This window comes from Bos mutus, chromosome 25 (assembly GCF_027580195.1).
Source record: "Bos mutus isolate GX-2022 chromosome 25, NWIPB_WYAK_1.1, whole genome shotgun sequence".
NCBI classification, from domain to species: Eukaryota; Metazoa; Chordata; class Mammalia; order Artiodactyla; family Bovidae; genus Bos; species Bos mutus.
This window is the reverse complement of record NC_091641.1, coordinates 3,414,624-4,568,056: the sequence shown is the minus strand read 5'-3', so window position 1 is coordinate 4,568,056 and position 1,153,433 is coordinate 3,414,624. Positions and strand designations below refer to the sequence as shown.

Here is a 1,153,433-nt window from a genome sequence, read left to right as displayed (position 1 = left end):
GCCTTGCTTCAGGCTATGCCATTAATAACAATAGAAACAGCATTTTTTGCTTGTCATCTTTCTTCAAAGGAACTCAGACTGTCTCTGAACCTTTAGTGTGCATACAAAGTAGCTGGGAATTTTGTTAAAATGCAGAGTCTAATTCAGTCGGCCTGGGGTGGGGCCTGAGAGTGTGTGTTCCTAACCGGATCTCCGGTGAGGCAGAGGCTGTTGGTCCAGGGACCACACTCTGAGAAGCAAGAGGACATGAGGCAACTTTATGGGGTGATGGAAATCTTTTCTATTTTGATGGTGGTTGTGGCTACACGGACATATACTTTTATCAAAATTCATTGGCCTGTGTATCTAAATAGGTGTGTTTTATTGTACGTAAATAACCCTTTATTAAAGGAAAAATCCATTCTAGATGTATTATAGATCTAAACGTGAAAGATGAAACAGCAAAGGTTTTAGGAGTAAACACACACCGTGGGGTGAGCATCTCTCTCTCTTTTTTTGAACTACACATATAATTTTAATTTTTAAGTTGTTAGGTTGCTAAATCATGTCTGACTCTTTTGCGACCCCATGGACTGCAACACCCTGGGCTTCTGTGTCCTTCACCATCTCCTGGAGCTTGTTCGAATTCATGTCCATTGAGTTGGTGATGCCATCCAATCATCTTATCCTCTGTCATCCCCTTCTCCTCTTGCCCTCAATCTTTCCCAGCGTCAGGGTCTTTTCCAAAGAGTCGGCTCTTTGCATCAGGTGGCCAAAGTATTGGAGTTTCAGCTTCAGTATCAGTCCTTCCAATCAATATTCAGAGTTGTTTTCCTTTCAGATTGACTGGTTTGATCTCCTCGCAGTAGCTACATTAAGAAATGTAATAAAACTGGATAAACTACTAAGGCGTATCTTCAACAGGACTCAAAAAAGAGGGAACCACGAGGGGAAAAGCCCATGTGAATTGGACTGTAGTAAAATTTAAAGCCTCCGCTCGTCAGCAGACTCATGGTAAGAGTGGAAGGGCCAAGCTGTAAACGGAAGGAAGCTCTCTGCAAGACACACATCTGACAGAGGGCTCCTACCTGTCATATATAAAGAACCACTCCGGCTCAACAAGAGAAAGACACGCCGATAGGAAAACAGGCCAAACACTAGGACAGACGGTCCACGGAGGAGGACAGCCAAATGGCTGACCAGCATGTGAAACAGCATTCGACTCAGTCACCAATGAAACGCAAATTAAAACTGCACCAACGTGTTTTGACTGCACTCTGGTCGGAACCGCTAAAATGAAGAGGCAGACCACACTGTGTCTGCGAGACGCTGTGAGAAGGTCTGTGCACCCGCTGGAACCCCCATTTGTTACCGAGGTGGGGTGCAGTCTGCAACAACGTTCGGGGGAAACGATTTGGCGGTATTTACTAGAGCTCAACATGAACAGAGTCGAAGATCCAGGAGGTCCACTCTTGGGTGGAAATAAAGGCACATGTCTCCAGAAGGTAAGTATAAGAATGCTCAGAGCAGCCTTACTCCTGACGGCCCCAAGCTGGAAGCCACCCAGGTATCCATCAGTGGCGGTCTTGATAAAACGTGAAACAGTCTTCAAACAGACTCTTACTGGCAACACAGACACGGCAGCACTAGCTGCCACTTGCAACAGCGTGGATGCAGCCGCGGCTGTCAGATAAAACAGGGCGCCCAGCTCGACTTGTGTCTTGAATAAATAGACAAATTTTGAAGAACATGAATGTCCCATGTAGTATTGGGGATATACTCCTACTTAAAACTTCTGTTCTGTGAAAAGCCATTACTATTCTTCATTAAAATACTGATTTTCAATTGGCCACATTCTGTTTTTGGTCTGGGTGCTGGAGACGGTGCGTTCATGTTGCAAAAATCCGTCGCGCTACACTTAGGATCTGTGCATACCTCTTTGTATGAATGTTGTTACGCTTCCACGCAAAGTTTATTTACAATAAAGACACAGCTAATCCTGGCCCGCGTCCCGGCAGAGGGGCCCTCCCTGCTTCTTGCCCCGAGTCTCCCATCTGTTCTCAGCACCGCTGTTTGTGATCTTTCGAACTTGCGCATCCATCCTGGCTGCCGGCCACGGCTCCATCGCCCCAGCAGCTGGCCCGCGCCCACAGGCCAGCATCTGCCTCCTTGGCACAGCTTCCGGGGAGCTCGGGGGCCCCTCCTCCCCGTCCCCACACCTTCCCGTCTTTTTGCCAACACCGACACTCATCCCACCTCCATTTCTCTGCTCAGAGGGCCCTCCGCGCTTCTCTGCCTGCAAAAAGCCTTGCGGTTTCCCAAGTCTCATTTCGGCTTCGGTCGGCCCTGGAGGTCACTCTGTCTCCCTCGGGCAGAGCCAGGTGTCCTGCTCTCTCCCACCTGTCCTCAAAGAGGGCCTCTTTTATCTCCCAGCTGACTGCCTCCTCACCAGACCACAGGCTTGAGGGGTGGGGAGCCCCGCCTTTACCTCTTTTTATCCCTGGCACCTTGTGGAGTGCCTGAGAGTGGTGGGTGCTGGCTACCTCTTAAGGTGCATACTGGATAACGGCAGTAGTGAGTATTAATGCACAGGAGTCAGGCAAGGAATGAAAGTAAATGGCTCATGCTAGATTTTCGGTTTGGCGGGGGCCCTTCAGAGCCTGCTCCAGGGCGCCCGGCCTACGAGCAGGGCGCACGTGTATCATGAACGCACACCTGTCCCGACCGAGCCTGCCTGGACGCTGTACCCGCCGCACGGCATTTGGTAGATGCCAATCGTCTACCTTTGGAGAAGGCGATGGCACCCCACTCCAGTACTCTTGCCTGGAAAATCCCATGGACGGAGGAGCCTGGTAGGGTGCAGTCCACGGGGTCACTAAGAGTCGGGCACGACTGAGCGACTTCACTTTCACTTTTCACTTTCATGCATTGGAGAAGGAAATGGCAACCCACTCCAGTGTTCTTCCCTGAAGAATCCCAGGGATGGGGGAGCCTGGTGGGCTGCCGTGTATGGGGTTGCACAGAGTCGGACACGACTGGAGCGACTCAGCAGCAGCAGCAGCAGCAGCAGCAGCATCTGCCTTCCTGTGGGAAGGGTGCTGTCTTACTTTCATTTCACCGATGGCTTCAGTGACTTGTCCAAGGTCGCCTGCTGGGAGAGGCAGAGTTCACACTCAACTGCACCGGTGAGTCTGTGAACAACACCAGGCACTGAATCACAAACGCCTCAGGGAGCACAACAGGCAAGGGAGGAACTGTGAGTGCCCACTCGGCCCAGGGCAGCTGTGACTCAGGCAGCCCTCCTGGCCCATCTCAAGTCAGCCTCCGTGGGTGGCCACCCCCTCTCCCGAGAAATGGCCCGTGGGGAAGGGACATCAGCCCAAACCCGAAACACAGCATTCAGCTCCGTCCAGCGACTCTCAACCCCTGCCTGAGGTTCTCAAGTTTTAAACAAAACAAAAATCTGATTCACCGTCTCCAGGCCTACCGGAAACACGGGCCCTTTATTTTTCTGCCACTGAAAAAAAAAAAAGAATCAAACCAGAAAAAAAAGAAAATCAAAACTTTATGGCTCAGAAAGTTCTGAATGCGTCTCATTTCATACCGCGCCAAACATTGTTCACGACAAAAGTTGCAGGAAGAAGCCCAAAGTAAAAGACAGAAGGAAGTGAACCGCATTACAATAAAACACACTCGCCAATAAATAAGAGCCTGAGCAATGAATCCGACTCGGGATACACCACTGGCAAGAAGATATGCCCTAAAGCTTTGCTTAACCAAATAATGTAAGAACAGATGGCTCCCCTGGGTCTCTGGGAAGCTGCAAACAGAGACTCTGTTTGGGATTCTGGCAGAAAACATGGGGCATTAACAACATTCAAGGTGAAAGAGGGGAGGCTTGTGGATTGTGGGGAGGGATGTGGTTTTCATCAGGGAACAGAAAGAGATATATCTGGATATCTCCACTGGATCCCCACGGGTTTCGGGGCACGTGCCTCCTCCAGAAATTAAGCAGAGCCATCCTCGGTGGCACTCTGGGGAGACCCCCTGCTCCTGACTGCCCAACCGGAGAATTAATTTAACTCCAGAGATTTGGATTATAAGGATGAACCCTCGAGGGAGACAAAAATTTACTCAGGGAGGGTTTTTCCACACCCGTCCTGCAGAAGCCTCACAGAGTGGTGGGGTGGTAAGATGCAGGCACCAAGCCGCTGAAAGGTTCCAGAGGCCTCTCGGTTTCACCCTCCGGGAGGCTGTGAAAGATGCCACGGTCTCCTAAGCACAGAAAGAGCACACCCCCACACCCAGCGTTCATATTAATCCCCTTTCTCAGCATCACCAGGAAAATCCAAATGGTGCTCTCTTGCCCAAGGGGGAGCAAAAACGAAAGCAAAGGCTTTTCGCCCAGCCCGGGAAGATGGCTCCAAGGGAGGCATGACGAACACGAAGTCGTGGCTGGGAGAGGTCAATTAATAACAATGAAACCTTGCATTTATATAGCGGTCTGTTATTTTCCAAGCCATTTTTCACGGACTATCTCATCTGCTCCTCAGAGCGATTTTGTGCGGTAGGAAGGCAGGGGTTATTTGTCTCCATCTTGCTGGTGAAGAAACAAAGTCTTGGGACAGGGAAGTGATTTGCTCAAGGTCACGGCGCGATCACAGGTTTTTAAAGCTGGCGGGTTCCTGGTCTAGGGGAGCAGGGGCAGGAATGACTAATGGGGGCACCCCTGGCTCCAGCTGTCAGTTTCACACCCACAGCAGACATGGGCAATCGATCACAGAGCTACTCTCTTCCGCAGAGCTGGGGGGCGGGGGGTGGCACTTTCTCAAGCAAGCCAGTACTAGTTGCCCGGAGCTCGCCCTCAAGGTGAAACCCATTGGTCATCCCAGGCCCTGTCTCCTCTCTCACAGGTGAGGAAACTGAGCCCGGAGGGGAGAAGGGACTTGGCCAAGATGGCCCAGTGGGTTGGTGGCCCAGGACCCAAGTCTCGCCTCCCTGTTCTGACCCCACGGGTCTCCCCAGCACACGGTGGTGTGGCCCCACTGGCTGGGGGAACAAGTAGCCCCTGAGAGGTGCAGCAAGAAGGCCTGGGAATGACCATCTCAGGGACCCAACCAGATCCCCTGGGTCCTCTGTGCTGAGCAAGTGGACACACTCCTAGTCCCAATGGGGAAACCAAGGACCACCCCCAGGTTTTCAGGCCTGAGCACTCAGCTGCATGGAAGAGAGGACTTAGGGATGGAAGGCTCCGAAGTTCAGCTGTGGGTCGACTCCACGTCCGGGCAGTCAGGACCACTGGCTACCGAAGTCCAGCGTTCAGCAGGGGATGCTCGGAGGGCGGGGTAAACCTGGGGTGTGAGCACAGAGACGGCTCTCAAGCCGTGAGTCTGCCTGAGACCACCAGGGAGGGGCCCCGAGGGAGAGGCCGAGCCCTTTGACCTCAGAGGTCAGGGGACACGGAGGCATTCGGAGAGACTGGGAAAGAGCGGCCAGGAAGGCAGGAGAAAACCAAGGCAGGGAACTGATGCCACATTCCAAGGAGTGACGGAGCAGCTGAGCCAGCGGCCAGCCTGAACGAGCGTCTTAGGTCCCATGAGGACTGCGAGCGGACCTGGGCTTGCGTGACCTTGGTAAGGGGTCGTTAAACTCAGGGCTGCGGGCAAAGGCCTGACTGAAGCGGGTCCAGGACAGACAAGGGGTCAGAACTGGGGACAGTGCAGACAACACTCTCACAGAGACCTTCGGCAAAGGTGTGCAAGGCTGAGTCACGTCCCCGCACACTCGTATGGTGAAACCCCAGCCCCACCACCTGCAGCTGGAGATTCAGCCTTTGAAGAGTGAGTTAGAATGAGGCTGTCAGGGTGAGCCCGAAGCCAGCGGGGCTGGCGTCCTGCGAGAAGAGGGGAGGGGACCAGAGACACACGGGGGGGCTCGCACACAGGGAGGACCAGGTAAGGACACAGCCAGGAGGCGGCCACCTGCACGCCCAGGAGAGGCCTCGCGAGGCGCCAGCCCTGCCCAAGCCTTGATCGTGGACTGTCTCTACACAAAATTGAGGGGAAAGAGACTGGCCCCTTCCTCAGGAGCAGCCCAGGAGCTCGGCGCAGTCGGGGGGGGGGTCTCCCCTACTTGGAGCGTCTGGAGGAAACCGCCCTGTCCCCGCCAGGCCCCTTTTCTTCACAACCGCAAACCTCCGCAGGCCCGGAACCCACGTGACTCCAGGACCTGTGAGAAAACCTCCCCGGAGAGAACAGAACACGGGACTGTGGAGGCTGCAGGACACTCCCGGAGGAATCGGGAATCTCCGTGCGTCTCTGCTACCTGCTACCCTCTGCTACCTCGGCACCCCCAGGCGCCATGCAGATTCACAAGCTGGTTTTGAAAAGCATCTGAGAACCGAAGCCGGGAGACTCAGAGAAAAGGGCGAAGTATCGTTATTATTCAACCGCCCGCTCCCCCCGCCCCCCAACCAACTCCTCTGGAATCCCTTTTTTAAAGGCCATTTCTTCTTAGAAAACTTCCGTAAAAGACCGAATCCTTACTCAGAAGCAAGAAACAAAGCACCAATGTCAATGAAACACGGTTTTACTTCCTATCAACATTCATCTACTGACATAACAACCTGCTGCACCTCCAATGATGCTGGCTCAAGCTTTCTGTTTGGCCTCAGATTAAAAAAGAAAAGCGGGTCATCACCACCGAGACTCCTCCAAGAGTGTTCACAGGACCTCTCACCATAGCCCGAAGCTGCACACGACACAAAGCACATCCACGGCAGGATGGACACAATCGTGGTGAACACTCACAGCATAAAACTACGCAGGGAGGAAAACCCAGCTGCTACGCACACGGATGGATCATGCTGACACACCAGAGCACTCTCTGTGCGAGGCCGTGCGTGTGACAGTCAAGGACAGGCGAGGGGCTGGGGGCTTGGCAACTGGGAAGGAGAATGAGGATGCCCCCCCACCCCAGGCCTGGAAAGGACCCGAGTCTTGATCTGGGCAACCAGCTATGTGGGTGTGTGTGCGACGCCATCCACAGGGACCATGTGCGTGCTATGCCTTAATAGAAAACCAATCCTCTTTTTTTTTTTTTTTTTTTTAAACCAATCAATTTTGCCTTTCAACAGGGCCGGGGAGGCCCTCTGATTTCCCTTCCTGTGACACAACTGAATTGAGAACCGCAAGAGGTGGTTTCTTCCTGCAGTCCATCCAGGTGGGAACCAGGAGGGCTAGGATCAGCTGGACAGAGCAGAGGGGGGACACCAACCCTTGCTGGCTCTTCCAAACACGGCTTTTCCTTCTATTTTCCTTAATCAGAAGGATAACAGTTGCTAAGGTAAAACAAACAAAGAAAAGGGCACAAAATGACAACTAGAATTTTCCCCTCCATCCCCCAACCCCCATTCCCCAGACGTCCCACCAGAGCAGTTTCTTTCTTTTTTCTTATGTTTTTTGTTTTGGTTTTTAGTCTAATAGTTTGACTTTCCAAAACCAACTCCCTGAAGTCACTGCTTCTCTGCCTTCAGCAGTGCTGACACAAGACTGATTTTACTCTTGCTTTTATAGGTGACCTACTCCTGACTCTTTATAAGGTCTCTAGGGATTTTCTTCTTATCCTTGGAGGGATTGGGGGCAAGAGGAGAAGGGGACGACAGAGGATGAGATGGCTGGATGGCATCACTGACTCGATGGACGTGAGTCTCAGTGAACTCCGGGAGTTGGTGATGGACAGGGAGGCCTGGCATGCTGTGATTCATGGTGTCTCAAAGAGTCGCACACGACTGAGCGACTGATCTGATCTGACTCCTTACTCTTTATAAGGTCTCTGGGGATTTTCTTCTTATCCTTGGAGTTCTGAAATCTCACCAAGACGTGTCTAGATGCAGTTTCTTCTACGTGCTATGGTTTTGCTTTGTTTTTTTCTTCTAGAAAACCCCTTATGCCCCCATCTCATTCCTGGCCTCACAGAATTCCACCGTATGGATGGACTTTGCTTTTGAAGAGCAACTGTGTGGTTTCAAGCTTTTCCCCATTACAGACAATGGTACAATTAACATCTGCATGCAAAAAAAAGATGGACGCGTCTATTTGTGAGATAATGTTTAGTAGCGGAATTCTTGGGTTTATTCACTTACCATGTTAGTAAACACCTCAAATCCACAGCATATGAGACTTGCCTGCTTCCCCTTTCCAGTGTTTTAATCTCTGCCAGTCCGACAGTGAAGAAAGGCGTATCTCTGTTGTACTAGTTTGCATTTATTCATTGTAAATTGATCGGTCCATTCACGTTCTGTTTGTTCACACCCTTCAAGCATTTTTCTCTTGGGTCCAGTTCCCGAATTCTGAAGTCAGCAAACTACGATGGAGTGCCCCCACCCCCTGCACTGGCCACCCTGCCCCACTGGCCACGCTACAAGGACAGCGCTGGGCCGTTTCCACGGGGACCTTCTGGCTGTCAGAGCCTCAAATATTTACTACCTGGGCCTTTACAGAAGAAGTTTGCTGATTCCTGCATCTCCCTGACTTTTTCTGAGAGGTCTCTGTAGATTAAGGAAACAGATCCGTCCGACGAGAGTTCAGTTTTGGGTTAAATTCTTCACTCTGCTGTACCGCCCACCCGCGACTCTGTCAGAAATAGCCAAGTCACAGGTGAGCCTTTAAAAGCAGAAGCACTCTCATTCGGAAACACTCTGGTCTATGTTAATTTAGGGGTGGTACTTCCACACCCAGTCTACACATGCGGCAACTGAGGCTCAGAGACGTTCAGTGACTTCCCCGAGGTCACGCAGCTAGTACGCGGCAGACCCGGGACGGACGCCCTTTCTGCCGGCTCCACGTCCCTAGATCTTTCCACTGAAGGATCTGGCCTCTCGCTGGAGGCCGGACCAGCACCAGGGAAGGCATTGACTGTACACAGCAGTCGGACGGGTGCTGCAGGGGCACCTGCAGGCTGGGAGATGCGTGGACAGAGCTCGGGGCCCCGTCTCGCCCCTGGCGCTCCAGAGTGCGAGGACGCACGTTTCAGAGGTGGGTGTGGGGTGAGAAGGAAGGTTACGGCCTCGACACAGAAACCCCCCGGGGAGAATGGAGCCCTCGCTCTGGCTCATCCGTCAGCAGGGATTGGGGAGGACCAGAGGACCGTGACAGAAGAGATGAGCTTGCGGAGCTGGACTGCCGGGCTGTACCGGCAAAGAGCGTGCGCCAGAGAAGGCAGGAACAGAGAACCTTCATCACCCCTCGGCGCTTGACCATCACACCAACGTGACAGCAACCATTATAACCTCAGGGCCCTGAACAAATCGCAACTGAAGGGGCTACCCTGCTGAAAATAGTCACCCCAGTAAAACCACCGACCCACAGGCAGAAGTTGCTCAAGGAGACTTCGGGAGATGCTGCTCCGGTGTGTTCTTTGCATGTAATGCCCACAAGCTCTGTTCTTCCCGAGCATGGTGGCTGAGAATCCGCTGATGCAATTTTTCTTGAGCAGAAAAGCATTTTAAGGGGCTTCCTTGACAGCTGTCTTTTCTTTTTCTTTCTGTTTCCATATTTAAATCCATTCAAAATGTTCTAGGGCTTCTCCTGGTGGCTCAGACGGTAAAGAATCTGCCTGCAATGCAGGAGACCCAGGTTTGCTCTCTGGGCCAGGAAGGTGCCCCTGGAGAAGGGAAAGGCTACCCACTCCAGTATTCTTGCCTGGAGAATTCCACGGACAGAATGTTCTAGACTTACTGGATAGCGCAGTTTGTCTACAGGGTAGATTTCCTTCATGCTCATGGCTGTCCTGCAAGATGGGGACTGCGGACAAGGAGACCAAGGAAGGGGGTCCACCCAGCGCGGGCGGGGGAAGCCACACTCCACCCTCAGGCCCCGACCTCGGCACCCATCCTCTCTTCCCCCTTGAATCTCAGGAATAACAACGGCAAAGGTCGCTGTATGTACATCTCGTGCTTTCTCGTTTTATGGTTAATGTAGCTGACAGGCCTGAAAATAATCCCATTAATACCCTGATTTCATCGGGAAGAAATGACTCCCAGATTGCTGAAGTGATGGCGGGCCGGCACAGGTGGGCAGTCATGACTGGAAGCCACGTCTGGGCCACAGCCCGAGGCTCCTTCCCACCTGCCCCTAGGCCCCCGACACAGAGAGTGGACCGTGGACCTCCTGTTGCCTCCCTACTCAATCTGATTCTTCCGGAAATTTTTGAACATTTTAATCTTTGGCCGCAGGGCATGTGGGATCTCAGTCCCTTCACCAGGTATCTAACCCGAACAAACCCCTACGGTGGAAGCGCTGGGTCTTAACCACTGGACTGCCAGCGTAGTCACTAACCTGACTTCTTTTTAACACGTTTCACAGATCTGGTCACACTCGGTATTGGGGTGGTCATCTGGGCACCTGACCCACGTGGGACCTCACCATCGTCCTGACTGCCAGGGGGCACTGTCTTCAAGGCCAAGGGTAGGGCACAGCAAGAGGGGCTGGACAGCAGCTTTAAACTGGCAGGAGGAGCTCCGTTTATCAGCCTTGGGTCCCTTTGCATCACAATCATCTGAACACTGGACTTGATGTGGCTTTTCATGCATGAAGCGCCATAATCACCGAACCAGAAACAGCCTCCAGTCCCGCAAAGCAAGGCTTCCATCAGGAGGATGGAGAAACGCATGTCGGAAGGTGGAGAAGGGAGTCGGGACCCACCAGCGCTGTCTCGGCCCGAACCTTCTACTGATCCCCGGTGGGTCCCATGCTCGCCCTCTGCCATCTACCCTCCTCTCTATCCTCCCCCTCTAGTCTGACTCTCCACCAGCCCCTGGGCACGGCAACACAACCATACGGCCTGGACTACTTAGAGGGGGACATCTGGGTTCCACCTTGCTTCTGCTGTGTCCCGAAAGGTGCCCACTAACTGACTCAATCCAGGGCCATCACCTTGAGAACAAGAGTCAGGTTTACAAGTCGTTTTAAAAGATCACATAAAGGATTTATGGATAAACAACACAGAGTCCATGCCTACCACGGAGTATTATTCAGCCTTAAGAAGGAAAGAAACTCTGACACCTGCTACCACCTGGAGGAACCTTGAGGACATGATGCCCAGTGAACTAAAGGGCAAAGGTGGGATCCCACCCAGATGGAGCCCCCGCCCCCCAGGAGTCAGATTCAGAGAGGCAGGAAGTAGAAGGGTGGTATCTGGGGCTGGAGGAGGGAGATGGGGGATCAGTGTTTACAGGGACCAGAGGCTCAGCTTGGGAAGATGGAAAGTTCTGGACATGATGGTGGTGACGGTTGTACAGCATCATGAAGGCACTTATTACCCTTGAACTGTATACTTAAAAGTGGTTAAGACTGAAAAGTTTTTGTCATGTGTATTTTACCACAATTAAAAAAAAAAATCACACAAAGGAACAGACTCGGGGCTGGTGGGGCCACCAGACTTCCTTTTTGATCTGGGTGCTAATTAAAATGCACAGACATCCAAACCATTTTGCCCGGGATGGGGGAGGCTGAGTCCCAGGCTCCCTTTGCCCGCTGGTCAGCCAGGGCCCACAGCCCAAAATGCGACCGGCGCTTCTTTACCTGGCCTTGGGGGTTGAGGGAAGTGCAGACTCAGGGCAAAGACAGAGGGCAGCATATTAGCTAAACTCCTGACCCGGCATTAACCCAGGGCTTGAGATTTCTGGTGCTCATTAACCACAGGGGAGGCACCCCCTAACCGTCTGGGGCTGGACCAGTGTGTCTTTCCTTCCTGGGCAGCGGCAGCAGCCTTACACCTTCAGGAGAGGCGGCAAACGTCAGGAGGGGTCTTTTCCTACTACAGATCAGAGGCTGGGCAGAGATGGGTTTGGCCCAAGACCAGGTCTGAGCCGACCGCCCTCTGTTCGCACTCTGCCCAGCAGGTGCCAGGAAGCTGGGAGCCCAGACACACGCAAGCAGGCCCCGCTCCCTGCGCCAAAACTGTCTCCCCCAGAGAACCCTTCTCCCCGCCCCGGGAGGGTTCAGGACACCCTGGCGGGCGGGGATCTGAGGGGTGAAGCGGGGCGGCTTTCCAGCCCGTTCAGCGCCCTGGGGAGGTCGGTGTCCAGGAGGCGGGTACTCCAGGCGTGAGGCCTGTAGGGACCCATCCTGGCTCTGCGGGGGCGCCCGGGCCCCACTTCGCTCCCCGCGCTCCCCTCCCCGGGGCCCCACCTTCTCAGGAGCCCGCGAGTCAGGCCTGGCTGTGGTCTGGAGACTTCCTGTCCTTTAAGGTCTTAGAAAAGGTTCTTTTCCTCCCTCTGGGGCCCCCAGGGGCGCCCGGCCAGCCCCCCGCCCCCGACCACCGCCCCCCACCCCCTCGTTTCATCCCTTTGTTCTCGGAGGGGCGGGGGACCCGGGGGTGGGGGACGTCGCCAGGCGGGGCCAGTCAGAGACGTACTGTCCGAGAGAAACCCAGAGGTGAGATAAAGTGGAAGAAAGAAGTTTTCGGCGGGCGGAGGGAGGTGGACATGGAGCCAGAGGGGTGAGAAACAAGCCACTCCGGACCCCCTCGGCGCCCCCAACCCACCCCGACAGCGCCCCCGACCTGGACCGGCCGCCACCCCAGGGTGTCTCCCGCCCCCCCCACCCCCCGGTCCCCAACCCGGGTCCCCACCCCCGCGTCCGCCGCGCCTACCTGGGCCGCTCATGCTCCGCCAGCCGCGGCGCCTCCTCCGCGCAGGCCTCCGGCTTCCTCCCGGGGCCCCGGCCCTCGGGCCCCGCCGCCCAGACCGTCCGAGGGGCGCAGCCGGCCCAGGGCCTGCAGGGCGGAGGGGCTGCTGCGCGCCACCCGGGCAGGAGTTCGGAGGCCAAGGGAGGCAAAAGAGAGAAAAAAGGAGAGAAAGTGTGTCATAGGCTGGAAGGGGGAGGGAAATGCAAAACCCGACAGGAAATGAGACTAAAAAAATGCAAAAGGTTAGAAAAGAGATAAGGAAGAGGGGGAGGGGCGGGGCCTGGGTGCCGCCGGGGTAGGAGGGCGCGAAGGGGTGCGCTGGGTGGGCTCTGGGCCCCCGGGGCTGCCAGGAGACCCCCGCACCCGCCCCACCGCAGGCCTGGGGCGGCCCTGCCCCCTCCACTCCGGTCTGAGAGGCTGGACCCCCGCCTGGGCCTCAGCCCCCACCCAGCTGCGACCCCAAGGCTGCCGACCCCGCCCGGAGCCCAGGAGCGGCCGTGGGAAGGGACGCCCCGTGGAGGATGTCGGGGCTCAAGGCGAGCGGTCCAGGCGACAGGCCCCTTCCGAAGACGTCCCAGAGGCATCGCTGCGATTTGGGGTGGGGGAGGGAGGGCTGGTCCCACGGAAGAGTGGGCAGCAGGGCACCCCCGGGGCCCTTCCCCCCTCAGCCGGAGTTCTGGAAGCTTCCCGGGACCGGCCGGTCAGCACACACCCACCCCGCCTGGACACTGGCTGGTGACAGAGTCCGCCCTCCGCCAACCCATCCCCCACTCGTGCTCTCAGACCCAACACCTGGAGGGGAAATTGTGACTTCTGGATGCCACCGGTTTAATCATTTACCCCCAGAGCTGTGACACAGGCCCCCTGGGTATGTTGCTCTCCCACCCAAGGGTGTTTCTGAATCGTGAACTTAAGAATCTGGGCAAACCCAGCACGGTCCGGTCCGGAGAACTCTGGGTTCTAGTCTGCCCGCTGCGGATGCTGCAGTTTCCCCAGCTCCCCCTCCGCTGCCTCAGTCTACCCCTCCCTTCTCTCCCTCCTCCCAACCACTTGATTCTCAGGGGATACAGCTGGAGAACTTTCTGTTCTGTTCTAAGTGTTGTAAGTTCTCTGAGTAAAGTTCCTTGAGTTCCCGGAGGGAAGGGCACTCAAGAAATGAAGCAACTAAGCAGAAAGACATAATGCTGCGGTGGTCCAGGCGCAGGAGAAAGCGGAGTCCCCGCGGTTTGAGGAACGCGGCTGATGGATGCACATGGACCCAGCAGGAAGGCAGACATAAGTTTGCTTTCTGCAGAGCATGTTAAACCAAGTCATCAGGAGCCGCAGAGAGAAAGTTCCTAAAATACAGAACAGTACTGCCAGCAGCCTGGTCCTCGGTCCCCAGTGACCCGCCCGCCCGGGACCAGGGTAGAATTTCTCTTGCTCTGGGTGAACCTTTGAATCAGGCTGTGTGGTTTTAAAGAGGAACACTGGTTTTCCTCATGCAGGATATCAAGGGCAGGTGGGCCTTAAATCAACAAAAACTGCAAAAATTCTGCAAAAAGCATGATGAATTTTCATGAACACACTCAAGTTAACAAAAGATAGAACTTTGTCTGCACCCCGGAACCCCTCCTTACGCACCTCCCAGTTCTCAGCCCCCTTCTGCCAAGAATAAACTACATTCTGACCTCAAGCAAATCCTTTGCCTCTGAAGTCCAAAAATTTCATATAAATGGAGCCATTCATAGCTTCTCTTCTGAATCGGGCTGCTTTTTGTCAATATCACGTGTTTCGGATTGAGTGATGGGATTACACGCAGGTGTGGCTTGTCGAAGACATGTTGTCTCTTTTCGTCTCCCAACACTTCATTAGACTTTTTAAACATTCCTAAGAGTTAGCAGGATTGTAGACTGAACCCATGCATCCCACCACCGAACTCTGTAATGAACGTTTTGCTATATTTTCTTTATCACATGTATACCCATCTATTCCCCTAGGCATCAATCCTTTTTTTAAATGCATTTCAAAAGTTGATGACATCAACGTATTTCACTTTTAAATATTTCATCAGGCATATCATTAACCAGATAGTTTTTTAGGTAAAATTTACATACAGGTTTTAACAATGTGATGCGATGAGTTTTGATAAATGTATATACCATGTAGGGCTTCCCTGGTGGCTCGGCTGTAAAAAAAAAAATCTGCCTGCGATGCAGGAGACCCGAGTTCAATCCCTGGGTGGGGAAGATCCCCTGGAGGAGGGCATGGCAACCCACTCCAGTATTCTTGCCTAGAGAATCCCATAGAGGAGCCTGGCGGGCTGCAGTCCCTGGGGTCACATGACTGAAGCGACTAAGCAGCAGCTACACCGTGTAACCCTGTGAAGACACAGAACTGTGTGACCCAGCACAGCGGCCACCACCCACACTGGGCCGTTGACATGTGGCTTGACGTGGGATTGACATGTGGCTGCTGTGGATAAGGAACCAAATTTTAAGTTCCATTGACTTTTAATTAAAATCTAAGACAAGACTCTACATGTGGACATCACCAGACGGTCAACACTGAAATCAGATGGATTATATTTTTTGCGGACAAAGATGGAGAAGCTCTATACAGTCAGCAAAAACAAGACCAGGAGCTGACTGTGGCTCAGATCATGAACTCCTTATTGCCAAATTCAGACTGAAATTGAAGAAAGTAGGGAAAACCACTAGACCATTCAGGTGTGACCTAAATCAAATTCCTTATGATTATACAGTGGAAGTGAGAAATAGATTTAAGGGACTAGATCTGATAGACAGGATGTCTGATGAACTATGGATGGAGGTTTGTGACATTGTACAGGAAACAGGGATCAAGACCATCCCCATGGAAAAGAAATGTAAGAAAGCAAAATGGCTGTCTGAGGAGGCCTTAAAAATAGCTGTGAAAAGAAGAGAAGCGAAAAGCAAAGGAGAAAAGGAAAGATATAAACATCTGTGTGCAGAGTTCCAAAGAATAGTAAGGAGAGATAAGAAAGCCTTCCTCAGCGATCAATGCAAAGAAATAGAGGAAAACAACAGATTGGGAAAGACTAGAGATCTCTTCAAGAAAATTAGAGATACTAAGGGAACATTTCATGCCAAAGATGGGCTCAATAAAGGACAGAAATGGTATGGACCTAACAAAAGCAGAAGATATTAAGAAGAAGTGGCAAGAATACACAGAAGAACTGTACAAAAAAGAGCTTCATTACCCAGATAATCACGATGGTGTGATCACTCACCTAGAGCCAGACATCCTGGAATGTGAAGTCAAGTGGGCCTTAGAAAGCATCACTATGAACAAAGCTAGTGGAGGTGATGGAATTCCAGTGGAGCTATTTCAAATCCTGAAGGATGTTGCTGTGAAAGTGCTGCACTCAATATGCCAGCAAATTTGGAAAACTCAGCAGTGGCCACAGGACTGGAAAAGGTCAGTTTTCATTCCAATCCCAAAGAAGGGCAATGCCAAAGAATGCTCAAACCACCACACAATTGCACTCATCTCACATGCTAGTAAAGTAATGCTCAAAATTCTCCAAGCCAGGCTTCAGCAATATGTGAACCGTAAACTTCCAGACGTTCAAGCTGGTTTTCGAAAAGGCAGAGGAACCAGAGATCAAATTGCCAACATCTGCTGGATCATGGAAAAAGCAAGAGAGTTCCAGAAAAACACCTATTTCTGCTTTATTGACTATGCCAAAGCCTTTGACTGTGTGGATCACAATAAGCTGTAGAAAATTCTGAAAGAGATGGGAATACCAGACCACCTGACCTGCCTCTTGAGAAACCTGTATGCAGGTCAGGAAGCAACAGTTAGAACTGGACATGGAACAACAGACTGATTCCAAATAGGAAGAGGAGTACGTCAAGGCTGTATATTGTCACCCTGCTTATTTAACTTCTATGCAGAGTACATCATGAGAAACGCTGGGCTGGAAGAAGCACAAGCTGGAATCAAGATTGCCAGGAGAAATATCAATAACCTCAGATATGCAGATGACACCACCCTTATGGCAGAAAGTGAAGAGGAACTAAAAAGCCTCTTGATGAAAGTGAAAGTGGAGAGTGAAAAAGTTGGTTTAAAAGCTCAACATTCAGGAAACTAAGATCATGGCATCCGGTCCCATCACTTCATGGGACATAGATGGGAAAACAGTGGAAACAGTGTCAGACTCTATTTTTCTGGGCTCCAAAATCACTGCAGATGGTGACTGCAGCCATGAAATTAAAAGACGCTTGCTCCTTGGAAGGAAAGTTATGACCAGCCTAGATAGCATATTAAAAAGCAGAGATATTACTTTGCCAACAAAGGTCTGTCTAGTCAAGGCTATGGTTTTTCCAGTGGTCATGTATGGATGTGAGAGTTGGACTGTGAAGAAAGCTGAGCGCCAAAGAATTGATGCTTTTGAACTGTGGTGTTGGAGAAGACTCTTGAGAGTCCCTTGAACTGCAAGGAGATGCAACCAGTCCATCCTAAAGGAGATCAGCCTGGGTGTTTATTGGAAGGACTGATGTTGAAGCTGAAACTCCAATACTTTGGCCACCTCATGCGAAGAATTGACTCATTGGAAAATACCCTGATGCTGGGAGGGATTAGGGGCAGGAGGAGAAGGGGACGACAGAGGATGAGATGGCTGGATGGCATAATTGACTTGATGGACAGGAGTTTGGGTAAACTCTGGTAGTTGGTGATGGACAGGGAGGCCTGGCGTGCTGTGATTCATGGGGTCGCAGAGTCAGACACAACTGAGCAACTGAACTGAACTGAACTGAAAAAACAGATACTTGATTCTGTCACTGGAAAACTTGTAAGTATGTTGGGAGCAACTTGAGAATATTCATCTACTTTTCCAACTGCAAATTTTACAGAAGCTAAATACATGCGAAGTATTTTCCAGGAAAACTAGGCACTGTACGTGTAAAAACTGCAGCAGGCTTTGAAGACATGGTGTGTGCAAAAGAATGCCGACCATCTCACTCCTAATGTTGATACTGATTGCCTGTTGAAATGATAATATGCTGGACAAGTTGGGTTTAATAAAATACATTATCAAAATGAATTTCACATTTCTTTTTTAATGTTGCTACTAGAAATTTAAAATATTGCCTTCCTTTTTCATGGGACAGCGTAGATATAAGGTAGACCATTAGCATCAGCCAGAAAGTTCCCTTCTGCCCAGGCATGCCATTTAAAAACCTGATTCCTCTGTGACCCCAAGACGAAGGTAATTCAAACGTCTTCGAAGGACTCCGGTTCAAGACTATGAACTAAATGCAAACACTCACCTCCTCTTTTGGAAAGCAGGAATGACAGCAAAGAAGCACAGGTGATGGGCTTACAGAGGTGCCAGGACAGGGGAATAGGAGGCAGGTGAACAGAAGCCCCAGCTCAGAGTGTGCAGGGGAGAAGGAGGCAGCAAAGATGGGGGTGGTCCTCTCACGGGAGCCCTTCAGATCTGGCAGGCTTGAGGGGAGAGGGGTCGATGGAGGTGCAGACGCTACGTGACATTGGATGGAACTGCTGAATGTAGAGTTCCCTGGTCACTCCCGCCTCTGACCTCCTCCTGTGCGCCTTCAGCTTCTCCCCCAGGTGAAGCCAGAGGAATATGTCTAAGGAAACTTGCTCAGAGGGTCAAGGGCTCTTGGAATAGGGGCAGCGGCCCAAAGAGACCCCTCCCCACGGGACACTTAGCAGAGGGGCAGCCTGCTTGGACTTCTCCCTGCTTGGGCCCCCTGCATGGGTGCGTGCTAAGTTGCTTCAGGCATGTTTGACTCTTTGTGATCCTATGGACTGTAGCCCACCAGGCTCCTCTGTCCATGGGATTTCCCAGGCAAGAATACTGGAGTGGGTTGCCATGCCTTCCTCCAGTGGGTCTTCCCAACCTAGGGATAGAACCTGTGTCTCTTATGTCTTCTGCGTTGGCAGGAGGGCTCTTCAGCACCCCCCGGGAAGCCCCCCAGGGTAGTGCCTTCTGAACTATCTGCAGTAAAAGACATCTCACCCCCAACCTTAAACAAAGTTTCTGATCTGTTACAAACTGATACTTCTGCGTAATATAACAACAATAAATTTAGAAAATGGGATTTAAAAAAATAAGACGCTCAAGATACAGGCCCGCTGATCATAGTCGCTCATTGTAGAAATGTTAAAAAGCTGTAAAGGTTTTTAAGTGCTCAGTCTTGATTTCTGTTCTTATATTGCTTGTCAGGGACTGGTGCATGGGAGGACACAGGTCGGTGGGCCAGACTTTCAGAGGTGCTTCCCTGGAGGGAGGGCAGTCTGCTGGGCACTGCATCTGCCCTGAGAGCCCAGCCAGGCTCTCGATGGGGAGGTTGGGAAGCAGCAGTCACCCTGGGCCTTCGAAGACATGGGCAGAAATCAGCAGCTTGAGAGTGAGGGACCTCGCTGAGCAGATAGGACAAGTGTCTACCGTGGGTGGAGAAGTGGGGAGAGCCAGGGAGGAATCAGAGCACAGTGACCCAAGAAACTCTTTAATAAGTGTCCTCAGAGAGAGGCGAGCAGAAATCACACCCAAAAATAGGATCAGATTGCTACGAAATGGGCTGCCTGAAGAAAGGACAGGTCATGGAAATTAAAAATACAACTGCCAAAAGATAGGATCAATAAATGAAATGTAATAGAAGAGCTGGAAGATGTCTGTATAGTGTGTCTCTTGGGCTGGAAGCCGAAACAAAGGAAGCCCACCGTGACAGGAAAAGGGAATCAGAGAGCTGAGACGCAAATGATTAACTCCAGAAGATTCTTGTCCACGTAGAGAGCGTTGCAGGCAGGAAAAGAGAAGCTGGAGGGAGGGGTTAGCCGTGAAATGATGATGATGTTTGCCGGAGCTGAAGAGTGACCTCCTTCTCCACAATGAGAGGGTCTGGCGAGAACCAATGTGATGAGTGAAAACATCCGCCTCTAGATACATCCTCACGAAATTTCAGGAAGGAAAATGGAAAGATGGATAATGAGAAGATTCTGAAGTCCATGAGAGACGGGGGAAAAAGCACGCTGATGCTGAGGATCAGATGGGGCTCAGGGTTCTCATCAGCAACCTTCCAGCGAGGAGATAATGAAGGGCTGCTTCAGTGTTCTCAGCGAAACTTCCTTTAAATGTAGAGTCTTGTATTCAACCAAATCATCGATCAAATATGAGAGTAAAATAAACACATTCTTAGACATGCGGGGGCTTTGGGAAACTACCTCCCAAGCACTTCTCCAGAAACACAATTACTTTCTCATTTTTTTAGTATTAAAAAATTGTTTTCTATAGAAAGTCTCAAAAATAAACAGAGAACATGATATAATGAAGTTTCATGTAACCCTAAGACGGTTTTAATTATCAGCTCATGACCGATCTTATTTCTGCTCCACCATCCTTTTCTCCAGCCCCAGACTGTTTTGTATAACATCCCAAATATCAGTTTCACTTGTAAATATACAGGTATATACATGGGGAGGAAATAAAACGTAAAAATCAACACATTCACCCACAGAGTGTACCCTGCCAGGGGGAGCAGGGATGTGTACCGTGGGCCCTGGGTGATTATGATGTGCTGATGAGGGTTCACGTACCGCTGTGCTGGGGGTGGTTGATGATGGGCGTGGCTATGCGTGTGGCAGGGGCAGGGGGAGAAAAAGCAGTTACTTGAGAAGGTACTATTAATACCACGAAATGAAAAAGAAATCTAAGAAAGAGGAAGACGTGGGATCCAGGAAAGAGCGAAATAAATCCATGAGAACAATGAAAAGGAAGCGTAACAGCTAAGTGTGTGTGTTAGTCGCTCAGTCGTGTACGACTCTTTTTTGACCCCATGGGCTGTGGCCCACCGGGTTCCTCTGTCTGTGGGATTCTCCAAGCAAGAATGCTTGAGTGGGTAGCCACTCCCTTCTCCAGGGGATATTCCTGACCCAGGGATCGAACTCAGGTGTCCTGCATTGCGGACAGGTTCTTTACTGCTGAGCCACCAGGGAAGCCCCAGTAACTATTCAGGAGACCTAAAAAAAAAAGTGTCAGGATGTATCTGAATTTTCAGTTAGATTTTTGCTTTCCAAAGAACTGGAAAGCACTGTGAAATTACTGGATTGGAGACAGTATGACATCAGATGGATCTGCAAGTCTTATTTGGTCAAAAATGGTCATTTCTAAGGGGCTGAATCAGGAAGGAGTGAGGAGGGTCAAAATGGTCTTCTCTGGATATCCTTCTATAGCAGAAACTGTGTATTTCCATGCCATGCAATTCTTTTGTAATAAAAGTAAATCCTTTCTACAAGAAACAGGGGCAGGAGAGGTGGGGAGGAACTAGGCTGTTTAGCTCCCATCTCTCCCTGCGTCCAAGTCATCACGATCTGAGCACCTGCTGGGGTCACAGGGTCACTCAGAGAAATCCTTTGCTGTATACACAAGGCACCCGTCAGGAGGACAAATGAAACCTTAGCTCTGTCTGCCTTCAAATGTCACCCAGTCCAGTAACACAGCAGTCCTATCAGGTTTTCTGGAATAAACATGTTCAGTTTCTCCTATGGCTGCCCCTCTCTCCGTGTTCCCCTCAGGAAGTCCCGGAGGGTGGGGGTGGGAAGGGGCTCCGAGGCCCTGGGGACCACGAGCAAGACGTCTCCTTCTCCGGCCGCGGGAATCGAGAGCTGGCCCCCAGCCTCTGCGGGGCTCCTGGGCTCCTCCTTCTTGACTTGGGCGAGCGTCTGCAATGGTCTTGCCCAGCCCTGAGGACCCTGTGGGCTCTGCTGGGGGTTTCTACAGCCTCGTGTGTGTGTGTGTGTTAGCAGGCTGTGTGTGAGTGTGTGTGTGAGTGTGTGTTAGCAGGCTGTGTGTGAGTGTGTGTGTGAGTGTGTGTTAGCAGGCTGTGTGAGTGTGTGACTGTGTCTGTGTGTGTGAGTGTTTGTGTGAGTGTGTCTCTCTGTGTGTGAGTGTGTGACTGTGTCTGTCTATGTCTGTGTGTGTGAGTGTGTCTGTGTGTGTGTCTCTGTGTGTGAGTGTGTCTGTGTGTGTGTGTGAGTGTGTGTGTGTTAGCAGGCTGTGTGTGTGAGTGTGTGTGTGGTAGCAGGCTGTGTGTGTGTGTCTGTGTGTGTGTGAGTGTGTCCGTGTGTGTGTGTCTGTGAGTGTCTGTGTGTGTCTGTGTGAGTGTGTCTGTGTGTGTGTGTGTGTGTGTCTGTGTGTGAGTGTGTCTGTGTGTGTGTGACTATGTGAGTGTGTCTGTGTGTCTCTGTGTGACTGTGTCTATATGTGTGTGTGTGTGAGTGTGTCTGTGTGTATGTGTGTGTGTGTGTCTGTGTCTGTGTGTGTCTCTGTGTGTATCTCTGTGAGTGTGTCTGTGTGTGTGTTTGTGTGTGTGTGTGTGTGAGTGTGTCTCTGGGTGTCTGTGTGTGTGTGTGAGTGTGTCTGTGTGTGTGTGTGAGTGTGTGTGTGACTGAGTGTGTCTATGTGTGTGTGTCTCTGAGTGTGTGTGTGTCTGAGTGTGTGTGTGAGTGTGTTTTTGTGTGACTGTGTCTGTATGTGTGTGTGTCTCTGTGTGTGTGTGTGTTTGTGTGTGTGTGTATCTGTGTGAGTGTGTCTGTGTGTGTGTCTCTGTGTGAGTGTGTCTGTGTGTGTGTGTCTCTGTGTGAGTGTCTCTGTGTGTATGTGAGTGTGTGTGTGTGTGTGTGTGAGTGTGTGTGTGTTTGTGTGTGTGTGTCTGTATCTGTGTGTGTGTGTCTGTGTGTGTGTCTCTGTGTGAGTCTCTGTGTGTATGTGAGTGTGTGTGTGTGTGAGTGTGTGTGTGTCTGTGTCTGTGTGTGTCTGTGTGTGTATCTGTGTGTGTGTGTGTGTGTGTGTGTGTGTGTGTGTATTGTAGCAGGCTCTCAATCACCATCTATTGCACGGATGAGCTTGGGGAAGCCGGGCTTCAGCCCCTCTCCCGGGGACAGGCTGCGGCACTCAGGTTTGCGGGGCAGCCCCGGCCCTGCATCTGGTCCTGTCAGCGTCCCCCCTGAGCCCCCTTTGTGCTGAACAAGAGGTGGTCCCCGCTGGGGTCCAGCCTGATCCCCCGGGAGCTCTGGAGCGGGGGTTGGTTAACCGCCGCCTGTGGGCTGCTGGGGGAGGTGTGAGGCTTCGAAATGGCAAGGGCAAGGGCGCGACCAGCAGGGGCCCGGGTCAGAGCTGCGTGGTCAGAAGCAGGTCGCGGAATTCCTCCTGCTCCCCGGATGGTCTGTTGGCTGTTTGCTGGGCCCCCTTTCTCACCCTTGGTCTCCTGCAGCAGGTCTCAGCATGTCTGCCAGCGGTCCCCATCTTCAATTCTGAGCTCCTCCCCGAAAAACTGTAGCTGCAGGAGGCAGCTTCAGGGTTTCCCGAGCCCCAGGAGGAGGTCAGAAGTGGGAAAAACGAGAGAAGGGCTTTACCTGGAGCCGGATCTCAGCTCTGGTCACGGCGATGTGTTTTGAGACATTTTTGTGTTGTGCTGAGAACAAAATGGATTAAGAATGGGAAGCCGGGGGAGGATGCGATCCTAGCTCTTAAATGACCTCTCCTTTGCTGTTGTCCCCAACCCCCCACCCCTCCCCTCCAGAGAGCAGTCTCCTCCAGTGAAACCTGCCTTCACCTCCCAGAGAATCATTCCTTATCAGGGAAACCGTCACACTCCTGGGACAGCAAAAAGGTATTTCACAAACTATTGATCTGAGAATTAATATATTGCTTTTTTCCCAGACGCCACACCTCACTGCCACTGTATGTACGTGAACCCCCCAAAGTAGTATCAGGAGCAAACCGCAACCTACCAGGCTTTTAATTATGTTTTACGTACTTTATACTTTTATGCTGGTATTGTTCTCGCTGCCCCTCAAGCTCACTCCTCTTAATTTCAGGTTGATTTTTGCCATCTCTCTTAGATGATTCCAGAAAGGCATCAGTTGTATCCATTATCCCTCATTAAAAAAACAATAACAAACACCCCCTGAAAATTTCATTTACTTTCTTGTATGCTGAGCACCTTAAATGACCCTTTAATTCTTTCAGAAAGCATGGCTTCAATCCAGGAGGAAAACTTCCCCACCTATAGGCCGGTAATGTGTGTTCAATAGTTCCCAATTGCTTGCATTATGAAATATGATGAAAGCCATCTATATATCTCATGGGAGGAAAAGATATACCTTGAATTTCGCTCTGAAAACAGTACCGGCGGAGAGATATTTCTGCATGAAATGTGCAAGGTGACGGTGGGCCCGTCGCTGCAGTGAGCTTAGGGCTTTCTGGTCCGCGCCTGGGAGGGCGGGTTCGTGATGGGCCGTGGAGGCGCCATCTTGCAGGAGGCACGTGTTGAGGAAACGTGGGCTCGCTCCATCACTGCGCGTGCCGCGTCCTGTCCATCTTTCCTCTCCAAGGGGACGGACGACAGTCCCTGAAAGCTGACCACCGTTTCCTTCTCAGTTAATCAGCATTAGGGTAATGGGCGCGTTACATCCATTTTACAGCGCGGTGTATGCGCTGGCGGCTCTACATAAATAATGAATAATCTCAGTAATGACCAGAAGTGCATGTGAGCGATTGCATTGAGCACGTAATGGATGCTTTGTTTGTCTTCAGGGGCTGTATTACCAGCGTGTAACTGATTAGGCTTCGGAGCGCTCTGGGTTACCTGAGGCCTGAAGGGTGCTCCATCAAGTTGGGAGTCTGTTCCTCTCTGCACAGAATTTAACCGTGGCTCAATGCTTGCTTTAGGTCTCTGTTTGAAAACGGAAAATATTTTGCCCTGCTCATCAATCACCATGCCTGCCAATTGCTTCCCCCACTCCCTTCTCTTTGCTTTTAGAGAAAGCAGCTAGAAACACCCAAGCAATGTAAATGGCTCTGAGTTATGTCTGTTTTCAACACACAGCATTTGAGCAGGAAAGTTAGGGCTCATTAAAAATATGAACGTGGTAGCTTATAGAATTGGCCACTTTAAACACGGTCGTCTACACACCAGCGGCTCTGAAACTGTTCTATAGTAGTCGGGGTGTTTATGGAGCATCTCGCGGGTTCTCCTACGTGTCTCTCTTCAGTGTATTTCCCCAGGGTCCAGCTGGGCACAGCACTCGCAAGACCACTCCAGCCAACCAGGAGGACGTCATCCGTTGCCGACTCATGTGAAAAGCGCCTGTCGCTTTGTCGGTGTCAACACCTACGCACGACAGTCCTGTTATGACCACTTAGAAGAATTATACACGTCTGTGCATGTACGTATGCTATCCTTTCAGCATAACCTTCGAATTGTTTACATTCTGTAAAATTAAGTGCGTTGTTATCTGCTTGGAACTTAACTGTGCGTGAAGTGTTCGGAAGATATGTGTCTCTGACCTTTGATTTTCTTTATCAGAGAATCGTATCCGTGGGAAATGTTTCTACTGACACGGCAGAGCTCTTTGTGTAACCCAGAGGAAGGCTACCACTGCTGATACAGGGTCAGGGAGAGAGCAAAGAGGAGGGGAGGAGCCTTTCCAGGGAGGATGAAAGAAATTTTGCTTCTTTGAAGAAAGGAAAGAGTGATTGGAAGTGAGAGCAAGAACGAACCACGTTAGGGTTGATCAGACAGAAGCGAATGTTAGGAAGAACCTACAGGGTTCAAAACTACTCAGCCCAGAGGACTGAGGCCGCGAGATAAACACACGAAAAAAACACCCTAATCCCTGTGCATGTGGAAGGGCCTCCTCTGGCATATTGTCTGAGCCACCCACCCTGAGAGCCGCTATAGGAAGAGCAAAATCAAAACCAAGCCAAACAAGGACTTCCCCAGTGGTCCAGTGGCTAAGACTCCACGTTCCCAATGCACGGGGCCTGGGCTTCGATCCCTGGTCAGGGAACTAGATCCCACGTGCCGCAACGAAGACCCAGTGCAGCCAAAAAATAGATAAAATAAAAAAAAATATAAAAGCCAAACCAAATAAGAACAACCACACACACGTACTTATGTATTCCATATATACACATTTGTCTCTTTTAGCACTGGCTTTTGTATTTGGGGGTGTGGAGATTAAACTATGATGTGGAAATGGTCCATACAAGGTTGAAGTACTTGACTAGGTACCTGAAATAGATCAATATCTTATTGATAACTATGAAGATCCGTTGGACTTAAATACCCATATTACTCTGGGTACAACTGGTTTCTTTAAAGTGTGCTTTTCCAACTATTTATGACACGTGCGACACCCAGGAAACCAGCATATCTGATGCCTGGAGCCGATCATTTTTACCTATCTCCTCTATATTTCAGAGTTACTTTCAGTAATAATTGCATCAAGCCACCAGGGAAGCCCAAGAATACTGGCGTGGATAGCCTGTTCCTTCTCCAGCGGATCTTCCCAACCCAGGAATCAACCCGGGGTCTCCTGCATTGCAGGCGGATTCTTTACCAACTGAGCTATGAGGGAAGCCCGTATCAAGAGTCAGTACCAATCATTATTTGTTTGTATTTTGGTTTTAAAACAGTTATCAGTTATAAGAAGTGAATTTCAGTTTTAAAGATAGTGTTCAAATTCAGGAAAATAGTTCATATATGAACCAAGATTTATACTTACTCTCCTCCCCGCCCCGAAAAACATTACAGCTTGTTATTGTGTGCACTTCTGTATGTGGCTTTTTCACTTTGCAAATTGTTTTCAGGGTTCACCATATTGGTGAAATATCTAAGAAATCATTGGCTAACCCAAGGCCATAAATACTTACTCCCATGTTTTCTCCTAAGAGGGTCATAACTTTAGCTCTTACATTTAGGTCTATATTCCACTTTAATGTAATATTTGTATATGGCATGAGGTAGGGGTTCAAGTTTATTCTCTTGTACCAGAATATCTTTTCACCCCAACACTGTAATTAAAAAGGCGATTCTTTCTGCATTGAATTGTCTTGGCTCCTTTTGTCAAAAATCAATTGACTATAAATTGGGATTTATTTTTGGACTCAATTTTATTTCATTATCTCTGTCTAACTTTATGCTAGTTACCACCACATCTTGGTTATTGTAGCTTTGAGCTAAGTTTTAAAATTGGGAGGTGTGAGTTCTTCTACTTTGTTCTTCATTTTTAAGAATGTCGAAATATTCTTTGATATTCTGGGCCCCTTGAATTCCCATATGAGTTTTAGGGTCAGCTTGTCAATTTCTTCAAAAAAGGAGACTTTGATAGGAATTATGTTGAATCTATGCATCAGTTTGAGGAGTGTGAACATGGGGTGTCTTTCCATTTATTTAGATCTTGTTTAATTTCTTTCAATGATGTTTTTATAGTTTTCAGTGTATGTCTTCACTTTTTTTGTTAAATTTGGTCTCAAGTATTTTATTCCTTTTTGATGTAATTATAAATGGTTTTCATAATTCTGTTATCAAATGGTTTATTGCTAGTGCATAGGGTTACAGTTGGTTTTTATGTTGATCTTGATCTCAATGTTGTTGACCTTAGTACTTCAGGTTTTTTTTTTTTTTTTTTTTTTTAGGGAATTCCTTGGGACTTTTCTATGTACAGGAGAATATCATCTGCAAATAGAGGTAGTTTTACTCCCCCCGCCCCATCTGGATGCCTTGTATTTCTTCTTCTTTTTGCCCAGTTGCCTTGGCCGGTCCCGTTGGTGGAAGAGCCTAGGATAGGTGTCCTTGTCTCGTTTCACAGGAACCCACTTTTAAAACGAGCCTGTTGTGTCGCTGGGTTGGAGTGTGTTGGGGGCAGACTGCAGAACTCAATTAACTCCCTAGGAGAATACAACATTTATTAAAGTTCAAGCAATAAAAATGTGCTAATCTAAGGCTCACATGTGTATTATTAAAACCCAAGATGGGAATGCAAATTGGTACAGCCACTATGGAGAACAGTAAGGAGGTTTCTTAAAAAACAAAAAATAGAACTACCATATGATCCAACAGTCCCATGCCTGGGCATGTGCTCAGAGAAAACTGTAATTCGAAAAGATACCTGCACCCCAGTCTTCACAGCAGCGCTGCTCACAATGGCCGAGACGCGGGAGCAGCCTAAGTGTCCATCGGCAGTTGAATGGATAAAGACGTGTGACACATACCCACAACGCCATAAAAGAGGACAAAATAATGCCATCTGCACCTCCCCGGCTGGACCCAGGGATGATCACTGTAAGTGAAATAAGTCTGATAAAGACAAATATCATATGGTATCACCTATATGTGAAGTCTAAAAAAGAAAAAAGAAAACTAGAGCACACAAATGAACTTATTTCCAAAATAGAAAGAGACTCACAGGCACAGAAAACAAACCTGTGGTTACCCAGGAGGACAGGGGCCGTGGAGGAAGGATGGATTAGGAGTTTGGGACCAGCAGATACGAGCTGCTACTCATAAAATAGGTAACCAAAAAGGACCTATTGTACAGCACAGGGGCGTATCTCAGTGCTAAATAATAACCTATAAGGGGAAAGAATCTGTGCTGTACACCTGAAACTTACCTGATACTGTAAATCAATTATACTTCAGTTTGAAAAATACCCAACCAGTAACCACAGCCACTGTTTAGAACTTAGACCAACAGAAGATACTTTCCAAGGAAGAGGAGTTTATCGTTGGTGTTGTGTCGAACAGTTGTGGCACCTTGATAATAGAAACGCACCCACTTTCAGCTGGTTTTACTGTGACCTTGCCATTCTTCGTGGGGCACATGCCCGCTACCACCTGCGCCCAGGATGGACGCTCCCACGCCTCCAATCCTGGTGAGCCGGTGCCCTCCCCGATGGCCGCCAGTCTCCAATCACGACTTCTGGACAGCTCTGTGTCTGGTGTGGGCGGCAGGCCACGCACAGGCCTGGGCTAAGGCGTCCATTTCCGCACACGGAAGACCCCTCACTCCTGTGGCCGATTGGACGGAGACAGTCCTGGGGGCCGGCTGAGTGCCAGTCTCCCTTCCGTCTGTCCTGCCTCTGCCCCGGCGCAGCTCTGCTCCCGGCGCAGCTCGTGCTGCAGGGGCTGCAGGCAGCCCTCGGGTGCAGCGAGGGCCTGTGATGATGGCTCGGTTCCGCTGTTACTCATCGTGTGGCCCTGGGCCCACAGCTGCAGCTCTTTTGGTTTCTCTTCCGTGAAACGGAGACAAAGGTGCGATCTTGACCCGCCGCCACCACCTCAGCCCCCTCCCTCTTTCACTGTCGAAGGCAAAGGGGGTGTGGCTGTCGAAGGAGTGAGGCCTTGTGAATAATCAGAGGGCGAAGTGACCTGTTGCTATCGCTCCTGCTCTCCAGAGGCTCACAGCCTTGAGCTTGTCAAAATATATTTCAAGATGTGTTACATTTTTTTTGCACATATTAGGGGGAAATGGAGAGGGTGTCATTTCCTTACGTGAGCCCAGTAACTCAGAGCTGCTGCTTACAGGGCGAAAAGGAGAATTGTTTTGCGAAGGAAGTGTGTGCTCCTGAAGATGCTAAAGGGGATGATACCGCCAGGGTCCCACTCCATCCCCTGGTACCTCACACTCCACGTACAAAGTCCCCACCATTATCAGGGGAACCGCCAGGCAGTCTCGCAGACTCATAGGAGCAGCGCCCAGCTAGTTACCGGTGGGGTTGGAGGGTAATTACTCCAAGTCACGCCCGGGCTGGAAGGGCAACTCCCAGGCGTGTTCTGTCTCCAGGGGTCCCAGTGAGACCAGCGCCAGCCGCTCACCATGGTAACGGGGTCAGTGGCAGACCCTTCAGTCCTTGCCTTCTCTTTCCCATCTCATTTCCTCACTGCCCTCCTGGGGAGTCCGGGGACCACTTCTGTATAAATGACGTGCCCTCGAGTCTTTGTTTCAGGATCCCATTCTGAGGTCCCCAACTCAAGACAGAACAAAAGGCGAAATGAAGAGAGCTGACGAGGGGCTCTCAGGAGCCAGGAGAGGCCAGGACCACGTCCATGTTTTTCTTTTCTTGATTGATCATCATCTGCCAGAGGAGGGAGTCAGCAAACACCAGCCCATGGGCCGAATCGGCCCTGCAGCTCTGTTTTTGTAAAGATTGTGAACTGAGGATCGTCATCACTTGTTCTGATTTCATGATCGATGTTTACTCTTAGAGAATCTCACCTAAGTTCTTTTCCCCTCAGTTTTATTGAGATATATTGACATATAGGGCTTCCCTGGTGGCTCAGTGGTAAAGAACCCACCTGCCAACGCAGGAGATGAGGGTTTGATCCCTGGGTCAGGAAGATCCAGTGTTCCTGCCTGGAGAATCCCATGGATTGAGTGGCCTGGCGGGCTGCAGTCCATGGGGTTGCCGTGAGTTGGTCATGACTTACTGACTGAGCATGAATTAACATATATTACGGTATTACTATCAGGTGTACAATTTAATGATTTGATATGTGACTATGTAGCAAAGGGTCACCACAATAAATTTAGTTAACATCCACCACCTCACATAGTTAGAAAATGTTTTTCTTGTGATGAGGACACTAATTGTGCAACTCCCAAGGTGATTTGGGGATTTATTTTAAAAGGGATTCCCTGGTGGTCCAGTGGTTAAGACTTCGCCTTCCGAGTCATGGGGTGCGGGTTCAGTCTCTGGTTAAGATCCCACATGCCTCTCTGGCCAAAAAAGCAAAACCTGAAACAGAAGGAATATTGTAACAAATTCAATAAAGACTTTAAAAATGGTCCATATCCAAAAAAAAAAACTTAAAAAAAGATGTGGATTAATTATGCAGGATATTGATGTGGGTTGCTTTAAGATGAACGAAGAATGCACGTGTTGGTGAACTTCATTTGGAGACCTCATAGGTCCGTGTGGGTGGGAAGTGTTTTGGGAAAGCGTGGCCTGGGTCACACGACCTTGCACAGAGAAGCCACGCAGTTTGCTTCTGGGAAGCTCTTTCTGTGCCTGTGAGGAGGGGATATAATTCCCACGTCACCGGTTTGCTCTGGGAAGTCGGTGGGGATGCTGAGTAAGCCCCGTGGTCCGTTTCTTTCCCCTCTCCACGCTTGCCTTTGACAGGAGGGTGGAGTCAGGCCGAGCTCTATGTGGCTTCTTTAAAGTTCCCAGAGCCTTTGGTAAGTGTCAGACAAGTGTCAGAGGAAAGGAGGTTTATAAATATGAAGTGCTTCTCTGATGTTAATTAAACTTAATGCCAAAAGTGGTATAAATAACAGTAATAACAGTTTTTTTTTTTAAAGGAAAAAAATGTAGTTTAGGTGAAGGAGTCCCCCTTTCCTACCTGAACCGTGGGGGTGGGGACAGTGTTAGACCCACCTTCCCACCAGAGGCAGAGAGCTACACAGATTCCAGGGAGCAGGGGCACAGACTCTGAGAAATTCATTCCTGCTAGGAAGAGCCCCTGGAGAAGGAATAGCAACCCACTCCAGTATTCTTGCCTGGAGAATCCCGTGGACAGAGGAGCCTGGCGGGCTACAGTCCATGGGGTCACAAGGAGTCAGGCACGACTGAGCAACTGACATGGAACAAGAATGAAAACTTGAGGAGCACGAAGACCTCAGTTCTCCTGGGGTGGGTGATGCTGGCCAATCCTCTGCTTTTCTGGGCTTCTCTGATAGCTCAGTTGGTAAAGAATCCGCCTGCAACACAGGAGACCCCAGTTCGATTCTTGGGTTGGGAAAATCTGCTGTTGAAGGGATAGGCTACCCACTCCAGTATTCTTGGGCTTCCCTGGTGGCTCAGCTGGTAAAGAATCTGCCTGCAATGTGGGGGACCTGGATTCTATCCCTGGGTTGGGGAGATTCCCTGGGGAAGGGAAAGGCCAGCCACTCCAGTATTCTGGCCTGGAGAATTCCATGGACTATATAGTCCATGGGGTCACAAAGAGTTGGACATGACCTATATGCAGGTCAGGAAGCAACAGTTAGAACTGGACATGGAACAACAGACTGGTTCCAAATAGGAAAAGAAGTACGTCAAGGCTGTATATTGTCACCCTGCTTATTTAACTTCTATGCAGAGTACATCATGAGAAACACTGGGCTGGAAGAAGCACAAGCTGGAATCAAGACTGCCGGGAGAAATATCAATAACCTCAGATATGCAGATGACACCACCCTTATGGCAGAAAGTGAAGAGGAACTCAAAAGCCTCTTGATGAAAGTGAAAGTGGAGAGTGAAAAAGTTGGCTTAAAGCTCAACATTCAGAAAACAAAGATCATGGCATCCAGTCCCATCACTTCATGGGAATTAGATGGGGAAACAGTGGAAACAGTATCAGACTTTATTTTTTTGGGCTCCAAAATCGCTGCAGATGGTGAGTGCAGCCATGAAATTAAAAGACACTTACTCCTTGGAAAGAAAGTTATGACCAGTCCGGTTTCGGGGAGGCGGGAGGGACGCAGAGCGGGACTTCGGGGTGGCCGCTCCGTCGGCCGCCGCCTACAGAGAGCGTCTGCCTGTAGCCGCCTGGGTGCCGCCGGGACGATGCGGCCGGAAAAATTTTAATAAAAAAAAAAAAAAAAAGAAAGTTATGACCAACCTAGATAGCATATTCAAAAGCAGAGACATTCCTTTGCCAACAAAGGTCCGTCTAGTCAAGGCTATGGTTTTTCCTGTGGTCATGTATGGATGTGAGAGTTGGACTGTGAAGAAGGTTGAGCGCTGAAGAATTGATGCTTTTGAACTGTGGTGTTGGAGAAGACTCTTGAGAGTCCCTTGGACTGCAAGGAGATCCAACCAGTCCATTCTGAAGGAGATCAGCCCTGGGATTTCTTTGGAAGGAATGATGCTAAAGCTGAAACTCCAGTACTTTGGCCACCTCATGCGAAGAGTTGACTCATTGGAAAAGACTCTGCTGCTGGGAGGGATTGGGGGCAGGAGGAGAAGGGGACAACAGAGGATGAGATGGCTGGATGGCATCACTGACTCGATGGACGTTTGAGTGAACTCCGGGAGTTGGTGATGGACAGGGAGGCCTGGCGTGCTGCAAGTCATGGGGTCGCAAAGAGTCGGACACGACTGAGCGACTGAACTGAACTGAACTGAACTGAGCCACTTCACTTTGACCTCGGTTCCGGGCTACTCTTCTGGCACCTCTTCCTCCCACCCCTAGGTGGCGCCCTTTCCTCTTGCCTTGGCCCCACCCTTGGTGACTTCCTTCACCAGCTTTTTTCCACTTGAACCACCTGCAACCCTCCCCAAGGCCAGTCTCCCCTCCAATTCCAGGGGGCACTGAGTCATACAGGAAAAAGCACGACTAACGTCCATGACCAAACCACCAGTCCCTGGGTCCAGGGCCTCGCCTTTCATCCTTGGTCCCCAAGGCCTGGCTCACGCCCTTCCTGCCTGGATTTGAAGGCCGAAGCACAGGCTGCCATTTGTAAGGTGAGGCTTTGTCACGTGAAAGGGGAAAATGTCCCCATCAGAAGATCTATATATGGATAGAATCATGATACATCCCAGGGGGATCTGCCTTGCAGCTCAATCTTTGCAGGGAGAAGATGTTTAAAAGCACGGGCCCACAGTCAAAAGAAATCCAAATGAGTTTCATTCCTGTGTTATATTTCTCCAAACATATTACGGGGAGTCCAACCTAAAGCCATGCTGAGCAGTCCTCAACGCCCCAATCCCCCCACTCCCATTCCTCCACTGTCCACTCATGCCCCAACAACTGTTTCCCAAGCCCTGGCTTCCAGGAGCCTTTCCCACCCTTTCCAGCCTGTCCTGTAGATCAGATTTCAGCAAGCAAGAATCCCCTCTCTTTAGGCACTGGAAAACTGACCCAGTGACAACAGATTTTTATCAGTTCAAGAGGAGAGAGAATATTTTCTAATTTGGACCCCATCAATTGTATTGAATGGCACCCCACTCCAGTACTCTTGCCTGGAAAATTCCACGGATGGAGGAGGCTGGTGGGCTGCAGTCCATGGGGTCACTAAGAGTCCATGACTGAGCGACTTCACTTTTCACTTTTCACTTTAATGCATTGGAGAAGGCAATGGCAACCCACTTCATTGTTCTTGCCTGGAGAATCCCAGGGATGGGGGAGCCTAGTGGGCTGCCATCTATGGGGTCGCACAGGGTCAGACACGACTGAGGCGACTTAGCAGCAGCAGCAGCAGTAGAAGAGTAAGTCTGGGGACTTCCCTGTTGGTCTGGTGGCTAAGACTGCATGCTCCCAAAGCAGGCAGCTCAGGTTCGATCCCTGGTCAGGGAACTAGATCCCATGTGCTTCAACTAAAAAGATGCCTCATGCTGCAGCTAAGACCCGGCATAGCCAAATAAATAAATAAAATACTAAAAAAGAATAAGTTTAATTGATCTTGCTTCCTGGGGGGAGGCTTCATGACAGGCGAGTCTGGTGCTCCTGGTGGGCCCCTCAGACCGCACCTGAGTTCGTGCCAGAAAGATGATGCAGGGTGGGGACAGGCCGCACAGAAAGACCAACCTTGTGATTAGGGAGTTGAGGTGACAGGTGACATCAGCCGCTCCTCTGGGCAGGTCAGGGGCTGAGAGAGAGTTAAGTCACATATGTGATGATTCAAAGAATAATGCCTTTTCAATGAAACTTCAGGAAAAGCTCTGGACACTGAAGCTCATTGCTCTAGTGGTTGCTAATCGGGTGTGCATGTTTGGGGAGTGTGCAGTGTCTGAGGACACGGAAGCTTGCCCTTGGGGCTCTCCCACTCCTCACCCTCGGGTCTCATCTTTCGACTGGTCCTCATTTGTATCCTTTATGAAAAAAAAAAGATAATAGTCGGTACATCACTTTCCTGTGTTCTTGGAGTCATTCTAGTGAATCATCAAACCTGGGGCAGTGGTAGGGGCCCTGAGTCTGTAGCCAGATGGTCAGAAGTGCGGGTAGGGACTTCTCTGGTCATCCAGGAGTTAAGACTCCACGCTCCCACTGCTGGGGGCACAGCTGTGATCCTTGGCCGATTAACTAGATCCTGAATGCCCCATGGCGCAGCCAAAAATCAATCATATATTAAAAAAAAAGATAATTAGCAATACAATTGAAATAAAGAAAAATAAAGGAAGTGCAGGTGCCCCGGGGACTTCTGAGACGTCAGTGTCTGCGCTGAGCACAGTCTTAGCCTGTCGCATTTAACGCCACGCCCGCTGTCGGCGTCAGAATTGCACTGTAAGAGTTTCCTCCTCGTACCACGGCTAAGAGGATACCATTTAGATGCGAACTTGCCGTTTCTGGGTGGGGAAATCACTTTTTAGGGTGTGACTAATTCATTACTCAAGGACCTAGATTCTCCCCTAAGAAAACCTTCAGCCTTTGTGTTTAGTCTGCTGTTTTTGACTGAAGAGGAGGGTAAGGGTGGCAAGCGACTGTCTGGAGATGGAAAACCCAGCTCTGATGAACTGGCCGCCCCACGGCTGAAAGTCTTGTTTGTGTTTCCTCTCTGGAGAGGAGACAGGCAGTCAGGGGCAGGGGCCAGATGCATAAAGAATCCCAACCGTCCTCCGGAGTTTGTGCTACTTAATGGCTGTGCATAAATACTTCCACAGGAGCCAACAAATTAATGGTTCGTAAGACCCTTTAAAGCCCTGCGAGTGGCACAGAAATGAGGAAGAAGACCCAATTTGTTTGGTTCAGAGTTATTGGGATCAAGCTGGGTTTGGTTTCGTTTACTCATTTGTTTCCAAAAATAAATTTCGGGAGGACAGATCATTAAGGATAAAAGATGCGCCAGTGTGCTTGAAACTGTTTGAGAACCAGGTAGAAAGGCAATAAAATACAGAATGGTTTGCCGCCGAGGGTTTTTCTAATGCCAAGGACAACGGCGGTGGACAGAAGTCCAAACTGTGGACCATTGATCTTGGCCAGATCATGCCACCCACCCATCCACCCCCACTCCCCAGCCATTGGTTTTCCAGGGCAAAGTCAGCCTCAGTAGGCAGGAAGGAAATGCACTAGTTGTGTTTAGAACCTTGAATTTGGGGCCCGTTTGGAACATTCATTCCAGCTGTGCAATTAATATTGACCGAGCCTGCATTGCGCCTGGTCCACCTTGAGCCTGTTTTGCTAGGAGCCTTTTCTCGGAGCTTCCAAAAGCTCCACAGCCTCCTTAGTGACAGTCCAGTGAGGCCGTGAGCATGTGCATGTCCTAGAAACCTGGGCTGAAACCATCTGTCTTCCACACACTAACTCTGTGACCTTGGGCACCCTCAGTTCCCTTGTCCGTAAAAATGCCAATACTGGTAACTCATAGTGGGTAAATGATAGCTCAGCTGGTAAAAATCTGCCTGCAGTTCAGGAGACCCTGGTTCGATTCCTGGGTCAGGAAGATCTGCTGGAGATGGGCTAGGCTAGCCACTCCAATGTTCTTGGGCTTCCCTGGTGGCTCAGCTGGTAAAGAATCCACCTGCAGTGCGTGAGGCCTGGGTTCTATCTGTGGGTGGGGAAGAGCTCCTGGAGAAGGGAAAGGCTACCCACTCCAGTATTCTGGCCCGGAGAATTCCACGGACTGTATAGTCCACGGGGCCGAAAAAAGTCAGACATGACTGAGCGACTTTCACTATCACTAAATTCATGTCCACTGGAAGCTCAGAATGCGCGCGTATTCGGAAATCGGGCCTTTGCAGAGGTAGTCAGTTGAGGACATTTCATTTCTCTAATTTCGCTTCCTCGGGTCTGCTGGCTGCAGCACGGGGTGCTTCCCGCGCAGTGTGGGCCCAGCGGTCGTGGCACGTGGCCTTGGCTGCCCTGAGGCAGGTGTGATCTCAGCTCCCCGGCCAGGGGCGGAATCTGAGCCCCTTGCATGGGAAGACAGACTCTTAACCACTGGACCATCAGCGAAGTCCCTAGTTAAGGGTCTTCAGATCATCCTGGGTTTGGGGTGAACTCTAATCCAAGGATGAGTGTCTTTATAAGAAGAGGCGAGGATACAGAGAGAGACATGCCCAGGGAAAGGGTACACGAAGATGGAGGCAGAGGCTGGAGGGAGGCACCTACCAGCTCAGGAACACCGAGGATCGCCAGCGACCCCCCAGGAGCCAGGGGAGGGGGACACGGAGTGGGGCCTCCCCTGGAGCCTCCAGAAGGCGCTGACCCTGCCAGTGCCCGGGTCGGGGACTTCTAGTCTCCGGAACGAGGGACTAAATAGACTTCTGTTTTCAGCCATCCACTTGGTGGCAATTGGTTACAGCAGCCTCAGAAAACTGACCTAGCCCTTTAAAGAGAACCATGGTCCAGTCAGTGAAAAGACGAGGCAAACCCTCAACCCGCGCTAGCTCTCTTTGCCATCCCGGGATGTTGTAACAGGTAACGTTGGAGCTGCGGGTTGGTGTTCAGCTTCAGTCAGCGTCCCGGTGTGTTCGCTGAAGAACGTCCTGGTGCAGGTTCAACACTGTGCCCTAGTTTGGGTTTTCACTGTTTTTTTTGTGTGTGTGTGTGGCTGCGCTGGGTCTTCCTCTCAGCGTGTGGGCTTCTCTGTTAATCCCTGTGGCACATGGGCTTAGTTGGCCCATGGCATGTGGGATCTTATTTCCCCCGCCAGGGATCAAACCCACGTCCCTTGCACTGGAAGTCGAATTCTTCATCACCAGACCACCAGGGAAGTCCCTGGCTTTTCACTCTTGAGTTTTTCTTTTATTTTCTGCGTGTAGTAGACATTGTCGGCGCCCCACCCGTGAGCCCTTGGCATTCCTCATTTCTGTGCAGTCTGACTCACGGCTGGCTTGTAACTGTGGTAGCTGCAGCTCTTTCTGGGCGCTCTCTCTGGCTGCTGGCACGTGGTTTGCATGTGGGACAGAGGGGAGCCTCCCAGGAATGGGCTTCCTCCAATGACTGATGCAACAGTGACTCAGTCGCCCAGCTGCTCATCCCCCAGCTGGGACGGATCTGGGATGGGCCCGTGGACTGAGCCCCAGTTGCCCGTAGCAGGAAGCTTCTTGGTTCCACACAGTATTGGTTCCCATAATGAATGACCACAGGCTTGTTGACTTAAAAGCAACAGACACAGTTCTCCCACAGTGTGTGGTGACTGCCAGGATCCTCGGCTTGTGGCTGCATCACTTCAGTCTCTGCCTCTGCCAACACACGGCTTTCTCTTCTGTAGTCAAATCTCCATATGCCTCCCTCCTACAAGGATATGTGCACGTGTGCTCAGTCGCTTCAGTCGCGCCCCACTCTGTGCGACCCCATGGACTGTAGCCCGCCAGGCTCCTCTGTGGGATTCTCTAGGTAAGAACACTGGAGTGGGCTGCCATGCCCTCCTCCAGGGGATCTTCCCGACCCAGGGATGGAACCTGCGTCTCTTACGTCTCCTGCATTGGCAGGCTGGTTCTTCACCGCTACCCCCTCCTGGGAAGCCCTACAAGGATACACGTGATTGTGTTAAGAGCACACACATAATCTAGGACAACCTTTGTGCCTCAAGACCCTGAACCTCACCACGCTGTACAGGTCACAGGAAATAGGACTCAGATATCTCACCAGGGAGTGTGGTGTGATTCAGCCCACTGAACCCTCTCTTCCTCAGTTCTTCCTGGAATCAACTTCCCAATAAACGAGCCCCAGACCCCTCCTCATCTCAGGGTGAGGACCACACTTCTGATCATGTCAGTTACCAGGGAATGACATTCTGATCTATTCTTTCCAGGAATCGTTTACTAATGTCCTACTCACAGTTCACTAACAGCTACACTTGCCCGAGTCTGAACAAGGATGTTACATTCTTGGAGGGTTGTTCATTAACTCGCAGCCATCAGTCTGAGGAGGAAGGAGAGATTGGCTTGACTAGGTTTTCGGGTAATAATAATCCAGAGAAAGAAATCAGGGAGAAATCTAAAGGGGACTCCCACTGCGGCTTGAAATGTTTCTCAGCTTCACTCTCAACGGTTTACATTTATAAGTTGATATTTCTACAGGGATGGAAGTTTGGGTGGAGGTCCCAGGGCTCTCACAGCTGTGGGTTTTCACCTGCACTGGGTTGAAGGGGAAAAGAAGTGAGAGAGGTGAGCTCCTCCTGGCAGGCCCCATTGGGTGGCCAAGGGCGATAACACCCCTGAGTTCCCGAGGGTGTTTCCTCTGCACCAGCGCTGAGATCACGACCCCATGGCTGACGCTGTCAACTTTCACTGGAGCGAAAGTTATCATACTGTGTTTGGAGGTTTGTTCGTTCGTTCACTTACTCGCTCATTCATTCTCTTTTCTCTAATGAATGAAAAATTTGTTAAATTCTATAGGGCTTTACAACTTCCAGAAGTTTCACACACGATTCCCTGTAATCCTGTAATAACCCCTTTGCTTCCCACCCCTGCTGGGCCCCTTCTTGCTCCCCTCTCCCCGCTGCTAATCACTAGTTAGCTTCCCGTGTCTGTGAGTTCGCTTTTTCTTTGTTACGTTCTCCTGTTGTCGTTGTTTAGTTGCTAAGTCGTGTCCAATTCTTTGAAACCCGAAGGACTGTAGCCTGCCAGGCTCCATCCGTGGGATTTCCCAGGCAAGAATACTGGAGTAGGTTGCCATTTCCTTCTCCAGGGGATCTTCCTGACCCAGGGATTAAACCCATGTCTCCTGCATTAGCGGGTGGGTTCTTTACCACCAAGCTGCAGGGGAGCCAAGCCCCAGGTCACTGTACTTTCTAGATTATACATCAGTCAGTTCAGTTCAGTCGCTCAGTCGTGTCCGACTCTTTGCGACCCCATGAATTGCAGCACGCCAGGCCTCCCTGTCCATCACCAACTCCCGGAGTTCACCCAGATTCATGTCCATTGAGTCAGTGATGCCATCCAGCCATCTCATCCTCTGTCGTCCCCTTCTCCTCCTGCCCCCAATCCCTCCCAGCATCAGAGTCTTTTCCAATGAGTCAACTCTTCGCACGAGGTGGCCAAAGTACTGGAGTTTCAGCTTTAGCATCATTCCTTCCAAAGAAATCCCAGGGCTGATCTCCTTCAGAATGGACTGGTTGGATCTCCTTGCAGTCCAAGGGACTCTCAAGAGTCTTCTCCAACACTACAGTTCAAAAGCATCAATTCTTCGGTGCTCAGCCTTCTTCACAGTCCAACTCTCACATCCATACATGACCACAGGAAAAACCATAGCCTTGACTAGACGAACCTTTGTTGGCAAAGGAATGTCTCTGCTTTTGAATATGCTATCTAGGTTGGTCATAACTTTCCTTCCAAGGAGTAAGTGTCTTTTAATTTCGTGGCTGTGACCAGCGCGCTAAGCGCAGCTGCGAGAAGAGCTACCCCACATTCGAGGTCAGGGGCAGAAGCTGGGAGGACCCCATGCCCAAAGGGCAGCGGCCAAGAAGAGTTACCCAACGTCTGAGGTCAGGGGCAGCGGCCGAGAGTGCCAGATTGCGGCGGCGCAGAAACGGCCGAGAGGAGCTACCCCGCATCCGAGGTCAGGGCGGGCAGCCAGGAGGAGCTACCCCACCTCCAAGGAGCCGTGGCTGCACAGGCACAGGAGGGCCTAGAGGAGCTATCCCATGTTGAAGGTCAGGAAGGGCGGCGGTGAGGAGATACCCCTCTTCCATGGTAAGGAGCAGCGGCTGCGCTTTGCTGGAGCAGCCGTGAAGAGATACCCCATGCCCAAGGTAAGAGAAACCCAAGTAAGATGGTAGGTGTTGCAAGAGGGCATCAGAGGGCAGATACACTGAAACCATACTCACAGAAAACTAGTCAGTCTAATCACACTAGGACCACAGCCTTGTCTAACTCAATGAAACTAAGCCATGCCCATGGGGCAACCCAAGATGGGCGGGTCATGGTGGAGAGATCTGACAGAATGTGGTCCACCGGAGAAGGAAATGGCAAACCACTTCAGTATTCTTGCCTTGAGAACCCCATGAACAGAATGAAAAGGCAAAATGATAGGATACTGAAAGAAGAACTCCCCAGGTCAGTAGGTGCCCAATATGCTACTGGAGATCAGTGGAGAAGTAACTCCAGAAAGAATGAAGGGATGGAGCCAAAGCAAACACAAAACCCAGCTGTGGATGTGACTGGTGATAGAAGCAAGGTCTGATGCTGTAAAGAGCAATATTGCATAGGAACCTGGAATGTCAGTTCCATGAATCAAGGCAAATTGGAAGTGGTCAAACAAGAGATGGCAAGAGTGAATGTCGACATTCTAGGAATCAGTGAACTAAAATGGACTGGAATGGGTGATTTTAACTCAGATGACCATTATATCTACTACTGTGGGCAGGAATCCCTCAGAAGAAATGGAGTAGCCATCATGGTCAACAAAAGAGTCCGAAATGCAGTACTTGGATGCAATCTCAAAAACGACAGAATGATCTCTGTTCGTTTCCAAGGCAAACCATTCAATATCACAGTAATCCAAGTCTATGCCCCAACCAGTAATGCTGAAGAAGCTGAAGTTGAACAGTCCTATGAAGACCTACAAGACCTTTTAGAACTAACACCCAAAAAAGATGTCCTTTTCATTATAGGGGACTGGAATGCAAAAGTAGGAAGTCAAGAAACACCTGGAGCAACAGGCAAATTTGGCCTTGGAATATGGAATGAAGCAGGGCAAAGGCTAATAGAGTTTTGCCAAGACAATGCACTGGTCATAACAAGCACCCTCTTCCAACCACACAAGAGATTACACATAGAGGCGATACCACGCGTATTTGCCTTTGTCCGACTTAATTCACTTAGCACATTGCCCTCCAAGTCCATCCATTCTGCTTCAAGCGGCGAGTTTTCACTCTTTTTTAAATGGCTGAGTAGTATTCCACGCCACTTCTCAATCCATTCATCTGTTGACGAGCACTTAGTCTGCTTCCGTACCTTGGCTGTTGTAAATCGTGCTGCTATGAACATTGGGGAAGGAAATGTACTCCACTCCAGTACTCTCGCCTGGAAAATCCCATGGAGGGAGGAGCCTGGTAGGCTACAGTCCATGGGGTCGCAAAGAGTCGGACACAACTGAGCGACTTCACTCACTATGAACACTGGGCTGCATGAATCTTTTTGAATTCGAGTTTTTATTTTTTTCAGATATGTGCCCAGGAGTGAAGTTGCTGGGGACTATGTTGGGTCTTCATTTTCTCTTCTGTTGGCCAGTCTCCATGGGGTGCCTGCTCCCCCAACTCCAGGCAGTGGAAGAGCTTCTTTCAGTCAGGATGGGGGAGACTGGAGGGCTTTTCTGCAGAAGTGATATTTAAACAGGGACTCCAGGGGTTAGGAGGAGCGAGCTAGTTAGACGATAAGCAGAGACAGGTGTCTCCCTGGGGCAGAGAAGAAAGTGCTCAGGAGCTCAAGGGGGAGACATGCGGTGCAGGCGCCCTTAGCACAGGGACCGGAGCTCAGAGCTGGAGAGTGAGGCAGGGGCCGCTTGGGGACCCTGCTGCTGGAGGGTCTGTATTTACTCACAACACAAAGGGAAGGTACCCGAGGACGGGGGGAGGTCATGACCTAGTAGATGTTTTAAGAGCATCTTTACTCGGGCTACTCCATGCGGAAAGCATCAGGAGCAGGGGAGGGTGGGAGCAGGGAAGCCAGGTTCGGCTCCTGGGTGTCTGATGAGATGAGCTCATGGCTGGACGGACGGCCTTGGCTGCACAGTCCTTTAGGGTCTGAACTGTGTCCCCTGTGAATTCATGTGTTGAAGACCTAACCCCAGGACCTCAGAATATGACTGTGTTTGGAGAATGGGGTCTCTAAAGAGGTAATTCATGTAAAATGAGGTTAGAAGGTGGACCTGCGCTTCCCCGGTGGTGCTAGTGGTGAAGAACGTGCCTGCCAACGCAGGAGACGCAAGAGATTCGGGTCAGTCCTCGGGTCGGGAAGGTCCCCTGGAAGAGGGTGTGGCAACCCCCCTGGAGAATCCCATGGACAGAGGAGCCTGGCAGGCTATGGTCCATTGGGTCTCAAAGAGTCGGACACGACTGAAGTGACTTAGCACGCACGTGTGCAAGAGTGGACCTAATCTGACCGTGTCCTTACAGGAGGAGGAGATGAGGACCTCAACGCACACAGAGGACCGACCACATGAAGACACCGGGAGAAGGCAGCCAAGGAACGAGGCTTCAGGAAAGACCAGTCTTGCCCACAACTAGATCTTGGACTTCCAGCCTCCGGAACTGTGAGAAAAGGAATTTCTGCTGTTTAAGCTGCTCAGTGGGTGGTACTTTGTTAAGGCAGCTCAGCCTCCCCCGCCCCTGCAAACTGACCCCCGCGGTGCCAGCTGAAGCGAGGCCGGCCCACGAGGCCCAGGCCCCCTCCCTCCCCGCCCGGCTCCTGCACAGCCTTGCCTCCTCAGTCACAGCAGTCTCCGCTGGAAGGGCGGCATTGCCCACGCACTTGCTGGCTCCCCAGCTGACAAACGCCATCCCCGGGAAGCCCGGTGGCCTCTGTACTCTGCAGCCTGTATCCCAGAATTCTGCACAGGCTACTTCCAGAGAACTCACTCCACAATTCTGGGCTGCCCCACCCATTGCCCCAAATCCCCTACATTACAGCAATTCCCCAACAAACGAATGTCACTTCGACATTACAGAGACAGCAAATTAGCATTTAGCACAGAAAGGGACTTCTTCTTCCTAATTTTTTTTTTTTTTTTTTTGCAAATCATATAACTCTAAATTACCTTCAATTTCCTAAATGGAATTTGGCTCGAAATTCATTCTGGTATGGAGTAGTCTGTAATGAGATTATATTATGTTTAGGGGAAAACATTCAAATGACCAAGATAATTAATTTTGCATAACAACCAACATATAGCAAGATCTGAAGCTGTAACTCAAAGCCTGCAACCTGCCGGGGCCCCTGGGGGTGATAATGCTTCTTTCAAAATACAGCCACAAAGACAGTGCCAGGGACCCGTGAAATGCAGAGGTTTTAAAGCTGGAAATGCCGGGTTCTTTCTGTTCTGGGGACAATGCTCATCTTTCCTCAGCAGCTGTCATTTACTGTAGGATCTCTCCTGGGTTTGGGAAGATGAAAGAAAATCCCCAGGCTCAAAGGAGCATCCTGAATGGGTTTTACGGGGGAAGAATCTTTTGAGGATCAAGTCCAAGTATTTAAAATGTTTGGGGCTGTTTCAAGGGCTCAGCGTACGGCAGGATGGAGCATGTATGTGTGTGTGTGTGTGTGTGTATGCCTGCGTGCACATGTGCTTGCTCAGCTCTTAAAGGAAAGAATAAGATCAAACCCTCTCTGGTTCTTTGAATCCTCTTTGCCAGGTGGCTTTATTTGTACGATATTAGACTTGTCTGAACATCTGGGAAGGATCCGACTCTACGGCAATTTTCTGGTTCTGATTCACTGCTAAAATCACCTCTGAAACAGCCAGGACCTGGCTGCCTGCCTCCTTCCTTGTATCTCTTGGCTGCATCCAAGTCTAACCCAGTCCAAGGGTACACGTTAGGCCGGGAGCCAGGGAACCTAGATGGTTTAAGATCTGCTTCTCGCTGCCTGTGTGGTCTCAGAAATAAACTCCTGAACGGACACACGTGTTTGTGAGTGTGCATGGCAGCACTGTCCACAAGAGCCAAGAGATAGGAACAACCCAAGTGTCCGTCAGTGGGTGGCTGGATGGGAAAACTGTGGTATATCCATACAATGGAGTGCTACACAGCCATAAAAGGAAGGAGGTATTGAAAACGTGATGATGAGTGAGAGAAGCCAGATACGAGTAGTCACCTATTTGACAGTTCCTTTTATATGAAGTGTTCAGGGTAGGTAAATCGCCAGGAACAGAAAGTAGACTGGTGGGGGATGGGAGCCGGGGAGAGAAAGGAATGGGGAGTGATGGCTTGATGGGTCCACGGTTTCTTTTGAGGTGATAGAAATGTTTTGGAACCAGACAGAGGTGATGGTTGCACAACACCGTGAATGTGTTACACGGCACTGCATCATTCACTTTAAAATGATTAATCTTACGAGAATCTCACCTTAGTACTTTTGGCCACACCTCACAGCTTGCAGGATCTTACTTCCCCCACCAGGAATTGAACCCTAGCCCCTGCAGTGGAAGCGTGGAGTTTTAACCACTAGACCACCAGGGAAGTCCCGATTTTACCTCAATTTTTAAAAAGTTCCTCCCATCTGTATTTCCCCACCAGATCTTGGGGTCTTCCTCTGGGAAAATTTCTTTCTCCCCACCCACTTCACTCACCCCCTCACCACTCAAACCCTCATCTCAGAATCTGCTTCAGGGAAACCCAACCTAAGACAGACCCCACGTGATGGGAGGAGCAAGAGATGGTGCGGTCACGTGCCTTTGTTGAAATCAACATTCCCCGAGCACCTGCTGGGTGCCTGCTGGGTACCAAGCCCTGTTCCCAGGTACTGGGGGTGGGGCAGTGAAGCCAACAGGCAGAACCCTCTGCTGGTGGGGCTGGCATCCTTCCATTTGGCCTGTTGTTCAGTCGCCAAGTCGTGTCTGACTCTGTGACCCCGTGGCCTGAGCACGCCAGGCTTCCCCTGTCCTTCAGTGCCTCCCGGAGTTGGCTCAAACTCACGTCTTTTGAGTCGGTGATGCCATCCAGCCATCTCATCCTGCGTCAGCCCCTTCTCCTCCTTCCCTCAGTCTTTCCCAGCATCGAGGTATTTCCCAATGAGTCAGCTCTTCGCATCAGGTGGAGCTTCAGCTTCAGCATCAGTCCTTCCAAAGAATATTCAGGACTGATCTCCTTTAGGATGGACTGGTTGGATCTCCTTGCAGTCCAAGGGACTCTCAAGAGTCTTCTCCAACACCACAGTTCAAAAGCATCAGTTCTTTGGTGCTCAGCCTTCTTTATGGTTCAACTCTCACATACGTACACGACTACTGGAAAAACCATAGCTTTGACTATACGGGCCTTTGTTAGCAAAGTGATGTCTCTGCTGTTTAATATGCTGTCTAGGTTGGCCACAGAAGGGGAGGTTTTTCCAGGCCGGGGTGGAATTTATGCATCTGCTCCGATGGTGCTGTTCTCTGCTTTGTTGTCAGTACAGCCTTATCCCCACAAGGCCCGGGTGGAGACTGGAGAAGGCACCCCTCAGTGCAGATTTGATTTGTGCCTGGTACCTCTCCCTGTTGCCTCAGGTTTCTTGCTCTTACAAGCGGAAATCAAGTGCATGTTCCATGAAGCTGCCAGCGCAAGGCGGGTCTCATCCTTTATGCATCGTAACCGAGCCCCAGATGCTCTGCTCCCTGGGCCACTGCGGATGGCCCTGACCTCGCCTCCCCCGTCGTCTGTGACCCTCCTCTCCTCCTCACACCCTCTCCTACTGCACCCACCCCAATCGCGCCAATCAAACCGTGAAGACACTAGCCGGTGTTGGCCAGACCCTTCCTCCCCGGGATCGGAGGTCCCCGTGCCCCAGAGCGCCTGGTGCTGTGATCGCTGACTTTACAGATGCGTGTGAAGGTGTGTTGGCGTTTGGTGACGGATATGGAAATTCAATAAAAGGCAAGTTAATTAAAACAGAACACGCTGTTGCCTGGGGCAGCAAAATGTAACTGCTTATTATGTGACTGAATGTGAGGGTACGAGGGGAGTCTAGTGTTTTCTCTCCCAACGCCCGTGTTTCTAGAGTCTGCCAGCCGACAGTGGATGGTCGCGGGCTAGAATGTGTGTACAGGCGTGTCCGTGGCTGGCTCTGCGTACGGGGTGACAGATGAAGAAAAGCAACAGACCGTGGGCTGCTGGGCAGGGCTCAAATCCTTTCTTGTGCTCATTTATAATCCCGGTGCAGATGCAGTGCCTGGTCCTTACTGAGGACATCTGTGTTGTTAATTGCCATAATAATGCTATGAAACAAGACATGCTGTGATGGGCTGGATTATGTTCCCCTAAAGTCATATGCTTCAGGGGATAGTTAAGGCTATGGTCTTCCCAGTGGTCACGTATGGTTGTGAGAGCTGGATGGTAAAGAAGCTGAGCGCTGAAGAATTGATGTCTTCGAACTATGGTGTTGGAGAAGACTCCTGAGAGTCCCTTGGACAGCAAAGAGATCAAACCAGTCAATCTTGAGGGAAATCAACCCCAAATACTCTTTGGAAGGACTGATGCTGAAGCTGAAACTCCAGTATTTTGGTCATCTGATGCGAACAGCTGACTCACTGGAAAAGTCCTTGATGTTGGGAAAGATTGAGGGCAGAAGGAGAAGAGGGCATCAGAGGATGAGATGGCTGGATGGCATCACCGAGGCAATGGACATGAACTTGGGCAGACTTTGGGAGATGGTGAGGGACAGTGAGGTCTGGCGAGCTGCAATCCATGGGGTTGCAAAGAGTCAGACATGAGGGGCGACTGAACACCAACAACAAAGTCATATGCTAGAATCCCGGCCTTTTGGATTTCAGAATATACACGGAGATGGGGTCTTTAAAGAGGTGGTTAAGGTAAAATGAGGTCTTAGGAAAGACTTCTAATTCAATATGACCAGTGTCTTTATGGGAAGAGGAGATTAAGACACTACACTTACATAGGAAGGGCTCCCACATGCTCCGGTGAGAACCCTCCTGCCAGTTCAGGAGAGGCAGGAGATGCGAATTCCATCATCCCTGGGTGGGGACGATCCCTGGAGGAGGAAATTCTCCAAGGGAGAATCCCGTGGACACAGGAGCCTGCTGGGCCACAGTCCATGGGGTTGCAGAGTCTGTGTGCACATCTGAGTACACACAGCACGGCAGCAGCGTATCCAGAGGAAAGAGCAGGCGAGGACATGAGTAGGAGATGACCACCAGCAAGCCAAGGAGAGGGGCCTGGGAAGAAACCAACCCTGCTGGCACCTTGAACGCCCAGCCTCTGGAATTGTGAGCAGATAAACTTCTGTGGTCTAAGCCACCCAGTCTAACCATTTATGATTGTAGGTGGGCTGGGTGGTCCCAGCCGAGCCCCCATGCATCGGCGCGTGGTTGGCAGCGGGTCCTCAGGGGCCCTAGCTGGGAGAGCAGTGACGCGGCCGTGCTGCTTTGGGGCTTCCGACGCTCCGGCAGGGATCCTGGGTGTGTCGTCATGGCAACAGCAGGGGCGAGGGACACAGAAGGGGAGAGAGGACCTGTGCACCAGGCCCTTGAGGCCTGGGCTCCCGACAAGCACTCCATCACTCCTGCTGCATCCCCTTGGCCAGAGCAAACCACATGACCAGCTCCGCTTCAAGGGGCGGGGAACTAGGCTCACGGGAGATGCTGCGGAGCTAGAGGCGAAGGGGTTAGGTCTCAGGAAGGGCGAAGAAATGGGGTCATTTTTGTCATCAACTGAGAGGGTCACTAAACATTTTATTTTGAGTATAAAAACCTGAGATTCAAGTCTGAGTACTTTGGGGGTGGTTAAGAATACTCTGGCCACCTGATGTGAAGAGCTGACTCATTGGAGAATACCCTGATGCTGGGAAGGATGGAAGGCGGGAGGAGACGGGGACGACAGAGGATGAGACGGTTAAATAGCATCATCAGCTCAATGGACGTGAACTTGAGCAAGCTCCAGGATACAGTGGACGACAGGGGAGCCCGGCGTGCCTCAGTCCATGGAGTTAGACACAATTTAGCGACCGAAGAGCAGCAACAAGGAGGGGCAGAAACACTGCGAAATAAGCGTTAAGGGTCCTTGGCATGAAGCCGTCAGTCAGAGATGACGATGAGCTTGCCTGACGTTAAGTCTGATGGAAAAATCTGAACCTTTCCACACATTTCTAGGGACATGGTTTTCCAAGTTGATACTGCACCCCAGGAAATCTACACATATTAAGTGATGAAGCTGGTGGGAGTCCCTGGCTTGAGTCCAACAGAAAATCCCCGAACTTGGCTGCTGGAGTCAGGATTTTTGACCTTGGCTGAAATATCACTTTCTCAGAAAGCCCTTGTCTGGGTCCAAAGCCTGAAGAGGTGTCTCCACTCTGGTTTCCCTGGGGCTCCTGGCTGTTCCCCGCAATCTAGCACTTTCCTCACCTGCTAGATTGCAAACCGCATGGGGGCAGGGACCTTGCCCATCTTGCTTTCCCAGCTCATGGCAAGCCCACCAAAAAGACTGGCTGCTGGACTTCCTGCCGCCCCCTCCCTTCCCCCATACCCCGCTCCCCGCAGCTTCCCGGGAAGAAACGGAGAATAACCTTGTTGAGAAAGTACAAAGTCCTTCCTTGGCAGCCGCATTCCTTACGGGCAGCTTTGGAAATAAGCAGAGATTTATTTACAAGGAAATAAAAAGGTTTGCATTTCTAATGGGCTAGGAACCATTAAGTTGATGCCATCCCCAGCCTGCCTGCCAGGGATGTGAGCGAGACAGATGGTAAAACTGTGACCAGCTTTTGCAAGTAAAACAAACGACACCCCCGCCAGGCCTGCTGTGGCCCCCGCGGCCCCGCTCTCTGGGGTGTCCTAAAGCTAACAATGGTTTGGTTTATGGCTCTGTTTGAACCCAGCTTAGTCCAGCAAGATGTTTCTCAACAGCTTGGAAATATGCGAGCACATTCCTTGAACACGTGTAATTTAGTTCCAATTGCCACTCGCTGGTGGAACACTGCAAATGAAAATAAACAAGATTCATACTTATTTTCAAGCACGTCGCAATATGAGCGGAATTAACTTTGGTAAATAAGACCCTTCTGAAAAAAAGGATGGAGTTGGTAGGAACTGCTCTGAGCCCGGGGAAATGGATGCTGAGGCTGGAAAGGCTGGAAAGACCCAGCCGTCAAGACCGGACTAGCAACGCTCAGGGCGGCGACGAAGCAGGAAAGAGAGGCTGGCGTGGGGCGGCTCAGGAGTGACAGACGACCCGAGGCAATTTATTTCTCTCCAGTATCTCGCACATGGGAGTTTAACAAAACCCTCCACAGCTAATTACCGACTCTGTGCAAATACAGGCAGCACACAATTGTGTCCGCAGCACACAATTCATCAAACGGATGGAATCGGAAAACGTCGTAGGGCAACCACAGACGCGGGCAGCGGGCCCAAGCTTCATTCAGGCTGAGGAGCGGGTTGATGGCGCCACTAACCAGGAGCTGCAAGCCCCCCAGGAACACCCAGACCTGTCGGGGCCAGAGAGGTCTTGGGTGTTCCTGAGGGCTGAGATGCCCTGGGGAGGACTGGGCATGTGGCGATTGACCAGGACAGAAGAAGCAGTACCAGTCCTGTCTGGGGATGGGTGGGGACCCAGAGGCAATTCAGGGGCCAGGGTGATGTTTTGATTGAAATTCTGATGTGGAGGAGAAGCTGTAAAGGTTTATGGTGGCAGCAGATGGAGCACGCGTGTGTCCAGCAGAAGACGGAGAGGTGGATGGCTCCCGGGATGGGGGATCAGCCGTGGAGACATTCCAGGGAGAGAGGACCAGGGCGGGCTGTGTCAGAGAAGCCCCCCAGCGGTGGTGGAGAGTCAGGGTTAGCGGACCCAGCTTGGTGGGTTACACCCAAACCCAGAAGAAGAGGAAGCTGGGGAGGGGGTCTCAGCTGACGACACTTGAAGGACACTCGGGGGTGACACTGGTGGGGTCCTGGAGTCACCAGATGCTGGGTGAGAACAGCAAACTGAGCATCAGTGTTTGTGAAGGACTCTGGGTCCTCAGGATGCAGGCTCAGAATGGGGAGACTTGTTGGAAAGACCATTACAAAGCTGCCCTGGGAATCCAGGTCCCCGATTCTACACCCAGCGTTCCCAAGACGAAAACAGCTTCCAGCGTGAGCCTGGCACATGGATCCAAAATGAGCTCCCTGAAAGCAAAAACAGAAGTTAACATGTAAAACCCCGGGGCACACAGAGCGTCCTGGAGGTAATGGAGGACATCAGGCAGACGTTAGCATCTCGTAGACCAAAACTAAACAGAACAAGAACACACCAAAGTGAAACAGAAGCCCAGGGAAACAGAACGAGAACACACCAAAGTGAAACAGAAGCCCAGGGAAACAGAACGAGAACACACCAAAGTGAAACAGAAGCCCAGGGAGATGACTTTTTTTCCCCCACTTTCTATTTTGGTGTTATTTTATTTTAGATTCTGACTTCAGGCCCACATAGTTTAGACTCCTATTAAGTTTAGCCTGTTTTCATTTTAGAAAGGGTGAAGATGCTCAGAGATTCACAGACATAAGCCCAGGGGTATCCCCAGACCAGCCGGGGGTGAACACAGGCTCTCTGCAATGGCTGGAAGGCCAGCCACGCCAGAAACACTCGAGACTCCGGGTCAGGCTCAGATAATGTCCTCGGGGTTATGCTTCTCACCTTCATAAGGAGAAGAATTACGATGCTCTCTGCCTCGCGTTCTCAGCTGATGGCCAGAGAAGAGAGGTGATATTTACTATTTTGTCCTTACAAAACACAGACAGGGATGCTGGCCATATATTTGAAGAGCAGGAAGGGATTTAATACTTTGAGATGGGGTTTCGGGCCAGGAAAAGTGGACGATTTCATCTTATTTATTAATTTAATGGCGACAGTGGAACCTTCTCCCAAGATTCTCACTGTCATGCCTGCAAAGTGCCCAGGCAGGAAACAAGCCATCATTAACTCGGGGTGGGGGCCAGGGGCGGGCGGGGGGTGCGGTGGAGGGGAATTACTTAGGATGTATTAACAAGGCAAAGTCAGGCGAGCTGGGAGCCAATGATAAACCATTAGCATTCGTTTCTCCTTGGCTGAGTTTAGTCCAAAATGACAGCCTTGCCTGGAGGCTACAAAGCCAGCTTTCAGAGAAATTCGGGAGTGGTCTCTCTTCTTGGTTTTGCTGAGCCGGAGAGTGTCATTTTTCATTTGGTGTTTCAGATGCTCTTTAGCATGCTTTCTCATTAGCTGTGGCTGCCTCTCTCCCCGGGACGAGACAGGGCGTCTCAGATTCCAGGGAGACGACCTGCTTTCCAAACCCCGGCGGGGTAGCGGTGGTGCAGGCAGCCATTTGGCTGTTGGGGTGATACCCACGGGGCTGCAGGAGGTGCAGGTTCTGCTCGGTGACCCAGGCACACTGAGGGAGGGGGTTTCCTGACCTGGAAACAGCTTGACCTTAACCCTGGGGGTGGCACTGAGTCCGTGAAGCCCCCGAAGAACCAGGAGCCTCGCCCAGCTCTCGCGAGCCCTAGGTCACCCTCCAGGGTAATAGCGACCCTTCTTTTCACCTGGTGGAGGAGAGGCTCAGACTCGGAGCTCTCCTCCGTGGAAATCTCTCGGCTAGGCTGTCATCCTCCGGGGCTGGCAGAGCCACCCTGAGACAGGTGTGTGCTTTCAGCTGCCGCGTCTTGCCGGGAGCTCGGAAACCTGCATCCCGCTTCCTGGCATTGACGGATGATCCTGTCGGTGGGGGAGAATGCTCTGGTCATGCACTGCTGACGTGCTGGGAAAGAATTTACTGCATAACATTTACTTTCTGGCGCAGGGCTGGGAACAGAAGGCCACAGGAGGCGCGGGGTGCTGCTTCCGCCTGTCAGGTGGTCCCCATGTTTGACCTGCCATTTAGGACGCGGACGCCAGGAAGACACTCCAGGGTCCAGAGGCGCTTCTCCGTGTCTGTAGCTCTGTTCCGGGGCCAGGATCAGTGCCGAGGCGGCCGTCTGGGGCTGGTTTCAGTTTCCCGGGCCTGGTGTGGGGCCCATTTCCTCCAGTGGGCTGGTGGGCTGTTGGTCTCAGTGTAGCAACAATGAAGAGTGAGGACAGGAGGAGCTGATGGGTGCTCTGGGTGCAGTTGAACTTCGAGAAATTCCTTTGTGGGGTCAGCGAGCCCGATGGCCAAGAACTCAGCGCCTCACGTCTTAGGTCTCTGCAGAAGGACAAACACCCCTTTCAGCCCCACAGGAGGCCTGGGAAAGCACACGGTTGCCAAGGGCAGGTGTTAGCCACGGATGACCCACCTGTCTCTGCTCTCTGTAGACCCTCTCCTGGACCCTCTCGTCCCCACCCTGTGCTCGGCACTGTCTGTGTGGGACCTGTGGGGAGACCCTGGGCTGAGGCGGAACTCAAGCCCTGGCAGATGGCTTAGCCTCAGCTGCCCCATGTGTACAGTGGGTACCTCGCCAGGTTGCTGCCACCATGAAGGTGAGAGAGCGCGTTCAGGAGCTCAGTGCAGGCCACGCGGGGCTGCTGATGTTAGAGGAGGGTGTGGGGACCCCAGGAAGCAGGAACAACGGGGTGTGACAGAATGGAAAAGATGCCGATGAAAGGGGGCCAGAACAGAGGGCGACTTCTCGGCCAGTGGACCAGGTCACGTCCGACTCCAGTGGAGACGCACAAATGGGACTCCTTGTGGGTATTTGGGGCTAATACCCCAAGGCCCGTTATTCAGGCCTGTCTCCCTCTGGCATGGGTGTATTCGCCAGGAAGGACCTACACAGCCAGGATTGTAAACCTGCTGGAAAAGAACTCTGGGATGCAGGCAGGGAGCCGCATCCGCCCTCCCCGCCTCCGTCAGGGGACCCGCGGAGGGGGCGGGTCAAGCCCAACTTGGGAAAGCAAATTCGAGTTCAGTCCACTGGGGGACCATTTACTAAATCCCCACAAGCGATGAATCGTGTCCTTGCGCGGAAAAACAGCTCCCTGGCGTCTTCCAGGGCCCACTGCTGTTTATTAACCTGCTGGAGAGCTGATCTCTCACAGCTTTCAGGGACCCGAACACCGCCAGTGCTTGCTTTTCTTTTTGCTTTTTGACAGAGAACGTGAATGGCTCCCAGGTTTCCTGTGAAATCCTCCGTTATGGGGACTTGGTCACCGATGAGTGGACGCATATAGTCATTCATTCATTCATGAGTGTTATTACAGTGTGAAGACTATTCTATGTTAATAAACTGTGAGTGGAGTGATTCACTCATTCAATAAGTGTTTTATTGAGTACCTACTATGTGCCAGGCTTGTGCTGTGTGTGTGTGCGTGTGTGTGCGTGTGCGTGTGTGCGCGTGTATGCGTGTGCTCTAGCGCTCAGTCATGTCCGACTCTTCATGACCCCATGGACTGTAGCCCTCCAGGCTCGTCTGTCCGTGGAACTCTCCAGGCAAGACCTGGCGTGGGTTGCCACGCCCTCCTCCAGGGCATCTTCCCGACTAAGGGATTGAATTGGCATCTCCTGTGTCTCCAGCATTGGCAGGAGGATTCTTTTTATCACTAGCCACCAGGGAAGCTTGCCAGGCTTGCGCTAGGTTCTGGGAAAACAATGGTGGGGAAAAAACCCAAAAACCCAGACTTGGTGCCCATCATCAAGGCACTTACAATTCAGTTGGAACTAGAAAATAACCAAATAATCGCCTAAATGAATGTAAAGTCACAGATGTGTGTCCTAGGGCAGTTGCATGGTGCGCTGACATCCTATTGTAAGAGAGTCTGACTTGACCATGGAGCTGGTGGGGGTTTTTTTGAGGAAGTGACTCTTGGAGGAGGAGATGGTGTCAGTTAGGGGTGGAAAGAGGTCAGAGAGGGTGCATCATGAAGGGCTGAGCTCCCTAGGTCAGGCCAGGGAGCTGGTGGTCTGCACTGGGGTGGGGAGGGCAGGCTGGGGCAGTGATATTGGGTTGAGTCATGTCCCCCATAAAATATGCTGCAGTCTTAACCCCAGCATCTGTGAACGTGACCTTGTTTGGAAATAGGCTCTTTGCAGAGGATCAAGTTAAGACGAGACCACTAGGGTGGACCCTAATCCAACAGGAGTGCGGGCCTTACACAAAGGGGGAGTTTGGCGCAGAGACTCACACAGAGAGGGCACCACCTGGAGGTGAGGGCAGATTTCAGGGTGATCCTCGGCCGTGCGGAGGAGCACCAAGAATGCGGGCAAACCCCAGAAGCTTGGGAGGGGCCTGGGAAGACCCTCTCTCACGGCCTCAGGAGAACCCAGCCCTGCCCACACCTTGCTCTCGGACTTGCGGCCTCCAGAAGGCGGAGACGCTGCGCGTCTGCTGTCGGAACCACCTAGCCTGTGGCGGCTTCTCCCCGTGGCTGGGTAGACCGTGTGACTCTCACCATCACTCAGCTCGAGTGACGAGCTCACGTGTTCACAGGACGCCCCAACTTTAAATACCGGTGAGTTTGAGATTTTTTTAAAAAGTGATGCTTTAAAAAAAAATCTGTTGCTGTGAAAGGAAGAAGGGGCGGCTCCCCCTCCTCGAGGCCCCGGGATGTGGCTGCAGGGCCCACTTCCTGCTCTGCCTGTGGCTTTGGTGTGCAGTTCCTGCACCCGCAGCTCGGGAGTCGGCTGGCCCGAACTGCTGCTCACCTCTGCTCCCCAACTCTGCCTGAGACCCACGCCCGGAGGGCAGGACCCCCGGGTCGGGGCGGAGCGGGCGGCTGGGCTCAGCATGTTGGTTCTCTCTCCCTGGCAAAGGAAGGACATAATTGCAAATGAAACAGGAAAAAAGAAGAGCTATTTCAAGCTGGGTACTGAGGCCGAGTTTTCAGTCCCACCAACTCCAAGACAGATTCTTGTGTGTGATGTTCATGACTGTTATTATAGGTACAAGATCTTGGAAGAACACAGAATGTCACCAGAACATTCTTGAAGATAAAAGCCAAAAAACAAAAAATTCAACCCCAAAACATACCCATAACTAACTCTTATCTTTGAACCAGAATAAAGTTGAAAAAAAAAAAAGATTAAACAATCACAAAGGTATGATTTAATCCCAGGTTATAAATATTCATAGGAAAACGTCTTTACACTGGGAAATGTTATTATACGATATAATGTTAATTTTATGAAAATCAATTCATTTAGTGCTCATACATTTTTTACTTCTCTCTCTGGCTTTTGCTGACGATTGAAGAATTGCAGTCAGGGTGAATGTGTCTTGCTTTGACGACTGCCGTCTGACAACACAATTATTTCTCTAACGATGCTCCATGAGTCCTCACAGGTTAAGAATCGGATGTAGCTAAGGCAGGTGAGCTCCAAGCTGGATGCTTTTAATTATAACCATGCTTTGATTGACATCACGCCCTTCAGATATGCAAAGGCCCCAGACGTCAGACCAAAGAGGGAAATGCCTAGGGGAGGGGCCGGGGCTTAGCAGGGGTGGAGACTGGCTGGTGCCCACCCCGGGCAGACACAGCGTCGGGTCTGCCGGGTCAGTATTTCCTTTAAGCCCCCCAGCGGCTCTGGAAGGGAGGTTTGTGGTTATCCCCATTTTACAGATGAAGAGCTTGAGGTTTTAGGGAATCAGGGCCTCGCCTGTGGGTGTGTCACTGGGAAATGCCTGGCCTGAGATGGAAGGTCCACTTAGCTCCACGGCCTGGCTCCAAGTGGACCAAGAGCATCCGCTGCTGCCTCCGGCTAAAAGTAGATAAGTCAGGGTGTTCCCCGTCAGGTCCCTTCACCGCCCTGGACTCAGCCCCAGTGCACCCTTCAGAGAAAGCGACAAATCCTGACCAAAAAGAATCAGACGCGTGAGGCCGGTGGTTAGAGATGTGCTCAGACGGAGCCCACAGAATCAGTTGTCTAACAGCGCCATTCATGATGCAAGAAGTCAACACCCTGTTCCAATTTCCATGAGATGGATAACCCGGTGAAGCTCTTTAAAAAAACAAAAAAACAACGGAGCGCCATGATGGTGCTGATGGAAAGAGGCTCCAACCTTTGGAGCCAATTTGAGCTCACGGAGAGGGATCCGGAAGCCTGGCAGTGGGACGGTTACAGCAGTTGGCGTGAGAGTGCTGGCTCGGAACTGCCGGAACCATGACCCTTCTAACCTGGGAAGTAAATGCCGACCATGCAGCCTCATTCGGGAACCCATGTGGGAGCAGAGCGGGGCGTACTGGGGTCAAGAGGACCACGGCTGCTCCTTAGCGAAGATCTAAAGCACAATCAAGCCTAATTAATTTCCAAGAGACCCTGTGACAGATTCTTTCTCGTGATCCCCACTTAGGGAAGCCTGGGTTTCGTTTTTGTTTTCATGTCAGCAAGAAGCTGCCCCAGGCGGATGGCTGAGAAAGACTCAAGTGTCGCCTGGTCTGAAACATACTGGGACTGCGACACAGAGACCCTTCCGCGCTCCCTCCAGAAAGCAGACCGTGAGACCCGAGGGTCTCCATCGATGCCCAGAGAGGGAACCGTGGTCGTGACAAGATAAAGGGCATCTCCTCACCCCTGGAGCCCATGGAGGCTAAAAACATCGGACAAGCTTGTTCTGTGAAAGCGGGAAATGGAAGGTTCAGTCTGGGACTAGAGAGACCTTCCCTGGGTGCAGAGAACCAGGAAATCCAGAGAGAAAGCTCCCGCTGGGCTTTTCCCAAATCAGCAGACGTCTCTGTCTCATGGCACCTCGGATGGCGCTACCAGGAGGGGTGGGAGGTCAGTTCAGCTGTCCTCTAGGCTGAAGGGAGGAGATGAGATGGAAGGGCAGGGCTGGGACCCATGGAGATGCCCCTGTCCCTGTTCATGGGGGAGAAATCCAGCACGGGTGCGGGGGAGACAGAAGCCAGGTTCCAAAAGGCAGAGGCACAAAGGCAGGACGGCCTGGGGAGACTGACATGGGGGGTGGGGGCAGGGAGCAGGTCGGGAACTCGGGCCGCACAGGCCAGCAGCGAACGGCATGGAGTCCATCAGGAGCAGGCGGTGTCCCAGGGAGCGGCCACGGCTGGGGGCCCTGAGGTCTGGGAAGGGGCAAGGGGCTCGTGACCCTGGGAGCTCGGGGGTCTCCGCTTCTTTTTGGTGGCCCTGGGTCTGTGTTGCTGCACGGGGCTTTTTCCGGTTATGGGGGCAGGGCTTCTCTTGTGGCTGAGCGTGGGCTCTGGAGCTCCTGGGCTCGGCAGTCGTGGTACATGAGCTCAGTGGCCCCTGAGCACGTGGAATCTTCCCAAACCAGGGATCAAACCTGTGTCCCCTGCACTGGCAGGTGGGTTTTCAACCACTGGCATACCAGCGAAGTCCCACTTGGGGTTTTTTGACGTGAGTGGGCAGTCAAGAAGACTCTCCTCACTTCTGACACCAAGATCACTCTCAGTTTTGATGCATAACCACAGAATAATTCCTGAGAGCTCATGCTGATGGTTATGGTTGATTACAGCAAAGGATAGAGATTAGAATCAGCCAAGGGCACAAAGTCCAGGAGGGGTCCCCACACGGCACTCTCAGTTGTACCCTTCCTACAGTGGAAATATGGATGGCACTGACCCCTCCCAGCAGTGATGAGTGGCCCCCTTGATGTCCCACTGGGCTGCATCACGCAGTCATGGCTGACTCCCCATGTCACTGACCTCTTGTGACCCAAAGTCCCCACCGTCAATCACGTGGTTAACCTACCTAGCATGGACTAAAGCCCCATGGTCAACAGATGTCCAAGTCAGGGCCCAGAGATTGCCTCCAAGGAGGTTACCAGCACAGGGGTGCCACAAGACTGGTCTCTGATTTCCTGAATTTGAGACACTCTCCACTCCAGAGCAGTCTCTCATTATTATTTTTGGGTCTCTGACTTGAAGCTCTCCCCCAACCCTGCTCCATACCAAATTTTGGGGTCTCCAGGGTAGGGTCTCAGCCTGGGAAGAGCTGGGAAACCACTCAAGTCCCCCATAAGAGTGACTGATTATATAGGGGGTCTTGGATGCTGAGAACATCAATCTGCTTCCTTTTGTTTCAGAAGATCTCAACCAGGAAGGAGGAGGAATGCGATTATATCCATTCAGCAGCGGGACACCGGAGAAACTTTGGGAAACTCATGGATGGTTTAAACCCAGGATTCTCAGACCTTCAGACTTTGTACTCCATAAACATCTTCAAGTAGACTTTGTGACAATCATAATTTGCAAGCGCTTTGTTCGTTTCTGATGTGAAATGACTTGCCTATAAATGAATACTCATCTGAGTGTTGCTTTTTGCATGTCATGACAACCAAAACGTTCTTCTAGAAGAACATGGAAATGGCAGAGAATGGAGTGGGTGGACTGTCATGTCCTTCAACAACCGAAGGGTCCCCTAAAGAAGGCTGAGAAGCACTGCCCTGTTCCTCAAAGCAAGTGCTGAGTCTGAGCTTGTATCCATGGAAAGGCTTGCAGGCTCACCACACTGGAATTTTCCATCACTGCCCAGAAAACAACTGTAATTGAATAGACAGGTCATCTCCCCTGCTGAATGTAAGATCCCTGAGGGTAAGGGCTGTGTCCATTTCTTTCATTATCAGGATCCCAGCCTACATTGTGCTGCATGGCATGAAGCAGGTCCTACAATAAACGTTCCTGGATTGAGAGTTGGAGGCCAGTTTGGGATGAGACAGTGAGCTTTCCCTGTTGAGATTCACAAAGCAGCTCTGGATGAGACACAGATGAAGCAGCAGGGCGTTTTGACTTTTGTTATTTTCGTGGCAGGACTTCTCAGAGCCTTTAATGCCCAGCTGTGCTTTGTGAATCTCCAAGGTGGGGCTCCGTTGTGCTGTGCTTCTCAAGACACCACGTCCTCCAGAGTCACTCGGTGGTGGAACCTCTTTCTGTGATGCTTGTTGACATTCTGATGGACCAACATTCTAAGAGATGCACTTTGCAGTGGGCAGTGGGTCGTAATCAGGAGGACAACTTGATTCTGAGAAGGGAGATGAGCTGGTGGGAATGCCTGGAGAAAGCTGCCCGAGCAGCACTGCCAAGTGCTGGCTAGTCAGCCCTGGAGAGGGCAGGCTTCTGGAGGAGGCACCAGACCCAGGGAGCCCCCATGGGCGGCCCAGGAAAGTGACCATTCCTTCCCTCAATTGACAGATGTTTCTGTACGTTTAATATTTCTTTGTAAACAGACAACGAAGGTGACGGACAGGGAAGCCTGGCGTGCTGCAGTCCATTGGGTCACAAAGAGTCAGACACGACTGAGCGACTGAACTGAACTGCAAACAGACTGAGTTCCTCTTCCAGGCACAAGAGAACAAGTGTGCATGGAAGTTCCACACAGAGAGAGAGCCACGCCTGTCTTGTTAGGCATCGTAACCTCAGTTCCACAAATACGTGTTGAGTGAATGAATATGCAGTAAATTACATGATAAAGTAGTTCTACAAAGACATTGCATTTCACTGTTGAACCACCTCTGAGAGCTCTCTTCTGGGGACTATTTAGTATGAATAAAAATCACTTGGGGGAAAACATGTTAAAAATAAAATATAGGTTCTAGATTCCCAGACCTTGCTGGAAAGCTACGAATCAGTAAGCTGCCTTTTAACAGCCTCCCCGGGAGATGGAACTCTGGGAGTCCCTGGTCTGAGAGCCACAGAGGTCTGAGTTCAAAACCAGCCCTGGTGTTGATGAGGGGTGGGGTGGGGGTGGAGAGGCATTGGATGGGTTGGTAATCAGGAGAGGCTTCCTGGAGTAGAAAGCTGAGCTGACATCCGAAGGGGAGGAAGCAGCCAGCCAGGGGACAGTTGAAAGTGACTATGTCAGTTGCCTCGGTCATGCCCGACTCTTTGTGGCCCCAGGGACTATATCCCAGCAGGCTCCTCTGTCCATGGGATTTTCCAGGCAAGAACACTGGAGTGGGTTGCCATGCCCTCCTCCAGGGGATCTTCCTGACCCAGGGATTGAACCTGGGTCTCCTGCATCACAGGCAGATTCTTTACCATCTGAGCCACCTGAGAAACCCAGCTGAGGATCTTAGTTTGGATTCCCCTCGAAGCAGACCACGAGACAGAGATGAAAGTACAAGAAGTTTATTTTAGGAGGCGATCCTGGGAAAGACCACAGAGGGTTGGGGAAGCGAGACAGGGAAGAGGAGCCGCTGACACGGGCACACGTGTGTAGAAAGCGCATCCGGACCTTTCCCATTCAAGGGCCAGGGAGCCGGGCTGTGGACCCACTGACCCCTGCTCACCTTCATCAGTGCTAGGGTTGGGGCTGGTGCTTCAATTCCTGGCAGCGAGGCTGTCTCTACCACCAGCCAGGGGTGAACAGAGCACATCCTTGGGATAAACGTGTGCTACAAGTTTGAAGTTGGGAGGCTTGTGCACAGATGGGCGAAGGGAATGGGCTATAAGCAGGGAAGCCATAGCCTTTGCCACAAAGAGCGAGAGGTTTGGGTGCCGGGGGCCTGACACTCTGGAGGAAAGTGCTGGAGGAGTTCCAGGAGGTTAGTGTGGTCACAACACTGTGAGGAATGCAGGGATCAGAGGAAGGGGAGCCAGTGATGGAGTGGTCAATATTTTCAGCTGGCTCTTAAAAAAAAACAAAACTAACCCTCCTCCCCTAACCCCCTACAGTCTCAATTTGCAGTGTTTGCCAATTTCCACGATGTAAACACTCACATCCTGGCTGATGTCATCCACCAAGGTGAACCCTAAATGCAGAACTGGAAAGAGATGCAAGTCTGGCTCTAGAGAGGGGGTACCAGCCAGCTCTCTCACTCATAATAAGGAGCAACGGTAAGGAGTTTGGAAAGGAAGATGGAAAACTGTTAGAAGGGTTTTGGGCAGAGGACAGAAAAGATGATCTGATTTATGTCTGTCAATGAGCCCTGAGGGTAGGAAAAAAAATGGGATGAGCTGTATGTAGCATTTAGAAGTAGACCTAAGACCTAACCACCTTAGAACCTTGGCAGGGGCACCCCACACACACCCTGGTTCTGAGAAGCACAGTTTCAGAGAAAAGAGAGAAAATCCGTTCTCAGACGCTCCCATGCTGGTCCGAGACCCCTCTTCTACTTGCTGTTGTTCCATCGCCAAGTCGTGTCAGACTCGCGATCCCGTGGACGGCAGCACGCCAGGCCCTGCCGTCCTCCACTGTCTCCTGGAGTTTGCTCAGATTCATGCACTTTGAGTCTGTGATGCCATCTAACTGTCTCATTCTCTGCTGCCCTCTTCTCCTTTTGCCTTCGATCTTTCCCAGCACCAGGGCTTTTCCCAATGAGTCAGCTCTTCACATTAGGTGGTTAAAGTACTGGCGCTTCAGCATCAGTCCTTCCAATGAATATTCTCTTCCGTTTAGAAAGCCTTAAATATTTTTCATAAGTTAACAAAACATGGGGGGCTGCAAATAAAGACAGACGCACTCCCATCATCAGAGGTGATGAGTTCCTTTCCCCGAAGTTCCCCTTCACCCAAGTAAGTTAAAGCCTCAACACAAGCTTTGGTGACTTCTGTCAGTTTAACTTAGACCTTTAATACTCCTTAAACATATTTTCCTGTAAGTAATAGAATCATGGCAGAGAAATGAAGCTATTTGTCATGTAAACGCCAGCGTGGAAGGACCAGAAGGGTAATAATGGTGGGGGGAGGGCAGTGCCAGGCAACCAGAATACCTGTGCAAATGAAAATTGATTTTCTGGAGAATTCCTTGCCTGGTGAAATAAATTAAATCTACATTTACTTCTATTTGTTTAAAAACCTCTTTGTTAAAATAAGTACAGCAGTATATAGACATAATCTAATAAATTAGTGGAGGATAAATTATAGCTAATAACATTCTGCATGGAGAATATACACAGAGGGAACCCATAGGAGGTAGGCTCCTGGAAGCCACTTAAATGTTTGGACTAATTCTATTTGTAATGGTAAAACTGACAAACAGATATGTTTAGATCTCTTCAAGCTTGTTTAATTTTATCTTTTTCCAAATCAGTTTTATTATTATTTTAATTGGGAAAAAATAATCTACCGGAGTTTCCACTTAGCCTGAAGAAATACAAGTTTAACTAGGTCTTAAAATTTAACGCCGCTTGAATGGTGCGCTGCTAGGAACAAACCATCTTTAATGAGAGGAAACTGCATTACCAGCCTTACAGGAAAACGTGTTAAATGAAACCTCATCTGCTACCCCGAGCACGTCCTGCCTCTCAGACTCTCCCTCCCGTCAAAAAGGACATTTGAAAATGCAGCGAGCGTTTAGCGTCTAGGAGGCACCGGGCGCCTGCTATTGGGTGAGGCTGCGCGGCGCTGGGGTGGGTGGGGCTGGGGCGCTGCTTACTGTCTGCGTTTAGGAAAACCAGCGTGTCCCACCACGGGGTCGTTGGGTGGTCTGCAGAAAAGTGAAGTCGTTATCGTCATAGGTGTTCCAAGTCCACTGAGGAACACGGAAAGAGCAAATGGCACAGGGAATTATATTTAATACTCTGTGATAAACCATGATGGAAAAGAATATAAAACATATATACACACACACACACACAGATGTGTATATGTGTGTATAGATAGATGTGTATGTGTGTATGTGTGTGTGTGTATAGGTGTATACCTGAGTCACTTTCTGTATGTCAGAGATGGGGACAATATTGTAAATCATCTATACTGAAATAAAAAAGAACACGTGAAGGGCAGCTGATTCCACATTCATTTTTTACTCATGTAGGTGTTTGTGGCTATGAGTGTCCCTCTGAGAACGGCTTTTGCTGCATCCCATATCCACATTCATTTTTTACTCATGTAGGTGTTTGTGGCTATGAACATCCCTCTGAGAACTGCTTTTGCTGCATCCCATATGTTTTGGTACGCTGTGTTTCCATTTTCATTTGTCTCAAGATATTTTTTCATTTCTCTTTTTGTTTCTTCTTTGACCCATTGGTTGTTTTTCTTTCTGCTGTTTTGTTCCATGGCTAAGTCATGTTTGAGTCTTTGCGACCCCGTGGCCTGCAGCACGCCAGGCTCCTCCGTCCTCCACTACCTCTCAGAGTTTGCTCCAATTCATGTCCATCGAGTCTGTGATCCTGTTTAATCTCCACAGGTTGGTGAATTTTCCAGCTTTCTCCTTGTAGTTGACTTCTAGTTTAGTATCACCGTGGTCAGAAAAGATGCTTATGTCTGGGTGGTTTTTATACAGCAATAGACAACTGAAGCAATTGGCTACCTAAACCCATTGCCCATCCCTCCCCCTTGGTAAGAGGATTCTGGTTTTGTTTGGACTGGGTATGTGCCTCGCTAAACACTGGCTCTTCTGATCTGCTTTGCAGCTGGGATGGTCATGTGATGCCACTGAGGGTACTGAGAGAGCTTTTGCTTTCCTGCTGAAAGAGAACAGTGCACTCCCATTGCCTCCCTTTTCTGCTGAGGACGAGAACAGATGGCTAGAGCTGTAGCAGCCACCTTGTGGTCCTGAGGCAAAGGCCCAGACACTTGCCAAGATGTGGATTTTGACTTCACTGAGTGGCTGAACCAATACCTACAGCCGCCCACCTGGACCTTTTTGTTATGTGGAAAAAATACCTTCGTTTGGTTTGAGCCTCTCTAGTTAGGAATTTGCTCTTTGCAGGGGATGCGTTCCTGACTGGTCCCTGAATTCCTCATCTGTGTTGGGACACTCTACTTGCAGAGCTCATCTCCCCACCAGACGCAGGCTCTGGGAGGGCAGGGACCCCGCCTGTGTCTTTCACCATCGTATCACTGAGCCTGGCACGTTGGAGGTGCTCAGACATTTGTTAAATGTTGTTGAATAAGTGAAAGATGTCGACAGATTTCCAAGAGGTTAGGAGCAGAGTCTCAGAAACATTTCCAGCCTGAAGATGTCGTGAGCTGGGAGGGCTGGGGGAGGGTCTGTGACTCCCCTTCCATCTCCTCCCGTCCCCAAGGTCACGGGAAGTGCACTTGTCTCAGTAGCTGGACTGGGGGCAAGGAGGAAAGGTCGTTCACACAGACCCGCGTCGGCAGCTTCCTGTGCCATGTCTCTGTCCTCCAGTGTTAATAAATGTTCATTTGCCACAACGATCATTGGCCTTTTAAGTGCCCTTTATACTACTATAATTTGTGACTTCACTAAAAAAAAACAACCTTGTAATTTTACTTGTCTTCACAGAAAAATCCTTGGAGGATTGTGTGCTAAGGCAGGGAAAAGTCTAGATAAAATTTTCGATGTGGGGTTCATTCCGCTTTGCATACAGATTGAGGCCCTGCGTGTGAAAACACATACTTATTTTAATGTGAAACTGACGTGCCACCACTTTTACAGCTGTCTTGCTCCACTGCGTTTCTTTCTGAAGCTCTGTTCACAAAGAGCGAGCTACAGAGTTGACCACACACTCTTAGGTGAGGCGCCCTGGAGTGTAGTTATGATTTCAAAACGCTCAGTAAAGGGGCTTCCCAGGTGGCTCAGTAGAGAACCCACCTGCTGATGCCAGAGACGAGGATTCAATCTCTGGGTCGGGAAGATCCCCTGGAGAAGGAAATGGCAACCCACTCTGGTATTCTCGCCTGGACAGAAGAGCCTGGTGGGTTACAGTCTACGGGGTCACAAAAGAGTCAGATATGACTTAGCAACTAAAAAACAACAGTAACAATACCTGAAACAAACATGAGGATGTAAGTCAACTGTGCCCAACATACAGCAAATTAAAAAACACCCAGTGAAAACCTGCATTTTCAATTTTCCTTTGAGTCACAGAGAAATCCTTGGACAACGCGGCCGAGCAGATGAGGCCCGTGTATCGCTCGCATTCAGGCAGTCTCCAGGTCTGGATGTGGATGCCTGCCCCCAGCTGTGTGTCACCTGAGTCTCCTCCCCAGGAGGGCAAGTCATGACCACATGGCACCGTCTGCCGTGTGAGACAAAGCAGACAACAGCGTGGTCTTCGGTGCTCCCCTACCTGGACTTGGACTTCCCAGGTGGCGCCAGTGGTAAAGAATCTGCCTGACTCTGCAGGAGACTTCAGAGACATGGGTTCATTCCCTGGGTCAGGAAGATCCCCTGGAGGAGGAAATGGCAACCCGCTCCAGTCTTCTTTCTTTATATACATATTTATTTTAATTATTTCCTCACTTGGCTGCACCAGGACTCAGCTGTGGCGCACAGGAGCTCCTACCCGCTGCAGCGTGCGGGTCCTTTAGTCGCAGCACATGGGATCGAGTTCCTGGGCCAGGGCTCGAACCCAGGCCTTCTGTATTGGGAGCGCAGAATCTCAGCCATGGATCCCCAGGGAAGTCCCCCGCTCCGGTATTCTTTGCCAGGGAAATTCCATGGACAGAGAAGCCCAGTGGGCTATAGTCCATGGGGTTGCAAAGAGTGGGACCTGACTGAGCATGCACACACATGCTCACACTCGCACGCACACACACCTGGGTTTGGATTCCAGCTCTGCCTCTCACTGGCCTGGTGACCCTGGGCAGTTTTCCCAGCCTTCCCAGTGCCTCATTTCCCCACGTGACACACGGGCATACGAAGTGTAGCGAAGATTAATCGTGCTGGGCCCTGAAAGGCGCTGAGAGCAGAGCCCAACACACTGAGAACGGTGAGTGGTGGGTAGCGTCGGGATCCTTCAGGGCGGAGGGACGGGTTTGGAGCAGCCCTGCGAGGTGGGAGGTGGTCAGTGACATGAAATGTCTCAGGGGTCGGTGGGGGGCCGGGGCAGTGGGGGGCTTGGCCTCTCCTCTTGGAAGGACCTGATAGGGCAGCTTGTGAAAGCCTTTGCAGTTGTAGATGAAGGATGGCACGTGGGTGGAGAGTGTTATCATAATTAGATGATCGTCATCTGGGCAGAGTGGGGAGGCAGAGGCTGGCAGGGCGCCTGCTGCTTTAGATTCACACCTAAGGAGTGTGTGTGTGTGTGTGTGTGTGTGTGTGTGTGTGTGTGCGCGCGCGCGCGCGCGTGTGCGCTTTCTATTAAAAACAGGCTTTACAAAGGCAAAGAAACCACCAGCCCTGGCCTTGCATGAAAGATAACAAAAGAAGATAGATCGCGGAACACGAGAGGCAAAGCAAATAAAGCCGGTTAATAAATGCGCCGTAGCCCTTCCCTGAACGCTGAAGTTAAATTTCATCTCCAAATGCTTTGCATAACAAGCACTTTAAGGCAAGGCGGCCCCGGAGAGCGGCGGAATTTTCAGCGACAGGCAAACATTTCTGGGCGGTTGTGAGTCGGGGTGACTTTTTGAACTCCATTCTTGGGGCAGACTTGGACGGGCTATAAAGAGATTCGAACTAATTATTAGCCTTTGCAAGGCTTCCACTGCGTCTTCCTGTGGTTATAGAGCAGCAGCAGATCGCTCTGCGAGATAAAAGGCTGAGAAAAGTGGGAGCTGACGGGTGGATGCCCGGGACCTGAGCTGCCGCGGAGCCTCTCGGCTCTGCTGAGAGCCCTCGTAAGGCCGTGATCCCCATCTGGAGAGGAACGTCACACCAGGGAGGAAATGAACGGTGGGCAACCACAAAGAGAGGAGTGCAATTTTAATATAAAAAACCCAGACTTGAAGTGGTTCTTGTAATCTGGAGAAACCCACAGGCGTTGAAAGCTGTGCCAGTTCTAAGTCAGCTTCTTTGAGCATTGAGAGGCCCAGAGGAGACCCTGTCGCCGGGTCCTCAGCCTGGACACCAGACCCTAGGGAGCCAGGGGGTAAGGTGAGGAGGGCAGGGCACATGGCCCCTTGCCAGAGGGGCGGAAGGAGGTGCTTTTTGCCAGGTCCAGGAATTTGGGCTGCATCCTTGAGTCTTCCGATCAGTCACATATTTCAAACAACCGTTTAAAGGTATCTGTATGAATGCAACTTGACCACTGTCTCACTCCAAACACAAAACTTCACTCAGGATGGATCATAGACCCAAACCTGAAACCCAGAGCCATAGGAGCTTCTAGAACAGGTGGGCAGACTTTTCCTATAAGGAGCCAGATATCAACTATTTTAGGTCTCAAGGACACAATTCCTCAGCTCTGCCTCTGTGGTGTAAAAGTGGGCCACACGCAGCCCATAAAAGTGGATGAGGCTGTGTTCTAATAAAACTTTATGTGTATTGAAATTTGAATCGCGTATATAGTTTTTGCATGTAGCAAAACGCTACTTTTGATTTTTTTTCTCAGCTATTTAAAAAATGTAAAATCATGCTTAGTTCATAAGCCATCCGAGCACAGGCATTAGGCTGGATCTACTCCGAGAGTTATCAAAGCCTAGGAGGAAATCTTATGACCCTGACAAAGGTTTTCTTGTTAGAACACAAACAGCACTAGCACAAAATTAAAAATTGGGTAAATTAGATATGATGAAAATGTAAAGTTTCTGCTCATCACAAGACTGTGGTCAGAAAATGCTTATAAAAAGACACCATCAGGACAGTTGCAGAATGCATAAAATATTGGCAGCACGTATATCTGACGGACAGTTTGTATCCAGAACGCGTAGAGAATTCCTACAAATGAACAACAAAGGGACAACAAGCCAGTTTTTAAAAAGAACCAAAGACTTGATCAGACCCCTCACCAAAGGTCTAAGAATACAGCCCATACATACATCAACGTTTCTCAACATCGTAGTCCCAAGGAAATGCAAATTATAAGCACAGTAGATACAAGACTAAAACAAAAAGGATGAACAGCAGCAAATGCTGGCAAACATGCGGAGAAGATGGCACTCTCAGACGTTGCTGTTACAAGTGTGAGACGGTCCCATCCCTTTGGAGAGCCGTTTATTATACAACGAAGCACATTCACTCTTGTGTGGAGGCCATGAGCCACACAAAACGTGGCTTGAACTGTGGCTAGTGCAAGCGAGAAAATGAAGTTAAAATCTGATTTAACTTTAGTGAAATTTAACACTGAAGCAGTGCAATACACTGTTAATGCTGTAGTTTGGTGTGCGTGTGCTAAGTCGCTTCAGTCACGTTCAACTCTTCGTGACCTCATGGACTGTAGCCCGCCAGGCTCCTCTGTCCATGGGATTCTCCAGGCAAGAATACCCGTGCCCTCCTCCAGGGGATCTTCCCAACCCAGGGATCAAAATCTCCTGCATTGGCAGGTGGGTTCTTTACCACCAGCGCCACCTGGGAAGCCCATAGTTTGGTAGGATGGCGTTTCACATTAACAGCTAAAAAGGTAGCATCTGAATTGATACGTGTTCTAAGTACAAAATATACACTTACAAAGACTTGCTACCAAAAAAAGTAAAATTTTTAATTATAATTTTAATCTTCATTATATGTTGATGTGATAATATTTTTAATGTGTTGGGATAAAAATATATGGTATTATAATTGATTTCGCCTGTTTCTCTTTACTTTTCCTAATGTGGCTGCTAGAAATTTTTAAATGACGTGTGTGGCTCTTGTTATTTTGCTACTGAGCGGTGCTGGGCTGACTCTTGTTTTGGGTAGTGGTCCCTGAGTGTATGCAATTGTCAAAATTCATCGACCCAAACACCTAAGATCTGTGCATTTTAATGTGTGTTAATTATAGTTCAATTAAAAATGACACTCACATGACCTCTGCCTGACTAATTTGTGGTATTAGACATCGGACGAGGGGAGAGCCAGTGACTGGGAGGCAAGTGAGGAGAACTCTGGGGAGCTGAGATCTTCCTCTTCGTGATGGGAATGCTGATTATACGAGCTCAGGTGGTGAAAATTCATTGAACGTCATGTTTGAAGTTCAACATAGACTGAAGATCTATTTATTTATACAAGATATATAGATGGTCTGTGTATATACATAGATGGGCTTCCCAGATGGCTCAGTGATAAAGAATCTATGCCAATGCATTAGATGCAGGAGACTCGGGTTTGATCCCTGGGTCGGGAAGATCCCCTGGAGGAGGAAATGGCAACTCGCTCCAGTATTCTTGTCTGGGAAATCCCACGGACAGAGGAGCCTGGCAGGGGACCCCATGGCAGGGTCCATGGATCGCAAAGGCGTCAGACACGACTGAGCATGCAGAGAACACATACATAGATATAGACATATCATGTATATATAAGGCTTTAATATATGTAAAATATATATGTAAAGTATGATGCATAATATATATCTTTAATACATACATATATATGGATATGTATATCTTTCTTTAATAAAAGTCTAAACAAACCCAGCTAGATACTCTCTCTGAGACTTTCTTTAAAACTGAACTTTGGTTGGACTTTTGTCCAAGGAGTTTGATCTTTTGAATTGATAAAAGGCAAATTTACACAGAACCACTGGCTAAGTAGTTAGGCGCTATCGTGGGAGCCCTTGAGTTTTACAAGCAGGAAGTTTCCCCAGCTCAGGCTGGTATCCCTAAACCAGCATCTCTTCTCGGGAGAGGACTTGCCTTATCTGAATGAGCCAAGACCACGGCCCCCATGCCCCTGATCCACTTACCCCTCCAGCAGCTTCTGCCAGGCCCTGCGCCCAGGCTTGTCAGTCCTAATCCTCAGGGAAACTCCGGCACCAACATGATCGGGCTCCGGCACAATTTTCAGAGGAAGCGCATCTTTTGACCAAGAAGAGGCTGTTCCGTCTGCAGCCGCCAAGCCTGTGCCTGGTGCCATGAGAGACATACACCCTCTGAACCAAGGGTGGTGGGGCTGTAGGGGGTGGCGATAGAGCAGAGGTGAGGGGTCCATCACTCAGATCTGTGTCTTGACCAGAGTGACCACAGCTCTGGGCGGGTTCAGGCATAAAGGCTAGATGAAGGCGGGGGCTTTGCATTGTAGCGTGGAGGACAGAAGTCAGCCTTGGGCCAGCAGAGGGAGTGGACCTGAACTATAGGAACGACGGGGGCACCGCCGTGGTGGAGGTGGACACGAGCATCACACTCTGCGCACGTGGGCTGAGCGGTGGCCGTGATGCTCTCCATGCCAACTTGCTCAAGCTACTTCATTTCTGTAAGTCTCTTTTCCTGTCCTGGAAACGGAGGTCATAGTGGCAGACTGGGAGTTGTGACCCATGGACTGTAGCCCACCATTGATTTCTGCAGGGATCATACATACTCATTGGCAGCTTCCCTGGTGGCTCATGCGGTAAAGAATCCGCCTGCAATGCAAGGGATGTGGGTTTGATCCCTGGGTCGGCAAGATCCCCTGGAGAAGGAAACGGCAACCCACTCCAGCATTCTTGCCTGCAGAATCCCATGGACAGAGGAGCCTGGCAGGCTACAGTCCGTGGGGTTGCAAAGAGTTGGACGCGACTGAGCATGCGCACACGCGCCACCTGTCTGCGACTGAGCATGCGCACACGCGCCACCTGTCTGCGACTGAGCATGCGCACACGCGCCACCTGTCTGAATAGGAATGGGTGAGCCCGGCCGAGGCCTGGGTGCCTGAACCAGCAACATGGAGCGGAGCTGGGCACACCTACGCCTTCCTCCAGTTCTTGGGGAGCTCGCTGATGCACGGGAGGACGTGCAGTTATGAGTGCCTCTGTGGTCATCAGCGTAGTGGAAGGACCCCTCCCCTAACTGTGCCGGGAGGAAGCTGGGGCCAAGACAACAGAGAGGAAGGGCAGGTGTGGGGAGGAGCCAGCCCGGCTGGTGGTCAGTGACTCTGTGACTCTGCAAGTACCTGGGACCCCTGCTGTTAGACCCTCAGATGACCAACAGTTCCTGGTTTTCCTTCCATTTGGGGGTCCAAGTAGTCTTTCCCACTGTGCTGGTTCAGAGTGGGTGTGTGGGGTGTATGATGGGCACCGAGCAGCCTGGAGCTGAGGATTCAGGCTGACTTCTGCCCACCTGGGGAGCCCAGAACCAGGGCTGCCTATGAGCTCCCTGCTGGGGGCATCACTGACATTGCATCCCTTCCCGATTGCCCTCTTAGCAGGACTAACTTCCAATGACCACGCACAGGTTTCCAGGCCCCAGAGGCCCAGCGTGGTCTCACCAGGCCCTGGTGCTCGGGAGCTGGACCAGACCTGGCAGCTGAGAGGTAACATGTGGCCGCCTATCACGGACCCGCAGCTTCCTTCACAGAACAGCCTCCATCGATTTGTGTTTAATAATGACTGATGTAGCTCTCGGGCCCTTTCTCTGATGAATCCAAGCTGTCCGTCAAATGGGAGAGACAGGCCAGGAGAGAAGCATTATTATTCCAAAGCACAGTCATTAGATTAATAGAAGCTCCAGCAACACCATTAACGGGCAGACTCAATGAAGGAACAGACGCGAGCCTGCCCCCAGATAAGAGAATGGCTTCTCAAGTATGTGTCCTATTTATAGATCATACGTGTTCATTCTACCCGCGTAGCCTTCTTCCCCTGAGCTCTCCCAGGCGAGCTGATTATCATCTTTAAGACTATGTGTCAGCAACATAAGCCACCAGCACCATCCGTCTTTTATCTTAGCCCCATCTTCCTCACCATGCCCACCAGGAACACGAGACAAAACTCTGTTACTTCATGTCAGAGCAAAGACATTTTTCACGGCTTTTCCAAAACAAATTTTTACCTCCCCACGATTGATCTTTTCCTGCAACTTGAGAAATTGAAAACTTTTAAGGCCATAAGTAGACAGCAAACTTTAGAAATCATTTCCCCCAAGTGGATTTCCCCTGTGCCCTTCTATCCATAAATATTTAGCTTTCCCAAGTCAGAGCTCATCAGCAAGTGACTTTATTCTGATGGCCTCAGTTTTTATCTTCTAGATTTATTATTCGGAACGGGTGGAGGTGGAGAGGAAGGGGGCATTTCTCTAGAGGGTGTTTCTTTTCTAAATGTAAGGAAATGATTCAGTTCTATATTAGAGAGTGGCGAGTGGGGCTGAAGGTGGTGGAGTCGGGAACATGGGCAGGGCAGCAGCTGAGAGCTGCTTGAGAATCAAAGTGTGGGACCAGACTGGGAAAGGACAAAGCAAGGGGGCAGAAGGATGAGCATCCGAGGCGAAGCACCAGGACACATGGCCAGCCTCGCAGGCTCCTTTTAGCTGGCACACCCAGCCCTGCATCTGGCCACACCCCCTCCGTTTAAGGGCATGTCAGCGTTTTCTCCAGGTTCACTGACTTCGGGCTCTGAACTGCGCTTCTCCCAGCCCCGCCTCCCGCCCGCCACCTTGTTTGGAATTCTTCCAGCATCTGAACTCACTGATCACCCACGGCTTGCGTTTCTGTCTCTAGCTTCAGCTTGCCCTTTTGACCTGAGGCTTTGATAGAACTCTATAGCTTCTGTCTTGGCCCACTAGTGACTTAGATCAATTTCCCTCCTGGAAGTCACAGCATATCCCTTCTCTCCTCAGTGCCACCCATCCACCCAGCCAAGTGGGGTTCTCTTGCCTTTCCTTAAAACGTTCAGAGGCCCCCAACCTCTGGGATCTACTGCCTGATGAGCTGAGATGGAGCTGATGTAATAATAATAGAAGTAAAGAGCACAGCAGGGACCCAGGCTTGAGAAGCTGGGGACCATCTGTGGCCTCCTTCAAGTTCTGCTGGGCAGAGCACTTGAGCTTGGATGTGGGAGCACAGCCCTGGGTGGATGGGCTCCAGGCTGGTTGGCAGGAAATCAGCTGAGTGATACGGACCATCTGAAGAAAAGCTGCAGCTTCAAGCTGGGGGCTTAAGGTGGAAAAAAACCATTGTGCAGGGGTGGGGAAGGGGGCTGGGGTCAGAGTGGTGGGAGGGAAGGGGGCCGGGGTCAGAGCGGTGGGAGTGTGCCCACTCCAAAGTGCCCTGACAGAGGTCAGCTTCTTTGGGTGGCGGTGTCCTAGGCTTATCTTTGTTCTTTAGTACCTGTCTTGTCTTCCCTGAAATGTGATTTATACTGTATGAGGCATAGAATACACAGACTCACGCCATGCTTACAAGGCCGATTCATGCCCTGGTCAGTTTCACACTCTGTCATGTTCCAGTTCACGCTTGTGTGCACATGCGTGTGCGTACATGCACACACACACACACACGAGTTAACTCCATAAAGATCTGAGAGCAGACACTGGGACTTGAGGTGGGGTGTTGGTGTGGTCTTGAAAAAACTCTGGGGCAGGCTGTGGTCCCCTGGACTGAGGATCACCAGACTAAATGTGGATTTCAGGCAAACAAACTCTTTCTTAGCATAAATATTTTTATCCCATCTGACATCCCTGCCTGGACCCCTGGTTTATGAGAAGAAAAGCTTAGATGAGAATTTACTACTTCCCTGGGGAGAGAAAGAGAAATATGATTGCCTCCGTCCACATCTCCCTGGAGAACAGAGCCCCTGAGACTGAGTTTCTCCAATCACAGTTTCTCTGCCAATTTGCTTCCCTATTTCTCCCAAAATTTCCCCCTTTTTGAGAGAACTCACCCGCACAACCTCCTGTCTGCCTGGAATTTACATATAATGAACCTCCCCACCGTCTCCATAGCAACGGGGGCCCTACCAGCACCTCTCTCAGCCTCAGCCAGAAGACCTGCGAACACTCCACTCGAAGCGGCTGGCGCCGTTTCCCACGAAGGTCTTCTTAAACAACACTTAGACAAAAGCTGGAAACTAGTTCATCACAAGATAACGTCTTCCTTTTCATTTTTGGGGAAAAGGCCCACAGATGTTTTTCTTGTACAGAACAGAAATGAGCTAGCTCCCCCTCAGCTCTGCATCTCGGGGCGACCGGTGTAGACAGAAGTTTAAGGACAGAGCGATCCTAGGGGTGAAGACACCCCCACTGAGGAACGGAAGACAAAGGCCCCCTGTGCTGTGTTACTCGAGAAATAAGGAACTCGCTTAAAAATTATTAACATTAATCAAAGACGTACAGCAGGCGGCCAGCACTTCACTGCTCCCTGCTGAGCAGTGTTTCCCTGGAGTGACTCCAGTGAGAGGCAAAGGCGCTCTATTTTAACCGGCCTGATTTCTGTCATCAGGTACAGGGTCTTCTCGCTGAGCTTTTGGAAACCCCGGTCTCAGGCAGACGTTTTGGGAAGAATCTGCCCTCTTGATACAGGCTCCACTCATTCCTGTTACCCTGAGGGCGGTCGCTCCCAGTTCTGGCCGACATGGGGGTGACAGCTGAGTGCAGGTGAAGTGGCTCTCGCCCCGGGGGCTGACCCCACTCTGCCTGCGGCAAGGACAAGGGCAGGCTTGGCCTTCGGCTCACCGCGCTCCGCACAGAGGCTGGATTCTAGGGTCTCGAGAAGGAGAGCGACAGGGCCCACGTCGGACCCCAGAAACAAAGGGACACCTCCAAGCCCAGAGGGCCAGGGATAACATTTCTCTGGGAACGAGACATTTCCAGCGCGCATACATTAACATTCAAGGCTCCCTGAACATACTCCGAGCGTCGCTGAGGCCCCGGTTTGGGGAGGCGCTCTCTTCTCCCCAAGTGAAATGTCACTGCTCTGTTTCCTGAACAGAGCTCACAGCCTGCACCTCGCCTGCCCCGGGACCACTGAGGCATCTTAATCAGGTTAAAGGCTCTGCACGGCCTTCCTGCTTGACTTGCATGTGTCATCTGTGCTGATATTTCAGTGTGTGACGGTTCAAGCTATGAGTCACTTATTTCCTTCTTGTGTGTGTGGGGGGGGGGGGCGGGGGAGGGTACTACTAGAAGGATTTTTAAAAAGTCAGTTTCCCCCTCTGGTGTTTAAAGCAAATCTCTCTCGCCTGAGGATGTGTGGGGAAAGAGACCGCAGTTTCTTTAGGAACATGGATCCCATCCCCGCTTGCCCCTGAGCACACCTCAACAAATACAGGGGCCCTGGCCACACCCCAGAGCAACTGAGGAGGCCCTTTCGGGCACAACCAGACACCAGTAGTTTTTTAAGTTCCCAGGTGATTCCCATAGAGAGGAGCCTGGCGGGCTGCGGTCCGTAGGGTAGCAAAGAAACGGACACAACTGAAGTGACTGAGCACGCACGCGTGCACTGCAGTGACTGAGCACGCATGCATGCATGCAGGTGATTCCAACACGAAGCCAAATATGGACACGTGTTTGGGAGCCCTTGTTACTCAACGTGTGGTCCAAGGACCTGGCAGCCAGCTAGAGGAACTATCTCAGGCCCCACACCGGTGCTCCCGAACCTGCAGGGCCACCTGGGTCAGAATCCACACACTGACAAGATTCTCAGCTGATCCTTGTGCTTTTTGGAGGTTGGGAACTTTGGCTGACGTGGTGATTGGGAGGATTATAGCTTATCGCTGATGATTCCAAGCCCCCTTGCCCTCAACCCCAGCTAATTGCTTTCCAACTGCTCCCACCTGTCGGGGTACATGGACCAGTGTGCTGGCCATCCCAGGGAGACCCATGAATCAACTCTGACATCTTCACCCGGACATGGCACAGAAGGGTTGGTCCTGTGCAGAGCTCTGGTACCAAACATCACCTCTTGGGCCACTAATGCTAAGAAATAATAATTATTAATAATTACTTTTCTTAATAATAGTAATAAATAGTAATACACTGGGGACTTGCCTGGCAGTCCAGAGGTTGAAACTTCACCTTCCAATCCTGAGTGTGTGTAAGTTCCATCCAGGGAACTAAGACCCCACACATCTTTGGAGCCATAAAACCAAAACATAAGCCAGAAGTAATATTGTAACACATTCAATAAAGACTTTAAAAATAGTCCACATCAGTTCAGTTCAGTTCAGTCGCTCAGTCGTGTCTGACTCTTTGTGACCCCATGAATCGCAGCACGCCAGGCCTCCCTGTCCATCACCAACTCCCAGAGTTCACTCAAACTCATGTCCATCGAGTTGGTGATGCCATCCAGCCATCTCATCCTCTGTCGTTCCCTTCTCCTTCTGCCCCCAATCCCTCCCAGCATCAGGGTCTTTTCCAATGAGTCAGCTCTTCCCATGAGGTGGCCAAAGTATTGGAGTTTCAGCTTCAGCATCAGTCCTTCCAATGAACACCCAGGAGTGATCTCCCTTAGGATGGACTGGTTGGATCTCCTTGCAGTCCAAGGGACTCTCAAGAGTCTTCTCCAATACCACAGTTCAAAAGCACCAGTTCTTCGGTGCTCAGCTTTCTTTACAGTCCAACTCTTACATCCATACAAGACTACTGGAAAATCCATAGCCTTGACTAGACGGACCTTTGTTGGCAAAGTAATATCTCTGCTTTTTAATATGCTATCTAGGTTGGTCATAACTTTCCTTCCAAGGAGTAAGCGTCTTTTAATTTCATGGCTGCAGTCACCATCTGCAGTGATTTTGGGGCTCTGCACCTGACCTGCCTCTTAAGAAATCTGTATGCAGGTCAGGAAGCAACAGTTAGAACTGGACATGGAACAACAGACTGGTTCCAAATAGGAAAAGGAATATGTCAAGGCTGTATATTGTCACCCTGCTTATTTAACTTATATGCAGAGTACATCATGAGAAATGCTGGACTGGAAGAAACACAAGCTGGAATCAAGATTGCCGGGAGAAATATCAATAACCTCAGATATGCAGATGACACCATCCTTATGGCAGAAAGTGAAGAGGAACTAAAAAGCCTCTTGATGAAAGTGAAAGTGGAGAGTGAAAAAGTTGGCTTAAAGCTCAACATTCAGAAAACGAAGATAATGGCATCCGGTCCCATCACTTCATAGGAAATAGATGTGGAAACAGTGTCAGACTTTATTTTTTTGGGCTCCAAAATCACTGCAGATGGTGAGTGCAGCCATGAAATTAAAAGACGCTTACTCCTTGGAAGGAAAGTTATGACCAACCTAGATAGCATATTCAAAAGCAGAGACATCACTTTGCCAACAAAGGTCCGTCTAGTCAAGGCTATGGTTTTTCCTGTGGTCATGTATGGATGTGAGAGCTGGACTATGAAGAAAGCTGAACACCGAGGAATTGATGCTTTTGAACTGTGGTGTTGGAGAAGACTCTTGAGAGTCCCTTGGACTGCAAGGAGATCCAACCAGTCCATTCTAAAGGAGATCAGCCCTGGGATTTCTTTGGAAGGAATGATGCTAAAGCTGAAACTCCATTACTTTGGCCACCTCATGTGAAGAGTTGACTCATTGGAAAAGACTCTGATGCTGGGATGGATTGGGGGCAAGAGGAGAAAGGGACGACAGAGGATGAGATGGCTGGATGGCATCACTGACTTGATGGACATGAGTCTCAGTGAACTCTGGGAGTTGGTGATGGACAGGGAGGCCTGGCGTGCTGCGATTCATGGGGTCACAAAGAGTCGGACACGACTGATTGACTCAACTGAACCGAATAACCTAGATGGGTGTGAATGGGTGGGAGGTGGGAGGGAGCTTTAGGAGGGAGAGGCGTATGTACACATGGTTAATTCCTGTTGATGTAGGACAGAAATCAAACCAGTATTGTAAAGCAATCATCAATCAATTAAAAAAAATAAACATTTTAAAAATGGTCAACATTTAAAAAAAAAACTAAAAACAGCAGTACTATGTTTATGGAAAACCTACTGTGTGACACCCTGGAGCAGGGGATGGCAACCCACTCCAGTGTTCTCTTCTGGAGAATCCCATGGGCGGAGGAGCCTGGTGGGCTACAGACTATGGAGTTGCGAAGAGTTGGACACGACCGAGCAACTTAGCACGCAGCACTGTGTGGCAGGCGCTTGGCGTACGGGCCTCACTTCACCCTCTGGCAAAACCTGTAGGTCAGTGTCATTAGCCCCGGTTTACAAATGAGGTGACAGAGGCTCAGGGAAGCAAGTCACTGTCCACCGAGTTCACGCAGCAGGTGGTGAGAGGCTGGTTCCCCTCCACCTGCATACTCAGGAGCCTCACGGTAGGGGGTGAGAATGAACGAGAGGGGGAGAATGGAGAGGCGTGAGCGGGCGATGAAGCAGGAGCAGGGAGCAGGGGGTTAGGACTGTTTGTGACAAGCGATGGAAGCCTTGCAGACGCTGACGGAATCCCAGAGAGCAGTTCGATGACTCAGCTGAAACGTCTAGAAGTGGCTGGACCTCAAGACATCGTGAGTGTCTTTCTCTCTTTTCCTCCATCTCTCAGCTCTTCTTTCCTCCGTGCTGACCTATTCCATGGTGGGAAAATTGTCCCGCTACAGGGACAGTCTTCTGTGTTACCTGCTTAGAAGCTGAAGCAACAACTTCCCAAGAGCTCTGCTAAAACCCTTAAGGTCGACGTTGGTTGGCTGGGCCCCGATCACCTGCTTCTCCCTGTAGGCAGACGTGAGAAGTCGTTGCAGCCCTGGGGGAGCTGTTCTCCCCAGGAGGATTGCAGGGCTGTACCAGGAAGCAGGGAAGCTGGGGGCACGCAGAAATGATTCGTGCCTGGGTATTCCACATCTGCCCCTTCAGAACTCCCGCCACCCTCTCCACCGGCCTCTCTGCCCTGCGACTGATGTCTGTAAACATCACCGGCCTCCCTTCCCCTCTGACACTTTCTCTCTCTCTCCTCCCCCTCTACCCCACAGAGTTATTAATGTATAGTTTGCATACTATAGAGTCCACGATAAGTGTAAATTTCAGTGATTCTTAGTAATTTGATCACCACAGTCCTGTTTCAGAACATTTCCATTACCGGTCCCCATAGTTCACCCCAGCCTGTTTGCAGTAGCTCCAGGCAATTTCCAGAATTTACCTTTTCTGGACATATGGTACAAATTGTTGTTGTTTAGTCACTCAGTTGTGTCTGACTCCTTGCAATCTTATTGACTGCAGCATGCCAGGCTTCCCTGTCCTTCACCATCTCCCAGCGTTTGCCCAAACTCACGTCCATCGAGTCGGTGATGCCATCCAACCATCTCATCCTCTGTCGTCCCCTTCTCCTGCCTTCAGTCTTTCCCAGCATCAGGCTCTTTTCCAATGAGTCAGTTCTTCACATCAAGAGGCCAAGGTATTGGAGCTTCAGCTTCATCATCAGTCCTTCCAGCGAATATCCAGGGTTGATTTGTATGAATGGAATCATGCAATACAAAGTCTTCTATGCTTCTTTTACTCAACGTAACGTTTTTGAGGGTCACCACATTAAAATGTGTCTCAGCCTTTTCTTCCTTTTTCTTCCAGCTGGTGTTCCATGATACACCGCCTGTGGTTTGTGGACATGTGTGTTGTTTTCAGGTTAGGGTTATTATTAGTAAAGCTGCTGGGAACACTGATGCACAAGTCTGTGTGTGGACGCGTGCTTTCGGTTCCCTTGGGTAGCTTCTGAGGAGTGCAGTTGCTGGATCACACGGTAAGGTTATGCTTAACTTTTAAAGAAATGGTCAAACTATTTTCCAAAGCTATTGAATCATTTTACATATTCACCAGCCATGAATGAGAGTTCCAACTACTGTACACCCTTGCCTGTACTTGGTACTGTCTGATTTTTAAATATTTTAGCCATTTATTACGCGTCTCATAGTATCCTCCTGTGGTTTTAATTTGCTCCTAGTAACTAATACTGTTGAGTGTCTTTTCAAGTACTTATTAGTTATTTGTATTGCCACCTTTTTTTAATAAGAATATTTTTTATTTTTTAAAATATGGATCATTTTAAAGTCTCTATTAAATTTGTTACAACATTGCTTCTGTTTTATGTCCTGCTTTTTGGCCTCAAGGCATGTATTAGTTCCCTGACCAGGGACCAAGCCCACGCCCCCTGCTTTGGAAGGCAAAGTCTTACCCACCACACCACCAGGGAAGTCTCTGGATTGCCGTCTTTAGTAAAATGTCCATCAAGTCTCTTGGCCTCTTTTAGTTTGCTTAGATTGTCTTCTTATTGAGTTGCAAGAGCTGTTTCTATATTCTGGATGCAAGTTCTTTGTCATATATGTGATTAGCAAATATTTCCTCCCAGATGGTGACTTGTCTTTTCATTTTCTTAATGGTGTCTTTTGAAGTGCAAAAGATGTTAATTTTAACAATAGCCAGATTAACAACTGGCTTGTGGTTTTGCTGCCATGCCTAAGAAATCTTTTTCCTAACTCAAAGTCTGAAAGATTTTCTCCTGTGGTTTCTCCTGGAAGTTTTATGATTGCAGGTCTTACAGTTAGGTCTGTAATTCACCTTGAGTTCATTTTTATACATGGTATGTGGTAAGGGCCTGAACTAAAATTTTAATATATGAATATTCAATTGCTAAAACACCAGTTTTGTAAAGCTGTCCTTTCCTTTCCCCTGTTGAATTGTCTTGGCATCTTTGTCAAAAATCAATTGACCGTAAATGTGAGGGTTTAATTTCTGAAGTCTCGTGTCTGTTCCGTTGGTCAGTATTCTGATCCTTGCTTCAGTGTCACACGGCCCTGCTTACTGTGAGGCCATCTTTAAGGAAGTTTTCATACTGGACAGTATAGGTACTCCAGCTTTTTCTTCCCTATTCATAATTGTTTTGGCAAAGCTAGGTCTTTTGTATTTCCACGTACATTTTAGGACCAGCTTGTTAGTTTCTTCAAAAAATCCTGCTGGAATATGAATTGATGTTGCATTGAGTCTATAGATCAATTTGAGGAGATTAACATTTTAACAATAGTAAATCTTACAATCCATAGACATGGAATATGTCTCCATTTATTTACATCTTCTTTAATTTTTCTCAGTAAGGTTGAATAGCTTTCAGTGTATGGATATTCCACATTTTATTGTTAAATTTATTCTGAAGTGTTTATTCTTTTCTGATGCTACTGCAAATGAAATTTAAAAAAATCTAATGCTCAAATTGTTCATTACTAATATAAAAAATGCAACTTATTTTTGTGTATTGATCTTTTATCCTGAAAACTTGCTAAATTTACTAGTTCTAGGAGGGTGTGTGTGTAAGTACATTCCATAGGATTTTATACATATAGGATGATGCCATCTGTGAATAAAAAGTTTCACTTCTTTCTTTTCAATCTGAACACCTTTAATTTGGGGGCCTTCTTTCAATGGTTAGAATCTTTATTAATCAATAAAGAAACCATCTTCATTTCAATGGTTAGAATCAATGGCATGTTGCTGTTCAGTTGCTAAGTCACGCCCGACCCTTTGCAACCCCATGGACAGCAGCACACCAGGCGTCCCTGTCCTTCACACTCTGCTGAGTTTGCTCAAACTCATGCCCCTGGGTCAGTGATGCCTTCTATAGAAATGGGGAGACTGGGCCTTTCTGCCTCATTTCTAGCCTTTGGGGAAAGCCCTCCGTCTTTCACCATCAAGCATGTGCTTCATCAGGTAGAGGAGATTCCCTTGTATTCCTAGTTTGTTGATTTTTTTTTTTCTCACAAATGGGTGTTGTAGTTTGTCAATTGTTTTTTCTGTGTCTCTGAGATGATTTGCCATCTGAGCATGCCATCTGTTTTCTGGGAGGACCCTGACTGATAAAAAGTGCTCACTGCAAAATGCAATGTGTGTGATGGAGTTGGGTTGGCTAGTCTCTGCTCAATGAATAATTAAAGTGACTTGATGCCTCTTCTCCCAGCTTTTTGACTTAAAGAGACTTGGTTTTAACATATGTCCACAAATTATTTGATACTCCTCCCTTTGAGTGTGGCCTTGACTTAGTGACTCACTTCTGATGAGCAGAATATGGCAGAAGTGGTGTTGCCTGGTTTCGGAGACCAGGTCAGAACAGGCACTGGGCCTTCCACCTGGCACCCTCCTTCGGACTGCCCACTCCGCAGGAAGCTGGCTGCCGCGACGTGAGGCCTCTCAGGCAGCCCTGCAGAGTAAGCCTTCCGTGCCCGAGCCGTCTTGGAAGGGGAGCCTCAAGCCTTCAGATCACACAGCTCCAGCCAACATCTGACTGCAAACCCACAAGACACCCTGTGCCCAAACCATCCAGTAGGCCGCTCCCACACTCCTGACCGCTAGGAACTCTAAGATAATAATTATTGTTTTCAGTTATTTGTTTTTAATTGGAGGATGATTGCTTTACAATCTTGTGTTGGTTTCTGCCACACAGCAACATGCATCAGCCACAGGTATACGTATGTCCCCTCCCTCCCGAGCCTCCTCCCGCCTCCTGCCCCTCCAGGCTGTCACACAGCGCTGGGGTGAGCTCCCCGCGTCACAAGGCAGGTTCCCGCGGGCTGGCCGTTTCACACATGGCAGTGCACATGTTTCCACGCTACTCTCTCTGTTCACACCACCCTCTCCTTCCCCCAGTAGTTACTGTTTCTAAGGTGTGATGTGTTGGAGTAATTGTCTGTGCGCTGAAATACAAGAGACATCGCCACTTTTTCCCCAGAATATGTTAAACTCTAAAGCTGATGAAGGTGGGTCTGAAGGAATAGGAATTTCTGGACCCTGGGGGTTTGTTTAGAAGTTAGGTCCCATAAAGACTGGGAATTGCTCTAAGAAGAAGGCTTAGTGAGCAATCCACAGAAAACCATTTTGTAGGTGATAAATGCCTCATGGATTGTTATTCCTAGGAGTGTCATCATGGGATCCCAGATGACACTCAAGGCCACCTCGTCTAGTGCCCTCCTTTCCATCCCAAAGTGTTGTTGTTCAGTCACCAAGTCGTGTCCGACCCCCAGGAGCTCTAAGATAATAATTATTGTTGTTATTTATTTATTTTTAATTGGATGATGTTTGCTTTACAATATCATGTTGGTTTCTGCCACACATCACATTTTGCGACCCTGTGGACTATAGCCTGCCAGGCTCTTCTGTCCATGGGATTTCCAACATGTCAGGTCTGTGGTAATCCATGTTCTTCTAAGAAAGGAGAATGATCTGCTGACCAGGTACCTGATGTTGACACATGAGGCCACCTCCCATTTGGCTTCCCTCAGTTCCTCTTTCTAGAATCATTGCCAGGAGGGACCCACACACTGAATTTTGATCACCTGCGGGAGGCTGACCCGCTTTCTAATTAGACTTCTCTGCCCAGGCACTTCTGCTGAAAGTTTTACCCAGGAGGAAAGATCTGAAATGATCGTGTCAAAGGTTATGGAAGCATTTACGCAGCAAGTGAGGGCTCGCTTAATAATCAGCAGCAAAAGAAGAAGAAGAAGAAGGGAATGTTTGCCTCAGGCTGCCATTCCATGATGTACCATTTGTCAAAAGTGGAAAGTAAGTTTCTGTTTTCTGCAAAGAGGACACGCTGCTACTGATGAGGAAGAGGTCACCATCCACCCCATTTGCATACAAATTAAGAACTTTCTCATCTTTTTTCTTTGCAAGTAGGAAGAAGAGTTGGTTTATCGTTCTAAGAAGTAGTAAGCTCTTCTCAGGTAGTCTTCTGTGTCACAACATTTTGAATGCAAGTGACAGAAACCCAACCCAATTCTAAGTAGCTTAAGCAAAACAGGTGACTTTGTCTAACCGAACCATGAAAGCAGACAAGAATTAAGCTGAGGGGAAAAAAAAGAGATTCAAATGTCATCTTTCTGTCTTATTTCCTCTTTTCTCTAAATTGATCTCTTTGTCTACAAGGCTGAAATAAGTGTTAGTAGCTCAGTAGTGTCCAACTCTTTGTGACCCAAGGTTCCTCTGTCCATGGGATTTCCCAGGTAAGAATACTGGAGTGGGTTGCCATTTCCTCCTCCAGGGGATCTTCCCAACCCAGGGATCGAACCTGGGTCTCCTGCATTGCAGGCAGATTCTTTCCCACTGAGTCACCAAGAATCTCTTTGTCTACAAGGCTAAACTCATGGCCAAATCAGATCAGATCAGTCGCTCAGTCGTGTCTGACTCTTTGCGACCCCATGAATCGCAGCACGCCAGGCCTCCCTGTCCATCACCAATTCCCAGAGTTCACCCAGACTCACATCCATTGAGTCGGCGATGCCATCCAGCCATCTCATCCTCTGTCGTCCCCTTCTCCTCCTGCCCCTAATCCCTCCCAGCATCAGAGTCTTTTCCAATGAGTCAACTCTTCGCATGAGGTGGCCAAAGTACTGGAGTTTCAGCTTCAGCATCATTCCTTCCAAAGAAATCCCAGGGCTGATCTCCTTCAGAATGGACTGGTTGGATCTCCTTGCAGTTCAGTTCAGTCACTCAGTCGTGTCCAACTCTGTGACCCCATGGGCTGCAGCATGCCAGGCCTCCCTGTCCATCACCAATTCCTGGCGCTTGCTCAAACTCATGTCCATCATGTTGGTGATGCCATCCAACCATCTCATCCTCTGTAGAGCCCTTCTCTTCCTGCCTTCTATCTTTCCCAGCATCGGGGTCTTTTCCATTGAGTCAGCTCTTTGCAATAGGTGGCCAAAGTACTGAAGTTTCAGCTTCAGCATCAATCCTTCCAATGAATATTCAGGACTGATTTCCCTTAGGATGGACTGGTTGGATCTCCTTGCAGTCCAAGGGACTCTCAAGAGTCTTCTCCAACACCACATTTCAAAAGCATCAATTCTTCGGTGCTCAGCTTTCTTGATAGTCCAACTCTCATATCCATAGATGACTATTGGAAAAACCATAGCTTTGACTAGACAGACCTTTGCTGGCAAAGTAATGTCTCTGCTTTTTAATATGCTGTCTTGGTTGGTGATAACTTTTCTTCCAAGGAGCAAGCATCTTTTAATTTCATGGCTGCAATCACCATGTGCAGTGATTTTGGAGCCCCCAAAAATAAAGCCTTTCATTGTTTCCATTGTTTTGCCATCTATCTGCCGTGAAGTGATGGGACTGGATGCCTGATCTTCGTTTTTTGAATGCTGAGTTTTAAGCCAACTTTTTCACTCTCCTCTTTCACTTTCATCAAGAGGCTCTTTAGTTCCTCTTCGCTTTCTGCCATAAGGGTGGTGTCATATTTGTTCTCCTCTTTCTGACTTACTTCTCTCCATATGACAGACTCTAGGTCCATCCATGTCTCTACAAATGACCCAATTTCATATACATATATATGTGTGTGTGTACGTGTGTGTGTGCATACACACACACCCCACATCTTCTTCATCCGCTCCTGTCGACGGCCTCCATGCACACGGCTCCCCTGTGTTCAGCGTGGTCTTCCCTCTATCTTTCCCTACTTAGTTCCCATTCACACTGCAGAGTTGGCATGTGGGTTTTAAAATAAGTCCACAAACCCTTTGATATTCTTCCCTCCAAAATGAAGCTTAACTCCTCCCTTTTCGAGTGGACTGGACCCACTCCCGATGGACGGAAGGGCGACGTGTGCTTCTGAGGCCAGGTCGTAACGGGCACGGAGGCTTCCCCCGCTTTCCTCTCCTGCGGGGCCCGCTTCGGAACACAGCAGAAGGGGCGACGTGTGCTTCTGAGGCCAGGTCGTAACGGGCGCGGAGGCTTCCCCTGCTTTCCCCTCCTGCGGGGCCCGCTTGGGAGAGGCCGGCAGACGCTGTGGGGACACTCAAGCAGCCCTCCAGTTGGGTCTACAGCCAGTGGACCCTCTGCCCATGAGTGAGTCTGGAAGCGGATTCTGATCCCTAGTCGAGCCTACTGACGATGTGGCACCGGCCAACGTCTTGTCTGCAGCTGCACCCGAGACTCAGCCAGGCCCACCCGGTGGGGCCGTGGAAATGGAGATAGTAACTGTTCTTTGTTTTGTGGTGATTCGTTACCTAGCAACGGACAGCTGATGCCGTCCCTTCCGGTGTTGCTCTCTTTCATGGCACCTGTGACATTTATGCTTAACTAGCTACGGAATTCACTCTTTAGAAATGGGACTTCCCTGGTGGTCTAGTGGCTAAGAATCTGCCTTGCAATGCAGGGGACGCAGGTTTGATCCCTGGTCATGCCATGGAGCAACTAAGCCCGTGCTACAACCAGAGAGCTGCAACGAAAGATCCCACATGGTAGAAGGAAGGTCCTGAGTGCTGCAGCGAAGACCCGACATGCCCAAATGCATAAATAATACACGAAAAACACTGACGAACATCTTCTAAAGAATAAAACTTTACATATATAAAAAAGAAATGTCTCTGTGGTCTCTGCAGGAGCACTTGGAGGACATGCTTATAGGAACAAGCTTGACAGCACACACCCAGCTGGGTCAAGGGCGCTGGGCGGCTGTGCCAAGCCAGGCAAAGCAGACACCGAAGCCTGTCATTTTTAACAACCTCTCCTCTGAAAGACAAAATTATTTTCGGTAATAATCAGAGACCAAGAATTATTTTCCTGAAACAGCCTTCCATTTTAAAACAAACAGTGAAATAACTCAGAAGTAAACTTTTAAAGATATGAAGTCAGTGAAATACATCTCTTATACACACTAACATTTGCACATGCCAAACAAAAATATGAGAGCTCTCGGGCCTCCTTCTGTTTTGGTATTTTAAATGTTGAAAACAAAACCCCAAGTGGCCACAGTGAACGGCAGAACCGAAGTCACTCACACTTGTCTCTTTGTCGTCACAACAACCGAGCTGCTGTTTATTTCGACGCCACCGTTGAAACACAGGAATATGTAGCATCACAGCGTCGCGGACCCGAGCAGCACCCCGGCAAGTCCTCACGGTTATGAATCCTGGAGGACCTCCGCTTCAAATGGGCACACACAGCCGTTCCTGAATGTTGGGGGCAAATTGTACAACCCTCCACATTGAATCCAGTGTTTATCAGAGGATGAGGCAGACAGCTGTGCCAGCCGGAAGCTACATCCCTGAAGCCCAATGGTAACAGGGGAGAACCGAAACCAGCGCGCGGACCTCGGGACAGAAGGACATGCTGCCACAGGCGTTGTGCAGAATTGTCAGTGTCTGGTGATAATCACAAGCAGGAAGCTTCCAAGTGGTTTTATTACTGTTTTCAAATTCTCTGCAGGTGACACGCTCCTTCCTGGGGCCCCTGGGGAAGATGCCCCCTACTCTGCATTCAGCTCCCCTCCCCACACACACCACTCCCGGGACGACCGAGGAATGATCTGTCCAGTTACGAACTACGCACAGGACACTGTGGGGTCACAGTTTTTCTTCCTTTGTTAAAAATTGCATTTTATGGGAGTACAGTTGCTTTATAGAGCGTTGAATGCGCTCCCGTGCTGCACTGCAGGTTCTCACGAGTTACCCGTTTGACTCACAGCATCACCAGTGCACGCCCATCAGTCCCCATCACCAGTTTATCCCAACCCCCGCCCCCCGCCCCGTTTCCCCTTGGTGTCCACACTGGCTCTCTCCATCTGCGTGTCTGTCTCTGGTTTTAAGTAAGATCGTTTATACCGGTTCTCTAGCTCCCATGTTGGTGTGTTGATATACGGTGTTTGTCTTTCTCTTTCTGACTTACTTCACTCTGTATGATGGTCTCTAGGTCCATCCAAGTCTCTAGAAATGAGGGGTCACTTTCTGAATAAACAGAGCGGGCACCAGTGGTTTGGAGGCGTTTGCACCCGACACTCTTTGGGGGTCTTTGCTGTCCATGGTCTGAGGACAGTGCTCTGGGAGGTGGTCCCCAGGGTCACTCTGGGTGCCCAGTGTCACCCCAGTCATGGATGGTGACTGGATGGTACCCACCCAGTCATGTGGGTACAGTCACCCACCTTCAGCCGCAGGCTCTCACACAGCTCACGCATCCCGTGGACAGACTCAGGCCCTGTCTGCAGAAGCCCTCCCAGGGTAAGCGCAGGCTTGTGAGAGGCACTCAGGATGTTGTCAGGTTACAGCTCCGTTTCCCAAGCAGAGTCTTTTAAACACATTTAAATATTTCAAATTGTCTCTACATTTTTTAGAATTCATAAATTTGGAACAGTAACAAGATCATAAAAGAAAAAGCCTGTTTCCGACCAATGGGAGACAGAACTAACTTATTTATATGTTTATCATTTATTTCCACTTCCCACCTGGATAGTCCCTGGAGATTTGATTTCTCGTTTCCTGGAGAATCTAAAGACAGAAAGCAGAAGCTGATGTTAAATAATCTTTACTCTATACCCGTTCAAACTACCTGCAAGACACTAGTCATTTGTCCTGATGTACAAACATCAATCCAGGGAACATGAAATTTTAACTGTCAATAAATATTCCAACATCCGCACACACAGAGCATCTAATTCCAGCATCGAAATGCAGATAGGCATGAAGAGAGATTTGGATTTATGACATAAGGAATCTTGTCGGGAAGCCCCTCCCAGAAAGACCTGGGGGCTGGGCGTGAAGAATTCAGGATGATGCCTGCTTCCCTTTGCACATTTCTACCAAGTCCGTCATGTAATCCCGTTTAATTAATAATAAACATTGCAGCGTATTTCCCCTGCATTTAAATTATGCTTGAAATGAGATGACTGGGTGCTTCCTATAAAAATGCCTTGAAAAATAAACCATGTCAGGAATGAGTGATTTATTATCACTCAGAGTGTTGGCAGGGGAAATCTCAGAAGAGAAGAGAATTGATGCTGCTTCCTGCTGGCATTTCTGCTACCCGACAGGTCTGGCGTGCTTTCCTCCTGGGGCTGTGCACGAGGCAGCTTTCCTACGAGCGGCTCCCCTCTGTCCTCTTATGCTCCCTCTCTTCCCTCTGCTCAAAACCTGGGTGTCTGGAGGCCAGAACCCGGCGGGGAGCGGGGAAGGACCACCGAGTGTGTGGGGTGCTTCCCACTGCGCTCATCGGCCCTCTTCTGGTTGCCAAAGTCAATGGAAAGGAAGATGGAGCTTTCATTGCCTGGAAGACATTGAATGAGGGGCATTCCACTATGAAACCTTCATCGTTCGGCAACCTTGCAGCCCAAGGTTCCTGAGCGCATTCCACCCACTTCACAGGGTAGGTCTGCTTTTGATAGTCTGTTCTGTTAGGAACAGATGCAGTAATTTATTGAGCACTTACTGCATACCACGCACTAAGTTGTTTATGTGAATGATCTCTCTTGATTTTCAAAATTGGTATGAATAGCATCCCCATTTTACAGGTGAGAAAACCAAGGTTCACAGCAAGCAAGCGGCCAAGCCAGGAAAGAAACCCAGACAGTGCCTCCAGAGTCCAGACTCAATCCTTTCAATATACTATTGATTATTAACAATAATAGGTGGCCATTTCTGAACACCAGAGACCATGTGATGTGTTAAGTCCTTTGCGAATATTGTCTCCTTTCATCCTTACAAAGCCTGTGGGATAGAAACTACTGCCCAGGTTTGACTGTTGAGGAAACGAGGTTCAGAGAGTGAAGCCTGCTGTCTGAAGAAAGGGTTAGAGCCAGCACGTGGCTCTTGCCAACGACAGCACTCATTCTCGAGATACTTATATTGTATCACTCCTCTTTCCTGAAATGGCCAGTGTCATGTTGGTGAGGTCTCTGAGGAGCTGGAACCGGGCAGACCCTCCAGCATCAGATCTCTTAAATCTGCTTCCTGCTCTGCTTTTTATTCCTTTTGCTGTCTTTTCATACCTCCAACAGAGACAGCCAGAGAATGATGCTATGAAAATTAATCTTTTAAAAAAATTTGTTTATTTTAAAAATTATTTTTATTGGAGTAGAGTTGCTTTACAAGGCTGTGTTGGTATCTGTTGTACAACAAGGATGTATACATATTTCTGCTCTTTTTTGAATTTTCTCTTCATTTAGGTCAGCACAGAGCATTGAGTAGAGTTCCTTGTGCTAGGATCTCATAAGTTATCTATTTTGTATATATAAAGATGTCCTTTTCATCATAGGGGACTGTAATGAAAAAGTAGGAAGTCAAGAAACACCTGGAGTAACAGGCAAATTTGGCCTTGGAGTACAGAATGAAACAGGGCAAAGGCTAATAGAGTTTTGCCAAGAAAACACACTAGTCATAGCAAACACCCTCTTCCAACAACACAAGAGAAGACTCCACACATGGACATCACCAGATGGTCAACACCGAAATCAGATTGTTTATATTCTTTGCAGCCAGAGATGGAGAAGCTCTATACAGTCAGAAAAAACAAGACCAGGAACTGACTATGGCTCAGATCATGAACTCCTTACTGCCAAATTCAGACTTAAATTGAAGAAAGTAGGGAAAACCACTAGACCATTCAGGTATGACCTAAATCAAATCCCTTATGATTATACAGTGCAAGTGAGAAATAGATTCAAGGGATTAGTTCTGATAGAAAGAGTGTCTGAAGAACTATAGACTGAGGTTCGTGACATTGTACAGGAGGCAGGGATCAAGAGCACCCCCAAGAGAAAGAAATGCAAAAAGGCCAAATGGTTGTCTGAGGAGGTCTTACAAATAGCTGTGAAAAGAATAGAAGTCAAAGGCAAAGGAGAAAAGGAAAGGTGTACCCATCTGAATGCAGAGTTCCAAAGAATAGCAAGGAGAGATAAGAAAGCCTTCCTCAGGGATCAATGCAAAGAAACAGAGGAAAACAAGAGAAAGGGAAAGACTAGGGATCTCTTCAAGAAAATTAGAGATACCAAGGGAACATTTCATGCAAAGATGGGCTCAATAAAGGAGAGAAATGGTAGGGACCTAACAGAAGCAGAAGATATTAAGAAGAGGTGGTAAGAATACACAGAAGAACTGTACAAAAAAGAGCTTCACGACCAAGATAATCACAATGGTGTGATCACTCACCTAGAGCCAGACATCCTGGAATGTGAAGTCAAGTGGGCCATAGGAAGCATCACTAAGAACAAAGCTAGTAGAGGTTATGGAATTTCAGCTGAGCTACTTCAAATCATAAAAGATGATTCTGTGAAAGTGCTGCACTCAATATGCCAGCAAATTTGGAAAACTCAGCAGTGGCCACAGGACTGGAAAAGGTCAGTTTTCACTCCAATCCCAAAGAGAGGCAATGCCAAAAAATGCTCAAAATACCACACAATTGCACTCATCTCACACACTAGTAAAGTAATACTCAAAATTCTCCAAGCCAGGCTTCAACAGTATGTGAACCGTGAACTTCCAGATATTCAAGCTGGTTTTAGAAAAGGCAGAAGAACCAGAGATCAAATTGCCAACATTCGTTGGATCATCAAAAAAGCAAGAGAGTTACAGAAAAATATCTACTTCTGCTTAATTGACTATGCCAAAGCCTTTGACTGTGTGGATCACAACAAACTGTGGAAAATTCTGAAAGAGATGGGAATACCAGACCATCTGACCTGCCTCCTGAGAAACCTGTATGCAGGTCAGGAAGCAACAGTTAGAACTGGACATGGAACAACAGACTGGTTCCAAATAGTGAAAGGAGTACGTCAAGGCTGTATATTGTCACCCTACTTATTTAACTTCTATGCAGAGGACATCATGAGAAACGCTGGGCTGGAAGAAGCACAAACCGGAATCAAGGTTGCCAGCAGAAATCTCAATAACCTCAGATATGCAAATGACACCACCCTTATGGCAGAAAGCAAAGAACTAAACAGCCTCTTGATAAAAGTGAAAGAGGAGAGTGAAAAAGTTAGCTTAAAACTCAACATTCAGAAAACGAAGATCATGGCATCTGGTCCCATCACTTCATGGCAAATAGACGGGGAAACAGTGGAAACAGTGAGAGACTATTTTTGGGGGGCTCCAAAATCACTGCAGATGGTGAGTGCAGCCATGAAATTAAAAGACGCTTGCTCCTTGGAAGAAAAGCTATTGATGCTTTTGGACCGTGGTGCTGGAGAAGACTCTTGAGAGTCCCTTGGACTGCAAGAAGATCCAACCAGTCAATCCTAAAGGAAATCAGTCCTGAATATTTATTTATTGGAAGGACTGATGCTGAAGCTGAAAATCCAATACTTTGGCCACTTCATGCGAAGAACTGACTCATTTGTGAGGACCCTGATGCTGGGAAGATTGAAGGTGGGAGAAGAAGGGGACGACAGAGGATGAGATGGTTGGATGGCATCACTGACTCAATGGACATGAGTTTGAGTAAACTCTGGGAGTTGGTGATGGACAGGGAGGCCTGGCGTGCTGCAGTCCATGGGGTCACAGAGTTGGACATGACTGAGCGACTGAACTGAACTGAAGTGAGTATCAATAGTGCACATAGGTCAATCCCAGTCTTTGAATCCATCCCACCACAACCCCTCCTCTCCCCTCCCCCTTGGTATCCATAACGTTTATTCTGTCTGTTTCTGTACTTCTGTTTTGCAAATTAGATCATCTATACCATTTCTCCAGATTGCTGAAAACTGTCTTGAGGGCCCTTGCCCTCCCCCACCTGTGAGTGCATTATTCTTAGTCTCTCAGTCGTGTCCGACTCTTTGCAATCCCATGGACTAAAGCCTGCCAGGCTCCTCTCTCCATGGGATTTTCCAGGCAAGAGTACTGGAGGGGGTTGCCATTTCCTACTCGAGACCTAGCACGTTGTTTAGAACAAGGAAGAAAAGTTGGACACTATTAAATGTCGGAGAGAATGAATGGGAAAAGCAATTCTCATGCCCTGTTGATTGACTGCAAATCGATCCAGCCTTTCCGAAGAGCAGCTCGGCAGCACCCACTGAGGCCGAAACACATGTGACAGAAGCCCGAAATCCCACATGTGCACGCACACTGGCGGCACGAAAAGAGAAACGCCACGGAAAGCAGAAACACGTCAACGTCCATCCGCAGGGGACAGACGAGCAAGCCCAGGCGCATTCATGCCACGGGCGTCTATACGCAAGTGTAGTCGATAAACAAGAGGTAGCTGATCAGCATGGGTGATTATCACCACCATAGTGTCCAGTGAGAGACAGCAAGTTCCAGGAATCTGAAAGCAGCCCAAACAACATCCCAAGTTGTTCACGGACACACGGGGAGGAGCACAGAAGCCTTCACGACGGCCTGATGACCCACACTCCAGTCCAGAGGCGAGAGGGAAGGCCCCACCAGGGGGCTGAAAGGAACGGAGCCTGAGCTGTAATGTTCTGTTCATTTTATATTTTGAGAACGCTCAGACCCAGGAGAACCCGCCTGCCAATGCAGGAGGCGCAAGAGATGTTATAGACCTAGGTTCACTCCCTGGGCCAGGAAGATTCCCTGGAAGAGGAAATGACAACCCACTCCAGCATTCTTACCTGGAAAATCCTATGGACAGAGGAGCCTGGTGGGCTATGGTTCATGATGTCACTTAGAGTCAGACACGAGTGAAGCAGCTGAGCACAGAAAAGACAGAAAATGGCATTTGTTAATTTAGGGTGGTGATGCTGCTGCTGCTGCTAAGTCGCTGCAGTCATGTCTGACTCTGCGACCCCGTAGATGGCAGCCTACCAGGCTCCTCCGTCCATGGAATTTTCTGGGCAAGAACACTGGAGTGGGGTGCCATTGCCTTCTCCAGGGTGGTGATGGGCCCCTGGGAATTTGTTCTATGGTCTCTGCCCTCTTCTGCGTTTTAAACATTTCGAAAAAATTAAAATGAACGAGAAATGATATCCTGAATTTATCTGACCCTTTTCGATTCATAATGAGTTGTTCCGCAGCAGGTCTGATGGCAGAAGGAGAAGGAACACCCCCCCCTAAAATGGGAGAGTTTCTTGCCGACACACCCTCCTCCCCGTGAGGGAGCTGGCTGTCTTCATAGTTGCCTCCAGGAGACCTTTTAAAAAAAAACCTGGACATGGTAGGCAATATTGATTCACATACACCCAGAGACACAGACGGGGAGGAGAGGGTTCAGAGCGAATCGATACATAAATGCATTTCTTCTATTTCTGACCTTAGATCCTATGTGCTGATGGAGGGCCTTGCCACTTATCTTAAAAGCAGTGTTAAATATTAATTATTAGTCATATGGCTTGGCCCCCGGGGGGCCACCCTCCCCCATCCCCGGGTTCTCTTGGGGCTCCCGCAGCCCCTCCCCAACTCGGCCACCTGGAAACACGGGCACCTTTAGATGAGAAATCACCACGATTCTTGTTCTCTCTACCAGCATAACCGCGGACAGGACAATTACGGAAACAGAATTCATTGTTGGAACAGGCTGAGCTCATAATATTAGTGTGGATTTTTTTTTTAAAAAATCACTTCTTGGCCAGGAATTAAAAATAGCTCACTTGCCCCCCTCTCCCTTCTCCCCCTTGCCAGATTTAGAATCTGAGAAACCTTGCTAGGTCACCCCTTGTTGGTATTCCTGTAGCACCTCCTATTTGTAACACGCCTGAGAATCATTCCCTGTAAATACCAGTCCTCTGCAACACTTCTGCGCATGAGTTTCGAGTTATTAGCTTCATTTGAAAAGCAAGGAGATGGAGGCAGAGAGGTGACTGCACTGAAACTTGGGACTTTGCCCGCAAATTTGAGAGGAATTTCAGCTCCTTCTCCTTGTTGGTCCCCTTGCAACTACCCACGGTGGACGCTTTGCCACTGTAGAATTAGAGAAAATAATTCAGTCAAGGCCTTGAGGGTGCTTTTTTTCCCTTACCGACACGAGGGAGTCTGAGGCCTGTTGATGGAGCCCAGCCAGGAGAACTCAGGGGCCCGTTGCCTGTCTGAGGCTCTGGCCACGCTGTCTATCAGCTGTGTGGGTTCAATAGCACCTCTCGCCCCTCCCCTCTAGCGTTCATGTCCACCCAGGACCTTGGACTTGACGTTATTTGGAAATAAGGTCCTTGCAGATGTAATCATTTAAGTTGGGATGCAGTCACCCTCAGTAAGAAAGTTACATTTCTGATAAGAACAAAGGAGGAAGGCCACGTGAAGACAGAGGCAGAGACTGGATGGACGAACATGCCAAGAGCACCCAGAAGCTGGGAGAGGCTGGAAGGATCTTTCCCTGGAGCCTCCAGAGGGAGCCCCAGGCTGCTGGCACCTCGGTTTCAGACTCCTGGCCTCCAGAACGCTGAGAGAGCACAGTTCTGCTGGTTTGTGGTATTTTGTTACGGGAGCTGCAGGACCCTAACACACCTGGGACCTGACTGTCACCGTGCACAAGCGCCTTTGTCTCCAGGCGACACAGGGTTCTGGCCTCTAGCATTGCACCAGTCAGGAGTCCTGATGCAGAGCAAGCTGATATCCTTTGTCCCACTTACAAAAGCAGACTGATGAAGTCCAAGACTTGGGGCTAGCTGGTGTGCATGCGTACTCAGTTGCTCAGTCATGTCTGACTCTGCAACCCCATGGACTGTAGCCCACCAGGATCCTTGGCCTATGGGATTGCCCAGGCAATAATACTGGAGTGGGTAGCCATTCCTTTGTCCAGGGGATCTTCCCGACTCAGGGATCAAACCGGGGTCTCCTGTGTCTCCTGCACTGGCAGGTGGATTCTTTACTTGCCGAGACACCTGGGAAGCCCTGGGGCTACCTGGCACTGGATCACTATTTAGAAAAATAAACATTTCTGTAAATAAATGATGCTTTCCAACCAGGGACCAGGGTTGGAACGTTTCCCCAAAATAAAAAGCAGTTTTGACTTCAATTTTTTCTTTCTGCTTCCTTCCTTCTTTTTCTCCTCCTCCACCCCCTTTCATTGTTTCAGAATACCAAATTGCACGTTACATCATTCAGAAATCTAAGTTGACCAGATTTGAGGCAGAGAAAACTACCTGAACACTTATTTCAAGTTCACACACACTTTCTGAGAAAGCAGTTGCTGAAATCCGACTGATTCGAAAACACTGAGTAACACATCGCTCCAATACTTTGGCCACGTGATGCAAAGCGCTGACTCGCTGGAAAAGACCCTGACGCTGGCAAAGATTGAGGGCAGGAGCAGAAGGGGGCAGCAGAGGACGAGGTGGTTGGATGGCATCACCGACTCCATGGACATGAGTCTGAGCAAGCACCGGGAAGTAAGAACAGGGAAGGCTGGCGAGCTGCAGCCCATGGGATCGCAGAGTCCGACACGACTGAGCGACTGAACAGCAGCACAATTGCAGGTAGACCTCAGAGAGACTTGGTTTGGTTCCAGGACATCACAGTAGATCGAATGTTGAAATTAAGAAAGTCACATGAACGTTCTGGCTTCCCAGAGCCTAGAAAGGTGATGTTCGCACTTTTACTGTAGCCTATTAAGTATGAAGTACCATTGTGTCTTAAAAAAAAATAAAAACACACATGCCTTAATTAAAAAGTTCATTCTTGCTGATGAATGCGCCTCACCCTCTCAGCCTTCAGAAAGTCATAGTAGTAACTCAGATATCACTGTTCACAGGTCACCATAACAATCACAGTAATAATGAAAAAGTCTGAGAGGTGGTGAGAATGATCAGAACGTGGTACACAGACAGGAAATGAGCAAAAGCTGCTGGGAAAACGGAGCTGAAACACTTGCCAGATGCAGGCTTGACACAGACCTTGGCTTGGTGGAAAATGCAGTGTCTGCAGCCAGTAATCAAGGAGGCATGCCCGTACACTTGAGTGAAACGCTCCCAAAGGCTCGGCGAGGCCTCCCAGCTCCGGGGAGCTTGCTGCCTCGAAGCCCTGAAAACTGGCCCCGACCTCATGTCCCCGGCTCTCCATTCACACCAGAGCGCCAGCATCTCTCTGGGTTTTACTTTCGAGAAGCTCTTCCCTAACCAATCCTTCTCAAGTTCCAGTGTCCAGACGGGTCACCTGCGAGTGTCCAGAAACTGCCGCAGGTGGGGTCTGCTTCTAACAGGATCGCGGGTGATGCTAGGCTGGTGGTCTCCAAACCACACTCCTGGTGGCCAGGGTTTCCATCACCTGTCACCTGTGACCTCTGGCCGATGAAGGACTTCCTGGCTGCCCGGCTCATCTCTTTAAAGTCCAAGTCACCGACACCACCTTAAGGCTGGGCAGCAAAGGACACACTGATGGCGCTTGACGGAGTACACAAGGCTTGGGCAGAGAGAGGTCGAGTGTTTGATTGTTTCGCCTTTTGATTCCCTCTGCCTCCAGGGGCTGTGGAGCTGCGTCAGCGATGCAGAGGAAAGAACGGAAAGTTCTTCGCGAAGCACACGGAGAACAGAGCTTTTGATAAACACACATCTTGAATCTAATCACAATGGTACCATGGGCTTCCCAGGTGAGACTGGTGGTGAAGAGCTCGCCGGCCAGTGCAGGAGACACAAGAGATGTAAAAGGTGTGGGTTTGATCCCGGGGTCTGGAAGATGCCCTGGAGGAGGGCCAGGCAACCCACTCCAGCATTCTTGCCTGGAGGATCCCATGGACAAAGGAGCCTGGCGGGCTACAGCCCAGGGGTCACACAGAGTCAGACACGACTGAAGTGACCTGGCACACGTGCTTAAGGGTGCCGCGTAAAGAATCACATTATGATTGGAGGTGATGTGAGCTGCCTCAGACCTTGTTGCTCACCTGCCTTTGGAGCCATTTGCTGTGAACAGGCCGGCGCCTTGCTTCCAGGGCGCCGCTCCCCTGCTTAGAGATCGGTGCTGCTGTTCTATTCGTGCTCGTGTTGGTCTGCTCCATCCCGCAGCACGGCTACTGAGGTGAGGTGGAAACCTCTATGTGCCAGAGCTGGGGGCCACATCATGGGGAGCAATCAGAAATTCAGAAATTAAAAGAGGAAATAATCACTACAATAGGGAAGAAATATCACACCCGTCTAGGTGAATGCACTTAACCGTCAAACAAAGATCTTTAAGATGATGGAGCACGGACTGCAGCGGAGGGGGAAAAAAACCAAGAAGGCAAAATGCTGCTGCGATTTATTCTGAGTAATCTCTCGCCTAGAAGGGACCACTTTCCGCTTCATAATCATCTACCAAGGAAGTTGTTGCTAACTGGGGAGGAAGGACACAGGTTATGGAAATGGGTGTGAGGCTGGGGGTGGGGGCGGGGCGGGGATGGGGGGGCCGGGCCCCCCCTGCTGTCTTCGGGTTGTGGAACCGCAGCCCCAGGTCACGTCTAAAGAATCGGGAAGGAGAGTCGGGGGTGGGGGGGGGGACAAGGGATAGAGAGGTGACAGGGAGGTGCCCACTCTGGCCAGGGCTGAATAGTTCATACCTCCAAGCTCAGAGAGAAGAGCTGCTTCGAGAAGGAAAAGAATGATGGTGATTTCACGGGGCCCTCTCTGCATGCTGAGGGGTGGCTTCTGCTGTTTTAGCGCCCAGGAAGCAGACTTGGGGAGGATAAGCCATCCGCAGGGCCGTTCAGCCTGCGTCGGCAGACCTCCGTGCACACCCCTACCCATCACCTCACCCTAGCTTTGGACGCACTGGATACAGCTTTTGGAATAATTAAGGAAAGACTAGGTATCCCAAATGAATTTTAAGTCACGTAGAATTTTTGCCAGGTTTTCCTTAATGCCGTGTGTAGGCCGCCCAATTCCCTGATGCTGAAAATGAACTTTGGGGAGGAGGGAGTGGGGACGGAAAAGGGAGGAGGGGCAGCCGCTGCCCTCAATATGATCATCGGTGCAGCTGTCAGAGAAAATGCTTTCAGCTGTTCACCACCGAGGATGACGTTAGCTGTGGGCTTGTCTATATGGCCTTTGTTATGTTGAGGTATGTTCCCTCTTATGCCTACCTTCTGGGAGTTGTTTTTTTAATCATAAAATTCATGTTGAATTTTATCAAAAGCTTTTTCTGCATTTAAGATGAGCACAGGGTTTTTATTCTTCACTTTGTTAATTGATTTGCAGATATGGATTGATTTGCAAATCCTTGTGTCCCCGGGATAAAGCCCACCTGACCATGGTGTCTGATCCTTTAATGTATTGGATTTGGTTTGCTTGTTTTTTTTTTTTGAGGATTTTTGCATCTGTGTTCATCAGTGACAGTGGCCTGAAGCTCTCAAATTCAACCAAACATTTAGAGAAGAGTTAACACCTGTCCTTCTGAAACGGTCCCCAGAAATTGCAGAGGAAGGAACACTTCTGAACTCATCCTCTGAGGCCTACATCACTCTGATACCAAAACCAGACAAAGGTATTGCGGAAAAGGAAAATTGCAGCCCAGCACTTTGAAACAATTGTCTAGTGGATTCCGCGCAGGACGCCTTTTGCTCACATGAAGGTAACTACATCCCAGATCCATGCTGCCCTTGAGTTCTGTTTCAGTTAAATGCAGGACACTCATAAAGCAGCAAGTTAAATTTACCAGGGAGCCTCCTGCGGCTCCCTCCGCTCCTTGCCCACCCTGCACGCACGCATTTCCATCGGTCACCAAGGATCTCAGGCTCTGTCCGCGGCCCCTCGAACCGCCTGCAAGGGCTCCAAACTGCTTCCGTCCACTGATTGAGGCACAGAAACTGAGCCAGGCGTGGATGCCCCACGGATCGCCCCGACACCAGAGCAGATTCAGGCAAGGCTTGCCCCGGCCCTGCTGAACCCTCTTCACCAGCTCCCTCTGCCCAGCGGGCATCACTCAAGCCGCCCTGCAGTACCCAAGAGGACCCGCACGCCAAGCCCCTGCTGCTCCTAAGGCCCTCTTCCCTCCAACCTCGCCAGATCCGGCCTCCCAGCCTCCGCGGAGCCCTGCTCCTCCTCTGCAAGTGCTCCCGCGCGAGACACCCTCCTCCGCACGGCCCTCACTTCTCTGACCTGCTGCTGGGTCTCCTCCAGGCTCCCAGGGCGCTGATGCATAGGTCCAGCTGGCACCATGAGGGGCTCCCCACGGGGCTGGACAGGGTGAGGTGGCCTCTGGCGACCTGTCCCTGGCTCTCCCCCGCCTCCTCCTTCGTCCATGGCGCGAGCCCCCTCATTAAATGCCCTGCACGCTGCAGCTGGGTCTGTCTCGGGGTGCCCTACCTGGCCGGAGGCTGAGCTTATGGGCGCAGCTGGGTGCTGGCGGAGGAGCTGCAGGTGTGAAGCGGGGCCAGGTGGGGGGCAGTCACCCTGGGGCACTCGAGCCCAAAGGTTTGTGTCCCGGAGCCTGTGAGCCGTCCTCGGAGGCTGCAGGTGAAACGGGAGGGGCATTGGGACAGGCTCCAGCCTTCCTGCGATTGTGCCCCTCCTGCCAGCAGGCTTCCCTGTCCTCACCTGCTGGTTCAGCGTACAGGTGTGAACGTGGGTGCTCCGTCCTGTCCGACTCTTTGCAGCCCTGTGGACTGCAGTCCTCCAGCCGCCTCGGTCCACAGGTGTGCCCACTCGTATTCTCTGTTCTGACGGTTCCACATCCGGGGCCTTGGTGATCCCGCAGGGCCCGCCCCTCCCCGGGCAGCTGGGTCCTAGAGACAGTAAACAGCTCAGCCGCGAGACACCTCCCTGTGCAAACCGGCCAACCCAGAGCCCGCCGCCCACCCCTCCTCCACCGGCTCCCAGCCTCTGGGCCACTGTCCACCTGCCCTCTCCACCCTGGGCAGGTTCCATGCAACCGGGACGGGCCCTGTGCCCCGGAGCCTGCGGGAACGATCCAAACCAGCCAGTCCTCAGCTGCCCACCCTGCTCAGTCTTGATGGGTGAACAGACATCTGGCCGTGCCCATCAGACTGGGGAACCAGTGACCCACATGGACCAGCTGTCCCAGGCAGGGCCGTGGCCCCGGGGGATGCCGTTCCTGAAGGACTCACAGCTAGAGCCTGTCTGCCCACGGCATTGCCGGCAGCTGGAGAGACAAGCTTCCCACCGGAGAGGGGGCTGGGGGGCGTCCATCACAGCCGCATCAGCCAGGCCTCTCAGATGACTAATCGGTAAACCACCATTATTAGAACGTTCCCTTGTTCACTTTAGTTTGCTAAATCTTATTTGCATTCACTGGGTACCTTTAATATATTATTTGTCTCTGCTGATATCACGGGGTACTTTAATTTGCAATAAAGGAGAACAATGCCATTGAACGTGTTCACAGGCCCCCTGGAGTGGGTGTGTGAAGTGTTAAATAATTAGGTTATTGATATTTTAAATGCCTGATGTTATAAATTCTCGGTGGATTGCTTCATGATTATTGGAGAGAGTTTTAGTAATTTGGGGGACTTTGGGGTTTTTGAACCTGGGAAGGCATTATATTACAGCCCTTAAAATAATGGAATATGGAATGGCAACCCACTCCAGCATTCTTGCCTGGAAAATTCCATGGACAGAGGAGCCTGGCAGGCTACACAGTTCATGGGGTTGCAAGGAGTCGGACAGGACCGAATGACTAACAACAACAAGTTCCTATTAGCAAAAATGTCGCTCTCTGACCCATCGTAAGGAGCATCTTAGGTTGTTTTTTTCACTTAGCAATCTGGCATGTAAAATTGTAATTCCTTCTTTTGAACTGTTACATGGGGACGTCCCTGGTGGGCCAGTGGTCAAGATTTCACCTTCCAGGGCAGGGGTGTGGGTTTGATCCCTGGTCAGAAGCTAAAATCCCACTTGTTCTTGGCATGTGTATATATATTATCATATATATGTATATGGATAGCTGGTAGCTCAGGTGGTAAAGCGTCTGCCTACAATTCGGGAGACCTGGGTTCAATCCCTGGATCTGGAAGATCTCCTGGAGAAGGAAATGGCTACCTACTCCAGTATTCTTGCCTGGGAAATCCTATGGATGGAGGAGCCTGGTAGGCTGCAGTCCACGGGGTCACAAAGAGTTGGACACGACTGAGCAACTTCACTTTTACTTTCATATATATATATATAAACAATATTATAACAAATTCAATAAAGACTTTAAAAATGGCCCACATCAAAAAAATCCTTAAACTGTTGCATGATATTCTGTAATATGGATGTATAAAATTTATTCAGCTCCTCTCTATTGATGAAAATTAAGTTTGTTTCCACTTCCCCACAGTATTAATACAAACAATCCTTTGACATCCTTGGATTGTTTCCATTTTTTCTCCACTACAATGCTGTAGGAATCCTTCTTTTTCCCTGCTTCCAACCATGCTACTGCAGACACCCTGATACACACCTTTCACGCAGCACTGACCTGACTCGTGTAGGATAGATTCCCCAAAGTGCAAATACTTGTTCAAAGGACACGCATTTAAAATTTTCATAGCTGTTTACTGTGCGGTTGATTCCCGTAGAGGCTGCAGCAATCACACCGTCTCACAAGGTCTGTGACCGCCTGACTTCCCACGTTCTTGCCAGCATTGGAGGCTGCTGCCCTCTGCACCAGTTGCTAATGTAACTGATGAAGAAGGATGTCTCATGACCAGTGTAGTTTGCTTTTCCTTGGTGGCTTGTGAATCTGAGCAACTTTTCCTAAGCTCGGCAGGCAATTTGGATTCTTTCCTCTGTGAATTGTCTGTCTCTGTTTTTGAACAGCTTTTCTCTAAAGTCTCAGTTTCCTCATCCATAAAATGGGGGAGCAATAGCACTTACCAAGGTTTATTGTCTTCACGCACGTGAGGCCCCTTACGACACAGGAAGTGCTCTTTCCCTCACTGGTGGGCACCAAGCTGTGGTGGCTGCTTCATCACTGCTCTCTCCGTCTGGCGGGTGGGGCCAGGTTAGGATGAAGGTGCCATCGAGGACTGGTGGAAGGCAGGAGCCTGCAGCACTGGAACCAGGACTAAGAGCTAAGCCTGGAGAATTGAAATGGGGGCAACATTCGTGGGGCGTTTTGGGGTCAAAAATGGGGCTGATCTTGAGCAGTAGCCAAGGGGGACAGTGTTCATGGAGCACGATTCAAAGTCCGAGGACTTTGCCTCAACAGCATCCCAGTGAAATGGGACCGATTGTTTTATCCCCATCCTGAGACTCAGAGACGCTAAGTGACTTGCCCACGGTCACACACCATGTGAACAGCAAAGCAGCAACATGAACCCAAGATTGTCATGAACCCCCAACCCCCAACCTCTCTGCTGTCCCAGCTTAAAAGATTGAACTGAAGCCGCTGTGCTGTTGGTGAGGGACCCTGACCACCTGGGTCCGTCCATAAAGCCCACGTGGTTGCCTATTCTTAATTTCTTGGCTAGGGTTTTAGGAAGAAGATGGAAAGCTCCCGAAGTCATTGTGAGGCTTCTGCGTTTCTATATCAAGCCGGCGATGCATTTGTTACCACACTAATTAGAGCAGAAATTAACCGAAATGCTGAGTTTTTAGTAGAGAGTGATTCTGCTGCAGGTGTCAGTAATTAGCGAAGAATGAGTCATTTGATGTTTGTAGACACAGCCTTCTCAACTTTCTGTTCAAAAATAAACTTTGTGGGCATATTGTTCCGCACAGCTCCTGCTAATGCATGTGTCTATCTGATGCTGTAATTCAGCATAAATGTTTTAAAGAAATCGATAACGCTGTCCTCCAGTGGCAGCACACAAATGGACGTTTCAAAAACGAAGGAGAGTGAAACATTTTTTTGGTGAGAAAGGCAGACACCTGCAATACAGCCACACAGAGATTACTGTTTTCTTGCACTCTCTTCTTTTCTCTCTCTCTCTCTCTGGTTTCTTGGGGGTATAAATAATTCACTTCCAAGATCCTGTCCTGAGCAGGGACTGAACAAACAAAGAGAATTCCAGTGGAGATCTGCAGACTTTGGAAATGACCTAAGAAATCCCACTTAGACTAGACTTTCACTGGTAAGTCCAGGATGGCATTGCTTGGCACAGCCTGAGTTCTGAGATGGGAAGAGAAGGAAGGGAAACTTCAAAGACATAAAGGTGCCTTCAAAAGAGAATCTACTCCTTTATTGAGCCAAGCTGGTTAGCCGACTCTGAGATGTGTGAGCATCTGTGTGTTTCAGCAGGTGGCACTGGAGCTTGGGCATTTTTTTCCTTATGAGCAGTGGTTGTGTGCCTGTGTGGGTGTGGTGTGTATAGGTGTACATGCGCGGGTGTGGCGTGCGTAGGTGTACATGCGCGGGTGGTGTGTGTAGGTGTGCCTGTGCGGGTGTGGCGTGCGCAGGTGTGCCTGCGCGGGTGGGGCATGCATAGGTGTGCCTGCATGGGTGTGGCGTGTGTAGGTGTGCATGCGTGGGTGTGGCATGTGTGTTTGCAGGCTTAGGACCAGTGTGTGCATCGAACATAACCTGATTAGACACACCCCTCATCATGGGTACTTGGGTCCACATTTCTCACTCTTGACCATGAAGGGTACCTGCCCCTTCCTACCACCTGCCTGGGTTCTAGAACATTCTCTACTTATGGCTGCTGTGTGAACCATGCCTCTGCACATGGGCTAACCTCAGATTGGCCAGCTGGAATGCTGCAGCCTGTGGCAAGGTGAGGGGACCCTGTCTTTCCTTGACCGGATCAACCATGATGGATGGCTCTTATGCTAGAGGCTGCCAAAAGTGTAGGGGGAGCTTGGTCCAATGGAGTCCCTTCAACCATCCAGCATCCTTAAGGGTAACTAGCACCATGGATCCAAACACATGAATGTTTTGGATTTTCCTTAGTGAAAAGTCTGTCTCTTTGAAAACAAGTCATAGCTATCATCCAGGAGGCAATAATGCACAGTGGTTGGAATATAAGTTTTGGTTTCAGGAAGACTTGAGTGTTTTCATCTATGAAATGGGCTGGTAACAGCCCCCCTCTCACACGGCTGTCGGGAAGATTCCGTAAGATGCTGTTGGTCTGGGGCTTGGCAAAGGGATAGATCCATGACTGCTCTATGATCCCTGGATTATTTCACTCTGAAGAGTCCTATGGACTTGATCCATCAGGGGCCCATGAGAGGGCTTCCAGCAACTAGAACAGGTGAGGGGTGGGTGGACACAGAGTAGGAAGAAAGCTGCTCAGATGAAACAGAAGGAAGAAAAAAAATCATCCTGTGGTTTGAGATCGTTCTGGGCTCTGGGTGACCCTGAGCAGTCCTGAGTGGAACTAGAGATTCAGTGCTGGAGAAGACTCGAGGGTCCCTGGACAACAAGGAGATCCATCCTGTCAATCCAAAAGGAAATCAACCCTGAATACTCTCTGGAAGGACTGATGCTGAAGCTCCAATAGTTTGGCCACATGATGTGAACAGCTGACTCATTGGAAAAAAACCCTGATGCTGGGAAAGATTGAGGGCAGGAGGAGAAGCAGGTGACAGAGGATGAGATGGTTGGATGGCATCACTGATGCCATGGACACAAGTCTGAGCAAACTCCAGGAGGTGGTGAAGGACAGGGAAGCCTGGGGTGCTGTAGTCCATGGGGTCTCGAAGATTCGGACACTTAGTGACTGAACAACAACAACGAGAGCAAGGAAAGGCAAGCTTCTGGTCAAGGGCCTAATGCCCCCGGCAAGAAGACAGGCAGGGGTTGCTATTTCCTTCTCCAGGGAATCTTCCCGACCTAGGGATTGAACCCGCGTCTCCTGCACTGCAGGCCGATTCTTTACCATCTGGGGTGGAAAGCCACCAGGAAAGCCTGGTAAAGGATAGGGCACTAAATATTTACGGCTTTGCGGGCCAAAGATCTCCGTGGCAACGACTGGCCTCTCCCCTTGGAGCCTGAGAGCAGCCCTAGGCCCAGGACGAAGGAGCGGTGGCCCGGCTCCAGTAACACTGCTCACGCAGAACAGCAGGGACTGGCCTGGGGCTCCGGTTGGACCCGCCCTGCTCTCCGGCCCTTTTGCAGTCCACGGGTGATTCCTGTGACCGCGCACTGTTCTTTCTGGTCTGTCTCAGTGGTACCCATTCCTTGGCGGTGGATACCGGGCTCTGGTCCCAACCACACTTCCCGGGCGGTGGGACTTCGGGAGAGTCGCTGGACCTTCTTGACATCCTGTTTCTCTACTGGTACGAAGTGGGCCTTCGGTCCCCCCACCCCCAGCTCCCAGTACCTCACCTCACCCATTCCCCCCTAGGGGACAAGGTACGTAAAGGCCTTTGAAAACTTCAAAGCGCCCAGGAATCTAAGGATGCTTTGCATCCATTTATCTCATCCAAGGTAGAAAAGTGAACCCCTGGATATGAAAGGCTGGAGAGGAGCTGGGTGATTCATCACCTCATTGAAACCCTCCCAGGTTAAATCTCTTTTTCAGAGAATTTCCTGGGGAGAAGTCAGGGCTGCATTCCAGCTAACAAATCCATTCCTCTGCTTTGACTCTGAACCAAATTCTGGGACCGCATCAAAGCCAGCCTCCCAGGGGCCTGCCTGGGGGCCGTCTGGGCCCCTCGCCCCCCAAGCCCTCCCCAACTTCAGCTCTGCAGATGGTGCCGCCTCCCCTCCCCCAGGCAGACCCCCTGTACCCCGCTGAGCTCCCCATGGCTGAGCCCCGCTGGGGTGGACGTCTTGCTCATTAAATTGGGGAACTGAAGCTTGTCCCCTGCCTCATTCTTTAGCCTGGAGGGGATGAGGGCACCGAGCAGAGAGGTCGTGTCTCCGGTCCTGAATCTGTTCCCTTTGGAAAGCAGAGAGTCAGAGAGAGGCGGCGGCGACCGGTGAGCCATGAAGACATCCCTAAACTAATCAGGAGGGTGAAACTCAGCAAGCCCCTCAGGCTGGCTCGCCCCGCTCAACCGCCCGGCCCGGGAAGGTTTCTTAAGAAGCAGGCTGTGGTTCTTCCTCCGAGATGAGGCTGGTCCTGGGGGAAGGGGGCTTGTTAAATGGAAGTAGCTGACCCTGTTGGGACCAGGCTGTGCCGTTTCTACTTGGTCAGGTTCTGAGCTGGGGAAGTTCTTTCATTTTTTAAATGGATGGAAGGGACTTCCCTGGCGGTCCAATGGTTAGGACTTGGCACTTCCAAGGCAGGGGACCCGGGTTTCATCCCTGCTCAGGGAACTAAGATCCCGCAGTGGTATGGCTTGGCCAGAAATAAACAAATAAATAAAAATTTAAAAATAAATTAAAAAGAATAAAAGGAAGGACAGCCTGCATCTCACGGGGCCCTGCCTCACGATGTCATTAAAGGAAGAGGAATCAAGACTTTTTAATTTTTTTATTATTTTTATTTATTTATTTTTTAAAATTTAAATTTATTTATTTTAATTGGAGGCTAATTGCTTTGCAATATTGTATTGGTTTTGCCATACCTCAACATGAATCCACCATGGGTGTACATGTGCTCCCCATCCTGAACCCCCCTCCCACCATCATTAAAGGAAGAGGAATCGAGACTTTTTATTTTTTTATTATTTATTTGTTTTTTAAAATTTAAATTTATTTATTTTAATTGGAGGCTAATTGCTTTGCAATATTGTATTGGTTTTGCCATACATCAACATGAATCTGCCATGGGTGTACACGTGCTCCCCATCCTGAACCCCCCTCCCACCTCCCTCCCTGTACCATCCCTCTGGGTCATCCCAGTGCACCAGCCCCAAGGATCCTGTATCCTGCATCGAACCTGGACTGGCGACTCGTTTCATATATGATATTATACATGTTTCAATGCCATTCTCCCAAATCATCCCACCCTCTCCCTCTCCCACAGAGTCCAAAAGACTGTTCTATATATCTGTGTCTCTTTTGCTGTCTAGCATACAGGGTTATCATTACCATCTTTCTAAATTCCATATATATGCGTTAATATACTGTATTGGTGTTTTTCTTTCTGGCTTACTTCACTCTGTATAATAGGCTCCAGTTTCATCCACCTCATTAGAACTGATTCAAATGTATTCTTTTTAATGGCTGAGTAATACTCCATTGTGTATATGTACCACAGCTTTCTTATCCATTCATCTGCTGATGGACATCTAGGTTGCTTCCATGTCCTGGCTATTATAAACAGTGCTGCGATGAACATTGGGGTAAATGTGTCTCTTTCAATTCTGGTTTCCTCAGTGTGTATGCCCAGCAGTGGGATTGCTGGGTCATAAGGCAGTTCTATTTCCAGTTTTTTAAGGAATCTCCACACTGTTCTCCATAGTGGCTGTGCTAGTTTGCATTCCCACCAACAGTGTAAGAGGGTTCCCTTTTCTCCACACCCTCTCCAGCATTTATTGCTTGTAGACTTATGGATCGCAGCCATTCTGACTGCCATGAAATGGTACCTCATTGTGGTTTTGATTTGCATTTCTCTGATAATGAGTGATGTTGAGCATCTTTTCATGTGTTTGTTAGCCATCTGTATGTCTTCTTTGGAGAAATGTCTATTTAGTTCTTTGGCCCATTTTTTGATTGGGTTGTTTATTTTTCTGGAATTGAGCTGCAGGAGTTGCATGTATATTTTTGAGATTAGTTCTTTGTCAGTTGCTTCATTTGCTATTATTTTCTCCCATTCCGAAGGCTGTCTTTTCACCTTGCTTAGAGTTTCCTTTGTTGTGCAGAAGCTTTTAAATTTAATTAGGTCCCATTTGTTTATTTTTGCTTTTATTTCCAGTATTCTGGGAGGTGGGTCATAGAGGATCCCGCTGTGATTTATGTCAGAGAGTGTTTTGCCTACGTTCTCCTCTAGGAGTTTTATAGTTTCTGGTCTTATGTTTAGATCTTTAATCCATTTTATTTTTGTGTATGGTGTTAGAAAGTGTTCTAGTTTCATTCTTTTACAAGTGGTTGACCAGTTTTCCCAGCACCACTTGTTAAAGAGATTGTCTTTAATCCATTGTATAGTCTTGCCTCCTTTGTCAAAGATAAGGTGTCCATATGTGCATGGGTTTATCTCTGGGCTTTCTATTTTGTTCCATTGATCTATATTTCTGTCTTTGTGCCAGTACCATACTGTCTTGATGACTGTGGCTTTGTAGTAGAGCCTGAAGTCAGGCAGGTTGATTCCTCCAGTTCCATTCTTCTTTCTCAAGATTGCTTTGGCTATTTGAGGTTTTTTGTATTTCCATACAGATTGTGAAATTATTTGTTCTAGCTCTGTGAAAAATACTGTTGGTAGCTTGATAGGGATTGCATTGAATCTCTGGACTCCTTTGGGGAGTATACGCATTTTCACTATATTGATTCTTCCAATCCATGAACATGGTATATTTCTCCGTCTGTTAGTGTCCTCTTTGATTTCTTTCACCAGTGTTTTATAGTTTTCTATATATAGGTTTTTAGTTTCTTTAGGTAGATATATTCCTAAGTATTTTATTCTTTTCGTTGCAATGGTGAATGGAATTGTTTCCTTAATTTCTCTTTCTATTTTCTCATTATTAGTGTATAGGAATGCAAGGGATTTCTGTGTGTTGATTTTATATCCTTAAACTTTACTATATTCATTGATTAGCTCTAGTAATTTTCTGGTGGAGTCTTTAGGGTTTTCTATGTAGAGGATCATGTCATCTGCAAACAGTGAGAGTTTTACTTCTTCTTTTCCAATTTGGATTCCTTTTACTTCTTTTTCTGCTCTGATTGCTATGGCCAAAACTTCCAAAACTATGTTGAATAGCAGTGGTGAAAGTGGGCACCCTTGTCTTGTTTCTGACTTTAGGGGAAATGCTTTCAAATTTTCACCATTGAGGATAATGTTTGCTGTGGGTTTGTCATATATAGCTTTTATTATGTTGATGTATGTTCCTTCTATTCCTGCTTTCTGGAGAGTTTTTATCATAAAGGGATGTTGAATTTTGTCAAAGGCTTTCTCTGCATCTATTGAGATAACCATATGGCTTTTATTTTTCAATTTGTTAATGTGGTGTATTACACTGATTGATTTGCAGATATTGAAGAATCCTTGCATCCCTGGGATAAAGCCCACTTGGTCATGGTGTATGATCTTTTAAATGTGTCGTTGGATTCTGATTGCTAGAATTTTGTTAAGGATTTTTGCATCTATGTTCACCAGTGATATTGTCCTGTAGTTTTCTTTTTTTGTGGCATCTTTGTCAGGTTTTGGTATTAGGGTGATGGTGGCCTCATAGAATGAGTTTGGAAGTTTACCTTCCTCTGCAATTTTCTGGAAGAGTTTGAGTAGGATTGGTGTTAGCTCTTTTTAAAAAACTTATTTTTAATCTGAGGACAGTTGCTTGACAATCTTGTGTTGCTTTCTGCCACATGAATCAGCCGCAGGTTTTCATGTGGCCCCTCCACCTTGAGCCTCCCTCCCACCTCCTGCCCCATCCCTCTAGCTGTCACAGAGCGCCGGGCTTGAGCTCCCTGCATCACACAGCAGATTCCCCCTGGCAGTCTGTTTATCGTATCATGGTGTGTATGCTTCAGTGCCAGACACAGACCCAAAGCCGGCCCTGTGGACATAGCGAGGGAAGGAGACGGGAGGGCGGTTTGAGGGACTCGGGCTCTTAGAGTGGCCCAGTGAGAGCCGTGGTCACAGATCCTGGTCTGGGAACGCTCGTCTGGCAGCTGGGAACCTCCTTCAAGTCTAGACCAGCTTCTGGAGGTGAGACAATTAGCAGGAGGCAGTTCCGCTCACCCTGGGGGCAAAGGCATTCTCCTGTGAAGGGAGAGGACTTGGAAGTAATGTTGGAGGGATGAGGGGAGCCTCCTCCAAGGGAGCGGGGCCGCTGGACGGGATCTCTGAATTTCTCCCTCCCTTGCCAACAGGACGCTGGGATCACCTGGGGGTCGGGTCCAGCCTTCTTGGGAGCTGCCAGCTCGGGGAGGGGGCGGCGGTGGGCATGCACGAGGCCAGGCGCATCTCCACAGCCAGCTGCCTGGCTTCGCGCCTCAGATGCCGACCGCGCCACCTTTGGCTTCCAGACTTGGCTGTGGCTGGCGGGCTGTGACAGCCTCTCAGACAGGAGAGCAGCTTGGCTTAGAAACGGACTGTGAGTAGGCCTCCAGCCACCTGGAGAGCCAGTGGGTGGACACAGGCTTCCCAGGTCAGGTGCCAGCACAAACGGCTCCACGTCCCACTTTCTAGACCTTTCCTGAAGTGGCTGGGGTGGCTGCTGTTATTTCTGCGCTGGCCTTGATTGTTTGAGGTCCATTTGCAGAAATACAAGATAGTTTGTGGATCTTGTTGCTCATTTCGCTGTTTTTTTGCTGTGAGGCTTGCAGGATTACTTCCCTCGTACCCACGGCAGTGGAGGCGCAGAGTCCTCACCACTGGACCACCAGGTAAGTCCCCACAAAGTTAATTTTTAAAAATTATTTTTATATATTGCAATAAACTGCATGTGTACTTCAGCATGTCTGCTTCAAGTAAAATGCTTAATGATTTTAGTTTGTTGTCTAGTCAGTAAGTTGTGTCCAACTCTTTTCGACCTCATGGACTGTAGCACGCCAGGCTCCCCTGTCCTTCACCATCTCCCAGAGTTTGCTCAGATTCACGTGCACTGACTCAGTGATGCCATCTAACCATCTGATCCTCTGCCACCCGCTTCTTCTTTTGCCTTCAATCTTTCCCAGCATCAAGGTCTTTTCCAATGAGTTGGTTCTTTGAATTAGGTGCCCAAAGTATTAGAGCTTCAGCATCAGTCCTTCCAATGAATATTCAGAGTTGATTTCCTTTAAGAAGGGAAATTTAGTTTAAATTAGCTAATTATGGGGAAAAAAATACTTGTCCCACTGTGTGACGTTCCTAGGGTAGACAAAGTCATGGAGACACAAAGCAGAAAATGCATCCTCAGGAGAGGGTTGGGGAGTTAGTATTTAATCAGCAGAGTTTCCTTTTGGGAAGATGACCAAGTTCTGGAGACGGTGATGGTGAAACAACAATGTGTATTAAGCTGCCGAGCTGTACACTCCAAACCGGTTAAAGTGGTGAAGTCTATGCCATGAATATTGCTCCAATGCTTAGGCCACCTGATGCGAAGAACTGACTCATTGGAAAAGACCCTGATGCTGGGAAAGACTGAAGGTGGGAGGAGAAGGGGGCGACAGAGGATGAGATGGTTGGATGGCATCACTGACTCGATGGACATGAGTTTGAGTGAACTCCGGGAGTTGGTGATGGACAGGGAGGCCTGGCGGGCTGCGACTCATGGGGTCGCAAAGAGTCGGACACGACTGAGCGACTGAACTGAACTGAACTGAACTGAACTGAAGGCGTCCGGTACAGCCCCCAGGCGTACTTCTCATAGAGCCCAGCAGAGGGCGACAGCTCACACACATCGCAGGTTGGGGCAGGCAGCGTGGTATGCATACTCGATCTGGGGAGCGTTTCGTCTTGTCTGTTCTCAGCACTCTCGGTTTCCTTCTGGGGTTGGGTGGGGGTCACCGTCTCCTCCCAGAGCTGTGGGGGTACACCCTGCAAAAAGCCCAGCTCAAAAAGCAGCTCTTTCTTTTCCGTGTGCAAAGGAGGCTCTCTTAGTTCATTCAAGCTCCTGTAATGAAGTGGGTGGTGGGGAGGAGGCTGATATGAGCAGACAGTACCTCATAGTTCTGGGGGCCCGGGAGCCCAAGATCAAGGTACCAGCAGACTCAGTGCCTGGTGAGGGCCCTCCTCCTGGTTCATCTTCTCGCTGGGTCCTCACCTGATGGAAGGGGTGGGAGAGCTCTCTGGGGTCCCTTCTATAAGGGCACTGATCCCATCATGGGATCCACCCTCATGACCTGAACCCCTCCCCAAAGGCCCCACCTCCCAACACTGTCACACGTGACTTGTGGGTACTGGGGAGGGACACAGACACCCGGTCCATACAGAGGTGCAGAGGTCACGTCCCTGATCCAGTCCTTGCTTTCTGGACTGTTCTTCAGACCAATCTGTAGATTTCTTCCCTCCTGCCCTCCTGCAAGGTGGGGGTGGGGGCATGAGTGCCATCCAGGCTGGAGCATCTCACAGACCCGCTTCTCAAGCTGTGATGTGCCTGGATGAGCTGAAGAGCTGGATAAAGTGGACTCAGTGGGCATGGGTTTTGGCTGGTCCCTGGAACACCTCTCTGTTAGCAAGTCCAAGACTCTTAGAATGCCACTGGCAACGGCCCCAGGGGATCATGTGGCCTGGCAGAGAAACGACACAAGCGGCTTTCCCTCGCTGGACACTGTCCACAGGGCTGGCAGAGGGGACACGTCCAGCCTTGCCACAGCTCCCGGTCAGCGGAGAAATCTCACTGGCCACAGGGGCCGCATGGCTCCTTTCATGGGGAGAGTGGAGCTGGTAACTACGGAGGATGGCGTTTAGCTGTCAGTTCAGGAGCAATTAGGAGCTCGCGGCAGATCCCACTCGACTTCATTGCCTGGGGCATCAATAAAGTCCCAGGGAGCGCCCCGGGGAAGTAGAAAGTTCAGATGCACCTCACAAAAACCTTTCTGCATTTGCTTTTGTGGCCTGTTCCCTTCTAACAAGGAAGAGATAACGACCCTTTCTCTGCCCAGCCCGAGAATCTAACCAGAACTTTCTTGGGCACGCACTCTGGGCTGGGGGGTGGACGGCCAGGTCTCAGTTTCCGTGGGGAGGGGGAGTCCTGCGTCCGCAAGTCAGGTCTGCAGGGCCCCCCACCCCTATCCTGGTTCTCAGTCTGCCCCTCCCTGGCCAGGAAGAAATGCTGGACTAAGTGAGGGAGGTGATCTCCGCGATGGAGGGCTTGTTTCCCTACCTTCCTCGCCCGCTCAGCACACTCTCTCCCTCTGTTCTTTTAAGAAATCTCTGGAATTCACTGAGACCAGAGTCTGGTCACCAGCTCTGTCTGTCCCAGAGCACAAATCCTGCTTCCCCAACATGCAGCTGCAAAGAGGCCTTGGTGACACTACATATTCCACCCCCACCCAGAGAGAAGAGGGCTTCCCAGGCGGCTCAGTGGTAAAGAATCCGCCTGCCAATGCAGGAGAAGCAAGAGACCTGGGGCCGATCCCTGGGTCAGGAAGATCCTCAGAAAAAGGAAATGGCAACCCACTCCAGTATTCCTGCCTGGAGAATCCCATGGACAGAGGAGCCTGGCGGGCTACAGTCCATGGGGTCACAGAGTCTGGACGTGATTGAACACATGGGAACCAGAGAGAAGGGCTAAACTCGCCAGGTAGCGGTTGAAATCAAAGCCCGGCACACTCTCATCACCTCCTAACACACAGGCCTGGTTCGCAGCGCGCACGGGGGCCCCGCCTGCGGCCCTGTAACGCGGTGCTTCCGGAACGCTGGCCTCCGTGTGTTCCTCCCCCGCGTCTGGAACTCGACAGGATAATAGCGGTTTGGTACCAGAAGTTCCCTTAAATGTTTCGCATACTCTCTCCTGGGTGCTGCCTCAAAGGATTTTAGTAATTGCCGTGTTTAATGGGAACTCCTTCCCCTCTTTTAATCCCCTCCTGCCGGAAGCCTGGTGCGTCTTGGCGAGGAGCCACCTGAAGAGAGAATCCGCTTGACCTGAGCGGGCAGGTCACACAGGTGGGTGCCTGGCTTTCAGAGACCGCCCCTCCTCGCCCCTCCCCAGCCTCCTCTCTCTGGTTGGTACCTGGAGCTCCGCCTGAGCAGGATGGGGGTGCGGGGGCAGAGAAAGTCCTGCGGCTGTGGAGGGACACGGAAGCCAGTGGCTAGGAGAGGCTGAGGCTCTCTGCAGGCTCTGGCTGGGCTTGGCCGGCTGGCACCACCCCTGCTGGTCCCAGGACGGGGCAGAAGCCCCTGCACGTAAGGCCTGGAAAGCTCCCTGAGCAGCGTAGCAGTTAGCCACCTGGAGCTGTAAACCCAGCTTCCACACTGACCGGCTGTGTGCCCTTGCAGGCGTGTTGAGATCTCTCCCAGGCCCGCTGATGGGTTACCTTGTGTTTCCAACCAGGTACGTTGAGGTCCTGACCCCTGTCCCTGTGGATGTGGCCTGACCTGGAGATGAGCTCTTTGCAGAGGTAATGGAGTTGGTGAGGTCACTGGGACGGGCTGGGGTCCAGAGGACTGGAGTCCTTTTATAAGCGGGGAGATTTGGACCCAGAGACACATGAAGAGGGGAGAGGATGTGGAGATGGATGCGGGGAGACCCACCGTGAAGACTGGACTGAGGCCACCATCAACCAGAGAACAGCTGGGGCTTCCTGAAGCCGGCAGAGGCAGGGAGTGGGTCTCCTGCAGGTCTGGGGGCAAGCACGGTCTTTCAGACACCTGGACTTTGGCCCTCTGGTCTCCAGCTATGTGAGGCCATCAGTTTTCTAAGCCACCGACTTTGTGACTCCGGGATTATCGTGGGATTGTGTGCGACCCTAGAAAAATGCTTAGCAAGCTGCCGGCCAGCAGGGAGGGCTTGAAACTGGCAGCTTCAATCCCCAGGGGACTCAAGGGCCTTTTTCCCAACCTGCTGAATATGAGCTTGACCTTGGAGCTGCACTACTTCAATTTTATTTCATGATGTTTTATTTTGCTGGCTGGGAGTGAGAAGGGCAGGGAACTTGGAGACCCTGAATGTAAATGTATGTAAAATTTGAAATGCAGTTTAGATCACTGAGCCAGGGGCCCTGGGCCTCTTGCTCTGTCTCGGTCTCATTCTGTCTGTCCCCCTCTGTCTGTCTCTATCTGTCCGTTTCTCTACACATGCGTGTGCACACACACAGGCTTGCAACAGGGAGAGAACCTGGCTGCCAGCCAGAGCTCAGGAGAAAAGGCAGAGAGGCAGGACTAGGCAGGAGGATCCGGCTCCTCTCGCAGCTCCCGCCTGGGCAGGAGAGATTCCTTTGCAGGTTCCTTCCTAAGTGAACCGTCCACTCTCTTTCTGTCTCTCTGCCCGTGTCTCTCCCTCCCCAGCCCCCTCCCCTTCCTAACAGTCCCACCTTGCAGAGACTCCTGGCTCCTGCGTGTCTCTTGCAGCATACTAATTAAATGTTTCAAATGGTTCTTATCCATAGTTAAGTGAAGATAAAATTTTAATGATTTAATTAGCAAGCTCAAGGAAAAAAAAAATCATAATGAAGAAAGGCGTTTGCAACTGTCCTGGGCTTTGAATGTTTCGTGTGATGCTGCATTTGAGTTGTAGGGGACTGGGGCCTCCCTGGCCCAATGCAGAGACTCCCCACCGCCCGCCTCCCGCTCGTCCCCCAGAGAAGGAGGGCTGTCGGGAGCAGGACTGGCTCTCATCTGTGTCAAAGGGACCCCAAGGGTGCTGGGCAGAGGGCGCCCTGTGAAGGAGGGACAAACAGCTTTACTGGGCCGTTAATTTGGAAGCCATCGGAAGCGCCCGGCGCTGTTTTTCAAAGGACACTGAAACCTGGGCGATTTTCTTGTACCCTCCTGACATTTTCCCATTTTTCTTTTGGTGTGCAGCTCTTATTTTCAGCGTGGGTGGCTGATTGACTTCCAGCCACGTTAATGTTCCACGTTTGCCGAAAGAAACCTCTCGTAGCATTGGGGATGCGGTCTGAGCGGGAAAATTAATTGCCTTGTTTGAAGATTTTTGGCGTTTGCTCTCTGGAGGCTCCCACATTTCAGTGTGTAATCTATTTTAAATGCAAAGAAGCTGGCAGGGAGCGCTGCCCCTCGTGGTATGTTCTTTCTCTAGGGGGTGCTAGCCTGCCTGGCCCACCCCAACTTCCCCCAGGGCATCCTTTATGCTGCCTTCCCACCTCCCCTGCCTCCTCCACCCATTCCCTAGAGGGCCTCGTAGTGGTCATTCAGCGGAAAACATCGTGTCCTGAAAAGCCAGGGGATGGCTGTGGCAGAGGGAACAGCAGTGTGTGTGCTCAGCCACTTTGCGAACTGGTTCTGGGAGCAGACCCCTGGCTGCCCGCTCCTGGCACTGACCCCAGGGGTCCCCCCTGGAGTGGATGATGCCTGCACACACAGGGCTCCCGGTCCACCTGCCCTGAAGACCGTGCATCTGCATCAGATGCGTGATGATGGCAGGGACCCCTCGCTTCCTGGGATTCTCCTGTGTTTGGCCCAGGTCTTCACACACAGGAGGTTCTGCTGAAAAAGTCGCTGTGAGTACAGCCTCCCCTTTCAGAACTCTTCTTCTCTGGCCTCACCATTTGTGTTAATCGTTTCTTTCATTTTCTAGGTTCCGATGCTTGGACACGTGCAGTCCTGCTGACTCTGAAGGACCGTCCCTCCAGGGCCGGCTAATTCCTAAAGGTAGCAAACAGCTCAGCCGTGAGCACACCTTTCCAAGGCAAACCAACCAACCCAGGGCCCACAGCCCACGCCTCCTCCACCGGCTCCCACCCTCTGGGCCACCGTCCACCTGCCCTCTCCACCCTGGGCAGATTCCATACAACCAGGGACGGGCCCTGTGCCCCGGAGCCTGCGAGAACGATGCAGACCAGCCAGTCCTCAGCTGCCCACCCCACCTCGTCCACACCTTCTGCAGAAACCTCAGCGAGGCCTCCAGTCCGCGCTGCTCCGCCCTCTGTCTCCTGGCTGACCCTGGTGCTGCCAGGTGTGACGCTGCATGGCCTAAGCCTCCTGGGTGTAAATATCTTCCCTTCTTCTGTCTGTGTGTCTTACCACACCTGGAATCCTTCAGACTTTGTGGAACCCAGCCCTGAACATCTGTCCTGGGGTTTGCCTGAGAGCTTCGAGCATCCAGATCCTCTTTCCTCTCTCCTTCCCTGATCTGTATGGATGACATCAATGGACCAACCTGTCTGTGGCTTCCCATCGGGGTCGATGGATGGGCCAGTGGAGACATTTCTTTTCCTTGGGCGCAAGGAAGCCAAACTGTGTGGCTCTGGGGTTCAACTGACAGACGCGTGTGCCTGAGACCCGACACTCGAAACAGCCTTGGCAACGTTGGGGGCACTTCAGAGGGCATCGATCTGTTGGGTCTGCTTCACCTTCCCACATGACCCCATCGCTTTCTTTCAGAGAGGAAGACCCAGGGATGAGCTATTTCTGCCAAAAGCCTCTTCCTGTCATTAATATGTTAACAAATGCTGTCAAATAACAGTTGCAGCAGGCGGAATTTGCTGTTGGCGGAGGCTGCCTGCTGCCAGATGAGGCTGCGTCCGTTGCATGGGAGCCAGGCTGCTTCTGCCAGGAGAGCTTGGCACCGGAGGTCACCGAGCCCGCGGTGGGGCCTGCCTGCCCCGTCAACGGTGACAGTGTCTCATGTATGAGTAATGCCTCCACAGGGCGTTTCTAAATGCCTTCCTGCAAAGAAGGAGCAGAGATTCCCGGGGGAAGGGCGAACACCTGCCCACTTTCTACGACGCCAGGAGAGGCGGTGGGGGCAGGGGGAGGGCGGGAATGGAAGCCAAGTGCAGGGAGAGGAGGGGACCAGGCGGGATGAGCCAGCTCCCTGTGTAAAGGGTGCTGCGGGACCGAGAAAATTTCAAAGGAGATGGAAGCATCGATACAAGGGACACACGGGGACTGGAAAATCGATGGTGGTGCTGAAGGGTCTTAGGGAGTCAATATTAGCATAAAGAATGCAGGGGGCAGCTGGTGTGGTGGTGGTGCAGCTGCAGATTAGCTAAAATGCACGCGGGACTTCCCTGGTGGCCCAGTGGCTAAGACTCTGTGCTCCCGATGTAGAGGGCCTGGGTTTGATCACTGGCCGAAGAACTAGATCTCACGTCCACAACTAAAAACATTCCACATGCCACAACTGAGACCTGTTGCAGCCAAATAAATAAAATAAAAATTGTGTAAAAAAGAAAAATGTATGGAATGGGAAGGACCAAGTGGTTCATGGGAAGGCAATGTATCAAGTAGCTATTTTTTGCCTCATGACAAAAAAGACCCTCAACTTCAGTGGCCTAAAACTGTCATTATTCAAGCTCTCGGGGCTGAAGGTCAGCTGAGGACTAGATGACCCAGGCTGCGCGTGGCAGGGTGGCTCAGATCCCCAGGCCTCTCATTTTCCTGCTGAGACAGTGGGCTAGCCAGGCCTGTCCTGCTCCTGATGCTGGCAGAAGGCCAAAAGGCCAAACGCAGCTGTGCAGGCCGCCTTGAGGCCTGGGCTGGGAGCTGGCTGGGAACGAAGCCTCACACCCTCCTTGCTCTGTTGGGCAGATCAGGTCCCGTGGGTGAGCCCAGGGGCAGAATGTGGGGCAATATTCTCTGCCCACCTGGGAGCAGGAAATGGCAACTCACTCCAGGATTCTTGTCTGGGAAATCCTATGGACAGGGAAGCTTGGCAGGCTGAAGTCCATGGAGTGGCAGAACAGACATGACTGAGCAACAGCACACACACACACTTATTACTGGGTGAGTAACATCTTGAGACTCTCCACGTAAAATGCATTTTCTTAGGAATCATGGTTTCTTTTTAAGGTATTCTCTGTAATGCCTCTTTGACTTTGCAGTTGTATTCTAAGAACTGAAATGACTCAAGTCAGATGGACCTTTAATCCCGGACCTCACACGTCCAGAAGCCAGGAGGGGAAAACTCTCTCTTTGCCCAGGTCCACAGTGAGTATGTGTGATCACTCACCTAGAGCCAGACATCCTGGAATGTGAAATCGAGTGGGCCTTAGAAAGCATCACTATGAACAAAGCTAGTGGAGGTGATGGAATTCCAGTTGAGCTATTTCAAATCCTGGAAGATGATGCTGTGAAAGTGCTGCACTCAATATGCCAGCACATTTGGAAAACTCAGCAGTGGCCACAGGACTGGAAAAGGTCAGTTTTCATTCCCATCCCAAAGAAAGGCAATGCCAAAGAATGCTCAAACTACCGCACAATTGCACTCATCTCACACGCTAGTAAAGTAATGCTCAAAATTCTCAAAGCCAGGCTTCAGCAATACGTGAACCATGAACTTCCAGATGTTCAAGCTAGTTTTAGAAAAGGCAGAGGAACCAGAGATCAAATTGCCAACATCTGCTGGATCATGGAAAAAGGAAGAGAGTTCCAGAAAAACATCTATTTCTGCTTTATTGACTATGCCAAAGCCTTTGACTGTGTGGATCACAAAAAACTGTGGAAAATTCTGAAAGAGATGGGAATACAAGACCACCTGACCTGCCTCTTGAAAAACCTATATGCAGGTCAGGAAGCAACAGTTAGAACTGGACATGGAACAACAGACTGGTTCCAAACAGGAAAAGGAGTTCGTCAAGGCTGTATATTGTCACCCTGCTTATTTAACTTCTATGCGGAGTACATCACGAGAAACACTGGGCTGGAAGAAGCACAAGCTGGAATCAAGATTGCCAGGAGAAATACCAATAACCTCAGATATGCAGATGACACCACCCTTATGGCAGAAAGTGAAGAGGAACTAAAAAGCCTCTTGACGAAAGTGAAAGAGGAGAGTGAAAAAATTGGCTTAAAGCTCAACATTCAGAAAATGAAGATCATGGCATCTGGTCCCATCACTTCATGGGAAATAGATGGGGAAACAGTGGAAACAGTGTCAGACTTTATTTTTCTGGGCTCCAAAATCACTGCAGATGGTGACTGCAGCCATGAAATTAAAAGACGCTTACTCCTTGGAAGAAAAGTTATGACCAACCTAGATAGCATATTGAAAAGCAGAGACATTACTTTGCCAACAAAGGTTCGTCTAGTCAAGGCTATGGTTTTTCCTGTGGTCATGTATGGATGTGAGAGCTGGACTGTGAAGAAAGCTGAGCACCGAAGAATTGATGCTTTTGTTTGTTTGTTTGTTTGTTTTTGAATTGATGCTTTTGAACTGTGGTGTTGGAGAAGACTCTTGAGAGTCCCTTGGACTGCAAGGAGATCCAACCAGTCCATTCTGAAGGAGATCAGTCCTGGGTGTTCTTTGGAAGGACTGATGCTAAAGCTGAAACTCCAGTACTTTGGCCACCTCATGCGAAGAGTTGACTCATTGGAAAAGACTCTGATGCTGGGAGGGATTTGGGGGCAGGAGGAGATGGGGACGACAGAGGATGAGATGGCTGGATGGCATCACCGACTCGATGGACGTGAGTTTGAGTGAACTCTGGGAGTTGGTGATGGACAGGGAGGCCTGGCGTGCTGCAATTCATGGAGTCACAAAGAGTCAGACACGACTGAGCAACTGAACTGAACTGAACTGAACACTGAGTATGACACATTTGAACTAGAATCTGGATGTGACCCCCCCAAAATGTAACTTGAGTAATCCCCCAGACCCTACAAGGCTCTGTTCAGTATAGGGTCACGTTGGCAGAAGAAGCCATCAGATAACACTAATTGCAAGTAATTCCAATATTGGATCATGTTTCTCTTAAAATATTAAAGGAAATAAAATTGTAAGCACTAACAGCCTTCTTTTTAAAAAAAGAAGAAGCTTTAAAAATCAATAAACAACTTCCATAATGAGAAACTCTGGCAAATCAAATTCCACACCTTGGTACATTCATCAGGCCCTGATTGTGAACTTTGATTGCGTTGGGAGGAACCTTGAACCCCCAGCGATGCATTGTGCTCTAGGACTTTTCTCTCTGATCATTGCAGGGAGCAGGCTATGTGTTCAGGGGGTGACCCCCTATTTCCTGAGCAGTGTTCGCAAGTTTTTCCCATGGTGTCCAGCCCCATGCCGTTCCTGGTGGGAAACTTGCTGGGAGAAGTAAGTCAATTCATCAAGAAATGTGCACAGTATTTCCATTAGCTCCACATAAACTGGCATGTGCTGGGAGCCACCCCCCCTTTCAACACAAAGTCTTTAAATATCATTAAATGGGGGTAAAACACTTAGGCTCCTCATCAGGAGACAGGATAATTGGATAGAGCAGATGAAGGAATTTCCCAAAGCAAATTCCCTCAGCCCATTAAGTACTTCATCGACCGGCCCCGGGGTTCTCTTCGTCTCTGTCAGAGCCCAGGGGGCTCTCATTTTTCCTGCTTTCACTCCCCAAGTCACAGCATCTTCCTGGGTTAGCGAGCAGGGTCGGGGGTGGGGAGAGGATTCCCTCCACCCTCCCCCAACTCACTTTCCCTCAAAGTGAAGGCGACCGCAAGGCTGAGGACACAGGCTCATCACCAGGGCGCTGGCCCCACTGAGTGAAGATGGAAAGGGGGCTGGCGGGGCTGCAGAGAGGGTCGGAGACACCCTCTGTGTCCCCGGGGGTCACCAGTCCATCTCCAGGCTGTTCAACTTGCTGACGAACCGCAGGTGGGGGGTCCCTGTAGGCTAAGCCTGTGCTCCGGGCACCAAGTGCTTTCAAATTTGTTTACTTCAAATCTCGGCTGAAGGGAAGAGGGAGGCTGAAGAGGTCAAAGCTTTCCCTGGATGGGAGCATCCTTCCCCAAGGACAGAGAAGAAGAATTCTGTCTCCCCATCATGCAGATGGGAGGCCAGACCCTGGCCTCCGTGGACCATTTTGCATTGCCAAAGGCAAACAAAAGTTGGGCAGTGGCTTTTGAATGTCTAAGGGGCCTTTCCAAGCATAACTTTAACTCTGTGTGGTTTTTACTTTGTGGAACTTGAGAATTTAAGCTCCAGTTAAACGTGTGACCCCACTGGACCAGGCGTCTGTATTGGCAAAGCCTCCCCAGGTGGTCCCAGGTTTGGGGAGATCTTAGAACAGCACTCACAGCCCCCTACTCCTCCCAGCTCCCTAACCCCCACTTCACCCATGAGGGAGCTTCAGGAAGCTTCTGGTAGAGGTGGCCACAGGACTTCAGGTGTCAGCAGCAATGAGGAGGCAGCCAGGAAGGCTTAGGTGGGAGCAGCTGGCTTGGGCTTTCCGCCACTAATTTGACTCAATTCTGAGACAAAGCGTTGGTGGGAATGTAAGCTGGTGGAGCCACTATGGAGAGAAGAGTATGGAGCTTCCTTAAAAAAACTAAAGATAGGAGTACCATACAACCCAGCAACCCCACTACTCGGCACATACCCTGAGAACACCATAATTCCCAAAGACACATGCACCCCAGTATTCACTGGAGTACTGTTTACAAAAGCCAGGATGTGGAAGCAACCAAAACGTCCGTCGGCAGATAAATGGAAAAAGAAGATGCGGCACATATATACAGTGAAATATTCCTCAGCCGTGAAACGAAGGACACTGCATCATCTGTGGAGACGTGGATGGGCCTAGAGCCTGTCACACAGAGTGAAGTAAGTCAGAGAGAGAAAAACCAGTATCGTCATGTTAGTGCATGTCTGTGGAATCTGATGACCGTACGTGCAGGGCAGCAATAGAGACGCAGGACGTGTGAACACGATGGGGGAGGCGTGACCTAGAGACTGCGATCGGCACACATACACGACCACGTTTAAAGCAGATGCTAGCAGTGCAGAGCTCTCTGATGGCCTAGGGGGTGGGATGGGAGGCTGGGGGGAGGCCGTGCGGGAGGGGATGTTTGTGGACGGATAGCGGGTTCACCGCGCTGTACAGCAGAGACTAACCAACTCTGTAAAGCAACTATCGGCGGTGTGTTAGTCGCTCAGTCGCGTCCCACTCCTGGGACCCCATGGACTGTAGCCCACCAGGCTCCTCTGTCCATGGGATTGTCCAGGCAAGAGTACTAGAGTGGGCAGCCATTCCCTTCTCCAGGGGATCTTCTTGACCCAGGAATTGAACCTGAGTCTCCTGCATTGCATGCGGATGATTTACCGACTGAGCTATGAGGGAAGCCCAAAAACTCTCTCCCCAAAAAAGTGCCTGGGGTCCCTCAGAAGGTCAGAGTTCAAACATCCCATCATACCTCCGATGCAGGTTGTCCTCCCAAAAGGTAAGTCCAAGCCTTCACGCCTGGCACCTGTGCATGTGACCATGTCTGGAAATAGGGCCTTTGCAGATGTACTCAGGGTATGATGAGGTCGTACTGGACTAGAGTGGGCTTTAATCCATCAGCTGAGCTGGTGTTCTTAGAAGACGAGGGAAATCTGGACACATGACCTGCAAGAGAGAGAGGTCTTGTGAAGACAGGGGCCCAGGTCGATTCACCTACAAGCCAAGGCGTGTTAGGGGCACCAGCAGCTGCCAGAAACTAGAAAAGAGACGTGGATAGATTCTCCCTGGGCCTCCAGGAGGAACCAGTCCTGCCAGCACCTTGAACCTGGACTTCTGGCCCCCAGAGCTGTGTGACAAGGCGCTGCTGTGGTTTTAAGCCACAGCTCTTGGTCATGTTTACAGTGGGCCCCAGGAAACAGACACAACATCCTCTTGGGGAGCGTTGGTGCTCGTGCCCTGGGGGTCGTGGCGTAGATGCAAGCTCTTGGGAAGGCGACTTGGGGAGATTATCCAGATGCCTAAAGCCCGTGCTTCCTGCTCCAGCTCTTCCTCTCATGGGAATTTATCCCACAGATGTATTCAGACAGGTCGCCAGAAGCATTTGTACGCATATTCTTTCCAGCATGGCGGAAATTAGCCAAAAAGGAAAACAACCCAAGTCAATAGGAGTCTGCTGGACTAAATTATGGTGCTTTCACTCTTTAAAAAAGAAGGCACAAGAAGAAATGGACAAGAGCGAGGAAGTTAAGTGCTGATCTGGAGCAGGATCCAAATCATTATTGCTAAGTGAAAAAAAATGGAGGTGCCAAAGGAAGCATGATTCATATCCATTTTGGAATTAAAGGAATTACATACATGCATGTGTGTGTAAACATACCTCAAGGCAGAGTTACAGGTGTGGGTGGAAGCATGAACATTGGTAACAGTCTGCTTCTGAGGAGGAGAAACGGGTGTCAGGACAGGGTGATGACTGACCTTTCCCTGAAGCCTCTTTGTATGATGAAATCTTTCCTTTCTTCGAGTAGTACCTAATTTATTTATTTGTTTTTAATATTTTTAAAGTTTTTTTTTTAAAGTGGACCGCTTTTACAGTCTTTATTGAATCTGTTACAATATTGCTTCTGTTTTTACGTTTTTGGTTTTTCGGCTGCCAGGCATATGGGATCCTGGCTCCCTGACCAGGAATCAAACCCGCACCCCCTGCGTTGGAAGGCAAGGTCTTAACCACGGGACTGCTAGGGAAGTGCCCCTAATTTTTTTAAACTAACTTTTTTTTTAAAGTTCTTGCATGTTCTGGCTGGTAATATTATTCTTGGTTCATGAGCTGATTTTCAGTTTGCACAATTGGAGGATGAATTTTGTGATTGTTAAGTGGAAAAGAAAAAAGTCTATTTCTCGCAAGTTGCTAGCTTCAGGGGGTGGGGGCAGAGTTTAGGGGGCTTTACGGGATGATCCCTGGTGAGAACACCACACAAGTCACCCTGCTCGTGAGCATGCGTGCTCAGGCATGCCCGGCTCTTTGCCACCCCCTGGACTCTAGCCCATCAGGTTCCTCTGTTCGTGGGTTGTTCCAGGCAGGAACACTGGAGGCAGAAAGGAAAGATTCCACCAGTACAAAGAGGGTTCCGGGAGAGGTCAGTCATCACCCTGTCCTGACGGCCGTTCCTCCCCACTCCAGAAGAAGAGACTACTCCTGCTTGCGAGACCTCTCCTGTTTAGGTTGACAGCTCTCGAAGCTCAGCTCACGTTGCAGACACAGCCTTGTGTGGGGTCACTTCAAAAGCCATGACAACACACCCTGCCCTGGCTTGAACAAGGAAGCGTAAGGGCAAGAAGTGCTGGTTTCGCTCCTGGGACCGCCCCCACGCCATCTCCACCCCCTCTCCAGAGCTGAAGAGCATCTTTACTGTCTAAGCTTTGCATGGCTGCATTTGTAGTCTCAGCTCATGCTGGTTACTAGTGAGTAGGGGGAGGCCCGCCAGACTGTCCCCATTTGACGGATGGGGAAACTGAGGCAGGGCAATTTAAGTGGCGTGTCCACGATGACAGAGTGAGGGCCTCTACCTGGGTCTCCTGACTATGCATCTCCTGACTCTTCTCCTGACTCTCCTAATGCTGAAGCTGAAGCTCCAATACTTTGGCCACCTGATGCAAAGAGCCAACTCACTGGAAAAGACCCTGATGCTGGGAAAGATTGAGGGCAGGAGGAGAAGGCAGCGACAGAGGATGAGATGGTTGGAAGGCATCACCGACTCAATAGACAGGAACCTGGGCAAACTCTGGGAGATAATTAAGGACAGGGAAGCCTGATGTGCAGCAGTCCATGGGGTCTCAAAGAGTCAGACATGACTGAGCAACTAAATGACAACAACCTATGACTTTGTGCTTTCTCTGCAGGGTCCAAAACTGGAATTGGAAACCAGAGACTGATTTTTTTCCTGCAACAATTCATTGAGTTCAAAAAATTTTTTAACGTTGCTTTAACCTGATATAGAATATTCTCCACCCAGCAGCCGCCATGGGGGTCAGGTCACGTGGCTACTTGGCTCTGAAACCATGTCTCCACCATGCTCTGTGGGGCACCATGACCTGTCCCCCTAAGTTGGTCTGACCTCATCTGCCCTCTCTGAACTCGATTTGCCCCCGTGTCCACCTTTCCTGCCAGGTGGCCTCCCTTCTGTTTCTTGACATGCACCTGTGCTCTGCATGTGTCTCTGCACCTGTCTCTGGCCCCTCCAGCCCCTCGGGGTCTCTGTGAGGCCGAGCGGCTTGTTCCACTTGAGTGTCACTTCTTACCTAGGCCCTCCTGGCCACTGCCATTCAATTTGCAAACCCACCCTGCCCTCCTCACTCCCCTCTCCAGCCTCCTTTTTCTTCATGGCAGCTTCCTTCTAACACCCGATGTAATGGACTTAACTCTTCTGTGCATCTCTTCCCCGTTTATGAACAAGACTGTGTCCATTCCTAAAATTTATCTCGATGCCCCAATGCACAGTGTGACTATATCTAGAAATGAGGCCTTGAAGGAGGTGACTAAGGTTAAACGGGGCTTCCCTGGTGGCTCAGATAGTAAAGAATCTGCTTGCAAAGCAGGACACCCCAGTCTGATCTGTGGGATGGGACGATACCCTGGAGAAGGAAATGGCTACCCACTCCAGTATTCTTGCCTGGAGAATCCCATGGACAGAGGAGCCTGGCAGGCTACAGCCCTGGGGGTCACAGAGTTGGGCATGACTGAGTGACGAACACTTTCATTCTCAAGGTTAAATGAGGTCATAAGGCTGGGGCCCTGATCCAATAGGAGTGGTGACCTTATAAGAAAAGGAAGAGACACCAAATCTCTCTCTTTCTGGGGTGTCCAGAGGAAAGGCCACCCAGAGGACACAGTGAGAAGGGAGCCATCTGCGAGCCAGGAAGAGAGGCTTCTCTAGAAACCAACCCTGACAGCACCTTGACCTTGAGCTTTTAGTCTTCAGAACTGTGAGAAAGGAATGTCTGTTGTTGAAGCCTCTCAGTCTGTGGTCTCTTGTCATGGCAGCCGGGGCTGACAATACAACTGCATCATCCCATGAGAACCTCAGCTCCGTGAAGACAGACGTGTGGATCTCCTGTCTGTTTTGTATGAATACCTCCTGCGAGAGTACCAAACACATATTTGCTGAGGGCAGAAGGTGGTTTGTTCCTGTCTCTTCCAGGGAAAGTAGGGATGGGTCTGGGGGCTCCTGAGTGTGTCTGGGCACCACGGGGACAGTGAGGAGTCCAACCTGGTTGGTGATGATCACTGCTTTCCCCAGTTCCTTCTGGAGCAGGGTCTGAGTTCTTGCTTATGACCCCACATCTGTTGCCATGGGTCTGTCTCCCTGCCTCTCCATTGGGGCAGTGACTGAGTCTCTGGCTAATTCAGATTTTCTAGCTCTGCATCACCAGATGTACCAGTTACCTTTTTATTAGTGTTTCGAAGGTGAAAACGGCCAAGAGCTGCCAGTTACGGAAAAGGTGGGTGCCCGTTCCCTTGGTTCCAGTGGCCCCACCTCGGACTGCAGGATGTGCAGATGCCAAGCCTGGGGATGCCCCCTCTGAGCTGGGAACCTGCCGTATCGTGTGGCGTCGAGACAGCAAAAACAGCACAGGTTGCCCCTACCTCACCCTGGATTGCACACACCGTTTATTTCCTGTGTCTACTGCCAAAACCTGAGACACATGCCATATGTCCACTTGTTTCCAAAGACTCTAGGATTGTAGATGCCTGGGTGGTGTTCGCACACACAGGGAGGTGCGATCATCGCCGACACACGGAGCCTGTGTGCTGGGAGGCCCTGCGATCCTGCCCGACCACATCAAACAGACACATACGGTGTTGGAGGTGTCATAATTCTAGACGCATAGCATATGTCCTTGGAGCAGACAAGGCGCTAAATTAATTCTAAAAGCCGGTTGTAAGTTTCTTGCCCAAACGCTCCCTCGCTGTATAAATAGCTTTTGTGTTCCACGTTTCCACTGTGGTCTCTCCGGAAGCCCAGATGTGTGATTCTGGCTTTATTTTTATAGCACTGAGCATCTTCAAAATAGCCCATCTCCATAGAAGGAAACTGGTGGGGGGCAGTGATCAAATGCTAAGCAGGGGGATGTTTGCTCTATCTGGCTAGGAGTCCTTGCCTCCTGCTTCAGCACCTCAGCCCTTGCAGGATGCTCTTCTAAACCTTCTAAGGAGGGACTTCTTGTCCTGGTTCTTTCTGTCTCTCCTCCAGGACAGGCTACGTCCCCAAAGACACCTGGAGTCTGGCCCAAGTCCTGCCTCCTGCACCTCTTCTGAGTTGAAGGTTTTCTCCATGTCATATTGAACCACTGGGGCTTCTTTGTGAACTTGAGGTGTGCTGGATTTGGGAGCAGAGCAAACTAGAATCCTGGCAGAAGATGCGAAAGGGAGACGGAAATGACTTCCTGGGTGTGTGTGTTTGGGGAGGGGTGGGGGGGATGATGAAAGAAGAGCAAGGACCCTGGTCTCAGCCTGAGTCTTGAGCGTTGGCCCCTCCCGTCCCCCACCACTCCCCTTCCTCCCCTCCCCTCCTTCCTCTCCCTCCTTCCCCTTCCTGTTCCAGGCTCTAGTTCTCCTGCTCACCTTGCCCAGGACCCCCACCGCTCCATGTGGTATTAGAAAAGTGTCCCTCTCTGGGGGCACCCAACTCCACGGGTGCTCACCTGAGCAAGGGGACAACACCCTTTGAAAAGGAAAAGTCTGCCCTTCCTCTGCACAGATGCAGCTTCGCATACGCATGAGCGCAGAGCCCAGTGAACGGAGGACAGAATGGATTTCAGCTCCACTTGCCTCTCGGCTAGCTGCCTTTTGCAGCGTGTGACCTGCACAACAGTCCCAGGCAGTCCTGGAAACGGATTCTTTTCCCCTCAGTCTAGCACAGATACTTCCTATTTGCTCTGGCCTTTGTGACAGATTCTGTTCTCCAAGATATTGTTGACAATGACATCTCCCATTTCACGTGACTTTACAGGGACAGTTCTTTCATCTAGAGTTGGAGTCCACATTCCATCCCCTTGAATCTGGAGGGTGTATGACCTTGGCTAGGTGATGCTATGTGACTTCTGAGGTGAGGTTTAAAAAGTCATAAAGCTCCCTCTTGGTTCTCTTGGGAGGCTCTCTCTTGCATATGGCAGTATGCAGCTGCCATACTGCAGGGAAGCCCAACTAGCCCATACAGAGAGACCACAGAGAGGCCTGGGTGAGTGTTCCAGCCAGCAGGACGGGAAGGTCCCTGCCAACAGCCAGCAGCAGGTGAGACATGTGCGTGGAGATGGCCCGTGGATCCATGAGCATGAGGAAAAGGTTCTTTTCTGCTACTAAGTTTCAGGGTTCTTTTTTTCCTTCTCTAAACTAATTTTTTTTAAATTTTCAATTGGAGGATAATTGCTTTACAATGTTGCGCTGATTTCTGCAGCACATCAGCATGAATCAGTCATAGGTACACACATGTCTCATCCCTCTTGAACCTCCCTCCCACTTCCCACCCCATTCTAGCCCCCGGCATTGTCACAGACCACTGGGTTGGGCTTCCTGTGCTATAGAGCAGCTTCCCATTAGCTGTCTATTTTACACATGGTAATATATATTTCAATGTGGGGTGTTTTCTTTTTTAAACTTACACAGCAGTGGTAATTAGACTATCTTCAAAACTCGGCTGTGCTCCTCCATCAAGAAGCCCTCCAGGATGCCTAGGCTGGGTCAAGACATTCCTTCTTCTGGGCCCCTTCCCGTTGCTCCAGGCTCTTTGATCACACCACTGAGGCTGTGCGTTAATCCCTGCAGCAACTCTGTGAGCCAGGTCTCCTAGCCCCTCTTCACAGATGAGGAAGCTGAAGCTTGGAAGGTTAGGAGACATTGCCCAGGTTCACGACTGCCAAATTGGCAGGGCCGGGTCTCCTCCCTGGAGGGGGCTGTAAAAGATACGGAAATACATAAAATAAAATTCATGAGATTGCCTGGTACCAGGTTCCCAAACCTTCTGACTTGCACCTGGGGAACTCGGTTAAGGACCCCAGACAGAGGTGAACAAAGCCCAGTGTACCCTTGAATTCAGCACCGCCCCCAACAAGGTAAGACGCTCCTCAGAGCTGTCAGAGATTCTGAAAGCAAACCACGAGGCAGTCAGCCAGGAACGTGGCTCCAACACGTGGTGGAGGCGGCTGCAGCCCACAGATCTGGGGCAGCCAGCTCCGTACTGAGGCCAGGGCTCCGTGGGCTCCAGCAGGTAGGGAGAAGCGGGGTGGTTGGGCGAGATTCATGCTTGTGCAGGTGGAGGCCTGGGAGCTGCAGGAAGCAGCTCTGTGCTCAGGCTTCTCTGGCTCCCAGGCTGAGAAATCGGAGGCCCTGGCCTCGCCTTGGTTGGCCTCTGAGCTGCTGCTGTTTCCTCACTGGCAGGGAAATTCATGCATCTGTGAAATGGGGTCAGGCGTCAGAGGAGTAGGGGGCAGGCGAACCACCTCTCTTACAATGAAAGCCTTTCTTTCCACAACACAACCCTTTTATATATTGATTTTGAACATGAGTGGCTTGCATTTTAAGGAAATAGCACAGTGCAGCAACACACTGTAAAAAATGTTTTTCAAACAGAATGTAGAATGAGAAGTTCAAGTCTCTTCTCATTTCCAGCTCTCATTTTCTCCCTACAGAGGAACTATTGTTCACCCGGCAGTCTGTTCCTTCATGGTCTTTTCTCTACAAGTTTGCGTATGTGTAAACATGCGTACGTACATACGTGCAGATATAAGGTTTGACGTAAGTGTGATTATGTTATTTGCATTATTCTGTGACTTGATGTTCACTGGGATTTCAAAACCGATTGTCTTGGGGATTTCCCCACGTTTGCGCAGTTGGTGGTGAAATGCATTCTTTTTACAGCCGCATAGTTTTCCACAGTGTGACTGCATCGTGGTTTGTTTAACCAAGTTCTTGGAAGCTGTTTGGAAGGTTTCCCATATTTTTTTCCTATTACCATCAGCTCTCTCTCCTTACTTCTTTGTGTGTTTGTGCTGGCATTCCTACAAAGCAGCTTGACTTGGCATTGTGAGACTAAAGGATAGATGCATTACAATTTTTAGTGATGCTGAGCAAGGGACGTCTACTCAATACCCTGAAATGACCCATATGAGAAAAGAGTCTAAAAAAGAGTGGATATGTGTATATGTATAACTGGTTCACTTTGCTGTACACAATAAACACATTTTAAATCAATTATACTCCAGAGCAAATGAAAAAAAAGAGGTTTTAGTGACACCGAATTGCCTTCCCCAAATGTTTTCTAGTGACCACTTCCTCCACTTGCATGCGAGAGCTCATACCTCACACCTCACTGACTTTATTGGTGTTCCATCACTCAGTTGTGTCTGGCTCTTTGCATCCCCATGGACTGCAGCACACCAGGCTTTCCTGTCCTTCACCATCTCCTGGAGTTTGCTCAAACTCATGTCCATGGAGTCAGTGATGCTATCCAGCCATCTCATCCTCTGTCGCTGTCTTCTCCTCCTTCCCTTAATCTTTCCCAGAATCAGGGTCATTTTCAATGAGTCGGCTCCTCGCATCACGTGGCCAAAGTACTGGCGCTTCAGCTTCAGCATCAGTCTTTCCAGTGAATATTCAGGGTTCATTTCCTTTAAGATTGACTGGTTGGATCTCCTTGCTGTCCAAGGGACTCTCAAGAGTCTTCTCCAGCACCACAATTGGAAAGCATCAATTCTTCTGTGCTCAGTCTTCTTAAGGGTCCAACTCTCACATCCATACATGACCACTGGAGGAACCTTAGCTTTGGTTGTATGGACCTGGTGTTTCCTATTACCAATCTTTTTACTCTTTATCAGTCTAATGGCCACAAACTACATCAGTTATTGCAATTTGCATTTCCCGGTGTAACTACTTAGGCTGAGCATATTTTCATATGTTAATTGGCCAATCATATCTCATCTATAAAAGTGCCTATTCCTAACTGTAGTAATTAAGGTGCTTTGGGGAGCAAGGAACAGAAAACCATGACTCAACTGGCTTGAGCGATAAGGAATTTATCTTCTTATATTAAAAGAGCTGGAGATGGGGGAATGCAAAATGGTGCAGCTGCTTTGAAAAACAGTATGTCTTTCTCTCAAAAAAAAACACAAAAAAACATAGAATCACTATATGACGCAGCAACTCCACTTCTGGGTTTATACCCAGGACTGAAGCAAGGACTTAAAGAGACCTTTGTTTACCCATGCTCACAGCAGCATTATTCACAGCGGCCGGAAGGCAGAAACAACCCACGTGTCCATCAGCGAGTGAATGGGATAAACACAGTGTGGTCCGTCCAAACGGTGGGAGGTTATTCAACCTTAAAAAAGGAAGGGATTCTCACACATGTTACGATGTGGGTGAACCCAGAAGATGTCATGTGAAACGAGATGAGCCTGTTGCAAAGGGACACATACAGTGTGATGCCACTTACACGAGGTCCCTGGAGGAGTTGGATTCATAGAGACAGAAAGCAGAAGAGGTTGTGGGTCGGGGCGATGGGGAGTTAGTGTTTAGTGGGGACAGAGTCTCCATCTGGGAAGATGAGTAAGTGCTGGAGATGAGGATGGGGAGGCTGGCACGACACCCTGAATGTGCTTAACGCCGCCGAGCTGTGCGCTTGAGAACAATGCGCATCATCACTATGGTATTTTATGTTACACGCGCTTTATCACAGAGAGACACAACTTTTAAAGTAAAAACAAACACATCTCCTGGGTTGGTGAACTCCGCAGCCCAGTGATGTCAGGGAGGCCCTGGTTCCTTCCATTTTTCTGCCCTGCCAACCTCGGGGATGTTGTCGTCTTTAGCCATCTCCCCTCCTGGTCTAAGACCTCTGTGGCCTCTTCTGGTCTCACAACTTCACCATGGTGACAGCAAGCAGGAAAGGGCGTGTCTTGGTGGCGTCTCTTTTTTGAGGTTGAGGAAGCTCTTTCCCTGTCCTCCTCTCTGCCCCACCCCCCACGCCCAGCCGATGGGACAGGTGACATCACCTGCCCTCCACCTGTCCTGTCTATGGGCAACTGGCCATGGTGAGTCAGTGATCATGGGAGTCAGCCCCAGATCCCAGGGCACCGGGGCTGGGCCCTGCCCCAAGCACAGGTCCACATGGAGGTGGTGACCTGAGCAGACCCAGGGCCCTGGGATGGGGGCGCAGGAGTGGCCACCCCAGCAGGCGACCAGCACAGCTCCAAACAACGCTCATCACCCTTTTAATGCTGGGTAGTTTTTGTTTGCTTTTGATTTGTAGGAGCTCTTTACATGTGATCAAACATAATCTTCTTTCTGTGATGAGTGTTAACAATGGTTTTCCTAGTCTGTTGCTTTCCTTCGAGTGGATTGTATTTATGTAAGGCCAGGAGTCAGCTATTGGCACCCCACTCCAGTACTCTTGCCTGGAAAATCCCATGGAAGGAGGGGCCTGGTAGGCTGCAGTCCATGGGGTCATGAAGAGTCGGACATGACTGAATGACTTCACTTTCACGCATTGGAGAAGGAAATGGCAACCCACTCCAGTGTTCTTGCCTGGAGAATCCCAGGGACAGGGGAGCCTGGTGGGCTGCTGTCTATGGGGTCCCACAGAGTTGGACACAACTGAAGTGACTTAGCAGCAGCAGCAGGAGTCAGCTATGATTTTTCCAGTTGTCATGTATGGATGTGAGAGTTGGACTATAAAGAAAGCTGAGCACTATAAAGAAAGCTGAGAATTGATGCTTTTGAACTGTGGTATTGGAGAAGACTCTTGAGAGTCCCTTGGACTGCAGGGAGATCCAACCAGTCCATCCTAAAGAAAATCAGTCCTGAATATTCATTGAAAGGACTGATGCTGAAGCTGAAACTCCAATACTTTGGCCACATGATGAGAACTGACTCAATGGAAAAGACCATGATGCTGGGAAAGATTGAAGGCGGGAGAAGAAGGGGATGATAGAGGATAAAATGGTTAGATGGCATCACCGACTCAGTGGACACGAATTTGAGCAGGCTCCGGGAGTTGGTGATGGACAGGGAAGCCTGGCGTGCTGTCGTCCATGGGGTCACAAACAGTCGGACACGATTGAGCAACTGAACTGAACTGAACTGAGGAGTCAGCTGGAAGTATGCTTTTTATCCCCAAACCTTGATTTCATTAATAATACAGATGCTTTTCTCTTGCTGAAAAACTAAATTGGAGGTAGCTGAGGCCATGAAGCCCTCGTTATTGGCTTTCAGGCTTTAGATGTTTCCAATCAGAGGCGGCTGCTGAGCCAAGTCACTGAGGGCTGCAGGTACCTTGGCACTCTTGGGGCACCCGCTGACACAGGAGGACAGTGAGGCGATGGGGCATCGCAGCCACGTGTGAGGGCCGCACTGGAGGAGAAGCTGCCCTGTCAGCTTTAACCCCTAGGAGTGGGGGCCTTTTCCTTCCATCCTCAGGGTACGAGTGGCTGTGCTCTGCCCTGTGGGGACCTGGTGGGGAGCATGCCCTTGGCCTCTCCCTGTGTTCCTGACTTATTGACCACAAGCAAACCAAGTAGATGGAGACTCTTAAAGAACCTGATTTGGAAAAACAACCCAAGTGCAACAGAGACTGCGTTTCTATACAAAGCCCACATAGACGATTCCGCTGATGGGGTTAACCAGATGGCGAAACCGACTCGATGATCACAAATGTACACACATCTCAGGCCATGGGAGCCACGCAGGCCTGGGGCTGGCAGGATGGAGCAGAGAGCAGTGCCCATCCCTCACCCTGGTTCCTGGCCTCTGTACACTCCTGGGCGGTGGTGGGATGGACTTTGGGGGCATGGAGAACAAGGGAGATGCTTTGCTCTCTCGTTGGTCTCACTTGACTTGTTCAGAGCCCAGGGAACAAGGGGTTTATTTACTGGAGATCCCCTTGCAGCCCCGGACCCCATCACCTGATTTTTGTGGACACAGGGGCTGGAGTGACTACAGCTCCTGTGTGTGTCGTGAGTCCTGTGCTCCAGGTACTGTTCTCCTTGCTTTGCAGGGGTAACAACCTTATGAGGTTAGAACTGACATTGACCCATTTTACAGATAGGGAAACTGAGACACAGGAGGCCGCATAAACACAAGCAATGCTGCTGCTTTCACCTTCAAGTCCCCGCTCTCTCTCCGCCTGTTTATGGAAAGCAGAAGCCCCTTTGCCAAAACCCAAGTGGGGTCTTCCATGTCCTGACCCATCTGTGGTTGGCAGCTCACCTTCCTTGCCAGCTTTCTGAGTCGAGGACGTTGACGACCAAGTGGTAGAATGGAGATCATGAGAGAGGGTCTCGGGGAAGAGAAGAGAAGGGGTCCTGAGATACTGAGGAGGAAAGGTCCTCTTCTGAGGCTAGGGGAGGGCGTGGGGGTGAGACGCAAAAGGCAGGTGCCTCCCCCCACCTCGTGGAGCAAAGGTGAGACCGGGTTCTAACCCTGGGAGGGGCTGAACACACGAAACAACACGTGCCTCTGATCTCGTGTCTGGGGCCCCCGTCCTTAGGTCACGCTGCTTCCTCTCACACTGGTCCATCAGTTCTCTAACTGCAGGTGTGACAGTGTACTGCCTGGAAGGACTTTGCAGTACACCAGGCTGGGGAGAAAGTGCTTCACCTGCATCCCACCGGCTGTACTTCCATCTGGGACACCCAGGAACACCCTGAAACGTGGGCGGAACCACGGTGCGTGTGACTGCCTGCGGGTTCATGCATTTTTCTGCAGAAACCACATGCAGCTGTCACCAGCCTCCAGAAGGCATCCTCCACGAGGTTAAAGCCATTGCTCTCTGTGAACGGCCATCCCTCAGGTGGGCAAAGGCTCTGGACTGGGACACCGTCTTCTCAGTGACCCCGGAGCTGCAGGCTGGACCTGTGCAGGAGAAGGAGCACCGGGTCAAAGTCACCCACTCAAATCCTGTGTGATTCCAGGCTGGTTTCCTACCCCCTCTGCATCCTCATTTGTGAACATGAGAACCTCCTTTCATGTGTAAGGAGTAAATACAGTTATCAGCTTTTCTGGTGGCTCAGTAGTGAAGAGTCTGCCAAGCAGGAGACGCAAGTTTGGTCCCTGAGTTAGGAAGATCTCCTTTAGAAGGAAATGGCAACTCACTGCAGCATTCTTGCCTAAAGAATCCCGTGGACGGAGGAGCCTGGTGGGTCACAGTCCACGGGGCTGCAGAGAGTCGGACACGACTGAGTGACCAAGCACACATTCATGGGGCCTGAATCACATGTCCGGTTGCTCTCTTGCCTCCTGCAAAGTCTCTCTCCTCTCGTCAGACTCCTCCTCCATCTGGTGTACCGCCTCCGTGTCCCCGAGGGTGGGACAAGGAAGAGATGAAATCTCACTCGTTTTACCACCTCTGAGCAGCTGCAGTTAATATCTTGGGGGGAAAGAAGCTGAAATCATCATCTCGTTCAGGACTGTGCTTTCAAGGATTCTCAGTGCCTCTCCTCAGATGACCCCTCCCTGGTCATGAATATTCGAGAGCCTGATGATGGTCCAGTTGCTTAATGCAACCACTGAGAGCGAACATCTGGGCCCCAGAGACACCACACCCAGAGGATATGAGCAGGAGAGGGAGGTGCCGGACACATGTTTCCTCCTTGGCCACATCCCAGCCTAAGCCAGCCGTTCCCAGACAGCCCCCATCTGTGCTGGCCCATGGAGGTGAGAGCGGGTGAGCACTTGGGGCCTAGGCCCATTAATCTCACTGGCGGCCCTGATGCCCGAGTACATTTATGGCCCAGTCAGTCCTCGGGCTCATCTCCTTGCAGTCTCTGCTTTTTTTTTTAACTTTCAGCTTCCATATTTTCTGGTGACAAACTAGGTCATATCCACAGCAAAGGGGACTCTACCATCATATCATGCCATCGTTATTAAATAAATAAACACTGACCTTAGGTTGCTGATTCATTCTTAATTTGAAGGGGAGGGTCAAGACCCTGCACAGGCAGCCAAGCCCCCCACCCCCAGATTCCCCAGTCATACCCCTCATGCCTCAGGGGCACCGTGTGACTGCTTCTGGTCGATGGGTGGCGATCTGAGGTGGCATGAGGCACTTCCAGGCAGGAGTAGTTAAGAGCTGACATGAGGTGTTCCCACTCTCTTTTAGAGAATGTAGGGGCCATGTAGTGAAGTGGAGAGCAGCATGGGAAGCTCCCTGGATAGCAGAGTCACTGAACGGAAGACTTTTAAAATGGACTGATAGAAAATTCGAGGTACAGAAAGATTAGCAGGTCAGGAGATGACTGCCCTAGGAAAGATCGTTTGTTACTCACAGTTCCTGAGAGGAGGGGGCATGCGATGCCAGGCAGGGCCGCAAGGGGAGACCCCAGGGCGGCTGGAGGCAGAGGGAGGGAGGGGCCGTGCAGACCGGAGACCTCACTGAGGTTTCTGTGGAAGGAGTGGACAAGGCGGGGTGGGCAGCTGAGGACTGGCTGGTCTGGATCTTTCCCACAGGCTCCAGGGCACAGGGCCCATCCCTGGTTATGTGGAACCTGCCCAGGGTGGAGAGGACAGGTGGACAGTGGCCCAGAGGGTGGGAGCCCCGTGGAGGAGGGGGAGGGTGGTGGATGGGTTCTGGGTTGGTTGGTTTGCCTTGGAAAGGTGTGCTCACGGGTGAGTTGTTTACTGTCTCTCAGATCAGATCAGATCAGATCAGTCGCTCAGTCGTGTCTGACTCTTTGCGACCCCATGAATCACAGGACACCAGGCCTCCCTGTCCATCACCAACTCCTGGAGTTCATCCAGACTCACGTCCATCGAGTCAGTGATGCCATCCAGCCATCTCATCCTTTGTCTTCTCCTTCTCCTCCTGCCCCCAATCCCTCCCAGCATCAGACTCTTTTCCAATGAGTCAACTCTTCGCATGAGGTGGCCAAAGTACTGGAGTTTCAGCTTTAGCATCATTCCTTCCAAAGAAATCCCAGGGCTGATCTCCTTCAGAATGGACTGGTTGGATCTCCTTGCAGTCTAAGGAATTCTCAAGAGTCTTCTCCAACACCACAGTTCAAAAGCATCAATTCTTCAGCGCTCAGCCTTCTTCACAGTCCAACTGTCACATCCATAGATGACCACAGGAAAAACCATAGCCTTGACTAGACGGACCTTTGTTGGCAAAGGAATGTCTCTGCTTTTCAATATGCTATCTAGGTTGGTCAGAACTTTTCTTCCAAGGAGTAAGCGTCTTTTAATTTCATGGCTGCAGTCACCATCTGCAGTGATTTTGGAGCCCCCCAAAATAAAGTCTGACACTGTTTCCACTGTTTCCCCATCTATTTCCCATGAAGTGATGGGACCAGATGCCATGATCTTCGTTTTCTGAATGTTGAGCTTTAAGCCAACTTTTTCACTCTCCACTTTCACCTTCATCAAGAGGCTTTTTAGTTCCTCTTCACTTTCTGCCATAAGGGTGGTGTCATCTGCATATCTGAGGTTATTGGTATTTCTCCCAGCAATCTTGATTCCAGCTTGTGTTTCTTCCAGTCCAGCGCTTCTCATGATGTACTCTGCATATAAGTTAAATAAAGGGGGTGACAATATACAGCCTTGACGAACTCCTTTTCCTATTTGGAACCAGTCTGTTGTTCCATGTCCAGTTCTAACTGTGGCTTCCTGGCCTGCATACAAATTTCTCAAGAGGCAGATCAGGTGGTTTGGTACTCCCATCTCTTTCAGAATTTTCCACAGTTTATTGTGATCCACACAGTCAAAGGCTTTGGCATAGTCAAGAAAGCAGAAATAGATGTTTTTCTGAAACTCTCTTGCTTTTTCCATGATCCAGCGGATGTTGGCAATTTGATCTCTGGTTCCTCTACCTTTTCTAAAACCAGCTTGAACATCAGGAAGTTCACGGTTCACATATTGCTGAAGCCTGGCTTGGAGGATTTTGAGCATTACTTTACTAGCGTGTGAGATGAGTGCAATTGTGCAGTAGTTTGAGCATTCTTTGGCATTGCCTTTCTTTGGGATGGGAATGAAAACTGACCTTTTCCAGTCCTGTGGCCACTGCTGAGTTTTCCAAATTTGCTGGCATGTTGAGTGTAGCACTTTCACAGCATCATCTTTCAGGATTTGGAATAGCTCAACTGGAATTCCATCACCTCCACTAGCTTTGTTCGTAGTGATGCTTTCTAAGGCCAACTTGACTTCACGTTCCAGGATGTCTGGCTCTAGGTGAGTGATCTCACCATCATGATTATCTGGGTCGTGAAGTTCTTTTTTGTACAGTTCTTCTGTGTATTCTTAATATCTTCTGCTTCTGTTAGGTCCATACCATTTCTGTCCTTTATTGAGCCCATCTTTGCATGAAATGTTCCTTTGGTATATCTGATTTTCTTGAAGAGATCTCTAGTCTTTCCCATTCTGTTGTTTTCCTCTATTTCTTTGCATTGATTGCTGAAGAAGGCTTTCTTATCTCTTCTTGCTATTCTTTGGAACTCTGCCTTCAGATGCTTATATCTTTCCTTTTCTCCTTTGCTTTTCGCTTCTCTTCTTTTCACAGCTATTTGTAAGGCCTCCCCAGACAGCCATTTTGCTTTTTTGCATTTCTTTTCCATAGGGATGGTCTTGATCCCTGTCTCCTGTACAATGTCACGAGCCTCAGTCCATAGTTCATCAGGCACTCTATCTATCAGATCTAGGCCCTATTTCTCACTTCTACTGTATAATCATAAGGGATTTGATTTAGGTCATACCTGAATGGTCTAGTGGTTTTCCCTACTTTCTCAATGTAAGTCTGAATTTGGTAATAAGGAGTTCATGGTCTGAGCCACAGTCAGTTCCTGGTCTTGTTTTTGCTGACTGTATAGAGCTTCCCCATCTTTGGCTGCAAAGAATATAATCAGTCTGATTTTGGTGTTGACCATCTGGTGATGTCCATGTGTGGAGTCTTCTCTTGTGTTGTTGGAAGAGGGTGTTTGCTATGACCAGTGCATTGTCTTGGCAAAACTCTATTAGTCTTTGCCCTGCTTCATTCCATATTCCAAGGCGAAATTTGCCTGTTACTCCAGGTGTTTCTTGACTTCCTACTTTTGCATTCCAGTCACCTATAATGAAAAGGACATCTTTTTTGGGTGTTAGTTCTAAAAGGTCTTGTAGGTCTTCATAGAATCATTCTACTTCAGCTTCTTCAGCGTTACTGGTTGGGGCATAGACTTGGATTACTGTGATATTGAATGGTTTGCCTTGGAAATGAACAGAGATCATTCTGTCGTTTTTGAGATTGCATCCAAGTACTGCATTTCGGACTCTTTTGTTGACCATGATGGCCACTCCATTTCTTCTGAGGGATTCCTGCCTGCAGTAGTAGATATAATGGTCATCTGAGTTAAATTCACACATTCCAGTCCATTTCAGTTTGTGGATTCCTAGAATGTCGACATTCACTCTTGCCATCTCCTGTTTGACCACTTCCAGTTTGCCTTGATTCATGGACCTGACATTCCAGGTTCCTATGCAATATTGTTCTTTACAGCATCGGACCTTGCTTCTATCACCAGTCACATCCACAGCTGGGTATTGCTTTTGCTTTGGCTCCATCCCTTCATTCTTTCTGGAGTTATTTCTCCACTGATCTCCAGTAGCATATTAGGCACCTACTGACCTGGGGAGTTTCTCTTTCAGTATCCTATCGTTTTGCCTTTTCATACTGTTCATGGGTTTCTCAAGGCAAGAATACTGAAGTGGTTTGCCATTCCCATCTCCAGTGGACCACATTCTGTCAGATCTCTCCACCATGACCCGCCCATCTTGGGTTGCCCCACGGGCATGGCTTAGTTTCATTGAGTTAGACAAGGCTGTGGTCCTAGTGTGATTAGATTGACTAGTTTTCTGTGAGTATGGTTTCAATGTGTTTGCCCTCTGATGCCCTCTTGCAACACCTACCGTCTTACTTGTGTTTCTCTTACCTTGGGCGTGGGGTATCTCTTCACGGCTGCTCCAGCAAAGCACAGCCATTGCTCCTTACCTTGGACAAGGGGTATCTCCTCACCACTGCCCTTCCTGACCTTCAATGTGGGATAGCTCCTCTAGGCCCTCCTGCGCCTGTGCAGCTATGGCTCCTTGGACGTGGGGTTGGTCCTCCCAGCCTCTAGGAACTAGCTAATCTTGGGAGAGGTGGTTCCCCTCCAGATGTGACAACATCAGACTAGAAAACAAGGGACATGGTTAATACAAAGACAGCTCATGCTGGGCTTTGTAGGCGGGAATTAACCTGGGTTATGTTGAGCCATGAAGATCTGGGGATGATGTGCCGTATTAGGTTAGAGCACTGTTGTAGGAACTCAAGGAGAAGCACGGAAACTTGGCTGTGGACTGAGCCTCACAACGCTGTGACATCTACAGTGCTGACTCATGCACTCAGCCAGTCCTGTATTCAGCCAGTGGTCACTGCACATGAGCTGTGCATCAGGCCCAGTGCTGGGTCTGGGCTCACAGAGGTCCAGCCTTAGCCCTGCCCTCGATGGAACTCTCAGTCTTAAGAGAAAGCAAGATGCATTGAAGGGTAGGATGAGGATGGCCAGGATGGAGGCTGGGCAGACCCAGACAGAGGATGCGTCCACAGTGATGACTCAGGGAGTGATTCCTCCTCAGGTGGAGGAATTAGGGAGGGCTTCTCAGAGGAAGCGATGTCTGAGTCGGGTCTTGATGGAATGACATAAGAGTTTCTCTGCGGAGACAGTGGGCATGGATGCTCTAGGTGGTCTAGGAAAAGCAGATAAACACATATCCAGGCTTTGCAAAGGGCTCAGTGGGGCAAAAATAACTACTTTAAACATGGGCAAAGAAGCTGAATATTTTTCCAAAGACCTACAAATGGCCAAGAGGTACATGAAAAGATGCTCAACATCACTAACCGTTAGGGAAATGCAAATCAAAACCACAGCAATATATCACCTCACACCTGTTAGGATGACTATTCTCACGAAGACAAGAAATGACAGGTGTTGGCAAAGATGTGGAGAAAAGGGAACCCTCGTACACTGTTGATAAGAATGCAAATTGGTGCAGTCATTATGGAAAACAGTACGGAGGTTCCTCAAAAAATTCAAAATAGAATCATCATATGACCCAGTTCTGGGTATATTAATATTAATACACACCAAAAACAAATGAAATTAGTATCTTGAAGAAATATCTGCACTCTCTTGTTTGTTGCAGAATTATTCACACCATAGCCAAGACACAGAAACACCCTAAGTGTCCAGTGACGGATAAATGGATAAAGAAATTGTGGACTATTTAGCCTTTAATAAGAAAGAAACTGTGCCATTTGTGACAACATGGAGGAGCCCAGAGGACAGCATGTTGAGTTAAATAAGCCAGACAGACAAAGACAATTAAAGTAGGGCCTCAATTATATGTATCTGTGTCTCAGTGGCAGAGAATTTGTCAGCAATGCAGGAGACAAAGGAGATGTGGGTGTGACCCCTGGGTCGGGAAGATCGCCTGATGAAGGAAATGGCAGCCCACTCCAGTATTCTTGCTGGGAGAATTCCATGGACAGAGGAGCCTAGTGGACTAGAGTCCATGGGTTGCAGAGTCAGACACAACTAAGCGCACACACACACACTTTGAAAAAGTCATAGAACCAGAGGCTAGAGCAGTGGTTACATAAGAAATGGGAGAAGTTGATCAGAGGGTACAGACTTCCAGTTACAAGATGAATAAGTTCTAAGTCTCTAATATGCAGCATGGTAAGTATAGTTAATAATATTTGAAAGTTGCTAAGAGAAAAGATTTTATGTTTTCAGCCCCTCCCTCAACACACACAAAATGGTAACTATGTAAGGTGATGGATATATTAACTTGATTGTGGTAATCACATTGTATACACATATTAAATCACTGCATTATACACTTTTTAAAAGTCACATTGTACAACCTAAATATATATATTTCTCTGTGTGCCATTAAACCTCACAAAGCTGGGGCGGAAAAGAGTTCAGAGAGGCTGGAACAGGAAAGGACCAGGACTGTGGTCAAAGACGTGGCTGGAAGCCCAGGTGGGCTGACACCCGAGGTGGCTCTGAGAGGAGGGGCCGGGCTCCGGATCCCCGCTGCAGGGCCATGGCTGGAAGCCCAGGTGGGCTGACACCCGAGGTGGCTCTGAGAGGAGGGGCCGGGCTCCGGACCCCCGCTGCAGGGCCTGGAAGCCTGGGCCATGGACAGACTACGGGTAACATGATGAGATTAGCGGGCACAGCTAACGATGAGATTAGGGTCTCAAGGCCCTCCTTCAGGGGCTGCAGCATCAGATTTTTGGGACACTATTGGTAAAGAACTTGCCTGCCAATCCAGGAGACATAAGAGACATGGGTTAGATTACTAAATTGGTAAGATACCCTGGAGGAGGAAATGGCAACCCACTCCAGTATTCTTGCCTGGAGAATCCCATGGACAGAGGAGCCTGGTGGGCTACAGTCCTTGGGGTCCCAAAGAGTTAGACATAACTGAAGGGACTTAGCATGTGTGCACGTGCATTCTCTCCTGTCAAAGTAGGAGACAAAAAAAGTCACTTAACCTCCTCTCCTCTAAGACAGGGAAAGTAAATACTCTCCTCCCTTCTTGTATTTATGGCAGATATAACTAATCAATAGACACTCTTTGGACTGGAGGCCATACAGAGCCTCAGAGGCTTTCTCAACACAATATTTCAGGCAAGTACTACCCACAGGTCCAGATTGGCACACATGTCAAATTATGTGTCATTTAAAAGGTTAAGGGCATTGTGTCCTTTTTATAGAAGTATTAGTATTTTCATTTGGAAAAATAAGAACTGTCCTAGGGATGCAGAGATTAATCAGAGGAATAAATCTCTAATGGTAGAATTTTAGTAAGCAGATGTTTGGAGAAGGGAGGGGAGGTCTATATGATTTCCTCAGATCAGACCTGCCTCACCCACTCGGAACGCTGTCCTGTGTGGAGACCAAGGACACTTTTTTTTGGTTGTTTTCTCACTTTCCTGCCTCCATTGTCGGCAAAACCGTTCCTGTTTGTTTTCCTGGCCATGGTAAACACCGCGGAGCAGACGGGAGATGTTTCCATGGCAAGCACCTCCCACAGCATCTCCTTTTGTGTCCCCACAAAGCCCATGATCTGCAGGCAAAGAACAGACTCTCAATAAACATTTATTGATTGAATCTAAATTGCAATTTTGTCTACGGCCCTCTGGGAAGCCGAGCGGAAAGGAAATTCACTCCCATATGGTGCGGAGATGCACCGACTACCTAGAAACCAACCGAGGACCGCCCAGACTCCAAGATGGTGTCTGTCAGAAGCCACACGTGTCAGGACTCACGAGGCCCCTCGGTCAACGCCGGGATGCACACCCTCTTTCCTTGGCTCCCCCTGTCCGAGCCCCAAGAATAGTAACGGGCTTTTCCCCTGCTCGGCGTCTTATGACCTGGCCCAACACAGAGAACCCTCTCAATGAAAACTTGTGAATGAATGAGACAGTTACGAGCACCGGGAGAGGAATGGAGGGAGGCGTTCCTACCCTCCTCCCCAGTCCGCTAGGAGAGTGTGGGGCACTTGGAAGGCAGCTGGGGTGGGAGGTCGGGGGAGGGTGGACTATATGATGAGTTCAGTTCTGAGCTCCGTGAACTTGGCTGGTGGGCTTTACTTGGGGAGCTTGGGGTTTGTGGGGGCAGACGTTGGTATCCTGGGAGCGACTGGGGATCCCCGGGGGAGGGGACCCCAGGGGAAGAGCGTCAGGAGAGCGGGCAGAAGCCCAGCTCTGGTTCTGGAGCAGGGGAGGAAGTGAAGCGGCCGGGGGTGTCAGGGAAGGGACGTCGGAGGGGAGGAGGCCCCGGAGAGGAAAGCGGGGCCTCCACGAGTGCCTTCCGCACAGGGCAGCGAGGAGAGATGCCCACAGGGTGTGGTGCCACGTGTGGACGGCGCAGCCTCCTCACCTGAGCCCCGTCCAGCCTGGAAGCTGTGCCTGGCAGGGTTAAAACTCCAGACTACCACAGAGACGGAGAACCCAAGACTCTCCCATCAGCCAACCTCTTTCTTGGGTTGGCCCCCTGCCCCGCCCTGCCCCCCTTCCCCTGGCCCTGGGTCTGAGCTTCGTGGTGCGATTTTAATGAGTTTCTGGTGCCATCGCACTGCCAGTGCGGCTGGGCCTGCGTGCGCAGCCTCTGTTCACGTTTCTCTCCTCCCGCGAGATCAGGTCTGAGGCCCCGGGTACTCTCGAGGCCGGGTTCTCGAGGCCCCGGGTGTTCTCTAGGTACCCGGATGTTCTCGAGGGCCCTGGATGTTCTCAGCGCCCAGAGGCAGGAAGTGGATCTGCTGCTAAGTAGCTTCAGTGGTGTCCGACTCTGTGCGACCCCATAGACGGCAGCCCACCAGGCTCCCCCGTCCCTGGGATTCTCCAGGTAAGAACACTGGAGTGGGTTCCCATTTCCTTCTCCAATGCATAAAAGTGAAAAGTGAAAGTGAAGGCGCTCAGTCGTGTCCGACTCTTAGGGACCCCATGGACTGCAGCCCACCAGGCTCCTCCATCCACGGGATTTTCCAGGCAAGAGTACTGGAGTGGGGTGCCATTTCCTTCTCCTGGGCCCCGTTAACTCACGGGTGTGGCTGCGGGCAGAGGAGGAGCCTGGGACTCCTCCACGTGGAGACTCGAGGCTGAGGGTGCGGGAAGCCCGTGCATCATGGACCAGGAGGACCTGATTCTCTCCATCCTTCGTGCTGGGAGCGGCAAGCGGCCTGCTGTATGGGGAGCCTGCTTCTCATGCCATCAGCATGGATGGGGAGCCCACTCAGGGGGTGGTTCTGTCCCCCGAGCCACTGGACGCTGTCACTGGGAAGGTGAGAGAGTGCCTCCTCACAGCCTCAGCTGCCTGGGCCAGACGGGTCACGGGTGAGGGGCTGCAGAGTGGCCGGGGAGAGACTCGCAGAGCACACTTGCCAGTGGAGTCTGGAGAACAAACCAGAGGGAAACAGCAGGGATCCCGAGTGCGGGGCCAGGGCGTTTGTGCCCGGCCTGGTGAGAGGCTGCCTCTTGTGGCGCGGGGAGACTGGTTTCTAGGCAGTTCTGGGAATTCACGGCGGTTTTCCAGCGACTCTCCAACAACTGTGAGGCTCTGGCCTTTGGAAATCAGGCTGCTGTGCGTGGGGCCGAGGCAGGAGTCCAGGGGCCGCGGGAGGTCACAGAGCGACCCCAACACATCGCAAGGGGTCCAGGCCACTTAGGGGTGGAGAGTGGGAGGTTCTGGTAGAAGGCTGGACAGGCCGACCAAGGCCAGACCCTGGTGACGGTTGCAGGGCTTTGTCCTGCCTGCCTGGGGAGCTGTGGAGGGTGCCAAGGTAGCCTGTTCGAAAGCTCATTTCCCGCTCCAGTGGGGAAGGGACTGGAGGGAGAGCAGAGGGTTCGCAGTCAGCGGTAAGGAACCTGCCTGCGATGCAGGAGCCGCAAGAGGCGTAGGTGCGATCCCTGCGTTGGGAAGATCCCCTGGAGGAGGGCATGGCAACCCACTCCAGTATTCTTGCTTGGAGAATCCCATGGACAGAGGAGCCTGGCGGGCTACAGTCCATGCGGTCGCAGAGCTGGACACGACTGAAAAACTAAGCACGCAGCATGGGGAGAGTCTGTAGCTAGTTCCCACACAGAACACCCGCTGGACTGTAGTCTCCAGTTCTGAGCCTGCTGTAATCTCTGACCCCGCTCCTTGTGGGTCTCACAGCAGCTCTGACATCCACCTTCGGACCCCGGGGGCTTTTCGATTGTCTGCAAAATTATATCCAAGCGTCTTTGCACAGTGACTTCCAGGCTCTTCCCATCTGCAGAAGAGTCCGTTGCCCCACCCCCGAATCCTCGGGACTTGCCTTGGCCAGTAGAATTTGTCAAAGTAAAAGGTCTGAATTCTAAATGTGGGCCCCTTGACGTTTTGCACACTCTCCTCTCTCTCCCTGGACCCTGCAGCTGTCCTGTGAACAGTCCAGGGCTATCACCCGCTGGATAATGAAGACATCACTTCCTGTATCTGTTAGCACTCGCTGCATAACAAATCGTGCTCAGTCATGTCCGACTCTTTGCGATCCCATGGACTGTAGCCCATCAAGCTCTTCTGTCCTTGGGATTTCCCAGACAAGAATACCTGGATGGGTTGCCATTTCCATCTCCAGAGAATTCTCCAGAGAATCTTCCCCATTCAGGGATTGAACCCAGGGCTCCTGCATTGCAGGCAGATTCTTAACCATCTGAGCCACCAGGGAAGCCCTCAGTGCTAACCCTGAGCCAAACTGTTTTACATGCTGTTGTTTAGTTGCTCAGTCATGCTCAACTCTTTGTGACCCCATGGACCATAGCCCGCCAGGCTCCTCTGTCCATAGCATTCTCCAGGCAAGAATACTGGAATGGGTTGCCATTTCCTCCTCCAGGGGATCTTCCCGACCCAGGGGTTGAACCTGTGTCTCCTGCGTGGGCAGGTGGATTCTTCACCACTGAATCACTTGGGAAGTGTAGCAAATCACCCCCTAACTAAGCAGCACTAAGTGTGCACTCACAGTTTCTGTGGATCAGGGGTCAGGGCTGGGCTTACCTGGGTCCTCTGGCTTGCAGCCTCTTGTGTGGCTGCACACGGGGCTCAGATGGGACCAGAGGCCTAGCGGGATCGACCAGGGGCAGAATCCGCTGCCAGGCTCAATTCCCTGAACTGTACAATTCAGTTCCTCTCGGGCTGTTGGCCAGAGACAGGCCCCGGGCTCTTGTTGCGTAATTTCACCGTGGGGCAGTTTCATAGCATGGCAGCTGGCTTTGTCAGAAAGAGAAAGAGACAGAGAGAATATTATCAGGATGTCAGTCAGACTTCTGTGTCCTCATCTCAGAAATGACATCCATCACATTTGCTGTCATCTCATCTCTAGAAGTGAGTCAGGGGTCTAAGCCCACACTCACACTTGTTCGGTTCTGCTTCTCCTGTGACGCTTCCTCAGACCCTCCTGCATTGCGGACCTCCCCTTGTCTGACTCCATTGCCTTTGGTGGCTGGGCCACCACTGGGCATTTCTCACTTCCCTCCAGGAACATCTGATTGTGTGTTTGGCACTACCCGGTCTTGGTGGCTCCCTCCGTTGCCTGCAAGATCTTCCTTACCCACCAATCCAGTTCCTCCTTCCCATGAAAGATGCTAGAGCACAAGTTCTGTGTCTAGAGTTCCAGCTCTGTGTCCCCCTGGAGAAGGCAGTGGCACCCCACTCCAGTACTCTGGCCTGGAAAATCCCATGGACAGAGGAGCCTGGGAGGCTACAGTCCATGCGGTTGCTAAGAGTCGGACATGACTGAGCGACTTCACTTTCGCTTTTCACTTTCGTGCATTGGAGAAGGAAATGGCAACCCACTCCAGTGTTCTTGCCTGGAGAATCCCAGGGACAGGGGAGCCTGGTGGGCTGCTGTCTATGGGGTCCCACAGAGTCGGACACAACTGAAGTGACTTAGCAGCAGCAGTAGCTGTGTCCCCCTGGCTCACCCAGAATCGTGTCTTCCATTTAGCACGAACATCAGGATTGATGAATGACAGAACTTTGAGTCCCCTCTGTGTATTACACAGGTGTGACCTTCTATAAAAACTTTGAGACCATAGTAAATATGCATATAGGGTAAGAAACAAGCAGAATACTGTTACACCCTTCAGTTACTTTCCCCCAATGAGACCAACCTGTGTGACTCTGTTACAACATCCCAAGAGGAAATTGTTTCCAGTTTCAATGTGTATGTTAATGTGTGCATTTGGTTCCATGCAGTTTTATAACTGTGAGTATTGTGTGACTACTGTCAACCACAGTCTATACAGTTCCATCAAAAGGACCTCTCATGGGAATTCCCTGGCGATCCAGTGATTAGGACCCCACGATCTCACTTGAGAGGGCCCGGCTTCAATCTCTGGTCAGGGAACTAAGATCCCACAAGTCAAACATAGCAGCGGTCAAAAAAAAAAAAATCCCTAGTGCTGCCTTTTTATAGCCTGAGCCACCTCTCCTCCCTGCTTCCCCTGGAAGCCCCTGGCAACCACTAATCTGTTCTCACCTCTAATTTTATCATTTCAAGAGAGTTATAAAAATGGAATCATACGCTATGTAATCTCTTGAGGGTTCGCTTTTAGCACTTAGCACAATTCTCTTGAGATCTGTCCAAGTTATCATATGTATCAATAGTTTGTTCTTTTTTTTCTTTTATTACGCAGTCATATTCCATGGTATAGACACATTGCCATTTATTTAATCACCCACCCTTTGAAGGGCATTTGGGTTGTCTCCAATTTGGGGCTATTATGAATAAGCCGCTGTGACCATTCCTGTATAGATTTCAGTGTGAACATAAGTTTTAATTTCCCTGGGATAAGTGCCCAGGAGGACAATAGCTGGGTCGGACGATAAGCGCGTGCTCAGTTTTACAAGAGTCTGCCGTGCTCCTTTCCAGAGGGGTGGCTTTGCGTTCCCACCCGCTGTGTGATTCATTTCCTCCACCTCCTCGCCGGTACTTGATCTCATCCTGGGTTTTCCTTTGAGCGTGTGGTGACAGGTCATTGTGACTTGACGATTACGTTTCCTCATTGGCTAAGGACGGTGAGCCTCTTGCCCCATTTCTTACTTGCCTTCTGTGTCCTCTGTGGTGAAACGTTTGTTCATGCTTTTTGCCAGTTTTCTAACTGGAGTGTTTATTTACTGTGAATTTTCTGAGATCTTTTTTACATCCTAGACGGGAGTGGTTTGTAAATATTTCCCCCTTGTCCATAGCTTGTCTTTCCATCCTCTTTAACAGGGTCTTTCATGGAGCAAAGTTTTTAACTTTGATGAGATCCAATTAGCCAAATGTTCCTTCTATTAAATGTGCTTTCAAGAAACTCTTCGTCTAGCCCTATATTGTCAAGGCTTTCTCCTATTTTAATTCTAAGAATTGTATACAGCTCACCTTGGATAGCATGGGTTTGAACTGCGTGGGTCCACTTACAGGCAGATTTTTTTTCAATAGTAAAGACTACAGGATTACACACCCTCAGTTTGTTCAGTCCTTCGATGACAAAACCATGGATATGGAGATGACCCCTGGATGAAGGGCTGCTATAAGTAAATAATCATGGATTTCCAACTGGGTGGAGGGCTGGCGACCCAGCCGTACATTGTTGAATGTGTATGCCAAGTCACTTCAGTGATGTCCAATTCTTTGTGACCCGGTGGACTGTAGCCCACCAGGCTCTTCTGTCAGTGGGATTTCCCAGGCAACAATACTGAGGTGGATTGCTGTTTCCTTCTCCAGGGGATCTTCCCGACCCAGGGATAGAGCCCATGTCTCCCCCATTAGCGTGAGATTTCTTTGCCACTGAGCCACCAGGGAAGCCCCTGCATTGTTTAATCATTAAGTGTAGTTGTATTTTAAGTCCATGGCCCATTTTGAGTTAGTTCTGTGTCAAGTGTGAGGCTTAGATAGAGGTTCATTTTGTGGTTGTTATTTACAGGCGTCCAGTTGCTCTTGGAGACAGAAATGGTAACCCACCCCAGTGTTCTTGCCTGGAGAATCCTATGGACAGAGGAACCTGGCAGGCTGCAGCCTGTGGGGTCACAAAAGAGTCAGACACAACTTAGCAACTGAACAAGAGCAAAGCTGCTCCGGTGCTGTTTATTGAATGGACTGTCCTTCTTCCGTTGAATTGCTTTTCCTCTTTTCTAAAATCAGTTGAGTATTTGTGTGTCTGTTTCTAGTTCTCTATTTGATTTCTCTGACCTATGTGTCTAATTCCTCTGGCAAAACTGCACTGTTTTGATCACTGTAACTATATATGCATGCTTGTGTGCTCAGTCGTGTCCCACTCTTTGTGACCCCATGGACTGTAGCCCGCCAGGCCCCTCTGTCCATGGATTTCCCAGGCAAGAATACTGCAGCGGGTTGCCAGTTCCTATCCCAGGGGTAACTGTTTAGTAACCCTCAATATTAGAAAAATTCCTCCCAGTTCAATCTGTTTCAAGAACATTTTTGCTGTTTGAAGTCCTGTGCTTTGCCCCAGAAACTTTAGAATAATCTTATCTGTAAAAAATCTTGCTGGGATTTTGATGGTACTTGTGTTAAACCTATAGATCAATTTGGTAAGAATTGACATCTTCACTATATTGAATCTTCCAACTATGAATGTGGTAGATTTCTCCATTTATGTAGGTCTTTTTCTGCTTAATTTGTTAGTATTTTGTAACATTCAAGATACAGATGGCTGTGCATGCTTTGTTAGATTTATACCTGAGTATTTATTTTCTTTGAAGCAACTGTCACTGTTTCCAGTTTCACTTTTCACAGGTCATTGTTGTTATGTTGAAATGTGATCGATTTTTATAAGCTGATCTTTCACGCTACAACACTGCTGAACTCTTTACTAGTTCTGCAGGTTTTTTGGTAGACTCCTTAGAATTTTCTGTATAGGCAGTCAGGCCATTTGTAAATGGTGACAGTTTCATTTCTTCTCATCCAAGCTATATAACTTTTATTTCCTTTTCTTGCCTTATTATACTGGCTAGCACTTCTAGTACTGTGTTGAATAAAGTGGGGAGAGACCATAGCCTTCTTTTGTTTCCAGTCTCAGGGGGAAAACATTTGGTATTTTACCATTAAATACAATGTTGGCTGAAAGGTTTTGGTGTTTGCTTCCTCAAGTCGAGGAAGTTCCTCTAGTCCTAGTTTCCAGACAGCTTTTGCAATGAGTGCGTGCTGGATTTTGCCAAGTGTAGTGGGGTTTTTTTGCATAAATTGTTAGGATCATATGATTTTTCTTCCTTAGCTTGTCAGTATGGGATATTGGGAGAAGGAAATGGCAACCCACTCCAGTATTCTTGCCTAGAGAATCCTGTGGACAGAGGAGACTGGTGGGCTGCTATCCATGGGGTCGCACAGAGTTGGACACAACTGAAGCGACTTAGCGTGCATGCATGCACTGGAAGAGGAAATGGAAACCCACTCCAGTATTTTTGCCTGGAGAATCCCAGGGACAGAGGAGCCTGGTGGGCTGCTGTCCACGGGGTCACACAGAGTTGGACATGACTGAAGTGACTTAGCAGCAGCAGCAGCATGGGAGGTTACATTCACTTTTTAATATTGAACCAGACTTGCATCCTAGAATAAAATTCCATTTTATTATAGTATAAAATTCTTTTTTACATATTATTGAAATCAATTTGCTAACGTTTTTGTTGATGATTTTTTAATCTAAATACATGAGAGATAGTGGCTTGTGCTTTTCTTTCTTTTACCTACCTTGATCTAGTTTTGGTGTCAGGGTAATATTAGCCTCATAAAATAAGCTAAAGTGTTACTTTCTCTTGTATTTTCTGGGAGAGATTGTGTAGAATTACTGGTTTTTGTAGGGATTCCACTGTATAAACACAACTGTTTGCAGTCTACTAGAGTTGTTGCTTTACCACCTGGGTAAGATGTAAGCTTACTTTCAGTTAGGTCTCTATTACTGCCTCATTTAAGAAAAAAAAATCACACACATACATATAATGTGAGTATATACATGTATGATTATGTATATAATTGTCTTAAGTATTTCTTACATACATGAAAGTCACATCAGATGTTATAATTTTGCTTCAGTTATGAAATACAATTTAAGATACTCATGAGAAGTAATAGTCTGTTATATTTATCCCTATTTCTACTCATTCGAAACTTCTTTTTTTTTTCCTTTCTGAAGTACCAAGGTTTCTTGAAACAAATGAAAAAAATAGAAATTCTCAGTAAAGAAACAGAAGTAATATTTTAAAAAGCTTGTGTTTATAGCACTTCTTTTACCTAATCTTTAAGCATATGTTTGCCAACAATAAGTTCTCTTGGTTTGCTTTCATTTGAGAATCTCTCCTTTTCCTTGGCTTCTGAAGGATATTTTTACCAAATATAGAACTCACAGTTGACAGCGCTTTCTATAGCACTTGAAAAATGTTGAATAACTTTCTGCTTCCATAGTTTGAGATGAGAAATCTGCTGTCATTCAAATCGATGTCCCGTGTAAGTAATGTGCTGTTTCTCAATGTTTTTAATATTTTTTCTTTGTCTTAATTTGCAGATGTGTAATTTTTATGTGTATTTCTTTACACTTATTCTATTTGAGGTTAGTCAGCCTTTGAATCTATACTTTATTGTCTTTCTCCAAATTTGGGGAGTTTTCAGCCATTATTTCTTTGGATACTTTTTCAGTCCCACTTTTTCTTCTTTCGGGACTCAGAAGCTATGGATATTTATCCTCTTTCACTGTCTCGAAGTCCCTGAGGATCTTTTGTTTTTTCAACTTATTTTATGTTTGTATTAAGACTAGGGATTTTTGTAGCTCTAAACTCAAGTTTGCTGATTCTGTCCTTTGTCATCTCCACTCTTGTATTGGGCCCATCCTGTGAGGTCTTTTCCTGGTTATTGTATTTTTTCAGTTTTTAAATTTCCATTTGGCTTAAAAAAATAACTTCTATTTCTTTACTGAGAGTTTCTATTTTATTTGTTTCAAAAGAGTTTGTAATTGCTTGCTGAGCCTCTTTACGACGGCTGCTCTTAGATTCTCGGCCATTCCGACCTCCCATTCATTTCTGTAGGATGCCTGTCGACTGTTTTTTCACCCAAGTTGTGATTTTCCTGGTTCTTGGTAAGAAGGGCGACTTTTCCGTTCTGTCTTGGTCACTGGGAGTATTATATTGTGAGGCCCTGATCCTATTCCAGTTTTCTCTTGAGCGGGCAGTCTCCTCTTTGGGAGGCAGCACGAGGGTGGACAGGCTGTGTGGCCAGATCTCAGCTGAGCCCCCGCACCATCCTGGCTGAAGCAACTGCTGACTCTCGCCGCCTCGCTGCGGGGTGGGCAGCGGCTTGCTTTCCCCTTGGCTCTGCAGACGCCTTTGTGGTGAAAGAGGGGAATAGCTCGTGCCGCCTTCTGTCTCTAAGCCCTGCTGCTGGGCTCCCCCGACACGGGTGGGAGAAGTGGGGACGTGAATCCCGCTGCTGGGCTCCCCCGACCCAGGGGTGGGAGAAGTGGGGACGTGAATCCCGCTGCTGGGCTCCCCCGACACAGGGATGGGAGAAGTGGGGACGTGAATCCTTGTGCCACTTCCCTGTCTCTAAGCCCCACTGCTGGGCTCCCCCGACACAGGGGTGGGAGAAGTGGGGACGTGAATCCTTGTGCCGTCTTCTGTCTCTAAGCCCCGCCGCTAGGCTCCCCCAACACAGGGGTGGGAGAAGTGGGGATGTGAGTCCTGCTGCTGGGTTGCTGCAGGTGCACAGCCGAGCTGGAGACCTGGCTGTGTGCCTCTTTGCTCTGTCATGCCCAGGGGTCTTCAGTTGTGAGGAGGAGAACCCCGGAGGCGTGGGCCACTCATCTGCATCCTGAGCTGGAAGTTCAGGTGTGAGAGGACCTTTCTATTCTTTCTTTGCAAAATGGCTATTAACATAATAACACTTCTTCTGCCTGCCATCCGGAACTGTTCTGAGAATTAACTAAGATGTACGTGTGTATGAAAGTACACTGGAGACTCTGATGCTAGTAGAGAATTTTATTATAATGATTTGTTATTTCTGAAACTAGAATCTGGTAAGATGTAGCTTGAGAAGAGACAGGAAAAAGAGTGGAGGCCCTCCATCTATCAGTTTAATGTTGGTGACAGCAAGCTTGACAGCCGGAAGCCAGCCTTCTCTTGCCTAGTTCCCTGTTTCTTTCGAGTCTGTGGCAACCTTCTCTTGACGATCAATAACCCAGGAGAAAGCGAGAGGAAAAGTGAAGATTAGGGTCATGGCAAGGAGAGAGCAGTAAAGTAGCTTTAAAGAGCCTAATAAACCAGGATAATTGAATGTAGTAAGGTTCGTGGCTAGGACAAGGGTGGTGTCTGCAAGCACCATTTCCAGGAAAACGATCACAAAAGGGAAAAAAGTGCCGAAACTGGGAGGGAAGGAACAAGTCACAAAGGGGACCCTGAGTGGGTTGGGATAGGCGTTCAGGATGGTCACCCTTACTTAGGGGCGTGGGACAGGGCCACTCCTGGAGTGGCCCCAGTGTTATCAACCAGGATGATCTGGGCCTCGTGGGTTCTTCGTCCCTGACAAAGCGTTGTGGACTTCCAGTGTTTGAGTCTCAGCTCTGCCACCTTGAGTCTGTGTGATTTGGGGTGAGTTCCTCAGCCCCTCTGAGCCTCAGTTTCTCCTTCCATCAGTTGAGTCTGTGTGATTTGGGGTGAGTTCCTCAACCCCTCTGAGCCTCTGTGTGATTTGGGGGTGAGTTCCTCAACCTCTGAGTTTCTCCTTCCATCAGTTGAGTCTGTGTGATTTGGGGTGAGTTCCTCAACCCCTCTGAGCCTCAGTTTCTCCTTCCATCAGTTGAGTCTGTGTGATTTGGGGTGAGTTCCTCAGCCCCTCTGAGCCTCAGTTTCTCCTTCCATCAGTTGAGTCTGTGTGATTTGGGGTGAGTTCCTCAACCCCTCTGAGCCTCAGTTTCTCCTTCCATCAGTTGAGTCTGTGTGATTTGGGGTGAGTGAGTCTGTGTGATTTGGGGTGAGTTCTCTCCCCTCTGAGCCTCAGTTTCTCCTTCCATCAGTTGAGTCTGTGTGATTTGGGGTGAGTTCCTCAATCCCTCTGAGCCTCAGTTTCTCCTTCCATCAGTTGAGTCTGTGTGATTTGGGGTGAGTCCTCAGCCCCTCTGAGCCTCAGTTTCTCCTTCCATCAGTTGAGTCTGTGTGATTGGGGGGTGAGTTCCTCAGTTTCTCCCTCTGAGCCTCAGTTTCTCCTTCCATCAGTTGAGTCTGTGTGATTTGGGGGGTGAGTTCCTCAAGTCCCCTCTGAGCCTCAGTTTCTCCTTCCATCAGTTGAGTCTGTGTGATTTGGGGTGAGTTCCTCACCCTCTGAGCCTCAGTTTCTCCTTCCATCAGTTGAGTCTGTGTGATTTGGGGTGAGAGTTCCTCTGTGTGATTTGGGGTGAGTTCCTCAGCCCCTCTGAGCCTCAGTTTCTCCTTCCATCAGTTGAGTCTGTGTGATTTGGGGTGAGTTCCTCAACCCCTCTGAGCCTCAGTTTCTCCTTCCATCAGTTGAGTCTGTGTGATTTGGGGTGAGTTCCTCAAGTTTCTCCTTCCCCCTCTGAGCCAAGCCCCTCAGTTTCTCCTTCCATCAGTTGAGTCTGTGTGATTTGGGGTGAGTTCCTCAGTTTCTCCCTCTCTGAGCCTCAGTTTCTCCTTCCATCAGTTGAGTCTGTGTGATTTGGGGTGAGTTCCTCAGCCCCTCTGAGCTCAGCCCTCTGAGCCCAGTTTCTCCTTCCATCAGTTGAGTCTGTGTGATTTGGGGTGAGTTCCTCAATCCCTCTGAGCCTCAGTTTTTCCTTCCATCAGTTGAGTCTGTGTGATTTGATTTGGGGTGAGTTCCTCAACCCCTCTGAGCCTCAGTTTCTCCTTCCATCAGTTGAGTCTGTGTGATTTGGGGTGAGTTCCTCAGCCCCTCTGAGCCTCAGTTTCTCCTTCCATCAGTTGAGTCTGTGTGATTTGGGGTGAGTTCCTCAACCCCTCTGAGCCTCAGTTTCTCCTTCCATCAGTTGAAGTTGGCGAAGGTGCCAACCCCAACAGGTTGTTTGAGGGTCAAAGGTGAGGGTGAGCAGGAGTCGCCCAACTTGCCCGTAGTACAGAACCGATCTGTAAGGCAGTCCTCTTCCCGGCTCTGGGCCCAGGAATTGTGGCCTCAGTCTAGGCTAATAGTGGAGAAGGGAATGGCAGGCCACTCCAGTATTCTTGCGTGGACAGAGGAGCCTGGCAGGCCACAGTCCATGGGGTCACAAAGAGTCAGACACAACTTAGCGGCTGAGCACTCAACCTGGGCTGAAAGGCAGGAGACCGTCTATTCAGTCATTCTGGTTCCTCCACAGTCCTGACCCACTGCCACGAGTAACGCCCCACTCCCTTCCTTCTTGGGACCGGCGTTCCTGGTGTGTGGGCATGAAGGTATAACGGATCCACCTGAGGCTCTGAGTAAGGCTGGCAGGATGCCTGCTTTCTTACCGGTTTCTCTAGAGTTTGCACAAACCTGGGACGTGGAGCTACAGACATGTAGCCCCTGGAGGCGCGTTCCGGCCAGCCGGCTGCCTCTGGCACGTTTCTTAATTACTTTCTCTCTGGAGCCAAGTTGTGCTGTAGACGGTGTTTTCCCAACCACTGACTCGGCCAAGAGACGCCTGGAGCCCTTTGGTTTGGGGGGAAGGTGAAGTCTCTGGAGTGTCCTGAAATTCCCACGTCACTTCTCTCAACATTAAATAAACACATGGAGTAACTTTTGTTATTTTTACCCTTTGAGAACCAGTGTTTTGACTGATAACAGTAGATAACATGTATTGAAAAGCCTATCTGCACTGTATGCCCGGCATATTTCATCTCATTTAATCCCCCAACAATCCTATGGAACAGAATCTCATACTGTTCCATTTTAGAGATGGGGCACTTGAAGCTCAGAATTTAAGTCATTTGCCCACGGTTAAACAGCCAGCCGGGTGAGTCACTTCCCCAAGGGCCAGAAGCTCAAGTGCCAAGAGCCGAAGCAGCATACTTTGTCTGCTGAGGTCAAATTGTAGATATTCTAGGTGCTGTGGGCCAGACAGGCCCCATGCAGCTGCTCGTCTCTGCCGCTGAAACATGAACGCCATCACGGGCAGTCTGCAGACGACTGAGTGTGGCGGCGTTCTAAAGAATGTTTAGGAAACAAGTGTTGGGCCAGATCTCACTGTGTGCTGACCCCTCACCTGAAAAGGCCAGTGGATCAAGTCAATGAGTAAAACAGGAGCAGAACAAACAAAGAAGCAACCCACCCTGGTACACACCCTAACATGCTCTAGCCCCACTTCTCCCCAGACGAGAGGGAGACAGAGGACGCAGCACAAGTGCCTGCTTTGTGGCCGCCAGCGTGGGGAGGGGGTGGTGCCCACGAGCCCATCGGTGGGCAGTGGCTGGTACTTAGCCTCAGCCACTCGCTGACCCCCACCTGGACACAGGGCCGGTTCCCAAGCGAAGGCACAGGGCTGGATTTGAGGGGAGCGTGTGTGTGTGTGTGTGTGTGTGTGTGTGAGACCTCTGTTTTCTAATATTGTGAATGAGTAAAACAAATCCCCGAATCCTGTGCAGACCCAGGTAGAAGATGCCCAACCACTGGCCCTGATCCACTGGCTGCCAGCACAGGACCTGTGCGCTCCGAAAGCTTCCCCAACAACACTGCATTTATTAAGTAATAATTCATCTGTTTTCCTATATATTTTATTTATCAAAGACCTCAGTAACTGTCAGGCAGAGTTTCTTATCAGCAGGAACTGACCAACGGACAAGTGTTACCTCCCAGGCCGGATGATCAATCCGGAGGAACCAGGGAGCCCTGACATTTTAATTATCCGGAACATCCTTATCAGCGGTCAGTCCTGGACACGGCGCTTCCCATTGTTCTCGAGCCCCTAATTGGGACTCTCTGATCTGGTCCCTCCAGGGCCACTCCTCCCCACGGCTCATCCTCGCTGCTTCACACTGAAGGCTGCCTTTATATTATTCAACAGACCGCACCGCCAGCACCCTCGGAGTGAGCCGTTCTCCTCCGTATCCAGGCACAGTGTAGCATCCTGAGCCATTGAAACTAAAAAAAGAAAAAAGGGTTTCTGTTGGCTGCAGCACCAGCAAAAATACAGAGATTTTTTTTTTTTTCACATAGAACAAAGAATTACTCCAGACCGAGCGAGGTGGTGGACAGATTTCCTCTTACTCAGGCTGGGGGTCAAACTGCAGAGTTTTGTAGGGGAGTCAGTGCTGTGCAAAGTCACTTTAAGTTATTCTCCATGCAGCATGTAAAATACAAAAAAAAATTAAACAGTGATGTCCTGGGAAAGTGGAGAAATGAGCAAATAAAGCAGCTGAGGTTAGGTTCACACTTGCTTGTAAAGAAGAGTTCATTGTAGTTGCTAAGAGGCCTGTTGGCTTCCTCGAAGCCTCCTTGAGGGACGGGGGTAGAAACACCCATCGCCACTGGGCCCACCTGTGCCCCCTCTGCAGAGGATGCCTCCTGCTGCCCTGCTCACGTGACCTCACCTGGCTGGGCAGGTGGGGCCAGACTTGGGGACTTGACCTCGTGCAGCCAACGCAGAGGGTGACAGAAGTCGATGAAAGACCTGATGGGAATCCCCGTAGCAGGAAACGTGGAGGGAGGCTGGCAGCTGCCCTGGGCTCCAGGCTGCAAGGCCGTGGGGCATGTGGGTGGCCTGCTCACCAAGTTCTGGCTGACGTCCTGGGGTGGCTGAGACAGGAGGAGGCAGAGAGAGGATGGAGGAGCCACGTGGAAAAGGAGGGGGTGCTTCAGGAGAGGAGAGACGAGCAGGTGCCCCCCTCCCGGAGGCACCGTGCAGACACGGCTCCTCCGGGGAGATGGGTCCTCTGCGTCTTAAAGATCAAGAAAGCCGCTAGGAGCAGAGACAGGCCTCAGCCTGTCTTTGGAGATCCCATGCCGAGGTTTCCGTCTCTGTCCAGTAAAAAACAAGTCTAGATTTCTTATGGCAAGACTTTATGTGGCGGGATCGTTGTGAGCAGGGAGGTGGGGCATGGGGACCCTTGCAGTTTGGGGAACACTGACCACAGATCTGTTAGCATCGCAAGGTTTTTCTCTTACGGAAAAGAGTAAGTGGGATTTCCCTGGCTGTCCAGTGGCTGAGATTCTGTGATCCAAATGCAGGGGGCCCAGGTTTGATCCCTTGTCAGGAAACTAGATCCCACATGCCGCAGCTAAGACCCGGCACAGCCAAGTAAATAACTATTGTAAAAGAGTCATCGAGTCTGGGAAGAAGCCTTGTGGGGGAGTCATTCTGACGGGAGTGGGAGGAAGAGGGTGGCAGCAAATCAGAGAGCGTTTTCCCCTGAGGCCAGGCTGTCCTCAGGAAGGGAGGTGCCTGTCTGCAGGTTCTCCTGGATGGCCAGAATCCAGGGACCGCACGAAGGAGAAAAAATGAACGCAAGTTCTGTTAACGGGTTGGTTCTGCGTGATCAGCTGGACGAGCAATCCAGCAAATCATCTGTGAAGCAAAAGATGGGGATTTGTGGGGAGAGGGTCTGAGTCTGGCCTCGTGGTTGTGTCTGCACCCTTGGGTCTTATCCAGGTCATACTGGGGGACGGTGTTTCTTTTCAGTGAGCTGTTTCCAGAACATGAGAGGGTGGGGGATTTCTTAACCCTGCTGTTTTCTCAGAGCACAGGACTCAGGTAAAATTCAGCTTTGCCACCCCTGGGGGTGGGGGCGGGTCACCTAAAACACTTTCACGGTGTATGAATAGTTGAGAATACTGTCGTCTTTGCCTAAAACTATCTGATGGTCCTCTGGGCCTACCCCTTCTAGAACCTTCCCTTCTACCCTGTTCTCTCCAATTGAGGTGGTCCCTCAAATTCTGGAAGGGTTTGCAGTAGGAAGCAAGGGCTGAGCAGAGAGGCTGCCCTGGCGTTTGAGGAAGTATCCTCCTGAAGTCTGCATCCTTGACCCCATCTCAGGCCCCGTTGTCAGGAGGGCACCCTCAGCCTCTGCCCCTCTCCTAACCTCTTTGACCTTAGTCTCCCACCAGCTCTATCCCCAACAGCAGACACTGACCCTCACCCCATCCCCGCCCCCACCAGGCTCTGTTGCAAAACCCCAACAACAGACTTGCAAATCTCAAGCTGTTGACTTAAGTCTTCTTGACTGTGCAAATCTGCCTGTAAAAATATTTCCAGGAGCTGGGTTGCCACAGGATGTGGAGGGTTGAAACCTATTTCCATATGACAGTAAAACTAATATTCATTGTGATCATTATCATGATAAATAGTATAACTACTGAAAGCCCCATGGGTGTGACCACGCGCCCGGTGCTGCTGGAGACACAGTACACACGTCGGCTTAAAAAAGGAGTCACCGCCTGGAAGCTGAGAGTTAGGTTTCATCTGGTGCAGATTTTCAGGGCTCCATGCCTGCGAGACTGCGTCTCAAGTGACCTGGGAGAACTGTTCCAAGGAGGGGGGGCGAGGAGCCAGTTTACACGGAAGTTTGCAGCAAGGGGCAGGTAGTCTGAGCATCAGAAGATTATTGTTCATTAAAGAAAACCAGGTATCCCAAGTTAAAGAATGTAGCACTTTTCTGTGTATGGGAAGACACAAGAGTCTGGGATCACTGAAGTTGTTCCTTTTGTTCGCCTCTGAGCCATCTGGAGCCAGCACCCTGCGATTTGATTTCTCACATCCTGAGCTCCTCGGTCCTCGTCCTGGGGAGTGGCAGCCATCTGATAGCTGCCACGCCACAGGCGTTTCTGTTTTTTGTTTCTTTCCATTGACTCAGATAGTAGAGAATCCACCTGCAACGTGGGAGACCCAGGTTTGATCCCTGGGTTGGGAAGATCCCCTGGAGAAGGAAATGGCAATCCACTCCAGTATTCTTGCCTGGAGAATTCCACGGACCGAGGGACCTGGCAGGCTACAGTCCATAGGATTGTAAAGAGTCGGACACGGCTGAGCCATTGACATTTTCACTTTCTGGATTCAGAAACTCACATTTGGAAGGCCGGGATAGCTGATGACTATGACATCCTTGTTTATTAATGTGGCAGGAGTGATCGTCAGATCCAAGCGTCAGCCCTGTGGGGGTAGGTATCTTATTTTTCCCGTTTTACAGAGCAGGACACTGAGGCACAGGAGCGTTGTTACCGAGCTGGGGTTTCAACCCAGGCAGCCCAAAGCCACAGCAGGCCTTTCACCACAGCCCTCCACGCGCTCAGGGCTCCAGGGCACCCTCTTGTTTCCCGTAAATGATTGTTTCCCCGTCCTGGCAGCTGGAGCGGAAGGATTACCTGCTGTGAAGTCAGGGCCAGGTTTTGCTGAGACACGTGGGCTGGTCACCCAGCGCACTCTTTCTGGCCCGGGGCTGGGAACCTGGATTTTCCTTTCAACAGGCTCTCAGATGGAGTTAAATGAACTCGAGATTTCATTAAGATAGCTATTGTGTAAGGGAACCGGGCAGTCTGGCGGAACAGGTTTTGGCTTTGTTTTGCTGTAAAATAGGTACCTACTTTAAAATCAGATGAGTATCAGTTTTGGTGACCCTCTGTCTGCCGGCAACTTACCTCTCTCCTCACCCTGCCTAGGAGGGGGTGTTCCTGTGGCTGCCGCCTGCGGAGCCTGTGATCTGGGGTTCACCCTGGAGATGGTAATGGTGGTGTCTGTGTGTTGATGACTCTGTCCTACTGTGTGCTGGGCACTGGGTTAAGCCCTTCATACACATCGTATCTAGTTCTTACAAAAGCCCTGGAGGTGTGTGATGACTAAAAGCTTGGGCCTTGGAGTCACCCTGAAGTTACTTTAGATCCCTACTCAACCATATAGTAAGCTGTGGCCTTTGTAGGTTCAGTCCCATTTCTTCGTCTAAGGGTGGGCATCCTGAGAGTGTCTGCCTAACAGGGCTCTTGTGAGAATGAATGAAACCATGCATGTAAATACATCATGCATATACAGTCATCACCAAATGAATATTTGCTTTTAAATGGGCATTGCTAGCCTCATTGTACCCAAGAGAAAATGAAGTTCAGAGAAGGGACATGACTTGTCCCCAAATCACAAAGCTAGTTAGTGGTGGAGGTGAAATCGGGGAGGGGGTGTCTGAACCCAGATCCTGGCTGCAGTAAGCGATGAGCAAGTGGAGAGTATTGATGGTAATGGTAATATTAGTACTATTATGACAGGCTGGCGGCTCGGGCTCCCGGGAGCCTGAGCTGATGCCCCACTGTGACCGACGCCCCAGGAGAGTGAAGTAAGTGTGGCCGATGGTAACAAGCAGCACCTATGAGGAGGGGCTTGCACGGTGGTTATTAGAGACCGTGCCCTCTCATGTCTCACTTTGTTCTCTGTATGTGCCAGTGAGGCAGAGGGTCTGCTAAAGCTCCCCGACCCCCCAGAGGTGATGATGCTGTCCATGCCTAAATTTAAATACCCAGCACATGTATTCAGAAATACACACCAGGAATCCACAAGCTCTTCCAGAGATGTGCGGGGCCCCTTGTCTCGATGGTGGTAATAACAGTGATGACAGAGAGGCAGTGTGTGCGCTGGCGACAAGCATGGATTGGGAGAGTCAGCTCCAGTCCTCGGTTCAGAACCTGGCTCCATCACTGGCTAGCTGTGCAACTTTGAGCAAGTTCCCTAACCTCTTTGAGCCTCAGTTTCCCCATCCATAAATGGTAACAATAAAAGTACCCACCGCTCAGAGCTGGGGTGAGGATGGAATGAGATAACGTGTGTAAAGTGACTAGCACATAAAACCCACAACAAAGTCTAGCCGTTGTTTGGAAAGATGGGTCTGTCCTGGCTCCCAGGGAGGCTGGGGCCGCGTGTGTGTGTGCACGCGCGTGTGCGGCGGTGTGGGCTGATCAGAGGCCCTGCATTTGTACTGTGTTTCCTTCGAGCACAGCACGGTGGCAGCTTTGGCCTCTGGCCCGACCTCTCGGGAGAAAGTGAACACATAAAGACTGGCAGGTCTCACAGACGATCAGCCGAGCCCACCACCCCTGCCCTTACCCTCCCCTGCTCACCTGCCCCCAACACACATTTGACCCCTCTTTTGATGTGTCCCAAGTTCTACTGCACTCTGGAAAGAAAACCAGTTTCTTAGTTGTGACACTGCCCTATTTCCCCTTTTATTTTAAAAAAAAAAATGGTGAGAAACCTTCCCTTCTCGCATTCCTGCACCGTCTCCTCTTTCTCTCCCTCAATTTCTTAGAAATGAAATCACCCAAGATATAAATAAAATGTTCTAAATAAAGCTCTGCTCTACTGCGGCATAAGACGTATCTGTGTATGTATGTGACTGTCAGCCAAAATAAATTAACCTCCAATGGAAGTCATTTTCATGTAATTAATTATTCCTGTATCAGCTGAAAGAGACAGGTGCGCCACTGGTGCGCTTTGCCCGGACTTCTCAATGAACTTTTTAAGACGGCTGCACTTAAACGTGCTGAGTGACTGGTAGTGGCAGCTATGGCTTTTGTTCTGACACTGTTTCTAGACTTGCAGCCTTCATTTCTCAATTACTGTAAACGGAAAACAAAAGAACTGACATCAGAGGCATTTTTGAAGTACAGGATGTGCTAATTAAGCAGCAGGAACACAGTATCCTCTGTCAGCTGATGTTTGCCTTCTCCAGTTTAAGAAAGGGGTTTAAGCTGTTTGGGGCTTTACAGCAAAACAACTTGTGATGTGGTTAAGTCTGTTATTAGCACAAGTTCTCTCTGTGTCTTGGCAGTCAAAGCCCTGGCATAGTGAGATATCTGGATAAGCTGGGGAAATAGCAGGATGAAGATGGCCAGGTGACTTTGCAACTTAGAGAATGAAAGTGTCCAAATAAGGACAAGTAGGGATTTGGTGTCTCTACTGGGTTGCTTTAGGACTCTTTTCTTAGCCTTTTTCTGAAGTCATTCAAGGCTGATCAAAGAGGGACATGTCATAAAGCAGGACAGAATCAGAATCATCAACAGCCCAGAATGACGGCCTAGTTAACAAGTTGCTGTTTTGTAAAATAAAATTCTGTCCTGGGGATAAGAATAATAAAAGCAGCTACAGGGTGTACAAAGATTAACAGCCACCTTATGATCTTAACCTTTCTGAGTTATTGGTTTTAAGTGTGTCTCCTGGTTACAAGCAGCATGTAACTCTATTTTAAATCCAAATTGATATTTAATATGTGAGTTTAACCCAATCACATTTATTGTGATTGCTGATATATCGGGATTTAATTCTGTCATCTGATTTTGTATTTTTTTCCTGTTTGCCGTGTTTCTGCCCCTTCCTTTCTCCTGTGTACTGATGAGCTTTCTTTATTTTCGTTTGTTTCTTTCACTGTGATGGAAATGACAGCTTATGTTTCTGTTCTGCCTTTGTTACTCACAAAACCGTAAACATAGATAGTCTTCTCAAAAGCCTAAAGGTGTACAGTGTCTCCATTCTTCTTCCAAGCAAGAAAAGGGCTTTAGCAAATTCAGCCTCTTCCCTCCCAGTTTCCATGTTGCCGTTCTATAGAAGTTCATATCTATCTTTTGTAAACACAAAAGTAGCTTTTCTTACAGTCAGTAGTAACCACGGCTTATCAGATTGGTTGAGGACGATGCTGTTCACTCTGGTCTCCTGTGTCGCACTCCTGCACCTTTTCCTTCTTGTCTTTCTTCTGGAGGACATCCTTTAGTAGCTTTCTTGTGTGAGGGTGGGGCCATCTGTGGAAATAAACTCTCTTAATCATTTTATATGTGAAAATGTCTTTAGTTTGCCCTCTCCTCTGAATGATAGCTTATCTGGGTATATTATTCTAGACTGACTTTTTTTTTTTTTTTTTTTGCTTAGCAGTTTTATGGTATCTAATGTTGCTGATGAGATTCTTCCTAATTGTCTTTGCTTTGTGGGCAATCAGTACCCTCTCCCTGGCAGCTATGAATCTTCTTCTGCTTATCCTTAATACTCTGCAGTTTCACTAGAATCATCTGAGTGAATTCATTTGTATTTCTCCTACTCAGCACAAGATGTGAAATTTCTAATTAAGGATCCAATATCTTTCTTCAAAAACAAACTTGAGCAAATGGAAAGACATTTCTTATTCTTGTACAGGATGACTCAATGTCATGAAGATGTCAGTCCGTCATAAAAATACCAATTTTTTTCCCCTGCAACTACACAAGTTGATTTGAGTGCTCAAATTGAAAGATAAACATGCAAAAATAGGAAAGTCACAAAAAGGGCAATGAAGGCTAATGACTCTTCCAGATATTAAAACACATTATATAGCCTCTATAACTAAGAGTGTTGCTTTGATGCATAAACAGGCAGAAAGAACAGTAGGAAATTGTTCAGAAATAGATACAAGGACATATGAATATTTAATATGTGGTTAATGTGATATCTCAAATCATGGGGGATAGGATACACTTTTTTTTGTTGTTGTTTTCAAGTAAAATATAGAAGTTACAGAAGTTGCTATAAAATATAGAAGTTACGGGTGTATAATATAGTGATTCATAATTTTTAAAGGTTGTACTCTTGCCTGGAAAATCCCATGGATGGAGGAGCCTGGTAGGCTTCAGTCCATGGGGTCGCTGAGTCGGACACGACTGAGCGACTTCCCTTTCACTTTTCGCTTTCATGCACTGGAGAAGGAAATGGCAACCCACTCCAGTGTTCCTGCCTGGAGAATCCCAGGGACGGGGGAGCCTGGTGGGCTGCCATCTATGGGATTGCACAGAATCGGACATGACTGACGTGACTTAGCAGATACTCCATTTATAGCTATTATAAAATATTGGGTATGTTCCGTGTAGAATATATCTGTGTGGCTTATTTTACAAACTCTTTGCTTGTGCGTCTTACTCCTCTACCCTAATATTGCCCTCCCCCCTTTCCCTCTCCCCGCTGGTAACCACTAGTTTGTTCTCTAGATCTGTGAGTGGTTTCTTCTTTGTTATATTCACTGCTGCTGCTGCTGCTAAGTCGCTTCAGTCGTGTCTGACTCTGTGCGACCCATAGACGGCAGCCCACCAGGCTCCCCTGTCCCTGGGATTCTCCAGGCAAGAACACTGGAGTGGGTTGCCATTTCCTTCTCCAATGCATGAAAGTGAAAAGTGAAAGTGAAGTCGCTCAGTCGTGTCCGCCTCTGTGTGACCCCATGGACTGCAGCGCACCAGGCTCCTCCATCCATTGGATTTTCCAGGCAAGAGTGCTGGAGTGGGTGCCATTGCCTTCTTTGGTTATATTCACTAGTTGGTTGTATTTTTTAGGTTTCACATATAAGTGATATCATACAGTATTAGTCTTTCTCAAGATAGACTTTTAAATGAACAATTTTGTGATATGTATTTGGACATAGAATCAAAAGTTAATCCATTTCTCATATAATAAACTACAATAAATTCAAAATGGATTCAAAGTCTAATGTAAGCAATGAAACTGCACAAGTTTTTTTTTTTTTTATGGATGAATTCCTTTACAACTTGGCTATGGAGAAACTCTTTCTAATTATGATGAAAAATCTAGATGTAATAAATAAAAAGATTGGTATATTTGACTGCATGAAAAATATATGCCTTTTATAATTAAAAAAATCAATGTAAGCTGAGTAAAAAACAGCAAATGAGAAGCCAGGGACATTACAGATAAAGGGTTAATATTCCTAAATATAAAAAGCCTTTTAAAGGGAGGGGTGAAAGCCCGCAAACTTGACTGAAAAATGAGCAAAAGATATAATCACATACTTCATAAAAATCAATACACAAATAGCCCTTTTAGACATATGAAAAGGTATTCAACTTTACCCTCAATAAGATATATAAATTAAAACTGCACTGAAGTATCATTTCTTATCTTTCATTTTAACAAAAATTTAAGAACAACTGAGTAACACTCTAGGGGAAGATGTGTGCATGCCTGCTACGTCACGTCTGACTCTTTGCAACCCCAAGGACTGTAGCCCACCAGACGCCTCTGTCCATGGATTCTCCAGGCAAGAATACTGGAGTGGGTCGCCACGCCCTTCTCCATGGGATCTTCCGAACCCAAGGATCAAACCTAAGTCTTCTGCAGCTCCTCCATTGCAGACAGATTCTTTACCCACTGGGCTACCTGGGAAGCCCCCAGGGGAAGATAATAGTGGGGTGCAGAGGGACTACCCCCCTGTAGGGGATTGGACAGTATTCAACCAAATACCAAGCATCTACTCTTGGTCTCACCAATCCTACTTCTAAGAGTTCACCCTGAAGACACGTCTCCACAAATGTGAAATGGCTTGATGTGAGGCCGTTACTGCAGTCTCATTTCTAATGCCAGAATATCAGGGACAACCTAATTACCCACCCATAGAAGATGGATTGGACAAATCAGAAATGCAATAGATTACTAGGCAGCTAGAAAACACAATGTGGAAAATCCCTACGAGTTAATAGAGTGATTTCCAGAATATATTGTTAAGTAAAAAAAGTTCAAAAGAGTGTTATAATATGCTGAGTTTTGTATGTATGTATGTATTTGATTTTTTTTCCTGTAAATCAATACAGGAAACAAAAGCAAAAGTTAATGAAAACAGTTACCTAAAAGGTTTAGGGGACTGGGATAGGGAGATGAGACTTCTCGAGTATAACTTTTTACAGTTGGGTTGTGTAACTATCATATTTATTTTGTTGTTTCTTTGAGTTGTGTTGAAGTCTTTGCAACTCCATGGACTGTCACTTGCCAGGCTCCTCTGTCCGTGGGATTCTCCAGGCAAGAATACTGGAATGGATTGCTGTCTCCTCCTCCAGGGGATCTTCCTAACCCAGGGATCAAACCCACGTCTCCTGCTTGGGAGCTGGATTTTTTACCACTGAGTCACCTGGGAAGCCCACCATATTTTAATTGTCTTTTATTCACACCCCTTCTCTCTCTGTCTCTTTTTTTGTGTGTGTGGGGATGTCTTTATTACTTCTCCTGCCTTTGCCACCTTGAATTAAGCATTTTATGTGATTCAGTTTACTTTCCTCTATTATTATGTCAATTATATTTTCTGTAAGAAATGTTTCAGTGGTTTCAATGTGTATTTACAGCTAGTCCAAGTCTACCTTCAGATAACACTACACGACACCCTTACAGCAGAGTATTCCCGATTTCTGTTATAACACTGGTGTCGTGCATCTCACTTCTCTGTTAGTTGTAAACACCCAGCTCACTGTTGCTATCGTTATTTTGAAGTTATCTTTCAGCTCAATTAAGAATAGTAAAATATTTTAAACTTTTATCTTCACTTATTTCTTCTCTACGGTTCTTCCCTTCTTTATGCAGATCTGAGTTTCTGCTCTAAAAATCATTTTACTTCTCTCTGAAGGATTTCTTTTTAGCATTTCTTAGCAAGGTAGGCCTACTGCCAATACATTCCTCATTTTTTGTTTGTTCGAGAAAGTGTTTCTTCTTAATTTTTTAAGTATAACTTCACTAGATACAGTTTCAAGGCTGGAAGTCTTTTTTTTTTTTTCTTTCAACACATTAAACATTCCACTCCATTCTTTTTTGCTTGCATGTTTTGTGAAGAGATCTGTTAGGTAAATTCTCGTTCTTATTCCTCTGTAGGTAAAGTGTTTTCTTCCTCTGTCGTCTTTCAAGATTTTTCTGTGTCTTTGATTTTCTGCAGTTTGAATGTGATTTGCTTTGGTGAAGATGCCTGGGTATGTATCCTTCTTGGTGTTCTCCTGTAATTGTAGTTTGTTGCATGTCATTAATTTCGAAAAATCCTCAGCCATTACTTTGAATCTTCCTTCTGTTTTTCCTGTTGTCCCTACTACACAAAATTTTGTACCTTTTGTAATCATCCCACAATTGTCGGGTATTTTGTCCCTCGTTTCTCCTCATTGATCTTTCTCTTTGTATTTCAGTTTGGGAAGTGTCTTCCGACATTTTTCAAGCTCAGTGGTTTTCCTCGACCGTGTTCAGTCTACTGACTTCCCCATCAAAAGCACCCTTCATAGAAGCCCCCTGGTGGTCCAGTGGTTAAGACTTTGCCTTCCAGCGTAGGGGATGTGGGTCTGGCCCATGGTTGCGGGGCTAAGATCCCACATGCCTCATGGTCAAAAAAACAAACCATAAAACAGGAGCACTGTTGTAACAAATTCAATAAAGCCTTATAAAATGGTCCACATCAAAAAATCTTTTTTAAAAAAAATCCTTCATTTCTGTTACTTTTTTTTTTAGCATTTCCCGGTGATGCAAGCAGGTAGATGAAAGTGCTTATAATGAACTTCATCTCTCTGCTTACATCACCCATCTTTTGTTGCATGTTACTGCTTTTTCCAGTAGATCCCTTAGCATCTTCATCATTGTTAGAAACCGCAGCTGCTAATTTCAACACCTGTGTCATACCTGAGTTTGATTCTGGCACTTGTTTTAGTCTCTTCAGACTGGGTTTTTTTTCCTGGCCTTTTATCACGCCTGTAATTTTTTTTGAAAGTCAGACATGGCATATCAGGCAACAGGAGCTGAAGTGAGTCGACTTTCGCTTTCAGCGTGAGGTTTTCTGTTTACCGGCTGGAGGTTAGGCTGTGTTAATGCTTGCAGCAGCTTCAATGTCAGAGGCTTCCATTGTCTCTGGTGTCCTTGCTTTTTTTCTCCCTGTGTCTGAGTTTCCGTGGAAACTTCTTTTTAAATAGAGTCTGTGCTTTGCAGATTTCTCAGTTGTAATTCACTATGATTATGCCAGAGCCCCACTGATGTGGTGGTGAGGCGCTGGTGAGCAGAGACATTCTATCATCTAATGATTAAATCTCAGGCCTTTTTCTGTTTGGGTTTTGGTTGTTTTTTGTTTTTCAGGGGACCTGAGTCCATGGACTGCAACCCTCAGAAGTGTTTATCAGCTGTTTTCCCCTCAACGTATGTGAGATAGGAAGGCTAGAGTTGGTTCTAGTTGTCTAATTGCCCTTACCCTAGATCAGAGAGGGTCTGGGAGTTTCCTTTGAGAACAGGCCTGTGTGGCTGAGAAGTGAATGTTCTGGGTGTAAATAAAAGATAAAACTTGTGTAATTGGGGGACCCCCAGAACTGGGCCCCTAGGAATTTAAATTCTCCAGGAGCTTCTGTTCCCCATAAGCTGTTTCCCTGTGTTCACCCATCTGTCCAGACTTCAGCAGAGGTTGGCCCCGTGGCCTCAGTTCCATGAGGGCCAAAGAAGAGTTGTTACTCGCTTTGTTCAGCACTTTTTCTTCTTGGGATGATGGGAGCGATAACCTGGGAGGACGGGACTGAAGTTGGAAATCAGGTTCTCGTTCTTTTCCTTGCTTTCTCATAGGCGACACAACCACTCTTTTCTATTGCCATTTTGTTGTAGTGCCTTTGATGACGGCATCTCTTTTATAGATTTGTTCACTGTTGCTCTAGGTACTATGTTATATATGCAAAATATTTAACAGTCTACTGGTGTCTGTATTTTAGCAGATTGAGCAAATGTAGAAATTTTACTTATTTTTAATATTCCTTTGTCCTCCCCTGTTATGATAGAGCAATCATGGAGAATCACATCAGTGTTACAATTTTCGCTTCGACCATCAAGCATAATTTGGAGATTTCAAGAGCAAAAGCCCACTGTGTTCTTTGTTATTTCCTTGTGTTCTGAGATTCCTTCTTTTGTCCTTCTCTTTCTCTTTATAAGACTCCCGTTAGCTATTCTTTTAGCGTTGTTCTACTGGTGACAGATTCTCTTAGCTTCTAGTCATTCCAAAAAGTCTTGATTTTCCCTCCATTCCTGCGGGAGTTTTCACTGGATATAAAATTCTGAACTGGCAGTTCTTTTCTTTCAGCACTTGAGAAATGTCGTGTCAGTGCTCCTGGCTTCTGTGGTTTCTGGTGGGAAATCCACTCTTGTATGAATTGCCTTTTCCCCTTTAGATAAGGTCTCATTTCTCTCAGTGCTATCAAGATTTTTTTTTCCTTCTCCCTTTTTCTTTTTTAACCAAAGGGTTTTCATAAATTTCCTTGTGATATGGATTTCTTTTAGTATATCCTGCTTAGGGTTTACTCAGCTTCTTGAATCTGTAAATTTGTGTCTTTTGCCAAATTGAGGAACTTTTTAGCCATTATTTCTTTGAAGACTTTTTCAGTCCCACCCATTTCCTCCTCTTTTCCTGGAACTCAGATAACATGAATATAAATATTTTGTTATCGTGCTGCAGATTCCTGAGTCTCTGTTCTTGTGTCTGTGTATTTTCTCTGTTGTTCTGATTTGTTTGTTTTAATTGTTCTCTCTTCGCATTCACTCTTTCTGTCCTCTGCATTCTTCTCTTAAGCTTATCCACTGAGGTTTTTATTTTGATTATTGTATTTTTCAGTTTTTAAATTTTTATTTAAAAAACTTGTTTTCCATTTCTGTGCTGAGACTTTCTTTTATTTTCACTTGTTTCAAGTATGTTCACAATTGTTCACTGGAGCATTTTATTATGAGTGCTTTAAAATCTTTGTCAGACAGTTCTAACATCTGCATCATCTCCGTGTTGGCATCTGTCTTAGTTTTCCAAGGCTGTCACAACAAATTACCTTAAACTCGGTAACTTAAAGCAGCAATGTTTATTCTTTTGCAGTTCTGATGGCTGGAGGTCTAAGATCAAGGTGTCAGCAGGCCTGGCTCCTCCTCAAGGGTCTGAGGGAGAGACAGAGGGGTGCTGGTGGCTGCCAGCATCCTTGTCACTCCTTGGCTCATAGGTCCAGTTTCTGCCTCTGTCTTCATACGGCTTTCTTCTTGGTCAATCTTGCTGTGTCCTTACTCCTGTAAGAACGGGTGAAGTGCGTGCTCAGTCGTGTCCAACTCTTTGTGACCCCATGATTTGTAGCCCACCAGGGTCTTCTGTCCATGGAATTTTCCAGGAAAGAATACCGGAGTGGGTTGCATGCCCTTCTCCAGGGGATTTTCCCAACCACGGGATTGAACCTACGTCTCCTGCATTGGCAGGCAGATTCTTTACCACTGTGCCACCTGGGGCTCTGATAAGATTAGGAGAGGAGTCACCTAAATGCATGGTGATTTCATCTGGACATCCTTAACCAAGGACATCTGCAAAGACCCTATTTCCAGATATTGAATTGAAAATGTTAGTCGCTCAGCTGTGTCTGACTCTTTGTGACCCCATGGACTGTAGCCCACCAGGCTCCTCTGTCCATGGAATTCTCCAGGCAAGAATACTGGAGTGGATTGCCATTCCCTTCTTCAGGGGGAATCTTCCCGGCCCAGGGATCAAATCCAGATCTCCTAATTGGAGGCAGATTCTGTACCATCTGGGACACCTGGGAAGCCCATTTCCAGAGAAGTCATATTCTGAGGTTCCAGGTGAGCATAGACTTTGGGGGGATGCCCTTCAACACAGTACAGCATCTGCTGATTCACTTTTCCTCATTCAAGTTGAGTCTTGTTTGTTCTTTATATGATGAGTAAAATCCGATTGAAACTTGACATTTTGAGTGTTACGTTATGAGAGTCTGGATTTTATTTAAACCTTCTGTCTTAGTACGCCTTTTCCACACTCCTTCAGCCGTTGGAGGGGTCCTTCCCTTGTTGTTCTCAGTGGAGGTGGGGGGAACGCAGGTTTCCCATTTGGTGTGCAGTAGCATCAGAGGGGGAGGTGTTCCTGGTTGGAGCCGGGTGGAGGGCTGGCTCAGGCTCCCCACCGGCCACACTGCCACCCCGGCCGGTGAGCACGTGGCACTTCCTTACTCCTTTCTGCGTGGTGTCCCCTGTCATCAGGTGAGGGTCGCCTTGTTGCTGCTGGGTGATGCCGAACGGTCTGATTCTCCTCTTGGCTCTTCTGACGCCACTGCAGCAGGGAGGTGGATGGTTGTGCTGTCCTACTGGGCACAGGTGGACGTTCAGGCCCCCCTCCGTGGTCTCCAGTGATACCATGGGGTGGGGCCTCATACCCCGCTCAGTGGGGGTGAAAGCTCGGGCTTGCCCTTGGCCTTTGTTGGTGGGCTGCTGAGCACAGGTGGGGTCACAGTGTCTCCTGTGATGTCTGCCTGCAGTAGAGCAGCTATTGCTTGAAATTTTCTTTCTAGGCTGCCCCTTTCCCAGTTCATTAGTCAGAGAAAGCTGGCTTTCCTTGGGAGTTTTTTTGGTCTGTGCCTTTTGGTGCTCCCAAATCGCTAGCTTCTCCAGTGGGTGTACAAGGGATAGATGAAGCAGAAGGAGACTAAAGCACTCAGAGCAGTGTCTCATTTCTCCTTTCCTCAGAGCTCTGCCTTCTTCTCTCTACCTTTCAGCTTCTTTATGTATTTGTTTTCAATATGATGTACAAGGTTTTAAGGAAAAAGTCCATGAATTCTATCTTCCTGTGAGTGGAAGTTCCTATTTCCAAGATTTTCTAATTTTTAAAAATCTTGCTTTTTCACTCATTCTTGTCTGCTGCATTCCCTTGGTCGTGTTCAGTGGGTATCATTCCTCTCTTTATCTCTGAGGATTGTGATCATACTTATTTTAAATCCATTTCATGTTACCGTCACATTTTCATTTCCTTGGGATTGATGAATTTGTTGCTCATCTCCTATGAGATGTGCTTTGGAATTTTCGTTTGAAAGCTCATCTTGAAGTTCTCTGTGTCTATGGGTACATTTCCCCTCCCTGGGATTCCCCACTGTGACCTCAGTTTTGTAGGGGTCTCCACCAAGCCCATTGGGTTTCTGAGTAACAAGGGGGCTTCTGAGTAACAAGGGGGCTTTTACAGTGACATTGAGCAGGTGTGATTTGACTTAAGCACCGCAGGTGCCTCTGCTGGTTCCTGTCACCCCAGGCAACCACCCTGGGCCACAGATGCAATGTTTGAACTCTATTCGTGGATGGGAGTGGCCTCCCCAGACTGGACCCCGTTCTGGGATACATGGAGACCATTTTCTGTTCTCTTTGTCTTGCAGAATTTAGCTCTCAAAGCATCTATATATTTTTCGAAGGCAGTTACGTCTTAGAATATGTTTATACTTTGTTTGTTGTTTCTGTGATTTTGGAACTGGAATGAAGAAGGGCTGTGTGAATTCACGTTGCCGTTTTAATGGGAAATAACCTCCCCTGCCCGCCTACAGCTTTGAAAAAGCAGCGCAGCCTCACGGAGCGCAGATCACCATGGCATTTCAGTCGCTATCTTAATTAGTTTGTAGTCAGGCGTTGGCTTGATAACTGTATTAAGTCTGGATAATGATAACAATACTTTAAAAAGATTATTGACCTATACTTTAGATTTCTCAATCGAAAACCTTAAATTGCAAAATGACATATTTCAGGCGTGTATTACCTTGGATAACAAAGGCAGAGAGGCCACAGAGAATCTCTGAACATCGCTGAAGTTCCTGCTCTGGTGCACAATTATGGTATTTTTGTAGAGTTACAAAGAAAGGAAGAGGATGTGATAGTTCTCTCTGAAAGGCAGCTTCTTTTTCCAGCACAGACTCGGGCCTCATAACCCCCAAACCCAGGCAGGGTTTCTGCCCTCTGGTCCTTCTGACGGTTGTTCACATTCGGTGCAGGTGATCAGCCAAAATGCATGTGAACGAAAATAGCAATTCCACCCACCCTCAATCCACTTTCTTTTCTGTCCCCCATCGCCACTCCAATTTGGCCATAATTGTACTGTTCCCATAACAACAGCCAAATAACTGGATCTTTGTGGAGGGCTTATAACAGGGTTGTCCACAAAGCTGCTGGCAGTGCCGTGTGGCTCCTGCATGTCAGTATCTCACAAAAGAGACCGCTATCGGGAGAACGCGTCTTGGCAGCTCCGAGTCCGACGTGCAGCTGATGCTGCCACTGTGTTTCTGAACAGCAGCCCATCTTCCTCCTGCGTTCTCCACAGGCACGGAGCCTTCAGATCGCCACTCCCCTGTGGCCTGCCTGGGACAGTTCAAAATGCACGCGCAGAGAGAGACACACAGCAAAACTCCTCTGTGTGTATTTCACCAAATTGCCGCAAAAATCAAAGAATCACATTCTCTGTCAGGTCTCAGGGCTGTGCTTCAGGCAGTGTGGTAGCATGACGCCAGCGCCAAGAATCGAAACACGTTCAAGTGCCTCTCTGTATGGAAAGATGGAGAGAGAGATGGAAGGACAGACAGAGAGATGCACACAGAGAGAGGCAGAAACAGAGAACAGAGGGAGACAAAGAAGCAGAAAGAGAGACAGGAAAAAGAGGGAGGAGACAGACAGACGGAGAGAGAGAGACAGAAAGAGACTGAGAGAGAGAAGGGGGGAGAGAGAGAGCGCGTGCTTTCCTTTCTGCTGAGCATCTGTGTGGTGTCAGGGAGCAGGCTTGTTGATCAAGGCGGAAGAGCTGGCTGAGTAGAGCCCTCCTGTCCCGGCCGGCAGGTGCATGAAGCCAGGCGTCACGCGTCCCTGCCAAGAGCTGTCTTGCCCTCTCAGTAATAAATGAGGCAGCCAGTGCGGGTAAACTGGGGACAGAATCCCGCATTCCATCTGAACTCGGAGCTGGGACTTTGCACATGGACAGCTCCTGTCTCCTTGCCGGGAGCTGCTGACACACGAATTGTCTTCATCCAACTCTGGGGTAGGGGGGGCGGTTGGTGAGAAGTTGAGTCCTGCTCACCTTCAGTTGCTGACTCTGGGGGTCTGGTGGTAATGACCATGTCACCCCTGGAGCTGCAGGGCTAAAAGCCTTTGGAGGGAAACTTAGAGCCCTGGGTCTCCCTCCTGCAGAACAAGATCATGGCTGATGCTTCTGGTGGCCCTGGGAGCTGGGCTGAGCTGGGCCGGGGCAGAACCTGACACCTGGCAGCAAGGTGAGCTCAGAGCTGCTGGCCTCAGGTTGGACCTCTCAGAAGGGCATTTCAAATGCATCGCTTTAGATGAAAATTGGGCTTCCCAGGTGGCGCTAGTGGCAAAGAAACCGCCTGCCAATGCAGGAGACATAAGAGATGCTGGTTCAATTCCTGGATCAGGAAGATCCTCTGGAGCAGGGCATGGCAACCCACTCCAGTGTTCTTGACTGGAAAATCCCATGGACAAAGGAGCCTGGCGGGCTACAGTCCGTGGGTTTGCAGAGAATCAAACACGACTGAGTGACTAAACAACAAACCGAAGACCATTGCCCTAATCCCTTGAAGAATGTCCTCAGCCCACCAGGAAGCTCTCCTATGTGATTGTTACTTAAGAGAAATAAAAGATGCAGTCTTTGCCCTCAGGAAGCTTTAAAATTCCTCTGGGACAAAAAATCTAAAATACCTGAAAATGTTAGTGAACAGTCATTCAGTTCAGTTCAGTTCAGTTCAGTGGCTCAGTCGTGTCCGACTCTTTGCGACCCCATGGATGGCAGCACTCCAGGCCTCCCTGTCCATCACCAACTCCCGGAGTTCACTCAAACTCATGTCCATTGAGTCAGTGATGCCATCCAGCCATCTCATTCTCTGTCGTCCCCTTCTCCTCCTGCCCCCAAGCCCTCCCAGCATCAGAGTCTTTTCCAGTGAGTCAACTCTTCGCGTGAGGTGGCCAAAGTACTGGAGTTTCAGCTTTAGCATCATTCCTTCCAAAGAACACCCAGGGCTGATCTCCTTTAGAATGGGCTGGTTGGATCTCCTTGCAGTCCAAGGGACTCTCAAGAGTTCTCCAACACCACAGTTCAAAAGCATCAGTTCTTCGGTGCTCAGCTTTCTTCACAGTCCAACTCTCACATTCATACATGACCACAGGAAAAACCATAGCCTTGACTAGACGGACCTTTGTTGGCAAAGGAATGTCTCTGCTTTTGAATATGCTATCTAGGTTGGTCATATCTTTCCTTCCAAGGAGCAAGCATCTTTTAATTTCATGGCTGCAATCACCATCTGCAGTGATTTTGGAGCCCCAAAAAATCAAGTCTGACACTGTTTCCACTGTTTCCCCATCTATTTCCCATGAAGTGATGGGACCAGATGCCATGATCTTCATTTTCTGAATGTTGAGCTTTAAGCCAACTTTTTCACTCTCCTCTTTCACTTTCATCTAGAGGCTTTTTAGTTCCTCTTCACTTTCTGCCGTAAGGGTGGTGTCATCTGCATATCTGAGGTTGTTGATATTTCTCCCGTTAATGTATGTTCAATACTGTGTTTTGGGCTGGTGTCTTAGTCCATGCAGGCTGCTAAATGAACTTACCTTAGACTGGGAGGCTTAAACAATAAACATTTCTCATAGTCCTGGAGGCTAGGAGTCCAAGGTCAAGATGCTGGCAGATTTGGAGTCTAGTGAAGACCAGAGTCCTGGTTTGTGGACACCTGCTTTGTTGCTGGGTCCTCACGTAATGGAAGGAGCAAGGGATCTCTGGGGTCTCTTTATAAGGGCGTTGATGCCATCAGGCTTCCTTTGTGGCTCAGCGGTAAAGAACACGCCTGCCCATGCAGGAGACACAGGAGATATGGGCTTGATCCATGCACTGGGAGGATCCCCTGGAGAAGTACCTGGCAACCCACTCCGGTATTCTCGCCTGGAAAATTCCATAGAGAGAGGAGCCTGGCGGGCTACAGTCCACCGGGTTGCAAAGAGTCTGACATGGCTGAGTGACCGAACATGATCTCGTGCGTGAGGGCTCTGCTCTCCTGAGCTCGTCATTCCCCATCACCTTGGGGGCTGGGATTTCAACATACGAATTTTGGGAAGACATAAGCATTCAATGCATCGCAGCTGGCATCTTTTAGTAATGGAGGTGAATGTGATGAGTAGATAGAATTGGGGAAGATTTGAAACAGGTTATGTAGATTGAGAAAGTGAATTCTCCCCCTGTCGAGGTGAGGCGGGAATTCTCCCCCTTCTCAGATGAAGACTCTGAGAGTTAAGCTAGTAAAACAAATGAGATTAGATTTTTTTTCATCTTCCTCGTCCGTCCTTCTTCTCTGAGATTAGTCATTAGGCATGGATGGCTCAGAATTTCATGACTACTAGTCACAAGTCCTTTGTAGGGTCATCATAAATTTGACAGGTAGGTAGTTTTACAGGTGAGTTCAGGGAAGACTTCCTGGAGACGGGGGTGACCCTGGACATGCTTCTTGAAGGATGAGGCTGCAAAGGGAGACGTGGCCGCAGCAAGCACTGCTGGTTCCTGCAGAGCAGATCTGTCGTGCCAGCCCTGGCACAGTCCTTGATGTAGACCCTGTGCATTTATGAGCTCTGGGGTGCGATATGTTTGAATGGCTTGAAACTCTGGGTTTTGCTTTGTGGGAGTCGAGTACCGTGGGTTTGGTAAGTCCTCAGCCCTGTGTGGGAATAGGTCACTGGCCAGCCCTGCCCGCATTTGCCAACTCCTGACAAAGAGAGGATGGCTCAGCTGAGGGAACAGTTAGTCCTGCTCACCTGTGCCCTCTGGCAGTGTCTCTGTTCCTGAGTTGGACCCGCCAGACCTACATCTGTTTGAAGGCAAGAGAGGAAGCGCCTCTTCCCTCGAGCTTCTCCAAGCTGACCAAGACTGCTGGTTTACTGACGGGGCACAGCCTGAGGAAACGGAGGCCCATGTTTAATGAATAAAAGGCCGCCTGTGCAGACCTGCGCAATTCCATGCAACATGCACATGGTGAGGGTCTCCCTCGTGGTGGGTGGTGTGGCAGGTGGGAAGGGCACAGGCGAGATCTCTGCCCTTGAGGACCCTTTTTCAGTGTTCTTGCTGCAAGAGAGTACCTTGCCAGTCATTCAATCACCCTCTGGCTTGTTAACGCAAGTATTTATTGAGCACCAGCTGTGTTCCAGGCATTGCACTGAGTTCTGAAACTACAGTGAGCTGCCAAAGCAAAGAGATGCTGGGTGACTGATTTAAAACAGTGTGAGCTGTGAAGCCCAAATCTTCTAGCACTTTTTTAAAGGGCCAAGATAGTAAATGTTGTTGATTTTATTATGTGACTACTCAGCCAGATCGTTCAGCATGAACACGCCATGCGCAGTATGTAAATGAATGAGCATGGCTGTGTCCCAGTGAAATGGTATTTACAAAAACAGGCCTCAGGCTGAATTTTGCCTTCTGGCTACAGCTTGCCAACCCCTGATTGCAAAAGATTACACTCCCAATACCTAGAACCACAGAGAATTAGAATCAGAAGGAACCAGATAAATCTTCAGTTCCTTGCAGAAATTGTCTCTAATTGCCATGCGATCCAGCAATCCCACTCTTGGGCATATATCCAGAAAAAACTTTAATTCAAAAAGATGCACGCACCCCTGTGTTTATAGCAGCACTACTTACAATAGTCAAGACATGGAAACAATGTGAATGTCCATCAGCAGATGAATGAACGCAGATGTGGTGCATGTGTGCAGTGGAATACTACTCGGCCACAAAAAGGATGGAATAGTGCCATTTGCAGCAACACGGACGGACCTAGAGGTATCACTCTAGGTGAAGTTCATCCGAAAGAGAAAGACAAATATATGATGCCACTTACATGTGGAATCTATCACTCTAGGGAAGCTCATCCGAAAGAGAAAGACAAATGTATGATGCCACTTACATGTGGAATCTATCACTCTAAGGGAAGTTTATCCGAAAGAGAAAGACAAATATACGATGCCACTTACATGTGGAATCTCACATGTGAGGCAGATGAACTTCCCTGTGAAACAGAAACAGACTCCAGACACAGAGAGCAGACTCGTGGTTGCCGGGGGAGGAGAGGGCAGGACTTGGGGTGGGGGATTCACAGACGCAAACCACGGCATACAGGGCGGACAGACAGCGGGGCCTGCTGTGCAGCACACGCAGCCATAGGTAATGTCCTGTGATAAACAATGATGGGCTAACACGAAAAAGAATATATGTATGTAAATGTATCCAGTTAGATCAATATGCATTATATGTGTATTCAACTATATATAGTAATATGTATTATGTATACAATATATATTCATGTATATGTGAATCAAACTGAATCACTTTGCTGTACAGCAGAAATTAACACAACACTGCAAATCAATCATACTTCAATAAAATAATTTTTTAAAAATTGTCTCTAAGACATCTCTAAGAAGTAACCGGCCAGTTCTGTTCAGGCGTAGGGACTGTACCCCATGTGAATCATGTCTGGGCAGTTCACATTAGAAGGTCTCTACTGAGTACCGTTTGTTCCTGGATACAGAGAAACTAGTTTCTGTGTCCCACATCTACCCCAACACAGTCTGTTTAATGAAAACTTGGAAGTAACCTAAATGACCATTAGTATAAAATAGAAATAAATCATAGAATACGCATATAATGAAATATCATAAGCAGTTAATAGATCCATAGTCAGGAAGCAACAGTTAGAACCGGACATGGAACAGACTGGTTCCAAATAGGAAAAGGAGTACGTCAAGGCTGTATATTGTCACCCTGCTTATTTAACTTATATGCAGAGTACATCATGAGAAATGCTGGACTGGAAGAAACACAAGCTGGAATCAAGATTGCTGGGAGAAATATCAATAACCTCAGATATGCAGATGACACCACCCTTATGGCAGAAAGTGAAGAGGAACTAAAAAGCCTCTTGAAAGTGAAAGAGGAGAGTGAAAAAGTTGGTTTAAAGCTCAACATTCAGAAAACTAAGATCATAGCATCCAGTCCCATCACTTCATGGGAAATAGATGGGGAAACAGTGTCAGACTTTATTTTTTTGAGCTCCAAAATCACTGCAGATGGTGACTGCAGCCATGAAATTAAAAGACGCTTGCTCCTTGGAAGAAAAGTTATGACCAACCTAGATAGCATATTCAAAAGCAGAGCCGTTCCTTTGCCAACAAAGGTCCGTCTAGTCAAGGCTATGGTTTTTCCTGTGGTCATGTATGAATGTGAGAGTTGGACTGTGAAGAAGGCTGAGCATCGAAGAATTGATGCTTTTGAACTGTGGTGTTGGAGAAGACTCTTGAGAGTCCCTTGGACTGCAAGGAGATCCAACTAGTCCATTCTGAAGGAGATCAGCCCTGGGATTTCTTTGGAAGGAATGATGCTAAAGCTGAAACTCCAGTACTTTGGCCACCTCATGCGAAGAGTTGACTCATTGGAAAAGACCCTGATGCTGGGAGGGCTTGGGGGCAGGAGGAGAAGGGGACGACAGAGGATGAGATGGCTGGACGGCATCACTGACTCGATGGACGTGAGTCTGGGTGAACTCTGGGAGTTGGTGATGGACAGGGAGGCCTGGCGTGCTGTGATTCATGGGGTCGCAAGGAGTCGGACACAATTGAGCAACTGAACTGAACTGAACTGAACTATCAGAATGAATAGATCTCATAAAACAAAAATTTCAGAATAATGTGAAATATTTGATGTCATTTGTACAAAATTGTAAGATATGCAAAGCAATACCAGAATTATTTATGATAGTATATATATGTAGAAAAATAAAATCAAGAATTAATGTGTTTATACCAAATTTTTGGTGCTAACTGCTTCCAGAGAGTGGAGAGAAATAATGGAACTGGTACAGGAGGTAAAGATAACCTCACTTTCACTTATAATTCTTTATCTCATTATTAACATTTCGAAGAAAGGGATAAAATTATGGCTAATGATGGGTTGCTGCCTAATCTCTGCCACCAGTTTTCATTGTGAGAGAGCCGGGTGCCACTGGAGAGTTTTAAGGGGGCTCTGTGACACTGGCAGGCTTTTAAATGACCCCTCTGCAGTGGAACAGCTGGACTGGAAGGAGTCATGGTTGGTGTGGCTACAATAGTCAGTGGCTGCTGCAGGTGACACAGGGGTAGGCTGGACAGATGTGGTGGTGGCGGTGGAGGTGATGGTGAGGACGATGCAGGTGATGGAGGTGGTGAAGGCCATAACGGTCGTGAGGATGGTGGAGGGGGGAGTGTAGACATGATGGTGGGGGAGGTGATGGAGATGGAGGTGAGGGAGGCGGTGGTGATGGAGGTGATGGAGGCGGTGGTGAAGGTGATAATGGTGGTGAGGATGGTGGAGGGGGGAGTGTAGACGTGATGGAGATGGAGGTGATGGAGATGGAGGTGATGGAGGTGGTGGTGATGGAGGTGAAGGAGGTGGTGGTGGTGATGGTGGTGGTGAAGGCAATAATGGTGGTGAGGATGGTGGAGGGGGAGTGTAGACGTGATGGTGGGGGAGGTGGTGGCGATGGAGGTGGTAGAGGTGTAGTTGGGATGGTGGTGGTTGTGATGGTGGCTATGGTGGTGACCGTGATTGTGCTGGTGGAGATGAAGAGCTGTAGAGGTCTGCGACATGCTTAGAAGGTAAAATGAACAAGATTTAGTGATTCTTAGAGTCACTTAGAAATGAAGAATGAGGAACAAGGACAAATCAGATGTGTTTTGTAGAAAGTCTGGTAATGACCTTAAGCAGCTCTTAGTATGGCTGTAAGCCCATCTCTGCTGACCTGCCTTTCATAGGTCAGCATCCCAGTGTGCCTCAAACAGCACTATTCAGGCTCCAGAAACACCTCTGCCTTGCACGCTTTCTTGGTTGCCGTGGGGGTTCAAGACAGCTGCACACATTCTTTGACAATCTTTTCATCAAGAGATGGGGTTTCTCTCCTTTCCTCCGAGACCTGGGCTGGCGTGTGACTGTTTTGACGAACAACTTACGGAAGGAGTGATGTGGGTAACTTCCTCCCATAGTGTCTTGCCTCTGAAGAGGAGTCAAGACTCGGTAACGGATGCTCCATCCGCCAGCCTGGTCCCCGGCGTGCCGTGATGCATTGTCTAGTCGCTGAGGGTATTTAAATTACTCAGTCTGAGCACTCCTCCCCATGGAAGAGCTTAAATCCCAACTCACAGGAAGACACATGAGAAGCAAGGGGCAAAATCTGTCAGCGGTTCTCCTGCTTACTAACCCTCAGCTCATCGGAACGCTGCCTCCTGAGTGAGTGTTCAGTTTGTAAACGCGTATGCAATTTCAAGACTGCACAAAATGAGGAAAATAAGTTGATGATTTCATGTGGTGACTCTTAAAAAATCTAAAGAGTTCATTTATGTTATTCTTGTTAACATTTTCATTGTAAAATGGCATTTCTTCCCAGGATGAAAGCTCATTGAAACGACGCCTTCCTAGGAGCATATGTGCAAACTTTACACTCGGCTAATTTTATATCCGATTAAAACTTAAATGCATGAAGACATCTTTTGGAATAATTAAAGACACTTCAGTAGAGGCATAGAAATGTGTCCGAGTACATCTGAAATCAGCAGAGACAGAGCCGGGGAAGTCAATATGGCCTTATGTCATCTTGCGGTAATTTAGAAGGAAGCAGAATTTGGCTTTCAAAGGACATGCTTTTCCATTTGGGGTAAAATAAGGTGCATTCTCCATTCAAAATAAGTGCCTCGCTAGTGCATAGTTAATGTATGAAGGACAATTTATCTCCAGGTTGTTGGCGGGAAAGCAATCATTTAAGGGGCGCTGCTGTTCCCTGGGAAGGGAGCCTCGAAGACAGTTTTGATCCACTGATGAGTGCTGTCTAATACGCTCCCCGAGGTACAGTTTCCCTAAATCTATTAGACTTTTACAGTCTTCCAGGAAGTGCAGTCTGGAGATGCTTCATCACACTGTATTAACTTGACAACGTAATGGACTGCTCTCTTTTTATTTTCCTAGGAAGTGCTAGGATTTGACCTTGAAACTCTTAGCCACACTTTATAATCCTCAGCCCATCCTGGCATGGAGGGGCCCCTAAGGAAAAAACGCTGGCAAGGTGTGAGTCCGTGAGACTTTGGATTTGAAGGACGGAAACAGGAGGTGCTGGGAACCGGGGTGGCTCTGGAGGGATGGGGGCAGATGAAGAGGGGAACTGAGTCACAGGTAATCTGTGGGCTCTCACCTTGCGCCAGACGCTCACTTCACAGGACCATTCCGTTTGCTCCTCTTGAAGTTGACTTTAGTTTTGCTCTATGGATGAGAAAACGGGGGCTCAGAGAGGTCAAGGAACTTACCCAAGGACACCCAGCTACTAAGTGGCAGAGCCAGGATTCAAACTCAGGTCTTTTAAAAATTTTTATTTTTCATGGGAAGACACTTTATTTTAAATACAGCAGTGTGTGCATGCCAGTCCCAAACTCCCAGTCGATTCCTCCCCCCACCATTCCCCCTGGTAACCATAAATTCATTCTCTAAATCTGTGCAACTCAGGTTTTTTTGACTCAAAAGTTTGAAATCTTAAGCATGATGCTGTAAGAGGTCATGTTGAAATAAAAGCTCTGCTTTTGAGGAAAGTAAGTTGGTTTGGGCTGTGTTTCTCCGTTGAGTGCCTTTGTGTATCATCATGTAATCTTTCCTTCGCTTACCCTAAGCCATGGCTGAGCTGTCCCTTCCTGGCTTCTTCCCTAGGGAGACAGGACCCTTCCTTGGGGGCTGAGGACAGTGTTGTTATTGTTCAGTTGCTAAGTTGTGTCACTTTGTGACACCACGGGCTGCAGCACGCCAGGCTCCTCTGTCCTTCGCCGTCTCCCGGAGCTTGCTCAAATTCATGTCCATCAGGTTGGTGATGTCTTCCAACCACCTCATCCTCTGTCATCCCCTTGTCTTCCCGTCTACAGTCTTACCCAGCATCAGGGTCTTTTCCAGTGAGTCAGTTCTTCCCATCAGGTGGCCAGAGTATTGGAGTTTCAGCCTCAGCATTCATCCTTTCAGTGAATTTTCAGGGTTGATTTCCTTTAGGATTGACTGGTTTGATTGCCTTGCAGTCCAAGGGACTCTCAAGTGTCTTCTCCAGCTCCACAGTTCGAAAGCCAGCAGTGTGCCAACTTACACTTCCCTCTCTGGGTCTCCAGAGCAAGACATTCAGTGGGGCTGAAATGGTCCCTCCATGCAAACCTCCTGGATGCTGAGCCCATTCAGAGCTTCCTTTTGCCTCCCTGGACCGATTGGGGTTTGCTTCCAAACCCCCAGGGACACCCTCAAGTGCTTGACTCTGCGGAGACCAGTGCCTTTGGATGGCTGATCTGAGACCCCGAGGGTCACGTCAGAGGTGGCCCATCACCGTCCCCTGGTGGGTGTGTCTTTGGCTGGAAGCAGTGTCCAGGTCTGTGGTTGGTGCTCCCAAATTTGCTTCCTTCGGCAAGCCATAAAGGCTTTTAATTACTGAAGAATGATTCCTGTGTCCAGCCAATTTATCAGCCTCTGGCAAGAATGAAGAGTCAACTGGCTATGAATCCTACCTGATTACTAATAAGAACTACATAAAATGACACTGGTGCTGAGGAATGCTCTTGCTTGGGCTCCAGCCAGCGCAGTTCTGGATGGGCCGACCCCAGCTGAAGACAGCGACTGCTTTCCCTGGCGCAAGGGAGAGGCTCCCCGAAGGCAAATATTCACAGGGCCGCGAAAGATTGGGAAGCAGGCGAAGATGGTTTCCAGCAGGTCCCCCAGTGACCCCTCCCCATCCTGGGAGCAAGTTCACTCCCTCCAGGCCACCATTCCCTTCTCGGGACTGGTGAAGAAGCAGCTGCGCTTCTTCAGCCGGAAGCCCAGGTCTTGGTGTTCTACGGGCGCTCACAGTGTGGGTGATGCAGATTGGAGCCAGGATGCCTGGGTTCAAGTCACACGATAAATATCCCAGGTGCCCACCAGTGAGTCAGTGGACAAACTGATTGTTCCATATCCATACAAGAGAAACTGTTCATCCATAAAGAGGAATGACGCTCTGGTACATACTGCAACGTGGCTGAACCTCAAAAACACGATGCTCGGTGAAAAAGTGCCAGACAAAAGGTCATGTATGGTATGTTTCCAGTTATCTGAAATGTGCAGAAAAAGGAGAACCTAGAGACAGAAAGCAGATGGGTGTTACCAGTGTGTGCGTGCTCCTTCGTGTCCGCCTCTCTGCGACCCCAAGGACTGTAGCCCACCAGCCTCTTCTGTCCGTGAAGTTTTCCAGGCAAGAATACTGGAGTGGGTTGCCATTTCCTACTCCAGGGGCAGTGGCAATGAGGAGTAACTGCTTGGTGGGTGAGGGTTTCCTTTTGGGATGACAAAGTCATCCCTAGTCAAGTCTAGTCTTTGGAACTAGATAGAGGTGAGGGTCGCATGACATTGGTATTATACGGAAGGCCACTGAATTTTTCACTTTGAAATGGTTATTTTATGTCATATGACTTTTAGTCCAAAAAAGCAAAGCAAGTCAGATCATAATGCTGCATTAAACAAGGTGGGGAAATGTTTTCCCTCCCAGCAATGGCCAGTAAGACACCTGGGTTTGGGTTCAAGGCCAGTCTGGGTTCTAGGAAAGCCGTGCACTCCTGGTCAGCGTTCAGGCAGCTGGCCTCAGCTCTGCTCCCTATTTCTTCCTCCCTTGAACACGGCTGCCCCGTTTTGGGCAGGGGTTCCCAACCTCCAGGATCTAATGCCTCATGATCTGAGGTGGAGCTGTTGTAATACTAGTAGACATAAAGCGCACAATAAATGCACACCTGACTCATCCCATGACCATGCTCCCTCTCCTCCACCCTGCCTAGGTCTGTGGAGAAACTGTCTTTCATGAGACCAGTCCTTGGTGCCAGAAAGGTGGGGGGCCGCTGGTCTAAAGTCGCAGGAGCCGTTCATTGTGCAGTGATGGGAAGCCCTGGAGGACCACAGGGAGGGTGGGCCTGCCTCTGCGTGGTGGCTGCTGAATCAACGCTGGTAAGGGCCCACTGCTTGTCCTTTTGTTATGGAGAAGAATCAATTCTTATTTATTTAATCCTCTCTAAGAAAACAGCAGAGGCATGGATGGGGAATGCCAGCCAGTGGGATTTGTTCCCCATCCTTGTCTACACTCCTTAGCACCTATGAACGTTCATGATCACAACACCACTCATCCTCGTTCTAATATTTCTTCTCTGCGTGCGTGCTGGCTGCTAAGGCACTTCAGTCGTGTCCGACCCTTTGTGACCCTATGGCCTGTAGCCCTCTGGGCTCCTCTGTCCATGGGATTCTCCAGGCAAGAATACTGGAGTGGATTGCCATGCCTTCTGCAGGGGGATCTTCTTGACCCAGGGATTGAACTCATATCTCCTGCGGCTTCTGCATCGGCAGGCGGGTTCTTCTCTACTGAACACAAGATCTATGTTATTTCTTATTATTTATTGTTTTCCCAAAACAATAAACACATTGAAATAAAAAACAGAAGCAATCATCTGGCAAGAGCTTGCTATGGGGCCCTCCAGAAACTCACAGCATGGTGGGAGATGGATCTATGAATGAATACAGGGGTCCTGGGGGTAGGTTCCAAGACCCCCAGGGGTGCCTGAGACACGTGACTAGTATCAGACCCTAGTTGTATTGTTTTTTCCTACACGTAAATACCTGCAGTGAAGTCTAATTTATAAGGTAGGCAGAGTAAGAGAATATCTGAATTGCCAGCATCACTACTCTGGCACTTTGGGGGCAGTTATTAAATAAAACAAAGGTGAGTTGCACGCAAGCCCTGCGACGTTGTGACAGTAAAGCTGATAACAAACACGGCTCCTGAGTGACTGACAGCAGGGTGCGTGGGACAAAGAGGTGGCTCACGTGCCGGAGGAACCGAGCAGGACAGCAGGGGATTTCATCCCACCGCAGTGAAAACTGAGGAACTGTCTAGTTCTCGAATTTTCCATTTAGCGTCTTCTGATAGATGACCACAGGCAGCTGAAGCCGAGGAAAGGGAGACCCAAGGTGAGAGGGGACGGCTGGGCGGCAGGATCGCACGGTAACCGCAGCGCGTGAGTTACGCTAGGGGATGCCCGGGAGCCCAGAGAAGGGGCCCCTGAGCCTCTCACCCAGGTGGAGGGGGGGTCAGTCGGAACAGGCCTTTTCCCTGGGCCTGAGCCAGCAGCGGGGCTTGATGAGGAGAGTCTGGGGAGAAGCAGGCTGCTTGGGGCAGACAGGGTCTTAAGTGGCGTGGCCTCCGCTGGAAAGTTGTCACTGGTTTGGTTTGTCTGGAAGTGCAACATGAATGTGATCAAGAAAACAATTGTCAGACCCGTGTTTGCCACCCTCAGACCTCCCTTCCTGCTGGATGTGGCCATGCTAACCTGGCCAGGAGGGGAGCCAACAGGGAGGACCCCAGGGCTGGCCACACTGTTGCCCCGAGGAAGGAGAGCAGGGAGAGAAGGGTGGCACTTGAGAATTAATGCAGGAGAGAAGCAAACGAGACGAGCAGCTCCCATAGATGGGGGCTTGAGGCGACAGAGTTCAGTGCCTCGGGGGGTGGATTTTCTGCTGGTTGTGCTATGGCTACTGGAGACTTAGTCTCCTTCAAGGCAGGAAAGAGAAGGCTGCATTTACCTTGGGTTACAGCAAGGTATGGGCCTTCCCTGATGGCTCAGCTGGTAAAGAATCTGCCTGCAATGCAGGAGATGTGGGTTTGATCCATGGGTCAGGAAGGTCCCCTGGGGAAGGAAATAGCAACCCACTTCAGTATTCTTGCCTGGAGAATCCCATGGACAGGGGAGCTTGGCAGGCCACAGCCCATGAGGTCACAAGAGTTGGACACGACTGAGTGACTGAGCCCAGGACGCACAGTGAGGTAAGATAGGGATGGGGGTGAGGTGGACGGCTAGAGGGTCCCACCGCATTGCCCTCGGGTCATCTGTGGCATCTGGGACTTTATCCTGATGGCAAAGGGGGACTTTCGGATCTTGGACAAATTACCTCAATAAAGCTCAGCTGCTGCTGCTTTAGCAGAGAGGTCATAAGGACACCTGTCCTAGAGTTTTGTCGTGACTATTAAAGAAAACCATACAAAGAATAGACCTAGCAAATTTCCTGGCACAGAGTAGCCTCTCAGTGAATGCTTATTGAATCTGGACTTTATCTGCCCCATGTCCTGTTCATCTAAGACCAAGTCTCTCTCCAGAGCTGATCCATATTCTGGATCACAGAATGCCCGGGATGTGAGTAACATGATAATATCGTGCTTCATAGCCGCCTTTGCTGCTTGAGCCAAAAGAGGGAGCAAAGTGGACATTTTCGCGGGCAGAGGAGAAACATACACACAGTCTGTTTCATTCCAAGGTTCTGACTCTTGAGCGGGCTCTTCATGAGATCAAGGGCCTGAAATGAGTAACAAAAGGCCCAGGAAACAGAGATTAAATGAATAACAAACATGCGTTGCATGTCTACTCCCTGTGCCTCTGTGCAGCATCCCCCTTAATCTTTGCCACGGCTCTGTGATGTAATACTTGTATGAGCTCCTCTTTACTGATAAATAAGCAGCCCACAGAGGTTAAATAGTTTGCCCAAGGTCACACAGGCAGGGAAGCAGCAGGTCCAGGACTCGAGTCCAGACTGTTTATCATTGGCCTGAGCTCTTGAGTCATCTTTCTCAGGAAAGCCAGGAAGGCTCTCTGGCAGAGGAGTGAATATCCAAAAGTGTGTAAACCACAGTCCTAAATTGACCTTAATGAGAGCCTATAGAGTTAGCGTTTAAAAAAAAAGGTATTTGTACGTGCATCTTCACCCTCGTAATCCATTCTGTTCAGATAAATTAAGTGTGCTCAGCAATGCAGAGAGGCAAGGAGCAGCCCCCAATCAGATGGCTCCACGCACACGCCGTTTCTCTTGTGGGATCAAGTCCTGGAGGGGTTTCCTGCAGCCCAGTGACTTCGAGTGTGACCACTGCAAAGTACAAACAGGATTAAGAGGAAAACATCTGTTTTTCAAGGCTGCTCTAATTCAAAGACAAACTGTGGAGATACCCAAATGCTCAGTGACTTTTGCTGTGGAGAGGGATGATGACCGTCTGGGCTGGGCTTTGATTGGAAGAGGTGCAGATAATGCCCTGGCATCCTCACGCCTGAGTCTTTTTGGTGGCCCGGAGCATGACGACAGGGGCATGAAGGTATATGCATGATTCCATGATGTCAGATTAAGTTAGAGGCCATCTTTTTTTTTTTTTTTTTTTGGTTAAAGTCAGTGAGTCCTTAATACGTTTCCCTCCCAGGATGAAGTCTTTGGGGTTGTAGAAATACTCCAAATATGTACTACTATTTTATTAACGAGTTTCACATCCCATACAGGGCTCTGAACTTCAAAGAAAACTAGCCAGGATTTGATCTTCAAAAGAAGAGAGGAGTCCCCATTAAGATGCTCACAGGCCTCAAGCTATGTGCTGGGTCCAGAAAAAGCCTCATTTGGGAGGAGAAAAGAAAACTTAATTACCAATGAATGAAGCAACTCTCAGAGCATATGGTTTTCGGGTTTGCCAAGCTCCAAAGCCAATTTGTTACTTTATTATTATTGTTGTTGTTAATCTTCACTTGAAAGATGTCTTAAGCCACTGAGTCAGTCTCTTTCCTGAGGATGCAAAAGCTGAAATGTCTCTGGAAGGCAAAACCTAATGGGATGGCAGATCAAAATAAGACTTTTGCCATCTATCGACATTCAAGGGTGACTGTAAACTGTGTCCCATGATGGTTTTTTCCCCTCCTAACAAAGAAATAGCCACTCTCCCTTGTTTGGGAAACCTACTTTGATGCCTCAAAAACCAATCTTTTCTGATTCTTTTTCTGTTCTTTTCCTTTGGCAAGTGTGTTCTGGCTGCTTCTGCACCGTTCTTTGGAAGGGATATACTTCCCTTGTTTATGCTCCCATGTTTCAGAGAAGACGTCACGGCTGCAGCAGACATGGTTTGCGAAAAGTCCTGCTCTCGGTGAGCCAAGGAAAACATGTTTCTAAAATCTTGCTAACATTTTAGCTTTGGCATCTTCAAACCTCATATTTCTCCTCTTTTTCTGTCTTTCTCCAACATGGCTGTCAGTGGACTGTTTGGTCTTAAGAGTAATCAGGGCAGAGATGTGCCCTGGAGCTCTGCCACCAGCTGGAAGAGAGTGTGCATTATAAGATTACTGCTCCCTCCAATTTGAGGGGCAATTTGAGTGGGACAGGGAGCTGCCTGGGTCTACAGAAACTGCCTACAGTTGGGATTCTGCATGTGTGAGACAAGACATTTGAGAATTGTTAGAATTGCCCAAAGGATGGAGAAACCAGCAGCCCACAGGGCATTGTGAGCAGAGTTTTAAGACTAACAAACAGACTAAGGGCCTTATGAATGACCCTCTTACGCTGGTGACACTCAACTGACCTTTGCATCCTCAAGTGTGCAGGTCAGGCATCTTTTGAGTCCTAATAGTTTCTTCTGTGGGCTTCCCTGGTGGCTCAGATGGTACAGAATCTGCCTGCTAATGCAGGAAACCTGGGTTCGATCCCTGGGTCGGGAAGATCCCCTGGAGGAGAAACGGCTATCCAATCCAGCATCCTTGTCTGGAGAACTTGATGGACAGAGGAGCCTGGTGGGCTATTGTCCGTGGATCGACTGTTTCATAGGTGGCCAGATCGAAGTGCATTAGTGCTCTCAGGGGGCTATGTCTTTAAATGCCTCCTGGACAACGCCCTCAGAGGCCCCCACCCCCTTCCTAAGTGGGCCTTTCTGCAAAATCCCAGGGCACTTCTCAAGCTGGGGCATCAGCTGGCTCAGCTGCGGTCCTCGCTGAGACCACAGTGGCAGCTGCTGAATCTTTTATTAGTCACTGTGTCTGTCTGTGAAGCCCGCATCTGGATGTCGTCTTTCCTGTTGTGACACCCTTTCCCTTTAAAGGAGCCGCCAGCGATGATGCGTTGTAGTCTGTTTAGAAACAAGGACTCAGCCAGCTCCTGGTCAAGCTGGAGAACAGTCTTCTTTCTGAGGACAGATCTTTGAAAGTTTGTGAAGATTTGGTAAAAGGGAATACTCCCTTCCCAAGGAGAGTTTGTCTGTCTGTCCCTAATTCCCCTGCCACTAACCGCAGGGAAGAAACTTCAGAAAGGAAACGTGAACCCAGGAGTCCCCAGGGCTCCCCAGCGGCTGAGGGGCAAAGACGCTGCCTGCCAACGTGGGAGATGCGGGCTCAGTCCCTGAGCAGCAGAGATCCCCTGGAGAAGGAAATGGCAGACCACTCCAGGATTCTTGCCTGGGAGATCCGTGCACAGAGGAGCTTGGCAGGGCTGCGGTCCATGGGGTTGCAAAGAGTCAGAGGTGCCTTAGTGACTGAACAACGACAAAAGAGGACTCCGAAGATTGCTTTTCAGAAGGTACCGATTGCCGAGATCACTGTTCTTATGCTCTTGTTTTAGAACTTGGGTAAGTTAATTTATTCCATCACACAAGTGTTTACTTAGTTGCTATTATGTCAGGGACTAAGCAAGGCACAAGGCCTCAGCCTTGAAGAAGACACCTACCTTGTTATCAGAAAACAGAAGGCCCAGTGAAGGACTCATTCACTCACTCTTTCATTCACTGCACACAATTTTTTGAGTGCCTACTGTGTGCCTGGCATTGCTCTAGAGACTAGGATACACAGCAGTGGACAAAACAAACAAAAATCATTCAGGTGGGGGATGGACATTTTTCAAATAATCACACAGTGTGTATAATTATAAAACGCAATGAGCCCAATGAAGAAAACTTCTTAAAAACACCTTCCCTGGGATTCTATACCCAGCTAAGCCATCATTCATCAGCCAGGGCTAAATAGCAACATCTTCAGATGTACAACAAATAAGAGAGTTTATTATCAGCAGATACTCCGTATCAGAGGAAGTGAAAAAAGAAAAGCATGAGAAGAAGCATGAGAAAAAGAAGAAAAATGAGAAACAGCACAAAAATTCATTAAATACATTGGAAAATGCAATGAATTGTTGCTTATCTTAAAATGCTATTTTTTGTTTTAATAGAGGAAAAAATGCAATTAATGAAAACCAGTGAAATAGAACACTGGGATCAAAAAGAAAGGATATTTTGTAAAGCTGGCTTTTTAATTAAACATAAAATAGACAAGCTTCTAGCAAGATTTAGAAGTGGATCAGAAAGGCATAAATAAGTGTAGGTATAGAAATGGGTAAACAGAGATACAGTTGAATTTTTTTTTTAATCAGGAGAATACAATGAATAACTGACACCAAGAAACTTGAAAGCTGAAATGAAGTGAGTTATCTTCTAGAAAAATACAGACTACCAAAGTTGACTCAAGAAGGTTTAAATACACCAAAACTATTAAAGAAATTGAATTGACAATCAAAAATACTCCCACAAGCCATATCCCAAACCCAGTACATACAGACCAGAGGGCTGGATTCTGTTTTACAGATGTGTCCTAACAAAACTTCAAAAAATAGAGAGCTCTCATCTCATAAAAGCTATTACAGAGACTAGGAAAAGAGGTGAAGCTACTGAAATATTTTATAAGCTTAGTATAATCATGGTGAGCCAACCAGATATTCACGAGATCACAAACGGAGACGGCTGGGGCACCTCTGTTCCACCAGCCAGCGCCCTGTTTGTTATCCTACAAAGAAAGGGGGCATCGGGAACCTGGCCCGTAGAAAGAGTCAGGAAAAGAAAGAGGGGTTGTCACTGCCCATCCCTCACAGTAAGCTTTGTGTTAACCTGAGAACTTTGTTTACTGTGCAAAGACCTAGATGTCTCAGATGAGGTGTAGGCAAGACCCCTGCAGAAGCTGGACTTACAAAGGTAGGTCTGCCAGGTCCATTCTGCTCTGTGTAAGTGCAGTTGCTAAATGCTATCACGGTAAAAATGAGCGACCCAAGGGAATTCCTCAGTGGTCCAGTGGTTAAGACTCCATGCTTTCATTGTCGGGGGTGCAGGTTTGATCCCTGATTGGGGAAATAAGATCCCACAAGCCACTCAGCAAGCCCCAAATAAATAAACACAGGAGATCCAGGACTAATGCTAAACCCCATGGGATCCCAGGACAGCAAGTGAAAAACCTGAAAACCTAGATTCCATGCTAATAGATAAGCAATGTTCAGGATATAAAATAAAAATGTAAAATCAATAGCATTTCTCTGTAACAATAGAGACCAGTTAGAAAACATCATAGAAGGAAAAGGAACACAAAACAAATAGAAGAACAATATCAAATAAATATATTTTCAATAGCTGTGAATAGATAAATCTTACAAAAACTTCAGGAAGAAAGTACAAAATATGACCAGAGGAAAATTTGTTTTGTTAAAAGCAAGGATAAATCATATGCAAGGTTGTTAATCTTTAATGTATTAGTAATAAAGATATTAATTCTACTCCAGTTTAATTAATAAATTGAATTCAATCTCAACAGTAATTCTTACAGAGCTTTCCCACACTTACTCAAAACGTCATGTGAAGGCCAAGGCCAAGAATACCCTACAATTTGTTGAAGAACGAAAACAAAGAGTGGGGAACTTGCCCTGCTCGGTATCCAAATCTTCATAGAGTTTTTGGGTTTAAAATAGTATAATAATAACACAAACAATAAGGTGATAGGGTAGCAGAATAGACTGGGAAGAAGAAAAACCAATGTATATGGAAACTAATATTCACATTAGTGAGGAAAGGTAAAGGCCAGTTAATAATCCATATAAAAATTAGTTCCCTCTGCATAATGTATACAGAAATAAATCCTGATGGATGAAAGCTGATATGTAAAAAATAATATTAGAAAACTCTTAATGGAAAATATAGAAAAATATATTTTTGGCCTCCATGTAGGAAAGGATTTCTTAAGACACACAAAAAAGTACAAACTACAGGAAAATACAAATGGATAAATCTGATGATAATAAAGCAAAGTCTCTGGACATAAAGAGACTAAATTAAAATCTAAGGCACAGATGAGGAAAAGCAATAACTGATTCAGATGTGGTTTCTGGAGTATATGAAGAATTCCTACAAGAAAACAAAAACTCAATAGAAGAATGCACAAAGAAAATGAACAAATAATTCATTGACAAGGAAATCTGCATAGCGAATAAATATATGGGGGAAAAAAGGAGGTCCGGCTTACTAGGAATCAGTCAAGTGCAAACCAAAGCAACAACGAGACACTGTTTTTCACACCCATCAGATAGGCAAAAATTTTAGAGCGTCACAGTACTGAGAGTGTCAAGAATGGAGAGAAACACAAGCTCTCGTTTATTCTGTACAAACACAGGTCGGCACAGATTTGAAAGAACATTTGGTGGTGTCTTGTAAAGCTGGAGACACATGTGCCCCATCTCCCTCCAGTTCTGTTTCCAGGTGTGTTCCGAAATGTTTTCAGCAAAGGTGTGGCATTTTTTTTGCCTCACACCAGTTTTCCAACTCTCTGATACTGCTGCTGCTGCTGCTAAGTCACTTCAGTCGTGTCCGACTCTGTGCAACCCCAGAGATGGCAGCCCACCAGGCTCCCCCGTCCCTGGGATTCTCCAGGCAAGAACACTGGAGTGGGTTGCCATTTCCTTCTCCAATGCATGAAAGTGAAATGTGAAAGTGAAGTCGCTCAGTCGTGTCCGACTCCTAGCGACTCCATGGACTGCAGCCTTCCAGGCTCCTCCGTCCATGGGATTTTCCAGGCAAGAGTACTGGAGTGGGGTGCCATTGCCTTCTCCATACTGAGTGTCCTACAATTTATTTCAATTCTGATACTAACTAACTGGAGTTAGTGCAGACCCTACAGGTGAACGGTTGAGTCCCTCAAGACTGGCCCCACCCACTTCATGCCACCCACTTCATGCCAGGCACAAAGTCCAGGTTGCCACCTGTTGTTGTTTAGTCCCTACGTCATGTCTGACTCTTTGTGACCCCATGGACTGCAGCACACCAGGCTCCTCTGTCTTCCACTATCTTCTGCAGTTTGCTTAAACTCACGTCCATTGGGTCAGTGATGCCATCTAAACCTTCTCATCTTTTGCTGCCCCCTTCTCCTTTTGCCTTCAGTCTTTCCCAGCAAGAGAGTTCTGGAAAAATATCTACTTTTGCTTATTGACTATGCCAAAGCATTTGTGTGGATCACAACAGACTGGAAAATTCTTAAGGACATGGGAATACCAGACCACCTGACCTGCCTTCTGAGAAACCTGTATGCAGGTCAAGAAGCAACAGTTAGAACTGGACATGGAACAACAGACTGGTTCCAAATTTGGAAAGGAGTACATCGAGGTTGTATATTGTCACCCTGCTTCAACTTATATGCAGAGTACATCATGAGAAATGCTGGGCTGGATGAAGCACAAGCTGGAATCAAGATTGCCAGGAGAAATATCAGTAACCTCAGATATGTAGATGACATCACCCTTACGGCACAAAGCGAAGAAGAAGTGAAGAACCTCTTGATGAAAGTGAAAGAGGAGAGTGAAAAAGTTGGCTTAAAGCTCAACATTCAGAAAACGAAGATCATGGCATCTGGTCCTGTCCCTTCATGGCAAATACATGGGGAAACAATGGAAACAGTGAGAGACTTTATTTTTCTGGGCTCCAAAATCACTGCAGATGGTGACTGCAGCCATGAAATTAAAAGACTCTTGCTCCTTGGAAGAAAAGCTATGACCAACCTAGACAGCATATTAAAAAGCAGAGACATTACTTTACCAACAAAGGTCCATCTAGTCAAGGCTATGGTTTTTCCAGTGGTCATGTATGGATGTGAGAGTTGGGACTGTGAAGAAAGCTGAGTGCCGAAGAATTGCTGCTATTGAACTGTGGTGTTGGAGAAGACTCTTGAGAGTCCCTTTGACTGCAAGGAGACCCAACCAGTCAAACCTAAAGGAAATCAGTCCTGAATGTTCATTGGAGGGACTGATGTTGAAGCTGAAACTCCAATACTTTGGCCACCTGATGGGAAGAATTGACTCATTGGCAAAGACCCTGATGCTGGGAAAGATTGAAGGCAGGAGGAGAAGGGGACGATGGAGGATGAGATGGTTGGATAGCATCACTGACTCGATGGACATGAGTTTGAGCATGCTCTGGGAGTTGGTGATGGACAGGGAAGCCTGGTGTGCCACAGTCCATGGGGTCGCCAAGAGTCGGACACGACTGAGTGACTAGGGTGAACTGAATTGAACTTTCCCAACATCAGGGTTTTTTCCAGTGGGTCAATTCTTCCTGTCAGGTGGCCAAAGTATTGGAGCTCCAGCTTCAGCATCGATGTCGTCTGCTGTACACGTCTGTATGTTTGACAGGTTTCATTGTATGTGAGCTAGAAGGAGAGAGAAATTATATGAAGACATAATTAATGAGCTGCATCTTACTTAACAGTGAATGGACCCATCCCAGGTGTACAGCCTGATAGATCTTTACAAGGTGAACACTTCCGGAGTGTAGTACAGAACCCAGCACCGCAGAAGGTCCTCCCAGTGACAGACCCACTCCCTGCAAAGGATCATGACCACTGTGACTTCCATCAGCATCAGTGAACTGTGTTTGTGTTTTTATGGTAGAATGAAGGAGTCGTGTAGAATCCTAGAGTAGATTCTCTTTAGCCGCTGACTGCACTTTCTCAGCACTGTCTTTAAGATTCTTCTTGAGAGGCTGTTTTCTAAACGTCCTCAGCGCTGATCCAATCAGAAGGCAGGGGCTCCATGCTCAATGTGAGGAAGAGCTCCATCTTCACGCCCCTCCAGCCCTGCAAAGCGGCAGAGAGGGAGATCTAACCCTTCTGAAGGATTCATTTTTCTCTCTCTCTCTCTGAATTAATTTATTTTTTATTGAAGGATAATTGCTTTACAGAGTTTTGCTATTTCCTGACAAACCTCCACATGAATCAGCCATAGGTATACACTGAAAACCACGGCTGTTTAGGGAGCTGGTGTCCATCCTGCCGACAGCTGTAGGTGGATTTGACGATGTTCCCAAACCCCGTTCTGGCCCTCAGTCTTCTGACCGCCTTGCCTAAATGTCTTCTTTAAGTAAAGTAATAACCAAGTGTCAGGGACTGCAGGAGAGGCTTGGAAGACCTTCCCAACTCAGCCTTCAGACAGCTCACCAGGGGTGTAAAAATAATTAAAGCTGCAGAGGGAGATGCAGATATTATTTTTAGACACACGTCCAAGGTTTGCCTCTTTTCAGCACCCCGTTCCAAACCCTCACTCACAGGCAGCGTTTTTAAATGTTAACCCTTCATGTTGTTTTTGTCCGCAACGTTTAACTTACAACTCAGAGGACTCGGAGATCTGTTGTTGTAAAAGGAGAGGTACAGGTGTGAGCTGGTGGGGTCTCACAGCTGGGCTGGAAGGATGCAGCGCTTTGATGTTTCCTCACATGTGATCTGTTTCCTGATGCTGCGTGTTGGCGAGCTGTGGGCCATCTACCTGCTTCCAGGTCCATCCAGATGCCCCCATGGATGGTTCAGTTCATTGAAATCTGTCATCGAAATGAATGGACTGATGGAAGTCTCAGCTTAAAGCTAGAAGAATAGTGGAGGTTGGTATGAAGCACACACACACACAAGCTATACAGAGCCCAGCAGAATTCTAAACTCTTGGAATCGTTGTCCACTTCCATGCTATCACCTCGCTTTGTCTGTGACAGTGAGGTTAACCCAAGTTACGCACACTCTGGGTGGTTTTCCTGGGAAGATGGATCGCCACAGATGACAGTCTGAATTTGGCCACCAGATCCACTCCCTGCATGGTTAGACTCTGTTCTCACTGACCTAAAGAATCAATCCCTGGAGAAGGAAATGGCAACCCACTCCAGTATTCTTGCCTGGAAAATCCTATGGACAGAGGAGCCTAGCAGGCTACAGTCCATGGGGCTTGAGTTGGACACGACTTAGTGCCTAAACCACCACAACCAAGGAATCTGTACCATAATTTTTAAAATACTCATTTATTCACTTGGCTGCACTGGGTCTTCGTGGCAGCGCTTGGGACCTTTTATCTTCGCTGTGTCTTTCCGGGCCCTTAGTCTGGCACATGGACTCTTAGTTGCTGCAGGTGGGATCTAGTTACCCGCCCCCACAGGGGTCAAACCTGGGCCCCCTGCATTGAGAGCTGGGAATCTTAGCCCCTGGACCACCAGGGAAGCTCCTCCCATAATGGTTTTATTTTTGCGTCCGTCAAGAAAAGTTTCAGTTGCTCAGTCATGTCCGACTCTTTGTGATCCCATGGACTGTAGCCTGCCAGGCTCCTCTGTCTATGGGATTTTCCAGGCAAGAATACTGGAGTGGGTAGTCGTCCCTTCTCCAGGGGATCTTCCCAATCCAGGGATTGAACCCAGGTCTCCTGCATTGCAGGCGGACTTTTTTTATTTTTATTTTTTATTACTGTCTGAGCCACCAGGGAGGACAGCACTGATGATCCAGGTGAAACAGGGCCCCGTGAGGCTCAGAAAACTCTCTCAGTGAGGACAAGATAAAGAAACACACCTGTGAGTGGGGATCGCAGAATTGCCATGGAGACCAGGAGGACAAGGGCGACGTTCGTGGCCCTCATGAAGCTGATGTGCTCTCTGTGCAAGGGCAGAAACTGAGCTTATTTCAACAAAGAACCAAAACTGCGGAAGTGTTCATTCCCCATTGGGTTTAACCCAAACTGGATGGTGTCTATTAGCTTGTTATTCCTCTTGGACTCGGGAGGCAAGAAAGAATCACGACTCTGGAGAAATGATGCAAGAGCAGCAAGGTGCTGTTGAGATGATGAGATGCCAGCTGAATTATAGACAGTCTGTCCAGAAAGGCAGAGAGCTGGTGCACTTGAGGATTCAGCCAAGGAGAACAGTGGAAACCAATAAATTATTTGGGCTGCTGAGAATAAAAACCTGTTTGGTGGAAAAGGCAGGGAACAGAGTGATGGGGTAGGAAGGAGAGGAGTATCAAGTTAGATCCCACTTTGGTGCCAGCACCTCTAAAGTTGTAGTAGACAGCTGGCATGGTGGCCGTGTCCGAATTCTTGTCTGCAGCTCCCCAGGGCTGCCTGATGGGATCTGGCTTTTGCCTTTACCATCTGCAGTTAGGAGAGAAAAGCTCCTTTTAAGATTTGAGCCACTTGTACATTTATCAAATCTTGGATCTTCTGGTTTGTACCCACACCAGGGATTAACAAACAACAAAATGCCATTAAAAGCTAGAGAAAAAAAATTTTTTTTGAAAACCCTCAGAAGGTTGCAGACACCTCTGCAGAGTTCTCACTCAGTCAAAGTCCACGGACTTCCAATCTTGTCGAAACCACTGCTAATTAGTACCTTCTCACTTCCCCGTGGAAAGCAAAACAATTTACAATTAAGTCAGGCAGCCTACGCATAATCACTCTAACACCTCCTATGTATGTTTTGAAATGTGCTCTCACATTTCATGATCCGTTTGTTTTACAAGATGGGTAAACGGCAGACAATTATGGTGATAATATGGCTGAGGTGTTTGGTTTTTATCTCTTCGCGGTAAATTGTGGTTGTTCAAGCCTTCACAATAATGGTTTCCATGCCTTTCCTGTTTTCTTCCTACCACTTGACAATAAATATGCATTCTTTTTTTTAAACAAAAAAGAATGTTAGTTTATTATAATCACGTCACTTATTCAAATAGCAATATAATTAAAAAATTTCTTGGTAGGCATGACTGAAATTAATTATACTAACAAATACATTCGATGGTATGTGCCTCTGAAAACAGAATATTAGGTGTGTGAAGTCTGTTGCATCTCCTTTTTCTATGCAGCAGCAGAAGGTGCTATGTGGGTAATTGGGCAGGCAATTTTGCTTTTGAAAGACGCTATCAAAGGACATGAGGATTTAATTTAAGATTTTTTTATTAGAAGGGAGTATGTCCCACATGTGATTCTAGGCACAGGATCAGGGCTGACAGGCTTCAGAGATTCACAAGCAGTTGGAATGATCATGAAAAATCAAAGCCAGGGCGATGGGGAGAGTTGGACCACGGAGAGCTTCCTAGCATCTTAGACCTGTTCCCTTTATTGCTTGTTCCCTCGAAATGTCCTTAGTCTACTTTTGCCAGAGGCATTCTCAGACTTAAGAAAAAGGAGCCAGGTAGGCTGTTTGTAGAGGTCCAAAAGGATTAAGATTTGAAGGTGAAAGCCCTGTTAGAAATACTTCCCTCAAACTCTCTAAACAGTTGACAGTAACATTCTCATACCTTTTGTCTGCTGGCTCTCTCCTGGGGGTGGTCTCAAAACGTTCTTGGAAAATAGCATTTCAAGAACACACACAGGCAATCTGTGAGTGTGATTTAGAGATTACTTTCTGAGTTGTCCCTCTGCAGAGCACATCAGAAAACTGTGGTGATGTCACCGTGAGCCTTCCTCCACTGTGACACCAGTGTCATTAATTAGGTTTCGGAAACACAGAACTAAGTTGCCATCTGGGGAGAGTAAAATGAAATACTCTTTTTTTCTTTTTCTGCCTTCTGAATTTTGAATGCATTACAGTTGGCCATAGCCAAAGCCATCCTTTAAGACCCTCTGACATTTGAAAGTAAGAAATCTGGGGTCTGACTTTATTCTAAAGCCTTTCTCCCTAGTCCACCAAGAGCACTGTGGATTTTACAAAGTGTCTTTGTACATATTAGCTCATTTGTTTGTGAACAAGATCCCTAGCACTTGGCACAAGGGTGGGTGGGTGGGAGGCGTGCTGGGCTTGATTTATTATTTTTTTCCATTGGGACAGGAATGGAGGCAAAGGGAGATGTAATCATCCTGCTTCACAGAGCTCTCTCTGCCCATCTCTCGTCCTCTCCATGGACTTCCCATCTGTATCAGGCCCCCTGGACCGTCACCACATTTTATTTGGGTGACATTCTTTAAGGCCATTGTGCTTTCCATAGCAGTTCTGGGGGCCCCCTCGGAATGCCAGGAGGTGACCCCTTCCTGTGGCTCTGGGGTCTGCCCGTTCTGAAATGTGATCTCCAGTCCTGAGCTCTGACGGGGGAGCGACTTCACGCCGCAAAGCCAGCACAGATGTTTTGTAACTCATGGGAATATCATATTTAGCATGTTTTCCCCAGTGAGATGTATTTATTTAGATGACACATAATACTGTCGAAAGCCAAGCCTGCTCCGCTCTTACACTCAGCCTTACAGAGGAGAATGGAGGAGTGGCAAAGGCAGAAGGAGCTTGTTCGGGAGAGCCAGCTGGCTGGGGAGGCCCCTCGGGCCATCCGTGCAATGAGCTCACAGTGGAGCTCTAAACAGCAGGGAAGGGACCCTGGGCACGGGGCTCCAGGGCACAGACAGAGGAAGGACTTCGTAGCCAGGCCATCCCAAGCATTTGCAGCTCACAAATACTGCCACTGGGCCTGGGAGATTGCTGATTGCCCACAAGCATTCTGGAGAGAAAAATACAGTCATCCGCCACTTGAGCTGAGAGGCTGTTTTGGAAGGTGGTAGTTGCATTATGGCTCTTTTCCACTCTGTAGGTCATCCTCTGGAAGGTAACACGGCTGTTAGCACTTGGACAAGCCAGATGGCCCACTCGACAGACAGCCGACTCCCCCCTCCTCCTTGACCCAGTCCCGCAGTTCAGCTGTTCCCAGCCTTGGCATTACTGAGCTCAGAACATCACCCAAACACAGGGCATGAGGGGGAAACACGGGGATGAATTTAATGTGTAAGTGGCAGGCGACCTTCCCATTTTGTCTTTAACCTTCCTTAGTGGTGTCTGGATCATGGGGACTTTGCCAGAGCAGGTGCTGGGGACGGTCACAGAGACCTCCCGTTTTGTGGAGCGCATCACACTGAAGTTGCTCACATTCAGTCTCACCTCCCTCCTTCCTGCTCAACTGCACAGACGCTTGAGTTCTTCCTGTTTTCTGTCATCACTTTCCAGCCCTTGTCCTTTCATCAGCTAACCCCGAGCTTTCTCTGCAGTGCACCATACCCACTGCCTCCAGCTCTTGCGAGAGAATATTAAAGAAAACTGGAGCTGGCCCTGATCCCTCAGGAGTCTTGCTCTCTACACCTCCCTGATCCCTCAGGAGTCTTGCTCTCTACACCTCCCTGTGCAGAAAGGCTCTGTCCCCTCACCACTGGCATTTGTTCCCTGGTCTGTGTCATTCACCGACTGTGTCAAGATAGTCCCCACCTCAACTGGTCAGCAGCTCAATTATTTCAAAGTGGATAAGATTCCTCTTGAAGTCTTGAAAGTGTAAGGAGGTATCTTTTGAAACTTGGTAGTAGTAAAATCCTTCAGAGAAGGCAATGGCACCCCACTCCAGTACTCTTGCCTGGAAAATCCCATGGATGGAGGAGCCTGGTAGGCTGCAGTCCATGGGGTCGCTAAAAGTCTGACACGACTGAGCGACTTCCCTTTCACTTTTCACTTTCCTGCATTGGAGAAGGAAATGGCAACCCACTCCAGTGTTCTTGCCTGGAGAATCCCAGGGACGGGGAGCCTGGTGAGCTGCCGTCTGTAGGGTCACGCAGAGTCAGACATGACTGAAGTGACTTAGCAGCAGCAGCAGCAGCAGTAGTAAAATCCTTAGTTACCCCACTGTTGTGCCACCACTGGGCATCTAGAAGGGTGTGAGTATATCAACCAAGACTGGAAGAGGCACTCAATCAATGGGTAGCTGATCATGAATAGTAACAAGGAGCCCAGGGAACAGTGCAACACAGGAAACAAGCCTTTCCTGCCTGGGTCACCTTTAGGCTGTTGCAGAATTGGCCTCAGATATAGGCTGCAGGGCTTCCCTGGTGGCTCAGATGGTAAAGGATCTGCCTGCAGTGCATAGACCCAGGTTCAATCCCTGGGTCAGGAAGATCCCCTGGAGAAGGTAATGGCATCCCACTCCAGTATTCTTGCCTGGGGAACTCCATGGACAGAGGAGCCTGGTGGCTACACTCCATGGGATCACAGAGTTGGACACGACGGACTAACACACACATCAGTTATAAACGAGCCTATCTTTCAAGAGTCACCCTCCAGCTTCCCTTTTCAATCCACTTTCCCATCCAGAGTCCTAGTCTTCAGCTTCTGGTTCCCTGCACAAAGTCAGGGAACAATCGCTCTCTTTGTTCTATCCTGTAGGGCAAAAAGAAATCACAGTTTTCTGTGGGTGTAGTGAGGTTGGTGGTGATAATGAAGATGATGATAATGAAGATCGAGTTGAAGATGGTAGTGGTGATGATGCTTCTGGTGATGAAGATAATAATGATGGAGGTGGTGCTGGTGATAATGATGATGATGATATGGTAATGGCATCAGTAACTAAAGAGTGCAAGACGCCAGTCTTAGCAGTTTGTATTTATTAACTCGTTCAATCCTCAGAACACCCTTATGAGCCAAGTATTTTTTTATGATCAATCCCATTTTACAGGTGAGGTAATCAAGGCATAGAGTTGTTAAGTAACTTGCTTAAGGTGACAATAGCCAGTAGAAGCAGAGCCAGGATTTAGACCTAGACAGTCTGCTCCAGAGCTCACACTTTTGGCCACTGCACTAAAGGTATAGATGCTCAGAGTCTTTGAGGTGGTAAATCTGGAAACCAATGAACTCGTATTACTATTATGTAGAACTATCATTCGGAGAAGGAAATGGCAACCCACTCCAGTATTCTTGCTTGGAGAATCCCAGGGATGGGGGAGCCTGGTGGGCTGCCGTCTATGGGGTCCCACAGAGTCGGACATGACTGAAGCGACTTAGCAGCAGCAGCAGCAGAACTATCATTAATTAGGTTAAATAACCCCACAGTGAGGATGGGATGGGAGGTGAGGGGACAGAGAATCCTACTCTGTCACACCTTTTCTCAAAAATAATCTCATGTTGAAAATGAAGGCAAGCAGAGCTGTTTGGGAAAAGCAGGTAAGGAGGCCTGGATCCTTGTTCAATGACCTTCCTGAAGGCCCTCCAAAGTGGCTCTGAAGGCTCCGCCCCTCAGCGATCTGAGGGACTGCAGAACTTGGATGGGAAATCTTTGGGTTGCAAGTGTAGTCAAGAATACTGGCCAGTGCTTATAACATACCTGCTACCTGCCAGGTTCAGTTCAGCTGCTCAGTCGTGTCTGACTCTTTGCAACCCCATGGACCACAACATGCCAGGCTTCCCTGCCCATCACCAACTACCGAAGCTCATTCAAACTCATGTCCATCGAGTCAGTCATGTCATCCAACCATCTCATCCTCTGTCATCCCCTTCTCCTCCTGCCTTCAATCTTTCCCAGCATCAGGGTCTTTTCCAGTGAGTCAGTTGTTCGCATCAGGTGGCCAAAGTATTGGAGTCTCAGCTTCAGCATCAGTCCTTCCAATGAATATTCAGGACTGATTTCCTTTAGGATGGACTGGTTGGGTCTTCTTGCAGTCCAAGGGACTCTCAAGAGTCTTCTCCAACACCACAGTTCAAAAGCATCGATTCTTGGGTGCTCAGTTTTCTTTGTAGTCCAACTCTCACATCCATACATGACCACTGGAAAAACCATAGCCTTGACTAGACAGACTTTTGTCAGCAATGTAATGTCTCTACTTTTTAATATGCTGTCTAGGTTCGTCATAACTTTTCTTCCAAGGAGCAAGTGTCTTTTAATTTCATGGCTGCAGTCACCATCTACAGTGATTTTGGAGCCCCCAAAATAAAATCTCTCACTGTTTCCATTGTTTCCCCATCTCTTTGCCATGAAGTACCTGCCAGGTACTTTTTTAAAAAATGCAATGTGTCTTATAGCACAAATTCTGTTTTATGAAAGTTGGGGTAACTTTTCTTTGGATATTAAAAAAAATCAGTTTAAATTCTCAACACTGCTTTTAGAGTGAGGTATGACTATCCTCAGGATATAGGAGAGGTAACGGAGGCTCTGTGCAACCAGCCTAAGTTGACCTCATCTAAACTGGTGGCAGAGCTGGGGTTGGAGCCAGGATGGAGCGACTTCAAAAACCTGCTCTTTCCTGGGCTCATCACCCCGTGGAAACTAGAGCCTCAGCTCCCCTCTGTGCACAGCTGACTCGCCCCCTCGACCTCTGAGGACTCCAGGAGACCCTCAGGTGTGAGTCCTCTGGGCAGCACGTGGGCGGCCGCTCTTGCTCCCACACCCCATTCATTCCTTCCCCTGTAGGTTATTTCTGAGCCCATGGCCTTCTGTTCTTTATTCCAGTCACCATCAGCTTGGTCTGGATGGAGGCTGAGCTGAATCATCTGTGCTGGGATTCCCTTGGCCCTGCCGCGGTGCTCTGAAGGTGGAGGTCACATCTGTGAGCCAACGTCCTCTAGCTCGGCGGCCACTTGCAACGACAGGTCCCCCACTCCTGCCAACCGACGTTCCCAATTTCATCCATGATCTCCTGCAGCTGTCTCAGGTGGACGCCATCTGCTTGCAATGATTCATCTGTGCGTACTTCTTTCAGTCTGGCTTGGGACATCCTCGTATTGACCATGGTTTGATCTAGTACCTGTCTGCTATAGAAGCCATTCGAATAGCCTCTGTAGACCAAGGTTGGAAGTCCGTTCAATCCGTTAGCTGTTTTCTTTTCATCCTCTCCCCCATAGACAGCGTCTATCCATTAGTCGTTTCATCCTTTTAAAAAACAAAGTGGGCAACTGGATTGGTGGTTTTTCCTTCTCCTAGCAGGATATTGACCTTGACTTTGATCAGGAAGTTGTGTTGCTTAGTGACTGAGGGTATTGATTCTAGTCAGACTGACCTGGGCAGAAGCCCTGGTTCCATCACTTCCCATCTTGGGGAGCCTGCCTGATAAGTACCACTTTCTCTCCCTTTAGGGAACTGCTCCTCCCACACTCCATCACAGGGGTTGTGCTGTGTTGCCAATCACAGCACACCATCTCCTTGGCTACAGTGATTGGTCCAGGGATGGGTCAACCAGAATCCTTCCCCAAATCTTTCTAAATAGATCCTGATGGGGTAGCCATTTCTAGCATACAATCCAGACCTGCTAAGGTCCTTGTTTCACTTCTCCGGTGAGGGTCTGTTTGAGATAGGTAAAACAAGCTCAGAGAATGAGAATCAAGAGATGGGAGGACCTTGGAGAGGAGGAGAGTTGCCCACCCCCAGAGCTCAATTTCTGAGGTCTCCAGAGCCAGCAGCATCACCTGCCTTACAGTTATATGAATCAATGGATCCTCCTTTTCCCCTTGAGCTGGTTCATGTGGGCTCCTGCTGATTATAACCAATGTGTCCAGATGAATCCAGCACTCAACTGAGTTTCCTACTGAATCTCTAGAAGTCTTTCCTCTTTAACATCATTCAAAGACTTCTTTTCTTGTGACCGGTGTGAGAATCTATTGCAAACTACACAACGAAATCCTGGAGGCCCAACTGTCTGTCTATGCCTCCATGGATTCTCCACTTCCACCTGGACAAGCTTTTCTTTTTCTTTCTTCTTTTTCTTTCAGTGACCTAAACTGCTTATAAAGCACTTTTGTAAGTCGTGCTTTGGTTTAGTCACTAAGTCGTGTTTGACTCTTGTGACCCCATGGACGGTAGCCCACCAGGCTCCTCTGTCCATGGGATTTCCCAGGCAAGAATACTGGAGTGGGTTGCCATTTCCTTCTTCAGAGGACCTTTCCAACCCAGGGATTGAACCCAAGTCTCCTGCATTGCAGGCAGATTATTTACCTACTGAGCCACCAGGGAAGTCCATATGCCTCCTTAAATGCTGTCAGCCACCTTTCAAGATAGGAATCTACTCATTAGGTTAACAAACCTACTCTGTCGAGTCACTGTTTTTGGCACTGGTGATAAACAGATGAGCATGACAAAGCTCTTAACCTTCATGAGGTTCCATTCCAGAGGGAGAGACAAATGAGTGAGTGAATAAATACATACTATGATTTCAGGTTATAGTAAGTCTGGCAAAGACAAAATAGATCAAGTTAGAGAGTGACTAGGGGCATGGATGCCATTTTAGACAGATGATAGTAGAAAGCCTTTCTGAAGAGTTGACGTTAAACCAGAGACCCAAGTGAACTCAGCGAGTAAGCAAATGGGAAACGGAGTCCAGGTCTATGTACAGCAAGTCTAATGATCCTAGGGCAGGAATGAGATTCCTAATAACCTGCGAAAGTGAGGCCAATGCTGTGAAAGTGAGGGGCAAGTCTGGGCATCTATTTAGCCTGTACTGTACCTACTAGTCAATCTAATCACACTAGGACCACAGCCTTGTCTAACGCAATGAAACTAAGCCATGCCTGTGGGGCCACCCAAGACAGGTGGGTCATGGTGGAGAGGTCTGACAGAATGTGGTCCACTGGAGACGGGAATGGCAAACCACTTCAGTATTCTTGCCTTGAGAACCCCATGAACAGTATGAAAAGGCAAAATGATAGGATACTGAAAGAGAAACTCCCCAGGTCAGTAGGTATCCAATATGCTACTGGAGATCAGTGGAGAAATAACTCCAGAAAGAATGAAAGGATGGAGCCAAAGCAAACACAATACCCAGCTGTGGATGTGACTGGTGATAGAAGCAAGGTCCGATGCTGTAAAGAGCAATATTGCATAGGAGCTTGGAATGTCAGGTCCATGAACCAAGCCAGATTGGAAGTGGTCAAACAGGAGATGGCAAGAGTGAACGTCGACATTCTAGGAATCAGCAAACTAAAATGGACTGGAATGGGTGAATTTAACTCAGATGACCATTATATTTACTACTGCGGGCAGGTATCCCTGAGAAGAAATGGAATAGCCATCATGGTCAACAAAAGAGTCCAAAATGCAGTACTTGGATGCAATCTCAAAAACGACAGAATGATCTCTGTTCGTTTCCAAGGCAAACCATTCAATATCACAGTAATCCAAGTCTATGCCCTAACCAGTAATGCTGAAGAAGCTGAAGTTGAACGGTTCTATGAAGACCTACAAGAACTTTTAGAACTAATACCCCAAAAAGATGTCCTTTTCATTATAGGTGACTGGAATGCAAAAGTAGGAAGTCAAGAAACACCTGGAGTAACAAGGAAATTTGACCTTGCAATATGGAATGAAGCAGGGCAAAGGCTAATAGAGTTTTGCCAAGAGAACTCACTGGTCATAGCAAACACCCTCTTCCAACAACACAAGAGAACACTCTACACATGGACATCACCAGATGGTCAACACCAAAATCAGATTGATTATATTCTTTGCAGCCAAAGATGGAGAAGCTCTATACAGTCAGCAAAAACAAGACTGGGAGCTGACTATGGCTCAGATCATGAGCTCCTTATTGCCAAATTCAGACTGAAATTGAAGAAAGTGGGGAAAACCACTGGACCATTCAGGTATGACCTAAATCAAATCCCTTATGATTATACAGTGGAAGTAAGAAATAGATTTAAGGGACTAGATCTGATAGAGTGCCTGATGAACTATGGACTGAGGTTCGTGACATTGTACAGGAGACAAGGATCAAGACCATCCCCATGGAAAAGAAATGCAAAAAGGCAAAATGACTGTCTGGGGAGGCCTTAGAAATAGCTGTGAAATGAAGGGAAGTGAAAAGCAAAGGAGAAAAGGAAAGATATAAACATCTGAATGCAGAGTTCTAAAGAATAGCAAGAAGAGATAAGAAAGCCTTCTTCAGCAATCAATGCAAAGAAATAAGAGGAAAACAACAGAATGGGAAAGACTAGAGATCTCTTCAAGAAAATTAGAGATACCAAGGGAACATTTCATGCAAAGATGGGCTCAATAAAGGACAGAAATGGTATGGACCTAACAGAAGCAGAAGATATTAAGAAGAGGTGGCAAGAATACACAGAAGAACTGTACAAAAAAGAACTTCATGACCAAGATAATCACGATGGTGTGATCACTCACCTAGAGCCAGACATCCTGGGAGGTGAAGTCAAGTGGGTCTTAGAAAGCATCACTATGAACAAAGCTAGTGGAGGTGATGGAATTCCAGTTGAGCTATTTCAAATCCTGAAAGATGATGCTGTGAAAGTGCTACACTCAATATGCCAGCAAATTTCGAAAACTCAGCCTGGCCACAGGACTGGAAAAGGTCAGTTTCATTCCAATCCCAAAGAAAGGCAATGCCAAAGAATGCTCAAACTACTGCACAATTGCACTCATCTCACACGCTAGTAAAGTAATGCTCAAAATTCTTCAAACCAGGCTTCAGCAATACGTGAACCGTGAACTTCCAGATATTCAAGCTGGTTTTCCAAAAGGCAGAGGAACCAGAGATCAAATTGCCAACATTTGCTAGATCATGGAAAAAGCAAGAGAGTTCCAGAAAAACATCTATTTCTGCTTTATTGACTATGCCAAAGCCTTTGACTGTGTGGATCACAATCAACTGTGGAAAATTCTGAAAGAGATGGGAATACCAGACCACCTGACCTGCCTCTTGAGAAACCTATATGCAGGTCAGGAAGCAACAGTTAGAACTGGACATGGAACAACAGACTGGTTCCAAATAGGAAAAGGAGTATGTCAAGGCTATATATTGTCACCCTGCTTATTGAACTTCTATGCAGAGTCCATCATGAGAAACACTAGGCTGGAAGAAGCACAAGCTGGAATCAAGATTGCCGGGAGAAATATCAATAACCTCAGATATGCAGATGACACCACCCTTATGGCAGAAAGTGAAGAGGAACTAAAAAGCTTCTTGATGAAAGTGAAAGAGGAGAGTGAAAAAGTTGGCTTAAAGCTCAACATTCAGAAAATGAAGATCATGGCATCTGGTCCCATCATTTCATGGGAAATAGTTGGGGAAATAGTGGAAACAGTGTCAGACTTTATGTTTGGGGGCTCCAAAATCACTGCAGATGGTGATTGCAGCCATGAAATTAAAAGATACTTACTCCTTGGAAGAAAAGTTATGACCAACCTAGATAGCATATTCAAAAGCAGAGACATTTCTTTGCCAACAAAGGTCCGTCTAGTCAAGGCTATGGTTTTTCCAGTGGTCATGTATGGATGTGAGAGTTGGACTGTGAAGAAAGCTGAGCACCAAAAAATTGATGCTTTTGAACTGTGGTGTTGGAGAAGACTCTTGAGAGTCCCTTGGACTGCAAGGAGATCTAACCAGTCCATTCTAAAGGAGATCAGTCCTGGGTGTTCTTTGGAAGGAATGATGCTAAAGCTGAAACTCCAGTACTTTGGCCACCTCATGTGAAGAGTTGACTCATTGGAAAAGATTCTGATGCTGGGAGGGATTGGGGGCAGGAGGAGAAGGGGAAGAGAGAGGATGAGATGGCTGGATGGCATCACCGACTTGATGGACATGAGTTTGAGTGAACTCCAGGAGATGGTGATGGACAGGGATGCCTGATGTGCTGCCATTCATGGGGTCGCAAAGAGTCGGACACGACTGAGTGACTGAACTGAAGTGAACTGTACCTTCAGGTTAATTAGAAAAAGGCACCTGCTCTGGGTAGACTAACACCAGGCGTCATTGTGTAGGACACGACCTGGACAACTGTACCTGGCAGTCATGAAGATAGTCTTAGGGGATAAGGTCAGAGAGAGACTGGAGCCAGTTCATTTAGGACAAATGCTGAATTTTACTCCAGAACCACACAAAGAAATAAAACAGGAGCCACAACTGTAATCCAAAACTTTCCCATAACCACATTTTAAAAAAAAAAAGGTGAAATCACTTTAATCATATTTTTTTAAACACTTACACAGAACATTAACATTTCAACATGCAATAAATACAAAAAATTAATGAGATATTTGGCATTCTTTTTTCATAGTGTTTTTTAAAATCTGCTATATATTTTGCACTTATATTGGGTTGGCCAAAAATTTCATTTGGAATTTTCCATACCATCTTATAGAAAAATCCCAATGAACGTTTTGGGCAACCCAATACATAACACATCTTGACCAAGTGTTGAATTTTTATCAGAAATACTTGATCAGTATTTAGAGTCCATATGTTTATAGTGAGAAAGTAGATGCATATATTTAGTGTGTTTAAAACATGCTGAAAAGTTTTCCTAATAACTGAGCTGGCCATCAGTTCTGAAATTAATTCAGTTCAGTTGCTCAGTCATGTCCAACTCTTTGCAACCCCATGGACTGCAGCATGCCAGGCCTCCCTGTCCATCACCAGCTCCTGGAGTTCACCCAAACCCATGTCCATTGAGTCGGTGATGCCATCCAACCATTTCATCCTTTGTCATCCCCTTCTCCTCCCACCTTGAATCTTTCCCAGCATCAGGGTCTTTTCCAGTGAGTCAGTTCTTTGCATCAGGTGGCCAAAGGATTGGAGTTTCAGCTTCAGCATCAGTCCTTCCAATGAACACCCAGGACTGATCTCCTTTAGGATGGACTGGTTGGATCTCCTTGCAGTCCAAGGGACTCTCAAGAGTCTTCTCCAACACCACAGTTCAAAAGCATCAATTTTTTGCTGCTCAGCTTTCTTTATAGTCCAACTCTCACCTCCATACATGACTACTGGAAAAACTGTAGGCTTGATTAGACAGACGGACCTTTGCTGGTAAAGTAATGTCTCTGCTTTTCAATATGCCGTCTAGATTAGTCATAACTTACCTTCCAAGGAGTAAGTGTCTTTTAATTTCATAGTTGCAGTCACCATCTGCAGTGATTTTGGAGCTCAAAGAAATAGTCAGCCACTGTTTCTACTGTTTCCCCGTCTATTTGCCATGAAGTGATGGGACCAGATGCCATGATCTTCATTTTCTGAATGTTGAGCTTTAAGCCAACTTTTTCACTCTCTTTCACTTTCATCAAGAAGCTCTTTAGTTCTTCAATTTCTGCCATAAGGGTGGTGTCATCTGCGTATCTGAGGTTATTGATATTTCTCCTGGCAATCTTGATTCCAGCTTGTGCTTCTTCCAGCTCAGTGTTTCTTATGGTGTTCTCTGCATATAAATTAAATAAGCAGGGTGACAATATACAGCCTTGACGTACTCCTTTGCCAATTTGGAACCAGTCTGTTGTTCCATGTCCAGTTCTAACTTCTGCTTCCTGACCTGCATACGGATTTCTCAAGAAGAGGTGGCAAGAATACACAGTAGAATTTTACAAAAAAAGATCTTCACAACCCAGAGAACCACGATGGTGTGATCACTCACCTAGAGCCAGACATTCTAAAATGTGAGGTCAAGTGGGCCTTAGGAAGCATCACTATGAACAAAGCTAGTGGAGGTGACGGAATTCCAGTTGAGCTATTTCAAATCCTGAAAGATGATGCTGTGAAAGTGCTGCACTCAATATGCCAGCAAATTTGGAAAACTCAGCAGTGGCCACAGGACTGGAAAAGGTCCGTTTTCATTCCAATCCCAAAGAAAGGCAGTACCAAAGAATGCTCAAACTACTGCACAATTGCACTCATCTCACACGCTAGTAAAGTAATGCTCAAAATTCTCCAAGCCAGGCTTCAACAATATATGAACTGTGAACTTCCAGATGTTCAAGCGGGTTTTAGAAAAGGCAGAGGAACAAGAGATCAAATTGCCAACATCCATTGGATCATGGAAAAAGCAAGAGAGTTCCAGAAAAACATCTATTTCTGCTTTATTGAAATAAATTAAAAATTGACTTCCTCAGTTACATGGACCACATTTCAAGTGCTCAGTGGCCACATGTGGCTAGTGGCTGGCATATCAGACAGGGCCGTCCTGCGTGTTCTGGGGTCCATGGTAGTGTGGACCACAGGCAGGGTCGTGAACTGAATGACCTTTAAGAAGGATCTTTTGGGACTTCCCCAGTGGTCCAGTGGCTAAGAATCCGCCTTGCAATGCCGGGGATGCAGGTTCGATCCCTGGTCAAAGATCCCACATGCCACAGAGCAGCTAAGCCTGCACGCAGTGATGACTGCAGCCCACACACTCTGGAGCATGCGTGACAATCAGAGAATCCATGCACCACAATGAAAGATCCCGTGGGCTGCAACTAAGACCCAATGCAGCCCAACAGATAAAATATTTCATTTTTTAAAAAGAAATATTTCTGGAAGCTACATGGAGTCTAGAATGGAAACTGGGAGACCAGCTGTGACAGTCCAGGTGGGGGATGAGGAAGCCTTGCTCCAAGGAGGTAGGGCTGGGGGAGAGGGCGCAGTGAGGCTGAACAGATTTGGAATAGCTTCGAAGGCTGGGCTCATGGGCATCTCAGGGAGCAATGGAGATTGACCGCAGGGTCCAGGAAAACTTTCTGGGATACTGATGAAGCTCAGCCTTCAAGATCCCTCACTCGTGTGGGCTCCTCTCCAAGCTTTGGGTTGTATGCTGCATGTGGTACTTGTCAAATTTTACAAACATGCTAATTTGTGATGACTTCTTTTCTCATTCCAAATAAATACTCACTTTTGTTCCTGATTTGATTAATACTTTTTTTTTTCTTATTCCAGATTGAGTAAGCTTCAAATCCATAAAGACTGGGATCAGCCTCTGCTCTGGGATGTACTGGCCCATTTTGAAAACGAGAAAACTGAGCCTCGAAGAGATAAAAGTGACTTGACCTCAAGAAAACTGATCAGCTCTGATCACGTGTTTTCCTGCATTGAAGCATTTTTTCATCCTGTAAGTTGGCTTGAAACAGTGCTCTGGCTTTTATGGAGTTATTCGTTCCTTTTAAGCTCCCTTCATGTTTTCAGAAAGTCCACTTTTGACTGTATTATCTGCATTATCTTTCTAAATGGAGCAGGTAAGTAGGCAAACTAATTCTTGAGTATGTGTTCTCTGCACTTTCCCCCAGACCATGAATTTGTTCTGTGATTTGGAATTGATCCACGGACAGGAATACCTCCTGTACAGGGTGGTGGAGAGGATTAAATGAGACATTCCATGTAAAAAAATAGGACAATGTGTTTATTTTTAAAAATTTTAAACGTTTAAAAATTTAAATAAACACTTATCTTCTTTTTTTTTCCGACTGTGAGGCATGTGGGATCTTAGTTCCCTGATCAGGGTTTGAACCCATGCCCCCCTGCACTGGAAGCACAGCATCTTAACTACTAGACCACCAGGGGAAAAATGACCCCAAAATGTCTTTATTTGTAAAAGATGTATGATGAAGTGATTGGGGGAAGGATGATAGTAATAGTTCCTCAAGGAGAGAGGCAGAGATGATGCTGGGAGGGAGAAAGGAAAAGAGAGAAGGAGGAAGGGAGAGAGAGAGTTAACACAGATGAACCTAGCAGAAAGCTATATGTGCATTCATTGTAGTAGTCTTTCAACTTGGCTGTGAATTTGAATTTTTTCCAAGAAAAAACAAAAGCCACTGACCTTCAGAGCCACTTGACCTTTACTTTCTGCTCAATAAGATATTTGGCTTACCGATGCAGGGTAGTGAAAGCTTTCCATCAATAGCAGGTCTAGACTGGCCTTTTTGCTAACACTGTTAATGTTCCTCTCGCATCTTGGTCGCCCCCACCCAGGGCATGGCAGTATGGGGGCAGCGAGTGTCCCGCCCGCGTTTCTTATTACCTGAGATGGAATCTCCACCTCCTGGGATTCCCTAGCACATCCTTGCCAGGTGAGGCCAGGGGCCCCGCTGCTACCTACATCATCCTTCTGCAAGCAGCTTTTCTCCTTCCATCTGCTGTCTCTCTCCTTCTTGTATCATTTTTGGCCTCAAAGCCGGTCTCATCAATTGCATCCCTGCCACCAGGTCTCCAAGATGCCAGCCATGTTAAGATCTCCATTTGCAGCCAAGGATCCATATGAGCCAGCCTATTATTTAGGCTCCTGGCATCAGGATATGTAATCTGGCTTTGTTTATTTGTCCGCTCTCTGCCTATGTAATGTCTCATTCAGTGGGTCAGCTTCTGTCTATTCCATTTATTTTTTTTTATGAAGGCTACAAGGCTTTCCTCCTGGCCTCTAGAACAGAAGCCTCATCAATCTTTATCACTCGCTGGCTTCCTCCCATCTTATTTTAAGTTTGGGGAATCTAGTGAAAGAAGTCGTGGACCTTTTAAAACTCTTGTAATAGAGCCTATATGAGTTGAGCTGTGAAAGCTAGAGAATCATTTGTATTATAGTTAATTGTTTCTCTGTGGGTGTCCTACTCTAAGCTATAAATTCCTTGAGGACGGGGGCTGTGTCTTACTCCCTAACCCTAACCCTCAAATTGTTTCAGGTACCTAATAACAACTCAACAAATGTCCTTTGATCAAATAAAGATTCCTGGGCTTCCCTGGTGGCTCAGTGGTAAAGAATCCACTTGCCAGTGCAGGAGACGTGGGTTCGATCCCTGGTCTGGGAAGATGCCACATGCCGCGGAGCTGCTAAGCCCGCGTGCTGCAGCCACTGCAGCCTGCACACCCTCAAGCCCGTATTCCACAAGAGAAGCCCTTGAACTGCGCCTGGAGTTGCCCTTGCTCTCTGCAACCAGAGAAAAAGCCTGCATGGCAATGAAGACCCTGCACAGCCAGAAACAAATGAAGAAAATTATTAAAAAAAAACAAGAAGCATCCTCATTGCTGTAATCATAACCCCTTGTTAACTGGACAGACTTTCAGAAGGAACAAGCCATTTTCCTTTAGACATCAGATGGCTAACAATTCAGAGACTCCTTGGCTTTTTAAGTCATCAAATGCCATCGTTAAGCAAAGTAGAGTGTCTGCAGGGTACTTTTCTGGGCTTAGGGCCTGGGGAGGAATCGGGAAGGATTGAATACAGCCTGTATTTATTGATCCGCTACAGATCAAGGCCTCTTGGCGTTCATTCTACAAACTCTGTTGGGAGCCAGTGTTCCAGATGCCGCATAAGGCCAATGACAAAACCTGAAGAGCCACTGAGGCTCTTAGGAGCTCCCAGTGTCTCGGGGAAGGACGACCCAAGCACACAAGTGGTCATCAGACACGACAGAGAAAAATGTGTGCCACGAGAAGAAGATGAAAACATTGTCAAGAGTCCTGCTCCTGAAACGATCTCAAAAGCTCTCGGGATAAGACATTGGCAAAACAATAACAACAGTATTTGTGGAACTTGTTGTAACTACAGAGAATTTACAAGTTCTGGATTGTCCTCTACCATGAAGCCTGAAAGAGATTCTTCATTTCCTAGAGGAGGAAACCAAGGTTCTTGGAAGGACAGTGGCCTGACCTAGATCTCCCAGCTAAGGGTTGGCCAGGCCAGGACCTCCTCCACTGCTTTTTCCTCTTTGGCTGTTGTTTAGTCACTAAATCATGTCGGACTCTTTTGTGACCCCATGGACTGTAGCCTGCCAGGCTCTCCTTCCATGGGATTTTCCAGGCAAGAATACTGGAGTGGGTAGCTATTTCCTCCTCCAGGGGCTCTTCCCGACCCAGGGATTGAACTCGCATCTCCTGCATTGGCAGGCGGGTTCTTTACAGCTCAGCCACCTGGGAAGCCCTTTCCTTGTTTATCTCTGGGGAACTGGTGTGAGGTGCTGGTTCCCAGCAGACTTACCAGTTACCTCCAAAGTCTGACTTAGTTGGCCTGGGGTGTGCTTCTAAAGCCCCCTGAGTGATACTAATGAGAACCATGTATGTTAATCATATTTTCTTATTCTGTACTTTTGATGCTTTGCTATCTTGGGAACTTGCAGACCCTGGAGGGATGTTCTCCTAAGGCTGGCTAACCAGTTTCTAGAGACGGTAAACAACTCACCCATAGCGTACCTTTCATATGCAAACCGAACAATCCAGAGTTCATACCCCAACCCCTCCTCCTAGGGGCTCCCACACTCTGGGCCACTGTCCACCTGCTCTCACCAGCCAGGGCAGCAGCCTGGATCTTTTTCATCATTTTCATATTGAGAACCCCATGGATCTGCACAACGAGGGTAAAGGTTATTTGTTAAAATATCAAGGAGGGGACTTTGAGGACAGCAAAGGGAATGTCACTTCTGCTCAGGGCAAGATAGTGTCTCACTTATAAATAGTAATAATCATTGAACACCAATCAAAGGAGATGAGAGATTCTGGGAAAAGTGTCATCATTTTGGTGTAGGAAATTGAGCTGATGACATCTCTGTTAGGGAGTAAATGAGCAGAAAAGGAAACACATGGAAAGAGTATTTTAGATTTCCAAAGAGCCCTTGACATTGTTCTGCCCCAACATCTATTTTTAAACCTTTAGTTAGCGTAGGATGGGGTGGGCAGTGTGGGTTTTTTTTTTTTTTTTTTTTAATGAATGAGAAAATGACTTAGAGACAGGGAGAAAAGAACAGTAATGAAGAGGCAACTCTGGCAGGAGCAGTTCAACTGGCGGGACCCCGACGAGGAGCCCTGGAAATGGTCCCTTGTGACGCTTTTGCAAACAGTCTGGAAGAAGACTGCCCAGTGAAGTCAGTGACTCGGCACTTGGCCTTGGACCTTCCTGGGTGGTGGTACGTCAGGCCAATGGAGATGAACGACGGGAGGTCTTCAAGGCTTAGCGCCTGGGCAGGAAAGTGGCAAATGAGCTTCACTGGGGCAAACCTGGGTAATGCATCTAGGGAGGAGCTACACGGTGCTGTCAGCTGGGGACCCAGGGAAGGGCTCGGGTAGGCACCGTGCACTTTTGCTGGCACATGTCAGGCAAGACACAGATAGAATACTGGATCTTCCTGGGAAGGGCACCCGGTCACTAGACGACATCGCTCATTGTCCCACTGCTTCATGAAATGCCTCTCTTTCACTGTTCTCCCCTCACGCCCTAGCCCCTCCTTGCTGGGTGTTCTTTTAACTTTCTTCATTCTCCTTTTGCAACTATGATTTTGAATGTTGGATTGCCTTCCACAGAGAGTACCCCCTCCTTGTGAGTCCCTTGTTGTCCAGTCACTCAGTCATGTCCGACTCTTTGTGACCCCATGGTCTGCAGCATGCCAGGCCGCTCTGTCCTCACGCGCGTTGCTGCGAAACCATGTCCTCCCCGTCCTGTGCTTCCCCCTGTAGCAGATTTATGGAAACGGTGCACTTGAAAATACAAATAGCTTGGGGAATGACGCAGACAGCCTCATGGCCGAGAGACTCACTCACTTGCTCACTCTGGCAAGCTGGGGTGTTCTGCCGCACTCTTCTTGCTTGTCCAGCCGACAACAGGATAAATAACTGTTGCACGAGATGGTTTGGAGGCCCCTTCCAGCTCTCAAATCCTGTGATTCTTGGTCCTCCCACCACGTGTTCTTTGGAGCCACGGTTGGCCCCAGAATGGAGCCAGAAGGGCCAGGAGGCTGACTCAGTTGTAATGGTTTTTGAGAGGAAAAGGAACTGAGAGAGCAGCCTCGACACACACACACTGCCATGTGTGACATAGATAGCGAGCGGGACACTGCTGTCCATCCCGCACAGCAGCCCAGCCCGGCGCTCTGAGACCACCGCGCGGGTGGGGAAGGGGTGGGGGCGGCTGTAGATGTGCTCGCACAGCCGGTTCACGTGGGTGCACAGCAGGAACTGATGCAACGTTGTAAAGCAGTTATCCCCCAATTAAAAACTAAAAACAAAAGAAAAGACAAAAGAAGCAGAAGTAGGAAGAGGCAGCATTACTGGAAATTCCAAACATCTCCCAGTATGAGCTGGATAAATGCTCTTTGCTCCTCAGGTGGGAGGAGAGAGTGGCTGCTACCACCTCCACGTTAAAACATAACTTATTTTTGTTTACTCACTATTTATTATAAAGTGAAATGTATTCAGTCTAGAATTCTTAAAATTTTTAATGCAAATGTCACCTATAATCCTATACAGGAGCGATCACCATTAATATTTTGGTGCATTTTCTTCCAATTGTTTTTTAATATTTATCCATCTTTACAGTCATCCATCCATCCAAAATATACCCATGTATTCCATATTTTTTTTTTAAAAAGAAAAATGGTATAGACAACTTCTCCCACTTATCCTGACCATTTTCCTAGGTCATTAAATAGTCTTTGAAAATACAGATTTAATAAATTTTGCAGTATTCCATGAAGCAGATAAACCATGATGTATAATAATTTCTACTTTTAGACATTTAGGTGGCTTCCAATTTTTTTCCCTATCACAAACAATGCCAAGATAAGCATTCTTGTACATGAATCTTCACATTTTCAATTATTTTAAAGAGATATTTATTGGAATGTAATCTTGGGCCAAAGAATATGAATTCTTTTAAAGCTTTTCACATACATGTGTCACCAGAGCACTGTGCACAGTCTGTGTGACCCTGCGTGGTCATGCACCTCTTTTCATTTAATAACTTCTCAGAATGATGGAGGCAATCAGTTCTCAGCTTCACTTCCTAATTGAATAGAGCACAGGAGAGTGAAAGGTAAAAACACATAATAAATGTTCTACTTTCGGCTGAGGTGCCAAGGAGCACGGGTGGGCAGCGATGACTGTGCCCATAACCTTGACAGCGAGTCACTCACTGTATCCGTTTGCTAGGGCTGCCCTGACAGATTCCAGGTTGGGTGGCTTAGGCAACAGAATCAAGCTTTCGCACAGTTCTGGAAGCCAGAGATCCGCGTCCATGGCATTGGCAGCTTCCTTCCGAAGCCTCTCTCTTTGGCTTGTGGATGGCTGCCTGCTTTGCCACCTCTTCAGGGTCTTCCTCTGTGTGGGCATCCTGGTGTTCCTGTGTGCCCAAATTTCCACTTCTTTCAAACACACCAGTCAGAATGGATTAGAGCCTGCCCTGTTGACCCCATGGTAGCTTACGTCGCCTCTTTGAAAGCCACTCTCCACGTATGGCCCCATTCTAAGGCATTGGGCATTAGGCTTTCCACATGACTTTGGGGGGTGGACACATAATACTTAGCAGTAGAAGGAGTGGCTGACATGGAGGGCTGTGTGTTTCTAATCTGAACCCTGGGTTTCTAAGGCAGGGCTCCTGGACCCTGCAAAATACTCTTCTTCCAAGTACTGGGCTGGCCAGAAAGTTCTTTGGGGTTTTCCTGTAAGATGGTAGGGTAAACCTGAACAAACTTTTTGGCCAACCCAATATTTCCCTGAGTCCACAGGGATTGTCTCTGGGAGACTGTATTTTCCAAGATGGCTACAACAGTATTTCGCAACTTGCCTGCCCTCCTGTAAGGTGACTCGGCCTCCGCGCTACCTCCAGCCCAGTGAAGAGATAGCATCTAATTCTCCCTCTTCTTGAATATGGGCCAGTCTCAACAGATAGATGGAGTGATGGTGCATTCCTTCCAAGGCTAGGTCATGCGAGGTCATACAGTTTCCAGACACTCACTCTCAGACTCAGCTGCCATGTCGTGTGGAAGCCCAAGTCATATGGAGGAACTGCATGAATGCAGTCTGGGGAACAGCTGCAATCCAGCCCAGCCTGCAAGTAATCCCAACGCAGGTACCAGACATCAATGAGGATATTCCAGATGATTCCAGTCCCCAGTCCTTTCCTGGCTGCACCTTGATTAAATTCCTGACTCTCAGAACCTGTGAGCAGAGTAAAGAGATTTTTTTTTTATATCACATTTTGGGATGATGACACTGAAGCCAAAAGAGGGACAGTGGAATTACCCGTTGTTCCACAGGTAAATGATGGGACTAGATTATTCTCCAGCTCTCTACAATCTTCAGTCCACAGCTCCTTCCACTATTTACTTTTAAACAAGTGTTTATTTTTTTCCAGTGAACCACACACCACTGGGGCACTGGAGACAAGAAGCAGTGATGCTTGCCTAAGCTCCTGAGTGCATCCAAGGACCAGCGGATGGACGTTGCAGAGAGGCCGATTACAATTCAGGGCAAGTGAGACCTTGGTCGTAACCAGAGCTTTCTCCAAATGGAACAATCTTGAGGGCGGACAAAGAGGAGTTGAGTGCCTCCGGCAGACGATTGGACTTAATAGGCATTAAGATCCGTTCTGACTCTCCCTTTCAGCTCTGAGATCCCATCGCTTCCATGCCTTGTTCCCAAAGGGAATTAAGAGCTTTCCTGTGTTTGACTTAAAAGTTCCTCTTTTAAACAAGATGCCTTTTAAGGTCCCCTCTGATCAGTTTTCATGATGCTGTCTGTACAGTATTTTGTCTTGGCTGCCTCCGAAGTAGAAGACAGCACAGGACATAGCTTAAAACCCCCGCTCATTGGCTGGGTACCCTGGACAAGTGATGGAAGCTCACTGAATCTCAGTGAAGCGCAGAAACACATTTCCTATCACAGAGATTGTTGTGAGGGTTAAATATCATGCTTCTGTGAAAACCGAGTTTCCCTGGTGGCTCAGCGGTAAAGACTCTGCCTGCAGTGCAGGAGCTGCAAAAGACGCGGGTTTGATCCCTGGGTGGGGAAGATTCCCTGAGGAGGAAATGGCAACCCACTCCAGTATTCTCGCCTGGAGAATCCCATGGACAGAGGAGCCTGGTGGGCTACGGTCCACGGGGTTGCAAACAGTCAGAAGCGACTGAAGCGGCTGAGCACCAACACAAGCGTGTGAAGCCAGGTGGGGAGATGTCTGTCTGAATCTGTTGTTAAAGTCTCACCCTTCCTCTAAAGCAAATATCTCAAAACTTCTCAAAGTCTGCCAACTCCCTTCCTCTTTCTATGCCTAAAATAACTAAGGTCCCCTGTGGAAGAGAGTGATGAAGAGAGAGAGGATAGATAAGTAAACAGAAAATATCAACCGCATCTTCCTTAACTTTCTCCAGCTGCTCACCAACTAAGTTGTGCCCCCTGCCCCTCTCCCTGGCCTCCCTTTACAGCGGCCAGGATGGCCTTCCCCTGTATATGGTCAAACCTTCACTTGATGGGACACTTCCAGGGGTCTGGGCTTCCCTGATAACTCAGTTGGTAAAGACTCCACCTGCAATGCACCAGACACCGGTTTGATTTCTGGGTCGAGAAGATCCTCTGGGGAAGGGCTAGGCTACCCACTCCAGTATTCTTGGGTTTTCCTTGTGGCTCAGCTGGTAAAGAATCTGCCTGTGATGCGGGAGACCCAGGTTCTATCCCTGGGTCAAGAAGATCCCCTGGAGAAGGGAAAGGCTACCCACTCCAGTACTCTGGCCTGGAGAATTCCAAGGACTGTATAGTCCATGGGGTAGCAAAGAGTCGGACACAACTGAGTGACTTTCACTTTTCACTTTCCCAAGGGTCTTCAGGACCCTGAGCTATTAATTACCAACCCCTCTTTTTGGGTCTCTCTTTCTACAGAAAAGAAACTTCCCTGAAACACCAAGTAATCTTGCCACCTTCTACCCTCACCTTCGCACTAAACCTCTTGAAAATGTCACCTCCATCTCCCACTCATTCCTCCCCCACCTGGGGCTGGCTCAGGCTCCCGCTGAAACTGCTGTCCCAGGTCTGGGAGGACACCTTGGTCACTAAATCCAGGGGTCACTTTTCCATCCAGAGCTCCTGGACACTCTGCTGTCTTTGCCACTGAAGATTTGCTGAAGTCACCCGTCTCCCCATCGGCTGGACACCACACCCTCTCCTGCCTTTCCCCAACCTCTGCTCCCTCCTTCTCAGTTTTACCCCCAGATCCACATGTCTAGTGTTCGTATCTGTGCGATGTTGTTCCACAGACGTCTCAACTCTAACATTCAAAGTGGAATCAGTGTTTCTCCCACCTTCATCCCTCCAATCCTGTTCCTCCACCTGTGTTCACCCTCTTAAGAAACAAAAGGCTGTTTTTCTAGCTGCTCAAGCCAGAAAGCAGGAGTCCTCTTTGACACCTCCCTTCCTCAAGTATGGATCCTACCTTCTACATAGCTCCTCAATCTGCCCCTTCTCTGCCATCCCCCGCCACTTCCTATTTAATTGCTGCAATGGTCTCCTGGCTTCCAATCTTGCCCCAACTCCAGTCCAACCCACCATCCAAATGATGCTTCTAAAAATGTATCTCATTGTGTAACTGCCTGTTAAAAACCTTAAGTAGATGTTCATTGGTGTCATGCTAAAATTCACACTCCGGGCTTCCTCACCTGGTGCTCCCTCTGTCTGAAATGTCCTTCTGTCTCCCGGCTATTGACTCAATTCCCATTTATCCCTCTGGTCTACATTTAGACTTGACTTCTGGAAAACTTTCCTTGATTCCCCCAGACTTCGAGATCTTTTCTCAGATGTTCCTTTAAGTGCTTTTGCTTATCACACAATTACTGTAATTGCTTGTTTCTCTCTTGCCTAGCACTGGAGCTGGCCCAAACCAGGAATTTAATAAACACTTGTTGAGAAATAAGAACGGAAGGAGTTACTTTCCAGTGGGTCTTCCAACTTGAGCATGCATCTGAATCCCCTGAGGGCTCACCCCGAGATTCTGACGTTTGGGGTGATGTCCTAGGATTTGCATTTCCGACCAGGTGATGATAATGATGGCGTGGGACCACATGTTAAGAACTTAGAAAGGTGAAGGACAATTACCTGTAAAGAAGGCTGGTAGAAGATTTTGGAGGCTTGGCAAATTTCTGGCGCATGCATGTGTGCATGCTCAGTCACCTCAGTTGTGTCTGACTCTGAGATCCATGGACTGTAGTGTACCAGCCTCCTCTGTCCTTTGGATTCTCCAGGCAAGAATACTAGCATGGGTTGCCATGCCCTCCTCTAGGGGATCTTCCTGACCCAGGGATCGAACCCCCATCTCCTGCGTCTCCTGCACTGCAGGCAGATTCTTTAACCCACCGAGCCACCTGGGAACCAAACATCTGGTACCTGTCTTTTTTTGCAGCCCCCTTAAGAAGAGCATTTCACAAGAGACTTCAGTCTCTGAAAAGATTCTCAGGAAACTGGGTTGGCTCTAAGGTAACCAAAGCACAGGCCCCCATGGGAATCAAAGGCAGCACCTGGTGGCTTGTTAATGGGTTGCTAGGCAACAGAACAAAGGTGAGGGCGAGGGCAGGATAGGCAGGTGGTGGGGATTTTCGAGTGAGACTAAGGCATTCGGAGGGTAGACATCTATCAGAAGGCCAGGGAAGCCAGATGAAGGAATCCCCTCCATCTTGCCTTGGTTTGCGCGTGGACGGGCCCACCATCCCTGTGCGGAGATGTGGATGCAGTAACTTAGCCTCTAATGGGATCGGGGAATATTTTTCTCAGAAGAACCACTGAGAACCCACGAGGGACGTTTCTTAATGAGTGATAGGTGAGATAGATGTGATAGATGGCTCCTCGCCATCTGCTTTTTAAAAATAAGCTCTTTGTTTATTATGAAATACATATTCACATTTGAAATTTTTTTTTAAAGTCGAGAAAAATCATATAATTCTAAATCCCCTAAAGGAAACATTTAAGTTTGGTGTCCACCCTTTTAGAAAAAAAGAATAAAATGAACATAAAATGGATTATTTTATTTACACTTGCCCTATAACTTTATAGTAGAGAACACTTAACCGCATATAGTGGACCTTTCTGTATTAATTTTGTCTGCTTCATTCTTTTAACAGTCACGTGGGATTTTATTGTGTGGATTCACCTTATTGTACTTAAACTTCCTGGATGGGCAATTAGGTTGCTTCCCATTTTTGCTATTATTAGCGGTGCTGCAGCAGACAACCTGGGGCACACACTTGTGTATCTGTGAGGTAGAATGGCTAGATCAAAGACAACTTGCATTTAAAGCTTAGTTACAGATTGCAGGTTTCTCTCCAGAAAGGCTTAATTTATATCTCCACCCACAACCCGAGTACCCTTTTCCACATACCACTACTTGCCATTGTCAGTCCTTTAACATTTTTATAAGCCCTATTAAATTTTTTATTTCTTGGATCAATTTCTTTGGGCATTCTTCAAGCATTGATTTTTCCCTTTGTATTTGTTCTAGACTTGCCTGTTCATGGGCTTTGCTCATCTTCCTGTTAGGAATTGTTCATCTATTTTCTGTACTGACATAAATACCATTTATATGGAGTTTGTTGCTTGTTTCTCTCCCCCCTCCCCATGGTCCCGTAAGTGTATTGAGTCTACACAGTTGAGTCTATTATGTTCTAGGAAGATGCATATGTTCCTTTTAAAAAGGCAAAATTATAACTCTATCATGAATAAAAATCTTTCCTTTTATTTCATGACCCATTATGGGCAAAAGAAGAGGGGGGAAAAAAGCACAGAATGAAGGAAAGGAGGTCTGTAGGGAGGAAGAGTGAGAAGAGAGAGCTGTATTCATCATGTCTATTAAGTTTTTGAGACAGTGTGATCCTCCAGCTTTAATTCATATGTGAATCCCTTGGAGATCTTGTTAAACTATGGATTCTGATTCAGCAGGTCCAGGAAGGGACTGAGATTCTCTATTTCTTACCAGCTCCCAGATGAGGCTGATGGCCCATGGACTACATCTGGAAGAGCTTCAGTTTATGACAAGTTGAAAATACCAGCGGTCTCAGCGAACAGTACTAACTCCACTTCAATTATCATTTGTTCTGAAAATCCTTTCTCTAAGTAAGCAGGGAAAACCCTAACTTCTTGTTCTGGGAAATAGGAACTAGCCGTAGCTCTTTTTTTTTTTTTAAAGAAAAATAACTCTGGTTTCCTGGAGTAACATGCCTCCACACCTTGGTCCTTTAGAATACGTGTATGGCTAAAGCCTTTAAAATGTATAAAATGTCCATTTCTTGAGACCTTCTTATTGGGCTGGATAAAATTACACTGAGAAATTAATTGGCCCTTTGGGGCAGAAACATTCCAGTTCTGTGCTGGCCACCTCCTTGCCCCAGCATTATAGATGGGTTTCTCTGTAATCTGTTTTCAAGAATACCTAGAGTCTAAACATATCCCCTAAGACAGTAACCTAATGGGTCATGTAAGAGGTAACACTGTCTGGTGTGGAAAAGTCTTAGAATTGGGCTCAAGAGAACTGGGCTCCTGCTCTGGCTTTATCACGGCTACTTTGCATCTATTAAACTTCCCTGGCTTGGTTCCTTCAACTGTAAAATGAGACGCCATTAGAGCCTCACTTACTCAGGATGATTCTGGAATAAAGAATTTCCCAGAGGTGTCTCCAGACCTTTCGGAGTAGCAGTGATGTCAATGCTTCTGCTGCAACTTCCAGCATACTGGCTTGGCTTTCCAATTTCCAAGCAAGTTTCCATAAAGGTTCCTCTGAACTGCAAAATCAATCACAGCAAAAGAGGCTCGGGGCACTTTTTTGAGTGTCCTGACGTCAAGAAGTTGCCCGAGCCACTGAAGAACAGGGAAGCCTGGCGTGCTGCCTTCCAAGGGGGTGCAGAGAGTCAGACACGACTGAGCCACCGGACAGCAAGATGGGCACGCGCTGCCATTTGCAAGGAAGGTCATGGATGGGCATGTGTTCCTGGACGAAAGGAAGAGGTTAAGTGTGGACTGGACTCGGCTGGCAGGCAGAGCGAGGGTGGTTTGCTTCAGGACACACTGGTATGAGGAAAGGGAAACAAGCGTTTATTGACTGGGAATTATCTCACTCCTTCCCAACAACCCTGTGAAATGGGACTTGTTCCTTACTCTTTACAGGGACATGGTCAGCAGTTTGCCCAGATCTCACAATTGGCAAGAGTGGAGCTGAGACCTCCAAACCCTCATCTGTTCCACAGGTTCCCTCCCACCCCCTCCACATCTCTGAGCAAAGCAGAGGTGCTTAGAAACAAAGCCACTTCACCTCTTTTATCTTGTTTCCCCCGCTGCACTAGGGGCACACCTCTCACACGGTGTGTGGCAGGGTGAGTGTGATGCTCTGGCACAGGGCTGGCCTGCTGGGGTGGTCAACATCCGGTAGGCACGGCTCATTTTCCTCTCTAGACTCTTACATAACCCTGCAAGTTAGCAGAGGCCCAGGGCTGCTGCATAAGGTAAGAATAATAGGGGTTCCCTGGTGGCTCAGTGGTAAAGAATCTGTCTGCCAGTGGAGGAGATGCAGGAGACTCACGTTCGATCCTGGAAAGGGAAATGGCAGCCCACTCCAATATTCTTGCCTGGAAAATCCCAGACAGGGGAGCCTGGTGGGCTACAGTCCATGGGTGGGGCGTGTGTGTGGCAGGGTGTGTGTGCAGAGTCAGACAGTACCTAGCCACTGAGTATACACAGGGCTGCTGCAAGGGAAACTGATATAGCCCCCCTCCCCAGCCCGCCGCTCAGTGCCCTTCGGACACCCTTGGTCCCCAGGGCTCTGCTGTGGTATTGGAGTCAGCGCACACCCGTGTTTCCAGAGGGCGTTAGAGAACACGCTGGCTTTGGGTTGCATCTCACTTTTCAGCCCTCCTCGCACAAAGTAGAAGTGGGCAGAGGGCAGGCCCTGGGATCCCATCCCGTTCAGAATCCACCTCCTCAACTGGCTGCTGTCCTCGGTCCTCAGTTTCCCCACCTTTCCTTCTCAGGGTCATTGTTCAGACTTAGCAGAGGCTGGGGAGCGCACAGTGGGTGCTCTGAGAGCCGGAGCTAACCCCCGCTCAGAAACCTCGGCTTCGTGACCTGCTGACCACTCTCCCGCCTGAGTTGTCCTCGCCTGGAGCAACAAATGCAGCAACAAGGAACCTGCACCCAGAGCTTCCTGGGGACACAGCCCCGAGCGGGGCGCAGGCCCTGTCCGGCTGCCATCACCACCTACGCGATCGCACTCAGTCATCACAGGCCCGGGCCTCAGACTGCGTGTCACTTTCCAGGCCCTCCTCCCACAAAAATTCTAGCCTCCCAGCCTCCAGGGCGCTTAGTTCACCCCATAAACTCGACTAATGCTTACCACATGCGGCGGAACTCCGCCGACCGCGCCCACCTCGCTTTGGCTCAGAATCAGCAGGAGACCCTCCCTCTAGAGGACCCTCCCCTGGGGGACCCTTGCTTTAGGAGACCATCTTCACGCAGGGACCCTCCCCCTAGTGGACCCTCCCCCTGGGAGATCCTTCTAGTGAACCCTCCCCCTAGTGGACCCTCCCCCTGGGAGATCCTTCTCCTAGTGAACCCTCCGTCTGGGAGACCCTCCCCCTAGGAGACCCACCCCATGGGAGACCATCCCCCTAGCAGATGCTTCCCTTAGGAGGCCCGCCCACCCCACGCTGGGAAGCAGCTCAAGCTGAGCTCCCCGCCGGCCGCTCATGACCTTGGACGCGCTTCCAAAGCCAGTGTCCACTCCTCTCAACAGGCGGCGGGTCTGCACCCACAGGTGCCTCTAGTTGCTGGGATCTGAAAACCCGATCCGGCTTGTTTCTCGTTTGCAATCCCGGCAACTTGGCGCCTAATCACCCTAAAGCCGAGCGGGCGGGAGGGGGCGGCTCCCAGGGGGCAGCGGGGAAGGCGGGCCGGGGCGCCTCGAGAGGGGCGCCCACCAGCCGCCCGCCCGCCAGCCAGCCCGTCCGGCGGCCTCACGGGAGAGCCCACCTGCGCGCGGGCGCGCTGGGGCCGGGCGAGGCCGGACCGCCCCCGAGGGAGCCGCCCGGTCGCGCGTGCAGAGCCGGCGCCGGCCTGCAGTGCCCACCGCGCGTCCCTAGGGGGCGCAGCCGGCGCGGGAAGCCGCCCGAGTGGAGCCCTGGGGCCCGGCGCGAAATTCCAGGCGGGCGGGCGCGGCGAGTTTGAAAGCAGGCGAGGGCGTGGGGGCGGGACGCGGGGGGCCGCGAGCCGCCTCCCCTCGGCCAATCAGCGGCGGCGGCGGGCGCGGGCGGGCGGCGCGTGCGGCCGGGCTGTGAATGGGGCGCGGCGGCGGCGGCGGCGGCGGGCGAGCGAGCGGCGGCGCGCGGGCGGGCGCACTTTCTCCTCAGCGCCGGGCGGGGGCGGCGGCGTCTCCTCAGCGCCCGCCGGACCCTTGTAGAGACGCGGCGCGGCCCGGGCGCTCCGGCCGCGGAGCCGGCGTGACAGGCGTCTCCTCGCGGACAACTTCTCCCCCGCCGCGCCCCTCAGCGCCCGGCGCCCCTCAGCACTTGGACGCCCGGCTCGGAGGCCCCCGCCCGCCGTCCCGCACTCGGGGCCCGAGGCCGGGGCCGGGGGCGGCGGCGGCTCCTCGGCATGGCCCGGGGCGCCGGGCTGGCGGCCGGCGGCGGCGGCGCGGCGGGCCCGGGGCGGCCGCGGGGTCCCGGCCCGGCCCCGAGCGGCGGCCCGAGGAGCCCGCGCGGCGCCCGGGAGCCCCGGCGGGGACGCGGGGGAGAGCGGCGGGCGGCCGGCGACAAAGTTGAGCGCGGGCCGGCGGCGCGGGTGGTGGGCGCTCGCGGCGCTGCAGCTGCACTTGCTCCGGGCGCTGGCTCAAGGTAAGCGCGGCGCGGACGCGGGCCGGGAGCGGGGAGGCGCCCCGAGGGCCGCTCGCCCGAGCCTCCAAGTTGGGAGCCCTTCGCCCCTCAGCGCGCCGGGCGGCGCCGGCCTGTCAGGGTCCGAGGCGCCGGCCACCTGGAGCCTCTGCGCCGCCCCAGGCCCCGCCGCCCCTCAGGTCCGGAGCCCGGCGGCTGGCGGAGCAGAACTTCGGGTGCCCGCGGCCTCGCCCTCGGCCCCGCGCCGCCCCCACCTGCCCCTGTGCCCCCGGAGACCGCGCTGGTCTGAGGAGGTGCTGCCCCTCTGCCGGCGCCAAGTGACCGCTGGAACGGGGAGGTGGCGTCTCTCCCGAGCCTGGCCCCCGAAACCTGGGTTCTTTCCAAGACCCGGAACGTCCCCCCCGGCCCCCCGAGCATCCCTGCTCGCTGAAGTTTGCAGGTCTGGGGAGGATGAAGGTGGACGCGGGAGGCGGAGAGGTGGAAGTACCTGGCTGCACGCGCCCTCTCGGTGCGGGCTTTCACGGGGCCGCGGGCGGCTCCAGGGGCTTGGCTTCGGTGGTCCTCGGCGTCGCGGGAGGCAGGTGGACGGCAGATGCGAGCACTGAACTTAAATTACCCGTGTTCGGTGTCCAGAGAAGGTGATGTGTGTGTAGCGACGGATGATGGTTTAAATGGAATCGCATCTCAAAGGTCTGATCTCAAAACTATCATCCGATCGTGGAACAGCAGATAACTCATCCTTCTCCTGTGAATGTTAACCTGATTGATCCGCACTGAGGTCCTCCCCTCCCTCTCCCCAAGGCTTTCCTAAGTGCCCGCTCTCGTGTTTTGCTACATGGAAACAAATTGCCATATTTCTGGTTAATTTAACTCTCCTCCATTACTTGGAAAATTTTCGTTTCGCTTGTTTGTGCTTTTTTGCTTAATGACTGACTTTGGTAGAAAAGCATTTATTAAGTCGTTTTGTAAAATGGGATCTGGAGATTGCCAGAGAAGCCAGGTTCAAATGAGGAAATCTAAATCAGTTAGGGATGACCTTTAAGATAGAAAGGGTGTTTATTAAGTGTCCTTTTCTGTCCCCCCCCCCCCAAAAACAGTGACTTGCACTTTACAGTAAGCTCTGAATCTTAATCCATGTAAAGATTTGTGTACAAGTTCAGAGTGGAAAAATCTGGCTTTGTTTTGAAATATATATATATTTTTAAGTTTTTATCAGTTTGAAGGCTGTCAGTGTGTTGCTTTTTACAACTGCAATGTTAGTGAAATTAACTTAAAACAAGTACTAAGACAAACTTTGTTAGAGTGGAGTATTTTATTCCTCATTGCCAGTAAAAAAAAAGGGGGGGAAGGGGTTACCTATTTCACATTTTACATTTACATGATTTATAAAGTGTACAGATCTTTCAGTGTAAAATTTCAAATAGGTTGTCACAAATTTTAAATTCATTGACAGGTTTCTGTTCTCTGTGCTCTGTGAAATGTGTAATATATCCATCATTTTTTATATCATATTGAAAATTCATATTACAGGGGAGATGTCACCATTTGACAAAAGCTCATGTATCTTGAAAATGAAAATTCTGGGGCTGCTATAGATTTCTGATGGAATGATGAGTTGGCCATATGCATGGGGAATGTATTCTCTTGAATCTTATCAGATAAGATGTAACATTCTAAATGGAACACTTACCACTAGGTTAGAACCAGCCAGAAGTGCTATATTACTATGTAGCTAGGTGAAGCAATTCCTAATTTCTCTTTAACTGTTTCCTTCTAATGGCCTTTCATGTGGCTAGGCTTGGCCATGATACCTTGGGAGAAAACAAGGGCCATAGGGACTAGTAAAAGTTACATAGTTTCACAACCCAAGTTTTAAGCAGATTGTGTAATCGGGTAATTGACCGTGAAGTGAAACACCAAGTTCAGGTCTTCTAAATGTAACTGTTTAATAGTCCTGGAGTTTCTTTCTACACAGTAATGATAATTGAATTACATAGTCCGCTTACTGGTGGGTGTTTGGGACTTTTCTTCATTGCTAAAGAGCCAAGTCTTTTTAGTTGTTCAAGGCAGGTGGCAGTGCATGCTTTCCGTATGTTGTCCACTAGGGAGCCACACTTGAGTGTTGAAGAAGGATGCTTTCTGGGGCGGAGGATGGCGGGGTCATGTGCGTCATTTGTGTGAAGTCTGTGGTGTCTTAGCTTTCCTGATGGACCATTACAGGCTTACTGATTCTGATAATGCTCAGTACAGCCTTGTGTTAAGGTTGTGTTTATCAAGAGGAGAAGTGTAGGGATGCACTTCTCAGTTACTGCTTGGGGTGGTTCACAGTTCTTAGTTTCTCCTTTGGAGTTATTTCCAGCCCCCTGGACTCATGGCTCTCCAGCTGTGGTGTGTATCAGAATTACTTGGGGAATTGAGTGAACCTAGAGAGGGCCAGCTCTTTTTGTTCTTCAGTGAGTCACACTGAAGTGGTGAACTTGCTTCCACATGTCCCTGATGATACCCACCCAGAGTCTGAGAACCACTATCTTGGCTTGCTTAGTTTTTCCGCATCCCATCACCTATTGATTCCCCGTGTTTCTTGAATGTGTTTGCATGTCCAAATCACCTGCGAGCTCTAAACAATACAGAGGGCTGACTCTTATTCCCAGAACTTGTTATAATTGACTTTTGGTTTGACGTGAGCATCAGGAGATATAAAAACTCAAGTGGTTCCAGTGTGCAGTAAAGTTTGAGAATCACTGTTTTAATTTTTTTTTTTTAATCTACGATCGCTTGATTTTTCCTTTAACCTTGTTTCTGGCTGGTCTTGTGGTTCTGTAGACTGTGCACCCCCTTGCTGGACCACCCACAACTCCAGTGAGCTTTCTACACTTTTAGCTGATTTTCACTTGTTCCATGTTCATGATCTCAAACTTTGAAATGTCTTCCAGACTTAATTAGCTTTTGAGTCACTCATTCTATTTATTCCTACCGACATTGTCAAGTTCCTGCTTTGTGCTAGTCTGGGGTTTGCATCAGAGTCACCAGTGCAATTTAAAAATACTCGTCTCTCTGGGCTCTACCTCCAACCAGCAGGTCTTTGGAGGGAGAATGTGCGGGTTTAAAAACTCCGCAGGTGATTTCTTGTGTCTTTGTGTTATGGTTTTATCCTTGTAGGCTAGTCTCACAATCATACCCAGTTCTCTGTCATCCTTACCCTGACTTGCTGTGACCTGGCCTCCTACGTGGATCCCTTTTCTTGGGCAAATCTCAGCCTTGAGTAAGGTCTACTCTGCCTCTGGCTTGCTGAAGAAATCTCAAAACAGAGCTGAATTGGTTCAATACAAACCTACCTTCGTTTTGGGCCCTCCTTGCTTCCCGTCCTCCCAGAGTGGTTTGTTTCCCCTGTTCCTCTTACTCGCACACCCACTTCTCACATCTTTGTAATTTGAGTCTCAGGTGGAGCTTGAGTTCCAGGCTGCTAGCTTCGCCGGAGAGTCTTCATGGTGCCGCATTTAGTAGCGTTCAGTGCATCTTATCAGCCCGTGGCGTGGTTAACCGATGGCAACCGGCCTGTAAATCTAACAATAAGCGACTGTCACCCTCTGTGCAGTCTTACATGTGGCCACCTGTACCTCACCTTCCTGAGCCCTTGTTATGTGCCAGGCACGATGTGCTTTACAGGTAGGCTCATTTACTCTTCACAACAACCCCAGAGAGTCATGTAGCATTTTGTACTCATTTTGCTTATGAGGAAACTGAGGTGCTGAGCTATTAACTAATTTGCTTAGGGTCTCAGGGCTAGGGGTAGAACCAGATTGGAAGGCAGACTGCCTGATCCACGGTTTCTGTGCATAACCAGTGGACTGGGGTGTCTCCTGCGCAGCCTGTGGCTTCATGGGGGAGGGCAGGAGCGGGGAGCAGTCTGATCAATACCAGAGGGAAGATGGCGGCCGATGCTTTCCAAACACTACTGAGTTACATGACCTCAAGGTTCAGGTTACCTTATTTACTGTTCCCACGGAACAATAAAAACTGCATTAAACAGTCTGGTAAATAGAGAAGAATATGCATAGCCCTCTCAGTCTGTTGGCAGATTTGAACCCCCCAAAATTGACTACTAGGAGCATACTAACCATTTCTTTGAAGGACACTTGGAAAATGCTCACTCAAGTACATGTATTTAAGTTCCTCAAATGGGAATAGAGAGGTGGGGTTTGTAAGGTACTGATCTTTTGTTAGCAGGCATTTTATCTAACCCCGGTTCAGTTCAGCTACATATTGGGATTATATCTAACCAGAAAGTTTCTTGTGTCACCAAATATTGGAGTAAATCAAAGTCACTCTGGAAAGCTAACTGGTGATGAAGTGGAATCAAACAGCATATTGTAGTTTAGTCCTACCTGTGTGTGTGCTCAGTCACAATCGACTGCTTGAGACCCCATGGACTGTAGCCTGCCAGGTTCCTCTGCCCATGGGATTCTCCAGGCAAGAATACTGGAGTGATTGCCGTTGCCTTCTTCAGGGGATCTTCCCAACCCAAGGATCAAGCCTGCATCTCCTGCACTGGCAGGAGGATTCTTTACCACCGGGGCCACCTGGGAAGCCCTCTAAATTCTACCTACTGCTGCTGCTAAGTCACTTCAGTTGTGTCTGACCCTGTGCGACCCCAGAGACGGCAGCCCACCAGGCTCCCCCATCCCTGGGATTCTCCAGGCAAGAACACTGGAGTGGGTTGCCATTTCCTTCTCCGATGCTTAAAGTGAGAAGTGAAAGTGAAGTTGCTCAGTCGTGTCCGACTGTTAGCAACCCCATGGACTTCGGCCTACCAGGCTCCTCCATCCATGGGATTTTCCAGGCAAGAGTACTGGAGTGGGGTGCCATTGCCTTCTCCGAAATTCTGCCTACTAGTTGCCTTCGTATTCTGTCCATCCTGAGTCCTCGTGTTGTTTCGCTGGGGGAACTTGGCGGGGGGAAGGAGTGCCTTCTTCCAGGTGTCCCTGAGGTCAGAGACCAGTAATGTCTGCTGAGTATGTCTAGAGACTGAGACAGAGTGAAACTCAGAAACTGGATCGTGGCTAGGTCATGACTTAAATTCCTGTAAGAAGTAAGGAAAGCAGTAGTTTTGAAAGTAGACTCTTTAAGTCCAAATCCATGAAAGCTGAGTAAGGTGGGGATGGGGAATGAAAATGAGGTTGAAAGGTATAGTACAAAGAGGAGTTAAAGTACAATTATCTAAAAAAAAAAAAAAAAGTAAAAAGTAAAGCTCTTGACGTAAGTTTATGATCTGGCTAAGACTTGGGGTAAGCAGTCACTGTTTTTTACCTACTGTGACTGGGCATTTTAATACATATACAGTTCCTTTCATTCTAATTAGTAATTTGACTTCCTCATTTCCATAAGGTATTTTCTTAAAATTTACCCTCAGTTCATAAATCTTTTAATAAAACAGAACTTTTATTTTTTATTTTAAAATATTAATTTTTAAAATTAATTATTTTAATTAAATTTAAATGTATTTTAAATTAATTAAATAAAATATTTAAAATAAAAAATTTATTTAAAAAATAAAATAATAATCTCTGATATAAACATTTGTGCCTTATTTTGCCACATGGAACTGCAGCGATGGCCTCTCATGTCATTCTTTTGTAGCAGTGCATAGAAATTAGTCTTGTATTTTTTTAATGATTCCCTGAAATAGAAAAGTGTCTCATAGTTTGATAAACACCACCCACCAGTTATTGATCCCATACCTGAGACCTGCTCTGGAGAAACACATTGTTACTAACCCATATCCAAGTACAGACAGGGTTAGAGATGTCAGGAGCAGTGCTTCAGGAAGCGCTCGTTTGCTCCTTTGCTCTTCTGGCCTTGACGTGCTCTGACCCCCTGACAGGCCGCTCTGAAGACACACTCCTTGCCTTGATCTGGCTGCAGGCTCCCTGTCCCCAGGGTCTCCTGTGGGTACTGTGGGAATGAGAACATTTTATAAAGCTTTCCTAGAAAAAAGGATATGGTGAATGCAAAAGGCATTGGGATAAGGGTTAGTAGACCTGGTTTTAATTTCATTCTCTAACTAACTTGTTATATTAGCAGGTTTGTTAGCATCTGAGTTGATTTTTTTCTCTCCTGTAAAAGTTGGAGGTTAAACTACATCTTCAGAATTGTTCTGCCGTGAGTTTTTGATTTGTATTTTGTCACATCTTTTCTGCCCTTTACCAAGCTTCTGTGTCTTCTATTTGGGGATTCTATAACTCCTTATGTCTTAGCTCTTAGAACCTAATTCTCTTCATTTTGCTTTTGCTGTGGTGTTTACAATGTCGAAGATAACTAAGATGCAACATAATATTTCTCCTTAGGTGCTGCCATCTTACACATGATATATTTACTCTAGCCTGAAAGTGGTTCATACTCAAAATTTTAGGTTCTCTAAAATGAATTAGTGCTGCAATTTATCAATGAAGACCTGAAGTTTGGAGGAATAAATTTCTTTAAAATGTGAGATGCTTATTTATTTAAACGGCTGGAAGAAAAAAAGGGCAAGACTAATTGAAACCTAGGAGGTCATTAATGCAGTGAGAAAGTTTAAAAGAGATGAGATAGTGATATGAGAATGTTCACGTTTACTGGACAGTGACCATCAGTTATTGACGAGATGGTAGATGCTGTCTGTTCCTGGGCGCTACCTGGTGCTGCGTTGGCTGTCTTCATTAGGGACTTTCAGTAACTCAGATGGTTCTCAAAATTCACAGTGATTATTTTTCACTTTAACAGGCTTAGCTGGCATGCTGTTGGTATACAGACAATGTCTAGTGAAGATAACAGCTATCAATTAAATCTAGTTTCTTAATAATGAATGTCAGTCAGATAAATCTTCTAATGTATTGATATTTGGAGATTAGCTTGTTGAACATGGGCCAGGTCTGTAGTTTCTGCAGTGTTTTGGGGATGTGTGTGTGTGTGTGTCTGTCTGTCTGTAACTTTGGGGATGTGGGCTTGTGAGAATGGGCTAGAGTCCTGGGCCCATATTATCACCCAGATAAATTTAGCCTTTGATGTAGAGTTTTGTTGCCTTTTCTCTCTTCTAGAACTCTCTTCTGTATTCTAGACATGATTCTTTATTGTGAGAGGCTTGGAAGCTCTCAAATATGTAAGCTTGATTTTTATGAAGATGAATGATCTTTCCAAGAGAAAGAATATAGGAAGGTAACTAAAGAATGACGGTGGCAATTGGAAGAGGAATATGGCTACTCAGAGTGCTGTTAGTTACCTTTATTAAGAATTATACCAACCCAAGCAGGCTAGTTGAGAAAGTTAGATTTTGGGTGAGGGGAGAGAGCATAGCTTATATCACATGGGTATAACCTGTTCATATGTTACATCCGCAGGTATCTATGGGTTTTTCTTTGTAGTGTGAGCCTTAGTTTTGTGTATATTTGTGGTTGAAGGTCAGTTCTATCTCACCTTCCCTCTAGGTGTTAAATGTGATGCAAAAAGAATAGGAGGTTTTGATTTTGTGGACCAAGCCTGCTGTACAATGAGCGTCAGTGTTGATTTAATACATGAACCACCAGATGGCAACAGGAAAAGTATTTATATAGGATGTAATCTCTAGTTTGTGTAGCTATTTTTTTTCCCTCCCTTCCATGGTACACTGCTTTTCAGCACTTCATGCAATATATAAAATTCTCGGCTGTGAGCAAGGTGAATTCATAATACCTTACAATGCAAATCACAACCAGGAAATAAAGTAGTGGTAAAGTATTACTTGGGGAAAAAAAGACATTTTATTTACATGAGTGCATGTATAAACTGTTCCCAGAGGGAGTGGGTTTCCAAGGATGCAACTTTATGATTTATATTATTGTACAGTTATGCTTTTTCTAATTTTTTATTCAGTGTTTAGTTCTACAGCAATCTATGATGATTTGGAGAACATAAAAGAAAACATGGCTCTTAGCCTCCAGCACTTTATGTAACACCTTTAAAAGGAGGAGATATATGAGTTAACAAACATTGTGTGTATTTATGTATTTTCTGGCCAAAGGTATTTTCACTTTATGTGGAATTTGTTTTATTTTTCTGTGTAGGTGTGTCCCCCTTTTCTAAGTGTGTCTTCTTGGCTTTTCTAAGGTTGTTTTTTTTTTTTTCCCCTTAGCTAAGACTTTCTTGGTTGCAAACTAGAAAGTCAGTATGAATGACTTAATAGAAAAATGATTTTACTGAAGGCATCTTGAGGTATCGATGTTACAAGACAAATACTTTGAAACTTGGCAAATTTAGGATTCAGCTCCATCTCTGGGATCAGTTCAGTTCAGTTGCTCAGTCATGTCCAACTCTTTGTGACCCTATGGACTGCAGCACATGAGGCTTCCCTGTCCATCACCACCTCCAGGAGCCTACTCAAACTCATTGGTGATGCCATCCAACCACCTCATCCTCTGTCCCCTTCTCCTCCCACCTTCAATCTTTCCCAGCATCAAGGTCTTTTCAAATGAGTCAATTCTTCGCATCAGGTGGCCAAAGTATTGGAGTCTCAGCTTCAGCATCAGTCCTTCCAATGAATATTCAGGACTGATTTTCTTTAGGATTGACTGGTTGGATCTCTTTGCAGTCCAAGGGGCTCTCAAGAGTTTTCCCCAACACCACAGTTCAAAAGCATCAATTCTTCCTCACTCAGCTTTCTTTACAGTCCAACTCTCACATCCACACATGACTACTGGAAAAACCATAGCTTTGACTGTATGGACCTTTGTTGGTCAAGTAAAGTCTCTGATTTTTAATATTCTGTCTAGGTTGGTCATAGCTTTTCTTCCAAGGAGCAAGCGTCTTTTGATTTCATGGCTGCACTCACCATCTACAGTGATTTTAGAGCCCCCCAAAATAGTCTCTCACTGTTTCCATTGTTTCCCCATCTATTTGCCATTAAGTGATGGGACCAGATGTCATGATCTTAGTTTTCTGAGTGTTGAGCTTTAAGCCAACTTTTTCACTCTCCTGTTTCACTTTCATCAAGAGGCTCTTTAGTTCTTCGCTTTCTGCCATAAGGATGGTATTATCTGCGTATCTGAGGTTATTGATCTTTCTCCTGGCAATCTTGATTCCAGCTTGTGTTTCATCCAGCCTGGCATTTCGCATGATGTACTCTGCATATAAGTTAAATAAGCAGGGTGAAATATACAGCCTTGATGTACTGCTTTCTTGATTTGGACTAGTCTGTTGTTCCATGTCCAGTTCTAACTCTTGCTTCTTGACCTGCATACAGATTCCTCAGGAGGCAGATCAGGTGGTCTGGTATTCTTATCTCTAAGAATTTTCCACAGTTCATTGTGATCCACACAGTCAAAGGCTTTGGCGTAGTCAATAAAGCAAAGATAGATGTTTTTCTCTTGCTTTTTCAATGATCCAACAGATGTTGGCAATTTGATCTCTGGTTCCTCTGCCTTTTCTAAAACCAGCTTGAACATCTGGAAGTTCACTGGAGCCAAAAATTCAAAACCTCTCAGGTGCTGTCCTCTTTGTCATCATCTCTATTTGCTTCTATTCGTGTGCTGGGGTCCTTCTTGATGCTCACTGAAATTGCCTTTCTCTTTGTGACTAAAATGGGCTGTACTCTTATTGCCTCAGACTCTGAAATAAAGATTGACTTAAAGCTTTGGTTGTGAAATAGTCAGATTTGTATTTTAAAAGCATTATCTTGAGAAGAAAAAAACACTTTGATTGCAAAATTGAGAATGGGTTGGGAGAAACCAGAATGCCTGTAGACAAGTTAGACTGTGTCACCTGTTGACGTGAGAGAAAGTCACAGCTTGGGCCAGGGTGGTAGAGTTGGAGATGAGAGAGGAAGATGGATGGGTTCAGAGAGAAATAGGGGACAAAAGATGGACAGGATTTGGCAATAGGTTGGATACAGAGGCTGAGTGAGAATGTCAGGTGGTAGTGTCTGACTTTCCGACTTGTGCGACTGGTTGATTAGGGGAGTCAGTCACTGAGGTTAGACACCTTAGTTTGGGCAGGGTAATCATGATTTTCAGTGTATTAATGTGAGGTACCTTTGAGGCAACCAGACAGACTTGTCAAGAAGATGTTTGGATGTTGATTTTGCAGTTAGAGGATAGCTCTGGGCTTTTGATATAAATACTTATGGAGATAATGTAGCCTGTTTAAGAAGATAGATTTGGCATAAAATAAAATCGACCCATAAAAGCTAGCTGTGCTTCCTTGGGTTGGCTACTTAATCTTCTTTAAGCATTATTTCTCATCCCTGAAGTATAATTGTACAATGTACCTTCTTAGTTGTACCTACTTCATATAGCTATTGTGAGAATCAGTTGAAATCATGACAGATAAGAAAGGTATTTAGCCAAGTACGTAGTATGTCTCCAGTGCATGTTAGGTGGTGGTGTGGTTGTTTACACTTTTGTGAACAGGAATCATGCCTCATTCATTTTGTCTTTTCCCATAGTTCTGAAGTGTTAGTCCCTCAGTCATGTCAGACTCTTTGTGACTCCATGGACTGTAGCCTGCCAGGCTCCTCGGTCTATGGGGATTCTCCAGGCAAGAATACAGGAGTGGGTTGCCATTTCCTTCTTCAGGGGACTCTTCCTGACCCAGTGATCGAACCTGGGTCTCCTGTATTGAGAGAGCCTTCAGGGAAGTAACAAGCCATTAGAACAGAACGGGGCTGGTGAACAGTTGTCATGACTAGAATGTAGTCATGTCAGAGTGGCAACGACTTACTGGTTAAACTGAAGGAGGAAGAGAGGGATTGATGAGAGTGAGCTTAATATGAGGACTGAGAAACTGTCATTGGATTTGTTGATAAAGTGGGAAATGTTGATTCTTTTTAGTATAATTTCGCTAGAGTTGTAGGAACATAAAGCAGATTGAAGTTGATTACAGAGTGCATGGGCAGTGAGAGAATGGAGTCAACAGGTGTTTTTCTCATACTGTTAAAACTCTCAAGTAAAGAACTGCAAAGGCATTTGAAGTGTGTAGTGACAATGCCTTGGGAATATTTATCTTTTCCAATTTAAAAACTGTTCTCAAGGCTGAAAAAAATTGTGGGCTGTTGTCAACTGGCAAAACTGTAAGTAATCATCACAATTCTCTGAAGTGATCAATTTACAGTTTCCTATTTTGTGACCCTTGGAGGCTTCTAGCAATATTGCTACTGGAGCTGATGTAGAAGACTTCCATTCCCACTCTGCTGTAAACACGTTGAAACTGTGGACAAAAGAGAACAAGGACAAGTAGAAGCATTCTTGAGCCTGGTGAACCAGGAATCCCAAAGGTCAGAAGTGGAAAGAGAATTCAAAGCCAGGGTATACTTGGGAGCTCAAGGCCTGTGGTGGTTTTAGTTCTGGGTGTAGGACCCAAGGGTCTCATGAAGGAGCAGGAGACATGGTCTTAGGTCTGCTTAAGGAAGGAAGGCAGAGTTGGGGTCTTCCAGTATAAAATCTTGAGGGGTGTCCCATCTGTGAAAAGAAGACTAGAAAAGTCTTGCCCACTAGACTGAGGGAGTACAAAGAAACGTGCTGTCCTCCTGGGGTTGTGTGTAACTAGGAATAAAAAAAAGCAAGTCCATACCTCACATTGGGGGTAGGTTGAAATTTAACATTTCTTACAGTGTAACTAACCCTCAAGCTAAGAAATTAGCACAAAATCTGGTCCAGAACTGTGGGAGCCCTCAGAAATAAGTGTGAAACTGTCCTGCAGAGCAGAGGAACAACCCGGGACTCAACAGAGGAAACCACTCATGCTAAGGATGAACTTGAAATAAAACATGCCAGTCACACAAGGAAATGAATCATCATGAAGGAGCTTTGGCAGATGCTGTAAACAGGAGAAAGGTGCTCCTGGGACATGGGACAGAAATCACTTGGTTAAAATTATTAGCGATAATAAAGCTGCAATGAAAGAACATCACAGATTGGGAAGAGAACACACAGATTTGGAAAGGAACCAAGTAGAACTTCTGGAAACCTCAAGTAACCTCAGTGCATAGGTTAAACAGCTTGAGTGGATATAAATAAAGAGAAAACTATTCATCTTTGAGGGGTTCTGAAGAAATTGCTTGGGAGAGAGAGACAGTGGAAAATGCATGGTTAAGACTTATGCAATTTAGTACAAGAAAGTTCACCGTTACCTTCTGTGAGCTTCCTGAAAGAGAAAATAGAGTGGGAGAGAGACTCTTCAAAGATATAATGGTAGACATTTTTCCATAATAAATGCAAGGCTTACTTCTTAGGTTCAAGAAGCACAGTGAACCCCAAGCAAGATACAAAGAGTTCCATACCGAGACATATTGTACCTGAAACATGAGAAACAAGGTAGAAGCAGCCGAGGAAAGTCACTGTCTAGACTAGAAAGTGTTTTGCTGGTGCAGACGGTGATAGACTATTATCTGCAAAGTGCGTTTGGAGAGAGAGACATCAACCTGGCATTCTGTATCCATATAAAGTAATACTCAAGGGTGAAAATGAAACATGAGTTTTGTAGATGGAGACCAAGTTGATCACTTTTGCTGAAGGAACTACTAGAAGATGTATTTCAGGAAGAGAGAAATTGAAAACTGAAAGGAGGAGTGAAATACAAATAGTGAAGTGCTGACAGAGGGGTCAGAACCTGGCGGATCAGCTGAAACAAGAGTCCTGGTAGGGCTATGAGTAGGCAGGTCAGTTAGAGTCCGGAATTCAGCTTAGCACTTGGAAACACAAAGATGAAGGATTCAGGTAAGAAAGACACTGTGACAGCAGTGATGAATTCCTTGTCTACATGATTAGGAATGTAGACCAATGTCAAGACCTCCATGTTTAGCCAACACATTCCATAATGACCTCCTTAACATTCTGAATTGGGGTCTTAGCTGTGGAAAAATAGGATTTGAATCTTAGCTATTAGATATTCAATGCACAGGGTAAACTACGTTTAACATTTGGAGGAAAGCATACATATGGAAGGAGGACCATGGTTAAGATACAAAGAAGCTCAATGGATGAGGATAAATCGCAGATGTGAGTGTTGACTTTTGCCATTTTGTGTCAACTTGATATGATTGGCTGGTGGTTTTTGACCAACTCCTGGACTTTGAAAATTGCTTAAATCTAGTATCACAGTATATAAAGACAACAGTCATCTGGATCATAACTTTGCTGTTCCCCGTGGGATCACAAGTGTGAAAGGAAAATTGTGGTATGCTTTTATGTGGATAGATACTTTGTAACAAGTTAAAACCTATAGTTTAACATTTTATCTGAAAATACAGCTTAAGAGGACTTTTAGAAACTACATTTCTTTGCTTTGAAAGTTGCTCTTTCTTGGGTGAATAAACTTAATTTCATCATAGAGACTATTGAGAATAAAAAACTCTAAAAAACAAACAAAACCCAAACCCCATTTGCCCTTCTCCAAAGTCAGCTAGTGAGGAAACACTGGGAGTCTTAACCTGCTCTGACCCCCATCCCCCACTTTTAGGGAATAAGTTGGGTTGGATGGAGTCCCGTGCACTGTATGTAATAGTCAGTGGCAGGCAGCTCTTACCAAAATGGTGAGATGTGAATTTTTATGACATCTTTTCTAGTGGCTGATGTAGCACATGAGAAAACTACTGTACTATGTTGGTATTAAAAAGATGTTGTAGAAGTGGATCTAATTGACATGGAAGCATTTTCAGAATATATTAGGTGAAAAATGAGGTTATAGCATGGTTTGTACAGTGTGATGGCCTATCTTTATTGAGCGCTTCTCATGCAGCAGGCAGTGTGCTAAGGCCTTTCTATACAAGATCTGATCTTCTGACAGTCCCTATTTCGTAGATGCGGAAATTAAGGTACAGAGAATTTGAGGTCACCTGCTTAGTAAGTGATGCAGATGGGCTTTGAGTGTAGTTTCGGCTGACTCCAGCGCCCCTGCCCCTTGCCCTGTGCTGCCCGCGTGTGTGGCCGAGCACACGTGGTGGGGCGCTTCTGACACAGGGTCATTCGTGCGTGTGTCCGTAGACAAGGACCTGGGGCGCGGTGCGCCGGCGCCTTGAGAGCGGTGGTCTCGTGATGGCTTTATTTCCTTTTACTTTCCTCTAGTTTCTAATTATTCTATAATGGGCTTGGATTGCTTTTGAAATCAGAAGTAGTATAAAATCTTATAGAACGGTGTAACAGACTAAAAAAAAGTAATGGGGATATAATTTTAAGTCAGAAATGGATAAGAAATTACTGTTCTATATTCAGCAAGTATGGTTGAAGGAATAGACCAGTCTGCTTAAAGTGCTTATCTCTGTGTTATGGGAAATTTTTCTGTTTTTCTATAAGTTCTAAGTTTCAAACAATAAGCATTTATAACTTAAAAAAATTGTGAAAGCAATTATTATTTGACATAATGTGATATTAGTGGATTTGGGGAGGAATATAGTATTAAAGTAATTTAGTGGTTCAGCCTGAGATTGCGTTAATGGGGGCTTGAGATTTGGGTGCTTTTTTTCTATTCAAGGAAACTTAAATTACTGTTTTGGACCTTGTTTTGTTCACCTACTTGGAAAAGGCATGCAGTATCTTACATTACAGGCTTATTGTAAGAACAAAAACTCCTTTGAAAGATGAGTTGATAAACACATTTGTACCATCGATTTTTTAGTTAGTAATGTTTAATATTTTATGGTTCTGGTGTCACGTCTCCCAGTAACAGCTCTGATATCAAATACTTTTAATAAGTTTAAATTTTAATGATATTATGTACATAAACATTGCAGCATGTAGCTTGTGTTCAATGAAAATTAGTGATTTTAAATTTGTGTTTTACAAAAATTATGAACTAATACATATATATTAAATATAAATGCAAATTACAAGAGTATTATGTATGAATGCAGGAGTGTAGTTGACCACAAAAGATGCTGTCTTCTAAGAATGACCCTGGTGCACAGCAGGGAGCCCACTGGCCGTTTCTCTGCTCTGTCATCTCTCGATTTGTTTTCATGGAGTTCTGCAAAGTCCTGCAGCTTCAGAGCTTCTCTGGTTCTTGCTGACCCTGAAGTTTACATGCTTGACTTTTCCTCAAGTCTGTTTTCCAGTATGACTTCCTTTTGCTTAAGCTAGCCGGTGTAGTTTTTTCTTGGAGCAAACAATATTCAGACCTTTTAAAATGGGAAGGCATAGTAAGCGCTGCCAGTAATTTTGAGCTGTATTATAAATTAAAAAATTGTACAAGTTCTAATAGTAAATATTTCAAGGCAAGCAAAGGAACATGTTCTGAATTCTGAATGGGTGTATTACTCATTGAATTACAACAAATGGATTTGGTCTTTGCCTGTTTTGATCTTGCTTTCATCTTAACCACTTTCCAGATTAATTGGAAAGTGAAAATTCCTTCCTCTAACCCTGCTTAAGGCACTGTCGTGCCTTCAGCTCCTCCTCCATTTCTGTGGCTTGGCTTCCTCCTGTGGCTGTGCCCATCTTGGCCTCTGGGAGTGGGCTCTTCTCTGCCCATTCCTGTTCTCTTGGCATTCTGTTTTTGAGGGGCTGTTGTTCTCCCCTTCCTCACCAAGGTTGCTTACCTGCAGTCTCTCCTCGTGTGTGTGGCAGCATGTGTGGTCCACGTTTAGGATGTGAGCAAAGTTATTAGGTACCCTTTAATTCTGAAAACACCTAGAAGTGATGCTTTATTAAAGTAGATGTGCCTTTGTGGTTCTTAAGCCTCTTTCTTTCATTTAGTTTTGGTAAGCAAGGAGGCTTAAGGTGTCTTTTCACGACAGGATTTTAGTTTACAATTATGTTTTATTATGTAGTGCTTCTGTTAGGTCCATACCATTTCTGTCCTTTATCAAGCCCATCTTTGCATGAAATGTTCCCTTGGTATCTCTAATTTTCTTGACGCGATCTCTAGTCTTTCCCATTCTGTTGTTTTCCTCTATTTCTTTGCATTGATCGCTGAGGAAGGCTTTCTTATCTCTCCTTGCTATTCTTTGGAACTCTGCCTTTAGATGCTTATAGCTTTCCTTTTTTCCTTTGCTTTTTGCTTCTCTTCTTTTCACAGCTATTTGTAAGGCTTTTTCAGACAGCCATTTTGCTTTTTGCATTTCTTTTCCATGGAGATGGTCTTGATCCCTGTCTCCCGTACAATGTCACGAACCTCCGTCCGTACTTCATCAGGCACTCTGTCTATCAGATCTAGTCCCTTAAATCTATTTCTCACTTCCACTGTATAATCATAAGGGATTTGATTTAGGTCATACCTGAATGGTCCAGTGGTTTTCCCCACTTTCTTCAATTTCAGTCTGAATTTGGCAATAAGGAGTCCATTATCTGAGCCACAGTCAGCTCCCGGTCTTGTTTTTGCTGACTGTATAGAGCTTCTCCATCTTTGGCTGCAAAGAATATAATCAATCTGATTTTGGTGTTGACCATCTGGTGATGTCCATGTGTGGAGTCTTCTCATGTGTTGTTGGAAGAGGGTGTTTGTTATGACCAGTGTGTTCTCTTGGCAAAACTCTATTAGCCTTTGCCCTGCTTCATTCTGTACTCCAAGGCCAAATTTGCCTGTTATTCCAGGTGTTTCTTGACTTCCTACTTTTGCATTCCAGTCCCCTATAATGAAAAGGACATCTTTTTTGGGTATTAGTTCTAAAAGGTCTTGTAGGTCTTCATCGAACCATTCAACTTCAGCTTCTTCAGCGTTACTGGTTGGGGCATAGACTTGGATTACTGTGATATTGAATGGTTTGCCTTGGAAACGAACAGAGATCATTCTGTCATTTTTGAGATTGCATCCAAGTACTGCATTTCGGACTCTTTTGTTGACCATGATGGCTACTCCATTTCTTCTGAGGGATTCCTGCCCACAGTAGTGGATATAATGGTCATCTAAGTTAAATTCACCCATTCCAGTCCATTTTAGTTTGCTGATTCCTAGAATGTCTACATTCACTCTTGCCATCTCCTGTTTGACCACTTCCAATCTGCCTTGATTCATGGACCTGACATTCAGCATCGGACCTTGCTTCTATCACCAGTCACATCCACAACTGGGTATTGTGTTTGCCTTGGCTCCATCCCTTCATTCTTTATGGAGTTATTTCTACACTGATCTCCAGTTCCATATTGGGCACCTACCGACCTGGGGAGTTCCTCTTTCAGTATCCTATCATTTTGCCTTTTCATACTGTTCATGAGGTTCTCAAGGCAAGAATACTGAAGTGGTTTGCCATTTCCTTCTCCAGTGGACCACATTCTGTCAGACATCCTGGACTGTGAAGTCAAGTGGGCCTTAGAAAGAATCACTACGAACAAAGCTAGTGGAGGTGATGGAATTCCAGAGGAGCTATTTCAAATCCTGGAAGATGGTGCTGTGAAAGTGCTGCACTCAGTATGCCAGCAAATTTGGAAAACTCAGCAGTGGCCACAAGACTGGAAAAGATCAGTTTTCATTCCACTCCCAAAGAAAGGCGATGCCAAAGAATGCTCAAAGTACCACACAATTGCACTCATCTCACATGCTAGTAAAGTAATGCTCAAAATTCTCCAAGCCAGGCTTCAGTAGTATGTGAACCGTGAACTTCCAGATGTTCAAGCTAGTTTTCGAAAAGGCAGAGGAACTAGAGATCAAATTGCCAACATATGCTGGATCATGGAAAAAGCAAGAGAGTTCCAGAAAAACATCTATTTCTGCTTTCTTGACTATGCCAAAACCTTTGACTGTGTGGATCACAATAAACTGTAGGAAATTCTGAAAGAGATGGGAATACCAGACCACCTGACCTGCCTCTTGAGAAACCTGTATGCAGATCAGGAAGCAACAGTTAGAACTGGACATGGAACAACAGACTGGTTGTTGTTCCATAGGCACAACAAATAGGAAAAGGAGTACGCCAAGGCTGTATATTGTCACCCTGCTTATTTAACTTCTGTGCAGAGTACATCATGAGAAAGGCTGGACCGGAAGAAGCACAAGCTGGAATCAAGATTGCCGGGAGAAATATCAATAAGATCAGATATGCAGATGACACCACCCTTATGGCAGAAAGTGAAGAGGAACTCAAAAGCTTCTTGATGAAAGTGAAAGAGGAGAGTGAAAAAGTTGGCTTAAAGCTCAACATTCAGAAAACGAAGATCATGGCATCTGTTCCCATCACTTCATGGGAAATAGATGGGGAAACAGTGGAAACAGTGTCAGACTTTATTTTTGGGGGGCTCCAAAATCACTGCAGATGGTGATTGCAGTCATGAAAATAAAAGACACTCCTTGGAAGGAAAGTTATGACCAACCTAGATAGCATATTCAAAAGCAGAGACATTCCTTTGCCAACAAAGGTCCATCTAGTCAAGGCTATGGTTTTTCCAGTGGTCATGTATGGATGTGAGAGTTGGACTGTGAAGAAAGCTGAGCACCAAAGAATTGATGCTTTTGAAGTGTCGTGTTGAAGCAGACTCTTGAGAGTCCCTTGGACTGCAAGGAGATCCAAGCAGTCCATCCTAAAGGAGATCAGTCCTGGGTGTTCATTGCAAGGACTGATGCTAAAGCTGAAACTCCAATACTTTGGCCACCTGATGTGAAGAGTTGACTCATTGGAAAAGATCCTGATGCTGGGAGGGACTGGGGGCAGGAGAAGAAGGGGATGACAGAGGATGAGATGGCTGGATGGCATCACTGACTCAATGGACATGAGTTTGAGTGAACTCCGGGAGTTGGTGATGGACAGGGAGGCCTGGTGTGCGCGATTCATGGGGTTGCAAAGCGTCGGACACAACCGAGCGACTGAACGGAACTGATGTAATGTTTATTCCATGTGAAAAATTACGAGTGGGAAAAGGATCTACTTTTCTGGTCCTGGTCCTTTCTACTTGAGGTCATCACTGTTCTCTGATTATTCTTTCAGTGATAAGTTTTGTGTAAGGCAACCATATACGTATATCTCCTCCCCCACCCCCCTGCTTTAGCATTTAACAAATGGTAGCATGCTGTTATATACTTTGGAGACTGGCCTCAGCGTAGTTATTCACTTAATAATGTGTTGTTTCAAGTTAGGAAATACAGATGTATCTTATTTTTAAATACGTATATAGAAAATGTGCTTGTAAGTAATTGGCTATGGTGTATTGACATTATAACATGATGATATCTTGAGTCTTAGAGCTGGGTTCAAATCCTGGCTTTGCCATTTATAAACTGTGTCACTTTGGGCAAGGTACATAATTTGTCTGTTTCAGTTGTTCATTTATGAAATCAAAAGTTAGTATCTCTTCACAAGGTTTTTGCAAGGATTAGAAGAGAAAATGTATGCAAAGCATTTAGCACAATGTCTTGCTTAATATTAATAAATCATAGCTGTTATTATGCTCCTGAATTTATCAGATCAAGTGAACCGCTAATGTGCTTCTCCTTCCTCAACTAAAGTAGAATACACAGGAAGCATTACATGTTTCTTGACCTCTTAACTTATGTTGGTTGTCCTTTTTCTTCCAGTCTATTACTGTTTATGTTCTCTCCCGCTCCCTTCCCCACCCTCTCCCCAGTCAATAATGTGTATTTCTTTTACTTGTGAGGTTTCTTACTGATCAGTGGTGTCCTCCTTTCAAATTGTTGCTTTTCAGTTGCTGAGTTGTGCTGACTCTTTGTGACCCCATGGACTGCAGCATGCCAGGCTTCCCCGTCCTTCACTCTCTCCTGGAATTTGCTCAACTCATGTCCATTGAGTTGGGGATTGCCATATGACTGTCTCATCCTCTGTTGCCCCTTCTCCTGCCTTCAGTCTTTCACAGCATCAGGTCTTTTCCTGAGTTGACTCTCGGCCTCGGTGGCCAGAGGCAGGTGCTGTCGTTTGTGCTTTAGTATAAACCTCACAGAGAAGGCGTGTTTCTGTTGATGATACTCTGGAGTGAATTTAATATTGGCAATCGCATTTAGTCATGTCACTAGACAGGATGATTCTTCTTGTGACTGGGATTTCAACCGGGATAGAACTGAGATTTGGATACAGATGGCAGTTGACAGGGTTAAGTGTGGGCCTGAGAATCTACAGAGGCACTTCAACTGTGGGCCTGTCTGGAGGTGGCCCTAGGAGGCCAAACCATGATGGGGGAAGTGTGTGTGTGCATGGCTGGGGGTATGCAGTGATACATTGTTCACTAAAAACTATCAGGAGAAGTCAGAGGCAGTGGGTTCTCATGGGGAATAGTATGCAGGGTATGGTGTGTTTTTATAAAAAAGAAAAAAATTGGTGCATATAAACCAGATGAGCTTCCTTACTGAGCTCTTCTAATGTTCTGCTCCAGAGTACGAGCTGTCTAGCTGTGGGAAGCCCCCAGCCTTTTCCACAGGGGAAGCATGAGTCTCACTTGACAGAGCATGCCAAGCTGTCACACTTGGAGGACTGAGGAGTGGTGCACCCAGGAATGCTTGTGGACCTTTTTAAGGGGGTTGAGTGCCTGGAAGAGTGTCTGGGGGCTTAGCTGCCCAGTTTAAAGTATTAATTCACATCAGTGTGATTTCATCTGTTCCCACTGACTCGGGTGGCCTAAACAAGCTGGCTTATATTTGAGAGGTTTCTTTTATCCTCTCTTCAAGGTTGTGCTTTCTGGCTTCTTGGCTTTGATAGGTTTTCATTACCTGAATGATACATATGTGCACTGTTTGATAATCTTAATGTTTTTGTCCCCATTGAGTTTCTATCATATGTTGTGGTCATGAGTCAGGATCTGTTATCTACTCCCAGGGTATCTGGTGATGGTCTGCATGTCCTTGGTTTGTGTATTGCCAACTCAAATAGCCTTTCTGTCTTGGAACTGTAATCGCTGAAAGAAATGTATAGAGATGTAGCTACTGAAATACATTTGAAACATTCTGTTCAGGGAGTTCACTTTTGTTACTGTTTCTTTATATTAAAAATCTGATTTCCTCCATTTGTCTAGATCTATTCCATTCTTAGAAATTCTTTTTATTTTTTCCATTTACTTTTCTGAAAATTTGAACATTTAAAGAGATGACAGCTCAACTCTGTACCAAGGCTTTCTGAGAAAGTGAGAAAATGAATTTCATTTTAGAATAGCTCAGAATTGGTAGAGGGTGTGGTGTGGCAGAATCATAGTTCTTCTGCCTTTTGAAACCACCCTTCCAGATTCATTTCTCCTTGCCCCATTCTATCTGATGTGTGGGTTTAAGAAGCACAGATGATTCTGCCTCTTACACAGTCTCCCCCTCTCTCCCTCCTCACCCCTTGTACATGGATAAATACACTCAAAGAGTTAGCCATTCTAATTCCAGACATCTTTGTCCTCCTTTGCAGTTGGAGGTTCCCCCCCACCCCCCGCCCCCATCTCATGTTCTTACCTTACATATAATACCTTGGACTCGATGAAGAAAGCTACAAGTAAAATTATATGTATTTTTCTATTATACAGAATGAGAACTCATGTTCCTGTAGATTGCTGCTTAGCATTCAGAATTGTGTATTTCAGCATCAGAATTCCTTCTTTAAAAAACTGGCCATGTTTAATATTGATTTTTTGTTTGTTTTGGTTGGTATATGAACACTCTGAAGATAGAGGAAGCTGTTTGACTAATTTTTGTTCTTTACAAGTAAGTCATTAGAAATCAAACAAAATCTGTAGTGCCAGTTCATGGTCTTTGTAGACTTCTGTCAAATATCTTACATATTTTAAGCAATTTCTGTTTTACTCATAATTGCAAACATCCCAGAATTACTCCTTCCTGAGGTACAAAGTTTGTTCAACTACTTATCTTTGTTAAGAAAGGAAATAAAAGACCTTTCATATATTCTTTGCTGTTTATAGAATAATACCAAACTTTGTTTATAGTGTTAAACTTAACAAAAAATGTTTAAAGTAATTTTGATCTCAGGAATTAGATAAATTAGTACTTTGGTCCTGGCTTAGAAATATCAGCTAAGGCTAGGCAGCCTTACTTTAAACCTTGTACTTGATAAAAATTGAATGTTGCCTTACTTAATAAAAATTGAATGTTGCCTGTAGACTTGGACAGAGAGGATCACAAAGTTCTTGAAGTTTCTGTGTTTTTCTTCTGAAATGTAACTTTTCTAACCTAACATAGGGTATAGGTATGTCTTGCTGTGCTAAAATTTTAAGATACATCAGAGCATGCCTACTGATGGCTCTTGAAATGAAGATTAACCAGACCACCTGACCTGCCTCTTGATAAAGCTATATGTAAGTCAGGAAGCAACAGTTAGAACTGGACATGGAACAACAGACTGGTGCCAAATAGGAAAAGGAGTACGTCAAGGCTGTATATTGTCACCCTGTTTATTTAACTTCTATGCAGAGTACATCATGAGAAACGCTGGACTGGAAGAAGCACAAGCTGGAATCAAGATTGCCGGGAGAAATATCAATAAGCTCAGATATGCAGATGACACCACCCTTATGGCAGAAAGTGAAGAGGAACTCAAAAGCCTCTTGAAAGTGAAAGAGGAGAGTGAAAAAGTTGGCTTAAAGCTCAACATTCAGAAAACTAAGATTATGGCATCTGTTCCCATCACTTCATGGGAAATAGATGGGGAAACAGTGGAAACAGTGTCAGACTTTATTTTTTGGGGGCTCCAAAATCACTGCAGATGGTGATTGCAGTCATGAAAATAAAAGACACTCCTTGGAAGGAAAGTTATGACCAACCTAGATAGCATATTCAAAAGCAGAGACATTCCTTTGCCAACAAAGGTCCATCTAGTCAAGGCTATGGTTTTTCCAGTGGTCATGTATAGATGTGAGAGTTGGACTGTGAAGAAAGCTGAGCGCCAAAGAATTGATACTTTTGAACTGTGGTGTTGGAGCAGACTCTTGAGAGTCCCTTGGACTGCAAGGAGATCCAACCAGCCCATTCTAAAGGAGATCAGTCCTGGGTGTTCATTGGAAGGACTGATGCTAAAGTTGAAACTCCAATACTTTGGCCACCTGATGTGAAGAGTTGACTCATTGGAAAAGACTCTGATGCTGGGAGGGATTGGGGGCAGGAGGAGAAGGGGACGACAGAGGATGAGATGGCTGGATGGCATCACGGACTTGATGGACATGAGTTTGAGTGAACTCCAGTAGTTGGTGATGGACAGGGAAGCCTGGTGTGCTGTGGTTCATGAGGTCGCAAAGAGTTGGACACAACTGAGCGACTGAACTGAACTGGTTGTACATAAAAAATCTTTTTTTTGAAACTCAAAAATCTTAAAAAAATAACCTGGGAGAAGATGATACTACAGAATCTTTTGGCAGATTGCTTAGAAGCTTCAAAATCAAAGTCAAAATGAATTAGGAAGTCATCTTTGATTTTCCTGGGTCATTTGATTTGTGTAGATTTCCATGTCCCGTGTAAGGTGCTCATGACAGAGTAGAGTGTAGTGCTCGTGATGGGGTCCTGGCTGGTCAGGTGGTTGGCAGTAGGCTTTGGCTGGTTCTGCTAGCCCTGGCTCTGAAAGCTCAGCCCAGGAATGTGAATTGGGTGAGACTATCAGGACCTCTCCTACTGTTTTAAGAAGAACTAACCTATGTTGTTGCAAGAACTCAAAAAAGCCATGCTTATTCCTTAAAAAACAATGAAAAAAAAAAAAAAACCACCCAGCTAAAATATTAGAAAGATCTTATATTATCTTAAGAAGTTTATGCAAAGAAACACTCTCTGTGTTGTGGCAAAAGTTATTTTTTAAACCTTTGGTTTAAAAAGATGGAGTTGTTTTTGACTGGTTTGTGAGATTATTTACAGGACTCAAAGGTGGAACTGTGTAGGAGTGTATATAGAGAGGTCTTGCTTTATATCCTTGCCCTCTAGCCTGTTTGCCCCCACTTCCTGTCACAGGTAACCATCCTAGCTTCTTTCTTTTAAAGATAATTTTAAAAATTGACATGAAATTCACATAACATAAAGTCAACCATTTAACAGTGAACAGTTCAGTGGCTCCTAGCACCTTCACGGTGTGGTGCAGCCACTGCCTCTACCTCGCTCCACAGCGCTTTCACTGTGGCCGAAGGCAGCTTGTAGCCGTTAGCAGGGGCTGCCCCAGGGCCCCCAGCTGTCCCCTCCCTTAGCTATGTTCTGTCAGCCTGCATTTCCCTCTTTCATGTAAATGGAGTCATACAGTGTGGGAACTTTACTATGGCTTATTTCTCTTAGCCATGTTTTCAAGGTTCATTCACTTGTTGCGTGTATCAGCACTCCATTTATTTAGTTATTTATTTAAATTTGTAAATTGAAGGGTAATTGCTTTACAGAATTGGGTGGTTTTCTGTCATACATCAACAAGCAGCAGCCATAAGTACACCCATGTCCCCTCCCTCCCATCTCCCTCCCACCCCACCCTTCAGCCTGTCGCAGAGCCCGTGTTTGAATTCCCTGAGTCATACAGCAAATTCCCATTGGCTATCTGTTTTACACGTGGTTTGCAAATTTCTGTTACTCTTTCCACACATCTCCCCTTCTCCCTCCTCTCCTCCCACCTTGCCCACAGGTCTGTTCTCTGTCTGTTTCTCCATTGCTGCCCTGAAAATAAAGTCACCAGTGCTATTTCTTCAGACTCCATATATATGTGTCAGTATATGATATTTTCTCCTGGAGAAGGAAATGGCAACCCACTCCAATATCCTTGCCTGGAAAATCTCATGGACAGAGGAGCCTGGTGGGCTGCAGTCCGTGGGATCGCAAAGAGTTGGGCACGACTGAGCGACTAACACTAACATTTATATGATATTTATATTTCTCTTTCTGACTTACTTCACTCTGTATAAGGGATTCTAGTTTCATCCACCTCAATAGAACAGATTCAAATGCATTCCTCTTTATAACTGAGTAGTATTCCATTGTGTGTAAGTACCACAGCTTCTTTATCCAGTCATCTGTCGATGGACATCTAGGTTGCTTCCATGTTCTAGCTATTGTAAACAGTGCTGCAGTGACCATTGGGGTACATGTGTCTTCTTCAGTTTTGATTTCCTCCAGGTACACACCTAGGAGTGGGATTGCAGGGTCACATGGTGGTCGTATTCCTCACTTTTTAGGAGCGCTGCGTTTAGTTACGGGCTAGGTAGTGGTCCGCTTTACGGACGTGCCGTGACGTGCTACCCACTCTTCCATTGATGGACACTGGCATTCTTTCCACCTTTTGCTGTTGTGAGTCACGTAGCTGTGAAAATGTACGGACACGTGTCTGAGTACTTTCATTTCTTTTGGGTGTGTTCCTAGGAGTGGAAGTGTTGGATTGTGTGATATTCCTATGTTTGATGTTTTACATAATTGCCAAATTGTTTTCCATAATGGCTGAGCCACTTGAGAGTCTCACTAGCAATGTATGAGTTTTGCCACATCCTTGCCAATCCTTGCTATTCTTTCTTTCTCTGTAATCCTGGCAAGTGTGAATTAGTATGTCTTTGTGGTTTTGATTTACATTTCTGTAATAGTTAATGACGTTAAGCATCTTTCCATAAAACCATTGGGCATTTGTGTATCATTTTTGGAGAAATGTCTCAAGTTCTTTGTCCATCTTTAAACTGCATTGTCTTTTGTTGAGCTGTGAGAATTCTTCTAAATTCTATCTGAACCTTTACCAGGTATGATTGGTGTATTTTCTCCCATTTTCTTACTAGTTTCTTTTTAGTGTTTTTTGTAGCTTAATTTTTCAACCTAACAATATAATCTAGAAATCAATTTATATAGGTACATAGGGATTCTCTCTCCTCCCCTCACTACCCCCTCTCTTTGAATAGTACCTCACTATATGGATATACTGCAGTTTATTCAACCTGTTCCCCAGTTACTTGGGTTCCATTTTCAGTCTTTATTCCAGATAGTCCAAGTCCAGCACTTAACAGCGTCCAACACTAAAAGCTCTTCACCTGCCTGTAGACATCACTAAACACTTTCCCAGCTGGTTCTTGTATTCTTCTGTAACCTAGTCTAAGTTTCAGCCAGTATTTTCCATGTCTTGGGGTCACCATTGTCCACTGAGTCACCTCAGCTAGAAACCTAAGATTCACCTTGAATCTCCCTCTTCCTTCTTGATCCTTCCCCATCCCTTGGCATTCCATCCCTTACCTCCAGTCAGTTTTAAAATCCTTGGGTTTTCTTCTCTAAGTATTTCTAAAATCTGTTGTCATTCTTACTGAATTTTCTGCCCAGTTCTTGGTCAAATCCATCCTCCACATGGCTTTCAAAACAAATCTCCCCACGAATCTCTGCTTACAGTGGCTCTTACCAGGGAGATCTTCATAATCTGAGCCTCGTCTCCCTCTGCTGTGTAATCTCTTCCTGGGGTACAGCTGCCTCTCAGAATATTGAGTTGCCAGTAGTTCCAGCCGTCTGCTCCCTTCTCCCCATCTATGTTGTTTTTACCTCCTTTGTTTTTGCAGGTCCAAAGGGAAGGTCCTAAACACTTTCTCCTAACCCGGCTCTCCCTGCCTTTGGCCAGGCAAACTTGGCTTATTCCTTGAGCCTCAGCTCAGTCATCACCGCCTTTCGGGTTTCTATGTCCTCCAGCCAGAGAAGTGCCTTGCTTTCCACAGCATCCTGTGCATCTCCCCACCTTTGCACTGTCCTCGTTATAGTTGACTGTGGCGGTCTCTCTTCACCAGTCCGAAAACCTCAAAAGATAGGATTATTTTATTCATTATTATATTCCTTACTCCTGGTGCAGTGCCCAATATATAATAGGAACCCAAGAAAATACCTGTTGAGTGAATGAATATGTTGTACAATTTTCCTTTACCAACATTTATGCCTGTGCTTATTGAATTTCCAGATCTTGCTGTAAAAGATAGAAAGAAATAATATGGTTAACATAGGCCAGCCTTTGAGTAGCTCATAATATAGTTGGAGATTCTAGAGGAAAACCTCCTGCCAAGTTCTTTCAGCCATTGATCACTTCTGTTCCTCGTATTTGTAGAACTGAGGTCCCTTTTGCACATTGGCTGGGGCCACTCTCTGCTTCTAGAGGTTTTCCTTCTTGTAGAGCCCCTCCATCTTTAAACCGGCAACAGCATACCGCATCCTTCTCATTCTCTGAAAATCTTTGACTACTGCTTTCAGCCAGAGAAACTCTGCTTTCCAGGGCTCATGTGCCCAGAGCAGGCCCACTGGGATAGTCTCCCTGTCTGTGTATGTCACAGTGCTCTAAGCTTCCAGAGGGTGGGGTGGGGCATTTTTGGAATTCTACCTACTGCAGTGCTCAAAGCTTAGTGATGTTTTGACAGATTGGGTAAGGGTTCTGCTTTGACCAGTAAAGTATGTCTTTCCCTGCCTTTTAACGTGAGGGTTTATGTGACCTGTTTCCATTTCTTCAAGCCCCTTGGCATCCTATTGCTGCATATGTGACAAGGATCTTAGTCATGTGATGTAGCTCATAATGTGGAAATAAGCTTGAGAGAAATGAGTTTAAATGGACTGTTGGTCCCCATAATGAAATCTAGTATGTACTGTTCTAGGGAGATGAGATTCATGTTTCTTCAATTTCAGTTTTAGATTCAGATTGTTTTTCTTGCCTTTCTTCTACTTTAGCATTTGAAATAATTGAGTAGGTTGTTCTGATTATAAGCATAATATTGTTTTTCTAAAGTAAGTGTCTTACTGAAATAAACATACAGAAAGGTACACAAATAATATATCACTTGATAAATGTTCACAAATGGAACAAGCACATGTAATTAATATCCAGATCAAAACATTAAACAAGTACCCGTATTCCAGAAGTCTGACTGTCCTATGGTCCCTTTGAAAGCAGTGTTTTGCTTGCTTATTAGTTTGAAGAACTTTTTGGTTATATAATCGGTTAAAAAAACTTTTAAAAGAAGCAGGTACAAAAGATAATCCTGTTTGGAGCATGGAATCATAGTTAGGTTGCTCTTACAAGTCTGTTTGCTGCAGAGGATGGGACTTAGTGACCAGAGGTGATGTGGGGCTAGGTTCCTTACCTTTTTGGCAATAAGAAATAAACTCTCATTGTATCACTGACTTTTAGTTGTAAAAATGGGCTTTGCACTCTAAGCAGTAGTAGGCTCTTACTTTTACTGTTAAGATAGAAACTGAAATTGCTGTTCGGCCTTTTGGCTAAGATCAAGTGTAAAATAGAAACTGGAAAACTGTTCTTTAGGAAAGTCAACCTAATGGGGTCGATGTGAAGTGGCGGTTGGTTTTTGTATTTTATTTCTAAGACCAGAGATTTTAGTTTTTCTCTTCTATAATTTTGTTAAACCTGTGCTCAGAAAATAGAAAAGGGCAAAATTACAGAATTTATATGTTTGAACGTTCTTAGGAGCCAGTGTTGAAAGGTAGTCCTTTTTCCATGCTAAATTTTTCTATTTTAACATATGGCAAGTTTTCCATGTAGAACTTTTCTTTTCTAACAGAACAAATTTTAGGAAGCTATATTCAAGCCCTGTATGATGTGATAAGACTTTGATAATGGCATATCTATTAGTTTGTGTGTCTCAGAACTTTATTTATTCTCTGCATTACCAAAAGAATCCTGGCCCCTTTGGGAAAGACAGCTTCTTAACCTTCTTTACTCATCCACAGTTGGGTGATGAAAGTGTCACAGGTCCACATTAAGCCACAGATTCTGATATGGTGTTCTAAGGGAGAAATCTGACAACTTAAAGTGATAGACCATATCGTAAATACTGATACTGAGTATTCATGATCTAAGTATCAATAGTTTATTTTTCTGGTTACATATAGCATTCCCAGTCTTATGTATAATATCCTGACCTTTGCAGGTATCATCTTAACCTATAACTGTGTATTTCTCTAACTTCATGGATTATTTATTGCATATATCTATATATGATGTAAGTAATTTATGTCATTATCTATTTATTTTCCTAATATTCAAAAAATATGAACTTTAAAAGAAAAATATGAATACATCTTAAATTGAGAATTTTGATGTTACACTTAAAGCTCTTTTTATTATAATCATATGAAGAAGCTCTTTTTGTGTAATCCTGGTTCCCAGGGACCAAAATGATTTTTATTGTAGATGATAGAATATGAAAATAACTATTTCCATTATAGAACTGAGGGATTAAAATGCATATCAACAAAATAAGCCAGCTTCTTGTGTAAAATTATGAATTTTGCTAAATAATATAGTTTTATATAGCTATGAAATAGTACTATAACCATTGCTGAGTAATGTCTTACACATTTTTAAAATATATATGAATAGTTCTCAGACCTCTTGAATTTCTTATGTTTTGTTCAACTAAGTTTTTGTGAGCAGGATGATCTTACAGGTGGTGGCTATGATGAAAGTGGCAGGCTTTTAAAAGTCGTGGCTAGGTTGCGTGAGTCACATACATTCCCTTTGAGAGACCTAAGAGAGGCCACCTTGCTTGGTTGTATTCATATACACTCTCATTGGGAGAAAGAGCCACCAAAGTGAAAACACTTAGGCATTTATGTATCTTGTCAAATACCTCTTCATGTGGTTTAGTTTCCACTCCCGATGACTTAGGATTTGTAAAAATGTGACTTGTTCATTAAAAAAAGTCAAGTGTAGACAACTATAAAGAAAGTAAAAATTAAACTGGAGAAGAAAAGAAAGTAAAGATCAACAAAAATCTTCCTCCACAAAGATAATGGCTGTTAGCATTTTGATGAATTTGTTTCTAGGAATCTCTCTGTGCTTACATACATATGGAAAAGTATACATATCCCCAATGAAGTGGGATCAAAGTGTATGTTTTTTGTTATCTTTCACCCAACAATGTGTTTTCAAACCTGTAAATATAGACATGCACCGTTATTTTCAATGGGTGAGTGCATTCTCCTCCAGTGTGAGTCAGATTTTCCTTCACTCTCTGATTAATAGACATTGAAGTTGTTTTCGTTCTTCTCCATATTAAATCATAATGTGGTGAATATCAGATCAGATCAGATCAGTCGCTCAGTCATGTCCGACTCTTTGCGACCCCATGAATTGCAGCACGCCAGGCCTCCCTATCCATCACCAACTCCCGGAGTTCACTCAGACTCACGTCCATCGAGTCACTGATGCCATCCAGCCATCTCATCCTCTGTCGTCCCCTTCTCCTCCTGCCCCCAATCCCTCCCAGCATCAGAGTCTTTTCCAAGGAGTCAACTCTTCGCATGAGGTGGCCAAAGTACTGGAGTTTCAGCTTTAGCATCATTCCTTCCAAAGAAATCCCAGGGCTGATCTCCTTCAGAATGGACTGGGTGGATCTCCTTGCAGTCCAGGGGACTCTCAAGAGTCTTCTCCAACACCACAATTCAAAAGCATCAATTCTTCGGCGCTAGCCTTCTTCACAGTCCAACTCTCACATCCATACATGACCACTGGAAAAACCATAGCCTTGACTAGACGGACCTTTGTTGGCAAAGGAATGTCTCTGCTTTTGAATATGCTATCTAGGTTGGTCATAACTTTCCTTCCAAGGAATAAGCATCTTTTAATTTCATGGCTGCAGTCACCATCTGTAGTGATTTTGGAGCCCAGAAAAATAAAGTCTGACACTGTTTCCACTGTTTCCCCATCTATTTCCCATGAAGTGGTGGGACCGGATGCCATGATCTTCATTTTCTGAATGTTGAGCTTTAAGCCAACTTTTTCACTCTCCACTTTCATTTTCATCAAGAGGCTTTTTAGTTCCTCTTTACTTTCTGCCATAAGGGTGGTGTCATCTGCATATCTGAGGTTATTGGTATTTCTCCCAGCAATCTTGATTCCAGCTTGTGTTTCTTCCAGTCCAGCGCTTCTCATGATGTACTCTGCATATAAGTTAAATAAAGGGGGTGACAATATACAGCCTTGATGTACTCCTTTTCCTATCTGTAACCAGCCTGTTGTTCCATGTCCAGTTCTAACTGTTGCTTCTTGACCTGCATATAGGTTTCTCAAGAGGCAGGTCAGGTGGTCTGGTATTCCCATCTCGTGAAGAATTTTCCACAGTTTATTGTGATCCACACAGTCAAAGGCTTTGGCATAGTCAAGAAAGCAGAAATAGATGTTTTTCTGAAACTCTGTTGCTTTTTCCATGATCCAGCGGATGTTGGCAATTTGATCTTTGGTTCCTCTGCGTTTTCTAAAAGCAGCTTGAACATCTGGAACTTCACGGTTCACGTACTGTGAAGCCTGGCTTGAAGAATTTTGAGCATTACTTTACTAGCGTGTGAGAATATGCACCTAACACCCAGTTTTTTCACATAGTGATTTCAGCTCATGGCTAATCTTGTTGCATCAACATCCCACTTGCTTCCTTCCGCCTGTCCATTTGAAGCATGTTCCAGACATTACCATTTAATCTGTGTCAAATTATTATTTAATACCTCATTTTTATTTACATCTCTCTGTTACTGAGAATGAGTATCTTTTTATATACATGTTGGGTGCCAAGTGGTTATACATTTTAATTTAGTAGTGAATTAGTTGATCTTCTCTCTCTCAATTTATACCAGTTGCATTAGTGTGATTTAGCACTTAGGTTTAATAATCTTAAGATGTTAGAGGTAAAGATAATACTTGGTTCCAGGAAAGACTAGACTAGACTCTGTGCTGGTCAGATAACGTCAGCATTTGGTCCTGTGTATGACATCTTCAGGATGTTGACAAATGAGAGTGCCTTCAAGAGAGTGATCAGTGTGGAAAAAATTACGGAATAATGTCACACAGAGGATGGTTGAAGGAGCCTGGTGGGCATCTTTAGTTTGGAGAAGACAAAATTGAGGAAAGAAGGTGATGAATGGGGGTAACTCTGATGATGTGTCATGTGGAAGGGTTTTGGGGAGATAAAGAGGAAGAAGCTGCTAATTAAGTAGCAATAAATGATATTTCTTCTCTGGCTCTCCTCCTTGGATTTTACTGATTTTGTTTATACACAGCTGATAAAAGAAAGCAAGTGATTAGTTATGTGATGCTTTTGAGTTTCCAGGAGAACCTGAGATGATCTTTGTCGGATGTACACCCAACACACCCCTCTCTCCAAAAGAGGACTTAATTCTGAGGCTTAAGGTGATTTTGCCACACAAGAAAATACTCTTCAGTAGAAAAAAATTTCCAGCTAGGAAACTGCCCAGTATAGGCCCAGAATTCCATATCCATCACTTCAGCATAAAGTTTTGAAATATTTTTTATAACTCATTGGAGGCGAAACTTGACCTGAACGGATATGTCTTTATTTGTCCCCCTTGGTGTGAGTATTCATACATTTCTTTGCAGAAACAGTAATGTGTTAGATTATATTGTGCTTTGCCATACCCCAGAGGGTGTTGTGTACTGTTGTATTATTACTGATCTAAAACCCAAAGAAATCTGAATTCTAAAACACTGGTCCAAAGACTTTTTGTACCTATAATATAATGGCTGTTTTTTCATATATTAAATGATGTACTGTGTATTTTGGTACCTGATTACTATGTGTATATAAAAAGAGGATGATAATAAGTTCTCCCATTTATCCTTTGGAGGCTATGAAAATAAGGTTAGGATGTAGAATATTCAGAATAGGATTGCCTGAAAATAATATGTTACAAGTATAGTATTATTATTCAGTACGTGTTTAACATTTCTTCTGAAAATGGGAAAAATAATGTTGAAATGTATAGCTGAAATATTATAGATGTTTAACAAAAATATGTCTTCCAGAGGCAAGTGACATATTTCAAGATGTTTTCACTTCATCTAGTCTGATTAGTGCATTATAATGCTATTTTGAATTATTTGAAATGAAGTAATGTATCATAAAACAGAATCAGGCCTATTTTAAGGTCCACATTTATGAACTCTCTGAATTTTCTTTTAGGCATATATATTGAAGTTACTTGTAAATGATGATGATTTCATTTTAGATCATGCTAGCATTCTAGTTCAAGTGATCTAGGTTGCTTATATTGAAAGCCACACACCAAACTCACACGAAAGGTAGTGTGGTTTAAAAATATATTTATAAAAACAACTCACCTGGTTAAAAAAAAAATCAAGCAGCAGAAAAACATGTTAAAAAGAATTTCAGATAACTGTTACTGAAATTTTTTTGTGTGTATTTTTAACCCTCAAAATCTTTATTCATGTTAGCTTATGTGTCTTTTAAAACAATTATACACATAGGATTGTATATTCTGTATAACGACCTTTGGGCTTCTCTGGTGGCTCAGTGGGGAGAATCTGCCTGCTGTGTCTGGGTTGGGAAGATCTCATGGAGAAGGAAATGGCAGCCCACTCCAGTATTCTTGCCTGGGAAATCCCGCGGACAGAGGATCCTGGCAAGCTACAGTCCATGCGGTTGTAAAAGAGTTAGTCGGACATGGTTTAGTGGCCAAACAACACTGACCATTACTTTTTCACATATGTTTTAGAAATCTTTCTATAAACGCACATCTTTGTAGTTGTAGTCACTGTGCAGTATTCAACATGCATCCTAACTTTCATGAATGGTCCTTGATGGACCTTTAGGTTGTTTGTTTTTTTTATTAGACATGATCATGTGCTGAATACCTTTGTGTGTAGTTTGACATATTTTTTGCAAGAAAATCCAAAAGGTGGATTCTTACTCTGAAAACACTGGATTGTACATCTACACATACTGATAGTGTTGAATCCCCAAACAGTCTCACAGTCCATCTACTCACTGTGTTCACGAATGCTGTTCATCCCCTCTCGCTGCTGCTAGATATTATTTATGCAGGTATGTTTTACTTTTTCATTGAAATTAATTTATATTTTGTTAATGTCAAGTTGAAAAAACTCATATGTGAGCCAGGCCATTTTTCATGTTGCGTACAGTGCTTGGTACTCGTGTAGGTTCTCAGCTCCCGTGTCTCTGAATTACCTTCATGAGGCACTCTTATGACATTGGAGAGAAACAGATTCTCTCTCCTCTCTTCATTATGAGCTCCTTGTTCATATACTTGTAAAATTAAATGTCTCTATTGATACATAATTTACATGCCATATAATTCACTCATTCAAAGTGTAAAATTCAACAGCTTTTAGTATAGTCAGAGTTGTACAACCAATCAACAGTCAATTGTAGAACATTTTCATTACCCTTAAAAGAAACCTCACACTCCTTAGCTGTGACCCCTCCATCCTTAGAGTCCTGGGTGGGCAGTAGGGTGGTGGGTGGTCTCACCTAAGTAGCAGTTAGATTATTTACTAATTTACTTTCTGTCTCTCTAGATTTGCCCATTCTGGACATCTGTTATAAACAGTGTCATGTGATCCTTCTGTGTCTGGCTTCTTTCATTTAGCATCATATTTTCAAGGTTCATGTAGCTAGTATCAGTGCTTCATTCTTTTCTATAGCTGAATGGTATTCCATTGTGTGGATATGGCGCATTTTATTTATCCATTCATCAGCTGATGGACAAGTATTTGGATGGTTTTACTTTTGGTGGTTATGAATAATGCTGCCATACAACTTTGTGTGTGGCTGTGTTTGCTTTCCTCTTGGGTGTACACCTAGAAGTGGAGTTTCTGCATCATATGGTGACTGAAGAACTGCCAGGCTGTTTTCAAAGTGGTTGCATCATTTTATATTTCTGCCAACCCTGTGTGAGGTGCTAACTTCCCCAAATCTGTGCTGGTAATTGTCATTTTCCACTTAAAGAAATAAACTATAGCCACGCTAGAAGTGGAAGTGGTATCTCATTGTGGTTTTGACTTGTGTTTCCTTGACTGCTAGTGAGGTTGAGCCTCTTTTCATGTACTTATTGGTCATTTACATATCTTTAGAGAAATGTGTATTTGGATTCTTCACACATTTTAAAATTATTTATTTTTGAGTTGTAACAATTCTTAACTAGTATATGATTTCCAAGTATTTTCTCCCATTCTTTGAATTTCTTTTCACTTTCTTGATGGTGTTCTTTGAAGCACAGAAGTTTTAAGTTTTGATGTCCAATTTATCTTTTTCTTTTGTTTCTTGTACTTTTGGTGTCATATCTCAACATACATTTTTAGATGGTGAATTTGCTTGGTGAAACACCTTCCATTTGGATACTGGTGCAACATGTTTCTTTCAAACTCTCCTTGAACATCTTAGGTACAGGCTATTTTAAGGGAGTGTCAACTAAGTTGACTTAGATGTTTTACTTGACAGTATTTTAAAGGTATTTTCATAAAATTAATCAACATTTTATACCATGTTAATTTGCAGTGTAGTTCTGCGTATTTATGGTAAAACACTTGTTACTTTATAGGTACTAAAAAATCTATTTTTAGTTTGAAAATGTAGCTTTCTCATGCTTTATTTTGATTAGCAGTAAGCCTCTTTTTTTTTGTTTTTAAAGCTAAGATGGTGATTAATTTATTGCAGATTAAAAACCACTTTATCCAAACTTATCTTTAAAGTTAATACCTCTTACATTTTTGAGTAACACTAGTTGATACTGAAGTTGTTTGAGATTTTAAACCGATTTATTTTTGGTCATCTGCAGAAACTTAAACATTTTTTCTTTATTGTAATTTTAAATCTCTTTTTTCTGGATAATTAATGTACAGGGCATGGCTTACTGATAAGTATGACTAAAGTTGTACAAATTACTCCTAGCAGGGTTCCATCCTTTAATGTCAGTGCTGTAAATTGTTCTCACAGTCTTCCTGTTATTCTGGCATTTTATCTTGTGTAGATATAAATTTTTGTTTTGTGGGCAAAAGGGATATGGTTCAGTAGGATTCAGGAACTTAAAAATTGCCTTCCTTCACATTTCTAATATATATTAATAATAACTTTCAAAGTGAAGTCAGAGTGATTATAAAGGAATGATAATGGAATCTGTTATTTGGAAAAACAAATTTACCATTTGTTTTAGAAATAATATATTTCTAGACCCTAGAATGGAGAAGGCAATGGCACCCCACTCCAGTACTCTTGCCTGGAAAATCCCATGGACACCGGAGCCTGGTAGGCTGCAGTCCATGGGGTCACAAAGAGTTGGACACGACTGAGCAACTTCACTTTCACTTTTCACTTTCATGCATTGGAGAAGGCAATGGCAACCCACTCCAGTGTTCTTGCCTGGAGAATCCCAGGGATGGTGGAGCCTGGTGGGCTGCTGTCTATGAGGTCGCACAGAGTCAGACACGACTGAAGCAACTTAGCAGCAGCAGCAGCAGACCCTAGAAAGACTGTGCATTTCATAATTAAAATTAGTAGAGGCTGAAATAGTTTCTAGGAATGTCATATTATGCTATAGGGACAACAAAACTTTTAAAGACTCTGACATTTAGCCAATAAGTTGTTTCTATTTCTAAATAAACCCCCTCCCCTAAATAGATAAATATTTTTGGTAAATCTGTTTTTTTTTTTTTTTTAATGAATCTCACATCATTGAACCCACTCCAGTGTTCTTGCCTGGATAATCTCAGGGACTGGGGAGACTTGTGGGCTGTTGTCTATGGGGTCGCACAGAGTTGGACACGACTGAAGTGACTTAGCAGCCACAGCAGCATATCATTGAAGGTACCTAAATAATATTAACATTTTTATTTATTTATTTTTTTTTAAATATTAACATTTTAAGTTAAAGCTTACCACTTTGACATTACCACTGATGAGGATTGAAGGCTAAATTGAGCCTGGGGACTAGGCTTCATTGTCCAGAAAAGGCTATTCTGTTTCTCCTTGTCAATATGTCATACTCTTTTATAAGGGCATTACCAAGATAGGAAGAGGCTGCTCCTTCAGGCAGGGTATTTGATTATGTCATTCTCACAGGTGGGAGCTCTGTGAATGAGTTCAGACCTCTTAAGAAATTGGGAGCTGTGGTTCTGTTGCTCTGAGGGTGCCAGATTCCTAATGAAGGTAAAAATGCACAGAGCTGATGGGGCCGGTTCCTGGCAAAATCCTGATGCTCAGAAACCACTTGTGGGGTATCTGGGATCTCTTACTTTTAAAATCTCTCGTGTCATGCAAATCCCTACCACCAAGATAAGCTCACTTTATCCTCTCTTGTGGCCACATTGCTGAGCACTTTGGAGTGAGTCAGATCAACTTTAAAGAGTGTTTGTATTGGTCAGGATTCAGTTGTAGAGAATAGAATCTAATTCTTACTACTTTATACAGAAGGAGCTTTGTTACAGGGAATTAAATGTCTTTCTGCATTGTTGTAAGAAGCCTGGAGTAGCTCTGAGTGAGTCAGTCTACAGTGTTTTCCTTAGGCGTGTGTTTTCGAACTAGACCTGGTTCCTCAAAATTGCTCCACTGTCCTTTCACTTGTCCTCAATTGGGTGCTTCTTCTGTTCCTTAAAGTGTCAATTCCTGCTCTACTTCACTCTGGTCCCTTTTAATCTTAGCAGGTACTACAGTTCAAGCGTGAAAGAAAAAATTGTGGTGTGAACTTAATCATTCTTCTGTCTTCTTTCCTGTCCCTTTCGAATTACTGTGAGGAGCTTGCAACCCTTAAAGAATGCAGGAAAAAGGAGGCACGAGTCAGCAAAGTTCCTAGGAGCACAGAGATTCTTAGAATTGGAGTCCAGAAAGTTAGGAGAGTAAGTGTGAGGAGGGAGATAAAAACATTGTTGAGACTCCAGAATCGGCCTCTCACAAGCATTTGAGACCATCAGGGTCCTCTGTACTTCTTGAAAACCTGTCTTCGGAGTCTAGGACATTTCTGTCTCCTGTCTCACTGACTGAAGCCATTTCTTTCCTTTGTTGAATCCTCTCCTGGCTTCAGGGCTCAGTCCTTTTTTTGCTTCTCTCTTTGTGTGTAATCAATGGAAAACAATGGAAACAGTGAGAGACTTTTTTTGGGGGGCTCCAAAATCACTGCAGATGGGGACTGCAGCCATGAAATTAAAAGACGCTTGCTCCTTGGAAGAAAAGCTATGAACAACCTAGACGGCATATTAAAAAGCAGAGACATTACTTTGTCGACAAAGGTCTGTCTAGTCTAAGCTATGGTTTTTCCAGTAGTCATGTATGGATGCGAGAGTTGGACTAAGTTGGACTATAAAGAAAGCTGAGCGCAGAAGAATTGATGCTTTTGAACTGTAGTGTTGGAGAAGACTCTTGAGAGTCCCTTGGACTGCAAGGAGATCCAACCAGTCAATCCTAAAGGAGATCAGTCCTGAATATGCATTGGAAAGACTGATGCTGAAGCTGAAAGTCCAATATTTTAGCCACGTGATGTGAAGAGCTGACTCATTTGAAAAGACCCTGATGCTGGGAAAGACTGAAGGTGGGAGGAGAAGGGGATGACAGAGGATGAGATGATTCGATGGCATCACCGACTCAATGGACATGCGTTTGAGTAAGCTCCGGGAATTGGTGATGGACAGGAAGGCCTGGCATGCTTCAGTCCATGGGGTCCCAAAGAGTCGGACACAAATGAATGACTGAACTAACTATGGGTAATCACCTGCCTAATTTATCTCTAGCCTTAATCTTCCCCAGAGGCCTACATTGATTCCTCTTAGATATCTCAGATCAGTCTAAAACCAACTTTTTTGTTTCCTTCTCCCAATTCTGCCCTTTACCCAGTGTCCTCTATCTTAGTCAGTGACATAATTTATCCAGTAACTCAGGCCCAGAACCTTGGCATTGTCCTTGGTCTTCTCTTTCTCATTCTATATTCAGTCCATTAACCACTTGCACTTGAAACTTTCAAAATACACAGTACTGAATATATAGTCACCATGCCACACATTACAACTCCAGGACTTTTGACTGGAACTTTTGAATCTCTTGATCACCCTTGTGCCTTTCATCTACCTCCTGCTTCTGGCAGCCAGCAGTCTATTGTTTACTAAAGAAAAGAAAGAATTTCTCTTCAGATACTGATGTCTGCAGTGGAATTCTTTGTTTGCTGCTCCCTGCAAGACTGTCTTCTCATTCTGTTCATTTGTTCACACTGTTGATTCTGATCTTTTTGTTATCTCCATCATCTGATGTTAGCCTGCTTTCTTTAAGTTGTAGTTTTCCTTACAGACTCACTCTTTCCAAGAATTCCTCTCCAGTTGCACCAACCAAAACTGATTTTTTATGTTCTTGCTTTTCCTGTATTAACAGCTGTTTTGTACTACTCTGATAATATTTGAAGTAAGTCACGTGATATTCTGTAGTACCTGGAGCAGTTGCTTTATAGGTTAAAGAGCGTATTTAATGCGACATTGGTAGTGCTTGTTTAGTCTTGAGTAAAGAATCTGCCTGCAGTGCAGGAGACCCTGGTTTGATTCCTGGGTTGGAAAGATCCCCTGGAGGAGGGCATGGGAACACACTCCAGTCTTCTTGCCTGGAGAACTCCCATGGACAGAGGAACCTGGCTGGCTACAGTCCATAGGGTCACAAAGAGTCAGACGCGGACACGACTGAGCAACTGAACAGCAACAAACATGTAAGATATACAGTGAACTTTAAGCTGCTGTAGACTTGTGAATACTGATCTGCTGTTACTGTGAAGACAGTGACAAGGAGGACTGTTGCTGGCAGACAGACTGTGACAGGTTAGAGCCCCCAAGTGAGGAGGCTGTGGGAGAGAATGGGGAGATAGTGGTGCTGGTTGGATGGCTGGCGACTCTCCCTAGAGCCGCTGCTCTCCTGCTCTCGCTGCCGAAAGGACCTGCTGAAACAGGAGCAAGTCAACTTTTACTTTCTCCTGTTCTCTAATGACTACAGTCAAGTGTAGCCAAGATACTCTGTCCAAGGTGGTTTTCTGTCCAAAAGACCTAGATATTTACAACTTCCCTTTAATTTCATTTCTGCCAAATTCTTGAGGGCCCAGGGCCCATCACTAGAGCAGTATCTCCCTATAGCTTGTTTTTAATTGTATTCTGAATTTGGTTTATATTCCTAAATAGCTTTATAGGTTTTTTCTCCCTATGCCCTCAGAGGTAGTTAATGTGCTTCTGAACCACTCGGGTACCATTTTAGTAAATGAAGAATTCAGTTCACTGAATGATACCCCTGTGGCCTGAAAGAGTTAATACAAGTTTCTTAAGTGCCTTATTAATTCCCAGGGAATAATTTATGCATTAGAGTGTGGCTTAGTATCTAGCTAGTTACACACATACACTATGGAATTTTTTCCCCCCGTTTTGGAAAGTAGAATTGAGCCCTTGAAAACAAATGGCAATTGAGCTTAAATCTAGGACTCCTGCTTCATAAATACTTAAACATGTGTAATGTTTCAGTGAGAGAGGGGTATATTGTAGTAATAAAGAGGAACCAGGCTCATATCCCAGCTCAGCACTGTTCTTCTGTGAGACTGTGGTACCTTAACCTCCCCACATTTTTCTCATCTTTAAAGTCAAGAATCATGCTTATGTTAGAGACAGCACAGGACAGTTGTTAAGAACTTAGGTTTTTTTAAAATTTATTTTTAATTGGAGGAAAGTTGCTTTACAATGTTGTGCTGGTTTCTGCCACACAACAATGCAAACTAGCCATGATTATGCATATGTCGACTCCCTGTGATCTTCCCCCATGCCATCTGTCTCGGGCATTGCAGAGGGCCAGGCTGACTCCCATGTTATCAGCAGCCTCGCACCGGCGTCTGTGTCACACTGGCTAGTGTACGTGTGTCAGTGTCGCTTTCTCTGCTCGCCCCACTCCCTCCCCCGCTGGCCCACAAGGGTGTTCTCTGCATTGTGTCTCCATTCCTTCCCTGCAAGTAGCTTCACTGGTGCCATTTGCCTAGATTCCATGTATATGCATTAATACAGTGTATTTGTTTTCCCCTTTCTGACTTCATTCGACATAACAGGCTCTAGGTTCATCCACCTCACTAGGACTGACTCCAATTCATTCTTTTGTATGGCTGAGTAGTAGTGCCTATTGTATATATGGACCACATCTTCCTTATCCGTTCATCTGTCAGTGGACATGACAGGCTGCTCCCATGTCCTAGCTATTGTAAATGGTGCTGTTATGAACATTGGGGTACATATGTCTTTTGCAGTTATGGTTTTCTCAGGGTATGTGCCCAGTAGTGGGATTGCTGGGTCATATGGTGGTTTTATTCCTAGTTTTTAAAGGAATCTCTATACTGTTCTCCACAATGGCTGTACCAGTCTACATTCCTACCAACAATGCAAGAGAGTTCACTTTTCTCCACATCCTCTCCAGCATTTAAGAACTTAGGTTTTAGTGTATAATTCGGGTGCACTGAGTTTGGTTCCTGGCTTCTCTATGTTAACTGTTTGACCTTAAGCAAATTAATCTCCAACTCAGGCTTTTTCACTTGTAAACTGGAATACTACCAGTGCCTAACTCGTAAAGTCGCTCTGAGGATGAGCAGCTCGGTAAACGCAAGCCGCTATGTGTACTGTCCACCGTTGTGCCTTTTGGTGAGTGATGAAAGGGGCTCTGCCTGGGACGTGGCAACAAGCACGGAGGACAGGACCGCTTTTACCTTTAGCGTGATTAATCACAGAAGGTTCATCTGTAGGGTTCCAGTTTTAAGGTGCAGATGGAGTCCGCCCCTCATAGAGCAGAACACTTTGATGCTCTGCCCCTTGTTTCCCTGTTGTTAGCCTCTGTCCTGTCTTTGGAATGTACTCCCTACAGTTTTGTACATGTCACTGTAGAATTGTGGCTGCTTGCTTTCCCCCCTCCTTTTTGCCCCCTACGCAGAGAGCTTGAGTTTTGGCATTTTCTTCATTTCCTTTCTGTGTCTTGCGCCTTCACTCCTTTTGCTGCGTCTTTCCTCAGTCTTCAGCTGCCACGTGGTTGCAGTTAGAAGAAAAAGATCCTCCATGTAGCTGTGTGACGTGGACTTCGTGAGCCCTGTGGTTCTGTGGTAAGATGGGTCTCACTTAAGGGGAAAGTCACTCTTGGACTGGCTCATCTGAACAGGAGGCTAGCTTCCGAGGCAGGAAAGTGAGTGGCACCAAGGCTGGAGAGCAGGGTATGGGAGGAACTCTGGGTTCCTGTAGGGTGGAACTTCGCTTGACTCTTGGACCCAAGTGTGACTGACCAGGATGTCCTGGAAGGCGCTGCAGCAGTGGGTGTCTGTGAGGGAGCAGCTGTGTGGAAGCAGCTAGAGGACTAAGAGGTGAGCAGTATGGGCACATGGCCTGTGACATTTTATCTGCTTTTGGGGACCAGAGTACGTCTGTCTTAGAGAGCTCCCTGTTGGTAGAGTTAAGATGTACTCCTTGAGCATTGTCAGGCTTCAGATAAAGTAGCAGGAGGAAGATGAAGTTTGGCTTTTCTCCTTTACATCTCGTGTTTGTGCCATCTTTTTACGGAGCATGATTATGTAAGGTCATGATGTTGGTGGTATATAGATGAGGTGCTCCAGTAACAGTAAACTTAGTTTGAGGGTGTGTGTGTGCTAGGTCTCCTCAGTCGTGTCCGACTCTTTTGGTCCTGTGGACCATAACCCTCCAGGCTCCTCTGTCCATGGGATTCTCCAGGCAAGAATACTGGAGTGTGTTGCCATGCCCTCCTCCGGGGGAATCTTCCTGGCCCAGGGATCGAATCGGTGTCTCCTGCATTGGCAGGCAGTTTCTTTACCACTAGCGCTGCCTGCGAAGCCTTTGGTTTGAAAATAATAAACTATTTTGAGTCAACCAGTATGTAATGGATTAAAGGGGTGAGTGAGAGACCCCCCCACCCCAGCCTGGCAAATAACATGATCTAAAAGTAGTAACAGTGGACATATGCATGTGCCATTCAGCAGTGAGCTCAAACAACAAGAACTTGTTAGTGCCTGTGTGAGCATTATCTGTTGAAGAGTGTCTGTTGGAGAGGACAGGCATACTCTGATACTGAAAGTGGATAAAACTTCTGAAGTCAGTAAATGACTCTTCAGTGTGATTCCATATCTGCCCCACTGAGCATCTGTTGTTACTCCACTCTAGTTCTTCAGTATAGCACACCTGTGGGGACAGGTTACAGTGACAAGAAAAGTTAAGTATTTAGTCATCTTGGGTGTTATTTTCTTGTAAATTACCAATAATATTGACAACATGTCATTTTGCTTAATGTGGCTTATAGACTATAAGTTTGGATTGAGGTGTCTTTCCTGAGACACTCTAGGACTGTGATAAAGTTTCTAGAGTACAAGACTGAGTCTTACTGTATACTACTAGCCGTGGCCATTTGCAGCCTTTTCCTAGTGATGTTCCAGCTTTTACTTCTATAGTCACCCAACGTGTCATGTTAATTTTGCTGTGTTTTACAATGCAGAACCATCTCACAATCGATCATGTATATGGTAGTTTGCTTGAAACTTAAAAAAATCAATGATACAATTATAATTCTCATTTTTCCCCCATTAAAAGTGAAATAACACTGTTTTGTTTCTGAGGAATTTGGCTTCAATGGTTTTTGTTTGGATCTTAAAGAGAATTATGATAGAATAGTAAACACAGTTAGTGACAGCTGGTTGCTGCAAGGATCAGTAATATCTGATAGGTAGACATTTATTTTGTGATAACGTACTCTAGTGAAACTAGAGTTTTATCTAGTTTCACTAGATATAAAACTAGAAGAATAAAAACAAATTTGAAAGCAGCTTGGTTACTGCCTAAACAGCACTTATTCTGAGAGTCTGTTGCCATCTTTTTAAATGGGTAACCTTGTACTTCAATGGATTGGTTAATCTTAAAGACCAGATGGTAGTTGTATCAAAATTTCATAAAGATTTTATGTCCTGTTAAAATCATTAGAATTTATTAACTAGGAAAGTTAAACATCACCCCAATCCCATTGAGAAAACAAGCATATAAATAATAAGAATAAAAATTGATGAATCATTTTATTTACCTAATAATTTATTGTCATTACTCACAAAGAACACAAGGTAGAAACTTAGAAGAGAATGAACCTTAACACCATTGTCTTCTCAGAAGAGGAAAAATAGAGAAGAGGCGGGAATAACATACAGAATAACAGCATTATAAATCCAAGTGTCAGTGATTACAATAAATGTAAATAGACTAGGTTATTCAGGTAATAAAAGTCAGATTAGATTAAAAAAAACCCAAGCTAATGAGATGCCAGGTGTACAAAAAGCATATCTTAAAAATAAGGATACAGAAAGTAAAAGAATGGAAAGTTATATTTCAGGTTCTTTCTAATTGAAAGAAAGCTGGTATATAACTATATTGATGGCAGACAAAACAGAGATTAAGGTAAAAGGCACAGTAGAGGTGAAGAAAAGCACTGCACAGTGGTAGAAGATTCAGGTCATCAAATGCAGAGAACGTAGGTACTCTGTGACATATGTGAGTACATAAGGAAACATACAGAAACAGAAGGAAGATGGCCAAATTCAGTCTTGTGGGAAGTTAGCACAACTTGCTGAATAATTGATAGAACTGACAGGTAGAAAACTCAGAAATATATAGAGGATTTGAAGAACATAAATAACAAATTTAACCTAATAGATGTATATAGAATGTTACATACACTTTTTGTATAACCCGTTCTTTCCAAGCACATATAGAATTTTATTTGACCTTAACTGTGAATAGGATTGTAAAGCCAGTCTCAACAGACTTCAGATGATTGAAAATCATGTAGAGTATGTTCTTGCACCATTATGGAAAGAAGCCATAATGAAAAGATAACAGGAAAATCTCCATATGTCTAAAAATTAAGAAATATACTTCCTAGAGAGGTGGAATGGGAGGGGTAGGAGGAAGGCTCAGGAGGGAGGGGATATATTTATATATATAGTTATGACTGATTCCTGTTGTATGGCAGAAATCAATACAACATTGTAAAGTAATTATACTCTAATTAAAACATAAAAAAAATACTTCCAAATGTTTTCTAGATTAATGAAATTTTATAGAAGCACTGGAAGGACAAAAACCAGTCATTTAAAATGTTTTCTAGATTAATGAAGTTTTATAGAAGCACTGAAAGGACAGGAAACAGTCATTTAAAAAACATTAACAAATCCCTGTAGTTGAACCTAGTAACTAAAAATTGTCGGCATTTGGGTATATTTTTCTTAATGTCCAAATTTTTTGATAATTCTATATTCCAGAGATCTCCAGTATGTTGAAAATTCTCCTTTCCCTGGAGCCCAGTGATCATCTAAACGGAATCATCTACGTCTCTGATCTAAATAGGGGAAAGATCACTCCTGCTGGTGGCAGGAGAATGTGCCATGGCCAGGAAACACATGGGTTTACCAGAGACGGGATATTCACGTGCAGGTCTCAGCTCGCAGAGCTCTGGAGACCAGCTGAGCCTGCAGTGAGACTGTGGGCTGGAGACACGGAAGGGAGCTTGAGACTCAGACAAGCGGAAGTGTGTTAGTTGTACTTCTGTATTTATATGATGGTAGCAGAGACACCTGCAGGCCTTCACCGATGTGTTTGAGATTTAACCACCCCTTCCCATGTCCATTTCTGAGGAAAAGAGGGAAGAGGTGTTTTAGGTTATTACTGATAGTTTGCGATCTGGAGACCCTCCTTGGCCCCGCCTCGCCACCTTTTCCTTTTAAAAGGTTTGAGTAGCATGAAAGGATTCAGGCATTCACAACTTCTGAAAAGGAAATGAGAAAGAGTGAGGATCTGAAGAAGGACAGACACCAGGTTGAAGAAATAATTTGTCACATCATGGGTGCAGGAACACACTGTATATGGAATAGCTTGTTGAAGTAGAGAGGGTTTGTCTTGACCAGTGCATGGAAGGGCAGGTTAAGTGTGCTTTTTTAAGGGCAGGGAGATACATGTGCTTTTCTGGTGATCATAGCCTCATTAGTTTTTTTTTTTAATTTCCACATTATCCCAATTTATAATTACTGTTCCTAAGGCAGTTTCTTTGTTTCCTGTTGTTGTTCTTTTTTGAGCAGAGGCTGGATATCTGAGTGATGTAGATAATGACATGGAAAACTTGAAGACCATGCATAGTAGATTACAGTTGACTCTTGAACAACACTGGTTTGAACACCTCACCTCCACTTGTTTTTTCACTATTCACTAAATACATACTACACTACTACACAGTCTGCCGCTGCTGCTGCTAAGTCGCGTCAGTCGTGTCCGACTCTGTGCGACCCCATAGACGGCAGCCCACCAGGCTTCCCGTCCCTGGGATTCTCCAGGCAAGAACACTGGAGTGGGTTGCCATTTCCTTCTCCAATGCAGGAAAGTGAAAAGTGAAAGTGAAGTCGCTCAGTCGTGTCTGACTCTAGCAACCCCATGGACTGCAGCCTACCAGGCTCCTCTGTCCATGGGATTTTCCAGGCAAAAGTACTGGAGTGGGGTGCCATTGCCTTCTCTGACTACACAGTCTGCAGTTGGTTAAATCACAGATGCATAACCTCATAGAGGGCTGACTGGTCTGTAAATTTAAATGCAAATTTTCTTCTGCTTGGGGTTGGCACCCCTAATTCTTGCATTATTTAAGGATCAGCTGTGTATCCTCTTTTACTCTTCTTAAAGTATTGGATTAATCCTGGATAGATACTTGCACATTTTAATGAATATCTTTCATTTTGGGGTTATTTTGAAAATTGTTGACATTTTCAGTCCTGTCTGACTCTTTGTGACCCCATGGACTGCAGCATGCTAGGCTTCCCTGTCCATCACCAACTCCTGGAGCTTGTTCAAACTCATGTCCATCGAGTCAGTGATGCCATCCAACCATCTCATCCTCTGTCATCCCCTTCTCCTCCCACCTTCAATCTTTCCCAGCGTCAGGGTCTTTTCCAGTGAGTCAGTTCTTTGCATCAGGTGGCCAAAGTATTGGAGTCTCAGCTTCAGCATCAGTCCTTCCAATGAATATTCAGGACTGATTTCCTTTAGGATGGACTGGTTGGATCTCCTTGCAGTCCAAGGGACCCTCAAGAGTCTTCTCCAACACCACAGTTCAAAAGCATCGATTCTTGGACACTCAGCTTTCTTTATAGTCCAACTCTCACATCCATACATGACTACTGGAAAAACCATAGCTTTGACTAGATGGACCTTTGTTAGTAATGTCCCTGGTTTTTAATATGCTGTCTAGGTTGGTCATAGCTTTTCTTCCAAGGAACAAGCATCTTTTAATTTCATGGCTGCAGTCACCATCTTCAGTGATTTTGGAGCCCCCCAAAATAAAGTCTCTCACTGTTTCTATCATTTCCCCATCTATTTCCCATCAAGTGATGGGACCAGATGCCATGATCTTCGTTTTCTGAATGTTGAGTTTTAAGCCACGTTTTTACTCTCCTCTTTCACTTTCATTAAGAGGCTTTTTAGTTCCTCTTCACTTTCTGCCATAGGGTGGTGTCATCTGCATATCTGAGGTTATTGATATTTCTCCTGGCAATCTTGATTCCAGCTTGTGCTTCATCCAGCCCGGCATTTTGCATGATGTACTCTGCGTATAAGTTAAATAAGCAGGGTGACAATATACAGTCTTGATGTACTCCTTTCCTGATTTGGAACCAGTCTGTTATTCCATGTCCAGTTCTAACTGTTGTTTCCTGACCTGCGTACATATTTCTCAGGAGACAGGTCAGGTTGTCTGGTATTCCTGTCTCTTTAAGAATTTTCCACAGTTTGCTGTGCAAAATGCATATTGAGAGACATTAAATTTTACTACTTGGAATTAACAGAATAACTCACTCTCTCTCTTCTCTTTGTAAAATTAAAAAAAAATACATAGCCCTCATTAGTTGTACTCTGTGTGCTAAGTCCCTTTAGTTGTGTCTGATTCTTTACACACCTATGGACTGTAGCCCACCAGGCTCCTCTGTCCATGAATCCCAGGCAAGAATACTGGAGTGGGTTGCCATGCCCTCCTCCAGGGGATCTTCCCAACCCAGGGATCGAAATATTACCACTCTGTCATGAATAGAAACCACGATAACTAGGTTAACATACACAGACTGTGTGATCCGTAGTACACGGGCCATGTTTGTCCTCGTTTGGCGAAGCACCGTTCCCTGTGGACTCCGTACAGACGATGAACAGAAGCAGCAGTCTAATGTGCTTGAGCTCATCCTGTGTCAGCCTCTGTGCAGAGTCTTTCCCTAGGGTACCTGTGTAGTCCTCATAATGATCCCATGAAGTTGAAGACAAGGATCTAGCCCACAGCAAGGTTGACTAGTTGCCCAAGTAACACATTTTATGATAGAATTAGGTTCTGAATCAACATTTTAGACCACTGTCAAATATCACAAAGATTCAGACTTTTTTTTTTAAGACAAAGGAACTTAGAGCTGTGGGCAAATGGGGACAGTATGATTTCATTTTAGGTCTTCTGTTTATGTCTGGAAAAAAATGAATATAAGGAAGAGTTTTTTTTAAGCAGTATTTTTCTTTGGTAAATATCATTTTAGAAATTAATTTTCTGGGAAAAATGTTGGTAAATGCAACATCATAAAAGTTAAATTGAACTGTCCTCACATTTCATTTGTGAGAACATTTTTTTGGTATCATTTAATGCTTTAAAAGCTCCTGAAAAAATTAATGATCCATTTATATTTTTCATACATATCAAAATCACACATTTATTAAATCACATACAGTTAATCACATTTCATTGGACATTCATATTGACTTTGTAAGTCTGGAGTAGACTGTTTAGCTCTGCTAGCAAAGGCATTAACCCTTGCCCTTATTAAAAACATATCCTGAAGTATAAGAGCAAAATATTATTGACTACATTGTGCTTAAGTATCTCAAAGTGAAATAGAGTGAAGCAAAGTTAAATGAAGAAGTTGTTGAACTTAAACTATTTATTTTCTCATTTTCTTATACTTAACTTGGAATGGGATGTATCTGGCCAAATCTAGTCTTTTTTACTCTTGTGATGATTCGCTTGATGTATTTTATTAAGATTTTTAAAAATACTAAAGTAACTAAAGATTTCAGAATATTTCATATGTAAAATTTGGTTTTGAATATCCTCTGAAATTAGGGCTAAAAATCTTTGTTAAAATATAAATGAATTATTCATAATGATAATGGAGTTATTTTTTATATTTATTTTTAATTTTTATTGAGTATAGTTGATCTGCAGTGTTGTGTTAATTTCAGGTGTAGAGCAAAGTGAACCTGTTTTATATTACTATATATAAAATAAATTATTAATAAGAACTTACTGTATAGCACAGGGAAGTCTAGTCAGTACTCTGTAATGACCTGGATGGGAGAAGAATCTAAAAAATAGTGGAAATATGTACATGGAGTTATTTTTAAAACATGGACAGTGGTGAAATGCACTCCTTGCCATTTGCAAATTTAAACCTTAATGTTTTCACTGTGTTTCCAGGCAGCCTTCTCTTCCATTCTCTACATCGACTTTCCCCATCCCTCTCTGTTCCCTACTGTCTCCCTCCTCATGTGTGCCCTTCATAGAAGAAACAGAAGCCATTAGTGGGAACACTCCAGACTTCTTACCTACCCTTCCACATGTTTATTCTTTTAAACACCCATCCTTACCATCTGCATTTTAAGGGCGCCTGGTCCTAACTTCAGAAAGGATCCCCTAAATTCATCTATTCTGCCCAGATTCATTGTCCATGAAATCTGCCGTCATATGCCTTCCAAATTCTGATTTTCTTGCCTTGAGAGGATGGGACATAGTCCTGTGCAGCACATCCTAGAGTTTTCCCTCTTGGGTGAATTTGATCCAGAAACAATTCCCTTTATGGCTGGTTCCTCAAAGTTAGGAAATTACACAACAGTTCCATCAGGGCATGTCTCCATCTTGCCTCTCCCCACCCCCTTACCACGAGGGCTGCCCTGTGTGAATAGGACACCTTGTAGCTCTTCCAAACAGGAACGCTGTTGGAAAAGGAGGGTTTCATGGCCTTGTAGTGTGTGAATTCCCATGACATCTTCATTAACTTTTACAGACTGTTCTCTCGGTTTGTAAGACTCTTGGTAGGGATTCATATTAAATGTATCTAGGTATAGTTTTTGAAAAATGAGACCACATTTGCCCTTCCCCAGTCATCCTGTACCTCTTAAATTTTTTAGCCTTTTGTGTGTGTGTGTGTGTGTGAAATACAGCACATAAAATGTGCATAAAGCAGATGTACAGTTCAATCAGCTATAAAATAAACACCTGTGTAGTCAACACCAAGATCAAGAAGTAGGACATTGCTGGCTCCTAGGAGCACTTGCTTTGTTACTTCTCTTGACAGATTAGGCAGGTATTCCATGAGCTCGTGCACAAGTTCCTACACTGTAATTAATACAAGTTAGGAGACTGCAATTTATTTAGAGTATCTGAGAATCATGAGTTTGAGTGAACTCCGGGAGATGGTGATGGACAGGGAGGCCTGGCGTGCTGCGATTCATGGGGTCGCAAAGAGTCCGACACGACTGAGCGACTGAACTGAAGAATCATGACTTCTCTATCTTCACCAGGCTTTGGATTTTAGTGTTCCTTTTTCCAGCTTTAGTTTTCTGTATATATTCTGAAGATTATATTCTTTGACCAAGAAGGTGTTTGTAGAGTTATGTATGTTTTCTATAATTGTTAATAGTGTAGGATAACTAAATGGAACTTTAGTTTTTACAAACCTCATTTTATTCTGAGATTGTTTTCTGATAATACTTCTAGAGATTCCTGCCATTTTCTTATACATATGACATGTCTCTGTCTTTTGAACATTTCTGAACTTGTTAGAATACCTGCTCAATCATGTTAATCTCCTTAAATATCTCTTCTATTTCTTTCTTCCTGAAATCATGTGTTTGTAGTCAGAATTTAATCTTTGACAGGCTCAGTACACTCTTGTAGTTGATGTATATATTCAGAATCAGGGTCTTAGAAAATGTGATGTTTTTGTGTTTTTTTTTCTTCTTGCTTCACCTCTTTATCAGGCTTTTTTCTTTTTCTGTTTTTTCCCCCTCTTCCATCTCTGTTCACTGTTCTCTCTCTCCTCCCTTTCTTTCTCTTACTTCAACATGATATAGAAAACACAAAACTAAGTTTTAAAACATAATGGCACAGGTATCAGATGACCCAGGTGTCATATAGCTATGACCTGAGGGACTGAAGAGAAAGGCAGACAGTTTTAATGACCTAAAGTGTCAGCACATTGAGGATGGTCTGATAGGTGCCCTACTATTATGTGACCATTGGGCAGGTCTTCCTTGATGATAATACCTTCTTACAGACAAAAAAGTTGAGCTAAACTTTCATTGCTGTGGTATTTATGATTTGTGACTAAGTGTGTGCTTTTTTTCCTCTTTCATGATCGTGTTGCAGTTATGGACAGATGTATTTCTCAATTATATTTGCTTTAAAAAACCATGTATTTAGTAACACTGAATGTAGCTTAACAGTTTTAAACTGCTAATAATGTTCATAGGTTGACGTGTACCTGTTTGTTTCTGGTGCTGGACGTGGTGATCTTTGACAACTTGTTTCTTCAGTTATTTTAATAAGGGAGGACATTTGGAGCAATTGGAAGTGAGAAATAGATTTAAGGGCCTAGATCTGATAGATAGAGTGCCTGATGAACTATGGAATGAGGTTCGTGACATTGTACAGGAGACAGGGATCAAGACCATCCCCATGGAAAAGAAATGCAAAAAAGCAAAATGGCTGTCTGGGGAGGCCTTAGAAATAGCTGTGAAAAGAAGAGAAGCAAAAAGCAAAGGAGAAAAGGAAAGATTTAAACATCTGAATGCAGAGTTCCAAAGAATAGCAAGAAGAGATAAGAAAGCCTTCTTCAGCGATCAATGCAAAGAAATAGAGGAAAACAACAGAATGGGTAAGACTAGAGATCTCTTCAAGAAAATCAGAGATACCAAAGGAACATTTCATGCAAAGATGGGCTTGATAAAGGACAGAAATGGTATGGACCTAACAGAAGCAGAAGATATTAAGAAGAGATGGCAAGAATACACAGAACTGTACAAAAAGATCTTCACGACCCAGATAATCATGATGGTGTGATCACTGACTTAGAGCCAGACATCCTGGAATGTGAAGTCAAGTGGGCCTTAGAAAGCATCACTACGAACAAAGCTAGTGGAAGTGATAGAATTCCAGTTGAGCTATTCCAAATCCTGAAAGATGATGCTATGAAAGTGCTGCACTCAATATGCCAGCAAATTTGGAAAACTCAGCAGTGGCCACAGGACTGGAAAAGGTCAGTTTCATTCCAATCCCAAAGAAAGGCAATGCCAAAGAATGCTCAAACGACCGCACAATTGCACTTATCTCACACGCTAGTAAAGTAATGCTCAAAATTCTCCAAGCCAGGCTTCAGCAATATGTGAACCGTGAACTTCCTGATGTTCAAGCTGGTTTTCGAAAAGGCAGAGGAACCAGAGACCAAATTGCCAACATCCGCTGGATCATGGAAAAAGCAAGAGAGTTCCAGAAAAACATCTATTTCTGCTTTCTTGACTATGCCAAAGTCTTTGACTGTGTGGATCACAATAAACTGTGGAAAATTCTGAAAGAGATAGGAATACCATACCACCTGACCTGCCTCTTGAGAAATCTGTATGCAGGTCAGGAAGCAACAGTTAGAACTGGACATGGAACAACAGACTGGTTCCAAATAGGAAAAGGAGTACGTCAAGGCTGTATATTGTCACCCTGCTTATTTAACTTAATGCAGAATACATCATGAGAAACACTGGACTGGAAGAAACACAAGCTGGAATCAAGATTGCCAGGAGAAATATCAATAACCTCAGATATGCAGATGATACCACCCTTATGGCAGAAAGTGAAGAACTAAAAAGCCTCTTGATGAAAGTGAAAGTGAAGAATGAAAAAGTTGGCTTAAAGCTCAACATTCAGAAAATGAAGATCATGGCATCTGGTCCCATCACTTCATGGGAAATAGATGGGGAAACAGTGGAAACAGTGTCAGACTTTATTTTTCTGGGCTCCAAAATCACTACAGATGGTGACTGCAGCCATGAAATTAAAAGATGCTTACTCCTTGGAAGGAAAGTTGTGACCAACTTAGATAGCATATTGAAAAGCAGAGACATTACTTTGCCAACAAAGGTTCGTCTAGTCAAGGCTATGGCTTTTCCTGTGGTCAAATATGGATGTGAGAGTTGGACTGTGAAGAAGGCTGAGCGCTGAAGAATTGATGCTTTTGAACTGTGGTGTTGGAGAAGACTCTTGAGAGTCCCTTGGACTGCAAAGAGATCCAACCAGTCCATTCTGAAGGAGATCAGCCCTGGGATTTCTTTGGAAGGAATGATGCTAAAGCTGAAACTCCAATACTTTGGCCACCTCATGCAAAGAGTTGACTCCTTGGAAAAGACTCTGATGCTGGGAGGGATTGGGGGCAGGAGGGGAAGGGGACGACAGAGGATGAGATGGCTGGATGGCATCACCGACTTGATGAATGTGAGTCTGAGTGAACTCCAGGAGTTGGTGTTGGACAGGGAGGCCTGGCGTGCTGGGATTCATGGGGCTGCAAAGAGTCGGACACGACTAAGCGACTGAACTGATCTGAAATGATCTGAATCATTAAAATGGTCTTTTAAGATTACAGCATAAGTTAAGGTATGACTCATGAGAAAGTTTTCCTATAAAAGCAATCTCAAAATAGAAAGAATTAAGTGTTGTCTGGAATTACTATGCAGCTAGAATTTTCTGTAGGATTGAAGGTTGTAGTAGCTCTGAGCATTGATATTGATTTTGAAAATTAAACCAATTGGCAGTCATCCCTGGAGGACTTGATTTCTGAGACCTTCATATGTACTTGGACTACAGTAAATAAAACTGCATCCTAGAGGGAGCCAAAATGTGGATTTTAAGCATTTAATAAAAGCATTAAGCATTTTAACTATTTAATTTCTCTTGCAAGAATACTGGAATGGGTAGCCTTTCCCTTCTCCAGAGGATCTTCCCAACCTGGGGATTGAACCCAGGTCTCCTGCGTTGCAGGCGGATTCTTGACTAGCTGAGCCACAAGGGAAGCCCAAGAATACTGGAGTGGGTAGCCTGTCCCTTCTCCAGTGGATCTTTCCAACACAGGAATTGAACTGGGATCTCCTGCATTGCAGGTGGATAACTTACCAACTGCTATCAGGGAAGCCCTGCAATTGCAAAAGAAGGGTTAAATACTGATTGTTAGAGATATGGTACACCATTTCTAAGGCATGATTTGGAACATTAGTGCAGCTTTCCCTCCAAAACATCTAAATCAGAGCCCTGGTTTTCAGACCGTCCCTCAGAACTCCAGGAGTTATGGGGTCCCCTCAGGCATCACTATGGGGACAGGGGTGTGTATAGGCGTGTAGGAGGGAAGACGCTGCTCCTCCCTACTTTCCATCGAGCTCTGCTTTTCTCTCTTTATTTGCCCTCAGTACAAAAATAAAATCTGAGGCTTAGCTTAAAGAAAGGCTTACTTTTATAAAGATGAAAAGTTGAAAACTTTGTTATACTGGGCAGTGGCAACTGTAGTTTTCTATCTAGAGTGGCTTTCCTTCTGTCTGTTTTCTCTCAGACCTCTCTCAGTCCACACTGTGTGGCAGTGCCTAAGTGTAGTAAGTGGCTCTTTTGTGGAAGCTGTCCTCTCTTGTCTCCCCCAACTCCTGACAGAACTGGACGGCAGCACCGTGGAGACACAGCATTAGTTTAAGGGATGCGCGTGTGATCAGCCAGGTCGGTTGGCAGTTGTTCGGCACTTTTCTGCAGGACTAGCAGGGAAGGACTGTCTTTCTGTCTGGATTGCTGCTTGTGTGTGGGTTGCCAAGTAGCCACCTTCTTGGCCCTGTCGGGGCATTCCTCTGAGGAATGCAGCCCTTGGAGGGAGCAGAGACAAGGCACTCAAGCCCTGATGACACTCTAGGAATCTGGGTCCCTTAAAGGTAGGAGTCTTCCCCTGTCGGGCTAATTACTTGCATTGTGGGTGCATTCTTTTTGTTGTTAAAGCTGTGTGATTTTTTTTTTTCCATTGAGAACTATCAGTTCAGTTCAGTTTAGTCGCTCAGTCGTATCCGACTCTTTGTGATCCCATGAATCGCCGCACGCCAGGCCTCCCTGTCCATCACCAACTCCTGGAGTTCACTCAAACTCACGTCCATCGAGTCAGTGATGCCATCCAGCCATCTCATCCTCTGTCGTCCCCTTCTCCTCCTGCCCCCAATCCCTCCCAGCATCAGAGTCTTTTCCAATGAGTCAACTCTTCGCATGAGGTGGCCAAAGTATTGGAGTTTCAGCTTCAGCATCAGTCCTTCCAATGAAAACTCAGGACTGGTTGGATCTCCTTGCAGTCCAAGGGACTCTCAAGAGTCTTCTCCAACACCACAGTTCAAAAGCATCAATGCTTTGGCGCTCAGCTTTCTTCACAGTCCAACTCTCACATCCATACATGACCACTGGAAAAACCATAGCCTTGACTAGACGGACCTTTGTTGGCAAAGTAATGTCTCTGCTTTTCAATATGCTGTCTAGGTTGGTCATAACTTTCCTTCCAAGGAGTAAGCGTCTTGTATAGGATATTGCAAAATAGTATAGTTCCCTGTGCTATATAGTAGGTCCTTGTGGGTTATCTGTTTTATATTTAGTAGTATATATATATTAATCCCAAACCCCTATCCTAGCATTCCCCCTCTTTCCCATTGGGTAACCATAAGTTTGTTTTCTGTATCTGTGAGTCTATTTTTGTTTTGTATATAAGTTCACTTGTATGTTTTTGTTCCCTTAACATGTACAGATATCGTGACATTTGTCTTTGTCTGGCTTACTTCAATTAGTGTGGTAATCTGTAGGTCCACCTATGTTGCTGCATATGGTACTCTTTCATGTTTGTTTTTTCAATAGATCATCATTATTAAAATAATCATAGTCTAGGCTTTTAGCTTTACTTTTTAATTTACTATTATATTTTCCTTATAATGAGAGATTTTTACATCTGTCCAGGAATGCATTTAAGTAAAACATTTTGGATACTGTCAATAAAATGTCTGCTCTCAAAACAGGGTGCCTGTGTGACCCCTTAGTGCCGACATTCAACTCCAGAGGGTGTGGGGCTCCCAGTCTGGAACAGCGGGAGAGCCGCAGAGTGCGCGCCGGCTCCACAGCAGCTCCTGCCGCTGCTGTTCAGTGTCTGCGCCTCACTTTCAAGAGTTTAGCAAGTTCAAGACAGAATCTTTAGGCTTCATGCGGCTCTTCAGAGGATGCTACTATTCAGGGCATTCTGGAAGTTATGGTAAAAAGGCATAATGCTCAGTAATTAAGCCCCACAGATAGGAATTTTTACTCTAGTCATGACTCTTTGGGTCTTAAGGCAAACGCAGGAAGGCTCTTGGTCTGAGTGAATCTTGAGGTCTCCTCCTTGCCTCTGGAGTTCTTGTGCCTGTCTAGAGCAGTAGATCCTTTCACAGAGAAATTTTTATAGGTAAGATATGACTGTGCTTCCTCCATGTTACTTCTGGCTCTGCCATTCTGCTGTCATCTCTGCAGCCCACTTGCCATCAGGGACCGGGCGACAGGCGTTCCTTCCTCTCTCACGGCCTTCTTAGAATGCAGCGCCCTCTCTTGAACATTCCCACCACTGCTGTTGGTTTGCTTCTTCAGTGTTAGAATGTGAACCTCAAGAGGACAGAGGACAAGCTAGTTTTGTTCACATTACATTCTTCACTAGACCCAGTGGGGTACCTGGCACAACAGGTGCTCATTATTCAATCTGTTGAATAAATGAACAAAGCTCCTCGGGTATTTAAATTTCAGTGGCTTGTGGGGCTGATTCTCATCAGATCAGTGCAGAAAACAAGTATTTTAAAGCAGTTAGACTTCATAGAAACACTATCATGCAAATACGTAACTCTGGGTAGCCTACTCAAATGCCAGGCCCATAATGTCAGTAAGTGAAGTGTGTGTGTGTGTGTGTGTGTGTCGTGGGGCAAAACAGATTTTACTTTCAATTCTTCTTCAGCATTACATCTCCTTAGGTTTATTGACATTCTTCAATAGGAATAACTGCTGAAGATTCCTGTTGAAACGTCAACTTTTCTTTGCTGTGTGTTTTAAAACATGTCAGAAGTATGTGAGAAGCTACTGTTGGGTTGATTGTCCCAAGTTGTGTAACCCTGGCCCAGTGCGGCCTCCACAGTCCCAGCCACCTGGCCTGTGGATCCTGGAGCAGCTGGAGGAGAAGTTGTCAGGGTTTCGCTCCATGAGAAGCCCTCAGGAGGGAAGTCTATGCTCTGTTATGAAATTGCAAGCCCACTGGAAGGAGGGGGGAGTTTTAATTTGGGGAATTTCCATATTGGAAATGGTTCTGCCTGTGTGTTACGCCATGTACTTACACGGAATAGCAATTCAGCACATTTGAATAGTAAGGACTAGTTGCCATTTATAGCATGTGTGCTGAAAAAACAAAATGAGTTGCCGATCATGTCTGCCATCTTTTTGCTTTGGTTGAATTTTAAAGTAACAAACTTTAAGGAATTTAATATGATCAAAAGATAAACATATACTAAATTCTTAGAAAAAATACATGGTCATTTATCTCTGATACTGACATTATTTCCATAATTACTTAATTAAAAAACCTTTATTGAAACTAGTGCTAATTTTCTGGACGTTTGCAGTAAGAAAATTTTATTTCTCTTGTTATACGTCTGTTACTTGTTCTTTGATTCTGTCTTATGTCATACCTACTAGTAAGTTTTCGTATATTTTCTGCTTCAATGAGGAGATCTGGTCTTTTCTCCATTTCCATGTATCTTCTCCTTCCTCAAGTTACTTCTATCATGTCTTCATTTCCTCATTTTCTCTCTTTATCTTTTACTTTTGATTCATTCCATTTATATCTACGCTTTAACTCTCTCATTTATTTATTTTTTAAATTATTTGTGTCAGTAGGCGATTTCAAATAGATTAAGAGCTAGCTATGCTTCCTGACCTCCCCTGTGGCTGCCTCCTCCTTACTTAGACCTATCTGTTGGCTAAAATTCTCCTTTGGTCATGCAAAGTGTACAGACCTTTACTGAATACTTATTAGAGGAAAGATATATAGTTGGGCAAGTTTCTGATCTCAATCAATTAAAAATAGCTAGTGAATTTTTCAGGGTGATTATTTAAAGTGCTATACCGATAATAGATACTGAAATGAAGCCATATGCACAACCTGGCATTTTAAAAAATCTGTTTTAAGTATTTTAGGTCTTTACCTTGGAGCAATTTAATTTTTTAGTGGCAAGCCTCATTTTCTCTACCTTGAGTTATGACCTGGTACCAGGCTTTATTGCAAAAATCTCAGACCTAACGGATTTAAGGTTTATTCTTGCAATTTTAGAGCAGAATGGAAAGGAAAGAAAAATAATTTTCCTGAGTGAAAGGACCTAGTTCTTAACAATAGCATTTTGATCTGAGGACTATACTGTGATAAATAACTCTCACTGTAGAATCTGGGATGAAATTAACACTGAGAGAACTTGTATATCCCTGAGGCATTAGGTGGCCGATTATGACTCTGTATAATCTGTTTTCACACAGTGTAGTACACAAATATGTGTGTGAGCCGAGTGTAAAGCAGCCTTCCTTTGCTTTTTTTTTTTTTGGCTCTTGGTGATTCCTTTTAGTGAGGATTTATCTAATACTGCTTGAATCTTCTCTTCTTGTCATCGTGGTAGTCTTATTATTTGAGTAGGATTTTGATGACTGTGTCTGAACATAAATATACAGCAGCAGAAAATGTGTACACCAAATTCATAATTGTTCATGGATTTATTATATCTAGAGAAATGCCATCTTTAATATTTTCTAGTGTTTTACAAATTCCATTAGAATACTAAGGTTTAAAAAACTAAAGATAATTTATTCTTTCTTTTCAGACTTTCAAAGGAAAACACAAGATTTAAAATTCACTAATTTTTAGAAAATAAAAGCATTGCATTTATTTTTTAAACTAAAACACTCTGCAGTGTGAATTATAGTTTTGAAACATGTAATTAGGAAAAACAGTATTTATTAACAATTGTATACAATTGGTTTTTCTCCCTAGAAGGCATTTTATTTTTTTAACTTTTTATTTTTATATTGGAATATAGTTGATTAATGATGTGTTAGTTTCAGGTGTGTAGCAATGCAATTCATATGCATGTATATGTACAAAAAATTCATATACATATACATTTATATGTATACCTGTATCTATTCTTTGTCAAATTCTTTTCCCACTTAGATTGTTACATAATATTGAGCAGAGTTCCCTGTGCTATACAATAGGTCCATTTTGGTTATCCATTTAAAATATAGCAGAGTGTACATGCCAATCCCAAACTCTCTAACTATCCCTCCCTCCACCCTTCCCCACTGTAACTGTAAGTTCCTGAGTCTTTTTCTATTGTGTAAATAAATATATAAGTATCATTTTTTAAGATTCTACATATGTGATATCATACTCTTACCCTCACACATGTACAAATACATATACATACACACATATTTGGTAAAGAATCCACCTGCAATGTCAGGAGACCCCAGTTCAATTCCTGGGTCAGGAAGATCCTCTGGAGAAGGGATAGGCTACCCACTCCAGTATTCTTGGACTTCCTTTGTAGCTCAGTCAGTCAGTTCAGTCATTCAGTCGTGTCCGACTCTTTGCAACCCCATGGATTGCAGCATGCCAGGCCTCACTGTCCATTGCCAACTCCGGGAGTTTACTAAAACTCATGTCCATTGAGTCGGTGATGCCATCCAACCATCTCATCCTCTGTCATCCCCTTCTCCTCCCACCTTCAATCTTTTCCAGCATCAGGGTCTTTTCAAATGAGTTGATTCTTCGCATCAGGTGGCCAGAGTATTGCAGTTTCAGCTTCACCATCAGTCCTTCCAACGAATATTCAGGACTGATTTCCTTTAGTATGGACTGATTGGATCTCCTTGCAGTCCAAGGGACTCTCAAGAGTCTTCTCCAACACCACAGTTCAAAAGCATCAATCCTTCGGTACTCAGCTTTCTTTATAGTCCAACTCTCACATCCATACATGACCACTGGAAAAACCATAGCTTTGACTAGACGGACCTTTGTTGGCAAAGTAATGTCTCTGCTTTTGAATATGCTGTCTAGGTTGGTCATAGCTTTTCTTTCAAGGAGCAAGCGTCTTTTAATTTCATGGCTGCAGTCACCATCTGCAGTGATTTTGGAGCCCAAAAATATAAAGTCTGTCATTGTTTCCATTGTTTCCTCATCTATTTGCCAAGAAGTGATGGGACCGGATGCCATGATCTTCGTTTTCTGAATGTTGAGTTTTAAGCCAATTTTTTCACCCTCCTCTTTCACTTTTATCAAGAGGCTCTTTAGTTCTTCTTTACTTTCTGCCATTAGGGTGGTGTCATCTGCATATCTGAGGTTATTGATATTTCTCCCAGCAATCTTGATTCCAGCTTGTGCTTCTTCCAGCCCAGCATTTCTCATGATGTACTCTGCATATAAGTTAAATAAGCAGGGTGACAGTATACAGCCTTGATGTATTGCTTTCCCTATTTGAAACCAGTCTGTTCCATGTCCAGTTCTAACTGTTGCTTCTTGACCTGCATACAGATTTCTCAAGAGGCAGGTCAGGTGGTCTGGTATTCCCATCTCTTTAAGAATTTTCCAGAGTTTGTAGCTCAGCTAGTAAAGAATCCACCTGCAACGTGGGAGACCTGGGTTCTATCCCTGGGTTGGGAAGGATCCCTTGGAGAAGGGAAAGGCTTGGAGAATTCCATGGACCGTATAGTCCATGGGGTCACAAAGAGTTGGACATGTCTTAGCAACTTTCACTTTCACTTTTCACACACATATTTACATTAAGTTCAGAAGTCAAAATTAAATGGAAAGCTATTTTTGAGATGGCTCACTTCCATCTCTAATCCCTTCACTCATTCCCAATATCTCCTTCATTTTTTATTAATTTTTCATAAAAATAGGGAAATGTGTATTTTCTTATACAAGAGATAGTATTGTATATTCTCTGTTCTCCATCTTTTTTTTCCCCACAATATATCCTGCAGATTACTCCATAATATTATATAGAGGCATTCCTTACTCCTTTTTATGGCAGCATAAATACTGGATAATTTTGCATGTGTATTTCATTAGATACTACAGAATTCCTCTTTATGGGGATTTTGTTTTGTACTTGTATCAACACTGTTTGACATTTTCAGTTACCTCTCAACCTTGCCAGGAGAAAAGGTTTTTGCCAGGTAAGTGGGAACTAGTGTTTCAATGTAGTTCCAGTTTACATTTCTCTTATGGGTATGCTGCTGCTAGTCACTTCAGTCGTGTCCGACTCTGTGTGACCCCATAGACGGCAGCCCACCAGGCTCCCCCATCCCTGGGATTCTCCAGGCAAGAACACTGGAGTGGGTTGCCATTTCCTTCTCCAATGCATGAAAGTGAAAAAATAAAGTGAAGTCGCTCAGTCGTGCCCGACTCCTAGCGACCCCATGGACTGCAGCCCACCAGGCCCCTCCACCCATGGGATTTTCCAGGCAAGAGTACTGGAGTGGGGTGCCATCGCCTTCTCTGCTTATGGGTATAGTTGAGCGTTAAAAGTTATTTAACAGCTTTCTTTTCTGTAAACTGTTGGTTCATTTTTTCATTGCCTATTTATCTGTCAGATTTTTGGTACCTCTTGCTTCTATTTTTGAAGAAAAAGATTATCTTCTTGGGAGATGAATTGTGAGTATTAAATATAATTTGGTTTCCCATTTGTTTTAGGATGATCTTTTTTGGATGTGTGTTTTGAAAAATACCATCTTACAGTTGTAATCTCATTTGCTCTAGATCTTTATGCATGTGTTCTACATGGATGGGGTAGAGAAGTTAGGAATTACTTTTCATGTCTGCATTCTCTAGCTGCTCACCTTTTGGGGTATATTAATATTTCAAACCACCTGTCACTAACAGTGGGTTATTTCAGGTCCTATGTTGATTAATCTTCTCACCAGATAGCAGAAGACCATAGATCCTCTACAAGCTTTTTGTCTATCGTAAACTCATCATTTGTGAAACAGTTGTCTGGTGGTGGTAATTATTTTTGTGGGACAGTATTCCCCTTTTCCCTCTATATTTGTAATATATTTCCATAGTCTGTGTTCCTTGCATCTCTTGCCTAAAATGGGTTTACAATATCTTTCTGCAAAGGGCCAGAACAGAAGTATTTTAGGCTTTGCAGACAATATGGTGTCACAATTGCTCAAATTTGTTTTTGTAATGTAAAGAGGACCTTAGACAATATGTAAATGAAGGTCATGGCTCTGTCGGAGTAAACTGATGGGGAGTCGGGGAGGGAGCAGAGTGGGCAGATTTGGCCCGTGGATGCTAAAGAACCCGCCTGCAATGCAGGAGACACAGGTTCCATCCCTGGGTCAAAAAGATCCCCCGGAAAAGGAAATGGCAACCCACTTCAGTATTCTTGCCTGGGAAATTCCATGAGCAGAGGAGCCTGGTGGGCTACAGTTCATGGTGTCGCAAAGAGTTGGACACAACTGAGCGACTAACACTTTCACTTTTTCACTTTATATTCTGCTGACCCCTGATCTTAGCCATTGAAATTAAACTCCCTTTCAACTTGTTTAACTGCCTACTTCCTTGCCGTCATTTTGAGTAAGTTTAATAAAAATTCCCTTAAATGTAAAATCAGATAGTAGAGTCATGTACCTCCAGGGTATTTAATATACTGTTTGGATGATGATGGCAATAAGATTTTACTTGTTTGGTGCACTATTATTGCAGCACAAATATACAGAAAAATTTTAAAGAAGATCAGAATAACTAGAACGTGCTTTAATTCCTGTTTATTGGATGCTAATGTTGCTGACAATACTCCCTTTGAGGATGAACTTTGCAGAGAGACTGTTGAACCCTGGTACCATCGAACTGTCTGATCTCTCTGTGGAAGTGATAGTTCTGAGAGGAAATGATCTACATCAGAAAGGAGTCCTGCCACACTCTTGTAGTTGTTATTGTCCTCAGCTAAGGGTAAACTTAATAATAATGGCTTCTATGAGTTAAAGAAAATTGAAACGGGTAGAATATGTAAAACGTAGTTAACTGTTGAGTCAGTATGGAAGTCCTGATCATTTCTGGATATTACAAAGAGAAGAAAGTGTTTTCAAACCTCTCCTTCCCTGAAAGACAGAAAGTTTTGTTTACCCACTATTGACAAAGATATTTGTCCTCCTGTTAGACTAGTATTTAAATGAACATTTAAAAATCACCTGTTGCCCAGCTCACTTTTGTGGGAAACATTTATTCAGTTCCAGATTTAATCAGAGGGGTTTAAAATCCTGTACCTCGTACCATCACGTTTCCATCCAGTTTTCATGGGGTTGCAGAAGGGCAGTTAGTAATAGGGTATTAGGGGATTGAGTGAAATTAATAATTTGAGAATTAAAAGCAGCCTGGAAGAATTTGAATCGTGGGATGGTAGAGTTGAAGGGATAAACCAGTAAGGACAGGAGGAAAGGAGGCCCATTGGAAACTCTCTGAGACTTTGGCAGTCTGTCGTTTGAACCTAAGCATGTGCCCTTGACCTTGCCAGCCCAATCTTTGCTTCTATTCATTTCTACTCCTAGAAGCAAAAAGGAGCCTGGTATGACCTGGCAGCTCATCTGTATCTTAACACTTTGTTTCAAACTTGTCCAAGTTTTTATGAGAACCAAATGAGACAATTAATGCAGAGCACTTAGAACAGTACTTGACACAAGTACTGTAAGAGCTGAATAAAAGTTAGCTATTACACATACAATTTGATGGCTGTTAAAAATGTAAATATTACTCCTTGTTTCTTCTATTTTATACATAAAAGTTAAGACTTCTGTACTTCTATGAAATTGTGTTGTCCCAAATTTTTATGTGTCACTGCACTGCTTCCTCATACCTCATTTAATAGTGTAAGTAGTTTGACTGAAGCGCAGTGATGCTCCTTTGTTCATGTACCATGCACATATGTTTCCCCTCTACAATGGCAGAGTTAGGTAGACGAGACAGAGATTATGTAGTCTGCAGAACAAAAATTATTTACTGACTGTATGTTATAGGAACAACTTGCCAACGCCTGATATATAGGGCCTTCTGATCCAAAGTAAAAGTGAATATAAAGCACTCAGGTGACAGTTTTCTGAAACCATCATTTAGTCTTCATTTCTCTTAATCTCATTGAAACAAATGATATTGTATAAAAGGGGATAGCACAAAATAAGATGTTTATTTAGGTTTTTATTTATGTTATCAAAGAGCTGATCTTGAATTACTGTAAATTATTAAAAAGATAACCGATTGCAGTACACTATGTGAATTAATTTAAATGCTTGAGGTTTCTTTTTTTTTCATAATAGATGAAAACTGGAACCTATAAAATTTGTGGTACATTTCTCTCCACTTACTAAGAATAAATACATGTATGCCGTGTAGTGATTTGCTTTCATAAGAATTAGAATTGCAGGGCAGCGCTGAGCCTCATCAGCTCATGGTACCAACTCAGAACATTATTCCAGACATGAGGAGTCAGTGGTATCACCTTCATCCACAGGAGACAGCATGTTGCTTCCCACTGAGGAGGACTTTAGGGACCAATCTTTGTTTTGAAATGTATCATTACTAAATCAGAATCACTTAGATTCAGAGTCATAATAAAGACTACGAACATAGGTCTAAGATAAAATTTGATTTAGATCTGACTTTAAATTGAAATATATATGTGCCTTCAGAGAATATGGTTTTGATAGTGGGATTATTAATTTCCCCAAAGTGAATCTGCTTCTTGAGTACATGGGTTTTCAGAGCAGTCTCCTTACTGGCAGGGGAATTCCAGACAAGCGGTGTTTTTCAGACAGCAAGGCAGATGGCTCTTTTTCTTCAGTACAGGGTGTGCCAACCAAAAGAGACAGCTACACAAATGTTAACCCCTGAGGGAGTGAGAAGACAGTTGCTGTCAGTTGTTCTTTATAAGTCTGTAGCTTGACTTCAGAATGGTGTGGGAAAAGAGATCTTTTAAGAAAAGTATGCATTAAATGCACAAGTGCAGCCTGTAATCTCAGTTCTCACTAAAATAGTGGAAGATGATGTAATATAAAAAGGAAACAAACTCTTAGGTCTGATGTTTCTAAGATATTGTGGGGCATGCTGCTTGGGCCTGATAGATTGCTTCCCAATTTCTGTTAAAACCTTCGTGTAGTTGACAAACACAGGCAAGTGAACTATAGAGCAAATGCCATACGCTAAGGTCTGGGTAGGAGCTTCCCAGATGAAGCTGGTGGAATGGATTGAGACTAGTCAGGGATTATATCGGGGAAGGCAATGGCAGCCCACTCGGGTACTCTTGCTTGGAAAATCCCATGGATGGAGGAGCCTGGTAGGCTGCAGTCCATGGGGTTGCTGAGTGTCGGACACGACTGAGTGACTTCACTTTCACTTTTCACTTTCATGCATTGGAGAAGGAAATGGCAACCCACTCCAGTGTTCTTGCCTGGAGAATCCCAGGGAGGGCGGAGCTTGGTGGGCTGCCGTCTATGGGGTCACACAGAGTCGGACACGACTGAAGCGACTTAGCAGCAGCAGCAGGGATTATATAGCACAAGTTCTGCTTCAGAACTATCAGTAGAACAGGCCCCACCCAATGTAGGATAGAGTTTGAAGATTGGGAGCACATGTTAAAGATTTAAGAGACTTGAAAATTGGAAGCATGCGGGTTATGTTGAGTGGAAAAGTTTGCTGCCTGTAGATTTTGAGTCCGTCAAATCCGTGGCCTTAACCTGTTGCTTTCCCATCTCCACTAGTTCATTTCCATTCATCTTCCTCTAAAACCCAACTCCCAATGTTCAGCCCAGGAGCAGGAGCTAGGTGAAGGTGGCTGAGGGCACCCTACCCTGCATGTCACTTAAAGAAAAGTAGCAAGAGCTGTGGGTGCCCGTGTGTTTCATATATTATGTACAGTGTGCATGACAGCTGACAGGAGTGCCTACTAGATCAGGAAGAGTTTCTCTCTCCACATGATCACATTAGAAGAAATGTCTAGTTGCCCATCAACAGTTGAGCTGAGAGTAGAACACATCTAATTTCAATCTGAGTCTTAGTCTGAGAGGGGGAACCTGCCAACATTTAGTGGACATTGAGGGGACTAAAGACACGTTACCTTGTCTGCAAGAACGTTAGATTTAAATAGCTCTGTCCTCTACAAAACTTGTATATGGAAGATGTCTATCGTGTAGTTTCTGAAAAGATTCTAGAAAATAAGGGAAATTAAATCATGACTTTGAAGATATAGTATATCTCTCTGAAAATGATTGCATGTAAGAAACACATTTAGTATAAATATACAACAATTTAGTGTCAGTTTCCTGGGATCTTAAAAGGTTATGACCTTGAGTAAAAAGGAAACCAGAGAGCCCTAAGGAGGAACAGGATGAGATAAAAGAAGAATTGTCAAAGCTGGTTGAAATAAAAGAATGCAAGAAAAAAAATTGTGATAAAATTTAAAATTTGTATTAAGGCAATCAAAAGAAGCTTTGAGATTCCAAAGCATGGAGAAGTATTATGGACAACAAGCTTGAGAACAGAAGGCAGAGAAGAAAAGGACAAAGATAGGTAATGGGAAGTAGATATGGACGGTAGATCTTCAACCCAAGAGGTGTTGCATAGCAGGAAACTAGAGCAGTTATCAGGGAAGTCATGAGTGAGCTTTCCCATGCCAGAGAAGAAAGTGAGTAAAACTCAAAGGGCATCCTGAGAAGCAGCCAAAAATAATGAAGACAAGTTCCTACTTAGGCTATTCTGGCAAAATATTTGAACTTTAAGGATAAAGCAAACCCAGGAAATAAAGGAGGTTACTAACAAGGGAACACTCTAAGTCTGTGGCTCTGTAATTGTGTTCAGCCTCTCTCTCTCTCTCTCTCTCTACACACACACACATAAAATCTTATTTTTAAATGACTATTTTCAGATGTAAAATAAGAGCATTCATGTTCCATCCCTCAAAAAGCTCCTTAGATACATATTTTATCCATGGAAGAGACCACTCTTGGATTTTTTTTTTTTTTTTTTTTTACTTTGAAAGGGGAACATGGAGTTGTATAGCCTCCTGATGTTTATGGCGTATCCTTTGATTGGAGGTTAGCAGTACGGGCTAACAGACTAGCTCAACTGAAAATTCACCACCCAAACACACAACCCAAAATAATCCAGCTATATGTCCTTTATAAAAAGCTATGTGCCAAATAAAATGACTCAGAAAGGCTTAAAGGAAAGAGACTGGTAAATGTACACAAGGAGAATATAAGTTCCCTTACCCTAAGACAGCATTAAAATGGAACAAAAGTAGTCATGAAGATGAAACAGATAAGCCACAAGAAAGAAGTGACGTTAATTTTTATGGGATAAATTACATCACAATAAACATCAATCACTGGGAACACAAAGGAAAGCAAAGGGTAATGAGACACTGATGCTTCTTCTTGGCAGATTGTTAGACAAGAAGGCAGGATGGTCGAGGGTATGAATATTCTAATGGCGAGCTAAGATGCATGTCGAAAGCTTTACCCTGAAAACAGAGATGATTCCTTCTTAGGGCCCCAGAGAATTCTTTTTTCTAGATCATAAAATCTAAACTTACAACAAACTGAATATAATAGAAAATGCATTTGCTAGCCACAGTGAAATTTCAAAAACATTGTACATGAAAATTTAAAACAAAAAGTGCTGAGTTCTCCCCCTCTACCCTGCTTCAAGCCATTTCCTAAATAACTCTTGACTGGGTTAAAGAGAAAAGCAATACTAAGATTACAAAACATTTAGAAAAACTGTATAATGGAAAGTGTATGTTAATGCTGAGATGTGATCAAAGCCATACCTAGAGGAAAATGAATGTACTTAAATACTGACATTTCTTAGCAAGAGGGGATAAAAAGCATTTCAGCTCAGACCTAAAAGAAAAAGGAAAGTTATTAAAAATGTGCTCTAGAAAACAGTACTTGATAAGCTTGTTGTCACATAGGAAGGACTTCACTGTGTCGTGGGGAGTACCGGTGTCTGCGTCCGGGCAGAGCTGCGTCTCTCCCTCCCCACTGCCTCACCTCCCGTCCCTGTCTTTTGCAGAGTTTTCTTTCCCTGTTCTGTCTCGGGCTGTAACAGCCACACCTGGAGCTCTCCCCAGGTCAGCCATCTACTTTGAGCTGCCCTTTCACTGCCACAAGGAGGGCAGGGGGTTATGGGCGGGGAGCTTATGAGTCCGGCTGTTCTCAGCTCCACGTTTTCATCAGTTTATTGTCGAGCCACTCTTGTTTTCTGTATTTGTTGGCTCTGAGCTGGGAACTTCTTTTGGCTTCTCTGAGAACTGCTCTTGCCTTCTGTTTGGGGCCACAGTTAACATTGCTCGGTCTTCCAGGAATCCCTCATGTTTTCAGTCCTGCAATTTTTCTGGTTTCCAGGCACCCTATAAAATATTTAATCTGCTGATGGCACCATTTTTGGGTCCAGAATTCTTTAATAACAACAGTCTTCTGTCAGTGCATGAGGCCTTTGGTGGGAGAGAGAACAGACACGTGTGCACAGATGCCCTGCTTTTTTGGCTTTTGTTTTTGTGGTGTGTTATCTCCTTGAAGTTCTTTAAGTGCTTACTTTCAAATTTCTTCTGTTTGCTGAACTAACAGTTGGTGAGGGGTTGGGAGTGTGCACCTATCCCTGTTGTACACGAGGAGACACTGAAGTCACAATAAGGATTCAGACCAGGCTGTCTGACTTCAAGTCCATCCCAGAGGCTTCACTGACTTTTCTGGGTGTTAGTTGGGTGCCTCTTTTTCATGCCATTTCTTTACCTCAAACACCCAGTGTTTCTTGTATTCCTGTTCACATCTGTAGGTAATGATCAATGACGGAGTGTATTTCTTTAGCTCAAGTGAGAATTCCCCCTCACCCCATGGCAAATACAGGTTCAGCACAAGGGCTCAACTTCAGATGACTTTTCAGGGGCCAGGAGGGGCTGCTGTGGGGCAGGGGTTTTCCTGAGCTTCCCGCTGGGGGAGGCAGCCCTGCCCATTTCCTCTGTCCCTTTGTGCACCTGGCTGTCTTCCCGGTTAGCAGGCTGTGCGCATGCCCACCCACCCCTCCCCTGGGGCAGACATCAGAGTTAAGCGGTTGAGGTAGGGAGACTCACTCAGCACTCCTACCCTCCAGTTAGTTATTTGGCCAGTTGTGTGTGGCCAGCTCCTTCCCCTCGCCTGCACTGTACTGATAATGGGATTATTCTGAGCGTCTGCTGGGAAACTTGTCAACTGTCACAGGTTCCTTATGTTTCCTTGGATTTGCCATTGTGTTCTCATCAATTTTAGTTTTTCCAGAAATTCACTCATCTATTCCACAAATGTTTATTGTGGAGGGCAAATGTGTTGGGCCTTAGAAAATTAAGGTGAACAAAAAGAGAAACAGCCCATCGTGATGGAGTTTATACATAGTTGTGTGGGGAAGATGGGCATTAAACAGATGACTGACTTACAGGAAGCTCATGTTCTGTGAGGAAAAGGTGCAGTGTGCTTTGGGGACACATGAAAGGGCTACTTACTGGGAGAGGGATTGTTGTAGAACTCTACCTGGAGTCGGTGACAGTTGACCTGAGCTCTGGGAAGAGAAAGAAGACCTAAGAGATGAAAGGTAAGGACAAGAGTGTTGCCAGCAGAGGGAAGAGGAGGTGGAGAGACCTTACAGGTGAGGGTAAACATGGTCTACTGAATATTTCCTCTTGCTATTGCTATGTTTATTTTCATTATATATTTATTCTCCCATTTCATGAAGTGGGGGAGAGAGAAAAAGTTTGATCAGTTAGTTGTCTTAATTGAAACAAGAAGTCTCAAAGAATAATAATCTGGGAAAATTTTTCTGATATAAGCAATAAATGAAACATAAAAAAACTTACATATTGTATGTGCTATGCTATATATAAATGAATATGAAGGCACTATTCCAATACCAGGGCTTCTCTCATAGCTCAGTCGGTGAACAATCTGCCTGCAATTCAGGAGACCCAGGTTCGATTCCTCGGTTGGAAAGATCCCCTGGAGAAGGAAATGGCAATCCACTTCAGTATTCTTGCCTGGAAAATCCCATGGACAGAGGAGCCTGGCAGGCTATAATCCACGGGGTCACAAGACTCAGATACAACTTAGTGACTAGACCACCACCACCACCATACCAATACCAAAAATATTATCCTTATTAGGTGGGATGATGTGATTTTTTATGACCTTTTTTATACTTTTCTATTTGATTTTCAGCTTTCCTATGAGTGTGGATTGCTTTTGTAGTCAGAAAAAAAATTTCTTAATGTCTAATTTATGGTTTGACTTACAAGCCCAAAAAAACAATTGCTAAGTAATTTTGAGAGAGCAAGCTTTAAATTAAATTTTTAAAGTTAGGACATGTATGGCAGTTTTTAAAATATGCCATGAAGGAGCCAGGCTGCCTCTCCCTGACTTACTGTTCTTTCAGTGTGGCTGTTGGCATCACAGCAACGAGGTGGCTGCTGCAGCTTTAGACATTTTGTCTGTATCCAGGCAGGGCAAAGGAGGCGGGGCATTTCAGCTGGGTGTGTCCCTTTTTATCAGAAAATAAGCAGCTGTCACAGAAACCTCACCTGTTGGACTCCCGTTTGCCTGTCACTGGTTAGAACTGTGTCACAGAGCTGTTTGTAGTTAACTGTAAGGAAGCCTGAGATAGCAACTTTTTGTTCTTTGTTTTTAAGCCAGAGCACATTGCTCTTCAAAACGAAATAGGGTTCTATTAATAAAAGGATGAATGGATATTGGTTAGGCAACTTGCTGTGTCAGCTACAGGAATGGTTGCTTATAGATGGTAATAAAAGTCAGGAGCATGATTAAGACTACTCAGAGGGAGTATTCAGAGTAAGAAATGAGAATCGGTGAAAGAGCCTGAGGAACTTTAGGATCAGAGGAATGTGTATTCTCCAGCGAGGGCACTAAGAAAGAGGGACTGTGAGAGTGGCAGAAAGGTGATCACCTGATGGGTGTGGCATTTTCTAAGCCTCTGAGAGAGAAGAAGACAGTTTATCTTGTCCTGTGTGCTGATGAGTCAAGTACACCAAGAACTAAGGTGTGAACTTATTGTTGAGTCTCTAAAGTCATGTCTGACTTTTTGCGACTCCATGGACTGCAGCATGTCAGGCTTCCCTGTCCTTCACTATCTCCTGGAGTTTGCTAAGACTCATGTCCATTGAGTTGGTGATGCCATCCAACCATCTTGTCCTCTGTCACCCCCTTCTCCTCCTGCCTTCAATCTTTACTAGCGTTGGGATCTTTTCTAATGAGTTGGCCCTTCACATCAGGTAGCCAAAGTATTGGAGCTTCAGCATCAGTCCTTCCAATGAATATTCAGGGTTGATTTCCTTTAAGGATCAACTGGTTTGATCTTGATGTCCAAGGGTTTCTCAAGAGTCTTCTCGAGCACCACAGTTCAAAAGCATCAGTTCTTCAGCACTTAGCCTTATTTATGGTCCAGCTCTCACATCCGTACATGACTATGGAAAAAACCATAGCTTGGACTATACCAACTTTTGTCAGTAAAGGTACTATGCTGACTTTGTTGGCAAAGTGATATATCTACTTTTTAATATGCTGTCTAGGTTTGTCATAACTTTCCTTCCAAGAAGCAAGTGTCTTTTAATTTCATGGCTGTGGTCACTGTCTGCAGTGATTTTGGAGCCCAAGAAGAGAAAATTTATCACAGCTTTCACTTTCTCCCCATCTGTTTGCCATGGAGTACATCATGCAAAATGCAGGGCTGGATGAAGCACAAGCTGGAATCAAGATTGCTGGGGGAAATATCAATAACCTCAGATATGCAGATGACACCACCCTTAAGACAGAAAGCGAAGAAGAGCTAAAGAGCCTCTTGATGAAAGTGAAAGAGGAGAGTGAAAATGTTGGCTTAAATGTCAACATTCAAAAAACTAAGAACATGGCATCTGGTGCCATCACTTCATGGCAAATAGATGGGGAAACAATTGAAACAGTGAGAGATTTTATTTTTGGGGGGCTCCAAAATCACTGCAGACAGTGACTGCAACCATGAAATTAAAAGACATTTGCTTCTTGGAAGAAAAGCTATGATGAATCTAGACAGTGTATTAAAAAGCAGGGACATTACTTTGCCAACAAAGGTCCGTCTAGTCAAAGCTATGCTGTGGTTTTTCCAGTAGTCATGTATGGATGTAAGAGTTGGACTATAAAGAAAGCTGAGCGCTGAAGAATTGATGCTTTTGAACTGTGGTGTTGGAGAAGACTCTTGAGAGTCCCTAGGACTGCAATGAGATCCAACCAGTCCATCCTAAAGGAAATCAGTCCCGAATATTCATTGGAAGGACTGATGCTGAAGCTGAAACTCCAATACTTTGGCCACCTGATGTGAAGAACTGACTCATTGGAACAGACCCTGATGCTGGGAAAGATTGAAGGCGGGAAGAAAGGGACGACAGAGGATGAGATGGTTGGGTGGCATCATCGACATGATGGACATGAGTTTGAGTAGACTCCGGGAGTTGATGATGGACAGGGAAGCCTGACATGCCACAGTCCATGGGGTTGCAAAGAGTTGGACATGACTGAGTGACTGAACTGATTTGCCATGAAGTGATGGGACTGGATGCCATGATCTCAATTTTTTGAACATTGAATTTTAAGCCAACTTTTTCACTCTCTTCTTTCACTTTCATCAAGAGGTTCTTTAGTTCCTCTTTGGTCACTGCCATTAGAATGGTATCATCTGCATATCTGAGGTTATTGCTATTTCTTCCAGCAATCTTGATTCCAGCTTGTGATTCATCCATTGGTGACCTTGGAGAAAGTGTTTTCAGTGGTGGCTGTGGGCTATTTAGTAAAGAGGGATAAAGTAGTGGCAGTGAGAGTAAAGGACTCTCAAAGGCTTCTGAGCAAAACAGAGGGTGGGAAAGGGAGAGCAGTGATTGGGGGAGCTGTGTGTTTGGACAGTGATACTGGACCGCAGCTAAATGTCTGAGAAAGGCTTTCTATTGGAGAATTGTATTTCCCAAGGGACATGGAAGTTGTTGCGATCTAGAGCCCGGAGGGGGAAGGTAAGCTTTGCAGTAAGGAGAGACAGGGACACAGAAGGACTTTCCATAGTTTGGTGGCAGGGATGTCTTTTCTGGGAGATGAGTAAAGACGTCTTCCTCAGTGTTATGAGAGAGATGGCAGATGTGGAGACTGAAGAGAATGGACAGGATGATTGATAAGTTTTGTAGGAAATTTGGGGGAGAGTGAGATATGGATAGGCGGGTTGCAGCCCAGTCATGCTTAGGAACCTGAGTTAAATTAAGTTCCGCAGTACCAACATGCCCTGCATCATTATCTTACGGAGGAACATATTTTAAAAAATTTAGCTGACATTTCTGACTGATACCTATAAGCACTTTAGAGGTACATAATCATAGATTTGTAGAAAAAAGCTGTTGAAACATGCTTAATAGGTTTCTTTGTCTCTGAAGCAAGTAATTTTTAATAATAACAACTAACATTTATTGAGGGCTCCACTCTGTCCCAGGTGAAAAGGTAAGCACATTACCTGCATGATTTATACAAACTTCACAAGAGAAATCTAGCAGGAGGTGTATTATTGTTGCCATTTAAAAGATGAATAAACCTAGGCGCAGATCATTAATAACATGTTCTAGATCACAAGGCTAGTTAGTAGTAACAACAGAACTTGACCTGCGTCTCATTGACTCCAGAGTTGTGTTATTAACTACTGTTGTGTGGATCGAACCACATAAAATATCCTGTTTTGTAGGTAAAAAATGACAGAAGATCGGCAGTTTTATGGCTCAACCCCATACACAGTATTCACCCAAATAGTTGCCAAGGTGATCGATTGCTTTGTTCCAGGTGTTGCCCTAAGTATTTTAGTTGCCATATTCTGTGACGTTTTGAACTATTTATTTAGTACAACCTTAGTTATTTTGATTTTTGAAATCACATTTGTTCTCATTTTTAAATAGTATCTTTGGTTTGTTTTATTTTTTTGCTTATTTTTGGCCTGGATTTGCGGCTTGTGGGATGTCACTTCCCAGACCAGGGACTGAACCTTGGCCTTGGCAGTGAAAACACTGAATCCTAACCATTAGACCACCAGGCAACTCCCCAGTTTTGTTTTGCTTTTTTTTCTTTGTTGCCGTGCGTGGGCTCTCTCTAGTTGCGGTTTCTCGTTTCTCTAGTGGCTGCTTGCTGTGGAGCACAGGTGCTAGGTGCGTGTGGGCTCAGTGGCTGTGGTGCGTGGGCTTAGTTGCTCCGCAGCATATGGGATCCTCCCGGATCAGGGGTTGGACCCATGTCCCCGGCATTGGCAGGCGGATTCTAATGCAGTGTACCACCAAGGAAGTCCTGTTTTACTTTAAATGAGTACATTTTTATAGTGATGTTACCTTTTCCTGATTATACTGACAAATTGTATTTTGTGCTGGTGGGAATCTGCTGGGAATATTGGCAAAAATATAGAAGAAAACAAACATTACAACTTTAATTTCTCACAATATAAAAATAGACTAAATTGCAGGAGGTGTAAGCCTGCTTATTTAGTATTCATTTCCATTATTTATCTATTATCTATATCCATAATTTATCTATTGTCTATGAATATATATAAAATCATTATAAGCCAAAGCACAGGGTAAATATCAGTTTCTTTCAAGACATTTCTTCTGGTTATAAATCAATCCATACTTATAGAAATATTGAAAATCAAATATATAAAATCATATATAATCAAATATATATAAATTACATATAATCAAGTATTGTATAAAAAGTCAAATAATTATGAATTTGTATTCTCCATACATCTGATTCAGTGAGTGGTAGTCAGGAAATATGGATTCATTTTTAATTCAGGAGATTTCTGACTTATTACATATTATTGACTGCTGATCATCCTGATTCCCTTTTATTTATGAATAAAAGTTTTGAGTAAAGAGAAGGAATTCTTCCTAACTTCTCACTTCACCTCCAACTTGTGAACACCCCCAGGTACCAATGATATTAAAAGTAAATTGGCCACTCTTTCATACTAATAAAATATTCATAAATAGTATTCTTATACTTCAGTTAAAATTTTCCATTTAAAATCATGAATTTAGAAATTGGGTGATTATTTTTTTTCAAATTAAGGTCTTAATTAAAAGGATAAAAGTTATCCTTGTGACAGTGGTTGCCCAAGTTAGTGGAGGATATTTGACCTCTTATCTGCCTTCATATAATCAGTTAGGTTGCATGCATATCGAAGCCCTTAAAGTGTCTACTAATTGTGCTCTGTGTTGGGGACCTGATCTTAAACTGAATAGTCTTAGTATTTGCATATAAATTTTAGTTCAGGTATAAGAATTTTTTAAGATGGCATGGAAATTAATTATGTGACTGTGAAAAATAATTTCCCCCAAGTTAATTGCACAAATTACTGTAGCCCTAAAAGGTTAATGATTGTCAAACATCTCTGATGCATGGCACCTATTAAATGCCAGTATCACTTGAATTAGCTCGACTAGACCTTCTTGAACCAATAGTCTCAGCCAAAGGACAACAGCACACAGTGCCCTTTTTCCTGTTGTAGAGGGACACTCTTTAAACTCTGCAGCTAGAGGGCTTACGCCAGTCTCAGTCACGGTAGATCCTTATAGTTCAAATTAAAACAGTTGGCAGAAAACTACAAAAGTAAAGCAATCATCCTTCAATTAAAAAATTAATTAATTAAAAAACAGTTTATATTTCAGATAATTGTGATCATGTATTATTCACACTGTACTTCATAGAACTGCTGAGTTATTACTTGAAGTTTGGAAATAAATGTATTTTATGCAGACTTAATATAGATGTTAAAGAACTAAATAGAATTGATGCATAGTTATTACTGTGGATATTTGAAATGAAACTTCTTTTATAGCTGTTTATAGAAGAAAACGTTATTATATGGTTAATATTTTATTTTAAAATGCCAAACTTTCTTATGTGTTTGTTAATCTTTGCCTTTTAATCTTTCTGTTTAATGGATACCTTTTAGTGACTGTCAGTAATTAGCCAGTTCCAAAGGAATCAGCTGGAATGTACTTTTCTTTTCAGTAGTGGTATATCCTGAAGAACAGTCTGAGGAACAGAAGTTCCTTTAAGAGACACTTTTCCAAAAATGATTGCGTGGCTCAGTAAATTTGGGAAAGACCGCATACTGCATCCTCTCTTTACAAGGCTAACAATGTACATTAACAGACTGAAGGATCTGAGAAACCTCGAGGAAATAAATAAGGTTAGCATTGTCTAATTCGGTGTTTCCTAATCTTACTCGATGACAGAAATTTCTACTCTTTTTATTGACCGACTCTTTGTGACCCCATAGACTATAGCCCTCCACACTCCTCTGCCCATGGGATTTCCTAGGCAAGAGTACTGGAGTGGGTTGCCATTTTCTACTTTAGGGTATTCCTGACCCAGGGATTGCACCCACGTCTCTCGTGTTTCCGGTATTAGCAGGCATATTCTGTACTGCTGAGCACCCTGGGAGCCTAATACAGTGTGTAGTTGATTCACAGTGTTAGTTTCACATGTAAAGTGATTCAGTTTTCCACACCTACACCTATTCTTCAGATTCTTTCTCCTTATTAGTTTGTTTTCTATGTGTGTGTGTCTAATTCTGTTTTGTATCATTTTTGATACAAAGTTTCTGTTTTGTATCATTTTAAGTGATACAAAGTTCATTTGTATCATTTTTTTAGTTTCCGCATATAAGTGATACCATGTGATATTTGTCTTTCTCTGTCTTACTACACTTAGTAGATGGGAGTACCAGACCACCTTACCTGCCTCCAGAGAAACCTGTACGCAGGTCAAGAAGCAATAGTTAGAACAGGACTGGTTCCAAAATGGGAAAGGAGTACATCAAGGCTGTATACTGTCACCCTGGTTATTTAACTTGCAGGCAGAGTACATAATGCAAAATTCTGGGCTGGATGAAGCACAAGCTGGAATCAAGGTTGCTGGCAGAAATATCAATAACCTCAGATATGCAGATGACACCATCCTTATGGCAGAAAGCAAAGAAGAACTAAAGAGCCTCTTGATGAAAGTGAAAGAGGAGAATGAAAAAGTTGGCTTAAAACTCAACATTCAGAAAAGTAAGATCTTAGCATCCGGTTCCATCACTTCATGGCACACAGATGGGGAAATAAAGGAAACAGTATCAGGCTTTATTTTCTTGGGCTCCAAAATCACTGCAGACAGTGACTGCAGCCATGAAATTAAAAGACACTTGCTTCTTGGAAGAAAAGTTATGACCAACCTAGACAGCATATTAAAAAGCAGAGACGTTACTTTGCCAGCAAAGGTCCATATAGTCAAAGTTATGGTTTTTCCAGTAGTCATGTATGGATGTGAGAGTTGGACTATAAAGAAAGCTGAATGCCAAAAAATTGACGCTTTTGTACTGTGGTGTTGGAGAAGACTCTTGAGAGTCCCTTGGGCTGTAAGGAGATCAAACCAGTCAATCCTAAAGGAAATCAACCCTAAATAGTCATCGGAAGGACTGATGATGAAGTTGAAACTCTAATACTCTGGCCACCTCATTCAAAGAGCTGACTCATTGGAAAAGACCCTGATGCTGGGAAAGAAAGAAGGCAGGAGGAGAAGGGGGCGACAGAGGATGAGATGGTTGGATGGCATCACCAGTGCAATGGACGTGAGTCTGAGCAAACTCCAGGAGATGCTTAAGGACAGGGAAGCCTGGTGTGCTGCTGTCCATGTGGTCAAAAGAGTTGGACATGACTGAGCCTGAGTGACTGAACAACAAATGATAATCTCTGAGTCCGTCTATGTTGCTGCAAATGGCATCATTTCATTTTTTACTGGCTGAGTAATAGTCCATTGTGTGTGTATACACGCACACACACAGACACGTATATATATGTACATCGCATCTTCTTTACCCATTCATCTCTTGATGGGTACTTAGATTGCTTCCATGTCTTGGCTGTTGTAAATAGATCTGCAGTGAATGTTGGCGTGCATGTATCTTTCCCAATTACAGTTTTTTCCAGCTATATATCAGTGGAAGCCAGAAAAGGCAAGGAAATGGATCCTCCCTAAGAGGTGCCAGAGGGAGTGAAGCTCTGGCTGACTTTTGCCCTTTTATATTCATATTTTGGACTTCTGGCCTCCAGGACTGTTAGAATAAATCACTGTTATTTTTTGTCATCAGTTTGTAATAATTTGCTATAGCAGCAATGGAAAACAAATACAGATGTGGGTTCCTGGAAGAAGGGTGCTGCTGTACCAAATGCTTTAAAAGGTAGAAGTAACTTTGGAAATGGTTAATGGCTGGAGGGTTGATTTTGATGTGCATGACTGAAAAACCTAGGTTGCCTTGAGTAGACTGTTGGTAGAAATACGGATGTTCAAGGCTCTGCTGAGCGCACGGAAGGAAATGGGAAGCTTGTTGTTGGGACTGGGGGAAGCAGATTCTGGTTTTACAATATCATGGCAGAAGGCTTAGCTGAATTATGCCCTGAAGTTTTATAAAAAGCAGAACTTGTAAGTGATCGGCTTGAATATCTAGCTGAGGATTTTTCCATACAGTGTGCTGAAGGTGCGTCTTGGTTCCTTGTTGCTGCTTATGGTAAAATTCGAGAAGTTCTCTCTGTGGACTGCAGCTTCAGTGCATAGCCTAGAGTTCCAGCGTGCCCTTTCTGACAGCCTGCCCCAGTGGGCACACTTTGAATAGCAAGGTTTTAGAGAACCATCATTGTTTGTTTAGAGTGTCAAACATATGTCATACGTATAGGAGTTTCAATTTGCTCATCAGTCTTCAACATGTTACAACTGACAATAACTTAATTGATCTAATTACAGTGATCCAAGCCAGTATATAAGAACCACACCTTCTCTTATTCTGAAAAGTTTTGGTGTTTCTCCCCTACTATGTTGAAGAGCATTTCTCTCCCCTCTGCCCCTCCCCTCCATTCATATTTACTTTGCACCCTGGGATTGTGACCTTATTTGGAAATAGGGTCTTTTCAAATGTGTTGAAGTTGAGATGAGGTCATGCAGGATTAGATGAACCCCAATCTAGTGACATTCCCTTATGCAGTGAGGGGAATTAGGACCCAGGGACACATAGGGAGAATACCACACGAAGACAGAAGCAGAGATGGAAATTGTGCTGCCTTAAGCTGAGAACACCAAGCGTTGCTTCAGCCACCAGGAGCCAGGAGAGAGCCATGCAGGAGATGCTCCTTCTGAGCCCCCGAGAAGGAACTGACCCTGTTGGCAGTCTTAATCTTGGGCTTCCGGTCTCCAGAACTTTGAAAGAATAAATTTCTGTTGTTTTAAGCTATCTAGTTTGTTGTATTTTGTTTTACAACTCTAGGAAACAAATCCATCTTCTAACAAGTACAAATTAGGTAAAGGGCTCTAGCAAATTAATTAAAACCTGATAGCAAATGTCACTCTCCCACAGAGCCAATGACTATGATGGCTGTCTTCCAAATTTGGAATTCTGGAGGTGAAAGTTAGTGACGATAGCTCCTTGGATAATTCTCAAACCTTTTGTACCAGGTGAGATTTAGAATGAAGTGAAAAGACATTTTAACAAAATCAAGCAATATCAAACTAAGAAGGGACAAGAAAGAACTAGAAGGGAGGTTGCATAAAGTGGCCCCATGTCTTTTGCAATTTGTTTCTTTGCTTGTAATTTTTGCCCTGGGCTGGCCAGAGAAGTAATAGATAGACTCTACAGAAGTCAGCTCTTAAATTGAACTTCCCGTCATTCTTTTCCTCTGTCCCATCAACCCCCACATGACCTTTGGTCTTTGTGCAGGACTTAGAAATGCACTTCGAATGTAAGCAGTTGCTTATAGCAGTGCTGGGACCCAACACATGCCTCTTTTTGTGGAATAGAGTTGTCCCTTGAAATTCTGCTTTAAAGTACATTCTGTGAAGTGAAGCTGTGTTTTTTTCTTTTTAGTTTTTCTACCTTAGAATAAAAGATTTCTTCCCACAAGGAAGTAATTTTACCCAATATGTAATTTTAAAAACTATTTCAAAGAAAATATATGTATCCAATAAACAAAAAAATAGGAATATTAAAAAAAATTCTCTATTCAAGATAGCATGATATATATAGCCTAAGATTAAATTAGAAAAAAAAAACATGCAGTCTTTGCAAAAGAGTTATCAGTAAGTGCACTGATGTACCATATTCACCGTGGAAGGTATCAGTTTTGTAAGGATGATGGTTGTTCACACATTAACCCATAAATTCAGCTCTAATCAATAACTGAGCACTTGCAGCATTTTTCATAGCAGGCATTTCAAACTTCACAGAAGAGAATAGTATCATGAACCATGTGCCCATCATCTAGCTTTGACTGCTGCTGCTGCTGCTAAGTCGCTTCAGTTGTGTCCAACTCTGTGCGACCTATAGACGGCAGCCGACCAGGCTTCCGTCCCTGGGATTCTCCAGGCAAGAACATTGGAGTGGGTTGCCATTTCCTTCTCCAATGCATGAAAGTGAAAAGTGAAAGTGAAGTCGCTCAGTTGTGTCCGACTCTAGCGACCCTATGGACTGCAGCCTACCAGGCTCCTCCATCCATGGGATTTTCTAGGCAAAAGTACTGGAGTGGGGTGCCATTGCAGTTATCAACATTTTGATGATCTTGTTATAATTGAAGAGATTTGAGAGGAAGAATGTTGTTTTATTTTCCTGGAGAATTTTAAGAGAGGACTAGAAGTCATGTCATTTTTGCCTGTAATTACTTCCGTTTACATCCTAGGTACTTAACTTTTTAAACATAACTACTGTTCCATTATCATACTGAAAGAAGTGAATAGTGGTTCCTTAATGTCGTCTAGTTTTCCATCCACATTCAGACTTCTCAGGTGGTGTCCAGAGATGGCTTTTTCCAGTTGGCTTATTTGGATTAAGATGTAAACAAAAGTCCTTCCATTGTATTTGATTATGCCCTTCAAACCTCTTTGGTTGTATAATGGCTTTCCCTCTTATTTCCTGCAATTTATTTTCTGTGTGTGTTTTTGTGTGAGATTGTGACACGTGTTTGGGGGGAGGGGTGGGTGTTCCAGTGGAATGCCTGAGCCTTCTCTTGAAAACCTTCCATTTGAGGTTTTAGTTCATTGATGATTATTGCCCAGAACCATAATTTCCTCGGGTTGAAAACCAGTATGTTTCTAATGATAGCATTCTTTATGCTTTTATTAGCTGGAATTCTTTATATAATTTATCCCTCATCAGCTATATAGTTACCCTGAAATAGTTATATTAGAAGGGAAAGATAAATCTTAATTTTTTTTCCTTTATCAGTTTTCAGAGTAGTAAGCTAATGCTTGATTATCTTCTGCTGTGTAACAAATTACCCCAAGATTCAAGGGGTGTAAAACAACTGTTTTATTAAACATCATTGTTTGATAGGTAAGGAGTTTTGGAGGGCTTGGCCGACAGTACTGGTAAATGTGGAAGAAGGTGTGTGGGCTGATCTGAAGGGCCCAAGACCACGTCACTCATTCTCTGCCTGTGGACATGCAGCTGTTTCAGCATCATTGTTGCATAGACAACTCTTTTCCTGTTGAATGGGATGTAGAACACTTGTCAAAACTAAGCTGGTTGTGGAGGATTTATGGATTTATTTCTGGACTCTCAGTTCTATCCTGTTGGTCTATATCTCTATCTTCATGCCAGTACCACACTGTTTTAAATGTTGTTGCTTTGTAGTAGGTTTTAAAATTAGGAGTATGAGTCCTCCAACTTAGTTCTTCTTTTTCAAGATTGTTTTGTTGTTTGGGACCCCTTTAAATTCCTTTTGGATTTGAGGATTGGCTTTTGCATTTCTATAAAAAAGACTCCTGGCATTTGATAAAGATTACACTGACTCTGCAGATCACTACAGGTAGTACTGATATCTTAACAATATTACGTTTTTTGATCCATGAACATGAGGTGTCTTTACTGTTATTTGTCTGCTTTATTTCAGCAATGTTATATAGTTCTTAGTGTACAATTCTTGTACTTTCTTGATGAAACTTATTCCTAGTTATTTATTCTTTTAGATTCTATTATAAATGGAATTGGTTTCTTAATTTCCTTTTAGATAGAGTATTGCTGATGTATAGGAATGTAACTGATTTCTGCATGTTGATTTTGTACTATGCAACGTTGCTGAATTCATTTAGTAAGCCCCAGTAACTTTCTTATAGATGCTTTGGGATTTCCTACACATAGGATCATATCATCTTTGAATAGAGAGAGTTTACTTCTTCCTTTCCAATTCAGATGGATTTTTAACTTTTTATTGTCTAAGTGCCCTGGCTAGAACTTCCAGTACAGTGTTGAATCACTGTGGTGAGAGTGGGCATCCTTTTCTTATTTCTGATCTTACATGGAAATCTTTCAGTGTTTCACTATTGAGAATGATGTTAGTTGTGGGTCATTTTGTAAATAACCTTCATTATTTTGAGAAAGTTTCCTTCTAGTCCTGCCTTTTAATGTGTGTGTTTTTTTTTAATCTTGAAAGAATATTGAATTTTGTCAAATGCTTTTGCTTGTCAATTATGATCATATGGTTCTCTTAATGTTCTTTGTTCTATTAATGGGTGTTACACCGATTGTCTTATGTTGAAGCACTGTTGCATTCCTGGGTAAATCAAATTTGGTCCTGGTGTATAATTCTTTTTAAAAAATTTATTTTTTTTAATCAAAGGATAATTGCTTTACAGTATTGTGTTAGTTTCTGCCATATATCAGCATGAATCAGTCATAGGTGTACATATATCCCCTGCCTCTTGAATCACCCTCCCTTCTCCCCCCACTTTACACCCCTCTAGGTTGTTACAGAGCTCTGATTTGAGCTCCCCAGTGGTACAGCAAACTCCTTTTGGCTATCTGTTTTACCTATGATAGTGTATATGTGTCCATGCCACCTCTCCATTCGTCCCACTCTCTCCTTCCTCCCCCTCTTCCTACCCCATGCCCGTGTCCATAAGTCTGTCATGGTGTGTAGTTCTTGAGATGCTGTTGGGTTTGGTTGCTGGTATTTTTTTTGAGACCCTTGTTAGTTTTTGGTAGTTTTATTGGTTGCTAGAATAGCAAGTGTCTTAGTCTCATCTTGCACATTTCATCACTTCATTGTGGAATCGAGCATTTTGGAAAATAGCCCTTGTTCCATTTAGTGGAGACACTATTTAGAAACCATAGTTTCGGTTATTACTTTTCGGTGTTTACAGTGGTCAGAGCTAGAAAATACACACCAATACATACATTTCTATCTCTGAGGTCATGTACACACATACATATTTTTAGTAATATGATAAATATTAATTTTAAAGTGAAAAACCTATGCTTCTAAATGAAGTCAAAGTGTACTAGGTCATCTTTGATTTTATGTTGGAAAGTATGATACTATTCATTTGAATTATTCTGATATAACTATGATAGTTAGAAACAATGATACCACAGTATTTCTATTTACAGAAAGACTACAGAATGCAATTTAATATTTCTTTGCGGTTCTCTTCCTCCTCACATGCCTTTCTCCTCTCCATCCCCATTCCCAATCCCCTACCGTAAGCTGTATCCCTCTGGAGAGATGTTAGTGAAAATTCAACTTTTTTTTTGGCTTCACTGAGTGGCTTTGGGATCTCAGATCCCAGACCAAGGATTAAACCTGGGTCATGGCAGTGAAAACGCTGAATCCTAGCCGCTAGACCACCAGGGAACTCCGCAAATTCAGCATTTTAAAGTAACTTGAAGTAATTATTTTCTCTGTGTGGTTATGCCACCAACTTGTGCAATTTAGTTCATTTTCTATCTCAGTAACTGCCTTTTGTTTGTTTTTGCTTAATTTTGTTTTTAAATTACATAATAGGATTACATGGTTTCATTGTCAACATTGTAAAAGAAGATATATGCAAAGAAATCAGCCCATGTTCTCTTCCTACTTTGTCATTTAAGTTGTTGCATTTGTTAGTATAAAGTTCATAGTATTTCCCCACAGAGCTTTTAATTTCTCAAGGGCCAGAGGTAGGCTTTCATTCCTGATTTTTGTGATCTGTATTTTCTCTTCTTTTTCTTGCTAAGGGTTTATATACTTAAGGGTTTGTCAATTTTGTTGATTTTTAAAGAACTTATTTTTGGTTCTTCAAATTTATCTTAGAAAACTTATTTTTTCTATTATTTTTATTTTATATCTCTTTAATTTCTAGTCTCATCTTTAGTATTTCCTTCTTTATGATTGCCTTCAATATGTTTTCCTTTTATTTCTACATTTTAAAGGCAAATGCTTAGATTTTTGACTTGAGGTCTATCTTCTTTACTAATATAGGCATCTAACTTTCTATAAACTTTCCCTTAAGTCTTGCGTTAGCTGTATCCCGTACATTTTGACCTGATGTGTATTTATTTTTGCTGATATCAAGATCCATACTAATTACCCATGTATTTTTCTTTGACCCACTGTTATTTAGAAATGTGTTTAATTTCCAAATGCTTGTGGATTTTTCTAAATTTTCTTCCATTTTTTTATATCTAATTTGACCCTATCATATTTGGTGAATATGCTTTGTATAGTTTTGATCTTTTTATCTTTATTAATGATTTTTTTTTTTTTTTTTGGCCCTGTATGTGGCTTATCTTGGAGAATGTTCTGTACTTGAGAAGAATGTCTCTTTTTTTGTTGTTGTTGTTGTTGAGTAGACTCTGCTATAGATGTTGGTTAAGGTAATTTGGAGAAAGAAATGGCAGCCCATTCTAGTATTCTTGCCTCGAGAATCCCATGGACAGAGGAGCCTGGAGGGCTACAGTTTGTGGTCTTGTGAAGAGTCAGATATGACTGAGCGACTAACACTAAGGTAATTTGGTTGCTAGTATTTTTCAAGTCTTCCATTTCCTTATTGATCTTTCTGCTTGCTTTTTATCTGTTATTGAATGTGAAATGTTGACATATTCGATATTACTGTTGAATTGTGTGTTTCTCTCTTTAATTTTGTCATTTTTACTTTTGTGTACTTTAGGGCTCTGTTATTAAGTTCATAAATTGTTACCTTTTCATCTGAACTGACCCTTTTATCACAGAATTTCCCTCTTATTTTCCAAGTAATATTTTTTGTCTTAGTCTATTTTATCTGACATTAGTAAGCTCTGCTTTACTTACTGTTTGCATGATTCATCTTTATCCTTTTGTTTTTGAGTTACTTGTGTCTTTGAATCTGAGTGTCTCTTTTAGATAGCATATAGTTGAGTCATTTAAAAAACATCCATAGTTAATTTTTTTAAATTTCAGTGTTTAATCCACTTTCACTTATTGTTATTACTGATAAATTAAGATAAATATCTACCATTTTATTATTTTCTACATGGCTTATATCTTTTTGATTCATTCATTGCTCTGTCACTGCCTTCTTTTATGTTAGGTAGATTTTTTTCACATATATGTTATTGTCTTAGTTGTTATCTTGGGGATTATAATTAACATCTTAATTTAAAACAATCCAGTTCATATTAATCCTAACATAATTTCGGTAGTACACACAATCTTGCTCTAGAGCTATATTAGCTCTAACCCTTTCCCCCATCTTTATGCTATTTTTGTTTTACAGATTGCATCTTTATACATTATAAGCCCATTCACATTTTTATAATTGTTCCTTTATATAACTGCCTTTCAAATCAAATAGAAGAAACTCATTACACCTTCTATCCTCCCCAAATATAATTATTGTCTTTGATATTTATCTATGTAGTTTCCTTTACTGGTATTCTTTTGGATTTGAATTGTCATTTAGTTTCATTTCATATTGAAGAAATCCCTTTTTTAAATTTCTTGTAGAGCAAGTCTGCTAGTGACAGATACTTTCAGTTTTTCTTTATCTGTGAAATTAACTTTATTTTTTGAAGGATAGTTTTGCTGGATACATAATTCTTGGTTGGTAATCTTTTTCTTTCAGTGCTTGGAATATGTCACTCACTGAATTCTGGCCTGCTTGGTTTTTAATGAGAAGTAAGCCATTAATCCGGAGAAGGCAATGGCACCCCACTCCAGTACTCTTGCCTGGAAAATCCCATGGGTGGAGGAGGCTGGTAGGCTGCAGTCCATGGGGTCGCTAAGAGTCGGACACGACTCAGCGACTTCACTTTCACTTTTCACTTTCAGGCACTGTAGAAGGAAATGGCAACCCACTCCAGTATTCTTGCCTGGAGAATCCCAGGGACAGGGGAGACTGGTGGGCTTCTGTCTATGGGGTCACACAGAGTCAGACACAACTGAAGCGACTTAGTAGCAGTAGCAGCAGCAAGCCATTAATCTAATTGTTTTTGTCAGACCACTCTGGGGATGTGGCCTTCCTGCTTAGTGAGTTCTAACTGACAGCAGTAAAAGTACTTTTTGAGTGGGGCCTTTCCAGGGACTTGAGACGGTGTTCTGGAAATGGTGCTCTCCAAGGAGGTCCAAACCCAGTGGCTGCAGGGCTGCAGGTGTCTACAGTTCCTGTGGTTGTGGGGCTGCTGGTTGGCAAGGTCACTAGTTTCTAGGAGAGTTTAGGAGAGGAGTGGTGTATGGCGTTGTAATGTGCTCTAAGCAAGGTTTATCTGTCTTTCTGAGATGCACTCCTTGGATTTTTGTTACCTTTTGGTTAGTTTCCAAAATTTTGAAAAAGTTTATTTTTCAGTTACACTGGCATTTTCATTGTTCTTTTGGATGAGAGCATTTACACAGGTCCTCACTCCACTATTCTGGAATCTGCCATTCCCTGACCCCTACCCCCATATGGATCAATTTTAATAGCAAGTGAAGCAATAAGACCATGAATGTTACATACATCATTTACCCATTTCATACACTTAGAACTAAGAACACAAATGCGTGTATGTAAATCCATAAAATATATATAATATTTGCATCACCCAAAATACGTGAACAGTTCCAAATAGTGGTCTCCTCAGGTGGAGGCAGACCTGGAGGTGGGATGGGATGAGGTAGATAGGAGTATGTGTGTTATAATTAAGGGCCAGTTTTATTTTGGACTTCTGGGTTCATGGGATTTTATTACATTATTATAAAACATACACAAAAAATTTTACAGTTGTGGTTACTTTCACGTTAACACACGAGATAGGGAATCTATTATGTAATGGAATTTCATAAAAGAGCTTTGACCTTGGCTTTCAAATCCGTTTTTATGGCCAGAAGAATTAGGGAGCATATCTCTGCCCTGTCCCCCATGGGACTGCCTTAGCTTGCCATACCTCCATATCAGGACAAGATAGGAGTATTGAAGAAAGGAGTGCTGCTTTGAGATGAGAGATTGTCACACACTGCCCTTTCCTAGGTCCCTGCCACCACCTTCAGTCTCGTAGCCCTCAGCTCCACAGTGTGCTCTGAGGGGTTTAATAAATACAGAGCAACGGTCAGCAAGGCCCCAATAAGGACACAGACAATTCTGCCCTTATTGAATCTGTGTTTAAAGCATGAAGTTTTCTGGTTGCTCAAGCATTCAAGAGATTCTTTAGAATAACCAAGTGGAGAGCTGGGGGAGATACCCCACACTGTCATCAGGATGACTTGTGCATAGTGTCATGCAGGCAGGGTTAGAATGGAGAGGAAATGAAGAAAAATGAAATTTAAACAGCCACAGTTTTCTATTTTAAAGAATGACTTTTTAAAATAGAAGTGTCAGCACAGAGAATTGATAATGGGAGTACTGCCACTGGGTAATTTATATCACTGAAAATCTTTTTGAGAGACAGTGTTGGTAGAGTCAGATGGTGCTCCTAAACCTTTTCACGTATGGAATCCATAGGAAATGTTTATTTTATGGCTTGTTGAGGAAAATAGCAAGGCTGCTTGTGGCTACAGTAGCTGGAACCAACCATGGTTCACTGGTTGTGAAAATCCAACCTTTCTGAATTTGCTTCTTATTTACCTGTCTGAACTACGGGGATAGTTCTGCCAACTTGTCATGATTTTGTATCTACTTGTTTTAGAATACAAAAATTATCCCTTGGTTTCTCAAATACTGAAAATGTAACATAAGATTTGAATACTGGCCAAATCAGAGGACATGCATTTGTACAAATGCATAGCCATTCTGTTTTATTGTCATTTGACTCTCTGGATTTGAAGGCCAATGCGCAGCATTTGCTAGCAGTTGATACTGATGCTCACGTGTATTTGTGGCTGTCTTTCCTGGTTTTGTCACGTGGAAAGTGTGAACACCTGCTGCTGTGTGTGCCGTGTGCAGGCTGTTGTGGGAAAGACAAAGAAGCAGAAAACTGGTCCTACTCGTGGACCTTGATTTGCTTCATCACGTGTTGCTTTTTTACGAAACATAAATGATAAAGTGGTGTCATTTACAGAAAATAATATGCAGAGAATAAATGTAAAAATGTCTTAAAGAAGAGAAGGCTCCATGTGGCTTAGTGTCTTGCACTCAGTAGGATATACAGGGGATATGTGTGAGGTCTAATTGAGATTCTTAGGAAAGGATTTAATGAGGACTGAACTGAATTATCAGACATAAAAGATGGTGAAGTCTGGCTATTCAGAGAGTTTTTATTGTCTTCCTAAGAAATTTACTTGGAAGCACAATATTCATTTCTAAAGAGGAGGACTAAGTTTTAGAAAAGAAATTTCTCCTAGATACTATTATAAAGTTTGAGTATTTCTATTATGATTTTATTACATCCCATCTGTGGTAGATGTTTTATTGGAATTATTTGGATGTTATCATCAAGCTGTGACAATGATGTTTTAAAGGTCATACGCAAAACACAATTAAATTTCCCAAGTGAAATAATATGCATTGTGAAAGGCAAATAATTTGAAGTAGTTTCTTTTTTTTTATATGGGCCATTTTATGATGACATTTTGAGGTATTTAAATAGATCACTATATTGTTTCCTTTTTGATTGCAATTTTCCGTTCACTATTTGTGTACCTTAAAAATAGAAACCAGTGTGTTTAAGTTACAACATTATTGAGTCTTATAGTTAATATAAACTTTATTTAAATTCAACAGTAGGTTCTATTATAACTATGTGAAAACTTACTAATATTATGTGTTCTTATATAAATGTGATGGCTTCTGATTGGTAGAGATTTAATTATGCACACTTTGGTTTATTATAAATTGGATAAACCAACAGTTCTGTACCTGTGTCATTTGCTTACTCATTAGGAGATTGCTAAGATTCCCTTCGTCTAAAATTTTGTGATTTTAGTTTTACTTTTTTCCCTCTAAAAGTAATAAATGATTATTTCTTTCAAATGTTTGGAAATTAATACTGGAAATTTAAAAATTATTATTGCCTACCACATTATTTTAATATTTGACAGTGTTTTCTGTTTGATTTGTGGTGCTGACTCATAAGTGCCACTGGGAACAAAGGCATTTTGGTTCTAATATAATGATCGGTTATTTAGGTAGCAGATAATGACTTGGGCAAACAAAAATTTCTTTATAATTATGAGCAAAATAACAGATGATACCTATCTGAATAAAGTGAAAAACACAAGTACATTAAAAAAGGTTAACTCAATATCATATCAGTTTCAATAGCCCAAAGGTTACTCTCTCTTAAAAATAGGCTGATATGGTGGTTTGTTCCCGTGTGGATTGCTCACTGGTGTGTACTTTCTGAGAGGGCAGGTGTGCTGCACATCTGATGGGTACTAGAGTATTGTATTTCAAATTGAATTAAATGGAAATATGTGTGTGTCTACCTGTTTATCTCAGGTAATAGAGAATTGATAGCATTATTAACGGAGTCTGTTGACTTTTCTTTGTTTATCTAAACAAATGACTAGTCTGCCCTTAGGATTGGCATTGTTGTAGGGATATAGTAGAAGTTGTTGGGAAAGGAGTTGGAAATGATTAAAATTATTAAGTACTTCTGAACTGGGTTTGAAAGCTTCTCTGGGCTGAAAGCCAGTTGATTCTTGTCAGTGTTTTTACATGACTGAGGTCAGTTACTTCAGAGTTAGAATAACTGCTGCCTTGGTAAATGGTTTAATTCTGCCTGGTGGTACAATATAGGATCCTTTTAAATGAGGCTGTAATTGGTGTTTAAGTAAATATGTTTTGATTGGACCAGAATGGAAAAGCTATTTTGGAGTATTTTCAAAGGCAGAAGTTTAAAATAATGTAACTTGTTAATTTTGTGTTCTGTTATATATAGAGTAATATTTGAGATTTCAATTTTTATATTAAGTAAATGAAAATATTCACGTAAACCTTTTATATAAGAGGGATTACCAACAAGTGAAAGATTCTGAGCAAAAACAATTGGACTTAAAAAATTGAACTAGTTCACTAAAGACTTGGGTTCTTATCATGGCCTATCTTTGCCTTATCAAGGCCTATCATGGCCTTTTAACTTCAGGACGTTTTAGTATCCTCATTGTTAAAGAGGATCTAGTCCAACTCTCTCATTTGTGAAACCTTCCTTAGTCCTGGAATACTTTGTGAAGGAAATGAGTGTGGCTTTAGTGGCTGTATAAGTTTAAGGGGGAGGATAGAGTAGTTGGAGGTGAAGCATGGATGTGCCTCATCCAGATGACCCAGAGCCTTATTGCCAGACAGGACTGCACAGATTTCACACCATTTGCACAAGTTAGGAGCAAGCAGCCACTGGTCTGACCACTGGTTTTAACGCTTGTCCCAAACATTGTGTATTGAACAGCCTTATAGATGTGTACCCTCTCCATTCCCCACAGTCTCTACCTTCGTTTTGTTTCATAGCTGCCTGTCATCTCTGCCTTTTTGCCTTTGGAATTTTTTGGGTTTACCCCATGTTGGGGTAATGTGTAGACATAGAAAGGTTTGGAGAGGAGAGTGACGTCATCAGTTATGCTTATAGGAAAGTTCACTTTAGCCAAACAGTGCGAGGTTGATAGAGAAGGGTAGTGTCTGGGTAGCTAACCCTGTAAGAAAGTTAATAGCAGTATTTTCATTTTGTTTCATTGCTGTCTTCCTCAGAATAGTTCTGTATGTTAAAATATTTAAACAAAATGTAGAACAACTTAATCCAAATGTTTTTTGCTGTCAGTTAAAAGCTGATGCTTTGAAATAAGAACTCGGTCAATTACCATCTCACTATGCTTATCTTGGCATAGAACTTGGATGTGTGTATTGCAGTGGACTCTTAGCTTAGAAAATCTATCTTAGATATGCATGCATGCATACTCCATCTCTAAGTCATGTCCAACTCTTTGTGTTCCCGTAGACAGTAGCTCGCCAGGCTCCTCTGTCCATGGGATTTCCCAGGTGTGAATACTGGAGTAGGTTGCCATTTCCTTCTTCAGGGGATCTTCCCGACCCCAGGATCAAACTTGTATGTCCTGCATTGACAAGTGGGTTCTTTACTCTGAGCCATCAGGGAACCCAGTATTAGATATAGATATATCTATATAAATTGCAGCGAGTCAGACATGACTGAGTGACTGAACAACAACAACATATAAATCTTATCTGCATTGATATGTCTGTGGGGAAGATTTTCAGAGCCCACAGACAGTAGAAATAACCCTAGATTTGCACTGAAGTACCAAACGTGTTTCTCTATGTACCACTTGTATCTGGGGGAAACTTGCTTTATTATCTTATCCTCTCCTACTGCACTGTCTGGGCACATTGTTGTCAAGTCGAGATCAGATACACCAGAGTTAGACCTTGTTCAAATCTTGTCTCTTTCTTCAACTTTGGGCCAGTTCATTAATCCACCTGAGTTTTTGTTTCATTTTAGATCATTGATAGATAGATGATTTTATGGATGTGATGAAACATACTAAAAATATATAGCTTTATCATCCAGACGAGGGTAGTAAACAAGAATAAGCCAATCTCCTAGTGTTTGAATGTTTTTCATCAGAAGGAATATTTAAGGGAAAGCCACCAAAGGCTTCTTGAATGATGGAGAAGCCACACACAAAATCCACATATAAACACCCAGGCACACAAGGACACATATGTGTGCATAAATACAAACACTGATATAAGCACAAAGTGAATTTAGAAGGTTAATTGATGAACGGAGGAGTTTCCATTTTGTAGAATAAGAACAAACAGGACATCTGTAACGTAAGCATTCCACTTTTATACTAAAACAGAAAAGCAGAAAACAACCTCTTCTAATTTTTATGTCTTTGTGGACAAGATTGAGCAAACTGCAGAGTTGGTGAGGCACAGACCATTTGTTGCCAACAGGATTAAGCATCCTAGAGGAAAGAGGCACAGATTATCCTTTCACCTGAAATTGCTCTTTTTCTCCATACGAGTAGGGAAAACAAAAACACACAACAGAAAGCACACACAATGAACAGAGACAGCATACTGCCGGCACTGATGATGCCTGGGGTGAAGGGAGTCCTTGCGAGTTGGCTTTTGTTTCTCCCTTAGTTAACGGCCTACTCAGAATGCACTGCGCTTCCTGGAACTTCATATTAAACATTTCATAGATCACAGAAGGAATTTTCAAACAGCATAATCTTTGCTGAGAGCCATTACCAAACATTTGTTCTTTCAATGACTCTTTGAAAACAAAGCTTCTTTGAGCGCTCTTGCACTGTGCCAGGCTTCACAGATTTTTGCATCATGGGAAGTGATATTTTGTGTTTGTGTGTGTGACCAGTGGCATGGTTGACTGGTCTCAGCAACCTGCTTAATCTGTGATGAAAAGATGTGACTGAAAGAACAAAGAAATGAAGGAAAAAATAAGTTTAGCAACAATATGTTTGCATACAGGAAGAAGTTTTTCCCAACGCGTGTAACATTGGTCAGTCTCCTTTAATAAAGAAGATTTATTTTCAGGAAACCAGCTTTATGTGAATGATATCATAATATTTTATTTACCTGTATTTTGACATTTCAAGCTGGGTACTAGAAACTGAAGATTCTTCATACAGCAAACGTTTCTTGGATGATATGTCAGGCTCTGTTCTAGCATTGGGTATCCAGGGGTGTGTAAGAATAGGTCCTTGCTTTTAAGGGGATCCTACTTTTGTGGCAGAATTGTAGCAAATCCTGTAACTAGTCCTTATTGAATGACTACAATGTGCCAGATTTGGTTCTAGACTCTGGAGATAGTGGCAGGCATAGTCTTGCTCCCAGAACACACTATGACTATTAAGAGAAAGGGACAGTCGAGGGTGGGAAGCTCAAACAGAACTTACAGAGAATCAGCTAAAGTCCAGTGTATGGTGATAACCTGGGAACTCTGTGGTTCACTCTTTTTGCTCAAGTAAATTCCCTTTATGACTAAAATGTTACTTTTCCTCTGTTCTATATTATTAATTATCCATCTTCAGTCTTTAATTATAAGCATTTGCTTTATTGATTTTTTAAAAAAAGTTCATTCTGATTATTTCTAAAAGAAGTTACGAACAAATTCCATACAGCAAGCCATTTGACAAATTACTGAAAAAATATTTGAATAATATGACTATTTCATTTATCTTGTTATTGAAGGAGATTTTAGCCAATTTCTGCTTCCTATATGTTGAATCGATCATTCTTTTCAGCACCTGTTTGTAAAAGCTTGTTGATTTGATCTGTACTTGAATTAACTGTTTACATTTAATCTGCTGGATAGACAGTACTATGGATTACTCTATTTATGAGTAATAATTGAGTATATAATATATAATATTATATAATATATATATAATAATATATAATAAATGAGTATAATAATTATTCTATGAGTAAATTGTTTTATTTTAATATATATTCTAAATTCTGCCTTTAGAAATTCATTTGCTTTTGCATACTCAACTTTATTCACTAACATTTGATAATAATGCATTATAAACTGGCAGGGCCATTTATTTACCAAGGCTTGCAATACTTATTTTGTAGTTTCCAGTTTTGAAATAATTAGGCAGTCCTGATGTACCGTTCCCATCGCGTTTTCAGAACCAAGCTAGTTAATTAGCTTAAGTGGCTCTGTCAGCCCTATTGACAGTCCAGGGCACATAGTGCGTGCTTGTCAGGCTGCTGAGAGGGAACGTCTAAGAATGCCATCCCCGTGGTCAGCTTGGTTCCCTTCCCACCCTGGAGGTGTGAGTGGGCTTTCTTTTTCATGGCATTAAAACAGAACCAGATAATGTGAACTGACACTTTTGCTTGTGATTAGCATGGGCCTTTTTGTTCAGTGTGGGTTGGTGGTTTTCCAGTTCTTTGCCTTGCTGAGGTTTCCCTGATCTTCATATCCTGTGTCCCACCTTTCCCGTGTGATGGTCTCTTAAGATTTTATTACATGTTTGTTTGGGATACCTTCAAGGCCATTGGAGTCATACCAGTGACGACTCTGAAGTATTGTTGTTTAAGTTGCTAAGTCGTGTCCAGCTCTTTTGAGACCCCATGGATTGTAACCAGCCAGGCTCCTCTGTCCATGGGATTTCCCAGGCGGGAATACTGAAGTGGGTTGTTATTTCCTTCTCCAGGGTCTCTTCCCGACCCAGGAATCAAAGCCATGTCTCCTGCATTAGCAGGCAGATTCTTTACTGCTGAGCTACCTGGGAAGCCTGGTGACACTGAGAGCCACTCACAGTCCATTTGTCCTGTGTTTGCCTTCTGGTTGACTGTGCATTTAGGTAGGTGGTCTTGTTCTGCCTCTTGTCCTTCCAGTGCCTTTCAGACATCCTTTGTGGGTGGGGTTTGAGGTGTTGCTGTTTTCTATTTTCATCAAACTTTATGTAAATTATGGAATTACTCCACAGCATACATTTAGTACAGTTTTACTGGCTTTAGAATCAAGCGCTTTGGCGGGGCGGTGGTGAATGAAGTGGAAATGGAGAGAACAGGAGAACAAGTAGGAAGAAACCCAGACTGGAGTTGGGCTGAGATGGAGCAGGAGAGCCGAGTGTTGGGGTGACTGTGAGCCAAACGCTGGGAAGCTGCTGACATGAGAGGCATGCAGAGAAGCAGCCTCTCTGTTGGGAGGATGGGCAAGAGGAGCGGAGTGGAATGTGGAGTCTGAGTTTCGATGTTCCTAGTTTATGTTGTTGAGACACCATTTGGAAATCCCCTGTGTGTGTGCTTAGTCGCTTCAGTCATGTGCAACTCTTTGCAACCCTGTAGCTTTGTAGACTGTAAGCTTGCCAGGTTCCTCTGTCCATGGGATTCTCCAGGCAAGAATATTGGAGTGGGTTGCCATGCCCTCCTCTAGGGGATCTTCCCAGCCCAGGGATTGAACCTGCCTCTCTTATGTCTCCTGCATTGGCAGGTGGGTTCTTCAGCACTAACAGAGTTTAAGTGAATAAAGGTATGTACTTGCTGGGATGTATGTTTGAGAGTCACATATTGAATACTTATTAGCTCCGGTGATGAGGCCTATATGAACATGCTCTCTGAGCCTAAATTTGCTCGTCCATAAAAGGGGCAAAATAGGATCTTTGTGAGAATTAAATGAGTTAATATGTGTAAAGTGCTTAACAGTATTTAGAACATAATAACTAACATTTAAATGCTAGTTATCATCACCATCACAATTCAAGATTTGTTTAGAAAGAGGTATGATTATAGAGTTGGCACTTGAACAGTGTGGGGCTTAGGGAAGCTGAGCCCCTGCACAGTCAAACATCTGTATAACTTCTGACACCCTCACGCATAAATAACTACTGATAACCTACTGTTCTCTGGAAGGCTTACCAATAACGTAATAGTTGATTAACATGTTTTGTGTATGTATTAAACCCTGTATTTTTACAATAAAGTAAGCTAGAGGAAAGAAAATGTTTTAAGAAAATCATGTTCAGATGCTCAGGTGTATCGGACTCTTTGCGACCCAATGGACTGCAGCATGCCAGTCTTCCCTGTCCTTCACTATCTCCCTGAGTTTGTTCCAACTCATGTCCGTTGAGTTGGTGATGCCATCCCACCATCTCATCCTCTGTTACCCCCTTTTCCTGCCTTCAATCCTTCCCAGCATCAGGGTCTTTTCCAAAGAGTCAGCTCTTTGCATCAGGTGGCCAAAGTATTGGAGCTTCAGCATCAGTCCTTCCAGTGAATATCCAGGGTTGATTTTAGGAAGATGAAATACATTTATAGTACATATATGTACCTATGAAAAAAACCTGTAAGTGGACCTGTACAATCAAGCCCATGTTGTCAGTCAGCTGTGCATATTGTAGAGAAGAGGGATACCTGACTTGAGCACCTTAACTGCTTGGCCAGGGGTCACATAATTAGTAAGTGTCAAGAATTTGAACCAGGTCAAACTGTATTGTTAACTACACTTGTGTATCTCCTTCCTTTGTGAAGATAAGCTCTTCTGCAGAGGCTGTGTGGTGTAGAGAAAAGATAGAGGACAAAATACCTAACCTGCAGAAAGGCTACCCACTGCAGTATTCTTGGGCTTCCTTTGTGGATAAGCTGGTAAAGAATTTGCCTGCAGTGCAGGAGACCTAGGTTTGAATCCCTGGGTTGGGAAGATCCCCTGGAGAAGGGAAAGGCTACCCCCTTCAGTATTCTAGCCTGGAGAATTCCATGGACTGTATAGTCCATGGGGTCGCAAAGAGTGGAACACGACTGAGTGACTTTCACTTTCACATCATTCTAAGAGAGAAAACCTTACAGAAAGATGCAGATGAAGCTTGATATTTGAGAATTGCTGGGGAAGAATGAAAGGGGAAAAGGGAGAAGGTCTGAGTGGGACAAAGAGACTCCAGAGAGAATGAGAGAGTAGAGAAAGGTCATATAGTTTCTGCATTTAGGGACAAGAAAGCTTCAAAAAGCACCTGTTGGTTGACATTGTCAAATGCTGCCTGAGAAAAGGCAGTCTCAGTCACTGTTTGGTATTAACAGATTAAATTTATTTCCCTTTGGAGCTAAAATCAACTGACTAAAAATACAATAAGAAACAGAAGTATATGATCTAGTGATGTTGATGAATCAGCAAAAATTTGGAGTTAGATTTATTCTTTTGTTCATAAGTTTTATCAACAGAATATCCTAGAACCATGCAGTATCTGACATTTATCAGTTTAATTAAAGATCTCGTTGAACCACTCAGCTATCTTGTGCATCTGTGATGCTTCTCTGCAAATCCGAAATACAGTAGATACACTCCCATGAAAAGATGAACAATGTGCCAATGGTAACCTGGAAAAGCTTCCTTTTAATGCAATGATTAGTCTTATTCATACTAATTCTTGCCATTTTTTCTTAAATTCTTTGTGTCTGCCTTCTCTACAGTCAACAAATTATGAGCTGACTAGACCATATTTTGAGAGCAGCAGGTTATGAACTCTGCTGTTTAACTTGTCTGATGTCTATGAGGGTTTGGTAGGGCTGGAGCTTTGTTCACCACATATGAGCCCATTGCCTAGATTAATGCCCAGCACATAGTCCTTAATCAGTGTAATTTAAAGAAGGAGTGAGTGAAGCTTCATAGTCAGAACATTTACAAAAAATTTATCTGACACAATATAATGATATATGTAGTTGGTGTGTTTCAAAATTAACCAAAAATAGAAAACAGACTATGTAAGTTACCAAAAAGCACAATCAGACTTTTATACAGTTGACATTGTGTATGCATGGGTGGTGGGCGGGAGAATGATAGAGCCCAACTCAGAACCGTGGGCAGGGTTAGGGCAGGGCTTGTAGACCCCCAGACCTGTGACCCAACCTGAGTGAGCTTCCTGGGCTTCCTTCTTGGCAGATTTTCAGACACCCTCCCTCAAGTATTATAATTTGGCATACTGTGACCATTCATTTCACCTAACAAGGGAATGACTTCTACCCTCTTAAATAAGATCTACACTTTATCTTAGTGAAAGGCCAAAATTAGATAAGAATTGGTGTAGTCTAGGGGTGAAGTTTCCAATGAACTTGATGAGTGCCCATAATATTTCTGGAGCCTATAATATTGATGCAGCAAAATATTTTAGAGAGTAAAAGATGCTTAATGCACATTTCATGTCCTGGGAAAGCTTATAGCTTTGAACTATTTTGAGATATAATTCAAATAACATAAAATCCACCATTTTAAAGTACAAGTTCACTGATTTTTCATGTATTCACAGGTTTATGCCAGCATCACCACTGATTCTGTAAGATTTTCATCAGCTTGGAAAGAAATCCCATACTGATTAGAAGTTACTCTCGTTCTCCCTCCTTCTCCCCCACCCTCCATCCCTGGGAACTACCAGTGACTTTCTATCTTTATGAATTTGCCTGTTCTGGATATTTCATATAAATGGAATCACACAGTGTGTGGTATTTTGCGACTGAAATTTTTCACTTAATGTTTTCAAATTTCATCAATGTTGTAGCATCTTTCAGCACTTTCATTTTCATTGCTGAATAATATTCCATTGTATGGATATACCATTCCGCATTTTATTTATTCATTAGTTAATGGACATTTGGGTTGTTCCTGCTTTTTTTGACATTATAAATAATACTGCTTTGAATATTCATGTACATGTTTTGTGTGAACGTATGTTTTCACTTCTCTTGGTTATGTATCTAGGAGTGGAATTTCTGGGTCATATGGTAACCTTTGTTTAACTTTTTAAGGTTATATAGAATTTTAATATCTACAGAGTGCTTTATATTTTTATCACAGTGACTGAGAAAAGAAACTGAAGCTCTGAAAGATTAGCTGGGCCAGAGAAAAGCTTGCATCTGTCACAAACATACATTTAAAATGAGATTCATTGATGTATTGATTAATTTAGGGAAGAACTGAAACCTAAATATTGGTCAGGAAGGGTAAATAAAATGTGTGATATTCACATAGTGGAAGTCTGTTGCAGATAGATATGTGTGTAGAACAGTTATCTGCATAGCAGAAAATATGGGTATATATACACACACCTCATCAGAAATAGATTTAAAATCATAGAACATAATGCCTAGTGAAAAAATGGGTTGCAGAATGATAGATACAGTATAACATCATTTACGTAAGCTAAGAAAACCATGAAGAAGTGACATACATGGTTCCTCACATGCAGAAGTGTGAAAACGGATACACCAGTCTGTGTAGTGGCTGGTCTGCGTCTCTACTTCTGAGCTTTAGAATTCCTGCCGTTACTCTTTCCTATATATTTAACAAATTATTTCCATTACAAGACTGTCAGTTTCTTTATATAGGGGTCATATTTTCTTCACTGTTTTATTTCCGTTGTCTAGCACGATGTACCTAGCGCATGAACGTGAAAGCGTATTTTTGAATGGCTAAGCAAATGAGTATCAGGCCACTTAAAGTATTTTGGGAAGAAGGTAGGGTGGGACAGATTAGATTAGCCATTCTCCCTTTCTGCTTATTGTCTCTTCATACCTTCATATTCCCCCATAATATGAGGCCTGCAATTACAAGAGTAGTTCTGTGTGACATGACGTGCTAATAAAGCAGATGGTGTGTGCAAATAAGCAGGAGAAAAGACATCTTTGCTGCAGAAGTCATTGCTGTCTCCTTTAAAGTATGGAGTATTTTATGATATCTCAGTAGATTTTATCTTCATTGTCAAGGTAATGATTATGTATCCTATAAATCTTGATGGCTTTGTTGTATCAAGTGTCAAATTGCACAGCTTAGGTAGTTGTAGAAAGAAAGATGTCTATGATCAGATTTGGAAGGAGTATTACTAATAGTTTTGCCTTTCAGGAACATGTTGATTTCACCTCTTTGTGTTTATATGGAGGAAGAGAACTGTTTCCACTTAGGGTCTGTCCCTCCTTTCTCTTTATTATCTTCTCCCCACAGGAAAAAGAAGGGCAAACTAAAGTTTGGAGCTTAACAACAATATGGTGAAGTTTCTGGTTTCCACATCTCTGTTCTGACTCTTTCCCCGAGTGTTTCGTGGCAGTAAAGATGCTCCTCTGCTCTCCCTGCTTCACAATAAGCAGAGCGAACGGGTCAGCCCTGGCAGGACGCGTCTGGTCCTGTCTCAGCCTTCCTGGGTGGGTAAGCCAATTAAGGCTCTCTGTGAATCAGGTCATGAGGAAGGTCATAGGGAGCCTCATTTGTGACCCTCAGCCCAAGCTCTATTCCCCAGCACAGTTCACCAGAACTGCAAGGGACTATAGGTGGCAGTGCTTTGATCCCCATCTGTCTGTCTGTGCTTCTGCTCAGTTGATTAGAGCCAGGCGTGATGGTGACGTGAGCCACGCATTTCCTGTTACACTTCCCACCCCGTAATGGTGGTAGTCTTGATTTTCTCCATCCTTTGCAATGTTGAAACTTTTCTCTTCATACTTATGTCTCACAGAATCTTCAGCCAGCATCTTGGCATTGTAGGAATTTACTCAGCTATTCAGAAGCAATGTGACCTATTTGAACCCATAAAAGCAGTTAAAATCCTGAGGGATCCTGTCAGGGCACATTGATGATAGTTGCTTTTATATGTGGTGAAGCCTTTTACTTTTATTTGTGAAGGTACCAAAACAGTCTGTCTTCCTTCAAATAAATACCTACTCAGCACAGGAATATTTTACTTTATAAATGTAGCTGTTGTATTTAATTAAATCTAAGATGCCACTGATTAAAAAGATGCACTGTTTTATGTCTCACTAAAAATGATGCTGCCAATTAATTGTAAGATGCCATTGGTTAAACGATGCAACTCCACTCCACGGTATTACAATATGAAGAAAAGAGAAATATGGAACAAATAAATTAAGAAGGAGTGACTCTTCATTTGCAGAATATCTCAGTAGGAGCAGGTTGGTGTATTAACCACTGAATGGTGAGCTTAATGTCTACAGACTGAGGTTCTACTTTTGGCTACAGGAGAAAATGTATATAATTTTGCTTTGAAAAGGATAGAGATAATACAGTTTGGAACAAGTCTGGCCTCTGCCCACCTCTCCAGCATCTTCTCATGACACTTAGTTTGACCTTCTTTTAATTTCTCAGGCCCCCCAGCCTTCTTTCCGCCCGTGTCCTTTGCATATGCTATTTTCTCGGCCTAAACCCTTTCTTGCTCCTTCCCTTGGTCACGTCCTACTAACTCTTCAAGTTCCCCCTTAAATATTACCTTCTCTGACTCTCCAGGCTAGGTTTGCCTGCTTTAATACGTTAAGGCAAGTATACTGAGTCTATGTACTAACTGCCCCTCACATTTCTTGGTAGTAACATTTGTCATGCTTGTAATGAAGTGTTTATGCAGTTATTTTCTTGTTGCCTTTCAAGATAGTCTTGCTCATGCTCTGTTTGCGCTGCGTGTTCAGTGCCTGGCACGTATTCTGTGCCCAACTGAGATTTCTTGAGTAAATAAAGTGGCAGTGTCCGACGGTGACACACACTGCTGGGGGTGGCAAGTCAGAGTCTGACGGTGTCCATTGTGTTTGGCAGGTAGAGTCACTGGGTATGTTAGAAGGCATAGTTTTAGTGGAAGAGTGGGGACAGGAGTGAGATTGCAGAATATGTTACAAAGGAAAGCAAGACTACTCTCTATAAACACTGGAACACTTGCACATAATTTCTTGACTTGATAATACCTTTCCTTACGTTTTACTAACTCAGTGAACACTGTCAGAATCCTCCAAATTACAGAAAGATAAAAAATAAATCCCAACACATGGTACTATGATTTCTTTTCTCAGCGGATAATGGATAGAATGGAATATTCACTTCAGTAAAGTAATCACGGGCAGGCAGTTCAGAGCATTCTGCTCCAGAAGAGCAAAGAGTAGCCCAGATGTTCTCTTCCCCTCTGCTTATCACTGAGCCAAAAGTACAGTCATCTCTTTTTTTTTTCAGTACCACTGGCATCAAAAAATATGTACTCTTTCATCTCTGTGCTCAACAGAACTTGAAACAGAACCTTAGAAGACCAGCTCTTCACATAAGCATGAGGTAATTTGAAAAGCCTTATGTGGTGGAAGTGGCCTTGTGAAGACCCTAATTGTGAAGGTCTCCCAGGCTGTGTTGCGGAAGGTGCAGTGGGCAGACCCCAGGCAGTGCTGCGTGCAGTCCTGGTGTGTTCCACTTGCGACAGTAGTCACGGTGACAAATACTTGACCCTTGCGGTGAGTCACCTGTTCAAGCACTTTACATGCATTTACTCGTTTAGTCTTTGCAACAAATTCTATGAGGAAGCTGCCCTATTCCTTTTTTTCTTTTTAATCCATTAGGAAACTGATGCTCAGAGAGTAGCTTGCCCAGGAGGGCAGAACTGGTGTTTGAACTGAGGCCTTCTGGCTTCAGAATCCTTGTTCCCCAAGACTGTAATGTACCTCTGATGGTGCTGATTATACAGTCAGGACCTGGGATTGACTGCCATTCCCTGTTCTGCCTCCTTCCTCCTCCCCTTGTGCTGTTTACCTGACCCCTCTTCCCTTGGGGTGTGAGTGTCTAGAGAAGCCTCAGTGCAGACGCTTCCACCCTCCCACCCAGGCAGTTACTGTGTTGGAGTGTATCAGTTTCTCTGGACACCGTCATTGGCTCTGTATGACTCTTTTGCAGTGGGAGCTTTGTTGTGGGTTCAGTCAGTTTCTGAATGCCGGTCACAAATCCTAGTCAGCCTTCACCATGTTGATCATTTGAGAAAATATGTTCCTAGTTCTGATAACTGTTTTACATGCACACTTTTGGAAAACCTAATCTGTTTTTAAAGTTGATAACTACCTTGTGTATGCATTAAGTACTGAAGTTCCCAGTGTTCAAGAAATGCACTACACTATTAAAAAAGAATTAACAGCTTTCTCTAAAGAACAGAACTAAGCTCAGTGTGGTCTGGAATTAATCCCTGCCTAGAAGTTCCACAATCAAAAGGGAAAAATGTGGAAAAGCAAAGATAAATAAGTAAAATTGGAAAGTATGCAAAGCCGTTAGAGATGTGCCAGTGACTCAGAAGTAGATAAAACCGAGAAACTCGTCCCAGCCCCGGGTTGTGAACGTGCCGCCCCAGCACTGGGTGTCTGAAGTGTTTCCCTGACACTCAGACCTCCTGTCAGTGGTGCACGGGACAGCCTTCCTTAGTCGTTGCAAAGAAAAGAATGCCCTGGAGGGAAAACAAAACAAAATGCTATTTAATATTCAATTTAGTATTCTTTAAATTTACAAGTGTCAGTAATAATATCATAGCTGAATCAACAGTATTGTCATATTAGCACTAAAATTTTCCCATTATTTTTTTGGCGTGGTGAATTCGAAAGTATTGTTTAACCTAAAGGATTTTTAAAGGTTAGATGAAATAGCATTTATTTTGCACAGCTTGATGGATTGCCAGCAGCAGGGAAGACTTTGCAGCTCAGATGTTTTCAACACCCTTCTGCTCCTCTTTTTCCACATTTCCTTCCTCATTAATTTTTCTTTCAGAGCCGTGACCATGTTACTGTATATAGAAGAGATGCCTAAGCAGTCAGGTGTTAATGGACTTCTCTGCATTTTATGTGTCTGTGTGTCTGCCTCATCATGTCTCTTAATAGCCTTGCTGATGTTTGGGGGAGGGGAAGGGGAGGTTTTGCTTAATTTTGTGATATACTTTGTATTGTACAATAAGCAGGATTATAATAAATTGCCATTTTAGAGAATCTGAATGTTATCTCATTGTATTCATTTTAATATAAAAAGAATCTTTATGGAAGAATTTACCACATCTCAGGAACAGTTATTTTTAAACATAGTACTTGGGATTGCCTTATTGCATTGTTGCTTAAGTGGTAATGCAAAGGAGAAAAGAGTAAAACCCTTTACTAATGATCTTTTTTTACAATGGATTTCCTTCTCTGAACTCCCACTTTTAGTTATTTCAATGTTAAATTTACTGTTTGTCACTAAATAATTGTGATGTTCACAATTACAAAGCTCTTAAAATTGCTTTTCATATTTGCTACTTATGATAGAAAACCTTTTGACCTAAATATTTTATGAATACTTAAAATTTCATATTATTGACTTTAGACATGTAGAGTTTAATTTTTAGTACTGAGCTACCATATGTAAACTGATTATATTACAAAATGAAATCAATCGAGAATGGACATGTTCTACTTTGCATGAATGTCCAAAACTCAAGTACCTCTCTAGGCAATGAGGTGGCTTCCCATTAGTTCTTGGTTGGGACTGTATTCTTGTGGACTTGACAGGGGGTATTATACCAAAAGACAACTCCCATCCCCTAAGTTAAGGGTGATGTTTAGAGTAGTGTGAGTTTGTGAGAACTTGCTCTCAACCTCAAATAAATAGAGTGCTCCAGGAGCTCCATTTTTTATTTCCAATTTCTGGGCATTTGAGACTATTTTGGAAAGTGGGCAAAAGTTCTTCTTGTAAGTTGATTGAGTTGATAAGACCCTAGAGAAGTGGAATTATCCTGTAGAGTCTCAATACTACTTCCCTGCCTCCACAGAGCATCCCTAGTCTGTTGTTATGAGCCTGAATAAAAACAAGATAGCTTAAGTTTTAGTTTAGATCTTCATTGGCTACTATAAGAAAAACATTTAAACTGAAACCTGATAAAGTTTTTAATAAAATTTTCAATCTGCTAAATGTACAAAATAAGAGATGTATAAAAAATGTCTGAGCATGGAAGAGACTTCTTGGAGATGTGGAGCATGGTTGCTGATGAGAAGAAATAAATAGCAGATTGCATGGTGCTCAAAGTCAAATAGTAAATCAGAAGACATAATACCTGGTTAACAACAGTAATGGGGATATAATTATACACACACACACACACATATATATATATCAGTATCTGTTTTGGGATTTCTGAATTTCAAAATAAAGAGAAAATGCAAGTATCTAGTCACAATATAACATGTTAACTTCAAGTGGAAGACAGACAGACCCAAGGACTCTGTACCCAGCTAATAGTATTACTTAAGTGGTTAAAGGGTGCATGTTGGCAGACATACTATTGGTCTATGAATCCTTTCAGAAAAAAATTAAGAAAATATTGAAGGCAGTGGCAAAATCTAGGGTGAAAAACCCACACAATATTATAGAAAAGAAACAATGGCTTGTATGCAACCAGTGGAACTTGAATCTGAATAATTGTTAGTTAATAGGTTGTGACGCTAAGTGCATTCATTGCACAGGAAACACTGTGGAACATAACCAGTTTTTATTTTCTTAATAACACTGGAGTGCTTTTCAAAACTCAAATACATTATTCCTTTCTATAGCTCTGAGTTCATATGCATTTCTAATTAATTGATTGAAAAATCTACTCTGGCAAGGCCTGGAACCAAAGGGAGGAAAGATAGTGATAAACTGGGTATATTTAAAAGTGGGCGAGGAAATGATACAACTGTGATAGACTGTCAGTTCTAGGGAAGAATACCAGAAACAATCTGATTTTCAGAAGTAATCATAAAAATAGATAGCACTTAATGAGTGTTGCAGGTCTTATTTTAAGTATTTTGTTATCTCATTTTACACTACATATTTTCAGGGATATTAATGGACAGGCCAATCTTATATATCTGCAGAGGTATAAAGAACATGCATATAAGGTACAAGACATAGATACCTTAATTTTAAAGCTTTTTTTTTTTTTGTAGTATTTCCCCTTTGCTCTTTTTAAAAATTAAAAAAACTTTTTTTAATTGAAGAATAATTGTTTACAGAATTGTATTGGTTTCTGCCAAACATCAACTTGAATCAGCCATAATTGAAAAGTCTAGGGAGTAATCATAATAAAGAATTGAAGGGAGCGGCTGTAGGTACTGATGTAAAGAGAAAGTCCTATGCTGGCTGGTGAGAGCTCTCCTCCTTTCTATAAGAAAGTTTAAGCGCAAACGACGCCAATACTTTACCTTTTTTACTGTGGCAGCGTAGTCGGCTTGGTTTATATCTGACGATAGAGAAGAATAAAATTTTTATGGAGGAGCCAGAACCTGAGTTTCCTGCTTTAGGAAAGGAGAATACGTAGTTAATTTTCATGATCCCTATCAAAAGAACAATGAACTTTTGAACAAGTTAGTGAGCAAATGGAGTACAGAGCAAGGCTAATTGAATCTGCAACAGGGAGAATTTCTGGAGATAGTAGGTTTCTATGATTTCATAAGATGGGTGTTTTGGGACAATGAGAACATAAAAATAGTAAATTCAGGAGTGGAAACTCAATCGAAAAAGACCCTGAATTGTGTTTTAATCATGGAGTCAGTTGCTTTTTATACTTTTTTTGCTTTTGTTTTCCGTCCGTACAAAGAATCCTATACAATAGAAATATATTTCCAGGTGGTATTGTATTATAGAGTTCAGTAACTTAGATTGAATTTACTTTTGCTTTTGCTATCTGAGTGGATTAGGAAAATTCCTTTCAGGCAACCAGGGACCAGATGATCAGACAGACATATTATTTTCTTTGCTATGAAAATTATAATTCAACCTTGGGAAAATTTTCTAATGTTGTATTTTCTGTAAATAATACAAAGAGTAAAAATAAGTAAAATCATTACTCTGTTTTTCTCCCTTCATATTCTGAATAATAAACAACTGATTTTTGGCAAATACATATTAATTTAATTTTAGGGATGTTATTTTTTAGTTTATTTTGATCAAAGATGTAAAAAGATCCATTATTTTATGCTCAAAGGTGTGCTAGCCAAGATAGCTTGCTATAGATATCTGGTATCTTTTTGTAAATAACTATGTTTAGAAAAGTCTTTTCTCTGAAATCATCTTAAATACTTAAACCTAGTTAGATCACCCTCAAGTATAGGGATTTGTGAACCATGTAGGATATTTTAGGAATTCTTTCATACCGAAGCAAACAGGAGGCTTTAGTAGTATTGTGGAAAGGAAAAAAATGGGAGATTTTGGGGTAGCTGTTTCATTTATGCATCAAAATTTATTTTTTCTTTTTGCTGATAGTCTGATTAGCAATTTTGTTTACCTAAGAATTTCTCTTCATAATTAATCAAACCCAAAATATTTAAGATAAATAGCAAAATATTTTTCATTATTTGAAATGGCTATGGCTGATTAAAACTATTTCTAGCAAAATTGACTATATGTTAATTAAGTCCCATCACTTCATGGGAAATAGATAGGGAAACAGTGGAAACAGTGTCAGATTTTATTTTTTGGGCTCCAAAATCACTGCAGATGGTGATTGCAGCCATGAAATTAAAAGACGCTTACTTCTTGGAAGGAAAGTTATGAACAACCTAGATAACATATTCAAAAGCAGAGACATTACTTGCCAACAAAGGTCCATCTAGTCAAGGCTATGGTTTTTCCAGTAGGCATGTATGGATATGAGAGTTGGACTGTGAAGAAAGCTGAGCACTGAAGAATTGATGGTTTGAACTGTGGTGTTGGAGAAGACTCTTGAGAGTCCCAGTCCTAATAGTCCCAGTCTCCATCCTAAAGGAGATCAGTCCTGGGTGTTCATTGGAAGGACTGATGCTGAGGCTGAAACTCCAGTACTTTGGCCACCTCATGTGAACAGTTGACTCATTGGATGAGACTCCGATGCTGGGAGGAATTGGGGGCAGGAGGAGAAGGGGACGACAGAGGATGAGATGGCTGGATGGCATCACCAACTCGATGGATGTGAGTCTGAGTGAACTCCTGGAGTTGGTGATGGACAGAGAGGCCTGGCGTGCTGCAATTCATGGGGTCACAAAGAGTCGGACACGACTGAGCAACTGAACTGAACTGAACTGAATGAATATTACATCCTCAATATGGAAAAAATATCAAAACCTTGAGGTCTTTGATTTTCCACTTGTCAGACGTAAAATTGTCAGCTTTTTTTGCAAGTGGTAGAAGAGCTGTAGGAACTACTGAACTAAAACATACCTTTTCTTTCTATGCATAAGCTGCTGCTGCTGAGTGATCTCGGGGAGGCAGGCCTGTGTTATCGTCCAGTGGCATTGACTTACACTTTTACAGAGAGCAAATTTATGGCCCTTATCTGGTGAAGACTTTATGAATGACTGGTATAAATCAAGCACTGAATGACTATTCTTCCCTTTGAGCATAAATCTATGATTTGGAGACTGATTTCTGAGTAACTTTTTTTGTAACCCATTTAAATGACCATTTTCAACCACTTTTCTATATTTTGGCATACAACGAATAACTAAAATATAACTTAATACCAGTGATAGATTTATTTTTCTTCTGTTAAGGAGCTCCTGGAATTCACCTGGAGCTCTTATACAACTCAGTAAATGACCTCAATTAATAGAGTGGTGGGAATCCAATGCCTGGGATTGACTGAAGCAACTATGTATGTCCACCTTTTAGGTGGGAGAGGGAAAATGAAGTATGTATTTATTTTTAAAGGTACAAATGATGAAATGTGCCATTCATTGAGGAAAACAAGTAGATAGGAAAAGCCCGTCATTTCTAGGACATTTGCAGAGTAAATAACTTCTGTCACAAGTCCTAGAAAAGTGAAAAAGTATTAGCCCACGATCTTCTGAACACTTTCCCAAGAGACTTTCCTTCAGGAGGATGTCTCTAAAAAGAAGATGGAAGATATGCAAGCTCACTTGGAAGGAAAAGCTAGAAATAGGTGACTTTAAAAATGGTTTCATGAACACTGTCCTTCTCCTCAGAAAAATTTTGATCTATAGATGGCATCCTGTAGGTAGAGGGGTTACATGAAATTGTCTTTTATTCTCAAATGGTCCTTTCTTTGTCTTCCTCTTGTTACATGTAGTTGTATGACTTAAACAGTTAATAACATGGAAAAAATAGTTGGTCAGGAGATAAGCAGTTGATCTTGGCTGTTTTAAAGGGACAGCAAGAGAGGGCTGTAAGTGAAGTGATGCAGCCCCTGGTGGAAAGAGGATGACCCCCTGGATGAGCAGGTTGAGGATGTGTTTGTTAGGAGGGTTGATTGAATCATTGTATAGAAGTAAAGCCCTTAGGACAGTCCTTGGCACGTGGCATTCAATCAATAGCAGCAACTGTTACCATGCAAAGCAAGGGCTGCCTGTACATTTTAATAATTTTGCAAGCAAAGAAACCAAATTTTGGAAAGATTAGGTAATTGTCTGAGGCCACATAGGTAAGAAGTGTCAGAAACCCATTAACAAAACGTTTTAATGTCTCCGGACATTAGTGTTGTAAGAACTCACAACCTGTCTGTTGATGCTTCTGTCTGAATACCCATGGAGCTCGAATTACTAGTGGATTGTTTTCAAAAACTCATCCGCCTATCTAATCATGTCTGTAGCCCTCTAGGGGACTCTCTGCTTAGCTGGGCTGACCATGTAATATTGCCAGGGCTTGCCTGAAAAATGAATTATTATACAATGATTGCACAAAGCTTCTGGAAGCTAGTGACACACTTGGCCTTCCAAGATTGTTTCTTGGAATGAATCAAAACTCCTTAGTCTTAGAATGAAGGCGGAACCACCCTGGAACAAATGAAAAATCCCAGAGAAGGAAAAGAACATCCCACTAATTGAGTGGGGAGAAGTGGGCTAACTCACTGCTTAGCAGTGAAGATGCCTGGTTACGCTGGGAGATGAGCAGGGTGGGAAGGGATGTTGAGTGACCCTGCCTTTAGTTTCCAGGATTCAGTGTAGTCTGTGCTCCATTCATTGGGCAGCTGATAGTTGGAGTCCACACTGAGTAGTTAAATCTGGGCGAGTCTGATTCTAATTTACAATCCAGCTTCCAAAATGGAGGAGATCCTATTCAGAATATCTTAAATTATTCACGGTAGAGGAGAATTGTGATATGGAGATGGACTCTAGGATTAATACTAGGCCTGGAAAGATGAAGACCAAAAAAAAATTGATTAAAGAAAAAATCTGACATTATTTAGTGCCTCTAAGATGCCAGGCCTTGTGCATGACTTTTACTTATTAATTATGTAATTCTCATAAAAATCTTGTTAGCAGGCATTGCAGAGACAAGTAAGCTGAGACTCAAAAAAGTCAAGTAACTTAACTACTAGGGCTGCTGCTGCTGCTGCTGCTACGTCACTTCAGTCGTGTCCGACTCTGTGTGACCCCATAGACGGCAGCCCACCAGGCCCTGCCGTCCCTGGGATTCTCCAGGCAAGAACACTGGAGTGGGTTGCCATTTCCTTCTCCAATGCATGAAAGTGAAAAGTGAAAGTGAAGTCGCTCAGTCGTGTCCAACTGTAGCGACCCCATGGACTGCAGCCTTCCAGGCTCCTCCGTCCATGGGATTTTCTAGGCAAGAGTACTGGAGTGGGGTGCCATTGCCTTCTCCGAACTACTAGGGCTAGTAAGTGGTAAAGCTGAGATTTTCTTTTTAAACCCAGACCCATTTTAATATATCACATAGCTCTTAAATGAAAGATACCAGAGTAAAACATTAAAAGTAAGACATTTTGGGAGTGCATGTCTCATCTTCGATCTTGAACATTTTTGATCTTGTTGCAGGAACCCCAGAATTTATGTTTCTCTGGAAATAATGTTTGAACTTGTGATTTATTACCTGGGCCATACTGCAGAAACCTATTTTATGTGCTTATGGCTGTCTTTCTGTGTCTTGATATGTATATTGATTTCTTTATATATAGCTTTCTGTACTGTTGATCAATAAAATCCATATAATTATTATATAAGGGCTTCCCTGGTTGCTCAGTGGTATAGAATCTGCCTGCCAATGCAGGAGACCAGAGTTTGATCCCTGGGTCAAGAAGATCCCCTGGAGAAGGAAATGGCAACCCACTCCAGTGTTCTTGGCTGGCAAACCCCATGGACAGAAGAGCCTGATGGGTACAGTCTCCATGGGGTCACAAAAGAGCCAGACATGACTTAGTGACTAAACACCAACAATTATTATATAAAATAATACATTTTGGGGTATATCTTAGGGGCCCTCGGGGCTCTGCTCCTCACCTGGAGGGCAGCCCTTCCTGGGAGCAGCACTGTGCAGGAACACAAGCACCAGTGGGTAAGTTGTCAGGGAGTTCCTCTGTGCCGGGTGGCAGCTGTCTCCATCTCTGTGTTCTCGAGAGACGCGGCATGGCCAGTGCGTCACTTCTCGGGAATTCTAAATTTGAGAATAAACAGCACTTCCCTGATACATTCTTATGTGCCATTTTTCTTTCCATGTGAGCATTCTTAATGAATCGTTTCTGTGTATTGGAAGTGTGTCTTCATTAGTAATTAAATTCTTTTCATAGCAAGTAACAAAAACAGACTCTAGTCTACTAAAAAAAAAACACTTGTTCTTTTTTTTTTTTTTTTAGAATTTATACTAAAATGAGTATTTATTTTTAAAAACCAAATGATATAAATATAAGACATGCAATACTGGGTCAACCCAATGGTCTAACTAGCCTGTGGTTTCAAAGTCTCGTAGTATTGCATTAATGTTGGCCTCTGAAGTTTTGGGATTCATTTCAAACTCCCTGGTGTCCTTTATTATTCAAATCTGGATTTACCATTCATAGATTCATATAAATATTTCCTGAACTTACTCATATCTTTAGGTTATATCAATTATGGAAATAATGAGTTCCCCAACAGCAAGGATTCTACACCCCATACATCATGAGACTATAAGCAGGGGTTCTACTACAGAGGAAGGAAGAAATGGGGTGAAAAACTCAACCTATTTTGGTTGTCCTCTTGGATACAACTGTTCACATCTCACTCACATGAAAAACGTATTCACTGCCATCCAATGACCACCCTCTCCCCTAAGCCTCACCTAATTATGGTATTTGTCAAAAGTCCAGGATCCTATGATTTGCATCAGTCCAGACTCCGCTACTCTCAACCCAGAGACCTATACACTGAATAGAAAATTATCTGTCTTCCACATACCTAAGGCAGGAAGCCTCTAGGATGACCCCAACGGCCCTTACTTCTTGGCATTCATGGCCTTGAGCTATCCTCTTCCTTTTAGTAACCTGCTTCTAACCAACAGAATATGGCAATGGTAAGGGGATGCCACATTTGTGACGAGGTCACATAAAATAGTGACTTTCATCTTGCCAGCAGTGTCTTTCTTTTTTTTTTTTTTTTTTTTAATTTTATTTTAATTTGATTTTATTTTTAAACTTTAAAATATTGTATTAGTTTTGCCAAATATCGAAATGAATCTGCCACAGGTATACCCGTGTTCCCCATCCTGAACCCTCCTCCCTCCTCCCTCCCCTACCCTCCCTCTGGGTCGTCCCAGTGCACCAGCCCCAAGCATCCAGTACCATGCATCGAACCTGGACTGGCAACTCGTTTCATACATGATATTATACATGTTTCAATGCTATTCTCCCAAATCTCCCCACCCTCTCCCTCTCCTACAGAGTGCGTAAGACTGATTATACATCGGTGTCTCTTTTGCTGTCTCGTACACAGGGTTATTGTTACCATCTTTCTAAATTCCATATATATGTGTTAGTATACTGTATTGGAAAAACACTTGTTCTAAAGCCTCAGTGGTATTTTCAGGTTGGGACTCGCAGAGTCCAGACTGGGCACTGGACTCTGTTAGACAGCGAGGAGCTTCTCTCCTTGTCTGACTCTTCTCTAGCTCATCTCTGTCTCTGCCCCTCTGGCTTTAAGGTCACTTGAAACAGCCTTTTCTTTGCTTGTTGACTGCCTTCTCTCTCTGTTCACTGGTTTGCCTTCAGCCTCTGAGCACAGAGTCCTATGTGGCTGCCTCCCTGCTCATGATTTTTTATCTCCTCAGTTTCTAGTGAGCAGATTCTAACCAGAATCTCTGAGACGTGACTCCAGAATCCCAGAGACAGAATGACCTGATGATTGGCCCACCCTAAGGTAGATACCACCACTGGTTAGGTATCCATATGATGTCCATGGTCTGGGGGGCAAGTCCTGCCCTCCCCAAGTGCTGCTGGAAGTCGGTCTTCTGCTGGAACAGGAGCAGGGGGAGACTGGGAGGTGCCTGATAGTGGTGTGTTACTCACTAATTGGATTTGGCTTCTTTGCTTCTGGCTTTCTTGTATTTTACTCCTTTTAAACTAAGGAAGCAGTTATCACCACTCATTGTGTATTTTCAAATTAAAATTCACTTCCAAAGTATTCCCAGTAATAAAGGGCTCCCAGAGAACTGTGGTACAAGGAGGACCAGGAGCAGACTTACTCTGAAAACTGGAGAAGGTATTTTAAAGCAAACGCATCTCTTTTACTCACCAGGACCCCAATAGACTGCTGATTGTTTAGCTGCGTGATCTGAAGACACACGCGCTGGTTTGGCCTATGGGTTAGACTGTGCCTTTGGTCACATTCCTTGCTGCCTCACTGTGATGAGAAGTACCAAGGGTGAACGCCAATTGTACTTACAAAGGCAGTCCATGAAGTGGTGAATGGAAGAATCAAACTTTTATGGTAATCTGTTATTGTAATCTATTTTCAGTTCTGTCAGAGAAGCAGCATGGCCCAGTGGACTAAGGAGAGGACCGGGAATTTGGAGCTCTGAGAAAGAATCTGTTTTGCAACTGACTAGCTTTGTGACCTTGATAAAAGCACATTAACCTTCGTCTACTTCCTCATGTGTAAAATGGGATCTACCTGATGAATGATCAGAATATAGGTACATTCTGACTTAAGCAAACTAAATAATAAGAGAGATTTTATATGAATTGGGAGTGGGTATCAGAAGACTGTGGTTTGTAAGAAGATTCCTCCTAGAATTCATTTAAAATCCAACCTCTTCTCAGGCTTTTAAACTGTAGTTAATTGACAAAAGTTAAATTTATATATACAAGTTTAAAAAAATACACTTATTGGATACTGTGAGAAAAAAATTCGGTAGAATTATGATTTGATAACTCAGTAAATCCATGTGAAATACTAAAAAACAATGTTTTGCAGGCAGCAGTAAACAAAGACTATTTTGAGACCTTAGATTTCAGGGTGAATTTTTTCAGTATGAGAATGCCAGTAATGCCATTTCTGCCATATTTTTCTAACTTGTTGACATGGGCATCGTCATATTGGTCTTGGCGTCATGACACCGGTGCTGAGTCGACATTCACACTGGCAGCTTGTCATCCTGCTCCAGTCAGGAATGGCCTGTAGGCAGTTTCAGTTTATCTGCTGCTACTGGAATTTTGATGTAGCAGTGTTGAAGGTTCGATTTGTACTATGGCAGTCTTATGCCTACTTGTGAATTTATTCTCCAGAGGGCAAAGGACCCTAAAAGCTCACATATAAACAAACTCAAAGGATTAAAATAGGAGGAAGAAATAAATAGCAGTTTGTTATATATTTATATTGAATTTTGCATAGCAGTCTTAGTTATTTAAAAGTACATTTTGCCGGTTTTCACATAGAGAAACTCCTCAAGTCCAGAGACTGGGTGGCTAGAGACACAGCATCCAGATCTTATTAAGAACCCAGGTTTCCTAACTTCCCAGTCCAGACTGCTGTCTGAACTGTTGCAGAAGGGTGCTGGTGGACTGGGTTCTGAAACCAACCGATATGTGCTTTTGGGTTGTGTTTGAAGGAGATATTCCACTCCCTCCGTAGTGTAACCAAATTTGCTTATAACTCCCCAATAAAATTGTTTTTCTCCATCTGAAAGAGACTCTCCCAAACCAGTCTGAGGATGAATGCTGCTCTGCCATCTTTTCCAGAAAGGGCTTTGTGGCTGAGCCTCATTGTTGCATGGGTTCACAGCGTGTTATTGCTAACTTGTAAATATTCATTTACAGGAAAGAGTGACTAAAATCTTGGCATTCTTTTATACTGCTGAGAAAAAGCTAGGTTTTCTGTTTCTTTTAGAGGAAGGTTTTCCCAAAGTTTCGTCTTGGTTGCAAAACATACCCCCAGAGATTCCAATCAACATAACTCATGCTGACCAGCTGACTCCAAGTATGACAGCGCAGTGTTCAGCAAGTCCAAATGAAACCGGGTGGAGGCCAGAGAATGTGTCTGCTTTTGCCTGAATTATCTGGTTCTCTAACTTTGGTTCTTGATTTCAGCTGGCCTCAAATGAATATTAACCCAGAGACAAATTTTGTAGCCTTTCATGATACTACAAACATTCTGCCATTGCAGTTACTGGTTTATAGTTGGTTGCAATGCTTGATTTAGTGCAGCACTTGAAATGCTTGGTTTAGTCATTTTGATATGTGGGAGGAAGATTTAGTTGGATTAGATTTCTGTTATTTCTTTTCTCTTGAGACAGATAAGGCAGGTTCTCAGATTATTGTATTTGATTAATAAACTCCCCTCTCCCAGGTATCCCAACACCATCTCTGTCTCTGTTACTATCTCTGTCTTCAGTTTTATCTCCATCTCTTCTTTTTCTCTCTTCTTCCCTATTTCTTCTCCCTTTAGGTGTATATTAAACAGGAAAAAAGTTCCAGCACAATGACTGAGCGAATTGCAACATTAAAGACTGCTTGGCCAAGAACCTATTAATCTTTGTATGAAAGCCTTTAGGGACCAACATCAAATACAAACATGTTAGAAATCTTTTTGCTGTTCTAGCTCAACTGACCCAGAAAAAATTTAAGAGCAATAGTCACTGCGTAGCAGAAAAAAGATACAATTGTAAATTTGAAAAGCTCTCATCTTTAACGTGGCTCTTATGTATCACAAGCTTGACAACCTTATAGATTCCATGCATGCTGCAGCTGACTTCCAAAATCTGTTTTAAACACAATTTTGCATCGAAGTTTTCTGTGTATTTAGTGATTTACTTTCCCTTTTTCACTTTCATGCATGGGAGAAGGAAATGGCAACCCACACCAGTATTCTTGCCTGGAGAATCCCAGGGACAGGGGAGCCTGGTGGGCTGCCACCTATGGGGTCTCACAGAGTCGGACACGACGGAAGCGACTTAGCAGCAGCAGCAGTGATTTATTAATAATTTTAATTTTTGTTAAATAGCTTACTTTGCATGTAAATACTACAATGTATTAAGGAAGTGTTGAGAATTGTTACCCCACATAAGTGTCAGTTTAAAGCAATGCTCTTTTTAAGCAGTCAACTGAAGAAAGGAATGATAACAGAAAAGAGGCAAAAAGCATAGATGTGGGTCCATCTGACAGCCTGTTTTTGCTGATAACTTTGGCCTGTTTTGTGGTGGATTTGTTTTCTTTTCTTTGAAGACTTAGACTTAGAGATCATGCCTGGAGTGCTGCTCACCTTACCTGGGGAGAGCCAGCACGACGGAGAGAAGACTAGGAGGTCTTGTTTCCAAAGGCTGTTTTAATGAAGAGTGTGTTAATTTGATTTTTCTTTCATCAGGATCTGTAAGAGAGTTTGTACTTTGTTCCCTTTGATTTTGGTGTGTGAAGTGGAGTTTTTACTCAAGTCCTCTCTTGAGTAAAAGTTTTGTTGAGAATGAGTGTTCTAGCCATGCCCCCTCGCACTTTCCTTGAGGAAGTTTGCTTCGCCACAAGAGACGCCCGGTTCTCTTGGAGAGCATGGTGTGCTGTAGCTGGAGCTGCCGGGTATGGAAGATCACGTTTCCCCATTTTAACTCTCACAACAACTAAAGTACTTCCATTTCATAGATACTGATTAGCTCATCCTAGGTCAGTTTTCCAGCTAAGTGACCAAGCTGGGAGTCTATCCTGAGTCAGCTGACCCAACACAGATGGTCCTAATTGCTTCCCTAGATTGCTTCCCCATGAAGTGCGGCTTGCTACCATCACCAACCCTAACTGCCTGCCTTGGGGGTTCTGCGTTGCGACCCCTGGTGGGCAGTCGTGCTGGCAGCAGAGTGGGTTGGAATCAAGCATATTTTGCTTCCATGTTGACCCCCAGTAAACTCAGACACAGGTCAGAATTGACCCACTTCATAGCACTGTTTATGTTTTCTTGTTTCATAGGTGATTTTCCTGGAGGAAAGATGGGCTAAAATTCTAGAGCAATTTTTGAAGACTTTCTCTAATTGTTAAGTTTCTATCTGGATCCCACTAATAAGAAATGAAGTTGTATCACAAAGAATAAACTTCCAAATTACATAATTCTTATTCTGATCAGTTAATTGCCATCTATTTGGCTTCACAAAAATTAACGATTTCTAACTTATAGTTTAGTTTTGTGATTCTTAATAATACAAAGAGACTTTTGTTAAAATATTACTGATATAAATATTTTCTTTTTCTCACTATTTCATGGAAGACAATGACTGGCAGAAAAGCAAACTGTGTAATTTCCAGACCCACATGTTTTGACATGTGACTTACTTAAGGGGGCTGCTGTTCAAAGAGGGAAGTGAAGGTAATTGATCTCTATGCTATTTTACTACCCCAACTCTTGATTGTCTTCTGTGGGGGTCTTCTGACTTTACTCTGTTTGTTCCCTCCCCTCCCTTAACCTCCCTTCTGTCTGTGGTCACTGTCTGGGGACCTCATCCTTTCTCATGGATTTATGGTGATTACTCCCACACTTAGATTACTAGGCTCTCTCCTCTATATTTACTTGTTAGCCACAAGATTGTATAATGAAACTGATGCAGCTTTCTCTCCACTAGAAATATTAAAAAAGGCAGGACTGGTGCTCTTGACTAAATGTTAGCTTTGGAAATTAGGCCTAAATTATGTTTTAGGTTGTAAATGAGTGTAGCATGATGTGGCTTGCATCCTAAAGTTATTTTAAAGACTTAGTTCCATAATGGTTCCAAACAATTACATCATTTTATTTTCTATATAATATGGATTTTAATTGTGACACTAATGAGTATGAGCATACTTTGCATTCACTCACGTAAAGCAATTTGATGAGTTAAAGTGAGGTGACATTTGATGGATTCAGTGGGACTTTAGATCAATTTGCATTTCAGTGGTATTTATGGCTGACTTCAGAAAACTTATTTTAAATAGGATTTCTTGGTAAGTTAAAGAATTTAGGGGGATGATTATAAAATAATTGATTAAAAAATGTGCAGTGTTAGTTTTCATTGAACTTAAGCTTGTATGAGTTAAATTTAAAACCTAATTCAATATTTTTTAGGTTTTATATTTTCCTGAACCTCTTTTGAAGTATTAATTTTGTCATGCTTGTCACTCTAATCTAATGATGATTTGATGTTTGCAAACTGAATACATTTGTATGCAAGGAGTTCTGCTGTGTTTTTAATCAATGAAGATTAAAATTTGGCAACTATAATAAAAATTGAAAAATTTTAAATAGAAAATGAAAATAATGATTATACTTTAGAAACTACTTTTATTAATGTTCTTGTCTATGGATCATGTAATATCTTTCTCATCTTTCTATTTTGTAACATTTAGAAGGTGATTGAACCTTAAAAGAAGTAATTACTACTAAATTGTGAAGAGTGTCTTAATTAGAACAGAATATTTAAATTAAACAGAATCCTTGTGCTCACATTCTTCCGCATTTCCCTGAAACATTTGATCTAGAGTTGCAAATGAAAACCAGAAGAATGCTGGACTACTTAAAAACTCATCTGCCCTCCCCAGGAACTTGCACAGACAATAGAATGTTCTCTAATGAAAGTATATCTTTACTTCTTTATTACTTATTGATAAAAAATGTAGGACTTAAAATACCTAATAGATCAGTCACATGAAAAGTAAGATTCCTGGGTTAGATATCCAGAGGGCAGCAGTTACTGTTCATAGTCCAGGAGAGCCCGGTATAGTTTAACATTGCTTTTCTTTCCCAAAGATCTCTTGACACTAAAAGACAATTAATGCAGTCCTTAAAAGATGCATGCAGGACGCTTTATTGTAGCTCTTCACCTTTGCTGATCAGTGCCCTTCAAGGGGAAAGGAGAGCTTCCAATCAAAAACAGACCTAAAAACTGAGCTGACTGAGTAGGAATAAATGAGTCTTAAAAAAAAAGAACTAACATTGTTATTTCTCAATATTGAGAGGCCACCTCTCAATAAAAGATGAATGTGACTATTTCCAAGGCTGAAATTTGACTTTTTAAAAATGATGATTTAGCATGATAACACAAATGTTTAATAGTATATGAAAGGCAAAACTTAAAAAAAATCATATGGAAATTTATGACACCTGTAACTCCTATCAGATGTCAGCAGTTAAAATCAGGTATGATTAAGCAGAATAAAAGCTTATTCACATAGCTTTGTAGAAGCTTTGACTGAATAGAAGCTTCATCTTTTGTAGTACTGTAACTTACTAGTGAAGAAACCACATAGTTGATACCCCGGAAAGAGATAATGTGTTGATAATTGAGAATACCCCTTATATGTGTGAGAGAGACTTGACAGCATCTTTATCACTATCTCATTTGATCCTCTCAATTCTGAGACGTTGTTAGAGCAGGTGGGATTATTTTACATTTTACAGATGAAGAAATAGAATAATTGTTATCCAAGGCTACATGGTTAACATTTGTAACTAAGCTCCAGACCTTTCAAAACTCTCCTTCTCCCCACAGTGCTTTTAAGGTGCTGTGTTGTATAGTCCTTTGATTCCTTTGACTTTATGTGTCATATTTAACACTAAGCCAAAACTTTGCTACTAAGATCTACATGACATTGCTATTTCATATTCTCAATATAACTTCTGCTTATAACATGTAACTAAGATTATCCTTTTATAGTTATGTTGTCTTCCAGCTAAATTTGACGCCTCCATTTACAGACCAAAAGATAGGATGAGCCCCATATTCTGAATCACTCCTTTCTTTAGCCATAGCCTATTCCAGACCCTCGGGAAGAGAGCAGCCTCATCAGCGTGTGTGTTTCCTGTTGCTGCTGAGTGTGTCTGCGCTGCCTGTGCCATCTATACAGTGCACTCAGCTACAGAGACAGCACCAGCCTCCTGAACTGTCTGTTGGGAAGGCTGCTAGCCCATGCATTCCTGCCACTGGTGGTGTGCGAGAAAGTTGGTTTAGCACTGGTCAAGACTGGCTCTGGCACAGCCGATGTCTGGGTCCCACTCCTGCTGCCGCTTGGTCGGTATGGGGCCTCTCATCTTCACTGCCAATGCTCATCTTTGATTCTTTGTTTTCCTATTCAAGTTCTTAATCTTTCTTGCTGTAGAATCTTCACTCACTTTGGACAGCCCTCATACTCAGTTCTAAAAAAGTTTATTCTTCACTAATTCCCTCATTGGCAGTGATCCTGTTGTTGTTTTTTTTTGAATGTGTAGTTCACAGAAGTCTTCAGTTGAGCCTCAGCTGGTTAGATACAACATAGTGAACTCACTTTTTTCAAAAGATGAATAATGTTAAATTTCCCCTGAGTAAACATTCCGTGCATTTGTTTACATGCCACTTTCTTGCTAAAAACCGATAAACTGTTTCTCAGGCCATGATTATACATGAGGAGCATGCAAGCTCTGGGTCCAGCTGTTTCACTGGAGACCATTATTGCACTCCTTACAAAACTGTGGCGAAATAGTCATGAAAAATATTAACTTGTTTGGAGGTGTGGTCAACCTTTCCCAGGACTGACTCAATGGACAGCAGTCAGCTCTGTGCCAAGATACGGAAGTGGAATCAAAAATTCCACATGTTAATACTAGTCCTGATTCTGTATAGGAATGATACTGGGAGTCAGTGTTGCTAGGAATGTCCTGTATTGGCTTAGATAATACTTTCCACTGGGTTTTCAAAAAAATGTTTCTCCTACTTTTTACCTTGTTTCTTAATCCAATACACTTTTGGATGAACTATCAGACTTTGCTTTATAGAACAGAAAAAAAATTTTCGTTCATGCATTTCTTGGTTTTATTACCATGTTGTAAATGTATCCGTTTTGTGAGAAGACTGTCAGAATGGCCAGCTCAGCCCTGACTACACACCGAAGAACTCATCCCCACCAAAAGGCCCTTTTGTTGTGCCTGAAGCATCTAGGTGAATCAGAATGGGACATGAATGAAAATAACTCCTAAACCTATCATGGACTTCCTAGGTGGCTCAGACCCTAAAGAACCCGCCTGCAATGCAGGAGACCAGAGTTCGATCCTTGGGTGGGAAAGATCCGCTGAAGAAGGAAATGGCAACCCACTCCAGTATACTTGCCTGGAGAATCCCCATGGACAGAAGAGCCTGGCGGGCTACAGTCCATGGGGTTGCAAAGAGTCGGACACAACTGAAGTGACTTAGCAAACCTATACTGTACATTTTTTAAAGTTACAGCTCTATTGAGGTGTAACTGACATACAACAAGCTGGAAATCTTTAAGGTATACAATTTAGTAAATTTTGATGTGTATATATCATGAAATCATCACCACAGTCAAGGTAGTGAACACATATATTCCTCCCCTCAGGTTCCCTTGAACAGAGTGGTAATTCCTCAAGCAGGGTCTTTGTACATGCCTCCCTCATCAGTCACTGAATCTGCTTTTAGTCAGTGTAGATTAGTTTGCATTTTGTAGAGTTTTATTTAAAATGAAAGCATGCAATATGTCTTCTTTTTGTCTGGCCCGATTGTTTTGAGATTCATCTGTCTTGTGTGTATCAATTGTTCATTGTTCATTTTTGCTGCCGTGTAAATATTATATTGTGTGGATGGGCCACAATTGGTTTATCAGTTCATCTGTTGATGCATATTTGGGTTATTTTGAAGTTTTGTCTATTACAAATAAAGCTGGTATGAACATTTTTGCTAAGTGTTTATCTGGACTTAGGTTTACATTTTTCTTGGGCAGAACATAGGAAGAGGGTAGTGGGGTCATATGGTAAGTATACTTTTTAAGGACACTGTTTCCAAAATGGTTATTCCATGTCTGGTTTCTTCACATTCATGCCAACACTTGGTGTGGTCTTCTTTTTTTTTTTTAATCTTTTATTTTATTTTTTTAGTTTAATTTTAGTTTATTTTTAAACTTTACAATATTGTATTAGTTTTGCCAAACATCGAAATGAATCCGCCACAGGTATACATGTGCTCCCCATCCTGAACCCTCCTCCCTCCCCATACCATCCCTCTGGGTCATCCCAGTGGTGTGGTCTTCTTAGTTTTGGCAACTCTAATAAACATGTAGAAGTATCTCATTATGGTCTTAATTTGAATTTCCCTAATGACTAGTGATTTTGATCATCTTTTCATGTGCTTATTTGTCATCCATATATCTTCTTTGGTGAAGTATCTTCAAATCCTTCATCCAGTTGAAATTAGGTTGGTTGTTGAATTTTGGAAGTTCTTTATTTTGAAAGCAAGAATATCAGGTATGTGCTTTGCAGAAATTTTCTTCTTGTCTGTGACTCACTTTTACTTGTTCTTAATAATTTCTTTTGAGGAATAGTTTTCAAGTTTGATGTGGTCAAGTTTTCCAGTTTGTCTTTTTTGTGCTTTTGGTATCATATCTAAGAAACCTTTGTCTAATCCAAGATCACAAATGTTTACTCCTATGTTTTATTTTAGAATTTTTTTTTAGTTTTTAGTTTATGCTCCGTTAGGAACTATTTTTTATATATGGTGTGAGGGATGGATCTTAGTCATTTCCTTCCTTCTTTTTGGTAAATGGGTCTCTTATTATTCTAGTACCATTTGTTGAAAAGGCTCATTTTTTCCCTCCACTGAATTGCCTTTGTACTTTCTGGAAGTCTTTTGTCCATGTGTGTATGAGTTTGTTTTTGTTTTGTTCCATTGATCTACTTCTCTCTCTTTATACCAGTAGAATAAGGTTTGATTACAGTAGTTTTATAATAATTCTTGAAGTTAGGTAGCATTAGCCTTCTGTCTTTGCTCTTCTTTTGTTCTCCTTTTTCAGAGTTGTTTTGGCTGTCCTGTATAAATTTTGGGACCAGCTTGTCATTTTCTGACAAAAGGTCTGCTAAGATTTTGATTGAGATTACAATCTAATATATAGATCATTTTGGGAAGAATTGAGTCTTAATGAATATTGAGTCTTTCAAACCATGGACAGGGTGTCTGGATCTCTGAAAATTTAAAATGAGTATCTGGGTTCAAAATGTAAACCACTCAGGAATCAAGAACAAAGCAAAATAAATACCTCAGGTGCCTCACAGATTAACAAGTACACTGGAACACTGGTCTTTTTATCCCCTCAGTTTTGTGCTGTAATTGACATATAGTGCTATATATGTCTGGGGCTTCTCAGTGATAAAGAATCTACCTGCCAGTGCAGAAACTCCCATTCAGTCCCTGGGTCGGGAAGATCCCCTGGAGGAGGAAATGGGAACCCATTCTAGTATTACTGCCTAGAGAATCCCATGGACAGATGATCCTGGCAGGTGACAGTCCGTGGGATTGCAAAGAGTCAGACACAACTGAGAGACTGAGCAGGAACATACTTTGTGTAAGTTCAAGGTTACAGTATAATGACTTGACTTACATACATCATAAAATGATTATCACAATAAGCTTAGTGAATATCACCACATACAGATACAAAATTTAAAAAGTAGAAAAATACCTTTTTCTTTGTGATGAGAACTCAGGATTTTCTTTTCTGTGTAACACATAGCGGCGTTGGTTATATTTATCATGCTGTAAGTTGTATATCCCTAGTGCTTATTTATCTCGTGACTGGACGTTCATGCATTTTGACTGCCTTCATCTAATTCCTCCCTCCTGCAACACCACCCCTCCCCAGCCTCTGGTAACCACAGGTCTGATCTCCTTTTCTATGAGTTTGTTTGTTTGCAAAGTATAATTGACCTACCTCACTGTGTCAGTTCCTGGTGCATAACATAGTGGTTTGATATTTCTATACATTTATTAGTCTAGTTACCATCTGTCACCATAGAAGATATTACATCTAATTAAACTGTCTTCCCCACACTGTACATTTCATACCCATGACTCATTTACTTCATAACTGGAAGTTTGTATCTTTTTGAAGTTTGTACTTTTTAAGCTCCCTCTCTTCTGGCAACCACCTGTTTGTTCTCTGTGCCTGTGACTCTTTCTGTCTCATGTTTGTTCATTTGTTTTGTTTTTTAGATTTCTCATATACATGGAGTTATATAGTAGTAGTCTTTCTTTGATGTATTTCACTCACATAATGCCCTCTAGGTCCATCTGTGTTGTCACACATGGCAAGGTTTTGTTCTTTTTCATGGCTGAGTAGTAGTCTATTCATTATCCATTCATCTGTTGACGGGCATCTAGGTTGCTCCCATGTCTCAGCTATTTTAAATAATGCAGTGGACATGAGAGTGCAGATATCTTTTCAAATTAGTGTTTTCATCTTCTTTGGATAATCGCCAGGAATGGAATTGCTGGATCACATGGTTCTGTTTTTAATTGTTTGAGAAATCTGCACCCTCTTTTACACAGTGCCTGCACCAGTTCACTTATGTTTACGTTCCCATCGACAGTGCATGAGAGTTCCCATTTTCTGCATCCTCACCAGTACTTGTTGTTTGTTGTCTGCTCTGACAGGTGTGAGGTAGTACCTCATTGTGGTTTTGATTTGCATATTAATTGGCTGTTTAGTTCTTGATCAGTTCCCCACAAAATTTTCATTTAACATGAAATGTCTAAATGTTAGATGTCTCACTCAATAGAAACCTCAAGCCCTCCACAGGCATCTTTGTCCCAAGATGCCAGTCAGTCATAAACAGGTGTTCTCACCTTGTCTGCTGATACCACACTGGGTGGTGAACATTTTGGATGAAAATAAGAGGTATTCAAGCTAGAGATCCAAGAATATTCAGATCCTCCCTTGATCAGCTAACTCTTGGTTGGAATTTCCTGCCGGAAAGGCAAAGGAATGCATGCAACAAAGATGAGACCATTATCAATAAGAGCAACATAATTCTGGTTATGAAAGGAAGAAGTCAGATATCACAGGTATCCAGATAACCACGCCTTTTATAGAATTATAGCCTTTCATGTTGCAGCTTCGTATTTTTCTGAAGGAGTGTTGACATAGTATGAGACCAGGCTGTGACACAGACAGCAGGATTGCTTATCACCACCAGAGCCTGGACCCACCAGCCCTGTGTAGTCAGTTATGTGAAGACAACAAATAGAATGGTGAGGGTCATTGCAGACAAACCACCAGTCCTTCAAAGACAAGTCAGAACTCTCTGTCACTGACAATGTGCCTGTGCTGTTCTCTTATGTGGAAAATACAACCTTATGAGCTAGGATCGTGTTGTGGTTGAGGATGTGAAATTAGCCTACATGGATTCAGATTACCATTCTGCCTTTGCACATGTGGTGAGTCCATTTCTGTATGCCTCTTTTCTTTAAAGGGTACAGAAAATTGTAATCATAGCACAGAGATATTAAAAATGAACACTTGGGTTTGGTGTGCTTGGTACATTTTGTGTTTTTAGCATAACGCATTTTTAATCTTTCATTTTGTATATTCTTGTTGCCCCTGACTACCTGTGAGAGTGTGAACTGTGTGTTCAGTGAACGACTTTTGCTTTACTTTGTGTAAATTATTTGTTCTACTCACCCCATCTCACCTCTTGCATTCCCTCTTACTTTTTTGATCTTTTCTTTTCACCTCAGTCAGCCTTCTCTTTTACTTCAAAACTAATTTCTTCCAAGAAGCCTGCCCTCACACACCACAAATAACTTATAGATTAGAGGAGGGATGGGAAATATCTTTACTTCCACAACCTCAGAAACAATCTCTCCATATCCAACCTGCAAAAATAAAAAGCCAAATGATTTTTCTATCCCAGAGCAAAGAGAAAAGTTTTAGCATTCTATCCTGAAACTTAGATTTCAAAATATTTTGTGTCCTATTAGTGCTGAGAGTATTTAATAAGCATTGATAAAAAAAAATTAACCATTTTCTGCCAATTAACAATTTATTTTATTTAGCTTATTTCTGACAATTTTAGAATGGGAATAAGACAAAACTACTAAACAGAGGTAATAGTAGCTTGAAAACCCTTTATGTCACATGTATTAAATTTGAAATATTGAAATGCTAGAATCCAAATTCAGAAGTAATTAACCAAAATAGTTGACAGATGTCAGCCATGCTAATAAAATTTGTATACCCTGAATATTTTCCAGCTTGTAATTAACTGCACAGATGATGTGATCTGATTTTGTCACTAACTGCTTATTAATGAAGGAGATAATGATTAGTTACAAAATCCATAGTACCAGCTGAATACCAAGTTTAAACATTCCCCATCAGCTGGCACCAGTAGGAGTCATACAACCTTGATATTAGTTTGATTTGTGCTTACTTTCTTCATCTGTGATTGCCAGGGGGAAACTGAATTTGCTAACTTCAGCTTTAAGTGACCTTGAAGATAGTAAATCTGTTTTTATTTTTTAGTCAGCAAGCATAATGGCTTTTATTTTTAGATTTTTTTTAATTAAAATTTAATGTCGTCAGGCTAGTGATATCACCAGTGAAAGTTTAAAAAGTGCAAACGGATAATGTCAAGTTCAGTTAAAGCCAAGCAGAACATAATCTGCTAGTATGACTTGAAGATCTGAATGTAGGATACTATTAACATAAATAGTTCAGTCACAAAAGAGCATTGTTCATTATTTTCATATAATGTGACATTTACTTTAATATAGAAGAGAAACACTCTTCAGATGGCGAGTGAATGTCTAAGCATAGACAAGAGATTGTATTAGGTGTTTGACTTCCGATCATGCACTACTCGTGATCATGAGCCCACATTCCTGTCTTTCATCTCTTGTCAACCAGCGCTGTTGAGTGCTCACTGTATGCCAGACCCTACGCCAGTGTTGAAGATAGAGTAGTGAGCCAAGGATTCGGTAATCTCTGAGTAGCTTATACCCTAGAGTGGGGTGGACAGATAGTCACTCCAGAGAGTCTAACTGTGGTGTTGTGAAGGCAGGAGCATTTCATTGTCACTGATGCTGGAGGTCAAGAAAGGCTCTCTTAAGAATGGATTGCTTAAATTCCAACCCAAAGTTGACTAGGTGGAAAGGGAAGAAGAGTGTGCAGGAGATGGACGGGCTCAACGCAGGGTCCCTGTGGCGGGAGAGAACAGCCACTGAGTGGACAGGGTCTAGGAAGCCAGTTTCAGGAGATGTGTCCTATGCTGTATTGTAAAGGGAATCCACAGGAGGACTTAAGAAAAAGAGGGACCATGATTAAACTTCAGTTTTGACTTAAAAAAAAACACAAAACTACCAAAAGTCTATGACTGCAGTTGGACAATGGATTGCAGTGAGCTAAAGTAAGTGTGGACCAGAGCAGTGAGGGAGCACCTAGAGTTGTTTTGCCAGAGCGTGGAGCCTGACAGGAAGTGGAAGGGCTCAGGAGATGCCATGGAGCAGCCTTCCATCCCTGTCCTGTCTCTAATAGATCTCTGTAGCCCTTGCACCGCTGCAGAAACCTTCACCCAGCACTGCTGTTCTCTTGTGTGCTTTTCCCCTGGAAAGGACAAGTTAGTCTAGTTCTGTCCTTATTTATAAGACAGATGATTGATACCTCCTGAGCCCAGGCCCCAGCTCTTTGCTCTCTTCCTTGGGTGGTCTCTCTCTCTCTCTCTCTCTCTCTCTCTCTCTCTCTCTCTCTCTCTCTCTCCAGTAGAGTGGTCTTCAGTATTTATGCTCCTCTGCCAGCTAGTTTGGCCTGTTTGACATTTGCACTTGGATGTCTCGCAGACATCTCCAGTTTCACATGTGCTTAGAGCCCCTTTAGATTCCCTTTTTCCAAACTGTTTCCTCTGCTGCCTCCTCACCTTTTCTCTTTCTTACTTTTGTATCCCTGTGTTTGGGATAATACATACTTGTTGAATGAGTGGGGGAATTCAGAATATAATTTCAGTGGTAAGTAGTTCTGTTAATAAGAACAGGGAAGGCTCTTTCCTTATTCCATCCAGGAATAAGAAAACTCCATTCATTTTACAAGAAAACTATAGTTTTTCAAAGTTCTTTTAAAAGAACCATCCCAGAGGAATGGGAGGAATGGTACCTTGATACAGGGCAAGACCAGCCGTCTAGGCAGCCCACTTGGCTTCTGTTTGTAAGAATTTGTGTTAGTTTGTGTTTTTCCCAGAGGTGTTTTGCTGGAGTAGAATGGTTATTGTCTAAAAATTTTCTGTCTTGTTAGGTTGTGTCCTTCCTTATGCTTTGGTTGTTGGAGGAAGTTTTTCTTGGAGGTTTTTTGTCTAGTCCCATTGGGGTTTCTGGGTTGCCATCTTCTTCAGCATCTGATCTGGGAAAAGGCAAAAAGAAAACTAAGAGAATATACTGCTGTGTCATTCTTTGGGTCCTGGGGTCCCCCTAGCCAAGCTTACTTCTTTCCGCCTCTCAGAAGCTTTTATGATTGTTTTATAGATTAGATTCAGAGTTTTTGTCTTCACTTAGCAGGAGAAATAGGGAAAAGTACATGTACTTCATCTTGATTTGGAGCTGCAAGTCAGGAGGCTTTCCTTAATGATTATATATCTTTTAAATATAGTTTTCACATTAAATCAGAATATTCTCTTCCCAGGGTAAAGGAATGTTCAGCCAGTTTCACTTATACGTGTTTATGCATATTCGTCAGTATTTTGGTTTTGGAATTTTTGATAGCTTTGTATAAATCTAAAATTTTGCTAATAATCACAGTACTGGTTACTGTAACTTAGGGAGCTTCTGCTGTGCACTCGACGCTCTGCACACTGTCTCTAATCTTCTCTCGACCCCTGTGCATCAGGTTGTGTTATCTCTGTTTTGTGCATGAAGCATCTGAGGCTCATGGAAGTAAATTAACTTAGCCGAAGTCACAAATGAAGAAATGGCTGCGTAGGGTATGAACCAGAGTTTGTCTAATATTAAAATATTTGCCCTTTGCCTTTATCATACAGTTGCAGAAAATTGGATAAAATCTTAGAGTTAGCAAAATTTCCACCAGCCCTTCTGGAAACAAAATTAAAATTACTCTGTCAATGCTTTGTTTGACTTGCATTTAAAGTAGGATTTTAAAAATAGTTTGGGTAAGAACAAGCAACTTTCAGAAACTTTATCCAGTTAAATACTTTGGATCCATTCAACTCTATCAAGTCTCTGCTTTTAATTTTCTCCAGCACATCCCTGACAATGTATTGTAAAACAGCATTTGTGGAACAAGTTAACTATGACTTTAAGCAATACCTGTTTTCAAACAAGATTAAACTGTATTTGAATTCAATCCCTGAGAAATAATATAAATCAGTGGCCCTGCATAGAAGTAGGTTAATGTCCTAGAGTAGTGTTTTAGCCACAAGTAGTTTTGGATGTTAAACTCTAGCGTCAAGTGTGTTTGCTTATAAGATTATTGCTTTACCATGAATTTATTCTCTTCAAATTCTGTTTCAGACTTTCAAAAAGTCTTTATGTGGGTCATCTTTTTAAAGACTGTGTAATCAATTGAACAGCTTTCAAGAAAAATGTTGAGAAAAAGATGGATGGATTTCATGAAGGGAAAGTTAATGAAGTGATGTGAAATATGAATGAATCTGATGTGCTGGGTTTTAGGCCCCTTTTTTGTGCAAGTGACAGGTTACAGAGCTCTGAACCTGAAATCTTATTAAAATGTTAGAGGATGGAGATATAGTAAATCTCATCTTGAAAGTGTTCTCTACTCAGCAGGTTGTAATTCAGCATTATTTGTATCTGTTTTAATATATTAAATATTACACATTAAACTACTTTAGAGGAAACAATTTTATGTTCAGTACTTTAATTACAAAAGTAAAATAACCTAACTGTAACATTTGAAGCAATTAGCACATTATGAAAGAAACATTAATTTTCTGCCAGCAGCCTCCTCTTTGTCCTCTTTCCCTCTTGCCTACTAGTGTTAATATCAGATTAAAATAAATACATTTATATTAAAACAAGAACATCAGAGAGTTTATCTTTCCACATCTTTTTTCTATGTTCAAGTACACACACACACATACTTACACCCATGTACATATCAAATGCATTAGACTTCACTGACAGTAATTCTGTGCTCCATAAATGGGACCATTCTCCATACATATGAGTCTTCAAATTGCCTTTTTCCTCTCCTTCCTTCAGGATGATAGATATATATCCAAACTATTTAAAATTAACTAAGAGCTTCCCTTGTGGCTCAGCTAAAAGAATCCAGTAGCAATGCGGGAGACCTGGGTTCAATCCCTGGGTTGGGAAGACCCCCTGGAGAAGGGAAAGGCTACCCACTCCAGTATTCTGGCCTGGAGAATTCCATGGACTGAATAGTCCATGGGGTCACAAAGAGTCGGACACGACTGAGCGACTTTCACTTTGACAGTGTTTAGTGTCTGTGGTGGGACAGTCAGTTTATTCACAGTGTTTAGTGTCTGTAGTGGGAGAAGGCAATGGCACCCCACTCTAGTACTCTTGCCTGGGAAATCCCTGGCAAGGAGCCTGGTAGGCTACAGTCCATGGGGCCACTGAGGGTCAGACACGACTGAGCGACTTCACTTTCACTTTTCACTTTCACGCATCGGAGAAGGAAATGGCAACCCACTTCAGTGTTCTTGCCTGGAGAATCCTAGGGACGGGGAAGCCTGGTGGGCTGCCGTCTCTGGGGTTGCACAGAGTCGGACACGACTGAAGCAACTTAGCAGCAGCAGCAGTGTCTGTAGTAGGGACAGTCAGTTTATTCACAGTGTTTAGTGTCTATAGCGGGAGAAGGCAATGGCACCCCACTCCAGTACTCTTGCCTGGGAAATCCCATGGATGGAGGAGCCTGGTGGGCTGCAGTCCATGGGGTCGCTGAGGGTCGGACATGACTGAGCGACTTAGCAGCAGCAGCAGCAGTGCCTGTGGTGGGACAGTCGGTTTATGCAGTCATTCCATATTGTTGGATATTTCAGTAGTTTCTGGTAAGATTCTCATTTTTGCTCTAAGTGACATTTTCTGACTATTGGAGATGTTGTATATCTTTTCATTTTCTATTAGCCACTTCAGTTTGGTATTTCTTCTTTGTGTTACTTGCCTATTTTCCCATTGAATTGTCTTTTTGTTTTCAATTTGTGGGAGTTCTTTCTGTATCAGGCATTAACTGTTTGATCATTTATTTTTGAACTTTTTTTTTTTACCAATCTGTAACATTTTTGAAGTGACAATATTTTTTGCTATAGAATAAATACAAAATTATGTTCTCACAGTTATCTATATTGTCATGAGTTTCCTGTCTTCCCTAGTTCTACACATATCCTCCTAAATGCTTGTAGTCTGAATGTTATCGTTTTACTTTTTTTTGTATGGAAATCTTTAAGTCATCTGTAATTTACTTTTATGTATGGTGAGATGCAGGGGCCAAGCTTTTATGTACGGTGAGATGCAGGGGCCAAGCTTTGCTTTTTTCTTGATAGCTAACCATTTATTATGCTAATGGCTTTTAGTAAATAAACCATCCTTTCCCCCTCAAAATTTAAATGCCATCAGTATTCTTTTAAAATATTTAAATGATTACATTTCTTCTCCAGCTTAACCCATTTTCAGAAAGGTAATGACTTTTTAAAAGCAGGATTTAGTAAATTGGAAAGGTTATTTCTCTGTGCTCAAATGTCAAATGCTACCTGATACTCTTCATTGTTGCTGACTGAAATTGCAAGCACAAGAAGGATTATTGCTATGAACAAATCCTCTAATCAGGATGCAACTTAACAATTTTAAGACCCTGGGTAAAAAGGGGAAAATTTGAGATATTCATTCAGTGCCTCTACAAAAACAGTAACATTTAACTACTATGAAGAAAGTAATTTATTAAATATAAGAAAGAAATCTTTTTTTCTTCGCAAACATATGCAGAGAACTTAGGTTCCCAGAGGCCTTCTCTCTCCTCCATGGCATAGCCTACATAGGGATGACTCTCTCAGCTGAGGGCACCTCAAAGCTGCTCCTCCAGGGGATCTGAAGTCAAACTCTCCACTTGCCAGTACTGTTTGGGTTATCTTTTAAGTATTCCCTGCACAGAGATATCAAATCCAGGCATATCTTACTTTCATTCTTTGTGGAAATTAGTCTTTAGGATTGGTTCTACAACAGTGTGCTTTCCAAAATCTTTTTGCTGAGGAATGCTGATTGAGTTTATCTACCATCATACAAGTAATGAAAGAGAGGAAAAGTAACTTCAGTGTCTCTAATCAAGAGGTAGCAGCAAGAATTATATTAATGACAGATTTGCGAAGATTTGGTTATATAGTCCACCACTGTAATGATGGAGCATCCTTGTAATTAAAAATAGGCTCTTGAAGTCTGTTCAGAGCCCATTGTTCTTGTTGTTTAGTCACTAAGTTACATCCAACTCTGCGACCCCATGGACTGCAGCCTGCCAGGCTTTCTGTCCATGGGATTGTCCCAGGCAGAAATAGTGGAGTGGGTTGCCATTTCCTTCTCCAGTGGATCTTTCTGACCCAAGGATCAGACCCACATCTCCTGCATTGTGGGTGGATTCTTCACCACGGTGCCACCTGGGGAGTCCCTCAGAACCCTTTTAATGGACAGCTTAAATATCTGACAGTGAGACCTAAGTAAGTAGAATGCTGTATTCCTAGGATGGAATAGTATGTCGGTAATGAATCTTCTATTTCAATGAATATTTATGGTAGATAAATATTCTCACAATATCATGTTTCATCATAAAGTATCATCTACAATAGATATCCAGCATTTAAACTCAAAAGATACCAGTAGAAAGACTTGTGGGACTAACTTTTCACTCATTTTCATTTACCAAATAACATGAACTAATATGAAATAGTTAGAAAGGTAAGAAAATAGGGGGAAGCCAAGGGAGAAGGAGGTTTTCTAAGGGATGCCGTAGTTAGTGTGGTCAGTTGTTGCAGAGAGCTCCCATTAGCTCAGTCCTTAGAGGTGCCTGTTGGATTTGGCAACAAAGAGGTTATCAGTGGTATAGCCAGACTCAGATTTCTGAAGTGGAACTGAAAGATGGAAGCCAGTGGGGACTGAATAGAGGACTGGAGATGAAGTAGAGACAAGCATACACGTATTTGATTTCAGTAGGTTGGCTGTCAGGAAAGTAGACAATACAACAGCTACAAGGAGATGGTGTAGGGCTAAGGGAGGTGTGCGTGTGTATAAGATGAACAAAACTTGAGCAGTATCCTAAGTTTCAGGAATAGAGAGTGAAAGGGGATGAGGGAGGTGATTGACACAAGATCCCTAAAGAGATGGGGGAGCATGGAGCTCTACTGAAAAATGGGGAGCCCTTCCCACTGTGTCAGGAGAGAGGGAGGGAAAGACACATAACAAGGTTCAGGCAGGTTTGGGTCAGAGGTGAAGTAAGCAGGGGGAAGAATGAAGACAGATGCATTTTCTTTTGTGAAGTAAGAGATGCCTTCTGAGGACAGAGAGAGGAGAGAGAGGACTTGGGGACCCTGGTCAGGGAAGGGAGCTGCCTGGCAGAGTGCGTCTGCACAGGACCACTGTCCCCAGTCCTGCTGATGTATTGACGTGGAATCAGAATTAAGCAGATTTAACTCGATTTCCAACCCTGAATATTTGTTGGAAGGATTGACTGATGCTAAAGCTCCAGTACTTCAGCCACCAGATGCAAAGAGCCGACTCGTTGGAAAAGACCCTGATACTGGGAAAGATTGAGGACAGGAGGAGAAGGGGATGATAGAAGAGGAGATGGTTGGATGGCATCATCCACTCAGTGGACATGAGTTTGAGAAAACTCTGGGAGATAGTGAAGGACAGGGAAGCCTGGTGTGCTGCAGTCCATGGGGACACAAACAATCAAACACGACTTAGCGGCTGAACAACAGCAACAAAACCTAATTTCCATTATCTTTCACCACATAAGATATTTGATACTGAGAATTTATGTGTAATATAGGACTGATTTACTGAAATCTAAGCTAAAATAAATATTTGATGAGCAACACACAAGTAAAATTAAATAGTTCCATCAGCCTTTATGAACCCCACTCTGCCTGATTACTTTCCATTTTGCTCTCTTTCCAGTATCAACACTTTTCCTTCAACTATGAACCACCTGTATATGGCCAATCACACCAGTGCAGTAAGGAAGAGCCTTGTTAGCACATGAAAGTGTTGCTTTGGGCAGTTGCCAAGAAAATGGACCCCAAGTAGGAGTGTTAACATACTGTATAGGTTTCTCTACTTATGAGCTCTGTCTATAATATTTTTTGTATATAGAAAAAATAATTTGTTCAGAGCTCATTAACATGAATAAACTGGTATCTTAGAACAGGAACAGAGGGCTAAAATTTTTAAGAGTTAGATTTTATAAATTTGTCAAAGGTTATTGAAACTGACTCACGTGATTAAAAATAAGTCACAGACATTTTTGAGTCTTGTCTATTAACATATGTGGGGCCTTTGTCATTTCAGCTTTCTTTGGGACGGGTCAAGTGTTCATCTAAGCTCTTCAGAATAAGTAGTCACTTTCCTAAGGACTCTAGGATGATGGTGCCATCTCAGGTTTCAGATGCCGGCTGTGCGCTGCTCTTGCTGAGCATGTGGTTTCTTTCTGCCACCCTCTAGAAGCAGGAGGTTGATACTAGAAGCTGGCAGGTTGAGATATATACCAACATATTGATAACATGAATTTATTAATTCGTTCTAAATCATAGGGAAATTCTTACAGTAAACATCCCTGGAATAAAGTTAACCATGTGATTGTTGTATCAAAAAGTAAAAAGCAAGAAAGTTATTTGGAAAATGCATTAATGACAAGTCAAAACCTTTACTCCTAAAATGTCACATTAAGAAAACTCTTAATTTTCTGTTTATTTGCTTCAATACTAAGAGCTCAAAGTGCCTTCATACAAATATTAAAATTCAAAGGAATACATGCCATTGTGTGACTTCTTGGAATTTCCCTTCCTTCGTCCACCAACTTGTTAGAAATTCCTGTCATTTACTTTTCCCAAAAGTCTTGTAAGGTTTTTTTGATGAGTCAGATTTTTGTTGCTTGCCCTACTGAGGTACCCCTTTCCTCTCTCCTTCCTTTTGTTTTGTGGCTCTTTCTGTTTTTTTTTTTTTTTTTTGCCAGCACAGAGCACATTCCATTGTGAAGCCCTTACTGATGTCAGCTTCCCTGTCCCACCTTATTCAGCTGCGAGAAAACTGCATGTGGCCGTTGTTATTTTTAATGCCGCACTCCGTTTGTCCCAGCTTTGCTTCCTCAGCTCCATCCGCCACTGCAATGAACTGACCTGACCTTTGCTGGTTTAGAGACTGGGAAACACTGGGCCTGGTGTGTTTTTATCTGTCAGGTGGGTGTTCATAAGATGCCCTGCCGTTTTGTTGTTCCTCCAGTGCTGGCAGCCCTAACCAGTTCATTTCTTCTTTTCATCTTTCCCAGTCCTTGTGGGGTGAAGATTCAGCTCTTCAGCTGACCCTGTGCCTTTCCCCAATCTGTTCCCACATATATTACGTGCATTGTCCCATCCCTTCCTTTCACGCTCCCAATTTCACAGCTTTTGGTTGAATCTTGAACATGGCGTTCCATTTTTATGATTAGTAATTATTGTTCCTGGCTGGCCCACACAATGGACTGTGGAAGATATGTCTTTTCTGCCCAAGTTTTCTGTGTATCTATTACTGGTCTATCCCTGAACTCTATAAAATTCAGTTTAATATGGCCAGACATATGAGGTGGCTTATCATTTCCTTTTTCATCTTAGAGATGTTCCTCCAAGAGGCAGGCTTCAGTCTGAGCTGCTTGTTTCCTGGGCCTTCTGTGCAGCCCCGTCTTAAAGCTTCACATCACGCTGTCCATCTGCTTCCTTCACCCATCTCCTTTGGGGTCTCCTTAGCTCCCTGGATTCCATGTTTTTTTTCCCTTATTTTGTTTCCTATTTCTTGAAGCATACCCTCTAGGAGTTTCCTGAAAATGCACGTGAGAGATGTACAGTTTTAGACACTTTTGATCTTTGAAAATACTTATTTTGCTCTCATACTAGTCTAGGTATGAATTTCTTAATTATTTTCCTTCAGAATTTTCAAAGTGTTGCCCACTGCCTTCCAGCCTCCAGTGATTCTCTTGGGAGATCAGATGTCATCCTAATTCTTGTATCTGACATATAAGAAGATGAATACTTTATGATATCTCTCTATCTTTGATGTTTTGAAATTTTGTGTCAATAGACTTGATGTGGTTGTGGCATTGGGCTGGGTCTTAGTGGGCTACTTTAATCTGGAAACTCATCCTTTTTCAGAAAATGTCTAATATTATCTCTTTGGTAATATCTTTCATCTTATGTTCCTCTTCTTACTTTATGAGATTCTGCTAGAGTATAAGCTCTAAAACTAGAGAGATTTTTTATCTCTTCTTCTCATTGTTTTACCCCAGTGCCTGGTATCCTGCCTTTATAATGAAGTACTCTGTACAATAAATATGGAATGAATTTATAAATGAATTCTATTTGGCAGTTAAATCTGGATTTATCTTCTAGCTGTTTTTGCTCTTCTTTTTACAAGTCTTTTTCTTTTTGTTCTATACACAGGGAGATTCCCTTCATTGATCATCCCACTTTCCTGCTTTTTTTGTCTGCTAATCCATTATTATTTTCAAGAGACATCCTTTTTTCTTCCTTTTTTTTTCTTTTTGTAAATCACATTTATGTTCAGAGTACTGATAGGAAATAGAATAATCTATAAGTATACATCTGTCTGGAATTTGTTGTTATATATAGTATGAGAAGGTACAAAGTCCATCTCTTCCGTATCTGTGTGTTTGACAGAACACCGTTATCACTATGACCATCCAGTCTGCAGTGCACTGCCGTGTCATGTTTGTCATGAATCGATGACCATGTGCTAGGACTCATCCTTTTGCTCAAGCAAACAGAGATTCTGTTTTATCATTCTCTCTCATCTTTTGTGCACTATTACCATACTATCTCAATTATTGAAGTTTAATAAATAGGATTTATATCTGATCATGAAAATCTTTAAATTTGTTCCTCTTTGATATTATTTTGATCAGTATTGACCTTCCTGTATTTTCATGTAAGTTTATATAATCAATGTGTCAAATCACACACACACAAATACTCTGCAAAGATTTGAATGGGATTATGTTGTCCGTAGATGAACTTGGGAACAACTGATGTCCCTACAGTACTATATTAATCCATGACTTTTGTACATTATTCTTTCTATTGTAATTTTTATATTTAATGATGACATAGGAACCTGAACTTGACATTCCAGGGGTGTAGGCCTCATAGTTCTTCTTTTTCCCACTCCAGGCATCTGTGCTCAGGGCCGTTTCCCCATCTCTGGAGCTTCTGAACTCAGAGAGCCATGCAGGTGTAAAACCTTCCTCTCTTTCTGATAGCTTTGATCTAAAAACAAATAAATGCCTTTTAGTATTTTTAAACTACGACTTTTTTATCATTTGTGAAAATTATTTTAAAATCTTTTGTGTACTTATTTCTGAGTACTATTATACTGATACATTTTTCTGTGAAGTGAAAACATAGAAATGCACATTTCAAGTATATAAAGCACTTTTTTGGGACAGAGAAACTTGTTTTTCTCTATTAAAGCAAGGTATAAAAGTTAAAACTTGAAGTGTCTTTTCCATCAATTGCTTTTTTTTTTTTAAGAAAAGTTATGTTTTTTTTTTTAAAAGCAATATTTATAATATGGTAAGTATTTGCTTACTGCTTGTTTCACAGTATGTGTTTAATGTTTATGGTGTGTGTACATATGTGTGTATCTATACACACATATAAAGTATTTTGGCTGAAACATGTTTCAATTTTAATGCATTTCTCAGTTCAAATTTTTAATAGCAGATTTTTATAGTCAAATTAAGTCTTGACTTTAACTATATTGTTACTCCTTGGAAGGAAAGTTATGACCAACCTAGATAGCATATTCAAAAGCAGAGACATTACTTTGCCAACAAAGGTTCGTCTAGTCAAGGCTATGGTTTTTCCTGTGGTCATCTATGGATGTGACAGTTGGACTGTGAAGAAAGCTGAGCACCGAAGAATTGATGCTTTTGAACTGTGGTGTTGGAGAAGACTCTTGAGAGTCCCTTGGACTGCAAGGAGATCCACCCAGTCCATTCTGAAGGAGATCAGCCCTGGGATTTCTTTGGAAGGAATGATGCTAAAGCTGAAACTCCAGTACTTTGGCCACCTCATACAAAGAATTGACTCATTGGAAAAGACTCTGATGCTGGGAGGGATTGGGGGCAAGAGGAGAAGGGGATGACAGAGGATGAGATAGCTGGATGGCATCACTGACTCGATGGACGTGAGTCTGAGTGAACTCCGGGAGTTGGTGATGGACAGGGAGGCCTGGCGTGCTGCGATTCATGGCGTCGCAAAGAGTCGGACATGACTGAGTGACTGATCTGATCTTATCTGAACTATATTGTGCATTAAAATCACCCTTACCTGGAGAAAATATACATTTATATGATGTTTTTCTTTTAGATTTGATGTTGAACTATATTAATAATATCATACTTGAAACTGTATCATATTTGACACTGAACTAATAATAGTATCATATTTGAAAAATATTCATAGTTGATTATTTTGAAGCTAAAATTATTACTAGCTGAAGGTACACTTGTAGGAGGAGTTCTGAAAGGAGGGCCCGAACTGCTACAGAGGTTGTGTTGGAAAATGTGAAAGTGGTGGAGGCAACTCTATAAATGAGGCTGCAGTGTGGGAGATCCCAAAGCAAGCTGGAATTGGGCATCCACTTCGGAGTGAACTGTAGAGTTCTGCGGATGAGCTCTCGTGGCCGTTCCGACTGGTGGTCTGGGATGAAGAGGCGCCCTCCTGTTTAGTTTGCCACTTGTGTCAGTGGATGGCATTCTCTAGAAATTGTCATAATTTTTCCCATCATTTTTATAACATGCAAACTCAACTATGAATGAAGCTATTTAAACCAACAAAGGAACGTTAGGAGAAGTAGGTACTTAAAACATAATGAATAATCTCAGTATAATTTGAGATCTCAGCAATTGAAGACTAAACCTGAGAAGAGATATTTCTAGTAGAGATACTCTGGTGTCCCTGACCATTGGCTTTTCCTGTCACGTGATGCCTATGGACACTTTCTTTTTGACTGGCCCTCCACCCCTCTAATTGCTGAGGTTTGTATGATGTTTTTAGTGGGATCAAGCCCCCCATGTACTGGAAACATACTCTTCCTGATTAACCATTTAGTGGAGGATGGGAAAGGTCCAGGAAGGGAGATAGTCCCATTTTTTATTTTTCTTATCATTCGCTTATCTGACCATTCAGGCACAGGACTTGGAAGGACTGGAAAGAGTGCCTGGTGAGCTGGCTTAGAGCATGGTTTTGGTGTTTACAGAACCATTTTACAGTCTACGATGGCGCATTCTGGGGAATCAACGATGAGCTAGCCATAGGTCTAAATATATATACAACGAAGCACAGGAGCTTGGAGAGGGGAATTTTATATTAACCAAACCCTGGATGTGTTCACATGGCCCTTGGCCTTCCTGAATAAAAGTTGTAGTGGTTTCTGATCGCTCCTGTTTCCTTGGGCTGATTGTAAAGCGTATACACGGATCCCTGTACATGCTACTTCAGGATGTGGTGGTTTTTCTCTCCTCACATGGGCAACTGTCTTAGGTGAGGTTTTGTTACTGGCTACTCCTTGACTTCTGCCTCATAGAACGGGACTGTTGGGCACGGTGGCAGTCATGATTTAACAAGTGAACACTCATGGGAAAGGAACTTTTGTTTAGTCCTTGGGATGTGGAGAGGGCCTGCGGGTCCTCAGGCAGATTCCTAGCTTTGTACAGTAGCTCTGAGAGTTGTGTTCTGCAGGGCGTGAAACAGTGAGGTGTTCATCACGGACGCTGCTGCCCCAAACAGGGAGTAATCGGAAGTGCGGCAACGTCGATTCGCGCTTGCTCTCGGACGCTGGATGCATTCTGAGTACTCGCCTGGAGAACAAAGTGAGCATTGTTCTTTCATAGACAGGATCCTTACCTAGCTGTGTCCTAACCTCGATAATTCAGTTGGGTTGTGTCTTGTCAGTTGGACTCCTTAGCTTGGGCTGTGAACTCAGCCTTGTCCTGTTTCTGGCAGGTTTACCCATCTTCAGGCACTCTTATCTCAGAATGAGGATATCTGTTTTTTTAGCCATGTTCCATATCCACAGTTCATGTGAAATTGCTTGTCATTCTTGCTTATCACATAAAATAATAACTGGCTCCTTTCTACTGTAGCATTTGCTAGTAATGGCAGAACTATCCAAATGATTGTGGTAATCTGTCAAGAGGATTACAGCGAGTACCCCCCTACCCTGCTTCTCCACAGCAGAGTTGAACTGAACAAGATAAAGGGAATTTTCTGCCTTAGGATTTTGACTAATGATTTACTGTGTGTTTAAATTGATGTGAAATGACTGGAGGAATTGACTTTTTAGAGTTGGGAGTATTTACAAATCATCCATGGTAAACATTATGTACCATCCAATTCTTCTTCATTAGTGTCTTTAGTTCCTTTGATAAGTATGCTGGTAAAAATCTGTCTCCCTCTGTCTCTCTCCATATGCATATAATATATGTGAAAACATACATGTAGTTGATAAATGAGATCTTAAGTAAAGGCACCATATGTTGATAAATGTGGTTATACCTGAGTGGTAGAATTTGGGATACTTTTTATTTCTTTATACTTTGCTCTGTGCTTCATGGAGAACATGTATTTTTAGTGAATCAAAAAAAAAAAAATTATATAATTACATATTACTTTTATGGTAGAAAAATTGTTTTAAAAATTGCTGACAATTGAAAACAGTAAAATTTGTAAATGGACAGTGTTTAATTAAAACTTTTTCTCCAAATGAAAACTTAATTTTCCTTAGCATGAGACTTTGTTTATTTATTAGCTAATGCAATGGAACAGTGCTTGGAAAAATCTGAAAATGCATCACAGGTTTATTAGAGATCTTGCTTTTCTATGATTTTCAGGCTTTCTGGCTTTCTAATTGTTACACGTAGGTGACATAATTATCACTGTTACTGTATTTTTTTATTGTGCATTTTAAGCAGTTCTTTGCCTCAGTCATTTATAATGATGAATATTCAAGAAATGAAAAATTATCTTAATCTTTTTTAATGGAAAAATTAAAACACAGAGAATCGTTTGTTCAAGTATGTTAGTTGTTTGGTTGTGTCCAACTCTTTGTGACCCCATGGACTGTAACACACCAGGCTCCTCTGTCCATGAGATTCTCCAGCAAGAATATTGGAGTGGGTATCCATTGCCTTCTACAGGGTATCTTCCTGACCCGGGGATCAAACCTGATTTTCTGCATTGAAGGCATTTTCTTTACTGTCTGAGTCACCAGGCAAGTTCAAGTTGTGATACAATTTCAGATAAATCTTCAACATTTCTTTATTCTTACTTCATGTGATATTCATGTTGTTTCAGAGAAGAATATTTTCTTTTAGTACTAGTGGAATATGATTTTTCTGATGCCTAATAATATGTTTTCCAGAAGGTTAAAAACAAATTAGTTTATGGAATTTTGGGGGCTGTTTACACAATTTGAGCTTTTTTCTTTTTTTTTTTTTTTTTTTAGTTTTTTTCAGAAATATTTTATTTATTTTTTAAAATTTAAATTTATTTATTTTAATTGGAGGCTAATTACTTTACAATATTGTATTGGTTTTGCCATACATCAACATGAATCCACCATGGGTGTACACGTGTTCCCAATCCTGAACCCCCCTTCCATCTCCCTCCCCTTACCATTCCTCTCTAATTAGAGAGCTTTTCTCTAATTACATAAAGTCTGGTGGCTCAGACAGTAAAGAATCTGCCTGTAATACAGGAGATCCATATTCAATCCTTGGGTCAGAAAGATCCTGTGGAGAAAGGAATGGCAACCCATTCCAGCATTCTTGCCTGGAGAATTCCATGGACAGAGGAGCCTGGTGGGATACTGTCCGTGGGGTCACAAAGAGTCGGACATGACTGAGTGACTAACACTTTCACTTTCATGAAACACTCAGTAACAGCATGTTGTTAGGTCTAAAGATAGATTTTTCTGATTATGTGATTATGTACAGGCTGATTTTTAAATTTGGAATTTTCTATCAATTGATTTCATCAGAAATTCTTTAGAAATTAAGATGTAGTAAACAGCATCATACCCTACACCCAAGGTAAGAGAAACCCAAGTAAGATGGTAGGTGTTGCAAGGGGGCATCAGAGGGCAGACACACTGAAACCATACACAGAAAACTAGTCTATCTAATCACACTAGGACCACAGTCTTGTCTAACTCAATGAAACTAAGCCATGCCTGTGGGGCCATCCAAGATGGGTGGGTCATGGTGGAGAGATCTGACAGAATGTGGTCCACTGGACAAGGGAATGGCAAACCACTTCAGTATTCTTGCCTTGAGAACCCCATGAACAGTATGAAAAGGCAAAATGATAGGATACTGAAAGAGGAACTCCCCAGGTCAGGAGGTACCCAATATGCTACTGGAGATCAGTGGAAAAATAACTCCAGAAAGAATGAAGGGATAGAGCCAAAGCAAAAACAATACCCAGTTGTGGATGTGACTGGTGATAAAAGCAAGGTCCGATGCTGTAAAGAGCAATATTGCATAGGAGCTTGGAATGTCAGGTCCATGAATCAAGGCAAATTGGAAGTGGTCAAACAAGAGATGGCAAGAGTGAGTGCTGACATTCTAGGAATCAGCAAACTAAAGTGGACTGGAATGGGTGAATTTAACTCAGATGACCATTATATCTACTACTGTGGGCAGGAGTCCCTCAGAAGAAATGGAGTAGCCATCATGGTCAACAAAAGAGTCCAAAATGCAGTACTTGGATGCAATCTCAAAAACGACAGAATGATCTCTGTTCATTTCCAAGGCAAACCATTCAATATCACAGTAATCCAAGTCTATGCCCCAACCAGTAACGCTGAAGAAGCTGAAGTTGAACAATTTGAAGACCTACAAGACCTTTTAGAACTAACACCCCAAAAAGATGTCCTTTTCATTATAGGGGTCTGGAATGCAAAACTAGGAAGTCAAGAAACACCTGGAGCAACAGGCAAATTTGCCTTGGAATACGGAATGAAACAGGGCAAAGACTAATAGAGTTTTGCCAAGAAAATGCACTGGTCATAGCAAACACCCTCTTCCAACAACACAAGAGAAGACTCTATACATGGACATCACCAAGTGGTCAACACTGAAATCAGATTGATTATATTCTTTGCAGCCAAAGATGGAGAAACTCTATACAGTCAACAAAAACAAGACTGGGAGCTGACTGTGGCTCAGATCATGAACTCCTTATTACCAAATTCAGGCTTAAATTGAAGAAAGTAGGAAAAACCACTAGACAATTCAGGTAGGACCTAAATCAAATCCCTTATGATTATACAGTGGAAGTGAGAAATAGATTTAAGGGACTAGATCTAATAGACTGCCTGATGAACTATGGACTGAGGCTCGTGACATTGTACAGGAGACAGGGATCAAGACCATCCCCATGGAAAAGAAATGCAAAGAAGCAAAATGGCTGGCTGGAGAGGCCTTACAAATAGCTGTGAAAAGAAGAGAAGCGAAAAGCAAAGGAGAAAAGGAAAGATATAAGCATCTGAATGCAGAGTTCCAAAGAATAGGAAGGAGAGATAAGAAAGCCATCCTCAGCGATCAATGCAAAAAAATAGAGGAAAACAACAGAATGGGAAAGACTAGAGATCTCGTCAAGAAAATTAGAGATACCAAGGGAACATTTCATGCAAAGATGGGCTCAATAAAGGACAGAAATGGTATGGACCTAACAGAAGCAGAAGATATTAAGAAGAGATGGCAAGAATACACAGAAGAACTGTACAAAAAAGATCTTCATGACCCAGATAATCACGATGGTGTGATCACTCATCTAGAGCCAGACATCCTGGAATGTGAAGTCAAGTCGGCCTTAGAAAGCATCACTACAAACAAAGCTAGTGGAGGTGATGGAATTCCAGTTGAGCTATTCCAAATCCTGAAAGATGATGCTGTGAAAGTGCTACACTCAATATGCCAGCAAATTTGGAAAACTCAGCAGTGGCCACAGGACTGGAAAAGGTCAGTTTTCATTCTAATCCCAAAGAAAGGCAATGCCAAAGAATGCTCAAACTACCGCACAATTGCACTCATCTCACATGCTAGTAAAGTAATGCTCAAAATTCTCCAAGCCAGGCTTCAGCAATATATGAACCGTGAACTTCCTGATGTTCAAGCTGGTTTTCGAAAAGGCAGAGGAACCAGAGATCAAATTGCCAACATCCACTGGATCATGGGAAAAGCAAGAGAGTTCCAGAAAAACATCTATTTCTGCTTTATTGACTATGCCAAAGCCTTTGACTCTGTGGATCACAATAAACTGTGGGAAATTCTGAAAGAGATGGGTATACCAGACCACCTGACCTACCTCTTGAGAAACCTATATGCAGGTCAGGAAGCAACAGTTAGAACTGGACATGGAACAACAGACTGGTTCCAAATAGGAAAAGGAATACGTCAAGGCTGTATATTGTCACCCTGCTTATTTAACTTATATGCAGAGTACATCATGAGAAACGCTGGACTGGAAGAAACACAAGCTGGAATCAAGATTGCTGGGAGAAATATCAGTAACCTCAGATACGCAGATGACACCACCCTTATGGCAGAAAGTGAAGAAGAACTAAAAAGCCTCTTGATGAAAATGAAAGTGGAGAGTGAAAAAGTTGGCTTAAAGCTCAACATTCAGAAAACGAAGATTATGACATCTGGTCCCATCACTTCATGGGAAATAGATGGGGAAACAGTGGAAACAGTGTCAGACTTTATTTTTTGGGGCTCCAAAACCACTGCAGATGGTGACTGCAGCCATGAAATTAAAAGATGCTTCCTCCTTGGAAGGAAAGTTATGACCAACCTAGATAGCATATTGAAAAGCAGAGACATTACTTTGCCAACAAAGGTCCGTCTAGTCAAGGCTATGGTTTTTCCTGTGGTCATGTATGGATGTGAGAGTTGGACTGTGAAGAAAGCTGAGCGCCGAAGAATTGATGCTTGTGAACTGTGGTGTTGGAGGAGACTCTTGAGAGTCCCTTGGACTGCAAGGAGATCCAACCAGTCCATTCTAAAGGCGATCAGTCCTGGGTGTTCTTTGGAAGGACTGATGCTAAAGCTGAAACTCCAGTACTTTGGCCACCTCATGTGAAGAGTTGACTCATTGGATAAGACTCTGATGCTGGGAGGGATTGGGGGCAGGAGGAGAAGGGGACGACAGAGGATGAGATGGCTGGATGGTATCACTGACTCGATGGACGTGAGTCTGAGTGAACTCCGGGAGTTGGTGATGGACAAGGAGGCCTGGTGTACTGCGATTCACGGGGTCGCAAAGAATCGGGCATGACTGAGCGACTGAACTGAGCTGAAATAGCATCAGTTTATGTATACTTCTTCAGTATTTTAAAATATTTGTGAAGAGCTTGTCTACTTAATTGTGATTTAGTTTTCCAGGTAGGGCGTGTTTCTAGGTTGGTTTTTCAAAGAAAGTTTTTGCTAAGTGTCAATGCCATGCTTTTCCCTTATCCATTGACATTTCTGAAGTCTTTGTATTCTCCATTTAATTCCTAATTATTTGAGGATTCTCTGAGCAGTTTGCTTGAAGTCTGTTTTTCCCTCTTAGCCACTGACAGCAAAACGCATCTGCCTGAGCGAGGCCCCTTTGATCTTCAGAGAGCTTCATCTAAAGGGAGATTAAAAAGAAGTCTGCCAGGCATTATCCCAAGGAGATGGAAAGTGCTTCCCAAGATTTCAGATCAGGTGAAGCTTCTCTGAATTAGGACATAGGAAAGTAATGTGCTGATCAATGGCTTAGTCATTGGTTAGAGATTTCAGAGAATTGCTTGACTTGGTATGAGAGAATATTTTTAATGTTATCTCAGGCTCAGAATTTATGCCATAATATTGATGGCCAGAAGCAACGTCTTTCCATTAATTTTCCTGTATTTAACACTCCTCATGTCCATGAGGACAGAGACCAGCAAGATTCAATGGTTTTCAGCCTTGTTGGGGCCTGGTGTCATTGGAAGAATTTGCAACTGGGCTTTTCTGAGTTGAGTTGAAAAATTTCAGAAACTTATATGCCAACCCCCTTTCCTCATTTTAAACAAATATACAGAGAGTGCTTATTTTTTGTCAGATTCTAGGTTTGTACTGTTTACCAGGAGCAAATCTAACAGGTATAGGATCTGACAGGCAATGGGCTTCAGAGTCAAAGTACTGTCCTCAAAACACTGTATATAACTAAGATGTCTTGTAGGGCCTCAGTTTTAGTAAAGAAATATAAAGCCTGTAATCAAACAAAGTTTCATTTTAAGACTATTAATTTAGCCTTTTAAAAAGTTAGGGCTGGGGGTGGCTAATGAGCTGCTGATTTGTAACATAAAATATGTCTGTGAAAAAAGTCTGCTTTGAGGCTCTCTTTCTGTCAGTAAGAAAACCTTGGGGAGAAAGCTGTAACTGTGTACAGTGGAAACTTTTTATTGAGTTTGGGGTTGTGAAAGGAGAGGAAACTATGAAAGTCTAGTGAAGGATTACAGTCTGATTTCTGAAATGAATGGTTGAAAGGACACGGAAAATAAGGGACCGACAGGAGAATCAAGCTTTCCAAATTTCTTTTCAGAAATTCCAGGCTTTTTATGAAATTGTGAGAAAATAGCTTAGCCTTATGTTCTTCCATTTTGAGCTGCCTGGAAAAAAGTATCATATAAATGCAAATTTCTGCTGTAATAATGTGTTCACCTTGCATTATGTGCCTAAAGAGTTGCGAGAACCCAGAAGCTATTTAATATACAAAGCATTGCCTATAAAATATTCCTTTATTACATAAAGAGTTTGCTGTGTTTGATAAGTGACTACTTCTCCTTCCTCCTCATTTATACCCCCAAATAGTGTGAGTTGACCAAAAATAACCTGCCAGCATCTTCCAGTTATTGTATCTGTTGGAGGACTCTTGGTGTATTAGGACTTCTGTTGCTGTCAGTTGATAACATTTTGATGTCCTTCATTTCATTCATTAGTTTAGGAAAACAATTTGGATTTCCTGTACAAGTGCGTGCTAATTATTTGAGTCACGAGAAGATCAAGAGAGGTCCAAGGGTCCTATTAATTGCTTTGAGCCTGAAAATTTTCTCATAATTGGTTTGGCAAAAAGAGTCAGTGAGATTAGTTGCTAATGAGGAGATAAGTATGTAATTTTAGCATGATATAAAGCTGTGATTGTCAGTAAGTGGTATTAGGAATCTGGATTATTTTTATTAGACCTTGTTTCTCTTGACAAAATCATTATCATCTCCAGATATTGTAAACTGGGTCATTTCACACTATAATTTTTAACATGTGTTAATCCTCAAACTACAGGTAATTAAAACCATGCTGCTAAGGGTTCATTAATAAAGTCATCAATATGAGCAGTCAATTTAGATTCTTCAACTAATTCAGAGAAATTCTATTTCACATATTTATACTTTGTTTTCATTTGTCTGAAATGTTAGAAGTAAGTCAAGAATAAGAAACTCACGTCAACTTATTTACATAGACCAACTTAGTTTGTGTTCAAGAGAAGGACTGGTAACATTGCAAAGAAACAAATAAAATACTGCTTTTTACTAGCCAAGAACAAAATGAGCGTTATGGGTCTTTACTTTGTATAGTCCATTAGGCTTTCTGTTTTTAATATAAAACTTGCCTGATTTTACTTGTATGAAACACTCTGGGACTTTAACCTTCAATTGTAAGGTGAAGTTTCTCTGAAACAAACATTGAAGTATTTCTGATTTGTGAAAAAGGCTCTTTTCCTCTTAAAAAAAAAAAAAATCAAACTCTTCAAATTATTTATAACCACAATCCCCATTACGTGCGGCGTGTGCTGTAGTCTTGAGCGTTTATTCAGTCTTTCCCTTTTGTAATCCTTTTCTCCCCCTCTTGTATCTCGGCTTACGTGAAAGTGGTGCTGCAGTGAACACGAGTGCTTTCTATCCTTTGTCCATGTCCCCTTCTCCGCTGTGTTTTCAGTTAGTGAATTCATACTTCCCTCCACTACTTTTTTGTTGGCAAAAGGTTTGTAGATGTTTGCATCTCTTGTTTTTTAGATATCCACAAAATTCCATTTTTAGCTATTATGTTTTCACAATTTCAAAACACCTTTTGCTGAAAGAGGAAGGATGATAAAGAACAATTGAGTTTCTACATGTTACACATTTTGTGTAAATTCTATTGAGCATCCGGCATATGCCTAGTGTGTTGCTAGGTACTAGGAAGGAGATTAGAAGAATTAATCATTTTTCTGTCTGAAGAGATTTATTACATAATTAGAAAGATGAGGCTAATAAGTTAGAAAAAAATACAAGCTAAATATATAAGTATGTTTTGAGGGAACAAATACATAAAATTATTTTTATATCTTAGCAGAGTAATTATAATTGATAATGACTAGTTCTATATTTAGTTAAAAATGGTTACTTCCCTATCACAGGGGCTTGAAATAAATAGGGTACTACTGTTTGAATTAAGAAAAAAAAAATCAGTTTTACTGAAATGAAGTTTGTGGAGCACTAGAAAGCTATGGCTTCAGCAGTATGTGAACTGTGAACTTCCAGATGTTCAAGTTGGTTTTAGAAAAGGCAGAGGAACCAGAGATCAAATTGCCAACATCTGCTGGATCATGGAAAAAGCAAGAGAGTTCCAGAAAAACATCTATTTCTGCTTTATTGACTATGCCAAAGCCTTTGACTGTGTGGATCACAATAAACTGTGGAAAATTCTTCACGAGATGGGAATACCAGACCACCTGACCTGCCTCTTGAGAAAGCTATATGCAAGTCAGGAAGCAACAGTTAGAACTGGACATGGAACAACAGACTGGTGCCAAATAGGAAAAGGAGTACTTCAAGGCTGTATATTGTCACCCTGCTTATTTAACTTATATGCAGAGTCCATCATGAGAAACGCTGGGCTGGAAGAAGCACAAGCTGGAATCAAGACTGTTGGGAGAAATATCAATAACCTCAGATATGCAGATGTCACCACCCTTATGGCAGAAAGTGAAGAGGAACTAAAAAGCCTCTTGATGAAGGTGAAAGAGGAGAGTGAAAAAGTTGGCTTAAAGCTCAACATTCAGAAAACGAAGATCATGGCATCTGGTCCCATCACTTCATGGGAAATAGATGGGGAAACAGTGGAAACAGTGTCAGACTTTATTTTTTGGAGGCTCCAAAATCACTGCAGTTGGTGATTGCAGCCATGAAATTAAAAGACGCTTCCTCCTTGGAAGGAAAGTTATGACCAACCTAGATAGCATATTGAAAAGCAGAGACATTTCTTTGCCAACAAAGGTCCGTCTAGTCAAGGCTATGGTTTTTCCAGTGGTCATGTATGGATGTGAGAGTTGGACTGTGAAGAAGGCTGAGCACCGAAGAATTGGTGCTTTTGAACTGTGGTGTTGGAGAAGACTCTTGAGAGTCCCTTGGGCTGTGAGGAGATCCAACCAGCCCATTCTGAAGGAGATCAACCCAGGGATTTCTTTGGAAGGAATGATGCTAAAGCTGAAACTCCAGTACTTTGGCCACCTCATGCGAAGAGTTGACTCATTGGATAAGACTCTGATGCTGGGAGGGATTGGGGGCAGGAGGAGAAGGGGACGACAGAGGATGAGTTGGCTGGTTGGCATCACCGACTCAGTGGACATGAGTCTGAGTGAACTCTGGGAGTTGGTGATGGACAGGGAGGCCTGGTGTGCTGGGATTCATGGGGTCGCAAAGAGTCAGACACGACTGAGCGACTGAACTGAACTGAGAAAGCTATGAGAACTTAGAACCTGAGCTTAAATTACTCAATGTATGTTTGAAGAAGTTAAGACCAGTGACTTGCCTAAGATAAACAGCTACTTAATAGTAGTGCCATAAGAACATGGGATAATATACAAGTCTGAATTGTTGGCAAACCTAAGGAAGAGACACTCATAAGTATTATTGATGTAATAACATGAAAGTTCATTTTATTTGACCCTTTCCCTTCCTCCACCTTTGTTCTTCTTTCTCTGCTACTCATCTTTCTCCATCATTATCAACATCATTAGTGTCATTATCCCTTCTATTTGAATGGCTCCTTATGGCTTAAAAATATTTTTATATATACCAATTTACCTGAGCATTACAGAAACCTAGAAACCTGTGGGGTAGGTCAGGCTTGTCTGACCAAAGCTGATAAAACACACCTGAAATCAGTGAAATAATTTGCTGCAGTAAATGAAAAAAGACCTCAAACCCAGATGTCCTTCTCCAAGCCTTTCCCACTGCCTCTCAGAAAGTTGATTCCATCCCAAATCCTTTCCTGAACCAGGGAATCATTTAGAACATGTGGAAAACGACGAGGAGTGAAATTGTGTTTAATGCTTGTTGTAATTATTTGGCTTGCGCCTTTAAAAAATGCTTTATAAATTTACTTCTTAAGTAATCCTTGTAGATTTGTGTTGTATGCACTATTCCTAGTTATTACATAGTATAAATAAAAATCTAGGCTGGTTTGAAGAATAGCTTTGTGGGGTTTTTAACTGAGGGACCACCCACCTCTAGATGGGACTCTTGCATGAAGTCAGATGTTGGCAATCCTAAATAATTTTAGAGAAGCCTTTTGAATTTGTGTGCTCACATGTGCTCCTCCCCTGGAGAAGGAAAAAGCTACCCCCTCCAGTATTCTGGCCCAGAGAGTTCTGTGGACTGTGCATGGGGTCGCAAAGAGTCGGACACAACTGAGCAACTTTCACTCATACTTGCTCATTGATTACTGCTACATTTTCCCTCTAGGCTCAGCTACTAGCATATCTTCAATTCTTGCCTTTTTTTTTTTTTTCATTCTATCTTTGTAATTATCGTCATTCTACTTCTAGCTTCTTTTTCCTAAATGTAGAACCCTAGTTCCTAAAATAAGGTGCTAATATATTGATACAGGATAATGTTTAGTGTGGTAGAAACTAGGTGATCATTTTAGACCACTGTATTGTCTACATTTATTTTTCTCAGGCTATTTTTCCAAATCCATGTGTATTCTTAGCTTTTCTTATTCGTATATATTCACAGCAATGAAAGACAGAGGAAGATTTTGGGATTTTGAGTCAGTGGTTTTGGTTGAAAGATGCCCTCCACCACTTGTCAGCCATGTGGTGTGATGACTGGGTTCCTGCAGTGTGGGATAGGGAGGCAGGAGATGAGGTCAGAGTGGTGCGGTGTAAGAAGTACCTAATCAGCTGTTGCTGGCTTTGCAGATGGAAAGAGAGGTGGGTCAATGGAGGCGGACACCATAGAAGCTTGGGAAGGCAAGCAACGCTGTCCTTCCCTTCAGCCTCCAGAAAGGAGGCAGCTCGGCTTGGGGTAGCCCAGTAAGACCTGCATCAGACTTGTCAGTGTTTCTCTGGTGTATCTTTTTTCTTTACCTTTCCATATTTCACTATGCTTGTGCCTTGTGTCTCTTGTAAGCATTACAAATGGGGATTTCTATTTTTTTACCTAGTTTGACAATATTTGTTTTTAGTTGGAAGATTCAGAACAATTATACCTGCTATGATTATTGATATATTTGGAGCCGTTTTTACCACTGTATTTCCGCAATTTTATTTTGTCCCCGTTCGACGTTGTAAAAACCTTTTCCTATTTTTCTCCACTCCTTTAGATTTAACAAATTATTTTTCTGTCAGTTTTGCAGTTACTCTTAAAGGTTTAATGTTCATATTTAAAGTCTAAAGACTTCACTCTACCACTCCCAAGATCTAAATGATTAATTAAGATCTAAATGATCTTAATTCTGGTCATTTCTCTTCTACATTCTTGTTTTCCAGTATATTTAGTTCTATCTCTTCTTCTTTCTTAATCCCAAATGCAGTATCTTTATTGTTGTTTTAGATGGTTTGGGATTAACTGTGTGTTTACTATTTGCTGTGCCCAGCTCTTCATCTTGCATTCTCAGACCATCCTTCTGGGTTTGCAAGTATATATCATTCAGAAATTCCTTTTGACATCGTTTGGTTTTGTTTGCCTTAAAATATTTTTATTTTTGCATTGTATTTGAAAGAGTTTTATTTGATGTAGAAATCTGTGTTAACAGTTATCTTCTTTCTGTATCATAGACTTTTCTGTTGTCTTCTGACTTCCCAATGTTACTGATGAGAATTCTCTGTAAATTGACTTGCTGTTGCTGAGATGGTCTGTTTGACTTTGGTATTTTAAAATTTCACGGTAATGTGCTGAAGTGTGAATTCTTTGTAATTATCTTCATTGAATTGGGATTTGTTGTGCTTCCTGAATCTGAGGATTTATGTCTGTCATCAGCTCTGGAAGATTTTCTGTCATTATATCTTCGCTGCATGTTCTTTGATGATTCCTGTTACATGTATTAGTACTTCTCTATTCTGCATCTTTGAACTTTAAAAAAAGTTTTTTTCTGTTTGCCTTATTCCACATTCTAGTTACTTTTCTTCTTTTCTATCTCCTGCTTCAAAAGTTCTCTTTTCAGCTATATCTAACTTGCTGTTCAGTTAGTTCTGTTTGTTCTTAGAAGGTGTATTTTTCCTTTGTAAAGTGTGCTTGGTCATACTTTGTCTCTTGGTTCTTTCCTGTGACTTTAAGTAGCCTATTATTTTTCAAAACATGTTGAGTATCTTGGCTTGTTTTCAATATCTTAAAATTCTGTGTATCCTAAATTTTTTAGTGAGTCTCATGATCACATTTGCTTTATACATCGACCCTCACTACAATGCTTGCTTTTCTCATACGTTATTTTTATTATAAGTTTGTGTGTATGGAGATTTTAATTGTAAAAATGTGAAGATTGCATCATGAGCTGACTTTCTGTGGAGGCAACTGTCTTCTCTTTCTTTGGGACAGCTACTCAGGTGGGACTACTTCAAATTAATTTCTCTGTTTGGAGCACTTTAGCTTCCCTGGTGGCTCAGTGGTAAAGAATTTGCCTGCCAATGCAGGTGACACGGGTTCCATCCCTGGGTCAGGAAGATCCCCTGGATGAGGTAATGGCAACCCACTCCAATATTGTTGCCTGGGAAATCCTGTGGACAGAGGAGCCTTGTAGGCTTTAAGTCCACAGGGTTGCAAAGGGTCGGACATGACTTAGGGACTAAACAATAATAGTGTACGCTTTGGACCATACAGATAGAGTGAACTTAGATTTCAGTCATTCATTAGGGTCAATTTGTGATTAAAATTCAGACACCCCCACCACCTTTATCCAGAATTAAGACCATAAAAATAGACTTTTTTATCTTTTCACAGGAAGTAGGGATCTTTAGTTGCTCTAATGTAGTTTCTCACCTTGTATGGGCCCCGGGTCTTGTCTTTCGTATGTTGCATGGTCATTAAAGCAGACGCTCTTGGTTCTGGGCTGCCAGTGTAAGCTGCTTTGGCTTGGTTCTCCATCTTTATGCTTCACGCTTACTTGTGTTACCCTTTGAAAAGGAGTTCCCTCGCTTTGTGAGCTAAGCTATAAACATAAAAGGAATTTCAAATGTTCGTCTTTCTTTGTATATTTTATTGCAAAGAAAAAGCTTTTGAGGAGTCTCGATTAGTTTATTTTCTGTTTCCTACAGTGTACGCTTGCCACAGCTTCTGCGTCTGCACCTGCTGCTTCAACTCACGGTTCAGTGTCGTGGAGACGCTTTCTTTCCTTAAGCCTCGTGAACCAGCTTCTGTTAGCTTCAGATTTTTCTTTCACAAGCTTCCTCATCTCTTTCAGACTTTATGGAATTGAACAGAGCTGGGGCCTCCTACTGAACTAGGTTTTAGTTTACTGGAATATTGTGACTGGTTTGATCTTTTATCCAGACCACTAAAACTTTCTCCATGGCAGCATAAGACTGTTTAACTTTTTTTTTTTGGTCATTTGTGTATTCAGAGGAGTAGCACTTTAAATTTTCTTCAAGAGTTTTTACTTTACACTAACAACTCGCTTAGCTGTTTGACACAAGAGGCCTAGCTTTTGGCTTATCCAGAGTTTGACATGTCTTCCTCCCTAAGCTTAATCACTTCTAGCTTTTGATTTAAAGTGAGAGAGGTGTGACTCTTTCTTTCACATGAACACCCAGAGGCCATTATCAGTGTTGTTAATTGGCCTAATCTCAATATTGTTGTGTCTCAGAATAGGGAGGCTCAAAGACAGGGAGAGGGACAGGGGAACGGCCGCTCACTGAAGCAGTCAGAACACAATGGACATTTGTAGAGTAAGCTTACTGTCTTATATGGGCATGGTTTGTGGAACCCCATAAGAACTACAGTAGTACCATCGAAGATCGTTGATCACAGATCACCCTAACAAATGTAATAGTGATGAAAATGTTTCAAATTTTATGAGAATATAATGAAATATTATGAGAATTACCAAAATGTGACACTGAGCCCCAGAGTGATCAAATGCTGTTGGAAAAATGGCACAGACAGACTCGCCTGACACTGGGTCGCCATGGAGATTCGACGTGTAATAAACACACAGCATCTGTGAAGCGCAATAAAGGGAGAAGCAGTGAAATGAGGAATGCCAGGAGTTTCGACTGAGGTCGTTTTCCTGCAACCTAGAATGCTTGCTGTCTGGACTGAGGTTGTTTCCCACAACCTGAAATGCTTACTGTCTGGCCTTTCACAGGAAATGTTTGAGACCTCTGTGCTGGGTATTTACCCTGATTTATTTTTCTTTATAGCCTTTAACCCTCTGCCCTCACCATATGGTTATTTGTTTATTATTTGACTCTGGCTGCTATAATGTAAACTTCAAAACAGACTCTGTGTTTTCACCAAAATAATACCAGGTACAGGTAGGAGCTCAGTAAATATTTTGCTGAACAATGAATGAGTTAGCAACATGTGAGAGAGCGTTCAATTTTCCCACATCCTTGTGTGCACCTAGTAAGAGATTTATAAACTTTGCCAATATTTGGGTGCAGTGATATCACGTTTTGTTATTTGCATATCTCTGATTACTCCTGGTGAGGCTGCAACTTTTTCTGTGTTTTCTGTTTATTGACAATGTACATTTTATTTTGTGTGGATTGCTTGCTAATCCTTTACCTGTTTCTGTTTGCTGCCTTCAGTAATGCTTTGAATCCAGGTTGAAGCTGCTTTCCTCCACAGGGGATTGTATTTGCTTTGGCCAGTTGCCTGGGGGCATAGCTACCTGAAGGGTACATTTAAAAACTGTTAGGTTGCTATTGTTTTGGACTTCCTGGTAGTGTAGAGGGAATTTGGGCCGCAGACCTGCACGAGGCCCCCTGGTGGTTAGAAATTCTCAGGGATGTGCTTTCCCTTCTAAAACAGTAGCTCAGACCTGTGTCCTTGACTTTTTCTTCTGTTCAGGGGTTTATTTCTCATTCACCTTTACACTGTGGGCGAAGGACTTTGTGATTCCAACTGTATTCAGAAGTCTCTTTTGAGCTTACCCCCTTGTAGCCAGCGTGGACTTTACTGCTTATCTCTGATGCCCCATGCAGTCATCAAATCAGAAGCTCTGGGCCACCAGAGTTCAGAGAGATGGTAAAACCCCACTGCCCTCCTGGAGTATATCTTTCACTTTTTTCCCTGCCAGTTTCTTACACTCTGCCTGATCAGAGATACATATTGGAATACCTTTTAAAAATTTAAAAATATTTCATCTAACATTTTAAATTGTTGTCAGTAGGTACGTGTTTCCGGTGTCTGATCTGTCATGAAGTAAAGCCTGTCTCTCTCTATACACCAGCACTACCCATTTATCGCTGTGGTTTCGCAGTGTGTCTGGTAGAATCACTGTGCATTTATCGCTGTGGTTTCGCAGTGTGTCTGGTAGAATATGTTTTTTCGCTTTAGTGTTGTGTGGTTTATCTTTTTTATGGATGTTTTGACATCCTTTACATGTCTTAATTATTAATCCTTTTTTATGTTACAAGTTCTGTCTGCCAAATCTGTTGCCTTTTTTTTTTGGTCACACAAAAATTTAAATTTCAGTGTCATTAAATTCATTGTTTTTCTCTTATGTGTTTTCAGTTTTGTGTCTTTGTAAAGAAGGAATTCTTACCCAGGGTTATAAAATATTTATTTTCCCTTTACCCTCTATTAATATTTATATAGTTTGTTTTGAATATATTGATCTTCAGTATGTCTGTAATATTTCTTGTGATTGATATGAGGTATGCTTTAACTATTTATTTCCCCCAAAGGATAGCTGATTTGATTACCTGATTCTGTCTCAGTGTATCAGTCAGGGTTCTGGCAGAAAACAGATTGGGCGAGTAAACAGGGATAGTTTTTGAAGAGTTTAATAAAGAGACTTTAACAAATTGTGGCAGTTGAGGGAAAGAAACTGAAAGGAATCCTGCCATACCCTGGAGCCAGTAGCAGCTGTTTTTTTCCTCAGTAGGCCTATAGGGAGAAGGTCAGTGGGAGTGGACAATAGATGTGGAGAGGGCCACCTGAGAGGAGCTGGGACATTTTGCCAAGAGGCATTAAGAACTCTGTGGCAACCCTGTAGAAACAGAGCCGGTGTGTGTGGAGGGAGACAGTTGAGGCTCAAGGGCCAGAATGAATACCTTGACCTAGTTATTTACCCTCACTCCCCATTGGGAACCAACTGGAAGTCATAGAAGCCCGCTAATGCAGTCCAGACAGGTCAGCCGCCTGGTCACAGGGCAGGGTTCAGAAGGGCACAGCTGGAGAGGTGTGTTAAGAGGAAGAGGTTAAGCATGCCCAGTGACAGAAAGTGTTATCTTTTAAAATTCTGAGCCTCCATAAACTATGTGGCACTGTACCAGGGTGATGTGCTGCTTACTGTGATCAGATATGCTGATTTGAATCTCGATCTGCCAGGCACTACTTATGGCATCTTAGACAAGGTACTTAACCTCTCTGAGTCTTAGTCTCCTCAGCTATAAAGTGAGAACGATCAAAATGTACCTACTTACGAGGATTATTGTAAGAAACAAATGAGCTAATCTATGCAATAAGTTTAGAAACATGCCTGGCGCATAATAAGTGCCAAGGAAATGTTAGCTATGATGGTGATGATGGCAACAATGATATTCATGATTTCAAAGCTTTTAAATTGTCTAGTTAATTGCTGTTTCTCTTCCTGTATTATTTTGACTCTTTAATATAATGCTATTTTGGCTTCTTATTATTTCATATAGCTCAAACTCTTTCATTGTTTTTTTAAAGAAAACTTTCTTCCATGTTTTAACTTTCTGTGGAAGTTTTAGGATTAATTGGTCAAGTTTCTGGGTTAGGGATCATGTTTATCAATAAATTTGTTAGAAACTGACATTTTTACAATACTAAGTCTTACCATTCTTGAACAGAGTGTATCTTTTCGTTTATTTGGCTTTGTTTATGTTCTTCAGTAAAGTTTTACAGATGTCATAAAGATCTTAAATGTTTCTGTTAGTTTTACACCACTTTAGTGCTTATGTTACTTTTTTCTATTAGATTCTTAAATTGACTATTTTGGAGATGGAAGAAAGCTATTGATTTTTGTGTTGACTATGTGTCCACTTGCCAAAATTTCTTATTTTTCTGTTGATTGCCTCTGATTTACTATTGTTTATGAATTATGAAACCTTATCTATTCCTCTCCTATATTTATACTTCTATATTTCTGTCTCTAGTTGCAATACCCAAATCAAGTATTTGGGTGTGGGGTATTAGCAGATAAAACCAAGTTCCTTGTTTCAGTCTTCCTTTAATGGATACCCCTCATATTTGACCATTACATATAAAATTTTCTCTAAATTTCTGGTATATGCCCTTGAGATGAATTTGCTAAGCATTTTTGTTAGAAATTAGAGTTGGGTATCATCAAATGATATTGCAGCCTCTATTTGATAACAATGTTTTTTTCTCTAATAGACTACTACAATAAATTCATTGTGGTTCTTTTCTTTTTTCCATTATTATTAAATAATGGGATATTAAATAATTATTAAATATTATTAAACTTATATACCTTGGATAAACCCTACATGGTCACAACACTTGCCTAACTGTTATATCCTAATACTTTATTTTTTAAAAGTTACATGTGTTCATAAGTGTTATTTCTGAGTTTCTCTTATCATGTTTATCATGTTTATGAATTCAATTAGTGTTGGTTTGTTAAAATATGTCAAGTAGCCTTTTGAAAAATACTTTTCTTTGTCCCAAGACATTTTATATAACATGGGGATCATCTATTCCTTGAAGATTTGGAAAACTCTCCTGTAAACCATCTGAGTTTAGTGCTGTTTTAATTTTTAGAGTTATATCATTAACTGTTATTAATATTTTAGTTCTTATATGGTCACTTAGTCTGCTCATGTTTTCCTTTATTGTATTCTTACTGTACTCTTTCTAGTATATTTTTCTAATATTTTATCCATCTTGCCTAGGTTTTAAAATTAAAGTGGAAACATTCTCAAAGATGGATTTTTCCTTTTCCAGTTCTGGAGTGTTTTATCTGGATGTTCTCTCTTTCTTCTTCATCAGACTTTGCCAGTTTCGTTTGTCATTCCAAAGAACCTAGGTTTCAAGTGTCTTGGCATTTTTGTTTTATTTTCTAATTAGTTTCTTCTTTTATCTTTAATAATTTATTCTGCTTTCCTCTTTGGATTTATCTATGAGTGTCCCCATCCCCCTGACTCATTTTCTGAGCTAAAAACTGACTAAAATTTCATGTGTTTTCTAAATAAATGTATTTTATCTTCCGATTTTCTTGTGACCCTGCTTTGACTGTTTCCCAGTCTTTATTTTATAAGCTCTAATTGTTATTTATGTATAAAGGAAATAAAATTTTTTCCTTTTTTTTCTTTACCCAAAACATATTTATAAGTAAGGTTTTAAAGTTCAGTAAATTAGTATAGAGATGAGAATACCAGACCACCTGACCTGCCTCTTGAGAAATTTGTATGCAGGTCAGGAAGCAACAGTTAGAACTGGACATGGAACAACAGACTGGTTCCAAATAGGAAAAGGAGTTCGTCAAGGCTGTATATTGTCACCCTGCTTATTTAACTTCTATGCAGAGTACATCATGAGAAATGCTGGACTGGAAGAAACACAAGCTGGAATCAAGATTGCCAGGAGAAATATCAATAACCTCAGATATGCAGATGACACCACCCTTATGGCAGAAAGTGAAGAGGAACTCAAAAGCCTCTTGATGAAAGTGAAAGTGGAGAGTGAAAAAGTTGGCTTAAAGCTCAACATTCAGAAAACTAAGATCATGGCATCCAGTCCCATTACTTCATGGGAAATAGATGGGGAAACAGTGGAAACAGTGTCAGATTTTATTTTTCTGGGCTCCAAAATCACAGCAGATGGTGACTGCAGCCGTGAAATTAAAAGACGCTTACTCCTTGGAAGGAAAGTTATGACCAATCTAGATAGCATATTAAAAAGCTGAGACATTACTTTGCCAACAAAGGTCCCTCTAGTCAAGGCTATGGTTTTTCCAGTGGTCATGTATGGATGTGAGAGTTGGACTGTGAAGAAGGGTGAGCACCGAAGAATTGATGCTTTTGAACTGTGGTGTTGGAGAAGACGCTTGAGAGTCCCTTGGACTGCAAGGAGATCCAACCAGTCCATTCTGAAGGAGATCAGCCCTGGGATTTCTTTGGAAGGAATGATGCTAAAGCTGAAACTCCAGTACTTCAGCCACCTCATGCGAAGAGTTGACTCTTTGGAAAAGACTCTGATGCTGGGAGGGATTGGGGGCAGGAGGAGAAGGGGACGCCAGAGGATGAGATGGCTGGATGGCATCACTGAGTCGATGGACGTGAGTCTGAGTGAACTCTGGGAGTTGGTGATGGACAGGGAGGCCTGGCGTGCTGCGATTCATGGGGTCACAAAGAGTCGGACATGACTGAGTGACTGATCTGAATCTGAATATTTTTTGTAGCCATGTTTTAATTTTATCTCATTATATTCATTACAAAGGTTTATATAATTTCTGTTTTTTTGAATTTGTGAATGTACTTTTGTACTAATATTTGGTAATTTTTGTGAACATTCCAAATTTGTTGAGTGTACATTTATCTGTCTCATAGCTTTCCATTTCTCCTTGTTTTTATCTTATATATTAAAACTATTGTATTAAGTGCATAAAAGTTGTATTTGCTTTGCACATATTTTGTTGAAAGTGAAAGTCTCTCAGTCATGTCTGACTCTTTGCCACCTCATGTACTATACAGTCCATGGAATTCTCCAGGCCAGAATACTGGAGTGGGTAGCCTTTCCCTTCTCCAGGGGATCTTCCCAACCCAGGGATCGAACCCAGGTCTCCCACATTGCGGGCAGATTATTTACCAGCTGAGCCACCAGGGAAGCCCAAGAATACTTGAGTGGGTAGCCTATCCCTTCTCTAGCGGATCTTCCCGACCCAGGGATCAAATCAGGGTCTCCTGCATTGTAGGTGCATTCTTTACCAACTGAGCTATCAGGGAAGCCCCAAATATTTTATTAGCTATCTTTTTGTGGTCTAGAATAGATTCGGAAATTTTGTCTTGTAAAGGGTCAGGTGATAAGTGTTTTAGGTTTTGTGGCCATCAGATGGTTTCTATCACAGCTGCTCAGCTCTGCCCTTGTAGTGTGAAAATAGCCTTAGATGATATGTAAATGAGAGAGTGGCTTTGTTGTTGTTCTTGTCTGACTCTTTGCGACCCCATGGACTGCAGCACATCAGGCGTCCCTTTCCTTCACGGTCTCCCAGAGTTTGCTCAGACTCATGTCCATTGAGTCAGTGATGCCGTTTAACCATCTGACCCTCTGTCATCCCCTTCTCCTCCTGCTCTGAATCTTGCCCAGCATCAGGGTCTTTTCCAATTGAGTCGGGTCTTCACATCAGGTGGCCAGACTATTGGAGAGAACAGCTGTGTTTCAGTAAAACTTTATTTGTAAAAACAGTTGTCCCACTGGTCTCAGTTTGCCAACCCTTGGCCCAGCGTAAGGATTATGAAACTCTGAAATGTGGGTGTTATCTTTCTGCAGTGTCATCTGTGTTAACCTTTTTGGTAGTGTTAACAATGTGTTAAATTCGTACAGCTGTACCCATGTTTGGCATTTCTGGTATCCTTCCTCTTGAATCAGTATTGAAAATCCTTATTTTGCTAAAACATTTTACTTGTATTGATGCATGCTTTCTCAGAAAGAACAATATTATGAAAATTGGTTTGGGTTGGCAGGGGAGGGCAAAAATAAATCTTAGAAACTGCAGTAGTTCGTGGCCGTTCAAAGCGGAGTCTTACCTGACAGAATCTTACTCCTTAGCATTTAATTTCTAGGGCAGGTCATCGATTAGGAAAGCCTCCTTAGGGGCATGATAATAAGAAAATGGTAAGGCGTTCAGATTTAGTACTGTTTTCTAAATGTAATGGGGCTTCCCTGGGACTGTTCTTTAGGGTTATTACAGTGTCTGTTTCTGAGGCCCCATGTTTTTCTTACTCTAACAGCTGTATGTGATGTGTTCTCTCTCTCTTCTCTGTTACACTAGCTAGAGGCTAGTCTACCAGCCCCTTCAGAGAAACTCTCTTGGATTAGTTTTCTCATTCAGGGCTTTCCCAGATTCATCTATTTTTATCTTTACTCTGATAGTTCTGTAGTGTGTAGGTGCCCAGTTGGGTCCAGTTCTTTGCAACCCCCTGGACTGTAGCCTGCCAGCCTCCTCTGTCCATGAGATTTTCCAGGCAAGAGTATTGGAGTGGGTTGCCATTTCCTTCTCCAGGGGATCTTCCCAACCCAGGGATCAAACCTGCATTTCCTGCACTGGCAGGTGGATTCTTTACTGGCTGAGCCACCAAGGAAGCCTACTATCCCTAATTGAATGATTAAATTGTTTTCTACTTTTCCTCTCCCCAATTTTATGTGGTATCTTTTCTTCTGATATAAACCTGATTATATTTCTTTTTTTCCCTGTATCTTTCTGTTTTTTTTTTTTTGGTAGGCAGGGTTCTTGCTTAAATTATAATTGCTTATTTAAATTCTTATTTGAGAAATGATTTAGTATTTGAGGAGAATTTAAAGTATTCTTATTTATCTATTTTTGTTTTATATTTTTGTCATGAATTTCACTTTTATTACATTATCTTCACAGAATGTGATCTGTGTAATTTATGTTCTTCTGAATTGAGGCTTAGTTTGTGGCATAATATGTAATCAAGTTTTATAAATGTTTTGTGATCATAAAGTGATTTTTGAAGTCTATCACAATGATCAGCAGTTTAGGTTGCTTTCAGCTATAGGTCATGGAAAAACAGTTGTAAATGGCTTAAGCAAGAAGGAAATTGATTATTTGCATAATAAGAAGCCCTTAAGTCGGGTAATTCAGGTAACTTGTTAAGTGGGGGCTTCAGTAGTGTCATCAAAACCGAAGTTCCTTTCATTTTTCCTTTCTCCCCTTTTCAGCTTGGGCTTATGCTCTTAGGCTGGTTCTTCCCCTGGTTTCAAGATGTCTCTCACAGATAATGACCAGATAAAGAATAAATGCCCTCATTTTAGTGTGTGCGCACGCGTGTGTGTGTTTGTGTGTGTAAGACCTTCCCCAGAGGCTACTGTAGATCCAACACGCTCTGAATGACCAGAATTGAGTAAGGGGCTCATTCCTAAAGCAGTCATTGGGAATAAGACCACCATGGGTGGTAAGTGCAGTAGTAATTTGCCGCTTGAGAGTGAGTCAGAGTTGGAGGCACAAAAGCCACGATTGCCTTTCCCAGAGAACATGGACCCTGAGCCAGAGGGGAGTTCTGAGAGAGAGTGTGAAGCCTGGGGGAGTGGGGTGTAGGGACGGTGACTGGGTGGGGGACCAGCATTCCTGTCTACGTGGTTGAGCCCTCTATCAGCTGTGAGGCTGCACAAACAATCCAAGCAGTTCATTTGGAATATTTATTTTTCAGGTGTAACTTAAGCATCATTTTGGCTGTAAATAATTTAGTTTATCATGGGAAGTTTGATGTGATTTTTGTCTTTAATAAGTAATTGCTGCCCCCTGAAAAAATGATTACTATTAAGTTCTCTGTTACTATGAGTATGTCAGATGTATATATTTTGCTATTTTGTTTATAGCTCAGAATCTTAGGATTTTGAGCAGACATTGTGTCTTCTTTATTGTTCATCCAGCAGTGAGCACAGTATTTCCAGAAACTAATTATTAGTAATAATAAAAGGTACATATCTGGAGATAGATTGAAATGTAACTCAAGATGTGATTAGCTACCTAGTTTGTTTTTATTAAAAATGCTATTTTTTTCCTGCATATTTGTAATCCAGGGAAAGTGTCTAATATGAAAAAGATTTATTTTAAGACAGCATATAAAAATAATTGGTTTAACAGCATTTTGTGAATACAAATGAGATAGTCCTATTAAAATTTGGTCACAAAGTATATATAGTAATACAGCAAGATTCATACTAATTACTAGTTCAAGTTTGTGATAAAGCACTGAGTTAATGTGAAGTTGTGGTGTCACTAAACGAGTCCTGTCATAAAGAACGATGCTGCCAATTACACACCAAGTGGTCACAGGTTAGTATGTCTGCATGACTCATTGTCAGGATGCGCTCGTCTGTCTCCCTTGTGCTTCCTGGCCTTTCGCTTACTTTCTCTCTTGTTGAGAGAACACCCAGAACGATGTATTGTCACTTGCCTTCAAGCCTGGTGTTCAACTGAAACCAATTAAGTGAAAAGAAATCCATCTTAAGTAAAATTACTTTAGTATGTGTATCTTGTGACTGTTTAGTCTGGTAACTGCTAGGTCCTTTGCATCCAGGTAATTTTATATGAGTGATGGATTATTGATTTATTTTAATAGAAAAATAGACATATTTTAAATTAATAGTCTTATCCCTGATACTGTTCAGTTGCTAAGTCATGTCCACCTCTTTGCAACCCCATGGACTGCAGCACCCCAGGCTTCCCTGTCCTCATTGTCTCCCAGAGTTTGCTCAGACTCATGTCCATTGACTGAGTGGGTGCTGCCATCCAACCATCTCATCCTTTGCCATCCCCTCCTCATCACTGATACCAATTAGCAAAAGAGAAATGAATTCCCAGGATTTAACAGCTCTTTCAGGATTGTTTGGTTACTCTTGGGGAAGGTGTATAAATTTTGGTCTAGATATCACATCTGGCATAGAATAAATATATTTACTAATTAAACAGTATTTATTGAGTGTCTGTGGTTGCCAATCATTCGTGTGTTCTATATGTCACTTTAAAGATTGCTATTACTTTATATTTCTTTAGAGATGTTATTTTGTGTTAAGAATTTACCATGTAGGAAGCTCTGACTTCCTGTCACCTCCGTTTAACTCAGTCAGGAATATGGTTCAGTGGACATGTGAGTGAAGTCCTGCCTGCTCAGACACTCACTTGCTGGGAGTGGCTGGAGCAGGGAGAGCGCCACCTGGGCCCACAGCCCTGACGCGGGGGGTCTGTGAGCACCGCCTCTTCCTCAGCTTCAGGACATGCCAGAGACCCTTGTTCCCTGTGATTCTGGGGATGGTCTCCCAGATTTTTGCAAGGCAAGGAGCTTCCTTTATGCTTTGATGAAGTGCACTCTCTCTCATTTCTAGGGGCATTTTTGGACCAGACTTCAGGGAAAGACTAGGAAAGTAGTGGAATCCCCCTGTCCCTTGCTCCCCCAGGCAGATATTCTTCTCTTTGGCATTCACTCCTTTGTAGCATTCATCCTGTGAAATGTGGCAGATGTGAAATTTGGAAATTGCAGATGTGAAAATGAACAGCATCACTCGGTTGATCACCTTCTTCATGCCTCATGCTCTGCGTACTCTCTTTGTCAGCCTCACTTTACAGCACTTTACAGGTGGCAGGAGAGAAAGGACCAGGATCTCGTTTGGATTGCCTCGTAGAAGTCCAAGCATGTACTCATGGAACTTCATTTTACAGGCATATGTCGCCTTAAGTGAGCAGGATGTCTCCTGGTTGCTAAGGGGCCCACGCTGGCTTCGGTTCAGGCAGGTCCGTGTCTCTTCCCATCATAATACTGCGGTATGGAGCGCTGTATGAGACCCTCCCGGAGCCTCTAGGCGTGGAGCCTGGGCCGTCAGTATTTTGAAAGTGTCCTCATGATTTCAGTACACAGTCAAATATGAGAACCACTTTGAATAACACATTTGTTGCAATTTTAATGGTAGATGTTACTGAAAAATGTTGAAGTATCTATAAAATAAATTAAAGATTAAAAATTCTCTTTCCCCTCATTCATAAACAATTGTGATAGTAGTCTTCTATAGAATTACCTAATTTTGCCTGATGAGATTTACTTAGAAAAAGAAATAAACTTATAGCTGTGTCTCTCCTGAAGTCCTTTTGCAGCAAGTAATTAAGGCAATAATTAGTAATAATTAGGTATTCTTACCTGAGGTGAAACTTTAGATATTGTCTCATCGTTCCACTGAAAGTTACTTGAGCTTTATGGCTTTTTAAATGAATCAGAGCAATAAATCCAATATTGTTTGCAAGCCAACTGCTTTTTCTCATGTGCCAACAATTATGTAATCAAACTATAAAGTAGCTATTTAAAGATTTCTTACTCTTGAACAGAATTTAAATTTAAGAATTAGAAATCAAAGTTAGCACAGATAAAAGTATCTTATTGACCACCACTTATTTGATACAGTGAGTTCAGGTCCTCTTATGAAATATAGGCATTTACAGTCTTCTATCTCTTACCTTTTATTCCATTTTACATTGATTCCCTGTTGGTTTCTGGATATGACTCAAGGTGTTAGTTTCATTTTCAAAGCCAAACGTGATTTGGACTATTGGGCAGGATAACCCTTAAATTTCCTAAAATTGATGCTTTTTAGGAACTTAAAGCACGAGAAAGCCGTAATAACTGCTTATTTAAATCCAGAGCAGTTCCGAAAGTCTTTTCTTCTCAACTCAGACTTTCTTCTCTGCTAAAATTTATTATGTGTGAGGGCAGATTTGTGAGTGAAAGAGTGATGTCTGTAATTAGAAAGCTGGTGTCTGGCAGATGTCTGTGGAATTAGTGATCTTACCAGAGGAATGGGTGAACAGCTGGCATGCACTGAGCAGTTCTACATCGGAGTTCCTCCTCCTCCACATGGTGGCTTCGTCCCGTCTCTCACAGTTTACGTTTGACAAGTGTCCTGATGCTTTGTTTGTTACATAACATCCTGGCATCCTATTAAGACTGTAATTATAAAACAAAGCCGCAGCTCACTGACAGTAGTGGCAGACAGACAGATGCAGCTGTGTAGCGTGCTCTTCTTGATTGAACATAGACCTTAATTCAGCCTTTCATTGCCTAATGACTAAAATTTTTATATTTTAGATGAGTCAAGAAAACAGTGGGAATTTAATTGAGATTCAAATAATTAGTTTATGCATGTACTGTGTTCCAAGAGATTTAAATATATGTCTGTCTGTCTATCTACCTGCTTGATATGTACTTATCTATCCTTGACATTGCTTGAGAGCTAAAACTCTACCTGAGTTTTTAATCTCTAGTCTAGAGTTCTGGTCATTCAGTTATTGTAATAATCATTTTAATGATGCTTATGGATATTGCTCTCAAAAAAGAAAATTAAAAATATTTCTTCTGGTGTACTGTGCTGTTCTCACTACAGAATATTGTTTCCTTTATTTCTAATTTATACATTTTTACAAGGATATACCCACACAGATAAAATAGTCATAATCAAGAAATTTGATTTTCCTGGGATAATTCTTTTATTTAACTAAAGAAAAGGAGAATGATAGGAAGAACTTTATGGATTCCATCTCTGAGTCAGCGCTTTTGTATTGTCAGGGCTTTTCAGTTTCCACTTCTGTCTTGCAAGGTTAAAAGAATTACTCTCATGTTAGCTCACAACTACTGCCTTTGGTCGTCCTTTCTCACTAACATAGCCTCTGACTTGTGGATCTGCTGGATAGTAGATCGGTCTGACCCTCTCTGTACATGCAGTGACTAGACTGAATTGGCACCGAAGTTCCATTACAAATCCTTCATCCAGCCTTCAGGTTTGAATGGGAAATATCAATTCAGGAAGCTCATGAGTCATCAAATGTTTCAGTGGTTTGATACAGCCAGAGCATACAGAAGAATAAGTTTCTGTATAGATTGTTTATTGAAACAGTCCGTTTCTGCATCACCCTTAGGTGGGTTTTGAAAAGTTAGGTTTTTCACTAAACTTTTATCCCATTTAATAGAATTTGGATATATTTCAAGGACCAGAGAAAGCAAACAAACACCTCTTCCTTTCAATGTTCAAAATAGTTATTACGAAATCTTTTTTTTTTTTTTTTACTGCATAAGACTTTTATGCTTTTTTTTTTTAACCTTGAATCAGTATACTTACCTCATATACAATTTTAACAAGCTCTGTTATGCTATTCTGTTATAGTCCAGATTAAAAATAGGAATTCGGGGGGAGGTGATGAGCAGTGCTAGATGAAGCAATGAAAAATGATGGGGTAATCATTTTTGGAAGAGAAGGAAGAATTATAGTAGTCTGGGGATATTTAGGGGTGTGCTAAATAACTCTGAGCCAATAATAACTTCTAAGGATAGCATAGCATTATGCTGTAGTAAAAAAATTAGTGTTGGAAATTATAAGTTTATGAAAGAGGGTTATGTTTTATATACTTTATTAAAAAAGACAATGTATTGGGAAAACCACTAAAACTATTAAAAGTTTAACCTAATATTTAAAAAGATAAGAGCAAATGTATGTGAAAGTGAAGTCGCTCAGTCGTGTCCGACTCTTCGCGACCCCATGGACTGTAGTGTACCAGGCTCCTCTGTCCATGGGATTCTTCAGGCAGGAGTACTGGAGTGGGGTGCCATTGCCTTCTCCACTAAGAGCACATGTATGCAAAGTTCACCTATTTGGAGTACCTCATTCACTGATTATGCTGCATAATTCAGAGATCAATCCATATACTTTATTTGGGAAGCATTTGTCATGCACTTATTATGGGCTTCCCTCATAGCTCAGTTGGTAAAGAATCCTGCCTGCAATGCAGGAGACCCCGGTTCGATTCCTGGGTCGGAAAGATCCGCTGGAGACTCCAGTATTCTCGGGCTTCCCTTGTGGCTCAGTGGGTAAAGAACCTGCCTGCGATGCGGGAGACCTGGATTCAATCTCTGGATTGGGAAGATCCCCAGGAGAAGGGAAAAGGCGACCCACTCCAGTGTTCTGGCCTGGAGAATTCCAGGGACTATACCATCATGGGGTCGCAAAGAGTCGGACACGGCTGAGCGGCTTTCACTGCACGTCACTGTCGTGCGCGGAGGTGAGGGGGGTTTCTCCTCTCACCAGGTGCCCGCTGCTTTGGCCTCGGTTTCATGTGTGTCTTTCTCTATCCGCCTGCAATCTAACCGTTGTTTCTTACACGGTAATGTTTAGCAATGTCCTTCTGTCTTGTGAAAACTTGAAACCTAATGTCACTTGAACACATTTGTGCAAAAAGAGATAGAGAATAACAGTAGTACATGTGGAGACGATACCTGTGGGCCAGCGGGACAGAAAAGCTCAGTGTCACCGCAGGTGGAGAGCTTGGGGACTGAGCCAGGAGCATCTTTAGGCGATAGTCCTTTTTTCTTATTTAGCTGCATAAATTTTATCCTTCCTTATTAAGTGTAGGAGTTAACCCATCAGTTCTGGATGGGGAGGCAGGCTTCCTAGCCTTGGTACTGTGCCCTGCCTGTTAGAAGTCGGACTGGGGCCTGCGAATGCCATCTTTTATCTATTCAGAAAGGCTGTGTTAAAATAAAGAACTTGCTCTGCTATCTCTATTTATGAACTCTTTGGATGGGAATAAGGACTTCCCCAGATTTAAAATCTGTCATAAAGGCATTAAGAAAAGGCTTCTCTTTGTCTTTCTTACTCAGAGTCACTCCCTGGCTTGGTTAATGGGGACACCAGCGTCTGCCTCTCAAGCCTGGAGCTTTAAGGGAATCTCAGCGCCTGGCGCACGCTTGTTCTCTGCAGCCTGTTGATCACAACATTACGTTTCCCCAGAACCATCTTTCCTGTGAGACTCCTCTGTGCTCTTAGCTCAGGCCAGCAGCTGGAATATGTAACAGTTCCAAATGCTTTCCCTTGGTTTATGAAGGCTTTCTGCAGCATTTACCTAACTGTTCCCTTAAAAATGGCAGCGATGGTGTCATGCTTCCCACAGGGACCTCCACCAACTCCTCGGTCGTCCGGGTTCTGCATCCCTCCGCAGCCTTAGCTCCCTCTGCTTTCTCCCCACCTGCCACACCTTGGTCTCCACAGTGGGCTGTGTGCCCCCACACATCAGTGAATTTGCAGGTGCTGCTCTTAGAGTACTGAATCCCAGGGAAGGAGAGACCACTGTCTCTCGAGTTAACAGCTTATTCTAGTGTAGATGTAGTAAGCTTAAAATTTCAATTCTTCTATTCCAGGACAGTTTTCTACATAAGTTAGGGCATATTTATCATATTTTCACGGTGGACTGTTACTGTGAAGATCAAATAAGATCTTAACTGTAAAGTTATTGATAAACGTTTTCCAAGGCATAGAGACAGTGTAACATAGTGGTTAAGAGCTTGAGCTCTGGAGGCACGTGGCTTGGTCTTGAATCCCTGCTCTAGCCCAGGGTAAGTAGCTTTGTGGCTGTAACCACCCTGTCAGCTGCTGCTTCATCCCTAATGTGGGGGTGATACAGTACTTGTCTCATAGGGTTGCTGCAGGAACAACCAAGTCAGCATATCTGAAACTTCGAGGGTAATGCCTCGTATGGAGTCATATGCTGTATATTTAGCTGTGGTCATTTCTATTATCTCGGTTGCAGCTGTGTTTGTAATTCTTACAGTCTGTTTATGGGATTCTGAAGTAAACCGTTCTTTTTGCAAACATAGACACATATACATATATACTTTTTTAAAGTTCCTGTAACTTGTCAGGGTATCAAGCCCTATTTTTAACATGTCTTCAGCATTCTAAATTTAAGAGGAAAAGTTGTCGTACCTACCTTATCTTGTTTTGCTTCCTAATTATAATACACAGAGAAAATAATACTGTTTTGTATTAACAGGTGAGTTGTTTGGAACAAGTTGCTTGGTGAGAGTGAAAATTTAAAATGGTGAAGATTCAGGTCAGGTATAATATACTGGTTTATGCTCAATAAATTTCAAATCAATGAATTTTTACATGTTGAATTTCTCTGTTTTATGAAAGAATGCCTGTGCTCTCAATGTTTAGTCTTTCAGTTCGATTTCATTGGTTACTTTCTGAAGGCGTAAAGAATGGGCCATTGGTTAATTTATTTAGTGTAGTGAAGGTATACAAATTCAAGCTAAATCTGGCTAATTTCTTCTACAGGCTGGAAGATAAAAATCTTTTTTACCTCCCACACTTAGGTTAGTAGTGCGTGACCAGACTCCTTCTGAGGTCACCTAATTTAATTGTGGTTGTGAAGCAGCCATACAATGTGTCCCCATATTCGTATTTCTGTCCCTTTGTGTTTCTAGCTCAGAGTAATTAAATAATTACTGTTGCTGGTCATGCCATTTTTCCCAGTGAAAAAGTCCGCAACAAATATGCGAGCGTTGAAATCATTCTAGATTAAGAATGTTTATTGGCAGACAAGACAGTGCTTATCCCCAAGGCTTTATTTTAATCTATGACTTAAAAGAGAGATCCTGAAAAATGTTCCTATAAGTGCGTTACCTCCACATGAGCCCAGTGGTCACCCTTTTAGTTTTTGGATTGTTTTGCCCTGAGGATGGGCATCCCTCGGCGGAAACTGTGGAATAGAAATGTACATGGGGGACCGGGCTGCAGATTTGTGTGAATAAATACAGTATTTGTGGGGAATGTTGAGCTACCTACTCTTTTTTACATTTTATTTTTTATTTTTTGATAGATGATGTTTATCACTCTTCTCGTAGCTTTCTGCCACAGACATCACTGCACCTGTATTTGAGAGTGCTGCAGCTTTCCAATCATTGCTATTCCAGAGTGAGTTTCTGAAGCAGCAGGAGTGAGATGATTTTGCAAATTGTAATATAATACTATATATGATCTTGCCTCAACCTGTAACACACGTATCCTCACAGAAATAACATTTAATTATGGTAATATCCTTCCTGATATCAGACACAGTATGGCGCCTGTTAAGATTATATTGTTTGTATAAGATGGAGTAAAAAGTCATTTAAAGATGAAGGAATAAAATCACATACCTTGATAAACCCCTTAGATGCTATTTAGGCTGTGGAGAGCTTTTGATTTTGTTTCCTTTCTGTACTCCCCAAATAAAAATGCCAACAGTAATTTGACAGGCAAATGCTGTCAAATGCTGTAACCCCTTCTAGTCCCCTCCCAGCACATTTTAATCCCTGGTGGACTTTTCTCAGCTATACAGGCTGTGAGGTTAGGGAGTTCTGCATGTGACCCTTTCCCCAAAGTCTCCCAGAGACAGATGCAGTGACCTTATCACACAGACAGCTCTATCCAGTTTGACAGTCCAGCCATCTGGTTTATATTGATCATAATTGATTTAAAGAAACCAGCTCTCTGAAAGTTGGTCATTTAAAACCCCAAGGCTAAACTGGTCTACACGTTAATTTGAAGTTTTAAGCCATTATTCTTGAAACTTGTTTCGGACTGATACGTAAAAAATTAAGGCCTCGTTTCCTGTCAATGTGAGTTTTAGGGGTGAAAAAAAACTCATGGCCTACCTTGGAAAATGTCAGGTTTTATGAAGAATGGTTTATATTCTACAGACTATGAGTATGTGCTCATAATTTGAATTTATGTCTCTTTTTAGATCTTGCAAGAGCTGCAAGTGTAGGTGGATTTATTTACCAGCTTTCTCGATTTGAACTCATACTTAACCCCTCTGAGTCTCTTGAGTCTGTAAAATGGGGTGACGATGGAACCCATTTCATCTCATTGTTGGGAGAATTAAGTGAGATTAACCTACTGTGTAGCACATAGAAGAAAGATTGCCTCCCTTCCTGATTAGATACTAATTACCAGCTGCTCTTAACAGCCATCACTTTCCCCTTCTTGAGCCTGCTTCCTCTGTGGCTTCAAGAACCCTCCTCTCACCTTTCTTCCTCAGGACCGCTGACACAGTGCCCCAGCCTTTCACCTGTTTCTTTATCCGTCTGCCTATGAATACTGGAATTTCTCTTGTATGTTTTGTTTCCTTCACACTATCCGTAGATAATCTGAGCACAGCCAGGACTTCAGCTGTGGCTTGTTTGTATGCTGAGTGGCTTCCACGTGTTGATCTCCAGCCCAAGTCTCTCTTTTGGGATCCTCTGAAAGGCATTTCTTATCCTGCTTACTGGGCAGATCAGGCTTCATGTGGCCATAAGGGCAGGTAAAGATCAATTTGGGAATGAATACCATTGATCTGAGCCAGCTCTTATTGGTTAACTAAGAATAGGTGGAAATTCAAAGTTTAATTAAAATGTAGGGGTTAAAGTCTGATGTTGCATGTCACAGCATAAAACAAGTAAATTTCAGTCAAGTGTTCAATTTCTACAGTTCCTGGTTATGATGATGCCTCTACAATTTGTTTTGGAAAACCTGGTTTTCTGAATTGCTGAAATTGTACCAGTGCAGCACTAAGTTGTTTAAGATGGACATCTTTGCAAATTTATCATGTGCCTTAATTTAATTCAACAGTTAATAGTCATATATACAGTATTAACTTGAATAAATGCCATGTCAAAGCTACCTACTCTTTTTTACAATTTAGTTTATTTTTTGATAGGTTATTTATCACTCTTTGTAATTCTCTGCTACAGGCATCATTGCACCTTTATTATGAAAGTGCTATAATTTTCGGAGAAGGCAATGGCAAACCACTCCAGTACTCTTGCCTGGAAAATCCCATGGACGGAGGAGCCTGGTAGGCTGCAGTCCATGGGGTCCCTAAGAGTCAGACACGACTGAGTGACTTCACTTTCACGCATCGGAGAAGGAAATGGCAACCCACTCCAGTGTTCTTGCCTGGAGAATCCCAGGGACGGGGGAGCCTGGTGGGCCGCCGTCTATGGGGTCGCACAGAGTCGGACACGACTGAAGCGACTTAGCAGCAGCAGCAGCTATAGTGTTCAGTCATTGTAACTTTTTAGTCATTTTAATAAAGCACTAACTTTATTAAAATGGGGTTTATTAACCAGTTATTCTTAATGTCTTAGTTTTTTTTAAAGAAACTTGTGAGACATATACTATATGGGGAAGAGTATATATAATGTGTATTATGGTTTAAAGAGTAATAGTAAAATAACACTTAAGTAATCAACTTCCAGATTAAGTAAATAACATTATCAGTGTCTAGAAGCTCCCTGGGAAGTCGTTCCCTGTGTTTCCCTTTTCCCTAACCCCCAGGAGACGTTTGTTTTGAAAAACGGAGTTTCTTTTGTACATCTGGGTGTGGAAGGGAAGGGCAGTGTTGCCACTGCGGTCTACATGGTTAGAGACACTGAGCTGAGTCTCTGGGTCATAGCTGGGCTTCATTTTTCTTGGAGGTTTACAAAGCTTCTTCTGGGGAAGTTAGTGCTCAAGGTCATGAATGAGTTCTGGGAAACAAAAGGTTTACCATAATCAGAAAACCTGGCAGGGCTGTTGTGTGAGTCATGTGTCAGATGCCTGGCAGAAAAACGCTAACACAGGGTGCATGCATCTCTGTTCTCTGTTTCTGAATTCTGTGGTTCTAACACAGGTGCATGTAGCCATCATCTGTGAGAAGAGTCAGTGGGTTCTGAATTCTGTGGTCTGAGTTCTGTGGCCGCCACAGCTCTCCAACATAGAGGGGAGTAGCCATCATAGGGTGAGAAGAGTCTTCAGTGGGTAAAGGCTTCAAGGTGGGATTTCTGAGTTCACCGTGGCCACCACAGCTCTCCATCATAGAGGAGAGTAGCCATCATAGGGTGAGAAGAGAGTCCTCAGTGGGTAAAGGCTTCAAGGTGGGATTGGGCATTGGTGGGGAATTGAGTAGGAACTTCATTCACACATGGTTAGAACAAGCCAAAGCACAGAGAAGAGTCTGGGTCAGGCTCACCTGGGCATTTTATATTCAGGTTGAAAAGGCGGTTACAAAAAGGCAAAGGAGGGGATGGGGTTGGTGGTGATAGCGCTCAGCCTGTGTATCTCATTAGTCACATTGCTGAAACTGGATTAATCCTCCGTCTCACAGTCCTGATTCTAGGATCATTCTTCACTGTTGTCATGATTCCATTTGCTGCTTCTCTGCGCTGGACCTCCTGCTTCCTGAATCCCGCATTTTCCTCATTTTAGATTACTTTCTTGTTTTGGTGGAACACAGCCTCCGGTATTTTTTGAGATAAAGCCGCGTGGGAGATGCCTTTTTTGAAATCTTTATATATCTAAAAAATCATTATCCTATTCTCATTCTTAGATTGAGGGATTGAGGATTCTTGATTGGAAATAATGTTTGTCGGTAACATGAAAGTGTTGCTCCATTGCCTTCTCACTTCCAGTGTTGCTGTTGAGAAGTTAGAAGCCACTTGGTTTCTTAATTGTTTTGATGTGTTCTTGCGGTTTTTCTTAGGCTATTTGTAAGAACTACTTTTTAAAATAATATTATTTCCCTCTGGCTGTGCCGGATCTTCACTGCTGTGCAGCCCTTTCTCTAGTTTCTGTGTGTGTTTCTCACTGTATGGCTTCTCCTGTGGAGCATGGGCTCTATGGGCATCAGCAGTTGCAGTTCATGGAAAGAGTAGTGGTGTTTCTCGGGCTCTAGAGCACAGGCTTAGACTTGTGGCGCACTGGCATGCGCAGAGTGGTTGCTCTGCGGCATGTGAAATCTTCCGGGCCCAGGCATCGAACCCAGAATCTGGCAGGCAAGTTCTTTACTACTGAGCCCCCAGTGATGCCCCGTAAGAACTACTTATTTCCCTAATGTTTTGAAATTTCACCACGATATACCCAGGTGGAACCAATTTTATTCCATCTATTTGAGTGCTCAGTGGGTCCTTTAAACCCAAATACTGGTTTCCTTCAGTTCTGAGAAGTTTCCTTGAATAATTTTGTTAATGATTTTTTCTCCATTCTTTTTTTCATTCTTTCTTTCTGGGATTCCTTTTATTCAGATGCTGTGCTTTCTGTGCTGGCCCTCTATTTCTTATCTTTTCTTTAATTTTACATTTCTTTGACTTTCTGCTCTACTTTCCAAGAGATTTCTTTAAATTCATTCTCCAACTTTTCCTTTATTCCTCTTATGCTATTAAGTTTTAAGTGTCTGTGTGTGTGTGTGTTGGTTCTTTTTATAGTGTCCTGTTCTTATTGGTTAGATGCAATATTTGTTCCATATCTCTCAGAATTTTAATGATATATTTTTTTGAGTTTTCTTCTTTCTGCATAGTCTTTACATTCTAATGGTTGCTTTTCTTTGTAATTGTTTTGATTTCTGACTTCTTGGAAGTCTTTCCTTCGATGACTATTAATCCTATATATGTGATTATAATGCCGAATAGCAGGCTGGAAAGTGGATGGAAAGTGCTAAGCATGTGGGTGGGGCATTTTAACTTGGAGTTTCATTGTTCATTGCAGGATGATCTGCTCGAGCTCTTCTTTGGTCACTTTGACATTAATATCTTTAGAGAATTCCTGTTGGACTAGATTCCCTAGAGGAGATTACTTCAATCACTTAACTTGGATGTTAGCTTTGGTCACTTTTTCTTCCTTTCTCTATTTTGCTATTTCCAATTTTCTATATCTAGCAGATGGGGGGAAAACCTGATTAGGATTGTTTGAAATTATAACAATTAAATCCTGAGTGACAGCCTAAGGGACTGGCCTGTGCATAAAATGCTTTTAATGTGTGGACTTTTTGGCATCTATTTTGGTGACCTAGAAACATATTTTTGTTTATTTTGTGTTCTTAGATGTACTCTGGAAACATGATGTGTTCATGTAACAGAATTCTAAATAGACGAAGTGTTATTGCAAATTGTTCTGGAATAATTTGTTTTTTCTTGACCATTTCAATTGATCCAGTATGTGTACTTCTCTTATTGATGATAAAATGATTTATTACTTTGTTCTCTAATCTTCCTACTGAATTAAATAATACTGGTCCATAATTATCATAATCTTTCTTTATTTTTGTTGAACTAGAACAGTCCTTTGAACTTTTTGTAATTATAAACTATGTACAGGTTCTCAAAAGTAATAGATTATGTTTGAGAAGTATTTCTTACTTTTGATGTTCTCCAAGGTTCATATTTTGATTTCCTTTTGATTTACAAACGTTTGGAAATTTCAAGTGTTCAGTAGCCATTTTAACTAATTCTTGGTTGTTGTTTTGCCCTCCTAGACCAGAGATGTATTTTTTTTTTATGATTTTATATGTTTTTATACAGTTAGATTTCTAGTGATAGAAAAACCTTGAATAAAAATTCCATTTATATGTAAGCTCATTGTCATTTGCTTACAATGAATTAACCTATTAATGTTAAAATCATGGTTTTATTAAGTCACTGCCATTAAAACAAAGCTATGAAATGAAAACTCATGTATATACAAGGATTGTTAATTGGAGGTTGCTGGTTCAGAATTTTAACATTCATTGTTTTCATAAAAATTGTTAACAAAATGTGTCACAAGATGATTTATTTTAATAGTATCTAATGTATTTAAAGTCTGATTATATATGCAAAATTTGGATTCACATGCATTTTCAGGACTACATATTTTGCATGAGCTTATATATACCTATATTTTTTGACAAATGAAAGGACTTTTTGGTAGAAATCATGTCCAGCTTCTGCTTTTCTGAGAGACTAGACAAATTGTTTATTTGTTCTGTAACACACTTTTCTTGGCTATAAAACTGAGATGAAGATGTTAATCCTGATTCTACCAAATCATTGCAATATTGTGAGGATTAATGAATGAATGTTTGTGAAATATTTTCTTCTTTTTAGAATTGGAGTTACCTAAATAGATGATATTATCATTAATATTATGTATTATGTTCAGTACAGTGGACTAGATAATGATGCCATTGTATCAGCCAATGTTTTGGATTTCTTTTAATTAAAATTACAGGGAGATAGTGGCATGCTTGCTGCAATCTTGTCCTCCTCTGCAAATGGCAAGTGAATATTAACACGAAATATTTAAATTATACATAATTACAAGGTTCTGAAGAATTTATCAGCTCTAGGGAAAAATAGGGAGTAAGAAAATATTAATTAAAATTCAAGAAATTCCAGCAATTGTATTTGGAACAGTTGGATTATTTGGCTTATGGTATTCATAATATTTTAGTATATTCAATTTTTGCCTGCAATGATTGAATCTTGTCAAACACAGTACACAGCAGTGAATAATCCACAAATGGATTAAAGAAAACAGCTACATTTCATGGTAGCATGAAAAGGGTGAGATACTGAAGAACAAAGAGGTGTGCAAGACTAGTATGCCAAAAACTATAAAACATTGCGTTTTTCTTTTTTAATATTGTTAAAAGAAAGTAAAGAACATCTAAGTAAATGGAAAGGCATGACATGTTTATAGATCAGAAAACTTAATATTATTAAAGTGACATTATTCCCCAAATCTACAGATTAAACACAATTCATATAAAAATCCAGCTGAATCTTTCTGTCTGTTGCAGAATTCATAGGCTGATCCTAAAGTCATATAGAAATACAAAGGATCCAAAATAACCAAATAATATTGAAAAAGAAAGTAAAATGGGAGGATTTGCACTTCCCAATTTCAGACACTCCAAAGCTACAGCGATCAAGACAGTGTGGTATTGGCATAAAGAAAGACATGTTGATCAACAGAGTAGAATTGAAACTGCAGAAATAAACCTTTACACTTAAAGTCAATTGATTTTTAACCAAAATTCTAAGGCAACTGAATGGAGAAAAAAATAGTTTCAGAAAATTGTGCTGAGACAGCTGTATATCCACATGTAAAGAACGTTTTGGATCCCTACCTCACACCTGTACCAAAATAACTGTTTTTCTCTTCTATGGCTAACACTATAAAACTCTTAGACGAAAACAGGAGTGAATCTTCAGCCATTTATGCATTAGTTTCTTAGATATTATACTGAAAGCGTAAGAAACAAAAGAAAAACACTCTTGTGGGTCACTCGTGGGAATGTCACTTTGGAAAATAGTTTGGCAGTGCTTCAAAATGTCAAAGATACACTTATCATGCAAGCCAGCAGTTGTACTCCTAGATATGTATGCAAGAAAAATGAAAATATACATCCATTCAACAATGTGTGCACAGGTGTTCCTAGCAGTGTTATTCATAATAGCCCCAAAGTGGAATCAATCCAAATGTCCATCAGCTGGTTAGTAAATAAAATGTGCTATATCCATACCCTTGAATATTACTTAGCAATAAAAAGGAAGGAAATACTGCTGCATTCTGTAACATGAAAGAATCTTGAAAACATTATACTAAGTGAAGAAGACAGACACAAAGAACACATTTTGTTTGATTCTATCTATATAAAAGGTGCAGAACAGGCAAATCTATATACAGAGAAAGATAATAATTGCCTAGGGATAGGAGTGAGATGGGGAATGGGAATTAATTGCTAATAGAATTGAAGTTTCTCTTGGGATGATGAAATATTCTAAAATTGGATTGTCATAGTGATACAACTCATAGAATTTACTAAAATCCATTAAATTATGCCCTTTAAACAGCTAAAATTATGATAAATGACATATCTCAATAGAACTTTCTTAAAACCCAGCTATTTCATAGTTGTAAGATGATATAAAATGAAAGTTTACGGACTGTGCTTCATAGACCATCTTGTTTCAAAGAGATGTATTTGGAACTGCCATGGGTGATAGGGAAGACAGGGACAGGGACCTCGGGTGCCCTCAGGCTGCCTTCTGACTTCTAACAAAGTCCCTTTTCTTTTATTCATTATATAGATTGTAGTTCCACATATGATTTTATTTGGAAAACGTACTTTACTGCTTTAAAAAATAATGTGAAGTATGTGTTTAGGGCATCAACCACCATTTATAATAATTTGATTTATTCATACATCTACTATTTATTGAGCATTGAGCACCTCTCTGTGCTTTGTATAATAATATAAGTAAATAAATAAGCAAGTAAAATACATAACATTTCAGGGAGTGATACAACTCTAGATGTTTATTTTGGTTCTTTTTTCTATATGGTAAGATACTTGAGTTTTAGAGTAATTTTCTTTAAAAAGTATAGATTGTATGTAGTTGAAAAAAGTGAAGTAGAAATTTTCCTTTTTTCTTACCTTCCTTTGGATTCAGAATTTTAAAGTACAACCTGTTATCTTTTGCCTTATTAACTAAAACCCTTTAATTTTTACTGGTTGCTCTAGGGTTTTCATGTGTATTTGATTTATATTCTGTCTTTAAATATTAACCTCCTCATGTAAAAGATAATAAATCAAAGCAATATGCTTTTGTTTTCCCCTTCCTGCCCTTTGTGCTATTACTATCACATATTTTTTACATATGTATAAACTCTACAATTATTTTTTATTTTTACTTTTAACTGCCAGTTATTGTTTAAAGAAATTAAAAGAATAGGAAAATTAAATTTAAATTTACCTATATTTACCACTTACAGTGCTTTCTATTCCTTTTTGTAGTTTCAAGCTTTTATTAATGCTTGTCTTTTACCTGAAGAACTTCCTTTAGCTCTTTTTAAAGTTCAGGTCTTTTGAAATCAGATTATCTCAACATTTTTTGGTTCTAGTTTTGAATGGCATTTTCACTGGATTGAGAATTGCAGGGTGGCAGTTTTTTTTATTTATTTCCTTAAAGAGAAGGATTTTCTTCCATTGTCTTCTGACTTGCATTGTCTGTATGGAAAGTCAGGAATTGCTCTTAATCTATTTTCTCTTTTCCTCTGACTACTTTGTAAGTTTGTCAGCGGTTTTCAGACATGTAATTATTATGTGCCTTGGTATGTTTTCTTGGTTTTATTCTGTTTGAGGTGTATAGGTCTTTTGGATATGTGGATTCATGTTCTTAACTAATTTCTCAAATGTAAACACTTTGCTTTCTTCCAAGACTCCAGGGACATCTGAAACACATTGCTTGATGGTTTTCCTGATTACTGGGCCTGTTTGTGTCATTGGCTCTTTTTCTCCCCATGCTTCAGTCTGCACAGTCTCTAATGCCCTGTATTCAAACCTACTGTTGGTTCTTCTCCCAAGTTTATATGATTTTTAAGCACATTCAGTCACTTTTGCATTTTGGGCATTGTGTTTTTCACCTCTAGATTTTTTCCCTATATTTTCATCTAAATTCATTGTTTATTTTCTTTTAAATTTCCACTTGAAGTTTTTGCCTATTAAATCTATCCTCTCTGTCATTGCTGTATCTGCTTATATTGCTTGATTTTTTCTTCTGGTTAAGTTACATTTTCCTTTAAAAGCATTTATTGTTTTCTTTTTTTCTGGTGGCCAGCTAAATTACATGTGTGTCAACTTGATCTCTTCAAGTCTGTCTTTTGAGTTTTGATTGGTGAGTGAAAAGTGGTCCTTACTGTAGCAGTGTTTTAGCCCTAATTCTAAATCATGGTCTTCAACTCAACTTAATACCTCTGGTGTTTAGGGAAGTGCGAGTGGGACTGTGATGTCATCCAACCCTGTGTTCACTCCAGTAATGATCCAGCTTATTTCTCTCCAGTTGATGTGTTTTTTTTTGCCTTGTCTCTTCTTATCTCACCCTACACGTGTACAGTTTTTTTCAGGCAAAGAATCAAGGGGATTGTATGCTGATTTTTGGACTTCTTTGTCGGTAAAACACCTCCTTTGTTGGTGTTCTCCACAAACTCCTGTCATCTGTCTCTCCAGCTGACAGGTCCAGCTGCTTGGGCTCCCACCTGCCATAACATGGTCCAGTAAATGTCTAAAGGCAGAAATCCAAGGTGACTGTAGGGCTCACCTCATTTGTTTCCTTTTTCTTGGGCATCATAGTCTAGTGACAGAAAACAGTTATTTCTCATATTTTGTTCATATTTCTCATATTTTGTCTTCTAGTTTTTTTACTCTAGGAATCCTGGTCCAATGCTAGGTATTTCACAGTATCTAGCAGTCCCTTTATTATTTGTCTTGCTAATATTTTGTCAACTTTATTAGTGCAAAGACTTTCTCCTGTCTGTCTTGTATCATTGAGTCTGGAACAAAGCCTAAGACATATTAAGTGGTTAGTAAATATTTGCAGAATGTTTTATTGAATAGATGATCTCCCCCTTTCTCCTATATGTCCTATATCCCCTACTGGGCTGACGTCCTCCAGTTAGCATTATACGTGCTTCTATCTCCCCATGTCTTAAAAAACCATTTCTGGACCTGCTGTCATAATTCTCAACCTGTCTCATTCTTGCTTTCACCTAGTATTTCTCCAGCAGTAGCATTTGTCAGGGTTACTGCTGGCTCCCCTGTTACTTAAGTGAGCAGACTCTCTCTCTACTTATCTTATTTAATTTCTGGTGGCACTTGACACTTCCTGAAATTCCCCATGCCTGCCCCACTTTCTTCTTTCTTTCTTTCGTTTTCTTTTTTTAATAATCACAATTTCCTACTTTTCTTCTTCCCTTTTGGGCTATTCTTTTCTTTCCTAATTTCCTTCTTTCTTACCAGGCATAAAATGATGTCAATTATTGAGTATTGTCTGTGGTCTTTGTCTTTTCTGATTATGCACACGCCTCCTTGGCAATCTCGAATACTTCTGTAACTTGAATTAGCATCCACAAACTGGAGTTTTCCATGTATTTTTTTCTGGCCATACTTTTTTCTCAGCTTTAGATTCATGTAGAGAGCTGAGTTTTGTCTTCCCTGTCCATCAGACTGTCAGACTCAGTATACTTCAAATTGATCAAACTGATCATTACTCTTGGCTCTCTGACATTATCATTCTTCAGACTGCAACTTAGATATCTAATTCCAAGAATCCTTTCCTAATTCTCCAATGATTTTTGTACTTTTTTGTCTCGGCACATAGAACCTTTGTTTGGAAATCGCCCTGTATTGCATTGGCCTTGCCCCGGGATTGTTTGTTTCCCAAATTAGGTTGTAGGTAAGTTCTTTGATGGCAGGAACTAAAATCTATAAGTAGGTATTTAGTAAGTATATGTTCAGTGAACAAATGAAGAAATAAGATTTACAGAAAGTGATTATTTCTTTTACTGAATGTGGCATGTAGTTTTTTCTTTTGCTCCTAAAGTTACTTCCCTCATAGCTCAGTCAGTAAAGAATCCGCTTGCAATGCAGGAGACCTGGGTTTGATTCCTGGGTGGGGAAGATCCCCTGGAGAAGGAAATGGCAATCCACCCCAATATTCTTGCCTGGGAAATCCCATGGACAGAGGAGCCTGGTGGGCTGCAATCCATGGGGTTGCAAGAGTAGGACAAGACTTAGCAACCAAACCACCACTGCTTAAAGAATAAACACATTTAAAATGTAGCAAATCGAATGTTCTAGTAATAGCTGTAGCAGTGATGGCAGTCATAGCAGGCAGGCAGTGATGAACTTAACATTTTATGATGGCCTAAGGAATGAGGTCTGTGTGTGTGTGTGTGTGTGTGTGTGTGTGTGTGCGCGCGCGCACGTGTGTTTATGCATGCTTGTGGGATAACGTGGGCATATATGTACACAATCCATCCTAAAGGAACAGTCAGAATCTGAAGTAAGATTAAGCTGCATTAGATAATGGAATTGTGCCTGGTGACTTGAACCCCAAGGTGCCAGCACTGACACACATCCTCGGGGGTGGAGGTGCTCAGGCTTTCCTGTTGCAGTGTGTTCCCAATATTAGTGACGGGGGCTTCTCAGGCTGACCCTGAAGCCAGAGGTACTCGGGCATGAATCCCAGCCCTGCCAAGATGTGACCTAAGACATTTATTCACCTTTTCATGTTCCAGTTTTCTCACGTGTAAAAATGGGAATGAGTTGTAAGCCACTTAAGGGTGCCTGGCACATAATCATTGCTATTTAAGGGTTTGTTAAGTAAATGCTTAAAAACCACAATCTTAGGGGTTATTCTGTCATCCCTGTTTTACAGATGCAAAACTGTGGGCCAGGCAGCTGAGTGTCCCCGGGTTCCTCGGGGAACAGAACTGACCTTTCTCCAGGTCCTTTTCCCTACATCATGCCTGCATCTTCATGTACCATGTGACCCTCCATTTAACAGCGTGGTCAGGCTCCCACAGCAGCTGTCACTCAGGGCAGGCGTTTTCTACCATTGGCCCTGGGTAGGATTTCTGGAAGAAAAGGAGCAGGACGGGCAGAGGGAGGAGCCCCCAGTACACATGGGGAGTGAGCATGTGGGGTCTACACCTTAGAGTAGAGTGAATGAGATCAGTGGTTCTCAGCTAGGCTGCACGTGAGGATCAGGGCCTCCGTGCCTGTCGGAGCTCCCCGAGTGGCCCTGAGGTGCAGCCGTGGTTGGGCAGATCCACCGATGTAGACTGGGTGGAGGCTCAGTTATGGCTTGTGCCTCCAGGCTTTTCAGGAGACGGCCTTCTCAGCAGGAGATCTCGCAGTGCTTTGGCTGTGCTTGGACCTGGGCACTTTTTTTTTTTTTTTTTTTCACTGCAACTTGAATTTCACTTGTGCACCACTGTGTGCTCCTAGTCATGAGGCAGGTGTGTGTGAGGTGGGGAGGAAGCTAGTGTATCAAGGACTGTAAAATTTCACAGGGAAGCAGGCTGGGTGTTCAACGTGTTACGGATTTGCACAGAAGATTCTGTCCCACCCTACGTGTAACCCTAGGCTGCTTGAAATTTTCACTTCACCTGTGTTTGCTGGCCATGCAGCGTTTGGTTGTTTATGTCCTGTGACTGTATTTCAACTGGGTGCTGATATTCTGATGTTTTGCTTAAAAAAGAATTAAGATGGTAGATGGACAATGAAGTAAAGAATTGAAGGATAGTCAGTGGCTAGCTTTGGAGAAGGAATGTCTTTATCTTTCTTACTGCTCTTTTTGGATATTCCAGGGCATGCTTTTTTCCACAATGAGTATAGTTTCTTGATGTCTGATAATAATGACCTTTCGCAGTACGGACATCAAGTATCACTGGTCTTAAAAGAGAAGTGCACATTTAAAATTTATTTTTAGGTGGATTATCATTGGTCCCACTCTTCTCACTTAGCACACACTTATTTAGTGTGTTCTGTGTGCCGAGGTGCATGTGTCACCACCTCACATACGCCTGGGAATGTGGGCTTCCCCGGTGGTGCTAGTTGTACAGGGCCCGCTGGCCATTGCACAAGACATAGGAGATGCGAGTGTCATCCCTGGGTTGGGAAGATCCCCTGGAGAAGGGCGTGGCAACCCACTCCAGTATTCTTGCCTGGAGAATTCCACAGAGGAGCCTGGTGGGCTACAGTCTATGGGGTCACAAAGAATCAGACACAACTGAAGCGACTTAGCACATACACTCATGTGCCAATGAAACTCTAGATGCTTGGGAGACATCAGTGAGCAAAATGGGCAGAAATCCTTCTCTCATTGAGCTTCTATTTAGTGACAGTATTCACTGGGGACAAAGAGTAAGTAATAGACACATGCTGCAAACTAGGTGCTATGAGGAATAAACAGAGCAGATATGAGCGATGGAGTTGAGTGGCCTGCAGTTGTAAATAGAGTGGTTGAGGGAGGACCTCATGGAGGTGGTGACATTCGAGCAGACTGGAGAGAAGTGAGGGAATGAACAGTGCAATTGTTAGGAAGGAATGTGCTAGTGAGTGCAAATAGCATATGGGGTGCAGAGCAGAGGCACCTTCCACAGATTTCTGTGAGCAACTAGAAGGCCGTGCGCTACAGATGACAGAGGCCAGCAGAAGAAAAGTAAGTTAGAGATCACAGGGGCATGGGCGGCCGTGTGTTTGCAAGAATTTTGGTTTTGACTTTGTGTCAGATGGGAAGCCGTCAGCACCAGAGGTGACCAGATCCAGCAGAAAAAAGGAGAGCATGGGGATGAGGTGGAGGGAAGAGGCGGGGGGGATGAGGGTGAAGGAGGGTTGGATGGGGGTGTCAGGGGTGCTGGGAGCCAGGCCGGGGCTGTTGCAGGAAGACAGGCAGAGGGGGTTGGATGGGGGTGTCAGGGGTGCTGGAAGGTGGAGCCAATGGGATTCCACGGTGGATGTGTCGTCTGAGATGAGGGGTCAAGGATGGCCCCCGCCCTTCTTGTTTTCTCTTGGCGTTCACCACAGGCTGCAGCTGGTAATTTAATTAGGTGATACTGAGTTTTATTTCTTCCATGTTTGGGCATTTTTAACATAATTTGCTACATTCTGAAAGCTATATTTGGATTATATGTAATCTTCTATATATTTACATGGAACCTTACTTTATTCTCATTATTATTCTCCAAGTGGTAATATCTTCACCTATTTATCTGGTCTGAGATTTTGTGTTTGATTTCAGGGCTAAAGTTTTTAAATAAAGCTGTAGTTGAAAAAAATATCTTCAATTCTTTGATGTTTAAATTATTTAAAGTTCATTAAGTGGATTATTTGGGTCATTTTACTTACATTAATGCTTTACATTAAAATTTTCCTGTTTAATGAATATGTAATTAATGAGTAAAATTTGCTAATCGAATTGTCAGACTCTGTTAAATACCTTGTTGAAATGTTTATTTAGCACTTATTCCTGTCTCCTTAATATTGTGGAATTCCTTCTAATCCAGATTTTTCCTGGTAATTGTGAAAAGTGGCAGCATTTCACAATTATTTTTTTAAATGTCTAATGATAAAAAGGTAAGAAATTATAAAGCATAAAAAAATTAAAGAAGAAAAAAATAAAATCAACCATAATTTTACCATTCTGAGTCAACCATTCCTAATGTTATTATTTTTCCCATTTTTTTATTTCTATGCTTACTTGTATGAATAGTTGAGATTTGGGGTAAATGTAATTTTGTGACTTTTTTCACACTTAACATCACAATAAAAGCTTCTTTTCCTGTTTTGTTGAAAATACATCATGTCATTGTAAGAACTGTGTGATTGTAATGAGATTTAACATTCACCTATTCTTAGAAATGTTGGTTATCTTCACCTTTTAAAAGTTATAAACAGCATTTATATGTATGCACAATTAAAATAACTGCATAAAAACCTTTCCTGTATTTTAGATTATTTTCTTACAGTACATTCTCAGAAATTAAGTGACTGATTTGGAGAACAGAAACATTTTTGAGGGTCTTATATGCACATTATGAGGTAGCTTTCCAAAAATTATACTAATAAATATGATGCAGTGAATATTGAGCTGTTTTATTCCAATGTTTTATCTCATTGTGTATGTGTTAGTCGCTCAGTCATGTCTGACTCTTTGCGACCTCATGGGGTGTAGCCCACCAGGCTCCTCTGTCCATGGAATTCTCCAGGCAAGAATACTGGAGTGGGTAGCCACTCTCTTCTCCAGGGAATCTTCCTGACCCAGGAATTGAGCCTGGGTTTCCTGCATTGCAGACAGATTCTTTACCATCTGAGCTCTTTCAGTTCAGTTCAGTTCAGTCACTCAGTTGCGTCCGACTCTTTGCGACCCCATGAATCGCCGCACACCAGGCCTCCTTGTCCATCACCAACTCCTGGAGTTTACCCAAACTCATGTCCATTGAGTTGGCGATGCCATCCAGCCATCTCATCCTCTGTCGTCCCCTTCTCCTCCTGCCTCCAATCCCTCCCAGCATCAGGGTCTTTGCCAATGAGTCAACTCTTCACATCAGGTGGCCAGAGTATTGGAGTTTCAGCTTCAGCATCAGTCCTTCCAATGGACACCCAGGACTGATCTCCTTTAGGATGGACTGGTTGGATCTCCTTGCAATCCAAGGGACTCTCAAGAGTCTTCTCCAGCACCACAGTTCAAAAGCATCAATTCTTCGGCGCTCAGCTTTCTTCATAGTCCAACTCTCACATCCATACATGACCACAGGAAAAACCATAGCCTTGACTAGATGGACCTTTGTTGGCAAAGTAATGTCTCTGCTTTTGAATATGCTATCTGGTTGGTCATAACTTTCCTTCCAAGGAGTAAGCATCTTTTCATTTCATGGCTGCAATCACCATCTGCAGTGATTTTGGAGCCCCCAAAAATAAAGTCTGACACTGTTTCCACTGTTTCCCCATCTATTTCCCATGAAGTGATGGGACCAGATGCCATGATCTTAATTTTCTGAATGTTGAGCTTTAAGCTAACTTTTTTACTCTCCTGTTTCACTTTCATCAAGAGGCTTTTTTAGTTCCTCTTCACTTTCTGCCATAAGGGTGGTGTCATCTGCATATCTGAGGTTATTGCTATTTCTCCCGGCAATCCTGATTCCAGCTTGTGCTTCTTCCAGCCCAGTGTTTCTCATGATGTACTCTGCATATAAGTTAAGCAGGGTGACAATGTACAGCCTTGACATACTCCTTTCCCTATTTGGAACCAGTCTGTTCCATGTCCAGTTCTAACTCTTGCTTCCGGACCTGCATATAGGTTTCTCAAGAGGCAGGTCAGGTGGTCTGGTATTCCCATCTCTTTCAGAATTTTCCACAGTTTATTGTGATCCAGTCAAAGGCTTTGGCATAGTCAGTAAAGCAGAAATGGATGTTTTTCTGGAACTCTCTTGCTTTTTCCATGATCCAGCGGATGTTGGCAATTTGATCTCTGGTTCCTCTGCCTTTTCTAAAACCAGCTTGAACATCAGGAAGTTCACGGTTCACATATTGCTGAAGCCTGGCTTGGAGAATTTTGAGCATTACTTTACTAGCATGTGAGATGAGTGCAATTGTGCAGTAGTTTGAGCATTCTTTGGCATTGCCTTTCTTTGGGATTGGAATGAAAACTGACCTTTTCCAGTCCTGTGGCCACTGCTGAGTTTTCCAAATTTGCTGGCATACTGAGTACAGCACTTTCACAGCATCATCTTTCAGGATTTGAAATAGCTCCACTGGAATTCCATCACCTCCACTAGCTGTGTTCGTAGTGATGCTAAGCTCATTAGATCCTCTTAAAATTCCTGTGTGGGGGTACCTGTGATGACCCTGTTTTATCTCTGGAGAAATGGAAGCCCAGGGAGATGGTGGAAGCAGAGTCAGGATTGAACCCGGGTGGCCTGTCTCCTCCACAGCCCTTGCTCTGGCACCTGTTTGCTGTGCTGCTTTGCAGGAAAACACTGCATTGGTTTTCAGTCCCAGATCACTACTATTTTAAAGTTTCGGTTTTAAAAATCTCCATAATTTTATAGTAGAGACATGGTTTCATGTTTTGGTTTACTTGGAAAAATTAATGAAAAATTATTCACATGTGTATTATTCATTTGTATTTCTTGTTTTGTTCTTGTTTTTTCATGACCTTAAATTGTTATTAACTTGCTATGAAACAGCCTATCTATATTGTGTCATATTTGTCACAAATATTTTGTGTGGGTTTCTGATTTGCATTTCAATTTTAAGTTGGCTTTAATTTTTAAGTTGGCTTCCCTGGTGGCTCAGACGGTAAAGCATCTACTTTAGCTTGCAATGTGGGAGACCCGGGTACAATCCCTGGGTTGGGAAGATCCCCTGGAGAAGGAAATGGCAACCCACTGCAGTGCTCTTGCCTGGAAAATGCTATGGACAGAGGAGCCTGATAGGCTACAGTCCATGGGGTCGCAAAGACTTGGACACAACCGAGTGACTTCTCTTTCTTTCTTTGATTGCAGGTTTTCAGTTTTAAAAAAAGTATGGTCTGAGAAGATAAATTTGTTTCTTATATCGTTTCTTCTATTTCTTTGAACCATAGAAACATCATCCAGAAAGTTGATAAATATTTACATGTACATTTTTTTCCTAATTATGGGATTTTGTTTGGAATTGTGTTCACCTTATAAATCAATTTGAAAGTAACTGACATTTAAAAAATAGTCTTCCTTTAGACAGCAACTGTCTTTATTCAAATCTTTGTCATGTTTAGTGTCTCTTAATGAAGACTTAATACTCATGTGGTGGAAACATGAATATATGGTATACAATATAAATAAAATAGTGGCATTTTAGAAACAAGGAAAGAGCGGAAGGACAAGGTAGGTTATAAGCCTTATAAGGTAGGTTTCAGAGCAATTGTCTACAGACTTACTGTCTGGAGTTTGTATGTTTTTCCAAGTGTGATTCTTTTCCCTTCATTTTATAAGTTGAATATGCTACATGAGCATCTTTTGTTTTCTGGGCATGTTTTTGTGTGTCGATGTGTACTTTCTGTTAATGAAACAAGGAAAAAATATGCAGTTACAACTCACAAATGTATGTATAGAAAATTTATTTATCAGATAGATTAGCTTTGGTTGCTTTCAACAGAAAATCCACATGGCTTGAGCAAGAGAGAGATTAATTTTCTCTTGCATTAAGAGAGGTAGGCAGTCCAGGGCTGGTGTGGTAGGTCCACAGTGATTAGGACTCAGGCTCCATGTGATTCATCAGCCTGCCATGGAGAGCATGTCGTCATGCTAGAGGGATGCAAAACGGTCATGCGTTTTGGCTTGTAGGAAGGAGGAGAGCCGAGGAACCCAGAGCAAATGGTATATACCCAGCTTTCTATTAGGGAGGTGTCTACTTGCACTCTTTCTCACTGGCTGAACATTAGGGCTGTGAACAAGATACAGTATTTTGTGCCCAGCTAGAAATCAGGAGTTCTTATTACTGAAGAGGAATTGGAGAATAGATATTGGGATAGATAAGTAGCCATCTCTGCTCCGCTTTACTGAATGTTCTCTTTTTACATACAAACAAAAAAGCATTTATTTTATGTGTAATAAGCAAAGGGAGCATTTGTGATACTAATTAGAAAAAGAATCCCTTTGGCCATTTTCACCACTGACTGTAAAGATTCAGGATGAGACGTTGTCAGGCTTGGAAGGTACCTTGAACACTGTTGTTCCTTTGACATCTCTCTGTATATCTGTGGGCACAGGAGGCAGATGAGAGAATGGAGAGACCGGATTGGCCAGGAGAAGACTGGACCTGAAGGTGCAGCAACTTCTTACTCTGCTGTGTTGTTGAATAATCTTGGGAGGTTCAGCATGTCTTGGACTGAGAGCTGACTCTTAACTCTTGGGACCATTCTAAGAAATAGTCCCCTAAGAGGAAAGCCTTCTGCATTTTAGAAAAAGAAGAAAATTTGTTATTTCTTGTTGTGTCTAAGGAGAGGTAGCCTAGTCAGCAAAATTCTGGAGGGCAAAAATTGCATCCTTATGAGTTGTTCAGCACAGGTTCATCTGCATAAGGCCCACATTACCAATTACTTTAAGTTACAAATGCATTGTTAAGAAATCCCAATAACATAGTCTCAAAGCTATAAATCATTGTATTTTGATCAATTTTTGAAGACTGAAACAAAACTAATGAAAAGTCTTACCAACAAGGACCTACTGGCAAAGATTGAGGGCAGGAGGAGAAGGGGACGACAGAGGATGAGATGGTTGGATGGCATCACCGACTCAATGGACATCGGTTTGGGTGGACTCTGGGAGTTGGTGATGGACAGGGAGGCCTGGCGTGCTGCGGTTCATGGGGTTGCAAGGAGTTGGACACGACTGAGTGACTGAACTGAACTGAAATGGGAAAAGAATTTGGAAAAGAATAGATACATGTATAACTGAACTACTTGCTATACACCTGAAACTATCACATTATTAATCAACTGTACTCCATTATAAAAAGTTAAAAAGTCTTCACTATGTATAAGAGGCTTAGCTTTTTTATTTTTGGAAATATTCTTGTATAATTAGAAGGGCTTTCTGCATATGTAATTATTTCATTACTAGTTGTTATTTTATGCTTATAACTGATCAGATGAGAACTAGTTAAAATATTAAGTCTTCAGTGCATTAAGTTAGAAGAGTGTAAGGAAATTTTAGAACTCTCCTTTGTTCTTACCCTTTAACTCAAAAAATATTTTCTTGTTTTTGGTCCACTTTCAAAATAGGCATGTGTGTGTATAGTTCTTAATATATGTATATATACAAACTCCATCCCCTATATATAAATATATATACAAACACCTATATGATATATATATATCCCTACATACTATATTTATGTAAATTATACATGTATATCTACATCTTATGTATAAGTCACATATTTATATATAATGTTGCACATACACGTGCCTATGTATAATTACTCTCATGCTCAAAGACACGCAGACACACAGACTACCTATGTCAAACCATCCTCCTGGATGATTCTGTATTCTTTTAGTTAAAGCTGACTTTTATACATTGAATTTATTTGCCACAGGCTAATAATTGAAAGTGTAATAAGATATTTTAAAGTATTTTACTTTAAAGGGCTGTTTTATATTTTAAGAAATAGAGACATAGTCGTTAAACCTTTTATGAAAACGTGCTCCTGATTTCTAGATGAAATATTTTTAGAGCTTCCATGACCTCTTAAAGAAGTAGTGTACTACTCACAATACTTTTGCAAAATGTTCTGAAGATACATTAATCAGGGAGTAATAGCCTTTCAAGTGAATTATTGTGGGTTTGTATAAATGATAATTTTGGAAAGTTCATGGAAGACTTTTGTGAAAAACTCTGATTATCTTCTAACAGTTAACAATTTGAAATATATCCAGTATTATACATTTTTACTTTTAAAGAAATTGATACAAAATCATACAAAGGAAAGCATCACTTTCTTAAGAATCCATTAACTGTAATAGACTTCATTACCTATAATTTGGGGACATGGAAAAACTGCTCACTTACAGAGCTATGAAATGCCATGTTGGGTCAGATCAGCCTGCTAGGAACTCTCTGATGTTGGCAACCAGGGACTGATTTGGTGTTTTTGTCTTGATTATGCCCTGTTAGAGGGTTAGGGTTATAAGCAGAGATTATGCCCTGTTAGAGGGTTAGGGTTATAAGCAGAGATTATGCCCTGTTAGAGGGTTAGGGTTATAAGCAGAGATTATGCCCTGTTAGAGGGTTAGGGTTATAAGCAGAGATTATGCCCTGTTAGAGGGTTAGGGTTACAAGCAGACAGCCCTGATTTTCCTCTGTGACCTGTATTGTGTGCACCGTTCATAAAGGTATGGAAACTCTTACTGAACCTCCTTACGTTTTTAGTCTGAACCATTTCTGGAAGGAACTTATTCCTAAGCAATTACTTCTGAAAGAATACCAGCAATTGCTCTGATGGTCAGGAAATTACAACTTTCAGGTTTATGAGTGTGCCCCATAATTCAAGCATGTCCATCTTTACATGAAAACTTCAGTTATCCCCAATTTACTCTTCTGTTTTGTAGTGTGCTAATGTTTTTAGTCTATCTTTATGCGGGTTTCTTATGTCCACGTTATTATTTTAGCTGATTTTTGTTTTATTTGCTGCCTCTCCTCTTGGATTGTACCCATGTGAATTCAGTACAGTGTCAGAGGCAGAAACACATCATGGTTCCACAAAAGAGGAAGTCAAGTCATGTTCAATTTCAGATGCTCTTCCTGATGATACTTGTCACTTTTACATGCTTTCTGCAGGAGGTTATTGAGCCTGTTTCATTAGGAAATGCCCCAGGACAACTTAGAGAGCCACGGATATGTCGCCACACATGATTCATAGCTCAGAGCCTGTCCTCTCTGGTGCAGGCTGAGTTATTGTCTGCAGTGTGTTACCTGCAGCTTGTCCATGTTGATACCCACCGCTTTTCTGATGAAGCACTTAGCTTTTTCACGTTGCATGATCTATTAGCCTGTAACTTTATTACCGCCCAGTGCTTTCTCTTGCTAGCTCATCTAGAGAATTTCTTGTGCATCTCTTCTCCTAGGTCATCATCAAATAAGACCATTTTTCTAGTGGCTGACACTGCAGTTGAAATTGCTTTTTCCAGAAAACAAGTTTCTTGTTACTGTGCTACCTTTACCCGATGACTGTGTTTTCCTAATGGTGAACTCATTTGTATTTCGTTAGTCTGTTTTAGTGCCCTCACTCTTTTTCGTGCAGAAGCCTACCTGGGTACTTACAGAGCCAAATTAAAGTTACAGTTTTAGGCCCTTTCTTGTCAAGACATAATTAATCTTTCAAAGTGTTTTAGTGAGGTATTTATGCTTATAGTATTGTTTTTGCCTAGAAGATGTTTGTAAGTTTGTAAGTTTACCCAATGTTGATATAAGGCAAGAGAATATATAATTTTTAGGTGAATAACTTATTTTGTACTATCCTTTTTGGAAAAGAGAATAGTAATACATATGAAGAATTCTTAAAGTGTGAGCCTTTCTACCCAATAATTATACTTCTCAGAATTTATTGTAGGAAATAGTAACAATAATAGCTAACATCTCTATACCACTTGCTGCATTTTAGATGTTGTTTTAAAGCATTTTACATGTATTAACTAACTCATCACAACCCTATGAGATAGATACTGTTGTATCCATTTTTTTTAGACTAAAAAATTGAGGAACCAAAAGCTAAATAACTTGTCTAGTATCACTTACCTAGTGAATGGTGAAGCCAGGATTTTATTTTGCCTCTATTAGTCTCAGAGATATGCAGTAAAATATGTGTAATAGATGAAAATTTTTGAATATACTTGTATTTCCACAAATAGAGGTTGTTATTGAATAAGCAGAAAATCATACAGTAGAATTCTATGAGATTAAAAAAATTCAAGTTGTAGAAAATGCCTTCCATTATGCTAAACCTTAAAAAAAGTATGAAATTATTTTTATAAAAAGTAGAAAAAGTAATAGACATAAATTTGAATACTGATATTACATAAATAAACTAGGAAATCATCTAACAGAATATTAACAGTATTGACTACCCCTGGATTTTGGGATTATGGTAGATTTTATTTGTGCATGTATTTTTTCTGTTTCCTAAGTTTTTTTCCATTGAGGACGTTATTCTACATTTGGAAAGAAATGTTATTCTTGATGTGAGTGTTAAAAAGTCTGCCTGCAATGCAGGAGATGTAAGAGACATGTCTTACACGTCTTCAGTCGCTGAGTTGGGAAAATCCCCTGGAGAAAGAAATGGCACCCCACTCCAGTATTCTTGCCTGGAGAATCCCATGGACAGAGGAGCCTGGTGGGCTGTGGTCCATGGGGTTGCAAAGAGTTGGACACAACTGAACTATTGAGCCACAAAATTTAAAAAAGATTTTTTTGTGTTCTAATGAGGTGGATGAAACTGGAGCCTATTATACAGAGTGAAGTAAGCCAGAAAGAAAAACACCAATACAGTATACTAACGCATATATATGGAATTTAGAAAGATGGTAACAATAACCCTGTGTACGAGACAGCAAAAGAGACACTGATGTATAGAACAGTCTTTTGGACTCTGTGGGAGAGGGAGAGGGTGGGAAGATTTGGGAGAATGGCATTGAAACATGTAAAATATCATGTATGAAACGAGTTGCCAGTCCAGGTTCGATGCACGATACTGGATGCTTGGGGCTAGTGCACTGGGAGGACCCAGAGGGATGGTATGGGGAGGGAGGAGGGAGGCGGGTTCAGGATGGGGAACACATGTATACCTGTGGTGGATTCATTTTGATATTTGGCAAAACTAATACAATTATGTAAAGTTTAAAAATAAAAAAAAAAAAAATAAATTAAAAAGATTTTTTTCAATAATTAGATTAAAAGTTACTACCTTTAAGTATATTTTAGCCATGTACCAGTTAAGTAAATAAAAATGCTAAGTGTCATGTATCAGAATCTTCTCCAGAGCCCTTCCTATGGTGGTTACACTTACACCCTCCCTGAATTTGGCACAGTGATCTTGTAAATAACATGTTGTCCAGATTTGACCAACAAGTTCATAGTTTCACTGTCTTTCCCCCTAGGGCTTCTGGATGCAGCTGTGTGGTTCCATTGGTTTATCTACATCTGTCTCTAGTTTGTGTGTTAAGAACATCAGGTGCAGTTATCTGCCTGCTCTGTTGAGCCTTTGGATGGTTATCTCGTTAGTACAGCATTTATAATAATGAAGCTGTGTGAATAGTCTCTCTGTAGGCTATTTAACTTTACTGTGTTTTGTGTTCCAGTCTGTTCTCATAATCTTGTCAAAGAAAACTCCTTGGATCATAAGATGTTTTGCCTGAGTGTTTGGGAATTTTTATATAAACATCTCAGTTTATTTCAAAAGCAATTGAAGCAAATAGCCTTGTCATATACTATAATTCTAATATATTTAACCCAATTATTTTAAAATCCAGTTTGTTTGGGAATCTCCAAGTTATCCTTAATCAAAACTGAAACATGGTCTGCTCTTTATTATCTCTGTGCAAGTGGGCACGTTTATTTAACCAACTTACCAGCATTTAGCTTCTGTTTGAATGGCTTGTCTGAATTTTCCTTTCGGCCTGTGTACCACCTTGTTTGACTTTGCACTGTTGTATTTGTGAGCAGATTAACTTCTTATTGCTACCATAGTAGATTACCACACTTTTAGCAACTTGAAACAATGCTCATTTATTACATCACATTTCTGTAGATCAGAAGTCTGAGTACATCATGGTTCGACTTGCTTTTCTGCTCGCGTCTCACAAGGTCAGAATCAAGGTGACAGTGGAGTTCTGTCTCTTCCTGGATGCTCTGAGGGTGAGCTGGCCTCCAGGCTCATTCGAGTGCTGTCTGAAATTAATTCCTTGCAGTTGTGGGACCGAAGCCCCCATTTCCTTGCTGGCTCTCCTCCAGCGGCTGAGCTCTCCCCTCAGGGGCCACCGACATTCCTTCTCCTGTTTTCCATGAGCTTGATTCTTCTTCAAGGTGACGTCCCACTTCCCTCCTGAGGCCCCCTTTGCTGTCAGAGCGCCTGTGATTAGATGGGGCCACCTAGGTAATCCAGGATGATCTTCCTTTTCCGTTTGCAGAGTCCCTGTTACCTCATAAAGTAAATAGTCAGAGGTGCTCGGGGGTCCGGGGTGCTGCTGTGTTTACCACAGAGCCTGTTTGTTCTCACATCCCTTCTATGTGGAGACCATTGTGTTACCCATAGTAGCAGGCACCCAGAAAACAAGGGACGGAGTCTTGACACATGAGTTGGTAAAAACTAGTTGAGGACTTGTGATAAATCTATTGGTTTGGGGGGATTTTAAAGGAAAGTAAATTCAGTGAAGATGGAAAATAAGAAAGGCTTTATAGAAAGGCCTTAAGACTATATTGAATTTTCATATGCTAAGCACTGAGGGTTGTAGAATGTGGGAAGAACTTGATCAACGCAAACAAATACGGTGTAGGATTGGACATGGTTCATTTATGTGACAGCAAAGAGGCTACATGGACTAGGCGAGGAATAGTTAATGACATGTACAAATTGTAGAAAGCTTGGAGAGTCATACAATGGAATTTAGGTATGATTTTTTAAAAATTGGAAGCCACTTTGTTTTGAGTGAGAGTAGTATAAGGAAATGGGTTTCTTAAAGATTAGTCCAGCAGCAGTCTGCAAGATGGATGGAAGATGGAGAAGGTGGAGCTCGGACCAGTGGGGCCCAGGGTTTGGACCATCATCATCAAGCACCCTGTGTGCTGAGTGCATTCTAAATACTGGCATCATAAGACTTTTCTTTATGATTTTAAAGCATACACTTTAAGAGGTGACTTCATTAATTCCTTCATTAATGATGAGATTTTTTGGTTTTATTGTATACAATAAATCTTCCTCTGTCTTTGGCAGCTTTGATGTCAGTAAGAGTGATAAACTTTTCTCCTGTATCAGACTTACAGTGCTTCACACACTTTTCTGATAACTATCTTCAGAATGCATGCAGGATAGAAAGAATTGCTTTTTCTATTTGAATATGAAGAGGTGAAATTCAGAAATCCGAGGTTATTTTATCAAGATCATTCGGGATGTCAGTGTCATAAGTAGAAGCAAAATCCTGGGCTTTAATTCTGATCCATGCCCTATCCTTGCAGCTATTCTTGGAGATAAGTAGAGAGAATCTTCAGATACACAGTTTGAGCTAACCTGAATAATTTTCCTGCTAAATAAATATATGTATTCATTTACTAGTTTTTAAGCAGATGACTTATCTATGAGGCATATGTTAAATACTTTGGAGCTTCCTGCATGCAGAGACTTGATCATCTTGGTGCTTCGGGGCTTGTTACGGGGCCTAGCTCATAGAATGAGCCCTGAGATGCTTATTAAATTGATGATTGATGATTGGGATCACCTTGGCTCACCTTTGAAAAGCTGCTTGCTTCTTTTCTTCCAAAGTTCAAAAGGCTTGAAGGTCAGTGGATAACCTGGCAAGAGTCTCACCCAGAGTGCTTGATTTGTGAGGTTCCAGCTGTGAGGCTCACAGCACCCTCTGAAAAACACAATCTTATTTTAAAATAATTTCCATGTTAATCCTTTTGGTGGAGAGGGAATTCACAAGTATTCACATCAGAGTGTGAGTAGCCTTTTCTAAGGAGATCTGATTAGTTTGTTAAATTCAGACTAGCATTTGGACATGACTTCAGTAAAGGTTACAGGCACTGTTTGGCTCTAAAATTTCATTTCAAAGTAAGAGGTCCCTAAGGGCTAGTTTGACTTATTTAATTATACCGTATAGGACTTGGGTAATAGTTTTATAAAAACCCTCTTCAAGGCAAATTCATAATTTAATACAAAGTGGTAAATTGGTATACCTTTAACATTTGTATCATGAGACAGATGATGTAGATGAGGATTAAATAAAGGGAAAAAGTAGGTATCACATTTGAATTAGAAATGACAATATTGGTGTATTGTCTGAGAAAATATTTCTGAGAAAACTTGGAGTGAAATCACCTGAAAAACACTAAGTGCAGTTGACCTGAATGATGTAATTGCTAAAGAGCCACCAGATTTTGCAAAAGCATTTGTAAGTCATAAATGAAACAGCTTTGTTCCTTCTCCATCTACAAACGGATCCAGCTGGGCGCTGGGTCCGGGACGAGGCCTGTGCTGCCTTGTCTCATGGGGAATGAGCCGCAGACTCAGGCATATGTGTCCAAGGGGGTTTACTGTGGGTGCAGAGCGAGCGTGCAGGGAGCACTCCGCACACAGGGAGGCATCACCAAGCACTGGAGTACTGAATGACCCTTCTTCCAAGCGTGCTGCCTGGTGAATGGCTACCAAGCTCTTGAAGTTTAGCAGAGTCCCCCACGTGTCTCTTATCTTTGACCCTTTACCTCCACTCTGGAGTGTGTGCTTCTGTCACAGCGTTTACGATGCTCCAGTGGGTACAGCCATCACAGTGAATGCAGCGTGGGGAGCCTGGGGGGCCCAGTGTCCCAGAGCAGCAGGAAAATCTGTAACTGTCAGAAGTCAGAATGATCAAGTATTAAGTAAGCTGTGACAGTTGTTAACAACCAGTTACCTTTTGATTGGCAGCAATGCAAAACTCTTTTTCTTTTCATCAAGGTAGAAAACAGAAACAAAGGAAAATTCGAACCCTTCCAACAACACAGGAAGACTCTACACATGGACATCACCAGATGGTCAATACCAAAACCAGATTGATTATAACCTTTGTAGCCAAAGATGGAGAAGCTCTATACAGTCAGCAAAAACAAGACTGGGAGCTGCCTGTGGCTCAGATCATGAACTCCTCATTGCCCAAATCAGACTTAAGTTGAAGAAAGTAGGGAAGACCACTAGACCATTCAGGTATGACCTAAATTAAATCCCTTGCAATTAAACAGTGAAAGTGAGAAATAGATTCAAGGGATTAGATCTGATAGAGTGTCTGATGAACTATGGACGGAGGTTTGTGACATTGTACAGGACACAGGGATCAAGACCATCCCCAAGAAAAAGAAATGCAAAAAAGCAAAATGGCTGTCTGAGGAGGCCTTACAAATAGCTGTGAAAAGAAGAGAAGCAAAAAGCAAAGGAGAAAAGGAAAAATATACTCATTTGAATGCAGAGTTCCAAAGAATAATAGCAAAGATAGATAAGAAAGCCTTCCTCAGTAATCAGTGCAAAGAAATAAAGGAAAACAGTAGAATAGGAAAGACTAGAGATCTCTTCAAGAAAACTGGAGATACCAAGGGAACATTTCATTCAAAGATGGGCTCAATAAAGGACAGAAATGGTATGGACCTAATAGAAGCAGAAGATATTAAGAAGAGGTGGCAAGAATACACAGAAGAACTGTACGAAAAAGATCTTCATGACCCAGACAATCACGAAGGTGTGATCACTCACACTCACCTAGAGCCGGACATCCTGGAATGTGAAGTCAAGTGGGCCTCAGGAAGCATCACTACGAACAAAGCTAGTGGAGGTGATGGAATTCCAGTTGAGCTATTTCAAATCCTGGAAGATGATGCTGTGAAAGTGCTGTATTCAATATGCCAGCAAATTTGGAAAGCTCAGCAGTGGCCACAGGACTGGAAAAGGTCAGTTTTCATTCCAATCCCAAAGAAAGGCAATGCCAAAGAATGCTCAAACTACTGCACAATTGCACTCATCTCACATGCTAGTAAAGTAATGCTCAAAATTCTCCAAGCCAGGCTTCAGCAATACGTGAACCATGAACTTCAGATGTTCAAGCTGGTTTTAGAAAAGGCAGAGGAACCAGAGATCAAATTGCCAACATCCGCTGGATCATGGAAAAAGCAAGAGAGTTCCAGAAAAACATCCATTTCTGCTTTATTGACTATGCCAAAGCCTTTGACTGTGTGGATCACCACAAATTGTGGAAAATTCTTCAAGAGATGGGAATACCAGACCACCTGACCTGCCTCTTGAGAAGTATGCAGGTCAGGAAGCAACAGTTAGAACTGGACATGGAACAACAGACTGGTTCCAAATAGGGAAAGGAGTATGTCAAGGCTGTATATTGTCACCCTGCTTATTTAACTTATATGCAGAGTACATCATGAGAAACGCTGGGCTGGAAGAAGCACAAGCTGGAATCAAGGTTGCCAGGAGAAATATCAATAACCTCAGATATGTGGATGAGACCGCCTTTATGCCAGAAATCAAAGAAGAACTAAAGAGCTTCTTGATGGAAGTGAAAGAGGAGAGTGAAAAAGTTGGCTTAAAACTCAACATTCAGAAAACTAAGATCATGGCATCTGCTCCCATCACTTCATGTCAAAAAGATGGGCAAACAGTGAGAGACTTTATTTTTTTGTGCTCCAAAATCACTGCAGATGGTGACTGCAGCCATGAAATTAAAAGACACATGCTTCTTGGAAGAAAAGTTATGACCAACCTAGACAGCATATTAAAAAGCAGAAACATTACTTTGCCAGCAAAGGTCCATCTAGTCAAGGCTATGGTTTTTCCTGTGGTCATGTATGGATATGAGAGTTGAACTATAAAGAGAGCTGAGCACTGAAGAATTGATGCTTTTGAACTGTGGTGTTGGAGAAGACTCTTGAGAGTCCCTTGGACTGCAAGGAGATCCAACCAGTCCATCCCGAAGGAGATCAGTCCTGGGTGTTCTTTGGAAAGACTGATGCTAAAGCTGAAACTCCAATACTTTGGCCACCTGATGTGAAGAACTGACTCATTGGAAAAGACCCTGATGCTGGGAAAGATTAAAGGCTGGAGGAGAGGGGCCGACAGAGCATAAGATGGTTGGATGGCATCACTGACTCAATGGACATGAGTTTGAGTATACTCTGGGAGTTGGTGATGGACAGGGAAGCCTGGTGTGCTGCAGCCCATGGGGTCACAAAGAGTCGGACACGACTGAGTGACTGAACTGTACTGAATGATTGAATGAAGCAAGGTTGTCAACACAGCTGATGTGCTGACTCAGGCCACTAAGGGAGTAAGTGCAAATAGAAGAGAGAAGACTTTCAACTGAATACTGGATTCACCAACATTTAGAGATCTGGACAATAAAAAGGAGACAAGCAGAGAAGTGGGAGGAGACCAGGGCCCAAGGCATCCTGCAAGGCGAGGGAAGAAAGGCGGTCAGTGTGCCAGCCGCTGCTACTGTATCCAGTGTGGGGACACTGACACTTGAGCACTGGGTTCAGCCACTTGGATGTTATTTGAGACCTCAAACAGACAGTTCTGATGGAGTGACCCTGATGAAAACCTTACTGGATATTGATGAAAACCTAAAACTCTCTCCAGAGAAGCAGTGGACAGAAGAAATTGGAGAAAGTGCAGCTGGAGTTTGTTATAAAGGAGAGTAAAGAGGGGGAGAGGGACAAGTTAGAGACAGGGAGATACGGGGTGGGTTGCTGGAATTAGGTCCATGACTGAGTGTGCAGATGCAGGCTTGGCCTTAGATGGGAGCATGGACAATAATAATAGGGGAGAGGGCAGAATCTACAGATACGGAGGCAGGTGGAGCCGACTGAAAATGAGGAAGCAGGAGTGATGCAGGGGGTTTGGGGAAGGGTGTACAATACTGTCATGTAGGGGACTGCAGGAGGGACTGGCCAGACAGTGGGACCGCCAGACCCCGAGAAGAGACCCACCTGAGGTCTGCAGTCATGAGTTTAAAGGGAGCCCAGCTGATGTGACTGTGTGTCTCCGTTCAAACACAGCTGCCTGGGAATAGAAGTAAGTTCACATGTGTGAGAGTGGATGGTGGGCCGTCTCCATGGATTCAAGCATAAGGAGGGGGTTCTGGGTGCAGTGGGTCACTTTCTGCCTCCTGCCCTTTCCATATCTAGTGAGTTTAGGTCAGGCAGCTTGCTCACTGGTCCTTGAGGGGGTGCTTTTTCGTTCGTCATGTGCTTTAGACCCCACATCCCTCTTTTCTTATCTTCTGGGAGGTTGATGTTGCCATACGTTCACCCCCCTGCCCAGTGCATTCTGCGTCACCGGTTACAAGAGAGCAGAACCAACTCAGGAGTGTCGCCCAGCACTGGGAACCTGGGAGGTGCTTTGCAGCTGTTGCGTGCACATTGTACTCCGGCCAGCAGGAGCCGCTGCCCTGGTGTTGAGTCAGGCTTCCTTCCTGTCCCCTCTCTCCTCTCTTGGAGGGCCGTTTCTGATGAGGGCCGGCCTAGGACAGGTGATGCCGGCACAGAAGCATGTTTACAGTTGGTCTCCAAACGCTGTTCCCCACTTGCCTGGTTATTTTCTGTCTCAGTTATTTTGCAGAAGATTTTTTCTGCCTGAAATTCCCTAACTCCCTGTTCTCTGACCAATAAAAAAAACTATCACATTTGAAGTAATAACTTGTCCTATATAATTTTGTTCACTTAAATAAAATTCAAATTTTACCAGGGATTTAAAATGGGGATGGGATAGAGATTAATAACATAATATATACCCACTATCAAATAATTCACATTTTGGCCTTTATAGGATTTGCTACTTTTACCATCCAATTTTACATCATAAGATTTACCGTGGATTTTTATTATGGTGCCTGCTTCACTGTAAATTGGCAGTATTTTTCATATATTGAAGAAAATTTTTGAAGTCAATGTTTTCTCCTATGATTTGATATAACTTCTATTTAATAATCATTGTTTTTAGATTGAAATTTTATCAGCTTTTGATATTTTCCTTATATGTAGTAATGTGTATATATGTATTCGATATATATATGTTCATATATATGTACATATATATATATGGAATTTTTTTCATTGTCTGCAGATAGTTTTTAGGTTGAGTTTCTCTTTTTAGTTATGCTTTCCTCTATCACTTTGCTTGGAAATGCTGGATGAAATAGTTACTTTCATTTCTGTTTTTCACCATCATGATTGTTTCCTGCAGTTCCATTTATTTTTGTCAAGTTTTCCTTCATGCTATCAATCTGTCTCATTTGTCTACCGGTTCTGTGTCTTTTGCTTTTTTCACTGCCGTGCAGAGCTATGGATGTCTTTTATTTGCTCGATTTTCATTCTTGATGCATATACAAACCACTGGAGTATGCAGTCTTGAATCCTATATATGTCTTCCAAATTTAGCTCTATATTATTGTGAAGATATTTGTCATCTGGGCGGCTCCAAAAGGCAGCCTTCCTGAGGCTCTGTGCTTCGCTTTCCTCCTGTTTTACAGTTTCCTACTGTTCATATTGCAGGTTGTCAGTTAAATTGCCATAAATCTATCTTCAGTTTCAGTATTCTATAATTACATAAATTTGATTATGAATGGCACATCTCCAGTTTGGTGGCCTGCTCCTAATATTTGCTAGTGGTCAGTGTCACTAACCCTGTTATTTTACCATTTATGGTGAATCCACATCTTCAGATGATTATTTTTCTCTTTTGTTAATGTTTGTTATACATTCATTTCTGCCCATGTGTCAGCTTAGCATACATTTGTTAAATGCCCACCACATGTTAGGCATGAGAGTAATGGGGATACCATGGTGCATTGGATGCCCTCATAAGAATCACATTCTCATATGGGAGGCAGACAGTAAGCAAGAGAATACAAACCTTATGGAGCCACAGAGCATGTGAAGTGCTACCAGGAACACGAAGCAGGGTGCAGGGATGGAGCCGAAGACATTGCTGTGGTCAGGGAAGGCCTCCCGGGAAAGGTGGCACTCAAGCAGAGTCCTGTTGGATCTGGTGGACTGAGGGGCTGTTTAGAGAAGGGAGCAGCCCCTGGAAAGGCCCTGAGTGGAACTAGCTTGGTGCGTCCCAGGCACAGCAAGAAGGTCAGGGAGCTGACGGCAGTTAGCTGTGGCAAGTGGTAGGAGCTGAGGTTGGAGAGGCAGCAGGGGTGATCAGAGGGCTTTCAGGGGCATTGAAGACTTTGGATGTTAAGTGGAGGATTTGTCGTCCTTAAAATGGAGGGTTTTTTTGTTTTTGTTTTGTTTTTTTAGGAAAGGACGGTGAATTGGTTAGCATTTGTTAAAAAACAAAAAGCAAGAAAACAAGAATCCTCACCTCCATAAGCACCATATAACCATCTGAACTAGGAAGTCAGTGTTACTGTTACACGGTCTGTCCAAGCAGCCTGTGGTCTCTTTCTGTTTCCCACTATGGTGTCCATATGTTGCCTTTAGTTGCTGTGTCTCCTGTCATTTAGTCTTTATTGGTTTCTCTGTTTTTTCCATCTTCACAGTGTTGACATTTCTAAAGAGTTCAGGTTTATCTCTTCCCCTGTCAACCTGAGTCTGCCCAGTGTTTCCTCATACCCAGTCCAGGGCTGAGGTTTTGGCAGATTTACCACCTAATTTATACTGTTCTCAGTACGTCTTGTCAGGAAGCATGTGACGTCACCATATCCCACCACGGCCAGTGTTCTCCTTGATCACTGAGTCACCAGCTTTCCCTGTGTGCTTCAAGTATTTTGTGGGAGATAAGCCAAGACTACACCACTATTCTGTTTCTCATCAAACCTCCCCCCCAAACATCAGCATCCATCGATGCCTCAATCAGTCACCATCACAGTGGGTGCCAAATGGTGATTTTTTTTCTTTTTACTTCATTATTCATTCCTCATTCATTAGCAGGCATTCTGCTGTAAGGAAGAACTTTCCTTCTCTCCCATTTATTTATTTGTCTTTATTACCATCACTATTTATTTTGATACTCAAATTGCCCACAATTTGGACAGTGAGAGCTCCTCAGTGTGGGTTCTCTAGCTTTTGGACAGGACCCTTCATTCTGAGTACTTCCTTGATTTCTTTTTTTTGTTTTTTAATTGATTACTTTTTAAATTAATTTTTTAATTAGAGGAAAATTGCTCCACAATGTTGTGTTTTTTTCTGCCGTATGACAATGCAAAGCCATCCTTGCTTTCTGACACAAATACATTTTCTAGCATCATCTTATGTTTATGCAGGAATCAGCAACTCCCTCGTGGAGCCTTGGGTATTTTTTAGTGGAAGATGGAACGTAGACTATAAGACCTAAGTATTTAGTGTACTCTTTGCATTTAGGAACCTAGATTTCTAGGAGTTATGGCTCGAAATAATTTTAGGGTTCATCATTGTAAAGATGGCATTGAAAGTGAGATTGGGCCAGCGTGGTTTTGTGTTTTCCATAAACCATGTTCAGCTGTTTGTGTCCAGGTGAGGTGGGAGTGGAGCATTTGGTATAATCAGTATTGGGGTTTCCAGCTGTCTGTGAGCAGGGCAAGAGGAAAAGGAAGTTGGGGTGCTCATAAGGGTTTCCCAGGTGGTGCTAATGGTAAAGAACCCACTTGCCACTGCAGGAAACATAAAAGATGCAGATTCGATCCCTGGGTCAGGAAGATCCCCTGGAGGAAGGCATGGCAACCCACTCCAGTATTCTTGCCTGGAGAATCCCATGGACAGAGGAGCCTGGTGGGCTACAGTCCATGGGGTCGCCACGAATCGGGCGTGACAAAGCGACTTAGCAAGTATGCATGCAAGGGAAGATTACAGTGATGGACAGTGGTGTCTACCCTAGGTGGGTCTGAGAGAGGGCATGAACAGAAGAGTGACTAGTTAAGATGTTCTGGAGGTCAGCGGCATGAAGGTCCTGATGGAGGTTGGCTGTTGTTTGGTGGTGTGTTAGCAGGACTGCCTTATTGCACAGCTCTAGTCCTGCAGCCAGGAAGAAATCTTAGTGGCCTTGATAATGAGGAAGTGAGCCAGGACACAGCAGGGTACTGGAGGCTGAGATTTTGTCAGGCTGTCTAGAGTGTCATCATGGGAGGAAGCGACCAAGTTGGGATAGAGGAAAAGTTCTTCAGCTGTGATGACAGAGAAGAACTGAGAGATGAGTGTGAGGGATGGATTATCTGTGTGCACATCGAATCATGACAGAGACGGATGATGTGAGAAAGACACAGCCTCCATGCTGACATTTTCATCACTGAGGGGAAAGGGTAGCCAGAAGGTCCCTAGCTGATTTTAGCAAGAAGCAAGTAGGGTGAATGGTCTTGTAAGCACAATAATGGCCCCCTTAAAATATCCCCATCCCGATGGCTGTAACCTGTGCGTATGTCACCTTACATGACAGGAGGGATTTTGCAGATGTGATTTCAATCAGATTCTTGAGATAGGGAGATTATTCTGGATTATCTGCCTGGGCCAAATTCCATCACAAAAGTCCCTGTAAGGAGGAGGCAGGGGGGTCAGAGTCAGAGAAGGAGTGATGATGGAAGCAGAGTCGGGGAGACTGAGAAGACGCTGTGCTGCTGGTTTGGAAGATGGAGGAGGCGGCCCCCAGCTCAGAAGTACAGAGGCCTCGAGGACCTGGGAAGGCAAGGAAACAGATGGACTGCAGCCCTGCCGACACTTTGATCTTAGCCCAGTGAAACCCTTTCTGCAGTTCTAACATCCATAATGGTGAGATAGTGCCAGGGTCTAGCCCCGGTGGATCCAGGGAATTCGAAGCGGGGATGGCATCAGCGAGGATCAGGAAACAACTGCTTAATTAAACGTTAATTAAGGATATAAAGAGTAATAGAATAAGGACAGCTCAGTGAGGAAATTCAGTGGAGAAAAGAGGCTGAATAAGGATAGCTCAGTGAGGAAATTCAGTGGAGAAAAGAGGCTGAATAATTCAGCCAGATGGTGAGAGAAAGAACGACATGGGGAGACCAAGTTTCGGTGAACAAGGCCCACACTTTATTTTCCAAAGTAGTTTTTATACCTTAAATTATGCATAGAGGATAATGGGGGAAGGGGTAGAGTCATGCAGTAAGCCAGGCTTTCTTCCTGCAGACTTATCATATGCAAAAGTTTAGGTGATTTGCATCATCTTCTGGCCCGGAGGCCTGTTAACATTTTAAGACCCTTTCTTCAGAAAACTTATTTTTCTCTAAAGGTGATTAGTCAGGCGCCACCCTCCAAAAGCATTAAAGTTGCATTCCTATAGGGCAAAGGTGTGGTGGGCTGTAACAAGAAAAAGAATTAACTCAAGGGTCCAAGGTTACAAACATTAAAGCTACTACTTACACCAATTATATTAATCAATACACTGCCAGGGACACAGCAGGTAAGGGATATGGAGACTTAGCAGCAAACATTGGCCCAACAAGTGAAAAACCCTTCACCAATACAATTTCTAATCAATCTTTTAACTGCTCAAAGGAATCTGTATTTAGACAGTTTAGAACATCTCTTGCCTCTCACAGTTGGGAGGCACTGAGCAATCACATGTGGCCAGAAAAACCTATTCAGAGGCAGGCTAGAGGACTTCCAAAGGAGTTTGTAGGTTGAAACACTGTCACACCCAGGAACTTTATTAACTGGAGCTATAAGTTAACTCTTTTTTTTTTTCAGAGAGAGGTAGTGGGGGACAGCCCCCGTGAAGTCAGAGGTGTAGGTGAGAGCACAAAGCAGAAGTAGGCAGACTCTGGTTTTGGGGTAGATGCTCGAGAATTTCCACGGGGACACCTGAGGCTCGATCCCACCTTTGCCTAGGCCGAGCCTCCTTCCTCATGACCTTTGCCAGGGGCGGAGCTCCTGCTCCTGGCAAGATAGTAAATCTGTGTTGTTTTAAGGCCCTGATTTTGTGGTAATTTGTTATAACAGGAGTAGTTGGTAAAGAGTCCGCCTGCAATGTGAGAGACCTGGGTTCAATTCCTGGGTCAGGAAGATCTCCTGAGAAGGGAAAGGCAACCCACTCCAGTACTCTGGCCTGGAGAATTCCATGGACTGTATAGTCCATAGGGTCACAAAGAGCTGGACATGACTGAGTGACTTTCACTACTGAAGTGAACAGCATCAGAAAAATAATACAAATGATTTAAGGCTAATTTTTTAAATTTGCAGAAACTTTGAGTGAGGAAGAAGATTTGGAACCAGCCATGGCATAATATCTCCATGGCAGTGGCTATGGGGCGTGGAGAAGAAAATGGTTGATGCCTCCTACACCTCCTTCACGGGGCTTCAGGGGACAGCCTGGTGTCAGTAAAGGAAGAGGGGGCGGGGCTGTTCAGAGAGGGGACTGAGGATGTGGAGGCGTGGCTGGCGTGAGTTCCAGAGGGCCTCCAGCCAGAGCATAGGGGTAGGGCAGGTAGAGTTTGAATCCATCGACCGCATGGAGAGGGCCATGTGGGGTTAAGAAGTGGCATAATGCCAGATAACTGGAGTGGCTTGAAGTCCTTTTGTGGGCGGAGGTTTACAACAAAACAAGCAAACCCAACACAGCTAGTCATTTAGGGCGTAATGGGATTGCTCCAAAGAAATGTTAGGTATCAGCGCTCAGTTAGAGCGCTGAAAAATAAACATTATTTATAAGCAGCTGTTTAATATCAAATAGTATTCCATCATATAAATGTCATAGTTCAACACTGTATGGTTTCGCAGCTTTAAGTTTTCACTCTGTGAGGAACACCTTTGTGGGTAGAATTCTATCCCTAGGAGTATTTCATGAGATAGAGTTCTAAGAATGTAATAACTGGATGAGAGAGGAAGAACTTTTAAAGTCTCTTGAAAAGTATTGTTAAATTATTTTCCCCAACCTGGCACCAGTTTCCACGCACACTAGTGATTTGTACTTAAGTACCAGTTACATTAGCTCAAAATGGCACTGAGTTTATTTTCATGCATTGAAAAATAATAATGGGCTTCCTTGTTGGCGCAGATGGTAAAGAATCTGTCAGCAATGGATGAGACCCAGGTTCAATCCCTGGGTGGGGAAGATCCCCTTGAGAAGGAAATGGCAACCTACTCCAGTATTCTTGCCTGGGAAATCCCACGGACAGGGGAGCCTGGCAGACTACAATCCGTGAGGTCACAGAGAATTGGACACGACTGAGTGACTAACACACAGACACAAAATTAATAATGAAATAAACCATAGTCTTTCAATGACCCATTTCAACTTGCCTACAAATGCTAATTATTAATAGATACTTCTGTGTTAGGACATTTTCTGTGGTGTCCCTTACAGATGTTCATCACTTTTCTGCTTAAACATTTCCAGTGAAAGTTCATAGATTTGGTTTCTTTTAAGGCTGAATGCTTATTAAAATTTTAGGCCTTTCCAAGTTACTAAAGGAAATTTGTCTTTTACCATATTATTAACTGACATGGTAGCCTGAAGAAGACATCTATTAATATTAATGACTAGTTCTTAGAATGATTATAAACCATGAGAGACATAAAAAAACAAGTCAGAAAGAATAAAGTAGGGCTAGACAGAACTTAAAGATTCACTCATGTTTTATAGAGGAAAATAAATGGAACATAAATATAGAGGGAAATAAATGGGAAATAGTATTTCTGTTGTTTATTTGTGATATTATTGACAGTGTACCACCAGTTTTCAAATAGGTAGGCATATTAAGTCAATCATCTATTTCAAAATTACCGTGAATATGAAGTTAGCATATGTACATGACTGAGAAATGAAACTGTAAGCTGTGGTAGCTAAATTCATACCTGGAATGTCAGCATTCATTTGCTTCATGAGGAATGCTAGAGTCTGTAAAATTACACCTATGAACAAATTTGTGTGATAACATATTTTCTGAAAGAATTATTTGCTTGCCGTATTATTTCCTCTGTCTATAAAAATATAGACAACTGTGCAGAAGGTCAACTCTAAATATGATTACAATGTGTTTCTCAATGAAAAACCTTATTGTACGGTTGATCATCTCTGTTGAATTTTCATTGGTTTGGAAGTATATGACTGGTATTTAGAATTATGCTGTTAAGAATATTCTACCAAACTAGCTCTGCTTCATGTAGCAGTGAATGAATGATTCGTTTAAGAGTCTAACAAGATTTGACTATTGTGAACTCTTCTCTGAATATTGGATCTGCTCCTGATTGTCAGACCAAAGTTCTTTCAGGCTATATGGCTTTCAGTTGATATTAAAATAGATCTTTTGATAAGGCAACATTTTAACTTGAATAATTCAAGGGCACATTTTTGGAGTGATCTTAATCCATTCCCTATGTTAGTGCTTCATGTAAGGACTTCATTTACCCTAAATTTTGTATTGAAATATTCATGACTTTTTGTTAACTTAAGGGTAGTGAGAAATGTGGCAGATTTAGTCGTTATTGAATAATGGGTATTGGAGGCTAAATTGGGATAAATTTGACTTTTACTTTCTTAAAATTAAGAAAAAAGAATTTACCAGCTATTTGATCATTGGTTTGTCTTTGGCTATTTTCATAGAGACTTAAATTTTCTTAGCCATGTCCTGAATCTAGCCAGAAGGGAATGTAGGTTAGTTAGAACATACTTAGTGTGTAGGTAATTATATTTGTGTCATTATCTAAGTATGTCTTGGATAGTCAAATATGATATTAATATATTTAAAATTATTTGGATCACTTGTATTTTCTCCTTGTTAGTGTAGATAATTTATTAATTTCATTATTTTGAGTTTTCCATTTGTTCTGGGTACTGACATTTGTTAGAACTGATACATGACAGAGTTTATTCTTAAAAAAGAAATGGTTTTTGGTTTACTACTTATGTTTATCTGAACAGTGCAAAGTATTACACATTAATATTTTAAACATACAAGGAATCCATAGGAAATACTTTGCAGTTCAGGTAAAATAAGCTGTCTAGAAATTATGTAGGCTTTTGTTTTAAACTTGATTCATTTATTTGTACTAAAGTAGCACATTCAGTAACACCCCATTTATCTGGTCATTTTCCAGAATAAGATGGAATTTTCCAGGTAAGTGATCATAAATTAGTTTTCCAGGTAACTGAATCTTACACCTTCAAGGACTAAAATCTTTTAAATTTAACCATTTTTGAAGGAAATCTTTATAGTACACATTTTCTACTTTCTTACTTTCCTATGTTTTCTTAATCAGAGGATTCTCAATGTAATTCAATTTTTTTTTCTGATGATTCAGGACCACAGTTTTTAAAAAATGAGGAAGTTGAGTGTTATGCCTACTTTGAAGTTTTTTATTTTTTTCTTTCTGGTCAGATTAATAATAAGCTGCCATTTCCTCTGCTGTTTATCACCTCCAATACCTCTTCTTTTTCTCTTGGTGGTTTTGCTTTTTGTTCTCCATGGCTTGTGAAACCAGAGTTGTTAGGAATTACTGTTTATGGTAAATTAGAATCGAGGAGGAGCAGGGCCTCAGGAAGCAGGGGTGCTGCTCGGGCTCTGTCCTTCTCATCAGCTGGGCATGCGTTACCTCTTTCTCGTCACTCCTGGACTCGGAACGCTGTCCTGAAAGGCTGACTGCTGAGGCGTGGTATGACTCATGGTATGTTAGGTCCTACCTGTTTCCTCCCCCTTCCCTTAGAGGTGTGCCCTAAGGGAGTGCCCTGGCTTACACTAAATAGCAGCAAACCCTGGGTTTAGCCTCAGACTCCCGTCTCCAAGCCTAGCGCTTCTCTACTGTAACTGTGATCTTAACTCCAGGCAGTTATTAAGAACGTTGTCATCAGTCTTGGTAAATAAAAACAGTCTGTTCTTTCTTAAAGGGACTCATGTCATTCACCCTCTTACCTACTCTAGAAAGCAGGGACTCCCCTAGACTCTCCAGTGCTCTCCATTCCAGGAGTTACTGTCACCTTGCCTGGTTAAGTCTCTTCCAGAACCCTCCCTCCTCCCCAACTCTGTTACACAGGCCTGGTCCATGCCTGGTCCTCTACTGTCTTTTTTCTCTCTTTATTCTGCATCCTGCTTCTGGAATCACTGTCTTCAAAAAGCACCATCCGTTTGACCAGTATAAACAGGCAATCACTGGAGAATATACGTGGAGAAAGAGGGAGATGGAGAGACTGTGGACCACCATGAATACTTGAGGGGCAGAGAGGGAGCACCAAAGAGTTGAAAAATAGAAACACCCAAATACAGGCAGAAAACTAATTGAACTGTGCATATGTAGATGTGAGAGAAAGTGATTCGAGTGTTACAGTCAGCCTACACCTTGTGGTGCAATGTGGAGTGAGACACCATGAGAGCCTGGAGGCGCAATAGGATAGATAAGGTCCATCTCTCTCTAAATACAGTGCTTACGGCTGGTCAAACTCTGATTAGAGTTCCATTTCTAATGCAGGGTGAGTGAAGTCGCTCAGTCGTGACTCTTGTGGCCTCATGGACTGTAGCCTACCGGGCTCCTCCATCCATGGAATTCTCCAGGCAAGAGTACTGGAGTGGGTTGCCATTTCCTTCTCCAGGGGATCTTCCCGACCCAGGGATCAAACCCGGGTCTCCCGCATTGCAGGCAGACACTTTACCATCTGAGCCACCAGGGAAGCCAGTGCAGGGTAATACTAAATAATAAGTTTAGACAGAGCTAAAAAATGTGAGCTCTAGTGAATAAACTGAGAAGTTGATTAAGAACACCCATTAGTATATATTGAAGGAAATGAAATTACTATGACTTGAAACAGTTAAGGGGTACTTATAGGGTTTCTCCAGTGACTCAGAGATAAAAAATCTGCCTGCAATGTAGGAGACATAGCTTAGTTCCCTGGGTTGAGAAGATCCCCTGGAGTAGGAACTGTCAACCTGCTCCAGTATTCTCGCCTGGAAAATCCCATGGACAGAAGAGCCTGGCGGCTACAGTCCATCAGGTCGCAAAGGGTTGGACACAACTGAAGCAAGTGAGCACCGGTATATGTGACTTAAATACATAAACTTTGTTATTCTGAGGGTGATGCCAAAATAAATTCTTTGTCTTCTCTAGACAATAAGGGATTATGGTATAAGCAGTGTTCTGAATTTAAATATTTGTATTTTTTATCAGCCCAACACATGTGCTATATAAAACCAATTAGCACCTTAAAAGTCTATAGTGAAAACGAACAGTATCAGGTACTCTGTTTATCCTTATAATGTGGAAATTCATGTTCTGGGATTTTTTTTTCTTTTTCACTTTTGGTGTTATTTCTTTGATAGTTCCTTTTTTCTCTTTGTCTTTTATTTCCTTTTGGAACTCTCGTTGGTCTCCTGTTGGCTTTGCTGGGTTAGCTAGCCCGTTTCACCCGTTTGTCTTTCCTGTTGTCCGTGGTCTCGCCCCCCTGGCTGCGGTGTCTCACCGTTGTTTTGCTTGGCTGACTGAGGACAGTCGCCTTTCCTTCTGCCTCCTGCACTGCCTCTGCTGCTGCTTGTGTCCCTTTGCGGTTTTGTCTGTCTTGGTCCTTTGTGTCGACGGCTTTCCTCAGATGCCTGTAGGTCACGAATTCCTTGCACATGGAGGAGACCCAAACGCTTTTTTATAAGGTGAGCTATCTTATCTCAGTGGGGTCCTCCAGGCGTCAGTGTACATAGTTCTTTCCTTTTAAGTGCTCCACATTTAACTAGCAAATCTAGAAAGCTATTTGAATTAAGCATAAGGAAAACTTAAATTCTAATGATATTAGATATTGCACTGAATTATTATGAAAGGCTTTAAAACTTTTGAAAACTTCTTGTTTATAAATATCAGTGTTATCTGTTTGCAGCATGTTTAACATGAGAGGTTTTGTTGGGGGAATTGGGAGCACAGTCTTTGTCTTTTCATGGGTGGGGAGGGTGTTATTTTCAGGAACATTGCAATTCTGCTTCCTCAAACTTCACTGTAATTCAGGGGTTAAATTGGATTTAGACTAACAAACTACAACACATACTTCTTCTGATAGAGTAACTATCCACTTACGTGGCTCAGAATTCTTCCTAAGTAATACTTCATTGCTGTGATCCTTAATTAGGATAGGGTAATTGCTATTTTTTTCATTCTTAAATACTTAGTTCTTGAGAAATTATTTCATATAAAACTGATTTAAATATTTTAAACCACTATTTTAAAAAGGCAGATATTATGAAAGTTCAGTGTTTTCATAGAAAAGAGCAGTGATACTTTTCTCAAAATCATTTTACAAATAGATGCTAAGGGTCTTATAAAGTGAGAAAAAAGTATTTAGCCTTATGATTTAAATTAATAAAGTGCACCAATTAATTTCAGAACTATCAAAGCTAATAAAATATGAAAACTTGGACATCAATTTTCATTAATATGATTGTATTTAAGTGTGGGTAGTTATTTTATTATATTAAAGAAAGTATGGTAGGCTATAAAGAGTCCCTTATCTGTTGGTTTAATTTAAAAGTAAAACATATATTATTCTAATTATATGCACTAATGTTGAATTTTACATTCATAAATTCATGACTCTCTTTCTTAATAAGAATATCTAACTGCTTTATACCCTGTGGCTACAGTGTGGAAAGAAATTGGGCCTGGGAACCAAGAGAACTCCAGGTTGAGTTAGGCTACTTACTTAGCAGTGTGACCTTCCACAAGTACTTAGTACTTAACTTCTCTGCTTTAAAGTTTTCTCAGCTGTAAAGTGAGAGCCCTTGAGTTTCCTCTATTTGTAATACTCCCTTATTATATGACAAATTATGTCCTTATAGTCTTTCTTATTAAATTAACGTATAATCAACTATGCTATGCTAAGTCACTTCAGTTGTGTCCGACTCTGTGTGACCCCATAGACAGCAGCCACCAAGCTCCCCCATCCCTGGGATTCTCCAGGCAAGAACACTGGAGTGGGTTGCCATTTCCTTCTCCAATAATCAACTAATGCAAACATATATATCCACATACATACATGTATATTAAATTGGCTAAAAAGTTCATTTGGGTTTTTCTGTAAGCTATGTGTATCATGGTGAAAATTTTGGATGTTATCAAAGTATATAAAACAAAAAGTGAAATTCTGCTCCCACCCCCACTCAAAACAAAACAGGTTAAAAGTCTACAGTGACAGCTAATAAATGCTAATGGTCTCTGTACGTTATTGCAGAAATTTTTCGTGTATTTGTCAGTATATAGACACTTAAGTCCTAATACAGGTAACTATTTAGCACCTTACTTTTGTCCTCTTTACACCTTTGAAATGATTTTATGTAAATGTATTCCTGAACATATTTATTTTTAATCAATTTCTGGTAGCTATAATTTATAATTTAATAGGAAATTTAATTTTTAATTCTTTGTCTTTTCCTTAAACCTTAATTTCCCCCTTGCATGTTTGAATTGTAACAGCAGAATAACTTTTAAAAATCTACGTATGAAGAAATGTCTGAAAGTAAATAAAGCAAATGTTAACAATGCTTATATTGGATGTTAAATTTTAAGTAACTTTTCCTTTATGCTTTCCTATTTCATATTTTTAGCAATTGACATTTTATTGGGGGGGGAATCCATTTTAATAAAAAGTACCATGCTATTATGAAGTAATTATCAATCAGTAGTTTAATTGAATTGTAAAACCATATTCTTTATTGACTATTAAAAAGCACCTCATTAAAGTATTTTATTGTTATTTTTACCATTCTTTTTATTTTTTTAATTGAAGCATAATTACATATAATAAAAGGCAGAGATTTTAACTATACATTTTGATGAGTTTTTTACCCACTGCACTTGAAATATAAAACATTCCAATAAGCCCATAAAACCCCCTCAAATCTCTCTTTAATCAATCCATATCCTCCACCCAGGCAACCTCTGATCTGGTATCTATCCCAATAGATTCATTTTTTCTGTTTTGAGCATCATTTGAATGAAATCCCACTCTCTGTACTCTTTTGTGTCTGACTCTTTCATTATACATAATATATTTATGTGTCTTCATCACTATTTTGAAAACCCTATTCCTATTCTTCTTAGTGTTTAAATAACTGGGCCAAGGTTGCAGAGCTTGGAAGCACTGGAATCAGAACTTGGTTTCAGGTCTGTGTGACCCCAGAGTTCTTTTCTACCTTTCATGTAATCTTCCTTGTCTGACTCCTTTGCACTCCTTTCTGGCATAGCTCAGGCCACTCAAAATCCTTTGGGGACTACATTATAAGTCATCATATCTGCTGTTAGTTTCCCTATTGCCAACTTTGGATTCAGGCTTCTTGCATCAGCTATAGCATTTCCCGCTGTTGCAACGTTTTCCAGCTGTTCAAATTTTATATTCTCTCCTGTGTTCCCTTTACTTTTAAGAGAAAATTCCTTTACTGTCATCTCATGAAGTTTCAGAAGAGAATTAAAAAAACACGTACTTTTAGCCTGCTATCTTTATCTTGGAAGTTCCCCCTTTTTAAAAAAGAAAGGCAGTCTAGGAGTAGATTTTTAAAATTACTTCTATTTTTTAAAATCGTTTCCTTCTGTTAATTCTGAGGCAGGTTCAGAAATACTGAATGTTTTTGTTTTCCAAAGATCAATGTAATTTTGACTCCAAACACCTTCCCGTTGTCCTGTCAGCCATCCTTATTCGCTGTTAAGGCACACGACCCCTTACTGGAAAGGGAGGTGGTGCTGGACTGAGATGCTTTGGATGGTGCACTGAATAACTTCCACTGTATTCTTTTTATGCGGGAGTCAGCTGAGTCCTCATGGTCCCCTCACATCTGCCAACCCAGCTATTTCTGTGCTGGACTCAGGACATAGGAATTCAAGACGCTTCTCACCCCAGAACGTGATGAACTTGGAGGAGGGCACAAAGGCTCACGCAGGCGCTGATGGAGAGGAAATGACTTTGGTGGCTAGCTAATGTTTTAAGGAACAAAAGATGGGGGTGGGTGTGGAGGGGGCAAGAGAAGAGAGTGGGAGATCCACAGTGTATTATCCTGCTGTCATGATTTTATGGTAATAGGAACAAGAGCCAGAAGGGATCTCCTCTGTCAGTGTTTTTGCTGGATTGTTTTTTTCCCCATTTCTGTCCTGTCTCCCAAATTGGTATCATCTCTCTCTGCCTTTTCAACCTAGTCACTTACGGGCATGACTCAGTTCCTAAGAAACGACTCTGGTTTTGTTTGAGTTGAATACTCTCCACCACCACTGGGGGAACAAGAAGACTCCAGGGACAGGTTTTCCAGTAGGACCTTCCTGTTGGTTCAAATCACCTAGTTGCCAGGTTGATGAGCATCTTTCCGCCATTAGGGCCTGTGTGGGAGGGGCGGCTAGAGCATCCTGTTACTTGTACTTCCAAGAGGCTGGGGCTTGGCTGTGAAGACCTTATCCAGGTGGTACTTCATCTGTAGAAATTCCTTCTAGGACTTGATGTATACATGATTTACAAACAGTATTTGAATGTTTGTGTGGAATTTTAATGGGAAAGTGAAAGAGGAGCTGTTGAGCGTTTGCCCTTGATACCTGCAGTCCCAGCTGGGGGCTTCTTGCAGGAGCTCTAGGCTGGATGACTGAGTCTGTGCTGGCTTTGGAACCTCTGCGTGCGAGGTCCCTGGGGATTGGAGACTCTGGGCTGGAGCTCAGCAGAGGCTAATTTACTTGCCTGGCTCCCTCCCTGGGATCACAGGCTCATTTAGAGCAGGGCCACATCTCATTTGTTTCTGAACTCCTGGCAACTGGCATGGTTCATGGCATGTGATAGGTGCTCAGAAAATGATTGCAGGCCGATTGATTGAATGAGGCAGTTACCGCCACCACCATTGAGCAAGGCAGTGATCAGCCACACCAAGATGAGGCCTAGGGACGGGTGAGGCTGCAGAGAATTATTCAGGCCAACTGATTGAATGAAGCAGTTACTACCACCACCATTGAGCAAGGCAGTGAGCAGCCACACCAAGATGAGGCCTAAGAACGGGGGCCAATTGATTGAATGAGGCAGTCACCACCACCACCGCCATTGGGTGTGATCATCCACACCAAGATGAGGCCTAGGAACGGGTGAGGCTGCAGGGAATTACTGCATATGTCACCGCCACAGGACTCATCACCTCTGTGTGTACAGGGTCCCAATGAGTGAGTGCAGAGTGCTCACTTTGGGATGATAGCTGCAGCTTGGCCCAGTGCCAGTGGACAGTGGCCGGCTGGGTAACATATACCTTATCTGATGACGGCCGTTGCTGCTCAGCTGTTGCTGGTAGATATGATGACAGAGCTCCTAGACTTTCAGAGGACAACATTAACTATTCTGATGTTTAAATTTGCAGTGTTTTGAGGAACACATAAAACACATGTATAGGTCAAATTGGTTCTGTGGGCTTTCACACTGCTCTCCAGAAAATCAGACAAGAAGAGAAGGGCAGGGTGCCAGGAATCTGGAAGGGGCAGGTGGAAGAAAAGAAATTCCCAGCAAGCTTGAGAAAGGGTAATTAAAGAGCTGGAGGAGAACAGTGAACTTGAATCTTAAGAAGGAAAGACTCTCAAGAAAACTGGGCAAGGTTGATGGATGTCTGCTATGATATATGCTATGGAGAAGTCAAGTAATTAGAGAGCACAGTGAATCATTCATGAATGCAGGGGGAATGCATGTTAGCATTATGCAGCTATTCTTGGCCTGGCATAAATACTGTCCAGACTGTGACTTAAGTATCAGTTGGACCAAATTTGTTTTCAAAGTTATTTCCTTAAAGCTTTGACAAAAAAATGAGTCCAAGTTCATGTAAATTAACTTGACATTTTGAAAACCATTATTCATGTATCCAAAATATAATACTTCAGAGGAGTATTTAAACTTTTTCAAGGAATTTACATGAAACTATCAAGGGAATCATTCTTGTTGTATCTTTACCATGTTAAGATAGGCCTTCGTCTTGTCTGTCTGGGTAAAGTTATGACAATGGATCCTATTCCAGGAGGTTTTATTTTATTGGAAGGAAGCCCAGGTAAAGTCTCATATTAATTTTCTGTCATGTTATCTACCAAAGAACAGATTTCCAAAGTCTCTCAAACATTTGACACAATCATTTCCATTTGCTAAACTTCATCAATGTTTTTCAAGTGATATATGCATTTTAAGTCAAAATTGAACAAGGTTTATCCTTGAACAGAACAAAATGTGTCCTGTCTAAGGCATTGGATTAATAGAAGATGTTTTCATTTTTATTTGTTGAAATAGAAAGTTTATAGTTATAAATTACTCTGAGTGCTTTTTGCAAGTTGAAAATTGTCTCACTGAACAAACAAAACCCATTTACTGAGTTCCCTCCATGTACCTCACATGCTCAAAGCCATACAGTTTGGCTTATTGTCCTAATGCTGAAGAGGGGATAATCTGAGCCGCACGGCTCATCATTCTCTGTACTTCCATGCCTTCATGTCTTTTTTTGATGTATTGTCCTCTGCCTGGAATGTCCATCCATCCCCTAATCTCCTGTTCTTCTAACCTTTTTTTGTGAACTTCTACTTATCCAGCAGGGACAATGTAAAATGTCAGTTACTCTACAGCTCTCCTTAATCCCTCCTTATCATTATCCCCATAACAGACCTTGTATACTATGAATAGAACACTTATCAAACAGTATTTTTTGGTATTTTTCTCTTCCACAAAACTGTAAGATTCCTAAAGTCTGCGTGATTAATTTCTGCATCTATGCATGTATCTGACATGAGGGAACTTTTCAACCAATGATTGTTGACTTAGATTGAATCCACTTATTAGGACAGATTTTACTGTAGTGCATGACTCTGGCAAATAAACCATTAACCCAATGTGTTATTAAATATTTACAGTGTGATGAAGTAAGTCATCTCACATATTATTATTATGTAATTCAAACAAAGGAACAAAAAATAAGAATTTTCAAAGGAAGAGGGGCTACATATATATACATAAGGCTTCACAAGCTAATTAATTCAAAAATCCAACACTATCTTATTTTAAGAGGGATCACATTGATTAAATAATTGTTGATTAAGTAGTTGGTGACAAAGCAAACTCAAGAATTTTCATGCAGAAGGATAGCTATTTCTCTAGTAATTTGCAGTAGATTGCTGTTCTGTCATAGCCTGATATTACATAGTTCAGATATGCCACAAGTCAACTTATTGTCCAGAAATCTAATAATTGTCAAAGTCCCACACAAGACAACTTAAAACATTGTTTTTCTCCCAACACTAGTATTGGAAAAATGATCCAGTATGTTAAAAAGATCTTTTAACCTCTGCTTTGCAGAGATCATGAACATAACTCCTTGTTCACTCACTAAGTTGTGTCCAACTCTTCGTGACCCCATGGACTGCCACACACCAGGCTCCCCGGTCCTTCACTATCTCCTGGACATGCTCAAATTCGTGTCCATTGAGTCTGTGATGCTATCTAATTATCTTATCCTCTGCTGCCCCCTTCTCCTCCTGCCCTCAATCTTTCCCAGCATCAGGGTCTTTTCCATTGAGTCAATTCTTTGCATCAGGTGGCCAAAGAAAGTATTGGAGCTTCAGCATCCATCCTTCCAATGACTATTCAGGGTTGATTTCCTTTAGGATCAACTGGCTTGATCTCCTTGCTCTCCAGGGAACTCTCAGGAGTCTTCTCCAGCACCACAGTTCGAAAGCATCAATTCTTTGGTGCTGAGCATTCTTTATGGTCCAACTCTCACATCCATATATGACTACTGGAAAAACCATAGGTTTGACTATGTGGACCTTTGTTGGCAAAGTGAAGTCTCTGCTTTTTAATATGCTGTCTAGGTTTGTCATAGTTTTCTTCCAAGGAGCAAGCATCTTTTAATGTCATGGCTGCAGTCACCATCCACAGTGATTGTGGAGCCCAAGAAAGATCCTCTGGAGAAGGGAATGGCTACCCACTCCAGTGTTTTTGCCTGGAGAATTCCATGGACAGTGGAGCCTGATGGGCTACAGTCCATGGGGTTGCAAAGAGTCTGATACAACTGAGCAACTTACTCTTCACTACAATTATGTGGTAGGCTTAGTTTTATTTTTGTTTATGAGGAGTACCTTCAGGGAAGGTATAGAGCTCTGAAAGGGGCCTTTTTAAAGTGTAAATGGAGAAATGAGGCAGAAACATCAAGGATACAGGAAGATTTCTAAGAGGGAAAGTAAACGTGGATTTACCCTTGCTTCAGAAGTTTCCCAGAAGGGGGGACTGTGAGGAAGCGGGCAGAGCTTGCTGAGACCTTCCTCCCCTCTCTTGCCTGTCTAGTTCCTGGATCCAGAAGCCTCTGGGGAAATTCACCCTCTCCGCGAGTTTGCAGTTGCTGCTGTTGCTCTCATCACCACACTGGGCAAACTTAGATGTCGTTCCTGTTTGTGTTTCAATGTTTTCTGCCAAAGAGTGTATTTCTCTAAGCTAACTGAGCTTATGCTTCATTTCTATTTTATTTTCTTAAATTGACAAAGCAATGTTTCTGCCATTAGCAAGAAAAAAAATTGAGATATCACCATAGAGGAATTGTCATTGAGAGGGCATTTGTGGTAAGGTTTGACCTTTTGAAGAAATAGATCCCATTTCCCTTGGCCTCCTCTTCTACTCTGAGTATTTAATTTGATCATTATCTGTTGTGACTGTGAGGGTAAAGTCACAAGGCCAGACTCCTGCCCTGTGGGGACAGCCATTTTACTGACGAGATGCGCTTTCCAGTGTGAAAGGAGTCTGCGCAGAATGGACCCCAGGCAGGTCAGGTGGGAGGCAACGGCACTTGACTAATAAGCTTTCCAGGGGCCACTTCTAATAGTGGGTGATAAAGATGACACATAGTCACCTGCAGGCCTGGAAATGTGCAAGATGGTCATTTGCTTCCTTCTAAGAAAAAGACTTGGAATGGCATTCAGGGTGTTTCTGACTGTGTTATGCATGTTTGCAGACATGGACAGGAATTATAAAGACTTTTTGTTAAAATGTGTTTTAAATTCTATCGATCATATAGTTTGAATTTCATTTTTGGCTTATTGTGTACAGGAGGATGATCTATTCAGAGCATTTGATGAATATTAACTTCTACATTACCTCAAAATATCCACTTATTGATTACCGATAATAAAACACCAATAGCCATCTGAGCTTTATAAACTTTTTATCATTAAGATAGGCTTGATTTTATTTTTGAAAAATAATCATTTTTTGCTCATAGATTGTTTCCGCTACGCATCTTTGCTGGGGTTCAGCTTCTTTAATTCTTTTTTCAACTGTAACAATTGTACACTTTTTATATTTGAATTATTTTCCTCATAAATTATGTTATCCTTGGCTAAAGGCTTTTCTCTTTAGTAAATGCTTTTGACTATCTGGCCTTTATAGCATCAATTTCATTTTTAAATGCCTATGGAGACATGCTTGACTGCTTATAAATTTTCTAGTATAGTTCTGTAAGAATTCTTCACTTTCCAAGGACCATACGTACCCATGTTGGTTCCCAACAGTTTATAACTGGCAGAATAATTTAAAAGACATTTTCCCTTTGCAACTTAATTTAGAGTAGAGTGCGTTTTGTCAGCAAAGGCAGTGCAGGAGGGGGCGTGGGTCAAGCAGTCTGGACCTCCACCAGCCTCAGAGGCAGTGTGGGCGTCCAGAGAGTGCTGCACAGGGTGTGGTGGGTGGGTGTGGGGGGGGTTCTGAATTTCAGCTTCTTTCCTGATTAGGCTACACATGCAGTGTGGGTAGGCAGGGGAACTTCAACTGAGCACAGCCCTAGGCCAGTGGAGGAGCCACCGTCTCAAATGCTGATGCCCGCCAGAGGGAAAGGCAGTGTGCCCCACATGTATATGCATATAGTTTACGAAGTCCTAATGCTTCTGCCTGGAAATGAGGCCCCTGGCGTCTGCTTGCATTTCAGGGGCTGAAGGAAGACGCCATACCTAGTTCAGGGGGTGGGGAAGTGCAGACACAACAGGGCCTGGCAGAACTGAGAACGTCTGCTACGCTACAGGATTAAAACCGCACTTTACAAAGGCGGTCTTCCAACGACAGCTAACGTTAGGAGAAAATTTTGACGGATAACAGATCTTTGCTCAAGACATGGCCACACTGTGCAGGAGGAGGCTGATGGCTGGTACAAGAGGTGTTAGCGAGCAGAGACATGTCGTGGGTTGATGGAGGGTTAGAAAAGTAGGCGAGGCGCACCGAATGAGCAGAATGCCAGCAGGGAGTAGTGTCAACAGTCCAGTTTAGGCCAACATGACATTGCAGATTTGGGGGGAAAGATGAGTATGCAGTTGTTCCCAGAAGCTCTTCACTTCGAGAATGCGCAACATCCTTTACTTCTCATCCTTCCAGGCTTAATTCAAATATAGTTATTTGCATGTATTTTCCCTCTCAAATATGAATGTCCTTGAGGACAAGGACAAGGGTCCGTTTTTGTATCCTCTGTGCCCAGCACGTGGTTGACAGTACAGGCACTGCGTAACTATTGAATGAATGAACTGGAACCCTCTGGCAGCCCCCTCCCATGGTGCCAGGTGCCTGCTACCCCTTTGGCTGGGGATTTCACAGACTTATCCCTGGGGTTGCTGGTAGTGGAAGCAGCGAGAGCAGGATGGTGTTTCTGAGCATTCCGGCCTCTGCTCTGTTCATCTTGGAGGGACCAGTGCAAGCAGGAAGGATAATCAAGTGTTCGGAGAGCTGAGCAGTGAGAAGTAAATTTGTACCTGGTGTGTAATTTTCATTTTGTTTTTATTTCCTACTTTTGAGTGTATTAAAATTAGGAAAACCTAAATTAATATAATCTATTCACTTAAAGACTTTATAACTTGTGGTATTCTTGACCTCACTTTTTATTACGAAAATCACGAAACATAATTAGACATATAGCTTACTTTTTAGACCTTGGGGTGTAGAGCAGCAGTTCTCCGACTTGAGTGCATCAGGGTCACCTGAAGGGCTCGCTAACGCCCAGGTTGCAGAGCCCTGGCTCCCAGAGTTTCTGGCCCAGCTAGTCTGGGCTGGAGGTGATGAGACTGCTGCTCTGGGAAGCCACACTTTGATATGCAATGAGGAGGAGGAAAGGACACTGAAAGTGGAGTAGAAAAGTGTATGCGTTTGAATCTCTGTGATGCTACCTAATAAACGTTTGATTGTGTGTAAGTGACTCAACCCCTCTAGTTTTCTGTGTCCTTGTGGAAATGAAGGTCATAATTGACCTCACAGAGGATCAGATAAGATTGTATAACAGAACCACTTTTTTTAAAAGTGAAGCTCTGTGAAAATACTGCTTTAAAAGTATGTCCTATGTGTTATGAACCATGGACATCTAATTGGCAGCCGCATGTATGTGGGGTACTCTGTGCAAGGCAGTGGAGGATAGAACACAGGAAGAAAAAGAACAGCAGCATTGTGGACTTTGCCAGACGCCAAATACTTGAAATGACACTAAGAATTCAAAGAAGGAAAGGTTGTGGTGAGCTGCTAGGGTGGCCTTTACCCAAAATTTACTGTGTAAAGACCATCATTTCACAGGAAGACACTGGTTTTTCCTTGCTGTGGAACTGTCTAATTGCAGAGCTAATGTCCTGAAACCTAGAAATCTGTAATTTTCGCACATTTTGAATGTGAAGTTTATTCTTTTGCGGATCAATCTCAGGTTACCTACTTAGAGTTTGGTGAAATTAAGAGTACAGAATTATTTGTTTTGCCAGCATTTAAAACTCATCTCAATAAGATAGTTGTAAATATAAATATCAGAAAGATACGTAGTGTCATTTTCTTAGCCTATCCAGGCTGCTGTAACAAAATGCTGTGGATGGATGGCTTATATACAACAGATAGTTGTTTCTCTCAGTTCTGGAGGCTGACAAGTCCAAGATCAAGGTGCTAGCAGATTTGGTGTCCTGTGAGGGACCCAGTCCTGATTCATAGGGAGCCTTCTCTGCTGTGACCTCACTTGATGGAAGGCACAAGGGAGTTCTCTGATGTCTTTTTTATAAGGGCACTAAACTGCCACCCTTGTGACCTGGTAACCTCCTAAAGCCCCCACCTTCTAATACTATCACACTGGGGTTATAGTTCAACACGTGAATTTTGGGGGGATACACACATTTAGGTCTATAGCAGTCTACTGAAACTTTTAGCCAAACAGGATGGGTGAGGAAAGTCCCTGAAAAATCTCAGCTTAAAAAACATAGCTCATACACAGTTGACCAGCACCAGCACTTCTCTTTTATGATTTGTGACCTTCTCCATTCTTAAGAGTTTTAGATATTTTATTATGGTTTAACTCTAGTTTTTTAAATTATACTTAATAGTGTGTTTAAAATTTCCTATTGAATGCAGAATATTAACATATTTACTTTAAGTGGTTTAATAGCCCTATATTTAAGATTACAGTGATAATTTATCATTAACAATATTATTGATTTAAGTAGAAAATTGGACGAATTTTAGAAGTCAGAGCAATTTATCTGGTAAATAAAAATTATTTTTTACAATAAAATTGAGATTTTAAAACTTACCTTGGGAAAAACAGTATCTGAGTAGCAGATTGAACTTTGGATGGTGAAGTGTAACTATATATTCTGGCTGCCATTATGATGAATGTTTATGTGAAAGCTTTACTGCAATTGTAATACTGTAGATTTTATTATGTATTTTTCAACTAGTGAATCCCAAAGGATTCACTATCCTATGGGTTCAGTTTAGATTCTTGGCATTAAAAGGGGGATCCTCATACCTGAAAAATATTGGGAATCCCTGAGGCAGTGCGTGGTCCTCTTCTGGCCCTTCATCTTGACTTGCTGTTTGGATCCTTTGTAACACACGTTTCTTACATTTGTCTTACCCATTTGGCTATAACTGAATCTTCTCTAAAGCAGGCAAGGGTGGAAAAGCAAGATATTAAGATGTGGGGACACTCAATACTCTCTTAAGACTCAGATACATGTCAGCCTTAGACAATTGCTTTTTGCTTTCCCCCTTTCCCTCTGCTGGCCCTCTCCTCAGATACCTTCTCTGATCTTGTCACCCTACATATTCTTGTTGAAGAATTTATTAGAAATCATAACAGTTTCTCCCACCATCCTCTTTCCTTTTATTTCTAAAGTACCAATGGATGAGTAGATCCAAGAATATGGCCCCCTAATTTTGAAATATTTCAGTGTGGGACAACTGTAAACCATGTACTATATAATATCAATTTCCCATGATCAAATCAGTATAAATTAACATTGAAATAGATCTACTGAATATTTTAGAGATACAAGTATATGTAAAGATCTGATGTATGATGAAGCTGCAAAAATCAGTTCAGAAAGATGGTTTATTTCCTAAATTTCATTGAAAAAACTGATCATACTCCAGAAGAAGATAATTTTAAACATCCTTCTCCTACTATGTGTGTGTATATATATATATATATATATATATATATATAACTATAAATTTTGGGTACATTATTATTCTAAACATTCCAGACACACAAGCTGCAGAGGCAGGCTTAGCGTCCAGGTCTTTCTCGCGCTGTGCTCGGCATCTAGAAGGCTGACTCATGCGGTCCCGTGCTCGGCATCTAAGACGCTGACTCATGCGGTCCCGTGCTTGGCATCTAACGCTGACTCATGCGGTCCCTGTGCTCGGCATCTAGAACGCTGACTCATGCGGTTCCGGTGCTCGGCATCTAGAACGCTGACTCATGCGGGTCCTGTGCTCGACATCCAGAACGCTGTGCGTCCTGTGCTCGGCATCTAGAACGCTGACTCATGCGTCCTGTGCTCGGCATCTAGAACGCTGACTCGTGCGGTCCTGTGCTCGGCATCTAGACCGCTGACTCGTGCGGTCCTGCGACATTTCCTGGAGTAGAGACGGGAGAGAGATGTTTGCTGTTGCTCATCATTTGATAGTTCTCATTTTGTTTTATTTTTGTCCTTATAAATGATGCTTATAAATTATGTCTTGATTGATAAGTGGATCCGTGATTATTTTCTTAGAACCATTTTCTAGATGTGAAGCAGCCGATTCAAAGGATACTCAGGTTTTTAAGGCTTTTGAAATGAATTTAAAAATCGCTCTTCAGAAAGGCCCTGCCAATTTAGTGGTTTGGCTCTTGTGTTGTACTCAGAATCTTACTATTTTTCTATTTCTAGACCATCATTTGTCATAGAAAAGTAATTTCCCCCATCTTTTTATACTGGCAAGTTTTTAATTAACTTAGGGCTTCCTGTGAAGTCTGAAGTTAATATTCTTTTATCCTTTTTATCATCTATTGCAGAGTAACATATCAATAAGGTCGGGAAGAAAATATCACTTCTTTGACCCTAAGTATCTTCTTCTCTAGCGTTAATCAGAGGCCTCTGTTACCCTCTGGTCACACAGAGCAGCAGCAGTAGGCTTTGCTTTGCGTAGTGTCAGCATATCATCTGTGGGGTGGCCAGAGGCCCCTCTGCCTCAGGCTGTCAGTGAACTCCACCCACAGTGGAACTGGCTGCTACTTGATTTCCGTCCTCTGCACTATCTGTTCATTGGAAGTGCAGTGCGTTTCCAAACTATATGACAGCATGCACTGTATTAAGACTTACTCCTGTGTTTACTTGTCTTTCATCCGTACACTTCTCTTTGCTGGAATCTAGAACTTACTGAGTTATTTCCAAAGACCATGAAATGTGATTGCTATGAGGTCTAGTCTTCTTGGGAGGATGCAGTCTGTTTGTGGAAGCTGCCACAGGGTTGAAACAGTACTATTATTATTATTTCATACACTTTTTGTACCTCCACCTGTCACCAAGAGACGGAGTTGGAGTAATGACATCTCACCAATTATTTGATGACGTAAGTTTTCTTGTGTGCTGCCATATTACTTAAATGTTTTAAAATAATATATTGCGCTAAATATTATCCCTTGTGGTGAAGGAAAGTAAAGTTCTTGTCAGAGCAGGGAATTTTACGTCATACGGTATTCGATATGAAATAGGGTGGATATGTGTCATCAATCACAGTGCATACTAGACTGAATTTAGAGCATTTGTGTCCTGTGATCACGGTTATCTGGTCTCCGTGCAGTGAGGGGTTTTGGTTTTACTTTTTAGCACAGATCTAGACTATTATGGGCTTCCCCAGTGGCTTAGACCGTAAAGAATCTGCCTGCAATGCAGGAGACCCAGGTTCAATCCCTGGGTCGGGAAGATTCCCTGGAGAAGGGAATGGCTGTATATTGTCACCCTGCTTATTTAACTTATATGCAGAGTACATCATGAGAAACACTGGGCTGGAGGAAGCACAAGCTGGAATCAAGATTGCCAGGAGAAATATCAATAACCTCAGATATGCAGGTTAACCTCAGACACCACTCTTATGGCAGAAAGTGAAGAGGCACTAAAAAGCCTCTTGATGAAAGTGAAAGAGGAGAGTGAAAAAGTTGGCTTAAAGCTCAACATTCAGAAAACTAAAATCATGGCATCTGGTCCGATCACTTCATGGGAAATAGATGGGGAAACAGTGGAAACAGTGTCAGACTTTATTTTTGGGGGCTCCAAAATCACTGCAGATGGTGACTGCAGCCATGAAATTAAAAGATGCTTAATCCTTGGAAGGAAAGTTATGACCAACTTAGATAGCATATTGGAAAGCAGAGACATTCCTTTGCCAACAAAGGTCCATCTAGTCAAGGCTATGGTTTTTCCTGTGGTCATGTATGGATGTGAGAGTTGGACTGTGAAGAAAGCTGAGCACCAAAGAATTGATGCTTTTGAACTGTGATGTTGGAGAAGACTCTTGAGAGTCCCTTGGACTGCAAGGAGATCCAACCAGTCCATTCTAAAGGAGATCAGTCCTGGGTGTTCTTTGGAAGGAATGATGCTAAAGCTGAAACTCCAATACTCTGGCCACCCCACGCGAAGAGTTGACTCATTGGCAAAGACCCTGATGCTGGGAGGGATTGAGGGCAGGACGAGAAGGGGACGACAGAGGATGAGATGGCTGGATGGCATCACTGACTTGATGGACATGAGTTTGAGTGAACTCTGGGAGTTGGTGATGGACAGGGAGGCCTGGCATGCTGCAATTCATGGGGTCGCAAAGAGTCAGACACAACTGAGTGACTGAACTGTGATGTTTAAATAAACTCACAATATTTTAGTGCCTAGGATTTTTTAAACTTATACATTTCAGTAACTTACATTTTCTTCCCTTTCCTAATATAGTCTTCAGATGAATTAATATACTGAAAACCAGTGTATTATGGTGAAGTGAAAATTGTGGTATTGCACACATTACTAGGGGTTGTGTCAGAGTAGTGCTCATGTTTGTTTAGTCGCTAAGTCATGTCCGTGCTGATAAACACTTGCTTAAAGCATGCATCTCATGTCCTCTCTACCTTTAAAACCTTCCGTAGTTATTACTGTATACTTACTTTTATTCCTTCTCTGATTTTATTGGAATATTATAAGTTGTAATACTTCCTTGCCTGCCTATCATATATCAGTCTGGTTTTTCTCTGTCCTTAACCCTTGATGAATGACTACTAGAAGTGGACTTTTATAACATGTAGAGAACAAGTCAGGAGTTTTCTTGTGCTGATTATATCCATTTGACAGATATGTTCTGAAACTTTCTTGTAGTCATTAAAATGTGAAGTAAAATTTGAAATGCTTTGTGTGATATATTGTTACTATAACAAATAATAGTTTAGGAAAGAAAATATTTCTTATAAGAACTCTCATATTTTCTTTTATTTTCATGTTTTGGTATTTCTAGGAAATGTTTTCCTCTATTAAAGGTAAGTACTTATAATTTTTTTTTGCAACACTGCTCTAGAGTATAGTTGAAATGCACATATTAGCTTATTTTAAACCTTCTTTTATCATTTGTGATTGTTAAAAGAAGTAAAGGTTAAAGTAAATTGTGTAAGTGTTGGGTAAACTCAACCAGCTCTTGATACCCTTTTTTTTAAAGCAAAGTAGCAAGAAAGAAAAACTATTTAAGGACTTCACATACTCTTAAACCATGCAAACTAAATTTTCTCTTTTTCTTGCTTAAAAATCTTTTTCCTTTTTATTCTTTTGCATTTTATTTATTGTAATGGTAGTTTGCCAGAAGTAGATGTTTTTAGAAGGTGGTGGTGGTGGTAGTGGTTTGGTAGCTAAGTTGTGTCCAACTGTTGTGACCCCATGGGCTGTAGCGCGCCAGGCTCCTCTGTCCATGGGATTCTCCAGGCAAGAATACTGGATTGGGTTGCCATTTCCTTCTCCAGGTTTTAGGAGGTACAACCCAGTCAAAAAAATAAAAAATAAAAAAGCACATCTGTGTTTATAATGCAATATTTATTAATATAGGTCATATTACTTTAATATATCAGTACCTAATGGGTATGTGAATTATTTAAAATGAGCATCTGTGTACTATTTTATGGTATTTGAAATAAAATGAATTTTTAATGTTCATGTGTAATACGACCTGCCAAGATTATTGTGGTAAAAAGTTTTCAGATGCAAATCAGGAATCAGCTGCAGTGTTTCTCCCTCACTTTACAGCAAGCCTAAAGTTGGACTCAACCTCCAGTGTTGTTTTCCTGCTTTAAAATGGGCTAATTATGCACATATTTATACACGATTATGTTAATAATTTTTGAGTCAGTTAAACTTCAAGCTCGGCTTGCGTGCCTCTTCAGTCTTTTTCTTTCTGGAATTAAAGCTATCCAAAAATAGAAATACCAGTTTAGCTGATCTCACTTTCCCCCTGAATTTAGTAGTTTTATATAACAGACAACCTTAAAAGTTTTCTTAAAGTTTTTCTTAAGGGAATTATTTAGATTAGAAATTCTGATTCATGTCTCAATCAAGAAGATTAAGTACAGGTGTCATTGAGGTTTCAGTTCGGTACAAGAACTCCTAAGTGGGAGATCTTATTCTTTCAGACCCTCTGCTTGCTGGAAGTCATGGTCACAGACCCTCAGAAGATGTTTGCTGAAGGAATGCTCACCGAGCAACTCCATCCTTCAGAGGCTGTTTAGGTTTTACCTGCTGCTTCTCCCCTCTCAGTAAGGCTGATGAGGCTGCTGTAGTCTGAAGGGAAGACAGAATTTGCTGCTCTGTTGGTTTGTGACACGTACTTTTTCTTTAGGAGAACTTATTTTCATTTTGCTGGATCTCACATTTTAGAGAGCTCTTTTTGGTTAAGCTGATTCCGAGCAATGTTTCTGAGTTGGACTAACTGCAGAGTAGGATCTTATCTCACTTATGGCTATGAATCTTCAGTTCAGTCAGTTCAGTCGCTCAGTCGTGTCCGACTCCCTGCGACCCCATGAATCGCAGCACGCCAGGCCTCCCTGTCCGTCACCAACTCCCGGAGTTCACTCAGACTCACGTCCATCGAGTCAGTGATGCCATCCAGCCATCTCATCCTCTGTCATCCCCTTCTCCTCTGGCCCCAATCCCTCCCAGCATCAGAGTCTTTTCCAATGAGTCAACTCTTCGCATGAGGTGGCCAAAGTACTGGAGTTTCAGCTTTAGCATCATTCCTTCCAAATAGGATGGACTGGTTGGATCTCCTTGCAGTCCAAGGGACTCTCAAGAGTCTTCTCCAGCACCACAGTTCAAAAGCATAAATTCTTTGGTGCTCAACCTTCTTCACAGTCCAACTCTCACGTCCATACATGACCACTGGAAAAACCATAGCCTTGACTAGACGGACCTTTGTTGGCAAAGAAACGTCTCTGCTTTTGAATACGCTATCTAGGTTGGTCATAACTCCTTCCAAGGAGTAAGCATCTTTTAATTTCATGGCTGCAGCCACCATTTGCAGTGATTTTGGCTGTGAATCATATTAATCCATTTATCTTAGCTGTCATGCAATTTGCTAATTAAGTCATTGTAGGGGTTAGGGGAAGTGAAAGACTTTGAAGTAGCAGCAGTTAATGCTCTTGCCCAGTTGTTTTATTCTGATGTCTCATAAACCCATAAATGCAAGATACGTTTGGATCTTATTGTTGCGTCCATCTTCCTCACTTTATTTGAAGATTGTGCAGAAGATATTTAAATACAAAGTGATAAATTTAGATTATAGTTATTTAAGAATTTTATCATCAAACTAAAACCTGTTAATTGTACAACATTTGGAAAATACATAAAAATATAAAACCAGGAAATTTAAAAGTATCCATGATCCAACCATCTAGAGGTATAATTATTTAATGGATTTCATTTTGGCCTTTTCAATTCATGTTTTTTCACAAAATGTAATTATTACTTTATGTTTTGCAACAATAACTGACATTTTCCTAGTGCTTATTTCATAGAAGGCAGTGAACTGAGAACTTTATATGTGTTATCTATTTAATGTTCACCACACACTATGAGACAGTTTTTAATGATGAATCTGAGACTTAGAGAGATTTTACTCAATGTCAAAAAATTAGAAACTTGAGATCCCCAGTCTGTACAAATGGCATAGATCTGTTTCTCCTTCCTCTTCCCCACTGAGAACAACTGTAAACCTTAGAAATTATGCAAGAGGCTAAAAAGGAGAACTCTGAAAGTTGGTAAGAAACAGGCAAGCTGGTTTGGGACCCCTGGACTGGAGGAACTGAATAATAGTAGAGCATATTACAGTCCCCCAGCCAGCACAAGAACCAGTGGGACCTGGCATTTTCTGGCCCCTGAACTAGCAACATAGGCAGCTCAGATGGGCCCCTTCCTTCCCTGGATAAAGAAGAGCAAGCTTCATGCCACCAGCAAGGAGGACCAGTAGAAGCTCCTCTAACAGTCATTGGCCAGGGTGTACTCTCTGTTTCCCTGATGGACCTGAGAAAGAGCTGGGTGCTTGGCAGCCCCTGCTACGGGGGGCCTGCTGTAACATTTGGCCCTGCCAGATAACTCCTTCGTCTTATGGGTCTGAGATTCCCTTCCCTGCCCAGAGACACAGGGTAGTGAGCACACAGGTCAGGGGTCCTGGTAAGCGCTAGGCCTGAGAAGCATCTTCCAGCCTGGAGGCTTGAGATGGCAGGCACTCGTACCTGGGGAAACCCCTTCTGTCCTCTCAGACAGTACCTGTGGAAGCCTCACCAGCCAAATGAAGCAGACCAAAAGAGCATTGCAGTGGCTCTGAAAATTAGACTGTCATTAAAACCACAGTTCATGAAGGTAGGCCAAGACCTGTATGAGTGACTACCTAGAGAAGAAATCCTCAAGAACGTAGAAGGGCTGGACAGCATAGTCAGTCAATGAGCTGATTGGCATTTCTAGAACATGCCACCCAACAATGAGAGAATGGAGTCTTCTCAGGAATTGATGGATGTTTGCTGGGATGGGGCACATCTAGGGCTGAGAGCAGACCTCAGCACATGTAGAGCAGTTGGACTTATGCAGAGTGCCCTCTGACCACAGTGGAGGAGAACAAGGACTCAAGAGCCTGGAAAAGCTCCAGGCAGGTGAAAATGGGACAGCACGCTCCTAAGTAATACATGGACCAAAAAGATCTTAAAGGAAACAGTAGTACATGGAACTGAGTGGAAATGAAAACAAACACATCAAAATTTGTGGAATGCAGCTATTGCAGTTCTAAGAGGGAGATGTATAGCACTAAATTTTACATCAAAAATGAGGAAGGATCTCAAATCAATAATCTAAGTTCCTACCTCCAGAAATTAGAAAAAGAAGAGGGGGAAAAAACCCCTGAAAGCCAGCTTAAAGAATGAACATTGAAGAGAAGAAATCAATGAAATTGAAAATAATAGAGAAAATCAGTGAAGCAAGAAGCTGCTTCTTTGTAAAAAAGAAAAAAATCAATAAAATTGATAAACCATTAGCAAGACTGAGAACAAAAGACACAAATCACTAATATCGGGAATGAAATGGGATAACACTACAGATCCTGAAAGCCATTAAAAGGTATAAAGGACAACTTTGTGCTCATATGTTTCCCAACTGAGAAGAAATGGACCAATTTGTCAAAAACTACAAGCTACCAAAACTCAATCAAGATGAAATAGATATTTTGAAGTTTTATAGCCACAAGGAAATTGATCCAGGGTAGAGCTGTGGTCACAAAAGGGCAACGCTCAGAACCTTAGTGGGGATGGACATGTTCAGTGTACTGGCTGTGGAGATGGACACACAAACCCACACCGTGCTGGAACTGTAGAATTACACACACACACGCACGCAAATGAGAGCAGGCTAAACTGGGGAAATCTGAAGGCAGTGGGTTTTATTTGTGTCAAATCCTGGTCCCAATATCCTGTAGTTTTGCAAAATATTACTGTTGCAGAAAAAACTGGATGAAAGGTATTGAATATCTCTACAATCTCTTACAAATGTGTGTGAATGTATAATTATCTCAATTACATTTTCAGTTGAAAAAATAAAAAGCAACTTGTTACTTTGAGTTGAAACCTGACAGTGTGATTCCAGAACCTGTGTTCCCAATAACATGTCTACACTGCCATGTAATTTGAGACATTGCATTACTAAGCAGTTTTGTGTAGCCACATTGATTCATACTATGTGTAAATTTAAAAGTGAGTGTGTATGTGTGTGGATACATTGGTGTTTGCATGTGTATCTTTATCAGCAGTGGTTAATATGAGATGATATAGGTTTTTTTCTATCACATAGTTTAGAGATTCCATTCAATATTGGCAGTTGTGGTCACCAGAGACTCTAGATTCTAAGTGACATAAACCTGACATGGCCTGTTTGGTAGAACCAATTGAAATTGCCTGTATGGTTGTCAAGTTAGACCATTTTTGATTTACAGAAATGGCAGTTTCATATGGTTCAAAGAAATTGCTGGAGCACAGAGGATTTCTTGGAAGGATCTTGGAGTAGGTAACGGGATCACATGAATTGTGGAGGGACAAGAGATCTCTGAGGGTCCCCGAAGCTGGAACCTGGGATACAGGCTCTCTACATATATCTTATTTTTTTCTTCTCACATTTTGGGTTCTGCAGCAGATGAACATTCGCCAAAACCTCTTGCAATAGGACCTGTGGGAGCCTCTGGGGTCTTATGCTAACCTTCCTTCAGTCAGAAGGGAAGGGAACTTCCCTCCCTGAAGAGTTTTTTGAAGAAATCCTAGGGAGGACTGAGATGAGCCTGGTTTGGGTCACATTCCCATCCTTTTCCAAAGAGTGGGAAAGGAGCAGTGTTTGGGGAACAGCCCGGCAGCGTGGATAGGAGGTGGAGATTTTTGCTGTATGAAGACGGGTGCAGAGAGGGAGGCCATCAGAGTGACCAGTGGGCCCTAGGAGTGCTGCGGTCCATGGTGGTTATCGGGGCAAGATACGTGACTATGAAAACGGTTTTTAAAATGTGCTTAATTGTTATAGCTTTTGAGTTCAGTAGACCTCTCCCCTCCTGTTACAGACAAACCAATCTATATTAGAGACTATCAAAAATATTTTTAAAATAACATGTAAACAAGGAATACTTGTATATTTTTAATATATATTTTTATTAGGCAAATGTGTATTCCACTCTGAATTCAAATAATCACTTTTTCCTACCACACTGGAGGTCATGTATCTAAAATTGTTTGAAAGCACGCTTTTGACTAATGGATGTTAGAAGCAACAGCTGAATATTTTAAATGTTCCTGTTGCATACAGGATGTATCTTTTTGAAAATTTAAGAATGAAAATAGAAAGCATGCCCTCTCCAACTGAAGGTGTTTTCTTTGAAGTCTTTTTTGTCTGTACTTGAGATGCTGAACCTAACTATGATATATAAACAGTCATTTTTATTAATATTACAAAAGGCAGATGTGTGCTTGGAAACAAAATCCTGAGCAGTACGCACTAATGACTTGCAAGGGTATAATTTACTGTGATGCAGTCTGACTTATACTCATCGACACAAGAAGCATCGGTTTGAACAAAGCTGTTGCCTCCTTGGTACAGTGGCCATGGACAGTCTTCTTGTCCACTCTGTTATCCAGCATGGCTTACATGAAGACCCATGTGAACTCTGCTTTGGTCAATTTCCAGGAAAAATATTTTCTCTGCCAGTGAATTTTTGTGTCTGTTTTGTCAGAAAACGAGAAGATGCATGCTTTAAATTTTTCTTTAGTGGCCTAGGGGGTGGCTTCCCAGGTGGCGCTAGTGGTAAAGAACCTGCCTGCCAGTGCAGGAGACGTAAGAAACTCCAGTTCCATCCCTGGGTTGGGAAGATCCTCTGGAGGAGGGGTGGCATCCCACTCCAGTATTCTTGCCTGGAGAAACCCATAGACAGAGGAGCCTGGCGGTCTACAATCCGCAGGGTCACAGAGTCGGTCGTGACTGGAGCGACTTAGCACGCGTGCACACTTAGGGGTCCAGTTCCCTACCCAGATGCAGGACTCGGCGCCTCAGGCGTAAGTCGCTCATTTGTGCTCTATTACGATTCGTTCTTAGGTGTCCTGCGATCACTTTTACTTTATCTGTGAAGCCCTGTTGTAAAGAAGTATTGATTCAATTTACCTGTGTATCTGTTTACAATTTCTGAACTGTTTTTGCAACCATAAATATCTGAACCTCCAAAATAACCCTGCGAAGTTCAAACAGACATGGCACTGTGTTTTTTCTTTTTAAAACTCATCGGAACAAAAACAAGCACAGGTGAACTTAGTACTGTCGACATAGACTGTCCACTTCACAAGGCCAGGGACTCTTGTTCACCACTATGTCCCCAGTTCCCAGTATAGTGCCTGACACTCAATAAATGTTTCAAGGTGGTTGATGTTGAATCAACTTTAAAAGTACTGAGCTCCTCAGAACTTGGAAGAACACAGAAAAACTTGTATTGGCAGAAGACAGAAATGCACAGCCCCAGGAGACCAGGATGTGGCTCAAAGCAACCTGTCACAAGCACATTTCTTTGAAGTCTGGTGTTTTATCTTAAAAACTCATTCACATTTTAAATTCTACTTCATCATAGGACTATATTTGTTTTATCACAAAAATTACTTTAAATGTGATCTCTCATGCTTCTGGAAAATGCACTGTGTGTATCCTGAATGCCCCTAACGCATCTCTGTTGCTTTTGAGAAATACAAATGTCCACTTAATTTACATTCTATTTAAGTACTGTCTATATACTGATGACTTCCAAATGTATGTCTTCTGTCCATCTCTCAATGCATCATCTTAGTTAATGACAATTATGTCTTTCCAGTTGATTAGGCAAAACAGTTGTCGAGTCATCCACAACTTGTTTCTTTCTCTCCACGTCTACAACCAGTCTACTTGAAATTACTGTTGGCTCTGCCTTGGGAATATATCATGAAGTAGATCTCCTATAACCACCCCTGCTGCTGCCACCACCATCTCTTAAGTTGAACAAGGAGTCTATGAGACTAAAATGATTCTAGTGCTGGTGGCTTTTGTAAGCAAAACAAAACCTGAGCCTGTAAGTGTCCTGAAGATTATGAAATCCAAACCCTGAGAACAAGTGACCACAAACAGCCAGCTGGGCTTTACCATAGCCAAGCAAATGATTTCCTTTGCTTCCGTACTTTACATAAGATTTTCCCCTGGCTCCGTTGGGTAGACTGCTTCTGGTCACTTCCTGTTTGGGTTGCATGATTAAAACTGATTTATGCTCAAATAAATTCTTATTTTAAATATGTCTCAGTTTATCTTCCAACACGTCTTACCTGGGTTTGTTCAGGAGCTGTGTCTGTCCCTCCTGTCTCCTTTCTGTTCAGGATCCGTATAGCATCCATGTGATCCTGTAAACACGCAGGTTGGATCACGGCCTCAGTCGTTGGCACAGCCCTGTCCAGTGGCCAGCCGTCTAACTAGACTGAGGGCTGGGTCCTCGCAAGGCCCTGCAGGGCCCTGGCGTTCCCTTCCTGACTCCTCTTCCCGGTTCTCTGTCCCCCAGTCTGGCCTCTTAGCTGTGCCTCTAGCATGCCTGAGTTGGTGCTTCCTCAGGGCTTTGTGTTCACTGTACCCTTTGCCAGACCAGGTCTTCCCCAGATGGCTGGCTTCTATACTTCAACGGGGTCTTTCCTCAGAAGTCACATTTGCAGTGAGGCCATCCTATCTAAAATTTCACACTTACCACAGAGCATATCCCCGTTTCTCACTTTTTTTTTTGATACTTAATAGTCAACATTAAAAAAACTAAGATCATGGCATCTGATCTCATCACTTCATTGCAGTTAGAGGGGGAAAAAGTGGAAACAATGACAGATTTTATTTTCTTGGGCTTGAAAATTACTGCGGATGGTTACTGCAGTCATGAAATTAAAAGACACTTGCTCCTTGGAAGGAAAACTAGGACAAACCTAGACAGCATATTAAAAAGCAGAGCCATCACTTTATCCACAAAGGTCCAAATAGTCAAAGCTATGGTTTCTCCAGTAATCATGTACAGATGTGAGAGCGGGACCATAAAGAAGGTTGAGCGCAGAAGAATTGCTGCCTTCAAACTGTGGTGCTGGAGAAGACTCTTGAGAGTTCCTTGGACCTCTTTCTTCCTCAGCTTTCCTTCTTTGCAGAATACATCTCTAGACTCTAAGCTTGATAAAGGCAGGATAGAATGGTGCCTGTTGCATACCAGCCATACCAGGAAATCTTCCTTTAATACTGAGCTGTGTCCAGAGTTATCAGAATGCTTCCTCTTAACTCTCTCTCACTCATGTCTTTTTAAAGAAAATAGTTAGTTATTTTTCGGCCATGCAGGCTGTTCATTGCTGTGCGAGCTTTTCTCTAGTGTGGCGAGCAGGGGCTACTCTCTAGGTGCGGCGCATGGGCTTCTCACTGAGGTGGTTTCTCTTGTTGTGGAGCATGGGCTCTAGGGCATGCAGGCTTCAGTAGTTAGGCACCTTCCCAGACCAGGGGTCGGACCTGTGTCTGCTGCAATGGCAGGCAGATTCTTTACCTCCAAGCCACCAAGGAAGCCCTCAGTCATGTCTTGAGTCAGACCCCTAACACTCACCCTCAAAGTCTAAAGCCTGCCTTATGTTTGTAGGATACTGGGCCAACTTTTGGAGAAGGCAGTGGCACCCCACTCTTCTGAGCCACCCGTCTATTAATAACTGTCTGTGGACACTGCTTTCTCCAGGCATCAGAGACAGAACTTCTAGTGGAGACAAGAAAAATGCTGTCTCCTCTCTGGTCACTTCTTTATTCCCACATGGGTGTCCCAGGTCAGTTCTAGAAAGTATAAGCGTGATTGTAGAAGTTGGAAGGGCCCAGGAGGGAGCATAAACCTTCCTTTGATGATTTGTTTCCTCTGGCAGGGACTCCTTAAGAGACTTACTCATCAGGATGTGTATTTTCCTAAATGGTGGTTATTGGCCTAACATAATGTCCGGCACATAGTAAGTGCTCATTAGACCATTCATGAATCAAGACTAGGCCCCTGAATTTGAATTTGATGACTTCAGTTTCTCCCCATACAGCTTACACATGGCCTTCATGTATTTACATTCTGAAGCTGCAGGAGATGTTATCAGAGGCCAGGCTACAAAGAGCATGTTTCCTCCCAGGATGCACTGTTTCTAACAAGCGAGCTAAGTAGGTTTTTCTGAATATGGGCTTAAACAAGATTCATTATAGGGGTGGCCTTGCACTGGGAAGTGATTTTTATAAGGAACCTGTAAGTTATGAATAGTTCACTCTCTTTTCAAAATTTTCTTTTTAAATTCACATTTGCTTTCATTTTCTTCTGAAAATGGATTGAGAAAGATTAATTTTAACAACAGAAATGCCAGTGGGGGCAAGCACAGAGGAGATTTGCAGTCGTCGTAAAGGTTTTAGGTCTCTGTTTTTACCACTCTGCGGCCACGTTTACGTTGTTCAGCTGGGACGGAACGCAGGGCTGTATCTGTGCAGCGTCCTGCCTGAGAGCCGGTGTCGTGTGCAGACTGTGACTTGATGTTTGTGGAGCTGCGCCGCGTCCGAGCAACAGATGGTTCCCAGGGTTTCAGACCACAGTGTAAAGTTTCCAAGAATAACTTGTCGTTATCAACCTTGACCCTTAAACCTTTAAAATAACATTTCCTGTTTATTCAAGTAAAATACGCTCATCATGGAAAATAATTTGGAGTCTTTAGGTTTTACGTATAAGAAGTGGTGTATAGACCTTTAGTCCCAGCCAAAAGGGTAGACTAGCATAGACCACCTATTTCCTGCTCTCGGGAAGAAAGTACAGAAACTCAAGGGAAACATGGGTGCTAAGAGCGGACAGCAGAACCCGAAGGCCCCTTGTGGAGCTGAAGGCTGTGTGAGCTGTTGTGTAATTGGCGGGTGTGTGGCTGCAGCCGGTGGGACAACAGACCCCGAAGGCCCCTTGTGGAGCTGAAGGCTGTGTGAGCTGTTGTGTAATCGGCGGGTGTGTGGCTGCAGCCGGTGGGGAGGCCAAGTGAGCTGCCAGACTGAGCTGTTGTGCGTGGTGTAGGTTAGGTTCCTTGACAGGTGTTCCTGTCAGTGCAAGCGGACTTATGTTGCTATCAAATAAAGACAGAGTCATCCACCTCATTCTTTTACATGAAGCTGTCCAGTTTTCCCACCACCACTCACTGAAAAGACTGTCTTTTCTCTATTGTATATTCTTGACTCCTTTGTCAAAGATAAGGTGCCCATAGGTGTGCTGCTGCTGCTGCTGAGTTGCTTCAGTCGTGTCTGACTCTGTGCGACCCCAGAGACAGCAGCCCACCAGGCTCCCCCGTCCCCGGGATTCTCCAGGCAAGAACGCTGGAGTGGGTTGCCATTTCCTTCTCCAATACATGAAAGTGAAAAGTGAAAGTGAAGTTGCTCAGTCGTGTCCGACTCTCCGCGATCCCATGGACTGCAGTCCCTCCATCCGTGGGATTTTTCAGGCAAGAGTACTGGAGTGGGGTGCCATTGCCTTCTCCATAGGTGTGAGGGTGGGACAAATTGAGAGAGTAGCATGGAAACATGTGCACTACCATGTGTGAGACGGCCAGCCAGCAGGAACCTGCCATGTGACGTGGGGAGCTCACCCCAGCACTCTGCGACAGCCGGGAGGGGCAGCCGGGAGGGGCGGGATGGAGCGGGAGGCGGGAGGGAGGCTCGGGAGGGAGGGGACGCACGTGTACCTGTGGCTGATGCATGTTGCTGTGTGGCAGAAACCAACACAATATTGTAAAGCAATCATCCTCCAATTAAAAATAAGTAAAATTTTTTTAAAAAGAGAAGCTCCATAGGCAAAATGACCCAGGACTAAGATTCTACATCTTATCTGCATCACTGGGTTGAAGGGGAACCAAAGGGACTGGGTAATAGGGATAAACAAACATAAGAATGGGTCTTAAAAGCAGTCACTGTGCATACAGAAAACAGAAGGTGCAGCACTTGATGCAGAAGAAAACTTGATTTTTCTAATCAGGAATAGGAAAGAGAGGTGGGATGGGGAAGAAAACAGAAAGAAAGTACATTAAAACGGGAAATGGGAAAAAAGGTAGTCAGAGTCCAATACGATACCAATTATAGTGTATGTTACTATAATGTACATTATAAAGAGACATTCTCAGACTGAATAGAAAAACAAGATGCAAAATGAATTATCTATAAGAAACATACTTCAAAAGAAAGGCAGGAAAAGGTTGAAAATAAAAGGATAGGTAAGAAATGCACAAATATGATCCAAGAGAAAGTAGCAGTAACTTAAATATAAGGGAGAAGGAGGAATGGTATATACTGATAAAAGGAGCATTAGAACATCAAGACTACAAAGATGGTGCAGGCGTCAGAAACACAGGTGTCTAACAATGCAGCCTGAGAATATACCAAGCAGCAATCGACAGAACTGCTGAGAAAGAGAGAGAAAATCAACAGTTGTATTTGAAGATTTTTTTTAACACACCACTCTTAGAAACTTAAATCCTGCAGTTAAAAAATAAGCGGATATGGAGAAATCCTGAACACCACATTAATAAACTTGAGCTTTCAGAAATACACCTAAAACTGTGTAACTCACAGAAATGTGACTTTGATGGGGGGAGCCTCATGTGGAATGAATATATATTATGCCATAAAGGAAGCCTCAACTAATTCCCAGGAATGAAAGTGATACAAATTAGCTTCCCTAAATATTGTGCAATATTCTAACTGCTAAGTCGCTTCAGTCGTGTCCGACTCTGTGCGACTCCATAGATGGCAGCCCACCAGGCTCCCCCATCCCTGGGATTCTCCAGGCAAGAACACTGGAGTGGGTTGCTATTTCCTTCTCCAATGCATCAAAGTGAAAAGTGAAAGTGAAGTCGCTCAGTCGTGTCCGACTCCTAGCGAGCCCATGGACTACAGCCTACCAGGCTCCTCCGTCCATGGGATTTGCCAGGCAAGAGTACTGAGGTGGGTTGCCATTGCCTTCTCATTGTGCAGTATAATAAGAAATTAATAACAAATTGATAGCACGCCCCTCCCATAAAAAAAACCCCTTATGATTACAAATTGAATAGCATATTTCTAAATAACCCTTGGGTTAAAAAGGAAATAAAAAATGAAATTATGATATATTTAGAATTGAAAGATAGTAAAAACATTAAATGTAAGAATTGTGGGATATAGTTCAAGCAGTGCTTAAAGGGATTTTACAGTCTGAAATACATTTATCAGTAAAAAAGAAAGGTTAAAAAATAAATGAGCTGGTTTGAGCTTCGAGTCACACATAAAACTTAGAGGAATGGGGTGGGTGGGAGGTGGGAAGGTTGGCCAAGAGGGAGGGGACACAGGTATACCTGTGACTGATTCCTGTTGGTGTGCGGCAGAACCAATACAATGTCGTAAAGCGATTATCCCTCAATTAAAAATAAATGAACTTTTAAAAATGCAAAATAAATAAGTGAGCCAACATTGAACTCAAAACTTAGTATTAAAAAAAAAAAGTCTAGAAGGAAGGAAATAATAAAGGTAAGCACAGGGACAATAAAATGCAGAACAGTAGTGATAATAAATGATAGTGAAGGCTAAGAAAAGCCAAAACTGGGTCTCTGAGAGGCCTCTAAGAGACTGAAAGTGAAGAAGAGAAAAGAGCGGGAACAAAAGATGAGGCTATAGATCAGACATTTTCAGATGAAAAAAGTATTGAAACAAATATATGCTAATAAATTTGAGGGGGACTAAATCAAATTAATAAAATTTCAAAAAAAATGTAAAATGTCAAAACTGTCACAAGAAGAAATAGAGAACGTAGTTAGATGAAGCTATGATTTTAAACCAGTCTTGGAAAATAGTCACAGGCTTTTTCTCCCCAAATCTCTAGGGAAAATTTTATAGGTGATGTCTGATAAACTTTTAATTCACAGTCACTTTTTCTCTTTTAGCAGTTGTTCCAGAAAATAGAAGATAGAGGGGAAAAAATGCTCAGCTTATTTTATGAAACTGTTATAGCCATTATCAGAAAGTCTATGACTGCACATTTAAAAGGGTGGGGGGAAAATGATTATCTCAGTGTAGCGAAAGCGTTTGATACATTTTAACATCAGCACAGTGCTGAAGAAAATGCCTGCCAGTGCAGGAGCTGCAAGAGACGGGGGTTCAGTCCCCGGGTTGGGAAGATCCCCTGGAGAAGGAAATGGCAACCCACTCCCGTATTCTTGCCTGGAAAATTCCATGGATAGAAGACCCGGGAGGGCTTCAGTCCGTGGGGTCACGAAGAGTCGGGTGCTACTGAGCGCACACACACAGGGTTATGTTATAAAAGGCAGTGCGATGAACATCTTTACAAATAAACACTTGGTCACTTTTGAGGTTATCTGCTTAGAAAGAACGGTGCTCTGGCATTTACTAGCTATGACCCCAGACAAGGTATTTCTACCTTTTGCCTTACTTTCTTCATGGGTTGTTGTGAGGCTTGAATGACTTAAACCTGTAACAGAAGACTGTCTGACAGATAATAAATGCTTGGTAAGTGGTAGCTTATTGCTATGGAGTTATTTCTAGAAGCAGAAGCCCTGGATTAATTGGTGTTAACTTTTTTTTTTAAAGACTCATCATTCATTTGTTTATTCAGTAAGTGTGTGTTGTGTGTCCATGGTATGTCTTGACGTCTAGACAAGGGTGGAACTAAATGATCACAGTGACAACAAAAAAGGTAAATAAACACAGCATATGTTACATGGTGGTAAGTGTCACAGATGACGGTAAAGCTGTGGCTGCTTTTCACGGTGCTCTGATTCCAGCATGCTCTGCACTCGGGTCATCTGCTCACCTGTTCACTCTTCATTTTGTTGTTCCACCAGCATCAGTAAGAGATGGTGACCCCTGAGGTTTTCCTCTGATTCGTCTTTGGTTCCTAGTCAATGGGGGGGTTAAAATGGCTGCCCACTGCTACTTTTATCACATTCTCGATGATTCTCAAGAAGGTGATTGGTTTTTTCCTCTTTTTCTTTTAAATTATGAACATACGAGAATGCACAGGAGACTTGGAAAGTACAGAACAAGGTTACATATAGTTATATATTACAATTGTTTTTTTAAGTAGATAAATTCAGATTTCTAGTTGGAGCTGCAATATCAAGCTCTCAAAAATAAATAGAATGAATATACAGAGAAGTTGAAGGATATAGTAAAACTGAAAAGCATTATGAACGAATTCAACATAATTAAGATTTATGCAATTTTCACACAACAGTAGGATACAAATTCTATTTAAGTTCCCATAGACTATAAACTAGGAGACACTGAACATATCCAAGGACATACAGCAAGGTGCAAAGCTTCATGGTCTAAAGGTATTGAGATCATACAGTGTGTTCTTCAAGCGGGTGATTGTTAACAGACTTGTTGCTTGAGCCAGTGTCACTAGTGACAGCATATGGAGCCATTGGTTTACCGTATTAATCTTAGTCGGCGGCTTTAGACAACTGTGATTTGCCATTCCTAATTTCTGGCTGCTTTCTGGCAGGAAGCGTGTTCCTTCCTGGTACTTCCGTTGCGCTTCGTACCTCCATGAGAGCAGTGAGCGCCATTCTTCTTTGTACGTAACGTGCATGTTTTTCCCCTTGCTAGATTTTGGATGCTTCTGGTCAGGGACTGTGGCTGCTCATTGTGAAATACCTCAAGTGGTTACCATTCAAGGAGTTTTTGTTGAATTGGATTGGACCTTCCCCCTTGGTATCCTTTGGACTTCTTTCTGGTAAATATTCAGAATGTCCCCCAAGGCTATTCAGTACTGCATTCCGAAGGACCTCAGAAATGATTTACACCAGCAGCTTGTGATAAACAGCAGACCCTTGGCAGACAGAGCCTTTATAATTTACGACTCCACCTCTGGTGCCATATGGATGTGGCCTTTGGCAGACTCCCTGATATGAAATGATTTTTTTCCCCTAAATTGGCCTCATCTTAGAGTATCTTTGAGTAATACTGATCACCAGATCCTTTCAAACACCACTCAGATACCAACAAGTTTTGCTCCTACATAGGAGCATATATCCATTTTATGTTGTTAATAAAACAGAAAATATTTTCCTAAAGGCATTATAGAAAAATTGATTTAGTATCTTTTTTTGCTATACAAATAAGCATTTAGTTTAGCTTCTCTTATTTATTACTGAATATTTTAGCATGGCATATGTTTTTTCTGGTACCACATTACTATCAGCAGGTCTTTGGACCTTAATTTTCCCACTTGAAAATTTAATGAATTTGTATTTTTTATATTTATTTATTCATCTAAAATTTATATCTTATTTACTTGAAACTTTAGTTTAAAGTTGATGAAAAGGATATAGAGAGTACCAAAAAAAAAAAAAAAAGGTATCAGAAGTGAAAAAAAAGAAACAAGGAAAAAGTAAAGTGGGCCCTCAAACTGGAACAAGACGTGAGGCTGATAGAAGGACGCAGAGCCGGGGCCATGGTCCCAGCTGCCCATTTCAGTGACATGCTGTGTTGCAGCCAACAGGAAAAAGGGGTCCTTGCCAGTTGCCTGGTTCCCAGGGGTCACCAGATAGAGTCACTGCTTGTCTCAAAGGAGCACAGCTACTGAGGATGCCAGGACCAGAGGCTGTGTTTCTTGAGAAGTTTGAAGGGAGGACACTAAGCCTGCATGGGCAGTGTCTCAGCAGCATCCTGTGAAGCCTGTGAAGAGTCCCGAGGGCAGCTGGCTCAGCCTCTGCTAGAGAGGCCAGGGCGTCTGTGCGCCCAGGAATCACTGGCTTCTGCTTTTCACTTATTGAAGGAAACGCTCACTCCATCAGCACGCTCCACAAACTTGTTACTTTCGGAGACAAACTTGACCTTAACCTTGTCAGGGTCCGTTCTTTCTTCGTGCCGCACAGTTGCCTCCCGGCTCACTGTGTCAGTGGGAACCGTGTCCCTGGTGCGTGTGACATGCAGGAAAGCACTTTCACTTTTTTCCTCTGAGGTTGCCTCCCAGAGGCTCAGCCTTTCTCTGCCTTTAGACCTTCGACTGTCGTTTTGTATTTATTTATTGGAATATAGTTGCTTTACAATGTTGTTAGTTCCTACTGGGTAGTGTTGACATATATCCACTTGTCATTGTTGTTCAGTTGCTAAGTTGTGTCTGATTCTTTGCAGCCTCGTGAACGGTACCAAGCCAGGCTCCTCTGGCTTCCACTGTCTCCTGGAGTTTGTTCAAATTCATGTCCTTTGAGTTGGTGATGCTATCTGAGCATCTCATCCTCTCTTACACTACCATGTGTAAAGTAGATAGCTAACGGGAAGCTCTATATAGAGGCTCAGCTCAGTGCTCTGTGATGACCTGGGGGTGGGACGGGAAGGTGAGAGGGAGGCTCAAGAGGGAAGGGATTTATGTATACATACTGCTATCAGTTCAGTTCAGTTCAGTCGCTCAGTTGTGTCCGACTGTTTGTGACCCCATGAATCGCAGCAAGCCAGGCCTCCCTGTCCATCACCAACTCCTGGAGTTTACTCAGACTCATGTCCATCGAGTCGGTGATGCCATCCAGCCATCTCATCCTCTGTTGTCCCCTTCTCCTCCTGCCCCCAATCCCTCCCAGCATCAGAGTCTTTTCCAATGAGTCAACTCTTCACATGAGGTGGCCAAAGTACGGGAGTTTCAGTTTTAGCATCATTCCTTCCAAAGAACAGCTATATGTATACATAAATACATGTATGGGCTTCCCTGATGGCTCAGATGGTAAAGAGTCTGCCTGCAATGCAGGAGACCTGGGTTTTATCCCTGGGTCAGGAAGATCCCCTGGAGAAGGGAATGGCTGCCCGATCTAGGATTCTTGCCTGGAGAATCCCATAGACAGCGGAGCCTAGCAGGCTACAGTCCATGGGGTCTCAAAGAGCCAGACACGACTTGGCCACTGACACTTTCACTTTCACAGCTATATCACATTGATGTACAGCATGACCATCATTTTCTTATCACTCTTTTTCTTCACGACTTAAATCACCGACAACAGTTCCATCATTTGAGAGAGATAGGGACAGAAACCACTGGCTGCTGCTATGACCAACCTAGACAGCTTATTAAAAAGCAGAGACATTACTTTGCCAGCAAAGGTCCGTCTAGTCAAGGCTATGGTTTTTCCAGTGGTCGTGTATGGATGTGAGAGTTGGACTGAAGAAAGCTGAGTGCCAAAGAATTGATGCTTTTGAAGTGTGGTGTTGGAGAAGACTCTTGAGAGTCCCTTGGACTGCAAGGAGATCCAACCAGTCCATCCTAAAGGAAATCAGTCCTGAATATTCATTGGAAGGACTGATGCTGATGCTGAAGTTCCAATACTTTTGCCACCTGATGTGAAGAACTGAGTCATTTGAAAAGACCCTGATGCTGGGAAAGATTGAAGGCAGGAGGAGAAGGGGATGACAGAGGATGAGATGGTTGGATGGCATCACCGACGTGATGGACATGAGTTTGAGTAGACTCTGGGAGTTGGTGATGGACAGGGAGGCCTGGTATGCTGCAGTCCATGGGGTTGCAAAGAGTCGGACATGACTGAGCGACTGAACTGAACTGGCATCCAGTTGGTTTGAGAGAATCCTTAGGCTGTTTCTTCCCTTTTTTCCCCTTAGTGTCACTTAATTAATGATTCTGTTTCCCCAAACTGCTCTCTGCCTCTCACTGTTCAGCAAGGATTCGCATTGAATTCATCACTCTTGAGAGATCTCTCAAATTCTGTCTTATCTGGGGATAGTTTTTGTTTTCTAGTGGTAGTTTTATTTGCAACAGCACGGTCATTAGCTCATGTCATAGCCACAGGTGGCAGTGGCCTGGCTGTACCTGCTGTGCGGCATGCCGCGACATGTGAGAACTGCAATCGACTGCACCCGCGGGTCCCTGAAGGCAGTGCATGCTTTGCCCCACAAAGTGCGTTAACATAAATTAATGCTCTTTATTTTGTTCAGTGATTTTCGTCAATACATAAATGCTTAGAGTTCATTGTAATCACAGTTTGCTTGTTTACTTTTAATGCATGCTTCTTTAATCTGTGGTGATTTATGTGTTTACCATCTGTAGTATGAGTTTCTCTGTCAGAATATGTACTGAGATATTTGTACTTACAGTACACTCATTTGTTTTACATTTCCCCAGGGAGCTAATGTTTTATATTTTTCTCAAATATATTTATTTAATGAAATTAGGATCTTCTCATTGAAATGTTTATTTTTAAAATTCCAATTAAGCATTCTATGTCATGCAATTTAATTTACATTTGGGTGGTTGAAGTGGATTATTTACTTAAAAGTAATAGCTGCAGTATCTCTATCTCTATATATATTTATAGATATATAAGCTTATTTTTGGAGAAGGCAATGGCACCCCACTCCAGTACTCTTGCCTGGAAAACCCCATGGACGGAGGAACCTGGTAGGCTGCAGTCCATGGGGTCGCTAAGAGTCGGACATGACTGAGTAACTTCACTTTCACTTTTCACTTTCATGCATTGGAGAAGGAAATGGCAACCCACTCCAGTGTTCTTGCCTGGAGAATCCCAGGGACGGCGCAGCCTGGTGGGCTGCCATCTATGGGGTCGCACAGAGTCGGACACGACTGAAGCGACTTAGCAGCAGCAGCAAGCTTATTTCAGATACTTTATATTACTGATCTGCAAATTTTTGATTTTGATGGTATCGTTCTTTCTTGTAGGCTATCTTTGTTGTTAATGAAGTAGCTTTTTGTTTTAGAGTTTGTTATAAGGGAATTCCTATCTTTTGAAAAATATTGGTTCATTAAAACCCCTATTTTAAATCAACTTTGAGAACTGTAAGGAGCTCACTGAATATAGCATTCTTGGTAATCAGAGAATAGGATCAAGTTTTTTTTAACTTGGACTAACAATTCTAGAATGAGTTATGAGGAAATGTAAACTGACCTGTCTTCTTAATGTTGAATTAAATCTGTTGTCTGTGCTTTTTAAGCTGATTGGTAAACCTCTGCCCAGCCCTTAAAAAGTCAGCAGTCATTCTTTCTTATCCTGTTATTTCCTCCTCTTACCCAAGTTACCCTCTTGCTGTCCTATTAGGAAAATCTTCAAAATCTACTTGTTGAATATCTAAGTACATAGGATTTATTGGCTAACTACCAATGCCTAACCATCAAAGACAGGACACTTAACCCATTAAGGTAAACCTTTTGATCAGCAGGAAATGACTAATTTTTTTTTAATTCAATTTGACAGACATTTACTAGATACTTACTATGTTCAAACTATTATGGATAATAAGAGGACTAATAAGTCAATAGTCTGTTATTTAAAGTAACTTCTGTTCTTGCTTTTTTCTATTACTTTGCTAGAATTCATTGACCTAAAACAATTAAAAAGCCAGTTATTTTTATCAGCAAAATGGATTTATTCAGGAACAGAAAAGAATTGCAGTTGAGGACATGTGATCTTTGGGGAACCACAGGCAAGTGTAGAGACAAAGGAGAGGAACAGTCTTTTATAGTGGAGAAGGGGGACTGGTCATGACAGTCTCTCATTGGCTGGGCTGTTGCTAGGCAGGGAGAAATTCTCCTTTCCACCTGCTGAGTGGTAAATAGCCTTCCTCCTTTTGGAGACGCAAATGTACGTTTCTTCTTGTTGATGTCAAGGAGTAGGGTGTGAGAGCTCTCCCTGTGGTCCCCTGACTCCAATTTAAATGACGTTTCTGTTTATTAAGTTGTTTAATGGTATTTGAGGTATTTTTGTAAAGAGATTTTTAATGACAATCCTAGGCAAAAACGCCTCATTGGAGAGGAAGTGGAGCCTATTTAGGATTAGGATCCTCTAGACCCTCAGAGGGCAAGATTATGGGCATAGTGGGCATCGAGACCTGGGCTTGGTGTAGACATCAGGTCTGACGGAGTGACATCTCCGTATGCTCTGTGAGGTGCACAGGCCACGGAATGAGCATGGGGAGACAGCAGGAATGTGCCAGAAAGACCTCAGGTCAAATGAGACAGACATGTGAAAGGGCCTCGCACATTGCCTCATGGCTCAATAAATGGTGGTTTCTATTCTTCTTCTTCTTTTTTTATGATGAACGTTCCTCTGTGAAGATAGCTTTTCATCAGCACCTGTGATGTAACAGGCAGGGCACCAGGTACAGAGGATTCCATTGTGAGCTAGACAGACCAACTCATTGCCCCTGGAACTTGTGGGGGACGCAAGTGCACGGCGTGTGTGATGGTGGCAGAATACAGCACGCAGTTGGAATGTGTTCTGAAGAGCAGGTGCAGGAAGAATTCCCACTGGAAGGGGTGTTCTGGCGGGAAGGCGGGTGGCAGTTGCTGAGAGTAGGGGGTGAGGGGAACCCTGTTCCGGTAGCGGCAGCACTCACAGTGGCCATCCAGAAGGGAGGGAGGTGTACAGCCCCCAGGAACTCGGGGTGCAGCCCGGGTCTGGGGCCGCATGGGCTCTGCTTGGGCAGGGCCTCTAGGTTGCTCTGAAGGTGCCTGGACTTTATCCCATTGCAGTCTGGGAGCTACAGATTAAATACTGCTGGGATCTGACAAGACACTTTGAAAAATTCCTCTGGTCTCAAAGGGGAGAATGGTTTGGGCTGGTGGAGGAGTTGCTGCAGAACCAGGGACGATGGCAGAATTGGGGCTGGAAGTAGGCCAGGGGCTGAGGCTGATCAGCTGTGACCAGGAGGGCAGAAGAAGGCAAAGAATCCCACAGAGCTGTGGACAGTGGACAGAGGTGAGACTCAGAAGAGTTTTCTGATGGGGTCAGTCTTGGGGTGCTGTATACTCTAAGCAATGGGAAATGGGTGGATCTGTTCACTCGAGGGCCCAGGGAAGGGCTGGCACTAGGAAGCCAGGGTCACTGGACCGCAGTAGCCCAGCTGCCCACCACAGAATGGGAGCATTCGCTGTGTGTGCAGCCTGGGAGAGTGGTGGCTGCAGTGAGCCCCAGTCCTGCCCAGCGCCCGGTAAACGAGCATTTCCTCCAGAGCCAGCCTCTGGATAGAAAGCAGGCTTAGCTATTCTCCAGCAAGAACACTAGAGTGGGTTGCCACTGCCTTCTCCAGAGGATCTTCCTGACTCAGGGATCGAACCTGGGTCTCCTGAGTCTCCTGCATTGGCAGGCAGATTCTTTACCACTGAGCTGCCTGGAAAACCTCTGAATAAGAATAGTAATCAAATGCTCCTCTCCCCAGGGGTTGTGCCTCATCTGGATGAGCTCAGGGCCACAGCTAAACTGAAAAACCGAAGACTTTCTGGGAACCCGGGTGCTTTGTTGTCACTGTGGCCACCAGACACTGTGATTTCTGCTCTTCTTTTTTTTCTAAGGCAGCTGGGGCCCCTCCAGGCCCCCCACAGCTCTTTCCATTTTCCACTCTTGTTCCAGTGCTCATTAAGAAAGAAGAGACAGAGCAGAAGGAAGAAAGGAAAGGAAAGCTGAATGTGTGATAAGCTCAAACCTAGACAGTGTTTTTTATCTTTGTTTTTTCCTGACAGCTTCATCAATTCTACATGCATTTATTGAATATTTACTAAAGACGGGCTGTATTTTAGGTGTCATTCTTTGCAGAGTTGGCATTCTGAAGATAGGGTGTGTTGCAGGATTCCTAATAGTCTACTTTGATGAGTTAACTTGATAGACTTGGCTTCACAGTGAGGGCTCAGCTGTCTTTTCAAAGCAGACTCTCTGTGGTCCCTGATTTGACGTGGTTTATAAATTTCTGCCGTTAACTGGTGGTGGAACCTGTGTTTAAGGAACCAGTAGGGCCAGCATGCTGTTCCTGAGAGTGTGTGAACCTGGGAAGATTCTTGGCTTCCTTTCCACAGCCCAGACCCTCATCAGCACTAGACTCAGGGTCCCACCATTTGCAAACAAGATGCCCATTCCCCTGTGTTCCATCTCCCTCCACACACACATTCCACACAGCAAAGGCATCTTATAAAGGAGTTGGCGCAACACTGCACTGTCTGGCTTCCTAAAAATCAGAAGGAAAACATTTCACTTAAGATGTGAAGCAAACCAATTACTAAACCGAATGAAGGAGCATGTGATAAAAGGCAAAAGAAAGTTGAAAAGTAAGTCTACTGAAATGAATAAGAATTCTAGGATTAAGATCAGGAGTTATCAGGCTCACAAATTAATAACATGAAAAGTACTTTCTCTGAATTATAGAAAACGTCTGAGTGTGAGCTGCTGTGTTGGAGCCACTTGGCACCTCTAAGTGCTGAGGAGTCAGCACTCCTTCCAGCCCCCTCCAGGCTGTGTGAGTTATCACTGTTTTACACTCAGGAGGACTCCCCCCCCCTTTGCTTCTCAGAAGACAAATCCAGGATCAAGGTGCTGGCCACGTTGGTTCCCAGTGAGAATTCTCTTCCTGGCTTGCTGATGGCCACCTTCTTGCTGTGTCCTCGTGGTGGCCAAAGAGAGAGAGTGCAGACCCCCAGGTGTCTTCTTCTAGGGCACCACCTCCATGCTCATGACTTAATCTCATTGTTGTCACCTCCCAGAGGCCTGATCTCCAGATACCATCACACTGGATGTTAGGGCCTTAACATATGAAGTTAGGGGCAACAGAAGCCTCTGGTCCATAGGAGCATCTCATTTAATATGTTTATTTAAGCTGCTGCTGCTGCTAAGTCACTTCAGTCGTGTCTGACTCTGTGTGACCCCATAAACGGCAACCCACCAGGCTCCCCCATCTCTGGGATTCTCCAGGCAAGAATACTGGAGTGGGTTGCCATTTCCCTCTCCAATGCATGAAAGTGAAAAGTGAAAGTGAAGTCACTCAGTCATGTCCGACTCTTAGCGACCCCATGGACTGCAGCCCACCAGGCTCCTCTGCCCGTGGGATTTTCCAGGCAAGAGTACTGGAGTGGGGTGCCATTGCCTTCTCCGTATTTAAGCTAGAAGAATACATTTATCAATTTTCAAAAGGGGGAAAACACCCACATAGGCTATAAACAGTGATTTCAGCTGGCTTTTGATTTTTCATGAGCAAGAAAAGTAAATCTAGAGATAAACTATAAAATTCCATTAAGTAAGAACTTCAAAGGGGCCATCTTCATAAAGGCAGTAACTCTGTTTAGAGACAGTTTGGGGATCAACTTATTAATAGCATTCAAAGATATTAAGCTTCCTTTGTTCTTTAAAGTTACGGGAATGAATTAAAAGCAAGATTCCCAGTCTATCATGTATCATTGAAACCCAAAACACAATAGCATTTGTCTTGTTACAGACCAGAGGAGGCTGTAAATCTATTATTCATTTTTTATTAAAGGTGCAAGCTCCAGAGTGAGGCCCATGAATAGCCAAGAGAAATAGGAGATGAAGCCTTTCATCTATCTGAGTCCCTCCTTCCCCATGTGTCCCGGTCAGCAGTGATTCAGTGTTCCTGCTTCTCTTATGAATGTGTTTGTTTACCTGGACTGTGTTCAAAGGCAAAGAGAAAAGAAAGGGGAAAGATGAGGAAAATCACAAATCTGACTTTACCTTTCAGAGCAGAGTTAGAGTTGTAATTAGAGACAGTTCCATTGCCATTTCCAACTCTTGACAGAATTTTCCATCAAACCAGTTGTGCTCTGGATCTCTCATGGACCATTAGGAGTAATGTAGGATGCTGCTGCTGTGCTATTCAGACTTCTCTTTTATGTCCATCCCTCTCCCCCATGTAGGTCCCTTGGGGTCACCGTTGTTTACAGAGTAGATGGTGGCCTGCCCCAGGTGAAGGCTTCTGAGATTGCACCAGACACCTGGCTCTGACTCTGAACCAGCTGTGGGCAATGGGAGCAAGTAAGCTGCACGCTGCCTGGTTAGAGAAAGACTGCACCTTCTGCAGGGGACCTGTGAGCAAGTGCAGAAAACAGGGATCAGAGACGTCCCAGTGGACGCCAGGAAGGCAGTGAAAGATCCCTGGTGACTTAGTGTGGTGGCTTTGGAGGGAGCTCACTGGGTCGGGGGTACCATGCCTTCAGCTGTCCAGCAAATAACTTCCTCACTTGAGCACTTTGGTTGCACTACGGTAAAGCAGCCAGTATCTTTAACTTGCTAGAAAGAGCATGTCGTAATCAGTTCTGCCAGCTTTCTCCAGGGCAGGAGACGTCACTTGTCCCTGTGTGAACTGTGCACAGGGTGTGTGGCTGTGTTTTGATGTGTTAACCCATGTGAACCAACTAAAAGTAGCGTTTCTTTACCGCCCCGGAGACTAGAGCTTCTGCGTTTTGTTCCCGCTGCTTCCTTGATTCAGGTGGAAGATGTGAACCTAAGCTGTGTAAGTAGTCTCTGCAAAGCCAAAGGCGGCTGCTGTTTGCGGGCACCACCTAAACCTGCCTCTGGGCAACAGCGGGCAACTGGTGGGCACCTGAGCAGAGGGTAGACTTGGCGTGCGTCTGTGTGCCTGTGCTCACTGTGGACAGACTTCCTGGTCTTTCCTCAGTGCCCTGTAGTCACGTCCTGACGCGAGTCCTCGTGTCCAGTCCACCTCGCAGAGACGGGCCGCACGTGACTCCCCTGGGGCCTGGCCACGCTGGAGGGTTCATCTTCCTCTGAACCACCCTGCACCGAGTCTGGCCTCCTGCATCTGGAGTCTTGGAGCCCCTGCAACCCCCCCGGGCCAGCTTGGCATGTCCTTTCCCGGTGCTCCCCTGTGAATCTTCTGCCCCAGCAATGACCACGGTGGTAACAACAGAGCTCTGGTCTGGCGCTGTCATTTGCACAGTCTTTCAGAGGAGGAAGAGACCGGGAAAGAAGGGGCCCAGCCTGCAGGCAGGTCCCCTCGGGGGTTCCCCTCCCTCCTGGAACCCTAGGGAAGTCTTCCGTTTTGCAGTTGTTTAGCCATCTCTGTGTCAGACCCTGTGGTAAGAGCTTTCTGTGTCTGTTAACTTAGAGTGAAGTAAACAGAATTTCGTCCTTGCAGCAGTCCTGGGAGGAAAGCATTCCCCATTTTACAAATGAGGGACCTGGCTCGCATTAAGTTTTCATTTGCTTGTATTGTCCTCCAACCATGTTACAAGCTTCATGAGGGCAAAGACTGTAATTTCCTCATTTTCCATGTTCCCAGGAGACCCCTAATATGTCCATACAACAAAGAGGCTTGCAGTGAATGCCTTAATTAATGCAGTTTAAAGGCAACCCGAGATACAGAGAAAGGATCAGAGGAAGGTGAGCAGGAGAGCTGGTCAGACACATCCTTTAGGTTCACCTTGTGATGAGGAGAAAGGGGGCGGCGAGATTCCTTCCTTTCCTGTCCCCTCCCCCTTTTTTTGATTCATCTTGTATTTTTCCCCCTGAAGTTTGCATCATTTCCCCCTAAAAGGGAGGCTCTGTGAAGGAGTATCAAGGCCAGGCCTTCCGTTCTGGTCCTTGTTCTGACTTCGCAGTCAGGCCCTTCTCTAGTTCAGCCTGCTTCCTGTTTTTTCCACCTTCTCATCTCCATTTGGCTCTGTGGCCTATGTGTGGCGAGGACTTTATTGTTTAGGACCCCAGCGGCGTTGGAGGGAAAGACCTGCGGAGGATCGTGGTGGCTAGTAAAGCATGTGCGTGGGCATGGCGGGCTTCCCAGGCGGCACTGATAGTAAGGAGCCTGCCCACTAATGCAAGAGACAGAAGAGCGCGGGCTCGATCCCTGCGTCGGGAAGATCCCCTGGAGTGCGGCATGGCAACCCACTCCAGTGTTCTTCCCTGGAGAAGCCAACGGACAGAAGAGCTTGGTGGTCTGTGGTCCTAGAGTCAGACACGACTGAAGCGACTTAGCAGCAGCATGGGAAGTGGGTGTACATGTAGGAATTTCCAAGCCTGAGGCAACTGTCGTCCCAAGGTCCTCTCTGTTGGCCATAAGGAGACGGTGGGGTGGGGTGGTGGGAAAGGTATTTTGATAAAGAAACTCCAGTTGGAGACTGTGGACAGACTGGTGAGAACATCCTTCAGGCCTTGACTGTAGCCGTATGGGCCTTGTATCAGCGCGACCTTGTTTATAGCTCTTGGTCTAATGAGGCTTATCATGTATGCCTGCGAGTAGGTAAACTTGACAGTTCTTACTCTAAAATAGCATTCTCCATCTTTCGGGGAGTAAGCCGCTTTCTCAGTAAACAAATGTTCAGTTTATTATGTTACCACTTAGAAGCTTTCTTCTTCTTGTGCCAAATTGCTCTTAAAGGTGACTGATTCTTAAAGAATATTTTATTTACTTTGAAATAAGATTTTGTTAGAACAGTTTTAAAACACAAGGAGAGTTGGCAGTCCCTTGCTGGAAATACGCGAGGCGCTTAAAACACTGACATTCACGTCCGTATTTATGGCTTTGAGAGGCTGTTCCTGTCCAGTTCATGGCACGTATTTCTGCTTCACTCACTGAGTCACTGTTCTGTGCAAGGCCCTCCACCCAGGGGGTCTCCTCAAGATACAGAAATGAATGAGACACAGCCGTTCTCTGGCCCTTGAGCCTGTACACTTCGAGAGGGGAAATGAAACTAGTCCTAAAGTGAGAGACGGAGAGTCCCAGTGCCCTCTGAGAGGCACAGTGTGCAGGTCAGAGGAGCCGGCCTGGAGAAGGTGGTGTCTGTGCCGCAGACTTAGGCAGGAGATAGGGAGCGGGGCAGGCGTCCCAGGGCACACTGTGGACGGGAGAGTGTGGTGTCTGCGAGCCCTGGGACGTCTAGGTGGAAGTGAGGGCGGAATGCCAGCAGTCTATCATGCAATAGGCTAGAACTCTGACTTGGGGTCAGACAGCAGCCATATTTCACCATCTAGGAGGAACCCGATGCCGGGCTGAGGCAGCTGATGATAGAGAAGTTTCTAGAATTTATAGAACAGGAAAAGTAAATTGATTTGAATAATGTTTCCAAAGTATGTTTTTTGAAGCCAGATTAGAGTGTGGTTAGGGAAAACAAGGGGGCTCTTTGCCTTTACTCTAAGACTGTCCAGTGCCTTTGATGTGCTCTGTGACCTTCTAGATGGTGATGCATTTTGTGCCGTTTCGAATGTCCTGGATCATAAGCCCGAGTGGGACGCCAACCGGCTGCCCCCTTGGGACTCCCTTGGCCGCCGCCTCCTCCTGCCTCAGGTGCTGCCTGCCCCGCCTTCCCTGTGTAACTCACAGCTCCACCTGGCCCCCCCTACCCCCGGGCTCCATTCTGATTCACTTGCCCTCCAGTCCTGGACGCAGGTAAAATGCCTCCTGACAGCATTCCTGATGACGCGGCCCAGGAGTGGGTGATGCAGCCCAGACTTTCTGGGAGATTAACTTCCCAAGAGGTGAATGCTGATCTATAGGAATTGGGGGAGCTGGGCTGGTGGATTTCCCGTGCTCCGTCTCTCTGCTGGCTTCTCCTGAGAACTTCTCAGAGAAGCCGCCTGTGCCTGGATGCATTGCCAGGTGAGCTGAGGTGTCTCTGAGTCTGTGCCATCACAGTATCTGGATGCCCTGGCACTTAACCTCTGTTCTTGCCTCACGTCTCTTTCTGCACATCCTCTGCCCTAGCTTGTGCTTCCCAAGTAGAGTGTCAGCACTTAATCCTTGCCTCAGGCTCTGCTGTCCAGAGAACCTGAGCAAAGGCAGAATCCTGTTTTTGTTGAGCCTTCGCGAGCAGAGTTTCACAGGGCTCACTCGGAGAGACAGTGCGATGGCTGCATGGGCTGGGCTGGGGCAGCAAGGATGACCATCTCACAGTGATCCAGATGAGCAGTTGGGAGAACAGGAAGGGCAGGGCATGCCCCGCGGGAGCTGCTGAGGGGACTCAGAACCAAGGCTAGAGGAGCCAGAGATAAGGACTTGGGGGGAGGTCTCTCAGGGATGACTGACAAAAACGAGGTGGAGTAAGCTGCATGTGGGCGGGTGTGAGCAGAGAAAGACAAGGGGTGGGCTGCCTTGGCGTGGAGGGAGAGGACAGGGAGCCCTCGAGAAAGGGGTGGCTCGGGAGCAAGGATGGAGTGTGCAGCCACTGAGAACTCTGAAGAGGAGCGTCCTCATGGCAGGAAGTGGGTCAGGCCCTGGACTCAGGGAGGCACGGCGCAGGGGACTCACACTTACCGGTGGTGCTGTGGGCACTGCCATGGTGGCACTGCGGCTGGAAGTTTGGTTTGATGGAGGGACGGCAGTGCTAGAAGATACATCTGGGTTGAGGGAAGGGTAAGATAGATGAAACGGGAAAAGCAAACAAAATGCAAAACAGGTTATAGCCACGTTTGTCTCTAAAGATGTGGCACAGTTTCGCCACTGGGGAAATAAATGTCTGTTTCTCTTCACCTTTAGAGACTGGCGCCTGAGCTATTAAAGGGAAGACTGACATTGCAGGGCCTCCTCCATTTTCTTGTCCTTAAAGGAAACAGAGTTTGTGGCTCTTGGTCTCAGATGAAACAAGAATGAACTTTCGGATATGCAGATATGGGCTCCACAACTGATTGGGTGGAGGACAGAGAGCTAATTGCTGTGCTGAGTAAAGTGGGGGGAATTGACTCTTGGGTTGGGACTGGCCCGGAAGAGAGGCCTGAGTCTCTGGGGATGGAGAGAGAGGCCAGAGCCACTGCTCTGGTGCTCGTACTCTCAATGAAGTGAGTGGTGCACAGAACACCTTGGGCCAGTATCTCTGGCAAGATGGAGCCGCGAGAGGAAGGATTCAAGTCATACTGAAAAAAAGGGGGCCACGTTCTGCTGGGTCAGCATGGATCCGCAGGAGAACCCAGCTGTGGGCCAGCAACTGTGAGCAGGAGCAAGCCTGCCCAGCTTCTGTGACCTTGGTAGCCCGTCTCTCAGGGATTAGCAGCAAAATTGAGGAGGGATTTGGATTTCCCACACTATAGACACTGTTATTGCAGTGTCCAAGGACAGAGTGACCTTAGCTGTCATCTGTCCATCAGGGGGATTTCCTAATGTTTGTGCAGGCAACGGGGGAGCACTCAGTGGAGGCACAGACGCGGCCCCTTCTGCAGAGAGGTGAAATGTGCTGGGAAGTTGTGCGAGAGGCAGTGTGATAAGAATTTCGTAGGAGAGTTATTTTTAAAGCAGCGAGGGTCCACATAGAGTTGGCCGGCCTTGTGGTGAAGCAGTTGACAAAACTGCCAGCTGTGGTAGGAGAAGGAAGAGGAGGCGGAGGAGAGCGTGGGGCTCAGTGCAGAGGTTTGGGGTTCCCATCGTGGGCATGGCCTGAGGTTCCAGCAGGGAGGGCTTCTTGGACCTATATGAAATCATGTTGGAAGGGCTGGTCATGGGTCTAGACACAAACTCTGCTCAGGGACCTAGGGAGGGGGAGGAGACGACTGAGAATTTAGCAGTCAGACTGACGCCAAGCTCAAAGGAGAGGTGAGGGAGCAGAGGAGGAGGTGATGAGGACTAGGGGTCAGAGGGGGTCTACGGGGTGTGAGACTGCCAGCATCTGCTGCTTGTGTTAGAGCTCTTCGTAGAAACAGAACCAGTGGGAGAGCAACAGGAGAGAGCGAGACCTGAGGATGGCGGCTGAGACGTCCCACACCTGCCATCTGCAGGCTGGAAGCCCGGGAAGGCTGGTGGAGCAGTTGGAAAGCCCGAGGGCTGGTGCTGTGGGTTCCGGTCTGTGTCCGGCTGAGCAGTCTGGCAGAGGGAGAGTGAGTCCAGCACTCCTCTTCCTGTTGGTTCTGTTCAGGCGCCCCCGTGGACTGGGTGGTCCTCACCCACCGCGGGAAGGGCCCTTGGTTCTGTTCAGGCCTCCATGGATTGGACGGTCCTCACCCACAGCGAGAAGGGCCATGCTTACTCAGTCTACTGACCCAAATGCTCACTTCCTCCCCAAAGACCCTCACAGTTTAACTAGCCGTCTGGGCAGCCTTTGACCCAGTCAGGCTGACACATGAAAGTGACCGTCGCATTCCTCCCTGGCCTTCCTTGGATGGAGTCCTAGTTTCGCAGGGGTGCACATCAGACCTCCACATCCTGGTTAGGTATGAGCTCCCCTGGAGCAGAGTCCCGGTCTTCTCCTCAGTGTTCTCTGCAGCCGACACAACGCTTTCCATGTACTGAATGTTCAATAAGAATGTGTTGGATGGTTCATTGATCCAATAAACTTATGTCTATGCCAATATAGAATTGCTCCTGAAAAGCTGTGGGTAAATCAATTCTTTGTAAATTGAATCTTATTTCAAAGGTACAAGGGATCTTCAGCATTTAAAGGAAACTTAGGTCAATCTTTGGGAATCCAAGAGTCCTCATGGATAAGGAAGCTGATCCGTAGAGAGATAAAGTGTCTTGTTGCAATCTGATATGCTGGCCAAATACAGTGTTCCTTAAAGTCAAGTGTACCTATTTTTTAGGTAAAGAGTGGCTCAGAAGTCCAGCCATGGGGTTTATTGCATTAGATTAATAATATCATAATTCCAGCAGTATTTATCTTTAGTCTGCAGATATTTAGTAGATTTCAGTTAAAGCATTATTTCAGTTGTACACTAATGGGTGAATTCTATATTGAACTGTTTTCCATTTTATAGCAGGTTAATAAAAACAAAAGAATATACAAGCAGCCAAAGCTCTGGCCAAGAAAATTCACTTGTAAAAGGCCCCTGACTCAACACACTGAGTTTTTCTTCTGTGACTTGGGTTGACCATGTGCTCCTGGGTTCTCTATTGTGGTGGTGAAAGTCCTTAGGCTGTGGCTTAATGTTAAGTGTGAGAAAGATGTTGAGAGAGATTTAGTGAAACCTTTTGGACACCTCACTGATTGAATTACTCATTTAAAATTGATCAGGTTTTATCAACATCTGTATTGGATTGATTTAGTTTCTTCTTGCTGTGTTCTAGAATGAAGTAATTTATTATATGAGAGGAACTTGAGAAAAAAAGCACAGCTCCTTTGGATCACTATTTTGGATGATCCAAACCAAAGCAATAAAAGAATCACAGCATTCATTTCGCTTGCTCTCCTTTCTCTTCATAGTCATTTTCACATGACTTCTGCTTGTCAAAAATGATTTTGAAGTTGTCATTTACTACAGAAGAGGCTTCCTTTTCATTTGGGATTTTAGTTTCCTGACAGGGAACAGTGAATCGGATGTGAAGGGCAGGAGTTAATTTGTACTGATACTCACTAACAGTTATGGTACAGATATCACCTCATTTAATTCTCACAGCTCTGCAGGCTGGAAATTGTTAGCCCCATTTTGCAGATCTCGAGACTCACAGGGATAAACAAACTTGCTCACACTGTGAGTGCATCCCTGGGGCATCAGTGTCTGGAATCCTCTTGGCCATTTCCACAGCCAGGGCGCCGTCTTCTAGTTTTCATGTGGGTATTAGTGTTGGCTGCTGTGACCACTGTTTTTGGAAGACAGTGTGATATCATTTGCATAATAATCTCTTGAATGAGGCACATGCATGCTAAGTTGCTTTAGTCATGTCTAACTCTTTGTGACCCTGTGGACTGTAGCCCACCGGGGATAAGGCATACTATTTGAGCAATTCAAAAAATTATGGATGAATGGAAACTTTAGATTGTCCACACCCTCAGTCTTTGTGCTCATCACAGTCCCCACTTAACCAGAGGTGTATGCTTCCTGGACTAGTCCTGTGGTGCCACGCCAGGATATATATAAGTGATGGGGGTGGGAGGTGTGTTTTCATGTTGATGTGAATATAAATATGGGATAGAGGGCAAATAAACTATGTGTGGGTTTATAAAATTCAAGACTAAAGCTGACCGCATTCAGCTGAAGCTCCGATACTTTGGCCACTTGAGGCGAACAGCTGTCTCATTGGAAAAGACCCTGATGCTGGGAAAGATTGAGGGTGACAGAGGATGAGATGATTGGATGGCATCACCGACTCAGTGGACATGAACTTGGGCAAAGTCTCGTAGATGGTGAAGGACAGGGAAGCCTGGTGTGCTGCTGTCCATAGGGTTGCAGAGAGTCGGACACAACTGAGCGACTGAATAACAGCAACGACAACAGAAGCCGACCTGTGCTGCTTGTAGTAGGTGGCTTCTGACTCTGCTCCTAGGATGTGGAGGGCTCTGGTTCATTTTCTCCATCTGTTATGGGTCCTTCTGAGTAAAAGTTGAATGTTAGTGGATTTGAAGTAGAAATAGTCTTTCTTGAATTCTGGCTGGTTTGAAGTTTTTTAAAAAATGGGGGGGGGGGGCAGGGATCAATTTAGATGTTCAGGCTCCTTTCCTGTTTCTGTTTCCTTTGCTTTTCTTTGGATTGAAGTGTAAATGAGCAATGCTCACAGATGAAACACAGCAGAGAAGGCAGGTTACGGGTAAATTGGAAAATCAAACTCAGGGAAGATTTATTATTTTTAAATTATGTAACAAATTTAATGAAATCTAATGAAGCAAACAAATTTAATGAAAAAGTGAATTGACAATTTAAAATATTCTGTGTAGCTTCTAAAAAATGAATACCAATAAGTTTGAAATCACTAAATCATAGTAATCTCCTACTTTATGCAAGAGAGTTCTGTTAATTAAAATTTAAAGTCTAAACATATTTTGGGCAAGATTACTATCGTCAGATAACTGTGTGTGATATCCTTCAGTTGCTTTAAATGGTTCTCATTCTCAGCTGCACAGTGAAGTCATAAAGAAAGCTTGAAAAATACTAATGCCTGAGCTCCACTCCCAGACATTCAGATTTCATTGTTCTGGATTATGGCCTGGGTATAAGCATTTTGTAAAACTCCCCAGGAGAGTCTAATGTGCTTCCAATGTTAAGAACCATAGATAGTTTATTATAATCATTCTTTAATCACATTTGCTTGTTTTTTTTTTTTTGTTTTTTTTTTTAATCAGGTCTCCGTATTTTAACATTTTGACTTTAGAGTTTAAAATTTTGAAGGTAGCTCAGATCAACTTACAGGCAATTCAGAATCTTGACCTTTATCCTTAAAGTTTTTATATTTCAGATGGCAGTTACTGTAAAGATTACCCTTTCCCTTTTGCAGCATCATATACTGAGCACCAGGACATAGGTTTTTGAAACCTCCCCGTAGACCCTTTTTAAACTGTTCTGGGCCTGCAGGCTATGGCAGGACCTGGCTGTTAATTCAGTACTTTCATCTGATTGACACAGGGAGGATCACTGGGCACCTAGGGGAGGCCTTCCTGTTATTAATTCCTTTCTGGATGTCCTTTATGTGTTTGCCCAGAGGCCTTGGCATTGGGCACGTTGTGAAAGTCATAAAATTAAAGAAGTATTTTGCACTGGCTGCTCAGCCTGACATTCAGAAAAACAAACTGCAGTAATGGCTGGCGCGTCCTCCCTGAAAGAACGTGCACCAAACGTCTTTTTGGTGTGTATTTCTTGGTAGAATTTGCAGGCTGCCTACTGTGCGCTGATGGATGAAGAAGGGTTAGTGCCGATGCTGAGGCCACAGCTGCTGGAAGCTGTTTGTAACCTGCGTGACCCTCTGGGGTGGGTAGGTGTGTGTGTGTGACTGCGTGTATATGCACCCACACATGGACGTGCTGTGGTGTACGTATATTACTTAAAAAAAAAAAAGAACCTTGAAACATGAAGTTCATTTTTTAAATGTAAACCTCTGAATGGGTGAGTCTCCAACTTTTGTAGGCATATCAGGATCAGATATGGTATCAAATTTGGGGTTCAAAGTTGGAGAGGCAGTGATTTAAATAAACTTTCTCCCCAAAGCTATTTTTCTTAGAAGCCCTGACAGATTCCAGCACGTCTATGACGGTTTCATACAGAAGCAAATGCACGTGTTTTACCATTTGTGGAAATTATAGTTTTGAAACTGGGAAGGTCTGTGTATCACTGTCGGCTCTATTTTTGGAAATAATGGAGGAAGTATTTCAACCTGATTACTGCCTGTGGAGTGAGGAATTTCTTAGTATTTGACTGACCACCTGCTGATACTTTATTTCCTTAGAGCTCCTCAAGTCATTATAAGAATCACCCAACAGTCTGAAATCAAAATGATGTCTTACTGTAAAATGTCAGCTATCTGTCGTAAAAAAATTACATGCCATTTTAAATATAATTGCCATGCCTCTCCTCTCTCCCTTACATGCAAACATTTAAGAATAACAGAATCCTTGCAAAATGAGTAGGAGCAGTCCAAGGTTCAAGCTTTGCAAATCTGAGAAACTGCCTGCCTTCTATTTTGAGTGTGTTAATAGTCCAGATAATTGTAGCTCCACTTACTGCCCTTTCTGTCTCTCTACCTCCGGGTCATCCTTGTGACATTTTAGGGATGCTGTTCATGTGTTGCTGCTGCTGAATTCTGTCCAGTGAAGCTTATTTGTTTCTCTTCAGCTAGGTTCTATCCGCTGTTTACTTGTCTTGGTATTCTCTTTCCTTTCTGTGCTGCTACCAGACTTTCCTTTCCCTGCCTTTGTGTTGTGCCAGCAGACTAGGGAGCTTGTGGGCTCCCCCTGTGGGAGCCCTGTGTGGGTAAATGTCACTGCTTTAGACAAAGAAGAGCTTGGCCACATCCCGACTCGAGACGCAGCTCAGATCGCCACCCCTTACACATGGTACCTGGCCCTTTGAGGGCATCTGTTTACTGCACACTTCTGAGACAGTGGCTGGTTTGGCAGCAGGTCTCTAACTCATTGCTTATCTGTATCCTCGGGATTAAGGTGAAAAGTGGCCAGTGGGTGTGAGTGACCGCGCGTCTGCTCCCCCACAGGCGCCAGGGGAGCGAGAACTCCCCCGTGAGACGCTGTTGGAAAGCAGTGCTGCAGCTGGAGCCTCCTGGGGCCGCCTCGGTCTCACTGTGGGGCGCATAGTTCAGTTGACTCAGCATCTGTGATGGCACGCTAGGGTCTAGGCACTGATCTGAGAAGTCTTACCCACCTTAAGGCTATGTCTTGACATTAAGAACATGCTTGTGTAGTAGTGCTGTGTTCTCAGCACCTCAGGGCTTTTGAAAGAGGCACTTGCCTTCAGTTATTTCTACCTGGCAGCTGCTGCCTTGGGGCTCCCTGTCGGGTGTGAAGGACATGGGGACAGTGTAGAGCGTCCCCACCAGGCCGTCCCTCCCTTCTTTTGCCCCCCAGGTCAGGAATGGCACGTGCTCCCAGTGGGCAACGACCACGGGTCAGCTGCCCCTTCCCTTCAACTTTGCTTTATTTACTCAGGGACCTTGGAGGCTCAGAAGGTACTCAGCTCATTTTTATATAATTCTGCTCATTTAGAACATGATTATTATTAGTATTGAAGAAAACTTTGAAGACTTTCTCATGATGGTTTTCCTTCTTATTCTCAAATTAAATCCATCAGCCTTGCCCAAGATCTGGTCCAAAAGAGGGCCACCAGTCCACAGGGGAGATCCTTTTAGCCTTCAGGCATGTATGTCCGGACTCAAGCCGACTGTCCTCCCAGCCTTCTCCTGTGTCCTCTCCTGTGCCCCTCCAGTCTCCCGCCCCTTCCTCCTGCTCACTGACTGCTGCTGACGCCCACAGACAAACCGGTTCTGTTCAAGAGGACACAAGGCCGAGCAGGTTCTTAGACTTTGCATGAGGTTCCCTAGTCGGCTCTGCCACTTCCCCGCTGTGGACCGAGGGCACATCCTCGACCCTGCCTGCCTCAGGCTCCTCATCTGTAAAGCAGCGAACATAATAGCACTTAACATGCTTAGCACAACTAGCTGTTATTGTTATTTCCCAAACAGGCTACTTTAACAGCATTACTGAGATGATTTGAGGCTGTGAAACCCACCTGTTTGAAGCATAAGTTCAGAGCTCTTCCTTTACAGGGCTCACAGGGCTGTGCAGCCGTCACTAGACACTGACTTTTGAGCCTCCCAAATAAACCTTGTCCCTGTCAGCAGTCTCTTGCCACGCTCTTCCCTCTTCCTGCTCTGCTTGCCTCTCCTCAGGTAACCTCTGACCTACTTTGTCTATATAGACTTGCCTTATTCTGGGCATTCATATTAATGCAGTCATAAGCCATGTGATTCTTTGTGATAACCACTCTCAGCACAGTGATTCAAAGGTTCATCTGTTTTTCGTTTTACTGATGAATAATATTACGTTGTTTATCTACCCACATATTGTTTATCCATCGTCTCCTGAAAGACACTTGTGGTGTTTCCACCTTTTGGCTGTTATGACTAGCACTGCTATGAGTATTCACGCATGAGTTTTTGTGTGGACATGTGTTTTCATTTCTCGAGGACGAGTACCTAGGAGTGGAATTACTGGGTCATGTGCTAATTCTATGTTTGACGCTTTGAGGAGCTGATAGACTGCTTCCACTTTATAGTCCCATCAGCAATGTGTGAGGGTTACAGTTTCTCCATGTCCTTGCCAACACTTGCTCTTATTTGTCTTTGTAAAAGCCGTTATAATGGTGGTTTGGGATAGGTTATCTCATTATGATTTTGATTTCTGTAATGACTGATGTTGAGCATTGTTATGTGGGGTGCTCTCCGTCTGACTCTCTGTGACCTATGGACTGTAGCCCGCCAGGCTCCTCTGCCCATGGGTTTCTCCGGGCAGGAGCACTGGAGTGGCTTGCCGTCTTCTTCTCCAGGGGACCTTCCAGCCCAAGCATTGACCACATCTCTTATGTTTCCTCCATTGTGCCTATTAGCTTAAATGTGTTGACTGTTTAGACATAATGAATATAAAAAGTACCAGTTCCTGCTTTAATAAAGTTTGCAACCATGGCAAGAGAGGATAGTTTTTAAGTCAGTACTGTATGGGCAATTTCATTAGCATAACAGTGGGGGTGAGAGTGTCTTGAAATACCAGTGACGAGGTGAGCAGACACAAGCTATTGATCTGAAGCACTTGGAGCAGTGGCTGAGAAAGGAGTGTGTCTATTTCTGAGGCAACGGCTAGATGTCTGCCTTAAGGACTTTTGATTGAGGTAAGATTTGTAAATACTGAAATTCACAGATATAAGTGTACAATTCAATGAGTTTTGACAAATGTATAAATTCGCGCAGCCACCACCTTAGTCCGGAAACGGAACATTTCTGTCACTCGATCACATTTCTTCTTGTCCATTCCAGTCAATCTCTATCACTGTCTGCAACCATTTTTCTGATTTCTTTTCACATAGATTAGGTTTGCCTGTGTTTAAATTTCATATAAAGGGATGAATCCTAGAGTATGGACAGTTTTCCTTTCACCCAGCATGATGTCCGTGAAATTCCTCCATTGTGTCGAGTTATTGATTTCTTCATTTTTATCAATGTCATCTCTGTTGTTTTCAATTTAGGGTGTTATAATTCATGCCACTGTGACTATTCATATAAAGTTATTTGTGTGGACATTCTTTTCTCTCAGAGAAATATATAGGCCGGAAATTTCTGGTTCATTGAACAGGTGTTTAACTTGATAAGAAATTGCCAGATCTTTTTCTCAGATGGCTGTACTATTTTTACACTCTCACCGGTCATTGAGGAGGATGTTATAGTTGCAACATGTATTTGCCCACATTTAGTGATGTCTGTCTTTTACAATTTAGCCATAATCATCCCTAATGTCAGATGGTATTAAGCAACTTCCTGTGTGCTTGTTAGCTCTTGGTATTTCTTCCTTTGTAAAGTGTGTGTTCAAGACTTTTGCTCATTTTATTTACATTTTCTTTGTGTTATCATTGAGTAGTAGGCATTCATATATAATCTGACTTCAAGTCTTCAAGATACGTGTAACCAAAATATTTTCTCCCACTTTGTGGCTTTCATATTCATTATCTTAACAGTGCGTTTGTTTCAAGTTACGTTTTGAGACAATCTCATTATTTTGCTGATTAGGAAACTCTAGAGTAGGAAGTTGAGTTACTCAAGCTCACAGAGCTGGTTGGGGTAAAGGTGGGGTTTGAGCTGTGGTGGTCTGCCTCCTGAGTCCTTGCTATAAGCAGCTATGATGTATAAATACAAGTACTTCTCTTTGAGAACCCCTTACTGTTTATGACTTTGTTGAAATCAGTAAGCATTATCTACTTGAATTTAGATATTCTTAAGAAGTTCTTCTCCCATGTAATTTTCTTGGTCTAAAATTAAACCTTCACCATTTAGGTCTCTTCTGAGTCCCAGTTTTATGTCAGTTCACATGTGACAGGAACTCACCAGTCTGCATTAATCAGAGAAAGATAAATCGCACCTGAATTTCTTTTCTCGGACCTTTTGGCCTTTAATCTGATTTGGAGTTTTAGGATTATTTGAAAAAATATTGGAGAGAAATATTATACCATGTTCAAGAAAAATGTTGGTTATTTCTGATAACCCTCCTCTTTGGTTGGTCATACTTTTATACTGCAGACCATAGAAATGACAATTTAGTACAATTCTACTTTGAAATAAAATATTGGAGAGCTGGAAGCTTATTGCCGTTTAGAGAAACGGAGAAATTGTTTTTACCCCACTGCCTCTTATTATTAATTGATATGCTGAAATAGATTAGCACAGTGCAGGCTCAAACCAGTGCATAAATACAGCCATTTATGTCTTACCATCAGCTTCACTGTGGATTCATCTCACTGAAAGCTTGAACGGCTTCTTAGGGGAAGACATTGGAAGGGTAGTTTTACCCCATGAGTCCCCTTAAATATGCTGTTAATTCGCATTGATTTTAGAGAAAACAGAGAGAATCAGTTTGGCTCCCCCTGACTAAAGGCGTCGGCAAGCTGCTCCAGTGCCGTTTAATGGGAATTGCGGAGATCCCTCCTGCTTGCCTGCTTGCACACAGCTCCCAACACCAGCGGAACACCGCCGAGCTCTTCCTAGATGAACTTTTGAACAGAAAATGATGACTCTACCGTGAACTCGAGGTGTACGCGGTGTGCCGTTTGATCTGCTTTCTCCTGATTTCAGTGCTCCCAGAGGACAGTCAGCAGCCGGCCCTGTCCTCCTCCCTGTAGTGCGCTCAGGTGTCCTGGCCGCTGGTTCCCAAGCCCTGTCCCCAGCCAAGCTTAGCGACCGCTGCCACCCCACCAGGCCAGTCCTCTTCATCCAGGGGCCTCTCCAGGGGCTCAAGGACAGCGCCCTGCTCACCTTTCAGAGCTGGGCCCAGGCCCAGACCTACAGACGGATGGCGGATGGAGGCGTGCCGTACCTAAAACGATTCTCATTTGTCATAAAGGATGAGACAGTTCTCTAACAAGCCTCCAGAAGCCTTTGCGAGCCACTGTGTAGCTGAAGTGGCACAGTGAGCTGGACCTGAGCCTCATGGTTCCGTCCAGCCGTGGACCAGCCCCTGAGCAGTCTGGGTCTGTCAGGTTGCTCTGGACGCTGGACCCCTCAACCAGGGAGCGTCTGTGGCCCCGAACCGCACTGCGGGCCGTCTAGGGCCCTGGCTGGCAGTTGTGTGCTTACCTCCTCTGTTGCCCTTGGCGTGGCTGACCAGCCTCTTGCTCTCCAGGCCGTGACTCCTCAGGGCAGGAATGAGCTGTCTTGGGCAGCTGGGAGCTGCTCAGCAGGTGAGGGGTGGTGAGGTGATGATGAGGTGTGATGTGGGGCAGGAGCCCCTTCTGTGCAAAGCTCTGCCCAGACCGGGAAGGGGTGAGGGTCTGGCTGCTGTTGATCAGAGATGCTGCTGTGTGGGGGTGGGGGATGGAAGCCTGGCTTACAGTTCAACCTCCAGTTCTGCCCCTGTCAGAAGCACTTAGGAGAGAGTGACAGTGTGAGAACACCTGATTCCTGTGTCTCCTGGTCATTGTAATAGGTTAGGTCTATTATGTTTGAAATCAGATCTGTTGATATTTGTTCAGTTGTAGCTACCTCTCGCCCTGAAATTCGTGACATTCATTCATTTTACAGGGCAGAGGTAGGAACATATGACGTGACATGCAGAGAAGCTGGCTAACCTTTTTAGCCACAGAATGTGATGGTATATCCTACTATATTTGAAAGTCTGTCACTGGAAAATGTTTGTTTCTGATAAAGTAGAAGTAAGAGGCCCGAGAATTAGCTGGGATGGCAGAGCCACTGTCTCCTCCTCTTTCTTCTGTCTGTGTTCCTTCCCTTCTTCATCTAAGCTTAGCATCAGGTGGTCACAGAAAGTGCAGGTTGAAACAGCTAGGCTTAAAACACACAGAGGACTTTTTCCTGAGACAGTTGTCTTACAGGATCGTCTTTCTACATTGTGGTGTGACCTTTCCATATTTGCAGATTTAACTAGAGGAGACCATATCTAATCATATACTTAAAGTTTACCTTAGAAATACATTTAAAATCCACAACAGCTGTTTTAAAAAGATTAATAGTACTATTATGAAGAAGCACAATGTGGTGTGAGATTGAATTACCGGCTCCGACAGGTGTACAGAGTGACCTGCGGGGCTGAGATCTGAATGACTGTATTTATGGGAAAGAGCCTTTCACCCATATTTTTCTGAGTAGCTGTTCGCAAATGATGTGTTACACCCTGTGCTTCTGTTTCTCGCTGGGTTTGAAAAATAAAACTTTCCATTAGTGGTAAATTCATAAGCTTGGGGCATGAAAATGTTTGAATTTGATATAAAAGAAGTTTTGAAAGGAAGATTAGTGGTTTAAACCAAAAGATTAGTCACCCTGGGAAATTCAGCTGTTGAGAAAGCCGAGTTCAGTAACGCCAGGTCCTGCTCCAGCTGATTGCTCCCTCACACTGAGATTCCTAATCTTCCTGCTGCACTCCCACCTGACTGGCAGGGCTGATTACCACGGCTTAATACTTTCTCCATCACCAGAGCACAGGGGGCTCCTCTGCTTCAGAACCCCCTTGTTTGTGGCAGGTTGATTCCTCTACCAAGTGGAAGGTGATTATTATTATTTCTTTACCCATTATCACTTTAAAACGGAGGAGAAGAAGGGAAGGTACTGAACAGGTTACAATTAGCAGTGGTCGTGGCTGAAATTCTCTCACGGGCAGCATTGCAAGAATCACTTGACGTTTGACTTTCTTAGCACCTGATAGTTGAGTCCCGTCCATTCTGCCATGAAAGTGTCTGGTACTAGATCCTCCATATTCCACGGGAGGCAGATAATTAAACCCACGGCGAGGCCCCCTTCCACACGGGAGGCTAGCCTGGAACCACAGGACATGGCTCTCCTTCAGAGCATCTCAGCCTCTGGCTTCCCCATGGAAATGACTCCTGTGGAGGCACATGGTCACGGTTCCCTTCTAGACCAACAGAAGGTGGTCTTTGTATTGGGTAGGTAAAGGTAAATCTGTTTACATTTTATCTGAAAACCTTAAAGGTCCATTTAGGGAAATGACTTCTACATCTTAAAACCAAGATGTTGTCTTGAGAGAGCATTATGTCCATTCCTTCCCTCTGGATGGACCTTAAATGTGTATCATCTCTCTCTCCTCAGTGACTTGTGTTCTATTTCATCATATGTGAAAATGGAAATTTCACAGTTTTTCTTAGTAATTCACTCAGGATTCTATGAATGTTCATTGTACGAATACAGAAGCATACTTAATCTCTGCTCGTTCTTCCTGAAGAAGGAGAGATCTGTTAGTCATTACCTGGGAAAACACACACACACACACCCACACACACGCACCCCCACACACACGCCACACGCCACACACACGCACACACCACACACACACGCCTCAGAGAGCACCAGGCAGAGCACTGACATTGCCCCAGGTCCGTCTGAGAATCTTATCTCAGGTAACTCAATCACTTTTGTCTTTATGGGTCTTTTCAGACTCTTTCTGCTCCATTTAAGGTATATAAAGATCACAAACTTTTGTAGGGATCTGAGCAGACCTGAATACTAACCTTTCTGCTTCTCTTTCTCTTCCCAGAGCTTTTATGTTTTGTTAGCTTTAAACCCTCTTAACTTCACGATCAACTCGCTATACTTTAGTGCTGAATAGCTCTAGGTTCAGAAAGATTAACTGTGTTATTCTGCACATTGGCTAATCTACATTAAAATACTTGTTGTAATTAAAAATTTTAAATTAGACATTTAGTGTTCCGGAACATTGACGTAGTTACTACCCTTCTTCCTACAATAAATGTTAGAGTCTGTGCTAACTGTAATTGTACAGTCATTTAGATCACAAGGTTTCCGCTTGCCAGCTATTTGAAACTATTCTTTTCAAAAAATTTTTTTCTCCTAGATCACAGTATCCAACCCAGTTTTTACATAGTATAGGCATATTTGTGAAAAAGTGTTAGTTGTTTAGTCATATATGACTCTTTGTGATCCCATGGACTGTAGCCTGCCAGGCTTCTCTGTCTATGGAATTCTCCAGGCAAGAATACTAAAGTGGGTAACCATTCTCTTCTCCAGAGAGTCTTCCCAACCCAGGGATCAAACCCGGTCTCCTGTATTGCAGGTGGATTCTTTACCATCTGAGCCAGCAGGGAAGCCCATAGGCATATTTATTAAACTGTGAATACTTGGAAAACTTGAATTATTATGGTATTTACACTTAGAACATTTATACGTTAAATCAGTGATGCCTTGTCAATTATACAACCAAATCAAGTTTTTGAGCATTTATCTTGAAGCCTTTTTCTTTCAGAAAGGTTTTTTTTTTTTTCCCATGATTCGCCCTTGTAGGAGGGGAACCACACGAAGGCATGTCTTCCTCTGTTGGTGAGCGTAGTGCAGATGGCAAGGCGTTGGCCTGTAGCTCAGCCAGTCCCAAGGTGTCAAAGCTATATCCATTGCAACTCAGCTTTATCAGACTGCTTGGGTCATGGCACTAGATGATTTTAGCTGAAATACATAGCAAAAAGGGCTTCCCTGATAGCTCAGTTGGTACAGAATCCGCCTGCAATGCAGGAGACCTGGGTTTGATCCCTGGGAAGATCCCATGGAGAAGGGAAAGGCTACCCACTCCAGTTTCTGGCCTGGAGAATTCCAAGGACTGTATAGTCTGTGGGGTTACAAAGAGTGGGACATGACTGAGCGACTTTCATATAGTGAAAAAGGAAATTGGACACACAGTTGGCATTCAGAGCCTACAATCTGCTTGAATTATAACCTAGAGTAGGTGATGTGTGTGGAGAAGGCGATGGCACCCCACTCCAGTACTCTTGCCTGGAAAATCCCATGGACGGAGGAGCCTGGTGGGCTGCAGTCCATGGGGTCACTAAGAGTCGGACACGACTGAGTGACTTCACTTTCACTTTTCACTTTCATGCGTTGGAGAAGGAAATGGCAACCCACTCCAGTGTTCTTGCCTGGAGAATTCCAGGGACGGGGGAACCTGGTGGGCTGCAGTCCATGGGGTCGCACAGAGTCGTACACGACTGAAGCGACTTAGCAGCAGCAGCAGGTGATGTGTGGCAGAAGCCCTGGAGCTCTGGGGCTGGGACGAGGATTGGCTGCTCCAGCCCTTGAGTTAGGTTAGGGTCACAGTATCGGACACTTGCCCAGCCCTTCTCCTGTGCTCAATGGAGGCTGTCACCTCTGACGGGACAGAAAGTGTGCCCTGTCCTCACACTCCCAGCACTGGTGACAGGATCAGGGTGTGCTTCTTGAGCAGGAAGTGGTGCGAGTCAGAGATCCAAGTCTCCTTCTGGACAGCCCTCTCTCCTTCACCCCCGAGTTCGGTCCGTCGTTGTCTCTTTTGCCACCTAAATCTTGCTTTAGAGCCATCCATGTCCCCCAGTCTCCACCACCGCGGTCAGCCCTGTTCCCTGACCCAGCCTGCCATTGCCTTTCAGAGCATTTCCTGGGTTATTGCAGGGACCTCCTACCTGGTCTGCCCCCACTGCTCTGGCCCTCTTCACTCCTCCTCAACTTTGCAGCCAAAATGAGCTTTTAACCACACAGCCCCCTCACAGCCTTTCTGCTGTCGTTTTGGACAAATAGCAATCATCATCATCATCATTATACTGACAGTACTTTAGACCAAGGCCTGTAAATAGGGTGGTCACAAAATTCATCATTCACACGAGAGCGCTTCTGAACGTGAAGTGGGCGCCATTGGGACCCACACAAGGGTGGTGTGGGGAGCAGGTGTGTGCCTGCCGCGCCCGCTGCCATCGCCCTCCCTGAGCCGCAGCGCTGCTCGCGGTCAACCTCTGTGCTGTCTGGCGGCGCCTGCCCTGCCTGCCGCCCCACTGGGCCTCTGCACGTGCTGTCTGAGTATTTGAAAACTACTGATCTTTCAGCTGTTAGCTCCTGTCTGGCATCTCACTGACTAGGTTAAATCTCCTTATTATAGACTCTAACTACACTCACTGATGCACTTTAGCATTTATTTATTTGAATAAATACTGGTAAGAAACTGGTAGTATTGTATTACCAATATACCAGTTATAGAATACAGTGGTCGGCACAATGGCAAAATAAACTCTATCTATTTAAATTTATGTACTTAGTACAGAAGAAACCGGCTAAACATATACAATTTAATGTAAAAATATACTCTCGATTTTAGCACTGTTAATATGCTATTTTATATGCATGCTGCTGCTGCTGCTGCTGCTAAGTCACTTCAGTCGTGTCGGACTCTGTGCAACCCCTGAGACGGCAGCCCACCAGGCTCCCCCGTCCCTGGGATTCTCCAGGCAAGAACACTGGAGTGGGTTGCCATTTCCTTCTCCAATGCATGAAAGTGAAAAGTGAAAGTGAAGTCGCTCAGTTGTGTCCGACTCTGTGCGACCCCATAGACTGCAGCCTACCAGGCTCTTTTGTCCATGGGATTTTCCAGGCAAGAGTACTGGAGTGGGGTGCCATTGCCTTGCATATTTGATATTTATTATGCTTTATTTGAAAAATACAGTAATTTAAAAGTTCAGTCTTGTAATTCTACAAATTTATCAAATATTTGAAGTTATGACAGGGATTCTTGAGAAGGTGTCTCTATTGAGAGATCTGTGACATTTAGAGTTATGATATACAGAGTAGCTGGATTCTGGAACAGATTGTATGCGTGTCTGATTCTTTGCGACCCCATGGACTGTAGCCTGCCAGGGATTCTCCAGACAAGAACACTGGGGAGGAGGGTTGCCATGCCCTCCTACAGGGGATCTTTCTGACTCAGGGATCAAACCTGTGTCTCTTATGTCCCCTGCATTGGCAGGCAGGTTTCTTTACCACTTTTCTTTAACAGATTAACTGGGGTTTAAATCATGATTTTGCCACATACCGTCTTGGTGGCCTTGAACAAATCAGTTTCCCTCTGCCTCTCTTTACACATTTTTAAAGTGGGTATAATAACGATGTCTATTTTTTTAATTTTTTAACTTTACAATATTGTATTGGTTTTGCCATATATCAAAATGAATCCGCCACAGGTATACATGTGTTCCCTATCCTGAACCCTCCTCCCTCCCCATACCATCCCTCTGGGTCGTCCCAGTGCACCAGCTCCAAGCATCCAGTATCGTGCATCGAACCTGGACTGGCGACTCGTTTCATATGTGATATTATACGTATTTCAATGCCATTCTCCCAAATCATCCCACCCTCTCCCTCTCCCTCTCCCACAGAGTCCAAAAGACTGTTCTATACATCAGTGTCTCTTTTGCTGTCTCGTATACAGGGTTAGTGTTACCATCTTTCTAAATTCCATATATATGCGTTAGTATACTGTATTGGTGTTTTTCTTTCTGGCTTACTTCACTCCGTATAATAGGCTCCAGTTTCATCCACCTCATTAGAACTGATTCAAATATATTCTTTTTAATGGCTGAGTAATACTCCATTGTGTATATGTACCACAGCTTTCTTATCCATTCATCTGCTGATGGACATCTAGGTTGCTTCCATGTCCTGGCTATTATAAACAGTGCTGCGATGAACATTGGGGTACACGTGTCTCTTTCCCTTCTGGTTTCCTCAGTGTGTATGCCCAGCAGTGGGATTACTGGGTCATAAGGCAGTTCTATTTCCAGTTTTTTAAGGAATCTCCACACTGTTCTCCATAATGGCTGTGCTAGTTTGCATTCCCACCAACAGTGTAAGAGGGTTCCCTTTTCTCCACACCCTCTCCAGCATTTATTGCTTGTAGACTTTTGGATCGCAGCCATTCTGACTGGCGTGAAATGGTACCTCATAGTGGTTTTGATTTGCATTTCTCTGATAATGAGTGATGTTGAGCATCTTTTCATGTGTTTGTTAGCCATCTGTATGTCTTCTTTGGAGAAATGTCTATTTAGTTCTTTGGCCCATTTTTTGACTGGGTCATTTATTTTTCTGGAATTGAGCTGCAGGAGTTGCTTGTATATTTTTGAGATTAGTTGTTTGTCAGTTGCTTCATTTGCTATTATTTTCTCCCATTCTGAAGGCTGTCTTTTCACCTTGCTTAGAGTTTCCTTTGTTGTGCAGAAGCTTTTAAGTTTAATTAGGTCCCATTTGTTTATTTTTGCTTTTATTTCCAGTATTCTGGGAGGTGGGTCATAGAGGATCCTGCTGTGGTGTATGTCGAAGCGTGTTTTGCCTATGTTCTCCTCTAGGAGTTTTATAGTTTCTGGTCTTACGTTGAGATCTTTAATCCATTTTGAGTTTATTTTTGTGTATGGTGTTAGAAAGTGCTCTAGTTTCATTCTTTTACAAGTGGTTGACCAGTTTTCCCAGCACCACTTGTTAAAGAGATTGTCTTTAATCCATTGTACATTCTTGCCTCCTTTGTCAAAGATAAGGTGTCCATAGGTGCGTGGATTTATCTCTGGGCTTTCTATTTTGTTCCATTGATCTATATTTCTGTCTTTGTGCCAGTACCATACTGTCTTGATGACTGTGGCTTTGTAGTAGAGCCTGAAGTCAGGCAGGTTGATTCCTCCAGTTCCGTTCTTCTTTCTCAAGATAGCTTTGGCTATTCGAGGTTTTTTGTATTTCCATACAAATTGTGAAATTATTTGTTCTAGCTCTGTGAAGAATACCGTTGGTAGCTTGATAGGGATTGCATTGAATCTATAAATTGCTTTGGGTAGTATACTCATTTTCACTATATTGATTCTTCCAATCCATGAACATGGTATATTTCTCCATCTATTAGTGTCCTCTTTGATTTCTTTCACCAGTGTTTTATAGTTTTCTATATATAGGTCTTTAGTTTCTTTAGGTAGATATATTCCTAAGTATTTTATTCTTTTTCGTTGCAATGGTGAATGGAATTGTTTCCTTAATTTCTCTTTCTGTTTTTTCTCATTATTAGTGTATAGGAATGCAAGGGATTTCTGTGTGTTGATTTTATATCCTACAACTTTACTATAATCATTGATTAGTTCTAGTAATTTTCTGGTGGAGTCTTTAGGGTTTTCTAAGTAGAGGATCATGTCATCTGCAAACAGTGAGAGTTTTACTTCTTCTTTTCCAATTTGGATTCCTTTTATTTCTTTTTCTGCTCTGATTGCTATGGCCAAAACTTCCAAAACTATGTTTAATAGTAATGGTGAAAGTGGGCACCCTTGTCTTGTTCCTGACTTTAGGGGAAATGCTTTCAATTTTTCACCATTGAGGATAATGTTTGCTGTGGGTTTGTCATATATAGCTTTTATTATGTTGAGGTATGTTCCTTCTATTCCTGCTTTCTGGAGAGTTTTTATCATAAATGGATGTTGAATTTTGTCAAAGGCTTTCTCTGCATCTATTGAGATAATCATATGGCTTTTATTTTTCAATTTGTTAATGTAGTGTATTACATTGATTGATTTGTGGATATTGAAGAATCCTTGCATCCCTGGAATAAAGCCCACTTGGTCATGGTGTATGATCTTTTTAATGTGTTGTTGGATTCTGATTGCTAGAATTTTGTTAAGGATTTTTGCATCTATGTTCATCAGTGATATTGTCCTGTAGTTTTCTTTTTTTGTGGGATCTTTGTCAGGTTTAGGTATTAGGGTGATGGTGGCCTCATAGAATGAGTTTGGAAGTTTACCTTCCTCTGCAATTTTCTGGAAGAGTTTGAGTAGGATAGGTGTTAGCTCTTCTCTAAATTTTTGGTAGAATTCAGCTGTGAAGCCGTCTGGACCTGGGCTTTTGTTTGCTGGAAGATTTTTGATTACAGTTTCAATTTCCGTGCTTGTGATGGGTCTGTTAAGATTTTCTATTTCTTCCTGGTCCAGTTTTGGAAAGTTGTACTTTTCTAAGAATTTGTCCATTTCTTCCAAGTTGTCCATTTTATTGGCATATAATTGCTGATAGTAGTCTCATGATCCTTTGTATTTCTGTGTTGTCTGTTGTGATCTCTCCATTTTCATTTCTAATTTTATTGATTTGATTTTTCTCCCTTTGTTTCTTGATGAGTCTGGCTAACGGTTTGTCAATTTTATTTATCCTTTCAAAGAACCAGCTTTTGGCTTTGTTGATTTTTGCTATGGTCTCTTTTGTTTCTTTTGCATTTATTTCTGCCCTAATTTTTAAGATTTCTTTCCTTCTACTAACCCTGGGGTCTTCATTTCTTCCTTTTCTAGTTGCTTTAGGTGTAGAGTTAGGTTATTTATTTGACTTTTTTCTTGTTTGTTGAGGTATGCCTGTATTGCTATGAACTTTCCCCTTAGGACTGCTTTTACAGTGTCCCACAGGTTTTAGGTTGTCTATTTTAGAGGGCTTCTGTGAGAATTAAATCACGTAATGCATATAAAACACTTGGAACAGTTTCCAGCACAGTAGACACTAAGTTAATCCTAGCTGTTGCTATTATTTGTACTGTTATTATATTTATTCATTGAACAAATATTTATACTTTTTTCCTGGCATTGGTCTCAGAACTCTGACATGATTAATACAGGGCAGGGGAATCCGCTGAATGTAAGTCAGGGTTTATTAGGGCGTGTGGGTGGGAGGAGCTCTGTGAACCTGGAGGACGGGAATTCATCAGCTTGCTGGGAGCTGGGGGGAGTACCCAGGGTGGGGAAGGAGCATGAAAGGTCCCTGAGGCAGAAAGGGCTTCTCCCGAGTGCGTCCCTGAGTCCAGGCGGTAGGAGGCCTGAAGGACAGACTATGAGGCTGTGCCCCAGGGCTTTTGTTAGAAAAATGAGAGGTCGGTAATTCTTTCTGTTTTACCCATGAAGAAACAAAAATCCACATGTCCTGATCAGGATCACACAGAGAATCGGGAGCTAGCACTGGAAGCAAGTCTCCTGTGTGGTTTTTTTTTTTTTCAAATTAATGAAGCATCATACAAAAATTCCACAAGTCAGAATGACTTTCTGAGTTCTCACAGTGAGAGCCCCTGTGTACCCACATCTTGGTGTGCTCTCCACAGCTGCCCTGCTGCACCCGCCCCCCCCCCCACCCTGCAACCCCTCCCCAAGAGGTATCTTACCTCTGCTCACCCCCAGCACCGCAGACCAGGTTTGCCTGGGTTTGAACTTTATGAACTTCTGCATGGGAGCCTTATGCTGTAATCCTTTCCCTGACTGGCTTCTCTCACTACACGTACATCTGTGAGATCCATCCGTGGCGTCCTGTGTTGTGTATGGCAGTAGTGGGTTCCTTACAGTTGCTGCGAGCTGTTCCTCTGTGTGAATACACATGGGTTTTCCTGTGTGATAGCCCCTGAATGTCACCATGAGATGCAGCATGTGTGTGAGACGAAAGCTGGATTGAGATTCATGTCATTTACATCTATAGGTTAATATTGCTCATCCTACTTTTTTTTTTTTCAGCTAAGTGAAGGTTATATTTTTCTTTTAGAATCAAAGTATATAACCTTGATTGTCATACTTTGAGAGTGTGTTGTTGTTTAATCATTGAATCATGTCCAAGTGTTTTGCGACCCCATGGAGTGTAGCCCACCAGGCTCCTCTGTCCCTGGGATTTACCAGACACGAATGCTGAAGTGGGTTGCTATTTCCTTCTCCAAGGGATCTTTCCGACCCAGGGATGGAACCCGAGTTTCCTGCATTGGCAGGTGGATTCTTTATCACTGAGCCACCAGGGAAGCCCACTTTGAGAGTATAATACCATATTAAAACAAAGGCTTGCATCAGCAGAGATTGTGTGATGTGTGATAAGTAAGTGTTAATCACGAATGGAAATAACTTAGATTAGCTTGCCAGGTGGTTTAAGATGGTCCTGTCATAGAACACCAGCCTTTTGAAATGTTATCCTGGGGGAATGCAGGTTTCTAGGGGGTGAAGGATAATTTGCTACTTAATTGGGCCAAATGGCCACCGTTGCTGCTTTTTAAAGTCAGGTCTCTCTAAAGACAGTGATCGATTAGCTGGATGAACGCCATTTCATGTGTTTTCCACTCAGTTTTTTTTCCTCTCTCTCTTTTTTCTTTAATGTTTCAGATGACGTTGTGCCATACTTTAAAACAGAGCCAGGCCTTCCGCAGATCCACCTGGAAGGGAACCGCCTCGTGCTCACTTGCCTTGCAGAAGGGAGCTGGCCTTTGGAATTCAAGTGGACGCACAACGACAGTGAGCTCACCACCTACACCAGCGAATATAAGTAATTGATTCCTTGAAAATAAGATTACGCTTCACAGTGGTATATTCAGAGTATTTGCCTTATTGGCCATGATAGCACGGGGTGGGGGGAATATTGGATTGCATTGGTAATGCATTAAGGATTAAGGGAATCCATTTGAACATGTAATCAGAATGTGATTTACTATTCCAATACAGGTTGTATTTACACTTAGGAAGTCTGTCATTATATTTGTAAGAGTAAGCCCCTTAGTGAAATTACCAGACCAAAAGAAGGTGTAGTTACAGTGGAATGCAAATAACAGCTTCAGCTGATGAAACTTGCCGCCCTGAGGCAACAGTCCTGCCCACCAGTATTGTTCCTGCCTGAAGAGCATCACAGCTTTCTACAGGTCAGAGCTTCTGGAGCTCTGGTTGCCAACAAGACTGCCCTGGCTGACCGTCAGAGCTGGGGTGGGCACAGTGGAACTCCAGGAGGATGGGCATGAACAAAGCATGTACAGTCAGCAAAAGTGAGCATTCACTGGACTGGGGGCGGGGTGAGGGTGTCGGGGGTGCTCAGTACAGAGGACTGAGAGGGGCCGGGGTGAGAGTGTCAGGGGGACCCAGTACAGAGGACTGAGAGAGGTCGGGGTGAGGATATTGGGGGGACCCAGTACAGAGGACTGAGAGGGATGGGGCAAGGGTGTCAGGGGGACCCAGTACAGGGGACTGAGAGGGGCTGGGTGAGGGTGTTGGGGGGACCCAGTACAGGGGACTGAGAGGGGACAGGGGCGAGGGTGTTGGGGGGACCCAGTACAGGGGACTGAGAGGGGCTGGGGTGAGGATACTGGGGGGACCCAGTACAGGGGACTGAGAGGGGCTGGGGTGAGGATATTGGGGGGACCCAGTACAGAGGACTGAGAGGGCATGGGGGTGAGGGTGTCGGGGGGACCCAGTACAGAGGACTGAGAGGGGTCGGGGTGAGAGTGTCAGGGGGACCCAGTACAGAGGACTGAGAGGGGTCGGGGTGAGGATATTGGGGGGACCCAGTACAGAGGACTGAGAGGGGATGGGGGCAAGGGTGTCAGGGGGACCCAGTACAGGGGACTGAGAGGGGACGGGAGCGAGGGTGTGGGGGGACCCAGTACAGAGGACTGAGAGGGGCTTGGGTGAGGATATTGGGGGGACCCAGTACAGAGGACTGAGAGGGGATGGGGGCGAGGGTGTTGGGGGACCCAGTACAGGGGACTGAGAGGGGCTGGGGTGAGGATATTGGGGGGACCCAGTACAGGGGACTGAGAGGGGCTGGGGTGAGGATATTGGGGGGACCCAGTACAGAGGACTGAGAGGGCATGGGGGTGAGGGTGTCGGGGGGACCCAGTACAGGGGACTGAGAGGGGCCGGGGTGAGGGTGTTGGGGGTACTCAGTACAGGGACTGAGAGGGGCCGGGGTGAGGGTGTCGGGGGGACCCAGTACAGGGACTGAGAGGGGCCGGGGTGAGGGTGTCGGGGGGACCCAGTACAGGGACTGAGGGGGAGCTGGAGCTCAGGTCTGAGGTGTAGCTTCCCCAGGAAGCGTGTGGACCAGCTTCCCAGCCTCGGGACCTCCTGGCAGCGCTTGAGGTCTTCCCGGGTGTGTGTTCCCACCTCCTTTTCGATGCGGGGATGATGCTGGATGCAGTTCTAAGTGGGATGGAGAATTACTGACTGCCAAACATTCCCAGAGGCCCCAAAGTCAGCAGGATTCAGCAGTGCTGTGCTCTTAATTAAAGGAAATAAGAAAGAGAATTGACGATCTAGAGGTGTTTTCAGTAGAGTAATGAGCTTCTCCACGGGGGCATAGCCCACCGTGTATTCTTCACCCCAGAAGTTATAACATGGTGGTCCATGAGCCGCAGTCAGCCCGCCTAGAATGTGGTGTGCATATTTTAAATATCAGTTAAGATATATATTTGTGTGTGTGTATACACCCAGTATTTGTTCCTCAGTTGATTGCCAGCATTTAACACTTATAAGAGTTCACATAAAATTCTGCTTTTTAGGCCCTCTGGAACAATGAGCAGGCCTGGGCTCCTGGGTGCCCACAGAAGCAGGTGCTAGGCGATGCTGTGCTGTGTGCCGGCAGGGACACCCATTTCTCAGCACGCTCTGGTCCCCACCCTGTAACACCCCACTTGCTCTGTGCGGTCCTGTTATCCACCTGCCCTGTGTGGACAGAAGAGTCTGTGTCCTCCTCTTTCATCATTTGGTCTGTACTGTGAGAGGACCTGCTGTTTTGAGAGCAATGGACCACAATAGTTAAGAGCATGTTGAAGTCAGACAGACCTAGGTTTGAATCTCAGCTCACCACCAGTTACAAGCTGCCTGTTAGCCCCACTTTCAATAACCTGCAAAATAGGGGTGATCAAGCCTCGTCTGTGGTGTTGTGAGCATTGAAAGACTCTCATGTATGTAAAGCAGCATACTTTCTGGCCCACAAGCAACAGTTAATAAATTGTAGGCAACATTATATTTTATTGTAATATGACATAGGGCTTGGTTTATTAGAAGGGGGTATAAGAAAGGAAAAAAAAAGTGAACTTAGGAATGAGAACTGTTATGAGCTTTGATGGCAGATGAGTTGGGTTCAAATACTACTATTCAACTTACTATCTTTGGACAAGTTATCTAACCCAGTTTGATCTTTTCCCATCTGTAAAATGGGTATAATAAAACCCACCCTAAAGCGGTCTCATAAAAATTAAGTGATATGATGTTTCAAATGCCCCAGGAAGAAGGAAGTGAGGTTTCAAAAGAATCCATCTTGTTTTTCCTCATGAAAAGAATTAGTGATGTGGGTGATCCATAACAGTGGTCTTAAAACTGGGGGATATGCTATGGGTAGTGGCAGAGGAATGGTCTCTGGATCTTCCGTTTGCTCAGGCATATTAGTTGAGCTGCCTGAGAACGCATCTCTGTGATGGTACCTGCTGTTCTCATTTTGTACCTGCTTTGCATTATCTCTTCCACTTCACAGAAAAGCACACACCTTTCCCAGTGTGAGTCTTCTGTGCAACCACATCTTCAGCGCACAAGACTAGCGCAGTTTAAAACACTGGGCTTGGAACTTCCCTGGTGGTCCAGAGATGAAGACTCCGAGCTCCCAGTGCAGGGAGCCTCTGGTTAGATCCCTGGTCAGGGACCTAGATTGCATGTGCTGCACCTAAGATTCTGCATGCTGCAACGAAGATCGCAGATCCCACATGCCGCCACCAAGACCTGGCTCAACCAAGTAAATAATTATTAAAAAGTAAAACAAAATACCGGGCTCGAAGAAGCCTCTTTTAAACATCCCCTGGAGCTTCTTGCCTTCTCTCTATATGTACTTCTTTCAAGGGAAGAGTATGACACTAAAAATGGGGTCTTTTGCCCAGTCTTGGGATTTTCCTAATTCGGATGTCTGTAGGTGGTCAGCAAGAGCAGTACCATTTTCTTGTGAACACCCTTCCCTTTTCCATTCTCCAACCATCATCAAAGTATATATTGCGCCTCAAGGAATGTTTATGAGAACAAAGCAGGGAGACATCTGCAAGAAACACCACAGGCCAGGCGTCTTGTTGTATCCGGGCTGTAAACTTAGCATCAAGCTCCGTGGCTTACACACTAACACAAAATAGAATTACAGTTTTCAGGATTTGTCAGAAAGAAAACATCTGCTGAGAAATACTCTTCTCTGAAGTACACTTATCTCCATTTCACCTACCCAGAAAGGAGAAGAGCTTGGCAAGGCCTCAGTGGCAGATCGCAATGAGGGCGAGTGTGTGTGTGTGTGTTTGTGTGTGTGTGTAAAGTTTTGTTTATTTTCTTCAAATCAGTGTTCCCTCTTGATGTAGAAAGACCACGCACTATAGGAAAGTTAATGCTTTATATTTTCTCATTCATTTGGAAGACACTTGCATTAACTTTTGCAAAAAGATATCATTTGATATTCCAAATCCATATTCATTTTTATTACCTCAGTGTGTTTTGCTTGCTGGTATGCATCAGCCTCTTTGCTACTTGTTTGTTTCTCTGTGTTCTCATTAGATTTAAATTAACTGTATGCAGATATGTGATCAATAACTTTTCTTTTTGTAGTTAATTTCTATCCAGTTCTGTTCATTCTATTAAATAACTTCCCACTCACCAAAATGTAAAGTAATTGGGGGAGAAAAAACCACTTTCACTCAAGAGGCATACCTTCTTTCTACAATTTTACTGTTCAATGATGATTTTTCAAAATTTGTAATACATATATGTTGTTTTGATTAGCTGTATAGTAACAATAATTACAATCAACATGTAATTCACATGAAATTTTTTTAAGTGCTCAGAATATTTTGGTCAAAGGATATTCTTTTAAAATTATCGTTTATATATTGTATATTTTTATTTCAGAGAAGTATGTTGGATAATAAATGATGAGTATCTTTCAGGTATGGACACATGTCACATTAGAATAAAATTCTGTGGGGTGAGTAGATTTAATACTCAAGTTCAAAGAGTAAAAAGAAACCATATGAGAGTTCTGTTCATTTTTAAGAAATAAATATTGTGGATATCAAAATAATTATATTATTTAAATTCCATTGGATACTTTTCAAACTGTGTGACAGTTTTATTTTAAAATGCCAAAACATACACCGTGCCATTATTACATGTGCAACTATTTAAACTTCTCTGTGAGAGAACATCTTTTGTGTCAACTTAAAAATATGCGAGGAGACTAAGCTTTTTGCATGGCTCTTTGCACCAGCAAATTTACCTGCTAGCCTGACACACCCTGGATAATCCCCAGGAAGACAAAGCGCTGTTGCTTGTACTGAAGCAGGATTCACTTTATATTTATATATGGTTCATTATATATGCACCATTGAAATAAAGTAGATGCTTCACTACCGTTTCACCAGAAACTCGTTAAGAAGAAATGGGTTATTCTGAAGCAAAAATGGTTTAGGTTAGACGTGATGAATTATTTTCTTTGCACTGAGGGCTTCAGACACTGAGATGGGTTATCAAGGATCCATTGTATTTTGTCATCATTTTTTTCAAGATATAAAACCTGTCTAAAAGTCCTAGACTATTTTTTCAAATGACTCTTTTATCTGCTTCCTTCCAATAAGCACATTCAGCTGTCATATGTTAGCCTTCACGAGGCTGATGTAAGTCTCAAATTGAAAAACATGGATGTGCTATGAAACGGGAGCTGTATTCCTACCTAGCATTGAGGCCCTCTTTCTCCTCCACTCTACCCTTTGGTGTAGACAATGAAAATCCTAACCCTAAGAAAAGCAAATAGTATAAATTCAGCTTGTCCATCTTTGGCTAAAAATAGCACATTCTTTGCTGCTTGTGTTACAAACTGCAGGATGAATTTCAGTGAGTTTCAAATGTTACGTTAATCATACTGATGCTTGTCTCTGTGTTTAAGCACAGGTGTGGCTACACTGGGAAAATGAGAGTAGTTCAGTTATTAAACAAAGTTGCATAAGTGTCATAGGCAGATTTGTATTTTTTTTTCTCCCAGAAAATATTTACCGTAAATTATTTTTTCTGCTTTGGAATAAAAAATATTTTGTAATTATATTCAAAATATATGTGTGTATGTGTGTGTGTGTGTGTGTATATATATATATGCTCAAAATTTCTAGTGCTAGGCACTCCAGCACGAGGAATAATTGGATACTTTGCTGAGAATCTTATAGTCTCCTTTCGTGATCTATCTTCTATTACAGTATAAACAGTAGAAATTTGATGGATATTTATTTTTCATTTCAGTGAAGAATAGGAATGGTTAAGGGGAAAGTTACTTTTTCTTATTTCCTATAAAGGGACAAAAATTCTACAATATCAATAAAATTTAATAAATACCTGGGAATAACCTTTATAGGAAATGAGTAGAGTATGAAGAAAAATAGAAAACCTCACCGAGAGATATAAGGGTGAATTCTAGATAGGAAATCTAAACAACCATAAAGCTGGACAGAGTATACGGAATAATTGTTTTCAAGATACTGGGCCTCAGGCAACCGAAGGTGTGATACCTGAGAGATGGAAAACCAGCACGGTGAGCCCTCTGATTGCCCGACTCGCCGCCCTGAGAGAATTTCCAGGCTGTGGCACAGAGAGGGAGAACACAGGTGAAGCCGGGAGGCACCAACCCCTGAGGTGAGGGGGCCGAGAGTTGAGAGAGATCAAGGCAGAGGACTGGAGGGCGGAGAGCCACACAGAGAGAGAGAGAACTCTGGAGATCTGCAGAGGTTTTTTTTCTGAGTAGTAGATTATTCGCCAGCACATTCGTGTAAGGAGACTGCCCAAGTCCAAGAAACCAAGTACCCAAGAAGTGGAGGCAGTCGTTCCCAGGCTCACACAGGGCTGGGTTGAGTGCCTTTTCTCAGCAGCCAAACTGAAAATCCTCAAAATTCACGGCATTATTGGATAAGGTAACAGAAGGCTCTTGGGTCTATAGTGGGGAGTTACTAACCCTGGACCAACTACAGCTCTGGTCCTGCCTTCTACTATTAAGTCACTTCAGTCGTGTCCGAGTCTGTGCGACCCCATAGACAGCAGCCCACCAGGCTCCCCCGTCCCTGGGGTTCTCCAGGCAAGAATACTGGAGTGGGTTGCCATTTCCTTCTCCAATGCATGAAAGTGAAAAGTGAAAGTGAAGTCGCTCAGTCATGCCCAACCCTCAGCGACCCCATGGACTGCAGCCTTCCAGGCTCCTCCATCCATGGGATTTTCCAGGCAAGAGTACTGGAGTGGGGTGCCATTGCCTTCTCCGCTGGTTCTGCCTGAGGAATCTTAAAAGACCAGAAAGGATCAAACTGTTTCTAAGTATCTTTGCAGTAGTGGTGCACAAAGCTCAGGAATATTAATAGGAATACAAAAATAGCACCAAATACAATACCATCAGAAAACAGGGTAAAATTCACAATGTCTGGAATCCAGTCAGAGATTATTAGGGATGTAAAGAGGCAGGAAAGCATGATCCAAAATGAGAAAAATCAATCAACCAAAACCAAACCAGAGGTGACACAGATGTCAGAATTCGTAGAGAGTGGTATTGAGACACGATAACTGTATTCCATGTGATCAAAGTTAAGTAGAGACGTGAAAGATATTAAAAGGCAGAAGATATTTCTAAGGATGAAGCCCATAACATCTGAGATGGAAAGCACAATGGGTGAGACTCTCAGCAGATTAGACATTGCAGAAGAATATATTAGTAAACTTAAAAACATAGCGATATAATGGGCTTCCTGGGTAGCTCAGCTGATAAAGAATCCACCTGCGATGCAGGAGACCCAGGTGTGACTCCTGGGTCGGGAAGTTCACCTGGAGAAGGGGTAGACTACCCACTCCAAAATATTTGTAAACTTAAAAATAGAGCAATGCAACTACTCAAGACGAAAGGCAGGGACTTCCCTGGCAGTCCAGTGGCTAAGATTCTGGGTTTCTGATGCATGGGATGCAGGTTTGCTTACTGATCAGGGAACTAAGATCTATGTGCTGTGCAGCTCGGTCAAAAACAAATAAATAAAAATGAAAGAAAAAATAAATGAACACAATGAAAAGACCATTAGTGAATTACAGGACAACTTCACATGGCCTAATATATGTATGAGTTGAATCCCAAGACAGGGGTGGTAAAGTATTTGAATAAATAATATTGAGAAATGTTTGCATTTGATGAAAACTACAAACTCATCAATGCAAGAAACTGAGCAGATCCTAATAATGGAGTTACTAGCCAGTATAATAAGAAAAAGAAAAAGCATCTAGATTGTAAGAGGATATGTAAAAATGTCTTATTGAAGGTTATGTGATTGTAGAAAATGTGATATTGTCTTTAAAAAACTGCTAAAATTCACATGTGTTTAGCAGTGTGATAGGATACTAGATGTGGAGAAGGCAATGGCACCCACTCCAGTACTCTTGCCTGGAGAATCCCATGGGCGGAGGAGCCTGGTAGGCTGCAGTCCATGGGGTGGCGAAGAGTCGGACACGACTGAGCGACTTCACTTTCACTTTTCACTTTCATGCATTGGAGAAGGAAATGGCAACCCACTCCAGTGTTCTTGCCTGGAGAATCCCAGGGACGGGGGAGCTTGGTGGGCTACCATCTATGGGGTTGCACAGTCAGACACGACTGAAGCGACCTTAGAAGCAGCAGAAGCAGCAGGATACTAGATGAGCACATGAAAGTGAAAGTCACTCAGTCGTGTCCGACTCTTTGCAACCCCATGGAATACACAGTCTATGGAATTCTCCAGGCCAGAATACTGGAGTGGGTGGCTTTTCCCTTCTCCAGGGGATCTTCCCAACCCAGGGATCGAACCCAGGTCTCCTGCATTGCAGGCAGATTCTTTACCAGCAGAGCAACCAGGGAAGCCCAAGAATACTGGAGTGGGTACACTGTCCCTTCTCCAGTGGATCTTCCTGATCCAGGAATCGAACCGGGGTCTCCTGCATTGCAGGTGGATTCTTTACCAACTGAGCTATCAGAGAAGTTATAGATGACCATACAAGTCACTTATATTTTTGTATACTAGAAAAGAATAATCTGCAATTTATTAAGATTTATGATTTTTATAAAATATATAAAATTTATTTTGTAAAATAAAAACAAAAATATTTTTTAAAATATCTTCAAAAAAATCTTAGAGATGAATATGACAAGGTGTTTGCAAGATTTTTATACTAAAAACTATAAAGCATTGCTTAAGTTTCCTAAAAGAAGACCCAAATAAAAGGACAGATATGCCATGTCCACGTGTCTAAAAACTTAGTATTGCTGCCATGTCAGACTCTCCCAGATTGATTGATTGCTTGGCCGTACCCTTTAGGCTTAACACCCCGAGACAGCACTTCATCACTAAGTCATGAGTTAGACTCCTCTACCTGTTTTTTATTTTCAGTTCAGTTCAGTCTCTCAGTCATGTCTGACTCTGTGACCCCATGGACTGCAGCACGCCAGGCTTCCCTGTCCATCACCAACTCCCAGAGTTTACTCAAACTCATGCCCATTGAGTCAGTGCTGCCATCCAACCATCTCATCCTCTGTCATCCCCTTCTCCTCCTGCCTTCAGGCTTTCCCAGCATCAGGGTCTTTCAAATAAATCAGTTCTTCTCATCAGGTGGCCAAAATATTGGAGTTTCAGCTTCAAAATCAGTCCTTCCAACGAATATTCAGGACTGATTTCCTTTAGGGTTGACTGATTGGATCTCCATGCAGTCCAAGGCACTCTCAAGAATCTTCTCCAACACCACAGTTCAAAAGCATCAGTTCCTCAGTGCTCAGCTTTCTTTATAGTCCAACTCTCACATCCATACATGACTACTGGAAAAACCATAGCTTTGAATAGACGGACCTTTGTTGGCAAAGTAATGTCTCTGTTTTTTTTTAATTAAATTTTTTTTGAAGGATAATTGCTTTACAGAATTTTGTTGTTTTCTGTCATACCTCAACATTAGTCAGCCATAGGTATACACACATCCCCTCCCTTTTGAACCTCCCTCCCGTCTCTCTCCCCATCCCCCCCGTCTAGGTTGACACAGAGCCCCAGTTTGAGTTTTCTGAGCTACACGGAAAATTCCTGTTGGCTATCTATTTTAATGTGGTAATGTAAGTTTCCAAGTTACCCTTTCCATACATCTCCCCTCCCCTCCCCTCTCCCCAGTCCATGAGGCTATTCTGTTTCTCTACCGCTGCCCTGTGAATAAGCTCTCAGTGTCATTCGTCTAGATTCTGTATACATGTATTAGAATATGATATTTATCTTTCTCCTTCTGACTCACTTCACTCTGTATAATAGGTTCTATGTTGTCTCTGCTTTTTAATATGCTGTCTAGGTTGGTCATTGCTTTTCTTCCAAGGAGCAAGCATCTTTTAAATTCATGGTTGCCGTCACCATCTGCAGTGATTTTGGAGCCCAAGAAAATAAAGCCTATCACTGTTTCCATTGTTTCCCCATCTATTTGCCATGAAGTGATGGGACCAGATGCCATGATTTTAGTTTTCTGAATGTTGAGTTTTAAGCCAACTTTTTCACTCTCTTCTTTCACTTGCATCAAGAGGCTCTTTAGTTCTTCTTTGATTTCTGCCATAAGGGTGGTGTCATCTGCATATCTGAGGTTATTGATATTTCTCCCGGCAATCTTGATTCCAGCTTGTGCTTCATCCAGCCTGGCATTTCTCATGATGTACTCTGCATAGAAGTTAAATAAGCAGGGTGACAATATACAGCTTTGACATACTCCTTTTCCTATTTGGAGCCAGTCTGTTGTTCCATGTCCAGTTCTAACTGGTTGCTTCTTGACCCGCATACAGATTTCTCAGGAGGCAGGTCAGGTAGTCTGTTATTACCATCTCTTTCAGAATTTTCCACAGGTTTTTGTGATCCACACAGGCAAAGGCTTCAGCATAGTCAATAAAGCAGAAATAGATGTTTTTCTGGAACTCTCTAGCTTTTTCCATGATCCAGCAGATGTTGGCAATTTGATCTCTGGTTCCTTTGCCTTTTCGAAAACCAGCTTGAACATCTGGAAGTTCACGGTTCACGTATTGTTGAAGCCTGGCTTGGAGAATTTTGAGCATTACTTTACTAGCATGTGAGATGAGTGCAATTGTGCAGTAGTTTGAGCATTCTTTAGCATTGTCTTTCTTTGGGATTGGAATGAAAACTGACTTTTTCCAGTCTTGTGGCCACTGTTGAGTTTTCCAAATTAGCTGGCATATTGAGTGCAGCACTTTCACAGCATCATCTTTTAGGATTTGCAATAGCTCAGCTGGAATTCCATCACTTCCACTAGCTTTGTTCGTAGTGATGCTTCCTAAGGCCCACTTGACTTTGCATTCCAGGATGTCTGGCTCTAGGTGAGTGATCACACCATCGTGGTTATCTGGGTTGTGAAGATCTTTTTTGTATAATTCTACTATGTATTCTTGCCACCTCTTCTTAATATCTTCTGCTTCTGTTAGGTATATACCATTTCTGTCCTTTATTGTGCCTATCTTTGCATGAAATGTTCCCTTGGTATTTATAATTTTCTTGAAGAAATCTCTAGTCTTTCCCATTCTATTATTTTCCTCTATTTGTTTGCATTGATCACTGAGGAAGGCTCTCTTATCTCTCCTTGCTATTCTTTGGAACTCTTCATTCAAATGGGTATATCTTTCCTATTCTCTTTTGCTTTCACTTCTCTTCTTTTCTCAACTATTTATAAGGCTTCCTCAGACAACCATTTTGCCTTTTTGCATTTCTTTTTCTTGGAGATGGTCTTGATCACTGCCTGTTGTACAGTGTCACGAACCTCTGTCTGTAGTTCTTCAGGCACTCTATTTGATCTAATCCCTTGAATCTATTTGTCACTTCCACTGTATAATCATAAGGTATTTGATTTAGGTCATACCTGAATAAGACACTTATTCCTTGGAAAGAGAGTTATGACCAACCTACATAGAATATTCAAAAGCAGAGACATTACTTTGCCAACAAAGGTTCGTCTAGTCAAAGCTATGGTTTTTCCTGTGGTCATGTATGGATGTGAGAGTTGGACTGTGAAGATGGCTGAGCGCCAAAGAATTGATGCTTTTCAACTGTGGTGTTGGAGAAGACTCTTGAGAGTCCCTTGGACTGCAAGGAGATCCAACCAGTCCATTCTAAAGGAGATTAGCCCTGGGATTTCTTTGGAAGGAATGATGCTAAAGCTGAAACTCCAGCACTTTGGCCACCTCATGCGAAGAGTTGACTCATTGGAAAAGACTCTGATGCTGGGAGGGATTGAGGGCAAGAGGAGAAGGGGATGACAGAGGATGAGATGCCTGAATGGCATCACTGACTTGATGGACATGAGTCTGAGTGAACTCCGGGAGTTGGTGATGGACAGGGAGGCCTGGCATGCTGCAATTCATGGGGTTGCAAAGAGTCAGACACGACTGAGCAACTGATCTGATCTGATCTGATCTTATCTGAATGGGCTAGTGGTTTTCCCTACTTTCTTCAATATAAGTCTGAATTTGTCATTAAGGAGTTCATGATCTGAGCCACAGTCAGCTCCTGGTCTTGTTTTTGCTGACTGTGTAGAGGACTACGGAAACAGACTCTTCGAAGGCAGAAACAAAACATTGTATTGCACCAGGACACAGGAGAAAGGAGCAATAACCCCACAACAGACTGACCCTGACTTCCCCATGAGTGTCCAGGAGTCTCTGGTGGAGCTGTGGGTCAGCAGTGGCCTGCTGCAGGGTCAGGGCACTGAGTGCATGGGACCTTTTGAAGGCAGTCTCCATTATCTTTCTTACCTCCACCATAGTTTGGCCTCAGGTCAAACAACAGGGAGGGAACACAGCCCCACCCATCAATAGAAAATTGGATTAAAGATTTACTGAGCATGGCCTCGCCCATCACAACAAGACCCAGTTTCCCTCCCAGTCAGTCTCTCCTATCAGGAAACTTCCATAGGCCTCTTGTCCTTATCCATCAAAGGACCAACAGAATGAAAACCACAATCACAGAAAACTAACCAAACTGATCACATGGACCACAGCCTTGTCTAACTCAATGAAACTATGAGCCATGCTGTGTGGGGCCACCTAAGATAGACGGGTCATGGTGTAGAGTTCTGACAAAATGTGGTCCACTGGAGAAGGGAATGGCAAACCACTTTAGTATTCTTGCCTTGAGAACCCCAAAAACAGTATGAAAAGGCAAAAAGATAGGACACTGAAAGATGAACTCCCCAGGTTGGTAGGTGCCCAATAGGCTACTGGAGATCAGTGGAGAAATAACTCCAGAAGAATGAGAGAGCCAAAGCAAAAAACAACACCCAGTTGTGGATGTGACAGGTGATGGAAGTAAAGTCTGATGCTGTAAAGAGCAATACTGCATAGGAACCTGGATGGTTAGGTCCATGAATCAAGGCAAATTGGAAGTGGTCAAACAGGAGATGGTTAAGAGTGAACATCAGCATTTTAGGAATCAGCGAACTAAGTTTGACTGGAATGGGTGAATTTAACTCAGATGACCGTTGTATCTACTACTGTGGGCAGGAATCCCTTAGAAGAAATGGAGTGGCCATCATAGTCAACAAGAGAGTCCAAAATGCAGTACTTGGATGCAATCTCAAAAACAACAAAATGATCTCTGTTCGTTTCCAAGGCAAACCATTCAATATCACGGGGCAAGTTTATGCCCCGAGCAGTAATGCTGAAGAAGCTGAAGTTGACGGTTCTATGAAGACCTACAAGACCTTCTGGAACTAACAGCCAAACAAGATGTCCTTTTCATTATAGAGGACTGGAATGCAAAAGTAGGAAGTCAAGAGCTACCTGGAGAAACAGGCAAATTTGGCCTTGGAGTGCAAATCGAAGCAGGGCAAAGGCTAACAGAGTCTTTTGTTTTGTTTTTAATCTGCTGGGTCCCCTACTCATTGTCCGTTTTCTTAAGTGAAACGTAACCAGTTGGTTTTGTCACCAACCAGCCAAACTGAGGGTCACCCCCCTCCCCCGCGCATTTTCCCACAGAGGGCCGAGTCCCCAGGTTGTTCAGCTTCCCAACCTTGTTTCTGGTCATTCCTCCTGGTTCACTGTCCTCTGTGAGCTGCCCAGCTCACAACAACCACAGTGGGTTGTGGTTTGGTCGGATGAACGAACTAGTCTTGCCCACTTGGACTAAAGTAAGCAGAATCCCTTATAATCTCACACTCTTAACGCTTGGGGTAGCTTTCTTATTTCCTGGAGCCCAAGATGTGAATGGCTGGGCACTAGGTGTAAAGCTTTCAGCCTAATTTTGGCCTTTCTTCTATATTACAAAGCTATATTTAAAGCCCTGGAATTAGTAAATGAAATTCTCATTCCTAAGGCATCAGGTCCTTTTGTCAATTTGTTTATAAGGAAGGGGAAGATAAACTCTGGCAGGGAAAAGTGGGCAGACTCTTCTCATCTCATTCCTAGTCAGAGCATCCCGTGCTGAGTCCCAGGCTTCCGTGGTGTGAGCCTGTGCTGCCTTGTTTGACCTTGACCTCTAATATTAGTTGTGCGTCACAAGGCTTATGTTCCTCCTACCCAGTTGTGTATTGTTTATATGTATTTCTGATTTTAATTGACTATCTTTTCAACTCCGTGTGGTCATAGCAGATATGATTCTTTCCAGAGAATTTCTGAAGCAAAATTATCATTGAACTTTTAAAAGTTCTTATTGGAGATGATTTGGATTTAGACAATTAATCCCATTTGCCTCGTTTATCTAATCATCATTGTCAAATCTAAGAACTTTAACCAGAATGACCAAACAAGTGTGTACATAATTGTCGACAAATGCTTCCAACAAGACAAGTGAAAGCTTTTTAATTTGTTTCTAATTCACTTATGCTAATATTGTAACACTTAATAGCCTAGGTTCTCTTTCCATTGTGTTTGGTGTGGATCAATTTGACTGTGTAGGAACTGACATTTCTCCTCATATTTTAGCCCTTCATATAACGGTCTTAGATTTTTTAATGTCTCTGGAGAACCTGGCAAAATAAAGAATTAAGTAAACAGATGGAATAAAGGATATTTAGCTCTAAAAAAACCCGAGGTCTTTCACAAAGATTTCTGAGGCTCTGTTCTTCCTCATTTGAGAGGTGTTTTCTCCTAATCACATATCTGACAATATTTTCAGACATGTGTCTGTATTTCCCAAAATGTGAATTTCTGTTTTTCTGTCCCTTGTTTGGTGACTGAAGCTAGGAATGGATGAAGAATGAGTGATCCCAAAACAATGTTCCCATTAGAGAAAATCACAAAAACCACAATCCCAGAAGAAGATATTTTGAAACTTTTCAGTGTTGACTCTTGAAATCTTGAACTGGTTTTTATACGTGAATACACAGTTCACATGTAGTTACTGGTCTGTGGATACTCAGCATCCACTTGTTCTCTGGAGTGCTTGCAGTCCCCAGATATATGTTCTCAAACAGTACAACAGACACACAGGTGCTTCCTAGCCCAATCCCAGAAGGGACTGTCTGTTGCCCCTTTCAACTTAATACAAGTTTTTAAGTAAATAAAATTCAGATTAGAGAACTTTTGAGGATATAATGGTCCCGTTGACTAACTTCCATCTTTATTATACTGTTTACTTTAACTTCATACCGATTAACTCTTGAAAGAAATTCAAAACGTAACCCTTAACGTCTAGGACATATTAGTGAGCTGGACAATGCTTCAAAATTCCATCTCTTTCTTAACAAGTTTCAGTCTGGATTTTTCATTTCACTATTTACTTGAGGAAAAAATCAACTATAGACTCATTCTACTTTTGACTGTTGCTATGTTTTAAAGTTTCAAATAAGAAATTTTTAAAAATGAAATTGAAAATACAATTATTTGTCATCTTGTTTCCAAAAATAGAATTGAGTTAGTCCCAAGAAGGATATAAACAGCCTAGTTTTGTTTTTTGTTTTTTTTCTTAACACTTTAAAGAATGAAGGACTTCCCTGGTGGTCCAGTGGCTAAGACTCTGCACTCCCAGTGCAGGGGGCCCAGGTTCAAAGCCTGCTCAGAGAACTAGACCCCACGTGGTGCAACTGGAAGTTCTCATGCCTCAACTAAGGATCCCACTGACGCAATGAAGACCCAAAGCAACCAAATAAATAAAAATAAATATTAAAAAAAATAACGCTAGACTTTGGGCCCAAATAGGAAAGTTTATTATAGAACTTGGTTCTTTATTTTCATGGAAAATAGATATTTCCATACCAGTGTAAAAAAACTAAAGTTGTGGGGAGTAGTCTTGTCTGCGGTGGCATAAAATGAATGTAGGCCCCCCAAAAAGAAAAATAAAAACATATCTAATTTAAATGGGTATGAAAAATCGTTCTTGTGGATTGAGTTACATCCCTTGCCATTAGAGGGAGAAGTATGGCTTTTCTTTTCTACAAGGAGGATGTAATTTTGTTATTCTGAACTTGATAGGTTTTTGTAGACCTGTGTGCTTAGAGCATCTAACTCTTGTTGGGAATAACTGTTCAGCAGTAACTGTGCTGAAACAGACAGTATTTTGTCAGATACTTTCTAAGATTTGAGTGGCTCTTGTTAGGGATACTCCACATTATATGTTAATTAGTCTCAGTTTCTTGGGCACTATTTACCACTTAATGATTCTTAGTGGTTAACCAGGAAGCCATGATTTTTTAAAAAGAGATTATTCAGTGAGGCATTATTGAGGTTTTTCTGTGACCATTATGAGTACCTAGTAACTTAAGACGTTTTTTCAACCAAAATTATGTCAGCTACATTCCGGGGAGTTCCAGGACAAGCCAATCAAACCCTCTCTGAAATAAAGGAAGTTTTTACCTGGTCATTGGGTTGCTCTCACAGTCTCAGGGCTGGCTTGACATTAGGCAAGAACAGAGGGAAGTGGGCCCACCAGAGCCAAATCACCCCTATTGCCAGCCCCATCGGGTCCTGCTGCTGCTGGTACTGCCGGACCCTGGTTCCACCTGATTGGCACTGGACACCTGCCCCGTTCCCCTGACCCAGGGCTCCTTGGTGCCCTGCCGCTGTGCTATTGGACAGATGCTCTCTTAGCCCTGCTCCTGTGTCACCAGTCCCAGATCTAAATGTCCAGACTGTGTGTGTTCAGGGACCATGCACTATCTCATTCCTGTGCCCTGTTAATGGAAGGGTCTGCCTCTACCAGGACTCAGAGCAGAGAATTCTCCGAACACAGGGACACGGTGCAGACCCTGGGCACGCAGTGTCAGTCACCCTTTCCAGGGAGGGCTGGTCGAGCAACTGTTAGGACGGAACTGGGCCTAGAACTGCTGCTTAGAGGAAGTCTAGGCTGTCGCTGTTGCCCATTTCAAGTGGCAGTTCAGAGCTGAGGTACTCTACGTACCAGAAAGAACATTTAAACCTTGGGTTTGTTGTGATTTTGTGTTCGATTTTCTTTAATTTGCTCCTCCTGATAATGAACTGGGCCTGGAAAAGGTTCTGTTGGTCTGGTAGGTTCTGCCATGAAACAGTGAATACAAATGTTCCCTGCTGTGCTTTTTTGAAATGGGAGCAAGCATTTTCTATATTTTAGTGGCATATGGTGCTAAGATTTTATCACGCTTTCTTACAAAGAGTCAGGGAACTTTCTTTGCTTAAAAGTGTATGTTTGTAAACAATAGGCTTGCGCTGAATATTCCCATCTGTTGGGTGAACATAATTTGTGTAGGAATTCCTGTATTAGGTGGAATACTTTGCAACTTTTTTGTATATTTCTTTTCCCTGGTGAGACATTAGACTAAGAGACAGTACAAAGCAGCATATGCCTAATATTCAGTTTTGTGTCTGCTTCTCCCTGTTTGAAAGCAGTGCTGTTTTTGCATATTAGTACATAGGATTACGATAGAAATTAGTAAGAATATAAAAGCTATTCAGGGTATTCCAAAAATACAAAATATTAATAACAATCGTATAAATGTGGTTAAGTTGCAATCATGAAACTGTTCTTGTATTTTTTCAAATATGTACTCCAGTAACTTCTGTTATTTCTTTTCCAAAAACTTTTCTTGATTTTGTTTTAACCTAATCTCAAAACTCCTCCTTATTATAATCACAGTATATAATAATCAAAGGTGCTCATTCTTCTAGTCTTGATTTGTAATTTAAATAAATGGCATTGACTCTTTGTGTTCAGTTTGGTATTGTTCTGATTGTCTTCACTAATTAATTTTCTGTTTGAGAAGAACCATTCTTCAGTATAGAATAAATTTTTGAAGACTAAGGCTCAGCAGTATTTTTTCATAAAATATTTTATTAATCTTGCCATAATTATGATGATTAATATTTGCTTAATACTGAATTACCTGTATTTTCCAAATGTTTTATTCACTTAAAAATTATGCCTATCAGTTCCTTTTTCTGGGTGACTAATTGGACATACTTGAGTAAAAAGATGAGCAATTAGTTGAATATAAGTGATTTCAAGGTATGTGTAGGAACTGAGCAAATAAAGCACATGTTACTTGGTGCCTTTTACCTGATAATTATTATTTTTTTTACATTTCTCTGATTATACTTTGTAAGAGGAAGTATTTTTAAGTTGACGATACCTGTTACTAGATAACTAGGTATCTATTAGCGGAGCATTTGTTAGAAAAGGATAGCATCATGGTGTCTTCTCTTTTTGGGAAAGTAGGCGCCTATTTGACTGGGTTCAGGCTCTCTTTTTCCTTCTTAGGATAGCACCCTTCCATGTGTAATAAGTATCCAGAACTCAAGTCTTGATTCTTGGTGAACATAGCTTAGAAACCTATTAAATGTGCTCTCCTAGGTAGCATGAGAGGTTCGAGCTCCGGAGCTGCTCACCTCAAGTGGTCCCCCCTTGTCTCCTGCTTGTTTATGGAATTAAAAACATCTTGGGTTACAGGGAGCTCAAAGCCAGTGCTCCGAGGGATGGGGGCAGGGGAGGGGAGGGGAGGAGGGAGGCTCAAAAGGCAGGGGACATGTTTACAGGGAGCTCAAAGCCAGTGCTCAGAGACCACCTAGAAGGGCGGGATGGGAGGGCAGGGGAGGGGAGGACGGAGGGAGGCCCAAAAGGGAGGGGACGTGTGTATACCTATGGCTGACTCATGTTGATGTATGGCAGAAACCAACACAGTATTGTAAAGCAATTATCCTCCTAGCCAAAAAAAAAAAAAAAAAATCCCTGAATTATAAAAAAACAGGGCTTTTATGGAGACCATATCTTCTAACTACCTTTTCCCCCCTGTAATATTTACTGATCTTTTTAGAAAGGCATTGATTTGAGGAATGGTTATTTATAATCATAGGAATGGAAAATACAAATAAAAGAAACTTTTAGTCAATCAGGAAAGATTTTAAAGTTAATATCAGGCCATATGTGTAGAAGAAAGGCAGGTGTGTGGAGTGAATGTTGCCCAAAGGCTCTGCTCTTTGTGGGGAGCAGAGCTGTGTCCTGGTGTCCCTCTCGCTTCGCCTGAATGAGGCCTGTGTCTCATCCCGCGTTGTCTGAACTTTGATGCAGGAGCACATAACTGTTGCAGTTCTAGAAAGAATTTTTAGAAATTCTAAGAAAAGGAATTATAAAAAAAAATCAAAAGGCCTAGTTTAAGTGGAATGCTTTTCAGCTTTTTAACAGTTATCTTTCATTGAGGCCATTTTGAGTGATGTGTCTACATGATGGCATGGGGTACAGCGGTGAACAAGACGGGTCCATGGGGTGTGGGGTAGTCACAGCCTAGTTGGAGAGACAAACAGCCATTACATAGCCTCACAGATAAACTGCGGTTGCAGTGAGCCTGTTGGTCAGCAAAGGGGTGCATAGATATTAGTTTACCAAAATTAAAATATTTTTGCTGCTAGATACCAAAATATACTAGATTGGGTGTCATGGCTGGCTGTGTAGTTATACAACCATTAACACTGCTTTTTGCTGTTTGGCAGGTACGTTATTCCATCTTTGCAAAGGCTGGATGCCGGGTTTTACCGCTGCGTTGTTCGGAACAGAATGGGAGCACTCTTGCAAAGAAGATCGGAAGTTCAAGTCGCATGTATGTGCACAGTGAAAACATCTACAAATGTTAAACAGTGTCTGTGGGCACGCTAATCAAAGTCACCTTTGACCATGGTGGGAGTTGAGTTTCTATCTCGGGTTCTATTTGGAAGAGGATAATTGCTAAAATTGGTTGAGAGATAAGTAAATACCGAATGCAGCTGGTCCGACGATGATGGTGGGGCTGGTGAGGTGAATGCCACTTCTTTCAATTTAGGAGATAAGGCCCCGTGGAGGATAGGAAAAATGAGCAAGATGCTTTCTGCTTTATGAATTAGCTGCTCTCAGCTTTTGTTATATTCAGATTCAAATGTTTTTAAAATAAAAAAGTTAAACTCAGATAAGATTTTGTCTGTTCGTAGCCAGTTCTCTCCAATGATGATTTGTTTAGAAATCCAACTGCCCAAGTCCACGGATAGCATGTCTCAATTCTGGAGTGAGTTAATAATTCTCTGCTGGGCAGACCATTTTAGAGAATGAAACTTTTAAAAGTAACCAGAGGGGATATCAGAAGGCAGGGACTGGAATTTTGGTGTAGTGTTTAGCAGAATGGTGGAGAGGGGAGTCGGCCAATTCAAAGCATTTAATACTTCAGTATTAATATTTAGTTTTAATACTTTAGTCCAAAATCTGTGACGGGTAGGGTCCATGTAAAGTGGCCTGTAGGCTTTATTATATTCTGAATTTATAACCAAAATGTCTCTTTATTTAAAAGAAAGCAAAAAGTGTTGTCATTTTAAATTGCATATTAATGCCTCATAATAGATTTTAGAGAATTCTAAAGAGCTCCTAAATTGGGTCACGTCAACCAATGATGAAGGTATTTTCTCACTTGTCATTTTGACCTCAGTTAAGGCTTGCAGTTTTCAGTGTTACTGTATAAAATAAAATAATTTCTAGTTATTCTACTTTTCCCCTGTAATTACTAGTGACTGTGTACGGTGCTGATGCTATACGTGTTTAGTTTTAATTACTAGGAAGACTTCATTTTTCTGAATTGTGGTGGTGAAGTCACTCAACTAAACCTGTCTGCAGAATAATTCAGAATTTTTATTCAATTGAATAATTGAAAACAATTCATAAATAAAAAATTAAGGTCAGTACTCAAAATATATTTGAATAAGCTTAGAATTTATTATAATATATTAAGTACTAGTTTATAAAATTTAATTTTGGGCTTTTTTCTTGCTATCCTTTATCTCTAGGGCTAGACTTTCTTATCTCTAATTTCTCTCTTTGATAACAAATTTCACTTTACCTGTGAATATCCTAATCCGTTTCATTGTTTCATATGTTTCCTAGACTATTAAATACTGCTTGCAACATAGTAAATACTTTCTTCTGAATCACAAATTCATTGATAATAGAGATGTTTTCTAGACTGTTCCAAATGTATATGAATTCCATACCCATGTGTATATACATATATCTGTAGCTACTCATAATATGAAAATTTTTCAAACCTTTCAGATGGTACTAATTTTAAAATTGGCCACATATACCCACATTGTAATGTCTGGGTTTTTTCCTGTGATCCTATTTTTTAAATGCTCTAAACCAGTAAGTAGCACAAAGACTGGAACAAAACCTACCTGCCCCAAATGAAGTCAGTAGCATGGGGTTTAGAGAACTCTCCAAAAGTGAACTAATGGTTAAAAAAACACTTCTCCCGGAAGATTCTTTCAGGAAGCCTTCACCCCAGAAACAGCGGCGAAGCTGAACAGGGCTGCCTGGGCAGAACCGGCGGCAGAGGTCTGGGCGGTATCCGAAGGCATTTTCTTAGCGCTTCTGAGCAAATGCTTCATGCAGCAGGAGGATGCTTTCCCACAAAGACGTCAGTATTAAAATCGGTGGCACACGTGTCCTTGTCCTGTTGCGGCAGCAACACAAAGACCACGGAGCTCTGCTGACGCACGCGTCCTGTGGGCCCTCTGGAGGCCCGCGGCTCCTGCCCTCGCTTCTCCCCGCCCCCAGCCTGCACTCATCGGCAGGAACGCTCCTCTGTGGTCTCACTGCTCCATGAGGGCGACGTCGGTGACTTTGCCATAAAACAGAGTGTCCATCTTTGACCTCCCTCCCTCTCAAAAAGAGTCTTCTGGAACTTAGAAGTCTGATTTTCCTCTACAGATATGGGAGATTTCACGGATGCAGACGAGAGACGAGTGGTCTCGGAAGGCCGCGCAGCCGTCCTCAGCTTGCCGCCCATCAGCAGCTGCCCCCGGCCCCAGGTGACGTGGTTCCGAGACGGGCACAAGATTATCCCCAGCAGCAGGATGTAAGTTGTTCCAAACCTGCAGTTCGAAACACGTCTCGTGACACCGGTCGGTACCACTGTACATATTAAGTGTGCCAATTAAGCTTCAGAAAGAGTAACCTGGTCTCCTAGACCTACTTCGAGCCTTAATCAAGAGCTATTTTAAGACTGGCTTGGACATTTTTAAGCAGTTTAAGGAAAGCCTCATGTAATGTTATTCTCCAGTATAGCACATGCCCTAACTAAAGCACCCTCACTCACTCTTTATGGTGGTTTTTTTTTTTCCTTTTCTGAATGCACTTTTTTGAGATGCCATTGTCATCCTGAGTTGTACTGAGCTCCAAGTACTAATTTAATGAGTTCTGGTATTTACTTACAGAGCTGTAGGGTTTTTCCCTCTTTTTACTGAGCCACATTTGATACTACTTTCTCTGACGATAAAACAGTAATTACTGCTTATTTCTCTTTATCCTTTTATCCTACCATGACAGTTTTATTTCCCTTTGTCTAATTAGTGGTTCACCCATCTATTGCAGAGCAGTTGCTTTGTGATTAGATAAGCATTATTTCAAGGTGTTCTTGCCTATCTCCCATTTAAGATATTTATCTAATGCAAGATAGTTTCTGCATTTGAAAGCTTTAAGTGATTAAAAAGAACATTTCGGATATATTTCATAAGTGGGCATTTTGCAATGTAATTTAAAGATAATATACTGAATATAAAGGTTTTGAGGATGGACATTTCTGAAAGGATCATGAAATGCTATAATCTTGGGCTAAATGTCAAATATTTATGCCATCAGATGGTTGCACTCAGGAAAAAAAAACAAAAACTGTGAGAAGAAAATGGTTTTATTTTTTTCCCAGAAAGGTTATGTGTAAGAGAATTTGCTGAATGGTTTTTCAAATATGCTTTCTCCCCACTTGACCGTCCACTCGGTCCTGTCTTTAAGCCCAGAATCCCCACTCTTCTGCCTGGGCATCAGAACTCTGTTTGTGCCTACATAATTCTTAAGCTTATTTAGCAAATGTTTCTATCCTGGTTATTGAAAACAGGAAAAATACTGAAATATGTAAAAGCCATATTTTAAAATTCTAGTAAAAATATAAATTACCTTGGGAAATGGGATAACTTATGCCCTTTTTCTGTATTTTATTGAAACTTGCTTAGGTATCCACCTTTATATTGATTCCAATTATAACAAATGCCTCTGGAATTGGCGTGAAACAGAGATAAGGGATCAATTTCTCGTTTTCTTAGAGGGTGGTGGGGCTGAGAATAAGGCAGCTGAGGTAGATTCCTGTGCAGTGTTCTGGAAGGTCCTTGTGTTGAGCACAGTGTGGCTGGGCACGGGTGGAAAGAGTCAGTCCTCGGAAGGGCGGGTAGGTTGACTTAGGCTTCCCCTCAAACACTGGAGCTTCTAATTAGTGTCTGTGGTGGAGGATTATTTTCATTCAGTAGCAAATAACTACAAAGTAATTCATTTGTTAATCCATTGTCTAGCTATGTTCCTGAGACAACATTTATTCAAGTACAAAAGGATGCAGAAAGAAATAACAACTCTTAATTTTGTAAGCTTGTTTTTTTTTTTTTTTTTTTTAACTTGTGATTTCTTGCTGAAGACTGCCTAATTCCTGGTGAGCCAATAACACAAAAGATACTCATAGGGCTTTAACTTAGTGTCATAGCAGACAGTCTGCTTACCACCATGAAGTGACTGATAAATCTCCAGTCTCAGTAGAGTAATATGCCTGATGGCTTCTTTTTTTTAAGAGATGAGATGAGGCTGATTATGGATATTTACACTTTCTCAAGGCCTTTTAGTTTCGTATTTTCCACCTCATCATCACCCCCATATTTATTAAGTGCCTGCTGTGCGAGGTGTCATAAATCAGTACTTGCGTAGTTATCCCCACAAGTTTGTGCGTCGTTCACAGATGTACCACTTGACGCGTCCGATGGAGTCCAGCTCAGGCCTCAGTTGGAAGAGCACTCACGCGTCGCCTCTGCCCAGATGGCGGGCGGGCGAGACTCAGACGGCACCAGGCCTGTTCTTGACCGTGAGAGGCGTCACTTAAAATGAAGCGATTGGCTCAAGGTGTTTCACGCCTATTGAGGCAGCCCAGACCTCTCCATCGGCTTTTACCGATTCCTGGGGTCAGCGCCCTAACACACGGGAGGGATGGACCGCCGTCAAGGGAAGGAGGGGCCTCCTCACCTTGCCACCCCTTCCCCGCCACGCTTTAACATTATCTCATAACCTGAGAAATGTGAGCTTTAGGCTTAAAATTAAATGACTTTTTTTTTTTTTTTTTTTCATTTTCAAGGGAAAAGGTGAGTCTAATGTTTTTCAACTTGAAAAATTAGTTGAATAGTCTATTAATAATACTAACAGCAGCTATTATTGAGTACTTTAAACATATCTTCTCTAATCCTCAGAGTCGCCTACTGAGGCAGGTATAATTAGCTATCAGAACTGAAGACTGGAGTTGTTAAATGACCCACCCAAGGGCGCATAGCTGACAAATGGCAGAGTCGGGGCTCTAACCCAGGTCTGCCGACTCTACATCTCAAGCTCTCTTCTGCATCAGGCCAATTCTTCGTTTCACTTTATTTTGCCGAACCTTCTTCGTGCTTTTGATTTATTTTTTCCTTTTACTGCTTTCATCTTTTTCCTCCTGTTTTAGAACAGCAGCTTTCAAGTTGAAATACTGTAGGTTAGCCTGGGTTTGCCATGAGCCACAGGCTCACACAATCACACGCCCACGTCAGTGAACATGCCTGCATGTGTGCTGTTTGTCCTCTCTGTATTGGGTCTGTTGGTCCCTATCTTCAGAAATTCTTGACAAAGAGAAGGCAAACACGCCCTTCTAATTAAGGTGTAGACATTTGTTTTGGATTGTTTTGTTAAGAGTGACATCCCCTTGGATGGCCAAGGGGATCCAGTCATTGGACAGTTGTGTATACCACTTTCAAGGTTAGCAAAGGCAGCTTGGTGAACCTTGGGGGTGGTTGCCGTTTTGTTACTTATAGGCTTTACAGTGCATATGGACCATACACGCCAGGGAACAAAGCCCAGAGAGTTCCATCGTATCAGTTAAGATGCTCTTGGCTGCAAGTCACAGAGGATGCCTCTGGCTAAGCACCAAGGAAGCACGTTGGAGTGTTTGGAGAACTGCAGAGCCTGGCCAACCGAAGCAGACGGGGTGGCAGCCAGGGCCCCTCCTGAGGCCCGAGGAGCAGGGAGCAGGACCTCCCAAGGGGATGCAGGTCCCAGTTCCTGAAACTGTGGCGTATGGGCGGTAACACGGCAAAGGGACTGAAGGCAGAGGGCTCCACAGGGGACTGATACGGTGGGAAGGTAGGGGTCTCACCTGGAGGCAAGTGTCTTGGGTCTGGAGCAGTTAAGCTGAGGGTCTGTCCCTGTGACCAGCATGTGGCAGACGTGGCCACTTTCTTTCAACATCTCCCCTGGAGACGTTAGCTAGCGAGAGTCACGACCCTGCCCTGTGTCTGTAGATGCTGTCTCCTCAAGGGGTTTTCACCTCCCCTGAGTCCTGACCATCTAAGATGTCTGTGTTTATCGCCCTCCTTGGCCTGGTGCTGTGCAGAGCAGAGATGCAATACTGGAAAAACGGAACAAATGAGGAATGTGAAGGAAATTCCTGTAGTAGTATAAACATCCTCACCAAAACAGGGGGGTAGGGGAGAGACATAACAAACCTCAGGAGGAAGTGGTGCTAACGAAGGTGAAATATATCTTGGAAAAGCAAACAATATTTTGAAAGAGAATAAGATATACTTAGAATTTTGAATTGGTAATTATAGGTTTTATTTATCTGAAAAGATGAAAAAAGTGCTTATGTGTTTTTCTGATTTACTGAATCCAAACAGTTAGTTTGCTATCTTTGCACGTCAGAGATGAGTATAGCCTTATCTTATAAGTATAGTCTACTTTGATAATAAAATTGTTCTGTGTTATTTCAGCTTAGATATATGTTCTTTGTTTCCTTTTATTTCTCAAAATATGAAATGTGAATGCTGATGTCATTCAGTACTCCTCTTACCTCCGGGAGGTAATTCATGTTGGTAGTTATCAGATTAGGACGCAGAAACGTGTTCTGTGCAGTGCCATTCTTCTGCTTAATTGCAGGTTCTTACTCTCAAACTGCACCCTTAGCCTACCTGACGGGAATGTGTAAGCACAAGTGTACAGGCATGTGTTTTCCTAGGAATGCGAGGTTTATAGACTAAATATTTCAAACCTGCAGTCAGTTTTGTGAGATGACTTGCTCAGAATGAGCTGAATTGTGAAGTATGGGCAGGAAACAGCATCCCAGGTGACTTGAAAACAGTCTGACTCATGATTGTCCATGCTTAAATACTCCAGCATCCATTAACCTATCACCATTTCATTTCAGGCACTGCAAGAAAGGTGTATTTAAATTAGCGCTTGTATTGGGAGTCACAACTTAATGCTTGAATGAAGTAGATCTGGTTGTAATAATATTTTTATAGTTAACTGGGCTTTCAAAATAATATGCTTTTAAAATTTTCATATTATGTTTTATAGGCATTTTGTGAATGTTTATAGAGTATGTCTATACGTGTGAATTGAGCCATATTTGTATAAGTAAAGAAGACTAGGAGATGCGAGCTCCAGACCTGCTTCCACCATTAATTCTGACCTTGGGAAGATGACTTACTCTCCTTTGCCTCCATTTTCTCATGTCAAAAATGAGGACAGCATCGTTGGTAGCCTCTGAGGTCCTTTCTGGTGTCTGCACCAGCAATGCTCAGGGCCAGGCCTGCCTCTCCACTGCTCTTTCTTCCTTCCTGCATGTAGTAGTTACTTGCTGAGCACTTGTTCTGTGCCAGGCACTGTTCCAGCTGCTCAGGCCAGGTAGGGGCCTGAGGACATTGGAGCTTCTGCTCTCCCGGAGTCATGGTCCAGCGTGGAAACACAGGCGTATCCAGAGGATGATGAAAGTGACGAGGGGTGTAGAAAGGTGGGTGGGAGAGAGCTGAGCAGGAGCGGGGTGTGGCCAAGGACGCCTCTGTGCAGGTGAGGCTTTAAAATCCACTTTGTTGAGTTGTAATTTACATACAACAGGACATACAGATTTTAAGGACACAGGTTGATGAATTTTAGCAAGTGTATACACGGGTATTATCACCCTCCTAATCAAGTTGCCTAGGACAGTTCTTACCCCCGGTCCCGCCACACTCTGCCCCTAATCTCACTCTGGTACCATAGGTTAGTTTGCTTATTCTAGAATTGCTTATAAATAGAATCACAGAATACGGAATCCTTTGTTTCTGCCTTCTTTTGTTGGACATGATTTCTGTGATATTTTTGAGGTGCTGTTGATAAGTATTGTTTTTAGGTATTTTTTGAGTGCTAGGCGCCGCTTGAAGTGTTTTCTCTGTACTGATTCACCGAAGCCCCACAGCAGCCCGGTGGGTTGTATTGTTATTAACATTACTGTCACTCTGCTGAAAGGAGCAGCGACAGAGAGAGGCCAACAGCTGGTCGGTGCTGAGCCCACACTTTGCCCCTGTGCCCCACTGTACTCTTGGGCTCCTGTCCGAAGGAGGAGGAGCGAGCCATGCACAGATCTAGAGGACGAATATTCTGAGCAGTGGGGTCACATACATGCAAATCCAGGACAAAGCCTGTCGCCTTTGCTAACTGGTGGTCTGGTGCTCAGGGCATTGTGAACAGAGAGTGGACAGAGAAGGGGCCCAAGAGGGGAAATGGGATCCTGGAGGTGCCAGAATTTGGGAAAGAATCTGGGTTGTATTCCACGCACAGTGGTACATCTTTCGAAGTGTTTCTGGGTTTTATTTTTGGAAATTTTTTTGAAATTGTGGCAAACTATGTGTAGCCTGAAATCTACCTTAACTATTTTTCTCTGTAAATTAAGTGTCATTAACTGTATTCATTTTGCTGGGCAGCCATCATCACCACCACCCCACCTTTGGAGCCCCTTCATCCTGTAAACTGAAACACTGTCCGCGTTCACGCTTAGCTGTCCGTCCCGCCCCCAGCCCCTGGCATCCACCCTCCACCTTCTGTCTCCAGAGTTTGATGCCAGCTGCTGTTGTTTACTTGCTCAGTCATGTCCAGCTCTTTGCAACCCCATGGGCTGCAGCACACCAGGATTCCCTGTCCTTCACTATCTCCTGGGATTTGCTCACACTCTTCTCTGTTGAGTCAGTGATGCCATCCAACCATCTCATCCTGTGTCATCCCTTTCTCCTCCTGCCTTCAATTTTTCCCAGCATCAGGGTCTTTTCCAATGAGTCGGCTCTTCGCATCAGGTGGCCAAAGCATTGGAGCTTCAGCCTTAGTATCAGTCCTTCCAATGAATATTCAGAATTGATTTCCTGTAGAATTGATTGGTTTGATCTCCTTGCTGTCCAAGGGACTCTCAAGAGTCTTCTGCAGCACCACAGTTTTTAGGCATCAGTTCTTCAGCGCTCAGCCTTTTTTATTGCCCAGCTCTCACATCCATACATGACTACTGGAAAAACCATAGCTTTGACTATACAAACCTTTGTTGGCAAAGTAATGCCTCTGCTTTTTAATATGTTATCTGGGTTTGTCGTAGCTTTTCTTCCATGGAGCAAGCATCTTTTAATTTCATGGCTACAGTCACCACCTGCAGTGATTTTGGAGCCCAAGAATGAAGTCTGTCACTGTTTCCATTGTTTCTCCATCTACTTGCCATGATGTGATGGGACCAGATGCCATTATCTTAGTTTTTTGAATGTTGAGTTTTAAGCCAGCTTTTTCATTCTCCTCTTTCACCTTCAAGAGGCTCCTTAATTCCTCTTTACTTTCTGCCATAAGGGTGGTGTCATCTGTATATATGAGGTTATTGATATTTGATGCCAGTAGGTCCCTCATATGAGTGAAATCATATAATATTTGGTTTTTCCTCATTTTTAATCAGACTTGGTATTTGGGTTAATTGTGGATTCGTATGCAGTGGTTAGGAGTCACACAGGGAGCTCCCATATGCTTTTTAGCTGCTTCCCCACAAGGTTGTGAGACCTTGTAGGGCTGTTGTGCAGCATCACAGCCAGGATATTAAGGCTGATACACTCAAAACACAGAATATTCCTGCTACGCTGCCTGTTTATATCACAATCCCTTTCCTCCATCCCTCATCCGTGCCCCAAATTCTGACAGTCACAAAGCTGGTTTCCATTTCTGTAATTGTATCATTCAGAGAATGTTCTGTAAATGGAATCATGCGGTCTGTGACTTTTTACCGTTGACTTTTTTCATTCAGCATAGTTCTGATTCGTTCAGGTTATTGCAGGTGCGAGTACCAGATTCCCTTTTATGGTGTGGTTTTCCATCGTGTGGACATACCACAGCTCATATAACCGTTCACCTGGTGAAGGACACTTGGGTTGTATCCAGAGTCCCTGTTATTTTGTGGTTTTCCATTGCATGGACATATCACAGCTCATACAACCATTCACCTGGTGAAGGACATTTGGGTTGTATCTAGGTTTTCACCCTATGAATAAGGCTGCTGTAAATATTCTTGTATATGTTTTGTGTGAATATGTCTTCATTTTTCTGGAATAAATGCCCAGGGACACAGCAGCTGGCTGTCTGGTATTTGCGTGTTGAGTTTTTTTTTTTTTTTTTTTAAGGAAATTCCAAACTATTTCCAGAGTGACTGTACGATTTTGTATCCCCACCAGTGGTGGAAGTGACCCAGTGTCTTCGCTTCCTCACTAGCATTCAATCTTGTCACTATTTTTTATTCTAGCCATCTTGATGGGTATGTAATTATAACTCCTTGTGTTTTTTAATTTGCATTTCCCTAATGGCTAATGATGTTGAACATCTTTTAATGTGCTGACTTTAAAAAGAGCCAAATAGAGAAAAACTAAATTTCTTGAAGTGAAAAATACAATCATTTATTTAAAAAACCAATTGAATGGGTGAAAGAGCAGACAATATTACAGCTAAAGTAAGAAATATTGTTTTGCTAGATTGAAGGAAAATACTCAGAATAAAGCACAGAAATAAAAAGATGGAAAATACAGAAGGCAGGCCAAGAGGATAGAATAATCAGTAGAAATCTAAGAAGAGCCCCGGAAAGGAAGAATGAAGAAAATGGGGCAGGTAACATTCAGAGAGAGAATTATTGCAGTATTTCCTAACATGAGGAACCTTCAGAGTCAAGAAACAGAAAAGGTTGCAAGTAAGATAAATAAAACTAAATCCAAATTTAAACTTATTATAGTGTAACTGTAGAACCTCAAAGACAAAGAAGAAGCCTTAAAAGCAACCATACACATAATTCAGATTTCCTCAAAACATTAGTTAGATGACAGTTGACTGCAATAATAGAGAAGATGATCATACTTGAGGCTACAATGGTCATCACAGAATTTCATATCCAGCCAAGTTAACATCCAAGAGTAAGGGAGGAAGGAAGACCTTTTCAGATTGAAAATATACATTTCTGAGAACTTTGCTGGAAGAGCTGCTAAGGACCAGCTTGAGGACAAGGGATGTTGAACCCAGGAGGAAGTAGGATGTTGGAAATATTGGTCATCATTTTATTATTTTCTCTAATTAGGAAATGCTCAGTGATTACAATTTTAGCATATTTAAAATAACAGAGAAGGCTGTAAAGATAGCAAGCTGAAATAACTCTGGGGGGATTTTTATTGGGAATGGCTGCAGTGAAATGGCAAGTGTCCATGAGATAGTGGGGGAGCAGCACCAGTGTTCAAGGTGCAAAATGACTGAGAATGTTTGTGTGCTACAGAAATGCTCTCCTAGAGAAGAAGAAGGTGGGGACCCAGTGAGATGTGGGCGAGGGGCAGAGTCCTGGAGGAGGCTGGGCAGCACAGACACTCTTACCACCAGCACGGGAAGCAGGGCCCCAGTGTGGTGGGGGCCCCGTCAGGGCTAGAGTAGAGGGCAAGAGAGTAGACTCAAGGGCCACTTCCACACAGAGCATGGATGCATGCTGTTTGCAGATGTGCTTGTGGAAAGCTGAGGACTTTCTTGTGATTTTTATTTCCTCTGTGAATATTGGGAATAAGTTATAAGTTTAGAGTGAAGTGTGACACAAGGAGAGAAGTGAAGGTATTAAATAATTATCTGGAGAGTCAACAGCAAATCGAGCCACACGCTGGACTTAGAGGCCCATTTGAGTGCAACCACACCTTTGTGGTTTGTGGTCATGGACTGTGTCAGGAAAGCTGAGAGGTTCTGGTGCAGTTGCAGAGAAGGTCGTTGGGTTCAAAGAAGGGTGAAGTATGTAGCCTGGCACACAGGACTGAGAAACAAGGATGCGGAGGGTTTGCAGGAGGGAGGTGGCTTTTGGTTGTCTGTGTGTTGTATTGGGAGGAAGTGACGGGTGATCCAGTTTGGCAGAGTCAGACGACTATGGCTGTGGGGTGGTAGAGCGCCTGAGTGGGGGACTGAGGGGAGGTGGGTGCTCCGGCACCTCCTATCCTCTCATCCTCTCCTTGGCTGCTCCATCCAGTCCCTTCCACTTGACGGGATCTGGTGATGCAGTTCAGGAGGGGGGCCCGGTTGAGTCCTTGTGGGTGGACTTGGACTCTTAGGGAGTCAGGGTGGGTATGTGCTGGTAAGGGGTGTGGGAAGAAATAACTGGTGAGAAGCGACTGACCAACTGGTGAAGAGATAACCGGTAAGAAGTGACTGACCGACTGGCGAGGAGATAACCAGTGAGAAGCGACCGACCGACTGGCGAGGAGATAACCGGCAAGAAGCGACTGACCGACTGGTGCTCAAGGACATGAGGCCTGAGGCACTCTGTCACCCACACGACGTTGCACACAGCAGTCACGTCCTGACACCTGCTTTGGAAGTGTCTTGAGTACGTGTGGCTGAGCAGGTGCTGTGTCTGTGGACGTCTTCTGGGACTTAGAGTAAGCTGGGAAGGAGGGACCCAGGGCAGAGAGTGTGCTGGAGCCCCGGGGCACAGCACCGCTGCCTTGGCTTCCTGTGCATGCTCCATGGGCTTTCCAAATGCTGATTGCTGAAGCCTAGAGAGTTCTTTTTGTTCTGGTTGTTCTAACCACAGCAGGATGCAGAGGGTGAAGGTCCCTGGGCATGTGCAGGCAGCTGACCCTGAGCCCCTGCTTTGGGACACAGGGCATGTCACAGCCAGAGGACCATTCCTGTGCAGAGGAAGTAGCCTGGGCGTGGGTGTGGGCATCTTACAGTTACTCGGTTCCATTTGAGTGGGCAATGTAGTGTTTAATGGCAAGAGTTTAATATTCTATGTACCAATTTTTCATTTGAAAATAAAATACCACTTCATTTTCCATGAGCAGATCTAGTGACAATAATGCATTTCTTTACAAATATTAGCCTATTATACATCTTAAGTCAGTTGCACATAATTGCATTTCACCAGCTCTACATAATACTTTAATTAAAACTAGGATAATTAAAATACAGTTTTAATGAACAATAAATTCTGAAGTTGCCAAGCCCGGAATGTGTTAGTTGAATCATACCTTGCTCTTTTTTTTAGCTCTTAAATCTGTGTCCACATTTTGTTTTGAAACAGCAACAACCATGAGCAAGAGGCATTTGTAAATGCATTTATTAGTTCAGTTCAGTTCAGTCGCTCAGTCGTGTCCGTATCCGACTCTTTGCGACCCCATGAATCGCAGCACACCAGGCCTCCCTGTCCATCACCAACTCCCAGAGTTCACTCAAACTCACATCTATCGAGTCAGTGATGCCATCCAGCCTTCTCATCCTCTGTCGTCCCCTTCTCCTCCTGCCCCCAATCCCTCCCAGCATCAGGGTCTTTTCCAATGAGTCAACTCTTCACCTGAGGTGGCCAAAGTACTGGAGTTTCAGCTTCAGCATCAGTCCTTCCAGTGAACACCCAGGACTGATCTCCTTTAGAATGGACTGGTTGGATCTCCTTGCAGTCCAAGGGACTCTCAAGAGTCTTCTCCAACACCACAGTTCAAAAGCATCAATTCTTTGGTGCTCAGCTTTCTTCACAGTCCAACTCTCACATCCATACATGACCACAGGAAAAACCATAGCCTTGACTAGATGAACCTTTGTTGGCAAAGTAATATCTCTGCTTTTGAATATGCTATGTAGGTTGGTCATAACTTTCCTTCCAAGGAGTAAGTGTCTTTTAATTTCATGGCTGCAGTCACCATCTGCAGTGGTTTTGGAGCCCCCAAAAATAAAGTCTGACACTGTTTCCTCATCTATTTCCCATGAAGTGATGGGACCAGATGCCATGATTTTCATTTTCTGAAGGTTGAGCTTTAAGCCAACTTTTGCACTCTCCTCTTTCACCTTCATCAAGAGGCTTTTTAGTTCCTCTTCACTTTCTGCCATAAGGGTGGTGTCATCTGCATATCTGAGATTATTAATATTTCTCCCGGCAATCTTGATTCCAGATTGTGCTTCTTCCAGTCCAGTGTTTCTCATGATGTACTCTGCATATAAGTTAAACAAGCAGGGTGACAATATACAGCCTTGACGTACTCCTTTTCCTATTTGGAACCCGTCTGTTGTTCCATGTCCAGTTCTAACTGTTGCTTCCTGACCTGCATACAGGTTTCCCAAGAGGCAGTATGTACCAGTAAATAATATGCTTCTTTATGGCTGTCATCTGTCTGTCTATCTGCCTTGCATAAAGTTGGTTGTTTGCTGCTTATAATAACCTGTAGAAGCAGGGAACAGTTTTTCTTTGTCTCCCCTCCCCCCACCCCAGTACGGTATTACTGAGATGTATTGACGTGTATTAAGGTGTATTAAGACGTGCAGCATCACGATTTGATATATATGTATCTCAGTAAGTTTAGTTAACATTCCCTACAACCCATAGTTAAAGACTTTTTCTTGTGGTGAAAACTTAATACCTACTCTCTTAAGAACTGTCAAATATGCAGTATAGTATTGTAATGGACCATGTGGTCCATATCTACTCTCTTAACAACTGTCAAATATGCAGTATAGTATTGTAATGGACCATGTGGTCCATCGCATCCTCGGGACCTACTTACCTTATGGCTAGACCACTATCGTCTGTTTTCCCCCAGGACACACTCTGGGAACCGCCAAGCTGTTCTCTCTTTCTGTGAGTTCAGATTTTTAGATTCTGCATATGAGATCATACAGTGTCTCTCTCTGACTTATTTCACTTATTTCACTTAGCATAATTTCCTCAAGTTTATCTTCTTTTTTACGGCTGAATAAAATTCATATACACATTCATCCATCAGTGAATACTTAGGCTGCTTCTGTGTCTTGGCAATTATAAATAATGTTCTTATGAACATGGTGGGACTATAGATATCTTTTCAAGGTATTGATTCCATTTCCTTTGGATATGTACCCAGAGGTGGAATTGCTGGGTCAAAGATGCCTATTTTTAATTTTTTGAGGAACCTCCAAATTGTTCTCCTAGTAGCTATGCCAGTTCACATTCGCAGCAACAGCGTGTGAGGATTCTTTTCTCTCCACATCCCCAGTAGCACTTGCCGTCACTTATCTTCTGATAATTGCCATTTGGCGAGGTGTACGGTGATAGCTCATTGTCATTTTAATTTGCATTTGTCTCGTGATTAGTGATTTTTGAGCACCTTTTCATGTACCTATTGACCGTTTGAATACCTTCTTCAGAAAAATGTCTCTTCAGGTCTTTTGCCCATTTTTAAATTGGATTATTTCTTTGTCTTTGGAGGCCCAGCACTTAGCTCGGTGTTTGGCCATACTGAGAAGTTAATGTTTGTTGGATGAATGGAAAGTATTTCTTGGATAAATAAATAACAGAACTTGGCTCATTCTGGGCACGTGCTGTGGGGACCGCCTGCACTAGGCTGGGACTCAGAAAACAAAGGTCTTTGTCTCAGCTTCATCCCTTAGGAGCTGTGTGACCTTGCGCAAGACTTTTAACTACTCCCAACAGAGATGATGTGATGGGATATCCCAAATGAAATCACGGTACCTACCCTACCACACTCTTGGAGTTATCCTGGGGAACGTTGATTTGGTGGACAGAATTACAGATGTGAAATCCCTTTCTATCCTGTAGAGTAAACGTCACCTCTTATCACCATCCACTCTCTGCTCATTATGCTCTCAATTATATAAGGAAGCATGCATTAGTACTCAGAGTCAGCTTCCTAATCATCAGCTCATTTGGAACTATGGATTTTTTAGGTTGTTTTGCAATGAATTTTCGGTCCTTGGTCAATGGCTCCTGTAGCAGAGATAGAGATATGCCTCCTCCAGTGCCCCCTTCTTAAAACGTCCTTGGGAAATTTAAGCCAGTCTTACCGTTGGCTGGACAGCCAGGGAGGCATTTCTACCTGAGCACTTCATGCAGAGTTTATTACACAATCAAAAAGCAGTGCCGCTTATTAGCTTCCCTTTTAGATTATCCGTGTCCGCGTCACTCTCCCTAAATCCGGGTCATTTACTCATTCACTTATCTGTTCATTTAAAAGCACCTAATTGCACTGGTGTCATCCACAGAAGTCACTCCTGAAGCACGGAATCCCCTGTGAAGGAAATATGCTTTGGACCCAGGCCAGGAGATCCTGCTGGAGTTAATAAGTCAAGAAGACGTTGTGACACTATTTCATCTGTAACCCGGACTCAGGGCCTGGCCTGCCAGGGCAGCTTCTGGTGATGCTCTGGGATGCGTATCACCTGCGTGTGCATGGAGAGCCAGCCACCGAGTGTGGCTCGGTAGCTTACACGCGCACTTGGGGGCTCTGTATTGTGGCAAGCCTGCTCACATCTGGTCTTACCTGGGTCTTCAGGAAGAAACATTGGATACCAGTCTGAGTTCCTCCCACACAAACGAGGAGGAGAAGGAAACTCCAGGAAGGAAAGGATGTTCTTAGAGCCAAGAGAAAGTCACAGGCTGTGTCCTTTCCGGGCCCTTGTGCCCCTTAGGGCCGGGGCCCTGGGGAGCTGTGAACTGGAGAGGTCAGGGCAGCGGGGTATGGAGAGGATCAAAGGTCACACACAGGGACCAGGGCAGCTGAACTGGGCAGGAGGTGCTTGTCTGGTTGGCAGCTTGCGTCCCCAGGTCCCCCTTTGTGGGAAGAGTGGCAGCCTTTCAGGAGGTGGGGAGCAGTACCCCCACAGAGTCCTGGAGATCCTGTATATGGAAGTGGTCAAGGAATGCAGGTGTCAATAGGAGCAGTCCTGTGTGCAGGCAAAGTTTGAGGAGTGGGGTGGGCTTTGGACAGCACTCTGGGTTTTCTGAGAAGAGACGACTTTGAGAGTCAGCTGTACTCTGACCATTTCCTGATTCTGGGCAGGCCTAGTTAGTGTTTGGGGGATGTAGCTTTTTCCACACATGAAATGGGGTCACACCAATCGTGTGAATGTCTGATGTGAAAACATCCTGCCCATTTGTTGGCTGGGGTTCTGTGGAGGAGCGGAGGGAGCCGGCGTTCCCGGGAGGAGGAAGGTCTGCGTGGGAGGGTAAGTGATGTGCGTGGAGGTGCGACAGAGGGTCCAGCTTATCTCTGTTCCCTTCTGCAAGACCGCTCTAAATCTTCATGATGTCCCAGTCAAGAAAGTAGAGGAAGTCTTATGACACCAATTTTGTGGATGACTGTGTGGGGAAAGAGAGTAGCTCCATGATTTAGGGTCAAATCTCGGTTAGTGATGGAGCCAGGGATAGAGCTGAGCACCGGAAAGATGCCGTCCAGGTTATCCCTGTGAATGTGGACGGCAGAAGTGGTCTCAGCTTGCCCAAGAGGGCTGTGATTTGCAAGAGAAGCCTGCAGTGGGCATGTCTCACCCGCTGTCTGTCCCCACAGTGCCACGTGTAGGCAGGTATCTTAGGGCCAGTCTGTAACTTCAGTGAAGCTCCATTTGTCCATCTGGAAAACGAAAGTGATGATAAACCAGCCGGCCCACCTCACAGGAATGTTATTGTTGTGTGTGATATTCAGATAGAGTAACAGATATCATAGCCTTTTGTGAATTACAAAGTGTCCCGTCTGTGTGATGCGGAATCATTTTCTCATGAGGGCTTATTCTTGGCTGTAATCAGATCTGAGCAAAGCCTAGTTAGACCTAATTGCTGGAGAATTTGCATCCAAATGACAGTCACTGATCTCAAGGTCATCCTTCATCCATTCAGCCCAGGCACCAGTCAGCACTGTGCTAGGATCTGGGGTTAAAAAGATCAATACAGTGATTCTGCCTCAGAAAGGCTCACAATCTAGTGAGTGGATTGTAGCCATTTCAGCGTAGTTCATCTTGTACAGTCCTTTTATTAAAAATAAAAAAGGCTTTATTGAGATGTAACTCAACTCATCATTAATCCTTTTAAAAGAATATATCTTGGGGACTTCCCTGGCAGCCCAGTGGTTACGACTCTGCACTTCCATTGCAGGGGGCATAGGCTCAATCCCTGGTTGATCAGGGAACTGAGATCCTACATGCAGTACAGTGTGGCCAAAAAATGAAAATTAAAAAAAAAATCATTTACAAAAAAGAGTGTATCTTTTGAACTGTATAGTTCAGTGGTCTTTAGTATACAGTTGACCTTTGAGCAGTGTCGGGGTTAATCCACATATAACTTACAGCCAGCCCTTTGCATCTCCAGTTCCTCTGACCACAGACCCCAAGTACTGTAGTATTTGTTCAGTCGCTAAGTCATGTCCAACTCTTCAAAACCCCATGGACTGCAGCATGCCAGACTTTACTGCGCTCACGATCTCCCAGAGTTTGCCCAGGTTCATGTCCATTGAATTGGTGATATGATTCAACCATCTCATCCTCTGCTGCCCTCTTCTTCTTTTTGCCTTCAATTTTTCCCAGCATCAGAATCTTTTCAAATGAGTTGGCTCTTCGCATCAGGTGGGCAAAGGATTGGAGCTTCCACATCAGTCCTTGCAATGAATATCCAGAGTTGATTTCCTTTGAGATTGACTGGTTTGATCTCCCTGCTGTCCAAGGGACTCTCAAGAGTCTTCTCCAGCACCACATTTTGAAAGCATCAATTCTTTAGTGCTCAGCCATCTTTATGGTCCAACTTTCACATCCATGCATGACTACTGGAAATATTACTATTGAAAAACACCCACACATGGGTGGCCCTGTGCAGTTCAAACGTGCATTGTTCAAAGGTCAAGTGTATTCAGAGCTGGGCAGTCACCACCACTAACAGAATATTTTCATCACCCAAAGAAAGCCCCACACCCAGCATCTGTAGCTCACCACCAGCACCCCCGCTCCCGCCCCCATCACCGGACCCTGGCAAACGCTGACCTCCTTTCTGTCCCTCTTCATTTGTCTGTTTTGGAGGTTTCATATAAGTGGAATCATACAGTGTGTGATTTTTTTTCTTTTTTTTTTTTAGAGTTAACAGTTTATTTATTTATTTATTTTTATTTATTTTTTCATGGTAGATCTTCTTTTATTTTTTTTCAATTTTAATTAAAAAAATTATACATGTGTTCCCCATCCTGAACCCTCCTCCTCCTCCCTCCCCATACCATCCCTCTGGGTCGTCCCAGTGCACCAGCCCCAAGCATCCAGCATTGTGCATTGAACCTGGACTGGCATCTCGTTTCATACATGACATTTCACATGTTTCAATGCCATTCTCCCAAATCTTCCCACCCTCTCCCTCTCCCACAGAGTCCATAAGCCTGTTCTATACATCAGTGTCTCTTTTGCTGTCTCGTATACAGGGTTATTGTTACCATCTTTCTAAATTCCATATATATGCGTTAGTATACTGTATTGGTGTTTGTCCTTCTGGCTTACTTCACTCTGTATAATAGGCTCCAGTTTCATCCACCTCATTAGAACTGATTCAAATGTATTCTTTTTAATGGCTGAGTAATACTCCATTGTGTATATGTACCACAGCTTTCTTATCCATTCATCTGCTGATAGACATCTAGGTTGTTTCCATGTCCTGGCTATTATAAACAGTGCTGCGATGAACATTGGGGTACACGTGTCTCTTTCCCTTCTGGTTTCCTCAGTGTGTATGCCCAGCAGTGGGATTGCTGGATCATAAGGCAGTTCTATTTCCAGTTTTTTAAGGAATCTCCACACTGTTCTCCATAGTGGTTGTACTAGTTTGCATTCCCACCAACAGTGTAAGAGGGTTCCCTTTTCTCCACACCCTCTCCAGCATTTATTGCTTGTAGACTTTTGGATCGCAGCCATTCTGACTGGTGTGAAATGGTATCTCATAGTGGTTTTGATTTGCATTTCTCTGATAATGAGTGATGTTGAGCATCTTTTCATGTGTTTGTTAGCCATCTGTATGTCTTCTTTGGAGAAATGTCTATTTAGATCTTTGGCCCATTTTTTGATTGGGTCATTTATTTTTCTAGAGTTGAGCTGTAGGAGTTGCTTGTATATTTTTGAGATTAGTTGTTTGTCAGTTGCTTCATTTGCTATTATTTTCTCCCATTCTGAAGGCTGTCTTTTCACCTTGCTAATAGTTTCCTTTGATGTGCAGAAGCTTTTAAATTTAATTAGGTCCCATTTGTTTATTTTTGCTTTTATTTCCAATATTCTGGGAGGTGGGTCATAGAGGATCCTGCTGTGATGTATGTCAGAGAGTGTTTTGCCTATGTTCTCCTCTAGGAGTTTTATAGTTTCTGGTCTTACGTTGAGATCTTTAATCCATTTTGAGTTTATTTTTGTGTATGGTGTTAGAAAGTGTTCTAGTTTCATTCTTTTACAAGTGGTTGACCAGATTTCCCAGCACCACTTGTTAAAGAGATTGTCTTTAATCCATTGTATATTCTTGCCTCCTTTGTCAAAGATAAGGTGTCCGTATGTGCGTGGATTTATCTCTGGGCTTTCTGTTTTGTTCCATTGATCTATATTTCTGTCTTTGTGCCAGTACCATACTGTCTTGATAACTGTGGCTTTGTAGTAGAGCCTGAAGTCAGGTAGGTTGATTCCTCCAGTTCCATTTTTCTTTCTCAAGATCGCTTTGGCTATTCGAGGTTTTTGTATTTCCATACAAATTGTGAAATTATTTGTTCTAGCTCTGTGAAGAATACCGTTGGTAGCTTGATAGGGATTGCATTGAATCTATAAATTGCTTTGGGTAGTATACTCATTTTCACTATATTGATTCTTCCAATCCATGAACATGGTATATTTCTCCATCTATTAGTGTCCTCTTTGATTTCTTTCACCAGTGTTTTATAGTTTTCTATATATAGGTCTTTAGTTTCTTTAGGTAGATATATTCCTAAGTATTTTATTCTTTTCATTGCAATGGTGAATGGAATTGTTTCCTCAATTTCTCTTTCTGTTTTCTCATTATTAGTGTATAGGAATGCAAGGGATTTCTGTGTGTTGATTTTATATCCTGCAACTTTACTATAATCATTGATTAGTTCTAGTAATTTTCTGGTGGAGTCTTTAGGGTTTTCTATGTAGAGGATCATGTCATCTGCAAATAGTGAGAGTTTTACTTCTTCTTTTTCAATTTGGATTCCTTTTATTTCTTTTTCTGCTCTGATTGCTGTGGCCAAAACTTCCAAAACTATGTTGAATAGTAATGGTGAAAGTGGGCACCCTTGTCTTGTTCCTGACTTTAGGGAAATGCTTTCAATTTTTCACCATTGAGGATAATGTTTGCTGTGGGTTTGTCATATATAGCTTTTATTGTGTTGAGGTATGTTCCTTCTATTCCTGCTTTCTGGAGAGTTTTTATCATAAATGGGTGTTGAATTTTGTCAAAGGCTTTCTCTGCATCTATTGAGATAATCATATGGTTTTGTTTTTCAATTTGTTAATGTGGTGTATTACATTGATTGATTTGCGGATATTGAAGAATCCTTGCATCCCTGGGATAAAGCCCACTTGGTCATGGTGTATGATCTTTTTAATGTGTTGTTGGATTCTGATTGCTAGAATTTTGTTTAGGATTTTTGCATCTATGTTCATCAGTGATATTGGCCTGTAGTTTTCTTTTTTTGTGGGATCTTTGTCAGATTTTGGTATTAGGATGATGGTGGCCTCATAGAATGAGTTTGGAAGTTTACCTTCCTCTGCAATTTTCTGGAAGAGTTTGAGCAGGATAGGTGTTAGCTCTTCTCTAAATTTTTGGTAGAATTCAGCTGTGAAGCCGTCTGGACCTGTGCTTTTGTTTGCTGGAAGATTTTTGATTACAGTTTCAATTTCCGTGCTTGTGATGGGTCTGTTAAGGTTTTCTATTTCTTCCTGGTCAAGTTTTGGAAAGTTGTACTTTTCTAAGAATTTATCCATTTCTTCCTCGTTGTCCATTTTATTGGCATATAATTGTTGATAATAGTCTCTTATGATCCTTTGTATTTCTGTGTTGTCTGTTGTGATCTCTCCATTTTCGTTTCTAATTTTATTGATTTGATTTTTCTCCCTTTGTTTCTTGATGAGTCTGGCTAATGGTTTATCAATTTTATTTATCCTTTCAAAGAACCAGCTTTTGGCTTTGTTGATTTTTGCTATGGTCTCTTTTGTTTCTTTTGCATTTATTTCTGCTCTAATTTTTAAGATTTCTTTCCTTCTACTAACCCTGGGTTTCTTCATTTCTTCCTTTTCTAGTTGCTTTAGGTGTAGAGTTAGGTTATTTATTTGACTTTTTTCTTGTTTCTTGAGGTGTGCCTGTATTGCTATGAACTTTCCCCTTAGGACTGCTTTTACTGTGTCCCACAGGTTTTGGGTTGTTGTGTTTTCATTTTCATTCGTTTCTATGCAAATTTTGATTTCTTTTTTGATTTCTTCTGTGATTTGTTGGTTATTCAGCAGGGTGTTGTTCACCCTCCATATGTTGGAATTTTTAATAGTTTTTCTCCTGTAATTGAGATCTAATCTTACTGCATTGTGGTCAGAAAAGATGCTTGGAATGATTTCTATTTTTTTGAATTTACCAAGGCTAGCTTTATGGCCCAGGATGTGATCTATCCTGGAGAAGGTTCCATGTGCGCTTGAGAAAAAGGTGAAGTTCATTGTTTTGGGATGAAATGTCCTATAGATATCAATTAGGTCTAACTGGTCTATTGTATCGTTTAAAGTTTGTGTTTCCTTGTTAATTTTCTGTTTAGTTGATCTATCCATAGGTGTGAGTGGGGTATTAAAGTCTCCCACTATTATTGTGTTATTGTTAATTTCTCCTTTCATACTTGTTAGCATTTGTCTTACATACTGTGGTGCTCCCGTGTTGGGTGCATATATATTTATAATTGTTATATCTTCTTCTTGGATTGATCCTTTGATCATTATGTAGTGACCTTCTTTGTCTCTTTTCACAGCCTTTGTTTTAAAGTCTATTTTATCTGATATGAGTATTGCTACTCCTGCTTTCTTTTGGTCCCTATTTGCATGGAAAATCTTTTTCCAGCCCTTCACTTTCAGTCTGTATGTGTCCCCTGTTTTGAGGTGGGTCTTCTGTAGACAACATATGTAGGGGTCTTGTTTTTGTATCCATTCAGCCAGTCTTTGTCTTTTGGTTGGGGCATTCAACCCATTTACGTTTAAAGTAATTACTGATAAGTATGATCCCGTTGCCATTTACTTTATTGTTTGGGGTTCGAATGTATACACCATTTTTGTGTTTCCTATCTAGAGAATATCCTTTAGTATTTGTTGGAGAGCTGGTTTGGTGGTGCAGAATTCTCTCGGCTTTTGCTTGTCTGAGAAGCTTTTGATTTCTCCTTCATACTTGAATGAAATCCTTGCTGGGTACAATAATCTGGGCTGTAGGTTATTTTCTTTCATCATTTTAAGTATGTCTTGCCATTCCCTCCTGGCTTGAAGAGTTTCTATTGAAAGATCAGCTGTTATCCTTATGGGAATTCCCTTGTGTGTTATTTGTTGTTTTTCCCTTGCTGCTTTTAATATTTGTTCTTTGTGTTTGATCTTTGTTAATTTGATTAATATGTGTCTTGGGGTGTTTCCTTTGGGTTTATCCTGTTTGGGATTCTCTGGGTTTCTTGGACTTGAGTGATTATTTCCTTCCCCAGTTTAGGAAGTTTTCAACTATTATCTCCTCAAGTATTTTTCTCATGGTCTTTCTTTTTGTCTTCTTCTTCTGGAACCCCTATGATTGAATGTTATAGCGTTTAATATTGTCCTGGAGGTCTCTGAGATTGTCCTCATTTCTTTTAATTCATTTTTCTTTTATTCTCTCTGATTCATTTATTTCTACCATTCTATCTTCTAATTCACTAATCCTATCTTCTGCCTCTGTTATTCTACTATTTGTTGCCTCCAGAGTGTTTTTTAATTTCATTTATTGCATTATTCATTATATATTGACTCTTTATTTCTTCTAGGTCCTTGTTAAACCTTTCTTGCATCTTCTCAATCCTTGTCTCCAAGCTATTTATCTGTGATTCCATTTTAATTTCAAGATTTTGGATCAATTTCACTATCATTATTCGGAATTCTTTATCAGGTAGATTCCCTATCTCTTCCTCTTTTGTTTGGTTTGGTGGGCATTTATCCTGTTCCTTTATCTGCTGGCTATTCCTCTGTCTCTTCATCTTGTTTAAATTGCTGAGTTTGGGGTGTCCTTTCTGTATTCTGGCAGTTTGTGGAGTTCTCTTTATTGTGGCTTTTCCTCACTGTGTGTGGGTTTGTACAGGTGGCTTGTCAAGGTTTCCTGGTTAGGGAAGCTTGTGTCGGTGTTCTGATGGGTGGAGCTGTATTTCTTCTCTTTGTTCAGTCGTGCTCCTTTCGAAGAGTTGGATTGCTTTTCTGGGTGCCTGATGTCCTCTGCCGGCATTCAGAAGTTGTTTTGTGGAATTTACTCGACGTTTAAATGCTCTTTTGATGAATTTGTGGGGGAGAAAGTGTTCTCCCCGTCCTACTCCTCCGTCATCTTCTAGAGTTAACAGTTTAATAGTCTAAGGTTTAATCAGCTCCTGAAATGGCTTCAGCAGAAGCCCTCACATAGAAACCTCCTCAGGAAACTGGGCCAGAGCTGGGGAAAACCGAACTGCAACTGAAGGACTGCCAGAGGCTCAGAGTAGGCAAACCTGAGAACTAAACACTCCAGAGGGACCCACACTCCTTGAATTTTGCCTCTAGGAGCCCTACCAGATTCTCACAGTGGAGTTCTGAGAAAAAAACCTTATTGTGCTTCCAGCAGAAGGAGAGGAAGAGGAACCATCCCGAAATCCGCCACCACATTCTGTTCTTTGTAACAAAGCCTGCCCTCAGGAGAACTCCAGTGTGTGATTTTTTGACACCTGACACCTCATGTAGTCTTTTCTGAGTTTTTTTGTTTTCTTTTTTTGCATTTTTTTTTTACTTTTGACTGATGATCACTAAATATTTCATTGAATCTTCTTTTTTACTTTCACTGATTGTCATTAAATATTTCCTTGGACCTTTTTTTTTCTTTTGTAATTTTCTTGAGCTAAGTTCTGTGTGGGTAAAGAGGTGCCTTTGTTTCCTTGAGAAACACTTGCCAGATGCTTCCTTGTGTCAGACACTCTGGCAGCTGATGACATCCCATGGGTCCCTATTCTCACAGAATTTAGAGTCTGGTAAGGGTAAACAGATGAAACATGGGCAAAGGAACAAATGCATCAAGAGAATCAGCCCTATTCAAGGATATAACGTTTAGACCAAAATTTGAAGAGAGAGGAGCCAGTGACATGAAGAAATGGAGCTGCATGTTCTGGTCCACCGCTGGTAGAAGCTGAGGTGGTGAAGAGCCGGGTGGTCTGAGACCTGAGAGGAATCTGCGTGGCGACAGTGCGGGGCTTCCCCGGGTGACAGCGGGGCCCCATCGCGTGCGCTGGAGGAGAGTTTGGGTTTCGTTCTCGGTGCAGTGGAAAGGCATGGCGGGTGTCATGATCTGATTTGCTTTGTGAAGAACAGGTGGTAACAGTGGAAACAGAATCCTTAGGAAGCTTTGCAAACATCTTATTTGCAAATGCAGCCCTGGCAGCTTGGATTAAGACAGGGCAGAGCAACTGGGGAAAGTGGACGAATTAAAGCTATAGGTTCAAAGTATAATCAACAGTTATAGAATGAATAAGGATTAAACAAGTAGACTCAATGGCTTAAAGATCAATTGGGTACATTGTGGAGTCAGGCTTCTTGTTTCTGATTCACTGAAACAATGACTACTATATAAGAATGCTAAGTTTGAGAGAGACGCCTGTGAAGAATCGGTGTGCAGAGATCAACTTTTGGATCAACAATTGGAATGACAAAAGTCTGGAGCTCAAAGGAAATATCTAAGCTTGAGACAGAAAATTGGAAATCTATCAGTGTACAAGTGGCATTTAAAACCATGAGAAGGGGAGAGAGATGTTAGAAAAGAAGAGAAGCCAGCTCTGAGAGTGCCAACACTTAGAGAAAAAAAGCTGCCCACAAAGAGAGACAGCAGGAAGGGAGCAGGCAGCCAGGACTGCTGATGTCCGGGAATCACCAAGAAGAGAGTGTCTTACCTGAATGCGCCCACAGGTAGTGGATAGACCCCGAATTCCAGGACAAACACAGTGAGGAGGGGGCGGTGGGGGGCGGCAGAGGAGGAGAGGAGGGGCGGAAGCGATCACAGAAAGAGCACCAGCACGGCAGAGGAGGAGAAAAGGAAACGTGGGGCCGAAGAGGAAGACCCGGGGAGAGAGAGAAAGTACCGTGCTCCCCACCTCTCGGGCAAAACGTGCACCCGCTGGACTCCACTCTGCGGGCGGGCCGGGCAGAGGCCCAGTCTCCTCGCTGCCGTGGCCATAAGTTGGAAGGCCCTCTGGACACAGTGTGCTGTGGACAGATTGGAAAGCCTGGGCTCAAACAGCCCTACCAGGCACACTCACACTTCACCCAGGATGATGATTCTTGGTGTTTCAGTGCTCCGTCTCTATCACCACTGACGGAATTTTACTGTTTTACCTTGGAAGATTATAAATGGGGAGGAGTCCTTAGAACTTATTTATCTTTGAGAGCATGAATCTTTCCTTCTTCAGTCGAGACGTGCCCATTCATTATAAGACGAGGAAAATTGTTATATCCAAGATTGATAAATTATGTCCTGAGGTTACATGTACAATGTGAATACTTTATTTTTGTAGTCCGAGTCTATAGTTTAATGCATGAGACACCTTTGTGCATTACCTATGCTGAGTAACCTTGGGTATTTAGAAATCGTCTGTGTGAAGTCTACCCATTTTAACACATGTCTTTCATTCCACAAAAATCACTGGGAAGTCATTTCTGCCTACAATGATGATCACTATTTACCTAAGCTCTGTGGAGCTTCGTATTCTGCCTGAAACCTGTATCATGGTGTGAGCTTTACACAACTAATTTACTGTCAATAATCTTACTAACTTTTTCTGATTTTAAAACTAGATATATATGGAGAAATCATAGTCTGTTTTGAAGTTGCTGTGTATGGGTTAATATTATTGAATTAAATTGTAGTTAAGTTTACAAATTTTGTCTGTGAACATGGATGTGAATCCATGCTCGTGTTAATTGAAGGTGGAGAGGAAGGCGGAATTGGCGGCCTGTCGGTGGCTTGTCTGTGGTCTCTGGTTGTGAGTGGAGTGTCTGTCTGTTCAGTGCCTGGTTTTCATCTAACACACTCTGTATGAATTTAAATAAACTGTAAAGGCCTCAGATAAATTTTAGTCAGTTCTTTGATCTCATGATGAAATTAAGGAATTGTCTCAGTGATGGAAATTTTGAAAAGCATCTAATGACTAAAAATTTTAAAAAGAACTTAAAAAAATTTTTGTAACCATCTTAGCACTTTCTGCTGTCTTACTGTTCTGAGTATGGTTAGGAAGAATAATACGTACAGCTCAGAAAGACGCAATGTAAAGTGGTGGCTGAGAATGTGAACTCTGAGTTCAGACCCTGGTCCTGCCATTTAATGGTGTGTGACTTTGGGCACGTTATTCAGCTCCCCCGTGGCTCAGTTTCCCCTTCTGTGTTGCTGGAAGAGCAATAATCCCCACCTCATGGGACTGTACAAGCACCCACTCACGTAGAGGGCTTGGCCTGGCTCCTGGATTATATAAGAGCATTGAGACTGTTAGTGGTTCTTGCCTCTCTTATTGTGATTACTCATGTGAGGGTTTCAAATAGAGGAGGAGGCAGTGGTTGTAGTATTCTCCCGGTGTTATTTCCTTTCAAGTAAATCTTGCAAAGCAAAATTGCATTTTGTATTTCTGATTCCTTTCATCCCATCTGGAGGTGTGAACATGATTTCCTTAATCCTTCATGCGAACCACAGTCCAGGTCCTCAAAAGCATTAGGTGAGATGGGACTCCTGGAGGAGCAGTGAGGCAGAGCCTGTGGGCGAGCTGTAATGAAGCCCTGCCGGTGTAGGGACAGATCAGGTGAGCCCTGGTGCTCTCCAGGAGATGCCCTCTTCAGTTTCAGGGAACAGGAAGCCCCAGCACGTTTCCCAGGCTGAGGCTTGGAGCAAGGGGATTAGTGTTTGCCATCCCCCTTGTCGTGCCTTGCTCCTTACTTCTAAAAGGAACAAAACCAGTTGCTGCTGACAATCTCCTGAGAGTCCATCTGTCCACGTCAAGGCCCTATTTTAGCAAGATGGTGATGGCACCAGGAGGCAGACTGTCTTCACTGGGCCTGAGAAGGAAGGGTGCTCACAGGGACGCTTCGAGGCGAGAAGCCTGCAGGCTCAGTGCTGGGGCTGGTTCATCTGCTGAGAGACAGCCCAGCAGCGGCAGATATTCAGGATCCTGTGTCCTCCAGGTGTGTCTCATGTTCACACGTGTGTGCATGCTCACACATCCACATCCACAGAGACACGCATGTATGGAACAAATGTATAGCATGTATAAACACATGCCTGAATATGTATGTGCATGCAGGTGTGTACAACATACATCTTACATATATCCGACAGCTAGGACATAAATTTGATTTCAGGTTGGACTTTGAAGGAATGTATAATTAGATTATTTTAAATTAGTATTAATAAACTACATAGAGTCAAATATTCCCATATTTTTAAATCTATTTATAATAGTGAAAAGATTTGACTTTTCCATATTTGAAGTAAGATTGTGATACTTTTAGAATAAGATTTGTAATGATAATAAAATGTCCCAGAGCAGAGACATGAACATCCATGTTTCTGTCTTCAAATGAGGTGATTCTAGGGGGATTAATCAAAAAATGAAAGTTTATTTCATGCATAGTAGTTTTTTCTCCTTCGAGTTTTTGAATTAAATATTTAGGGAACTTGAATTTATGTTTGTAGCATATCTCCTTGACTCGGGGCTTGTTCCATGGTTTTTGTTTGTTTATTTTCCCTCTTGAGGTTTATGCTGGAATCGAGGGATTTGTACAATGAAACATTGGGTACACTGAGAAAATAAACAGTTGTTTAGGCCGCATGTCTGTGGAAGGGTGTGTGGCTTGCAGGGTAACCGCTCCTGCTGGTTTGCCCGGGACTGTTCCAGTTTAGCACTGAAAGTCCACGAGTCCCTGGGGCAACACGGATGGTTGGCCACCCAACCTGTTCTTTATGGCTACTATCATTATAAAGTTTGCTGTATTATATGTTTTCCCTGCCAGTGTCAAAGGCTCTGCATCTATTAAAGAAGCTGGGAAAGTAGAAAAAGAAGTCTAACCTTAGCTAAGTATCCTGTAATTGCTAAGCAAGGCTTATTTTCAGTTGAACGGAACTTATTTTCAAAGCATGTTTCAAAGTAAGAGATTGTTGTCACCATGGGAAGAAGGTGATATGCTTCCAGAGTATGCTAGGCATTGTCAATTTGAGAAAAATTAGCTGTTAAGATATCCCCTGACCCCAGCATCTCAGTTTAGTCTCACAGATATAACTGCTCATCCCTTTTTACAAGCATTCTGGTTTGTCTCGCGCTTTGTTCTCTGTCTGAACAACACCAATGCTCACTGAAACATACCTGCTGAAACTAGCTCAGTGAGCTTTCCCTAGCTTGCCACAGGGAGATGTTTTTCTTTCTTCTTGGTGGAATGCTGGTCAAACACACACATGCCTTGAAGGGGAGGTAAGATGCAAGGGGAGCCGGGCGGGCGTGCCTGCGGCTGCGCCACTGAGACGGAGACATGCCAGCGGCTGGCTGCCCCGCACTCAGGGCAGCTCCAGTCACGCCGTGGCGAAGTACAGAGAGAAAGGGTAATACGTGCGCTCTCTTCTCACATGCACACTTTATTTTGGCCATCTTAATGCCTTTGCTGTTGTGCTTATAAATTTGAAAAATAGAAATGGTATAATCTAGCTTCTGGTATGCTTGAATCTCTAGGGAAACTTTTTTTTGCACACTTGAGGATGTAGATGAAGTCTGCATGACTTCTAACAACTTGGCACCTTGGTTTAGGCTCTCAGACAAAGAAACACTGCCTCCAAGAAATAGAAAATGTTACTTACATAACTTCATGTTTGAAAAATAGCAGTGACTTTAAAGGACAGTATGTCATTTTCAGAAAGCATAGATATGAGCCATATCAATAGAACGATTAAGATCTTTATAACTTTGATAGGTTCTTTTGACTAACTTGGAGATCGTTGACTTCACATGAAAGTAGAGAAATAGATGAAAGATATACCTCTCTGAGACAGAGTGGGCTTTCTCACTCAGTCATGAGAACCAGTGCTTGGGCCCCTCCTCTGTGAAGCGGGGTCCAGATGTGAGTTCTCTGTAGTCGTGGGCCTGTGGCCGTGGGCACCCCTTCTGTGCACCCCCGCGAGGCTCCAGCCTCTTCTCCTTATCCCGAAGTCCGACCCCCTTGGCACCACACTTTATGATTAGCAGTCTTACTTAGGGGAACACTTGAGCAAGTTTTGCACGCTCTCTTTGACCCGATGGATAAGTCATCTGAATGGGTACATCACCTAAAATAGTGAATAATTCTGCTGTTACTTTTGTTCCAGTCCCTACTTCCTCAAGTCCAGCTAGGGTGGAATTCTCTGAGGGAGGGAGGGACTGGTTTTTCTTTACCGTCGCACCACTGGCACACAGCACAGTGCCCCACACGTGCTGGTATTTGAGGAATATTTGTGGGTCGAATGAATGAATGGAGCTTGGCTTGTGCTTGACATCCCATAATAAGTTGTCCTGCCCCTCTCCTCCCTGAAATAAGGCAACAGCAAAGGGCAGCAGGAAGTGGTGCTCCGAGGTTGTTCCAGGACCCAGGGCGACCGGTGGAGAAGAGGCCCTTCTCTGACGCCAACACCTCGGCAGTCTACAGTCTGTCTAGTGGCCCCCAGGGTCAGAAAAGTGGTAAACGGTTTATTCACGTTTGAAATAGGGAGTGTCGTGTTGTTTTTCCTCTCTCTACCGGCAGACTTGGATTGATCTGGAGTGATGAAGGCAGTTTCTCAGCTGGCTTCATTAGTGAAGGGCCGAGAACCTAGAACAGCTCCCGCGGTCTCCTGACCCCTCCCTCGCCTCGCTCGGTGAGTCCCCGGTGTCATCACGTCCTCCTTCTCCCCCAGCACCAACCGCCGTCAGGCCGCGGGCACGCGCTACTTGGCTCGCTGCAGGAACCCTGACCCACGTCCCGGGTTCCAGTTTCGTCCTCCCCGGTCAGCCTCTGCCCTGGAGGGCAGACGCTCCCCGCAGGCCACACGAGGTCCCGCGGGCGCCCTCCGTGAGTGATTTCCGTGGTTTTCACGACGAATCCTGTGCTGGAGCCGTCCCTGCGGGCGGCCGCCTGCCCCCGGCTCCGCCCGCCTGCCCCGTCCCTCCGCGCGACAGCCATGTGGACTCTGCCCCGCCTGCGCTGGGCCCTCCCTCGCAGGACCTCACACGCGCAGTCCATTGCCCGGAAGGCCATTCCGCCGACTGGTTACCCCTTCTTGGCTTTGCATGTCGTCTTCCTCTGAGAACACTTCCCAGGCCGCTTGGCTGAGCCCAGGCGCGGCGAGGTCTGTGTGGTCCTGTTTCCCTCGCGGTTGGGCCCGTCAGCAGCGACAGCCTGTGCGCTCCGTGAGGATGGACGCAGTGTCAGTCGCCTGTGTCCCAGGCCCTAACGCAGCGCCTGGCGCACAGGAAGCAGTTGAATTTGAGTGTACTGGTTGATTTATGACTAATATTAATTTTCCTTCCATACTTGCCTGCCTATTAAAGTACATTCATGGAGATAAAAGGCTCTGAGCGACAGCGTGGTTTCACCCTGTCCGTGGGGAGGTAACTGGTTGATTCTCTCCTGTCTCAGGTCCTGCAGGATGAGAGGGTGAGGTATACTCACACTCACTCTTACCCGATGGTCCTGAGCCACGTGATCACATCTCTCTCTCTCTAAACTTGGAGTTGAAGCGGGTTTTCACTTTACTTTTCTCTTTAAGGACTTGTGCTTTGTTAAATGGGTGCTCTGGTAGTTTGGGACATTGTGTGGTAGAGATTTTTTTTTCATAATGTGCTCCTAGAAGAGAAATAAATGATACAAGAAATAAAAATCCCGATGAATTACAACACACGCAATTTCTTGTGCGTATCTCTATACCCTGCCAGGTTATTCTGACCTAACCATGGGTAGATTCTCATTTGAGAAATATATATCCGTGAAATTTATATAGTTGTTCAAATGTAATTTTATTATAACTATATTATTATAAAAAATTAATCTTTGGGACTTTGCAGCTTCTATTTATTCTGTTATTAAAAATGATAACATCACTTATTTCTTTTTTATACAAGTAAAATGTAGAACAACATTTTGGCCTAGAATGATTTTTTTAAAGCTAGCCTTTTGAAAAACTGAGGCTAAATGAAAATCTATAAATAGCTGCCTCGCAGGAGCTGGTAATTCTGGTCACCAGAGACAGAGGCGCATGGAAGTGTCGCTGACAGTGAGACAGGCGTACGCCTTGCACTAACCTGGGGCAGGGGCGTGTGAGTGACAGAAGTGTAAGGCTTAATGTCTCACCAGGCTTCAATCTCATACTCTCATTATTGTGTTTTCAGCTCAGATATAAAGTCATGTTGCATTGAGATTTTAACAATCAACATATGTAAAGTGTCACTTATCTGATTAATTTTAACTAAGCTAATTTATTTTAGAAAACCATCCCTGTGGAATTAATATAAACACAATGCAACAATTAAGAGAAAAAGTTAACAATGCACACTTTCTACTAAAACTCCCATATCTTTGTCTTTGTTTCTCCTTCAGCATGTCTAAATATCGACCAGCATTTTACAGAATGAACCATCGTCACCCTGATCTTGTTCCTTTGAAATCTGCCTTCTTCCCCAGCCCAGCTGTACTATTAATGTCCCTGTTTTAACTGATAACCACCATATTTAATTATGAAATATACATACATGTGGGAAAGTGCACAAAACATAAATGTGCAAAGTAAAACATGATATTCAGCAAACACCCACATGACCACCTGTCATTCCAGTTTTGAGCACAACCTGTAACCCTCCTGTGGGTCCCTTTCCAGTCACTCCTCCATTCCAACCCCGGAAGACTCGCTGCTGCTGCTGCTGAGGCGCTTCAGTCGTGTCCACTCTGTGCGACCCCAGAGACGGCAGCCCAGCAGGCTCCCCGTCCCTGGGATTCTCCAGGCAAGAACACTGGAGTGGGTTGCCATTTCCTTCTCCAATGCATGAAAGTGAAAAGTGAAAGTGAAGTTGCTCAGTCGTGTCTGACTCCCAGCGACTCCATGGACTGCAGCCCACCAGGCTCCTCCATCAAGAACACTGGAGTGGGTTGGATTTTCCAATGCAGGAAAGTGAAAAGTGAAAGTGGTGCCCAGTCGTCCTTCTCCCCCATGGACTGCAGCCCACCAGGCTCCTCCTGTGGAAAGAGTGCTGGTGGGGTGCCCTGTTGAAGACTTGACCTCTGTGGAAATGCGTTCCTGTTGCTCTTTAGTTTCACTGCTTCCGTCTTTTGCTTCTTTGGCGGGGGTGTTGGGGAGAGGCATTTATACAAATGGAGTCAAATAGAATGCTCTCTTGTGAGTTGCTGTCTCAGTTCAGCGTTATGTTTTGAGACTCGTGCTTTTGTAGCTGTGTCTCGCCCATGCTCGTTGCCCTGTGGTTTCCATGCCACGGATTACCGTCCTGTGGTTAACAGTCATTCGTCTTGTTTGCAGTTCTGGCTGCAGTGGGCGGCCCTGCTATGAGTGCACAGTCCCCCCTTGTCTGCGTGTCACTTCCTATAGTTTCAGTTGCCCACCGAGGCCCAAACTATTAAACGGAAAGGCCCACAAGTGAGTAGTGCTTGAGTTTTACATCGAGCGCTGTTGAGAGTTGCTTGATGCAGTCTCTCACCATGCTGCTCTGTCCCACCACGGTGAGGCCCCAGCACCCGCATCGTCTGCTCCTGACATCCGGTCGTGGACATTGTCACCGTTCAGGGTCTCAGATGACTGAGGCAGATGGCCCTCTTCCTGACGTGCCGTCAGAAGGCTGATGGTAGCCTCACGCTGGGTTATGCTGCCGTTCACCTCCCTTCTCACGTGAGGTGAGGGGTGAGAACTGTACAGTGAGGTATTTCAAGGAGACCACACGTATATAAGTTCTCTCACAGTATAGTGTTACATCTGTTTCATTATCAGTCACTTTGTTACTCTCCTGCTGTGGCTAACTGGTAGGCTGAATGTTGACGTGGGTATCTTTATACAGGAGACCACATAGTGCACACAGGACGTGGTCTCCCAGCTTTCAGGGCCGCTGGGGGTCTCGGACGCCATCCCCCGCTGACGCCGTGTCCTTGCACGTGCTTCCTGGTGCGTGGGGTCATAGGCTGTGCCTGTCTTCAGTTGCACTGTATTTTTCAAACTGTTTTTGAACTTCATAAAGGAAGAAAAAGCTCCAACTCTTCATCAATATTTAGATTTTTAAACATTTGCCACACTAGCAGGTGTATAGTCATATCCCAGTGGTTTTAATTTCCCCAACACTACCCACTCCAGTACTCTTGCCTGGAAACTCCCATGGACAGAGGAGCCTGGGAGGCTGCAGTTCCATGGGGTCGCGAAGAGTCAGACACGGGACACGACTGAGCAACTTCACTTTCACTTTCATGCATTGGAGAAGGAAATGGCAACCCACTCCAGTGTTCTTGCCTGGAGAATCCCAGGGACGGGGAGCACAGAGTCAGACACGACTGAAGCGACTTAGCAGTGGCATGTTCATGTATGTTGTATGTTCTTATACGTGTGTCTGTCAGTTGCATCTCCTCCCTCATGCGGTACCGGTTTGAGTCTTCACACCTTCTGCCCATTTTCCTTCTGGAGTTGGCCGTTTTCCTTACTGATTCATAGGAGTTCTTTATGGACACTGGGCGCACATCCTTTGCCTGTGGTATTTTCCTCATCTCTGCAGGTTGCCGTTTCACTCCTTATGGTGTCTATTGAGGAGAAGAACTTTTTTATTTTTTACAATGGTTACATTCACCATATTTTCCTTTATGGTTAATGCCTTTATTGGCCTGAGGAAGGTCTCTTTTCTTGTTGTATAACAAGATGATATTCTCCTAGGTTCTGAGACCCTTACAGTTTCCTCTTTTACACTGGGGTCCCTAACCTACAGACTTGATTTTTGTCTGTGGCGCGAAGACAAATCCTGCATATTCTTCGTTTTCTTTTGTTGACACTCCTTTGTTTCTGCTCTTATTACCTGATGCCTGGCTGTTACCTCCTGCCTCTATCTGGCAGTTCACCTCACCAGGTAAATTTTCCCAATATGTCACTCTGGTGATTCTATATTGAACTAAAGAAAAAAAAAAAAAACAGAATGTCACTTATTTCATATATGATTGACTTTTGTCTTTTTTGGTATTCAAAACTCCTCAAAAAAAAATCTGTTGTTTTAGCAAGAAGAGTTAGCACCTCATCAGGTAAGAGCAGCTGGCTCCTATGGGGACTCATCACCACATCCAGAATGAGGTCCTCAGCTCCGCACACACCAGGCTGGCTTCTGTTTGTTTGGTCTGAATTCTTGGAACTGGTCAGGACCCTGAGGACTGAGTGATGGATGTGCCAAGCACTCATCTCCAGTAAGGGGGCAGCACACTCCCGTGACCATTAGATTCGTATCTGTTTTTCAGGTCGCCCTCTTTGCAGGACCAGAAGATCCAGGAAGCTAAGTTGGTGTCACAGAATGTTTTCTGTGCAGACAGAAGGAGCTAGACCATTTTAACAGATATTTATTCTGAGCCATGGTGAGGCTAGACACTTTGTCTTTACAGCAGTCTGCCTGGGGTTTTGTATGCATCCAGGTCAGTCTCTTCCTTTCTTGAACTGGGCTGAGAAACACAGCCAAGTCTTTGTTCTTTCAGCTGCTTTGTTCCAGGCTACCTGCTGACCCACCCTGTTCTCCCTACCATCAGAGCAGAGTACAGCTGGGTCGACTCGCACCACTGTTACTGTGAAAGAAGCCTTCTTTTCCAGGTTGTGGTATGTCTCGCCATATCTCCAGCCCCTGCCCCTGAGCATAGACGTCTGTTGGAGTTGAGTGCATCTGGCTTCTCTCTCCTTAATCCTACTACAAAAAGTCTTGTGGCTTTAGGCAGAACAGGCCACTTGCTATTTTTGAAACACATCTTGTGGCTTCTCGGTTCTTTACCTTTGGTTAATTATGTCATTTCTCTGTCTGGGTTTCCCTGTCTCGAGGTCCATTAAACCTATAACTTAAAAAAATCCTGTTTGGTGACACATAATGAACCTTTTCTTTGGAAGATGTCTCACGGTCACATTTCCTGCTAAAGGGCAGAACCCAGGGGGCCAAGTGTGAACTGCACAGCTCCTTCCTCAGGGCATGGCTGATTTCAGATCGCAGGTGACGGAGAAATTAATCCACCGCTGACCCTTGGCTAATCAGAATCTTTAAAGAAAGCTGTCCTAGGAAACCCAGACACTGGAAGCCTGTAGAGTCGTTTCTTGGAAAAAGCCGCACATCCTCCTGTGAAATTACTGGATGACCGAGGAGCCTCTGTGCATGGAGGAGGCAGCGAAGGGCGGTGTGGGCCAGGGCCTGAGGAGAAAGGACATGAGGCGGAGGCCTGGGGCAGGCCGGGGTGGGGAGAGACGGGAAAGCTGCCCTCGGCGGCAGTTCCTGGTTCTGAGCGGGTCCCCTTGATGCGGCTCTGCTTCCCTCCCGGGAGATCTGTGCCCTCCTGCTACGAGGGCAAGGTGGCATGGTTACCTAGCAGGAAAAGAAAGTCTTCCTCCCAGCCCCTTCCTACCTGAGTCTTTCCTACCCAGAGCTCGTATCTTTTTTTCCTTCATTTTAAAATTAAGGTATAAAGTCCGCCTGTTTTAGGGTACAGTCCAGTGAATTCGGACAAACATGTGGTTTCTGATCCCCCGCCACAACCGGGACATAAACCACTGTCGTCGCCCCGAATGTCCCTGTTTTGTGTTCAGCCCTTCCACACTCCTCAGTCCTTAGCAATCACTGACCTGTCTTCTGTTCCTATGGTTTGGAATCTTCCAAGAACGGCATGTAAACAGAATCCTACAGTGAACACCCTTTTAACTGACCTTTCCATTTAGCACCGCACATTTGCCCGTCATCTCCGTGGTTGCACGCATCGGCAACTGGGTCCTTTTTATTCCCAAGGGATGTCTCGTTGTGTGGCTGCACCTCAGTTTATTATTCTGCTCACTCCTTGAAAGACACTGGGGATATTTCCAGTTTGGGCCATTTATGAAAAAACCTACTAGAAACATTCACAAATGGGTTTTCATGTGAACATAATCTTTTTTTCACTGAGTTAAATTCCTAGAATGGACCTGCTGGTATTAACATAAATGTATGTTTAACATTATAAGAAAGTTAAAGAATCGCGTGGCTGACACACCAGTCCCGTTTCCGCGATGTGAGGCTGTCACGGACACCTGATTCTGTGAGAACAAAGTGGCTCATTGACTCCACCCAGCCCTTGAAACCTTGAAATAGCCTCCTGGTTCTTGGCCTTATTAGAGATAGGCCAACATGAACAACCCCATCTAGAGTTAACTTTCTAGTGGGGAATTCTTGAGGAGAAAAACTGAGGCATCATCAAAAGAGACAGGACATGCAGGTGAAGAGGAGAGATGAGCTGACACCAGCGCCTGGGTAGGTCCAGACGCAGTCCCGTTTACAGGCTCCAGAACTGCCTCGGTGCAGAAGACGATGTGCAGAAGTGAGAACAGTCAGAAAGTGCTCGCTCAGAGAGCACCCTGGCGCCCCCGCGGGCCCCGCGCCAAGGACCCGGCCCTCCCTGTGGGCAGTGAGTGCAGGTGAGCACTCGCTTCCAGCTCTTGAAACAGTTAAACACGTTTTCTAGGGACGTCTTTAAACATTTCTTTGAAGGATTCCAAATGATGTCCTCTTATTTACTTTATTTTCCCATCATTTTTAAAGGATAATTTTTTTTTTATATGTCCTTTGACTCTGAGGCTGCTTTTACTGATAGTAAATAAGTACTTAAAGGACTGAGATACTTTTTTTCTAGCATTTGACCAAACTAAAAGGCAGTGGCCCCTAAATTTCAGTGACACACCAAGCTTTTCAGAAAACAAGTTCCAAAGGGGATTGTTTTTATCTACAAAACACCATCTTATGGACAGGATATTGACTAGACTTGATAGAATGGAGGCGTGAAATGAGAATGAAGCGTCGCAGTAGCAAAGCCCGTGGGAGCGGTTTGCAATCAACAGGCTCACTCACTGCATGGAAGCAGCTGAGAGCTGGACCGGAAGATGAGAGGAACGCGTTGGTTCTCCGAAGGAAGCCTCGGTCTTCCCCTGGTGTCACGTGCTATCTGTCATGTGGCGGCTCTTTGTGCTCATAAGCTCACAGGAGAGTCTTACACGCCTCATAATTTATATTTAAAATCATAAATATATATAAATATATATATTTATAAGCAAATGTTTAAACATTCCAAAATGAAGATGCTGGCATACCCCGGTCCTGCTGGCATGTTCCCGTCTGAGTTGATTCACATCAGTTGTGAGATGCCGTGTGTGGTTGTATTCTGTGTTTTTTCTTCCTGTCTCATGTGATTCTGAATATTATATTTTCCTAATACATCAAGGTGGTCCTCTCTTGCTGTGCAAAGCCAAGGGTCTGTTGTCAACACAGAGCTTCTCTTCAGGCCCACTTTCCCTGCCGCTGGCTTAGTCACCACTTTACATGTGGACAATAGTTTTCGCTTTAAGGGAGGAAAACGTAAATGTTGGTTTTATTTGAGAAAGAAATAGTGGTGATGGTTGTACAACGTTGTAACAATGCTAACGGTTGTTAATGTACTTAATGCTATTAAATGCACGCGTGCACGTGTGCTCAATCTCGTTTGACTCTTCCGTGACCCCATGGGCTCCTCTGTCCATGAGATTTCTCAGGCAAGGATAGTGCAGCGGGTTGCCATTTCCTCCACCAGGGGATCTTCATGACCCAGGGATTGAACTTGTTTCTCCTGTATTAGCAGGCAGATTCTTTACCATCTGAGCCACCAGGGAAGCCCATTAAATACATACAGAATAGCAATTCTAAAGAAAACAATTCAGTGGAGAAAGAATAATCTTTTCAACAAATAGTGCTTGACCAACTGGATGTCTGTAGGCAAAAAGAATGAACTTCAACTTGAACTTCACACCAGAACAACAACAAAAACTGAAAGCATGCCAGTAGTGAAGAATTCTTAGATAAAGGCATGACTCATAGATAAAAAAAAAAAAAGAAATTGGGTTTCATCGAAATTGAAAAGTTTGCAATGTGAATGATGTTGTGAAGAAGATGAAAAGATAATCTACAGACTGGCAAAAAAGCATTAATATTTGTAAATCACATACCTTTTGAAGGGCTTGTATCTGGAATATATACAGAATTTTCAAAATAACAGTTAAAAAAAATCCAGATATGAAATGAGTCAAGGAAATGAATAGGCATTTCACCATAGAGGATACACAGACGTCAAATAAGCCTATAAAAATATTGTCAACACCATTCAGTTCAGTTCAGTTGCTCAGTCGTGTCCAACTCTTTGCGACCCCATGAATCACAGCATGCCAGGCCTCCCTGTCCATCACCAACTCCTGGAGTTCACTCAAACTCATGTCCATCGAGTCGTTGATGCCATCCAGCCATCTCATCCTCTGTTGTCCCCTTCTCCTCCTGCCCCCAATGCCTCCAAGCATCAGGGTCTTTTCCAATGAGTCAACTCTTCACATGAGGTGGCCAAAGTATTGGAGTTTCAGCTTCAGCATCAGTCCTTCCAAAGAACACCCAGGACTGATCTCCTTCAGAATGGACTGGTTGGATCTCCTTGCAGTCCAAGGGACTCTCAAGAGTCTTCTCCAACACCACAGTTCAAAAGCATCAATTCTTCGGCGCTCAGCTTTCCTCACAGTCCAACTCTCACATCCATACATGACCACTGGAAAAACCATAGCCTTGACTAGATGGACCTTTGTTGGCAAAGTAATGTCTCTGCTTTTGAATATGCTATCTAGGTTAGTCATAACTTTCCTTCCAAGAAGTAAGTGTCTTTTAATTTCATGGCTGCAATCAGCATCTGCAGTGATTTTGGAGCCCCCCAAAAAATAAAGTCTGACACTGTTTCCACTGTTTATCCATCTATTTCCCATGAAGTGATGGGACCAGATGCCATGATCTTAGTTTTCTGAATGTTGAGCTTTCAGCCAACTTTTTCACTCTCCTCTTCCACTTTCATCAAGAGGCTTTTTAGTTCCTCTTCACTTTCTGCCATAAGAGTGGTGTCATCTGCATATCTGAGGTTATTGATATTTCTCCCGGCAATCTTGATTCCAGCTTGTGCTTCTTCCAGCCCAGCGTTTCTCATGATGTACTCTGCATAGAAGTTAAATAAGCAGGGTGACAATATACAGCCTTGATGGACTCCTTTTCCTATTTGGAACCATGCTGTTGTTCTACGTCCAGTTCTAACTGTTGCTTCTTGACCTGCATATAGGTTTCTCAAGAGGCAGGTCAGGTGGTCTGGTATTCCCATCTCTTTCAGAATTTTCCACAGTTTATTGTAATCCACACAGTCAAAGGCTTTGGCATAGTCAATAAAGCAGAAATAGATGTTTTTCTGGAACTCTCTTGCTTTTTCCATGATCCAGTGGATGTTGGTAACATCATTAGCCATTAGGAAAATGCTAATTCAAACCACAATGAGATTTCATTATACACCTTTCAGAACAGCTAAAATTAAAAGTAGTGACAATACCAAGCGCTGTCAAGATGTGAAGCTGAATCACTTGTGTTGCTGGGAGATGTGTAAACTGACACAGCCACTCAGAAAAAAAAAAAAAAAAAAAACAGAAAAAACAAACTTATCACAGGCACTTGGGCACTTACTCTGGAGAACTGAATGCCTGTGTTCAAGCAAAAATGTGTATACAAACAGAAACTGCAGCTTTATTTGTAATAGCCAAGTTGTAGACACTTCTTTGTAATCAGCCAAAAGTCAGAATCAAAATGAGTTGTCCTTCAGGAGGTGAATGATTAAAGCAACTGTGGTCCACCATAACCGTGGAATATAACTCAGCAATGAAAAGGAAAGGAATGAGCTATGTATACAGGCAGCAACCTGAGTGGATCTCAAGGACATTATGCCGAGTGAAACATATCCAGTCTCCAAAGGTTCTGTACTGTATGGTTTCGTTTCTGTGACGTTTCCAACATGGCACAGCTGTGGAGACGGAGAAAGCCAGTAGTCGTCTGGAGTTGCAGCTCCAGGAGAGTTTGGAGGGCCGAGGGGTGGGTGTGCATGTGGAAGGTTAGCACAAGGGCCTCCATGGTGATGGAACCGCTGTGTGTCTTGGTGGTGGTGACACAAGTGATGTATGCACGCTAAGCTTTCGTAAAACCTGGAAAGTCTAGATACAGTCTACAGGCTGTGCCAGTGGCTACTCTGGTTTTGAAATCGCGCGATAATTATATAAGACTGCCTGTGGGGGAGACTGGGTGAAGCGGGCCAGAGGCTTTCCTGTATGTGCATCTTCCCATGAATCTGTTATTATTTACAATCTCACACCGGCTTCAGAACAGAGCTGTGGAGCTGACTGTTACTCCTGCAGGGGGAATCCCTGCAGGAACAATGCCAGCAAATACATGGCGGCCTCTGAGAAGCTTAGCTTTGCCTGTCGCCCATCCTACCCGTTCTCTTCTCTTAAAGGGAGCAGCTATCCTGACTCATAAGTATGTAAGCCAGTTTGTGATTCTTTCTAATTTGTAATAATTAATATCGTTAATAGGTGTACCCCCAAGTACAATAATTTAGGCTTTAGACTAAATGAAATCTTATTCTTTTTGTGTTCTGACCTCTTTCACACAACATATTATGAAATTCATGCTTGTTCTAGAAAGTAAATGTTCATTTTCATTACCTTCTAATTTTCCATTGTCTGCACACAGCACGGTCTGTTTATCCATTTTAGTAGTAATAGATTTTTAAATTGTCTCCTTTTTAGACTATTATAAGCCATCCTTATACATATTCCCTGGTATTCCTGCACACATGACTGTTGGGTTTTGCCAAGGAATGGCTGAGTCAAAAAGGTAGGCATGTTCTCAGATTCATGAGGAAATGCCTATTTTTCAAAGCATTTGTCTAGTTGTCCAGTTTTTCCTTTAATGACTTAACATATTTTACTTATTCATAATGTCTAGGTATGACTTTTATCGTTAGAATAATGATATCTGAAAATACTGTTTTGCTTTTTCTATGCTGCACCCACAGTATCTGTAACAGAGCCTGTCAGTACAGTCGCTCAGTCGTGTCCCTCTCTTGGCGACTCTGTGGTCAGAGCCTAAGACGTGGCAAACATAGCAGATGGTTTGTTGAATGAATAAGTCAAAGTCATGGGCGTTATGTCCCAAAGACATCTTTCCTCCCTTCACTTGAGGTCCACAGGCTTTTTTCTGAACCCCTGGAGACCAGATGTATTTTGGAATTCAGAGTTTTAAATATTTCCTTTTAGGAAGTGTAGCAGTCCACACACTGTATATTACCTAATACCACAAGTGTGGACACTGGGAGCCTTGCGCCATCAAACGTGTTCACATCTCTGCTGGTGAGACTATGACAGACTAAATGGGGTAAGAACAGACTGTAAATAGCCTTAGAGCAGTTAAGGTAATCGTTTGATTAGTAGAATTTTAGAGGACCTGCCTGTCAGATCACTTGAAGATTACGATGCTAAAAATTACTAAACAAAATTCATAGACCTGCTGCAGCTTTCACTACAGCTCCATGCGATGACAGACCAGGTAGATAGGATGGTCCTCGCCTCCCAGGTGCCATAATTGAGTCACCAGAAAGGAAGGATCCTGCCCCAGGGCCCACTGAACAGCAGAGCCGGAACACAAACCTTGTCATGATTCTCATACTTTTTCAACAGTGCCGCAACCGCTTCTCATGAAAGCAGCAGTTTCTGTGATTTGTAAATTAACATGTCCAGAGGGGAGGAGGCTTCTTCATAATGAAGCGGCCATAAATCACGCACGGTTGTACTGAGATTGGAAACAGAAGCGAGGGCAGTGCTCCCGCCAAGGCACGTGTGTGCTCTGGGCCGTGAGGGCCAGCGTTCACGCGCCTGCTGCAGCGAGCGCCCTGACCCTGTGCACACTGCACGCTCTCGCCTCCAGCATCAGCGACCGCCCCGGCCTCTGCGCCTGTCTCCTCCCCCGAGTCCTCAGCTCCTCAGCGCTGCCCGCTGCACTGCAGCCCGCTCTCTTTCCGCAGCGGAAGACGACCCGGAACCAGGCGTCCGGGACCTGTCTAGACCTAGCGGCAAACCTGAGGATGAGAGCAGCCCGCCTCAGGCCGGTGCTAGCTGGCAGGGACTGACACTGAGCGGCTGAGCGAGCGAAGGGCCGCAGGTTTTCAGGCTTCCTCCGCCTGCTGCTGGTGGAGGTTGAGTTGCCTCCCCCAGTAGCACGTGAGCCGTGTGAGGGCGAGGCTGCTCCTTGTTCTGTTCCCTGTGCTTTCCTAAGACCTGCAACAGGCCCAGCCCACGCTCTGCACTGGCCAGATACCTGCTCATAAACAAATGATTGTTTGCGCTCTTATTTTTAAGAGCAGTGTGCCTTTGAGCTCAGTTAAAAAGTGTCAGGCTAGAAGAATCAGATAGGATTTCTGTGGAGAGTTAGGTGGACTTTGACATGCCCTAAAGGAGTGCTCATCATAAACAGTCATCGTGATTTCCGTGTCGTCTGTTCATTGCAATTCAGGGGGCTTGGTGGGGACAGGAAACCCGCCTGTGCCTGCTCACAGTAGCAATCCAGGGAGTATTCACTGACCTCAGGCTCCGCCAAGATGGAGGAGCGCCCCCACTCCCAGGCCCTCCCCTCAGAACTGAAGCTCCCCGCCCGTGGCACTGCAAAGGCACCCAGGGCGTCTGAGGGTGGGAGAGCGGCCAGCCCTGCTGGGGACTGGGCGCTTAAGGATCCAGGGCTGGTGAGCTCCCCAAGCTTCCTCATTGTCACCGTGTGTCCCGGATGAGGAGCTGCAGAAACTCTTGCCTGAGCCAGCAACACACACACGCGCACAGACACACCCCCCCCCACCCCTGAGGAAGACTGTTCCTTGTCCCCAGAGGACTGGGAGGAGTCTCCACAAGTGTTAGCCTTGTGGTAACCCTCCTCTACTCTAGCCAGACAGCAACAGGAAAAATGTTCCCGCCACCAGCTCCTCTTCCTGGGAAAGTTGATGTTTCAGCTCAAGCCCCACCCCACCCAAGCAGGCTTCTGCTCACGTCTGCGTGTTGGGTGGTGTTGGCAGGACTGAGTGGGAGCTGATCCTCCATCCTCCACCCAGAAGACACAAGTGGTGTTCTGAGCCTTCCCCACCGGAGTGCTGTCCATCCCGGAGCCCAGAGTGCCCTTAACTCAGCAGCCACGAGACCCTAAGGAGCCAGTAGGGGTGGGCCCGGGCACCCTCAGCACTTGTTCCATCTGGGCCCTGAAGGAGGGGAGCTTCAGCCCATCCTGCAGAAACAAAGCAGTCGCCCCCACCTCCCGCTCCTGGAGGCTGTGGGAGGGGGCACACAGTGGAGCTGACCTTCACTCTCACTCAGGAAAAGAGCTCGTGGGAGTCAGAGCGCCCCCCTGCCCCACCGCCTTTGCCAGAGTAGAGTTGGGGGCAGCAGTGCAAAGCCAAATGTATGTGTCAGTCATGGAACTGCCTGCTAAAATGAAAATTACGTGGGATGCAAAGTCTTATGTACTATCCAAAGTGTCTAGGACATAATTTAAGATGACTTATCGTACTAAGAACCAGGAAAATCACAACTTGAGTGAGAAAAGTCAGGAGACACGAACCCAGAGATAAATCAGATTTTGGAATTACCTGTAAAGATTGTAAAGGGGCCAGTCACAGAAGTACTTTAACAAGGAGTTATTAACTCTCCTCAAATAAATGGAATAAGATAGAAAACTACGAAAGCTTAGCAAGTAAGTTGAAACAAAAGCCAAGGACCAAAGTGGAAATGAAAGAACAGAGAAATGACGACCAAACAAATAACGCACTGGGTGGACTCGGTGGCAACAGAGAGGGCAGGACTGAGTCAGTGAGCTTGTAGAATGGGGCGGGGCAGTGGGGAGGAGCAGAGAGCCACAGGCACCTGTAAGCAGGGACAGGAGCCAACAGTCATATCGTCAAGGCTCAGGAGGAGAGGAGAATGAAGGTGGGGCTGAAAAGGGTTGGAAAACATCATGTCTGAAAACATCCCAAATTGGGCCGAAAACATCAACCTAAAAAACTGAGTAAACCCCAAATCAGATAAATGCAAAGAAAAGCACACTTGGACATGTCGTAATTAAACTTCTGAACACTAAAGAAAAGGTCTTGAAAGTAGTCAGAAATGACACATTACTTACAGGGGAACATGCATTCGAATGACAGCAGTCATCTGAAACTGTGGGGTGTTGAAGGAATTGGCCTAACATTTTTAAGTACTGAAAGAAAAGAACTGTCAACAGGAGATTTTGTGTCTGGTGGAAACATCCGTCAGAAGAAAGGGAAATCAAGACATACTCAGGTGATGAAAAACTAAGATAATTTGTTGATAGAAGTGCAGCTAAAGGCAATTCTCTAAACAGAATATGACAGAAAGCAAGCTTAGAACTTCAGAAAGGAAGGAACACTGGAGTGCATAGAAAAAGGAGGGAATTTGATAGACTATTCTGCTTCTCTTGGCTGTCTTAAATCGTACTTGATGGTTGAAGCAGACACTATAGCATCGTCTGAAATGGTGCTCAGTATATGCAGGGGAAATAGTTCAAACAACTTGTCTTTAAAAGTGGGGAAGGTAAAGGGATCTAAATGGAAGTAAGTTTTCTAAACTTGAGAGTGGTAAGTCTTATATATGCATATAGTACCTACATCAGCCTGTAAGGAAACCATTCAGGATACTGAAAAACACTAGAAATAAATCACTATATTCCTAAGAAATGTTTCAATAACCCACAGGGAGATAAGAAAAGTGAAATAGAGTAACAGATGAAAGAAACAGAAAAATAAAATGGCAAATTTAAGCCCTAATGTATCAATAATTATATTAAATGTAAGTGATCTAAGACATGGCTTCCCAGGTGGTAAAGAACCTGCCTGCCAATGCAGGAGACTTGAAAGATGCAGGTTCGATCCCTGGGCCAGGAAGATCCCCTGGAGAAGGAGTGGCAGCCCACTCAGTATTCTTGCCTGGAGAATCCCATGGACAGAGGAGCCTGGCCAGCTATAGTCCATAGGGTTGCAAAGAGTCAAACATGACTGAAGCGACTTAGGACGCACACACGATCTAAGATGTAGATCTGTAGAGTGAATAATAGAAACAGGATCCAACTGTGCTGGCTACAAGAAAGTGACTTTAAATGCAATGACAGGGGTGGGCTGAAAGTAAAACAACAGAAAACCATATATGATGGAACATTAAAGAAAAACCCAGTTCTTTTTATGAGGATAGTATTACTTTGATACCAACATCAAATACAGTATTTAAAAGAAAATAACACTGTATACCAATCTTTAATACATTTAGTCATAAAAATTCTTCACTAAAATATTAGCAAATCAATTCAAGTAATGTATAAAAAATTATATATCATGACTAGGATTTATTCCAAGTATTAACATTTGAAAATCAGTCTATGTAGTCCATCTTTCTCAATAAGCTAAAGAAGAAGAAAAAATCAAACTATGCAGAAAGAAGGCTTGGCAGAATCCAACTCCTATCTCTGGTAAAAACTGTCAGCCAACTAGGAATAGAGGGTGTTGGGCCGCACCCCACAGGCCTACGAGGCCTGCACTGGGCCAGCTTAAGACCCAAGAGAGAGCCCAGAGTCAGCAACAGAGCCCCCGTGGCAGAATGAATAGGGGAGCCTACCTGTCTGAAGCAAAGTCCTGGGGTGACACCCCACTGTGTGGCTGATGGCAGGCAGGATGCGGCAGGTGTCATCACTGCAAGGGGAAAGGGGAGGTTACCAGTCCTAGGGGAACTGATGTCAGGTGGGCTCAGTAATTGCCAGGGAACCTGGTAGAGGGCAGGCCCCTCACCCGCCTTGTGCTAAGAACAGTCACTAGCTGGGGCCTGGATCAAGTAAGCAGGAAGGTCAGTCAGGGGAGCAAGGTGTGGGTGAAGCAGGCCCCGGTCGGGCAGAGGAGGTACAGGGAGCCAGGGAACAGTCATCTGAGTGACCTGACCACATACGCCCCCCGCTCCGTACCCTGAACCACCCTTACAATCTTGGTCTGCCCCTCTTCCACCTTATCCCTGGGGAAGGCGCGACCAGGATACCACAAATACAGCCAGGCCACCCCCACGGGGAAGGGCGGACCCTGGCTCTAAAAGAAACATTCCATTGGCCGAGTCAAGAGTCAGCTGATGCTGGAGCTCCAATACTCTGGCCACCTGATGGGAAGAGCCAACTCATTGGAAAAGACCCTGATGCTGGGAAAAGATAAAAGGCAGGAGGAGACGGGGGCAGCAGAGGATGAGATGGTTGAATAGCATCCCCAACTCGATGGACATGAGTTTGAGCACGTCCAGGAGATAGGATGGGAAGATGAGGCAAGCCTTTCCTTCCCTGGGCAGTAGTCCCCCCGTAGTCACAGTAGCCAGAGGAAGCTGCTGGGGAGGAAACCCGGAGGAGGACGGCAGCATCTCACTGTGGACGCAGCAGCTGTGCTCATCTCGCAGTGAAGCCGACGCTGGTGCTCAGATAGGTCTCCTCCCTCGGACTAGGGACGCGAGGGGAGACACCTGACTGGCCGTCACGGGAGATGGTGACAACTGGGCAAAATACAAGCATTCAGAGAGAATGGCACACCCACCACTGGCTTCTGTCCTGGTCTGCAGTACAATTTAGAAGACTCCCGTTTTCAGTAATACAAGGACGTGTCCAAAATCACATACACAGTGGCCACCAGTTTTACCTTGGATGTCTGAATCACAGCTACTCCATCTTGACTTAAATGTATTCCCTTTCTCAGTGGCCAAAGCAGATGTACACTGCACATCTGAAGGACCACAAAGCAGGCCGCTCCACTCACTAAAATTTAAGCCATGGATAAGCCAGAATGACCTCCCCATACCTGAATACATGGGTTTTCCCATCATTTCCCCTTCTGATCGCAAACTTTTCAATAGAAAGCACTGATGATTAAAATACCTGTCCCTCGTTGCTGGGTGCTGGCTCCCACCTACACTGCTCAGCCCAGACTGTGATTGGACGTGAACCCACTCTCTGAATTGAGGTGACACGCCTGGTCTCGGGACTCGGTGAAGCTCAGGCTCTTTCTGTCTCATCACAGAAAGAACTGAGGGAGAAAGTGATAAGTAAGGTATGGATTTCTTTAGAGAGAGACATATTCCACAGACAGAACGTGGGCCATCTCAGAGGGTGAGGGCGGCCCCAGGGCAGGGGTCATCTCAGACCGCAAGAGCACTCAAGGGAGAAGAAGTCTGCAGGCTGAGCATGGGCCACCTCAGAGGGCAAGCTCTGGGGCGATCAGTTTTCACAGACTGGGTAACTTCTTAGGCTGATGAGTGGGAGGGCTGTCCTCACTGTTTTGGGGAAAGGGAGGGGATTTCCAGAAACTGGGCCATCACCGGTTTGGGGGCCTCTTATGTTTGGCCTGGAGGTGCCATGGCACTGGTGGGTGTGGCATTTAGATGCTCGTGCGTTACAAGGAGCCTGTGATGAGGCTGCGGGTCTACTGGAGGTAGGGTCTTCTGCCGCCCGGGACCTCGCTGGTTCTGGCCGGTGCACGCATGTCCTCAAAGGCCATGTCCTCCACCTTTAGCTCCACTGCCCCAGGTTCTGCCACGTCCCCTGATTGCTAGGCCTTCGTTATAGTTTGCTTAGTCCTTCACGTTGAGAGAAAACGAATCAAATCTCAGGGTTTGTTAATGAGGAAGCACTTTATAGGCTGTGCATTTGATCCTTGTGCCCATTGTCACACAAGCGCCATACGTTTGCTTTTAGCAGCAGACTTAAAGCAAGCAGTGTCACACTTCATGAGTAGTTATACCGACAGTTTCACTAGATAATTTTCTTTCCGACCAGCACATCTAGGCCAAAGTATGGCTAACACAGCAACTTTCATAAATACAGACCTCAATGAACAAAGCTAGAGTTTAACATCCACTGAAACATAATACTGTTATAAAACTACATGCACCTCCACCAAACACAGCCAAAGCAAGATTAATTTGTTTGTCGAAAAAGTCTGGTTGATTGGTCATAAGATCAGATCAGATCAGTCGCTCAGTCATGTCTGACTCTTTGCGACCCCATGAATTGCAGCACGCCAGGCCTCCCTGTCCAGCACCAACTTCCAGAGTTCACTCAGACTCACGTCCATCGAGTCAGTGATGCCATCCAGCCATCTCATCCTCTGTCGTCCCCTTCTCCTCCTGCCCCCAATCCCTCCCAGCATCAGAGTCTTTTCCAATGAATCAACTTTTCACATGAGGTGGCCAAAGTATTGGAGTTTCAGCTTTAGCATCATTCCTTCCAAAGAAATCCCAGGGCTGATCTCCTTCAGAATGGACTGGTTGGATCTCCTTGCAGTCCAACGGACTCTCAAGAGTCTTCTCCAACACCACAGTTCAAAAGCATCAATTCTTTGGTGCTCAGCCTTCTTCACAGTCCAACTCTCACATCCATACATGACCACAGGAAAAACCATAGCCTTGACTAGATGAACCTTTGTTGGCAAAGTAATGTCTCTGCTTTTGAATATGCTATCTAGGTTGGTCGTAACTTTCCTTCCAAGGAGTAAGCGTCTTTTAATTTCATGGCTGCAGTCACCATCTGTAGTGATTTTGGAGCCCAGAAAAATAAAGTCTGACACTGTTTCCACTGTTTCCCCATCTATTTCCCATGAAGTGGTGGGACCGGGCTCCTCCAAATTGGCTGTGATGGAGCTCCTCAGAAGGAGTGGCAGACTGGATTCCCAAAACGCCTCTCCAAGTCAGGAAAGCCATGCCAAAGGCCAGTCACCAGGCCCCACCTCTGGATTTCTCTCTTTTAGAGGTCCCAAAATAATCAGATTCCTGCACAAGACGGGAGACAGTCTTTCCCATTCCCTGCTAAGGTGGCTCAGAACCCACGAGTCTCAGTTTCTGGAGACCAGACAGAGAGAAAATAAAAATGCTTCAGTTCAATCCACATGTAGTTTATCAAATTGCTGTAAGTCATAACTAACCTGAGGGGAAGGGCTTCCCCATAAAAACACAGATGAAAACCAGTAACATTCCAGACAAAACCCATGAACATTATAACCACATTCACCAGTTCTCTCAGTAACCAATCCTTTTGTTAACTTTTTATGAAGCCATTGGGTTTTCCATTAGAATTCTACTTACCTAGGTCAGCAGTATGATCTGAAGTTTACCAGAGATCTGTACTTGTTAAAACATCCTTCCTATGAATCTTCTTGAAGATGAAGCACTTTTGCAAAAGAATCAGAAGAAAACAAAAACTGTCTATAAATGACAAAAAAAACTTAAAAAGGCACAGTTAAACACCTGGTCACGATATAACCAATAAAGAAACATGGGTGCAAAAATTATAACTGATTATAATCTTAACCCTTGAAAACCTTAACGTCTGGCAAAATCCAAGAAGCAAGAAATTGTGCATTTCCAAGTGGAAAATGCAATGCTTTACTCTTCCTCTCCTGAGCAGGCAAAAGTAGATAAACTTAGACCTACACCCAGCAACTAATATCCCAGCATTTTGTCCTGTTTGAAATGGCCCATGAATTCTCTTCTTGTGTCACCGAGTCCAAGCTCATACCGCTCACCACATGGCAGGCTGGTAATCTAGAAACAAGTTGTTGGGGCAAGGAATAATGACTTCATTCAGAAAGCCAGCAGACTGAGAAGATGGTCAGCCTGTGCCCCAAAGAACCGTCTTGCCTGAGTTAGATTCAGGCTCCTTCTGTGCTAAAAGGGGAGGGAGTAAAGTCAAACACTTCCTGGTTCCCATCAGCCTCTGGACAGGTCATGAATTTCCTCCTTCTGCAGCCATTCACAAGTGGGCCTAGTTGCGAGGTTTCCTGTGAGATAAACACAGGTATTTTAGCTTAATGCTCATTCCCTGGGAAGCAGGGTTCCCAGAGATGACCATTATGTATAATTTAAGCTTATAGGCAACATACCTTTAGAGATGAATGCAATGCAGGAGACCCCGGTTCAATTTCTAGGTTGGGAAGATCACCTGGAGAAGGGAAAGGCTACCCACTCCAGTGTTTTTGCCTGGAGAATCTGGCCTGCGTCTCAAAGAGTCGGACAGGACTGAGCCACTTTCACTTTCCCTTTGGAAGAGAATACAAAAGGTTCTTCCCTATTACACTTTCAAATTTAGTTTCAAGTTATCAAAATCTAAGAGAGACTATTTTAGATAGGCATTCCCAAAACATAATTACTTCTAGGGATTACCTAAAATTATTAAGAGTTTACCTAAAAGCTCTTTTCTTCTTTACTCTTAGAGATCATGCAAGATTAAATTTGCATAGAGACCAGGTAGTTCATTTAATCTCAAAGGCACAAGAGAAATCCCAATTCCTTCTAGAAAGCTAGCTAGTCAGTTACAGAAGGCTCACTCTGATACAGTAGCAGAGATGTTAGAGGCCGTTGTTTGCAAGACGTCTTGGCAGCCACCGTTATCAAGGACAGTCACCACAAAGCCCAGCATCCTGTGAGCAGCCACCTTGGGCTTTCTACCCGCAACACACACACATTTTCAAGATCACCCCTGGAAACCTGTGGGCCCCACGTGTTAGTGGAGAGCCGCCCAGGCTCACACTCGCAACTTCTGGGCCCTGCCTGCTAGTGGACAGCCCCTGCGGCTTCCTGTTCCCCATCCTGAATTTCCCGACATCTCTGCGTTCACGGGATTTTCCTTGGTCTCCTGGCTGGTCCACTGGTTGTTGGGCTGCACACAAGAGGCTACCTGGCCTTTATCACCCAGCTTTGAGAGCAGGGGAAGAGCCTGCAGTCAGCAACAGAGACAACCAACGGTGTAATGGACGGGGGAGCTTACGTGTCGGAGGCGAGGTCCTGGGCTGACAGCCCGCCGTGTTGGCAGGACAGTACCTGCGGGCAGGCTTTGCTCCCGGGGGGGAGGAGATTACCAGTTATAGGGGAAGTGAGGCCAGGTGGGCTCATTAGTTACCACGAAAACTAGTTAGAGGGGCAGGCCCCTCACCACCGCTTTGATAAGAGCAGTCACTAGCTGGGGCCTGGGTCAAGTAAGCAGGAAGGTCCGTCAGGAGAGTGGGGTGTGGGTGAAGCAGGCCCCGGTCGGGCAGAGGAGGCACAGGGAGCCAGACAACAGCTGTCACAGAGAGGGGAACTTTGAACTTCCTCAGATTGATCAAAGCACTTGGTGGGGCAGAGGGGGGGCACATCCATCACTCATCCATACATAGCGGGTGGGGATGTAAAATGGTACAGCCACTCAGTATAGGAACAGTCTGGCAGTTTTTGTAAATCTAAATATGCAATTACACACAACGCATCAAATGGACACTTGGGCTGTTTTACAAGATTGAGATGTTTGCAGTGAGGTTTTTTGGTTTCAGATGCTCTGCGGCGACCACCTCTTCCTTCTGTGGCCTGGAGTCAGCACATGCGTCGTAAGCGCTTAGAGCGGGGGAGTGAAGGGGAGCTGTGGCAGCTTCACAGATTGTCAGGAAAGGTTTTACTCCCAAAAGTTAGAGGATTTCGGGAGGGAAGCTGCTCCAGAAACTGTTTTAACCACTCAGGGCAGTGGATGCATTAGAGCTTTAGGACCATCAGCGCAGTAATGGTGCAGCCAATTCCTAACCCCTCTGAGCGCTGTGTACACAAAGCTACCGTGTTATTACTACTTCAGGACAGCCGAGGCTTCCTAAGTGCTTCTTAGGCACTTTACACGCCTCTCCAACGTCCTGGAGGGCGACATGGCTCACAGGAGACCGCAGTTGGTTCAGCCCGGTGGTTTGAGAATCAGACCTGGACTCTCAATCTGGCCCCGCCGGTTCCTGGCTGTGTGACCTTTGGCAGGCCGGTTAATCTTTGGGCTTCAGCTCTTGCTGCAGAACAGGGACTGAGCAGTGACAGGGCAGACCCCTCCTGAAGGGTCTCGCGAAGGACAAGCGAGGCACGTACCGTAAAGTGGGTCCTCGGCGCTCTGCGATGCCCGCTTTGCCACTGCCGTTGTCGGTGTTCTTAGAAGCAGGAGCAGTCGTGATGGTGGACAGGGGAGTCCGGGGACAGGTTTCATCTCTGCCCCTAACTTGGGGTGCGACTTCTAGAAGGTCACTTTGATCTCGGGCAGCCTTGGCCTGCGACGGCTTGGAGCCAGCCTTGAGTTCCCGGCCAGAGACTGGGCTGGCTCACAGTGGTAAGAGCACCAGATCCCAGCCATCAGACCAGTGGTCAGTGACAAGGGCCCTAGCCCTTTGGCTTTGCAGAAAAGAATTTCCACAAAGATGGAAAGTAGTGAAGCAAGTTATGTGTTTATTAAGAGGAAAAAGAGTACAGTACATGTGGATAGGCACACGGGTGGACTCGGAGCGAGAGAATCACCGAGTCGCCCCCTTGTGGCAGGTTAAATCACTTACATGGGGCATTTCTTCCCGGTTTCCTCTGGGCTTCCATGGTGGCTCAGAGGGTGACAAATCCGCCTGCAATGTGGGAGACCTGGGTTCGATCCCTGGGTTGGAAAGAGCCCCTGGAGGAAGGCATGGCAACCCACTCCAGTATTCTAGCCTGGACTATACAGTCCACGGGGTCGCAAGTGTCGGACACCACCGAGCGACTTGCACTTGCACTTCCCTTTGGCCCATCGTTCTGGTTTGCCTGGTTCACAGGCCGAACATGGTATATCTCAGGATCCTCCCATGTGTACACACTCATCTCTCAGCCAAGGTGGATCCTACCGAAGAGGTATCTGGGAGGTCAACATCCCTTAACATAACTCCCCTTTGATTACAAGAAACCTTTCTGCACATGTGTGGTTTGGGAGGTCTCACTTCAGGAATGAGAAATAACTCATCTGAGCAGGACACAGCCTCCTCCCTTCATTGCCCTGCTATTTTGTCTTGGAGTTTCAGTCAATAGAGAATGAATCTCCAATTGCTTTACTGGGGCCAGGGGATGGGGGTGGGGGACCCATCTGCCTCCTGCCTCAACCTAGCTTTTCAGACCTCAGTTTCCTCTTCTAGAATCTTTGCAGGCAGGACATTGCAGATAATATGCAAAGTACCTTTCAGTGTTCATTTTCTGGGATTCTAAGGTGATCTTGTTGGAGATAAAATGATAAAAATAACAGTGGTTTTTTAAAAAAGTAAAGAAAACAAGCTAAAAAAACACACACAGCAAACAGTGGTTGAGTGCACCGCCTGTGGCACCTTCTGGGCCTAGACTGAGCCTTCGCTCTGTTCTCGGTATGCGCTGCTCGTGGCCAGCTTTCGCACCGGGACCGTGGCTTTGTTCAAGATGGTGGCGCTCTGTGCTTCCTGTTCCTGACCTGAATCCTGATTCTCTAAGACAGGTCAGCAACCTACAGCTGCCAAAGGCAAATCCGTGCCCCCCGACCACCGCCCGCCCCCCCCTCCAGTTCGGGGTTTCTGTAAATAAGGTTTTATTGGAATATAGCAGGCTATTCATTTGTGTGTTGTCTGTGGTCGTTTTCCGTCTGCGTGGGCAGAGGAGTTGGGTAGCTGTGACAGAGACCACATGGCAGCAGACCCTGAGCTGTTCACTGCCCGGCGCTGTGCAGAGCGTGTTTGCAGCCCCTCCTCTAAGAAAGTGGTGGTCCTGCCGGCCCTCCGTTTCCCAGCTTCCCTTGGAGCCACAGAACGATGGAGGGCAGGCTTCCTTACAGACTTCGCTGAGCTGCTGGGCTGCTCCTGGAGCTCCTTTCCTTTAAAACATTTTTACGGTTGTTGTTCTTGCTTGTGCCTCAGTGAAAACCAATATTACAGTCTTTTACTATTGTGAAACTGGACACATTACTTCTCTAGGCCTCAAGTGTCTTCTCTGTTTCTCATTTAATGATAATGACAAAGATTAAATTAGATGATACATATAAAACTTTTGCTCAGTCTCTTCCATGGAATAAACAAACAATTGGAAGTTATTGTTTTTATTTCTGATGAATCCATATGTAATTTTATTTTACTTTGAGTCTATGTGTCCACAGGCACATATTTGTCAAATTAAATACCTTTTGTAAAAATCATATTTTATTTAGAAATGTTTTGACATCCAGAACATGTGTTTCTATTGCAAACAAAAACATTTTCAGTTTAGAAATACTTGTTTTGATCATCTGCGTGGAAATGAATATTTTGTATTTGAGTTAAGCTACAAAATATTTTTGCCAAATGCTTTTGCAAATATATCCATCCATTTCTTAGAATATTGCCTTGGAGAAGCACCCAGTGGCAATTACGCTTTGAGATGAGATTTACGGTTTATAACCCATAGCAGATCTAACCTTTGGAAGAGACAGGGAATGACAGCTGGGACAGACAGCTTGGGTACGGTCAGAGCAGTGGTCGGTGTTCTCGCCACGACTCCAGCATTACAGCCAACATTGGCTGGATGGACTTCCAGTGTGAGTGTCACGAAGCCAGAATTAAATGGCATGTTATACTTATGTCCCAAGCATCATACAATATTGATCTTTTTATTGTAACTATAATTTTCTGAGGGCTGTGAGTAAATAGATTTTTTTTTGTCACAATTATAGTAATCCACTTGAAGCTTACTGTTGCCGTTCAATGATAGTGGCAAGCGTTTATTTTTTTAATAATAATTCTCACATGGTTTCCCTTCCAGATTTTACACATAGTAAATGAAAAAGTAAGCCCACTGAATCGCCTGTGTCTTTTGCTGGCATTTAGGATAAAGAGAAATCCAATAAATCTTGCATGGAGCAGTTCTACTGATATTGGATTATGTGATCATTGTGTAACTTTACAGATAAATCACCAAGCAAACATCACACGGTCAGTCTTGTTTAGAAAGTAGGAGAGCACGTCTTCATGGTAAGATTCCACCTCAGTTTTAACCCCGTATAACATACCAATATGTTTTCAAGTTGATTACACTCTCCATTGCAAGACCCGTATAAACTTTACATTAATAAAACCCATATGACTTGTCTTTGAGTTCCAAGAAAATTTAATTTGGAAGTAATACTTTGCATTTATGTAACACCTTTTCTAATGTGTAGTCTCAAAACATTTCAGGAAAAAAAGTACACTAATATTTTAGTCTGCATTTACAGGCAATTCACTGGGCTCATATTTCTTTATAAGACTCTGTGTGACCCACCAGAAATACTCAAATATAATGGTTTGTCTTTGTCAGATGATTTTGTTCTTCAAGGAAGATTACTTGGGAGAAAATTTCTTCAATTTATGATAGAAAAACACCTCTCTCATTTTCTTATCATTTAGCAGGAAGTGCACCGATTTCTCTCAGACAATTAAACTAATGTTTCATACCTGAGAATTACCTTTCAACATGAATAAATTCAGATGTATTTGAAAACCAATTACAAATTTCTGAATTTCAGACTTGTGAGGGCCAAAAAAAAAAACAAAAGGGCTCAAATTTTCTTAAGTTTTATGATGATCACATAGCAGAGTAGAAATGCCGTGAAATCAGAATGTCTTTGGATATGAAGAGGTCAGGCTATTCCTTGGAGTGAAAATGAATCACAGGCTCAGTTTTGCCCTAAGATAGACAACCTCCCCTACATGACTGTGGAAATTTCATAGAACTGCCAAACGTTGGAGATAGCTCAAAAAATAAGACACCCTCTTCTCTTTTCAGGGACCTATATAAGGAGGCAGTAGTGTTCACAATAAGAAGTAGAAGATAGATGTGCTCTGGTGGTTTGATGTTTTAAAGAGAAATAAATAGATTATTATCAGACGTGGCCCGCGTGACCTCGGTTGCCCGACACCAATACAGATGCGTGCGTTGCTGTGAGGTCTGCTGTCAGTGGTGTTCAGAGCGTGTCAGAGAAGGAGAAAAACGGGGTCTACACGTAGTGTTTGTTCTTGTCTTAAGCAGTGAGTCGCGGTTCGTCTGCTTACTCCTTCTTTCAGCAGGTGTCTGGCATGTGTCCTAAGGTGGGTCGCGTGTGTGCCGCAAGGACGTCCTTGAGAAGCTAGCGGCTGCAGGGGCTGCCTGCCTGCCAGGCTCACCCGGGCCCGGCTGCTCCTCTCCCTCCTGCACTGCCTCCCTCTCCTTTCTTTCTGCTCATTCATTCATCCATCCATATTTCTTTCCGTCCCTGCAACGTGCCAGGCCCTCAGACCACAGCTGTGAGCACCACTGTTCTCGGTCCTGCTCTAACTTCTACCCGAGTGGGGAGACACGTTAAATAAATGATTGTATAAATAACTTTAGTTGCAATTGTAATTTCTGTTCAGAGACCCCCAAATGATTTCTGATTTCCTTTTTTCCTTAAAAAATTAGTTCTGATTCTAAAACTTTATAGACAACCTAGAAAATACAACACTGTATCAAGAAAAAATAACCTACCAGCTCTACAAGGAGAACAGGGTAATGCCCTTAACATTTGGATACATTTCCTTCCCCTGACTTCTTCTCTTTTTATGTGTGTGTGTATATATGTGCCCACACGTGTGTGCATTTGTAATCATACTGTATTCTCAGTTTTGTTGTTTGCCTTAAATGATCATTAAATAGTGAGAATTTCTTGTTATTAAATATGCTTAAAATATATTTTAGTTTTACTGAATGATATTTTATCTACCCTAAATCATTTAACTGTTTTTCTTTGGATACATTTTGATGATGTCGTCTCGATTTTTGTGTTATTTTAACTGATGTGATGATGAAAGTATAAATCCTGGTCTCATTTCTTGTTATCCTAGAATAGTATCTAGAATTGGAATTACTGGATCAGAGGGTATATTTTTGCCATGCCACATATACATATCATGTCATCTGTAAAGCATTATAAAAACATTATGGCTTTTGACCCAAATTATAGATATATAATGTGAAGCATACTCCTATTTTATAGAATTGTATCAATTTATGCACCCATTCTCAGAGTGTGTACGTATCTTGTTTCCATGTCCCCAGCACTGAGTGTTTGCAGATTTAAATTATATGTCAATTCGATGGGCAAAAGTAGTGTCCTGATCCTTTAGTGTTTTCAGTTGCTCATCATCAGTTGTATGTCATGTGCCTGTGTGTGATTTGCCTATTTTCTATTACTGTAGTCTTTTTTAATTAAATGAACAAATATAAATAAAGTTTTAGATGCCACTATGTATTACGTTAACATGACAATATATTTCCTATATAATACGTTAATATAGATATATTGTTTCTGGAGGATATTGAGAATTTATTATTTTTATGACTAGCAACATACCCCACACTAATTTGTAATGCTACTTGTGGATCCTGCATCTAGCTAAGCATCAAGGTCTGTCTGTTGATCTGTGTTGTTTTATGACCTTGTCTTCCTCTTACTGATTGCCTTTTTTGCATAAGAAAATGTTTGACTATTTGTTATTGCAAGTTACCTCAATTACTTAAATTTTTTGTGTCGTAGTGTTGCCTCTTATTCAGATGAGTTTCAGAATCACAGTGGAATGTTCACAATTTTTTCTTAAAGATTTTGACTAGAATTACATTAAAAATATAAGTTAAATTTGGAAAGAACTGACATCTTTACAGTATTATTGGGTTGGCCTAAAAGTTTTTTTCCTCGTAAGATGTCATTTAATTGTCTTTAACTTCATTTGAAACATTTTGTTAGATTGTATTGTGACAGTTATCATATCAGCATGTGTTTAAAAAAGTCTTATGGTAAATTTTTAATATTTTAATATTGAAGATGGGAGGAAAAAAGCAACATTTTCATCATATTATGCTTTATCATTTCAACAAAGGTAAAACGCAACTGAAACAAACAGAAAAGAAAGATTTGTGCAGTGTATGGAAAAGTGTGTGACCAATCCAAAAGGTCAAAAGTGGTTTGCGAAGTTTCGTGCTAGAGATTTCTCTCTAGACAATGCTCCATGATTGGGCAGAGCAGTTAAAGTTGATAGTGATAAAATTAAGATATTAACTGAGAGCAATCAGTGTTATACCACTCAAGAGATAACTGACATACTCAAAATATCCAAATCAAGTGCTGAGAATCACTCGCACCAGCTCAGCTGTGTTAACCACTTTGATATTGGGGTTCCACCATAGTGCATATGTGTGCACACTCAGTCGTGTCTGGCTCTGCGACCCTCTGCGCTGTAGGCCACCAGGTTCCTCTGTCCATGGGATTATCCTGGCAAAGACACCTGGAGTGGGTTGCCATTTTCTTCTCCAGGGAATCTTCCCAATCCAGGGATCGAACCCAGGTCTGCCTGCACCTCCTGCCTTGCAGGCAGATTCTTCACCTCTGAGCCACTGGGGAAGCCCAGAGTCAAGTTAAAAAAAAACCTCTTGACTCTATTTCCACATGCAACTCTCTACTTAATGAAAACGTTCCATTCTAAGAAACAAATTGTGATGAGCAATGAGAATTGGGTACTGTACAACAGTGTGGTATGAGAGCGGTCATAGGACAAGCAAAATGAACCACCAACTATACCAAAGGCTGATCTTCATCCAGAGAAGACGATCTTGTGTATATGGTGGGATTGGAATGGAGTCCTTTATTATGATCTTCTTCCAGAAAACCAAACAATTAATTCCAACAGATACTGCTCCCAATTATAGCAACTGAAGCAACACACGACAAAAAGTCTCTAGAATTAGTCAACAGAAAATGCAGAATCTTCCATTAGGATAACACAAGACCACGTGTTTCTTCAATGACGAGGTAAAAGCTGTTACAACCTGGCTAGGAAATTCCGATTCATCCGCTGTGTTCACCAGACACTGCACCTTCAGATGTCCGTTGATTTCAGTCTTTACAAAATCCTCTTCATGGAAAAATTTTCAATTCCCTAGAAGACCATAGAAGGCACCAGAAGAGTTCTTTGTTCAAAAAAAAAAAAAAAAGGAAAAGTTTTGGGAAGATGGAATTATGAAGTTGCTTGAATTTTGGAAAATGGGAAAAGTTGATGGAACAAAACAGTGAATATGCTGTTCAATAAAGTTGTTGGTGAAAATGAAAAATATGTCTTGTATTTTTACTTAAAAACCAAAAGAACTTTTTGGGCAACCCAGTACATCTCCAATTTTCTATTGATGTGTGGGGCTGTGTTCCCTCCCTGTTGTTTGACCTCCCTGTTGTTAGTCCTAGTCAAAGCTATGGTTTTTCCAGTGGTCATGTATAGATGTGAGAGCTGGATTATAAAGCTGAGCACCAAAGAATTGCTGCTTTTCAACTGTGGTGTTGGAGAAGACTCTTGAGAGTCCCTTGGACTGCAAGGAGATCCAACCAGTCCATCCTAAAGGAAATCAGTCCTGAATATTCATTGGAAGGACTGATGCTGAAACTGAAACTCCAATATTTTGGCCACCTGATGTGAAGAACTGACTCATTGGAAAAGACTCTGATGCTGGGAAAGATTGAAGGTGGAAGGAGAAGGGAACAACAGAGGATGAGATGGTTGGATGGCATCACCGACTCAATGGAAATGAGTTTGAGTAAACTCTGGGAGTTGGCGATGGACCGGGAGGCCTTGTGTGTTGCATTCCATGGGGTCACAAAGTAACATGACTGAGCGACTGAACTGAATTGATGCAAGCTAAAGAGCAGAAAGAACAAAGAATGAAGAAAATGAGAGCTCAGAGAAATGTGGGAGACTATTAAACACACCAACATATGCATAGTGGGAATATGAGAGAAAGAGAGAGAAAGAAGAGAAAAAAAATATTTGCAGAAACAATGACTGAAAACATCTAAGATTTATTGACGAACAATAGCCTGTCCATCCAGGATGCTCAATGAAGTCAAAGTAGGATAATAGCAAACAAACTCATTGTATCTTTATAAACAGCTTCATCGTAGTAGAAGTGCTGAAATTCTTAAACAGATGGGAATACCAGGCCACCTGACCTGCCTCCTGAGAAATCCATATGCAGGTCAAGAAGCAACAGTTAGAACTGGACATGGAACAACAGACTGGTTCCAAATCGGGAAAGAAGTACGTCAAGGCAGTATATTGTCACCCTGCTTATTTAACTTCCATGCAGAGTACATCAGATGAAATGCCAGGCTGGATTAAGCACAAACTGGAATCAAGATTTCCAGGAGAAATATCAATGACCTCAGATACACAGATGATACCACCCATATGGCAGAAAGCAAAGAAGAACTAAAGAGCCTCTTGATGAAAATGAAAGAAGAGAGTGAAAAAGTTGGCTTAAAACTCAACATTCAGAAAAATAAGATCATGGATGGCATCTGGTCCCATCACTTCATGGCAAATAGATGGGGAAACAATGGAAACAGTGACAGACTTTCTTTTCTTGGGCTCCAAAATCACTGCAGATGATGACTACAGCCATGAAATTAAAAGACACTTGCTCCTTGGAAGAAAAGCTGTGACCAACCTAAATAGCATATTAAAAAGCAGAGACATTAGTATGCCAACAAAAGTCCATCTAGTCAAAGCTATGGTTTTTCCAGTGGTCATGTATGAATGTGAGAGTTGGACTATCAAGAAATCTGAGCACCGAAGAATTGCTGCTTTTGAACTGTGGTGTTGGAGAAGACTCTTGAGAGTCCCTTGGACTACAAGGAGATCCAGCCAGTCAGTCCTAAAGGAAATCAGTCTTGAATATTCATTGGAAGGACTGATGCTGAAGCTGAAACTCCAATATTTTGGCTACCTGACGCGAAGAACTGACTCACTGGAAAAGACTCTGATGCTGGGAAAGATTGAAGGCGGGAGGAGAAGGGGACGACAGAGGATGAGATGGTTGGATGGCATCACCGATGCTATGGACATGAGTTTGAGTAAGCTTTGGGAGTTGGTGATGGACAGGGAAGCTGAGTGTGCTGCAGTCCAGGGGGGTCACAAAGAGTCGGACACAACTGAGTGATTGGACTGGACTGAAGGGAGTGTGGTCCTCTTTTGCGCATCCTCCCCTCCTCTCTTTGCCGAGGGGCTCACTTAACACTTGATGTTCACTGTGGCCCTGGCGCGAGTCCACATTCCACTGTGTGACCTTGACTATCCCCTCTCTTCTCAGACCTATGTGACCATCCAGTGGTGATGAAAAATCTTCTTTTATTTATTTCTACATATTTCTTGTTCTCTTTACCCAGGATATGGTGATGGTGCTCTGAAATTATAGTCCAACTTTCTCTCACAGAGTATACTGTTCTCTCTTCCTTTAATTCATCTTCTGTATTTAAGGTTATTCAAAAAGCAAAGATGATTGCATCCAATGTAATTATTGTCTAAATTTCTAACCCTTTGTAGGTGCTAACTTCTAAAATAAGATTTAGAAAATTAATTAAAGAATGAAAGAAAATATATTTAATTACTTTCCAATTTATTGATTCTCTAATTATTGTAATAGATCATATATTGAATTTAGAGACTATAATTATAGGAAAGTAATCTACTGTAAAGGAAGAGTATTTCATTGCTTATGATTCCCTAGGGTGTCCAACACTAATAACTTGGAGACCTCTAATATTTACCATTGTAATTTCTTAAAGAAAACCGAAATAACATGGTATGAATGATACATTCATGTTTAGAATAACATTGCTGCGTGAACCATGAGTTTGAAAATCCCTTGAAGACCTTGAAATGGATATACATCCTCATGTTCTTAAGTGTAATAATTGTAATGTGAGACAAATCTTTTATTTTCTAGCTTGTCCCCCTGTAGCTGTTTTTATACCGATTTTTATAATAAAACCTCATGGAGTGAGTGAAGGGAATTTAAACCATTTCTTGCAAGGATTTTTTTCTATTACCTTGGAAAATAACAGCACAGGGCTGTGGCTTTTAAATTGCTTGTCTGCTAATTATAAGAAAAGCCAAGATATTGAAATTTGTGTGGTGCTAATTACTCATCCTCTCTCCTCCACTGTAATTTACGGTGTGTCTTTAGAATGTCAGTTGCTGATTGGGAGCTTCTGTCTCTGCCTTTTTTCTCAGCAATTAGGCTTCATCTTCAACTAATGGAACTGAGCGATGTTTGGCTAACATTGTGAAGAATCTCTCTTTAGCTCCGCTTCATTAAAAGTTGACATGAGACCTTAAAAAAGGTTTTGTGTTTTTGTATCTTAAGGCCATGTGTATTAACATAACTTTCATCCTCCTTTTTTCTTAAATTATTATTGCCTTCCTGTTCTTTGTCCTGGACAGTTTTTGGCCATCTCCGTCACCAAGCCATTGTCTTTTGCCCTAAGCAGAGCAGGCAGGGTCCTTGTTTTCACTCGTGTTTTTACATTGGTGTACAGTTTGTAACTCACCCGTCTCTTCTTCCCACTTCCATCCTGTAGCAGGTTTTTCTGTTGTTGTTCCTCCAGCATTTCTATGTGCTAATGATCCTTGAATCTTATTTTGCTGATCATCAGTCTGTGGAAGAGAAAGAAAGACTGTTAAAAGAATCTTCTCAACCCTTGGTTCTGGAAAGATGGAGTAGATGTGCTTATTTTTCCTGCTCAGTACAGCTAAAATCTATAAACTTTTTATATGGAAAACGTAAGGATAGCCTGAAACATGGAGTGCAGAAGGCAGATTGCCTAGGGACGTGGGGACCCGATGAATGACTATGGTTGGCCCCCTGAGCTTTCTGCTCACCTCAGATGTATTGGACAGAGTGCCAGAGAAGCTGGAAACCCAGGTGCCAATGGACACAGAGGAAAGAGCCTTCAAGAAACCCTGTCCTTTCTAGACAAAGGACCACAAGAGGGCTGGTGTTGTAAGACAGAAGAGCCTTAACCACTAACCACTTTATTGCATCAAACACTACACTCACAGACTCCATCAATAAAGCCAGTGGGAGCCTAGACTTTGGCCTTGCCAGTCTGCCTTGGGCAGTTCCACTCCCCTGCCACTGCCCAGAGAGGTGGGAGAGAAGGCCGAGTGTGCTGCTGAGCCTTCTGTCCCCACTGGGTGGTCGTGGGCTCCCCTGTGGTTTCAGGGGGCACCCAGGGGGTGCCTGGGCTTGTATTCACACCTGGTGCTGTTCCTGCCTCCTCACTGGGCTGGTGTCGGAGGAGGCCTGGCAGAGACTCGGGACTTCCACGTCCACCAGTGGTGACGTGCGCCCTCCCCGCAGTGACAGCAAGGCTCTGCAAGGAGTGGCCAGGGACCCCCTCCACATCCCATCCAGGGAGGGGTCAGCTGAGGCCACGGGCCTCCTGAACTTCCGTTCCCACCTGGCACCAGTGAGGGGGAGGTGCTGCCTCCCGTCTGCCAAAGCAGGGTGGCAGAAGCCCACTTAAACAGAAACGACTCCGTGGACTGTAGCCCCCCACCAGGCTCCTCTGTCCATGGGATTCTCCAGGCAAGAATACTGGAGTGGGTGGCCATTTCCTTCTCCAGGGGATCTTCCCAACCCAGGGATTAAACTTGGGTCTCTCAAACTGCAGGCAGATTCTCTACTAACTGAACCACAAGGCTTCAACAGAAGCGCAGTTGCCAGGCCTTTTCCGCAGGGTATGTGGACTTTTCCAGAGTGGCCGGACCCTCCTGCCTTGCGTCCTGCAATGCACGAGCAGTCCAGACCCTTGCCAGCATTCGGTCACTGCCACTCCTTTTTATTTTAGCTGTTCCAATAGCACCTTAGTGATACTTGCTGCTGCTACTGCTAAGTCGCTTCAGTCGTGTCCGACTCTGTGCGACCCCATAGACGGCAGCCCACCAGGCTCCCCTGTCCCTGGGACTCTCCAGGCAAGAACACTGGAGTGGGTTGCCATTTCCTTCTCCAATGCATGAAAGTGAAAAGTGAAAGTGAAGTTGTTCAGTCGTGCCCGACTCTTAGCGACCCCATGGATACTTAAACATGTTCTAATTTGCATTTCTCTCATGACTGGTGTTCCTGAATATCTTATGTGCTTATTTTCCATCTCAGACCCTCTTTCATAAAATGTCTCTTTGTATCTTTTGCCCATTTTAAAGTTGAGTTTTTTTTTTTTTTTTTTGTGGAGTTTCAGGAGAATTCTCTGTGTATTCTAGAGAATGTATGGCTTTCAAGTATTTATTACAGTCCACAGCTTGTCTTTTCATTCCCTGAATAGGCACTTTTAAAGTTTAAAATTTGAAGAATCCCAATTTGTTGATTTTTATGGATCATGTCTTTGGGGTCATGTCTAGAACTCTTCACCAAATCCTAAAACCCAGAGATTTCCTTTTATGTTTTCTTTCAAAAGTTTAATAGTTTTAATTTTCATGTTTAATCTAACATGTTTTGAGTTAATTTTTACATGAGAAGTAGGGTTTAGGTCAGGCCTTATTTTTCTTCTTACGAATGTTTAATCCTTTCAGCTCCACTTATTGAAAAGACTATTCTTCCTCCTCTGAACTGCTGCTGTGACTTTGTCACAAATCAGTTGGCTGTACCTGTGTCCGTCTTCTTCTGGGTTCCCAGTTCTGTTTCGCTGATGTGTGTGTCTAGCCATGTGCCAGTGCCACAGAGTTTTTATTACTTTAACCATGTAATAAGAACTCAAATTGGGTAGAGTGAACCCTTCCACTTTATCCTTCTTTCTCAAAGTTGTTTCAGCTTCTTCACTTTTCCATATAAATTTTAGAATAATCTCTTTTATACTTAATTTTTTTTTCTTAGGATTTTTATAGGACGTATTAAACTTATATACATCAATTTGAAGAAAATTGACTTCTTTCAATCCATGGAACATATATTTAAATCTTTGATTTCTCTATTATATTTTGTAGTTTTCAACATCAGGTTCTGAATGTGTTTTGTTAGATTTATACCTAAATATTTCTTTTTTAAGCAATTGTAAAAAGATATTGTATTTTTATTTTATTTTCCATGTGTTCATCACTACCGTATAGAAATGCGGTTCATCTCTGCATGTTGATGTTGTATCCTGTAACCTTGCTAAGTTCAGTTACTCATGGAGCTTTTTAAAAAGTAGACTCCTTGGGATTTACCAAGTAGACTATCATGCCCCCTGCTAAATAGGAACAGTTATTTTTCTCCCTCTCCTACCTGCATGCCTGTTATTTCCTCTTCTGCATTATTGAGCTGCTTAGAAATTCCACTACCGTGTTAAAGAAGAGTGGCCAGTGCAGAGACACCCTTGTCTTGTTACCAGGTCTACAGGGAGGCATTCGGTAAGTCCCCGTGAAGTAAGACATCAACTGTGGGACTTCTGTATGCCCTGCTTACAGATTGAGGAAATTCTGTTCCCAGTCTCTCGATAGCCTCCATCAGGCATGGCTGTGAGATTCTGTCAAACGATCTTCCTGCACTGCCGCTGGCTTCCCACGTGGTCTCACTGTTGTCCCATCTTACGGTTTTACTGTTTTTATTTATTTATTTGCACCAACAAATGGCTCCTGTCAGTAGAGTAAATTCGTTGTCTTGAAGTTGGTCTTTTGCAAGCCTTTCCTTAGCTGCTTTCCAGGATGGATGAAACTTCCGCCATCAAAGGAGAATCTACAAAGGTCAGAACTCCAGGCTGTCTCCTGTTGGTGTTCGTCATCAGGGACCTTTGTGTTGAGCTCCATCGCAGCTCAAGGGAGCAGAGCTTGTGGCAGATGCCCCAAGTCTCCCACAAACTTCTTAGTTTCGTGTTATTTTTTTTATCTTTTGGTAAATTGTCTTAAAACCATTTGATATATTATTTGAGTACAGAGGAAGAGATTTTATTAAAGCTCCTTACACATTTCTTATACACTTTTAATATTGCCTACAGTGTCTTTTATTTTTTAAATCCTTTCAGGAGCAGGTAGGGGATTGATATCTCTCTAGCTTTTCAGTGGCGGATGTTGTGGCACTTATAGCCAGTGATACGCTGCGATTAGTTGTCCTACTGTCCCACAGGCATGCATTCTGCTTTCCCTCCTGGCTTTCTTAGAGAGTTATGTGTGTGTACGTATGAGCCCAGTTGTGTCCGACTCTTTGTGACCCCGTGGACCGTAGCCCACCAGTCTCCTCTGTCCATGGGATTCTCCAGGCAAGAATCCTGGAATGGGTTGCCATTTCCTCCTCTAGGGGATCTGCCCGACCCAGGGATCAAACCCATGCCTCTTGCATCTCCTGCGTTGTCAGATGGATTCTTTACTGTTAGCACCACCGGGAAGCCTCATCTTAGGGAGGGAGTCCCGTGAAACACGTCTGCTTCCTTCAGAATAACTAGCTTGATGTGAGGTTGTCACACACTGGACACACAACTAGTAACTTGTGTGTTCACTGGTTATTCAATGTTTCCGTGCTATTTTAATGAGACAGGGAAAAGCTCATTGCCCAGATCTGATTGTTTTTATTAAAGTTCTCACGTTGGAATCATTAAGGGCGGAAATCTGATTGTTGTCTTTTCTAATTTCAACATATGAACAAGCTGTTTAGGGAAAATCTTTCTCTTCTTTCTTTCTCAGTGCTTCACAATGTACTTTTCCTTAAGCAGAGTTTTTCACATGCTAACACAGAGCAGTGCCATCAAAGGCAGAACTTGTAAGAGTGCTCGCACACCCCAAGTTACCTGCAGCCATGGTCATTGCTTGAAGAAAAGGGGATCCCTGGCAATCAGGAGGGCACCCAAGAGGCCACCCAAGGGGGTCTGCAGTCTTAGCAGCCACCCCCTTCTACCTTTTAGTAAATCCCCAGGAATGTTCACACTCTTGGTTATTTCTATTTTCAAGTACCCTTATACTCCCACATAACACAGTGAATACTACAGCATTAACAAATATCTGGTTGGGATCTTTATCGCTGTGCTTTGCACAGTAATATAGGGGTTTTTCTCTAAAATATAAAGTGCATTTTAAAATTACTCTTTTAACTTTATGTCAATTTCTAACATTAATTTTATTTCCATTGAACTCTTAGGAAGTACTTTTGTATGCACATACAAAATTTGATCACAATTTGATCAAATTTGATCACAATTAATATTATTGCTCAGAAGGTAGACTAGCTTTATATCTAAAATTCTGAATTATGTAACTTAAGAAAGTTGATATACTTTCTTTTATTATAGTAAACAGTATTATTTGATTTTTTCAAACAACATAAAAATATTTTTATATACTTTTGCAGACTTCCTTTTTTCTTTAAAGTGAAAATAATCCCCATTAACTTAGGAGGCGGTGCTGTGTGCCACCTTTGCTTGTAAGGCCTCACTTATTCTGTCATTAAATGTGTACCGAGTGCTGGGCTTACACTTTATGGATACATCAGAGAGAAGACGAACCAGGTCCCTGACCTTGTAAAGTTTACATGGAGAGACAGGCCGTTAACAAGTAAGCAGATGAATAAACAAGATGACTCTAGATGGCTATAAATTACATGAGGGGCTTCCCAAGGGCACTAGTGGTAAAGACCTGCCTGCCAGTGCAGGAGACGTGAGAGGTGAAGGACTGGTGCCTGGGTCGGGAAGATCCCCTGGAGGAGGTAACGGCAACCCACTCCAGTATTCCTGCCTGGAGAATCCCAAGGACAGAGAGCCTGGCGGGCTACCGTCCATGGGGTCACAAAGAGTTGGACATGACTGAAGCGACTTAGCACAACGCAGCACAACATAAATTGCATGAAGGGCATTGAGAGATTTATGTAGTGGATGGTGGTCAAGGAAGTCTATTTTAAGAAGTTGACATCTGCACTGATTCCTAAAGTGTAAGACTGAGCCAGCAAATACCTGTGGTTAGAGTGCTTCCAGCCATGGAGATGGTGGCTCAGAGAGCCCGAGTGGAAGAGCTGAGTGTGTCGAAGAAACCGGAGGAAAATGAGTGTGACAGGAAGAGTCTCAGGATATGGGAGGATGGACGGACCCAGCCCTGCTGCTGGCAAGTCTGGGGGTGGGCAGCGGGTCATGGACAGCCGGGGGTACGGGGACCCCTCAGCAGCCCCGGGAGATGTGGGCACACCCCCGGGGACAAGCACCTGTGTTCAGAGCTGCGTCTGGCTGGTCAACAAACTGATGGACGGTGAAGGCATTGTCTTCTCCGTTAGGATAAGAAAGATAGGGATTTTCTTACTTCAGAGTCCTCTGGGAACTGAGGTTCTGTGTGAAGTACACTTGGGGTGTTTATCTCTCCACACCTAGAGAAATCCAGACTCTCAAAAAAGGGGGGGATTCCCAAAGAGTTTGAAGTAAGAAAGGATTTCGGTGGGGTGTGGATGCGTGTCACACATTTTCTTCACTCATTTCTCGCTCTGTCTTAGACGCCTATTTCTTTCTCCCCACCACAGTCTTCTACCACTGAATCGGGCCTGGTCTAGACTTTAGTATTTGCAACAAAAAGGGCAAAAAAGAATCTTTTCAAGCATGTGTCAGCTCCATTAGAATAAAATGTCACCGGAATCTCAGCAGCTCTCTGTTCCTCTATTTGATCATTGATCGTGGAATCAGAACTCGAGCTTTCATCTGGAGAATATACTGGCTTTGAAAGCAAAACCACCCAGCAATTTAATTACTGTATAATTTGCTTATGCTCAGGTATTATAGTCACAACCTGTCATTTATTGACAAGTCATATATCTAGTAACCTTTGTGATTAAGAACCAAAATGAGACCCAGGAGTCCGCAAAGCTGACTTTACACAGCCAAAATAAGCACCACATTAATTCAGGGCTGGATTAGAGACAGCGCTCCTCAGACCCTAATTCAAAGGCTGTTTCATCTCAGTCCACACACATGCTTGGGATCTCAGGTTAGAAGCAGTGAGAAGCAGGTGTCCAGGCAGCAGCACGGAGGGAGCCAGCAGCGTGGCAGCCCTGGAGGAGGCAGGGGAGCGCAGAGCGTGGGGCCAGAGTCACCACCAGCACCCAATCCCACCCTGAGGGTGTAGATGACCCTGCAGGACGGGGGTGGGGGGGCAGGAACAGCTCTGGGCTCAGGTTCACACGGCTTCCCACCCTACCCATCCCCCACGACGGGCAGCACAGGGTCTGGAGAGGCCTCAAAGTGCCGTCTGTGAGCAGACTTTGTTGTTCAGTCACTAAGTCACATCCCACTCTGCAACCTCATGGACAGCAACACACCAGGCTCCTCTGTCCTCCACTATTTCCTGGAGTTTGCTCCGAGTCAGTGAAGCTGTCTAGCCATTTCATCCTCTGCCACCCGCTTCTTTTGTCTTCAGTCTTTCCCAGCATCAGGGTCTTTTCCAGTGAGCTGGCTCTTTGTATCAGGTGGCCAAAGTATTAGAGCTTCAGCTTCAGTCCTTCCAATGAATATTCAAGGTCGATTTCCTTTAGGATTGATTGGTTTGATCTCCTTGCAGTCCAGTTGCTTAAAATCTCTGAGTTGCAGTTTCTTAATGGTGAATATGAAGGATAAGAATTATTGTTCTTAGAATTAAAAGAAATAATACGTGTGAAAAGGACTTTGGCTCTATAAAAGTACAATGTGAAGATTAGCTAAAAAGTCCTTTTTCTGCCTTTGATTAGGTGTTTAATTACTGACTAGTCACTCATCCTGAGACTCAGTGTCCTCCTAAATTGAGAAAATAATTGTACTTTACTTGCCCATTTCATTCCAGTAAAACAATGCCCTTAAACTCCTTGCATTCTGTGAGCTTTGCACTCTTATGAATGAGTGATGCTGTCATTCCTGCGATACATTACAGAGCAACAGACAGATTGTGAAAATGGCCCTGAGGCCTCCAGAAAGGGTTAGATGTCATGCCGTATGCTTTATTTAAGAAGGAAAAGAACTGTTGTATAATTAATTTCAGAAAATTTTCTCCAAAATGTGTTTCTAAAACAATTGACCCTGCTTGAAGCATTGCGCATCAGATGTCTGGGATGTTTGCTTTTGCAGGATGTCTCATTTCCCAGTTATGCCAGAGTGAGCTGTTTTGTGTGTGTCTCAGATGCGGAGAGGTTCTAATTGCGTGCAAATTACAATGAAGTTAATACATGGCACCAATTCTGAGATTTTAAAATGGGCTTTGAGAGAATGCAGTGTGGGCTTAGATTGATAATAATTCTAATCTTTTAAAATGGTGAATCATATTATATAGCATTAAAACTCCAATAAAAAGTAAATGAAGACTCAAGTAGAGAGACCACTCATCTCTCAGTGTGGTTCAACTTCTCAAAGGATGACTTTAAAATTTATTAAATGCTAAGATTGTAATTGTCCTTATTGTTCACTGTATACCAAAATAATTGTACATATAATTAATGAGAGATGTTAAACTACCCTAATCACAAATATACTACATTGTCATAAATTGTTCAAATATAATTACAAACTTCTTAAAGCTCAACATTCAGAAAACTAAGATCATGGCATCTGGTCCTATCACTTCATGGGAAATGGATGGGGAAACAGTGGAAACAATGTCAGACTTTATTTGGGGGGGCTCCAAAATCACTGCAGATGGTGACTGCAGCCATGAAATTAAAAGACGCTTACTCCTTGGAAGGAAAGTTATGACCAACCTAGACAGCATATTCCAAAGCAGAGACATTACTTTGCCAACAAAGGTCCATCTAGTCAAGGCTATAATTTTTCCAGTGGTCATGTATGGATGTGAGAGTTGGACTGTGAAGAAGGCTGAGCGCCAAAGAATTCCTGCTTTTGAACTGTGGTGTTGGAGAAGACTCTTGAGAGTCCCTTGGACTGCAAGGAGATCCAACCAGTCCATTCTGAAGGAGATCAGTCCTGGGTGTTCTTTAGAAGGACTGATGCTGAAGCTGAAACTCCAATACTTTGGCCACCTCATGCGAAGAGTTGACTCCTTGGAAAAGACCCTGATGCTAGGAGGGATTGGGGGCAGGAAGAGAAGGGGACAACAGAGGATGAGATGGCTGGATGGCATCACCGACTCGATGGACATGAGTTTGAGTGAACTCCAGGAGTTGGTGATGGACAGGGAGGCCTGGCGTGCTGCAGTTCATGGGGTCACAAAGAGTCGGACACGACTGAGCGACTGAACTGAACTGAACTGAATTACAAACTTCAGGTTTTATTTTACTTTTTGCAGATGAACTGCAGACTGTAAACTACTTAATGATATAGCTATAATACTTAATAGAAATTTTGGTAAAAATTATTTGATCCATCATTTTCTTTATTTTTTTAATTAAAAAATACTTTATTGCTACAAAATGCTACCCATCCTCTGAGTCTTCAGTGGGTCATGGTAGTAACATCAAAGGTCACTGATTGCAGATGACCCATGACCAATAAATAATAATGAGGAAGTTTGAAATATTGCAGAAGTTACCAGGTCGTGGTGTATAGATGCAGAAGTGAGCAAATGCTGTTGGAAAAATGGCACCGATTAACTTGCTCAAAGCAGGGTTGCCACAAACCTGCAATTTGTAAAAAATGTATTATGTGCAAAGTGCAGTATAAAGAGGTCTGCCTCTTGTTCATGTCACCTCTATCGACAACCCGGAATCGGCTGAATAGTCCTTCATCCCGGTTCCCCAGAAAGTCCATGTCACCTCTATCGACAACCCGGAATCGGCTGAATAGTCCTTCATCCCGGTTCCCCAGAAAGTCTGCTAAGGAGTATTGGTACCTTGAGGGCAGAGATAGTTCCTGCAATTTGAAACTCACAGGGAAGTTGCTTTGTAATCATTTATTAATTTATTGAAAGACGCCGTGTCCCCCGTTAGCTCCGCCACTGAGTTCTCACAGGCATCCTGATTAGCGTCCGCCTTGAGGCACTGAACTCTCATGCTTGAGGGCCTCTGATTTCATTTGTTTGTTTATGGTGTCTCGGTCAACTGCTTGGTCTTGACTGTTGCTACACGGAGTCAGGCTGACTCCACTGAACAATAAAGAAAACATTTACTTAAAAGAAAAAAAGAACAGAGCTTCAGGGACCTATGAGACTATAAACTAAGACCTAACATTCATACCATTGGAATGCCCAGGAGGAGAGGACAAAGAGCAGGGCTGAAAAAGTATTCAAAGAAATAATGGCTGAAAACTTCCTGGATTAGAGGGGAAAACAAAACAAAACCAACCTGGAGATTTAGGAAGCTGAGTGAATCCCAGATAAGATAAAGTCAAAGAAACCTATTCAAAGACACCTCATACTTAAACTTATGAAAAGTAAAGAAAAAGGAAAACTCTTCAGACTGAAAAATAAAAAAGAATTGTCAACTGTGAGTTCTATATCTGGCAAAAATATCATTCAGGAATGAAGGGGAAAAACTTAGACTAAGGAGACTGAGAGAATGTGTTTCTACAACACCAGCACTGTAAGAATGACCAAAGGAGGCCCTCCAAACAGAGAGCATGATCAGAGGAGGAGACTGGGAGCTGCAGAAAGGAAAGAAGGACAAACAGCTGGAGAAACAAAACTCAACAGACTACCCCCTCATGAATTTCTTAAATTATATTTGAAACTCAAAGGAAAAAAAAAAAAAACACACCTATAACACAATCTGAAGTGGTGCTAGATATGTGTAGCAAGCATGCTCAGTCACTCCAGTTGTGTCTGACTTCTTTTCGACCCCATGGACTGCAGCCCACCAGGCTCCCCTGTCCAAGGATTTTCCAGGCAGGAATACTGGAGTGGGTGGCCATTTCCTTCTCTAAGGGATCTTCTCGGTCCAGGGATCAAACTCCCATCTCCTGCCTTGGCAGGCGAGTTCTTTAGTGTCTGAGCCACCAGAGAAGCCCTAACTCGACTCTATTGAGTGGTAAGGCTTCCTAAACAGTAGGCACCCAGGAGCTGTTGTTGGCCTGTGTGGCTCTCCAGTCCTTTGCCTCTGTGTGCTTTTTCAGGACTGGGGACTCCTCATGGGCGCACAGCGTGCACCCCGCAGCACTCCACACCCTCCGGACACGCAGGAAGTGCTTACAAAGGGCCGTGGTGAGTTCAGCAGCACCCCGCCCCAGGGTGCCCAGACACGCACACTGTGGCATCAAGCGTCCCGCATCCCGGCCCAGGGCCCTCGGAGGCAGGGACTGAGCTGTGGAGGGTCAGCACACACGCCTGCCTGTCCTTCAGGCCCCGCCAGACACTGGACCAGAGCGGGCTTCTCACCCCCAGGGCCACACACCACCCCTCCTGCCCTTGCTCTTCCGTTCTCAGGAAACACTTCCCAGGGCAGCACGGAAGAGCAGCCGAAGTATCGATACTTAGAATTTAGAAACGCCTTTCACCTTGGAATTGCTTTACAAGCTTTACACTTCACTTGACTCTATGGATAAAGAAAGAAGTGACGTGTAATATTCAGTTTCACACTTGGGAAACAAACGTTGAGGTTACGCAACTTCTGCAAGGCCAGGTAGCACACCTGTGTTTGGAAGGAGTTTGTGACTACGTAGTTTGGCTCTCAGACCTTTCTCAAGTGTGTTCAAAAATAACAGGCTTCCGTATTCAAGATTTAGCTTCATCCCTCATGAGTAACAAGTTAAGAACTCAAGATGAGAGAGTAAATAAGACCAAATAAATAAGTTGCCTCTGTGTACTGAGATGTAGACATAAATTCGGATCATTACCCTGGAACTGAGAGAGCACTTTCCTAAAATATTAGAATAACAGTTTCTACATCTTAAATACAAGCTTTTAAAAAATAGGATATTTGTTGATAAAAGGACACTTCTAAGGGCTGCTGCATATCTTGGGGATTTAACAAATTGGGGAGGTGAAAAAGGTTACTTCTTCAGTTTTCTTTATTCACTTATTAGCAGTAAAATTAGGAAAATCAGTGAGAGAATTTTACCTGTTTTGTTGACCTTATGATAATACAGTGTTTCATTGTAAAGCTTGAATTTCAAACATGGACTGTTTTCATTGCTGTAGTCTGAGGAATTAGAAAAAGACGATTCACGGCATTTGGGAAGTAAAACATGGTAGATTGAGTAGTTGCTGTTCTACGGCGCCATCAGCTCGTTATGTCTGAGTGGTATTTAATTGTTGTGTGCTGAGGGTGAGGTTAAGAGAAAGTGTTTTTATTTAAGTACACTTGATTTACAATATTCTGTTAGTTCTAAGTGTACTGTGAAGTGAATCATATATATATGTATACATATACCATATATATGTTTTAAGATGATTTTCCATCTTATTACAAGATACTGAGTATTGTTCCCTATATTTTGCAGTAAACCCTTGTTGCTTATCTATATTATATATAGTAGTACATTGCTGTTAATCCCATACTCCTCATTTATCCCTCTCCCCAACCCCTTCCACTGTGGTAACCGTCAGTTTGTTTTCTGTGTCTGTGAGTCTGTTCCAGCTCTGTAAATAGATTCATTGGTATTACTGTCTAGTTTCCACATATAAGAGATGTCCTACAGTATTTGTCTTTTCTGTCTGACTTAACTTAGTATAATATTCTCTGCGTCCATCCATGTTGCTGCAAATAGCAACATTTCATTCTTTTTTGGTGGCTGAGTAAGATTTGTGTGTGTGTGTGTGTGAGTACATACACACACGTGTGACGTCTCTTTTATTCATTCATCTTTCAATGGACACTTAGGTTGCCTCCCTGTCTTGGCTACTGCAAACATTGCTGCTGTGAACGGGATGCATGTATCTTTTTGATTTAGAGTTTTCATCTTTCTGGATATACACCCAGCAGTGGGACTGCTGGATCATTTAGTTGCTCTTTTTTGAGCATTTTAAGGAACCTCCATGGTGTTTTCCATGGTGGCTGCACCAGTCATGGCCAGGGGGCTGCTTCCCAGGTATAGCTGTGTGCTTTAGAGACAGAAGGTGGATTTTGGTGGACAGTCCGCCCAGAAGCTCTTTGTTCAGCTGTATTAGCTTAGACTTCTGTCCTTAGCCATGTTTTTGTCTCCAGACCTGTGGGCCTCAACAGGTACTTTTAAGTGAAAGATTGTCCTAGAGAGTTGAATCTGTTTTCACCTGATACAGAAATTAATTGTTCTGATTAGAGTTTAGTTAAAGAAGGAGACTTCCTGAGCATTCTGAAAACTACTTGAAAATCTACCCTTAGTCTAACTGGAGAGGTGAACGAAGGCAGGGTTTAAGGTAGAGAGTCTTCCAGGCATCACTTCTAGGAATTTCACAAACTGAGACCCAAGGTGTATGTGCCGGGGCCTTGAACGTGAAGGAACTCAAGTCCCAATGCCTTACTGTTAATGTATAATGGGGGGCTGGGGAGGATCGATAGATGGACTTTCTGTTAAGTAACCCTCTGGGCTTTTCTCCTTGAAATCCAAAGAGGACTTCAGTTTTGACAAATTCTGTTTAAAAAAAATTTTTTTCTTAATCATAATTATAGAGGGGACTGTAATAAAGGATCCCCTTAAGAGTATTCATGCTATCGTTAAAATTACTGCTACTGCAGAAACTTAAGCCCACCCCTGCTATTCTTTTGCTCTCTACTTTGTTAAATCAGAAAGGGCTTCCCTGGTGGCTCAGTTTGTAAGGAATCTGCCTGCAATGCGGGAGATCCAGGTTCAGTCCCTAGGCCGGGAAGATCCCCTGGATGCAGGAATGGCAACTCACTCCAGTGTTCTTGCCTGGAAGACTCCGTGGACAGAGGAGCCTGGTGGCCTACAGTCCATGGGGTCACAAAGAGTCAGACACGACTGAGCAACTAACACTTCTTCATTTTCATAACATAAACCATATATAGAGAGACAAGAGCCCCAAGAACAGCGAGGGTAGCCACACTGAAGAAATGATCAGCGCAGCCTCTGTCCCTGGGGGCTCAGCCACCCCCAGTCTAACTTCAGAGCTGCCCAAAGCCAAGACTATTAGAGAGAGGAAAATTGCCCAGCCCAGCGTGAGAGTATACTGTCTCCTCCTCTGCAAGCATGGTCATGAATGACATCTGATTTGAAACCACAATTTACTGCTGTAATAAAGTTTCTAAGATTACTGCAGTCGGAATTCAATTGTATTGAACAGTCAATTGATTCGGGGCTAAAACATGCTTACGTTACAAAATAATGACTGATTTGAGAAAAATAAGGTTGTGTTCCTGTACCAGTGTCTCAGAGCAAGAGGGACGCTTTTGAAACTCTTCAGGGGAAAGTAGTGCAGATTTGCCAAGTCTGCTTGGAGTCATTTCACCTTCCGTTTCATTGTGCTTGGCCCTCCCAGCATCCGAGGGAGACAGAACAGGGACTCCCACTTCACAGCAAAGAGTCCTGGGGTCGGAGACAGCATTTCCAGAGACGATTCCAGTCCAGTGCCAGAACCCAGTTTGTGAGAATCTTTGCGCTACCGCAGGCAAAATATGACAGCCACTGAGTTGACAGAGACTTTCTTTTTAAAAAGTGGATTTAGAGGCATGCTTCCCCAACTCCATTACCTCCGATCAGCATGAAGAACAGAGTTAATGCTTTTGGATATTAAGATGGACAGTACATGCAAACAGTGAAATCGGAAGCAGCAGCTCAACTGTAGATACTTCTTACTTCTAGGAAATCAATTTCCTGTAGCCTTACTGGCAAGTTTTGAGGCCCAACTGTTCCCTCTACGTGTTTTCCTTTGAGGCAGTAAGTCTTTGTCTTGGTAAGAGCTTTCTAAAATACTTGATCTGAGGCTTGGTTTTATCCATTGCAGCGCAATTATTTCTTAGTTTATTCTTTGTCATTGAATCTGCTCCACAATTGCAAATCAAATTAAAAAAATATATATATATATATAAGCCTTTAATCCTTCAAAAACTTTAAAAGGTGGGTAGTGGTGAACATTAAACTGGGTTCTCCGGTGTTGTCGGGAGCTGGGAAGGTCACAGCTCATGACGGCAGATTCGGCAGTGACCACAGGGCCACCAGATCTTCTGGGTTCCACTTTTCTAGTAAATGTTCTATGACCAACCCAGCTCTTCCCCTTGCTCAATCTACTATGGAGTCTGGAGGGGTGCTAAGTCACGTCAGTCAACAGCTCTTTGCAACCCCATGGACTGTAGCCCACCAGGCTCCTCTGTCCATGGGATTCTCCAGGCAAGAATATTGGAGTGGGTTGCCATGCCCTCCTCCAGGGGATCTTCCTGACCCAGGGATCGAACCCACCTCTCCTGCATTGGCAGGTGGGTTCTTTACCACTCACGACACCTGGGAAGCCCCTGTAGGGGTGTAAATGATACCAAACGTTTTTGCTTCCCCACTTTGCTGGATATATTGGAAAGAAATGCCATTTATACATGCTAATCAAACTGTAATTGCCTGTCTCCATGATAAATAGATCAAGAATAGGTCTCTGAGTGGCATTCTGGAGAATGCACCTTTCAGTCTTTACAGACATGATGTGTTTGTGACAAGAAAGCAGGCTTGACATTAGAGAGACAGCAATGTTTCCCTCCATTAAAGGGAATTGATTTTTAAAATCTCACCTGCATCCTAAGTAGGCATTGGAAAGAGTGTCCCTGGCTGATTGTTTACATGGCAGATAGAGGAGCAAGTTACTTTTAGTTTTAAAAGCAACCTTGTTGCCATATTGATTTAATCAGAGCTCTATTTGCTTGTGTCTGCTGATCTAATGTGTAATCAGGATCCTTAAATAGGAAGTGGTTTCACTCCCTTGCTCTCTGTTCTGGAAAGAAAGTGTGATGCTGGCTTTGCCACCAGTGTTTGCCATCAGCTTGTCACCGCCAGGCCCCAAAGACGTCCTCGGCAGCATTTCTGTGCTCCCCGCATGAGGCTGTTTCTGCCCTGCCATCCTCTTTTTGCCAAGAGCACCAGTGAAGAATGACTCATCAGAAATAAAACATGTTAACTAAAGCCCTATTCCATTCAGATCCCACGTCTCTTTTCTGTCCCGGGATCTCATCCAGGCCCCCACAGTACACTTGGTCGCCGTGTCTCCTCCAGGCTTGGCGCTCTGTGATGGTTTCTTAGACGTCCTTGTCTGTGATGACCTTGATAGTTCTTTTTTTTTCCTTTCTTGGTGTGTGTGGGGGTGAGTGCTGGTACGATACTTTGTAGATTTTCCTTCTTAGTGTTAGTCATTCAGCCCTGTCTGACTCTTTGCGACCCCATGGACTGTAGCCTGCCAGGCTCCTCTGTCCATGGACTTCTCCAGGCAAGAACACTGGGGTGGGTAGCCAGCCATTCCCTTCTCCAGGGGATCTTCCCGACCCAGGGACTGAACCCGGTCCCTGAAGGCAGATTCTTTACCGTCTGAGCCACCCATGGGCTTCTTGTTTGATACAAGACTGATTTGCTGAGAACTGCACCAGGAAGGGAAGTGCTCACCGACTCTTAGCTGAGCGACCCAACTACAATTCCACAATATTTCAAAATTACAGTCTGTTTTTCATTCTTGGGTAAAACCTCAGAAATCCTCTAAATTTGCTTTGTGGGATCCACAGTGAAGAAGGGTCTGGTGACCCTGAGGAGAATGGCCAGGAGACCACAGAATCCTGAGTTAGAAAACTCCAACGACTGTTTCTAAGAGTGAAAGGGGGCTTTCCCGATGGCTCAGCAGTAAAGAATCTGTCTGCAACGCAGGAGACACAGGAGACTTGGGTTCCATCCCTGGGTCAGGAAGATCCCTTGGAGCAGAAAATGGCAACCCAGTTCCATATTCTTGCCTGGGAAATCCCATAGACAGGGGAGCCTGGCAGGCTACAGTCCATGGGGTCGCCAAGAGTCAGACACAGCTGAGCACACAGGCTTGAGAACACATACTTGAGAGAAAGTCACTGTTTCCAGAAAGGTGCCTGGAGCTGTCACTTTACTGGGCTCTTAGCCTGCTGTGGCCGACTGGCAGGACACGTGGCATGATGCTCTGCCTGCTATGAGGTCACCTCCCTGGACTTCCTCTCCGCACAACTCTGAGCTTTTAATTATCCTCAGCCTCTGGTGTTCACTGTTCTTTTATCTGAAAAATTTCCCCTATATTAACTTGCCATCAGAAACCATGTATTTTATGTCTTCTGTAACTTTCAGGCTTTAGCACAGAGCTGAACTCTCATGGGTGTGTTCCTAAGACTCAATCTTCTTTCTCTGCCATTTGTCTTTTATATTATCCTTAGTTTTGCCTCTGCAGAAGGACTGAGTATTTTTTTTTTTTTTTTTAATTGGAGGCTAAATAATTTGCAATACTGTGGTGGTTTTTGCTATACATCAACATGAATCAGCCATGAGAACTGAGTATTCTTGATCCCTGGCGCCAGCAAAGCAGGCATCCCACACGGAAACAACAGCAAAAGTCCTGTAGCTTATAAAGAAATGCATTGCGAAACAGCCACAAGTTCCCATTGAAATGAATACATGCAAGCATTAGTTAGTGTCAGCAAAATGTGTAGAAAATTTGGCTTAAGAATTGTGAAGGAAGTGACTTAGGGAGAATATAGGGTACCCCGGTCGCCCGACCTCAGCCGTGGGGATCAGCTGCTGGCAAGCTGGGCCGCTTGACAGCTCTGTTTAGCCTCTCCTGGCATCGCTGCCCTTGCCTGAGTAGTGTCTGTATTTATTTTAACAGGTCCTCACACTACTTTGGGTGTTAATGAAAAGTCTGGATATAAGGTCCAATGAAACAGTGCTTTTTTATAATACTAAATCATTCACTCTTTTGTTTTCAATTTAGAATCAGAATTAATGCTTACGTATTCAGGTGTGAAATTGTTAGCCCAGTGAAACCCGACTTTCACAAAGGGACGGTTTAAAGGCTCGACGCTGGAATCGTCCGTGCTGTTCTCCAGATGCCCACGGTGGCCTCGGGTAGTGGCTCCAGGGTCAAGGAAGGAGCATGTCTTTTAGGGGATGCTGGCAATGTCTGGGGGCATATACAGCTGTCACAGCGGGGTGGAAGGCGCTACTACTGACGTGGGTGAAGCCACGTCCCCCACCACCCCCAGCCCCCAGCAAAGAGCTACCTTGTCTGTGACCCTGGGTTGACCAAAGAATGAGCCTTACAGAATGTTCCAGTATAATTCTAGACAGTGATTTCCACTCAGCCTGTTTGAATAGAAGACCTTTTTAAATGACTAGAACTTTCAAGGAGTCTCGCATGATTGTTGACCTCTTACTCTTGAGTAATGGAGAAGATGCATCATAATGGGAGCACACACATTCACACTTGCTCACAGAGTGGCTGTGGGTTAGTAAGATATTTGCAGTCATTTCTGTCTTGTCAACACAACATTTGAAAAACAACAATACCTGTGTTTCTGTGGTGTCAGTTGAGTTCAGTTCAGTTGCTCAGTTGTATCCGACTCTTTGCAGCCCCTTGGACTGCAGCACACCAGGCTTCCCTGTCCATCACCAACTCACAGAGCTTGCTCAAACTCATGTCCATTGAGTTGGTGATGCCATCCAAGCATCTCATCCTCTGTCGTCCCCTTCTCCTCCTGTCTTCAATCTTTCCCAGCATCAGGGTCTTTTCCAAGGAGTCAGTTCTTTGCATCAGGTGGCCAAAGTATTGGAGCTTCAGCTGCAGCATCAGTGGTATGTGGTGGTGTTGGTTTAGTCGCTAAGTCATGTCCAACTCTTGCGACCCCGTGGACTATAGCTTGCCAGGCTCTCTGTCCATGGGATTCTCCAGGCAGGAATACTGGAGTGGGTTGCCATTCCCTTCTCCAGGGGATCTTCCTGACCCAGGAATCAAACCCAGGTCTCCTGCCTCCAAGGCAGATTCTTTACTGACTGAGCTATGAGGGAAGCCCTATCAGTGGTATGAAACCTATTATTTATTCAGTCTCCAGTTAGTGCTTTGCTGCATATGGATTCCATGGCCCCTGGAAAGAAAGCTTTGTCCTCACGGGGGTAAAATGGCCCACCACATGGGAACCATCTTTAATGGGGATTCCTTTGAGACAGAAATGAGCTGGCGAATCCCCCCATTTGGAGCTGAACGAATGGTCAGTCTGGGAGAGAGGGGAGGTGTCTGACCCCCACACAGTGACAGCTCATTGCCTGTCTGCTGATGGTGGTGGGTGCCCTGCGGGCCTCTGTGTGCCTTCTCACTGGCTGAGGCATCTGGCTGCTTTCTCCAGCCCCAGTGAGAGTAGGAGGCCTGGAATGGAGCCAGGGGATAGAAGAGATTATCTCCCAGACTCTGAATCTTCTGGGACTGTCTGTGTCCACTTTTTCAAAGAGATTGTGAAATGACTGTGGGGTAGGACATGGAGGTAATAGAGATGTGAATGAGACGGCTCCAGGAGGGCAGTGGGTGGACTGGTGCCAGCGGGAAGAGCCCGTCAGAAGAGTAAGTGTCCTGGCAGCAGGTCCGAGAGGACGAGGTGACAAATGGCCTTTTTCTCTGGGAAGGAAGCCAAAGACATGCAAGAGTTGTGGCTTGGGGTCCAGATCTTAGATCATCTTTTCTTACTCACAAAATTAAGGTCCATATTCCTTCCAGGAAACTAGCTAAAGCAAACAGATCAAGAGGCGGCCAACTGGAAGAGCCTCAGATGCAGGAAGAGATGCAGGGGAGCGAGAGGACGTATCATCAGCTACTTTGGCAGCTGTGTCCCACCAACTCTGGCCTTGATGCTTTTTGCTTTGGCTCCGAAACTTGAGGCCTTTTCAAGGCTGCCATCCATCTTTGAAATACAGCATCAGGGTGTATTTTAGGTTGAGCCTTGGGACAGCTTTGGTTTTGATTTTGGTTCTCAGCTCATATTCTCTACATTTCCATCAAGTAATGTATCAGCCAGCTATTGCTGGGTAACAAACCACCCCCAGACTTAGTTGTTTAAGGGAATATCTTTTTATTATTTTTCATGAGTCTATCAATAGGCTGGGTGATTTTGCTGATGTGGGCTCACCTATGCATCCATCATCAAGGATGGGGGATGACTGGGAGTGACTGGTTGGGGTGGCCTCACACTTCTCCCCCACCTGCCATCGTTGTCCTTCGGTGAGGCTGAGTTGGCGTGTTCTCCCAGCAATGTGTCCAGAGAGAAAGAAATTCACAAGTGCTTTTCGAGGCGCTGTGTGTATTATGTTTCCTATGGAGCTGCGATCCAGTAGGTCACACAGCCAAGGTCAGAGTCAGTGTGGGTGGGCATCACTCCAGGGAGTGGACGCAGAGAGGTAGGTCTGGGGCCAAGAATGCTGTCACTCCGCCAGAACCGGGGACAGGCAAGGGAGCCAGCTGCCAGCTGCCAATCGTTGGGAGGACTTTTCTCCTCATATTCCTTTATGTTTGCTGCTGCTGCTCTAGAGCTAAACATGGCGTGTATTCTAATCTTCTTTGTGGTTTAGATCCACCTCGGCAGGCATCCTGACTAGGTGTTTTAAGTGGATAATTTTCCATCTCTTAGTCATTCTGTCACCTACGTGATGATGATAGAAACCCCAGGAATATAAACACCGCTCTCCATGGTGTGTTCAGATGCACTAAAGAAAAGAAGCGTGTAGATTTAAGAAGAAGCAGAATGGAATCCCCGTGGAGAAAAACTTCCTGGTGATTTTATTTTTAAGATAAAGTAATGAAGGAAGACATGTTTGCTGGACTACATAAAGCTCCAGTTGGGTTTCTCTTTTTCTTTTTGGGGAGTAGATGGCGCGGAATCATGAAGGAGGGAACTCTAGCCACTTGTGTGTTTTGTTGGTGGGGCATGAAACCACTGGTTTTCCAATTGTTATGATCAAATGAATATAGAAGTATTTATGAACATATGCAAATTATAAGAATACATTTTTACACTTTGTCAGGAGAAAGCTGCCGTATTATTTGGAGTTTATTTAGCTAGAATAAAATAGAACTTTTAAAATTCCAAGAAAAGACAGGTAGGATTTTTCTAACATTCAATACAGTAAGTTTTTACTTTATACAGTTCATATTTACAACGTTACCATCAGTCCTCTCAATCTCAACCATTTCTACTCACATATTTCCTTTGGTTCAGTGCTAATAATGATACTTTTATTTTCTTTTTGGAAAGACATTTCTTTCCTCTCTTCATGTGATGTGTTCAGAGAGACTAAGCGGCAAACCCTGACCAGTCTTTGCAGTGTGTCCTTTTAGCTGATTAGCCGAGGCACAGAATGGCTGGGAATGCAGTCGGTAGGTGGGATTTAGCGGCAGAGAGGGGAGGCACCTTCCCTTCAGGCTCCTGTAGCTGCCACAGGAAGCATAAGGCAGCACTCCTGTGGCAGGCCAGGGCTTAAACTTCATGGGAATGTAGGTGTGATCAGTGTGTCTCTCTGAGATCAAACCAGTCCATCCTAAAGGAAATCAACCCTGAATATTCATTGCAAGGGCTGATGCTGAAGCTGAAGCTCCAATACTTTGGCCACCTGATGCAAAGTGCCGACTCATTGGAAGACCCTGATGCTGGGAAAGATTGAAGGGAGGAGGAAAGGGGGATGGCAGAGGATGAGATGGTTAGATAGTATATCACCGACTCAGTGGACGTGAACCTGAGCAAACTCTGGGAGGTAGTGAAGGACACAGTCCATGGGGTTGAGAGGAGTCGGACATGACTGAGCGACTGAGCAACAAACAGCATGCTAGTCACCATCTCTTAAAGCGGCTGTCCTGACTTGGGTGGAGAGTGAGTTTATCTGGATCGCAAGTTTTCCTCGCATCTGGGGACGCGGTTTGGTTTCTCGCAGGTAATCCCAGGGTTAAATTGAGAGCTGTTGCAAGCTTGCATTTTGGTCATTGGTCTGCACACTGGCAAGTGAGTCCATCCCTGCAGTTCTGTTTCCCTAGTTAATGAAACAGACGTCAGGAAGTTCAATGATAAGTGTAAAAGAGTTTGACAAATTTCTTGAAAAGAGGGTTTGGGTGGCTGGGAACGGCTCCCTGTGTGATGTGCTGGGTCTTTAGAGGATTTGTTCATTTATCGCCCTGTGTTTTTCAGTCGGCCACTTGAATCTTAAGAACTTTAACAGGATGACAGGAAAATAATCACCGTATTGGGAAGGCTTCTACACAAGCGGAGTTAGATGGCCATTGTATTAATAAATTATAGTATTTCATACAGGAGAGGCTGTCTCTAGAGTTATTTTTCGTGATTGGTGTATAGAAACCACAAGTTAAAAGAAGCACCCTCTTTGCCTTCCTCGAATTCACTGGGTCTTCCTTCCAGAGGTACAGGGTCTCAGTTTCCCCACTCTGGTGGTCCGAGCACAGAGCAGGAAATGCCTGCAGGCGGCAGGCTTCCTGGGCACCTGCACCAGCTCCCCCACCTCTAATCTCCCTAAGACCTGTGCCCACCTCCCCTTGGTTCCTAGAGCTGCCTCTGTCTCTGGGCCTCCTTGACGCCTGCTGCAGTGACTAGAGGTGAGATGACCAGTCCAGACAGTGCTTGGGCAGGAGGGGACGAAGGAAGGCACAGCGGGGCTGCAGTGGCTTCTCTCTGAGGCGCTGCAGGAGCCTGCGGGTCACTCGCCTTCTCTGTGCGAGGTTTAGTGTCATTCCTGTCCCAGTGCGCACTTCCCGTGGTGACTGTTCTCAGGACCAACGGCTCTCAACCCTAAAGGTATGTCAGAGTCATCCAGGGCACTTATTCTAGAGTCCCAGCCCCGAGCTCCTGACCCAGCATCTCCAACAAGTGGCCCTGAGGATTCACTTTTCCAAAGGCTCCAGGATGTTTCCCATAAAACTGCCCCAAGAATCAATGCCAGTGACTGTCGGTCCAGACCTGCCACTAGTCCTGGCACTGACCAGAAGCTCCTTCCTCTTGCCCAGGTTCCCAGTAAGATGAAGGCTCCTACAACCCATTACCTCTCCTTTCTGGCAGGCACCTGGAATTAAGGAGCCAGGGCGCCTCTCCTTTCCCTGTAGCATCTGCTGGTGTTTATATTGTCTTTACACTTGTTAACGGCTTGCTCCCTGGACAGTCTCCCGCTCCTGGGGCGGAGGCCTTGGCGCTCTCCTGGTGCCCTGTAGGCGCAGGAGAGGAGCCCCGCATTCCGTGACCTCCCTACAGGACGGACACCAGCCCTGGCAGAACTGGGTCAAAGAGGGTGTGGACATTCTCTCTGCACAGATCAGCTTGAGGAAATATATCTTCCCACGTTAATCACGGTCACGACATCTCTATTCAGACTCTGACCCACCTGCAGACGATGTTAAAAATGGTATCCGAATTTAGAATTTGTCTATAAGCAAGCTTCTCCTCAAGTATTAAGTCAATAATCTGGTAAGAGGGCTAAACATTTCAGCTAAAGATGTTATCTGAGATGAGTTACCGTTTGCAGTTTAAATAATGTTTCCCTTTCAAAACCTGATCAAACGAAATAGCCATTAGTTAAACACCAGTTCTTTTCCACTTGGAGGAAGTGAGTGTTAACAGCAAAGGCTGGAGGCCAAAGTATTTTTGAGAGGCATGGGGTATTTGTTATGAACGCGGCTGATGTGTGTCTAAGCCACTTCATCTTCTACAGTGTCAGTTTTTAACTGAATAGCCTCTCTCTTAAAAATGAATTACTTGAATATAATATGTTTAGGGTCAGCCTTCCTTTGGAGGTGGAGCAATGTTTTCCATCCCCCATATTCTTTATTTTCTGAGTTCCACCGATAACAGGCTCTTGGCAGAGTTGTGAAGAAGCGACATGTCTTTAGTGACTGTGTCCCTCACTCTCCTTGTGTGCGTGTGGGCTGACTCTGGTGGGTGCATGACACACTCTCAACCTGGGTTAAGTCCAGCGGGGACTTTGTAACCAGACTACTGAGGTCTCTTTAGAATCATAGGGCAGGAGTCCAGCTGGGACTCAGAAGGGCTTAGAACCAGAAGCCTCTAGATCTTTCTCTCTTTGCATCTCTCTCTACATTTGCTTCATTCATCTCTTTCACTCGTGTCCAGTGGTTCAACCAGATGTGGACACAGGGAGGGGCCTCTTTGTGTAGAAAAGCCATCGGGGACCGACCCTGAGGTTTGTGTGCCCGTGCCGCTCCCAGCCTCCAGAGTGGAACGTGGCTGGTGGAAGAACATGGGCTGCTTCCAACCACGTGTCCCCGAACACCTGCCCCACCTGTCACCTCCTACACACCAGGTGGATATCTAGGCTCTTGCCGAGTCGCCGAGGAAGGCAGGATGGAGTTTCTGGGACAGGTGTCCCCCCACCAGCAGCCCCAGGACTATCTGCAGCATTTTAAGTTTATCCAGCAGAGTCTTTGAGAGGCGGAACTCTAGGAAACCCCTGTCAGCACCCCTGCACACCGGAGCTCTGAGCAGAAACGTGCAGCTCTGGAGGGGCCCTTCCCCCAGCCTGCCCCCCGCCCCCCTGCAGTGGTCTGTGTGGGCATCATGCCCCCCACTGCCAGTACCATATGTGTGTGGAACTTATTTTAGTAATCCTAATCAGGAAATGATTAAAACAACTGTTTTTTTTCCTTTAAACTACTCTATTTCATCTGTGTTATTCTTGAATATTGGATTTATATTAAATAGTAGTTTGTCCTAATTAACTTTAATGTTACAGATTTGTGCCTTTTGAACTCAACATGCAGATTTATGCAAATTATATGAAGCTTTTAAGCTCAGAGTCCCAACATTTCCACTTACAGTTCCATTTATCTTATGTCACTGTATCACAAACTCACCAAAGAAAGAGATGAGCTATTGGGATTGACATGCTTGATTATTTTAATTTTGCTACTGTGTAAACCAAGAAGCATACATGACTTTCCTAAGATAGATGCGTATTTGGCTGTTGACTTGGACAACCAACCAATACCCAGCCCTCTGCACTGTAAACCCAATACTCCATCCATTTTCTTGAGCTGTAGCTTGGGTACTGTACTCCAGTGCTATATGTGTGTGCAATATTTGTAGCAATTTCAGAATTAGTCCTCGAAATAGAGGGGACAGAACAGGAATTTGGGGGCAGTTTTAAATTATGCTTTCATGTGTCTGCTTTCATTAAATCTGACTCTCCCTTTCCCCCTCATTCTTGTTCTCCCCTCTTCTTTATCTTTCCTTCTCAATCTCTTCTGCATTTGTCAAAGTGCATGACATCAAAGATGAATGCCCTTTTGATCAGAGTTCACAGGAATTTGTTCACGGGAAGACATCCCTGGAGAAATATTCTAGAAAAAAATTTGTTACTAACAAGCAAAAAGAATTACCAGGAAACTGTACTTATTAAATTGAGACTGGTTTCCTGCAGGGTGATTCTTCATCATCAGCATTGGTAGTTTGTACTGAGCTTTGGTGCGACATCACTTCTGCTTCTTGAAAGGCATAGAATTGGTCGTACAGGATTTTCCCACATCAGTGCACATGGCTTGTGTCAGGAAAGGCTGTATTCAAGAATGAGAAGCATCCTGGGTGCTGTGACTAGGAGAGGTGTACTTAGACACACAGATGTGGGGTGAGGGGGACTCGCATAGGGGTGGTGTAAACATGACCTGTTGTGTAGTTTATGCCTGGAGGTAGCAGCAGGCACGTTTGGAGCTGGATGCTGTCTGGCGCCTGGTGAGTCTGACTCAGCCTTTGTAGTCGGGCGCACCTGCCCAGTGCCCTCTTCTCAGGGCTCCCTGAACTATACACATTCAGCCCTTTCTCCCTGCCATATTCCCTCTGCCTCTCTTCTGTGGCTTATCAGAGCAATTAGAGTTGACTTTTTAATTTATTTAATTAATGGGGAGGAGCCAAGCAGCCCCAGAGAAGGCAGACGCATTCTTAAAACACTCACACCTTCCAGTCTTGCTTTATTTCACTAGAACAGATATGCTGAGACACAAAATACCCTAATGCCTAAAAATAACCTCAACTATGAACAGTTATAATAGTCAACATTTAAGAAACAATTACCATGCACCAGGAAGGAACGTGCTTGGTGCTTGCTATGTAATAGTCATTGTAATTAGATAGAGGGAAAAGACTGAATATGCCAGCCTTGAGTGTCATGGAAAGAGGTAAAGACAGAGGCAGGATGAGGAAAGCTTCCTGCCTGGGCGTTATTGTGTGAAACCTTCCTGCCTGGGCGTTATTGTGTGAAACCCTCCTGCCTGGGCGTTATTGTGTGAAACCTTCCTGCCTGGGCGTTACTGTGTGAAACCTTCCTGCCTGGGCGTTATTGTGTGAAACCCTCCTGCCTGGGTGTTATTGTGTGAAGGCGCAACACCTGGGGCCAGAGTAGCGACTGTTCAGGACCGTCCGTAGCCACGAGTGGATTGTAAGATGTGTCTCCCCAGATGGAGTCATGGCTCCGTCACAGCACCGACCCTGGAGTCAGTGTAGCCCTCAAGGGTGATGCATTTGCTCTGTATTTGTTGTTCCCGGTGATCAGTAAAACAAGGACCATTAAAACTGTTCCTGAAGCAACTTTATTCAGGCATTCTGTAACTTGCATCCAGAATCATCCTGTTGGATATCTGGAAGGACAGCCGTCTTTCATCTTGTTGATTGCAATGGCTCCTAGTTTGTTCCTTGGATATTAAGGAGCACACTTCAAAATAATCCATGAGTGAAAGAGGAAATCACATGGAAAATTAGAAAACCTTTTTAGTTCAATGAGAGTGAAAAACATAACGTTACAAAGTCTGGGGATATAGAAGTCACAGAAAAACGTCTGCTTCTGCTTCATCGATTATGCTAAGCCTTTGGCTGTGTGGCTCACAACAAACTGTGGAAAATTCTTAAAGAGATGGGAATATCAGAGCACCTTATCTGTCTCCTGAGAAGCCTGTATGCCAGTCAAGAAGCAACAGTTAGAACCCTACATGGAACAACTGACTGGTTCAAAATTGGGAAAGGAGTACAACAAAGCTGTATATTGTCACACTGTTTATTTAACTTATATGCAGAATACATCATGGGAAATGCCAGGCTGGATGAAGTGCGGGCTGGAATCAAGATTGCTGGGACAAGTATCGACAACCTCAAATATGCAGATGATACCACTCTAGTGGAAGAAAGTGAGGAGGAGCTAAAGAGGCTCTTGATGAAAGTGGAAGAGGAGAGGGGAAAAGATGACTTAAAGCTCAACATTCAAAAAACTAAGATCATGGCCTCCAGTCCCATCACTTCAAGGTAAATAGAAGGGGAAAAGTGGAAGCAGTGACAGATTTTATTTTCTTGGGCTCCAGAATTACTCTGGACAGTGACTGCAGCCAGGAACTTAAAAGAAGTTTGTTCCTTGGAAGAAAAGCTATGACAAACCTAGACAGCATATTAAAAAGCGAAGACATCACTTTGCTGACAAAGGTCCAAATAGTCAAAGCTGTGGTTTTTCCAGTGGTCATATTCGAATGTGAGAGTTGGACCATAGAGAAGGCTGAGCACCAAAGAATTGATGCTTTCCAACTGTGGTGATGGAGAAGACTCTTGAGAGTACCTTGGACACCAGGGTGATCAAGCCAGTCAATCCTAAAGGAAATCAACCTGAATACTCACTAGAAGGACTGATGCTGAAGCTGAAGCTCCAGTACTTTGGCCACCTGATGTGAAGAGTTGATGCATTGGAAAAGAGCCTGATGCTGGGAAAGGTTGAAGGCAAAAGGAGAAGAGGGTGGCAGAGGATACAGTGAACAACAGGGAAAGCTGGAGTGCTGTAGTCCATTGAGTCATAAAGAGTTGGACATGACTTACCAACTAAACAGCAACAAGTTGCAAAAATAGTAGAGTCCAGCTCCTCGCGTGGTGACACGTGGTGTGACTGGTAGAGAGTCCAGCTCCTCGCGTGGCGACACGTGGTGTGACTGGTAGAGAGTCCAGCTCCTCGCGTGGCGACACACGCTGTGTGACTGAGTCCAGCTCCTCGCGTGGCGACACGTGGTGTGACTGGTAGAGAGTCCAGCTCCTCGCGTGGCGACACGTGGTGTGACTGGTAGAGAGTCCAGCTCCTCGCGTGGTGACACGTGGTGTGACTGGTAGAGAGTCCAGAGCGTCCAGGTGTGACTGGTAGAGAGTCCAGCTCCTCGTGTGGTGACACGTTTTGTGACTGTAATGAAATATCAAGGCCAAGAAAATGATGTTCATGCAACACTGTTAACTGGACTACAAACTTTATTCGGTTCTCACCAGCTTTAACATGCCCTCTTTTAAGATTTCTAGCCAATGTAATGGACATGATAATAGTAGTAGCATTGTTGGAATAGAAAAGAGATAATGTATCTTTTATTTGTCTTTTCAGAAATACCCAAAGTAAATGCTTTCAGACTATTAATTTGGAAGTTCTTAGGTTGTGGTGATTAAGAATGTACACCCTGCAGCCTGACTGTGAGAGTTTGGATCTCAGCTCCACTGTGGACTGTCTGTGATTTTTTAGCAAACTACTTCACCTTTCTTCTCATCCTTAGAGTAGAAATAGAACAGAGGCTGTCTTGCTGAACTGTTTGTGAGGCTTAAGGAAAATAACGTATGTAAAGCATTTAGAACTATACCCAACATATAAGAGGTTAAATTATAAGAAATAGCTGTTTTTGTAGATCAAAATGGCTGTATATTGGCCATACCATATAATTTGACCTAAAAGTGATGTATAAATGTTTTCTCTTATTTGTGTTATTACCACCAGTAAGAGAAGTCAGTAAGGGCAACTAGTAAAAAATTAGATGTTTAAAAAAAAATCAGAGAATATCAACTTCTAACATCATAGTATGAGGAACTCCACTGACCCAGTCCCCAGTGAAACTGATAAAATTGTTAAAAAAAAAAAAAATTTAGAGCTTCTATAAATGGTCAAATATAAGTGCAAGGGACAAAAATAGAAATATCTATTGAGGAATATCTACAAAGATTCTAGAGGAAATGTGTATCATACACATTCCTGATACACAAATTCCACAGTCTGTGCAATTTGTATCAAGATTGCTCCTTCCTTCTAGCTTAGCAAGGCAGAGGCTCCATTCCAGACTCCCTCAGCCTAGACTGGGGCTCCTTATGCCTCCACCTCCCCAATGAAGGATTTTCTTCCTGTGAGGAAACGTCAGTGTTTCTCATCCATCTTAACTACCTGCTGCTGAGTCTCAGCTCCAGTAACTGCAGTAGATTGGTGAAGGCTTCTCTCTTGCCACCCAACCTCCACTGTGGATTAAAGAATTCGCTAGAGGAGCTCAACAGTAGATTTGAACTGGTAGGAGAAGGAATAAGCAAACTTGAAAATATTGATAGGGTTATGCAAGCTAAAGAGCAGAGAGAATAAAGAATGAAGAAAATGAGAGCTCAGAGAAATGTGGGAGACTGTTAAACACACCAACATATGCATAGTGGGAATATAAGAGAGAAAGAGAAGAGAGAAAAAAAAATTTGCAGAAACAATGGCTGAAAACATCTCAAATTTATTGACAAACAATAGCCTTGATGAACATCCAGGATGCTCAATGAAGTCAAAGTAGGATAATAGCAAATAAACTCATTGTATCTTTATAAACAGCTGCATCATAGTAGAAGTGCTGAAAGTTAAAGACAAGGAGAAAAATCTTGAAAGTAGCAAGAAAGAAAAATGGTTCATTACTTGCCAGGAAATCCCAATAAGATGAACAGAGAACATCTTACTAGAAACCATAGATGCCAGAAAGCAATGGGGTAAGACACTTACCCTGCTGGTGCTGAGCAGTGAGGGCCCTGTCAGTCAAGTGTCCTATACTCCACAAAGCCATCTTTCAGAAATGAAGGCAAAGTAAAGACATTCCCAGATAACAACTGAGAGAATTTGTTACTAGCAGACCCTCCTTTTAGGAAACACTGAAGAAAACTGTCCCAGCCTAAAGCTAATAACTCTAGGTAATTTGAATCTACGTGAATGCCAATGAGGATAAATTCCAGAAATCTACTACTAGGTAAATCACATTTAAACTATAGAAAATCAAAAACAGGGAGAAAATTTGGGGGGGAAAAGAGTAGGGGAAAAAAAAAACCCTTGCTAAGCAGGAAACTAGAATAAGAAACACATCAGACTTCTTGCTGGAAATTGTACAAGCAGGGAGAGAGTGGAGTAAACTGTTTAAAGCATTCAGTAAAAAAACTCATCAACCTAGAATTTTGTATCCAGTAAAATTTACACTTGAAAATTGAAGGGAGAAAAAGTGAAGGAGAAAGACTTTCTAGCCCCAAACTCAAGAATTTGTTGCCAGCAGACCTGCCTGGCAAGAAATGTTAAAAGAAGCTCTTCAGAGAGAAGGAAGATTATTCAGGTCAGAAGCTCCAATCTGCATAAAGGAAGGAAACACATTATAGAGGGAATAAATTAATGTAAAATAGTTTACATTTTGTATTTGTAATGTAAAACATAAGCATCTCAGAATAGTTACTGTATAGTTTCATTTTTACAAAGTTCAAGTATAGGCAACCTGAGTTACGGTGTGTAGAGATGAACACATAGGGAGGAAAGGTTCACTGGGGTGTGAAGACTGCGAGGGGCACAAAGGCTCCATATTTTGACCTAGGTTGCAGTTTATAAAAGTATTTTTGTTTCATATACTCTTTGATATGTGTGTAATTTCATAATTAAAATTTTTTCAGATAACTTTCCTATATAATTAGCAGTGTGTATGTGTTCACTCAGTTGCTCAATCTTATGTGACTCTTTGTGACTCTATGGACCAGAGCCTGCCAAGCTCCTCTGTCCATGGAATTTCCCAGGCAAGAGTACTAGAGTGGGTTGCCATTTCCTCCTCCAAGGGATCGTCCCAACCCAGCAATACAACCTATCTCCTGTGTCTCCTGCATTGCAGGCAGATTCATTACCTCTGACATAACAGGGAAGCCCCATATAATTAGCAGTAACCATATAGAAAACATCATGGAAAGAAATTCTCTCAACAATATAATATTTGAAACAAATATAACAAGAAGTATAGAAGACCTCTATGAGACCACCAGAAACTTTACAAATGACTCTAAGTGATGTGTTGATCCTGTGTTCAGTTACACCTCCTTCCTGAACGGGGAAGCTCGACATTGTGAGAACACCGTGCTGGGCTGGGCTGTGCTAAGTCGCTTCAGTTGTGTCTGACTCTTTGTGACCCCAGGGACTGAAGCCCACCAGGCTCCCCTGTCCATGGGATTCTCCAGGCAAGAACACTGGGGCGGATTGCCCTCCTCTGTGAGAACACTGTTTCTCTCTAAACTGATACACTGGTTGACTTAATGCAATTTCAGTCACATTCCTGGAAGATACATGGTGGAAGTTGACAAAATAATACTCGAGTGCTAAAGTTGATATGTAAACCAGAAGCAGTGAGGAGAAAGTTGAAAGTAAAGTGAGTGGCTCAGCCGTAAAGAACCCACCGGCCAGTGCAGGAGACGTGCGTTCAATCACTGGGTCAGGAAGACCCCCCTGGAGAAGGAAAGGGCAACCCACTCCAGTATTTTTTGCCTGGAGAATTCCATGGACAGAGGAGCCTGGTGGGAAGTCCATGGGGTCGCAAAGAGCTGGACACGACCGAGGCACCAAACAACAACAGAGTGATCACTACTGATCAGAGAGGACAGTCTAGGGGGTGAGCGTCTGTCACGGAGGGTTCCACCTGGACTGGCTGTGGGCCTGTGTGTGGCGGCGGGAGGGGCGGCGAATGCCAGCTTTCCCTGGGAAAGAGCCCGAGGCTGACCGAGTCCACAGGAAGAGTCAGGGAGGAGGTACAAGGGGGTAAGAGGGTGACGCAAAGCTCAGGAGAGGCACTTGTGAGGTCAGAAGGGAGACAACGCACCAGACGTCGGGCCTGAACCAGAAACGAGCACAAAAACAGCATTTCCAAGGAAGACGTTTCCAATGTGATACAACATTGAGTTACATAATTTATGATGCAGTATTAGTATATCATAATTATATTGTGTATCAGTATTACTTATGCAATATTAATAATAAATGACACAATTTTAGTGACAGTGATACAATATTTAATGATAGGATATGAAATTATACAAACTGGGCACAAAGCAACATGTATAGTTTAGTCATAATTTTGATAAAGAAAAATTGCATGTATATACATGCAGAAACTGAGAAATAATTCCAGATTGTTACTTCAGTGGCTTTTTAATGTGGTAAGAGGAAGGGCATTTTTTAATATTCTCCTTTATTTTCTAAATTTTCTATAATGAATAGGTGTTACCATTTACCTGGGGAAAATATGTATTATTTCAGAAAAATAGGTTCTGTTTTACCTTGGAACATTTAAGTGGATAGTCTATAAATATTAGAATGGGCTGATGACATGACATGGCAGGCACTTGTTAAATGGCATGGAGTCAGGGCTAGTGCTGGCCTTTTACCTTGGAGAGCTTCAGTGTCCACTTTTCCTCCAAGAACCCTTAAGCTTCAGTGTTTTGGGGTTTTTTTCTTGTTGAAATGTATTTCTCAAACTTATGGATCTGGGAAAGAAACTGAAGCCACCTAGCCGTGGGCAGTTGCTTCAGAAATTCTAAAACGTGTTCAGCTTCTTCATGCTCCATGTCCTGAACTGTAAAAATTCTAGTTTTGTTATCAACGGGTATCATAGGGTGAATTAAATCTCATCCCTGTTTTATTTGACTGGGAGCAAAAACAAATCTTAAAAATTCAGAAATGCTTGGTTCAACCATATAATTTGCATAAACTTAGAACCTCAGCTACCATATGTTTTTATTTTCAGTACTACTCACAGTATCACTGTTATTTGGGTATATGTGATTTGTTATATCTAGACTTTTTCTTTTCTGCAGAAATTCATTCATAATGATATTCTGGTTTAGGGTAAGTTTCCATATATCAGGGAGCAAAAAAAATCAAGCCGTGTTATAGATGGAGACATACCAGTACTGAATATTTTGGCAGATCGTATTCTGTTTCACGCTCCCAGAATCTAATCACGTGGTCTAGTGGATGAATGCATTGAAGAGGGATAAGGGGAGCACCACCTCTTAAACTGACGGAAGGAGAGAAACGAAAGCTCTCCCCTGCTGCCTGTGTGCCGAGTCACTTCAGTCGTGTCCAAATCTGGGCGTCCCTATGGACGGGAGCCCACCAGGCTTGTCTGTCCATGGGACTGTCCAGGCGAGCGTACTGGAGTGGGCTGCTATACCCTTCTCCGGGGAATCTTCCCAACCCAGGGGTCGAGCCCACAGCTCTTCTGTCTTCTGCACTGTCAGGCGGGCCCATCACCACTGGTGCCACCTGGGAGGCCCCGCTTGCTCGTGGCTAGACCCTGGTTCCGGAGGAGAAAAGGCCGCTCGCACCCCCCTTTCCTCTCTGCTGGGCCAGGGGCAGGGCGATGAGGTTGCCCGGCTTGTGCACGGGGCAGTTCTCCCATCTCCCTCCCAGTGATAGGAACACGCCCTGCAGCTAGCTCCCAAGGCTTGGAGCTGTCCTGGTGTGCAATGGCAGCAATGCAGGTTTACTTTGGACCAAGTCAGCACTGTAGAGAAGCAGAAATGAAAACAAAACCCCACCTCTCCCAGAACACCAGTGTACACTGGTTTAGCTTACATTCTTGTTAGCATCCAGACATTTTTCACACTTTTTAATACAAAGCTCACGCAGGCTTACAGAACCTGGTGAGACGTAATGTGTGTTTAGGGAATAAGACATGATTTATTTGCCAACCACAGAATTGACTAAGTTATTGAACAAAATTGGCAAAAATGTTTTACTCTCAGAATATATGGTTATTTTGACTGCTTCAATTAAAAATCACTTAATAGCATCAGTGTATCATTGCCAAGGAGGACCAGAGATTTAGTAGGATCTTACAAGCATCTCTAAAGAAGGTGCTTGATTCAAGTGATTAGATGGACAAGGAACGTGAAAGAGGTGCTAATTGCATTGCAGAAGAGTGGAGACTAAGGCAAACCACTTAATTTCGATGTCTTCTCTCTTGTCAAATCAACACATATAAAAGTATTTAAATATATAATTTATATGTAATGCTGCCTATAAATACTGAGATAAGAGGTACTTGATGGAGTCAAATGCGATAAAACATTTCAGTGTTTGCCATCGATTCACACCTTTCTTTCCTGCACATTTTCTGCTTAAACTGTGGGACGATGCCTGAGCATGGTGATGAGTGTATGCCACGGCCCCCCTTCTCGCGAAACAGCCTCATGTACCAGCATGTGCAGAGCCTGTCCCTTCTGAGAATTTGCTTTTTCCTTCCAGAGCCGCCTGCCCCCCACAGTGATTCCTGGGGCTCCCCCTGTAGCTGTGGTCCCAGAGGAAGCCTGGGGCCTCACTGTCCTGGCCCAGAGCCTTCCCCCGGGTCCCTGTATGGCTACCGGCCTGAGGGCTCGCGCTTCCGTTATCATGGGACGTTTAGGCTCTCACTAACATGAAACTTAAATTTCAGTCAGTGGTTTTCACGTGCACGTCAGTCTTCTGAAGGTTGATAGTTCTTAAGCCATCGAATAAAAGGGCTATAAAATAGGATAATGCCCCTTTTTACTTCCTGTCCCATAAACCTTGAAGTCAGCGCGTCCGTTCATAATTCATCACTGCTGCACCGTCGCTCACCCCAAGACGGTGCCTGTAGCAAACAAAGCATGTGGGTAGGACCAGAGACACCACCTGCAAGAAGGAGAGCGTGGGGCAGGGATTGGAGGGGGCAGGGGTGTGGTTGAGCCCCTGATGGTCCGGGGGCTGTTTACTCGTTAACCATCCCTGTGGACTATAGCCAGGGGACTGAATCTCAGCCAGTGATGAGTCTCTTACCGCCTTACAGACCTCTTCTTGAAAGGTGCTTTTCCTCGCAAGAAATTATTCAGCACTTCCCTGCTGGCAGTGCTGAGCTCTGATTAGACCTTGCCCACAAGCCCGGAAGGGTGTCTCTGGGGCAAGACATTGGCCATGGCCCCTAGGCAGCTTTGCCAGTTGCTGGGCTTCGGCTCCAGATCCCTCCCCTCCTCATTGCCTCTGAGGACTGCTCTCTTCTGAAAGCCCTGGGAAAATCATTTTCTGCTTCCATTTCCTTCCCTGGTTCAGTTGCAAAATGTATGTGGTTATATCTAATTTTTAAAAACATCACGGATGATGGTCTAGAGACTGAAGATAGCATTTCATGTGAGGCATATTTCCAATGAGCACAGGGTGAAATGAGCTCTCTGCCAGTGGGGAAAGCATCCCTTTTGCCTTCTATGATTTACATTTCAAAACAGCCTTTGGGGAGAAAGTTAACTAATAAACTTTCTAAGTCTCTGCCTACGTGATTGAACATACATCACAATTCTTGTTTTCATCTTGCCAAACCTGATGGCTGAGGCTGAAATTGACTCTGTTAACTTGTCTTCCTAAAGCTCTTATTCACCGCTATTAAGGACTGCAATCTAAGTAATGAATTTATTAGATCAATTATTTTAATCTTAATGCATGTTTAGGACTTCAAAGATCCCTTTCTTTTGATTTTCATTCATTTAAATAGTTTCCCGCACATCACAGTTTCCATGCCTTCACTTTGATGCGTAATTACTATTTTGCAAGGACTCCCAAGACTTTTAATGTCTTTGGACCTTAGGATTTTAACAGAGTTAAACACAAACAAGACGAGAAAACAAGGGCCATGGAGAAACTTTGTTACTGACCATTAGGAGAAGTTTTAAACTCTTGGTCAAAGTGTGATTCTGTGTTTAAGAAATCAAAAGCATGCTGGGAGATGCCTTCAGAAACATTTACAGAAATCGTTTTGATTTTAGAATTCTAGCATGCATTTATATCATCTGGGATTATACTCATCCCTTGGTATCCTCGGTGGGTTGGTCCCAGAACCCTCACCCTCTACTACCCCTCACTTCAGAGCTACCAAAATCCAAAGATGCTCAAGCCCCTTATATGAAATGGTGCAGTATATGCATGTAACATCGGAATCCTCTCTTGTGCTTTAAATCATCTCTAGATCACTTACAACTCTTTGTGACCTCAAGGACTACATACGCCAGGCTTCCCTGTCCTTCACCGTTTCCCAAAGTTTGCTCAGCCTCATGTCCATCGGGGCAGTGATGCCTTCCAACCATCTCATCCTCTGCCACCCCCTTCTCCTCCTGCTATCAATCTTCCCCAGCATCAGGGTCCTTTCCATCGAGTTGGCTCTTCGCATCAGGGAGCCAAAATATTGGAGCTTCAGCCTCAGCATCAGTCCTTCCAATGAAGGCCATCCTGTGGACCTGTTTATCTCAGGGACAGTTTCAGCAGCCTGACTTTGCACAGTTTTCTCAGCAGTGAAATGCATGAGGGCACACTCATAAGTTGGTGAAGTGGTGTTTGTGGGCCATGATCTCATATAAAAAGAGATTTAAAAGCCATATTTTGAAGTAACTAGAACTGGACCCTTCTGTATTTGCTGTCTTTTTTCTTTTCTCTTTTTACTATATTTAATAACATGTTGATGAGAATTCAGCATCACCTATAATATAAAATTTTGAAGGAAAGTAAATGTAAAAAAATTAATGATTTTATAAGGAACATCTTTCTTAGAGACTTGATATTTCTAGGCATTGCTCTTGGCTTTCCATTCAAGACTTCTGGCCAAACCATAAACATAAATGTCTTGGCCATGTGGAAATGGTTGTAAAAGATGTTTAAAAGAAGGCTGATCCAAGAGCCTTGGATGTTATGCTGGCCAATGAGGTTGGCCCTTGGAGAGTTTATTCAACTAACCTGAAGTTCTTTTTCTGAGAAATTAATATTACTTTTTAATACAATTATTTTCGTTCATACCCCAAGGATTTACTTAAGTTATAATTGAATATTGCATTTTTAAGAAAGTTTCTTAATTTATTAATTCCTTCATCAAATTTTGCTTGGTGTTGTTCTGTCAGAACAATTTAATTTTACACCAGCTAATTTAGCCTATATAATATTTCTCCTGAAATTCAAATAGCTTGGCAAGCTGTTACAGGTGGTAAGAAAGAAAACACTTTTATAGGAAGCATTAAAATGTTAAATTGTGAAGTGCAATCATGTTTTCAGTCCTCGGAAGCATTCCATTACTAACCCTCCTGTATCCTTGAAAGGAAAGTTGTATTTTACTGAAAAGCCAGTGCTTTCCTTAGTCGCCCTTTCATTGCCTAATGCACCTCCTTCCTTCCTGTCTCCTCCTATCCCAGAAGTTCTTCCAGGATTGCTGACTAGAATAACAGCAGGACCTGGTTTATGAGTAACCAAGAAAAAAAAAAAAAAAGTTCCTTGTCAGTGGTTAACAATATGCAGTGAATAATTCACAAGTGATGAAGCAGCGTCTCGTCTGACAAGACCGTACCTGCTCACCGAGCCACCCGTGTGTGATCGCCGTGGCCTTAGTTGGGGGAGTACGTGGGGTTCGAAGGGCTTTGGTGATTCTGAAGGCCTGCAGCCCAGGGAGCTCTCACCAGCCTCCTTTCCAATGTTCACTTGTTGGGCCCAGAGGGGCTTACATTACTGATTACATAGCACTTGGGCAATGTTTTATCTAATTTCTGATAAGGCTTTGTTTTATAAAGTGAGTTTGCGTCTGTGGAAATAAACGAGGAGAACAGAGGCTATCGACTGCCCGCTCACTCCAGCAAGGGAGGGAGCCTTGCTTTTGGCTGAGACTCAAAGGCTGGCCAAGGCCTGGAGGGCTTTACAGGGAGAGGACGGGGGCATTGCGGGCCTTGCTCGGAGGCCGTGCCTAGGAGGCTGGAGGCGGTTGCCTGGAAGAGGGTCTGGTCTGGGGAGTGTCGTGGGCTCCCCTGGGTGGTCCTGAGCTGGGGAGGGGTTGGGGGCCACCAGTGGCCGGGCCTCAGCCTCCCAGCTGAGGGTGCAGCGGGCATGCCCGGTCTCTTCAGGCTTCTCGTGGGTCAGTGCCCGTTGCCTCACATGGTCTCTTCTGTGTGCTCAGTCTCGCATCTCGTGCTGAGAACCTTACCTAGTCACGTGTGAGCTGAACATTCTTCAGTGGGAAGCTTTAGATCAAGAAGGATGTTGGGATATTTTTAAACGTTGCTTTTTAACTTGTATATAGTAACATCTACTCTCTTCAAAGGATGTAGAATCTGACCACCACCACAGTCAAGACATAGAATGTTACCTCCAGAGGTCCTGCACTTTCCCGCTATAGCCAGCCCCTCCCACACCCCTCACCCCTCACCCCAAGCAACCACTCATCCATTTTCTGGCCCTGTGGGTTTGCCTTTTCTAAGACATCATATGAATAGATATGCAGAGTACAGAGCTTTTTGATCTGGCTTTTTTCACATGTCATAAAGTGGAAGACACATCCATATTGTTTTATGTATATCAATTGTTTATTCTCTTTTTTAAAAAATCTAAACTTTAGGTCTTATCTGAATTCCACCAGTTTTTCCCTAATGCCCTTTTCCTGCTCCAGGATCCCATCCCGGATCCCGCGTTGCAGTTAGTCATCCTGTCTCCTTCGTCTCCTCCAGTCTGCGGCAGCTTCTGGGTCTCTCCTTATTTTTATGACCTTGGCACTCTGGAAGAGTACTGGTCAGCTGCTCTGTGGAACATTCCTCCACGTGTTTGACGTTGCCTCACGATCAGCCTGGGCTTGTGGACTTGGGAGAGAACCACCAAGTGCAGGGCCGTTTGCGTGGCATCACCTCTGGGTCTCCAGGAGCCCAGCCTGCCGTGTTCCCTACCTGGGGACCTGGACCGCTTGGTGCATGTGATGGGTGATGGGTTTTTCCAAGGTATAGTTCCTGAGTTTTTTCCCTACACTCCTGGCAGATTTTTCCACACACTGACCAAACATGTAATGCTCTTCCACACCAGTGCTCCAGCTCTCTGACAGCAACTGGTGTCCAGCAATTCAGTCCCGGGAGCTGAGCTCCCTTTTCCTCTCTGGGTGTGCCCTCTCCCAATTCCTGCGTGTATTCGCCTACCCGGAAGCCCTGCAGACCCCTCAGTCTAGGGGTTTTATGGACGTTTTATAACATAAGTGTGGTTGAGTACATCATTGCTCACTGGCGATTACCTCAATCCCCAATCCCTTTCCTCCCCAAGCCTGGGGGAGTGGAACTGACAGTTCCAAGTTTCTGATGGAGGCTTGTCTTTCTGCAGCCAGCCCCTTCCCCCGCCCCCCAGTCTTGGAAGCTCCACAGGAACCGACCAGGAACCCCGCCTAGGGGAGTGGAACTAACAGTTCCAAGTTTCTGATCGAGGCTTGTCTGTCTGCAGCCAGCCCCTTCCCCCGCCCCCCAGTCTTGGAAGCTCCACAGGAACCGACCAGGAACCCCGTCTTTAGAAGGAGAGACGCTTCTGTCGCCCTTTGTTGTTGTTATTCAGTCACTAAGTCGTGTCTCGTTTCCACCCCGTGGACTGCAGCACGCCAGGCTTCCCTGGCCTTCACCATCTCCCAGGGTTGTTCAAACTCATGTCCATTGAGTCAGTGATGCCAGCCGACCACCTCATTCTCTGTCGCCTCTGTCTCCTCTTTCCCCTCAATCTTTCCCAGCATCAGGGTCTTTTCCAGGGAGTTGGCTCTTCACATCAGGTGGCCAAAGTATTGGAGCTTCAACTTCAGCATCACTCCTTCCAATAAGTATTCAGGGTTAATTTCCTTTAGGATTGCCTTGCAGTCCAGGGAGTTCAAGCTTCAGTCCAAGCTCAAGAGTCTTCTCCAGCACCATAGTTCAAAAGCATCAATTTTTAGACACTCAGCCTTTTCTATGGGCTAACTCTCATGTCTGTACATGAGTACTGGAAAAACCATCAGATCAGATCAGATCAGTCGCTCAGTCATGTCCAACTCTTTTCAATCCCATGAATCGCAGCACCCCAGGCCTCCCTGTCCATCACCAACTCCTGGAGATCACTCAGACTCATGTCCATCGAGTCAGTGATGCCATCCAGCCATCTCATCCTCTGTCGTCCCCTTCTCCTCTTGCCCCCAATCCCTCCCAGCATCAGAGTCTTTTCCAATGAGTCAACTCTTAGCATGAGGTGGCCAAAGTACTGGAGCTTCAGCTTTAGCATCATTCCTTCCAAAGAAATCCTAGGGCTGATCTCCTTTAGAATGGACTGGTTGGATCTCCTTGCAGTCCAAGGGACTCTCAAGAGTCTTCTCCAACACCACAGTTCAAAAGCATCAATTCTTTGGCGTTCAGCCTTCTTCACAGTCCAACTCTCACATCCATACATGACCACAGGAAAAACCATAGCCTTGACTAGATGGACCTTTGTTGGCAAAGTAATGTCTCTGCTTTTGAATATGCTATCTAGGTTAGTCATAACTTTCCTTCCAAGGAGTAAGCGTCTTTTAATTTCATGGCTGAAGTCACCATCTGCAGTGATTTTGGAGCCCCCCAAAATAAAGTCTGACACTGTTTCCACTGTTTCCCCATCTATTTCCCATGAAGTGATGGGACCGGATGCCATGATCTTCGTTTTCTGAATGTTGAGCTTTAAGCCAACTTTTTCACTCTCCACTTTCACTTTCCTCAAGAGGCTTTTGAGTTCCTCTTCACTTTCTGCCATAAGGGTGGTGTCATCTGCATATCTGAGGTTATTGATATTTCTCCCGGCAATCTTGATTCCAGCTTGTGTTTCTTCCAGTCCAGCATTTCTCATGATGTACTCTGCATATAAGTTAAATAAGCAGGGTGACAGTATACAGCCTTGACGTACTCCTTTTCCTATTTGGAACCAGTCTGTTGTTCCATGTCCAGTTCTAACTGTTGCTTCCTGACCTGAATACAGATTTCTCAAGGGGCAGGTCAGGTGGTCTGGTATTCCCATCTCTTTCAGAATTTCCCACAGTTTATTGTGATCCACACAGTCAAAGGCTTTGGCATAGTCAATAAAGCAGAAATAGATGTTTTTCTGGAACTCTCTTGCTTTTTCCATGATCCAGCAGATGTTGGCAATTTGATCTCTGGTTCCTCTGCCTTTTCAAAAACCAGCTTGAACATCAGGAAGTTCACGGTTCACATATTGCTGAAGCCTGGCTTGGAGAATTTTAAGCATTACTTTACTAGCGTGTGAGATGAGTGCAATTGTGCAGTAGTTTGAGCATTCTTTGGCATTGCCTTTCTTTGGGATTGGAATGAAAACTGACCTTTTCCAGTCCTGTGGCCACTGCTGAGCTTTCCAAATTTGCTGGCATATTGAGTGCAGCACTTTCACAGCATCATCTTCCAGGATTTGAAATAGCTCAACTAGAATTCCATCACCTCCACTAGCTTTATTTGTAGTGATGCTTTCTAAGGCCCACTTGACTTCACATTCCAGGGTGTCTGGCTCTAGGTCAGTGAGTACACCATCATGATTATCTGGGTCGTGAAGATCTTTTTTGTACAGTTCTTCTGTGTATTCTTGCCATCTCTTCTTAATATCTTCTGCTACCATAGTTTTGACTCTATGGACCTTTGCCAGCAAAGCGATGTCTCTGCTTTTTAATATGCTGCCTAGGTTGGTATAGCTTTTCTTCCAAGAAGCAAATGTCTTTTAATTTTGTGGCTGCTTTCACCATGCACAGTGAATCCGGAGCCCAGGAAAATAAAATCTGTCACTATTTCCACTTTTTTCACATCTGTTTGCCATGAAGTAGTGGGACCAGATGCCATGATCTTAGTTTTTGAATGTTGAGTTTTAAGCCAGCTTTTCACTCTCCTCTTTCACCTTTGTCTCCCTTACTTAGGAAATCCCAGTTGTTTCGGGAACTCAATTGCCAGGAACCCAGGCAGAGATCAAATGTGTGTTTCCCATTGGTCTCCAATTACTTAGAAGCAAGTCAGTCACTTGGTCCAGCCCACCCTTCAGGATGGCGGGGTGTAAACTCCACTTTCTGAAGACAGGTGTCAATAATGTGGGCATGGGCACCTGTTAAAACCGTCGCAGCAATCAGCTGATATTCTGAGGCGATGTTTTAGGGCTATTCGAATACCTGTTTCTCCTTAAATTTTATCACCAGGGGATCTTGCTTGTAGCAGTTATTGTGGTGAAGTTCTGTTTCCCTCGTTCTTTCTATGTGTATTATTTTGAGTTCTTCTGTAACAAAGATTTGTCTCTTCTCCCCATGTATTTTTTTAATCCAGTCATTTATTATATTATTATGGGCATGGGCATTTATGTTATTCCTTGAGTTATAATCTGTTTTTAATTTGTGGCTCAGATTATTCCAGCCTTGGGAGTTTTTTCAGGTTGGCTTCTGTGTGTCCCTTTGATTTTTTGGTTTGTTTGTTTGCTTGTTTCTTTTGCTCAGCACTTCCCTCCTCTCTAGAACCAGGAGACGCTGCAGGCTCATTTCGTGTACTATGTGCACCAGCCTCAGAATTGGCCAGGCCTTAGAAGATTCCGGGTTTCTTTTACTGGAAATGGGATTAGAAAGATCTGGTCCTCAGTATGCTTGCTGCTGCTAGATTGTCACACTTCTAGGCCTCGCGGTGGACAGAGCTAGTACATCAACACAAATGTTCTAACCCCCATACACACACGAGTCTATGTTCCAGTAGCTATCTGTATACATTTTAAAATAGCCATGAGTTCATGCAGGGCTCTCTCTCCGTGATCCAGGACCGTGGGTTCGTTCCGTTTCCTTCCATTTCTTCTCTGTCACTTCTCTCTTTCTCTGACTCCCGTTCTCTGTAGTTTGTTCACCCACTTAACCCCAGTGTAGCTAGTTTCAGAACTGCTAACTCGCACCCCTGTGAGAAATAGGTTCACCAACTAAGCACTGTTTAGGTATAACTCCCTTACCTTTAGCCTTGAAATAGCCAGTCAAAACACAGTTTTCCAAAGCTAGTTAGGGCACTTCCCTTCTCCTCTCTTCCTTCAGTAAGATTACATCTCACATCTGCATTTCACTCATCAGTCATTCGATTGTCACCATCAAAGCTCCATCCTGGGACCTCCAGTTCCTTGGCTGAGTTGTTTCTTTTCAGTCGGCAAGCAGTGACGTTCGGTCTTTGCTGGGCCTCCCGTGGCAGTCACGGAAGCGCCGAGTGGCGTGTGCGCCGTAGCAGCACGCACCACAGGCCCGCCGCCCTGAAGACGCCCCTGCGTCCTCCGTGCTCAGTCCTTCCCACCAGCCCTGGCAGCCACTAAGCTGTTTCTGACCACACCGTTGTGCCATTTTCAGTATGTCATATACATGGGTTTTTAGGTCTTGCCTAGCAAAATGTATTTAAAATTTTTCATGCAGTTGTGTGAATAAGCAGCGTGTTCCTTTTAATGCTGAGCTGTCTTCCATTGTCTGAAGTATCACAATTTGTTTATCCACTCCTCTGCCACAGTATGTTCTGATGGTTGGGGTGATTAGGAAGAAAGCTGCTATAAGCATTGCCTACGTACTCTTTTGTAAACTTACATTTTCGATTCCCTTGGGTGAATACCTAGCAGTGGGTCAGAGTTACATGTTTAATTTTTATGTCTGTGTTTGCAAAACGTTTTTTTTTACCGAGAACATAGAATGAACAGCACTTTTCCTTAGTGAGGGTTTTGATTGCCCAGTTACATGTGGGTTTTTTTGTTGTTGTTTTCAGTTGACCGATTTTCCCCCTTAATTTCCTTGAAAAATTCAGTATCCTGTTGATCAAGAACATTCTTCTTTTGGTCCATACTTAGTGATCTGTTTAATTATTTGGCAGTACCTCTTCTAAACAAACAAACTCAGGGGTCATTTCATCTTTTCTTGCCTTAAAAAAAATATGCCTAATCATTGTACAGAGATGATGGGGGGAGAGAAAGAAAAAGAGAGGAAGGAGGAGACAAGGGCAGAAGACATCCTCTAGGATGCTGGGGAGGGTGGGGCAGACATGGAAAAGCCTCGAGGGCGTTGGTGCCACCAGCCTGATAAGGACAAGAACACACCAGCAGTGCTGCTGCCAAGGGACACCGACAGTGGAAACAGTCAAGGCTTGGAGTCACACAGCACCAGGCACCAAGGCTGGATGATCCGAAACCGGATAACAAAAATCATAAGCACAGTATTGAAGAACAAGCATGAGGTTTTTGTACTTGCTTCCATTTTTAAATGGCAGAATGCAGACCGTTTCCCTTCTGGCTCAGTGGTTTAACTCCAGCCCTAGGCAGGAATAAGCAAATATTGTTTCCATGTGACAAGTCTTTAGCTACTATTTGAAACACTTTCTTCCTAAAGAACTATAGTCAGGAAATGTCAGCCCACTTTGTATCTGAATACATCTTTGTGGGGTTGTGTTATTTTTAACCACAACTCCGCCAAGAATTACTTAAAGAAATTGAAAATATTTTTGCATTGAGTGGTTCAGGGAAGACCACACGATAGACTTAAGTTACGATAGACTTAAATTACGATAGACTGCTAGTCCTGTTTGGGGGACTCCGTTTCCGCTGTTGGAACCTGGAAGTTCCTCAGGCCGGCCTCTGCTCACCTTAGGTTGCTGGTTTCTAGTGGAGGTGCGTCCTCGCGTGGGGTGCTGGTGAGGTGTGTCTGGTCCCCAATGGCAGCCAGTCGCCAGGTAGGAGGCAGGCGAGTCTGCCCGCGGGGCTCACGATGGTCCTGCAGGATGAGGAATGGCTCTGTGCCTGCGTGGCTTCCCCAACCTCCCTGGATGTTTACACAGACTTAGAAAAACAAACATCGACTATGATCCGAGCCAAGCACTCCATTTAAAAATAAGCACACTGTGTTTTTGCAGAGTTTTTAACATACACTGGAATTCCCCACAAATGCAATTACTGAGTAAATTGAGGGAAAATTGTACTTTGTTTTGTTCGGAACTTTACCAAGAGCTGTTCACCATTTCAGCAATGCCCCTGTGGTATGCGAGCTGCTATTACTGCACACCTGTATCTGTCTTCGTTTGTAGCCATGGCATGCAAACATCTAACAGAGGGAACTAGGGATTCAAAACAAGAGACTTAGAACCAAATGTTTTCTAATTAGTAGAGGAGTTTTAAATGTGAAGACACCATGCCTATTAGGTTTTATAAAATGTCATTTATTGTCATTCTCTCTCTCTTTTTTGTTCTTGTAGTATGACCATATGAAATACATTATAAAATCGCATACTTAAGTTACTGATTTGAGGGGATTGCCTGCTGTTTTTTCCATCTCTCTCTGATCCTGGCCCCAGTGGCGTACGTGTTACAGCCGCTCCGTTCTTTCCCTTGAAGTATAGAGACCAGGCCTGTGGCTTGGCACGTGGAGGAATGTGCAACAGAAGCGGTGTTTCTGGAGGATCACTTCTCAGCAGCCTGTCCCGTGTCAAAGTAGCACAGTACGTGGACACAGCGTTCAAAAATAAGTCTCGTTATTCCTGAGAATATCGTGTACTTCTTTTTCTTCACTTTAATCATGTGTAATTTGTCTTGAAATGTTATTTCGGTGAATATAACTTCCTCTTTCTCTTATTATTTGCCATCTGTTATTTAGCCTAAATTGTTTAATAGTTTAAATTTTTATTGAGATATAACTTACACGTGGCAAAGTACACCAATCTTAAGTATAAAACTCAGTGGATTTTTCCCATATTTTCTTATGAACACTTTCAAACATAAAAAAAACAATATGACTTGAACACCTTCTCACCCTCCACCCAGTTTCGGCAGTTGACATGTTGCTGCCTTTGCCTCATCTTGTGTCTCTCTGTCGACCCACGGGTCCTGTTTGATGCTTTACAAAGTGAGTTGTAGACGTCAGTAACTTACCCCCTAAACATTTCACCATGCTTATGGTAACAGACTTCACTATTTGTTTACTCTCTTTGGGTAAACCTTGAGTACAGTACACTGCATAAATAGTAAGTGTACCGTGTGCTTCCTTTTTACAACCGCATACATCTGTGTGCACGCCCAGACATGACTGAAAACCACCATCACCCTCAGCGTTCCCTGGTGCCCTCCCCAGTCCAGCCTGACCCCCACCCCCAGAGGACGGAGGATGTTACGGATTTTTTCCAACAGAGATTAGTTTAGCCCGGGCCTTGGATTCATGGGTGGAAACCTTGAAGGGGCACCGTGGGGCCCAAACTATTTTTTGTCAAACGACTTGGATCTTCTTTGCCCTTGTTCTTGTTCTCCGGGGAGCCTGCCGGGGTTTTCTGGTTCTGCGTGAATGTTCCGTGTGGCAGGGCTGCTGCTCGGGGTCATATCTCAGTGAGGACGGTGAGCTGGGAAAGAGGAAACACCTTAAAGCATGTTTTAAGGCAGTGTTATTCTCAAACCTACTGGACAAAATCGCCCTCCTCTTTTATTACAACAAATATTTAATCATGCCCCCTTACTTGCCTGCAATGAAACTCGTAGATTAAAAAACCAGCCCTCACATATAATTTCAGAAAATCAATATAATGCCCTAGTGTTGCTATAAAGGAGAAATAAAAGTAATTCATAATGAATATGTATTTTAATATGTAAATTGAATGCAGAAGCAGATATGAGGGTCCAGCTGTCTTCTATTAGGTCAGACATTAAAGAGATTTGCAAAGATGTAAAACAGTGCCATTCTTTCAACTTTTTTTTTCTGCTTTGGAAAATATAATTATTTTTCATAAAATATGATGTTATATATGTAAAGTTTGTTATTACCATTCTTAATGGATTAATCTTTAGCTGAATCTCCAATACTTTGGCCACCTGATGCAAAGAGCTGACTCATTTAAAAAGACCCTGATGCTGGGAAAAATTGAAGGCATGAAGAGAAGGGGACAATAGGGCATGAGATAGTTGGATGGCATCACCAACCCGACGGACATGAGTTTGAGTAAGCTCTGGGGGTTGGTGATGGACAGGGAAGCCTGGATACTGCAGTCCATGGGGTCGCAAAGAATCGGACACGACTGAGTGACTGAACTGAACTGAATGGATTAATGAATATTTTAAGTGTCTTTAAAATTGAATATGAGAAGTAGAAGTAGATATAATCAACGTAAGTCAGAACTTCAGGAGGTTCTCAATAATTATGATTGTAAGAGGTTAATAAAACTAAAAACTTTGAGAACCACTAGTTTGGCCTGTACTAGAACTTCATATAAATGGAATCATACAGGAGGTGTAAGTTTTTTGTCCAAAGTTTATTTTACTCAAAATAATGGTTTTGAGATTCATCCATGTTCTTTGGTTTGTGTGTGAAAAAAAGAAAGTGTTAGTTGCCCAGTCGTATACAACTCTTTGCAACCCATGGACTGTAGCCCACCAGGCTCCTCTGTCCATGGAATTCTCCAGGCAAAAATACTGGAGTGGGTAGCCATTCCCTTCTCTGGGGGATCTTCCAGCAGTTTATTCTTTTTTATTGATAAATAATAGTCCATTATATGAATGTACCACAGTCAGTGAGTTTTTAAGTATATGTGTGCCCATGAAAACATCATCCGGATGGTGTAAAATATTTCCATCATTGCTGCCCTCTAGAAGTAGCTGTCATCCTGACATCCACAGATCTCGTGTAAACAGACCAAAAAGGATACTCACTTTTATGTCCATTATGGTTCACACAGCGTTACGCCTGTGGACATTTACTGAGTCATGTGCAATAATAAATTGTTCTTTTTCTTCACTTCTAACATCAGTTCTTGTTCTCTTGTCCACTTGGACCTCTTTCATTTTCCTGTACTGTCAAGTGGAATAGTTTTTAATCCTACATTTGTATTAATACATCCAGATGTATTCATTTTAAGAAGGTTATCAGGTGGCTCAAGGTAAAGAATCCACCTGCCAGTGCAGCAGATACAAGAGACTCAGGTTCTCAGGTTCAGTTCCTGGGTGGGAAGATCCCTGGAGGAGGAAATAGCAACCCACTGCAGTATTCTTGCCTGGAAAACCCCTTGGACAGAGGAGCCTGGCAGGCTGCAGTCCATGGGATCACAAAGAGTCATACAAGACTGAACACACATACACACACACAAAGCACCTGACAACTTCATTTTGCTTCCAGTGTTGTCAGGCTTAAGCATCTACATATAGAAATGCATCAGTTCAGTTCAGTCACTCAGTCGTGTCTGATTCTTTGTGACCCCACGGACTGCAGCACGCCAGGCTTCCCTGTCTATCACCAACTCCAGGAGCTTACTCAAACTCATGTCCATCGAGTTAGTGATGCCACCCAGCCATCTCATCCTCTGTCATCCCCTTCTCCTGCCTTCAATCTTTTCCAGCATCAGGGTCTTTTCAAATGAGTCAATTCTTCGCATCAGGTGGCCAAAGTATTGGAACTTCAGCATCAGCATCAGTCCTTCCAATGAATAGGACTGATTTCCTTTAAGATGGACTGGTTGGATCTCCTTGCAGTCCAAGGGACTCTCAAGAGTCTTCTCCAACACCACAGTTAAAAAACATTAATTCTTTGGTGCTCATGAAATGCATGGTTGTGAAATGCATGAAATGCATGGTCATTATAAATTGTTTTATTTTTTCTTCTCTATATCATTGATTTTTTGAAATTATATGTGAAATGTGGTTATTTTATCTATGAATTTCACTTCAGAAGAGTGAAGTGAGCATTACTAAATATTTGTTGTTTAAAAGGAGTTGAGTGGATTGGATCCCAAAGAGTTGAGAGTACTTCTTGGATCATGTTTTAAAGTCTTTATTTTCTTCTTAGCTCATCATTCTTGCTGGAATATTGAACCTAGTAGCATTAACATTATAATGCAAAGAATTAATCATTTGTTTTATAAGAACATGTTTTTAATAAGTGTATCATTTACTAAAAAAACTGGCATTTTTCCAAGAGATGACATTTCTGGCCATTTGGCCAAGATTTGCAATGATGGATAGAAACATCATGTTTAAGGATTGGCATCTTGAATTATGTGCAAGGTTCTAATATTGATTTATGGAGGGCATTATTTCTGTTGTATATAATTATATGTATCTCCTTGATATCTGATTTGCATTGGTTAATGTAAAATCAGCAGACTAGCTATTCACTTTTTTCTCAGTCTGAACATTTTCTAAATTCATGCCTCAGGAAGATCTTTTACTCCAAGAAAATAACCCAGCCACCATGAATTGCAAAGTGTATTATTACCTTACTTTTCACCTTGAGAAGTAAGTAGAATGGTAGCAGCAGGTGCGATGTCTGAAGTCAGACTGCCTTGATTTTCGTCCTGGCTCCACCAGACAGGTCATTTCTCTGTCTGCCTCCACTTTCTTATCCATTAAATGGGATTAACTGTACCTACCTCATACCAATGGCACCTACTTACTAGGGTTGTTGTAATTATTAAATGGGGTGATAGAATGTGTAAGTCTCCGCGTGGAGAAGGTTCAAGAGTGTTGCTGAGGAGAATGAGGACAAGAGCAGCCCAGAAAGATGTTTGAGAGAGTGCTTTTCTAACATTCTTCAGACGTTCCCACACTCAGCCAGGCGGTGGAGGCCGCTGGGGTGGGAGACTTAGGAAGGCGAGAGTTAAGGCTTTTCTCCTTCTCATTTTTTGCTACTTTATTGCACTTACCTGTTGTAACAGAAAGGACGTCCACAACCGCCAGCAGGTACTTCGAGCTTACTGTGTGCAGGCTCAGCGCTGGCCTCAGCCCTCGATGTGTGCCAGTTCCTCTCACCTCCTGGCCACCCAGCGAGGCGGGCAACATCCTTCTTGTTGCTTTACTGAGATGCAAGGAGAAGGGCCAGGACCTGACCCAGGCCATCTGAGTCCCGACTCTGTCTTCTGTTTTCTATTTTTTACGATTTCTTTGATATGGACCACTTTTTAAAAGTCTTGATTGGATTTGTTACAATGTGGCTTCTGTTCTGTTTTCGTGTTTTGGCCGTGGGGCGCGTGTGCTCTTAGCTCCCTGACCAGGCATCAGTCCCGCACCCCCTGCGTGCAAGGTGGGACCTCAGCACTGGACCACCAGGGAAGTCCCTAGGCTCTCTGTGCTCAATTATGATGTGTTGCCTAATAAAATGAAACAAAACAAAAGAACTCAAACTTCGGAATTATCTAGAAGGCAGCAAAACACAGAGAAAGACCAAGTTACAGTTTTCCTCCTTCCAGGTCGTTGATTGTCATGGAATGGCTTCTTATGAAAAAAAAAGGAAAGATGATTATTGCACGTTTATTTTGAGCCAGTTACTCTTTAGTCCTTTGTGTTCCTTTCCCCCTTTTAATCCCCACAACCCTAACAGGTGGGTACAGTTATTATGGTCCGTGTTCACAAGTACAGGGGCTAGAGGTGCCTCACTTGCCTGAGATCACTCATCAAGGAAGGGGGACAGCCTGGGGCCGTCTCAGGCTCTGGACGGCTGTCTGACCATCACCGGTTCCCCATTTACTCTTTGGGTTAACAACCAGCTCTTTAACTATATTTGCTATTCTCTTTAAAGCAGCTGTGAATATAGCAGATAGCCGCATCCCTCTCCTATACCAGCTAAGTATCAGCTGAAAAACAGGAGCTTTGAAGCTTCTGAAGCATCACAGATCTGCCCTCCAGGAAGCAGAGGGCAGAGGCCCCCGAACTCCAGGAGGAGGGAAGATTGTATTGGGCAAAGTCAGTCCATTTAGCGTGCTGGTGACCTGTTTCACTATCACTCCTGAACCTTAGATTTCAGTGAAACTAAATAAAAATCAGTAACCTCAAAGACAATATTTCATCAAACAGCAAGTATTCCTTGTTAGACTGTCAGTACTCCTTGGCCCAGCAGCAGTTTCTGTGGCTGAGCCCGAATGATTGGATCATGCAGGCGTGTGCCATACATTCGGAATGTCCACAGTTGCCTCTTGAAAAATTCAGCGCTGCTGGGAGTCTGGGGTGAATTACTTGCCTGTTCTCATGTGCTGACAGAAGTTTTCACACTTCGTATTGCCTGGAGTCTAAAGCGGTAGCACTCGGCTGTAGGAGTGTTGAGAAATGGACAAGAAGTGGTCGCCACACCTGCGTGTCCAGAAGCCTCCACGCCCGGCCCTCGGCAGCCTGCTCTTCCTCCACCGCCTACCCACTCCGTGAGCCGCGTCGTCTTTGCCTGTGTCTTCTCTCAGGCTTCCCTCCGCCTCGCTCTGGCCCTGCTGGGCGGCCCTGCTGTGGGGACTCAGGACCGCATGGAGCAGGTAGCTCCTGTGTGCCGAGTGACATCTGCAGGACCGCGGCACAAAAGCTGCTTTCTCTGGGTGCCCGAGTGTGGCTTCCATTGGGCTTTCAGCAATAGAGCTTTTGAAATGGAATTTTTTATTTTGAGATGATCGTAAACTCACAGGCAAAGAATACAGAGAGATTCCATGTACCATTGACTCAGCCCCGACAGTCGGGAGATCTTGACAAAGTGTGCTGCAGTACCACGGCCAGGATGCTGGTGTTGGCACAGGGACAGTGACCTGCCCGTCTTGCTCAGACTTCCCAGTTTGCTTGCACTCGTGTGTCTTCTCAGTCAGGGTGCACAGTGACCCCATCGCCACACGGGCCCTCCCGCTGCCCTCTGGTAGCTGCCCCGCCTGCCCTGACTCCACCCCTCCACACCCAGCGCCCTGCTCCCCGTCTCTATGACTGAGCCATTTCAAAACTGGTACATAAACAGAACCGTACAGTATATAACCACTTGATACTAGTTTCAAGATTGGACCTCAGCATAATTCCCTTGAGGTCCATCCGAGTGGCTGTGAATATTCGTAGTTGGCTCATTTTTTTGCCAAGTAACATTCCGCAGTGTGCTCAGTCGTTCACCCATTGAAGTCCATCTGGGTGATTTATGAATAAAGCCGCTGTGAACATTTGTGTGAACACAAGCTTTCACTTCTCAGAGATAAAATATCCGAGAGTACAGTCACTGCATCATATGGTAGCTTATGCTGGTTTTATAAGCAACTGCCAAGCCGTTTTGCAGGGTGGTGTGCTGTTTCACTCTCCAGCCAGTGGTGTCTGAGTGGCCCATTTATGTGCATCCTCATCCGCGTTTGCTGTTGGCAGTCACTGTTTTTTATCTTAGCCATCCTACATCTAGGTCTGTAGTGATACCTCGCTGTGGTTTTAACTTGCCTTCCCCCGGTGGCTAACTGACGTGGGACTTGTCATCTGCTTATTTGCCATCTTCAAGTCTTCACATCATTCGCTCATTTTCTGACTGAATTTCTGCTGTTGACTTTCAGGAGTTTTTCTATGCTCCAGATGCTAGGTATGTGTTGGATCTGTGGGTTGCAAACACTTTCTCCTACTCTGTATCTTGTCTTTTCAACCTCCCAACAAACTTTGTTGCAGCCAAAGGTTTTAAATTCTGGTGAGGCCTCATTTATAGGCTTTTCCTTTCCGTGGACCATGCCATTGGAATCAAGTCTAAAACCCCTTCAACAAGCCCTGGGTCCCAAAGTATCCAGTATCTCTTTCTAACAGCTTTGTAATTTTACATTTTATATTGAAGTCCATAATCCTTTGGGTTAGTTTTGTATAGATATGAAGATTAAGTCGAGGTTGATTTTCCTCTTCCCTGTGAATGTCCAGGTGTTGAAAGCACTGTCCTTCCTCTGTTCAACTTTTGTGACTTTGTTAAAAAAAAAATGCAGTCCATATTTCTCTATCTCTGGGTTATTCTCTTTTCTGTCTTGTTGATCTCTGTGCCTGTCCATCCATCGGTTGAGGACTTGTGGAGGCTGGTCCGGGCCCAGGTGCTGGTGGGCAGCAGGGTTAGCTCCTGTCCACGCTCTCCCCGAGCCCCGTTCCTGGAGAAAATCACCACTCAGTCCCAGTGGTTCTGGAATCACCTGGGTCACTGCTCTGCATGGGCGGGTTTTCAGGAAATACAGTTCAAGTTAGAGGGTTGGAAATAGTGCGAGGCATTGCTTTTCATGAGCTCCTCGCCGTTTTCAGGCCGGGTGGATTTCTGTTAGTCTGAGGTGTGTGCTCTCGCTATTAGTAGGTCAGCGCAGTTGAGCACAGGCAGCGAGACTCGACTCAGCACGCCGCGCAGCCTGGGTAGCCGTGGTCTGCTCACCGCTGTGCCTTCCAGGCGCCTTCCGTCCTGTCTGCAGAGCAGATGGCCCACGGTCCTTCTGTCCATTACACACACATTGGTCCTGGTCATTCCAGCTGATGTTATAAAGTAGTTTCCTGCCTTCCATAACATTTTTTATTCTTCTGATTTTTTTTCTGTTTAATTCTTACACTCAGCTGTTACTGCCTCTTTAAATGGAATAATCTTTGGGTTAATGTCTCTGACTCTCCCTCTCCTACAACTTAACTGCTTGTGACCAGTATTGGCACCGACTCACTGAGCAAGTTCCTACTCGCTGTCCTGCTCGAGCGCGAGCTGTCTCCCTCCCTGTGTCGTCCAGTGCACTTTCCATGTACTGCCCGCTTGTGCCCCAGGCTGAGTGCCAGGTGCTTGGGCTGTGGGTGTGATGGTGGATCCATGGTGTATGCTCAGCAAGTGTTGAATGGATACACGAGAGAGCAAGCGGGCGAGCGAGTGGTGTTGGCTCTGGCGGAGCTTCTTGTCTTTGGGGAGAGACGAGGTGTGGGCAGACGGCTCCAGCCCAGTGTGCGGAGGACAGTCATGGATGTGGAGGGTGGATCTGTGGGGGCTTTGGGGAAACCAAGGGGATTCTTGTTTTTCATACATGCTGTGCCTACCTTCTGCTTCCCAATTACATCCTGAAACGATATTCTGTCACATCGACGTGCAGGTAATTTAGCGCCTCTGTTACCGTCACCCGAGCAGACTGTGCCGGCTCTCCGTCCCATCCACCATGTCTAGCTCCATGAAATTGATGAGCCTGGCCAGGCCCTTTGCTGTGTAACTTTTCTCTGCTGGGCACTCTCCTCACCCAGCTCACAGAGGTGTCTTGAGGCTTCAATGGGAATGATATATGACTGTATATAAACCTGGGCTTCCCTGGTAGCTCAGCTGGTAAAGAATCTGCCTGCAATGCGGGCGACCCTGGTTCGATCCCTGGGTTGGGAAGATCCCCTGGAGAAGGGAAAGGCTACCCACTCCAGTATTCTGACCTAGAGAATTCCATGGACTGTATAGTCCATGGGGTCGCAAAGAGTCGGATACAACTGAGCGACTTTCACACACATACACATACAAGCAGCATGGATTCTAAGCATATAGTCACTGTGTATGACTGTTTATATATAATCATTGCAAGATGTATGACTGACCCATAGTAAATGAAAAGGAGGTATTTTTCTAATTTTTTTTCCTAGAAGAACTAAAGCAGACACCTAGCTCATGTACCAGCACTCTTGCCTGGAAAATCCCATGGACGGAGGAGCCTGGTGGGCCGCAGTCCGTGGGGTCGCTAAGAGTTGGACATGACTGAGCAACTTCACTTTCACTTTTCACTTTCATGCATTGGAGAAGGAAATGGCAACCCACTCCAGCGTTCTTGCCTGGAGAATCCCAGGATGGGGGAGCCTGGGGGGCTGCCGTCTCTGGGGTCACATAGAGTCAGACACGACTGAAGCGACTTAGCAGCAGCAGCAGCTCATGTACCAGTAGCCTGGTTTCCTGGACAGGGATGAATCTGGAAAGGACAGACGACAGAAATTGACCTTGGTTTTGTTACAGAGACCCAACGTGGTCGTGTAGCAGCCTTGTCGAATCTGCCCTGTAGTGAAGCGTCTCAAAATCTCCATAGCAACACGCAGAGGACTGTGGCGCACAGAGCAGCGAGTACCTATGTGAATGTCCAGCAAGAGATGTGCGTCCTTGCCCACACCCCACGGCTGGCTTCTCTCTGTGCGTCCCCGCGCCTCAGACACCTGCTTCTTCGTCCCCAGTCACGATCGTCTTTTCCTCCAAAATCTGATTCTAACTCACTCCTCTGGCATCTCCTCTTCTCCCCTCGGCTCCTACACAGGAGGAGATGGAGGTGTCTCCATGAGGCTGCAAACTCTGCGCTATGAGGAAGACCCTCGAGACTTAAAGCAAGTGTTTTCTCCCAGACCTGAATGAAGCCTGGGTGTGATCTTCAAGTGACTTTCACCCCTGCTTCATATTCAGGAGGCTGTGCACTCACTCGCCCTCCTTAGCATGCACTTAATAGATTTCCCTGAGCCTTCTTACAAACAGTCTAATGTTTGAGTAAGACTTTACGGCTGTCAAAGTGTTTACTCACATAATCCAACTTGATCCTCACCTTGTGAGGTAGCCGGGGCCGGTAGCGAGGTTGTCATTTCACGGATGAGGATGTGTCTTCTGACGCGAATCCACTGGCCGGCGGTGGAGCTGGGGCCTGAGGCTCGAGTCCACGTGCCTGTCCTGCCCCTGGAGTCTCCTTGGGACCACCCCTGTGATCTGCAGCCTGGGCTCAGAGTGGGCGCTCCAAAAGTTCTGACCGAGTACCAGCCTGCAGCTTGTCACGCCCTTTTACAGTGTGCACTTATGTATTATTTTGCTCTAATTGTCTTAATCTTAGGGACTTTTACAGAAAGTTGTCCTAAAAGTATTGCTAAAAATATGTGGCGATTATGAAAGGAGATGTGGTCTGCCCCCCACCTTTCTAAGCCTTAACAGCACCAGTTCCCTGTAGAGAAAGGGTCAGCAGGAGATGGCAGACGTTGTTATCTGGTAGCTGGCATTTCCTAACATGATTTTACTTTACACAAGTAGCCTGAATTCTTTCTTCATCATCCTCTCATCTACCTTCAGGCAAAAGACGGGTTTTGTTTTTGTTTTGTTTTTAATGTATGCACACGGAAGTCAAATGGGGCCTGCATTTTCCCTGCCATTATGACGACCGTCTTGGTAACAGCCAGTGGTGTATAATAGGAAAGTCTTTCTACCTTTAAGCAAATTTTGTTTTCCTTATTAAGAAAGAAGGTATAAGCTAGAATTTTCTGTACGTTGGTCCATATCTTTGTAAAATTTTCTTAAAGGAAATCATGAAAAAGCAAGGTGATAATATATTTTGGAACAAGCCCTCATGACTCAGATTTTTTAAACAATGCCTTTGTTAAGTGTTTTAGGCCTTGGACAGAATGTCTCCATAAGGAGCTCCATTTCCCACTGCATGGTTCTTCACATGGCTGGGCTGAAGTTCACGTTATCTTTTTGTATCTGAAAAATATAGGCAGAGAATGTTTTTGTTTCATCCAACAGTTATTTCTACACACGAGCAGACGGCTCGCCTGCGTCTGTATTTATGCTCTGACAGCATGCGTGTGTGTTTGTTTCATTATAGTCAAGCACATCACATATGTTTTTAGTCAGTTGAAGTATAGTTAGAGCAACCATGAATCTAAGATGATCCATAAACTAAAAAACATTTCATCTTAACAGAACAGACTTGGCTGACTTTAAGCATAAGCTTAAACAAAATGATGAGTTCATAATTATTTAATGTAAACTGAATAAGGTTGAAGGGCCCTGTGGGGTCGATTATTTCCAAGTGCTCCGATGATTACCCATCATAGACCGCCTTCTCGGTGAAGCGCTATTCAGGTGGGAGGCTAGCTGGCGGCAGCATAAAGCACCTAAATGGCTCCACACTAAAGAATCTGTTAGTTTTGTAGGTTTAACATCCCTGACACTTAATAGGATTTGGGATTCCAGTGTAGCAGCAGCTTTTATTGCAGACACTTTAATTGAATGCCTTGGAGTAAAATGAAATTAGCAAAGACAGTATTAAATTATGGATGCTCCTTTTTTATCATTTGGATAAGAATTCTGCCCAGTTTCTTTTTCTAATTATATTATTTCAAACTGATTGATATAAAAACTTAACACACTATCCTTAAGACTGGGTATGCCATCTGGTCCAAGAAATTCTGAATAGGAGGAGTGTGGAGCTGACGTTGGCCAGATTGCCTCTCCTAAGCTTCAAAAAGGAGTCTCATTTGGGCTGGTGTGGTTTAATAACAGCCCACAATAAATCCCCGTTCTTGAGTGGGCAGGGGTCAGACAGACCCGAAGACACCAGAGCTTCACGTGACCCTGCAGACAAGCGGGAGACACTGAGCAGCAGCTGGCGTCTGCTGGTGACGTCACGCTCTTCTCAGTGTGGCAAGGGATAAGTGTCCAGTACCTTTCACAGTCACGGACAAAGGTAGCTGAGTCAGACCCGTTTTGTTTTTTCTAATGTATTTGGCTGCACCAGGTCTTAGCTGAGGCAGGCAAGCTCTTGCTTTTGTCGCACAGTATGTAGCTCCCTGACCGAGGATGGAACCTGGGCTCTCTACATTGCGAGCACCAGGGAAGTCCCCAGACTCGGTTTTATTTAAACACCCACGAGTGAAAAATAATTTTTGTATTTAGCTACTGTTGATCTTGATATATGGAGAATGCAGTGGCACCCCACTCCAGTGCTCTTGCCTGGAGAATCCCATGGATGCCTTGCCTACAGTCCGTGGGGGAGTCGGACACAACTGAGCGACTTCACTTTCCCTTTCACTTTCATGGATTGGAAATGGCACCCCACTCCAGTGCTCTTGCCTGGAGAATCCCATGGATGGAGGAGCCTGGTGGGCTACAGTCCGTGGGGTCGCTGAGGGTCGGACACGACTGAGCGACTTCACTTTCCCTTTTCACTTTCATGCATTGGAGAAGGAAATGGCAACCCACTCCAGTGTTCTTGCCTGGAGAATCCCAGGGACGGGGGAGCCTGGTGGGCTGCCGTCTATGGGGTCGATCAGAGTTGGACACGACTGAAGCGACTTAGCAGCAGATCTTGATATTGCATCTCTCTCTATTTTTTTGGACTTAACTTTTAAGATGATAGGAATCTTCTAACTGAAACAAAATCTAGGGAAACATTATATAATTAAGAAGCTGAGGGCAGTCCACGTGGAAACTGTGGAAACAGACACAAAATGTAGGAAAACATTGCAAATGAAATGATTATTTTTTAACAGACCATTGATATAAATGCTTCATAAAGGAAAGGGAGAAGAAAACTGAACACATTTGGGGAATTAGCCAGTTGTAGTTCAGTCACTAAGGCGTGTCTAACCCTTCATGACCCCGTGCACCGCAGCACGCCAGGTTTCCCTGACCTTCACTCTTTCCCAGAGTTTGTTCAAATTTCATGCCCATTGAGTCAATAATGCTATCTAACCATCTCATCCTCTACCGTCCCCTTCTCCTCCTGCCCTCCATCTTTCTCAGCATCACAGTCGGCTCTTCACATCAGGTGGCCAAAATACTGGAGTTTCAGCTTCCGAATCAGTCCTTCCAATGAGTATTAAAAGTTGATTTCCTTTAGGATTGACTGGTTTTATCTCCTTGCAGTTCAAGGGACTCTTAAGAGTCTTCTCCATCAATACAGTTTGAAAGCATCAGTTCTTCGGCACTCAGACCTCTTCATGGTCCAACTCTCACATCCGTACGTGACTACTAGAGAAACCATAGCTTTAAGTATACAGACCTTTGTCAGCAAAGTGATGTCTCTGCTTTCAATATGCTGTCTCTACTTATCATAGCTCTTCTTCTAAGGAGCAAGTGCCTTTTAATTTTGTGGCTGCCGTCACCATCCACAGTGATTTTGGAGCCAAGAAAATAAAATTGGTCACCATTTACACTTTTCTCCCTTCTATTTGCCATGAAGTGATGGGACTGGATGCCAGTTTTCTGAATGTTGAATTTTAAGCCAGCTTTTTCACTCTCATTTTTACCCTCATCAAGAGGCTCTTTAGTTCCTCTTCACTTTCTGCCATTAGAGTGGTATCATCTGCATACCCAGTCAGCACAGACATTTATTTAATTTGAAAAATACGGTCGCCCATGAACATAAGTACCCTTCCAAGCTCTAAGTCTGAAGAGTGTAAGGAAAGAGAAGACAGTCCTGAAAATTCCCAGCGCATCGCAGATTCAGGCAGTCTGCCCACAGCTGTTGCGTCTTTACCCGTTCAGTCACATCATCAGGCTGTTCAAACAGCAGTGCCCTTATCTTACTCCCCCATGCAAATTGGTGAATACATACTAAGTAAATAAAGTGTGGGTTTCAGATACACACAGCTGTAGAGACTTGCTCGCTTGTGTTAGGTCGTGGATCTTGTCGTCTTTCTGTGTCACGTGACACAGTCGTGGTCACACACATCATATACAAATACGATGTCTTTCAAAATCGGACACGCTGGCACCACAGTGGAGCGGAAAAGGCATGTTGTTCTCCTGAATCCCCTCGTCTTCCTGTCTTGTTCCTCTTCCTTCGAGTTCTTTCTGTCCATCTTTTGGCTTCTCTCTCCACTTCCTTCCTCCCCACGTCCTGGTGAACAGCACCTGTGTGCTGGACAGAGCATGCACGGCTGACCCAAGCACAGTCCTCTTTATGGCCGAGGCTGTTATCCACCATCAGTAACTGCTGCTGGCGACTTGCTGCCAGTTAGACAGGCTTCCCAGTGAGCACCAGTGCTCTGAAAGCAGAGGCGTCCTCCAAAGTGGGCCTCCTCCTCCCCAGCCACCCTGAGGAGGCTTTCTCCTCTCTCCCACCTGAAAACCTAGCAGACACCTTTGGTTTCAGGATGGTAAATTCTGGCCTAGTGGCAGTCACGTATGTGAAGCACAAAAGGAGGAGAGGGGTTCTGGTTAATGCCCTTGATGCACTAGGTACCATATGAAAGAAGGCACATAAGATCCCTCAGGTGTCTGCCAAGGGGCAGAGCTACTTCTGTGTCCCGTGGTTGGAGGTCAGGACCAGCTATGTGCTTTGGCAACGGTGAGTTTCAAACAGTAAACGCCTTTACTGGTCTTCTGTCTCAGATGCGGAGGATATTTGCTTGCGTTAGGGCTAAAGGGAGAGAAGAAGTAAGCTTAATGGTACCAGCGTGCTTTGCACTTCATGTTTCCTTAAAAATATGTATATATTTTCTTAACACAACTGCCCTACGACTGGCTTCCCAGGTGGCACAGTGGTGAAGAATCCACCTGCCAATGCGAGAGACATGGGAGACGTGGGTTCAATCCCTGGGTTGGGAAGATTCCCTGGAGAAGGAGATGGCAACCCTCTCCAGTAGTCTTGCCTGGAGAATCCCATGGATGGAGTAGTCTGGTGGGCTATAGTCCATAGGGTCCCAAAGAGTCAGGCACGTCTTCGCATGCAGGCAAGTTCTCCTTACAACTAGTACTTTGCAACTCCCTTGGCTCTTTTTGCTCTTCTCTACCCCCACACACATGCTGGTTCATAAAAAAGGAGTATTACTGGAACTTCCCTGGTGGCCGTTCCCTGGTGGCTCAGAGGATAAAGCATCTGCATGCCATGCGGGAGACCTGGGTTCGATCCCTGGGTTGGGAAGATCCCCTGGAAAAGGAAATGGCAACCCACTCCAGTATTCTTGCCTGGATAATCCCATGGACAGAGGAGTCTGGCGGGCTACAGTCCACGGGGTCGCAAAGAGTCAAACTCGACTGAGCAAGTTCACTTCACTTCACTTCACTGGAACTTCATGTCAACTTATTTAAAACATAACAAAGAAAGTAGAAGAAACAGGAGATAAACATGTGCCCTTCCTTTGCTCAAACCAAATTGGTTGATGCTGTTCCTTGACATAAACATTGCTTCTGTTTGCAGGCTGCAAATAAATGTGACCTCTCTTGACAATGTATTCATTATCACTAAAATTCCTTCATCCCAGGAAAGACTTATTACTGAAATCATTAAAAAAAAAAAAAAATCCCACAAGGAAAACTTTTCTGCCGCAGAGTATGGTCCTTAATCTTCTTTCTTCTTTTGCCCACTTAATTTTAATGTCCTGGCATTGTTTGAATGCTAATGATGACTGACAAAATCCTTTTTTTTCTGAATGTATTCATCTAAATTCTGATTAACTAGGAAGAGCACAAAGAAAGCAGTTATTTCAGGTACAGGAATGAAATATTTGTTGCATTTGCAGGAAGGGGAAGGTGACAGAGCTCAGGAACAAAGAATTGCACAGTGAGGACAGGCCTGTGCTTCCCCCGACCCTGCTCTGTCACAGCGTGAAGAGCATCTTCTCTCCTGAGAGGCGAACTACACGAGAAGAAGAAAGAAATATCTGTAGAAACTAGTTTTGAAACATTTGCTTTTCTAAGGCAGTGTTGCAAAATCGCTTCTAATTCCCTCAATTTCTGTATCTCAGAGATTCCCAAAGCACCTCTGTATAAATAGTAATAGATAATTCCTTTTTTTTTTAAGCTGGCCCAATTCACAGGTGTCCTTTTTTTAAAATGTGTGTGCGTGCATGCTAAGTCGCTTCAGTCATGTCCAACTCTTTGCGACCCCATGGACTGTAGCCCGCCAGTCTCCTCTGTCCATGGGATTTCCCAGACGAGAATACTGGAGTGGGTAGCCATTCCCTTCTCCAGGGGATCTTCCCTACCCAGGGCTCGAACCTACACCTCCTTTGTCTCTGCGCTGGCAGATGGGCTCTTTACCACTCGCGCCCCTCTAGCCAGCTCACCATAGTACAGTGAGTGCAAGAGGCACTCTTAAACCCTGTGAAGTTGACCCGCTTGGCAGAAGGCAACATATCTGCTCTCTCTGCTGTCCCTCATACATTTAGTAGTTTAGTGAACCGCTGCATCAAATCGTCCCTAGACACAGGAGGGCGTTTCGCTGGGGCCCCCTGCCTCAGGAGTGCAGGAGTTCTCTGCCGTCAGTGTCAGGGGCAGAGGGCCCAGCACCCTCTCTCAGCAGGTCTGCAGACACAGGCGTGGAATGCAAGCTGGATGCTCACAGAGCACTGGGAGAAGCACAGGGCAGCTCTGCACCGAGCTGGGACAGCTGAGGAATCGGCTGCCCTCGGGATCAGCGTCCCTGGTACACTCAGGAGGGCAGTAAGTGGCCAGCCACAAAGCTGCACCACCAGGGCTGGCCCCACGACCGCGTGCCTTTGTGGGGTCGGAGGCAGGATGCCCTGTGTGACTGTTGGCTCCCAGCTGGAGCCTCACTGGTGCTGTCAGAGGCAGGGAGATCCTCTGCCTCTTGATACCAGGTGAGTGAAGGACGTGGTCGCCAGACCCCCTGTGAGCCGGGCCCTCCCGGCAGCCGCCCAGTGGTGCGTCACCCCCTTGGAGCCCAGCTCTGGGCGCTGCTCCTCCTGGCCCTGTGTCCCCGCTGCCCTCACAGCGGTGGCTACTCCCACAGCGGCTGCTCTGTATCAGCTACTTCCTGCTCTCAGGCTTTGGACACCTTTGGAGTCAGCACCGCGTGTAAATCCCCTCTGCTGACACCCCTGGCGTGGCTGCTGTTTCCCTGACTCACAAACATCAGTACGTGGAAGTCTTTCCCCCAAGTTCATTCAGCTTCTTCAGAGATCTTCCAGTCTGTGATGTAAATGTCCAGCTGCTGGTCTGGGGGGCACCGGGCAGACAGTGGATCACAATAAAGTGGAAAATTCTGAAAGAGATGGGAATACCAGACCACCTGCCCTGCCTCTTGAGAAATCTGTATGCAGGTCAGGAAGCAACAGTTAGAACTGAAACAACAGACTGGTTCCAAATTGGGAAAGGAGGACATCAAGGCTGCATATTGTCACCCTGCTTATTTAACTTATATGCAGAGTACATCATGAGAAACGCTGGGCTGGATGAAGCACAAGCTGGAATCAAGATTGCCGGGAGAAATAGCAATAACCTCAGATATGCAGATGACACCACCCTTATGGCAGAAAGTGAAGAAGAACTAAAGAGCCTCTTGATGAAAGTGAAAGAGGAGGGTGAAAAAGTTGGCTTAAAGTTTAACATTCAGAAAACGAAGATCATGGCATCTGGTCCCATCACTTCATGGGAAATAGATGGAGAAACAGTGGAAACAGTGTCAGACTTTATTTTGGGGGCTCCAAAATCACTGCAGATGGTGACTGCAGCCATGAAATTAAAAGACGCTTACTCCTTGGAAGAAAAGCTATGACCAACCTAGACAGCATATTAAAGCAGAGACATTACTTTGCCAACAAAGGTCCATCTAGTCAAGGCTATGGTTTTTCCAGTGGTCATGTGTGGATGTGAGAGTTGGATTATAAAGAAAGTTGAGCACTGAAGAAATGCTGCTTTTGAACTGTGGTGTTGGAGAAGACTCTTGAGAGTCCCTTGGACTACAAAGAGATTCAACCAGCCCATCCTAAAGGAGATCAGTCCTGGGTGTCCATTGGAAGGACTGATGCTAAAGCTGAAACTCCAATACTTTGGCTACCTGATGCGAAGAGCTGACTCATTGGAAAAGATTCTGATGCTGGGAAAGATTGAAGGCGGGAGGAGAAGGGGACAACAGAGGATGAGATGGTTGGATGGCATCACTGATTCAATGGACATGAGTTTGAGTAAACTCCAGGAGTCAGTGATGGACAGGCAGACCTAGCGTGGTTCATGGGGTCCCAAAGAGTTGGCCACGACTGAGCAACTGAACTGAACTGAGCTGAGGCAGACAGTGGGCAGGAGGTCCAGCACTCAGCAGGCAGCCTGTCACTCCAGCTCCTGGCACGCCACCCTCTGCCACACCTAGCACCCCCACATGGGGACTCTCTCTAGGGTAACTTCCCTGGAAAGTCAGCTGTTCTGGGCTGTGGGCTAGGTACTGCTGGGAAGGTTGTATAAAGTCTACATGTGAACTTCACACCAATTCTGTTTCCGTCCTGCACCCCGCCAGCCCCCTCAGGACCTGCCCCCATGGGACCCATCGTAACTGCCTCGGTTCTGCTGATCCAGCTCCAGCTCCTCTAGAGAGCTTTGCAGGATAGAAATCTTTCCCCCTTATCCCACCTCCCACCTGCCAGGACCAGTTGTCCTTTGGGGAAGATGACCCAGAGAGCGACCCCGAGTGGGGATGTGAGGTGTAGCAGAGGGTGACGGGAGATGCAGCGGCAGGCTGCATGCTGGGCCTGTCTGTCCTGTTCCCCCAAATACCAGGCTCTGTGGGCGGCTCGCCGTGAGGACCCAGCAGTGGCCGCTGCTGAGGAGTCTGGAACCAGCCTACAGAGGCCCAGCCCGCATCCTGGTGCCCAGTGAGTGGCCCACACAGAGGCAGATACCAGAGGAGAAGCCTCAGAGGCTGAGTGAGTCTCTGGAGTAGGTACAGGGAGCCGGGGAGGGGTGGCATGGGGGCTGCTGTGCCTCGGGAGAGAAATACAAGCACGGTGGACCCCGCCCCCCACCATCAGCGACCTCACTTTGCTCAATTAACCTGCGGTCAATCGTGGTCTGAAAATAGTAAATGGAAAATTCTGGAAATAAATAATTCATAGGTTTTAAACTGCACACTCTTCTGAGTAGAGAGGTAAAATCTTGTGCTGTCCTACTCTGTCGCGCCCAGGCCGTGAATCACTCCTGTGTCCAGTGTCCCCTGACCGATAGTCCCTTGTAGCCATCTGGATCATCAGATCAGCTGTCGTGGTGCCCCAGTGCCTGTGCTCGTCACTCTCGTCTTACTTAATAGTCGCCGCAAAGTACACAGGTAGTCATGCTGGCAATTTGTGTATTCTCTCACCGTGCCTAACTTACAAATTAAACTTTATCATAGATATGTCCCTATAGGAAAAACCATAGTGTGTGTGTGGGGGCTGGGTATTAATACTGTCCCCAGTTTCGGGCGTGCAGGTGTCGCCTCCCCCGTGGATAAGGGAAGAAGAGCACCGTGTGGGTGTGCTAGCTCGAGCTTTCGCAGTGGCCCAAAGAGCTTTGATTCTGGAGCCTCCTCCTCAGGTTTGAATCTCAGCTCCACCCTCACTAACTGTGTGACTTTGTACAAGTTACTGTTGTTGTTCTTGCTGAGTCACTGAGTTGTGTCTAATTCTTTGTGACCCCACGGACTGCAGCACACCAGGCTTCGCTTCACTATCTTCTGGACTTTGCTCAAGGTGGGTGATGCCATCCAACCATCTCATCCTCTGTCGTCACCTTCTCCTCCTGCCCTCAATCTTTCCCAGCATCAGAGTCTTTTCCAATGAGTTGGCTCTTCACATCAGGTGGCCAAAGTATTGGAGCTTCAGCATCAGTCCTTCCAACAAACATTCAGTGTTGATTTCCTTTAGGATTGACTGGTTTGATTTCATCTCTGTCCAAGGGACTCTCAAGTTACTTAACCTTTCTGTGCCTCAGTTTCTAATAATAGGGCCCAGCTCCCAAGGTGTTGCAAGGATTATTTAGTAGTTGTAAACTGTAAAGCTGAACAGTGCCGGCCTGCAATAAACATCATGTCAGTACTTTTTAAACAGAAACACCTGGACTGTGGCTTGTACCATTTGTGACTGAGCTGGTGAGCAAAGCCAGAATTTAGTTGACCAGGAACATAAGGCTGTGAGATCCAGTCACAGTGGGACTACAGCTGGTGAAATAGGAGTCTGGAAGCAGATTGAACCCCTGGGAACTGGTTTGAATGATGGAGATGCCAGAGCTCCAGATACCGGAAGGGAGCTATCGCAGAAACCATGTCACATGGAGCAAGCCATAGTACAGACATGAGGGGAGGCTGACTTGGCAGTAGCTGCTTGTTCCAAAGCTCCCCCAAGCCCATTGGTCAGGAGCCCAAAGCGGCAGAATCTTCCAGATCCTACTAACGGGGAAAGGCTGCTGGTGTGACTCCTGCCTGGCCTTCATTCCTTCAGGACCCAGCCCAATGCTGAGTGGAATGATGCCGGAAGCTCCCCCCAGGGAGGGGGAATGGGAACCTGGGTGAGGTGGGGGCTCACGCCCAGGCGCCCTCTCCGCTGAAGGAAGCCTCCAGTTCTCTGTCTTTGAAAAGGGATCGATTTTGAACTAGACCTTGATCAAGGATGTGCTCTGGGGAAGCAGTTCAATCTGGGAGCCTTCGGCCATACATGGAAGAAAGCTTGCAGATCCCTGGCGTTGCTTGGAATCCAGCACAGACCCCAGCCCGGGGCCCACGCTGTCCTGGACGCGCACTCCCACCCCCTAGTGGCCACGCCCTGACCTGCAGCTGCCTGCTGGTGTGGGCGTCCTGCTCGTACCAGCCAGAGACAGAGCCCCCAGTACGGCCGGCCTGCCTAAGTGTTCATGCCTTCCTTTCCTGCATTCTTTTTCCCGTTCTTCATCAGTCATTTCTAGTGAACTCTGGAATTACTGTTCTTGAAGGTATGCAATGTATCTTGTATATCTTTATATTCATGTACCCCTGCCAAGCAGGCTCTGCAGAGAACTGACCTTTATTAGCTGACAAACAGATCACAGTGCTTTTATGCTGTCACTTTGTTTTTCACGAAAGGTGTCTCATCATGGACCGAATATCTCTGCTCTCTTCATCCACCCACCCACCCACCCACCCACCCACCCATTCATCTACCCACTCACCCATTCACCCACCCATATATCCACCCCCCCATCCACTCACCCATCCATCCATTCTTCCACCCGCCCATCTGTCCATCCTCTGTGGTTCTCTATAATCTCACTGTAAGCTCATTTACTTAACATCAGTGCCGTTGCTGACTCTTGCCCAGGCTCATTCTCTGCAACTTCTAACACATATACCAGCCTAGTTTTTAACATAGAAAGCTTAATGAATACATGTTATTTGTAGCTTCAACACAATGAAATGTTAACATTGTACTAATTCAAGGTTTTTTTCACATGGGAAAGATAAAGATTCATTTCACAGTGATACACAAAATTGTGCAGGCAAAAAAAAAAAAAAAAAGATCAAAGGATTCCAGAATCCTCCAAATAGGACAATGATAAAATTCTCACTGAGACGAGTGACGTGCTGTTATGAGAAACAGCTGCCCAAATGTCCCTTTTTAAAGAGTTACTGTAACGTGTAAGGGTTATAAGTTCAGTATTTTAGTCTGTTTCTGTAAAAGACAAGTAACACATTTCTAAATTTGAAGGCAACCCCTCCACTGTTACAAGATCCTGTAAATGATTCATTTACTTAGTTTTAAACCATGTTTTCCTATATCCATCTGAAAAGACATAGTCATTATTAATCATCAGCAGCACATAAAATGTATTTTCTAATGGACAGAAAAGCTGTGAAGATCTCCCTGCTCCATAAGAAAAGCCCGCCCCGCCACTGGCATGACCAGCCCTGAACATCCCACACAGCGGCAGTCACGTTGGGTGGCGAGGGGCTCCTGGGCCGCGGACGGTCATCCGGCCCCCGCTCTTGTGCGGCCTTTGCCCGGAGCCTGCGGCCTCTGTCCCTGCAGCCCACAGCCTCCGAGTCTGCCAGTTCTACGGCTGTTGTCAGCAACTTGCTTTTTCTTTAGATTTGGGAAGCTATAAATTGCATCTTTTCTAACCTTCTGCTCTTCTGCCACTTAGCTATTGGAGTGAGATTTAAAGAATAAGTGGGGTGTCAGCTTTCAGAACACTGAGTCTTTAATGGCTGTGCAGCGCAGCTCTTCTGGAATCGCAGGAAGGAAATGGGCTGAGCCTGGGTTGAGGGTGAGGGGTGGGGAACAGCGTTTTTGCACAGTTGCAGTCACCTTGGAAAACGTACCCGGGTCTGCCTAAGCCTGATTAGGACTGCCCCCCACCCCTTAAAAGGGGCCTTTGGGAACAGGGCCTTCCCTGCCCTCTCTCTGCGGAGCCCTCCCCTCCTCTGCTTCTGCAGCCCTCTTGCTCCGGGGGTGTCCCCCAACCCCTTTGGGAGCACTGTCTGGTTTTGAATAAACACACCATCTTTATAAAAGTACTCAATATGTTCACTGAGTTCATTTGATATCTTACAATTTTTGCCTCCGTTTTTAAAAATGTACAAATTATTTTATATGTACAAAAACAGTTTGCAAGAGAGCGTCCTGAAGGCCTGGCCTGCCCGGCTCGCAGCCGAGGGCGAGGAGCGTTGTCTGAGCACGTGCCGGCCCTTCCTGCTCCTCCAGCCCTCGAGCTGTAGACAGCATCCTGGATCTTGTATTTCACGTTCCTGTTTTAGCTGCTGCTGCATTTTTATTTTCGTATGATTTTTCAAAAAAAGAAAAAAATTCAATATATCAAATGTACAGCTGGGAATTTTAAAAATAAAGGCTAAGTTATCAAAGCAAGAAAATAAGGCCCGTGGGGGACCAGCTCTGGGGACACCCAGCTCGCCCGCACGCCCACCCCCATTTCAGAAGTGGACACCATCCTCTCCCAACTTGGCCAGCCTGGAAGGCCTCTGCCTGGGATCCTCTGTGTGTTGCCTGCATGAATTCTTGGCTGCTAAATTTGTCCGTTAAGCAAAGATTAATGGGCTTCCTATAACAGGTTATGATAGCTGTTGCTGTTGCCGTCACTGTTAACCGTTCGAGATGAGCCCTGCCAGGGACTCTGCTGGGCACCGTGCCTGTGTCCCCTTTCCTCTCTGCCGCAGTCGTCCTGTGGGGCATCCTCGCTCGTCTGCTCGCGTGGGTGACGGAGCTGCCGTTAGGTCAGGCAGCTTGTCCAAGGCTGGCGGCACTGCCGCCTGCCTCCAGCATCGCCAGCCGCGCGGTGCCCTCCCGGCACACGAGGCGGGGCTTAGCAGCCGGGACTCAGCCGGCTCAGTCCTCTGTCGTCCTTCAGTGGACAGCGTGCTCTGACTGTGATCATGTTTTTTCCCATTCAGGAGTGTTGGGTATATGTGTCTTATAAACTGATACCACCTCGTATGCCAGGCCAAGAAGACTTGGCTCTCCGTGTACAGCTGGCACTTCCCTTGGTGCTGCTTGAAGGGGTCATGTCAAGGCTTACAGATGGTTGTGTGAGTTTATGACAGAGGGGGAATCCGAGGGCCTAGGAACAAATGCGCAGTGCCCAGAACTCCTTCAGAAACGGGACCTGAGAGGAGGGCGGGGTCTGCAAAGAGCAAGAGGAGGAGGGCGGCTGACCGGGGACATCTTCCTTGTGACCCTCCCCGAAGCTGGCATTCTGTCCCTCCTCTTATTTATCATGAAAAGTTGTTGCCGTTGAGTCACTAAGTCATGCCCAACTCTTTTCGACCCCATAGACTGCAGCAGGCCAGGCCTCCCTGTCCTTCACCAGCTCCCGGAGTTTACTCAAACCCGTGTCCATCGAGTCGGTGATGCCATCCAGCCATCTCATCCTCTGCCGTCCCCTTCTCCTCCCGCCTTCAATCTTTCCCAGCATCAAGGTCTTTTCCAATGAGTCAGTTCTTTGCATCGGGTGGCCAAAGTTTTGGAGCTTCAACTTTAGCATCAGTCCTTCCAGTGAATATTCAGAGTTGATTTTCTTTAGGATTGACTGTTTTGAATGCCATGAAAAGTTAAATTACATTAAATTGGAAAGTGATGCTAATATGTTATAACCCACCAGATTTCAGCTCTCAATCTAACCACACACGTGTCTTTTCTGAAGCATCACTCTGGCAAGTAGTCCGTGTTCTCCCCGTGTGATACAGTTACAGGGTAAAGTTGCAAGAGTGGTGTGTACCCATCTGCGTTCTTCCTTGACTCAGGTAGTAAAATCTGTGAGGTTGACTGATTATACTCGGAATGATATCAGCAAGGACGATAAATCTAACTTTAGATGTCATAAAATGTGTTTCTGGGAAGGTGATGATTCATGATCAAATGCACACACAGACATCATGAGAGAGCTAAGAAACAGAAGTCATAACCTCTGGCTCTAAAAATCATGGACTTTCTGTGAACTCAACCACCCTTTCTCTGGAAACCAGTAAAATGGAGCTTGACAACTGTGTGTCCTCTTTTTTCCTTCTCCACGTCTCTCGATTTTCTTGGAGGTGTAAGTTCTACTTCTTGTGATGTTTTGGAGATTAAATTTAAAAAAAGATTAAAGGAATAAAAAAATAGTTCTGTAAAATGAAAGGGAGGTTCGAGTGTGTATAGGCTCATAACGGGAAAACTAATGAGGTCTTTAAGTATGAGTGAATGGGATGCCTGGAGAGTTTATGCCAGAGCCCACAGATGGCCAGATAAAACGGAAGAGGCCTGACTAGAGAGAGAGAGGCTTTCTCGGCCAAGAAAGAGAATTTCTTAATCAAGAAGGTAACAAAACGTAGAGGTGGGTCTCCTGTGTGCAGGCTGCTCTCGCTCCCCGCCTCCCCGCAGAAGCAAAGCCCCCTCCAAAGACGCTGTGTGTTTCTGCCTCCCGTCCTGGACGGCGTGGGCCCCTGCATCCCTGTTTCCTTCTTCCGTGGGCCCCGCCTGCCGTGAACGTCCTGGGTGCAACCGCTTCTCACCATCTCCCCATGACTACCACTGTCTCCTGGTGAGGAGACCAAGCTGAGGTCCAAGCGGTTGGGTTCAGCTGTGCCCTCTGACCCTGATAAAGACACTAATCATTGCTTTTGCAATGACAATTTTGCTGTTGACAATGCCGAGTTTTTTTAAAATATGCATTCTTCCGTTTTCGTTCTTAAATGAATTTTGTGTTTGTTCTATACGTTTGGGCAGTTTGCCTTTCAGTCTTCTTGACTTTTTGGTATAACATTCTAAACGTTGTGTAGTCCAGTCAGTGCCCCTTTTCTGCTCCAGGAGCCCATCCAGATCCTGCATTTCAGGATTTACCCGTCACATCCCCTTAATCTCCTGCAACCTATGACAGTTTCTCCATCTTTCCTTCTCTTTGACTTCTACACCCTTGAAGAGCACTGATTACTTGCTTTTCAAAGTGTCCCCAAATTTCAGCTTGTCTGATGTTTTCTCATAATTAGGTTGGGGTTATTTGTTCAGTTGCTCAGTCGTGTATGACTCTTTGCAACCCCATGGACTGCAGCACACCAGACTTTCTTGAGCTTCACAGTCTCCAAGAGCTTGCTCAAACTCATATCCATTGGGTCCGTGATGCCATCCAACCATCTCATCCTCTGTCACCCTCTTCTCCTCCTCAGTTCAGTTCAGTCGCTCAGTCGTGTCTGACTCTTTGCGACCCCATGAATCGCAGCACACCAGGCCTCCCTGTCCATCACCAACTCCCGGAGTTCACTCAGACTCACGTCCATTGAGTCAGTGATGCCATCCAGCCATCTCATCCTCTGTCGTCCCCTTCTCCTCCTGCCCCCAATCCCTCCCAGCATCAGAGTCTTTTCCAATGAGCCAACTCTTCACATGAGGTGGCCAAAGTACTGGAGTTTCAGCTTTAGCATCATTCCTTCCAAAGAAATCCCAGGGCTGATCGTGACTGGTTGGATCTCCTTGCAGTCCAAGGGACTCTCAAGAGTCTTCTCCAACACCACAGTTCAAAAGCATCAATTCTTTGGCACTCAGCCTTCTTCACAGTCCAACTCTCACATCCATATATGACCACAGGAAAAACCATAGCCTTGACTAGACGGACCTTTGTTGGCAAAGTAATGTCTCTGCTTTTGAATATGCTATCTGGGTTGGTCATAACTTTCCTTCCAAGGAGTAAGCGTCTTTTAATTTCATGGCTGAAGTCACCATCTGCAGTGATTTTGGAGCCCAGAAAAATAAAGTCTGACACTGTTTCCACTGTTTCCCCATCTATTTCCCATGAAGTGATGGGACCGGATGCCATGATCTTTGTTTTCTGAATGTTGAGCTTTAAGCCAACTTTTTCACTCTCCACTTTCACTTTCATCAAGAGGCTTTTGAGTTCCTCTTCACTTTCTGCCATAAGGGTGGTGTCATCTGCATATCTGAGGTTATTGCTATTTCTCCTGGCAATCTTGATTCCAGCTTGTGTTTCTTCCAGTCCAGCGTTTCTCATGATGTACTCTGCATATAAGTTAAATAAACAGGGTGACAATATACAGCCTTGACGTACTCCTTTTCCTATTTGGAACCAGTCTGTTGTTCCATGTCCAGTTCTAACTGTTGCTTCCTGACCTGCATACAGATTTCTCAAGAGGCAGGTCAGGTGGTCTGGTATTCCCATCTCTTTCAGAATTTCCCACAGTTTATTGTGATCCACACAGTCAAAGGCTTTGGCATAGTCAATAAAGCAGAAATAGATGTTTTTCTGGAACTCTCTTGCTTTTTCCATGATCCAGCGGATATTGGAAATTTGATCTCTGGTTCCTCTGCCTTTTCTAAAACCAGCTTGAACATCAGGAATTTCACGGTTCACATATTGCTGAAGCCTGGCTTGGAGAATTTTGAGCATTACTTTCCTAGCATATGAGATGAGAGCAGTTTTTCCCAGTATCAGGGTCTTTTCCAATGAGTCGGCTCTTCGCATCAGGTGGCCAAAGTATTGGGACTTCGGCTTCGGGATCAGCCCTTCCAATGACTACTCAGGGTTGATTTCCTTTAGAATTGACCGGTTTGATCTTACAGTCCAAGGGACTCTCAAGAGTCTTCTCAAACACCACAGTTCAAAGTATCAGTTCTTTGATGTTCAGCCTTCTTTATTGTCCAGCTCTCACATTCATGCATGGATACTGGAAAAACCATAGCTTTGACTAGACGAACCTTTGCTGGCAAAGTAATGTCTCTGCTTTTTAATATGCTGTCTAGGTTTGTCATAGCTCTTCTTACAAGGAGCAAACATCTTTTAAGTTCATGGCTGCAGTCACCATCCACAGTGATTTTGGGGCCCTAGAAAATAAAATCTGTCACTGTTCCCATTGTTCCCCATCTGTTTGCCATGAAGTGATGGGACTGAATGCCATTATCTTTGTTTTTTGAATGTTGAATTTTAAGCCACCTTTTTCACTCTCCTCTTTCACTTTCATCAAGAGGCTCTTTAGTTCCTCTTCACTTTCTGCCTTAAGGGTGGTGTCATCTGCATATCTGAGGTTATTGATATTTCTCCAGGCAATCTTGATGCCAGCTTGTGCTTCCTCCAGCCCAGCATTTCGCACAATGTACTCTGCATATAAATTAAATAAGCAGGGTGACAATATACAGCCTTGATGTACTCCTTTCCCAATTTAGAACCAGGCCATTGTTCCATGTCTGGTTCTAACTCTTGCTTCTTGACCTACCTACGGGTTTCTCATGAGCATGGCCTTGCCCAGCAGAGCAAGGCTGGCGTTACAGATTTGGGGATAAAGGACAGGGAGGTGAACTTCTCATCTGGTCATGCGTCGTGACATCAGCATCAGTCATTACTGGTGACATTAGTCTCAGTCAGCAGCTTAAGGTGGTGTCAGAGAGTCCGTCCACTGAGAAGTTGGGCTCGGCAGAGCTATCGTTGTCAGAATTCTTGGCTCTCCTTGAGCTAACTACCTTTAACTTTCTTTTTGTATCAACTGATCCCTTTGTTCTTAACTAACTGAAATGTCCCAAATGCAGATGCTTGCATAATGAAGTCACTTCACTGTTACATCCAAAAGCACCGTAAACTGGTCACGCCAACCTGACAGGTTTTGAGCAAAGGAGGACAGAGACGCAGAAGATAATGTAAGACACATGACTATTTCATTTATGAGACATTACTGTGTGATTCGCTATTTCACATAATACGCTTTTCTTTAATAGCTGAAAGTGACATTTTATTACTATAACCTTTTTTATTTTTACTCTGTGTTAGTTTTACTGAAAACTTTTCTAGAACGTGTCTACTTTTATTTTAGAGCATAGGGCATGTAATTTACTCTTTTTTCAATATCACTTCAAGGTTATACTTAAAAGCATTAACTCCTGTTCCCTGACCCTTACAGTCTACTGAGTTGTTTAATCCTTCTTTGTAAAGTTCAGTGACTGGCCTCAGCTCTGCGTTTGGAGTTCTCAGAGCTGCATTTAAATAGCTTATTTATTCCCATTGCACTGTCAGTATCCCTGTCTCCTTCATCCTCCTCTCTCAGCCCTGAGGCTCTGGTCCCTGAGTTTGACCAAAGAAGCAAGGGTGACCTTGGAGCAAAAGGGCTCCTGAGTGAGGAAGGTCTGGAAAGGTCCAGGGGCCAGGGCCGCCCCCATCGTGTCTCCTGCCCTGTCTCCCTGCTGCGTCTGCTGCAGCCTCCATGCTTTCTCTGACACCCAGGAACATCCCACACCTGTCCCGTCCCGGGGCCTCCGCACATGGTGGCCACATCCAGAGCCTCTGACCTGCTTATCATTCCGTACTCAAAACCCAGCTTGTATCCTCCTTGGAAATTCTGGCTGTAAGTCTCCGCTGACCAACTGGTGAGTTCCAGGAGAATAAAACAGCTTGTTGGTTTTAGTTTCCAAGTTGTTGTCTTCCCAGAGAATGAGTTGGGAGTGTTCCTTCTTTTTCTTTTCTCTGGCATAGGTTTACCCCCGTTTTTAAAAGTTTTTTATTTTGAAATAACTATACACTCACAGGCAGGTGCAGAATCATTCAGAGAGGTCCCGTGCACCTGTCACCCATCGGTTATGTTTCACGTGACTACGGCACACTGTCAAAACGGGGAGGCTGAGCTTGGCGTGATGTGAGTGTCCCTGTGTCCTGTTATCACGCGTGTGCTTTACCAGGAGGCTGAGCTCGGCATGGTATGAGTGTTGCTATGTCCTGTAATCACACGTGTGTAACTTACCAGGAGACTGAGCTTGGCGTGGTGTGAGTGTAGCTCCGTGTCCTGTTATCACGTATGTAATTTACCAGGAGACTGAGCTTAGCATGGTGTGAGTGTAGCTCTGTGTCCTGTTATCACGCAGGTAATTTACCAGGAGACTGAGCTTGGTGTGATGTGAGTGTTGCTGTGTCCTGTAATCACACGTGTGCTTTACCAGGAGACTGAGCTTGGTGTGGTGTGCCTGTTGCTCCATGTCTGCTTATCACGCATGTGGTTTCGAGTAGCCGCCTCTGCTGTCAAGGTGCAGAGCTGCCCCTTCTCCACAAAGGCCTCTGGTGCTGCCCCGTATAGTCGCACCTGCCTCTCACCTACAGCATCCCTGCAGCCCCCCACTCACCAGTCCTCCCTCCCACCTACGGCATCCCTGCAGCCCCCCACTCACCAGTCCTCCCTCCCACCTACGGCATCCCTGCAGCCCCCCACTCACCAGTCCTCCCTCCCACCTACGGCATCCCTGCAGCCCCCCACTCACCAGTCCTCCCTCCCACCTACAGCATCCCTGCAGCCCCCCACTCACCAGTCCTCCCTCCCATCCCTGCAGCCCCCCACTCACCAGTCCTCCCTTGCTAAAGTTTCGGCTTTTCTGGAATGTCATGTAAGTGGAATCATAGTCTGTGACTTTTTGAGATCGGCTTGTTCACTCAGCGTAATGCCCTTGAGATCCACCCGAGTTGTGTATCGGTTGGTAGTCCCTCTCTCTTGCTGTGTAGTTTCCCTTAGTATGGCAGCAGCAAAGTTTGTTTAACTCTTCACCTGTTGAGAGATACTCAGGTTGTTCTCAGAATTTGGCTATTCCAAATAAAGCTACTATGAACATTTGTACACAGGTTTTGGTGTGAACTTCAGTTTTCATTCCCTGGGGAAAATGTCCAGGGCTCTAATTGCTGGGTCAAATGGTAAGTATGTTTGTGTTTAGCTTTTTAAGAAACTGACAACCAGTTTTCCAGACTGGCTGCACCGTTTTACCTTCCCGCCTGCAATAAAAGGAAGGTGCAGGTTCTCTACCCTACCGTTTTCAGATTTTAGCTGTTTTGATAAGTGTGTATGAATATCTCACCATGGTCTTAATTTACATTTCCTTAATGGCGAGTGATGTTCAACATCTCTTCGTGTGCTCATTTGCCATCTGTATGCCCTCTTCAGTGACATGCCACTTCATGCCCTTTGCCAATTTTCTAGTTGGATTGTTTAGTTTTGTTTCTTTTTCTTTGTACTGCTATAGACTTTTGAGAGTTCTTTATGTATTCAGATATGTATCCTTTGTCAGATTTATGATTTATAGATATTTTTTCCAAATCTATAATATGTTGTTTGTTTTTTATAGGGTTTTTCATAGAACAAAAGTTTTAAATTTTGATGGTGTAGTTTATTGATTTTTTTCTCCTTGCTTTCAATGTCATGTCTAAGAAGTCTGCTCCAAGCCCTAGGTCCCAAAGAATTTCTCCTGAAATGTCTTCCAGAAAATTTATAGTGTTACATTTTACATATAATCTCTGACATATTATGAGTTAATTTTCTTATAAGATGTGTGGGGGTTAGATCACAGTTAATTGTACTTTTCCTTTTGTTGTTGCTGTTCAGTCAGTCATGTCCGACTCTTTCTGATACCATGGACTACAGCACACCAGGCTCCCCTGTCCTTCACTGTCTCCTGGAGTTTGCTCAAACTCATGTCCGTTGAGTTGAGGATGCCATCGAACCATCTCATCCTCTGTCACCCCCTTCTCCTCCCACCATCCCAGTTTTTCCCAGCATCAGGGTCTTTTCTAGTGAGTTAGCTTTTTACATCAAGTGGCCAAAGTATTGGAGCCTCAGCTTCAGTCCTTCCAATGAGTATTCAGAGTCGATTTCCTTCAGTATTGACTGGTTTGATCTCCTTGCAGTCCAAGGGACTCTCGAGAGTCTCCCCAGTACTGCAGTGCCTTCCCCTAGGAGTGCCCAATTGCCCGGCCCCATTTGTTAAAAAGACCCCTTCCTCCATTCAGTTGTGCTGTCACCTTTGTCAAGAGTCAGCGGCCGGACTTGTGTCAGTGCTCTCTGGGCTCTCTAGTGTATTCTGTTGGACTTGTGTCAGTGCTCTCTGGGCTCTCTAGTGTATTCTGTTGGACTTGTGTCAGTGCTCTCTGGGCTCTCTAGTGTATTCTGTTGGACTTGTGTCAGTGCTCTCTGGGCTCTCTAGTGTATTCTGTTGGACTTGTGTCAGTGCTCTCTGGGCTCTCTAGTGTATTCTGTTGGACTTGTGTCAGTGCTCTCTGGGCTCTCTAGTGTATTCTGTTGGACTTGTGTCAGTGCTCTCTGGGCTCTCTAGTGTATTCTGTTGGACTTGTGTCAGTGCTCTCTGGGCTCTCTAGTGTATTCTGTTGGACTTGTGTCAGTGCTCTCTGGGCTCTCTAGTGTATTCTGTTGGACTTGTGTCAGTGCTCTCTGGGCTCTCTAGTGTATTCTGTTGGACTTGTGTCAGTGCTCTCTGGGCTCTCTAGTGTATTCTGTTGGACTTGTGTCAGTGCTCTCTGGGCTCTCTAGTGTATTCTGTTGGACTTGTGTCAGTGCTCTCTGGGCTCTCTAGTGTATTCTGTTGACTTGTGTCAGTGCTCTCTGGGCTCTCTAGTGTATTCTGTTGGACTTGTGTCAGTGCTCTCTGGGCTCTCTAGTGTATTCTGTTGGACTTGTGTCAGTGCTCTCTGGGCTCTCTAGTGTATTCTGTTGGACTTGTGTCAGTGCTCTCTGGGCTCTCTAGTGTATTCTGTTGGACTTGTGTCAGTGCTCTCTGGGCTCTCTAGTGTATTCTGTTGGACTTGTGTCAGTGCTCTCTGGGCTCTCTAGTGTATTCTGTTGGACTTGTCAGTGCTCTCTGGGCTCTCTAGTGTATTCTGTTGGACTTGTGTCAGTGCTCTCTGGGCTCTCTAGTGTATTCTGTTGGACTTGTGTCAGTGCTCTCTGGGCTCTCTAGTGTATTCTGTTGGACTTGTGTCAGTGCTCTCTGGGCTCTCTAGTGTATTCTGTTGGACTTGTGTCAGTGCTCTCTGGGCTCTCTAGTGTATTCTGTTGGACTTGTGTCAGTGCTCTCTGGGCTCTCTAGTGTATTCTGTTGACTTGTGTCAGTGCTCTCTGGGCTCTCTAGTGTATTCTGTTGGACTTGTGTCAGTGCTCTCTGGGCTCTCTAGTGTATTCTGTTGACTGAAGTGTCTGTTCATCTGTCAGCACCGCTGTTCTGGTAACTGTTATGCAGTAAATCTTGGCATTGGATACAGTAATTCTTCCTACTTTTTAAAAATTGCTTTAACCATTCTAATTTCTTAATCTTCCATATTAATTTTAGAAATATCTTTCCTACATCTCCAAAACTATTTCTTGGATTTTGATAGAAATTACATTAAGCCTATAGACCTGTTTGGAGAGCACTAACATTTTTACTTTTTCAGTCTATGAACTCAGTATGTCTTTTCATTTATTTAGAACTTTGTTTTCTTTCTTCAGTGTTTGTGGAGTTTTTTGCATAGGAATCCTGTATATATTTTCATTTTCACATGAGTATTTCTGTTGAGCAGCTATAAGTGGTGTTACATTTTTAATTTTGACTTTTGTGTTTGTTGCTGTTATACAGAAATATAATTGGTTTTTGTGCTTATCTCACATCCTGACGCCTTTGCAGAACTCACTTATTAATTCCACGGGTTGTTTTTGTGTTTGTCTCTGTCGATTTCTGGGTATTTTCCATGCAGACTGTGCTATCTGCAGATCGAGACGGCTTACGTCTTCTTTTCTGATTTTCGTGCTGTCTTATTTGTCTTGTTTGTTTTGTTAATGTTTATGTATTTATTTACGACTGTGCTGCGTCTTCATGCATGCTGTCTTACCGATGTCAAATCGTGCCCTTTTAAGGCAGTGAAAGCATCTTGGGTTGATTCCTGAGTCCTTTCCATCGACCTCGTCTTGGTTGTTTCCTCCCCGTGTGACACCAGATGCTCAAGGCTCGTCTTGTACATGTCCTGCCCCAGATCCACCATTAACCATTTCTCCAGCAGGCCCTGGTTCCCTTTCGTGGGAGCAGCGTTTGGGGACCACAGTCTGGCTTAGGGATTGGAGCCAGCACTTTAGGCCGTTGCGGTAGACACGCCCGACCTCAGCCCCTGCTGGAGTGCGGAGCCCGAGAAGCCCTCCCTCGTCCTCTCTGACCTCACCTTCCAGGACAGGCGTGTGGTCGTTTGTCAGACGAGTAAGTAAATGAATGAGTGAGTGAATGAACACGCGAGTGAAACACATCTCGTGCAATCCCTACTTGATGGCAAAGCAAAAAATATAATACAGCCATCCAAAAAAGAAGTGTTGTCAAAGCAACTAAAATCACTGCCAGCCTCTCCAGAAATTACAGACAGGCAGCACGCAGACTTCACTTCCCATCCACCCTTCCCCCCCACCCCCGCGCCCCTGTCTCCAGCCGGCCGCTTCCCCGCCCTCCCCTCTGGGTCAGTTCTGGATTTCCAGTTCTCTTCTCAGTGTGAAGCCCCCAGGCCCTGCTCCTCTAGGGCTCTGCTGTTACCCCAGACAGCTCAAGAAGACCCTGAAGTAAAGACACAGGGAGATCATAAATGCTTTTGATTAAAAGTCTTCTCTTTTATTCTCATCACAAATAAATGATAAATGCTGCCAACATTCTGTCAGAGAAAGCTCTGAATCAGTCTTGCCATAAATTTGAATTTGTCTAATAATGGGAAGTGTGTTGAATATTTTACAGTGCCAGGCCCTATGCTTAGCGTGCACGCATACACACACACACACACACACACACACTTTAAACTCACTTTATTCAATGTACATAGCAACCCTGTGAGCTGGGTAGGGAATCTCTCATTTCAGAAGTGAAAAAACTAGAGCCCAGAAAACTGAAGTTTTTCTATTGTTGCTGTAACATATTACCACAAACCTAGTGTCTTAACAGGGCTCAACTGGTGGCTCAGATGGTAGAGTCCGCCTGTAATGCAGGAGACTGGGGTTCAATTCCTGAGTCAGGAAGATCCCCTGGAGAAGGGAATGAAGTTTTCCTGTCTTACAGCTCTGAGGGTCAGAAGGTTGAAACTGGCCCCACTGGCTAAAATCAAGGTGTCGGTAGGGCTGTGTTCTCTGGAGGGTCCTGGGCTTTTCCAGCTTCTGGGGCACCTGCGTTCCATGCTCTGGCCCCTTCCTCCATATTCAGAGCCCCTCGCATCACACCTCCAGACGTCTCCCTGGCTCGGATGCGCCCAACTCCTATCACTTTTAAGATCCTGTGTGATTACGTGGACCCACCTGGAGAGTCCACCATCATCTCCCTGTGTCAAGATTCTTAATTTAGCTGCATTTGCAAAGTCCCTTTGCCGTGCGAGGTACCATGTTTAAAGGTTTGGGGGTTAGGACGTGGCCATCTTTGAGGCCACTGTCCTGCAACCCAGAGGAGGGTCACACAGCAGGCGCGTGGCGCAGGTGGGCTGCGTGTTCACCTCTCCTTAGCTCTCCTTCCAGCAAAGGTCCCCTCTCCTTAGGAAAGCCCGGAGGTCTTCACCTCTGCCACTCTGTGAGCGTTGCCTGAGGTCTTCCATTGTGTTGGAAGCTTCTGCCTGGCTCATCGAATCACTCTGGGCCAGGGTGCTAGTTACACGGGGCTTGTGGCGAACCTGGGGGACCTTTGAGAAATGCGGCCGGGGGCCAGGAGCAAATGCATCAGCACCCAGCCAACCCCAGCGCGGCTCCGCGGAGACGAACGGAGGTGACTGCTTTCGTGCTGTGGTGCTGTGTTTGTCACGGAAATGAGCCGCGAGATCAGTAACGGCAGCAAGAAGTGGAGGCGGTTGGGAGAAGTGGCTGTTGTCTCTTTCTATTTTTATCCACTTTCCTCCTGTTTATGTGCGTTGGGGTGTCTAGGCGCTGTGAGTGATGTCACCTAAAGACGCACGCCGCCTGCATCTCACAGGTGTGTGTCATGGTTCATAATGTTTCCAGTTCACTCAGACTTTCCCGAAATGGCCCTCTTTACAGTATTTATGGCTAGACCCTGGGCAGATCACCGTTTACCCAGACGCGTCTCAAGTCCCCGGCGTGTTTTCTCATTTTAGATGCATTCTAATGCCCCCCACAAAGGCTATTTAAGCTTTCCTGGGGAGGGTCCAAAGTAGATAGTTCTTGAGAAAAAACATTCCGTCTCCCCAAGGGAAAGAGCGTTTTCACGAACTGTCGTGACCCAGCCGGGCCCCCTGCCCCTGCCTCTTGTTTCCAGGGCTGACGGCTGTGACCCAGAGGACACGGGAACTTCCGCAACTGTGACCGAGAAGGCCTGGCCTTAGGCCTTCCAGGATAGGAAAGGGGGCCCCTCCCCTCCAGCCTACACTCCTCGGGGCACGGGGCTCCCACGGGGGTCCGGAGCATCACAGAACCGCTGTCCTCCCAGTGGGTGTGGGTGCCGGCACGGCCCCCGTCCAGCGGTCACAGCTCCACTCCACTGCATCACCGCTTCCACCAGGACTGCCGTATGCCAGGCGCCAGCTTAGCCACCAGGGGGCCAGACAGGAGTCCTAGAGAGGTGCGGTGGGGGCTAGAGGGACGGAGACAGAGAGAAAGCAAGAGCAGCCCAGGACGCAATAGTGAGACGCCCCAGACAGCGCTTCGCCCCAGGACCAAAGCTGGCCTCCCGGGCTGGGCGGAGGGCAGGTGGCATAGCCTGGGGTGAGGGGCCTTGAGCAAGGACTGCATCAGGGTGGGGGGCTGGAGGGTGCTGGCTTAGCATCTCGGCTCTTCCCTTTTCTTTGGAAAAGCTATTTCACCCCTAAGAGCCTCTGTTTCCGCCTGTAGCATGGGCATCATAACCAGTTTGGAGTGTGGAGTGTGTGCCAGCTGTGGTACTAATTGTTTGTAGACCCAATCTCACTTGTCTCTCACCCCTACACTGGGAAGAGGGGGCATCAGGATTGTGCCGCCCAGCAGGCGGGCAGCTTGCTCAGTGCCACAGGGGTGTCAGAGGAGCCCCGCTCTGCACCCACACCAGGGCTGCTCACCCCCGGCAGCCGGGAGGATGAGGTAAACGGTGCCTGCAGACTCAGCCCCGGGCAGGCCCACAGCAGGCGCCCAGAGGGGAGATGCAAGGGAGCTTCCTGGTCCTTCAGGGACCCACGGGCACCCAGGGAGAGAGAGGAACAGGGCGATGGTTTGGGAGTCAGCCCTCAGGGGCACTGTTAAGACAGCCAGGCTCGCCCCTGCTGAGACCAGGACGCAAAGCACCCTGTCAGAGCTCTGAGGATGCCAGCGTCCTGTCTGCCCACTGTGCTGCTGCTCAGCTGGTTCTCTGATGGCACCTGTGGACTCACTCCGGCCCCACGGCCCCCACCGGCCTGCGAAGGGGCACAGTGACCTTTCCAGAGAATTTGGTGTAAGGGCCCAGGGTGTTAAATATCTCCCGACCTTGTTTATGAATTAGCTGCTCTCTGTTGAAAGTTTGCCACTTCCCTGCGTGTGTCAGAGCCTGCGTGTAACGCAGACGTCTCGTGGGCCCCTGAGGAGGTGGAGAACAGCAGACATTGCGCTTACACACTGCTGCTTACGCACAATGGTAGTTTCCAGAAGGAAAGGAGGTTAGTTACAAGAGAATCGGGTTGTCTTCCCGGTTAACTTCCCCTTCACCGTCGAGGGCGTTGTGTCCTTGAGCGTGAGGGTCTCGCCCTGGAGTCTGGGGAGCAGTGCCTCCGGGCCGCTGTCGCTGAAGATCCGCTGCAGCGCTTGAGGCTCTGCGCACAGCTCTGTCCCTTAATAACTACAGAGGTGGACAAAGAGTAGACCGCCTTTGTGATAAGCTGGTTCTTTGAAGAGGAGCTAACGCTGCGGCCGACTTGAAAGGCAGAGGCATGTACAAAAGCCTGTGCCCGCTGGCGTGGTCCAGGGCCCCTCTGCCAACCTGTGCCCGCTGGCGTGGTCCAGGGCCCCTCTGCCAGCGTCAGGTCGTAAAGGAGAGCGCCTCCCCCACGGCCGCTGCTCCACCCACTTGATCCTGCCGTGAGGACACAGTCCTGCTCGGTGGAAGCACTCGGAGCAGGGTCGAGTGCTCCGCCCACCGTGCCTTCCTCTGAAGAGAGCAGGGCGCAGAGAGGAACTGGCTCATCTGGAAGCCTCACTGGCCAGCCACAGGCTTTCCTGACTCCACCTGCACACAGGAACAGCTGGGTCTACCCCTCCTCTCCACACTGCCCTGGGAATGGCCCGCCTCCCCGAGCCCACACGGGGTCTCTACACACCCTGCCTCGAGAATGGCCCACCTCACTGAGCCCACACGGGTCACCTCACGCCCTGCAGAGCTCTTCACCAGACGCTGTGCCCCTGGGTTGGCCACCACCCTGGTCTTCATGCTCTCTTACTTTGTGGGGAGTCTCTAACTTGGCTACTCATTAATTTTTGGCTGAATCACATACCATTTTCATTAGATCACTGCATAGCATGGACTTGCCTCAGCCCTGTCCATTATTTTTAGAGGGTCTCAGGGTAGAGGAGCCGTCACGGGTGCCCTTTTTTTCATATGCCTTTCTGTTATGTTTTCAAATGGCTTTTAGTTTGAGTGGATCTTACACTCTGTTCAGAGTATAAGATGGGTGTTTAGGACACTCTTTGGACCTAAATACCTAAAAACACACATTCCACACATTTTAAGTCTTGTTTCTTATTCTTTTTGTTTTAGCAGGAAAAAAAAAAAAAAAAGGTTGGTTGGAAATTTTTGTGCCTTGACCTCACCACCGTGGAACCCTTCCTCTGCTGCTTCACTCTTTGTCGAATGACTGAGCACACCAGGAACCGTGCAAGGCTGTTTATTTGTGTCTGTGCTGACAACTGGTTAAAGTAACAAAAGCCCCCTGAGCATAAATTGACTAAGTTATAGATCGACTGAAATGCTTTAGAAAACTAGCTAGAAATGTTAAGAAAGCCTGTTATCAGTAAATATATTTCTGCTGGCAGAGTCCCTGATGAGATGAACCCCTCACCGTTGCATCGTCACCCTGTAATTTTCGTGTTTCTTTTCCGTCTCTCCCGTCGTTCGGTGTCAGCTCCAGAGGAAAAGGGTCTGTTCTATTTGTGACACACCAACACGTGTTGAGAAGCCACCGTGGATTTTCCGGCATTAAAGTCTTGTAAAGTGGGCTTTGCCATCTGTTTCTCAGATGGGCGGACGTGTCTGAAAATGGGCTCTTCCCGGGTCTCTGCTGCATCGTGACACCTCGGCTCCCCAGCGATGGCTTTTAGGTGGTAGCGCATCAGATGGTTCATGACCTTAATCCGATGATTCCATCACCTGGCCGTGTGTGTGTTTATAGGGAGGTCTGTGAACTAAAACTCTAGGCGGTAGTTGCTATTTAGCACCCCCACAAATAGGACAGTTGTCTGTGTTTCTTAGTTGATCACTTATTATCTGTGTGCACCACACCTGGGAGCCGGGCTCAGCGCCAGCCAACACTGACTGACTGGGTGTGTGTCGGCCTCGTGTCCCTCACTGCCTTGATTTCTGTTTCACAGGGTCCTTTCGATGTAGGTACTGTTGCTCTTCTTTCACAGATGGGAAAAAACCACCTAAGGAGCCTCAGGGAACAGTCAGGGCCAGCTCTGGTTCCAGGCCTTGCTCCATCCAGGTCAAACTTGTCTGAACATTTTTAGGGGTTCGATCCCTGGGTCAGGAAGATTCTCTGGAGAAGAAAATGGCAACCCGCTCCAGTGTTCTTGCGGAGAATCCCATGGACAGAGGAGCCTGGTGGGCTGCACCCCACGGGGTCACAAAGAGTCAGACATGACTTAACGACTGAGCTTAGCATACGGCAGCCATAGAGCAGGGCCCCTGAGTGGTCTGAGAGTAGGAAATGTTCCACAAGGCACGGGCTGTGCCGCTCACTGAACTGGTGGAGGTTTGAACGGCCCTCCCCGTCTCTAGCGTCTTCCTCGCAGGTCACCTCTGGTCCTCCCCCAACCGGACAAGGCCTCACTGCACAGCCTGAGCTCTCGCGGGCCTGCAGCACTGGGTACAGCAGAGCTAAAGTCAAATCCCATTTACTCCTTGTCGTCTATCCTGGGTTTCCTGTTCTACCAATGAACACAACTCAACTCACCACCTCTCTGGGTTTGAAATTCTGAGAAATAGGTTTCCCAAATTCTTGTTCACTTGCCTTTAAAATGTTCTTCTCGCACCCAGGGCAACCAGTGAGCAGCAAGTGTTTACATCTTGACTAAGTAAACACGTCATTCCGCTGCCTTAACATTTATTGAGTACCCAGGGACTCCTTACGGCTGACAACTCCTTAAAAGCAATTTTAGTTCTTTTAATTGTACAAGTAAGGGAAGTTCATCAATTTACAAGTTGTCTGCCTTGAACTTGCTGTTACACAGGAAGGCTTGATATCCAGATTATCCTCAGAGCACTAAACCTCAGAACCGACCCATTAAAAAGCTGTTTAATTAAAATAGGGAATATTTTAAATGTTTCATTTTATTTTTAAGGGTTTAAAAACTAATGTTCTGCATTTTTCTGCACTCCCAATTTAAAAAAAAGTGTAATCGAATAACAATCGAAACCAGTCAAATGCTGCTTTAACATCTGCAATAGTAAAGCCACAGACCCAGATTTATACTCTCCTATCTCATGGGCAAAGTTCTTATTTTCCTGAAGCCTTGACCGAGTTTTCATCATAATGGTAGTCGCTTGGTCGTGTCTGGACTGTTTGATAAAGTGTCAATACAGATCAGTGTTTATATTACCATCTGGCTGTGTGTTAAAAAGTGTCAAAGGTCAAAATACTTATTGAGAACTAAGTATATATTTAAATTTTTTTATGAAAACAAAAAGGATGAGTTACAGTGAAAGTGTTTTTAAGGTTTATTTACTTCGCTTTGGCTGTGCTGGGGCTCCGTTGCTGTGGGCTTTTCTCTAGTTGCAGGGAGAGGGGCCACCCTTCGTCGCGGTGTGCGGGCTTCTCGTTTCGGCGGCGTCCCCTGCTGCGGAGCGCAGGCTGTAGGGCCTCCGTGTTGCGGTGCTCAGGCTCAGGCGTGGCTGCTCTGTAGCACGCGGGCTCCTCCCCGACCAGGGATCGACCCGTGTCCCCTGCATTGGCAGGCAGATTCTTAACTACTAGACCGTTGGGGAAGCCCACGTTGAACGCTGTGATGAACGTTATGGAAATTTTGGGAAACTTGGAGCGCCTCTCTTTGTGTCCATAACCACTCTTGCTGCTGCTGCTGTTCAGTCGCTAAGTCGCGTCTGACTCTTTCATGACCCCATGGGCTGTATGTAGCCTGAGAGGCTCCTCTGTCCATGGGAGTTCCTGGGCAAGAATCCTGGGGTGGGTTGCCATCTCCTTCTCCAGGGGATCTTCCTACCCAGGGATCGAACCTGAGTGTCTTTTGTCTCCTATGTTGGCAGGTGGATTCTTTGCCACCGAACCACCTGAGAAGCCCCCAAACCACTCTTAGCAGTCTTGAGGGCAAATTATTAGTGTTTCCTATTACTTCATGTGGTGTATAAATGTACCAGCTCTAAGCGCCATGGGACATGGGCAATGTGTGCCTGGTTCAGGTTGGATTCCCTCCACTCCAGTCAGGCCTGGGAACTCAAATGGCTGCCCACTCCTTAGTGATACAGTTGTTTGGACCTGTCTCCATGGCAACCCAAGGGAACACAGGCCCTCGCTTTCCATTCCTGGTCTTGAGCAGGCACACCCTGGGCTGTTTGCCTCAGTGACAAACCTGGTGCTTCTGGAATTGATACAACGATGTCACTTCTCTGACAGCAGATGCTCCGTGTGGCACAGGCTGGTGTCGGGGGAAGCACACTTGACCATATTGCCACTGCCCAGCCCCCAAAACCCACCCACCACATGCATCAGCCCGGGTCTGGGAGCCGCCTCGCAGGAGCCTGGCCCCCTCAGTGTTTCTGATCGCTGCTGACAACCAAAGACCGCCAGTAGCTCCTCGGGGTTTCATCTTTCCTGAAATGGAGAATTCTTATTCTGCCCACTGCCGGGAGAACCAAGTGGAAACCAAAGCCCTAGAGGGCTGTCCATTCTAACTGGTCTTCTTCTGTGGAACCACAGCGCTTCCTCTGTCAGGAATGTCCACTGTTAAGGGCGACTGGCCAGTGACAACTCCCTGTGCTCAGAGTCAGTGACTGGTGTGTAAGCCTTTAGCTTCTTTTTTATGGGTCCAGCTCTCTGGTTTCCTGACTAAAGCGCATTTATTTCACCCATGCTCGACCAGGTGCCTTCATTTTTTTCTTACTTTCTATATCACTGTTCCAGTACTGTGGCCACCTGATGCCAAGTGCCAGCTCACTGGAAAAGACCCTAGTGCTAGAAAAGATTGAGGGCAGGAGAAGAGGAAGAGATGGTCGGATGGCATCATCAACTCGGTGGACGTGATTTTGAGCAAACTTCAGGAGAAGTGGAGGTCAGGGAAGTTCTGTAGTCCATGGGATCACTAAGAGTCAGACGCGACCGAGTGGCTGAGCAGCCGCAGCAGGCAGCATCGTTCCATGGCATTCAGATTATACGGTGTCGCTTTGAAGTTGGGAAAGACTAAGGAAATAATTTTATATGAAGCCATACGTACAGTTATTTTAATAAAGTTAAGGGAAGGGAAATCTCTGGCCTAATACTGTAGTTTTCCTATTAAAATCAATGTAAGTTTTAAATTAGTACTTTGGAATTACATTGTAGTGGAAGCTACGTAGTTTGTAATATGGGAAATTATTGAACTTTGCTAATTACTTAGCATACCCTGCATTCATTTTGAGATTTTTTTTTCTTTTGATAACAAAAGTGATATTTACTATGGAAAATATTTAAAAAAAAAAAAAAACAAAAATCAAAAGAATATAACTTGGAATCTTTTTACTCAGAGCTAGCCACTGACTGTTAGGGGCTTCCCAGGTGGCACTAGGGGTAAAGAACCTGCCTGCCAGTGCAGGAGATGCAAGAGACACAGGTTCAATCTCTGGGTCGGGAAGATCCCATGGAGGAGGGTATGGCAACCCACTCCAGTATTCATGCCTGGAGAATCCCATGGACAGAGGAGCCTGGCGGGCTGCGATCCATAGGGTTGCAAGGAGTCAGACACAACTTACCCAGCACACAAGACAGCCACTGTTTCCATTTCACATCTGCACGTAGCTGGGCTGATATGTGGGGTTATTTCTATGCACAGAGGGATACACATGCTTTAGGTTTTTTTTTTTTTTTACCCTCAGTTCAGTTCAGTTGCTCAGTCATGTCTGACTCTTTGTGACCCCATGGATGCAGCACGCCAGGTTTCTCTGTCCATCATCAACTCCCAGAGCTTGCTCAAACTCATGTCCATCGAGTCGGTGATGCCATCCAACCATCTCATCCTCTGTCGTCCCCTTCTCCTCCTGCCTTCAGTCTTTCCCAACATCAGGGTCTTTCCCAGTGAATCAGCTCTTCACATCAGGTGGCCAAAGTATTGACATTTCAGCTTCAGCATCAGTTCTTCCAATGAATATTCAGGGTTGATTTCTTTTATGATGGACTGGTTGGATCTCCTTGCAGCCCAAGGGACTCTCAAGAGTCTTCTCCAACACTACAGTTCAAAACCATCAGTTCTTTGGCGCTCAGCTTTCTTTATAGTCCAACTCTCACATCCATACATGACTACCGGAAAAACCATAGCTTTGACTAGACAGACCTTTTTTTGGCAAAGTAATGTCTCTGCTTTAATATGCTGTCTAGGTTGGTCGTAGCTTTTCTTCCAAGGAGCAAGTGTCTTTTAATTACATGGCTACAGTCACCATTTGCAGTGATTTTGGAGCCCAAGAAAAGAAAGTCTGCCACCGTTTGCATCGTTTCCCCATCTGTTTGCCGTGAAGTGATGGGACTGGATGCCATGATCTTTGTTTTTTGAATGTTGAGTTTTAAGCCAGCTTTTTCACTCTTGTCTGCTATTGTCTGTGCTGAATCTATATCAAATGTATTGCACTTCTAGTAACAGAAACCCTTACCTACTGTGTTTAAGCATGAATGACGAACATTACCTCATAAAGCGGGAAGTCCAGGGATAAGAGGCCTGCAGGACAGTTCACTGGCCCCACCAGGGCCTCAAGATCAAGGACACAGGTGCTGTCCATTGTCTCTGTCCTGCCATCAACATGTCAGCCTCGTGCTAAGGTTGTTCCCGTCACGGCCATAAAATTGTCACCATGAGCATCTATCTGGGGCAGCAGGCTTCCTTGTTCACACCTAGTAGCGCGAGAAAAAGCCCGATCCCCAGCCAAAGGATGGGCGTCCTGCCCGTTAAGCTGATGAACTAACTTAGGTGTGGCCTAAGTTAGTCTGTGGCCACCCCAGACCAATGTCAGTTCAGGTCCATGCCACAGCCCGGCTGGCTGGAACCTGGTCTCCTGTGTCCGTCGCTAGAGGGAGGGACTGGAGAGCACCAGCTGGCACAGACCAGTCTGTGTGGCGTGGCCCTCTCAGCACAGAGCTGCTGCCCCAGGGCGGGCTGTGAGGAGACGCTGGACATCAGCCCACCTGGTGACCTCACGTCACCACTGAATATTTTATGAACAAGTGTAAGAGTCGTATTAAAGGATCACGTCGGTACTTTCTCATCATTACATTCAGGCTGTGGGCTAGCTTGCACTGATTCTCACAGTCCCAGCCTTCCTCCTGACTTGTTCACATGCTCCCTCCCCTTGGGGTTGGAAGGGCGGCCACCGGCAGCCCCCAGGGCAACAGAGGTCTGACCGGCACGCCCCCCTGGCACAGTCCTTCGGCTGGGCTCATGGGGAGCTCGGGTCCCCTGGCAGCTCCTCACTGCCTTGAACGAAGCCGGGGTGGCAGGCCTGCTGCTGGGAGCGGGGCTGGCTTGACTCCTCATCATGTGGCTGCCTGGGGAGGCTTGGGCACCACCCCAAATTCAGGATCTCCCAGGAAAGAGGACCCAGAGCATGGACGCCTGGTACCCGCTCCAGTCTTTAAAGATGGTCTTCTTCTTAAGCATTACAACCGTCACCAGAGTTGTGAATGAGTTGAATGTTGTTAGATATTTTAGTTTTCATTTAAAAATCAGTTCCTTTTGTATAAGTGCTCTGTTCAGAAAGAGTTGAATAGGCAGGGATGAAGTCTTCTGGGGAACTGACCCTTATTAATGTAATGTTCTGTAAAGTTTGGGAATTTTTGTGGTGTTCTTTTTGGCAATAGATACATTTCTCTTCACAAGTTTTGACTTTGCTACAGAAATTTAAAGCTAGAAGAAAAAATGAGCTTATAGATATAAATTATAATAGACGTAAACTTTAATATTTCTATTCTTTATGTACTTTTTTATTTTCAGTACCCTTGAAACAATGTCATAAATAATACAGAGAATTAATGGATATATTTTGGAGAATAATTCTGAGGAATAATAGGCATATTTGAAATTCCTATTGCAAAAATCAGATGTTAAAGAAAAAAAGTTATGATGTATTCAGTTTTAAAATTGTACTATTAAATGTGAAACTTCATGTGTAATAAATAATTCTTATTTAATTTTAGGTGCCAGTGTAACATATACTAAAATAAAATGGAACAATTTCCATGGTTCTATAAAGGAATCTATAAAGGAGTTATAAATAATTATAGTAAAGCTTTTGTGAAATATTTTTATGGGACTAAAAATTGAAAACGTCTTAATAGGGAAATTTTCTTAAATGAGAAATGGGGTAAGTTAGTCATAGAGACCTCAAATCTAATATATCCTATGGGAACCATGAATAAGCAGTAACTTCTTAAGATAATCTTAAAAAGTGTCTGAAAATCAAGAGATTTTGAAAAAGGTTTTTGGGGGTAGCAGGAAGAAAAAGATGATTGTTATGTTAAAATTTCTCATGGGAAGTTATTTATTTTGCATGTTTTTTGATGTTACTGGAATAGAGATCTCAGTTTACCTGAATCTGGAAGGGCTGTGACTATGTAGGATTAAAAGCGAACAAATAAAACTGTTCACCATAGAGTCACACAGTTTTGGGAGGTGATATAATCCACTCCAGCGTCCCAGGATTTTTCTAGTGTTTTGAACATGAGGGCGTAGGCTGGAGGACATTCGGTGCTCAGACTGTGAAGAAAGCGCTCTTCAGCAGACAAGGAAACGATCACTTACCTTTGTTTTTTTTTGTTTTTTAACACAGGGTCTTACCGCCTCCCAACCTCCTTAACTAGTAAAAAGAATACAGAACTATAACATGGGCAAAGCATACCCATTTAATGAAAGGTTGCTCGGATTTATGAAATTTTTGTCTTTATTGCTTTTCTTCTTCTTCTTTTAAATAAGGGTAAGAGTCTGTATGGGGTATGGTTGGCAGAGCACCAGTCTATATGTGAGAAGACTTAGTCCTCCCTCTGGCATCGTCACCTTGCTGGGTTACCTTGATTGTTGTTCAGTCTCTCAGTTGTATCCGACTCTTTTTGACCCCATGGACTGCAGTACTCCAAGCTTCCCTGTCCTTCACCATCTCCGAGAGCTTCCAAACTCATCTCCCAAACTCATGTCCATTGAATCAGCGATGCCATCTAACCATCTCGTCCTCTGCTGTCCCCTTCTCCTGCCTTCAGTCTTTCCCAGCATCAGGGTCTTTTCCAGTGAGTTGGCTCTTTGCATCAGGTGGCTAAAGTATTGGAGCTTCAACTTCAGCATCAGGCCTTCCAATGAATATTCAGGATTGATTTCCTTTAGGATTGACTAGTTTGATCTCCTTGCAGTCCAAGGGACTCTCAAGAGTCTTCTTAATCACCCCAGTTTGAAAGTATCAGTTCTTTGGGGATCAGCCTTCTTTATGGTCCAACTCTCACATCCGTACATGACTACTGAAAAAACCATAGCTTAGACTAGACGGACCTTTGTCGGCAAAGCGATGCCTCTGTGTTACCTTGGACAAACAACATAACCTCTCTGATCCTTGGTTTTCTCATTTCTAAAGAGAAGGTGTGCGGGTCAGATGTGTCCCAGGGGTTCCTTTTTACCGTAGGACTGGAGTATATGAGGAGTCAGGGATGATGGCCTAGAGGAACCTCTGAGTGTGACAAGCCCTGGGTGTGTGTGTTCCAAAGGCTGTCTTCCCACAGCTGGGGGAGGTGGCATCTGGGGCTCCCAGACCCCTGCCCGGCAGGAGCGAGTGCATCGTTGGACCGAGGAGGCTCGGCCTCCGCCTCATTCCTTAGGTCGGCCTGGGGATTCGTTTCTGTCCTTCCAGATCTTGTTTTAACCTAAAAAACAAAAAACAAAACCCAACTGTGGATGTTCCTTTGCAGTTGGCCTGGTGACTTAACGTGCTTTGCAGAGAAGTTCTGTGGGTGGGCCTTGACCCTGTCCTTTCCTCTCCCCTGACGCAGAGCCATCACACTGGAGAACCAGCTGGTGATCCTGGCAGCGGCGGCCAGCGACGCGGGGGCCTACTACGTGCAGGCGGTCAACGAGAGAAACGGGGAGAACAAGACCAGCCCGCCCGTGCACCTGAGCATAGCCAGTGAGTGCCCGGCCCGCACGGCCACGGGGGCGGGTGACGCTGGGCGCGGCGATGCCGCGACTCACGGGCGGGGCTGTGCAGCAAGTCTCGCCTCTCTGGCTGGTGGTTATGGTTCAGGGTTGATCCAGTGTCTATAGCTGCTTTCCTTGAAGTGACTGGCAGGAAATGTGAACCCGACCAGTAATTGTAAATGCAAGATCTTATTTATTTGGGGGAACTTAAAGACAAAAATTTTTTTTTTGCTTTGGTACTCTGTTAATGTATATGTTTTTTAAGAACAGAACATCTTGGGGCTTATAAGGAGTCGTATCCATGAAACTTATATGGGACGAGATTAGGCCACAGGTTGTGTTCTTTTACTTTAATTTTTAAAAAACCTTTGAGAAAATGTAGATATTAAGTTTTGTTAAAATTAGGAGTGTATCTTAAGAATAACTAAAAGCGTGGATCATGAAGAAAATGCACACATGTCACAGTTAAATGTTCAGTTTATTTAAGGAAGTTTTAGTTTGAAGCAACTTAGTTTACATATTTGGCCTTCGAAAGAAGGCTCCAAAAATTGTCCGTCCAAGAGCTGATTGCCAGAGAAGTGGGGAATGATTAGAAGCGAGAACTTGGAGCCGAAAGAGATCAAAGGTAAGTCTCAGAAGTGCCACCAATGTCTGCAGCGAGAAGCTTCATGGTCGGAAAGGCAGGGACTGTGCTGTTGAGAAAACACAGCTGGAAGATGGTTGTGGAAAATTTCAGAATACTATGATCACATCATAATAGAGTGAGTTAAGTAACTTTGTCTGTATAGTGGTAGATTTCATCTTTTTACAAAGCTCTTTGGAGGAATGGCTTTCCCCTTCGGTGGTTTTGTGTCATAGATGAGCTCGACCACAGCGTCTGCCTCACCTGGTCCCCAATGATGCCGTTGCTTTAGGCCCAGCACAGCTCCTGGGAGAGTGTAGCCAGCACCGGGGTCAGGAGGCAGCGGGCATTAACCGAGTGTGCCCTCACCTGCCCTGCACGTGCCCAGCAAGTGCTCCCAGGGGGCCACCACCCTGTCGTCAGCACCGTAATTCCTGGGAGTTGAGTCCTCAGCTCCAGACCACAGATGGTGCAGGTCTGGCCTTCAGTGGGGCCTCTTCGGGTTGTGGAGAGCTGTGTCCACTGATTCGACATTGGGCTCACAACATCCAGTGTGCGTTGCTCTGCTGTTTAAAGGACCCCGTGAACCAAGAATCACAGCAGTAAAAAATGCGATTTATGAAGACTTTTCAATACTAATCGGAGAAGGCAATGGTACCCCACTCCAGTACTCTTGCCTGGAAAATCCCATGGATGGAGGAAACTGTGTTATTAAATAGACTGTGATAATTAGTTATTTCCAACTTACATCATTAGAGCCATTTATTCTGTTTAGCAAATCTGATTCAACACTCAATTGTAAAGTATGTACTAGGCTATTAAAAATAGGTCAGATTAGTAGAATTCTGAGTCAGAAACAAAAAAGTTGACCTTAGTCTATTGGGGGTGGGGGGCGCTGCACAGATATTCTGGTTAACTTGATGCCGACCTCGCAAAGTTCTGAAACAGCCACACCCAGGAGTTTCCTATGGGGCCGGAAAATGAGCCAATACAGTGGGTTTGCAGGTTGCCATGCTGACACAGTACCAAGCCTTAGATAATTGGAATATGTAAATTTTTTAATAATTTCAGTGTCTAACCAAGAAGCATTTTAGCAGCAGCTCATAAATATTATAATTAACTGCCTTGCATTTTGTTCCATGTGTATTTTTATCTTTTTGTTGGCACCAGGTGAAATGTGTAGAAGGTGAGATGTAAGGATGTGATGCTATGGACAGACTCATCCTAAGTCTTAGGAGAAGACCTGCATTCTGTCTGCTTTTGTGTTCTTTGCTGTTTATGGGGACCAGATAGAACGTGACAAGTAAGGAAGGAGACAACCATTTTAATTCTTGAGTGAACTGGCCTGTTGACGTATTTCCCTAAAAGTTAAACGGCACCCAATCATGCATTTTCTCACTGGAGTTCTATTTAGAAAACCTCTAAAGATCAGAAGTCTTGATAAATCTGCAGAAAACCCCAGAATTGCTTGTTTATTTATTTTTACTATTATTTATTTCTGTTTTAAAATTTTGGACCGTGCTCTGCAGCTGGTGGGATCTTCGTTTCCTGACCAGAGATGGAACCCCCCCACCCTGCAGTGGAGGCTCAGAGTCCTAACCACGGGCCCCCCAGTGGACGCCAGGGAAGGCCCCAGAGTGACTGCTCAGGTGTTTCTCCTCTCTGGACTGTGGGGACACTGTGGGGATGGGGGGACCCCTGCCAGCACCATGAGAAATACGGAGGGTGCATCACCTCCACCGGATTTATTATGGGATTATAAATAATGAATAAAATTAAAATTATAGAAAAAGTAAACTCCATAAATTTATTATGAAACACTCTTGAGACCTGTTCACGCAGACAGTAAGATGCAGTGTGTTCTTCAGACCTAGACATCTTTTTTCCTCTGATGTAGGCTTCTTAAAAATACCAAACAAGATTGATGAAAAATTTTAGAAATTTGCCAGCCAGCATTTCTGAAGAATCTAAAGATATTACAGCCAATTATCATTTAACGATGATAAATTTTCCCTTGGCATCAGGAGAATAAAGTAGGGAACCTTTCTGTAGTGAATCTGATCAAGGTGGTAGGCTGCTGGCAATTAAATTCCTGGTGGCTTGCACTGTAATTAACTTAAAAGTGGAGAGAGCCACACAGCCCACCGCTTGTTTGCAGTCATCATACTAAACTGTTCCTCTTGCTGGGACAGCCTGGCGTCCAGCTGGAGCAGCTCCCGGGCGGCCGTGCCTGGACCCCCCCAAGTGAGCGATCCCCTATCACCCGGCCGGCAGGAGGAGACGCTGTGTTTCCCCGCACAGTAACCTTACCACCACCTCAGTGGCTGAATATTTTGGCTACACGGGAAGCTTATAGGAAGCAAAAAGGTTGAGATTAAAAATAAAATTTTGAGGCAGCGCAGCAATCCGAGTGGCCGTGCAGCCCGACTGTGGTACCCCCGCTGCTCCCCGCCCTGCCCCTGCGTGGTTAAGAGGGTAAGTCACCGCGTCCTGCCGGGCGTTCCTGCCTGCCGGGAAGGGGAGGCCGTCTCTGGGCTGTCCACCCCTGCTCCCGGGGAAAGCCTGCCGCGATCTCGGGGTGGATTCACTTTGAAGTCTTCACGTGACGTGAAGCCAGCAGATGTTAAGGACGTAGGTGGACCGCTGAAGCACGCTGCATGAATTTTTCATGGCCGACTCCCGCAGCTCAGGTGCACGCCAGGAAAAGAACGGGCTGTGCTCGCCTGAGAGGACGTGTTTCCAGTCTGAGGGCAAACCCAGGCAAGCTCCATACACCTGTCAAGCCGCGCTCGGCTTTCCCTTTGAAGATTTTACATAGACTTAACTCGTGTGGATCAGATCTTCTAAAGTGAATTAATCTGTGAATGAGAGTTTCTTTTTTAAAAAGGGAAAGATAGAGTTTAGGAGATGAGACGAGTTCTGTACAGTGATTAACCGATTATTGTTTCAACGCCCTCATACGAGCCTTAGACACATCATCAGCTCTGACCTAATCTTCAGAATGTCCAGCATAATGAGACTCTCTGCTGGGCACGAAGCTTAGATTAGGAAAGAAACGACTGCTCTCTCCTTCCTGCTTTTCTCACCTCTCTCATTTTAATGTCTCCTCTTCAAACAGCGTTTGCAGATAGGATATCATTTCAGCTGATGCTCCTTGAGGCTGGCAAACCCTTGCTTTTAATTCTGAAGCCCACTTAACACTCTTTCGTCCTCTATAATGCTGATTTAACCGCAGCCCTCGCATACGGTTAGCAGTTGAAAGTGAATTCCTGAGAATAATGTCTGCGAGCATTCGTCCGAGAGGACTGCCCTGTACAGCATGGCTTTCGTGTGCCCGGATAAACTTCCGTCTTACTTTCTTCGTGCCTCTAACACCACAGGCAGAGAGGGGCCTTTCAGCATGCGGCTTTCTCTTGTTCTTTGACGTGGGCTGGATACCCAAAGTGATAGGAACGATTTGAAATGTTTTTAGAAAGCAATCTGGAGGTAGTGTCTTATTACAAATGACCAATTTCAGATCCAGCGATGACTTTATAGGTTACATGGTACCTCACCGTCAGAATGTTCAGAAACATAAAAACAGGAAGTGTCCTTCACAGTAGAATTTAATCATTGAGCTTGTGCGTGCTGAGTCACTTCAGTTGTGTCTGACTCTTAGTGACCCCATGGACTGCAGCCTGATGTGTGCACACTGAGCTGTGCTGAGGAATGAGCATGTATCATACCAACAGGTGAGGTACAGGAAGGTGAAGAACACGGTATCTTGAGTATCCTGTGAATCGTGACAGCGTCATTCCATCTTCAGTTCGTGTCTCAGGACACAAGATACACTTGGTGAATGGAAACCCGTATTTTGCTCGGTCCTCCTGATAGTGTTCAGTTCTCTGGACAGGCTCTTCAACATCTGACTGCGGAGGGCGTTTGTCCTGGAACGTGGCTGATGAAGGGCTCGGGTGTCGATGTCGCCATTTGTACTTCTGTGGCTCCCTTGCTAGGCTTGTAACTCAGATCTGTGACTTCCCCCCAGGGGTACTTTGTATCCAGTTGTCTACCCTGTCAGTTAGTTTAGCTAAAAATACACAAATACATGAATCCACCTACCAGGCAAAGGTGAAACCAGGGCCCACTGGAAGGTTCTGAGAGCAGATGGACGTAGGAAGGCATCCTGCCCGCCTGGAAGATGAGAGTTTTCCACCTGCCTTGGGGCGCTTGCGTGCAGTGTGTGGTGGGCCGTCACACTGGTGGACCCCCATCTGCATAGCGGCATTGACGATTAGTTCTCTTCTTACGGTTCCAGTTCAAGAACACAAGCGAGAATGCCAGTTCTGGTGTAGGTGTCCACGGTGGTGGGTGAGGTTTGGAATAAGTGTACAGCTGGGGATTCTCCGCCAGACTTGAGAAATAAAGGTCAAAGTGATTAAAAACAACGAGGCCCTGATTCTCTCCCCACGTGCGCGAGACAAAGCCGGGTTGTTTTTTTGTCATCTACTCGTTTTCTCTCCATCGAATTCCCATCTTTTCTCATCCCAAGCTGTCTTCCTTTTCCCCCTCTGTGACTTATTTCAGTCTGACTTCATCCTTGGTAAACCCTGGGGTGTTGGGTTCAAGCATGAGTTATAATTTGCCCTCCGCTTTCAAGCACATTTGGGGTGCCCAACATCTCCACTCTCCCAAAGCAGTGCTCCTCACATGGGCTACGATGCCCCCCAGGGTGCACAGAGACTTCCCAGAGGGTGAGCAATCTGGTGTGATTCTCAGGGCAGCTGTTTCCAACTGCTTCCTCATCTTCTTTGTAAAGATCAGATCATCCTAGGGATTGATTCTCTGGTAGTCCGGTGGTTATGACTCGGTGTTCACGCTGCCTGGGTCCAGATTCGAACCTTGCTTGGGGAGCTAAGATCCTGCAAGCCGCAGCATGGCCAATGATAATAATTAAAAATTAAAGATAAAACCCAGACCGTCCTGAGGATGCCCCAAGTGTCGGGAGACTTTTCTCACCATTATCCCTCTCCTATGGGCGTGTGTCCCACTCTTCCTGAATCTTCAGTACAGGCGTCATCTGAGGGTGCAAACTCCAGGAGCCAAACAAAGGGGTAATTCTAAATGTCGGTGTCAGAACTGAGACAGTGAAGTACTCTAATAGCTGGGAAGTAAATCCTTTTATAAATCAGGTGTTTTCAATTCGCTGCTGTCTACAAAATGAGGCAAATCCCAAAGGCACTGTCAGCTGACAGTTTATTATAAGCAATCTTCCGTGATCGATCGCCAAGTGACAGAAAGCCCGCTTGCTTTCAGTATGGGCAGGCATTTCCAGACCTGCAGTTTGGGGACTGCCCCGCTCTACTCAGCAAACAGTGAGTGAAAGGGGTGGTGGCTTCAGGCCATGTGTTCAAGAGCTAGCAGGCCACCTTCACGCTCCCCCTCCCCTGTGGGCCCACCATGGAGGGGCCACATGCAGATGGTGGAGCCGCCAGCAGGGCAGGCTGAACCACTGCATGGAAAGAACAGCCCTGGGGAGTCACCCCAGCTACGTGAGACTCAATGTGGGTGGGAAAGGGCTTCCCATGTGGCTCAGTAGTAAAGAATCCACCTGCCAAAGCAGGAGACATGGGTTCAATCCTGGATTGGGAAGATCCCCTGAAGGAGGAGGGCATGGCAACCCACTCCAGTATTCTTGCCTGGAGAATGCTAGGCTCCCACAGAGGAGCCTGGCGGGCTACAGTCCATGGGGTCACAAAAGAGTCAGACACAACTTAGCAACTAAACAACAGCCAACAACCAGCGGAAAACTCTGTGTGCTAAGCACTGAGATTGCAGAGTTTATTTGTTATTGGAACAAATAGTAGTCTACATATCTAATAAATTACTGTGTGACTTGTGGTATACTAAGAGGAATTTAAACAATTGAGAGAGATTTCTATAACAGAATTCCCTCCATTTTCATCTACTTTTTTATATGAGCAAAATTTCCCAGCAGTTACTTCTACAAAAAAGAAAAGTAGGATTAGAATGAGGGTAAGCCTTGCCATCCATCTCATGCATGTCCTGTGATTTTTTTTTCTTGTATGTAATATTCACTAAAATTTGTTATACATGTTTTTTTTTTTTGGAGGGTGCAAGTAATAATTGTAACAGTAGCTCAATTTAGAGCATGAGGTTTTTTTAAACTCTGGAAGCCTTTGTTTGCTGGGAATTTTTTAATTTATATACATAGTTTTTCAGAGGTTGTGATAGGGTGATCAATAAAATACATTTAATCATTAAATACAATAAATTAGGATAAAATCCTGTTGGAGGAATATAATGAAAACACAAATTCAGAAAAGAAAATAGACATGGAAAATTTTTGACTATTAAAAACTAGAGGTTGTTCATGAATTGTTTAAATGGGTGCTGATGCGTATCAAATCCTTAGACCTGCTCTATCAAATATTTAGGTTCCTTTGGATACATATAAGAGTACTGCAATGGTTTATGTTATTAAAATATACTAGAACATTAAAATATTAAAATATACCAGAAATTATATTCTTTACACTTCTTCAAATCTGTGTTTAAAAACTTCAGATGTCAACTTATGCTATGGAAATGATAACTTGGTTTTTAAAAAGTTCTTTTAGGTGATGTAACAGCAAAAACTTGTCTAAGCTATATCAGATTTGGTGATAATTTATAAATAAGCTGTTGAGTGACTCCTCAAGGGCACAGGTAGAGGGTACTTGCTCCTTGAGATAAAGATAGGTGTTTCACATACGTTTTCCTCCTGAAATGCCACACTTGCCCTGGGAGTTAATGATCCACCCATTTCAAAGCTGAGGTCGCTAAGGCCCTAAGAAGTTAGGCTATTGACGGAAAGCACAAGAAGTTAAATGGAGAGTTGAGAATTCAAGCCAAGGTCTGTCTGACTGCCAAACACCCTAGTTTCTCCTCTAGGAGGGAGGCTGGACCGGGCCCTTGGTGTGAGCTGTGTACTGATGCAGGAGCCCCAGGAAAAGGCTACATGTGTGGGCAAAGTGGCCGCTCCCTGAGGCAGCACCCCCTGGTCTGGAGGTTCTCTGTCAGGAGCTCTTCCACACCTGGCCACGGAGGAGGAGGCTGTGTTTTAAAAAGCGAGAGCTTCTGTTTTGACCCCAGAACCACTTCCGCTAACCATTCAGTCCTGGTAAAGCCCGTGTGCTACACGTGCAGACGCAGTGTGGAGCCTGGCCCCGTTTTGCTACCCGCTGAGGTCAGCTCGGGTGGCCTGGACTTAGACCCCACTCACCTGGACACAGGTGGGCTTTCGGGTGTCGTGAGAGATGATACTGGAGCCAGCGCTGACCAGCGCGCATCAGGGCGATAAATCACAACATCCAACTAGATACCACGTGGGCTGTCAGGTGGGATGTGGTTGGTCTCAGTGTTTCCCACAGGCACGGTTTTGCTCCCCCACTTCCCAAGCGTTCCTGTTGACACGCTGGGGTGCATTTTGCAGACTGAGTGAATGAGACGCCCCCTGGGAGTTAGGGGAGTACACGGAGGAAGTCCATTCACCAAGCAGATCCTGACCAGCTGGATGCGGTAAATGAGCCATAGTATTCATTTACTTCTCCCAATTATAACATGGTTATTTAAGGGCACAAATAAATTAGGCAGTGATTTGCCTAATCAGGTTTTTTACAGACTCTTCCACAAAACTCAGCTTTAAGAATTTCCCCAAAACCCCTCTCCTCCTGCCCCCTTACTAACCGTACCACTTCAGGTGATTATATCCAGATATGTGTTTATTTTTGACCACACTGGGTCTTCACTGTTGCCCACAGGCTTTCTCTAGTTACAGCGACTGGGAGCGACTCTTGGCTGCGGTGCACGGGCTCCTCACTGAGGTGCTTTCTCTTGTTGCTGCTCCCAGGCTCCCGAGCGCGGGCTCAGTAGCTGCGGCTCCCGGGCTCCCGAGCGCGGGCTCAGTAGCTGCGGCTCCCGGGCTCCCGAGCGCGGGCTCAGTAGCTGCGGCTCCCGGGCTCCCGAGCGCGGGCTCAGTAGCTGCGGCTCCCGGGCTCCCGAGCGCAGGCTCAGTAGTTGTGGCACACGGGTCTAGCTCCTTCACAGCATGTGGGATCCTCCCAGACCAGGAATCGAACCTGTGTCCCCTGCATTTGCTGGTGGATTCTTATCCACTCTACCACCAGGGAAGTCCCTATAGCCAGATATTTAAACACAGGACTCTTGAGGCAGCTGGAGAACTGTCAGTAGAAGTACCTCTAACAACTTTTACCCTTGACTTTGGGGTCCAGTGTCTTAACCCTAGCCAACAGCCACATCCTAAATTTAGGTAACTGAGAATTGAAGAACATTTCACTATAGGCTCATAATATGCAAACATAACATTTCAAAACTTAATAACATTTGGAGAGCAACTCAACATTATAACTCAATATTGTAACATTTTAACTTACTGTATACTTATGCAGTATCTTCCTAGTTCTGACCAAAGACAAGGAGTTTTTAGACTGCACAGACAAAGGGGATGGAAAATTGAATTTTCTGTATAATCATTTATGAACTCTAACATCTATTCATTGTCCATCTTGTCTGGGGAAATCCCAGGCAAAGTTGTAGTTATCATCTGAGATGAGACCGCAGAACTAGTTGTTAGTTGTAAACGTGGTTTTCTCAGTTGTTGAATAAAAACGACACACACTTCCCAGTACCATTTCTTTTTATGAATGAGTTCAGTATTTGGAATCTGATAATTCAGAAACATCTGTTTAGCTTCTCTTCCTTAGGCCTTTTTGAGGTTTTTCCAACTCCAGCTTGTAGATTATTTAGATAGCAGAATTGTTTTCAATTTGTAAAATCATATTGAAAGTCCTTAAACTGGTTGTGGCCTTAAGTAGGCAGCCTGATGTTTGGTCATCTTCTGATAACAGCTCAGATCTACCTTTACCGCTTAGTCATAATGTTTTATTACTGACCACAATAAATGATGTTCTTTTGGCTCTTACAGAAGGCAGTTATAGCAGGTAATTAAAATTGTAGCTCTTTACACGGTGGCTGAGAATATTAAATCAAATCTTAAGAAAATCAGGTAAAATGTTGTTAAAGAGAAAGGCCACTCAGCTGCTCTGAAGACCATTACCAGATCCCAAGTGCCGGAGTCCCCTGCTCTTCCAAGAACATTTTGTATCCGAGATGTAAAAAAGATGACATTTATGTCATAAATAATAGGAGCCAGAAACCGATCTTAAGAAGTAGACCCTTTCTGTGTTCTAACTGGTGAGTCCTCCGCAGTGGTCTCTGCGTGTAATTCTTTGTTATTTCAGGCAATTATCCTGCTTGTGCCCTCTCACCTCTCATGATCTTCAGGAATATCCTGCTTGGCACAAAGTCAGTCCCCATTCTCACAGCCTCGTGTAGCTCGATATCTGGCAAAGCAGGGCGTCTGCGAGTGTAAGAAGCGTGACTTCTGATGGTCAGTGTAACTTGCTGTTGGCCCAGGAACGTCAGGCAAGCGTAGCTTCTTAAGATGGATTCCAAGGACTGCTCTTTCCTGTAGTTTTATAGGATCACAGATATGTGAGCTCGGGATTTTCTGGTTCACCTTAGTTGCAGATGAGAATGACTATCTGAGGAGCCTGAAGGATGTACTGTGTGGTTTTCCCAGGGAGCAGGACATAAACAAAAACCCAGAAGAGCAAAAACTCTGGTGGAAGGATGACTGCTTTTTCATTTTGGTCCGGGGCCTGGGAGTAGGAGTTAGAGCTCCAGGAGACGTAAGTCAGTGGCGGCGACCCAGTCGGCTGGCCCCGCGGGTGGGTCTGTCTGTTTGCCTGTTCTACTGATAATGGAGTTCGCTGAGCTGTATCCCAGCGGGTATTAAATGACCCTCTCCCTGCAGCTCCCTTCACTTCCCTTGGAAGATTGTCCACACACTAACGTACTTCCCCATCAGGGTGTCGCTCAGTGGCTGTATGGATTCAGACAGGGCGAAGCACAGCAAGGCTTGCTGTCATCTGGGAGGGTTCCCAGCACTAATGGCTCCCGAATTCAGCCTGCTCCCTTTCCATCCCTTCAGACTCTGGGAAGCATGCTGATTAGTCAGAGTGTCCTACGTATGAAAACCAGACAGACAGGCTGCCCTTTGGTTAATAGCTCGTTTAAGAAAGTTTCAGTGGTTTACTCAGGAAGACCAAACTCAATAGAGGAAAACATCCTCAGAAAAACCTATGCAAACAATGTTACCATTATAAAGAAATATAAAGTGAACAGGTGTAGTTAGAGCCTTTCATTCCTTTCTTCATTTTCACCACAACATTAAAAGCATCATTACGGTGACCATGCTCTTACAAAGATGAGGGCAGGAGTTCTGCTCTCTTGAACTCTGTCCTGGCGTTGACATCAGCTGGGTTGAATCTACCTCTGAAGTCTGCACCTGAGGGACTGGGTGGTCACCAGTGTGCCCCCACGGGCTTCAGTGCCGACTGGTTGGTGCCCCTACTCTGCTGGCCTGATGGTCATTAGACATCTTGAATCCCTGGCCCGGAAGAACACTCAGGATGCACAGAGAAGTAGCTGGAGCATCGTTGTGGGAGCAGTTGGCATCCTCTGCCATTCCGGAGTCACCCCGTGCTCAGCCCCAAACACCTGAAGAGGAGCAGTCAGAAGTGCTGCAGGGCCGTCTCCTTGGCTTCTCATTTTTCTTCCAAAATGTATAACCCCCATTTAAGAACTTCAGACTTCCTCCCTGGTATTTTGTTCAGAAAACACTGAGCACCTAATATCTACCAGGCATTATACTTGACACTGAGAAAACTAAGTGAATGAATGAGACGTGTGGTTCTTAGGACGTCCCCAGCAGTCCAGAGAGGCTAAGACCCCACACTGCCAGTGCAAGGGCCATGAGTTCCATCTGATCAGGAAACTAAGACCCTACATGCTGCCACACGTGGCCAAAAAAAAAATAAGACACACGATTCCTGCCCTTCCTGAGCTCGCTCTTTCTTGAGGAGAGGTGGATCCATGAGCAAATGTTGAGGATACAGCATGTTAAATGCCGAATGGACGTTTCTCTTCTAGGGCCAGAGAAGCGTTGTTAGCAGAGCTCTGTCCTCTCGTCTCCTGTTGATGGAGGGATGCAGCACCAGCGAGGTGGTTACGAGAGGATGTCTGGGGTCGGACTGTGCTCTGTGGGGCTGGAGACCACTAGACCTGCCGTCCTGGTGGCCGCTCCCCCAGCTTCAAACACGCGTCTCCTCTCCACCAGAACGTGCTTTCCACCAGGCCGGGGGCGGGGGCGGGGGGGGGGCGTCTGTTTCTCTGCGCGGCTCGAAGAATGCGTGGCAAGTAATAGGGACTCTGTAAAGACTTGTGAATGAGTGAAGCAAATGCATTGCTTTCTTCCCTGTCTTCATTCTTCACCCTGCGCAATGGACCATTATTTGTACTCTCTTGTTCTTTTTTTCCTTAACATTTATTTATTTGGCTGTGTCGGGTCTTAGTTGCGGCACGCAGATTCTCTGTTGCCGTGTGGGATTGTCTGCTGCAGCTCCCGGGCTCTGCGGGTGTGGTGTGCGGGCCTAGCTGCCCAGAGGCATGTGGGATCCTAGTTCCCTGACCAGGGGTGGTAGCCACTTGCCCTGCCTTGCAAGGCCGATTCTTAGCCAGGGGACCACCGGGGAAGACCCTGTGCCCTCCTGCCCTTGACCTCTGCCACCTGTGGCTGCTCGGTGCCTTCTCACTCGCTGTCCTCCTGTCCTCCTCCAGCTCCTTGTCTTTAGGGGTCTCCAGCTCCTTCGGTTCCCTCCACTCCCACACGAGAGGCCTCTCCATTGTCTCACCCTCGGGTGCAATGTTTTGTTTGCTTTTCCGCTGTTCACTTCTCCTCGGAGGACTCACTGATTCTGTGACTGTAACTGTCACCTTCGGTCAAATGTTCTCTCCCGATACTTCTCGGCATCCAGTCCTTGCTAAGCAGAAAGTTGGATGAATGATTTTAAGTCCATGATGACTCTAAAATCCTGATTATCTTCTAACTATTTAACTTCTTTGCTTGACTTAGTAAGGTGACCTGACATGGAAGTCTTGCTCCCATGCGCCTCCTCAATTATCGATTGTTTTCTGTTTAATGACTCCTTTTGGCCCTCAGGTCTCCGGCTTCCCTCTTTCTCTCTCTCCCTCGTCCAAGAGATTATGCACCTCCTGGTAACAGGAGAAAAAGCGATCAGGAAGTTAGGCCCTGAGAACAGGATCTCAGGTGGTGCTGTTGGACATTGTCGCTTGGAAATCAAATTAGCCTGTCCTTCCACTTCCTGCCTCAAAGTCTGTTCTTCTCTTAAATTCCCTACAAAGTCATCCCCCCTGCTTTCTGTGCTCCCAGCTCTCAGCTCTCCCTGATCATGTAGTTAAATCCCAGATTCTTAGAATGCCCATCCATCCACCCATCCGTCCACTGTTTGGTTCACTCAGCACACCTGAGCTCATTCAGCACTTGGTGAGCGGCCCCTGACAACGTACTGGTGATCCAGGCAGGCCGGATTCTGCTGTCAGAGCTGCACTGCTGGGAGCAAGAGACAAACCAGCACTTTCCCCTGGGCGTCCTAAGTTGGAGGCAGACGTTCCCCACGCGTCCTGAGTGTCTGCCCCTTCCTTTTCTAATCCTTCTCCTGCTTTAAAAGGTAGGGTTGGGAAAGTGAAAGTGAAAGTCACTAGTCATGTCCGACTTTCTGTGACCCAGTGGACTATACAACCCATGGAATTCTCCTGGCCAGAATACTGGTGTGGGTAGCCTTTCCCTTCTCCAGGGGGTCTTCCCAACCCAGGGATCAAACCCAGGTCTCCCGCATCGCAGGCAGATTCTTCACTGTCTGAGCCACCAGGGAAGCCCAAGAATACAGGGGTGAGTAGCCTAGTCCTTCTCCAGGGGGTCTTCCCAACCCAGGGATCAAACCCAGGTCTCCTGCATTGCAGGCAGATTCTTCACTGTCTGAGCCACCAGGGAAGCCCAAGAATACAGGGGTGAGTAGCCTAGTCCTTCTCCAGGGGGTCTTCCCTACCCAGGGATCAAACCCAGGTCTCCTGCATCACAGGCAGATCCTTCACTGTCTGAGCCACCAGGGAAGCCCAAGAATACAGGGGTGAGTAGCCTAGTCCTTCTCCAGGGGGTCTTCCCAACCCAGGGATCAAACCCAGGTCTCCCGCATCACAGGCAGATCCTTCACTGTCTGAGCCACCAGGGAAGCCCAAGAATACAGGGGTGAGTAGCCTAGTCCTTCTCCAGGGGGTCTTCCCAACCCAGGGATCAAACCCAGGTCTCCCGCATCACAGGCAGATCCTTCACTGTCTGAGCCACCAGGGAAGCCCAAGAATACAGGGGTGAGTAGCCTAGTCCTTCTCCAGGGGGTCTTCCCTACCCAGGTCTACCCACACTGTAGACAGATTCATTAGCAGCTAAGCCACAGGGAAAGCCCAAGAATACTGGGGTGGGTATCCTACCCCTTATCCAGCAGATCTTCCTGCCCCAGGAATTGAACCGGGCTCTCCCGCATTGCAGGCAAATTCTTTACCAACTGAGCTATCAGGGAAGCCCTCTGGTTGGTAAGCATGAAGTTAATATGTGCGAGATGTGTGTTGAAGAAACTCTTTTTGTGAGAAGAGTTCACAGTGGTTCTTATTTGTATGACTATTAGTGTAGGCTTATATAGAGAAAACATGAACAAAATTCAAGAGACAAGTTACGTTAGAGATAAATAGAACAGATCAGTGAAATTACAGCCTCCAAGCCGTCAGTATCACTTTTCTCAGGAGCAGGGTCCTTCTGCGGGCAGAGCTGACCGAGCCCTGTGGCATGATATAGCACCAGTGTATCAGACTGTAACGTAAGAGAGGGATTGCTTTACAACTGGACCATTAGCACACGCTCTTCATCTCTAAGCCGTCCAGTATGTGATCCATAGAAACTGATTTCCTCATAATTCATGTGTTACATGCATGACTCATATACGTGTACACAAAGTGACTTAGACACACAAGTTAGAACTCTCGTCCTAGCTCAGGCTGCCACAGCAAGATGCCACGGACAGGGCAGTGTAAACAGCACGTCCCAGAGCCAGGTGCCGGGGTGCTTCCTGGTGAAACCTTTCTCCCTGCTTGAAGACAGCTGTGTCCTCTGTGCACCCGTCGGGGGAGGGAGGGAAGCGAGATGCCTGGCGTCTTTTCCTTTCTAATAAGGACACCAGTCCTATCAAATCGGGGCTGACCTCATTACCTCATTTTACCTTAATTCCCTCTGCAGAGGCTGGATCTCCAAATCTAGTCACAAGGAGGGTTAGGGCTTCCACATACAGATTTTAGGGCTTCCACAATGGTTCAGCAGGTAAAGAATCCACCTGCAACGCAGGAGACATAGGAGATGTGGGTTCAGTCCCTGGGTCAGGAAGATCCCCTGGAGAAGGAAGTGGCAATCCACTCCAGTATTCTTGCCTGGAGAATCCCGAACAAAGGAACCCAGCGGACTACAGTCCATGGGATGGGGAAGACCATTCAGTTCACAACCGCCCCCAATTTCTTTTATCTCTTGTAGCTTCTTTCCTGAGGTCTTAGATCAGGAGTCCAGACTTCCCATCTGTGGGATGTGTTTGCTCCTTTCCCGGGTCTCCTTTAGTCCACACAACACCTTAAAAACCCATGAACCAGTATTTAAGCATTGAGAGAAACTTTTCTGACCTCAGAAACTGTTTGACAAGTTGCCACCTCCCCTGGAGGAGCGATCTCCCTCGCTGAGCACCTCCTCCTGAGGCAGAGGCTCGGGTCTTCCCGGGGAGCACACTGTTCTTTGTTTGGGGAAAACTTTCCTGTGGAATGTTGAATGATTGCAGGTTTAAAGCTGCGAGATGGGCAGCTGTTTCAGAGTGAGAGAGAAGTCTCTTCATTCTTGAGGAACTCGGGTGTTTGTGTTGACAGACCCCCTCTTTGGAGAGAAGTGTTTCTGAATCTCCAGCCACTGCTCTGGGGGCACCTGAGCTTTGACCCGTGGGCAGTTTCTGTGATGATGAGTGTCCTCTCTACTTGAGCCATGCAGTGTGGTGGCCAGTACCCGCAGGGCACTGTTGAGTACTCGAAATGTGACTAGAGTGTTTGAGCAAGTGGCTTTTTAACTTTACTATTTTAATTTTAGTAACCGCATGTGTCCAGGGAGTACAGTAGACAGAACAGCCCTGTGAGAACACAGAACACTCTGTGTACAAAAGGACTCCCGTTGAAGCCACCTGCGCGCTGCCTTTGGTCTCTATGTGCTCCTGGAATTGTGTAGAGGTGGCGAGGGCTTGTTGTGACCAGTGACACTCTGGCTCCAGCCCCCTTGTTGGTGTGAGCGGATGCACACCTGGGTTCACGCGCCAAAGGTCTGCAGCTACTGAGCGGCTTCCCCTGGGCAGGCTTCTGTTGGCAAAGACGGGTGGTCAGTCACTCCTCTGGGGCAGCGGCACTGCGCACCTCCAGGGTCTATAATAATCTGTGTTAACGGCACCCCAAAGAAGTGGTCAGCTCACCGCCAGTGTGGGGTACTTGGTAAGTGACTGATGACCTCATTACAGTTCCTTACAGAATATCTCATACGCCAAGTCTTGTGCTAGATTGGATAGTCAGAGGAACCAAGGGTGAGAAGGTCATCTAATTAAATAGGTGATTAAAGAAGCATGTGAGCCGTAATAGAGAGAAGCCCAGGTCACTATGGAAACCCCAGGGTGGACATCCAGCCTCATCGGGGGACCCTGGGAAGGTGGTCCCTGAGGGACTGATGCTGACTGAGACCAAGGGTTGAGTAGGAGTTCACTGGCTCAAGAGCTGGGGAGGAGGCTGCCCTGATTAGGGCACAGCAGGGCCTGGGGTCAACAGACCCCACTCTGTTCACGGCTGGAACATACAAACTTCCGGGACGAGAAGCAGACTGTCTGAGCAGAGGCCCAGATAGGCCTGTTCAGGAAATGTGAACAGCCTTAAAAAATCCAGAAGATTCCACATGGACACTGAAGAGCTGGTGGCCCTGCACCCACATACCCTCAAGACAGCGGGGAGCCAGAGCGGCTGCCACCCAAGTCTCATGGGCAGTCCCGGCGGTCCCAGACAGCTGCCCTGACAAGGATGCCAGCCAGGCGCCGGTTACTGTCCTTCTCATAGCGGGATGTCTTCTGCAGTGCCCGATCTCTATCAGAAAGAGGTGAGCGGAAGTCAGGCAGAGAAGCTGGGAGCATCTCACAGTGCTCGGCGGAGTCATCCCTGCTGCCTGGCTGCTTGGTGCCCTCTGCTCTCCACTAACTGACGGGGTTCGCCTCCATCCAGGACCTAAAGTCGGGGCTCAGTTACTCCGGGGCCCCAGAGATGGATGGGTTTCCAGGAACCAGTTTCTACCCCGCATTCACGCATGGACTGTCTCCCGGACTGATCTGACCAAGGAATTGTCTGCAGCAAAGGAGCAGGGCATCCCCTCCCTTTCTCAACTGCTTTTCTCCCACCACACAAGGGAAGAGGCTTCGTCCTACCAAAGGCTAGTCTTTCTTCCTTGCATTGCTCTGGACTGTCAAGCCCTCCACTTGTCAGACGAAGGATAATTTCAAACACTGGGGTCAGTGCTGAGAAAGCAGATGCCCTTAATAACTGGGTAAGAGATCCTCTTGCAAGTTGGGTGGCTTACAGTTCTTAGCTTTCAACAAAATGGAAGGAGGACCTAGTCAAGTTGTCAGCCAATAGATCATGAAAAATAATGTTTGGTGATAAATTACTGTGTGACTTTGGGCATAGCCATCAGAATAATGTCAAAGAAGTGACTGACATTGTTACAATGAAACTTCCATTCTCATCTACTTATTTATGAAAATAAGTTTTCTCGGTGCATACATTTATAAAAACAAAAAAATAGGAATAAAATTGATGCTGAATGCTTTCTCATTTTAGCTGGAAGTAATATTCATCCATGAATCCATGAACTAATTAAAAAGAGAACAGTCTCATTCATCTCATTAAGAGATGCATTACCAGTAGAATTTTACTTTTTATATTCAGTATTTTTCAAAATTTGTAATGATATATGTTGGTTTGATTTATTAAATATTAATAATAATTATAATGGATAACCAACCTAGAAATTTTTTTAACATATAGAGTTTTAGAATTAGAGGAATTTGAAAAAAATGAAATATCTCTCCTTTCTTATGTAGAGAAGTGTGATGCAATGATAGAAGACTTTCAAACATAAAACATACTACAATGAATAGAATTCTGTCATGGATTGAAGGAGAAAAAAGAATGACATAAATTTCTAGACATTAAAAGGAGATTTTTAAATGAATGAAGGCTGGCATCATTTCACAAAGGAATCTAGGTCCCTTTTAGGTGCCTGGGAAAGAGTGATCTGAAGGTTTATTTAAAATACACTAGAAATTAAATGTTGTTGTTCAGTCACTTAGTCATGTCCGACTCTTGGCGACCCCATGGACTGCAGCACGCCAGGCTTCCCTGTCATTCACCATCTCCTGGATTCAATGTAACCATTTAAAATGTAAGCTTAAAAGATGTGAAAGGGATACAGGGGATATAGTTTCTCAAAATCCTCTTATGGTTGATATGGGCATAAATATGTGACGCCCACGTTCAGTGAAAGTGGTAGTGAGAGGTCTGTGCTTAGTTTGGAAATGAAAGTTGAAACAGGGAAAGAGGTGGGGCAGGGGGTGTGGAGCTGAGGACCGCTGACTGCCCTCCTGAAGGGCCCGGACAGTGGAAATGGGAGCCCACTGACAAAGGAGAAGTCACAGGAAACTCAGAAGTGCTGGGCCAGGGTACTTAATAACATCATAGGGAAAGCGACAGAATGGAATAAACGTATCGTTAAGTATATGACTCTCTCCTTAACCCTGGACACCCAAGAAAGTTACTGGGCTGGTTCAGGACCCTTTTTAAGTGCCCAGGTGATGTTACTATGTAGCCATCCCTGAAAATTATCAGACCAAACCCAAAGTGTGGTCCTTGGACCATAATTATCATATCGTCTTGGGAGCTTGTTATAAATGCAAAATTCTGAGCTCCATCTTAACGGCTGTTGTATCAAATTCTGCATCTTAACAGGATATTTAGGCGATTCCTATTCTAAACAGTAAAGTTTGAGAAAGCCAAGATTTCTAACACATTCCCAGGTGATGCTGCTGGTTGAACAGCCGAGTTCTCAAGTGGTGCTGTAAAAAGGTTCTAGAGCAAAGCTGCTCAAAGAATGTCCGGGGACCAGAAGTGTCAGGATTACCTGGATACTTGCTAGACACGCAGATTCTCAGAGTCTCACCCCAACCTAGTGACCGGCACCCCTGGGGCCACAGCCAGAAACCTGTGGCTCAGCCGGCTCTCCAGATTCTGATAGTAAAACTTGAGAAGGACTGCTCTAGAGAGAACCCACATGGACCTGGACCGCTCTGAGCCTCCAGTTAGTTCAGGGAGATGGCTCGGAGTTCAAGACCAGAAAGGACAGCTTAGTGAGAGACTTGCTGTCGAAACTGTCATCCCAAGCTTCACTCGTCCCCAAGCCTGTGGCCACCCATTCTGCTGTGGGCCTTGATGCATAACAAGTGGGGAAAGTCACCTAGACACTTTGAGGAAGGTCTCAATCACCTCCCGCGCCCAGACCAGCAGCCCAGTCCAGCTGACATGCCGGCCGAGGGCGAGGAACACCCCCTTCCTTCCTCACTCTACGTCCCGGGAATCGACTCCCTGACAGCCTGACAATAAGGCATCCAAGTCTGCATGGCAAAGAGAGCGTGGTGTCAGCACACGTGCGGCCAGGAAACGGCCGCGGCGTTTGTGGAGGCTCAGGAGAGCAGGCGGCAGCAAGGAGAGGAGGGGCCCGCCCACGCTCCCTGGGACAGGGCGCCCCGAGCGCCGGCAGAAGCCCCTCCGCAGTCACTGGGCAGGCGGAAGCCCCGGCCCAGCCAGCAGCCGCCTGTGGGACTTGATCGTGGAGGGGCTTGTGCAGACCTGCGCCTCCCTGGGCTCTCGACTTCCAGGCGTGGGGCCTGGTGCCAACCCAGACGGGAGGACAGACTCTTTCTCCTTGACTAGGATTCTGCAGAGCGTGGGCTCACCTTCCTTTGTCTTCTGGACCAAGTTGAATACCCTGGCTTCAAATTGTCTTCTCTTTGACTACAGATGGCATATGATTTATTAACTTTGTCTCTAGCAATTTTTAAAAAGGAACTTTTATTGTGGAAAAGAAATTGTTAAAATTTTATCGCCTGCAAAATAGAACTTGGCTCTTCCTTCTCCAAATTAACTAAAATTGATGATATTCCTTCATTAGTTTTCATTCATTTTTTAGCACATCTGATTTTTTTAAATTCATAATGCTTTTGATGAAAATTAATTAGTTTCTTTTAGAACTGAAACAATATTATCATAGGCACTCAAACATTGTTATACAAAAAGGCCTTTATTATAAAGCCTGGCCTCCACTCTGAAGGTTTGAGTCTATTTTGTAGAGAACCCAGCTCACCATGAAACTTCAGAGGCTTTCTGGTTTTTTCACTGCTGAGGATTTGGGCCTCAGTTTTGCCATCTGTAAAATGAGGAGTCTGAACCCTGTGAAGTCTAAACTTCTGTTTTATGAGTCCAACAAAACTAAATAAACTTTTATAGACTAGATGTGGGAAGAATATATACAAAGGCTTCTGTGACTATTATGCTGATTAAACATTTTCTCAGCCCTGTAAAGAATACCAATCAAAAGCTGACTGGTGCAGCTCTAGGATTTTTCCCTAGGGGGGGATCCTCAAACAGGGCCAGGGGATGGGAGGAGGGGAGTGGACTCCATCAGGGGTCAGGTCCTAGACTGCAGGGACTGGGACTTGCCGACCTGGCTCTCAGGGGACACTGAGGCTTGGCGTCTACACCTTCGCTGATCTTCTTCCCCAGATAAACGACTTTCTGCAACTTACTCTCTTTTGCAACACAACACTGTGAAACCAAACTTCAGCAAACCCTGGGAAAATCCACGTTTTCAACTATAATTTCAACAGCGAAGAATTTGGAGAGAACCACCTCGGAAAACCCCTTAATGCCAACAGCAGCTCCCAGCATAAGTCCAAACCACGGAACATCGCTGTCCTGACAGCCTCAGAGACAGAAGTCAAACCTGTTTTCCTACTGTGCTTCTGATTTGGTCTGAGTAAACAAGAGCCTTAATTCTGATAATATGTGCGATTATGTGTTCAAAATCCATTAGGAGCAAAACCTCCTGAATGAATCCAATCATTACTTAACAGATAAGTGTGCATTTCTCCTGCCCCGCCCACCCCCCCGCCAAGAGAAGGGCTTTTCACATAATACTTGGTCACATAATGTGTGTCTCAGCAGAACATCCGTGATCACATAAGACACAGAGAAGGAACTGGGCTCCACGGCCCAGCCCAGGGAGGCCGCCCGCTGCCGGGCAGCATCAGGGGAGGAGGTCTGAGAGCCGGGGCTGGGCGAGAGGGGGAACCCAGCAGGTTCTCATGGACAGAGGGTTCTGAGCAGGGAGGCGAAGCTGCTTAAGCCAGCGGGTGAAAGAGGATAAAAACATCATCTGGGTCTGTCGGTGGTCGGCCAGACCCATGGAAAGAACAGAGGGACGCATGGGCCGTGGAGCTCATCAGATGGCCTGCAGTTGGCTTGTGCTGAAAAGAGGTCCTGCTGCTGCTGCTGCTGCTGCTAAGTCGCTCCAGTCGTGTCCAACTCTGTGCGACCCCAGAGATGGCAGCCCACTAGGCTCCCCGTCCTGGGATTCTCCAGGCAAGAACACTGGAGTGGGTTGCCATTTCCTTCTCCAATGCATGAAAGTGAAAAGTGAAAGTGAAGTCGCTCAGTCGTGTCCAACTCTTAGCGACCCCATGGACTGCAGCCTACCAGGCTCCTCCATCCATGGGATTTTCCAGGCAAGAGTACTGGAGTGAGGTGTCATTGCCTTCTCTGAAAAGAGGTCCTAGACCTGCCCTAAGGGAAAGCAGGTCTTGACTCAGAGTCCCCAGGCAGTAGGTCTTCCTTCAGCATTTACATGGGATTCTCTCTGTGCACAGTTTTTTCTAATTTTTTTTTTCAAGTGCAGACTAGTCAATCAAAAAGAAGCTCCATTTGCAGTGAATATTTATTTAACACTGAACAGGTCACTTGCTATATGAGCCCCCCAAATAATAAAAGTAAAACATCAGAGTGAATAGGGAAAATTACTGGCTATGTTTAGGAAGTGACTGGATCCTCAGTATGAACAGGCTGAAAGTGTGATTTCTGGAATAAGTTTAGTGGAAATGGTATTTTATTGGAGCTGCTCCCCTATACACAACTTTACAGAAATCCAATTTAGTAATTTTAGACCATATTCCCAGTTACTTGAAGAAGGTTGGGTTTGCATGTCTTGATAACGCGTATATATTTCTGTTTGAAGTAAATGAAAGGAGCTTGCACATAGCAGGAGGAAAAAGAGCCCAGAAGTTTTATTAACAGTAAGTTTAGGTTGCTGATAAATGACACACTCCCTTATTTCCATGAGCTGAATGACAAAAAGGCTCACAGGGGACACACAGCCAGTCACACGTGTGTGCATGCCCACAGCACACTTAGGCACGCATGGGAAACGGATTACGCAGAGACACAGCCCTTGGGGGTGTGCCGTTAATACACTGTTTAAAGGGATCTCAGTAAAGATTTCCTATAAATTATGTTTACTGCATAAAGTGACTAGAGTATTAGGTGTGAATTCTAAATGTGCTCAGGGACTCTACCCTCTGGTTTTAAAAAGAGAAGGACGTTTGCCTAAGGAACTTGATTACCTCCTGATAGGTCATTTCGGAAAATATATACCGTGTTCATCTCGGACCACGGTCAGTGTTTCCACACTAACGACTCTCCCTCCCCCAGCCGCCCTTGCTCCCCACTCTCTCAGCACACTGCTGACCCTGAGGAAGAGGAGCCAGCTGACCCCTCTATAAATTCCCTCCAAGTCGGTGTGTACTGCCTGGCTCTTGACTTGCTTCCCTCCTGTTTCCCAGGGGTCTTCCTGCTTCTGCTCACCCCTGAAACACCCCCACTTCCTGGAGCCGCTCTTCGGGGAGGCCGGGCCCTGTTTTCTCCTGCCCCCTGCAAACTTCTCATGTGTCCTGTCTCCCTCTTGCCACCACCAGGCTCCCATCGGCTCGCCTGGACTCTGCACAGGCTTGTGCTCCTCTTCCTACTGAAAGAACTGTACAAAGCTTGGCACCTCCTTGCATACTTCTTAAAGATATTAACATTTTTATTAAGCATAAACATTTTCAAGAAATATCTGTTATTGACTTAATTGACTGTGGTCTCCCCAGGTGGCTCAGTGGTAAAGAATCCACCTGCCAATACAGGAGCCTCAGGAAACCAGGTTTTGATCCCTGGATCAGGAAGATTCCCCTGGAGAAAGGAATGGCAACCCACTCTTGCCTGGAGAATCCCAGGGACGGGGAGCCTGGTGGGCTACAGTCCATGGGGTCACAAAGAATCAGATAGGACTGAACGACAAGCACACATGCATGTCTTAAATGATTATCATATGCCATTTTTAATGTTAATAAAAACAGGACATCTTTTTTAATTTCTAAAAAGTGTCTGAGTTCTTGACCAAATCTGAGGGGCTAACTGAAAAAAAAAAAAATCCCATATGTGCATGATTATAATTCAAAATTATACAATACATGTTGGAATTTTTACTTGTTAGAGTGAAAATTATCATTTTATTAAAATGCATTTAAAGCTTGTTAAAAGCAGACAAAGATACTATCTAGCACGAATAATAAGCTTTTAGGAGACAATGTCTCTCTTGAAGACATGATATCGTCTTTTTAATTGAATTATTTGGTGATATTAACATTTTAATGAAGGAATTATCCTATTTTATATTTCTTAAGAAATTGATATTTAATTTTGGCTTCACGTTAATAATGTTATAAGTATTTAGCATATTTTAAATCTGAGTTAAAACTAATTTATATTTCATATTTCCATAAAGATAGAAGCATAATATGCTTCGTTGTATTATGTGTTTGTATTCTTGCTTTGTCACCAGCATTCGCTTTAGTGGAGCTATAGTTTGAAAATACTAATCCCAAGAGAATAATAATTTAGATAAGTGATATCTTTTGATGTTAGAGTTTGTCAGTCATACAGGTGTTGTGAGGATGCTGTTCACTAAGCACAGCCAGCTGGCAGTAGGTATCTTGGCACGTGTGGTTTACGGGAAAGTCTGAGAAAAGCTTCATACAGGCGGCCACTGTGAGCACAGCAGAGTTGCCCTTTGGAAAAGACTGGACCCGGATGCAAAATGGCTAAATGGCTCCTCTCGCCCCCTGGAGGAAGAGACATGGATTTAAAGAGTGGCTGCTAAAGAGTGAGGCCTACAAATGAAAGGGTGCATTCTGAAACCCCTGACAGATTGTGACAAATGGGAGAACACGTTCCTAACAGGAAGTACGTGTTTGAAGTATATTTTAAACTGTTTAATGGTCCCGGTGCATTGAGAGGTTGCTTGTGGAGTGGAAGGTGAGTTAATCTGAGTGAACGAAAAGAGAAGGACGCGTTGGATGGGAAGCCGGCCTTTTTGTGGACCATCGAGTTAGAGGACAGGCCCCGCTGCTGCCCTCCAGGCCCTCACGTTCATGGTTAACTGTGTTCAGGGGTGTGGGTCGACTCTTGTTTTTCTCTTGGGATCATTATTACATCATTTTGAAATTTTGATGACGAAAGTGGTTCTAGCTAGCGTCCTCTGTCTAGCAGACCAGAGGGCTGGATGTAGAAAGTCTCTGAAGGACAGCTCATGTGTTTGGAAGATGCATTTGGAAGACGTGGTCACCATGCCGTCATCAGCCGTCGCAACTGGAAACGCATCCATTTTAAGCATCTGGCAAAATGGGTGAGAGGTGCTATTTGTTTAAAAATCTGTTTCTTGAAATTTACTTTAAAACGTGCTATTTAAGGAAAGTAAAACCTGTTTCCTTAGTCTTTAAATACCACGTCCCTTTGTCGTCGCAGTCGCCTACCCCCAGGGATCAGTCCTTATGAATGCAGGGTGTTGACTTGTGGTCCCGCTGACTGGTTCTGTCTCCCTCCCAGCAGCATAGACGGGACGTGTCTGCCATTTGGGTGATGCCCAGTGTGTGTGTTGACTTTGCTGTTTGGAAAGATGGGAAGAAATCTCTTGTTCAGACTAAACTTGGAAGCAGTTTGCAGCCCCGAGTGTAGATTCTGGAGTGTGCTCGTTTGTTTGACAATCCTGGGTGGCGTTTACACAGCATCAGCTGTCGGGGATATAGCGATAAACATGACTGTCTTTTAGGCCCTCCCAGTCTAGTCTGTCTTATGTTTTACGGTCCTTAGGGTTTTTTTTTAATCAAATGAATTTAAATATTGAAAGCTATGCAAGGAAATTTTTGTAATCAGATTTTGAATATGTGCATGTGTTTATTTTTTTAAAAAATAAAGCTTAACAAATTTCTTAATTTGAGAATATGGAATAGGGATTATAACTCCAAGGAATAAAGTACTTGAGGATGATACAGTAAATCTCACTTTCTTAGAAAACTTGTCGGGGCCAAATATGATCCATGAAATGCTAGAGGAGCAGGAGCAGGAGCAGGTCTCTGCTCCATCGCTCCCTCGTCTCGTGACTCCCTGTGGGAAGGGTGCCTTCAGACCCTCGCTAAGCTAGAGGAAAGGGAAGAAGGCGCTCCCTGGGGTGACCAAGATGAGCACCAGGGCCCACCGGAGACCCGCACATCCTCTCCCCGCAGTGAATGGATGCAGCCTGTACTCAAGCGTGAGTCCTCAGCCCAAGAGATGCCTCGTCTGTGCGAGGTGCACAAACACGCCTTCCAGAGTGTTTGTGCAAATTAAGTCAGATGATATAAAAAGAGCACCTCGAAAACGGCAGACACGCAGCAAATGTTCATTATCTCCCCTATTTCCTTACCCACACTCTCAGTACGTACTTATCGCCATTATCTGTTATTAGCCACTGAAGGTGATCTGATTTTTATAGAGAACATAGCAACCGTACTCCCTAGTGCTGACAAGGTCTTTCAGTGGGCATGGAATGTAAATTTAAGAAACATCTGCTCATGATATCTTAAAAAGTCGCAATTATACTCGAGAACCTATATTTATTAGAAAACATAAAAGCGACTATGTGGATTTATTCTACAGTATTGCCGACTGGAGACAGAAGAAGAATATTTGAGGGGTTTCAGTTCAAATGGGGGATTAAGATTCTTCATAGCCTCTTCCTCTTCCTCCAAATGGTAGAAATAGGAACAAAGATGGAGAGATGACAATAGATAATAAATGAATGAATGACAGATGGTAGATAATAGGTTGTTGTTCAGTCACTCACCTGAGTTTGACTCTTTGCAGCCCCATGGACTGCAGCACGCCAGGCTCACCTGTCCTTCACCGTCTCCTGGAGCTTGCTCAACTCATGTGCATTGAGTCTGTGATGCCATCCAAGCACGCCATCCTGTTGCCCCCTTCTCCTCCTACCCTCAGTCTTTCCCAGCATCAGGGTCTTTTCCAAAGACTCAGCTAGATAACACAGAAAAAAAGGAAAGGGGATATATTATGAAGAATTCCTGAAGAGAGAGCAAACAAGAGTGCATGGGAAGGAAGCTTGGAGACAGTGGGAGCAGCACCAGAGGCAGGAGCCGCCGAGAGCATGGTGGCACGGAGATGCAGATGGGGGGCTGACTGCTCTGCAGCAGCTCCGCCAACGGTGTTCCCCAGACCCGCGGACGTCTCACTGCCCCCCCGCTGCTGTGGCCACAGATGTGTTTCCCCACAGATGAGAGCTCTGAGTACTGAGATTTGTGTGAGAGAGAGACAGGCCAGTCCTCTAGTTCTAAAGCCAGCAGGAGAGGTTAGAACTCACTCCCAGAAGGCTACCTGGATAAGCACGCTGGTCAGCAGCACTGTGACCCCCTTCTCACTTCAGCGAGATTCTCCCGTGAAGTCTCAAAGGCAAAGATGAACACAACACCAGGGGATACTCAACAGCCAGGAAACACCGCGGAGGAGAGACGACACCAAACTCAACAAAGGGTACTTATGCAAGGAAACATTGAGAAGAGAAAGTCAAATAGAAGATGCATGCTTTACTTTAGGAAACATTGAGAAGAGCAAGTCAAATAGAAGATGCATGCTTTACTTTAGGAAACATTGAGAAGAGCAAGTCAAATAGAAGATGCGTGCTTTACTTTAGGAAACATGTAAGAAAACGTTCATCAGCAAAAAACTAGAGCGCCTGGAATTTCCCCTGGGGTCTCAAAGCATGTCATAAAGATGAAGTAATAGATTGTTGATACTGGAGCAGGAAGGAGCAAATGTACTGTGTTTGGTTATCCAGTGTGAAAGCTACCTCCAACATTTACTTGCTAAATGCAATCATTTCCCCCTCCCTGCCTCTGCTCGTGATTCTGTGGGTCATGAAGCAGGAGGATGAAGCCAGAGGATTATCTCCCGCCCACCCGTGGTCAGCTGGGCGCTGGGTTAGGAGTCTCCTTCCAGGCTGGCTTGTCCTCGTGGTGACTTGTTCTCAGGACCTTTACTTCGGTGTCCTCAGGGTGGTGGTGCTCTTAGGATGTGAGAGCCGCTTATCAGTCAGGTTCCTTTGGATTTCAGGGAGCAGAGGAGCTCAACTCCTACCGGTTTTTAACAACTGGGTGGCACCACGTGTGCAGCCGGAGGGCAGGGCAGCGCCTGCAGCGGCCTGTGGCACTGCCAGAGCCTGGCTCCTCCCGCCATTCTCTTGTGTGTTTCTTTGTTTAAGTAGAATCCACGCATTGCTTCCTTTGATGTCTCAGTAAAACCGGAGCTGCGTCTCCAGTACGTCGTTTCTCCCCTGCTTGCAGGGGTTGGTGATCCCACATGGGCGCTTCTGGGTCTGGGGAGGTTTGTGTGCTTCAAGCTGAAGAGTTTTAGTTGGTCCCCTGCTGCTTGGTTGCCTCCAAAAAGAAATGGAATGAGTAATTTGAACACAAATGGGAGAAAGCAAGACTCATTTCCATCCCAAGGAGAACTTGAATGTCTCCACCAGAAGGGCTGTCTGTTAACTTGGTGCTCGTTCACAACCTTATTTGGGGCTAACACTTCTTTATAAGACGGCTTCGTGTGCCTGGAGTAATTCACAGAGATTGATTTGTAAAACATTCTGAATCAATTAAGGCTTTAATCAGCAAAGAAGCAAACTTCACATGGCTTGTGGACTAATTTTACCATCTCCCATCAAAGTGAACCTAAGCTGAAAAAAGAAAACAATTACAAAGATGCAATTATCTGTCCTGATTGCCGAATTAGGAGAGTTTGTGTTTATCCGTCCCCACGTAAAGGTGGGTACCGTCTGCAGAGAACGGTCACAGCAGCTGTCGGGGTGACAGGCACCCCTCCTCGCAGGCCCTCAGGGACTGAGGTTGACTTGGAGCCAGAAGACTCCAGCCGTCAGCTTTGAGTGACCCGGCACAACACAGAGGCTCCTGGGTACTGTTTTGTATAAACATTTTTGAGAGCAAGTTTCCAAAAGCTCCTTGCCAACAGCAAGGAGTTCTTAGGAACCCCTTGAATCTACATCTCATTTGAATTACTACATCTGCAGATCCATCTACTTATGCAATGATTAGGAAATTGGTTTCCTTTATTTAGACCAGAGCTCAGCTGTGGCTTCACGTTGGAATCACAAGGGGAACTTCGGAAAGTCCCAGAACCCACCCAGGCCTATTCCACCAGAACGTCGGGGCGGGGGAGACAGGCATGGGCACTTTTCAAAGTTCCCCAGGTAATTCCGGGCTGCAGCCAGGATCGAGAACCCCTGACTGAGACAGCGTTTCCAGGATAGCACAATCCCAGTCTGTGTTGCTATCACATGGTGGCTGTGTCGTTCTAAACTAGAGTAATTTTTGACATTTTATTCTTCTCAGTAAAGGGTGTGTGGCTTTCCAGGTGGGTCAGCAGTTAAAGAACCCACCTGCCAGTTCAGGAGGAAGAGCAGGGATTTGACCCCTGGGTTGGGAAGATCCCCTGGAGGAGGGCATGGCAACCCACTCCCGTGTTCTTGCCTGGGAAATCCCCTGGACAGAGGCGCCTGACAGGCTCCCGTTCATGGGGTCGCAGAGTCGGACATGACTGAGTGAACGCAGCAACACACAACCACACAAAGGGTGTGTGTTAAATATAGAATTAAAGGTAACTTTGTGACCTTATCAGACCTTCCCTCCCATATTTACAAGTCAGAAAGACCCCTTCCTCAGACACTTTCTAATTCCAGGTTTGGAAAATGTGGTCACCTGAACTATATGTTAGGTAAACCTTAGATAACCAGTGGCTTTCACTCAGTTTTGTCCTTTTATTTATCAGAAAGGTCATCCTTTTTCTGACAGAACTAGGATTTGGTGGCTCTCTCCTTGAGGGCGTCTGGTCTCAGCCCCGTATCTGCCAGCGCCCCTCAGAGGGAGGGCAGGGAAGTGCTGGTGAGAACACCCAGCCTGTGCGCCGTCATCCTCAGCCATTCCTCCACTCTGTCTCGGACTGGAGAGCTGTCCTCGGCTGTGACCAGAACACCCAGGAGGACACCTGTCACTCCCATTGGCCCGCGGGGTGCTCGCCTCTCACGTCATCTTGCCGCTCATCACACAGCTTCCTCCGAGAGAAGTTCTGGTAGAAACTTTTCTCATGGTTTCCATCAGTGTCTCCACACCCCATTGCCAAATGGGTCCTTTTGTTTAAAAAAAAAAAAAAAGATTGTGATAAAATATGTATAATATAAAAGTTACCATTTTAAGCAGTTCTGAGTGACACTGAGCACTTTCCCACTGGTGCACAGCCATCACCGCAATCCGCTTCTGGAATTTCTTCATCTTCCCAAACTGACAGTTTTTCCCCTCTACACAGTGACTCATTATTCCCTGCACTCATAAACTCTGTGCTCCTTGCTGCCTGTCTGGATTGGGCTACTCCTCCTCTACCTGGGATAATGCCTCTGCCCTTCGTGTTAGACGTCTTCTGCTCAGTACAGTGTTTGCAAGGTTCACCCAGGTTGCAGCAGGCGTCAGAATTTCCTTGTTTTTAAGGCTGGTTAACACTCCCGTGTGTGGATGAGCCACATTTTGTTTACCCATTCATCCATCAGTGGACATTGGGGTTGTTTCGACTTTTCGGCTACTGTGACTACTGCTGCCCTGAACATGGATGTGCAAGTATCTGTTCAAGTCTCTGCTTTCAATCCTTTTGGTCACATGCCCAGAAATGGACTTGCTGGATTGTACGGTAATCCTGTTTGACTTTTCAAGGAACTGCCATATCGTCTTCCACAGCGGCTGCGCCATTTACAAGCTGAGCACACCTTGTCTGTATTTCCCCCCACGTCACTGTTTAGCTAAGTCCCATCTCTCCCCAGTGAGGGAAGGAATGCAGAGCGGAGGGAGAGAGAGAAACAGATCAGGAGTGAACATCTCTCTGCGAAGAAGCCTTTTCCTCAGAATTATCCCCCCGAATGTAGCAGAGTCTCCTTTGCTCCTACTTGAACGTCATCTCCGGCTGCCAGCCTTCTGGGGTTGCTAGCTTTGTCCACACTTTTCATACATTTATGCAGCTTCCTACCACTCAAACCTCTTTCCTTAGATATCATACAGGAGTACAAAGCATACCCTGGCCTTGGAGTTGGGGAGTGAAGCGTGTCTGAGGAGATGAGACTTACAGGAAGCCATGCTGGAGCCACTGTGAAGGGGCAGGAGAGAGGGGAAAGAGAGGGTGGAAACGCGGGTTTGGCTGGACAGAGCCTCCTGACAAAGGGACGTGGAATTAGCCTTGAAGGAGTGAGTCTGACAGAGAGACTGGGGAGAGCAGTCCTTCCTTCTCCCTTTGAAGGGATGTTGGAAGGAAATAGTAATAAGAGCACGGGTTCAGAAATTTTTTTGACATATGACCTGCCATTTACCAAAATATCTGTCTGCATGAAGAAATGATGGACAGCCCTCAGCAGGCAGCCAGTGGCCTCAGTTCCTGACACACTAGTTTTGTGGGCTTCCTTCTGTGTAACCCACATGCAGCCCAAGGCCCTACCACTAGCATCTCTCCAGAAGTTATTTTGAGGGTCATGGGGAAGGGAAGCCTTTGTAGAAGTGAGTAACTTTTAAACATGCACTTGAAAAAGAAAGAGAAGAGCAGTCAACAAGGCAATGCATACATACGCCTGAGAGGGGTTCGGTACCTACTTGCAAGGAAAGGGAGCCACCGTAAAGGATCAGAAGGCGAAAAGAAGAGAACATCAAGGCTGTGTTGTATTGGTTGAGTTAGATACGTTACAAGTATCACACAGCGTCCTTCTAAATACCAGGAGGCTCATTTCCCTCATCGCGTACAACCACATCAGAACCTCTCTCACGTCTCAAACTGCTTTGAAAGGCTGATTCGTTCACATATTCATTAATTCAGCAAATATCGATTGGGTGTCTCTCTGGCTAGACCTGTTCCAGGCTCTGGAAGTCTGATGGTGACCCTGCTCTGATGAGACCTGTTCTGTGGGAAGACAGACAGCAAACAAGTCAACAGGCACCTCACTGCAGCCTTTGCAGAGGGGACGAGTGCTTGGAATGGTGAAGGAGGCAGGCGGCAAGCACAGAGGCCCCAGGAACGAAGGGGACTGTGAGGTTCAGGGGGAGGAGGCCAGAGCAGCGAAGCCACCGTCGCTGCCGCGGGGGAGCGGAGGGGCGGATGCTGAGCGCCGTGGCACCGTCGCTGCCACCGGGGAATGGAGGGGCGGATGCTGAGCGCCGTGGACCAGCAGGGTGCACACACTCACACAGGGAGCTATGGCTGCCCCCACCTCCCACTCAGAGTCCATGGGCCGCAGATCAGTGCAGGAGAGAGACTGAGCTTTGATTTGGGGGCATACAGAAACTGCGATGTTAGAATGGGGAAGCGTACCATTCCCTGTGAGAGAACCACAAGGCGTGTTTGCAGGGTGGTGATGATAGGGAAACAGTGTGAGAGAAAGGGGTCAGGACCCCCATGAAGGACTTGGTTTGCCAGCTGAAGAGTCTGGATTCGACCCCACTGGTCATGAGAGCTGGGTCACCGAGAGGGTAAATGGCCTGGAGCCCACAGCACTCAGCTCGCTGGCCAGCGTGGGAGCAAGCCTGTGGGACCCTGACGCACTCAGGCTGGAGGATGCGGTCATTGCCTTCTTCCTCTGCCCTTCTGGCAGATTAACAAGGCACCGCAGGAGACTGTGGACGTGGCCATTGTGAGCGGGTGTTCATTCCTGGCACTGATGGAAACCTATTTCTCCAAGTGATGACTCAAGAACTAAGAGAAATTAAGTCCAGCCAAACACAGAAAAAGCATGTTTGTTGATTTTATCATGTTGGATTAAGAATTTGTCTTGGTCAATCAATCTGAGGATATGAATTCAAACTGGCTGAAGAAAAATAAAAAGGCTTTTAACACAGGAGAAAAAAGAAAATGAACTCTTCATTGAAAGCATATTTTTCCCAAGCACATTAAGAAATTAGAATTTGATTATTTTGGTGGGAAGATATATAGAAGTGTAGGTCCTTTTGATTAAAACATCTTAGAAAAACTTAACATACACGTTTGGATCTCTGGGTTGTTCTCCGGCATTGAGACAGCAGGCTATTCTAACTGGTTTGGGGGATAACGGCACATTTCATCTCCTAGCCGCCATCCACTGGCCATGCCTGGTTTTCTGCTGCGTGGCATGTTCTGTCTTTTGTTTGCTTTTCTTTCACGAAAGAGATAAATGTTTTCTGGCAGCCCATTACTTATCCTTTATATCTTTCTAGAGATGATCAGAGTTCACAGATTACATAAAACCTCTCATAAAACCCTATTTCGTAACTCGAGAGTCATTTTGGCTTGAACGTTTAGCAGAATGTTAATTCTGGCATATTTAGCTGCCATGGTGAAGGATTGTGACTGTGTAAAGTTTAGATGAGTCATAGGTCAGCCTTATAAATTGGAAGGAAATATAATCAAGTAACCTGACAATTACCCACTAGAAATGTTATCGTTTATTGCTTATTAATGAACAATAAACAAAACTGTCACCAGCCATTGATTCTGGAAAAAACACACTGCTCAGTTTATTTCAGTGGCAGCCTCATCTGAGCAGGGAGATTTGTCTCAGGGAAGCGCTGTGATTATTAAATACCATCAAGCAGACCCTTGATATAATGAGATTAAAACTGTCTGTACAGGGGAGCTAGACTTTATTAAAAAAGAAAGAGGAAAAGAAAGCCACCTCACCAGAGCTGGCTTTACAGACTGGGTGACATCTGGCTAATAAGTTTGCTCTTTTTGTTGAAAGCACAGTTTGCGTTACTATTAGATGAAATAAAATGCGTGGGCGCCTTCGCCGCCAGGTAAGGTAACGTGCTCTGCCACTCTGGTCAACCCAGTTCTCTCCTCAGCGCTCTTTTCACAAGAATTTCCCATATTTTTATGCTGCATTCTACCATGGTAAATGGGAGGGACTGGGGGCAGGAGGAGAAGGGGACGACAGAGGATGAGATGGCTGGATGGCATCACCTACTCGACGTGATGTGAGTCTGAGTGAACTCTGGGAGTTGGTGATGGACAGGGAGGCCTGGCGTGCTGCGATTCGTGGGGTCGCAAAGAGTTGGACACGACTGAGCGACTGAACCGAACTGAACTGAACCATGGTAAACAGTCTAGACGGCCCCTCTGTTTTTAAAATTAGTGTGGCTGTAAAGCCGCCCTCCTGTTGTTTCCTCAGAAACCAGGGGCACCAGGGCCACGTGCAGCCTGGCATGTATCTTTCTCTCTGTAACATGAGTTAAATCGTAAGCATTTCTGCTGACATGCACCCATAGGAGGGTGTTCAAGAGCTGCTGTTTATGAGAAAGGAATTTATAGAAAGGCACCCTTTTAGCCTTCGGAGTGAAGTACCTGCCTTGCCTGTTCTTGTTGCCTAATATCCTGAGATGAATAAATGATGTGTGCAGTGCCAGTGCTCTGTATAAGAAAATGTAAATTATCATATTATACATTACATTGTCGAAAGGCGGTAATACAGAAGGGAGACACGAGGTTGATTGACATTTCTCGTTCAGGAAAAACAGAGCTACCTCTGGTGATTCTCGTAGGGGATTCTGCTTGGCTGTAGAGCATTGTCGGTTGAAGATTTTCTTCAAAAAAGAACAAGTGGGAACTAACATTGTGCGTTTTGGCACAGCTGTGCTTCTCATTTCTCCAAGATTTCCATCAGGGGAGCAAAGCCTGGAGGGAAGTGGGGCGGCTGGAAGTCACGGGCGGCTCTGAGCTCTCGGAAGCCCCATCTCCTCTTCTGGATAACTCCTCCTCCCCCGGCATGCTCAGCGCTCCACAGGCCAGGTGCCTTCTCCCTGTCAGTGAGAAAAGGTGGGCACACTGCTTTTGACTCTTTGACAGGTAAGACTTTGAGACTTCACCTGGAGGAGGACGTGGGCTGTCTCCGGCAGTCTCCTGAACACAGGAAGGCCGTGCTGCCCAGCGAAAGAGTGAAGGGCTCATGTGTGCGGTTGAGGTCAAAAACTAACAGAACGCATCGCGTGCAACCTTTAGCAAATCATACTCGGATTCCTTTTGTTCCCACGGGGTAGAAAAAGAAAATGCTGTTTAAATAATTTTATTTGAAAGAAATGCCATCTGATATTTATCATTCCCTGAGTATTACAACTTAAGTGTCTCGTGGATTTATTTTGGATCATCCGTCTGAGTGTAATATGAAAGGTTCTGGGTAAATGGAGTTCTGTCATTGTGTCATTGAAGTAAAAATGATCAAAATAATAAAGGGCATTTAAAAATGCATTTTTCTTTAATGAAAAGCCTTTGTCAGCACTCAGAAAAGTTTATGTAAACTGTGTAATGCTTTGCTTTTAAGATTCCATGGAGATATTACAGTCCAGAGGCCAGGGTTTCTGTGTTTTTATATATTAAAATTAACTCTCTCATTCTATAAATTTATTATAATATACCAAGTGGTTGCCACTTCCCATTGTTTTTACTGCTCTGTGCCCCTTTTAAACTAAGGAAGCTGATCTTAAGTGCCAGTTTCCGTGGAAAGATGACAGTTATGAGGCATAAAATGCATGCACCATGAGGGTGTAACTGTTATACCAAACAGACTGGATTTAGAAGGATGCAGTCACTTTTAAATAAATGTCTTTAATTCTTGGCTCTCACTGTTGTTTAGTGTCAAGGTCACTGCCATTAAGACATTCTCCTTAGACCAGTCATTCCCTAACCACTTGGGGGAAGTCTCCAGCAGGTACTATTTACCTTTTGTTTTTTTAAAAACAAGAAAGTAAACTTCTAATTTTAAATAATATTAGATTTACAGAAGAATTACAGTTGGTACAGAAAGTTTTGTATACACTTCATCCAGTTTCCCATGACACTAACATTTTATGTAACCATGATACATTTATCAAAGCTGAGAAATTGACATGGTACAGTGCCATTAACTAATGTTTAGATTTTGTTCAGATTTCATGTTTTCCCATTCATGTCTTTTTTTTTTCTGTCGCAGCATCTACTTCGGGCTGTCAGGTTGCATGTAGTTGTTATGTCTCCCTCAATCTGTAATCATTTCTCGCTTTTCCCTTGTTTTTCATGACCTTGAAATTTTGAAAGGATCAGATATTTGTAGAATTTGATTGGTACTGAATTGCATCTGTACATCAAGCATGAGAGAATTTGCCCTCTTTGCAACAACTGATCTCCTATCCATGAATATGGTATCCTTCTCCGTTCATCCACGTCTTCTTTGACTTCTGTCATCGGTGTTTTATGGCTTTTAGCAGACAGATCCTGCACAGATTTTGTTAAATTTATACCTAAGTATTTCTTTTCTTTTTTGTTTGTTTTTGGTGCAAGGGTAAATGGTGGTGGGTTCTTTTCCCCACAGATTCCTGTTGTTCATTGCTGGTATACAGGAATATAGTTGACTTTCATATATTAATCATGTACACTGCCATCTTGGGAAACTTACTTAATCTAGGAGCTTTTTCATGAATTCTTTAAGAGTGTCCACATGGACAAGTCATCTCATTTGTAAATAGAGATAGTTTTCTCTCTTTCTTTTCAATCTGTATTATGACCTTTTCGTACAGGTTGGAAATGAATAGATTGAGTAGGGCTCGTTGAGGAGATATCCCTTCCTTGTTCCTGATCTCAAAAGTCCTTTCACTGCTAAGTATAATGTTAGCTGTAGGTTTTTATGGATGTCCTATGTTTGGTTAAGAATGTTGTTTTTCAGTCACAGCATCAGGATTTTTTCCAAGAAGTTATTATTGGCTCAGGGTTATTTAGCCACCCCTCAGTAACTGTCTACTGGAGAAGACAGTTTTCTTCTTTTGGAAAACTACCCAGGCAGTTGTTGTTTGGTCGCTAAGCTGCATCCAGCTCTTTGCGATCCCATGGATTGCAGCACGCCAGTCTTCCCTGTCCTTCACTGTCTCCTGGAGTTTGCTCACACTTAATGTCCATTGAGTCAGTGATGCCATCCAGCCATCTCATCCTCTGTCACCCACTTCTCCTCTAGCCTTCAATCTTTCCCAGCATCAGGGTCTTTTCCAGTGAGTCAGTTCTTCGCATCAGGTGGCCAAAGTATTGAAGCTTCAGCTTCAGCATCAGTTCTTCCAATGAATATTCAAGGTTGATTTCCTTTAGGATTGACTGGTTTGATCTCCTTGCAGTCCAAGGGACTCTCAAGAGTCTTCTCCAACACAGTTCAAAGGCATCAAAAGGTTAAGAAACTTTCCCTTTTTTACCATTTGTTGAGAGTTTTTATCATGAATGAACGTTGAACTTTATAAATTTCTTTTTTCTCCATCTGTTGAAATGTACATATGGTTTTTCTTATGTAGTTTTAATAAGCTGAGTTATTAATACATTGATTGTTCTTTTGATATTGAACCCACTTTCCAATCCTGGGATAAAGTCCACTTGGTAATGATGTATTTTTCTTTTGTACACTTTGTATATTCCTATATTCAGTTTCTAATATTTTATGGAGAATATATACATCTGTATTCATGATAGGTATTCATCTGCAGCTTTCTTTGCTTGTAATGTGATCACCTATTTGGTACTGGGGTAATGCTGACCTCATAAATGAGTTGACATATTCCCTTTCTCTTCTACTTTCTGCGGAGTTGGTATGTTTGGAAGATTTCACCAGTGGTACTATCTGGGACTGGAATTTTGTTTCGTTTCATTTTATTTTTATTTTAGACATAAGATCTTATACCTTATTTTAGACGTAAGATCATGATTTTCTCCTTGGGTGAGCTTTGGTCATTTGTTTCTTTCAAGGAATTAGTCCATGTCATCTGATATGGGCCAATTTGACAGCATTAGTCCATGTTATCAAACCCATCGGCCTGGAGTCGTTTATGGGCTTGCTTATTGTGTTCTTCTGTGCATAGCGTCGGTAGCAGTGCCCCTCTCCCGCTCCAGTGTTCTCAGCTGAGGCCTCCTCTCCTCAGTCGGCCGGCCGAGGTGTTTGCCCCCTCTCACACTCCAGTGTTCTCAGCTGAGGCCTCCTCTCCTCAGTCGGCCGGCCGAGGTGTTTGGTACTTGTGTTGGTATTTAAAAAAAAAAAACAACTTTTGGTTTCTTTGACTATGTCTCTTTTTTGAAAACTCTTATCATGACTGCTGTAGAGTTTACACTATACACTTTAAGGTAATTTTTTTACTGGAATACACTTGCCTCTTAGGCAGGCCCTGTGACCCTGGGCAGGGTTGTGGCCTTTACGGGTGTTCCTGTCCCTGCTCTACATGCCTTGCTGGGCTGGCATGTGCTCCTGGGTCTCGCAGAAGCAGAGCTCCCCACCCAGGGGGCTCCACAGTGTCCTCCCGCCAGGTCTGTTGCTCTTTCTCTGACTAGTAAGCCTTCTGCGTTTTTTGGGGGGGGGTTGGTTTGGGAAGATGGGCAGGGCACTGTCGATGCTGACTGCCACCACTGCCTTCTCCCAGCTGCTGTAGGGTTCTACCGGCGCCTCAAGGCCTCGGTTTCGCTGTCCCCCCTGCAGAGGTGGGATGTTGTTCTTGACGGGACAGAAGAGACAGGTCTGGGCTGAGTTTCAGCGGTGGCTGCTCTCCTCCTCCCCCCGCGCCAGCACCAGGAGACGGCCTTTCTTCAGACCGCCTTCGACCTTCCCGGTGAGCACCTTGAAGGGCTCCAGCAGGGAAGCCCTGCGGTAGGCCACTAGCCACACGTGGCCGTGGGCCTCAGGGCGGCACACTCACACTAGTCCATGCGTGTCCTTGGGCCTCAGGACGGCACACTCACACTAGTCCACGCATGTCTGTGGCCTCAGGATGGCACGCTCACACTAGTCCATGCACGGCCGGTGGCCCTCAGGACGGCACGCTCACACTAGTCCATGCGCGGCCTTAGGCGTTTCATTACAACTTCTGCTGAGTCTTCCTCTGGGCTTCAGTTCCGTTCCGCAGTGTCTGTCCCAGATAAGCAAATGCAGGGCTCAGATCCTACCTCTCCCTGGAGGTCCCTGGCTTCAGTTTTCCAAATCTTCCCAGATAAGCAAATGCAGGGCTCAGATCCTACTTCTCCCTGGAGGTCCCTGTCTCTTTCCAAATTCGGAGTCAGTTGTTTGCCCGCAGCTTCAGTTCTCTGGTAGTTTTAGGAAAAATCATTAGCTTGCACTTTGTCCAGCATTTTTCTTGCTGTAATCGTGGGAGTGATGCTCTTTACATGTTTTACTGTATCGAATTTCTACCATTTACCTTTCAAGTCACTCTCAGAAAAATCAACACCCTGCACTCTGTTTAATACCTCAGATAATCCCAGTTCAGGAATTAAACCATCTGACAAAACACAGAGGAGATGCTCTTGAAGCTGTTTGTCCTGCTGTCTTCTCAGGCTTCTGCGGAGCCAGCAGCTGGCAGTGGGAGAGGGGTTGGGGTGGCGGGAGGCTTCTCCCACTTCCCCACTTCTGCTTCTCCTTTCCCTCTCCCAGCGAGCCCAGCCCTCCTAGGCTGGAGACCCAGGGACAGAGGAGGGAAAGATTGACTAGAGGTGGGGTTGGGGAGGAATAAAGAGAGGATGCAGGGAAGTTCTTACGTGACCGTGACTTTCTTGCCTGCAGTGTTTTCCCATGAGAGCCCTTGTGAATCTGAGACCCCTTCCTGCTGGGCGTCTCCAGCTGTAGGGCCCTCAGTCGAGAAGGATGCGCCTCCTCCAGCCTGCCAGGCCCTGTGTGCCCTTCCTGAGCCCAGGTACCCGGTGCCATGCTTGTACCGTCCTCCCTCTTTCCCTTTCCTGGCCAGGTCTGAGACAATGCCAAACTGGCTCATACATGATCCGTGGAGCACTTGCTCCTCTGCAGCCGCGTGGCCGTGGGGGGAGGGTGGCTGCGTTCCCAGGGGCAGCTCTTACACTGGAGGCACTTCAGCCAGTTCTTTGGCCTGGTCCGATGTCAGCCAGACTCCAGCGTGCTCTCTCCCCCAGATTGCCAGGGACAGGTATCTCAGCTCTGCCAGGGGCCTCCTGCAGCCCCTAGTACTTGAGGTGACTGGAGTGAAGGTCAGATTCTCAGCATTCTGATAACTGTCTCCAAAATTTTTTTCTAATCTCCAGCTCCTTAGGTGCTACTTTTCCCAGTCTCTTTAGGTTGAAAATGTGCAAAGCAAGTTTTTGACATCCAGTGTTGCAGGTCTTATTTTGAGATTGCACTGTGGAAAAAGGAAGAAGTCATTCCTTAAATTTCTCAGGACCTCAGTAGAACTGAGACAGGGGAAATTCAATACTCGTCCTCTTACCAGCTCTGGTTCTATTTAAGAGAATGGATGCTTGTAGTAACTGGCAGCAGGACATCACTTTTTCTCCAGATGTTATTTTTATAATTTTAAAATGTGAAAACAGATGAACCATAGCATCCTGAGACACTTCAAGTTTAAGATATTGAAGACTACATTTCAGATTTCAGAACTCAAAGTACAGTGCTACCACAGACGTGCAGTGGCCAAAGGAAGGATTCTTTTGCAGGGACATGGACACTTCCTGTCTTTTCTTTGAACGCGGTGGCACTTTTAATTGAGACCAGTGACCGTGCTTCCACGTGGAGTAGCTGAAATATATCAACATACACTTAAAGCATTCTAATACTTTACTTTGTGGCCCCAAAACAGTTTTGGAGGGTTGAAATATATCCTAATAATAACAGGCATTTGTAAAAAAAAAAAAATTCTACATTGTTCTTTTTGTGAAGCTAAGACTTGTTGAATAAGGTAAATAATTCTCTCTCTCTCCCCCTCCCATGGGTCTTATGTATAAATTTTAATTCTTAGCTTGAGAGCAGCATGCTTGTAGATGAAAGGGCACAGTTAAAAAGTCCACCTTCAGACTTAGAACTGCATTCACATTCTGACCAGAACAGACCTCTAACAAGGTGAATTGGAATGGTCCCCTGACTCATCAGAGCCCCTGCACCGTTAGGCGGCCTTGAGCTGCTGGGCCTCATCCCTTCTCCACGGTCCCTGCGCTGGGAGGTCAGCCTCTGAGGCGCAGTTCCCTCCAGAGGTGGGAACAGTAACCTCTGTCTGGCAGAGTGTCACGAGGACTCCCCGGGCACAGGCTCCCGCACACAGCGGGCCCCCAGCGGAGGGCAGCTGTGATGATGCTGTCCGTGTCGGAGGTCTCAGGCAGAGCCAGCGTGCTCCCACTCTCGCCTGCTGCCCTGAGTTCACATCGCTTCCGGGGACGGGGTTAGTCGGTTAGAGATATGAACGATACCTGATGGAGACTTTCCTCTGTTTCCCAGTTTTAAAACTTTAGGTGATTTTTCTATTTTAATTTTGGCTATAAAAAACGAGAGACTATGGAAAAAGTAAGAAAAAGAAATGTAGTATCATGTGTATGCTATCATAGGGCATTAGCCACTGTCAATTTTGGGGGTATATCCTTCCACATTTTTGGGGAAAATCTACCAGTATGTACAGGAATGGTATTATATGAAATAGTGTTTTATAACCTCCTTTTCCCTTAATGCTATAGCATAGACCTGCTTCCATGTCAGTATATAACATCATCATAGCGTGTCATTGTGTTAAATTAAGCTAATTTGGAATAACGTCCATCAGTGGACATTTAGGCTACTCCCAGTGAGCCGCTGTGATCCCCCTTATACGTGTGTCTTTTCATACATAGATGGTTTTTGTCTTAGGATACAGTCTTAGAAGTTGATTGGATGCTCAAAACGAAAGCATTTGTTCGTTTGTTTTGGCTGCACCAGCTCCTCGCTGCTGTGCGTGGGCTTACTCTAGTTATGGCGTGAAGTTGCCCCACAGCATGTGGGATCTTAGTTCCCCGACCAGGGATTGAACCCACATCCCCTGTATTAGAAAGTGGATCCTTAACTATGAAGTCCCAGGAAAGCATATTTTAAATGAGGCATATTGTCAAATTCACTTGGAAAGACTGCTCTAAGTTACAGTCCCATTGAAGCATATGTAAACTTTATATCTCCACGTGGACTTTTAGAATAAAATATTTCTACATTCTTTCTGTGAGAGCATTTTCTTCACATTTTCTCCCGTAAAATCAAAGCAGCTTTAAAAAAAATTTTTTTTATTAAAATTTTAAGAAATTCAGTTATCTAAAAAAATAAACAAAAGCTTTTAACTATAAACTAAAGCCTTTGATCCTAGTAACTTGAAAACTGTGTTAATCAGAATCAGCATGGGGTCTTAGACATTGTCTTGGAGAATCATCATTCTTTAGAGATGAGCAGCCGGAGGTCTGCAGTCAGGGGGCTGAAGAGCGCCCTGGACCCTCTGTCAGTTTTCCCGTCACCTGCCTCCCCATCCTGGGATGGTCACCATTTTTACTTGCAGAGGAAATATCATTTTTCTCCTAACCTCAGGGCTGCCTTGTGACATTTACGTTTTTTTTAATAGATGAGTCTAACATGCATAGAGAAAAGTATAATAATCTCAACTGAATGGATTATTAAACACACCTGTGTACTCACCACGTGGGTCAAGAACAAAAAAAGATTTTTGTATTAACATTTTCTAACTCAGGTGACCATAACAAAAAATGTAAAACTGCCCTGAATACTCCCTGGACTGCAACTGTGACATCAGACCATCGATAATTTCACATCAGAACGTACTCAACAGGTCGTCTGCCCTCTTCTGTTCTCCTCTGGGGGCAATTACTTCTCAGTGTCCTGTATGCAGTAACTCGTCTAGTTTTTAGATTGTCCGCAGCACTGAAAAAGCTTTCAGCAGACTTGCTCTTTGACCATGAAACCAGACCATGACATCGTAGGGGCAAAACGTGGTGGTGTGCAAACGCAGGTCACTGAGGGCACACTGCTGTACACGCTGGTGGTGTGCAAGCGCAGGTCACTGAGGGCACACTGCTGTACACGCTGGTGGTGTGCAAGCGCAGGTCACTGAGGGCACACTGCTGTACACGCTGGTGGTGTGCAAGCGCAGGTCACTGAGGGGCACACTGCTGTACTGTACACGCTGGTGGTGTGCAAGCGCAGGTCACTGAGGGCACACTGCTGTACACGCTGGTGGTGTGCAAGCGCAGGTCACTGAGGGCACACTGCTGTACACGCTGGTGGTGTGCAAGCGCAGGTCACTGAGGGCACACTACTGTACACGCTGGTGGTGTGCAAGCGCAGGTCACTGAGGGCACACTGCTGTACACGCTGGCCAAAAATCACATATGGACGGTTTGGCACAAGATATCGTTTGGTGCTAGCCTTGCAGTTTCTGGATGAACCTGGAGGGACAGCAAGGAGCGGGCACTCTGCATCAGAGAACCTGGCAGGAATCAGAAGCGTCTGTGAGCTTACTTGGTGCGGCGGCCAGCAGTGGAGCCTGGGAGCAGAGCCGTGTGCCTGCAGCCCCTGAGCTCGATGGACGCAGAGGCCGTAGCGTCCCGCCTCCCGGAGCAGGTGCCGGGCTGGGCCTCGGAGTTCAGGCGGAGAAGGCCCAGGGTCGGCGGCACCTCCCAGCTCAGCCACCACTCCCCGGCCTCACTGCACCCTTGCCTGCATGCTCAGAGGGGACAGCGGGTTTAATCTTGTTGCTCAGTCAATAGCTCTGGCATTATCTTTTCTGTTTTGTGGTCAGTGTACCATTTTTCTTTCTTTTCCTGCACGAACACAACCTCGGCTGCACTGCTTCCCCTGCATGTGTAAAAGTTACAGTCTGGACTGTAGCGAAACAGTGCTCTGATTAAAGTGATTAAAACGATATACAGCATGCATAATTAACCTTTGCGCGGCTGTCACCGCAAGCTGATGCACAGAGCTGATACTGTATCTGTCTGTGGCAGCCGGCGTATGCTACATGACCATTTTTTTTTTTCCTGCAGAATTTTAATCACTCGAGATAAAGAGCCAGGAGAGAGAGATCAAGGCTGTATTAATCCTCTCAATGGCTTTATAATTTCCCTTCTATTCTGCTGCTGGTAATCAAGGAAAATAATGCTGATGCCAAGGTCAATCATCCCCATGCCCTTTGATAGCAAGGGTGTCATTATGAAAAGATTTTAATGAGCGTAAAGCTGGCCATGCTTGGGAGAAGGGTGTGTGGCATGACCCCAGGATGGTCAGGCAAGCCTTTGTTTCTGGCAAAAATAATTTTAAAATATTAGCCCTATTAGAAATATGTCCCGGACGGCTGGTCAGGCCGCAGCCCGGCCACACGCGGCAGCCTCGGGTGGTGGAAGAACTGGGGAGTGCGCCAGGCCGGCGGGCGAGGCGGGCTGACCGGGTGATGAGCGGCCGGGCAGCCGGCGGCAGGACCACGCTCTGCGGGCTCTCTGGCACTGCCCCGGGGTGCCGCCGCTGTCAACACACAAGCACAGCGATGCATGGCCGTGTGGTGACATTTGAAAACAAGGCCCTGTTGTGTTTTTAAGAACATGCAGACAGGTGAAAACTAAAAGTCCTTTCCGCTCAGAAGCACCTGAGCTGCATTCCCAGCTGGCTGCCGGCGGCTCCTTCCACCCAGGCCCGCTCTTATGCGGCTTCCCCTCGAACAGGCTCCCCCGGTGGAGGTGATGTGACCGAAGGTGCCAGGCGGGCGGAGAGCACAGCCGCGGGGCGAGGCCCTGCTGCACCGCCTGCCGGGTTCTGTGCCTCCACCGCACACAGACCACAGGGCAGGACTCCTTAGGAGACCTCCGCTTCGTGGTCACTTTTCCTGAGCAGGAAAGGCCGAGGGGGCCACGAGCGCGGATTTCAGATGCACATGAGTTTACTGGGGGTCGGAAGATGAGCCTTTCACCCTCGCAGACGCTGGGTCCTCAGCGTCTCCGGCAGGACCCAGCAAGGCTCCGGGGAAACTGCGGGGAGCCGGCCCCCGTGTGGTTAATGCACACGGCCTCTAGATCCATCTCTACAAACGTTAGCTCTGCCTTCTCCTGAGAGGCCCCTGTGCCGTTCCCTTCCAGGCTGGGGGCGGGCCGGGCAGAAGACCCTTCCTGTGGCGGAGCAGGCAGGCTGACCGGCCAGCGTTAACCAAGAAACCCCTCCTCTCGGGGCTTTAATCTCGTTTCTCTCCTTTATGATCTGACCCCAGGCTCTGATTCTGCCCTCCTGGAATTTGTGCATGGTTTCCCTAGGCCTCGTCTGGACTCTGCACCTTTAGGGTTTGCGGGCCCCTGGCCTGGCGTCTCCGAGATGGGATGCAAATAGCACTGCACAGGCACTGCTGCCTGCTTCCCTGAGCAAAGTCCCTGTGAGGCCTTAGGCACCTCTGATGTCACTATTTACAGACGAACCTTCTTTTTCCATGCAGGGGCCTTGACGGGGCCTCTTTTTGAAACCACTTTCTTGGCAATTCATTTGAGCCATTAAAATGAATGAAACTGAATTTAAAAGAAAATATTCTATAATTTGGGCTTTCTCTGCTTCCTCTGAGTTACTGTACTGATGCAGAAAACAGTTCAGCCACGCATACCTAAGAGAGCACTCCGGCTCTTATTCCTGTCGTGTGGTTTCCGTAAGGGAGCTTTTGCCCTATTTCCATAGATCAGAGCAAGTGCTGGCTGGAGGGGCCACACAGGTGTGTTCCTTGTAAGAAGTGGGAACGTGGGGGCTACCGCTCTGAGTTACTGGTGTGGCTAGTGAGCCCAGGGGCTTCTCTGCTGGTTCTGCTGAGCCCAGGGGTCCTGGGAAGGTGCCAGGAGACCCCCCAACATAAAGCAGATTTCTGGGTGGCTACTGGACAGGGTGCCAGGCCCGACCCCCAGCAAACATGCTTCATCCAGCGTGGCCCCCGCTTTTCTCTGTTTTCTACCTTGAAGTTCCTCCTAAGACTTGTTAAGGAAGAAAAAAACGTTTCTTAATAGTTTAAGAGTGTGCACAGCACTGCTTGTAGAGCCCTTTGCTCTGTCTCAAAGGAATTCATGAAGCACAGGGTTGGTCTCCTTCCTGAGAGCCTTGAGGAACGAGTGTATCTGGAGTGCTGGAAGATGTCTGTCTCCCGTGCGGTGACCTAGGTGCGTGCGTGGCTCTGTCTGTATGTGTCCATGTGTGTCTGCGTGTATGTGTGCCTGTGTGTCTGCCTATGTGTGTGTGTGTCTGTGTCTGTGTGTGTCTGTGGGTGTATATGTGTCTGTGTGTGTATGTGTGTGGCTGTGGGTGTATGTGTCTCTGTGTCTATATGTGTCTGTGTGTGTGTCTGTGTGTGTCTGTGTATCTGTGTCTGTGTGTATGTGCAACTGTGTGTGTATGTGTCTATGTGTATCTGTGTATGTGTATGTCTGTGTGTATCTGTATATCTGTGTGTGTGTGTGAAGCTCTGTAGTTTAAGCTGTCTCATTGCAAAACTGAGTTTCAGAGATGCATCCTGAAGGCTAACCAGGGCTCTCAGAGGCCCCAGGAGACTTTGAGCCCCCAAATCATGAAGGCCTTTGTCTCCCTTCTAAGAAACGCAGACTTTTCCGTGAAGACGGAACAGAAGCCTGAGTCACTCTTCAGAGCCCGTCGCCGCTGTCAGTGACTGCTCTGCCTGGTGATCAGGGCGCAGGGTTTGGAGCCCAGGCCCCCCTGCGCCCGCCACCCTACATCTCATCACCCTCAGGACACAGGGTTCTCACTGCTCTGCAGCCCCGGACTCTTTCCTTCCTGAAGCTCCACATGGCCCCCAGAGTCCTACTTCTAGTACAGACACCAGGAGTCACCACCCCTACAAAGAACCCATAGCAGATCCCACCCAGGCCTCTTAACAATGTGCATTCTCTTCCGAGGGGCCCCTTTGTTGGCAGCTCCTGTTGGCTGCGTGTCTTCTATGCCCCGCCAGCCTCCCACCTGTGGACCCCTGTGCCGCAGCCACAGAAGGTGCCCGGCACGTGGAGGGGCATCTGCTGCACTCGGTGGCTGCTGCTGTGTCCTGGGTTCCCGTGCACCAGCCTCTGACGCCAGGACCCTGAGCAGGAGGCGGGACTGACTCCATCCCTCGGATGAGGAGACTCAGCAGGGTCCGCCTGACTCCGCTGTCCTTTAACACCCTCCCGGCATGCAGTCTATAGGCACCTGCTGTGTGCCCGGCTTGTGTGGGAACACAGCAGCTCCCAGCAGGTGGGGCAAAGAGGGGGAGTTCTGTGGTAGAGCGAGCACAGAGCTTGGTGGGGGGCGGCTGGGACATCCCCACTGTATGTGGAGAAGGTGCTTAGTCTCCAAACCTCAGTGCACCTGTGCTGTGACCCCTTCGCAAGTCCGAGGGAAAAGGCGATGGCTTTACTACAGAGTCAGGGTGGCCGAGCGCCCTGGCGTGCGTCTGGCAGCCACTCACAGCCCTCCGTGGAGCTGGGGGCGATTTTGTGCATCTGATTTCTCCAAGATGTGGAATATCGTATCTTTCAGTAAACAAGATGGTTGCTGCTTAATTATTCAGCTGTTCCTGGCCTGCCTCATCCCCTGACTCCGCAGTGCCAGCCTTCTTCAGCTGTGCCATTTCATGGAGCCTGTCCCCTCTCTTGTTTCCTCCCAGAGCTCCCAATAAACGACAGTGACCAATGCTGGTCAGCATCGATCCAGCGCCTTCCGGAGGCAGGGCACCACGCAGTGCCTTTGTGTGGTGTTTTACTTTGAATTCTCCCACTGACACCCCAAGACCAGGACTTCAGCACAGACGGTTCATCTGGGAGTCAGGGGCGACACGTGGCACAGCCCAGGGAAGGCAGAGCAGCAGAGGGCCGCCACCAGGCACGTCGTGTCGTGGATGGTGGTCCAGAGGAGAGCACAGCTCCATCCCTTCGGGGCCTCCAGAGCCAGCGCACAGCGTGCCGGGGTGGACGAGGGAGCCAAGGTGTCCACAGGGCAGCTCCCTGCCGCGATCAGCGGGCGACAGTGGTAGACATGACACTCACAGAGCGGGACCCAGCCCCCAGAGGGCCCGCCGGCCGAGGCATACAGATGCTGGCTCTGGGAGGTGGGCCAGCGGGCACTGCCGTGGGGGGCAGAGGGGTGGACATGGTCAGGGAGCAGCAGCATCTGCTGCCCGAGGCCGCCGTGGTTCTTTCGCCGGACTGATGATCACACAGTCTTAGTGGACTGGGCGACTGGCCTCCGGTGACATGTGCTGGTCGTTCGTGTTCTCTGCTCCGTGTAAACTCCCCTTCCTTTCTGCCCATCCAGGGGTTTAACTCGCAGTCCAGCTCAACAGTGGCTTCACGGGCTTGGCACCACCTCCTTCTGGGCTGGGGCATTTTCCACCTGCGTGCTCAGTCGCTCCGTCGTGTCTGACTCTTTGGGGTCCCGTGGACTGTAGCCCGCCAGGCTCCTCTGTCCATGGGATTCTCCAGGCAAGAACACTGGAGCGGGTTGCCATTTCCTCCTCCGGGGGATCTTCCAGCCCAGAGACTGAGCCCACGTCGCCTGCATCTCGTGCTTTGCAAGCAGGTTCTTTACCCACTGAGCCACCTGGGAAGCCCCCTTTCCACCTGATTCTGGCCCCAAAGTTGGCTCTCGAGATGCCAGGCGACTTGCTTCAGTGAAGAGAAACGGATGAGGCTGGGTGAACGTTTCTGTTGAGTGGTGTGTCTCTGACTCAGACTTTGGGTAGTGAGGAGCCCGGCTCTGCTGCTATCACAAACAGGCCCGTGGTCTCAGCTTTCACTGGGGGTCCCTGTGGTGGCTCGGGGCCCCAGGCAGCTTTTGTGGCCCTCCCCCGCCCCAAGGGCGCCGTGCCTTCAGGTCACAGGCACGATGGAGACTCCTGCTGGGGCCTCAGCCGGCAGTGAAGATGCCCGCTCTAGACCCGTCTCACTCGTCAGGTCTTGTCCCATGGCCCAGCTCCGTACAAGAAGGCTGGAAGCGCCGAGGAAGGGTGGGCGGGCGCGGGACCACTGGGTCTCAGAAACGCCTTCCCCAGTAAGGGAAGTCAGGATAAATAAGCAGTCATGATCAAGGGCCTCCTGGGGCCTTTTCCTGGGGTTTGCTGAAAGGCTGGGAGAGTTTTGCCTTGGGCTGCAAATGTCAGTTGCTCATTAATTCCTCAGAAATGCCCAGAGCCAAGGTTGCTATTGCTAATAAGATATATGTGTTTGGTTATTTAACAAATCAAAAAAAGCATGTTGTCATTTAGCAAATCAAAAGAGCGTGTTGTCACTGGCGTGGTCTTGATGGTTCTTAAAGCAGGTGCCTGATCGCCACTCTATTCATCATGTTAGTTGTCACGTCTTTCCGGCCCTATCCCTCCAAGTTGTGCTCGGGAATAAATCTTCTTGGCATGAAATGTCACCACAGGGTACTAATCAACAGTTGTCACAGCTGTTTTGAAACCTAAACAACGTAAAAAATGCATTTTAATGTGTATTTTAATAATTCTTTTTTCTTCCTAGCAACCCGTGTGAGACCTGCTGGTCTTGGACCCTGTATTCTTTCTCTGCTCTGTCTGCTTGTCTTACAGAAAAAGTGGCAACGTGTCATCCTTGCCATCTTAACACTAAAGGTGTGCAGATGCTTTCCAAATTTTTTTTTTTAATGTGATTCAGCCAAAAGGAGACCAACAGATTTAGGAAGGAGTTGAACGTGTTTGCTGAAATGAATCATTAAAGTCTGACTTTCTTTTTTGACAGTGATTAGCAGATGCCAGGCCTTCATTTTTTTAATTGGAGCATAGCTGATTTACAATGTTGAGTTAGTTTCAGGTAAAGAACAAACTGGTTTAGTTATACACATGCATGTATTCATCCAGGCTTTTTTAGATTCTTTTCCCATTTAGGTCCTTACGGAGTACTGAGTAGAGCTCCCTGTGCTAGTCCACGCTGCACAGCAGGCCCTTACTTTGTTGTGTCTCACACACAGTAACGCGTGTGTGTCGGCCCCGGCTCTCAGTTCACCCTGTCCTGCCCCTCCCCTCTGGTAACCCTAGGTTTGTGTTCTAAGTCTGTGACTCTGTTTTCTGCAGGTTTGCAGGGATTCTGGTTGACGAGGGAAGAAACCTTACCTTTCCAGCTGTCCCCACGCTGTTCTCGCGCAGCAATGTGTTATGAAAATGTGGAAATAATTGCTTGTTCTGAGTGAGAAGGACTCAGCAGCACACAGCCCGGTGCTGTTTTCATAACCGTGCCCCACGCACAGCCTGGCCTCTGGCCCCGGGATGGAATTGGCAGCGGCGTCCACCGAGAGCAGGGCAGGACAGGAAGCACGCCCGTTGTGGAGGGCGCGTTCTCTTACTGGTCCCAATGGAGAGTAGGTTTACAAAGGCTTTCGAGGACCCAAAGGGAAAATGTACCCAATAAATCAATGGTGATGCATTAACAGACTGCTCCTGAATGCATTGTTCACAGGATGTAATTCCCTGATAATGGCATTCTGTACAGTATATCATCGCAAAACAATGGTAACATCACCACAGCAGAAATGACTGATAAATTATACACAAATAGGATCTTAGAATTCTCCTGTAGATCCAATTTGGGGTTATCAGGGCTCGTGGAGCAGTAGATTTCATTTCTGCATTGTACAGAGGTACAAAACCCCCTGCACACCTTGTGAGAAGCCATGTTTTACATAGAAATTATTGGTGTGGAATTGGCAAGGTTTTCACATCTTCTGACTGAGCCTCTTCTTGTTCTAAATGATAAGCTATGTTCACTTTAGTTCTTTTGTTTTATCTAGAAATGAACCTGTGAGCACTTCTGAAAATTGCCAGAATTTTAAAAGGAACTGTGAAATTTGACTTTTTTTTAAGTGGAGATATGGGAGTAGCATAATTGTGTTGCTCTTAATTTTTTAATAATTTTATTCATTGATTTATCTTTGGCTGTGCTGGGTCTCCGTTGCTGTGTGGGCTTTTCTCCAGTCGCAGCAGCCGGGGGCTCCTCTCTAGCTATGGTGTGCAGGCTCCGCGCTGCGGTGGCTCCTCCTGTTGCGGGCTCTGGGTGCTCAGGCTTCCGTGGTTGCAGCTCCCAGACTCCAGAGCGCAGGCCCAGTAGCTGTGGTGCACAGTCTTAGTTGCTCTGTGGCACGTGGGATCTTCCCAGACCAGGGATCAAACCCATGTCTCCCGCATCGGCGGGCATATTCTTTACCACTGAGCCACCAGGGAAGCCCTTGTTGCTCGTCAGTTTTTTAATGAGATGTGTTGTTACTACTTCAAGGATCCTGACAAAAATCATCCGTACTCCTGTTGCCCTCTAGGACCTGGAAATTCAGAAGCCCACTAGTAGCTCTGAGCTGTCTGAAGTCTGATAAGAATTGAGACTGAAAGTGATGTCTAATCAATACCTCCAAGATCCCTGAGGACAGAACAAGATGTAATTGAGCTTTTGCACACTTTCTAATACCAAGACAAGTCCCTGGTGTCCAAAAGCACTGGCGTTGGTGACGACGGCAGTGAGACCCTGGAGGACGTGGTGTGCCCTGTCCTGCCCCTGCCCCCGGCACCCAGGAGCCAGGCTCTCCTGGGGGTGGGGCGTATGGCCTGGAGAGGGCACCGTAACCGCTTCAGAACCCACTGTGGCCATGTCCAGAGGCGGTGCGTCCCACAGCAGTGCCAGCGACACCCTTGCCAGACCATTCCCACTGGAAGGCAGCGACTGCGCACCACTGTCCCAGACACACCGTAGCTCCTGCTTGTCTGTCTTCTAAGACTGGCCGGCCAGCCTCTTACTGGCTTTGTGAACTCCTGAGAACCTTCCAGGAAACCTCCCGCCTTCTTCCTTGCATTACCTAAGTTAACCTGAGTTGGTTTCTTTCGTTTACAACCAAGAACCCCCGAAAGATTGGGCGGTCAGTGTTGGCTGGCGATTCCTGAGTGCCCGAAACAGAAGGAAACTTGGGAGGTGTTCTGATCTCTCATTTTAAGATGACTCCCAGACATACCCCTTGCTCGGAGTTCTGTGACCGCTGGCAGCAGAGCTGGAGCTGGGACTCTGTTCTTTTCATTTGTGGAAGTTCTGACCGGGGAGAAGAGTCACCCTGGAGACCTGTGCTGCTCGGTATGGTAGCCACTAGTCACACGGGGGCTTTGCGCGCTTACAATGTGGTGTATCCAAGTTGTGACATGTATCAGAAGAGGAGACGACCTCATGTTTTGTGTTGATCGCATTTGAATGATTATTTTTAGACATACTGGATGAGATAAAATGTGTTTTTGAACCCATTACCATGTAATTTTTCAATGGTGGTGGTGGTGGTGGTGGTGGTTTAGTCACCATGTCGTGTCCAACTGTTAGAGACCCCATGGAGTGTAGCCCGCCAGGCTCCTCTGTCCATGGGATTCTCCAGGCAAGAACACTGGAGTGGGTTGCCGTTCCCTCCTCCAGGGGATCTTCCCGACCCGGAGAAAGTTACACGTGCAGGTTAGATTCCATCTCTGTTGAACAAAGCTGCTGAACACAGTCAGGAGAGAAGATGACGTGAGTCTCGGGACAGCAGGGTGTCTTTGCTGGTTATGCTTGAACACCAGTCAGTCTCTGCTGTGGCAGATGCTCCACAGATTCACACGTTTGTTTCTCCCCGTGAGTCTGCCCGGCAGCCGTGGCCGCTCCGGCTGGGCTCCTCTCATCCGGCTCACGTGCTGCTCCCCTAGGGACACAGCTCTGGTGGAGCAGCCGGTCTCTGGGGCCCGTTCTCCTCGTTGTGGCAGCTCCAGCAGGCAAGCAGGGACACCAGTGCCTCCTCCTGAGCCGCTGCTTGTGGGGCGGGGGGCACACCACCCCTTCTCCCCTGCACCCCTGGTCAGAGCAGCTCACGTGCCCAGGTCCGCAGGAGAGGTGGCAGGGGTGTGAACCTGCCTGCTTGGAAAACGCAGCCACGGCAGGGAGGGGGTGAGTGGGTGTGAGCACGCGATGCTCACGCGTGTTCACTCTCCTCCCGCGTGAAGGAGCATCGCACGTTTACGGCGTCCAGCGCAGCCCCTCTTGACCTCGCGTCTCGTGAACCAAAGGGCAGGCTCGTTGCCTCCCCGCTGGTGGAGCAGGGGCAGGGTAATCGGAGCAATGGCTCCCGTTTGGAAGGTGGGGGCCCACGGCGGCCAGGCCAGTCCTGGGGCCTGCTGGGCAGCTGCTCAGAGCCCGGGAGGGGTAGAGGTCTTGCCATCTGCCCTTCACATGACTCTGGACAGCCCTCTGGAAGCTGCACTCCTCTCTTATCCTCACCGGCTCCCTCTGAGGAAGGTGCTGGAAGAGATGTCCTCCCCAGTGGCAAACAGATTTCTTAACTTTTGTCCTGCCCATAGAAAAGGTGGAAGCTGAGGGTCATCTTCGATCTCAAGTGATTAGTCTGTTTTAATTCAGGTTCAGAGCGTGCTTGGCGCTTCACGAAACCATTGTTTGCTTTTGAATCCGTGACTCCTATGGGCTCCCTGTGCACGAAGCATTCCAGTCACTTTCAGCCCAGGTCCTCTCTTTCTCTACATGCTCAGTGATTTGAGCTTTTGGTGCTTCCAAGAAATAAAATTCCGGGTCTCTTTCCCAGGGTCTTTTTGTGCAACTAAGGAAGTCCCCTGGAGGGGTTGGGGGGGGTTGGGGATGTTCAACAAAGGGAGTAATAGTCCTACATTTGATTTAGTCTCTGGAGGAGGCTGGAGGAGGAAATCGCAACCCACTCCAGTACTCTTGCCCAGAAAATCCCATGGATGGAGGAGCCTGGTAGGCTGCAGTTCATGGGGTCACTAAGAGTCGGACACGACGGAGCGACTTCACTTTCACTTTCTTGGAGGAGGCTGAGCCTTAATGGCCAGTCGTGACTTGGTGAGAAATAGTTCCATTTTCAAATCGTTCAGGTCCTGAAATTTGGGGGTTTTCTTGTTCCCTTTCAGTTGCACAGCAGTGGGCTGTGTCTTGTTTTGTGGTGGGGGCTCTCTTCTGTCTGTGGGGGTAAAGTTATCCTTAACAGCAGTTCACATGGGCATCCTGAGAACAAGTTCAGCAGGTACATTTTCTACCATCTAAGTTATCACAGGTGGTGTTTGTTGCCAGATGTTTCAGGATTGCATCCCTGGAGGTGCGACTTTTCCAACTTCCTCCAAGAGTTTCCTGGCTCCCTAGCACCTCGACCGGAAACCACGCCGTAGATTTCAGCTTCCTGCCACGGCAGCCCCACTTGTGTGCCCGGTTTCTGTGCTAGTCAGCTTTTGCCGCAGTAACCAACAGCCCCCCGATCTCTGCAGCATCCAGCAACCAACATTTGCTTTCCACTTAAGAGTCCTTCTCGTCAGCTGCACTCTGCTGGCTTGGCCACGCTCCCCGTCTCCCCGTGCCAAGACGGTGCCTGAACGAGCAGCCGCCGTCTGCGTGAGCTGTTCTCATGGTGGAGGGGCAGGAGCCCAGGGCAGAGTGGAGACCCACACGACCCCGCACAGCCTCTGCTGGGGCCTGGCACGCTGTCCCCTCCCACTGGTGACAGGGAAGTCCAGAGCTAATGGGGCGGGAATGCACGCTTCACCTTCCGGGGAGTCGTGATAAGGACAGAGAGGAGGTACGTGGTATCGAACAACTACCTTCGTGACTCACGGGCTCAGACTCTGTACAGAGGCCTGGGAGTGAGTAACCAAGAACAGCCTCGTGGCATTTTTATGGCAGCAGAAGCACAGGCCCGACATGAACCATGCGGCCTCCGAGGCCGGGCTCCTCCAGCCGCGCACCCGGCTCCAGCTCTGGGCCACAGGGAGAGCTCCGTGGGGAGTTGCAGCACCACCGCGTACACTGCCGTGGGCCAGAGACTTCTCCCCTGCGGTCTCAAGCTCCTCTTAACTAGTAACAAAGGGAATGGCCGCCTTTGCTTTAGGTGGTACCTTCTTGTTTTCACGGAGGATGCTCTGGTTCTCTGCAGGCTCTATCAGGAGGGGTCTGGGCTGTGGGGGAAAGGGCACAGGCTTGGGAACCAACTGATTCCATTTTCTCCCATTCTGCATCTACCAGACGTGGACAGTGAAAGTCCCTCAGTCTTATCCGACTCTCTGTGATCCCCTGGGCTATACAGTCCACGGGATTCTCCCGAACAGAATACCGGAGTGGATAGCAGTTCCCTTCCCCAGGGGATCTTCCCAACCCAGGGATTGAACCCAGGTCTCCTGCATTGCGGGTGGATACTTTACTAGCTGAGCCACAAGGGAAGCCCAAGGAACCTGAAATGGGTAGCCTAGCCCTTATCCAGCGGATCTTCCAGACCCAGGAATCGAACTGGGGTCTCCTGCATTGCAGGCAGATTCTTTACCAACTGACCTCTCAGGGAAGCCAGAGGCGAAACAAGGGCCATTTTAAGTTTCTGGGTTGATTTCCTTGTCCGCGTAATGAACACAGCAACTCATAGCACTATCGTTAGGATGGTTTCGGGCAATTCCTACCGTGAGAAAATTCTATTCCATTGAGTCAAAATCTGACGCCCTCACCCGTGACCTTTGGCCGCAGTCCCGCGTCCGTCAGGGGCAGCAAGAGCCAGGAGCGTGCGCGCCGGCCGCCCACGTCTGAGTCCAGCTCCGCCGCTGCTGGGAGTATGGCCAGGAGGGTGCTTAAGGCTCTGTGCTCAGTCTCAGTGAGCCGCTCAGCGTCCCCGCCCACAGCCGCCCGTGAGAACAGTTGCTGCCGCTACTGTCGCTGCTCCTGCTTCAGAAGGCAGCTCCTGCGCCGCCTGAACCCGGTTTCCCTGCCTTCTGCAGCCTCCCGTATTTCTCCAGGCTAAACCCCTCAGCCCCCTCGAGCCCCCTGCAGGCATCCGGGTCTCTGCACTCCCCACCAGCCCCTCCTGGGAACCGGCTTCAGCAGCCCTGGGTAAGAGCTGAAGGAGCGGCAAGTGCGTTCAGGGCTGGAGTCAGCGCTCAGAGGGGTGAAGGGCGCATCCGGGGACGCGCACGGTCCGCCGCGGCCTCCCTGCCAGCTCTGGCTGCTCAGTCACTTTGGGCCTCGCCCTGCCCTCTCTGGACACTGGTGAACTTAATGCCAATCCGACCCTGCCTCCGGGGCACCCGCCACGTGAAGTTTTTTGTCTGACTTAGATTTTCCTGGTCCAGGACTGAGGAGCTCATGGTTTACATTTGAGAAGCCCTCTGATTTTAGCATCATAACCATTTGTTTTTTTCTTTGCTATGAAGGTTCACTTCTTATTCTCCGGCCTTCTATTTTAATGGTCTGGGTTAGTGATCTTACTGAGTGGATCTCTGAAAGTGTTCATTTAATCAATCGGGGAAAGAGAAAGTAACAATTTCCTGAATTTCTTGGTCTTTTCAAGTAGAGAATGCGAGAGGAAATAGATAATTTTTTGTGAAATATATGAAGTGGTTGCTTATTTCTTCACTTACATTTAAAGTCAGATTTGATCCTTTAGCGTTGATACCAATACATCAAGTCAGCTTCCACTTTTTAAAAAAATTCCTGTCTTTAGATACCAAGTGCACTCTATTAGCATTTGGAATGAAGATAAAATACCCACAGTATTTGAATGAAACTCAGTTGTCTTAAAGGAAGCAGTCTACTCTAGGACACAGGGTTTACCTGAATGGGGGTCACAACGGCAGATATGCTCTGGGGATCCGCTGGGTCTCCCACTGAAGAGGTGAGACCCTCACCCACGCCCTGCGCTTCCCTTCTCCCCCTGTGTCCTCTCTGCTCCTCTCTTAGCTTGACTGCCAGGGACACCCCTGCTGGTGTCTCAACAGCCAGGCATTGCGGCGGCCGGAACGTTTAAGATACAGGAATAAATTCACTAAAAGGCACGGGAACCTTCTTAAGCAATGTCTCCTGAGGTTCCCCTCTCACTATGACAAGGAGTGCCGTAAGTGCTTTAAGCTGGGAGCTTTTCGAGCTTTCCATCATTGAAGCTGGACCAGTTTGAGAAAATATGTACCATAAATAATCTTCAGAGCATTTTAATATACTGCCGATAGTATTAAAAGTCAAAGCTTTCATAAAACTTAATTTACTCCGCCTGTAACTTAAATCTGGAGCAGCTTAAAAAAGTGCATGGTTCCTTCTAAATTGCAGCTCCCCCTTCAGCCTCCTGGGGGGCAGGAGGCTGCAATCCTGGGCCTAGAAGCTTGGGGACCCCATCTCCCTAAAGCTGTGTCCACTCTGTGATGACACCCCCTTGCAGCCTGGGCAAAGCCGGCCTCCTGCCCACCCCTGCCACCACCACGTCCCTCTGCTGACCCCAGTGGTCCTTGTTTCTGAACTTGCATGAACTGGGTTCCTACACCAGTGACCTTCTTTTCTAACGTAAATATTTGATGCTATGAATCTCTCTCTAAGCAGCGATTTAGGTGCATCTCAGATTTTTGATACGTTGGGTTTTCCTTTTCATTCATGACAAAATATTTTCTAATAGCCTTTGTGATTTCTGCCTTGGCCTCTGGGTTATTTATAAGCGTGTTGCTAAGTTCCAGCTGTTTGGAGATTGTCCAGATTATCTTTCCCTTATTGATTTCTGATTTAATTCTGTTCTGGTCAGAGAACATACTTTGCATGATTTCAGTCCCTTTAAATTTATTGAGATTTGGTTTACGGCCCACAGTATTTTGGCAAATGTTCTGTGTGCACTTAAAAAGAATTTATATTTTGCTGTTGTTGGGTGGAATGTCCTGTAAATATCAATTAGGTCCAGTAGGTTATAATGTTGAAGTCTTCTACATCTTTACTGTTTTCCTAACTTTTTAAAGAGCTGACTCATTGGAAAAGACCCTGATGCTGGGAAAGGTTGAAGGCAGGAGAAGGGGACGACAGAAGATGAGATGGTTGGATGACATCACTGACTCGATGGACATGAGTTTGAGCAAGCTCTGGGAGTTGGTGGTGGACAGGGAGGCCTGGTGTGCTGCAGTCCATGGGGTTGCAAAGAGTCGGACACGACCGAGCAACTGAATTGAACTAAAGCTTTAAAAAGTAATTTGTTTTATTCACTGGTCGTGATGGGTCTTCTTTGCTGCATGGGCTCTTGTCTACTTGCGGCAGACAGGGACTGCTCTCCAGTTTTGGTACGCAGGCTTCTCGTTGAAGTGGCTTCTCTCGTTACGGAGCGCAGGCTCTGGGGTGTCCGGGCTTCAGTAGTCTCCGTGCATGGGCTCAGTCGCTGCAGCACCCAGGCTCCAGAGCACAGGCTCAGTAGTTGCTGTACGTGATCTCAGTGGCTCCGTGGCATGTAGGATCTTCCCAGATCAGGGATCAAACCCATGTCTCCTGCATTGGCTGGAGGCTTCTTTACCACTGAGCACCAGGGAAGCCCTAACTTTTCTTTCAAAGGAATTCTTAAAATGAGAAACAGACGTCTTTTACATCTGCCCACATGTTTGCCCTCTTGGGGTGCTTCTTACCCCCTAATGTGCATCCAGCCTTCTGCCTGGCATCCTTTTCTTCCTCCCCAAGGCATTGCTTCCCCCTTCCTGATGGAACGGGCCTGCGGGTCCCAGGGTCTGTTCGGGCATGGCAGAGCACGAGCTCTTTCTGGCCGCACTGGGCTCCTGGGGGTGCACTGCCTGCCCCTCCCTCCACCCAATGCTGGCCTGGGCGGTGTCCTGCACTGGACCGCAGGCACACAGGTCAGCGCCAGCAGGGGACTGGAGGGGCTCCCTTGCAGATCTCCGGACCGTGTGTCTGTGCTCTTGCCTCCTCTCTGGGTTTCCAGCCCACCAGCGTTAGCCTTCTTGGCCTCCCCGAAGTCTGAAGTCTCTTGTCAACTCAGGAAACCCAAAAGTGTGTGTCCGGGCCCCTCCCTGGGATGGACACTCCAGGCCCAGGGTGCCCAGGCCCTTTCTCCTCAGGGATCAGTGCCCTATACAGCCTGTGGCCCAGCATCTGAAAGTCACTGTTTCACCTCTTTCATCTGTTTAAGGTGAGGAAATACACCTGATTCCCGTTTCTCTTTCACAGGTGAAGGCAAAAGTCCTTTCCATCTACTTTTTAAGTAAAAGAGCCTTAACTGGGACACGAAACCATCACAACCATGCCAAGTGTCCAGTCCAGAAGTGTTCAGTGCATTCACATTGCCGTGCAGTCGTCACCGGGAACGTTTTCTCTTCCCTCTGAAACCCTGTCCCTCAAACGCCAAGTCCCCGTTCCCCTCCCCAGCCCTGGCTCCCACCCTTCTACTGTCTGTGTCTGTGAATTTGGTAACTTCTAGATCCCCCAGCTCAGTGGAGACATGTAGCACGTGCCCCGTGTCCGACTCGTTTCCCGGGCAGAGTGTCCTGAAGGCTCCCCCGTGTCGTAGCACGCACTAGCCTTTCCTCCCTTGTGAAGGCTGAGTGTCCATCGTGTGGATGGACCGCGCTGTGCCTGTCTCTCAGCAGACAGCTGGGTGCTTCTGCCTTTTGGCTGCTGTGATGACACTAGTCTTCTCCATGAACTTTTAATACTCGCGCTTGTTGAAATTCCTCACGAGTACTGATGGCCGTCTGCCCAGATTGTGCAGTTTGTCTTTACAGGTGTAGCTGAGTGTGTGTATGTTCATCTGAAATCCTTACGAGATAAGAGATAAATGCGTACACTTCATTAGTCAACTGTGATCAAATTCCCGTTCCTCGCCGTTCTTGCTTTCCTTTTTCTCTCCTTCCCTTCTCCCTCTATCCCTCCTTTTTCTCTCTCCCTCATTCTCGGCTCTCCCTTTCCCCTCCTGCTCTCTCAGCCCCCTCTTTCCCCTCTCCTCCTTCGGTGGACGTGTGGCAGCAGCTTTGTGAAGCCGCCGTGTGCGGAGAGAGCAGTCAGCACGCTGACATGCCGACGGTGCTATCGGGGAGCCCGAGCGACTGCAGCCTGCAGATGAAAAGCAGTACCGAGGCGGCGCTTCACTTACTCAGTGAGGAAGGTTATTTTTGGCTGGCGATGATCCAGGAAGGCTCGGCTGGAGTACTGACGGGTGACTTGAGTCCCGGGTTTGGGCACAGTCAGGCTCCCCAGCGGTGGCAGAGACGTGCTAAGTAGGAGAAGTGATGTGAGCAAAAGCAGAAACCTCCTGTCATCATGTCATTTGGGTCTCTTTCCCAAGAATTCTTTTCAGCTAACTTTTTAAACTTCAAAGCAGTATCTGGAGAACTATACACGTGTGTGACAATTAAAATTGGGCAATGAAAATTGCATTTCTTTTTCATGCCCTTTGGCCATTTTTGAATGGTTTTAGACATTGTGTGTTGCAAATATTTGTTCAGTTTTATCATTTGTCTTTTGCTTTTTACATCCTATTGTTCTTAAGAAAATAATTGCTCCCGAAACAAAAAGGAAGCCTCCCAGTAATTCTGACTAATGATAAGTCGTCTGAATTAGTAAAAAGTCAGAATGACTAATTTGGAGTTTTAATGTTATTATGTTGAAGGCATTTTGAACCTTTGATTGTCAAACTATGTCTTAGCAATTAGAGCTCTTTGGGAACATGTTTTAATAAATGAATGGTGATTTTATCACAGGCAACATTTTTCCTTTGTTAAGTGCAAAGAGGTTATATTCAACAACTTGTTTATATTGTTGATTTGCTGAGAAAAGTTTTCATCTTTAAACAATGTAGAGTTTTTAACCCAGTCCCTAAATAAAGTATCATAAATTCTGAATTAAAGGTTTTCTAGTAATACAGAAAGGTGAAACAACCCATTTGTACCTCATTTTACTACTGTAACAGTATAATTCTAAGTTTCTTTATTTCAACTTTAATCAGGATAAATTCATTCAGGTGTATTTCCCTCCAATCCTCCCACATTTACTGTCAATGTCAAGGGGGACAGTGTGCAAAAACTGTCTTGAAAAACGAAGACATTTACCTCCTTGGTGTGGTGTTGAGAGACCCCCAAACCCAAACCAAAAACTAATTTGTTTTTAAGCTGCCACCCTCAGGGCCCCTACAGCAGTTTTCTGCTTTGGGACTTTCCCAGGGCGTCCCCACAGCACACTGGGCCACACCCTCCTCTGTGTAACACGGGCCTCGCATGGCTCCCCGTCACCTGCAGATTGGCTCTGTGTAGGAAAGACCTGTGTGCATATCCCATATCTGCCTCGTACTGTGTGACTGACAGGCAATGCTCTTCTCTAAGCCTCAGCTTCCTTGTCTATAAAATGGGCGTGACCGAGGTTCTCAAAGAACGCCGGTGGGAGGCTGGATGAGAAAGCAGGTGAAGCCCTTGGCGCGTCTGGTGCAGACGTGGTGCCGCTGCGTCCACACGCCTGGCCGCCTCCCGCTCCACACCCACACCCGCATCACGTTCGGTCGCTCGCCGTGGTCCTGACGCCCGGCTCTGCTGTACCCCTGGTTTCTGCTCCCTGTCCCCCGACCGCCGCACCGTTTCTTTCTGCCGTGAACACCCTTGTCCACTTGACAGCGGCCTTCAAGTGGCAGCCAGGATGACCCTCATCCAGAGGATGCTTCCTGACCCAAGGGCCCCCGCTCCCAGGCCTTGAGCTCGTCTCAACCACAGGAGATGTCATAGCAAAGCCCAGTTCTTCTCTTGAGTGTTGGCTCTGTTGCTCACACTGGGCCTCACCTTATAAATTGTTAGCTATGTGAGTAGACTCTTTTATTAAAGAAATTAAATATCACCCTCCCGGCCTTCTCCTCCTCTCTTTGCTATGCCTGCAGAGTCGCTCAGCCTTGTCCCACTCTTTGAGATCCCACGGACGGTAGCCCACCAGGCTGCTCTGTCCATGGAATGCTCCAGGCAAGAATACTGGAGTGGGTTGCCATTCCCTTCTCCAGCGGAATCTTCCTGACCCAGGGATCGACTCCGTGTCTCCTGTATTGGCAGGCAGGCAGATTCTTTACCGCTGAGCCACCAGGGAAGCCCTTCCCTTTGGTGAGGGAACCATTAACTGGAATTTGGTGTTGTTTCTTCTATGTTTTCCTATTTTCTTACACATTTCCTCCCCTCAAATCCTATAGAATATAGTTTATTTTTAAATTCACATGAAGTTTTCCATTTTACACTGGTTATTCCTCCCATATTTAGCAGGCGTAACCGCCCTGACAGAGATCAGGCACACGTCTGTGTGGCCCTGTCCATGGAGCCCGTCTTCTCGTCAGTCCCCAGGTTCGCTGTGTTAATGGCATAAAGCTCCTTTTTCGGAATCAGTGCTTATTTCGATTTACTCATCGTCGCTTGTCCCACCCCTGCCTCCTTCAGAGTTTAGTATCCTTACGCAGTCTCCTTCTTCGGAAGCCGCCTTCCACTGGAAGCCCGAGAGGGTCTTTAGTTCACCTCGCTCTCTTGCTCTCCAGCTGCTCCTTTGGAGCATGTAGCCGACAGCTCCTGTGTCTTCCGCCCTTCCCTGGGGGCAGAGGTTGTTGGCGTTCCCTCCTCCCTTTCTCGCTGTCTCTGCCCCCTTCCCTCCCGCCCTCCCGTGCTCTGTCCCACCCCCACCCAACACCACACACACTTTTTTGACCAACGCATCTGAGTATATTTTGCAGATATTCTCCGCAAATACTCTTAACATCTGTCAACTATGAGTAGGAGCAATCTCCTCCATAATCATAGTACAATTATCACTCTTTAAAATTTAGCATTGATTTAGCACTATTATCTAATGTAGTCCACGTCCAAATGTCCCTCATTATAATAAAGAACTCTAGCTTCTTTCAGTCCTGGCATCCAATTAAGGACGATTCATTGCGGTAGTTCTCATGGCCTCTTCATCTTCTTATCCTTCATCTAAGAGTTCCTGGCCTTTTGTCTGATTTGACATGGACATTTTTGAAAACTCCAGACTGGTTGTTTTCAGAATGTTCTTCAGTCTTGAGTTTATCTGATTGTTTCATCTCTATTCGATTCGGGTTAAACGTCCTGGTGATACTATGCCCTTCTCCGAGTACCACGTCAGAGGCCACCTGAGGTCTGTTTGTCTCATTATTGATGAGTTTTGAGAAAGGGATTATTTGGTTAAATTGAGGCTAACAGATTTTTCCACATGTGAAGATGCATTTTTCCCTTGTAATTAATTAAAAATCTGTGTGGCAATACTTTGAAACTGTATGACTGTTCTGTCTCCCAATGGTTTTAATGTCTATTGATGACTCTGGCTTCAGTGCTAGTGACTGGTTTTAAACTTCGAGCGTTCTGTGTTTTTAACTTAGCATTCTTCTGTAAAGAACTGTCTTTCCTTCTTCATACCTCTGCCCTGTAAATGAAATTTAGAATGGAATCGTGTGCTCTTTGTATTAACTCAGCACATTATACTGTAATCCTTCGGTTATTCATTCTGATGCTGAAAAGTGGTCCACGTGTGGCTGGTAGGGGTCCACTCAGTGTCTCTTATATTGTTTTAACACATTTTTATCTGATTTTGAGAATTTCTTACTTTCAGTCACAGCAAGGTGCTCACCTTGTTTTTTCCCTGCTCACAGCCCTGGCATCAGCCGTTGTTTCAAGAGCCATGATTCCTTTGAATGGGTATGGTGTTTAGAAACCAAGGTCTGGGAAGTAGGTGTGCTCATTATTACTGAGATATTGCTTCAAAGCTCTTACAATGGACAGATCAAGAAGCCATATAAGATATATATAGTAAGATAATATAAGATATGTAATAATATGGTATAAGACATATAAGATATATGTATATCTCCTTGCTCTGTCCACTGAAAAAATAAATTTATTTATACTTGTATATATTTTGTATATATATAATTATTCCTAACATCATACATTTCTACTGGCACTTCTAAATTTCAATTTAGTGTTGATATCACAGGGTTCTTTCTCCCTTTCCCCCACTACAGATTTGTGTCTCCCTTATCTCACAGTGAGACCACTGATTTCTGACAAAATTAATATATTTATTCATTTTCTCGGTCCTGTAATCCACTATATGGGATTCACGCTATAAAGTGTTGAAATTGCCAAACCAATACCTACTTTAAAGTCATTAGTAGAATTCATGATTCCTTTTGTGCATTAAAGATATCACACTGAGAGTCCGTGTCAGTTACTGAGTTCTGACCTTTTATGCATAATTTCTTTTTTTAATCCATTTGTCTATCAGTGGACACAGCTGCTTCACATCTTGCGTCTCTGCCTGTTTGAGGAACCCGCACGTCGCTTTCCAGGGGCTGTGCCACTCTGCGTTCCCTCCAGTAGTGCTGGCAGCTCCCCGTCTGCCACATCTTCGACAACAATCGTTGTGTGTCGTCTGACAGGCGTGAGGTGACGCCTCACTGTGGTTTTATTTGCATTTCCCTGATGATAAGCGATGCTGAGCCTCTTTTCATGCATCTCTTGCCCGTCTATATGTCTTCTTTTGGGAAACTGTCTATTCAGGTCCTCTGCTCATTTATGAATTGGGCTATTTGTTATTTTGCAGTGGCATTATTTGGGTTCTTTGCATATTTCAAATATTAACCCCTTATCAGATACATAGCTTGCAAATAGTTTCTCCCATTGGGTAGGTGGCCTTTTCATTTGAGTGATAGTTTTCTTCGCTGCAGAAAAGCTTTTTAGTTTGATGTAGTCCCGTGTGTTTATTTCTGCTTTTGATTCACTTGCCTGGGGAGAAACATGCAAAAAAAAATTGCTTAGACCAGTGTCAAAGAGCTTACTGCCTATGTTTTCTTCTAGAAGTTTTGTGGTTTCTGGGATTAGGTAGTGTTGGTGCCTGCAGAGCCTTGTGATAATAAGAACCACTCAGTTGTGTACTTTCAAATGGTGAATTTTATGGTATGTGAGTTATATCAATAAAAATATAAACACACACATATATATATATGAGCACTTTATTTTCAATTAATATTCTGGAAATCAATTCATAAAATCCTTTACCATTCCTTTTTCACAATAGCTGCATACTCATTGTACCAGAGTCTATTCTACAATCTCCTATGTATTGACATCTAAATTTTCAGTATTTATCTGTTATAAGTAATGCCTCCGTGAATATCCATGTCTGTGTTTGTGAGTCATTAGGAGTGGTTTTCCTTTCAGTCTTGAATGAAGTCTAGAGGTGGATGCAGTTCCAGGTTGACGGTCACTTTCTCTCGCCTCTATGCTGCTGTTCCGTTTTCTTGGGGCCGCTGTATCTTTGGACGGGAGTCTGCTGCCAGCTCAGTGATCCTTTGTGGGTGCTCGCTCTCTGGCTGCTTTAAGGCTTCTTCCCGCCGTCTTTCTGTCTGCACTCTCACTAACTGGTTCATTTCCTCCTGCTTGAGATTCACGACGTGTCTTAAGCGTAAGGAATCACGTCTTTTATCAATCACAAAATTCTTAAGAGTTCTTCTCCTGGATATTGATTTTCTTTTTCTTATTGTAGTCTCTCTTTCTAGAACTCCTATTTAGACATATTTTGGGCCTTCTTCTTTTACCTTACTTTCTCTTAGTCTCATTTTCTAGTTCCCGTGTCTTCTGTCTTTGCCGTAGTCTGGGAAATTTTCTTGATCTCTCTTCCATTTAAATATTTTCACTTTAGCTTTGTCTTATTGATATGTATCCTTACCTCTGAATTTTTAATTTCAATGACATTTTTCCTTTGTAGAAGTTTTATTCAGCACTTTTAAAAAACTGCCTTTTCTTTTCATAGTATTTTATTATTTTTGTTAGAATTTCTCTTTTTTCTCTTGCTTAATCATTTCAAACTTTCTTATTTTATAGTCCCTCTCAAATTACTCTCTTGCCTCAAGTTCAGGAGTGTAAGGCTTATTTTTGAATACACTGGCCCTTCTGATGGTGGCCGTATTTTGTGTAAAGAGAGAGCGCATCTTTGTTGGCTTTAATCCTCCTGTTCATGAACCGTGGAAGTGCTAACACGGAGCCGTTTTGCGTTGTTTGTGTCTTTGTCCCACTGGTTTCATTGTTCTGGTAACAGTTTAGATTAATTTTTCAGATTAAGGAGTCCTACAAAACACAAGTAGTATTTCTTTGTCTTTTTGAACTTTCCTGTTTTCTGGGATATACTAGTTGTCTTGTTTTTCTCTTTCAGACTTAGCTCTGACTTTTAAGATTCTTTTTTATGCTTCATCTAAAACTTTACCTGCTTATAAGCAGAGGTGAGGACCATGAGCTCACTCTGCTATGTAGCTAAGTCAGAAATCTTTAATAGATGTTTTTTAGTATTTGTTTTCTTTTAACATTGGAGCGGAGTTGATTAACAATGTTGTGTTACTTCAAGGCGTACAGCAAAGTGATTAAGTTACACATATACATGTACCTATTGCTTTTCAATTCTTTTCACATTCTTTTACATTATTACAGATATTGAGTAGAGTTCTCTGTGCTATACAGTAGGTCGTTGTTGGTTATCTATTTTATTTATTTATTTTGATTTCTATTAGAATAGAGTTGATTTACAATGTTATATTGGAGAAGGCGATGGCACCCCACTCCAGCACTCTTGCCTGGAAAATCCCATGGATGGAGGAGCCTGGTGGGCTGCAGTCCATGGGGTCGCTAGAGTCGGACACGACTGAGCGACTTCACTTTCACTTCTCACTTTCATGCATTGGAGAAGGCAATGGCACCCCACTCCAGTGTTCTTGCCTGGAGAATCCCAGGGACGGGGGAGCCTGGTGGCTACCGTCTATGGGGTCACACAGAGTCAGACATGACCGAAGTGACTTAGCAGCAGCAGCACAATGTTATATTAGTTTCAGGGAGGCAGCAAAGTGAACCCCTTAGGTTTTCTATCATAACTGTAGCAGTAGGTACATGTCAGTCTCGACCCTCAGTCTGTACCTCCCCCACACTGTCCCTTCCCACCACCATAACCCTAAGTTATCCCTCCCCCACACCATCCCTTCCCACGCCCGTAACCCTAAGTTATCCCTCCCCCACACCATCCCTTCCCACGCCCGTAACCCTAAGTTATCCCTCCCCCACCCCGTCCCTTCCCACGCCCGTAACCCTAAGTTATCCCTCCCCCACCCTGTCCCTTCCCACCCCCGTAACCCTAAGTTATCCCTCCCCCATCCTGTCCCTTCCCACCACCGTAACCCTAAGTTATCCCTCCCCCACCCCCGTCCCTTCCCACCACCGTAACCCTAAGTTATCCCTCCCCCACCCCCATCCCTTCCCACCACCGTAACCCTAAGTTATCCCTCCCCCATCCTGTCCCTTCCCACCCCCGTAACCCTAAGTTATCCCTCCCCCACGTCGCCCCTCCCCCACGCCATGACCCTAAGTTATCCCTCCCGAACCCCATCCCTCCCCACGCCCGTAACCCTAAGTTATCCCTCCCCAACCCCATCCCTCCCCACATCCGTAACCCTAAGTTATCCCTCCCCAACCCCGTCCCTCCCCACGCCCGTAACCCTAAGTTATCCCTCCCCCACCTCGCCCCTCCCCCACCCGTGACCCTAAGTTATCCCTCCCCAACCCCGTCCCTTCCCACCCCGGTAACCCTAAGTTATCCCTCCCCCACCCCGACCCTCCCCCACCCCGTGACCCTAAGTTCGTTCTCTGTGTCTGTGACTCTGTTTCTGCTTTGTAAATAAGTTCATTTGTATCTTTTTTTTAGATCTTAGAACTAGATCTTTGTAAAAATCTTTAAGTAGATTTTTTATTGTAGTAAAATATATATAACATTGTGAAAGTTGCTCAGTTATGTCCGACTCTTTTACTACCCAATTCTCCAGACCAGAATACTAGAGTGGGTAGCCTATCCCTTTTCCAGAGGATCTTCCCGACCCAGGGTCTCCTGCATCACAGGCAGATTCTTCATCAGCTGAGCTACTGGGGAAGCCCATATATAACATAACCCTCGCTATTTTAACCATTTTTAAGCATACAATTCAGTAGCATTAATTGTATTCACAATATTGGCCAATCATCACCAATATCTATCCCCAAAATATTTCCATCGCCCCAGACAAACTCTATTCCAATTGCATTAACTCCCCATTCACTCCTCGCCCACCGCTCCTGGTGATCTCTTATCTCCGGTCTATCTCAATGGATGTGCATATTTTAGGTGGTTCCTCAAAGTGGGATCATACACCATTTGTCTTCTTGTCCCTACCTGATTTCACTTAGCATAACGTTCTCAAGGTTCACCCGCGTTGCAGTGCACACCAGAACGTCACTTCCTCTTCGTGACTGCATCCTGTTCCATTGACTAGCTGTCCCACAGTCTGTTCGCTCGTGCACCTGTCAACGTGCGTTTGGGTTGTTTGCACCTTCCAGCTGCTGTGAACAGTGGTACGGTGAACATTCACCTACGAAGGTCCGTTTTAGTCCCTGCTTTCAGTCCTTTAGGGTAATGCGCCTAGGAGTAGGGTTTTGGTAATTTTACGGTTTTAAATAGATTCTTAGCAAAATGAAATAAATCACGAAAGACGTAGCACAAAGACGAAGCGCTCAAGCAGCAGAGGCGGTGAGGGTCTTCCATCAGGTCGCTGCTGCCCGGGTTCTCATTTACGACATTCAAGGGCAAGACCAATAGAGTTTAGCCCTGGAATTGCCCAGTTATTGATACATGTCGCTCAGCTGTGTACACTCTGTGTATCCAGTGTGACTTTCTTTGGATCTAAGATAACTTGACTGAGTGAGTGCTTATATACATACTGCTCATCTTTTACTCTTATTTCAGGAGGGGTGGTTTGTGTGTTTGGGGCTTGGGGTGATGCAGATCAGGGCTAGACTCCTTTCTGCTCCAGTGTTAGCCCCGGCCTCTCTCATCACTGCTCTTACTGGGGCTCAGCTTTCTTTTACTTAAACACATACTGAGTGTCTAATTCCCTGCCAGGGGCAGGGACCTCCTGCCCAGGGGCACTGGCAGATCCCTTCATGCACGGCCGGCCAGACGCCCACCCTCGGTGCAGGCAGGTGTGAGCAGGAAGCGTGGTGCACAGGAACAGCATGGGACTCATGGCAGCGACCCCAGAGCGTGTGCTGGACGCTTCCGGGTGTGCCGACCCTCAGTACACCTGTTACTGCTGCCCGTTAGCAATCCCATCCTCTGTTAAGTACGCAGACAGCTTATCACCCTTAAGCTTATAGCGATAGTTGTCTTTTTTCCCTCAAATCAGTTTAGTATAGTTTCGATGTAATGTCACAGGGGAAGTCATGCTGTTTTGTAAGAGCATTTGTAATGAGTGTATTTGCCCTGTGTCTTCCCTGGCCTCCAGAGCAGGCATAAGGAAAAAGCAGCGTTCGGCGGGGGAGGTGTGGACCCAGGAAGGAAAGAAATTATTTCTGTATGCCTTGGACTAAAGAAGGAATAAGCCACATTCGGAAGACATGGGTAGAAGTCCCCTGTACCTGAAGGTGTCCTTTCCACAGTGCAGGTCCTCTAGGGGTTCTCAGATGGGCCAGCAGGAGACAAGAGTGAGGCCAGATGCAGATAGTCATCCTCTGCTCAGGTGGCCGGGGGGGAAGGAGACTAGGAAGGCGGCCCTGGGACGGCACCTCTTAGCCCGTGTTCCTCTTGGTTCCCCTGACGGTTATGTATTCCTGGAACTGGCTTTAAAAACGACCAGGGAATTTGTTGGCACAGGTAACGGAAGGGTCCTGGGGCAGACTGTCTTCAGACACGACTGGATCCACACGTTTGAGTCCCTTGAACTGGGCTTCTTCCCATATCTGGCCTTGCTGTCCTCCAGTCTGGCTCCATTCTGAAGCTCTCAGATGTTGTCCAGATTGCTGCTGGAAACTGTAGCCTTAAACCTGGCTTGGCCATGGGCTGGTGCTCCATCAACTCTGTGGTGATGCTGCCGACTGGTGTTGGGAGTGGCCGGTGGGCAGGCATGGGCACTGGCCCTGTGGCGGCCTCTCCCTGGGCTAGCCTGGCCACTGGCAGCCCTGACTGACCTTTAACTCTTCAGTGTGTCCCTAGCCCTCCCAAAGCTGCCAAGCTGGGGAAACGTGCTGAGGGCGGGGACCGTCCGGGCAGCCCCACAGTGCCCGGCACAGGGTCTGCCGAGCATCACACGTGTGTAGATGGATTTGTGCTGCACGCGCTCTGAGTATCAGGTTTCAGTTATTTTTCTAGGCATAAATATTTTAAAATTTACCACAGAGAAGCTCAACGATTAAAGAATCCTCTCTTCATTCCCATGACCTATGGCTTTATGTTTTGTACGCCTCACTTGCTTAAAGTCAGGTACTTCTTAATACATAAATCAGCCCCTTTTGGATAGAAGTTAAATGCGACCGGATTGAAACACAGCCTTGAAAACATAAATGAACAGTAGAGGTCATTATGCATCGACACCCCTGGAGAAATGCCTCCCTTATAGGAAAAGTCGGGGGAGGAGGATCAGGTCCATTTAAAATGTATAAGAATAGTAAAAGTGCCCAGGGATTGCAAGGCCATCGGAAGGGGCTGCTGACGTTGGGTGATGCCGGCGTGCCAGCCCCGAGTTTCTGTGCAGGCAGACAGTGACACAGTGCACACCCCCCCCATCCCGCCCCCGCCGCTGCATCAGCAGACAGGAGCATTGTTTTCTGGTGGAATGTGCAGCACCCAGAGCCTCTGTTCTCTCTGCAGCTCGCGAGCCTCAGCAAAGAGAGAATCGGAACGTTTCGAAGAGACGAGACAAAACCCGATTGTTCTGCTGTGCTGTCGCAGCGCCACACCGCAGAGCTCTGTTCAGAGCTGTCTCCTGTGAGGCACGTGTTTTAAGCCGTGTTCTGTCTGCAAAGGCTCTTGGTGTTGGAGAATTTGCAAGTGTAGGGAAAACAGCTGCATGTTACCGAGTGTGGCCTCAAGAGGTGGGACCCTTCTGGCCAGGGCTCCATTTCCTTGGCTTTCTGGACGGTGCCGGAACTTCTCGGAGGCCACTCAGAAGCATCGGCCGACTACCGTCCTGTCCAGAACTTCTCCGAGGCCACTCCGAAGCACCGACTGACCACCGTCCTGTCCACGTGTGCTGCCGTCCCGGCCTGAAGCCTCCCGGCCTCTCGGGCAGGGGTGGGTGGGGTGTCCTGCACAAACACGCAGCCCAGGCACGTTCCTTGCAGGGCGTGGGGGGAGACGTCTCTATTCCTTCATTGTCCTGCAGTCTTAGCTCGGAAGTGGCCTCAGTGTTCATTTCTGGCGTGCAGGTCTCCTGAAAGGCCAGTTCTTTGGCCCTTCCACCCAAACAGCTGATGGCTCTTCCTCTTGCAACCATCAGCATCACTCATCCAGAAAAGTTGGTTATTCAGATCGTTAAATCCCCAATTAGTCAGGATAATCGGCGCTCTATTGTATTCCATAAATATGACACTGCTTCGGGGCACAGAGGGCCCTCCAGCACCAGTGGTCCCTTTCTGCTCAAGTTCACGTGTGCAGCTCCTGTGGCCCCAGCTCTCCACAGGCTGGTTTGCAGGGCCTTATCAGGAGGGCATCCTTGATCTGTGCCAGCTCCCGATTTTGTGGGAACTGGAGTGGCCCAGCCAGGGAACTTGTGGGGAGCCAGTCTTTTCTAACTGGGACGAAAGTTGAAATGACAGGTATATAGAAAATGGATCAAGTTGAATGTACGTACACGTGCTTCATGCAGCCACTGTGCTCTGAGCTTGTCTCCTCTGCCCGGGGAAGAGCTAGACTTCGATCCACTGTTCGTCTGGACGCCAAAGCCTATACGTATGGTCCCCAACCTCCTATGGTTCAACTTAGTTTCTTGACTTGAGGGTGATACTCAAAAGTGATACACAGTTAATAGAAACCGTACTCGAATTCTGAGTTTTGGTCTTCTCCCAGGCTGGCCGGCGACGTGCAGTAGGATGTCCTCTCGTGATGCCAGGCGGTGGCGGCGAGCTGCGGCTCTCGGTTGGCCCTGTGATCGTGAGCAAACAGTCGACACAATTGCTGCAAGTCTGACCCCCGCAGCCCTTGTGTTTTTCGCTGTCAATACAGTAGTCAATAAATTATGTGAGATATTCTACTCTTTATCATAACACAGGCTTCGCGTTAGATGGCTTTGCCCAACTGTAGGCCAGTGTGTGTTCTGAATATGTTTATGGGACACTTGGTTGAGCTCTGATGCTCAGTAATTTAGGGGATTGTATGTGTGTGTGTGTGCACTAAGTAATATCAGACTCTTTGAGACCCCTTGCTCTATCACCCATCAGGATTCTCTATCATGGAATTTTCCAGGCAAGAGTACTGGAGTGGGTTGCCATGTCCTACTCTAGGGGATCTTACTGAGCCCACGTCTCTTGCATCTCCTGCATTGGCAGGCGGATTCTTTATCACTGAGCCACCTGGGAATCCCCTAGGTTAGATGTAGTAAATACGTTTTCAGCTTAAGATGTTTTAGACTTACAGTGGGTTTATCAGGAAGCAACCCTGTTAAACTAAGGAAAATACGTGCTCTTAGTGAAGGAAAGTGACAGCAATGGACACTCGATGACCTACTCAAGTCTCGTAGCTGGGGGGCAGCCCCGGCCAGCAAGCTCTGTACTGGACCTCTGTTTAGCCTGTAGCTCTGTGTCGGGTGCTGGGGGAGGGAGGTCACACGGGACGTGCAAATGATGATGAATTAGGAGCAGGCCCTCCCCCGGAGGAGGTAAGGGGACCGTCTATTCCCCTCAGTGTGTGTGGTGTGAGTCATCCATCAGAGGCTGCAGGTGAGTGACCTGAGAGAGTCAGACGCGGAGTTCCCTGGCTGTGCAAGTGTTGTAGATGTGCCTCGAAGGGTAGGTGGAAACAGAGATCTGGGGACCAGGAAGCCTTCCAGGAAAGGAACCAATGTGAGCAAGGGATTGTGGGAAGGGGTATGAGCAAGGGATTGTGGGTGGGGGTGTGAGCAAGGGATTCTGGGTGTGGGTGTGAGCAAGGGATTGTGGGTGGGGATTGCCCCTCCACTTGGTACAAAAGAAGACAAGCGAGGCCACAGGAACGTGGATGGAGCTGGAGTTTGTTGTGTGACGTCACAGAAGGATTTAAAGACGAGGAGCTCTGTGGTGACAGCTGTGTTTCAGGAAGATGAACCTAGCACGTGGAGGCAGAGCTGAGGCACAGCGTTTCTTAGGCCACAGGAAGAGAGCTGCCTTTATTCCTTCCAGATTTTGCTTTCACATGCTAATGTGCATGTTGTGGATTCTGGGAGAGGAGGAGCTGCTATGTTTATTTGACCACAGAACCTCTTTTTCTCAGTGACTGGTACATGGCAGGCCCTCAGTGTCTTGCATGAACCAATAAGCAAGTACAATGCCATATTCCACAGAATAGGGCTTAAGAAACACTGCATCCTGGAGAAAGGCTTCATCAAATGGAAGGACCAGTGAGAGAGCTTGGCAGTCACACAGGGAATGAAGATGCAGGGACCACTCAAGAGTCACTGAAGAGAGCAGAGCCAGCCGCTGACCACCTACGGCGCCAGCCCCACCCCTCCCAGCAGGCTGGGCAGGGGCCTGCCCTGGGCCCTTGGGCCCCCGGGGCTCTCTCCACGCCACTGTCCACTCCCTAGCCTCCTCCAGCTGAGCTGAGCACAGGCAGCCAGACATCCCGTGGAAGGAAGCGGAGGGGAAGCCACGACCTGGCTTCCCACTTTCTAACCAGACAGCACGGCACCTTTCTGCTACGCCGTGTGTTCTCAGGGACGGGAGCTGTTTCTGTGTCAAGGCCTGGAGAAGCCACGTGGGCCTTTGAGGTGGGGCTGGGCTCGGGAAGCCAGAAAAGGAGGTGCTCTTGTCTTTTCTTCTCCTCACTCTCCCCACTGCTCCCCGTTCAGAGGATGCCCTGAGACTAAGGGGGAGTTCACGACAGGGGACTCTAGATACAGGGGGCGGGGTGCAGCCTGCAGGAGGCCTGGAAGTGGAGACCCTCCAGGCCTCACGGGGAGCTCCTTGGTCCTGTTCAGGCCTCAGGGCTGCCGTCTGTCTCTCTCCCATCCACTGCCTTCCTCTCCCGCCTTAGCTCCACTCCGCCTTCATTTCCTCCAGACCACGGCACTGCTGTGGTAACGTCCTTTCCCCCATAAGCTCTCTTCCTCCAAAGCCTCCCCGAGCAGGTTCACTGATAGCTCACCCTCTTTCTTCCCTGTGGGAGCCTTTGTGTTTGCTACCTAAGGAGCAAGTGTCCCAGCCGGGTGCCCTCTGCAGCCAGTGTCGAGTAACGTGTGGGAAGTCCTGGTGGCTCAGTGGTGAAGAATCCGCCTGCCAAGCGGGAGACAGTGCAGGAGATGCAAGTTCAATCCCAGGGTCGGGAGGATCCCTGGATGAGAAAATGGCCCCACTGTATTCTATCCTGGAAGATCCCATGGACAGAGAAGCCTGGCAGGCTACAGTCCATGGGGCCCCACAAGAGCCAGACACGACTTGGTGACTAAACAACAATAACACATCCTGTAGCCAGGATGTGCGAAAGCTCAGATGTCCCCAGGCGAGGGCTCTGGGCACTGGGCGCCCAGAGGGAAGACCCTCCCTGTGCTGAGCGGCACCACGGAGATTCTCCACTGAGCCGACCCTGAGTGGGGGCGGACACGGTGATACGGAGGTGGGGGGTCAGGAAACCATGGCACTCATTTGAAGAGAACCAAACTCCTTCATCAGGCTTAGAGGACCTGCACATGGCCAGTAGGCAAATTCAGGCCACAAGTCACACCGTTTATTTCCAGGGCTCTGAAGGAGGGAAAACTAAGACATCTTGACATAATTTTGATTCCTAACACTTATCTCAAAGTTACATTCCTGCTTATACACACACCTGCACATCCATGTGTGCGCACACACATGTGTGCATGCACACACCACACCACACACACGCCTTCCTGCCCTCAGGGTGTATGGGCTTCATGGGAAGATGAGAAGATCTGGGGCTGATGGATTCTGTAAACTCTCTGTAAAACAGAAACAACTTCTTTTTAAATTCTAGCCTTCTGTTTTTAGTTTCTTAATTCTAGTTTGTTAGTTTCATGGGCCTCCTACAGAAGTCATACTTTTGTAGGAGTTCCCTTCTAGGCAGAGAGAAGATGGCAGCGTCTCCCTTGACTGGGTCACGAGCTGCCTTCAAGCCCAAAGCCAGGGCGTGGTCAGACACCCCAGAAGTAGGGCCCCCTTTGTCTCCCATCCCCACACCATGCTGTCTTGGAGCCCTTGGAAAGCAGCTGTGGTCACTCACGTCTGTCTGTAGGAGGTGACGTTGGATGGTCACTTCCACTGAGAGCCTTCCTCTTTTAGCTGGCCCGATTTGTCCTCTAATCATTTTCCACATGCATGGCTTCTCACACCCTTTTTCTCGTGAACACATCCGTACCACTAACAGTGTTATATTCTACTTCTTTTCAGATTGATCTGTTGGCATGGAATTATTCTTCTATCCATTATTATTACAATATCCAATGCAATCATCATTAGCCCATTAACTCGTACTATTACTATCATAGCTAATATAACGACTATTAACTAAATATGAATAATTCATGCTACTACTAATATAATTACTATTGTTAACTATATTCCATCTCACATGACCCATCTTTGCTGCTTCATCTCCCCCTCCTCCCTCTCACCCTGTCCCTGCCTCATCTGACAAACTGAACAAGCCAGGCTTCCCAGAAGATCCTGAGCAGACTTCCCTCCCCGGGACACAGTACACGTGTCAGCGACCAGTGAACGGCTCATTCGTCTGCAGAGGTGGCACGTAAGGTGAATGCCTGGCTGTGTGGCCCATGGGCATGCACCAGCGCCTCTCTTAACGTCGGATTTTGTCTTTGCCGAGGCCATGGGCTCACCTGAAGCTGCAGGTGAAGAATCAGAGGTGGGTCAACATGCCCGGCCCTCTGGACCCTTCCAGTGAGAACAGAACAGAGCAGCTGGAGGAGGGGCGGGGTGGCGGAGGGACCAGGGTGCCCCGTCACCCTCCCTGATGAGCTGAGAGACTGAGTGGAAAGCCTTGATCACGTCGAGGCTTTGACCAAACATTGCCACGTGTTTATGCTCCATGGAGTCTGCTGTAAGGGCAGCGTTGGCCTTCGGAGCTCTTAAAGATTCCACTGACTCATCAGCTGAACCCGTACTGTTTGTTAGGCTCCGTGGAGTAGCTGGAGACTGCGGCCTTGAAGAGGCTTGCAGTCTAGCTGAGGACCTCACAGCATAAATCACTGGGACCTGCTGCACGTCAAAGACTGCTTGAGACCTGGACTGAGCACACTGCTCACATCCCGGACACAGACTGGGCCTCAGAGAGGCCGCAACCCGCCCAGGGAGAGACAAGGGAAACGAGAGAGATGCGATCAGCAGTGCCAACCACCAGAGTAAGCCTGGGGGCTCTGCGGCCACCAAAGGGGCTGCCTAATTAGCCTGAGGGGGTGCCTGTTCTGAGAAAGCTTCACCAGGAGACGGTTTGCTGACCGTCTCAGGATGGAGAGGAGGCAGTGGGGAGCATCAGGTGAAAGGGCAGGGCAGGGCTGGGGGACCGCCCGCAGAGGTGGGGAGAACTTCCCTGGAAAGCGGTGGCCTCACCGCGGCTGGTGGCGTTGTGTTCAGGGAGGTGATGGAGAACAGGTCTGGGCTCAATAGGGGAAGATGGTGCCATGCGTACTGAGACCTGTGGGCGTCACGTCGTGGGTCGTGCTAATTCATTACAGACTTTAGACCTGTGAGCGTTTTAAGACCTTGCTGGCTGCAGCACATGAATGAAAGAAGGCTTTTAGCGGCGCGTTGGATGAGGTGTCAGAAGCGCTTGAACTGCAGGCGGCGAGGCGGGGATGGGAGGGGTCGTGCCCACGAGTTTGGGGGAGAACGTAGAGTCAGCAGGAGTTACAACGCACTAATTCATGGAGCTAAAGAGAGGAGAAGGGATGTCCGTAGGCTGCCCCGGCGTTCTCAGTCTTGCAGTGTTTGTACGCGTCATCCCGGCGGGAAGTTGGTTCCACTGGGATTAAAAAAAAAGAGAGAGAGGAGAAGGGCTTGGAATTTCTAGCTTGAAACGTCTTCATTATTATTAACGTGTTACGGTGACGTGTGGTCAGTGATTTTTGACATGACTGCTCTGTTTGGGGCACCACGAATCACACCCGCCTAAGACAACAAGCCTAACTGATAAGCACTGCGTGCTCTGACTGCTCCACTGACCGGCCGTTTCGCCATCTCTCTCCTTCTCTCTTGGCCCCGCTGTTTTCTGAGACACAACAGTATTGAAATTAGACCAGTTAACAGCACTGCAATGACCTCCAAGTGTTCGAGTGAAAGAGTCGCTTGTCTCTCACTTTAAATCAAGAGCTAGAACTGATCAAGCTCAGTGAGGAAGGCCTGTCAAGTGCTGAGATAAGTCAAAAGCAAGGCCTCTTGCACCAAAACTTCACCAAGTTGGGAGTGCAAGGGAAATGTTTTAAAGTAAATACAAAGTGCTACAGGAGTGAAGACACACACGGTGAGAAATCAAAACAGCCTTATTGCCAGTACGGAGAGAAACTTAACTGGGCTGTACCGCAGGGCAGACCAGCCACAACATTCCATGAGCCCCTTCTGGCCTCGTCCGGAACCAGGCCCTGACCCTTCAGTTCTGTGAGGATGAAAGACTTGAAGCCGCAGAAGAGGAATCTGGTCAGCAGAAGTGGGTTCATGAGGTTTAAGGCAAGACGCCGTCTCCATAAAAGTGCAGGCTGAAGCAGCAGGTGCTGGTGTAGATGCTGCAGCGAGCTTTCCAGAAGATCCAGCTGAGATAATTGATCAAGGTGGCCACCCTGAACAACAGATTTTCACTGTAGATGAAACAGACTTCTCACAGAAGATGCTGTCCATGCTAGACTTTCATAGTAAGACAGGAGGAGTCGTTGCCTGGCTTCAAGGCTCCACAGGACAGGCTGAGTCTCGTTAGGGGTAAAGTAGATGGTGACTTTGAGTTGAAGACAGTCACCGTTCTGAAAGTCCTAGGGCCCGTAAGAATTGCCCTTAATCTGCTCTGCGTGTGCTCTCTAAGTGGAGGAGCAAAGCCTGCATGGCAGCACACCTGTCTGCAGTGTGAGAAACTGAATATCTCAAGCCCACGCTCGAGACCTACTGCTCAGAAGAAAAGACTCAAAATATTACCGCTCATGGACAGTGCACCTGTCGCCCAAGAGCCAATGGAGACGAACAACGAGATGAATGTTTTCATGCCTGTTCCCTGCACGGCATCCATTCTGCAGTCCATGGATCAAGGAGTAATTTCAAATTTCAAGTCTTGTTATTTAAGAAATACATTTCATGAGCCTGTAGCCACCTTTGATTGTGATTCCTCTGATGGATCTCAGCAAAGTCGATTGAAAACCCTCTGGAAAGGAATCACCCTTCTAGACGCCATTGAGAACATTGCTGATTCATGGGAATACATCAAGATGTCAACATTAACATTTTAGAAGGAGCTGACGCTGACCCTCATGGATGACGTTGAGAGGCTCAAGACATCAGTGGAGGAAGTAACTGCAGATGTGGTAGAAATGGTAAGAAAGCTAGGATCAGAGGTGGAGCCTGCAGATGGGACTAAATTGCTGTAATCTCAGGACAAAACTCTCATGGGTAAGGAGGTGCTTCTCATGGAGGAGCAAAGAAAGTGATTTATGGAGCTGGAATCTCCTCCTAGTGAAGATGCTGTGAACGTTGTTGCCGCGAAATGAAATGAAGGAGCAACAGGGTTTGAGAGGCTGGACAGCAATTTTGAAAGAAGTTCTACTCTGGATAAAGTGCTCTCAGACAACACTGTACGCTACAGAGAAGTCATTCCTGAAGGAAAATCAGGCAGGGTGGCGAACGTCCTTCTTTTCTTGTTTTAAGACTGCCAACCCCACCTTCAGCAGCCAGCACTCTGATCGGTTAGCAGGCATCCACATCAAGGCAAGACACTCCACCAGCAAAGAGATCCGTCTCACTGATGGCTCAGATGACGGGTAGCATTCTTAAGCAATAAAGTATCTTCTTCTTAAGGTATGTACCTGGTAGCTCAGATGGTAAAGAATCTGCCTGCAATGCGAGAGACCCAGGGTCAGTCCCTGGGTCAGGAAAATCCCCTGGAGAAGGAAATGGAAATTCACTCCAGTATTCCTGCCTGGAAAATTCCATGGACAGAGGAGCCTGGTGGGCTCTAGTCCATGGGATCGCAAAGAGCCGGACATGACTGAGCGACTAACACTTTCACTTTTACCTTATTTTTAAGACACGATGCTATTGCACGCTTAGAGACTACAGCATAGAGCAAGCGTAAAGTCTCGGGGCTCGAGTTATTGTGACATTCCCGTTACAGGTGGTGGTCTGGGGCTGAGCTAGCAGCACAGCCACGTCTGCCTGTGTATGTCTCATACAAATTAAACGTAAACATTTTTAGTGAAATTGGATCATACTGTATGGACTTTTTTGTAAGCTTGTTCACTTAATATCTGATTATTTATACAACATTAATACCTACTTTATCACTTTAAGTAGCTGCCTCATCTCCTTTGTAAGTAGACATCACGATTCATCAACCTAATCCTCAGTTGTTGGACATTCAGATTGTTTCCAGGTTTTCACCATTATAGACAGAATGATGAATACCCTTTTCGCTACATCTAATGTGAATATTGAAATTATTTCTTTACAATAAATTCCTAGGAGTGGAACTGTTTTTTAAGCATGTTCTAGTTGGAGAAGGCAATGGCACCCCACTCCAGTGCTTTTGCCTGGAAAATCCCATGGATGGAGGACCCAGTCCGGGGTCACTGGGAGTCAGATATGACTGAGCGACTTCACTTTCACTTTCCACTTTCATGCATTGGAGAAGGAAATGGCAACCCACTCCAGTGTTCTTGCCTGGAGAATCCCAGGGACGGGGGAGCCTGGTGGGCTGCCGTCTATGGGGTCACACAGAGTCGGACACGACTGAAGCGACTTCGTAGTAATAGTAGTAGTAGTAGAGCTCTTTAATTGCAAAAAAAGCAGAGACCCATACAAACCTGCTGGCTCCAGTGTGGAAAAAGGGTTCAAATGAACAAAAGGAATGAGAGCAGCTCATGGAGCCCCCAAGCCTCTCGAGAGACTGAAAAATAAGGCTTCCCGGATGCAAAGCGCTTCCCGGCTCTTCAGGAGCCAGGTGGCCCCATCTCCGCCCCCTCTGTCTCCTGGCTCCCTCCTCCTCCTCACCGGCCTATTTTGCGGACTTCTTTTGCCACCAGACTCAGTTTTATATCACAGCTTCAGGGACTGACAGTCGTCTCTGTCTGTCTGATAAAATTCTTAAGAAGGTAAGTCTGATTGGCAGATTCCTAGCAGTCCTGAGTCCCGGCCAGTTAACTCTGGACAGCCTTGGGTTAGCGGCTGAGGCTAGATTTCAGCCGTGTGCGGGTGGCGCTGGCTGTGGGCGTCTCCTCCCAGCACCGTGTGCAGCGAACGTCGTGCTGTGTTTGTATCTTCAGACCTGCCAGGGTGGGAATGACCACCAGGGAAATTGGAGGGTACTGCAGATCAGGGCCGGAGGAGGCAATGGCACCCCACTCCAGTACTCTTGCCTGGAAAATCCCACAGACGGAGGAGCCTGGTGGGCTGCAGCCCATGGAGTCTCTACGAGTCGGACACGACTGAGCGACTTCACTTTCACTTTTCACTTTCATGCGTTGGAGAAGGAAATGGCAACCCACTCCAGTGTTCTTACCTGGAGAATCCCAGGGACGGCGGAGCCTGGTGGGCTGCCGTCTATGGGGTTGCACAGAGTCGGACACGACTGAAGTGACTTAGCAGCAGCAGCAGCAGCAGGTCAGGGCCGGTTGTTCACTGCTTATCAAAAAACCCCTGGGTGTCGAATGGAATGAACCTGTCAGATTCCTCAAGAAAGGGTCAGCTGGTGACCTACATCATTGGGATATTTGTGATACGGTTCAATTCTATTAAAATTCTGTAGATGTTACTTCATCCTCTTCTAGCTTTAATGTTGTAGAGAAGAAGTCTGGAGGTCTTTGGTTTTCCTTTTTGTTTTCTTTGGGTGGATACCTTGCTTCAGTCTATCCTAACGCTTGCAAGTTTCATTTCTCCACGAAGCCCCCACATTCCACTGGGACGTGACGGTGTGGCTCTCTCCCTCTTGGTCCTCAGCAGGCCCTTTTAGTTGAAGACGCAAATCGTCTTTGTTCATGTCTGCTGTTAACGTGGTTAGCGCTTTCCTTTCACTGCCTCCAGCTCTCCCGTCCGGGGCTCCTGCTGTGCTTACACTGGGTCTCCTGGAAGAGTCTTCAGTCTACTTATCCTCTCCTTATAGCTCATTTAATCTATCTTCTCTGAATTCTAGGAAGAACCCTCAATTCCGGCCAGATTCACTGATTTGATTGTGTACACTATTTTGATCTGTTCTTCAGGGCTTCTATCGAATTTTTAATTTTGGCAACTGTTATTCTCATCTAAAAACAATCTTTTCTGATCTCAGATTATTCCATTTTCATATTTATAGTATATTATTGACTCTTCTCAACGAGTTTTTTGTTTGATTCAGATTTTCTGACTCATCCGAATCAATTTGATTCAGAAACTTGCTGAAGTGTTCCGTTTCATAAAGGAGATGTTCTTTCAAGTGCTTTAAAATGAAGACTTCTCGTGCTGGCCTTGGCCACGCTTGTGCGGTTCCCTGGGGAGTCCCTTGGACTTTTCTCCTGGAGTTAGGAGTTCAGATCAGCACGCCTTTGCCCCAAGCAGGGCTCATTCGCAGCGCCCCATAAGAAGTCTCCCGTGCGGGGTAGCCATCCTGACTTTCAGCATCAGTATAGCTATTTCCCTATTTGTTCAAATGTCCATAGGGGTTAAGAAGCACAAAATGGGCGCGTTCAAATCACCTTGGGGCAGGCGTTTGACTTTGTTTTAATGGCAGCATTCAGGGTGACTCGGGGGTGACCTCAGAGACCTGGGGCCGAGGGAAAGCTGCTGTGCCCTCCGGTGGCCCGTGGGGCTGGCTGTCGGGCAGCGAGTGATGCTGCTGACAGACGCTGAGCTCTTAGGAGCAGGGCTCACCTTGGTGGCGGTGGCTTGAGGAGTGTGGGGGAGGACGGGGTGAAGGATGACTATGTGCTAGAAGGTGCAGTCTTGCTCCTGGGGTGCCTGCCTCGGACAGAGTGCTGCCCTGGAGGTGGGAGCGGAAGGAGGACGCCTTTCCCAGCCAGGGGTGCCGCGGCCAGCACAGCGGGGTGGGCCCAAGCTGGGCATGGAGACAAGGGTGCAGCCTCCTGGAGCAGAGCGCCCCGGCCTCCCTGGCCACGCGCCCAGCCGCGGGGCAGCAGGCAGGCTGCAGGCAGACGCAGGCCTGTGCCGGGACACCTCCTTGGGCTCTCACGTCCTGCCTGGCTCTCATGAGGAGGACGGTCAGGGTGTTTCCCCCGGGCCCTGAGAGGTGACCGGGGCAGGGCAGGCCTTTCCCTCAGGCCCGCAGTCCCCCCACTTTGCTGATTAGTTTGCAGCGGGCCCAGCAGGTTCCCAGGAGTTGTGGCATGGTAACTCCCAAGCTCACCAAGCGGCACCAAAGGTCACAGGGACATCCTTCCCCCTCACCCTCCTGTTCGTGGTAACTGCCCCGCATCGCACGCCGTCTTCTTCCCGAGCGTGTGCGGTGGGGAAGGGCCAGGCCTCTCCATAACAGGCCCCTGTCAGGACCACAGGTGTGGGGCTCTCACTCCTGTTTATGGCCCAGGCCGTGTCCCACTGGTCCTCTGGGGACAGGAGCTGGCATCTGTAACCTGCTCCATGACCTGCCCCGTCCGTCCTCCCAGATCGGACTCTCCTTAGGTCACTTTAGAGAAATCTGCTCGGCCGGAAGACAATGTCCTCTAATTTCACAAACAGACTGGATTTTTGAGGTGTGTGGGGGTTGTTTTTTTGTGTGTATGTGGCAGGAATCTGTCTTCATTTAATGTATTCAGATGGTAGAAATTGTGGTTGTGACTGAGATTCTTACCTGAGTTAACAGATGATTGTTCCTCACCACAGAACTACAGGAGTGACCCTTGTAAATGAACACATGCTTTGTTTTTCCTTGATTGCTGACAGCCACCGCTGTGAGTCCTGAGTAGAAGAGTATTTAGTGACAACAGCCAGCCTAGTGTTGCAGCAGGAGAAAAAGTAGGAAATTGATGAATTATCTTTCTATTTGGACCTTCAGAAATAGGTTAATTGTTTCAGTGACTGGCTCTGTCTTGATTAGGAAGCATTAATAGCAATTAATGATATAACTTCAAGAAAGGTATAAGAAAATTAATAGAATTCTCAGCCAATGTAAATTATAGTCATTATCTACTGTATCCAGAGCCATTAGGGCTGCTAGGCTAGTTGATTAAAGTGCAAGTGGATTTTTTGGTCTGAATTCTCTAGATAACTGAACAAATCTTTTCTTTATTTTTCTAGTATAAAATTCCCTGTAGTGAGCTAATACTATTATTTAGTTCAAAATGCCTCAATTCTACGACTTAATTAAAAACCATTCACAAGTTAATTTTATTAATATATGCACATTTTATCTACATGTGCAAATATTACTTGATTATGATGATGAGAGTTTTTTAGTTAAAAAAAAAAAGAAACTGCTCAAGAATGGCAAAGAACAGTTCAGGTCCCAAAATACAAAACTGCAAACAATTTTATGTAGCTTGAGCTCTGCTCGGCTGTAGGAACAGAGCACGTTTTCTCTGGGAAAACCAGTAGTACAGAGGATGACGGCAGCGACGGTGATGAAAGCGCAGTAACTAGCGCTGGAACACCCTCCGTCTGCCCCCGGGACTGGGCCCGTGAAGTCAACCTTCTTCTCCACATTTGTAGCAACCTTGGGGCTTCCCTGGTGACTCAGATGGTGGAGAATCCACCTGCAATGCAGAAGACCCCAATTCAGTCCCTGGGTCAGGAAGATCCCCTGGAGAAGGGAATGGCTACACACTCCAGTATTCTTGGACTTGCCTGGCAGCTCAGATGGTAAAGAATTCACTGCAGTGCAGGAGAGCCTGGTTTAATCCCTGTGTCAGAAGATCCCCGGAGGAGGGGGACGGCAGTCCACTCCACTGTCCTTGCCTGGAGAATCCCATGGACAGAGGAGCCTGGCAGGCTACAGTCCCTACGTGTGCAAAGAATCAGACACGATTGAGTGATGAACACTCTCACTTTTAGGCAGGAGGAGTTGTCTCACTTACAAAGGAGGAAGCTAAGACTTGGAGATGGTCAGGAACTTGTCCACGGTCACCCAGCTGAGCGGGATGCTGAGAGCTGGAGGCCGGTTGGGTGAGTCCCCGGCGTGTCCTCTCAACCGCTCGGCCAGACGGCCTTGTAGGGGTTGACTTCTTTGAAGAAGATAAAATGTGCCTCACTGGATCCAACTCTGTCCCGTCTGATTCTCTTTGTCAGTGTCCTCAGGAGACGCATCGCATACAGCTGTCCTTCCCAGTGTCAGCGCCAGACGCACAGGAGTCTCCTCGAGGGAGTCTTAGCTGCCTCAAAGCTTCATTAAGGGCTGGGAACCGCTGTGTTTATCATCACTCTTGGTCAAACTATGATCTGGGCAGAGTCAGCCTTGAAGACAACACTTGCCACCCAATTCCATCGTTCATTACTAAGACTTGACGGCTGCGTCCCTGCTGATCTTGTTCTTTGGCTTCAGTGTTTCGTGACTGGTGACCATTTGCCCAGCCTGCATCTGCCAGACTGAACCAGTGCCCTGCGTAGGCCTGGCACCCTCAGGTGAGGCTGCCGTCGCCTAGGTGTTTTATGTGTCTTCCTCAGACCTTTCTAGCTCTTTCCTTCTTTCCTGGAGATCTGGCAACCAGAAGAGCATTCCAGATTTGTACTCTAACCTGCGAGGAACACACAAGTAGCATCATGTGTCCCCCGCCCCCAGGGGATTTTGAAGGTTAACCTCAGGATTCTGTTGGCATTTTTAGACAGAGCGACAGAACTGATCTTCTAAATATCTTCAAACAACCGTTTATTGCAGTGTTGCCTTTTGTAATGTATTCTGTGAGGGTCGTGTGGATTTGGGAGAAGGGGTGAGGGTGATTAGGGAAATCTTCAGAGGTGGAGGAGTTTAATCTGGCCCCTGAAGGATGTCTGCGAAACTAGATGACCTCTGCGGTCAGTGGTGGATCGGTGGGGAGGGTGGAGGGTTGGATAGGAGCCAGGCACAGAGCTAAAGCAGTGGGGCTCGAGGGCCAGGCACGAGGAAACCAGAATGACCGGAGCTGGGCAGGGGCGCTGGAGAGAAGTGGAGACGGATACTCTGGGTGGGGAACCAAGTGAAGCCATCAGTGTAGACAGAGGAGCACCCCAGTGAAGACCACCTGGAAGCCCCCGGGGCCCCAGCAGCAGTTTGTTCCTCACTCAGATTGCTCGTGCAGCGGAGGTGCAGTGTGGGAGAAGTGTCCTCGCCGCACGGCGCCCCTGCTCCACCACGTGGGCCTTGTCCCCAGGCTCACTGCAGGGCATGGGGGTCACACGCCGGCACTTGGATGAAGCTGCTTGGCAATGACACAGGTCCCTTCCACTCTCATTTCCTGGCCCAAACCAGCCACACAGCTAACTGTTCTTGATACCTAACTCTTTGGGAACAGGGAAGGACCCTGCTTTTGTGTCAAGACAGAGAAGAGAACTCAACATATTGGTGAGCCTCCATAGTGACTCCCACCCCAGGCAGAGGGCGGAGACTGGAAGTGCCAGGTCCTACAGCAGCCGTCAGGGTCTGAGGGTGACGAGCTGGGTTCTGGGAACACTGGCCTGAGTTCAGCATTCGAAGTGATCACTCTGGCTGAAGGATCTCTCAGCCTTCTCTCACTGGGCTTTTATTTCTGTTACTTGTGCACGGCCGCACCTTGGACCTCTTCATTGGAGTCAGGATGGGGTGGGAGTCTAGTTATAAAGCCCTGGGTGTACATCCTCGCTCTGTCCTGTAGGCAGGGGCACTACCTTGTGAGTCTGTTTACTTACCGGTCAAAACTGGAACAACAAAAAAATACACAGGATAATGGACACGTGGAGAAAAGCGCAGTGTCTGGCCCATGCTAAGCAGTCAGCGAGTGTGCTGCAATTACAGTCTGAAAGTCTCTGCCTTTGGGGTCCTTAATTCTGTTCCTGGTCTTCCTTCCCTCCCACTTTTCCTGCCTTTGCCTGTTTACTTCTTCAACACGGAGCTTGTCTCCACTGCCCAATTTGTTAGCCCCCTTCTAGCATCCTCTCCTTCCTCCACACCATGATGTCCAAATTTCAGTCATTTCCTGGGGCGTCAGTCCCCTCTCGACCTTCTAGCATGCTCAGCTTGCCGAGCTCAGCCCGCCTTCTGCCTGCTACTCCTCTGCAGGACGGAGGCGCCACCAGCCGGCGTCCTCCAGAGTCTCTGGAGGTGTCGGTGCTGCACAGCAGCCCCTGGACTCACCCCAGGTTTTCTCCTGCCTCTTCTCCCTGGTGCTGTGCCACACCTTGCCTCCTTCCACCCCCTCCTTCATGTTCATGAAGACAGGGTGTTTCTATGTGTTTTCTTTTATGTAATTGATAACCACGTGAATATAATCCTAACTGAAGAGCAAGATCACCTAGCACAGAGCTCCTCCAATTGCATGAGCACACGTGTCACTCAGAATTGACCATTCGGGTCCTCATTCGGGGGGTCTGGAGTGTGGCCTGAGTCTCTGCCCCTCCAGCCACCCCCCAGGAGAGGTCTGTACTGCCGGTCCCAGCTCCACGCAGGAGCAGTGAGTTGGTTGATACATATTGAAAACTCACCATGTGCTGAGAAGCATGATCTTTCCCCTCTAAGGAGTGGGAGCCCTGCTGCCAGAGCATGGCCCGCAGGACAGGCTCCCCTGAGAGCTGAGCGGTGGGGAACCTCAGCTCCATCCACCCAGACCCGCTGGTTTAGAATCTGCCCTTGAACAGGTTCCCAGGTGACTTGTGTGCACACGAAGGCTTGAGAAGAAGCTTAGAAGATATCAGTAAAAAGGTCTTAAGAATGTTTGTAAAACTGCATGTTGTTTTTCAGTGTTTTGCAAACTGAAAGTATTGATGTCAAATTAAGCTAATTAGTAAGGGGGTTGAAATTAATTAACCAGAAAAGATACTCTGAGAAAAATAAATTTTGTACCAGGCTTAGAAGAAGAAAAATATATTTATGAATGTATTTAACTTGTATTTTTAACATCATTTAGAAGGTCTTATCTATAGCTATTTCGTAGAAAAGCCTAGTTGTAAAAGAAAAAAAAAGATTTCTGCATCTGTCTTACTGAATTATTTTTAATTTTTGTTCCATCATTTTTAATGTGAATAGAAGCAAACATGCACGTATAGTCTCATTTCTCCCCTCTCTTCTACCCCGCAGGGAACCTGCCATACTTGCTTTTCAGTATTTGCTTTTTTCATTTATCAGCTCGTCTTGGAGGCCTTTCTCTGTCAGTCTGTAAAGAGCTTCCTCATCATTTTTTTGCTGCTGGGTAGCAACAAACAGTGTGATGTACTTCCTTAGTATTTTGCTTTTCAAAATGATATTTAAAAGCCCTTTTCATGACAATAACCAGTAAGTAGGAGGTCGTACCCCCAGAGAATTATTGCTAAACCTATGTTAAATTTCTACATCTTTTCTGACTCCTGTCAGGTAACCACCATATGTTTTGATGAGGGTTATTTTAGGCTAAAATGTTTTTCCCAAACAGTCCTTAATTTTCAAAATAAAGAAATAAAGGGAGCATTTGTCATCTGAGAGAGGCATCTCTCACCTTGCGGGGAAATAATCTGGGGGGAATCCTTGCCTCATATTCTTGCACATGGGGCAGATTTTACACTCCTTAAGCTCCCCACTGCCTGCCATCCTGAGTTCCGCCCACATCCACATGCTGATTGATCCTGTGTGGCTTAAAGAGAGCTTCGTCCTAGCTCCAGTCCCTTTCTGTCTCCCAGTCTGGGGGGTTGTGGGGGCGTTTCACTGCTTATAAGCAAGTCATTCCATGGACTGAACAGAGACTAAGTCAAATTTTTAAACACCTGGATGGCATCCTCTCATTGGAAGCTGTGGAGAGGTTTGGTGGAAGTGCCTGTCACTTAATGATTTGCCATAATTACTTTTAGATTTCCTATAAATTCTCTATAAATCTGTTATTCATGCTGTCACACAGAAGGCGGAGCACCCACACTGCTTTAAAACTACAGCGGGAGCACTCTCAGGGCTCGTTTGTTTGAACTGATAGTTTGCACTGTCCAGATTTGCTGAGTAATCATCGACCTTCTGCATGTTAAATAGGCCTGCACTGACCAAATTCTTCCTTAATATATTTGAACAATCACATAAATGGGTTTAGGACTTTATTCTTTATTCATCCGCCTTCTAGTTTATGTGAACAGACTTCTTATGTTTCTACCAGCAGTGCACTCCCCTCATAAGGCTTGTGATAATCTATTTGCAAGTATATATCTTCAGCGGGATCTTGGCTGTGTTCTGTACGCTTAATTCTTTATATGCACAGCTTCTGTTTTATGTACTCTCCCTCTTTCTGTCATCAACCTTAGATTTATTGTCAGTGCTGATTTTAGACCAAAATATAAATGAGATTGTGTTGACATAAAAAAGAAAAAAAAAAGAATCCTTGCTTCCTGGCAGACTGAGTGGAGAACCAGTTGGTTTAAATAGATAACCTTGGGTCATATCGGAAAATGTCTTGTTCTAGCTGAGCACTCTATTCTTGCACCACGGGACTGACTTTATTCATTTAAGGGAAGCTAGGGCAGACAGAGAAAGAAATATTTTCTTCTCCTAAGATTTCCTGATTTGTCTGTACCTCTGTTGTCACACCCAAGGGTAATTCTGATACAGCAAGTCTAACAAAAAAGAAACGAGATGGGGAAACAGAGGGGGCATTCCTCCGCAGTTGAGTTCTCATCCTTCACCATCAAAGCCTCCGTGCCCCGCTCATTCTGCGATCGTGTTTGCTGTGGCCTCGTCAAGGACAATGACCCACCTAGTCCCCAGAGGCAGACAGAGGGGAGAGAGCACAGGCAGGAGCAGGAGAGAGAGAGGAAGACCAAGGCAAAGCCAAGGCCTCATCCCATCTCACCTGTGTGCTCAGGCCAAGCGCGATGTTACTCTCCAGCCTGCTTACTTGTTCCTCGTGGGGTCAGGGCTCCCCACTCAGGGTGCTGTTGTTGCTGTTCAGTCACTAAGTTGTGGCGGACTCTCTGCGACTCCGTGGACCGCTGCATTCCATGGACTGCTGCACTCCCCCAGAGTCTGCTCAGATGCCTGTCCACTGAGTAGGTGTTGCCACCCAACCATCTCGTCCTCACTCAGGATGATGACTCTCCAAAGAGGCTGAGCCCAAAACCTGCCCTGGTACAGGGCAAGCAGTCAGCCACACCATGTAGGTGGAGGGCACAGCCCCGCCTGGCCCACCCGGAGATGAGCTGAGTTAAAGCCCTGCCTCCATCCTCCAGAGAGAACTGCTCCTTGATCCTAATGTCAGAAAGCAGAACACGGTTCTATTCCCAGAATCAGCTTGGGATGAATATGGTTGATGGACACAGTTATTCATTAAATCATTTACTTACTATTTATTGTTTTGGAACTTTCAGTGCTCACAGTTGCTCTACGCTGGTTAGGATAGAGATCCTACAAGACTTTCTGCCTCCGAGTTTTCTCTCTTCTGAGATGAAATAAATAAGAAGTTGATTACCTAAAAACACAGCAGAGGAAGTGTTCTTCAGTACGTTTGTATGAACATTAGCGTTTAAGGTGGGAGTGCATAAGAAAACACCGCGTGATTGATAAAGCGTTCCTTCAATTCTGGGCAGAACCACCTCGCGGCATCTCGGTTTTATGAAACACTAAATATGTAAATGAGAGGTTTTATTGGTTTCTGGATTTCTCATTTGAGAAGCTCTGCTTTTATTTAGGACATCAGTCTCACACGGAAACATGAAAAGAGGGTCATCTGTGGGTCTGTGGGGTGCCCCTTCCGGGAAAGAGCTGAGACCTTGAGAAACCTGTTTCTCACAATATTGGCCCCTCAGTTCTTCATGTTTTCACGTGGCTGGGGGGAGGCGTAAAATATAGTGCTTTCAGTGTTATGTCGTTCCAATCAAGCGAAGTCTTCAAAAAGTAACAGCCCAGGGAGTGTTCGCCAGCAGCACAGCTTCCCGAGCAGGCGTCTGTATAACTAGCCCATGAATTTACCTTCAGCTTCAGTTGCCATAATTTCTAGTCTGTGAGTTGAACAATGGTATCTGTAGCAAGGGAAAATAACTTCAATTTAGTCTGGTTCTCTAAAGATCCTCATTGTATTTTAGTGTGGCAGGGGGCGGGGGGCACGATTGCGATTTTTCCAGATAACATTCTGTGAGCATACCATGACCCCTTTCTCTCTTACTTATCCCCTTTTTTCTTTCACGTGCTTAGAGCGTTTGTTAAGATAATCTTCTGTTTTCTCCAGGGACTCAGGATTGCATTTCTTTGTTCTGGGTTTTATTTGTCACAGACACTTTTCTAGTTACAGATTCTGTTTATGAATCATGCTGTGTAAAGAACAGCTGATATTTTAGCAGATCTGAGCCTGGCCGAGAGTCATAAGCACATCCAAGGAGCAGAGCTGAGCTTCTCTCCAAGAACTTACATGCCAGACGCTGGTCTTGGGATGAGATTTGATTGTCTTAGGAACAGATATTGATATTAATTTGGAAACTGTAAAGTTAGATTCAGTTTGGCAAGCACCTGTTAGGCACTTACTGCTTGCCAGAGGCTCTGAGGAGGACAGAGGTATATGTGGATCACACACCTTCAGGCATTCACGGGACGGGGCAGCTGTGTGCTCGCACAGATGCCCTCCTCTGAAGGACACACACGTTCACCTCACTGCTCCCCAGAAACGGAACGTGTGAGCTCAGGGAAGATGTGGGTGTGAGTGTTTACTGAGAGGTGACCCTCGGAAGTGTGGGCACAGGAGACAGAGAAGGGAGAGACACCCATGTGGGTGCATCAGTGAACCCACCACCCCGGGTAGGGAAGCCCGGAAAGCCTTCCTGGAGGAGGTGACATGCTCCCTGACCTCAGCAGATGGGTGGGGGTTCAGGGGGCAACCGTGCAGGGAGCGGGGCAGGAACGGGGAGGGTTGTTGGGGGGCGTGGCGCTCAAGTCGGGGGTGAGGGTGGCTTTGGGACGATTCAGAGAGCACCTGGCACGTGGCCAGTGAGCCAGGGAAGCTGAGCCCTGCTCTCTGTTCAGTCAGTAGATGCCTACTGGGCACTGCTGGGCACCAGGTGCTGAGAGAGTGGCCGGGGCGGTGCCCGTGCTCCCGGCCACACTCCCGTGGGGACAGACAGACAGACTGGCGCTGCTTGCGGAGGGTGCCCTGGCATGGGGGCCCGGGGACGAGCGTGGCAGGGAGGGCTGTCCCGTCCCCGTCAGAGCCCCCAGCCCCCGGGGCCGGCCCTGTCGGGATATCTCCTGCCCCTGACAGCGGGCTCACGGTCCTCACAGAAATCCCCGTGGGTCTGATTCCTCCTCTGGGGGTTGCTCCATGCCATGGCTCTCTTCCTGCCGGTCTACCAGCCTCTACGTGCTTTGGGTCTTGTGTGAACTCTGGAGCCCCTCCAGCTCTGGAGGTGAGGGTAGTGGGAGAGGCCAAGGCTTCAGAAGGCCCCCCAAGGTTCCCTGTGGCTCCCCATCATCCATGCTAATAGCCTTATGTGGGGATCAACTGCCCCAGTCAGCTCCACACCCAGATTGCATGTTTGGCAAAATCATTCAAGGACATTTCTCATAGAGGCTAAAAGTGATCTATTACTGCTCCTAGGGACACTCTCAATAATTTCAGAACACCATTTGGAAAATGGAACTAATCTCATGAAAAATAACCTCTTACTCCTCTGGCCCACTGAACTGCACACGGATTTTCTCTTGGATATGCTTCTTTTGGGCTTTGCTGGTGGCTCAGTGTTAAAGAATCCACCTGCCAGTGCAGGAGACCTGCGTTGGATCCCTGAGTTGGGAAGATCTGCTGGAAGAGGAAATAGCAAACCTCTCCAGTATTCTTACCTGGGAAATCCCAGGGACAGAGGGGGCCTGATGGGCTGTGGTCCGTGGGGTCGCCCATGGGCGACCAAAACAGGAATGCTTCTTCTACTGTTAAGCAGCGAGTGCATGCTGGGTCACTTCAGTCGTGCCCCACTCTTTTATGTCTCTATGGACTGTAGCCCACCAGGCTCCCCTGTCCATGGAATTCTCCAGCAAGAATACTGGAGTGGGTTGCCATGCCCTCCTCCAGGGGATCTTCCTGACCCAGGGATCAAACCCATGTCTCTTATATCTTCTGCATTGGCAGACAGATTCTTTACCACTGGCATCACCTAGGAAGCCCATTAAGCAGTAGGTTTTGCATTTATACACTTAAATGAAAAGCAGGTTATCAGCTGTTGTCCCTGGTTATGTGGATCGCTCTGGTGTCCAACCACGCAGATCCTAAACCCACACTCCAGCTCTCCGGTTTACCACTTTGCGCGTATCCCAAAATAAATAAATAAATGAATAAGCCTACTGCAAAGTTGCCTTTCACACCTTCATTTTTCTCTGCCCAGTAAAAAGCCGATGAAAATACATTTTGGTAACGTTCCATTCATTTCCAAGTGTGCAAGTTCTCAAGTACATTATAAATGAGAAGAAAAGAAAGGGCTGGGTTGTTTGTCAAGCTGTCATATTATTTTATCTATCGTCTCTTGTCAATAGGAAAGTCCAGAAGTGTATTGAGATAAAAGTGGAAGTACGTGTAAGGATGACAGTGTAAATGGGACGCACTGCTGTGTGTCCTCCCATTTTTCTCTCTTCCCACCGTTGGCCAGTAAACAAGAAGACCTGAGCCGGCTGGTACAGACTCGTCCGGAGGGGGCAGGGGGAGCTTCTGTAGTGGGGTTTGCCCCGTTACACGCCCCCAGCCCCACACGCCCCCTCTCCATCCCCCGCCGCACCGCCCCGTGCCTTCAAGGTCATGACTGGGTTCTGGCTAACGATCGAGAGGGTATGCGGTGTTTGAAAGGACAGGAAAGCTCTCTTAGCTCCACACACGACAGGTTATCAGCCCAGAGACTCACACAGCCACCTCACCCGTTCAGGGGCTAGGCGAGGGGAAACTAAAGAGTGAGCCTGGGGAAAGTAAAAGGTGGGAGGAACTTTCAATTTAGTGAACGTGATTTTTCCAGTCAGGAGAAAATTCATGCTGTTTATTTCAGTTTTCAGAATAAAGTACCTCTTAAAATTGCCTGGGTTCTGCCTCGAGAAACTCACCTCTTAGAATACGAGGACACGACCCGGTTTGCCGGCGGCACGTGTACCATTTATTGTTACATGTTAACAAAAAAAAATAATAATAATAATTTCTGTGAGCTCTTGGAGATTATATCTATTTTATATGTGCACACATATGGGGCTTCCCAGGTGGCGCCAGTAGTAAAGAGTCCGCCCGCCAGTGCAGGAGACAGATGCAAGAGACACGGGTTTGATTCCTGGGTTGGGATGATCCCCTGGAGAAGGAAGTGGCAACCCACTCCAGTCTTCTTTACTGGAGAATCCCGTGGACAGAGGAGCCCGGCAGGCTACAGTCCATGGGGTTGCGAAGAGTCAGACATGACTGAGCATCTGAGCACACATACATGTACACGTATGTATGCACACACATGCGTATATCTCCTAGTCTCCGAAAAGACACGTGCCCTGGAGGGTTCAGCTCTGCAGGATTCAACCTCTCAAGACGCCAGCTCCCTGTGGTGCGCACGCTGAGATGCTTCAGCGTGCGGGAAGGCACTTAACCCCTTTGCCAGGCCATTTGAATAATGCAGACAAAGATGACAGACTCCATGTGGCTGCAAAAGCAATTGGTGAGCAGAAAAGCCACTCGATTTTCTTTAAGTGAAATGTCTCGGAGCTGTTTCACCCATCTCCCAAAAGGGCACCAATGTACCCAGTTGTGCAAGGAAGAAGGTTAAGAATCATAAGAGACTGACCAATTAAGTGGTGTTTTTGTTGCCAGAAAGCAGTTGAGAATGGTGGGAGGCGGCCGGGGTGCAGAAGCTGAGCGATACAACTGAGCAGGAGAGGGGCTCCCGCTGAGCGTGTCTGGTGAGCTCTGTGGACGGTGAGCGGCTTCTTGGTGGAGGTCAGGATTTTAGCTCGTATATATATAGCCCCACGTTCCTTAGCAGTTGTTCCACCAGGCAGACGCAAAGTTGCATCTTTAGAAACCTTGACTGTCTGTGGGAGAACTCTGGTCCGTTTGGAAGACACAGCAGCCTGTGTCTCCTCCTGTCATCACGTCTTCCTCGCCCTTCTTCCACTGCCCTGGCTGCCTGTCGCCCGGGCCCCGTGCGCTGCTCTGCCTGCCCTTCTAGACAGAGGCACTGGGCTCCATCCCAGGCCCAGCCCGTCCTCTGACCTTGACTCCATGCTCTCACCACGGGGGCTGGGGGGCGGCCTCCCCATCTGGTGCCGCTGACCCACCGTGGACCCCCACAGCACCCTCTCGCCTGCCTCGCGCGTGCACACCGTCACCCAGCCCGCCCTGGCTCCTAAGCTTTCGCCCTGCTGGATGCTCCGCCTGCACCCAGACCTCTCCCGCCAGAACCCGCAGGAGCACAAGCCCAGTGTCTCCTCTTCCCCCACCCTCCTCCCTTTTGCCTCCTACTGTCTCCACCACAGCTTTCCTCCCCCGAGTCCTTCAGTTCCTTACTGGACGAAGCCCAGACTCTGTAGACAGCCCCCTGCCGTGGACAGCCTCCCCTGAGGCCACCCACAGACCCCAGCTTCCCCTCAACCTTCAAGAACCACTTACACTTTTCCAAACACGCCAACCCAGTTTCCACCTTCCGTTCCCGAAACGCCTCTGCCCCCTCGTCTGCCTGGTGAACGCCTAGCCGTCTTCCCAGGGCCTGGCCCCAGCCTTGCCTTGTCCCCTGGAGGGACTCACCCCGCCACGTCCTGCCGCGTCCCCTGCCCTGCTGCCCGCTCCCCACCCCGGCTCTCCCGGCCCCACAATAACCTACCAGTTCTGCTGACTCGACTCTCTTCCTCTATAAACCCGAGCCTCCTCGACCTCTGCAGTTAAACCCCGCCCCACGCCGCGCTTACAGTGCCCAGCACTGTGCCGCAGAAATAACAGGTTGCTACTACTGTTACCACCCTTCAGCAATGAAGACCGGATAGTAATGACCAACCGCATTCTGAGACTTAGTTCTTCCTTCAACAAGTACCCACAGGGGGGCTCTTGTAGCCCTGGCGTCTGTTTCCTGCACAGACAACGAGCACGCCTGCCCTCCTCATCCCAGGGGGTAGACAGGCCTCCCCACAGGTCAGGACGCTGCCGGATGATGAGAGCCCACCGCCCCGGCTCGAGGGGGCTGCTTCCTGCTGGGTTTAGGTGCTGCTAAATGAAGACTAAAACCAGCATCCGCTGGATCATGGAAAAAGCAAGAGAGTTCCAGAAAAACATCTATTTCTGCTTTATTGACTATGCCAAAGCTTTTGACTGTGTGGATCACAATAAACTGTGGAAAATTCTGAAAGAGATGGGAATACCAGACCACCTGACCTGCCTCTTGAGAAATCTGTATGCAGGTCAGGAAGCAACAGTTAGAACTGGACATGGAACAACAGACTGGTGCCAAATAGGAAAAGGAGTACGTCAAGGCTGTATACTGTCACCCTGCTTATTTAACTTCTATGCAGAGTACATCATGAGAAACGCTGGACTGGAAGAAACACAAGCTGGAATCAAGATTGCCGGGAGAAATATCAATAACCTTAGATATGCAGATGACACCACCCTTATGGCAGAAAGTGAAGAGGAACTCAAAAGCCTCTTGATGAAAGTGAAAGTGGAGAGTGAAAAAGTTGGCTTAAAGCTCAACATTCAGAAAACGAAGATCATGGCATCCGGTCCCACCACTTCATGGGAAACAGATGGGGAAACAGTGGAAACCGTGTCAGACTTTATTTTTTTGGGCTCCAAAATCACTGCAGATGGTGACTGCAGCCATGAAATTAAAAGACGCTTACTCCTTGGAAGGAAAGTTATGTCCAACCTAGATAGCATATTCAAAAGCAGAGATATTACTTTGCCAACAAAGGTCCATCTAGTCAAGGCTATGGTTTTTCCTGTGGTCATGTATGGATGTGAGAGTTGGACTGTGAAGAAGGCTGAGCGCCGAAAGAATTGATGCTTTTGAACTTGGTGGTGTTGGAGAAGACTCTTGAGGGTCCCTTGGACTGCAAGGAGATCCAACCAGTCCATTCTGAAGGCGATCAACCCAGGGATTTCTTTGGAAGGACTGATGCTAAAGCTGAAACTCCAGTCCTTTGGCCACCTCATGCAAAGAGTTGACTCATTGGGAAAGACTCTGATGCTGGGAGGGATTGGGGGCAGGAGGAGAAGGGGATGACAGAGGATGAGATGGCTGGATGGCATCACTGACTCAATGGACATGAGTCTGGGTGAACTCCGAGAGTTGGTGATGGGCAGGGAGGCCTGGCGTGCTGCGATTCGTGGAGTCGCAAAGAGTCAGACACGACTGAGTGACTGAACTGAACTGAACTTAAATGAGGGCTTGCTGTGTTGCCTGTAGATGCATTCATTAATAGTAGATACTTGTGGTACCCCTTGCTCTGTCTTGGTTGAAGCCTCAGATGTGGAACCACTTGTACAGAGGGACCATGTATCTGGAGGGACTTTGTATCTGGAGGGACCACGTATCTGGTGGGACTGTGTGTACAGAGGGACCTTGTATCTGGTCTGTCTTGGTTGTCTTGGTTGAAGCCTCAGATGTGGAACCACTTGTACAGAGGGACCATGTATCTGGAGGGACCACGTATCTGGTGGGACTCTGTGTACAGAGGGACCTTGTATCTGGAGGGGAGGGACCATGTATGGGAGCGTGTATATGAAGGGACTGTGTGTACAGAGGGCCAACCATAGGCTAGGTGGGCTTTTTCACCTGCCAGAGCCTGGCACCCATAACCACAGCATTGCTCAAGGGTCAACTGTACACCCTGAAGTGTATTGCTGGGTTGTACGGTAGTTCCATTTTCGTTTTATTTGTTTATTTATTTATTTATGAGGAATGGGCAGCTGTTTTGAGAGGGGGTTGTGTGGGTAAGACAAGTAAGAGGCAGGGACCAAGCACGGAGGAACAGCCAGAGGCTGCTGACGAGCCTGGAGACTATCAGGCCTCCCGCCTCCAAGGCGGCTGGCTTACTGCCCACACGGCCTTTACCTGGTCCTGCCCTCTCAGACCCCGCAGGGCCCTCTTCCAGCTCGGTCCTACCATCGTGCCTACGTCCAGTTCACCCACACTGCGTGTGGTCTGTTTGAGAACATCCCAGTTCCCGTCTCACCTCCACCACCCAGTCCAAATGTGGCTGTCTCCCACGGACTCGTGGGGTCACCGGGCTGGCTTCCCGCATCCTCCTGTGCCCCGCTCAGTCGCCAGAGTTCAAGCCTTTGCGTCTGGATGCCTGCGGCTGCTTCCTCCCTTCGGGCTCTCGGTCAGCACCTCCCGCCTCCCCGCGGGCTCCCCTGGCCAGTGTGGTTTGCATCCATCCCCACTAGGCCGTCCCCCGAGGACACAGTCTTGACTGCCGGGCATCAGGACGTCTGCCCTTCATCTGCTGTATCTGCAGTAATTCCACAGCTTAGCAGTTCAGGTACACTTTGAACTTTTTTTTCCCCCCATCTGAGTGATTCAATCTTTAAATGTACTTTTTAATTAAATGCAACCTGGACAGCTCTCTCCACTCCGCCTCTTTGATGACTGAGGGTTTCCTGTGGGGGAAGCCGGCTCAGATGGGGCCCCAGGTCCCCCTGCCTGGAGCCTTTCTTCCCTGGACTACAAAGCATTTGCCTTTCTGCTTTTGAAGCTGCCTGGTGCCCACTGCTGCTGACCTCGGCAGAAACCCTCTTCTTGAGCCTGTGTCTCCACCTCCCAACCACATACACCAGCCTGGGAGACATTCAGTGAAGATGCTACAGTAAAGTCCCAATTAAGGAAATGCTCAGGGGAACGAGTGTTCCAGTTAATTTAATTTTTGGTTAACTGAGCACAACCGAAGTTTTTATTGGGAGGAGGCATCGTCATGTGAAAGAAAGATTATGAATTTAGGATGAGGACATTTGTGTTTAAAACCCATTCTCTGCCATCTGAAGTCACGTGACTTTGGGGCTCAATTTTCTCATCCATAAAAGGGGGTGCTAATAGCCATCTTAATAGCTTGTTGTTGGATTAAATGGGGCAACATTTGTGAATGTGAACATGTAGCCGAGTTGGGCAGCCGTGTGGGAACTTGGTGAAACACGCTTTCCTTCCCGCTTCCCATTTTGTTTTCATTTTTCTTGGAAATAATTCTTACTACACTGGCATATGGTTTTTAAACATGTTTTTTAATGCAGAACACTGGAGGAGAAGGTAATTTTCCTGGCAGTGGTAATAGTGACTCATTATTGTAGAATATTTATGAAAAATTAACCAATCGTTGAGTATCTGTGGAGTACTTACTGTATCTCAGATACTGTGGGAATAGCAGAAATGAAGAGGTCATTTTATTCTTTTTAAAATGCCCAGATAGTCTTTGCACTTTTCTGCTAAGAATTGAATGTGGGAGGAAAAAATGGTAGAAATGTCAGCTTGGCAGGTTAAAAATGCACATCTATGATTTTTCCTCTCACTTAGAAGTAAAAGCCCACTGAAAAGCAGACTTAGGTCCACAGGACAAGAAGAAGGAGCTATTAGTGAATGAAAGATGAGAAGAATGTCTGGATGGAGGAATAATAACCTTGGGGCAGGGGAAAGGGGTCTCGGCTTGGAGACACCCAGGACAGACGTGGCCACCTTGGGGCCGCTGCTAACACAGCTAGAAACGGGGATCAGTTCATGGTTTCTGTCTGAAGCAGTCTGCTCCCTACCTCCCACTCTGTGCAGAGTGCTCAGCAGGTAAAGCAGATGGACAGGTGGACCGACAGACAGACAGGTGAGGAGCCCTCCTTCTGAGAGGGAACGGCTCCCGAGGAAGGAGCTCTGTGCGCTGGGGTTCGAGGGCCCCTGGGAGCAGCCCTGAGCTCCCCGCCCGACTGAAGCCAGGTTGCCCGTTGACAAGCCACAAAGATCACATTTGGGAGGTGCGGCGGGCTGTTCCACTTTAAGTCTCTTTGCTGTTCTGTTTAATCCACGTGCTCACACGGGTTTGAGGATGGGCTGACGCGTCCCAGCCGCAAGTGCAGCTGCTCATGTGGCCTGTCCTGCCAACCCAACAGCTGAGGGGCCTTGAGCTCCTGTCATCGTTGGGGCAGTGAGAGCCACACGAACAGAAGTCCCCGTCCCGTATGAATCCCCGTTACCAGCAGCTTCCTCCTTTCCCCTCCTGGGAGTACCGGCTGCCCTTCCCCAGGGGCTGTGAGCTGGGCGCTGGCCCACCGACCCGGTGGGCAGTCGGGGGCCTGTCTCCGGGGACCGTGCCCCCTGGGCTGGCGGGACAAGTGCTGAGCACAGGCTCCGTCCTGGGCGCCCGGCCAGAGGCGATTAATGCCAAATTAACACCTTGCTCGGCGACCTCCCCACACCCTGCTACTCTCCTTCACGTCACACGACCGTGTGTAAATATTAGCTCCTCGGGTCGTTTCTCCTCATCAGCGACTTTCACAGATGACAGGCGGGCTGCTCATGTGACTGGCATTCCTGAGCCCTTGTCCTTTGTCGCGAACGTTGTCTGCACACGGAGGTCTGACCACCAGCCCCAAGGGCCCCACGGTGCCACCCGCACGGGCGCCGGCTGTGGGGAGGGGCAGGCTGCCCGGGGCTTTCCAGGAGACCTGAGGGTCCACGAAGCGTAGCGTGGAAGCAACTCCCGTTAGCGTAGTCGATATATAGGTTTAAAAATTGATTTGTTGGTTCTGCCTGCAGCAAGATTTTTTTTTTTTTTAATTCACACGAACCTTTCATTCCAACGTCTCGTACCGGTGAGTCAGTGAGAGCAGGACTCAGCGCTGTGGGGCTGTGACTAGAGGGCAGCCCTCTTTCCTTGCCTCTTCTCTCTCCACCGCCCTGACCGCGCTGCCCGCGGTGGAACCGACCAGGGAGCCCCTCAGCCGCTCACGCGGGTGACGCGTCTCTGCAGCCTCAGGTCCTCTGGGAAGCGTTTTGCATTTGCCATGATGTCCATTTATTCTTTATTTCCAGTCTCCTCTGTCTCCACCCTTTATTGAAATTCCTATTCTAGAAATATTTGATCAGTCTTCGTTTTCCCTGGATAAACAGTAGTAATGTGTACTGGGCATAGTTTAATTTTGATATTACACATATTTGAGAGAAGAGTTGCAAAACCATCTCGTGTTTTTTTCTCCCTTGTCACCAGAGGGATGAGCTGAATTATTTATAGCTTGATACTCACACAACAGAGATGGAGTCAGGGTATTTATGCTTCAGAGAGAAAGGATTGCACCGAGTGCTTGGTTCGTGGGATGTGTTTGCTCCAGGGTCACGTTTGGGCCCACATAAGAGAGTGGCCACTTCCCAACAACACACGTACCCATGAGAGGGCCTGACCCGCGAAATAGTTGTGGAATTGGATGGATTTGAAAGTAGTGGCTAGACCAGGTACCTCAATCAGCAAAGTCTTTAATTGATAAATAAGGTCAGCAGTGGAACACGTGCAGCCGTGTGAAGGCCGTCATGAGTACGCTGTGCAGAGGGGCAGCGAGAGCTCTCAGTTTCCAGGGCTTCTGGGCAGGACGTGGGCTCACGGGCTGTGGGCTCCAACCCCGGCCCCTGGTCAAAAACGCCCGACCAGGACCCCAGGGAGGCCTCCTTGGGGCTGGGTCAGGCCAGGAGATGCTGGCTGTCCTGTGGGAGTGGCTCGACGAGACTCATGTCCGTGCCCCACCTCACACCACGTTCCCGTCCACACCCTGTCTGTGCTCCAGAGGCCCCCCTCATGGCTTCCGCTTTCTCTGCCACAGGAGACACTGGCATGCCTGAAGCCGTGGCCCCCATCATCGTGGTTCCCCCAAGCAACAGGAGTGTGGTGGCCGGGTCCAGCGAGACCACCTTGGAGTGCATCGCCAATGCCAGGTAGGCAGCTGGTCCCCCACCTGCTGGGTGTGGCCCGCTCCCCCAGCAGCAGAGGACTTGTCCCACAGACAGGCTGTGGGCACAGCGCATCCGGGGAAGACCGCGTGGACCTTTCCCAGGCCTTGTTCCGCAGCGTTTATATTGGGTGTAACATTTATACTCGAAGTCGGAGCTTTAACTGTGGGTCAAGTGGAGAGCATCCTCTGAGATTCTGGCTGAGGAGCAGAGGGGAGCTGAGGCCTCTGGGTGCAAAGGAAAGCGTTAACCCCCTCTTCTCTGTCGTGCGAGGTATTCTCCACCCCGTTGGTGGCCGCCGCACGCTCGAGTCCCTGGGGTCAGGCCTCCCATGTAGCGTGTCCCCTGGCAGGATTTAGTTTAAACATTCTTTCCCGGAGCCGATGGAACCATTAGCACTATGGCCCATTGCCGCTGCAATTAGCTATCCTTGCTCAGCAGCCCTTGAGCAGAATGTGTCATCCGCGGGTGCCGTAAGGGAGCAGAGCTGCATCTGGATGGGCTTTTAAGTGTCCATTGTTCAGCCCACCATGGTTCCTGGTAGAAAGATTATTGCCCCCTACGCCATCCACAGTTACCGTCACTAACGCCCCTCGTTTCCCCAGGCCCGCCGAGGAGCTGAGTGTGACCTGGAAGAGAAACGGAGTGAGGGTCACCACTGGGCTCCACGGCTTCGGGAGGCGCCTCACCATCAGCAACCCGACCTCCTCGGACACTGGGGTGTACGTCTGCGAGGCGGCCCTGCCCGGCAGCGCTTTCGAGCCCGCCAGAGCCAGAGCCTTCCTTTCGATCATAGGTAAGGCTCAGACGGGGAGTGGCCCCACACCTCAGTCTGGGAAAACAGCGTAGCTAACTCCCGTATTCCACTCACTTTATTTTTAACTCAGCACATGGAGGTGAAGTTTGCCTCCCAGACTCAGCCTGTTCTTCTTTCCCAAGAACATCAGTGCATTCAATCCAAAGAGTTGATGTTCTGAATACTCCCTAGAAATGTTCTTCTGAAAACTTTGAATCGTAAAGCTTGGGAAATAAGAGTGTCGAGATCCTTGGCATATTTATCGCCTTTGGATACTGGTCTTTCTGCCACGATGCTTTTCTATAACTCTTATTTGTCTGTTCTGATCAGTGTTCAGAGGTTAATCTATTACCATTGTATTTTTTACTTTCTGAGCCAGGAGAGAGTGAGAGTCTTGAGTGTTCCCTTTTGTTAAACTGAAAAGTGAGAACAGACAGGTGTCCCAGGACCACGTGTCATCCTGAAACCGAGGAGGAGACACGCTGAGGTGCGGTCCAGCTGCTCTAGCCCCTGGGAGATGCTGGCGTTTAGGAGGTGCGCCTGGCACGCTGACTAAGGGGATCCCGGGAGATGCTGGCGTTTAGGAGGTGCGCCTGGCACGCCGACTGAGGGGATCCTCGTCTGTTTTCAGGTTATGAAAAGGTTGCACTGTATCACGAGGCAGGGCCTGTAGTTCTCGCGTGTTTTAAGCCCCTGTTAGGACCCACACTGGCTGCAATCACTGTTGCAGTGGCCTGTCCAGGAGTGGTGGCTGCCGCCGATGAGCGGTGCCCGCAGGATCGGCCCAGGCGGGACGGCCCCTGCTTCTCTCTGAGGATAAGGCAGGTGAAAATGGGAAGGGAAGTCTCTCAGGAGCAGAAAGCCTCTGAGAGCAGTCACTCCTCCCGCATTAATCACAGACCCTGCAGTCTGCCTCTTTGCAAACCAAGAAAGAACAGAAGCCTGTGTCTTCACAAGAAATTAGCAAGAGTGTGAAGAAATGCTGCAGAATGGGCAGTCCGCGCCATGTTCCTGTCAGTCATGAGGAATCGGCTCTACGGCCCGAGAATGGCTGTCAAATGCACGTGTCGCGAGCCTGCCCGCTGCTCTGAGAGACACGCACGAACTGTAAAGTGTTGGCGAGGCAGGCCTGAGTCAGACTCTACACCAGGGAGCCGGGCCGGCTCCCCACTGCCCTCCTCATCCACGCTTCACAGTGGTCCATCCCGCACCCCGTTTCCTGAGGCGGACCTTTCTTCCGGGGGTGACCTACGGCCGTGTGAGTGCAGCATGTCACAGGTAGAGCCCAAGTTAAAGTCTGTGACGTTTAAGTCTCCAGCAGACGGGGCTGAATTGTGATAAAACGTTTTTTGTTGTTATTGTTCAGTCACTCAGTCACATACGACTCTGCGACCCCATGGACTGCACGCCAGGTTTCCCTGTCCATCACCAACTCCCGGAGCGTGCACAAACTCATGTCCATCGAGTCGGTGATGCCATCCAACCGTCTCATCCTCTGTCATCCCCTTCTGCTCTTGCCTTCAATATTTCCCAGCATCAGGGTCTTTTCTGATGAGTCGGCTCTTTGCATCAGATGGCCAGATTATTTAATCAAGAGAAGAAATTTATCTCCCTGTGAACTAGAACATTTGTTTCCGTCGTAATTCCCTTTGAAAAATATTTAAATCGGTCACGGGAACTTGGTTCTGCATTTCCATCTGGATTCCAGAGCAGATTGTTACTGTATTCTCTGAGTTGCCGCCTCTGCGTATTCAGCTTTTAAAGGTGCACGGACGCACTTGCATCTTTATGATGTTGATTTAAATCCCCTGTACTCATAAGAATTTGCTGTGACAGGTGGGATTTTCTGGCTGAGTCCTGGGAAGGCCCTGAAGAGCCTGTTAGTTCAGACTGATTCGGGAGATTACGGCCCCGAGCCCCGAGATGGTGGAGGGAGGGGTCCTCGAGAAACACGGGGCCCAGCTGTCACGGGGAACCCTGTGGGCAGCTGTCACCATGAACATGCAGATGAAAGGGAGCAGACCCAGGTCGGCTCCCCGTTACTCTGTTTCATACTGGTGAGACCAGTCAGGAGAGCTGTGGCTGCGTACCCCGCCCGCCAGCTCCCCCGCTGGGTGGCTTCATTTCTGAGGTTTAAGCAGGAATATGGGGTCTGACTACAGCAGTGTCGTGGCCGTAACTCTCCTGGGGAAGGTGGCCTCCTAGGCTTGGCGGCCCGTTCTCCTCCACCCGCCCTGTGCAGGGTCCATTTCCTTTTGTGCCCACTGTCTGGGTGTCAGGGTGTCCAGTGTGTGGGTTCAGGGTGCCCACTGTCTGGGGCCAGGGTGCCTGCTGTCTGGGGTCAGGGTGTCCAGTGTGTGGGGTCAGGGTGCCTGCTGTCTGTGCCCAGGGTGTCCAGTGCGTGGGGCCAGGGCGCCTTCCGTGTGACAGATTGGAAGTGCTGGAGTTAACCCCCCAGGAGCATGTTTGTCCAGCACTGCGTGGCCTGGTGGGGAGGAGGAGAACTTCGAGACCAGGAAGATGCATGTCCATCCCTAAAGGAGTGTTAGGCTCCTGAGGCCTGGGGTCATCTCCTCTCTCTCTCCTCAGGTAGGGGGTTTCTAAGTGTCATCTCGGAAATTATATCAGGTCCAAAAACCACAGAGATGACACGTTCTTCCTCGAAGCAGCATCCAGCATGGCAGGAAGACCGCCGTCTGGGTACATCACAGAGATGTGGGTCATCGGCCCCAGGGCACGTGGCCAAGGTGGGGGGGTAGACCCAGCCCGCGGAGGTCAGGGAGGCTCTGCAGAAGGAGCAGGAGGTCTGGCCCTGCAGATCGAGTCTGAATTTTCCAGCGAAGCAACTTGAGTAGGACATTCCCTGCAAAGGAACCAGGACGACTAGGCGGCCTTTGTGTTGCTCAGGTGAGAAAGGACTGCAAACCCAACACCTCAAACTAACACAGACGTGTCACCTCCAGGCAGGTTCCCGGAACCTCCAGGAGGTTCCCGACCTCCAGGCTGCGCTGGGCTGGGCTGTTGTCTGGAAGCTCTGAGAGGGTCCACCTCCTGGCTCACCCAGGGGCTGGCAGATTCAGTTCACGAGGCTGTGGAACTGGACCTTGTTTCCTTCCGAGCTGTTGGAGGGTCGTTCTTGGGTTCTGGAGGCAGCCAGCATCCCTGGCCACAGCCACCTCCGTCTTCAGAGTCAGCAGCAGGCCGGGTCCTCATGCCCAGACCTCTGACCTCCCCTCCTGCCGTCCCTCCTGCTTCCAGCCGGAGAAGGTTCTCTGCTTTTAAGGGTTCCTGTGATGAGGATGGGTCCACCCAACAGATCTAAAGTCTCCCCATTTTTAGATTGATGACCTTGATGACGTCGGCAGAGCCCCCCCTGCCACGCGGTGTAGCGTGTTCATGGGCACCGCTGACTGGGGGTGGACACCTCTGGGGGCGTCCTTCCTGCCCCAGTGGACACAGGCGCCGGCGTGTGGATGATGACGGCGAGTCAAGGGCCCACCCTGGGCTCTGCCGCTTCCCGAGACGGTGGCTCTGGGGGTGGGGTGGGAGGCAGACGGCTGAGGGGGTGTCTCGGGGCCTTCACTGGCAGAGTGCCCTTCTATAACAGGGTTGTTGCCCATGAGCAAGGACACGCACTTGCCCCGAGAAGTCCACGGTGGGGCTGCCTCGTTCACAGCAGACTCTCCCCACCAGGCACCTCAGTGTCTCTCGGTTGATGTGGCCAGTACTCTCCCCGTCTGTTCTCCTTGTAGCCCACTGAAGTAGCTGAGGGTGGAGAGGAGAGTCTTCTGAGTGCTGCGGGGCTGCTGGAGGAGGTGGGGAGAGATAACGGGCGGAGGCAGGGCACGGTGGGATGACCATCGGAAGCCAGGAGGGTCTGAGGCCTGCGGCAGCCCCGAGGCTACTCTGCGTGCTCAGCCACCTGGAAGGCTTTCTGGAAAAGGCAGGAGAATCAATGAATGAGTGAGCAGACCTGGCCTCCCTGGATTTCGGCCACTGAACCCTGCCTGGGGTTTGGCAGCAGAGGAGACAGTGCTTGGCCAGCTCCAGAGGCTGCCCTCCCAGACGTGCCCAGGGAGCCTCGGGGTCACAGAGCACACGGAGCTGGGCACCAGGGCGCTGGCCAGGCGGGGATGACGGCGCTCAGAGGAGAGCGGCCAGGCCAGGCACCTGCAGCCCCAGAGCCAGGCCTGTGGCCAGCCTGGAACTGCCGAGGGCTGCTGTGTGATGACGGCCCCTCGTCTCTGAGCCCAGGCGGGCTGCTCCCCAGCGTCTGGAAGCCCCGGACACTGCAGAGCCAGGAGAACGGCCCCAGGACATCAGTCGGCGTGGCAGTCAGTGTCTGCAGTCTGCACCTCAGGGCTGTCTGGTCCCGTGGGTGCTGAGCATCTTACGTGTGGGGTTTTACCGTCAAAGTGTGACTCCTCTCAGGAGACCCTCAAGGGATGCTGAATGAGAAAAGCCGGGTCCACACGGACAGTACTGTGTGATTGCACGTGTGTAACTTTCTTGAAATGACAGCAATAAAGAGACGGAGAGCAGCTGAGGGTTACCAGAGACCCCGGGTGGGACACTGGGGTGGGTGTGGTTACAGAAGGGCAGCGTGGAGGCTGGACCCATTCCGCATCCTGACTGTGGTGTGGACACAGACCCACATGAGCTGTAACAGTGCACGGGGCCAAGTGCATACACGTGTGCACATACACGTGCGCACGGGGACACACGGGAGGCGGGCAAGGCTGGAGGGGTCGGTGCCAAACACTCAAGGTGCCCCTTTCCCTGTCGGGAAACCGAGCAAAGGACACGGGGGCTCTCTCACTTATCACAGCTGCGTGGGGCTCTCCAGGGATCCCAGAGCAAGATGTGGTCAATCACGGCAGACGCTGATGTTTTACCTTAGTTCTTCTCCTTTCCCCTCACCTCCCTGTAACCAGGCAGCAGGGTAGGTATTGACTTCAGCATCCAGGACGGCTCGGGGCCCGGGCAGGGCACAGCCGCCGGGTCGTTAGCCTGCCGTCTGCTCCTGCTGCCGGTGGCTAGTGCTGCTGGCCTCACCACTGATGAAGGAGACGTGGTGGAGTGTGAGCGTGCGTGCGTGTGTGAGCGTGCGTGTGTGAGTGAGCGTATGTGAGCGTGCGTGTGTGAGTGTGTGTGAGCGAGCGTGTGTGAGCGTGCGTGTGTGAGCCTGCGTGTGTGAACGAGTGTGTGTGAGCATGCGTGTGTGAGTGAGCGTGTGTGAGCGTGCGTGTGTGAGTGTGTGTGTGTGCGTAGCTGAAGACCAGCCTGCTGACGGGGAAGCTGCAGTATTCTTCGAGGCCTGGCCTACACACACACAGCCAGGTGGAGAGTCTGCCCCCATCTGTGGCCGTGGCCTCGGCCAGACGGGCTCCATCCAGCGGTCGTTCCTGCCTGAGCGACGCCGTGATTGCAGGGCTGACACCTGACTGCTCCCAGGGAGGGACTTGCAGCCTTGCCTCCTCCATCGTGTCTCTGAAACACTGAAGTTTTCCCTTCTCTGTTTCCTCCTTTAGGTCCCACCCTGTTTAAAGATTTAGTCAGTACAGAAGGCAGGCCAAGCTCTAGTATCCACAGTCACACAATTAGAGTTGGAAACAAACCTGTCTGGAAGACAGTCCCCGGAAATTATCACAAGGAAAGCTAATGACCAGCCTTGGTTATCCTGATAATGAAGACACTGCTACCTTAATACTCGACAAACGTGGCCATGCCAATGTTGAGTTCCTGCTAAATAAACCAAGAAAAATACTGCAGTTTACTCTCCAAGGAAATTCATTGTTTACTACAACCACTGCTTTTCTGCTGTTCATCCAGCGGCAGGCGGGCGGGCCGGGTGTCTGGAGATACGCAAGGGGTTGTGCTTCCTTTGCTGCTGAAGATGGATGAGAGGTCCATTTCCTTCTTCTCTTAACTATGATTTTGCCTTCCACTGAAGTATTAAATCTATATTTTGGAGAAGAACTGCTAAGACTTTGAAAAATATGCTAATAGGCTGCCCCATTCCCTGATACAGGCTGGGCACCTGCCTGTGGTGCTTTATTTGACAGGTTTTGTGAGTTGTTGTTTAGTTTAGACACGGAAGCAAACTAGCCTATAAAATACTGTGCTGTAAATATAAACCTTTGTGAACCTCATGGGATGGGTCCTTCTAAAATGTGAATTAAGATATTCCATGATTCAGACCCATAAACTGAAAAGTGGCCGTTGCCCTGGGCAGTAATCTGCTTTCTGAAACCTTGGACTATAAATTGCCTTTGGACCCTGCTCACTGAATCCTGAGTTTGTGTGCACGATGGTAGGTAGCTAATGAAGTTTTCAAAAACAGTTCTATCAAAGGAGTTCAAACTCTTTCAGGCTGTAAGGGTCTTCCGAAATACATCTCTTTGGCTTAGGGGCTGTTTCGGTTTTTTTCTTGTTTAAAGAGCCACCCTATTTTACCGCGGAACCCAAGAGTCGGATATTAGCGGAAGTGGAAGAAAACGTGGACATCGTGTGTGAAGCCATGGGTGAGTGAGGGGAGCCGTGGGTGGGTGCAGGTGAGCCACAGAGGGTGGGGGAGCCGTGGGCGGGTGCACAGAGGCTGTGCAGGGAGCCTCCACACGGTGGAGGAACAACAGGGCATCTCCAGGGCACAGCCATCGTCTGGGCAGCACTGGCAGGTGGGCTGTGACGGTGAGAAGGCAGACGCTTCACCTGGAGCAGAACTCAGCTGCTGGGCGTGCAACCTTGGGGAAGGCCTTTGATCTTGCTGGGCTTTTGCGTCCTCACCTGCAAAGCAGGGATAAGAGTATTTACCCAAAGGAACAGCCGTGAAGCCTTAACGGCATCTGTTCTAACAGAGAGAGACCAAGTCTTACCCTCCTGACTCCCTTCAGAGGCTCCGACTCCCCCAGAGTGAGCCTCCCAGGACTTGGGGCAGGAAGTTCGTTCTCATCCCCGGGGTGAGAGGGGATGCTGATCATGTCCGCTCTGAGGGGAGAGAGATCTTTCTAACTTCTTGAATAGGAAATCTTCCTGTTTTTCTGGCTTTTCAGCCTTTGACTGACCTTTGTTCTGTCACGGGGATGATTTGACCTCTTGCCTTGACCCCTCGCTGGCCATTGCTCCTGTTCCACGTCCAGCACACATGTGGTCACACTAGGCCTCCAGCAGGGCCGAGTCATAATCAAAACTGCACAAGTGCCCTGGAGAGGGTCAGGGAATGAGAAGGACCTTTGACATTAAGACCTGTGCGTCTTAAGGGTTTCAGCTTTTCTTCTGAGAGCTTGGAGGCTGAGTGTTTCCCAGCAGTTCTGGGAATCTTCAGGAAAGCACCCCCTTAGATGCAGAGGTGGGAAGATGGAGGATACCCTGTTGTAAAGTCACCGCCTGGGGTCTGGCGAGGGCGCTGCTCACGGATCTCTGGACAGGCCAGATCCGAACCCACATCCACCAGCTCTCCGTAGCCAGTGCTTAGGCCTGGACCCAAACAGATGCGACTGACCTGCAGGGAGGCAGCGGGGGTGCCCCTCAGGGTAGTGTGGAGGGTCAGCGTAGACATGGGCGTCCAGTGCCCGCCCCTGCATCCACTGAGCCTCCTGCAGAGGCGGCTCCGGCCCAGGGGAGTTGGTTCCTCGGGGCTCCGGCCCCTGCCCCAGCAGCTCCCGGAGCGCCGTGTCCAGCCCTGCCCTGCGCCCTTCTCTGTGACCGGCTCGACCCACAAGGATGGCGCCAGGAGGGGAGAGGAGGGGTCCTGTGAACTTCCCGGGGAAATCTTTCCTTACCGTGGCCCCGTTGTTCTCACCTCTGTCTAAACACCAGTTTTTTAAGGCCAACAACTCTCTGAAAGTGAGACTATAAAATATTTAGAGTGCTTATACTTTAGAAACAAGAGTCTGCCATATTGCAGGGATAAGATTTCTGTTTATGACATTAAATTGCCCCCAAATAGAACTATTCCTAGTTCCCTGTATACTAACAATTATTTTTCTATAAATGACAATGTTAGGCTCTCCCTTTGACAAGAAGATGCTTTTCTTGCATGATTTCTACAGAGTAAACTGCTTGTTAAGTACAGGCTTATAAATACGTACTGAACAGGTCTTTCAACATTGCGTTGCCATCATATAATTTACTGCTTTCTTTTAATTTTGACAATGAAACCATAGCAGCATGTGAAGAGGTTATTCTTTATGAAAGCTGCATCATGTAATTGCTATTACGAGACTTTACATGCAGTGGTTATGCTTTTACCTTCAAATGAATTTTTTTTAATTTCCTTATTTAATGAAAAGTGACAGGAAACATAATGAAGGCAAAGAACAGAATCTGAGAATACATTATCCTGAAATATTCCACGATATTAGCTTTATTTATTAAAGAAGACATCTTACACCTACACAGTATCACAATTGAACAGATCTGAGTGTGCCTTTCAGCGTGAATCGTGTCGAGATGTTTTATTCAAATTCATTTTATATTTAGGGAAGCTGAGGCACAGAAGGATCCAAGATCTAGAAATAAGCCAGGTGCTTCCACATTTTTCCGACAACCGGCATCCTGTGCCCATGGAAGCCCAGGACCCCGTCTCGAGTGCCTCGGTCTGTTCCACCGACGGCCTCTCTGGTCCACCCTCTTGGGTGGCCTGACCCTTCTTGGCTTCAGGAGGAGGGAGCAGGGAAGCAATCTTCCCTTTGCTGGTTCCCCAAGGACCTAAGGGAACCGAGAGGAGGGCCCTGTGTGTCCCAGGCAGCAAAGCCACCAGGAACAGTGCGTTTCCATGCGGCTGCCTGGCCACCTGCAGTGACCACACCCGTTTGGGGGACAAGCAACAGAGGTCCTCGTGCTCCTGGGCCAAGGACAGCCCCTCACTTACACCCCAGGTTCTGCCCCGTGGCCCTGTCCACTGAGCACACCCGCCTGGCGAATCCCAACCTCAAGCCTCCTTCCAGGTGGTGAGGCCGCGTGCAGCTCGTCTCACTGCTCGGGAGTCTCGGCCTCCCCGTGACATCACCCGAATGCGGAGGGGCACCCGGGAGGGGCGGCTGGGCCTTGGGCCTCCATCTGATGCTGGCCCACCTGCTCTTGGGCACAGGCATGGGAGCACCACCCCCCCAACCCCGTCATCTCTGCACCAACCTGGTCTCGGGGCCACAGTGACGTCTCCCGAATCCACAACCTGGACCAGATGCGCCCTGCATGCGTGCTGCTTGAGCCCATCCACCAGGCCCCCAGTGCGTGGATCAGTGCCTGATTCATGTGACTGATCGTGCGTGCATCAGGAGCGCGTGGATCAGTGACCCCGACTCCTGAGATGGGGTGCTGTAGTCCCAGGCTGTGCGGTGAGCACGCCACCTGGGCTGGGCGCTGGGAGGAGCTTATGTGCTGATGCGATCGGTCTTCACAGTCACCTTCGAGGGGGGACACCACTTCCTTACCGAGTCCCAGGGAACAGGGAAGAAGAGGGGTTACCTGCCCTGCCCAATGGCACAGCTTGGAGGGGGCACCTGTCTCCCACCCTGGTGACCCTTCCCCAGTCCCCACGAGACAGAGGCAGTCACCGCAGGGCCAGGGGCCTTCCTCCCAGCACTGTCTGAGGTCAGTCACAACCGTACCCATAGGTCAAGGGCAGGGCCAGGCCGTGGGAAGAGCTGGAAGGGTCTGCAGTCCGCTCCCCATCTGCATGGAAGATAAGAACACCACCCGACCGGGCGCTTGGAGGGGTGAGGAGATGCCCAGTGAAGTGCTGCCATCCTACCTTGGAGTCGTTTTGCCTCAGTCCTCATATAGCAGTTCTTGAAATTTAGTGAGTTTTAAATGCCCGACTGTTTCCACTTCTCTGCAGGGGTCCCTCCTCCCGCCCTCCAGTGGTTCAAGGATGCCATCTCCATCAACAAGCTCCAGAACCCTCGGTACCAAGTGCTGGCTGGCGGAGGCCTGCGCGTCCGGCAGCTGCGTCCAGAGGACTCGGGGATCTTCCAGTGCCTGGCCAGCAACGCGGGCGGGGAGGTCCAGACCCACACCTACCTGGACGTCACCAGTGAGTAGGCTTCCCTGCCCTCGCCCCATGGATGCTCAGAGAACACGGGTGTCTGTCCAGCCCAAGTGCCCACACCCCGGCCACTTGAACGCGCTGCTCTGTTGAGACGTAGAAGCAAAGTCCCCATCTTTCTGGGCAGAACTGGAAAGACTAAGTGGACGGCTCATGCCTAATCTTCTTCTTTTGATCTTTTTCTACCTGTTCTTATATATTTATTCTCTATTTTCGTTTTATTGAACAATTACAGTGCTTTCGTGAGTTTCTTTTATGATCCCATTAACAGAAATGCTTTGGCGCTATGAAAAATAAGATAGAGGCACCTGTGCGTTTTCTCTTTAACCTCCCTTAGTTGCTTTTCTTCTAAAGCAAGTAGAGTTTAGTGATTATGGAATTCTCATACTTGCCCCGTCGGGAAGCAAAATGCTGATGTCTCCAGGTGTGGGGGCCATTCAGGAAATCAAATCACGGCCAGCGTGTGCATGGCCAGTGGCTCTTGTCAGCGGTGACTCAGAAGACACTGGTGCAATATTGAGATATTCATGCATGCATTTTGCTAAACTAGGAGTCACTTCCTCTGACCTTGCCCAGGGTCAAATTTCCCCTCCATTGTGGAGTCTAGGAAACCAGTGTCACTTCAAGCAGTAAAAGTAATACTGGGGTCTTAAGCTGGAAACTGAGTTTTGATCTATTAGAATTACTTGGGGATTCCCAGGTGGCATTAGTGGTAAGGAATCCGTCTGCCAGTGCAGGAGACAACATAAGAGACACGGGTTTGATCCCTGGGTTGGGAAGATCTCCTGGAGAAGGGAAGGGCAACCCACCCCAGTATTCTTGCCTGGAGAATCCCATGGACAAAGGAGCCTGGCGGGCTATGGTCCATGGGGTCTCAAAGAGTGAGACTCGACTGAGTGTCTGAGCCCGGAATTACTTAAGCCTGTTCTGCAGCAGGGGGCCAGGGTGTGCGGGGCAGGGACTGTACAAAGCCAGTAACTGCTTTTGGCTTTGAGGGAGGTGGTTTCTGTTGCCCTCACTCACCTCTGCTGTCGTAACCTGGAGGCAGCCCAGACAGGTCTGAGCAGACGGGGCTGTTCACAGGGCTTCATTTACAGAAACAGGGACAGACTGGACCGGGCCCAGAATGGAGGCCGCAGACCCCGCTCTCATGGGAGACCCAGGGAAGACCACCTGATCCCAGCCAGTCTCAGCTCTCTCTTCAAAATGTAGCCAGCTCAGCCCAGGTCACAGGGGTCTCAGGAGGATCAGTTTGGAAATTTAAATGAAAGTGCCACTTAACCTGGTTCCCATGACAACTGGAGCAGGAACAAATAAATACCTGTAATGATCATGCTACATATCTGTTTTGTAAGTACAGGGCTTTGCAAAGTGGATTTTTTTTTTAATTAAAGCACTTTTCATGAAATAAAAATATAGTGTGCAAAACAATCAGTATCTATTTCTTCATTTAACAAGCATTTACTGAGCACCCATGTCAGTTACTCTGGGCCTGTGAGGCTCAGGGACAAAGCTAAGATTCTTTTCTGAGGTCCTTAGACTCTAGTTATTTTAATGTTCAAAATGGATCCTAGGAAGTGTCAAAATGTCATCTCTTGGGTGATATTTAATATTCAGAAATTAGATCTCTATTTTTTTTAACAATGAAAGCAGGTTGTTTGATTTCTATAAATAAATGTCCATCTTCTCTTTAATGTTCATCTGAAAGCTCTGTGGTTCAGTGGTAAAGAATCCACCTGCCAATGCAGGAGACATAAGAGACATGGGCTGGGTTGATCCCTGGGTCAGGAAGATCCCCTGGAGGAGGGCCTGGCTACCCACTCCAGTATTCTTGCCTGGAGAACCCCAGGGACAGAGGAGGCTGGCGGGCTGCAGTCCACAGGGTCACAGAAGCGCCGGCTGTGAAGCGACTGAGCACGCGTGCAGAGGCCCTCCTGCTCTCGCCGCCTCGTGCTGGCAGAGGGTTACAGTCGGTCCTGAAGGGTTCACCCTTTATCGCTGCAGCACCGTCTGCGGTTAGTCCTGTAAACTCCCAGGCAGATGCCTCCTCCAGGCTGGCCTGAGCATTCCCGTCTCACTGTCGCGTCCTCTGCCTAGATGTGGCCCCCGCCTTCACCCAGCTCCCGGTGGACACCACGGTGACCGACGGGACGACGGCCGTGCTCAGGTGTGAGGTGTCCGGGGCCCCCCGGCCGGCCATCGTGTGGAGCAGAGGTAGGTGGCTCGCACCTGCCTCGGGAGGCGAGCCGGCCGGGCAGGGTTACCTCTGTTATTCCCGCTCACCCACCCGTTCTGTGACGAGGAAAATCCTGGGGAGCCAGACCGGCGAGACCCCACGAGCTCCACGGAGCTCACCGTCCGAAGAAGAGGCACATGCCCCTACCACGCGCGGACAGCTCTTTCCTCTGCAGACCCTCCGTCAGTGCCTCGGGCCGGGTGGCCCCTTAAATCAGGGCGCCCGGTTTCAGCCCCTTTGTGAAGGAGGGAGGTCACGGCTAGGAGTACGTCCTTTGTTACTGTAAGCGAGCTGCTTCCAGCGCAGGATCACCTGCGTCCTCAGCGGACGTGTGCGACACTCAGTCTGACTCTGTTTCCGTTCCTGTGTGGAGTCGCGTCCCGGGCTGGTCACAGCACCCCACCCCCCGCCCGGCCCCATCTACACCTCAGGCACCCCGCCACTGAATGGATGGCACACGCGGTCCGTCCTTGACAAGCCCCAGCTGAATTGGGTTCCTCCCCATAGATCATGCTTGATGGACTGTATCCAGGTGAAACCTCAAAACTTGCACTTTTTTCTCCCCCGGACAAGCCTTTGGTGGCTTCCCAACTCTCGAAGGGGCCTCAGCTTATAGACACAAAGATCTGGGAAGCTACCGATTAATCGGAAAGAGGGGATTCTTTCATTTTAGATATTTTCTTCTTGTCTTTCCTGATTTAGAATGTAATAATAGCTTTAGATAGAAAATGTATATACACAAAGAAAAAAGAAAATTTATATACAGAAAACTCAGAATCAGCCACTCAGAGGAAGCCATCACATTTATGGATCGTAATTTTTTTTAACTTTTTACTTTGTGTTAAAATTTAGCCAATTAACAGTGTTGTGACGGTTTCCAGTGAACTCTAAGGGCTTTGGCCAAATGTACACTTGGATCCTTTCTCCCCCAGACTCCCCTCCCATCCAGGCTGCCACATGAGGCTGAGCAGAGTCCCACGTGCTGTACAGGAGAAAGACAGCAGAGTGTACATGTCCATTCACAGATCACAATTTTCTTAACTGAGTCTCTCCGCATTGGACAGTTAGGGTGTTCTTGGCTTCGGTTATCCTAACGACTGCTAAACAAACTGCTTTGGTTACTTCCGTGCATATAGTTTCCACTTTCTTCTGATTATTTCCTCGTTTATCTTCCCGGCTGCAGCCACAGCATTGCATCTCCTTGAACGTTACGGTTCTCACGTCCCTGTTTTCTCTGTCGTCCGCAGGAAGCCACATTCTGGCCAGCGGCTCTGTGCGGATCCCCCGATTCATGCTCCTGGAGTCTGGGGGTCTGCAGATCGCCCCCGTCTCCATCCAGGACGCAGGCAGCTACACCTGCCACGCAGCCAACTCAGAGGGCTCCCTGGACGCGTCCGCCATGCTCACCGTGTGGAGTGAGGACCGCGGCCCACGCGGGCCGATCTGTTACTAATGGTTTAATCAGCACATCGTCTGCGCTTGGGGATGTCAATGTGCCCTTGGACTCCCTAATCTAATCAAAGGAGAATCATTATTTTTACAACTAATTTAGAGAAATCTGTTGAGCAATTAGTCTTTTTCAGCTTCTAAAAGAATAATTAGAAAATGTATTCAAAGACTTAATGGGAACATTTCAGGAGAGATAAAAGGTTAACTTTTTAAAGTCAGTAGAGTAGGGGTATTATGCCAAACTAGTTCAAATAACAAAACTGAGAAGTTGGCTAATTTTATACAAATCACATGAGAAGAATAGATCAAGAATTCAAATCCAAGGGGAAGTATTTTTCCCATACTGTAATTATAACCAACTAAAACATTCCTCATATATTAAGTATGGACGTTTCCTATGTGTAGGAGTGAACTATAACACTATTTCTGAAATGCAGAATAAATTGTTTTCCAGAACCTAGGGTTTGGATTACCAAGTATTCAGCCTCACCGGCTGATAAACTTTTCCCTCTCTGCTTCATCCGTATCCATATCACTACAAAACATTGTCCAAAACAGCCAGTAACAGTGCTCATTAATAGATTTTGCTAAAGCCATCTATATGAGGAGAGAAACTTTGAACTGCCTGAGTGAGTAATTTGTTAAAATACCTTCCTTGAAGAAAAGCTAGAAAAGCACTTGTGCTTTATTTCATATCTGGTTTAAATTTCTATAATATAGTTGGTGTCCACTCTGACAAATGGCCCTTCCTAATTTATTAGGTTTTCTAAAGATATCACTAGTTTTTTAAAAAACCATGAGTACAGCACCCCCCCATATTGTTAAATATTTACTAGAAAAGAGGTTTTGTTCCACGGGATAACCTAATGTGTCAGCCACGTCTAATTCATCCAGCGTCCCTGGAAATTAACTAAGTGTAAAAGCTTCTGGAAAACTGATGTCTGCATCTCTGTAGGTCATTCAGCAGAGCATATTGTGGGTCTGCTAAGATGCAAAATTGTGGTAACACAAGAATGGCTGGCACAGCCCCGCGTGGCCTGGGGTCTCCCCAGGCACCCCCACCCTGTCTGTCCCAGTGGGAGCAAACAGCAGCACCCCTTTCATAGGCAGGAAAACCGAGCTCCGAGCAGAGGTGCTTCTCTGGATGCCCCACGGGTGAGCGGTCAGGCAGGGACCCAGCCTCCTGATCTGGGCTCCGGGCTCTTTCCTGCCTCAGAGCAGCCCCGGCCTCGAGGTGTGCGGCGTGGGGGCACAGGGCAGGGCCGTGGAGTGAGGGCGGGCGTTCAGGCCTGCAGAGAGCACCGGGTCCCCCGTGCACTGGCCCCGGACTATCCGGCAAGAGACCCTGCAGGGCCGAGCACCGGTTTCCCCTCCTGGTCGCTGGGAGGATCACAGCCCTCGCAAGGCTGTTGTAAGGATTAAGTAAACCCATAAATGAAAGTGCTTTGCAAAGCCATGAGGTGCAGTGTGGACCTTACCAGAATGTTGATCCTCTCGGGAAAGAATCCAGATTCTTCCTCAGAGCGTAGAGCCTGGTAGACACCTGCCTGTGATCTTGCTTCCCGTTTCCTTCTGGAGCGTTCCGAGGTCGGGGCATGACCTGGGGGGTGGGGGACGGGAGGCCTGCCTGCCTCCCCGAGATGCAGATGGGCTTGCTTTCCATTCCCTGAACATCTCTGAGCGCTTCCGTTTACACTCGTTTTGCCAAGGTGACAGGAAGCGAGGTTGTGACGTCAGATGACCAGTTTGTTACCCCCCAACCCCCCACCGAGGGAGGAAGCTCTCAGCCACAGGGTCCTGTCTGAGCTGCAGTTTGTGTCTTTGCAGATCGAACGTCCATCGTGACCCCTCCAGAGGACCTCGTGGTGATCAAGGGGACCACGGCCACGCTGCACTGTGGAGCCACCCACGACCCACGCATTTCTCTCCGGTCAGCTCCGTCAGTTACAGCATTAACATTCCGTGAGCTGGGGCCCTGAGGTAGAGATGAGAGGGGAGAATCTCGGGAGCTTTGATTTCAGCCACAGATCCCTGATTACAGCCTCGTACAGTCCCGGGCCCCTTCATTAATCACACAGACCCCATTTTCCACTCCAGCCTTATGTGTTATTTACAGCGAGCTGTGCTCCACTTCATGACTTCAATACAGCGTTTCATGATTTTTCTGCCAAGGTTAATACACTATCTGTAAAACGTGCTTGTCAGAGGCTGATACTTAATGAGAGAAAAATCCAGAGAGATAGAATGGGATTTCAGCAGTGTTTGCACTGGGGCCGGGCTGGACCCGAGGGGTCTGCTCTACCGCAAGGACGGCTCCTGTGTATCAGGCAGAGAGGGAGCACCACGTGGGGGAAGGCCCCGCAGTGATCACCTCGCTTAGAGGAAAACACATGGAACGAGGGGAACTGGAGGATGTGAAGGCCCGCTCAGGGGACGGTGACCCCGCCCCAGCTTTGTCTGACTCAGCCTGGAAGGTCGTGATGAAGAACCTGACCATCCAGGTGGACACGGGGCAGCAGACCCAGGTGGCTGTCGACCACGAGCTTCTTCCCCAAGAGCCGCCACTTTCAGAAGAGTTTTTAATTTTCAGAACCAGCCTTGAGCATGCATCTAGAAAGAGGACACGGTCATCCTCGTGTTTCCACTCTGGCCTCAGCCCCAAAGGCATGCAGTCAGCCCTGACGGAACCGAGGCGTCCTCCTGCTTCCTCACATTCCTCTCTGAGCAGGGGGAGAGGGCCCTGACGGGACCGAGGCGTCCTCCTGCTTCCTCCCATTCCTCTCTGAGCAGGGGGAGAGGGCGGTGGACGCATAGACACGTCACTACCTGGATGTGGAGCCCGGCTGTTTTCTCTCTTCTTGGGCAGCTGTTGGACAAATTGAGAATTGTTGTATTTCTGTCTGCCTCTCTGGAGTTCCCCAGAGCTCAGAAATCAAGTTTGCCTTCCTTCCAAGAATGTTGAATGTAAAGCAAACACACAAAAGCCGACGAATTAGAAGATAACCTAGAGAATTCTTGGATCCTAGAGAATTCATTCGTTTCTAAAGGACTTAGGAGTGTCACCCAACACAGGACAAACAGGTATTTTCTGCTACCCTAAGGCCACGAGAGAAACCCCTCAGATCTGTGCGGTTTCCTTGTAGCTCCTTATGTGGTTAAACAGAGTCGGAGCTCACTCCTGAGAAGTGATTAAGTTGCTCACTCTGGCAGCCCCCGCCTGGACACCGGAGGGGCGCTGGCCCTGATCACTGCTCCCGGAGCGAGCAGCGGATTCCCCTCCTTCCCGCAGGGTCGGTCCCGCTCTGTCTGCGGGTGATGCCGGACGAGCCGAGTGGCGACACCTGTGCTCTGTGTGCGTCAAGCCTGAAAGAAGTGGGCGCGTTTTGGAAATCCAGTCCAGGATTTGGGAGAGGAGAGCCAGCACTGTGATCCCATCCAGCAGTGACCAGTGAGGGGCCCCTGCCCACCCACAGCCCCAGGCTGGCGGGCTCCTAGCGGCGTCTACATGTGAAAAGAAAAGCGTGCCAAAGCGTCATAAGGAATAAAAAGAGAAGAGCGTGCAGTTTTAAGGACTGAGTGACTGGGTTTTAAGAAAGCGTGTTGCCGGGGTGTGATGCGTTTTCTTCAGGAATTGGGGAATTCCGCCCTGGGGACTTTTACGCAGCCCTGCCCCGTCCAGCCTCACTCTGGCCTCCAGGATGTTCCTCCGTGGGAGGGACAGATGTAGTGGTGACAGGTGTGACCACAACCCCTCAGACTGCCTGTCCCGAAGCCCAGGACTGAGCAGTGTCCGCCCTTGTCTTCAGTGTCCAGCTTTTAACTTCAGCATCTGCCTCTGTGTTTCGACCAAGACCTTAGGTTGCTTTCCTTTTTTTAAGGTGTAATTCCCATGTTAGGTAACACCCTTTAAAGAGCACATTTCAGTGGTTCTTACTATTTACTACAATTCATTCACAAAGTCGTGCTGCCCAGGTGGCTCTAGTGGTAAAGAACCCGCCTGCCAATGCAGGAGACATGAGAGACGCGAGTTTGGTCCCTGGGTCAGGAAGATTCCCCCGGAGGAGGGCATGGCACCCACTCCAGCATTCTTGCCTGGAGAATCCACGGACAGAGGGAGCCTGGCGGGCTACAGTCCATGGGGTCACAAGGCCTGGACACAACTGAAGCAGCGTAGCACACACACACGTTCACAAGTCACCAAGGGCTCACTTTTCAACCGAGGGCGAAGGTCAGCGGCCGGGGTCCTCACTCAGGCCTCTCTGCTTGGCCCACAGCTACGTGTGGAAGAAGGACAACGTGGTCATCGCCCCGTCCAGCAGCTCCAGGGTCGTGGTGGAGAAAGACGGGTCCCTCCTCATCAGCCAGACGTGGTCGGGCGACATCGGGGACTACACGTGTGGGGTGATCTCCGAGGGCGGGAACGACTCCAGGACGGCGCGCCTGGAGGTGATGTGAGTGCCTCGCCCGCCTGCGCGCCCGCCGCTCCTCCACGCTGGTCACACGGCGGTGGGTCGACAACAGGGATCAGAGGCTGCCGCCCCGGGCCGCAGACACGCACGCTTGCAGGGCTGGGGGTTTGGTCATCGCCTTGGGCCTCAGACACGCACACTTACAGGGTGGGGGTCGGCAACCTTAAAGTCGGGTCGTGTCCGCCCTCAGCTTGGCTGGTTCACGATTGCTCTTCCTCCTCGATGATCCCCTCCGACCCTGCGTCCTGACGAACTGTTTACCCCGCCCTTCCACGCAATGCCCGTCAGAATCTCCAGCTGGTAAAGGACAGCAGGCCGGCCCGGTGCCACTGAGAGCCCACTGCTCTCTGAGGGGAGGCACGCACCTCCCACCAGCACTCACGGAGGTGGCAGGAAGGCCAGGCAGGCGGGATGGGCAGCTGCCTGGCCTTCTGGGGTGGGGAGCCATGGGGGCCACACTCGCCCCCCACAGCCCCTCTCCTCACAGGCAGGAAGCTGAAGGGCCTGCTGACCAGGTCATCTCTGCAGCGTTTATTTGCTGTCGTTCAGTCGCTCAGTCGTGTCCGACTCTTTGTGACCCCATGGACTGCAGCACGCCAGGCTCCTCTGTCCTCCACTCTCTCCCAGAGTTTGCTCAGATCCACGTCCACTGAGTCAGTGATGCCGTCTAACCACCTCACCCTCTGTCTCCCCCTTCTCTCTCCCGGGGCTGGAGGATGACACAGCTCTGCGTTTTGAGGCCTGGCCGTGTTTGGCATACCTGGGGCGCTCAGTGAATGCACTTTGGTGGTTGAATGAACATGTGTGTCGCGGGCCTCCAGTAGTCCTCGCAGCCAGTCTGCTCAGGCCTCTGGCCTTCCTTGTAGGTGTGTGAGTGCCTGGGCCCCCCACCGCTTGAGGGTGCCCGCCCTGCTCAGCCCTGGTCCCCTGTCTTCCTTCCCCCATCCACAGCTCAGGGGAAGACCTTCCTAAAAATTGTTGATGATTCTGGCGTCCACAACCCATGAATCCACGTGACACACCGCGCTATTCACAGTTAAACTACCTTTGAGAACTCAGATCATCCATCACTGGTACCAAATAAATAAATGTGAGCATTTCATAAAGATTCTGTCAGCAGAAGCCGAACTGCACGCTTGCAGTGTAGTGGGCGCTTTTATTCCGCACAGCTTTTATGTTCTGCTGATTTACATATCTTCCCTACTATTTGCTTATTTGATTTCCTCTAAGTAAAATGCATTTTTTTTCCAGCAAATGTTGCTGTATCTATAAAATAATGGGCTTTCTGTAATGGGAAAACACCTCATCTCCAAATACAGAATACTGCAGCTTCGCGATTCAAACCAATTTAGGTGCGACTGGTTGCAGAGCTGATGTGAGAGACAGCGGTCCTCGTGAATTGTTGGTGTAATGAGCTCTCAGTTCTTCCAAATCGGAATGAATGGGGAAGGTTGTAGGTTAGAGCGCACGTATCTTTAGATCCAATAAGGTCCTAACTCTAGGACGTCGGCAATGACAATAGTGATGATAATAGTCATAACTCAGGATTGCGGGGCATTCGAGCTTCTCAGAGAACTTGCAAATCCAGCGCGTTAACATCTCCCGGATTCGCTCGGATGACAACAACCACAGTCTCCTGTTGCAGGAGTGACTGAGAGCTACTCTCGGCTAAATAGTGTCCTTCAGAAGAGCCTGAGAGCATGCTTCCCAGCCTCCCCGCTCGAGTTAAAAGCCACTTTGTTAAATATAGAAATTAGAAACGTTACAAGTGGGCTTCTCAGGAGCAGGCCGGCCGCTGGCAGCTCTCCTGTGGGCTTGCTCCATAGTTGGCGCCCTGAAGCGTCTGCTCTGTGTCAGCCTGGGGGGCAGGGGGGCTAGGGGACCCTGGTTGGGGGAGAAGCCACCATTGCAGCAGGGCCACCGGCTGCCCCCGAGCGATGCTGGCCTGGGGGCCCCTCCCCAGCTCCCATGCTGCAGCCTTGGTCTTCTCACCTGTGAATGGGGTGCGTTGTCATTTACCTTGAAGGATGGCGGTGAAGTTTGACTGGACTGGCCAGGAGCCCCGCTCAGGGGGGACAGTCAGTCCCAGATCTTACTATGCCTCACCATCTCATAAAAAAATACTCCTCTTTTCATCAACAGCACCCCCACACACACACTGGGGCCAAGAGGTGTCTCTCTTTCACCCTACTTTATTTCTGCCTGAAGTCTGTGACCCTCGGACGCACCAGGCATGTCTATCTGCCACGGAGGCCTTGGTGCCTGGAACAGGTGGCCCATCAGTGTCTGAGGAAGCCCCACTCCACTTAGCAGATTGAGACAGGTTTGGGTATTTGGTACCACCAAGGAGGATTAATTTCAGAGGGGTCTGCCTCACCCCCTCCCAGAGAGGAGAAGTCTCTGCAATTCCAGAGGGTCTCATAACACATCTGACCAATTAACAACACGCAGTCTTGGTTATGCTGGTCACCGGCCGTGTTAGTTGTGTCTGTCCTACCAGTTTGCTGGGGCCTTACAGGAAGAAACCGGGTCTGGGGTGACTGCAGACCCCTGAAGCTTCTTGCTGTATTGAGCACCCCAGAGGGACCAGACGCCAAGGCTCTGTGGGTTGACTGTTAATCATTTAAAAACCCAATTAGCACCGCGTCTTTCCTTCTGAGACCAGAGACTAATTCCTCTGAGCCAGAGTACAGAGGAAAGCCTCATTTACGGAGCGGCTGGAGACGTGGCCCCGAGGCAGTGGGAGAGGTTTCCTTCACTAGAACCGCTTCTGACAAAGCCGTAATACACAGCGAACAATTTAGTGCCATTTCTCAAGAGCTATCGAGCCCCCGCTGCCTTCATCCTCGGAGTGAAGTCAGAGAAGATGGGTTTGACCGAGGCGTCATTTGTCCGCTCAAGGGGCAGGGCTTTTCTATAGGAAAATGCTCATTTTTCTATAAAATGCTCATCGGCCCCTCTCCCTCCCGGGCAGCCCCCCGCGAGCGCCCCTTCACCATCCGCTTCCTCTCGGGTCTCTCCCCAGCTGGTTTTTCCCAAACGCACCTCGCTGCCTCGCCGGCCGCACAGGCCGGGCCTGGTTGTTGGTAATTTCTGCCTTTACCACGGCCTAGTTCCCCAATGGCGAGTTCTCTTCAAACTGCGCGGTGACTCAGCATGGGCTTCACCCCCGCGTCCTCGGATCCTTTCGTTTGTCACACCGTCTGCACGTCAGGGTCGCGAGTCACTCTGCTGATCGTTTATCTCCTTTCCGAGCTGGCAGAGACGTGCTGAGACACCCTCTCCTGCTATCAGATAAGATCCTCCGAAGTGGATTCAGAATATCGGAAAGCCTCATTTGTCAGCTGTGGACGGGTTAGTCGAGTATTTCACCAAGCTTAATTTTCCAGATAACCGAAACTTATCATTTAAAGAAACAGTGTACGTTTCCAATGTATATTAAAGAGTTCTTTGCATTGTGAACCCGGTAATATTGAACGCCAGAGATATGCTAGAGAGGAATTCCAAATGGGGAGAGGCTGGAATCAGAAGAAAAAAAAAATCTAAATTTCCTTCCGACTTGGAGTCCTGTAATGTATGTAAAAACCGCACTTTGCGTCGGCCGTCCTCCGGGGGTGACCGTGGACTTGGGCGGCGGTGGACGAGGGCTCATTATCTCTAGCTGTGTCCCAAACGGCGACGTCCTTGGGCACCGCTGGCTCTAGATCTCGGTACCGGCACTAAATGTCTCAAGGCCACTTTGCCTTTTAAGTTCCTAAGTCTCCCCAGTCTTTCTAGAATTCTCTGCTCACCTGTCCGCCGCAGGCTTGGGGCTGCGTTGCTGCTGTCTGGCGTACCCTCTTTCCGCAGGCCTTGTGCTCTTCCCCTTGGGGGCTGTTCAGGGTCAGGGAGGCAGGACCCCAGACCCGCGCCCCTGGTGAGATGGATGGACTAGGGCCTTGTCCAAGCTGGCTCCAGGGCTTCCTGAGTGGACACCTGGACAGAAGGCTGCCTGGAGTGACCAGCAGACACGGAGTGGTGAGCAGCCCTCCGTCTCAACAGCACTCCAGCCCTAGGAAGAGAGCCGTCCACTCACCTGTCAGATGGGTTGTTGCTAAGTGCACCCCATTTAGGCTGAGAGGCATGATCTGACGCTGAGCGCAGACCCGGGGTCTTCCCGGCTGTGGGAACGTTAGGATTGGACCCCTCGTAACCCCCAGGACAGGGTGTGCAGAGACGCTCCAGGCCACGGCCGACTCTCCTCTTGTGCAGAAGGAGCCTGTCCCTTCCCACCGCCCCCTGTCCTGTCCGTCCCTCTGCGGGGACAGGAGGACCGTTCTGCGAAGCTGGTCCCGGGCCCGCCGGGCACCCCTCCTCCGGCTGCCGTGTCTTCTCCGGACCCCACCCGCGTCAGCCCCGGCCGCCTGCCTCCTCTGACCACTGACCAGCCTTGCCGCTCGCCTCTTCTCCCTCCTAAGGTTACACAGAGCACCCTCCGACAGTGAGTCCCCAGGACCCTTTCTAGCGAGCTGCCCTTGGGGTCCCGGTTCCAGCCCCAGAAAGCCAGCGTCACACCGACAGCCAGAAATTCTGGACCCGGGCCTCCCTCACTTGCCCCCTTCAACGACACAGTGCAAGCCCTGCGTTCCCCCACTGTGACCCCACGGCGCCCCCGGCCCTGCCTGTGACCCCAGCGGCCACTGCCCACCCGGTCCTCCATCTTCACCCCCGATGCTCTCGTCCTCGGCCCCCGCCTCTCCCGCAGGGCACTGCCTCTCAGCTGCTGTCCCCGTCGTGGCTTCCCAGCTGGGCGCTCTGGGCGGCCAGGCCTAGGGCCACCTTCTGGCTGTGTCCACACCTGGGAGGGCGGGCTGGAGAGGGCTCGGTTCCTCCCTCTGCCCCGGCGGGGTCAGCATGCCCACCCTCCCCATGTCCCCTGCATGCCGCTCAGCTCCAGGCGTTGGTGACGCGGGCTGGACAAGGCTGCTTGGCAGAGGACGAGGGCCCGTCATCCAGCACACGCCCTGGCCCTGCTCTGTGGGCTTCACGACATTTGTCCAGCTGAAAAGTCTATCAATTACAGAGAGAGTCGAGGTAGGCGTGATGAGTTCTGCTTGAGTCGGGGGCGAGGAGGCTCAGAGGGTCCCCACAGAGGGGAGACTGGGCTCTGGAGGCTGGGCGAGTGATGGGTTATGGGCTTGGCCCCTGCGGGCAGCGCTGTGCTCGCTGGAGAGTGCCTGGGGGGCAGTGCTGGCTGACGAGCGGGGAGGGGGCGCTGCTGAGGGCAGGGAGCGGCATGACTCCCAGCAGAGCGCAGGGTTCTGGCCAGCCCGAGCCTCACGACCCCGGGAGCGCTGGTGTTGTGGACAGAGCAGAGGGGCCCCTCTCCTGATTTAAAACTCAGTTCACAATTAAAGAGAAAACAGGACGACGTTTCAGGCCCGAGTTCATCCTTCGTGGTACTGATTTAAAGTCGCGGTCTACATGAGAAATATTAGTTTGTTTATAAACCGCATGGGTGGTTAGAGAGAGCTGTGTTTCTTAGGTAGCTACAAGCACGTAACAGCTTAATAAATTTCCGAGGGTAATGAGTACATTTTTTAAATTAAAAATATCAAGTATAATTATGGCTTTCTGTGCTGGCCTGTGTGGGTCAGCAGTAATTGATGTGTAAGAGAGACCAGAGCTAGCTGGTGGGTGAAACAGGTCACACCCAGCGTCCCCTTTCCAGCCCCCTCCCCTCTCCAGCAGGAGGAGAAGCCAGTCCTAAAGTCCAAAACACAGGGCCCTGCCCCGGGGCCCAAGGGGCGAAGGTTAAACACGGGCCTGGCAGCTCGGAAGTGCAAGGTCTCGCCCCCATCAGTGGCAGAAACCACACAACTGGGTTTTGAAGCTTCATCATCAGTAAATCCCAATGAAGACCCTTCTGCTTGTAACTTCTTTCCAGAATTTATCTGCTTTGTGTTTGCATTTTATGGCCTTGCTGATGGGTTGTTCACTGTTTCCATGGGTTTTCAGTTAGCGTTTTCACCGCAGTTGCCTTTCAACGCCTCTCCCAATCTCCATTACCCAACAGAACCAGGGCGACAGTATAACTGCGCACGCCCAGTCGCGAGACGGCCACACTGTCCCAGGACACATATGGGCATTTTGGCTGGTGACTCCAGATAGCTGGTGTCGGGAACTTCCACAGTCGACCCTGTTTCCCGGGCCTTTTCCTCGTAGGTGGCTTGCTGTGTTCCCATTAACAGCGTCTCACTGCAGAAGCAAATTGGTGACCAAGTTTTCTCAATTAAACCATCTACTGTATGAAATGGGCACTCCCCACTCGATTTAAGCGAGAGTTGTTAGTTGCTTAATCCCTACCAGAGGGATTAAATCAAATTACGTTTGGAAAATAAAACACGTTGTGAATGATGATGGTTTTTGTTTTTTTGTGGGGGAGAAGGACAGCGAGTCATTAGTATTTGTGTTCAGGGCCTGCTTGCTGTTTTCCAAACATCGCACCCCAGGAGCCAGCAGTGTGAGAGCCAGGAGGTTATCACACAACTCTGATACGTGCTTTTTTTTTTTCTTTCTTCCTTTGTATCCAAGTGAGCTGCCCCATTCACCCCAGAACCTCGTGGCCAGCCTGAACCCTGCACACAGCCATGCCGTGGTGCTCTCCTGGGTCCGACCCTTCGACGGGAACAGCCCTGTTCTTTACTACATCGTGGAGCTGTCCGAGAACAGTAAGTAGCAAGGCGGTGGTGTCGCCATGGGCAATAATCAGATTTCTCCCCAGCTCTTAATGTCTTTAACCTTTCCTTCTGGCTCAGACCCACACCAGCCAGCGAAACGCTCCGGATGCTTTACAAATGGAAACCGTGGCTCAGGCTTCGGGAAAATGAAAGGGCAGCATGGGCGCCGAGGCGGGCAGCAGCCGGAGTGGCCCCAGGGCCTCCCTCAGTGGGTGCCAGGGTCCATGCTGAGGGCCCGGGGCCGGGCCCGCAGGGGCGCCCTGTCTGCGTGGGGTGGAGAGGACCCCGCAGGAGTGGCCTCTTGCCGTCGGGATCCTGACGTAGCCGACTCCCATGGGCGTCGTCTCCTTGGAATCAGGACTCTGTTTCCATCGTCTTTGTGCCCTTAATAGGCACTCACGGATGAACGGGGTCAGGTTCCCTGGTGGATTCCCAGAGGATGTACTCGGGTCATAGTCACCGACCCTGGCCATGAGGGAGGTGCCCTGGGGTGCCCGGGTTACATAAAATGGGGCACGGCTTCACGTGCACGCCAGCTGTTCCAACAGTGTGCATGGTTGTTGGCTCTTTGTCAGAAATCTTGCCTAAGTAAGAAGCAGGCTTTACATACAGTCATTCATTCCATCCATCCATCTGCCCTGTACTTAGTCCTGCTTGGGCGTCTGCTCTGCACCAGGCGCTCTGCCGGGTGCTGGCTGCATGCTGACATGGTCAGCCTCAACCGCTGACAGAAGGACATGGTCAGACGTGTCCTCGCGTCCTGCCGTGCTGCGCTCTCCCATTGAGGTGGCTTCATTCCAACCGCCATGGGGAGACAGTGGGGGGAGGGCCCAGGCAGGAGACGGTCGGATGGTGCCCCTAGCGGGAGTGGTGGGAGGCCGGGGCGGGCGAGGGCAGGGGGCAGCGTGTCACCCCGAGGCGTGTGGAAACAGCTTCTGAAGTGAGGACAGCGTGCAGGAGGGGCCAGGATGCCGAGAAGGTGACCGAGGGCATCCTCTGCCCCTGGCTCCCCTGCTGGGCCCGCCTGAGCTGGCCACTGCCCAGACGCTTTCCCTGAGAGCCTCTAGAGGAGAGTCCTGAGTAGTTCATACCGTCATCACGACTACATTGAGCATCGTTACCACAAAGACTCTGAAGTGGAGAGGACCATTCTCTCCGGCTGGCCCTGACTTCATCTGCGGCCTCGGCCAAGTCAGCCCACTTATCAGTGGGCAAGTCACATGTCTCCCTGCTGAGCAGATAGCAAGACAAGCACTGTCATCTGGGCCAACAATCTGGGGTTTATTTTTATTAGGTAACAGTGCCCTTAAGAAGCCCGTGAACACGCTGGCTAATCACGGTCAGAAAGAGCCGCTTAGCAGCTAACGTGCTAAAATGGAGATGGTATTTGGCCGGCGCTGAGGGCTGTGCCAGCGGACGGTTCTAAATAACCCCATCAGACAGTCCCCACGTCCCACTTCTCAGGGTACTGGCCAACGCCAGCGCCGCCTGGAAGGCAGAGTCAGCCTCCGTCCCCCTGGAAGTGGGTCCTGCAGAGACCACTCTGCGTGGCTCTGTGGAGGAGGCAGGTGCTGGGTGACACCTGCCCTCTCGACAGCCAGTGTCACAGGACAGCCTTGTCAGCACGCTCACGGAGCAGAGCTCTGAAGCTGCCGCCGCAGTGGGTCCAGGTGCCACTGGCCCAAAGCCCGTTTGTGCGGAGCGTGGCCCCTGCAGGCGTCCCGAGCTCCTCCCAGGGAGCTGGTCGTCCTCTGGTCCCAGGCGTCTCTGCCAGAGGCCAGGGACTGGAGAGAACTGCCACATCCCAAGGCCCAGCCCGAAGGATGAGCCTGCTGGGCGGAGGGGGGAAGGCCCAGCAGACCCTCCATGGCAGTCCAGTGGTTAAGACAGCCGTCTTTGACTGCACGGGGCACGGGTTCAATCCCTGGTCAGAGACCTAAGGTCCCACAGGCTGTGTGACTCAAACAAAGGAAAAGAGAGAGGGCAGGGGACCCTGCAGACAGGCTGAGGACTGTCACACAGCAGGAGGGCGTGGCCTGCTCTAAAGTGCTGGTCGAGTTTGATCAAGACTAGTCTTTAAGGTTGGTACAGTCCCACGGGGGAGAGTGCCAGAAAAACCTGTGAGGGACTCTGAAGTGGACCGAAGGGCAGGTCACCGTGGCCCTTCGAGCCACCTTCAGGGTCACCTGATGCTTTAGGGGCCTGTACTTTTCATTGTTTTTGAGCTATTTTTACAACTCTAGGGTAATCTCGCAACTCTAGAGCTTTCTCTAGAAAGCTCGCAATGATGCAAATAATTCTTGTCCATGGAAATCGTCCTTGTGATAGGTCGTGACCGTAGTGGTTGGTTGTTGCTCTGAAGCTATGGGCCAGTTTTGCAACTGTTTTTAAGTTCATTTTAGCCTTCCCGATGGTCAGCATGTGTATATGTTGTTCAAATGCTCTTCTGATACATTGTAACATCTTACTGGTTCCCTCATTAATCAATGGTGGCTAAAATCTTTGGGCTTCACTGGTTGCTCAGTGGTAAAGAATCAGCTAGCCAGTGCAGGAGATGGGGGTTCAATCCCTGGGTCAGGAAGATCCCTGGGAGAAGGGAATGGCTACCCACTCCAGTATACTTGCCTGGGAAATCCCAAGGGTGGGGAAGCCTGGTGGGCTCCAGTCCGTGGGGTGGCCCCAATTGTGGCCCCCAAATGTGTTTGTGCTTCCAACAGCCTGGACACTAGTTCCAGGCGCACTTCCGACCCGGTCGCCAGCCCCAGACTGTTCCTGCGTAGAGGCGCTCATTGCTTAGAGCGCAGAGGCCGGGCTTTGGCGCAGTTCAGGTCAGTCCAGCCGCACAGTCGTGTCCCCGGGGAGGTGGGGAAAGCCCGCCTTCCCGGTGAGACCGCTCACGGCTCAGCCTGCTCTCCTCCCACATGGGTGTCTGTCTGTCCGTCAGCCGGCAGCTGCCACCCCAGGAGCATGTGTAGCCTCCTCCTCCCCGCTTGGTATCATGAACTTCAAAGCTGACACCTGGCTGCGTGTTGTTTTCTTGCCAAAGTGGCAGAGAGACTTTGTTCTTATGCTTCAGATTATTTGCAACTATCTTTGAAACACATGTCACACGGATGCCTTCTCATAGCCTGTGAGAGTGAGGAGGTGGCTTTATCCGAGCCCACTTTCTGTGGGTTTTGCATATTGAACCTCACACTGACAGCACTTGCTCCCATTTTAAAATCCATCCAGACCCTCCCTGTCGTGTCGCCATGTCATTGGTGTGGAGCCGGACTGAGGCGGGGGGCTTGGGGGCTTGTCTCCTACCCCGGGCTGAGCTCCCCTCCACTTCTGGGCCTGTCCAGGCCCCGAGTCTAGCCGCTCTAGCTAGCATCTCCTCTGATGCAAACAGCCTCTCCCGTTCAGGGACCACACCCTTCCCAGGACCAAGTCCCCTCGTGAGCCCAGCTGGGGCGCGTCTGGCATCTCCCCCAGAGCTAGGAGGCTCAGACCCAGGGATGCGAACGGCTGACGGTCTCACAGCCTGTTCTTGCCGTCACTCTGGCCATATTCCTTAGCCGGGAATTTCATTTAGTTCCCAAGTTCTCAGCTCTTTTTGTTCTTCACTTTTAAGACAAAACTTAAAACTCTAACCGTGCACAGTTTTATTGTTTCTCTAAAACAGATACAGCAGAGAAAGCCTTCCCAAAGTGGAGGCTGTGGAACTATTGTAGCCGCCTGCTCTCTGGGGTTCTGTCTGAGACAGAAAACGCTGTCCCTTCCTGCTCCCCCTCCTGGCCACATGAGCACCTCTGACTAGTCTCAGCCTCTCACCCCAGCCCTCCTCGGGGACTTTGGAGACCTCAGTCTCACCCGCCATGGGCGCCATGAGCAGGTCTGAGTCACAGCACCCTTTCACAGTTGTGCTTCGGTTCACTCACTTAAGGTATGTTTGATGGTGTGATAGAATCACAGAAGACCTCGTGGTCTTCTCTCAAGAGTACGGCCTATTCTAGAACTGTTATTTCTGCCAGCTCAAGCTTGAAATTCTAAAAGTGCCACTACAAATTATATTCCTCTCATTCTTTTAATCATTCCTTATCCAGAATCCTGTAGAATGATCTCATTTAACTTTCATGGAACCAGCTATTATCTGTGCTTCTCCTTTAACGTCCGGATGAGCTGTGAATAAGCCAGGAGAGGCTGTTCCATGGCCCAGACACGCTCACCTCTGAGTTCTCACATCCACCCAGAGCAGACGAGTGGCTCAGAGCGGGGATCAATTCCACAGCCCCCATCCTAGTGGCTTCACTCTGAGGAGCTTGAGATTATGTGTTGTCTGGGCTTTGAAACTGTCTCTGTTGACACGATGACAATAATCTGAGGGCCCTTTAGCATAGAGAAGTAAATGTTATTCATCCCACCAAAGTAGTTTCAATAACTCGTTGAGCTGAGCACTGAAATATAGGTCAGAGTCTCTGAAAAACTTGAAAATAATTACAGCGAGCACTTGAAAAATCATGAGGGTGGTTTAGAAAACGACCATAGTATCAACCTATGCTTGTTTCATTTCATTTTTTTCTGCTGCTCCCCCTTTTTTTTTCCTCCAAATTTTGGAAATGATTTTATATTACTTTTTTGAGAAATACATACATATATATTTATGTATGTGTCTATATGTTTTTAAATAAAACTTACCTTTAGTATTACTCTGTGGATGTACAGTTCTCAGAGTCAATCCAGGTTTTATAGCATATGTAATTTTGGAGATTTTGTTAAGAAAAAAACCTTTCAGGGCTTCCCTGGTGATCCAGTGGTTAAGAATCCACCTTGCAACACAGGGGACGTCGGTTCAATCACTGGTCCAGGAAGATGGCATATGCCGCCGAGCAACTAAGTGGTCCCGTGCAGGCCAACCGCTGAGCCCGTGCACGCCAACCGCTGAGCCCGCGTGCTGCAACCGCTGAGCCCGCGTGCTGCAACCGCTGAGCCCGTGCGCACCAACCGCTGAGCCCGCGTGCTGCAACCGCTGAGCCCGTGTGCACCAACCGCTGAGCCCGCGTGCTGCAACCGCTGAGCTTGCGCGCTGCAACCACTGAGCCCGTGTGCGCCAACTGCTGAGCCCGCGTGCTACAACCGCTGAGCCCGCGTGCTGCAACCGCTGAGCCCGTGCGCTGCAACCGCTGAGCCCGTGCACGCCAACCGCTGAGCCTGCGTGCTGCAACCGCTGAGCCTGTGTGCTGCAACCACTGAGCCTGCATGCTGCAACCGCTGAGCCCGTGCGCTGCAATCGCTGAGCCCGTGCACGCCAACCGCTGAGCCCGCGTGCTGCAACCGCTGAGCCCGCGTGCTGCGACCGCTGAGCCCGTGTGCTGCAACCGCTGAGCCCGTGCACACCAACCGCTGAGCCCGCGTGCTGCAACCGCTGAGCCCGCGTGCTGCAACCTCTGAGCCCATGTGCTGCAATCGCTGAGCCCCCGTGCTGCTTCTCCTGAAGCCCGAGCGCAATAGAGCCCCCTGCCCTGCAACAGGAGAGGCCACTGCAGCAGGAAGCCCACACGGCACCTGGAAAATAGCCCCCACTCACCTCAATTAAAGAAGACCCGCCCAGCAGCAAAGACCCAGCACAGCCAAAAATAACTAAGTAAAATTACCAGAGAAGGCAATGGCGCCCCACTCCAGTACCCTTGCCTGGAAAATCCCATGGATGGAGGAGCCTGGTAGCCTGCAGTCCATGGGTCGCGAAGAGTCGGACACGACTAAGCAACTTCACTTTCACTTTTCACTTTCATGCGTTGGAGAAGGAAATGGCAACCCATTCCAGTGTTCTTGCCTGGAGAATCCCAGGGATGAGGGAGCCTGGTGGGCTGCTGTCTATGGGGTCGCACAGAGTTGGACACGACTGAAGCAACTTAGCAGTAGCAGCAGTGGCAAGTAAAATTACACATAAAAAATAAAAACATTCAAAGGTGAAAGGACCCCCACGGGGATCTTGGGCAGGGCCAGTGCAGATGGGGGCCAAGGGCTCAACGTGCCACTGGAGAGGGCATCGGGTGACCGCTCTCGCAGTCAGTGAGGCCCAGCCCCCTGCTCTCAGTGCACCCCAAAGGCAGCAGGTCCCCAAACAGGAGAGGCTCCTGTGAGCCCTGACAGGAGGGCCCACTTTGCAGAGTGTGAGCTCCAGGAGAGTCCCGCGGCCTTCAGTCCCAGCTCTCCACGTCCAGCTAGCATGCACCAGGCATGCCTGGTGGCCACACACTGCAGCCCCGCCGTCCTCCCTGCAGGACACCTGGTGTCCAGTCCAGGCCTACACGCCCCGGTCCACACTGCCCCGTTAACTGGCTGGCCTTCCCTGCTCCCCACCTCCTAAACATTTTATTTCAGAACGTTTGGGTTTACAGAACAATCGTGGGGAGAGAGTTCCCCAAACCCCATGCTCGATTTCCCCTCTCATTAACTTGCCTTTTGTGTGGGACGTTGTCAAAATCAGTGAGCCGATGTTGCCGTATGATTGTTACCTAAAGGCCAGGTTTTATTCCGTCTCCCCGGCGTTTTGCATGCATCTGTTTCTGTCCCAGAGCCTCACCCGGGCCCACACCCCATTCGGGGGCCTTGGGCGTCTCCGTGGGCTCCTCCTGGCCTGGCAGGTTCTCAGACTTACCCTGACGTGGACGACGGTGGCAATCTGGGGATGAAGGGGAGTGTCGGAGGTCCTCTCACAGTTAGGCTGGGACGAGGGGTCTGGGAAGGGACCACAGGGCGCAGCACCCTCTCACCACCCCGCCCCCACCAGGCACCGCTCTCTGCGGCTGCTGCTGGCGCCACGGACGGGCCTGTGACGGGGGAGCTGCAAGTGAAGTGTGCCCGGGTTGCCTCCGCCATCGCCCCGTCCTGAGTGTGCACTGTCAGCCTAAGAAACCCAGAGCACTTGCATCTCGCGTCCACATGGCCAGCCCCGGCTGGGAGAGGAGAGTCTCCCCTGAGCGTGACCTCCCCGGACCCCGAAGGTGATGGTCCAGCTCCCCTTCTGCGTGCTCTCTGTGACCGAGCCCTTGGCTTTCCTGCTGCAATACCGAGCAACTGCCAGACGTCGAAACAACGAACGTGTACCTCTCCGGAAGTTTCCACGACATGGGAGGATCAGGCTGTCATCCGTGCCTCCGTTTCCCATGTGTGGATGTGGACGATGGCGCCCAGTGCAGGTCACCATGGAGCCATCCCACAGCGCCTGGCACGGCAGCTGCTTCCCGAGAAAAAGGACGAATCCGGGCCCTAGGGTGAGTCAGGCCCTCCTCTAGGTGCTGGGGCTCTGACAGTGACTCAGATGCAGCCGAATGAAGCTTATCTCCTGAGTGGCTATTTAAGTGGATGCGTGTGAGCGCATGCTCCAGTCGCTCAGCTGTGTCCGACCCTCGTGACCCTGTGGGCTTGCCTGCCAGGCTCCTCTGTCCGTGGGATTTCCCGGGCAAGAATACTGGAGTAGGTTGGCCGTTGCCTCGTCCAGGGGATCTTCCTGACACCGGGATCGACCCAGCATCTCCTACATCGGCAGGCAGATTCTTTACCACTGAGTCACCTGGGAAGCCCCGCTTAGGTGGATGTCTCTTCTTACTATAATTCTTACGATAACCCTTCTGTTTCAGGAGAGAAGGAGTGCAGACAGCTGCAGCCAACTCAGCAGTGGGATTACAATTAGAAAAATGATAAATTCGCATCTTGATTTTCCACTTAGTTCTCAGTAACCTGGGGGAAGTTGTTTTAAGGAAAGCACGTTCATTCTTATTTGTACCAAAAAATACAAGGGACAGCATCAGTGAGATCTGATCATTTCGCCTACCAAGTGTGCAGCTGAAGACAGCCGTAATGCTCACTGCTGGCAATGCTGTGACAAAACAGTCACTTTCTAAAAACTTTTCATCAGGAAAAATACTAAATACACTCAAAGGTGCGGAGTATTCTTGTGTTCGGTTTGGAAAACCATCAATAGTTGACGGTATTTGTTTCATCAGCTGCCCCACTCTTTTTGCTAGAGTATTTTAAAAGAAGTCCCAGAGATCTTGTCATTTCATCCGTACGTGATGCAGTAAATACTCAAACAGGGACATCAAACAACATTAATAGAATCCTTAATATCATCTTACACTCAGTCCACATTTAAGTGTCCCTATTTAAAAAAAAAAAAGCCTTTTCACAATTGACTTGCTTGAATCAGGACCCAAACCACGTCCATCTGTCGTGTTGGTGGCTTTGCCTCTTTCATCTCTTAATCAACTTTCCCTGTTTTCACCCCCCGCCCCGTGCCCTGCCCTCCTGCCCACCCCCGTCCCCTGCTCTCCCTGGCGCACAGGCCAGGGCACTTCCTGTGCAGTGTCTCCAGGCTCTGGCTGCTTGCTTCCTCCCGGTGCCATCTAAGTGGTCCCTGCACCTTCGTTACCGCCCAGAGACACTCAGCCTCTGGTTTGTGTGCCTTCCTGGTGTGCACGCACGCACACGCGTGTGTATGTGTATGCGTGTGTGTGTGCTTCCTGGGTGCTGCTGGGCACCCCATACCTCGTCACACGAGGAGACACTGGCAGCCCCGCTGCTCTGCTTTCAGTGATGTTGGACCCCCCCAGGAGGCTAGGCGGCGACAGTCCATATGTCTGGGTAGAAGTTACTTAAACTTCCTGGAGCCTTGATTTCTCGGCCTGTTAAGCAGGGAGAGAGTGCCTCCTCCCCTAGAGGTCTCGTGTGGTCATGGATGTGAAACAGCCTCCAGAAGGCAGCACAAACATTAAGTATTAACAGTAATAACAGTTCTTTTGGCAATTAAGGAAATTTTCTTTGGAAACTAGTTTCCTTCCTCAAGTACCTTTAATTGAGAAAATAGTGATGCTCTTTTTTTTTTTTTTTTTTTAATCGGAAAAAAGCTTTCAGTATGTTTGGGAAGATTGAAAACCACCAGCTTTTTAACCAACAGACAGAGTGGAGGGGTGATTACCGCCTTCTGGTTTCCGGGCACTGGAAGCCAGGAAAAAAGCTCAGTGATGCCCATCTGTGGAGCAGAGGTTTTTTTAATAGCCCAGCTGGGAAAGACTGGAATTCCTTAGTCTTCTAGATCAGAGGAGCAAGGGGCATCCCCAAGGGGGAGGGAAAAAGCTGTTGAGACTTCTATGGGGTGGTTTCCCCTATTGAAAGGTTCTTCTGCATTCCAGCCCTAAGAGAAGCATCTTGTGGTACTTTTCTGTGAGGACCTGGGGAAGAATCTTTTAAAGGGATTTTGTGTTATTGATTGTCAGGAACAGAGTTGCTACTTAAATTTTAACACTTCTCAGCAAGCTAGCAATTCCAAAGCTTGTGAATGAGCAAATCCTCCCCACAACCATTTTTTTTTTTTTGACAAATCAGAGTGCCCATGAGATGGATCGGGTTCATTTGTATTAGTTTTCAGTTTAATCTCTCTTCCTGCCAGATCTTTTATCTTCGAGCAGGAGAGGGAAAAAGAATAAATAAAGAATCCTATAGATGCAGCAGGAGGACTGAGCAAAGCCCCAGGGTCTGGAGCAGATTAATAGGCCCTGTTGTCAAATCAGACTGGGCAGCAGCTCCTGCGGCTCGGGCTGCACTTCAGGAGCTGTTTACACCCCGCGTGAACAGATGGCCCTGAGCCAGGGAGTCGCGTGGGGCCGAGTCTGGGATCGGTGGGGGGAGGGGCCTGCGTGGGGCTGGAAGGTGGCGTCCGGGCGCGTCTCGGCTCCTGCCTGTGCAGTTCATCCTTTAGTCCACGGCCTAGACCACAGTCCTTCTGACGCTGCCCCTTTGTGAAACGGCCACCATACCTGGCTGAGCAGGTGAGCTGTTTGCTCCCAGACCCTGCCGTCTGCAGGAAGAGAGGGATGAAGAGACGCTTTCTTGCGTCGTGTCGCTCAGGACCCCGCGAGAGCAGGCACACTGTCGGCTTGTGGTCAGGGGGCCTTTACACGGGAGAGCTGACCAAGGAGTGGGGCCGGGGGAACTGAGTGACCAGGGGCTGGCGGCAGCGGGGCCAGACTCGCCCGTGGCCACAGGGCCCGGGAGCCGCAGAGCCCGGGGAGGGGCTGTGCAGAGCTGCCCCCAGAGAAGAGAAGGGGACCTTGGCGTGAAGAAAGCAGGCAGTGTCTCCAGTGAGGAGGGAAGAGCACCCCCCTGCCCGACAGGCCCCCGGGGCACAGGCAAGGTGGGGACGGTCGCGAGGGTCTGGGTGAAGATGGGAACGTCCAGCAGAGTCCCCAGCGGGGCCAGGCCTGGGCCAGAGGCCGCAGCGCCCCGCCCTGGCCTCAGGACTCGCGTGGTATCCCCCGTCGTGCTGTGTGTAAATCAGGTGGAACTTTTCACTGTGGTGAGATTCACACACGAAGCGCCCCATCCTAATGACGCACTCGTGGCGGCGTTCAGATGATCCACAGACTCCATCCTGCAGAACTGAAGCCCTGTCCCATTAAGCAGCTCCCCGGCCCCTGGCCTTCTACATTCTCGCTCTATGAATCTGACTGCTCCAGCTGTCTCATTTAAGTGGAATTATACGTTTTTCTGTCCTTTTGTGTCTGGCTTATTTCACTAAGTATAATGTCCTCAAGGTCCATCCGTGTGGGAGCATAGTTCAGAGTTTCCTCCCTCTTCAAGGCTGACTAATATTCCGTCACATGGATGGACCACATTCTGTTTATACATTCATCTGTTGATGGATGCTTATTTGCACCGCCTTTTAGCTATTGTGAACAATGCTATTAAGAGCTGTACAGACACCTGTTTGAGAGCCTGCTTTCAGTTCTTTGGGGGTACATGTGTTGACGTGGATTGCTGGATCGCACGGTAATCCTGTTTTTAACTTTCTGAGGAACTGCCACCCTGTTTCCCATAGCGGCTGCAGCATTTTACATTCCCGCCAGGGGTGTATACACGTTCCGACTTCTCCCCGTCATTGCCAACATGTTATTGTCTGCTCTTTGATAGCAGGTGTCCTAATGGGTGTGATGGAGAAGGCAATGGCAACCCACTCCAGTGTTCTTGCCTGGAGAATCCCAAGGACAGGGGAGCCTGGTGGGCTGCCGTCTATGGGGCTGCACAGAGTCGGACACTACTGAAGCGACTTAGCAGCAGCGGCAGTGATGGGTGTTAAGTGGACTTCAGTGGGCTTTCGATTTGCAACCCGCCCCCCAATATTACTGCTTCCCGGATGGTGCGGTAGTAAAGAATCTGCCTGCCAACGCAGGAAACGTGGGTTCAATCCCTGGGTCGGGAAGACCCCCTGGAGGAGGAAATGGCAACCCACTCCAGTGTTCCTGCTTGGGAAATCCCATGGACACAGCAGCCTGGCAGGCTACAGTCCACGGAGTCACGAAGAGTCAGACACAATTGAATAGCCGAGCACACATAACGCGCATTTCCATATAAGAAGCAGGAACGAAACCGAAGCGCTGCAAGCGGAAGAGCTCAGGGTCAACTTGGCCTCTGTCTTTTCACCTGGGTATCAGCCATCTTCAGGATGGAGCCTGTATCTCCTGTGAAGCCTGACTCAGCGTGCCCAGTTCCCACCAACCACGTCCAGCTACGCTGACACTAGAGGAGCGTCCGTCCCCCTCCATGGTGACAGAGGACTCTTTTCTGTAAGGGAACCTGCCCAGAAAACCAGATCACCACGAGCTGTTTGACGCCCTAGAGGGGTCTCAGGCTTCCAAAGTGAAAGGAAACACGGGTGCGAGTTTTTCTACAGTTAATTGGAGACACACACATTGCACTTGTAAAGGAAACGTCAAAGCAGGGCTCCTTGTCAGCGCTAGATCGCCTCCATCACGGAGCAGCACAAGCCAGGATGCCCAGCTGGTGGCGAGGACTGCCATCCCAGAAAGCCATTTTGGGAGCAGCTTTATTTGAAATAATTAAGAAGACTCAGCCTTCACGGCCCAACTGGCTCCGTGCTGCAGAGCGTGCAGCTTCCATCGAGGAGTCCAGACTTAGGGTGGATGGCACTGCATGTGGGTCAACAGGAGTTGCCTCTAAGGGCCTCATTTCATCTCAGAACAGCTTATGGCCACCTCTTCACCCATAAAGACCCCGAGCGCATTTCTGATGAGCCCCCAAGTGCAGACTTGTAAGTCTCCATAGCCAGGCCTCTAGGTCTTCACGGAAGTGGCTGTGATGTTGTGTGTGGGCTGTGCAAGCCTGTGTGCAGTCTGAGCTGAGCCTGTCTGACATCAGGGTCACAAGTCGCCCCTGTGTGACACTCGCAGACGTGGGCGAGCGATTGCACTACCGTTTCCAAGGAACAAGAAGGACAATCTGAGTCCCGTGAGAGGTCCCCATCCGCCCACAACGCCCCCCCGCCTCCGTCTCACTTCACTGATAACTTGAGCCTCAGAGCAATTCCGAGTGGACCCGACAGAGGGCGCTTGTTCATCCTAAGCCTCCGCGAGGTGATTCGGCCAAAAAGCCTGTCTCAACTCTGCAGAGAATGTCCCGGGGAGGGGTGGGGTCCAAGCAGAGCCCTTCCGAAGCCTTGCATGGGAGAGCTCCCTTGGCTGGCAGGGTCGCCCTTCCACACCTGCCCGGAAAGCCGGGGGGGAAAATCTCCTAAATTTTCTGTGAGTTTCATTCCGTGTCTCTCCAGCCAGAGCCGCTCAGGGGCGTGGATGGAACAGGCCGCCACGCAGATGGGCGGCAGAATGCATGGCCCATCTGTCTTTATCATGCTCATTTCCTCTTTTATTAAAATGTTAATGAATATAGTTTTTATTTATCATTTGGTGGCGTGTGCAGCATCCTTTTCTGGGAGACAAATCTGCAATCTGCCACGTGAGCTGACAGCGTCTTCTCATTACCCAGTGAACATGGGAATGAGGAACAACATTCTGGTTCCATTTAAACTGCCACGTGCAGGCTGAACAAAAACTATCCCTTTACGTGTAGACAACAGCTTGGGGCTGGCGGCAGGCACCCCCGGACTTGGGAGCGGATGGCCTGAGTCAGGGCCAGGCTCACTGGTACTGGCCACGGCCCGACGCCTCAGTGTGTGTTGGCTCAGCGGGGCCAACCCCTCCATCTGCCTTGGTGAGCGAGGGAGACGGTTTATGCGGATGCACTTTGCCTTCCCTTGTTATCATTCACACGGACGCCTGCAGAGGTTCGAACTCGTTCTGCTCCTCCTTTCAGACTCTCCCTGGAAAGTGCATCTGTCAGACGTCGGCCCCGAGATGACGGGCGTCACGGTGCGTGGCCTGACCCCAGCTCGCACCTACCAATTCCGAGTGTGCGCCGTGAACCAGGTGGGCAAGGGCCAGTACAGCGCAGAGACGAGCAGGTGAGCCGCCGCGGCAGCCTTGGCGCAGCGAGGGGGCCGAGCATCTCGTGGGGCGGAGGGAGGCCATCATCGAGGTCACTTCGAGGTCGTCGACCTCCGCCCTTAGTGACCTTAGTGGGGAACAGACACGAGTGGGAAGCCTGTAACTGAGAGGAAGCGTGGGGTTCACGGGGCAGGCCGGGTCTCCTTCACTGCAGAGGGAAGTTTCTTAGGTCCCTGGGGCGCTCAGACTGCGCAGACAGGAGTCATTCCTGATCGCAGAGCCCCCTGTGTCCATGACATTAAAGAGCTGGTGGTGTCTCTGGGCCCTTTGTGCAGCTGACTGCCTGCGGGGCGGGACTCAGAAGCACCCAGCAGATTCACGGGAGGCAGAGCGAGCCCCCGCGTTTCCCTGGTGGTGGTCCTGATGCTGAGTCCTCCCCACCCAGGCCGGCAGCTGCTCTCAAGCCCGTTCAGATGTGACCTGGGGAAAGGGCTTCATCGCATTTCAGCGCATCCTCCCCAGCCAGCCGGAGCACTCGGCAGGCCTGTGTGGTGGAAGTGTTGAGAGCTCTGAATGACTGCTTTCTAATCGTGGGGGCTTGGTGTGTGAAATACTGAAGGAGCCAAAGAAAGCGATTTGGAAACAGCCCCGGACTCGGGCCCACGAGCCGGCTCGCCGGGTCCTTACAGGGCAGGGGTGCCGTGGGCCGCTCAGGCAGAACAAGCTCGCCCCCTGTGTCTTCGGGACCCGTTATATCGATTTGTCCTTCCTGTCGGATCAGCTGTGTGTTTTGCTTTATTCGTCACTCGATTCGAGTACACAGTTCGGCTCAAGATTCAGCAAGATTGAGAATGGGAGCGAGGGCCCCATGCTCCTGGGGCTCATCTCTCCTCCCCTCCCGCCCTCTCTTTTCAGACTGATGCTCCCGGAGGAGCCACCCAGCGCTCCCCCGAAAAACATCGTGGCCAGCGGGCGCACCAACCAGTCCATCATGGTGCAGTGGCAGCCGCCCCCAGAGCCGGAGCACAACGGGGTGCTCCGCGGGTACATCCTCAGGCAAGTAGCCGCACCCGGCCATGCGTGCACCCTCGTGGACAGTCCAGTGTCCGTCCTGCTGAGGCCGCAAGCTCAGATGTCTGCAGGAGCCCAGCGGTAATCCAGACTCAGGCCAGCAGTAGGACTCCCGGGGGTGGTAGAGACTGCGGCCAACAGCGAGAACGAGCACCTGTGGGCAGCCTCTCGGGGACAGGCTCTGCAGATCCAGCTGTGATGCATACACACAGGAACCCACCCTCGGGGAGTGCCGTTTAGCAGAACGGAGGGGAGTGTTCCAGGCTGGAAGCAAGGTGTGTTTATTCCTTGTAAATCCTTTCACTCGAGGTTTTTACCAGAGGTGTGCGTTCTAGAGTATAATGATTTTTAATTAATAAAAATACAATTGATTTCATTACAAGCCAGTTTTTACCATGCTAGTATGTTGAGCCTGCCAGGTTTTCCAGGATTACCGAAAACAGATAAAAGTCTGGCTTTTTTACCTGCATTCTCTCAGTTTTCCATGTTGGGAATGAACCCAGTATGTTCTAAACACAGGGCAGGCCGCACCTCCCAGCTGCAGACCAGACACGGCCCGGGAGCGGCCAGTTTGCTCTCTCTGCCCCTCTGGGAGGGGTTTGGCTCTGAGCACCTCGCGTGAACCGCGCCAGCCCTGGCTGGGTTGGCAAAGGAACCTGCTTTGCCAAAAATTACTGCTGAATTTAAAATGGCCGCGAAAGCGATCGTTTTGGTAGTTTGTCAACACAAGTGAAAGGAAAAAAGCAAACCAGTATCGAAAAGGTAACTGTTACCTCCCTTCTAATGGGCGCACCCGTCGCCAGCCTCTCCGGGCAGGGCTGGGTGCACCCGTCGCCAGCCTCTCCGGGCAGGGCTGGCAGGTGTCCACCATGCAGATGCCCAGCCCACGCCCGTGCTAGACCCATGACCAGGAGACACCAGGCTACCAAAGGCCTAACGTAGAGTGACGTAACGTCTTAGCTAAACGTAAAACATTATGAGAGAGTTGATTCTTTAACTCCATTGTCTGCGTACAGAAGTCAGCTCATCCCCAGCATGTATTTATGTGATCACCCGCTCATCATTTAATACACATTTATCTATGTGAACGTAATGTGTGCCTGTCACAACCAATTCACTGCTGTTCTCCAGTTGTCCTGAAGCATATGAATTATCCTCTGAACACAAGCCAGATCGTTATCTAAGCCTGAAGAGGTTCAAACGCGGCCGTCCCCTGGCTGCACAAGGGCCGCAGGGCTGAACCTATACGCAGGGCCGCCTTGGTCCCTGAGCCCCTGGCCTCCCCCGGTTCACAGAGGAGACTGCCGATCGGCCCCCTGTGGGCAGGGGACGCCTGCAGACCCGTGGGTGGAACTGTGGGCCCGTGGGTGCTTCCAGAGCCTGGTGTCTCCCTCGGGAAAGCAGCCCAGCGCTTCCCGCTGCTCGAGGCCCAGGTTTTCCTCGCTGCTCACCCAGCTGTCCCCTGGTTCCCTGCTCATCAACTAATGAAGATAATTGGTCTCCCCTCTGGACGGCCTCCCCCTCCCATGCTTGTCATCCCATCCGTCTCTGTCTTTTTTTGACCACAGGGAAGAAAAGTTTCCTGGGGCTCCATCTGCCAAAAGGACTTTAAAAGTCAGGCCACAGAGCCAGGCTCGGGGCGTGGAGTTTCCTAACGCAAGCTCTCTGATGTCGCAAGGCCCTGTCGGGCACTGCACATTTCCCTGTTTTGTGGGATTATGACTCTTAAAAGGATTTTCTGTGATGGTGTCAGTAGAGGCAAGCGCTGGAAAAGAGGGCATCCGTATTTGCAGGGGCTTCAATGCAGAGAGCCCCAAGACGCGGGTGTACCACACAGGCTGTGAATATCCCAAGTTTTCAAAAATTAAAGACCCATGCCAAAATGAATTTGCTGGGAAACATTTCCGAATAATCCTCCAGTCTGCAGATCAGCTCTGTTTGCAAGCCTGTACCCTCCGGGGCACAGGGCTCCATGTCAGACCAGCAGCACGGTCCACGGAAGAACAAAATGGAAATAAATCACCGCCGCGGCTCCGGCTGTAAGAAGTAGTTAGAGTGCGTGCACAGTAATAAAATATTCATAGTAATGGGCAGGGTGTTTCTTTGAGAGGAACATAGGGGTTATGTCCTTTAAAAACATTGTCCTGTTTATTTCCACGTAAAGAATCTTCTTGTTCTCTCTGAGACGGTCTCCTGGGCAACGTATCTGGCCCTTCAGCGGATGATGCCCCGCACTTCTGTTATTGATTATGACCTTCCTAGACATTCTGTGAATATTACCAGAGCGCCTTGAAGCCGCTGGTCAGAATGGACCACGCTCCCTGCCGGAAGGGAGAGCCAGGAATCTAGGAGGTCGATTCTCCCCGCCTCATACAGATAGGTCTGGGAGGACGGGTGAGCAGGCCGTTTCAGGGCTCAGAACTCAGGGTTCTCTGTTGGCACACTTCCCACACAAGCAGCGTTCCCCACAGAGAAATGTTTTGGGGGCGGTGCTTCAATCCATCGCATCTCCTTTGCGCCCATTGTTTCCATCCTGTTCTCGAACCGACCCCGCGGGATGCCATTATTACCACGTCACCTTAGCGAGGAGGAACCCAAGGCTCAGAGAGGTAAGAGTTGGCTTCAGACCTTCCAGCGCGTGAGTCTTCTTCCCAGCTTGGTCTTCTGGGCGGCTTGCTTTGCCCTCCCTGGAATGCGTACCGGACAGTGAAGCGGGGGTCTCCGGCAGCCATGCCCGGCTGTACCCTGCTGGGTACCTGTGGTCCTGGGCCCACTCACTTGCCAGGCTACTCTGGGGTCTGGTGTGGGTGGGAGCCAATATTTGCCTTTTTTCAAAATGCCTGTCTGATTGTCCCAGGGCCATTTATTCTCAAAGTCCCTGCTGTGTAGATGGGGAGATGGCTGGTACTCGGATGACGCCACACCAAGCCTTCCCTGCCTAGAAGACAGGCCGTCGTGTGATAGACTTGGTTCAGCCCGCCGTGAGTGGCACCCACCCCTGGCTGGGGGTCCAATGAGGTGCAGCGGGATTGGAGGGGTGGGAGAGAAACACAGATGGGTATGAGGCCTCTTGCACGTTTGCCCGTCACGGAGCGCCATGCGTGTGCCAGCGCTCCCCGCAGGGCCGCTGCGGGCCCGCGTCCTGCGGCTCCTCTCAGGCGTGAGGCAGGAAGGCCGGGGCCTTTGCGCTCTTCGTGGCCCGCCTGCTCTCGATCCTTTCTGCCTCCTCTCCGGCAGGACTCACCACACGCAAGTGACCTGTAGCAGGAAGGGCTCAAAGACGAGTCTCAGAAATCCCTGATGTTCATGAAGAACATTTTATTACCATGTCCGTACATCCTGAGTGCGTTTTCAGTCATCACTCTCCTTGGAGAGCTGTTTACCGCTCCAGGCGTGGATTTCGGAGTTCCTTCTTTTCTCTGAGGGCGGTGGCCTTGCTGACATGCTGGTTCGAGTGAGTCTGTCTCAGGCTCTTCCCTGCGTCCAGGCCCTGTGGCCCTGGGGACGGCACGGTGACTGGACGGGACTCTGCAGGGCCACTCAGCGTTCTGGAGGCGCCTGAAGACCCCGGCCCGCTGTGGGGAGTACGTGCGTTTCCCGCCCACTCCAGGCCTGTGTCCTCCTGCAATTCTGCCATCCCCACCGAGCACCAGAGTCTCATCTTCTTGAGGAAGTAGCCAGCTCTCGGCTAGAAACTCCACGCTCTTGGAAGTTATTCCCACAGCTCTCGCCCCTCAGTTTACCCAGAGGAACAATTCACTTCTGCACACATGATCATGGAAGACGTCCGTCACTCAAAATAAAGTTAAAACTGTCCTTTCTCTGTGCAAATAAGTTTCCCAGCTAATACATTTTCTGTGTTCAGAGTTGTGTACATCATTGTTTTAAATAAATGCAACTTTAAATTTGCCTTTCGTCCACAGAAGAGCCTGCACATTGCCCTCTCATAGGTCCCCTAAAAGCCACTCTTAGCAGTGGGCCCGAATTTTAGGAGTGTGAGCACCAGTCATTCTGACTCTGGACTTCATGCACTAGCCCAGCAGGGAGCTCAGCCCCCGGACACCGAGGGGCACCACGCTGCCCGCTTCTTTCCTCGTCGTTTCAGAGCCACTGGAGGAAGGGGTCTCTAGGACTGATTTATAGCTACAACCCACTAGAAATCCTGTCTGAAAACTGGGGTCCTGAGTTGCTGTACTCCCTGGATGACTGACACTTAAAAAGGGATCATTTTTCCTGAACCCTAACATGGTTGAAGTGTCAGATCTGTTAGCCCAGAGCTTCTAGTCACTGTGAGATTAGATCAGACCTTCTTAGCGATAGAAGTGGAAGTAGTGTCATCTGGGGCAGACCTCTGGGCTTTGTTCTTGTCTGTCTACCCCTGATCTCCTCTAACCGCGTGGAGGAACCTCGGGGAAGCCCAGTCTCTGGCTCAAGTCGTCTCTCTCGTTCTGCCGCAGGTACCGCCTGGCCGGCCTGCCGGGGGAGTACCAGCAGAGGAACATCAGCAGCCCCGAGGTCAGCTACTGCCTGGTCACCGAGCTCATCATCTGGACCCAGTACGAGATACAGGTGGCTGCCTACAACGGAGCCGGCCTGGGCGTCTTCAGCAGGGCCGTGACTGAGTACACCCTGCAAGGAGGTGAGCCTGCCCGAGGCGGCACGGTCTTCTTCACTGGGGAGCAAGATGTGCAGAGTTCTGTTGGAGCAAGCGAGTTGATCAGCTCACTCAATATTTGAAATATTTATTTCTGTAGAAATAAAAATAGACTGTTCAGTCCTCTAGGGAGCAATCAGAAGGGGATGAATCACATATTTAATTTAATCTCTCCTTCTATTCATAAACTATAGCAAAACCACAGAAAGGGATTGTATATATTATTCTGTCTGCTGCTTTTCATCCTGTTCCTAAGGATGAAATGTGTCTCTACACATCCTTTAACTGGTCCACTTATTCTGAAAATTCCTGTGGAATTGACTTTTTCTAAAAGGAATAATGGTATATTTTGCAGTGGAGGTGGCTGTGGAGTCCTGTGTGAAGCTGTGAACGTTTTTCACAGAGTGATCATTCAGTGTTTTGTTTTTAGCGATGTAATACAATTGTTAGTAATGGGGTTTTCGACTCGCTGCTCTCCACCCCCACTTTGGGTTTCCTTTTTCAGTTACACAGGCAAACAATTCACTAGATCCATAAAAACTCCTCCCCACACCCACCCCCCAAAACTGACCAGCCAGAGTGCCATAAAGCCAGCAGGTCTTAAATTTATGTGCTAAGACCCAACCCCGTCATTTCCAGTTAATTCCACTGTTTTCTGCAGGGTCCGGGTCTTGGCCCCAGGAAGGGCTGGACCCTCAGAGACAGTCTCCATGTCTGCATTTCACTTTCAACGCTCTTCACAGTAACAAATAGACCCTCTCTGGACACAGTGGCGCACCAGAGCAGCCCAGAGCCTGGCCCGGGGAAGCAATTTTCCCACCAAATCTAAACCCCTTTTTCGCTGAGCAGTTTTCCCCTGTCCTGACTCACAGGTGTGAGTTTATTTGCTTAGGCGTTTTTATTGCTACCAGGCCTTGGCCTTTTTCAGATGATAAGGTTCCTAACTGCCCACGTCTCTCCCCAAATCATGCCTGAGGCCTAATGTTCCCTGATATTACACGCTGTCATTATCATCCCGTATTGATCGGCCGTCTGTTGTCATCCCTGAGCCCATAAATCCTCCTCCCGAATTAAGTGGCGTCAGCCCTGCTCTCACAGTGAGGAGCAGAGAGACTTAGCATGCAGGACGACAGGAAGGGCTTGGTGTCTGCCTGCACCTCTTGATCACTCATTGGAAAATGAAAATAGCTGAAAACCTGCTCTGTTAACGCTTGCTTTAATTAGTCCGTTTAATAAAATAACAATAAATTTGGAAACACTTAAAGTGACAGACACTGCTGCTGACGGCCCCCCAGCACCGTTCACAGTGACGGCTTCCTCCTGTTGCCGGCACGCTCACGTTCTGTGCGGGGCTCAGTCTCCCCCTGACTGGGAAGGGCTGTGGGGCGCTGCATCTCACGTCTGTCCCGCCGTCCCGGGGGGAGCTTGAGGGCTGTGAGCGACGTGTTCGGAGCTCTGTGTGAGGAAGGGAGACCTGTCGGCAGGTGTGCAGGGGAGACCGGAGGGGCCCGAGGGTGGGGCAGCCGCTGCAGACGGCAGAGTGCTGGTTCGGCTGTGAGCTGATGAACTCCCCCCATCGCCAACGCGGGCTGAGAGGAGCCGTGGGCGTGTGCAGTGCGGCTTCACACGTATCCCCTCTGGGCTGCCCCTCCACCCCGTCCAGCCTGCCACACGAGCTCTCGCTGGGGCGTCCTGTCCCATGGGACCAGCCCAGCGCCCTCCTCAGCTCGCTGGCAGTTTCTAGGGTGAAACGGTGTGTTTTGCTCACGCTGAGCGGGTCTGAGGTCACTGGGCTAATACAGGTGGAGCAGAGATAACGCTGGGTCCTCTGAGTCAGCAGCGCTGTTTTCTGGGCTCCCTTGGCTCCTCTGAGGTCAGTGGGGCCCCGCAGGGGATTCATCCAGCCTGAATGCTGGTGGCGTGCCTGCCCCTCCAGCACGAGGGCCTTGTGGATCTGGACACAGCGGGAGGCAGGCGCTGACTCCGCGTGGAGCCGTCTCTGGATGCCTTGGCTCGGGTGAGGTTGGGAGGAATCTGCTTCCTTGCGTAGGTGAGAACCTGACTTCCGGTAGCTCTGCGTGCTGAGGTGTTCAGAGTCTCTCTCTTCTTAGCTGCTTATGAGCAGATGTCGTGTGCGGTTTTCCCATCTGCGTGTCAGCCTGCGTCGCTGGATCACCGTTCCTTGGCCTGGCTACTGGGTGGCTGGCAGGGGAGCCTGGAGCTAGGAGTCCTGGCAGGTCTCCGGACCCCCAGGGTGATCACAGTCCACATCTTTGCTCACCTGAGGGTGTTTCTGACCCTCTGTGAGTCCCCGATGCAGGCTGTGATCCCGCCAGCCTCGGTGTGGACTCAGGAAACACACATCCTCTGGGGCTCCTGGCGTCTTTTCCAGCCGTGGTTGGCATGCCCAGACCCGTGTGCTCCGTGCAGTGGTAACGCCCGGGCAGCTGACCCTGAGCACTGCTCCATGCTCTGCTTCCAGGCCCTGCCCTGCCCCTGCCCTGGACCCTCGGTCACCAGCAGAGCTTCTCAGGCCATTTCAGCCTCTGACCTTTCCCCTTTTGTCTGAGGGTCATGCCTGAGCCCCGAGACTGGTCCCTTGGGCTCCACAGCTGGCAGATCAGGATGGACACACGGCCAGGGGAGATATCTGGACCCTCAGCACAGGGCTCACTCACATGGGGTTCACGTGGGGCTAACTTACATGGGGAACACTCACCAAGGGCACACACACACACACCTTTCTGCCTACACAGGCCCAGAATTGGCCCTGGCCCAGAGTCCATAAAGCCTGACTCTTATTACTTATCAATACTACTTATCTGCCTTCAAGAAACATCTTAGCTCTTCTCTCTCTTTTTTTTTTTTTTTTTTTGGCATTTGTAAAGTTCTGACATCTCCACCCGCCCTGACTACTTTAAGGGCAGTTGTGAAGAGAAAAGGAAGCAGTGTAGGTGAAAGGGAAGTCGCTCCGTCGTGTCCGACTCTTCTCGACACTCTTCTGCAGCCCACCAGGCTCCTCCGTCCATGGGATTTTCCCGGCAAAGGTCCTGGAGTGGGGTGCCATTTCCTTCTCCAGAGGATCTTCCTGACCCAGGGATCAAACCCAGGTCTACCTGCATTGCAGGCAGATGCTTTATCCTCTGAGCCACTAGGGAAGCCATGCTATTAAATGCTGAGCTGTGACACACACACCCATGTTTCTGTCTGTATTCCTCCATCCACCCTGACAACAACCAGTATCTATTGTGGGATTTGAATGTCTCCATCATGATAGTCGTACAGAAAGAAATTTGAGGTCAATTTCTTTGCTATTAGTAAAATCAAGAACGCACGTTGAGGAATTGGTGTGAGTGCCTGCTGTGTGACATAGTAGGGCCACGCAACAGGCCAGGGCACTGAGACCGGAGGGGACACCTGTCTCATTGTCAAGCCTGGGGGCTTCAGCCTCGACCGGAAGTGAAGACTAGCATTTGTGAAACAAGATTGAGAATGAGAACAGAGTCCGGCCTCGTTCTCAGGAAGGCAGTCCCGTTCGGTGCTCGGGGAACGTGCCGTCACTGTGAAGGCACCCCCGCAAAGGGGCTTTCCTGGGACAGCGTCAGGGAAGTAAGTGTAGCCGCTGAACTGGTTCTGAATGGAATCCGGCTGCTAGAAACAGACCCAAAGGACCAGCACCGTAGATGAAGTGGGCATGTGTTTTCATCTTTCTGACACCAAACGGGGCAGTGGCTTCTGTGGAGTCATAGTGGCAGCTGTATGGTCACCAGAGAACCAAGTCCTCCTTTTTTTGCTTTGCTATCTGTAGTGGTTGCCTCGTGGTTGCAAACTAACTACTGTGATGCCAGCTATCACATCCACATTCTAGGAGGAAGGCACAGGGTCTGCCTTGTGGCCAAATAATCAAGTATGCCCACCTTTGAGGAACTTTCTTAGAAGTCCCATCTGCCCCAGACTCGTGCTTACAATTCATGGACTGTCTCCGTGCCAGAGAACCTGGGAAGGGTCCCTCAGCTGGGCACGTTTCTGTCCATTGTTAAGGAAGGAAGAGGGGAGGGCAAGCAAAGGGCAGCTAGCAGTGTCTGTCCCACTTGTCCGGCGACTCCTGCTGAGGAGTCGCCCGAAGGATGTACAGTTTCCAGGTATAAACTGGTGAGACAGCCTGTCTCACAGCCGCTGCGGGCAGAGCACCTCCTGGTGCTTCGTAACCACCCAGACTGGAGTCCCCAGACCCCTCGGCCTCCTCTGGAGCTCAGCGGCTCTGCTCCGGCAACCCGCTGTGTGTCCCAGGGCTGTTTGCGGCCGGCGCTGAGAAAGGCTGGTGGGCTAACTGGTGCCTGATGCTGAAAAGGGAAGAATTAAAATGCTGATATGTTAAGGGGGTAGGGAGGGGTGAATTACGCCTAAGATTAATTATTCATCAGCCTAATTTGGGAAACTATTGGAATGTGTGTACTCACAATTCTGGAGCTGGTCAGGAGACTGTGGAGGAGCAGGAGCAAAGGGGAGAGCTGAGCCACCGTCCAGCCGGCCTCCTTTTCCTCTCCCATTAGCCGCGTGGTGGACTAGAGCCATCGGGGACACGCAGTGTGACTTATCTGGACTTTAATAAGGCTCCTCTTGAAAAGGTGTCGGAATGCCGGGAGAGCTCGAGGCTCCCACTGCCGCCAGGGGGGCGTGTGCATGTCAGACGGTCACCCGCAAGAGGATGTGTGAACAACGCGGTGTCGGCCCGGCAAGGGCACAGGGGGCGGGAATGCGGGTGGGGGGGCTGCTGCCCGGAGATGCGCAGCCCCAAGCATGCGGCCTTGGTCTCAGAGGGGCTTCCCTCAAGGGGGCTCCTGAAGGAAGATAAGGGGGCCATACTTCAGCCCAGTGAACTGACCCCGGAAGTGGTGAGAACCGCCGTCCACCTGTCATGCCCCAGGTTTCTCCTCAGTCCCATTTATTGTTGAGATGCAGTAAAAGCATCTGTTACGGCCCACGTCCTGACGCTGTGTGCGGCCCCAGCCACTCCGAGGCTCCCCTGAGAACTCCGCGGTCACGTGACTGCTTCACCTGTCTCTCACCATTAGCTGAGCAGTTTTTAACAGAAACTGATTGTGGAGCTAACCACTGCGTCAGCATCGACTTGGAACCACTGATTGCTCCAGATGACTACAGTGCCTTTCCCCCCTTCCTGGATGATTAGAAAGTTGCTGAAGTAGACATTGGCAGTAGGAAAAATGCTCATAATTATACGGGGTGTTTAGTTATGCAGAACTTAGACTCTCTGGCTTTTTCCTCTTGAAACCAAAAGCATATTGATTTCTGGAAGGGTTTGGAAAGAACTTCTGGAGTGAACTGAAGCTGTCTTCCATTTCATTTGGGTGATTGCAGTGGAGATTTGACAGCTTGGGTTCATGTGGTTAGAGCTGTTTTAAGAGTCTTGCTGCTCCGTGTGTGCATTGCCTGTGTGCGTGCTCAGTCGCTTCCGTGTCTGACTCTGCGACCCCATGGGCTGTAGCCCGCCAGGCTCCTCTGTCCATGGGATTCTCCAGGCAGGAATTCTGGGGTGGGTTTCCATTTCCTCTTCTAGGGGATCTTCCTGACCCAGGGATCGAACCCATATCTCCTGTGTTTCCTGCTTTGCAGGCAGGTTCTTTACCACTGAGCCAGAGAGAAAGCCCATGTTTAGGTTAATCTCTCACATTTAAAACTTCCTTCTGCAGGAAAGAGAAGGTCATGAGGCCCTGCTAACAACATCTATTAAATGGGACTGATGGGCAAAATCGGGGCCAGTGGGGCATATGAGAAGCTAGGAGGTGAGAAAGTTTGTGTTAGATAATTCTTGAACAAGTCGTAAAGAGCCAGGGCAGACCAAGCAGATTTGAGGTGTGCTCAGTCACTCACTCATGGCAAACTCTTTGTGACCCCATGGACTGTAAGCCTGCACCAGGCTCCTCTATCCATGGAATTCTCCAGGCAAGAATACTGGAGTGGGTTGCCATTTCCTCCTCCAGGGAATCTTCCTAACCCAGGGATGGAACTCACATCTCCTGTGTCTCCTGCATTGGCAGAAAGATTCTTTACCATTGAGCCATCTGGGAAGCCCCAAGCCAGTGAGGTTAGCAAACTTGATCCCTTCCTTAAATGTGTTAGTCGCTCAGTCATGTCCAACTCTTTTGCAACCCCATGGACTGTAGCCTGCCAGGCTCCTCTGTCCATGGAATTCTCCAGGCAAGAATTCCTTCCTTAAATGGGTCCATTAAGATGCAAATGCTGATTTTTCTATAAAGGGCTCAAAGACAAATTATACTATAAATCATCATTCTTGAGCATGCCAAGATTTTAATTTTTTCTGGTTTTATTTCTTTATCATTTTTCTTCTTGTAACAGGTATTTTTGTGCTGTAATGATTTATTCTGGTTTCAGAACATTACCTTCTAATGAAGGAGAACTATTCCATATTTAGAGAGAAATGGGAAAAAACATTTGGTTATCCAGGTTTCTAAAACATTAGTAAAAGCCCCTAAATGTTCACTTGGGCTTCGCAGGGTTTTCTAAAGTAAGGATTATAAATGAGCACTCTGCAAGCTCCATTCCTATCTCCTCTTGGGAAATTCTCAATGTAGCATAAACGACATTGCACGAAAAGATTTGCTTCTCAGTCCTGATGACTTTGTAGACCTCAGGCTGCACCCATGGACAGGCTAATGTTCAGATTCTCCCAGCATCCCCTGAAGCACCCAGTAGGAACTGAGCAAAGCCGTGCGGGTGTTCCTTTAGGTGTGGGCCTGACTTGGTCTTTGAGGCCTTTCAGGAAAGGGTAGGAATCGCCTTCTTCAGGGGGAGCCACTGTGTGCCAGTTTCCACTGTCCTGTGTGCCATCCACGTATGTTCATCGCCTTCTGCAGCCATCCCCCAGCCGTTGCAGAGGCACCACGGTTCCTGTTTTACAGAGAAAAAGGCAGAAATTCAGAGAGGTAATCAGCTTTCCAAAGGTCACACAGGTTGAAAACGCTGGGAAGTGCTCAAATTTATGCTTTTCCTTCTCAGTTCAGTTCAGTTCAGTCTCTCAGTCATGTCCGACTCTTTGCGACCCCATGAATTGCAGCACACCAGGCCTCTGTCCATCACCAACTCCCGGAGTGCACTCAAACTCACGTCCATCAAGTTGGTGATGCCATCCAGCCATCTCATCCTCTGTTGTCCCCTTCTCCTCCTGCCCCCAATCCCTCCCAGCATCAGAGTCTTTTCCAATGAGTCAACTCTTCGCATGAGGTGGCCAAAGTACTGGAGTTTCATCTTTAGCATCATTCCTTCCAAAGAAATCCCAGGGCTGATCTCCTGTAGAATGGACTGGTTGGATCTCCTTGCAGTCTAAGGGACTCTCAAGAGTCTTCTCCAACACCACAGTTTAAAAGCATCAATTCTTCGGGGCTCAGCATATAAACATGGGCAAAAATCGCTTCCAGATTTTCAGTGCTCAAGTGGGTTTGCAATAGCTTGTGGATATTTTTTACTGGAATGAAAAGCAGGCACAATAAGTCTGTTTTACATGGAAACCCAGGACAGACACACACTCCTGAAACAAAAGGGTCAGAGAATAGTAATCACCCTGACAGTGTGTGATGGTTTTTAATATTTTCTGCTCTATTCCATTCTGTCTCATTCTTTCCTTCTTTAACAAATGCAGGCTGTGATCGCTAAGCTGAGTTTCTGGTCTGCTGCTAAGGCAGTAGTGGCCTGCAGTTTGAAAAAACCCTGAATTCAAGCAGTACAGGGTGTTTGGTTCAGTTGGCTATGAATCCGTTTCAGAACAGGCGTCAACTGGCCTGTAGTTCACGTCAGGGTCAAGGTTGAAGCCGGGCGCCCAAAGGAGATACTACAATGAGAGACCCAACAGGGGTGGGGCTGAGTGGGCACCAGCGGGCCAGCCTGGGCACCAAGCCGAGATTCGGGGGCTGGAGGCAGGTCGAGTCCAACACCCGTGTCTGTGCAGACCTTGTGGGAGAAGACTTGCCCTTCAGCTGCCACTGAAAGACACAGGGAACAGTCAGACCCGCCTTAAATGGCTGTGCCTGCGTGCTAAGTCCCTTCAGTCGTGCCGGACTCTTTGCAACCCCGTGTAGCCCACCAGTGTCCTCTGTCCATGGGATTCTCTAGGCAGGAATGCTGGAGGTCTCCTCCTCCAGGGGTCTTCCTGACCCAGGGGTGGAGCCCACGCCTCTCACACCCCTGCGTTGGCAGCGGGCCCCTCACCGCCAGTGCCGCCTGGGAGCCCAGTACTGCAACCAGACACTGTCTGTGGAGGTTCAGACTGGTCTTCCCTACAAGCCTGTGAGAGTTTTGAAGGCAGGGGCTGCATCTGATTGATCTTATTTACATCTGTACCCCCAAACCCAAGCAAGGTGCCTGGCACGTCAATAAATGAAGCATAAATAGACGTCTGATTATGGCGAACGCCTGCTGTTTCTATTTCGGTTCCCGCCAGTGGGCCAGTGAGTGTCCGTGTTCAGCATGATGCCCAGCCTTCTCTCCCGTGGTCGTCTTCTTGTCTTAGAAGAAGAACCCAGTGCCTGCTGGCCTTGCGCCTCCGCAGCCTGCAAACTGGTCCCGAAGGCTTTCCCCTCAGTGCCTGGTGCATAAAGAATTGGGGAAAACAAGTTTGGAAAGGGATACACAAAACTTTTTCAGTGTTAAGGTATTTTCTTATGCAGGACCCTTAAAAAGGGATTCTTGAGCTTCTTTGTGCAAGATCTGTTATCCTCACAAAGTGTCAGGACTGTTTAACACAGGGAGGACACGCAGGCACATCAAAACCAGGAGCACTGTCACGGCACAAGAACTCAGCCGTAGCCTTCAACGCCCCGGAATTGATGACACCGCCCAGCACGCAGATGGAATATAGCTGTCCACCCAGCAGAGTTGTAGCCCATGGCCCCTCCACGTCGTGAGCTGCTTCTCCCCTTCTCTGAAAGGCAGGTAGTGGTGTAGGCTCACCTGGAGAGGGAGATGCCCATGAATTCTGGGTGGACTCTTCAGTCCCCGATACTTGAGATCATACACGTTCAGGATAAGGAGAATCGGGGTGTGTGGTTGTGGTGGAGACGTAAGGAATTGGGCATCCTTCCGTGGCATAGCCACTGCTGGGTCCAGCCATCCCGCCAGCAGCTCCATCCCCAGTGAATAGAAGATAAGCAGAGGTGAAGAGGCATTTCTCTAGGTGAGGGAGGCCCTGAGTGTTCACATGCCGGGCTGCTTCCAACCAGGAGAATTGACCTTGCCTTGAGGGTGGTGAGAGATGAGCCGCCATCATGCGGGACACTGAGGTTTCATAGTTTGAAACAGATATGGTCGGTCTGGTATCTCAAGTAGACACACACGAGCATGTTAGCATACAGAAATGTTGTTGAGCGGTACACTGTCATCTCATTCTGTGCTAAATTCTGCTGATTTGACAGCATTGTCCCTGGGACGTCAGCATCTTTAGGTTGGATTCCACCAGCTGATATGGGGTGAGAAGGAGGCAGAGGTCAGTCACTTTCTCCTACGGAGGCCTGGACGCTCACACCCACCTGCCCCATGAGACCTTGGGAATCTCCCTGCTGGCATTTCATGGTATCACTCCATTAATTTTATTTGACATGTTGTGAATCTCCCAAACATCAGGTAGCTCCATGGCCAGCGCACGTGTCTTCTGATTAACTGTTATTTTAAACCGATTTCCGCTGTTTACACAGATTGCAGAGAAGATGGATTGTAATGATAGTCTAGAATTTACTTGGGGTCCTGAGATCAGCTTTGCATAATATGCATCGTGTTGTTTGAGTACTTGAATGAAACAGCAAACATGAGCCCAACCGGTGTCTCTCTTCCCAGCTGCAGAGACTGGCTCAGGAGAAGTGCTGACCAGACAGAGTCTCAAATTCTGTGGGCTGTGAACAGCAGTAGACATTCCTGGAGGAAAAGGTGGAAAACTGTCGCTGGGAGTCACCTTGGGTCACTCAGAACAGGCCGCCTCCTAACAATCTCGTTTCCTCCTGGGGGAGGGTTGCCTAGTTGATAGCTCCAAATGCTATGTTCATTCTGTGGCTTGATTTCCACTCATTGCTTCATTTACTTATCAGTTCTCTCAATCAGCATCCTTGTGGCTGAGATGGAGACCATGCATTGGGTGATAAAGTCATCAGGTGAACCCCAAGGACTCAGCTTTGCTCAGAGAGTGTTCACTTGAAGCACCACCAGTGTGAAGGTGACCCCAGCTGCAGAACCCATCGCCCTTCGGGGCTTTTCTTGCTCAGCACTTCCGTCAGGGACTCGGAGCGGGTGGAGACGATGTGCCCGGCAAGCCTGCAGGTGTCACAGCTGAGAGAGCCATTCAGATGTTCTGTCCCCGAATCAGAATTAAAAATAAACTGCAGTGTTAGATTGATGGCTGAAATCAGGCTGAAGCATGAAAGCCAGACGCTGCTTTTCCAGACACACGACCAGCCATGTGACAGAGGAGGAGGGGCGGGATGTGCCGGTTGTTGCTATAAACAAAGTTGGGAGGTGAGTTGAGCACAGATCCAGGGAGAGCTGGGACCAGTCTTGTCAATGACACGTTTCCGAATCAGGGCAGATCCAGTGCCATGGAATCCTGTTTGGGCTGAATGCCGCTGGAGCCCGGAGGCCAGCTCCAGGTGCCTCGCCGTGAGGGCTGGTGAGGACTCGGGGGGTCCACGGAGAAGGGGCCCAGCACGGGTGGGGCTCTGTCCGGCCGTCATGCAGGAAACGGGAGAAGCAGAGTGTTTACTTGGCCCCTGGGAGCCAAGCCCAGCTGGATAGATTTGTGATTTTCAGATGGTCCGCTGGCTCTGTGGGCAGGGAGACGGACAGGCGTGGACAGGCAGCGGTTGTGAAAGGAAAGGCAGATCCCTTTACAGCGTTCGGCCAGGGCACACGGGACTGCAGAGAAGGAAGCGGTCCAGGAAGCCCTACTGGCCGCCAAGTGGCCGCCTGTCGGGAACAGTGAGTGGGCTCCTTCGAGGACAAGCTGGTGAACCCCAGGACCGTGGGGGGCTGGAACTATACCTACAGGAGAAGGAGGTAGAGACGGAAATTAGGCTTCTCCTTGACTCTGAAGCCATGTAAATGTATTTCATCTATTCATGTGTGCACGCACGCTCAGTCATCTCCAACTCTTTTGCAACCCCACGGACTGTAGCCCACCAGGCTTCTCTGTCCGTGGGATTTCCCAGACAAGAATCCTGGAGTGGGGTGCCATGTCCTGCTCCAGCGGATCCTCCCGACCCAAGGATCAAGCCCACACCACCTGCATCGGCAGGGGGATCCTTTACCATGTGTCACCTGGAGAGCCCTCATCTATTCATAAAACTAAGTGATTTTAAAACATTTATAATGGAAAGTCTGAAAAGCTGAAGGCAATATGAGACAGATGAACACAGCGGTGTGTTGAGTTGGTGAACTCAGCCAGATGGAAAGTGATTATTTCAAGTAACTTTGAAATGTGATGGTCTGACTGCCCATCCCTAGCACAGAACCAAAATCGAAAGCTGGAGGAAGAAGGACCCACAGCTTTCAGCGGCCATGGGAACGGATGTGCTGCATTCGGTGCTGTTAAGGCACAGTTGTGTGAGCGCTGTGAGATAAAGCGAGTGACCACTGTGTGGCTGTCACTGGGAACCGAGATTTTTGGCAAAGTTGAAACCCTAAATTGGAATTGGAAGTATGATGATTTTATCCTCAAAGGAAGGAAGAATTTCTTGTAAAAAGGCCTGGAAATGAGAACCATCCTAGTAGCACAGAGTTTCTCAGTAACCCCCAAATAAACAGGCTTTCCTGGCTGAATGGGGGATTCCAGGTCAGGAGCAGGCGGTAAATAATATAATGTAATGTAATATATAATTCCAAAAAGTGAGGAAGCTTATCAAACCCCAGTGAGAGCTTGTCAAGAAGACCCCTGAGCCACCTTGAAGAGGCTCCCACTCGTTAAAGATGGGATAATGTGAAAATCAGTCATAATAACTGCAACGAATTGAAGTGTTCCAAATACATTTCAGTCCATGGATTCGTAACAGTGTGTATTTTCAGAGCCACACTGATCAACTTTGGAGAATGCTAGGGGAACTTTTACATGCTGTATTTGTATAAAACTTTCCAATCAAAATCTCAAAATTTTGAGTGAGAAACTTGACCTCAGTGGGTGAACACAACTTATTCAATATGTGGTTTTATTCTCAAGATGGTGCCATTCAGATACCATCAAGACTTCTAATTATAACCTCTTCAAGGATTTGAAGGTACCCATTAACAAGAGAGCATTTGCACAGGTAGGTGGTCATGAGTGCCTGAAGACTATTTATCGCTTTTTCCCCAGTGAAGAGAAACTTCTGTCTTACTGTTAACCAGAATGGAGACAATTCGCCCTCTTTGAGTTGTACTTTAAGGGGGCAGTATTGCCCTAAGTTAACAGTCCTTCCTTTCATTTTGACATTACAAACGTGTAATGTCAAAGTTTTTGTGATAATGTGACTGGATTTGGAATCTGATCACATATTTCTCACAGAAAGTATTTTAAAATAATGGGCATTTGTATATATCTACACAGATACTGCTGCCCATCTTAATAATAGTTTCTTTAGCATTCAAATGCTGATTCCTTTAGAATTATAAAACTGATTGCATATCACTCGTACACGTTCGTATAGATGGTCTGGGGAGTTCTCTGTGCCTCCAGTCAGGTGCTAAAGAGTGTCATTAATGGCCATTTTTGGTGCCAATAGCTTTTCCTTCAACAGACCTTCAAAGTGAGACCCATTCACTAAAAACATTAACAACAATGATAATAATAACACTTTGTTCACAAACTCTTACAGAAACTCTTGGACAGCTGGTAGACTTCAGTTTAAAATTAAAATAGGAAAGTTCTGTTACGAATAATACTGTTAGAAAATAAATGGATGGCATGTCAGATGACACAGCGATGAGCCCAGTCCAGATCATTAAATCCAGATCACTTCCATCGCAGGTTGATGAGCACTGATGCACAGCACCGGCTTTAACCCCTCAGAAGAATTCTTTTGTCAAAGTGGTATTCTGATCCCATTGCTTCACAAAGTGAAAAACAGCTGGGACTATAGAGTCTTGGGTTTTGTTCGATTCACCATCTGATAAGGAAAGCTATGGCAAACCTAGACAGTGTGTTGAAAAGCAGAGACATCCCTGCCGACAGGGGTCCGTCTAGTCAAGGCTCTGGTCTTTCCAGTGGTCATGTACAGATGTGAGAGCTGGATGATAAAGAAGGTGGAGCACTGAAGAATTGATGCTTTCAAACTGTGGTGTTGGAGAAGACTCTTGAGAGTCCCTCGAAAAGCCAGATCAAACCAGTCAATCTTAAAGGAAATCAACCCTGAATACTCTTTGGAAGGACCCATGCTGAAGCTAAAGTTCCAGTACATTGGCCACCTGATGCCAAGAGCCGACTCACTGAAAAGACCGTGATGCTGAGAAAGATTGAGTCAGAAGAAGAGGGCAACAGAGGATAAGGTGGTTGAATGGCATCACCGATTCAACAGACATGCACTTGGGCAAACTCGGGAAGATGGTGAGGGACAGGGAAGCCTGGCTTGCTGCAGTGTGTGGGGTTGCAAAGAGCTGGATATAATTTGGCAGCTGAGCAGCAGCAACACATGTTTAAATATAAAGAATAATAAAGCAGACTGTATGTATGTAGTAACTTCAGAAATCAACTTTTCAAAAAGTTGTGGTTGAACAAATTCTTAAAATTTTCAAATAAATCGGATTAAAAAAATCAGAAAAAAAAGAAGCATGCAGTAACCAATATTGATATTTCCCTTTTTATTTAATTAAGGATTAAATTCTGAAAAATTCATAACAATTAGTTATATACTATCTTATCCAGAATATCTCAAAAGTAAAGTATTTGAAACTGTCAAAACCCTGTAGACCTTTCTAATGCGTTGACTTACTCATGTGGGTTGTTATTTTTCAATACTCATGTGACTTAGTGGTAAAAAAAAAAAAATCCACTTGCCAATGCGGAGCTGTAAGAGACGCCGGGTCGATCCCTGGGTCGGGAAGATCCCCTGGAGGAGCAAGTGGCAACCCACTCCAGTATTCTTGCCTGGAAAATTCCATAGACAGAGGAGCCTGGTGGGCTGCAGTCCATGGGTTCACAAAGAGCTAGGTATGGCTAGGCACACACACTTCAGCAATGTATATAATGTGCATGCGTAGTTTTCAAATGTAATTTCAACAGTTGTATGTTTTTGAGTGGCCATAAAGAGTGGTTTACTACAGTGAAACGCAGACAGGTCTCCTGGCCCAGGCGGACCTCAGCGGCGGCACCTGACTGGACCACTGTACCCCCACTCCGCCCTCTACTGGCCACCCCAAGAAATCCATCCTCAGCAACCAGGAAGGGCCTTTGTGTTATCAACTTGCAAATGTTTCCCGAAGGAAGAGGACCTCTGTGTCTGAAGCCACTCGTGCGGCTCTCCATTCACACAACCTGGCTGTTCGGTGCCCCAGAGCGTTGGGGGCTTCCTCACAGGGCTCCTTGTCCTTAACTATGAAAGCTGAGGCAGTGTCCAGGGAACCCAGGTCATGTGTCCTCACTGGGGTCTAGGGGGAATTATCTGGTGAAAATGGATCTTTTTTTTTTTTTGAGCAGTAAAAATCACAGAAAGGCATAACCCCTGTCACTTCACCAGGTCTCTTCACGGCCTGCAGTTTGAGGCTTAGAAAGAATGGCACTTCAGGTGCTAATTATCTGGGGAGAGAATGCCCCTGGAGGCCTCACTAGGGCAGCAGGAGGCCACAGCTTCCCAGGAGGATCCTCCGTGTGCAGACGGAGCCCAGCTGTGGACGCGTGGGCCTCCACCGTCCTGCTGAGCAGCGGCTCTTCAGGGGCTGAGCCCTGCCTTTCCTGGAAGGCTGGGGTTAGGTAACCCTCCCCCGTAATTAAGACCTTTCTGCCATAGCAGCTTCTTTATTTGAAGCTCTGTCAAGAAGGATTTATGGGCTGTAGGTCTTTTTCTCACTTGAGGGAATTTTTAATCCCATTGTCCACAAATTTGTGAGTCACTTCTGATGACAGTAATTAGGAGAAAGAGATGCTCAAGGATGTGAGAGCAGAAGAGAGCTGAGGAGCATTGTGAGCTGTGACGTGAGGAGAAGGGAGCTTGCCTTCTTAACTGGGTCAGCCAGGCCTGGACGCCTGGTATCTGGGCCCCGGGGCGGGGAAGGCAGGGAGGCACTGACCCGATGGAGAGAGGGCCTCTCAGCGTGGCTGTTACGTGACACAAAGCAAAGAAAGGAACAGCAGGAACTATTGCTCATTTAGTTCATGCAAAATGCCATTTTCTTGACGTGTTCGATCGGTGTGGTCTTACTTTAGAGAATATAACCACATTTGACTAGAAAATTTTATGGAACTTCAGAGTCAGTAATTGGAAAGGAAATCCCAGAACTAAGCCTGCAAAGAATGAGGACGTGGGCTCTCCGAGAAGTCACGGCCCCTTTCAGTTCTTTCCCTCCTTATTTCCCCTCCCACCCCCTTCCCTGCTCTCTTATGCGGGGAGATTGTCCGGGTGACCCGTTGCCACAGAATAAACCTGGAGCTTGCAGGCAGCGCCGTCGTACCGTATCTCGTGATTTTACAGGCTGGGAACGGGATCCGGAGGGGAGGTACCTTGGGCTGGCGGCTGAGGGTCAGGAGAGCGGAGAGGGGTTCCCTCTAGTGTGGGTGCCTTGACCGGAAGGCCATCAGGCTGGGCACCCTGGGGCTGCCCCCCCGGGCACCACACCCAGCCAGTCCAGCATGGTGGCCACAGGGACAGCAGACTCCTTTCTCCTCTCAGGACTTCCAGAAAGGACGGTTCTAGAGATAAGGCGTGGAAGCTTCTAGTTTATTAAGGCCTGGGTCATATTCTCTTGGTCAGAACAGTCACAGAGTCTGCACTGAAGTGCCTCAAACACCGCTTGCCTCAGACACCACCTCTACATGAGAAAAGGCATCAAGGTTTCTGCAGCCTTTTTAAAGTCAGATTTACTGAGGTATATAACTTACTTACCTTGAGCGCAGAGCTCTGCCCCACCCCCGCCCTTGGCACGGTTCTTGTTTCCCCTCCTCTAGCTTTCCCTTTCACAGGAATCATAGAAATGGGAAAAGCCAGCATGCCATGGCTGCGTCTGGCCCTTCCCCGTGTCTGGCACTAAGGCCGTCCGCGTCATTGGCAAGAGTGAGCGGCTCCTCCCCTTTCACCGCGGGCCACAGTCCATCCCGTGGATGGGCCGGTTTGGTTTTCCTCTCCAGCCACTGAAGGGCTTTGGAGGTGTGTCCAGTTTGCTGCTGTTGTTGTTCAGTCGCTCAGTTGTGTCCAGCTCTTTGCGACCCCGTGGACTACAACATGCCAGTCTCCTCTGCCCTCACTGTCTCCCAGAGTTCACTCAAACTCACGTCCATGGAGTCGGTGATATCTAACCATCCTCTGTCGTCCCCTTCTCCTCCTGCCCTCAGTCTTTCCCAGCATCAGGGTCTTTTCCAGTGAGTCAGCTCTTTGCATCATGTGGCCAAAGTATTGGAGCTTCAGCTTCAGCACCAGTCCTTCTAATGAATATTCAGAGTTGATTTCCTTTATTGACTGGTTTGATCTCCTTCCTTGCTGCTCAAGGGACTCTCAAGAGTTTTCTATTTCTTTCATCAATTTTCAGCATACAGATCTTGCCTATATTTGTTAAATTTATATCTATTTCATGTTTTAACTGCCATGTAACTGATACTGAATTCTTAATTTCAGTTTCCAGTTCTCCATAGCTTGTGTTTCAAAATATTTTGATCTTGTATCCTGTGATCTTGCTAATCTCGGTTCTGAGTAAACGCGGGGATTTCCTACACGGAGAGTAATACTGTCAATGAATAGAGAGGCTTTTTGGCTTTGTTTTCCTTTTCGATCTGTATGCCCTCCGTTCCTTTTCCTGCATTACTGCTCCAGCTTGGCCTTCCAGGATAGGAGTGGTAAGAAAGACAGCTTTGCTTTGCTGCTCATCTTAGGGGAAGGCATTCCGTCTTTCATCTTAAATAAAATGTTCATTGTAGGTGTTTTACAGACGCCTGTTGGCAAGCCTGGGCTTCCCAGGTGGCGTTAGTGGTAAGGAACCCGCCTGCCAGTGCAGGCAACATTAAGAGACGCAGGTTCGATCCCTGGGTTGGGAAGATCCCCTGGAGGAAGGCATGGTGACCCACCCAGTATTCGTGCCTGGAGAATCCCATGAACAAAGGAGTCTGGCGGGCTACAGTCCATGGGGTCGCAGAGTCGGACACGACTGAAGAGCCTTAGCATGCGGCATGCGTGCTTAGCAAGTTTAGTAAGCTCCTTTTAATTCCTACTTTGAGAGTTGTTTTTCCTTTAATCTGGTAGCTCAGTCGGTAAATCATCTGCCTGCAATGCAGGACACCCTGGTTCGATTCCTGGGTCAGGAAGATCCACTGGAGAAGGGGTGGGCTACCCACTCCAGTATTCTTGGGCTTCTCTTATGGCTCAGCTGGTAAAGAATCCGCCTACAATGCGGGCGACCTGGCTTCGATCCCTAGGTTGAGAAGATCCCCCAGAGAAGGGAAAGACTACCCACTCCAGTATTCTGACCTGGAGAATTCCATGGAGTCCATGGGATCGCAAAGAGGTGGACATGACTGAGCGACTTTCCCTTTCACTTTTCCTTTAATCACTATTGGAGGTTCAATTTTGTTAAACGATTTTCTAAAACGATTAAGATGATCATGTTTTCTAAATTCTATTGATAATGGCAAATTACCCTGATGAATATTCAAATGTTGAACCAGCCTTGTGTTTGTAAGATAAACCCTACTTGAATTAGGATAAATTGTGATTTTTACATATTTTTAAATTTGATTTTTCTAATATTTTATTAAGGATTTTGCATCTATGTTCTCAGGCCTATAGTCTACTTTTCTTTCTTTTTATGTTCAGCACCTTTTTCTGATTTTGGTGTCAGCTTAATGCTTTAGAATGTCTTTTATTTCCTTCTTCTTCAAATGCTTAGTAAAATTAACCATTGAAAGAGTTTTGTTTTTTGGAAGTGTTTAATTTTATATTCAAATATTTGATAGCTATTTGACTACTCAGGTCATCTAGTTCTTCTGGAGTAGATTGGAAGTGTGTTTCTTTAAAGACATTTGTTCATTTCATCTAAGTTGTTGAATTAATGAGCATACTGCTAAGTCACTTCAGTCATGTCCGACTCTGTGCGACCCCATAGACGGCAGCCCACCAGGCTCCCCCGTCCCTGGGATTCTCCAGGTAAGAACACTGGAGTGGGTTGCCATTTCCTTCTCCAATGCATGAAAGTGAAAAGTGAAAGTGAAGTCGTTCAGTCTTGTCGGACCCTCAGCAACCCCATGGACTGCAGCCTTCCAGGCTCCTCCATCCATGGGATTTTCCAGGCAGGAGTACTGGAGTGGGGTGCCATTGCCTTCTCCGTTAATGAGCATAAAGATACTCAAAATGTCCTTTTATTCTTTTAGCATCAGTAGAGTTTATAGAGGTGTCTCCTGTTATTGGTGATGTTGGTAATTTGCAATTTCTATTTATTTTTTATCAGTCTGGCTAGAAGTTTACTGATTTTTAAAAGAACAGCTTTTGGAATCATTGTTTTTTTTTCTATTATTGTTTATTTTTATTTCACTGATTTCTGGTATTTTTTTTCACTATTTTCCTTCTTTTTTAATTTACTTTTATAGGTTCTTACAGTTGAAGTTTAGATTCTAATATAAACATCTAAAGGCTATTTATTCAGTTCAGTTCAGTTGCTCAGTCATGTCCAACTCTTTGCAACCCCATGGACTGCAGCATGCCAGGCTTCCCTACCCATCACCAACTCCCGGAGCTTTCTCAAACTCATTTCCATTGAGTCGGTGATGCCATCCAACCATCTCATCCTCTGTTGTCCCCTCTCCTCCTGCCTTCACTCTTTCCCAGCATCAGGGTCTTTTCCAATGAGTCAGTTCTTCACATCAGGCGGTCAAAGTATTGGAACTTCAGTTTCAGCATCAGTCCTTCCAATGAATATTCAGGACTGATGTCCTTTAGGATGGACTGGTTGGATCTCCTTGCAGTCTAAGGGACTCTCAAGAGTCTTCTCCAACACCACAGTTCAAAAGCATCAGTCTTTTGGCACTCAGCTTTCTTTATAGTCCAACTCTCATGTCCATACATGACTACTGGAAAAACCATAGCTTTGACTAGACAGACCTTTGTACGCAAAGTAATGTCTCTGCTTTTTAATATGCTGTCTAGGTTGGTCATAGCTTTTCTTCCAAGGAGCAAGCGTCTTTTAATTTCATTGCTACAGTCACCATCTTCAGTGATTTTGGAGCCCCCAAAAAAAAAAAAAAAAATCTCTTACTGTTTCCATTGTTTCCCCATTTATTTGCCATGAAGTGATGGGACCAGATGCCATGATCTTAGTTTTTTGAATGTTGAGTTTTAAGCTAACTTTTTCACTCTCCTCTTTCACTTTCATCAAGAGTCTCTTTAGTTCTTCTTCACTTTCTGCCATAAGGGTGGTGTCATCTGCATATCTGACGTTATTGATATTTCTCCCTGCAATCTTGATTCCAGCATATGCTTCCTCCAGCCCAGCGTTTCTCATGATGTACTCTGCATATAAGTTAAATAAGCAGGGTGACAATATACAGCCTTGATGTACTCCTTTTCCTATTTGGAACCAGTCCGTTGTTTCATGTCCAGTTCTAACTGTTGCTTCTTAATCTGCATACAGGTTTCTCAGAGGCAGGTCAGGTGTTCTGGTATTCCCGTCTCTTGAAGAATTTTCCACATTTTGTTGTGATCCACAGTCAAAGGCTTTGGCATAGTCAATAAAGCAGAAGTAGATATTTTTCTGGAACTCTTGCTTTTTTGATGATCCAGCACTTTTGAATCCCCAAATTTTGGTATGTTGTGTTTTTCCCTTTTATTAAACTAAAAATGCTTTCTAATTTTCCAGGTGATTTCATCTTTAACTCATGGGTTACTTTGAAGTGTGTTCCTTAATTTACAAGTTTTTAGGGACTCTCCACATATCTTTCTGTTGTTAATTTCAAGTTTAATCCTGTTGAGTCATAAAAGACACTTTTTGTGATTTCAGTTATTTTTAACTTGTTTAGACTTGTGTTGCATGACATATATATTTCAAATGTGTCCATCTCGGTTAAGTTCCACATGTGCTTGAGAAGAATGTGTAGTCTGTTGCCCTTGGGTAGATTTCTACGTAAATATCGTGTGGGTCAGATTCTGTGTGGTGTTGCTCTGGCCTCGGAGATCCTTACTGAGACACCTGGCCTGCCTGTTTTTTTGGGTGGAGTGTTGAGGTCTCCACCTGTCCCGGGAGTTTTGTGTAGTTTTACTGTCAGTTTTGTTGTTTTGCCTTCTGTACGCTGAAGCTCTGTGCATCCACATTCAGGATTGTTGGGTCTTCTTGAGGGACAGAGCACGCCATCATCATGTCACGAGCTGGTTTATCATCGGTTTATTGTTTGGTAGGATATTTACTCTGATATTAATGTAATGACACCAGGTTTATCTTAATTAGTGTTTTCGAGTATTTTTTCCCATTCTTTTACTTTTAAGCTATTTTTTAAGAAGAGGGGGAGGGTCCCTCTTTTCTTGTATTTCGGACACAGTGGCCCGGTGGCCTCAGCTTCCTTATGGGCTCACAAAAGGGTAAGACTTTTTCATTTGTTCAGCTTTTCCTCGTGTTTGATGGCTGTGCCGTGCTTCCCAGCTGCCCAGACCCTCGGCTCAGTGATGCCTGTGGCCGTTTGCAGTCCACCACTTCAGGATGGTGCTGAGCGGGAAGTGAGCAGGACAGTCTTCCTGGTATGGTGTGGAAGGAGGGGCCAGAGACAGCGCAGGGGGAGAAGACGGGAGCAGGTGGGCGGCTTGGAGTCTGGAGGGGAGGGCTAGGAGACCGTGTGTCTTTCTCATCTCTGCCGGATGACGTGAGATTCTGAAGAAGAGCGTAATGAAAGCTGCGGTGATTTTTAACAGGACCATACTGAATTCTCACGTGTTCTGTGCCAAGAGACACGTGTCTCTGTTTCTGTTCCTGGAGCCAAAGGATCCTCTGGGATCCGCTGTCTTTCCCTTAAAACAAGCTCCTAAAGAACCAAGACCTGCCCATGTGTCCCGCAGAAAGCTGTACAGCACAGCCTGCGGCCTGCCCCTTCTGCAGAGGCCGTCCTTCAGAGGCCGGCCGGGTCCTGTCTCTGCCATTTCCAGAAGCCCGCTGATTTCCCACTGCCCTCCGTGTACGCTCTCAACCTCTGCGGCCGGCGTCCAGGGCCATCCCCACAGTGACCGCCCACCTTCTCAGCCCCTTCCTCCCCCAGAACCCCATGTCCAGCCACACCCATCATTCTCTCACCACTCACCAGGCTTCTCATAATCGCTTGCCTTTGCTGACTCCATTTTCCCCGAAGCGAACACTTTTCTCAAGGCCTTTCCACCCTCGGAGGTCTGCCCTTTCTCCCAGCCCTCGTGCGGTGTCCCCTGGCCTGAAGCCTTCCGCACGCACCTGGCACAGAGGCTCCACCTGTGTGTGCACTGGAGGGAGCTGCCTGGGGCAATTCAAGTTGAAAGTGAGCCGCTCCCCAGGAACGTGACTTCCTTGGAGGGCTCTGGGCAGGCACATAATTGGGCTCAATAGCTCTTCAATAAAAGAAATGGAAAGTGGAAATTTTTTTAATGGTGGTTTCTATGGCAGACAAAGAGAAATTTAGCCTCTGAATGGATAAGTAAGTACATATGAAAAGGGATTTTTTTTAATATATAAAGGATAACTGGGCTTGAAAACAGAATGATATGTAACAGGGGATGCAGAGGCCTAGATCAAACCTTGCCTTGATCTCAAATACTGGCTAACTGAAAAAAAATCAGAGAAAGCTTTTGTTTGCTGTCTATCTTGGGACCCCCTAGGAAAGGCTCACCGTGGGTTGAGATGACCTGGTCCACTCTTCTGCCTGTGCCTTTAAGAATTCTCCAACAGAAAGTGAGGAGTAGCCCAGCTCTTTCCTGTTGTAACATCACGATTCGCTTCCAAAACCGTGCAGCACCCTCCGGGCTCGCAGCGCTGAGCGTGCTGGTGAGCCGAGAGCGGCGGCTCAGGGTCTCTTCTCTCCCCGCCCCCGTGCCTCCTGCCGGCCTCCTGCTGCCCCCGTCCTGGAGCAGTGCCGACCGCGCCCCCGCAGAATGTGCAGGTGGAAGCCGTGAACTCCACCACCATCCAATTCCTGTGGAACCCTCCACCTCAGCAGTTCATCAACGGCATCAACCAGGGATACAAGGTACGCCTGGGGCCACAGCCAGGGAGGGGGCCGTCTCGGCGCCGGCGCGGTCGTATGATCAGGGAGGGGCCCCGCACCTCTTTTCGTGAGGAACCCACGGCATCCATTACAGACGTGTTGACCTTGGCGGGGTCTCCTTTCATCCGCAGTCTTATCACCAGCCATACTGACTCATAAACTCTAATTACTGGTCGTCGAGAGGATGGTTGTTGGGAATTCCCTGCTGGTCCAGGGGTTAGCGCTCTGTACTTTCACTGCCAAGGGTGCAGGTTCAATCCCTGGGTGGGGAACTAAGATCCCGCACAGCCAAAAAAAAAAAAACCAGAAAAGGCTGGTTCCGCTAGGACTGAGCAACGCTATGAGAAGGCCGTCCATTTAAAATGACCGGTGGGAGACCCGGCCTGGCAGGTTGAAATCAAATGCTTACCAAACGCGTACCAAATGCTTCCTAAATGCTTCCTTCCAGAAGGGGGTCTCTCTGAGGAGCGCAGACTCGGAACAGAGGGCACGGGGCACAGCTGAGTGAGGTTTCTACCAAGTAATGATGAATAGGTGCCCCCTCACTGCTTCAGGACAAGTTCTGTGTGTGGAACCGAGACCTGCTGGCTCGGGCCCCTACCTGAACTGAGCAGACACAAAACGCGCTCCTGCCTGCCCTGTGCCGGGTCTGAGCACCAGCCTCTGACCTTCAGAGCTGTGCCTGCATGCAGCTTCCAGAAGCACAGCTCTGCTTTCCTTTTGGATAAGCATCTCCTGGCTGGGGCAGGGAGCCCGCCTTCATTTCATCTACAGTGTGATGTGTTCACATATCTTGTGCAGGAGCAGGTCAACTCAGGGGTTCCACCTAGTTTGCTTAAAAACTTGATAATTTCAGATTCAGAGAGTGTTATTTCCTCAGAACGCAGTTCACTCCCCGCCCCCGCCATTTGGAGTCAACTTATTAAAACACTTGTTTTTCACTAGAAAGACAGGCATAGTTGGAAATTTGTCCTGTCTTTTCTTTTCCTCCAGAGGTAGCTACAGACAGAAGTTTCTTTGAAATAATATTGATCAGTGAAGATCTTTCTGGCAAGACCAGGGCGTTCATTCAGTGGCTTGGTTGTCACCTTACTCTACATAAATACGCTCCTTGTCCTGTGATGTGTCAATTTTCAGACCTAGTTAGTGCTAGAAATGTTTGATGTCAGAGGAATTAAAAGTCACATTCATACAGTAATGTGCCAAAACATTAAAATAACTTCCTTTGGAATGTGTATATATACTGTATTTCTGGTGACTCAGGTGGTAAAGAATCTGCCTGCAATGCAGGAGACTCGGGTTTGATCCCTGGGTCAGGAAGATCCCCAGAGAAGGAAATGGCAACCCACTCCAATGTTCTTGCCTGGGAAATCCCATGGATAGAGGAACCTGAAGGGCCATAGTCCATGGGGTCGCAAAGAGTCGGACATGACTGAGCAACTAACACTTCGATTTTCATAATCAGTCTCCCCAAATCCATTTTTAGAAAACCGGCATGAGATAAATTATAAATAATTAACACTGTTCCCATTGAACTTAGGACTTCTTTTTGAGTCAGAGTAGGTGCCCATCCAGAAAAATATTTGTATTGATGTTTTATTGTACTGATCCATTCAAATAACAGGTAATGTCATCTTTACTTCTTAATGTTAAATATATGTATGTTCTGCAACAAGTTTAAGTGAAGAGAAAGTGAAAGTTTGAGAAGTGTCTTTTCCCAATGTGAGTTACAGTAGATATTCTATATACACGTGTATAAAATGCATATAGGAATATACACGTGCTCAGTTGCTCAGTCACGTCCAGCTCTTTGTGACCCCGGGGACTGTAGCTCGCCAGGCTCTTCTGTCCGTGGGATTCTCCGGGCAGGAATGCTGGAGTGCATTGTCCTGTCCTTCTCCAGGGGATCTTCCCGACCGGGGATCACGTCTCCTGCCTGTCTCACATTGGCAGGCGGAGTCTTCACCGCTGCCCCACCTGGGAAGCCCATAAATATACATATTTGTACTCAAGTAGTCTGTGAGATATCTTTTAAAATCCATATTTTTCAGCGAGATTATAAAATGTAGACTATAGTAAATTTCTTGATCATGATTTTGCATTCTTCGAAGACATATTATCACAAAATAAAATTTTGGTGCAGATTTGAGGCTGAAAGCATGAAATTAAACCTCGTTTTCACCCTGTTCCATCCCAGCTTCTGGCTTGGCCAGATGACGTCCCCGAAGCTGTCACTGTCGTCACCATTGCCCCAGACTTCCACGGAGTCCACCACGGGTACATCACCAACCTGAAGAAGTTTACTGCTTACTTCACGTCCGTTCTGTGCTTCACCACCCCCGGGGACGGGCCCCCGAGCACGCCGCAGCTCATATGGACGCATGAAGACAGTGAGTCCCCTCTCCAAGGGTCTCCTCAAGACCCCTTAGTCATCAAAGAGGCTTGGGCCACTGTCCTGTCCAGCTTAGCTTCGTGTATCTATGGGGTGCGGGTGACCCTAGAGAAATAAGCTGGGAGCTGACCAGAGGGATCTCAACGGCTCAGTTAAGACTCGTAGTCGGAGCCGTCTAGGCATTCGGGACCGCGGAACGACTTCCCGTGGGGCTGTGGCTCGAGTGGTTTCAAAGCTCTGTCTGGAGGTTTTGTGGTGATGGACTAGAGACCAAGGTGATGCAGTCTGGGGAGAAGGCGGACAATCATGAGAGCCTGTGCCCCGGACGCGGGGCTAGCACAGGGGAGACGCAGAGGCGTGTTACAGAGGGCCGGGGCTGGCGGGGCCCAGGGCCGGGGTGGGCAGAAGGGACTCTCCAGGATGACTCTGCAAAGTGCGGCTCGGGTGACGGGGCGGCGGTGACGGCCGTGACCAGAATGGGAAGGCAGGTCCAGGGCTGGGACGCGGGGTGCAGTCGGGGCCCGCGCACGTCGAGGCAGCAGCGGGCCTGAAGAAGCAGATTTGGGAGTCCAGCACTTAGCAACTGTGACCGTGTTCTCCCAGGAAAGGCTGGGGCTGTAACGGAAGCGTGCAGTCTCACCACAGACGGAAATGCTTGAAATCAGTGCTACCTCGGGGCGTCTGAGTATGAGGCCCTTGGCAGTTAAACCACCTAAGTGGGTGCAGTCGCTTTGGGATCAGGGGGCTTCAGAGAAGCAGGAGGCTGGCTGGGCCCTGGCCCCGCCGTGTGCGAGGAGGCTGGTTGGAGCCTGTATGCAGAGGGGCGAGCAGGGGGCCTCGGGGTAGGGGGGGCTCTGGAAGAGGAGGAGCTCTGCTTGCTGGAAGGCCCCTTCTCCACTGCCCTGAAGGAAACACAGCTGACTCCTTTATGACTGCAGGCGAGTGGGAAGGCAAGCCCCCCACCCCCAGTTGAGGGAGGCGGCGGTGAATTCTCAGAGCGCCCCAGGCACCCCTCGCAGCTCTTCATCATGTGGGCATTTTCTTCCATTTCATTATTGAGAGAAGAGCCCAGGGCAGCATCTCAGCTCCAGCCACAGCAGGTCCAACTGGACACTGGGTGTTACTTTCCAGAGGACACTTACTAAAAATAACAAGTGCCAAAAGCAGGGAACTTCAGATAAATGAGAGAAGACTCCCGGCTGAACTCTTGACTTAAAAAGCTCTATTGTTGCCAGTTAGACAGACACAGTGGACATGCGATTGAGCAAACCCCAGGAGACAGTGCAGGTCAGGGGAGCCTGGCAAGTTGCAGTCCATGGGGTCACAAAAGGCGGCACGACTGAGCGAGTGAACACCAACAAAGACAGACTCGGGCCACGCGGAACATCTCACCGTGCTGGGCAGCCGGGGAGCAGGGCCTTCAGGGCCCCAGGCCCACCGTCAGGAAGAAGGAGAAACGTCACCGTGCTGGGCGGCCAGGGCGCAGGGCCTTCAGGGCCCCAGGCCCACCGTCAGGAAGAAGGAGAAACGTCACCGTGCTGGGCAGCCGGGAGCAGGGCCTTCAGGGCCCCAGGCCCACCGTCAGGAAGAAGGAGGCGTCACCGTGCTGGGCGGCCAGGGCGCAGGGCCTTCAGGGCCCCAGGCCCACCGTCAGGAAGAAGGAGAAACGTCACCGTGCTGGGCGGCCAGGGAGCAGGGCCTTCAGGGCCCCAGGCCCACCGTCAGGAAGAAGGAGAAACGTCACCGTGCTGGGCGGCCAGGGAGCAGGGCCTTCAGGGCCCCAGGCCCACCGTCAGGAAGAAGGAGAAACGAGAAGTTTCTTGAGAGTTGAGAAGAGTAGCAGTGACATCATCTTTTTAGAATTTTCTAACTGAACCACCATTTTTTGATAGACAGGGAGCCTGTCGGTCCTACCTAGAAAGACAGAGCATCCTCGTGGGCGTGGACGGTCTCCCTGAGAGGTGGGAGGTGGGCTGCCGTTGGCCTTCCCAGGTGGCGCTAGTGGTAAAGAGCCGGCCTGCCAAAGCAGGAGACCTAAGAGATGCGGGTTCAATCCCTGGGTTAGGAAGATCCCCTGGGGGAGGGCATGGGCACCCACTCCAATATTCTTGCCTGAAGAATCCCATGGACAGAGGAGCCTGAAGGGCTATGGTCCACGGGGTCACACAGAGTCAGACATGACTGAGCGACTGAGCACCCACAGGGCTGCTGTCAGCTCTGGGGGTGCAGCCTTTAAAAGAGGACCTGGGGCTCTGCGTGCCAGCGAAATGGCCCCCATCACCCCATACTGACGACGCAGATGGTGCCCTGGTCAGTTCTGCACACACAGCGGGCCTCCTTCTCCAAAGCTCTGATGAAATAAGAACTGTGGGGAGGGGGCGAGGGGGGGCAGCGCAGCAGAGAGGAAACAGAATATAAATTTCAGCCGAGACGCTGCCAGCTGGTTCCAGCAGAGCTAGAGGACAAGCATATTTGGGCAGGAATCCAGGAAGCAGAAACACTGAGAACATAAAAGGAGCAAAAAGCTTTCTTCGCTATTCTATCGATCGAAAAAAAGAACAAGTCAGTTCAAAAATCCGTCAGAGTGTCTTTCTGGAATCTTAGAATTGGAGGAGGACGAGACGGTCTTGACAGCCATCCTGCTTTACGGTGTTCCACACTCAGAGAGTGAAATTTGTCAGAGCGTGTGAGCTTATCCATAAAGAGTCTTTTGAAAGTTTCGCCCAGATGAGTGAATTTGCTGAGGCTGTTATCATTTTTTTTTTTTTTTTAAATCACGAGGTGTGTTCAGAAGCTTTGTCCAAGTACCAACTGGGTACCAGGTGTGGGATTCGCCTTAAAATCCTGCTGTCTCTACAGGGTTGACAGTGGGCAGAACAGGGCTGAGGCCGGTTAGCTGGAATCCTTGAGCTCGGCTCCAGGATGGACACCAGGGACCCTTGACTTCATGCTCTCCTGTTCTAGGCTGAAGAAACTATGCTTTGTTATTGTGAGAAAGCTCTCTGTGTGCCCTTGCCCAGAGGTGTCCACGGGAGGCCAGTGGGAACCTGGTTCCCCACCCAGCAAGGAGCACACTTGTCTCCCCTCTGAGTCTGCCTTTGCGCCTCCCTTTCCTCCCCCTAACGTTCCCCTGCACTTCTCCTGCAAAAGGGCAGAGGGGTGCATGTGGGGGGTGCCACCGCAGAGAGGCACGCGGAGCAGGGCTGGTGAACTGCGGGTGCAAGGGGTGCCGCCAGGCGCCCCACGATGCCCGGCTCGGGACTTGGGACGCAAGGGACCTCCACTCTCTTCCTCTCCCCCCGCCTCACCAGCCCCCGCCCCGTCTGACCACTGCGCCTCCTCTCCAGGGTCTCCTTTCCCACCTGCCCCCCCGCCACGCGGCACAGAGGGGACCTAACCAGCACGTGTGACCCGTCACTGTGGGCACAGTCACCTGTCACCTCTTCCCACCTCCTGGGGAGGCGGCCCTGAGGGCACCGGGTGTGGGGGCGCTGGAGTGCTCAGCCTGGAGGAGCTGGAGCAGGCGGTGGGCTCAGAGCCCCCTGGTGGCCCCCGCAGTCCCTCCAGGGCAGGCAGGAGACCCGGGTGCTGGACCCAGCTCCAGGCTGGCCCCTGCGCATCCCTGCTCTGAGCCGGCGTGGAATTCTACAGCCGGAGAACCGGGGCAGGGTCAGAGCGGACTCCTGACGACCCTCTGGGTCTGAGAGTCCGGACCTGTTTAGCTCACGTGCTGGCCTTTCAGGCCTCTTCTCTCTGGCGCTTTGCAAACCGACAGTAAGCTCAGCTTAGAAACGACTCCATGTTCTGATGGCGTGATAACTGACAGCTACTGACAACAGCAGCCCGTCAGTCAGTGTTCTTGTGAGGCCGGGGACGTGCTAACCGCTTCCGTGTTTTATTACATGTTTTTCTCACAATTACCTTGCAGCGTGAGTTACTTTTATTTTCCCTGTTTCGCAGATGAGCAAACTAAGGCTTAGCCACTCTAAGGACCACAGAGCCGGCCAGCAGGGACCAGGCTTCGGCCCAGCCAAGCCCAGCATTGAAGCAACTGCAGCTCTGCTGCGCTGCCCTCCTGCCTTAGGAGGAGGCTACTGTCAGGGAAATTCAAGGGAAACATGCAATTTTTGCTGGAAATTTCTCACGCCTGCCCTGCCCCTGGGCTCCCTGGGGAGAGTAAGTGCAGGTCACAGCCTGGATCAGGCTGGCAGGCATCGGCCAGCGACCAGGCATGGCCGGCCCGGCCTCCTGGCCAGGGCTCCTGGCTGCGGCCCCACACGAGACAGACACACAACACGGATACAGGGGCGTCAGGGACGCTGGAGTAAGCAGTAGCCTGCGGGGTCCAACCGCCCGATTGTTCAACTAGATCCGATGAGGAGAAAGAGCAGGGACTGCGTCCGCATCTCCCACTGCCGGTCTCTGCAGTTCTCAACGAGGCCGGGGTGAGGCCGACAGAAATCACTCATGTGACCGTAGCCCAGTCCCTCTAACATCTCAGACCCTGTGCTTCTGGGTTTTCTCTGGCTTTTCCTGAGGGCTCTGACCGGCAGGCTTGGTCCCAGCTCCCGCCTCCTTCCACAGACAGACGTTCCCCACCAATCCGTCTGGAGAGAATCGGGCTGCATGCTAACGGATGTCTCTGGTTCTCATTTCCAGAACCGGGAGCCGTGGGCCACCTGAGTTTCACTGAGATTCTGGACACGTCTCTCAAGGTCAGCTGGCAGGAGCCCCTGGAGAAAAACGGCATCATTACAGGTAAGGGTCTCTGTGGTCAGAAAAGGCAAAACAAGTCTGCCACACACAGAGGGACAGACACAGCTCCAGGCGCCACAGCTGGCAGCGCCCGGGTGCCCAGGGCCTGCAGGGTGACTGTCACAGGGCCAAGGTGGGGAAGACCTGTCCCGGGGCCTCGCCTCGTGTGGGCGCCTCCTGGCTGGGCTGCAGCCTCCCAGCGTGCCAGCTCGGTCTCCTGGGCGTGTTGAACACGCCCCTGACATGCCCAGGAGACTCGTGCTCCGGGTGTGTCCTCTCACCACTATTTCTCTTCCGTAATCTTGTGGCCGTGGAGGGAGTTGACAGCTGAGATCACGGCAGTGTTACAGCTGAGGAGGCTGGGGCTCGGGTGGGCAGGGAGAGCCGAACGCAGGTGCCGTGATGGGGTGGCCCTGCCCCCACCTTCCCCCACCCCCTGGCCCCACCCCAGAGAGCGGCCAGGCCACGCCTGTCCCCTGCCCCGATGCCAGGCCACCCGGGGGGCACTGCAAGTGAGGGGCGTCCAGGGAGCAGGGCCCCAGGCTGCGCGTCGGCCGCCTCCTTCTCCCGCAGTGCCGTCTCAGGGGAATGGCTCACTCTGGTAGGACTTTTAATGATTTCATTTTGTAGAAGAGGTTTTTGAAGAACCTTCCAGATTATAGGGCTGAATTTCCATTTAAATCGCATCATCCACACGCAGCACAGGGGTTGGCCCAGGCTCCCCGCCCAGGGCCGGGGCTTCGCTCCACGTGTTCCCGGGGCCTGTGCCGCTGGCCAGGGGAAGGCCGGGCGATTCCGCTTCCTCAGTGGTTAGGTGCAGACAGCTTATAAGTATTATATCCCGGCAACTGAACAGCCGTTTCAAAGACGAAGATGCGTTCATTGAAAGAAGAATGTCTGCATTTCCTTCCTAAGTAACCAGTTAGCTCCCAGTGAGATGTGTGCGCCACGGGCACTGCCCAGCTTCTCCAGCTTGGAATCCGATGGGCCCCGCCCACCTCCCGAATTTCCTGCCCCACGTGGTGTTCACACGGTTCCATGTCCTTATCTCTGTAACCGCCGGGAACGCAGCGGAGACAGGGTGCATTCAAAGGCTCACGGCATGCTCTGATCCCGGGATTGTGACTGGCTCCAGCCGCAGGTTCACGCGGGGCCTCAGACACAGCCCCCCACACACAGCCCGGGGTCTGTCCCTATGCTGAGCTAGCTCCCCGCTTCTCTCCTGTTGCTCAGGAAGGTGCCCTCTGCTCACCTCGCCCAGCCAGACCCCCTACAGGGGGAGTGCTCCGATCCGGGAGGCGCCACTAGGGGCACCGTTGAGCCAATGCCGCCTCTGACCCTCTTAAATAAATGCATGAATCTAGATCTGCCCTCAAGAAGCTGTGAATGATGTTAAGTCCAGGAAAGGGGGACAGTCCCTACGGAAATCAGACCTCCAAAGCCCAGTCTGCTCACACTCTGAGGCCTCTGGGCAGAGGACGCAGTGCCGCATATGTAGGGAAGACGCCTGGAAGGAATGAGACCAAGTGGCGGGGGTGGTGTGGCAGAGAAGGGCGGTCGCCCAGAGGAATCCAGCTTCCTGGGGCTTTAAGCTGCACAAAGGGAGGAAATCAGACGACCAGCAAGAGGGAAGCAAACTCAGAAGCACTGAAAGCCGAGCAGCGGCCCCCACGTGGAGGGAGTCCTTCCAGCTCAGCCCTATGGGGACACCTGTGGCCCGAATCAGAGTGATTGAGAGCTGCAGTTGCCACGGACTTCAGGGGGCCGGGGCGCCGCGGGGCAGGCAGACGTTTCGCCTTCATCGGCTCAGCCCTGAGGATCCACAGAAAGGGGGTACGTTTCAAAAACCTGGCCAGGACGCCTCGGTGGACAGACTCCACTGGAAGGTCTCCCACTGACAGTCGCACCCTCGGCCCTTCCCAGGCCTCCCAGCAACCGCCCGCCTCTCCCTTCCAGTGTCCAGCCTTGTGGGAAACCCACGGGCATCACCCCCCCGAGTGGTGCCCACCTCCCCAGGCTGGGCACCCGCAGCCAACACTCCTGATTGATGACCATCAATTCCTGCAGCTAATAGGGCTTAATGAACCCAATTTCGTGTTTTATTAAACAAACACTTGCAGTCACCAGCAACAGCTACTGTTTGTCATGGAACTCGGCCTTCGCAGCTCGCGCTGTTCAGAGCCGGCCGCCCTGCCCTGGGCTGGAAGCAGGTGTGCAGTGGCAGCTCCGAGGGTCAGAGCTTCAGGCAGACGCTCCGCTCCAACCATGCCTCCCTCGGGGGCACGTTGTTCCTCCTGGTCTGTTCTCTGCCTCACCTCTCCCCTCAACTCCGTAAGATGGGCTGCAGGGAGAGGGGGCCTTCCCAGAGGCCAGACCCCGGCTTCAGTGTCCCCACAGTCACCCCCCAGGACCCCTGCCCTCTGTGGGACCCTCCCTGCCCTGGATGCTCCACTTGGACATGCAGGGCAGCACCCCTGGACGGACTTGGTTTCCCGTGGGGCACGCCAGCCACACCCCAAAGGCCTTTTACAGGCTGAAGGGAGAGAATCCCACCAAGTACAGCAAAAGAAAACCGTGTTTGTGTTTGTGGGCAAACCTGGGCTCCGAAAGCCCCTTTCAGGAAGCGTCTACAGGGCACCAGCCACCGTCCCTCCCAAGCCATCCCGTCAATGCCGGTCAGAGAAGCTGCTGAGCAGATGGCACCACAACATCCAGTCTTGCGCACGGGCCGCTCTGTGGCCCAGACACCCGTAGGAGACTGGGTGCTGGGAGCTCCCCTGAAGCGCCCAGAAGGAGCCAGCGGGAGATGGCAGGGGCGCGGGGCGCCCAGCGAACTCCGCCCGCGCTGCGCCTGTACAGGCAGCATTCCCCACGGTCCCCCCCAAACGCTGATTTATGAGCAGGAAGACACGGACAGACAGCTCACGATTGGATGCACTGCTCTCTCGTGGAGAATGAACTTCAGCTCAACAGGGAATCGTTTCTGAAGCCCCACTGGTCATTAGTCTCAGTTAGGCAGCATTTGGAGCAGGTAGGGCACACCCTGGGAAGGGGGCTCTCTCTTCCCTCCTCCCGCACAGGGCCCCGAGGAGCACTCCGGCCAGGCCTGCCTGCAGGGGCCTTGCCCACCACGTGCCCACGCTCCATGCCTCTGTGCGGAGCATCCAGGCCCGCTGCTCTCGCTGGCCTTTGCCGCGTCCTTTCCCAAGCGTGTGAGGGCCTTCCGTTGTGCGCTTGGCTTCATTTGCATCCACAACGGCCGCCCACCAGACTGTTGCCGTGCCATGGAGCCCTGCTCATCCTCTTCTGCTGAGGGTGCTGGAAGCGCTGTGTTTGGGCTCCAGGTTGCCATGCAGAACAAGATGCTATATTTTAGTAAAGCTTGATGAAGAACAGCTTTTAAACAAAGAGAACTGTCTGGCGGACAAGGTGGTGATGTTAACGGCACGCATGAGAACACGAGTGTGTAGCAGCACCCTTCTCGTCCGGTGCGTGCGGGGCCAACTCGAGCCTCTCAGAGTGGAGGTCCCTCGGACAACCCCCAGTCCTCCTGGGCACAGCAGGGTTCCCCAGAGCCGGCGGGCTGGGAGGGCGAGGAGCCGCGGCCTTGGTGCCCTCCTCCGTGAGGCGGGGGCAGTGATGCTGCAGCCTCAGAGCTCCGTCCGAGGCTGAGTGAATTCACACGCGTGGGGCACTCAGGACATCACAGGTCATGGACACGGCATGTGTGAAGTCACCGGTCCTCACTGCCCTGCCGGGTGGTCTGCTTTTCACTGTACAGTTAGTCCCAAAAGTCTGACTCGGCAAAAAAAAAAAAAAAAAAGAACGGATGGATTTTAGAGCCTTGGGGTGTTCCTGCCTCTGAGGGTGAGGGAGGGCAGGTCAGGGCGGGAAGCCAGGAGGAGCCTCTCAGGTCTGGGGTGAGCACCGTCCTCTGTGCGTAGAACGACGGGGACTGGAGGGGCCCGGGAGGCAGCCGAGTCCGCGGTTCGGTTCACGTGGGCCCGCGGTGGGGACCCCGCGGCCGGAAGTGCAGCTCAGGGAAGCGGGGGCTGCCGTGTGCGGCAGGGCCCCCCTGTCCTCCACGGCCTGCTGCCCCGCCCCCGCCCCACGCCCACCCCCACACCCCCGCCCGCGGAGGCCGCCAGGCTGCGGGGCAGCTGACGGGCAGAGGCTTCTCGCGTTATTTTTTTCTCCAAAGTCCTGAAGTCCCGAGACTCTCCTCTAAATTCTTGTTTACCTGCAAGTGCAAGTCTCTCGCTCGATTTATTGCTTCATCAGAGTGAGAAGGAGCACAAAGAGCGTCCCAGCACTTCTGTCTCCGCTCTCGGCCGGGAGGACAGAAGAACAGCGCTCTCAGCACTTCGCGCCATCAGCGCCTCCCTCGTCGGGGGTGGGGGGGGCGCTCCGAAGTGTTCTCTGATCACAGAACACACCCCACCAGGCAGCTGACTCAGGGCTGCCTGGGTCTTTTTTCTCTGAGCCCCGGATCGCGATGGGACCCAAGGCTGAATGAATTGTGATCCTGAGGCCCCGACGGATGAACTTGAGCACGGGTCGGGGGGACCTGGTGTCACGCTAGGAAAACAGGCTCAAGGGGGAAGGAGGGCTGGGAGCAACGCTAGTGGGCGGGGGAGAAACTTTACCGCAAAAAGCGCTTGATCAATCATTTTATAAGGGAAGAGCGGCAGCGTTTCCACAAATTAGTTGCAAGCCAGGAGCAAGCCTCTGATTTAGGGCGCCGGGTGATGAAAATATGGGTTTATAAAAATGGAAATGCGGATGAAGCGCGTGCATCATCTGACGAGGGAAGGCTGCACAGAGGACGGCAGACCAGCCCTCCTCCGTCAGCCCCTCCGTCCTCCCCCGGCCCCTCATCCTCCCCCAGGCACCCCATCCCTCCTCCCCCAGCCCCACTCCGTCCTCCCCGGGCCCCTCCCCCCTCCTCCCCCGGCCCCTCCCCCTGCTCCCCCAGCCCCTCTCTGTCCTCCCCAGCCCCTCCCCTTCCTCCCCCAGCCCCTCCTCCATCCTCCCCAAGGCCCCCCTCCATCCTGCCCCGGGGACGGAGCTTGCCAAGACCCCAGCCCCATCCTCCTGCTGCCCCCTGTGGCTGGGGTCTCGTCCCCATGGGCCCTGGACTGGCAGCCCCGCTGGGCTCCCCACTGTTCTCGGAGCCCCGCAAAGACCAGGGGGCGCCCACCTCCGCCCCAGCTCCCCGAACCCCAGAACTGACCCTGTGCCCCGCCTGCCTTCCAGGCTACCAGGTCTCCTGGGAGGTGTACGGGCAGAGCACCTCGAGGCTCACGCTCACCCTCAACAGCTCGACGCACGAGTACAAGATCCAGGGGCTGTCCTCTCTCACCACCTACACCATCGACGTGGCAGCTGTCACCGCCGCGGGCGCCGGTGTGCCCACCTCGTCCACCATCTCCTCCGGGGTGCCCCCAGGTCAGTACGCTCGCGCCCCAGTTTCCCGCAGCCATGTCCCCTGGGCCTCGCTCTCGCTCTGAGTTGGTGGGCATCTTTGTGCAGAAGTCACTGGGGGCCTTTGAAAGAGGGGTGTCAGCCCTGGCATCGGATGGTCAGGGTCAGTGAATTATTGCAGTTAAGACTAAGAAGCACAAAAGTATCCTCTCAGCTATCAGGGAAAGTGTGGGTCTGCGAGGAGGAGAAGGTGGGGAGGAAGCAGGCAGACGGGGTTCAGTGAAGGTCAGGGAGTGCGTCCGCCCCCGGCGGGGCCCAGTGACCCCACTCTCGGTGGGGCCTTTCTGGAAGTCAGATCATCTCCCTAAACGTTCACACTCATTCCAGCCTCAGAAATTGCACTCAACTGTTTCTCTCCAAGGTTTACATTTAAAATGAAAGCGTTTTTCCCAGGAATTCACCAACACACAGATGTGAGAAAACATTGTGGGGCCATCGATTCAGTTCTGTAGCTAAATCGGAGACCTTGTGCTCTCCAAAGCCGTCCGGTCGCCTCCTTTGGGTCTCTGAGAAAAGCAGGACAGCCCCCGAGAGTGAAGCCAGTGGTCATCCCTGCAGCCCTCTCCTCGGGGAGCCAGGAGCCTGGGGTCCCGTGGCAGGCTGTCTGTTCCCTGACGCACAGCCACCACCATCCACTCTCTCAGGCAGGGCTTCTCACACTGTCCTGTGCATCCATCTCGACCCCCGCCCCGAGTCTGTGCTGGGCCCACTGCCACGTGGCCACCCCCTGGATGTGAGCAAGGCTGCAGAGCCTGCCCCAGGACGCACTCCAGGTGGCGCCCACGCTGCTGGCCAGGGCCCACACTTGAGCCGATCAGATGTCTTCTCTAAGGCATTTACGTAGAGTCGGACACGACTGAGCGACTTCGCTTTCACTTTTCACTTTCATGCATTGGAGAAGGAAATGGCAACCCACTCCAGTGTTCTTGCTGGAGAATCCCAGGGACCGGGGAGCCTGGTGGCTGCCGTCTATGGGGTCGCGCAGAGTCGGACACCACTGAAGTGACTTAGCGTAGCAAGGCATTTACGTAAGACACGTGTCCTTTCTTAAGAAGGAAGTCTTTGGCTTCCAGAGAGGTTCATGTATTCCACACACACAGCAGCTCCCAGAGCACACATTCAAAACGTGGTTAGGACCTTAGTAACTGGTGACAATGAGGTGGCGATGATGCCATGTGATTTAATTCGTTAGAACCGGCTAATGGACAGTGGCCAGGGTAACACGGAGCATCCCTGAGCGACCAGCTTGTTCCCTGGATGGTTTGGACATCGTCCACCCGGGGCCAAGTGGCCAGCTGGCCTCACCTCTGAGCGGCCTCAGCCCCAGCATGACTGTGAGCAGCAGTACCCCTGATGCAGAGAAGGGCTGCGGGAGTTGGGCCCGGCCACGCTGAGTGGGCCTGATACCCTGGCTGGGGGCAGGCCAGGGGCTGCTGTTGCTTCCCTGATGGTCAGGTCCCCAGGACCCAGGGGTCTATCCTGGGACACACCAAGAAAACGCACATGATGACCATCACTCTGGGCTGCAATCTGTTTGCGGTGCTCGAAGTTTACATCCATTCGTGACTGGAGAACCAGCTAAAGAACCCAGAGAGCTGACAGATATATAGAATCACCTGTCCTTCGATTTAAATAGTCTTCTCTTCAAGTTCATTAAACGTGAGGTGGAAAGGACCCTTGAGGGCCCAGCAATGTGCTGTGTGCCAGCCCTGAACCATGACCAGAGTGGTCCTTTTGCCCCCGTGCGAGACCTGGTCTTAAACACCCCAGAGACAGTGAGTCCAGAAGTCGTCCCTTGGACACGGCGCATCTGGGAGCCTTTCCTGACACTGGTGTCACGTCTTTCTTGCCTTCGTCGCATCCCGCGGTCTTCCTCGAGCGTTTTTCAGTTGCCCAGTAATGTCAGAGCTCTCACTATGAACCCACAGCATCTCACTTTCTAGTGGGACAGGCTCCCGGGGGCAGGCCAGGGGGATCAACCTGCAGAAGGGCCTCTGTTCAAGGAGGAGGCTTAGCCACAGGTGGCCGCAGACGAGGGGCCACACGCAGAGCCCACCTGCCCTTGTTCAGTTGCCAGAGCAACAGAGCCCGGGCAGAGTGGGGCGAGTTCTGCACTTTCACCTGAGTCCGGTTGTCTTGGAAACCAGAGCCAAGAAGCCCACGGCTTGGGACCCGCACACCTCCCGCTTCAAGCTGCCCGGAGCTACTCGGGGTGCATGCCCCCTCCCCGTCCTCTTTCAAAGGCACCAGGGCATTGTCAGAAGGGAGACTCAGCCCTTTGGTTCTTCTAGGAGCCTCGGAGGAAACACTGTGTTTCTCGCTCTGGCAGTTGTGAAAATCAACCCTGTCTCGGTGTGAAGGCGTGTTGGAAGTGGTTGCTGCTGACGTGACCTTTCCTGAGCTGTGGCAGGATTTAAATCTCCACCTTCCCTCTCTCCTCTATGTCCAGAACTTCCTGGTGCTCCATCCAATCTGGTCATTTCCAACATCAGCCCTCGCTCGGCCACGCTCCAGTTCCGACCAGGGTACGATGGGAAGACAGCCATCTCCAGGTGGATCGTGCAGGGACAGGTATGGTCACCCTGAAGCGGAGAGCTGCAGTCCCCGTAGAGTGACGCAGGGCCGGGAGGTGACAGGCAGCTCAGTGATGCCTTCGCAGGATAGATGACCCCTGGCTGGGGCGGCCTTGGATGCTTTGGGGGGCAGTGGCGTTTGGAGGAGGAGAAACGGAGACTGGAGTGGCTGGGGCACTCGGGGCAGACGTGGGAGCAAGCGGGGACACAGGGTGTCAGACTGGACTCTTACAGGATAACGGAGGAAAGGCTGGCGGGGGCGCACGTGCGAGTCACGGTTCGGTTCAGTTCAGGCGCTCAGTCATGTGAGTCGTGTAACTGTGGGACCCCATGGACTGCAGCACGCCAGGCTTGCTGGTTCATCACCAACTCCTGGAGCTTGCTCAAACTCATGTCCATCGAGTCGGTGATGCCATCCAACCATTTCATCCTCTGTCGTCCCCTTCTCCTCCTGCTTTCAATCTCTCCCAGCATCAGGGTCTTTTCCAGTGAGTCAGTTCTTTGCATCAGGTGGCCAAAGTATTGGAGCTTCAGCTTCAGCATCAGTCCTTCCAATGAATATTCAGGACTGATTTCCTTTAGGATGGACTGGTTTGATCTCCTTGCAGTCCAAGGGACTTTTAAGAGTCTTCTCTAACACCACAGTTCAAAAGCATCAGTTCAGCTTTCTTTGTAGTCCAGCTCTCACATCCATGCACGGCCACTGGGAAACCATGACTGATGGACAGGGAGGCCTGGGGTGCTGCAGTCCATGGGGCCGCAAAGAGTCCGACACGACTAAGCAACTGAACTGAACTGAATGGAAAAAGCTTTGATTATACTGACCTTTGTAGGCAAAGTAATGTCTCTGCTTTTTAATATGCTGTCTAGGTTGGTCATAGCTTTTCTTCCAAGGAGAAGCGTCTTTTAATTTCATGGCTACAGTCACCATCTGCAGTGATTTTGGAGCCCAAGAAAATAAACTCTCTCTCTGTTTCCATTGTTTCCCCATCTATGTCCCATGAAGTGATGGGACCAGATGCCATGATCTTCATTTTTTGAACGTTGCGTTTTAAGCGCGCTTTTTCACTTCCCTCTTTCACTGTCATGAAGAAGCTCTTTAGTTCCTCTTCACTGTCTGCCATAAGGGTGGTGCCGTCTGCATATCTGAGGGTATTGATATTTCTCCCGGCAGTCTTGATTCCAGCTTGTGCTTCATGCAGCCAAGCATCTCACATGATGTCCTTTGCATATAAGTTAAATAGGCATGGTGACAATATACAGCCTTGATGTACTCCTTTCCCAATTTGAAACCAGTCCATTGTCCCATGTCCAGTTCTAACTGTTGTTTCTTGACCTGTACACAGGTTTCTCAGGAAGCAGGTCGGGGGGTCAGGTACTCCCATCTCTTGAAGAATTTTCCACATTTTGTTGTGACTGTGTGCCTTCCACACAGTCAAAGGCTTTGGCATAGTCAATAAAGCAGAAGTAGATGTTTTTCTGGAACTCTCTTGCTTTTTCTGTGATCCAGCGGATGTCGACAATTCTTCTGCCTTTTCTAAATCCAGCTTGAACATCTGGAAATTCTCGGTTCATGTACTGTTGAAGCCTCGCTTTGAGAATTTTGAGCATTACTTTGCTAGCGTGTGAGATGAGTGCAATTGTGCGATAGTTTGAACTTTCTTTGGCATTGCCTTTCTTTGGGATTGGAATGAAAACTGACCTTTTCCAGTCCAAGAGGCAGTGATCAAGACTGTCCCCAAGAAAAAGAAAGGCAAAACGGTTATCCGAGGAGGTCTTCCAAATAGCTGGGAAAAGAAGAGAAGCAAAGGCAAAGGAGAAGTGGAAAGATACCCCCATCTGAATGCAGAGTTCCCAGGAATAGCAAGGAGAGGTAAGAAAGCCTTCTTTAGTGATTAACGCAAAGAAACAGAGGAAAACAACAGAATGAGAAAGACTAGAGATTTCCTCAAGAAAATTAGAGATACCAAGGGAACATTTCATGCAAAGATGGGCTCGATAAAGGACAGAAATGGTATGGAGCTAACAGAAGCAGAAGATATTAAGAAGAGGTGACAAGAATATACAGTTGAACTATAGTAGAACTATACAAAAAAGATCTTCATGACCCGGATAACCACAATGGTGATCACTCACCTAGAGCCTGACATCCTGGAATGCGAAGTCAAGTGGGCCTTAAGAAGCATCACTACGAACAAAGCTAGTGGAGGTGCTGGAATCCCAGTCGAGCTATTTCAGCTCCTAAAAGATGATGCTGTGAAAGTGCTGCACTCGGTATGCCAGCAAGTTTGTAAAGCTCAGCAGTGGTTTGGTATAGGTTCCACCGATTTGATGGTGTCGTTGGTTGCGATTTTTCCTTTAATTCTGTATCACAATGAGCAACAGAACGGACTAAGACGGTTGTTTGGTACAGTCTGAATGGATGAACCTGCGTTTACTCAACAGTGTTTATAGCATGTGTTTATCTCCAGGCCCTAGTCTGGCATGAGGAACGCAGCGGTGAGCAGAAACAGACGCCGTTTGTGCACTCAGGGATGAAGGTTCTGTCTCAGGGGAAGGACTTTCAGGTTGCTGGGAAAGGAACAGGAACTTTCTCTGTGGGACAGATGGCTGGAGTCCGAACTGTAGGGAGGAGCTGGGGGAAGGTCATGGGGAGCCCAGGGTTCCTTCTTAGGAGGACTTTGCACGTGACTCAGAGCACGATAGCAAGAGAGCAGGACCCACAGGGCTCATGCGCCAGGGGGAGGGTCCCACCGGCCTCCATGGATCCCACCTGCCCCGAGGCACCTTGTTCCACCCAGAGCAGAGCAAGCTGACGCCAAGCCGCATTCCGAGAGCGTAAGTTTCCAGACCCTTAACGTCAGCAGTAAGACCCTGGTGGTTTTCATGACTATGCTTGTGCTCTGTTGCAAGACAATTCGATCCTGGAAACTTGGCCATAAATCAGGGCATGGATTCATCTATGTCTTCAAAACTTTCATTAACCAACAGTTTCTGGAAGCCTCTGCAGGATCCTGACAGTGGGCCAGCTAGTTGGAACCGATCGATCAGTGTGGCTGGAACAATTAATTACTTAGGAAAGGATCACTGAAAAAATACATCCCCGGGAAATGAAAACCAAAACAATAAAAGCAAGCTTGAAAACGCATCAACGAAAATAAAGGAGGAAAACCATGGTCCCTCCTGGAAAGCAGAGGAACAGAGTCGGCCAGACAGAGCCAGGCACGCGCTCCAAGGAGCACAGAAGCCAGGAGCCCGTCCTTACTGTTCCTGGACAGCAGTACCACCAGGCACAAAGGGCAGACGCTGTTCAGGGTGGGCGTCAGGCCAGGCTGGGCGGCGGGAGTGCAGATGCACCTCTGCTGGCTCTGCTCGAGACCTGCGTCCTGCGCCCCCGGAGCCAGCCCTGGGAGCGGCCTGCTCCTGCTGCCGGGGCCCGCTCGCCAGGACAGTCACGGGCTCCGGGTCAGGGAGGGGTCCTTCTTCTGTCCATGGAGAGAAGGTGATGGGTGAGCACGTGGCACCTCTCTGCACATAAAGTGCATGCACGTTATGCTTCTTTCTACAACGGACCTATTAATACTTGTGTTTTTAGTATAAAACATTCTCAGCGTGCCCAGACGGAACGCGCTCCCACACACCCTTCACCCACACTCACCTCTTCTGTTCTCTACATTCATCTGGTCCCTCTTTCTGTTATCGCTGGAGCAGTATTTTGTTTGTTTTTTTTTTCAATTAAAAAAATTTAGTAAAGTATCATTGATTTACAATATATATTCCTTTCAGCTGTACACTATTTTTGCAGATTATACTCCATTTAAAGTTATTATGAGATATTGTCTGCATTCACTGTGCTGTGTCTCGTGCTTCAGTCGCTCAGTCGTGTCCGACTCTCTGCGACCCCGTGGACCTCAGCACGCCAGGCCTCCCTGCCCTTCACCATCTCCCCGAGTTTCCTCACACTCATGTGCATTGAATCGGTGATGCCATCCAAGCATCTCATCCTCTGTCGCCCCCTTCTCCTCCTGCCCTCAATCTCTCCCAGCATCAGGGTCTCTTCCAGTGAGTTGGCTCTTCACATTAGGTGGCCAAAGTGATTTTTACAGATTATACTCCATTTAAAGTTATTACAAGATATTGGCTGTATTCACTGTGCTGTACACTAAATCCTTTATCTTACTTATTTCATGCCTGCTACTCTGCTCCTCTTCTTTTAAATTGATGTGTAGTAGCTGTACAGTATTACATAAGTTACAGGCGTACAATATAGTGATTTGTGATTTTTAAAGGCGATACTCCACTTACAGTTATTATAAAACATTGGCTCCATTCCCCGTGGTGTGGGCAGCTTGTGCTCCTGTCCAGAAGCTCTGGGAGACGACCATCTCCCCACTCCCCTCGCTTGTCCAGGCTATTGGCAGCGCCCACTTGCTGAGGTCCTGGGACGAGCCAGGCATCATTATCCCCAGCTCCAAGAGTCCCCACGTTCCTTTCTCCACCTGCAGAGCCAGCGGTCGAGGGGCAGGTCCTTCTCAGGCTGCCACTGTCTCTTTCGTCTCTCTCCCTGACCCACTCTCCCGCCTCTCTCTTGCATTTTCAGGGTCGATTAGACCCACCCAGATAATCCAGGATAATCTCCCTATTTCAAGGCTCTTAACCTTAGTCACGTCTGCAGAGTCCCTCTATGTGGGGTGACCTGCCTGCAGGCCCCAGGGTTCAGGGCGTGGACCTCCGGGTTAGGGGAGACGCTTGCAGGGGGCCTTCTTCCGCCTAAAGGCTGCTCTCAGACTTTCGCACACTCCTTCTGTGTTTATGCGGCTGAGTCTCGGCTCCATCCCTAGGAATGGGATTTCGGAACCAACAGGGAGTGTAAACTTTCTAGACGTTACCAAAGCTTTCTGGGGCAGGTCATACATGTTGCATTTCTGTCAACTATGTATAGAATTTTTTGCCATGCGAAAAAAAATTGAAGTTTAATTTATCAGTCTTTTCTTGCAAGCATTTGAATGTAGAGGCCTTAGATAGAACAGCTTTCCTCATTCTCAGATCATAAAGGAATTCATCCAGTTTTTACCACCACTTCTGTGATTTCATGTTTGCATTTAGGTCTCCATCCATTTGGAATTTGTTCTTTTATATGAATGATATGAATCCATATTTTATGATTTTGCAAGCAGCTGTGTAATTGTCTCAAAGCTGTCTATTAAGAAGTCCATTTTTCCCCCCTCCTCATTTGTAGCATTAAATTCCCATGAGCACGTGGGTCTGTTTCTGAAATCTTTATTCTGTTCTATTAGTCTGGCTGTTCATGAAGTAGCTGCACATTGTTTAATTAGCAAGACTTCAAAATGTGTTTCAGTGTGTGGTGAGGTCTTCACCACCCCCACCATCACACACACGCAGGCGCGCGCACACGCCCGCACACTGCCTGACTTAGGTAGCGTTTTTCTCACCTTCCTCACGTCTCGTGATGTCGAGTCTTTCCATCCACGAACACAGCATGTCTTTCCACCATACGTCTATTTTCATCGGGTGTTTCCTTCTTAGGAAAAGCACTGGGCTCTCTCTTCTTACCTTCACTCTGCTCCTCAAAAGGCAGGGCAGCTGGGGGGAAATCAGTGTGCCCCGAAAGCCATGATAGGAAGAATGTGGACTTTGTACCAGCCGCCCTGGCCCCCTTTTCCTGCCCCCTTTACCAGCTCCGGGGTCCTGGGCATGTTTAACTCCTGTGCCAGCCTCAGGGTCCTCACCTATAAACAGGGTCAGCAGTGCCGTCGCAAGGCCAGCATGAGGATTAATGGGCGTCTGTGCACTTTGACTTTTCACTTTCATGCATTGGAGGAGGAAATGGCAACCCACTCCAGTGTTCTTGCCTGGAGAATCCCAGGGACGGGGGAGCCTGGTGGGCTGCCGTTTCTGGGGTCGCACAGAGTCGGACACGACTGAAGCGACTTAGCAGCAGCAGCAGTGCCTCTGAAATGGCTTTTTCTGACTGTTGCTGGCCTGTAGGATCACAGTTGATTTTGGAATTTTATTTTTTTAATTTAATGAACTCTCATGTGTTCTTGGGCTTCCCTGGTAGCTCAGCTGGTGAAGAATTGGCCTGCAATGCAGGAAATCCCGGTTCGATTCCTGGGTGGGTTAGAAAGATCCCCTGGAAAAGGAATAGGCTACCCACCCCAGTATTCGTGGGCTTTCCTGATGGCTCAGATGGTAAAGAATCTGCCTGCAACGCAGGAGCTGTGGGTTTGATCCCTGGGTCGGGAAGATCCCCTGGAGGACGATATGACAACCCACTCCAGTATTCTTGCCTGGAGAACTCCGTGGACAGAGGAGGCTGACGGGCTACAGTCCATGGGGTCGCAGAGAGTCAGACGTGACTGAGCGACAAAACAAATGTGTTCTGAGCGCTTTTCCACATTCACTCATTTAATCCTCGTACTGACTGTGAGGAGTCACTGTGACCCCTTCCTGCAGACAAGACCAGAGGGACTGAATCGCACAGCTCAGCCCAGGAACGGAGGCGGCCCGAGCTGCCTGGCCCCCGGTGCTGACCTGAGGCTACGGCTGTGTCCTAGCCCAGCCCAGCATTAGGGCCTCACGACCCAAAGCTCCCAGAATCTCTCGTTAGTTTGTTAATTCTTCGGTCGTTTCTGTAAAGAAGTCACGTCACCTGCTCCCACTGACAGTTTTATTTCTTCCTTTGAAACCTTCATATCCTTTCTTTCTGTTTTTTGTTTCTTTTTATTGATTGTTCTCAATGGACGGCCTGGATCCCCCGTATCATATTGAATCGCAGCGGTGATAGAACAACCTTTGTTTTATTACTTTAAAGAAATTCGGTTAAGGTTTTATTATCAAGCCTGACATTTACAACATTTATGGTTGGTTTTGTGGGGAATTTTTGGTATTTTGCTTTTACAGCTAGCTTATATTGGGTTAAGACAATTCTTTTCTAATCCTGCTTTGCTAGGAGTTGCTTTGGGGAATTTTGGGATTAAAAAAAAAATCATAAAGAAGTGTAATTTTGTCAAACTGTGTCTTGCATCTATCAAGTTGTTCATCTTTTTTCATCTTTTGTCTGTTGGTAAGATGATTTAGGTTGATGTTCGAATGTTCGCCAGTCCCAGTGTTTCTGAGATAAACACAATTTGATGTTTATAGTGTTTGATTCAATTTGGGTTTAAGATTTTTGTGTCCATGTTCATAAGTGAACTTGGCCTTTTCTGGCTGTTGGTCTGGCTCTGAAAATCGAGCTTACTTTCTCACCAGTTTTCGTAAATAATGTTGTGATTGCTCTGAAGGGGGAGGTGAGAGGCAGGGGTGCTGACACCCCGACCTCGCCAGCACAGACAGGAACCTGGAGATCATCTTCCTAAGATTCCTGGGGTTCTCCATCCCAGCTGTGCATTAGCGGGTGGGCAGATTTTAGCACCCAGACCCCCCCACACACACACACACACAAATCAGTTCATGAGCATCTCCAGGCCTGAGGTCCAGGCACCTTCCCATTTGTACATGAACAAGATGACGTAGGTCCCCCGGGAGACACAGCAGGTTAAGAGCTACCATGTCTCCTGCTCGGGTCCTGTCTTGGGGGCCCCTGCGCGGGGCCTGGAGGGGCTGTGTCAGTGATCCAGCCTCTTCTCAGGTCTCTGCCTGGAGGTTCTGAGGCTCTGGTTCCCTGAGGAGGACGATCCGGGCGGGCTCCCTGCCGCTTCCCCAGGCTGCACCCAGCATCTCAGAGCAGCCCCAGCAGGGCAGGTCCACAGCTCAGAGTGCTCACCGCCAGCTCACCATCAGCCTGTAGCCACTTCTTAAAAGTTTGGCACTGCCCTGAATTCATGTTTACCTTTCACCTTGAAAATATTTCAAAACTGCATAAAAGTTGCTAGAATACCACAAAGAAACAGCCCTCCACCCACCCAAACTCTCCATCTGAGTCTTGTCAGTTGTGCCTAAATGTCCTCGGTGGCAACAAGCCCCAGCCCAGGGCCTCTCGCCACGCCTGGCTGTCCTGTCCGTCCTTCCCCATCACCTGTACCAGTTCCTCGGTCGTTCCTCGACTTTCTTGACTTTGACAATGTCAAAGATCACAGGCCATTCATTTCCTAGAATATCGCTCAATTTGGATCCATGTATTTCTTCACGATTAGACCCAGATTATGCATCTTTGGTCAGAATGTCACCAAAGTGGTGCTGACGCTTTGCACTGCATCCTGCTGTGCTTAGTGGGACGTGGAAAGGCCCGTCTGTGGTGGAGCTGGTTTTGCTCACCCGATTCTCTCCCCTGCACAATGAGTGAGTATTCTGTGGGAGATGCTTCCAGATTGTGTGAAAATCTCATTCTCCGTTCCACTCACCTCCTAGAGAATCATTCCCTGATTAGGTCTTGTAGAATTAATTAGTATAATGAGGCACCCAATTGTGACCTTTCTAATTCAATCGTTTCTTCTACATTTATTGACTGGACTTTTATTGTTTTGCTTTTTTTTTGAGCTTTCTCATCTCACTTGTTTGTTTACCTCAGTGTGGACTCATGGCTTCCTATTTTACATGACAGATTATAATCCGTTTCGATCATTACTTTGTCAGTGCGGGAGGCCCTCCCTCCAGCTGGCTTCTGTGTCCTTTTCACAAGTTGCGGTTATTCCAGGGCCCTCCTTACTTTTTGGCACGAGATGTTCTAGCTCATCTCACTCCTTCCTCTTCTTTCTCAGCCATTTCTCTGAGGAACTTTGGATCTTTTCTGCAGAAAGTGGTATTTAGAAACCAAGACCTGGGCGCTGGATGTGCTCACGGCTCCTGGGGTGTCACTTCTCCGAGACCCTGCTCACAGGTCTGCCCCCAGGTCTGTGTGTCTGTCTACATAAGCTGAGACGCACTGGCTCACAGCAGCACCTCCAAATACAGTTCAGTGTGTGTGTGTGTGTGTGTGTGTGTGCACGCGCACGCGCACGTGTGAGTGTTAGTAGCTCAGTTGTGTTCAACTCTTTGCCACCCCATGGACTGTAGCCCGCCAGGCTCCTCTGTCCGTGGGATTCTCCAAGCAAGAATACTGGAGCAGGCAGCCGTTCCCTTCTCCAGGGGCTCTTCCCGACCCAGGGATGAAGCCTCCCACATTGCAGGCGGATTCCTTGTGGTCTGAGCCACCAGGGATGCACACAGTTCAGCACCACCCTTCACTCATCCACTCCCACACTGCCGCCAGCCTGACTTTTCCCCGGTGCTCTCATTCTATTTACTTCCTTGCTGAATCCCCCGTGTGTGGCCAATCCTCTGAGATGACCACCCTGCTTGGACACTTTCTCTGCCCACCTTCCTGACTGGGCTCCTTTGCGCTATGCTTCTGGAAGGAAGAGTGAAGGCGGCCCTGAAACCTTTGCAAACTTAAGCTATCAAAATCTAAAGTTAGCCATTATCTCTCTCTTCCTCCCAGTGATACAAGATTCTAAAATTCTTAATTCCAGTGGAGTCATACTTGTGCCCAGCATTTCAGTCCCACCTTCTTTCCTGTATCTCCAAAGGCTGTGATGCCTATTGGCATCTTTTCCCACAGTCAGCGCTTGCTTAGATTTCATGGCCAGTATGCCCGCTGCCTCACTTCCCACTCTGTTGGCCTCCAGGCACGTACCTTTCTCCCCCGTACGCTCAGCTGTGCATTGCTCATGTGTCTCTTACACTCTGTCCAGCTCTGCTCTGGCTCTCAGATGGGAGGTTATCTGTCTGCCGAATCTTCAGAACTGGAAGTCCCTCCAAAATAGTTTGTCTAAAATATTTTAATATTAACTCAGCAAGTCTGAAAATTCTGGTAGTACAGACGGTTGGAACTTCAAAAGCAGAAAGGAAATGTTTTCCCTTGAAACTCGTTATCCGAACCATTTGTGTTTCAATGTTCCTAGCGAGTAAATGTTCATCTATAAAAAGAAACTTGGATCCAACCCACAGGGGTAAGGATTACAGACTTTTCCTGGCCAAGAGGAGACTGGAGGATAAGTGTTGACATTTCATCACTTGGTGCCTGGGGCGCCCTGAGCCACCCCCGTCCTAGAGCTGACACACACTCGGCCTCTGTGATGCCCCTCCTGCCTGGCGGACGAGACACCACGCTCCTCAATCCTCTGCACCGACTCCGTCAGCAGACGGCCACGGGTGTGTGCTGTGCTCATCCATCCTGTTGATTGAATTAGTCAGAACTGGTTTTCATTCATATACTAAGTTATCCCAAGAAAATCTCACAATGGTGTGGCAAAGGTTAGCGTGGATGTCCACTTTGGGGCAAACGAATCCTACATTTATTTATGAACTGCTCCTAAGTAGCCTCGAAGGCATGTTACAGCAGGGGGTCCATTCAAAACTCAATGAAGGGGGCTTCCCTGGTGGCTCAGGGGTAAAGAATCCGCCTGCCAATGCAGGAGACGTGGGTTTGATCCCTGATCCGGGAAGATCCCACATGCTGCGGAGCAGCCAAGCCTGTGGGCCAAGCCCATGCTCTAGAGTCCATGCCCTACAACGAGAGAAGCCGCCACAGCGCAAAGTTCACGCACCACATCTAGAGAGTAGCCCCACTCGCCAGAACTAGAGAAAGCCGTGCAGCAGCGAAGACCCAGCACAGTGGGAAAAAAAATAATAGTAGTAATGAAGGAATAGGCATCTCTTTAAGGTCTTGGAAGGCCCTTCGTTGCTAGGCTGGTGTTCAGTTATCTCAGACTGAAGGCAGAATGCACTCTGACCCACCCCGCTCATCTGCTAATACACGTGGCCCCGTCCGGAGAGTGAACAGACCCGCAGCCTCTGAGACCTTTCGAGAGGCCCCATCACCCCTCTCCTGTATCAGAACCGCCTTCCTGGCCGTCATCACCTTCCACATATCACCCTCCGACTCACCCCGGGGGAGGGGCCGCGGACAAGGCCCCCGAGGACACATGGTGTGCAGAACGACACTGTTGGTGATGCAGAGGCTGTCAGCACAGGCTGCGGGACCAGAGAGGCTGGGCCTGGAGCCCCGCTCCGCCCTCCCGGCTGGGCGGCTCTTGGTGAGTCGTCTGCTCAGGTGCTTTCGCGGCAGAGCAGGACTGACAGCAGCCGTCTCGCGGGCTGCTGGAGCGTCGGGTGTGTGGGCATGTTTGCATATCCTGGAAGTGCATGGCTCCGTGTTCTGTGGACACGAGACTTTACGAGCAGAGTCTCCTCTGAGAAGCCCGTCAGTGCCTCAGGACAGGGGGAGCCCGTGTCCACGTCACACTGCCCCCCAGGAAGCCTCGGTGCACCCCCGCCATTCCTCTGAGAATGTCTGGGCACATTCCTTGGCCCAGGCAGGCTCCACACTTCCTAAACTCAGCATACTGGGGCCCTGGAGACCATGAGTGGGGTATATGAAGCCTTCTGAAACATTCCACACCTCATTCCCTTCGCATGGATGTGGGTCAAGCCCAGGCAGCTGCTCTCTGCACTCACTCGGCTGCTCATCTGAGAAGCGGTCAGCGCCTCCTGCCCTGTGCCTGGCCGCGGGCTGGGATCCCCGGAGTAATGACACTCAGGGGCAGGTGGGCCACTTAGCGATTCATTGCGTGGAAGGCAGGGGGGTGATTTATAGAGGCTTGCTCAGGGTGCTGGCTGAGGAAGGAGGCCTGAGTCCACTCAGGTGGCTGTGGAGGTCCACAGAGGGGGTGGCATCCTGGCCCACCCCACAGGGACCATGGCCGCTGGCCAGGGAGGGCAGAGGGCAGCCGGGCAGCCTCTGGGAGCAAGGACCAGGCTACGCCAATCGCTTCATGATGGGACAGCCTCTGCTCTTCTTCCTCTGATCCATATCTTTGCAGAAGTTTCTTTTGAATTCTGACCGTTTTTTAAGTGTGCCGAGAAGGTTGCGTCCTTGGGGTTGTTGCCGGTGAACTGTGGAATCAAAGACCCTCATCATTGGGGTCATCATCAAGGGGGAGGAGCCCCCTTGAAAGGCCCTGAAATAAGCTGATGCCCAGATGTGGGTTAATAAAATTGTAAACAGCCGTTTTCCCAGGTAACTCTGGCCCTGTAATGCTTCACTTAATCAGTAACCTTTGACTGGAAAGTGAGCACAGCCTCTCTTCCCACATTTTCACGGCACACCAGGAGAGGAGAGACTGCAGACGGCACGTGTTTTCCCTGCTCCCGTGCCCGCCTGCCCACCCGCTCGGAGCCCCTGCACCCACCCCCCATCACAGCCGTGGGCTGAGCTCTAATAGCCAGAGTCACCCCAGCTGCTCCCAAGCCTGCTCTGAGCATGGTTTTCTGCCATGAAGATGCTGGTGGTAGTGCCTGGGTGCAGATAAAAACTGTTTCCATCGGAAAGAGGAAAGAAAAAAAAAAGCTCACTTAGTGTGTATTTGTGCATAATAGTAGCCATTTTCTCAACGGGAACGGTTTCAGGGAGCGTTATATGCTCATAAAACACAGCATGGCCTCTGAGTGCTGGTCTCGGTAACTAAAGAGGAGCTGGGGTGGAGGGCCGGTGCCCGGGGCCCCCGGGCAGGGTGCCCGCAGAGGCCCGAGGCAGTCGGTGGGGCACAGGGCTGGCCGGTGGAGACTCACCTTCCTCCCGCAGAGAAGGTGGGGGGGTGGACGGAGGCTCTGTCTCCCCCTACCACCCCCCCGAGGTGGATCCAGGCTTTGTTTCCTCTCCTGATGGCCGACACGCTTCCCCAGAGAAAGCTAGAGGAGTCCTGTGGCCTCGGGGGCTTGGCTACCTCAGGATAACGCTGGGAGAAGGACACCGCGTTGAGAGCCTCCATGCCGGCTTGTATGTACTGAGCACTTAATAAACACAAGCAGATGAGAAAACTGTGCAAGTCAAGGCAAGTGTTTGGACTCAAAGAGAGCAGCCTGCGGCAGCGTGGCTCCAAAGAAGGACTGTCCTTGCCCTGGGAGTGCTCCCGGGATGGGCTGTGCAGAGTGCACAGCTCGGCCCGGAAAGTACTGCCGTCAAGCCAGCTGCCAGGCCAGCCCAGGCCCACCTGCCCACCCGAGGGCAGCGTCCTGCTGACGCTCGGCTCGGGAGGTGCTGGACTTCCGTGGTCTCCGGTCAGAGACCCGAGGTGGCCCGCGTCCCCGGCGGGGGAGGAGGGGTGCTGGTCGGGAGGAGCAGCTCCCGTGGCCGGAAGCCGGCCCGGCTTGAGTCAGCTGAGCGTCCAGAGCGTCCAGGAGCTCGTGGAGGAGTCTATTCACATGGAACCAGGACCAGGCCACATCCGGCCCAGGAGACTGTCCATCCTTTGCCTGTGTATCCGTCCACCTGGCTGCCTGCCACCTCCCACGGCGTGCTCTGTCTCTGGCAGGGTCACAGGTCAGATGTTCTTCGTCTCATCACCTCGAGCTCTGGAGTTGGGGATTTCTAATCGCTGATTTTATCTCCTCCTTCCCTCATCATGGGTGGTGTCAGTGCTGTCTGCGGCCCTCCCGACGAGGGGCTATCAACATTTCAGTTGTCTAAGCCTTCACTGTGGTGGAGTCTCTTTCTCATAATAGGAAGGAAAAGAGCAGCATTTTTCCTGAGCGGTCTGTCACGTGTGCATACGAGGGCTGTCATCACTGACGGCTCCTTCAGGAGTGGCTCGGCCATCAGGTAGAGTTGCCGAGATGGGGACAGCTCGGTGCGGTGTGACGCCTCTGCCCGAGCGCGTGCGTGCCGCGGGGATGGGTGGCAATGGCGTGCACACGCGGGTATTTCACAGTGTTTATTGTTTGCTTGATTGTCCATAATAACACCCTTGTGAGGACTTTCCTCTTATTCCTCGACTTGTGTGGGAAGACTGCACAAGATGAGTGGTTTGAAGTGGCTTTTTGTTCGTTACGTCTATCAGGTGCTTTTAGTTCCTATTACGGGACTTTTTAACATACCACAGGAGGAGGAGACACTGCAGCCTAAGGGGCAACTCAAGCACGACCGAGGGAAGCGCTTTACGACAAATGTCACTTTCAAGAAACAGAGGTCAACGTCCGTATAAATCACCCCTGTCAGACTGAATTAAGTTTTACGGGAGTTATGTTTTCCTGTTCTTTTTGAGAACCGCTCAGATTCTTTCATCCTGATTCTCTTGTTGAGATTTTAGATTTGCTTATATGTTTCATGTTTCCCGTCATTAGGTTTTCTATTTGCTTCTCCCAGTCATCCATTCATCCAGCAAACACGTATTGAGCCCCTCCTGTCACGTCGGTCTCCAGACTCATGCCACATGCTAGATTACAGAGACGGAAAGCTTTCAGTCCCCACCTCTAGAAACCCACAACTGGGGGAGGGGGTAGGAGGAATGATTGAGATGTAATAATAAAATGAGGCTTGTGAGAACTGTTATGGAAAAAAAAAAAAAGCGTTGCCAAGACAGCCTTGGAAAGAAAATGGGTAACAGTGGGATAATCAAGGAGGGCTCCACGTAGGAGGTGAACTTATTGTAGTTTGATGGGGAGCAGGACACTCCAAGCAGAGAAAATAGCAGAGTGACAGGCGCATGGCCCCCGGTTGTTTTAAAATGTAAATTTTATTATTATTTGGGTAGAGTGAAGCCAGGGGTCAGGAGATGTCTGCCTGGAAAGATCGTTTGTTACTCACAGTTCCCGAGAGGAGGGGGCACGCGATGCCAGGCAGGGCCGCACGGGGAGACCCCAGGGCGGCTGGAGGCAGAGGAAGGGCGGGTCAGTGTGGACCAGAGACCTCAATGAGGTTTCTGCAGGAGGAGTGGACAAGGCGGGGTGGGCAGCTGAGGACTGGCTGGTTTGGATCGTTCCCGTAGGCTCCAGGGCACAGGGCCTGTCCCCATTGCATGCAACCTGCCCAGGGTGGAGAGGACAGGTGGATGGTGGCCCAGAGGCTGGGAGCCGGTGGAGGAGGTGTGGGCAGTGGGCTCTGGGTTGGCCGGTTTGCACAGGGAGGCGTGCTCGCGGCTGAGCTGTTTACTGTCTCTAGGACCCAGCTGCCCAGGGAGGGGCGGTCCCTGCAGGGTCGGCAAGGCCCCAGTGTCCGGGTCTTTGATACAGAGCGAGAGCTGTGGCTGGTACACGTGGGGAAGGCTGAGCCGCAGCGTGGTTGGGCGGCTGGACTTGAGCAGGCAGTGATGGGAGCAGGCACCGGAGGGGAGGAGGGAGCCGATGTGAGGCCTGCAAGGCCTTGCTGAGGGGACTGTGTTCCTGAGAACCTGAGTTTCCCGGTCTCTGAGCTCGAGCCAGGGTGTCCCAGCGCTTTGCACGCTTGCCCCATCAGCGTCTCCCGGTGCGCCTTCTAGGCTGTCCTGTGGTCGCCACTCCAAGGCCAGGTGCCCGCATCACGTGAGCAGGAGGCGCGGCTTCTCGGGTTCCTACCCCTTTCCCAGCCCCCCAGACTCCCACCCCACCGCACTTCATCAGTGATGGCATCTCGGGGTCTTAGCAAGTGGTACGACACCGCGCAGGGTGCATGGAGATGCGGGCAGTCCTGTTTGCCCTAGAGAGGGGGTGTGTAAGTGAGAGAAGCGACAGACACAGAACCGTCCCCCCAACGCTCGTGGAGGACGGTGGGAAGCCAGCTTCACGTGAGGGCTGAGTGGGAGCTGGGTGCCCGGCTCCCTTGGTAGCTCCAGGGAGACGCAGAGGGAAGGGCTGAGGCTGGTCCCACACCTCCCTCCCCACCCCGAGTCGTAGAGCAGCTCTTGGGTGGGGGGCTCAGGCCACACACAGTGGGTCTACAGACTCAAGGAAGGCAGGCCCCCAGGGGCCCCCAGTGCAGGGACAGTCCTGGGTCCAGAGTGGCTTCCAGGAGAAGCCTCTTCTTGGGACGGGGGTACTTTATGGAAAACTGGTTCCTAGGAGGATATTTCAGGGGGAGTGTGAATAAAGTGGTAGAAACTCCAGCACCCGGGGGAAGTAAGAGAAGGGAGGCTGGGCAGCGGAGAAGGCCCTGGGCCATCCATGGGGCCAGGGCAGTGAGCCGGGCTCGAATCTGCGGTCGCCAGGGCTGTTCACTGGTGCGGGGGCCGGGGACAAAGCCCTGAGCCTCTGGAACAGTCGCGTCACAATCCTCCTGCCTCTGAAGACAGAAAGACTATGAAATAGCTAAAAAGTAAATGAATCACCAACTATCAGGAGGAAGCCAGCCTAGGGCTGCTTCCCATTAGGAACCTCGGCACAAGCTGGTATCAGGCAGTGCGGGGTGGGCGGGGGAGCTCATTAGGGTCGCAGGCTGCCCAGACTCTTCAGGAACTGGCCTTGAGTCCCTTCCAGGTCTGAGTCCCGCCCTGGTCGTGCTGCAGTCTGCCAGCGGGGCGGCCCATCTGACCCCCCCTCCTCCATGCCCCCAGCTGCCCCTCTGGGCAGTTGGGTGTGGGGACGCCGCTCAGACCACAGGCTGCTGGACAGGCAGGTTTTCCTGCTGACTCCGGGGTTCAGCTCAGCAGGCTTCCATGGCATGGATTCTGGAGCTTTCTCTCTCCTCCACTCTGCATAAGAACAGGGCCCCCTCCTCCTCTCCCCTCCCTGCCCACAGCTCAGCTCCACGTGCCCCCTCTCCACTCGCCGTCCCCTTGTGGATGAGGTTAATGCCTCTCCTCTGAGTGGCCATCGATCCCCGGCCCCTGGGATGCTGAGCTCATCAGGGCCGCGGGTGGCGGGGACACCAGAGGTTCTGCCCGGCGGGCTGGTTTCCACCTGACTTCTCAGAGGCAGGGGCTTCCCAGGGCAGGCAACTTGGCAACCCTGATGAAAAACCCACTCAGCAGGGGTGGAGGTTCTGGGACCCCAGGCATTCAAAGGGCAGGCGGGTCTGAAGGAGCCCCGCCTCCGGGGTCGTGGGTGCCAAGTGCCTGCCGGGGTTGGGGACAGCAGCCCAGAGCCCTACCCAGAGGATGCAGGAGGCCGCGACTCCTGGGGCTGCAGCACAGGACGCAGGGCTCCCTGTGGATGCTCACGGCTGCCCCCCGCTGAGCAGCATTTGAGATGTATGGCATCTCTGCTCTCGTCCTAAGTATTGCAAAGTGCTGTTTGTTAGCTTTAAAAGAAAAAGAAGCAAAAAAAAAAATTGTCAAAACCCCAGTTCCCCGTTGAGCTCTGATTGTTTTATCTATCATTAGTGAGCGCTGGTTGCTTCTAGAACGCTCCTTCCTGACGGTCTTGGAATCTAAGCGGAGAGCCTGAGGAGCCCAGCAGGAAACACAGGCCTTGGCTCCTGGCGGAGAAGTGCCCCCTCTCTTTACTCCACGTGTAGACCGCTTGTTTCGGAAGCTCTACCCCCCACCCCCGAGGTCTGGAGCCAGTTACGTTCTCCGATCGTTAGTTTTGGAGCTCAGCGCTAGGCAGCCCGTCTCAACGCTGATTTTGAAATCGTGCACATTTGTTTGTATTAACACATTCATCCGTATGTTAATAAGCCGACCAGTCGGGCCCTGAGTTTGGGCTGGACGCCGGTGGGGGTGTTGGGGCTTTGGTGGTGAGCCAGACCCCGAACCCCCCTCAGGGGCTCGTGGGACGAGGGACAACAAGCGGGGAAGACGCCTCGGGAAGGAGGCGGTGGCGGGTGGGGGTGGGGCACGCTCCGCCGCGGGGGCCCGGACAGGGTGGGCGGACAGTGAGGACACGGACTGTGCGGCAGGTGGCTTCTGCTGCCGCTTCGAGGCTCCGCTGCGGGGCCGGCCGTGCCCACACCCGTGGCCCGGGAACGCCGCGTTCCCCGAGCAGGAGGCAGGCCAGGGCCTGTGAGTGAGCACCGCCCGAGGCCCCTCTGTCTGAAGGCCGCTGATGGCGTCTGACTCGCTCAGCAGGGTCCGCCCAGACGCTGTCAACTGAGGTGCAAAGCTGCAGAAACCGCAGGCCTGGAGGTCCCGTGCGTCACCCTTCTGACCAGCGTCACGCCCGATGCAGCCATCTGCTCGCGGCCCCCCTGCCTCTCTGGGCTCCAGACTGCCCCTCGGGTGCTCTCCCCGAGCCCCGTACCACCCGCCGCTCCCTCACCCGCAAGCACTGGGAACCTTTGCCGGGCACGTGTCTGAGCGAGCCTGGGCATGACCAGCCCTGCATCGGGCTCGCGGAAGGTGCCGGAGGGCATGGAATTAGGGCGTCGCCTTCTGTGGCCAGTTTTGGGGGCGGCGTGGTCCTGTTCACAGAGGTGTCCCTATGGCCCGGTTTCGGTCCAGATTCCAAGGACTTCATCCCTATGGCCCAGTTTCGGTCCAGATTCTAAGGACGTCGCTGGCTTTGTGGAGAAGAGCAGAGAGCGGACGTGTTTTCGGGAGGTTCGGGTGTTGAGACTGTGTGATGCTCTCGAGTCACAACAGATGGGCTCATGGGGAGAATAGCCGACGGGTCCACGTGGCCGTGAAGCACCCACCTGAGCCCCGATGATGTGGCCTCCATTCAAATCCAGGTCTTTTAAAAAAGAGCGGTAGACAGGAGGGGAAGTGTGACTTGGATACCCCAGCCCTACAGTTGTAGGTTACACTCTTCAGAACAAAAGCCCCACAGCCAAACCACAGCACCTCCTATGGGGTCACAGGCTAAGGCTGGGGAGACCTGGGCCCCTGAGTGCCAGGCCCTGGACCCCGGCCGCCCTCCTCCCGACGTCCCTGCCCCCAGCCGCTCGCTGCTTCGCTGCCCCCTGAGCTCAGTACCCGCTCTGACATCCGGATCTTTTCCCCACCATGTTCTTGGCTGGTCACCGCCTTTTGCACTTTTGATGTTTTCTCATTGAGGTGAAATTTGTGGCGAACATAAAGTTGACCACGTCGAAGTGTACGGTTCACGGATTGGTGCCTGCACTCCAGCCTCCACTCCCACCTGGGCCGAGATGTTTCAAGGCTCCCGAGGCAATGCTGCACCCACCTCCCCCGCCCTGGCGCCCAGCCGTCTGCTTTCTGCTCCTGCGGGTCCACCTGTCCTGGGTATTTTATGAGATGGGATCACGCGGCGTGGGGCCTCCGGGTCTGGTTGCTCTCGGCATCACGCCTTCAAGGCCCGCCTGCGGTGCAGCAGGGGTCAGTGCTCCGCCCGTTCCGTGGCCGGGCAGCGTCCGTCCTGGGGCTGCACTGCTGTTTCCCCGTCGACCATGGACGGGCACTTGCGTGCTCCCCGCCGGGCTGTTGTGAGCAGAGCGTCCGTGAACGTGTGTGCGCAAAGGTTGGAGAGCCAGCTTGCACTTCTTCGGGGTGTAGACCCAGAAGTGAGGTTGCTGGGTCGCATGGTGGTTCTGGGTTTGCTGGAGGACCTGCCGAGCCGCTTTCACGCTGTGAACGGAGAGGGTTAGAGTTTTGTGTTTCGTTTCTCTGGGACTCGAGCCGCCCGGACCCATGTTTGCTGTCCCCTTCTGGTCTTGCATGCTCCAGTCCACCAAGGTCCTTCTAAATCTTCATGCCACACACACACACCCCCCCCTCGCCCCCGTGACCGCCTGCCAGCTTGGTTTCTCTGCAGACATCGCGAGCGTGCTTCCTGTGCTGTCCCTGAAGCCGTCTGTGGGGTGTCGCCTGCACGGGGCCCTGGCCAGCCCAACTCAGCACCGCCTACTTGGCCTGAGGCTCTCCGTGCCCACAGCCTTCCATCTGCAGGTGTCCCCGGGCCCCTGACCCCCCAGGCCTGCACAGGCCCAGCACCTGCCTGGACGGGGTGTAGGGACCTGCAGAGAACGCGGGGGGCTTCCCTGGCAGCTGGTGACCAGTGCCCCCCACCCGCACTGTTGCTGTCTTGCGGGGTCAGGTCCACTGGTCCACAGGGCAGGCAGCACAAGCAGGGCGGTCAGACTGGCTCGGGCAGGACTAGAAGCCGCTCGAACGAGGACGGGCATCAGGAAAGGTGTGGCTCGGGGTCAGGCCGGGTGGTCCTGGAAGGGCTGAGAGCACCGCCTGGGCAGCTGACCGGATGGGAGCTCACGGACAGGGACTAAAAGCAGCAGCAGAGCATCGCGCAGGACAAGGGACAGGCGGGCTTCAGGACAGAAGGTGTTGGGTCAGCTGTGCTCCAAGGCGGGTTTTACCACCTCAGCTAGTTCCCAGGGCAGCAGCCGAGTCCCCTGCACAGGGACCTCCAGAGGCCCAGCCAGTGGTGGCGTCTTCGGCGTGCGTTCGGGCAGAAGGGGTCAGGGTGGAAGCAGGAGGCGCGGCAGGGGAAACAGCTCTGGACCCTCTCTGGGGACACCCAGCCACTCGGGCCCCGTGGGGCTGGGCAGGTCTTCTCTGCCAGCTGGTCCCCTGTCCACAGGGGACCTGAAGGCAGGTCCTGTCCCAAGCTCTTGGTCTGAGTCCCCGGGGCCAGGTGTGCCCAGGCCCTGACCGCGAGCTGGTGACTGAAACCCCCAGACCCAGTGGTGGGGACAGAGGGGTCCCTGCTCAGAGGCACAGGTCGGGGGGTGGGGGGTGTGCGCTCACGGGACTGAACACCCCCTGCATGAGGGGTTGGCCAGCGGCCTCAGCCCCAAATGGTCCAGCGGGTCCCAGGCCCTCCATCCTGCAGGTTGGAGCCATCGGGGACGAGGAGGAGTGGGTCACCCTCTGCGAGGAGGAGAACGAGCCGGATGCCCAGATGCTGGAGATCCCGGACCTCACGCCCTACACTCACTACCGGTGAGAACCGCCCACCAGGGCCCTCTGTCCTCAGTGGTGAAACCCAGCTGCACGCGTGCGAGCGAGACGCTTCCAGCCGCCGTAGCAGTAAACTGAGCTTTTCCGGGCACAAGATGCTGTTGAGTGTCGTTCCCAGAGAGACTGTCCCTGCTGCCAGGCCAGCAGCGTCCCTTCCACCAGCTTCGCTGGCCAGCAGGCATGGCTGGTGTATCAGGCTCCGTAGCCAAGACCCACGTGGTTGGAGATGTAGGTCTTTTTTTTTCTTTTTTCCACAGAACCCCATCTCTGGGGCTGTCAGGGTGCTGTGTGTGTGAAGAGCAGACGTCCTTGAGACACCTGCCTCACCCTCCCCGGGTCCCGGAGGCATGGGTTTCACTAATCAAGCACTTAACGTGCCATTTAACCTTTGCCTCTTGACCCTGAAACTTATCCAGGCAGTAAATCCTTGGCCCAAACAAAGGACAGAGTGTCAGCGGCTGCTTGAGATGCCGCGACTTCCCGTAAGATTGAGGAGAGAGAGAGGATTTCCAGTTATCTCAGATGCTGGGTGTGATAGCCTCACTGTTCTGCCAGGATGGATGCACTTCATATGACCGGGGAACAAAAGACTGAGAATGACTAATTCAGGGAGTAAAAGGGGAAATTATATCTTTGTGAAGAACACCGTTTCAATATAATACCAAAGTGAGGGTTTTTGTTTTTTTTAAAAAAACCTAATGAGAGGTGCTATTGAACCTATGCTCATTTTAACATCCTTCCTAGTTTAGAGCAGATGAATCAAGATTCACTCGTTTTTAGGGGGAAACATTCAGCGTAAAGTGAGCTGCCGAGGCCCGTGATGTGCCATGTGAAACTGGCGCGGGGCCTTGTTTCCTCCCGTTTTCCCGCGTCCCCTCCCGCAGGTTCCGCATGAGGCAGGCGAACGTCGTCGGCGCCGGCCCCTTCAGCCAGTCCTCCCGGGTCATCCAGACGCTGCAGGCCCCCCCGGACGTGGCCCCCACCAGCATCACTGTCCGTACTGCCAGCGAGACTAGCCTGCGGCTCCGCTGGGTGGTGAGTCGGGGGCGGTGCTGGGGGGAGCCCGGAGCCTAGTCATCGCTTCCTCCTGCCTTTGTCCAGGTCAAAGCTAATCTCGTCATTAAACCAAGAAGTAGCGCACCCTATAATTAGTGTTGGATCTCAAACCATCCCCAGCTGTCTTATTAGTAGCGTTACCCACTGGCTTCTCGGAACCAAGACATATTCTTCAGGGAAGAAAGTCAACCATCCCACAGGCTCGACCTATAAGTCCTTAAGCTCGGTCGACACGGAAGGGGTCTGAAGTATTTGTAAGAGAGCCAGCTTGATATTGAATCAGAACATTTGCTCACAAAATTAAGCTACAATATATTAAAAGAAATTAAGTTCAGCTAAAGTTACTGACAAGGCTTCCTGTAATTAACAGAAGAAAAGTTCCAGGGAAAAGTTAAAAAGAAAAAGTCCAAGAATATTCACCCCAGAGTAGCTGTTCCATGGACTCAGCCCCATAAGACAGGCTGGTGCTTGGGGACCCTCATGGGGGGTGGTTCCGAGACGGGGGCCCACCACAGACTGTTGTCTGCTTCCAGCCACTGCCAGACTCTCAGTACAACGGGAACCCCGAGTCCGTGGGCTACAGGATTAAGTACTGGCGCCTGGACCTGCCCTCTGCTGTGCTGACCCAAGTCATCAGTGATCGGCTGGAGCGGGAGTTCACGGTCGAGGGGCTGGAGGAGTGGACCGAGTATGAGCTGCAGATGCAGGCCTTCAATGCCATCGGTGCCGGGCCCTGGAGTGCGGCCGTGCGGGGCCGGACCCGGGAGTCGGGTGAGTCGGGGCTCCGGGCCCTCCCGTGTCTCCTGGAGGAGGAGTGGGCCCAGGCTCGGTGGTATCTCACTGGCTCATCCTTACCCACCCCACGCCCCCTACTGTGTCTTTCCTGAGTAATTAGGTCAACCTGCCTCAGAGCCCGTGACACTGCTTTGCATTTGATGATGGATTCTCCCAGGGGCTGGACTTGAGTTGTTGTTTTTAACTAGGGATGATTTCACCACCAGTGCTTGGAAGTAGGGGCATACGGAGACTGACGGGATCTTTTTGACGCACGGTGTTCAGGAATTCCTCCCGACAGTTGTGCATGTGGTGTGTTGAGACACTTTCCTCTGCCCCAGAAAATAGACCCTCAAAGTCTGTTGCTTTCGCACAATGGGAGTTTCTCTTTACAGCGTAAGATGGGTGTTCCTGTTAGTGAGTCCATGGAGTGATTTGAGGACCCAGGCTCTGCCGTCCTGTAGACTAGCTGCCGTCTCACCCAGTGGCCAGAGGGGAGAGATGAGCAAAGGGTGGGCGCCTCTGCCTCTTGACACCTGCCCAGAGACAGCTCACAACCCTTTGCTTACTGCCAGGAAGGGAGGAGAGCTTCCAGAGGTCGCTTGGCAGAATGCTTATCTTCTAGGTTCCATGGCCAGACTGGTCAACAGCAGTTTGCAGGACCCTTGCTGGCCTGGTTTGAGCTTGTAGAAACACAGAAAAGAGTGTTGCTGACACTCTTTAAAGACACACAAACCAGCTCTTTCCGAGGGTCTGAAATAGTGAGGATTTCTCCTGAAAAGAAAGACCATCTCTGCTCTTCAGCTCACCCCCACCCACGCTGTTCAGCACTTGATGTATCAGGGAACTGCTTACCCTAGACCACGTGGGCTGTTAGAAGTCGGGCTCTGAATACCTTCCTGACCTCCACCCAAGAAGGCTGAGACGAAGGTGGGAAGTCTGAGACAGGAAACTAGCTGCATCAGGACTGAGCTATTTCCCCAGAGGCTTCCTGAGCCCGGGGCAAGTCCTGTCTTATGTCGTATACCTTAATCTTACACGGTGTTAAACACAAATCATATCTAACGTTGACTTGTTTACGTAACGTTGATTCTAAAGCTAGAAATAAATATTAAAGTCTTTCATTATTAAAAGAAAGCATTAAAACTCTAAGTAGAGATTAAAATACCATTTAAAACAGTTTTTCTTAGGGAAAAATAAAATAAAACACAATCATTGAGTAAAACACTATGATTGAAGTAATAAGTAGGTTAGACACTGCAAAAGAGAAAATTGCCAAACTGGAAGCTGAAAATGAGTGAAAATCTCAAATACAGCACAGAGACATTGACACTGAAAGTATGATAGAGAAGTTAAAAGACAAAGACTAGACTGAGAAGGTCCAATATACATTCAATAAGATTCAGAAAGGATGAGGGGCAGGGGCAGGGAAATGAGAGGAGGAAATACACAGAGATTATGGCTCAGAAATTACAGAACTGAGGTAAGACACTGTGTATCAGACTGAAGACATGACTCCTGAATAGAAAAAATAGAAATAAATCTGCACCAAATTGCACTGCCCTACAACTGCAAAATACCAGAGCCAAAGAGAAAATCTTAAAAACATTTGGACCCAGGACATCTCACCTCCAAAGATCGTTTGAAACCAACTTCTCAAGAACAACAGCAGGCAGAAGACAATGGAATAATAATCTTGAAGGAACTGAAAGAAAGTAACTCAACCTCAAGCTCTGCACTTAGCCACAGCCTTTTGTTCAGAAAACAATGAAATATCATGTGAAGGTGAAGAAAGTGAAGTTTTAAATGGAAAATAATATTTTGGGATAAGTTTTCAAAGAACACTCAACAAAGACGACCAATGGCAAAATGACTGCCTTGAGAGTATCTTTTTGTAAAAATCTTTCTAGCTGCTAAAAAGCCATCCTTACAGTGGTCAGACAGAGGATGAGATGGTTGGATGGTATCACCAGCTCAATGGACATGAGTTTGAGCAAACTCCAGGAGATAGTGGAGGACAGGGAGCCTGGCGTGCTGCAGTCCATGGGGTCACAGAGAGTCAGACATGACTTAGCAACTGAACAACAACAACAAAAAAAAACAGTGGTCAGAGGTCAGAGGTCATCACGGCATCTGATGAAGAGGGTGAAGGGGTCTCCAGGGCACGCTGGTGGAGAGTCACAGCTGCTGATGGAGTCAGATGGGGTCGGAGGGAGCTGGGAGGAGAGGAAGCCTGCAGGTCCCTTCTGGAACACGCAGCACCTCCGTGACAATAGCTGTATGTCCATGCTTTAAGAAGCTCTGTGCACAGACATGCTGAAAGCCAGCCGTGGAAGCACCACGCAGAACTACTCAAGCCACATTTACATGAAGTGTCCGGTTTTGATGGGCACTTGAGCTGGTTTCATGACATCTTATGATATATTACAAGGGTAAATGAGGCCCTTAAAATCAAAGACACTACATGAGGCACAGCTGGTGCTAAGAGGGAAGCCCTGCAGAGGAGAGAGAAGAAAAGAAGGAAATGCATTTTAAATGGTACTCTTTTTAATGAAAGGAGAGTTTCTAGGATTGTCTCAAAATTCAAGATACCAGGTTGGAAAGGAGTTGAATCTCCCTCAACTTATGTAATGTGCAAGGTTTTTTCCCAAAATCTTAAGAACATAAATATTTTGTAACTAAATGGCAGTTTTCCCTGGTAAGACTCAAATGGGCTGAAATTTTCATCGTGAACACTACCATTTGCTCAGCCTGTCTCCTCGTTGGGAACCCAGCTGCATTCTGGGCACCAAGGCTGAGCTGCCACAATTGCCCAGTTGCCCTCACTCTCTGGGGACATGGATGGCCTGCCAGTGTGTGGAGGCACATGTTACCACGTCTTAGGAAGTCATCTGTTACATGTAGGTCTACATAAGAACTGGGCACTTATGGTCTCCAAAATGAACCGCAGGAGACAATTAAGGATTGAGAGGTGGCCAGTTTGCGTTGCTATGATGATGGCCTCTCTCTTTGCAAAGAGATGGAAATTTAGAACTTAACACTAGTGTCTGGGTACAGTATACTTGCTCCTCTCACCTGGCTCTAAATAAAGTGGAAAATGAAATCGGAAAATTGTAGGTTTACCTTCTCTTTGAATGATAAGTGACACCTTTAATTCACAACTGACGCAAGGTGCCAGTTTCTCGCTCAGTTGTTTTTTTTTAATTAAATAAGCATATGTGTCAGCAATGTCCTGGTAACTGCCTTGGCAGTTACAACACCGAGGGGGAGCCCCTGATGGGCGGAGGACACGAGTGGCACCGTGGGAGCCCCTGCAGAAGGTGGGGGACTCGGAGTGGTGTGTGCGGCCGGCCTGCTCCCTTCAGGGGGCTGAGTTCACTGGAAGCCAGGAAGATTCTCTCCCTGTGACACAAATCTGCTCAAGTGAATTATAGTGTTTTGTTGAATGACTGAATGATGGAATGAATGACCCTCTACTGACGTAGTTGGGAAGAAAAAGTTAATCGACCAGGTAAGCTGGCCAGCATCTTCTCTCCAGAACTGTCAGGAAGGAGGACCCGGTGCTCGGAACAGACAGGCTCCAACAGCGGTGTGTGTGTGTTGTGGGGGCGTTGGCCAACCCACGTGGCAGCTGGTTCACGCCTGCGCTCTGAGGCCCGTCAGTCAGCCTCTTCAGTCAGGCTCTGAGGCCCGTCAGTCAGCCTCGTCAGTCAGGCTCCGAGGCCCGTCAGTCAGCCTCATCGGTCAGGCTCCGAGGCCTGTCAGTCAGCCTCGCAAGTGGGCAAGGGCTGGGGGGTTCCCGCCTCCCAGGCAGTCAGGCCAGGAAAGCCGTGCTTCCAGGCCCAGTGCGAGGCCCGGCCTGCCACTGGGCCCTCTTTGGCCCCTCCGCCTCCATCCCAAACCTGCCGCTTGCGGAGCACCTGGGACCAGCTGGCCAACAACGGAGAGCATCTCCTCCAGGGCCTGCAGGAGTCCTGTCATTTTTTTCTTAAAGACTTCATTACAGCAGCCCCTTGTTTCCTGGGGCTGCTGTAATCACGTGCCCCAGAGTGGTGGCTTCAAACAGCAGAAATGTATTCTCTCGAGGCTCTGAAGGCCAGAAGGTGGAGAAAGGGATGTGAGCAGAGCTGAGCTCCCTCTGGAGGTGCCAGGAGGGGCGGTCCTTCCCCCTCCCAGCTTCTGGAAGCTCCTCGGCTGTGGCAGTACAAACCCAGTCCTGCCAGGGGTTGGGGGTCTCCCCCACGCACGTCCATCTCTTCTCACAGGGATGCCAGTCCTGCTGGAATAGAGACCACCTCACCCCCATGTGACCTCATCTGACCCATTACATCCCAGGGACCATATTTCCCAATAAGGTCACATTCTGGGCCCAGAGGGTCAGGACTCAGCATGGGAGCTTGAAGGGGCACAATTCAACCCACAGCAAAGACCACATCGCTTTGGTACAGAAGCTCTAGGAAGCAGAGTTGGGGAGCAGTGTCGTCATGCAAAAATACGTTACTTTCTGTCTTCAGACTGACTACCAGAGGAGCCTTCACAATGGCTGAGCAGAAAGAAGGAAGTGCTCATGTATGAGGGAGTGAATGAGTGAGTGTGGAAGAGAACAAATGAGTGAGTGAGTGAGTGAGTGAGTGAGGAAGGGAACAAATGAGTGAGTGAGTGAGTGAGAAAGGGAACAAATGAGTGAGTGAGTGAGTGAATGAACGAATGAATGAGTGAATGAGCGAGTGAACGAGTGAGTGAGTGAACGAATGAGTGAGTGAGTGAGTGAACGAGTGAATGAACGAATGAGTGAATGAGCGAATGAGCGAGTGAGTGAGTGAACGAGTGAATGAGGGAGTGAGCGAGTGAATGAATGAGTGAGTGAGTGAGCGAGTGAGTGAGTGAATGAGCGAGGGGGTGGACGCGTGAAGGAGTACATGGATGCATGAGTGAATGGATGGACGGGTGGACAAGTGAGCCAGTCGGCAGGCTGGTCCTGGGGGTGGTCACTGAGAAGGTGTCACAGCCCCATCACGTGTTCTGTGCCCATGAGTTTCGTGAACTTGACGTGTTCTCCTTTTCGACCGAGGAGGTGCTGGGGGTGCTGACACTCGCTTTGGTCGTTCCTGTCACCCCCTCCCCACAGAGAGGTGCACCATGTAAGGCTCCCCTGCCCCCACCCCGGGCGCAGATCATAACCTCCCCTCCTCCCCTCTCCGCCTGCCTGTCCCCCACAAAGTCCGCGTTTAGAGAGGTCCATGAACTGTGTCTGAAAGTGAGGATTCCGTCTGAGATAAAAGCCACAGTTCTCACCAGTTAATATAAGAATCAGACAAGCTTATTTTCTCTCTGGGTGGACTCGGGTAACATGGAGCTCCTAAATACCCGGGATTTATGGAATTTGTTGCTAATATTAAGGAGATTTACATTTCCATGATACCCCTGCAGGTTTAATCTGATCACTGCAAAAACGCTCAGAGTGCATTGCTATTTCAAGGACAACTTGATTAGAAGGGTAAAAATTAGACCTTTATTTGTAGAAGCCTTTAGACTTCCGGAGCCAATCTCTTTAACTCATTCCTTGCAGTTCCTTCAGCCGCCCCTGAAAACGTGTCAGCCGAGGCCGTCAGCTCCACCCAGATCTTACTGACGTGGGCCTCAGTCCCCGAACCAGACCAAAACGGGCTCATCCTGGGCTACAAGGTACGTGCTCGGGTGACCTTCCCCGCCTGCCTCCCCGGCCGGCAAGCTCGCATGGCCTGTGCATCGCTGGCTCTGGCCTGTTTCCTGGACTTCACCCTCCTCCTCTCATCTCCCTCGTCACCGTCTGGGGTGAGGGTCGCTCCACCCTCGTCACGCGGGCCCACGCAAGGCGCTCTGAGCCTAAGATGGGCGGAACGGCGGTTGCTCCCTCTAGTCGATGGTGGCTGATTTTGTACAATGCCAAGGACGTGTCCAGAGGCCCCTACACATGTGTCTGCAGGTGTCATCACCACCCGTGTCCGTCCTGGGGGCTGGCCTTGGCGTCGAGGCTTGGCACCTCCCGGCTTCTCTGGGAGACCTTTCTGGGCCAGCCCTGTGTGCTTTTACCCAGGCCCTCAAAACCCCCCTGTTCTGTGCCGTCCGCTCCGCCAGCAGCAGGGCGGACCTTCCTGGTTTTGACCGTGAGGCCGCGCATGTCATGTGCTGTGGCCTCTCCTTGGGCCGTCCATCTTCTCCATCCCGTTCTGTTTCCTCCTATCCTCACGCCCCACCGCCACCCCGGGGCATCCTGATAGCTCCTTCTGGCCCGTTTGGATGCAGCGCCCACAGCCCCACCTGGCCGTGGACAGCCCTCCCTCCCGACCCCCGCCCTTCACTGCCTTCCGGCCACTGCTCCTGCGGGCCAGCTCCCGGCGGGGGGAGCTTTGGGAGTGAGGAGCCGGCGGGCCGTGGAGGGACCGTCTCAGTGCGGCTGCGGCTCCAGTGAGGGCAGTGAACAGCCCCGGGGCGGGGTCTTGGTTCAGGGGTCCCCAGGTCCTCCGAGGCAGGAGGCCCGCCTCCTAACAGCCATGCAGCCGAGTGGCCGCCGGCTCCTTTAAAAGAAGCGGGATGTCTCTGTGTTTGTGTCGAGCCCTGGTTTTAGGGGCTGCCGCCGGGGACCTCAAATCCTGTCAGTTACAGCGGAGCGTCTGGCTCACCCAGCCAGCTGAGGGCTGGGTCATCGCTGCAGCCACCTTCCAGTCTCCAGGAAATTGCTGCACTTCCCTCTTTCCCCAAAAGTGCCAGCGGTTAGGAATTAGATCCCCACGTCCTCAACTAGCTGCCCTGGGGGAGGACGGGTCCTGAGCCCCCCAGGCCCCTCCTCACACACTGCCTCCCCTCCCCGCCCTCGTGTGTCGCCGCTCAGATCCTGTTCCGGGCCAAAGACCTGGACCCCGAGCCCCGGAGCCACGTGGTGCGCGGGAACCACACGCAGTCGGCGCTCCTGGCGGGCCTGGGCAAGTTCGTGCTCTACGAGCTCCAGGTGCTGGCCTTCACCCGCATCGGGAACGGCGTCCCCAGCGTGCCCCCCATCCTGGAACGCACCAAAGACGACGGTACGTCGGGGCCATGCCTCCGCCCGCCCCCCAGGTTTGCTGTCCCCATCCATACCCTTCGGACAGTGGTCATCTTCAACTTAATTTTCAGAACACTCCTTCTCCCCTCGGTTCAGCAGAGGAAAATGAAGCAAAGCTGTTTTCTGACCACAGAGTGCCCCTACGGCCAGTTTCAGCCAGAGTGAGTGTTTACAGGTTAGGGGTGAGCCTGAAAGGCCAGATGGGCCAGGCCAGGACGCCTCAGGCCGCTCCTGGTGGCGTTGGCACAAAGCTGCTGAGAAGCCCTAGGTTCCCTGGGGTGGCCCCCTCAGAGGGCATGTTTGAGGGGCTGAGGTGCCCAGGTTCCCAACCCCAGAAACAAATACCTCTTGATGATTGTCTAAACTTTCAGCCATGTTTCTCCACTTAGCAGATGTCAGCCACCCAAGGTTAGCTCCTGTATATGATCTTTGTTAACCAGACTGTGGCAAATATTCTCCCCCCCAAAAAACCCAGGCTCAGATTCAGCTGAAAGTAAGGCACCAGAGATTTTCTTCACCCTTTTACTGAAGGAATTAAATCAGCCTGGAAAGTGCTCTAACCGCTGAGATGACACCCTCCTCCCCGTCTGCTGGGAGACAGCCCGGGAGCTGGGCCTCACCTGGGTCAGAGGAGGGGGCGCCTCAAGCATCGTTCTTCCTCGGGGGCTGGTCTCAGGGCAGCCAGCGTCTGAAAGGGACCCTGTGGCCTGAAGGCCATGTCTTTGCAAAACTGTATGTTGTGTCCAGGACCACCCGAATGAACAGTAACAGGGGTGTTTAGTAATGGTTCCTCAAACTGGGGAGGGTATTCTTCCCAACGCACAGGCAGGGGAGTCATGGACCGCCGTCTGTTTTCGGCCACAATCATGATATAAACTTGTTTCTCCTTCCCCTCATTTTATCGCGATGCAAGCAATCACCCTTGGGGACAGTGAGGGGCAGAAGCCATGGAAGACAGACCAGACGTCAGAGTTTCCCGTTTTGAGTCGGTCCTGGCGTGTGAGCCCGTGGTCTCCTTCAGTTTATTTCACCCAAACGCAGGGGTCAGAGCACAAGTTTATAATTTAAAATACCGTTCTCAGCTAAGTAGCTCGAGGCAAAGTTCACAGCCCTGGAGTGGCTGTCACGCACGTCATTTTATTTCTATATCGATTGTTCCATGCCTGTTGCCTCTTACCTGGGAAGAGTCAGCTCTTAAGTTCCAATGAGAAGTTCCCACGCTGGCCACACGTTTACTAGGTTGTCCGTTTAAGTAAATATATTTTACAGCGTCTACGAGCCTATTATTCAGTGGTGCCTGCATACATAGCTAGTTTTTGAATTACTGGTGCACCAGACCATGAAGAAGAACTATGACACTCATTTGTGGACATCGCCTCTTGATTTTCTGGGACGATGCAGGAGAGGGCTCGTGTGTCTGAAAGGCCACTGCTGTAGCCGTGTTATTTGGTCAATCACTGTAACCTCCACTGGAAGTTGGGAGCAACACTCAGCCACCTTCTTCACCTTTCATCTGCCGTATGGACGTCCAGACTGGGAGAGGAGTCAGCTCAGATTGGCAAAGTCTGACTTGATGTACCCTCTACCATGCTACTTAGTGACTGTAGTTGCCAGCTTTTGGCACCACTCAGGACTCCCAGCGTGGTTCATGAGCACTGCAAAAGTCACCTTCCCAAAACTCAGAGTGATTCACCCGTGAGCAGTGTCGTCAGCAGTCATGACTGTCCTTGGCCAGCCCACAGGACCCTGCAAAACCCCGCCGTGTACCCGAGTGACATCCCCAGTGGGGCCTGATTCTCGGGTCTTTTTTTTTCCCCCTTCAGCCCCAGGCCCGCCCGTGAGGCTCGTATTCCCGGAGGTGAGGCTCACATCTGTGCGGATCGTGTGGCAGCCTCCAGAGGAGCCCAACGGCATTATTCTAGGTAAGGGAGCGGCGGGGACCACAGCTCAGAGAGAAATGACAATTAGATTGATTTCATCCATTTTTATTAGATGTCTAAAAGGTTAGAGAAAAAAAATCCCATCTGCAGCAGCCTGGCGTTTTCTGAGCCGAGAGACCGCAGCCCTGTGTCTCCTGCTCTAAGGGGTTCTTCGCAGAATGAAATTTACATTCTGTTCGCCCAGAATCTCTCTGTTCACGGTTCACGGCAGTACCATCTATAATTGACCTTCCCTCTGCTCAGAAATAACCCAGTTATTTTGATGTGTGTTTGGAAAACAGCGGGCTGGCTTTTCACAGAAGATTCCCATGCGGGCCTTGCTCCAAGGTCCCAGAAGTGTCTCTCTGCTGCTGCAGGCCCGGCACCCAATCCTTTGAGGAAGTTTCCCAATTGAACTGCGTGCTTGGGTCCCAGGGAAGCGGTTTGCTTTGAACTTGGCATTCAGGGGGCCAGCTCTGATAACTTTGATGAAGAGTCTTAATTTACCCCAGTTTTCCCAAAGGCAGCAGGTTTTATTTTTAAAGGTCATCAGTCCGTTGATTTGTTCACTCTTTCACTGTGACGAATCAGGAGCCTCTGATGTGCCAGGCCTCATGCAGAGGGGGAGGGGAGAGGGAGGAGGGGAGAGGGAGGAGGGAAGAGAGGGGGAGAGGGGAGGGGAGAGAGGGGAAGATGAGGGAGGGGAGGGGGAGGGGAGAGCGGGGAGGAGAGAGGTGGGGGGAAGGGGAGAGGGAGGGGGGAGGGGAGGGGGAGGGGAGAGAGGGGAGGGGAGGGGAGAGAGGGGAAGATGAGAGAGAGGGAGGGGAGGGGGAGGGGTGTAAGGAGTGAGTAAGACGCTGGCGGGGCAGGTCCTCGAAGAGGAGGAACCAGTGACACGACCGCGTGGTCTCGATGTGGGGTGTGCGTGCGTGCTCGTCACTCGTTCGTGTCTGTAGCCTACCAGGCTCCTCTGTCCGTGGGATTATCCAGGCAAGACTACTGGCGTGGGTTGCCATTTCCTCCTCCAGGGGATCTTCCCAGCCCAGGGACTGAACCTGCTTGCCCTGCATCTCGTGCTTGGGCAGCAGGTTCTTTACCACTGAGCCACCAGGGAAGCCCTCGATGCGGGGAGGTTCCGCAGAATGCCCTGCAGGGCAGCGTCTCCTGGATCAGGGGCTCAGGGCTGGACAGTGTTTTCAGCCTGGAGCTTGAGGATGAGTGTTGGTAAACAAAACATTGGGTCTGCTCACCCGCAGGCAGTAAAGCCAGTCTCCTGACACCGGGCCGTGGAGAAGGATAAAGAGGATAAAGCATCTGCCTGCAGTGCAGGAGACCCGGGTTCAATCCCTGGGTTGGGAAGATCCCCTGGAGAAGGAAATGGCAACCCACTCCAGTATTCTTTCCTGGAGAAGCCCATGGACAGCGGAGCCTGGCGGGCTACAGTCCACAGGGTCGCAAAGAGTCAGACACGAACTCTGCAGCGTTTACTGCCAGGCGACACGCACAAGGCGTCAGGGCAGCTGGTGCTCAAAACGCCCCAACTCCCCAGTGGGTTTCAGTCTGGTGGGGGGTGTGATCAGCATGCGCTGTACTGTGGCTGGTGGACGGCAAGGTGACAGGCGGGGTCACAGGGGTTAGCCCAGCACTCCTCAGGCCCGCAGACCTGGGCGCTGCGTGCTCCAGGTCATTCGGTTATCCAGCGCTTACCGCCTCCCCTGCGGTGGGGGTCTCAGCATCTGTGGAAGAAGTGAGGGACGGCACACACTGTTCCCGGGTGCTTCAGAGAGGCGCCCCAGCACAGGACACGGGGAGGGGGCTGTCCCGGGAAGACCCAGAGGGTCTGCTCCGTCACACGGGTGGTTTCCAGAGTCTTGAACCGATGCTGCCTTCCGCCTGCGGGAGCATAATCATCCCTGGGGGGTGTGGGCCGGCCGGGCTGCGAACCCCTGGGAAGGCATCGTGTGCAGGAGGGGCCAGCGGCCCAGACCTTCCCACCTGGGCCTTCGAGGGCCCGGTGTGTCTCCTGGGGCCAGGCTGGCCCTGAAAAATACGGTCCTTCCTCCTCCTCACCCACCGCAGACCCCAAATACGTCTGCTCGGGTTGCAGGTAATTTGACAATCACACCCTAATGCAGTAAAACGTACCACTTACACCTGCTCTCCAGGTGAGGACTGTAAGATTTTGTTTGAAAAAGGGTTTCACTTCATTAAAAAAAAAAAAAGTTTGAAAATCTGTGCCAAGGGAGTCCCCCAAGGACCTTGAGCAGCTAAGGGATGTGATCAGATTTGTCTTCTGGATAATAACTGGCAGCCGTGAAAGGATGAACAGCGAGGCAGATACTTGCCGAGCCCCGGCTTCATTAAGACACGCCCGGGGCACACTCGCCACCTGCACAGCTCGGCCCTGTCCTCTGCGGCCCCGGGAGCCGCTGCTATGTGTGAGGACGGCGCTTCTGAGCCAGGTGACCAAGGACCTGCACATTCTGGCCACTAAAACCACAACCATCATCGAGGAGTCTCTGTTGCCGTGTGCATTTCAGACCCTGTGCCGCTGAGAGGCCCCGGGCAGCTGCTCTCAGGCCCCGGGGCGGGAGTGGTCTGTGGAGCTGACGAGGCTCTCGAGGTGCCTGGAGCCCGCACGCAGGCAGGGCTGCCCTCCTCTCGGCAGCCTGTCATGGAAGCAGCAGGACAAACCGTCTGATCACCGCCCCGTCCCGGGGGAGCCCCAGCGTGCTGCGAAACAAGATGCACGTTCGGAGCAGAGAGGTGAAGTCCCCCCGCCCGGCCCCCCGGGGGTCCCTACACACACACACACCACCTCTGCTGAGACCCGGTGGTCCCGGGTCTGTGATCATCTCCGCGCTCTCCACAGCCCTCCCGGGCCAATGCAAACCGGTTCTGACAGCAGCGCTCCGCGGAGTGGGCAGAGGAAGGCCTGCCCTTCCCTGTGCCCACACAGACACGTGCTCTGCTTTGTGACCGTGACTTTGAGCTGCCTCTCCTAGGACTTCCCTGAAACCCCGGCGGGGCTCCAGCCTCAGCCAGCGCTGGCGGTGACCCTTCCCGAGTCCCCTGCCAGGAAAGACCCCCGTCACCCCCAGGTGCCACTCCTCCTCTGAGAACCACATGAGAGGGCGCCTCTGCCTGCTGCCTCCCTTCCCCACCCATCCCCACCTGGGCCGGTCTCCTCTCCTCTTGGCTCCCAAAGCTCCTGCGCCCACAGTCACCACACGAGTCCCCCGTCCACAGAAGCTCAGCACTCACTTTAGAATCATGTGCCCTACTTTTACTGGTCTTTAACTTTTTCTGATCGTGAAAGCAACATGTAGAATGATGATTCAGACCACAATGCAGATAATCTAGATACCATTTCACAGTCCTCAGACTTAGAAGCACAGAAGGTCTGATGGCCCCCGGGAGAGGTGAGGAGGCGGGGAGAAGCCTCACGCCCTCTCCCTGGGAGCACAGAAGGTCTGATGGTCCCCGGGAGAGGTGAGGACGCGGGGAGAAGCCTCACACGCTCTCCCTGGAGCGCAAGCGCAGCTGCAGAGGGAATGACCAGGGCGGGTGCACCCCCACCCCGCTGCCTCTCTCCAAGGCCTTAACTCTGAGAAACCCTCCCTGCTGTTCACAGGGCCAAACGCACAGAGAGTCACGGCAGACTGCTTTAAATAACAGGAAATTTAGAAAAGAAACAAGTAGAAACAACCCAGATGTCCATCAGTGAGGCGGTGAGAAGGCAAACTGGGGGCTATTTGCACAGAGAAATTACAGAGGCCGTTAGAGTAACGAACGCGTGCTCCAGGAGGTGCCACGGAAAAGCCTCACAAACATCTGTTGCGGAAAAACAAGTTGCAAAAGCATCCACACAGCCCGGAGATGTCTCTGCACACGTGAAAACCTTGCAGACACGACCAGTTGTCATGAATGGGTACACACCTGTGGTGAAGCTGAAGCTCCAGTACCTGATGACTCACCGGGAAGACCTTGAGGCTGGGAAAGATTGAAGGCAAAAGGAGAAGAGGGCGGCAGAGGATGAGATGGTTGGATGGCATCACCAATTCAACAGACAAGCTCCGGGAGACAGTGAGGGACAGGGAGGCCTGGCATGCGGCAGTCCATGGAGTCGCAAAGAGTGGGACACGACTGAGCGGCTGAACAACAGCAGCAGCAAAGTCAAGAAAGTCGCATGCGGACAGGCCCTGGTGGCCGGGGTTCAGAGCCCACCAGGGCCCCTCTGTTCTGCTCTAAAGTGACTGGCCTCCCCTCCCCTTTGTATCCCTCTCCCCAGATTCTCAGTAAGGCGGCCTGAAGTCCAGCCTCAGGCATTGCGTACAGCCTGGGCGGGGAGGGTAACTCAGCAGCCCCTTCGCTCCGTTCCCAGGAGTCACGTAGTCCCTCTGGGCCAGGGCTGCCCACCTCAGGGGGACCGGTGATCAGACCTCCCGGGTATCGTGCAGGGCACCGGAAACCCAGAACAGCCAGTGCCGGTCAGCGCCAGCTGGGCACTGTGGGCCTTCAGCGCCTCCTCCCTGCTTTCGGACCAGAGAGGTCTCCTCCGCATCGCTGCGTGTCTGCACTCGGCATTTCTGTGTGTCCATCAGGGACGAGTGGCGGGGCTTCGTTCTCCATCGCCCTGGCGGCTCCACAACGGAAGGTTCCTGCTGAGAGGCACCTTTGGGCCAGGTTACGGGATGCCCCCGAGGTGCTGAGAAGTCTGGCCGTAGATCTCTAGTCCCCAGGGGTCCTTGAAAATCACAAAACCCCAGGTCAGGAGGGGGTGGGACTCCGAGGCTGCGTAACACAGCTTGCCACCTCCCCCGACGCCCTCCGGGGCTGTGAGGCGTGTAGCGGTAATTGTAACAAACATTGTCTGGGTAACCTGTCACCCGGATATTATTACCACCAGCGCAGCAAATTGTAGATGCTGCGGAAAGACGGGAAAACAGTTTCTAAAGATTCAGATTGGCGTTCACGGGGGAGGAAGGAAAACATCTTTTTGCGAGACTCGCTTTACGTGCAGGGACCTAGAGTCGGCGTCCCGACTCCGGCGGCGTGGCCTTCTGAGCATATAAACACCTCTGCGGCGAGAGCTTTTGTAATCTGTATCAAAACATGTTCTTTCATTTCCGAAAGAGATTAGCAGTGTGAAATACTGGAGGCGCCTACAGGGAGAAACACTTGCTTATTTGCGTAAATATTTTACCGGGAGAGCTCGAGGCGTTTAGAGCCTTCCTTGGAGGGTGCGGTGGGAGCCACCCGAGAGCGGCCGTCCCCCCTCGTTTGCAGCTAATCCACAGTCGCTCAGATGCTGCGAAGCCCGAGTGACGCGTGTGCTCCTCAGACCGGGAGGGTCTGTCCCTCCAGACAGACCGGATCCCACCTCCATGCAATTAGAAGTCAGCCTGCCCATGGGGGCTGAACCTTGACCTTTAGCTTGTTACACGAGGGTGTGCGGGACTCTGCTGAGAATTAGGGGCTCAGCTGAATAGGATCTGTGTTAGCAAACGCGTGGTTTGCTGCTCTGTTGGGTTTGTCTGACCCCCAGCCTCACACGGAGAAGCTGTAAAACCAGCGACCCAGGCAGCGTCTGGGCCAGGCTGATGCTTGCCCGCTCCCCCTTGGGAGATTCAGCCGCTGTGGATTCCCGAGCCAGGAGTGGGCGCTGAGGGACCATCGCCACCCACAGTGCCTGCAAGGGGGTCAGCAGCCCTGTGCCCTCCTCACAGCCTTGGCCTCGGGGCCCAGGATGGTCCCCAAACAGACAATGGACGGAACTCTCAAGCAGACACCATTTGCTACCCAGGAACCACCCAGTCCTGGGAAGGCCTCGCCACCACCCAGGAGGTCCGCCCTCGACTCTCCAGAGTCGCTCTGGGGTCTCTCCACAGTCAGCTCCTTTGACCGAGATGCCCCCCACCCACCCCCTGCAAAGGCACCCCGTCCTTGGCTGCACCTTCTCCAACTCTCTCCCGGCCCTGGCCTCCCCCGCGGGTGGCCCGGAACCCACCCTCCAGCCTGTGGCGCGCGCCTCTTTCCCTCCTGGTTTTCTAGACGAGCGACGTGTCCTCATCTTCCGGTGACTTCGAGCTGCTTGGGCTTCTGCAGCCCACTGCTTTCCCCCTGCATCCCCATGGGCCGCACGTGGTCATGCCCCTCTTAATTCCCCCCGGGGACCTTCCACCGCGGCTGCCCCCGGCCCTCTCCTCTCCGCCCAGGGACCCAGATCCCCGTTCCTTCCTCGTGTGGCTGCACCCTCTGACCTCCTGTCGCTGAGGCTCAGCTCCTGTTTCTGAGCTTGCTGGACCTGGGACCAGATAACGAGCCTTTTCTGTGCAAACACCCCCGTCCTGCCTCGCTCCCAATCCGTGTTCCCGAGTGTGTGGGCCAGTGCTCCGCAGTAGCTCTTGGCTGCTCCTGTACAGAAGGCTCTCTCCTGCTCATCGAGCCCGTGTTGAGGTGAGGTGTGGGCGTTCATCCTCATGGTCACGGCACCGCAGAACAGGACGGCAGGGACACGGTCCCTCTTCTAGGGCAAAGGACAGGAAGGTGCTCCTAGAGAGGAAGGTGCTCCTAGAGAGGAAGGTGCTCCTAGACTCCAGGGCGGAGGCATTTTCTCCCAGGTGCTCCTTGTGACCTGGATCAGAGACTAGCCCAGGTTTCGCGTGGTTCTCCGGGGTCGCCTGGAGCCCTCGGGGCTAGGCAGAAACGCCCCATCAGTCCAAAAGAGACAGAGGACAAGGAGTGAGTGAGGGGCCGTGTGACGGAGCCCACACGGGCAGGTGGGGGTGAGGTCGAGGGTCACCCCTGGGTCGTGCCCTGAGGGGCGGGGCGGGGAGTAGGGGTGGAGCCTTTGGTGCAGGGCAGACCTGAGCCCACCCAGGAGGCAATTAGTGGGTCCCGTTTAGATCGCAGCTCACAAAGACGTGCCTTTGAACAAAATCTCGGTTTCACCCCAGGATTTTTAACTCCAGCAGCAGATAATCTGAGCAGAAGTGAAATGTGATCAAGAACAAACGATAACAAAAGCACATCAGTAACCACATCTGAATCCTCATTGATTCAGGCTCACCGGCAGAAGGTGATTTGAATGATCAAGGCGTCTTCATCACACGTGACTCTCTGAAATACAGAGGGACACGTGAAGGGCCCTACTGCCGGCTGGTGGGCGCCGTGAGGGGTGGGGGGCCCTGGGATGCCTCGTGTTAACGGCAGTGTCTCCTGCGGGCCCCGTGCCTGGGAGGCGCTGGGCAGGGGGTGTCTGCTCCCCCGGCCGTCTCAGGTGTAGCCATGCCTTCTCACAAGCTGCAAAAGAAACCTGGTCAGCCCAGAGCTACCCAGAAGTTCAGTGTGCACACACACAGGGCCCAGGCCCCAGGAGTGCATATGTTCACCTGTTTTTAACGCAGAGTTCCTTTCTGCCTCTCTGAGGGCAGAGGGTAGGGTTGGAGTCCCTTCTTCACGAGGCGTGGTGTTTCTTCAATGGCCGAGCTCACTCACCCTGGGGACACGCCTCCCTCTTGAGGTCTTTAAAACATTATGTTTGATCATGTTCTTGGTGGTCTGTGTCTGCCTCTGTAGTCTTTGCGTTTGGTCATAAAGTTCAGTTTGTCTTGGCAGAATCAGTTCAATTCAGTCGCTCAGTCATGTCTGACTCTTTGCGACCCCATGAACTGCAGCATGCCAGGCCTCCCTGTCCATCACCAACTCCTGGAGTCCACCCAAACCCATGTCCATCAAGTGGGTGATGCCATCCAGCCATCTCATCCTCTGTCGTCCCCTTCTCCTCCTGCCCTCAATCTTTCCCAGTATCAGGGTCTTTTCAGATGAGTTAGTTCTTCGCATCAGGTGGCCAAAGTATTGGAGTTTCAGCTTCAACATCAGTCCTTCCAATGAGCACCCACGACTGATCTCCTTTAGGATGGACTGGTTGGACTCCTTGCAGTCCAAGGGACTCTCAAGAGTCTTCTCCAGCACCACAGTTCCAAAGCATCAATTCTTTGCAGAATACCTTTCCTTAATTCCTTGCCGTAGTTCAGCTACTTTCGTACGGGGCACAGGCTGACTTTCCTCCGGTGGCCAGGTGGACACGGGTCATTGGCTGTGTCCCATCACAGACCACCCCCCCCCCCGTCCCCTATGAGACCTGCTGTAGCTGCTGTGGAACCATGTGCCTGCGTGGATGGCGCTGCCCGCCCCCTGCATCTGATCTCCCCGGGTGCCCCTCTAAATCTGCTGAACACAGGCCTCACCCTGTGCCTCAGTCTCCTCGCAAATCCCGACAATGTACAAATAATAATACGGCACATGAAGGCTGGAGCAGAAGCCCTGAGGTCGCAGCTGGTGTGGGAAGGCGGCTTACGTCACTGGCAGCAGTGACTGAGCTTCAGGAGAGAGCTGGGGGTTAACAGAGAAGAGATGTACATGTTCTACAGAGTAACGGGGAGAAGGAGAGCAATGACGTAACTGATCAGGACAGTGTGACAGGCAAGGGGGGCTGAGGGAGCAAGGGGGAGGGTGGTGCTCCCACCAAGAGGGCGCTCACTGCTGGGCGTGCAGGAGGAGGGCTTCGCCCAGGTGGGCACGCTGACCACGTTGCCCTCCTTTTCCAGACACCAGGTGTCCGGGTGTCTCAGAGCTGGGTCTGCAAGTCCTCTGCCGCTTTAGACGCAGAGGCCTGGTCCTTAATGGTCGTTAATGATGTGGTCCTTAATGACGTGACTTTGAGCAGCCATGGGCCCGTGATGATCAGGGCACTCGGAGAGACGATCTGAGCTGAGGGCCCGCCTGGAGCTGATGTGCCAGCCCCCTCCCGCTTCCTTGACTGTGGGGAGAGCTGTCCCTGGGGGAGCCCCCGACCCCACCTGCTCAGATCCATGGGGGTGAGGCTTCTGGGGAGCAGGAGCGCTGGGGTGGCAGGAGGAAGAGGGGTGTGCAGACAGACAGACAGCAGACACACGGGGCCTGAGCACAGGCATGAGTGCCCCCAGGGCGGCCTGCTCCGGGGAGAAGGGCATTCCAGGCAGGGAGACCCTTGGGGGTCGAGGGCAGAGCTGCTAGAAGGTGGGGCCGGGGCAGAGAAGGCACCGCCCTCTGTGCTGCTCCTGAGCGTCCTCCGGGCCGGGCCACGGGGAGGAGGTAGCTGTGCTCGCGTCAAGTTCTGCAAAGGATGCAGAGGGGGCCTAGCGCCCCGAGGCCCCCTTCATCCCTGGGCCTGGCTTCCCTCTCAAGGGCCCAGCCTGCAGCTCAGATGCCGGCCTGGGAGAGGGAGACAGCGCAGAAACCCGGGGCTCGGTGGGGTGTCCCGGGTGGGGGCTGGGGGCTTCCCTGTGAGGGGGGTACGGCTGACCAGCAGTCTTCGTGCCCTGCTCCCCCAGGCTACCAGATCGCCTACCGCCTGGCCAGCAGCAGCCCCAACACCTTCACCACCGTGGAGGTCGGCGCCACCGTGAGGCAGTTCACGGCCACCGAGCTGGCCCCCGAGTCCGCGTACGTCTTCCGGCTGTCGGCCAAGACCAGGCAGGGCTGGGGAGAGCCGCTGGAGGCCACGGTCATCACCACCGAGAAGAGAGGTGAGACCCAGAGGCCCGACTCAGTGTCGGCCAGCAGTGGGGAGAGGCCCGGTGTGCCTGGGCAGGGGTAGGGGGTGGGGGGTGGCTGTGCGAACTGCGAGTTTATTAAGCACCTCCTGAGTCCTTCCTGGAGCTGGACACACAGCTTGTCCACACAGCCTGACACTCGCCACAGGCCTACATCCTCAGCCCTGATGTCTGGGGTTCAAGGAGAGAGACTGCCCCTCCTCCCCCTCCCCCTTCTCCCCTCCTTCCCACCAGAGGTGCCAGAGCCCCCTGCCGGCCCCTCACCCCCCACCCCTGCCCCGGGAAGCAGTTAGGCCAGCTCCCGCCACAAGGCGACCAAGAGCCCCGGGCCCCTCACCGCCCCACCCCTGCCCCCAGGAAGCAGTTAGGCCAGCTCCCACCACAAGGCGACCGAGAGCCCCGGGCCCCACACCGCACCCCCCACCCCTGCCCCCGGGAAGCAGTTAGGCCAGCTCCCGCCACAAGGCGACCGAGAGCCCCCTGCCGGCTCCTCACCGCCCCCCCCCGGCCCCCGGGAAGCAGTTAGGCCAGCTCCCACCACAAGGCGACCGAGAGCCCCGGGCCCCTCACCGCACCCCCCACCCCTGCCCCCGGGAAGCAGTTAGGCCAGCTCCCACCACAAGGCGACCGAGAGCCCCAGGCCCCTCACCGCACCCCCACCCCTGCCCCCGGGAAGCAGTTAGGCCAGCTCCCACCACAAGGCGACCGAGAGCCCCGGGCCCCTCACCGCCCCCCCCACCCCCGGGAAGCAGTTAGGCCAGCTCCCACCACAAGGCGACCGAGAGCCCCAGGCCCCTCACCGCACCCCCCACCCCTGCCCCGGGAAGCAGTTAGGCCAGCTCCCACCACAAGGCGACCGAGAGCCCCAGGCCCCTCACCGCACCCCCACCCCTGCCCCGGGAAGCAGTTAGGCCAGCTCCACCACAAGGCGACCGAGAGCCCCAGGCCCTCACCGCACCCCCACCCCTGCCCCGGGAAGCAGTTAGGCCAGCTCCCACCACAAGGCGACCGAGAGCCCCAGGCCCTCACCGCACCCCCACCCCTGCCCGGGAAGCAGTTAGGCCAGCTCCCACCACAAGGCGACCGAGAGCCCCCTGCCGGCTCCTCACCGCCCCCGCCCCCGGGAAGCAGTTAGGCCAGCTCCCACCACAAGGCGACCGAGAGCCCCGGGCCCCGATTCTTGCTTTCCTCCTCAGGGTCCACGCAGCCCCTGCTGAAGGAGCAGGAAACGGACAGGTTTGCTCAAGGTTTGGTGTGACTTAACTGAGGCGCAGACGTGAACTCCCTCAGGAGCAGCCCTGTTCTCCACCCTCCAGCCCCCAAGTGCCCCTGCCTCCCTGCAGCCCCCGTGGCTCAGCGAGGGGCCCAAGAGAGCCAGGCCCCTTCCCGTGGGCCCAGGAGGGGACTCGGGCTCTCAGGCCGCAGCGTGGGCCTCAGGGAAGGGAGTTAGATCCGGGTCCCTAGCGGCCATCCCCTTGGGGCCGGCAATCAGCTGCAGCGTCATTTCACCCCGCATGTCCTGATCAGAACCCGCACTCGTCACGATGCACAGTTCAACAGTTACTCCTGCCCCGTGGGGCTTCTCTGTTGATGTCAATGGGGTGAGGAGACCGGGCAACAGGCGAGTGACCCCCACTCAGAAACGGGTCCCGGCCCTGCTCCCCGCACCCCAGTCCCTACCCCAGAGGCTCAGAGCAGCCCCCAGGCCACCTGCTCCACAACCTTTATGGTCTCAGGCCCGGGTCAATGTCCAGGGAGCACAAACCAGGGTTAAAGAGGCACTGACCCAAAATCGGAAAGAGGGAGAGCGTCGGCAGAAACCTGGAGGTGCCGGGAGCTCTCAGCGCCGTCCAGGGTGCCTGCGCCTGGCGGTGCTCCCGGGGAGTGTGGCGGGCCCCCAGCCTGCCTGTTTCTGCTCTGAGAGTGGAGCATTCTGGGACTAAACGGGGGTCTCCAGTCAGGTCCGGCCAGAGTCCGGGACCCTCACATGGCTGTGGATGACGGCCTGCTGGCTGTCTGAGCTGGACAGCCAGCGCCCCGGGCAGCCGCCAAGCCCCCCCGGAACCACTCGAGGTGCCCCCGGCCCTGACCTGGCGTCCTCTCTCTGTCGCAGAGCGGCCCGCGCCCCCCAGGGAGCTCCAGGTGCCCCAGGCCGACGTGACGGCGCGCAGCCTGTGTCTGCGGTGGGTGCCGGGCAGCGACGGCGCCTCCCCGATCCGGTACTTCACGCTGCAGCTGCGTGAGCTCCCCAGGGGCCAGTGGCAGACCTACTCCTCGTCCATCAGCCACGAGGCCACGGCCTGTGTCGTCGAAAGGTACCAAGAGGGTGGGGAGGGCCCTGCCCCGCCCCTGGGGGCCCTGCCCTGCGCTCCCCCCGCCAGCTCCCACCCTCCCAGTAGGGAGACCCACGCTGTGAGCCCGCATCTGCCCTCTGGCTGGCCCTCCCATGCTGGGACCCAGGAGTCCCAAGGCCCACCCCGGCCTTTTCCTGCCTGTCCTTCTGAGCTCTGTCTGCCCTGCCCCCGCCCCCGAGCTCCAGGATCTAACGAGGTGACGGGGGCGGAGGCCCCCCCAGTCCCCGAGGCAGACGGAGGCCCAGCCTGCCCCTGGCACCATGTCACAGGCCAGTGTCACGGTCAGGGAGACCACCCTCCTCTATGCCCCGGCCTGGGTCAGCAAGGCACACCTCTTCCGCCCGCTGCCGTCCGTGGCTCCGCAGTGACGGCTGACGGCAGGAGCAGGCTGCCCCTGAGCCAGCCTTTTGGTGACCGCTGGGTGGGAGGAGGCCCTGGGCTCGCTTTGTCCTGATCCCACCCGGCCTCTTCTCTTGGCCGCCATTTGGTGACCGCTGGGTGGGAGGAGGCCCTGGGCTCGCTTTGTCCTGATCCCACCCGGCCTCTTCTCTTGACCGCCATTTGGTGACCGCTGGGTGGGAGGAGGCCCTGGGCTCGCTTTGTCCTGATCCCACCCGGCCTCTTCTCTTGACCGCCATTTGGTGACCGCTGGGTGGGAGGAGGCCCTGGGCTCGCTTTGTCCTGATCCCACCCGGCCTCTTCTCTTGGCCGCACCGCTTTGTGGTGGAGGAGGTGAGGGCTGTGGGGCGTTAAGTTGCCTGCCAGGTTCCTCCAGATGGAACCGTCTAGATGGGCAGGCCTGGGGAGTGACGGTCCCCCGGGACATAAGCCCTGGGCTGTGGGGTTGGCGGTGGTCCAGGCTGGCCCCAGGGAGACGCCCAACATCACCTCTGTCCTTCCCCCCCTGACTCCACGGACTCACACTCCAGGGTGCCCAGCAGTGGGTACCCCTGTCTTTGTGGGTCTGGAGCCCTCGCCAGGACCTCCTAGGAGGGCAGAGGAGGCCCCTTGCTTGTCTAGCTGACCACGGCTCCTCTCCTGGCTCCCGAGAGCCCCGTGCTGGGTGCTGGGTTACGTTCCCATCCAGCTGGGTGTCCCTCAGGAACAGGGCGGTGACCGCCTGGGCTCCAGTGACGGCTGCTATGATCAGCGACCACGGGCCCTGCTGCTCCTCTGAACGTGCCCTCTCCAGCAGCCTATGGGGAGACGGGAAAGAGAAAGGAACATTTATTAAGCGCCTGCTGTGTGACCAGACTTCTCGAGGCAGGCTGTGCAACAGAACTTCCCCTGGAAGTGCAGATACCATCACTTCCATTTTCAGAAATGAGTCGAGTGAGACTCCAGAGAAATTAAATGAGGTGCCCCAGTTAGGAGAGGGGGGGCCAGAATCGGAATTCCCGCTTGGCCCTCTTCAAAGCCAAGGCTGGAGGAGGGCTGGGGGAGTGAACAGAGCAGAGCTGGGGGAAACCAGAGGGTTTGTTCCTCCTCCGTTTTCCAAGTGGTCCTGGAAGTTTTGTTGTACTCAGCAGGGAGGCGGCGGGAGCAAGTGGGCAGGAGGGAGGTGGTGATGACAAGTGCTCGGGGCAGAGGTTAGACCAGTTGTCCGGGCTCTGTAGCCACGGTTGTCTCTCCAGGGTAATGAGCTGGCTGTTCTCTTCATGGCTTCTGAGCCATTCTGTGCCTATTTCCAGGTGCCAGGCAGGGCTTTCCTGCTGAGACAGAAAGTCCTGCAGCTCCGTGGCCCCCAGGGACAGTTGTGGGTCCTCTAGAGGAAGGGAGTCTGCTCAGCGCGGGGCGAGGCTGGGAGCTCTGATTCCCGGTCCCCTGGCCCCAGCCCGTCCGTCTCAGACCCGGGCGCACTCATCCAGCCGTCAAGTCATCCTTCACTGCCCGTGATGTGCCCCCGACTCCCTGAGACCCCAGAGTTCAGGAAAGAAAGCGTGGTCTTCAAAGAGCCTGCTCTTTGGCCTCAGTTCCCAAAATCCTCAGAGAAGAGCGAAGTGCTGAATGTAACGTGGTAGGCCACGTGCACTACCATGTCCCAAATAGAGCGCACTAGACGCGGTCCCCGAGGTCACGAGGAGTCCGACGCGACTGAGCGACAGAGCACGCGCGCACAGGTGGCCAAAGTGCTGCGTCTGAACACAAGGGTCGCTTCCAGGGCCCCCACCACGTCCCCAGCCTGCGCTGGCTTTCATGCGTCCTCTTTTCAACCCTCCCGAGAAACCTCCGGGGCAGATAACGTCCCCCTGCATTCGTCCCTCTAGCGAGCGTTCACTCAGCACCGCCTGGCACCAGGCCCGGCCGGTGATGCAAGAGCATCCCTGCAAGTGTGAACTCACAGAGAGCCACCACAGGAGGTCTCACGCAGGAGAAGATACGAAAACAAAGGGAGAGGAAAGCTTTCTGATCACGGCTTCCAAAAACAGTCCTCAATGTTTCAAGGTAGCAGAATCCTTTCTCTAAACAAAGTGTTTCCCAGAAGCCATTACCAACCAGATGCATGAGGAGCAGCTGTTGGTTGACACGGGGAGTGGAGACCCTGGACCCCCAGAGGGTTCCTTAGAGTTTCAGGGTTCCTTGGTCCTCAGTTCGAAAACCAATGGTTTACAGGTCAGATGGGAAGCAAGAAGGCAGGGTTGGTTTGAGGCAGGAGGGCTGTGCTTAGACCGAGGTGAGGAAACCTGGAGGCGGTCTGGACTAAGGGACAGGGAGGGAGCACCTAGAATCACCTGGGATGTTTGGGTCCAGGAAACAGAGAGGATGACGGGGCCACCGCCTGAGGCAGAGGGAAGGGGGAGGCGGGGTCCACATCGGCTCCTCGTGAGCAGGAGTAGCAGCAGCTGCTGAATGGGGTGAGCGGGAGGTGTCCCCAGGGACGTGGTGAAGGTGTGTGTGTCCTCGGCGCAGACGAGTCCATCTGAAGCCTTGGTTGTTGGTGTGGCTCTGTGCTGGGCACACAAGACCCCCGTGGATCCGGACAACTTGGGTGGGTGGATGGATGGAAGGGAAAGAGGAAGCCCGAGGTGGTGGCACCAAGAAGTGCATTCGTGTCCCTAAAGTCTCATCCATGGGCCGAGGGGAGACATCATTTCACTGTGGGCAGTCGACATCATCTTGGTTTTACTTCCTGCTGCTGCTGCTAAGTCACTTCAGTCATGTCCGACTCTGTGCGATCCCATAGACAGCAACCCACCAGGCTCCCCTGTCCCTGGGACTCTCCAGGCAAGAACACTGGAGTGGGTTGCCATTTCCTTCTCCAGTGCATGAAAGTGAAAAAATAAAGTGAAGTTGCTCAGTCGTGTCTGACTCCTAGCGACCCGTTTTACTTAGGGTTGTTTAAAAGGAGAGTCATCTTCCCACCCCAACCATTGACCAGTCTCTGCAGAGGGCAGAGGCCTCTGTCCCCTCCTCGTGACCTGAGAATCCTGACGGCTCCACCCTGCAGAGCCACCCTAGGGGTTAGAGAGGGTCGTGCTGGTCAAGCGCTGGGTACCCTGGCTGGCTCAGTCAAGGAGGGAGGAGGCCAGGGCAGACCCTAGAGCCCCAGGTCACGGGAGCTGCAGGCGGGAGCCCTGGGGGAGCGGGGAGGGGAGTGGGCCAGAGCTCGAGGTAATTAGCGCCTCTGGAGGAATCCTCCAGCTCCTTGGAGAGCAGCAATTTGTGCACGCAGGAAAGTGTCTCTAATTACAGGAGGCGGCTTCCTCCCCCAGGAGCCCTGAGCCTAAGCTCCATCCCCACCGGGAGTTCTGCGCCCCCTCCTCCCCCTCCCTGAATCTCCTGTCCCCCTAGACTGATCATCAAGCCAGCGCTGGGGGCTGGGGGCTGCTCCCCAGCAGTCCCGGGCCAGCTCACTGTGCCTGGGGGATGCAGCCCCAGAACGCCCCCTCCTGGGGGCCCCCCCAAGTAGGGGCTCCATGGTCACAGGTCTCTTCTGTTTCAGGCTGAGGCCCTTCACCTCCTATAAGCTGCGTCTGAAGGCCACCAACGACATTGGGGACAGTGACTTCAGCGCCGAGACAGAGGCGGTCACCACGCTGCAGGATGGTGAGCAATGGGCCCACTTCCCGCTGCTGCCTGTGCACCCCGAAACCTGGGCTCCTAGAGAGGCCCACTCCCCCCTTGAACCAGGAAGGGGTCACCCAAGGGAGCCGGGGAGCGACCATGGGCAGTGGGGTTCAATTAGCAGCAGAAGCCGGTGCCCCTGCACAGCTCAGGGCCGTAAATCAGACTTCAAGGGCTTCCAAACGGAGGGACGTTTCTTTGATTAGCTTCCAAACCCGATGATCCATTAGCATCCCTGACATTGAATAATTTATAGGGTCATTAAAGATAGATGCCATGGGGTAGCTGGATTGTAAGAGCTTTTCCCCATTTTTCTCATTCATGAGCCATCCTGGTTTTGCCGCTTGACAAATGCACAGTGACGTGGTGGCAGAGAGACCCCCTGAAAGCTCCAGGTCCCTACCCGCCCCCCACCCCTGCTTGGTTCTGCTCAGAGGAATTGGGCCTGAAGATCCCTTGTGAGTTTGCTTGGCCATCGGCAGTGAGGCCAGGCCCGGAAGGACAGGGAGGCGGGGTCCTCAGGCCCACCCAGCAGACAGGCAGGCGCTCAGGACAGAGCACGGCCACTGCACGACGACGCTGATGCTCGGAGCCCAGCCACGGACCTGTACCCTCAGTTCACTGGGCGGTGCTCTGTGACGATCCCCAGGCCCGCCCTGAGCTCCCCCTTCCCTGCTTAACTCAGCAGTGGAGCGACCTTCAAACCAGCCCATCCCCACGATCACACCAGGCCTCCGGGCTTCAGCTCTGCTCTTCTGTAGCCCGGGGTGTCGGGGCCTCCTGCCCTGAGGGACCAGCCGTGGGGTCCAGGGCCTTGCTGGCTCTTGAACTCGCCGAGGTCAGGCCGCCAGGGCCCCATGATCCTGACCGGAGAGGTGCCCCCCGACCCCGTAGGCGGGAGGCCGGGGAGGAAGGGCGGCCCCGGGTCTGGAGAAGCACTGCTTGTCCCCCGTGGCGTCCGCGGTATTCCTGCGTTAGCGCCTTGCCTGAGAGTTAGTTCTTAGAAGGAAAAAACCCGGCAGCTGGTCTGCGGGAGAGGGGTGCCCACCCGCTGCCCCTCACAGGTCGGTCAGAAGGGGGCCTCTCTCAGCCCTTTGATGTTCAAATCACCTCTTCATCTTCCTTTTCGAGACTCCAGTTTCTCTTTGCAATGGGTTGGCCTTGTGTTTTTGTCCCGTGTCTCTGAGTCCAGCTCTCAGGGGAGAGGACAGGCCAGGCTGACCCCAGGGCTGGGGCCAGTGCTGGGCGAGGGGCTTGGGAGCATGCAGATGGTTTGCTGGGAAAGGGTCTCTTATCCCGAGAGTACTGAGCCCGCCCCACGTGGGCAGGAACGCTGGGTCAGGGCCTTGAGCTGGAACAGCCAGAGGTCAGAGGGGCAGGGTAGAGAGCGGCCCCTGGGGCAGGGGGCCTGGAGTGTGGCCAGCATGGGCCCATCCCTGGTCTGGGCCCGGAGGACGGGGAAGCCTGCAGGGTGCAGGGGTCGCTCGGAGCAGCTGAGTCAGAGTGGGGAGCAGGCTGGGGGTGCAGGGCACACAGATGAGGCAGGTGGGGAGAGGCCCTAAATCCTTCTGCTCAAAGCCCGTTTCTGAACACTGACTCTGTCAGGGTGTCACAGCGGGGCCGCTGTGAGAAGGCCAGTCGGTCTGCTGGGAGCGGGCCGCCCAGGCCCGGCAGGGGCAGACGTGGTGGAGAGTGGGGCACGGCCTGCTGGACGTGACACACGCTCTAGAGAGCAGGGTGGGGTCAAACTGGAGCTGCACCAGGCCACCACCGGGACCCAGGCCAGGCCAGAGGTCTCCCCAGCCCCCGGAGTCACGCCCCTTTCCTGACAGTCACATCCGTGTTTAGAGTCAAGGGCCCTGGGCCTGGCTTGCTCATGTGTCCTGTTCAGAAGTCGCTCTGACCCACGTACCCCAAAAGAATGACACCCCTCCTCCTCTGGGGAGATCAGGGAACTGCAGGGGCGCTCGGGCGCCTCGGCCATGAAGAGACCCAGACTCTGCGTGCGTCCAGTGGGGCGGGTCCGTGGGAGGTGAGGTCAGGGAGGTGGTCCAGTATGAGGTCCCTCTCTCCTGGACACAGGCTGGCAGGCGGAGGAAGGGCGTCCCCAGGGAGGAGGGGGCCGCGTGCTGGCTGGTTGAGAGCAGGCGGGGACCGGGCCCAGGAGTGCCGGGCCAAGCTCGACGTCTAACCCGTGCTGCTTCCCTCTTCCTTCCAGTCCCCGGGGAGCCCCCACGCTCTGTGTCTGTGACACCACGCACCACCTCGTCTGTTCTGATCCAGTGGCAGGTAAGGCCCGGGGACCCCACGGTACTCTGTGAACCCCGCTCCTGCAGCAGCGAGCTTGCTCAGCGGGCACCCGGCCGACCCTGGGTTGGGCTGGAGAGTCCGGCTGGTGCACCATGCAGGGCCGTGGTGTGAGTGTGACCTCCAAGGGGGGAAGTCCAGTGCCGTGGTGACCTGCAGAGTGGACCGGAGCTCGGTGTGTTGGGGTGGGGGGCGGTCAGCAGGACGGCCAGTGGGCCCAGCGCACAGCCCGTCCGGTGGCCGAGTCATCCCAGGCCACTTCCCCTCTTCTGTGTCGCTAAGTGGCAGCTCCTTGGGGTAACAGGAACCTTTCAGTGTGAACAGAAGACATTTCCAAGTGTCCTCCCGGTGAACTGGGAGCTCACTGCTGTGGCATTCTGCACTTTCCAGCCTCCCTGGAGTGCTGAAACTGGATGAGGACCCAGGAGGCTTCAGCTGGGCTCTGACGGCTGTCCCGGGGGAGCCACGGCTGAGTGGCCCTCTGGGCCCCGGGAGAGGGACAAGGCCTGGCCTCGGCCTGCGGGCCAGTTTGCCACAGCAAGACTCTGACCCCAGAAGCCTCTCTGACCCCAGGTTCCTCCTCTGTAAAACAAGGGTTCCAAGGTCCCCTCTGAGGCCACCGTGAGGTCTCTGATCCAAGGCCCGTTAGACCCCTGACTTCCATCAGGATCTCTGGTGGGAGATGGGGAACATTCAACATGGAAACTGAAGGTTCCAAGCACTTCCAGTTCCCGCTCTCCACTAACACAATCGACCAAGAGCAGACGGTCTTCTGGGTGGTGCTGAATTCTGCCGGGTACGTGCTTGGTCTCAGACGTGGGTCTGGCTGCCCCGTAGCCAGCTGAGCTCGGGACTGTGGCACCTCAGCCGTTCTCGACAGGCAGCTGTGGTTGCAGTGCTGGCTGTCAACCCAGCCCTCCCGCCTCCAGCCCCTGGGCTGCGAGCGCTCAGTCCCAGACGCCCTGTGAGGCGAGGAGAGCTGCACGGAAGGTGCTGGGCGTGCCTGTCCATCAGCTGTCCCCCTTCAGAGCCCAGCAGGAGAAACTAATCGCAAGAAGCCTGAGCAGGAGGTGGTCAGTATGATGCATTGTGGAAATAAATGCCTGTCAACTGCCAGGCAGTTGAAGTATAATTAAAATTATGAGTAATTTACTGAATCAGAGCCAAGGGAACAAAGGGACGACGTTTAAATATAGATTTGCATTCCAAACAAAATGCTTCACCTGTAAATCTTTTTTAGTAATTTGTTTAAAAACGCAAGCACTGCCTGTAATTCCAAGGCCACTGACCCACTTGAATGGGCTGTCCATCAGAGTTGATTCCTCTTAGTAGGATGATCAACATTCAAAACTGAACATTCAAAAAACTAAGATCATGGCATCCGGTCCCATCACTTCATGGCAAATAGATGGGGAAACAATGGAAACATTGACAGACTATTTTCCTGGGCTCCAAAAATCACTGCAGATGGTGACTACAGCTCCAAAAATCACTGCAGATGGTGACTGCAGCCTTGAAATTAAAAGATGCTTACTCCTTGGAAGAAAAGCTATGACAAACCTAGGCAGCATATTAAAAAGCAGAGACATTACTTTGCTGACAGAAGTCCATCTAGTCAAAACTGATTTTTCCAGTAGTCATGTATGGATGTGAGAGTTGGACTATAAAGAAAGCTGAGCGCTGAAGAATTGATGCTTTAGAACTGTGGTGTTGGAGAAGACTCTTGAGAGCCCTTTGGACTGCAAGGAGATCAAACCAGTCCATCCTAAAGGAAATCAGTCCTCAATATTCATTGGAAGGACTAATGCTGAAGCTGAAACTTCAATGCTTTGGCCACCTGATGCGAAGAACTGACTCATTTGAAAAGACCCTGATGCTGGGAAAGATTGAAGGCAGGAGGACAAGGGGAAGACAGAAGATGAGATGGTTGGATGGCATCACCGACTTGATGGACGTGGGTTTGAGCATACTCTGGGAGTTGGTGATGGACAGGGAGGCCTGGCGTGCTGCAGTCCATGGGGTCACAAAGAGTCGGACACGACTGAGCGACTGAGCTGAACTGACCTGAGTGGGATGGTCAATCTGTGCCTTTCGAGGGCCGGTGCTGTTGGAATCTGAGGATTTGTGTGTATATTCTGGACAGCAGTGGCTCTGTGTTCACACTGAGTGCAGCTCATACTGGGCATTCATGTCTCTGAATTGATCACATTTCAGCTGGCTGTTCTGAAACCTCCAGCGGGTCACACAGTCTGTGACTCACATGCATTTCCTCTCTGGTCCCCTCTTCTCTGAGTGGATTTTGAGGCTGTTTTCTAGCAAAATTAGCGTCCTAAGGGACAGATTGCATCACGTGCAGTGGACTTGGGGAGGGGGACTCGGCTGTGCAGGGCGCCTTCCTAAGAGTGCGGTGCAGCCCCCGGTCAGAGGGGACCCAGGGGCCTGGCCTCTCTGGGACATCCTGGCCTTTGCTCCTTTCTCACCGCCCGCTCTGTCGTCTGTGAGAACTGGCTCCGGCGCCGGGCTCTGAGCACCCAGAGCCTCCTTTCCCTGCTGTGAGGTCCACAGGCCTCAGTGAGAAGACAGGAGGGCAGCGGCCGGAGGGAGGTGGGAGGTGACAGGATGGCCGGTCCCCACCCCCACCCGTCAGGGCAGGCAGGTCATTATCCAGTGGCACGTCCGCAGGAATGCAGGCTCAGGTGTGACAGCTGCTGGGCTTCAAGGGCAGGCGCCTGGAGCTGGTTCTCTAGGGCCTCCCGTGCCGCTGAGCCATGGACTCAGTCCAGCAGGCATCAGAGGGACCCCTGCTCTGGGCTCCAGGGAACAGAGGTGGTGGGAAGTCCCGGGCTCGGGCCCCAGGACGATGGCAGTGGAAGTCCCGCTCTGCCTCCAGCTCACCCTGAGACCCGGGAGTCCGTGTGGACCCTCCCCAGCCCCGGGTCACCCCCCCCGCGGCCCGCCCTGTCTGGGAAGGGACTCCGTGTGGACCCTCCCCAGCCCCGGGTCCCCCCCCCCGCGCCCTGTCTGGGAAGGGACTCCGTGTGGACCCTCCCCAGCCCCGGGTCCCCCCACCCGCGGCCCGCCCTGTCTGGGAAGGCCCACTGAGCTGGTCCCAGCCTGACCCCTGGCGCTCGGCCAGGACTGAGGTTCATGGTGAGAAGCCCCAGCCCTCTGTCCTCTTCCCGCCCGCTGGAGTGGGGGGTCAAGGCCAATGCACTCCGACCAGGTCACGGGCACTTTAACAAGGGCCCCTTTTCCAAAACTGCAAAAACACCCCGGGCCCCTGCGGACCGGCTGGTGGAATTTCCGATTTGCGGAAGGCAGGGTGAAGCACTTAAGACGCTTACGTCGCAGCTCAGGGCACCTCATCAACCTGCGGAGCCGGTCGGCTCTAGAGGCAGGGCTGGGGTGCAGGCAGGGCCCTCTGCAGCAAGGAGCTCCGCTGACCTCCCGGGGGCCTCAGCCGGGCGCCTTCACTGCAGGGGGACTTGTGGGGCGGGGGCCTCAGGACCCTCCCTCAGGGGTCACCGCTGTGGGCAGCCTGGGACCCAGAGGGTCAGAGGCCCTGTGACCGCTGAGCCTCACTTGGGAAGGGCGGTGGAGAGCGCGTCACTGAACCTGGACCTTGTCTGCACGGCTTAGGTGTCAGGTGGGAAAACGTCTCTCTTTATTCTCACGGGTAGACTTTTCCAACTTTCCCATCTGTTGTATTTTTTAAGAAGGGGGTGAAATAAACTTTTTCTTACGTGTTGTGATAGTTGTGCTTGAAGGAAGCCTAGGGGTGAGGACTGTAATTGTCTCAGCCGTAGCCAGTAAGAAACCCAGGGCTAGGGTCGGAGTGGCCGACTGTGGGCGTCCGTCCTTAGGAGGAGAGGGCGCCTGCGTGCATTACACACACAGACTCACACACGACTTGCACGTGGCATCAATTAGCAGTAAACGCTGCACGGTGTCTGCCTTTACCGCGTGGAACCTAGTTTTAAATAGCAGAGGGTCGTGCAAAACAAAAACCCTTAAAGCTATCTGAACCAATCCTATGAACTCAAAGGGGAGGGATCTAAAAAAAAGTGTATCAGAGGATCTGAAACGCTGCCGTCCTCAGGGCGGGGAGGCTCCAGGGCCGGGGCTGGACAGGAAGCATAGGGACCGCCCAGCATGCCAGGGCGTGCCCCGCTCAGGGGTGTCCCTGAATCTGCAGTGCGGGGGACAGAGGTTCTGTCCATCAAAATCGGTAGGAAAGAAAAGGGCAGAATAAACTAGAAACTGCAACAAGAAACAGAGCCTCTCTCCTACCCCCCAGGCAGGCCCCCAGGGTTCAGCCCTGTCCTCACCTCCCTTCCTGACAGCACACAGCTCCCCGAGTTCCTAGCACTCTGGTCAGTTGAGGCCTCGTTTTGGGAACAGTCGGGGCAGAGGGCCGCAGGCTCGCTGCTGGAGGAAGTGATCAGTGTCATGGTTCAGCCCGGGGCCCGGACGGACGGGCCTGTGCCTCGGGGACCCTGCGTGCCTGGCCGGTCACCTGCCCCATCCAGGCGACGCGGGCATCTGAGCGGGTCCACCTTCACTCTCAGATCGTTAGTTCTACAACCGTGAGGTGAGTTTAAAGATGTCTCCACCTGTGGGCGTCAGGAGAGCGGAGCGAGCACTGATACCCTGGAAATATGGGGTCCAGTCCCAGACCCGCACAGGAGAGAGAATCTGGCAGTAAAGCGACTCACACGACTGTCTGGTTTCTCAGTGTTTGTGAAGGTGATGCTTAGTAGTCCAGTGTCATCCGGGTGGGCTTGCTGGGCTCCTCTGACCAGAGGGATGCACGTGGATCCTGGGGATGTGGCGAGTCCACTCCAGTTTCCCAGGCTTGAGTGTCTGCGTCTGACAGGAAGAACGACCAGCCACGGCGCTTTCAGCGCGGGGACGGGGGGTGGGGGGGTCCAAGGACTCAGAAGTGGCGGGAGAGCACGTTGGGGGCTGCGGCAGACCTGCCCTGCAAACCCCTGGGCTCTCGTGGTGAAAACGTGGTGATTCCCGCTCATGGGAGGAAGCGCCCTTGCTGTGTGCGCTGCCCACTGGCGAGTGAGGGCAGAGAGCTGTCCCCTCCTGCAGGGGTCCCGAGTTTGGGACCAAGACCAGCCAGAGGTCACGGAGAACAGACTTCCCTGAGCATCCGGGTCCCCCCGGTGCCGCCCGGGTTCAGGGACTGAAATTGAAGGGTGCGAGTGTGGACAGCAGAGCGCCTGGAACCGGGCGCCCTGCCCTCCCACAGTTCCGAAGGCCAGCATCCAAGGTCAAGGTGGTAGCTGACTGCAGACACAGGGAAGCCTGCTGCCTGCCTCTTCCCAGCCTCTGGCGGCCGCGGCAGGCCTTACCGCTCCTTGGCTTCTAGACGCTTCCTTCAGTCCCGACCTCTGCCTTCGCGTGACATTCTGTGTCCAAATGTCCTCATCTTATAAGAATCTTTGGGTCTTTTTCTAGTCTCAGCATTTGTTAAATAATTGCTAGATTCTATATTGCCTCTTAAAATGTGTTTTGTCTTCACGATGCATCACGCTGAGCATCTAGGTGCCCGTGTGAATCAATTATCACATCACCCGATGGTGTTCACGAGCCCCAAGTCTGCCAATTTGTTTGCAGGCAATCTTCAAGCTCGAAGATTCAAGCCCTTCAAGCTCGAAGGCCATCCTGTTGTCTTGGTGGCATTGAAAAGACCCGGAGAGGATTGGTCTTGGCGTTTTGAGGGGTGGGGGAGTTAGTCCCAGGCTCACGTCTGTGGGTCTCAGGACCGCGCACACCTGAGATTCCACGTGGGGTCAGTTCCTGGACGTGTGATTGCTGCATTAAAGATCTGGGCAAATAGAACGGAACCGCCCTCTGGGAAGCCTGCCATCGCCGTAGAGTGCTCCCTTCCGCCGGTGCCCTCTTCCTAACTTGGTTACATCTGCAGAGACCCAAATCCAGATGAAGTCACTTTGCGGGGACCAGCAGTTAGGACTCAGCATGTCTCCTAGGGGGGCACAGTTTAACCCACAACAGGGGGGCTTTCCTACAGTAGCTGTGGCGTCCACTCGGGCACCAGCACGCTCTTGGTCCATCTGTCCAGCTGCAGTTTGGGAGGTTCGGTCCTGACCTGCTGAGGACCGTAGAGGAGGGAGCAGAGCCCGTAGCCCCCAGCACTGGGGTGAGTGTCGTGGCCTTATTGGGGTTCCAAGTGGAGTGGGATGGCCTTCCTTCCACAGACAGACCTGTCACCCAGCTGGGGATGCCCTCCCCAGGCTCACTAATCAACAGAAACCAGCCAAAGGGGGAGGGGCAGTCGGGCCGGGCCCTCCCTGAGCAGCAGCGGTACGCAGAGGGAAGCGGTTGCAAGGTCCTGGACTCACACACAGGCTCAGACTCCCCCACCGTCCGACCTTGTCTCCGAGCCACCCGTCAGCCACCTTCCGCTGGGTTCTTAGGAGTCAGGCCCTGCCCCACCGTCGGCCGCTCTCACGCCAGCTGAGGTGGCAGTGGGTGTTCTAGCCCTACGCCTGTCAGGCAGGGGGCCCACATGGCACGCAGAGGGGTCAGTGAGGGTCCCAGCGAGACGGCCATAAGCCCGGGTGGACGGGAGGGTCGGGGACTGAAGGGACAGGGTGGGTCAGTGGTGGACGACGCAGGGCTAGGCCGCATCCACGGCCCCCTTCGGTTCTGGGTCTGCCAGCAATGGGCAACTTCCTCTCTATCTGTGACCTGGGCCACAGTCTCCAGCCCCGGCCCTGGGGCTCGGGTGTCCAGGCTGGACAGGGAGACATGGCCATGTCCACGCACACAGGACCAGGAGGCCTGGGTTCCATCCCTGGACCCCGTCATTCCTCATCAGTGGGACACCTGCCTGTCCTCTTGCCAACAACCGAGGCCCCTCTAGTTGTCTTGAACCAGTGACGCCCCGCCTGTCCACACAGCCAGCCAGCATGCAGCCAGGCCCCTGACCGTGCTGTCTTTGCAGCCCCCAAGGGACGAGAGCCTGAACGGCCTCCTGCAGGGCTACCGGATCTACTACCGCGAGCTGGAGTACGAGGCGGCCCCCGCCACCGAGTCCAAGACACTCAAGACGCCCTCGGCTCTGCGGGCCGAGCTCACAGGTGAGCCCCCCGCCCCCCGACCCCACGGCAGGGAGGTTCCCATAACCACCACATCTGCCCACCCCAGGCCTGCTGGGAACAGCCGTGGGGGCCGGAGGGGGTGCAGCTCTGCCCCCTCCCCAGCATCCTGACAGTGTGCAAGGTCCAGGGCACAGCAAGGGCACCCAGGAAGGCTGCCTGGAGGAGGAGCCATCTGAGGGGGCCGTCGGGGTAAAAAGGATGTCACGGAGGACGTGAGAGGAAGAGGGTGACGCAGGGCCCGGCACAGCTCAGTGGGGGGAGGCAGGGGTCAGCCGGCCAGGGCAGGGCTAAGCCATAGGGGCCTGTGTGCCCTGGAGGAGGAGTAGTCGGGCCTCCGGAGACAGCGGTGCCGCCCCACGCGGAGCAGGCCCGGGGTGCTGGGGCCTGTGGAGACCCGGCCTCCCTCTCCCTGCTCATCTGCCCTGAGCCACTGTCCCCTTCTGCTCTCTATTGGGGGAAGGCTAAGAGATGACCCCCAGAACCATCAGAGAAGACACCTGGGCCCCTGGCACCCGCGTGGTGGGGGCGGGGGCAGGGCAGCCAGGGCACCGGGTCCAGCTCTGCCTGGGCCTCTTCGTGCGGGTCACACACACTGCGCTCAGCCCCTGGCGCCCCTCTGGGGTCAGCAAGGGGCTACAGCTTGGCCCTGACCCCACCGGGGGAGGACCTGGCTCCGCTGAGACCCGCACTCACAGCGTCTCCCCCGGTGCCCCTTGCCGATGCCCAGCGAGCCGTGACTGTCCCTCTGGGCTGAGTCACACACACCCTGGAATAAGGGGGTGCGAGGGTCTGTGCACCTGCTCACTTTTGGCTGGTCGTCCCCGCTGGCTTGGGGCACTCACCTGAGCACGTGATCAGACGCGGTTGCCCCGGGACCAGCCAGTCCTGTGGCCCCCAGTGCCGCTTTGCGCTACATTCTGCCAGATGCCAATTAGATCCGTTTAATCAGAGGGGAGACACTCCTCCCCCTTGTGGGCCCGGGGCCTGGCTGGATCAGGAGGCTCTGCGGGGGTCCCGGTGAGCAGACAGGCGTGTGGTGGCTGCTCTGGAGGCAGAGCAGCTTCCCGGCCAGGCCTCCTTCCACGTCTGCGGCCCGTCCTGGCGCTGGCTGTCCCCACACTGACGGCCTGTCTGCTCGCCCCCCACAGCCCAGAGCAGCTTCAAAACCGTCAACAGCAGCTCCACCGAGACAACCTACGAGTTAACACGTGAGTGACTCTGCGCTCAGCTGGTGCAGCTGGGCAGTGCCCCTCAGCCTCTCGGTGGACCGAGTGAAGACCAGCTCGGATTCCCAGCTCTCGTTCCTGGAGCCCCCCACCCCGTCCCACTAAAATGCGTGATGGGCCAGAACCACCGAAAGGGAGTTTCTAGAAACACAGGCTGGGCAGGGGTTCCCAACAGCCGTTCTCAGAGTTTGGGACAGAAAGTCGGGGCAGCGCTCTTCTCTGACGCTGTCGGCTTGTTTTTAGCCCCCTTTTTAGCTGTGGATTTACCTTCACCCTGTTATGTGCACACACTGCCGTGCGCCCGTCCCCACCGCCCACCTCAGAACCCTCTCGCCCCCAACCTGAGACTCTGCCCCACTAAACACGCACGCCCCCCACCTCCCCCAGCCCCACCCCGGGCGCCCACCCCCACCTTCCTGTCTCTGTGACCCCAGCCCCTCCAGGGACCTCGCAGCAGGGGACTCGCCCAGCGGGCCCCTCTGTGTCCGCTGGCTTCAGGCCTAGCGTCCTCCTCACTGCAGCGTCGGGGTCTCCCTCCTCTCGGGGTGGGGGGCGGACATCGCACGCACATGTCCAGCATTTGTCCATCCGGCCTCTCTCCTTCTTATCAAATCGTGGTGCTGCCCCTTGGATTCCAGCCAGGGTGGGTTTCAGTGACCGAGTGCAAGACTCAGGGACCAAGCTGCAGTTCAGTCCAGTGCAGAGGTCGCTGGATCAGAAAGCGGGTAATGGAGGGGAGGAAGAGCCAGGCTTGCCAGGCCCCGCGGGTGCCAGCGCTCTGCCAGCTTGTCCCCCATCACCCCGGCCACCACCTGGGACAGCCAACCAGCCCGGCAGCGGGGGCGGGGTTCCCGGAGCTGTGCCCTCCCCCTGAAGCTCTGCGTCATCCATCGCGGGCCGGCCCGCCTGCCCCTCCCCGCCTCGCTGCTTCCTTGTCTTTCCACCGAGTCCCTCCTGGGCCGGGCGTCTCCCAGAGGTGGCCTCTCCAAGAGGTTGGGTGAAGAGTCAAGTGCAGGCTGGCCCCAGTGACGAGGGCTCCCTACCCGGGTCTCCGCCCAGGCCTTTCAGTCTCGGGTTAGGAAGCATGGAAGGGGCGCCCGGGCCACACGCCGGCGTCCACTCTGGTGCGTCTCTGTGGATTCCTGGCAATCACATGAGGCCCCAAGTTGAGATGAAGCCGTCTGGTGGTTTCTCAGCAGCAGAGCTTGACCGCGGGGGCAGGATCTTGGCCGTTAAATGTATCTATGTTGGCAAACCAAGGCCCGTGAGGTCTGAATGGCCACATCCTGGGAAGAAAAGGGCATGAGACGCCAAGTGCATCGTGCAGGCCAGGCAGCCACACACGAGCTCTGCACTACTCGATGTGGCGGGAACAGCTAATTTTTTAAGCCAGAACTTTCTGGAAGGTTCTCCCAGTCACATGTCTGTCCAGAGGCCCCACGTATGTGTCTGACTGCCTGAGCGCATGGTCCCTGCAAACCGTACCTCCCAGAGAGGACCCCGCTCTGCAGAGGTCAGTGAATGTGACCCCCAGGCCCTCCCGCCATCATGTCACAGAAGGGGTCAACGACTGGCCCGCGTGGTCGAGCGGCGCCAGGGTCTTACTGTGTCCGCTCTTGCTCTCCAGGAGAGGTTCGGGACCAGAAGGCAGGCCCAGGTCAGGCTCTGTGTCCTGGACTCGCTCCCTTAGACGAGGAGCTGGTTGCCACCTTACCCCGAATGCAGGACGGCCATGACTGCCTCACCAGGGTCACGGGCGGGTAGGGGGCACTGCCGGGTGGGTAGGGGCACTGCTGGACGGAGGGTGGCCGGCCCCTCACAGGCTTCTCTCTGCAAGAAAGGGCTCCCTTGTCCCCCCAGGGGGCACTGGTCACAGAGGGAGCTTTCTAAGAAACGGCGGGGCTCCTGCCTGCTGACCCTGTCCCCTCGCCCTTGCAGATCTGAAGAAATACCGGCGCTACGAAGTGGTCCTGACGGCTTACAACGTCATCGGCGAGGGCCCGGCCAGCGCGCCTGTGGAGGTCTTCGTTGGCGAGGCCGGTGAGTCCTGCCTGGAGCTCAGGGGCCAGCAGCGTCCCCCTCATCGAAGGTCAGGTTATGGGGGTTCAGGAGGCTTCTGGTCACGCTGGGAAGAGTCCTCGGCCAAGGGCTGGGTGTCCTGGTGGCCCCGGGAGTGATCAAGTCTTGCTTTTGAGACACAGGGGTGTTTAAGGTCTGGAGGTATCGGATTAATCAGGACATGCTCTAGGGGAGCCGTGCTGTCGTCCCCGTGGGGGTCCAGGACTGCGGGGTCCTGGGTGGGGGGAGGGGAACTGCTGTCACCCACTGTCTCTGGCCAGCCTGAGCGCTGGCCCCGGCCCCGAGTCAGCCTGACCTTCCCTAACAGCTGCTCCCCCATCTCCGAAAGCCACACAGATCCATGTTAGTCCCCGTTTCAGATACGATCTGGCCCCTGGGTTTGTTTTAAGAACTGTCCCCTCTGTGGGGCTGACGCACAGGGAGAGGTCGTATCCCACGTTGAGGTCGGAGTGTTGCCTTCACCCAGCCCCCCGCTGCCCTGGAAGGAGGGAGTCGCCCGCCCTCAACCTGCAGAAACGCCCCCTGCCCGCGGGCACACACGCACACACACACACACACACACACACACACACTGCCTCACGGCCTGCCCTCTCCCCACAGAAACCCCCCCTGCCCACGGGCACACGTGCACACACACACACACACACACACACACACACACACACTGCCTCACAGCCTGCCGTCTCCCCACAGAAACCGCCCCCCCCCACACACACACACACACTGCCTCACGGCCTGCCATCTCCCCACAGAAACCCCCCCTGCCCGCGGGCACACACGCACGCACACACACACACACACTGTACCACGGACGGCTGTCTCCTCTGATCTTGGCACGTGGCTGAAGGTTCTGCTCGAATCTGCGGGTGCAGAGTCAGGAGGGTGAATGGGGTTGGAATGCCCCTGGGGACGGGGACCCAGGCTTTCGGGGGATGAAGGCTGAATTCTCTGGGCCGGCCACAGGACACGTCAGGCGACTGTGCAGTTTGGAGAGGTTATTGTCGGAAACGAGCCAGCACTGAGGGTCTCTGGCTTAGCAGGGTTTTCTGGAAGAGCCACACGGCATTTTCACATAGACAAGGATAAACCAGGTGACCCCACAGGAGACAGCGGGAGCCACCCTGGCCTCTGCCCGGGAGTCTGTCGGCGGAAGGGCTGGAGGTCACTTGGGGGCCAGGCACTCCAGGAGGGCCTGGGCCTGGCCACAGAAGAGCCCACACAGGCGGGGCAGACGCAGCACACGCCGTCCGCGAGAGCAGGGGCTTTGGAGCCTGGCGGGGCGTCGTGCAGGCAGCCGTGCCAGCCCTGCCACTGGGCTCAGGGTGCACATGGCCGGCTGGCGAGGACCCGCAGAGCTGACCCGCCCACTCGTCAGCCTGCACCACAGCGAGAGGACCAGCGGCGGGGCCCAGGTGCTGCGGACAGGGCCTGCATCCCAGGACTGGTGCAGGCGTGTGGAGAACAGGGCTGCAACCCGGGCGGGAGACCCAGGAGCACCGGGGCCATAGCAGCCAGCCAGACGGCCGTGGACGTCTGCCCGCCTCCGGGCTTGCGTCCTGGGTCTGTGGCTGTTTGTTGTTCGTTTTATGGTAAAGCACGGTTGACGTGACACACGCCGTCCTTGTCACCGGCAAGCGTCCAGCCCAGGGGCAGGGAGCCTGTCCACTGGCCGAGTGGCCGCCGCCCGCCTCCCCCAGCCCCGGCTTCTCCCCAGACAGACGCCCCTCAGCCGTGGGCAGATCCCCTCCCCCAGCCGCCGTCGGCCCTGACTTGCTTCCTGTCTGTGGGCTCGCTGCTCCGGGGGCTTCATGGACACGGGCCAGAGCCGCGTTTGACCGCTTTACCTGGCTGCCGTCTCCCGGCGTTTCCCGGGCTCACCCGAGCTGCAGCAGGCGTCAGACTCGCTCCCTCTCGTGGGGGAGGACTCTCCTCTGGGTGCAGACTCCACGTTCGCTGTCAGTCCCTCGGTGCACCCCTGGGCTGTCTCCCCGTCGTGGGTGCTGCAGTGGAGCTGCTGTGAACCCGGGCGGGCCACGAGTTTCTCCCAAGTGGCAGGAGGGTGTCCGTCGGCTGCTTCTGTGGGTGGGCGGCCTCCAACAGCCTCCAGTCGGGGATGCAGAGGCAGAACCCAGAAAGAGGCCAGGCTCCCCGCTCAGGCTGCCCCCACAGGTCGGGTGGATGTTCGGCCCCAGAGCGTTGCTCGGCCGTCCGTGTTCACGCCGCATAGAATGTTCTGGAAGGAGGACGCCATGCTTCCAGCACTGTTGCCACTCACCCTTGGCCGTCCAGTCGCTGCCTCTCGCAGCCCAGGGGCCCTTGTAACGTGTTCCTCCTGACTTTGAGCTGCTCTCAGGCCTGCAGAAAATAAAGCTAAATGGGGCAGTTTCCATTCACTCAGCCGGATGCTTCACCATCCTGACCATTCGGCAGGAAACACTCAGACTTGTGTGAAAACTGCCCGAAAACAGTGTGTTTCCCGAGTCAGACCTGCAGGTCTGAGGGTCACCTCCGCCGGTCCCCGGCTCTGTCATGCTGGGCCCGTCACTCCACCTCTCTGAGCTCCAGCCCTGAGGACCATGGTGCAGAGGGAAAAGCTGCAGGCTGGGAGTGAGGCGATGGGGGTCCTCACCCCGACCCTGCCCCCAGCTCGCCCGTCCTGCCTGCAGGATAAATGTCCAAGACACGCCTAGACCAGGGCCGGTCAGTAAGTGGTGAGTGACTGAGACCCTGTGCAGGTTCTTGATTGGTCTCGTCCTACAGAACAGCGAGAGGTCGAGAGTTAATGATCTTTGGGTCTCCTCTAGCCTGAATATGTAGTTTTTAAATCCTTTTAATCTCAGAGAGAAAGGGTAACCTTTAGGCGATCTCTCATTGAGATTGATTTCTGAGTCATTGAGCATTACAAATTGGTAAAAAATAGTACACTAGTAAGAAATACAGCTTGCAAGAGATAGAAACCCAAAGAGGCTTAAGCTGAAAGAATCTGTCATTAACTCACGTAACGGAGAAGTTGAAGAGCCTGGGCACAGCTTCAGGCATGGCTGGATCCAGCATGCTAACAGGCTGTCCCTGTGCCCCCTCTTGGTTCCTCCTCCTCTCAGCTCACTCCTGTCTCAGGCAGGCTCTTTGTCAAGGTGGCCCCGTGGCTCCAGGCAGCAGAAAGAGCGCTTCCTCCCACAGGAAGGAAACACCTCTTCCCCAGGAGTCCCCCAAGGGGGGCAGACCCCAGAGGGAGAAGCACCCCCAGGACCCTGCTTGTCAGAAGGATGGCATGAAGGTGTGAGCACGAGGAGCAGGTCCCTGGAGGGCATCGCAGGTCCGTGATGACACCTCTGGGCGGCTCTCAGGTCACATGGGCACCCCCAGGGGAGATGGACATTTAAAGGCATCAGTACAGGGTGACCCAGAAGCCCTCCGTCTCCATGGGGACAGAGCCCACACAGGAGCAACGCCCCACCCACCCGCAGGCAAGGTCACCTCGGGGACCCGCCTGGGGACACTGCCCACGCTCCTTGCCGGTCGTGCTCTCTGCTCTCACACCACCTGTTTCATTTCAGCTGCAAGACCCTTCACGTCCCACATTTTCTCCAATTTTACAAACAGCGAAGTGGCGCTCAGGGATTGGACAGACTCCCCACATCCCGCCGTACGAGCCCAGGGCTTGGATTCGCCGTGCAGGGCTTTCCCCGCAGCCTCCAGCCCCCATTCCTGCAGCCTGGAGAGCACAACATCGGTTTTTTGGAAACTGGTTTTTGTGACCAGTTTCCCGCTTCTTCCCGTTAAGCCTCCTTGGAGTTGTGTTTGGTTCTGGCTCAGCAGTGAGGTGAAGAGGAGCGGGGAGGTGACAGAGGAGACAGAGGAGAGGCAGGGGCCGGGGCCCCGAGGGGCGAGACGTGCTGGGCCGGCGAGGGGTGGAGGGCTGAATTCCCCACCCGCCTCCCCTCTCTCCCTCCCCAGGCCCCCGGAACCTCACCACGAGGGAGGGAAGGAGAGAGGCTCAGAGCCAGGCTGCCTGGGTTTACACAAAGCAGAGTCCACATGCCCGCTGATCGCGTGACCCCTGGAGGGTCGCTGGATTGCTCTGGACCTTGCTTTTCCCGCCTCTGTAGCCTGCGTGCTGAGTCACTCAGTCATGTCCGACTCTGGGCAGCCCTATGGACTGTAGCCCACGGAACGCACTGGACGTTCCTGCTGGGAAATGCCCCACGGGTCATCGGCCAGACTGGTTCCAGGGGGAGACGTGTAGCTCCCTCCGGGAGACTGTCCACAGGGTGGTCGCCACCCCACAGTGGGGCAGGGTGAGGGATGAGGGGCTGGATGGTGAGCAGTCCTGCCCGAGCAGTGGGCAGCCCCCGTGCCCCCAGCCCTGGCCGTTTGCCAGACACCTTTGCAGATGCTGTGAGCACACGGGGGCCGGCCAGCCGCCGCCCTGCAGCAGAGGTTCTGAAAGGCTCTGCTGCGGGGCCCCAGTGAGCCCAGGGCTGCCCAGGGTCTGCCAGACATGCAGTCAGGAGTCCGAGAGTCGGGGCCTGGGAGCCAGCACCCCCTCCACCAGCACGTCCACGCAAAGCCAGGGGCAGCTGCTGTCTTCCCTTGACGCTGCATGGTCACTGCGGGGCCAGCACGCCTGTCCAGGGGCCAGTGGAGCTGGACAAAGTGCCGGTCTCACTGCTTCTTGGGACCTGCCCGCCCAGTCCAGCCTGCAGCTCCCAGCTTTGCAGGGCTTCCTGAGCATTCAGCCAGAATCCCAGAAGATTCCAGAAATCTCTGGTGTTGCATCACCACTGTTGGGTACAAGGAGCCTGCCACAGTCCAGAACCATCTCTGTCGCCGCCATGGTCGGCCCTCCCTGCAGGCTGGTGGGTGACGGCCGTGGGGCAGCATCGTCTGCCCGGCCGAGGCGCCCAGGGGAACCTCTGCTCCGCGCCCCAGCCCGGACCCTGCCTCCAGCACCGTCCGTGGCGTCCACGTATCAGCTAATGCCAGACTGCCAGGCCAGCGGGCTTTTGAAAACTGATTTTATGCGTGTTAACACGGCATTCTGAGCTGATGCTCACATGCACCGTCCTCCACAGACTGTAAAGTGGGGGAACAAAGAGATCACGGCCCGTCAGACACCCCACCAGCTTCCAAACCGAACCCTTCGTGACGAGTGAGGATCCCTTGTGGGGTGTAAACGGGGCATCTGCCTGCAAGTCATTGGGGAGGCCCAGAGGCTCTTAGGAGCCAAAAACAAGTCTAGAAGCCAGCGCGCTTTGCTCTGTGTTTACATCAGTTTCCCTCTCCCCTGCTGTGTCCTCATCGGGGAAGTCCTTGTTACGGGCAGGGAGGCACTGTGCTCCAGGACGGGCTGGGGGCCGGGGGAGCCCCGCCCGGGGACAGCGGTACAGGTGGGCCTGCCGCCCGGGATGGAACCGGGCCAGGCAGGGGGAGCTCTGCGTCGCACGTGTCCACCCCCGAGCCGCCCTGGGCCCTGGCTCTGCAACGTCTTCAAGGAGGAAACTCGGGGCAGTGGACACTCGCACACGGCCCTGACCCCACCGGCGTGGCAGCAGCGTCCCACTCTGCCTTTCCCCGTCTAACTGTGCCACGGTCATTTCGCAACAGAGTCGCCGATGGCAAACATGCAAAGACATTAACTTTATTTATGTTTTGGATTATTAATGCGGCTGTTAAAATTCCTCCAGTTAGTTTTGATTGAATTGTTTTTCTGTGTGATTCTGTTGTTTAATGGAGCGGTAAATAAGAATTTCTGATAATGAGGCCGAGCATCTGTCACAACAACCTGGTGAGGGTTATTAACATTTCCATTAGCGGCGGGGTGGGCCGTGGTAACACGAGCCGCACAGTTAGAGCAGAATGAATAGGTGGTGTCAGGCTGAGTGCGTGTTAATTACTATTTTATTCTGCGCTGGGGGGCAGCAGGGAAGGGGCGACTCGCGAAGGTCGTCCTCTCCGCGGAGGCCCCCTCCAGAAGGACCAAGTGCCCGGCCATCTCCCCCGATGGTGACTGTCCGTTTGGTTCCTTCCACTTGTGACCGTAAACAGACTTGAGCCCAAAGGCAGTGCCCGGGCTGCAGGCAGGGCCGCAGGGGGTGAGGGCGCTGGGCTGGTATCCTGCCCCCCGCAACCAGGCACCCCCCCCGACAGCTCCGGGGTCCAGCCCATCATGGAGTTTGCCGGGATGGGGGGTACCCAGGGGGGAGAAGGGAGCGGCCCGCAGAGGGCAGGGGACAGACCGGCCGGCGGGATTGCCGGGCAGGGAGAAACATGGGTCGTCTGCGTTGTCCCCAGCTGCCCTGAGGCTGCCTGCAAGGCCACGGCCACGGGGCCCTGCCAGTGACCTTTCACCTTTCACCTGCACCTGTGACTCCAGCCCATCACAGTGGGGCGGGGGTAGCCCTCAGGGTGGGAGGAGGACCAGAGGGGTGGGTCCTCCCCAGGGGACATGCGGCAGCGGCCTCTGTGCTCCGTCCCAGAGGAGGGGTAGCCACGGGTGCGCAGACGCCAGCCCCTCCCCCAGGAGCGGGGCTGTGCACCCCGGCGTCCTGAACCCCAGACAGGATCACACACGCCTTGGTTTTTCTTTTCTGGCTGCACTGTGCTGTGCGAGATCCTAGCTCCCCACCAGGGATCGAACCTGGGCCTCCAGCAGTGAAGGCAGAGGACTAACCCCCGACCGCCAGGCCATTCCCACAGATGGCCTTTGTTTTCTCCGAGTTCCACGTGGACTTTAGCACTACCCTCGGTTGCGGTTACTGGAAAAGACCCTGATGCTGGGGAAGATTGAGGGCAGGAGGAGAAGGGGGCGACAGAGGTTGGGGAGCATCACCGACTCAGTGCACGTGAATCTGAGCGAAACTCTGGGAGATAGTGAAGGACAGGGAAGGCTGGCGTGCTGCAGGCCTTGGGGTGGAAAAGAGTCGGCAGGACTTAACGCCTGAACAACTGCAGCAACTCGGCAATGAACGTGAGAGCCAGCAGCACAGGTCTGCAGGGCCTGATCTCCCAGCCACAGGGCCCTCCCCAACCCGACGCAGCGAGGTTGGAGGTTGCTGAGCCATCCCTGCCTGCCCCAGGCAGCCTCACAGCTCAGTCATAGGCGCATGGCTTACTGTCTCACCTTTGTTCTCACGAGCGCCCCTGTGTCTGTGTATAATCGCTTTTCTTTGGGGTTCTCCAGATTTCACCGTGTGCACTTAGAGCCGTGGTTCTGAGAGGGTCCGTGGTCGTCCTGGCCGGGGCGGGGCCTGCAGGGGCGGGGCCACAGGGGCCTGGGAGCCCGCGCGGGGAACCGTGGTTCTGAGAGGGTCCATGGTCGTCCAGGCCGGGGTGGGGCCTGGGAGCCCGCACGCGGGGGCGGGCTTCTCGGCTGACCCTCCGCTCTCTGCCCCACAGCCCCTGCCCAGGCCCCGCAGCGTGTGCACGTGAACCCGCTCACGGCCAGCCAGCTGGAGGTCGCATGGGAGCCGCCGCCGCCCGAGAGCCAGAATGGGATCATCCAGGGCTACAAGGCAAGCCCCTCGCGCGGCGCGGTCTCCCTCCCGGCCACCTGGGGATGACCCCTCGCGAGGCGCGGTCTGCCCTCCCGGCCACCTGGGGACGAGGGCCGGCGGCCCGGGCCCCGCAGCTCACGGCGGCCCTCTGCGTCCTGCGCCAGCACGCGGCGGCCCTCACCCTCGGACCCGAGGGCATCACCGAGGGGCTGGACCGGCTCGGCCCACCTCCCCCCGGGCCTGGGGGTCGGGGAGGCTCATGGTGGAGCCAGCAGCCCCTCCCTCCCAGGCTGGCCTCTCCTTGCCCTGCGCCCCCTCGGGGAGCCTCCACCACCTTTGCTGACGGTGCAGGAGGGGAGACCAGGCCTAGCCCCCAGCTCCACCCCGTGTCACTACTGGATGCTTCCCGAGTCCTGACTCAGTAGGTCCAGGATGGGGCCCGGAAATGTGCATGTGTGACAAGCTCCCCAGGGGCCTGGTTCCTGGGGACCTCAGTTTGAGAACCCCGACACTGACCTGTTCTGAGCCCACATTAACTGAATATTCCAGAAGTGGGATGGAAGGAAGGCACCAGACCATTCCCGTAAGAGCATCGGGCATGAACAGTCACACAAGTTGGTGGGGGGCAGGGAGCCCCTCCCAGGGTTCCACCTCCAAGGTCACCCCTGCAGACGGGGCTGGAACCCCATGAGGTCAGCCAAAACCCTCCTGAGGTAACCAGCCCAGGGCCGTCCCTTGCAAACCCCCATCCTCCCCTCAGGGTGAGTCTCCTTGTCTGGTCTGATGAGCCTCAAGTTGATCAGTCCTCAGACTTTGTGTGCTCGCCTGCCCTGATGATGACTATTGGGCCGAGTAAATGTTCCTCTAAGAATGATTTCTGTAGCTGTTTTGTGAAAAGAAAGGCCTTCCTCCGTGGCAGGGCCGTTAACAATGACTGATGAGGCGACAGCAAGTCCCCTGAGCCTGGAGGCAAGGTGCTGTGTGTGTGTGTCCAAAGCGCGTTTCCTATTAATAATTCCCAATAACGGTGTCCTGAACAGACGCTGACGTGGGTATTGCCCTCAGTGTCCAGGTTAGTGCGGCCTCTTCGAGCAGAGCGCCTCACTGGCCAGTTCAGGGTGCAGAAGCTGGAGTTCATCTTACAGGAGGGAATGAGCGTAGCTAACCCGCCAGGGCTGCTCTGGCCCGGCCAGACGTGTGGACACCGGAGAGCCGGCCCCACACGGAACTCTGCTGCTCCGCACGTGGGCCAACAGCTCTGACTGCCTGGCCCGGGTTACACCCACTGAGCCAAGGCAGATCCACGGTCCAGGGCTGTCTCTGGGCAGCCTGGCTGGCACCAGCTTGAGGCTGTGGTTCTCTGCCAGCTATCAAGGGAAACAGTTCAGATGACCTTACAAACCTCCGTGTGTGGGCATCACGTTTGCTCACGAGCACATGTAAACCAGACACAAGGAAACAGAACCAAGAGAAACACGGGCCCCCCAGCAGCGCTGAGCCCAGGGTGGCTCTTCTGCTCGTCATCTGAGGCTGTTTTAACGTCCACAGTATTGGGTCACGTCAATCGCAGGCTTCGATGCATGTCAGGGTTAAAATGCAGGAGCCTCTAGTGAAGCTGGGGCTGGGGCCGTCCACAGGCTGGAGCAGGGGCTGGGTCGGTCTCCCTTACGTCCAGGAGCCTGGTCCTAAGGCACTTTCCTGGCAGTCACCTCCGTCCGCAGGCCCTATCCTCCTGGCCTGGCCTCTGCAGAGGCGCACTCACCCCCCAGGAGCACTGGGGTCCCCCGCCCCGGCTTGGTGGCCGCCTGTCCCCAGGCTGAGACGGGGCGCCACCCCTCTGAGCCTCCCGGCCTCCAGCCTCCGCTCCTCCCGGCAGATCTACTACTGGGAGGCAGACAGCCAGAATGACACGGAGAAGATGCGGGTGCTGTTCCTGCCCGAGACCACGGCCAAACTGAAGAACCTCACCAGCCACACCAAGTACCTGGTCAGCATCTCGGCCTTCAACGCCGCGGGCGACGGGCCCCGGAGTGAGCCCCAGCCGGGCTGCACCCACCAGGCAGGTAGGAGCACACAAGCCTCCCACCGACTGCCCAGGCCGCCCCCTGCCCCATCGCTGCCCCCTGCCCCGCTGCTGCCCCCCACCCCCGCTCCAGTTCCCCCAGCTCCCCACTCTGCTGATCCTCAAACCTAGCCCCGTGTAGCCGGAGATTTCTGGGTCTGACCCACATGGTGTCTCCGGCCCCCAGCCTGGGCCCGCTGCAGGGAGCTGCCTGCTGTGAGCCGTGCAGGGTGTCAGGTGAACAGGCTTCCAGCTGCACGAGGCCTTGTTCCTCACAGGCAGGATTAGCCCCAGGGCCCTGGGGGCTTCTCTCAGGTCCAGCTCCCAGAGCAGGGATCCCCTTGTCTGTTGACCTGCTGAGCCTGGGCTGCAGTGTGGGCCCCCCGGGGGCCTCAGCTGCAGAGCCCTCCAGAAGCAGTTGGCCTGCCATCTCTCAGGCACATGCCCCAGGCAGATCCCAGAGCATGCCCGGACTGCCCTGCCGGGGGTCACACTGCCCGTGGCCTCCTCTCCTCACCCACTGTGCATTCTGAGCTGATCGCTCACTGTCCTGGTGATTCTTGGAATCCCCTGTGGCCTGGGGGGCTTTGTGAGGCCAGCCAGGCCTCCCAAGGGAAAGGAGGCTGGGCCTGGGGTCCCGGGAGCTCCGAGGGACTTCATGAGATCCAGAGGGTCACAGGCCAGCAAAGTAGGTTCGGGAGCCCATGGGATACAGACCCTCCTCTCGGGGTTCCCCAACATTCTGTGGGTTTAGTCTTCCTGGGAGCAGGGGCTCCCAAGCGCTTTGCCCTGCACAAGATGACCACAGCCAGATTGTACGGGCCGTGCCCCCGGGGCCTGTCCAGCAGTCCTTGCAAGGCCAGGAAGGGGCCATTGTGGACTCAGAGGGAAGGGGTGGAGCTGTGCAGCTGAGAGTGGGAGGCGGAGACCCTTGGGCACGGTGGGCCCAGCTGATCGTGGGACCACAGGACCCCCAGGGCGGGGGAGGGTGGAAGAGGGGCAGGAGGGGCTGGTTTAGTGGGCATTTCTCATCTCTGAGGGGAACCGGGCTGGGGGCACGTCAGTCCCCACACGGTGAGGGGAGCTTGGGACTCCAGTCCAGGTGGACGGGGGCCTTGTGGATCAGCCTGCTCCCTGACCCCCAGCCGGCCTCTGCGTCTGCCAGGAAAAAGCGTCTCCCGACTCAGGGTGGCCTGTGAGCTCCCCCATCTCCAGACCAAGGGGGACCGTGAGATGGTTGTGCACCAGGGGATCCCAGGTGAGGACGAGGGTGGGGGTGTCCTCTGGGGCCTCCTGGCCCTGCAGAGGGACAGGAGAGGAGGGCAGAGCCTTCAGCCACCACCCGCCCCGGAGCCTGGCCCCCAGAGGCGCAGGCCGGAGCTGACAGTGCCGTCTGCGCTGCGCTTCCTGTCTCTCTCATTCGTTTTTACACCTTTGTCACCGTGCTGCTCAGGCTCCTTTGTGCTTGAACACCGTCGTTTCCTCTGCTCCTCTCGGGAGGGTTTGAGTTTCCGATTGATCCTGGGAGGTTGGGGATGCTCAGTAAATCACCTTTATACAGCGTGTGGCATTGAGCCTGCACCAAGTAGAAAATAACATCTAATAAACATCTCTGTTCCGGGCGGAGGCGTGGACACACATGTAGATGATCTCTTGCTATAAAAGGAGCTTCACTGAAGGTCCTGCCCTGTTCCTCCAGCTCCCGGGACCCCCAGCTTTTTGGCGTTCTCGGAAATAACCTCCACCACGCTGAACGTCTCGTGGGGTGAGCCCGTGGCGGCCAACGGCGTCCTGCAGGGCTACCGAGTGGTGTACGAGCCGCTCGCGCCCGTCCAAGGTAAGCCTCACAGGGCCTGGCGCCCGCCGTCGACACAGGAAGAGGCCGGTGAACGGGCCGAGCACGTGGCGCGTTCGCACAGCCACCCTCCTGGGGCCCCGACCCGGGTCTTCACCGCCTGCCACTCCTGAGGCCCCAGGGTTCGTCCCACCCAGGCACTACAAGCCAGAACCACGTGGGCAATGTGGCCAGAGGGGACACTGGGCCCAGAGGCTGCCCCCAGCTGCTCCTCCGGCCGCCCTTCATTCTAACGTTTACTCAGCGAAGGTTTTTTTAGGGGGTGCACACCGTGGGCTGTTCCCCGACAGGAGACTGAAGCTGAGCCCCAGGGCCCAGAGCACACACTGAGGGCTGAGTGGGCCTTTCTCTGTGCCCCTCTGTGTGCCCAGGACCGTGGTGCAGAGGAGGGCGGGGAGCCCCTGGTCATAGACGCAGGCAGACTGTAAAAGTTACAGAGTGTTTAGTGTCTAGGAGGGAAAGATACCACCCACACGTCTAACGATCCTGGCTTTCCACTTAAAGCGCCGCGATAAACGTTTCCTTTGTAAAAATAAGCACATTCAACTAAAACAGGGAGTTGATGTGAAGAAGAAAAGTTAAGCCCTAGATTTTATTTCATCGCATCTCAACTGCCGTGGGCTCTGAGATGCATGGTAACTTTATTAAGTGCTGAGGAGGAAAAAGGGCCTCCGATGCACTCTGGCCCAGGCCTCGTGTGCAGCGACTGTCCCAAGCTGCATCCCAGATCAGACATGGACGCGTGAGGGGCACGCGTCTCAGAAAATTCATGAACTTTGGTAAATAGCAGGAGAGGCGGCGTGTGGACACAGGCTGTCCAACGGCCAAGAGGCCGGGGCCACATCGACTCAGCCCCGCTCAGTCTGGGGACAGGTGGCCTGGGCTTGGCCAGAGTCGCGGTCACAGCCCCAGAGGCCCTGGAGGAGATGGGCCAGGATCTTGCTCGTCCAGCGGCCAGGAAGGGCCGAGAATTACCGGACACCAGCGTTTTGCTCGCCCATGTGAGTGGGGGCGGGGACTTGGCGCTCTGTCACACGGCCACTGACCCGGCTCCTGTTTGGAGCCCAGGTTCCTGACCGGCACGTCCCAGACCCTGACTCCCACTCGTCTGTCCAGTGCCCTGTCCAGGGCTGGGGCTGCTGCCCTTGACCGTGACAGCACCAGTGACTGGCAGTGCCCAGCCCGCCCCGAGGAGCCCTGGGGCCGCCTCTACCCCCAGAGCTGCCCTGAGCCGGGCCCACCCGCCCCCCGACAGCTCTGGCCCGGCTCCTGCAGGAGCGAGGCTGACCTTAGGCCTCACACCTGCCCCAGCCGCCCCGGCAACCAGCACACACCCCATCGCTAGGGGCAGAGCTCAAGGCCCGCTGCCTGAGTGCCACCCTGGTGACCTATGACCTTCCAGACGCGCCCTGCTCACCACCAACCCAGGCCCGCTTCTCAGGATCCCACCCGGAGCCTGCCTGGACCACGGCCACTCCCCAAACCCCTGATTCTTCAGTCACACGCTGGGCCCGAGCCCTTCCAGCCTCCACGGCCCGCGGCCCAGGAAGGTGGGGTCTGCCAGGCAGGGCTGCAGGGAGGCCATGCCCAGGGCGGGGCAGGGCTGCTGGTGACGGGTGTGGGGCCTCGCACGGGAAGCCCTTACTCTGGGCTCAGCTGGGGGCCTCGCACTGGCCAGCGCTGGCTGACGCCAGAACAGCAGCCACCTCGGGCAGGCGGAGGCTTAGGAAGTGTTTGCACACGAGTCCCCACACCTCGGCCTGTCCCTCACCAGGGCCCCCCAGTTCCTGGATTATGTATCCCCCCTGCTTAAGGCGGCCGGCCAGTCTGATGGGCGTGCGGGCCTCTTGAGTGGGGGTCTCCTGGAAAAGCCTGGCCCCCTTCACTGTGGGATCCGGGATTCCCACAGGGAACCATGGAAGTGGTGACGGGGGCTCCGGACAATTTCGATGCGTTCACGTGTCTCAGAGGGCCCGGTGTCTCCCGGAGACATGGTTGCAAACACAGGGGACCCTCGAGTGTCTTCATTCTATGTCAGCTCTCTGTGGCAGCTGGCTCCCCATGAAGACCACCAAGGATGTGATATGTGCGTTACACACGCACACACGCACGCTTGCAGTGAAGACAGTAAACAGAAGTTGTGAAGCAGCGCCCTCGCCCCGGCTGACCCTGCGTGCCCCGCCCCGGGCCCAGACCTGGTGGGCTGCCTTCAGCCCAGGGAGCGGGGGGCCCAGCGTGGACCCAGTGCTATGGACCCCGGAGCCCAGCAGAGCAGCCCTCGGAGCGCCAGGCCCTGATCTTGGGAATCTGATTCCATGGAAGAGCTGTTTTTATGTTTTCTAAAAATGTCTTTTAAATGGGGGAAAGATTGAAGACAGGAGAAGGGGGCGAAAGAGGATGAGATGATTGGATGGCATCACTGACTCAATGCACATGAGTTTGAGCAAGCTCCAGGAGACGGTGAAGGACCAGGAGGCCTGGCGTGCTGCAGTCCATGGGGTCGCAAAGAGTCGGACATGGCTGAGCTACTGAACATCAACAACAAAATGTTTTAAATGGAAGTATTTTAGGGAATTGCACCATGAGGCTTTATAGCACAGGGCACAGTTTTAAAATGGACTAAATGAACAAGATTCTGCCTTGGTTGGGATGGAATGGGGGGTTGGGATGGGACAGGGGTTGAGGGGACAGAGTTCACAAAATCTGTGCCCGGGTTGGTTCTACTCTAAGGAGAAGGTATTTCTTTTCTAACAACAAAAAAAGGGGGCAGGGATGCTGCTCTGCCAAAAACTATACATCCCACAGGACCCCCAGCATCAGCTGAGGACGCTCTCCATGTGTGCGTGCTGTGCCCCCCAGGAGCCCCGTCCGGAGCGATGGGCCTGAGGGGCAGCTTTGCTGGGCAGAAACAGCCCTGCTTCTCCAGTGAAAAGCTCCGACCAGGCAAAAGCCACCAGAATCGCTCTGAAATAATTGGGAAGAGAATGACTTAGCTGATCGAGTGTTTGATAAAAGGCATGATGTGAACGCAGTAAGCCACGAGGAGAGACCCTGGGACCTGCAGGACTGCAGGGATTTGCTCTGGCGACTTGGAAGGTGGACCCGTTTTGCACAAGGACACGCTTTTTTGGGCTCTTCTGAGGTCAAGGCCGCCCTTGAGTTCTCTGCACTCAAGGTGCAGAGAACACTGGCCATTCACAGCGAGCACAGACAGGCGGCCCACGGTCTCGGGAAGCCCAGCAGTCCTCTGTGTGGGGAACGCAGTGGGGCAGACTCTGGACCCTGGACAGCAGGTACCACGTGCAGCGTGTCCACACGCCCTCTGCTGACCGACCCACCGCAGCCTGACGCCCCACACAGAGGTGCCCGACAGCCATCGGCGGGTGGGAGGCTCTGAGAAGTCCCGCAGTCTAGAGCTCTGTAGCTTTTTTGTTCAAACGCTTCGTTTTCAAACATCATAGAGAACTCTATTTTCCCTTCTGGAAAAGGCTGCATTTATGTATTTTTCAGGATGTATCTTCCTCCCAAAATATTGAAGCTCTGTTTTCTAATTAAACACCGTGCAGCCAGCATCACGCGCGCTCCATCCCCATGCCTGAGGGAGAGGGTCCCGGGCCGTCCCGGTCTCTGGGTTGAGGCACCGCTGTCTGTGGTGACAGGTGCTCCATCCTCGCGTCAAGTCCCGGGCGAAGCTGTGCTTGTCGTGTGTGGCCGAGGCCTTCACACCACAGGGGGGTCCCCACTGGGCGGAGGAAGGGGTGCAGCTTTAACCCCCAGAAGTCTTCCTGAGTCTTCCTCTCCCACAGTCTCCTCCAGGACTGAGTTGGGAAGCCCAAGGTCGCCTCTGACGTGACTCAGGACTTTGTGGGAAGGGGCCCTACAGACCCCAAGGCCCTGCCCTCCGGGTGGTGCTGGTCGCCAGAGGTCTCTGCCCCTGACCTGACCAGCGAGCCTGACCGCCTCCTCCCACATGTTCTCAGGGTGCTTCTTCCCTTGTCAGCACCCGCTTATCAAGCTTAGACTCTAATTGCACTTATCTGTGCTGAAAATTGGCCATTATCACCACTTAAACGCCTCCTAATTGTAAGAAATACCTCCTTAGCAGACCGAGGGGCCTCCGCCGTTGTTATCAGAGCCGGGCAGGCAGGCGGGGCTCAGGACCCCTCTGAATCCACCCCTCTCCCCGTTCCTGCGGCTCTAGGGGTCAGCAAAGTGGTGACCGTGGATGTGAAGGGGAACTGGCCGCGCTGGCTGAAGGTGCGGGACCTCACCAAGGGAGTCACCTACTTCTTCCGTGTGCAGGCGCGGACCATCGCCTACGGGCCCGAGCTGCAGGCCAACGTCACGGCCGGGCCGGCCGAGGGTGAGTACCAGCCCCGTTCGTCCTCTTCCGGGTCTGTCTGCATTCCAGCGAGCCGCTGTGGCCGCTCAGAGCTGGCTTCAGCTCAGGCCTCTTTTGGTCCCGTTGTCTTTTTTTTTTAACTTTCAGCTGCACCCCATGCCGTGTGGGACCTTAGATCCTTGACCAGGGATCAGCCTAGGCCCCTGCGGTGGAAGCGCAGAGTTCTAACCGCCGGGCCCCCAGGGGAATCTCTTGACCCTGTCTTCCAAAGCGCGTATTAACGCAAGTGTCTGAACGTGAGCACGTTCAGTGTAGACGAGCAAATTCCTAGGCATGTCAAGTTTGTATTTCTTTTCTGGGAAAATTATTAAGACAAAGTAAGTGCATTCAATTCAAGATACACAAGAAAATTTTGAAGTTTTCACACGTGAGGTTGAGCCAAGGTTTCCACTTCACAAACGACCTTGGCCTCTGTTTACGGAGGTGCTTATGGAGGCGAGGCCGGGGCAGCGGACCCAGGGGGCACCCCCACGCCTCACCTCTCTTGATCCTCTGAGGGACCCTGTGAGGCCTGCGTCGGCCCCCACCCCACCCCCACTTTCTAGAGGAGGAACCTGAGACTGAGCGTGGTGGCCCTGCCTGGAGAGCCCCTGCGGGCGAGGCGTCCCCAAAGCCCCCTGCTCTGCTCTGTCCACAGGGTCCCCGGGCTCCCCTCGAGACGTCTCGGTCACCAAATCCACCTCTGAGCTGACCCTGCATTGGACAGAGGGCCAGGCCGGCAGGACGCCCACCACGGGCTACGTCATCGAGGCCAGACCCTCAGGTAGGGTGGGCACCACCCCAAAACCGTGTCCGTGCGTCTGTACAAGGGGGGACGTGTCCAAGCCGCAGGCCCGCCTGGCAGTATCTCCCTGACGACAAGGGGACCGAGGGAGTGATGCTGAAATGAGAGCCTCCCTCTCACTCCCTCACCCTCTGTTTTCATAACCATGACTGTGCTCATAACCTCACGGGCATCAGCCCCACGACAAGGTGGCCACGTGAGCCGGGTTTAGGGGAGGGTAACCATCACTCAGATACACATGCTGAGGACTTAGGGCCCCTCACACACGCTCTCGGCTCACCAGTGACACCCGCGAGTGGCTCAGAGACGGGCTGAGGGTCTTGGTGGACCGCGTTCTGCTCACCCCTCACTGTGAGCCTTCCTGCCAGGAGTGGTACCCACGTCACCTGCTGAGAGCAAGGCTGAGATCCACCCGACCCCGGCCGCCCTGAGCGGGCTCTCCCCTTCCTTCTGTTCAGTTAATACCTTTTGTTGTTGTCGCTCAGTCGCTTAGTCATGTCTAACTCTTTGCGACCCCATGGACTGCAGCATACCAGGCCTCCCTGTCCATCACTAACTCCTGGAGTTTCCCTAAACTCATGTCCATTGAGTCAGTGATGCCATCCAACCATCTTATCCTCTGTCACTCCCTTCTTCTCCTGCCTTCAATCTTTCCCAGCATCAGGGTCTTTTCCAATGAGTTGGCTCTTTGCATCAGGTGGACAAATGTTGGAGCTTCAGCTTTTAGGAAGGACTTATTGGAAAATGAACTTCTGATGGGTTAAGTCTGGTGTTACGGCCGGGGTGGGGGTGTCGCCCACACAGGAGCACTACACGTTCAGTTGGCTGCACAGCTCAGCATGAACCTCTGAGGGTGAGCGTGCCTGGTGGGCCAGCGCCACACTCAGAACACAAATCGCCAGGTCCCTCCTGCTAGATGGGGTCCAGCTCTGGGCGTGTTTCAGACTACGGTCTAAAGCAGCTATTAGACCAGGAGGAAGGGGCCCTGAAGCTGCAGACCCCACAGTGACACAGGCACCCCTCCTCCCCAGCAAACTGGTTCTGAGAGGTTCCTAATGAGAAGTGCCTTCTACAAACTTCTGAGGAGAAACCTGGTCCATAAACCAAGACGGTTTCTATGAAACGTGAATGATTCTTTGGCTCCCACACCCATGCTCAGCCCCCAGCCTGGGACCTGGCCAGTTTCTGATAAGCAGGGTGTTTGTCCTGTGCCGGAAGCAGAGGGCCCCAAATCTGTGGCAGGCCGGGCTCAGCCAGCACCGTGGCTAAAAGGCCCCTGGGGTCTGGGCCCAAACAAGGCTGTGGAGGCCATGCTGACCCAAAGGAAGCAAGCTGTTTGCCCCTCAAATCCAGGGGTTACCCTGCTTGCTCCCCAGGCCCCTGCAGTGTTCATGGATAGAATTCTGGAGCTCCAACCATTTAGATGGGAAAAAATATGTTTTTATCTTCACTAACCTCTAACTGAAAGTAGCACTTCCTTCACTGATAAACACACGGTAGCTTCCTTCGCTGCTGTAACCAAGCACCGAGCACAGGCGGCTTAAATAACAGAGACGTGCCGGCTGCCAGTTCCGGAGGCGGGAATCCTCAGATCAAGGGTGTCGGCAGGGCTGGTTCCCGAGGCAGGCCGAGCCGGGGGTGGGGGGTTCGGTCCAGCGCCTCCCCCAGCTCCTGGTGCGTTGCCCACAGCCTCTGCGGTGCCTTGGCTTGTAGCAGAAGCATCACCCAGGCCCCGACCTTCCTCGTCACCTGGCCTCCTCCCTGTGTTCCCGCCTGCGTCCAAATGTCCTCTTTTTATTTCTCTTCTTCATTTACTGTTTTGGACGTGCTGGGTCTTCTTTGCTGTTTGTGAACTTTCTCCAGCCGCAGAGAGTGGGGCCCACTCTCTAGTCACGGTGCACGACCTCTCGGCGCGGCGGCCTCTCTCGCTGCGGAGCACGCGCTCTCGGCAGGCGGCTTCTCGTTGCGGTGGCTTCGCTTGCTGCGGAGCACGCGCTCTCGGCAGGCGGGCTTCATCACTGCGGCCTCTCTCGCTGCGGAGCCCGCGCTCTCGGCAGGCGGCTTCATCGCGGCCTCTCTCGCTGCGGAGCACGCGCTCTCAGCAGGCGGGCTTCATCACGGTGGCTTCTCTCGCTGCGGAGCGCGGGCTCTCGGCAGGTGGGCTTCAGTAGTTGTGGCCCACGGCCTTAGTTGCTCCGTGGCAGGTGGGATCTTCTCAGAGCAGGGGTCGAACCCGTGTCCCCTGCACTGGCAGGTGGATTCTTAGCCACTGGATCACCACAGAAGTCCCTAATTTCCCCTTCTTAGAAGGGCCCCAGTCATATGGAACAGAGGCCCACCTTCATGACTGCATCTTAATTAATTGCAGAGACCCTATTTCCAAATAAGATCACGTTCTGAGAGCCTGAGGATCAGGCCTCGAGGGTGTGAATGACAAGGGGATGCAATTCAGTCCACGACAAGAGGTGAGAAGCCACCTAAGTCACTGCAGTAGCTGTGAGGCTGCCGGCAGCAGGAGTCACGGCCGCATGCGTGTCACGTGCCAGCCGTGGAGAGACTCCCCCGGATCCTTCACACTCATCCTTACGGTGGAATTACGTCGTCCGCAGACCCTGCTCTACCTCCTTATCCAAGGCGTTCGTGACGAAGCCAAGACTTCTGAGTTCCCTGGTGTGAGGGTGTCACGGAAATCCACGTTTCTCTACCACATCTTCCAAAGACCGCATGGCTCACCCAGGGCGCCGAGAAGACCCACGTACCCAGACCCTCCTCGCAGCCTGGAGACGGACATGGCTGTGCATCTCCGGGTACCGCCAGGCACTTAGCATCACCAGTGTGACTCGTTTCCTTTTCCGTTGTATTTCACACATCTGAAACCACTCTGAGACAGGGGCCTTCAAAGTCAGCCAGCTGTCAGAGGGTCCACGGCACCGAGAAAAGATAAGGAAGCCGTGGTCTCGAGCAGGGGCCCCCAGGTCCTCAGCCTCCGTGATCTGATGCCTGCTGGTCTGAGGTGGAGCCGGTATAATCACAACAGAAACAAAGTGTGCAACAAACGCAACGCGCGTGAACCATCCTGAAACCACACAGACGCAACGCGCGTGAACCATCCTGAAACCACACAGACGCAACGCGCGTGAACCATCCTGAAACCACACAGACGCAACGCGCGTGAACCATCCTGAAACCACACAGACGCAACGCGCGTGAACCATCCTGAAACCACACAGACGCAACGCGCGTGAACCATCCTGAAACCAACCCCCGCCCTGTCCATGGAAAATCTGTCCCTCCTCCAGCAGCTGACTGGACCAGGGCAGGCTGACCGGCTCACCGTCCAGCCTCTGAAAGTCGAGAAGGACGCCCCCTGCTCTCCAGGATAGAGGCCCGCAGCTGCTTGGAGTCAGATGAAACGCGGTTACAGATTGTCAATGTTTAAACTCTTGCCGGTACTGTGAGCTTTGGAGCTCAGCTGTCATCTGTTACAGGCCTCATTGCACAGAGAGTAAATGCGGCACCATCTTGCTGCAGCCCCCCGAGCCCTCTGTAGGGCAGTGGAGTCTGAAGGGAGCTTGGTTGTGGTGTGTGGGTCCCTGGGACAGGGAGTTTTTTCTCAGAGGCTGCCCAGGGTCTGGGAAGACTGAGCCCATTTTGGGGAGGCCCCAGGGGCCCCAGGCTGCCTACCGTCCACCCACTTGTCTCATTTCCATCTTGCCTTGAAAGGCATGGAGCTCACCCACTTGGCTGGTCTGGGGAGGGTGGCCAGCAGGCCTGGACAACCCGGGCAGGTGGCCGTGCAGCCCTGTGTATCTGCATTTTAACCACAGCCAATTTTGCTGATGATTGGGCAGTGATCAAGACCATCCCCAAGAAAAAGAAATGCAAAAAGACAAAATGATTGTCTGAGGAGGCCTTACAAATAGCTGAGAAGAGAAGTGAAAGGCAAAGGAGAAAAGAAAAGATATACCCATCTGAATGCAGAGTTCCAAAGAATAGCAAAGAGAGATAAGAAAGCCTTCCTCAGTGGTCAATGCAAAGAAATAGAGGAAAACAATAGAATGGGAAAAACTAGAGAGTTCTTTAAAAAAAATTAGAGATACCAAGGGAACATTTCATGCGAAGATGGGCTCAATAAAGGACAGAAATGGTATGGACCTAACAGAAGCAGAAGGTATTAAGAAGAGGTGGCAAGAATACACAGAAGAACTATACAAAAAAGATCTTCATGACCCAGATAATCACGATGGTGTGATCACTCACCTAGAGTCAGACATCCTGGAGTGTGAAGTCAAGTGGCCTTAGGAATCATCACTACAAATAAAGTTAGTGGAGGTGATGGAATTCCAGTTGAGTTATTTCAAATCCTAAAAGATGATGCTGTGAAAGTGCTGCACTCAATATGCCAGCAAATTTGGAAAACTCAGCAGTGGCCACAGGACTGGAAAAGGTCAGTTTTCATTCCCATCCCAAAGAAAGGCAATGCCAAAGAATGCTCAAACTACTGCACAATTGCACTTCATCTCACACGCTAGCAAAGTAATGCTCAAAATTCTCCAAGCCGGGCTTCAACAGTACGTGAACGGAGAACTTCCAGATGTTCAAGCTGGTTTAGAAAAGGCAGAGGAACCAGAGATCAAATTGCCAACATCTGTCGGATCATTGAAAAAGTGAGAGAGTTCCAGAAAAACATCTACTTCTGCTTTATTGACTATGCCAGAGCCTTTGACTGCGTGGGTCACAACAAACTGTGGAAAATTCTGAAAGAGATGGGAATACCAGACCACCTGACCTGCCTCCTGAGAAATCTGTATGCAGGTCAGGAAGCAACAGTTAGAACTGGACGTGGAACAACCGACTGGTTCCAAGTCGGGAAAGGAGTACATCAAGGCTGTATATTATCACCCTGCTTATTTAACTTATATGCAGAGTACATCATGAGAAATGCTGGACTGGAAGAAGCACAAGCTGGAATCAAGATTGCCAGGAGAAATATCAATAACCTCAGATATGCAGATGACACCACCCTTATGGCAGAAATCAAAGAAGAACTAAAGAGTCTACTGATGAAAGTGAAAGAGGAGAGTGAAAAAGTTGGCTTAAAACTCAACATTCAGAAAACGAAGATCATGGCATCCGGTCCCATCACTTCATGGCAAATAGATCGGGAAACAATGGAAACAGGGACAGAGTTTATTTTCTTGGGCTCCAGAATCACTGCAGGTGGTGATTGCAGCCATGTAATTAAAAGACACTTGCTCCTTGGAAGAAAAGCTATGACCAACCTAGACAGCATATTAAGAAGCAGAGACGTTACTTTGCTGACAAAGTCCACCTAGTCAAGGCTATGGTTTTTCCAGTAGTCACGTATGGATGTGAGAGTTGGACCATAAAGAAAGCTGAGCACTGAAGAATTGATGCTTTTGAACTGTGGTGTTAGAGAAGACTCTTGAGAGTCCCTTGGAGTGCAAGGAGATCCAACCAGTCCATCCTAAAGGAAATCAGTCCTGAATATTCGTTGGAAGGAATGATGCTGAAGCTGAAGTTCTAATACTTTGACCACCTGATGTGAAGAACCAACTCATTGGAAAAGACCCTGAGGCTGGGAAAGGTTGAAGGCAGGAAGCGAAGGGGACAACAGAGGATGAGATGGTTGTACGGTATCACCGACTCGATGGACATGAGTTTGAGCAAGCTCCAGGAATTGGTGATGGACAGGGAAGCCTGGCATGCCACACTCCATGGGGTCGGAAAGAGTCGGACATGACTGAGCACTGAACTGAACTGAACCGAATTCTGTTGATGCTCTGACATGAACACCCCAAACTGAACAGCTACTAAGGAAATTCGCACGGGGCTAGAACACAGACTCCCTCCCAGTCCTGGAGAAGGGCGGTCAGCGAGCATGGACTCGGCCCCAGACCCCGCCGGACAGTCCTGCCGGAGGTTCACTTCTGGGGTTTTGAGAAGGTTTCCTCCAAGTCGGTGTTGCTAAGCTCTGGGGAAGGCAATGGGAACTGTGCAGTGGGCATATGCAGCTGATTTATTTACACAGATTATTCCGAGGCGTTTTACTGTGTAGATCAAGAAGCCTCATTTACATATTTACACAATAGGAGGGAATGGCACTGAAGGAGCTATAAATATATTTTCCTCTCCAAAGCAGCCGTGAAATATACATATTTAGGATGTACCGAATGCAAGGCAGACATTGTGTTGCTTTTTTCACAAATAATGTATTTAGCCCGGAGATGGGCGCAGATGAGACGGATTATGGTCCTTGGTCCCTGGGTGTGGGGGGGGTGGTCCTCCCCAAAATATTTCAGTCCTCCTGGGAGCCTCCCAGACCCCTCCCCAGTCATTCTGTCCACTGCAGTCTTTGACTGCAGGACTTTTCAGCTGAACAAAGGAAAACATCAGTGTTTTGCTAAAGGTTTAAAAAAAAAAAAAAAAAATCCATGGAAGTTGCTGAGTCAGCACCCTCAGCAGGCATGCTGTGGCTACAGTTCCCACTGTGCCACTAGCCTGTGCTCACGCCTGTCTCCCTCACAGCCCCCCGTGACAGCCAGTCAGCCTCTGCGGACGTTTATTCCAGGGCAGGGCCCCCCCCATCACAGGCCATCCTTTGCATTTCAACATTCATCTCGTGTGTCCTGCCTTAAACAAGGACCAGATAAAATACAATTTTTTTAATCAGATGTATTTAGCCTCAAATTTAATCCCCACCATGTCAGTTAAATTTCCGACCCAGACCATTTATACAAAGAGAAATGGCAGCATTCAAGAAATAAACAGGCTTCCCCGGTGGCTCAGTAGTGAAAAATCCATGTGCCAGTGCAGGAGACCTGACCTGCATTGAGGATCCCCTGGAGAAGGAAATGGCAACCCACTCCAGTATTCTTGCCTGGGAAACTCCCTGGACAGCGGCGGCTGGTGGGCTATAGTCTATGGCGTCGCAAGAGAGTCAGACACGACTTAGCGACTAAACAAGAAGTGGGCTCTCTTCAGGCTCAGAACTGCAAGCCGGCGTCCCGGTGTGAGTTAGCGGCACCAGAAATCTCGGGCCGTGAATGAGTTTCATTCAGTGTGGAGACTGTGTAACTGTCCAGGAAATCAGACTTTTGTATTGGTGTCTGCCTGCGCTTCTGGGTGTTGGGGGACCGACGGAGCGCAGAGCCCGGGATGTGCCTGTGCTGGGCGGGGCTCTGGTCAGGAGGGAGGTCTTCCTGGTTCCTGGTGCTGAGGATGTCGTCCCCGAGACATGGGTCTCCTGCCGCCGCCAGGCGAGGAGGGAGGTGCTGGCCCCGAAAGCAAAGAGTCGCCTTGTTCTGTTCCCTGGAAACAAGCTGGTCGGGGCGGCAGCCTATGTGGACAGAGGGTGCCTGCTTTCCTTGCGGCCATTCAGAATTAGCCATCTTCCTGTTTTAGGAAACAAACACTGCCATAGGGCGGCCCAGAGCTTCTGACAGAAGCCCAGGAGCTTCCGGCCGGCAGGGCCACACTGTGTGGGTGGACAGCTCTCCTCCCGAGTCAGCGCACATGGAGGCGTGTGACCAGAGTGGTTTATCCGGCAACATTCTGCAGCATTCATTTCTCAGCGGCTGCCCCACCTTCTTACTCGCTCTGGTGTTTTCCCAGCAGTGTCTCAGTAACAGGAGTCCAGGAAGGTGCCGGGGTCCCCGAAGGGGGGCCAGGCCCAGCAGACACCGCAAACACCCCAACACAGGTGTCAGGGAGGTCAAAGGTCAGGTCCTCAGGCCTGAGGCGTCAGCCACCCAGGGATGTGGCTTTGGGAAACACGGCCACTGTTTCCCTCAGGCCGATCCGAGCTCCCCACGAGGGTCGGGACGGGAAGCTGGCGGGGTCTCTGGGGCACATGGCAGGGTAGCCTCATCCAGGGTCTGAGAGCGGGCCAAGCACATCCCCAGAAACACACAAGGGCCCGCACACCCCTCAAGTGTTGATCGAGATGGACATTCAAGCCCAGGGATTATCCTGGTGCGTGGAAAATCAGTTGCACAAATATCATCATGCTTAATAGTTCTGTAATGTTATTTCCCCCCCTAATTTGTAGACATACTTTTCTCCGTCATTGATCTATTGAGATATTTAATGACCAGTACAGATGAGGGAAACAGTTGGCAGTGGAGAGACAGAGTGGACGTTCCAGCGGCCGCCAGGGGTTTCTGCCGGCAGCGATCACGGCATGAACATCAGTGTGGATAAACAGCCCAGAGGGTTACAAGTGGAGCTGCAAATGCTGAGTATGCTGGTTTTGGAAAGGCAGAATTAAGCAGAACAAAAATACAAACTTTTTTCTATTAATTCAGAAGGAAATTCTCTTGGTATGACTCCCCGCCTCCCAGCATTTTTCCATGTAAAGTAAATCATTTTGTGTTGAGATTCTGTTCAATGTTTTTGAAACATTTTTATGAAAAATACACATAATTCCTGGAGCTATGACAGAGCATTTAAAATAAAATGTGGCCTCTGGGTGACGGGAGAGGAAGGGGAAATCATTTTTTTTTTCTTCAAGTAGCAGGAAAGTATTACAGAAACTTTAGTGCCAAAGACACTCAGAGAACCCACTGCAGGAGTGCTCGAGCTGCTGAGGACAGTCTGGGAGTACCTTTCACGGTCTTGTTAGTCCCTTAATTACAGTGGGTTTAGGCACTATCCAGTGTATTAGGGTCTGTGTTTTTCCTTTAGTCTCTTTGACAGCATAAAACTATCTTCTAAGAGGGAAAACATCACACGATTCTTTCAATGTTTAAAGCCCTTGGAACAGTGACTTGCTCATAGTAAGCACTAAATAAATAGAGGTGGTTATTTTATTGAAAACCTGCTTGTGCCAGGCCCTGTGAAAAGCTATGGGGGTACAGAGATGGGTGGATGGATGGGTGGATGGAAAGATAAACGGATGGATGGGTGGATGGGAGAGTGAACGGGTGGAAGAAAGGACAGATGGATGGAGAGAAGGAGGAAGAGGAGAAAAGAAGGAATGAAGTAAGAAGGGAGAGGTAAGAAAGGGGGAGTGAATCACGTCAACTGATACCTGTTGAACTCTTGAAACATTCGCGAGCCCATCGGTACAGACAGACAGGTAAACGAGAGAAGTGTCCTGGAGGCCCAGAGGCGGACGCTGCCGTCTCTTCCTAGAGTGCAGGAGCGGGTCAGGGCTGGCCTCCAGGAGGTGAATCTGAAAGGGTGAGATGACCTTGTTGGTTTTCCTCCACCCCCACCTGTAGATTTATCAGGAGCTCGTTGAGAACAGAAGTCTCATCTGGCTCCCTGTTGGCTGGAACAGGGCCTGAGCAGAGCTCTGAAGTGATTGTGGATGGAGCCGGTGGGGGGAGGGCGTGGAGCGGGAGCCTCCCGAGGCCTCCAGGCGAGGGAGCAGGGCCTGCAGGGCAAGCGCAGCCTTCACACCAGAAATCGACCACAGAGAACAATCGAATGTGCGAACCCTAACGGTCTCAGAAGGAAGAGGAAGCTTAAGCGATGACTTGCCATTTGGACGTTGTTAATGGTAATGGGTGTCTTGGTGAGCATTTAGAAATAAATAGTCATCGCGCTCCCCCTCTGTACCGAGGTCTGTGCCTTTCAAGTCTCTCCCACATCCATTCCTTTGTTAACCCATGACTACAGTGCTTAACTGGTGCACACTGTAAGCCCTGTACAAACACAGACTCACACACGGGTGATCTGCTGTTGACCGTGGGCTGATCCTCGAGCCGCTGCTGTTCCGAGGCGTGTGACGAGGCTGCTTCCCAGAGAGGCGTCCTCCCTGTGAAGCATGCACGTTCAAATGCGCTGTTCCTCTCCAGATTGCCTGCTCTTTGTAAAAGATCACCCACCTGCTCCTATAACAGAATTTATAATTCACGGAGGATCAGTGCTTCAAACGAACAGTGTGGGCCCGGAGGCCACTTTTTACCCAACGAGCTCCATAGAGACTGGATTTTGCAAACACTCGGTGGATGTACTGCTTACCGAGCACTTCATCAGTGCTGACCCGTTCAGTGCCCGAGGCACGCCTGTGACGTAGATGTTGCCCGCGTTCTCCAGTGAGGCACAGAGAGGTTAAACCCTCTCCCTAAGGTCACACAGCTCACGCGTGGTGAGGCAGCTTCGCGCCAAGGCTGTCTAGCTGCTTCCTTTCTCTCTGCGTCTGATTTTCTGGCTTCAGTTTCAGTTTTGTTAATGTTTTCCTGTATGTCAGGGTTTAAAGAAATTCAGTACCTATTTTTATTTGGTAAAACGTGTGATGTATGTTTGCCGCCTTAGCCTTCTGTGCGTGTGCGGCTCGGCAGCATTAAGTATGTCCACACGGCTGTGCACCATCGTCCCTAGCTTGTTCATCTTCCCAGACTGAGGCTCTGTCCTCATTAAGTCACATCTCAGCCCCTGGCACCCACCCCTCTCCCTTCTGTCCCTGTGGATTCGCTCGGGGAACCTCCTAGACTGGACCCGTCCAGCGTCTGTGTGTGTGTGACGAGTGTCACACCCTCGAGCTTCATCCATGCTGTGTCAGCAGGCACGAGAATGTCTCCCTTTCTGAGGCTGGATCGCGCTTCTCTGTGTGGCTGGATGGACCATCTTATTTATCCGTCCCTCCGTCGATGGGCACAGGTTGCTTTCATCACCTCTCGGCTCCTGTGAATAATGCTCTGTGAACGTGGGCGTTTAAGTTCAAAATTCAGTTGTCATTCAGTCGCTCAGTCGTGTCTGACTCTGCGACCCCATGGACTGCAAAGAGTCAGAATCCAGTACATCTTTTAAAATCTATACTTGTGTCTAGTAGCTCCCGGAAAGAGACTAAAAACAACTGGTCTTAGGGCAGGTTTGGCACTGAAGCCCCTCCAAAGGATGCTTGAACTCGAGGAAGGCGCTTCAGGGGTTTGGCTCAGGAGGTGAAGCCAGGTCCCCAGGTTAGGGGCCGAGGCCCCTGTGGGGTTGGCCCAGAGCCCCTGCCTGCCTCTCCATGCCAGCTGCCCCTCAGTGCCATCGCCCCGTGAGAGAACATGACCTGCTATCGATTATCGAAAGCTGCACCAGGCGTGCCACAGTGACCACCCAGTGTAGACAGCATCACAGCGTCACCCCGGACCTGGGAGCTGGCTGGTGCACGAGGCTGTGGTTCAGCGTCTTCTCTTTGACCCGCCTGCTGGACTGTCATTTCCAGTGATAAGGCAGTGGGGCTGAGAACTCAGTGGAGGTTGGTGTGCGTGGGGGCCTCTGGGCCCTTGGGGGCAGGGGCGCGTGTCCTCAGTGAGTCGGGATAGAGGGAACTTGGGGCTTAGGGACACGCGGTGGGCAGGGACAGCAGGACGTCCCAGAAAGAGCCAGCGCCCTACACCAAGAGGAGACAGCAGAGCCAGAGGCCAGGAGGATGTAGGGAAGATGCTTCCGCCCATCTGGCAGCCTCGGCGGCGTCCGTTCAGGAGAGCGAGGCCCCAGCCTGGGGAGGGAGCAGGGGGCTGAGGGCAAGGCGGGCAGCGTCCACCCGCCGGGCCTCCGTGTGGGAGACGGGCACCCTGAACTCCGTCCTTGCTGCCCCGCAGACGAAGGCCTGTGGGACATGTTTGCCAAGGACATTCCACGGGGCGCCACGGCCTACACCGTCAGCCTGGACCAGCTCAGGCAAGGAGTGACCTACGAGTTCCGGGTGGTGGCCGTGAACCAGGCGGGCTACGGGGAGCCCAGCAGCCCCTCCGCTGCCGTGTCAGGTAGGAGCCCCGCCCGGGGACCCCGGGGGGTGGGCGGGCGGCATGGGCCCAGAGCACAGCCATCCCTGGAGGAGATGTCCTGGCCTCACTGAGCTCCTCTCGCCCTCTGTCAGAGCTAGGGCCTCAGCTTGAGCTGGGCAGGGTCCCCCCAGGGGAGAAGACGTCCCCTGCAAAGTGCAGCCTGAGACCCTCTGTTAGCAGATGCGTCCTTACTGTTGAGCCGAAAGTTGAAAAGCAAGATTGCACCAACCTGCCTGTCCCCAGCCGCCATCGGGGACAGTGCGAGCCCTGGACACGTGGTTGTGTCAGCCCAGGCATCCTTGAGGGATGCTGGCCGAGGGGCCCGGTGCCCCGGTGCCTGAGATTGGAGGCCAAGGGCTGCCGGCTCCAGTGTCAGCCCCGGCTCAGCCATGGGGGTAGCACAGACATGGAGGGGGCGGCCAGGCTCCTTTACCTGGAGCTCAAGTGTCGGTGCCGACAGACCCCGTCCTCACCAGTGATGTGACGAGGGGTGTGACCGCCGGGAGGAAGTGACGGCCCTGGGCCTGGGTCTTGAAGGGTGCAGGGGGATGGCCGCAGGGAAGGGAGAGCCTGCATGAGGCTGGGGGAGCAGTGGGGGGACCAGCTGTGGGGCAGGCTGGTTACGCGGCCTGGACCCGGTCCTGGGGCCCCGGGCGCAGGTGAGGAGTGGGCCTCCACCCCAGCTGCACCTTAGGGGCCACCCTCGGGAACAGTTAGAAAACAGTCGTTCAGGGCCCCACCCCGGACAGCAGTTGCGTCACGGGGGTTACGGGTCTGGGCCTGATGATTTTCTAGCTCCAAGGTGGTCCTTCCACGCCGCCGAGATTGCAAGCCAGGCTCTAGATGTGGGGGTGGCTGCAGGCCGACCACCTGGAGCCGACTTGAGAAGGGAGCTGGCTGCAGAGACGTTTGGAGGTCGCAAGCCGATTCTGGGCCAGAAACCACGAGCCTTCCTTCCAATCAAGACAAATATGTTCCCCATCCCCGTAGTCACATCTGTTTAAGCTGCTGACTGCGCTTGTTTAAATTGGAAACATCCTTCATCCTTTCCTTGAGTGGGCCTGGAGGGAGGGGAGCGTCCATGGGCACCCAGGCCCCACGCCTCCTGGTCTGGGAGCACCGTGGATTTCAGGGGCGCTTGGTGAGAGGGACAGCCTGGGCACCACTCACTTGTTTAATGAAAAATAAGCAGGAAGACCAAATCTACCTTTTCTACTTCGTCTTTATGAAGAAACTTGTAAACACACCCCAAAGTAGAGAGAATGGAATAAGGAAGCCCATCACTCCGTCCAGCAATTCAGGGTTTGCCTCCCTTGACCACATATAAAAAATTACAAAAAGCAGTTCCAAATGCACAGGGCTTGCAATCGCACACGCAGAGGGGACGGCAGAGGCTGGTTCCTACGTAAGAACACGGCTCCCGGTCCTCGGGGCCGTGGGCACCGTGGTTCACACATCCCTCTGAAATCCAGCTCATGCGTGTCGGATCTAAAGCGCTGCCGCCTGCCAAGGCTCCCTCCCTGGACTGTCGCAGTAGCCAGAGAGGACTTCTGCTTGCTGGCAGGGCGCACACGCTTCACGTCCGTCCGCTGAGACCCTTCCGGTGGGTTTCTGCTTCTGGGCGGCAGACCTTGGGGCTCCCGTCCTGTCCCACACATCCAATGCCCCCAACAGGGAAGCAGGTGGATGGCACGAGGGGACCCCAGGGCCATCCGGCACCTGGCAAAGAGCGACTCCCATCTCTCTCTCCTTAGTAAACAGAATAAAACATGAGGAAGAAGACAATCCTCCTTCAAAGTAACTCTCAGTTTTGCTGGGGGCACAAAATACATAGAACACAGCCCCAGCTTCCGTGGGTGGGGAGCCCTGGTGCGGCAGAGGAGGCCGACAGGTAGCAGACAGGCCCCCCAGCCGCAGCGTGTGAGCAGAGGTTCCTGGGAGGGTGTGGGCGCATCCAGCTCTCGGCCCAGAGGGGTTGGTCATGGGGCTCCCAGGCTTAGACTGAGGGCAGCCAGGCTCGTGGGCGCAGCACTTGCAGGAGGGGCCAACTTTCCACCCGAGAACTCCTTGCGATGTCAAGGATTCAGCGGGGGTTCTGCTGGCAGGCGGAGGTGGTGAGACCAGGTGGTGGCAGCGGGAACAGGGGCGGCCAGGGGGTTTGCAGGTGTCTCAGGAGAAAGCCCCCATACTGGGAGAGACGAGCAAGGCCGGGCACTTCTGTCCCTCCCTCCCTGTAACCCAGACTACAGATAAAACTGGGAGAATGTAAGTTTGCTGGCCAAGGCCTGGGGTGGGGGCAGCGGGGGCGAGGGGACCCCAGGCCCGAGAGACAGTGGACCCAGAGCTTCTTCTCCGGGAAACCAGTGGATCTGCCCAGGACAACCCAGACCAGGCAGGGGTCCCCCCACCCCGGTCACGGCGGGGACAGATTTTCTGTCCATGTAACCGTGCGCCTGTCGCCCTGCAGCTAAGGTGGAGACGCCCTTCTACGAGCAGTGGTGGTTCCTCCTGGTGATGGCGCTCTCCAGTCTGCTGGTCATCCTGCTGGTGGTGTTCTCGCTGCTGCTGCACGGCCAGAGCAAGAAGTACCGCAACTGCGGCACAGGTGGGGACGCCCCCGCCTCCCCCGGGGACCTGGGGCCGAGACGTCGGGCTTGTCCCTCCTGGGTCTGGGGTGCCCACACCACGCTGCATTTCAGTCCCTAAGACAGGCACACGTCCCTCTGGAGGCAGGAAACCGGGGCTCTGGGCACCGGCGTCTGGCCGGCTCTGCCCTCACACAGGCCACGTGTCCCTTATCCTTCGGCCCCTGATCCTTCGGCCCCTGAGAGTCTGTTCCCATTTCTGCAGCTGCTCAAATGCAGGAGTGGTTTTTAGTATGATTAAAATGTGGAAAGTGGAAGAAGGAAATGGCAACCCACTCCAGTATTCTTGCCGGGAGAATCCCATGGTCCGAGGAGCCTGGTGGGCTACAGTCCATGGGGTCACAAAGAGTCGGACACGACTGAGCGACGGAGCACTCACTGATTGCTGTTTTTATATCATATCTCTTTCCACCCAGAGATTTAAAGGTGTGCTAACTTTAACTGGTAAATTTAAACACATGGATGCAATATGTAAATACTGCTAGGACCTTCAAAAAAAAAAAGTGGAAAGTGTTCAAGAGATGAGAAATGGCCCCTTCAGTATCACAAGAACAGCCATCGGGGTGCGGCTCAGTTGCCTCGGTGCCACTCAGGATGGTTAGTCGGGTCTGTGGTCCAGCCCTTCTCACGATGGGGCGAGTGCTGCCTGGGCCCGCACCCCGGCTCTGAGCCTTCTGCAGCCTGGGCCCCGTTTTCCCAGCACGGCTGGGCCTGGCGTGGAGCAAGTGCTCAGTGAGTGTCCACAGCCGAGAGAGTCCCCATCACTAGAAAAATGGACAAATGAACGTGGGCAGAGCCGGCCATGGAAGGGCACAGACAGCGTGGCTTGCTTTACAGGAAGGTCAGGAGCAGCCTAATGAATGGATGTTTCTAGAAGGCAGGATGGTGGGTGTTCTTAGTGCAGAAGTATAAACAGGGAGGGAACCTTCCAGGGTGCTGGAAACGGTCCTCTGTGAAAGGGGCCTCAGATGCCCCGACCGCAGCCCCCAGCACTGTAGTCCCTGCACCAAGAGGGTTAATAAAACCAGGAGGCCCTAAAGTGCCTGCCATTTGCTTCTGTAACGTTGAGCCATTCATTCCTCCAAGAAAGGATTTATTTTTTTCTGTGTAAATTCACTTCTAACAAGTGTTCGTAAATCAGATTTGATTCCTGCGGGATTTACAGTGTATGAATGGCATGTCATTTTCCCGAGTTAATGCTATTACAGAATCCCAGAATCCCACGTCTGGTGCAGAGAAAGTCGCCCTGCCTTCCCTCCTCTCCCTCTCCATCTGGGAAGCAGACCGCAGAGTCCAATCTGACCTGCAGCTTCCAATCCTCAGCCTCACCCTGGAGCGTTCACTTAACATCATCATTAATGCCCAGAAAAAAAGAAAAAAAAAAGTTGTCCACCAGAATGTCTCCCTGCCCGCCCAGGAGACACGCAGAGCCCAAACCACTGTGCTGCAGCCTCGTTCCACCCCTCCCGGACGACACGCTCTCTTGTACAAGATCAGACTTCCTCTCTGAGTATAATATTCACCTGCTCGCCTCCCATCAACCCCAACCCCGACGAGCAGGCGACTTCCTCTTTCATCTGCTGCTATCTGCGTGCTGCTGGCTTTCCCCGTTGCACACAAGCAGAACACCGAGGCGAGCGGAGGGCTGTGGGGTCCCCGGCAGACAGGATCCTTGGGATAGGAAATGCTGGTGAATTCAACAAAACATGCGTGAAGCCCCTGGTGTGTGCTCGGGCAGTGTCCCGGGGGCTGGGACCTCACCAAGAACAAGGTTGTGTGAGCATCCCTGGGTCTGTGCCTCCGAGAGCTCACAGCCTAGCAGGGAGGCAGACAGGACTGCAGGAAGCCAGCCAGCCAGCTCTCAGGACAAAACGGAGAGGTGGTGACGGGCACCGCATGGAGAAACGACACAGGGAGGAGACCTCAGGGCTCCGGAACGTCCTCTCCGGTCTCACCACCCTTGAGCTGTGATCTGAAGGAGGGGGTGGGGGGAAGGGGCTCCCTGGGCAGGGGCAGGGGGAGATGGGAAGGGCAGGGGAGGCCAGCCTGGGCAGGGGGACAGCAGTGAGGACCAACTCTCATGCCGAGCGAGGCAGGGGCCGCCGGGAGCTCTGCAGTCCCCCTGGTTACTTACGGCTTTGCTTGGCTAGCAGATTGTAGACTCTGCTTTGATATGTACTGATGAACTCATTTTTTAGTGATTTTTAGTTACAGACATTCACAGACATGTGTGACCATCACCACAGTTGGTTCTGGAGCATGTTCATCACTGCAGGAAAAAGACCCTGCACCCTCGAGCCCTCCCCCTTAAATGTTTACCCTCCACTTACTTCCTTGTTCTGACTGGGCCTTTATTGTGACATTTATTGAATATCCTCAATGGTGTAAAAGGTTCATGCACTCTGACTATTCTTTAATAAGACACTGATAAAACAACAACAACAACAACAACTTGATTTTGGCATCAAGGAAAAGAAACACCAAAATGCTAATATCGTTTTGCTCCACGGTTGACGTGTAGCCGTACACCCCAGCCTGACTCCGCCTGCCCTGGGCGCTGACTCGGGTCGCCAGGCCTGGGGCTCGTCCAGCAGGCGGTCCGGAGCACCCTGGGCAGCCTGCCCGGCTCCACGAGGCTCGGGGCTGGACCCCTGACGTCCATTTCCTGACGCGCATCTGCGCCGCCTCCGCCCATATGTAGGTAAGAGCATCTCCAACATGGAGGAGTCCGTGACCCTGGACAACGGAGGGTTTGCCGCCTTGGAGCTAAACAGCCGCCACCTCAACGTCAAGAACACCTTCTCCAAGAAGAATGGGACCAGGTAGGGTTGCAGCACCCACCCCAGGGCCCACGCCGGCCAGGCCCACGCCCACGAGTCCCCCCGAATCCCAGGGCAGGAGGGCGGGTGCTAGGAATGGTTTAAGGACGTTTCTAGAGATAAAGAGGCAGGTCTCAGGTGTAGGGACCTGGTCTTGGGGAACCTCCGGCCCCTCCGGGCGTCACTGGAAGCTGTGGGCGGCCTGGGAACTGCTTGCGTGGCACCGAAACGGTGCCAGAGGCTGTGCGTGGCTTTCCTCTCGACGCAGCCGCGATGAGGCCAGGGGGCGGGCCAGGAGGCGGGGCTGACTGGTGTGCCGTCCCCCAGGTCCCCGCCCCGGCCGAGCCCCGGCGGGCTGCACTACTCCGACGAAGACCTCTGCAACAAGTACAACGGCGCCGCGCTGACCGAGAGCGGGGCCCTCCAGGAGAAGCCGGGCGACGCCACGGAGTCCGAGGTGGGTGCCCGCGCCCTGCTGCGGGCTGCGGCCCCTCCCGTCGCCCCGGGGCCCTGCCCTGGTCTCAGCCGCGTCTCCACACACACACAGGCTCGGAGCAGGCAGAGCCGGGACAGAGGGCGCCCCTTCCCGGACGGGGAGGGTCCATGCTCGTCTCTGGTGCGCGAGGCCACCTCCCCGATCAGTCCCTGGTCCAGAGTGGACTTTGGGTTCGCAAACCTCCTTGCTTAGCTCTGCGCTCAGAAAGAGACCTGGCCGACCTGAAGGTCACCAGGGAACGTGGTGGCCTCTGGACCCCCGAGGGGTAACGGGGGCCCGAACCCACCCTACTGGTAGAACCTGGACCCCCGCCCACGCCAGACAGGGGCTTCCCCTCCCGCCAGCCTCCTGTGCGCCAGCGCGGGCTTTGGTCACAGCACCGCTGGGTCAGTTACCGGGGTCACCGGAGCAGGGCGGGAGCCCCGGGACCAGGGAGACCCCGCCCCCGAGGGGTATCAGCCTCCAGCCGTGAGCCCCAGGACCCCGCCCCACACATCTTGATGCCTGGGCACTGACTGCGGGGCTGGGCCCGTCCTGGGCAAGGTCTCTGTGTTGGGAGGGGACATTCCCTGGAGGGAGCCGTGGGGGCGCCGTGAGGAGCCCCACTTCCACGGGGAAGCCCCTTCCCCACGAGCCCATCTCACAGGAGCGAACCAGCGGACGCAGTTAGGGAGCTTGGCGCCCAGTCCTGACCACGGGGTTTCAGAGACGCTGCGACAGGGACGAATTCACCAAGCTGTTTGCCAGACACGCAGGCCCACCCCACCGCTTGGCATTCACACTCTAAATCAATATTTAATCTAAAATAAGTCTCACCTTCATTTTGACCTGAGTTTAGGACTGATTGCACCCTCAGGCTCAATTAAACGGCTTCTTTCAAACTGTGGTTTGTGTAGGAGCCCACACGGGCCAGCCCCCAGGCAGGGGGCCCAGTGGCCGGGCCGCTCGGCCTCCATGCTCCGTGGACGCGGGCGCCGGCTGCCCGTCTGCGCCGCAGCCGTGGGCTCCTGGAAGCGGCAAGCCACCCTGCCGGCGTGCAGGAGGAGCGCTGTGTCCGCGCGAGGGGCTGTCTGTGGAGGGAAAAGCGAGAACGCTGAGCCCAGCTTCCTGACGAGGAGGCCGCGGCCTTTTCCAGCCACTGGTCCCAAAGACGGCGCGTCGGGAAGGGGTGGGCTGCCGTCCAGCGTTTCCCGGTCAGCGGTCAGAGGCAGCGCCCGCCCCCACCTTCCTGGGCTCGAAGAGCATCGTGGACGATGCTCACAGCAACCCTGTGCTGCCTCGCGGGCTTTCCAGCTCCACTTGGGCTAAGTGCTGAGTGCTTCCTCAGCCAGGCCTGGAGGCAGGCGGTTCTCGTCCGTGTCCCCAGGACACCCCTAAGGCCGAGGCCACCCCACACATGCACCCTCACCCTCATCTTGCAGGGCCCACTGACCCCCGCCCTTCCCCTCTTCTCCCACCCAACACCCGGGCCACAGAGGCCATTCCCAGCACTGCCAGGACTGGAAATTCATGGATTCTGACTATTTGTTCATAAAAGCATGCTCAAAATGGGTTAAACACGGGCCAGTCTGTCTGTCCTCTCACACACGGGGGTGTTTTGCGAGTCAGATCCAGCTGATTCGCATGGAGGATCATTAGATGCCTGCGGGCGCTAGGCCTATACATGCATGTATGCATACACGTGTGCACTCATGCACACACAGACACGGGGAAGGAGGCAGCAAGAAGGGAAGAAGGGAGCGGGTGAGGGTAGGAGGCGAGAGGGATGGGAAATGCACTCTAAATCCTGCAAGGAGGCCGTTCGGATCCTCACGTAACAGGTGGGAGAGCTGAGGCTTGCCGGGTTTTGAGTGTCTTCCCCAGACACGCACTCCTGGGTGGACCTGGATGCAGACCCAGGCGGCGGGCTCCCTTCCGTCCCTCCCACCAGGCCAGCCGAGTTCTCCTAGCCCGGGACGCATGGCTGAGTGAGGGCGGGCCATGGCATGCCCTGTGCCTGGAGGAAGAGGCTCCTTCCGGGATTCCCACAGATGCTTTGCGGGTCCTAACACTTTCTGGTTCTAGAAAGTTGATCAAAAGTGCGGACGCCGTCTCTACCAAGGCATGTCACCTTGAACCTGGGGTTCCAGGCCCCCCAAAGCCTGTGGTGGGCGGGCACCTCCTGTGAAGGCTCCGGGAGTCCAGGCTAAGAACTCACGTTCCTGGGCTCCCCGTCTGCTCCTGAGTTCTCGGGTAGATGCAGTGAGGCCCGTCTTTTCCCCCAGAATTCTGTGCTCTGTCGTCTTCCTGGGGCCCAGCTTTGAACCTTACAACCTGGGAGAGTTGTAGGCAGATTCATGGGGTCTTGGAAGTGCCAGCTCTGATGGGAGCCTTTCCTTTGAACTAGTCTGGTCTCTTAACCAGACTGAGATGTCATTCACACACTGCACAGTTCACGTCTTCACCGCATAGGCTATTTAGGTGTGTGTTTTTAGTTTCCTCACATTTATGAGCTTCCCAAATTTTCTGCTGTTAATGGTTTTTAATTTTATCCCGCTGTGGTCAAAGAACATACTTTGTATATCTCCAGCCCTCTTATATTTATTGAGTCTTGTCTTGCGGGCAGCATCTGGCCTGTGCTGTAAGAACCCCCTTGAAAAGGCCGTGTTGCTCTGCTGTTGCTGTGTGGAGAGTTCCGTGTGTGTCTGCCACGTCCAGTTGATTTATCGTGCCGTTCACGCCTTCCACACTCTCGATCTTTCCGCCATCTGTTAACGTACCGAGGTCTCCAACAGTTACTGTCAACATTCTCTACGTCTCTCTCCGTTTCCGGCAGCTTTAATCTCCTGTACCTGGGGGCTCTGTTTGCAGATGCGTGTCTGTCTGTAGCTGTGGTGTCTTCATGGTGGACAGACTCTTTTTCAGTATAGCATGTCCCTCTTGGTCTCCACTCACAGTTTTTCGTCTGTTTGGCCTGACATCAGCACAGTCGCTCCGGCTCTCTTTTGGTTCCTGTGCACATGGCATATCATTTCCATCACTTCACTCTCAACTTGTTTGAAGCCTTGGATCTGAAATGTGTCTCTTGTTGACAGCATACAGTTGGATCATGCCGTCTCATTCATCCTGCAGTGCCTCCTGCTCACCAGGTTGTTTGATCCATTCACAGTTAGTGTGGTTGCTGCTGACTCCAGAGTTAGGCCTGCCGCTTGCTGCTTGCCGTCCATCAGCCTCGTATCTCTGCTTCTGTGTTTTTCCTTCACTGTCATTTTGCTGCTGTTGTTAAGCGCCTACTTTCTAGTGTATATCCGGGGGATATTTTCATTCCCTTGTTTTGCTTTTACTATATTTTTTCAGTTGCTTTTTATAGTGATTGCCCTCGTATTAGTATGTGCTTTAGATTTATTCTAAATCTCAGTGACATATAGAAACTTTATTCTTGTATAGATCTATTCTCTCCTCCCCATTTGTGCTTATTATTATACGCATCCATATTCGTGACAGACCCAAGGATGCATCTTTCTACCTGTACAGAATTCTGTACCTTTTAAAGAAGTTGAGAGGAGAAAGGTGAGCAAGTATTGGAGCTTATCACGTTAACCCTTCTGTTTGCGATTTTTGGTTCTCATTTCTCCCCACCTTTGTGTTCCACTGTAATTGTTACATTTCTCTATATCGTGGACCCAACAATATAATTATTACCTAATGCTTTAGGAAATTGCTTTTTAAATCAGATAAGAGAAGAAAGGAGACTAAGTCCTTACACTGCCTTTTATAATTGCCTATGTGATGATCTTGTTGCTGCTTGTGTGTGTGCGGATTTGATCTGCTCTCTGGTGTCACTGGCCTGCAATCTGACCATCTTCCATGAGTATTTCTTATAAGGCAGGTCTGCCAGCAATTAAGTTTTCTGTTTTCATCTCAGAATGTCCTATTTCATCTTCATTTATGAAAACAGTTTTGCCAAATAAAAGATTCGTGACTGACAGTCTTCTTTCAACACCTGCCCATTGCCTCCTGTCCTCCATTTTTTCTGACCAGAAGTCAGCTGTTAGCGTAATTTGAATTCCCTTGGGCTGGATGAGTCATTTTTCTCCCTTCGATTTCAAGAGTTTCTTTTGCCTTTGTCTTTCAGAATTTTAGCTGTAACTGTGACGTGTCTGGGTGTGGCTCTTGTTCCGTTTATCTTGTGGTATATTGAGCTTGTTAAGTATGCAGTTGTTTTTTTTGTTTGCTTGATTTTTTTTTTACCAGATTTGGGAAGTTCTAAGTCATGTGACTCTCAACCGTCTTTCTGCTGCTTCCCTCTCTTCTCACCCCGTGTTCTCGTTGCGCACAGGCTGCTGCGCTCAGCTTTGTCACGCTTATCAGGTGTTCCGGTCTGTGTTTATTTTTTTTTCATTCTTTTCTCTTTGTTTTTCAAGTTGCATGACCCACCCCAATGTTCTTGCCTGAAAAATCCCACGGACAGAGGAGCCTGATGGGCTACAGTCCATAGGGTCACTTGGACTAGAGCCAGACGTGACTGAGTGACTGACCACGGCGAGCAGCCTCTCAGTCTGTCTCCAAGTGCGCTGAGTCCTTCCTCTGTCAGCTCAGATCTACTGTTGAGGCCCCCCGGTGAATTTTGCATTTGGTTATGGTATTTTTCAACTCCGGAGCTTCTCATTCGGTCCTTTTAAGTCATTTCTATCTCTTTATTGATATTCTCCACTTGGTGTGATAGTGTCAGCATACTTTAATTCTTTAAACATGGTTTCCTTCAGTTCTTTGAACATATTATAATAGCTACTTTTAAATTCTTTGCCTGCCAATATCTGAGGCTCCCTGCTTTTTTTCCCCTGTGTATGTATCACACTTTGCTGTTTTTTGAAAACAAGAACATATTTTAAATAGTATCTTGTATTCACTTTGAATACCCATATTCAACCCCCTCTGTCTGTTGTCATTGTTGTTGGCTTATTTGTTCAGTGACTCGTCTGGACTAGTTAGGGAAGCCACGTCCTCAGCAACGTGTCCGCTCTGACATCACCCCTCCGAGGTGTGGCCTTGGGCAGGCATGTGGTTTCCATAACCAGGGACGACTGAGATCTCCACTAGGCATCCCCTTGTCTCTTGTTCTGACCTCCCCACTAAGGTTTGGGAAGGCCCACACAGCTGGTATCACACCCAGCTGTTAACCTCCTCTCCCTGGCAGCTCTCTTATTTTCGACAAGGCTCCAGGGTATAAATTACTCCACAGTTGGATCCAATCACAGCCCAGGCAGCAGCAGGACGTTGTTAATCTCTGAATTCTTCTCTAAGCCCAAGAGGGCTCCCGTCAGCTGTCTCTTTGCCTGGTCCTCCCGTTAAACCTCTGGCGCATTTATTGCTCCACTTGCTGCTATCAAGGACTTAGCTCTTCATTTCTCGCCCCTGAGGCCTCCACAGTTTCCAGCAATGCCCTGAGGCATGAAAAGTGAAAGTGTTAAGTCACTCAGTCATGTCCACGTTCAGCTCCTCTGTCCATGGATTCTCCAGGCAAGAACACTGGAGTGGGTAGCCATGCCCTTCTCCAGGGGACCTTCCTGACCCAGGTGCTGAACCTGGGTCTCCTGCCCTGCAGGCAGATTCTTTACCATCCGAGCCAGCAGGGACACCTGCCCTGAGGCATGCCATGGTCCAAATAAAGCTACTCCCCTGAGGCAGAGCTGGGAGCTCTCTGTTCAGAAGGGCTGACTCTCCCGCCATGAGGACCTCTGTGTCACAGCACCAAAGCTGGGGTGGGGACAACGGCCCCCTTCTCCATGGTGACCAGTGAGGCACTGGGTGGGGATGGACGCCCCTGGGTTTCTGGCTGCGCCCCGGCCCCCCTGCATGGAGCTCCTTCCACCAGCCACGAGGGCGAGGCAGCCTGCCAACCTGGTGCACGTTGGCCAGCCTCCCAGCAGCCCCGATGAGGAGGGGAGCTCAGTTCTCTGACCACACCTCCAGGAATACCTCTGCATCGTGGAGCTGGGGACAAGCAGCTGGCTGGGAGATGCCCGCGGCTTCCTCCTCCAGGTCAAACCAAATTCCTGGAGTCTTAGGGGAGGGGCCCTGGCTTCTTGGCCACATGTGCCTCCCCCTCCCCAAGTGGAGCTTCCGTCACCCCAGCTGGGGGTGGGGGAGCAGGTCAGAGTTCAAGCAGCTCAGACTCTTGCTCTTCTTAGTGATTTTAGATTTTCTGCAATAAATCTTGCCCCATTTGCTATATGCCCTTGGCACCATTTCCAGGGACTCTAAATGATTGTTGATAATTTGATTTTCCCCCAGTTAAGTCACTGTTCTACTGTGGGGAAGACCTGCTGCTCCTTCTGGCCATTCTGGAAGTATTTTTTGTATTGGTAGTTGGTTGACGAGCCAGGTAGGGGGTCCCCTGCCCACCCTTACTGCCCACCCTCTCCTCCAGAGGCAAAAACCCTGTGAGCTCTCTGCCGGAAAAGCTCTTCTGCAAAGCTAATACTTCACTGAAAGAAAAAAAAAATTGTGATGCTGTCATTTTCTCCCTGGGGTGTTTTTTAACCATTTTCAGCAATGTTACTCGAGTGACAATTCTGAGAACCGGCTCACAGGTGCAGGAGAACCTGGCTGATCAGAGTGGCTCTGAATTAGACCAGCAGCCTCGCAGGACACACGCTGTGGCTCTTGATGTTTCTCCACTTAGAAATAAGGGGCTTTCTCTCCATTTTATCGCCCAGCTGCTTACGAATTATATCAGGGCTACTGTTCAAATCACATCTTAAAAATTATTTTCAAAATCCACAGAAACAGGTTTCAAGGTCTCTCTGGCTTCAGCCAACTTAGACCAGCCCCCTCTCACTTAATTAATCCTCTAATAATATTGGAGTCTTTCATCTTGCCAGCACAGCACCAGAAGTCCTGGGATTATCTCTGTTAGCTGCTTGCCAGGCATCCACGCGCCTTTAGAAACTCATGGTCGGGTCTGCAGACTCATCCAATCACAGGCTGGCCTTCCTCGGTTTCCTGGGAAACGGACTCACATCGCTACCTCACATCACACAGGAAACTTGAAAAAAAAAGACCCCGCAGCGTTTCCTTTCTGTCAATAATTCTAACTCACTAAAATACATCCTCATTAAAAAATAATAATGTCATATCAACAATAAACAGAGCAGGCAGCAGGACAAGGAATGGCATTTTAATCCTGTGCTTTCTCGTGGAAGCGAAAGCGAGACCTGAACAGGAGCCCTGAGGCCTTCACCATGGCCCCATGTGTCCCAAGATGGGGCGGGCGCACTCGCCCTCTCCCTAGAGGAACAGCGAGAAGCTGAAGGAACAGCTCTGAGTCTCCCCTCTCCATTCTGTGCCATGGTTTTGTTGTGTCCCAGCGAAGGAAATGGCAACCCACTCCAGCATTCTTGCCTGGAGAATCCCAGGGACCGGGGAGCCTGGTGGGCTGCCGTCTATGGGGTCGTACAGAGTCGGACACGACTGAAGCGACTTAGCAGTGGCTTTGGGGGCCACCTGGTGGGCCCACGGCCCCGTCCCCCAGGGAAGCACTCAGCTCTTCCAGGAGCGGCGGGAAAACTCCCAGGGCGGGTTCCCATTGGCTCACTGACCTTGAACCTCCATGAGCCACCCGCCTCCTCCACTGGCTGCTCTGGGACCCCGAGGTGAGGGGTCAGGTCCCTTGGCGATGCAGAGGGAAGGGCCCCAGGACATTGGACAGCAGACACCACACTCAATTAGGGCCTCTGTCCTTGGAAACCTCCCCACGGAGGTCGGCATGGATGTGGCATGTGTCCCACGGAGGACACCGTCTCCTCACCCTGACTGAGCTCACCATCAGACCCTCGGTCTGGGGGCCTGTGCCATAGTCTCGGGCAGTCTGCAGTGCCTGGGCCTTCCACACTCCCGGGCACTGCAGCATTCTCCACAGAACACAGAGCATCCCCTGGGGGCTGTGTAAACCTGATCTGGGAGGGGATGGAGTGTAGACCAGTCCTTGGAAGGAGATGGAGTAGAGCTGTCCTGGGAGGGGTTGGAGTGTAGACCTGTCCTTGGAAGGAGATGGAGTATAGACCTCTCCTGAGAGGGGATGGAGTATAGACTGGTCCTTGAGATGGAGCGCAGACCTGTTGCGGGAGGGGATGGAGTGTAGACCTGTCCTGGGAGGCGATGGAGTGTAGACCTGTCCTGAGAGAGATGGTGTGTAGACCTGTCCTTGTAGGGAATGGAGTGTAGAGCTATCCTGGGAGGGGATGGGGTGTAGACATGTCCTGAGAGAGGAGATGGTGTGTAGACCTGTCGTGAGAGAGGAGATGCTGCATAGACCTGTCCTGGGAGGGGTTGGAGTGCAGACTCTCCTGAAGCCAGAGTACAGTGGATTCATGTCCTGGGACCCGCTCAGGCACAGGGACAGGCAGGGGAGCAGAGCCTCTGGGAGGAAAGAGCTGGCTCCCGCTGCCCAGCTTGACCCCCGTGGACACACTGAGCTCTCCGTGGTCTTGTGGAGGTGGGCCCTGGGGTAGTCCACACCCAGGTGGTGGGGAGAGAGAAAAGGGAGACAAACAGGTGAGATGTGCCACCCGCCTTAGATGGCCACTCCTCTCCGCTCAGCCCTGCTGCCCACGGCCACCCCCACGCCCATGTCCCTCCCCCGCCCTGTGGCCCCCACCCCCCCGTGGCCCACACCCCCATGGCCCTCCCGGACCCTGTGTCCCTCCCCTACCCCGTGGCCCCCAGTCCCCACCCCCATGTGGCCCTCCCTCCCGTGTGGCCCCCTCACACCCCGTGAGGCCCTCCCCCACCCCGTGGCCCCCAGCCCCCACCCTCCACCCCCGTGTGGCCCTCCCCCTCCCCCGTGGCCCCCTCCCTCCTCGACACCCCCCATTCTCCGTGGCCGCTCCTCCCGCCAGGGCCGCCCCTTCAAGACCACGCGCATACCCTCCCACGCCAGGCCCCTTCCACGCGCTCCTTGAGCCCCGGGCCTCCCCTGTCCCTGGCCGCCTGGCTGAGCCTGTTCCGTCCGTCCGTCCGCCCACAGGTCACCGACTCCGAGTCCGAGGACGCGCCACCCCAGCATTCGTTCGTCAACCACTACCTGAGCGACCCCACCTACTACAACTCATGGAAGCGGCGCGCGGGCGCGGCCCCGCACAGGTACGAGGCGGTGGCGGGAGCGGAGGCTGGGCCGGCCCCGCGCGCGGTGGTCACCACGCAGAGCGCCGTGTTCGCGCCCGCGGCCCGCGGCGCCCGGACTCCGCTCACCGGCTTCTCGTCCTTCGTGTGAGCTGAGCGGCGGCCGTGTCGAGACAATCACTTCCTGGAACTGGGCTCGAGCTGGGTTGAGAGGATCTGACGCTGATGGTTGATTTCACCCCCTGTGAACACGATTTCAATTAGGAACGTTTTTTTAACTGGCTTTTTGTAACATCGCTGCAGGAAGCAGGTTTCTTTGATTTTCTTTTCTTTTTACGAGAAGGTGTGTTTCGCCGGGTGCAAGGGCTCGGCACCCCGACCTGGGAAGGCCTGAGTCCTGGGGGCCTGGCTTCTCCATCGTGCAGCCCGGGAAGGCTGGGGGGAGGGGGCGGGGGCCCTCCAGGCCTCTCCTCTCTCTGCTCTACCTCCTGCCTGAGAACCAGCGCCCACCGGGGACTCCCGGCGCGAGGAGCAGGTGTCTGACCTGGGCCCGGGGCCTCCCGACCTTGAGTGTCCGTCTCTGAAATGTCCTCAGTCGGCAGCTTTAGGCGAGGAGCCGGCTTCACAGTTCCTGGCAACAGGGCAGCAGAGGCCAAGGCTCATTCCAGGGGTGAAATGCTCGGGGCTTTCCCGCTTCGGTCCTTTCTTTCAACCCCCATCATCCAGGAGCGGGAAGCGTCCCATCTGGGAGCCACCTCCTGCCCCCGCCACCGCCCCCCCCCAAGCTCCTCCCAAGTGCACAGCACAGGCCCGCCTGCCCCGCCCCGAGGAAACGAGACAGCGGCCGCAGAATCGCTGGTTGTGTAAGAGGTGTGCATTGTTAACCAGAGTATTTTTTAAATCTTTTTATCTTTTTTTAAAATATGCCACATGAAATGAATGCGTCTCAGCTGTCTGCAGTGCCTTTCTGTTCATTGTTTAGCTTTGTCCGCGGGAAAGACAGAGCCGCGGCGTCTCCAAGTAAAGCAGAACGGCTCTGAGAAAATGGGGTCCCCAGTCCCCCCCCACCCCGCCCTGTGCCCCCCAGGCCCTCCCGTGCGGGTGGTCGTGCCCTTCCTTGGCGCAGCGCTGTGGTCCCGCCCCCGACCCCCGGCCAGCTCTTCGCCTTAACGGGTTTTCTGGAAACCTTTTTTCCCTGTAATTGTTATTATTTTGTTTTCGTTTATTTTTAGCTAAATGAAGTAGCTTGAGCTGCTCTGAAAATGAGTCCAAGCTGTAGCCCCGCCCCCAGCGCATCATAGCCCCGCCCCCAGCGCGTCACATCGCTTTTGTGCAGTGAGGGGGAGGTGCAGGTGGTCAAGCCCCAGCCCTGGTCCCAGTCTAGAATTTTCCAGGGTGTGCCCGCAGGGCCTGTGGGAAGGCCCCGTGACCGGCCTGGTCAGCAGGGGCCTGTCCACACCCCCCAGCACAGGGGAGCAGGGCCGGTCCGTCCTCCTGGGGGGCCGGCCTGTCCCCGAGCCAGCGCCTGGCCAGTGCCAGCAGGGAGCCTGTCTCGGGGCCAGGCTGTATCAGGTGGTCTGTGGGGTCTCTCCTTCCCTCTTCCCGCCTCCTCAGGGCAGAGGGCCATCTTGACCCTCTGCTTTCGGAGTTGCAGAGTGTGACCCCAGGAGACCAAGAAAAGTTTGTGTTGTGTGAGGAAAAAAAAAACACCTTTTCTGTTTTAGAGTTTTGTGTTGGATAAAAAACCCTTTTCGGTTTCTCCAAAAGTAGAGGTAGGAGGTGTGGAAAAGTTCCTTTCTTGCCGCCCCCCCCCCTTCCTCCACCCATCCCCCTCCCCCTGGCCCCCCTCCCCCTCCCTCCATCTCTCCTTTCTCTCCTTCCTTCTCTGAGTGAAGGGAAACGTTCTAAACCAAAAATCCTGGATGCTCCGCCCAAAGCCTCCCCCTGCAAAGACTAGCCCCCCATCTCCCTGGACAGGCCGGCCTCTGTCCTCTCGGGCCCCAGACGGGGAGTGGACAGGAAGCCGCGGGGCTGCACCTCGAATTTCTTGGGAGACAAGCAGTGGACAGAGAACGTGGACACACTCTGCCTTCGCGCTCTGCCCTCTAAGCCATACGGAGCCTTGCCTAGCTGACGGGAGAGTGCCGGAATGTCCTGGCACAAGGACAGTTTGGTTTGAGGTGTGTGTCCCGCTCTGGGGTTTTGTGACAGCAGCGCCTTTTCCCCAGGCTCGTCACACTTCCTGTTCTCTCTGCTTGGAGCCCAGTCTTCGGGACGGAACTGTGGGCCTGAGGCTGTGGCTCGCGGCTGCCATGGGCCTGAGGCTGCGGCTCGCGGCTGCCATGGCACTGGCACCGGTGCCTGGCCCCGTGGTCCCAGGGCTCTGGGGCGTGGGAGCCGCTGGACCCAAGGGAGAACTGGGTGTTTCTGGTTAGATTTCAGCTTCCAGACCGTGTGACATTGAGAAGCGTGGGTTCCTAACCTCTCCTCTTGAGGGAGGGAAAAAAAACAAAATCACATGATAGGGAAATGGATATTGGATTATAATCCTGGTTCTGAACCCAGGACAGGCACCATTTCTCTAACGGAGGCAGGAGGCTTGTCCTCTCCTGCCTGCTCCCGCAGCAATGCCCTGCAGATGTGCAGCGCTCGGCCTCGCGGGGACCCCATCCAGGGCCCGGCGATGGACAGGCGAGCTGCCCTTCCCGTGAGGACCACGGCCGCAGGGCCGCGCTCTCTGCCTGAGCAGCAGAGATGGGTTTGCCCAGGCTTCCCCCTCCCCCCGCCGGGGCTCCCAGGTTTCCAGGCGGTGAGCGGCAGGGCAGGGCCGTGGACAGTCCCCACACCTGGCGGCCGTGGAGCACGTCTCCTGGATCTCCTGCACCTCCTCCCTCTGAATAAATCAGCCCAAAGAGAGGCCCTCCCATCCCCAGCCATGATTTTAAGGAGCCCTTGGTACACGCCGTCATGGAGGAAAACGAGCCGTGGGGCAGCGTTGGGGGAGACCATGGGGGGCGGCACGCACTCCGCGAAGCCCTGTTGATGCTGCCCTTGCCCTTGACGGCGACCGGACCGCAGCATGTTTGCGTGATGGTTCTAATGGTTCATGGCATGGTTTTCGGTTTTTACAAATTCCTGGCACACAGCGTAGTTAGGATTAGGGTGGCTTCTCCCAGCGAGTCGTCGGTCCGCATATCCAGACGCCGCTCTCTGGCTCAGCATCTGCCACGTGGACCGTCCGAGAGGTGGGATCAGGAGGGAACCCTGGGACTGGTCGGCGGCCACGCCTCGTTCCCTGTCAGCCTCACCTGCTGGTTTATCGGGGGCTTGGGTCAGTCCTGAACTTTTCCTGGCCGCGTTTTCTGAAATTGTGCAGAAAACTAGATCTCCTTTAAAAACAAAAACACTTGTAGGAAGAGAGGTGCTATGGGTTCGATTTTTAATAAAAGCATCATTTTGTTCCTTGTGTGCCTGTGCGTTTCTTCAGTGAGTGTGCATGCAACGACTCGGGGGTTCTCGGGCTGAAGGAATGCTGAAAGGCCAGCCCCACGCCGTGTGGAGGCCACGCGGCCCTGCCCCTCCCGGAAAGGCAGGTGTGGACGCTGGGGGCAGGTGAGGTCGGAGGGGCTCAGCTGGAGCTCTCCCAGGGAGAGGCACGCCCGGGAGCAGCCTGGCGGGTCGCCAGGGCCTGAGGCAGGCGGCGTGGGGCCCACACCCCCCGGAGTGGACAGCGGCCACCCTCACCTGCCCCCGGCATGCCCTCTGAAGGCTCCACAGGTGCTGAAAGGGAGACTGCTCCCAGCCAGCCACAGACCGGACGCGGGGGAGGCGCTCACTCCGTCCCCTCTGTGAGGGTCCCGCCGGCTTAGGCAGCCTGAGCGCCTTCCCGCCCGCTCCAGCTGCTGTGTGTTCCCGGGTCCGCCGGGAGGGCTCAGCCTTCCCCTCGTCCTCAGGGCCTGCCGGCCGCAGAGGGCGGTTCTCCACATGGCACTCAAAACTCCCAGTGCCCGCGCCCCTGCCAGGCCCGGGGGCACAGACTCTCTGGGAGTCGGGCCCAGGTATCCAGTTTTCTGGGCTGATGCTGCCCAAGGAGGATGTGTGCTGGGAGGACCGGGCCGGGGGCAGGAAGGAGAAGCGGACCGCAGTTCTGGTGTCACTCCAGAAGCAGCCACCAACGGAGCAAGCAGTGCTGACAGCCAGGGGTGAGCGCCTCCTTTGTCTCTTCACACCTTGTCCACCTACTTCTGCCCTGCCCCCCATAGATGCAGAGTTAAGGTCAGCCCACGTTCCGTGTCGGGGACGCCCCAGCTGCCGTGTGGAGGGCGCCGGCCCGCCCCGCGTGTCCTCGCGCACTCCCCACGTTCGCCCGTCACAGGCTCCACCAGGCCCTGCAGGGGGGGCTCCACGGGGTCCCCACGGGCATGGAGAAACACGCCCAGGGTGAAGCCATTCGCCCCAGGTGGACACGAGGCAGTGGCAGGGCCCAGAGCGGGTGGAACCTCTGAACAGCCCGCCTTCCCGAGGACGTCGGCCTCCCCCAGTGTCCCCCTCCCACACCCGCCCCAGCCCCATCAGGGACAGCCAGCCTCGGGAGGCAGGGTCCCTGCCTGCAGCTCAGGGCCGGCCTGGTGGCCTCGCCCATACAGAAAGGCGCCTGAGGCCCCGGTCTCACCCTCCCACGTGCCCGCCTCCTTCGTTGAGGAGAAAGGGCAGGAGTTCACCTGCACAGCCTGGCCGTTGGTACCCTTACGCTGTTCCTGTGTGCGTGCTCAGTCACGTCCTACTCTCTGTGATCCCTGGACTGTAACCATCCGTGGGAGACTCCAGTCAAGAGTACTGGAGACGGTTGCCGTTTCCTTTTCCAGGGGATCTTCCCGACCCACGTCTCCTGTGTGTCCTGCGTTGGCAGGCGGATTCTTTACCACAGGCCCATAGGTAGGTACGCTTGTGTCATCGTTCAGATTCCACATGGTGGTACCGTAACGTGAGTGGTACCGTATGGCGTTTGTCTTTCTCTTTCTGACTTACCTCACATGGTATGATCCTCTCTAGTTGACCCACGTTGCTGCACATGGCCTCATTTCACTCTCTTCGAGGCTGAGCAGTGTCCACTGTATCACGCACCACGTCCTCTGCACCCATTCCTGGGTCAGTGGGCACGGAGGTTGCTCCCGTGTCTTGGCTGTTGTGAATTGTGCTGCTGTGAACACACATCTTTTTGAATTAGAGTTTTGTCTGGATGTATGACCAGAAGTAGGATTTCTGGATCATATGGGAACTTTTCATGCTGTTCATGGGATTCTCAAGGCAAGAATACTGAAGTGGTTTGCCATTCCCTTCTCCAGTGGGCAACGTTTTGTCAGAACTCTCCACATGACCCGTGCATCTTGGGTGGCCCTACAGGGCATGGCTCACAATTTCACTGAGTTGGACGAGGCTGTGATCCATGGCGTGCTGCAGTCCATGGGGCTGCAAAGAGTCAGACGTGACTGAGCGACTGAACAACAACGTGGCCACACTTTAGTTTTCATGAGCTATTTTTAAATGGCCCAGCCAGGAGTGTCCTAAGTTGGCATCGCTGTGCCCACCCACCCAGAGCATTTGGGGGTGGCTCAGATAAATGGAGGAGAAGGCATGGCAACCCACTCCACTACTCTTGCCTGAAAAATCCCATGGGCGGAGGAACCTGGTGGGCTGCAGTCCATGGGGTCGCAAAGAGTCAGACACGACTGAGCAACTTCACTTTCACTTTTCACTTTCATGCATTGGAGAAGGAAATGGCAACCCACTCCAGTGTTCTTGCCTGGAGAATCCCAGGGACAGAGGAGCCTGGTGGGCTGCCATCTATGGGGTCGCACAGAGTTGGGCACGACAACCGACGTAGCAGCAGCAGCAGATAAATGGTAACAGGGACCAGTTGGCCCCCTGCGTACACGTGCCCCCTCTTCCCCACACCTCACCCTCCTCCCCCGACCTGGAGGCAGTGATCATCTCAGCCCAGCAGCGTGCCTCCTGGACCACCGTCCTCTGGGCAGAGGGCCCAGGGCACAGGAGCCCCGCAGCACCAAGAAAAGGCAGTTCTGAGGTGGTGACGAGGCCTCTGCGGACGTCCCGAGGAAGCTGAAGTTCCGCGTGCTTGTTGCCGATTGCTGTGACGCTCACAGATGGTGTTAGAGGCCTGGCTTTGCCGTGAAGTGGAACCATTTTCAGACCCTTCATTCAGAAGCACAGACCTTCTGATCAACCAGCCCGTTTTCCGAACATGATCCGTTCGCCAGACGCCTGTTTTAAAATGATTTGAACACGTCCCCGGCTTTGCTTGTACAAGTGCCTTAGGGTTTGCCAAAGTCTCTTTCCCTTTAATAGCTGGAGTCAATTAACAGCCAGCATGGGCGAGAATTCCAAGCTGTTAATTCTGGACTCTGCGGTCTTAAAACGTCCCGCTTCTCCTCAGATAAGACAATATTCTGCAGTCATTAAGCAAACCACGACATTATGGGGTTGAATCTGATCCAGACTCAAATCATTTAATAAAAAATTCATATTTCTAAGGCATCTTGAACACATTTCTGTGGAATTCTCCAACCAGCCACTGGCATAATTGACCTACTGACTTGAGAGGTCCAGACAGCACCATGGAACCCCCAAAGGGAGCCCAGAAGAAATCTGGTGGAGTCCTGGAGTCTGCAGGGACAGTCCTACGCCCTCTCAGTCTTTGGGAATGTTTTTTTGAGATTGTTGAAGGCTGAAAGATTGGGGGTTTGCAGCTCCAGAGATGACGGGTGACAGAAACCAGAGGCTCAGCAAGACCTCTGGGGGCATCTCTGTTGGAGAGAGGGGGCCACACAGCCTCCCAGGGACCCGCAGTGAGGGGGGGCTCATCTGCATCTCGGGAGCACCCCCTCACCATCTACCTCAGTGGCACCCACCCCCACTCCCAGTGTGGGCCCGCCCACCATTAAGCCCAGAGATGAGGCCTTCCCCGCCCCGGTCACCCCCCGCCCAGACGTCACCCCAGTGGGAAATGAATCCTTCTACGCCCACACAGTGCAGCTGTTTCAGTGAGGCAGACTCACATACAGGGGTGCAAAGCAATCTCCCAAGTTACACTGTTCTTGTTCCACAAGACAAGTGTGCTCCTGCATGTGTGTGTCCACTGGCACACGTGCACACACACACCTGTGCAAAAGGTAGAGAGACTCTGGAAAGATGCCTGGGACTTGGGAACAGTTCGCTCTAGAGAGGGGACAAAAGGAGAGGAGCCAGGGGAGGGAGACTCACCCTGGCGGCCTTTGTGCTTCTCACCAGGAGCATCTATGATCCTCTCCTGTTAAAGGCGCGGGGCTGCAGCTCCGAGCCGACTGGGCACCCCCCACCCCGCCCCCACCCCCAGCTCCTGCCTTCTCCCAGCACCCAGGGCAGCGAGCATCAGCAAGCATTGAAGACCATGGGCCACTTCCTAGCTGTGTGGTCTTGGGGGAAACACTAGCCCTCTCTGCTCTTTTTTCCTTCTAATATAACTCAGTTATTGTGAGGCTTAAGGGAGAAAAGGGCGGGAAGACAGTTTGCAGACTCCGGTGATAATGTTGGTGTTGGTTTATTCCTGGGGTCACCACTGCCACCATCTCAGGGGACCTTGAGCAGGAAATGGAGGCCAACCTGGTGTCCATGGGAGGACAAGAGCAGGGGACAGGCCACACGGTGCCCGCACGTAGGCTTTGAAGAAAAACAGCCCCGTTCCAAAAAGAACTCAGGGCAGTGGCTTCAGCCAGTTCACGCTGAAATTGCACTGGCGGGCAGTGCTCCATTTCAGGACAACTTATGGTCTTTTGGCAAAGAAACAGTGCTTGTGTGAGTCCCAGCTGTCATTCAGAATCCTCTCTGTATTAACAAGCATCATGTATTTTTTCAACCCATTTTTGAAGTTTCAGAAATATATACTTATCTAACTCTCAAGATTTGAAAACTTAAGTGGCTAAACCCCCTACAGAGTCCTTTGCCCCGTTATGTCCTCCTGGTCCTGGCTTCCTGAGTAGCCTTTAATTCTGATCGTCTTTCATCACGTCAAGGACAATCACCACTAAATTTCATGTTTGAATTTTCTGTTGCCTTCAAATGAATCAGAATCTAGCTTGTACTAATGCTGGAAACGCACTGGAATCTCAATGAGGCTACACCAAGTCCTGGTGGCTATTAGCAGAGATGATTGGAAAGCAGGGAGATGGATGGCGGGTGGGGAGAGCCCACGCGTAGATGAGGTCGTGGTCCGCACGGCTCCGATGCCTGTGTCTGCTCCCAGAGAGGGGCCGCCTCTGCCAGATCCACCACCAGCCAGCTCGTCTGTGCTCTTTGATGTGCTGCTTCCATCCAGCCGACGGGAAGAGACTGCTCACACGCCAGGCCTCAGGAAAGAGCAGGAGGCGGCTGATAGAGGATGAAGTCATGGCAGGCTGAGCGGGATCCAAAGGCTTCTGGGGTCGTCTGCGTTCCCCAGAGGCACAGGCTTTGCATGGCCGTCTTCCCAGCTTACAGTTCTCCTGGAGCTAAAATCCCACATCAGCTGCTGTCTGAACCTCAGGCTTATACCAGCTAATTATAATGTAGACTGGGACTGTGGGGGTTATCTGTTTGTTGCTGTTAGTTGCTCAGTCGTGTCTGACTCTTTGAGACCCCATGGACTGCAGCACACCAGGCTTCCCTGTCCTTCACTCTCTCCTGGAATTTGCTCAAACTCATGTCCATCGAGTTGGTGACGCCATCCAACCATCTCATCCTCTGTCACCCTCTTCTCGTCTTCCCTCAATCTTTGCCAGCATCAGGGTCTCTTATAATGAGTCAGCTCTTCGCATCAGGTGACCAAAGGATTGGAGGTTCAGCTTCAGCATCAGTCCCTCCAATGAATTTTCAGGACTGATTCCCTTTAGGATTGACTGGCTTGATCTCCTTGCAGTCCAAAGGACTCTCAAGAATATTTTCCAGCACCACAGTTCAAAAGCATCTGTTTACATTTCTCTAAATCAAAACACACCTGCATATTAAGCTCTGTTTTCCAGAGTCATATTCTCTCACCTCTCCAGCCTGTTCAGAGGTCCACACAGGAGCTTTCATAGGATTCTTTCAATACTTCAAAATTGCAACCAAAAGTTACCTCTTTTCCCTAACTTCTTCAGCCATATAGGCTCTTTGCTTCCCACTAAAGTGACATCGGTGTGAAATAACAGCCCCACACTGGGGACACTGCCGTGGAGCCTGCAAAAAACAGTGTCTGGATTCACACCTCAGCCCTGTAGTTATTGGCTTCATGACTTGGAGTTGGTTCTCCCATCTGTAAAACACAAGTAATATTCACAAAATGGTAGTTACGAATATTATTATTGTACTCGACTCTTAAAACACTAACAAAAGGAAAGCTAAGTATTTCTTAGTAATCATTAATTCATTCAAGACATCAGTGTTGAGTTCTTTACAATGGTCCACCCACGGGATTGACTTTCAAGTAAGAGGAGCCAGGAATAAACAGCAGGCATAATTAAAAGTAAGCTGTGGAGGCTGCTTGCAATGATAAACAGGAAGGGAAGCAGAAGGACATCCCTGGTGGTCCAGGGGTTGAGATCCGCCTTGAAGTGCAGGAGATGTGGGCTCCAGCCCTGGTCAGGGAACTAGGATCCCATGTGCCACAAAGCCATGAAGCCCACACACCCCAACCACACACCCCACCCACAGAGTCCAACCCCACCCACAGAGTCCACACCCCGACCACAGGGTCCACACCCTGACCACAGGCTCCACACCCCACCTACAGGGTCCACACCCCACCTACAGCGTCCACACTCCGACCACAGGGTCCACACCCTGACCACAGGCTCCACACCCCACCTACAGTGTCCACACCCCACCTACAGAGTCCACACCCCAACCACAGAGTCCACGCCCCACCTACAGAGTAGACACCTCACCTACAGAGTCCACACCCAAACCACAGAATCCACACTGTGACTACAGAGTCCACACCCCACCTACCCTACAGAGTCCACACCCCACCCACAGAGTCCACACCCCACCTACAGAGTCCACACCCCACCTACAGAGTCCACACCTCAACCACAGAGTTCACATCCCACCTACAGAGTCCACACCCCGACCAAAGAGTCCACACCCCACCTACAGAGTCCACACCCCAACCACAAAGTCCACACCCCACCTACAGAGTCCACACCCCACCTACAGAGTCCACACCCTGACCACAGAGTCCACACCCCACCTACAGAGTCCACACCCCACCTACAGATTCCACACCCCACCCACAGAGTCCACACCCAGACCACAGAGTCCACACCCGGACCACAGAGTCCACACCCCACCTACAGAGTCACACCCCACCCACAGAGTCCACACCCCGACCACAGAGTCCACACCCCACCTACAGAGTCCACACCCCGACCACAGAGTCCACACCCCACCCACAGAGTCCACACCCCGACCACAGAGTCCACACCCCACCTACAGAGTCCACACCCCGACCACAGAGTCCACACCCCGACCACAGAGTCCACACCCCGACCACAGAGTCCATACTACAGAGTCCACACCCCACCTACAGAGTCCACACCCCGACCACAGAGTCCACACCCCGACCACAGAGTCCATACTACAGAGTCCACACCCCACCTACAGAGTCCACACCCCACCTACAGATTCCACACCCCAACCAAAGAGTCCACACCCCACCTACAGAGTCCACACCCCACCCACAGAGTCCACACCCTGACCACAGAGTCCACACCTGGACCACAGAGTCCACACCCCACCTACAGAGTCCACACCCCAACCAAAGAGTCCACACCCCCCCACAGAGTCCACACCTGGACCACAGAATCCACACCCCACCTACAGAGTCCACACCCTGACCACAGAGTCCACACCCCACCCACAGAGTCCACACCCCACCTACAGAGTCCACATCCCACCTACAGAGTCCACACCCCACCTACAGGGTCCACACCCCAACCACAGAGTCCACACCCTGATTACAGTGAAAGATCCTGAGTGCCGTAACTTAAGACCTGATGCAGCCAAATAAATAAATAAATTTAAAAACAAAAAATAGTGTGCTATTGACAGAGGTTAGATACAGATCATGGCACCAAATACAGATCATGGCACTGAATAGCTCCATATTAGTATGGCCAACTGGTTGTTTTAAAGAATTTTTTTGATATGGGTCATTTTTGAAGTTTATTGAATTTGTCACAATATTGCTCCTGGGATTTTTTTTGTTTGTTTTGCCTTGGTTTTTGTTTTTATGTTTTGGGGGATTTTTTGACGACAAGATATGTGGGATCTTAGTTCCCAACTAGAGATCAAACCCACACTCTCTCCATTGGAAGGCAACGTCTTAACCATTGGCCCACCAGAGAAGTCCCAGGCCAACTGATTTTTGACAAAAGTGTAAAAGCAATTCAATGGAGAAAGGCAACTCTTTTTCAGAAATAATTCTGAAGCAGTCAGACCAAAGCTGGAGCGATATGCCAAAGCTGAGCTTCACCTGTGTCTCCTCCTTCCTAGTGGTTATAGAGCCCATATCAATGGGAACTCAAAATGGATTCTAGATTTAAGTGTAAAACATAAAATTATGCAACTTTTAGAGAAAAAACATAAGACATCTTAGGGGTCCATGTCTGGGTAAAGAATTAGACTTGACATCAAAAGCACAAAAAGAAAAAAATCGATAAACTGGACTTCATCAAAATTAAAAAGATTTGCCTTGTGAAAGACCATGTGAAAGAGGATGAAAAGCCAAGCCACATACATACGACAGACACGCCACATACGACAGACATGCCACATACATACTACAGACACACCACATACGACAGACACACTACATACTACAGACACGCCACATACTACAGACACGCCACATATGACAGACACGCCACATACTACAGGCACGCCACATACATACTACAGACATGCCACATACTACAGCCAAGCCACATACATACGACAGACACGCCACATACGACAGACATGCCACATACATACTACAGACACACCACATACGACAGACACACTACATACTACAGACACACCACATACTACAGACATGCCACATATGACAGACACGCTACAGACACACCACATACATACGACAGACACGCCACATACTACAGACACACCACATACTACAGCCAAGCCACATACTACAGACACGCCACATATGACAGGCATGCCACATACTACAGACACGCCGCATACATACTACAGACACGCCACATACTACAGACACTCCACATACAACAGGCACGCCACATATGACAGACACGCCACATGCATACTACAGACATGCTACATACGACAGACGCTACATACAACAGACACACCACACACTACAGACATGCCACATACATACTACAGACATGCTACATACGACAGACACGCTACATACTACAGCCAAGCCACACACTACAGACACGCCACATACATACTACAGCCAAGCCACATACTACAGACATGCCACATATGACAGGCACGCCACATACGACAGACACACCACATATGACAGACACGCCACATACACACGACAGACACGCCACATACATACTACAGACACGCCACATATGACAGACATGCTACATACGACAGACACGCTACATACTACATACAAGCCACACGCTACAGACACGCCACATACTACAGACATGCCACATACACACGACACGCCACATACGACAGACACACCACATACATACTACAGACACGCCACATATGACAGACATGCTACATACGACAGACACGCTACATACTACATACAAGCCACACGCTACAGACACGCCACATACTACAGGCACGTCACATACATACAACAGACACGCCACATACTACAGACACGCCACATACTACAGACACACCACATACATACGACAGACACGCCATATACGACAGACACGCCACATACATACTACAGACACGCCACATACTATAGACACGCCACATACTACAAGAAAACATTTGAAAATCACATATCTGGCCAAGGACTAGGATATATAAAGAGCTTTCAAAATCAACAGTAAAATATTCATAAAAATTGAGAAAAAAAAATCCAAGTAGAATAATGGGTTAATGCATAAAGAAACAGTTCACCAAAGATGTTCAACATCACTAGCTTTAGGGAAATGCTATGATGAGCCATCAATACACACCTATCAAAACAGCTAAAATAAAAATACTGACAATACCAAATGCTGGTGAGTATGTAGAAAACCTGGATCTCTCCTCAACTGCTGGTGAGAATATCAGTGTTTCAGCAAGACCGTTTCTTAAAAACACTTTAAAAAAAGACCTTTGACACATGCCCCAGCAAGTGCTCTGTTGGGCATTTATCCCAGAGAAATGAAAACTTACGTCATTACAAACACCTGTACATGATTGCTCATGGCATCTTTATTTGTGATAGCCAAAATAAGAAAAAAAAAACCCTGAAACAACCAAATTATCCCATAGTAAGTGACTGTTTAAGTCAGCTCTGGTGCATCCATACAGTGGAATACAGCTCAACAATAAGAAGGCTGAACAGCTGGTGTGAAGAGCACGGATGGGGCTCAAGGGTTTTATGTTGAGTGAAAATAAATAAATTAAAATGATCTGAAAAAGCCACATACTGGGGACTTCCCTGGTGTCCAGTGGTTAATACTTTGCCTTCCAATGCAGGGGGTGTGGGTTCAATCCCAGGTCAGACAACTAAGATCCCACATGCCTCATGGCCCAAAAACCAACACATAAAACAGAAGCAATACTATTTTAAAAACAAATTCAGTAAAGACTTTAAAAAGTGGTCCACATCAGAAAAAAATTTTTAAGCCACAAACTGTATGATTCCACTTACATAACGTTCTTGAAGTGACACGAACATCGAGATAGAAGATTCGTGGCTGCCAGGAGCCAGGAGGGTGGGATGGGGAGGTGGTGTCACTACAAGAGGCAGCAGGAGGGCACCGAAGCGTCCATGCTGGCGTTGCACTGCTGGTCACCCAAATCCTGAGTGTGATAGAGACCTGGCCACACGTTTCAGCAATGTCGGTTGCCTGGTTTTGCTCCCATACGGTAGTTACGTGAGCGAGGACCGCTGGGGAAGACTCGGTGAAGGTGTGTTACAGTTCTCATGCAGCTTCCTGTGCATCTGTAATCATTTTTAAGTAAGTTTTAAAAATCACAGTGAGGCACCCCGACACATCTACTAGGAGTTGTTGTTTAGTCGCTTGGTCGTGTCTGACTCTTTTGTGACCCCGCAGACTGTAGCCCACCAGGCTCCTCTGTCCATGGGATTCTCCAGGCAAGAATACTGGAGTGGGTTGCCATTTCATTCTGTAGAGGCTCTTCCTGACCCAGGGATCCAACCCGGGCCTCTTGCATTGCAGGCAGATTCTTTACCATCTGAGCCACCAGGGAAGCCCCCAAGGTCACCATCAGATTGTAAACTTGACAGAGGCTTGAGCTTCACAGTCGTAGTTGCAAACGAGGGGGGCCGTGAGGAAACTTTATTTTCTGTAGCTGACCCGGCTCTCCTCCCTGAAACCCTGCACCATCCCTCAGCAACCACATGACCCTGTAGAATGTCCACAGCCCCCTCCAGTTCCTCCTGCCAAGGAAGAGAGGAGGCAGATGGACCGCGGGGCTGTCTTGGCTCATTTTACTCTCTCACTCGCCCTTAGACACACTCAGCCTGGAGCTGTGCTGTCCAGTACAGGAGCCCCCAGCACATGTGGCTACTTAGATTAATTAAAAACTTAAAATGTACTTCCTCAGACCAGTCACCATTTGGGGTTCGGCATCACTTGTGGGTAACGCCTGCCATTCTAGCGCAGATGATGGCTCATTTCCATCGTTGGGGACATTGTAATGGACAGAGCACCCTGACTCACAGCCTCTCTCTCCATCACAGGTTGGGATATGGTGGATAATTGTCATAGGAAACTGTTGCTGGACCTCTACCCCTCAATGGGACATTTTTTGGGGAATCTTGAAAGGTGAGTATGTTTCCGAGTCATTCTCCCCCAGCAGTTGGGACCCTTTGGTTTGTCCAGCTAATTCTGGTTCTTTTGTCCTCTGTCTTGGGGCACTCTGAAGTAGAGAGATGGAGTCAGGAAAGCAAAGAGGAAAGAAGCATGGACCCGGGGCAGTTACTGGGTCCCCACGGAAGGAGAGGGTATGCCTGGCCGGAGGAGGAAACAAGGCCCTTTGCCAAGCCCCCAGCCCAGGCAGATTCACAACTCCGGAATTCCAGGCTCCATCTTTGCTCATTTCCTGGAAGCCACATCTGTCCTCTGCTCTGGGGAAGCCACATTCATCTCCATCCAAAGCTGTCTCAGCACCGAGAATGCCGAGGCACAGCCAGGAGCGTGGAGACTGTTTCCACAATAAATCCACCCACTGCGGCTCAGCCCCACTTCTTGGACGAGTTTGGAACGCAGGCGCCAGCTGGTGCTGACTTTTTAGGTTGAACCTCACAGACAGCTGTTGAAGACACTGCTCTTCCTGTCCCTGCATGGGGATCTTCACTGGCCAGGAGCTGGTGGTTTCCATTAATGCCTGAGCTCCTTCTGGATGGGCTTCCCTGATGGCCCAGATGGTAAAGAATCCAAAAGACCTGGGTTCAACCTCCTGGGTCAGGAAGATCCCCTGGAGAAGGAAATGGCAACCCACTCCAGTGTTCTTGCTTGGAGACTCCCGTGGACAGAGGAGTCCATGGGGTTGCAAAGAGTCGGACATGACTTAGCAACTAAATGGCAACAATAATTTGAACCCCAACTATGTGCAGGGCCCTGAATCAGGTACAGGGCTAGGGCTCATATTTCCAGAACCTTCTTGGACAGGGCGATAGCTGAGGAAAGTCTTGAGAAATGAGTGGACCCAAGTAGAAGCTGATGCAGACAGAATCCCAGAATCCACTGGGGGAGACGGCCCAGTGTCCCCCAGGCCGAAGGGTGGGTCCCGACATGGGGTTGCTCCTCCTGTCTGTGCTCTTGACCAGAAGCGAGTCAAACACAGCCTCCACGAGCTGACAGCTTCCTTTCCCTCCCTCTGGACCCGAGACAGAAATTAATCACAGCTAATAGGCTTAAAGCCTTTTTTCATATTCATTGTTCATTTCATACTCGGATAGCTTTGAAAAATACCGTTTGGCACCTTGGCAGTCATGCCAGCGTGTAAGATGTGGAAAATTTGCCTCCGAATTGAGGTCCTTTTTAGAACATGAAGACAAGTTAATGCCAAAATACCTGCACCCGTGGTGGCTCCCAAAATACAATTTATCTCTTTGCTGAAGTTAAAATAGCTGTATGTTAAGGCGGCAAGGATCTGAACAGGTTCCCTGTGTAAGACTCCAGGCCTTTCCCAGCTGGTGGCCTCCGTACAGGGTGTGAGAGGTCCCGGGCAGACCCCTCCTGTCCACTGGTCATGAACTACATTTCTACCATTGGCTACTCGTTTGTCCCATTTCCTGCCCACCCCTGGGACATGGGCAGTGACACCTTGGGAACCCTGCCAGCAGGTCCCAGACACTCAGAGCCCAGCAGGGGGAGGCCCCACGTGGCACCTGCTCAGCCATTCGTGTTTGAGCTGCACTCGCCTTTGAGGCAGAAAGGGCCAGAAGACAGCAGAGTGAACACAGAGTGGAAATTCTTAGAAGTGAAGCTGAAGGGGCCCCTGGGAGGACAACCGCAGTCTTGTGCCCCGTGCCTGAGCCAGCTGTGGCACACTCAGCCCCAGGTGACAATCAGGAATGTCCCATGCAGCCTGAGGCCCGCCCTGGGAGAGGGCCCACCCCATGGCAAGTGGTGAAGACCCCAGACCACAGCCTGTTCCCTGGAGAGTTAGGAGCTTAGACACCTACCTGCACACCCACGCTAACCCTCCACCAAGGATCCAGACCAGCCCACTCTCCCGCACAGTGACAGCTGCAGCTCACCTGGTCGTTAGGCCCCAGGAAGGTTTATATTCGGAGGCCGGACCAGCAAAAGGAGGAAAGTCAATTCAGGCTTCAAAAACGTGTTTAGACCCATCATGAAATAGAAGTCCTTTTCTTGCTCAATCTGGGCTTCCCTGGTGGCTCAGACTGTAAAGACCCTCCCCACAACACAGAAGACCCAGATTCAATTCCTGGGTCAGGAAGATGCCCTGGAGAAGGAAATGGCAACCCACTCCAGTATTCTTGCCTGAAGAATCCCATGGACAGAGGAGCCTGGTGGGCTCTAGTCCATGGGGTCACAAAGAGTCAGACACGACTGAGCAACTAACACTTTTTCACTTTCACTTTGCTTGCTCAATCTGAGGGATCAGAGTATCTCCTGCTGTTTTAATTCACCTGAACCCTCCCCATCCACCCCCGTGCTTCCACAATTCTGGCTAACAGAGGGTTTGTGCTAGACGCACCCACACGTCCCGTGGGCACTGGCCACACCGACACGTGGAGGCTGCATGGCCGGGACTGTGCTTCAGACATTTGCCCTCGTCCATCGCCAGGGAGCCCTTCTTCTGCAAAACATCAAGAGGGCAGGGGCCTGGGATGAGTTCGTGAGGGCAGAAGAGTCTGCGGCCGCCAGGGAGGGGAGAGGCGGCAGCTGGGTCTCTCCGCATCCAGGAGCTGGAGCACGTGGACGACGGGGGCGCTGGTCCAGCAGCGTGGGCGTAAATAGCCACGATTTTCTTCGCCCTTTTATAGACCATCGTGTGAAGCCAGATGGGCCCCATCTGCCTCCTCCCCGGCCTGCACTTTATTAGGACGGCCTGAAAGGCTCAGAGCCCACGTGAACTAAGAGCAGGTATAAAAAGATATGGAGCTGGAAGTTACGGCCCCAGGCTTTGGTCATCTGTGAGCTCCACGCACCTGCTGGCCAGGCTGTGAAGCGTGGAGGCCCGTCCAGCTGGGCGGGCGGGAAACCCCGGCGGCTGCGGACAAGCTGGGGGTCAGGGCTGGGAACCCTGGGGGACTGCAAGAAAGTGGGGGGCAGGGCTGGGGGACCCTGGGAGGCTGAATGTTGGGAAGTCGCGTCACAGGGCTGGGTCCTGAGCTGAGGTCTCCTGATAGGGTTCTTTATCCTGTTCCCTTGCCTTCACCGCCACTGGTCCAGCGTTGACGAGCAGGACGAGGTCTGTGGCCTCAGTATGCACTCCTTCCAGGCGTGATGGGCAGAGACGGGCTGCCTCCCAGGTGGGAGGCCTGAGCAGACACACGGGGCCACACCTTGATCTCCTGTTCTGATCGCAAGTCTTACTGATGTTTGAACTAGGGCTCCCGCGTTTCCGTTTTGCACCAAGCCCTGCAGGTTTGTGTAAATACTCCTGGGTGGGGAGGAGGCAGATGAGCAGGAAACAAATCAACCAGCAAAGCAGCAAGACAAATGCAGACGGTGATACACTGGGTGGGAGAACGGCAGCGGGCCCCAGGCTAGGGAGCGGGCGCTGGGCAGAGGCTGGGGACTGGCTTGCGTGGAGGGCGCACGTGGGGTCAGGTGTTCTAGAAGGCCCCTTGGAGGAGGCAGCCTTAGGACAGAGTGTCCCAGGTGGAGGGCCAGAATGGGCTCCGTGAACCCAGGGAGAAGGCCAGGGTAGCTGGGGTGCAGATAAATCAGGGGAGGCGGGCAGGTCCAGATCCTTAGGGCTTTGTAGATGGGATGGAGCTGGGCTGTGAGTTCTCCGCAGTGAGAAACCACTGAGCGGGGTGATGGGCTGGGACCCCCGCACGGGGCGAAAATGGAGGCAGGGAGACCAGCGAGGAGGCTGAGGTCCCGGCGGGAGAGAGCGCAGTAGACGTGGAGACGTTGCCTGGACCTGAGAGATTCGGGAGATGACACCAATGAGACTTGCTGCTGGATGGGATGGGGTGTGTTTAAAAACAGAGAGTCAGGGGCAGCATTGAGGGTTTGTGTCTGTGCAAGTGGGTAGAGGGCAGGAGCGCTGACAGGGAGTTGGGAGGAACAGTCTGACGGGGACAGAGAAGTGAGTTTGGCCACGTTGGGTTAGCCGCCTCGGGGAGACACTGGGTGGACCCCGATACCCATACACACCTAGGCACAGACTCTTCTGAGAAAGGAAAGACTGTTGTTGTTGTTCAGTCGCCCAGTTGTATCCGACTATTTGTGACCCCGTGGACTGTGGCACACCAGGCCTCCCTGCCCCTCACCATCTCCTGAAGTTGGCCCAAGTTCATGTCCGTTGCATCGGTGATGCCATCCAGCCATCTCACCCTTTGATGCCCTCTTCTCCTTCTGCCCTCAGTCTTTCTCATCATCAGGGACTTTCCCAATGAGTCAGCTGTTCGCATCAGATGGCCAAAATACTGGAGTTTCAACTTCAGCATCAGTCCTTCCAGTGAATATTCAGGGTTGATTTCCCTTAAGATTGACTGGTTTGGTCTCCTTGCTGTCCAAGCGACTCTCAGGCGTCTTCTCCAGCACCGTAGTTCAAAGGCACCAATTCTTCAGTGCTCTACCTTCTTTATGGTCCAGTTCTCACAACTATACGTGACCACTGAGAAGACCATAGCCTTGACTATATGGACCTTTGTTGGCAGAGTAATGTCTCTGCTTTTCAACACAATCTCCACTTTTACACGAACCCTAAAAGAGCCCTGAAAGTAACCAGTGGGCCTCCGTCTCACACCCGACCACCGCAGCCCAGCACAAGAGACTCGGCAGTAAATACAGGATGACGTCCAACGAGATACGGGACAGTCCAGCACAATCTCACCCTCAGCTCTCAGCGTCCTCGATAGTTACTCCGCTGGCCCTGGGCAAGCAGAGGTGCCCTAGTTGAATTCTGAAAGGCAGAGTTATTTGTCTTAGCATCCAGCCTTGGACACGTTCAGTAGCCACTTAATAAACACAATTGTTTCCAGCAGGTGGACCCCTAGAGGTGAATGAGTCCCTCAGGCTCTAGTCCCCAGGGAACATCTCGAGGGGGTCTGTAAGAAAACCCTGAAGATCTGTGGGGTGACCCTCTCCAAGGGAACACTGCTGATGACCCCCATCTGAGTTCTGGTCCCCGATCACAAGACCAGAACCTGAGGAGTTGAATTCTGAAAGGTAAGCAGGCTGGACACTCAAATTCCTGGTAATTCTCAGGGTTGTATCATCTTGGAACTTCTGTAGATTAGGAAATAAGTTTATACACAGTAAAATGCCCAGGCCATAAGCACGCCGTGAATGAGCTCTGACAAACATATATACCGGGACTCCCTGCCCTTCCAGTGGTTAGACTTAAAGCTTCCATTGCACAGGGTTCAGGTTCGATCCCTGGTCAGGGAGCTAAGCCCACACGCCTCACGGCCAGAAAACCAACACGTAAAGCAGAAGCAGTGTTTTGACAAATTCAGTGAAGACTTTTAAAATGGTACACATCAAAAAAAGTCTTTAAAAGAAAAAAAACACACATATACCAGCATGACCACCGCACCACTCAGGACACGGAATAGTTTTATTGCCGTGGGAGATTCCCGGGGGCCCCTTTCAAGCCGGGCTGCACACCCCCATGAGGAACCGCCTTTCTGACTTCTGTGACTGTAGATTAGTCTGGCTGGCCGCTGACCTTCAGAAATTGGGCTCATCCAGTCTGTATTTTCACGTCATCTGTCCCCTTTGGTTACCGCGAAATCATCCCTCGTATGGATGCTTAGCCATCTCCCGGGCACAGACACCCGAGTTGTCCCCAGTTTGGGGCTAAAACCAACCCTGCTGCCACCATCATTCTCAACAAAGCCTTCTGGGGGCCCACGTCTCCACTTCCCCGGGGCTGATCTCGAGAGGTGGATGCATCGTAGAATTTTTCTGAAGGAACGCAGACGTGGTGCTTTCTGGCCAATCCGAGACGGCCTCCGCCCACTCAGTGCCGACACCGTTGTAAAAAGATAATTCGAATGTTCGCCCGGACGCATCCACCCCACTCTCTCAGCCGAGGGGTTTTACCATCCGTGTGCACACTGTGCTCGGAATTTAATTAACTGTGTTGAGGAAACTGACACCAGGACCAGCTTGGAACGGCTGTAACTCTGAGGGGTTTATGGCCACATATTAAAACCAAAGCCGTGGGGAGACTGGCTCGGAGCCAGACAGATCAGCAGCAAGAAGGGTAAAGATGTGTCAAAAATAAAATTTAATTTTCCAGCTGTGGTTACGAGCAAGCCATTTTCCGGCTTGGCTGTGGGGTCGCAGCCTAACGAGGAGGCCGGTCCAGAAGGATGCGTCGGAGGCAGGCACACAGCGGAGCGGAGAGGATGTGGCCGGATCTGCCCCGGGCATGGCCCCCAGGGAGGAGGCCGGGTCCGTGTCCTTCTCTGCATAAATCCGCAGGGTCACAATCAAGGGGATCGCCTGGAACGTAGCTAAGTAGATGGCTTTTCACGACAGGTCGGGCAGAGCAGGAGCTGATTCTGTGTCCACCTTGGAGCAGGGATGGCAGAGCCTGTCCATGGTCAGAGCAGCCGTGGCCCCTGCAGAGCCTGGCTGGCCCCCACCTTGGCCTGTTCCACCGACTCTGAGCCCCAGGCAGGCCTCTGAAGGAGTTTTCCCTCATTTGTAGTTTCTTTCGGAGGCAAAGACTCAGGTGAAGACAGGCTTGCTAAGTGTGGTCTTCGGCAAACACGGCTCTCCTGCCTCTCTGCTCTGGGGTGATGACGGGCGGTAGCAAGTGGGGAGACGTCCCCCTCTCGACCTTGAACCCCAGCATGAGGAGGCTCTAGTGCAAAGAGGACTGGCCCAGGAGTCTTGCGTGTGCACGCAGGATGGAAGGCTGGGTCAGTGGCGAGTCGGTGTTTCATTGTCTGATGGACCAGACTGTTTCCCCAGCATCTGCACCGCTTCCCATCCCCACCAGCAGCGGGTGACGGCTCTGATTTCTGCACGTCTTTGCCAACTCTTGTTTGTTTTCAATATTTGTTTGTTTTTGGCCTCGTCCGGCTTAGTTGTGGCTCGTGGAACAGGCTTCTCTCCTGGGCACGTGGGCCCATTCATTGCAGCGCTCGGGCTTAGTTGCCCGGTGGCGTGTGGGATCGTGGTTCCCCAACTGGGGATGGAACCCATGTTCCCTGCGTTGGAAGGCAGATTCTTAACCACTGGATCACAAGGGAAGTCCCCCAACTCCTGTTTCCGTCTGAGTTTCTGATCCTAGCTGTCTACCTGGTGTGAAGTGGTATCTGATTGTGGTTTTGATTAGCGTTTTCCTGATAGCCACTGATATTGGTTCTTAAAACTCTTCCCAAATTCCAGAGTCCTATGATTCTGTATTTTGTATTTTGTAACAGGTTTACCTTGCAATGTGGGGGTGTGAAACTCCCAGGTATTACATCTTCATGGTGCCCTCACAGCGTCACAAAGAACTTAACCTGCCCCCAAGAAGTCTGGCCCTTCCTTGCCCTCAGCTTTGGGAGGTGATCTCAGAGCCCTGGGGATGTCATGCCTGATAGAAGTGTTTGTTTTGCCAGAGGTCCTGTACACGTGCCAGGCGCCTCTGTCCCTGGGACTCTCCAGGCAACTCTACTGGAGTGGGTGACTGTGCCGTCCTCCAGGGGATCTCGGGCCACAGCAAATAGTCAAAATGTGAAATAGGCCTGGGGCTTTGAGTTGGGGGATGTTAACCTCCAGAGAGGCCACACGGAGTTAGCCAAGCCAAGTGCTGGCGTCCAGTGGAAACCTTGGCTTGGGGGAGCTTCCCCAGCTGGTGGCACTGGATGTCACATGAGCCTGGTGGGCTGCAGTCCATGGGGTCGCAGAGTCGGACACAACTCAGCAACTGAACGACAACCACAGAACCAAAGCAGGACAGACAGAGGATGGGGAGAGAGGGGCTGGATGAGGAAACTCGCTCTCTGTACCTTTACCCTCTAGATTTATAACAGATGAATTTAGAGAGAATTTTCAGTCCATTGTCCCTGTGTGAAATAAAACCCAAGATTGTAACCCACAACACAAACATTTTAACGGGTTTTCTTTATTGTTTGATGTCCAGTTCATAATTGACTATCCCTTTCATCAGAACAGGCTGTCACTACGGGCTCATAGAGGTGGGGATTGCAGTTGCTTTGTCAAAAGTCACAGGACCATATCAGAAGGCTGAGGCCACCTGTGTAAAGCATGGGGGAGTGGGGTCCTGGCCCCCCAAAGCCACTTGCTTTCTATAGAGGCCTCTCTTGCTCCACCCGTGAACTAGACTTTGCAGAATCCTGGATTCCTTCTCACCCTTTGGCCACCAACACAATCACAGCAAGTGAACACAGGCAGTGGAAGCCCTCAGTAATGCACAAGATGACCCAGATTTCTAGGGAGTAGAGACGAGCATAACAGTGAAGTCCTGAAACCCTCTTTGGTGGGTCTGTCTAATCTGTTGATGAGAGCAGCTGAAAGGTTTCTGGGGAGCTACTGAGACATGGATGATAAAGAAGACTTGGGATCATTTTTGAGCCAAACAAAATAATGTAATTCATATTAACCGGCTGCTTTGTGAACCCAGAGTCATCCTGCCCAGGTTAGCCCAGCACCTCCTCTGGAAGATGATTTTTTCCACTCAGAGTTATATTCACAGCCCTAAAACCATGGTCTCCGAGCTGGATATTTGGGAAGATGTTCAGTAGCGTGGTGACTTCAGCCTCCTTCCTCAGGCGGGATGGGGGACAAGGCAGGGTCATTGGCTGGACGCAGCCGGGGAGCAGCTGTGGGGAGAGCAGGCGGCGGAGAGACGGCTGATAAAGCACAGCGACCACCACATCTCACCGCTCATCTTGTGGCTCATTGGTGGGCTTCGAGCTCTCCACAAGGCGGCATTTTTTCCATCTGCTCCAGATGCCTGTCTGTGCCCCCCAAGACCAGGACCGTAACCCAGACTGGGCACAAACACTGGGCACCAGTGGGGACTCTCACGGCATCTCCAGGGCAGTGTTTGTGGGGGCGGGGGGCAGAGCTTGACTCTGGCTCTCAAAGTGATGGAGGCAGGCATCCACTCTGATAAATACGTGGGGCCAAAGCCAACACCATTCACACCAAAGTGTAGGCTGGCCAAGAACTCACCCCAGAACATTGTGCTCTTGCCACACTCACCAACAGTGAGGCTGAAGACAGCAGCAACACAGAGACCCTGAGAATCAGCCAGAGGCATGTGCTTCATCTTTCTTTTCTTTAGCAGCTTATCGAGTTCATGTGCCATATAATTTACCATTTTCTCATTGTTCAGACACCAAGTCGTGTCTGACTCTTTGCAACCCCATAGACTGTAGCACATGAGGCTCCTCTGTCCATGGGGTTTTCCAGGCAAAAATTCTGGAATGGGTTGCCATTTCATTCTTCAGATTTACCATTTAAAGGGTGCAATTCAGTGGTTTTGTTAAAAATTTGTATTGACATACAGTTGACTATACTTCAATTTAAAAATTGTGTTTCAAGTATACAGCAAAGCAATTCAGTTATATACATGTATATAACTGATTCATATATATGAATCACATGGCTGTACACCTGAAACACAATTTTTTAATAAAAATATAGTTGTAAGTCAACTATATTTGACTTCCCCGATGGCTCAGTGGCAAAGAATCTGCCTTTGATGCAGGAGACACAGGAGACAGGGATTCGATCTCTGGATCCAGAAGATCCCCTGGAGAAGGCAACGGCAACCTACTCCAGTATTCTTGCCTGGAGAATCCCATGGACAGAGGAGCCTGGTGGGCTACAGTCCATGGTGTCGCAAACAGTCCAACACAACTTAGCGAGTAAACAACAGCAACACAGGCCCATTTCCCTCCCAACCCCAGCCCTAGGGCTAAGCTCATTGGGAATATAGTTTGCTGAGAGAAGTGAGCTTCTGGGGGCAACACGGAAGCAGAGGGAGTTTCTCTCAGATGAAAAAGCAGCGTCTCCTGGGCACGTGAGGTAAGAGCTACAGCCCCCCTCAACGACGGGGCCGGGGCCAGGCCTATAGGCCCCACGCTGTGCCCAGACCTCAGAGGCGACAGCCAATGATGTCCCCGGGGCATGGATCTCAGTCTGGACCGTCCACCGCCCCAGAGCTGGTTCAGGGGCAGACAAGCGAGCTCCAGACTTGGAGGGTCCGTAGGAGCTGGCACTGGATGTCTCTTCTCACTGGTCTCTGACCCATGCAGCCCCCAGCTCTCTGCACCACCGGGAACTCCAAATCCCAGGATTGACTTACAGAAGCAGCCAGGGTGGGAGCTGGTCATGAAAACCCTCTCGTGTTCCCACCAGCCAAGCAGGACAGGAACTCAAAGACACACCTGAGCTGATGTAAAGACCCTGAAGACATAGGACATTTCTGAAACACCCAAGTTGTGGATGGAGAGCCCCCTCCACAGCACCCCTAACCCAGCCCCACACGCACCAAAATAAATAGTAAACGGAGACGTAGCCTTTGCGGAAAGAAGAATTTTTAACAGATATATGAGGCCGTCAAAACCAGGGAGTCTTATTCAGCCAAACGATTACAGCCTGGGTTTTATTTCTAAGCGTCTTTTTAGCATTACACTGTCACCTATAATAAGTGGCTTTGCTTGAGCAAATGGTGGAGGATCCTAATTGGCCCTGGAGAAAGGATTTTTCATACGTCTCGGGGGCGGAAGGATGAGCAGCATATGCAGTTCCACTAAGGGCTTCATTTTTTAAGATACTGAGTATTGTTTATGTGCGGTTCTTATTTTATTGCTCGCAGATTAACAATTGCTCATCCCAAGAGAGGGCCGCGCACGAACCAGGGGGCCGGGAGGCACCCTGCGTTCCTGGCTGTATCCCGCCTCCCTGATTGGTTTTCTCCCCGGCGCTGAGGTCAATGACCAGCTCTCATTTCTGCCGAGTCCCTTTGCTGTGTCCTGCCTTGTCCTCCCCCCTGACGTTCATTATGTCTCCAAATGAAAGCAGGGGCCCGACACAGAGCTGATCTCAATGGCGGAAAAACGTATCTCTCCTTCTCGGGCCTCCCTTCACCTTGAATTTCGGCTCCCCCCTCATCTGGCCAAGGTCTGTAATCAAGAGTCACGCGGCTCCCAGGCCTCCGTCTGGATGAGATGGGGAGACCTTGGTGGTGCTTTCTCTTCAGAATTGAGAGTTAATGTAGGGATGGAAGGACTTTATTCTCAATGCCTTTCTTGTGAAATGCCTTTCCTGTTTTAAAATAGCCCTCCCTCCTGGAAATCTGCTAAATGTCTTCTGTCTTCTGGGAATGTATTCCATATATGGTTCGTCTCATGGAAAGAGAACTCTGCCTCCAGGTACCCAAAAGTAAGAGCAAAGTTCAAACAAATGCCCCCCAAAACCCTTTTTTTTTACCAAACGAAATGTATTGTCTCACAGTTCTGGAAACCACAAGGCCAGAATTAAGGTTTCTCAGACAGCTGGCCCTTCCTGGCGGGTCTGAGGGAAGAATTTTCCATGCTCTTCTCTCAGCTTCTGCTGGTTGCCCGTGGCCCTTGGTGTTCTTTGGTTGATCTCTGTTTCCTTTTTCACGTTGTCTTGCCATCTGTATCTCTGTGTCTCAGCCGTTACTCTTTCCAGCTCGTGCTGGAGGTCGGCAGTGGCTCACCGCGGGGACGGGGGCGCCGGCGGCGGCAGCCCCTGAAGGTGCCCCTTGGCACAAACCCGCCTGGAGGTCGCCATTAACTCTACCTCAAACCCCTTCTCTTAAAGAGAAGATAGTCTCTTTAGAAAGAGATTCAATGTCTCTAGAAAGAGAACTGACGTAGGCGCCTCCCCCTTCCCAGCACTTCAGCTGTTTATTGCCCAAACGTGCCCCGTGGTGCTGTGCGCTCGTGAGCTCGTGGACGTGAGGACTCGCCCCGACTCCAGCCTGGCACGAGGGACACCCTCCCGCAGCGGCCACTAAGAGAAAACGGGCCTACCTAGTTAGTCGCACGTTTTCTGTTTCCTACTCAGTGTCCCATTTCGTTTCGTTTGTTTGCCAATGTCTCCAATTCTTCTTTTTATGTTCTTCCTCAAGCCCTTATCAAGCATTAGAAAAGCTTTTCTATGTATATATTTAAGTAATACGTATAATGCATATATTTTAGAACACATGAATTTTTGCCTAACAAAAAAATAGGCATATTGAAAAAAAAAGAGAGAGAAAACAGAGGCCACCAGGTAAGCCCCAAGTACCGACTCTCAGGACTAAGACCCAGGGCGGGGCTGAGGGAGGGAAACCGCCACGTCTGTTGTCCGTGGCCGTGGAGAGAGGCTGGTTGGTGAAATCAGCACCCAAAGAGCACAGGGAGTCCGGAAATGGTCCTTGATCCCTTTGATAATCTGATCTCCACCTTTGAGGCCCACGTGCCACAAAATGTTACGTAGAAGCACCCCTTAGGTGCCCCTCAAACCCTCACCCTTGTAGCATCTTCCCAACTTAGCCTCACGGCAAACAGAAGGGGAAAAAGTGGAAGCAGTGACAGATTTTATTTTCTTGGGCTCCAAAATCACTGCAGACAGTGCCTGCAGCCATGAAATTCAAAAGACGCTTGCTCCTTGGAAGGAAAGCTATGACAAACCTAAGCAGCATATTAAAAAGCAGAGACATTACATTGCTGACAAAGGTCCATCTAGTCAAAGCTACATGGTTTTCCCAGTAGTCATGTATGGATGTGAGGGTTGGACCATAAAGAAGGCTGAGCACCAAAGACTTGATGCTTTTGAACTGTGGTGTTGGAGAAGACTCTCAAGAGTCCCGTGGACTGCAAGGAGATCCAACCAGTCAATCCTAAAGGAAATCAATCCTGAATATTCATTGGAAGGATTAAAGCTGAAGCTCCGATAACATCGGCCATCCGATGCAAAGAGAGGACTCACTGGAAAAGTCAGGTGATGCTGGGGAAGATTGAAGGCAAAAAGGAAGAGGGGGTGACAGAGGATGAGACGGTTAGATAGCATCACCAACTCAGTGGACATGAATCTGAGCAAACTCGTGTTTGGTTTTTTGCCTTGGGGTCACAAAATGGCTGCAGCAACACCACCTATCACTACTGAGAACAATGCCCTGTCCTCAGTCCCCAGCAGGGTGGCTAGCTGTGGAAGGACGTCCCAAATGAAGGCAATCCCAGAAGGGCACCTGGCCACATCCTCTATCCAAACACAGCACACGCTGTCTAGAATTAACCTGGCGACAGGTTACATTGTGGGGACCCAGAAATGTTCATAGTTCTGGCTCTGAGATCAGCATCTGCTTCAAAAGGGAAAACAACACCACAATTGGATGCCCTAGAGAAACCTTAGCGCTGAAAGTCACGGTCAAGAGGATGAAGTGAGCGGCCCTCGTCTTTATCCGCCTGGAGAGCCACACGGCGGCAGACACGGCCCTAGCAGCAGCGCTGTCAGCTCTCTCATCGCTTCATTTCCATCCCGCAGTTACAATGCCCGGCAGGGGTTGGTGGCGCCCACCGAGATTCTGCTTTCCATTTTCTCAGTGGTGCTTGTACATTCATTTCCTTGGAGTTTTTCCTGTTTTTGTAGGATCATTACCTGTCTCCGAAGTGCATCTGGCCCATTGTCTGTGGAGAGCTCTGGCTTAGATTTTGCCCGGGACAGAATTACCAAGGATGTCAGGACTGGCAGTCAGGAAGGCACTAACCCAGACGCATTCTCTCCTCCTTGCGTGCTCTCATTGTCAGTCCATCAAGTAGATTTTCTGTCACCGGCTTAAATTGCTACTTGCCGCAGTCCCTTTGCCTCCCAGAGCAATCCCTTCTACCGCCGTCTCAAGAGGCTGCGTCCTTGGCTCCTTCTAACCAGAACAAAGTGACTCGTTAAACTGTCCCATCGCCTTTCAGAATGAACGTGGCCGCGTAGGAACGTTTTTCTGCGTTTCCTCCTGGAAATCATGCATTAGGAGCAAGGAGAATTTCAAAGCCCTATCAACTCTATTTTTGGGGAAACCAGAAAATAGATACAGTCCGCAGAGTTCAAAGTACGTGTGCAGACTGACAAAGCAGACCCGACAGGAGGGGAGGCAGGGAAGGACGTGGGGCACCAGTGGCAGGGAGGAATGCTGTGCTTCAGATGAGGGGTTCAGCAACAGTGGCGTGGGGGCCGGCGCGGGAGGCGGCGGGGGAGCATCCTCGGACGAGTTTTGTTCAGAGAAGCCGAGGAGGCCAGACTGTAAAGCCTGTCTGACAAGAGGAAAGTGCAACCCAACCACAATGAGATGTGATCCCACACCTGTCAGAATGGCCTGCATCAAAAAGAACACAAATAACAGATGTTGGAGAGGAGGCGGGAAAAAAGCAGGCCTCCTCTGCTAGTGGTGGGAGTGTAAATCCGTGCAGCCACTGTGGAGAACAGTGTGGCAGGTCCTCAAAAAAACTAGTTACTATATGACTCAGCAATTCCATTCCTGGGTGTATACCTTGGGGAAAAAACACTGACTGAAAATATAATGCACCCTAATGTTTATAACAGCATTATTTACAATAGCCAAGGCACGGGATCAGTCCAAGTGCCCATCAACAGATGAGTGGCTAAAGGTATAGAATATGTATACAAGGGAGTAATACTCAGCCATAAAGAAGAATGAAGTGTGCCATTTGCAGCAATAGGGAGCGACCTCGAGGGCATTATGCCTAGTGCAATCAATCAGAGAAAGATACTGTGTATCACTCATATATGGAGTCTAAAAAATACAACTGGTAAATAAAACAAAAAAGCAGCAGAGTCACAAAGAACATACAAGTGGTTACCAGTGGGGAGAGGGGAAAGTGGGGCAGTATAGGGGTGGGAAGGGGAAAAAGGGTTACTGTGAGATGATATGAAATCAGGCGGGTGAAACTTTGGAAAGGCACTGTAGGATTTAAAGAATCTTTCACTCAATTTAAAAAAAGAAACTGGGTGAGAAGTCGCCTCACTCTGGCAGGAGAGAAAAATGCCCTCCCAGGGGCTGACACGTTTCCGCGCTCCCCCAAGGGCCAACCAGCAAAGTCCCGTCTCTCCTTTCACGTGTTAACAGAGCTCCATCCTTGAGCACGTGGCCGCCCGCGTGCCCCAGCCCCGCCCCCACGGCGCGCCACGTCCTCACGTGGCTCTGAGGGGCCAATGGGGTGCGAGCGGGAGGGCCGCACGGCTGGTGCCCGAGGCAGCCCCCTGTGCTGGACTCCGGCGGCGTCTCTCCGTCTTCCCCGAAGGCTGGCCCACCAGTGTGGTCACAGGGCTGGCTCCCGGGTGCCAGCGGTGCACGGAGGCTCGGGGGCCCCCCCACCCCCGGCAGCCGGGCCGGGCGCCCCAGGACTGCGGTGTGAGGAGAGCTGACAGGGGCTGTGGCTCCTGGACGCGTCCCCCGCACCCTGCATGGCTCAGCCGTCGTGTGAACGGGCGCCCAGGGGTGGGCCGGCAGGAACCTAGGCCAGTGCCGGCGGGCTCCGCGGGGATGCGGTGAGCGGGCCCCCCCTCCAGGGCCGACAGAAGCTCCGCGTCTCCTGCCGCCGCTCCGCCTGCGCCGTCTCCGGTGAGCTTCTGCTGCTTGCATTTCTTCCAGGAGCCCAGCTCACCGAAAAGTTTACCCAGAAAGCCTCAACTGTTGCGTAACTCAGAGATGTCTTCTCTGCAACACCCCCCACACTCCCACTTACCCCCGCCCCATCCTTACCCCCACCAACCCCCACCCCGCCCCTCCCCTCACCCTTATCCCCACCCCGCCCCTCCCCTCACCCTTATCCCCACCCCGCCCCTCCCCTCACCCTTATCCCCACCCCGCCCCTCCCCTCACCCTTATCCCCACCCCGCCCCTCCCCTCACCCTTATCTGCGCCCCCAGAACGGTTAGCTGAACCTCTCCCGAGTTCTCTACCGAGTCTAAGGGCTCTTTCACCCACGCTGGGCAGCCAGACACTCGTTCATTGATTTTCTAAAATCTCAGCCTGTTGGTTGTGAAATGGTCTCTAGTTGGAGGATGTGCTGTATTCTGAGAAAAACAAGCAGATCTGACGTCCACAGTTCGTGTTTCTCAGATGATGCTCGTTCTATAGAAAAAAAGTCTTCTTCTCCCCAAATGCTGCTGCTGCTGCTAAGTCACTTTAGTCGTGTCCGACTCTGTGTGACCCCGTAGATGGCAGCCCACCAGGGTCGGCCATCCCTGGGACTCTCCAGGCAAGAACACTAGAGTGGGCTGCCATTTCCTTCTCCAATGTGTGAAAGTGAAGTCGCTCAGTTGTGTTCGACTCTTAGTGACCCCATGGACTACAGCCCACCAGGCTCCTCCGCCCATGGGATTTTCCAGGCAAGAGTAGTGGAGTGGGGTGCCACTGCCTTCTCCACTCCCCAAATGCAATCTTAGCCAAATTGTCATTGTGTAAAGAGTTGAAAACCAGCCTGATTGTGGTGGGTTCAGGGCCCCCCCTTCCCTCTGCCAGCCTCAGGGATCAGAAGAATCCTTGTTGAAAGCTTGAGTCTCCCAGCCTCTCTGCGGTCCACACGGACCCCTTGATCCCGTTATAGTGAGTAGAAGTCACAGACTCACAGCTAATGTTCACGGCAATCCGCGGAGAGTCTCATAAACGGTTTGCTAAGTGATAGAACTGGGCACAAGTACATGCTTGGATTCAGGGGTATGAAATTCTAGAACAGGCAAAACAAACCCATCGTGATGGAAGCGGGTCAGCATTTGCTTCTAGGCATGGGTGCTGAGAGAATGACCGGGTACTGGAAAGCTCTAGATCTTGAGGAGGGCCTGGCTCTCACAGCTGTGTGCACTTGTCCATGCTCATCAGATTGCAAGGAGGACTTGTGTGTTTCACTGTATGTAAATTTTACCCGAAAAAGAAGCACATGCAGCAGACAGAAAATGGGCCGAGGGTCTGCAGAGCATGCGGTGTGTTGCTACTGAACTGAGTGGGGGTGGGAGGTGACAGAGTGAGAGCTGAGCCTAGACAGACCGGGCGGAGGCAAGCACCGGGCTGCCCCAGGCGGCCACTGTTGTGTATTACCCGGGATGCACTGAGTTTAGTCTAAGCCTGACGCCCGCCGACACGGTACAAGCTCTGCTTTCTTGTGCTCACGGATACTGTTTTTTGTTTTCTTTTTACAAATTGAAGGTCCGTGGCCACTCCGAGTCCAGTAGGTCTTTGCGCACCATTTGTCCAATGGCGTTTGCTCCCTTCGTGTCTCTGTGCCCAGTGTGGTAAACCTGGCCGTGTTTCAAATGTTTTACTGTTGTTTTCAATATACTTACAGTGACCTGCGATTAATCTTTTTTCATTTTTTGTGATTTTTATTCTTTTTAATTGAGGAATAATCGCTTTACAATGTCGTGTTGGTTTCTCTGTGCAACAACATGAATCAGCTATAAATATACATATGTCTCCTCCACCTTTGCGTTCAACCTTTGATGCTACTATTCGAATTGTTTTGGGGTGTCGTGAACTGTACCCGTGTAAGATGGTGAACTTAATTGTTGAGATGACAGCAGAGGATTTAGAAATAACATAAACTTAGTTGATAAGGCAGTGGCAGAGTTTGAGAGGATTAGATTTTGAAAGTAGTTCTGTGGGTAAAATGCTATCAGACAGCACTGCAGGCTACAGGGAAATTGTTCATAAAAGGAAAAGTCAATTGATGCAGCAGACATCATTGTTGTCTTATTTTAAGAAATTTCAGCATCACCCCCCATCAGCCAACAACCACCAACACTGAGGCGAGATCTTCCGCCAGCAAAAACTTTTAAGACTTGACGAAAGCTCAGATGATGGTTTGCATTTTATAGCAGTATTTTTAACTAAGGTATGCCTGTTGTTTTTTAGACATAATGCCATTGCACACTTAATAGACGTTAGTGTAGTGAAAACATAACTTTTCTATGCCCTGGGAAATCACAAACAAATCCAGGTGACTTGATTCACTGCAGTGGTCTGGAATGGTCCACAGTCTGAGGTCTGCCTGTATTCTTGGAGGATCGTTATTTGTCACTGTGTCAAGGGGGCACTTCCAGCCCCTCACTGTGAACCCTGCTGCAAATCCTGGCCGCCCCGTACCCTAGCCTCTCCTCTGGGTCTGGGGAACCAAGCAGAATGGCCTCTGCATCCTGCCAGGCCACCTGGAAAGTGGACGAGGGCTTGTTCCCTAGGCTACAGTTTCTCCAGTCTTGGAATCAGTGCCAGGAGCTCAAGGAAAAGGGACCTTGTGGGTCCATCCTGCCAAGAGTGACCACGGCAGAGCTTCTGGGTGCAGTGTCGGGAGCCAGCCACTGAGGCAGCCCGAGTGTGTGCCATCCAAGCGGTGCCTGGGGTGGGGCTGCAGTGTCTTCCCGTGTGAATCTGGGCTTTGTTGATGATTTAAATTGAAGTAGAGTTGATTGACAGAGAAGGCAATGGCACCCCACTCCAGTACTTTTGCCTGGAAAATCCCATGGACGGAGGAGCCTGGTGGGCTGCAGTCCATGGGGTCTTGAAGAGTCGGACATGACTGAGCAACTTCACTTTCACTTTTCACTTCCATGCATTGGAGAAGGAAATGGCAACCCACTCCAGTGTTTTTGCCTGAAGAATCCCAGGGACGGGGGAGCCTGGTGGGCTGCCATCTGTGAGGTCGCACAGAGTCGGACACGACTGAAGCTACTTAGCAGCAGCAGCAGCAGAGTTGATTGACAGTCTTGTGTAGTTTCAGGCGTTCGGCAGAGTGATTCTGTTCCGTAGACATACTCTTTCTCATTCTTTACCATTATAGGTTCTTACAAGTTACTGAGTACAGTTCCCTGTGCTGCACAGGGGGTCCTTGCTCTTTGGAGTTTGCGATGTGGTCATTGGCAAAGCTTCCTCCAGGGTTTGAGCCAGATTCTGTTTCTGTTGCTTGTAACTCAAACCCTCAGTCCAAACACTCTTCTGCTCTGAGGGTTGGTCACTTGGGTTTGAAGGTCACCATGGCAGAGAGGCCAAGAAGAGATGGAGGTTGGAGTTTGAAACCCAGCTCCCTCCTTCCTGCATCATCTAACCATAATGAGATCCTCGTTTTCCTGTCTCTGGGCCTGCTCACCTAAGAATTCAAGAGTTCCAGCAAATGATCTGAAGGTCTCGTGTGCGCATGTGCAGTCACTCAGTCGTGTCCACTCTTTCCGACCCCACAGACTGTAGCCTGGCAGGCTTCTCTGTCCGTGGGATTCTCCAGGCAAGAATACTAGGGTAGGTTGCCATTTCCTCCTCCAGGAATCTTCCCAACCTTCCCAGTGTTCCTCCTCCAGGGGAATCTTCCCAGCCCAGGGATGGAACCTGCGTCTCCTGTGGCTTTTGCATTGGCAGACGGGTTCTTTACCACAGCCTCCTGGGAAGCTCTCTGAAGGTCTCGTGATGATGTGTGTAACTAAGAAGTCATTCCTGATAGTATGTGATGCCACCGCTTAGCGGCCCTGGGCAATGGTACTGTCCCTGTGCTGATGGGGTGGGGAACCTCCACCCTGCTTCTCGCAGGGTCCCTGAAGGTCCCACCAGCGATGCCACAGAGGCTCTCTGTCACCTGCTGTCTCTCTGCCTAAGATGCCCACCCTCGCCACTCGTCAAGACTTTGCCCCAGAGAAGGGAGCAAGACTGGCCCCCAGGGATCATGACCCCTGTGGCCCCAGAGCTGTGAGAGAGGATGCACGGTTGTCTGTTGTCTTAAACTCCCTGGCTTGTGGTCGTTTGTTACGGCAGGAGATAGTGCAACGGCTGGCAGTCCCCTCACATTGATGTGTCCAAGGCTGAGCCCCGGGTCTTCCTCCGAAGCCCCCACACCCAGAGCCTCCCCCTCCAAGCTGATGTTGCCTTCTTTGCAGCCACTCAGCCTGAAACCTTAAAGGCACTCTTGACTCTAAGATTTCACAGCCAAACCATCAGGGACTCTCGTAGCTCCCACTTTGAAGGTGGGGGTAGTTCAGTTGCTCAGTCGTCTCTGACTCTTTTCGACCCCATGGACTGCAGCCCGCCAGGCTTGCCTATCCTTCACCATCTCCCAGAGTTTGCTCAAACTCCTGTCTGTTGAGTCGATGATGCCCTCCAACCATCTTATCCCCTGACGGCCCCTTCTCCTTTTGCTTCAATCTTTCCCAGCATCAGGGTCTTTTCCAATGAGTCAGCTCTTCTCATCAGGTGGATAAAGTATTGGAGCTTCAGCTTCAGTCCTGCCAGTGAATATTCAGGGTTGATCTCCTTGTTGTCCAAGGGACTCAAGAGTCTTCTCCAGCACCACAATTCAATTCTTTGGCGCTCAGCCTTCTTTATGGTCCAGCTCTCACATCCATACATGACTACTGGAAAAACTATAGCTTTGACTATCTGGACCTTTGTCAGCAAAGTGATGCCTCTGCTTTTTAATACACTGTCTAGGTTTGTCATAGCTTTTCTTCCAAGGAGCAAGCATCTTTTAATTTCACGCACTTTGAAGGTATGAACCCAGACTCTGAGAACCTTCCTCTGCCTCCACGTGCTGGATTTCCAGGTCCACCGGCTGGTCTGTCTCTGCCCTTTTCTCACCTGCTCTCATCCATCCTGCTCCAGCCTCCGTGCTGTCCCCCGAATGCCCCGGGGCCTTTGCACAGACCACTTCATCTCCTTGGAACGTTCGCCCTTGACAGCAGGATGGCTCGACACCTCTCCCCCTTCAGTCTTTGTTCAGATGTCCGCTTTCTCAGTAAGATCTCATTGACCACTCGTTGCAGACACTGCCCTACCACCGGCACGCCCGTCGTTCTGTCCTGCCCCCTAATGCTCCCGTCACGTTCTGCCCTTCCTTTGTGTGCTGTTTGTTTATTGTCTGCCTCTCTGGCTAGAGTGTCAACCCCAGGCCGGCAGGAATTTTTACTTTCTGTATTCTCTGATCTGTCACCCAGAGCGTGCCAGATTCGATAAATATTTGTTGAAGAAATAAGTGGGAGGAAAAGTGTCAGCTCTTTTCTTTCCTCACAAAGTGCATTTGCAGGGATCACGAAATAAATGAAATCGTATGGTCATCAAAACATATTGTCTGTGCTGTAGCATTTTGAAATATGAAGATCTTCAGCTTTGCCAAAACGGTTGTCATTTTTTCCCCTCTCATTTGCCAGATTGAGAAGCCTCCCCACTTTGCATGGTGCAGCGGATCCCTCGAGCTGGCTCCATTGCAGAGGAAGCACTGGGAACAGGGGGTTTCTCTCCTGAGTGCAGTCCCAGACAGCCATTGCCAGAGGCCCCCCAGGTGTGCCTGCAGCCCCTCCACACACTCCCGAAGGGCCACAGTTCAGGGTCAAGGGTTGGGGTTAGGGGTTTGTGTTGAGGTTAGGGGTTAGAGTTAGTTTTTATGGGTTTTGCTATTAATACACAGAGATATTTCCATGGATTTTGTAGGGTATTCTTTCCATTGTTACAGCCCCATATATTGTCTTCCCTGGTGGCTCAGACGGTAAAGCATCTGCCTACAAGGCGGGAGACCAGGGTTCAATCCCTGGGTTGGGAAGATCTCCTGGAGAAGGAAATGGCAACCCACTCCAGTATGCTTGCCTGGAAAATCCCTTGGACGGAGGAGCCTGGTGGTCCAAGGGGTCGCAAAGAGTTGGACACGACTGAGCGGCTTCACTTCACTATATTGAAGGTAGTGTGCTCAGTTGCTCAGTCGCGTCCAACTCTTGGGGACCCTGTGGACTGTGGCCCAGCAGGCTCCTCTGTCCGTGGGATTCTCCTGGCAAGAATACTGGAGCAGGTTCCTCCCCCAGGGGATCTCCCAGCCCAGGGACTGAACCTGCGATTCCTGCTCCTGCACTGGCTGGTGAGTCCTTCACTGAGCCACCTGGGAGGCCCCTCTGGAAGCTAACCTTCTGTACAGGCCTTTCGGCTGGTTTTGTCGTCCTGGACTGCTTCTGAGATTTATCCATGTTGATGCGTGTGGCCACAGTTCCTCTGTTTAATGCTGTGTAGGCCTTCACTGGGAGAAGGAACGGCAGGCCCTTTATTGGTTCTCCCGTTGTTGGGCTCTGAGCAGTTACCAGCAGTGCTGGAATGAGCCTCCCCATATGTGTCTGTCTCAGGGCTCATGGGTGAGGGTTTTTTCAGTGTGTTCCTCGGATGGACTTCTTGCATTTCTGGGGGAAAAAAACTGATGGCCCAGTGTGCTTCCGCAGGACAGTCTAGCTCAGTCTTGCCCACTTTTTAAAAAAGTGATGTTGTCTTTTAAGTCTCATTCCATCTCAGGATTTCCCTTCCATCTTTTTCCCTTGCACTTTTACTGCAGAAAAATCTGAGGTGCTTTTGGCCGATTGCGTCTCCCCAGTGCCCTTCAGCAGGACCCCCTGGTCTCTGTAGTTCCTGCACATTGGTGACTGGCTCCAGAGGCTGAATAGACCCACGTTTAATCCCTTTGGGAGGATACGATATGCTGCATGTGGTGTCCACCCTTCCTCACTGCACGGTCGAGACTCTCCGGTAGTCTGAAGTCACAGTAACAGGGACAGCCACCGTCACTGTAATGTCACTGACCCCAGCGACAGTGCTTGAGAATGATGCTGGGTGCTAAGCAGGGACAAATATGTTTTATTGGGTATCTTTGAATAGGGTATCCATGTATCCTATCCCTATTTCTTTGGGTGCCTTTTTTAAAAATTAGAATGGATACTGAAATTTTTCAATGCCCTTTCAGCATAAAATGATTATCTTTTCATTTCCCATTGAATTACATTATTTTATTAGATTTCCTCAAATTGAATTGTTCTTATAGTCCATAATAAAGTTCTTGGTTGTGATGTATTTGATACCATTACTCGATTCATTCACTAGTACAGTATTTTATTTAGAAATTTTGCGTCTGCACTCATGGGTGAGAGTGGCTGACAGTGGATTATTATCCACTCTATTATCATTCATGGCAACTAGTGGCGGTTCTATGTGTGCTGCTACTGCAGTCTGTCAGGTATTAATATCAAGCTTATGCTCTTCCCAAGAAAAGAAAGTAACAGACTTTCTTCTTTTTCTGTTCACACGCTGCTTGGCTGTTGTGTTGCTCATTCGCTAAGTCGAGTCCAGGTCTTTGAGACCCCATGGAGTACAGCATTCCAGGCTTCTCTAGAGTTTGCTTAAACTCATGTCCATTGAGTCAGTGATGCCATCCAACCATCTTATCCTCTGTCACCCCCTTCTCTTCTTGCCCTCAATCTTTGTCAGCATCGGAGTCTTTTCCAATGAGTCAGCTCTTTGCATCAGGTGGCCAGAGTATTGGAGCTTCAGCTTTAGCATCAGTCCTTCCAATGAATATTCAAGGGTTGACTTCCTTTAAGAATGACTAGTTTACTCTCCTTGCTGTCCAAGGAACTCTCAAGAATCTTTTCTCCAGCGCCATGATTTGAAAGCATCAGTTCTTCAGGGCTCAGCCTTCTTTAGTAATTTCCTGAGAAGGTCTCACAGGATGATGTCTTCTTAGTCAAACACAGCTTTGTGGGTAGTCTGTACATTGCAACAAAGTTTGGGTGGATAGAAAACCATGGCTCACAACCTCCTTCCATGAGGATATTGTAAGGATTCTCTCTCACTCTTAGAGTGTTAACTGGGACAACTGGAGAAGGGAATGGCGGCCCAGTCCAGTATTCCTGCCTGGGAATCCCATGGACAGAGGGGCCTGGCGGGCTACATATGGTCCATGGGGTCGCAAAGAGTAGGACACGACTGAGCAACTGAACAACAGCAAACAGCTGTGACCACATCTGAGGGCTGCTTGGATTCTTTTTTCCGTCTAAGTGTCTTCCTTAGCTGTAGCCCACTAGGCTCCTCTGTCCATGGGATTTCCCAGGCAGGAATACTGGAGTAGGTTGCCATTTCCTCCTGCAGGGGAACTTCCCAGCCCAGGGATTGAACCTGCATCTCCTGCATTGGCAGGCAGATTCTTGACCACTGCAACACCTGGAAGCCCCAGGTAAGTTCTAATCTGAATTTTTAACAAGTGTCCCAGTTGACGGGAAGAAATCTTTGGGACCACACTTTGAGAAATACCTAGAAATTTTTCATTATTGAAGGGAGAGACTTGATCCAGAATCAAAGATAAGTTCCAGTCAAACCAGCACCTTGCACCATGCTTGGCACACACAGATGGCTCCATAATCACACTGAGCAGAGCAAATGGGGTTTTCCTAGGTCTTCTGCTAAGGAAAATGCTAGGGGAAAAATATTTGTTAGTTAAATAAAAAACCAACAAACATGTCAGCAAGGATAGCTTAGCCCCAGCCGCTAGCCAGATGAAGCACTGTTGATGACGGCAGCTCCTAGGTAGGTCCTTGGGGAGAAGAGATCAGAGGCAGGACCAGTGTTTTGTCCAAAAATATCTCTTAGTCAACCTTCAGGTCTTGAAAACACTCACCACTCAGTCCTGCCCCCTGAAAACTGACGGTGAGGAATTGTCTCCAAAGGTATATGAAGATACCTGATGAAAAAAACACAGGGCTGCGTGGAGCCCTCCAGTAAGATGAGAAACTGTCTTTGTTTATAGTAGCATGACACAACTGCTGATGAAAAACATCTTTAAATCATTAAAAGATCAAAGACTGAAATGTAAGACCTGACACCATAACACTCCTAAAAGAAAACGTAGGGAGGAGCTCCTGAGTGTTGGCCTTGGGAATTTTTTTTTTTTTTCCTTTTTTAACACGACTCCAAAAGCACAAACAGCGAAGCAGAAATCAACACATGGGACTACATCCGACAAATGTTTCTGCCCAGAAAAACAATTAACAAAAGGAAAAGAGACCTTACAGGATGGGGGAAAAGATTTTGCAAACCATGTATCAGATAAGAGAATATGCAAAATAGGTAAAGAATTTACAGAACTTAATAACAGAAAGAAAAACACATTAATTAAAAAGGGGCAGGAGAACAAAATAGACATTTTTCCAAAGAGGGCATCAAAATGACCAACAGGCCTATGCGAAGACGTTCCACATGACTGACCATCAGGGACACGCAAATGGCAAGTACGGGAAGTATCACCTCTCACCTGCTGGAATGTCGTCACTAAGCATCTGTGTTGTGCCAGAGTCACGTGGTCAGATTTCTCAGGACTGTCAGAGTTCGTCTTAGATGTATTTAGTAAGTAACCCTGTTGCAGTGATGAGAGAGTATATGCCATGCGATCGAAATACCAGCCAAGGACTATCTAATGCCCGCATTTTCTTTTGTTGTTTAGTCACTAAGTCACGTCTGAGTTTTTTGTGACTGCAGCCACCAGGCTCTTCTGTCCATGGGATTCTCTAGACGAGAGTACTGGAGTGGACTGCCGTGCCCTCCAGGGGATCTTCCCGGCCCAGGGATCAGAGCCGCTTCTCTTAGGTCTCCTGGATTGGCCGGCGGATTCTTTACCACCAGCGCCCCCTGGGAAGCCCCCTGGTGCTCTGTGATATGAGCCCTAACAAGCGAATGCAGCCGTGGACCGTCAGCATCGCTGATAAGCGCCGCCCGACTCCATCCTTGGAAAATCTTGTTCTCCTGACATCAGTCTGCATTGTCATGCTTTTCTTTGACCTTCCTGTCACAAACCTTCAAGAAATAATAAATATCTTGAAACCCAAGACTGACGTGAGTGGACAACTTTGATAAATTTATGTCAAGATTCCGACAGAGGCCTGTCTTTCAGATAGGATAATGAAGGTGGATGCTCCCAGGTTCCATCTGACTTTTTACAGAGCCTCTCACCTAATCATACACCTTCCCCCTATGCCAGATTAGGAGTTGATAGATGAAAAGGTCAGCTGGGATTAGGAGCTTTTTAACGCATGCAATCAATGACAGCGACCTCTCCAAGTTTATTTCCAGCTCAAAGGTGGGCAATTATATGAAATTTATGCTCAACGAAGAAGAAAAGCAATTAGAATGATTTTTGCATGCATTTGAAGAGTATTGATGCATTCCCCACAGGTGTGTGGAAGCTCATTAGCATTTCCATTAATATCAGTTAATGTGATTACTGTCTGCTGAGCGCCCGCTCTGTGCCAGGCACCGTGCTTGGTGCTGCAGACAGAAGAGACCTGGTGCCGGCACGGCGGAGCTCAGGGTCTCGTGGGAGAACCAGGCGCTAATGAAACAAAAGCAAAGACAGCTCACAAACTGACGAGCACGGTGAAGGGGAAGGCACGGCACCCTGAGAGAGCGGAAGGGACCCCAGTGAGCTGCTTCTGAGGAAAAACAAAAGCATCGAAGTGGAGAGACAGCCTCCCCGGGGCATTCTGCAGCCACTCAGGGCTTTGTGGTGGCGTTCAGTTTCTAGGTCACGTGATACTCTTTTCGACCCCACGGACTGCAGCAAGCCGGGCGCCCCTGTCCTTCACTATCTCCTGGAGTTTGCTCAAACTCATGTCCATTGAGTCAGTGATGCCATCCAACCATCTCAGCCTCTGTCGTCCCCTTCTCCTCCTACCCTCAATCTCCCAGCATCAGGGTCTTTTCCAGTGAGTCAGTTCTTCCCATGAGGTGACCAAAGTATTGGAGCTTCAGCATCAGTCCTTCCAATGATTATTCAGGGTTCATTTCCTTTAGGATTGACTGGTATCATCTCCTTGCAGTCCAAGGGACTCTCAAGAGTCTTCTCCAGCACCACGGTTTGAAAGCATTAATTCTTTGGTGCTCAGCCTTCTTTATGGTCCAAATCTCACATCTGTACATGACTACTGGAAAAACCATAGCTTTGACTAGATGGACCTTCGTCAGCAAAGTGATGTCTCTGCTTTTTGCTGTCTAGGTTGGTCATAGCTTTTCTTCCACAGCTTCTACTTTTCCCCCATCTGTTTGCCATGAAGTGATGGGACTGGATTGTAGGCTGCTGAAAAGACTCCTGCTGCTGCTAAGTCGCTTCAGTTGTGTCAGACTTTGTGTGACCCCATAGACGGGAGTCTACCAGGCTCCCCCTCCCTGGGATTCTCCAGGCAAGAACACTGGAGTGGGTGAAAAGACTCCTGACTTGATATTAAAAGCAGTGGGGAGCTGTGTGTGTGTTTTAAGCAGCTTCATCAGGCTACAGTCCGTCTATTTAAAGTGTCCGCTGTCAGTGGCTCTCCAGATAATCCAGATATGTGCAGCTGTCTCCACAGGCAACTTTAGGACATTTTCTTCATCTCAAGAAGAGGCCCCATACTCTGATGATGTAGACATCAGCCCATCAGCCCACTGTTCCCCACCCCCACTGTAGCCCCTGGCAACAACCCCCCCTCCCCCCCGTCTCTCTGGATTTGCTGCTTCTGGACATCACATGCAAATGGAACCATACAGTCGTGGTTTCCTCCGAGACTAGCTTTTTCCACTGAGCGCTGTGTGTGTTCAAGGGTCATCCGTGTTGTAGCACGTGTGTCAGTTCTTCATCCCTTTTTATGGCTGAGAGTATTCCCTCATGAGTAGATCACATTGTGTTTATCCTTTCATCTATGGACATGTGGGCTGCCTCTACCTTTAGGCTAGTGTAAATAGTGCTACTGGGAACCTGGGTGTGCAGGTTTTCACGAGGGTGTATGTCTTCCTCTCTCGTGGGTGTGTAGGACTGGAACTGCTGGGTTGTTGCTAACTGTGTTCAGCCCCAGAGACACCAGGCTTTCCTGCAGTGGAAGTACCGTTGTGCGTGCCCACCAGCAGTGTGTGACGGTTCCAGTTCCTCCACGTCCTGGTGGACACTTGTTGTTTCAGAGTGTTGGATGTCCCTGTTCTGGAGGGTGTGAGACGGTATTGCACACTGTCTTTGGGTGCTGTTAAGCTCAGAGATGCCAGGATCATCCTGGGCTGTGTGTCTAGCGCTGTAGTTCTCAAACTCAGAGGCTCATCAGTATCACGCAGGGAAATTAAAACGCAGAAGACAGCGTGACTCCCCTGTCTGACTCAGCAGGCCCGGGGTGGCAGGTGACTGCATTTCTAGTGAGTTCTCAAGTGGTGATGCTGCAGCTGCTGCTGCTGCTCTAGACACCAGACTTGGAGAACCGCTTTGTGAAACTTACCAAAGCCCTGGGTAGTCATTACTCAAATCCATTTCATGTGCCTTCACTCATCAAAGGTCGTCTGCATAAAACTTGCACCACCCTCCAAGCAGCACAGAGCCTAAACTACAAGTTGTTTGCCCGAGTTGTGGTCCAGGAATTTGGAGTCAGCTGTGGGCTTTCCCACGTGGCGCTTATGGTAAAGAACCCACCTGCCAATGCAGGAGATGTAAGAGACATGGGTTCGATCCCTGGGTTGGGAAGATCCCCTGGAGGAGGAAATGGCAACCCACTCCAGTGTGCTTGCCTGGAGAATCCCATGGACAGAGGAACCCTGGTGGGCTACACAGCATGGAGTGGTCCCAAAGAGTCATACACGACCGAAGTGACTTGAACCACGCACGCTTGGAGCAGAGCCTGTTAAGACCCCCAACTGAGCATGCGCGAGTGCGCGCCCAGGAACGTTGCGTCAGAGGGCGGAAACACCACCCTCAGGTGGTGCCGTGGCTTAGTTGCGCCTGTGCAGAACCGTCCTGCCCGCCCCTTATCACATCACCTACCCCACGCGCCCCCCACAGCGCGCAGCTTTATCCCACAGTCCGTCAGCCCCTTTCCTTCGGGGCAGCTGGTCTGAGACCTGTTCTGTCTCCCCACTCGGCCACCTTGCAAATACCCCGCCTCTCTGTGCTGCAGACCTCAGCGTCTCCACGTTTTGACCTGCTCCGCGCACACAGGCCCGCCAAACCTGGTTTGGAAACATGCCAAGAAAGGAGGCGAGACGGGGTAGTGGGAGGTGAGGGAAGAAAGGGAGAGACGGGGAAGGAGGTGGAGAAGGAGCCGCGGGGGAGGGAATGCGGCGGGGAGACTCGCCTGGGTTAAAACGCAAGACCCGCCCCCCGGATACTCAGCAGCTTCACCAAAGTCACCGAACAGTCGAAGCAACCAGGATGCCCTCGGCCGATGCGGGGGTGCTTACGGTTGTTCCGGTGAGCAGGTTATCACTCAGCACTGAGAAGAAATGAGCTGTCACGCCGTGGACAGGCATGGAGGAGCCTTAAATGCGCACCCCTCAGCGAATGCAGCGGGGCTGAAAGGCCTATGGACCGTGGTGCCAAGCGTGTAACATTTTGGAAAGAGCGAAACTATGGCGACAGTGGAAGATGGGTGGTGCCAGGGCTTGGGAGAAGGCAGGAGGAATAAGCGAGCACAGGGGATTTTCAGGGCAGTGAGAGGACTCTGCCTGATACAGTCATGGTAGATACCTTTGTCAACCCGCAGGTCGTAAGATGCGAAGAATCAGCCGTTGTGGAAATGATAGACTCAGTTCATGACAGTGCAGCAGTATTGTCCCCTTAGTTGTAACGTCCCACACTGATAAGATGGAAACGGCAGGGGAACTTGAAGGCAGGGGCTCTGGAGCACGGCGGGGAGGGGGGGGGAAGGTCCTAATCTGGGGGGCCCCAGAGCAGCAGGAGCGAAGGAGGAGGCAGCCCAGATGTGGGGAGACTTGTGGGCTCAGCCTGGGAAAGTGAAGGCTTTCACACTGGCAGCTTCCATTTCAGGTGGAGAAGGATGCAAAATCATTGTCTTAAAATGGGGGATGGGTTTGAGATTCAAAACAGTCATGGATCGGAGACACGGGAGCTGCTGAGAGGGCCTAGGGGAGGCCCTGGGGGCAGGGAGAGCCTTGCCCTTGGTCAGCCCGGCTGGACGCCTGAGCATACAGGAAATCTAACCTCACTACGCTAGAAAATGGGCATTTTTATCTGCATCTTAAAGATGCATTCAGGCGCTTTCCTTCTGCGTTCCCCTCCTCCCCCCATGACAGGGGGACCCTAAAGGACCCCCCAACTCAGAGGTGTGCTTGTTTGACATTTCAGGGAGGTAGTAATTTCCTTCTTTGTGTTTTCCCTAAATGGTCAGCACCCTTCTGGCACTCAATTTATCACATGATGGTTTGTTTTCATGACCGTTTCTACCCCTAGAGGCCCTGAGGGCCAGGTCAGTACCTTCTTCAAATTTTTCTACCAAGTGTCTGGCGGAGTGGAGTTGTTACCTTAGCATTTTGTCACGAATCCGAGTGTTTGACTTTTGTTAATTGGGAGCGAACATTTCCCCATGTCCTCAACAACAGACATGTCCTTCATCAAGGGTCATCCTGGCTCTGGTGTCACGACCCAGATCCTTCCTGGAGGAACAGATCTGGGTGGTGCTCATGGTTGATCCCACCTGGTTCTCAAAATAAGTGCCGCTCTGCTTTTTAAGAATGTATTTTTGTTGAGGTGAAATTCACATCTGGTAAAACTGCCCACTTTATAATGAACAGTTCAGTGGCGTTTAAGTCCATTCATAGGGTTGTGCAAACATTGCCTTTAATTCTATAACTTTTTTGTGTCAGAAAGAGACCCTGTACCCATCAGTCGCACCCCCCACCCCATGACAGATGCTAATATCCTTTCTGTCTCTATGGGTTTACCGATGCTGGACGTTTGGGTTGATCTGCCTTTTGGTTACTGTAAATAACGATGCTGTGGGGACGTCCCTGGCGGTCCAATAGTTAAGACTTCACCTTCAGTGCAGGGGGTTATGGGTTCAATCTCTGCTCAGGAAACTAAGATCCCACTTGCCTTGCAGCTCAAAAGCTAGAACATAAAAGCAGTATTGTAACAAAAGAAGACTTTTAAAAATGATGATGATGATGCTGTGAACTTGCGTGCAGCCGCCCTGCCTTTGAAACGGACACTGGCTTGTGCCACGTCTCCATTCACCCCAGCCTGTGCTTCTGTCCACCCCCCACCCCAGGACTCCCAGCCCAGTCACCGCCAAAGCCTTCCTCAGGCCTTCAGGAGAAGGAGACGGGTCACAGTGGCCCTGCCCCTCCCCAAGACTGCTTCCAGACACTTTCCCAAGTACTTCTATTTCCATTCACCAACGTGCCACTGAAGAAAACATGGCGTTTATGGAAGGCAGGGAGGGAGTGAGAGCGACATAATGACCGTATTCCGGGCCTTTGACTCCGTAACGTGCTTTTCATCTTCTGAGTGCTTTGTCTCAGTTGTCCGCAGTTCACACACCCAGTTGCACCTCGTTATTTTTAGCTGTTTAATGAGCTTCTCTTCTGTTGATGGGCACGTGGGAGGTTTCCCATTTTTCACTCACTCAAGTAATTTTGTGACAAACATCATTTAAATACTTCCTCGTGGTAAAGGCGCCAGGATTGCTGCCTGCCGAGTGGATGCTGCGAGAGGTCTTGGAAATGGGCCTTTTCAGTTTGGATGGACTCCACCAGTTGCCCCCACAATCCTCGTCCCAGCGCTCCGCTAGGACAGCCTGCCTCGGTTCTTTCCCAGCACTCTGAGTTCTTCAGTGTGCCATTCCTGCAAACCCGGGGAGGGAGCAGCACTGAATTCTTGTGTTCATCTGCATCTCCCTGGCCAGCAAACACACAGTTGTTTGTAGGTGGGACTAAGGCAGGGGTTCTCAACCAGGGGTGATGGGACGCCCTCCAGCATCAACGTAGCCAAGTCTGCAGACTTTTCTGGTTGTCAGGCTGGGTGAGCGGGGCTTCTGGCCTCTAGAGTGTGGAGACCTGGGATGCAGCTGACCATCTGGCAGCGCACAGAACACCCCCCAACAAAGAAGCTCCATGGTGCAAAGTGGAGAAACCTGGAGAAGAGAAACACACAGTCTAAAAGCTACCCCTGTAACTGAGGGCGCCCTGGAAGAGCACACGTGGTTTTTATGGAAAACAGTGATGATGAGACATTTCTCAGCAAAGCTTATCTCTGTACACGAGTTGTGAGAGCTGCCCTGTTGAATGATGTCCACAAAGGCGGTGAGGACTTCCTGTCCACGGCGATTAGCGACACGATTGCCCGCGTGTCGTTCTCCATCTCCAGCCTCAGCAATAAGAACCCGGTCAGTGGGATTTGCAGCCCGCAGCCCCTCACTGACCACAACGCCCTTCTGTCAGCTGCTGTCCCTCTCCCGTCCACGCTGTGCTGGGCACATTTCCCACCTGAACAGTCCCAGGCATTCCTTCACTTTGTGTGCCTTGCCTTTATTTCACAGGCAGGTATTTGAAAATGCCTGTTAAATGATTCAACATTTTCTGCTACATAATGAAAATTTATTCCCCTCCACTTTCCCAAATCATCTTAAGAGTAAGAATTAACTTTGGGAAATAAATATTTATGCATATTATTCCTGACCTCTGCCTCTCTTCAAATGGTAAATGAAAATTCTGCACCAACCAGACAAAAAAAACTTAAAAACAAATTACATTGCGTGAAAATCCCCAGGATTAACGTCCACAGGCAGAATCTTGGAAAGGGCCCATCTCCCTTGATTTTCTGTAATGAAATTCCTCAAGTAATCAAAAGAACAAACATTAATCGAGGAGGTGGATGTGGGGACTGGAGGCATGTCCGCCCAGATGGAGCCTTGTGCATCCGCTCATGGGGAACGGAATGTCCCAGGCAAGGCTGCTGTCCATCTGTGGCACTTACTCTCCAGGTGGGTTTGAACCGGTCAGTGCTGCTTTTAGAAATGGGGGGGGGTGGGGGATGGTGATGCTGGGAGTCCTGTGGGGAGCAACCACCCGAAGTTGGTCCTCATGTGGGCACATGTGCCAGTGCTGTTGATACGTTCTATGCAGCCAATGAGCTTTCTGTTGCTCAGGTGTTAAGATGTGTCCAGCTCTTTGCAACCCCATGGACTGCAGCACGCCTGGCTTCCCTGTCTGTCCCCATCTTCCAGAGCTTGCTCAAACTCACGTCCATGGAGTCGGTGATGCCATCCCACCATCTCATCCTCTGTCGCCCCCTTCTCCTCCTGCCCTCAGTCTTTCCCAGCATCAGGGTCTTATCTAGTGAGTTGGCGCTTCACATCAGGTGGCCAAAGTGTTGGAGCTTCAGCTTCAGCCTGAGGAGTCTTTCATAATTCCTTGAACAGCCCATATTTGCTGATTCCGTAAATATCCTAAGTACCCTGAGGCAGACGGAACCGCTGGTGTGACTTCTTCCCTCCCCTGTAGTTTATTGCGAATCCAGATCTTGGCCACGGCTTCATGGAGGGCAGAGTATTTTCTTAGCACTGGACACTGGGTTTGGCCGCATGTCATGCTTTGGCTCATATGGGGTTAGCAGGCGAGATGCTGAGGCCTAAAATGTGCCCTTCCAGTGCAGTTGGGCTGCACACTGCTTGCCTCTGGGGTCCAACTTCCACAGATAAGCACAGAGCAGGCAAACTGTGGCCAAACACAGCCAAACCTAGCGGAGATGAGCGAAATCCCCACCACCCGGCAGACATGCGAGCCAAAAGCAAGTGCTTGTCACTGTTCGCAGAGAGCTCTGGGGCTTTGCTGTGGGCTCAGTCACTCAGTCGCGTCCGACTCTGCAACCCCATGGACTGTAGCCTGCCAGGCTCCTCCGTCCATGGGATTCCCCAGGCAAGATTACTGGAGTGGGTTGCCATTTTCAACTCCAGGGGGGGTCTTCCTGACCCAGGGATTGAACCCAAGTCTCTTGCATCTCCTGCATTGGCAGGTGGATTCTTTACCACTAGTGCCCCCTGGGAAGCCCCTGCCAATGTTTACCTCTGTGTAAATGGAGAAGTGTTATACCTGAAAAGTCGGAGCCTTGAGAATGGGCCCCCCTGTGTATTTCAGGCTATAGACAGTTTTCTTTTTTTTAATTTATTTTTAATTGGAATAATTACTTTACAATGTTGTGTTGTTTCTGCCATACATCAACATGAATCAGCCACAAGTGTGTGTGTATATATATATATATATCCCCTCCCTCCTGAACCTCCCTGCCACCTTATAGGCAACATTCTTAACTGGTAGCAGAAGGTTAAAGTGAAAGAAAGAGATCCAGCATGGAGTCGGATTTGTACTTCCCTATTAGGCAACTCAAACTGAGATTTATCAGGCAGCTTACGGGAGAGGAAGGAGCTCTTCAGCAAAGAGAAGAGAGATGTGCATTGCCCATGGGTCTGCTGGCATTCAGTCTGGCTGGCGTATGGGATGTTAGGGGCAGGCAGGCTGCCATGGGGCCGGAATTGGGGGTCTGCACCCCATTGCAACCAGACCCAACAGCCGCTTCTAAAGTCCTCTGGAAAGAATCTGGTGTAAAAAGCTGAAAATGATTAGGAGAGAGACTTTGATATAGAGAAAGAAAAATTCAATGTGAAATCCATGCCATAATAAGTAACACAGCCACCCCAGAAAGTGCTGGCACCTCCAGAGGAGACCTGACTTTGCAGCTGTGCCTGATATGGACAGACTGATAATGTCATCCAGACTGACAGGCTCTGAAAGGCAGCAAAGAATTGGAGAAAAACACAGGAGGATAAAAAGCGTAGAAGTGGGCTGAAATCTCCCAGACAGAAAAAATGAAAAAAATGTCAGTTGACTGAAGTGTAAGTTTCTACGTGGGGAGAGACGTCCCCTGCTCACCTTGCGTTGCCTAGGACAGCAGTGAGTGTCCAGAGAGCTCGCAGGGCCGGGCGCCGGACAGCCTGTGAAGGACCCAGCGGCCAGAGAAGAGCGCCTTGCAGTTCATGATGTCTGGGGCAGTGCCTGGGGAGGTGTCCCGGGAAGGACCGAGGCTCCGACCTGCCGCCCACAGGGGAGCCCGGCAGGTGAGTGAATGCACGCAGCAGGCTCGGGTTCGGACAGCAGGGCTTGGTGGGGACCAGGGCTTATAGCCCCAAAGGGCAGCTGCTGCTCGAGCCCCTTCCCTACCTGTTGGCAGGTTTGAGGACCCACAATGTTGATGGTTCTGATTGGTTTCTGGGAGGGGTCAGAAATCAAGATTTTACTGGGATGTCATCTAATGTGTAAAAGCTGTTAACTAATTCAAGTTCAAAAAAAAAAGCCCTGCATGTGTCAAATTAAAACCCCAAATAGATTCAGTCCTGACTGCCAGCCAGTGGCCGAGAGCATTCATTTAAATCCCAAGAGGAATGGAAGGACTTGCCACCAGGATGAGGTTTCACAAATAGCCACATTCTACCTGAATCCAAAAGCCGCCTTTGCATCAGGAGTCAGACTAGGAGAGGCTTTCTGAATCCCTGGCAAGAAGCACACAAAAGCGGAGAGTGGAAAATACCAGCCACTTCAGAGTCGTCGTGACACGTCTGTGCCAGGTCCAGAAGATAAGGTGCAGATACAGCGACTGTGTCCTCCTCCAGATACGGCTTTGTGGGATCTGGGGGATTGTTGGCTCTGGGTTTCAGGGCTTGAGAAATATCATGCAAAGGAATAAAAACAAAATCACATTTAGTTATGAATTTACTTGAGGGTTTCCCTGTATTTTCTGAATACCAGCCTCTTTCACAGTATTATGTCATCATAGGAACCATCGCAAGGCTTCCTAGGAAGCTCAGTGGTAGAGAATCTGCCTGCCAATGCAGGAGACATGGATTCAATCCCTGGGTCAGGAAGAGACCCTGGAGAAGGAAATGGCAACCCACTGCAGTATTCAGCCTGCGAAGCCCCATAGAGAGGGGAGTCTGGTGGGCTGCAGTCCTTCGGATCGCAGAGTCTGACGCAACTGAGCGTGCACACATACCAGAACCACTGCAGGCATTTAACCATTTCACAGCTTCTTCTTGGTCAGAGAAGCAGGGCCACCATGAGTTTTTTGGATCCAGGGGTTTTCTGTAGACGCTGGTCCTTTACACACGTGGGAAGTGAAGGGTTGGAGGGTAGTTCTGGGAGATCGTAGAAAAGTCACTCAGCGCTTCCCCCGGAGCACAGAGCAGTGGGCAGGGTGGGTCCTCGGGGGAGATACAGGACCGCGAGCACCGGCGGCGGTTCCAAGCACGGCGACTGGGACTCCATGGCGAGGACGATGGGACACCTGGATGGCCACTGTCCCCCTGGACCATGGCCAGGGGTCTGCAGGTGGAAAGAGGAGAGGATGCTGTGACTCGGAGCCCAGAGGGTGTGCTGGCCACCCTGGCGGACTGGGGGTGATGGGGACCACTGTCCCAGGGACCCTTGGCGTCTGCCCCCACCTGTGTCTGCTCAGGGTGTTCCGGGAACAGCAGCTGCTGCTCATCCCTCCCTCAAATCTCCTGTAAAGTCCTCTTCCCACTAACTCTATCCAGAAGCTTGTAGGGCGGAACTCAGACATGGGGTTCTCAGCCTCAGCCAAGGTGATCAGGTAACTGTGCATGCATGAAGTAGAGTTAAAATCACTTCATGTGGGTCTGCATAACTTTGAAAGAATATTTAACACAAGTAATTATATAAACATTTATTTCATGAAATGTAGGGAAATAGATAGGGTTTTCCAAAACTATAGAAAAGGCTAGATTTATTTAAAATTAAAAATAAAAAATTTATATTGAAATCTGCCTTGAATTTCAGCGATCCATTGTGTCCTAAAAATGGGCACATGGACAAACATTGTCATTCAGTTGCTAAGTCATGTCCAAGTCTTTGTGACCCGTGGACTGCAGCACACCAGGCTCCTCTGTCCTCCACTGTCTCCCAGGATTTGCTCAAACTCATGTCCATTTAGTGGGTGATGTCGTCCAACCATCTCTTCATCTGTCACCCCCTTCTCCTTTTGCCCTCAATCTTTCCCAGCATCAGGGTGTTTTCCAATGAGTCAACTCTTCAAGTCAGGTGGCCAAAGTATTGGAGCTTCAGCACCAGTCCTTCCAAAGAATATTCAGGGTTGATTTCCTTTAAGATTGACCGGTTTAATCTCCTTGCAGTCCGAGGTTTGGACTCCTTACAGTCTACCCAAAAGTTGGGTAGATGTTTGCTATTTTTGCAGCTTCGATTTCAAAACTAACTGTTTTAGAAACAAGTCTTGTGTTTTATTGTAAGTGAAAAGATGAGAGAGGTGGTCTCAAGCGCCACCTGTGAGCATCTCTGCACAAACAGGGAATTAGGGAGAGAGCTGGGTAGACTCTTCCGGAAGATGGGGGACAAGTCAGGCAGGGCCATGGCTTCCTGCTGTAACACTAGTTTTTAAAATAGAAAGGAACCTCAGTGTGCCATTTTTGACACAGCAGTGGTAATTTATGACTGTCATAAAGAGCTGCCAAGTGTCATCTAGAGACAAATTTGAAGTCTCTGTATTTCTTTTTTATTCTCCTATTTGACTTGTATTTAAAATTCAGAGTTCAGTATGCTTCCCACCTTTGAATAGTGGTCTGGGCCGCGTATGCTCCGAGCCATGGCTAAGGATGACAACCATGTAAAATTGCACAATTAAAAACCACTTAAAACTTCATAGTGGTCAAGCCTGCTCGGCGGCCTGAGTTGTTCTGCAAATGACAGAGCAGATGGCGGAGCTGCAGACACCGCCATTCGAGCTCCCGTCGCCATCAGGGGCCTGTGGGGCCGGTTCCTAGCTCGCCTCCCCGTTGGACAGCAGCCAGACCAAGAGAAAAGACTGGACGTGCGGGCAGGGAGGAACGGAGGCCCAGCGCCCTACCACCTGGCTGGCAAAGGTCTTTTCGGTCAACGCCAGTCCACAAGACCTAGAGGGGGCCGTTTCTTCAAACATGCAGACACCATCGCAAAGCTACAAGCAACACCAAGAATCAGGAAGACAGGACTCATTCAAGAGAACAGAATGAATCTCCAGTATCTGACTGTGGACGTCCCCCGGCCGTGACACCTGTCTGTCACGAAGTGGCGCTCAGCGAATGGGGCCGGGAGGACAGAGGGAGGTCATCGGCTGGGTCACGGGGGGAAGCTTTGGGCATGGGGGTGAAATGGATCAAGTCAGTCTGGTTTCATACAAAACAGCGTTTGCTGCTTTGTGTGACCGAGAAGTCCAAGGGCAGTCCTCCCCTTGGTCCAGGATTGATGTCGTCAGGCCAAGCCCAGCTCCGTTGCTGATCTCTGCATTTACCACGTCATCTTCTCTGTGGATTAGAATTGTCTTTGCAAACAAGACGACCTCTGAGCGGCAGAGCTCCACGGCTCGGGAAAGGCTGCAAGCACACTGCTCGCGGAAGAAGGCCCTGCCAAGTCTGCAGCCGCATAAACCAGACGCCAGCCCGAGTCAGACGCTCCCCTGAAAGGAGAGGCTGGGTGTGAGAAGGCGCGGTGGGGTGGGGGCAGAGTGGAGGCCACAGAGAGAAGAGAGGCTTTGTATAAAACCGTAGGCGAGAAGGAAAGAAAAAGAAACAGTACTAATACATAAAGAATGGCTTACCTTATACCACAACTAATAGAAGATATAACACAGGAGTAATTCCCTTAAAAAGGCAGGGGCAGCCCAACCGCAAAGATGAAATACCGAAGAATAAAATAGGCAGGTTCATTATGAAGGAACTTTAATACACTCCTGGGGGCTCAGAATCAGTCTAGAATAAGAGGGAACATATATCACTTTCTTGCATCAGAAGATCTACAGAAGGAGAGGCCCACACTTCCAAAATGACTTCCAAAACCAAATCTGCCATCACCCTATCACAATACCAATACAGTGTGTGTGTGTGCGTGTGTGTGTGTCCAATAGACTTGAATGATGTCAAGTTGGTGTGGAAAACCAGGTGAAAACAGAAAGGAACGTCTGAAAAAGAGAAGAACAGCCCTACCAGATATTAAAACATATTTTAAACCCACCTCCTCTAAAACACTGTGGGACCTACGCGTGAACAGACAGAAAAGTCAACGGAACAGAATAAAAGGCCAGAAATAGACGCAAACATTTACGAAAACTCGTTTGTGACAAAGTCGGTGTCTCAGGAGTGTGAGCACAACTGGGCAGTCAGTCCCACATCCACAAAAATAATGACTTAGAACAAAATTATTTTTAAAAGAAAGCCACAAACATAATCAAGGAAAATGTTAGGTTATAAAATGATCTTGGATTTGGGGAACTGTTTATCCATGATACAAATTCAGAAACTGTAAGAGAAAAAAGCAGATCTGATCACATAATAGCAGTAATAGTAACTTCTACATGACAGCCCACCCTAAGCAGACTCACGAGACAGATGACAAACTTAGAAAAGCGTTTGCCGTTCATATCACAAGGCCTAAGTTCCCTCATAAGACGCTGGTGACAGAAGTTTTTAAGGACAAAGGCTATGAAGAGAAGGTTCAGAGACGAGGAAATTTAGCATAAAGGACCAGCAGGCACTTTGGCCATTTTGCCTGGAAATCTTAGCCAGATCCATCCGGTCATTACAAGCATTTCCTGGCTCCCATGTTACCATGGCAACCACTGGCTAAGCGTTCTGCCACCGCACAATCAGGACCTCCTTCCCGCAGCCAGTTCTCCGCGGCAGCGCATCCACTCTGCACACCACGGTGTGCACACATGGCTGGCTGTGTATGCGCATGTGTGTAGACCTACATACACACGCACACACCTAGTTGGTTGTACATTAAAAATATGTCTGGAAACATATACAGTTGCTGCTCGGTATTCACAGGGCACGGGTTCCAGGACCCCAGTAGACACCAGAATCCGAGGATGTTCAAGCCCCTTATAGTCGATGGTCCTACAGCATCACCCCACCCCCACCCCTGTATCTGTGCTCCTGCATCCGCAGGTGCGGAGGGCAGACGGTGCACGTGTGTGATGAGATGAGATCAGTTGCATCTTGAGAAAAGAGCTAGGTAGCCTGAGGCGGGCTGGAAGGAGGAGTTTCAGTAGATCCTATTTTGTAGCTTGTGAAATTTGAACCACATAAATGTATTATCTAGGGCTTCCCTAGTGGCTCAGAGGTAGAGAACCCGCCTGCCAATGCAGGTGGCGTGGGTTTGATCCCTGGGTCGGGAAGATCCCCTGGAGAAGGAAATGGCCACCCACTCCAGGATTCTCGCCTGGGAAATCCCACAGACAGAGAAGCCTGGCGGACCACAGTCCACAGGGTCGCAAAGAGTCACGACTTAAGAGACTAAACACCAACAAATGCATTATCTATTCACAAAGCTGTTCATCAACTTTAAAGAGGAAGAGGTTTTAACTTTATATACTTAGGGTGGTTGTTTTTACATTGTTTATAATGATTTCCGTAAAAAAGACCCTCGCTAAATGGATGAGAATGCGTGAACTTCCCTGGAGTACACAACAGTCAGTTAACAACACCGGTTACAGTTCTTTCAAACACTGGTGTTAAGAGGTGTGGCCGGGAGGAATAGAGGAGCCTGCCACTGTCTCAGGTCGTGTAACGGCCGGGTTTTGCTGAGGGCGGCTTCTGTCTGGGCCACATCCTTACAGCAGGCTGCTAACGAGGCCAGTGTTATGCGGTCAGTATCTGGGGGAACTGTAAGAATACCGCTCGCCCCTCCGGCCATCCTTGAACTCCAAGCCAGTGATCCAAGGGGTTGCCCCTTAAGAGGGCAGATGTCTCTGTAAATCGTGGATCATTACTGGCAGAAGAACGAGGCTCCAGGTCTCACTGACCATGGGTCAGTGTAGTCATGGTTTTAATGGGCTTTGCCTAATATGGCACCAGGCGTGCGTGCCAAGTCGCTTCAGTCGTGTCCAGCTCCTTGTGACCCCATGGACTGTGGCCCGCCAGGCTCCTCTGTCCATGGGATTCTCCAGGCAAGAATACTGGAATGGGTTGCCATTTCCTTCTCCAGGGGCCCTTTCCCACTTAGGGATCAAACCCACGTCTCTTAAGTCTCCTACATTGGTGGGCGGGTTCTTTACCACTAGCACCACCTCGGAAACCCACATGGCACCACTGGTCTGCTCTCACAGGGCACCAGTGCCCCAGCAAGGCGGCAAGAGGAGGTCCGGTCACCTTGTGCGCTTCCGCCAGCCTCTGACCCCTTCAGTGTGCTCAGCGCTCCCAGCAGGAATAAGTGAAACTTGTCGAAGGCATCTGAGATTCAGCTCAGTTGAGAGGGCGCCAGCCCGCAGAACGTGGACAGAGCTGGGCTCCGGGTGAGACCACGCCCTCCTCGTTCTCGTGCCCACCTGCACCTCTGAGCCCCGGGGCCTGCTCTCTGCGAGTGGGGCTGTGATTCAGTCAGAATCCAGATGTTAGGTTGTGGGTGTGAGGCATAGCCCAGACGCTGGGCTTGCTGACCGTCCAGTCAACCTTCACTCCTGGACTCAGCATTTGGGAATTTGCCTCCTTGCTAAGATGCGCGGTGTGTATAAGACCCCCTTGCAGGGACCTCTAGGAGAGTCCAAGGCATGTGGGTGGGCAGGCAGTGACTGCCCAGACCCGCTTTATGGATAAGAAGCGAGGAGCAGCAGGTGCCCACGGTTACCCAGGAAGAGCTGGGAGAGGTGGTGTGCTGCTGCTGCTAAGTTGCTTCAGTCGTGTCCGACTCTGTGCAACCCCATAGACAGCAGCCCACCAGGCTCCCCGTCCCTGGGATTCTCCAGGCAAGAACACTGGAGTGGGTTGCCGTTTCCTCCTCCAATGCATGAAAGTGAAAGGTGAAAGTGAAGTCGCTCAGTCGTGTCCGACTCTTCGCGACCCCATGGACTGCAGCCCACCAGGCTCCTCCATCCGTGGGATTTTCCAGGCAAGAGTACTGGAGTGGGTGCCATCGCCTTCTCCGAGGAAGAGGTGGCGTAGTAGCTGGCGTTTGTGTGCTCAGGCGCTCGGTCGTGTCTGACTCTGAGACCCCATGGACTGTAGCCTGCCACACCCCTCTGTCCGTGGAATTTTCCAGGCAAGACTACTGGAGTGGGTTGCCACTTCCTCCTCCAGGAGACCTTCCCGACCCAGGAATCAAACCCACGTCTCTTTGTGTCTCCTGCATTGGCAGGCGAGTTCTTGACCACTAGCGCCACCTGGGAAGCCACGCAGCAAATTACCCTGAACCTCGAAACTTGAAGTACCACATGTTGATTATCCCGCATGGTTTCTAGGGCTCCGAAATCCAGGAGGGGCGTGGCTGGTGGTGCTGGCGTGGGGGCAGGGCGGGGTGGGGTCTCATGAGCACAGTCAAGTTAGCCAGGGCTGAAGTTGAAGGCTTGACCGGACTGGAAGATGGGCTCCCACTTTCCCAGATGTGGCCATCAGGTCCTCACTGGGTGAGCCCCTCCAAAGGGCTGCTCAAGACACAGTAGCCGGCTCCCGGCAGCATGAGGGTTCAGAGAGGGGCAGCTCAGGATGGGCACTGCACTGTCTTCTATAACCTGATCCAGACAGGACAAGCCATGGCTTTGGCCGTGTTCTCAGTCCCCCAGGCCCGCCTGGTACAGTATCTCCTGCTGTAGGTAGAATCTGAACTCGAATTTTCCCGACCCCAGTGACCCATATTCTTTCTGTTATACGTGGTAGGTGTTCCCATGGTGCAGGCGAGGTAAGCTCTTTGAAAAGGTGGTGTCTAGAATTCACATCTCCGTGTTCTGCGGGAGTTTTTATAGGTGCGATCAATGTCTTCTTTGTTCATTCACCTACTGACTCTTGCTGAGCCCACACGTGCAGACCACCCCGCCCCAGCTTCCTGCAACCTTCGCATTCACCTGGTGGGGGGATTCAGGCGGCAGAAACCTCACCAGCATCTCAGCTCTGTTCTCTTCCAAGTCCCTTCTCCTTCACAAAGTCATGGGAGATTGACTTCCTTGGGAGTGACGTGAAGTTTTGGAATGTTGACGCTGCAGAGCTTGTACTCAGTCTGTCTTACGTCTAGGACTTAGTTCTTTTGAACTTAAGATTCAGTGATTTGATTTGGTGCCCCTGCCGTCCCCCACCCTTGTGCTGAGGGCTGCTCGGGAGGCCCTGTAGTTATGAATGAGGGTCTAACAGAGGAAAAAGAACGTGGTCAGCTCTCCACAATCCCACCCCAGAACTCGGATGATCTTCTTGCCTCCCTACTAGAGACCATCCTTACTTCACAGGTGAAGAAGTGGGGGCAGAGGCCCATGAGATGGTACCTGAGTCCAGAATCTGTGATTTTCCACTTTGTGTCACTCAGCCGTTTGTTGAATAGATGAACAGATAGTTTTCATGGTTAAGAGGCTTGTGCCTATAGCTCGGTGCTCAAATTATAACACGGAATCTGACCAAAAGACAGAATATTTGAAATCAGAGCTGTCATGTAAAATCTTGTGGCATGTAGGTGCCATGCGGATGTTTACAGTCGCCCTCACGTTGAGTGCTGTTGAATGTGATCTTCTTCCTTTCCTACGTGTTCTTAAGCATACTGCGATTCTTCTGTTGTTTGGGGCAACTGCTGTTAGCACGAGCAGGCTCCGTCCCGAGTGAGGCAGCCACACTAGCACAGAACCGGGCATCAGGCGCTCACAGTGCGCGTTTCAGATGCCTGCTTTCTCCCCTCTTCTCTATTTGGTTTCAGCTTTCCCCACTCTACACACCATCAACTGTTCTTCCGTACTAACTCTTGTTTCCCAAGGGCCTTGGTAAAAAATATTACGTAAACAAAACAGCATCCAGTAAATGCATAAAGGGTGAACAAGTGAATCAGTCCATCAGTTTTCTGGACCAAGAGGCCACAGAACAAATGAAACGTATTTCGAGGAGAGAATTCTTATGAAAAAGCATGACCCTAAGGCGATCGTTCTTGCGTGTGAGAGAGAGAGACAGAGATATAGAGACATAGAGAGAGACAGACAGGCCTATGCACCACTAATGGGTATTTTCTTTGCAGAGTCTGGGGAGATGCTATAAGATGGTGAATAGAAAGGGTCTGAGATGAGAACATCACCGACTGTCAGCTCCTCGGAAGACGATTCACCCACTGACCAAGCAGCGCTGGGTTTTCACCCACAGCGGTTAAACCTGAGCCCAGTCCATCAGCGGACGGTGAGTCTCGGGTGAGGGGTCTGGGGCTGACGTGTGTGGTTCTGAGGTCCAGGCCTGTGTCCGTTTCCTGCAGCTTCTGTAACAAGCTGTCACGTGCTGAGCAGCTCAGAACAGCAGAAGTGTCTCCTCTCATGGCTGTGGAGGCCAGAAGTCCAAAATCCGGAGGAGAGCCCGTTCTTGGCCTCCCCCAGCTTCCGGCAGCTGTCACTGCTCCTGGCTGTGGCCACGTCGCTGCAGTCTCTGCCTCTGGTCACAGTGCTCTCTGTCCTTCTTAAGGATGCTGGTCACTGACTTGGGGGCTGCCCAGATAACCCAGGATGGTCTCTTCGTCTTAGGAGCCTTAATTACATCTCCAGAGACCTTTATTTTCCGAATGAGATCACGTTCTCAGATTGCCAGGATTAGGACATGGGCGTGTCTTTATGGGGGAGGGAGCACCATTCAGTTCACCACGTGTCTTCAGCAGTTTATGGTGGGTCTTTTTCAGTGAGGCGATCGTAGCAGGACCTGGCAACGTTCTCATAGTAACAGCTTAGACTGATGGGTGCCCTGAGGAAGGAGCCGGAGGGAGTTTTGAGGAAGACACTCCGTTTGATGAGCCCCTGCTTGGTCCAGCTGAGCAGTCACATGTCCTGGACTGGGCCTGTGTGAGAACCTGTGATTCGGATAAGCTGATTGTGAAGAAGTTCTGGAAGCAAGTGACGTCAGGGGGAGTTGCTGTTGGGATCCAACATCTGGTGGGGTTTCAGCCACACTTCTGGGGTGTCAGCACCACACTGCCATGAGGCAGGGCCTGGAATGGCCAAGCTGCTCCTTGGGGGCAAGAAAACAGACCCCAGTTACCCAGGAAGGAGCTGTAGGCTCCCACTGAGCCCCCGGGAGCAGAACGAGGAAGCCCACTTCTCAGCGGACAGGAGCCGAGAACCAGGGGCAGAGCAGCCCCCTCTTGTTGGAAACCCGCAGGGGTGAGGCTGGGGGCTTCTCCCTGGACCCAGTGCCCTGAGGAGGAGGCTGCCCCTGGGCCCACAGCTGCCTCCTTGGGGAACAGGAAGGCTGGACGGCTGAGTGTTTGCCCAGAAGGTGGTATTGGGTGTGGCAGAGGCTGACCGGGCAAATGTAAGTCTCCCTCCCACCCTTCTATCCACCAGGGAGGGGTTGCCTCATAAGGAAAGCGAGACCCTGGCAGGAAGCGGAGAAGCTGCACTTGCTTTCCACACCTGAGCGGGGTCACACCTGAGATGCTGCAGGGGTTACGTGCTAACAGCTCATCTTAAGGGGCAAGAGGGGGACCAGGGCACCTAGACTCCCGAACGGGGGTGCTGTCCGAGGGCCGACCCGGGCTCGGCAGGTCAGCTAAGCACATAACCTGAGGGTTGCTGTTTGAGAGCTGCTGGCAGGAGGCGTCTGGTGTTTGTCCTGCAGGTCGGGGCCTGCAAGAGAAATAGGCTTTATAGCACAAAACCGTTCCCACCTACATTCATATCACCTGGGATGCTTTTCATTATTTGTGGTACACCCGGGGTGGATGGGGCTCTACATAACCAGGGGGAGAAGGAACGAGCTCCAAGCCCTAAGTCTCTAGCAACACTGACATCTCCAGGGTGAGCTGCAGAGGAGGAGCTGGCGAGGGCACACAGAGACGGAGAGGCGCAGCACGAAGGTGCTGCTGAGACGCCGACAGACGAGCACGCTCCCAGGAGGAAACGCATCCACTGTCCCCATCTCTCTGGGCAGCACTCATGCGGGGGAACGGGGGTTGGGAACGCTCTGGCTGGGGGGGTCAGCGCCCCTCGATGCCCAGAGGCACCAGCCTGGCCCCACCTGCCCCCCATCCTCAGAGTCCATCATCCCCCACCTCCCACGGAGCTCTACCTCTGTCCTCTCGGGTGTTCGAGACTGCCCACAGTGCTTCCCTGCCCTTCTCAGAGTCCGTTTTCTCCAGCTCATCAGTGAAGGGGTTTCTTCTTGGAAATGCAGGAAGGCTTCACCACTGCCCAATGAGCTTTCTCTGGAAATGTGGACGGTGGTGTTTCCCTGGCTGCTCCCAGAAACCAGAGGGTGAAAGGGCAGGGCTGGCGAGACCCTTTGAGCCCCACGTCTGGAGCTGGAGTGGTCCTGCAGACTTCATCCGACCGTGTTCCCAGTGGAGGATGACATACTCAGCCCTGGGGGGTCCTCACTGGTCCCCGTGACACGTCACTCACTCCCTCCTCCGGCAGGTGGAGGGGCCGCAGAGAGTGTCACAGCATCACTTGGGTTCCTGCCTCCAAGACACCCTAACACCTGAGAGAGAAACCAGTGACCAGTAGGTTCGTCTCTTCATCTGAAGCAACTGAAAGTTTCCACTTAGATTCACACCCCATGTTGCCAACCTCTCGACAAGGATTAATTTACCACGGCGCGGCTTTGTTCACAGCAAGGAGGGTTTCCTGCAGAGGCAGCTGAAGGAGCAATGCTGGGTCTCCAAGCGGCGGATCCTGCCTAGATGGGAAGACCAGGTATCCTGTCTGTGGGGCTGGGTGGACTCCAACGTGAACGGTTTCAGACGCAGCACTTGCTGCTGAGCCTCGTGTTCGAGGCAGCGTCAGTCACGGTGGACAAGAAGTGGCGACCATCCAGGTGGCAGGTGAACAGACAAGCAGCGTGCGGTCTGCACGTTTTATATATGGTATTTTATCAATAGTGTATTCCATTTATACATAAATGCCTGTATAGAGGGAACATTACTCAGCCTTAAAAAGCAATGAAATTCTGACAGCTGCTACAACACCGACGGACGTGAGGATGTGATGCTCAGTGAAATAAGCCAGATACAGAAGAACAGACACTGCGAGTCCACTTCTGGGGGGTCCCTGGAGGAGTCAGGGTCACAGAGACAGAAAATGGGAAATTTCGTGGGTACCAGGGTCTGGGGGAGGAGGGTGGGAGGTTAGTGTTTAATGGGCACAGAGTCTCCATTTGGTAAAATGAGATGATTCTGGAGATGGTGGTGGTGACGGCTGCACAGCCCTGTGAGTATGCTCACCGCCACAGAACCAGTCACTTGAAAATGGTTGAAAGTGCAAGTCGCTCAGTCGTGCCCGATTCTTTGTGACCCCACAGACTATACAGTCCGTGGAATTCTCCAGGCCAGGATACTGGAGTGGGTAGCCTTTCCCTTCTCTAGCGGATCTTCCCGACCCAGGAATCGAACCCAGGTCTCCTGCATTGCGGGTGGATTCTTTACCAACTGAGCTATCAGGGAAGCCCTGATAAACGGTTAAAATCATCAGTTTTATGGTGCATTTATTTTACCACAACAAAAAAAAGTTAAAAGCAGTTATCTGTGAGGAACAGGACTTGGGGTGGGAAGACTGATTTTCCTTATGAGCCTTGTGATACTGTTTGATTTTTTAGCCACATGTGCATGATACTTTGATAAATATTTTTAATTAAAAGATCGAACACAATAGGTGATATCTTTTAGTCGGAAGAAAAGAAAATCCACGGAGGACGATAAACTGCCATCGCTGTTCCGCGTCTCTCATCTCGCCGGAGGAAACCGCGCATTCTTCTTCCCTGATGGATTTGGCAGAAATGCTGAGGCGGTCTGCACTGACTGAGTTTTACATCAGAGCTCCTTCTCTAATGAAAGGATGGTGCTTTTACTTCACAGTTTTCAAAGTGCACTCACACAACCATCTTATTCAATAGTACACCTTTGTATTAGGCTCCAGAAGTGTTTGTTACCCTCATTTTAAAGATAAGGGAGCTAAAGCTTAGATTAATGCTAAGTTCCTTGAGTAGGAGACTTCTCAGACCAAACTCTGCTTAACATTACATAAAATAGTGAATTTACCAAATATCAGTGGACCCCTTGAGCATGGTCAATTACTAGCTCTAATAGTAATTGACAGCAAAATGATTAATTGATCGGTCTGTCATCATTTATCACCTGTCACGTAACTGTTCACCATCTGTCATCTGCGTGTCATCTGTGTATCCTGAGTTTATCACCTTTTTGTTGCTGTCACTGTTTAGTCACTCAGTCGTGTCAGACTCTGTGACCCCATGGACTGCAGCCCACCAGGCTCCTCTGTCCATGGGATTATCCAGGCAAGAACACTGGAGTGGGTTGGTGTTTCCTTCTCCAGGGGATCTTCCCCACCCAGGGATCAAACCCACATCTCCTGTTTGGCAGGCAGATTCTTTACCACTGAGTCACCTGGGAAGCCCATTTATCATCTATTATCTACATGCATACATACACACACACAGAGTTATCATCTATCATCTGGGTATTATCTTTCAGTTACTTACCTGTTGTCCACCCTTATGTATCATCTCTCTGTACCTGTCGCCTGTCTCTCCACCCGTCACGTGTCTGTCCTCTGTCTGTGTGTCACTTATCTGCCTGTTGTCCACCCTTATGTATCATCTCTCTGTACCTGTCGCCTGTCTCTCCACCCGTCACGTGTCTATCCTCTGTCTGTGTATCACTTATCTGTATGTCACCCGGGTGTCATTGTTGTTGAGCCCAGGTCCATGTCCCTGACGCACAGTGGGGCCAACCTGAAGCATCAGAGTTTAGAGCAGAGAAAGGTTCATTGCGGGACCAAGGAAGGAGAATGGGGGCTTGTGTTCAGAAGACTCAGAAGTGGGATCCACTTGGCAGTCCAGTGGTTAGGACTCCAGGCTTCCACTAAGATCCCGCACGCCCCTCAGTGCAGCCAAAAACAGAAAAAAGACTTGGAGTCCCTGATGAGTTTCAGGGAAGAAGTTTTTCTAGGCAAGATCTGGGGGAGGACTGCAGTGTGTGTGACCCTCCCCTGACTGGTTGGTGGTGAGGGAACAGGGATGTCGGTCATCAGCCAGTCTGGGGTCCCTAGGCTTGTGCTCAGCCTGCAGTGCTCAGCCACCAGGACGGGGTTCTGCCTTGGTTCCTGCAGAAGAGATCAGTGATCCATATCACATGGTTACCCATGTGCCTGAGGAGCAGTCAGGAAATGCATCTTTCTGCGTGTCTCCAGTTAGTAACTGAACCTGCTCTTTGGAGGTACTTCCCCAGTGGCTCAACAGTAAAGAATCCACCTGCAATGCAGGAGACACAGGTTTGATCCCTGGGTCAGGAAGATCCCCTGGAGAAGGAAATGGCTACCCACTCCAGGATTGTCGCCTGGGAAATCCCATGGACAGAGGAGCCTGGTGGGCTACAGTCCATGGACTGTCACAGAGTCAGACACGACTGAGTAACTAATCACACACACACACACATGCACGCACTGCCCTATGGAGCTCAGAGAAGGTCTAGGAGGCTGAAAGTCCCACAAACAAGAAATGGGGAACACGGAAAGGCCTTAATGCCCAGGAGGGCCCCACAGGGTCCTGCTCGGTTTCGGTCACCCTCTTGTTGGCTTCTGCGCTCTCTAGAGGGAAACAGGTGTTGGACAAGAAAGTTGTTTAATGTATCTAGAGGGGAACAGGTGTTTGGAGAGGCAGGGGTTAATCATAAACTCATCAGACTCATCAGAGGAACTCGGTTATAGGAGGACTCAGTATCATCATCTGTCATCTGTGTGACTATCATGTATTACTTACCTATTTATCACAGGCCAATCTCCTATGCATCACCACTAGGTGACCCAACCTCCTGATTTGCCTGAAGTCGTTTATTCCTGTTGTCCAGGGCAGCATTTGTCTAGATTTCTGATTTCTGACTCCGCGGGGCTATAATCACTGTGGAAGAATAAGCCCAGGTGGGAAGGACTCTCTGTGTACCTGGAGCTTCAGCCCTCACCTCGTCCGGCAGTGTGTGCAATGTACATGCAGGGGATGGAGTTTTCACTCACGTGAGAAAAATCTAAAAGGCAATCTGGGATCATCTACCCTGTGCTTCCTCACATTTCCAACAGAAAGTGACACCTGCGTTTCAAAGAGAGCATGTTGAGGGCCCCCTGAGGAAACAGTGGGCTTGCTGATAAATGAGTGGACTCAGGAGAGGCTGCACAGTGCTGACTCCATTTTCAGCGGGTGGTGGTGGTTCTGTTGCTAAGTTGTGTCCAACTCTTTTGCGACCCCATGGACTGCAGCACGCCAGGCTTCTCTGTCGTTCGCTATCTTCCAGAGTTTGCTCAAACTCGTGTCCATTGAGTCGGTGATGCCGTCCAACCATCTCATCTCTTGTCGCCCCCTTCTTGTCCTGCCCTCACTCTTTCCCAGCATCAGGGTCTTTTCCAGTGAGTCGGCTCTTTGCATCAGATGACCAAAGTATTGGAGCTTCAGCATCAGGGTTGACTTCTTTTAGGATTGACTGGTTTGATCTCCATGCTACCCAAGAGACTCTAGAGAGTCTTCTCCAGCACCACAGTTGAAAAGCATCAGTTTTTTGGCACTCACCCTTCTTTATAGTCCAACTTGGGTTGAAGGGAAGTATTCAGTGTAGCTGCCTGTGCTTTGACCTGCAGAATGTGTGAAGCTGCCATTCCAGCAGTTGGTGAAGCTGGTGAGAAATGGGGAAGAAAATATATGTAGGTGTGTGTGGAATTTATATGAGAAACAGAGACGTGAGCCCCTGTTGGTGAGTGTGTTAGAATCATGAGCACTCTTGCTGTAGCAGTTTGGACATTTATTACATGGGCTAGACCAACACCTAGTTATGTATTTTATGGTTGAGTAATGTCAGTACCCTCAGATATGCAGATGACACCACCCTTACGGCAGAAAGTGAAGAGGAACTAAAAAGCCTCTTGATGAAAGTGAAAGTGAAGAATGAAAAAGTTGGCTTAAAGCTCAACATTCAGAAAACAAAGATCATGGCATCCATTCAGTGTCAGACTTTATTTTTGGGGGCTCCAAAATCACTGCAGATGGTGACTGCAGCCATGATATTAAAAGACGCTTACTCCTTGAAAGGAAAGTTATGACCAACCTAGATAGCATATTCAAAAGCAGAGACATTACTTTGCCAACAAAGGTCCGTCTAGTCAAGGCTGTGGTTTTTCCTGTGGTCATGTATGGATGTGAGAGCTGGACTGTGAAGAAGGCTGAGCACCAAAGACTTGATGCTTTTGAACTGTGGTGTTGGAGAAGACTCTTGAGAGTCCCTTGGACTGCAAGGAGATCCAACCAGTCCATTCTGAAGCAGATCAGCCCTGGGATTTCTTTGGAAGGAATGATGCTAAAGCTGAAACTCTAGTACTTTGGCCACCTGATGCGGAGAGTTGACTCATTGGAAAAGACTCTGCTGCTGGGAGGGATTGGGGGCAGGAGGAGAAGGGGATGACAGAGGATGAGATGGCTGGATGGCATCACTGACTCGATGGACGTGAGTCTGGGTGAACTCTGGGAGTTGGTGATGGACAGGGAGGCCTGGCGTGCTGCGAGTCATGGGGTCGCAAAGAGTTGGACATGACTGAGCGACTGAACTGAACTGAACGCCTTTTTATTTTACAACAAACTCTTACAGTAACAATCAACTGGAAATGAAAAGTGAAAGTGCACGTTTAAGAAAAACTAAGGACTGCATTTCCACATCTGCAGAAAGCTGAAGACAAGTACATAATGGACACAAAATGCTTGTCAACATTTACCGCTCACCATGACGCTGGGAAAGATTGAGGGCAGGAGGAGAGGAGGACAGCACAAGATGGGGCGGTTGGACGGCATCACCGACTCGATGGACATGAGTTTGAGCAAGCTCTGGGAGATAGCGGAGGACAGGGAAGCCTGGCGCGCTGCTCTCCATGGGGTCACACGACTTAATGACTGAACAACGACAGTGGGGGCCATGGGGACGGCAGTCCTCCCATGGAAGCCAGAAGAAAGGCCACCTGCTGAAAACACTCCAGTATCTACTTCGTAGGTTAATTGAGCACAGCGGGTTTAAAATGACCAAGATGACAGCGTAACCTCTGCAGCTGTAGAAGGTCGGTTTCCATGAGACTCTTGGGAGCATGACTTTTCATCTAGATCAAATGAGTGTACTTCTCAATCAGTGTTGCTCATTTTTACTCCCCAGTTTTGCTGCGTATCTATAAAAAGTGAAGCAATAGCTATTAAAATGTCTATTTCATCAGAAGAATTTCACAAACAGTTAAATGGTGCTGGTATTGTATCAACACCATGAGATGTTTCAAATAGAAAATCAGTTCAATCCAATATTAGTGTGGTCTTTTTCATCCAGTTCACACAATCAAAGTAAAGCCTTTGAGAAGTCATCTCTTTGAAGGCGAAACCTCTTAAAAAATCTTTGAAACTTCAGTTTCAAATCTGAATCTTTGAAAATTCAGTTAAAAGCTTCAACATTGAAGATAAAATGATTTGGGGGACTGATTATATAATACAAAATTTTATGAAGAATAATGTTGAGGTAAAAATAGCACTCTTACTAAATTATTAAAATCTGTGTGGCAAAAGCATAGTTGGAACTGGTTGTGGTACCCACATAATTGTTTCAAATATGAAGCAAGATTCTACCAATAGGAACAGAAACTGTGTCTGTCACCATTTGCAAACAGCTTTGTATTCACAGAGTAACTCAACTACAAAATCATTTCAATGATGATGCTAAATTTAAAAGAAAAAATTTCAAAACTTTCTCTCTTTGCTTCCCATCATCAGTGCATTTTAGAAATGTTTCAATGTTGAGGAAAAAAAAAAAAAAAAACTATTTCATTTAAGCAAACCAGTCAGTCCTAAGGGAAATCAACCCTGAACATTCATTGGAAGGACTGATGCTGAAGTTGAAGCTCTAATACTTTGACCACCTGATGTGAAGAACTGACTCATTGGAAAAGACCCTGTTGCTGGGAAAGATTGAAGCCAGGAGGAGAAGGGGATGACAGAGGATGAGATGGCTGGATGGCATCACCGACTCAATGGACATGAGTTTGAGCAAGCTCCAGGAGTTGGTGATGGGCAGGGCGGCCTGGCGTGCTGCAGTCCATGGGGTCGCAAAGAGTCGGACACGACTGAGTGAACAACAATGTCAGTGAGCGTTTTTTTTTTTTTTTTTTTTTTTGCGGGGAGGGGGTTTGCTTTAAGTTTAAAAAATGAATCCTCCAAATTTAGGGCATATTTTTCCCAAATACATTGGAAATTTTTAATTAATCATGGATGCCAAAAGATCTTTCAAACTTAAGGATCTCAGCAAAATGCAATTATTGAAAATAAAGTCTGTAATCAGGAAGGTATTGAAATTTGTCCCCACAAAAGTAAGCAAGGAAATAAATGAGTTCAAACCATGTACAGGATTTAATTTTAAAATTCTAAAATTGTGATTGGGAATTTTTAAACTTGCAGAAAGAATCTTCAGATGGAGCCCCTCTATTTTTTAATTTGATAAATTAACAGTCCTTACAGTTTCACAGCATCTTTGATTAGTGAAACTCAAGAGAGTCATATAATAAACTCTCTTCACAGAAATTCTTTAGTCTTTATTTTCCATTGGAGTAGAGTTTATTTACAATGTTGTTTTAGTTTCAGGTGTACAGCAAAATGATTCAGTTACACATAAACACACGTGTTCTTTTTCAGATTCTTTTCCCACGTAAGTTATTGCAGAATATTGAGTGAGTTCTCTGACCGGTGTGAGTAATCAATACCTCATTGCAGTTTGGGTTTGCATCTTTATGGTGGTGAGTCATGTTGAGCATCGTTTCACGTGCCTTTTGGTCATCTATATGTTTTCTTCAGAGAAATACTCAGATCTTCTGCCCACTTTTTGATTGCGTTGTTTGCTTTTTTTTAACACTGAGCTTCATGAACTGTTTTTATATATTGGGGATTAATCCCTTGTTGGTCACATCATTTGCAATTTTTTCTCCCGTTCTGTGGATTGTCTTTTCATTTTGTTTATGGTTTCCTTTGCTCTGCAAAAGCTTTTAATTAGGTCCCACTTGTTTATTTTTATTTTCATTACTCTAGGAGGTGGGTCCAAAAAGATACTGCTGCAATTTATGTCTAAGAGTGTTCTGCCTGTTTTCCTCTTAGAGTTTTACAGTATCTGGTCTTACAGTTAGGTCTTTAATCGATTTTTGAGTTTATTTTGTATATGGTGTTAGAGAATGTTCTAATTCAATTCTTTTACATGTAGCTGTCTGGTTTTCCCAGCACCACTTATTGAAGAGAATGTCTCCGTAGTATACTCTTTCCTCCTTTGTTGTAAATGGATTGATCATGGTTGTGTGGGTTTCCTTCTGGACTTCCGGTTCTGTTCCGCGTTTCTGTGCCAGTACCACACTGCTGTGATTACTATAGCTTCACAGTACAGTCTGAAGTCAGGGGGCCTGATTCCTCCAGCTCCATTTTTTTTCTCAAGATTGCTTTGCCTACTTGGGGTCTTTTATGTTCCCATACAAATTTTAAGATCTTTTGGTCTAGATGTGCAAAAAAAAAAAAGCCATTCATGATCTGATAAGGATTGCACTGAGTCTGTGGATTCCCTGGGACAGAATAGTCATTTTGGCAGTATTGATTCTTCCAATCCAAGAACATGGTAAGTCTTTCCATCCATCTCTTCACATCCTCTTTGATTTCTTTCATCAGTGTCTTATAGTTTTCTGGGTACAGATCTTTTGCCTCGGTAGGTAGATTTATTCCTAGATCTTTTATTCTTTTTGATGCAATGGTCAGTGGGATTGTTTTCCTTAAATTCTCTTTCTGATCTTTTGTGGTTAGTGTATAGAGATACAGTATCTTTCTGTGTATTAATTTTGCGTCCTGCAACTTTACTGAATTCCTTGATGAGCTCTGGTAGTTTTCTGTTAGCATCTTTTTCTATGCATAGTATCATGTCGTCTGCAAAGAATGACAGTTTAACTTCTTTTCCGATTTAATCTCCTTTTCTTCCTTTTTCTTCTTGGATTGTCATGACTAGATGGACTGTCATTCCGAAACTATGATGCATAGAAGAGGCGAGAATGGACATCCTTGTCTTGTTCCTAATCTTAGGGGAAATGCTTTCCACTTTTCACCATTGAATAAAAGAAGGTATTCTGAATGGAATAAAAAAAAAGAGTCTCTGTAAATTTTCAGACTGAAATATTTACACATTTTACCACAAAAATAATAAAATTGATAATAACCTCCATTTATCAGAATTATTCTGAGTCTACTGGATACCTCAGCACCTGTAGAGAGGAATGTTTTTGCAACTTAAAATGTTATGATTGACTGGGAAAAATCAATGGAAGGTGTCAACAATTTCAAATGCATTAGTCATAAAAACCACCTTGGAGGAAGATTGCAGGCAATTTTATGAAAAACAAAATAGAACAGTATTGAAAACCTTCCTTTTTCAGAAAAATACCAATGAGATGGTACTTAAAGTAGAGATGGCTAAACAATTGAGGAAGTATGTGAACAGCTGCCAAGAATAATTTTCTTCCTATGTTATTATCTAGTGTTAATTAATATAAAGATTTTTTAATTCTTTTACCTGTAATGCATGTAGATTTTGGTTAGTTTTTAAATATTTTTTAAAGAATTACTTTATAGCTGCACCAATACATGAAACCAGTTTGTCAGTCAGTAAATAAATAATTTTAAAATTATTTCTATTTTAGCATCACTTTCCAGTTTCAAAATTTTTCCAGTCTGGACAGAAAAAGTTATATGGTTACCTCATCTTATAACCTTTCTTGTCCCAGAGTAGATCTAAGGCAACATAAAAAGACATGGACATCCCACCTTTTAACCTTACAATTATTAGTAAATCACTGCTGCTGCTGCTGCTGCTGCTGCTGCTAAGTCGCTTCAGTCGTGTCCGACTCTTTGCGACGCCACAGACGGCAGCCCACCAGGCTCCCTTGTCCCTGGGATTCTCCAGGCAAGAACACTGGAGTGGGTTGCCATTTCCTTCTCCAGTGCATGAAAGTGAAAAGTGAAAGTGAAGTCGCCCAGTCGTGTCCAACTGTATCGACCCCATGGACTACAGCCTACCAGGCTCCTCCGTCCACGGGATTTTCCAAGCAAAAGTACTGGAGTGGGGTGCCATGGCCTCACTAAAGATTTTCGGAGTTCTTTTCAGGGTCTGTCCTGCTTTTAGTTGAGGTAGCCAGTTTCAAGTTTGAATAATTTTACCTTGATTAGCTTTTATGGTAAATAAGTTTAGGGTGAAAACTAAATAGGTTTTATGTGATTTCGTATTTAATCATTTATCTGACTACTCCTTACCACCAGGAAACAAATTTTGAATACGGCTTAGAGAACATCCATGTTCAGGTGCCATTTAGATAGCTTACTGTATGCCTTTTTAATTTGAAAGTCAATCAATCCAGATGTTATCGGACCCCTCCCCAGTCTGGGAGGGGAGAGCAGTATGACTTTCCAGAATATGATGAGGGGGGACACAAGTATACAACAAAGTCCTTTATCAAAACAGTTGGGTGGAATTGTGTGATTTTGTTCAGAAACAAGTCCAGTTTGTCCTCAGGAACCTCAAAGTCTGAGAGTGGGAAACGGACTTTTGTCTGTCTGCGTCCTCTGGCATGAGTTGTGTGTTAAGGACAGCGGGAGCTTCTGAGACTTAGCAGAGGCATTTTACGGGAATAAACTGTTCGGCATGCAGTTAGGGAGTAAGTGAGCTGATCTCTTGGGAAACCAGTGAGAACTTGCCCCAGAGATCAGAGCCTTTCCTCTTCCCTTGAGCTACAGAGAAGAGGGTTCAGGAATCAGCTGAGAGAAATGAATGAATTAAAGAGACAATTTAGATACAAATGAACTTACACTTACAAAACAGTAAGAGACTCATAGACTTAAAAAATGAACTTATGGTTGCCTGGGGGAAGGGATGGTTAGGGAGTTTGGGATGGTCATGTAGACACTGCTAGATTTAAAATGGATAGCCAACAAGGGCCAGTTGTATAGCACATGGAACTCTGCTCAATGTCATGTGGCAGCCTAGATGGGAGAGGGGGGTGGGGGAGAATGGATGTATTTCTGTGTACGGCTGAATCCCTTCGCCATAAACTGTTCAGCTAAAACTATCACAAGACTGTTAATCTGCTATAGCCCACTACTCAAAAAGAGTCGGACGTGACTGAGCAACTGAACAGCAACAACCCCAATACAAAATAACCCCCCAAAAAATGAAGAGGCGACTCATGCTTCTACCCTTGGAAGGATGGCAACCCTGCTTGGGCACTTTAAAGAATTTCAGGAACTTTCCCAAAGACAGCTTGTTTCAAGCCAAGTTGTAGCCTGGATTTAGCCCTGAGTTAAGGATGGGAGTCCACATCATTCTTCTGGAGGAAAATGTAAAACTAATAATAATAGATAGCAATATTAAATAATAATAAATATCCCATTGAGCATCGTGGGCCCAGGGGGTTCCATCCCACGCTGGGAGACTGCCTGGGGGAGGAGGCTCCTGCCCTACCCTTGTCTCATCTGGGAGAGGTCTTGGCGGGGTCATGGAGCTGGAGTGAGTTACCCACCACCTTCCACCGGTCATTGAACTCAGCTCTCAGGGGCTGGGGGCTGTCAACACCCCGGAACTCCTAGCTTTGTTGGATGAGGGTTGATCGGGCTCCCGGGTACATTGGAAGCTAGGGGTCCCCACCCACAAGGGCCAGCCACTGGCATCCGTGGGGTGTCTGGACCATGGCGCAGTCTCCTGAGGGGTGGGTGTGCCTGTCGTTCCCATCACTTCGTCTTTGTAGAGCGCTGCTGTGAACGTTCTCAGCCAAATCCTTGCGAGTGTCTGAGCGGGTTCTCTCCAGGCTCTGCACCTGAAGTCGGAATTGCTGTTTGGCAGAGCGCGGGTGTCATTAACGGCTCCGGGTCTTGCCAGGTGGCTTTCCAAGATTGTTGTGCCTTGCTGTCACTGTGTTGGCAGTATACGAATATTCCTACTGACTCACATTCTCACCAGTGTTTGCTGGAGTCAGCTTTTCCGAGTTCTGCCACCTGGGTAAGCGTGACTTTCAGCGCATGTCCGTGATTACTAACGCGGTCGATCATGTTTGCATACGCCTTTTGTCTAGTGATGTCTTTTTAAAAATAGTCTGATATTGAGTGCTTAATTCCTTAAGTCATGTGTCCATGTGTGTGGTCTAGGAAGGTGTGTGTTGGGTAGGGGGAGTCTTTGTTCACTCTGAGGAATTTTGTCAAGGAAAATTCTTCAAGCTCCCTAGGAGGGTATTCATGATGACAGTTATTAAGTAGTGCTTTTTTATGGGGATCCTCATAATGATTTGAGCCTAAAGTTATAAATAATAATATCCCGATTACCACCATCACAATTCCTTCACATTTACTGAAATTTCACTGTTACTATTAACCTATATTTGTATTCATTAAACCACACAGTTACCTATGGGATCTGAACAGTACCAATTCTACATGGTTGCATCAGATTCTGAATAGTTACCTTGTACTTTGATCACAGTCCAGGATTATCTCATCATATGTAGCTAGCATTTTGTTCTAATCCATCTCTTTCATATCAGCACATCAGGCACAACATCACCATCTGTCATAAATAAACCCCGTCTTAGTTTCTTCATTAGATTCAAAACCTAGAGAAGAGAAGCAGCTGAGGAAATCCCAGTAAGGATGTTCTTTGTCATCTCAGCCCAAATGAACTTCAGATCAAGGGCATGAATGGCACAGCAGGGTTTAAACCAGAGTTTAAATGAATAGGTAACCATTGGTGAAAGGGACCCTGGGCAGCGAAACTTATATCAGCAAGCCCAGGTTGCCCAAACCTCCACATAACAGGTTTGGCTCTTGACTGGCTCCTGGGAGCTGTTCTGAGCCTTTAGCGTGTCCTGGGTGATACAAGCACCTCTGTTTATCTGGGGCCTTAAAATGTGCTGGAGAGTCTATGCCAGTGATGGGATGTAGGGTGGGGCCTCGGACCACACAGTGTCAGCTTGACCACTGGAAGGACTAGAGACCAGGTTCCCGACTCAGGTGGCCAGCCACACCGCTGCAACTGACCACCAATAAGAACATTAGGACAGGGCTTTCCTGGTCGTTCAGCCACCTGCCAATGCAGGAGATGCTGGTTTAATCCCCGGGAAGATCTTCTGGAGAAGGGAATGGGAACCCATCTAGTATTCTTGCCTGGGAAATCCCAGGGACAGAGGATCCTGGTGGGCTATAGTCCATGGGGCTGCAAAGAGTTGGACACGACTTAGGGCCTGAACAACAACAGCTGAGAACTTAGGGCACCAAGGCATGGGTGAGCATCCTGGTTGGCAGTGCTCCTTATATGTCCTCACGTGTCCTTGCTGCCTGCATGGCCCCACTAGGATGGAGCTCTACCCCACACGCCTCTTCCCTTTACTGATTCCAACCTGTACTTTTTTTTTTTTTTGCTGGAATAAACCATAACTGTGCGCATAACATCGTCCCTGGTTCGTGAGCCCTTCTCATGAGTCATTGGACCCCAGGGTGGTCTGGGAGAACCTGCATGGGGCCACAGCACCCTGTGATGCACACGTACAAAATGTGAATACAAGACCCAGAGGCGCTGAGGTCCTCTTGCTCCTCCATGGTCTTTGTTACCACTGTCTTAGTCGGCTCCAGCCGCCATTAACAAAAATGCCATAGACGGGGTGGTTTAAACGAGACAGTGGTTTCTCACTGTTCTGGAGGCTGGAGGTTGAAGATTGGGGTGCCAGTGTGGTCAGGCTCTTGGGGAGAGCTGACGGCTGCCTTCTAAGTGCGTCTTCTCATGGCAGAGAGAGAGACGTTAAGGAAACAGACCATCTCCGGTTCTTCTTACAAAGGCACTAATCACGTTCACAAGGGCTCCATCCCCTGACCTAATCACCTCCTCAAGACAGCGTCCCCATATTCCATCACATTTGGGATTTCAACATATGAACTAGGGGGAACACAGATATTCAGCCCATGGCAACCGCTAATCACGGATGTCCCTCATGTGTGTGTGCTAAGTCACTTCAGTCGTGTCCAACTCTGTGACCCTGTGGACCGTAGCCTGCCAGGTTCCTCTGTCCCTGGGATTCCCCAAGGAAGAATACTGGGGTGGATTGCTGTGCTCTCCTCCAAGGGATCTTCCCGACCCAGGGATCAAACCCAAGTCTCTTATGTCTCCTGTGTTGGCAGGCAGGTTCTTTACCACTGGCGTCACCTGAGAAGCCTGGATGTCCTTCCCCTGCCCGCAAATGCCAGGGTCTAAACCCCATGGGAGCCAAAGTTTCCTCAGTTGCAATAAAGAAGTCCTGGAGATAACATTTACTATAAATAGACCTGCCTTTTGCTTCTGTCAGCTAAATTCGTGACTCTTCATTAATTTCAAAGAGTTGTTTTAGAATTGGCCCAGCCTCACAGATAAGCATCCTTTAGAGACATGTATTGTCAATTCTTTCTCTTACTTAACCTATTTAAATCCTCTAATTAACAACATCTTTTCAGGCAATAGATTTGTATCCTTTGACCCTCACCTAAGAGGCCGTAACTTCAAAAATTTCAACAGCAAATGAGCATAAATTACATCAACTATTCATCCTCTTTTCTTCAGCTCTGGTTAGAAAGTTCATTTGAATTAGAAGAAAATTGCATGGAAAGTGGAATGTGTATTTAAGCGAGAGAAACAGGTCACAACTAGATACGGAGTATAATCCTAATTTTGTTTAAAAAAAAAAAAACCACCTACCACATGTAGATGGGAATAAGCGTGGAAGGAAAAACCTCTAGATGATAATCGTGGACGTGTGGCCTTTGGGAGCCTGAGACAGGGGCAAGTGCAGCAGAGGAACTGAATCTTAAATTGTATTTAAGTCCAGTTAATCTCGACATGAATAACCACCTGTGACCACTGGCTTCCCTGTTGGATAGCACATGGGGTCAGCTTTGCCCGTGCGTCTGGCAGTTGGCACTGGTGGCTGGACCGCCTGGGCGACCTTGCCATGGGGACTGTGCCTGGGCTAGTTGGGCCTCCTCCTGGCCTGGCAGCAGGGTTCCAGGAGTGAGTGCCCACAGAGGACCAGCAGGAAGCTGTGTCACCTTTCAGGACCTAGGCTCAGGGGTCAAACAGTGTCCCTTAGGGGCTTCCCTGGTGGCTCAGACTGTAAAGAGTCCACCTGCAGCGCAGGAGACCTGGGTTCTATCCCTGGGTCTGCAAGATCCCCTGGAGAAGGGAATGGCTGCCCACTCCTGTATCCTTGGCTGGAGAATCCCATGGACAGAGGAGCCTGGCGGGCTACAGTCCATGGGGTCAGAGAGTCAGACACGACTGAGTGACCAGTACTTTCACTTTTGAGTCTCACTTATGCCCTAGTCACAAGCAGACCCAGATTCCAGGGGAGGGCACATAGATCCTGTGCCTTGATGAAGAGCCTCAGTGTCAAACTGTAAGAAGAGGGCATGGAATGAGAGATGGTTTTGGGCAAGAGGGAGGTTAATTTCAAAATGGATTATCCGTGACTGCCCCACAAACCACCCCAAAACGTAGTACCATAACAGTTATTTATTTTGCTCACAATCCACAGGGTTCAGACAGCTCATCTCTCCTCCAAAGAGCTTTAGCTAGGGGAGTTCATTGGGGACCACAGGATCCACTTTCAAGATGGCACATTCATGGGGCTGGTGGTTGGCAGGGAGCCCAGCCGGGGCCGTGGTTGGGTGGGGGTGGGTGCTGGGTCCTGGTTCCTCTCCATATGCTCGCTCCCACCCTTGGCGGCTGGATTCCAAAGTTGAGGCCTCAGGATAGGATGGCTTCTCATGAGGCAGCCTTGGGAGTCATGGAGCATCCCCTCCATTGCCCTCCGCTGGTGGGGGCTGCACCAGGCTGGACCAGGCTCTAGAGGAGGGGCCCTTCCACTTGGTCAGGAGCGTGGTGAAGGGCGCCCGTCGGGTGGGAAGCCCCATGGCAGGCTTCTTGGCAAAATGGGGAGGTGAGAGTCTGAGGCGCCGGCTCATCCTGTGCCTGGACGGTTTCTTGAGGATGCGGCGGGCGCCGTTTATGGTCGCTCCCTTTCCCAGCAAGCGCTGCCCTCTGCAGTCGGTGGACCCTATGCCCACTTCCCTCCACATCCTTCGAGGTGCAGTGCCCGTCTCCCTTTGCATCACCTGCTCGTGACCTAAAGCCTGTGTTGTCTGACTGTTTCCTTTACCCCAAGGAGTATAAATACTTCTCTCTCCCGAAGAGAAGAACGTGGCCCAGAGACAGGAAAGAGGCACGCTGGCCAACATTTTTCACATACAGGTCCAAGATAAAAAGAGAGCGGCGGTTTGTACCGAGAAGGAAAAAAAAAAAAAAAACTAAGATTTTTTTCCATATGAGCTATTTCCAAATCACCGCCCGTTTCCCTCTCTGGTCAGAAACACGTCGGAGCTTCCCTGGTGGTCCAGTGGTTGAGAATCTGTGTGGCAGTGCAGGGGAGGTGGGTTCTATCCCTGATGGGGGAACTAAAATCTCATGCTATGGGGCAGTTGAGTCTTCATGCCGCAGTGACTGAGCCCGAAGGCCGTAACTAGAGTCCACGCACCTCGATGAAAGATCCCGTGTGCTGAGACCAAGACCCGATGCAGCCCAATAAGTAAATAACAGGCATTTTTTAGAAAGAGAAACCTGTGGGAGCTTTTAAGGAGCACCGCTTGCTTTGACATCCTGGCAGCTTCTGGAACATTGCAGGAGCCCGTGCTCACGCGTTTATCTCTGCCTGGAATTGGAGTGTCTGCCCTTTTCTCCCACGCTTTGCCTGCTCTCTCCCTGCGTGCCGGGCTGAGATGGGCGCCCCTCTGTGTGTGACTTGTCACGGGGCAGGGACTGTTGCTGTTGTCATTGTTCGTCGGGGACAGAGATGTGTGAGAATGATTCAGGGCTGCCATATATTAATTTAGTCCCTGAAGTAGCTCTGCAGAAGACTGGGTTTGCAGTTTGATAAAATGAATTCTCTGGCACATATATCTTTTAGAAGTTGACGTTTTCTGTAATAAGCTCAAGGGACATTTCCAGCAAAGCCTTCCAGAAGATTCCAGGCTGCAGGATTTGGGGGCACTCCGCTCCTCATGTCTCCCCGGTTCCTCACTGTGGAGGAACTCAGACTGGGGGTGACGAGGGGCTGCTTGTCTAAGGTGTGGTCCAGGGGTCGCAGGAATTCCTGGGTTGGGGGCTCTCCAAGCCTCAAAGACACCTGACTCTGTTACCTAGAAACCTCCGCATAACTGCTTTCCCTGCCCTTGCTCCTTGGTCACTGTAACACTTGAGAGCCCAGCTCTGCCCACAAGTGGGTGGAAACTCAATAGATGGTTGAGACCAAGTTGGGATGCAGTGTAGCCGCATCCCACGCACACTCCGCTTGGTACCATGTGTGTCGTCAGCTGTGAGTGGCTGTGATCCTCACGTTTATAGACGCTTACTTTTCAGCCTGTGCACTCTAACCACTCTGTGTATGCCTAACACTGTGTGTCAACTATGTGTATATTAGTACGCAGATGCATTGTAGAATAGCTAATGCAATTAACATACTTACAATTACAAAGTGTTACAAATAATATCTGTGTGCAAGTATTGATTATGCAAATTGCAATTGTATAAGATACATTGATTTAGATACTTATTTTAAGGAATGGCCTGGCATAACTGTGGAGATGGGCAAGTTAAAGCCTGTAGGAGAGTCCAGCAGGCCAGAAGCTCAGGCAGGAGTTGATGCTACAGTTTTGAGGCAGAAGTTCTTCTTCTCCAAGAAATCCCAAGTTTGTGCTCTTAGGCCTCCAGCTGATAGAGAGGATCATGGCCTTTACAGAAGTCAGCTGACCGTGCGATGTCCCCACTTCCTCCCAGAGCTCTGGAGCCACAGCTGGATCTGTGTCTGCGTAGATGCCTGGGTCTTGCAGGCCTGCAGGTGAACACATCAAACTCGCCATCACGTAGACGGGACATTTCCAAGCACAACGTTGACCGAACCGCGCATGACGACTTTAAAATCAAACTCTGAGAAAAGGGAAGTATCCTGCACCCCTGGTAGTAAAGTAAGTTGGTGTGGCCACTGTGGGAACCAGTGTGGGTGCTTATCAAAAAACAAAAGACAGAACTACCATATGGTCCATCAGTCCCACTCCCGGGCGTGCATCCAGACCAAACTCTAATCCAAAAAGACACACAGCCCTACGTTCCCAGCAGCAGATTCACAACAGACAAAACAGGGAAGCAACCTATGTGCCCGTCAACAGAGGAGTGGACACAGAAGATGCAGCCCACGTGCACAGTGGAGCGCCACTCAGGCGTGAGAAAGAACAGGATAGTGCCATCTCCAGCAACAGGGACCAACCAGAGACGATCACACTCAGTGAAGTGAGTCAGAAAGAGAAGGGCAGACACCGTAGGGTACCACTCTCATGTGGACTCGTATTAATAACCCAAAAGAGCCCATCTATGGAATGGAAGCAGAATCACGGACAGAGAACAGCCTGGCGCACGGGCAGAGGCATGGGCTGGGAGTTTGTGGGTAACAGATGCAGGCTGTTAGATGCAGGGCGGTGAAAGAACAAGGCCCTGCTGTACCGCACAGGACCCTGTATTCAGTACCCCGTGGTAGACCACAGTGGGAAAGAATATGAAAAAGAACGTGGGCAAGTGTATATATGTAAAACTGAATCGCCTTGCTGAACAGCAGAAATTAACACAACACTGTACTTCAGTTTAAAAAATCAAACTCCGCTCTATACACAGCTAATTAATACATGGTATACCTAAGTGTAATAATAACGGTCAGAGGTTTATGATGTCAGTATTGTTTGGGGGGGTGGGCATTATTTCAGCCGAGTGAATAAATCAGCAAGTGGTTAAGAGCATAGAGGTAAAATGTCGTGTACTTTTTGTGGGTTTAAGGAGCAATATCTATCCACAATATCTATACCTCACTTCAGATCAGATCAGATCAGTCACTCAGTCGTGTCCGACTCTTTGTGACCCCATGAATCGCAGCACGCCAGGCCTCCCTGTCCATCACCAACTCCCGGAGTTCACTCAGACTCACATCCATCGAGTCAGTGATGCCATCCAGCCATCTCATCCTCTGTTGTCCCCTTCTCCTCCTGCCCCCAATCCCTCCCAGCAGCAGAGTCTTTTCCAATGAGTCAACTCTTAGCATGAGGTGGCCAAAGTACTGGAGTTTCAGCTTTAGCATCATTCCTTCCAAAAAAATCCCAGGGCTGATCTCCTTCAGAATGGACTGGTTGGATCTCCTTGCAGTCCAAGGGACTCTCAAGAGTCTTCTCTAACACCACAGTTCAAAAGCATCAATTCTTTGGCACTCAGCCTTCTTCACAGTCCAACTCTCACATTTATACATGACCACAGGAAAAACCATAGCCTTGACTAGATGAACCTTTGTTGGCAAAGTAATGTCTCTGCTTTTGAATATGCTATCTAGGTTGGTCATAACTTTCCTTCCAAGGAGTAAGCGTCTTTTTTTTTTTTTTTAAACTTTACAATATTGTATTAGTTTTGCCAAATATCAAAATGAATCCGCCACAGGTATACCTGTGTTCCCCAACCTGAACCCTCCTCCCTCCTCCCTCCTTATACCCTCCCTCTGGGTTGTCCCAGTGCACCAGCCCCAAGCATCCAGTATCGTGCATTGAACCTGGACTGGCAACTCGTTTCATACATGATATTAAACATGTTTCAATGCCATTCTCCCAAATCTCCCCACCCTCTCCCTCTCCCACAGAGTCCATAAGACTGATCTCTACATCAGTGTCTCTTTTGCTGTCTTGTACACAGGGTTATTGTTACCATCTTTCTAAATTCCATATATATGCGTTAGTATACTGTATTGGTGTTTTTCTTTCTGGTTTACTTCACTCTGTATAATAGGTTCCAGTTTCACCCACCTCATTAGAACTGATTCAAATATATTCTTTTTAATGGCTGAGTAATACTCCATTGTGTATATGGACCACAGCTTTCTTATCCATTCATCTGCTGATGGGCATCCAGGTTGCTTCCATGTCCTGGCTATTATAAACAGTGCTGCAATGAACATTGGGGTACACGTGTCTCTTTCCCTTCTGGTTTCCTCAGTGTGTATGCCCAGTAGTGGGATTGCTGGATCGTAAGGCAGTTCTATTTCCAGTTTTTTAAGGAATCTCCACACTGTTCTCCATAGTGGCTGTGCTAGTTTGCATAAGGAGTAAGCGTCTTTTAATTTCATGGCCTCACTTAGCAATCTTCATTTACTTCTGAAAAGCCCTGCCCCTGAGTGAAAAGCTATCAGGTGAACTAACGTTTCCACTATTCACAGTAAAAATTGTGATATGTTCCATCCTGGACCCAAATATCCAAACAGTTTTCACAGATAAAATACAAATTGAACAAGGAAAACCCAGTTATAAAGAGTAACAGTCTTAGAGTAAATAGATACATTTTGTCCACAAAATAAAGTGTGTAATAAAGTTTTAGTGTATTTGCTCTTTTGTCTTCTTTCAGCACTTCCTTCACTGATTTTTCAACCTTCTGGGGCGCCTGGTGACTCAAAGTGAACTTAAAAATAAAGTAATGATGCATAAAATCACCTTGAGGGCAAAATAAAGGCAGAACATGAGAAGTGTTCAAAGCTGAAATGTGGAAATACAGCTTCCACACAACACACCAAAGGCTTGTTGAAAACAAGACCTTTCATCCCACTCAGCTGGTGAATACAGGAAAGCAAAGTATGTTGGTATGCAATTAAAATTTATTATAGTTTATACAGTCGTTCTCCAGTGAGGAACTGTAAAGTAAGTGCTCTGTCCTTGCTTGAAACTGATGTCAAAATATGGCATCTTTGTAGCATATTTATTTAGAGTGCTTTTGATGAGAAAGTCGTGACGCTTGTGTGCACACATCTGTACACACAAGGAGTCATATTTTTAAAAAGTGCTGTAACTTTTACTTAGAAAATGAACTTATGATAGCCGAGAGGAAGGGATAGTTGGGGGTTTGGGAAGGCTCAGTACACGGTGCTGTATTTAAAATAGATAACCAGCAAGGACCTCCTGTGCAGCACAGGGAAGTCTGCTTAACGTTACGAATCAGCCTGGACGGGAGGGGGTTTGGGAGAGAATGGATGCATGTATGGCTGAGTCCCTTTGCTGTTCATCTGAAATGAACACAACATTGTTAATTGGCTATACTCCAGTAGAAAATAGAAAGTTTAAAGCTTGAAAGAAATAAGTGAAAGGTTTGTGTTTTAAGTGCTGTAACTTTTAAGAGCCATTATGGTTGAAATTCACACGCAGAGGCATCGTGTAATGTCCATGTGTGTGTAGCTTGCCAGTTCGAAGAATATTTCTCAAAAGATAACAGGGAGCTGGTATCAGAGGCTGCTTCTAGGGAGGAGGACTGGGAGACATTGACAGGAGGGAAGTTTCATTTTAACTTAAAAACCTTTTTTGAAATGAACGGAGAAAAATATATAAGGATACCAGCAGGAGTCCCTGACTGGGTCCCAATGGCCTCAAACGGAAGCGCACGATGGAAAGATTTCATGAAGAATAATTTCCCTGCAATGCCATCCTGTGGAGAGAGAGCGATCACACCGCATTATGAGATTCAGTTTCATGAAGACTTCCTTTCCCAGCATGTTGATGTGGACTCACAGCATTGCCCTGTGCTGTGAGCCCTTGGAGCAGACTTTTTGTCATTCCGTGCTCTGCCCTCCTCCCAGAGGGCAGAACCCACCTCCCACCACAGCGGCTGAAAGTGAAAAACACGTGCATTCCAGCCTCCCTTGCAGCTAGGCTGGCCCAACTCCGGTCTAGGGGGTCATCAGAGGACATCTGCTGAAAGAAAGTCCCCAGTCAAGCAGGGCATGAGAGAATTAAGTCCTCTCTCTCCTTTTGGACATGAGTGGGTAAAGGTGTGATGTCTGGAGCTGTGGTAGCCATGTGGTGACCAGGAGGAAAATCACCTAAGGAAGAAAGCTGAGGACTCCTGATCAGAAAGAGAGAAAGGACCCAAGTTTTGATGTCTTCATGGCTCCACTGAAATACCCAGTCCTGGAATGACTGACTGCTGGACGTCTCGCAGTGAGAGGGACTACGTGCCTGTGCCATTGACTCTGATTGTCCTGCTCTGAACAGAGCCTGTGAGCTCAGTTGCATTTGATCTTGAGACCCCATGGACTGTAGCGCTCCTCTGTCCATGGAATTTTCCAAGCAAGAATACTGGGGTGAGTTGCCATTTCCTACTCCAGGGGATCTTCCCAACCCAGAGATTGAACCTGAGTCTTCTGTATTCTGCATTGGCAGACAGGTTCTTTACTACTGTGCCACCTGGGAAGCCCCTGATTGTCCTAAACATCCTATTTATTTAATCAAGTTTTCAGTTACTTGTAAAGTATCCTAACTGATATTGTGTATCATAAACTTTTAAATAATTGTTCTACATATACCATGCCAATGAACGTGAATTTCACTGTGATATATTTCCTTTGTAGAATCAATCAGCAAGAAATAAAAGTGTAAGTAGTGAATGTTTTATTAGAGGACCAAAGACTACCTGAGTGCTGAAGAACAGATGCTTTCAAATTGTGGTCCTGGAGAAGACTCTTGAGAGTCCCTTGGACAGAAAGGAGATCAAACCAGTCAATCCTAAAGGAAATCAACCCTGAATATTCACTGGAAGGACTGATGCTGAAGCTGAAGCTCCAATACTTTGGCCACCTGATGTGAATAGCCAGCCCATTGGAAAAGACCCTGATGCTGGGAAAGATTGAGGGCAGGAGGAGAAAGGGATGACAGAGGAGGAGATGGTTGGATGGCATCATCAGTTCAATGGACATGAGTTTGAGCAAACCTCAGGAGACAGTGAAGGACAGGGAGCCTGGCGTGCTGTGGTACATGGAGTCCCAGGGTGTTGGACTCAACTTAGCGACTGAACAACAACAAAGCCCAGCCAGTGTTCATGTCCAGGTATCTACATAATGCTAATCATGAACAAATATCTTTTGGGAAAACGTCTCTTTGACATTCATCACTTCTAAAATTTCTTAAAAGTAACGTGTATGTTATCACCAAATCACACGCCTTCCAGGTAGCTGTCACTAAGTAGACCATGCCTTGAAAAGCAGCTCCTGTAAGTCCATTAAAGTCTGTGTACATCCAGCCCACTGGGCTTGCCCTGCCTTCATCCGCTCCCTCCAGTGGGTGGAGAGACTAGCAGTCTTGAAATTGGGACACTTGGGTTTGAATCCAAGTTCTGGTGTCCCAGTCCTCGCTAGGTGAACTTGATCAAGTTAGTAAACTCCTTTGTGCCTCTCTCTATTTGGTCCTAGGCATAGAAAAGATAAGAATCAGCCATGTACATGACTCATTAACATCCTGGGAGCTGTCTGGAAAACCCAGTGTGTTGTGATGTGGTGTGCTCATTATGGTATCATTTAGAACACCTTAGCTGCAAGTAGCAGAAAACTCAACTCATGGAAGCTTTACTCACTTAGCAAAGAGATAGGTGGTGGCTGCCCTTAGCGTTAAAGAGTTGTTGAGAATCCAAGAGCACTCCATTCTTTGCTTCTTTCACCTTCACGATGTGAGCTTTTTGATCTCATGCTGCTTGTTTCATGGTCCCAAGATGGCTGCTGCAGCTCCAGGCATCACGGCTTTATTCAAAAGCAGGGAGCAAAGGGTGCAGTAGCAAAAGGTTGTTTTCTGAAGCAATTCTCTTTTATGATCACCAACAGAAAAGCCTTTGTTGAAGTTTTTCAGCATGTTCCCTTGGGACTATGATATATGACAATCCCTTTGTGGCAAAAAAAGAAAAGTGGGAAAGCAAACGTATGGTCATTTTCCATTTTCCAAAGTGGAAAGGAAAAAGGAAGGGAGCTGGAGATGGTTGTTTTCTGATAGCATCTGTTTTTTTAATGACTGTCTTATTCATTTATTTACTGGGGCTGCACTGGCTCCTCGTTGCTGTGCACAGGCTCTTTCTATTTGGGATGAGGAAGGGCTGCTTTCTAGCTGTGGTTCGCAGGCTAGTTTCTGTAGTTGCTGAGGCTCCTCTGGTGGGAGCACAGGGTCCAGGGCACCTGGGCTCCGTAGCCGTGGCACACGGGCTCAGTGGCCCCTCGGCACGTGGGATCTTCCCGGACCAGGGATGGAACCCATGTCCTCTGAATTGGCAGGCAGCTTCTCAACCATTTGACCACCAGGGAAGTCCTGAACATCTATTTAAATTAGGGTTCATCCCAAAGATCACAGCAACTCCCAAACACTGGTGAAGTAGGTTGGTGTCATAGCCCCAGCCACAGAAAGTCAGGGTTGGTAAACAAACTCCTATTGAGCATCTGTTAACCATCAATCAATGTACAAGACGGGAGATTTCAGTCTTCAAGAAACGGAGACGAGACACCTATTGCTGTTAAGTAAAAGGATCATTTTGAACCACAGTACCCACCTGGAGGGTCTCCCGGGTGGTGTGAGGGGTGGAGAAGCCCCCTGCCAGTGCAAGAGACGTCAGAGACTCGGGTTTGATCCCTCGGTCAGGAAGATCCCCTGGAGGAGGGCGTGGCAACCCCTCCAGCATTCTTGCCTGGAGAATCTCTGTGGACATAGGAGCCTCGTGGGCTACAGTCCATAGGGTTGCAAAGAGTCAGACAGGACTGAATGGACAGCACACACGAACACATGCACGCATGCACACACACACACACACACCTTGAAGAAAACAAAAGCGTGTAAAGAGTGATGCCAGAAAGGTGAATCATTCTGGCCAAAATATAAAATAACATTGGTGAGAAATGGTACTGAGCACCAAACGCTTTTCTCAAAAATCTAGTCGCCTTCTAATTGAAAGCAACAACGTGGCTTTGCTCCGCTCCCCGAGACGGTGCTCACCCACTCCTCTGAAGGTTCCTTTCATTTAAACAAAGTTTTCTAGGCCTTTTATACTCTTGAAACCCAGCACAGCTCGATTTAGGAATGAGTTTTACGATCATTATTCATTTAAGAACATGTGTTTCCTCTCCACAGGGAGGCCCCGCTTCCCGTGCAGGTTTCTTTTAGACGATTTTCTTTGAATTTTGCTTATTGATCCTACGAAGAATTCTGGGACTTCTCTGGGGACTTGGCTTGTATTCAGCGTTGTAAGAAGAGGAGCCAGGAATGTAAATACCATTGTGAGAAGAAAAAGAACTCACGAGAAGAAGCGCAGTCCTCTGCAGGAGCATCCATCTGCCTTGATGCTGTCCCTGGAACGAGGTGCGTTCACTCGCTCGATAATGTGACCCTGGCCGACTGTCAGGGAGCCCACAGCCGAGTGAGTGATGGAGTCTTGGAGCGGCGAGTGACCCCGTGAGTCGTCTCACGCAGCCCTCTTCGTGCGGTGGACACGCTCAGATGTGCAGATCCAGTTTCCTGGGACCAGGTCCCGTGGAGGGGAGGTCCCTGTGGATGAGGAGCCGACACGGCGACCCAGGTGCCTTGTGCGCTTTCGTGTAAAACCATCACCCATTGGTCCCGATGCTGCTTCTAGAAGCGCTGCCCTCCCCTCCTCCTGACATCTCTCCGGCAGACGGCAGTCAGAGCTTACAGACCTTTCCGTCTCAGCTGCTCGTTGTCTCTTTCAGCAAGAATTCAACGCTGTTGAATCCCACACCCCAGTGTTCGGCCTTCATCCTCTTCATTTCAGTGTCCGACTCTTGCGACCTCGTGGACTGCAGCACGCCAGGCCTCTCTGTCCTTCACCATCTCCTGGAGCCTGCTCAAACTCATGTCCATTGAGTCGGTGATGCCATCCAAGCATCTCGTCCTCTGTCGCCCCCTTCTCCTGCCCTCAGTCTTTCCAGCATCAGGGTCTTTACCAGTGTTCCAGTAGCAACACTTGGTACAGCCGATCACCCCCTTCTCATCCAGCCACTTCCTTCATTTGGATTCAGGACGCCAAACCCTCTGGGCTTCCCTCCCACATCTCTGGCTGAAATCCCCTGCTCCCCCATCCCTTTGCTGCTGCTTCCTCTTCCCTCCCTCCAGTCTCCGGGGCTCTGTCCCCTAGTGAGCACCCCTTCCAGGCAGAAGCCCGTGGCCCCAAATGTATACAGATCCCCAGCCCCGTCCTTTCCCAGCCCTTGGACTCAGAACCCTGCTTCCTCCCCCACCTGCTGCCTAGCAGGCTTCCCCACCTTGGGCTGAAAAACGGGACTGGCCCGTCCCACACCCAGCTCTCGCTGGGCTCCTGTCTTGGTTACTACAGCGCCATCCTCCCATCGCTCAGACGCCAGAGTGAGGGCTCATCAGTCAGTCCTGTCCCTCTGCCCTCAAGGTCGTCTCCTGTTGAGATACCTTCACACTGCTCAGCTGCGCCCTCCTGTAATCTCCCAGGAAGAGTCTCCACCCACACGGACGCTGCCTCCCCAAACTCCCGCAGCTCTTACAGCTTTCTGCTGATGCGTGTCCCATGCTGCCTGGCACAGTGCCTGTCTGAGGCCCTGCCTTGCTTCCCCTTGCTTGCTTGCTAAGTCGCTTCAGTCGTGTCTAACTCTGTGCGACCCCACAGACGGCAGCCCACCAGGCTCCCCCATCCCTGGGATTCTCCAGGCAAGAACACTGGAGTGGGTTGCCATTGCCTCCCCGAGGAGCGCACAAAGCCCTTGAAAACAGGTTACCCTGCACACGTGTTCAGCCTGCACAGTGCGCTCAGCCGTGTCCGACTCCATGGCCCCGTGGACTGCAGCCCGCCAGGCGCCTCTGCCCTTGGGGGATTCTCCAAGCAAGAACCCTGGAGTGGGTTGCCATGCCCTCCTCAAAGGGGGTCTTCCCAACCCGAGGATAGAACCCATGTTGCAAGTGGATTCTTCACCGTCTGAGCCACCAGGCATGTTCATAATCAGGCCCTGTAATTATTTCCTGAAGACCAATTTCTTTTTTCTCCTTTCAGTACTTTTAAATTTATTTTTAATTGGAAGTATTAGGCTGATTGACAATGTTGCCTTAGTTTCGGGTGTCCGGCAGAGCGCTTCAGTTATGGGTGTGTGTGGGGGGCTGTGTGTGTGTGTGTGGTGGTTTTGTCACTAAGTCGTGTCTGACCCTTGCAACCCCATGGACTGCAGCCTGCCAGGTTCCTCTGTCCATGGGATATATAATGTGTGTGTGTGTAGTTGTTGTTATTTAGTCAATAAGTCATGTCCAACTCTTTGTGACCGCATGGACTGTAACCCACCAGGTTTCTCTGTCCACAGGATTTCCCAGGCAAGAATATTAGAGGGGTTGCCATTTCCTTCTCCAGAGGATCTTCCCAACCTAGGGATTGAACTTGTGTCTCCCTTAATTGGCAGGTGGATTCTTTACCATCGAAGCACCAGGAAAACACATACATACACATACACATAAAAATTTGAAAAGTAATATATATTGATACCTGTATATAACTGAACAGATATACAGATGACTGAATATAGATTCCTTTTCAAATTCTTTTCCTTTATAGGGTTTTACAAAATAATGGGTATAGTGTCCCATACTATACACAATTGAAAAAGATACATGCATCCCAGTGTTTACAATTGACAAGGTGTGCGAGCAACCCAAATGTCCATCAACAGATGGATGGATGCAGAAGGGTGTGGTACAGGTACACAATGGAGTGTTTCTCAGACACATTCTGAGAAATATACTCGCCTGTAGCAACATGGATGGGCCTAGAGATGACCACACCAAATGAACTAGATCCAAGAAAGGCAAATATCACATAATATTTCTTATATGGAGAGCTTAAAAAAAAAAGAATGACCAAATGAACTCATTTACAAAACAGAACTCGGTCTCAAATACCGAAGCCGAGGAGAGACCCGGGAAGGGTACCGGCAACGCTGCCTGAGCGCTGGCGGAGGAGGGCTGGACTCATGAAGACCCCCTTCCCGGAGACCATCAGGTCCTTGAAGAGAGAACGTGATGCCCCAGTCAGCTGTAGAGTTCACAAGCCCCATCCTCTAAATTGTTCCCTGTGATCATTTCTCATCTGGGACAGAGTTTTGTTTTGTTTTGTTTTGTTCTTCTCCAGCAAGATAAACATCCCTTCTCCCAACAGAACAAACATCAGCAGTGCTTGATCAAAACGGGACCTTTCTCACAAAGCCAGCTGGAGATGAGCCCGCCGAGGAGCTCCGGACGGCTCCATCCGTCTCCGGTTTTAAAAACCCGAAAACTCCCGTGCGCCACTTTTGTACTTCTTGTTTTCAGTGGATTTATCCATTTTCAAAAAATCAAGGGCCAGTTTCCGTCTCTCCGATCTCTTGGTTGGTTCTTGAACGCAGTAAACCATGTGAACCACAAGCACACGTGGGAGACCAAGGTCGTTATTCTGCGTCCTCTCTCGATTATGGCTCCCCCGTGGCTCGGACGGCAAAGAATCTGCCTGCAGTGCAGGAGGCCCGGGTTCCGTCCCTGGGTTGGGAAGATTCCCTGGCAGTGGCTACCCACCCTAGTCTTCTTGCCTGGAGGATTCCACGGACAGAGGAGCCTGGCGGGCTACAATCCACGGGGTCACAAAGAGTCGGACACGACTGAGCAACACACACAACTTTCTCTGGATAAACTCACTCTTTCCAAAGTTGAATCAAAAGTTGAATTGATACAACAGGCACTTTAAAAAAAAAAAACAACAGCACTGAAACATAGACATGGAATCAGTGGGCTTTCTCAGACGGAGAAAGCTGAACAGGTTACGACCTGGTTCTCAAGCAGACTGTCCAGAAAACGTTCTAATTGGGGAAAACAGCCGCGAGGGTCTGATACTCCCAGCACAAAGGCGCCCTGACCGCTGAACTCCTGTTTTTCATTCCTGTTTCTGTGACTCATAAGGGATTAAACAGGAGCTAAGAGCTCAGGAGTTAAAAAGGTGAGTGTTCTTCGGGGCTGGTTCAAGCGTCACCCTTTGAAAGATTCCAATTTGTGAAGTGAGGTTTGTCGTCGGGGTGAGGTGCTGAGGTCTGAATGGCTCAGTTACACTGCACAGAACGACCATAACGCACCTTTCCCAGTGCTTCTCCACATGCACCCCACACCTCTGACCACCCTGCTTCTTTAGTCCTCATCCCATAACTACTCCACCGCCCGGGCCTCAGGGAGCCGGCCTAGGACCTGGTCACCCCTTCACTTGGCTCCCTTGTGCATAATCCCACTCTTTGCTGCAAACCTCACTGTCTCAGCATTTTGACCTGCTGAGCACTGGGGCAAAACCAACTGGGTGTGGTAACAAAGTCCCAGGTCCCAGAAATTCAGCACAGCCCTGCCTTACCAGGCGCTGAACAAGTCGGTGTACACGGAAGCCAGTGATGCTTGCTCGTTTACTTACTTGTTGGCTCTGCCAGGCCTTAGTCCCTGGAGGAGGAAATGGCAGCCCGCTCCAGTACTCTTGCCTGGAGAGCCCCATGCACAGAGGAGTCTGGCGGGCTGTAGGCCTCGAGGTCGCAGAGCCGGACGCGACTGAGCATGCGTGCATGTCTTAGCTGTGGCACGCAGCATCTAGTTCCCTGACTGGGGATTGGACCCCAGCCCCTGCTTTGGGAACTGAGAGTCTTAGCCCCTGGGCCAGCAGGGAAGTCCCAGGGTGCTTCTTTATCGACAGTTTGTTGAGTGCTCTTTGTGTTCTTTGATTTGTCCGAGACAGCCAGGCTTCCATGCCACTGTCCTGGGACAACTCCGTAGTTTATTCTTGAAGATAAAGCCCATCCAGAGCCTTTCTTTCCCTCTGAGTTGCAAGTCGTGTGGGAAAAAGGACAGTGATTCTTCTGTAGTAGAAATTCCACCATCTTGAACTATGTAACCACGAGCGTTTTATAACCATGTTTGGCTGATCAGAAATCTTTTGTGATGCTAAAAAGACTTCCTTATCTGTACCAAAACCCCAGAGAGCATATACCTTAAGAAAATAACCCTTCTTAGGACATAAATGTCCAGAGTGGCACGGCCACTATTTCTTTAAAATGAACCCCACATCCTCAAGATTGCTGAAAGGCAAAGGCCGTGAACCTATTTTTGGAAAGCCTGGGATCATAGAATTTCAGACTTCCAGCAGAAGCCCACGAGTTACCCAACACCGCTGTTTTAGGAAAAGGAGGAGAAACGTCCCAGCCCTGCCTTAGCGCAAGGTGCCACCGTTGAGAGCATCACAGAAACGCACCCTGGGGATACCCACCTTTGACGGTCCTTTAGGGTCAGCATTTGCTGCAAATCAAGAAAAACCCACAAATAGAAAGTTGTGGCAAAAAAATACCAGAAACGACCACTGTCTCCACCTCATAACCTCTAAATCTAGTGACCCTGGAAGGGAACTTCTAGATCAAGTTCCAGTAGCTGCACCAGGTAACTGCTAAACGATGCAGCAAAAGTAAGCTATTAGGACAAGTTAGAAAGGCGGGCCTGATGCAATGGAATGTTTCATTGTGATTTATTTAGGGGGAAATATGACTGTATTAACAAGATACACATTTAGTGAGCAACCATTGAAAAATAGACACCCTACTGAACTCGATTTATTGAACACATAAAATTTTGGAATTCACATTTAAATTTATATTTAAATCCATACATATATTTTTGTAAAATTTATCTTTTATTCCCTGATGTGATTCTTACCCTTTCGGGTCAATGATAATTACACACTCACAAGATGACTTCTCCATTAACATTGGTTATAGCTTTGAGTGGCATGAAGGAAATTTGTCAGCAGAAATCCAGCTTAAGTGTCAGCAAGATGCTGGCCAGGAGCTTCAAATGGCAGGGCCTCTGAGTTTGGTAAAAAGTAGTTTAGGCTTTGCCAGCCACGTGATCTCTGTCCAAATATCCGTCTTTGCTGTGTAGTCTGAAATCAGCCAGAGATGACATGTAAGCCAGCAATACATGTACAGATGTCGAAATTTGAATTTCACATGCCACAGAAAATTTCTTTATAATTTTATTTGTTTTTTCTGACTGTCCTGAGTCTTCATTGCTGCTTGGCCTATTCTCTAGCTGCGCCAAGCGGGAGCTGCTCTCTAGTCGTGAAGTGCAGGCTTCTCACTGCATCAGCTTCTCCTGTCGTGGAGCACGGGTTCCAGGGCAGGCCAGCGTCAGCAGTTGTGGTGATGGGCTTCGTTACTCCGCGGCACGTGGGATCTTCCCAGATAAGGGATCCAGCCCGTGTCTCCTGCCTTGGCAGGTGGCTTCTTATCCAGTGCACCACGAAATATTATTCTTCTGTTTGCTTTATTTTGGGTTTTTTTTGGGGGGGGCGGGGGGCAGGGTTCCAACCACTTAAAAATGTAAAAATCATTTTTAGCTCACAGGCTGTATGGGTAGAGATCAGGTTTAGCCAACAGGCCCTGTTAAAGCATTTCAAAGCCACAGCAACCCAAGAAGGGGAGTAACTGAAATGATACCTTTATGGATGAAGAGCCTGGGAGTGTTCAGTGACTGCCTCGAGTCAGACAGCCAGGGATGGCAGAGCGGTGAGTGGGAGACACGTGTCTGCCTCTGCGACCGCCTCTGACGCTGCATCGGGTCCTCTCGCGACCGTGTGTGTGGTGCGTTTGTCCACCGTTTCACCGCCGGGGCACATGGGTCATTGCTGAGCGCGCGCTCAGTCGCTGCAGTCGTGTCTGCCCCTGTGACCCCATGGACTGTAGCCCACCAGGCTCCTCTGTCCATGCGATTCTCCAGGCAGGAACACTGGAGTGGGTTGCCATTTCCTCCTCCAGGGGATCTTCCCAACCCAGGGATCGAACCCTCATCTCCTGCATTGACAGGCGGGTTCTTTACGCCTACTGAGCCACAAGGGAAGCCTCAACATAATGTCATTAACTATACGAAATTCTCCTCCAAGTGCTGGGTCTTATTTCTGACGCCTCTGAAGTTTTCCGTGATTGAGTTCATTAACAAGGAAGCAGTGGTTTGCGGTCAGTCCAGTAAATAGCCTGCGTCAGCCGAGGCTTTATTTTCACGGGCCTCCAGTTCAGACGACATTATCACTGTGATTATTTACTTGTTTCTTCACGTCCTGCAATGTCCCTAAAAGGGTCTTAGGTAACTAAGAGCGCCATAAGCTCATAAATTAATGAAGTTGTGATAAACGAGTGACGTTAAATCTTTAAATATAAGCCATAAGGCCTGGGGCAGGCTCCTGTGGGGTTATTAATTTGATGTCTTTCTCTTTCCGACACTTACGAAAAATCATTTGCCCGTGGGAAAAGCCACAGGTGGACTTGGCAGCCTTCCAAGTCACGGCCTCAAGTTTCTGACAAGGTGTTGACAGTCCCCTTCCACGAACACATCCCCATCGCCCCCGTGCTCTCCCAGCTACGGCAAATTATTTGAGGAATTCCAAAATATTACCAGACCCAACCCTGATGCTCAGGGAACTTAACTACCAAAGGAGAAACCAGTTCCAGATGAATCCATCACTTAAGAAATGTCCCTGCGGGGAGAACTAAGACCCCACATGCAAGAAATGTCCCTGCGGGGAGAACTAAGACCCCACATGCCTTTCAGCCAGAAAATCAAACATAAGACACAGCAATACTGTAACAAATTCAATGAAGACTTTAAAAATGATCCACATCAAAAAAATCTTTAAAAAAAAAAGGAATTGATTATGTAGTAGAAGAAAACATAACTGAAGAGGGGATCAATAACTTTTTTTTAATTTCACTGCAACCGTATTTACTTGCCTTCAGGTTTTAGAATGCTGGGCAGCAGTGAACTGCAGCCTTAGGACCTTTGAACCTGCTTTTTCTCCTGCTCAGGACACTCTGTTCTTTACAGAGTGGGCTCCTTCTCATCCGCGATATGCCCTGAGCACCTTTATAAGGCATTTTCCTTTTGTTGGTGTGTTTCACCAGATTCTGTTCCCCTGTTTACAATATAATTACACAACTCACGCGTGGTTTCCATTCTTACCTGTCTCTTCCTCTAAACCGGAAGCTCTAAGGGGACCATGTCTGCTTCTTGGCTTACCACTGTTTCCCGGCACATTGCACAGGCCTGGCACATGGTAGGTGCTCAACAGGAAGATATGGATTAAACACATGACTGAGTGATGAGTGGAGAGGAGCAGGGAGGGGGACCACGTGGCCGGGCTTCAGCCTTGCTCCCTCACCCCAGCCCCAGACGCAGAGGTCAAGGCCTGGTAGTTTCACCTGCGGGTATCCGTGGGATTTTCTGCCTTATCCGATCATCTATTTATTTATTTTCGGCCGTGCTGGGTGTTCATTGCTGCGTGGCCTCTCTAGTTGCGGCAAGCGGGGGCTGCTCTCTGGCTGCGGTGTGTGGGCTTCTCATAGCAGTGACTCCTTTGTTGCAGAGCAGGGGCCCCGGGGTGCGTGGACTTCAGTAGTTGCGGCACGTGGGCTCCGTAGCTGTGGCTCCCGGGCTCTGAGCACAGGCTCGGTAGCTGTGGCGCCGGGGTTGAGTCACTCCATGGCATGTGGGGTCTTCTCAGACCAGGGCTCGAACCGGAGTCCCCTGCATTGGCAGGCAGGTTCTTAACCACTGGACAACCAGGGAAGTCCTCTGTTTTGACTTCTGAAAGCAAAAATCATGAGGCAAAGAAACAAAAAGAGAAGTTGGCCTTGCCAAACTAGAGAGATCATTTCACAGAAACTGAAAAACGAGGTCGTCTGGGTCAACTGAGATCTGAATACAGACGTAGCCTAAAGCGATAGCGGTGAGTTTACAAAGCGCCGGCGACTCGGGGAGAGAGGCGGACCACTGTCCGTGGGCAGAGGTCCAGTCTCAGATCCGCACCTAGGAGGTCACTTCGTCCCTGACAAGGACACCACTGCAGATCAGCAGGAAATTCTGACAACTGCCTCCCCATCATATTCCAGAAATACTTTATTTGAGGTAGGTCATAGGTCATAGATCTACACATGACCAGAAAAACAACGTGACCCATGATTGTGAGGACGCTGGCACGTGTGGAGATTTCTTAAAGACAGCACCAAAGGGGCTTACCGTGAAAGAGAGCTCTCAGACAGCAGACTGCATTAAAACTGAAGCCTTCTCTTTGTCAGAAGCACCATTAAGGGTGGGAACAGACAATGCGTAGACATGGATGAGATAGTCTCGTTGCATATGTCTGACAGGGGAGCCATGTGTAAACATAAGTGAGAAGAGGAAGATAAGCAATCCAATTAGAAGATGGGCCACAGATTCAAACAGTTCACAAAAGAAAATATCAACTACTCCATAAGTGGACAAAAGCATCTTCAGCAGGAAGAGCAAATTACAGTCACAATGAGATACCATTACAGATCCAGCAGAATGGCTGGTTTTTTTTTTTTTTTTTTAAGGAAAAAAGAATTTTAAAAGACTGGTGATGCCATGCATGTGTTGGCAAGCACAGGAAATAACTGGAAGCTTGATACGCTGCTGGTGGGAGTGTAACCGCAAAGCCCCCTTGGCTAATTGTTTAGTGTCTACTAAACAATTAGTAGACTAAAGCTATCATTCTTCCCAGGTGGCTCAGTGGGAAAGACTATATTTCAGTTTTTAAAAAAAAGATCGTGACAAATAATAGCTTGGATGAAACTTACAGAATTTCCCTGTCTGAAAGCCACCAGACACAAGAAAGGACCCAGTGTGTGGTCCCAGGCATGAGCAGCGTGAGACAGGTGAAACCCAGCTCTGACGACAGACTTCAGGTTGGCGGTCACTCTGCAGGTCAGAGACGGACTAGGCGGAGGCCCCAGGGTTAGGGTCCTAGGAACGTGGAAATGTTCTAAGCTTTTTTCACGGGGTGATGGTTACATGTGCACAGATGCAGACACATACGCGTGTGCTTGACATTAGTACATTGCACTGCATGTATGTTAGACCGCCACTAAAAGGTGGGTTTGGGGGGTTTTTTTAAGAGAAGGAAGAACTCATGACAGATTTTGAAGGCAAACATTACCTTCCTGCGTGATTTGGATTCAGAAGTCAGCAGACAGGAAAAGGAGGGTTTCCAGGCTCTGTGAATAGTGACTCCATTGATGGAAACACATGGACAGGAAGTGGGCTGGCAGGGGCCGTTTGCCATTATCGGGACCTGTTGATTTTGAGATCAAGCCAGGGTCCCTGAGGAGAGATGCCCAGCGGACAGGTGCGGACCCAGAGCAGGAGCTGGGGTCACAGCTGGAGATGCGGACTCTGAAGGAGGGGCTTGAAAACATTGGAGGGAAAGAAAGCCAGCAAAATGCTCACATTCAAGATTGGTCCTCTGGTGAAGTCTACAGCCAGGAAGAGAGGAAATATCCAGGCCATCTGGGGGGTGATGTTTGCAGCGGGCACCAAGATCTTGTGTAGAGATGGACCGAAACAGAGCAGAGAAGGGACGTGCCCTCCTCTTCCTTCTTCCTCTTTCTTTTTCTCTTTTTCTTTCTTCCCTCCCTCCTTCCCCTCCCGCCTTCCTTCTTCCCGTCCTTCATTCCTTCTGCATTGCCTTCCCAGGTTCTTTTCTCCTGCACCCCTCTTAGCAGAGCCCTCACATCTGGGGAAAGCTGTTGGAGTTTGTTTCCTAAGCATGCTCACCTCAATTTGTTCTGAATTCCTTTCATTCCAACCGAACAAAGACACAAACATGACACACACGCACAGTTCGTGGACTGGGGAACACGTTCACTCTTCTGTACTAACCCAGAGATGGGCTGGAAGGTCATTTCAGATAATTATCACCCTGATAATTGAGCAGATGGCAATCACCAAATCCAGCCTTCCCCGCCTGTCAGCGTCTCTGTAGCTAATTCACCTTCATGCCTGGGCAATTTATTCTAACTAGATTCCATTTCATGATTGCAACTTGTATCTTTGCTTCTCGGGATACCCTAGAAACTGAATTTCCAAAAGGTTTGTAGCCATGGGAAGCTGTTCCTACAGAATATAGGAAAACTGGCATGGGTCCAGAGACCTCATGTCCTCTTGAGACCCCAGAGATAGACCCAATCATGCCTTTTTTCATGGCCACCTCTGTGTCTTTGAGCTGGGCCTCTCCCCTCTATTGTCCTCATCCCTAAGCCTCAGAGGTCTGTCCTAAAAGCTTCTGCAAAAAAGGTGTTCAGTCTCTCCCCATGTCTTAATGAATCAAATCCAAAGCCCGGCAAAGCAACTCAATCACAGCCACAATTCTCCTTAATTTGTCTTCCTGGAGACCAACTGTTTCCCTTATCTTTTTTCTCCCTTTCCTTTTTTTGTTTGGCTCTTTTTTATATGAATTCTGAGGGCGTTGCCTGCTGGGGAAAATTCACCTCTCCCCAGGAAAGCAATCACCCACCATGGCAGTGCCCCCTCTGCGAATGGGTCATTACTTTTCAGCGGGGATGTGAATAGTCCATTTGCTTTGAAGAAATTAGAGAGAGTGTGGAGGCAACAACATATAATCACTTAATTTGGAGCGGATCCAGAACTGAGTATAAGCACCTTTGATTTAAAGGGGAAAAAAAGCAATTAAAGGCAGTTGGCAGAAAGTTCTTTCAAGTCAATGAAGTCACTCAATCAGCCCATTAAAAATGACTAGCTTTTGAAAGCTTAATTTGATCTCAAGTGAGAAGAGAGGATGGGGAGCAAAGATTGGCATCTGAGAGAATGGAAAAAAACTAAAGCCAAATGATAGATCGTTTAGAAATTTCCACAATCTCATTGGTTTTCTACTTCTGCTTTCCACTCAAGGAGCCCACAGCTGCTTGGTGTGGGGAGGGCGTAGGGACAGCTCACAAGACCAAGTGCCAGACACGCACTCTCCCAGCCTCCCTTGCAGCCCAGGCTCAGGCTGAGCATTGCAGGAAGGACGGGCCCCTTCCAGGTCCCGTGAGTGGGCTCTCATTTAACTCTTGGTGATGAATTGTCTGAGAAGACACACGCGCTGATGAAGCAAGAGCCTTTATTGGGAAGGGGCGCCCGGCGGAGAGCAAGCAGGGTATGTGAGGTTCCTGTCCGGGTTGTCTCTGGCCGGTCTTCCTGCTTGGCCCACAGATGGTCTGACTCAGGGTCCTTGCTGGTGGTGTGACCATCACTCAGCCAAGATGGATTCCAGAGTGAAGGATTCTGGGAGGTCAGTGTCTCGTCCCTCCGTTCAGCCCCTCTCAAATTCTCCCTGTTAATTTTACGAGACATATTGTAGGCTGGCATCTCATGCATTCTTTTGGGCCCCTCCCAAATTCTCCCCTTTAGTTTTCGGCAGCAACACGATGTTTCTTATCAGGACCTCCTGTCGTGTGACAACTCACGCAAGTGGTTATCATCACGCCTGCCCGAAGTGGGCAGTTTCGGTCAACAGGTCCTAACAACTGGACGTGCACCCCCTGATCAGCACCGCCCAGTGTCAACCCCTGAGCCGGTGACCCCAGACCCGAGGGGCAGGAAGCCCTCCATCCTCTGCATGTCCTCCCCAGACCCAGGTCTGAAGTGTGCACAGGGCATTTCCCCAACTGGAGACCACGTGTGATCTGGGACAGGGCGTCTCCGTGGAAAAAGAGGAGGAGGAGAGGACGGTGGGACAGGAAACCAACAGACTAGGAGCGTTTGCCTCGAGGTGAGTGAGTGCGACTCGTAGCAGAAGGGGCCTCAGGAGTCCCTTTTGGGAAAAACTAGAGATTTTCTCTCAGTGGAACTCCCCCACAGTTCCCTTCTCTCTCCCCAAACTGCCCCGAGCGCCTCTGCTTCGTGTCCCGATGCCCACTAAGTGCTGCCCACCTGAGTCCTCAAGCCCCTCACCTCTTCCCCCACCCGGAGTCGAGCACTGTGCTTATAAACTGAACTACGACTGCATTGTGACCCATCGCCGTGAGAGGCCAGCACGCCTCGTCAACACCACTGGGGCGGAACGTGCTTTCAGATTCAGAACTTCGCAGCTTCCTGGAGAACGCACCCCGTGGGCTTCCTATCACATTAAAAACCCAGGAGGACCCGGGGCAGCAGCCTGTAATCAAACCCATTAATATTTTTGCAGGAAAGTATATGAATATTCAGAGTAAGCGGGGAAAGTAATGATTGTAAATAGCCTCTCATCAGATCAGGTCAGGTTTTGCAGCTAAAAGAATCCCCAAAACTTCCAGTCTGCAGAACTTTGAGTTTTGGAGTTGCGTGTAAGGATTATGTATGCTAAGTCGCTTCAGTTGTGTCCACCTCTTTGCGACCCCGTGGACTGTGGCCCGCCAGGTTCCTCTGCCCATGGGATTCTCCAGGCAAGAATGCTGGAGTGGGTTGCCATTTCCTTTTTCTCCAGTAGGGCCAGAGAAGCAGGGGAAGTAAGTGAAGCAGCCGGCCGTAATCAGCGGGGATCCGTGAGGCCTGTGAGAGCAGACGTGCTGGTCCCACCTATGAAGAGATTTCCCCGTCACTGGGGGGCGTCTGGTGATTGGAGACGGGCACTGGTTTGTCGGAAGCAGTCACTGTCGTGGGGCTGGTAGCCGGGGGCGGCGGGTAGGGTGATGAGTAAGGTACACGCGGACACAGCACGTTGGAGCCGAGTCTTCTGTCTCGGTTTGTTGTTTGTATTTTATTTCCCCTGCATATGTGTAGCTGATCCCCTCTGAGGAACACTGAGTTGAAAGGACCAGAATTCAGAGTTTTGATTGAGCCACCGGGCATCAAGCTTTTAAAACCAACTTACAAAATAAATAAATAAAACCAACTTACAAACTTGAAAAGAATAGCCTTTAACATGTTTCAATGGTGACATGATCATCTTACCAAAATCACTGAACTTTTGGAGAAGACATTTAAAATGGCAACTTTGGAAGTCAGTTTACCTCAGCCCTCGGAGTGCTTTATCCAGAAAGCGTACCTTTGACCTGAAAGTTCCACACGTACGAACTTGTCTTAAGTCATAAAGGGACCGTCGGACATAGATAAGTATATGATAATATTAACTGCATTGCTCTTTGTATTGGAGAAAATCAAATTGGAGAATAACCTAAATGACGGTTGATAGAAAACTGATGAAACAAATCATGGCACAAGCAGAAAAGGAAGACCTTTCACAGGCATAAACCTATGCTGCAGTTCAGTCCTCATTGACGCGGAAAGACGGCCATGAAAACGGCGGTAGAGTAGTACGTCTGTTTGAAAAAGAAATATGTGTGTGAAAACACACACACCTTAAAAAACATGCCCGAAAGGTGATTCATCAAAATGCTGTGAATGGTTATTTGAATGTTAGGATTACTTGCAGCCTATTTTTTCTCTTTTTTATGTATTTTGTAAGTTATTCAAAATAAACACAAATGATATAGTAACTTAGGGAAATAAAGTCACCGACGGGCGTGTTGGTGAGTTTTCTCTTAGCATTTCGATGCATAATTGATCTGTTTTGTGGCTCACGTGTACTCTAAGTTATAAATTCCCAGAGTGTTTTTCTCCCTTCTCTCCACAGCCCCACACACAGCACCGCAGGTAATAAGAACGCAATTAGGACTGTTGGCTGACTGGGTATTTAGATGTCAAGTGCTGAAAACAGCTAAGAACCAAATTGCACAGCTGAGCCTTTGGCACTCGAACTTTCCTAAGTGAAAACTAAAATCTCCAAGTCATTCCATTTTATTATAAATGAACCCTCCCCACAACTCCCCTTCAGTTCTGAAAGCTTGCCAAAGTGTGGATTATGACCCCATCTCCCAGCTCATGGGAGAGCTTTTTAAAACTGCTTGATGGCATTGAAAGTGAAAAGTGAAAGGGAAGTCGCTCAGTCATGTCTGATTCTGTGCAACCCCATGAACTGTCGCCCTCCAGGCTCCTCTGTCCATGGTATTTCCCAGGCAAGAGTACTGGAGTGGGGTGCCATTGCCTTCTCCAGGAGACCTTCCCGACCCAGGGATTGAACCCAGGTCTCCCACATTATAGGCAGACGCTTTACCATCTGAGCCACCAGGGAAGATTTACTTGATGGCATTATTATCCTGCAAATTGTGACGAGGGAGGCAAAAGTGAATTAGGTGTTTGGGAAAGCCGTGCATGGACCTGCAACCTCTGTGACGGGAGCAGGGCCTGGTGGGCACCTTTGAGAAAGGTGTACTTCGCATCCCCAACTTCCTCACAGTGTTGCCACTGCCTGTATCAGTCAGCTATTGCTGCGTAAGGAACACCCACAGAAATCTCAGGGACCAGAAAAATACACCTGTTTGTCCATCCAGGCTGGGCTCATCTGGAGAGGTTCTGCTTCTTCAAACTACAAGTCTGGCTGGCCCCTCCCTGCCTTCCCCCTTTGGGATTCAGACTCTAGCCCATGCCTTCTGCATTCACTTAGGTTCCAGGTTAAAGAGACAGAAACTATTCAGGGGAAGCCTGTCTTTTGTCAACGATAGAAGGTCAAGAGTTCACACCCAACATTGCAGGCACACTTCCACCCCCTGCCTGGGTCATCCCATGAGCCAAAGCCAGTGCCCAGCATCCATGGGGCAGGGAAGACCACAGCAAGGGTGCATTGTAGGAAGTCATGACCAGTGATTCAGCTGACCAAGCTCTTACTCTCTTGGAAGTCTTTGCAGGGAAAGGGCACTCCTCTGGTTGGGATCGGCGTGTCTTTTCTTGTCTCTTAGTCGTCGGGACACAAAGGGACTTCCCAGCTTGTACAGACAGCATCCTTGGGGGCTGAGGGGAGACTCGCATCCACTTCCTCTCCATGTGAGACCATACACGGCCGTTGGTACAGTGGGAGGCAGGAGGCCCGTCCACGGGGCTCTAATGGCGCTAGCCAAGGGGTATTTCCATTTCTCTCGAGTTGTCGAGTAGCAGCAGCACCACACTGACAACTCCTTGCTGTAAGTCTTCAAGGAAAGAGTATGCAGTGTCATCCTCTCAAGTCACCGATTAGGCTGGGTTCCTGGGGACGGACTGTACATTGGGATGTGCACAAACGCGAACGACGTTAGGAAAGTTGCAAAAAAGAGTGGGTGGGAGGGAACTTCTGCAGCCTTTAGTGACCAACCAACGGTAGCTCAGTGCTAAAGAACCCTCCTGCCAACACAGGAGGTGTAAGAGGCGTGGATTTGACCCCTGGGTCAGGAAGATCCCCTGGAGGAGGAAATGGCGACCCTCCCCAGTGTTCTTGCCTGGAGAATCCCACGACAGAGGAGCCTGGCAGACTATAGTCCATAGAGTCACACAGAGTCAGGCATGACTGAGCACACAGACCATCAAGGAGGCTTTCTGCCTTTTCCTCTCAAGTCTGGACACCAGCTAGCAATCAGTGTCCCAAAGGAGGAGGAGCACACAGGATTCCCCTGGGGCTTAAACATGGCTGGGTGAGAGGAACGAGGACATTCTTAAGAAATAATACAAAGCAGTGAAGAAAAGAACCTAGAGTCTCTGAGGGAGGCTGGAAAATAGGGCGGTTCAGGGCAGGGTCCTCAGACCCCCGGCCTGAGCATCATCGGAGGTTCTCAGGCCCCTCCCCAGACCTGCTGAATCAGAAACCCTGGGGATGGGACCTCTCCCAGCACCGGGACATTTCCGGGGGCCGTGGGTGGTGGATGAGCTGGGGGGAGGGAACAGCATCAGCAGGGATGGGTGGTCACTGAGTGGCGGCGAGTGCTGGAGAGCTGGGGGTGTCATCACAGAGTGACAGCCGTGTGGCTGAAAGAGCAGAGATGCGTCATCTCCCTGTTCCGGAGGCCAGAAGCCCAGGATTGAGATGTGGGCAGGGTGCGCTCCTTCCGAGGCTGCCGGGAGAATCTGTACCATGAGGTCTGGAGGCGCCCCAGCACTACGGGGCCTGTCGGGGAAGAACAGGAGCACAGGAGTGAGAAGGTGAGGGAACCAGCCTCCTCTTGGTGGTGAGTGGGGCCGGAAACACTGAGTCCCGATGACATCATTTGAGTCATGAAAGCCAGGACGGTTCCTCCACATTCCCAGTGTCTGAACCGATACATCTCCTTTCTGTTGAAGTCTTTTTGGGGGTTTTTGTGTTGTTGTTGTTTTTTATATATTTTTTGTTCTTTAGTCACTAAGTCATAGCCAACTCTTTGCAGTCCATGGGGTTGCACCCCACAGCTCCTCTGTCCTTGGGATTTTCCAGACAAGAATTCTGGAGTGGGTTGCCATTTCCTCCTCCAGGGGATCTTCCCGACCCAGGGGTCAAACCGGTGACTCCTGCATTGGCGGGTGGATTTGTAACTGCCAGACAACCAGGGAAGTCCCAATCCTTAGCTATTTTAACCATTTGAATTTGTCAAATTGAATTTCTGCTTCATGTGATTGAAAGCTGTACCTCTTTAAGGACTGAGATCCAGGACTGAGATCAAACAACCAAATCACCCTCTGGCTTATGTTATATTGGATATAACACATCAATATTAATTGACATTACTGTGTAGTACCCACTGTGGACGCCACTTTGGAGAGAACACGAGCCATCAGACAGTTCTTTTATGTTCCTGTTACGTCTTTATTGAATCACAGCATTAACTGTTAAGTGTGATCACCAGCATCCTGAACAGAAGCTGCTGAGGGACGGCTCAGGTCTTCCGCTCACGCATCTCTGTTGGCTGAGTGTCCAGAGCAGCCCACTAGCCTTAGCGACAAGACAGCAGAAAGGGCAGGAGACCCCTCCAGCAGCTCACCTGCTGCAGGAAGTAAGCTCAGTCTTGCTTCCTGAATTTCAAGGTGATTTTTCTCCAGCCTTTCTACTGTGTGAGAGTCTCTGGGAGTGAGTGTCCACCTGCGGCCGTTGTTCCTGGCACAACCTCAGGGTAGGGCACCAAAAGTATCAGTTCAGTTCAGTCGCTCAGTCGTGTCCGACTCTTCGTGACCCCATGAATCACAGCACGCCAGGCCTCCCTGTCCATCACCAACTCCTGGAGTTCACTCAGACTCACGTCCATCAAGTCAGTGATGCCATCCAGCCAGTTCATCCTCTGGCGTCCCCTTCTCCTCCTGCCCCCAATCCCTCCCAGCTTCAGAGTCTTTTCCAATGAGTCAACTCTTCACATGAGGTGGCCAAAGTAATGGAGTTTCAGCTTTAGCATCATTCCTTCCAAAGAACACCCAGGACTGATCTCCTTTAGAATGGACTGGTTGGATCTCCTTGCAGTCCAAGGGACTCTCAAAAGTCTTCTCCAACACCACAGTTCAAAAGCATCAATTCTTCAGCGCTCAGCTTTCTTCACAGTCCATACATGACCACAGGAAAAACCATAGCCTTGACTAGACAGACCTTTATTGGCAAAGTAATGTCTCTGCTTTTTAATACGCTGTCTAGGTTGGTCATAACTTTCCTTCCAAGGAGTAAGCGTCTTTTAATTTCATGGCTGCAATCACCATCTGCAGTGATTTTGGAGCCCAAAAAAAATAAAGTCTGACACTGTTTCCACTGTTTCCCCATCTATTTCCCATGAAGTGATGGGACCGGATGTCATGATATTTGTTTTCTGAATGTTGAGCTTTAAGCCAACTTTTTCACTCCCCTCTTTCAGTTTCATGAAGAGGCTTTTGAGTTCCTCTTCACTTTCTGCCATAAGGGTGGTGTCATCTGCATATCTGAGGTTATTGATATTTCTCCCGGCAACCTTGATTCCAGCTTGTGCTTCTTCCAGCCCAGCGTTTCTCATGATGTACTCTGCATAGAAGTTAAATAAGCAGGGTGACAATATACAGCCTTGAAGTACTCCTTTTCCTATTTGAAACCAGTCTGTTGTTCCATGTCAGGTTCTAACTGTTGCTTCCTGACCTGCATATCGGTTTCTCAAGAGGCAGGTCAGGTGGTCTGGTATTCCCATCTCTTTCAGAATTTTCCACAGTTTATTGTGATCCACACAGTCAAAGGCTTTGGCATAGTCAAAAGAGCAGAAATAGATGTTTTTCTGGAACTCTCTTGCTTTTTCCATGATCCAGCGGATGTTGGCAATTTGATCTCTGGTTCCTCTGCCTTTTCGAAAACCAGCTTGAACATCTGGAAGTTCACGGTTCATGTGTTGCTGAAGCCTGGCTTGGAGAATTTTGAGCATTACTTTACTAGCGTGTGAGATGAGTGCAATTGTGCGGTAGTTTGAGCATTCTTTGGCACTGCCTTTCAGGGTGCCACATCTTCAGGGGATCAGCCACAGTCCACAGATGACAGACAAACCAGAATTAAACTTGTCCCCACACGTGCAAGGCTTCATGGATAAGTTAAAAATTACTTCTGGCCTTTTGACATCTTAGACTCTTTATATTCTTGGTTTATTTAGATGAGAATGTTGTTGTTGTTGTTCAGTCACTCAGTCGTGTCCAGCTGTTTGCGAACTGAACTGCAGCACACAAGGCTCCCCTGCCCTCCACTATCTCCAGAGCTTGTTCAAACCCACGTTCATTGAGTTGATGATGCCATCCAGCCATCTCATCCTCTGCCGTCCTTTTTCCTCCTCCCTTCAATCTTTCCCAGCATCAAGGTCTTTCCCAATGAGTCAGCTCTTCGAATCAGGTGGCCAAAGTATTGGAGCTTCAGCATCAGTCCTTCAAGGGAGTATTCAGGGTTGATTTCCTGTAGGGTTGACTGGTGGAACAGAATAGATGCCGTCAAAGAACAAAGCTGAGATCTCAGAGCTTAGACAAAACATACAGAGCGAGTCTGCTGGTGCAGACAGAGGGGGCGCGTGTCCCAGCAGGAAAGTGCTGAGCAGAAACATGGGGCTTAGATTCTGGACAGGGACCCTGGTGGTCATGCTGGTCACAAGACTGACAACGGCTGCTGTGCACAGAGCGAGTCCAGAGGTGTGCACAGCGGGTCAGCACTGGCCCTGTCATTCCCTGGTCTGGAAAACATCTTGACCCACACTGAAGGGGCCGGGGGTTAGTCGGAGTCAGGGCTCGGTCCTTGGGCATGGCCCTCTGTCAGCGGTAGTGACCAGGGGCCAGTTGGGTGATCTGGCCAAGCAGTGCCAGAAAGTGGAAGTGTTTCACATACAGCATCAGCTCACTTAGTCCACATTTATTGATCCTCTGATCTGGATCACTTCATTCTGATCTTAGCTCAAACATTGGCTCGTTAGAGAGGCTTTTTCCATCATCCTGTCTCAAGGTCACACACCCGGCTCCCCGCCCACCATCCCATGTGCTGATCCAGCAGCTCCTCCACTCCCAGCTGCAGCCGCGGGGACGTGGGTCTGTCTTGCTTCCGGCTGGGTGCTCACTCCTCAGAGACTTGATGCCCCATGCGTGTTTCCCAGAGGGAAGCAGTGCCTCAGGTGCTGGACAAAACTGGAGCTTTCAGAACAGACACGGTGTGATGGAACAGAGCCAGAGGCTCTGTGTTTTAGTAAAACATATTTTACAGCCCTGTATTATAAAGCAGAGGGAAATGAGGACTCCTGTCACTTGTATCCTGCTTCAGAAGGCAGACGATCAGCATCCGTAAACATTTTTTGTTTTTAAGATTTTTTTGATGTGCCCCGTTTTTAAAAATTATTTATTTATCTTTTGGCCACGCTAGGTCTTTACTGCTGCACACAGGCTTCCCTAGCTGTGGCCCATGGGGGCTGCTCTGGGTGGTGGCACCCGGCCTCTCGTTGCAGAGGCTTCTCCTGTTTCGGCGCACAGGCTCTAGAGCATTCGGGCTCAGTGATTGTGGCTCACGGGCTCAGTGATTGTGGCTCACGGCCTCAGTGATCGTGGCTCACGGGCTCAGTGATCGTGGCTCACGGGCTCAGTGATTGTGGCTCACGGCCTCATCGAGGCTCACGGGCTCAGTGATTGTGGCTCACGGCCTCAGTGATCGTGGCTCATGGGCTCAGTGACTGTGGCTCACGGGCTCAGTGATTGTGGCTCACGGCCTCAGTAATCGTGGCTCACAGGCTCAGTGATCGTGGCACACAGCCTCAGTGATCGTGGCTCATGGCCTCAGTGACTGTGGCTCACGGGCTCAGTGATTGTGGCTCACGGCCTCAGTAATCGTGGCTCACAGGCTCAGTGATCGTGGCACACAGCCTCAGTGACCGTGGCTCATGGCCTCAGTGATTGTGGCTCACGGGCTCAGTGATCGTGGCTCACGGGCTCAGTGATCGTGGCTCACAGGCTCAGTAATTGTGGCACACAGCCTCAGTGATCGTGGCTCATGGGCTCAGTGATTGTGGCTCACGGGCTCAGTGATCGTGGCTCACGGGCTCAGTGATCGTGGCTCACGGGCTCAGTGATCGTGGCTCACAGGCTCAGTGATTGTGGCTCACGGCCTCAGTGATCGTGGCTCACAGGCTCAGTAATCGTGGCACACGGCCTCAGTGATTGTGGCTCACGGCCTCAGTGACTGTGGCTCACGGCCTCAGTGATCGTGGCTCACGGCCTCAGTGATCGTGGCTCACGGGCTCAGTGATCGTGGCTCACGGGCTCAGTGATCGTGGCTCACGGCCTCAGTGATCGTGGCTCACGGCCTCAGTGATTGTGGCTCACGGGCTCAGTGATTGTGGCTCACGGGCTCAGTAATTGTGGCTCATAGCCTCAGTGATTGTGGCTCACGGCCTCAGTGACTGTGGCTCACGGGCTCAGTTGCTCCACAGCACGTGGGATCTTCCCAGACCAGGGATCGAACCCCTGAACTGGCCAGGCAGATTCTTATCCTCTGTACCACCAGGAAAGTCCGACGTGAACCGTTTTTAAGGTCTTTATTAAATTTATTACAATATTGTGTCTGTTCTATGTTTTGGTTTTCTGGCCACCAGGCTTGTGGAAGCTTAGCTCCCAGACCAGGGGTTGAGCTCTCACCCCCTGCAGCAGAAGGGCGGAGTCTTAACCCCCAGACCACCAGGGAAGTCCCTGTAAACATTTGAAATTCTCATACCCCCAGTCTGAAGAGTTCTGACTCTCTAGACCCACCCCCCTTGGAGAAAGCGATGGCACCCCACCCCAGTACTCTTGCCTGGAAAATCCCATGGACAGGGGAGCTGGTAGGCTGCAGTCCATGGGGTCGCTGGGAGTCGGACACGACTGAGCAACTTCACTTTCACTTTTCACTTTCATGCATTGGAGAAGGAAATGGCAGCCCACTCCAGTGTTCTTGCCTGGAGAATCCCAGGGATGGGGGAGCCTGGTGGGCTGCCGTCTCTGGGGTCGCACAGAGTCGGACACGACTGAAGCGACTTAGCAGCAGACCCACCCCCCAACCCATTTGTGCATAAGCCGTGCCCTGAATGACTTTGTGAAAAACCGAAAACAGGTCTCAGGCCCCATCGGCCACGCGCTTCCCGGGATCCCTCTGGAGCACAGAGCAGGCGTCCAGTGCCCACGGCCTTGGTACCTGCCTCGGTCACCGCCTTTGTCACGGCCACGTGCTGACGCATAGCCACGGCCAGACCATCCGGGCAGCAGCCTTGACCTGTTCCCACCCTTCATGACCCCGGAGAGGGATGTCCTTGGCCTGCCCTGGCCTGGGGGTCTGCAGCCCCCTGCCCCACCAGGGCGTGTCCGGCCTCAGCCCTGCAGGCTGGAAAGCCAGGGCCAACAATGTCACTGTCAGCTCCGCTCGGCCCCGGTGCTCAGGGGGACATTGGTGACGGGAGGACCCTTAAGAGCCAGTAACTCCCGCTTAAAAAAAAAAAACTATTTGTTTGGCTGAGCCGAGTCTTAGTTGTGGCCTGTGGGATCCAGCTCCCTGACCAACGACCGAAGCCTGGATTTGGGAGAGTGGAGTCTCAGCCACTGGGCCACCAGCGAAGCCCCCCATCACACCCGCGTGGCCACTTCCTCCTGTAAAGCTGAGCTGCTCTGGGGCCAGGCTGACTGCAGTCTCCAAGACCCCAGGCCCACTGCGCCGTGCGGCTTTGGGCCCTTCCCACTGCTCACAAAGTTCGGCTCCCCCACTCCCCTCACAAGGCATCCCCCCAGGCTTCTGCGGGCCAGGCATCTGGTTTCAGCAAGAGCTTGGTAGCAAGCTGATAGCGGCTTTTCACGAGCCATGTTATCTAGTAGCTACATCAAAACCACAAGCCCCAAACCCCAAAGGGGACCTCCTGCTGGAGGCTGCCTCCCTGCGGAGCCCAGCGGCTCCAGTTAGGCAAGATGCTCATGCCTGTTCTGCGCCCAGTGTCTAGAGAGGCTGCCCGGGCGCTGGGCCCCCGGGATAACCCTGACCGGTCAGCAGTGGCAGCAAACGGCAGGGCATCGCGCCCTCTAGCTCCCCGCATGCGGCTCCCAGAGTGTGGAGGGCAAGCTGCTAACTCAGAGTTCACCAACCTCAACGTTCATCTCATCCCAAAACAGCCCCCGAAGTGACGCACAAAATAAACCCCACAGTACGTTTACCCCTCCCCCCTCCATGCCTGGCGTTCCCCAGCCCCCCGGTCCTGTGGTAAGATGGGCATTTAGGTACCTGTATCCACAGGCTTGACGGTGAAGCATCTGCCCACAGTGAAGAAGACACGGATTCAGTTCCTGGATGGGGAAGATCTCCTAGAGGAGGAAATGGCAATTCACTCCGGGATTCGTGCCTGGAGAATCCCATGGACAGAGGAGCCTGGTGGGCTGCAGTCCACGGGGTCGCACAGAGTCAGACACAGCTTAGTAGTGACTAAACCACCAGCACATCCGACAGGGAAATCAGAGTTGGAGGTTCCTCCTCCCAGTGTGTTCAGACAGCCCTCTGGACCTTCAGTCCCCCTGGGACAGGGAGTCTTAGCCACTGGACCACCAGGGAGGTCCCTGCGGGCAGGTCACATGCTGGGAGCTTCCGTTTTCTTGTCTGTCTGCTCGGTGAAGCAGAGGTGACCCTTCCCCGGGCTGCTGGGAATGAGGCTGGGATGACGTCACCGATGCAGAGTGCAGCCAGCAAGGACCTGGTGCGTTATTTGGGAATTCCCTGGTGGTCCAGCGGTTAGGACTCTGTGCTCTCATTGCCGAAGGCCCAGGTTCAATCCCTGGTCAGGGAACTAAAGATCCCGCCGGCTGTACCGTGCGGCCAAAAAAAAACCCAGCACCTGGCACACCCACCTCGCGGTCTGTGATTTGCCTCCTTACCCGTTTGATGGAGTTTCTGTATCCAAACCTCCCCATTTTCCATGAAGTCTCACTGTTCTTGCTATTTCTCTGATTGGAAATTAAATTTCTAATGCACATCTCAAAAATTAATTCTTGCCTGCCCTCGGCTGCAGACGTTTTCTCCCTCTGCGTTCCTCTCCGGGCTTCGTCGTGTGAGCTTTCACGTTGAGGTCTGTTTCTCTGGCTGCACTGGGTCTCCACTACAGACCGGGTCTGCGTGCAGGCTTTGTCTAGTTGCGGCGACCAGGGCTACTCTTCGCTACAATGCTGGGGATTCTCACGGTGACGGCTTCTCGAGTTGCAGAGCACGGACTCTCGGGCGCGTGGGCTTCAGGAGTTGTGGTGCACGGGTAGTTGCTCCGAGACATAGTTTATCTTCCCAGACCAGGGATTGAACCCGTGTCCCCTGCACTGGCAGGCGGACTCTTATCCACTGAGCCACCAGGGAAGTCCCAGGTCTGTGTTCCTTTTTCAGTTAATATTAGGTATGCTGTGGTGTTCCTGGCGAGCTACAGTCCATGGGGCCGCAGAAGAGTCAGGCACAACTGAGCAACTAAACAGCAGCAATCCAAATACAGTAGTGTCTGTATGTTAATCCCAACCCCTTCCTGCCCCTTCAGGACCATGCGTTTGTCTTCCGTGTCTGTAGGCCCGTCTAGCACCGTTTGTTGAAGAGAATACTCCCCCTTGCTGATTCGCTTTGGCATCTTTGTCACAAATTAATCATATATGTATGGCTCTATTCCTGGGCTCTCTATTCCATCACAGTCCAAGAGAAATAGAACCCAAGCTATAAACATAAGTAGCAGGTATCATTTTGAATTTTCTGGTAACCACATATTACAAGGCGGGCAGCTATTGGACTGCTATATTAATAACGTGTAGTTTAGTCACCCAGTACCCGCAGGCACTGTTTTATGAATGAACCCAGCCTGGCAAACACGGGCAATGGGGTGTCATGAAGTATGCATCAGGTGAAATAAAACAGGCTCAGTCGGTCCATAGGCTAGAGCCTCAGCTGAAAGCTGAGCCCATGAGTTGTGACTTCAGTGCAATGTTATGTGAAGTTGTTAGTGTTAGTCGCTCAGTCGTGTCCGACTCTTTGTGACCCCATGGACTAGCCCACCAGGCTCCTCTGTCCACGGCATTTCCCAGGCAAGGATACTGGAGTGGGCTGCCATTCCCTTCTCCAGGCGAAACTGTGTACTCAGCGCTAAACATCTCCTCCCAGCCTGGCTCAGGAGAGCAAAGAGCAGGATGCTAGATCTGTGATCAATACCATGAGTAATACGAAGTTTATTTAACTCTAAGAGGCAAGAAATTGTTAAAAGACTGAAATAAATCTTAAAATAAGTGTTAGTTAAAACTAACCTATAATATTCTATGCCCGCCTCATGGATTAAGTTTTTAAAAGCAATCAGATGAGACTTACTGGTTAAAAAAACAAAGATTTAAGGGAGAAGTAACATTAGGAGAACAAAGGTTGTGAATCAGCGTGTCTTTAGAATTATCGATTAGTTAACAAAAAATAAACAACAGAGACAGAACAAACTGCTGGGCTCAGCACCACTTTCCTGACTCCAACCCCCGAAAAAACAGCAGAAAATGTAGTTTTAATGAGAGTGAATACATCATAGGACTAGACTGACTGTAGAAGAGTTTTTTTTTTTTTATTTTATTGAAGTGTAGTTGATCTTACAGTGTTCTGCTGATTTCTACTATACAGGAAGATGATTCCATTATGCATGTGTATACATTCTTTTTTATACGCTTTTCTACTGTGGTTTTTTCAAATATCTATCTGTGTCTTTATTTGGCTGCCTGAGGTCCTAGTTGCAGCACCCAGGGTTTTATTTGCATCACATGGGCTCTTGCGTTGTGGAAGGTGGACTCTCTAGTGTACGGGCTCTGGTGCGCGTGGGCTCAGCTGCTCCATGGGATGTGGGATCCTAGTTCCCAGCCAGGGATCGAACCCGTGCCGACTGCATTGCAAGGCAGATTCTCAACCACTGGACCTCCGGGGAAGTGTCCTTTATGGTTTATCATAGGATATCAGATCTAGTTCCCTGTGCTATGCAGCAGGACCTTACTGTTCATCCGTTCTCTATATAATAGTTCGTATCTGCTAACCCCAACCTCCCTGTCCTTCCCTCTCCAACTAGAAGATTTTCTGAAGATTAGAAAGCACACAGAATATGATCTATGGAGGGAGAAAAGACAACAAAAGCAGTAGCCCAAAAGCAACAGGAAAGCTGGGGATGTCGTTGAAGGATGTTCTGAGCCCACAGGACAGCTGGGATGAGAGCCCAGGGCACCTGGCTGCACCCGCTGACTTCTCCCTCACAGTCCTTCTCTCTGCCAAACGTTTGCCTAAGTAAGTTAGTATTTTAAAAGTGATCTCAAGTTACAATACTTTGGCCACCTGATGTGGAGAGCTGACTCACTGGACAAGACCCTGGTGTTGGCAAAGACTGAGGGTAGGAGGAGAAGGGGGCCACAGAAGAGGAGATGGTTGGACGGCATCATCCACTCGATGGACATGAGTTTGAGCAAACTCCGAGAGACAGTGAAGGAAGGGAAGCCTGGTGTGCTGAGGTCCATGGGATTGCAAAGAGTCAGACACAACTGAGCGACTGAGCAACAGGTTATAGAACTTAAAACGCACAGGGAGCTCAGCTCGGTGCTCTGCGATGACGCAGAGGGGCTGGGATTGGGAGTTGGGGAGCGTGGGAGGGGAGGTCCCAGAGGGAGGGCCGACTGTGTGCACAACAGAGACTAGCACACACTGTAAAGCAATTGCACTCCAATAAAGAACAACTTTAAATGAAACTAAGATCAGAAGAAAGGAAGAAAGAAAAATTCCCCCACTAAAAAGCATCGCATAAACAACAAGGTCCTACTTATAGCGAAAGAACTATATTCAGTGTCCTGTAATAAACCATAATGGGAAAGAAGAAAATAACAATAAAAAATAAATAAAGTACAATGGGAAAAAAGCATCCCGGTTCATTACCACAAATAGCATTTCTTTTACATTTTCCTATGTTCAAGTATATTTTACATATGCTTATTTGTAAGAGAAGCAGGCCTACAAGTTTTTGTCCTGTTTTTCATTTAACCTTATATAACATATTTGGGGGCAAGGAAAAGGGGACGACAGAGGGTGAGATGGCTGGATGGCATCACCGACTCGATGGACGAGAGTTTGAGTGAACTCCGGGAGTTGGTGATGGACAGGGAGGCCTGGCGTGCTGCGATTCATGGGGTGGCAAAGAGTTGGACACGACTGAGCGACTGAACTGAACTGAACTGAACATATTTGCCATCTTGTCACTGAATCTTCACAGCTTTTGTTTTTAACATCTACATAATATACGTTGATTATGATTTATTTTCTTTTTCCCTTCTTTTTGACCATTTGGGTTGTTTCCAATTTGTGCTATTATAAATAATGCTGTAATTGACATCTTTATTTCCTTGGCTGAATTTAAATCTGTTTCATGAATTAAAAGCAGCTGAATTGACTTCTGCTTCATTCCTTTTTGAACAGAAATGGAATGTCCTGGTTTCGTAACAAGGAACAGTCTAAATTTAGGTTTACAGATCAGGCTGTATGACAAGTCACAATCGCAGTGGCAGAGTTCCTAAAGCGTTTCAGCGTCTACTCAGCTTGCTTGTTCCTCTTTTGGGACCACAGTGAGTCCGTGTTGCTTTGGTTTACAAAGAATCCCAAGATGGACAGTCTTACCCTTGACAGGGCTAATTCTGTCTTCAACAGTATGACTTCCAGATGCACTACTTTCTGCAGTTCTTTCTGTTCTTGACCAAGGTCAAGGTCAACTGTGAATGCATAATTCTCAAGTCATTTAAAATACTAGGTAACACTGAGGGGGTTTCTGTTTTTTCACAAAGTATTTTGTTGCTCCAGAAAAGTAGTGTATAATGATATTATGGCAGAAATGGGGTGCATGATTTTTTTTTAATAATTTGAGGTCTTAGAAATTTTGAATATGATACTGAAAATTTTAAACTCAACAAATGAGTAGGAGATTGATAGAACTAAAAATAGATTATTTCCTGACATCCCTGGAGGTCCAGTGGTAAATCACCATGCTTCCACTTCAGGGGGACTCAGGTTCAATCCCTGGTCAGGGAACTAAGATCCCACATGCCCTGTGGGTCCCCCCCACCCCAAAAAAAAAGGAAAAAAAGCTAAAAATGGATTATTGCCTGAATAATTGAACCATTCCAAAGCCATCTAACATGAATTTCATAAGTAGAGAATTAAAGAATGGAGGAGAGGAAAAAAATTAATAATAAAATCATCCAGAGTTAAAAGACACAAGTATTGGGGTTGAATAGGTTCACCGTAAGTTGATCAGAATGCATGAAACAGAGAAGCAAAACCATGGAGTGAAGAGAAAGTCCAGAAAGATTACAAAGCAGACAAGAGAAAGAGCAGGAATAAAATTAGGTTCTGCCCTCTCATTGGCAACAGTGGATAGACAAGACAAAGGGGCAGCAACCTGAACAGTCTGAGGATAAAACTACCCTGAATCCAGCATTTCAGACGCAGTCCAAAAGCAGGACTTCAGTGTGAAATCAAAATCAAGACACTTCAGATATACCAGAACTGAAAGCATTGACCATCCATAAATCTCTTTTGAACAAATTTGTTAAGGATTTGCTCCACTAAAACAAAAATAATGAATTTAAGAAGGCAGCACAAGATGCAAGTAACTATACGAGAAAAAATAAAATCACTCCAACAGTCATCTCACGAGCTCCACGTGTAGACAGCTGAGAGAATGGAGGGGACAAAAAATTAGGTCTGACAATTCAGGAGGCATAACAGTCTTAAACGTGTCATTGAAAACTTTAAGCTGAAAACACCTAAAGAATCCCACTTGGGAAAGGTGTGTTAGCAAGAAGAGAAGGAGGCTGGTAGGAAATAAGAGGAGTAAAATTATGTGAAAAGTCTAGTCTTGCTGAAGAGAAAATTAAAAATCTGATTAACTCTGGACATGTTTTAAATTTTAAAACAGTTATTGCAAAAATAGAATTATATGTATAACTTCTTAATTTCAAACCACTGGAGGAAAAATAATAAACATGATATGGTCAATCTTCAAAAGACAGGAAATAAAACATAAATTAAGATGGGGAGAATGTATTAATATTAAAACATATTGGTAACAGCAACAAGTAAAAACCTGTAAAGTTCTCCTATTAAGAGGAAAAACTGTTTAGAACGTATCAGATAGTAGCCGCTACGTGTATTTAAAACAAATGACCTGAGACAAATGACACAGAAAGTTTGCAATTAAAGAGATAACAAAAAGACGGCTTCTAGTTAACGTTAAGAAAACAGGTAATTACTATGCATTTTAAGCTATATGTGGAGTAAGATGGAAATTTTACTTTAAGTTAATTCATAACATAATTTTAACAATAAGCTAATTCATAACATAACTTTAAAATCTGCTCGTTAGTCCAAAATTAAAAAGGAAGATCAAAATTCAGTGAGACCAAAAATTACCCATCTCAAGAACTTTAAAAAAGTAAGCTGCAAAATAAACTAAAATAAGAAGACAAGAAGGAAATATTAAAGAAAAGAAATTAATTTTTTAAAAATATACAACAGGGAGGATAAAAAAGCCAAAAGTCCTATCTTTGAAAAGATAAAATCAGTAGAGTAAGATTAGTGGTTCTCCGGCAAAAAAAGAGAATGAATAAATAAACATTAAGGGTGAATAAGATAACGTTTCTACAGATATTTAGACAGTAAAAATAAGAGCGAATTTGCTAATAGGAGCAAAGTTATACACTTGAGAATTTAGGTGACATTGGCAAATACACAGAACACCACCACACCTCACCAAAACTGACACAAGAAGAAACAGAAAATTGGCATAGTACTATTAAATGCAGGCTTCCAGCCCAGCACAGTCCAACCCAGAAGGGAGAGTCAACGCTAAAACAGGCTTGGAGTTTTGATAATGTCTCAGGTCAGACAAGTTGATTTGAGATTGTTTTTTTGCTTCTAAACTGACCTGGGAATGCCTGTCCTGTAAGAATGAATCCAAAATGTGTGGGCTAGCCAAATTTTTACTGGGAGGCAGAGGAAAGTTACTAAAACAACAAAAATTTTTTAAAGATTTGTTTTGATTTTTGTCTGGAAGCAGTGTTTTACTCATCACCCTGGGTATAGATAAGTGAAAGTGAAAGTGAAGTCTCTCAGTCGTGTCGGACTCTTTGGGACCCCATGGACTGTAGCCCACCAGGCTCCTCCCTCCATGGGATTCTCCAGGCAAGAGTACTGGAGTGGGGTGCCATTTCCTTCTCCAGGGGATCTTCCCGACCCAGGGATTGAACCTGGGTCTCCAGCATTCCAGGCAGAAGCTTTAACCTCTGAGCCACCAGGGAAGCCCTGGGTATAGATAGCCCCTACTGAATTCAAGATTTAAAAAATATTTTCCAGAGTTATTGACATATAATTGACATATTGCATTGTATACATTTTATATAATTTTTACTTGTTTATTTGTCTGACTGTGCTGAGTCGTCTTAGCTGCGTGTGCTCTCTGCTCTAGTTGCAGAAGGTGGGGGCTCCTCTCTGGTTGCGGTGCGCGGGCTTCTCGCCGCAGCGGCTTCCTTTGTTGCGGAGCACCGGCTCTGGGCGCTCGGGCTCCCGCAGTTGCGGCTCCCGGGCTCTAGAGCGCAGGCTCATTAGTTGTGCCGCCCGGGCTTCGCCGCCCCTCAGCGTGTGGGTTCTTCCCAGACCCGGGATAGACCCCCGTGTCTCCTCCATTGGCATGCGTGCTTCATCGCTCAGTCCTGTCCAACCCTTTGCGACCCTTTGGACCCTAGCTCGCCAGGCTCCTCTGTCCATGAGATTCTTCAGGCAAGAGTACTGGAGCAAGTTGCCATTTCCTCATCCAGGGGATCTTCCCAGGCTGAGGATTGAACCCCTGTCTCCTGCGTCTCCTGTATCGACAGGCGGATTCTTTACTGCTGCGCTAGCTGGGAAGCCCAGTTTTTATGCCAGTACCATGCTGTGTGACTGCTATAGATTTACTGTCAAGTTTTAAATCAGTAAGTGTGATGCTCGGAGTTTCATGGCAGTCTAGTAGTTAGGACTCTGCACTTTGGCTGCTGAAGTCCGGGGTCCAGCCCCTGCTCAGGGAATTAAGATCCTGAAAGTCCCAAGGTGTGGCCAAAAAAAGGAACTGCGATGCCTCCAGCTTTGTTCTTTCTTCTTAAGATTGTTTCAGCTGTTAGGGATCTGTCATGGTTCCACTTGAATTTTAGTGTTTTTTTCTGTTTCTGGAGCCTAGTTAGAGGGTACTTTCAGGATCTACAGTCTGACTTTGTACAGACTGACTGGACTTACCTCCAGGGGTTCCCAGACCACAGCCAAGAGGGGCTGGAGCCAGTTCACGGGTGCTTCAGGGCCCACAGGCAGGACCCGGGTCTGTATGCCTGACACCTGAGCTGTGGGCGGGCCTAACTCTGGGTCTGGCTCCAGCTCCCTTGGCATATGGTGCCATGCCAGGACCAAGCCATATGGGGCTGAGGCTGAGTTCTCAGGGGTACAGAGCTGCTTCTGGCTCTGTAGCTGGGACCCTCGTCAGCAGCTCCTTTGCCAGGTACGAGCTTTCCCTCTCAAAATCCTCTCCTCCATCTAGGATTGCACTGAGCTTTTACAGCCTCACACCTGGATCCCAGAGCCCCTGCAGGAGCACTTTTGTAGGCTGCAAAAAAAGTGGATGTGTTAGTTGCTCAGTCGTGTTGGACTCTGCAACCCTGTGGACGGTAGCCTGCCGGGCTCCTCTGTCCATGGGATTCTCCAGGCAAGAACACTGAGTGGGTTCCCATTTCTTTCTCCAGGGGATCTTCCTGACCCAGGGATCAAACCCAGGTCTCCTACATTGGCAAGCAGATTGTTTACACTGAGCCACCAGGAAAGTCAGCCAAGTCTTCTGACTTTTCCCCAAAAATCAGAAACCTGAATTCATTTTTCCTGTTTCTGTACATTGCCAACTAAAGATAATTTTTCGAGACTTCCCTGGCACTCCAGTGATGAAGACTTTGCCCTCCAATGCAGGACGTGCAGATTCGATCCCTGGTTGCCTCTGGGCCAAAATTAAAAAAAAAAAAAAAATGAAACAGAAGCAGTATTCCGATAAACTCAATAAAGACTTCTAAAAAATGATCCACAATCAAAAAAAAAAAAAAAAACCTCATCTTTTTAAAAAAAGTCTTTAAAACCTACATGAGCCCAGTAAAACTAATGTATGCACCTGATTCAGAAAAGATGTGAAACCTCTGATTTATGGCGAGGTCTAATCAGTGATAAATCACAGGGCGGTTAAATTTCCAGGCCAGAACTTTGGATCCAGCAGAGAAGGGGAGGTGGGGCTGGAAACATGAGAGGCACAGTCATCTCTTTGCCATGGAAACCCCATGGGAGAAGGTTTTTTTTTTTTTTTCCCTGTATTAAGAAATCAATGGGAGATTAATAATAATCCTCTACATTGGCAGAGCACTTCAGCCTCGAGTGCTTGCTCATCCCTAATCTCATCTGATCCCTATAACGGCCCACGAGCTCGTCGAGAACACCCGCCGCCCTCTGACCCGATGAAAGGGAGGTAAGCGCTCACACGGGCGCACTGAGAGAAAGAGACACAGAAAGGAGACAGGAGGACCCAGATCTCAGCGGAAAGGCTCAGGATTAAGTTCGTTCTCCCTGACTTTTCATCTGCATCCTTTTATCGTCCATCTGTCTGACATGCGGTCCTGGTCCGAGGTTGCAGGAGGTGGATGGAGAGTGTTCATACAGGGCGGGGGGCTTGGCAGGGGTGGGGTCAGGACTCTGAGCAGCGACAGAGAACACATCTGGCCAGATGTGTAAGGAAGACGCCACCGGCTGGCCGAGGACCGTGACCACGCAGTTTGCCACCATCTCTCCCACGCCTGTGAACCACCCTTCTTCTTTATTCCTCATCCCATAAACCCCCCAGCCCCTTGCCATGGGGAAGGGAGGCTTGACATTTGTTTTCCATCTCCTCGCTTGGCTGCCTTGCCAATAACCCCGCTCTATGCTGTGGACCTGGGTGTCTCAGCGGTTTGACCTGCTGTGAGTGGGCAAAACAAACCCGGCTCGGTAACACTGACACCTGTTTCAGCACGGACGGACCTTGAGGACACTCTGCTAAGTGAACTGTCAGTCACGAGAAGACAAATCCATGTGATTCTGTTACAGGATAGAGTCTTGTAGAGAAGAAGGCTGGTGCCGGCTGCACAATACCATGAATGCACTTAACTCCACGGACCCTTATGCTTAGAATCGGTTAAGACGTGTTTTACCACAATTGTTAAAGTTTTTAAGTGGGGTGAAGTCACAGAGTGGATGCAAGCCCTCTGGCCTCAGCCTCCCTCTGCTCCCACTTTGGGCTTTGCAGTTTGACCCGAATTCCTAACCCACTGGTGATACTCTGCAGGTCTACACCTGGGGAGGTTTGCCAATTCTGCTTCCCCTCCCTGGGGTTCTTTCCCTGCTTTTTCCCATCTTTTGACCGAACCCACTCAAATTCCGTGAGATGGTTGCATGGCATCATGGACTCAATGGACGTTGAGTTTGAGCAAACTCTGGGAGGTGGTGAAAGACAGGGGAGCCTGGCATGCTGCAGTCCATGGGGTGGCAACGAGCCAGACATGACTCAGCAGCGGAGCAGCGACAGCTCCGAGGGTTGCAGGTGTCTCTCTGGGCCCCCTCTTCATCATGCCTGGATCTCTACAGCCGCCCTCTCCATGATGTGTTGGCCGCATGTTTGCCTGTCTACACATGTCTCCCCAGTAGACGTGGGCTGCGTGGGGCAGGGTGCCTGAAGGTATGAGGGTATCTGACATTCTCTTAGCCACTGGGGGCTGAGAGTGAAGACCCAACTATTGGGAGATGGAATGTCATTAAAATGGGATTATAGGGACTTCTCTGGAGGCCCACTGGTGGGAACTCTAAACTTCCACCGCAGGGGGCACAGATTCGATCCCTAGTTGGTGAACTAAGATCCCGAATGCCGCCAAAACAAGAGAAAATAAGTTTTAATGAGATTATGATGGGTGTAAACACACACCATGTGACTTGGTGGTGAATCTCCTTCCTCCGTTATAAGCAGAGCAGAGGGTCTTAGGCTGGTGTCCCTGGAATTTGGGGGCAAACTTTGGGGCCATCAGGGGCTCAGGAAGGCTCCACAGAGAGATAACAAATGGGTTCCTGGCCGGGCCCAGGCCTAAGATTCCTAGGAAACTGTGCAGTGGGGCAGGAACGCATTCTTAAACAGAAGTTCCTGTGTATACACCGGGCCTGGGGAATGGGTGGGGGCAGGGGAAGAATAACTGAGAGACTTTCAGAGCGCATCCCTGCACACTGGGGTGCACCTCACCTGACCCGACCCTTAGAAGGGCTTGGACCAGATGCCCAAGAAAAGCAGGCTTGGTAGTGAGCAGCCACAGAAATACATTTTTTTTAAAGTGATATCTCCACTTTGGCCACCTGATGCGAAGAGCTGACTCATTGGAAAAGATTCATTGGAAAGTCTTTCCTGGGAAAGATTGAAGGTGGGAGGAGAAGGGGACGACAGAGGATGCGATGGTTGGATGGCATCACTGCCTCGATGGACATGAGTTTGAACAAGCTCCGGGAGTTGGTGATGGACAGGGAGGCCTGGCGTGCTGCAGTCCATGGGGTCACAAAGAGTCGACACGACTGAGCGACGGAACTGATCTCCAGGAATGTTTAAAAGCCCACTGAAAAGATACACATATAGACAGAAGAAATGAATTCAGAAATAGGCTCGCATATGCATAGTCCATTGATTCACTGCAAAGGTGCCAGAGGGAGAGACTGCCTTTCCAATTACTGGTGCCAGAACAAGTGGCATGCGGGGAAAAAATGATGTTATCCTTGGCTCACACTGTGTACAAACTTTAACCCAAAATGGGTCAGAGACTTAAATGTAAGAGCGAGATCCTAGAAACGGCCAAAGAAAAACACTCTTCAGTGTGTGTCTGACTTTGGAGTAGGCAGAAATTTCTTAGATGTAACAGCAATATCACAATCCTTTTTTTAAAAAAAAAAAAGGTGGTAAGTTAGGTTTCATCAAAATTAAAAACTTTTGCTCTTGGGAAGACATCATTAAGAAAGAAAAAAGGCAAGCCACAGACTGAGAGATTTGCAAATCATACACCTGGTAACTTGTATCCAGACTATATAAGGACCTGCTATAACCCAACTGAAGATACTTAAAAGAGTTGAATAGACATTTTGCCAAAAATCATACAAATAGAATGTATTCCTATATTTAAATATGTATTTGCACGCCCTCTCAATCAAGAAACCGTTGACATGCACGTATTCTTTTTTTTTTTTTTCTTTTTTGCTTTCAGGAAAACCTCTCGCCTGGTGCCCGCTTCATCCTGGAACAGCTAAGACGGTGTTAATTCCACGGTAGCAGCAGTTTCCTCGACCGCCCCGTGTAAGACTCACAGCCACAAACGGTAAGAACCACATCCGCCTGGTGATGTGAGACCCACCTGGGGCCTGTGAGTGAAGGTGGAGGAGCCGGGTGGACCGTAGGGCTGATGTGAGTAAGCAGTGACGTGTCTGTCAGCGTTTAACACCTTTTCTGCAGGGGGAGCGGGGGCAATCCTGAGTTGCCACGTTCGCCACTGTCCATGGTGTAAATACTCCCGTCCTGGCTCATTTCAAGCTAACGTTGTGACGTCACCAAACCCAGAGTCGGGAAGAGATGCATGTGATCAGCTCTCCTGAGTAACCCAAACCGGTTCCGGCAATGAGATGCCGCTTCACACATCTCATCAGCAGAGCACTAAGCCAGACAATACCGAGGGTTTAATATGAAGACGCGTTAAGTGCTGGTGGGCGTGGAAACTGATTCAGCTGCTGTGGAGAGCAGGGTGGTATTATTTGGTGGAATGCTGGTAGTCTGCAATCCAAAAATGTGTGCGGTTTTCTCTCTGGAGATGTGTAAACAGAGCTTCTTGCAACGTTGTTGGGAAGAGCCAGAAAGTGGAAGCAACCTAAATGTCCATCAATAGGAAAATGTATAAATAATCATGAAACAGTCATTGAGCGGGAGAATGCACTACAGCATTCTTAAAATTAATACGCTAATACGTGTATCAGGATGGCTGTATCTTAGAAGGCATAATGTGGAATAAAAAAATCAAGCTTTAGGATGTTATGTGATGCATAACAGAGAACTTCTGTAGAAGTTTTAAATGCATAAAATACTACCCAGTGATATGATACAGAGATATATATTCACTGAAACATGATGAAAAATTATTTTAAATAGAGTAGACAAATACATCTGAAATTTATGATAATATTGCTCTTGGGGAGAGAGAAAGGAGCTTGAAGCTGGGGATGGATGTAAAGGGTACTTCATCTTTATTATATTATTCTAGCTCCTTTAAATATTAAAAAATAGTGATTTGAAATAAAAATGACAACATTTTAATGGTTTAAATCCTGTATTCTGACAAATAGGGCATTGTACTGGTTACATTTTTCTTTATGTTTCTTGATATTTCAAAAAGTCCTTCAAAGCATCAGGGCACAAGCTCTTTATGACATGAGATTAACTCCATCCCTGTTCACTGGCAAATCTCACACACCACGTCCTCAGGCAGAGAGCGTGACCAGGTGGGTCCTTTCCTCGAAAGTGATGTGCCCCCTTCTCCAGGAAGCCCCTCTTGACGTCCTCCTCTGGGCTCCTGGTGGCACTTCATGAATGTAGCTTTGGTGACACTTGTCACACTGATTGTACAGTAATTTAATGTTTCCAGCTGGAGCTGGGGTCATCCCAAAGGTTCTCTTCACATGTCTGGATTGGAAAGACTCAAACAGCTGGGAAGTGGGGTGCCTGGGGTTTCTGAGACACTTCTATCTTTCTAGACAGATCCACAGATGATGAAGATAGATCGGTAGATGCAGATGGGTAATGGCTAAATAGGTAGATAGAGTGAAGACAGAGATAGATGAATGAATGATAAAGATGGATGATAAATAAAAGACAGATAGATAACCCTTCCAGTATCCTTGCCTGGGAAATCTCATGGGCAGAGTAGCCTGGTGGGCTGTTCCATGGGGTCATAGAAGAGTTGGGCACAACTGAGTGACTAAATAGACAGGTGTAAATGGAAGATAGAGATACTGGGGTATGTTGTAAATGTGCCATCTCTTACTCTAGAACCAACTGCTACACACTCAGGAATTTTGTGAGCTGGTCACCAAACCATCAGTAACTTGAAATTGACGGTGATGAGAGTATTTCCATCACAGAAATAAACTATACGTCAGGTCTGTTTTTGAGAGGGAGCAAGCTTATCTGCATCACTGGGTGTGGATAAAGAAATATTTATTTTCTCCATTCTGTGTAAATATATCCAGTTCTCCCAGCTTTGTCCACTGAGCCAAGATGAAAAGGTGAAGGGAGGTAAAACCTCCTCCCACTGCCTTTTAGGGAACAGTCGCCTCGTCTGCTGAGGGTGGTCACCTCGCCCCCGTGCTCACCGAACCTCTAGCAGCTCCAGAAGGGAGCAGCCGCCTCTGCAGTCAGCTGAGGCCTTGCCACAAAGTCACCCCCTGATATCTGTTCAGAGTCAGAGGAATAGAGAGGAAGTAATTATTATTTACACTTCTATTGAAAGGCTTCACTTAAAACTCAAAGAAGGAAACTCCACAATTGGCAAGGAGGTTAAAAAAACAAAAGACACTGAGCAAAAATAGTTTCCCCTCTGTTGATCTAAGCTCCCCATGCCTTCTTTCAAAAGGACATCTTAAATCCAAAACTGAAATCAAGGACTTTGCTTTTTTGTAATTGTATTGGAATATAGTTGATTGACAACTTTGTGTTCATTTCCCGTGTGTGGCAAAGTGATTCGGTGATCATATATCCACTCCACATACGGTCACTACGGAATATTGATTAGAGTTCCCTGTGCTATCCAGCAGGTCCCTGTTGGTTATTTATTTTATATATAGTAGTGTGCATATGTTAATCCAAACCTCCTAATGTATTCCTCCCGCCAACACTTCCCCTTTGGTAATAATAAGTTTGTTTTTGAAATTTGTGAGTCTGTGTTTAAGTTCACGTCTATCATTTTTTTAAATTAGATTGCACGCACGAGTGATGTCGCATATGTCCTTCTTTGTCTGACTTCACTCAGTATGATAACCTCTAGGTCCATCCATGTTGATGCAAATGGCATTATTTCGTTGTTTTTTACGGCTGAGTAATTTTCCACTGTGTGTGTGCGTGTGTGTGTGTATATAAAACATCTTCTTTGTCCAGTCTTCTGTCGATGGACATTTAAGATTCTTCCATGTTCTGGCTATTGGGAATACTGCTGCTATGAATACTGGAGTGCATGTATCCTTTTGAATTATAGTTTTTTCCAAGTATATGCCCAGGAGTGACTGCTGGGTCACAGGGTAGCTCTGTTTTAAGAGACTTCCAGCGTGTTCTCCACAGCGGCCGTACCAATTTGCATTCCCCCTCAGTGCCGGAGGCCCCCTTTGCTCCACGCCCTTTCCGGCATTGGTTGTTTGTAGACGTTTAGGTGGTGGCCGTTCTGACCGGCGTGGGGTGACGCCTCACTGTGGTCTTGGTTTGCATTTCTCTAATAATTAGCGACGTTGACCATCTTTTCACGTGCTTTTTGGCTTATCTGTATGTCTTCTTTGGAGAAATGTCTATTTAGAGCTTACGCCCATTTTCCGATTGGGTTGCTTGTTTTTTTGACATAGAGCTGCATGAGCCGCTTGTATACTTTGGAAATCGATCCCCTGTTGATTGTAAAGTTTGCAGATATTTTCGCCCGTTCCGTGGCTTGTGTTTCATTTTGTTTATGGTTTCCATTGCTGTGCAAAAGCTTTTAAGTTTAATTAGGTCCCATTTGTTTTTTGTTTTTACTTTTATTCCTCTAGGAGGTGAATTCAAAAAAGATACTGCTGTGATTTATGTCAAAGAGTGTTCTGCCTATGTTCTCCTCTGATAAGAGTTTTATAGTATCCGGTCTTACGTTCAGGTCATCAATCCATTCTGCGTTCATTTTTGTGTGTGGTGTTGGAGAATGTTCTAGTTTCATTCCTTCACATGTAGCTGTCCAGTTTTTCCACGTGCTGCATCTTGAATGACAACCCAGCAGGACTGAGTTGTCCATATCCTGCACTTTCCGAGGAAAGGGCTGATCTTGACCAGCTCCAGGGAGATAACCTTGAAGGTCAAGGTATTTCCGGCCTGATAAGAGTTCCATGGGGGCTGTGGGCCACACCAGATTGTTAATGCCGACAGTGTGGCTCATGAAAGCGGTCTTGGGCCGAACCACACCTGTTTGACCTCTAGAGGGGCTGAAGACTGAACAACTAAGGTCAGCCACACGGACAGTCCATCCTTATGCACCTGACCCCCAGCAGCACGCCTGGAAGGCAAGGCCCGGGTGGGCTCCCCGGCTGACACCAAGTCATGTGCGTCATCGCACATCATTATCAGGAGAACTAAGAATCGTCCGTTCCGTTCCACCGGGAAAAGACAGTGGGAAGCCTGCTCACGGACTCTGTCCCGCAATTCTCTTACCTTTGCTGATTTTCATCGATATCCTCTTGCTATAATAAACCGTAATTGTGAGCATAACCGCAGAACTGAAGGGGGGGGCCCCGTCGAGACAACCTCGGTGTTACAGTCCAACCGTTCTGCGTGTTCTTTCATTTTCTTTCGTTGCCCGTTGAGCCCACCTATGGAGGAGCTCGCCACTTTCCACACACCCAGTGCTCTCTCATCGCCACGCTCTTCTTAGCACTAGGCTTAGCAGTACAGGGTTTATGAGAGTGTGATTGTGAAATATGAGGGCAGAAAGCAGTAAGGTGCTCAAATCATTGGTCGGAAAACACAGGTGGCACTGCCCACACTGACCAGGCAAGGGCCCTGGCATGCAGTAGCTCACTCGATAGGGTGACCCATGGGCGTTTGGACTCATTATAGGAGGATGTCCTTTAGGGTTGTCACTGAGTGCACAGAAGTGGGGGTGCCACAGAGGTCAGACTGCGGCAGAAGGAGTGGGAGATAGAGGCCAGCTAGAACAGATGATGACGACATATGTGTGTGAGTGTGTGTGGGTGAGTGTGTGCGTGCCACTCCACTGCGTCCCCCTGCACTAGTCCTCCTGGATCACCAGCTTTATCTTCCTGCAGGGTGTTGGCCTCCAGATGCTCACAGCCACGGGCTTGTCACAGCCTTCGCTGGTCTAGGCTGACCCCTCGCAGCTCCGCTGACCCCGTGGGCCACCAGTCAGGAGTCCTGGCTCACCCCACTCAGGCCGCCCTCTTGGCCAAGCCACGAGATCAAGTAGAATTCTGCATCATGGGATGACTCCAGTGGCAAGGGTTCTGATGAGTCAGAGATTGAAGGAGAAGTAATAAAAACCGGTGGTGGAGATTCTGCCTCCAGAAGCCGGCCGTGCTGGTCACGTTCTGCTCCGTGAAGCCCCTCACATGTCCTCCGCCCCCACCCCACCCCCACCCTGCCTAGATCACTCACCCCCACCCGCCACGCTGACTCTCCCCAGCCAGGGAACCAGCGAAGCCTTTCTGGTCTTACATGTGGAATGCTTTTTTTTAATCCTTTTCATCCTGTTCTCCCCCATCTCTATCTGCATATGAGAGAACTTTCTCAGCCTTTGAGGCCCAGGCTTCTGAAACCTAAAGCCATGAGATGACTTATCTTAGTCTGTTCAGGCTGTGATAACAAGATCCCTCAGCCTGGGTGGCGTTTATTTCTCCCAGTTCTAGAGGCTGGAAGTCCAAGGGCAAGGCCAGCTTGGTTGCATCATGGTGAGGACCACTTCCTGGTTCACTGCTGGGGCCTCCTTGCTGAGTCCGCATGTAGTAGAAAGGGCCAGGGGAGCTCTGTGGGGTCCCTTTTAGAAGAACACTAATCCCCGTGGGCTTCCCTGGTGGTCCAGTGGTCAAGAATCTGCCTTACAATGTAGGGGCATGGGTTCGATCCTTAGTCAGGAAACTAAGTTCCCACTGACCTCAGAGCAAACAAGCCTGCACGCCATAACTCGAGAGTCTGCACCACAACAGAAGTCTGCCCCCCCGCCCCCCACCCCATGATGTAATGAAGACCCAGTGCAGCCAAATGAATAAATAAAAAAAGAAAAAATAACACTAATCTCATCCATGAGGACTCCACCCTTGACCCCTCCCCACAAAGGCCTCACCTCCCAGTACCATCACCTTGGGGGTTAGGGTTTCAACACACAATTTTGCGGGGACAGAAACCTCCACACCACAGCCGTGGCTCTTTCTCTCTCTCTACGTTTCTGCTTTGCAGTCTTTCTTTGAGGCACTACAGGCAAGGTCAAAGGAGACATCAGGCATGAGAAAACGCCAGTGACGGTTTGAAATCACAGGGGAGGGCTGGACAACGCTGTGGATGTTCCAAATGCCATGGGATCATACACGTTGGAAAAGTCCACTCTGTGTTATGCGGGCTTCACCCCAGTGAGAAAAAAGAAAAAAAGGAGGCCTTGGTCAGTCACTCGGAAACATGGTCCACCTGCATTTCAGCATCACCCCCACGCCAGCTGGATGAGCTCGGCACCTTTAAATCTATGCTCGCTAATTGGAGCGCATGCAGGCTTCTGGCGGTGGCGACAGACTCTGTGATTAATTTAGCAAATGTCACGGTCAAGAGGACAGTTTGCGGAGAAGCCTCCAGGGGCAGGGCCCCAGGTCCACGGCCTGGCTCAGCCACTTCCGAGGGGCGTGACCTAGGCAAGGTCTTTAATTTTTTAAAACCGTTCAATTATTATTAACAGCCCAAGAGGAAATATGTGACTATTATTCAATCTCCTGCATTTAACTTTTCATGTCTCATGAACTTTCACCCTGGGAAATGTCAAATCCAGCCACGCAAGATCCAAGCAGAAGTCAGACTGTCCCCAAACGTTAGAGAGATGAACCACGGCCTTTACACACAGTTCCGGGCATCAGAGATACCGTAAATGCTCTGTGCTTTGGCGTCTGTGTTGGCGAGTCGGGGGCCATGTCCCTGCCCGGGCTCTTCTTTCTCTCCCTCCTGACCCGACGCAGCAGCCTCCTGGCCGGCCACGGCCCGCACACGCCTTTCCCACTCCATCGTTCCAGCTCCCCAGCTTACAACAGTCCACGGCTTCCATTGTCCTTGAGCCGCAGTCCAGAATCCTCACCACGGCCGCAGGGGCGCCCACCCCAGCTCCAGCCCCTGCGGGCTTGTCCCAGTTCCCCTGAGGCTGCTCAGACACGCTCACCACTTATCACGACCCACCGTGGCCAGTGGCCGCTGGACTGGCTCTCCTACAAAACGATGAGACTTCCTTACCAGCTGCTGTGAGAATCAGGTGAGACAGGCATTAGGAACGCGCCCGGGGATAGAAAGGATGCACGAGAAAATCTGCCTGTGGGAAACAATTGGACACATCACATAATAGGTTTCCTAAAAAAGAAAATGATGTTGAGGAAGAAAATTTGTTATGCAGAAAGGTTCATAATACATCACAAAGAGAGAAAAAGACACCCAAGTATGTTCATGAGTATGCCTCTGATTTTGTCAAGGTGCACATTTTGTAGTTTTACACGAATATATAATGGTATAATTATCTGTAAATCATGGGCAACCTGTAAGTACATATAACTGATGTGTGTGTGGGGGGGTGTGTACATATTTTTAAACCACAATGTCAATATCAACATATTAGTAGTAGCGGTTGTCTCTGGGTGGCAGAAAGCATAAAGCCAGATATTTAATCTGTGTGTTTTCTGTGGGTTGTTTTTTGTTTGGTTTTGATTTTTTTTTCTCTCTTACATTGAGCACAAGCTGTTTGTAATTAGAAGGTGAAGTTGACCATCCTCCTGTGTGATACTGTATTTCTCACCTTGGACAAATAGTACAGGATTCTTGAATCTGTGACAGCTACTGAATGTGTTTAATATTTTGAATTACAGATAAACGAAATAATCAGCTTTAAACTGAACAGAAAGCGGTTCCTAGCTTAAGTCATCGGGCTGTGAGAAGTAGTTAAAACCGCTGTATCCTGGCAGACACCTGCAGGCTGGGAAAGTTCAGTTGTCGCCAAGTCTGACTTGCAGGGAGTCGCTCTGTTGGGCTTGTTGGTTTGGCGCCTTGGATCTGCCCTGGCTCGAACGAGCCTCAAAGGGGCAGCTCTACCTCGACCTTGGGTTCCTGAGCCGCCTGGCCGCCCGGACGCCTGGGGGACTGTCTCTGCGGAGCGGGACGGGAGGCCATCCTGACCGCGTCACAGAGACCTGCCTGGAAAGGGACGGTGCCCAGGGGTGGCAATGACCCACGAGAGAGGCCAGGTGGGGGCGGGGTGAAGGCCCCGGTGGGGGTGGTCGCGGGAGCAGCATTGGACAGAACCCCGGCCGGACAGACGCCTGATCTGAGTGCAGCTGAGATCGCCAAGGCGGGGCCTGTACGTGGAGACGCAAGGCCCAGGCTGGGCGCTGGGAAAGGCCAGCCTTCTGTGGCCAAGGGCGCGAGCCGGGAGGACACACGAAGGACTTTCTCCCAGGAGAAGCCAGCCAGGGGGAGGGGGTGGGTGGGCGGCTGGGAAGGCGGCTGTTCCAGCGGCCCAGGGGCGCCTCCGCAGACGGGACCCCCAGGACTCGAAGCCGAGCTCCAGCAGGTCCCCACAGCCCCGCCGAGGACGCGCACTGCCTTGGCCCGACATGGCTTCTCTGGAGAAACGCCCTTTACCGCAACACCTTGGTTCACGCGCCCCCACGGGCAGAGCGCATGCGCCAGCCCTCAGCGGGGGCGGGGTCCTGGTGCAGAGCCGCCAGCACAACAAGAAGTAAAGCCTGGAGCTTTCAGTTTAAATGGACCCGTTCCTCCTCATCCGGGACCGTCTGCGTGGGTTTGCATACGAAAGCGCTCCTCGAGATCACTGATCACCACAGCAGCCGGCCAAGGTGGGGCCCCCAGAAGATGCAGCCGTTTCCTCCAGGACGACGTCACGCTGCACCCTCGTCGCCACTGAGAAGGGCCCCGCGGGTGAAATCCGGTCCCAAGGTCCTGACGCTCCACTGTGTCCTCCAGTGCCACCCGTGTCTGTCTGCCCGGCCGGCTCAGCGCCTCCCACCGTCTCCCTAATACTCACGTTGCCCCGGGGTCAGCGCTGTGTCACTCGAGTGCGAGGCATTGCCTCTGCAGGGCGGCATCTAATTCTGACTCCGGCCCCACTCAGTACTTCTGCTCCTAAGCTGCCTGGTTCCCCCATGAAGCCAGCCGCTCTCAAGCTTTGTAGTCACGACAGCAACCCTCATCTCTCACCAAGTCCCGCGCCAGAACTCCACAGATCATCCTGGGATGCTTGGTCGTCTGAGTTCCCAGCCTCCATCCTCAGACCATCATTCACTCTGTATCTCATGGTTTATCCTCCTGGCAGTCTGCGAGCCAACACCAGATGCCAGGGCGATTTTTTTTCCCACTTCCAACACCGTGGAGGAAAAGCAGATCTTCCAGGTGTGGGAGCCCCCCTGACGGTTCAGAAAATGATGGACGGGCAGGAGTCTAGATTCATCAGAACACGAAGGCCCAAGGCTGGCTTCACCGCTCAGCCTGGCCTGAGCCGTCCCAGAGTGGAGGATGACCCTCGGATCTGGAGACAGAAAACCCTGGATGCGTCCTTGTCAGAGCCGGGCGCCCACGTCCGCTCGCCCCCAGGGGCCACGGGACAGGTGCGGAGGGAGCCGTTGGCGGGACTGTTTGCTCAAGGAGATCTGGAACAGCCAACAAGGGCCGTGGTCGGGCGCGTCTGAAGACCCGAGTCCTGTTTCCGCTGCACTTGCAAGGCCCCTGGCGGCCAGGGGTCGGGTGGGGACAGCTAACCCGGCCCTCGAGGCTCTCAGTCTTGGCCCCGCCACCGCCTGGGCACCCGCCCCTGCAGGCCTCTGACCACGTCCCCTTCCCCGTCTGCCCCGGCTCCGTGATGCCAGCATCTCAAAGGCAGTAAAGGGAGCCAGCAGACAGGTTCCAACCTCCCTCCTCTTCCTCCTGACCCTTCCTGGTTCTCACCGCGCCCCTAAGACCCTCATCCAACGCCCCAGGCCCCTCCCTCTGAGAAAACGAGCTGGCCCCCCACCCTGAGATGACTGAGACCCCCAGGTCTGTGCTCCGCCATTTCCCCTGGACCCCCACCCACACCTGCGCCTCCGTCGCCCCTCCTCCACACCGCTTGCCACCGACTAAACGTCTCCCATGTGTCCCCTGAACTTGGTCGTCAAGAAGTTAGTCCGGGCCACGAGCAGAACCTTCCCCAGGGGGATGCCGGCGACTGACACCGGAGAGGACCGTGGGTGCGGGAGAGGGCGTGGAGCCCAGACTTCCGGAAGTGGCGGAATGTTCTAGATCTGCATTCTGGGCGAGGTTCCATGACTCCATCTATCCGTCCGAGTTCACAGGACCGCACACCAAGAAAGGACGGATTTCTGTCCACGTCGGTCACAGCTCAGTGGCACCGCCTTTGGTTTGAAGAAGTGCGTAGTCAATCCTTCGGGGACCTACCTGGCGGTTCAGTGGTCAGGACCCCACTCTTGCACGGCAGGAGGCACAGGTTTGATCCCCGGTTGGAGAACCACAATCCCACATGCCGCCTGCTTGGGGCAGCCAGAAAAAGAAAAGGGATAAATCATTCGTGTTCCGTGATGAGCACTTTTCCCTACTCAAACGACTCCTACGCCTCGCAGCCGTCACATCGCAGATGCTGCTCGTGTAGAAGACGAGCATAAATATTCCCCTCCCAGCCCGTTTTCCACGTTCTCTGCTCACCAATTTCTCCTCATTTTTCTCTCAGCATAGATTCTCCTTGATTCCCTTAATAAGCTCCGTTCTATAATTAGTCCGCTCTGATAATGCTTTTATCATGTATGTGTTTTATTTCTAAAACATTCACTGCCGTGTGCTGTCCCATCACACTGTAATTCCCAATTCCCTGACCACCATTTTTACAGTCTTACAGTCTTAATAATCTTTTCTATTTCGGTCGTGCTTTTTTTTTTTTTTTTTGCTCTTTTTGTCTGACGAACATGAAAGCACTCTGCAGGCATTTTATATCCCCGGGAGGTAGTTAGGGGAGGGAAAGAGATTTTACAGATGGGAAAATACCAGCACAGAACGTTGTGTGGGGTGCTAGTCAGAAGCATGGTGTTGAGTGTTAGCAAAAGCTTGGCTCAGCTCCGCAGCCCCAGGAAGGAGGGGTCCTGTCACCCCATCTCCTCTGCCCCCTCTAGGCCTGGGAGAATATAGAGTCAGCCGTGTAGCCTCTGGGTGGGGGCCAGGATGGGGCATCTCTCTGTACTGCATGCTTTCGTGCTGAGTCGTGTCCGACCCTTTGCAACCTCATGAACTGTAGCCCGTCAGGCTCCTCTGTCCGTGGAATTCTCCAGGCAAGAATACTGGAGTAGGTTGCCATTCCCTTCTCCAGGGGATCTTCCCGACCCAGGGATCGAACCCAGGTCTCCTACACTGCAGGCAGCTTCTTTACCGTCTGAGCCACCAGGAAGCCCTGCTTACAGGGTGGAGCACAGTCACATCCCCCTCACCCCCACCACCACCCCACCACCACCCACTGAACACAAGGATCCACTGGGGGTTAGGGTGGAAAGTAACCAAAGATGGAAATGTTACGAGCACACAGTGCTTCCCCAGAGACAAGTACAGGGATTTCCCCAAACCCAGAGGCTGCCTCTGTAAGTCCCCTGTCGGTGGGTTTGTGAGCACACAGTCCGCCCACCCCCGCCCAGGAGCTGGTCTGATGCTAAGTCCCACCATCAGGCGTTGTTCCCCCAGCCGCCACCCCCTCAGTAGCTCACTGGATCCAAGCCTTTGTCTCAACAAGCACAAGTCTTCTGGGTTGTTGAACTGTCCTAAATTTTCCTCCTTTCTGGAAATACTGGGGTGGCCAAAAACTTTGTTTGAGTTTCTGTAACATCATACAGAAAAACACGAATATGCTTTTCGGCCAAGCTTCTATGTCATCCCAACACACAAGTCGGCACCAAACAGGGTCAGCCCTTATTGCAAGGTGGTGCGTCAGGTCAGACCACACACACACAGCTCGAGGGCTTGGCAGCAGGCCGACCACCTGGAACTAGTTGTGGTGATGCTGACAAGCAGCCCAACCACCCTGACTGTCCGCTCCGTCTGGGGGGACACTGCACACCTGCCGGGTGTTAGGGATGCAGGTCCAGTGTCACTCCAAGAATAAGCTGATGAGCTGCGGTTTGGACCACAGACCACACTCCTTCTCCTGCCTTTCCTGGGCATAGTCATGGACACAGGGCCTTGCTGGGATTGGCAGAGGGGCCTTCCGAGTCTCTGGACGCCCGTGTCACCACCTCCCTCCAGTCTGGCACAGGTTGTGTTCTCCAAACGTGTCCGTAGCCATATCTCCCATCCCAAATGCTCTTCTTAAAACATCAGCTTGACATTCCTCCCCTGGAGTAATGCGGACCCTATCCTTCCCCTTGAACCTGAGCAGGTTTGGAAGTCTAGGCTTATTTACTCATTCATTTTGTTGTTGTTCAGTCACTAAGTCGTGTATGACTCTTTGCAACCCTGTGGACTGCAGCACGCCAAGCTTCCCTGCCCATCACCAACTCCCAGAGCTTGCTCAAACTCATGTCCACTGAGTCGGTGACGCCATCCAACCATCTCATCCTCTGTCGTCCCCTTTTCCTCCTGTATTCAATTTTTCCCAGCATCCAGGCTTTTCCAAGGAGTCAGTTCTTCTAATCAGGTGGCCAAAGTACTGGAGTTTCATCTTCAGCATCAGTCCTTCCAATGGATATTCAGGACTGATTTCCTTTAGGATGGACTGGTTGGATCTCCTTGCAGTCCAAGAGACTCTCAAGAGTCTTCTCCAGCACTACAGTTCAAAAGCATCAGTTCTTTGGCACTCAGCTTTCTTTATAGTCCAACTCTCACATCCATACATGACCACTAGAAAAACCATAGCTTAGACTAGACGGACCTTTGTTGGCAAAGTAATGTCTCTGCTTTTTAGTATGCTGTCTAGGTTGGTCATAGCTTTTCTTCCAAGGAACAAGCGTCTTAATTTCGTGGCTGCAGTCACCATCTGCAGTGATTTTGGAGCCCAAAAATTAGTCTCTCACCATTTCCACTGTTTCCCCATCTATTTGCCATGAAGTGATGGGACCAGATGCCATGATCTTAGTTTTCTGAATGTTGAGCTTTAAACCAACTTTTTCACTCTCATCTTTCACTTTCATCAAGAGTCTCTTTAGTTCTTCTTCACTTCCTGCCATAAGGGTGGTATCATCTGCATATCTGAAGTTACTGATATTTCTCCCGGCAATCTTGATTCCAGCGTGTGTGTGCTTCATCCAGTCTGACATTTTGCATGATGGACTGTGCATGTAAGTTAAATAAGCAGGGTGACATTCAGAGTTAATTCCCTTTAGGATTGACTCCTTGCTGCCCAAGGGGCTCCCAGGAGTCTTCAGCATGAGCACCACCCGTGCACCTCGCCTGGCAGCCTCACTCAGATTTTAAACACTTAAGACTCTACTTTAGGGACGTCCCTGGTGGTCCAGTGGCTAAGTCTCTGTGTTCCCAATGCAGGGGCCCGGGCTCCATCCATGGTCAGGGAACTGGATCCCACGTGCCGCAACTAAGGGATCCCGTGTGCCAAAACTGAGACCTGGTGCAACCAAATAAAAAAAAAAAAAACGAAAAGTAAAAACATTTTTAAAAGACTCTACTTCTCCATTTTAGGAGCGAGATTCCTTCTGTTTTGTTCAGGAGAGAAATTCCCTGGTTTGCTTTGAACCGGAGGCAGCACCGAGGTGATGTCCCCAAAAGGTGCCAGGAGGGAATCGGCGCCCACTCCGCCTGCTCCCTGTGGCCTGTGTTTGTATGGACTCTGGGGCAGGAGGGAACCATCCCGAGTTAAAGAGCCACCCCCCCGCCCCCTGCCCCGTTATGTCCGGTCCAGGCCCCTCTCGAATCCTTAAGTGAAAAGCCGTACCTCTTCACCACAATCCACAGCATATACTTGCTTTCCTGAAGCCTCTGGAATATGCAGCAGGCAGATAAAATTATGCCATGTCTAAGATCGCTTTGACACTTTCAGAGTGTTGTGGGAGATGGAAGGACACCGCTGAAAAAGAAATCGCACGTTCCGTGCGACTGAGAGTGAAAACATGGTGGGTTCGGCATGCTCAGTCACACAGTCATGTCTGACTCTCTGCGACCGCACGGGCTGCAGCCTGCCAGCCTCCTCTGTCCATGGGATTCTCCAGGCAAGAATACTGGAGTGGGTTGCTATTTCCTCCTCCAGGGGAGCTCCCCAGCCCAAGGATCGAACCCATGTGTCCTGTGTCTCCCGCATTGGCAGGCGGGTTTTTCACCACTGTGCCACCTAGGTCAGCAGAAGCCAACCCCAAATAATCTATCTTCACGTCCAGGGCGGTAAATCTCTCACTTTCAGCTCTGCCTACACATCAGAAGACAATCCTCCTTCTGTGAGGGGGCACAGAGAATGACACCCTGTGAGATGTTTGGCCCTCCTAGAGATGAACAGCCCTCCTTCCGTTTTATGGCTGCGTTGGGTCTTAGTCGCAGCGTGCGGGACCTTCGCTGCAGCACTCCGCCCTCTTGCCTTTGTGGTGCTGTGGAATCTGCAGCGTGTGGAATCTTAGTTCTCGGACCAGGGATTGAACCCACGTCCCCTGTACTGGAAGGTGAATTCTTAACCACTGGACCCCCAGGGAAGTTCCAGTAACCCTCCTTTCTATGGAAATAGGAGGAAAAGAGCAGGACGGGGCCCTCCGCCGTGCGTCCGAGGCTATTCACAGCCGGTGTCAGCCCCCCGCTACGCCCAGGTGAGCTTTCTGCTCCCCAAGCCCCTCACTTTCCTGCCTCAGGGCCTTTGCGTGTGCTGTCCCTCCATCACAAACGCCAGCCTCTCCCTCGTCCAATTGGGAAAATCTCCCACATCCTCTAAGACCTCATACAAACGTCACCTGGTTTCCAGAACATTCTAACACCTGCCTCCCCAGCAGGGTCGGCTCTTCTGGCATCTGTGCCCTACGTGAGTGTCCATCTCTGCCTACACGCTGGGCCCCGAGGGTTGGGTCCACACATAAGACAAGTTACGTATCAACAAGTGGTGGTGGTGGTGTTGCTAATGACGAAACAAGTAAACACATCCAACATGTTGTGACCTCGGCCCGTCGGAAGGATTCTGCACACTCAGCAGCCCCTTCCCTCCCGAGGGCTCCAGTCTCAACCTTCCTCTTCTCAGAGGGGAGTTTCTCATTGTCATGGATGGCAACTCACACACGATGCAAATAATCACCTTTTATGTGGCCTTGGAAAAGCTTCTGTTTGATCTCCCCGCAGCTGTCTTCACGGAAGGCTCCCATGCAAATAAAGAGTGCAGTAGCAAAATGTCAGGGGGCTCAGCCCAGAAGCCTGAGCCCCTGAAGGGTCGGAGGGGCCAGGAGGGGCCTTGGGCCCTTATCTGACTCCCCAGAAACCAGAGCACCTTCCTGCCCGCCGCCGCCTCCTGCCCTTCTGTTCTCTGTCTTCAGGATGCTCTGGGTCTGCCCAGCGTGGGACACACAGCTCTCCCCTGACCCTTCCCACACCCCCGCCAGGACAGAGAGCACCTCTGTGTACCCCACCTCCCCCCGCTGAGCCGAGGCGGGGGACGGGAGTGAGTCTGGTGGAGCCAGTGTGCAGGTGGGGGCTGCCTCCCGCGGCTGGAATCAAACGGGAACTGAGGGGCCCCGGGGCGGGCGAGCCACGTGGGTGGGGGGAGGAAGGCCACTGGCATCTCAGTGTGACGAAGGCCTCTCCACGGGAGGGGCAGACCATGTCCTGTCGGCAAGGACGTCAACTGCGTCCCTCCGTCTAAAGAGCAGTATTCTGGGGACTCCCCGCTGGTACGTGGAGAAGAATCCACCTGCCAGCACAGGGAACCCGGGTCTAAGCCCTAACTCAGGGCAGTTAGGCCTGTGTGCCACAGCTACTAAAGCCTGCTCGGCCTAGAGTCCGTGGTCTGCAACGAGAGAGGCCACCACGATGAGAAGCCCGCGCACCGCAGCAGAGCTCTCCACAGTGAGAGAAAAGCCCACACAGCAGCAAAGACCTCGCACAGCCGAACATGAAAATAAACAATAAATAAGATTTTTTTAATTAAAAAAAGAGAGAGAGAAAAGTGCTGGATTGGGAAACTGTTAGACTCAACATGAGATGCTGGAGCGGGGAGTAAAGAAATGCATGTGTCGGGAACCAAGCTCCCAATTCCGAGCCCACAGACGAGCCAAGTGACCCTGTCCAGAGTGTTCGTAAGCCCCTCCCCGATGGGGGACCACCCCTGTAAGAGGAAGGTGGGGTAGCACCCCAGTGGCTTCTAGCACATGGGGCCTCAAAGCTCACACCATCAAAGATCAAAAAGACCCACATTTCCGAGAAAGATGTCCCACAGGCAGAGAAAGCATGCTGTCACTTCTGTGATGATCACAGAACTCTGGTTTCCAACCTAGATTTTTATCTGGCGCCAGCAGGGAGAGGTTCTGCTTCTGAGTCAGACGGTATCTGAGCAGGGGATCTGGGTTCAAACCCAGCCCCTCCCATCCAGGGTGGTCTTAGGGTGAACTGACAAAGCCCCTCTGAACTTCAGTCTGCCGGTCTACAAAGGAAGTGTCCGGGGCGGAGCGGACGGTAGTGTCCGCACTGGGGCAGAGACGTCCCTGTGAAGAACAAACGAGGTGATGGGACCCAGCACATAGTAAGTGCCCGCGAAACACGGCTCGTTTTATGATCTCTCACGTGGAACGGAAATGACAGACAGCTACTTCAGAGGTAGCTGATTTAGGGACTTCGCTGGTGGTTCAGTGGTTGAGACTCCATGATTGCAATACAGGGGCCACAGGTTTGATCCCTGATGGGGGGAGCTAAGATCCCACGTGCCACCAAAAATATAAACAAAAAAAGTACCAGTTTTCATTCATTCATTCAAGATGATGAACACAGCAAATTAAAACACCAATGGCAGGTTGCAGCACCAGGCCAAAAAATAGTAGTTGATTTAGCCTCTGGATTAAACAAGATTGCTGGGAGAAGGCAATGGCACCCCACTCCAGTACTCTTGCCTGGAAAATCCCATGGACGGAGGAGCCTGGTAGGCTGCAGTCCATGAGGTCGCTGAGGGTCGGACACCACTGAGCGACTTCACTTTCACTTTTCACCTTCATGCATTGGAGGAGGAAATGGCAACTCACTCCAGTGTTCTTGCCTGGAGAATCCCAGGGACAGCAGGGCCTGGTGGGCTGCCGTCTATGGGGTCGCACAGAGTCAGACACGACTGAAGTGACTCAGCAGCAGCAGCAGCTGTATACTGATAATATGTGAATAGATAAACTAGTTGGTTCAACTGTGTAACATAAAGATGTGGAATTTTCAGTCTCGGCCCCCTAACTTGCTAGGCTGCTGCCCCCAGCCCCGATTCCTGGGACGCCAGAGCTTTGCTGAGAAAGTTCTAGATGCTGTCTGCTCACCCCTCACCTGCTTATTCTGCCCCCGCCTCCTGATGCTTCATTTCTTGGCCACCAGGTCATAAAGCGTCAGCCTCTTTGGGCAGAGCTGCCAATAAACTCCGGTCTTATGACCCTCCAGTTCCACTGAAACCTTGTCAGGCGGGACTTTTTTTTACTCCAGCAAACAGAAGATGGGGGTCATTTTATCTCACGTTATAATGATCAGCTTGGTATAGTTTTTGTTTTTTAATTTTTTGACCTCACCACAGAACATGCAGGATCTTAGTTTCCCAACCAGAGATGGAACCTGTGCCCCCCACCTCCCTGCATTGGAGGCACAGTCTTAACCACTGGACCACCAGGGATGTCCCTTGGGATGGTTTTTTTAATTTCCTTATCAATGTCAAAATGAGTGATCACAAACTTACATCCCCCGAGCAGCCAGGCAGTTGCCATAAATAAGGGACAACGCTTGGAGGCGGTGGGGCCTGACACCGCTGGTTCGCTGTTTTGGTCTTGTTGCTGCCACTGACAGAGGCTTGGTGCTGGGAACAGCGGGGCACGGTGGAAACCAAGGCTAAGGCTGGAGACCTGTGCAGCCTCTTTGTCGTAATTTGAGGGTGATGGCCCAATTTTTCTAGTTACTCTGATTTTTCATATTTTTGCATAAATTCTCCCAAATTTTAAAATATTGGCTCAGTTTGGTTTTGTTTTTTTTTTTGGACACTGTAAGTCAGAGAAAATATAACTGCAGACCAGATTCAGCTCCTGAGCCATCACCTTGAGAGACTTCATGGAGCCTCCTCCAGCCAGTCCTCACCACCGCCTCCAGTGTGTGTGAACGGAAGTGGAGAGTGGCCAGGGTCAGCAGGACGATTGTCCGGAGCGTGCACTGCCCAAGGGCACCCACCTGAGAGGCGGCCTCTTCTGTCCCAGGGCAGCTAAGACTTGTTCTGCAAATTTCAGCGGTTGTCCAGCAGAGGGCAGTACGATTTCACAGTCTGACAAAGCCAGCCCATCACACGGTCTCAACAGATGGATGTGACGTGTCTTCCGGCTGGGGTGTGTCCGCCTTCAGATTCACCCAGAGCAGGTGTAAGGACCAGCAGCGGCCCTGAGCGGGGAGGAAACTGCAATGGAAGGCCCCATCCATTCTGGTTGGGTTGCAAAGTGGAAGTTCCAAATACCAAGCATTAGTGAGGTTGTGGAAAAAACAGAAATTGCACTACCCTGGCGGGGGTAGTGGGGGTGGCGGCAAAGGACAGGAGGAGTGTGAATTGATACACCCCCACATTGGAAAGTTTTTAGCAGCACCTACCCAAACTGGACATACAAATACCCATGACCCAGCAATTCCACTAGGCGTGTGCCCAACCACACACGAACATACGTGTGCCTGGAAACGTTTAGAACATTCATGGGCGTGCCCTTTCCAAGAGCCAAGACCAGAAAGAGGTCCAATGCCTATTAGAAATGGAAAAAATGAATAAAGTGTGTATCTGCAGGGTGGATACCAGACAGCAATGCAAACGAACCAGGATACAGAAAAATCTGCTCAAAGTAACGTTAGGTACATGAAGGCAGCCACAGAAGAGTGTCCTGGGGATTTCATTCGTACCAAAGGTGAACAACAGGCAGAGATCAGCTGTGGTGTCAGGAGCCAGGATGGCTTAGGTGCCTGGTGGTGACCTAAGGGGCACTCGGGGACTGTCCTGGGGTGCTGGTGAGGTTCTGGAGCTTGACCTGCAGGTGATGATGTGGTGGTGGTTGTTTGACCGCTAAGTCGTGTCTGACTCTTTGCAACCCCATGGACTGCAGCATACCAGGCTTCCCTGCCCTTCACTATCTCCCAGACTTTGTCAAACTCACGTCCACTGAGTCGTTGATATCATCCAACCATCTCATCCTCTGTCCTCTGTCATCCCCTTCTCCTTCTGCCTTCAATCTTTCCCAGCATCAGGGTCTTTTCCAATGAGTTGGCTCTTTGCATCAGGTGGCCAAAGTATTGGAGCTTCAACTTCATCACCAGTCCCTCTATTGAATATTCAGAACTGATTTCCTTTAGGATGGACTGGATGGATCTCCTTGCAGTCCAAAGGACTCTCAAGAGTCTTCTCCAGCACCACAGTTCAAAAGCATCAATTCTTCAACGCTCAGCCTTCTTTTTGGTCCAACTCTCACATCCATACACGAATACTGGGAAAACCACAGCTTTGACTATACAGACCTTTGTCGGCAAAGTGATGTCTGTTTTTTAAGTAAACTGTCTAGGTTTGCTATAGCTTTTTTTCCAAGGAGCAAGCATCTTTTTTTTTTTAATTTCATGCCTTCAGTCACCATCTGCAGTGATTTTGCAGCCCAAGAAAATAAAGTCTGTCAGTGTTTCCTTTGTTTCCCCTTTATTTGCCATGAAGTGATGGGACTGGATGCCATGAACTTCATTTTTATGAATGTTGAATTTTAAGCCAGCTTTTTCACTCCCCTCTTTCACCCTCATCAGGAAGCTTTTTAGCTCCTCTTCGCTTCCTGCATTAGAGAGCTGATGTGGATGGGGTCTCTGGGAAATCGACTCGTGCACTGTACGCTTTCTGTACACACGAGACCAACACACGAGTGTCACAGCAGAGACCCCCAGGTGTGCATTGGGCAGGGAAGGGCTTTGGAGGAGGAGAGGCAGAGGAAAGCTCCGAGTTCCGGCATCAGCGCCTCCAGGTGCGACGTTCACTCCAGGGCTGCCTGGGTCATGGGCATCACACTATTACTAGGGGAAGCCAGCATCCTTGGACGGTCGTGTCAACGACGGGTTGATGCATAGGACAGGGTTTGGGAACCAGGAATCCTTGCTTCCCTGAGATGAGGGTTTGTGTGCTGGTCATTTATGTGGCTCCCGGGAGATCCACAAGGGAGACAGAGCCGCCAAGCGAGGGCAGGACTTTGAGGTGGAGTCCCAGGCCCCTGGAATGCAGGTTACACCTTGAGGTTTGTCCCGACAGGCAAGGGAGCTGGGCTTTCAGAGCCCCACACCCATCAGCGCTTGGCTGAGGGCTCACCTGGAGGATGAAGACCCCCTGCCGTCTGCACGCACAGGCTGAGTGGCCCCAGGGCAGGCGTTCCAGAGCCAAGCATCCCTTGCTGGGAAGAACCATGGGAATGTGGGGGAGCTCAGGGACCTGGGGTCCAGACGCTGACCTCCCTGCTTTCCCCAGGCATCTCCAGTTCAGAGGGGGGATGCAAGGCTGCCCGTCCCGCTGGAATCACAAATCACCTTCATCAGGCCCCAAGGCGGTGATGAATTGTTCAAGGGTATAGAAAGCGAAGAACTAAATTTAGAGCCTCTTGATGAAAATGAAAGAGGAGAGTGAAAAAGTTGGCTTAAAACTCAACATTCAGAAAACTAAGATCATGGCAATTAGATGAGAAAACAATGGAAAAAGTGACAGACTTTATTTTTCTGGGCTCCAAAATCACTGCAGATGGTGACTGCAGCCATGAAATTAAAAGACGCTTGCTCCTTGGAAGAAAAGTTATGACCAACGTAGATAGCATATTAAAAAGCAGAGACATTACTTGCCAACAAAGGTCCGTCTAGTCAAAGCTGTGGTTTTTCCAGTAGTCATGTAGGGATGTGAGATTTGGACCATAAAGAGAGCTGAGCACCAAAGAATTGATGCTTTTGAACTGTGGTGTTGGAGAAGACTCTTGAGAGTCCCTTGGACTGCAAGGAGATCCAACCAGTCCAACCTAAAGGAAATCAACCCTGAATATTCATTGGAATGACTGATACTGAAGTTTAAGCTCCAATATTTTGGCCACTTGATACGAAGAGTCAACTCATTGGAAAAGACCTTGATGCTGGAAAAGATTGAGGGCAGGAGGAGAAGGGGGCAACAGAGGATAAGATGCTTGGATGGCATCACCCACTTGATGGACATGAGTTTGAGTAAGCTCTGGGAGTTGGTGATGGACAGGGAAGCCTAGTGTGCTGCAGTCCATGGGGTCACAAAAAATCGGACTCGACTGAGTGACTGAACCGATCTGAACTGATATTTGTTGCTTGCAGCGTTAGGGTTTCCTCTGGAAAACAAGAGGCCAGTGATGCTTTCAAAGTGCCAATGCTGGGACTTCCCCAATGGTTCAGTGGTTAAGACACTGTACTTCCAATCCAAGGGACGCAGGTTCACTCCCTGATCAGGAAACTAAGATCTCACATGCCATCTGGTCAAAAAAAGAGAAAAGAATATGCCAATATCTTTATAGTAACTGTTTTTTAAAAACCAAAAGTGAGTGAAGTCACTCAGTCGTGTCTGACTTTTTGCGACTTCACGGACTATAGCCTACCAGGCTCCTCTGTCCATGGGGTTTTCTAGGCAAGAGTACTGGAATGGGTTGCCATTTTAAAAACCAAATTGCCAAATGCAGCCCAGAAGTCCTGCCCCGCGTTGGCTTCTGGGTCTCCCTTACAGACTTGCCCGGGACGATGACCCACGGGAACACCCTACACACACACTCTGATCTCAGAATTTGTTTCTGGGGACCCAGAACTAAAACGGAGAGGAGAATGGATTCCAACTGCTGGGAGAAGTGGAAACCTGAGCCCCAGCACACAGACCTCCTGCCTCCCCTACACTCGCCTGTGGGTCTGGTTTCTGCAAACAGAGTGAGTCTCTTGCAACAAGTTTGTCATCACTTCCAGGATCTGCCCTTGCTCAAGTTGTACTGTTTTCATTGGGAGCAGAGACGAGTCCCTGGCGTGGAACTCAGCTGCACTTTCCCACAAAAATACCAGCGGCTGCTCACATCAGCGGGCGCGCCACCGCAGGCCAAGCCGGCCCCCGAAGCGCCCTCTTAACCCCTGCGTCGCCCATCGTGATTCTGTCAGCCGCCCATCTGAGTCCGGGCACTCTTCCTCCAGTCTGAGGGGGAAGAGAAAGGTGTCCTCACCCAGAACCAAGGCTCCTCTACAGGCCGGGGGCCGAGAGCTCCGTGTGTCATCTGAACAGACCCGGGATCTGGCGCTTCCTGGCCACTCTCCCGCAGACAGGCGCTGGCCTCCCGTTCAGACGTCCCCGTCTGGGTCACGGACCCGAGGACACCAGCCTCTCAGCCTTACAGCGAGCGTCGCGCAAATATTCACCGGGCAGCAGGCATACGGGGGGCTTCCCGGGGGCTCAGCAGGCAACAACCCGCCTGCCAGTGCAGGAGAAACAGGAGACGCGGGTTCAGTCCCTGGGTTGGGAAGATTCCCCTGAAGAAGGAAATGGCCACCCACTCCAGTACTCTTGCCTGGAGAATCCCATGGACAGAGGAGCCTGGCGGGCGACAGTCACACAGAGTCGGACTTAGCGACGGATCACGTGCACACAGGCATATGGAACGGTGCTTCACGGCACTGACCATCCAAGACACACCAAGAAAGGTCTCAGTGCGATACCAGATTGCGCAAAAGTAAACTCTCTCCCAAGCTGCTTGGGAGATCCGTTTGGGAGCATCTGCAGGAGCTAGTCACACATGGCTCCTGTGCCCCAGCCAGCTCCCTCATTCCCAAGCAGAGGAAGGGCGTGGGCCCCCCAGAAACACGTCCAAGCGCGTCACTGCGGCTCTGCTCGTAACAGGCGAAAGCTGGAAACAAATGTCTGCCAACGGTGGATGGGGAAGCAGCACGTGGCGTGTGCGATACAGCAGTGAGAGTGAACAAAGCCCCCTCCTGCAACAGGTGTGGCCCTCACACCCACCACACTGAGCAAAGTTAGCGCCTGTGTGCGGCCAGAGCCCATTCAGATCAAGTTCAAAGGCAGGCAAAGCTGTCTTACTCCATTCATGCCGCTTTAACAAAGCACCGTGGACGGGGTGCCTTGTAAACATCAAGAATTTATTTTTCCAGGTTCTAGAGGTTGGAGAAGGAAATGGCAACCCACTCCAGTGTTCTTGCCTGGAGAATCCCAGGGATGGCGGAGCCTGGTGGGCTGCCGTCTATGGGGTCGCACAGAGTCGGACACGACTGAAGCGACTTAGCAGCAGCAGCAGAGGCTGGAGGTCCCAGATTGGGGTGCCAGCGTAGCTGAATTCTGGTGAGGACCGTCTTCTAAGGTTGCGTGCGTGCTCAGAAGTGCCCAATTCTTTGCAGCGCCATGGACTTATGGACTGTAGCCCTCCAGGCTCCTCTGTCCATGGGATTCTCCAGGAAAGAATACTGGAGTGGGTTGCCATTTCCTCCTCCAGGGTATCTGCCTGACCCAGGGATTGAACCCACATCTCCTGCATTGGCAGGCAGATTCTTTTACCACCGTGCCACCTGGGAACCCCTCTTCTAAGGCTGCAGACGCCTTTATATAGAATGACCACACAACCCAGCAGTTCCACTCCTGAGTATACACCCCAAAGAACTGGAAACAGGAACTCAAACGGAATCGTGTGTAGTAATCTCCATTGCAGCCTTATTGGCCACAGCCAAAGGGTGGGAGCAACCCGTGTCCCTCAGTTGGTGAGTGGGCAAACCAAATGTGACATGCCCGTACAGTAGGTTGTTTTAAGTTTATTTGATTGACGTGTAGTTGATTTATAATGCCATGTTCATTTCTGCTGTACAGCAAGGTGACTCAGTTATAGACACATATTCATTTCCATTACGGTTTGTTGCAGGGTGCTGACGCGAGCTCCTGGTGCTCCACAGTAGGTCCTCACTGCTCGTCCCTCCTGTGTACTTGAGTTTGCATCTGCTCAGCCCAGCCTCCCAGCCCCTCCCTCCCCCTCCCACTCTCCCCCTTGGCAGCCGGTGTCCTTCTCTAGATGAGCTTGTTTGTCACACAGTCGATGTTTCTCCTCCATAAAAGGAATCGAGTGCTGATACATGCTAGAATGTGGTTGAACTTGAAAACGTAATGCTAAATGAGAGAAGCCAGGTCCCAAAGGACACGCATGGCACGATCGCACGTCCGTGAAATACCCACAGTAGCAGATCCATGGGGACAGAAAGGAGATGCCTGCTTTCCAGAGGCTGGGCGGCCCAGGGGAGGGGGGAGGCGAAGTGAGTACATCGTGGGGCGGGGTTTCAGGCCTGGCGGGCATTAACCGAGTTCTGGAACCCCATGGCAGCAACGGTTGCGCAGTATTGTGAATTACTTCACGCCACCCAAGTGCGCGCTTTAAAATGATTCGAATGAGAGATTTTTTTTATGTTGTGTGCCTTTTGCCGCGCACACAGAAAGTTAAACTGAAGTTACCGTATGACTCAGCAATTCCACTCCAAGGTGTAAAGCCCAGAGAATTGAAAACACGTGTCCACACGAAAAGCTGCCTGCGAACGTCCGTAGCAGCATGATTCATGACAGCCGTACCGTGGAAACCATCCAAATAACCATTGCATGAGGAATGGGTGTTTTGATTTCTTAGGGTTACTGAAACAAATTACGGCAAAGCAAATGACTTAAAACGATAGGAACGGACCGTCTCGCAGCCCTGGAGGCCAGAAGTCTGAAATCCAGGTGTCGGCAGGGCTGAAACCTGTGGGGGAACCGTTGCCTGCCTCTTGGGGCTTCTGGTTTTGCTGGCAGCCCTTGGCATCTCTTGGCTTGTAGCTGCCTCCCACTGCTCTCTGCCTGTGTCGTCACATGGCCACCCTCTTTCCATGTATAAGGACATGGGTCATCGTGGATTAAAGGCTCACTCCAGGATGACCTTGTTTTAACTAATTATTTGGCAGCGATGATGGCACCCCACTCCAATACTCTTGCCTGGAGAATCCCATGGACGGAGGAGCCTGGTGCGCTGCAGTCCATGGGGAGTTGGACGCGACTGAGCGACCTCACTTTCACTTTTCACTTTCGTGCATTGGAGAAGGAAATGGCAACCCACTCCAGTGTTCTTGCCTGGAGAATCCCAGGGACAGGGGAGCCTGGTGGGCTGCCGTCTATGGGGACGCACAGAGTTGGACACGACTGAAGCGACTTAGCAGCAGCAGCTATTTCCAAATAAGGTCACATTTCTAGGAAGTAGAGGCTAGGACTTGGTTTCTTTTTCTGGAGCACATAGTTCCACTCCTAACAGCGTATGGACTAAAGGCGGTGTATGTACATGATAAGACATGATCCAGCCAAGGGAGGAAATGAAATCCTGACACATGCTGTGTTGTGGGTAAAAGCTGCAGGCGTGATGCCAAGTGGGAGAAGCCAGACACGAAAGGCCACGCAGCGTACAGTTCCATTTATGTGAAATGAAATACCCAGAACAGGCAACTCCATAGACGCATAAAACCGCTTATAGAGTGTGGGGGAAGGGGCAGAATGCAGAGTGACTCCTTGAACGGGTCTGGAGTTTGTTCTGGAGGTGATGAAAAATGCTCTGGAACCAAACAGAGGCAACTTTTGGTTGCCAAACCAAACAACTTTGCAAATGTAATAAAAACTACCAAACTGTGCACTTTACAAGGGTGAATTTATAGTGACCGAAGCCATGAAATTGAAAGACACTTGCTCCTTGGAAGAGAAGTTATGACAAAAATAGCATATTCAAAAGCAGAAACATCACTTTGCCAGTAAAGATCCATATAGTCAAAGCTACGGTTTTCCCAGTAGTCATGTATGTAGCTCAGTCCATAAAGCATCTGCCCACAATGCAGGAGACCTGGGTTCAATTCCTGGGTTGGGAAGTTCCCTTGGAGAAGGAAATGGCAACCCACTTCAGTATTCTTGCCTGGAGAATCCCATGGACAGAGGAACCTGGCAGGCTACAGTCCATGGGGTCACAAGAGTCGGACACGACTTAGCGCTTTCTTTCTTTCTTTCTTCTTTCTTATACGGATGTGAGTGCTGGACCGTAAAGAAGGCTGAGCGCCAAAGAATTGATGATTTCGAACTGTGGTGTTGGAGAAAACTCTTGAGAGTCCCTTGGACTGCAAGGAGATCAAACCAGTCAATTCTATAGGAAATCAACCCTGAATATTCATTGGAAGGACTGATGTTGAAGCTGAAACACCCATACTTTGACCACCTAATGAGAAGAGCCAACTCATGGGAAAAGACCCTGATGCTGGGAAAGACTGAAGGCAAAAGAAGAGGGTGGCAGAGATGTTTAGATGAGACGGTTAGAGAGCATCACTGAGTCAATGGACATGAATTTGAGCAAACTCTGGGAGATAGTGGAGGACAGGGGAGTCCAGTATGCTGCAGTTCATGGGGTTGCCAAGAGTTGGACGCAACTTAGCGACTGGACAACAGCAATTATTAATGGTATTTATCTCTTGAGTAGTGGGATTCAATCCCTGTGTCGGGAAGATGCCCTGGAGGAGGGCATGGCAACCCATTCCAGTATGCTTGCCTGGAGAATCCCATGGACAGAGCAGCCTGGCGGGCTCCAGTCCACGGGGTCACAAAGAGTCGGGCACGACTGAGCGACTGACACACACACGCTGGGATCACAAATGACTTTGATCTTCCACTTTCTCCTGTGTTTTCCCTTTTTCCCACAATAAATCTGAATGCATTGTTTTTATCAGAAAAACATAGTGTGGGCCTTCTTTGGTTGAAAGCCACAGAACGTAACTCAAACTAATGTAGACGAAAGGAGGGTGTTGGAAACTGAGACAGAGGGCAAGACTTGCCCACCCAACAGCCGCTCTCCACCTCTTCCTTCCTAGCAGAAGCCTGGTTTGCAGGGTAGGAATGTGTCCCAGTAAACTACACTTCTTAGCTTCCCTTAAAACTGGGGACGGTCATGTTATGGAAAATAAGATATAAACGGAAACTAGCTGGGTTGGAATTCTGGGAAAGATTTTAAGAGGTTGGCCATGCTGGCAATGTCCTTTCAACCTTCCTCCCTTCCTTGTCTCTGCTCTGTGGAATGTCATTGTGATGGCTTGTGCCGCAGCAGCAGTTGTGGCCGCATGTGACCTTGGGGATGGAGGCCACATGCTGAGGAAGGCTGGAGCAGAGGGAGAGTCTGGCACATTGGTGACTGTGGAGCCACAGACCAAACATGGGCTGTCTATTGCCAACGTTTAGGCCACTGGCGGCTCAGACAGTAAAGAATCTGCCAAAGCAGGAGACCCGGGTTGGATCCCTGGGTCAGGAAGATCCCCTGGAGAGGAAATGGCAACCCACTACGGTATTCTTGCCTGAGAAATCCCATGACAAAGGAGCCTCGAGGGCTACAGTCCGTGGCGTCACAAAGAGTCGGACACAACTGAGCGACTAACACTTTCACTTTTTGCTGCTGCCTGCAAACTCATCTGTAACTGATCCAGCGCTTGCTGGACCACTAGGAATCTGAAGAACCAGACTTGGAAATGAGCAGGGACCAAGGCATCTCAAGAGTTAAGAAGCAAGAAACATCCACAAAGTTATGGATGACTGCAGCACCATGGCTTGATGATTCTCCTTCTCGAGGGAGCAGCGGGTTAACAAACAGTCACCGGTCTCTGAAAACAAACCACACCCTTTCCTGGAAGCAAAGCTATAGGTTGGGACGACGAGAGAGAACACACGTGTCTATAAATCTGCCTTCAAAAAGTCCCACTTTGGAGATTTGCTTGCTTACTCTTGAGTAGTTCCAGAGAGAAATTTACCCTTTCAGTGTCTCAAATAAAATAAGAGTTAATGGGTGCATGTGCCCACATTTCCCCACCACGAAAGATCTCTCCACCCGGCTGAACCGTAAACCGTAGGCAGTTGCTTGTGCCCAGATCGCCAGCGGGTGAGCCTTGCCAGCTCAGAGGTCCAGGATGTTTAACAAGTGATGAAGCGGGTCTCCAGCAGAACTGGAAGTACCTCGGGGCGAAATCTGAAACACGGCTTCACGTGCTGTCGGACAGGAAACAGGAGGCTGGCAGAGCCCTTCAGAGTCCTGAGAGCTCCATTTCGCAATCTGCAGAAATATCTGAGTGTGACCTAACCCACAAGGGGTGGGGCCTGACCCTAAGATGGAAGGTCCCTCAGGAGGAGCAGGGGAGGGTGGGGGAGAACTCCACTCGTTTCTGGCCTCTTTCTTCTTTTGCCCCAGATTCCGTTTACAGGGGAAGACGCATCTGATTGGGTCTCCTGAGGGTCTAGACACCCTTGGGCTTGAGGATGGCAGACTCCTGGTTGTATTCCCCACCCCACCCTCCCTCCACCAAACTGCATCCAACGGGAAAGGGATTGGCAGTACCTCAAGTGAGATCAGAGAAAATGGACAGCTGGGAAACATATATTTTAAATTTTTAAGTATATACATTTTTAAAATATTTTCATTTATTTATTTGGCTGTGCCAGGCCTCAGCTGGGGCATGTGGGATCTAGTTCCCTGACCAGGGGTGGGACCTGGGCCCCTGCATTGGGAGTGCAGAGTCTTAGCTGCTGAACCACCAGGGAAGTCTCTAAGTAGATAAATTTTAAGTTAATTTTTCCTTTAAAAAATTAAGAGTTTCTGTGCCCAGAAGAATCCTGTGTTGAAGCCAACCTGAAAAGCACTGTGATTCTCTCAGGTCACACGGAGATAAATGAAGATCTAGAAGGAAAGCAAGATATACACAGATAAGCCGCATGATGACTGCTAAGACCTGCTAACTGCGCCCAACCAGAGCACCGTGGGGGAGCAGCCAAAGGGGGCTGTTTTCCTTTTGAGCCTCCAGATCAGAGGAGGCTTCCTGGAGGAGGTGACATTTGAGTAGAAGATGGGGATGAAGATAGAGATCTGTACCAAAGGATGTGGAGCTCTGAATGTCATCCTGAAGTTTTCTGTGGAAAATGGGGTGTCACTGAAGGGTTTTGAGCAGAAAGATAATCTGGGTCTTGTCTCAGCGGCCATGTAGAGATCAGATTGCTCCGGTGGGAGAGATTAAAAGTTAGGAGACCCATAAGAATGTTGCAATCATTCAGATGAGCAGCGATAAGGCACTGCTCTGGAGACCAGGGAAACTAGGGTGATGATGCAAAACCGCATTCCAGGGAGCTAGACTGGGCAAGTCTCAGTGAATAATGGGATGTGGAGGGTCGAAAGGGAGATAATACAGGCTTTCTCTCCCGGGTGATGTGGTGCGTGGGGCTGCTCTGTACCCACCTGGGGAACTCAGGAGCAGTGTGAGTGGGGAAGAAGCCGAGGTTGATTGGGGTCAGGAAGGACTTGAGATGTTTCCTGATGGAAATAGTCTACCAGCAGTTGGAAATCTGATCACAGACAGAGTCAAGAAGAAACTGTTGGCCATCATCACCTCTGAGTACTGAATTATGAATTATTTTTGTTTGGTTGTTTTTAGGACCCTATGTGTTGCTTGGCATGTGTCGTCTGGTTATGAGAGAGAATATGCTTTTTTTTTTTTCAGTAGTAACAGGGACGTCCCTGGTGGTCCAACGGTTAAGAATCCACCTTGCAGTTCAGGGGACTCGGGTTCAGTCCCTGGTCGGGGAACTAAGGTCCCATATGCCAAGGAGCAACTAAGCCCACGAGCCACAGCTAGAGAGTCCACGCCCCTCAACAAAAGAGCCGAGGGCCACACTAAGACTCAACGCAGCCAAGTAAATAAATAAATATTTTTAAAGACCATTAATTCATTCACAGAATTGTTTTATATATATAGGTGTGTATGTATCTCAACAGCAGCAGACAGGTGGGGATCTGGGAGATCAGGACGCTCACAGACAGGACAGAACTGGGGAATGAGACTCGGCAGCAGCCAGTCAGTCTGGCGCAGACAGCGCCGTGACCCAGCACCTCCTCTTTGCTGGGCTCTGGGGAACAAGGCAGTGGCCGTGGGAGGCACAGTCCGCACCCTCAGAGAGCCCCGAGGACTGGGGAGGCGCCCGGAGAGGAGAGGCGTACAGATGGCCAGCTTGGCGAAAAAACAAAAAGGCAAGCACACGCACGTTCTGGAAGCTGCACAGCTGGGTGGCTGGCTGGGCAAAGATTCTACACTCTGGGCTTCTCTGGTGGCTCGGTGGTAAAGAATCCACCTGCCAATGCAGTGGGTTCAGTCCCTGACACCGGAGGATCCCACGTGCCACGGAGGAACTACTGAGTCTGTGTGCCCTTGAGCCCGAGCTGCGTGATAAGAGAAGTTGCCGCGATGAGAAGCCCACACACCGTGACGGAAAGTAGTCCCCAGTCTCCACAACTAGAGAAAAAGCCAGAAGGCCCAGCACAGCCAAAACCAAATAAATACAATTTTTAAAAATTTTCTACATTCTCGTAGGCTCTGGGAGAAGAAGGCAGGGATAGCTGGTCCCTGGGAAAGTGCTTGGATCCACAGAGACCATTCATACTGGAGCAAGGGCATTCTCCTTCCTGGGAGGATAAGACTGAAGATGTTATGTCTCTGGGTTTCAGCCGAACATTTGACAGAGGTGCTCTGGCTGCCTCTCTGGGCGGGTTTCGACACCATGGGCTGAGGGGGTTTGAGAGACACAGACTCAAGAGAAGGCTCATGGACCAGATGCAGAGTTGTGACGAATGGGTCGACGACAAGCAGGAGGAAGGTCTTGAGATCTCACGCGTCTCCTCTCAGCTCCACCCTGTTCATCATTTTTTTTTTTTTTAAAGAAAAACTGAGAAATAGATGCTGGCTCAGGATCAAGGACTTAAGCAAGCAAACGTCTCTGGAAAAAAGAACTGGAGGCCCTTTGGGGTGGGGAGCCCCATCAGCGGGTATGTTTGAGCAGCCCCTGGAGGACACCTTCCGTGAGCAGGAAGACCAGAGTCCTGGAGGAAAGGGTGTAGTGGGAGCCCTACCACGCTTTCCAACACCAAGCCCCTTCCCGTCTACGAGAGCCCTTTGGAGCAACCACCTTCAAGCCCGCCATCTTGGCAAATTCGACGTGCTTACCACTGAGCAGTTGGGTTCTGGGTGGCACAGGGTCCCTGCCGTCAGTCATACCTGGGTTCCCATCCGAACTGCCCTTGAGACAAAGCACGCCAGCCCCCCTCCAGGGTCAGTCGCACCCCCCCAAGTCCTCTTGTCTGCGCTGTGTCCCCACCTTGCCCACCCCACGAGGCCACCCCATTCTCAGCACCCTCTTTCCTCTGAACCACCCCCAGCAGCCCCCCACCCTCTGGGCCCTCGTTACAGCCCCCCACCCTTCGGGTCCTCGTTGGCTGTTCTATAAACCATGATGCTCAGTTTCTTTTTCTTCTCCTTGGCTTCCAGTCTTTGCAGGAAGACCAGGGGCTCTTTGCAGACGAGAGCCCAGCTGCTACTTCTGGGGATGACCCGGGGCCCCGTCTTGCTTGAGACACACCCTTGGGGAGTGCGTGCTGTTGTCTCAAAGGCAGGTGCTGCCCGGGAGTTTGGGGTCATCCCAACAGAAGAGCTCACGGCACTTTCTGAGTGACACAGTGGCCCGTAACTCCAGCTTGGATTGGCCAAGACTGTCACCAGGGAGAAGGGGAAAGTCTAAGGAGTCTGTGGTTTGCACACAGGCAGAGCTCTGCCTTCTGTTTCACAGCCTCTTTGCTTGCTGCTTACCCATCCCCCTTCTCAGGGCGTTCTACTCCTGGTTACCCCTGAGGTCCCTCCACCCAGGCAAGGTCAGAACTCCACCTTCCGTCCATCCCGAGCACAGGGTGGCTCTCCTCAGTAGTGCTTGTTCATGGTTTCCAAGCATTTGGGTGATGCTTTATCACCAACTGTTTTCCTCGCCCTGGAGCTGTGTCCCCAGCACTTAGCCAGCTGCCTGTCACACAGCAATCAATCAATAAAGGCTGGTCCAGTAATTGAATGAACGCTCTCCGGTTCCAGCCAATATACGTGACCCTCCCACCAGTGTCTCTCCAAGCTGTCCTGTTAGAGGATCACTCAGGGAGGGGTGCTGGCCTGGCTCACACCCCCATTTATCCTGGAAGCCAGAGGGCAGGGGAGGACCCCCTGGGAGAGCCCCAGGTCAGTCCTGGCAGTAACAGACAGGCCGATCGGCAAAAAGTCGGGGAGGAGCCGCTGCGGGTTTTTCTCAGCTTGGTTCTGTTCAATTCCCATCCTGCAGTGCCATCTCCAGGGCACCAAGGCACTCTGAGATGATCAGAGGTGCGGCCAGCTTGGCCGGAACCGCACAATCACCCTCATAATCAGAGCATTTGATCCGAGGAAGGTCAGAGCTCTGGAGAAGGACTTGCTCAATGCTGCTGTACAGTGGTGACACCCACCACCTGTCCCCTACTCCATAAGCGGGAGAGAGCGCAGGGCCAAGGCAGGAGCTGCCCTGGACCAGCGCTTATCCCAGGGCCACGTGCTTGGCAACCAACCCAGGATCATGCAAAGTACAGATTCCGTGGCAGTGGCCTGGGGTGGGGCCTGGGAGTCTGCATTTCTAGCAGATGGCCAATGCTGGCGCTGCTGGCCTGACACAGCAGTCCATCTTGACGTTTAAACTGTGGTGCAAGGGCTCTAACATCAGCATCTCTGGCAGGGTTTTGCTGCTCACGATGCTGTCCCCATCTGGGCGGCAGCAGCAGCACCTAGGAGTCTGTTACAAATACAGAGCCTCAGGCCCCACCCCAGACTCTCTGGACCAGAATCTGTATTTAAACCAGATCCACAGGGGATTCACAGACACGGTAAAGTCTGAGATGCTCCGCTCAAGAACCCTGGTCCTTAAGACCAGCTGCATGTTGAAACCATCCGCCGAGCTTTTAAAAAATGACCTTGATGTAATCTGTGTTGGCTACAACCTGCATATCAGGGATTTTTTGTTTTCAACTCTCCAGGTGATTCTAACAGAAAACAAAGTCCAACTGCTTTTCTTCCTATTAGAATAGTTGATCAATATTTTATTAAATTTTGCTAATAGTTTTCTTAATACCTACAGGAAATTTTTTCTCTAGGGAAGATACAGAAATAGCCAACAAGCACAGAAAACATGCTCGGCATCAGTAAGCTAGGGCCACCTACTAGGGCGATATCCTTGTGTCGGCGGGCGGTAAGAGGCACCGGTGAGCACGGGCAGGGACCGGGACCCTCGCACGCTGCCAGTGGAACGTAGAGTGACGTGGTGCCGACAGCCTGTCAGTTCCTCCAAAAGTTAAAACGGAGCTACCATATGACCCCGCAGTTCCACTCCTAGCTGTTTACCCCAAAGAATTGAAAACGGGGAATCAGATGTTTGTTCATGCAAGCTCATTGCCGCATTACTGACAATAGCCCAAAAGTAGACACAACCCAAGTGTCTACCAGCAGATGAATGGATAAACTATATGTGGCCTAGCCACACAATGGAATATTAATCACCCATAGAAGGGAATGGAGTGGCGTGATGCACGCCACACTATGGATGACCTTGCAAACATTATGAGCCAAGCTAGAGAGGCCAGACAGGAAAGAAAGCCGTGCAGGAGCCCTATTACATGATATATCTGGACTAGGCAGATTCAGAGAGGCAGACATGTTTTCCTGTGTCTTCAAAAAGCTGAGTTCTTGGACCCTCTTCTTCCAGTCTATTGCAAAGTGGTCAGGGTCCTTCTTCATCAGCTACAACACCTCAGTTTCATCAAGAAAATTCCTCATGTCTTCCAGTTCTTAAAAGGAGAATAATCTGTCCTAAAGACTTTGCACATTTTTTAGTTTACTCCTGGGAAGTTTCGTCTTCCATTGTAAAAGGGATCCTCTGTTTTTTTCGTTTATTTATTTAATTGGAGGCTCATTGCTTTACAATGCTGGTGGGTCTGTGCCCTGCATCAGCATGAATCAGCCATAAGCGTACGGATCTTCTATTTTCTAAGGAGGTGTTATTTGTATATAGAGCTGCTATTGATTTTCTTTTCTGCTGTATACCCACCCTTCTATTTTCAATATTGATTGATTGATTGATTTGGCTGCGTTGGGTCTTGCAGCATGCAAACTCTTAGTTGCGGCATGTCAGATGTAGTTCCCCAACCAGGGGTTGAACCCCGGCCCCCCGCACTTGGGAGCACGGAGTCTGAGCCACCGGACCCCCAGGGAAGTCCCCCTACCCATGTATGGTAGTTTCCCAACGGCCATGAGAAAACTGGTAGTTCTCTAAAACAGGGTGTAAGGTAGAGCTGACGTCATATACAAAAAAGTCTTCTGTGAGTTCTACATGTGCTGAAGGGCCAGACTTGAGTCTTCTTCCCACTGAGTTTTATAAAATATTAACAGATGACAGGCCTACAGAAACCATTTCTGGATGCCATTAGAAGGTCAGATTGCTAAAGAGGTTTCTAAAGACTTATTTCCGATTTCTGTGCTTTCTTGCCATGGACCAGGAAACACTGGGCAGACCACGAGTGGGCCACAGACTTAACATTTTGAGTGTCGTTGCTTTATTTTTTTTTTAATTGGGGTATAGCCAGTTAACAATATTGTGGTAGCTGCAGGTGAACAGCGAAGGGACTCGGCCATATATATGCATATACCCGTTCTTTCCCAAATCCCCCGCCCATCTAGGCTGGCATAGAACATCGAGCAGGGTTCCCTGTGCTATACAGGAGGTCTTTGTTGGTTATCCATTTAAAATCTAGCAGTGTGTACACGACCTTCCCAAACTCCCTAACTCTCCTTCCTCCCTGCAGCCATAAGTTCATTTTCTAAATCTGTGAGTCTCTTTCCATTTTGTAAGTTCATTTGTAACCTTTCTTTTTAGATTCCACTTACAAGAGATGTCCTACGATATTTCTCCTTCTCTGTCTGACTTCCTTCACTCAGTATGACTGAGTGTTATTGTTTTAGAGCTTGTCTCTAACTGCATTAAATGTTAGAATTCCAACCCTATACCCTGTAATACGTTCTCACGTGTTCAGTTACCAAACTCCATTTATTACTGCATGATCGGACTGCTTCTGCAAAGTACAGGAACCTGGATTATTAAGTGTGTGTGTGTAGTAGACTTTTTATTTCTAAAACCAGAAAAAAATGAAGAATACAGGACATTCCAGAGATAGATATACTAATATATCTTGATATTGAAATTGTTCCTGGATTTTCTCCAGATTTGAGGGAGTGAAACACTGCCAGAGGAAACTGAGCCAAAAATAAGGTTTAAAAATTCTGAGCAAATTACGGTTTGGTGACGAGGGACCGTGGAGTCTTTAAAAACAGAGGCTTCAGAGAAGCTGTCTGCCGTGACAGTGAACTAGCGTCACGGGCAGCACGAGTGGCCTTGTGGCTCCCGCAGCAGCAGAACTGCCTCCACGTCTGGGGCCCTGAAATTAACACGCTGGCCCCGTGTCTTGCAAGACCTTCACGGCACTACTCAGGACGAGCGGTATCTGGGATGCCGCCAGTTCCTCCGCTCTGCTGGCAGGGGGACAAGTCATGCGCGGCAGGGACACCGAGTCTTCCTGTTGGATCCTGGGGACCGCCAGGCACAGCTGGGCCTCCCCACCCTGCTGGCGGGCGGTGAGACTTGTGGATCCCCTGCAGTTAGCCTCCCCAAGCGTCTTGTTTTAAAATCAACCATCGGTGCCACTGAGGAAGGCGAGGCTGCCAGAGCGTGTGTGTTCTTTCCGAGATGAGGTGTGATGTAAACACATTTTGTTTTTTGTTTTTTTAAATATTTATGTATTTGACCACACCAGGTCTTAGTTGCAGCATACGGAATCTTCAGTTGCAGCATCTGGGATCTAGTTCCCTGTCCAGGGATCAAACCCAGGCGCCCTGCATTGGGACCGCAGAGTCTTAGCCACTGGACCACCAGGGAAGCCCCAGACACGCGTATTTTAATAAGGACTCCTCACGATTCCCTGGGGGACTCCACAGTTGACTGAAACCTCACACTTACTGCCTCTTTAACCCATAACAAGTTTGGGCTATGGGGGCGAGGGCTGTCATCAGTGGAAAAAACGATCCCATCTGCAGCCTGAGTCCTGGTTCTCCTTTCTGGAGCCTCTATTTGCTGATCTTTAAAATGGGTCCAAGGGTTGCTGGGAGGACCACATCGATGGCTACATGGCTGTTGCAAGCAGCAGTTAGGAAGCCTGGGGATACTTGCATTAAACTCATAGGTTGCTCTTGGGGGCTTCATGAACTCTTCCTGCAGGCTCAGCCCCAGCTGGAGGCTGCAAAGGCAGCTGTGAGTGAGACACACTAGACTCCCAGGAGTGGATGAGACAGACAGTGAACCGCAATCTGAGTGATAAGAGCTGCGAGGGCACTAAAACAGGGTCATGAACCCGAGGGCTGTGCCCTGCTTAAGCAGGGCAGTGCTCCAGAGGCCTCCAGAGAAGACGGCTCAGCCACAGCTGGGTCAGGAGGCTCTGATCCTGAAGCCCCTTCCCTGTGGCTGGAGCCAAGGGCGGTAGGACAGATGGAGGGGCCTGGATCACTCAGTCCCAGCCCGGCTCCACCCTCTAACCCTAGGCAAGTCACTTCGCCTGGAAGCATCATTTTCTCAATCCCTATTAAGAGCTAAGATCACCTGTGTGTAGTGACTTTTTTTAAATAATTAAATATTTTTAAAGTATTTATTTATTTGGCTGTGCCGGGCCTTAGTTGTAGCAAGTTCCCAGAACAAGGACAAACCCAGGCCTCCTGCATGAGGAGCACAGAGCTTTAGCCACTGAACCATCAAGGACATCCCTTTGTGTAGTGATTTTTAAAACCTGAGTCCAAAAATCTTTGACACTTCTCTGGCCAAGAGGTCGGTCTCCATCACCTCTCCTTGAAGCTGGGCAGGTTTCCAGTTGCTCCGACCGACCATGTTGGTGATGCCAACCAGTATGACTGTGACTTCCATGGATATGTCTTAAAATAGGCCCTTTCCACCTGGCTCCTTTGGGCACCTTGCTTTTTGCAAGAAGTCCACTTTCCCTGAGACCACCACGCGAAGGAAGCCACAGATGGGCAGCCCCATCTGAGCCTCCAGCTGACGGCCGGCATCACCTGCCGACCTGGACATCCAGCCCCATCCAGCCATCAGCTGCCCATACCTCCCCACCATCTCCTCCTGGTCACTGCCCAAGACCTGCCCCCACCACCCCCAAGCGAGAACTGCCGGGCTGAGCCATCAGATTGTGAGTCAGACATGAAGGTTGTCTTACACTAGTAAGCTCAAGGGTCATCTGTCCCCTGGTTTTAGTGATGGGAGCACCTCTCTCTCTGCCCTCACTTCTGAAACCTCTCTTGCTCACCAGCTCCTACCACCGCGTCTTTTTTCTGTTCCTCAAACACACATGCAGCGGTTCTGGCCTCGGGTGTTTCCATGAGCCATCCTCTCTCTCCCTGGAAATTCCCCTCCCTTCCCCCATCTTCCATGGCCGTCTCCTTATCTCGTAAGGTCTCTGTTCAAACAGCCAGCCCTCAAAGGGCTCCTCGGGTCACCTGATCTAGATTAGGTCTCAGATCAGCAGCTGCTGTCACAGCCACAAAGGCTTCTGAAACCCTTGAGCAGCGTCTGCTAGTTTTCTGTTTGTTGACTGTGTCCTCTGCCAGACAGTCCTCGAGAGGAAAGCCCTCCCCCACTTTGATCACCCGTGTATCCCCCTGCTCCTTGCAGAAAGTCTAGCACAACTTAAGCAGGGATCCATGTCGATTAAATAGATGAATATACAAGAAGGACAGAGCCACGTCAGAGAACAGCAAGGAGAAGTGACGAGGGTGGCAAGTTCCGGGTCAGAAAGGCAGCTGGTTGGGGCTCCAGGGGTTTGAGATGACACAGGCAGGACGAGAGGGGCCCAGGCCTTTTAAAACATTGGATATTTTCACAACAAGAAAATTAGGTACAACGTGACCTGACTAGGGGGTGGGGGGGGAGATGGTACACGTAACATACAATTTACTTGCCTCAACTGTTTTTAAGTATACATTCTGCGTGTGCATGCTCAGGTGTGACCCCATGGACTGTAGCCCTCCAGGCCCCTCTGTCCATGGGATTCTCCAGGCAGGAATACTGGAGTGGGTAGCCATTTCCTCCTCCAGGGGATTTTCCCCAGCCAGGGATCAAACCGGACTCTCCTGTGTCTCCTGCATGGCAGGCGGATTCTTGACCACTGAGCCACCAGTTCAGTTCAGTCGCGCAGTCGTGTCCGACTCTGCGATCCCGTGGACTGCAGCAGGCCAGGCCTCCCTGTTCATCACCAGCTCCCAGAGTTTACTCAAACTCATGTCCATTGAGTCGGTGATGCCACCAGGAAAGCCCCTTAAGTGTACAGTTCGGTGGCATTAAGGACGTTCACACAGCTCCCCTCCCCAGCCCGTGTCCGTGAATCTGCCTATTCTAGAGACCTGGCGGACGTGGAATCATAAAGCCCGTGTCATTGTGAGTCTGGATTATTCCCCCCGGCCCACCCATGTTAGCACATACTGTGACTAACACACACACACACACACACACACACACACACACACACACACGATACGCATTCTGCTCTGTTGCTTCTTAAGGTGGAACACCAGTTCCACTGCGTGCACACACCACATTCAGTTCACCGTTCACCAGCACGGGCGGACGGGCGTGTCCAAGGCTCTCTTCAGGGCCAGGTGAACCCTGCCCCGGGGTGGAGCTAGTGCGGGCCGAGGACACAGCCAGGGAAGGCCAGCAGTTCACCCGCACGACCACCCGCCTGTGCCCCGCCGTACAGGCGAGGCGCCGGCGCAAGTCACAAGGCCGGGAGCGGCCCGGGCAGCACCGGGCGGGGAGGGGCCCCGGAGCCCAGCCCACCTTTCCCGGCCGCCGGCCGCCCCTTCCCGGCCGCGCGCCCCGCCCGCCCCGCCCGGCAGCGCGCAGGCGCGGGAGGAGCCTCGCGGCGGAGCGCGGGGCGCATGCGCGGGAGGCGCCCAGCACGGACGGCTCCGCTCCCCGCCGGGGTGTGAGTCCGCGATCCGGGCTTTTGGTCCCGCCCGGAGTTCTGTTTATAAACACACGGCGCTGGCCACAGGCGAGGGGCGAACCCTAAAGGTGGTGGGGTCAGAGGTCAGCGGGCGCGCCGGCTAGGAGACCCATCCGTTTGGCTTCTCAGGCCGCTGGCCGTGCGGTGTGGCAGGCCCAGCTGCCCTACCGGGGTCTGGGACGGCCCGGGGGGAGGGGGGCGCCACGTGGTGCGCACGTGGTCCTGCCTGGCGCCGCGGCCGCCCTTCCCCCACAGCGCGGGCGGCCCCGGCGCCCCCTAGCGGCGGGCGGGGTTTGGGCGCCGCGCTGCAGTTGCGCCTGCGCACAATGCGTCACGACGCGCCTTCCGGTGTGCGCCGTGGTCGGGCCACGCCCGTTACGTCGTCGTGGGGCCGGCGGCCGCCGGGACGCACGTGTGGGGCTGGCGGGGTCTCAGGGCCCCGCCCCGGCCTGCCGGCTCTGACCTAAAAGCAGACGTCGGGCCGCTGGGTTGTGATAACTCTGGGAGAGAGTGTGTGCCGGCTGGACGCTGCCCGGCATCAGTTTAGGTTCCCCAGAGCCCGGTGCCTGTAGGTGCGGTGTAAATGCTCGGTCAAATCAATAAACGGAGGGCGAGTTAATCATTAACTATTCAGGAAATGCTGATTCAGATTTTTTTTTTTGTTACTTCGCCTACTTTTTGTAAGTTTTATTTATGGGATAGTGCGTAAAAAGCTTGGGCTTCCCTTGGTGGCTCTATGGTAAAGAATCCGCCTGCCAATGCAGGAGACTCAGGTTCGATCCCTGGGTCAAACGGCAACCCATTCCAGTATTCTTGCCTGGAGAATGCTATGGACAGAGGAGCCTGGCGGGCTGCAAGTCCATGGGGTCACAAAGAGTTGAGCACGGCTGAGCGACTAAACCACAGCACGCAACAGTTTGGCTCAGGGTTAGCACTGAGGGCTTCCCTGGTGGCTCGGACGGTTACGAATCTGCTTGCAATGCAGGAGCCCTGGGTTCAGTCCCTGGGTCAGGAAGATTCCCTGGAGAAGAAAGTGGCAAGCCACTTCAGTGTTCTTTCCTGGAGAATTCCATGGGCAGAGGACCCTGGTGGGCTACAGTCCATGAGGTCACAAACAGTTGGACGCGGCGGGGCTACTGACACTTAGCCCTGAGCCTATGGTAGTTACTGTATGGCTGTTGCCTTTTATTTTTTGTCCTTTTGAGTTTATTCTGTTAAGTGTAAAAAATTTGAGCTGTGCCTTAACCAAGATTAAAAAGACTCTCCCCCTTTTCTGCCATTTTATCCTAAAGACTCATAATTGCCACTGCTGGTTGCTCTGTACAATTGTTTCTCAGAAGTTTACCCCGCTTCGTGTTTTTAAAATATCAGAGTACGTGCCGGGACACTGCCCCAGGTCCTAAGGAAGATGGATCCCACCTTGGTAAGGGGAAAGCTAAAAGTGGTTACTTACAAAGGAAATCAGGAAGCACTTACCCTAAAGGTCAGGCCGATGGCACCTGTGTAACAGCTGGCAGGCGAAGAGTGAATACTTACAAACATTTATTATAAACTTTACTAATACAATGCGTGTGCAGTGCCCTTTCGCAGACAGGCAGCTTTTAGGCAACAGACATTGTTTTCCCACAGTTTGGTGTGGTGTGTGCGTGCTCCGTTGCATCCCTCTCTTTGGGACCCCATGAACTGTAGCCCACCAGGCTCCTCTGTGCGTGGAATTTTCTGGGCAAGAATACTGGAGTAGGTTTCCATTTCCTTCTCCAGGGGATCTTCCCGACCCCGGGATCAAACCCTCTTCTCTTGCATCCCTTGCATGGGCAGGCGGATTCTTCACCACTTGTGCCTCCTGCAAATCTGAGATGGGTGCTTGTTTCCTCCGAAGCCTCCCTGCTTGGCTGGGGGAGGTGAGCGTCTTCCTGTCCTCACGTGCTCGTCCCTCTGTGCGTGTCTGCATTCTGACCTCCTCTTCCAAGGACACCAGTCTCACAGAGCTACTCTGGTGACCTCGCTCTGCCTTACCTCTGCAGAGGCCTCATCTGCAGAGAAGGTCATGCTGTGAGGTGCTGGGGGTTAGGGCGTCCACATGAATTCAGAGGGGACACAGTTCAGCCGTCACAAACCCCCAGTTTACAGATGAGGACGCTGAAGTAGAGAAAGGCCACATCACTTGCATGAAACCATGTAGCTAATAAGGAACAAGCCAAGGCTCTCGCCCAGGGAGCCTTACTCCCTGCTGTTGGACTGAACATACATATGCCCCCCGCCCTGCCCCCCATCCCCAGGTTCTTTTGCTGAAACACTAATCAGCCAGGTCACGAGGGTCCTCACGGATGGGGTTGGCCCCCTTATAGGAAGAGACGCAAGAGCGGTATTTCTCACCCTCCTCCCACCCCCGCCCACGTGAGGAGGAGGAGAGAAAGCAGCCGTCGACGAAGCAGGAGGCAGGTTCTCACCAGACAGCTGATAAACTGACACCTCGGCGGGGCACCCTCACCTCCACACCGTCAGAGATAAACGGCTGTTGTCTAAGCCACCCAGTCCGTGATATTTTTGTTACAGCAGCAGAGATGACGTAAGACGCTCCCACCGTCAACCCCTGCTCTAGCGCCTCGGAGAACTTGCCGTGAAACGCTGCTGTGACACCGAAGGGCCGCGGTTGACCATGTCGTTGCTTCCCACCTGCAGACACACTCAGGGCCGGGCACCCGGCCTGCATTCCCAAGGGTGCTCCCGTGCTGACGGGGGCTTGGCAGTCGTCAGACGAATGAAGGGAAAGGGTCCAGGGCAGGGACACCTCCCAGGACAGCCTTCTTCTACCCGCCTCCACCCCACCCCGTTCACCCCGGGAACAAACGCAGCCCCAGGAAGCGCCCAGTCCTGTGGGCTCCAGGCGGGCAGTGGTTTCCAGGCCTGGGTGGGCCAGGTTGCTCTCCTTCCTATTTAACGGCCCCCTCCCCACACCGAGCCTGGTCCCCTTCCTCCCACGTCGCAAGCCCACCTCCCTCATGTGGTCACAGGAGGCCCCGCTCAGCCTGCCCACAGCCTGGCCGAGCCTGGCCAGGCATCACATCCCTATCCCCAGGCCTGGAGGCGGAGTCATCAGGCCGCCTCCTGGAGTCGGCCCCTCTCCACCCCTGCCTCCTGTTTTCTGCCGGGTTTCACAGGAGAAGGGCTTCCGTGATGGCTCAGTTGGTAATGAATCTGCCTGCAATGTGGGACACCTCGGTTCGATCCCTGGGTCAGGAAGATCCCCTGGAGGAGGGCATGGCAACCCACTCCAGTGTACTTGCCTGGAGAATCCACGGACAGAGGAGCCTGGGGGCTACAGTCCATGGGGCCACATAGAAGCAACTTTCACAGAAAAAACCGGGTCTGCAGCCCCAGCGCTTGGCGAGGCCCGGATGCTGCTTCCTGGGCCACCCCGTGCGCAGGCCGCGCCCCCAGCCGCAGCCCAGTGAACAATAGGCCGGGGCCCTGGAGCCTGCACAGTGGTCTGTTGAAACCTCAGGGTGGGTCCCTATTTATCTCTCCCTTTAGTGCCTCCGAGGCCAGAAAAGGAGTCAAACAAAACCTCTTTTCTAAGCCGAAAGAACTTTCTAGAGAGCGAGAGGAAGAGCTAAGCCAAGTCTCCCAGCCCCTCTCACCAATGTAACATGAGTTGCCTACCTGGGCCTCCCAAACTCACCGACGGGAACAGAAGTGCCCTGGAGAGAGGTCCAGACCGCAACCTGTTGGCCTGGTGACCCCAGAAGGCCACAGCAGGAGAGCCAGCAAGGGATCCTGGCCTGCGTGCACACCACCCCCACCACCAGCCACCACCTTGATTTATTTTAAAAACCAACACGACCCAATTAAATGACGTTTTTGTTTGTTTGTTTGTTTTTTTTAAGTAGACACACACTTGGAGGGTGGGAGAGAGAAACAGACAGCCCATCTCCTTTCTTTCTCCAACGTCACCTTGAATCTCAGCCCCTTTGTCTGCTTTCTCCTGCTGCTGCCAGCTGCCTGAACCAGCAGTGAGAATGACCCTGATGAATGAGGGGTGATGCGGCTGCCTCACTCTGTAAGCAGAAGTTGGGCTTCTCTCTGTGAACAGGGCTCGGCCCAGCCCAGACACGAGCAGGCCTTCGCTCCCCCCAGAACCAGGCCTGTTGTCTCTGGTCCCGTGTCCGGACTGTCCTGTTAGAGAGAGACGACCTTTTCATCCAGACACTGGGGCACTTTTTCAGGCAGGAGGGGCAACAGTCCTGGATGTTTATGCCTCTCAGCACAGGCACGTTCTTTTTCATTAAAATTTAATTCAAAAAAAAAAAACAAAAAACTGGCTCAGAGGGCATTGGCGTGTCGTCCGTTTAGATTTGAGGGCAGAAGTCTGTCCAGAAGCAGTGCAGAGCGTTAGCCCGGAAAACCAGATGAATGAAGAGACAGCAGTTGGTGGAAAGGGCCTCCTCCTTGGCCTCGCCACGCACGGCAGGGGCGTGATTCCCGGCACAGATTCTGGCCTGCCTGGGCCGCAGCCTCGCTTTGCGTTAGGCCCCACCTTGAACACGACCTTGGGCTCTGAGCACAGGCCTTCCTCCTTCCGTCCTGAGCCTGTGCTAAGTCCTGGGTCCCATCAAGCAGGTGTCATTTCCCTGTTTTACAGCCAAGAACAGCAAGGCTGCCTCGGGCCAAGCGGGGGCCCAGCTCCAGTCGCAGGAAGAGACCACTTAGCACAGATGTAGGAGCGAAGCCCAGGGCCACCTTGCTTCCGAGTCCACGCTCCTTCCCCTGAACTTGGCCACTTGAACAATTTTAAGAGAACCCACTTCGGGGCAGTGGGGACAAGTGGCTTCATGTGCCGCTGCCCAGGAGACCAGGGGGACAGTTTCACGTGATACCATCCATGCAGGGCTTCCACCCCAGAGAGCAGATGCTCTTCTCGCAAAGAGAAACCCGAGTCAAATCCTGCCCCCGGACTTAGGCTCGGCGAATCCCACCCTTTCCGCAGGGCGTAACCAAGCTAAACAACTGGAGTTCACACCCTGTCACGTGTGCGTGTCCAGCCTGGCCCGTGCCATGATCACATTGCAGGGGAAATTGCCAGCCTGGCAGTTAGAAAGTATCTCTGGAGCTTCGCTATGGTGAGGGTTGTTGTTGTTTTATTTTTTTAATTAAAAAAATAATAATAGCACTGTCCTAGGAGAGATGATTATAATGATAGCTCTAGAGGTTACAAAGGAGCCGTCACACCAGAGAAGCTAGGAAAATGTAGGCTACAGCTGAAGCCCAATCACTGTGATTCCAGGAAGCCCTAAGGTCTTTGATGGCCAATCCAAAATAAAAGGATGCTTCTAATAATTCCATAGTTTTGTGTTTTGCTCTATGGTTTGCAGCATAAAGCAATGCACAGGGACCCACCCCCAAAATCCAGAGACCTTCCTCCCACCCCCTTCCCAGCACAGGTTTTTATTTTTCCCAAACTGGAGATTGGCAGGAAGCCACACCTTCGAGCTGAATAGAGAGCTAACAGTGAGGAAAGGCCGGCTTAGGTTCTCAGCTCGCCCCCTTCCCCTGCTGTGACCGTCCTTCCAGAGCGCCAGTTTATACTGTTCTGCAAAGAGTAACTGATCAGCGTCTGTGCTGTGCAGTTACTTAAAGTGACGTCCACTAAGGATTTCTAATAACACCCCGTAAGGTGAAGTGGATGAAGCAAGATAGGAGATCAGGCTTGTGCATGTTCTGCAGAAAATCTACCCAGCTCTGAAAAGTCATCGGCGGTGAAGTCATGCGTGTGATTAGTTTTCTGTTTGATACATATTTTCCTAATTTTCTACATCGAGTGAACAGACGTTTCGAGTTGCATCGTGGCGTGTAGTTTCTTCAGTGAAATTTAACAGAAACTGGGCAACTCTCTCCTAGTCTTTTTCTCCCATATGGGGCCTTTTTCTGATGATTGACTTTCGTGGTCCATTTACGGTCCTTTTATTTAATTCTTGCTGTGGCCGCTGGTTGCTTGGTAACAATCATTGTTACTGATTGCCTTTTCCTCATCGGTGCTCTGTGGCAGTGCTGCATTGCGCAGCAAATCGGTGTGAAATTATTTCAAACCAGGGCAATGAAGGGAACTATCTGACCTCAATTATCACACTCTCCACCTTAGGAGACGTGGCTACCCTGCCAACTTCTCAAAACATTACATTTAATAAATGTACTAGAAAGAACTATGGCTTAAAGACCCGTGGTTCCTGGTCCCACGCCCAGCTGTGAAAAGTCTCTCCCTGAGATGCTGCTGGTCTCCAGGATGCTGTCCCCTCTCCTGGTGCAGCAAATGTGTTCACGGTGCCTACCTAGCAGCCCCCTCCCCAGTATTCTCTATTTCCTTCCATGAGAACCCAGGTTTTTGTCCTGAAACCATCTTTCTATCCACTTCAGGAGAGCCAGGGCCCGGCTCCTAAGTGAGACTCACAGCTGGGCCAAGAAGAGCGCGGTGGTCACAGAGCCCTCACTGGGAAGTGGTTTAGACAGAAGCGTGTGCAGTCTTTTTGGCCAGTAAGACATGAGGCGGGGTGGGCTGGGGTAGAGAGGTCCTGAGAAACGAGTGCTCCTAGGAAGGAGATGCAGGAAACAAAAATGGTCTCCACACCCTGGCTTGGGAAGATGGGGCTTCTGGGGGCCTCATGTAGACCTGCAGCCACCTCTAAATCAGGAGAGTCGATCTGTCAAGGACGAAGGAGGCCAGCGCTGGGAGAACCTGAGCCCTGGTGGCATCAGAGTCCACCAGTTACCCCAGGGCCGCCCTTTCTCCTGAGTTCTCGTCGGTAAGGTCGGAACCCTCCTCCATGCTGGAGCCGTGTTTTCTATTATTTGCAGTCAGAACCTCCTGTCTGAGTGGGCGCTGACACTGAAGGTTTGCCTGACGGGCACCCCCTGCTCCCCGCTCATGGGGTAGCCCAGGCCTCCTAGACCATCCCCAGCACTCACCGTCCCGCCTGTGATCCTGGGGCAGAGACCACGAGTGTCCTGCTTCACTGTCCCGAGTGCCCCTGTTTCAGATGATCAGTTACACATTTGTTGTTATAAACTGAGTTGTGTCCCTGAGAAATCCACCTGCTGAAACCCTACCCCTTGTAACTGGAAGTGGGACCTTCTTTGGAAATCGAGTCAGGATAGATGTGAGAGTGTTAGTCCCTCAGTCATGTTTGACTCTTTGCAACTCCATGGATTGTAGCCTGCCAGGCTCCTCTGTCCTTGGAATTCTCCGGGCCAGAATCCTGGAGTGGGTTGCCATTTCCTTTTCCAGAGGATCTTCCCGACCCAGGGATCGAACCTAGGTCTCCTGCATTGCAGGCAGAATCTTTACTATCAGAGCCACCAGGGAAGCCCCATATCGGGGCAGAGTCGGGTGGGACTCAAGTCCAGTGTGATCAGTGTCCTTATAAAGGGGAAGTTGGAGACAGACAGGCCACAGGGAGAGTCCCGTGGGAAGACTGGAGATATGCTGCCACGAGCCAAGGATTGACCTACCAGGAAGGGAGCGGGGCGGGGTTGGGACAGACAGACCCTCCCCGGAGCCTTCAGGGGAGCGCGGCCCTGCTGACTCCTTGATCTCAGACCCCAGGGTGCACAGGAATAGATTTCTGTTGAAGTTGCTACGTTGGTGGTACTTTGTGACAGCGGCCCTAACAAGCCCACGCGGATCCCACTGCAGGAGTGTCTGAGGGGGAAGGGGCCACTTCTGGTCTCAGGTGACTGGCGGCGGTGGCCCTGTAGAGGCCGTGGAGGAAGGGTGGAGTGTCAGCAGGCGGGGACGCTGCATGGGGAGAGGGCCCCAAAGATGCAGAGAAACACTGAGCTAAAAGCACATTCACAGGTGACCCCCGTTGCCTCATCTGACTGCAGTGAGATCCAGGCAAAGGATCTGCCCAGTTCAAGGGCGTCAGGCTCCTCCGAGAGGGAGGATCCTTCCACCCCAGGTGGCCACAGAAGAAGTGGTCTGGCATCTCGTACACTGAGGTGCCCACTCCAGTGCCCGCAGATACACCAGTGAAACGACAGAGCACTCAGACACAGATCCGTGTGCACTGATGTCGTTCAGTCGCTAAGTCATGTCCAGCTCTTTGCGACCCCATGGACTGCAGCACGCCAGGTTCCTCTGTCCTCCACCATCTCCCAGAGTTTGCTCAGATTCATGTCCAGTGATAGCCGATGCCATCCGACCATCTCGTCCTCTGCCATCCCCTTCTCCCGCCCTCAGTCTTTCCCAGCTTCAGGGTCTTTTCCAGTGAGGCAGCTCTTCGCATCTGGTGCCCAAAGGATTGGAGCTTCCACTTCAGTGTCAGGCCTTCCTTCCAGTGAGTGTTCGGGTGGGTTTCCTTTGGGATGGACTGGAACACGTAACCGATGGCATTGGTGGCAGTACAGAGACATGGTTTTCAACCAGTGGTGCTAACAAAGTTAGGTATTCACGTGGGAAAGAAAGAAATGGAACCCCTACCTCCCGTTACACACAACAGTCAGCTCTAGATGGAGTTAAGGATTAAATGTAAAAGGCAAAGCTACAGAGTTTGAAAAAGACATTTGGGAGACCGTCTTCATGACTTCGGGACAGGGAATGATTTCATAACAAGTTATTGAACAGAGACTTATCAATACATTTTTAGAGAGTGTCTCAATTAACATCTGGCTTCCCTGGTGACTCAGCAGTAAAGAATCCGCCTGCCAGTGCAGGAGACGTGGCTTCAATCCCTGGGTCAGGAAGAGCCCCTGGAGCAGGAAATGGCAACCCACTCCAGTATTCTTGCCTGAGGAATCCCATGGACAGAGGAGCCTGGTGGGCTACAGTCCATGGGATCGAAAGGAGTTGGACATGACTGAGCGACCAACACACACACATCACCACCATGCAAAGTTGTTAGAGCTTAAAATTGATCAAGGGTTCAGAATACAGCTTACAATTATCGCTATCATCCACATTGCTTCATTAAGTTTTTGTCCCAACCTTGTGTATATTATAAATGTAAATTTTTCAAAAATGACGCATTGCTGAATTCTGAGCGAGGGAGAATTTTTCAGTGAAACGTATGCAGATATTTTTTCCTGATTGTCCAAGCAAAATATATACTAATATGATAGTTCTTCTGAATATGGTTCTGATTCAGATGTGAATATTAGATGAACAGAAAGACAAAAACCTTAGTGATTGATTCTGATATGAAAAGTGAAAATGAAACTCACGGTGCCGGAGAATGCCCCACTGCTTTTACAGAAGAGTGGATTGAAGGCATTTCAGTAAAATTAGAGGACTTCACGGTGTCAGGTGTAAGTACTGAATGTAATAGCCCCCAAAGGGTTAGTGAAATAACAGAATTAATTTGGGGCCAGCCAAAATAAAGTTCACCAGCCACATGTGTTAGTTTCTGCAAAAATGCCCTCGTCACTAATGAGTTATCTCATTAAAAGCATTTATCATAAATAAAAGCAACGGTAAATTAAAATGAAGAAGTTGTTCATCAAAGGACGGTTGCAAAGAGAAAGTGGAGGTGAGAAGGCCAGTCTCAGAGCGGTGGAAGATACCTGGACCAAATATAACCAAGAAAAACCAGTTTTCAAAATATTTAAAGAACTTCACACTGATAAGGAAAAACAGACAACCCAACAGAAAAAAAAAAAAAAAACCAGGCAAAAGACTGAAGCTGGCACATCACCAAAAGGTCAAATCCAGAGGACCACAAACTCATGAGAAAGGCGTCCCCCTCGCTGGGAGTTATCTGAGTGCCCGTTAAAATCCTGAGACGTCTTTTTACCTTCCAGCCTCGCAAAGCCCTTAAAGTCTGTGGTGGCAACGACACTGAGCCCCGGGGGTCTAAGACAGCACAGATGCCAGCACAGATGGGTCCAGTGACAGGAAAACTGTGACAGCCTCTTGAAACCTTGACCTTTGCACGTGCAGTGACTCACAGACCTATTCTGGAGATGCAACCTCGAGAAGCAGCTCTCAGACTTGAGCAGACATCAGAATCCCCAGGGGGCGTCAGGGCCCCACCTCCAGAGTCTGAGTCAGTGGGTGTGGGATGGGACCCCAGAGCCTGCATCGCTAACAGGTTCCCTCCCAGGAAACGCTAACACTGCTGCCACGGGGACCACACTTTGAGAACCGCCTGGAGAAATGTGTGCTCAGTGCCGCAGGACACGCGTGTAGGAGCTGCCCTGAGAGTTGTCGCTAAGACTGTCCACCGGCAGCTGCGTGAATAAAGTGTGCAGTGAGTGAAAGTCGTTCAGTCGTGCCCAACTCTTTGTGACCCCTACAGACTGTAGCCCCCAGGCTTCTCTGTCCATGAGATTTCCCAGGTGAGAATACTGGAATGGGTTGCCATTTCCTCCTCCAGAGGATCTTCCCAACCCAGGGATCGAACCCGTGTCTCTTAAGTCTCCTGCATTGGCAGGAACCTGCATTGGTAAGGTTCTTTACCACGGAGCCACCCATGTGCAGTACAGTTCAAATCACAAAATGTTGAAAAGTAAAAAAAAATCAAGTCCTGTTACTCAGGGTGGCATGGGTATGTGAAGCTATGGAAAAGCAAGAAAACTGCATCGAAGTCGGTGCCATGGTTTCCTCCGGGGGAAAGAGAAAGTGATGTGACCAGGGGAAGGGTGCCAGTTATTCAGTCATCAGCCCGGACCGGGCTTTGTGGGCCTGGAACCTGCGTTCCCGCTTCTGTCCAGACGGCTGCCCCCCTGGCAGGATCATCCAGTAGGTGGCGCTAGACCAGGGCGGAAAGAGGATGGGAAGAAGGGGCTCGTCTGCACCCCGCTTGGGGTCTACACCTGCTCCTTAGTCCCATAAACTGTGGCAGCAGCGCCTCCCTGCCACCACATCCTCGGTTCATTCGGGCAGCAGCAGCTTCTCGTCTGCCACTCTTCTGACGCCCACAGAGACAACTCATACGGCCCCTGGGGACCCCCGGCACAGCCAGCCCCCTTGCCCCCAGCACCGCCACCAAATGATCCATCTCGTTCAGTCACGGCCTCCAAGAGCTGGGGCTCCCTCTGGACCCTTTCAGGTTACACCGAGAAAACCGCTTTGTGCCTGGTTCACGGTCCTTCCCATTAAGTTCTTCCTGTTAACGTAACTCAGCGGCTCTTGTCTTCATGCATGTCGGCTCGTCATCCCCTCCAGGATGGAGGCTGCGTGCTGTGCAGTGAGGGGCCACAGGCGGACGGGAGCTGCATCTCCCTTTCTCTGAGCCGTCTGTGGGGCTGGCCAGCCATCCAGATCATGCGGGGCCGAGAAGTCAGTCACCCGGGGCGCAGGGTGTTCGGGCCTGAGATTGAGAAAGTGTCAGCAGTGAGCTGGTCATCCTGTGACTTCACCCAACACGTTAACCCGAGTTACGTCTTACGGCTGCACTTGGCTCCAAGAAAGGATGGGAAATGCAGGTTTAGCTGGGCTCATCATTACCATCTAGGAAAAAGCAGAGTTGTGTTACTTAGGGAGAAGGGCAGAATGGACTAAGGGAGGCTGCCTGTGGTTCTGCCCTTTTAACTCCAGACTGAGCACCACGCCCCCGAGGGCACTGTCTGAGACACAGCTGTGCCAGAGTGGTGGCCTGAAGCCGGGTCCTCTGGCCGTGGCCTCCCTTAGGACGCGATGCCTCTTCCGCTTCCTTTCTGGCAGCTTAGAAGGGAGGATCATGCCTGTCCTTCTGGCTCTTTCAACCCTGAGTCCGAAGGGCTGGCAGTACTTCTTGCCACCACATCACACGTGGTGTTTTACATAAGTTCTATTTTCCTTTCTGCATTCACAGTCACTCTATCTGAACAGGACTCCGGGTTTTCAGTTCTTCCTTTTGAGAGGGGTTTAGGAATCTTGGTCTTGTCTTTCTTTTAATCTTGTATTTACTTGGTGCTCTTCTCAGACATTAATTATCATTGCATCCTGGTTTATTCTGTATATCCTTCAGTACCTGCATTTACTGGGCTTCCCTGGTGGCTCAGTGGTAAAGAATCCGCCTGCCAGTGCAGGAGATGAGGGTTCAATCCCTGGGTCGGCAAGATCCCCTGGAGAAAGAAAAGTGAAAGTGAAAGTCGCTCAGTCAAGTCTGACTCTTTGTGACCCCATGGACTATACAGTTTATGGAATTCTCCAGGCCAGAGTACTGGAGCAGGTAGCCGTTCCCTTCTCCAGGGGATCTTCCCAACCCAGGGATCAATCCCAGGTCTCCCACTTTGCAGGCAGATTCTTTACCAGATGAGCCACCAGAGAAGAACACGCCTGGAGAAGGGAATGATAACTCACTCCAGTATTCTCGCCTGGGAAATCTGGAGGAGCCCGGTGGAGTCACGGGGTCCCAAAGAGTCAGACCTGGCCGGACGGCTGAGCACGCACGAACCCACACCTGCGTTTCTTGCTCTTAGCTTGGGAGGAAAACCCTTGCCAGGGAGGATTTTCAAAGCCAGTCAGTCACTGCTGACTCACTTGAATTTCAACAGCCCGCTGCTTGTTCTTTATGACAACAATAAACATACAAAGAGGGAGGCAGTATCGTGTCTTGAAGATTTAATCTCTGATTAACTGAAACTTCGCAAGGCTCTTAGCCCACTTGGTCTTCCCCCTGATGCCTGAGTCGGTTCAGCCCAGCAGGGGCGGGACGATGGTTAGGACTCGGCCGGCCGGGGGCTGTGTGCCCTGCACGATCTCCGTGTGTTCGCCCCACGCCGCCGTCGGAGGTGGCGAGTCTGCACGGTCCCTGCCAAGCGGGAGGCTGGTCTCCTCTGCTCTCCATCGGCCCAGCGTGTTCAGTGCAGCCGCGCTCCTTGCCCACGGCCGAGAGCCGGGCTGGAAGACAGGGCTTCTCAAATTCCCTTTTTTTCTCTCCGATACAGACTTCCCTCTAGATGTGGGAAGCTCCATTTTTCCTTTTCTCTGGCTTCAAAACAGGAATTAGGGCTTCCTTGCCGGCTCCATGGTAAGGATTCCGCCTGCCAACGCAGGGGATGTGAGTTCAACCCCCGGTCGGGAAACCAGGATCCCACCTACCCTGGGGAAACTAAACCTGCCAGCTGCAACTAGAGAGAAGCCTGCGTGCTGCAGTGAAGCCCCCACACGCCGGAACTCAGGCCCGACGCAGCCGAACGAGTAAATGAATATTAAGAAGTCGCCCCCGTCCAGTGCCCTTTGACACCACGGAGCCATCCAAGGTGCGCCTTGTGCAGTGAAAGGTGCTGAGGGGTCCCTGACATACAGATGACCCTTGGAAGGAAACAGAATCCGAAGGACGGGCGTTTAAGCCAGGTTTGCAACAAGCCAGGACCAGAGCCAGGCCTCTCCTTGGCTGGGGAGGGCTCCTTGGGGGCCTCCGAGGTCAGCTGGGAACGTGGCCTGCGGGGAGAAGGGGGTCCAGGCGTGGGAAGCTGGCCGGGCAGTCGCCCTCCTCAGGAAGGTGCCCCTGCCTCATCCTCCGGTCCTTGTCCCCGCACTTCCCAGACACCAGCCCACTTGTCACTCGAGGGCAAGAGTGTGGGCACGGAAGAAGGTGTCCATGAGCTGCATGAAAAGGTTGCTCGCCAACTTGACTTCAAAACAGACTCTCAGAGACAGGGGAGGAATGAATGAGGACCTCGGGATTAGCAGATACACACTACTGTCTATAAAACAGATAAACAGCCAGGATCAGCTACATTCAATGAGTACGATAGTCTAGTAAGGCGCAACAGTGAATCCCTGTGCCCCGGGCCTGAGACTAACACACTGCACCAGAATCCTGGCGTGGGCAGCCTTTCCCTTCTCCAGGGGATCTTCCCGACCCAGGGATCGAACCCAGGTCTCCTGTATTGCAGGCAGATTCTTTACCATCTGAGCCCCAAGGGAACCCCAAGAATCCTGGAGTGGGCAGCCTTTCCCTTCTTGGGAAGGGGATCTTCCCAACCCAGGGATCAAAACCAGGTCTCCCGCATTGTGGGCAGATTCTTTACCATCTGAGCCCCAAGGGAACCCCAAGAATCCTGGCGTGGGTAGCCTATCCCTTCTCCAGGGGATCTTCCTGGCCCAGGAATTGAACTGGGGTCTCTTGCATTGCAGGCGGATTCTTTACCAACTGAGCTATCAGGGAAGCCCTAACTAGGGAAGCCCATTGTAAATCAACTCTACGTCAATTAAAAACAAAACAAAACGGGATGACTTGACAGTGGGGTTTTTTGTTATTTCTGTTTTGTTTGCATACTTTTGGTCTTTGGGGGGAGTTTTGGTACAGACCTGAAGGGTAACTGATGTTCTAAGTACTTTGTTAGAAATTCTCTTTACTACAGCGTTTCTTTCTCTTCCCAGCTACACAACATTGAAATTGGATGATAAACACTCACGTGAGGACCTGAATGTTGTTGAAAGTTGCCTTTTTTGACCTAGGATTGAAAGTCTGACTTTCCATATTATCTCATCAGATCCCAAACAACCTTACTTACCACCGTTAAAAAAAGATATTTATGTATTTTTTTAAAATTTATCTGGCTGAGCCGGGGCGTAGTTGTGGGACACAGGATCTCCAATTTTCCTTCCGCCTACTGCCTTTTTTTTTTTTTAATCACTGACGTTCCCCAAAAAAGACTGCCGTGTACTGTCCAGGTCACCAGTGGGGGTGCCGCTCCAGGAATTCCTACCACGTCCCTAGTAAGGAAGAGGGGATAATGTGGAAATTCTCTTCGGTCTCTGGCAGGAAAAGGCCAGTTTCCTGGGAGGAATCAGTTTGTTTTTATCTTCTGAACAGTGACTCTTGTAACCGAACCTGTTTCCTTCTTTGCTGGCGCTGTTCGGAAGCTCAGAATTAAAACCAGCATTTATCTTTACCAACTGCCTCAGACTTTAAGGTTTCTACTTTGTGCGCTGACTCTATCTGTGGCTTAATCTTGTTTGATTCCATCACTGTTTCCCTGTTTTCCAGTTTCTCTCCTTTTTTTTTTTTTTTTTAGTTCAGATGAATGTAGACTCCATGAGATGCAGTCAGTAAAAGTAGGAAACAGAGTCTGGGAAACTTTAATGAACAAATGACCCAGTTTTTAAAAATAAATTGCAAAGGGGGGAAAAGGAGGTGGAGGGGAAACAGAGATTAAGAGATTCCTCACTCGCCGCCGCTGCTGCTGCTGCTGCTAAGTCGCTTCAGTCATGCCCGACTCTGTGCGACCCCATAGATGGCAGCCCACCAGGCTCCCCCGTCCCTGGGATTCTCCAGGCAAGAACACTGGAGTGGGTTGCCATTTCCTTCTCCAATGCATGAAAGTGAAAAGTGAAAGGGAAGTCACTCAGTTGTGCCCGACTCTTAGCGACACCATGGACTGCAGCCTACCAGGCTCCTCTGCCCATGGGATTTTCCAGGCAAGAGTACTCGTTGCTGGGAACATCCAAGTCAGCAGTCACTTGGGAAAATGGTCTGTTAATTTCTCTAAATATACATTCAGCGTGTGACCCAGCAGTTCCATCCCTAGGAGAGAAATGCAAGCACATGCCAACAAGTTGTGCATGAATGTTTATGACAGAAGCATTCATAAAACCCGTGTGTCTGTCACATAGGAACTGATTATTTTCACAGTGGTATATTCACTCAGTGGGCTTCCCAGGTGGCTCAGTAGTGGTAAAGGATCCATCTGACAATGCAGGAGACGGAAGAGACTCAGGTTCGATCCCTAGGTCGGGAAGATCCCCTGGAGGAGGAAATGGCAACCCACTGCGGTATTCTTGCCTGGAAAATCAGTCCCATGGACAGAGGAGCCTGGTGGGCTACAGTCCATGGGGTCTCAAAAGAGTCTGACACGACTTAGCAACTAAAACAGCAACAACAATAAATTACTCCTTAGTTGAAGTAAATTGTCCTTCCGTAAGTTTATTTAAAGATGAAAGTAAAAAGAGGCGAGAACACTGGCCGGGAATCATATGCTGTTAAGCCAGGATTCGCTTCTTTTGGAGGTGACAGTGTTTGTAATTTCTTAATCTTTTGTCTACATTTGTGTTGTTTATTTTGTTTTTGTTTATTTATTGGTGACGCTGGGTCTTAGTCATGGCCCTCAAGATCTTCGCCTTCATTGCTGCCTGCGGGATCCTTTAATTGTGGTGTTCAAACGCTTAGTTACAGCACATGGCCTCTGGTTCCCTGACCAGGGCCCCCTGTGTTGTGAGCGTGGAATCTTCGCTTACTGGACCACCGGGGAAGTCCTGTAGTGATATTTTTGAAACCAACTCTTATCTTCTGGGGATACACACTGAATTATAGGAAATGATATAATGCCTAAGACTGGCTTCAAAATAGTAGAGGATTTGGGCGGCTTGTGGATGAAGTGGATAAAACGAGGCTGAGTGCACACAGATCGGACTGGAGCTGGGTTTGGGGCACATGGAGGTTTGCTTTATTATTCTGTCCTCTTTTGTCTGTGTGTTCAACGTTCCGGTAAGTGAAAGTTTTAAAAGAGGGGCTTAAGAGTCCTTGAGAACAGGCCGGAGCCAGCGAGCCCCTGACGACATCCGCTTGGAATGAGGAGGTGGACCAGCTATTGTTTGTCTGCCCGGCGGCCCCGCCCCCTGCACTAACAGGAACCAGACCCGCTCCCCGGATGGGCCAGCCCCGCAGGGTGGGCTGCGTGCCTGACTTCCAGGCGTGGCCCCGCCTGGCGCCTGCCCGCCTTGAGCCCAGGCCTGGGCACAGACCCTGCGCTAAGCCCTTCAGTGGCTTTCTCCTGGGGATTCCAGCCTCCTTCGGAATGATGCAAGAACCGGAAAAGTTTGGAACCGGTTAATCCCAGTGCAGGCAATCCTGGGAGACCAGCCTGGGGGTTTTTGCAGCTAACTCCCCAGGGCCCCTCTGCCTCCAGCCCTTTCTGAAACCCAGATCTCGGCTCTCTGCAGTTCTGTGATCACCCTAGCACTGTGCCAGTAGGTACCCTTTTTGTTGAAGTTGGCCAGAGGGGGTTTCCATGGCTGAAAACCAAAGCGCCGAACGAAGGAAACAGCAAGCTCACCAGATCATTGGTGTGCCCTTTTCAACCTCTCTGTACCCCTCAGCTGACCCTTTGAACGTGAAAACTCCCACACAGTGGTCTGATAAACAAAGAGGAGGGAATGTTCTTGATACAGAGACACCAGGTTGATAGCAACACGCCCCTGCTCCACTAACACACAAACCCAGAAGTGAAGTGAAGTGAAAGTCGCTCAGTCGTGTCCGACTCTTTGTGACCGCGTGGACTGAACAGTCCATGGACTTCTCCAGGCCAGAATACTGGAGTGGGCAGCCTTTCCCTTCTCCAGAGGATCTTCCCAACCCAGGGATCGAACCCAGGTCTCCTGCGTTATAGGCGGATTCTTTACCAGCTGAGCCACAAACTCAGAGCATTGTCATAATTAAGACAGAAGCATCTATTGGGACAAAAAAGGTTACACTGGTCTCTAACAGCCCCATCTCACAGGAATATAATATGAGCCACAAATGTGAATTTTAAAAATTAAAATTTTTAACTTTCTAGTGATTGCATTTGGGGCCGCTAAGAGTCGGACACGGCTGAGCGACTTCACTTTCACTTTCATGCATTGGAGAAGGAAATGGCAACCCACTCCAGCGTTCTTGCCTGGAGAATCCCAGGGACGGAGGAACCTGGTGGGCTGCTGTCTATGGGGTCGCACAGAGTCGGACACGACTGACGTGACTTAGCAGCAGCAGCAGCAGTAATTGCATTAAAATGGCAAAAAGAAATAAGTGAAATTAATTTGGGTAGTGCATTTTATTTAGCCCAATGTATCCAACATATTACCATCTCAAAGTATAGCCAATATAAGTATGTGAAATACTAATAATACCATTTTGGTTCTTTTTTTTTCTTTCTATAATCAGTATAGTTTTGTGTATGTGCTCAGTCACAAAGTCTGACTCTTTGCAACCCCATGGACTGTAGCCTCCTGCCAGGCTCCTCTCTCCATGAGATTTCCCAGGCAAGAATACCAGAATGGGTTGCCATTTCCTTCTCCAGGGGATCTTCCTGACCCAGGGATTGAACCTGCGTCTCCTGCTTGGCTGGCAGAATCCTTACCACTGAGCCAAAAGAAAAGCCCTAATATAGATTTACAAAACACTAACACTTTGCTTAAAGAAAAAAAAAAAAAAACTAGGCCTTTGAAATCAGGTGTAGTGTGTTTTACACAGACGGCATGTCCCGCTTTGGCTGCGTTATGTGTTCGGTGCTCAAAAGCTGTAAATTATAAAGGGGCTGTACATCATCCTTGGGGGTTTCTGCGTATGTTCTGGGTCGAGCATCCTTAAAACGACCAGCTCTGTTCTCATGATGGTACCAGAGGCTCCACTGAGGGCTCAGCCCCCGAGTCTCAGCAGTCCCAGGCGGGTTCTGTCTGAGGTGGGGACATTCCCCCAGGATGATACCACCGACTGGGCGCTGGGAGGGCCGACTCTAGGCGGCAGCTTTAAAGATCTGATGTGACCTGTCCACCAAGTACAGAGGGGGCTTGCAGGGCCCAGCGGACATCTCTCCAGAAGAGCAGACCCCTGAGCTGTTGAGCGAGTTGAGCCGTTCCTGGTGGAGACACCACGAAAACCCTCGCAGACAGAAGAGACAGAGCTGCTCGGTGACCACTTGGAATGACTCCCGTGTCCAGTCCTGCATGCATGGAGCTTACGCTGGTCTATGACACATTGGACTGAATAGTCAAAGCTACTGTTTTTCCAGCAGCAGCCATGTACGGATGTGAGAGTTGAACCGTGAAGAACGCTTAGCGTCGAAGAACTGATGCTTTCAAATTGTGGTGCTGGAGAAGACTCTTGAGAGTCCCCTGGCCAATCCTAAAGGAAATCAGTCCTGAATATTCATTGGAAGGACTGATGCTGAAGCTGAAGCTCCAATACTTTGGCCACTTGATGTGAAGAATTGACTCATTGGAACAGACCCTGCTGCTGGGAAAGATTGAAGGCAGGAGGAGAAGGGGACGACAGAGGATGAGGTGGTTGGATGGCATCACCGACTCAGTGGACATGAGTTTGAGCAAGTTCCAGGAGTTGGTGATGACAGGCAGGCCTGGCTGCTGCAGTCCACGGGGTCGCAAAGAATCAGACGTGACTGAACAACTGAACAGCAGCAGCAACAATGTGACACGTTACTCCCGACCACAGAAGAAAAACGCTCGACGAGCTGAAGAATGAACTCTTCTTAGAGACATCAGAGAAGTGAGGCCACAGGCAAACCGCCACCCCAGGTTGGAGGGACAGACGGAAGAAGGTGCTGATCACAGCGCAGTAGAGCAGAGGCCAGAGAACAGGAAAGGCAGCGGCCCAGGGCCGGGCTGGCAGGCCGCACACTCCTGGGGGCCTGTCCTGGGGGCCCCGACACGACCAGGAGTTTTACCACCGAAGCTCTGCCGGCTTTTCACAGTAAAGACCCTGAGCTTCCTTCGTTCCCAGGAGAACAGGAATTGTGTTCTTCCTGTTCTCTGCAAGGCCTGCCAGCTGAGCAGGTTCTGGGGGCTTCTGCGGAGCTAGCCCTCGGGCTAAGAGCCTTGCTTTCCCGACTTCCAAGTCTGTTCTTACAAAACACTCTGCATTTCTTGAGGTCGCAGGAGCGACTCTCTCGGGTCCCCCCAACAGCCCTCAGCCCATTTCACAGCAGAGGAAACTGAGGTCCAGAGGCCAAATAACTTATCTGGGGGCACAGAGCTGGCTAATAGTGGGGCTGGCTCGTCCTTCCCCTGGCACCGTCATGCTGCTTTGTCTTAATTTTTTTAATATCTATTTTTATAATAAAGATATTATAAAAATTAAGAAATTAAAAGTTAAATAAAAATTAATTTTAATTAAATTTTAAATTAAGAAATTAAAAAAATTTTTTTAAGTTTATTTATCTGTTTTTTGGGGGGGCTTCCCTTGTGGCTCAGCTGGTAAAAAATCCACCTGCAATGCAGGAGACCTGGGTTTGATCCCTAGGTTGGGAAGATCCCCTGGAGGAGGGAATGGCTACGCACTCCAGTATTCTGGTGTGGAGAATTCCATGGGCTGTTTAGTCCACCCGGTCACATGGAGTCGGACAGGACTGCGAGACTTTCGCTTTCACTCTATTTCATTTGGCTGCACCAAGGCTTCGTTACAGCAGCATGTGGGGTCTTTACTTGCGGCACGTGGGATCTAGTTCCCTCACCAGGAACGGAGCCAGGGCCCCTGCGTTGGGAGCTCGGAGTCGTAGCCACTGCACCAACAGCGAAGTCCCAGGCCACGTTGTCTCAACGTGGCAAATCCTCCAGGCTCCAGTGAGCTTCCAGAAAACACAGCCCCACTACGTCTCACGAGGGGCCCTAAGCCGAAAGCACCCTGCCGGGTCACCCCTAAATCCCTGCCCCACGGACACGGTGAGATGGTACACATTGACGGTTTTAGCCGCTACGTTTTGGAGCCGTTCGATATTACACAGCAGTGGATGAGTTTTTTTTCCCCGAGTGCCAACACCCATGTGCTCTGTCGAGAGTAGTTTTCACCCCAGCTTTGTTTGGACAGCTTTCCTCCAGGGTTGAAGTCGGACCTATCTTTTCCTGAATTGGTGCTCCAGAAACGTGGATGGACAGGTGCTAAACTACAGGGTGGCCAGAGGAGGCTGTAAAAGAAAATCAAGCCAGGCTGCTGTAAGTGAGCTGAGGACACAGAGGCCCTGTCTCTGGTTTGGGGGCCTCAAGCGGGTGAGGAAGTGTTTCGTGGAGGATTGTCCTGGCTGCCTCTGTCCTTTGGCGTGATACAAAGCTGCAGTCCCTCTCTCGGCGGTGGTCAGGGGCCCATCACCGTGGGATGTTCACCACCACCCCAGGGACTCGGTGAACAGACAGGAAACGGCACGGGGGATGCGGGGAGGGTCCGAGAAGGAAGTGGCACTGAGCAGACAGGAAGAGGAAGGGGCGCGGAGAGCACAGAGCGTGGTCTGGCTTCCCCGGCCATTCGGCAGATGCCGCAGCGAGCCCCAGGCCCCAGAGGCTGTGAGTGTGGACTGGACGCTATCAGACTCCGAGGCGCCTAAGCCCCACTCGCCTGCCTGGAGACTCAGCCAGGACTGAGGGGGACCCTGTCTTCTGATGGGGCCTCCCTGCCGCTGCCTTGCCCTTAGCCCCCCCTGGAACAGCAGTCCTTGAGTCCCTTTAGCAAGAGGGTGAGCCCACCGGTGCTCCCCGGGGTGGGGGTGGGGGTGGGGTCTCATTGCCCGGCTGCTCTGTGTGCGCAGCGTTGCTGTGATTGCCTGACTCCGGAGGAGGACGGCAGGAGAGGGCAGAGGCAGTCCAGCGACAGCCCCACCCCCAGAGCAGCAAGGTCCAGGACTTACTTTGTGCGTCTGCACGGATCACACAGAAGCCGTTAGCCACGTGGGTCTCCAGAGCCAGCACGTAAATGTGGCTCAGGCCGCCTGTCACAGCGAAGGGCTTCATTCCATTTCATCTTCATTAGGGGATAAGTGTAGATGGCCAGATGTGAGTGGTGGCTTCTGAATTGGACAGCATTGCCCTTAACAGACCCTTGTTTTGGGTCTATAATGATACCGTCTCTTTAGATGTGTGTGTGTGTGTGTGTGTGTGTGTGTATATTTTAAAATATTTTTCTATTTGGCTGCATCAGGCCTTAGTTGAGAGTTACTCAGGATCTTACCTTGGAACGTGAGGACTCTAGTTGTGGTGAGCAGGTTTAGCTGCTCCATAGCATATGGGATCTTCGTTCCCTGGCTAGGGATTGAACCCATGCCCCCTGCATTGCAAGGCAAGATTTTTTACCACTAGACTAGCTCAGCTGGTGAAGAATCTGCCTGCAATGCAGGAGGCCCCTGTTCCATTCTCGGGTCAGGAAGATCCCCAGAGAAGGGACAGGCTACCCACTCCAGTCTTGTGGCTCAGCTGGTAAAGAATCCACCTGCAGTGCGAGAGACCTGGGTTGGATCCCTGGGTTGGGAAGATCCCTCGGAGAAGGGAAAGGCCCCACTCCAGTATTCTGGCCTGGAGAAGTCCATGGACTGTATGGTCCATGGGGTTGCAAAGAGTCAGACACAACTGAGCGACTGTCACTCCCTAGAGCACCAGGGTGGTCCCTGGATACATATTTTTTCAGTGTTTGTTTATTTGGCTATGCCGGCTCTTGGTTGCCGCACGCAAGACCTTCGCTGCGTCACTCAGAATCTTCCGCTGCGGCGTTCCAGCTCTCTAGTTGCAGCCCGCTGACTTAGTTGCTCTGTGGCTTGTGGCATCTTCATTCCCTGACCAAGGATCAAACTCGAGTCCCCCGCAGTGTAAAGCAGATTCTTAACCACTGGACCACCAGGGAAGTCCTGATATTTCCATTTTTTAATTAAGGTAGATGTACCTGTAGAGTAAGATTCACTTTCTATTTTCGTGCACCGTTGTGCTTTTGACAAGCACGTGGAGTCACATAATCGCCACCACAATCAGCACCACTCCCCTCGCCGAGATTCCCACATGTCGTTTTGTGGTCAGCCTCTCCCCAGACCTCCAGCCCCTGGAACCACTCATCTGTTTCTGTCTCCACAGTTTTGCTTTTGTTCCCAGAATGTCCTCCAGTGAAAGCATACGCTCTGCACTCGGCGTCCTCCGAGGTGTCCTGTTATGCAAACCCTGCTCCTTTCCTAGTACTGCATCCACTGTGTTCCATCATATGTTCATTACCCCTTCCCCAGGTGGGGTGCATTGGGGTTGTTGGGTTGTTGAAGTTTGGGGTGTCAGGAATAAAGCCACTGTAGACCATCATGAACAATTTTTGTGCCCACCCAAGTTTTCACTTCACTTGGATAAATACCTAGTCATGGGATTGCAGGCCATTTGGTAAATCAGTCGAACTAGATAAGAAAGTGCCAGACTTTTCCACAGTGGCAGTACTATCTTGAATTCTCCAAGCCCTGTGGAAGAATGCTAGAAGTTCTCATCCATTTTAATATTTAATAGGTGAACTTAAAACGGATGAGATTAAAACCAGTGTGGTTTTTTAACCAGTGTGGTTTTAATCTGCTCCCTAACAATGAATGGTGCTGAGCATCCTCTCCTGGGCTTGTCACACTTGTATCTTTAGTGAAAGATCTGTTCACATGTTTTTAGATTTACTTTTTATTTATTGTCTTTGGCTGCACTGAGTCTTCAGTGTTGCGTGCAGGCTTTCTCTAGTTGCAGAAGCGGGGGCTACTCTCTAGGTGCAGTTCACGGGCTTCTCACTGCAGAGGCTTCTCCTGTGGCTCACAGGCTCACAGCATGTGGAATCTTCCCAGAGCAGGGACTGAACTCATGTCCCCCTGGGTTGATAGGAGGATTCTTAACCATTGGACCAGCAGGGAAGTCCATGGTTTTCATTTTAATGGGTTGTTTCTGCGGACACTCAGTCGCCTCTTTTTAACTGGGCCTTCACCGTCACCCCCAAAACAGTGTATGTTTCTTGTCGATGGTTTAGTGTCTTGGTGTTAATTCTGTCCTGTTTTGTTCCTGTGACCAGACTCAGGGCCTTGAGCCCATGGCTTGCACTGAGAGCCTGGGTGTCGCGGGCTCAGTGGCTGTCCAGGTTCTCCCTTGCAAGCCTTTTCTTTTTCCTTTTTCAAGTGAAGGCGTCATGAAGCAACTTTCGCAGGCCCCGTAGACCCAGAGGGAGTGTGAGAAGAGTTCACTTTCTCCAATTCTGGATTTTTAATGCCTTTTTATTGCCCCTGTTCTGGCCCCTCTCTATGTCAAAGCTGTCAGTGTATCTGAAGGCTCCCCATTTAAGGAGAAAAGAACTGCAAGGTTAAACGGGAGTCTGGGACTGCAAGGTCATCGTGAGTCAGCCCTGTACGCTCCTGCCATTATCACAGACAGGTTGCTGCTCTTCAGGAAAAGAACTGTCTGTGACTGTCCGTCTGCGCGGAAGTCTTCACATTTAACGTTATTGGGCCTGAGGGGCCCTCATGTATCACAGACTTGTCCTTAAAGAGTGGGAAGTCGCCCCAGATGAGCCAGAGGAAAGAACTCGGGAGGTTGTACATAGAACTTTTTATTAAAAAGAAAAGTGGTAAAATACATAAAATTTACCATCTTAACTATTTTTAAAAATATTTTATTTGGCTGTGCCAGGCCTTAATTGTGGTAAGAAGGGTCTTTGTGGCGGCCCGTGAGATCGAGTTCCCTGACCAGAGGTCAGACCCAGCGCCACCGCGCCCCCCCAACCCCGAATTAGCCACTGGGCCACCAGGGAAGTCCCCTAACAATCTTAGATGTAAAGTTCCGTAGAGTCCATTCACAGCATTGTGCAGCCATCACCTCCAGAGCTTTTTCATCTTGAAGAACTGAAGCTCTGTCCCCACTGAACACTAACTCCCCATTCACTCCCTGTCCCCCGGCGACATGCCCGCCCGTCCCCCGTCTGTCTCTGTGAACTTGACTCTGCCAGGGACCTCACCCGGCGGACTCGGGCAGTGCTTGTCTCTCTGTGACTGTGCGATTTCCCTTGGTGTCTTTGTCCCCAGGGTACATCCGTTGTCATGGGTGTCAGAACTTCCTTCTGTTTTTAAGGCTGAAAAATGTCCCATTGGACAGGTCGGCGGGCCTCTGGCTTCTCAGGGCACTCCGAATAACGCTGCTGTGAACGTGAGAGCACAAATCCCGTCTCAGGACCCTGCTTTCAGTGCTTGTGGGCACAGATCTGAAGTGGACCTGCTGAGTCAGACGAGCGTGTGTTTTCCGCCCCACTGTCTCCCAGAGGGGCCGCGCCGTTTTCCATTCCCACCGCCAGCATGCCTGGAAGCGTCTCTGTCTGAGATAAACGCCACTCGACGCCCTCAGTGTCTCTCCACCTCCCAGATGCAGCCTCTCGCCTGGCCTCCTGGTTTCCTAACCGGCCTCCCAGTCACGCTGGCCCCTCTGCAACTCAGGCTTCGCACGACAGCCAGTGATCCTATTTCGAATTTGTGGTCCGCGTGTTGCCCTTCTGCTCACCACCCTTCAGTGGTTCCCACTGCTCTGGGATCAGACCCAAGTTACATGACTGCTGATCTGGGCTCTTCCCTTTCCCAGCTACCTGTCAGTCCCTAGAAAGCACCTTGCCCCCTTTCCTTAGCTCATGCTGTCCCTTGGCTGGAATGCCATCCCCAGCTCTCACCCCACCCCCCAACAGCCTTGGATTTCAGCACATCGTGGCTCAGAGAAGGGTCCCAGATCCCACGACCTTGTCCTGGTTCCACGGACAAGTACCATCTCTTGTTGCAGCTTCTTGTAAAAGCGTCTTACTTGCCCTGAACCGCAAGCACTGATTCTGTTTGTTCTGTGTTTTCAATCACATGATGGTTGGGTTAAAACCTCCTGCAGCCCCAGACTAGACAGTGGCTAAGCAGACAAGCGTCCTATCCTGGGGAGGGGGGAGGGGAGGGGGCTGGGCCCATCTCCCTACATATG

General features: G+C 47.7%; 1 protein-coding gene, 2 long non-coding RNA genes and 1 other non-coding gene across 4 annotated transcripts; 2 read left to right on the top strand and 2 right to left on the bottom strand.

Annotated features, from left to right (window-relative positions):
- Nucleotides 1-96,848: 96,848 nt before the first annotated feature.
- LOC138985620 (uncharacterized) lies at nucleotides 96,849-99,556 on the bottom strand. Its single transcript, XR_011462654.1, has 3 exons — nucleotides 99,467-99,556; nucleotides 99,236-99,379; nucleotides 96,849-97,002 (listed from the first exon to the last, which is right to left on the bottom strand). It is a non-coding gene; the product is annotated as an uncharacterized lncRNA (long non-coding RNA).
- Nucleotides 99,557-228,079: 128,523 nt separating this feature from the next.
- SDK1 (sidekick cell adhesion molecule 1) lies at nucleotides 228,080-971,647 on the top strand. Its single transcript, XM_070363134.1, has 47 exons — nucleotides 228,080-228,133; nucleotides 228,235-228,696; nucleotides 228,790-229,222; nucleotides 508,471-508,630; nucleotides 528,053-528,159; nucleotides 530,289-530,436; nucleotides 682,179-682,312; nucleotides 782,193-782,304; nucleotides 782,925-783,115; nucleotides 789,556-789,639; nucleotides 792,957-793,151; nucleotides 795,261-795,377; nucleotides 796,647-796,814; nucleotides 798,676-798,778; nucleotides 801,123-801,299; nucleotides 807,891-808,027; nucleotides 821,183-821,330; nucleotides 822,229-822,369; nucleotides 826,842-827,023; nucleotides 849,295-849,410; nucleotides 851,626-851,818; nucleotides 856,480-856,578; nucleotides 861,832-862,023; nucleotides 864,509-864,630; nucleotides 885,072-885,181; nucleotides 886,084-886,234; nucleotides 886,789-887,026; nucleotides 892,599-892,714; nucleotides 893,901-894,090; nucleotides 895,934-896,032; nucleotides 905,407-905,601; nucleotides 907,742-907,943; nucleotides 911,926-912,029; nucleotides 914,266-914,336; nucleotides 921,334-921,469; nucleotides 922,639-922,698; nucleotides 924,655-924,756; nucleotides 932,194-932,309; nucleotides 934,168-934,354; nucleotides 936,053-936,190; nucleotides 940,410-940,571; nucleotides 941,248-941,373; nucleotides 952,956-953,120; nucleotides 955,609-955,746; nucleotides 958,488-958,608; nucleotides 958,933-959,062; nucleotides 968,109-971,647. Exons 1-47 carry the CDS (start codon nucleotides 228,080-228,082, stop codon nucleotides 968,352-968,354), a joined length of 7,278 nt encoding a protein of 2,425 aa, XP_070219235.1. The 3' UTR covers nucleotides 968,355-971,647.
- Nucleotides 576,699-579,142, bottom strand: LOC138985601 (uncharacterized). Its single transcript, XR_011462632.1, has 3 exons — nucleotides 579,015-579,142; nucleotides 578,218-578,912; nucleotides 576,699-577,974 (listed from the first exon to the last, which is right to left on the bottom strand). It is a non-coding gene; the product is annotated as an uncharacterized lncRNA (long non-coding RNA).
- Nucleotides 971,648-1,077,457: 105,810 nt separating the features above from the next.
- On the top strand, nucleotides 1,077,458-1,077,530 carry TRNAE-CUC (transfer RNA glutamic acid (anticodon CUC)). The gene has a single exon. It is a non-coding gene; the product is annotated as a tRNA-Glu (tRNA).
- Nucleotides 1,077,531-1,153,433: the final 75,903 nt, after the last annotated feature.

Coding starts and splice junctions, on each gene's coding strand:
- SDK1 (XM_070363134.1), top strand. CDS start 228,080: ATGACCTTGGACGCGCTTCCAAAGCCAGTGTCCACTCCTCTCAACAGG. Junction 894,091..895,933: donor GGAACGCACCAAAGACGACG/GTACGTCGGGGC, acceptor TTCCCCCTTCAG/CCCCAGGCCCGCCCGTGAGG. Junction 914,337..921,333: donor CTGTTCTGATCCAGTGGCAG/GTAAGGCCCGGG, acceptor CTGTCTTTGCAG/CCCCCAAGGGACGAGAGCCT.